The sequence below is a fragment of the Prionailurus bengalensis genome, chromosome A2 (assembly GCF_016509475.1).
Source record: "Prionailurus bengalensis isolate Pbe53 chromosome A2, Fcat_Pben_1.1_paternal_pri, whole genome shotgun sequence".
Taxonomy (NCBI): domain Eukaryota; kingdom Metazoa; phylum Chordata; class Mammalia; order Carnivora; family Felidae; genus Prionailurus; species Prionailurus bengalensis.
The window spans coordinates 146071236-147224668 of record NC_057348.1 but is presented as its reverse complement, the minus strand read 5'-3'; the positions used below and the strand labels follow the sequence as shown (position 1 = coordinate 147224668).

Genomic DNA, 1153433 nt, shown 5'->3' with positions numbered 1-1153433 from the left:
AGCATATTAGCAGATACTCGATACCATTAGTCATCAGAGAAACGTAAATTGGAACCAAAATTAGATGAGCACTACACATTCACTAAAATGGCTAAAATTGAGAAGCCTGTTGGCAAGAATGCAGACTAACTGGGACTCTCGGACACCTGCAAGTAAGAATGTAAAATGGATTAACCACTTTGGAAAATAATTAGGCAGTTTCTTGTAAACATACACTTTAATATATGACCTATTCATTCTACTCCAAAGTTTTTACTCAAGAGGACTGAAAATCTGGGTTCCCACAAGATGTACACAAACACGTACAGGAGTATATTCATAAGAGGTGAAAACTAAAAAAACAAATGTCCAACAACAGGCAATTAAAAAGCGCCATTTTGTGATATCCCATCAAAGAACACTACTCAGCAATAAAAAGGAATCAACACAGATGAATCTCAAAAACAGTTTTCTGTGCAAAAGAAGGCAAAGGAAGATTTCATTTTATGGAATTCTAGCAAAGGCAAAAGCAATCTAAGTGGCAGAAAGCAGAGTTAGTGGCTTCCTGGGAGAGAGAGAAGGGGACTGGCTGCAAAGGGGCATAAGGGAATTTTCTGAAAAGGTTCTATCTTGATTATAATGATGACAATTACACAGGCATATATATTTGTCAAAACTCATCAAATCATGTACGTAAAAAGGTACATTATGTTGTGTATACATTATACCCAATAAATTAGATTTTAAAATACTTATTTTTTTAAACATTGATATCCCAGGGGCGCCTGGGTGGCGCAGTCGGTTGAGCGTCCGACTTCAGCCAGGTCACGATCTCGCGGTCCGTGAGTTCGAGCCCTGCGTCGGGCTCTGGGCTGATGGCTCAGAGCCTGGGGCCTGTTTCCGATTCTGTGTCTCCCTCTCTCTCTGCCCCTCCCCCGTTCATGCTCTGTCTCTCTCTGTCCCCAAAAAAATAAATAAACTTTGAAAAAAATAAAAAAATAAAAAAATAAACATTGATATCCCATATATATTATTTAATTGGTCTGAGATGTGTCCTGAGCATCAAGACTTTTTAAATTTTTCCCTAAGATTCTGACTTACAGCCAAAGTTGAGAACCACTACTCTAAAGGCCAAGGAGAAAACAAAATGACCTAGTGTTCAGGGACGCAAACAGATGATGATTGGCTCTCTTGGTGTGAGCATGGCAGTCACAGAACACCCATCCCAATGTCACAGGCCACTGCCAGAGTACCTGTGCCTTTGCTTTATTTGCTAATTGGCACAAGAGTCTCCACAAAAGCCAGGTCATGCTACTTTACGGATCCAGAGCAGATATTGCCCTTAAAGACCCCTTGTCCGGTCTAGCAAGGCAGCCAGACAAGAGTCACTCCAGTTCCTGGCCAAGGATGTGCATGCAAGCCTGAGCCCTCGGGCCCAGGTATGGACCAAACGCGCAGACCAGCCAGGGGGCATCCGAAGGGCCTTCCAAGTAATGCTCCCAAGGCCTCCCTCCTCCCTGACCCGGCAGCAAAGGAAAACTGCCTGGAGAGACCAGTGTGCCGAGGGTCGTGTCCAGGTCAACAGAGACCACGGTGGAATGTCCAGGCTGGAGCTCACACGGATCGCTTTTCCACGCCTCACTTTGCCATCTGAAATTTATCGAAATGACAGTGTCACATTCTGGAGGTTTCGTTTGTAAATGATCGGCGGCCTCTCTAAAGAGGAAAAGCCTTTCTCCGAGTGCTGGCTGAGAAGAAAGTACAGAGTACAGCCACGAAACTCTCCATGAATCTTTTTCTCCCTGCCCTCTCCAGCACGATGATGCACCCACCTGTTGCCACAGCCAGGGCTCTTCCCCCATCCGTCACTCTCTGTGGAACCACACACGCTTGTAGTAGGCCACATGACATAGTTTAGGCCAGGGTCCCACCCTGTTGCCCCCAAAACGAGACACCCACTACTCAGGATGCCTGGCTCAGAACTGGCTTTGTGACTCCTACTAGAATGGTAAAACCAGCTGCCAAGCCACCTGCAGATACTGAGTGAGCTCCATGAGGAAGATATAAAACTGAACAGAGTAGAGTGCCTGCCCTCAGGGAGCTCGTAGTCCTGTAAGGGAACCATGAGAAACACACAAATCTTATGACACCAGGTAGACTGAGGTAGCACCATGGGAAACATCTAGAATACAGACCACACAACACCTGAGGGCAGAGCATGCACATCTATCATCAGGGGACTTCACCTCCTTTGGTGGGTGCCTATATCTCGTAGGATAAAGCCCAGATTCTTTAGATGAAACCCAAGGCACTCCGTGGCCTCGAGTTTGCTGGCCCTCCCTGTACAGGTCACCCTTCGGCCACACTGACCCACTCCCAAGCACCTGAAAATGGCGTTCTCTGTCCTCCAAGACTTTGTATATGCTCTTCTCTCTCTGTAGAGTATTATTAACTTTCTTCTCATCTCTTCTGCGTCACTGTGAGATGCAACACAGGGGCACCTCTTTTGTGAAGTCTTTCCCAATCCTCCCCCTCCCTGCCCCACAGAGAAGCAGGCATTCTCTTCTCTCATTCCCATGAGACATACTTTCCTGCCAGGGTGGACCACACGTGCTCTTGTGGCTCCCACACCACACTGCCACCCTCCCGACGGCAGCGACCGGGTCTTTCAGCCACGCATTCATTCATTCAACTGCTTTTCAACAAGTATTTAGCAAGGACCTGCTATGGGCCAGGCACTGTTCCAGGCTCTCCAAAGAGAGACAGGCAAGGCCACTGTTTCTGTGGAACTTATGTTCTTGGAGGAGATGGGAGATGGACAGACATCCTAAAATAAATTAATTTTCTAAAAGCATCAGAGTGATAAATACTATGTGTAATATTATTTACAAACACAGCGACCTGACAGCGACAATATGGCTCCTTTAGGTGGTGGCTACGGCAGGCTCTCTGAGCAGATGACATTTTAACAGAGGTGGAAATGACAAGGACTTACCCATTGAGAAAACTGGGAAAAGCATTCTAGGTAGAGAGAACCACCAGTGAGGGCGAAGGCCCTGCTATGAACCACATTATATCCTCCCTAAAACAATATGCTGAATCCCTGATTCGCAGTATGGCTGTATCTGGAGTAAGGAAGTACTTAAGGTTAACTGAGGTCATGAGGGTGGAACCCTGATCCAATGAGATTACTGTCCTCATAAGAGGAGGCACCAGAGAGCAAACTCTCTCTCTCTCTCTCTCTCTCTCTCCCGTCCTCTCTCTTTCTGCCATATAAGAACACAGGGAGAAGGTGGCCGTCTGTAAGCTGGAAGAGAGTTCTCACTGGGAAGGAAATACCCAACACCTTGATCTTGAACTTCTCAGCGTCCAGAAGCGTGAGACCCAGCGTTTAGTATTTTGTTATGGCAGCCCTACTTAACTAACACAGGCTTACCATGGAAGAAGGCAGGTCCAGTGCAGCTCACCCAGTGGGCGAGTAGCAGAAGATTATGCAAGAAGTCTTGCAAAACTGAGGGAGGCCTTGCTTATCTGGGACTCCCGTGAGATCTCCAGATATCACTCCTGGTTAGCCAGGGATCCCTACTGCTTGGGCAACGTCCTTCCACAGTACAGATATCCTGAGGAAGCCTCGACCTGGACCAGGGAGGCCCAGGAAGCAGCAGGTGGACACTGGACGAAAACAGCAGGACCCGGCAGTGAGGGTACTCAGAAACAGAGCCACTCTGAGATCCACACAGGCTACCAGATGGGCACCATCAGGGAATTCTGTCAGTGGGGGGCCAGTCCCCAGCCTCAGAGGTGGGGAATGACCAAGAGCCAGGCAGGGCCCCAGTTTGGCCCTGGGGTCCTGGGTTGCTTAAGAACACGTAGGCCCAAAGAGCAAGCCAGAATCCAGAGACAACGCTACTGCAACCTGCGTCTTCCCACAGAACGACCTGCAACCCTGGGGCCAGTGAGACCCCAGAATCTCAGACCCCACCCCAAGCCTACTGAGCTACATCTGCATTTGAGCCAGAGCCGTTAGTGAGTCCGTCGAAGTCTGAGCAGCACTGCCCTCTTGGTGACTCATCATGACCCTCCCACGGAGTATTAGGGCCTGGAACACAGTAGGTGCTCAATTAAAAATCGTTGACTAAATACTGAAGGGAGTAAAGGTAAAACTGTTTTCCTTTCAGAGAAGTCATTACCCAGTGTCGCCCACGAACCAAAAACTCAAGCGACACGTTGGCCTCTGAGGTTTAGATGTTGGTTACGCTCTGGGCGACGGTGGGCACCCCCGTTCCTTTCTTTTATTACCAAATAGACATATGCGTGTAAGGGATGGCAGACTGACTCAGAAATTGTTTTTCAAACCTTCCATTCCCAAAGAACTGAGTGAGTCCAGAAGACTCAGAAAAAGGATGAACTGATAGGAAGAGACTGAACACAGCCAGCACACAGGAAGACCTGCAGCCCCCTCGTTCCCTCGGCAAAGACACGTCGTGGATGCCTGCAGCCCACTCCCCAACTCCCCCTAAATGACCGCTCTTCTGTTGTCCCACCACCAAGACCAGCCTTGCTTGTGACCCTTGGCAAACTCCCTCCCCTCCCATCTTCCCAAGGATTAGCTGATGCAAAGGCTTTGATAAGCATCTGTTATTTCCATCACTTGAATTAGGTACTTGGTAAATAAAAGGACAAGGATAAGCCTGAGACCCAGCTCGAGAAGAAAAGTGCTCTTTGACTCAGGGAGAGATGAAAGAATCAAGAAGAGGGGTCAGCTGACCACAGGCCCCAGACGAAGGCAGCAGGGAAAGGGCAGAGTGTGCAGGGTTCCAGCTCCGATGGCACACAAGGGCAGCCCAGGGGAGGGCTGTAGCAGGCAGCTCAGAGAGGGCGCAGAGCACAAGCCCGGGGGCAGCATAGGTCATGTTCTCACGTTGGTGACGGCAAAACGGAACAAGCCACTGGCTCTTTCCCAGTCTCTGTTCAAAGTCAGAATGGAGTTGGGGTTGAGGCATAACATCAGCAATCACACGGCCTGGGCACGAACTCCACCTTTGCCATCTGCAAGCTGTGTGATCCCAGGAAAGTCTATTAACCTCTCTGGGGCCCGGTTGCCTCAGGTGTGAAACAGAGATAAAATAAGGTTACCTCAGAGGACCATCAGGAGAGATAAACATATCAATACATGCAAAGCACTGAGGTCAGTGCCTGGCATAAAGGAGATGCTCTGGAAACCATTAGCACCTCTTATCTGTGACATGCTAATAAAATATCTCCCCACATACCTAGCAGAGTTGTTTCAAAAGTATTTTATAAATAATAATGATGATACCATTATGTATTTTAACTGAAAATATTGTCTTATTAATATCTCATTTGAACTTCCCAGTAAACATATGAAGCCAGACGTAGCAGGTAATCCCAGGGAACACAGTGAAACATTAGATGTAAAAGTGCTTTGGAATTATAGCAGACTTGTCAAGCTACTTTTTTTTTAATGTTTATTTACTCTTGAGAAAGAGACAGACCATGAGCAGGGAAGGGGAAGAAAGAGAGGGAGACACAGAATCCAAAGCAGGCTCCGGGCTCTGTGCTGACAGAGCCTGACACGGGGCTCAAACCCACAAACCGTGAGATCACGACCTGAGCCAAAGTTGAACGCTAAACCGACTGAGCCCCCTGGGTGCCCCTGTCAAGCTCCTTCTAAGGGAAACCTGGCTCAGATCTGCCTGTGGCAGCCCCTAAGTGAGTTTCATACCACCTGACCCCCCACTCCACGCCTCACCCATGACTGAAACAGGGACGGGCACCTGGCCCAGTAACAGCCAATCCATAAGCTACACGGTGGTCTTTACAGCAGACTGAAGAAAGAGAATTTGCTCCATGGAGTCATACTAGGTTTATCAAAATCTCAATACTTAGTGGAATCAAAAAATGATGACTCTAAGAACATAAATTGGCACAACCACTTCAAAGAGCAACGTGGCAATGTCTATTCGAATTTTTAAATGTACATGATCTATGACCTAACGACGTTCTCCTTGATATTTACTCTAAAGAAACATATATGACAAAAAGACATACCCATGGGTGTTTATTACAACATTACTTAAGATTAAAAAAAGTTTGGAATTTGGAAACAACCTAATTACCCATTGGTAAATGACCAGATATGACATAGCATTCGACAGAGTGCTAACAGCAGTTAAAGGAATAAATTACAACCATAGGCATCAAAGTGGTTATATTTTGCTAATGTTTATTTTTTTACATTTATTTACTTTTGAGAGAGAGACAGAGAGAGTGAGAAGGGGAGGGGGAGAGAGAGAGAGGGAGAGAGAGAATCTCAAGCAGGCTCTGCACCGTCAGCACAGAGCCCAATGTAGGGCTCGAACTCACAAACTATGAGATCATGACCTGAGCCGAAACAAAGAGTTGAATGCTTAACTGACTGAGCCCCCCAGGCGCCCCTTAATGTTTATTTTTGAGAGAGAGAGAGAGAGAGAGAGAGAGAGAGAGAGAGAATGAAAGAGACAAAGAGAGTGGGGGAGGGGCAGAGAGAGAGGGAGACACAGAATCCAAAGTGGGCTCCAGGCTCCAAGCTGTCAGAGCCCGACGTGAGGCTCGAATTCATGAACTGCGAGATCATGACCTGAGCCAAAGTCAGACGCTTAACTGACTGAGCCATCCAGGCGTCCCAAGGTGGCTACATTTTAAAGCTTACTATGAGTGAAAAGACAAGCCTCAGAATTGTACATACAGTTTTAATATTTATCTTTAAAGAATACAATATGTAACTTCCACTCCTGACAGTATGGCACTTTAGGTATCCTGGCCAACTGTCCCACTTGAAAACAACTAAAAATGCTTGAAAAAATATTTTAAAATATCTTTTTAAGTGTACCACTTAGCTTACAGGGCTAGAAAGGAACCTTCAAATTGTAGGTCAAAGTAGAAGTCAAAGAGGTAGGTGGAGTCCTGAAACTGGCTTCTGCTTGCCTACATGTGCCTAACCAAGTGAACCTGAGCTTCAATTTTCATGGTTTCACCAGGCAGGAGAGAACACAAAGTCAGGGACCATACCTGATGGAAAAAAATTGGTCACGAATGTGATAGATTCTCTCTGGGCTCTATTCTATTGTATGTTTGTCTACACTGTCACCAATAAAGCTGTTTACTAAATCCCACACTCAGTGTGATTCCTTTGACTTTTTTTTTTTTTTCAAAGTTGTTTTGGCTCTTATGAGTTCTTTGCATTCCCACATAAATTCTAGAATCAGAAACTAGAGAAAGTCAGATTATCGATGACCTAGGAAGATGTGATGTGGGAATAAAAGGCAGAGTGGCAAACAGGAGGGAAGTGAATGCTAGAGCTGTCCTCTTAATCAACCCTCGTGTCTGGGGCACGATGTCCTGACTCTGTGGCTCAGCTTACAGGGCAGAGTATGGAGTGGAGTTGGCCTAGACAAGGAAATACAAAAGCTCTCTTTTGTATGTGACGATAATCCATCCACATGTAGCATGTGCGCAGGGCCATTTTCCCAGCAAGTTCCCACAGCCCTCCACCTGGCTCTCCCTGAGGCCAGTGATCCACATTCCAAATCCCAGAATGTTAGGGGGCACATGGGCCTGGGAGATCACCTAGCCCAATTCCTTCATCTCGCAGATGAGAATCCTAGGTGCAGAGCTGGCTGAAAACAAAGCCTCTTTAAAAACAAGACTATAGATGCTGGCGAGGATGTGGAGAAACGGGAACCCTCTTGCACGGTTGGTGGGAATGCAAATTGGTGCAGCCGCTCTGGAAAGCAGTGTGGAGGTTCCTCAGAAAATTGAAAATAGACCTACCCTATGACCCAGCAATAGCACTGCTAGGAATTTACCCAAGGGATACAGGAGTACTGATGCATAGGGGTACTTGCACCCCAATGTTCATAGCAGCACTCTCAACAATAGCCAAATTATGGAAAGAACCTAAATGCCCATCAACTGATGAATGGATAAAGAAATTGTGGTTTATATACACAATGGAGTACTACGTGGCAATGAGAAAGAATGAAATATGGCCCTTTGTAGCAACATGGATGGAACTGGAGAGTGTGATGCTAAGTGAAATAAGCCATACAGAGAAAGACAGATACCATATGTGTTCACTCTTATGTGGATCCTGAGAAACTTAACAGAAACCCATGGGGGAGGGGAAGGAAAAAAAAAAAAAGAGGTTAGAGTGGGAGAGAGCCAAAGCATAAGAGACTCTTAAAAACTGAGAACAAACTGAGGGTTGATGGGGGGTGGGAGGGAGGGGAGGGTGGGTGACGGGTATTGAGGAGGGCACCTTTTGGGATGAGCACTGGGTGTTGTATGGAAACCAATTTGACAATAAATTTCATATATTGAAAAAAATAAAAATAAAAATAAAAATAAAAAATAAAAACAAGGCTCCTAAATTCTGGCCCATTACTGTTTCACCAGAACACATTTTTTTTAATTGTGGTAAAATACACACAACATAAAATTTACCCTCTTACTCATTTTTAAGCATACAGTTCAACACTATTAGATGCATTCACATCATTGTGCAACCAGCACTGCTCTCCGGCCCCAGTATCTCTTCATCTTATAAAACTGAAACTCTGCACCCACTAAACAATAATTTCCCATTCTCCCTCCTTGGTCGCTGGCAACCATCATTCTACTTTTTGTTCATATTCTTTGTCTATTTTCTGTTGACTATTCTGTCTACTTCCTGCAAATGGGATCATATAGTATTTATCTTTCATGACTGGCTTATTTCACTTACCATAATACCTTCAAAGTTGATCCATGTAATAGCATGTGCCAGGATTTCCTTCCTTCTTATGGCTGAATAATATTCCATTGTCTGTCTATACCCTATTTTGTTTATCCATCCGCCCACTGATGGACACTTAAGTTGCTCCAGCCTTTTGGCTACTGTGAATAATGCTGCTATGAATAGGGGTGCAAAAATTAAAAATAGGATTGTTATATGATCCAGTAATCCCACCTCTGGACATTTTTGAACAACTTCCATAATGTTTTATACAGTGACTGCAGTGTTTTACATTCCCGCCAACGAAGCCCAAGGTTCCAATTTCTCAACATCCTCACCAAAACGTATCGTTGGCTGTTGTGTTTCTTTATTTATATAGTAGCTATCCAAATGTGTGGGAGGTCATATCTAACTGTGGTTTTGAGTTGCATTTCCTAATGATTAGTGATGTTGAGCATCTTTTTGTGTGCTTATTAGCTATTTGTATAAATTCTTTGGAGAAATGTCTATTCCAGTCTTTTTGCCCATTCTTTAACCAAGTTGTTTTCATTGCTGTTATTGTTTTTGTTCCTGTTGCTATTGTTGAGTTGTAGGAGTTCTTTATATATTCTGGACATTAACCCCCTATCAGATATATGATTCACAAACATTTTTTTCCCCATTTCACAGGTTGCCTTTTCACTCTGTTGACTCTGTCCTTTGATGCACAAAACACAGGCTTCTTTTTCAAGAAGCCCTCAGGGGATTTAGGGAGGTGGGGGAGGGGAGTCGCGAGTTAGATAATACAGGTATTTTACTATACAAAGCTAAATGGTACACATGTGGATCAAATTCTGCTTCTGACATAAAGGCCAAGGTGAGGACCATGGACAGCACCCAGAGGGGTGTGTGTGGTGTGGGTGTGTGTGTGTGTGTGTGTGTGTGTGTGTGTGGTTTTTTGTTTTGGTTTTTGTCATGGTAATTTGTGCTGAACCCTTTGATTACTGAGCATTTGTTTAGTGCTCACTCTACTAAAATTGAAATCTGAGTTCTACAAACAGCATAACAAAGAACTTCCGTCCTCAGGGATTTCATGGTCAAGTTGGAGAGCTAGGAAACAAAGGACACAGAACACTGAAGGAACCCTATCTTTAAAAATACTGTGGAACTGAAGTCCATGATCAGATGATTGGTTTGCTCTTGAAAAGATCTTGAAGAGACAGGGTGCTCAGTTGGTTGAGCATCCAACTTCAGCTGTGGCTCAGGTCATGATCTCACAGTTCGTGAATTCAAACCGTGCATCAGGCTCTCTGCTGTCAGCATAGAGCCCACTTCAGATCCTCTGTCCCCCCTCTCTCTCTCTGTCCCTCCTCCTCCTCTCTCTCTCTGTCTATAAATAAACTTTTAAAAAGTTTAAATAAACTTTAAAAAACTTAAAGAGTGCATTGAGGAGACATGGTGGCACTGAGACCTGAAAAGGTGTGGTGGATATAACGCGATCATAGAATCCAAGTAAGAAGTTGCAAGAGCTTCAAGTCTTCCAAGAGCAATGGAGTGGATGGAAAAGAGGACTTGAAAGAAATCAACATACCTTCAAAACTGGATGGAGCAGAGGAATATAAGATGACCCCGATGTTTCTCGCTTAGTTTGTTTACTAATTGCCACAAACCAAGGCAATGAATGTAGGAGGTGGAGCTGATATAAACGGAAAGATAGTGCGTCTTATTTTAGACATTCAGAGTCTAGAGTGCCTTTAGGACAGAGGGAGATATACAATAGGCAGTTAGAAGTATGGATCTGGAGCTAAAAAAAGAAAAATAAATTAGAAAAATAAACATGGTAGCAAAAGACATGGGAGCAGATAAGCTCACTCAAAGAGACTGGTTTGAAGAAGGAAGAAAATCTGGGAGAAGACCTACATCTAAAAAGGGAAGGGAGTGGGGTGCTTGGCTGTCTCAGTCGGTGGAGTGTGCGACTCTTGATCTTGTGGTCATGAGTTCAAGCCCCATGTTGGGCATAGAGTTTACTTCATTAAAAAAAAAACATATATATATATATATATGTGTGTGTGTGTGTGTGTGTGTATTAAATATATAAACATATATGTATTAAAAATATATATGATATAAATATAAAATATATAAATATAAATATATACATTAAATATATATAAACATATATAAACATTTATTATATATAAAATATATAAATATATTTATATTTATATTAAAAAGCGAAGGGAGAGGAGGAAAAGACTTCAATAAAGGAGACTTGGAATTTTGAATGGTCAGAGGTTTACCCAAAGTATGCCAACATTTAGTTGAACTGATCAGACAGTGGGTTGGGCAACAGGACCCTTGGGGTCCAAGCCTTTCAAGGGAACACTGAACTAGAATTTCTTTTGTGCTTTCTGTAAAAGTAGAAGATTCAGAAGGTCCATCCAATTCTTCAGCTCCTGGGGATTCTGTAAACATGAATCAAGTCTCACAAAGCTTTTTAGAGAAGGGTCGATACGCAGTAGATATGGGTGACCCCAGGAGACACAAGCCCAGAAGATCCCAACTGTCTACATCTGCGTACAAGACCCAGGAGACTTCTCGAACAAAGAAATGTTTCCCGTTCAATTCAGGATCAATACTTACTTTTCTCCCATGGGCCAAATTTCTGTGTATTTTTATTAAAGCAGAAAAAAATTCAGTCCTGATGAGTTGTGATTCACCTCAATGTGAGCTGTGACGGACGCTTCAGAAACATGTCTAGGAAATTACTACCTCACACATCTTTAGGCTTGATTACCAGGACCTCACAGAGTCACTTTTGCTGAGTTCAGTGATGACATCTGATGGCCTCTAAAGTGTTATATGAATCAAAGTAAGTTCCACAATCTATTATCTTAACTCCTGAATCAGGGAGCAACCTGGTAAAACTTCTAAGGATCGGACAAGCAAGCCATTTTTCAAATGAATGACAGGGCTCGACTAAGAAGGCCGGGTAAGGGAAGGGGAAGGACAATGAGCATGAAACCCTCACTGGTCTTGATTCAGGTCCTTGAAGATCTTGAGAAACACACACCATGTACACATCATCAATGGCTGATCTGTCAGAAACACCAGAAGCTGAAATGAGGCAGAACAGTGGGCTTCCAAAAAGGAAAAATAATAACAATCTCACACTGGATGGATTTAGAGTTATGCTTTCAAGAAATAATGTATGGGGATGATTATTTCACTGAAAAAATGCACATGGCAAAATAGCTAGCTAGCCAGACCCGCATTGACATGGATGTGATATAGGCTTACATATTTATTTGCAAAACACAATGTAATAGAAACGGACATCATACTTTGCATTTATATAGCAACTATTTCTCCAAGGACCTCAAAGGATTCTGCAGCCATTACTGGATTCATCCTTGTTACATGCTTGTAAAATGAAGGAGAGGCAAGGATTACACATCCTATTTTACGAAAGAGGAAGCAGATACCCCAAGAGGATACACGGATTGGCCAAGGGGATATGGTGAGTCATTTATTTGCTCAAAACCACGCAGGGACTGAAATTAGTCCCAAACTCTCCTTATACTTGCTGATTTTTACCTACAGACTTCTGAAAAGGAAATGATTCTGTTCCTCAGCCTTGCGTTTGTGATTCAGGCCATCAGACAGCCGGTGTCTAGGGCAGGGTGTGAGCTACAGAAAGGACAAGGTTAGCAAGTGTCTGGCATTTCACTTTTCCTTCAGTGGGCTGCTCTACCCATGTTCTTATGAAAAGATACAGGGTTCTTGACAACACGGAGGAGAAAACCTTCCTGCCATTACTGCACCAGAACCAAACGACAGGACTCCATGTTAATCACTGACATTTAGTGACTCCAAAATGTGCATTTTCAATGTGCACTTCAATACACTTTGTCATTTACCTTACAACTACTACGTGAGGTATTATTTCCTTGTAACAAGAGATTGTATGACTTATCCATGGTCATGTAAGTAATAAATTTTAGGCTCAGGATTTGAATGCATTTTTGCTGATTTGAAAAGTTGTACATTCCTACCCTGTTTTCCTGACGTGACTTCACTCTCCCACACAATGGGGGTGCTAGAGTCATAGCCTAGAGACCTTTAAAAATACTAGAACCAACCTGGGGCTACACACACATGCACGTGCGCACGCACACACACACACACACACACACACATTCCAAATGACAGCCCAGGGTGAGTGCTATTTCCCCCCGTCTCCCTGGACAAATCCACTGGACCTGGCCCTGTCTCGGGCCACTCTGAGCCCCAGGATAGTTTGAGCCTTCTCTTGCCCTAGATTCACAGACTTGTCTGACCCAGGCCTGAGCTGGTGGCAGAACCAGCTGAGTTCCATGAACAGGAAGCAAAGGGAAGACAGAAGATGATAACCCGGAAGCTGCCCCAGTGCAGTCTTGTCCCACCTACACTGAACACCACTAGCTGGCAGGGGAGCTCCAACCATCACCAGCAGCATGGGTTGGGTCTGTCTTCTGGGGGCCTCACATTCTTCATAGAGAGAAAAACTGAGGTACAGACCTTGCCCCAAGCTACCAAGGAAATCAGCAAGTGGAAACGCAGCAGGGACTATTTTCCCTCATGTTTTCTCTAATCTAGATTTAGAATGTGATATATTCACTGGTAGAGAAAGCCATTCTCTGAAAATCAGCATTGGAAGGGAAAGGACCAGCGTCTTCAGTGGAACCTTACTGTTTTAAGTGCTTTGTATGCAACATCTCATTTATGCCCACACCCAGAGGTATAGCTATTATTATTCCCACTCTCCACACAAAGCAAGTGATGCTCAGAGTCCAAACAGCAGAGCTAATAGGTAATAAAGCCAGGATTCAGACATGGATCTGTGGGGCTCATACCCTTCACAGTAAGCTTCACTAACCTCCTCTAAAGAGTCTGATGGTGTGCCCTTCTCCTGATGATGTCATCCCAGTGGTGGCAGGGGAAGCTTCTGGCTTATGATCAGAGCAGAGATGTGAGTCACAGACGCAGGCAGGCCCACGTGTGGGCGAGAGGCCCTCTTCACGAGGCACTGCAGGCACTGGGCCTGGACCTGGGATGCAGTCTCAACAGCACTGGCACTCTCAGGCTTTGCTTTCCAGCTGGCACCTGACAGTACAGAGCAGTGCTGTCCACAAACACAAGTCACATAAAAAAAATTGCCGGTGTTGGATGTGGAGAAAAGAGAACCCTTGTGCACTGATGGTGGGAACGCAAACTGGTGTAGCCACTATGAAAAACAGTATGGAGGGGCGCCTGGGTGGCTCAGTCGGTTGGGTGTCCGACTTCGGCTCAGGTCATGATCTCGCAGTCTGTGGGTTCGAGCCCCGCGTCGGGCTCTGTGCTAACAACTCAGAGCCTGGAGCCTGTTTCAGATTCTGTGTCTCCTTCTCTCTCTGCCCCTCCCCCGTTCATGCTCTGTCTCTCTCTGTCTCAAAAATAAATAAACGTTAAAAAAAATTTTTTTTAATTAAAAAAAAAAAAGAAAAACAGTATGGAGGGGCCTGAAAAAATTAAAAATAGAACTACCATATGATCTAGCAAATCCACTTCTGGAAGTATGTCCAAAGGAAATGGAAACACTAACTCGAAAAGATATCTGCACCCCCACGTTCATTGCAGCATGACTCACGATAGCCAAGACATGAAAACAATCTAAGTGTCCACCAATGGATACACGGATTAAGAAGTTGTGATAGACATCCAAGGGAATATTATTCAGCCATTTAAAGAAATCCTACCATTTGCAACAACACGGATGAACCTGGAAAGCATCACGCTAAGAGAGGTAAGTCAGACAGAAAATGACAAACACTGGATGATCTCACTTATATGTGGAATCTAAAGAAGTTTTTTTAAAACACCAAACTGTTAGAAAAAGTGATCATATCTGTGGTTAACTAAAGTGAGGGGTGGGGAAACTGAAGGAAGTTGGTCAAAAGGTCCAAACTTCCAGTTATCAGATAAATAAGTACTAGGGATGTGATGTACAACAGGATTACAGCTAACACTGCTTTATGATATACGAGAAAGTTGTTAAGAGAGTAGATCCTAGAAGTTCTCATCACAGGGAGAATTTTTTTTTCTTTTTATTGTATCTCTGTGAGATAATGCATGTTAACTAAACTTGTCGTGGTAATCATGTCATAATATACGCAAATCAAACCATCATGCCACCATATACCTTAAATTTATACAGTGATGTGTGTCGATTATTTCTCAATAAAACTGGAAAAAATATATGTAATGTGAACCACAGATGCAAGCCATATGGGTAATCTTAAAATGTCCAGTAGTTCATAAAATAAGTAAAAAGAAACATGTGAAATTAATTATAACAATGTACTTTATTTAAACCAATACATGCAGCAGATTATCATTTCAACATAGAGTCAATATAAAAAATATTAATGAGTATCTTACATTCTCTTTTCTGTACTAGGTCTTTGAAACCCAGAGAGTATTTTACACTTACAGCACATATCCATTTAGACAAGCCACATTTCAAGTGCTCGATAGCCACACGTGGCTAGAAGCTACCACACTGGCTAGCACAGATGTGGAAAAACAGTGTGTGGAAGGAGGCTTGGAAAGCTCGCATGGTGGGTCCTCAACTGACCAACTACCATGGTGGTTTAGCATAATGGTGAGAGGCTGGACCCCGGAGTCAGAACTGCCTGCCTTTGAATTCCAGTTCTACCAGATGCCAGCTGTATGTCCTTGGGCAAGTTACTCAGCCTTTGTCACCTCCTCTGTAACATGAAGGTGACAATATCTACCTCAAAGGGTTCTTTAAGGATAAAAAAAAAAAAAAAAAGAAGCGTTTAGAACAGTAATGGACACAGGGGCGCCTGGGTGGCTCAGTCAGTTGAGCGTCCAGCTCTTGGTTTCATCTTAGGTCATGATCTCACGGTTTGTGAGATCAAACCCCCCAATGGGCTCTGTGCCGATGTCAGCCTGCTTGACATCCCTCTTTCTCTGCCCCTCCCAAAATAAATAAATATTAAAAAAAAAAAAGAATAGTAATGGACACGTAGTAAGTAATGTAAAGTCATTTGCTGCCATTATTATTACTATTATTATTATTATTATTATTTATTTTCACTGGGACCCAGTTACCTTCTCTGTAAAATAAGGATGTTAAAAAGAGATGATTATTGAGATTCCTCCTTCCTCTGTTATTTAATGGAAAATTGGGGTAGGAATTTAATGCCATGTTTAATCTCTGAGTTTCAGTTCTGGAGTACCCACTGGGCAGGACCTCAGATCCAGTCTGTTTCTATAGGGAAGAGTTGCAAGACACTCCTCTGGCTGGGCGAGGTAGATGGGAAGAAGAACGTGCCGCCTCATTTGTCATCAGTGTTAGAAACGTGCTCCCTCCACCCTGGGCTCATGCTGACTTCCTCCATGGGCAGCCTCTACATTCCTCCGGGCATCCTCCACAGACACTTACAAAGTCCCCAGTTATAATCCCTCCACTATTTGAACCTGTGAGCTAGAAGAAACCTAAGCTGGGCCTGCAGTTTGGAGCAAAACTCATCCTTTTCCGAGTGCCTCCAGCACCAACTAATAGAAAAGAATCCCCACAGGGGATGATGGCCCGGCAGCTTTGCCCATCAGCTGTCCTCAGGGCCGAGAGAAGAAAAAGAAGCCGGGTGATCAGAAGGCCGAACGCTTGCAAAGCTGTGAATGAAGATGCCAAAATTGTAGCAATAGCTATCCCAAGGGGCGCAGCTCAGAGCCTTCCACCTGTCGGGCTTCCTTCCCCTCGAGACCAAACTGATCGGTTGTGGAAATTCAAGGTGGAAACAGCCCAGTGGGTCAGGAACCTCATCCCTGGGGAGACTGGTAGGGAGAGCACGTCTCCACACTCATCTCCAAGGACTGCTCCAATCCCTCCTGGAATGAGTCAAAAGCTGGCGCGTCTGCTACTTCTCTTGAAAGGCAGGAATCTGCAGTCTAACATGCCTCAGCACCAGGAATTCTTCCTCCCCAGGATACCAAACAGAAGGATGACAGGGCTGCTCATCTCAGAAAAAGAAGCTCAACAAGAAAACCACAGCCACCCCCCCAATCCCCCACCCTGCCAAACAGTGGTTTCTTCCCAACTGTTCGCATAGATTTGCTGAGAGCTACATTCTCCCACATCAGCAAGCCCTTACCGAGAGCCCACCCTGGAAAGAGAGATGCCAGAGAACTGGGAATCACAGGTCCACCTCTGAGAAGGGACTCAAGCCCAATCACCAGTCAATGTAAGGAGAACAAAGCACCATTCTCGGCCCTGGAGGAGGCGGGGACAAAGTTGAGACCCTCACGCTCAGGCCCACTGGGAGCACCAGGGCCTGGTCTCAGGCCGAACTGGGGAGATGTTTTCACACATCCCAGACACACTGACTGAATCTGAAATATTTCCGTATATGGCCTGGCTGAGTGCCCTCAACACTCATTGCGAAGGGGCCGCCTTCTCCCTTTGTGACTTGCTGAGAGCTTCTTGGCCCCTGGGCTGCACACAGAAAGAATTCCGGAATCCCACCGTCTAAATGCAAGGGGCTGGTCCGAGCTAATAGAGTTGCCACCACACCTTTATCATTAGCGCCACCACCGCTCGCCCACCCACCTCACCCACTCACACCCCCTGTAGTCCTCCCAGGTAAGCCGGGGGGGGGGGGGGGGTCTTCTTAACTGCAGCAGCGAAACACCACCCATGCAGCCATGACCTGAAGGGACCTTCCTGTCTGCCCCATGAAGGAAAGTGAAGGTCCTACAGGACCTGGACCAATGAGAAGTGGAAAATGAAGAAAGAGGGCAGAATTCTTCACACTGCAAGATGAGCGCAAGTTTTTTGCTCCGAGGCCACCTGTTGTCCTCAGTTTCGGTGCCTCTCCAGGCCTGTTCTTTTTGCTCATTAGGTAAATGTGCCAACACAAAGAAAGAAATCAAGATCTGCTTAGCTTTCCCCACTGGCCCTGTCAATTGTTCCGAGGAAGACAGTTCCTTCCACACAATTCGGGCAATGGGTCCCAGGGGGGCAAGGAACGGCTCCGTCCTGTAAATGTATTTACACAGCACAGGGCTTGTTCTTCACGTGTAGCCAGCAGCCCCCCTCTCCTGAGGGCTCCCAGGAAATTTTATCACCTGGGAGGGACCTCAGCCGCTGCTCTCACCAAGTCCCTCCTCGATCATCAGAACAGACAGATTGTCTAGCTCTGCGGAGATGCGGCCTCCCCCAGTGAGCCGGCTCAGTGGCTGACAGAAGGTTCACCAGCCATCTGAGGCAGGCGGCCTCCTCTGCACACCGTCTGCACTCCCACGCCAGGGCTGCCTCCTCAGACTGTCTAATGAGGTTCTCTTCCCAGGATGGAGGGAGCGGACAAAAGCCCAGATCACAGCATCTTTAACAAAGGCACCACTTAGAAATACGGGCACTGGGGAGAGGTAGCGGTGGCATCGAGGTCAAGCCAGACAGGCAAGACTGAACAAAAAAGGACTAGATCTATTCCGGAGAGTTTCAGAGATGAAAAGGGAGTTCAAAAGCCATCCGGTCCTGCAACCCACTGTACAGATGAGAAAACTGAGGTCCAAAGAAAATAAGTAAGAGTATTACACAGTAGTTAAGAACAAGGGTTTGGGGACTTGGTTGTAGCCCAGCTCTACAACTTGCTTGCACTCTATGGTCTTTGACCTAATTTCTATGAATCTCTCTCATCTTTAAAATGCCTATAATAAAACCCACCTCATATGATGGTTTGTGACGCTCACGTGGGATAATGAAGTAAATAAAGCACAGTAACTCATAATTAATGGTAACAATTATCACTATTACTAAGTAATTTGGCCAAAATCACTCAGAGAATGCATCTCAGAGGTAAGACTCGAATTCAGTTCTTTGTATTTCTACATCAGTGTTCATCATCAGATGGTCAGGGACTTCAAGTCCCTGACACTTTCTGTGTCAATTAGGACCTCCATTCCTCTGCTGGACACAGTGGCTTCAGAAACTGGAGGTACAGTCTTTCACAGAAGTAAAACCAAATGGGGCGCCTAGGTGGCTCAGTCAGTTGAGCGTCTAACTTCGGCTCAGGTCATTATCTCACACTCTGTGAGTTCAAGCCCAGCGTCAGGCTCTGTGCTGACAGCTCAGAGCCTGGAGCCTCCTTCAGATTCTGTGTCTCCTTCTCTCTCTGCCCTCACCCCCTTCCACTCTCTGTCTCTGTCTCTCTCTCTCAAAAATAAACAAACATTAAAAAAAATTAAAAAAAAAAAAGAAGTAAGACCAAATGTTAGAAGCACAGCACTGGCAAGGGGGCCCCATGAACACAGCCTCCTATTTTTCTGCCATCCTGAGCTCTTGGCTTACATCCTCAAGGTCACAAGATGGCTGCTGGGGCTCCTGTCACTGGCAGGAAATGGAATGAAAAGAGGCAATGAGGCACTCCTCCCAGTAGAGTCAGCCCCCTTCCCAAAGACTTCCTGGAACCCCATTCTGTAACTTTTGCTTATGATTGCCCACCCTGGCTGCAAAGGAAGTCGAACAGCACCCGAGAAAGCCAGGGTTGGGTTACAAAGGAGACAGATACTGAAACGGAAATGAACAATCTTGACTTTGTAGCCACACTCTCTATGATAACAAATTAAGTCAAGTCACCCCTTGCATCTACTTCCCATCCAGGAGCTCTTAAGGGAGAATCCAGATGCTCCCCTTCTATGCCTATGGCTGCCCCAGTGACACACCCTGGTCCAGAATGGGAGTCTCAACACCCCTAGACATGCCTTCTACAGGACTCTGTAGAAAGAAAGAGTGAGCAAAGGATGGTGCTCTGGGTGGACCCCACATTGTCCACGGCCTGCCTAGGTGTCCTCAGGATTTAGAGGTTGAATTCCTGTTCCTTGCTCCGATTAGGGCAGATCTGAGCAATACTGAGATGACACCTTTGACAGTCAGTTTCTAAGTCAGATTGTCTCTTCTGCTCTACACCCTCCACAAGTGCCCCATTTCTTTCACAGTAAAAGCCAGAGTCGTCACACTGATCTGCCAGGCCCCGCATAATCCCTCCAGGCACCTCTTTTGTGTCATTCGCTCCATTCTACTCCCCCCAACTCACTCCACTCCTACCACAGCAGCCTCTTTGCTGCTTCTCAAACATGCACATACATTTCGACCTCAGGGTCTTTGCACTTGCTGTCCTCTTACCTGGAATGCTCCTTTCCCAGATATCCAAACATTTCATCCTCACTCCCTGCCAGGCTTTATTTAAATATCACCTTCTCGGGGCTCCAGGGTGGCTCAGTCGGTTGGAGGTCTGACTTCGGCTCAGGTCAGGATCTCACAGTTCATGAGTTTGAGCCCTACGTGGGGCTCTGGGCTGACAGCTCAGAGCCTGGAACCTGCTTCGGATTCTGTGTCTCCCCCTCTCTCTCTGCTCCTCCCCCGCTCATGCCCTATCTCTCTCTCCTTCAAAAATAAATAAAAACATTTAAAAAAATGTTTTTAAATAAATTTAAATAAATAAATAAATATCACCTTCTCAGTGAGGCCTACATGGACTACTCTCTTTAAAATTGTAACCATGGCACCCCCAACACTGTCACCCTCTTCCGCCTTCCCGGAGTACTCCTCATCGTCTAACCTACCATACCCTTTAGTTCTTGATTACATTTATTCATTATGCTTGGCATACTGCCATGCAGTTTATTCACTTCTCATCTTTATTTATTTATGTGTTTTGAGGGCAGGGATTTGGGTCTGTTGTGTTCACAGCTACACCCTCAGCACCTAGCACAGAGCCTGACACACACAGCAAATGCTTCATAAATATTTGTTGAAGAAATGTATATATTAATGTAGCTCTGTCTTGGGGCAAATTAGAATTGCCAATTAGGAAAGGCAGTTGACAGGAAAGGAATAGATAAGAATCTGGAGTAACCAGCAAGACAGAAGCATCCACATTAAGTCAGATCAAGGAAACGGGCCTTCTGAGAGAAGACACGGAAAATTAACGACCTAGATTCATGTTATACCCTTCCTAGCTAGATGAGTAAATACATTCTCTAGCGATTCTGCAGACGAGGGTCAGCATACCCATTCAGTGGACAGGGAAACTAATTACCAGCAATGGGGAGTCTAGTATCTCACATGGTCTTACTAAAAATGATTCAAAACTCAGCCCAGACTTAGGGTCTACAGCCTAAAAGAAAGCAGGCTTATTCTTCAAACGAGCTGCCACTGGGGTAATTGCTCATTTTGTTCCACCTAAAACTTTCTGTCCCTCCTCTGGAGCTGCTGTGTTATTGTGTGGCTCTCACAAGTACCTTTCACCTCTGGGAGGTCACTTTTCAAAATAAGTCCACCATGCCGTTGAAAGCCAGAGAAAGGCTGGTCAGGTCCAGGTAATGTTCCCTCCCATTTATATGCCCCGACACCACATTCGAGGGATGCCTAGGTGACAACGGAATCGATTCTCTGTCCCTAAATCAGCTAGAAATGGTTTTTTCCTCTCCTGCTGAATAATTTGGAAGTGATTTTGAAAATGCAATGCAAAGAGAGCGGTCTTTTTTTTTTCTCCTAGCCATGAAAATACACACTGCTTTCCAGAGCCTGATTAATGTTAAATATGACCTTTTGCAAAGTTTCTTGGCAGGTTAATTTATGATACTCCCAGATTCTAATGTACCAGGCAGTGGCTGTTTATGTGTTTGATGAAGTATTCTTTGTCCGGAGTTGATATGTTTTAGCAGATCTTCTGGAGCTCACTCCCCCTTTCTCACTCTTGCTCTTTCAATCTCTCTTTTACTCTAACTTTGTGCTTGGGCATTTAATCAATCTTACTAGGGAGAAAACATGAATATATTTATGAATCCTCGGTCCCTAAGTTGTCATGCATGCTGTATTGGCTTATTACTGTATCTCCAAGATAATTCTTCCCTCTCATCTCCCTACACCTGTGCTTTTGAGTTCAGGGAGATCTCGGCTCAACCAAAATTACTTTTAATGTATGGTTTGCTACAAGAGCTGCTTTGAGGGTCTCCGTCTTGAACAGGTGTATCTTCTCCTTATTGCCTTTGCCTTTGTTCTTCCCTGTCTCAGAAAGAGAAATCTAGTGAGCTGGACTTGAGCCCCAAGAGGTTGCTTCAGCCCATGAATATAACTAAGTTTAATAAGCATGTAGACACATTCAGGGAGGAAAGACCAACAGAAGTGCATAGGGATGGAGGTTGCCCGGGAGGCAATTTACCCTTGGAAGATATGTCATGGAAGCCAACTACTGCTTACATGGCAGTTCCAGGATATCAAAGTTTTCAGCCTTCCTTCTACAGAGCCTGGACCAGCGCTTGGCACACAGTAGGTGCTTGGTTCTTGTTGAAAGACAGAAAGGAGGTGAGATAGCAAGGAAGAAAAAAGGAAACATGAAGACCATAGTGTGTAATACGGTGACCTTCAAATCCTTGATCAGAGGTGCAGGGGCAAGCATCTGAGCACAAAGACAATTTTTTCATTTCTGTAAAAGCCCAGGTGGCCATCAGTACCTCCATGACTGTCACTACCTGAGAAGCCATTATAGGTGCTGAGACTACCTTACCCCAGAGCTACAGCCCCCTCTATGTGGTCAAACCAGGCATGTGCATTCGGACTGGCAGTTTTAAATGCATCATGGATGGCTTTACTACATCAGTGAGGATGGGAAAGGGCTGAGCAGAGCAAAGCAACCAGAGCAGACCAAAAGGATCATGGAGCTGCATCACAGGCCTGGCTGGGGCAAGAGGACACAGACTGTACAGAGGCCAGACAGGAGAGCTATGTGATTTCTCCAGAAATACTCTGCCACCTGGAGGAAGAGCAAGAGAAATGGGATAACTGAGTTTGTCCAAGGTCAAGAGTCAACCAGACAAGTGCAGCACAGGCTCAAGAGGACAAGAAGTGGGTGGAGCCAGAATAAACACAGAGTCCAGGCTGCAAGCAGAGTGGGGAGAAACCAGGGGCTTGTGATCTCTGTTAGCATTTGGTCCAAGAGTTTTACATTTGGAAATACAGAAATCAGTGATGGGACAGTTTATTATTTCTAGCCATTTGGGCCCCATTTATATACATCCCATCTTTGTCCACCCAAGGAGAAAGTGGAATTGAGCCGGGCAGTTTCCATTTGCACTACATATCTTTGGGAGCTGCTTCTGCAGTGTGACAGCTCCGTCCCAGGACTCTAGAGCTGATGGGCCTCACGTGTGAGAAAAACAGACAGATATCGCATCTCCACAGTGAGATGTGAAGGGCGAGGGCAAAGCTGCATAGCCTCCTCACCCATGCCTGTTGCCACCCTGCCACAGTGCCCGAAATTTCCCTGTTATTTTTCACTGCTCAGGTTTACTAAACAGAAATACTAATAAAGCACAAATTTTATCTGAAGGGAGTCATGCAACTGAGGTGGTTCAAAAACGTGAGAATCAGACCAAGCTGGGTTCAGATCCCAGCTCTCTGTATCGCCGTGTGATACCTGGCAAATTACTTAGAATCCCAAAGACTCTGTACCCTTATTTATAAAAATATGAATTCTATCAAATTTGCAGTGTTGTTATTAAGGATGGACTGACTGACTGATATGTAGAGAACAACTAACAGAGACTGACACATGGCGGGGGGGGGGGGGGGGGCCCTCAGGAAATGTTCATTCTTTTTACCTTTATCACCATGAAGGTACAGTAGGAAAAGTACCGGACAAGAGTAAGGGCCATGGATTCTAGATCCTGCCCATCCATTAATGAGCTATGTGACCTTTTTTTTTTTTTTTAGAGAGAGAGCACACAGGTAGGAGAGAGAAAATCTCAAGCAGGCTCCACACTCAGCCCAACGTGGGGCTCAATCCCACAAACTGTGAGATTACGACCTGAGCTGAAATCAAGAGTTGAATGCTTGACTGATTGAGCCACCTAGGCACCCCAAGCTTTGTGACCTTTTTAAGGTCACTTTACTTCTCAGTTTCCAGAGGGATTTGAACTAAATTCATCTATCCAACAAATGTTATCAAGCTTTTGTTTTGTACCAGGTACTGTTCATCTGCTTGCATGATCAAAAAATTAATAAATACATATGTGAAGTAGGGGTAATAAGCAGATAATTAAAATACAGTCTCATGATGGAGAAGTACTGGGAGACCACTTTAGATTGAGTGCTCAGGGAAGACCCATGTGAGGAGGTGATTTTTATAATGAGGCCTCCAACGACAAGAAGCCAGTCATAGAAAGATCAAGGGGAGATGCTGTACAGGCAGAAGAAACAAAAAAATGCCAAGGCTGCCCCAAAGGAGCAAGCTCAGATGGTTTCTTAAATTCTTTTTAGCTCCAACAGTCATTACCTTGTATTCTTTATGACTTTTATGTATGTCACTGAGATAAGTCAAGTGACAGTTCTTTGATGGGCTGATTACTGTCATTAAGAGGTAGCAAATGATCTAGTTAGACTAGTTTTGCTGGGGCCCAAATGAGCAATGGGAAAATAAGAACAGAGACCAGAAAGGAAAAAAAAGTATGGTTGAAAAAGAAAAGAAATAATTGGGTGGTGGGCTAAAAATGGGATTGTGGAGACTGGCCCCAGCTTCCTTCCAAGCAGCCATCAGATCCTTATCACAAGACTTGGAGAAACGATGACAGGAGCTGGTGGTTTATACAGCTGGATGCTTTTGTGACGTCCCTTTGCTAAAGCTGAAGAAAGGTGGAGCCACGTGAGGAAGAAGCTTTTCAGATAAACACAGAAGTGTAAGTCTCAGTTGGGAAAATTCTGGTCTCAGATGACAGAACAGAGATGGTCATTCATTCACTTCCTCATTTACTCATTCAACCAACACTCAGCGAGGACTCACTCTTCTAGGTCTGCTCTAGTTGCTGGGGTTATGTCCTTGAACAAAGCAGACATTCCAGTGGAGGAGACAGATGTATACTGAGAGGCCAAGGTCTTTAACCTATACAAATCTAGACCCTTTATTTGCCCTGCATATTGAGTAACCAGTCTGTGCCTAGTGCTGGATTAGTTGCTGGGCTCTATGCTTACCATTATCTGGCCACACAAACACACAAAACATACTCTATAGAGAGTTTTATGACTCCCAAAGCACGAAGCTCCTTTCATCCTCACACCACCCAACAAGTTCACAAAGCTAAAGGGGCCTGCTCAGGCTCACCTCGCTGGAAGTCTATGCTCTGACCCAAGTCATCTGCTTGTCTAGTGGTCTTCCAGTTATATCTCTTTCTTACTTAATACAGCAGGTGCTGTCACTCTGTGGAACTACCCTATAGGAGCTCTCCCTGACTTTATACTGGAAGCAAGGACGGAGAAGAGGCAGGAGCTGAGAGAATCCATTCTGCCCATGTGTGGCGGCTGTTTCTAGTTAACCAAGACAGCATCCAGCGTTGGTGGTGACTTCAGGGCAATCTACAGTGTCAGTGCCCATGGCAGCAACATGGTGTCTTTGCTGCCTTAGTTTCGGTGTGTGTTTTGGAACACTGTTCCCAGGTGTGTAACCTACAATCCAGGTGACCCCCTCCTGAAGTTATTTTGAACTCCCCAATGCTCCTTTTAATAAATTCTCTTTCTGTTTAAATTAACTGTATTTGACCTCTGTTGCCTAAAACTAAGAACTATAACTGCTGATCCTTTGTCTCCATTTACCTACAGGACAGGCTAGTCTTTCTACAGTTGAAAAAAAAAAAAAAACTCCTTAGTGGCTCAAAACAACAATGGTTTCTATCTTGATCACACTTCTTGTGCATCAGGTTGGGGGGATTTTTCCTAGAGAAACTTAAAAATATTTTGAACTGAATGAAAATACACTAACTTACCAAAATTTGTGGGATGCAGCAAAAGCATGATTTAAAAGGAGATTTGTAACACTGAGTGTATATATTAGAAAACAAGAACAACCTAAAGTCAGTTACCAAGCTTCCACCTTAGGAAATAAAAGAAAAGAGACAACATAAACCTAAAGAAGCAGAATAAGAGAAATAATCAAACTAGAGCAGAAATCAATGAAATTGAAAATAGGAAATCAATAGGGAAAAGTCAACAAAACCAAAAGCTTGTTCTTTCAAAGATCGGTAATATTGATAAGCCTCTAGTCAGGCTAACCAAGAAAAAGAGAAAGAAGACACAAATTATTAACATCAAAAATGAAATAGGGGTTACCTCTACTGATCCCTATGGATATAAAACCATAATAAAGGATTACTATGAACAACTCTATTTCATACAAATTTGACAACTTACATAAAATGGGTTAACTCCTTCAAAGACATAAGCTACAAAAGCTCATACAAGGAGAAATAGATAATATGGATAGTCCTATATAACCAAAGAAATTGAATGAATAATTAATAACCTTCAAAAGAAAAAGCAAGCACTAAATCCAGATGGTTTCACTGGTGAATTTTACCAAATATTTCATAGAGAAATACTAATTCTCTATCGTTTCTTCCAGAAAATAAAAGCAAAGGGAATATTTCCTAACTCTTTCTGCAAGGTCAGCCTTGCCCTAACACCAAAACCAAACAAAAACATTCCAAGAGGAGTGCCTGGCTGGCTTAGTCAGTAGAGCATACAACTCTTGATCTTGGGGTTATGAGTTCACACCCATATTGCGTGTAGAGATTACTTAAAAATTAAAAAAAAATTAATTCCAAGAAAGGAAAACTGCAGATAAATATTCCTCATTAATACAGATGCAAAAATATTGAACAAAATATTAGAAAATCAAATCCAACAATGTATTTAAAAAATTATACACCATGGGGCACCTGGGTGGCTCAATGGTTAAGCACCCGACTTCGGCTCAGGTCATGATCTCAGTGCCTGAGTTCAAGCCCTATATAGGGCTCCGTGCTGATAGCTCAGAGCCTGGAGTCTGCTTCGGATTCTCTTTCTCTCTCTGCCCCTCCCCCCACAAAATAAATAAACATTTAAAAATAAGTAAATAAAAAGATAAATATAATTATACACCATAGTTAAATGAGATTTATTCCAGATATGCAAAGCTTCATCATTCAAAAACCAATTAATATAATCAACTATTATAACATCAACAAGCTAAAGAAGAAAAATTAGAGGCGCCTGGATGGCTCAGTCGGTTAACCATCCAACTCTTGGTTTCGGCTCAGATCATGATCTCGCAGTTCATGGGATCAGGCCCCGTGTCAGGCTCTGCGCTGACAGTGCAGAGCCTACTTGGGATTCTCTCTCTCCCCCTCTTTCTGCCCCTCCTCCACTTGTGTTCTCTCTCTCTCTCTCTCAAAATAAATAAATGTAAAAAATAAAAATAAAAAAAGAAGAAAAACTATATGATCATATCAATAGATGGGAAAAAAAGCATTTGCAAAAACCTCCCCCCAGTACCCACTCAGAATAGAAACCCCAAGCAAGCTAAGAATAGAGGACAACTTTCTTAACTTAAAAAAAATCTACAAACCCTTCCAGCTAATATTATAATGAGAAACTAGATGCTTTCCCACTATAACCAGTAACAAGGAAACAATGTCTCCTCTTACCAATTTCATACTGAATGTCCTAGCTGACGAAGGACATCAAATTTATATAGATAAAAGAGGAAGAAATAAAACTATTTTAGTTTGCAGATGACCTGATTGTCCATGATGTCTAAAATCCCAAAGAATTGACTACCCCAAAAATCTCCACTCAGGAACTAATAAACAACTATAGCAAGGTTTCAGGATACCAGGTTAGTATATAGAAGTTGATTGTTTTTCTATATAGCAGCAATGCACAATTGGACTTTGATGTTAAAAACACAGTATTACCCACATAAGCACCAAAAAAACTGAAATAGTTAGATATAAATCTAACAAAGTAAGTACAGAACCTATATGAGGAAAACTACAAAATTCTGCTGAAGTAAATCAAAGATCCAAATAAATGGTAAAATATTCTATGTTCCTGGATAGAAAGACTCAATATTGTTAAGGTGTCAATTTTATCTATGATCAATTTGATCATAGATTTGACACAATCCTAATCAAAATCCCAGCCAAGTTATTTTGTGAATATCAACAAGGTGATTATCAACAAAGTGATTCTAAAGTATATACCAAAAGGCCAAAGACACAGAATAGTCAACACAATACTAAAGAAAAACAAAGTCTAAAGACTGATGTGACCTGACTTCAAGGTTACTCTAAAGGTACAGTAATGAAGACAGCTTGGTACAACAGAAAAAAAACAGACAAATAGATCAATGGAATATAACAGAGTCCAGAAACAGACCCACACAAATATAAGCCACTGGTGTTTGACAAAAGAATAAAGGAAATCCAGTGAAGAAACAATAGTCTTTTCAACAAATGGTACTGGAACAACTGGACGTCCTTATGCAAAAATTTAATCTAAATATAGACTTTCCACCTTTCACAAAAATTAATTTAAAATGGATCATAAAACATAAACATAAAAGGCAAACCTATAAAACTTCTAGAAAATACCACAGAAGAAAAATCTACCTTGGATTTGGAAATGAGTTTTCTCATACAACACCAAAAGGGCAATGCATGAAAGGAAAAAATTGATAAACTGTACTGTATCAAAATTAAGAACTTCTGCAAAAGACACTGTTAGGAAATAAAAAGACAAACCACAACCAGGGAGAATACATTTGCAAAACACCATCTGATAGAGCTCTTGTATCCCAAATAGAAAAAGAGCTCTTAAAACTCAACAATAATAAACAACCTGATTTAAAAATGGGTGAAAGAGGGGCACTTGGGTGGCTCAGTCGGTTGAGCATCTGACTTCAGCCCAGGTCATGATCCCAGGCTTCATGGGTTCGAGCCCCACGTCGGGCTCTGTGCTGACAGGCTCAGAGCCTGAAACCTGCTTCAGATTCTGTGTCTCCCTCTCTCTCTCTGCCCCTCCCCTACTCTGTCTTTCTATCTCCCAAAAATAAATAAACATTAAAAAAATTATTAAAAATAGGTGAAAGATACTAACAGCAATTTTCACAGAACTAGAACAAATAATCCTAAAATGGATATGCAACCACAAAAGACCCCTGAAGAGCCAAAACAATCTTGAAAAAGAAAAAGCTGGAAGTATCACAAACCCAGATTTCAAGTTATATTACAAAGCTGTAGTAATCAAAACAGTATGGTATTGGCACAAAAACAGACACATAGATCAACAGAACAGGATAGAAAGTCCAGAAACAAACCCATGATTATATGGCCAATTAATCTTTGACAAAAGAGGCAAGAATATACAATGGGAAAAAGACAGTCTCTTCAACAAAAACTGTTGGGAAAACTGGACAGCTACGTGCAAAAGAATGAAACAGGACCACTTTCTTACACCAGGCACCAACATAAACTCAAAATGGATTAAGGGCCTAAGTGCAAGACTTGAAACCATAAAAATGCTAGAAGAGAGCACAGGCAGTAATTTCTCTGACACTGGCTGTAACAATATTTTTCTAGATATGTCTCCTAAGGCAAGGGAAATAAAAATAAAAATAAGCTATTGGGACTACATAAAAATAAAAAGCTTATTGACAGCAAAGGAAACAACCAACAAAACTAAAAGACAGCCTACTGAATGGGAGAAGGTATCTACAGATGACATATGTGATAAAGGGTTAGTATCCAAAATATATAAAGAACTTATACAACTCAACACCAAAAAAAAAATGTCTAATTTAAAAACTGGGCAGGGGGTGGGGGAGAGGGGGACGGTGCGCCTGAGTGGCTCAGTCAGTTAGGCATCCGACTTCAGCTCAGGTCATGATCTCGAGGTCTGTGAGTTCAAGCCCCACATCAGGCTCTACTGACAGCTCAGAGCCTGGAGCCTGCTTCAGATTCTGTGCCTCCCTCTCTCTCTTTGACTCTCCCCGACTCACGCTCTGTCTCTCTCTCTCTCAAAAAAAAAAAATAAATAAACATTTAAAAAAAATTTTTTTAATGATTTTTTAAAAATGGGCAGAGGGGCACCTGGGTGGCTCAGTCGGTTAAGTGTCCAACTTCAGCTCATATCATGATCTCACAGTTTATGAGTTCAAGCCCCACATCACGCTCTGTGCTGACAGCTCAAAGCTTGGAGCCTGCTTCAGATTCTGTGTCTCCCTCTCTCTCTGCCCCTCCCCCACTCATACTTGCGCTCTCTCTCCCTCTCTCTCTCTCTCAAAAATAAACAAACATTAAAAAATTTTTTTTAAATGGGCAGAAAACACGAGCAGACATTTCTCCAAAGAAGACATCCAGATGGTCAACAGACATATGAAAATATGCTCAACATTACTCATCATCATGAAAACGCAAATCTAAACTACAAGGGGTGCCTGCTGGCTCAGTCAGCAGAGTATGCAACTCTTGATTTTGGGGTTGTGAGTTCAAGCCCCACATATGGCATAAACCTTACTTTAAAAACAACTGCAATGAGATATCACCTCACACCAGTCAGAATGGCTAAAATCAAAAACATCAGAAATAACACGTGTTGGGGAGGATCAGTCAGAGAAAGGCAAATATCATATGATGTCACTCATATGTGGAATTTAAGAAACCAAACACAGGAAAGAGAGAGAGAGAAACCAAGAAAAAGACTCCTAACTACAGAGAACAAACTGATGGTTACCAGAGGGGAGGTGGTGAGAGAATGGGTGAAATAGGTGATGAGGATTAAGGAGTGCACTTGTCACGAAGAGCATTGAGTCATGTATGTACGGAATTGCTGAATCACTATCTTGTATACCTAAACTAATATAACACTGTATGTTAACTATACCGGAATTAAAGTAACATGCTTAATTTAAAAAAATACTTAAGAAAGCTCTAAACAGACATCTCACCAAAGAAGATACACAGATGACAAACAAGCATATAAACAGACGTTGAACATTATATGTCACTAGGAAATGCAAGTAAAAACAATGAGATACCACTACATACCTGTAAGAATGGCTGTCTAAAAGAAACTTGACAACACCAAATGTTGGAGAGGATGTGGAGCAACCAGAACTCTCATTCATTGCTGGTGGGAATACAAAATGGTACAGCCACTTTGGGAGACAGTTTGGCAGCTTCACACAAAGCTAAATATAGTTTTACCATACTCTCCAGCAAATGCACTCCTGTGTATTTACCCAATTGAAATGAAAACTGACATCAACATAAAACCTGCACAAGAATGATTACAGCAGCCTTATTTACAATTTCCAAAAACTGAAAGCAATCAAGATGTCCTTTAATAGGTGAATGGAGGGGAGCCTGGCTGGCTCAGTTGGAAGAGCATTCATTCGGCTCTTGATCTCAGGGTCATGAGTTCGAGCCTCACGTTGGGTGTAGCGATTACTTAAATAAATATTTTTTTTAAAAAACAGGTGAATGGATAAGCAACTTGCATTCCATATAATGGAATATTATTCAGTGAAAAAATAAGTCAGCTATAACGCCGTGAGAAGACACAGAGGAAACTAAAATGCATACTGCTAAGTGAAAAGAACCTACTATAAAAAGGCTAAACGCTGCAAGGATTCCAATGACATGACATTCTAGACAAGGAAAAACCACAGAGACATTAAAAATACCAAGGATCACCAAGAGTTCAGGACAAAGGGGAGAAATTAATAGTTGAAGCACAGGATTTTTAGGTCAGTGAAACTATTCTGTATGACCGTGTAGTGATGGACATATGACATCCATTTGTCAAGCCCATAAAATGATACGATGCAAAGGGTAAATCTAATGTAAACTGTGGACTTTGGTTGACAATAATATATCTGGGGTGCCTGGGTAGCTCACTCAGTTAAGCGTCTGACTTCAGCTCAGGTCATGATTCCACAGTTTTTGAGTTTGAGCCCCGCATCGAGCCCTGTGCTGACAGCTCGGAGCCTTAGAGACTGCTTCGGATTCTGTGTCTCCCTCTCTCTCTGCCCTTACCCAGCTCGTGCTCTGTCTCTCTTGCTCTCAAAGGTAAATAAACATTAAAAAAATAACATATCAATATTGGTTCATTAATTATAATAAATACACCACACTACTGCATGATGTTAATAATAGACGAACCTGGGAGAAGGGAGGTGTATGGAATTCTCTGAACTATCTTCTCAATTCTGTAAATCTGAAACTGTGCTAAAAAATAAAACCAATTGATTTTCTTTAAAATACCTGGGTGGCTCAGTCAGTTACACAACTGATTCTTGATTTTGGTTCAGATCACAATCTCATGGTTTGTGAGTTCGAGCCCCACATTGGGCTCCCTGCATTGACAGTGCAGAGCCTGCCTGGGATTCTCTCTCTCCCTCTCTCTCTGCCTCTCCCTCGCTCACTCGCTTGCTCTCTCTCTCTCTCTCTCTCTCTCTCTCTCTCAAAATAAATTTTAAAAACTTTAAAACAAAATAAAATAAAATACTTGGTGGCTTAAAACAATAGTGGTTTCTTTCTCACTCCCACTTCACGTCCATGGCAGGTCGGCTGCATTTTCCTCATCAGGGACAGCCTATTTGATGGGGCCTCCCCATCTTTAATATCACCAGGCACCATGGCAGAAATAAAATAGAAAATCATGCAATAGCTCTTAAAGCTTTCTTCCCAGGAGTGCATCACTTCTGCTCATACTTCACTGTGAGCAAGTCATATAGCCACAATTCCCTTCACGGGGTGGGTAATGAACTCTTAACACATGCCCACAAGAAGAAAAATCAGAATACTAGTCATTATTAGTCCCAAAGGCTCCTACTGCTTTCTTTGGACTACTTGGAACTATTGCTAGTTCCATCCCCCTGGCTCAGCATCTTCACAAGGACACAGGGCAAGACACTTGTGCTCAAGGAATTTCAGGGCCAGTGTAAGGAAACAGTGGCTGCTCTGAGACAGAGGCTCTGCAAGCCCACTAATCCCTACTAGTGGCATTTCTGTACCTCAAGCAAGTTCCACCTGCTTAATTGCTTCTTCACTCTGAAATCCCCCCTGAAAAACCTAGCTCTTTTATGAAGATCTCCCCTGGCTTCACACTCTCAGGATCAATTTACACAAGGGAGTCTAAAGAGAGACAGAAGCAAGGCTGAGAAAACTGTGTGTTTCCAAAAGCCTTTGTAGGTAAGAAGATCAAGGACCTCAGGACCAGATTTCACTCCACCCAGTATTGCTCTGCAAGCTACTTGACCCGTCTCTTCACCTGCTGTCACAAAAGTGGATGGCAGGCTACAAAAGGACACATTAATGGTAAAGAACTGTAAACTTTTGTTCTGCTCATGGTAGCCAAGAATGCCTTAAGTATTCTAAAGCTGAGCTCAGTGAAGAAAAGGTGGTATAGACTACGTGATGAACATGTGACAAAAATTTGACTCTAACCAGGGGCACCTGGCTGGCTCAGTCGGTAGAGCATGTGACTCTTGATCTGGGGGTTGTGAGTTCAAGCCCCATGTTGGACAGACAGACTACTTAAAAACATTTTTTTTCCACTCTAACCAGCTTAAACAAAAAAAGAATGAGCTTGTCTGTATAAACAGGAAGTCCAAAGGGCAGGATTCATCTCAGAAATGTCTAGATTCTGGGATTGATTTAAACAATGTCATCAGATTCTCTCTTTCTCCCTTCCTCTCTCTCTCTTCCCCCCACCCCCTGCCCACCCTCAAACTCCACCCTGGTTGATTGACTTTGCTTTTCTGTGTTGATTTCATTCTCGGGTAATTTTCCCCCTTATGCTACAAAACTGGCCACTTGCACCTCTAAACTTAGTGAGTTTAAACTATCCCAGACTGTTAGTTCTTGCAGGAAAGGAGTCAGAGACAGAATACTTCTGTCACTGGTTCCAATAAAAGTACCTGATGGATGTTGATTGATCCAGCCTATGTCACATGACCATCCTCAGACCAATCGCCATGGTCACTGTATTCTGATCTCACTGGATCCACATGGAACAGGCTTCTTGTTAGAAAAGGGATTTGTTTCCATAGGAAAGAAGAAGGGAAGAGACTAACACTATCACTATTAGAGTCTATAGAAATGAGGGAAGAGGCTCATGCAAACACACACACATGAACACACACACATTCAAACAGTCCTTCCATCCCCAAATTGCCCATCTTGAATATATGTTATGGCTCCAGGATCTTTTAAGGCTGAAGATGATAGAATCATTCCTCCAAAGCTGCAGCCCTGCTCCCATCCCCCATGAAGATGGGACAAACTGTAGACACTCAGCTTCCCCTTGGTTGAACCCATTTATAGTATGCATATGAACCCCATGCCCACCAAAAGCCCCATGCGCACCTTGAAGAAAACATTAGTCTGTGTTTTTCTTTGCCTTCCATCACATGGCCCAGAAATAGTCATTCAACCAGCACTGAATGGATGCCTGCGTCTATGGATCCGTGGATAGACAGAATAAGGAGTTTTTAAGAAAATAGAAGACATGGAGGCACCTGGGTGGCTCATCGGTCAAACTTCCGACTTCAGCTCAGGTCATGATCTCATGGTTCCTGGGTTCGAGCCCTGCGTCGGGCTCTGTGCTGACAGCTCAGAGCCTGGAGCCTGCTTCAGATTCTGTGTCTCCCTCTCTCTCTCTGCCCCTCCCCTACTCGTGCTCTGTCTCTCTCTCTCCCAACAATAAATAAACACTAAAAAAAAAACTTTTAAAATTAAAAAAAAAAAGGCACGTCTCTGACTCTAGGATCTTTTTACTTAGAATGCCTTTTAACATAACAGAACATAACAGATTTACAAATAAAAGCAGCAACAAGTATAAATTAACTCCGTATGATTTGAACCCAATAGTGATCAGAGGACGCCAAGTAACTACATAAAGAAAGTCAGGTTTTCACAGTTACGGAGTTCACTTAGAGACAGCGTTTGCTTCTTGTCATTTGTGCTCAAATCTTAATCACAATCAGTAATGTGATCCTCAAATGAGAGGGACACATGGTGGAGGCAAAGAGCATCTTGGATTAGAAGGGCTCATGGTGCTTTGATTAGTAGAGAGAAACAAGCCTTAGGGCTCTAATTCCTGCCCAGGTCTAGAAAAGTATATAGCTGCTTCCCTTCCCTGGCCACCAGTGCCCCAGTCATCCATCTTCCATCTGGGAATAAGGAATTTTTCCATTTACAGAGAGTAAAAGTCCCTCCAATTCTTCCTCCTCTGACATATGCAGACTGCACATTAGCATGGTAATGTCTCGTGCCATTAGTGAGTAACGTGCTGAATAATTAGGCTATGAAATCTAACGGCAGGGATTTTTGTTTTATTAGCAATTTTCCATCCTATTGTGTTAATTTCATCTCATGTCAGTCGGCTTTCTAAGTAAACAATGATCACAGGCAGACATCATTTCCCAGCACATTGTGCTGCCGTGGGTGACTTAACAGACCAGAAAATGGCTTAAGTTGTCTTTTGTCTTGCAGTCTTTGCCTTCTGTTGACGTCACAATATCTGTAGTCCCTGGTTTCTTATGGCCCTGGAATACTCATTTCCTTTTTGTCTGTGTGTGTCTGCCTCTGCCTGTCTGTTCTCAGTCTATCTCCACGTCCACGCTTTCCTTCTACCTCTCTCTGCCATCTCCTCTCCCATACCTCTGCCTGTAATGATGCTGCACTTGTCCAGACCCTTACCCTATTCAAAGAATTTTCACATCCATCTTGCTTTTCCTCCCCTTCCCTTTTGTTTTCGCCATACACCTTTCATTTCTTTCACTTTCCTCTCAAATTCATCTCCTTTTCTTCCCACTCGGCTATCTTCTCAGCATTCCTCTTTCCTCCCCCACCTTCCACTCCTCATCTTACCTAGCACTTGAAGTGCTATCTCTCAGCCTCTCCCCCACCCCCGCCAACTCATTCTCTCCTTCCTGCTCACTGTGATTCCTGGCTGACAGATGATTAATATTTGGCCCAGCCGTGTTGGAAAGTTTAATGCTTTTTCTGAGATATCCCCACAGTCATCAAACATCTCCAAGTTTCTCCCAGAGCTAAGAAAAAGTTCTATTACTTAGGATGCCGTTGCTGTCCAAGTTACAAAAGCAGCTGCCAAGCCCCTGAAAAAGATGGTGGAGAAAGATATTGGCAGCATTTACCTGGGTGACCATGTGGGGCAGATCTGGTGGGGAAGGGGTCATGCTGATCAGTGGTGCTTCTTCCATTCTGCTCCTTTCTCTCTGACTCCAGGAGAATATAAATCTAGATTCCTCCAAGGCAGGATAGTGCTTACTGGCACTACTCAAATATGCAGGCCAAAGACTAGAACAATGAGGTAATATCTACTTAAAAATATATATGGCCAAATGCCAGTAACTCAAGTGCTTAATCTATGCATCCATATAAGACCAATAACCTGGCAGGCTGCCATCTGGGGCAGCAGTTTGAAAGAAGCCAAAGTAATCCGTAGTTTTCATAATTAACCCACAAAATGCAACACAGTTACTCTCCTTGCTAAGAAGCATCAATAGTATCTCTTTTATTTTACCCACCCTTGACCCTTCATCATTCAGTCACATTTCCCTAGCCCTCCTCTATAATGCCCAGTACATGCCTGGCTCTTTTACTTTTTTAAAAATCAACTGGCTTAACAAATAAAATGTTAGGGGCACCTGGGTGGCACAGTCAGTTAGGCATCCAACTTCGGCTCAGGTCATGATCTCACAGTTTGTGAGTTCAAGCCCCACTTCGGGCTCGCTGTTAGCAGTGCAGAGCCTGCTTCAGATCCTCTGTCCTCCTCTCTCTCTACCACCCCCCCACTCTCACATTCTCTCTCTCTCTCTCTCTCTCTCTCTCTCTCTCTCTCTCTCTCTCAAAAATAAATAAACATTTAAAAAAATTTTAATGATATTTTAGCCACAAAGCCTGGCATGACTGTTGTGCAAAAGAATCCAGGAAAGGTACAAGGAGCTTTTGAAAAGCACCAAGACCCAAAAAGATCTGATATTTTTTGTGAATCTATCATGTGCCCAGAAACATGCAGTGAAAAGTACAAAAGAAATGAAGAATAACTTCTGTGAAGAATAACTTCAAGAAATGTTGATTAGACAACAGAATAAGAATCAATGACTGTTGGATCATGTGAAATAAGCCACACATAAAGAAATAGGGAATGTGGTTTCAGAAAGTCAATAATGATTTAAGTCGGGTTTTAAACATTACTGAATGGAGAAACAATCAAAGCACAAAAGTAGAATACACCCATGTATACTGAATTCCACAAATGGGGCTAGGAAAATTGATAGAAAAAAGAAAAGCACAAAGGTAGAAATGTGGAAATGTACATGGTCTGGGATCCCAGAAAAGGCAGCCTTGCTGATGTAAACAGCAATCACTACTGGGCAGTAGGAGGCTGGTAGCTGCTCCCAACTGCTATCCCGGCACAGCCACCTAGCATCATCCCAGTAAGGGACCACTAAGACCATTATATTTAGTTCACCATGGACCAATCTTACAATCAGAAATGGGCTCTCCAACCGTCACTCCTGCCACACCTTCTTCCTTTCAGCTCTCACCACCTGTCCATATCAATATCCTGTATCAAGCACACAAACACCGCCTACACTGACTGCTGCACCAGCTAAAATCACCAGCCACAGATGACTTCTCCCAGCATTCAGCACATCAGCATTCAGCACCATGGCCAGCGCCTGAGGCAGCAGAAAGGGCAGCCAGGAAAATGGAATCATTCTCTACCTGGTTAACCATGGGGCCTCCTGATTCTTTCTCTTGTCTCTGATGCTTCTTCCCCAGAGTCCACTCAGGACCACTGTGTCCAGGTGACCATAAAGATTGGCTGTGTTCTGCTAACATATTTACGGATTAACCGGTAGGGAAGGAGAAGGGAAAGCACTCCAATCCCTGCACTGCATATATTCATAGCTCCTTTCCCCTCTCTAAGAAGCTGACTGTGTTTGACAACAACTGCAAACTCCTTCCCACCCTCTGCCATTTGGTGACTAAGAGAGCAGGCTCTGGAGTTGAGCTGTCTGGACTAAGTTCCCCCACATAGTGGCTCCGTAACCTTGGGCGAGTTACATAACCTCCCTAAACTTCAGATCCCTCATCTGCAAAATGGAGATGATAATACTATCACCTTACTGGATCAATAAGAACTAAATATAGGATGTCTACACGCCACTGTATACAAGCACAGTGTTAGGAACATAGAAATTACTCCATAAAGTGTTTTGCTGTTATTATTGTTACTCTCATTACTGTTATCTGGCCACTCTGTTGGTTGGGTATACTGCTGCCTCAGAGCCTTTTCATTGGCTATTTCCTACGCTTAGAAGCTTTCTCCCCAAATATCCACATGGCTTACTTTGTCACTTCCTTCAGGTTATCAATGAGGCCTTCCCTGGCCACACTCCATAAAATAATACTTACCTCTATACTATGCCCTACCTCCACTCCTGCCTTCTCTTTCTAAAATATACCACATTCTGAAGTACCAAAGAGGATCTTTATGTTTTTACTTTCTCTTTCCCTTTTTAGAATATAGGCTCCATGAGATTACAGATTGTGTTCACTTTTACATCCCCAGAGCCATTCAACAGTACCTGGCATATCATTAACGCTCAAAACTACTTATCAAATGCATTATTATTATCAAGATGATTATTCAGAATTTTTTTTCTATTTCATACAGGACCAAACTGAGACATTAAAAGAATGTGGCCTACATGTAAAATGTAAGTCACTAGATGTCCAGAGAATAATGAATTGAAAAACAACCTTTCAATCCATTTCACTAGAATAGCTCATAAACTGATGTGCTATTCAGACACAGCCTGAGAAGGAGGTCCCCACAGCTCAGGGAGAATCATTGCGTAAGTTTTCATCTTTTGCATTCCCACCCAGAGGCTAGCCTGGGGCTCTGGGGAGACTGCTGAAGGCTGGCAAAGCTTTAAGACGTCCTTTCCTGGGGGGGGGGGGGGGGGGGGCGGGGGACGACACACTTAAGAATCCCACTTCTCATGGTCCTGTCTGGCTCCAGACCTTGACATGGCATCTGGCTAAAACTAGCTAGACAGGGCTCAGCATGGAGAAGTCTGTCCTCCAGAGTTCCAATAAGTCAAGGCTTACCTCTTTTACAGCAAACAGTGTTTCCATGAACCATTCTGTTCATGAACCTTGTTGTTGCCCTTCTGTCCTCTAGGGAGAGTCAGTGAATGTGAGACTAATGTTCCTTCTTTAGCCAGCAGATTATCAACATGAAGGGCACAGAGTATGCATCATTCTGAATCTCCTGCAAAGGAGCTTGCTTCTGAAATGGCCAGAATCCTCAATCTATCCTTTTTATGTAAGTTCTTGTCTCAGAGCCAAGCTGAGGGACAGATGAGCACAAAAGAAGACAAGCTTGATCTCAGGATGAGGTCACATGAAAACTCCTGCACCATGATTGTCCTAGTGAAGAAGGAACTTGCTAGGGACAGAAAATTCCAAATGTGAGCTGCTAAAGCCAATCTGAGCAGTTAGTTTTTCTGAACACTGAGTCTGGGAATGATATAAGAACATCAGAACAAGACAAGTTTGGGGGTGCCTGGGTGGCTCAGTTGGTTAAGCGTCCAATTCCTAATTTTAGCTCATGTCATGGTCTCAAGGCTCATGAGATCAAGCCCTGTGTCAGGCTCACATTCTAAATTAATTAATCAACTAATTAATTAAATAAAGGTTTTTAAAAAGAAACAGGACAAGTTAAGAAATAGGTAAGTGACAGGAAGCACTGGCTATGCTATGGGAGAGCCTTTAAAACCAGACTCAATCCAGTAAAACTCAGTCTTGTAAGGAGCAGGAAGACAGAGTCACAACCCAGGTCCCTATTCCCATGCCAGGCACAAAGGACCACCTTCCACTAATGAAGAAGTCAAAGGAGAACCTCCACGGTCCGAAAGCCATTGGCTCCACATCACACAAAAGAATGGCAGGCTATTATTTGTATAGCACCAACTGGAGAGTTTGGTGAATGAGAATCTCTGGGGATGGGCCTAGGAATGTGAATTTTAACATCCTGTCCAGATGATTCTCATCCACACTGAGTTCTGTAAGCATTGCCATAAATTGTTCTGTTGATGCAGAACAATTCAAACCACTCCAGCAAACCTTTCATGAAGCCTTCCATGCTCTGGACTCTGCACTAGCAGCTGACCTTATTGGCATATGCAGTTTTGCGGGGTGCGGATGACTTGTGTGGCCTCCTATCCATATAATGGTAGGGAGTAGATCCCAAGGAAGGCTGGATGCATCAGCTGAGAAGCTTCATGAATTAGGGCAAAAGAAGAAACCGTTGCTTAGTTCAGGAGAGCTGCCTCTAGAATTAGAAATTGGTAAGTTATCAGACCTTGGATTTTGCATCAGACAGGAGCTCATCTTCAGGGCACTGTGGGGGCAGCAGGTGGGTAAGAGGGAGGGGCCAGGTCACCCTGAGAAACTGGTTCTGACCAGCTCCTACCTCTCACCACATTTATCACATTCATATTTACCTCTTTCTATTCAACTATTTACAGAATCACAGACACTCACATGCAGAAGGAATTTTAGAGGTTATCCAACTCAGGCCCCACCCAATACGGTCCTGTCCTTCATTTCTCTGTTGTCTTCTCCTCCCCTACTAACCATGAGGTCTGCTCAGATTCATACAAAAAAGGCATGCACCCATCTGCACTACTTAGCACCAAAAAGGCTGTTGATCCATATCAACAGTGAGGACCTGGTACACCCAAAGTCTGGCACCTAAATGGCTAGCAGAGCTGCCTCCACTTACCCAGGAAGGACCTAAAAGACTGGAAGACCAGCTTCCCCCAGGGAATAGTGGAAGCATGTTATATTCCCTCAACTATTTTGATGTCCTTCAATCATGCTTTCAAACTTTGCTACCCAAAAAGCACTAATAGTAGAAGTGGAGTCAGTTCTGAATTCAGCTCATCACCTCTAACTACCATCAGGGACCATGGGTGTCACAGAAAGTCACTGCTCCTACGCTTGTAGAAGCATGGAAAGGGAATGGTCAAAGATCAAAGCGTAGTCTTCTCTTCAACCTTGACCTTCATCACTGCAGATATGTCTGACACCCAAGTCATGTGCTCTTTTGTTCATTCAGAGCACCCACTCGTCAAGGGCAGTGCCATGTCTGTTCAGGTGCATCAACCGTGTCTATTTAGGCCATGGTTGGATCCTTTACAAATGATCAATGAAGACAACATGCAAGAACTAAGCTGCATAACTTGCCAATCAGGCTTGACAAAAAAATGTAGAAGCCACAGCTTAGACCAATTTCTCACCTGTGCCATATGGAAGAAAGACTGGGCCACCACAGTTGCTTCAACCACCCTCACAGACACCAACCAGCACAGTCACCAGTGCAGCAAACACCATGAATAAGAACCATTTGTTGAGCATGCTAAGAAGTCTTGGTGACACAGGGTGTCTTGAAAGAGGATTATATTCAGTATCCTGTTGAATTAAGGAATTTCAATGAAGGAGCAATGGCTTGGAACTAGACACCTAATTTAGCCATTAACATGCTGTGTTCTCCCTGGCCTCTATCTGAATCTGAAAAATGGGGAGCTTGGCAGTGAGGATAAATGAAATCATGTCTTCACTATCATCAGAGCTCTCTGAAGAGAGTGTGATATGTATGCAAGGCTGTGTTGCCAATGACATACTCAGGTGCCTTCTAAAGTTTGGAATTAGTATTAATGGGTACTGGCTAACCATTTCCTCTCTTCAAAACTATGTCACGCAGAATGTTCTGGAATTAAAGGAACAGCCTGCTTTCATCTTCATCTGGATTTGCAGTATTTGCATTGGCTGCCTGATGGCAGGAGATATTGCTAAGTCAGTTGGTCCCAAGGATATAGACTGACTTCCCTCTTTGGTAATGCTCACTTGCTCACCTCTCTCGATCTCTCTCAATCTTTCCCCCCTCCCCTCTCCCCTGCCCTTCTCGGTCAAGATGATACCAGCACCACCTCAGCAGTTGTAGCCCCAACAGCTACAGCAGCAGCAGCAAGCAACAGCAGCCTCAATAGCAGAAGAGGCAGCGGTGAGCAGAGCATCAGAAGCTTTCCCTTCTCTTCATTTCAAAGAGTGAGAGAAGCAATGCCAACTGATGGGGAGGGGGCTGGCTGCTGTAGAATCTCAGCTCTCCTCCAGGAGCCTGGCACTGGGAATAGGAGTTGCCATGAATACACACACCAACAGGGCAACTTCCAGCTGGCACTGAGAGTAGTACCCTCAGCACTGTTGGGAGGAGCTGGGAAGGAAGGGGCCAGAGCCAGCTTCTGGCTAGAGCTGAGACGTAGCCATGACAAGAGTGGGGGATCTCAAAGCCATAAGGTAGCACCATGGAGTTGGACCCAGTCTCTAACAAGGAAATCCATCTGTCCTTGAGACTCAGGGAGGGAGAATCCTTTCCTGAAGGTCACATGGTGATAGAAAGGAAAAGCCAAACTTTTCCAAAGGACTTGGTCTCTGCTTCAGAGAACTGAAAACCGAGACAGCCAGCAAATAAACACAAAACACCAAAAGTAAACAGATTCGCTCAGCCCTCTGGGTTGAGCCAACCTGAGCCATGCTTCTGGACAAAGCACCCAATCAATATTACAGATCTTCAGGGGCACCTGGGTGGCTCAGTCAGCTAAGCATCCGGCTTCGGCTCAGGTTATGATCTCACAGCTTGTGAGTTCGAGCCCTGTGTTAGGCTCTGTGCTGACAGCTCAGAGCCTAGAGCCTGCTCCAGATTCTGTGTCTCCCTCTCTCTCTCCTACACACACGCGTGTGCACTCGCTCTCGCTCTCGCTCTCTCTCTCTCAAAAGTAAACAAACACTAAAAAATATTTGTAAGTAGTACATATCTTCATAGTACATAACATTTGGATAATGCATTAGATTTGGGAAAGCCTTCTAGAAAAGGTTGTTAAGTATTGGTAGCTTTGCCCACGATTGCAGACCCCACTTCCCACTGAAACATCGCCTATTGGTACGAGCCCCAACATCTCTTTGGACGTGGCTGTTCTTGCATACCTTTCCCCAACATCACATCCCTGAAACCCTGGGGCTCCAGGAAAGGAATCTCAGCCGCTCCCCTACCTCAGACCTGACCAAGACGCCCTCTTCCCCTCTCCCAGCAGGCACTCTGCTAAAACATCTGTAAGACAGAGAAGTGTGAAAGTGTCTCTGGTAAATAGCAGGGGAACTGAGGCAGGGAGGGGTTAATAGTGACCTCTGGAACCAGACATCCTGGGTTCAAGAACTAGCTCCAAGGGTGCCTGGGTGACTCAGTCAGTTAAGCATCTGACTCTTGGTTTCAGCTCAGGTCATGATCTCACATTTTTCATGAGTTCAAGCCCCACATTGGGCTCTGTGCTGGCAGTGCAGAGCCTGTTTGAGATTCTCTCCTCCCTCACTCTCTGCCCTTCCCTCCCTCACTGTCTCTATCTCTCTCAAAATAAATAAATAAGCTTTAAAAAAAAAAAAAAGAACTAGCTCCATTCCTACCAGCTATGTACTTGTGTTGCATTATCTAACGTCTGTGCCTTAACCTCCCCTTCCAGAAAACAGATACTAACAGCCAGCACTGTTGCCCCGGCAAGGGTGAGCCACTCAAGTGAGAGCACAGGGCAGTGCCCAACAGATATCTGGCCCCTTGCAGCAGTACAGTAATAGTACACTATTGGGGGAAAGGGTCATTTCCACGGGACAGGAGGAGGACCACAGTCAAGGAGGAGGAGGTTTTGAACTGCAGAAGGCATAGGGGACAACCATTCTTCCTATACATTTAGCAAATTTCCTAAAAAGAAATAATGCTTGTGGGCACACAACCCCCACTGATTTGGGCTTCCCATTCTCTTCCTGAATGCGCCTTCTCTCTCAGGTCACCTCTTTTAAAGTCCTTGAATCCTAGGCCAGAGGGCCTCCAGTGTTCCCATAACCCCTGGGCTCCTTGGTGAAATCAGGCTCTAAGCAAAGCAGGCAGGAGAGGCAGGGGGACTCTCCTTTCCTTCACTCCTCCTTCCCCGCCCTGAGACTCTGGGCAGAGCCAGGCATCCTCCTCCCTCAGGTCCCCGACACCTGTTGGGGTGAGTGCCAAGTCTTCTCCCGCACCTGCCCCTCCCTCCATCCTGGGATCCCCCTCCCGAGGCATCCCTGCACCTGTATTTGTTAATCAAGCCGCAGAGGACGCAGTAATTGCCCAGCAGAAAACACGGGTGCAGATGTTAGGGAGCGCTGGGGCAAAAGCACTAAATGAGATTCTTGTTTTCCAAACAGAGCCCGAGATTTAATTACAGCCTTTCCAAGTGCTTATTAAAAACCCTTATTTTTTTTCCTTATTGTTTTCCTGCATGGTGCATATTGAATCAGCCGCCGCTGTTGTCTTGTTTTTGGAGCGTTCATAAAAAGAACCGATGTGGAAAATTGCAAACACAGATTGTACCCAAACAATATCTTCTCCCTTTGCTTTTCTTTCTGGTCTTTCTTCCTGCTGAATAACAACATCGGGGGTTGTATTCAGCGCACATCCGGCTCTTTCCCAAAAGCCAAAGGGGGTCTTTTGGACATGCAAGACCGCCCCTCCACCTGCCCGAGAAAAGAGTGTGGGGGCGACTCCGCTTCACTCTGAGGCAAGTAGGAGCAGGAACACACAGCCTGCAGGAAAGGTGAGGGAACAGGTGAGCAGGAGACCTGGAATCACAGACCACCAGAGCCAAGAGAGCCCTCAGCAGACATGGCTATTATGTCCCCTGACAGCGCTGGCCCCCAGAGCTGAAGTGAAGTGATGGGGCCGAGACAAGGCCAGACCTCCTGCCCAACTGGACTGGAGAACTTCCCACTGACATACGCAGTGCTCTTGCCACTAGAGGGGCCCATACCCAAAAGGACCCATGGACTCTCCTTTTTAGCCCATAAATTTCCCCATCAGGAAAGGGGATTGGTCTCTGGAAGCCTTCCCAAGTAGAACACTGATGACCAGCTGTGCCCGCCCATAAGTCACACGCCTGCTCCAAGGGGACCAGGGTAGTTATGGTGCCACCCAAGTGCTCAAAACTATTTGTCCACCTACCTCTGGATGCCACTGCCTCAAAAAACTGTTTACTGTTTCCCAGGCCTTTCCCAGGCAGTTTCCATGGGACAAAGTCCTAAGGATGCACCAGGGGAAAGAGATTGGAGCCCTGTGGGCATCCGCAGGTCTCCACCAGATCGACCCTGCCACCCTCTCCTGCTTTCCCCATGCACTGTCACCACTACTGTCTCTTGGATCTGGAGCCCAGCTTTTGAAAGAGGGGCATCTTCCCACTCCGTGGCATCTCCCCTCCCTGCTGCTCTACTGAGATGAATGGATGAAGGATGCAATTGACCCCAATATAGAGGAGGAATGCGGGCATGGGGGAAGTCTCTCATTGAACAAGGTATAAAATTCTGTCCTTCCTTTCTGTCTCCTGTTCCTGGTACCCCAGCAGCAGCAGCCAGCCTCCAGCCTCCATTCTGGTCATGATCCCAAGTTGCCATGTCAGGAAAGCAGGGAAGAGGAAGGAAATTGAGCCTGTTCCCTCCATCCCTGCTCCATGTCACAGTCCCACTGAACTCAGACTCTGCCCAGGCCCCTCCCTGCAGAGAAGGGCACCATCTGTGCTTAGGTGATAGGGCTCAGGCCTCGGCCATGTGACTCCAGAGGAGAACTCTTGGTTTAGGAGAACTCCTAAAGTTCCTCCCGAACTTTGTCCTCCAGATTCTCACCTGAGGACAGGAGCTGGGGCAAAACGGACCCAGGGAAGAGAAGGCAATTGGCAGATTTCTTTGCCACAGAGAGTGGAGGCCGAAAGTAGAACTCAAGGGTCTTCTGTGCCCACTGCACCGCCAGGCAAGGCCCCTCACCCTTTGGGCGTGTGGGGCACACAGGAGCCTGGGGAAAGTGCAGCAAGACCAACAACTTTCAAAATCTGGTGTTTCTGCTGAAACTCCCCAGGGCTAATATCCCCAGCAGAATCATGGAACTCTGGAACAAGAAGACTGTGCCAGATGCTCCTCTTGAGTCTCAATTTCCATTTTTCCCATCTCCAGGGCTTGCAAAGCTAAAAATTACACCTCCCAGACGGTCTCATAGCTCAGCTTAGGTTCTGCCGATTTGATGCATTTCTGTTGCATTTGGAGAGTGGGGCCCACGGGAAACCATGTCTCTGCAGAGCTCAGACAAGCAGGGCCAGGCAGACGCAACTGTTGGTGGAGGCTGGACTCCAGGGTCCACAGTCACATCACCAGCGTCAAGGGTGTGGGGAAGCTGTGACAGTGACAGTGACAGCAAAGGCAAGCACGATGGCAGGAGCTTTCTGACCCTGGCCTTGACTTCATTCTCCTAGCTCTTCCAGTGATTTTGTAAAGTCCTAATTCTCTGCATAAAATTCCTTTCTGCTTGAAATATCTACAATGGTTTCTGTTTCCTGCCTCAAATGCTGACTGACACAGAGTCTCTAGAGGTCTTCATATCCATTTTGCAAAGAAAGCTCCGAGAAGTGAAGTGACTTCTCCAAGGTCCTACAGCACCTAGAGACAGAGCAGGGACTGGATTCAAGCTTCTACTCTAATCCAAAGTTCATTTCAGTGGCAGGTGAAGAGAAAAGTGGCTGTCTCCTTCAAACTCCCTTTCCTTGCTCCCCCAAGCCCTGCCCTCCAGCCCCCATCAGTGGTGTGTGTGTGCACGTGAGGGCGTGTGTAAACACACAGGCAGAGCTGTATGTGTGCTGGCACACATTAACGCAGAACATGCCTGTATGGAGGTGCTTGGTGCCTGCAGCCACCAAAGGTCCAAGTGGCTCAGCTGCAACCTTTGTGCTGTGACTCTATTAAAGTTCTTTCAGGGAACAAGCTTTCATTTCATGGACAATTCAGAATCTCTGTTCAGAGGAAATTGATGTTTTGCTAGGCATTTTCCCACTTGAGAGATGGTCAAAACTCACGGTAAGAGCAGATAAAGACAATGTAAGTCAGCAGCTGAGAACAACAAATAAAAAAGCTGAACCAATGAAAAAAGTCTCTGAAGGTGACGCAGGTAAAAAACATGTCTCTCTGGGGAAACTCTTAACAGCCTGTCACCTGGGGCCCAGGGGAGAGATCTACCAGCCAAAGTCAAACTTAGACAGGGTTCCCATAGACTGGTCCCCAGGCACTGGATGTAGGTTTCCAGCAGGGATCCCCCTTGGACTTTAGGAAGCTGTGGCCAAGCCTTTGCCTTGAACTGAGCTTCCTTCCAAGAATGGAAACTCAATCCACCCTAGAGAGAGAACAGTGACCACTGGAACAGCAAACAGGGGAAGGGCATGTGGAAGAGGGGAAATGGAAGGAGATCCCACCAGGGAGTAGTCCATTATTATTCTCTTCCTCCTCCAGTTCTCCTTTTCTAAGAAGTGTTGCACTGGAAGAATCAACCTGGCCTGCTTCAAGAAAATTCCCCAGTCTACCAGCCCCTGGAGCTAGGGCAGGCCATCTCTCAGCCCAAAGGGTAACTTCCTACTCCAGCCCTCCCCTATCCTTCTCCAGACCCCACAGTTCGGTGAGACCCAGAGTCCTTTGTCTTCAAGGCCAATCTATCGACCAGGCCTACTCAGGGGAACACTTTCATCAGACTTTATCAAAATGAGAAAACTAAAATAAGGATAACGCAGGATGTGCGTGCGTGTGTGTGTGTGTGTGTGTGTGTGTGTGTGGTTGTTGCCTACTGTCCTTTCAGAATGACCTTTTTACTCTGAGATTATTCCCCTCCTGAGAACAGTCCCTTTTTCATGTTAAAATATCCTTTGTGAATTGGTAATAATAGTAATGGTGTTTTTATTACTGTTATTGCTTTAAGGCAATGTTTCTTTTCCTTTTGTTTTCTTTTTTTTTTTAAGTTTACTTATTTATTCTGAGAGAGTGCAAGTGAGGGAGGGGCAGAGAGAGAGACACACACAGAGAGAGAGAGAGAGAGAGAGAGAGAAGCCCGAGCAGGCTCCACACTGTCAGTGTGGAGCCCAATGCGGAGCTCAAACCCATAAACCTGGAATCAAGACCGGAGTGAAAGTCAGACACTTAACCATCTAAGCCACCCAGGCGCCCCTCCTTTTCTTGTTTTAAATTCTCATTTGACAGGGGTACCTGGCTGGCTCTGTCAGTAGAGCATGTGAGTTCAAGCCCCACATTGGTTATAGAGTTTACTTTTTAAAAAAATGCTCAGGGCGCTTGGGAGGCTCAGTCAGTTAAGCGTCCGACTTCAGCTCAGGTCAAGCCCCTCCCCTGCTTGCTCTCTGTCTCTCTCTCTCTCAAAATAATAAACATTAAAAAAAAACTGTTTTAATGCCCACTAACAAAAGAAATCAGCTCCTTCATGTTAGTCACAATTGGTAGGTTGGTTGATTTTTACTTTTTACTGGAGCACAGTATAGAGGCCACAGCTCAGCCCCCACCTCTGTAAGACTAATGGAGAAACCCAAAGTAGCTTCTTTCATGCTCTCCTCTCAGGAGCCTGCCTCCAGCACCTTTTTCATAACGTGGCAGGGAGCCAGAATCAGAAGGCCACTGACCCTAGCCACCTTTCTAAGAAAATGATAGGCACCTAAGATCCCATCACACTCAGGGGGTCCCACCTTCCTGCCCGCCTATACCAGCTCCTTCCACACATAAACCAACAGCTTTGGCACACTTCACGTCAGTCATTGTCCCCAAGGAAGCTCTCAGGGAGTGTGTGAGACATGAGTGCCATCTCAGAACCAAGCCTGTCCTCTCTCGAGAAATCTCTCGGCTCTGAGTCAGGCACCAGCCAGGCAGATAGAATATGTGAATGGTGAGCCTCCTCTTTGCCTCTGCCCAAGCTCCCCACTGCCCGCAGGGTTCCTCTGCCTCCAGTTTTACCCCTGTCTGTAACTCAAATGCACGATCAGCCAAAGAAAGGGCCACTCTGAGAGCTGCTTCCTTCCTGGAACCACCAATGCCCCCAGACAGTCCCAGAGTCCTCACCGCTGCCCCAGTCATGTGTAACCTGCAGCCAGATACCTAAAGGACTCCTCCTACACTGGGTTCTTCCAACCCCCAAAGCCCCCTATCTAGGCAGCTCAAGGCTACAGGAATGGGCTCCCTGTATAGAGGGGTCCCTGCTAACTGCAGTTTCCCGCCCTCTTCCTGCAGCAAACTGCACATTCTTTTGTGTTTCCCCAAGGAGTAAATTAGGCTACCAGGTTTTCCAGCCCCCATTTTTTTAATGTGAAATACATAATAACTCATTTAATGTGTACAATTCTTATTCCCATTTGATAGCTAAGGAAAGAGGCACAAGAAGGTAGGTAACTAGTCCAAGGTCACACACAGCTGATAGATGGAGACACCAGGATTTGAACCCAGCAGTCTGGCTCAAAAGTCCACGCTCTTAGCTTCAGTCCTACCTCTGTCCTTGGCACACAATGAGCCTTCTGGGACCCAGAAACTTGCACAAAGGTAGGACTCTGGAAAGAGAGAGATCAAAAATGCATTTCGTGCCAAGCCCCATGCAGGTCCTGCCAAGGGACCTCTTAGAGTCTCAGGTATGTGAAAGTGACTAGGTAGCTCTGTGAACTCTGTTAACCTGCTCCAGGAAGCATGTGAGAGACCTCTATTCACTCAACATCCTCCTGTTGTCAATAAGACTTCCAGGATACCAGGCAAGCCTCCAAAGGCAATCAACAACTTTAGAGCAGATCTTGGCAGGATCCCCACTCTCTCTCCCTGTCAGGGGTACCTTCCCGTACCACTGTAGCCTGCATTCACTCTCTAGTGCACCCCCACGGGTCTCTGAGGCCCACAGAGTTTAGGGGACCACACAACAGCTGGACCACAGCAAGCCTGTCTGCAAATTAGAAAACAGTGCCCCCCAAGAATGGATAAAGTCCCATGGTGCACCACTTGGTGAGCAGAACACAGGCTGTGTTTCAATCCTTCCTTAACCCCATGCAGGTTCCCTTGTGCAGTGCATAACCATACACTTATCTGCGGGAAGAACATTCCAGGCAAAGAGAACAGCAAGAGCAAAGGCCCTGAGGCAGGAAGGTGTTTGGCATATCCAAACCGCAGCAAAGAGGCCTGGGTGGCTGCAGTCACAGGTCTGGGGAGATCAATAAAAGGTTAGGGTCTGAGAAGTGGCAGGACCACCTCACGCTGCACCTCAGAGACCACTGTGAAGCTGTTGGCTCTCTCCTAAGTGAGGAGAAAGGTTTTGAACTGCAAGGTTTTGAACTAAGAAGTAATGTGACCTGGGTCATATATAAAGGAATTGGTCAGGCATTTGTGTAAGAAACAGATGTGGAGGGAGATGGGGAGGCCAGAGGACTATGCAACTGTCAAGAGATGAACGAGACCTGGACCAGGGTGGGTGAAAGAAAGGGTGAAAGGGGTATCTAGATATTCTTTAAAGGTAGAGCTGGTGACTGGATGTGGACAAAGAGAAAAGGAGTCAAGGAAGACTCAATGGGGGTGCCTGGGTGGTTCAGTCGGTTGAGCGGGCCGACTTCGGCTCAGGTCATGATCTCACAGTCCGTGAGTTCAACCCCGCGTCGGGCTCTGTGCTGACAGCTCAGAGCCTGGAGCCTGTTTCCGATTCTGTGTCTCCCTCTCTCTGACCCTCCCCCATTCATGCTCTGTCTCTCTCTGTCTCAAAAATAAATAAACGTTAAAAAAAAAATTTAAAAAGGAAGACTCAATGATTTTTGGCCTAAGCAATCGGAAAGATGGAGTTGTCATTTATTATGATGGGAAAATTGCAGGAGGAACAGTTTTGGAACAGAAGATGTGGAGTTCAGGTTTGTCACGGTAACTCTGGGATGCCTGGTAGATATCTAAGCGGAGTTATCAAAGAGTCCAGCGGATTACAATATACACCTGACGCAATATGGAACGGTCAGCATAAAGCTGGCACTTTCAGGAGACTAAACGAGGTCACCAAGGGAATGAGCACAGAGAGAGAAGAGACCCAGAACAGAGCCTTCAATGGCTGGAAGTCCAGAAGATAAGGAGAAACCAACAAGAGTCTGGAAGGAGCAGTCATTAAGGGAGGAGGTGTCCAGAAGCCAAGTTAAACGTTTTAGACAGGAGACAGTGGTCAGTGGTGCCCACTGCTGCTGATCAGCCATGATGAGGGAGAAGTCCTGGGCATCGGACTTAGCTAATGCTTTGCCACTAACTCACTGGGTGGTCTGGATGAGACCACAACTCTCCAGGCACTATTTTCTCCATTTGTCCAGCAGGGATAACACAGAACCTATCTCGCTCGGTGGCTGTGATGAGCTATTGTGTCGAAAACAGTAACTCCAGGTGCCTGTCACTGTGCCTGGCAATGGCAAATACTCAACAAATGACAGCTACGAGTAAGTAGCATTAGATATTCAGCTAGTCCCTCTCCTACTCTTCAAATGTCAAAAGAAAACCAAGGAAAGAAGGGCAGGGAGTGGGGAAGAGATTTGGAAGCCTTTTGGGGTTCTAGCCACTGCCGGCTTCTTTTTTCCCAGGCTTCGAAACATCGGAAGCCTTCCCCCCCAGGATGTCACCAAAGCCCTACAAGGAGCCTGAGGACCAACAGGGGACAAGGGAAGTAGAACCACGGGGAGAACTGCGGCAATGTGCTGGAACTCACTAGCACTGTTGGAGCAGAGCAGAGTTGTGGATCAGAGTACAGGGTGGTGTGGGGGGTGTGGAGGGAGAGGGCAGGAAGGGGAGGTTTTCCTGGATGATATGAGAAGACCGCATAGAGCTGAGGGCCCAGTGTGCTGCAGTGACACTACCAGTGGGCAGTACCAAGGTGCTCCCACAACCTCCCCTGCCCCTCCACGAAAACTCTCTCGGGGTCTCCAGTGACAATGTCTCATCTGCTTCTGTCCTGCCTGCTGCAACTCCCTCAGCACCTTCAGTGCCCTCCTTGCCCTGCAGATCTCAGATCACAAGCCACTTTGTATATCGCACAGGTGTGGCAGGGCCCAGGCCCATTTTTCCAGACCTCATGCATTTCTAGTTCCCATAGTTACGACAACCTCTCCTAGAAGCTCCACTAGGTCAGAACTCAGACTTGCCTTCTCCCAGGGCCGCTGGGCCACACTCCCCAGCCCGACAGGTGCATGTTGTTAAGCATGCACAGTTCCCTTTTCCTCTGCTCTGGGTTAGGGTGGCTCAGAGTCACAAAGGCCTATTATCTGAGCCAAATGCCTTTGCTCATCACTGCATTTTTGCCCCAATTACCTCCCATCTGCCAGGCAAAACCCAAACTTGCTCTGGGTTGCCATAGTAACTCATTTCCCCATCACATGCACCTTGACCCTAGAGCCAAAGGACTAGGGTTTGTGCTTTCAAATCTTCGGGCTGGCCACCACTGAGGCCCCCAGATAGGCAGGACATGGAGGTGAGAGCACCTATGGAGCTGGTGCTGGCCCTGCAGGAGGTTTCTCCAATAAAATATTCCTGTAATAAAAAATCCACACAGGCAGATAAGAAACAAGACATTTTCCAAATCTGCCTACTTTTCTCGGGTCCGTTTGGCACCGGCTCAGTCCAGGCCACCAACTACTGTCCCCTGGACTAGGCTGACGGCAGGCAGAACCAGAAAACTGTGGCAGCAGCCTGCTGACCAGTCCCCCTGGCACCAGGAGCGGCACTGAGATCCCTTCTCCACCCGCAGCCAAGGAGCATTTTGTAATAGAAATGGGGTCTATCAGCCCCCGCTGTGTACTTTTTACCTGCTGCTGAGTGTGCCCTTGCTGCCTGTGCCCTGAAGGTGGGGGAGAGGGGTAAGCGATGTCCAAACACACCGGGGCACACCCAGCCCATCTCCTCCTCCTGGGGGTGGATGAGCCCCAGCACCCCCTTCACGTGGGCACTTCCAGTCTCCACCGCTGATTCCTCTGGGGCCACCTTCACTTCACTCAGATTCAGGGGCACATTTTCCACAGAGAAGGGGGGTGAGGGAAATCCACGGTACTCTCCCTCCAGGCCTATAACTCCGTATCTCTGAAAATTATCTTGACTTCTCTCTTGTATTTTGCTTAAATAAATCAGGGAGGCGGACGGGGCTGTGACAGTAGTTGCGGATGGGGTGTTCTGGAAGCCTCTGTAAGCATAGTGAGAGTACCTCTTTATTTTCGGGGTTGAGGACCTACCTGTGATTCTACAAGCTGAGGCAACTGGAAAAATATCACTCAGCAAACTCTTACATTAACTTTCTGTAACTGAAATGACGTGCCAATAGTCTCACGTGCAGAGGCTTCCCCCCATTTCCATGTCCTGTCGTTCAGTCAGTCAGTCTGTCAAGCAGTCACACATTGAATTCCTCAGCTCTGTGTCCTTCGGGAGGCTCAGTGTTAGAGACACAGATGTGAATAAAGACAATCATCCCTGCCTTCAGGGAGCTTACAGTCAGGTGGGGAGGTAAACCAGCTAATATATGTGATATATCCTCAAAGACGGGAAGGATCAGCACAGGAGAGCATGGAGGGGCGCCCAGATTAGTTAGTGGGGGTATTAGGGAAGGCTCTCCAGAGTAAGTGGTACCTCAGGTGAGCTCTGAAGGTTGAATAGGGATTAGCTAGAAAAGGAGGATAAGAAATCTAGGCAAAGAGAATAGGACATGCAAATGCCCAGAGCACAGAGGCAAGTATGTTTGGGGAATTACAGGAAGTTCAGAGTGACTGGATCACACAGAGTTGGGTGGGGGTGAGGGACAAAGGGATGGCTAAGACTGGAGAGTTGGCTAGAACCTGGTCCCAGGAGGGGACTTTATCCTCAGGACAAAGGCTGTTTCGAGAGGGTGTCTAGCAGGAACAGATAAAACCCTCTCACCAGCTACAAAACAGAGAGTGGCTGTGGGTGGAGAAGGGATCGTAATGCCGCCCCTGGTGCCAGGGGGACTGGTCAGCAGGCTGCTGCCACAGTTTTCTGGTTCTGCCTGCCGTCAGCCTAGTCCAGGGGACAGAAGTTGGTGGCCTGGACTGAGCTGGTGGCAAACGGACCAGAGAAAAGTGGGCAGACTTGAAAGACATCTTGTTTCTTATTTGCTTAATGCCATTCCTGGAAAAGCAGCCCGTGCCCAGCGCCCCTGCAGCAGCTCTGAGAGGAGAACGGGAGGGAGGCCGACCCGGATGGACAGTGGGATGAGGTACACATTGGACGAAACCAAGCTGCCTTTTAATTCCCTAAGGGGCTGGAAAGCCAGGCATCAGGGGATGGGAGAAGAGACTCGTCCTGGTTTCTTTGTATCCCTCTCAATTCAGATGGTTCAGTATACCAGATCCATCAGGAAAGAACGTAATTTGTGCCTCACGCGGGTCTGGAGAAATAAGGACGGCGGGGAGTGTAACCACAGAAGAGTTCCTCCCAAGGTCAGGTGACGAGTTTCCAGGCTCCTCCTCTTCCTCTCTGCCCCATCGCTCCCCTCCCTGTGTTATTTTGATTATAAATTATTAAGTAGCTGGATCACAGTGCAGCACTAAGGTCAGTCATGCTAATGCTGAATCTACACCAACACCACTTCCAAATAACCACAGAGAAGACAGAATGGGTGCAACATCTGGCTAGGGTGTTTTCTTCCATTATTCTTTAAAATGTGTGCTTTGGCCTCCTGAAGGCACAGCACACACTCAGATGCAAAACAAGGCTGACTTAGCCAGCACACATGGCACTCCCCAGCGCTCCTCGGCTTTGGACAAGAACACAGCTCACAGCTCTGAATCTTGAAATTGTATTTCTGCCCAAGCTGCCTCCACAACAAGCCCCGATCCAAGAGGAAAATCTCATTCCCTTTTGGTTCCCAAAATGATCTGTTTTCCTCTCTCTCCTCTTCCCTCGTTCCTGCTTCCAGCTCCTTCATTCCAAATATTTATGACATCATGACTCATTAACATTCCCCCCGGACACCTTTAATAAATATGCTGAGGGGGGAAAGCCTCTGCTTGAATATTAAATATTAAATTTATAAGACATATAATCTTCCTAATTAAGTTGAATTTAGTCTTGTGCATTAGATTAAGAGAAAGGGAGTGGGAAAGGGAGCAGGAGCCACCAAAAAGCCTAAGGACCCAGCTGCAGCGCTCGGCCATTTTAAATTCTAGTAGTTCCATCCTCTGCTCCTTGGGACACACAGCCCGACAGCATCTCTGGGGCCAAAGCCAGTCAGCCAGTAGGCTCAGAAAGGATTCCTCTTCCACTCTATCCCCATTCCCTGCAAACAGCAGGACTCCAACACCTGGTGTCCAGCCAGAGAGATGGGACCTCCAGCATCTCGAGCGATCTGGGGTTCCTGGCCTTGCAACCCCCACCCCAGAGGTGAGGTCTCCAGCCCCTAGGACAAGCCACCCTATCCCAGAGCCACCCTGCAGGGCACTCATTCTCCACGCTTCCTTCCCACAGGGATGCCCAAGTGCCCTTGAGTTTATATAGTTCTGGATTACAGCATTTCACGAGGCAATCTGCCCAAAGCATTTTCACTGTTGTTGAGGCCTGCTCCTCCCTGGCCTGTTTTATATTCCTTTAGGAAGGAATATAAAGGGCCTTCCCATGGCACCCCTTCCCATCCCTCACCTACTTCCTGGGCCAGTCTGTGCCCCCTGTTCTTCTGCCTGGAAAGAATCATGCCCTGTGGCATCACTCTCTTATTCACTCATCCAGTATTTTTTGAAGCCCCACTACGTACGTACCCAGTCATCTTTCAAAATCTACAAGGAACACGGGAATAAAATAGGCCCTGCCCTCTGAGAGCCAGCTGTCCACAGGCTGCCTCCAAAGGTGAGAAAAAGGGTGACTCATTAGACCAGGACTATGGACTTCCACGCCCTCAAGGAGGGGTATGGTGGGAGGAGGGCCAGAGAGAAGGCTTCCAAAGCACAGGCCCAGAGCAGGGCCGTAACCAGGAGCCAAGTTCTGGTGCCAAGGGTGGTGCTAAGGGTCCAAGTGTGCTGAAGGGACTGGAGCAAAGAGTCAGGAGGAGGCTACTCGGAGGAGGGGGAAGTTGAGTGGATGTGCATGGGTGAGCAGGACCTGGAGGGCCAAAGTGGACAGAGATAATTCAGAGACATTTCAGAGGGGGTCAGCGGGTACAAAGAGAGAAGACATAAACAGATCTGACACAATCGGTTCACTCGGGTGAGGTTCTGCCCTGTGCTGGGAAGCACTGTGGGACCGAGGGGTGGGCCACAAAGGGCAGGAGCAGCCTTCCTTCTTGTCCTCCAAGGGCTTCAGTCGCTGCTGGAGAAGAGACTCTGACTTTGTAAAGAAAAGCCTCTGCCCACCTGTGCCCTCATGTGACATTGCAAGTCTGGCGGCTGCTTTCCTGGGAATCCATGGGAAGTGGCTGCTTGCTTCTGCTAGCTCTCACTGGTAATGGGAGAGTAAACAGCCTCTGGCCCTTTCTGCCAAGGAGAAAAGCAGGAAGTGCTCTGAATTCCAAATGGAAAAACAGATCAAAGAAAGGGTGGGGCATCCACTAGACCAGGAAGGGGTGGTCAGCTGCCTCCCTCTCCTCCCCGCAAAAGGGGATCCAGGAGGTCCTTGCTGCCTAAAGCCAAGTGGGGGTGGGATGCAATGTTGTTATACTCAGAAAAAAACAGGGAACAGAGTAACTACTCCCCTCTCAAGAAGCAAGTGAGTGCAGGGAGAGCTCAGCTTGGGTAAGATCTTAAAGCTGATGAAACCCAAAATACAGATTTCTCAGTGCTGCAGAGGTGAGTCTGGGATGGGGCTGGAACAATGCTCCAGGAGCTACGGCTCTCTGCACAGGACCTAAAGAATAGTGCCTCTTTCTCCTGTACCTGTAATGCTCACCCAGAAGCAGACTGGGGGAAAAGTGAAATCAACGGTCTGATCACAGCAATGTTTTATAAAAACGCATGGAAAAAACTGGAAGGAAACACACCTAAGTGCTTGCAGTGGTTATCCCTAGGTCATAGAATTGTGGGTGATTTTTATGTATCTTCCCCATCAGCCCTCCCCCCCCTTAATTACTTTATTATTCTTAAGAGTCTGCATGCTATAAATCCTCAAGCCTAAAGGCTCTTGTTGCATTTTCAATGACCAGTCTGAAAGCATGTTGTTGATAACTTCTTAGGAAAGAGTGAAGAGCAGACAGACACAGACTGCGACCGCAGGAAGCAGCTCCAGACACACAGGAGACAGGCGGCTGCTGGCTGAACACAGGGTCATCTGGTCAGTACTCTCGGAGCTGGGCCCAGTGCTATACCTGGAAGACTGCAGGTGGACATCACACCAAAAAAGAAAGCCTTGCTGAGAACAGGGAGGAGCCAAGAAGGCTAAGAAAGTAAAGCAGTGATCTCAAGAAATCCCACTGGAGGAGCGGATGCTGGGTCTAGGAAGGGAGCAGTGGGGTACAGGATTAAAGGGGCACGTACAAAAGAGCGGGGTATGCCTGAGCCTGGCGGAGGACACAGCAATTCCAGAAAGGAAAGCAAAATATGGGGTTGTGAAGGTCTGGGACAGAGCTGAGCCTTTCTCAAGTTCATCCATCAGGACTGCCCTCATCTGAGCTGGGCTCCACCGGGACCTGGCAGAGACATCCAAGGCCTTCTGGCATTTCCTCCCATGTCTGCATCTATCATGTTTGCTGATATTCTCGGGGAATTGGATTTTGGACTCCTGGGAGGGAAGGGACAGGGATAACAGGATTACAGCACCTCCTGTGCCTTCAACATACACACACACAGAATCATAGCAGGAAAGTGAGATCACAGGCGCTGGCTCTAAGGAGCCTCAGGGTCCCCTTCCCCAGAGACACCCCACAGGGCACATGTGAGCAGCCACCTTCCAAAGCTGTGGTCTCTGTGGTCATCCTACAGGGCTCCTGGATCCTCTGAAGCAGCCCCTCCCTCATCTTCCGGCCTCCAAGAAGCGGCTTCAAAGTACAGTGGAGAGGCTGGGTGGGGGTGTGCGAGAGTCGCCCCTCACCGTGCACACCTACTTGTGACCTCAGGGCTGACTTGGCTTGGATCAGTGGCACCCAAGCAGACAAGCTTGCCAACAGCCCCCTTCACCGTCAGAGATGGCACCAGTGGTTTAAAGCTCTACATTCATCCATCCTGCAGGTTATTATTGAGTGTGGGCCAGTGATGGAAAACGTCACTGCCCTCACTGAGCTCACATTCTAGTGGGAGACAGAAAACACAAAATAAGCACAGACGTGAACAAAATTTTATCTCCCCAGCCTCTTAGGCTTCGAGTGTCCTAGGGCTCATTCCCCGGGACTCGGTCTTCTCTCCTCTCACCTTCTCCATCTCTACCCACTGATGACTCCCCTACGTACATCTCCAGCCTAGGTCTCCCCTGAATCCAAATGTCTACTCAATATTGCCACTTGGACATAAAGAACTTTATTTCAATTTAACATATTTAAAGCTAAGTTCCTAATCTTTCCCTCAACCCCAAGTTTGCTCCCCACATAAATCCCCCACCTCAATACATGACAACACAACCCTTCCAGTGGCTGAGGCCTAAGACCTTGAAGTCATCCTTGACTACTCGTTCTTCTCACACCCCAAACCCAGCTTGTCAAGAAATCCCAGTGGCTCTACCCACAGAATATAATCAGAATTCACCCCTCCACCACTCCTCCACACTCCATCACAAGGATTTTGAGAGAACCACCTTCTCTCACGTGGGTCATTGCAAGAGATTCCAAAATGTTCTCTCTGCTTCCAGTCCTGCCCCTACAGTAGCCAGAAGGACCCTAGATGAAGGCTGTCACGCCTCAGGAATTGCCCAGGAGGGAAGAATCACTTGCAGATGGCCAGGCAAGCAGGGAGGGTCCAGGATCTAACACTAACCCCCATCTAATGGGGGGGCAGAATAGGCCCCCATTTGGAGAAAGCGCTATTGCTTTAGGGACCAGGAGAGAGAGTTCTGTCCAGAGAGCAAGCTCCAGATCTCAGGGACACAACAACCTCTGGCAGAAGTCCAAATAACAGTAAGTGGAAGAAAATCCAAGGCGGAGATCTGGGATGTTTTAGGGAAAAGGGCACAGCATGGGACGCCTGCTCAGGTAATTCCCAACAAGCAGGAAAGCAGCATGAAGAGGAAAAGGTCTTAGACAAACTTACTAGCCCACCTGAGACCAGAGCACCTAAGGAAACCCTCCAGGTGACTTTAATACTGACTTACTCCAACCCAGAAGGGAACGAACTCTCCCCTTCTGCCTCTGTCTCAAAAAGCCACAATCAAAACTGAGACCAAAGAGGCTAAGGGGATGGGGAAGGAGGTGAGGCCAGAAAAAGCAAGACTTACACCTGAAATCCTGACCCTCCTTGCTGGAGAACGCAAGTGTTGGGGTGCCTGGCTTTTCCTTTAAGATGGTCATCTGCACCTTCTCATCTTCCAGCCCTCCAGGAGGGCTGGTGCAGTGAAATGGGCCCAGGGCTTCCCCCAACCCCCATGCCCTACTAAGAAAACTAAACAGGAACCAGTGTGGGGCCAAGAGAAAAAAGGTATGTGCAGGAAAGCTCGGGCTTGGACACAAGGGAACTGACATGATTTCCTGGGACCTGGAGATCTACAGAGGGTTTAGGACCAAATCCCAATCATAGTAACCAATAATGCATATTTACGGGCTAAACAGTCAACATATATTTCCATAAAGAACATGGCAGGGACGTCACAGTTTGATGTCTGTCTAGCTCCTCCATGGAGTTATAGCCAATGCTTGCAGTATAAGGCCTGGTGTATGTCTGGCCTGTCTGCCCTTCCGATTAGAAAACTAGACAATGGGGAATGGGTGTGTGGTTTCTTATTGTCCAACAGTCAATGCTACATCCATTTGCCTTGGTTAAAACTCTCTTCTGAAGCACAAAAAACAAATATACAGACACTATAAACCACAGCTCCCAGGAGTCTGTCTCTGAGCTAGAAGTAGCCTCCCCATGCTGGCTGCCACCACCGCCCATAGAGCAAACCCCGTGTCACTCTGCTCCTACTCTCAGCTCTAAGGCTCACCCCCACCTCCCCTACCATCTCCCCTCCCATCTCTCTGCCCTCCACTTGCTGCTTCTTGAGTTGCCCTAGGCAACAGGGTGTGTGGTCAACACCATCTCATTCAGAGGCCGCCTTCAAATCTTCATCTCCTGACATCCTGGGGAGAACAGGTGGATAGAGGATCGTGTCTGGTGGCTGCTCACTCTGTTTTCTCTCAAACCTCCACTCTAGTGCCCTGGAAATCTCTGACGAACTCCCACGTTGGTTAGGAAATCATCAGTGAGGCCTAGCAGAGCCAGCTTGAGGACAAAGCCGCACCTGTTTGGTGGGGGATACGAACCCCACAGGAAGGGGCTTCAGAAGGGCAGGAAGTTACTGGAGTGCCCATTTCCCAAGGCTAACAGTACCCAGCCATGCGTTCCTTCTGGGCATGCAGACTCCTAACAGCAGCCATAAGTATTCACCCAGAGGGTGATGCCCTTCTGATATACCCTCTGGGTGTGTATGTGTTCCTCCATGTGGGCACACGAGTAGGGAGGGGGCACTGAACAGTTACCAATATTGTGTGACGTAATCATGCTGCATTGGGAGGCATCCAGTCCATAAACAACTGCAGAATAAAAATGCCACATGTAAGGGCACCTGGGTGGCTCAGTCGGTCAGCAACTGACTCTTGATTTCAGCTCAGGTCACAATCTCGCGGTTTGTGGGATGGAGCCCCATGTCAGGCTCTGCACTGACAGCACAGGGCCTGCTCTCTCCCACTCTCTCTCTCTCTCTCTCTCTCTCTCTCTCTCTCGTTCTCAAAATAAATAAATAAACTTTAAAAACTGCCACAGGGACACCTGGGTGGCTCAATCTGTTAACCGTCTGACTTTGGCTCAGGTCATGATCTCATGGCTCATGAGTTCGAGCCTCACGTTGGGGTCTCTGCTATCAGTGCAGAGCCTCTGATTCTGATCCTCTGTCTCCCTCTCTCTGCCCCTCCCCAGCTTGCACATGCTCTCTCTCTCTCTCAAAAATAAACTTTAAAAAAATAAAAATTTAAAAATTACAATTAAAAAAAATGCCACATATAAACTTGGCCCAGGACATAAGTCACAGCCTTGCTAGCTACCAGATTTTTATCCTATATGCCAACCTTAGTTTGAATGTAGGGAAAGCCTTAATACTCACAAAGTCAGGAGAAACTTTTCCTGGCAAACAAAGATACTCTAATCATCTGTCTGCTTGAGGACAATTTTTAGATTAGCTGGGACATTTTATTTATCATTGTTTAGAAGTCAGTGCAGTCTTGAGAGAATAGCAAATGATATGCTCTAGATAAACTTCCTAGTTCTTCATTTTTTTAACAATTATTGGTACTTTATATCTAGGGATGACAAATATAAAAATAAATAGGGTAAGGTCCTTGCCTTCACTACTTTCATCTTCAAAAACATCAGTCAGAACTTTTTAAAAAAGTATTCAAACCAGATATTGGATACCATGTACTCCCTAAAAATGAATTAATATCAATTTCCAGCAATGCAGCAGATGAGATAGCAGAAGAATCTCCTGTTAACCAAATACTTAGAAATGCTGAATAGAGCAAACATCTTTTAAATGCCTGAATGATCTCATAAGAAAGCAAAAAATCCCTAGACACCCCCCAAAAAATGGGAAGAAGACGCTGAAAACTAGAGTGGTAAAGTGGTGCTCAGACTGTGGCTGCCCCTGGAGCATTTGCTGGTCTTGATGAAAAGAAAAAGAAAAAAGCGTGGGTTTGAGGGGTCCCTGGGTGGCTCAGCTGGTTAAGCATTTGACTCGATCTCAGCTCAGGTCTTGATTTCAGAGCCCTGCATTGGGCTCCACACTGGGCGTAAAGCCAAATAATCAATTAATTAATTAATTAATTAAAATTTAAAATTTAAAATTTAAAATCAAATAACCATATAAGGACAACAGATAAAGCTAGGAGCCTGGATGAAATGGGGAGTACTTCTGAAAATTCATGATACGTGGAGGGCTATGGACTCTGTCCGCTATCAGAGGGAGGTGGCACGGAAGCCTATCTAGCAGGGCCTAGGATCTAGGTAGCCAAAAAAATGTCTTCCTAAGAACTCATAACCAGAGATATGCCCTCTACTGTCTGCAGTCTGAGAACCTCCCGACTGAGAAAGCCACATGGAAGTGGCCCGTTTGTAATGCTCCAAGCACAGGATAGAAACAAATGCAAACCATCTTCAGAAGGACACTCTTCTACACATTGCACACAATATCACTGTTAAGCTCCATTAAATAAACACTGATTAGTCCAAATCACAAAACATGTGAGAAAACAAAGATAAAGTGAGCAGGAGTCATCGGAAACAACAAACAGCAGAACATGACCCACAGGAGTTTTAGTTCATAAAATAATTTGACAGAGACTATAAAATCAAAAACTCAAATCATTTATAATATAAAATAAAGAATCAAAAACAAGAAAGGAACAAGATAATAAAAACGAATGGTGTGGAATTTCTATAAATAGTTTATATAGTCATTAAATTTTAAAACTCAGGAGTCTACTATCTAATCCCCAAAAAAATACCACAAATAAGAACCCGTAAAAAACTTGCATCTCATCGTCAAAAATAACCAGGCACACGAGGGAGGAAAGCTCCATGAATAAAAATGAGCAGAAACAACAAGTTCCAGAAACAGACCTGTAAAGACATCAGATATTTAAATTATAGGGTTAAATTATAAAAGAAATACACATGCTTTAAACAAATAAAAAGCAACCTTGGAAAAAGTCTACAGGCTAACAGAAAACTATTTTCCAAATGACCAAGCAGATTTGAAAAAGAACCAAATTAGAATTCTACAATTAAAGATAAATTAGAATCAAAATTTCAGTGGATGGACTTAGCAGCAGTTTAGACAATCTGAAGAAAGAATTAGTAAAGTAGAAGATGTTTTGGAAGGAAGAAATTCCATGGAAAAACGGGACAGAGATACGAACAGTTTATGGAAAAAGAAATGGAAGGACCTCAGGGTGCCGCTTACAATATAGAAAGTTGGAAAGAGGCTCATTCCCACACTTACAAGAAAAAAAAATCACCAAGCAATGTGAAAACTGACTATTTTTGTTGAGCCCAGAGAGTTGAGGTCACAGGGTACTGGAGGCCGGGGAAATGAGAGGCCATTAAAGGGTACAAACTTTCAGGTATAAGATGAATAAGCCTGAGGATCTCATGCAGAACATGAGACTATAACTAAGAACACTGTCTTGTGTAACTGAAATTTGCTAAGAGAACAGAACTAAAGTGTTCTCACCAAAAAAAGAAAGAAAGTACACATGTGAGGTCACAGAGGTCTTAATGAAATCAAATGTGTACATTCTCTCATGATGTATACACATATCAAATCATCACACTGTGCACTTTAAATATATTACAATTTTATTTGTCAATTATACCTCAATAAATCTGAAAAAAGAAATTCTTTTCCTTTTATTTGAGACAGAGAAAGAGAGAGTGAGAGAAAGAGCAAGTGGAGAAGAGAGGCATAGGTAGAAAAAGAGAATCTCAAGCAGGCTCCACGCTCAGTGCAGCGCCCGACGCAGAGCTCAATCCCATGACCCCAGAATCATGACCTAAGCTGAAATCAAGAGTTGGGTGCTCAACGGACTGAGCCACCCAGGCGCCCCAAACGAAAATATTTTTAAACAAAGTAATGTGAAATGAGTGAATTTTGACAATGAGAACACCACAAATCAAAATTTCTGGAAACTAAGCCAGAGGAATAGTTCTAGTTTTAAATGCATATATGAGGTAAGAAGACAGGGTGGAAACTTTATAACCACAAAATTAAAAGTCAAATAAAATGGACAGTTTTCTTACAAAACTTACAAAACCTGACTCAAGAAAAACAGAATATACACCAATCATTAGAGCAACTAAATCAGTGGTTAAAACTCATTTGGGGGCACCTGGGTGGCTCAGTCGGTTAAGCATCTCACTTCAGCTCAGGACATGATCTCACAGTTCGTGAGTTCAAGCCCTACATCAGGCTCTGCACTGACAGAGAGGATCCTGCTTCAGATTCTCTGTCTCCCCCTCCCTCTGCCCCTCCTCTGCTCACTCACTCTCTCTCTCTCAAAAATAAACAAACATTAAAAAAGAAAGAAAGAAAGAATTTCAATCTTACTCCAATTGTTTTGAAGAGGAGAAAAAAGAATAAAACTCATCAACTTCTGAGGCTTCTAAAATGCTGATTCCAAAATTAAATGAGGATTCTATAAGAAGGAAACATTTCAGGCCAAACTCATGAAAATAGATGTAAAAATGTTAAATAAAATTTTAACAAACTGAATCAAATAATGTTTAAAATCCTAATACATTACAACCATGTAAGATTATCTCTCAAAAGCAAGGAAAGTTCAATACTGGAATATCTACCAACATAATAAATCACATTAAAAGAAGAAGTGAGATAAACTACATAATCAACTCAATAGAGACAGAAAATCTTTTGATTAAAAAAGCATTAGGGACTTTAAAAATTTTATCAAACTGGAAATAGAAGGGATCTTCTTAATAGCCACCAAAAACTTTATCAAATATTGGACTTTATGATGAAATAGAAGTATTTCTTTTTAAAATCAGGGACAAGTAAGAAGACCACTTTTATTGCCTCTACTGAGCATTTTATTAAAAGTATAAAACTGTAATTACTCACAAATAATATGATTTCCATATAGAAGGCCCAAAACTATTTTAAAATAATTAAAATTAATGAGGGAATTCAGCAAAGTCGTGAGATACAAAATTTTTATACAAAAATAAATTATCCAAGGGGCACCTGGATGACTCGGTCGGTAGAGCTTGTGACTCTCAATCTTGGAGTTGTGAGGCCCACGCTGGGTGTACAGATTACTTAAAAATAAAATATTTCTTTAAAGATACGAACTGTCCTATACATCAACAACAAATATTTAGAATATTTAATTTCAAAACTACAACTTACAATGGCAAATAGAACTACAAAGAATCTAAGAATAAATTTAATAATAGGTGCACAAGATCTTTATAGATAAATTATAAAACAGTACTTAACGCCATTAAAGATGATGTAAAATTTTTGAAAAATATTCAATGTTAAATCTGTAGTCATTTTTAGTTGATTTTTATATAGGTGTAAGGTTTAAGTCAAGGCTCTTTTTGATTTTGTTTTGGGGGAGCTTTTTTGCCTATGGATATCCAATTGCACAGCACTATTTGTTGAAAATACTATACTTCCTCCATTGAATTATCTGTGCACCTTTGTCAAAAACCGGCTGGCCATATTTGCATGGGACTATTTCTTGGTTCTCTATTCTATTCCATTGATCTATGTGCCTATCCCTCTACCAACCGCACACTGCCTTGGTTACTACCACTATTAGCTGTAAATCGCAATATATACAAAATGGTTCAATGTTTAAAAATCATTCAATGTAATAAATACATCAAAAAGCTAAAGAAGAGGGGCACCTGGGCAGATCAGTCAGTTGAGCATCCGACTCTTGATTTTGGCTCAGGTCAGGTCATGATTCCAGGGTCATGGGATAAAGCCCTGAGTCAGACTCTATGCTGAGCGTGGAGCCTGCTTAACATTCTCTCTCTCTCTCCCTTTGCCCCTCTCCCCGACTTGCTCTCTTTCTCTCTCTAAAATAAAAATATGTATTTTAAAAAGCTAAAGAAGAAAAATTATATGATCATATAAATTGATTCAGAAAAGGCATGTGACCAATTCAATACCCATTTATGATTAAAAACTCTCACATTCTTATACACTAATAATGAAGCAACAGAAAGACAAATAAAGAAACTGATCCCATTCGCAATTGCACCAAGAAGCATAAAATATCTAGGGATAAATCTAACCAAAGATGTAAAAGATCTGTATGCTGAAAACTATAGAAAGCTTATGAAGGAAATTGAAGAAGATATAAAGAAACGGAAAAACATTCCGTGCTCATGGATTGGAAAAATAAATATTGTCAAAATGTCAATACCACCCAAAGCTATCTACACATTCAATGCAATCGCAATCAAAATTGCACCAGCATTCTTCTCGAAGCTAGAACAAGCAATCCTAAAATTCATATGGAACCACAAAAGGCCCTGAATAGCCAAAGTAATTTTGAAGAAGACCAAAGCAGGAGGCATCACAATCCCAGACTTTAGCCTCTACTACAAAGCTGTAATCATCAAGACAGCATGGTATTGGCACAAAAACAGACACATAGACCAATGGAATAGAATAGATACCCCAGAACTAGACCCACAAACGTATGGCCAACTCATCTTTGACAAAGCAGGAAAGAACATCCAATGGAAAAAAGACAATCTCTTTAACAAATGGTGCTGGGAGAACTGGACAGCAACATGCAGAATGTTGAAACTAGACCGCTTTCTCACACCATTCACAAAAATAAACTCAAAATGGATAAAGGACCTGAATGTGAGACAGGAAACCATCAAAACCCTAGAGGAGAAAGGAGGAAAAGACCTCTCTGACCTCAGTCGTAGCAATTTCTTACTTGACACATCCCCAAAGGCAAGGGAATTAAAAGCAAAAATGAACTACTCGGACCTCATGAAGATAAAATGCTTCTGCACAGCAAAGGAAACAACCAACAAAACTAAAAAGCAACCAATGGAATGGGAAAAGATATTTGCAAATGACATATCAGACAAAGGGCTAGTATCCAAAATCTATAAAGAGCTCACCAAACTCCACACCCAAAAAGGAAATAATCCAGTGAGGAAATGAGCAGAAAACATGAACAGACACTTCTCTAAAGAAGACATCCAGATGGCCAACGGGCACATGAAAAGATGCTCAACATCACTCCTCACCAGGGAAATACAAATCAAAACCACACTCAGATATCACCTCACACCAGTCAGAGTGGCCAAAATGAACAAATCAGGAGACTATAGATGCTGGAGAGGATGTGGAGAAATGGGAACCCTCTTGCACGGTTGGTGGGAATGCAAATTGGTGCAGCCACTCTGGAAAACAGTGTGGAGGTTCCTCAAAAAATTAAAAATAGACCTACCCTATGACCCAGCAGTAGCATTGCTAGGAATTTTCCCAAGGGATACAGGAGTGCTGATGCATAGGGGCACTTGTACCCCAATGTTTATAGCAGTACTCTCAACAATAGCCAAATTATGGAAAGAGCCTAAATGTCCATCAACTGATGAATGGATAAACAAATTGTGATTTACATACACAATGGAGTACTACGTGGCAATGAGAAAGAATGAAATATGGCCCTTTGTAGCAACATGGATGGAACTGGAGAGTGTTATGCTAAGTGAAATAAGCCATACAGAGAAAGACAGATACCATATGTTTTCACTCTTATGTGGATCCTGAGAAACTTAACAGAAACCCATGGGGGAGGGGAAGGGAAAAAAAAAAAACAAAAAAAAGAGGTTGGAGTGGGAGAGAGCCAAAGCATAAGAGACTCTTAAAAACTGAGAACAAACTGAGGGCTGATGGGGGGTGGGAGGGAGGGGAGGGTGGGTGACGGGTGTTGAGGAGGGCACCTTTTGGGATGAGCACTGGGTGTTGTATGGAAACCAATTTGACAATAAATTTCAAACAATAAAATAACATAACACAACATAACACAAAAATAAATAAATAAATAAATAAATAAATAAATAAATAAATAAATAAATAAAAATAAAATAAAATAAAATAAAATAAAATAAAATAAAAACTCTTGCAAAACTGGAAAGAGAAGGAAATCTCCTCAACCTGATAAAGGACATCTACAAATAAGATACAACTAACATCAGCCTTACTTAAAGTCTGAAAGTTTCGGACTTACTAAAGGATTAAATGCTTTCCCTCTCAGAACAAGAACAAAACAAGGCTGTCCATTCACACCACTGCTCTCCAACATAATACTAGAAGTTTTAGCAAGCACACTCCAGCAAGGAAAGGGGAAGGGGAAGGGAAGAGAAGGGGAGGGGAAGGCGAAGGGGCAGGGGAGGGGAAGGGCAGGGACAGGAAGGGAAGGAAAGATATACAGATCAGAAAGAAAGAAATTAAACTGTCCCTATCTGCTCATGACATGTTCATCTGGGCAGAAAATTCCAGAATCTACAAAAACAAAACAAAACTCCTAGAACTAATAAGTAAGTCCAACAAGGTCAAAGGATACAAGATCTACATATGAAAATCAATCATATTTCTATACACCAGCAATGAACACACGCAAACCAAAATTTAAAATACAATGCCACTCAAGGGGTACCTGGTTCAATCAGTTAAGCGTCCAACTTCAGCTCAGGTCATGATCTCGTGGTTTGTGGGTTCAAGCCCCACGTCAGGCTCTGTGTTGACAGCTTAGAGCCTGGAGCTGCTTCGGATTCTGTGTCTCCCTCTCTCTCTGCCCCTCCCCCACTCATGCTGTGTGTGTCTCTCTCTCTCTCTCTCTCTCTCTCTCTCAAAAATAAATAAATGTTAAAAAAAAATTTTTTTAGGGGCGCCTGGGTGGCGCAGTCGGTTAAGCGTCCGACTTCAGCCAGGTCACGATCTCGCGGTCTGTGAGTTCGAGCCCCGCGTCAGGCTCTGGGCTGATGGCTCAGAGCCTGGAGCCTGTTTCCGATTCTGTGTCTCCTTCTCTCTCTGCCCCTCCCCCGTTCATGCTCTGTCTCTCTCTGTCCCAAAAATAAATAAACGTTGAAAAAAAAAAAATTTTTTAAAAAAAAAAATTTTTTTAAAACAATGTCACTCAAAAATAAATGAAATACTTAGATATAAATCTAAGAAAAATGTACAGGACTTGTATGCTGAAAACCACAAAACACCAGTGAAAGAAATCAAAGAAGATCTAATTAAGTGGAAAGACACACTGTGTTCATAGATTAGAACACTCAGCATAATAAAGATGTCAATTCTTGCCAAACTGATATACACGTATAATAAATTCCTAGCAAAATCCCAACAAGAATTTTTGTCAATGTTATATAATTTTTAAAAATTTCTGCAGCACTTGGCTGGCACAGTGGGCAAAGCGTGCAACTCTTGATCTCAGGGTTGCAAGTTTGAGCCCGACATTGGATGTAGAGATTACTTTTAAAAAATTTCTTAGGTCAACCAGTTTTTATAGACTTCAACTGAAAGAATGAATACGTGTGTGCATGTATGTATATGTGTGTAAGATAAGGCCTTAATTCAATTCAGTGAAGTACAATCCAATGTTATACTTGGCTATTCATGATGGTCGGGGGCGAGGGGGGGCGGTGATTGAAAATTACTTCCTCCTCAATTAAGCTCACTTTATATGAAATATAAAAGAATTACACATGAAACAAAGAGGTATATGGACCACCATATGTTACATCTTGTGTCTAGGAACACTTTTACTTTGTCTTTTCTTCCTTCACCCTCACCTGAGGCCAACACAGGAGATACTTCTCTCCCTCACAGCTGCCTCTCAGCACAATGCTGAGCACAGACAAGGTTCTCAAAAAATTCCAGAACTGACTCTTAATCTAGTCACTATCCTGCATCACTTTCCTCTTGGCCTCTGCCAAGCTAAGAGAAATCCAATACCCACTCAAGTTGTTTTAGATCCACACAGCACTCTTCCCATGCAGGAATCCTGCCCGCCCAAGAATGCCATTTATTCTTCTATCTTCCTCAACATTGTTTTCTGCCTCTATGCTCCCACTGGCACACAGGTGTCCCGGTCTCATTATGGAACACTCATTAATATTCACCATGGGTACCCTGTGGGTGTCCTCTCTACCCACAGATGTGTCTAGACTTCCATGAACATCAACAGTGAGAAAAATACATTAAAAATTAGTGGTGAATCAACAGGAAGGGCACAGAGCTCTGCAGTGGGACCCAGAGTGTTGGGGCTGGGGGACAGCTGGAGGGGTTTGGCGGTGGTGCCACTCAAAAGTCAGTCTGACACAAGACCTTATGAGAAAGCCAAATTCCATTAAACAACCGCTCTTAGTGGTGCTTGGGAATTTGGTTGGTTGATAACCCAAATATAACCCAGCAGACTTCATTGTTCATACTTCAATCCAGAGTTAGTGATCTTGGACCCGACTGAGTTCTGTAACTCTGCTAAATTCAGAGTTCAATTTAAAACACTCTACAAATGGGGCACCTGGGTGACTCAGTTGGTTGAGTGGCCAACTTCAGCTCAGGTCATGATCTCTCAGTTTGTGGGTTCGAGCCCCGCATCGGGCTCTGTGCTGACAGCTCAGAGCCTGGAGCCTGCTTCAGATTCTGTGGCTCCCTCCCTCTCTAGCGCTCCCCCGCTTGTGTTCTGTCTCTCTCTCTTTCTCTCAAAAAATGAATAAACATTAAAAAAAAAATTTTTTTTGAAACACTTTACAATTGTCTGTGTTCACATGGTACTCATAGCCAAAACACTGGTTCCTGGCTTCACTGCCAGTGGTGGATAGGATGAACTGTAATGAATCAATGTGTAATTAACACCTGAGTACCCATACTAAGCACACTGGTAGGTAAAATGTCAAACCAGTTATGGCCTCTCCTTTCCATGATCTTATAATCTAACGGCAGGAGAGAAAGTCATCACATAAGAAACAACTGAGAACTCTTCAATAACGTACTGATGTCTACATTTTCAGGAAAGTTAAAAGGGGAGTGACCACCACATAGGAATACGTCAAGAAAGACTTCGTGGACCAGGGCAAGATTGTTTTCTGGGTCTTGCAGAATGGCTGGTGACTCAGCGGGTAGAGAGACGTACAGGAGTTTGAAGTAGAAGGAACTCGCCAGCCCCACAGAGAGAAGGAGCAGTCCAACTAGCTGTTACACCCACATCCAGAACTATATTGGGTACTCTTCCACCATGAGTGGGAAGCACATGGAAATGGCAGCCACCGCAGCTGGACCAGATGTATGCCCCCTTCACTAGCCCTCCTTAGAACTTGAGGGAACCAGCCACTGACACTTCAGGAGAAGCACAACTTAGTGAAAGAAACACAGACTTGGCAGTAAGACCAACTCAAGTTCGCTGCTTAAATGACCTCAAGCAAGCCACTTTTACTCTCTAAGCCTCTCTCCTTGTGCTCCAAATGGGACTGATAAAGGTACCAAACTCATAGGGTCGTTGTGAAGAACAAATTAAAAAATGCACACACATTGCCTGGAATATAATGCACACTTCATAAAAAATAACTCTTGTTATTGTTTTATACAATCAATATTTATGACAATTCAGCCACATAGTCACTCTCACTCCTTGCTCCTTCCTGCACCCTTGTACTCCCATCGAGAATCCTTTTCCTTCAGTCCAAAGAATTATTTTAGTGTTTCTTTTAGGATAGGTCTGCTAGTGAAGAATTCTCTCTGTTTTTGTATGCCCAAAGATGCTTTCTTTCACCTTAACTTTTGAAGGATATCGTCAATGGCGTAGAATTCTAGATTAGTAAAGATTTTCTTGCAGCACTTTGAAGATATCGTCACATTGTCTTCTGGCTGCCATCATTTCTGGTGAGAAGCCAGCTGTTGATCTTACTGCTATTTGTTTGAAATGTACATTTTCTCCTCTTTGGCTGCCTTCACAAGTTTTTTCTGCCTTTTGTTTCTGGCCTTTTTACTATGATGAGCTTAGATTTATGGTTTTCTTTGGATTTATCTTGCTTAAGGTTCAAAGTGTGTCTTGAACCCATAGTGTGATGTGCTTTATTTATCACTTTCATAAAATTCTTGGTTATTTCTGTGGGGCACCTGGGTGGCTCAGTAGGTTAAGCTTTTGGCTTTTGGGCTTTTGGCTCAGGTCATGATCTCATGGTTTGTGAGTTTGAACCCCGCGTCGGGCTCTCTGCTGTCAGCGCAGAGCCCGCTTCAAATACTCTGTCTCCCGCTCTCTGCCCCTCCCTCACTCACATGCATGTGCTCTCTTTCTCTCTCAAAAATAAATAAAACAAGAGAGCATGCAAGTGGGGGGCAGGCAGAGAAAGGGAGACACAGAATCCGAAGCAGGCTCCAGGCTCTGAGCTGTCAGCACACGGCCCAAACAGGCCTCAAACTCACTAACTGTGAGATCATGACCTGAGCTGAAGTCGGATGTTTAACTGACTGAGCCACTCAGGTGCCCCCCAAATTTTTTTAATTTAAAAAAAAATCATTGGTTGTCTCTTCAAATACTGTTTTTGTCCCCTTGTCTCTCTTCTCGCCTTCTGGGATTCTCCATGCATGTATGTTAGACTTCCTCATCATGCTTTTTGTTATACTCTTTTTTGAAGTTTACATTTTCATCTTTAGCCTGGATATTTTCTTCTGTCTTCCAGATCACTATTCTCTTCAGGTGTGTCAAATCTACTGTTGTAGATTTGTGGGTTCTAGAATTTCCCTCTTTTTTGTTTATAGATTCCAGTTCTCTGTTGAAATCCTCCATGTTCTCATGAAACTTCCTGAATACATTATTTGTTTTAAAGCCCAGTTATGCTCTTTCTAACATCTGTATCTTCTACAAGTTTATCTCTATTATCTGGTTTTTTTCTCCATGTTTCGGTCATGTGGTCTTGTTTCCTGAGATAACTCACATACCTGAACCCTAATAATAGCGTGATCATTTCCCAGCTAGGCCCTTAATTCCACCCACTTCTCTGAATTTATTTTTCTTTTTTTAAGATTTTATTTTTAAGTAATCTCTACACCCAATGGGGGCTCAAATTTACAACCCTGAGATCAAGAGTCACATGCTCCACCAACTGAGCCAGCCAGGCACCGCTGAATTTAGTTTTCTTAACCTCCCCCTCCTTACCAAGTGACACTTTTCTAGAATTCTAACAAGTTTATATCCTGTTCCTTTTATTTCAGTCATCTGTACATTCAACGTGGGGCTTGAACTCACAGCCTGAGGATCAAGAGTTGTATGCTCTTCCAGCTGAGCCAGCCAGGCAGCCTGTATCTTGATCCTTGTAACAGAGAATAACACTGCTATATTTGTTTCCTCATAGCATCCAAAACGGTATCTGAGGACCTCATGAACCAGTCTCAACTTTCCTACCCTTCCGCTCACAATCCAGCGAAGTAGAACTAGTTACCATTGCTTGTTACCCTGCTTTTCACTGCCTGTTGCTCTACTTTTCCACCCCAGACCGTATTTCAGCATGCACGGGACCCCTACTCCCATATTCACCTGCCCAAACCCTATTATCTACGTCTCGGATTAAATGGCATCTTCCATAATTAAACCTCGAATCCTCAGAATTCATATTAGTCTCATCCTTCTTTTAACTCCCAGAGTCTTTTATTGGAATGTTATTTATGCCCAAGTCCTACTTCCACCACCAGCTAATTGAGGATTCGCTCTCCGTTCTCTGGCTAGGTGGTTCCAGTAAAACTAACTCCCACCCTGGCTCACAGAGCCTGCATGCCTCAGCCAAGGAACTTGTGTGGAATTTGGGGAATGGCTAAACTGGAAGAAAGTCACACCATGTCATTTCTCTACCTAAAACCCTAAAACGGCTCCCATTTCATGTAAAGGAGAAGCCTAGAAAGCTCTGGACAGATCTTGCCTTCCCTTCCTTTTTGACCTTTTCTTTTCCTGTATACGTCAGCCACACTGGCTGCTTTGATTCTTCGGACTTGCCAGGGATAATCTCATCTTAATGCCCTTACTCTATCTGGTCCCTCTGCCAGACCACCCTTCCCTCAGACATCCATTTGACTGACTCCAGATGGAGACCTAAAGGAGTTTGTGCAAATCTCACTTTTTCAGCAAGGCTTATCTTGAGCCCCCCTTTACTGCTGGCACACACCATCAGCTCAGCATTCCTGACGCCCCTCACTCTTTGCTTGTAACAGATCACTTTTCTCTAACAGACTCTATAATCTGCTCATTCTTATATACACGTATATATATGTATGTATATGCATATGTATATATATTCCCCTGGAATCCGAGCTCCCAAGGGCAAGAATCTTTGCCTGCTGGGCTCACTGATCTCTCCAAAGCCCTAGATCAGGGTCTGGCTCAGGGCAGGCACCACATAAATATCTACTGACGGTTGCATCAACTTGGAATGAGCCCTCATTTGTTTTTTTATTCTCAAGTTAGTTAACACACTGCATAGTCTTGACTTCAAGACTTCAGTATAGCCGTCTTCAGGAGTAGAACCCAGTGATTCATCCCAACAAGCGCCCTCCTTCCTTAATGCCTGTCACCTGCTTAACCCACTCCCATCAACCCTCAGTTTGTTCCCTATATTTAAGAGTCTCTTATGGTTTGCCTCCCTCTCTCTTTTCATCTTAATTTTACCTTCCCTTCTCCTATGTTCATCTGTTAAGTTTCTCAAATTCCACATATGAGTGAAATCATATGATATCTTTTTCTGACTTATTTTGCTTACTTAGCATAATACTCTCCAGTTCCATCCACATTATTGCAAAAGGCAAGATTTCATTCTTTTTCATCACCGAGTAATATTCCATTTAGCCCTCATTTCTAGAAGCAGCATCCCTACATCACACCTTCATTCGGGTACTTGAAAGGTGCTGGTGCTTGGGGGGGTGGGAGTGGTCTGTGAAAGCTCCAACTTCAAGGGCTGCCACAGCCTTGTCTCTTCTCATGGGCGGGGACATCCCTTGCCCTGCAACCACCACGACCACTTCCTCACTTGAAGAGAAATTCCATTAATCAGACAGAGAAATCGAGTCAGGGAGACCCAGACTTCAATTAAACCCTGAGAAGCTAGACACTCTAAGTAAAATGAATCTGTCAAAATGCAGTAAAATAAATCTGGGGCCAGAGTAAATCAGAAGCTCAGTGAGGTTCAAATGGCCTCCTGATGTCAAAAGGTAACTGTTAACCAAGGACGTCATGCTTTTGCACTCTGCAGCCCCTTTTGGGTCTATTATTTCACATTATCTTCATAACAACTCTAAGAAAGAAGTCATTCCATCTTAGAAGGTGAGGAACTGGTGCTCCAGGAGAAGAAATGATGGCCCCAAAGCCACACAGCTATGTGGTAATGCCAGAAGACAGATCTCATGACTCAGCACAGAAATTTTCCCACTGGGGTATTTGACGCCTAGGAGTATGTAGGATGTGCCTGGGAGACCCGAGGCCACAGCCAGCATACATATGGCATGGCTCCCCAGAGCACTGATTCTGTCCTGAGGTTCATAGAAATAAAAGGTGTTATTCTTATACTAAAACAAATGTGGGTTTTTCCATATTTATAGGAATTTCCAAATTTTAGAAGTCAGTTTAAAGGGGCACCTGGATGGCTCACTCTGCTGAGTGTCCAACTCTTGATTTAAGAGGGTCATGGGATCAAGCCACACATCAGGTTCCATGACCATTCTCACTCTCTTGCCCCCTGCCCCTCTCCACTACTTGCTCTCTCTCTCGCTCACTCTCGCTCTCTAAAATTTTTTTTTAATTCTTTTTTTAAAAAGTCAACTTAGAGCTCTATAGCACCCTCCCCCCACCCCTACCTGGCTCTTTCATAACCCACTGTGTGGCTTTGGACAAGTTACTTACCTTCTCTAAGCCTAATTTAGGGATATGAAATGGAATAATAATGCCTTCCTCATAGACTTGCTGTTAAGAAGATTAAATTAAGATGAATAAAAGAAGTCCTAAAAACAGAACCTAACATAGGGAAAAAGAATGAAAAGCATTTTATTTATCATTATTATGCTGTAATATTAAAAAACATATGGGAAGCAAAGAACAGTTATCCACTAAAGTCCCCAAATTCCTAACATGTCCGATTTAAGATTTCACTTGAGGGGTGCCTGGGTGGCGCAGTCGGTTAAGCGTCCGACTTCAGCCAGGTCACGATCTTGCGGTCCGTGAGTTCGAGCCCCGCATCGGGCTCTGGGCTGATGGCTCAGAGCCTGGAGCCTGCTTCCGATTCTGTGTCTCCCTCTCTCTCTGCCCCTCCCCCGTTCATGCTCTGTCTCTCTCTGTCCCAAAAATAAATGAACGTTGAAAAAAAAAATTTTTTTTTTAAAATAAAAAAAAAAAGATTTCACTTGAGAAGAACAGGAAAAGATTTAGAGGATACAAATTGTAAAAATCATTAAGAGTTAAAAAGCCAGATGCTTGAGAAAGGTTAAAGGAACCGATTTTCTATGAACTCGAGGAGGAAAAAGCTGAGAGGCTTGGAACCTTCGGGAAGTAAGGAGAAAACTCAGCCATTGTCCATGGCTGGAAGGGGCGCCACCCTGACCCCAGCTGGGGACAGGAGGACCGATTAGGCATGGGGGCGTCTGCATGGCTATTGGGAATCTTGGAGCCAGTGAGAGAGGAGTAGAACCCTTTCCCTAGAGATTTCCTTGGGGATCACAGAACACAGGATACCAACACATGGACAAGGAGGAGCTGGTCTTCTAAGCAAAAGCTTGGCCACCAGTATGGTGGACTTTGATGCCCGTGAGTTCAAATTTCCACATAATCTTCTTCACTGGCCCTGTCTGGCTGTCCCCAGGGTCCAGTCTTACGCATTATGTTGTGTCAAGCCATTTATGGCTCCAGAGGATAAATGCTACCCCCAAGACATTATCTGTTGAGTCATTAGGTCTTTAACACTATGACTCATTAAACGAGCTCCTGCCAACCAGTGAAATACCCAGGAAAGGGACACAGAACAGGTATGTTGTGAAACTTAAACAAAAGAAAGGCAGGGAACCACCTGGCTGCAGACCAACAGGGAAGGGGCCTGGCAGCCCTGGAGGGAGCTCTGCTTGGAGCAGAGAGGGGCCAGAAGACAAACCTCATCCCCGCAATCTTCCACTCACCCTGCTTTCAGCAAGCTCTGTCCACTCAGGGCAGCTCCGGGAAGGCGGGGGCTTGGTCTGTATGACTTTATTCCTTGGTCTGTAAGAGCGCACGCCCACCCTCATGTGGGCACACTCTCACATGTGCTGCTAGGCACACAAGGCCAGCTCTGCAGCTGCAGTTGTGACCTCCAGGTCCCAGGGGCCTCTGTCTAGGTTGTTCTTCATCACTTCCTGCCCCACGGCTTTCAGTCCCAAATCTGAACTGCAGAATCTCTCCAAGACCAGCCTGTCCTCTCACCACCCTCTACCCCTCCAGCCCACATCTGTCCAGCATCTCTCCCTGCCTCTGCCCCATGAAGACCCCTGCTGTCCTCCTCCCTGCTCCTGTCTCTTTCCCTCTCCAGGCCTGCCCATCTGTCTTGTCCCCTTCCCCAGTCTGCCCTCCCTCCTACCTGATCTGTCCTTCTTCTCCCCCAGATCTGTCACAACACTTCTCCCACTCAGTTCTGCCTTGCTATGTGCCCCTACTCGGTCTTTGGGGCTGTTACTCTGTCCTCTGGCTCCATCCTGCTCACTCCTCTATCCCACATCTGGAGCCACATCGGGTTCTCATTAGGAGGGAGAGGGGTGAGACTATTCATGGGGACTGAAATGGGATGTCAACCCCCCTTCCTAACATTAAAAAATGTACCTGGTACATCACAGGTGCTCGGTAAATACCAATAAACCAGTGAGTGCATGAATGAGTAGTACTGAATAAGTAATGTGGTAACAATAACACTGGAAAGCACAAGAGTGGAGAGGACACCTGACATCCTCAATCCAGCAGAGTCTTTTTCTTTTTTTAAGTTTTTAAATGTTTTTATGTATTTATTTTGAGAGAGAGAGAAAGTGCAAGCAGGGGAGGGGCAGAGAGAGAGGAGAGAGAGAGAATCCCAAGCAGGCCCCTCACTGTCAGCACAGAGCCCAACACGGGCCTCGATCCCACAAACCGTGAGATCATGACCTGAGCCAAGATCAAGAGTCGGACACTCAACCAACTGAGCCACCCACGTGCCACTCATCCTAGAATATTCTGCAGCACAGAGTATTTCTCAGGTATGAGCACACAGTGTGGAAGATTCCTACTTTCTGGGGAGAGGGATCCTGCAAGAGAGGTCATGCCATCACCCAGGGGAAGCCTGAGTTGTTTCAGATGGGGGAGAGAACGATGACCCTGCGGGAGCAATGACTCCACCTGCCTTAAAGTCCCCTGGGCCCTCAAAACTCCCTCTGGGTAAACCACAACAGAAACACAAGATTCTTGTCATTCTGTCTTTCCTCAGGGGGCTCTAACTCCCTAGAAACCCTGGGCCAGTCCTTTGTGATCAGTAAGCTCATCCTGCAACATCATCCTGCAATGCACCCAAACACTGGGCAAGGGGGAATAACTGCTGTGAATGAAAGCTGGTACCCGCCTTCAGGCTCAGGTCAGCGGTCCCCAGGAATCCAGAGAAATGGAGAATGGCTGAGTGTAGGAAGCAGCTGGCACTTCCAAGAGCTGGGCCAGGAGGGGGCCAGGGTTCATACCAGGAGTGGAGGCTGAGGGCAAGGGCCCATGCCAGGGGACCTACTGGGATGGTGCCCCCTTGCTGTTTGCACTACCTGGGCTCAACAGGGTACCCTAGAGGGCCTGGCCAGGTAAGATCCACCTGCCTGCTCCCCACCCCACCCTCAGTGCCCATCTGAGCCACATCTGTGGCCCCTCCCTCTACTCAGGAAGCTTGGTGGATGCAAGCAGCCCCTGACGGGATCCTCAGCATTAGTCAGCATCGATCCTGAACATCACCCTCCTCCACCTGGGCTCCTGGAAGCACATCAGCACTGGCTGAGCCAGGTTTGGCTCTCAAGGTGGCCCTGCCACATCAGGCCCTCAGTTAACCCACCGCACACAGCACAGGTCATTAAGACATCCCCGACCTGCCTGCCGCACCTACACCACCAGCTCACTGAGGGTGGCCTTCCGGCCAAGGCCAGGAAGCACAAGGGACAAATTGAGGCATGAGGTGCTACTGCCCTCTGCTGGCAGCTTCCAAATATTCCAGGCCGATGCCAAAGAGAAGGCCGAACAGGCCAGAAGGGCATCCTCCCTCCTTGCACTGGGGGACACACAGGATTGGCCGTTCCCACGGGGCCACAGGACTGGCCACACCCAGGAGAGTCAGCCAGCTTGCAGAGAGAACAGCACAGAAGATGAGAGAGGAAGAGGAGAGCAGAAAGAAGGAAGCTCACCAACCTCCCAAGGGATGACCTTAACACCATCCTTCTCTCTATCCTGCAAAGATAGAGAGTTGTCCCACTCCAACACACTGGACACCGTGTCCAACAGGACAACCCCAAAAGGCATGGCAGGGAAGGTATGGGTTCCTTCCATTTTGCAGAAGAGAAAGGTAGAGGCCCGAAGGGTTGGTGTCCCTCACCCACAGTCACACAGCCTGGCGTGGAATAAGACCCACAACACAGGGTCTGCCTTCCTTGTCCAGGACTCTGACATACAATATTAAACAAGTGTTTCTGGTCCCCTGTGACATCCCACAAAGTCTGCAATCACAAGACCTTGTACTGAAAAAAGCACATGCCCCCCAACCCTAGACCTGACCCGTCGTTTGGCAACAGCCAGACATGGTCTGGGAGAGGAGGCTGGGTCTGGCCACCATCTGTGTTCTCTGTCATAGGCTGAAAAGCACACTAAACAGAAATGAGCAGAGGTCCGAGAAAACAGAGCATCTGGGAACATGGAGACCCCCCCCCTCCCAGCACACCAGGTAGCCGGCCCCCAGGATGCTTACATGCTGGGCTAGCCACCACACAGCTGCAGCTCATATGATTGGTTTGCTTAACACCATGACCCTGCTGCTTCCAACAAGTGACCAGCAAGGCCATCACCAAGGAGAAGCCAAGGTCTTAGATAAAGGCAGTTGGAGGCTCTGAGCTCACCACATGCCCACATCCTCTGTGGTTTGGAAACCTTGTTCCTCTTCTCCGCCGGAGACAGATTATGCCCGGCTCAGTGTCCCCAAACTATCCACCTTCTGCTCCATCCTCCCTGTTTCTTTTTGGTCTCCCACAGCCACCGCCCTAGCCACTGCCCTGTGCTGCCCCCCTCCTTCCCTCCTCCAGACTACAGCCAGGGTCAAGGGCACCACTGGCCCTTCCAAGCAGGATTAAACTTCCAAGCATATCCCTGCTTCTCTGAGTCAGCCACAGGCAACAGCAAAATGCGTCCCCTGCTCTGGACCGAGGAGCAGGTGACAAATGGGCAACTTGTACTTCCTCTGGATTTTTTTTAACGCTTAGAGAAGAGAGGAGGAATATTTATTAGTAAGGAAATGGGACTTGTCGGAGCCTATGAACGCCCCCACACATGTCTGCTCTCAAGGAAGAAGAAAGACAAGTTAAGGAATCCAAGACCCCTGGTGAGCTATGGAGCAATCTCTCCGGAAATAAAATGTGCACCCAAGCAGGGGCTCCAATCAGACGCTTTCCCCAGCTAGAAAGGGGAGCTACCAGAGGAGAAAATGAAGCCCGCCGCCCACTGCTGCCCTCAGTCCTGGCTGCTCTGGGGCTCACTTCCAGCCGCAGTCCTTGCTGACCATCCCTGACCCTCCGTGCCGCCTCAGGGTGAGTAGGGCTATGGCAGCTTGCATATGGGGCCAAACCTCCAAGAAAACCTCCCAGGAGGTGCTGCCTCTGTAGGGATGCTGGGTCATTACCACCCAGCCTCAGAGCAGGCAGTCTCGGAGCAGGTCAGGCCGGGTAGCCCTGTCCCTCATGGCCTCCTCTGTCACCCCTCCTCATCCTGTCCTGCGAGAGCCGGTGCTGACCCAGTGGTGCCGACTCACCTGCCTGCTCTCAGGGACCACCCTCCATGCTGAAACTGTGCTCAGCCCCATGGGGGCAGGGAGGTAAGACCCCACCCTTGTCCTTCACAAAACCTCCCTGCTTGAAAGAGCTGACCGATGACCAAAAAGCCGCATTCCTCATATAACTGTGCAGAAGAGTATTTATGCAATTATCTCATTTCAGATACCTAACGGCCCTGGGTAAGAGCTGGCTTTCAAATCTCTGCTTCACAGAGGAGGAAACAGTCTCACAGAGATGAGACTGAGCAGCCAGAGCCTGAGCCCAAGACTTCTGCCCAACGCTCTTGCACTCTACCACCCACCCCTGCATGGCAAGGCAGGGTTCTTCCACCGGTCCCAGGCATGAGTAGGGTCTGATGATTCCCCAGACAGGGACAGGACCACTGGTTGCGGTCCTCAGGCCTGAGGATGCAGCTGTAGGGTGTGGGGCTTTCTGTCCACATGAGTGCTTCTCACAAACCATGGGTCCTCTCCAAAGAGCACCCCAGACTGGGAAGGGGGGGGCACAGATAATGCCTGTTTCTGAGCAACGGGCTAGAAGCAGACTGGACAGGTGAGGCTACCTGAACCAGACATCCAGAACCAGGTTCTCACTGGTGCTGCCTGGGGTCACCCTTTAAATGTCACCCCATACCACGACTTCTGCATCGTTCTGTATAGCCCAGGGACTGGGAAGCATCCACCTAAAGAATCCATCTTAGGGAGAACAAGAAGACTAGAGCCTAGACTTTCCTCCCCCATCCTCTCGGCATCTTCCTGACCACCCAGCCCCCAGCCAAGGCCAACGACCTTCCCGGAAGCTCTGCCACCGGTGCCACTAGGAGCCTCATGCACGGGCCTCTCCTTCCCTCTGGTGGACAGACCGCAGCAGTGCAACCACATCCCTGCTCGGTCCAAATACAGAAATCACTTGTCTTCCCACCCCGCTCTGACCTTTGCTTTCTCCCACAGGATGCTGTGTCTGTATGAGGGCCGGTGAATCTGCTCTCTGCTCCCAACTCCCGCTCCTTTTACCTCTTCCTACAGATGAGGACCGGCTCCTTTCTGACCCCAGCACTCAGTACTGCCTGGCTTCGTGTCCAGATCCTTCCATGTGGCTGGCACCCCGCCCCTGATGCTACTGGGCCTCCACTGCACTGTGACCCCTCCTCCCCGGTCTCCTTATCCAGACACCATCCCTGCCATCTGCCTGTCAGTATGATCTCCTCGCCCAAAGGAGGCTCTGACCTTGGGTAAGGGCTGGCCTGGCCCCAGAGGCCCAGCTGTGACCACCAGCTTCAAGGCCCTGGGATGCCTGTTTCTGAGCTTCTGCTCCTCTGGGTCAGCTTGACTTGTTTCTTGGCCCCAGTTCAACCCACTTTAACCAATACTGACTTTAGCTTTAGCAGGTACCGTGCCAGGAGCAATGGGAACCACAGAGAAGTCTACTCACCACAGCAGAGTACTCTGGGTTCTGAACCAAGACCTTATGGGGACAGCAATCTGGAAGCCACTAGAGGGAGGCTCTGTGGGGACAGTAGTCAGTCTATGCTGATGCGTGAGACGTTTCACCCAAGGGAAAACAGTGTGGAGGCTGGCGGCAATGGCTGTCATCTACTGAGCATGGTCTTGACCTACGTTACCTTCTACCTTCATCCTAGCCCTGAAATTTAATTATTATCCTGAAGTTAAACTATTATCAGATGATAGAGCTTCAGAGCAGTAGAGTAGTTTGCCCCAGTTCCCACAGCTGGAGGGCTATTTGAACCTGGTCTCACGTCCCTTGCACTGTATTCTGTTGCTTCTCTAGCAGAAGGCAGAGCGTTGAGCCAACACGTAAGGGCATGGAAGTGTTGGCACACTCAGGAATGAGAGTGTTTCCCGACAGGCCAAAACAAAGCTTTGGGAGCATGATTTTGTAGTAGCGGGAGGTGGCATGACCTACACTTGCAGAGATTTGCAGACGGAGGGTGAAGAGGGTAAGACTAGGGGTGGCTGACCATTCCCTCTATGATAATAGGACCCTTGGTTTTTGTCTTAGTTCTTGGCCACTCTCAATAAAAGCTACATTTCCCAGCCTTCCTTGCTGACAGATGTGACCCACGGCCAAGGAAGGGATGTGAGCAGAGCCTATGTAAACAACTTCCGGGTGATGGTTTTAAAGGAAGGAGCAGGCCTTCCCTTCCTCCTCTGCCTCTTCCCACTGGCTGGACTGCAGATGAGCTGGTGAGATGTATGGGTGGTGCCACCATAAGAACAACAGAGCAGCAAGAGAAGACACCTGCATCCCTGACACCACAGAGTTGCAGTGCTGTCCCAGGACCGCTCGTGCTCAGACTGCTACTTGTGAAAGAGAAATAAATTCTCACGTTTACACTGTTGTTATTTGCCATCTCTCCACTGGAAGGGTGTGGGCCAGAAGGAAGAGTCCGAGGCCACGGCAGGGAGGAGGGGGAGGAGGGGGAGGGGTGGGCTGCAGAGACATTGTGGAGGAAACACCAACAGGACTAGGTGTCTGACTGGATGTGGGCACGAGGGTGGAAGACCAGCACGGCATTAAGTTGCCAGCAGAATGGAGTATTTGAGACAGGCTGTCCTTTTCTATTTATCTGGTTGTTTTTTACTTTTTTAAATGTTTATTTATTTGGGGGGGGGAGGGGCAGAGAGAGGGGGTTACAGAGGATCTGAAGCAGGCTCTGCACTGACAGCAGAGAGCCCAGTGCGGGGCTCGAACCCACGAACTGCAAGATCATGACCTGATCCAAAGTCGGACGCTTAACCCATTGAGTCCCCCAGGCGCCCCAACCTATTCTATTTACTATTTCACTTCCAGATCTGACTTCTTCCTCGTCCAACTTCTCCTCTTCAGGACCTCTCCTTTCCCAGATGCCAAATCCCTTTGCCAAGACCTCTCCTGCCTCTATCCCCCACACATGCTTCTCTCTCTGCTGAGACCCCCCTTCCAGCCCCACACCACCTTTGCCCGGCTAACTCCTAGCATCTCTTATGGACCCAATGCAAACAGCGCCTCCCCCGGGAAGCTGCCCTGACTCCCCAGAGCTGGATGAGGTCCCCATACCCTGTCCTTCCGCTGTGTCCAGCGCGCTCCCTCTGTCTCAGCCTGGACCTCTCTGTGCTACAAACTCCTGCTTTCTCGTCATTTCCCTCACTTAGCCAGGAGCTCCTTGGGGACAGAGACCACATTCGCCTTTGGATCCCCACTGCCTGGTATAGTGCCTGGTACCTGATGGATATCCAAGAGGATTTTCCTTTATCCTCACTCCTCAAAACCACCCCCTGGCTCCCCATTTACCATTCACCCTCAGCAGTTTCCACCAACTTGGCTACATACAGCACTTAACATGAAACAGAAGCATAACAAGCCAGCAACGCCAGGCAGCTGTCTGCAGAGGCGCTCCCCATGCTCCGACTCAGAACTGCCATTATCAAAAGGTAACGGGTTTCCATAGTCTTACTCCCCATTTGGGCAGAAAAACATGAAGCAAGCTTTCTCAAGGATGCTTAACTTGAAATGTTCCATACCTTAAAATTTAGGTCTCCATTTCAGAAATGATTCTGCCTTAGATGAAAGAAGACAAATGTCGCTATTTTATCAAAAGTTATGAAACACCACGCACGTCAAATCTCCATATACCTTTCCCTCCTAATGCAGCAAAATGATACCTTTATCACCATTCAATCAAAGGCTCACCAAGTCCGTGCAGGGAGATGGGGCTGTAGCAGTAATCACCGGATGTTTCTGCAACCCCTCACACCAATCTATTGCACAGCATCGCCATTATAAACACATGAAAGGCTTCCTCGATTTCACTCCCCATCATCATCAGCCACAACAGATATTTATTGACTGTCCGTTATATGCAGGACACTTTGCTAGGTGCAGGAAAGGAAAACTTGAGGAGAAATTTCCCAAGGATTTTGAAAAGGGGAGCATCCGTCCCTTAGAAGTAAGTTATCTGCCTCTGAAATGAGTCACAGAGTCATTTGTAAGAGGGGACAAAGGCAGTAGCTTTTAGAAAGAAAAATGGTCTAGACCAATGTGCATTGTCAGATTGCCCTGCGTGCAATTTTTGCCGAATGCAGGAAAATGATGCCATCATAATTATTCAACCACACGGTGGCCGAGTCGATATGGGAAGGCCAAACCTTCAGCAGTGTGCATCGACACCCCTCCCACGGCCCCCTCTCCTGATTCTCCCCCTGGCATTGCCCATACCAGTGGGCAAAAACCATTTCCACGGTTCTGCCCCTCTACTTGGTCATGAAGTGAAGACTGGATCTACAAGTGTTCTCAAGTCAAGAAGGCCCGCACTTTTGAAAGGGGCTTTGTATCTCCAAATTTTAGTCACACAGAGAGTTAAAACAAATGCAATGGTTTCAGGGAGAAAAAAGACAGAACTCTGTGAACACAAAATTTCCATACGCCTTTGCTAATGAGTTCAGGAAAACAACAGAAACGTCACTGTCCTACAAAGGCTCACTGAGTCACTCAGCGATGCAAAGCCTTCATCAGTTGTTTGTGAGCATTTCTTAAAATCTCTTTACACATTCAAGTCACTGAGCATCATTATTAGCAAAATATCGAAATCTACATGATTTTACTCATTTGTGCAAGAAAACTTGAAGGGAAATTTCTCAATATTTTGAATCTTGGAGTTTTACATATTTGACACGTACCATTTCTGCATCAAGTATCTACGTAGCTGTTTTTGTTTAGTGTGGAGAAAAAAGGCTTCTATCCCTATTTAGAATGCAAAGCCTGAGAGACACCAAAAACCAATTTCTTCGGTCTGAAAGATGAGAAGATGGAAGCCTAGGAGGGGCACAGTCTTCACAGTCACAAAACGTGATGCAAGGGGCAGGACTGTCTAAAAGTGAGCCTGAGACCTCACTTTGGGTTTCCTGGGCACTGAGCCAGCTGGGCAGAGCCCTCCCCACCCCCTTCTCCCAGTGCAAAGTGCTGCAGCCAAACCCAGCTTCCCATGGGACCAGTGGGCTGCCTCCCCCACCCCACCCCACCCCACCCCACCCCACCCCCGCCCTGCACCCATACCTCTGTAAAGGAGATGCAACTTCCCAGGGGCCCCAGATCTCCAGGTGCTGGGCAGCTGGTGTTTCCAAAAAAAACTCTCAGTAAGGGTTGATGCTAAAACCCAGACTGCCCTGTGCCAGGCAATGAGGCTTCCCCTGACCACTGTTAAGTTGCTCTCACACTCGCCCGCACAAAGAGGCTGACCCCAAGTGGTAAGGTCCCTCTGTTGGAATGCAAAGCCATGCTGCACGTCCAGCATAGCCCCTGGTGCTGCTAGGCCCCTTTGGAGGGATAGAGGGAGGAAGGAGGTCTGTACCTTTTCTTTCTGCTGACTCAGCCTTGTAGGTTCTTTTTATCCGCCCCCACCCCCAAGAGAAGTCTATTTCTTAACCCATACCACATGACATTGTGGAACAGGTACTGAGTCCTGCTGCATTAACAGGGGAACACCCAGATGGAAACTCCCCATGTGACTCTGGTGACCCTAATAGGACCACCTTGTGCCATGCAGAACCAGTTGAAAGAGTTGGGAAGAAAACCAAGGTGCCTAACTTCCAATCTGCTACATCATCATAGCTTACTCCATAACATTTCTGTATAGATGGTAATACACACATAACTGTATTAGGGTTCTCCAGGGAAACAGAACCAATAGGAAATAAATACACACACTGATATAGATGGAGATCAAGAGATTCATTGCAAGGAACTGGCCCACATGATTATGGAATCTGACAAGTCCCAAGATCTGCAGTTGGAAAACTGGAGACCCAGGAGAGCCAATAGTAAGTACAAGTTCTAATCCAAAAGCTAGTAGGTTCAAGTTCCAAAAAGAGCCAATTTTTCAGTTCCATTCTGAAGGCAGGAAAAGACCAACAGCCCAGCCCAGCAGTCAGGCAGAGGGTCCCTCTTCCTCAGCCTTTTTCATTCTATTCAGATCTTCAACAGATTGGATGAGGTCTACCTTAGGGAGGGCAATCTGCTTTACTCACTCTACCAATTCAAATGTTAATATTGGGGACCCTGGCTGGCTCAGTCAGTAAAGCATGTGACTCTTGATCTCAGGGGCTTAAGTTCAAGCCCCATGTTGGGCATACAACCTACTTAAATTTAAAAAAAAAATTTTTTTTTTAATGTTAATATTATTCAGAAACACCCTCACAGACACACCCAGAAAAAATGTTTAACCAGATACCTGGACACCCATGACCCAGTCAAGCTGACACATAAAATTAACCACACCATAACATATGCCATGGTTATTCATGGATAGCCTGGGGGAGGTTATTTAACATTTGAAGTTCTTTAATGGGGAAAACACACTCCAGGGGCAAGGAGTTAACATCTGGAATAGTCTCATGAAAACCCACACTCAAAAGGTAGTCTCTTATGAGCATCCCAACCAACTTAATGTCTTCTTTTTTTTTAATGTTTATTTATTTTGAGGGGGGGGGGGGAGGAAGGGGAAGAGAGAGACAGGGAGAGAGAAAATCCCAAGCAGGCTCCACACTCAGCACAGAGCCCAACTCAGGGCTTGATCCTACAACCATGAGATCATGACCTGAACCAAAATCAAGAGTTGTACACTTAACCAACTGAGCCACCCACGCACCCCCCCGCCCCACAACCAACTTAATTTCTGATCAACACCACCACTTTGGGCACCTGGGTGGCTCAGTCATTAAGTGCCTGGCTTTGGCTCAGGTCATGATCTCACGGTTCGTGACTTCAAGTCCTACTTCGGGTGAGCCCGAGCCCCATTGGTGAGCTCAGGTCCCACTTCGGATAAAACATGAGCTTCAGGTGAGACCCACTTCTCTCTCTCGGCCCCTTGTAGGATTCTCTCTCTGTCCCTCCACCCCTTGCTCACTTGTGCCCTCTCACTCTCCCCCTCTCAAAAAACAAAACAAAACACTACCACTTTTTTAAACTGTATAATGGATGTCAGAAAATATTTTCATTACTGAAATAAATGTTATTCGAGATGCACAGACTGGCTAAACATATTTCACAGGTATTCTCTGCCATGTGTTGAGTGAGGGACATGAATCCAACCAGCCCAGCAGCCCATGCCTTGCAGGGGAGCACCCCAGACCTTAGGCTTCATCCAGTGCCTATGGAGGACTGTCACCTGACCCTAACAGAAAGCTCACTAAAGATGCTTAAGCATCTACCCCAGTATATGAAGTGCTCAGAAGACTACCCAAGGGACAAGGAGCTGGGGTGTCATGGAGCTTACAGGAGTGGGCTTTATGACCCTTTTGTGCCTGCTGGCTGATAAAAATTCGCACATGTAACAGAATTCAGTCTGAGATTCACTTTCACTGGTACATACCACCTCGTACAAGGTTTACTAGGAGTAAACTTAAAGCAGTTTATCGAGTCAACAGTGAGGATGCTTAGGAAATACTATTAGGTGTTCAGAAGACATCTAAAGATGAAGGGAAAGAGCAATTTCACAGCATTCTGCCCTGGTCAAGACACGATGATAAAATCTGGGCACCGCATTTTAAAAGTTATTTTGACAAATGAGAATATATCCAGGAGAGTGATCAGCAGGATAAGGAGTCTTAAAATTATAAATCCCATTTAAACTAAGAGCTCAGGAGATGTATCCTGGAGAAGGGACAACAAAGGGCAGAGGTATTCAAACATCAAACAGCTGAAGGCTTGTTATGAAGAGAGTGTTCTGTAGACTAGAAGACAGAGGGCGAATTTTGCCTAAACAGAAGAGAGAGCTAAGAGTGTCCAGTAATGGAAGGTAGTGGCTATGAGATCACTGCTCCCTTACACAGCAGATATCACCCCTACGGCCATCGTCGTCACCACCACCACCACCACCACCACCACGTCCGTTCCCGTTTACAAATGACGCTACTAGCACTGAGACAAGCTAACTCACCCCATGGCATTTGCTCATTTTAAAAAGCTATTTCCGGGGCGCCTGGGTGGCTCAGTCGGTTAAGCGTCCGACTTCGGCTCAGGTCATGATCTCACGGTCCGTGAGTTCGAGCCCCGCGTCGGGCTCTGTGCTGACAGCTCGGAGCCCGGAGCCTGCTTCCGATTCTGTGTCTCCCTCTCTCTCTGCCCCTCCCCCGCTCATGCTCTGTCTCTCTCTGTCTCAAAAATAAAAATAAACATTAAAAAAAATTTAAAAAGCTATTCCCAACAGTACCATTCTATTATTTTTAATGATCCAAGAAGCAATCTCTTTTCTCCTCTCTCCCTGACTTAAGTGGAGGGAAGTGGATTCACGGGTCTATCCCAAGACTTCTCTTTGCTGCTCATCCCTTGTAGCAACTGTTGAGACTGTGGGCTGTGATACTAGAAAGACCCTGCGGAGCCTGAGCGCCAGTTCTACTACCTACCACTCATGCAATCTACAACAAATTGCTTAGCCCCTCACTTCATACTGTGTCACGGCAGACAGAGTTAAAGTGAATAAGCTCCTCACGCAGTGTATTTGTGGGCTGACCGGGCTAAGGTTCATACAACACCGCTGAGGTGCAGGCACCTGGCAAGCACACAGCAAATGTCAGCTGACCACTGCCCGCCTTGAATTTGCTGAGCGCTGCCCTCACCACCATGAGGACAAAGTAGGAAACGTGGCCCCCACCCACAGAGCTGCAAAGCCTTCCTCCTCCAGAAAGCCCACCTCCATCAAATGACGGAGAGTCCAGAAAACTTTCCAGAAGGTGATCATCAAGACTGTCAGTCGCTAGGCGGATCCGTTTCCATTCCAAATACTCAATTTCCAAATGTACTCCCCGCTAAAACTGATCTACCTGAAAACACCTACAGCAGATAATTTTCCAACATGGTCTCTCTTCTCAAACTTTACAGCAGTAAGGTGTGCCTCTCACCTGCCCAGAGTCTCACCGTGCCGCTGTGCTCTCAGATGTGCAAACCCCAGGGGCGCCTAACAAAACAACAATCCTGGGAGGGCCTGCGTGGCTCACTCGGTGAAGTGTCCAACTCCAGCTCAGGTCATGATCTCACTGTTTGTGGGTTCAAGCCTGGTGACAGACTTTGTGCTGACAGCTCAGAGCCGGGAGCCTGTTTCAGATTCTGTGTCTCCCTCTCTCTCTGCCCCTCCCCCGTTCACTCTGTCTCTCTCCTTCAAAAATAAACAAACATTAAAAAAAAAAATTCTGAACCACTGGTTTACATGCTGAGAAAATAAGTGACTCCGTTTGCTTTTGGGAAGCCACGTGGTTTGTCAATTCTTTGCTGTCTGCAAAACCAGTGGAAGACCTAACCAAGTCAATTGATGGATTGCTAAAAATAATTGCTGATGATAGTCCCAATGTGATTTTTGGCTTAAAAATTAGATGGGGCGCCTGGGTGGCACAGTCGGTTAAGCGTCCGACTTCAGCCAGGTCACGATCTCGCGGTCCGGGAGTTCGAGCCCCGCGTCGGGCTCTGGGCTGATGGCTCAGAGCCTGGAGCCTGTTTCCGATTCTGTGTCTCCCTCTCTCTCTGCCCCTCCCCCGTTCATGCTCTGTCTCTCTCTGTCCCAAAAATAAATAAACGTTGAAAAAAAAAAATTTTTTTTTTTTTAAATTAGAAGAAAATTAGAGGATTGAATCATGTGCAGACCCAAACTCCTTCCTTTTCTCATCCTCTTATTTATGTGAACAAAGCTCCTTAGTGTTTACATGTATAAGAATTAAAAAATAAAAGCAAAACGTATACCGAATCCTGCCTCATTCAAGCAGTGGTGATGTCCGCCGTTGGATACTGACTTAATTTGTCGGTTTCATCTCATGGAATATTTCCATTTTTAAGTAATTACTTATCAAATTTTGCAATGCATTCATGTTATTTTGATCAACAGCATGTTAATAATAATTGCAAAAATAACTCAACCCAGAAGAAACGTGTTCAACACTTAGTGACTTAAGATTGCAGGAAATAAAGTTTAATTTCAGGGGCCCCTGGGTGGCTCAATCTGTTAAGTGTCTGACTTCAGCTCAGGTCATGATCTCGTGGTTCATGAGTTCAAGCCCCAGAGCCTGCTTCAGATTTTGTGTCTCCCTCTCTCTCTGCCCCTCCCCTGCTCATGCTCTGTCTCTCCCTCTCTCTCAAAAATAAATAAACATTAAAAAATTATACTTTAATTTCAGGAACATCTTTGCGTTGCTGAGAAGTATAAGAGGATATCAACAAAACACTTTTAAAGGCAAAACATTACATCAGGATAAAATTATTTAGGAGGAAATGGTGCAGAAAAGAAATGAGTTCAAAGCGGAAACTGATGTAAAGTTTCCAACATTTAAAAAAGAGGTTTTATGTGCATGTTTTAATGAATAATGGTAGGTATGAAATCACTAGCATTTCTAAAAGCCATATAACAGTGTTATTTTTAAATGAAAACATTTCAAATATGCTGGAAGTTATATCTTTTGCATTTATTTCACCATATTGTGAAAATATTCATTATTGAACTTAAAAATGAGCTACAAAACACAGCAGTTTTCAAAATTCTTGTAGGTAAAAGAGGTAAAGACCACTTCAATGGATGACATCCCCCTGTTCCAAAGAGGCTGTCTGCAAGTTAACACAACCAATTCTGGTCCTGCCTTCTCTTCTCACGTATGCAGGAAGCACAATTCCTATCCAGCAGAAGGGAGGGCCTGGAAGATTCAGATTCCAGCAAGGTGGGGACTGAAATAACCTAGAAACTCTTCAAACTTCTGGAGAAAATGTAACAAAATATTTTTGGTTTAGCTGAACACATAAGAAAAAGTAAAGGGGAATCCCCCGGTGACAGAAACCAAGAGGGAGCTGAAATGTGTTGGCGGTACAAGTCTGAGCTGACACGGCTGCTGCCCCAGGTAATGCGAGGCTGTTAATCTGCCCCAGTTAAATCTGAGCTGTTTGTCACAGCTCAGGAGCTTCCCACACCCAAGACTTTGTATGGTACAGGCTGGGGAGTGGGAGCTAAGATCCCTGCGGAAAGCCCGAACTCCCAAAGAGTTGGAGCCTCAGCAAAGGGAGAGGTCAGATGGGACATGAGGGAGACCGCAAGGACACGTGTCTGCTCCTTCCTAGCCTGCTAGGGAAGTTCCCCTGAGCATCCTAGGCACCAGGGCTGTGACTCACAAGGGTCTGGGATCTGAAATTACATGGGGAATCCCCATGGAGAGACATTAACATGAAATTGGTTCCATGGCCAGATCTAACCCAGGAACCCCGAAGAAGCACCTACAAAACTACTCTGAAGGAACATGCACTGAACCCACAAATCGGGCTCTCTGAAAGTGAGAGCTCCTGATCCAAAATTACAATTCCAAATTGATCAGGAAATGCTCGTGATGAGCAAAAGCCAGCAAGAAAAACACACAAGAGTACTAGAAACCAAAATTTTCAGATAAAGGGAAAACTGATAGAGACAATAAAACTGGAATATTGGGGCACCTGGGTGGCGCAGGCGGTTAAGCGTCCGACTTCAGCCAGGTCACGATCTTGCGGTCCGAGAGTTCGAGCCCCGCGTCAGGCTCTGGGCTGATGGCTCAGAGCCTGGAGCCTGTTTCCGATTCTGTGTCTCCCTCTCTCTCTGCCCCTCCCCCGTTCATGCTCTGTCTCTCTCTGTCGCAAAAATAAATAAACGTTGAAAAAAAAATTTTTTAACTGGAATATTTAAAATAGTGAGACATAGGAGTAACTAAAAGTATAAAAGCAGCACACACCATGACAGAAATGAGCTACTCTGGAAAAGACTAATGAGAACTCAGGCCCGAGTGATGGGCTAACTGGTAAGACCCCAGTCAGATAGGACCCCCAAAGGGTCTCCTAGACAACGTCAAAAATGCAGAAAGCCAACTGCCGCAGGTAGACACTAGGTGCAGCCGAGGCCACCCCCGGGAGGGCGTCCGCCACCCTGCACCTTGGAGGAGAGCCCAGTTCCATCACACAACCTGGCAGCAGCCCCTTCCCAGACTGCCTCTGCTGTTTGCAGAGTTAATAAGAAAAGCAGCTGGTTGTTGTTCTGCCTTGTTTTTAAGATCAATTGTGGGGCACAGATTAGTTTTCACCAGAGAGAGCTACAGTGCTGAGCCAGCAAACGCCAAGACTCCGAGAACCGCTCTGCAGTGCAGACCTTGCGGAGAAAAATTGTAGGCTCACCCCACGGTCGGCCAGGCAGGAGGGGTGAGGATTATCTCCTTCAACCTTTGTTTTCCATGAAAGAAAACAGAGGCCCAGGAAGAAGCAGTTCTCGGCTTCTTCCTGCACCAAGTTTGTGAAAGAGGTGAGGCTCAGATGAGTTTTCCAGCTCCAATGCCAGGCAGAGCTGGCTGGGAGCCGACTTGTCAGGATGGCCCAGACGGCCCTTTCTGCTCCCTCCCTCTGTCGGAGTCCCTCCTCGACCTCTCAACTCAGAGCCCTGATGCTCCTTCCCTCCATCAGCTGCAAAGGCGTAATATGAAGATTAAATGGGATGGGACAGGGGCACCTGGGTGGCTCAGTCGATTGAGTGTCCGACTTCAGTTCAGGTCATGATCTCACAGTTCATGGGTTCGAGCCCCACATCAGGCTCTGAGCTGATAGCTCAGAGCCTGGAGCCTGCTTCACATTCTGTGTTTCCCTCTCTCTCTCTGCCCCTCCCCTGCTGGCACCCTCTCCCTCTCTCTCTCTCTCCCTCTCTCTCTCTCAAAAATAAATAAACATTAAAAATATTTAATAAATGGGACAGTACATATCAGGCACCTGGTTCAATGCCTACACATAACACTTGGTACTTGATAAATGTGACATCCCTTCATCTTCCTTCTCCCTAATGAGCCAATGAAGATTTAAAGAAGAAAAAATGATGACTATAGGGCACAGGGGCTGCGGGAGTAACAGTGGCAGGAGGCAACCTTATTACCTGACATCATTACATTACATAGTAGTAGAATTATATGATAATTGTCTTTGTGTGTGTTGCAAATATACTGTATTCAGAGGAAAATCTGATACATTTTGCTGATAAGACTACTTCAAGTTGCATTCTAGTAAAAGAATTAATCTCTAATGGTAAAACTTCCTAAGAACAGGAAGAGAAAGGTAAGAGCTTTAAGTACCCCCCCTCCATCCCTCAGCCCACGTTTAAGTGACCCTATCTAACCTCTCAGCAAGCGAATTCTAGTAAAAGAATGTAAAAGGGAGGACTGGAAAGGGGGAAAGGAATAAAACAATGTCTACAAGGAGATAAGCCAGTCAGGCAGCCTGCAGCAAGCCCACCAAGGATCTGGAAAAGAACGGGCTAGTTTAGGAGCAGCTGTTATCCTGCTCTGTACCTCTCCTCTCCTGTCTTTTTTTTTTTTTTAACTTTATTTATTTATTTTGAGAGAGTGTGTGTGTGAGAGCAGGGGAGGGGCAGAGAGAGAGGGAGAGAGAGGATCCCAAGCAGGCCCTGCACTGCCAGCACACAGTCCGATTCAGGGTTCAAGCTCACGAACCGTGAGATCATGACCTGAGCCCTGAGCTGAAATCAAGAGTCAGACACTTAACTGAGTAAGCCACCTAGGCACCACACCCCCTCCTCTCCTGTCTTGACTATCACTCACTCCCCCACGGCTCCCAAAAATCCTTTGCCAGGGCGACAGAACCCACTGGGGGCCAAGTGAGGGAGCAGCTCCTCCTTCCTGGTGACACTTATGTGGGCTTGCTAATCATACACTGAAACATGCCATGCGAGTATTGGGGGAAATGTGGGCAAGGCTTGTTCCCCCGGGACTCTGGTGCCAGTGAGGGTGAGCCTTCCCACCTGAGAGAGCAGGTGAACTGTGAACTAGACCAGAGGCAGGTCGGGCCCTATGCAAATGATCTAGGGACTCCAGAGGGGACTTCAAGGGTAATGACGCGGGACTGAAGGACAGTCATCCCACTAATAAGAACAGATGCAGCGCCGAGGTTAGGAGCATGGGCTCTGCTATCACACAGACTTTCTGCTCTTAGGACCTCAGGTTAAATCACTCATCTCTCCAAGCCCCAGGCTCCTCAACTATCAAAGAGGAAAAATTATAACAGCAGCTGCAAAGGCGTAATGTGAAGATTAAATGGGACAGTACATCTCAGGCACCTGGTTCAACACCTACACCTAGTACTTGGTACTTGATAAATGTGACTTCCCTTCGCCTTCCTTCTCCCTAATGGGCCAGGTACCAACAAAGATCTAAAGAATAAAAAATGATGACTGCAGAGAAAAGTTCTATGCGGAGGAGAAATGCCCAAGCCCCAGTGAGGGCTGGACCAGAGAGGTCAAAGAAAGAACAGCATCTAGACTGAGCCAACTCTTAGCCGGTTTCATTAAAGCAGTACAGGGCACCTGGGTGGCTCAGTTGGTTAAGCATCTGACTGTTGGTTTTGGCTCAGGTCCTGATCTCACAGGTTCATGAGTTCAAGCCTCACATTGGGCTCCTGTGCTGACAGTGCGGAGCCTGCTTGGGATTCTCTCGCTCCCTCTCTCTCTCTCTCTCTCTCTCTGCCCCTCCCACACTCAGGCTGTTTCTGTCTCTCTCAAAATATAAAAACTCTTAAAAATATATATTAAAGCCAGCACAGACTCTTCTCCTCAAACCTCTGTTCCACTCAGATGTCTATCTTTCCACGAACTGATCTACTTGGGTGCCATGTAAGAAGCTACCAACCCAGAAGGTGGCTGGTTTAGCATGTGCTCCATGCCAGCTGGGAATCCACTGCCAGAATTCTGACACCTAGCTGCCCAGGCCCATGGTCTTGGCATCTGATCCTTCTTTTGTTCTCCAGGCTCCAAGCATGGGTTCCAGGCAGCGGCCTCAGCTGAAGTGGGCTGGCCCTCTATTACTAGACCTGGGACACTCACTCACTTCTCCCAGTCTTGGCTGACCTCCCCATTTTCCTTCAGACACGCCCGCCTTTCAGTCTTCCTCCTATCTGCCTAGATTCTCCTGCTTCTTCCTCAATAAATCTAATTCCTGGCTGAGTCCCAGATAACAAGTAGCAGCTCAATGACCAGCCAGAAGTCAACAATGGCCACTTCAGGGAGTTGAAGGGAACACCCAAGACAAAGCCCTGCATTCTCTCTCCCATAAGGAACAGTATCGACTGAAACAATTACTCCGGAAGGCAATTTGGCAATGTCTAGTGAAACCAAGGATGTGTGCCCCCAATCACCCAGAAGATCCATTTGTGGCAGTCAGGATAGATTAAGACAGTTTGCAGCAGCTAAAAACAACTCACAAGTGTCAATGGCTTAAAACAACAAAGGTTTATTTCTATCTCATGCTACCTGTCATCACAGCTCAGCTGGGATGTCTGACCCACACAGTCCTCACTCCGGAACACTGACAGAGCCTCCTTACCCAGAACTTCAGCAGTCAGTGTAGCATGGAGAAGGAAAGGTCAAGTGACACACACAGGCTTGAGGAGGCTTCAAATGCTCAGCCATTGGCCAAAGCATGTCAGTCACATGAACTCGTCAATCTGCAAGGGGACAGGGAAGAGCAATCCTAGGTTCTCCCATGGGTTGGTAGTGGGGAGATGACCCCTTCTCTCAAATGGAAAGATAGCACCTGAGTTCTGTTTCCTGGACTGGAACCTTCCTCCCTCAGCAGAGAACATGGAACTTCTCACAGGCTCAAGGTCGTTAGGGAAACCCAGTAATGCCAGCATCCCAAATCCAGACTGCCCAACATCAGACATCCTGCGTCTTCTTCTGCCAAGAAGGCACATTCTCAAACTCCCTACGAAAAGGGAGACTTCAGTGTGAAGGGAAACCGTGTTGGAATGAAACCCACACCATGACCGGCAGGTGGCCTGGCCTGGCATGCCTCTCCCAGAGGTGATGGGGAAAGAGAAGGCACATGCAGCTCTGCCTTGCTGAGCCCGGTCTTGTGAGGTTTTCCTTTTGTCAGTAAAACCTATTTCTTTTTTTTTTTTTAATGTTTATTACTTATTTTGAGCGGGGGCTCATGGGAGGGGCAGAGAAAGGGGGAGAGAGGGGATCCCAAGCAGACTCCACACCATCAGGACAGAGCCCAATGCAGGGCTTGAGCTCAAGAACCATGAGATCGTGACCTGAGCCGAAATCAAGAGTCAGACACTTAACTGACTGAGCCACCTGGGCTGCCCCAAGCCTATTTCCTTATGCATGTCTTGTGAACTGTGGGATTCATTTCTGACGAATGTCAGACTAGAGGGACCCACCTAGTATAAGAGCTCAGACGGGGAGAATCAGAAATCTTGGTAAACAGCAGTAACAACTGCCCAGCCAAACACCCAATATTTGATTACTCTCATTCTGGATGCAAAATATATTCACCCATTCCCCAAGGGAGACAACCCAAAAGCCCCATTCCAGCACAACACCAAGCTTGAAGTCTAAGATATCCAATTTTTCACAATAATTTCGACATCAGTGGGCAGTTGTCTCTATATCTAGATGTGATGCCTCTTCATCAGGAGACTAAGAAGGCCAGTTATCTTCTCAACATACCAATACTTAATGATAGAACATGGGACAGGAAAATAGAAATAAACACTCCCATTCAGAAAAGAAGAACAATGGGACATAGCAGACACTGGTCCATAGCAATTCCAAAATCTCAGAACATTCTTCCCCATGAATGAAGAATATTCTTTGATTAGATCCTGATCCCACCTCCTGAAATGTTTTCTGTAGGCTCTGGCCCTAACCTCCAAGAGATTTCCCTTTCTCCTTATGCTCCTTGGCCAAAGCTAAAGCAGACACCAGAGAATCTGCTCTCCCCGTGGACTGAACATCCTTCCAGCATACTTCCTGGGGGACCCAGATGCTGTTTTAAGATTCAAAGTCAAGATCAGGCCAGTGGTTTGGAGCAGTGTAATTCTCTTAAAACCTACAGTCTCTTATTTTATGATTCCAGGAAGCACTAAGTACCAACAGACACACTCCAATTTCCTTTCTAAATAAATCTCCTAAAACAAATATACATATATACATATGTACATACATAAATCTATTTGCTGTATTTCTTTGCTTCCTGACTACCATGCCACTCTGGATTTAATTGAAGGTATTTTGGTCTAGACCCTTAGTCTTCCCCCCCACCCCATACATTTTGTTCAATTGAAAGAACCTGGGTAGGGGCAGCTGGGTGGCTCAGTCGGTTAAGCGTCCAACTTCAGCTCAGGTCATGATCTCATGGTTCCTGAGTTCGAGCCCTGCATCAGGCTCTGTGCTGACGGGTTGGAGCCTGGAGCCTGCTTCAGATTCTGTGTCTCCCTCTCTCTCTGCCCCTCCCCCACTCCCACTCACACTCTTGTCTCTCTCTCAAAAATAAAAATAAAACATTAAAAATTTCTTCAATAAATAAATATAGATGTGATATCTATAGCGTTGATGCAACCCTTGCTTACAAAACTGAATTTCAATCATTCTTTGTCTCTCTAAGCCTTTCTCTTACTGTTTCAAAATCAGAAGCACTTGCTTTTTCTAGCCCTAAAAGTGCACATGGAGTGCCTGGCTGGCTCAGTCGGACTCTTGATCTTGGGTTTGTGAGTTCGAGCCCCATACTGGGGGTAAAGATTAGTTAAATAAATGAATTTTCAAAAAATAAAATAAAATAGGGGTGCCTGGGTGGTTCAGTTGCTTAAGCATCCGTCTTCGGCTCAGTTCATGATCTCATGGTTTGTGAGTTCAAGCTCCACATCAGGCTCTACCCTGACAGTGCAGAGCTTGCTTAGTATTCTCTCTCTCTCCCTCTCTCCAACTCATGCTGTTGTCTCTCTCAAAATAAATAAACTTAAAAAATATATAAATAAATAAGTAAAATAAATAAATTGTTGCAAACCGGCCAACTCTTCCCTGACCTCATCTTTTTCTTGTAATAGCTCACCAAACACTGTCAAGAGTGACTAACCCAACGAATACTCTGCTTTCCAAACTCTTTTCCTAAATCTCCAAGTTCATCATCTGCCTCCCAAATTCCTACAAGTGCAGTTTAAAAAAGCCTCTCTCGGGGCGCCTGGGTGGCACAGTCGGTTAAGTGTCCGACTTCAGCCAGGTCACGATCTCGCGGTCCGTGAGTTCGAGCCCCGCGTCGGACTCTGGGCTGATGGCTCAGAGCCTGGAGCCTGTTTCCGATTCTGTGTCTCCCTCTCTCTCTGCCCCTCCCCCGTTCATGCTCTGTCTCTCTCTGTCCCCAAAAAAATAAACGTTGAAAAAAAAATTTTTTTTAATAAAAAATAAATTAAAAAGTCTCTCTCCACTGCATAATGTAAATGGCTATTTTTCCAGCTGGTAGTAAGTTTCTTCACTACACATCACCCAGCTACTAAGCCAGTAACCATAGTCAGGTGTCTTGTTATGGGATGCCCGTGTCAAGAATACCCTCCTAGTACTGATTCATATTTCAGACAGGATAGAAAAATTGTGTTGGCTTTTAAAACTAACCTAAATTTCAGGGATTCAGATTAAGGTTAATCCCTTCCTCATGCTACACAACCATCATGGGATCCTAGGGGTTGGGCCCCACATCATTCTCACTCCAAGAAGCTGGCTGACGGACCTCAGCACCCAGAACAATGCTGGCCGCCGCGGCAGCAGGAGACAAAGGGTGAGCCACGACTAGCTGTCCAAAGCTGTCACCTGTAAGTGGCATGCACCACCACCACTTCTATCTGTTGGTGGAAGAAGTCACACAGCGAGGACTAACTTCAGGGGGAGAGGGAGTGCAGTTCTGCCCTGCGCCCCACAGGGGGACAATGCAAATACTGGTGAGTGATAAATAGCACAAGTGATTACCGTTTCATTCTAGCATATGTCCTTGAAAGAGTCACATCTATGAACAGGAAGACTCAACTACAAGCCCATTTCTTGACACAGAGTTTGTAGTAACAAAAATAGTAAATGGGGGACAATCTCTCCATTATTAGGAGAATGGATTTTTAAAAATTGTGGTATATTCAGATGGTGAATATTATACTCATTCGTGGTATATTCATATAATTTTCATATAATGAAATATTTGTCAACAGTTGATTTTTTTGGTTTTTTAGATTTTTTTTAAGTTTATTTATTTATTTTGAGAGAGAGAGAAAGAGAGAGTAAGCACAAGCAGGGGAGGGGCAGAGAGAGGAAGAGACAGATTCCCAAGCAGGCTCTGTGCTGTCAGCACAGAGCCCAACATGGGGCTCAAACTCAGGAACCATGAGATCATGACCTGAGCCAAGCTCAAGAGTCAGACACCTAACCGGCTGAGCTACCCAGGCGCCCCTAGATTTTATTTTTAAGCAATCACTACAGCCAATGGGGGATCGAACTTACAACCCCAATATCAAGAGTCACATGCTCCAACTACTGAGCCAGCCACTCCTTCAAAAATTTAAATGAGGGGCGCCTGGGTGGCTCAGTCGGTTAAGCATCCAACTTCAGCTCAGGTCATAATCTTGCAGCTTGTGGGTTGGAGCCCTGCGTTGGGCTCTGTGCTGACAGCTCAGAGCCTGAAGCCTGCTTAGGATTCTGTGTCTCCCTCTCTCTCTGCCCCTCCCCTGCTCATGCTCTGTCTCTCTCTGTCTCTCAATAATAAGTAAATGTTAAAAAAAATTTTTTTTAACTTAAATAAAAAATTTGAACTACAAGCATCAGCCTGGATGAATCTCAAAAACATAACACTGAGTGAAAAGTGCAATTTGCAGAATGTAACGTGATGCTATTTGTGTAAATTTTTAAATATATATAGTATTATCATACACTGTTAATGGAAATACATGTAACTGTTAAGTTGACCAAGCAGGACTCATGGGGACAATCAGAAAACAACTTTATTCTTGTCTATTAATGCTCCTTTAAATTTATTTGGAGCTGTTTCGGATTCTGCGTCTCCCTCTCTCTCTGCCCCTCCCCCACTCATGCTCGCTCTCTCTCTCTCTCTCTCTCTCTCAAAAATAAACATTTTTAAAAATTTTTAATACAAATTTTTTTTAATTTATTTGGTTAGGCATATTCTTCCCCAACCCAGAATGAAATTTAGGTGGTTCTAGTCAGTAAATAACGTCTACCTTAGTGTAATCATTACAATTTTCAACTTTACTTGATTACTCCTTTTGTCAATTACTGCCATTGTTCTCAGGATTAATGCCGCATAATAAACCATTCCAAGACCAGTGGCACACGGAAATAGGCACTATTTCTCGTTCGCAAGTCTGTGGTGGTTCTGCTGATCTCAGTTGCGCTTGGCTCCAGGCTGCGAGCTCTGTCCGGGGCTGCCCATGTCTTTCATCCTTTCGAAACCACACTACCTGGGGCATGTTTTCCTGAGGATGGCAGAAGTACGAGAGGAAAGTCCTCGATGCAAAGGACGGAGGAGAAGGGGCAGGAGAGCTCTTACTTGCCTAAGACTGGCATCAGTGTCTCCGAGCCAGGAGATACTTCATGGTGACTCACCAACACTCCCTTCCTTGGGTTCTCCGGGGTCTTTGGGGATCTTCAGAGTTCTAGTTGATGCCTTTTGGATTTACGGTGAGAGAATGGTGCCCACAGCTCAGAGCTCACTAACAACAGCTGATGCCCTAAGTCCTCGTTGAATCCGGAACCCCTGACTCATTTATACTGTCATGGTAGATGAGGGTTAAGGGTTCTGCAGCTGGTTTTCCTTTGTAAATTCTTTAACATGGCCTCACACTTCATCTGCTGTCTGCGTGCCTCAACTGAACCTTCCACCTTACCCTGATACACAAACCTATGCAGTAACAGTATGAAAACATGGGGGAGGGGTGCCTGGACGGCTCAGTGGGTTAAGCATCTCACTTCAGCTCAGGTCATGATCTCAAAGTTTGTGAGTTCAAGCCCCACGTCGGGCTCTGTGCTGACAGCTCAGAGCCTGGAGCCTGCTTCGGATTCTGTGTCTCCCTCTCTCTCTCTGCCCGTCCCTTGCTCACACTCTGTCTCTCTCTCTCTCAAAAATAAAAAATTAACATTAAAATTTTTAAAAATTAAAACCTGGGGAAGGAACACACCAACTTCAGGATGGTTGCTACAGCCCTGGGAAGGAGGTAAAGAAAGGGAAGAGCATCCAAGAGGGACAGAGGGGGTTGTGTGATGGTTAATTTCATGTGTCAACTTGGCTAGGCCACATGATATTTTGTCACACATTATCCTAGCCATTTCTGTGAAGGTGTTTTTAGATGAAATTAACATTTAAATCAATAATAGACTTTGGAGAAGCAGATTACCCTCCATCATATGGGTGGGTCTCATGCCATCACTTAAAGATCTTAACAGAAAAACACTGAGCTCCCCCAAAGAAGACGGAATTCTTCCAGAAGACTGCCTTTGGACTTGACCTGCAACATTGGCTCTTCCAGGGGTCTCTAGCCCACTGGCCTACCCGGCAGATGCTGAACTTGCCAAACCTCCACAGTTGCATGAGCCAATTCCTATAAAGAAATAAACACAGACACACACACGCGCGCACACACACACACACACACACACGCATGCATCCTGTTTTTTCTGTTTCTCTGGAGAAACCTAACACAAGGACTTCTCTGCAGGTGGGCAAGGTGGAGTGAGATGAGCATCATAGCTGGGGAAAGTTTTCATTTTTTCTTTTTATTTCAAAACCTGCTTGGGCAGTTCCTGTCTTTTGCCACAGTGCATTTTATCCTTGGGTCAGGTTATGTTGCTTTTGGCCAAAGACTGCTTCGAGATAAATGCATTCCTGGAAACGACATTGTAAATCCAATTGTCATAAAGCAAGTTGCGCTTTCCCATGGAAACAATGTTATATTGAATAATAACAGCGGGAATAATATCAGGCACTTGCATAGATGTTTGCAGTTCAAAAAGGACTTTCACATACACTGTTGCCTTTAGTCCTGGAAGGTAGGCAATATGTTCTCTTCATTGGACAGATGGACAGATGGAAGAAACTGAGGCTTAAAAAAGTGTTTTGCTCGAGGTCACATGGCTAATAGGGACCTGCCTACTTCAGCAGCCTTTCCAACATCCCCTTAACTAAGTCAGGTCTCAGCTTCAACTGAATCATACACCTAACGAAGAGTTCATCAAATGCAAAGCTTCTAGAACTTAAGCCTCCACAACTGTTTAAAATTGTAAAATTTTACTCTGAAGTCACATAAAACTGGCAAATGAGCATACTCATTACTCAAGAGACCCCTGAACTATAAAGCAGGCATAGAACACATAAATAATCATTATTACCTACCACAAAGCTCCGTATCCAAAACTGCTACACCATCAACATAAAGGCTTCATGGACAATCATTCACTCCACTAGAGGAAATGCGAAACTGCACTGAGACCACCTAAATCTATCTATTTTTCCAAACCCTCTCCAATGCCTTTTTGTTACTCTGGTCTTCCTGACCACAAAATTTAAATTCATAAACAGTGCGGTTGTGTCTGTCCAGGTTAGGGGTGGAAGTAAACAGGGGCCAATAAGGCTGGGCTACAGGAACCATGAAGTAGAGGCAAAGAAAATGTGGGTGGGATGGGTGGAGCTGGGGACCCGGAGAAGGTCAGGCAGGCCCCTGCCAGCCGGGGCTGCCAGCGTTCCCAGAAGGAGCAAGACTCCCTCTGGCTCCTGACATCTTCCAGCCTGGCACTGCTTCAGCACTGTCAGGAAACATCACTGAGGCCTCAGTCTTCTCTGCCCCTGTCTCAGGGCCTTCTGACCACAGGGCCTGCCTGGTTTCCTTCCCTGTAACCTCTCCCTTTGCGCCTTGCCATCTCTGCGGATTCAGCCAGGGCCCAAGCTCTGGGCTGACCCTGTTCCTGGTGGGCTGGAAACAAAGGAGACCCTCTGGGGACTCAGCATCCATCAGCCCTGCCAGCTGTCTTGCTCTGCCTCCTTCCACTATTCACTCTGCAGGCTTCACTTCCAATTCTGGTTCTCGCTCTAGCTCCGTGTGGAAGAAATGGCTGTGGAAACCAGCTGGATCCTCTGGTTCCCCTAGACCTGGGATCTGGGGCTCTTACTGCTACTTGAACCTACAGTAGCCTATGGCATGCTGCTTCCTGCACAGACCATCAGCCAACTGCACCAGGACTCCAACTTATTCTTGTTCCTGCTCCCAAGGGCTGCCCAGGCTCTTTGTACCCCCACTTCTGGATGGCCCTCCTGAAGCTAGATGCCCATGCCAATAACCCATCAGCACCCACTCAGGCCACTGGGCTCACCTCAATAGACTTCCCTTCATCCTCACTTCCCTGTGACAGCATGGGACTGCCTGCATAGCTCCAGGGGTCGGGCATGTAGGCCTCTGTCCCACACATAATATGCTGAGGGCATCTTGGGCCCAAAATGCCTGGGCAGTGATTCAGGAAAGCAGAAAGAAGGAAGAATGGGGCCTGGGTGGCTCAGTCGGTTAGGCCTCCCACTTCAGCTCAGGTCTTGATCTCACAGTTGTGGGTTCAAGCCTTGCGTTGGGCTCTGTGCTGACAGCTCAGAGCCTGGAGACTGCTTCAGATTCTGTGTCTCCCTCTCTCTGCCTCTCTCCCTCTCCCGCTCTCTCTCTCTCTCAAAAATAAATACTAAAAAAAATTTTTTTAACATGCACATACAAATTAGATTTAAACCACCAGCCCCTAAACGAAGACCAGTGACAAAGAATGGCATGGTCTCTCAAATAGCCTCAGATTTTTATCCTTGAGGTCCACGTGAATTTCATACATAATGAAACACAGAAGGAGAAACTCAGTACCCAGTATGGAGGATCACCTGTGTGATTTCCTTCCGCCCCTGGGCTGAAGGGTTAATTCCAGCAGGTCTGGGATTCACCTCGTCCAGCAGGTGTGGGATTCACCTGGGACTGACCGGGGTTGAGACATGAGCACACTGATTAATAGTGTTGCTTTGTAACGATGCCCCCGAGGAGTTTGGAGTGGTTTGTACAAGCTTGTCAGAATGTGCTTTGGTAGCATTGAGATTGATGATTTACACCTGGTTTAGATGAGCACCCCCCCCCCCAACCCCGCCCCACAACGCACCCGAGGCTCTACCATTTGGAGGTGGTTACATAGTGAGACGATGCCTGCGTGTCAACATTATAAGAAACCTGGGCCAGGATTCTGGGGCCCTGAAATATTCCACGTACCCATTGGTGGTTCCTAATTTGAAAGAGCATGTCCTGCCATGGCCCCTAACAGAGGGAGGCAACGGGATCCAGGCCTTGGCTTCTCCAGGCCCCTTGCCGTGAACGGCCTTTGGCTGTGATGGTATCTCTACTTTGATGATGTTGCTATGCTATGATAAATTGTAGGTTTGCAAGGGCTATCACTTTGGACCTCTGAGCCCTCCTTAGTCCTCGAATCTGTTCAGCTGCTACTCTGAGCACATCCCCTGTTGCCCTGTTCAAGTGTGTTCCCCATTCAACTGTTGTGGGCTGAATTGTGTCACCACAAGTCATATGCTGAAGTCCTAATTCCTAGTACCTCAAAATGTGACCTTACTTGGGAGTACGGTCACTGCAGATATAATCAGTTAATGTGAGTCATTCCTGGAGTAGGTGGGCCCCCAATCCAATATGATTGATAACCTTATAAAAGGGAGAAATTTGAATAGAGGGAGAACTTCGTGTAAAGATTGGTATTATGGTTCTACAAACCAAGCAATTACCAGAAGCTAGGAGAAAAGACTGGGACAGAGTCTTCCTGAGTGCCTTCCAAGGGAGCAGGGTCCCACACCATGATCTCCAAATAAATTTCTGTTGTTTAAACCACCCAGTTTGTGGTAAGTTGTTATGGCAGCCTTAGCAAGCCAGCACATCCACTGGACGGCTTTGTTCTCTCCTTCTCCCTCTGCAATAAATCCTACAGTCAACAGGCACCCCTAGGCCTCCCCCCTACACATGGGACCCTAGGACTTTAATGCTCTTCTTCCCATGCAAATGTGTATCTTTCTTCAGTAAGCTGTACACCCAACATGGGGCTTGAACTCACAACCCTGAGATCAAGAGTTGCATGCTGTATATAGCCAGGCACCCCCGTTTTCTTTTTAGCAAAAAGTATCGTTACCTACTCCCGGGATACAAGGAGTTTGCGCAGAACACGGGGGAGTGCTTGCACAGAGCCCTACATACTCTGCTTTCCAAACAAGATGTGCTGGCCAGGTTCACAGTCCATTTCTGACAAGGCAGGGCCTTAGAAGTCAGGTCGTCCAAACTTGGCCACTTACAGATGAGGAAGACAGGGACAAGGAAAGGGAAACCATTTTCCCAGGGTTGCACACAGCTCATTATTGTGTAAGGGTCGTGATAACAACCCAGGAATTCTGGTGCTCGGTCCAATACTGTTCACTGGTTCAAGCCTAGATTTCTTCCGCAGGGATCACTTGCCACCAGCTGCCCTAAAGTGTGTCTGTCTTGCTCATTAGAAGTTAATTGCCTTTAGAAAAGGGGCCTCGATTGAGTCATCTTTGTAACCCCTACAGTCTTTCAGCCTGTAGATGCTGAGTAAATGTTTTGATTGATCAGAACACTCCTTTCTGTTCAGAGCTAACAGATCCACAAAAGTGTAAGACCCTAGGCCAGAGTTTCTCAAAATGTGCCCCGGGGAACCTTTGCATGGGTATCACTGCTGACAGTTTTGAGAAAGTGTCCCCAGCCTCCACTGCAGACCATGCACTTAGAATCTCTATGGGTGAAGCCGAGAAAACGGGCCCCAAGTGATGCTTAATCCACGCTAAAGCCTCCGCTTTGGCTGCACATAGGAATCACCCACCTGGAGAGTTTTTTTTAATGCAGATGCCTCGGTCCCACCTAAATTAATTAGTCTGATTGCAGCCCAGGCCCCAGGATTCTTAAGAACTCTCCCAGGTAATGCTGTGTGTAGGCAGCAAGATTGTACCCACCGCACTAAAGCTCCGGAGATTTAAGCATCCTGTGTTAAATGTCAGGTAACCAACTTAGCAGTTTGCCCAGGATGTCCCTGGTTTTGAAACTCAAAGTTCCACCTCCTGAGAACCCCTTTAGTCCAGAACAAAGGGCCGGTTGGCCACCCTGGTAAAAACCTGCCTCTCCATGGAATTAAAGATCAAGGGCGCACAGATACACTGTGTAAGTAATGAAGCAAAGCACTGAGCCTAATGCTTTCCCAGTGAGTCCCTGCTCCCCACCCTAGCCCAACTCTGGCTGCCTCCATTTCCTTCCATGGAGAGGACTCACAGGGAATTGTGGTTTTGCCACAGGGTGGTGACTGCCCCCACAGCTCTAATCCTGATTTCCTGATAATTCAGAAAGCATTTCCACGTCGGCCCAAAGTTTCTGTTTCCTGTTCCCTCCCACGCTATTTTTAGGTGCAGTGGACATTTCCTGCCTTGGCCTGCCCCACCCACCTCAGTGTCTATCCCAGCCTCTGATATCCAGCAGTGTGGGCCTATAAGACGAAGTATCTCTTCCCTGGGGTCTGGGACTCTGATGCCCAGGGGAGCAGTGTCGCACCCAGCAGGTAGCGCTACAGCTATCTCTGATGGCCAGCTCTGACATACTGGGGTCCCCCCCCCACCACCCCAGGTGGAATTGATTTTTTGTTTGTCTTACAAGCTTTAAAATAAGTATTTTCCCATTTCCGTTTCCCGTAGACCCGGCTGTAGCAAGTTGCAGGTATCTTTATGCTTCTGTCTACAGCCTAAAGGCAGAAAAGCCCAACACGATGGCCTATTAGCCAACTCTGCCACAAATCCACCGTGGCTAGCAAAGTTTCAGGCCTAAAGGTACATAGCCTCTGTTTTCCAAACACCTTCTGTAAAGCTCGCAGAGATCTCACGAGGTGGTGAGAATCTCTAGTCCCCAGGAGAAGAATCTGAAGCTCCGTGGTAAATTACCTACCTCAAGGTCACCCAGAGGCAGAGCTGGCACCCAATCCCAGTCTGACCTACTGGAAGTCTGTGTCCGCATTCCTCAGCACTGCTCTTCTAAGGGGCACAGTTTCCCCCCCTAACTGCTCCCTGCCCCATGAAATTTAATGCCACAGGTATATACCATATATCGCTTTATGTATTATAAGGATATCTGTGCATTAAACATGAAAAGAATAAGGCTTTGGGGTGCCTGGGTGGTTCGGTCTGTTAGGCATCTGGCTCTCGGTTTCGGCTCAGGTCATGATCTCGCAGTGCATGAGTTCGAGCCCTGTGCTGGGCTCTGCACTGCCAGTGTGGAGTCTGCTTGGGATATTCTCTCTCTCAAATCAAAATAAACAACCTTTTTTAAAAAAATACAAAAAAAAAAAAAAAAAAGAATAAGGCTTTTTCCTTCTTCAACAACCAATTTCATCCCCTCAAGGGTGACAGCATTCCAGTTAAGAGTGCCCGCCTGGTCCGCGGCCTCACTGACTTGTTCCCTTTGCACTGGATGGAAGTGGAGAGGAAGGATGGGAAAATCACAAAGAAGCTTCTTCCAAACCAATGCTCCCCAGAACCCTTGCATGAAGAGAGGAGAGGGTTCGCAAAAAGAGCCCCTTGGCCAAATACGTCTGGGAAACGCTGAATGCAACCCCACCCTACCCTCCTGGAAAGTCATCTGATCAAAATCTCTGAGTAGCTACTTTAAAAAAAAAAAAAAAAAAAAAAACACTATTTTTACAGCAGTGCATCTTAACTTGAACATGAATCAGTATCTCTTCTCTCTGTCTCTACATTTGAAATTACTCTATATGCGTTAATATTTATAAATGACTTTCAGTTCGTGCTTCCAGAACACACTTTTGGAAATGTTGCCATAGATACAGAGCTGCTTTCTTCCCTGAAGCGCATCTTTCTGGTGATGTTTGGCCACGAAGGTGAATAAACAGCTTTTTCCCTGATACCGTCAGGCCAGGCCAGCCAGTCCGCAGAGCTCTGTCGGCCCAGAGAAAACACAGCCCAGACCCAGTTCTCCGTGCCCCAGCAAGATGTAGGCAGTTTAGAGAGTCACCCTCCCCCGTGAGGCCACTGGGCAGTCACCTGGAAATCCACTGCCTTGTCTCCACTATCCTATCCCAGTCATGGCCTAGAGAAGGGGTTATAAACCTGGTTTTCCATTAACTTTACAGAAGTCTGACTCCTGACTCCTGAATCCAATCCCAGACCTGATATACTAAGAACTCTGAGCATCACGATATGAGTTTTTACACAAATGAGTCTGCTGAGACCCGTGCTCGTGTACCACTAAGCCGCCAAATCTTGAATCCACCCCCCATAACAGAGCCCTTCAGGGACCACGGCTTTAGTGCAGGTGGAGGCCCCTGCTAACAGCCTCATGGGAGCATTTACCCTAAAGAAACTTCCTAGCCTGCAGTCAAGACCCTCGGGGGAAGGCGTGTTTCATTCATCTTTTTGACCCTCGCTCATCTAGCGAAGTGCCAGATGTGTGCTGAGCAGTTAGTAAATATTTGTTGCATCAGAAACAAATGAGTGAATGAATCAATGCGCGAGCGGGGCAAAAATACCAACCCATTCACTGGCTGTGTCTTAAAGGTCCAGGGCCAGCTCTTAAGGGAGCAGGAAGCAGGAGTTAAACCCAGAACAACACCTGTACAGGCACACCTGCCGTTAGTCCCAGTGTGTCCAATTATTTCGGAAACCTGCACAATGTAATTTTGTTGGTCTGGAATCACGCTTTGTTTGCTTTAAAACTCCTTCTTAGGAAAAACAAAGCGGCTGGGTACGGTGTGGAGTAGAAATACTTGAACCCAGTGGCATCCTCCACCCTTCCCCATCACCCAGTCACTGCTTGAAGTCCTGGCAGGGATGGATAGTCCTCTGGGGTCCCAAAGGAATCGTTCCACAATGGCCACCTGATTAAGAATGATTCCACCCTGGTGCCACACTGGTACGGTCATTCGCAGGGGGCCTAAGATCTACAAAATCCTTTTCATCTCCCCGCCCCCCATTTATTTCATCCTCACAACTAAACTGGGAGGCAGAAAGCTTTGGAGTTATCACCCCCGTTTATGTTTGAGCAGTTCAGGGGAACCCAGAGAGAAACCCACCCTCCTTGGAACAGAATTGGAGGAATCAGAGGGTACAAAACAGAGCCCGCGAAGAGCAGAAGCAAAAAGAAAACAGCAGAGGAGGACAGCAACAGACTCTGCAAGAGGATGTGCCCAAACCACAGCCTTGGTGAGACTCCCGTCACCCTGCCACTCTCGGCCACCAGGTGGCGGGCCCGGGCCGACTGAACCACTGACCGAACTGAGGCCCGAAGTGTAGCCTGAGGCCGAGGCAGCTCTAACAGAGGGGGAAGCGGACTAAGAGGGATGGACACACACACACACACACACACACACACACACCCCATCCCCCAACACACACACCCACACATATACCACATACACACCCCGTATCACACATACCACACACACCCCCACACATATACCTCCCACATACCACACACACATCACCTCCACCACCCCCAACACACACACCTCACACACCATGCACATACCACACACACCACATATACCATCCTTCACACCATTTTGGTAGATGCTGGCATGACCCTTTTCCAGCTTATCTACCTCTTCCCCTCCCCTTTTCTCCTCGGTATCTATAAATCCCAAATTTCTCATCATCTTTTCCCTAATACTCCTACCCCATGCCTTTCTCTCCTACCATCCTCCCCCCAAATATCAACATTTTTCTTCCCTCCACCATCCATTCCTCAGGGGTAAAAATAAAGCCTCCCACCAGCACATTTTCTGCTCTGTCAAGTGCTTTCTCACCTGCCTCTCATTTGATTGCCTCAACAATCTGAAGAGGCAAATATTATTACTGCCACTTTATAAATGAGGAAACAGAGTCTTGAGAGGTTGAGTTCCTTGCCCACTCTCGGTGGTCAGGACTACAGGCCAACTCCTCAGGCTCCCGGGATGTCCCTTTGCCTCTGCAGCCCCCCAATACCTCAGCACTTGTCCCTCCACACAGCTGACACCCACATTCTCACTCACTATCCCCCTCTCCTGACACAGGATGTCTGCACCCTGTCCCCATGTGATGGGTGGGAGGGGTGAGGAGATTGAGGGTCTGGCTCCCAAGCCCCACTCATTTGTGGGAGAGGAGGCGTGACCGAGAGAGGCAAAGAGAGGTCAGGCCTGCTTCTCCAGAAGTCTCTGCCCTCAGAAAGAGGTGCTTGTGACCAGAGCTAAATTCTCTGGGGCTGTCTTGGATATAAGCAGAAAAGACTGAGAAATGCATCCCGTGTGTTTATGACTCAGCAGAGGCCCCACGGCACAGAGGTTCCCTCGGGCCCAGCGCAGGGAGAAGCTGGGGAGAGGGCTCCATGGGCCTGAGACCTCCACCTGCAATTCCTAACTTCAAGATGGTCTTAAATGCAACAGAGTGGGCCACACCTCCTTCTGGAGGCATGAGGCACGAGCACAAGCTCTACGTGGCACAAGTGTCTTCATCTGCATCCGCAGCCCCTTCAGGTGGCCCCTCTCAGGGACACTGAGAAGCAGTACTCAGGGACACACAAGGGACAGGCAGAGAATGTGCCTGGAACTCAGGCACCGCGCAAGTCCTGGGGTTCTGCTGCTCTCAGGCCAAACCCTGCTTACCAGGAGCCCAGATCACAGAGGAATCCCCGACTTCCAACCCATCTCAGGGTGGCTCTCGGACCCTAGGGCTGTGGCCAGCTGCTCCCGACCACGGGGAGGCCTCTCTCAGGCTCAGCCTCCAGCCGGGGCCTGGACTAGGGTGGGAAACAAGAGGCCTACGGCCCAACACACAGGGGCACCCCCACCTCAGGCGGGCGCTCACCCTACTCTCGGCTGAGCCCCACAGCCTCCCTTCACCTTCCCAGCCTCCTCTTGTCTTCATCCTCCCACTCCTCAGAATCTCAATCCTTCTGTTTTCTCCTCTGAAAAATGGGGACCGTGCAAATCTCACGTGGTGGTGCGACGACCAAAGGAGATAAAGCTGAAGTTTCCAAACTTTTTTCAGCTGCAGATTCCATTGTTCGTTCTTCTTTATGATTCTTTTTAGTGCTTATCAAAGCAGTACAGGTTCACGGCTAAATCCTTTGAAGGTTCCTCTGGCAGGGCAACGGGGATCTTAGGGGTCAGGAAGGTGGGCGAGTACAAAGACCCCACTTGTGTCCGTCTGCAGTGGATGTTCCTGACAGTGTGAGTACATCCCAGTAATGGGTTCCCAAGACACCACAACAGTCAGCCGCATTATGGAGTCGGTGCTCAACAACGGCCAGCTGGATCGGAATCAAAATCCCAGCTGAACATTCCACCGACAGATGAATGGGTAAGTAAATGTGGTATATCCCTACAACGGAGTAGTATTCAGCCTTTAAAAAAAGGCCATCAGGTCATGTACCACTATGTGGGTGAACCTTGAAGACATTCTGCCAAGTGAAATAAGCCAGTCACAAAAAGACAAATGCTGTCTGATTCCACTTATAAGAGGTCCCTAGTCAAAGTCACAGAGACAGAAAGCAGAATGGTGGTTGCCAGGGCCTGGGAGAGGTGGAAATGGAGAAGTTCTGCAAGATGAAAAAATTCTGGAGATTTGCTGCACAGCAATGTGGATCCATTTAACACCACTGAATGCTTACAATGGTTAAATCGGGCCCTGGCTCACTCAGTGGAGCATGCAACTCTTGATCTCGTGGTTGTTAAGTTCGAGCCCCATGCTGGGTATGGAGATTGCTTAAAAATAAAATCTTTCAGGGGTGCCTGGATGGCTCAGTCGGTTAAGTGTCCAACTTCGGCTCAAGTCATGATCTCACAGCTCGGGAGTGTCTACGCTGACAGCTCAGAGCTTGGAGCCTGCTTCGGATTCAGTGTCTCCCTCTCTCTCTGCCCCTCCCTCACTCATGCTCTGTCTCTCCTCCAGAAATAAACAAACATTAAAAAATTTTTTAATAAAATATTTTTTTTAAATGGTTACAATAGTAAAGTTTAGGGGCACCTGGCTGGCTCAGTCAGAAGAGCATACGACTCTTGATCTCGGGGTCATGAGTTCGAACCCCACAATGGGTGTAGAGATTACTTAAAATGAAGAAATAAATTTTAAAAGTAGTAAGCTTTAGGTTATTTTTTACCACAATTAAAAATAAAGAAAAATAAAAGAATCTCTTGGGGGCCCAAGAGAGCACTGGGTTTGAAATCTGAGTGGGGCAGCCAAGAGCATCCCTCCCTCCACCCCATAACCCACTTCAAAGGGGAAAGGAAGTCACAAAGAGCACCGTGGAGGAGACAGGAGTTTGCTTCTGAGCTGCTTGGGAGAATTTATGAGGTAACGGTCTGTTATATGGGTCAAAGGCCATTTTAAGCACCAGCTGAACATGTCCCTCCTTCCCTGGCACACTGGCCAGCCCGCCACCCACAGTCCAGCCCCCAAACTGCAGGTGCCGGCTCGGTGCTGAATGACTGCCTGGATGCCCAGTTCCCCACCCGGCACAGGCCTGGGACACACAGCCAGGGCTCCTCAACACACTGGTGGTTCCAGACATCCCTCGGCGGCAGCTCCTACCGAGAGAGCACCATCGGTGGCCAGCCCGCGCCCCCTAGTGACTGCACAGCTTCCACCTATGTCCACCTGAAGCCACTATCCTGGAACGTGAACATCACCACCTGGTCTTTGGGATAGCAAGTGCGCCGGCAAGGTGGGACCAGGGTGGACCTATCGGTAAGACAAGTGGTGAGGGCATCTCTGACCCCTTGGGCAAAGAGCCTGTGCGGGAGCTTGAAGAGGCAAGCCCGTTGTGATAGCCAGGGGCTAGAGACGGACGCCAAGCACCATCACCACCGGCCCTGGTCCTACCACTTAAGGAGGAAACATTTCCAGAACTCATGATATACGGTAGACATTTTACACAGCTTACCTTATTTAGTCCTCTTAACACCCCAAGAGGTGGGTGTGCATGCTCTATCTCACAGAAGTGGAGACGAAGGCTCCGATACCTTGACAAACAGCCAAGACAGCCAAGGTGGGTAGAGGAGGAACTGAAAGTCAGGTCTGCCCCCCAGGTCCCACCACTGTCCCTCACGGCCTGCCTTGTACTTGGACAGTCAGCTGTGGCGGTCCAGGGCCTTGGACCTCACCAGTGGTGACCTCACCAATGTGGCATCCCCAGACAGGGCAGAGCATGAAGAGCACCCTCCCCCCCATCAGGCAGTAGATGTGCGAAACGGACAGCTTCACAACCAAGCTCCTTCACGCCTGCTCCGTACCCCCCACCTTCCCAAAGGCCCTCAGGTTTCCAGACCTCACCTTCCTCCCTGTGTAGCCTCAGATGCCCCCAGCCTTAGGGAAAAACTGACCCCACATGTCACGTCCTGCCAGTTTCTTCTGCTTCAGCTCTGAGTCTGCCAATCCTCCCTCTTTCCTTTTCTTCCCTGGCCTCTCCTTGTCAACTCTTAGGACCACTCTGTAATCCTGCTCAGAGTTCTCCTACGAGGAACACATCTCTCATTTTCACAGAGGAGAAACACAAAACGCAACAGCACAGTCACCACACACAGAAACAGATGATTCCAGAGCACCGGGAGCAACCCCTCCCAAGGATGGGCATTGGGCGGGGGCAGGAGACATTCCTGGATTGGGGGCAGAGAGTCTAGGGTTATCTTGAGCTGATTGCACTTAAAAGTGGTCGCTTCACTTCAAAGGGGCTTTTAGGGGCCCTTTTTGTGGGTTCTGGCAGTCAGAGCCTACCCCCTGGGCAGGCAGTAAACCTATGAGAAGGAGCAGAGCCAGAAGCCTGCCCATGTCACCCTGAGCCCCATGCACAGAACCGAGGCTTTCAGGACCGGTTTCAGAACTACTATTTAGTCATTACTGTGAATCTTGCCTCTTCCCAGGGTAGCCTCTTTTGTGACAAAGAGAGAAAGTGAGGCAGGGGACAGGTGGTACCCAGTGCTCATGGAGCAATGAGAACTCTGGGACACACTGGGCCTATCTCTCTGCACCCGCTCCCCCGACCCAAACAAGTTTCTTGTCTCACTGAGAGCCTTTCAACTTCCCAGGCTACGGGGGATAGTGCTGACAGAATGAGTCTCCAGCATCTAACAGAGAGACCCAGTGCTACACACAGTCCCTTCATACGGGCCTCCTCGGAACCTGGGCTTCAGGCTGAATCTCTAAGATAAGTTAGAAAAAAATAGTAATCGATGGCCTTTACTGAGCACTTACAGGGATGTTGCATATGTTTTTCTCCTCTAAGCCTCCTAACCACCCTGTGAGATTGGTGTCACACTCACTTTAAAAATGAGGAAAAATGCTCAACATCACTAATCATCAGGGGCTGCCCATCAAAACCACAAGGAGATAACACCTCGCCCATTAGGATGGCTACTATCAGGAAAAGAGAAGAAAGATAAAGAAGGAAGGAAGGAAGGAAGGAAGGAAGGAAGGAGGAAGAAGGAAGGGAAAAAGGGAGGGAAGAAGGAAGAAAGGAAGTGAGGGAGGGAGAAAGGAAGGATGAAGGGAGGGAGAGAGGGAGGGAGGAAGAAAGGGAATGAGGGAGGGAGGGAGGGAGGGAGGGAGGGAGGGAGGAAGGAAAGGAGAGAACAGGTGTGGCAGCAAGGATTTGGAGAAAAGGAACCCTCAGGCACTGTTGGTAGGAATGTGACATGGTACAGCCACTACAGAAAACAGTATGGTGGCTCCTCAAAAAACTCAAAATAGGATTACCATATGATCCAGCAATCCCACTTCCGGGTATACACCCAAAAGAACTCAAAGTGGGGTCTCAAAAAGATCCGTGTACACTCGTGCTCACAGCAGCATGACTCGCAGTAGCCAAAAGGTAGAAACCCAAGCATCCATCAACAGATGAACAGGTGAACAAAATGTACATACATACAATGGAATATTATTCTGCCACAGAAAGGAAGGAAATTCTGATACATGCTACAACATAGATCAACCTTGAGGACATTCTGCTAAGCGAGCTATGCCGGTCACAAAACGATACGTATTGTATGATCCCATTTATATGAAGTACCCAGAGTTGTCAGATTCACAGAAACAGAAAGTAGGATGGCGGCAGCAGGGGCTGGGGGGAGGAAGGAACGGGGAGTTGCTGTTTAACAGGCACAGAGTTTCCCTTTCGCAAGATGCAGAGTTCAGAAGACTGGTTGCACAGCAATGTGAATATATACTTAACGCGACCAAGATGTACACTTAAAATGGTTAAAACGGTAAATTTCATGTTACATTTAATTCCCATAATTAAAAACAAAAAGAAGGGGCGCCTGGGTGGCGCAGTCGGTTAAGCATCCGACTTCAGCCAGGTCACGATTTCGCGGTCCGTGGGTTCGAGCCCCGCGTCGGGCTCTGGGCTGATGGCTCGGAGCCTGGAGCCTGCTTCCGATTCTGTGTCTCCCTCTCTCTCTGCCCCTCCCCCGTTCATGCTCTGTCTCTCTCTGTCCCAAAAATAAATAAACGTTGAAAAAAATAAATAAATAAAAACAAAAAGAAAATGAGGGAAGTGAAGTATTCCAATAAAGGAACTCTCCTGAGGGGCAGAACTGAGATCTGAACTCACATCTCCCGGGGCGAAAATGTGCTTTCAAGCACCCAACCTCCCTGGAGCCAAAGGTTTTTGTAGAGTCAGCCACACTCCCTTCCCAGCTTGTGCCCTTGGCTAGCGCGAGCAGTCTCATCCCAGATGACAAGCTCTCAGCACAGTTCCGGGCATGTGCACCTGCTAACCAACGTGTCTCTGCTAAGCACTTTTCCAGGCTCTGTGCTAGGCTGCAGGGCGTAATGATGAATAAATAAAGCAGAACCCTTCCTCATGGCATTTACATTCTAGCAAGGTGAGCCAGACAACAGGTACATAAATACATACCCAAGGAAAGTATGGGCAGTGATAAGAACCGTTAAGGGAATAACCGTGAATGTAAAGGAAAATAAGTGAGGGTAGGGGGAAAGAACAGGTGGCTTTGGCTGGACATGTCAGGGATGAGCTCTCTGAGGAGGGGACATCTTAGCTAGGTCCCACAGACTGACCCGGAAAGGGTATTCCAACCAGAGGATACAGTTCACACAAAGACTTTAAGCCAGGAACGAGCTCCAAAGCTGGTAAGGGGATGGCCAGAGTGGCTAGCACAGAGGGAAAGAGAACAAAAGAGCTAAGACCTTGGGGCGGAGGGCAGGGCAGGGTCACCAAGGACCTCACAGGACTTGCTGCACAGCTTGGATTTTATAAGGATAATAGGAAGCAATTGGAGGATAGCAAGCAGGGGGAGACATGGTTTGATTTTTGCTTTAGAAATAACTCATGGTTATTGAGTCGAGGTGGGCGGTGTCCCTATGTGAAGTTAACTTTCCCATGGGGTGTCATCAAAACTCGGCTCTAATCCATGGAGCTCAGGGCTCAGACCAGGACCTCTCAGAGTGACCTGTGAGGCACACACACTGCCCAGGATTTTCTGTACACCTGCCTAATGGGGGAAAACTGGCATTTCCACAGGGCCACCCTGGAAAGCACAGGGGCTTAGAGATAACATCACCACCCCAGAGTCACGAGGAAATGCTCCAACCCACCACTGCAGGACTGAGGTCCTATTTCTGTCTGCTCCAAGCCTTGGCTTCCTCCATCTATAATACGGGGTCAGTATGGATGAGTTCTCCCTATTGCTCATCCCTAATAAATTGTGAGTTAAGGAGGAACACGGGCATTGATTTCCCTAAGTTATAAGCTGCTCTTTCACTGAAATGTGGAGTGTTCTTAGCACCATCAACCTCAGCCTCCTAAAAAGCTCGACAGCGTCAGGAGCTGTTGACACACTAGACAGCTGATGTGCAGAAGCAAAGGTTCTGAAGCCCCTTATCACTGATAGAACCCAGGTGTTCCGCTCCTCCAGCATGTCAGCCCAGGGTCCCCTGTGCCCACCTCATCAGCAAGCAGGAGCCTGCACTCCCAGATTGATCAGTCTTGTGATTATGACACGTGCTGTCATCCAAGGCCCATTTAGGACCTTCTGACCTCTTTATCAGCTCCCAGCCCTGATATTACACCTCTCTCCATCTACCCACAATGTCAGAACTGCATGGGGGAGAAGCAATGCTTTCCTTGACCACCATGATGGATTACATGGAAATGACCCAGTGTCAGTGGGGGTGCTGAGCAAGCTCCCTGTGGGATCAGACTCTGGGCTCATCATTCGCTCTTTCCTGATATTCAGTGACCCCATCTCTGAGCTCTCCTCACTCTAACCCCTGACTCTCCTGCCATCTGCGTTCTCTGGTTTCTATCATGGCTGCCCCTTAAAAGTTGAGGGGGAGTCAAGGCTCCCCCTTTGGCCCTCTGGTCCTCACTCTACACTCTCCTGGGTTATAACCCTCACCCCTCTGCTGGTGAGCCCAAAACCAAAGCACCATCCTTAATTTTGTTCTTGGTCAGAGAATGTCCTTCACGTACCTTAAACCTAGCCTGACAGGCATGAAAGTAGTCACTTCCTTCCCCAAATGGGCTCCTCTCCTGGGTTCCCCATCTCCCTTAAAAGTCACATCAGTTGACATGCATCATCTCTGACTTCGCCAGTGCTCACTTCCCAAGAGAGGTCACGAGATGAGGTCAGTTCTATTTCCAACATACTTCATACCTCTCTCCTGTCCTCACTGTCCCCACCACCAGGACCCTCACTCGGGTTTTGCCATCTGTTGCCTGGATCACTACAGTGTATCTCAAATGGTCCCTAAACCTCCAAGCCCTCTGCTACACCTACTACCAGAGGTATTTTTCCAAGACGTGGATCTGGTGATATTATTCCCTTACTCCAGATCCCTTCCTGGTTCCCCAAGCCTTCTAGCCCTTCCTAATGCGACTCCACCACCTTCCGGTGTTGGCTCGAACCACTCCCCAAAAGCACCCTACTCTTCAGCAAGCCAGCGCTAGTCATTGTCTAAAGCCATGCACTCTTTAGGCATCTCTCTCATGCTGCACCTCTGCCCGGCATGCTCTTCCACCCTCCTCCCACTAGGCAAAGTCGAAGCTCTGAGGTGCTTTCTCAGACTTGCCCAGCCCTATTCCCAGATGGCCACTCTTTCTTCTGGATATCACTGCCTTGGTCCCGCCTCTGTGTCCCCAGCCCCTTTCGGTAGGTATGGAGTATGTCTGATGTTCAAACACTGGCAGAATTAGATTCATCTGTTCATATGCTAACTTATTCAGTCAATAAATATTTATTTAGACCCTGCTCTATGCAAAGCATAGTCTTAGGCATTGGAGGGAGGGAGGTATGCAAGGATTCTTGACCCAGAATCTACCAGGGAGCTAAGACGTGTGTCCTCATACCTGTGCCACCTGACGCCACGAGACGGGCACAGGGGCTCCCTGGAGGGAAACCTCCCAGCACAGGTGCTGCCTCCACCTTAACAATCCAAGTGGCCCACTGGGACCCTGGACTGGGAAGGGGTTGGCAAGCACTGCTGAATTCCAAGCATCATCAAGCATCCCAGTTCAGCCCTGTTCAATTCTTGGGGCACCATGCTAGGAGCCACACAGAGCCATCTCGGTCCCCACCATCCTTCAGCTCCCCTATCCTTTCTGAAGTCCTCCCTGTCTGCCCCAGACCACTTGAACTTTCATGGCCCCGAACTCCTATAGCGTTCACGCTCCTCTGCGTTGCGTACAGTTCCGCTCCGCTGCTTATTTTCTGTTGGTCCTGCTGTTCACATCAGTCAGTAACCCCGCAGGGAACAAACAGCACACTCGCATGAGGATGATTGTAGGAGAGTTTTTCAATGAGGGACGGGTTAGAGAGGAACCAGAAGAGATGGGACTACGCCCAGGGCTCTGTCACAACCCTGGAACTGAAGAGCTGAGGGAAAGGACTCTCACTGGACCCTGGAAGGTGGGGGTCAAACAGGATCCACGCAGGCAGAGCTGGCATTCCTAGCCAGCACCCAGGCTCTCTTCCCACCCTCTTCCCCCGCTCTCCCACCCCCATGCCACCCACTGTCCTGCACCTTTAGGACCAGAGAGGTGACCTGGAGCTGGAGGTGCTTCCTCCAAATGCCAGTGCTGATACAGACCCTGATGATGACCGAGAGGAACCCATCTGCCGGATGCCAAGACCCAGTGCTGGCCACGAATTTAGCATCTGCTTGCCCTAACTTACTCAGACACTCTGGGCTCTGCCCCCCAACACTACCCCAGCACCCGGGCTGTGCAACACTGGGGCCATGTTGCCCCTTTCTAGGGGTGCCAATGTTTCTCCTTCCGAGAGAAAGCACATCACCTGGCTTGTAAACGTCTAAGAGGGAGGCTGCGGGAAAGGGGCCGCTGAAATCCAGGGCTCTTTACCAACACTATTTGACATCACTCCCCAAGTTGTACCAGGAACGACGGGAGCCCGTAAGTCTGCCTGAAGTTTCTCTAAACAGCAGAGTCCTGGATACAAGGCAGCTCCAGCCACAGCCCCCACATGAGAGCTCGCAGGGGGTGTGGGGCTTTGCCCTTCGTGTCAGGCCGGCCAAGAGCCCAGCCTCACGAGCACCATAAACAGGGCCCTAAGAAGGGGGTGGGGAACGGAGGCAGAGGAGGTGATGGACTGCTTTTTTTTTTGCAACACAGTCAACTAATAAGAAAGTTAAAAAGGCCATTGTGTTATTCCACTTATGAGAAGAATGTGACCTGGGGCCGCGGTTCCAGGTACCTGCTCCCGGCAGCTCTGGTGGTGCTCTGGGTGATAAGGGAGGCTCTGGGGGAGTGAGGCTCTGTCTGGTCTCCTGTAAGTGCTTACACTGAGCAGCCCGCAGGGCCCGTGGCAAGGAAACCCCAGTCAGCAGGTTCATCTGAGGCTCTCCCCAAACCCTCCGCTCTTCTCCGCGAGCCCCAGGCGGCCCCGCAGGGGTCAAGCCCCCCAGCAGGATGCCCAGGCCTCTGTAGCATGTCCCCTCCTGTCTGTTCTGTGTGCTGCCTCTGTCTTCTAAGGCCACACATCAATGCACAGTGTGGCCTTGTCAAGTGTGAGGTCTGAATGGACAGGCTGCACTGCGGCAGCACCAGGGCCTGTGTCACTGTCAGCGCAGAAGCCCAGGACTGGGCAGACGCTTGAAGGCACCCAGGAAGCGCACTCTCACACACTGGCCAACGGCTGAAATTCCACCCTCAGACTTTCATTCTTTTCACTTAAAACACTTAATCATCAGTAGTTCTCTAAGAGAGAGGCGTGACCTGCCCCCCCTCTTCCCTCCAAGTGGCCACATGTTCATTGTTCATCCTGAAGGCAGCTCTCCAGAGACAATGATCTTGCCCTTGCCTGAGTACGTGAGTCCTAGCACAGATGGGGTTGTGGCCCGCTACTGAAGAGATGCTGCTGTGGGCTGGCCCCATCGAGATCAAATCGGTCACGGAAAGAGCAGGAGCCAAGGATGAGCAGCTGTGGATCCTAGGCTGGGTGAGCTTAAGAAGGTCGCTCCTCTCTCTGGGTCTCCATTCCCCCAGCTCTAAACTGAGGAGGTGGATGAGTGGTCTCCGGGCTTCCTCCCGGAGCCACAAGGCTCCACCATGAAAGGTCCTGATCCTCGGGGACCAGAGAGGCATAGTCCCAGCAGGCCCTGTGGCAGGCTGCGGGCCGTTCCCCCTTGCAGCTCAAGTTCAACATATCCTACAGTCGCTTCCATTCTCCCCCACCTCTTCCCTCTGGCCCTCAGGCCCCTCCCACCAGGCCCCAGCCACAGGTCCCATTCCTCCTTCTGACCCACACCTGATTCGGCCCTCACCCCGCGTCAAATGGTCTTCCAGCCCCTGAGTTCCTATAGGAGCAAGGTCTTTTGCCACCAGGGTCTGTCCTTCGTTGGACATGAACTTTCCAGGAGCCACCTCTAATGCCGCATCGCGCCTGTGTGTCACCGAGGGAGCTGGGCTTGGGGAGCCACAGCTGCTCTTCCCCCCAGGGCTGCTCTCCCGGCTGCTGCCCAGCAGCCTGCCCCAGAGCCCTCTCCTCAGGCCTCCCCACAGCCCCAAGTCCTGAGCTCCTTCACCTTCACCTCCAGCACTTCCAAACCCCAAGTCCTGGGCTTGTGAGACCCTTGCCAACTCTGGGCGAGGGAGCCCCACTTCCCACAGGCTCCTTGGTGATCCCTATCCCCCTTCCAGTAGTCCAAGGTCACATGAGGACAGAGGCCAAGACCAAACTGTATAGTTTCTTTCCTGATTTTGGTCAACAGCCATGACAGCTCTAGATCTCTCTCCCACACCCATAACAGCTCCCGACTGACAGGAGAGAAAGATGCCAGCCCAAAGCCACCCTAAGCTTTCTGTGTGAAAAGGCTCAACCAGAGTCCTCCAGCAGGAGAACACCGAGGTCGTCAAACACCCCCTTCCACAGGGCAGCTGCCATCAATCTTAAGCCCCAGGACATCACAAGAAAACAGTTTTTAAAAGCTGACCTCTACCATTTCTCAAGAACATCCGGGCACGTTTTCATCTGCAATCACTTTGGCAAAGGGGAGGTCAAGGGTTGCTTTTTTCTTAAAGATTTCCTCAATCTTGCCAAGTGCTGGGTTGGTGTCCTGTCTCTTTAGCAAATGTTGGGGTGGTGGGAGGAAGTGATGGTCATTCAGGGAAGGGAGGCGGGGGCGAGGCTGACGTCTATGAGTCCTGTCTGCAGGTATGCCCCGCAGAAACCACCGTGCGTGCAGGCGTACCACTGACAGAAAACGGTTGTGACTTTGTGTTTCTGCCAGTGATTCGGACCTCAGCACAATTTAGCTCTTCTGAAAGACTTAATGCCTAAAAAATCACTGCCCCAACTCCACCACAGAACCCTCTCAGGAGGTTGAAGGGACGTGGCTTGACATCAAATGTAAAATATCCAAACTTAAAATACAGATGCAGCGCATTTAATCAAACATATACACACCCATGGTTTTTTTAATTTTTTTTAATGTTTATTTATTTGAGAGACAGAGGGACAGAGCACAAGCAGGGGAGGGGCAGACAGAGAGGGAGACACAGAATCTGAAGCAGGCTCCAGGCTCTGAGCTGTCAGCAGATTCCGACGCAAGGCTTGAACCCATGAACTGTGAGATCATGACCTGAGCCGAAGTCAGACTCTTAACCGACTGAGTCACCCAGGCACCCCCATATTTTTTTTTATTTAATCTGTCCGAACTAGGACAGCTATGATCAATGCTATGGCTAGCTGGTTCTCCAAATTCCAGGACAACAATAGAAAGCTTAGTGAGAGGAAAGAACAGGAAAGAAAACACCACTTGAGGGGCGGCTGGGTGGCTCAGTAGGTTAAGCATACGACTTCAGCTTAGGTCATGATCTCGAGGTTCGTGAGTTCGAGCCCCACATCAAGCTCTGTGCTGACAGCTCGGAGCCTGGAGCCTGCTTCGGATTCTGCGTCTCCCTCTTTCTCTGCCCACCCCCACCTCTCCCCGACTTGCACACTCTCTCTCAGTAGTAAACATTAAAAATTTTAAAAAAAGAAAAGAAAAAAGAAAACACCACTTGAGTAATCAGTATTCTGAAGAGACGGGTCCAGGTAGGTATATAAACTGATAGCAAAAGTTTAGGATAAAGTTATAGATAGCCTATCCATAGTGGAATATTAAGAGCAAAATGGAATCTGGAGGCTGTCTCTGATCCTAAGGGTGACATCAGGGGAATGATCACCCACAAACCCAGGGTGCTCCCTTATCAGACACAGCTCAGAAGACCACAGACCTTAGCCCACATGGCATTTCCTATACCCTCGTGGACACCCTCCAGCCTGATGAGGCCAGAAATTCCCTCTTCCAAACAGCTGAATATCAGCCAAATGCCTCTGCCCGGGCCTGAAGGTCAAAGCACAGAAGGTGGTGTTTTTTCATTTTGCTGCCTTTCTGTCTCTTTGTTCTTCCCCATGCCTCATTATCTTGAGAGGTCTTTAATAACTGAGCAGGCCTGCAACATTCCTCCTCCTCTTCTCCCACATGGGCTTTTGCCATCTCCCTCTGTGGAGGAGGACGGTGAGAGTGCCAAGCTAGCTGGCCTGAGTGTCTCCTCCTGGGGCAGCTGGCTCACAGCCCCAGGGCAAGAACTGGGAACAGAGGGTCCTGGAGCCTCCCCGGAATCCATCAGCCACAGGAAATGAGATTTTAGCAGAAAAGAAGGAGGTCTGTCCACCAAACACTTCCACCCTGCCCTGTGTGTACAACCGCACGCGCGCGCGCCCCCATACGCCCCTGAGTTCTCCAGCCAGCAGGGCCTGAGTCATGGTGTCCATGAGTTCATAAGTGAGAGGGGTTTCGAGGGAGGTGCCCTGGTTGGAACATGCCAAATCAGGTGTTTTCCAACAACTCAGGATGACGCTAGGAACACACCCCCACGGACAGGATATTACTTATGTGAACAGTAAGTCCCCAGCTGGTCAACATTCAAGTGGCAACTATAAACATCCCAGATCTCCCAAGTGCTCCTCAAACCATCACACTTCCTGTCAGTCCCAGAGCGAGGAAAGGTGGCTGGTGTAGTCAAGTCCTCAGACGGAGCACTGTGCTGAGATGGGGGCCCTGAGGAAGAAGCTGGTCCCTGACCCCCGGGGGCCCCCAGGCTTTGAGAGGAGCCAGCACCACACACAGGAGGCTGCCAGCGGGGCTCTAACGAACTAAATCCCATGAGAGCACCTACAAGGGGTCAAAGGGAGGTACCCCAGAGGAGGTGGCACTGGGGCCAAGCCTTCACCTCGGAGGAGGATCTGAACTATCCCCCAAGGCAGGCACGAGGCTGTGAGCCCAGGGCACCACAGCCTGTCTGGAAGCAGGCAGAGCAGCTAGAGCGCGAGCTACTTGAGAGCCGACGAGTCTACAGAAAAAGCACCGGGTCACAGAGGACTTGAGTGTTGTGATGAGGGTCTGAATTTCATTTGCTCCAGGACGAGGGTTTCTAGCAAAGGCTGCCTAGTAAAGCAGAGATCCAAGAGGCTGACAGCCTGGGTTCAGGTCCCAGCTCTGCCACTTACTATGTGGGCCCTGGGAAATGTATTTCATCATTTGGGATGAATGTGGGATAATGTATTTCATCAATTACAAGATACATCCTTTTCATTCTACCTTTTAAAATCTGTAAAAGGGTGCCTGGGTGGCTCAGGCGGTTAAACATCTGACTCTTGATCTCAGTTCAGGTCTTTGTCTCAGGGTCGTGAGTTCAAGCCCCACTTTGAGCTCCACGCATGGAGCCTAAATACACACATACGTACGTACAAACACACATATATAAAATGTGTAAAATCATCTTAGTATCGTTGGCTAGGTGGGAAGAATGACACAGTAACATTGGCTGTGCACGCATAGCAAATATTACAAAATCAATGTCAGCTGTCTAGAAAAAAATTCATGCTTTTTTTCTTAAATGTTTATTTTTGAGAGAGAGAGAGAGAGAGAGAGCACATGAGCAGGGTAGGGGCAGAGAGACACATGAGCACATGAGCAGGGTAGGGGGCAGAGGAGGACAAAGGATCCAAAATGGGCTCTGCACTGACAGCAGTGAGCCCACTGTGGGGCTCCAACTCAGGAACTGCAAGATCATGACCTGAAATGAAGTCAGATGCTAACCGACTGAGCCAACGGGTGCCCCAGAAAATTCATGCTTTTAAGAAATACTGCATCATTGTTAATGGCACAGAGAATGTTATGGGGGCGGGGCGGAACATAGATTCTGAGGGCTCTGAGTGTTAAAATAATTCAGAAGGGTGGAAGCCTGAAAATGAGAAAATGTGGAGAACACCTAGACTAATTTACCTCACTGTGAACTTAAGTATGTGCTAGATAAATATATGACTTTGAAAATTTATGTCTAAACAAGTCTAAAAGAGCTCTTTCGGGTGCATGGGTGGCTCAATCAGTTAAGCATCCGACTTTGGCTCAGGTCATGATCTCACAGTTTGTGAGTTCAAGTCCCATGTCAGGCTCTGTGCTGACAGCTCAGAGCCTGGAGCCTGCTTTGGATTCTGTGTCTCCCCCTCTCTCTCTGCCACTCCCCCTTGCACGTGCTCGTTCTCTCTCTCTCTCTCTCTCTCTCTCTCTCTCAAAAATAAACATAAAATTTTTTTTAATAAATAAAAGAGCTCTTTCATTAAATAGATAATAAAAATTTGAAGTGATAAAGAATTGTGTCAGAATTTTTCCTTCTTGTGGTGCCCTGGTGACTCAGTCTGTTGAGCATCTGACTTCAGCTCAGGTCATGATCTCATGGTTCCTGAGTTCGAGCCCTGCATCAGGCTCTGTGCTGACAGCTCAGAGCCTGGAGCCTGTTTCAGATTCTGTGTCTCCCTCTCTCTCTGCCCCTCCCCTGCTCATGCTCTGTCTCTCTCTCTCTCTCAAAAATAAATATTTTTAAGAAATTTTTTAAAAAGAATTTTTCTTTCTCAGTGTTACAAACATAAGGTGCATCTTACAACAGACAGCATCTTCAAGCCCATCACATACGCCTCACACAACTGTTCGGAGGATCAAAGGAACTAGTATTTATATTAACCACTGAGAATGGTGCCTGGCAAATGGTGATTCCAATATACACGCTATCAAATAAACAACCTGATTTGTGTCTTAGAAACGTTCCTAGCAGGGCTGTGCATTAAAGGAGGGAAGTGAAGTCACGGGCCAGGAGAGCCCTGAAGAGGACTGGGACAGAGATGGTGAGAGCCGGTGTCAACAGTGGCCATGTGGACAGACAAGTGCCAGGTGGGCTGGAAAACGTTTCGGAGGTGGGCCCTCAAATATCTGATACCCCATGTGTGTGTATGAGGAAAAGGGAGGAGGTGGAAACACCACCAGAAGTTTCTAGCTGGGGCCACAGAGCAGCGCTTTCACGTGAGATGGGAAATGCAGAGGAGCGGGTATGGGGGGAGAAAAGAGTGACATGGGTAGGTCATGTTGAATGGGGACAGCTGTGGGACATCCAAGTGAAGTACCTGGCAAGAAGCTGGCAATTAGGGTTTAGTGCTCAACAGACACACCCAGGACTGTAAAAAGAAAGTAGGGGAGGGGCGCCTGGGTGGCGCAGTCGGTTAAGCGTCCGACTTCAGCCAGGTCACGCTCTCGCGGTCCGTGAGTTCGAGCCCCGCGTCGGGCTCTGGGCTGATGGCTCGGAGCCTGGAGCCTGTTTCCGATTCTGTGTCTCCCTCTCTCTCTGCCCCTCCCCCGTTCATGCTCTGTCTCTCTCTGTCCCAAAAATTAATAAACGTTGAAAAAAAAAATTAAAAAAAAAAAAAAAGAAAGTAGGGGAGGGAAGAAGGCAGGGAAGGAAGGAGGGGAGCTGAATGGATTCCTGCCACCACACAGCTTATGTCACCTGCACAGCAACCCCCCCCCCTTCTCCTTAACACTCGAGGTATTCGTTTATTTGTCAGGCTCCCCACTCAAGAGCGAGCTGAGGGCAGGGATCAGGTCTCCCCTGTATGTGTAACTCAGTGCTTAGCCCAGAACGCAGCACATGCTAGCCATTCCATGAAGGTCTGTGGGTACCACCCCCAACAAGGGTAGAAGCCCTGACGCCCCGTCCTCTGGTTCATTTGTTCTTCACTCTGCTCCCTCAATCTGTGCTTGCCAACTGCAAACCGAAACTGATCTGACCAGGGAAGAGGCACTGATGCTCACCAGGCGAGTAGGGAAGAAGAGAGGGACAAGAGAGGAGCCAGGAGAGATGACAAACAAGACAAGACAGGTGAACACAGAGGATGACAGAGAGAAATAAGGACATTCCAAGGTTGGCCATGAAGGTCTGCTTGCTGTCTCCTGCTGTGGCCTCAGTGTCCCCCATGAGGAAACCCCACCCTCTCAGCCTTCCAGTTCAAGTAGTGTCTGAAGCGGGGGTTGAAAGAGGCCTGACCCCAGGAGCTTAGTTGCAGGGCCATCGGCCTCTCTATGGCAGGGTGACCACGAGCCAAACCCCTCACCTCCCTGGGTGGGTCTCAGTTTCCTCTTCTGTGCCCCAAGGAGGTGATGGATGTGGATGCCTGTTCCATTTCTACTCACAGCCCCTCCCCTGCCACCCACCAGCATGCAGGGAGAGCGGCTGCACCATGCAAATTTACCTTCGTGGTGCTTTGCTAGCACTTTTCACGGTCAGTGTGGTTCAGGTCTTATCTTCTCCCACTCCCCTCTGTCTTTGCTACTTTTGTATCCAGCACCCTCCTCTAGACTCTGGTCTGCATCACCTGGTGGGCTTATCACTGGGGGCAACCCTCCGAGAGTCTTTCAGATGGCCCCAGGGCACCCCACATCCTACAACCCGAGGACCTGGCTTCAGCCCCACAGACGCTCCTGCGATCGCAGGACTGTTCTGGGTGAGTCACTGTCCAGTTCGCGGAGAGTCTGAAAGGGAAGTTTGGGACCACCTCCCAGTACACACCCTCAGCCACAACGGGCTTTCTGACGAGCCCCCACTCGTAGGGGACAGTCCAGTCCTACCCCGCCTGCCCCCAGGGCCCAGGTTGAGAAAATGGACAGGAAAAGGGGCAGCCCACAGCTGTCCTGGTGTGAGCAGGCCCTGATAAAAGGCAGCAGGGGCAGCCCCGCACTGGGAGACAAAGGAAAACAGACACGGGATGAGATGAGGGAAGTGCCGGCCCACCCTGCTCCACATCACCGCACTTTCCAGATGCCCCAGAATGAATCCAGGCTCTATTTTTGGCCACTGCCCACCAGCTTCCCTGCCCCAGGCTCATCACAGAAATGCTGGGCCTGCCCAGCCTGAGGGTTATCACAGGGACACTCCACCCACCCCTGGAACTGGGGGACTTTCTAAAACTCCATGGCACATGCCACTGCCCCTTTTGCTCTCTCCTTGCCCCAGGTGGCTGGCAGTGCATAAAGTCACTTTACTTCATCATGGCTCAAATTGGGGAGCTGGGACACTGAGCAGGAAAGGGGATGCCCGGAGGTACCCAGGAGCCCACAGAGCCTGCGGGCTGTAAAACAGCAGCCGTGATGGTCCCCTGAGACCAGAGGGCTTTACAAGGAGACCCTGGAACAGAACAAGAGTTGGGATGGGCAGGGACAGGCATACTCACAGGAGGAAGGAATAAGTTCCCCAGAGAGGTCCAGAAGCCAAGCATTGTAACACGAAGTTTTGCAGGGAGGAGGAGGGAGCGGTATGAGTGGGGGATCTGAGGAATGAAAACCCCAAAAGGCCCCGAGGTGTATGCAAGAAGAGGTCCTTGGAGGGCAAAGGTTGGCAATCCAGCCCAAGCACCACTTTTTCAGAGGGGAAAAGACCCAGAAGAAATAAAAGAAAAACAGTACAGGTCTTGGAAGTGGGTTTTCCTAGGTGAGTAGGGGCAGAGGGGGTGGGCAACGTGAGGGTTTCGCTCAGGAAGGTAAATACTGGGGAAAGTCAGTTTCTTGATGCACTTTATGTCCTGATGCTTGGTTTATCCAGTTGTCAAAACAGCTGCTTCACCAGGCACGATGGACAGTCAGTTGAGTGGTCTGACAAGGTGCATGCTCTTCGAGGGCAGGGAACATCTTTGGTTCACCCTGCACGGATGGGTTTTTCGATATTTTAAGTTATAGATGTAAAAACCCATCAGAACAGCTGTCAGCCAGCACGCCACACCCACAGCTACCAGCTGGGTTTTGTATCCCAAGCCATGCCTAGCCCCAGGAAATATTTGTTGCTTTGAACTGACTTGAGGTCGAAAGAAAGTATCGGTCAGTTTAGTTAGGTAGTAGGTTCGACTTGGGGACTGAAGGGACTTTCTTCTCCCTGAATTAGGGTCCTAATCAGGGCTCTAGGCTGCCACACAGAGCTTGGAGCTATTAGCACGTGGAGGGCACGGCCCTGGCTGCCAGCTGTTTCACGTGAGCTGGTCCCCGACCAGGACCAGCCCAAAGGGAGCAGCTGGGCCCTGCTGTGTTTTCAGAACTCAGGATTGCCTCTGGCATCAGCAAATAGCACCAGAAAGTTCCATCACAGACCAGGGACAAAATAAATAAATAAAAAGAAACCAGTGACAGCTGCCTGCCATCACCATAATTAAAATAAACATGCAGCCCACCATGGCCAGTCAGCCTTCTGCCTCCCTGGCACCCCCCCCCACACACACACACACACACAGGCAACAGCCACCTGTGGACGGACGGAGGTCACAGCCCTGGGGGGAAAGGGGCTCCCCAGCTCCAAGTGTGCCCACTTAGGGTCCTGTGCACCCTCTCCCTTCAGCCCATCTTCTCCAGTCTTCACGTTCTAGAACCTGCCAAGCTGGGTCTCTACCTCAGGGCTTCCAAATTTGCTGCTCTCGATGGCTGGAAAACATTCCTGCCTCATTTCCTCACTGCTCCACTCAAAAATCACCTCCTTAGAAAGGCCTTCCTTATATGCCCTGTTTAAAATAGCACACGTGCGGCCCTCCAGCATTGAACCCTTGATTCTATTTTCATTTTCTTCTAAGCACCCACCTCTATGTGAACTTATATTATATGTTTATGCTTTGCTAATCTGTTACTGTTCCCACCTCCCCAGCCACCCCTGCCCCAAGCCCCAGTCCTGCACATGTGTGCACCCCAAAGGACAGGGACTGTCTTGCTCACTGTTGTTTCCCAAGATGCCTGATACATACAAGATCCCAAGTACCTGCTGCATAGTAACTTTGAATAAATAGGCATTTACTTACTGAATGAATGAAGTGTCATTCCTTCCACGCCAAGATGACCCATCTGACTTATATCAGAATAGCTGCCATTTCCAGTAAAGGGTGAGGTGAGAGAATTCCTATTCACTGATGTCACAAGGCCACCTACCAGATGGCAGCACAGGAATGACCATCATACTAGTCTCCTTGTGCCAGGCCCTCTACCAGGTTCCCTACACGTAACAGATCTTTTCCTCCTTGTAGTCACCCTTACACATCCAGCATTTTCATCCCCATTTAACAAATGACAAAACCAGGGTGCAGAGAAGAAACTTTCAGTTTCCCATCTCACTGAGTTAATCCATGATGAACCCTGGATTCTTTTTCTTTCTTTTTTTTTTTTTGTTTTTGTTTTTGTTTTTGTGTGTGAGAGACAGAAACAGAGTGTGAGTGGGAGAGGGGCAGAGAGCAAGGGAGACACAGAACCCGAAGCAGGCTCCAGGCTCTGAGCCATCGGCACAGAGCCCGAAATGGGGCTCAAACTCATGAACCATGAGATCATGACCTGAGCTGAATTCAGACACTTAACCGACTGAGCCACCCAGGCACCCCAATATGCTTTTTTTTTTAAGTTTATTTACTAATTTTGAGAAAGAAAAAGCGCGAGTAGGAGAAGGGCAGACACAGAACCTGAAGCAGAATCCAGGCTCTGAGCTGTCAGCGCAGAGCCCGGCACGGAACTCACATTCACTAACCGTGAGATCGTGACCTGAGGCGAAGTCGGATGCTTAACCAACCGAGCCACCCAGGTGCCCCTAGAGAGAGGCTGGACTCTTGAAGCTTTTTCAAGGGACAAAACTAGAGGAACTAGACCATCCCTACAACCCCCGTCCCTCCCCCGGGTACTTTTCCTACCCACTATACCGACAGCACTGAAGGAGTTAATGAGGCCTGTCCAGCCTCAACCAAAGCTTCCCAGAAATTCATCAAAGCCTTGAGGGGTAAGGGTGAGGATGAGGGGAGAAGGAAGAAGGGAGAAAGTGGCAGAGGACAGGCTGGGAGGTTAAATGATCTCTCTAAGTATGGCCCACCAGATATCTCAGGGCAGCAAAGGGCTCACTCAGACCCTCCACCCTTTCCCTGAACCTGATAGATAGACATCTCTCAAAGTTATCTCGGCCTCAAAAGGAAACTGTCAGCCCAGCAGCTGGGCTCCCCAGGCCCAGGCTGCCTGGGACAATGGGGCGGGGTTTCCGGCAAGGGACGACAGCAAGACGGGAGGCAGGGCCCCAGGCTGACCTGTGGAAAGCAGAAACTCAGTACACTAGCAAGCAGACCAGCCCACAGGGAGAGGTAGGCTCCAGGACCCCCAAGCTGTTGACTCACCATGTCTCAGGGACCTGTCACTTCCCCTAGGGACAGCTTTGTCTCCAAAGGACAGCCACCCACACCCATCCTCACAGGCTGTGAGGAGATAGACAAGGGCAAGGAAGAAGGAAGGCTGGCTCCGAAGGAGCACCCTTTAGGAAAAATGGTTTCTCAGCCTTAGTAAATTTCCTGTGCTCTGTGCTCCCTGGGCACTTTGTAAATATCATCTCCGTTGAACCTCCGCCACACCCTGTGAAGCCAGTTCCTTTCTTGTTCCCACTTTACAGATGAGGAAATAAAGCTCAGAAGGGTCAAATAATTCGCCCCAGTCACTTCAGTGCGGCATTTCTAATTTTAAAGGAAAATGAGCTCAGCCTTGCCACCTCACACCCGTTCTCGTCACCATCGACACAAGCAGGAGCCTGGAGCCGTGTGAAATCTTCGCAGGGGATGAGGGTATCTGTTTTGCCTGCAGGGACCACCTCTGGCCCGGCTAGGCCACATACAGCATGGACACAACGACAAATGTACGGAGACATGGGAATTGTGTTGTCCTCTTCCGACCCTGATTACACACCTTCCTCTTTACGCAACGGCCACAGTTTCTGGAGTCTCTGGGCCGACAGTTCACCACCTGGAGGAGGGCAGGGTGGCGATCCAGAGATCTGAATTGCAGCTCAGTTCTGCCGCTCACCAGCAGCGTAACTCCATGTGTTGGGTGCCGGGAAACCTGCTCACAGAGGAGCGTTCGAAAGGCCCGTGATGAGCGGGAGACCCCCTCCCGGCCACTGGGTATAAAGCACCTGGAGCTGAGCTGAGCTGGTGAAAGCACAGGAAAAAGAAGGACACTTTCCACAGAGTGAGGAAGGACACCGGTGACGTCAACACTGGTTCGGCACAGTCCTGCTGGGGATGTCAAGGCAGAACCAGTTCTCCCGGGAGGCCCCAGTCTGCAGCATGAGCTTAGAGAGGACACCCACACACTCCTGAGGCAAGATCCAAGGCTGAAGGTGGGCATAACAAATCCTGCCAGGTCCCATCTATCCAAACATGAGTTATACCACCTAGTTCCTTTCCCCTTCAGTTACAATCTCCTCGGCCACACATGTAGCTAATCTGAACCTCATTAACCCCAGAATCCAGGTTATTGACCAAAAAGGCCCAAAAAGCACACAGATCTCTAAGACTCTTAACAGCAGCAGGAACAAAATCACTTTCTTGTGAGACATCACCTGTAGAGCACCAGACATTAGTTGCTGATGCTCAAAGTCCAGTTTTGATCAGGGCATCTGACAGCATCCAGACCAAAGATCCAGTTGATTTTTCTAGGTGTAACCCTCGTACCTCAGCAGACCCTTTGAGGTTCCTGTCAACTCTATTTTTGTCCCTGTGTCTGGGAAAACTGACTAAATTTCCTTTTATTTGGAACCAAGCCCAACTCTGAAGTTGGGTGGATGTAGCCACACTTCCGCACCCAAATTTCCGTAGGCTTGAAAACAACACTGGGTGTTGCAGAGAACAGCTGTGCTAACAAGCACATTCTTATCTGTCAGAGCCTAGTCTGCCGGGGTGTCCTGGAGAGCTGGGGTAGTGACTGAAGAGTGGCCAGCCACACCCAATTGGGACCAGAGTTACAAAGACGCTGGTTCATCAGATAAGGAACCTGAGAGAAAACCCTTGGAAAGGACCAGAAGAGTCAGTGCAACATTGTGAAGGCCTCTCCCCCCCCCACAAAACTGCCTCCAGATCTTCTTCCAGAAAGACCAGCCTGATTACCCTCAGGACACCCGAACTGCCTCCTTCCTCAGCATCCTCAACAGCCATGTCTGAATTGGCACAGGTTGGATATGGTGGGCATCACACCAAGTGTTCCTGTCTCTTTGTGCACAGGTTCTAGCTTGCTCACCAACATTGTGGTCAACTACAAGCCCCCAGAGGCCGGGCAGGCATCTCTGTACTGGCCCCTTTGTCCACTCCAGGGACTTTCTGCATCTGCCTCAGTGGTCCTCAACCCTGGCCACACGTTGGAGGCATCCTGGGAACCTAAAAATCACCCGTTTGAGGGCTCACCCCAGAGGTTCTGATTTAAGTGGTGTGGCATGGGACTCAGACGTTGGCCTTTTAATTTATTTATTTTTTAAGACCTTCACATTTTAAAAACATGCAGCCAGCTTGGAGTCAAAGACTGCTCACTCTAAAGGCTGGGAGGCTGAAACAGGTAATCCAGGGAAGAGGAGGTAGAAACCCTTCCTGCAGCCACTGTTAGAGGAAGCAAAGAGAACATCACTAGATGGGAGATGCTGGCTTGGGGAAGGGAACTGACCCCAGATTACAATCTTCCTCCTATTCAAAGAAGAGATATCATTTCTGGACTGCGGAGGGTTTTTTAAATATATTTTTTTAAGTTTATTTATTTATTTTGAGAGAGAGTGATCAGGGAAAGGGCAGAGAGAGGGGGAGAGAGAATCCCAAGCAGGGTCCACACTGCCAGCACAGAGCCCGACGCAGGGCTCAAACCCACAAACCATGAGATCATGCCCTGAGCCGAAATCAAGAGTCAGATGCTTAACCATATGAGCTGCCCAGGCGCCCGTGGGCAGGGTAGACATTAAAATATTTATTAATGGGTGTGGGACAGGCACTGGTCAGTCAAAACAGGTCACTGGATGCCTGCTGAATGCCAGCCCAGCTTCTGGGGCTTCTGTGCTCATCCTTTAAAGCTCATCTCAACAGTCACTACTCAACAAAATCCTCAATAAACATTTCTCTTTTTCCATCTCTAGTTCCTCTTTTGAGAGTGTAAAAGTAATGTTTGCTCATGGTAGAAAATGCCAGAAAGCATAAAAAGAAAACCAAAATCATCCACAATCCACCATCCAGAGACAACCACCATGAACACACACACACACACGCACACAAACACACACACGGCGCCTCTCTCCCCTCCTGCTCAGAAAGCTCACCTGTCTTCCTCTGCTCCTCTCTGGCATGTGCGTTCCTTGATTAGGGAAGGTGTGCCATCTGCAGTCAAAGGAAGAAAGTCCCAATGACCCCAAAGCCTCCCCAGGTCACTTTCTATTATCCAAGGGAGTAGGAAAGGAAATCCTAGTCCCATTTGAAGAGAAAGGGAAAGTGAGTAACCAGGATGGGATGTCACCTCCCAAGGACAGACCGAGTCAATCAGCAAACATTCCTGGAGTGCAAGGAATTTGGGGGATATAAAGATGTGTTACCCTAGTCTCTGCCCCTGAGGACTTCACTATATAATTAAAGAAATTAGACAGACTCCCTCAACCCCAACTACTGAGATTAAATGAACTAGTAACTATAAAGTGCTTAGAATAGTACCTGGAACATAGTAAGTGCTCTCCGTGTGTTTGCTGATAATCTTATTTTTATTACCCAAGACACTTGGCATGTATGTTCCAAGAGAGTGATAAAGATCAAAAGCGCTCTTTGTTTGGAGGAAGGAAAGATTGTTAGGGTTTAGGGGAGACAGGGATGGGTTCCTGGAACCTGAGAGCAGACAAAGACCCTAGCCCTGAGCTTTGGAAATATCCCCAGAGCATGCAGGAACTTGGGACGGCCATCCACCCAGCTGGGCCCTGCACCCTGCAAAGGAGACTGCACACCCCACAATTAAACTCTTCTCTGCTTTAGGAGTGGTGGGATGAAGGGAGTGCCTGACTGGCTTAGTCGGTAAAACATGTGACTCTTGATCTCGGGGTCGTTGAGTTCAAACCCCACACTGGGTATAGAGATTACTAAAACAAAATAAAAATATTTTTTTAAGAGAAAAAAAAATTTTAATTAAAAACAACAACAACAACAACAACAACAACAACAACAACAAAGGAGTGGTGGGATGAGGCAGGCCAGACGCACCCTGGGCAGGTTTAAGAAGGTACTCAAAGCACAGCTATTTATAGGGCAGCTGCTGGCTGAGGCGACTCTGAATCTGTTCGCTGGGTGAAAGCTGCAGTCTACAGACTGCAGGGAAATCCCGAGGAGGCCTGAGGGAAGGACCTGGGAAAGGCCCCGTTGCACTGGAGAAGAGAGGGGGTTTTAGAGTCTGAGTAAAGAACAGAAAGGGAAGAAGGGGCTGGCAGCCAGTGCTGAGGAACAAGGATGCAGAGAGGGCCAGGATGTCTACTGGGCAGGGAAGTGTTGCTGGGGGACTGGTGTGTGAAATGCCCTCTTCCTGACCTCCACAAAACGTCCAGGAAAATCCACTCTTCCTCCAGGACTTAGAGGCTAGATTACAGGCTGTAACAAAGTGTCCACTGACCCCAAGACTGGCATGGGTGGGCACAGGGCCCGCCAGGGGTCTTACTGAGGCTCACAAAAGCTGCTCATGATGTTAACTTCAAGCCAACTTGGGCCCCCAGGGATAAACCTGAAAGGACACAGGACCAGCCTTACAGGAAGACCTGGGGGAGGGCAGGGGGGTAAGACCCAACACCAGAGGGGTGGGGGGCTGTGCAGCAGAAGGTGCACAGGCTGCTTCACACACAAGATGTTTGTGCAAAGGGCTTCAAAAGGAAACACAAAATCCCCCCCATGTATATACATATGATCTGTCTTGTCACTCCACCCACCCGGCGGTGGATCCCGACTTAGTGGTGTAGGAGGCCTTGGCCCCTTTGATCCATCCTTATCTACCCTAGAGCGCTGTGAGGCCCAGAACTCCCCAGCTCAGCCCCCTCACCCAGCTGGGCTTGGCCTATAATTCATACACTCTGGCCTGGCTTCAGAGGGGCTGTGGTGGTGAAATTGCAGTCCCGGCTGGTACCAGCCGCACTCTGCCTCTCCCCCAGGCCCTGGGGATTAGGGCATGGGGGGCAACTGCATTCCTGCAGACCACCTCACCTCCAATCCCCTGCGTTAGGACCTCTCAGACTTCCGCGGGCCGGGCCCAGGGGCTCTAACAGCATTTCAACTGGAGAAATGAGGAAGTAAGACTGTTTCTCCTCAGGAACCTCAGGCCTTCCTCTGAGACAAGCTCTTTCCAATGGCATCCGTGTGAGTCAACCCCCAGTGCCTGGAGCCAGGAAGCACCCTCCTTAGTGCGTGACAGACTTGCCTCAGCAGCTCCAGTTGAGAAAGAACCAGCCAGCAGCAGTGGGATGGGGTCGCCCACCCACCGCTTTCTGCCCCTGAGAAGCCTCTGCCTTCAAAGCTCCCTAACAAGGCAGGGTCTCTGCCCTGGATAAGGGCATCCATCTACTTAGTCAACCACAAGCTCTTTGAGGGCAGAGCTGGACCTTCAGTCCCTATCTCCCAGAGTTTGACATAGGCCTGTGCAGAGAAAGGACATGGGCATTTCCAGGAAGCTTTTTTCTGCTCATGACTTCTTTCTTTCTTTCTTTCTTTCTTTCTTTCTTTCTTTCTTTTTTTTTATTATTGAGAGAGGCTGGGTGTGAGTGAGCAAGAGGCAGAGACAGAGCCCAAAGTGGGGCTTGAGCTCACCCAAAGCAGGGCTCAAACTCCCAAACCATGACATCATGACCTGAGCTGAAGTCGGATGCTTAACCGACTGAACCACGCAGGTGCTCCCATGACATATCTCTTTCATTTGTCCTTGGTGGCACAAGAACCCAGAGCTGATCTGGGAATCAGAACTCCTAGATCTAACCTGTTCTGCTCTCTGCGTCAGCTGCCCCATGTGTGAACCCCACAGTGGCTGTGGTGGAGGAAGATGGGCTGGGCCCCTCCGCTGGCCAGCACACCCCATACCCGCTGGAGGCTCCCTCCACCACTGCTTTCAGAAGCCTGTGGAGACGTGGCCAACTCCACAAAGAGCTGTGTCCCTTGAAGTGCTTCCAGTTAACATTTCCTCTCCGGAGGAGATAAACAGCAGGCCTGGTGACATCAGTGTAGCCACCTAGGGCTTAAAGCGGGAGGACTGTTCAGGGGCTCCTCTAAATTCGGGTTTGTGCTTGGTGCTCCTCTATCAGCAACACTATCTCTCACCTTCACAACAGCCTCTAGGGGTGGGGGAGCAGATATTACTGTCTAGATTTTATCCACGAGGAGATGGAGACTGAGAAAACTTATTTGGCTTGCCCAAGATTTCATAGCTACCATGTGGGAGCCAGAATTAAACTTCAAGCTTCTGGCTCTGTTCTGTGAGCTGCACACACTAGGGAAGAAAGGTCCCCCAACACGGGTCTCTTCTCTGGCTCCCCGGGACTCTGAAGGCAGGAGCGAGGGGACAGTTGCTCAATGTGAACCTCAAGGACGGGGATGCTCCCCCATATTCTACACCTCCCTACTATCCGCCATTTGTTCACTCATCAAATATTAAGTACTGCCTCGAACCAAGCACAATAGCGCCCCCCCCCATCCGCAGGGGATATGTTCCAAGACCCCCAGCGGATGCCTGAAACTGCGGGTAATACCGAACCCTATATAAACTATGGTTTTTCCTATACATACCTACCCATAACAAAGTTAAACTTACGAATTAGGTGCAGTCAGAAATCAGCAATAATAATACAAAGAACATGCGTAACAATATACCGTAATAAAAATTAGGCGGATGTTATCTCTCAAAATATCTTACTGTATTCTACTCACCTTTCCCGTTCCCGTGATCACGCGAGATAGTAAGGTGCTGGAGGGATGAGAGGAAGTGAGGTGATGACGTCACACTGTGACGTAGAATGAGGCTACCATTGACCCTTCGGCAGATCGTCGGGACGATCTTCTGCTGCCTGAGCGAAGCTGACAACAGGTAGCAGAAACCCAGGAAAGCGAAACCGAAGATGGGGGACGGGTACCACTGCACTGTGCTAGGAGCCGGCCACAAAGATGCAATAACCTCTGGGCCGGAAGTGTGAAAAGTTTCAGCCTAAAATGGAATCGGAGAATAGGAAATGGAGAATCTCACGCATGCGCCCTCAGAAAGATACGCCCGCTCTGAGCCTGATTATGCAAGACCGACGCTCCTCTCCTGACCAATGAACTTCCGCCAAGAATCCCTCCCCGTCCTCAAGCCAATGAATTTACAGCCTGGACTCTGGCGGAACTCCCCACTTTGCGTTCCTTGCGGGTAAATACTCACTCCAAAACGCTCGAGGGACTGGCTTGTGGCTTGCTGCAGTCCGCGTTTCCCGCGTTACTCAAACTCTGGTAATTCGAGAGTACCTCAATTTACCTTTTCATTTAGATTGATGGAAAAGACAGATGTTAATCAGCTAATGACAAGAAAGCCTGAGCCACGGGGGCCAGGGTGGCATTCTCGGAAGAAGTACATTTCAGGGGAGACCTGAGCGTGAATAAGAGTTACCCAAGTCACAGCAGAAGGCACCTCATCATCCAGGGGGAAATCTTTAGCACGCTGTTGTATATAAGAGAGGTATAGACTGCATAGAAGACATTTGAAAATTATTAGCCTAGGAAAAGATGACATTAGCCTTCCCATGCCCAGTATCCACCAGTCTCCCAAAGAGGCAGACTCAAAGAGTAGCATGCAAACAATTTCTAAATAAGTTCCTTATTTGCAGTTCTAATCAGTTGGTCCCAGTAAGCGCTTTTCATATGGAAATTGGCTAACATTCTGCCTGGACTTGGCCATCTCTCCCTTCTGCCCTTATCCCCACCTGGACTAGGTTTGCCTCTGTCTTACTCTACTCTGTCCCGCTCCCTCAGGCCAGTAGGAGATCCTCCCATCAAGAGCAGCCTTTCTCATCCCTGTGGCTCCCTCTAGCCAACATCCTGGTTCTCTCCTTCCTTTTCTGGGCCAAGCATGTTCCTACCGCTCTCACATCCCTGTTCTCCTCTGGTCTGTATTGCAGGAAGGCGGACTCCTGCAAGCTGTGTTCCCCACCCGTCGGCTGAGAACCAGTTTCCAGACAGGGCTGTCCAGTGAAATTGGGGAGCAGGAGAAAGAAAGAAACCAAGGTATTTGTCCCCCTTCTCTCTGCTCTGATTGGGACTTCCAGCAGGAGCTTCACTTCCTTGGTATTTTCAGATCCTCTCAAGCAGCCCCTAACATGATTCTGGTTCCCACTAGGTAGTCCTTTATAATGCCAAGTCCCAAAAGGAAGCTATTGCTCCTGGCCAGTGGTACACCCGACCCCACCTTTGTCCTTCAGCCTCAAGGGCATTAGCAGCTCCCAGTTAAGCCCCTCTGGCTTCCTGGCCACCCTCTGGCTTTTCTGCAATTCCAACAATCCTGTAACTACCTACCTGCATTGTGTTCCCTATATTGCTTCTCAAACTTTCTGGTTTTAGGATTCCTTTATATTCTTAAATATCGTTGGTGATATTTATAATAAGATATATTTAGTCTACATCCCCATCCTTGCCACAGAGTTCCTAAAACCCTTGGAATTTCCTAAGTGATGGGAGTTATCAAGGTGTCTTTTGTTATGTTAATGAGATGGCTCCGTGAAAGCTCCTAGGAAGGGGGACTGGTTGCCAGGACAACCAAGGTTGTATTTAGAGGGCTGGAACTTTCAGTCCCACCCCTCTAACCTCCAGAGAGGGGATAGGGGCTGTATATTGAAATCAGTCACCAACAGCCAATGACTTGCATGCTTATGTAAAGAACCCTTTATAAAAACCCCAAAAACAGGGACGGTAGGGCTTCCACATTGGTGAACAGGTGGAGCCTGAGGACAGTGCCATGCTGAGACAGCCCTATACAGCTCTAACGTCTAACTGCCAGAGTTATACCCTTTTATAATATACCAATAATCTAGTGAGTGAAATGTTTCTCTGACTTCTGTGAGCCACTCCAGCAAATTAATTGAATCCAAGGAGGGGATTGGAACAGGTGACAACCTAGGCTTGTGATTGGGATCTGAAGGGGTGAGGGGAGGTAGGGGCAGTCTTGTAAGGCTGAGCCTTTAACCTGTGGGATCTGATTTCCATCTCCAGGTAGACAGTGTCAGAATTGAGTTCAATTGTAGGAGACCCAGCTGGTATCAGAGAATCGTTTGGTGGTTGGGGAAAACACACACACACACTGGAATTGGGTGCAGGGTCTTATGTTAAAGACACTAAATAGCTGGATTCTATGTACTGCTATTGGTCATATTAGAAGTTAAAACAGGGGCACCTGGGTGACTCAGTCGCTTGAGTGTTGACTTCTGCTCCAGTCATGATTTCGCAGTTCTTGAGCTTAAGCCCCACATCGGGCTCGGTGCTGTCAGCACAGAGCCTGCTTCAGATCCTGTCCCCCTCTGTCCTCCTGTCTCTGTCCCTCCCCCCCTTGTGCTCTCTCAAAAATAAATAAAATATTAAAAAAAAAAAAAAAAAGATGGAAATGCAAGCTGGTGCAGCCACTCTGGAAAACGGTATGGAGGTTCCTCAAAAAACTAAAAATAGAACTACCCTATGACCCAGCAATTGCACTACTAGGCATTTATCCAAGGGATACAGGTGTGCTGTTTCGAAGGGACACATGCACCCCAATGTTTATAGCAGCATTATCAACAATAGCCAAAGTATGGAAAGACCCCAAATGTCCATCGATGGATGAATGGATAAAGAAGATGTGGTATATATATACAATGGAGTATTACTCGGCAATCCAAAAGAAGGAAATCTTGCCATTTGCAACTACGTGAATGGAACTGGAGGGTATTATGCTAAGTGAAATTAGTCAGTCAGAGAAAGACAAAAATCATATGACTTCACTCATATGAGGACTTTAAGAGACAAAACAGATGAACATAAGGGAAGGGAAGCAAAAATAATATAAAAACAGGGAGGGGGACAAAACATAAGACTCTTAAATATGGAGAACAGAGGGTTACTGGAGGGGTTGGGGGAGGGGGATGGGGTAAATGGGTAAGGGGCACTAAGGAATCTACTCCTGAAATCGTTGTTGCACTATATGCTAACTAATTTGGATGTAAATTTAAAAAAAAAATTAAAAGTATTTCCTTTAAGATCAGGAACAGGTCAAAATGCTCACTTCTATTCAGCCTACTACTGGAAATGCTAGCCAGAACCATTAAGCAAGAGAAAGAAATAAAACAAAATCGGAAAGGAAGACATAAAATTACCTCTGCACATGAAATGATGGTATATGTAGAAAACCCTAAAGAGTCCTTTCAAAAAAGTGTCAGAACTACTAAATGAATTAATTCATCAAGGTAGCAGGATACAAAGTCAACAAAAATGAGTTGTATTTCTATGTATAAACAATTAACAACCTGAAGAAAATCACAAAAGAAAAATTCTATTTATAATACCATCAAAAAATAATAAAATACTTAGGAATGAACTTAGCCAAGGAGACGAGAGACTTGTAAAATAAAAACTACAAAACATTGTTAAAAGAAATCAAAGAAGATATAAATATATAGGAGCACATCTCATGTTTATATTCATGGATGGTTAAAATATTAAATGTCAACTATTAATATACCAAAGTGATCTGCAGATTTCAATGTAATCCCTATCATACTCACAATAGCCTTATGAGCAGGTACAGTATGAGCAGGTACAGTACCTTATGAGCAGGTACTATTTTAATGAGGAGGAAACTAGGCAATGGAAGGCCAAATTAATAATTGGATGCCATATGGACAAATGCAAGATTGTGAATCAGCAGTGTGACTAGAATCTCTGTTTTTATATTACATTCCCTCCTATTGAATAAACCATTGCATGTAGAGAATTCTCCAGAGTCACAGGGTAAGAGAATTTGCAAAGCTGTATATATATTTTGCTTTTGTATTATTTTCTTATTCAGCTAGACTGTATATTTCACCCAATCTTTGCATCACATGAAGTTCCATGATGTTCAGTTCCGGGAAATACTGCTCACAGTTTTCTGTTTCCTTGGTTATTTTATAATTTTGGATTTTTAATTATTTGTAGTAGGATTTTTAATCTAGTGAGATTTTCTCTAACTTTATCTATGGGAATCTTTTGCATTTACTTTTTGTCAGTTGCTCCTGGCTGCTGACAAACTTAGAATTCAAGAATTCAAGAACCATTTAACATCATTTTACTAATGTGATCTTCCTTGCATGTTGTGAATGCCAAAATAAACAATTTTCCTTTTTCAGCTACTTTTGCTAGTCTAGGGTATTTTTCTCAACATTTTCATTGAAGCTATCTTCTAGGGTCCAGTATTAAACCCTAGTATTCTTAATTACTACAACTAGAAACACCCCAAGTGTGACTATAGCTTGAGAGTTATCTTGCAATTTTTGGTTCAGATTTTATTTTTATTTTTTTGGCCTCTGGGGATTTTTCTTATTCTTCTACGGGCACAGTGTTGCATTAACAAATGCTTTCTACATTTTCATAGCATTTAGAGGTGTTTTGTTTCAAGAATTTTCTCAGAGCATCTGTCTTGGCTTACCAATGGAAAAGCCTGTCCAGGTACTCTCTACTTTCTGCCAGTATAATAAACCAAGATCTTTGAGCTTTTAAGTTCCTAAAAGAAACCGTAACACTCTGAAAGGAGAAAGATGTAAAAGTCTATAAGATATAAAGATATAAAAAGATACAAAATTTTGAGAACAAGGAAAATTCTGCAGTGTGGCCACAATTTCATAAATCAATAAGGAGGTAATCAAAATACCTCAATGAAGTGAGAAAATGTTTGTGTCGCTTATATCAAAGATGGATTTTTATGACCAATAAAAGCGATTTCTTTTTTAAGTGTGAAACCATTTGTAACCTCTGAAATCAATTGTTTTACTTTTGCTATGTAAAGAATTTCATTATAAAGTACTATAAAGTAAAAATCTCTCATAAAAAAAATTAAAAAAAGAAAGTAAAACAAAAAAATTAGTATAGACTCATTTAAATTAAAAATAAACCCATTCCACGTTAACGTAAATAACATTTTTATTTATTTTTTTTTTTTTTTAATTTTTTTTTTTTCCAACGTTTATTTATTTTTTTGGGGACAGAGAGAGACAGAGAATGAACGGGGGAGGGGCAGAGAGAGAGGGAGACACAGAATCGGAAACAGGCTCCAGGCTCTGAGCCATCAGCCCAGAGCCCGACGCGGGGCTCGAACTCACGGACCGCGAGATCGTGACCTGGCTGAAGTCGGACGCTTAACCGACTGCGCCACCCAGGCGCCCCAACATTTTTATTTTTAAAAATTATAAAATCCGGCACCTGCTTGGCTCAATTGGTTAATCCCCCGACTTCAGCTCAGGTCACGATCTCAGGGTTCATGGGTTCGAGCCCTGCTTCAGCCACTCTGCTGTCAGAGCCCCCTTCGGATCCTCTCTCTCTCTCTCTCTCTCAGTGTGTGTGTCTCTCTCTCTATTTGCCCTTTCCCTGCTCACACCTGCGCACGCACGTGCTGTCTCTCTCAAAAATAAACAGTAAACTATAAAAACAAAAATATACTTGTGAACAGAGTGGCATTGTTTTACATGTCTGCAAATCTCTTCCTTGTCTGGATGAATAAAGGAATAGCTGGATTCTCATATCTGCTTCTGCATTCGATCTACCGTGATATGTTGTTTAGACTGAAATGTGAGGAAATTCTGGCCTCACTCAGATTTGCCATTGAGAATGGGTATAGTATTTTCATAGTCTTTGCTGATACTTGTGGGTATTGTTCTTTGATACCATACCAAAACTCAACAAGTGGTATAGTTTCTTCAAAGTAACTTGCAGTGTGGAACTTGAAAATACATTGTTGAACTTTTGTACTCTGTTACAATGATACATTAGTCTCTTGAATTTTGAATGGATCTTTGTCTCCGCGGTGTTGCAATCTCATGTATTGATCATTTAAAAAATACTGGTGTGGGAGGGAGGGGTGCCTGGATGGCTCAGTCAGTTAAGCCTCCAGCTTCAGCTCAGCTTATGATCTCGCAGTTCATGAGTTCAAGCCCTATGTTGGACTTTCTCCTGGCAGCACAGAGCCTGCTCGGGATCCTCTGTCCCCCTCTCTGCCCCTCTGCCACTTACATTCTCTCTTTCTCTCTCTCTCTCTCTCAAAAAAGAAATAAGCTTTTAAAAATATATATTGGTGGGGTATCTGGCTGACTTAGTCAATAGAACATGTGACTCTTGATCTCAGGGTCATGAGTTCAAGCCCCACATTGGATGTGTAGCCTGCTTAAATATATATATACACATATATGTAGATAGATAGATAGATAGATAGATAGATAGATAGATAGATAGATATAGATTCATTAAATCATAAAAATCTTCCAGGTGAGGGAGAGCCCATTTCATATAATAGCAAAGGCCACATTCATTAATATGAACACCAATCCCATCAAAAAAGTCTTTAAGTATTGGGTAGCTGTCAAGCTCACAAAGGTGCTTTCCAAACCAGAGGTGGTTTGGAAACAAGGTTTCCAAAATTCTAATTTCTAAAATTTTTTTTTAACATTTATTTATTTTTGAGACAGAGAGAGAGCATAAATGGGGGAGGGTCAGAGAGAGAGAGGGAGACACAGAATCTGAAACAGGCTCCAGGCTCCGAGCTGTCAGCACAGAGCCCGATGCGGGGCCCGAACTCATGAACCGCGAGATCATGACCTGAGCCGAAGTCGGCCGCTTAACCGACTGCGCCACCCAGGTGCCCCCCCCCCCAAATTCTAATTTCTACTTTAAAGCTGAAGTTTTATAACTGGCAACAAACAATTACTATCAGTTGTTTTCATTGTAGTGACAGTCTCACTTTGATCACTCAAAAATAACTGCAAAATATCCAAGTGTAATAAAAAAATTGTCATTCTCTAAAGTAAAAAAATATATATACAGGATTCTATGAAGAAAGCAGTTAGTTCAGTTGACAAATCAAAAAATCGCACATGCTTTTTCCTTAAAACACCCTTCATACTTCAATAGGCACTAGCAGTGTTTTATGCACACTTCCTATATCAACACTCAGAAGGATAAAAAAAAAAAAAATCATGAGTTAAGTGGGGCACCTGCGTGGCTCAGCCAGTTAAGCATCTGCCTGTCGGTTTTGCCTCAGGTCATGATCTCACAGTTCATGAGATGGAATCCTGCATTGGGCTCTGGGCTGACAGGGCAGAGCCTGTTTGGGATTCTCTCTGTCTGTCTGTCTGTCTCTCTCTCTCTCTGTCCCTCCCCTGCACACACACTCTCTCTCAAAAATAAAAATAAACATTTTAAAAAATCATAGGTTAAGGTTTAATAAAATTAATACCTTTTACAGCTTCATCAAAAACATTCTTAAGTGAAACTGACCTCCCCCCCACCCCAACCATGTGCCCAATGATGAAGAATACTGTAACTCCTACCATTTGGTGCTACTGCCTTGACTGATGGATGCTAAGTCCCCAGACTGACAGCATTCTGACATTTTTTAAATGCTTATTTATTTATTTTGAGGGTGGGGAGGAGCAGAGAGAGAGAGAGAGGGAATCCCAAGCAGGCTCCGTGCCGTCTAAACAGAACCTGATGACTCAGGGCTCGATCCTACAAACCACGAGATCATGACCTGAACTGAAATCAAGAGTGGGACGCTTAACCAACTGATCTGCCCAGGTGCCCTGCATTCTTACATTTTGGAAACTTCTTTACAAAACTTTCTTCTTCACCGATGGGCTAGTATTTTCCATGTGCCCCTCCAGATTCACTCCGCACCCTGAGCCCCAAGAGGCTGACACATAGGGACCATGTGAATGGACTTTCCCTCTGGCTTCTGGGCAGATGCAGCCAGTGGGGAGCCCCAGCCAGAGATGGAAAGATGGGAAGGAGGAGACTGGGATATTCTTCCTCAGGCTCCCCCTCTCTCGGGTCAGTGTGGGCTGCCCGCGTTCCTATGAGGGAGCCCTTCCGTACAGCTGTCTCCCCACATTCTCTCCCTTTTCCCTTCGATCCACAGAGTGGTAATGGCTCCCAGCTCCTGCTATTCCAGGGGTACTGTGCCCTCTCTTGTTGCTTTCTCCTACCCCTGCCCACCTGTTATAAAGTCATTTATTCAAGTCTCTTCAGTAATCTTTGTACGTGGCCTCATTTTCCTGCAGAGACCCTGACAGGCCATTAACACTCCCCAACGTGTGACACCTGACACTCCCCAACGTCATGGTCCAGGCTGTCACCATTGCTTCTCTAGCCAATCCTTGCCTTTCTGCTAGTGGCTCTTTCCTTTCTCACCTACCTGCAGGGCCACCAGCTTTATAAATGCTCCACTCCTCCTTTGCTTACTCACCCCTTTCTTCAGACATTCCTCCTTCACCTTTCGTCCGGGCCATATATATGAGAAGAGGGATCGATGGATAGATAGAGAGATAGACAGAGACACTGACACAAATAATAGCACATGAAGCACCATCTGCTTTTAAATGGTCATTATGTACGATTCCTTTACAACTAACATCATGAATACCCACAAAGGAGTGACCCAGCTTCCATCTGAAGTTCCTTTTGTACCATCTTGCTCACAGCCCTCTCCATCCTCTACCTCAAGGCAACAAGGTGAAGATTTTTTTAATTTTTAACTTTTTAATTTTTATTTTTTTTAAGTTTAAAATTTTTTTTAACGTTTATTTATTTTTGAGACAGAGTGACAGAGCATAAACAGGAGAGAGTCAGAGAGAGAGGGAGACACAGAATCTGAAACAGGCTCCAGGCTCTGAGCTGTCAGCACAGAGCCCGACGCGGGGCTCGAACCCATGGATGGCGAGATCATGACCTGAGCTGAAGTTGGATGCCCAACCGACTGAGCCACCCAGGCGCCCCTGATTCTTTCTGCAATTTTTTAAAAAAATTTTTTAACGTTTATTTATTTTTGAGACAGAGTGACAGAGCATGAACGGGGGAGGGTCAGAGAGAGGGAGACACAGAATCTGAAACAGGCTCCAGGCTCTGAGCCATCAGCGCAGAGCCTGACGCAGGGCTTGAACTCACGAACCACGAGATCATGACCTGAGCCGAAGTCGGACGCTTAACCGACTGAGCCACCCAGGCACTCCTGATTCCTTCTGCATTTTTTTAAAAAAATTTTTTTAACGTTTATTTATTTTTGAGACAGAGAGAGACAGAGCATGAACGGGGGAGGGTCAGAGAGAGGGAGACACAGAATCTGAAACAGGCTCCAGGCTCTGAGCTGTCAGCACAGAGCCCGACGCGGGGCTTGAACCCCCGGACCGCGAGATCATGACCTGAGCCGAAGTCGGATGCCCAACCGACTGAGCCGCCCCTATTTTTTTAAAGTTTAAAAAAATTTCTTTATTTTGAGAGAGACAGAGAGAGCATGCAAGCAAGGGAGGGGCACAGAGAGAATGGGACAGAGGATCCCAAGCAGGCTCCCTGGTGATAGCAGAGAGGCCAGTGTGGGCCTTGAACTCACAATCCGTGAGATCATGACCTGAGCCCAAGTCTGACACTTATCTGACTGAGCCACCCAGGTGCCCATTTTTTATTTTTCAAATGTTTACTTATTTATTTGGATGGGGGCAGGGGGCAAGAGGGAGAGAGAATCCCAAACAGGCTCCACACTGTCAGCACAGAGCCCGACGCAGGGCTCGATACCACAGACCGTGAGGTCATGACCCGAGCCGAACTCAAAAGTCAGATGCTTAACCAACTGAGCCACCCAGACACCCCTAGGTTTTTTTGTTTTGTTTTTGTTTTATCTTACTTTTCAGAGTATCTTCAGTGCCTTTGTATGCATCCCTAAACAACTATTTTTTTTTTAATGTTTATTCTTGAGCAATCAAGAGCACAAGCTGGAGAGGGGCAGAGAGAGACGGGGACACAAAATCAGACGTAGGCTCCAGGCTCCCAGCTGTCAGCACAGAGCCTGACTTGCGTCTTGAACTCACAGACTGTGAGATCATGACCTGAGCTGATACTGGATGCTTAACGGACTGAGCCACCTAGGCAACTTTTTTTTTTTTCAAATGTTTATTTATTTTTGGGACAGAGAGAGACAGAGCATGAACAGGGGAGGGGCAGAGAGAGAGGGAGACACAGAATCGGAAACAGGCTCCAGGCTCTGAGCCATCAGCCCAGAGCCCGACGCGGGGCTCAAACTCCTGGACCGCGAGATCGTGACCTGGCTGAAGTCGGACGCTTAACCGACTGAGCCACCCAGGCGCCCCCCTAGGCAACTTTTTTTACTAAACAACTATTTTTTAAGTTTAGTATGGTTTTGAAGTCAGTTACGTTTTTTCTTTTTGCTAGTTTCCTGTCAGGACAAGCAGGCTATGCCAAACCATAATTTCCAGTCACAGCTCAGGACTGTCAGGGGCTCCTCCTTGGCACTTCTGAGCTACTTCTAACTTGTGAGGCTGTGACCTTAAACGTAGGACTGAAGTGGAAGGAGCATAGACAATACCACATCACTTCTGCCACATCCCATTGGTCAGGACTCCTATGGCCAAACCTAGCGGCAAGAGTGTCTGGGAAATGTAGTCTTGCCACGCGCCTAGGCAAAATGAAGCAGGACTTAGAGAACACACTGTGTTGTCTCTGCCTCTCCGATGTAACTCATGCCCCCAATGAGGGTATTTACTCCTTAAAGATATGTGTCCTGTTCAGTATAACTTTATTCCTCTCCTAGAAAGCACTAAATGCATTTTAACTGACTATTCAATTTTGGACCCATGGAAAAGACCATTCTCTGTTACTTCACACTCCAGTGTCACTAAAACTTGGGCATCCTCTTTCGTCTCTGTCACCTCTGTAATTTTGTAATGTATTTCCTAGGCCCTAGGAAACAATTGCCTGTCTACTGACTTTAGACTTTATGTGAGGATACAAAGTTTGACCTGTAAACAACAGACACTCTTCAGATAGAGCACAGAGATAAGGGGAAGTCTGAGAGGCAGAATAATAGGGCAGAAATAGTCCTGGACTAGCAGTCAAGTCTGAAGTGTTTAGGAAGCTGAGATGTATCACATTAGCCATAAACACAGGGCTTGAATTCAGGGTTTTATGAGCTGAGAGGATGAAAATCTGAAAGATGAGGACTCACGTTGTACGTTTGTTGTAAGGATTAAATGAAATAGCACAAATAAAGTACTTAGCACAATACTTGTCAAACTGTAAAAATTAACAAGTGGTAGTTGATGTGGGAAACCAAGGCAGAAGGAAAAGGGAGATCAAATTAAATTTCCTTATAACCTGCAGCCCACTGACAACTACTTGAGGCAGACAGAGTATAATATTCCTTCAGGAACTCCTTACTGTCTTAAAGCTTTGCTAGAGGGAAAAACAACCTTAGGTTGACCATAGCTAGGCCTCCAGTACCCTCGGAGTCCTCTTTAGCGTATGAAAATCCCTTTGGAAAATTTCCCTTGCCTTTACCCCCGCCCCAATTCCCAAGTATATAATGAGTCACTCCTCACAATCCTGGGGCAGCTCTTTCTGCCCAAGGGTCCTGTTCCCATGCTTTAATAAAACCACCGTTTTTGGTCTCAGGTGAGCGTCCCACTCTTGATCTTAGCTCAGGTCATGATCTCATGGCTCGTGGGTTCAAGCCCTGTGTCAGGCTTTGCACTAACAGCACAGAGCTTGCTTGGGATTCTCTCCCTCTCTCTCTGCCCCTCCCCTGCTCACATGTTCTCTCTCTCTCTCTCTCTCTCTCTCTCTCTCTCTCTCTCAAAATAAACAAATAAACATTAGAAAAAAATAAAACCGCCTGGGTGTCTCAGTCAGTTGAACATCTGACTCTTGGGTTTCCACTCAGGTCATGATCTCGTGGTTCATGGGTTCAAGCCCCAGGTCGGGTTCTATGCTGGCAGCACGGAGCCCACCTCAATTCTTTCTCTTTCTCCCTCTCTCTGCACCTCCCCTGCTCACCCTCTCCCTCTCTCTCAAATAAATAAACATTAGAAATAAGCAAAAAACCTCAGTTCTCTGGACCTAAGGAGTGTGGGCATTGGAGGAGCAGGGCTCATGTTCAAAGAGCACAGAAAGGGGTCTGCAGGTCTCCCCTTTCAGAAAGTAAGGCAGGCAATTAGGGCTGTCACCGTCTCTCTACCCAAAACTCCCTCCTGCCTCCTGTGGCTCCCCTGGGTTTAAAAAAAAAAAAAAACTGCTTTATTTTTTTTTTTAACGTTTTTTTTTTTTTTTTTTTTTTGAGACAGAGAGAGACAGAGCATGAACGGGGGAGGGTCAGAGAGAGGGAGACACAGAATCCGAAACAGGCTCCAGGCTCTGAGCTGTCAGCACAGAGCCTGACGCGGGGCCCAAACTCACGGACCACGAGATCATGACCTGAGCCGAAGTCGGCCGCTTAACCGACTGAGCCACCCAGGCGCACCCCCCCCCAAAAAAAAAAAAAAAAACTGCTTTAAAAAAAATTTTTTTTGATGTTTACTTATTTTTGAGAGAGCACACAAGTGGGGGAGGGGCAGAGAGAGGGGGACAGAGGATCTGAGCTGGGCTCTGCACTAACAGCAGCAGCAAGCCTGATGTGGAGCTCAAACTCACAAAAGGCGGGATCATGACCTGAGCCCAAGTCGGACACTCAACCGACTGAGCCACCCAGGCTCCAACCCCCAAAAAAGTTTTAGAACTGCAGGGGGCTTTCCCTAACCTTGGGCCCCCCAGCTTTCTGTTCCAGGAAACTTCTTTTTTTTTTTTTTAAGTAATCTCTACACCCAATATGGGACTTAAACTCATAACCCCGAGATCAAGAGTCACATGCTCTACAAACTAGCCAGCCAGGTGCCCCATTTCCCAGGAAACTTCCAAACACAGTACCTGAGCACTGCCCAGCACTAAATCACTGTAGACTGGAGCATGAGACCAAACACTTGGCCTCATTCGTTCGGTCATTAATTATGATGCACCAGGCACTAAGTGCTAGGGCCCAGTTAGGTGAAGAAACTAGTCTCTGCCCTCCTTCCATTCAAGTTGAGAAGGCAACACAAAATAGGCAATTAACTTCAGGTTGTAATCAGTATGACAAAGAAAAACCAGGTCGTAATGGGGTCACTAGGGTGGTTGAGAGGGACTTGTTCATCCACATCACCCTCTCCTGGGCTAAGATGCAGGGGCTGCCAGCTGGGATGGAGAGAGGTATAGATAGGGAAAGTGAGAACAAAAGAGAAGGAAGGGTACAAGGAAAAAAAGAGACTGGCTCATGAGGGGCAGGGCCCATCCTGGTTAGCTGAGCCCTTTTAGGAGCCAAAAGCTGCTGGTGGCCCAGGGCCCTGGCTTTCCTGGTGCTCACCTTGAGTTCATACCCTCTGCCTCCAGGCTTTTTCCAGGGGCCCTCCTGTCCCAAGTGTGAGAAGGGAGATGATTCATTTTCAGAAGTACTAAATAAAAGCTGTGCTGTTCAGTTAACAGTAAGTCTACAACCTGCTGGAAATATGTACAAACCACCCCCAACAGTGGAGTCCTAAACCTTTTTATACACTTTATACACTTAACTTTATACCTTAACACTATACCTTTATACACTTAACTTCCTGGTTCTTCTCCTGATTCAATGGCTATTTTCGTGGGCTTTGCAATGAACATGCGCCATAGAAGAAAGGAAGGAGGGACTGGAAGTCTCAGGGTCACCTCAGGGAACATACATTTGTTCCAGTCAGCCTACTTGTTGCCTTACATGGGCATAGGAGACTTCCAGGAAAGGCCGAAACCTCTGGAGCACTCAGCCAATGAGGAACCAGGGGAGGGACCTGCGTGCTAGGAGATAAATTACCTGCTGTGACTGCCCTGGATGTGCCTGTCCATCAGACACCTGCTCTTGCAGGAATATTGATTAAAGCCTGGCTTCACTGTGCTCCGAGTCTCAGCGTTCCTCCTGTGATTGGGCTTGTTTCACACACCAAGGTTGTGAGTTTGTAACGGCCTGGGAGAGGCCCCAGGGGAGATCTCTGAAGCAGACAGCTGGACACCCCAAGTGTGACCACCAAACATCCTGGTGCCCCAAGATGACCTGGTTGGAATCATTGGTTTCTGATGGAAGGGTGGAAGCAGAACAGCTTTTCCCTGAAAATCAAGTGGCCCCTGGAGGCAGCTGTCATTTTGATGGGGCTGTGTATGCAAGACTCTCCTGGGGCTGCCTGTCTAGGAGCTCAGGAAACATGAGCCCCAGGAAGCGGGGAGTCACCACTTCATGACAGCCACAGCAGCCCAGCCTGGAACTAAGAGCAGACACCAGGAGGACTGACTCAGGGCTGCTCTGGAGACAGGGGCAGCAGCCAGGAGAAACTCAGGCCTCAGCCTTCCCAGGTGCCCCACAGCTCGCTCCCAGAAGGCCACTGACCCATCTCTACCCTGCAATACCCCAGTCCACCGTGTAGGCGCCCTTGTCCATGAAGGACAACCCTCCTGGGTTTCCATCCAGGAGATCAAGAATTCTCTCTCCTGGATGGGAATCATGTGCTCACTCGTAAATACTGAGCCTTCTATGTGGCAACAGATACCAAAAAAGGAAAGAAAACAATCCTTCCTTTAAGGAGATCACAGTCTCCTAGAGCAGATTAGGAACTAAGCATGAGGAGTGCCGGGCATATGTGCGCGTGTAAATGTAAGAGTGTGTGTGTGTGTGTGTGTGTGTGTGCGCGCGCGTGTGTGTACGTGTGTTTGTCACATATGACACTGCAAGCCCATGAGAGGCCACCTCACCCAGCCTGGGCCTTTTGGAGGGATGAATGGAGCCTGCTGGGCTGAGTGCAAGAGTCCTTCAAGGGAGCAAAGAAGTAGGGGATCAACGTGTCCACCGAGTGAAAATGGGGAATGCATGGATGCCTCCTCAATATACTTAATGCTAAATAAACATCAGCCATAACTTGCTTCCCGATTTTATTTGAACCAGGGCTTCTGCAGACCCACCACGTCTGCAGACAATACACCATTAGCCATGCTTGCAAGTGGCAAAACAGTCCTGTCCCCTTTTGTTATCAAATTTTTGGTGGGGGAGTCATGAGAGAGAAGTATGAGAAGTTTCAAATGCAACAAAAGCTCTCCAGGATGAAAGTAGGGTGACAATTGTCCCAATTTTAGCCCCAAATGTTCTGCATCCTGGGAAATCCTTGGTCCCAGGGAACCCAGGACAATGGGTCACCCTAAAAGAGACAGTGCAAAAGGGACAGGAAATCAGGGACCTGGCTAGCTGGTCAGTTAACCACCTTGGGGAAGTGAGGGTTGGCTGCAGGTGATGGAGAGGGTGTGTCTATATGTGATAGAGGGAAACTCTTCTCCTTTGGTAGCATTAACCCCACCTCTCTCCCCCACCCTCATTGTCACCCCATTCTGAATGCTCCTGGGCAGACTCCAAACAGCAGCCCCCCAACAGTGCTTCCTGACCTCTCAATAACCCCTTGGGGGCGCACAATGGGCTCGCATCCCTCTTAGACAGAAACAACATGCCTGGCATTGTCCCTGGTCTTATAGCAAGCCCCAGTGGAGTTGGGCTTTGGCAATGTCTCCAAGCAGCTATCTTTAACCCGTTCCTGCCCAGTACACATGGACCCCCTTGCTCACATTCTGTGCCCCTGCTATAGCCTTGAACCCTGACTGATGGCCCATGGGGGGAGGGGGATGATGTCCAGGCAGCTTGAGCTACGACACTATGACTCTTCGAGTCTTCTCCTCTGAAAGGAGACATCTGACCTCCCCCCCCACCCCAGCCAAGGCAGGGTCAGGAGGAGCAGCAATGTTGTTCCACTGATGCCACGCGTCTACCAGACCCCACGTCTACCCGAAAGCCACCAGTCACGCTCAATGCCGCCTCTGTTGCGAGGTTGCTCGTGAAAAGCCCCTGTGTTGTGGCTCCTGGCTCCAGTGAGGTCTTCGATACAAGGTCTCCATTCATGCCACGCTGGCCCTCCTCGGCTGCACAGGCAGCCCCTGCTCCCTGAGGAAAGCTGCCTGGGGTACAGGGTGGATCTTCCCCTCAGCTTCCACAAAGGCCAAGCACATACTGCCTGTATTCCCTCCCTCCACCCAGCACCGCCTTCCATCTGCCTTCTGGGAAACCCTGACACAGGTGCAGAGAAGCAGGGCAGGAATGGACACCACAGTGGGTCCTGGAGAGCCTGTACCTCTCCATTAACAGCCATCCAAGCTCCTGGCTGCCACAAAACGTCAATGAGAGGACACACACAACGAAACATACAAAGGAAGCATACAAACTGTCTGAAAGGGATCTACCTCTAGAGACTGAATGGACAGTCAGCTCTGGGGAATGGGGCAACTTTATTGGTTGGAGAGCTGGTTGACTGGCTTTTTGAAGCTTATGGAGCGTGGTGAGTCCTGTAGTATTCTGTAGTGCATTCACACTCCAAGCAATGGAAGAGAGCAGTGGTTCTCAAACATGAGCATGCACCAGAATCATCTGGAAGGCTTGGTACAGCGCAGATAGCTGGACTACCCACCAGAGACAGTGGTTCATCAGGCCTGGGGTGGAGCCTGGGAATTTGCATTCTTACCAAGTTCCCAGGAGATGCGGATGCTGTGGTCAGAGGACCTCTCTGTAAGAACCATCATAATAGGGGTACCTGGTGGTTCAGTCGGTTGAGAGTCCAACACTTGGTCTCAGCTCAGGTCTTATCTCATTGTTCTGAGTTCAAGTCCTGCATTGAGCTCCATGCTGGGCATAGAGCCTACTTAAAAAAAAATAAAAAGTAAGAACCATCACAATAGGGTCTCCCCTGTTAAAAAAAAAAAGAGAGAGAGAGAGAGAGAGAGACAGTAGGCCCAAAATGGAGTCACTTGTGCTAAGGCCGATGTCACCTAACCAAACTGCTGTTTCAGCCTTTCCCAGGAATGTAATTTTAACCAGTCAGTCTGGAATTTCCTGGTCAACACCAGTGACGAAATCTCCCTGACAGATTCCCAGCGTGCTCCAAAGGAAGGTGACCTTGCCTGAAACAATCTACTCCTTGCTGGAATCACTACCTTGCCCTGACTCTTTCTGCCTATAAGTTTTCCCTTTTGTACAGTTTCTTGGAGCTCCTTTCCACTTGCTGGATGGGATACTGCCCATTCATGAATCATTGAATAAAGCCAGGAAGATCTTTACACGTATTCACTTGAATTTTGTTTTTTAACACCCCTGACCTCAAGATTACAAATCATTTGAGTTCCCAAAGGCAGTTCCAAAGCAAAAAGTCCCCACAAATGCAGTGCAGACTAAATACATCCAAACTGAGGGGATTTGGGGGGAAAAGAGGTAGACATGTATTGAGCACTTATTACAATGTTCTCATCATCTCACATGATCCTCATAAAGTCCTATAAGGTGGGTAATCATTTCCCAACTTCACAGATGAGGGAAGAGAAAGGCTCAAGGTCCATCCTTTCCCCAAGGATAAGTAAGGGTGTCAGGCTACTCAGTGCTCTGAGGCCAGGCCTGCCTGAATGAGGGGAGGTGGGGTTTGTCAGAGGAGCTTCCTAGAGGAAAAGGAACTCAAGCTGGATGGTGAATGTGATGGGCAGTGAAGAGGGGAGGAGAGTTGGTGAAATGCCATGTTGAAATGGGGGACAGGAGGAGGGGAAGGGAGGTGCCCTCCATATTGGATGGGATAAGAGTCAAGGAGGTAAGAACAGACTGTTTGGGGAGAGGAGTGGGATAAATGGCAGGAGAGGTGGCCCTGTTGAGGAGCAGTGAGAGGTGAGTTGTAGAGACTGGGAAGAGGGGACCCTGGGCTGCTGTCAGACCTTGAGTGCCACACCAAGACCACTGAGCCTGATACAGTGGTCAGCAGGTGCTCCTGAGTGTTCTAACATTGGCAATGGCATTGATGTGGGAAACAAAAGCAGAATTTAAAAAATAAAATTCCCTTATAACTTACAGCCCATTGACAAGTCTTTGAGACAGGCAGAGTGACATTCCTCTAGGAGCTCAGCTGCCCCCATGACGACACTTTGCTAAGGGGCAAAAGGCAATCTTAACAGTATCCTGACCCCCAGAATCCTGTAAGTCTGCTTTAACATATAAAAACTCCTTTGGAAACTTCCTTTATCTCTACCCCCCAAGATATATGTTGGTAATCATCCTCAAAGCTTAAGCCTCACTGATATCCATCTGAAGGGTCTCATGACTGAGCTTTTACTAAACAGCAATAAATGACCTTTTCCTAACAGCAGCTAGCCCCTCAGGGTCCTGGAAACCTTGTTGCCAAAATTCCTTAGAGACTTAATGGGATCCCTAACCTCCTCTCAACCTGAAGGTATATAATCAGTCACTCTTCACAACCCCAGTGCAGCTCTTTCTGCCTGTGGGTCCTGGTGCTGTGCTTTAATAAAACCACCCTTTTGCACCAAAGAGGTCAAGAATTCTTCCTTGCCCATCGGCTCCGAACCCCAACACTCCAAACCACATCAGCATGACTAGGCTAGGGCATGAGGAAAGCTGGGGAGCTAGGCGCATGCCAGCAGGGAGCAAGGAGAGAGCCTGCAGTCAGCCTACCAAGTTGTAGTTCAGGGCAGTCAGTGAACAAGGTTATTCCCTAATATTGCCATCTGATAAGTGGAACAGTCCATGTAGGACTGTGCAATCCAATGTGGGTTTTTGTTTTTTGGTTTTTTTGGTTTTTTTAGATTTTAAAGTCATCTCTACCCCCAACATGGGGGTCGAACTTACAACCTCGAGATCAAAAGTCACATGCTCCACCAACTAAGCCAGCCAGACGCCCCCTGTGCAATCCAATGTTACCATTCCCACGCCACCCCCTCAAGATTTTCTATAGGTTGTTATCTTCTGTTTTTTCTCACCTTCTGATGGGTCACAGTGACCCCCAAAGAACGCAGCATTCTGCAAGGAAAGAAAAGGAAATTAGTGGTAAATAAATGGGCACAGTGCAGCCAGCAGACATTTCCCCAGACTGCCAAGGGCCTCAGGACCGTGAGTCGTCCCTGTCTGTGTTTCAAAGGTGTCTTAAAATGAGAATTCTGTGGGCTCTTTCCCAGTCTCTTTCTTCACTCCTCATGACGTCCTGGAAGCTTATTCCCTTTCGGTCAGCCTCAAAAGGCGAAGGAGAAACAAAAGAACCCTGAGCCGAATGAGGCTCCTTTCAAAGGCCCTCCCTCAGAAAGTGAGGACATTCTCATTGCCCTGGAGTGGGTGAGGTGCCAGGGTCTCCCCAAACCGCCATCACAGCAGTTACCCTCCCGCTGGCGGGGGGGGGGGGGGGGGCAGGCAAGCAGGGGAGCCTGTGGGCTGCCCCCCCGCCATGTCCCTTCACCAGGCCCACCCACTACCTGGGTTCACAGAGGTATCTTCTTACAGGAGCACAAGAGCAGGAGGCTTAGCAGGGAGATTCCTAATTTCATTTGTCCTCAGATCCAATCTTTTAGCGAGTGGGCAGCAGGCCAGGCCAGGCCCATAGAAGAAAGCCACCATTCCCATCGTGGTGCTGGTGGAGCCGAGCCAGAGGGTGGGGGAGACGCTGTTTGCAAGAGGCACTTTGGAAATTCCTCACATTTTTTGGCTTTTGTCTCTGGGCATTGAGATGGAGATCCACGTTTGACTCTACCCAGAGCTCTGGGACTCTCCTTTGCATTCAAAAGGAAGCTCCTAGCCGAGAGCAGAAAGAATTTGGTGGCTGTTTTCTCATCTCAATGACCAATTGAGTCATTTGGGGGTAGGGGGTACAGCAGAGAGATCGGTTTTCTTTTGCTGCTTCTTTACTACATTTCCTTCTCTCTCACCTCTGGCCCCAGCGCCAGCCCCAAGTCCTAAGTGATGTAAATGTGACACCTTTTCAGAGAAGAGCTGCCCTCTTGTGCTCTCAGGGCTCCAAGGGAACATCAAAGGCACCTGCACGCCACCGGAAGATCTGACTGGGAGCCAGGACGCCTGGGTACCGAGGACACTGCAAGACCCCAAGCAAACCATTGCAGACTTGAACACTTGGTTCCTGCCCCCTCCTGACGTGGACAGGAGTTTGGTCCTATCCTCCCATTTCCCATCCCAGTAGTGGTCAGGGAGGGTTGGATGTAAGACCAGCATTAATGAGGGACGGGGATGCCAGAGCAAGGCTCCATGAAAACAATGGCCAGAATCCCCTGTAGGTCTGTAATTTCAGAGTTCCGCATTTCTCTCTGTCCAGCAAGGCTCCTGCAGTTGTTGTGAAGGAAGATCCCTGAATTACCAGTTTGGGAGCCTGTTCTTTCGTTCTCGCGCTGAACTGGCGCCCCTCTCCCATCAGATGTCACTTTGCAAATCAAGTGATTTGCAAGCAGCAGGGTGGGAGGAAGAGAGGAAGCAGGGAGCCTCCATGCTGTGACTAAGGTCACTCTGTGCTCCTGAATGCCATCAATTAGCTTCTCCTTCTCCGTTCATTCTCTTCCTGAGTCTGTCAAAATCACCTACTCTTGGAAGGACTCAAATCACTGTATCTCCTTTATGATCGAAATGAAGTCTTCATCAAGAATAACTGGCCCAAAGGAGGGGAGACCCTACAGATAAAATGAAGCAGAAGCTTCTGTGACAGTTTCCCAGTGGTTTCTCAGAGACACTCGTCCCTACTGTCAAGTTTTGTCCCCACCAGCCCAACCGCACTGACTTGATCTCCCTCCAGAAAGTTAAAAGAAAACTGATGTAGGGGCAGCAGCCATTGATGAAGAGTGCGCCAGGCCACCATAACTCACTGCAGGACTTCAGGGAGTCACTTAACCTCTGAGCTTCAGGTCTCTCTGAAAAATGAATGGGTTGGCAAGATCTCCCAATGTCCCTGGCAGACGTGACAACCTAAAGCTTGAGTGTGAGCTCCACATCCTACCCAGGGAGCAACTCATCCATTTCCCCTTGCTGCTGTTGAGGTGTTGGCCCTGCCCCAAGGGACTGGCTGTGGCTGGAACCCACACCCTTTGTGGTCTCAACACCCCCTCTGGGTGCCTGTGCAGTGAGAACCACAGGCAGGGCTTTCTGGGGGGGGGGGGGGGGACTTCTGAGCGGTGGGTCACAGACTAAGCAGACTCTCGGAACTCATCTGGATTCTTGCAACTTCTCCAAAACCGTGTCTACTCCTACTTTTTTTCTTTTCCTTTCCAACTTCAAGAAACACATTTTCTTGTGAAAAGGGATTACACTGCATTGGTAGCCACAGCACTGCACCCTCTCCTCTCCCGAAGATGAGCCGAGCAACTGCTCTGCCATGACATCCTGGGCATCCACAAAGATGGCCCTTTTTTTCCTTTTGCGCTGGATGCCTCCACTTCTGTGTGAAGGGATGAGGCAGCCTTCACTTGCACCAGACTAGGTCCGCTTCAGCCACCAGCTCTCTTCTGATCTCTGCTTGTGTCAGTGCATGTGGGTGTGCCCCAGTGAGTGTTGTGTCTCTCACTCTCTGTGTATCTCTCAGGGTTTGGATCTCTCTAGGTCTCTTAGTGTTGCAGGATTTCCTACCTCAATACCTGGCATTCGTTTTCTCGCCACTTGGAAGAACAAAGAGGTGGACATAAAATGAGCAGCAGGCAAAAGTTTAGTAGAGCATAAGATGACAAAGTAAGAATAGGATGAAAGTTCTCTTTAAAGAGAGGGGGCAGGGGTGCCTGGGTGGCTCAGTCATTTGAGCGTCTGACTTCAGCTCAGGTCATAATCTCCCAGTCTGTGGGTTCGAGCCTCACATTGGACTCTGTGCTGACAGCTCAGAGTCTGGAGCCTGCTTGGGATTCTGTGTCTCCCTCTCTCTCTGCCCCTGCCCCACTCATGCTCTGTCTCTCTCCCTCTCTCAAAAATAAATAAAAACATTAAATAAATAAATATATATATATACATACATACATACATACATACATACATAAAGGGGGCATTCGAGGTGAATACCCATGGACTGTAGGCAAGGGTCTTTGTTTTATAGGGTTCTGGTCAGCACCCCCCTTTTTCTCCCTCATTCCTTCTGAGGCTTTACCCTTATTGGTTGGATAACTCTACGTGCTGGGTTGTCCATGCCTGATCGGCTCGACTCAGTTGTGTGAGGAATCAGACTATGGTCATGCTGTCCCTTGTATAACATAAGTTTTATGGTTTACTTATTTTTAGTTAGGTATTTTGATTGTCAAGTTCCTGAGGGGAACCTGAAGGGAGGAGGTGGTGTCTGTTACATTCTTAAGAGGAACCTTACCCCCAAGGGGTTCGCGTGGTCCCTGCTCCCAGTATTGTTCCGAAATACGTGTTTTTCCCACCCATGGACCTCAGGTCCCAACTTTTCCCTGCCTATTTTATCGTATCTTTGTCTATCATATTAGCGTTCTGTCTTTCACTCCGTGTGTGTGTGTGTGTGTGTGTGTGTGTGTGTGTGTGTCTCCCCCCCTGGCATCTGTGCACACGTCTCCTCTGGGTCAATGTGCAGGTGATCCCGTGGAGGCATCCTATTTTCTCCTTCCACTCAGTGCCCAACTTCTCAAGTGTTTTCTACAGGTAACCAGTTGTGGGCCCCCAAAACCAGCCTCTGTTCTACACCTGTGTCCCCGCAGAGACCAGAGTCAGCACAACCACCTCCCTCCGAAAACACAAGTCTAAGGCCCAAAGTATTGATGCGCGACGCACATTTTACACGGATGACGGGGGAGAGATGGTATCCGCCATTCAGTCAAGCTTCCTTGAGACGTTTTTTTCTCTCTCCAGAATTCCTCTGAAAGCATCACTTGATCACGTGGTTTACGTCGGCCGGAGGAGCAGGCCCCGAAGACCTGCCGCATGGGCAGCCCCCTTGCTGCGCGGCACCCTGTGAGCCGGGGCGTGTGGGCCACAGCTGATTGGACCAAGGGTGAGCACCTGACCCGAGCGCTGCCCCTCTATTGGTCAGCCAGCCTCCTAGAGGTAACCAGGCCGAGGGGCTCGCGAAACCTGAGCCTATACTTTGGGAGTTCGGGTCCGTGTAGAGGGAGCGGGAGTGAGGGCGTTGTCAGTGAGAGAAGCAGAATGAGGAGGCAAGAAAATCGAGAACAAAGAGAGATTGAGATAGGTCCGTGGCAGAGTAAGATTGAGTAGGGCCAAGCGCTCCTGCTGGCAAGAAGCTGCAGATCCAGGGCCGTGTGAAGTCCTGGAGGCCCTATCACCATGCACCTTGCAACCCTGGTGCCTATCTTGGCCACCAGCCAGCCTCAGTGAGGTCCCGATACAGCTTGTTACAGGGGCCTGTATGCATTCCCGAAACACCTGCTCCCCAGAACCACACCCCGTGTGTCTTCATACAGGTTAGGAGCACTGCTCGCTGGGGGCTCTGGTGCCCTTCCTGGCGTTATAATCTGTGAAACTGAGGCCCTGGGGGGGTGGGAGGGAAGTGTGCCTTGATTCACTATTTCCAGATTTCAAGGTTGGGAGGGACCACCACCCAGAGGCTTTCCTCCCCCATCGTGTCCTTCCAAGACCCTCAGTGAGGACACTTCTTCCACATTGTCCGGTCAAGAGAAATTCCAGATCTCTGTGTTTGGGTGGTGAGGACCATTCACAAGCACCCACTATTTGGTTGGGTCCCCATGAGTCCCCTCCACCCAATGTGTTCACTCTGCCTGGGCCATACAGTACAAGGGGAGTGAGTGAAACTGGAGAAGAATGTGTGGAAGTTTGTGGCTTTCATCTCTTAAACAAATACCAAATTCCTCCAGGCCAACGCTGCAGGCATTAAACAATGATGTGTTCGGGAAGGCTCTAAGGCGTTACCTTAGCAACGCCCAGGCTGTTTTCAGGCAAGATCTCATTAAAGAGGAAAAAGAACAAAAATAATAAAGGGACGAGTCTGGATGGGGTCCAGGAATGGGGGTCTTTTGGCTGAATGTGTGTGTTTTGTGTTCTGATGTGTTTGCAGCCTGCCTTTCAGCTAAGTTTCCTCTCAGCTCCCGGGTGGGGTCCACGGTGAAGGTCACCCACTGGCATACTAATGGCAGCTAAGAAAAGATAGCATGCTACATGGAGGACGGGTAGGAACGGGAAGGACATCATAGCAGGGACCACCTCAGCGGAAGAGATGTGTACAAAGCCTGCCAGGCTGGCTCTTGAAATCAAAAGGTCATGGGAGAAAGAGGGCAAGTCTCTTCGCGTGTGACCAATGCTTACGCCTTAGGGCAGAGGCCTGCAAGGTGGCAATCCATCAGACCCTTGCTACTCACACTGTGATCTGCCGACCAACAGCAGAGGCAGCACTGGGGAGCTTGACAGAAATCCAGAATGTCAGGCTGCCCCAGGCCTACAGACCAAGTCTGCATTTTCACAAGACCCCCAGGTGATTCATGTGTGAGCTGCAGCTTGGGAAGTGCTGGGCAGGACCTACCTTTGTTGTGTGGAGGCATCTGCTAAAATAAGGTGGCTCCCTCACACAAACACAGGCATATCCAGTTTGCTGATAATGCACTTGGGTATGTTTGCTTGCTTGCTTGCTCGCTCTAAATACTTTATTTTTAAGTAATCTCTATACCCAACGTAGGGCTTGAACTTACAACCTATAGGATCAAGAGTAGCATGCTGTGTCTACTGAGGCAGCCAGGTGTCCTGGTGTGTTTGTTTTTTAATGTTTATTTGTTTATTTTGAGAGAGAAGAGAGAGAGCACTTGCATGCACAAGCCCATGCAGGGGAGGGACAGAAAAAGAGGGAGCAAGAGGGAATCCCAAGCAGTCTCCAGGCTGTCATTGCAGAGCCCAACACAGAGCTCCATCCCATGTGCCAAATAAGCTCCTGACCTACGGTGAAATCAAGAGTCTAATGCTCAACTGACTGAGCCAGTGTGTGTGTGTGTGTGTGTGTGTGTGTGTGTGTGTGTGTGTGTTTATAAAGTTTATTTATTTATTTTGAGAGAGAGAGAGAGAGAGAGAGAGAGAGACAGCATGAGTGGGGGGGAGGCAGAGAGAACAGAGACAGAGAATCCCAAGCAGCGTGGGGCTGAAACCCATGAAACCATGAGATCATGACCACAGCCGAAACCAAGAATTGGATGCTTAACTGACTAAGCCACCCAGGAGCCCTGTTTTTTAACATTGATTCTTTGTGGTGATGATGACAATGATGGTGCTGATGATGAAGGGGACATTAAGTACTATAATGGTTTGGATTGTATGCCCACAAAGAGATATGTTCAAGTCTTAACTCTGGTACCTGTGAGTGTGACCTTATTTGGAAAGCAGCTCAGGTCATGACCTCACAGTTTGTGGATTTGAGCCCTGCATTGGGTTTTCTGCTGTCAGTGCAGAGCCCTATTTGGATCCTCTGTCCTCCTCTCTCTCTGCCCTTCCCCTGCTAGTGCTTTGTCTGTCTCTCTCTCAAAAATAAATAAACATAGAAAGAAAGAAAGAAAGAAAGAAAGAAAGAAAGAAAGAGGGAGAGAGAGGGAGAGAGAGAGGGAGGGAGGAAGGAATAAAGAAAGAAATAGGGTCTTTGCAGATGTAATCACGTTAAGACTTGGTCACTAGGGCGGGCCCTCATCCAATAACTGGTGTCCTCATAAAAAGAGAGAAATTTGGATTCAGACACCCAGGGAGGATGTTGTGTGATGACAGAGGCAGAGATTAGAGATGCTGTCACAGAATGCCAAGGATCGCTGATGGCTACCAGAAGCTAGGACAGAGGCCTGGAACAGATTCCCCTCAGAGGCCCTAAGGAGGAGCCGACCTGATTTCAAACTTGCAGCCTCTGGAACTGTGAGACAATAATTTCTGTTGTGTTAAACCCATCCAGTGTGTGGTGCTTTGTTACAGCAGGCCCAGGACACTGATGTAGAAGCCTTTATTTTTTATTTTTTAATGTTTACTTATTTTTTAGAGAGAGACAGAGCCCAAGCAGGGGAGGGGCAGAGAGAGAGGGAGACACAGAATCCTAAGCAGGCTCCAGGCTCCGCACTGTCAGCACAGAGCCCGATGCAGGGCTTGAACCCACGGACCACAAGATCATGACCTGAGCCGAAGTCGGACGCTCAACTGACTGAGCCTCCCAGGTGCCCCGAGAGAGAGAATCTTAAGCAGTCTCGACACTCAGCACAGAGCCTGACATGGGGCTTGAACCCATGACCTGAACTCAAGACCTGAACTGAGATCAAGAGTTGGCCGCTTAACAAACCGAGCCACCCCGGGCGCCCCCTAAAGCAACTCTATTTAAGTTATCTTGTGAAAGCGGAGGCAGATTAGGTGTTTTATTCAGTTTTACAAATAAGAGAGTCCCCTTATTACTCTGAGAGGTCACAAAAGTGAGGGAGTGCTGCAGCTGGGCCTGGCCCAGTGCTCTGTCATGCCTGCCTCGTCTGTTAGGGACTCACTCCACGGGGCCGTGGGCCTGCTGAGCAGCCTGTGTACCTGTATGTACCCATCCCTTGGCAGCTGTCCTGTACCTGCTGCCACTGGCCCTGAGGACACCAAGTAAGGAAGAGGCAAGACTCATGCCACAGGGTTCCTCTCGTCTCCATGTCTACCGTCCACATCATATGGATTCACTGGTGTCACCAGTAGTGTGCATCCTAGTCCACACTGGACGGGGCCCAAGTATGCATCCTTCTTGTTCTCCAGAAGTTTCTATTTAGTTGTCAAGTGTCACCTGAGAGTGACGTTTTCCCAAACCCTCTGGTTTTATTTTCTTTATCACACTTAACACCATCCATAGTGCTCCGGCTTATTTATATAATTACTGTTATATTTCCTGTTTTCGTTACTTGAATGTAAATTCTGGTCCCCACAATAGAGCTTTATCCATGACAGTTTCTCAGTAAAGAATGGGAAGTGAGCCTGTTAAAAATATGGCATGTGCCTGTACTGAAATGTCAAGCAGTCCCTGAAAAGAAAAAGTTGGGTCCATGTGCCTTCTGTGGAAAGGTGGCTGTGACCTTACTGAAGGAGGGGAGTGATTTGAACAGTGATACACATTGTTTGATCCTGTTTTTAAACATATGTCACTAATATAAACAGCTAACTGTTGGCAGGGGCTGCCTCTTGGAAGTGGCATTAGAGGGGAGTGTGGTGTGAACTCGGAGCCCAGGACCAGGACCAGGGCCAGGCTAAAGGAGTGGGGGACAAGTCAGTTACTCACAGAGACAGAGATTATACTGAAGTCAGGGGAGGAACATGCGAGAGGGACACCAAGGACAAATCCTACCTCGGTCAAGGGCTGACCAGGCCACAGGTCTGGGGAACCTCTTGTCCCTTTTTCCATTCCTGCTGCCATTGAACTGTGCAAGCCTGGGAAGGGTGGCAGCTGGTGGGAGTCTACAGGAAGAGCATCCCAGCTGCTCCCCTGTGACATAATGGAGGAGCCCCCAAGAACTGTTAGGCTTATTGCTGAAAACCAGTAACAGAAGTGTGGAGCGGCCACTCAGCTGTGAGGTTGGGGGTTGGTCTGGTGGGTGGGTTAAGACTGGTGACAGAATGTAACCAGGGGGATATGCTGGGAAGTGAGCACCACCCTAATTTATCTTCCACCCTCCGTGACCGTGACAAAGGTGCACACGCACCCAGATGCTCTCGTGGGCAGAGAAAGGCGGCTTCTCTCTGCGTCTCTCCTGCCCTCATGGAGACTGCAGTGTGACTGGGGCATTTTAAAGTTCAGCCCAAGCTCCCCCACCCATTGCCGCCTGAGGTATAAGGAGTAACCTCCCCTGCCCTGCCCTTCTCCCACCCCCACCCCCAAAGCAGCAACTCTTTTAGGAGAGCCTCCCACAAATTTCCTGCACTTGGCCAAAGTGCTCTTCCTTATACAAGCCCCAGCTCTCCTGCCTCTCTCGCCTATAAGCCTCTGGCTGTTTCCTCTGAGTAAAGGCTCCTTCCTCCCCATTCCCCCTGGTGTCCTGGGTCCAGGTGACCGAAGCTGGGTCACAAGCTTCCTTAAACCAGCACTCAGGGAGCTCCGAGTCCCTGTTTGGCACCAGCCTAGATTCTGGTTTAGCTCTGTTGCAGTGAGTCCCTAAACTTCTCAGCCTGTACGTCCTCACCCAAAAGCAGAGCAGAGCTGTCACTAGGATTAAAGTGATGCAGAGGTAGAGAACCAGCCCCCACCACCCCCCCACCCCCAAACCTGCCAGGAACATAAAAACTGTTCAGTAAAGGATGAGGTTGTTGTATCAGAGTGTGCTCTGTTCTCAGCACCTCACTGGACACCATGAGGAAATAAAGATCAATGAGCTGATGTGCCCATACCCACATCCCAGAAGCCAGTGATCTGCTTGGAGAAACAAGACGGGTCTGCAGGGAGAGAAATTTCTGGAGACTAGGAGGGACATGTCAAGTAGTAATAACTCCAGGCAGCACCTGGCCTCACGTATTCCGCACCCACCCTTCCCCTAGCCGTGGCTGTAGCAGCCAGCCTTGCCAGCACCTGTCAGATGCACCTGTCACCATTCTGCCCCCTAGGCTCCTCCATGACCGGGTACTCTGGACACTCATACACGTGACAGGATAATTCTTGGCCAGTGGGGGAATGGGAGCTTCTGGGTATATGCTGTCCCATTCTTCACAGGACAATTCTGAGACCCTTTCTATGTTTCCCTCAGAGGTTTCCAGCAGGATGGAGCCCCAGCTGCCACGGCAGTAGCCAGCCTGGAAGGGCTTCTTTGGACTGGCTTGCCCTCCTTCCTGCTTTGCTCTCTTCAAGCCCCCACTCCTATTCTTTGGGATCATTTTCTTTATTTTTTTAACTTGCTTTATTTGGGGGGGGGTGGTATTTTATGCCTGGGTGGCTCAGTCAGTTCAGCATCTGACTCTTGATTTTGGCTCAGGTCATGATTTCATGGTTTGTGAGTTCAGGCCCCGCATTGGGCTCTGTGATGACAGTGCAGAGACTGCTTGGGATTCTCTCCTTCTGCCCCTCCCCAGCTCACACATGCATTTTCTCCCTCTCTCTCTCTGTCTCTCTGTCTCTCTCTCTCTCTCTCTCTCTCTCTCTCAAAATAAATAAATAAACCTTAAAAAAGTTTTTTTTTTTTTAAAATGAGCCACCTAGGTCCAGGTGCTCACCTCAGGCCTTCTTTCCCAGTGGGAACGAAGTGCAGTGGCTCAAGGCACAGGCTGTAAGCTCAGACTGACTTTGCGGCTGTCTGGGGCTGTGAGCTAGGGCAAGGAGGAGTGGCATCTGTTCATTTACTCTGAGTGTACTAATCAGGGCTCTCTGGAGAAACAGAACCAACAGGATACCTAGAGATACATACGAAAGGAGATTTACTGTAGGAATTGGCTCATGCCATTATGGAGACCAAGAAGTCCCAAGATCTGCCATTTGCAGGCTGGAGAACCAGGAAAGCTGGTGAGATAATTCAGTCTGAGGGAGAAGGCAGACACCCTCAAGAATGCACCCAGAAACAGTTTACCCACTCTCTGGGCATCCATCCCTCAGCCAGTCAAGTTGACCTATAAAGTTAATCATTATGCTAAGGGTTGCTGTGAAGTTCACCTGAGAGAGAAGGTTTAGCATTGACATGGAAGATACAGTCTCTGGAGCCAGACTCCTAGATTCTTCAGCTTGTTACCTGTGTGACCCTGGAGAAGTCACTTAACCTCTCTGTGCCTCAGTTTTCTAAAATGTAGCATGGGGATGATAGTAACAGTGCCCACCTCCCAGGGTTGTGAGCATTGAACAAGTTAATACATGGATCTGAAGCAGTCTCCACCTGTTAAGTGTCTGCAAAGTGAATACCTGTCACTATGGAAAACACTAGATAAAGTATAAGCCTGGTACAAGAAAAGGTATTAACCTTGTAAGGCTAGTATAAGAAAGTATGGGAGAATTTTTTTTTTATTTGTTTTGAGATGGGGAGGAAGGGCGGGGTGGGGGGGAGAGAGAATTCCAAGCAGGCTCTGTGCCGTCAGCACAGAGCCCAATGTGGAACTTGAACCTACAAACAGCAAGACCATGATCTCAACCAAAATCCAGAGTCGGACACTTAGACTGACTGAGCCACCCAGGCACCCCCATAGGAGAATATTTTTGTGACTTAGAAACTGGAAAGGACATCTTAAAATTTCAAAAGCATGCACAAAAATTTAAAAGTTTGATTTTGGGGGGGATGCTTGGGTGGCTCAGTCGATTAAGCGTCCAACTTTGGCTCAGGTCATGATCTCTTGGTTTATGACTTCTGTGCTAAAAAGCTTTGAATCCTCTGTTTCCCTCTCTCTCTGCCCCTCCCCTGCTCATGCGCACAATCTCTCTCTCTCAAAAATAAACACTGAAAAAAGATAAAATTTCCTTTTTCTACATCAAAATGAAGGCCTCATTGACAAAGAAGGATACTATGAACAAAATTAATAGATGGATGATAGAATGGGAGAAGCCATTGCCAGGTCTAAAACCTACACTGAGTTTATTCTAATTCTAGGTAAAATCTAGAATATATAAAGGACAGGGGTAGGGCATCAAGCCCAACAGAAGACAGACAGGCCTAAGGTACGAACAGACCACATGGGGGGAGAAAGCTCAGAGGCACATGAAATGCTCTGTGGTTGGTAACAAGATAGGCAAGTTGGGAGTGGAGCAGTGTGGCCGTTCTGGAAAGCACTGTGGCAGGACCCATTCCTTAGCTACCCAAGGAAACGCTCACCCAGGTCTGTGGGGTGGGGTTGGGGGGCTGTGCTTTGGATTTTCCCTGCTGCGTTGTCTTTAGGGGGCGAAGGAGTTGTCACCTTGACCCTAACCAATACCTCATCAATGTTTGCTGTTATTGCGTAGTCTAATCAGAGGAAACCAAAACCTGAAGTGGGGAAGGACAGTGACAAGAGACATCATGACATCTTCTTCCTTGTCATGAGTCCAGCCACTGACCAGAAGAACAGATGTGGTCAGTGACTCGTCTCCCTCTCTCTCTCCCTCTCTCTTTCTGTCATGCACACACACTCGAGTGTGCATACACATGCAGGACAGTGGAAGAGGCCTAGTTCGCTTTTTTAAAATTATTTCTGTAATGTTTATTTATTTTTGAGAGACAGAGTATGAGTCGGGAAGAGCAGGGAGAGAGGGAGACACAGAATCGGAAGCAGGCTCCAGGCTCTGAGCTGTCAGCACAGAGCCCGACACGGGGCTCGAACCCATGGACCGCGAGATCATGACCTGAGCCAAAGTCAGATGCCTAACTCACTGAGCCACCTAGGTGCGCCCAGGAAGCCCAGTGTTTAAGCCTGGGCGCCGGTAGGATGGCAGTGCCAGCAGGAGAGTCAGGAACTGAGGTGCAGAACCAGGCGTGAGGTCCTGTAGAGACGGCCATGAGAAAACGTGCTGCAGTGAGGCCCGTGTGTGGATGGAGTAAAGCCTTGCCGGGAGGCCCGGAGAGGAGCCCGGGGGCCGGGGCCAGTGCCTGGGCCCGGCTCCCCACCCTCGCCCCCGTGGTGTCTCAGTGCAGCGGGCGCAGCACATGGCCACAGCCCCACCCACTGCCATAAGCCTGTCTTATGGGAAGCTCTGAGCCGGGAGCCGGCGGAGGGCAGCGGGCCTGAGCCAGGAAAGCGCCCATGAAGGTGTCACTGTCCGCGGGGTCTGGGAGCCGAGCCTTCAAGGACAAAGATGCTTTTTGAGGTGGAGAGGATGGGCAGGGCCTTCCACAGAGAGGAAATGGCGCAAACAGGGGCCCAGAGACAGGAAAACACATAGACAAGGAGGTCCCCGGGAGGGCAAGGTGGGCACGGTGGCTGCCTGCGGCCTGGAACTGAATCCTGAACGCGTCTCTTGGTGGTTTCGGGCTTCAGAGCGTGTTCTGAAATCGCCGAGGGCCACCGCTGCCACAGCGCTGTTTTCAAGGGGGTGAGGGTGGGAGCTGGGCCCGGAGCCTACCAGGACTGCCCGCCCCTCACACCACAGGCACGTGCCCCCCGCTGGCCGGCGCTACACACACGTGCCCGCACCGCCGCACACGTGTCGCACGCTCGTACTGTATACACGTACTACGCACACTCCCCACGGTATACTGGACCCACAGAGCTCACATGCACACACACACCCTCACACACACACCGCACAACATACTGTACTTACAGTCCCCACACCCACTGCGCGCACACATCCACACACACACACACACACACACACACAGTACACACGCGTACCGCACCCACGCACACCCCGCGCCCACCGCACACCCGTACCCCACGCGTGCATGCTACACACACACATACCTACGGCACACATACTTCACCCCCATACCACCCCCCACACACCACACACGTTACACCCACACATCACACACACTCAACTTCTACAACCACCAGCCCACACACGCACGCACTGCACCACCCCAGGGCCGTGCCGCCAGTAAATGCGGGCAGGCAACTGATTCCCGGACAACCTGAAAGAGTAAAACATAAAAAACCTGCGATCCCGGGGCTGTTTGGGGGCACTCGGACCCCGAGTAAGTTCCAAAGCTTCTGGACTTGAGGGAACTTCCTGTCTCCATTTCCCATCAGAATCACAGGGGCTTCTGCCTGGCAGGGCCAGGGGGGATGAGACGCCCCCTCCCCAGGTGCAGCCCCACACCTCCCCCCTCTGACACACCCTGGCACCTTCCTGTCTCGAAGGACCCTGTCCCCAGAGGGCCCTCTTGCCTTTCCTCCGGTAAGCACAGGTTATCTGTCCATCTGCTGGCCACTGGCCTGTTTATCTTCTTAGGACTCTCTTCCTGAAATAGCTCCCGGTTATCTAAGCTGCTAGAGCGGGCAGGCCGGCCTGCCTGACAGCCCCCCTCCCGGAGAGAGTCCCTCACTGGCGGCTTTCAACTCCTTCAATCCAGGCCCGAATTCCACACATTATTGAGCCAAGCTGGAGATCTTCCTGGGAAGGGCCAGCACCCCTGCTCCCATGGGGTCCCCCCCATCCCCCGACCGCAGCCACAGGAGCACCAGGTGGCCTCTCCTCTCCCGTCCCTCGGCGAGGAGGCCGGGGTCCCTTCCCCAGCTCTCTCACTACAGCCCTGGGCAGCTGCACACTTACACTCGCCAGTCCGGCCATCTCAAAGCTGGCAAACCCGTAGCCAAGCTCATCGGTCTTATCCCGAACCTCTTACCTCTCCCACATCTCCCTCTGTTCAGGCATCAAAACTTTCCTAGACTCCCGAATGAAAGTCTCAGTCCTCCTGCCATCCTGGCAGTGCCCCCTCACCAGCCCTACTGCCCACACCCTCACCCCCTGCCCTTCCAGGTTGGAGTCCTCCGGCTGCTCCCCAGGCTCTCGATTCCGAGCCCTACACACCAGCTGTCAGGGTCATCGCCTTCATCTAGCATTTCACCCTGGCACTGCCCTGCTCAAGAACCTACCATGGCTCCCCCATTAATGGCTGCATCCAGTCCAAACACATCTCAAGGCGCATCTGCACTTATTTAACATCAGAGCCAACCACTCCGATTAGTACTGTCTCTGCTTCAGTCACACTAGTCCCCGCAGCCCCCATACAAGCGTGTTCTTTTGGGCCTCTGTGCCTGTGCTTGGGCTGACACATTGACCAGCAATACCTTTCATTATCTCCGCCCCCTCACCAAGACTTCCTCCCCCTCCAAGTCCCAATTTTCCTTTTTTAAAATTTATTTTGAGAGAGAGAGAGTGTGTGTGCATGTGCGAACTGAGGAGTAGCAGGGGGGTTATGGAGGGAGAGAGAGAGAATCCCAAGCACGCTCTGCACTGTCAGGGCAGAGCCCAATGTGGGAGCTCTATCCCACGAACGATGAAATCATGACCTGAGCTGAAATCAAGAGTCTGATGCTCACCTGACTGAGCCACCCAGTTGCCCCCCAAGTCCCAATTTTCTTAAGTCCTCTTCAGTGGTTTCCCGTCATTCGTTTACTCAGCCACTGTTAATTGAGTGCTTGCTATGGAAAAGACTCTCTCGGGCCAGACTCCCCTCTGAGCTCCAATGGCACCAGTAACTTTGGTCCCACAGTTTGGCACAGAGTCCCTTGAGATTTTGTAATGTGTCACCATTGCAGGTCTGTGGCCCTCCACCAAGCCATAGCCCCTTGAGGGAGACAGCCCGGTCTTCCTCTTCCGTGCACCTCATGTGGTTCCTTTACAAGCTGCAGGTGCTGGTGGTTGTTTGGTTTTTGTTTTTGGTTTTTGCTCAGAGGGCTAGCATAGAACTGTCACCTCTTTGTTCAATCAAACAAAAACACTTATTTTTTAAAATTTATTAAAGTTTGTTTGTTTGTTTGTTTGTTAAGTAATCTCCATGCCCAACATGGGGCTCCAACTTGGAGATCAAAGGTCCTCTGCTCTTCTGATTGAGTCAGCCAGGGGCACCAAATAAACACATTTTTAAATTACTGGGATGTCATAAACAAAAGCACATTTTAACACTAAGAAAGTCATGTTAGGGAGGAAGGAAGAAGATAATGCCAGCATAAAGGACAACCCTTAAAACTGAATACGCTTAGCAGCATGGGGAAATTCACATTTTTCTTTTTCTTCACTTCAGAACGTAATCTCAGAATGAAGGGATGGTCCTTTCAATGGAATAAATTTAGCAAGCTGTAAAATATATCACGTTTCTCTTTCTTCAGTTTACAGGGGACAGGGGACCACTTGACCAGTGTTTATCCCAGTATCTGGGAGCCACTGTGTGCAGCTGAGCACAGCCCAAATGAGCAGAGCGGGTGGTTAAAGTCTTCCGTCGTTGCCCAGAGAAGTGACCTGAGTCGCTGAGTCCCAGGATGCAGCTGGGAGCCAGGGACATGACTTCCAATCCTTGAGCCTCTGTTTCAGACACATGGCCTGATTTTTTGCTCCAGGAGGCTCACCTCTGTGGGCATGTAGGTATTCTGGATGCTGATTGCAGCCTACTCTGGAGCAGAGAAATCCTGGGGTCCCAGGGGAGACAGGTGGGACAGAGACTCTGGAGTCTCGTTCGGGAGCAGAAAGCAAATGGGTCACAGAAGCAGACACCCCCACCCCATGGCCTCACAGCTCCAAGCCAGTCTGGAGCAGAGCCGGGGTGGGACTCTGGGGCTTCTTTCTGTCCCCTGGCCCTGGGATCCTGCCCTCTCCCTGCTGTGTCTGAGCCAGGCTTCTTCAGAAGAGAAATACAACTGAAACTTTCCATGGCTCAGCCCTGGATCCCCCCGGCCTCTTCCATAAAAAGCCATCACTGCCTGGACAGGAGAAAGAGAGAGAATTTTTCCAAAGGATGTATGTGTGTATTGTTGGGAGCAGCAAGCATTTCGGTGAACTCTGGGTCACAGCACAGCCTGACAAATGGCAGGAAGTTCAGGACTTGGGCCTGACATTTGTTGCACAAAGACCCTACAGCCCAGCCAGGTGAGCTGGGTCTGGGGACCGACACAGGGCCACCGCCCGGCACTTCCTGCCCTTTGTTGGGCCATGTGACAGCCTTCCCAGCGCTCTAAATGGCCTTTCTTTCGTGCCTGACTCCTGTTCTTTATTTATGGAGAGGAGCTCCTCAATATAGAAACGGGTGGGCCCGGAGTCGGCAGCAGGATGTGGGAATGCAGACTGGCGGGATGCCCACCACCGGGGACAGGATCGCTGAATTAAAATAATGCGGCCGTATACACCCAATAATAAGCCTGCCCGGTATTTATATACCTGATGAGATGTTCCACACACTCCCCTGGCGCATGTCAGGGGATCACAAGCCTGCCCTGCCATCAGCACCCCCGTTGACACCGTCTTCTGGTTCTCGTTGCCTAGTCTGACCCTCAAAGTCAGCATGGGCCCCATAGAAGGAAGGGACGGACCTTTTCTTTTTCCCAGAGCAAAATCTTTGCTGTCTGTCTGCTTCCTCAGGGTTAGTCTTTGCCTCCAGATAGCTGGTGTATGTGTTTGGGGGCCACAGGGTACACAGGACCTCTGTCGGATCCCAATCTTTTCTTCATTATCATCATTTACGAAGGAATTCTTTCTAAAAGTAGGCACACATGTTCCCGGTGTCTCAGATAGAAGACCTAGAACAGAATTTGAGGTTTTCTTGGGAACTTGGGGTCTCAGTTAGGATCCCTGTATGAGCAGTGGAAAGAACCCTGGGCCAGGTAGGACAAGGAGACCTGGGTACCACTTAAGCTGCCCGGCTGGCTATGCAGACCTGAGCAAGTTCCTTCACCTCTCTGGCTCTCAGAGGTTGCCCTGTGTACCATGTGGTCATACAATGAGGTCAACACAAAAGTTATTGAGGTATACAGAAGGCCATTTTCCGCACACGCTAAATCACAGCTGACTCTGGCTTTCAAAACCAGTGTTGCTAGATTTCCTTCTCTCCGAACTTGTTTTTAGGCTAATTTTAGACCACTGTTTATAGACCCATCCATAGTAGCAACTCTCTTTCAAGTTTGTAACATCTAAATCTGTTACAACTGGGGCACCTGGCTGGCTCAGTCCTGGAGCATGGGACTCTTGATCTGGGGGGTTGTGGGCTCCAGCCCCATATTGGGTGGAGACATGACTTAAAAAAAGAAAACCTGAAAAAAAAAAAAAAAGGCGGGGCAGATGGGTGGCTCAGTCAGTTAAGCGTCTGACTTTGGCTCAGGTCATGATCTCACAGTTCATGGGTTCAAGCCTCGCATCAGGCTCTGTGCTTACATCTTGGAGCCTGGAGTCTGCTTCCGATTCTGTGTCTCCCTCTCTGCCTGTCCCCTGCTCACACTCTCTTTCTCAAAAATAAATATTAAAAAAAAATTTTAATAAAAAATAAATAAAAAGGCATAGCCACAACTATTATTTAAAACAAAAATAATAATCAAACAAATAAATAAACAGATAAATAAGTTTGCTAGAGCTATGTGCAAATTAAAAGTTAATAGGCCCAGAGTAAATATACAAATGTGTGTATTTATGTGTGTACTTTGTGGTGTATTTCTGACTAATCAATGACCTTTTTTCCTTCCTAGTTCTTGACTCTCTTCCAGAAGAATGGATTGTCAGAAATGTGAGATCTGGAACAGTGCAGTTCTACTGTACTTTTTTCATATATTCCTATGGTGCTTTCAGAGAACATAATAGAAATTTAATAAATCATTGTTGAACTGATAACTTCCCCTTCTACTCAAAATTCACCTAGAATAAAAGTCTGCCTCATGCAAGTTTATTTCTGAGCTCAGGTGCAGGATGCAAACTGGTCAGGCCTCCGTGCTTGTCTGACAAACTCCTGTTCCTCTTCCTGCTCCCTACAAAACATATGTCCCCCGGGGGCGCCTGGGTGGCTCAGTTGGTCAAGCATCCAGCTTCAGCTCAGGTCATGAGCTCACATTTCGTGAGTTCGAGCCCCACCTCAGGCTGTCTGCTGTCAGCACAGAGCCGGCTTCCGATCCCTTGCCCCCCTGACTCTGCCCCCTCTCAAAGATCAATAACCATTTAAAAAACAGGTGTCCCCTCCCTTTCCCATCCCCTCTTCCCTCCTTGCACGGACCCCCATCCTAATGCTCTCCCCCACAGCACTTCCCCCCAACACACACAGGAAAGACACGAGCGTAAATAGATGTCCCTCCCTTTCTCAGAGTGAGGTTTGGAAGCCACACAGAGACATTCCAGAGAGGTTGAGCTCAAAAGATGATAATAATGAACATTTGCATAGACTTCAAAATTCACAGAGTACTTCTGCATGCTGTACGTCACTTACTGTGCAATCCTGAGATGGTAGTGCCAGCATGTGCTGGATTAACTGAGATCGGGTACAGCTGCGTTGTTTTCCAGACCAATTTGGGAGCCCAGGACTTTCGCACTGTATCCAGCTATGTCAGCTGGTGGGGGGGGTGCTGCAGGGAAGCAGGGAGGGCGAGGGGTGTCTTGGGAGCTCCCCTTCTTCCAAGAAGGTAAAGACAGTTGTCTTTGAGGAGACAGGGAAAGGGGGAGGGGGCAGGAGGGAGTGAGCAGGGGTTTGAAGTGAGACCAGGGCTCCCTTACTTGGCTCACTTGCTTGCCATCAGGTGGAATGGGAAGTACCTGGGCCAGGGGTCAGAGGATCAGAAGACTTGGTCTGCACCTGGAGCTCTCCTGGTCCTGGGAAAATTAAACTCAGAACAATACAATGATCACAATAGTAACAATAATAAACCCACAGCAGCAAGGGAGCAGACCCCCTGGAGATGTTCTAGCCACACAAACCACAATATCCCAGGGAGTTGTTTTCACTCATTTCACAGAGATTCCTTGAACACCTACTATGCTCTGGGCACTGAGGCAGGCCCTGGGGATTCAATGATAAAAAAGACAAGACCCATGATACATATCCTCATGGGTCAGTCTGCTGCGTCCCTCCACACACCCCCCAACCCTGCCACTTTGGTCCCACCGGGCTGTGGACAGTGTGGGCCACTATTCAGGCACCAATGTCCTTATCCCTATTACTGTTAGCTCTTCTCCAAAAGCACCCTTTAATGTCACACCTCTCTGTGGACAAGAAGGTTAAGATTTGTGTGCCCTGAGCTTAGTCACTGACTAAAATATTTCCCCTCCCTCTCCCTCGCCCCCCCCCCCCCCACCGCCGTCAATGCAGATGAATGCAGACCTCCAGTGCAGGCTTGGGCTTGTGTGTGTGTGTGTGTGTGTGTGTGTGTGTGTGTGCACGTTTGCGTGTGTGTGTGTGTGTGTGTGTGTGTGTGTCTTACCTCTCCAAATAGACCACAGGCCCCTGGAAGGTAGAGATTCACTCTCTTTCCATGGTGGGTGCCAGAAGGAACAGACAAGTTGGTGAGAAATCCCTTGCAACTCTGGTGTTATCGATTTTCTTCCTGGCTCACCACTGAAGTGCGAAGCACCTGACAGCATAGCAGGAAGTGTCAGGAAGTGCCTAGGACACTCGAGACGAGGGGGACCATTCACTGATTTGAGGGCCAGAAGCTACTCTGTTTTGCACACACAACTTGTTCAGGGGCAAGAAAGGGCCACCAAAGCTGTGACCTGGACAGTTTTTTCCTGGATCCCTGCCGCACACGCCTTGCCCTCCTGAATCCCCAGCCTGTGGGTATTCCATGTAATCTCACAGCCGTCCAGTCTGGCCACCAACATCTTGCCCTCCTGTTGTGATTCCAGGTCCAGAAGGCACCTTTGTGCTAGTACAGGCAAGGGGACCCCATATTCTAGGCAGGCCACATCCACACCAGGGCATGACCTTCCCAACCGCTCAGCAGCTCTCCAGGGACACTCTGCCCTTGATGAAGCTTCTGTCAACCAGAGCCCCCATGCCCTCTTGGTGCCCAGGAGAGATGTTACCTAAGAATCTCTTTTTGCTTTTCTTTTCTTTGTGATTCAGCCCCCTCTGTATGGCAGCTGGCCCACAGCACAGCCTTGGGAACAGACGCTTGCTGGCCCGGAATTGAATCTCCTCCCTGACCTTGGCCTGTTGTTCTAGAACCTAAGCGATGTGCATGACTCTCTTGTTCCTTAGGCTGAATTCCCTGTCGGGAGGCTCCTCGACTCTGACGCAGGCAAAGGCCTCCCTCTGATAGACCCAAGTCCCAGTGGAAACAGAGTCTACCCTTGTGTCAGGCCCTGGTCTTCATGGAGCCATGCTCAGGGTCCACGAGTTTTAGTCTAATGACTTTCCATGCCCCAAGGCCCACCTGTAGTGCTTCTGTTGAACCACTTTAGTGATAGGCCCTCCTGGGGCCATTTTACTTTTATTTTTATTTTAAAGTTTATTCGTCTATTTGGGGGATGGGGAGGGGCAGAAAGAGAGAGGGAGAGAGAATCCCAGGCAGGCTCTGCTCTGTCAGCACAAAGCCCGACGCAGGGCTCCATCCCATGAACCGGGAGATCATGACCCGAGCCGAAACCGAGAGTCAGACGCTTAACTGACTGGGCCACCCAGGTGCCCCTCCCCCACTTTATTTTTTAAATTGCTTTCACTGCTAGAAAGTTCTTCCTAGGTTCATTTGACAAATCTTTATAGAAGATATCCCTAGCTCCCAGACCTGGTTCTCAATTCTGGAGACAAGCTAGATCAGGTCCCTGCTTAGGTGGAGCTTAAGTTTAAGGGCAGACAACACAGAGTATGCAAATGGTAATCAGATGGTTTCAGTTATTGAAAAGCGCCATGATTAATGATCACGGAACATGGTGATTGATCATGAGGAAGCCTTCCTGGAGGCAGAGGGTGGGTACCTCTGAGGCCAGACCCAAGGGCCAGAAGGGACAGCCACAGGGATGGTGAGGGCAGGGGCTGTGAGGGCAGAAGAACGAGCCCAGGAAGGCCAGTGGAGCTGGAACAGGCCCTTGGACTACAGCAAGGAGGTAACAGACGGGGAAGGAAAGAAACGGGGATTCGATCCTCACTTTTAAGGAGTTCTTTTAAGGGCAAAACCCGCCTCCGCCTGCACCAGTCACACTGACCTGCTGTCATCTCCCCAGCTCCCTCCTGTGCAGTCATTTCTGCCTCTGCATGAGGAGGCTTCTGCCCAGCCTAACCTTCCACCGCCACCCTCCCAGCCCTGGCAAACTCCTGCTTAGCCACTGAGATCCGGCTCTTAGGTCCCCTCCTCTGAGAAGCCTTCCTAGATGCCCAACCTTGGGCAGAGGTGGCTACTCCTCTCTGTCCTCCACAGAGCCTCCGGCCCCTCTGCCACACTTCTCCCACTCCTCAAGATGGTATCTGAGAGAGGGGGCTCAGAGGCAGATCCAGCCTGGGTCCACCTCACCCGCTGTGTCCCCTGGGGTGTCCATTTCCTGGCGCTGCTCTGACAAAGCGACCCAAGCCGGGCTTACAAACTCAGAACTGTATTGTCTCACAGTTCTGGAGGCCAGAGGTCTCAGGGTGTTGGTAATGATTTTTTTCTCGGGGCCAGCGGGGAGCTGTTTCATGCCTCTCCACTAGTGACAGCTGGCGATCCTTGACACGTTGCCTTGCCTCTCTCTTCACTCGGCCGTCTTCCTGCATTGTGTCTGGAGAGCCTTCTGCTCTCTCTCTCTTCTTAGAAAGACACCAGTTTTATGGGATTAAAGGCCAATCCCACTCCAGTTTGAACTCCTTTTAATTTACCAGATTACATCTGCAATGACCCTATTTCCAAATAAGTTTGCATTCTCAGATGCTGGGGGTTAGGACTTCAGTGTATTATTTGTCAAGACACAATCTAATCCATAACACCCGGGTAATTGTAATGTGTCCTCCTCTGAAATACATGCAAAGGAATACCTTCCTCTTAGTGGGAAGATAGAATGAGCTAACTGTACCGGAGCATAGTACCTAATAAATATTCAAAAAGGCAACTGCTGTGGATTCTATGTTCATAACTGTCCAGCCAACTATGAGTCGACTGCAGGTTTTTTTTTCCTTTTTTTTCTTTTAAGTGTATTTATTTATTTTGAGAGAGACAGAGAGAGTGTGAGCAGGGAAGTGGGAGAGAGAGGGAGGGGGGGAGAGAGAGAGAGAGAGAGAGAGAGAGAGAGAGAGAGAGAATCCCAAGCACGTTCCATGCTGTCATGGAACTGATGTGGGGTTCGAACCCATGTACCACTGAGATCATGACCTGAGCCAGAATTAGGAGTTGGACGCTCAACCCACTGAGCCACTCAGGTGCCCCTCCTTTTTTAATCCTCAGTGTTTAACACAAAGTTTGTGCTCAAAATTTTTGCCTTCTGAATGAGCCACTGCTACTTTGAGGGCAACGTTAAGATCAAAGGGATGATTTTGAACATCTCCGTTTCCATCAAAGAAAATTTACTGGGGGAACAATTAGGCAGTGGTTCAGACTTTCTTGGATAAGTTTTTAATGAGCTCAGGATGCCTAAAAGGTATCTCAAAATTTATTGAATTATTAAATCAAAAATGCCTCTTAATCATTATCTCAAAATATCTTCAAATTATTCTCAAAAGCCTTTCTAACTTCTATGAAGGGCAGGGAGAATTATTGTTAATTAATCTTTAAATTAATGCTTATCACAAGTAATGTATCAGTCCTGGGAAGATTTATGAGGCAGAAATGCTGTACTTTTTATGTGCTGCATGTACATTTTATGGCTGATTGGGGCCCTTTGTGTAATCAATATGATTGGTACATTTATGTACATTTGTAAAACGCTTTGGAGCATAATTTTATTATTTTAAGTGATTAGAAAGGTTTATCGTTCTTTGCTCTCATGACATCTCTAGTCGTATCCGTGCTTTTGGATGCCAAGGCCTTACTTAGGATGTGACCTCCAGCTGCCTCATTATTTTTATGAAGAAAATGTGATCTGCTTTACAATGACTCACTTTATGGTGAGTTTCCAGAGACAAAGTAGAGAAAAGTGGTTAATTTTCCTTTACAACTTAATGCCACCCCATCTTCTCTCCTTACCCCCCTGGTCCCCACTCCCTGCCCAGCCTACTCCTGAGTGTAGGCTGAATTAACTGAAATAGGACAGGTTTTAACCAATCCTAAGTGGGAGCTGTTTGCAGACAGGGTTTAAGTTTTCTGTTATATTCCCCTTGGGATCCACTTTCTAACAAAGCCTGTGCAGATAGTGAGCTTATTAAATGTTGGATTTTAATTGATGGCCTATTATATTACTGGATATCCCAGCCAAAAGCAATTCATAAAATGCATATATATTACATGTTACATATTTTAGCTATAACATATATAGCTAATTTATTTGTATAGCTAATATATATGTTTTATATACACATATATGCACAATATATTATAGCTAAAACTATTTTTTCTGGCACATGTATAAAATCTCTCTGGAAGAACACACAAGAGAGGAATAGAGTTGGTTTCTGCATGGAGGGGAATAAGGAGCTGGGGGGAAGAGGAAAAGGAGAGTGGTCATAATCCATTTACTTCTGAATCATGTGACTTGCTACCTAGTTCAAAAAATGTTTTCAGTTCATCTGTGTCCAAAACGAAGATGTAGATAAACATCTTTGTGCCCTTGCTGCTGTGTCCTCATAAAGCCTTGGGCTATATAGTTCAAAGGTGCATGCGTAACCTCCCAGTTAGACTGTAAATTTTTTAAAACCTCTGAGATCATCGCTTTCACTCCTTCTCTCTTCTCCAGGACCCCAACGAAGCACGACGCTCTCCTTGGTCCTCAGAATTGCTTGTGACAGAATCCACCACCTTCGTGTTTACCATTTTTTCTATCAGAAAACATTGGTGGGGCTTCTCAAGGAGCTGGGGGCGCCAGTGAAGGATGTAAGGCACCACCCTCCCTGTAAAGCAAGGGCAGGGGTGGGGAGAACAGGCTTGGGTGCCACCATTTTTTTTAAGTTTGTTTATTTATTTTTTCAGTAACGTCTGCACCCAAACCAGGACCCGAACTCATGACCCTGAGATCACAAGCTGCACGCTCTTCTGACTGAACCAGCCAGGTACCCCTCAGGCGCCCCCATGGATCCTGGAAGGGCCAGAGCTCCAACGTTGTATGAATAAAGTGCCACGGGGGGAACGGCTCAGGACAGTCTTGCGGAAAGCGTGTTTGCGAGCTGACCCTAGAAGAAGAGCCCAAAAAGTTTTCAGTTGAAGGGCGGATTTCTTTTCTCTTTTTTTTTTTTTTTGTAATTTTTCTTTAATGCTTATTTATTTTTGAGACAGAGCGCGAGTGGGGGAGGAGCAGAGAGAGAGGGAGACACAGAATCCAAAACAGGCTCCAGACTCGGAGCTGTCAGCACAGAGCCCGACGCCGGGCTCAAATCCACGAACCGCGAGATCACGACCTGAGCCCAAGCGGGACGCTCAACTGACTGAGCCACCCAGGCGCCCCAGCATTTCTTCTAAATAACTAGAGCACAAAGGTTCTGAGCATGCGCAGGCGGCTGCCAGGGTTCTGAAACTCCGCCAGTAACTAGTTGTCTGCCTCTGGGCAAGTTACTGAGTTTGTTTGCTTATCTATAAGCTAGGAAAACCCTAATTCCTTCCTCACAGGTTTGTGGAGAAAATGAAATAAGACAACGCTTACAAAGCACTTCGCACAAGGCCTGGCACAAAGTAAGTGCTCAGCAAACCTTAGGGGGGGATTATTAGTTGTACTTGATGCATGAAGAAGAAAACCTCTTTAAGGACTGAGTCCTGGGTGAGAAATCTGGGCAGGTCCAGGCTCGCTGACTTTCTGTGGCCCAAGGAGTCCTTTCGTGATGAGTGCACCTTAGTTCTCAAGTAACACCTTGCCGCCTTGGTGATTTTGATTTCAAAAATGGAGGGGAAAAAACAAAAACAAAACTCTGGCAGGCCACTGGAGGCAAATGAGGGGGCTGAGCTTCGGGTTTGGGGGTGTGGGGCTATGGGGCCGAAAGGTGGGGCACCGAGGAGCTTATGCGGGCTTGCACAGCAACAGTTGAGCACGCAACAAAGAGGCAATCCCGTCTTCTTTTTTTAAGACTAGATTTTTTTTTTTAAGTTTATTTATTTTGAGAGAGAGAGAGTGAGCATTGTGTGTGCATGCGTGAGGGGTAAAGAGAGGAAGACACAGAATCCCAAACAGGCTGCGCACCACCAGCACAGAGCGCCTCGAGGGTCTTGATCCCAGGAACCTCAAGGTCATGACCTGAGCCGAGATCGAGATTCAGAGGCTTAACCAAGGGAGCCACCCAGGTACCCCAACAGCCCAGGCTTCTGACCCTGTAGGTGGGGGTTGCTCTTAAAAAGGCCTTTGAGTCATCAGAAGGGGAAGGGGGATGTTCTTTGTGACGGGTGGTCCCCAGCGACACTTTCTCACTGAATTTAGGCTCCGAGTCTGAACAGTTTTAACCAAGGAAGCTCGCATCCCTGATGGAGTCGGAGGCAAGAACTCTGTGGACACAGAACTGCCGGATCCTCCCTGAGGGGCGAAGGAACTGTGAGTGAGATTCCCTCTCCAGTGTCTCTGTAGGAGGGAAGGGGAGGAAGCTGCCTCCTCCAGAATGGACTAGGTGCCGCCCGCCCGCCTTAGGTCTTGACCTCAGGTGCTCCTACGTCCGTCACTATCTCTGGGGGCACTTACAGAGATTCTCAAAAAGCAGCGCAGAGAAGTGTCCATAAATGGGCTTCCAAGATCTGGGGGTTTAAAAAAGCAACAATCGTGAGGCACTTCCTGAGATAACATAGCATTCGTTCCTGGGGTTAAAATGATTTGCCGTGGCCAGAATCAGACACCAACCTGTGGGAACGCTAGGGGAGACTGAGAAAAGAACCCAGAAGAAGGGAGAGGGGAAACAACTACAAAGAGGGTTATATCTTTCTTTTTTTAAAGATTTTCAGGGGCGCCTGGGTGGCGCAGTCGGTTAAGCGTCCGACTTCAGCCAGGTCACGATCTCGCGGTCCGTGAGTTCGGGCTCTGGGCTGATGGCTCGGAGCCTGGAGCCTGTTTCCGATTCTGTGTCTCCCTCTCTCTCTGCCCCTCCCCCGTTCATGCTCTGTCTCTCTCTGTCCCCAAAATAAATAAACGTTGAAAAAAAAAATTTTTTAAAAAAAAAAAAGATTTTTAAAAGACGTTTATTTATTTATTTCCAGGGTGAGAGCAGGGGAGGGGCAGAGGGAGAGAGAGGGAGCCCAAGCAGGCGCCAAGCTGTCAGCACAGAGCCCGATTCGGGGTTTGAACTCACAAACTGCCCGATCATGACCTGAGCCGAAAACGAGAATCGGACGTTTAAACCAACTGAGCCACCCAGGCACCCCTTAAGATTTTATTAAGTAATCTCTACACCCAATGTGTAGATTTATTAAGTAATCTCTACACCCACAGTCCTGAGACCAAGTCCCGTGCTCTACTAACTGAGCCAGCCAGGTGCCCCAGAGTGTTATATTTTTCAAAGTTCATCAACAATTTTTGCTTCCAGAGTTTTACGTCTCTGGAGGCAAAAATTATATATAAATATATATGTATATATTTATATATAATAACATATATAATACAAAATTACATATAATATTAAATTATATATAATATAAAATTATATATACTATAAAATATAAAGATTACATATATATTTGAGAGAGAGAGAGAGAGAGTGAGCATGCACGTTCGAGCAGGGAGGAGGGGCAAAAGGAGAAAGAATTGTTAGCGAGCTCCACTCTCAGTGTGGAGCCTGATGCAGGGCTTGATCCCACAACCCTGGGATCATGACTTGAGTCAAAATCAAGAGTTGGCTGCTCAACCACTGAGGTGCCCCCCTCCCCGAGTTTTTTTTTTTTTTTTAAGTAAGCTTTGCACCCAATGTGGGGCTTGAACTTACAACCCTGAGATCAAGAGTTGCATGTTCTATTGACTGAGCCAGCCGGGTGTCCCTTGTGTCCAAGGTTTTGAACCATCTCTGAAAAGGAGTTAGGGCAGATATTTTTTTATCCCATTTGGCAGATTAGGAAGGAGACACTTGGAGAGTTTCCTGATATCATAGGCTAGTGGATGGTAGAAGAATAGAAATACAACTTTTTATTTTATTTTATTTTTTAAATTTTTTTTTCAACATTTATTTATTTTTGGGACAGAGAGAGACAGAGCATGAACGGGGGAGGGGCAGAGAGAGAGGGAGACACAGAATTGGAAACAGGCTCCAGGCTCTGAGCCATCAGCCCAGAGCCCGACGCGGGGCTCGAACTCACGGACCACGAGATCGTGACCTGGCTGAAGTCGGACGCTCAACCGACTGCGCCACCCAGGCGCCCCGAAATACAAATTTTTAAGTGATCTTTGGAGACGGATTCATTTATCCACCTGTATTTACCAAGCACCTACTATGGCCAGGCACAGTGCTAGATCCTGGGGATGTAAAAGTGAACCGAGAGAAAGGGACTGTGGTCTCATGGAGCTCTGAGTGCAGTGGAAAGGCCAGAAATGCACACAGAGAGAAAAAAAAAATCTAGAAATATACCAACCATCCCTGCTATGAAGGGGTCAGGGGAGAACCCCTTACCCTCTAACACTCTCTGAACGTGGGGTTTTATTCAAGCTTCGCTGCTACATGATTGTCAGGATTCCTTCCAATCTGAGAATTCAGCAGTTCCCACGCAGCCTCCCCGACAAGAGTTTGTGATTCTACGAAGTGGAAAGTGGGGAGGTTCGGTTTTGTCTTCTGTCCCCATAGCCGCCCCTGTGTGGACTTGCCGTCCCTGAGCTGTGGGCTCTGCACGGTGTCCCTGCTGCAGAGAGGCAGATCTCCCAACCCCGGCTGTACACTGAGTGTGTAAATGTTATCAACAAGCCCTGGTGACAGGGGAAGAACAATGCTTCAGAGGTTAATGAAGTCATGGGAACCTCCAGTGCTGATCCCAGCCCTGTCCTGTGTCTGTCGTCCATCCATATCTGGGCCAGCTTGTTTATCTCTGCAGGTCTGTAGCCCTGTCCCTGTGGGTCCCGGCAGGCCTTGCAGTAGGTTTACTCATTCTGTAGCAAGGAAGAAGGACACATGGGCTAGATACCTCTCTTGGAGACCGAAGGCCAAGAAGCAGAAGTCATTCTGGGGTTTGGATAAACCCGGGTTTTGTGAATCAATCTACCAGTTAGAGTGAATAAAAACCCTTAAACATACCAGCCGATTAATGCAGTTTGGAAGAAGATCCTTGGGAGCGTGGAAAAGGAAGAGTTGGAGTGCAGTGGTTTCAAACATTGGGGAACGGTGTGGCAATTCTGATTTTTGCAGATGGGGCAAGTGGCCCTGAGATGTGATTCAGTGAAAAGTTCTTGCTGTATTTAACTTAAATACAGGGCAGAGACGACTGCTCTGGGAATAATGAAGTTTCAGTGAATGAAAACTGGAGGGTAAGTCCATGTCAATTTTTTGAGTTGGGTGGACGTCTTTGGGGAACCAGAGCAGGACGGGTTTTGACAAGCGTAGGCGGGGTTGTGTGGGTGAGCAATCACTTCTTGAATGGAGAAAAACACCAGTAGTCTGCTTCATCTGTGTGGTGTGTTTTAGATTGCCCCTGGGGTAGGCATCTCCTCTTAACCATGTTTATGAAACACAGCAGGCAAAATTACAGTATAATGAATATCACTATTCATTCATGCATTTATTCACTCTCCGAATAGTATAGTTTTAGTGTGGTTTTAGGAGGCAGGCTGCCAGGTTGGAATCCTGACTCCGCTACCTAATAGCTGGGTGATCGTAGGCCAGGTATTTAAGTTCCATAAACACCTCAGTTTTCTTATCAGTAAAAAAATGAAAGGCTACGCATGTAAAATGCCGAGCCTCGTGCTAGCACGTGTGGTTAGGATCAACAAACTCCGGGTATTCTTTGCATTGTTTGTTATCAAATGCCCACTGCTCAACCAGGCTAGATATGGAACACACAAATAAATAGAGAAGCTTGCCCTCAGAGAAAGAACCTATGGGCTGTATGTGTATGTAACTATGAAAAAACATTCCAAGTCAGTGAATCAGGGCACGAACCCAAGGCAATGGGAACGCAGAGGAGGGGATTATGATCTCAGAGGCGGGGGGGCAGATCAGAATAGGCTGCATAACATCTGATCCTTCCAACCTGGTCCGACTTCGGCTCAGGTCATGATCTCGCAGTTTGTGAGTTCGAGCCCCACGTGGGGCTCTGTGCAGACAGCACAGAGCCCTCTTGGGATTCTCTCTCCCTTCCCCACTTGTGCTTACACACACTCCCTCTCTCTCAAAATAAATACAAAAAAAGGGGGGGGGGCAATTCCTAAATCTTTTAAAAAAAGAAGAGTGAAAATGAGTGTTGTAGTTGAATCTAAACAGCCATCTCCCTTTCAATGGGAGAAGAAGGTGGAAAGGTTCGTTGGGGCCAGATCTTGGAGACCTCGAATGCTATGTTTGGGAATGCGTTCAAGAGGCAAGCAGACAGGAGTTTGAGCAGGTGAGGGACAGGATTACACCTGATTCTGAGGACAACATTCTAGTGCAGGGGGAGGGAAGACAGGGGAGGAAGGAGGTGAGGGTGCCAGATGCAGAGCTGGGGACTGCCAAGGGTGCAGGGACAGGGCACGGCTGGCTCTTTCCTCAAGGAGCTCAGAGCTCACCGGGAAAACTGGACACATGCACATCAACGCCCAGAGAAGAGGGCCATGTGACAAATCTATCTCTGCCTTCAGGTGGATGCCAGGGAAACAAGGTTCTTGATACCTTGTCTGCAAAATGGGGTGATGGCAATATATTTACCTCTCCAAATTGTATGAGGATATAGTCATTTTAGGCAAGTGAAGTGTTTAGCACATGCCCGGAATACAGGCATAGCTCCATGCAGTTCTATTCAAGCACACGTTCTGGCCCTGGTCAGCCTCCAGGGTGGAAGAAGCTGACTGCATTCTGTTTTTTTGTTTTTTGGGGGTTTTTTTGCACAGGGGCAGAGGAAGGAGGGGGCGCTCAGGGGCTAAGCGGGAGATGAGACTGGAAAGCAGGTTGGGGCATGCATGTCACGAAGATAGCGAGAGCCAATGGATCAGGCTTCTTTTATTTCAACTTAATTAGGACTTGACTCCTATCTCCCTCCCCTGGTTCCATCCCCACGGCACATCTTTTGTTCCTGCCATGGGACCTGTGGCTTTTTGAGTTGAGAGACCAACAGCCCAGGACACAGATGCATGAATGCAGATAATCTTGATAGGAAGGCACCAGGCTGTGTTACAACAGTGGCCGGAGTGCTATCCTGGTTCTGGAGCCAGCACTGTTTACCCGCTGTGTGAGCAGGGACAGGTCAGCCCAACTTGCCTGGCCTTTTCTTCTCATGTGATAAGGGTGTTGGCCACTGGCATCTAACATGCCCTTGGCCCTAGCCTATCTCTGAAGCTGAGGTGTTTGGGAATTCCAAGGATCACAGGTGCATGGCTGCAATCCTGCTTGCACGTCGATGGCTCTTCAATGTCTCTTTCCCGTCCTTTCCTCAAGTCCGTGCTTCAGTGTCACAGACACAACTTCTTAAGTGCCCCCTGGGTATTCAAAGTCAACATGTTCAAAATCGGACTCATCATTTTCTTCTCCCAAACTTGTTTGTCGTCTTATGTTCTGCATCCCAGTTAGTGACGTTCAACCACAGCACTCAGATAATCCACCTAGTAACCCAGCAGGGGAACCAGGACTCCGGAGCACCTGCCATGCCTTCATGCCCTGAACATACCACACACATCACATCCAATGAGCTGTTAACGCCTATTGATTCTGTCTCCCCCCCCCCAATACCTCTAGTGGCTGGTCCCTCCCCTTCCCTCCCACTGCTACTGAACTCATGCCCTTGGGACAGTGACAGATGCATTGGCCTCTCAAAGTGCGTGACCTCCTGGGTCTCCCATCTACATTCTGCTTAAGGCAAATACCTGCAGTTGTCAGCTCCTTACTCCACCTGCCTGAAATGCCTTTCCTTTTGCTCTTGCCTTCATGAGTCTTACTCCTCCTGTGAGACCCTGTGCCCTCCTCAGGAGCCTTCCCTGACTTCCCTCTCCAGGCCAAGCTGAGCCTGTCCTGCTCTGTCCTTTGTGCCTGCTCACAACACTTGCCGCACCCTCTACTGCGCTTCAGCTAGGTGCGTTTGAGAGGGCAGGGGCTGTGCTGTCCAGTGTGCATGTTCAGCACTGTGCACAGAATGCGGCACGTTTTGCATGGTAGAGTGGGTGTTGCTGTATAATCATACCTAAGTGCATGACTTTGGGGAGAGGTGCCCAACTTGAACCCCAGCTGATAGTCACAGAATCATACAATTTGGCAAAGATAAGGCCCAACCTCGTGGATAAAGTCCAACCACTCATTTATCTATTCAGTCTTTGTGTTTTGACTCCTTCTTGGAGTCAGGCACCAATTGTACTGGGCGCCGAGATCCCAAGATGAACGAAATACCACTCTGGGCCCCCAAGGAACTTGGAGGTCAAGGGTTAGAAAACCCAGGTAAGGGTGTCCTGTGCAGCTTATGAACAGCTGCTGTGGCCTCAGGATGGATAAATGTATGCATTTGTCTCTTATTGGGAGGTGTGGTGGCTGAGGTTCTGTCCCACCTCTCAACTGAGATGTTGTGACGGGGGATTGAAGTTATTTAGCATGAAGATGAAAAGGACTTTACCAAACCTGCACTTAAGAGCAGGGTCAGCAACATGACCAAATTGCATGTAGAGCCCATAATCATGTCCCCTGACTTGGACGGGAACCAAGGGAAAAACCATTTTAAACCTTGTGCCTGTGTAGTATCTCCTACCTGGTGTTCATGTTTGCATTCAGTATCTGTATCTGTAGCTGTGATGTGATATGTTGATCTGGGTGGTCTGAAAAAGTACAAGTTGAGTAAGAAAGACCCCCATATTAAGAAGTTTAACATCTAGGGGAGCTAACTCATGCATGAATATAACCAAAATGTAATAAATCCCAGAAGGATTGTGGGATAGCATTTATAAAGTGCTTTGAGGTTGATGGGGGGTGGGAGGGAGGGGAAGGTAGGTGATGGGCATTGAAGAGGGCATCTTTTGGGATGAGCACTGGGTTTTGTATGGAAACTAATTTGACAATAAATTTCATATAATAAAAAATAAACAAAAAGTAAAGTGCTTTGAGTTTCCGCTATAAACTCAGGTGATCTGGGCCAGCGAGAGCTTACAAGTGGCAACAAGCTGCTAAGTAGGACCAAGGACACAGGCCAGTTACCTGGGGACAGATCTGCTCACTGACCATAGGTGACCCATAAGTCCAGCCAGCCTCAGGCCTCATTCCTGAAACTTCTATTGCGCGTAAGGTGTGTGTGGGGGTGCTTGGATACTTGGGGTCCAGAGCATTCTAATTTTGCAGAGTCTTCAGTAACAAAGAGAGGGTACCGCTTCTTAAACCCAGATGTCTGCTCTCATTTAAAATTTTTGGCAATCTGGTGATGGGACCGATCCCAAATCGTGGGGATTTAAAATGCCCCAAGTTTTGAAATATACATCCTCCCGGTACAAAACTAACACGTTCCTTTCCTGGTTTTTAGAGAAAATGACTCACTGAGTGCAAAGCACTGTTCAAATCAGAGAACATACAATGCAGATTTTTTAATTCCCAGTTTTTTAATTGTACTGCTTGGTCTCAGAGAAACAAGCTTTTGTTGACATGGATATTAGAGGAACAGTACTAAAATACACCGAAGATGGTCACACAGCCCACGGTATTTACAGGGAACACCCTCTGTCTTTCCCATATGCTGCGTGGAAAACAGGGTCAGAACGATCCTGCAGAAACTTCCCGATGAAAACAGCATGATCAGCCGTTCCCAAGGCTGAGCCTGGCTCCGGCGGAACCCCAGCTAGGGCTCCAGCGCTCCCTTCGCTGCTCCAAAGACTTGGTGCCAATCCGCCGGCGCCTGTGTGCAGCCGACAAGAGGGGCACGTGGAGTCCAAGGTCCCTAGAACGGGGCTAGGTACAGGGCACCCCCCCCACCCCCCTCCCCTCCTAGACCCCTCAGAAAGATACTCCGGATTATCAACCCAGGAGTCTCGTGAGCTAAATCCAGGCTGCCCCTGCGCCCTCCCCGCCCAACCTCCAGGGTTAATCGCCCCTCCCCCTCGGGGTCCGCTTCACCCCACTTCCCCCGCCTGGCGCCGCGGAAGCGCGTCCCCCCCCCCGCAGGGGGTTCCAGGACCTGCATCACCAACCGCCCCGACAGCTTCCGCAAAACACAAAACAACAACAAACAACCAGGGGGTTCTTCTTTGTTCTTTCACTGGGTTAACTCGGTTTTTGGAACGCAACTCCCACCTCCATCCCAAGTAAGCAGATTTCTCTCACCTTCTCTTCAAATGCGGGCCGCTTCATTCTGTGTTCCCGGCCCAGGGCTAACGTCTCGTTCCGGATTAAATCTCATAGCAAGCCTCTGAGGGGGGCGGTGGTGTCCGTATATTACAGATGCAAAAAACCTGAGGTACCAAGAGTACCTTGCTTAGGGTTTTAGCTACTAATTAGATGGGCACAGCTGGATTAGGAGCCCAAATCGGGTTTGACCCCAGAGCCCTAAATCTTTATTGCTGTTCTTTACACACCGAGAATAAGAATGATAGCTAATACTTATTGAGCACTTACTATTTGCCAGGCACTGTGCAAAGGATTTCTCCAACCTACTCTCAGAGGCGGGTATGCCACTTAACCACTTACTGGATCTTGAGCAAGTTTCTTAAACTCTTCTTGACTCAATTCCCTCTGCAAAATGAGGCTAAAAATATGGCTGCTGTAAAGAGTAAATGAAATAATAGGGGCAAAGCTCTGAGAACACAGACGGACACATATTAATCCCCCCAAAAGTCCTATTTATTTATTTTTTTACCATCACCTCAATTTCACAGGTGAGGAACCAGGCTTGGAGAGATTAAGCAACTAGTTAGCCCAGATTGCTCAGTGCACACTGCAGCGTGGACTTGCTCGGAAGTGGTGCGGCACGCGGGCCCGCCCGCAGGTGAGTTGCACCTGGCACCTGGGAGACTCGCTTCTCGGGAGTTGGAGCACCGTGCTCTGCAGCCCTGAGGCCTCGAAAGATCCTTAGCGCACGCACGAGGCTGGGGGTCGCCACGCTCCGGATTTGGGCGTGCGAGGGCCCTGGCGGTGTCGGGGGTCCCTCCGGACCCCCTCAGAAGCACTGCGGGCGACGCCTGTGTGCCAGGGCGAGCTCACCAGCGGGCGAGGAGCCGTCCGGCGTCAGGAGCCGCCCAGCCGCCCCGCGCACACACATTCACCACCCCGCCCGCCCGGGGGCCGCTAGCCCGGAGCCCGCCGCCAGCCCGCGCTCCCCCGCCCGCCGCGCTCCCGGGCGGAGTTTCCTCCTCTGCTCATTGTTCCCGGCCCAGCGCCCGCCCCGCCCCGCCTGCCCCACTGCAGCCGCCCGCGCGCTCCTGGGCGGCGGGGCGGGGGAGGGTAGGGAGAGGAGGGGAGGAGGAGGGGGCGGGGCCGGGGGCCGGCGCGGACGGGACGGGAGTCGCCGCAGCCGCCGGCCTGGCCCAGCCGCTCAGACACCGCCCGCGACGCAGCCACCCGCCGCGCCTCCGCCGCCTGGCTCCGCGCCTCAGTCCAGCTCTGCCGCAGCGGTCGCGAGGAGGGGCCGCTGGAGCGCGACTCGGGAGCCCCGGGTCATCACCCGGCCGCCGGAGCCACAGCCGGGCCTCCCTGAGCGGCGCCCACGCTCTCGCTGTTCGGACGCTCGCACCCGCAGCCACCTGCTCCCGGCCCGAGGCCAGGACACGATGCGCTCCGCGCTGGCGCTCTCCGCGCTGCTGCTGCTGCTGCTGCCGCCGCGGTCGCTCTCTAATGGTGAGTGGTGGCCCGGACTCCGCTGGGACCCCACCGTGCGGGTGCGCCCCCGGCCGGGCCGCACCTCGTGGCGCGACCTGGAGCAGCCCCTGTGCTCGCCTTTCGCTGGGGGCACACGCGGAGCCCTGACCTTGAACCATTCACGTCCCTTCCGAACCCGCGAACACTGCAGGTGCCGGGCGGGAGCGCGGATCGTCCCTGGTCTCCATTCGGGTGGAGTGGGCGGTGGATTGTGGATTGTGCTGGGGCAAACCGAGGGGCGACAACCCTAAATGGGTTTGCGGGCAAATAGAGCGGGGAGTTGGGGCATGGCGAGGCTCAGCGTTTTCGCGGGATCTCCCCCCCCACCCCCCCCACCCCCCCAGGTCTGGTCACTCTTTCTCTCCGTTTTTGGAGGGGATGAGCAACGGTATTGTGTAGTCGATGATTCCAGCAAAACAGCAGGCTGGAAGCTCACGCGGAAGTCCCTGAAGCAGGTGACAAGCCTCCAGTAACAGCTCAGGCGGCTGATGTCTTCTGCGTTTGCAGAGAGGTTTTTTTTTCGAGCAGTGTGTGCAGTTCAGCCCACCTGAGCCTGTGTTGGGACAGGTACAAGGGGAGTAAGTGGACCTTCCACAGTCTCAGAGTCACCTAGCTGAGTAGGACCCCTGTCTCCTTTGCCACCAAAGGAACTGCTCCCTTCTTGGCCATGGCCAGGAAGGTGAGACACCCCCCTCCCTTTTATAAACAGGAACTTGTCTCCTGGAACAAGCTTGGATGCACGTTAGAAACAGCCCTCCTATTTTTTTCTCAAGGTGAAATGTTATCCTTTGGGGGAGACGGGTGGCTGCAGACTCCTCCAAGAAAGTGTCCCAAGGCCCCTGAGAACAGCTGGAGGCTCGGCCCCAGGAAAGAGATGAATTTCTTTGTGGCCCGCCTGAGCACATGTCTGCCGCGAGAAAGAGTGGGGGTGGCGCTCCTACCCTAGGTAGGGCCAGGAAGACTTTGGTGACAGCCCAGAGAGGGAAGGGACCTTGCTGCTGGCAGGCGCTGGCATTTGGGGCTGAACTCTTAGGGCAGAGTGGGAGGGAATGGCTGTACAGCCTGTTCTCTGCACTGCATGGAACCGTTCGTGGTCGGGGGCTGGTTCTCAGAGGGCAAACAGGTGTGAGCACACTGCTCTCAGAGGGCAAACAGGTGTGACCACTCTGTGGTCCGTGGCCCTGAGGCTCCACCAGCTTGGCCTGTAAAAAGGAAAGGGCACGGTCAGTGGGCAAAGGTGTTGTGCCCCCAAAGGGTATTTTGTGGTGTGAAGACTGGTCTGAACAGCTCTGAGGGTGACCGTCACCTTGGATTTGTACAACCTGCAGGGCCGAGAAGATGCTGGAGTGTGGCCACTCCTGAGCCCTGCTCTAAGAGCAGCCAGACTTCAGCATGGGTCTTGACGTGCACCTTTTTGGAGCGAGCTTCTTAGCACCACCTAGAAAGGAGATGGGTTGTGTCAGGAGGGATAGGCTAGTTTCTGGTGCTCCAGAGCCTAGAGACTGAGCTGTGAGGAGAGGCTGGGGGCTGTTGTGCACTAAGAAATGCTCCAGAGCCACCCAGGGGAAAGCTCGAAGCCTAGCTTGCTGCTGGCTTCAAGGCTGGGATTGCCTTCCCCAGCATCTGGGCACTGCCCAGAAACTGCCTCTTTCAGGAAGCCCTCCTCAAGTCTAGCACAGGGCAAGGCACGTGGTAGGAGCTTGATACATGTTAAACAAGTGTGGTGAACAGGACCATACTCCCATCCCCCCCTCCCCAGCAAGTCTCTGGGCCTCTCCAAGCCCCCAGTGCCCAATCCCTAAAATGCTAGTGCCATATATAATAAAGGGATAAAAGGAAATACTTTGAAACATGTAAAGCACAAGGGATTATTATAGTAGTAGCAGTAAAGTTTATTTATTTATTTTGAGAGAGTGCATGAGAAGGGGGGAGGGGCAAAGAGAGAAGAAGAGAGGGAGAGAATCCCAAGCAGGCTCCGCACTGTCCATTCAGAGCCTGGAACTCAGGAACCATGAGATCACGACCCAAGCTGTAATCAAGAGTTGGACACTCGACTGAGCCATCCAGGCGCCCTTATTATTATTTTTCATACCTTGAGGCAGAAAAGGCTGAGGGGTGCAGGTGTGGTGTTCAATGGCTGCGCTGAATTTCATACCCTCCTATAGGGACTCCGTAAGGACTGTTCCATCTCTGCCCTTCCAAAGGTGGGGCCGCCTGGGCTGCAGTCACCAAGGATGGTGTAACCCCCGACGCCGTTGGAATACCGTGATGCCATTGTAAACAATACAGGATTATAGTGAGTCTCCTCCACAAAGGAATTACCCCACCCAGGTCCCCTGAGAGCTTACCTTTTAATTAACAGGGGAGTCACACAGCCTACAGCATAAGCAGCATTAAATCCAGGGGGCCTGACAGTCCATGAGACTCCTTTTCGTACTTTTGGTTTGATATTCATTTAGTGGAACCACATGGCAAGCTGTAGGAATGGGCCTCAGTTCCCTTATCTATAAGATAGAATAAAAGAGCAGAGAGCACCTCTAGTTTCATGTTATATAACATTTCTGGGGTTTTCTGGCCCGTTATCTGCCAGCTGAGTCGTACTATCAATCTGATTGAGTCATTCCATGGGTGAATCCTGGAGAGGGAGAGGCAGCTTGGTGTGGTGGAAAACACTCAGGGGCACCTGGGTGGCTCGGTTGGTTAAGCATCCGACTTCAGCTCAGGACATGATCTTGCAGTTCATGAATTGGAGCCCCGCATTAGGCTCTCTGCTGTCAGCTCAGAGCCTGCTTCGGGTCCTCTGTCTCTGTGCCCCTCCCTGCCCCCACTGCCCCGTCTCTCAAAGTTACATAAACGTTAAGAAAGAAAGAGAGAAAAGAGAGAAAGAAAGATAGATAGATAGATTATGGGTCAAATAGACCCCCGGAGACCATAGACAAAATAGTGAACCTCTTTGAGCCTTGGTTTCCTCAGCTGTAAAATAATAAAGCTATCTTGCAGGTTGCCCTGAAGGTGGGCGATAACATAGAATGAGCTTGACAGTGTGCCCAACTACTCGAGGTCGGAGCTTAATAAATCCTGGCTGTGATGATTACTCAAGCATATTAACTGAGAACTTGATTGGTCTGGGGCAGCTGAGTGTCAGGATTCTGCTAATGTCTGTGGGAATCAATGGATAGGTAGTTGCAAAGACTGAAGCCTTAGTGCCATAAGGTGTGGGAAAAGGAGGCACGTGGAAAAGAAGTGGTAAGGTGTGGGTAGGGGTGACCTAGGCAAAGCTTCCTGAAGGAGGTGGGAGTTTACACAGGGGTTTTAAGATAAAAAGGGTCACGGTGGGGTGGGCTAGCTGGGGCTGAATGAATTGCCGCTGGAGAGGAGACACGGGCTAGGGGTCATGATATGGGTTCTTGAGGTGGGGAGAGCTGCAGGAAGGCCATGGGGAGGAGGTGAGTTTTCAGAGCCCGGGGGGAAAGTTCTGTGGGATGAGGTCAGGGCATGGTAGATATTCCAAGCATGGTCCTGCTTTGGGCATGGCTCTGAGGCCAGAGGGAGCAAGCCATGGGGGTTGGGAGCAGACTGGGCTCAACAGGTGAGGGGCGAAGGGGAGCGGTAGGGGTCACAAAGGCACCAGGTGGTAGCTTTGCCCAAGCTGTGGGGTGTGCTCCCCCCCCCGCCCCCGAGGAGGGGCAGAGGGGAGGCACGTGTTGGAGGGGTGTCCTCTGGCAGGGAGCAGGGCACAGAGGTGGGGCAGAGGCACGGATTCTGAGCCACATCTGCCTTTTCCTCAGGTATCCATGTTTGAAGGGAGAGGAGGGGCTCCTGCTGGGTGGGGTTTGATACCTCTGCCCTTGGGAAGCTGAGAGAGGAAAAGCCTCCCACCTGATTCGAATTCCTCTGAGCAGGGAAGACTAGAGATTTAACCCTGGTTTACACCTGTCCTCAGGTATCATCTCTGCCAAGAAGCCTTCCCTGGTTTCTAGATGGACACAAATTATGTTCCGTGGTCTGTTAGGGTCTCTTGCAGCCTGTGGGGAGCCCCTCCAGGGTAGGGGCCACAGCGCATTTATCTCTCCGTCCAGGGCCCCAAGCAGCAATGGGCACTGAGCAGTTAGTTGCTCAAAATTTTATCTGCACCTTTCAACTGAGGGGAGCCCGGGCCTAGGCCCTGGTTTCAGGCTTTTGGAAAGGGAAGCCGTAGCCCAGCTCACATCCTGGGCAATGATGCTGGCCAGTGAGCTCTTTCTGCAGCAGCCAGAACTGGCAGGAGTGACTGCTGAGGGTTGGGGCTTCGGGGCTGGGGATCCAGGACCTGACCAGCGGCTGCTGTGGGGACAGCTTGGCCAAGCTTAGCTCAACACCCTCCACTCCTGAGGGAAGTGGGAGGAGCTCTATGGACAGCTCACTGCACTTCTTGGGAGGGGGGTCGGGATTTAGATGGTCCTACCCTAGTGAGAGCTTGTTCTTCACATCCTTGGTGCAGAGGCTCCGGGAGCCCTCTGCAAGTTTGCTCAGTGGAAGCTCCGTGCCAGAGAGAGAGTGACCCTCTTCTGCCCATACCCCGCTCAGCAGCCCCAGCCTGAGCCCCAGCCTGCCTAGAGACTTCCTCAGACCTAGAGGCCAGGGAGCTCGTCCCTCAGCTCTGGGCTCACTTCCTATTTGTGCTTTAAGGTATGACGCAGGGCCGGGAGCTCAGTTGGTGGGTTTTCCCTCACATTCTGTTCCCAGGAACAGGGGTGAATTTGCATAGAGTTTCTCTTGTCATGGATCTTGTCAAACAAGGTTGCAGATCTAGGTTTATGACTCTGGGCCATACAAGCCTCGTGACTGTAGGTATTCTCTCTCTCTCTCTCTCTCTCTCTCTCTTTTTCTTCCTTCCTTCCTTCCTTCCTTCCTTCCTTCCTTCCTTCCTTCCTTCCTTCCTTCCGAGAGAATCTTAAGCAGGCTCCATGCCGAGTGTGGAGCCCGACACGGGCTCCGTGCTAGTGAGATCATGACCTGAGCCAAAACCAAGGGTCGGACGCTGAACCAGCTGAGCCACCCAGGCGCCCCTGTAGGTATTCTCTTAAGGAAAGCCTTCAAGAGAATCTCCACAGAAGATCCATTGCAAGGAGTCTCTTCATATTTGCAGTAGCATTTACCATTAGATTGCTACAAGTAGGCTGTTCAAAATAGAATTCAACTGGCAAAGGGTAATTTCCACGCTGCTTCTAAATAACCTAGAAAATCACAGAACACAGAATCCTAGAGCTGGGAAGCCTTCCGGAAATCATCTTCTGCACCCACATGTTTTTCAGATGAGGGAACGCAGACCAGGGAGTGGGTTCACTTGGCCAAGTCCTAGTGACTCCCAGTGAGATGCATGTGCAGCCATAGAATGTAAGAACGGGACTGAGCCTTTCTGTGCTAATTCCCTCCCGGGCACTGGAGAAACTCATTAGAACCCTTTCTAGAAAGGGTTTTGTGAAGGTGAAAACATTATACTGTGCCCAGACTCTCCCCATCCCTCCGCCTTCAGGGTATGTTGAGAGTTGGAGCTACTTTATTCCCCAGGAGTTAGGCTCTCCTGTCATGTCATGTCACAGTGCGGGCCACCATGCTGGCCACTCTGTACGTCTGTCTCCCATTGCCTGTGAGCCCCAGTAGTGACTGTAGCATCCAGCCAGAGTCTGGAACGAATGAGTGGGGTGCTTACCTGGTGCACAAATTCAGCCCTCCTCACATGCCCCCCACCCCAAGCCCTCGTTTGGCTCTGGACTGTGGTCTCACCCTGTACCACGATAGTAATGGCTGGCGCAGACCCTCAGCTTTGCTTGGCCTCTTGGCCACCCATCCTCCCTCTGTCCCCACCCCTTTCCCTGACAAACCACCGCCACCCTCTCTTCCTTTGTAGCCTTATCCCCCTCGGGTCAGCCACCTCGCACTTCCCTGCGGCCAGGGCGCAGGGTGGCACCCTGTCCGCCAATTGTCATGGCCGGAAGGCCGTGTGCCTCAGCCCAGGGGGAAGAGAATTCTGACGAATGGCTGACTGAGGCTTGCCATGCAGCCCCAGGTTGGGGTGCTGGGAGACACGTGGGCTGACCAGGAGCCCAAACTGTCTGGTCTCGAACCTTTTAGCGCTCTGACCCAGGTCAACGTAGAAGGGACACTGGGGAGACCAGCCCTGGTGAGAGGGGCACTTTGCAGGCCTCACACCCCTTCTTACCTGAAATTCATGGAGTGCTGTCCAAGGGCACCCTCTGTCCCCATCCAGTCTGATTCCCATGCCGACTTGGCTTTGCACATCCTCTCTGGAGCCACAGTCTTCAGCCAGGATAGCATGAGGTTGTCTTGGGACGGCTTTTGTCTCACAAACCATTCCAGAGAGGGGAAACTGAGGCATAGCACTGAGGACTTGGAGTAGGTGACATAAACAGCTTTTCCCCCAAATATCCACGTGCCTCACTCCCTCATTTCTGTTAGCCACCATCTCAGAGAGAGCTTCCAGGCTGCTCGCATAACACACCCTCCTCTCCTTACTCAGTGTATTTTCTCCATAGCGCTTATCACCTGATGCATGCTCATTTCTGCCTTTGTGTGTCTCTCTCTCTTGAGTAGACTGTAAGTTCCATGAGGGCAAGGTCTTCTGTTGTTCATTGCTGTAGCCCCAGTACCTGGAACAGTACCTGGGAAATAGTAGATACTCAATAACTGTTTGCTGAATGAGTGAGTGAGTGAGTGGCCGAGCTGGCTTAGAACCCAAAGTCTTGTCTGCTAGTTCTGAGCCGTCCACTTGCAAGGCTCTAACCTGGTTCCAGAAGAAGAGAGGCAGGTGGCTGGTGAGACCAGCCCGGGACGTGGGAGAGACGGTTGCCTGGGCACGAAGGTGGAGCAGGACTTCTGAGGGCAGGGGTGCTGTGGGAGGTGCAGCCGCCTCATAGCTGCTTCTGGCCACCTCCCCGCCCCCAGAGGACCCTTCTGTTGAAGATTAGGGCTGCTGGTTGTTAAAACTTAATTTGGCTGCTCTTAGCAACTAAAAAATAGTGGACTGACCAAGACAGAAGTTGTCTGTCACTCACGTGAGAGAGAGAAGTTCAGAGCGCTGGGATGGCGGTCTGTTCTGCCATCATCAGCATGCTGCCTCATGGTCCAAGCTCAGCTATCAGGAGAAAAGAACAAGAAGCCTGTGGCCCCTCTTTCGAGGGCACCTGCCAGAAACCACACACAACACTTTAGTTACATTTGTTGAACAGAACTTGGTGCTTGGCCACACCTAGCTGCAAGGGAAGCAGGGAAGAATACTTTGATTAGGGAAGAGTATTTTTTATTTCAGGTACCCATATATATGCCTAAGCAAAAACCAGTGGTTCAGTGATAAAGAAGTCAGAAAGAATGGATATTGGAGTAGGTCACTGGCAAACACTACCACAGGCTAAGTCCCTGAAAACCTTGGGTTTCTCTGCAGCTGCCCTCAAACCTCGTCTTGCCAATCAGATCAGCTCTGCTTGCGTGAAACCCAAGTAGTTGTCCGCCATGGCCAAAGGCCTTGCCCCCGCTCTGGCTGAGCCATTTTCAGCTTATCTGTTGTCTTTTTTGTGGCTCCAGCGTGTTGGTGTACTGATGGAGGGTTTCCTTGTAATGCGCAAAGAAACCCAGCTCCCTCCCACACAAGCCCCCTCGCCTTGAGCTGCACTAGTGTCCCAGGGACCTCCGATGAGCAGGGCTTCCTTCAGGGCTGCCCCTGGGGCACCTACTTTCTCCCACTGCCCTTTGAATGGCAAAGAAGTATTTCTACACTCTATCCTCCCCTTCCTAGGTCAGCAGGGGCAAGTATGGGGCTGAGGGAAGTACTGTCTTAAATGTTTGGTCCATGGGGCACCTGGGTGGCTCCATCGGTTAAGTGTCCGACTTTGGCTTAGGTCACGATCTCAGTTTGTGGGTTGGAGCCCCGTGTCAGGCCCTGTGTTGTGCTGACAGCTCAGAGCCTGGAGTCTGTTTTGGATTCTGTTTTCCTCTCTCTCTACCCCTCCACTGCTCGGGCCGTTTCTCAAAAATAAATAAACATTAGAAGAGATTAAAAAATAAAATAAATATTTGGTCCATGGACACTCCTGAGAGCACCAGCTGGAGGCCAGTGGCTTTCCAAACTGGTGGAGGTACTCTATGGAGCTGTCGTGGGGGCCACTGAGAGGTTGGGGTACACACCTAGAGAGGAAAGCTAAGAGAAGGCCAATTTGGGGGGGGGACTTTTCATCCCACCCCTCTTTGCGCATCTCCGTTTTTATCTGTTCTGTAGGGTAGGTCTCCACATAAGAGTTCCTCTGAGAAAAATTGTGCTGTCAAGGAGAAGAAAAACTGAAATCTCTCGGCATGATGCGCCAGGATGTGAAGTTAGAAGCGTGGAGTTTAGCCTGGGCTTTGGCACTTGCTGGCCTTGTGGTTTCAGACTTGTTCCTTGGCCTCCGTTTCCCTGGCTGTGAAATAGGTATAATGCCTTCCTCTGCAACTGTGGGTGACACACTGGTGGTGCGCCTGACGCAGTTTGGTTTTACTTCTTTTACTGGCTTTAGGTCTAGCCCAGCGTGCGATATGATGAAGCAGACCTGTTCCCCCCTCCCCACCCCCCAGCATGTGCCATGACCTCTCTGCGCTAAGCTTTTGCCCATTTGTTCACTGTCCCACAGCCAGGCCCTTCAGGACGAGGGCCCCGGTTCTGAGGCTGTGGTAAGCCGCACTCCCAGGAAGGGGCTGCAATGTCCACCCCCCTCCCTGCCTCCCAGTTCCTGGTTCCCACCTGGTGCTTCCCACTCCATTTCTCAGGGACGCTGCCCTTTCACCTTAGGCTACAAGTCAGACGGGTTTTCCTGAAGCCACCAAGGCCCTGATCCTGGAGCCCCTGAGGTTCTGGCCATCACGCTGTGAAATGGAGGGTCACATCCTACTGCTTTTTTTCTGGATCGGTGTCCCTCTGGCTGCTCTTTCTCCACTGCCCCTGTGCAGGCCACAGATCTGAGTATCACCCTCTAAATAGCTTCCTTCCTCCTCCTCCAGCCCTCCCTGACTCTAGCACCAAATTCACTGTGGCACCATCCGAGCCGGGCAGCGAAACCTGGTGAAGGTCTTTATATTATATATAGCCTCTCTGCACTCCCCTTCAGGGAGGAGGGGAAGCAATCCAGCAGCAAATATAAACCAGGGAACTGAGTATCTCCTCCCGGAGGTGAGAAGTGGGAGGAAGATAGAAACTACTCACCGAGCTGCATTTGACTTTCTGCACCGTAATCCCCAGGGGCTGGTGCTCTTGTGTCTCACTTTACCCCTACGGTAAATCAGGGCTAGCACCCCACTTTTTTTCCTTTGGTCTTGTTTTTTACTTTTAAGTCGGTAGAATAAGCTGGGTCTCAAACTGTGCCCAAAGAGAACACCAGTAGTCCTCAAGATAGTAAGAGTTCTGCTCCCCGTAAATGTTTGATAAATGAATAGAAAGTTTGTCGTGAGTAAAAGAGACGCATGATCCAAAAGGTTTGGAAAAGGCTGCCGACTCGATTCCCCTTCTTGGAAAGTCAGTGCCTGTTAGGATCTTAAATGCTCCCAGATGCCCCTTACCGAATAGCCTTTGCTTAATTCAGCGTCCTCCAAATGTACTTTAACCGTGGAAGCAACCTTTCCTCCTCCTTTTTAGTAGAACATCCACGAACATCTGGTGGGGGGAAATACGGATATGAAGATAGAGGGACTGCCTGCCCCAGTTTGCCCAGGACTGAGAGGTATCCGGGGATATGTGACTCAGGGCTAGAACCCACGCAGTCCTATGTAAAGACCGGACCACTGGGTGTGTGCGTCCAGTCTGGAGCTTTGCTAAGCAGGACCTTCTGGAAAGGGAAATGCAGCCTGACAGCGCCCTCCTTCCTGAGGGGATTTGTAGGAAACCACATGGAGGTTTGTGGCCAGAATAAAGGCTGCTTGTACCAGAGTCAGTGTAGGGAACTGGTTCCATTCCAGGCCAGTGGCCCTGCATGGGTGCTTAATAACGGTGTTGTTTCTCAGGTAGGAGTTGAAGGCATTATTACGAAAATTGTGGGTGGGTGTGTTTTTGACGTTTGATCTTTCCACTCAGATGGGGGCAGACGTGGCCTGCTGGTTGATTCTGGCTGCTTTTTTTCCTGTTGTGCCTCTGCTCCTACTGCTTTGAGTCCCTGTTCCTGACAACATCACAGTTTCTGTTTTAAATCCAGTCTGAGGCTGTCCCCCTGTCCCAGGGGCTTGGAGAAGGGGATTCCCAAGGCTGTTCTGCCAGCCAGCACTGCCCTGGTGGCTCACCCGAGGCAGTGGTGCTGGGGCTTTGTCCTCAACCCTGGGTAATGCCGAGCTCCTCCACCTTCGGGCTGTCATTTTTCTGGGAGCCAGGGAGCCAAATGGTGGAAAGGGGGTGACTCGTTGGATGGAATCACCGGCTTGCTCGTGCTTTTCGAGCTGCTGCCAGCACATCATACACCCTCCCAGTGGCGGGTCAGTGGGCGTGGGGTCCCCTCGCTCAGGCACATGTAGCTCCACACCCCAGGCGTAGGGGGCGCTGCTGAGTAGAGCGCGGCTGGGTCTCAGCCCGTCCCTGCGCGCGGTAGCCCCGCGCTATGAGCCCAGTCCCCAGCATGCCCCCTTCTCCTGGCCAGGCCACCGCATCTGGAGACCCCGGAGCCCCACACGGAACTACTTCTCACCCTGAGCTCATACTCGTTTTCAGCTTCTCGGTGGCCACAGTGGACATTGGAGGGCACGTGCTGTCGACAGCTGGCTCCTGGGGAGAGGCAGGGTGGGAGCTTGTCCACAGGCTCTCATTCTCCCCTTGGCATCCCGGGAGGTTGTACTTGGCTGGAAAAACAGTTTGGCTTTCCTCCCAGGCACCAGGGAGAATCTGGAAGCCTGGTCCTGACCGCACAATATCACATCTCTGAATTCCATGAGCTCTCTCGGGCAGTCACGACAGCACACCAGCTATAGCTGCCCCCAGCGCCTCCTGTTAATTAAGCTTCAGTGTACATAAGTGTGTCTGTGTGTATGGGGGGTGACAGCAGGCATAGGGCAGATACCCAGGAGGGTCCTGTGTTGGGTGTTGAATAAAGGGCAGGGAAAAAAAAGAAAACGGGTTTGTAAGAGGAAGATGCTCCCTCCCTCCGGGGCCGGGAGTCCTCCCTGTGGGCCTCAGTTTTCTCATCTGTGGATAAGGGGCTGTGCCCAGCCGCCAGTTATGCAGGGCGGTGGACTCAGCCGCATGTTGGCCCTGACTGCTCGGTAGCTCGCTGCCTCTCTGGCCCCTGCTTCCCCAGCTGCTTCCTCAGCGGAGGGGTGGACATCAGCTCCTTTTCCGGTTGCATCTTTAGGCATGATGTCATTACTGTAAAAGCAAAGACCAGTCTGTAAGGGAAGACGAGAAAGGCAACAGTCTCTGGGGGCTAGTATCTCCAAAGTCCTGTGGCCTTGGGTTGTGCCACACTCCAGAGGATTGCACCCGTTTTCCAGATGGGACATCCAAGGTGGGGGGATGGTGGTGAATTACCCAGCCACGAGCTAAGTCTCGGAGTCTTGAGGTTCCAGCTAGCTCCTTCCAACCTAGGTATGACTTAGTGCTCTGGGCCTGGGAGCGGCCAGATGAACTTGGCCTGGCCATCTGTACCCCTTGCATGGTGGCAAGACTCCTAACACGATAAAGAGCGTGGAGAAAGAAAGGGGAGATGGGAGCATGGGAGGCCAAGGCGTAGGGGATGGTTCTTCCCCTGCCTCCACCCATTCAGGAGCCCCAAGTCTGACTTTGGTGTCAATGTTGTGTGACCTAAGCAAAGCCTTGGCCCTCTTTCCTGACCTGGGAAGTTTCAGAGGGAAACATTCCATTTTGCTCGAAGTTTCTTCTGAAAAGAAGAGCCGTGAAATCACCGTGTGTGCGTGCGTGCGCACCTTCCGTCCCCCCTCTGATGTAAGCCCCCTTGACTACTTTTAGGGGATGAATTTTCAGCTGCTTGGACACCTGGCTCCAAGCAGGCTGGCCCTGGGATTCTTGATTCACTTCCCAAGGCGGCGCCCCGTAGGAAACCCCGCTTCCTTGACGAGCTCTAACATCTCAAACGCTGGGGGACAACTTGGCTTTGTTTAAAAGGAACGAGGCTTTTAACTTTCCCCCCACCACCGGCCTTGGCAGGAGGGGGGGGGGGCAAGAGAGCCAGCCCTCAATTGTTTAGCTGTATTCATTTATGAGGTTTGTTTGTTTCTCTTTAAGCAATACTCCTACCAGATCCCTACTTCCCCACAGGCAAGCGGACCTCCTTTGTCTTTAAACTCCAAAGAAATCTAGATTTTTGAGCTTAACAGGGGAGTAGTCCTGTTTTTCCCCGTTTCTTAGGGCCAAGCATAGTCTTGGGCGATGGAGTTTAGACTTTTTTTAAATTGTTTTTTAAAATTTTACTTGGGCGGGGGGGAGGATGCAAGTGGGGTAGGGGCAAAGGGAGTGGGAGAGAGAATCTTAAGCTCCAACGCAGGGCTCGATCTCAGGACCCTGAGAACACGACCTGAGCTGAAATCAAGAGCCACCCAGGCGTGCCTTGGCTTTATTTTTAACTTGTTTTGCAGAGTAAGTGGGGTTTCAGGTGGGGAGCCAGCTAACCTGAGCCTTAGCTCCCCTCACCCCAGCACACACACATTTCGCCTAGGGAACGTGTACTAACGTGGATTATTCTGCAGCAAGAAGGATGCAGGTGTTATTCCTGGAAGGGGAGAATTCTCTCCAGGACAGAAAAAAAAAAGTTTGGAAATTTGGAAGGCTGTGCTTGCTGCCTTAACCTTCAGCTTCCAGCAGGCGGAAACTGGTCATTCCCGGGGAAGTTCACAGGCCCCATTTCACAGAACTTTCTCATTCGGCTCATAGAGCCCACTATCTCACCTTCTATTTGGGACTTCCCTCTGGCTTCTGGCCCTTGTTTGTTTTCAGCCTGGAGCGGAGACTGGTCCCTGGTGGAGGTTTCCAAGGGCGGTGGAGAAACCGGTACGCATCTGGTTATTTTCATGGCTTCGGGACCGGGAAGGTGGCGTGGGAATGACAGCGTGCTCCCTCAGAAAAATATTTACCAAGGTTGTTTTTGAACTGACCACCGAGGGAAGAGTTGGATTCTGAGTGTGCGCAGGCTTTGGCCGGAAGCCTGCGTGTGCCCGAGGGTTTAGAGAACAGTAGGTGCCCCGGGGGAAGCGGTGTGGTCAGTTGCAAAGTTGATGAGGCATGCGTGAGCCGTGGTGGTTCATTGTCATGGGTGCGCCTCCTGTGGACAGCCGGGGCTGGATCTGCTCCTGCCCCCACTGCCCCATAGCCAGTCCCCAGTCTGCTCTGTAAAGAGCACAACGGTGGGACCTTCCCAGAGAGTGTGGGAGACGCATGCAAAGCTCTCAGTTCAGTGTCTGGCCTGAATGATAAGGCCTCAGTAAGTGCAAGATAAAAGCTTAAGAGTGATACGATAAACTGGTTTGGATGGGGGGGTTTGTAGAAAATGCCACTGCGTGAGGAGGGAGGAAGTACATACTTGTGTCCTGTGGTCTCAGACCTGACGCAAGCCCAGGGGGACGCGCGGTGCCCCACCGGTTCCCAGCCCTAGCGTGCACACATTTGTGTCTCCAGCACGCAGGAGGGTGTTGGCAAGGTTGTCAGCCTGGCTTCCCATCCAGCCAGACCTGCCCCTCTGCAGATTTGAGGTATTTTGACATTTCCCCCCAAAGCTTATACATGTTTTTAAGTGCTCATTTTGTTCCAAGGTAGCTATTTCTCTCTCCCTTGGCTGACAAGGCTCCAGACGCCTCAGGCTCACACAGGACCTGGGGTTCACACCCCAGGGCTCGCTCTTTTTGTGCATCATACACGGGGACCTTGAATCTGATCCTAAAGATGGGCCACAGGGCCCTGCGTTTCCTCCCCGGAGCACCGCCCTGTTGTCCTGACCCTTGTACAGGAGCCCTTCCTGGAGCTGGCGAGCTCAGCTGGCTGGGCATCACCCCTGCCGGCGCCCAGGCCAGGGGGTTGGCGGCTGCTGGGCACGCTGCCTGGTCAGACAGATCAGGATTCACATGGTCTGCAGCAGCTGAAGGGATTAGGAGGCCCTGGGAAGGGTATTGTTTTAAGGAGGTTAGCCTGTCTTTCCAGCTCAGGAAGAGCCCCAGCCCCTTTCCTGGACAGGCTGGCTGCCCTCACACCAAGCCTGAAACACCTGCCCCAAACCTCCAGGGGTCAGCACGTGCACACTCCTCATTAGGAATAGCAACGACAGGTGGCTCAGAGGCCGGTAGCAGGCCCGGAACAGGGACATCCGGGTGGGTGGAAGGAGGAACCCGGCAGGGGCAGCGGGGGCTCGGGGTAGAGGCAGGACTACAATCTTGGGTGGCACAGTTGACCGAATTCCAAGCTCTCCTCATACCTCTCTGCCTCCAGCAACAGAATTAGAATAATGAGTAATCCAAAGAATGTATTTAGAAGCTTCCTGCTGAGGAGCTCAGTCCTGTACAGGATGGGGGTGGGGTTCCACCCTCTGACCCCCACTTGGAGAGCTTCTGATGAGGGTGGGGTGGTGGTGTGCAGTCAAGTCTGGCCCCTCATTGTCATTAGGGGGGACTGCCGAGGTCATCGGAGCCACCCCTCCGTGAATCCTTTGGAAATCAAGGCCTCCTGAGGCTGGTCCTCCAGGGAAGCAGGAGAGAGCACAGTGCCCCAGAGCCCCTGAAAGCCAGATCTGAGTGACAGCTAGTCGGCCAGGGTGTGGGTCTGGGACGACCAAGCTGAGTGGAGTGGCTGGAGATTCCGTCTGGGTGCGGGATGTGGAAGCTCAGGAAATGGGGCCTGGGGCTAGCAAGCATTCCGGTTCCTAAGGACCCGCCGTGTCCACGCAGCTCAGCCTCCCAGCCTCTGCACGGAGCTGTGTGCAGGGCAGGCAGATGTTCCCCCAAAGGCAGGAGCTGCAGTGTTCATGCAGAGTGACTCCGTGCTGGGAGCCACCCGAACACCCATCAGCAGTGCAATGAGTGAGACATGGGGGGATGTCCACACAACAGAGAACAAACAGTCCACAGCGACGCGCCGTGGGAAGGATGAATCGTGCAAATAAGATGCCAAGGGAAAGAAGCCAGACCTAAACGTCAGTAGTGTGGGATACCATTGATAGACACACAGTTAGCCCGGGTTTTTAAGTCAGATGAGAGCTTACCCTTGGGGGATGGGGAGTGACTGGAAGGGAATACGGTGGGCTTCCAGGATCCTGCGTCCTGTTCTGTGATCTGGGTATGGGGTGTGTTCCATCAACACTTGTGATGGCTGCAGTTCTCTGAATGTATGTAATTCTTTTTAAGTTTCTGTATTCATTTTGAGAGAGAGAGAGAGCGCGAGCAGAGAGGTGCAGAGAGAGAAGGAGAGCGAGAATCCAGGCAGGCTCCATGCTGTCAGCTCAGATCCTCATGCGGGGCTTGAACCTCCCAAACCGTGAGCTGAAATCAAGAGTCGGTCACTGCTCAACCGACTGAGCTACCCAGGCACCCCTGAATACACGTAATTCTTGACTAAAACACTGTTAAGATACAGGAGGAGGGGCTGTTCTCTGAGGATCTCCTGATCCAAGCCAGCAGCCCAAACCCCAGGCTTCCAGAGAGTTCGGAGGGGGGGCCCAGGGAGAGAGGCTCTGTGGACCAGGAGCAACCAGCCTCGAGGGGAAGAGGAAGGAAACCACGTTAGGTGCACTGACCTGCGTGTCTGCTGGCCGACTTCTACCTTGGCCGTTCCCGTGAGGGTCAAAGGGAGTACGGTACTAGGCGGTCCCGAGCTTGGGAACACGGCAGGCGCCTGCTGGGGATGGGTGCCCGACAAGTTCCGGTGCGAGGAGCCCGGCCAAGGCCCCTCCCACGATACCACCAGTAAATGGTAACAAACAGGGCCGAAGAAGCGGGGGCAGGGGTCCCTCTGTAGGGACCACCATGCGCGCTCACCTCTCCGATGTCTGTTATTGGACTGTGGTGCTCTCGCATTTTTTAAGCCCTCCTTTTCTATTACTTGAGTAGGTAGCAGTTTAGGTGTTTCTGCTTGTGGTATGAATTGCAAAACCTTTTTGCCACCGTGGTTTCTAATAGTCTGCTGGTACAAGTGGCCCTCACTGGGTCCTTCGGGGAAATCACAGAGGCTCGTGCACACGAGGCGGCGGCGGGGGGGGGGGGGGGGGGGGGCGGTGGTGGTGTCTGCAAACTACAGCTCAGGTGCCTGCATTTGTCCCTGCAGTTTTAGTGGGACGCGGCCACAGCCATGTGCACCACACATACCGCCTGTGGTGGATTTTCTGGCTACAGTGCAGTTGAGGCCTAAAGCAAGGTCTAAAATATTTACTCTCGAGCCCTTTGCAGAGAAAGCTTGCTAATAACCCCTGTTATACATTACTGTGTCACGATGTCATCGTTCCACAAATGGAAAGCAAGGCCTGAGGAGTGTAAGTGGCCCCAGGCTGAGAAGCCGCCCGAATCAGCACCACGGGGTGCTCTGGGAAGAAAGCTGGTCCTCGGCTGACTGCGGGCCTAAGCCGCCTGACCCTTCAGTCGCTGTGGTGCTGAACAGGTCAGTTACCTTTTTTCACCTCCGTTCCTTATCAGAAACTTCCGGAGTTTTTCAGCATTAAGCGAGCTACCACATCAAAGCCCCCCCCCCCCCCCCCCCCGCCCTCGGTTGGCATGAGGACATTTTAATATGTGAGTTCCCCACCTTTAAAAAAACATTTTTTTTTTAATGTTTATTTACTTTTGAGAGAGAAAGAGAGCACGAGCAGGGGAGGGGCAGAGAGAGAGGGAGACAGGCTCTAGGCTCTGAGCTGTCAGCACAGAGCCGGAGACCCATGAACCACGAGACCATGACCTGAGCTGAAGTCGGACGCTTAGCCGACTAGGCCACCCAGGCACCCCAAGTCCCCCACCTTCTTAAGGGCCAGACACTTATCAGGTTCTGTCATCTTCACACACACCCCTCAGGGTGGGATGGGGAAGGAGGCCGAAGGCATATAGTTTCGGTTCACGGAGGAGGAAACCCAGGCCTGAGAGAGAGGCACACCCAGCGTCTCTCCCCCCTGGTGCCCTGTGCACCCCCATCACGTGGTCTCTCATGCCAGACGCTGGTCCCAGAGCCCATGTAGCCTTAAACAGCTCTCCCTGAAGGGAGCCTGAGGCTGCCCGGACTTGCCCTGTGAGGCTGTGGTCTGGGGTTGCTGTCAGGGCAGAACTGGAGGCTGCCACCAGAAAAGCCCCTCCCTCCCTCACCCCTGCTCTCATTTCCCGCCCCCCCCCCCCCCCCCCAGGCTTCTCTGAGGAGGTGAGGAAACACTTCCTGGAGCAGGAAGATTCCCACTTATCCCTTCCTCTTATCTGGGAATTTGCTTGACCATAGCCACCCTGATGCTGTCACCTTCCCCTGCCCCTTCTCCTAAGAGGCTGTGCTGCCCTGGGAAACCTCGGAAGAGACCCAGTGGGTCCGAGGATGCCTTGCGTCCACCCTCCTCTGTGTCCAGGCCTGTAGAGATGTGAACACCCCCAGAGGGGGAGGCATGCGGACGGTGTGGCTCTGTAACCAGGGGAGTTGTGGCCGAGGGCGTAACTCCGGGCTCCCAGAGGGTATAATCATTTCTTTTTTTTTAAAATTTTTTTAATGTTTGTTTATTTTTCGAGAGAGAGAGACAGAACGTGAGCAAGGGAGGGGCAGAGAGAGGGAGACACAGAATCCAAAGCAGGCTCCAGACTCTGATCTGTCAGCACAGAGTCCAACACGGGGATCGAACTCACAAACTGCGAGATCATGACCTGAGCCAAAGGCAGACGCTTAACTGACCACCCAGGCGCCCTGAAATTGATTTTTTTTTAAGTTTATTTATTTTTGAGAGAAAGAGAGCATGAGCAGGGGGGAGGGAGGGAGGGAGGGAGGGAGGGAGAGAGAGAGAGAGAGAGAATCCCAAGCAGGCTCCGTGTTCTCAGTGTAGAGCCTGAACTGGGGCTTCAGCTCCCAAACTGTGACCTGAGCTGAAATCAAGAGTCAGACGCCTCACCAACTGAGCCACCCAGGGGCCCTCTGAGTACATGCTCTTAACCATCACCCCATACTGCTTTCGTGGAGGGGAAGGGAGAGGGTCACAGTGGGACAGGGCAGGGATGTGTGTAGGCTGGAGCTGGCCACCCGCAGGCTCTGGGCCACACTGTTGGTGCAGGGAACAGGAGAGAAAGGAGAGTTGTTGGCTTGGGGAAGAAGAGGTGGGATGAGGTCCTCTGGCCGCGTGCCCTCCCCTTCAGGGAGGAGAGTGCCCAAGGGAAGCCTGCCTTTCTCCACTGCTGAGGGACATCCACGCTGGACAGTGGCGGCCCTCTCCTGCCCAGGGAAACAGCCAGACGGGGCCCCACCCTGGGAGCGAGTGTCGGGCAGGCCAGCTGAAGCAAGCTGATAAGGGCAGAACAATTCTAGATTTGAAGAATGCCCGGAATTATCTCCCTTGAGGGGGCAGCTCTGCGCCCCTGTGGGAGAGGCAATGCCGAGGAGCCAGGCCCGATAACCCCCTGGGGTGCTGTCCCGCTGTCCAGAGACCCCAAGAAGGCAGGCTCATAGTGGGGCCAGCAGAACTGCCGGGGTGGGGGGCCCCGGGGAGGGACAGGGAGGCTGGACCAGAACCTGTGGCCACACGTCTGCCTGGCCACTCAGCCTGAGTGGGGTGATGAGGGCCGGCCGGCCCTGGCCTTCCCTAGGCAGTTGAGGCAGCTCTTCCTGCTGTTTCTGGTCTATTAACCTCCATCCGAGCCTCTGGTCTTAACTCGGTTTGCAACAGTAAGACACCACAGACTGGGTGGCCTAAGCATCAGACATTTGTTTCTCACAGTTCTGAGGTTGGGAAATCCAAGACCGGGGTGGCAGCGTGCTCGGGGGGCCCTTTTCCTGGCTTGTAGATGGCCACCTTTTGTGTCCTCACTTGCCAAAGAGGGGCGAAGCTGTGTCCTTCCTCGTGTAAGGACATTACTCCCCCCTGGGGGCCCCACCCTCATGACCCCATCGAACCTTAATCGCCTCCCAAAGGCCCCCGCCATACCATCACATTGAGGGGTAGGCCTTCAACCAGTGACTTTGGTGGTGGTGGGGACACAGCCGGTCAGTTCATAGCACCCCTTATGCCAGGCAAGTTGACCAGGTGCATTTTGGGGGCCCTCAGCCGAAGAAGGGGGCTGTTTGGAGGGGGTACAGAGAACAGCCCCAGAGGGACCTGTGGCAAAAAATACCATGCTACCTGCTCCCTCACCCCACCCCCCAAAAAACCAACTTTAAATCCTCAAACCTGTCATCATCACCCTATTTGGACAAAGCATCTTTGCAGATGTAACTAATAAGCTAAGGATCTTGACGTGAGGTTATCCAGATGGGCCCTAAATCCAATGAGGGGCTTCCTTATAAAAGAGACCAGGAAAAGAGGTGACAGCAGTGTGACCAGGTGGCAGAGATTGGCCCGTGCCCCCCAGAGGCTAGAGAGGCAGGGAAGGGTCCCCCTTGGAAACTCCAGAGGGCCTCCAGAACCGTGACAGAATACATTTGTTTTTTTTTTTTTTTATTTAATGTTTGTTTATTTTTGAGAGAGAGACTTGAGCAGGGGAGGGGCAAGAGAGGGCCTGAGAGGGCTTGAGCAGGGGAGGGGCAAGAGAGAGGGAGACACAGAATCCAAAGCAGGCTCCAGGCTCTGAGCTGTCCGCACAGAGCCCGACGCGGGGCAGGGCTGGACCTCATGAACCATGAGATCATGACCTGAGTCGAAAGTTGGACACTTAACTGAGCGACCCAGGCACCCCTACATTTCTCTTGTTTTAAACCACTCAGTTTGTGGGGATTGGTGTGCAGCCAGAGAAAACTGATACAGGTCCCAAGGCACAAAGAGGGTCTGGGCTTTACCCAGTACCCAAAGAGCCAAGGCTCTTTACCCAAAGAGCCCAGTGCACACCTGAGGAGAAAGTCGAAGCTGGTTGGGAGAGGTGAGGGGAGTCAGCCTTCCTCTTCCCCTCCCTGGGCTCCCAGCCCAGGGCTCTGACTGACCTTTCCCAGTCGCTGTCCTCTGCCCACTGCCCACAAGCCCCTTGCTGATGCCGTTCCCCCAGGTCAGGCTCCCCCATCCTCCCCAGCCCCAACCAATGCCTGCTTGGGACCTTTGGGGGGTGGGAACAGGGGCTGGCTTTCTTAGAGCCATAGGGACGAGCATTTATAAGGGATGTGGCTAGGGCAAGTGAGGAGAACGTCGTAGCAACCAGCCTCCAAGGACAGGACCCATATTGGGTCAGAGGGCAGAATCCAGAAGAGCCTCTTGGTGGAGGCAGTGAGTGCTGAACTGAGTAGGAGGTGGGAGATAGCAGGGAAGGATGACCAGATAGGGCTGAGGCAGGGGACTGGTGAAGACCTGTATGGAATGAGGAGTGTGTGGGAGCACAGAGGTGGGGACATAACACGGATGAGCCCAGAGGAGCGCAAGGGAGTGAGTGTGGTGTAGAGAGCGGGCGTCTGAGTTTGGGGCTCCCCAAAGCTCCCCATCTGCCCCACATCGCTCTAATTCCCAGCTACCACCCAGAAGCAATAAACCCAGAGCAACATGGGCAGCAGGGTTTGGGGTCTGAGAAGGGTGCGCTCTAGCAGGCTAGGAGGGGCTCAGACTTCAGCCAGGCTGCACCTGCGGCAGCATCTGGCTCCTGGGGGTGGGGGGATGGGGGTGGGGTGAGGGAGGCTCAGGAAACCGGTGGCACAGGCTGGAAAATGAGTTTTGAGGTCGGTCAGTTCTTGGAAAGGGGTGCCCAGAGGGCAAGGCCACTGGAGCAGCTGGTTAGCGTGGCTCTTGTCACAGCAAAAGCAGACCTACCTGTGCCATGCTTAGGGAAGTGCCTCCACGTCTGCAGGCACCTGAGAAACCTTGTCGCTTTCACAGATGTGCTTCGTGGGGGATCAGAGGCAAAACTGGGATGTGAAAGCTCAGATCTCCGGATTCCCAGTCTGTGTGCTTTCCTTTATTGCTCCAGTCCCGGAGGACGCCAGCTTACCCCACCTGGTTACTGCCATTTTACCGTGCCCCCCCCACCGTCCCCCCTGCCCCTGGCTTTTTGGTGTTATTTCCCTGGAGATAAAAGTGTAGTTGGGGGTGATGAGCTGGGGGTAACAAAGGAAGGAGGGGGTGGACGCTGGTGTCCAGGCCTGGCCCTCCCTCCCATCTAACTGCCTTCCTGCCCTCCTTCCATACGCCCTCTTCCTGGGGCATTCTTTCCAGTTTCCTTTCTCGCTATTAATAGCCCAGAGTCACCCCAGGTCTGTCAGTGGCCAGGAACAGGAGGAAGCAGGCCCTCACCGAAGGCTGGGAGCAGCCTTCTCCTCTCCCCAGGGGAGCAGACAGGCCGAGCCTCGCCTCCCACTCTCCCAGTGCAGACAGGCGTGCGGCCCCCTTCCCCTGCTCATTTCTTTCAAGACCCGCTTCACTGTCCTCTCCTGCTTGCTCTTATCTCTGACCTCTTCGGCACCCCTCCCTCGCCGCACCTCCATTTCTTCCTCTCCTTCTTAATTCTGGGTGACCTCAGTGCCCACCCGTATCAACAGCGAGATACCGTGGCCTCCCACTTTCTTGACGGTCTCCCATCTCTGCTGTCTCACACCCTGTACCTTATCGCCGCCACAAACTACCTCCTCTGAGATCTAAGCATTGCGTTCTTTGATTGCTCTTCCTCTGCCGTCCAGTTCATTTGCTCAAGTACACCCGTACTTGAACCCGTACCTATACGTAATGCTCGAACCTAGACAGCCCGTCCTAGTGACCCACCCCCTCCTCGTGGGCCCCCATCTGTCCATAAGGATAACCCTCCTGTCCTTCGCCATTCACCATCATAGCCCGACCTCACAAATATCAAGTCCCTTGCACCCTTTCCCGTCCCTGTGCTCACCTAGCAAACCCCATTCCCGGATGGACCCCGCCTCCATTTTTTGCGTGCCCACACCTAAGGACTGGAACACTCCTGGGGCAAAGTCACGCACTGGCTGATGGGATTAATTTAAAATGTGTGATTCCAGGCCTCGGTTTGGCACCAACTACTACTTGGCATTCGTTCTTTATTTCTCAAGGTGCAGACGCTCTGACCAGCAGCGGCAGAATCCCCAGAACTGGTTAGAAATGTAAATTCTCGTGCTCTATCCCAGACCTGCTGAATCAAAGTCTGGGGCTGGGTTCTGCACTTAGGGTTTTAACAAGTCCTCCAAGTGATTCTGATGCTCATTGAAGTTGGAGAACCCTTTTCTAGTAGGCTGTCTTTTCCCCTTTCCAAAACGAGCGTTGCGTACTTTTTCCTTCCACGAACTTCATCTGTAACAGCATGACTTGATTGAGAACACTTACCTTTCTGCCACCAAAATTACAGACGCACTTAGGTCTGTGCCCATCTTTTTTCCATTTCCAAGGCAGAAGTGTCCGACCTTCTAACGAAGGTCAGGTCTGCGGGGGGGCGGGGGGGGGCACTTGGGATTCACACGCTTATATCCCCTTCCGTATCTTAAGGATTCAAAGGGACAGTAGAGAGGAAGCAAAACAAAAGGAGCTTTCTTTTTTTTGGTGTTTGTTTATTCATTTGAGAGAGCGCACGCGCGCGCACACATGAGCTGGGGAGAGGCAGAGAGGGAGGCAGAATCGAATGCAGGCTCAGCGCTGTCAACACAGAACTTGATGTGGGGCTTGAACTCACAAACCATGAGATCAGATGCTCAACCGACTGATCCACCCAGGCACCCCTAAATTTTTTTTTTTTTTTAACATTTACTCATTTTTGAGAGAGAGACAGAGCATGAGCGGGGGAGGGGCAGAGAGAGAGGGAGACACAGAATCCGAAGCAGGCTCCAGGCTCCGAGCTGTCAGCACAGAGCCTGACGTGGGGCTCTAACTCACAAACTGAGATCATGACCTGAGCCGAAGTCGGACACTCAACCAACTGAGCCACCCAGGCGCCCCATTGTTAGGGGCATTTTTTCAGTTTATTTTTTAATTTTTATTTTGAGAGAGAGAGAGCAAGCAGGGGAGGGGCAGAGAGAGAGGGAGAGAGAGAGAATCCCAGGCAGGTTCTGTGCTGTTAGCAAAGAGCTCTACCATGACCTGAGCCGAAGTTGAGTTGGACACCCAACCGACTGGGCCACCCGGGCGCCCCCATTAGGGTCATTCTTATGAATGCATCCTGATTCATACATGGCTCCCTAGGATAAATGCCTAGTGGTACAACTAAAAGATGTCTTTTTTTTTTTTTTAATTAAAAAAATAAATTTTTTTAATGTTTATTTTTGAGACAGCATGAACAGGGGAGGGTCACAGAGAGAGGGAGACAATGTTACAAGTGTTTTCTGATTCGTTTTCATTTTCCTTTTGGTTTCTTTTTTTTTAAACTTTTTTCTTTTTAAACAATTTTAGATTTGCCGAAAAGTTGCAAAGAGGATACGGAGAGTTTTATATCCCTTTCCTTCAGCGTTGGCCTAATATTATCGTCCTACATAATTGTGGTACATTTATCACAACTGAGAAATTACCACTGGCACAACACAACTAAACTACAGACTTTATTCCTGTTTTACCATTATTTCCACTCATGGTCTTTTTTGTTCCAGAATATATTGCATTCAGTCACCACGTCTGAGTAGTCTCTCCCAATCTGTGACAGTTTTTCAGTCTTCCCTTATTGTTTATAATCTTGCTGGTTTTTAAGAGTACTAGCCAGATATCTGTAGAATGGCCTTCAATTTGGATGTGTCTGATGTTCTTAAATTTTTCCCGTGATTAGACTGGGGATATATATTATTTATTAATTTTTTTTTAAATTCAAGTATTGAAGTATACTAATACAATCGTGTATTAGTTCTAGGTGAACAACGTAGTGATTCAACAACTAATACACATTAGGAAATGCTTACAGTGATAAGCGTAGTTACCATCTGAGGGGTTATGCATGTTTAGAAAGAGGAGGGCAGAGCTGAAGTACCCTTCTCATGACATCTTACCAGGGGACAAGATGACCGGTCACTACTTACCATCGGTGATGTTAACGTTGATCATTTGGTTAAGACGATGTGTCTACCAGAGTTCTCCACTTTTTTTTTTTTTAATAATTTTTGAATGTTTAATTATTTTTGAGAGGTGGGGGGAGCAGAGGGAGAGGGAGACACAAATCTGAAGCAGGCTCCAGGTTCTGACCTGTCAGCACTGAGCCCCACGTGGGGCTCAAATCCAGGAACCCTCAGATCATGACTTAAGTCGAAGTCAGATGCTTAACTGACTGGGCCGCCCAGGCGCCCCCCAGAGTTCTCCACCTTAAAGTTGCTACTAGTTTTCCCTTTCCGTTCTCTGCTGGAAGAGAGCCCTTAAGGGGCGCCTGGGTGGCTCAGTCCGTTGAACTTTGGACTCTTGATTTCGTGTCAGGTCCTGATCCCAGGGTTGTGGGATCCAGCCCCACCTCTGGCTCCACGCAGTACACGGAGCCTGCTTGGGATTCCTCTGTCTCCCTCTGCCCTTCCCCCATTTGCACAAGTACGCAGTCTCTCTCAATTAAAAAAAAAAAAAAGAAAGAAAAAGAGCCCCTGGGACCAGCACACCCTCTGATGGGGATGAGGGTGGGGGAATATACTTCCTTCTGGAGGCAGGAAGGGCATCTACAAATTGTTGGAATCCTGTAAACGATTTTGTTCCTTCTGCCCATTTTCCTTTACGTGCAAGGACTCTCTGGGGCTCAAATCGCTGCAGGTATGGCCACTGGGGGCTCCTTCAGATTGCTCCCTAGGTCTTTTGGACTTGGCCCACTTTTTTTTTTTTTTTTTAAGCACTTCCTTACTTTCTGACACGTCCCAGCCTCATCCTGCATTTTCCCTACATCAGCACTGGAATCCAGCCATTTCTCCAAGGAGCCCTGGTTCCTGATTTTGGAGAATGGTTGGGTATACTTAAGGCCACTACTTTTTTTATTGTTTTATTTATTTTAGAGAGGGAGACAGAGCGTGAGTGGGGGAGGAACAGAGAGAGAGGGAGACATGGAATCTGAAGCAGGCTCCAGGCTCCGAGCTGTCAGCACAGAGCCTGACACGGGGCTCGAACTCACGAGCCGCGAGGTCATGATCTGAGCCGAGGTCGGACATATAACCACCTGAGCCACCCAGGGGCCCCTGTGTATACTTGATAGTGCTGGCGTGTGGCTGCTTCTAGACCCTCTCAGTGGACAGAGCTAAGAAATACACATTTGTTTACCCACTTGTGTGTGCACACATCTGGATTGTTTCTTTGTATGTGCGTGTTAAATCATGCATTCATACTGACATCTGTCACTAATCAAACATCATAGGGTTCATACAGCTTCTCCCCTACCTGCCTTACTTATAACTTCCTTCTCTGACGTGGAGAAACTTGGCTCCTGTTATTTATTCATCATTTATTTACTTATATACCAACTCTAGTATACATACAAACTAGATTTTTAATTGACGACCCACACTCTTTTGCTTTCTTTCTTTTTTTTTTTTTTTTTAAAGTAGGCTCCATGCTCAGTGCAGAGCCCAGCGTGGGGCTTGAACTCATGACCCTGAGAGCAAGACCTGAGCTGAGATCAAGAGTCGGATGCTTAACCGACTGAGCCACCCAGGTACCCCAACAACCCGTACTCTTGTGAGGAACAAATTTACCCCTTAGAGTACACGGTTTGTGTATATTCTTTTTGTCTTTAGCTTTACAGTACCCAGTCAGTGAACTATTTTCACTTTGGTTAGCTGTTTTCTCCCATCTCTCCAGGGAGGTTATGTTATACATTTGTAACATCGTTAAGTTTATTTTCATAGTCTCCATGCATCCTAGGATTTTTTGATTTTTTTTTCTTCTTCTAAATTTGCACCAAGTTAATTCTTTGGGTATTCAATTCTGTGAGTTTCAGCAAATGCAGTCTTATATCCATCACCCCAGTACTATAGAGAGCAAGCAGTTCCGGGGTGCCTGGTTGGCTCAGTCGGTAAAGCATGTGAGTTCGAGCTTCCCCGTTGGGTGCAGAGATTACTTAAAAAATAAAATCTTGGGGCGCCTGGGTGGCTCAGTCGGTTAGGCGTCCGACTTCAGCTCAGGTCATGATCTCGCAGTTTGTGAGTTCGAGCCCCGCATCGGGCTCTGTGCTGATAGCTCAGAGCCTGGAGCCTGCTTCTGATTCTGTGTCTCCCTCTCTCTCTGACCCTCCCCCGTTCATGCTCTGTCTCTCTCTGTCTCAAAAATAAATAAACTTAAAAAAAAAATTAAAAAAAAAAATAAAATCTTAAAAAAAAAAAAAAAAAAAGGTTCCATTGTACTAAGTCAGTTCTTCTCCCTTCCCTCAAACACTGACCCGTTTTCTATTCCTACCGTTTTGCCTTTTCCATAATATCATATAAATGACCTCAGACACTTGTAGCCTTTTGGCTTCTTTTGCTTAAAATATCTTTCAGATTCACCCATGTAATGTGAATCAATAGTTCCTTTTTTATTCTTTTTTTTAAAATTTTTTTTATTAAAAAAAATTTTTTTTTTAACGTTTATTTATTTTTGAGACAGAGAGAGAGACAGAGCATGAACAGGGGAGGGACAGAGAGAGAGGGAGACACAGAATCGGAAGCAGGCTCCAGGCTCCGAGCCATCAGCCCAGAGCCCGATGCGGGGCTCGCACTCACGGACAGTGAGATCGTGACCTGAGCTGAAGTCGGACACTTAACCGACTGAGCCACCCAGGCGCCCCCCCTTTTTTATTCTTAAGTAGTCGTTGTATGGATGTGTGACAGTTTGTTTTTCCATTCATTTGTTGAAAGATATCTTGGTTGTTTCCAGTTTTCAATGATTATGAATCGGTGGTAAACATTAGCATTTAGATTTCTGTGTCACCACGAGTTTTCAGTCCTTTTGGGTAAATACTAAGAATGTAACTGCTGGGTCATATGGTAATTGTATGTCAACCTAAAAGAAACTGCAAAACTGTTTTCCAAAGTTTGCATTCCCGCTAGCAATGTGTGAGAGTTCCTGTTTAACTTGATATTGTCAGATTGTTTTTAGCCATGTAATAGATGTGTAATGGCATTGCAGTGTAGCTCTAATTTGCATTTGCCTAATGACACTGAAGATCGTTTCATATGCTTATTGGCCATCTGTATCTCTTCTTCGGTGATTTTTTCCTTGTAGATCTTTTGCCCATTAAAAAAAGATTGAGTTATCTTTTTATTGTTGAGTTTAAGTTATTTAGATGTTTTTCCCTTCTTACTGAACTGCTAGGACTTCCTGTACAATGTTAAATAGGAGTGGGGAGAGAGGACATCCTTGCCCTATTCCCAGATTTAAAAGCAAAACATTCAGTCTCTCCACATTAGGTATGTTAGCTGTTGGCTTAATTCAGAGATATCATTTATTAGGTTAGGAGAATTCCCTCCTATTCCTAGTTTGCTCAGCGCTGTTTTTTTTTTTCTTCAAGGCATTATTTTTAAGTAATCTCTACACCCCATGTGGGGCTGACACAACCCCGTGATCAAGAGTCCCATGCTCCACTGACTGAGCCAGCCAAGTGCCCAAGTTTTTTTTTTAATCATAAATGATGAATTTTGTCAAATGATTTTTTCTGCATATATTGAGATGATCATATGGTTTTTCATTTTGTTGTTAATATGGTGAATTGCATTGATTTTTCAAGTACTGAATTAGCCATGAGATGAACCTCGCTTAATCATGATATATTATCTTTTTTATATATTGCCGGGTTTGATTAGTCATTAGGGAAATACAAATTAAAACCACTTCATGCCGAGTAAAATGGCTGTAATAAAAAGGTGGTAACAGTTGCTGGTGAGGAGGTGGAGAAATTGAATCCTTACACACACACTGCTTGTGGGCGTGTAATACGGTGCAGTCATTTTTGAAAGCCATTTGGCAGTTCCTCAAACCGCTAAATCTAGAGTTACCATATGATCCAGAAATTCCACTCCTCAGTATATATGCAAGAGAAATGAAAACATACGTCTACACGGAAACTTGTACATGAAGGCTCATAGCTGCATTATTCAAATAGCCAAAAGTTGAAACAACCCACGTGTTCATTATCTGACAAAAGGATAGACAAAATGTGGTATATCCATACACTGGAGTATTATTCAGCAATGAAAAGAAATAAAGAGCAGACACATGCTATGACTGGGGTGAAGCTGAAAAACGTTACACGGAGTGGAAATAGCCAGTCACGAGAGACCATTCGTTGTAGGATTCCATTTATGTGGGATGTTCAGAGCGGGCAAGTCCCCAGAGACAGTAGCTTGCTGGTTGCCCAGCACCTGGCTTTCTCCTCTGCTGTGTCTTCAGTGTGAGGGTTTTGTGTTCATGCAGTCAAGAGTTGGGCTTCGTTTAAAACCTGTTGCGGGGCGCCTGGGTGGCTCAGTCAGTTAAGCCTCTGTCCGACTTCAGCTCAGGTCATGATCTTGCGGTTCGTGGGTTCAAGCCCCGCATCTGGCTCTAGCTGACCGCTCAGAGCCTGGAGCCTGCTTCGGATTCTGTGTCTCCCTCTCTCTCTGCCCCTCCCTCACTTATGCTCTGTCTTTCTGTCTCTCAAAAATAAATAAACGTAAAACAAAAACAAAACTGTCGCACCACGGGCTGCACATCCCTGTGTCTCCCTGTTTGGCTGTGGATCTTCCCTTTCTGCTGCTCTGCAGAGCATCTTTCCCAGTTTCCGCCAGCTGTATTCCACTCACTTGTACTTCACACTTGCTATTGGTAGTGATGAGGGTTTTTGGGGGTGATAGTGGAGTGTGTGGGGTCCGGAGTTGACGATCAACAAAGAATTCTTGAAAATGTCTTTGGTGCAAGGAGGTAGATTTTATCAAAGCTGGAAGACAGGACCCGCGGGCAGGAAGAACTGCCCAGGGGCCATGAGACCCTGGTGGTATACTCTGGGGGTTGGGGGAGGTAAAATCCTGGAAGTCTCCTCGAATGCTAAAGAAGACTCAGAGGAAGCTGGAGGCCTAGCAGTTGTCTGGCTAAGGTTGTTTTTCCCTCTAGCAAAGCATTAGCGTTAAGACTGTAGGGTTAAGTAGTTCCTGAGAAGCAACGTTTTCCTCCGCCTGCCCCAAGCATCTGCCAGTGGGCTGCAGGTTATAAGGAAATTTAATTTTATCTGCCATTTCCTTCTGCCTTTGTTTCCCACATCAGCTAGCACTTTGGGTTACTGGCAGGGAGAAGGCCATTCTCTGATGTTTTGATTAAACGGGATTCTTCCATAGGTGCTGGAACCTGGGGCTGGAGGGTGTGGCCTTCCTTGGCGTTCTCCTTCTTTTCTAGAAGTTACTCTGGACTTCTCACGTATCCTTGCCCTCCCTAGGGCTAAAGAGCTTTTTTTAGTTTTCCTGTTCCCTTTCCCAGCTGCAATGGCTTTCCACCAGTGCCTCCAGGCTATAATGTTTTGCCTTTCTCCAGTAGTTTAGGCTTTTGATTCCTAGAAGAAATGGGAGAGCTGAATCTGGGCAGGGTTTCATTGCTATCATTTTCTATCCCCAGCTTTGGTGAGTTTCCACCCATGTCGTGTCCTCAGGCTATAGGTTTTGTTGACTCTCACGGAAAGTAGGGATTTTTTTTTTCCCATAGGGGGTGTGGGTTTCATGGAGTTTCAGCAGTGACTACTGTTTTCTTCCCCTAGCCAGTCCCACCGGGGAACTTTCTTCTCAAGGTTCTCCCCAGCCCTCCTCATGAAGCCCTGGTGGGATTACCAGGGCGAGAAAGCCTCCACAGGGTGGGAACCGTGTCTGCAGCTCCCGGGGCTTCACATGTTCACACTAGCCCATACTCAGCCCTTCATGATTCATTAATCTTACCAAACTGTGTCCCAGGCAAACAAACGCGTGGGTCTCATTTCTCCTGCAGTTGTGTCTCCACTTTTCAAGAGACTTGTTGACCCATGACCTCAGTTCTCCAGTGATTCAAGAAAAGTCATTAATTTTGTTTCTTAAGCTTTTTTCTTGTTCTAAGGATGGGAGCAATGTTCTTTCGGGCTCTGTTCTCGTTGGTTTAAAACTGGAAGTCCTGTGGTTCTTTGGAGGCACGCAGATTCTTAATTTTGATAAAGCCAAATTTATCCGCCGTTTTCTTTGGTTTGTACTTTTCGTGTTTTGTTGATTGACAACTGTGTATGAGCTAGTTCTTTTAATTTTTTTTTAACGTTTATTTATTTTTGACACAGAGAGAGCATGAACAGGGGAGGGTCAGAGAAAGAGGGAGACACAGAATCTGAAACAGGCTCTAGGCTCTGAGCTGTCAGCACAGAGCCCCACGCGGGGCTCAAACCCACGGACTGTGAGATCATGACCTGAGCCGAAGTCGGACGCTTAACCGACTGAGCCACCCAGGTGCCCCTGAGCTAGTTCTTTTAACAGACACGCATATTAAGGCAGGCAGACTATGCTGTAGAGAAGTTCGTGTACAAGGCTGGAATTATTTGATCCTTGAATCCAGGCTTAGATTTTCTGTATGAGAAAGTGTTACCTACTAATTCACTTTCTTTAAGCATATAGGATAACTTATTTCTATTTCTTCTTGAGTCATTCTGGTAAGTTGTATTTTCTTAAAAATTTGTCCATCTAATCTGCTTCAGATTTATCAGCACTCATACTAGCCTATACTATAAGTATGTTATTTTTATGCCTCATATTTTGTATTTATGCATTCTGGGTTATGTTTTCCTTTGGTCAACCTCACCTAAGAGGTTTTAAAAAAATATTTTAAGTTTTGAGAGAGAGAGAGAGAGCAAGCGAACAGGGAAAGGGGCAGAGAGAGAATCCCCAGCAGGCTCCATCCATGCTCAGCGTGGAGCCCGATGCGGGGCTTGATTCCACAACCGTGAGAACATGACCTGAGCCAAAATCAAGAGTCACATGCTTAACCAACTGAGCCAACCAAGCATCCCTCAGTTTTTAAAGAAAATTTGTTTTGGGGCATCTGGCTGGTTTGGTTGGTAGAGCATTCAACTCTAGGTCGCGGGATCATGAGTTCAAGCCCCATGTTGGGTGTAGAGATTACTTTTTAAAAAGTGAGTAATAATGGGGTTCATGGGTGGCTCAGTCAGTTAAGAGTCCAACTCTTGATTTTGACTCAGGTCATGATCTCATGGTTTTTGAGATTGAGGCCCATGTTGGGTTTTGCATTAACAGCAAGGAGCCTGCTTAGGATTCTCTCTCTCTCTCTCTCTCTCTCTCTCTCTCTGCTTCTCCACTCGCGCTTTCTCTCACCCAAAATAAATAAATAAGCTTAAAAAATGAGTAATAAAATTTTCTTAAATTCCTATATTAAAAAATCTGTTTCTCTGATATTTGCTATTCTTTTGTTTTCCATTTCATTGATTTCTGCTTTTATCTTTATTTCATTCCTCCTATTTTTTTTTTTTTTTTTTTGCACCTTTCCATGATCAAATTGCAGAATGTATACAGTACCAGATCTGAGCGGGTCCTAAATGCATTGTAAATTGCAATGTGGCTCACACTCTAGCATGTCTGTTCCTGCCATATTGCCAGCCTTTCCCTCAATTCATCCCCAAAAGGCCCAAAGAGTATAGTTCCCTGTGATCAGTTGTCTGACAAGTGTGAATAAAGCCAAATTATGTTTATGTATGTAATATGATGGAGCCAGGCAAGAGTGGACTGCTGTGGGATAATAGCCCTGTTTAGGGGAGACAGTGAAGCATAGTAAGGAAGGAAAGAAAGTTCTTCCAATGGGTAGCACTTTGAATAGTACATTTCATAGTCAGGTTTTTTTTGTTGTTTTTTGTTTTTAATATGAAATTTATTGTCAAATTGGTTTCCATACAACACCCAGTGTTCCTCCCAACAGGTGCCCTCCTCAATACCCATCACCCACCCTCCCCTCCCTCCCACCCCCCATCAGCCCTCAATTTATTCTCAGTTTTTAAGAGTCTCTTACAGTTTGGCTCCCTCCCTCTCTAACTTTTTTTCCCCTTCACCTCCCCCACGGTCTTCTGTTAAGTTTCTCAGGATCCACATAAGAGTGAAAACATATGGTATCTGTCTTTCTCTGCCTGACCTATTTCACTTAGCATAACACTCTCCAGTTCCGTCCACGTTGCTACAAAAGGCCATATTTCATTCTTTCTCGTTGCCACGTAGTATTCCATTGTGTATATAAACCACAATTTCTTTATCCATTCATCAGTTGATGGACATTTAGGCTCTTTCCATAATTTGGCTATTGTTGAAAGTGCTGCTATGAACACTGGGGTTCAAGGGCTTCTGTGCATCAGCACTCCTGTATCCCTTGGGTAAATTCCTAGCAGTGCTATTGCTGGGTCATAGGGTAGATCTATTTTTAATTTTTTGAGGAACCTCCACACTGTTTTCCAGAATGGCTGCACCAGTTTGCATTCCCATGTTATTTGTTTTTTTGAAGGCAAGCTATACTGAGGTGAGGATCTGACCAGATTCACAGGCAATAGCTAATGATAGATAAGGACTTAGAAGGAACAAGAATAGAGAATCAGTGCAAGGAAGTGTATGGAAGAGGCGTGTGGATAGACCTCTTGGGATAGATCTGGAGTGCAAGGATTTAAATCTCACTTGGGATCATCAGATGAGTGAGATACTCGTTATGCCTCAGCTTCTTTCTCCATCCACCTACTTGATTGCTCTGTGGGCTCATGAACAAGTGGCCATGATGCAGGGAGGCTGAAAAGGACACATTCTTTTTTTTTTTTTTTTCAACGTTTATTTATTTTTGGGACAGAGAGAGACAGCGCATGAACGGGGGAGGGGCAGAGAGAGAGGGAGACACAGAATCTGAAACAGGCTCCAGGCTCTGAGCCATCAGCCCAGAGCCTGACGCGGGGCTCGAACTCCCGGACCGCGAGATCGTGACCTGGCTGAAGTCAGACGCTTAACCGACTGCGCCACCCAGGCACCCCGAAAAGGACACATTCTGGATCTGAATGTATTTTCCCACCTGCCATGTTCTGTTGGCAACCCCATTCGCCATCATGATATTCCACAGAGCAAAGGGCTTCACCAAGGAACTCACTCTAAGGCAAAGTAAGTGGAGCATTATTAACAAGATTTTCTCCTCTTACTATGAATCCTACATGCTGCTGGAGGAATATGGTTGGGACTCAGAATACCTGTGGTGCCTCCCGACATTCATCCTGACAGCATCCCTAAGACCTAGATCTTTCAGAAATGAAATCAAGAAAGGAAGGAAGGGAGGGAGGGAGAGAGAGGGAGAAAGAAAAAAGAAAGTAAAATAGGGAGAGAGAGAAAAAAGGGAGGGAGGGAGAGGGAGAGAGAAAGAAATCCAGTATCTAGTAGTAATGTCATTGATGCGTGTACTGAATTAACCCATGTTTGGTGGTAGAAATGATGTCTTCTCAGACAAGTTCAGGAGAAAGGTTCTAGGTATGGTTTCTGACCTAAGCCTGGTTCGTTAGCCATCTTAAGTGATTTTGTTAGCTAAGGGATTATCTTGGAGTTTATTTTCCACTTGGTGGGAGGCACACCTTCCTGGGGGTGTCAGGAAGGCTTGCATGTGGCTTGGATAGTAGAGGGTGGGGTTCTCTCAGCTTCCTTTTTGGTGTTTGCAGTTTTGATGTTAAAGACCCCACTGCTTCTGCCTGCTGCAGCCTGCCTAGTCTACGGGGAGGGGAGGAAAGGGACCCCGGGGAGCCTAGTGCCTCTTGAAGCCTGGTGGCTGGTGGTGGCCACTCAGGACTGGGGCGGGGTGTCGGCTTTGCCAGGCTGGCCGCCAGGCTGCTTTCTCGTGACTTCCAGAGCCAAGTCGCAGGTGATTGTGGTGTTGGAGGCCTGGGGAGGTTCCAAGCCTGCGGAGTCTAACGCCGTAGCCATGAACGGGAGAGCGGACTTCCCGACAAAGAAGCTTGCCCACCAGTGACCTGGGTAGGCCTCGGGGGACCAGGGTGGTGAAGGATGGCTTCCCCAGGATATTCTGCACTTCCGCAGGAGCTGTTACTGGAAGTGGAACCCAGGCGGTGGCGGTAATAGTCGTGGGTGGCTACGAGTAAGCCGCGATGGGGGGTGGCTTCCTTGCTGTCGTTTGTGGGCTGGTGGAAACCTTGGCAGCGACCCCTCCCAGGCCTCGGCATGTGATCGTGGGTGGTGAGGATGGTGATGGGGGCGCTAGGCCACAGAACCAATTTGCAAAGGAGACCAGGGAAAACCGCTGCACAACTGAGATGCCCACAGGGCTCCGCTTTCTGTTTAATGCAGACAGAGTTGACTTAAAAAAATTTTTTTTTAATGTTTATTTGTTTTTGAGACAGAGACAGAGCACGAGTGGGGGAGGGGGGCTGAGAGAGGGAGGGTGGAGGGAGGGGGGAAGCAGATAGACACAGAATCCAACGGAGCCTCCAGGCTCTGAGCTGTCAGCACAGAGCCTGACGCAGGGCTCGAACTCACAAAGCATGAGATCATGACCTGAGCTGAAGTCGGATGCTTAACCGACTGAGCCACCCAGGCGCCCCAGACAGAGTTGATTTTCAGTGTTTGAAACTAAGAACCCTGGTTTCTATAGCGAAATAAGTTGGGTGGAGGAGCAGATTAGGAGGTTGAACAGCATGCTCCCCAAAAGATGTGTTCAAACCCTAATCCCCAGTACTTGGTGTCAGCCAATGTGACTTGATTTGGAAACAGGGTCTCTGCAGATATAATCAAGTTAAGATCATACTGGATAGGTCATACTAGATTCGGGTGAGCCCTAAATCCACGACTAGTGTCCTTATAAAAGGCCAGACACACAGGGAGGAAGGCCATGTGATGCTGGGGCCATAAATTGGAGGGATATAACTATAAGCCAAGGAATACCAAAGACTGCCACAAAGAAGCAAAGGGAGATGCTTCCTGAGTCCTTCAGAGGGAGTGTGGCCCTGCCGATTTTTGGATTTCTAGCCTCCAAAGCCATGAGAGAATACATTTATGTTTAAGCCACCCAGTTTGTGGTCATTTGATACAGCAGCCTTGGGAAATGAATACACACTTCATTCAAGGTACCCTGAGTCCATGGAAAGATCCAGTTCTGTGAACTGGGTGAGTGGCGGACTGTGTTCTCTACCGTGGAGATTTGACACAGGTCTCTGTTTGCTGAGCCTTGAGGGGGGGATGTTAGTGGGCGGCCCCTAAAAGACCACATGATAGTTAGCCCCGGTCCCAAGTCCCTTTAGTTAGATCATTCCGATTAGCATGCTGATCCGGCTGTCCGTTACGGTATTGTACCCACCTTTGTTCCGAGAAATGAAATCCTACTCTTCCCCCTACTACCCGAAGAACCTGGCTTCTATGCCCACTGAAATCAGTATTATGTCCTATGAGCATTCCCGGCCAATGAAAAGCAGCCACACCAGTCTCTTAGAATATGCTATTAGTCTCCTCAACAATCTCCCCAATTTAATCAAATCTAAGGCACCATCAATGATAAGACACACTATTACTTTACGAACTATTTAGAAAAAAAAACACTGTCAAAGTTTGACCTGTAATAACTTATAATGCATCCGCATTTCACAGGCATGAAAAGATGTGTGTCTTAGAACTCATGGAACACAGTATTTCTCAAAGCCTTGGTGAAACAAGTGTCATTTGAACTCAGAATTCTCAGGAAAACGAAAGTGTGAGGGAGCAGATTATCCATGATAAACCATTCTACCCCTTGTGTCTCTCTGAGCTTTTGGATTTCTTCCTATTCGTTATTCCAGGGAATTTCTGGCAACTTAACTTTATTTAGTGTGGACTAACGTTGAGTGCAGCTTTCAGTTCACCAGCTAAGAAAACGATGAGAACCCAGCTGCTTTAGGTCAGCATATTGAACCCGAAATCTCTGATATGCGTACCCCTAATGACCGATTCAGCCTGATATGATTATCCCTCCTTGATCTAGCACCCTCCTGTCATATAACCAGACATACTTGGTAGGGTTATTATAGGTATTTCTTAGTGTGTAAGCCTTCTCCTGGGCCAGACTCTGTATTTGTCTTTCTGGAGCATACTGGAGTCTGACTGTTGTTACAGGTTTGGAAAAAGTGAAGAGTCCTAGAGACGATGAGGAAATGTGGCTTTCTGTGTCCGTGAGCTCACGTGAGCCTCTTTACGAGTTTTCAGGCAAGGTGGGAACTGCATCATCAAACAGAATAGCAGTTGAGTATAGGCAGGTGAGCACCATTCCAGATTGAGACTTAGAAAAAAAATTTTTTTTTTAACATTTTATTTATTTTTGAGAGACAGCGCTCAAGCGGGTTAGGGGCAGAGAGCGAGGGAGACATAGAGTCTGAAGCAGGCTTCAGGCTCTGAGCTGTCAGAGAGCCAGATGAGGGGCTCGAACCCACAAACTGTGAGATCATGACCTGAGCTGATGTCGGACGCTTAACTGAGCCACCCAGGTGCCCTGCAGATTGAGACTTAATGGAAACTGTGACTCATCTGCATCCTCTCCTGTGTCGCCATTTCAATTGTCAAGGTCCTATTTTCACCTAAGAGACTTGGTGAAGAATTAAACTAACATTGGGGCACTGGGTTCCTCAATCGGCTAAATGTCCGGTTTCAGCTCAGGTCATGATGTCGCTGTTCATGAGTTCGAGCTCCGCTCAGGTCTCTGTGCTGACAGCTCAGAGCCTGGAGCCTGCCTCAGATTCTGTGTCTCCCTCGCTCTCTGCCCGTCCCCTGCTCGTACTTTGTGTGTGTCTGTCTGTGTCTCTCTCTCTCAAATACATAAAACATTAAAAAAAAAGAAACTAACATTGTAATTTGGCAACTCGTGGGATCAAACTTTCACATTTGTCTTTTGGTCTTCTCTGTTCTTCAGCTGCAAACAATAAGAGATTCCTTTACTGTAGCCTCAGAAATTTCAGTCTGTGCTTTCATAGGAGGATTTAGGAATTAGAGCTTCTCTTTCTTTTCCTTTCTTTTCTTTTTTTTTTTAAGTAAGCAAGCTCTATGCCTGCTGTAAGGCTTGAACTCAGAACCCCCAAGATCAAGAGTCACGGGGTCTACCGACTGAGCCAGCCAGGCACCCCTGTTAATTCTCCTTCTTTAAACCAGTTTTCACTGGTAGTGATGTTTGTCTCTCCCAGGGTACATGTGGCAATATCTAAAGATATTTTTAGCTGTCACAGCTGGGGAGGGATGTGTGTATATGTTACTTGCATCTGGTGGATAGATACCAGAGATGTTGTTAAATATCCTGTCATGCATAGGATACCCTCCTATAACAAATAAATATCCTGCCCAAAATGTCAGTAGTTCTCGGGTGAAGAAACCCCATCTTAAGCTACTCACCACAGTAAGAAGTAACCACCCTATCCCACGTCCCTTGGTTCCTCAAATATGCTTATATTCCCTTCAACAATCTCAGCTCTTTTGCCAAAAAAGTACCATGACATGATCAACGATAAGAAGCACCGTTATTTTATGACTGTGAAGGAAGAGGCACTGGCAAACCATAATGGCACTTTGGTTTTCAACACGCCCTTTTATGTGTGCCCTTCATGGGCACTTCATTCTAGATGACGGGATAATGGAGCTGCTTCTCCACAGGATACCACAGGATACTAGAGTCACGTCCCCTCACGCTTGCAGGATTCTCCCTTAAGCCCCAAGTAGACCCAATAACCAATCCTTGAAGTCCTCTGGCCTGCAACCACTTCTGATACAAACTTCTGCTTTTCAGCAGCACAGTTGGGTCCGTGTGCGTGTGCACGCGCATGCGTAAGATACGGTGGGTTCCTGTGTAGCTTGGGGAGGAACTGGGATTGCTGGAGACCACATTTACAACTACTTTTTTTTCACTTATTTTTTTTTTTCCTCAATGTTTACTTACTGATTTTTATTATAAATTTTTTTTAATGTTTATTTTTGAGACAGAGGGAGAGACAGAATGTGAGTGGGGGAGGGGCAGAGAGAGAGAGAGAGAGAGGGAGACACAGAATCCGAAGCAGGCTCCAGGCTCCTCCAGGCTCCGAGCTGTCAGCACAGAGCTCGACTCGGGGCTCAAACCCACGAACTGTGAGATCACGGCCCGAGCCGAAGTCGGACGCTCAACCGACTGAGCCACCCAGGCACCCGTAGGGCTACTTTTAATAGCACCCAAGTTAGGCTACAGAAGTGGTCCTGCTGACCAGTGCCAAGCACTAGGGACTGCAGTTTGGCTGTGGACACTCACTCTAGGATCACGTCTGCTGCTTGCACTTGAGCATGATGTCACTGTTAACTGCTCTCAGCCCTCCTTGCAGGCTGCTGCCTCCTCACTCGCTCACTGGCTGGGATGGAAGTGCCTAGTTCACTAAGGATGGCTTAGCACATACATGCTCGTGCTCCAGTCATAAGGAGGGATGGAAAAGGAAGTATTTGGCATTTTCAGCATCTATAATAGGAGACAAATCCTGCCGCCAGCAAACTTTTATTATGTGGGGAGTTCCCCGAACACAGAGAAATGGCATAGATTTGGCTACAAAGAATGGTAAAGACCCACTACTACCCTTCCCGCCACTCTCTCCCTTCTCCAAACAGAAAACCAGAAACAATCCTGGGTTCCCTTCTTCTGGATTTCGTCTCCAAAATATGATCCTTTTTCTTAAAATTTTAAAAATGTTTTATTGCTTTTTAAGAGAAAGAGAGAGAGAGAGAATGAGAGAATGAGTCAGGGAGGGAGGCAGAGAGAGAGAGGGAGACATAGAATCGGAAGCAGGCTCCAGGCTCTGAGCTGTCAGCACAGATCCCAGTGCAAGGCTCAAACTCATGAACTGTGAGATCATGACCTGAGCCGAAGTCGGACACTTAACTGACTGAGCCACCCAGGAGTCCCTAGTCTTTTTTCTTTCTTTTTTTTTTTTCCAACGTTTATTTATTTTTTTGGGACAGAGAGAGACAGCATGAACGGGGGAGGGGCAGAGAGAGAGGGAGACACAGAATCCGAAACAGGCTCCAGGCTCTGAGCCATCAGCCCAGAACCCGACGCGGGGCTCGAACTCACGGACCGCGAGATCGTGACCTGGCTGAAGTCGGATGCTTAACCGACAGCGCCACCCAGGCGCCCCCCTAGTCTTTTTTCTTAATGTAAACTCTAGCCCCAATGCAGCACTTGAACTCCTGGCCCTGAGATCAAGAGTCACATGCTCTACCGACTGAGCCAGCCAGGTGCCTCCATAATACAGTGTTGAACCATCCTCTTTTCATCGCCACTGCGAGTAACTTTGTACAGCAGACTGTTATCCATTCTGTCTGGATTACCGTCCTGGCCTTTTTCTCCCCGCTTCCGCTCACTCTCCCTTCCAGTCCACAGCCCTCGAAGTAGCAAGTGTGTTTCCTTTTCCAGCCACCCTATAAACCTTCTTTGCTTACAACCTTCCGTGGCTTCATTTTGCACTTAGAATAAAATCCAAAATCTTTATTTTGGTTTCTAAGGAGGGTGATCAAGAGTCTTCCCTTTTTTTTTTAAAGTGTTTATTTATTTTGAGAGAGAGCGAGTGAGAGAGAGAGCACATGCTTGAGCAGGGAAGGGGCAGAGGAGAGAGGGAGGGAGAATCTCAAGCAGGCCCCACACGCAGCACTCGTGAGCCATGATCTCACGAACTGGGAGATCATGACTTGAGCTGATATGAAGAGTCGGATGCTCAGCTGACCAAGCCACCCACACGCTCCAAGAGAGCCTCCCTTTATTCTCAAAAATTAATGCTTTGGACAATAAGTTACTGGCCCTTTACCTGTACGGCCCTGATTTTCTTTACATTTTTTTTTTCTTTAACATTTATTTATTGAGAGAGAGAAGAGAGAGACAGAGCGTGAGCAGGGGAGGGGTAGAGAGAGAGGGGGAGACACAGACTCTGAAGCAGGCTCCAGGCTCTTTGCTGTCAGCACAGAGCCCACATGGGGCTCTATCTCAACGAACCACGAGATCATGACCTGAATGGAAGTCGGAGGCTCAACCGACTGAGCCTCCCAGGCGTCCCTGTAAGGCCCTGATTTTCTGGACCCTGCTCCCTGACCCCCTGAGTCACTAACCCCCGCTCACATCTCCTCTTACCTTTCGTCCCTGCTTTGGGGCCTTTGAAGGTTCTGTTCTTCTGCCTTCTGTTTTCCACACAGTTTTCTCCTTGTCATCCTTGGGCATCTGAGATGGCTTCCGTCACTTTTTTTTTTTTTTTTTAAGGAATCTTTATACTTCATGTGGGGCTTGAATCCACAACCCCCAGATCAAGAGTCGCATGCTCCACCCCACCCCCCCCGCCTGCCGAGCTGTTGAGGCACCCCCTCCTCAGCTCTCTACCTAAACAGACTCTATCTCTGTTCTCTGCACCATTTCCTTGCTCACTTCTTCCATAGATTCTCCAGAATTTGATGGCTTTTTTTTTTTAAATTTATTTTGAGAGAGTGAGAGACCAGGGGAGGGGCAGAGAGAGGGGGAAATAGAATCCCAGGCAGGCTCTGTGCTGTCAGCACAGAGCCCAATGCAGGGTTTGAACTCAGAAACCACGAGACCGTGACCTGAGCCGAAAGCAAGGGACGGATGCTTAACCAACTGAGCCACCCAGGCGCCCCCAGAATTTGGTGTTTGTTCTGTCCACTTGTTTATCGTTAATTTCTGGCTTGTCCGCCAGAATGTAAGCTCCCTGAGGGTATGGATTATGTGTGTTTTCTTCACTGTGTGTCCTGGGGCCCACACGCCACAGTTCCCTTAATGAATAATATGTTCAACAGAAGAGTAAAATTCACCAGGCCTTCCCTCCCTGACCTCCTGGTAGGGGTAAGCTGCCTTGCAGAACAGAGTCAGACGGTCCGTCATTCTCTTTCTTGCACGTCTCACAACTGTACTTAGACGGCCATTTGTGTAATGTCACTATTGTCGGTTTCTCCTAGATTATACTTCCATGAGAACGGAGGCACATCTCTCTTGCCATGCCCACAACAAGGCAGTTCAGGAGGCATGAGTCTGCGGACTCTTCCGGAGGCTCATGTGCCTGCGAGCTGGGGAGAGGGAGGAGGAGGGGACCTTGGCTCTGTGGCGGCACAGTGAAAACAGGAAGGGCACGTGCGCGGCTCCGCAGGCCTCCCCGTGCAGGGTGATTAAGTGGCCCGGTCTTTCTCTTCTGCAGAATTTCCCTGGACTTCCTCTGCTTCACTCTTGTTGTCCTTAGAGGTTTCTTAAACTTCAGCAAATCTGGGTACGTGGAGGACCCAGGCCTTCAGCCAAGGCACATGGCAGGGATGGCAGCAAGGCCTCTGGATCCCCGGGAAGACTTGGAGGAGTGTGGAGAGGAACACTTGCAGCTGATGCCCTAACAACTTCTTTCTGTGTTGTCTTTGTAAACAGAAGTCCTGACCACTACTGGCTCAAAGACCGCAGTAGAACATACAAAGACCACAGTAGAACATATAAACTCAGGCAACTCCAACTCAACATTAACACACGGTGGTGAAAGTCCAGTTGAAAACACAAAGACGATGATGGCCACGATGACCACGACGACCACGGTTCCACCAACTCCTGAGGAAAGGAAGCCGTCATCCACCACATCAGCCGTGGTCACCAAAAGCCCATCTACGGCACCCAGCAACTCACCCGCTGCCCCGTCTCTAGCCCCGACGCAGAAAGACACAGTTGTCACTCCCGGTAACAAAGAGGGGGTGTTAACCAGCCCCCCGACAGCTCCTGATCCACCAACCAGTAAGTCCGTGAAGCCCGACACCACACAGAGCCAGCCAGCCGGATCTGGAGCCCAGAGCAGCACCAGTGTTCCCACTGACCACACGACCACGCAGGGCACGGGGCCTCTGCCGCCACTGGTTAGCCCCACCCGCGCCACACCTGTTCCTTCCACGGCCACCCCAGCAAGCCCTCACCAACCAGCTGCGACTGCTACTTTGAAGCCCCCGGGGGACTCTTCCAAGGCACCAGACAAAGTCTCTACGGCTTCAAGTACTTTAGGCACCAAGACCAGTCCCGACTCCACATTACACGGGGCGCCTACCACGCCAAGTAAGTGATGTGCTCCCCACCCCCCCCCCCCCCCACCCCAGCAGGAAGAAACTTCTGAATGCTTATATTCTATACAGTTGCTCAGCTGGAAGATAGAATTCATGCTGAGGGTTACACACTGTGACTACACCACCTTCATTCAGGCCTGGGGTCCCCTTCAATGACAAGCAGAGGCCAACAATGCTGTGTTGTTCTGATGAGAGCTCGGGGTTTTGGCCTGCTCGGTTGAGCGCATAAACAAGCCAACAGTCTATTCATGGGTGAGACTTGGGCGGTTGGTTGCAGGGTGGAGGGAGCATTGAAAGTAGTTCAGAGCAGCGGCGCCCGGGAGACTCAGTCTGTTAAAAGTCCGACTTCAGCTCAGGTCATGATCTCACGGTTCGTGGGTTTGAGCCCCGTACTGGGCTCTGTGCTGACAGCTCGGAGCCTGGAGCCTGCTTTCGATTCTGTGTCTCACTCGCTCTCTGCCCCTCCCCTGCTCACACTCTGTCTCTCTCTCTCAAAAATAAAACAAACATGAAAAAAAAAAAGAAAGAAAGAAAAAAGAAAAAGCAGGATTCCAGAACAGTGTTCCTCACATGTGTTTGATAGCATTTACAGTAGGAAATACATTTTAATTTTACACCACGATCTGGGACACGAAAATATAACACACGTATAACAACACATGTAACTGATAACAAAAGTTTCACGTATCAGGGCTTATTCTTGCTGTATGGGATACGTCCTAATAATTTTCTACTCCATCCCATTCCTTTGTTCCTTTTAAAAAGTGCTGATCTTAACCCAGTAAGTAAATTTTATTAAAAAAAAAATTTTTTTTTAAACGTTTATTTATTTTTGGGACAGAGAGAGACAGAACATGAACGGGGGAGGGGCAGAGAGAGAGGGAGACACAGAATCAGAAGCAGGCTCCAGGCTCTGAGCCATCAGCCTAGAGCCTGACACAGGGCTTGAACTCACGGACCGCGAGATCGTGACCTGAGCTGAAGTCGGACGCTTAACCGACAGCGCCACCCAGGCACCCCCCAGTAAGTAAATTTTAAAACTCACTGATGGATCATGAGCCTCAAGATCATGACCCATAGCAGATCTATTGAATCAGAACTTCTAGGTGTGAACCTGAGGGTCTGCATTGTCCAGAACTTCCTCGGTAATCGGGATGTACGCTGCTGTTGCCACTGTGGTGGTGCTGTCCTGCTGGAAGAGCAAGGGCTCTGAGTTAGGGACGCCGGGATTCACGCCCCTGTTGTGTCTCCCTGTTGTGTTGTGTCGTCTTCTTTTTTTAAGTTTACTTCTTTATTTCGGGAGAGAGAGAGAGAGCAAACGGGAGGGGCAGAGAGAGAGAGACAGAGAATTCCAAGTAGACTTTGCACTGGCAGCGTGGAGCCTGGCATAGGCTCGAACACATAAACTGCAATCATGACCTGAGCAGAAACCGCGAGTCAGTCACTTAACCAACTGAACCACCCACATGCCCCCTATTGTGCCACTTCTTAACACTGTGACCTTGGGCAAATCATTAAGCCCCTCTGACCCTCAGTTTTCTTTCTTCTTTCTTTTCTTTCTTTTCTTTTCTTTTCTTTCTTTCTTTCTTTCTTTCTTTCTTTCTTTCTTTCTTTCTTCTCTTTCTTTCTTCTCCTTTCTTTTCTTTTTTTTTTCCTTTCTTCCTGTCTTTCTTAAATTAAAACATTTTTTTTCATTTTTACTTAGAGAGCAGGGGAGGGGTAGAGACAGGAGAGAAGAATCCCAAGGAATCCCAAGCAGGCTCCACAGTGTCGGCACAGAGCCCCATGTGGGGGTCAAACCCACAAAATCGCGAGATCATGACCTGACCCGAAATCAAGTGTTGGGCGCCCAACTGAGCCATCCAGGCACCCCTGAATTTTTTTAAATGTTTATTTATTTTTGAGAGAAAGAGAGAGTGTGAGCAGGGGCGGGGCAGAGAGAGAAAGAGGGAGACAGAATCCGAAGCAGGCTCCAGGCTCTGAGCTGCCAGCACAGAGCCCGGCACGGGGCTCAAACCCACCAGCGGTGAGATCATGACCTGAGCTGAAGTCGGACACTTAACCACCTGAGCCACCCAGGTGCCACTCAGTTTCTTTATTTATAAAATAGGTTAATTATGGTACCTTCTTCGTAGGGCGTGGTGAGGATTAACTAAGAAAGTAACTCGGAAACACTCAGTACGGTCCCTCAGATGGAGTAAGTCCTCATTTAGTATTAGCTGTTGCTGCTGACACCATTGCCATTGTGACTGCTTTTATGAGGCCTCACCCTGGCTCATTCAGTCTCACCCATCCTGGACTATGTTATGAGAATGGACTTCAGGTGTTTTCTTCTTCCTCCTAGCCTTGCTCATTACTCCAGCTTGTAGTCTAGGTGGGAGATAAGATGAAAGAACCTTAGGGAGCTAAGAACAAGAAAGACTGTCCTCTTCAAGGTTCCACTTATATTTTTTACTTTTAAAAAAAGTTTTATTAATTTTAGTAATCTCTACACTCAACGTGGGACTCGAACTCACGACCCTGCAATCAAGAGTTGCACACTCTTCGGACTGAGCCAGCCAGGCGCCTCCCACTCATCTTTTCTCATAGCATTTGCTTTCCAATTACAGCATCATTTGTTGCCTCACAAGGAAATCATGAGCACTCCAGCAAGGTGCCAGCTGTCCCTGGGACCTCTTCCTCCATCACTGGGACCTCTTCCTCCGCCGCTGGGACCTCTTCCTCCGACACTGGGACCTCTTCCTCCGACACTGGGACCTCTTCCTCCGTCACTGGGACCTCTTCTTCCATCCCTGGGATCTCTTCCTCCGTCCCTGGGACCTCTTCCTCTTCGTCGGGACCTGTGGCCACATCTACTGTTATGGGACCTGGAAGCTTTAGCACTCACTTGGCTCCAACTACCCCCCACGTCTCCAGCACATCTTCTCCTGCCTTGACTCATAGGGATGATGGGGTGCTGCCAGCAGCGGTGGGACAGGTAAGAGAGACCAGACTCAGATGGGAGGGGGCTCTAAGAGGTATTTCTAGTCTTCCTTATAGCCCAGGGCCCCTGGCGAGGACTGTTAGAAGTAGGCAGCCATCCACCCCCTCTGCCTCGCTTTGCCGGACAGCCAGGCACACACCTGGCTCTGTAACTGGCCAGCCCAGCTTGCCAGAAACTCCTTCCTTGGTGTCACCCACTCAGGGGGAGGGAGAGAGGGAGGGAGGAATTAGTGATGAGACCCTGCCAGGCTGAGCCAGAATCGGAATCTCAATGGCTTCTTCTAGATACAGTGTGGACATCCCGAAAATCAAACCGAGAGGATGCTCATCCTGAACTTCACGAAAACCAGCCCCTGTGTGAGTACCCTGCTAATCCAGGCTGCACCCTGAACTACACTCCCAAACTGTGGTTTAGCGGCAGGGTCAGAGAAGGTAGAAGGGAATGGTGTGTTCCTTTTCCTGCCCTTGTTTTTTTCCTAGTGGGAAGTGGCCCCTTCCAGCTTACAGAGGGACAAAGTGAAGTTCAGATTCCTCTAAGTCAAGTCCCATGGGGCTGCTGTCAGGCCAGAAGAAGTACCCAGGTCTCCTGGACTTGCACTGTGTAATTGTTCACATGTTCTCAGAGTCTGGAGACCTCAGTCCTAGTTCCTGTTTGCCTTTCGTTCAGGCTGTGATTTAATTAAATTGATCTCTTTGGTCTTCAGAGGCTCAGTCCGCCTGCCTAACTTTTCCTGCTCTCATAGTCTGTGGTTTTATATTTGCTGGCCCATGTATTAATCTGATGGCCTCAGTGGTTGAACAGCAAGGAGATAATCTCCCTCTGGTCTGAGCAGTCAGTTCCGAAGCATCAGGGAGCCATTGCCAGCACTCAGGGTGGTGTGTGTGTGCTGGGGTGGGGGTGTCAGCTTGCGCATGACTCCATTTTCATGAAGGGGCGTGTCCTACCAGCCCAGATGGCTGCTCCCTTCTGCTGGCACCTGGGAGTGCAGCTGATGGGTGGCTCACTGCTGCCCTCTCCTGGTCAGTGACTGTTTTTGCAAACACCCCCTAGAATTAAGACAGGCTGTCTATAAGACGAGAAGGTGGGTTTACAACATTTTAATACCACCTGTATTTTTTCAGTCATTTTCTTTTGGGTGTTCGTTTTGCTGGGATTTTCCAAGTGAATTTTACAGAGCGTGCATTTAGACTGGAGTTTGAAAGGGAGCGGTGCTGCCCTGGCCTTGGGTTATTGGACAAGGCAGGAATCCCACCGATGCGTGCCCAGCCATTCTCAGGCCCTCTTTTTTGCTAAAACTTGCCAGGTTGTATGATTGGCTGGGAGAAGCATTTTTTCCCCCCGTGTGCTGTAAAAGGAGGGTTGGAAGCCCTGGATCCCTACCTGGTGTGAGGCTGAGGGATTGGGAAGCCTAGGAAATCCCAGGTAGAAACCTAGGGATGGTTTGTGGGGGTCCTGAGGTGAGCCATACCAAGAGTCCTTTTCTTTACCCATCTCCATACCTTATTCCGAAATCAGGTCAGAGAAACGCCAGCTTGGTGTGCCTCTAGATGACATGGCAGGACCTGGTAAAAGCTGTCCACACTTTGCTTCCTCACCTTCAGCCCTAAAGCCATGTCAGCCATGCTCTGTTTAGAGATACAGGACTTCCTTCCAAGATGTCTCCATGAGCCTCTTCAAGATCTCCCACCGTGCCCTGTTCAGTGACAGCCTTGCCTTTTTCCCTGTCAGCCTGTTTATGGCTTCATGGACAGAATCTTAGTTTAGGGAAGGGCGTGCATCTTTCTACTTTGGGATAGATATCCTTGGGTTGAGAGCTGGGGCTTCCCCTCCTGAGGTCTTTGAACTGGGCATCAACGCCTGGAAGGTTGAGAGAGGGCTGGAATCTTCCCCACTGGCTGGGGGTAGGGAGGGGTGGCAGTGGTTGCTGGGAAGGATCTCCACAGTTCCTTCTAGAGCAATGATAAGGGCATCAGGTCATGACCCCTGAAGAACTCTGAGAGAGAAAGGGGGTAGTCAGGTGAAAGGTATTGGTCAGCCATAGACAAGATAAACAGGGTGAGGGGACCCGGGGAGGAGATTCGCATGAGTCAGGGAAGGCAGGGACTGGCCCAGCTCGGCACCTAACCTCTGACTCCTTCCGGGCCTGCAAGTGGTCCCAGTTGAGGGAATAGAGAAATAGGTCCACACCAGGCAAATGCATTCTCCAGACCTTGGGTCCGACGGGCAGCCCCCAAAACCTAGGCTGTTGTTCTGATCTTTGAGGAATCACTTGTGGTCTCCCTGCAATAGGAGATGAACTTTTCGGATGACAAACTGGTCACACTACTGTGCAGAGCAGCAAAAGCCACCTTCAACCCACCTCAAGATCAGTGCCACATACGGCTGGCACCTATTCCCGAGACCCAGGCAGTGGCAATCAAAGAAATCGCTATCCAGAGTGAGTTGAGGGGAGGGGGTGCTGAGGCCTAAGGGGGGTGGGAATGGGGCAGGGGGTGACAGCTTAGGAGCCACGAGGATGGGTCAGGGCTGGTCCTTCCTCAGTACCCTAAGAAGGGTCGCGCCAAGAGAGACAGCACCCAGGAGACTGAGGTACAGCATGTCCTCTTGGGGCCCTGTGTCCATCCCTCGCACATCACTCTGAGCTGGACCACTAGAAACGTCTCTCCTCCCCACAGCAAACCTCCTGCCCAGGGACGTGTATGAGTTGCTGAAAGACAAATGGGACGAGCTGCAAGAGGTAAGCGGGCTCCTCCCGTGTGCTGGGGCGGAAGCCTGTCCCTCGGAAGTCTACAGTTACTCTGCTCCGCAGCGCTTCTCGCTGTAGAGGGACCTCCCGCTTGCAAGCAGCTGGAAGACGGGAGGATTAGAGAGGGGACAGCCGGTGACGGAATAGGTCCCCCAGCAAACGCCAAGCAGAAGAGATCGTAACTGACCGGGAGTGACCCACGTTCTGTTTTCTGCCACATAACCTCCTCCTTCCTGGCAGGTGGGAGTCAGTAACATGAAGCTTGGGGACCAAGGGCCACCCGAAGAGACGGAGGACCGGTTCAGCATGCCCCTCATCATCACCATCGTCTGTATGGCCTCCTTCCTGCTCCTCGTCGCTGCCCTCTATGGCTGCTGCCACCAGCGCCTCTCCCAGAGGAAAGACCAGGTGAGGACTTCACTCCCCTCGCCAGGGAAGCAGGCCAGTTCACCAGATGACTTCACCCCGTCACCCCCATATTAGAGGAGAGCGAGGGGGCCGTGAACCCTTTCGGACAGGCAGAGACCCTCCCTTACAGGAACCGCAAAGTTACAGGGAAATGAAAGAATCACGCGGGGGAAGGGAGGATCGCGGCTGCGGAGTCCAGACTTGGGGTAAAGCCCCGGCTCTGCCTGTTACCCACGTGGCCCTGGGCACTTCCTGGAACCTCTAAGCTCCAGGTTTCTCATCTGCACGTGGGGAGAACGGTCACCTTGCGGAGCTGCTGAGGGTTCCCTGAAAGAAGTGGACCTAGGCCCACGTGTCTGACGTCTGACAGGAGGCTCTTTCCCGCCTTCGTCAGATTCCCCTCATGACGGCCCCACCCAGACACGTAGTCCTCAACCCTGGCTGCACACTATGGGGCCAGTTAGAGAAATTCGCATGCCGGCCTCCTCACACGCCAGTTGAGACAATCTGGATCTGAATGTTTGTTCAAAGCTTCCCAGGTGACTCGACCGTGTGACCCAGGTTGTACCTCGGGTAAAGACGAGAGAAGAGCACGGGCTCCAGGTGGCTCCTGTCTGTGGCCGAGACGGCTGTAGGTCGCGCCGCACCCATCTTGCCGGGGCTTGGAGAGGTCCTGGGTCACCCGGCCTGATGAAAGTCATTTCCAGCCCTTCCTGATTCAGTACAATGGGTGGGGGTGAGGCAGGTGCCTGGAGAGTAAGGTCTGGAGGGAAGGAATGGAGGAGAGCGATCAGAGGACTCTGCAGAACAGAGTCCGTTTCCGCTTGACTTCCTGGATTTGCCAGTAGGGGAAAGGTCAAGTGAGCTGGGAATTCTAGGATGCTGGGCAAGGCCAGTAGCCACGACGATCTCCAGGAACACTTACTGCGCACATTAGCCAAACTGAGGTTCCTGGATTGTGGGGCTAAATGTGTAATATTAAGGCTATAGCCCCTAAACGTTACCCTTTCTTCTTGGGTCATCTTCTCTGCCCTAGCAACGACTAACGGAGGAGCTGCAGACAGTGGAGAATGGTTACCATGACAATCCCACACTGGAAGTGATGGAGACCTCCTCAGAGATGCAGGAGAAAAAGGTGGTCAACCTTAATGGGGAGCTGGGGGACAGCTGGATCGTCCCCCTAGACAACCTGACCAAGGATGACCTGGACGAGGAGGAAGACACACACCTCTAATCAGGTCTGCGGGTGGCCTCCGACAGTGCCACAGCGCTCCAGACTGAGCCACCTCAAGTGCCATTGGGACAGGGGAGGAACATCCTTCCCAGCTGAGGGAGAGACTGGCAGGGGAAGGAGACTTGGTGGCTCCCTCCTCCCAATCCCCACGGGGCCTTAATTTCCCCTTTTCAGACTGAACAAGTCACATTCTGTCTAGATCTGTCTTGTAAGATAACCCACTAGTGCCTGAGCTCAGTACTGCTGGAAGGCGAGAGGGAGCTCACTCACGTGACCATCTAGTAGGATCCCTTCATCCCACATACGTGGAGACCAAGGCCTGACAGGGGTATAAGGTCCAGCTCACACAGCCCCTGGTGGCAGAGTCAGGATGACCACAAAAATTCCCTTTTCCGGGCCGGTATGCACTGCCACCCCACCCCACTACTGTCACCCCCCCCCCCCCCCCCCCCCCCCCCCCGTGCCCTCCCCTCCGATCTGCTCCCGGCTGGATGGAAGGGGCAGCGGGGCCAGATCCTGTCTCAGGGGAATCTGATTCCTTGAAAGTACGGGTCCAAGCTGTCCATCTCCTGTCCCCAGCCTCGCCTGCCAGTGTTCCATCATCCCCTTTTTGCCTCCCCCTTCCTTCACTCTGTATCCCCACTCTGTCCCAAGGACCCCTGGGACTCACACAGGTCATTGATGACTTTGAGTCCCTGGTCCTGGATTCTGGCTTCTTTGCATTTGCCTAGTGGGACTCGACCCACACCAGACTCCATTGTGAGCGAGGTCAGGGATCCACCGGCAGGTGAGGATGGGTCCTGGCCCAGCACCCAGGGCCTCCTTGAAGGGGCTCCCCAGGAAATTGCTTGGCTTCCTACTCCCACTGGGAAGTAAAATCTGCAGCAGCGATGAAGGCCAAGTGCATCTATTTTGTTGTTCACTGCTCAGCCAGTGGGGTGAAGACCCAAGCTAGGTCCAGCAAGAGTGACAGCTGTGGGGCAGACTTTCCCGGGGCCCAGTCCACGGAGAGGTGTCTTAGGAGACAATCGATTGACAGGAAGGATGGGCTTTACTCTCTGTTCCATAGGAAACTCAGGGACTTTTCAAGTTGCTGAGAATTTTGTTGTATTTGTATTTTAGTCCAGCCCTCCACTGCCCAAAGCCAAAGCTCCAGCCATTGGGGGACTTTTCAGTTAACCGACCTCACCGATTTCTGGTTCTCCTGTGTCATAGGGCAAGAAAGGTCTAGAAAGCGTGATACATCTTAAGGTGCACAGGGGCAGCTTCGGGGGGCCTGTGGGGTTCCCAGTGACCTCTCACTGTTCCAGCATGGACTTGGCCCTTGCCGTGTCCCCTTCTCTATATCCTTAGCAGGGCTACCCAGTTCTGTGGTTCTGGTGGCATCTCAGGGAAACAGCACCATGGAGGGTTTAGAGAAAGCTCAGCGGTCAGTTCCCAAGCAGAAGGCACCTGAGGACTGGGCAGAGTGTAGTTTAATCTGGTTTTCTGGGAAGAAGAAATCCAGTGTGGAACTTTGCCCACTGTCTCTTGTTCCTGGGTGTAACTTTCCTGACACCTAGGAAGATGGGCAGAACTGCTTCAGAGAGTGAAAATGGTAATATCAGAGCAAGAAGCCAGAACCTCAGAAACTGGAGGCCCAGGCTCTGATAGTCTTGATGAAATAGGTGGCCTGCTTTAGGATAGCTTATTTTGAAGGAGTTTAGCAAGGGAAGATCTCTGTTCTTCCCTGGCTGCCTTGATTCTTTCTTCATAACCTTTGGCCTTTGATATCTTAGGGGAAAAGAAAGGCCAGGGGTTCAGGTAGGGCCTCCAGTGAGTTTCCAAGAGCTAGAGAGATGCTAAGCTAACAAGGAACCAAAAGCATTTGCCCAGATCCTCCAGCATTTGGAGGTCAGCAGGATGGATAACAATGCTCGTTTGGGGGAAAAACAGAAGAAATCTTGTTACACTGGGAAAAGATCTGTTTGCTTCCTTCCTGCCCAACATTCAGTTCTTTCCACCCATTGGGTTTCTGTGGAAGAGGCCAGACTGGGTTACTACTCTTTTGCTGATTCTGGGTCACATTTTACCAGCCAGGCATTCAGACAGAGACAGCAAATACGCCTCCACAAATAGATCAAAGGCTATAACCCCCAAAGGCTCTTAGGGAGAGATGATGTCCGGCAAGGACTAGAGTAAAAATTATATACTTGGTCAAGAGAGATGACTGTAGTTCTGTCCAAGGGGAATCTTGGGAAGCTTCGGGCTGGTTCACATGCTCCTTTTGGTGCATCCAGGTTGGGTTACACTGGCCTTTTAGGGCAACTTCAGAATCCAGTACCTTGCCTGGGCTTGCTCTTGTCACTGGACCTCTAGGTCAAGGGCCATACAGCCACGCATGTGCAAAGGTCATCTTCATCCCACGTCTGCATTGAGTTCTAAATGCTGTCTGATAAGTCAGATGCTGGGGCTGAGAAGAAAGAAGAGGAACACCAGGAACTCAGCATGACTTTCAACAGGCTGTGCCACAGAAAGATGATAAACTTTACATCAGTGGCAAACTGGTTTCCGTAAGCTGCGTAAAAGGCCAGAAACCACGGCTGATGACTGGACAGAACCCAGCAGGAAGCACGCTCTCCTGTGAACAAGGAGTGACTGCTTCTGAAGGAGGTACAGAACATGCTTTGCATCGTAGGACAGAACACGGGTTGAAGCTGGTCTAGACACCAGATTCTTCTTTTGCCCCCTCTTGAGAAGGAAAGCTGGCAGAAAGTTTATTTAAACCACTTCTTGAGCTTTAACCTTTTTGGCAATATACTGGAGAAACTTGGAAAAACTAGTCCAAGCTGATACATACTTTTTGATAATGTAAATACAACAGCCACATGTTAATCCACCCTGCACTGCTTTAAGTGAGTATCCTTTGTAAAAACATTTGTTAGTTAAGTGAGGTGGCTTTCCCCCCCCTCTAAAACAGGAATGTAAATGTCTATTTCACTAGAAATGACAAGTTTTGTTTTGTTTTTTTCCTTAATGAAAAAAACGAAATGTAAGACAAGCTGATGACAAAGTATTTGTCTTACAGATCAGGCATCTTTGTTTTTAAATATGGTCCTCACCCCAGCCAAGTCCTAGTCTGTCACAGGCTTGGAGTCAATATGCACTGGTTAGAAAGTGATACTCTAGTCTTAGGGAGAGGCTTTTAGACACCTAGTCCAATCTTTGTTTTGTTCTTCCAGAAAAAGACACTGAAGGCCAGAAAGATAAAGTGACTTGGCCAAAACACATGGTTCGTGACAGAAACAGGATTAAAACACCGGTGCCGTGGGCCTTAGAAGGAATCCGGAAATTAAGGACAGGCACCAAAATGACACAGAATGCCCTTCTCAAATCTTACCCTGCAGGAAGCCTAGGGAGGGCGTGAGGACAGCAGTGGGAAACATACTGGTGTCTTCCTCTGAGTTACTTAGGTCTCAGACTTGAACGGTATGCTTTTCTGTCAAGAAACAGTTTTGGGTGAGCTTTGACATGGATCTTCTAGTAGGGCTGAGGCTTAAAGGGAGAAAGGTAGGGGAAGGCAGAGGGGGCAAGAGGAAGGCGATGGCCTATTTTCCATCATTCGCTAGCTGATTGCCTCAGGTTGGGGAGAACCCAATACTGAGTGGAAGGGAGGGAATTACTATTTGATGTGTTTTTTTTTTTTTTAATTAGTGAATGTCAAACAGTTTGCCCAGGAGACTGGGGGAGCATGTGTCTTCATGGACAGGGGTCTGAAGTACACTGGAATTTACTGAGAAACTTGTTTGTAAAGACTATACTTAATTATTGCCATTTTCTTACAAAACTATATTTTGGAAAATTGTATACTGTCAATTAAAGTGCTTTTGTATAAGCTGGTTCAAGCCCTGTTGGTTGGACTTGACTGATTGGCTTGTGTTCTTACCCTGTGCGTGAGGCTCCTGTCTCAAGCGCCGCGGACATGAGGCGTTCCGGGGAGTGCAGCGCCCTCAGCTCGTCTGCTATATGGCCGAACTGTGGGGGTGCAGAGAGCAAAAGAGAAAGCGGGAAGCTCAAAGAAAGGAAGGGGATCCTGGAGGTGATGACGGTTCCCCAGATTATCTTGGGTTGTTGGAGCGATCATAACGGAATGTTCCCTCACGCTTTTATCAGTGGTCTACCTTCTTCCTTTCTTCCACTTCCGCCTCAGATACAGTTATGAATCACCCACCACTAAACATCCTTGAGCCCTGGTCAGGTGTGAAACACTGGTGTGGAGACAAATTAAAAATATAAAGAAATAAAGTTCCCTCCTGGTCCTGTTACTGCTCACAAAAGGGTTTACTTATCCCAAGAAGCCTCCCCCTTGTTCCTTGTCTACGGAGATGTTAGTGAAGATGAAGAATGTTCAGGAAAGGGAGCACTCAAAACCCATCCTGATTCTCTTCCTCTCCTGGGGTGGTACCATCTCCCTATACACTCCTCACTGGAAGGGGAAAACTGTCTCTCCCAACTTCAGAAGAGAAATGGTCAGATGACTGGGTCCACGTTCACACTGCTACACAACAATCTCTTCTCTTTGCCTGGCATCTTACAGTTTACAAAACATTTTTACGTTTCTTGTTTAGGAATGGGCGCTTCTCTACCAATAGGTAGAATTTAGGGACAGAGATGAAGGATTCTGAGATGACACAGCTATTTAAGGGGTTAGTGTGAGGCCTTGAAGCTGTATTGTTTCTCTTCAGTCTTACATTCTTTTCCCATTCACATCAATGCCGGGGTTCCAGCAACAAGTACATTTCTAGAATGCATTAACAATATGATTTTGCTTCTATAGGGGAGTTCTGAAAGCCGGTTAACACTCTTAACTGTGGGCCCGAGTTGGGCCAGGGGTATTTTGAGGTTAACTTCAAGAGTGGGCCAAGAATACAGAAAAGAATACAAATACCAGGAACTCGGGCAGGCCCCTTGGCCATGCTTGAGGCACACTGTTCTAAGAACAGAATGACTCACAGTTTATCGTTGGCCACAAATTAGACCTGAGGCCTGAGGCTCTGTGGCTCCATTCTCTTCCTGAAGAGGTCATTCACCCTGCTCCCTGCCCTGCCAACCAAGAAGCAGTCACTCAGTAGTCCTAATGCACTAGGCCTCTGTCACTGGCACGTCCCCTGTCCCCCATCCCCCAAGCTTATTTCTTCTGTACCCTAAGGGAAAAAAGTAAAAATAGGACTAGTACTATAATTAGCACGTGATAAATACTGAGATAGTATTTTTCAAAGACCTTGGCATTTTACAGATTAAAAAAAAAATCGGGATTCTAGCTAACAGGATCTGCCACCAACATTTACTTAGAAGATGGCTTGAGACTTCTAGAAGAAGGCTTGAGACTGCCCAGTGCTACACAGAAGTTCCTGCTGGATCTGGACATAAACCTAGGATTCCGGACTCTGCCCTGGGCCACCCATCCTGGGGCCCGAGCTCCAAGGGCAGCTGTATGAGGTGTGCTATACGTCTTGCCGAGTGCCCTCATCTCCCTGCTTGGGATTTGCCAACTATCAAAACCTACTGGCACAGCAGTGCACGGGCTGCCTCAACCTATAGCCTCCCTCTCTTCCCTGTAATAACCTTTCTGGAAAGGACGTAACTGCCTTTGCTTTGCCGTGGGGAGGAAAGTCCTCTGCGAACATCAGAAGTTTCAGAGTAAGAAGGATAGGAGTTTCAGGCATCGTGTGCTACTGTCCCGCATTCCCTATGCAACAGAAAGCCAGACTTCAACTCTTATTTTTCTTCCGAGACATTAAAAGGCAAAAGACGTTGCATATGTGGTGCTAAAGAGAAAACCTAACCAGCTGGTACTTAAGCCCAAGCCGGGACTGACGTGGGCTTCAGGAGGGCCCGCGGTTTGTGTTCCCACTCATACCTTCAGAATCTGGAGGACTGGTGGCGCCTCATGTTGCCCTCATTAATGAGGAAAATATTTTCTCAATTTCCACAGTTGACTCACACTCGGGAACGTGAGCACACGTGGCCGTTTCCCTGCTGGCGCTGGATAGTCCCTGGCTGAGCAGAGGCTCTCGAGGGGCACATCCAGCTCCTGTGGGTCCCCACACTTGGTGTGTGAGCAGCCGCCATCTCAACTGTTCACCATAAAGTCCTCTTGCCTTATTTGCTGTCTTCCCACCAGAGGACAAAATCTGTCAAGGGAGAGGGGGTAGTGTCCCACATTTTGATCCTTTTGAGTTAATTCTCTGGAGGATTAACCAAGGAAAGGCCAATTTTTTTAAGTATTTTTAAGAGGTTTTTTTTTTTTTTTTAAGTTTATTTTGAGAGAGAGTGAGCAGGGGAGGAGCAGAGAGAGAGAATCCCAAGCAGGCTCTGCACTGTGAGCATGGAACCCAGTGTGGGGCTGAAACCAACTCACAAAACCTGAGACCATGACCTGAGCCCAAACCAAGACTCAGACGCTTAACTGAATGAACCACCCAGGTGCCCCTGGAAAGGTCAATGTCTTACCTTAACACCACACATCATGTTTTTCTGTTTTAAAAACAAAAATGTTTACTTATGAGTCATGTTCAAAGCACACTCTAGAAATGAAAGCTACGTAGCAAGACACATTATTTGGTTTATGGATTGAGAAAACATAATCCCCATTTTGAACAAAGCTGACGAGTAACACGCACTGCAGAATACAGGATCGGACACCTGAGAATGTAAATGAGACCAGGAGAAGAAAAGGGTCAAAAGGAGGTCCTGTTGAATCCTTCTGGAGAACTCATTATTTTTTAAAATTTTAAAAAAATGTTTATTTTTGACAGAGACAGAGCATGAGTGGGGGAGGGGCAGAGAGAGAGAGAGGGAGACACAGAACTGGAAGCAGGCTCTAGGCTCTGCGCTGTCAGCACAGAGTCCGACATGGGGCTTGAACTCACGCATCGTGAGATCATGACCCGAGCTGCAGTCGGATGCTCAACCGACTGAGCCACCCAGGCGCCCCCAGAACTCATTATCTTTGGCCTATCTGGGTTTATTTTTTCAAAGGTTCAGTCCTTAAAGTTCTTTCCCCTTTATCAGGGACAGGGATCTAGAATTTTTCAAAACTTTGCAACAGCTCCAACTCTCTCTTCCCTGTCTTTTCTACAATCAATTTTCTTCTAGTTCTTAAACTATACAGGTATGTCTCCCTTAAAGGAAACCTGGGAAACACAAGTCCAATTTACAAAACATCAAACAGGGCTGGTCAGCAATGGGACATAAAAGACACCATCTTATGAAATAACTTACCAGTATTCTTTCAAAATGGAAACTTCTCCAGGAAACTTTGTGAGATCCATCAGAACTTCTTTACTTCAGCACTGTCTCAAAGGAAAACACCAAAAGGCCCTTCTATGGTGTGTATCATTTTTATCTTTGGAAGCCTGAACAAAACTCAGCTTTTTGAGGGAAAAATACAACATATGAAAAGTATGTAAACATTTTAAAAAGTTGACTTCAAAGGTAGTTTCAACAAACACAAGAACCATTTTGTAGTGTCCATATATAACTTTTTATTAAGAAAATGAACAAAATACATTCTTTCTCCATATGTACATTACATACAACAGAATTCTACAATTGCAACTGTTCAGCAGATCACTCGTTTATTCACAAAGCAGTGTTAACACATTCACCAAACCTGGGATCAGAAAACTACTTGTACTAAAAAAAGAAGAGAAAAAACCCCTAAGAGTCCATACAGACTGGGCAAAAATAAGATAAACCAAAGAGGATCATGAGGGGACTGGGGAAGATTGCAGAACACAGGTTCTAACACAACCTGGAACGCCAAGGATGAGAGAAGAGAGCTCCAACCAGCTCACACTGTTGCTCCACAGCCCCCTCATGATTTGTTTCAGATTTAGGTCCTTTCGGATACAGCCCTAAGCCACGTTGCCACAGAAGAGGAAGAGTAAAGGAAAGAGTAGAACCTTGAAAGGGCTGCAGCTTTCTGCTTTACACACTAAGAAGAAAAGTCTCCTATGAAATACAAAACTCCTGAATCCTAGCTGGGGAGCAGAGAACTACACTTTTAGGGGGAGACATTTGTCCAAGTGTGGTAAGGGAACTCCGGTTTCCAGGACTCCTAATTCACATTTAGGTTCATTTCACCTGTTTTGCTTTTGCTTTGTTTTTTCTCCGCTTTTCCTTTGGCCTTTGAAAGTACTTCATTCTTTTTGAGTGTGGGTTTACTTATGGTCATATTAAAAAGTCCACCTAAACAAAGTTCTTTGTGGGTATGAATATGCTTCAAACGTCCATGATGGTGCATAAGGGGCTTAAAAGATCAAAACTAATTTTAGAGATGAAGTTTCCAATAAACTGAACAAGGCAGCTCCCTATAGGCTTCTGGGTACTACTCGACATCCTCAGTTCAGGGTTAAAAGATACACATCAAGAGAATTATTTTCAGACTGTCCGCCTGGAAAAGGGCATGGCTTGAGGGAATCTCAGTAAGGTAGGGACATAGGCTCACACCTCAGTCCTCCACACATATAGTAAAACATAATGAGAATGGCTGTATCCTTTTTTTTTTTTTTTTAACTTTTTCTGGGCTTTCCCGTGTGGGGTAACAGAAGAAAGTCAGGAAAAACAAAATGAATTAAGTCTCATCAGTTAGTTAATAGTGGTTTTCCTTCTTTACATTTAGTAATTTCCTAAATTTCAATGATAAACATATTTTTTATATCACAAAATCAATAAATGTTTTTAAAAGTTCCATAAAAGAAATTTAATACTCTCCAACTTTCCGGTGAGCTGGTTGCTGTAACATCATGTTTCCAGTCTAGGAGACGTTCTAACAAAGAGAAGGGGCTGCCCACAGCATTAATAAGCAACCTGGGAAGACAAAATCTATTGTGCATATCCGGATGGAGCTGTATCTTCCTTCCCAATCTAATTGCCAGTCCAACTTTAGTTTTGAGGATCTTTCTCTAATCTGAAGGGATCTTAATTTTTGGCCACTGAATACTAATTTTTTTTTAATGTTTATTTTTGAGAGAGAGAGAAAGCATGCGAGCAGGGGAGGGATAGAGAAAGGGACACACAGAATCTGAAGCAGGCTCCAGGCTGAGCTGTCGGCACAGAGCCTGACATGGGGCTCGAACTCATGAGCCGTGAGATTATGACCCGAGCCAAAGTCGGACGCTCAATCGACTGAGCCACCCAGGTACCCCCAATGAATACTAATTTATAAAGGAAGTAAAAGAGTGGACTTAAAAAAATTGTAGCTTCTTTCTCACTGCTTATAACATAAATAAGCCATTTTGGAAAGATGGGATAATGTTTGTTACCAAGACAAGAAAAGGAGGTCCTCGTCTTAGCTATCCTATACTCCTTCTGAGGCTGCAGGTTCAACTTTACATGGAGTCTGAAGTGGTGACAGTGAAGGAATCTCTTTTAAAAAGAAAGAAAAAATATCTCTCTATATATGTCCATAAAGGAAATTTGCTCATAGGAAAATGCCACATTATTTTGCGATTTTGCAATTGAGCTGAAGACTATACACAAAGGAAAATGAATACTATACTAATTTATTCATTCAAAAGATATTTTGCACAAGTCAAAAAACCAAGGTGGCTTAAAGAATAACACAATCATAGCATCTCTTGGCCAGGCTGTATATAATACTTAAGAAAGGAAATCCACTTTTATTTCTCTAACCGGGCGGTTTACAACTGAGGGAGAAAATAGTTTACAACTGGTCAGTCACCACAACCATTTTTTCTGGGAAAGGAAAAAAAAAATCTCAAAAAGGAGACCAAGTGTATAACTTTTTGAAACACACATCTTCCCCACAGAAGACTACTCATATTTAAATTTTGGACGTCGGTACCCTACCGTCAGATTTGGGGTTGCATAGACAACTACTTTCGTACGTCTTACAGTCTATATTCAGTGTTCTTGCAAGTACAGCTCATGTGTCTAGGTAAAATTAAGCGAGGCCTTTACAGAGGTGGAGTATGTGAGGACTTCTAAAGTAGGCAACTGAAAAAAGGTAAAGCCATGCATCCCTGTCCTCCACTCCCCCCCCTTCATCTGAAGAAGGTAAATACGGCAACTACAAGGCAACATGCTAAAAAGGTCACTAGCAGAAATCTGAAGGCACAGCCCTGTTGGTATAAGATCCTCCTCTTTGTTGCAAAAGGAATTTATAAAGCTCTGCCAGCTGCAATGGCATCACACTGATTCCAGGTACCTTCTCTAATTACTCACTTTCCAGATGTGAAGGAGACCTAAAGAACAAACCAAAATTATGAAATACTTCCAATGCCAAGCCCAGAACTCGTGTATTTCCTGGCAAAGTGGATACACAGAAACCCATGGGACTGTGCATAATTAATTTTAAAGTATGGAAAGCAACTGATGTCAGCTCAATTCTGTACAGGTTGTAAGTTAAACATGAAATGGCTATTTTCTTCCCATTTTAAAAGGCCAGAAAATAAGCACCAACAAAATGACACTGGCTAAACTATAACAAAGGCTTTTCCTTGAGATTTTTTTTTAGTTTTTTTAAATCTTTATTTTTGAGAGAGAGGGAGAGACAGAGCATGAATACGGGAGGGGCAGAGAGAGGGGGAGACACAGAATCTGAAGCAGGCTCCAGGCTCTGAGCTGTCAGCACAGAGCCTGATGCAGGGCTCAAACTCATGGTCAGCGAGATCATGACCTGAGCCGAAGTCAGATGCTCAACTGATTGAGCCACCCAGGCGCCCCTTGAGATTTGTTAACAAAGGAGAGAAATAAAGCTCAAAAAACCAGCTACTTGAGCAACTCCTTAATCATGCACACAGGCCTGTTCAGTATATCACACAGTGTTTTTCCTTCCTGCCAATTAATTTGGCATTAAGCATTCAATGAAACTGAAGAATGATGATCTCTTCAGGCTGGTATTTGTGTGGCAGACAGCTCGAATATCCAAACTAACTGCTGTGAATGTGAGCATCCCAGATGGCACAGAGCTGTGCTGCAGCAAGAGCTAAATGCGATGAAAAAGCAGGTCCTGTGGGAGCCCACCAAAAACTGCATGTTAAAATGTTTCATTGCCGGTTTTTCCGCTGGATCCTTATCAAGGAACTGGCTGAACCTAAGAAGCTGCTCACCTAGTTTAAACTCTAGAGCCCATTACACTGGCTTTTCTGTTTCAAGATCTCTAACAGTTATTTGGGAGAAATGGAGAAGAGAATCTAACCAGGAAATGCCGCTTTCCAAAAACTGTACAGAGTAAGTGAGCTTTGATGCCTTTTGACAGTCATCTTCCCAGCACTTCATTGGTAAAGTGAATTTAGGGTCAGAAATGAAGAGCTTTCTTTTTCATTTAGCTTTGTGGACCTTGGAATCCAGGAGCAAAAAACTCCTATTTTTCTTTCTCTAACATATCCTCATTCTCCCCTCTCCAGGGGTTCAAATGCCTCCAAGTGAAAAATGCCATATAGACAGGCAAAACAGAACCACACGCCAATGTTTCATAGTTCATTGGACTGTTTGAACAGCAGATAAAAAGGTAAATTATTTCATAATTATAAGTGATAATTTTAAAAAATGAGCAAATACCAATCACTGCCTAGCAATCAAAGCTATTCCTAATACACGATTATATCAGAAACGGAAAGTCAATTCTTAATACAAATCCCAACTTCAGCAGAAACATCAATGCTACTCAGAGGTGGTAGGAAGGCTAAAAAATATAAAGACAAAGGCAAATGGAAATCTGGTGATGTGCTGCATTACACAAGCCCTGCTATGAAACTTGTACCTGATCAACCGTTTTAGGATGACATGCTTCCTAGTGCCAGGAAAAGAAGCTACCACTGGCTCCTCCATTGAAGCCGCCATAGCCATGTTACTATCCTCCAAGTGAAAACCGACTCGAGGATTTTTATAGCAATGTCTGAACATTATTAATTCTTTAATAACGCATAATTTTTAATTTCACTATTCTGTTGTCATAAACAAGGATAAAAGAGCATGTTTGCCTCAGATTTTGACTTTTTTTCTTAAGCAGTACAACACTTCTAAGCAATGCCACAGAAAACCTAGGGCTAAAAAAGCTGAGAATAAAGTCAGTTTAGCTAAGGAAATAATGGATACACAATTCACACTATTTGGTAGGTAGGAGGGGATCAAGGTTAAAAAATTATGTAAAATAAAATCTCTAAGACAGCATTTTTTTTTTTTTGAGGAAAAAGAGCATCTGGTGAAGAAATTAACAAACTGTAACTGAGTCCTCCTGCCAAAACTAACAACGGCAACATCATTGAGCTGATCTGGTTGGCTCCCAACGAACTGTTTCAACAAACTTGGAAACTTACACCTTCAACTGAAATACCTCTAGATCAGAAATTTTAGACAGTCAAGTCTAAAATTTCAGCATTGGTACAAATCACAGGGAGATATAGGCTACAATCAAAAATCACAAAAGAATAATGTTATTTGACTAATAATACAAAAACCTTTGAGTGAAAGAGCCCAAAGATCTAATCTACAAGTATTGTCATATGCAGAGAAGATACTCTTCAATAACTATAAACTCTTACTGAGGAAGCATGCAATCCCAGATGAAGGACAATTTTAAGAATTTAAACCTTAGTAAAAATTCAGGCCAGAGTTTTATGAAAAAGGATGGAACTGCAGACGATCATGGATTTTTAAGAAAAGGAAGGTTCTGAAGGCTATATATTTTTTTCTTACAGCTAGATGACGTCGTTTAGAGTACACATTTGTAATGATCCCCTCCCACAGAAATCACTTCAAATCATAATTCTCAACTGCTGTTCAACATTCAACCATCTAAAGAGTTAATATAACATTCACTCAGGAGATAAGTAAATGACCCACAATTTTACCCAATGAATTCCCTTTATTGTCAAGAATAATTATGACTTCTTCATGTTGTAATCATGAAATGGAGTACAATTCAGAGACTAAAATCAGGAATATGATCCTAGATGCTTTTTGATCCCTTAAACATCATTCTCAATCTAGTTTTTGTTTGTAAGTTAGATTTTAAAACTTTTTTATTACGTGAAATTTTGTTAATGTATCTCCAAATAGTGGGCCAATGTGAAGAGATCCATTAGAAGGATAAACTAGGAACCATTTACATTCAACATATATATTTCACCCAAGAACAGTTTTATCGTCTTAAATCATTGTGCTCTAAACCCAACAAGCCTTTCTGTGATAAACCAGTGACTTAACTTTCTAATGTTTTCTATCAGTTTTTACTTATTTAGACACGGACAGGTCTGTTTTAGAGTAAATGAAACCCATGTCTAAAAGGAGGATTTTGTGAAGAGTTAAGACCATCTGTCAGCTTGAGTAGTGAGTGAGTCAGGCACCCAAGTCTGCAATCCTTTGCTTGAGTAAGTGATGGATACATTTGAATTAATCAAACTGGCCACACGAGGTCTCTGTTATTCCACAGAATACAAATGCATTTTAGAATTATCTTTCAAATCAGGTAATTTCTCATGAAGTACAAGCACTGAAAATAATGTTAGAGATCTAGTTTACTATTCTGGAATAATATATTCCATTGGGAAAGAGAGAAATGGGAATGAAGTTGGAGCTAGGGATGACGACACTGAGCAAACTGTACCCTACTAACGAATGCATCTAGAGCATTAGCCTGATGTTTCAATCTGGGACTCACTAAGCTAGAAGGAAAGCCTTTCAAGTAGTAGAGCACAGATAATTTGGCCTATTTAAACAGTGTGTCTAAATACCAAATTAGATTATTTAAATTATAATTTAAATTATACTGCTGGAATTCTTGGAAATATATGTAGCTTCTCACTATATATATATGTAATATATACTATAGTTTCCAATCAGGTTGTGGTGTGAGATGTGAGTAGTGTGTCAGTCCTGGTCATGGATCTCATAAAGCCCTACAGTCTCCTGCAATGATTACCAGCAGTGTTCCTTTAAAGCCCCATGGAACAAATTCTACCTAGTCAATAACCTCCTCGATACAGTCCACTCAAGTAACACTGAATGGTTCACTATGATTCAACCCTATCTAAACAGGTTGGTGTAAAAAAAAAAAAAAAAAAAAATCCAGAAACGAAGAAAAGGGTAAAGGTTCCACCTAACTAAAGTGGAGAAAGATAAAATTCAAGCAAGCACATGTTAAAAAGCAACTAGTAGAGTAGTGAGTTAGGGAGAAACAAAATCACTGAGGTCAAGAACTGAGTTTCTTCCAAATATGGAGTCTAAGGAACTGGTGAAAAAAAACAACAAAGAAAGCACTGTAGAAATAAATGGTGGAGGGCAGCAGAATTTCATTTGGTTGGTGTGTTTAAAGTGCCAGAATTCACAGTAAGCAAAACTAGAGCTTTTAAATTTAGAAACTCTTATCGAGTTCTTCCCTATCAACTCTCTGATTTGTACCTGTTTCCACAAAACAAGATTCAACAGCTACAACATTAGTGATAATATTTTATGTTCTTGACTGTCACTCAGGGGAGTCATTTTATGGAAACTGTACAGGAATGTAAGTAGATTCTATTTGCTTACCTCTAAAGTCAATTAGTTATTCTGCAGCTGCACAATTTGGTACTTAGTAAATTATATACTATAGCTTTCACAAGGCAAGGTACATATCTAATTATTTAATCACTACAGATAGCTTTGGGATGCTTGGAAAGCTAAGGAATCCAAGATTCAAGTCTAGAACTAGGAAAAACATATTGCTGTCCATTCCCAAATAAGTTAAAACCAAGCAACAAAGACAGAGTGAAGAGGGATCTCAGTCTCATTCCTATACATGAGACTTTTCAAAAGTGCAAGTCAATTTTTTCTCTTTCTTTGGTGAGGCCTAATCTCGCTATTCAGGGACATACTTAATTCCATTAGGTCATTCACTTTTCACAGCTACTGGACTGATGAACATTTATTGTACCTAGTCGGCTTGAGGCACGGTGGGCATCGGTTGCATACAGCACACTTTTTGAGCAAGTGTAAGCACTGGCCAGGTGTGGGTTTCCTACACTGCACTCCACAGCACCTCATGGAATGACACATAATACCTCCAACCCCCACATCTGCCCTTCTTTCAATGAAAAAATATCTGTACCATTATTTTCTTTTTCTCCATTTAAAAGCCTGCGTGTGCTTAATGAAATCCCTGTCAGCTGTATTCCATCGGACAACTACAAACCATTATTCTTTAAAATATCAGTGTACAGAAACAGATGTAGGAAGCTAATGTATATGGAAATAACAAAAGCATAGCTCTGGAAACCCACCCTCCCAAGTGAAAATGCTACAAAAAGCACAAAGGAGAAATGGAAGCATAGCTCTACAAGAGAAAAGAGTCGTTTTCTTCCAAAATTTGCTACAAAGACATCAATGAACATATTAATCACTACTGGAATCTTCTTGCTGGTAATTTTTATAATGGCTCTTAAAGGTTTTGAACTATATTCTCCTCAGTTTAAGGTTTCTGTGACTCAAAGCTATTGTAATATCCACTATAAAATATATCATTATAGAAATACTATAGATCAATCTCAGATAAGTGCCTGGATCAATCTTGGGTTTCATTTTTTAGTTCTATGACAAGGGGCATACATTTGAGCCCTCTGTTCTTCCTATTGTTTAATGTAATACAAGACTCTAGTCAACAGAGACACATACATCACTTTTACATCATTTGCCCTACAGAACTCCACACTTTTAAGAATGAATTAAAGAGGTAAACAAGTGACATGACTTATAAGCAGTTTGCATGATGCGAGGTAAACTGAAATGGGAAAGGAGGAGAAAGAAGGCCAAAACAAGCCAACAACAAAACCCCAATTCTTACATCACAGCACTGAGTCTGTTAATAGTGCTTACTTGCCCCAATTTTATAAAAATGAAATAAAAATCAGAAAAGGGTAAACTGCCTGATTACTTTTTCTTTTATACTCATTAGTTCTTAAAAGTTAAAGTAAGAAAAAAATATATATATATTTAAATGGAAAGTATACCAATTTCACTTTATTAGCCTAATTCAGGAATGGGATGAGGAGAAAGGGGCTGAGGTCAGGTATGAAGGAAGAGGGTTAAAACTTGTGACAGTAAAGATCCCTTCAAAATTCTGGTGCAGTCCTCAATCACTGCAGCCTAATTGTCGGTCAACGGAGTTGGACTCCAAAATACTGAAATCAGACGTTCTCCATTTCTGTCCAGTGACTCTTCAGTTACAGCGTGATGAGGTCTACCAGGTTGCCTTTGGGAGGAGTCATGCTGTCAGGAAAGAAATTTACTAAGGTGTCAAAGAGCTGAGTTCTTTGAGCATAGGTGTGATCCACATCGGAAAAGCCTGGTAAAGGGAGAGATACAAAGAAACTCATCCATTGTGTCTAAAACATGTAACGGAGAAGCTAGTTGAGAAAAGCAGCAATGTAGAATGCAAAAATCAAAACCAAATCTGATTTTAAAACCAGACAAACGTAGGTCCCGAACCCAGGTCTAGTACCTGGCAGTGGTGTGATCTTAGGTGAGTTAATCAGCCTTTCTGCAACTGTCTGGTCAGCTATAAATTTGTATTAATCTTGTATACTCATGGGGATATTGTGCATATTAGATATAATTATGTGAGAAGCACCTGTTCTGATGACTGGCACTTTAGTAACTAATATTGACTCTCTTCTTTTCTTTACATTTACCTCTTCTAGTCCACTGAGGAAATTTCTGCCTCTTTTCCAACTTTATAATACTTCCGACCACTAACATTTTTTTATAATAAAAAAATACAATAAAATCAAAATGAAAAATAAAATCACTTTCTTTAGAAAGTGGTCTAAAATCATTAAGGTCCCAAGAACTGAATGTAGTCTCAGAACTGAGTGAAAACATAACTGAGGGAAAGAAATACATGTATGATAGCAGAGAACAGTACCTGGCCATACATGTTTGATACTATGCACCATGCTCTACGCCAGGCACACGTTGTGTGAAAAACAGAGCAATGAACGACTTTTCTGCAGGTAAACATTAGAAAGTGGATGACAGAGGTGCCTGGGTGGCTCAGTCAGTTGAGCGTCTGACTTTAGCTCAGGTCATGATCTCATGGTTCGTAGGTTTGAGCCCCACGTCGGGGTCTGTGCTACCAGCTCAGAGCCTGGAGCCTGGAGCCTGCTCAGGATTCTGTGTCTCCCTTTCTCTCTGCCCCTCCCCTGCTCATGATCTCTCTCTCTCTCTCAAAAATAAACATAAAAAAAAAAAGTGGATGACATTCTTAAAAGGTGGGGGCCAATGGAACTACAGGATTTTTTCCCCTTTAACCTTTAGTAAACATTTAATTTTCAAGTTCATTCCAGTCAAAGGAATATTCAGTGAGATGCTTCCTTCCTTTAGTTAGCTGCTGTATTGCTTTAAGCTGCCTCAAATGTCTGATGTACATATAATGAATGATAAACAAAGTAGTCTTTTGATTTCCCCATTCCTGAAATGGCTGAGACATGAGAGCCATATAGACTACCACAAGAAACAGAAATAGTGCCAGAAAGAGTTATATATGCCATAATACTCAGTGAAAATTATTTCAAATTGGACCAATTTTCACTCAACTTAGAATACTGTTTTAGGTGCACTGTTTTCATTCTTGTAAAGAACATGAACAGAACAGAACATTGCCAAGGATATCAGTTTCCTGGAAGGAAAATAAACAATGCCTCAAGAAAAGTACATTCTTTTTTGTTAAAAAAAATTTTTTTACCATTATTTTAAGTTTGAGAGCAAATGTTTACTTCTTTGGAGCTTAAGATTTAACAAAGAAATATCATGGAAAAGAACAGAAGGAAATACTCCAAAATGTAAGCAAAGGTTAGCTTTGAATGATGGTATTACTTTTTCCCCCTATTTAAATTGCTTTTCTGAATTTCTAAATTGCTTTATTTTCAACTTATTTTGAAAATTTTCAAATTCTTAGACAAGTTTCAATAATGCCACAAATATTCATATACCCTCACCTAGATTACTTAATTGTTAACATTGTCACATGTTCTCATTCTTTCTGTTGTGTGTACCCCACACGTACTTTTTTTGTGGAACTATTTGGGAGTAAGTTGTAGACATTTTCACTCATACTTGAGTTCATTTCACCTAAGAACATCGCTTGAATAGCCACTATATATTAAATTTGGGAAACTTAACAATAGTCTTTTTTATAGTCATTTTCTCCACGAAACTAAAACTCAATCCACTATCAAGCACTGTATTTAGTTTTTGGGTCTTTTAAAGTTTTATTTATTTTGAGACAGAGACAGTGCAAGTTGGGGTGGGGTGCAGACAGACAGGGAGACACAGAATCCCAACGAGTCTCCGCACTGCCAGTGTGAAGCCCGATGCAGGGCTCAAACTCACAAAACCGCGAGATCATGGCCTGAGAGTCAGACGCTTACCCAAATGAGCCATCCAGGTGCCCCTTCAAGTCTCTTTGGCCTGGAATAGTTCCTCAGCCTTTTTTTTTTTTTTAATATTTAAAAAAACCCGTTTATTTATCTTGAGAGAGAAAGAACACAAGTTGGGCAGAAGCAGAGAGAAGGGGAGAGAGAATCCCAAGCAGGCTTCATGCTCAGCATGGAGCCAGCCCAATGTAGGGCTCGATCCCACCTCAAGATCATAACCTGACCTGAGATAAAGAGATGCTTAATAGACTAAACCACCCAGGTGCCCCTCGGCCTCTGTTTTTTTAAATGGCACTGATATTCCTTTTTTTTTTTAATGTTTATTTTTGAGAGAGAGGGAGAGAGACAGAGCACGAGTGGGGTAGGGGAGACACAGAATCTGAAGCAGGCTCCAGGCTCTGAGCTGTCAGCACAGAGCCTGACACGGGGCTCGAACACACTAGCCGTGAGATCATGACTTGAGCCGAGTTGGACGCTTAACTGAGTCACCCAGGCACCCTGACACTGATATTCTTGAAAAGTACAGAGCAGTTATGTAGCAGAATGTGCTGGATTTGGGTTGTCTGACTGCTTCCTCATGATCAGAATGAAATTTATGCAGTTCTGGCAAGAATACTACATAAGTGATACTGTGTCCTTCTCAGTGCATCATGTCAGGAGGCACATGCTATCAGTGTGTCCCAATGTTCACTTTGACCACTTAAGCTACAGTAGCCAATTTTTTTCCAATGTGAAGGTGTTCTTTTCTACCACTATAATTAGTAAAATATTGACGAGGATACAATTTGAGACTGTGTGAATATCCTGTTCCCCAAGAGACTTGCACCCAATGATATTAGCATTCACTGATGATTCTTGCTTAAATAATTATATCTTGCTAAACAACTACAATGTTGTTTTTCTAATTACAATTCCTTCTACATTTGTTGACTGACATTAATTATAAAGTTTTTTTTCCCTTCCATTTTATTTGTTTGCATGAGTATGTTCTCATGGATCCTTTTCTTCTTCAATATATTGTATTTACTACTGTCATTATTCATTTTAATACTCATACTGAACCAGTTTGGGCCAGTGAGAGCTCTTTTGAGCTGGTTTCTATGTCTTTTTTAAATGTTCCCATTAACGGGGCACCTGGGTGGCTCAGTTGGTTGAGTGTCTGACTCCAGTGTAGGTCATGATCTCGTAGTTTGTGGGTTCGAGCCCCACGTCCAATTCCGTGCTGACAGCTTGGAGCCTGGAGCCTGTTTGGGATTCTGTGTCTCTCTCTCTCTCTCTGCTCCTCCCCCACTCACGTTCTGTCTCTGTTTCTCAAAAACAAATAAACATTAAAAAAGAATTTTTTTAAAAATACTCTGTTCCTTTCTAGCACAACAAGATATCCAAGCTCATCTTTACACAGTTCTGGAATGAGCCATTTTCCCAAGGACGCCTTATTCCTTTTTAGTGGTAACGTTTAGAAACCAAGATCAGTTGTGCTAATTGCCAAGGGTGGTGCTGTTTCTAGGCCTATCCACATATGTACACACATATTATATAGCTTTTTTTAAGCCAAAATCATGAGTTCATGATTTCATTGATGATTCTCAGTTTTTAAGAATGTTAAAGGATTCTTCCTCTCCTTATCCCATTCCCTATTTATAGTACCTCCTTTCTTCCACTAAGAAAACTGACATTCTGCAATATCATATTTACTCATTTGCTCAACCTGAAATACACACAAAACACATTCCAGAATTACTATACCCAAACCACTACAGGCAAAACAAGATTTCTTTGCTTTCACTGTCTTTAAAATATATTTCAGTAGGAGTATGGTCTGAGCATTGTACTAAACATTTTCTCTCTTCCCCCCTGCTATTGGGTGGTAATGTTACCAACTGGATAAACAGGCTTCTGTTTGTAGTCAACTTTCAGGTTTTTCCTTTCTTTATTTTCTATATTTGTAAAAATGTGATGTTTTATTTTTAGGAGAAAATATTGATTCTGTGGTAATCCTCTAATGAAGTAATACCAATGTATTACTAATGAAACACCTGTCTTCTTATGAAATAATATCAAATGAAGTAAATACATTTCCATGAGATTAAATGATTTAAGAGGGAGGGAAACACTGAGTTCCTGCTGTGTGCTAGGTAGTTTATGCATGACCACATTTCATTCTTATAAAAAAAATAATGAAGCGTTTATCATAAACTCCCCTTTCATGTGAGACAGGTTAGAGAGATTCAGTAATTTAGTAAGATCTCACAGCTGGTGAGAGAAGAGAATAGAACGTGGACCCATGTCTGTCTGACTCCAAAGCTCATTTATGTATTTTTATTAACAAATATTCACTGAGTGCTTAAACTGTAAGCAGTGTGCTAAGTTTCTTTAACCCTTAAAAGAACATGTTTAATTTTTTGACTTAAATATTTTTATCAGTGGAGTATACTGACATACAATGTTATGTTAGTTTCAAATGTACAACTTAGTGATTTTTTTTTTTTTAATTTTAGAGAGAGAGAGAGAGAGAGTATATGTGAGCAGGGGAGAAGAGCAGTGTGGGGGGGAGAGAGAGAGAGAGAAAGAGAGAATGATTCAATGAATGAATGAATGAATGAATCTTAAGTAGGCTTCACAGTCAGCACAGAGACTGACATGGGTTTGATCCCACGACCCTGGGATCATGACCTAAGCTGAAATTAACAGCCAGACACTCAACCAACTGAGCCACCTAGGTGCCCCACAATGTGGTGATTTTTACTTAACAATTCCATACATTACTCAATACTCCTCACAGTAAGTATAGTTACCATCTGAACAGGTTTTATTTTTATTCACCATTTACCAGTGAGAAGACTGAAATTTACACTATCATTAGATGAATGTTTAAATTATGGTAGATCCTATTATGGAATATCATGTATCACTCAATAAGAATACAATAGATTATAGTTTCTTGCAAACATCTCCACGCCACATCATTAAATTTTAAAATGTTATGTTGTAGAATACATATTTTACATTGTGTAATAAAACCAGAACATACAAAACTATACATCTGTGTCTGTGTGTACAGTCCATCCTTATTATTCAGATATTTGTGCATTTGTCTGCCCATTAAAATTTAGCTGAAACTCAAAATAAATACTTGTGGCACTATGTGGTCTTGCACAGACAAGTGGACAGCTGCGAAAATACACACGTTCTCAGCTGAGGATGAACTGGGTGATGCTCTGCCTTCTTTTTTCACCTCTCACATTATAAACAAGCGTCCTTTTTGGTCTATTGGTGTCATGTTTTTTGCATTGTGTGCTTTTTGTTGGTGACCTCACTGCTTAAAATGATCCCCCAAATGTAGTGCTGAAGTGTTGTCTAGTGTTCTTAAATGCAAAAAGGCCATAATGTGCCTAATGGAGAAAATGTGTGTTAAGACAAGCTTCTTTGAGGAAAGAGTTACAGTGTTGTTGCCTGAGTTCAATGTTAATGAATGAACAATATAAGGAACTTAACTCCCTACGTCCCATAGGGTAATGATTCAGTATTCACTAATTCAGCCGTAACAGAACAGACTGATGACTTAGCAGAACTACTGTAAATAAAGAGAATCAGCTGTATTTGTATATCTGTGTATATGGTTGTGTGTATATGTGTGTTTGTGTAAAGATCTGCCAGATATGAAAGGTTACACTTGAGGGGAGACAGAGCTGAGGAAAGTTGTTCAGGAAGAATCTTAAGCTTTATCTGTAGTCAATGTTTTTTTTAAAAAATACATTAAAAAGGGTAGGCACTAGGAACGTAACATGACTAATTAAAAGGCAGAGCTGGGACAAAAACGGTTACATTGATTATCATAAATCTCACACTCCTAATCAATGTTTCTTTCACTTGATTTTCATCATAAAATGGAATAAGAAATTAATCAGAGTAGTAGAAACTGGTAGAGCTCAGTGAGAAGCAGTATAGTTGGTAGTTTATAGAGAGTGAGCTCTGAAGCCATACTATTCAAGTTTCTATCCTTGTTTTGCCATTCACCAGCACTATTCCTGGGCAAGCGTCCCAGTTTCTTCATATATAAAAGGGCCTCACAACAGTAGCTACTTCATAGGATTATTATCTAGATTAAATGAGTTAAGACATGTATAGTACTTAGAATAGTACCTGGCCCCATAGAAGTGCTCAATAAATACTAGCTATCACTTTATTGCTACTATCATGACTAAAGATAATGACTGCTCTAAAAAGAAAAGTGAACTATTAGGAATATACAATACTTTTAACTTAATATCCTATACGGACTAGGTAAGTTTTTCTATTTACATTTTTCTCCTGGATATAAGTTTATTTATACTTTCTATTGCTAATAATAAATTCACTATTATATAAAAAGTATCTGTAAACATGTGCGTTACAGACAAGAGGTTGAAGAAAGTATCTTTTATTAAAAATTTTTTTTCATGTTTATTCATTCCTGAGAGAGAGAGAGACAGAGTGCAAGTGGGGGAGGGGCAGAGAGAGAGGGAGACACAGAATCTGAAACAGGCTCCAGGCTCTGAGCCGTCAGCACAGAGCCTGAAGTGGGGCTCAAACTCATGAGCCGCGAGATCATAACCTGAGCTGAAGTCGGACACCCAACTGACTGACTCTCTCTCAATCTCTCTCTCTCCTTCCAAAAAAAAAAAAAAAAAAAAAGGCAAAATGCTCTACAAGACAGATTTTTTCCTAGTTCTCACATACCTTGCTGAAAGTATGCTTAAACTGTACCAATGCATACTTTCTGGAACCAAGACACAGCTCTAAAAATTAGCAAAATGTCTGAGTTCAAGCTTAAAAGTGCCCATAGCCACCAGAAGCTCTAAAGATCCCCAGAGGTTATTTTGCTCTGAAGTCTGTCATTTTTCAAAATTAAGATGTCAGCTGTCTGTAAATCACTTTCCATTTTTCTAATTCTTTAAGGTACATAGGACATTAGTCGATAATTAATTCTCACTAGGAGGTTAAGAGAAGCAATTTGGAAGGAAGCCTGTCAGAAACTTTAGCAGAGGCAAATTTTTTGGAGAATTTAGAAAATGAAGTATTTAGTTTATCTATACATGAAAAAAATGTATACAACTAGAGACACTGGGCTCAGTTGGTGAAGCGTGTGACTCAATCTCAGGGTTGTGAGTTTCAGGCCCACATTGGGTGTAGAGATTACTCAAAAATAAAAATCTTAAAAAAATGTATATATCTACAGGTAAAATACCCCACTTGATTTCAACTCTAAGTGGAGTGAAGATAAGACAATCTGATGGGAAATAAACAAGAGTCAGGAACTTGAAGTAGGCATGAAACATTATAAGAAAAATAACATTTTGTTTATAAATAATATACCAAATTTCTCCTTATTAAAATTGGCATAAAGTCCGAATTTGCCTTTCATCCAAACTTACCAGTGTTACAAAGAAGATTACATTTTTTTAAAAATCCTTTTCTGTTTTTTAATTTATTTATTTTGAGAGACAGAGCGTGCACCCAGAAGGGCAGAGAGAGAGGGAGAGAAAGAATCGCTAAGCAGGCTCCGAGCTGTCAGCACAGAGCCCGATGTGCGGCTTGAACTCATGGTTCGTGAGATGATGACCTGAGCCCGAAACCAAGTTTCCGATGCTTAACCGACTGAGCCACCCAGGTATCCCAAGAAGATTATGTTTTTGAGGGAGGTAATATTAATAGTACTCTGAATGGGGCACTTACTGTTTTATTGTGTTAAGTGTTCGCCATAATTATTTCACCTAATTCTCTCAACTTAAGGTAAGTACTCTTATTACCTCCATTTTATAAATGGAGAAATTAAATATTACAGAGGTGACTTGCTCGGGGCACCTGGGAGGCTCAGGTCACGATCTCATGGCTTGTGGGTTCAAACTCCCCATCAGGCTCTGTGCTGACAGCTTGGAGCCTGAAACCTGCTTCGGATTCTGTGTCTCCTTCTCTCTCTCTGCCCCTCCCCTGCTCACACTCTTGTCTCTGAAAAATAATAAATAAATGTTAAAAATTAAAAAAAAAATAAAAAGAAAGGTACTTGCAAGACGTCACTTTTTTTTAAGTAGGCTTCACACTCAGCGTGGAGCCCAATGTGGGGCTAGAACTCACGACCCTGAGATCAAGATCTGAGCTGAGATCAAGAGTTGGACACTGAACTGACTTAGGCACCCAGGCACCCCTCGAGGTCACTTTTTGAAATTAATTTGGTTGAAATTAGCAAGTGGCAGAATTGATCTGAACCTAGATTCTGACTCTTAATCACTCTCCTACACTCTCATCTCTAACTACTAAACATACTGCCTCCTTCAAACGGTAGGAAGTAAAACCCCACAGGAATTTTCTTTTTGTATTTTTTTCTATTGTTTGTATTGTTCTCAGTGTATCTGAGGTTTGCTTGGAATCCAAGTCAAACAAACTGTTCCTGAAAAATATATTAGCTGGCAGTGAATGGGGAAGAGAGCAAAGAAAGGAGTTAAGTTAAAGGTAAAATATTTGCTGACACCAACCTAACATATTTAAATGACTGCCAAGACATTTTTGTTCTAAAGGCTAAATATAAGTCAGCCAGAGACATTTTAGTGCTGCCCACCAATAAAATAGAAATAATGGCCCTGGGCTGTGGTATCCATGCATAACAAGGCACATGTTCATTCAAACAATATCTATGTGCCAGGTTTCTTTTTTTTTTTTAATTTTTTTTTTCAACGTTTATTTATTTTGGGGACAGAGAGAGACAGAGCTTGAACGGGGGAGGGGCAGAGAGAGAGGGAGACACAGAATCGGAAGCAGGCTCCAGGCTCCGAGCCATCAGCCCAGAGCCTGACGCGGGGCTCGAACTCCCGGACCGCGAGATCGTGACCTGGCTGAAATCGGACGCTTAACCGACTGCGCCACCCAGGCGCCCCCTATGTGCCAGGTTTCTAATTCATGTATCACTAAATCTGTCTCAAATGATGAAATTCACAAGGGTATGGACTTTCTAAAATAATGCTTACACTTAAGTTCTTCATCACAGGGTTAAGCTCTCTGTTAGCCTCAAAATATTTGTATGGAATAGTGCTAAACAATTATCTAAATTTTCAGAGAACCTATGTTTTATAGCAAAGTGTGCTCAGTCCTACCCTGTGGAATCCTATGTGTTCCGGAATTAGAACTCAGGACTAGAGGTGCCTCTATCAGTGGAGAAGCCTCGATTACTGGTTATGGAATAAGAAAGGGCAAGACCCCAAGGAAAATTGCTATTCTTTCCCATCCCACTGAAAAACACCAGAATTATATATGTTCTGTTCCTTTGAGGTATAGCTCACCTTTAGGAGACAGAAGGATGATGAAGAAATTAAATTGCTATCCTATGCTAGAGATAAAGACTAGTATCTGTATTTCATATACTGGAAAATCTCAATACTACTGTTCAGCTCTAAGGCAAATTATAACAGCAGTGGCATGAATGGAATTAATAAGCATTTACCATGTGACTGTATTTTGTAATGCCAAGAGGGGGGCTGGAAATTCCCATACTTCAAAAGCCTACAGTCTTGTTGAAAACATAAAGTTATCATAATGATGTATCCTAACAAAAAGATTCTTGAAAATTCACCTGATTTCTGCTGGATTCTGTAAGATTCCCCACTTCACTACGGTCTAGTTACGTTAATAATCCATTGATACTAAATGAGAGTACTCCTAAATGGAGACTGATGCCCATATCTGGAGTGTCTGAGAAAACACTGGAGTTTCAAGTAGAGTTTATCTTAAACAATTAAAATAACAGCATATAAAATTTGGCACTTTCAGGGAAGAGATAATGCATTTTCTCTGATCTCAAAATGATTTTTTCACTGCCTACCCGTCACCAATCTGTTGATTCCACAAAGAAGAAACTGAGAGGAAAAATCATCCCACCAAGAAGTGTCATCTAGTAGTTAAGTGTATGAGTAGTACACCTACATTTCAAAACCATGCTATACGAGTTAATTTATTTTGGCTTCTACTGCCATGTGTTTGCATAAGAACCCAGCAATTGGTGTAACAGGAACTGCAGACTGACCCATGAACTGGTGACTGATGCTTGGAAAATAACTCTGTAGCAGGTTACTAGAAATTTTGCAGGCTACCTTGAAACTTGTTTTGTTTAGGTGAACATCTTGCCTGATGTTTCACTTAAAAGAAACCAAAATCCAATCCCCGAAATGGTAGGGCATGTAAGCTAGATAAACTAGGCTGGAATACTTACCTAGAGCTGTAAAATCTGAACCAGATTTGAATAGAGCAGAAGCTAGGAGCTGAAACTGTAAAAGAAAAAAATAGAAGCAAATTAGCTGGCTAAGCATATTAGAGAAAAACTACGTGCCAGTTTGACCATTTGTTAGCCACTGTAGGTCTCTGCACATGTGCTGCAGAAGTCTGTTCACTAAATAGTAGCAAGAACACTACATTTAAAAAAATATGCTGATTTTTCTTTTTATTATTATTTTTTAACGTTCATTTGTTTTTGAGAGGCAGAGAGAGACAGCGCAAGCAGGGGAGGGGCAGAGAGAGAAAGACACACACACAGAATCTGAAGCAGGCTCCAGGCTCTGAGCTGATAGCACAGAACCCTAAATGGGGCTTGAACTCACGAACCACGAGATCATGACCTGAACCAAAGTCGGATGCTCAACTGACTGAGCTACCCAGATTTTTCTTCTTAAAAAAAAAAAAATATATATTTAAATGTTTATTTATTTTTAAGACAGAGACAGACAGAGCATGAACGGGGGAGGGTCAGAGAGAGAGGGAGACACAGAATCTGAAGCAGGCTCCAGGCTCTGAGCTGTCAGCACAGAGCCCGATGCGGGGCTTGAACTCATGGACCGTGAGATCATGACCTGAGCCGAAGTTGGATGCTCAACTGACTGAGCCACCCAGGCACCCCCCAGATTTTTCTTTTCTTTAGACATTTTTTTTTTTTGAGAGAGAGCGAGCGCAGCGCGTGAGCATGCATGAGCGGGGGAGGGGCAAAGAGGGAGACACAGAATCCCAAGGAGGCTCCAAGCTGTCAGTGCAGAGTTTGATGATGTGGGGCTCAAACTCACAAACTGATTTCATGACCTGAGCTGTAATCAGGAGCTGGACACTTAACTAAATGAGCCACTGAGGTGCCCCAAGAATATACTGATTTTTCTACCAGACTGCTTTCCAAAATACTGGACCAAGTCTTGGAATTACTGTATTTTTAAAATTTATTAAAGTATATATGTACTTATTAACAAATAACGGGTCAACTGAAATTGAGAAAGTTTATAAGAACTACTATATTTACTTTAACTTGGGAGAACTCTTCATCTTTATCTTGAATGAGGATGGCTGGAAAATAGGTAAGTTAAAGGAAGGAGTAGACCAATGAATAGAATCTCAATGGAATTACTTAGCACTTTGTAAGATCTGAGTGGTTGATATCACTGATTCCTCAAGATGTGCTTCCAGTCTTTAAAATTTCAGGTATCAATCACGTCAATATTTGTAAGCTCTGACTTATGACCTTTTGAAGGGCAGAGACTGGACAAGTATTCCAGAAGTAATTATTTAAGCAAGAATTAGGAAAAAAGGGAACAAAAGGAAGAATTTAAGATACATGGGAAGTGTTCTTGTTTTGTTTTTTTAAATATTCTTGGGGTGGGGTGTGCCTGGGTGGTTCAGTTGGTTAAGCGCCGGACTTTGGCTCAGATCACGATCTCATGGTTCGTGAGTTTGAGCCCCGCATTAGGCTCTTTGCTGACAGGTCATAGCCTAGAGCCTGCTTCGGATTCTGTCTCCTTCTCTCTCTGCCCCTCCCCCAGTTCACGCTCTGCCTCTCTCAATAAATAAACGTTAAAAAAATTAAAAAAAAAAATTCCCCACTCTTAGAAAATATTCTGCCAATGGAATAAAGACAGTCTCTTTAGCAAGTGGTGCCGGGAAAACTGGACAGAGATATGCAGAAAAACGAACCTGGACCATTTTCTTACACCATACCCAAAAATAAACTCAAAATGGATGAAAGACCTAAATGTAAGACAGGAAGCCATCAAAATCCTTGAGAAGAAAGCAGGCAAAAACCTCTTTGATCTTGGCTGCAGCAACTTCTTACTCAACATGTCTCCAGAGGCAAGGAAAACAAAAGCAAAAATGAACTATTGGGACCTCATCAAAATAAAAAGCTTCTGCACGGTGAAGGAAACAATCAGCAAAACTAAAAGGCAACTGATGGAATGAGAGAAGATATTTGCAAATGACATATCAGATAAAGGGTTAGTATCCAAAATCTATAAAGAACTTATCAAACTCAACAACCAAAAAAAACCAAATAATCCAGTGAAGAAATGGGCAAAAGACACGAATAGACACTTTTCCAAGGAAGGCATCCAGATGGCTAACACACACATGAAAAAAATATCACTCATCATCAGGGAAATACAAATCAAACCCACAATGAGATACCACCTCACACCTGTCAGAATGGCTAACATTAACAACTCAGGCAACAACAGATATTGGCGAGGATGCGGAGAAAGGATCTCTTTTGCACTGCTGGTGAGAATGCAAGCTGGTGCAGCCACTCTGGAAACCAGTATGGAGGTTCCTCAAAAAGTTGAAAATAGAACTACCCTACGACCCAGCAATTGCACTACTAGGCATTTATCCATGGGATACAGGTGTGCTGTTTCGAAGGGACACATGCACCCCCATGTTTATAGCAGCACTATCAACAATAGCCAAAGTATGGAAAGAGCCCAAATGTCCATCGATGGACGAATGGATAAAGAAGATGTGGTATATATATATATATATATATATATATACAATGGAGTGTATATATACTCCATATAGATGAAAACAAAGGAAGGGAAGCAAAAATAATAAAAAATAGGGAGGGGGACAAAACATAAGAGACTCCTAAATATGGAGAACAGAGGGTTACTGGAGGGGTTGGGGGGGGATAGGCTAAATGGGTAAAGGGCATTAAGGAATCTACTCCTGAAATCATTGTTGCACTATATGCTAACTAATTTGAATGTAAATTAAAAAAAATTCTGGGTATTAGTCCTCTGTCAGATATATCTACTGCAAATATTATTTAGTCTGTGGCTTGTCCATTTTTCTAAAGCCTTCTAATGAAATTTTACTTCTGATGAAATCCAACTTAGCAGGCTTTTTACTTTTAGGGTTAGTGCCTTTGTGTCATGTCCATGAAATTTCTGCCTACACCAAGGTTGTGAAGATGTTTTCTTCTTGAAGCTTTATTGTTTTAGGTTTTATATTTAGGTCCATCTTTTTTTTTTAAATTTAATGTTTATTTATTTTTGAGAGATAAGAGCACAAGCAGGGAGGATCAGACAGAGAGGAGAGACACAGAATCCGAGCAGGTTCCAGGCTCTGATCTGTCAGCACAGAGTCCAACACGGGGCTCGAACCCACAAACCGTGAGATCATGACCTGAACCAAATTCAGACGCTTAACTGACTGAGCCACTCAGGCATCCCTAAAATTCTTATTTTCTCCTTCTTCTTCTTTTTTTTTTATTAAAAAAAACATTTTAAAAAATGTTTTTATTAAAAAAAATTTTTTTTTTAACCTTTATTTATTTTTGAGACAGAGATTTTTGAGACAGAGAGAGACAGAGCATGAACGGGGGAGGGTCAGAGAGAGAGGGAGACACAGAATCGGAAGCAGGCTCCAGGCTCTGAGCCATAAGCCCAGAGCCCGACGTGGGGCTCAAACTCATGGACTGTGAGATCGTGACCTGAGCTGAAGTCAGACGCTTAACCGACTGAGCCACCCAGGCGCCCCTGTTTTTGTTTATTTTTGAATGAGAGAGAGAGACAGAGAATGAACGGGGGAGGCGCAGAGAGAGAGGGAGACACAGTATCCAAAGCAGGCTCCAGGTTCTAAGCTGTCAGCACAGAGCCTGATGCGGGGCTTGAACCCACAAACTGTGAGATCATGACCTGAGCCGAAGCTGGACGCTCAACTGACTGAGCCACCCAGGCACCCTGAAAAATTCTTATTTTGTAATTGTTCATTGCTAATATAAAAATCACTTTTTGGGGTGCCTGGTGGCTCAGTCGGTTAAGCAGCCGACATCGGCTCAGGTCATGATCTCACGGTCCGTGAGTTCGAGCCCCGCATCGGGCTCTGTGCTGACAGCTCAGAGCCTGGAGCCTGTTTCAGATTCTGTGTCTCCCTCTCTCTGACCCTCCCCTGTTCATGCTCTGTCCCTCCCTGTCTCAAAAATAAATAAAACGTTAAAAAAAAAAATAATCACTTTTCCCCCCATTGACCTTATATTCTGTAACCTTGCTAAATTCACTTATTTTAGCATATTGTTTTGCGAACTGCACAGGGTTTTCCATATACACAATAATGTGATCTATACACACAATTCTGCTTTTCCCTTTCCAATCCATACACTGCTTATTCCTTTTTCTTACCTGATTGCACTAGCTATAACTTCTGGTACAATGCTGAGTAGAGGATGTCTGTTGATAACAGGCATCCTTTCCTTGTCTTAATCTTCAGGGAAAGAGTTTTATAATTAGGAGTGAGAGCTTCATAGATGCCCTTTATGAGATTTAGGAAGGTTCTTTTCATTCCTTGTCTGCTAGTTTTTTTTTTTTTTTTCATAAATGGGTTTTAAATTTTGTCAAATGCTTATTCTCCACTTATTGAGATGATCTAAGGTTCTTCTCCTTCATTCTATCAGTGTGGTGAACGACTGATTTTCAAATGTTAAACAGACTTTATATTCCTAGAATATACTCTCACTTAGTCATTATGCATTAACCTTTTTATATATTGCTCAATTAGATAAAATTTTGTTAAGAATTTTGCATCTCCATTCACAAGAGGTATTATAGCTTTATAATAACACAAGAGGTTTATAGTTTTCTTTGCCTGTAGTATTTTGGTTGGGTTTTTAATATCAGTCAAGGTGCTTCATAACAGGATGTAGAAAGTGTTCTGTCTTCCTCTCCTTTCTTAGAGTCTATGAAGAGTTGCTATTTTTACTTCCTTCATTCCTGAATTTAGTGAGATAGCCATCAAGAGTCCAGTTTTCTTTTCTTTCAAAAAACACTTTGAAAGTGTTTTATTTTTTTATTTTAGAGAGAGTGTGGGTGAGACAGCAAGCGGAAGAGGGACTGAGTGGGGGAGAGGGAAGGAGTGAGGGAGGGGGAGGGGAGAATCTTAAGCAGGCTCCCTGTTCAGCACAGAGCCCAATGTGGGGCTCTATCCCAGGGTCCCAGGATCATGACTAGGTGCCCTGAAAGTTGTATTTTGTTTGTTTGTTTTTTAAGCTTATTTATTTTAAGAGAGAGAAAGAGAAAGAGAGAGAGGAAGGGGCAGAAGGTTCAGGGAAAAAGAATTGCAAGCAGGCTCCATGCTGTGAGCAGAGCCCAGTGTGGGGCTGGAACTCAACTCACTGGAATTTATCCTTTACATTAAACCATAAGATCATGACCTGAGCTTAAATCAAGAGTCGGATGCTTAACTGACTGAGCCACTCAAGTGCCCCCCCAAAGTTTTTAATTACAAATTCAATCTATGTCTGTAACTGATATGGAGCTCCTTAATATTTTCTAATTCTTCTTGTGTCTGTTTTGTTGTGCCTTCCAAGGAATTTGTCCATTCCAGCAAGTTGAATTTGTTCTAGTTCATAATATCTCCTTATTCTCTTTTAATATATATAGGGTCTGTAATAACGTTGACAACTTATATTTTCACTATTTTTTTTTCTTCCTAAGTTTGGCTATTTTATTCACCTTTTCCAAGAACCAACTTTTCACTTAAAACATTTTTTTCTATTATTTGTTTTCTAGTTCATTATTTTCCGATCTTCTACTTATTTTAGGGTTAATTTGCTCCTCTTTTCTGACATCTAAGGTGAAAGATAAACATTACTGGTTCTCCATGTGGAAGGATAGGGAGAAAACTATTATTTAAACAACCTGATTTTGTGGAACTGGTATGTACTGACCTAGGATTTTAATAGGTATCAAGTGATACTATATAATCTGAATAAAGCCAAACCTGAATATCTAAGTATCACCTCAATGTATAAGGCTGGCTGTTCCACAAGCATCTCAAACTGAAGATATATCCAACATTATACTCCTGGTCCCAGTCAGGAGTCCCCACCGAGCACCCCGAACTGGGATGACCCACAGCCTTCTCATTTCAGTTGATAGTAACTCCATCCACTAAGGCCAGTAACTTTGGCGTCATTTTTTTCAAACACTACATCCAGTCGGATGATAAAATTCTGTTGGTTCTACTTTTTAAAAAAGTTTTTAATTTTCAGTTAACATACAGTGTAATATTGGTTTCAAGTGTACCGCATTGTGATTCAACACTGCCATACATCACCGTGTTCATCTCAAGAGCATTCCTTCATCTCCATCATTGACTTAACCCACTCTCACCCACCTCCTTTCTGGTAACCGTTAGTTTGTTTTCTATAGTTAAGAGTCTTTTGGGGCACCTGGCTGATTCAGGTGGTAGAGGATGTGACTCCTGATCTCTGGGTTATGGGTTTGAACCCCATGTTGGGTGCAGAGATTACTTAAAAAAAAAGAGAGAGTCTGTTTCTTGGTTTGCCTCTCCTTTTTCTCCCCCTTTGCTCACTTGTTTTGTTTCTTAAATTCCACACATTGAATAAAATCATATGGTATTTGTCTTTCTCTGACTTATCCATTTAGCATAATATTCTCTAGATCTGTCCATGTCATTGCAAATGGCAAGATTTCGTTCTTTTTTATGGCTGATAATATTCCACTGTGTATACGTGTACACACACACACACACACACACACACACACACAATCAATCGATGCACACATGGGCTGTTTCCATAATTTGCCTATTATAGATAATGCTGCTATAAATATCAAAGTGCATGCATGTATCCCTTTAAATTAGCATTTTTGTATTCTTTGGGTAAATATCTAGTAGTGCAAATGCTGGATCATAGGGTAGTTCTACTTTTAACTTTCTGAGGAAACTCTACACTGTTTTTCACAGTGGCTGCACCAGAGTTTGCATTCCCACTGGTGATTCCACCGTTAACATCTACTGAGAATCTGATCTACTCTACTTCTCACTATTTCTACTGCTGCTACTGGGTCTGAGCTACAATAATGCCTTCCTTAGAATTTCTGTGGTCTCCCTTATAGGTCTCTCTGCCTCCATTCTTATTCTCCTTTAGTCTATTCTCAATACAGCAGTCAGAATAATCTTAGATCTTAGTGATCTTAGGTAAGACATAAAGCAGATCTTATCACTCCTTAACTGGCTCCTTATTCATTCAGAGTGAAAACCAAAGTCCTAACAGTGACTTAAGAAGTCATTCACCATATGATTTCCCAATCCCTGCTCTTACCTCTCCGACCTCGTCTCTGACTCCTCTGAACATTTTTACCTCTGCTCTAGCCACAGTGGCCTCCTTGCTGTTCTACACAAAGCCAGAATGTTCCCACCCTCAGGTCCTTGTTCTAGCCCTCCCTTTGCTAGGAATTATCTTCCCCAAATTAGCTGCTTAGACTCCCTCACACCCTTCAAGTGTTTGTGTGCAGCTCATTTCTAAATGAGGCCTGTTATGATCATCCTACTTAATACTGCAACTGCCCAATTCTCACCCCTTCTAACTCTGATCTCCCTTTATTTACCCTTTTTATCTCTTTTTAATTTTCTCATTATACCTATTTCCAATGTACTATATAACTTATATACTTTATAAACTGTACTTTACAATTTGCTATATAATAGTTTATTGTCTTTCCTCAGTGGTAGTAATTACCACCCAGGAAGGTATTTTGCTTGGTTCACTAATGTACCTCTTGTGCCTAGAAGAATGCCTGGCATGTTGTAAGGACTTAATACACATCGGTTAAATGAATGACACCAGTACTTTGGAAGCTCAGTAGAAATATAATTAATACAAAATGTGTAATACTGGCTGAAAACTTGTTTTTCTCATTCCTTCTCTATTATAGAATCTTCTGAAAATGGCAGAAATCATTTAGGCAACCTTCTCTTGGGCCTTTTCTAGAAAATTATATCATTTTCATAAGGTTTATCAGGACCTCATTGCCAATTTAGAATCCATGTTCTGGAGACTGAAGGAAAGCAAAGAATCATTATTTGGTATATAGCTGGTAATCCACCATCATTCCAATATAGGCACAATGATGATCATCATCATAATAGGTGCCCCCCAAAAGAGAACCACTTTTAGTTGCTGATACAATCATTTAATACACAGAGAACAAAAACAGGTTACTACAGAAAACAGCAGTAAGGTCTGTTTTTGATAAGTGGAACAGTATGTTATAAGGAGAGTGAAGATCTCTATGCCTTACTAACAAATACTGTGAGTATATATCCTAGAACTGTCACCAAGAGATTTCTTTTACCAAAACAAAATCCATTCACACATTTTAAAACAAAATAATCTCACAGACCAGTAATTCTCAATGTCAGGAGTGTTTTCAGTTTTCTGTTACATAAGAGCAGACAGAGCATCTTAGGGTGAGGGTATTGTTTTGAAAAAGTTTAGAAGTGATTCAGATGCTGACACACATGTGCACAGCACCATTTTAACTAACTTCAACTAGGGCTAAACAACGCTTAACAGATACAGCTATTAAGAAATGGAATGGGGGGGCGCCTGGGTGGCTCAGTCGGTTGAGCGGCCGACTTCGGCTCAGGTCATGATCTCGCGGTCCGTGAGTTCAAGCCCCGCATCGGGCTCTGTGCTGACAGCTCAGAGCCTGGAGCCTGTTTCAGATTCTGTGTCTCCCTCTCTCTGACCCTCCCCTGTTCATGCTCTGTCTCTCCCTGTCTCAAAAATAAATAAAACGTTAAAAAAAAATTTTTCTTTTAAAAAAAGAAATGGAATGGAAGTCTGTGGCATACAAAATCATAATTTGAAACTACTGAGGAAGCGATAAAAAGAGAAACCTGCCACCAAAATTTAAAAAATGGCTCAATTTGAACTCAAGATACCTCCCTGTCCTGGCTTTTCCCATTAGCTTAGCTTTAAGAACGAACTGTTCTCTTTGGCCTACTTGCAGCTGGCACAATTGAATTTATTTACTTTGCAATATTTTGTTTTAAGTTTTTAAGTCGTTGGGTTTTTTTTGAGAGAGAAAGAGAAACGGGGGCGGGGAGGGGCAGAGAGAAAATCCCAAGCAGGTTCTGCAATGTCAGTGCAGAACCGGACTCACGGCTAAAACTCACAAACCGTGAGATCCTGACCTGAGCTGAAGTCGGATGCTTAACTCATTGAGCCACCCAGGAGCCTCTGTTCTGGCTTGGTTTTAAAAAATAAGAGAAAACAAAACAAACCAAAACAAAAAATAAGAGAAAAATGAATGTTCCCGGTAACAGCCATGTCAGAATAACTACGGAGAAAACACAAGGAAATTTATTTATAACGTTCAAATGCCTGGTCTAATACAATGCACATTAATGGGCTCTTTACAACTATGTTCAGTTATAAGCCATAACAGATTAAACCAAACATATTCTGCTACTTGGGGATAATTCCCCATTTCAAATAGTATCATGAATTGATTGAAGACACAAGGAAGACAATTAACTGTCCCCCTTCAGATGGTCCTAAATTGTGTTCTGCTGATTCTCCACCTAGGGAAGGGTTACAACCAATACTAAGTAAGAGCAACTATGAAAGAGAAGCTCTTTGTTTTGGTGCCAAGGACACACAGGTCCTACTGCTTGAAAGTACAATGAACCTGGTACCTGAAAGTGATTTGACATTAAATCAGAAGCCTGTGTTACTGGGGAACAAAGAAAAGCACTGCCTGATGTTGCTATTACAAAGCCAAAGTGAAACAACAGATAACAGGGAAGTAGATGGAAAGGACAGAACTAGATATTGTCGGCACCAATTCTGTGAGTAGAAGGTAAAATGGATTGCAGTTCAGATGTTGCAAGATGAACTATGAACAAGGATGCTTGGCAAAAGTTAAAGTGACAAAAGAATCTCAGAAGTTAGTAGGAAGACCAGCTATGACTATGAAATTCACTGCAGGTATATTCACACACCACAGATAAGCAAATATTCCCCACACTGGGGGTACAGATTACCCCTAAAAATATTAAATCTTCTCCTTCCCTCCCATATTAGGTAACCACCACCACCACCACAAATCCCTGAAAAGTAATGACCTGCTATTAATTCTCAAAGTTAGGGACTCCTAATGAAGTCAGTAGAATGTAGTCCAACTATCCTGCTATGACATCAAGGTAGAAGGGATTCTAACTCCTACCAACCTCTCTTCACTTTGTCCCTACAAAAGAGGAGAGTTTTCTTTCTTCTCTTAAGGGATTTTGGAGTACCAACAGAAAAGTTCAGGGACATGCGGGAGGCTCAGTCGGTTGAGCATCTGACTTCTGATTTTGGTTCAAGTCATGATCCCAGGGTCATGGGATCAAGTCCCGTGTGTGATTCTCTCCCCCTCTGCCCCTTTCCCCTGCTCACACACTCTCTCTCTCTCTTAAAAAAAAAAAAAAAAAAAAGACTCAAACTGAGGCATGTAATCCTTAAGTGAAAGAAGCATGGGACTATGAAAGCAAAAATTTCTATTTGCTTCCCAACACACAAAACTAAAGTCTAAATTAAAATTTTAAACCTGAGAGTCCTTTTCTGAATGGATCAAGGGCTTTTTGTGTGACCTGAACCTTTTGTTATCACATGAAAGTAAGCCTTTTCAATTTTTATTTCATCTGCTCTGTGCCACTTTATTATTTTTTTTCAGAGACGGAGAGAGAGAGAGAGAGAGAGAGAGAGAGCGCGCGCGAGCGAGCGAGTGTGCATGTGCACGTGTGCATAAGCAGGGGAGGGGCAGAGAGAGAGAGAGAGAAAGAGAGAGAGAGAGAGCGTGCACGCCAAGCAGGCCCCATGCTGTCAGTGTGGAGCCTGACGCAGGCTCGAACCCACAAACTGAAAGGCCATGACCTGAGCTGAAATCAAGAGTCAGAGACCCAACCAACTGAGCCATCCAGGTACCCCTGCTCTATGCCATTTTAAAAATTATTAGTGTCATCCCATTTTCCCCATTTTCCTTTAAACATCTAAGAGCAAAATCAGCAAGTAAGAGTTAGAAAGACTTTTTTTCTTTTAATGCTCACTTTCTGAAGTTTATTATCACTTTTACCTCTTTTGTCTCTTCTGGGTCTGAATGATCCACAGTTATATAAAGATCGTTTTGTAAATATTTCAGAGCACTAAGGGGATCCATTTGGGCCTTTTCTTCAAACCTAGAAAATGTAAACAAGAACAATAATTGTCTGGAGTTATGGGAAAACATCAGAAATGTCATTCAGACCTGGAGTAGAATATTGTGTCTAAGGAGTCACTGTAGATATCAAAAAAAAAAAAAAAAAAAAACACCCTGTGTTTGGGAATCCAGAAGTAAGAATACTGCCATGGAGACAGCACAGCTGTGGAGTTCCTGGAGATGTCATGGTGATGCCAGGAGGTCACAGGCAGCTGTGGAGCGAGAGACTGGGTAGGAGTACCTCCTACCCTCTTCTTAAAACTACAAGCTAAGATTAAATCAACTACAAAACATAGTGAACGTGTCAAATATTTTACATAACAAAACTGCAAAAGAGCCAAATATGTTTCATGAGAAACAAGTAGAGATAAAATAAAAATACTCGATTAGATTTGTGCAATATACATTCCATTAGAGGTCCTTAACAGGTCAGAAACAGACATGAGTATACTTTCTTTTCACGAGTATCATGGACACTGATTGAATATATATATATTTTTTAAATTGCTCAAATATTTTTAACAAGATTATTTCCTGTCTCAGTCAATAACAATAACAATTGTAGCAACCACTTATCAAGTATTTGTTATATGCTAGATAATGTATCAAGTATTTTACATATATTAGTTCATTTATCCCCGTTACGATGACGATGTTTTATTATCATTTTTTAAAAAACAGATAAGAAACTGAGGTTCAGACAACGAACTTGGCCAATACAAGAGCTAAAAAAGAAACAATGCGTTAGTTCTTTTTTTTTTTTAATTTTTTTTTCAACGTTTATTTATTTTTGGGACAGAGAGAGACAGAGCATGAACGGGGGAGGGGCAGAGAGAGAGGGAGACACAGAATCGGAAACAGGCTCCAGGCTCTGAGCCATCAGCCCAGAGCCTGACGCGGGGCTCGAACTCACGGACCGCGAGATCGTGACCTGGCTGAAGTCAGATGCTTAACCGACTGCGCCACCCAGGCGCCCCAACAATGCGTTAGTTCTACAAAAGAATAAAAGTCTGCTTGGGACTATTTATCTATTTAAATAAGATACTATCCCATTGTTATAATTATATATGGATTTATTAATAACTAATAAGTTAGGATGTTTTTCAAAATATTGTATAGAGAATAAGTAGAGAAGACAATTTCATTTGGGTGAGGAAAATAATGAGACTTTCACAATGGTGTTCAGGCTGATGGCATCAATAATTTCCTGTCTTTAAGAGTTAATCTCAGTGATAGAATACCTGTATTTCAAGCAGGGCAAAGACTAGCAAAATATTACAGCTGTATTGTATCGGATAAGTGTCATGATTGTCAGTTAGCCTTTAAGCCCTCGGATGAGAGAGCTCCTTGGGCAGAGGTCATGTTACTCTACCATCTTGTCCAAAATGGTTTAGGCCAGTTTTGCACCTGAGACGAAAGCAATCCTCTCAAGCTTGATCAGTTTATAAAGTGTCCTGGCAGGATTATTCCCAGTAGGGATATTATCTCCAGGGAGCCCTCTCTAAGAAGGTACTCTCTTAAAGAATCTGAACGTGAGATACACAAGGACACAAAAGGCACACAAAACACACAAGTCAGTAAACAGAAGGCACGACATGGTAGGTAGATTCCTTCCCTTCCTACCCCTCTTTGCCTTCCTTTTTTCCTATCTACCTATTTATTTACTGAAGCTACATCTATCGATTCCTTTCTTCCTTCCTTCCTTCCTTCCTTCCTTCCTTCCTTCCTTCCTTCCTTCCTTCCTTCCTTCCTTCCTTCCTTCTTCCATCCACCCATCCATCCATCCATCCATGGATGGATGGATGCTAGGAGGTTAGGGAAAGCAGAGACTGTAATAATCAGCAGAACAGGAGAAGTAGGTGGAAAGAAGCAGAAAGACAAGAGGCTGAGTTACAAGGAAAGCTATTATAGTGGCTCGTGGAAAGAAGCAGAAAGACAAGAGGCTGAGTTACAAGGAAAGCTATTATAGTGGCTCCTCACTAGAATTGTTCTAAGACGCTAAACGATTCTCCATTAGGCCTCACTGTCCAAATGCTGAGGGAATGCCTTAATTCTCTGGATATTCTCATAATAACTTTTCTTCTAGTGAGGGATCCTAAGAATGTCTTTATCCTTTGCTACCTGAAATAACCTAACCAACGTGCCTACCATCCTATTAAATCCAGTCAAGAAACCCATTTTCCCGGAAGGTATGTTTTCACTCATCTTTTTTCTAAGCTTTCTTTAGCCTGCAAAAACTTATCATTGGACTTATGTCTGCGATCTAGAATTCTATTTAGGCCAACAACTGGGCCCTGTACTGAAAGGAACAGGAATTAATCCTATAAAAAAGTTTTTCTTTTGCTCCTTTCTACCCCCAAATCATCGACAAATTTGGAAACTTGAACGTTACAAGAAAAAATAATAGTGGCATTTTATTTACTGTATTGTGCAGTACCAGTAAGAATAAAGACAGATTTCTTGGCATACAATATACTTCTCTCCCTCTAAATTTATGTTTTAACTTAACAGAATACATAAATGTTTTCCATAAAAACACCAGAAATAAACAAGCTAGCCCAGTAGTATAGGGTAACGTTTCATATAATGAAATACTAGGTATCTAATATGGAATTTAAATTAAAAAGGTAATTTTCATGCTCTACTCAATTCATATAAAACAACTTTTGTTTATTCTGCCTGCAATGTATCAGTGTTCCTCAAGCTCCTGAATTCATCTAAGAGTTGGTATAAAAAGTGGTCTATGTTTTTTTCAAGTATCTAAAACAGGAGTGCCTGGCTGACTCAGTCGATAGAGCATGTGATTCTTGATCTCAGGGTTGTGAATTGAAGCCCCACACTGGGGGTAGAGATTACGTAAAGATAAAATCTTAAAACAATAACAAATATAAAATAAATATAAAATAAAATAAAATAAAATAAAATAAAATAAAATAAAATAAAATAAAATGGGACTTTTATTGTATGTTGAAATTAGTAGCAGACAAGATTCTCAAGATGCCCTAGCTGCTCCCTGACTGCTCTCCTCTCCTACCCATGTCCAATCCATCAAGATATTCTGTTGGTGCAATCTTCAAAGCTTATCCAGAATCTTACTGGGCCTTCTTGATCTCTTTTATGGAGTGTCTCTTCCTCCACCTTCCCTCAAATGGTGATGGTCTTCAGAGAAGGCCTGACATCTCTCTACTCTTCTCACGCTCTTGAAGCAAACTCCTTTTCCTTGTTGATGACTCATAAAGGTAATAATCGGCCCATGCCTTTCCTCCAAATGCTAACAGATGATCTCTAAAACCTAAAGTGCACTAAACTGAACTCATCTTTCCCAACACACGAACCTGTTGTTTCTGAAGAATTCCTCATCTGAGTGAAAACAGCCACAACCTTTTACTCAGTTCTTTTGGAAGAAAACCCAGAATGGTTTTATTAAAAGAAGACTGAGTGTGTTATTATTCCTCTACATAAAATCTTTCAATGCTTTTCCTTTCATTCAGGGTAAAAGCCAAAGACTCTTCACCACCTGTCCCCTTCTTATCACTCTGACCTCATCTCCTCCCACAATCGCCCTACTCATTCTACTTCCACCACACTGTCTTCCTCAATTTATTCCTCAAATAATCCAGGCATATTTTTAACCCTAGAGGCTTGTCTATTACCTATCTGGAATACTCTTCTTCTCAAATATCTACATGATTCATTCCCTCCTGTTCTTCAGGTCACTAGTCAAATGTCACCTTTGCAGTGAGGTCTATCCTAATATTCTTATTTAAAAATCATCTGTACAAAATAGTTCTTAACCTGTTTTAGTTCATTATACTTATTAACATAAATTTATTATGTTTATTACCGGTCTTCCTTCCTAAAATAGAAACTTGGGGCAGGAATTTTTGTTTGTTTTCTTCACTGACATATCCACAGAGCCTAGGACGATGTCTAGCACACTGTAAGCGCTCAGTTAACTTTCTTAAATAAATAAAGTTTCGCTGATGTGTATAAAGACCCTTAGGTGAATGCTTTGGTCATTTTATACATGAGCAAAGTGATCTCCAGAAAGATTAAGTTACAAGGCTTGAAGATCAATCCAAGGTTCAGGTCTAGTACTTTTTCCAATATAAGACATTAGCTCGCAGCACTAATGTCAAAAAGTCTCACAATCAGAAAAAAAGAATACTGTGCTCCACATTTTTATGCTACTATTACTATTCTAATTGAAAATAATCTATATAAATGGATGGGGGGGGGGGTCTTTAAATATTCTTAAATGCTCCTTTTCTGGCTTTTCTGGTTTCCTTCTGAGATGGGCTAGCAAACTCCTTTTCCCATGTAGAAAATTTCAAAGGCTGCCTCTTTGTTCAGTCACACAAACTTGCTGCTTCTCAGCTTCAGTTACTATTTATGAACCATTTTAATATTCAGAAAATTTGAGTCTTTTATCCTATATTTAAAGTTTTAAATGATTTGTTACCAGTTATTCTTTTATTCATTATCCACTTGCATTCCTTACTTTTATGCCTTTTTAGCAGCATAAGCCACTAACAATGATGTTTGTGCTTTATTAAAATTTAAAACATGCCATAATATGTAATATTTCAGATTCCCACAAATTGTCATTTAGTCTGTCCACGAATACATTCTTTTTTTTTTAATGTTTATTTATTTTGATAGAGAGCATGAGTTGGGGAGGGGCAGAGAGAGAGGGAGAAAGAGAATCCCAAGCAGGCTCCACATTGTTAGTACAGAGACTGACATGGGGCTAGAACCTACAAACTGTGAGATCATGACCTGAGCCAAAATCAAGAGTCGGACGCTCAACAGACTGAGCCACCCAGGCGCCCCCAACTGATGTATTTTCAAAAGATAAAAACAACTGTCAAAGATTAAAAAAATAAGAATACTTCTTAAAATGGCTTGGCTGTGAGAAAATGAATAACCCTACTTATTTCTGGAAGGAATGAAAATTAACTTTCTGGAGGGCAACTGATAATTCATCAATTCTACCAATATCCTACAGAATTTTTAGATAGGGGTACAGATGGAAGAATATAAAAATATTAAATACAGTATTACTTCCAATAGTAAATAAGCTGGAAATAATCTAAATATTTCATCCAAGTAGACTAGTTAAGTAAATTACACATAAAATAGAACACTATTGCAGTCATTATAATCATAATTTGTATTAAGATGGTGATATTTGTAATATATCATTCATTAAGAGAAATCAGATTCAAAGCAATATGATTCCTGTTTTTCAGCTAAACAAAACAAGAATCTACGTGTGCAAATATAAAACTTACAAAACAGTAAGTTGTTTTTTCCTCAATAATGGGATGATGATTCAATTATTTTGAAGGGTAAGAGGACTTTTTTTTTTTTAAATTAACCATGCATTAATTTTTTTCAATTAAAAGCCAGAGGAAAGTGGTTATAAAGTGAGTTCCAATTCTTTACATATAGTACTAAAAAATCTCCTTTAATCTAGGGGCACCTGGGTGGCTTAGTTGGTTAAGTGTCTGACTTTGGCTCAGGTCATGAGCTTGCAGCTCATGAGTTCGAGTCCCACATCAGGCTCTCTGCTGTCAGTGTATTGGTAGAACTGATGACCTGCTTCATGTCCTCTATCTCCCTCTCTCTCTGCCTCTCCCCCACTAGCTCACACCTCTCTCTCTCTCTCTCTCTCTCTCTCTCTCTCTCTCAAAAATAAACATTAAAAAAAATCTCCTTTAATTTCTAATGGGCTTTTGGTCAGGAAATCTTTTAAAAAGAGCTTAACTTAATATTCCAATTACCAGTTGTTATATATGTAGTAGAAAAAGAACACTAAAATTTCCCCAAATTCGTCTCATCCTTATAAAAACTTAACTTTAACATTAAGTAAAATATTAAGGAATAACATTTTAGCAATGTAAACATTAGTTGACAGTGCCTCATTAAATCTTATTAATAAAACAGAATTTATCTCTTGTCATCCAGCCAATGTGAAGATTCAGACCCTTTCTCCTGTAGATTCTATAGGAAATACACTATTTATTCACAGCAATGCCAAAGTAACAGAATACCTAGCTTCTGTTACTAATTTTCCTCTCAAGCACAACTTGGGAAAGCAGAGAAAGGAACAGTAAGTAAACATGATATGATAAAGGAAAACAGTCTAATAACTTATGCCTACTTATATTCTATACAAAACATAAATACATTATATATAACAGACATCTGAACGTGTCTGTGTATATAAGTATACACAAAGACATCTGTGTATGCATGTGTGGTAGTCACAGTGGCAGTAAGGTGATGAACTCTGGAGTTACAATAGTCAGGATCACAACCTGGCTGTGTCACTTATGGCTGAGTGATCCTAGATGAATTATATAACCCATTTAAAAACACCTCATTTTTTCTTTTGCAAAATAGTGATAATAACAGAACTTATTCAATTACCTTATTATAGGAATAATATACAAGATCTAGCACACAAAAATTGCTCAATAAACAGTAGCTATTATCATCAAAGTCTAAACTCTTTCCAAACTATAAATTTTTATTACCACAGAACACTATCAATAACCAAAAGGACACACATGCTTTTCTACATTTTTCAGTAGCTTATCACTCACTACTAAAAAGCAAACATGACCAGGAGATATATATGAAAATGTTTGCTGACATGATTTTACAATTAAATGGCAAAGATAATTGATGTAAAATCACAATCATATTTGAAGTTGTACTGTGAAACACCAGATTAGATACCATTTAGTCAACCATACCATCACATCCACTGTTAAGAAAGCTATCAACAGGCCAGGCATACAGCAAGAATCTAGAACTGATGTGATCTGTAGTGATTAGGCCGTGAGTAGTTACTGGAAGGTTAGGCTCATCACCTTCATGGAAATTTCTTCCATTTAACACTTTCAAAATTTCCTTGTTCTATATTTAGAAAATTTTAGCATCAGTACGTATTTTCACTTTGTATCTTCCTTTGAAAGAGGAAAGCAAAAATAAGGAAAACAACAGGGTAGTTATAAAACTCATGATCTTCACAGTACGTACACTGTCATATTACTAAATTTCCAGAGACAAAGTCGTATCTTCAAAATTTAGGTAATACCAACAGTAGCTGATAATGTTAAATAAAAATTTTCAGTGAATTATTTTTATACCTGTGTTTTCTTATCAGGTACTTGCAGTGCCTCAGTAAGTAATCTTTTGAAGGCCTACATAACTTCAGTGACCAGAAGTCATCTAATCTCATCTTTGGGGAGCAAGATTTTCCTGGATTCCCACCAAATAAATAGTGAACCTATAATAAACAAAACAAGCCACATTTTAAGATGCAAGCATACTCAAGAAGCTACGGAAGTCCTAATAAAATTTCTTCACTTTGGTAGCCGTGTGTAACAGTAGTAAAACATTACTGCATTTCTACCAAATGTTTCTTTTGATTTTTCTTGTTCCCATTTTACTTTAAAATCCTATGGCTACTTCCTTAAATACTCTGCATTTTATGTTAAAATGAGTTGTATTACCACAATTATACTGACAATGGAAGACCTGAAGCAAAAGCAATGAAGCAAAAGCAAAGCTAATCCAAGATACAGAGTTTATTTAGGGCAATAAATATGGGGATTATTAATTTAAACAAGTGCTGGTCATAATAACAAACAAGAGGTTTAATAAAACTCTGACACACATGTTGAATCACTGAAGGTCAAGAGTAACTAGAAACTTTTTAAATTTTAGCATCTTAATTTAAAAAAAAATTTTTTTTCAACGTTTTTTATTTATTTTTGGGACAGAGAGAGACAGAGCATGAACGGGGGAGGGGCAGAGAGAGAGGGAGACACAGAATCAGAAACAGGCTCCAGGCATCTTAATTTTTTTAGGCTTACTGCCAAATATTAAATGATGTATATAATTGGTGATACTTTTTAAAATATTATATTATTCAATACCAAAAAAAGGAAATGAAAAAGGAATACAATAATGATTTCACTATTATAATTTTAGTGATATTCTGTACTTATACAAAGTGTTAAAGCAGTTCCTGAAATTTTGAAAACATTCACTGAACTACATGTAAAGTTTAAGGGAGACATAGTTTAAAGAAACCACTCTGAACATTTAGTGACTCTAAAACTTCAGAATGCAAGACTGTTTTCATGAGGCCAATTGAAAAGACACATAACTCATAGGGGAAAAAAGAAAGACTTCGTACACAATGGGAAAATCTAAAGTCAGAAGTTACATATACTTTTTCATATCATGGGACAAGGTATCCTAATGCTAAAAACTGTACATCTTTTACTTGGGTATTCGTAGTGCAGAAATAATAGGTTATACTATGAATCTGATCTATGCAGCTACAAAGCAAACAGAGTAAGTGCCAGGAATTTTGGACTATGGAAAGTGTTTATTCTATTAAGGGGTTTAGAGAGAAATGATATTGAATGTCTGCTATATATTCTATGGATATCTGCTATGTATTATAACTTTTTATTCAAATACACTTAAAAATAGTAAGAAACCTATTTTGGGATTCTTTCAGATTATAAGTCTTGGAAAGTTTACAGGCCGATGCAGTTAGGGTACCTTATGTAACTCATCATATACAAGCTGATGGGCAAATCTTGGACATGGCTCTTCCTCCTGAAGACTTTTACTTGGATTATCTTTTGCAGCTTGATCGTTCTTATAGACGCAAGACCTGTAAGACAGTACTTTTAAGGCATTCTATCCTTAACATACATAATGTTTATATATATTCTACCTATAACATACATAATGTTTATATACTTAGCAAGCAAATTAACTGGACGTCTAATTACCAACAAAAAATTTATAAATTTGTTCACATCAAATCTTAAAAGTTCTGGTCATTCTCATACAATAATGTGAATTTGTTAGAATTAAGTTCTTATGTTCTTTTAGTGTCGATCCAAAACCTCACTTAAGAACAACGTACTTCATGTTATGAAACACAAACAGCATATATGAAAGCTCAAACCAAAGTCTGAAAGAGAAGATAATCCCATCTATTTATTCACAATGAAAAACTCACAGATTTCTTTCCGTTTTACTGCTTAATATAAATGTTCTACTTAGAAAATAATAAATTCTAGGGTGCATCAGTGGTTTACTAGGCTAAGCGTCTAACTCTGGGTCTTGGCTCAGGTCATGGGATCAGGTCGTGGGATTAAGCCCCATATCGAGCTCTGCATTGACAGCATGGAGTCTGTTTGGGATTCTTTCCCTTTCTCTCTCTGCCCCTCCTCCACTTGTGCTCTCCCTCTCTCTCAAAAATAATTAAAAACAAATTCTTAAAAAAAGAAAAGAGTAATTTTCTTAGTTGCTCTGGGCAGGTAGTTCTCTGAAGCGCCTGTGTTTGTAAAATATCCACTTATGCAGTAATCACAGAATATTAGAGCAGGATTCTCTAGGCCAGTGTTCTCTGAAGCAAAACGTGCAGATACTCTATAACAAAAAGGTCCCGGTTTGAAAACACTAAATAATACCCCCTACCCTGCTCTACTGAAATCACTTCCTTTACCAAAACTAAGACCACCTGGAAACATGAAAAAAACACATTTTTCTCATGTTCACACATCTACTTGGTAGCAAATTCTAGACTAAAGTATAATTCTCTTGATTTCTGGACCAGGAATCATCTACTAACTGAAAAATTCAGAGGTAAAATCCATTCACTGAACATCACTGTGAACACAGGCACCAATATTGACTTCTTTACCCAATACAGGCATGCTTCAGAGATATTGTAGGTTTGGTTCCAGACCACCACAATATTTTTTTATATAAATGTTTGTTTATTTATTTTGAGAGCGAGCAAGCACAGATGTGTGAGTGCGAATGAGGGAGGGGCAGAGATAGAGAGAGAATCCCAAGCAGGCTCCACACTGTCAGCACAGAGCCTGACATGGGCTCAATCTCACGAACTGTGAGCTCAAGAGTCAGACACTCAACCAAATCAAGAGTCAGACACTCAACCAACTGAGCCACCAGGCGCCCTCAGACCACCACAATAAAGCAAATATTGTAGTTAAGTGATTCAAAGGAATTCTTTTGCTTCTCAATGCATATAAAAGTTATTTTTATACCATAAGGTAGTCTGTTAAGCGTGCAACAGCAATATGTCAAAAAAAACTATGCATATACCTTAATCAAAAACTACGTGATTGCTAAAAAAGGCTAACCATCTTCTGAGCTTTTAACAAGTCATAATTTTTTTTTTTGCTGGTGGAGGGGCTTGCCTCCGTATTGATGGCTGTTAACTGATAAGAGTGGTGGTTACTTAAGGATGGGGGAGCTGTGGCAATTTCTTAAAATAAGATAATACAGTTGACCCTTGAACAGTATTGGTTTGAACTATGTGGATCCACTACAATGCAGAGTTTTTACAATACAGTATGGTAAATATATTTTCTCTTTTCTCATGGTTTTCGTACTATTTTCTTTCCTCTATCTTACCTTATTGTAAGAATATGGTAAATAATATATAAAACATACAAAATATGTGTGAATCAACTTTTTTTGTTATCAATTTATGTTATTGATAAGGTTTCTGGTCAATAGTAGGCTATTAGTAGTTGGGTTTTTCCTGGGATTGTTTTTTTTTTTTTTTTAAATTTTTTTTTCAACGTTTTTTATTTATTTTTGGGACAGAGAGAGACAGAGCATGAACGGGGGAGGGGCAGAAAGAGAGGGAGACACAGAATCGGAAACAGGCTCCAGGCTCCGAGCCATCAGCCCAGAGCCTGACGCGGGGCTCGAACTCACGGACTGCGAGATCGTGACCTGGCTGAAGTCGGGCGCTTAACCGACTGTGCCACCCAGGCGCCCCGGGATTGTTTTGTTTTAAGTAGGTTTCATACTCAGCATGGAGCCCAATGCAGGGTCTGAACTCATGACCCTAAGATCAAGACCTGAGCTGAGATCAAGAGTCGGAACCTTAAGCAACTGAGCCACCTAAGTGCCACAGATGTTGGGTTTTTAGGAAGCCAAGTTATACACAGATTTCCAACTTTGTGTGGGTTGAATCCTCGTGCTGGTAAAGGTTCAAGTGTAATGAAATTGGCTGCATCAACTGATTCCTCTTCATGAATGATTTATTTGTAGCACATGATGCTGTTTAACATTTTACCTATTAGAACTTCTTTCAAAATTGGAGTAAATCCTCTCAAACCCTGCCACTGCTATATTAACTAAGTTTATGCAATAACTGTAAATCCTTTGTTGTCATTTCAACAATCTTCACGACATCTGTTTCAGGAGTAGATTCCTTCTCAAGAAACCACTTTATCATGAGAGATTGCAGCAATGCAGTCATATCTTCAGGTCCCACTTCTAATTCTAGTTCTCTTGCTATTTCTACCACATCTGCAGTTACTTCCTCCACTGAAGTCTTGAACCCCTCAAAGTCATCCAGGAAGGTTGGAATCAACTTCTTCCAAATTCCCATTCATGTTGGTATTTTGACCTCTTTCCGCGAATCTGAATGCTCTTCATGGCATCTAGAATGAAAGGAATCTTTTTTTTGAGCAGTAGGTCTCAACAGCTGGCTTAAAATATTCAGTGAATTATGTTATAAACAGATGTGCTGTGTTCTGGGCTTTGTTGTTCCATTTGCAGAGCACAGGCACAGCAGATTCAGTATAATTCTTAAGGGCCCTAGAATTTTGAGAATGGTAAAGGAGCATGGTCTTCAAGTTAAAGTCATCAACTGCATTAGCCCCTAACAAGACAGTCAGCCTGTCCCTTTGAACTTTGAAGCCAGGCACTGACTTCTCTCTAGCTATGAAAGTCCTCAATGGCATCTTCCTCCAATAGAAGGCTGTTTCATCTACAATGAAAATCTGTTCAGTGTAGCCAACTTTGTTAATGATCATAGCTAGATAACTTGCTAGAGCTTCTACATCAGCACCTGCTGCCTCACCTTGTGCTTTTAGGTTATGGAGATGGCTTCTTATGTTAAACCTCAGGAGCCAACCTCTGCTAGTTTCATACTTTCCTTCTGTAGCTTCCTCAGCTCTTAGCCTTCACAGAATTGAAGAGAATCAGGGCCTTGCTCTGGAGCAGGCACTGGCTTAAGGGAATATTGTGGCTGGTCTGATCTTCTATTCAAACCACTAAAACTTTCTCCATCAGGTGTTTTGCTTTCTCATCATTCATGTGTTCACCAGAGGCACACTTTTAATTTCTCCCAAGAACATTTCCTCCGCATTCACAACCTGGCTGTTCGGCAAAAGAGGCCTATCTTTCTTCCCTTGACTCAAACAATTAGAAGACTTTGTAGGGGTATCAACTGGCCTAATTTCAATATTGTTATATCTCCGGGAATCAGGAGATCCAAGGAAAGTGAGAGAGGTGAGGGAACAGCTGGTCGGTGGAATGGTCAGAACACATACATTTATCAATTATGTTTGCCATCTCATTATGTGTGCAGCTCATGGTGCCCCAAAACAATTACAAAGGTAACATCAAAGATCACTGATCACAGATGACCATGACAAATACAACAGTCATGAAAGGGTTCGAAATATTCTGAGAATCACCAAAATGTGACAAAGAAACACAAAGTGTGCCAACACTGCTAGAAAAATGTCAACATGTTCGACACAAAGCTGTCACAAACCTTCAACTTGTAAAAACTGCAATTATCTGCCAAGTGCAATAAAATGAGGTGTGCCTGCACTGACATTTAAATGCATGACATCACAAATTGACATAAGCCTTCCATATTCCTCTTCTTTTGAATAAACCAACAACCTCAAACAAATATTACATTGGGATTGCAACACAGACAAGAGCTCCTTACCAACTATTCCTCACAATGTCATAAATCCAGAATGAATTTCTGACATTCTCCTCCCTCTTCTCCTTGTCTTTGCTGAGTCCAGATAAGACATGTATTTCATTCAGTTCAGGATCAATGGTTGCTCTCTGTGTGAATCCTGTCATTGGAACTATAAATTGAAAAGAGGAAATAAGAGGACAACATTTGTGTTAAGTAAGAGCAGAACTACTATATACAAGATTAATCCCTCGTGACTCTGCTCTGCTTCTGTCCACAGCACTGATCTTCTCACATACTATAGAACTTTTATATCAAACAATAAACAATTGCTTATTGTTTTCTTCTAACTCTAGAATACAAGCTGTATGAGGGCAGAGGTAGTTTGGCTCACTATTCTGTTCCCAATGCTTAAAACAGTGCCTGGCACATAACAATTACCCAACTATTTGTTGAAAGAATAAACGAATGCTAACTATCCGGAAGGAGTTACAAGGAGGGAAGAGGTAGAAAGTGGTATACTATGTAATCATTTTTATTGAGGGAAGAAAGGTCAATGTGTTAGTTAACTGATTTATTATCTGGATCAGTTCTAACTTAATAGTAAAGGTAAAATATTCAAATGTTGACCTGGAAAAACACAAATCTGACAGGAAGTAACATGCAGGTTTGTTTAATAAGGTCAGAGTTGTTTAAAATATCTGTTCATGACATACAATGAAACGACATAATTTCCAAGTAAAAATAAAACACTTTGGGCGATAATACGCCATTTTATTTTCCTGAGTGGCTCAAACTGACCAAAGTTAATAATGTTTTCTTTTTCTTTTCTTTTTTAATGTTTATTTTTGAGAGACAGAGAGGCACGGAGCGTGAGCAAGGGAGGAGTAGAGAGAGAGGGAGAGGCAGAATCAGAAGCAGGCTCCAGGCTCTGCGCTATCAGCACAGAGCCCAACACGCAACTTGAACTCATGGACCGCGAGATCATGACCGGAGCTGAAGGCGGACACCAAACTGACTGAGCCACCCAGGAGCCCCAATGTTTTATTTTTCTAAGAAATCTATTAAATGAGTGATTGTTATTCTGCATTATCCAGTAATTTGCAAAACACTGACACAGCAAATGCAAATTTTTCTCACCATTGTTATATGGAAATATTAGTTGAAATGTAATTTTATGGATCATGACATAATTGCCTTGAATCTAAAACAATGTCATTGTTTCAACACTACATTCCCTTTATACATGAACAATCATCATATGCTCAAAACACAAAGTAAATATTAGACTGAAGTAAAATATTTTTTTTAAAAAAATGTTTACTTATTTTTGTGAGAGAGAGAGAAAGGGGGTAGAGAGAGTCTCCAACGCTGTTAGCAGAGCCCAACATGGGGCTCAAACCCAACAAACTGTAAGACCATGACCTGAGCTGAAATCAAGTCAGACGATCTACCGACTGAGCCACAAGGGTGCCTCTGAAGTAAAATATTTCAATCAATCAAGAATATTATGGCAAGAGATGTTAGCCACATTGATCTTCATTTGTCTTTATCTACTTTAGCAGGGCCAAATAATCCAGCATTTATTTTTGCCTCATGTACTGAAATTCAAGTCTCCTTTCATAGTCCTCTTTAATAAATTTGTTTGGAATATTTTAGAGACTATCCAAATGCAGTCCATAGTATATATACTAAAATAATACAGACTCACACTACACAACACATAATTTGCATCTGTCCATACACAATTAACGTTTATATTTATACATACATGCACATCAACCTAATCTGAATAACAATCTCAATCCTCATGCCAATAGTCTCTAGTGGGTATGTAAAGTCTGGTATTTTTTAAATGAGGTTTGGTAAACTTTCAAAAGTGCCAACGTTCTACCCTATTTCTCAGATAACCTTGGAAGAATAAATAGTAAAGAAATGACAACACTTTTATTAGCGGTAAAAGGAGAGGATGTAACTGCCTAAATTTACTGTATTTAAATTTCTCCATCCCATTACATCTTAATACTCAGCCTTTAAATTCAGAATTCTCTAAGATGGGCTGGCAAACTATGGCTTGATCTAGCCTGCCTAGGGTCAAATCAGGTCTCATCCATTCATTTACATTTTATCTGTGGCTATATCACCCTGTAATAGCAAGGTTGAAGCTAGCCACCCTGTGGCTATATCACCCTGTAATAGCAAGGTTGAATACCTGCAGCAACAGTGTTAGGCCTACAAAACTGAAAATATTCACATCTGGCTCTTCATATTAGAAGTGTGCTGACCCCTGTTCTATAATCTTCTAAAATACAAATTTCAGAAATGTATGACTTATAAATTAATCCAATAACCCACTTAAGTAAGAGCCTACCGAGAAAATTGGTATTTTGGGGTGGAATGGAAATCAGTGGAGAGGGAAAGAAATTTTGAATTTTACAAAATGGGAGTGGAATCACCAAAGAGAGGGAAAGAAAGGAGTATTGGGTTGGAGGAAGAAGCATGTGAGAAGATGAAGAATGCTAAGACCAAATTTTATATGCTTCTCTTTCTAGATCGTCACAATTTGCCTAGAAGCAGCTTAGGAGCAGAAGAGAACAAGGACAAGGATTGTTTCTTAAAAATAGAAGCAGTGGGGGGGTGCCTGGGTGGCTTAGTGGGTTGAGTGCCCAACTTAAGTCGGGTGAGTTCAAACCCCGCGTTGGGCTCTGTGCTGACAGCTCAGAGCCTGGAGCCTGCGTCGGATTCTGTGCCTCCCTCTCTCTTGCCCCAACCCACCTGCATTCTGTCTCTGTCTCTCTCAAAAATAAACAAACCTTAAAAAAAAAAAAAAAAAAGAAGCAGTGGGCAGGTTTTCAATACTCAAGGATATCACGCTTATAAAATCTATGCTGTAAGGTATTACAAAATATTACTTTGATTACAAAGCATACTAGAAACTATGTATTTCCCCATTTCTTTTATTTTCCACATCCACTATGCTTTTCACTCTTCATAATGTTGTTTTACCTCCCAGTTATACATTCAAATCTGTTACTGACTTTTAAACAGCTTTACAGAGATAATTCATATACCATACAATTCACTCATTTAAAATATTCACTGTAAAATCATCATCACAATCTAAGTTTTGACTATTTATAATACAGAAATCAGATCTTTGTGTTCCATAGGTTTTTGAAGGCCAATCTAGGAACTTAAATATGAATAAGCATTGGAAATAAAACAGAAGTAGAAAATCTTGTTTTAGTTTACCTTCCTCAATTAACTAAGTGATTTCATGTAAGAAACTTTTAAATTATTTTATCAATGTTTTTTTTTGTTCGTTTTTTTTTTTTTTTGGTTTTTTTTTTTTTGTTCGTTTTGTTTTTTTAGCAATCTTTATACCTAACATGGGGCTTGAACTCACGACCCTCGAGATCAAGAGTCGCATGCTCTTCCGATGGAGCCAGTCAGGTACTCCCTTGCAAGAAGCTTTTTTAGACCTCAGTTTCCTTATCCAAAATTTCAAAGTAGAGCTAGATAATGTACTGGGTCTCTTCAAAGTTGAGATTTCTGTTAAGATCAGACTCTGGAGGGTGAGAGCAGTAATAGTATGGGCACTTTCAGTAATATTAAATTAGTACCTACATGTAGCACAGACAGACTCCTGAGATACACGGATCAATTAGGAAGTTGTTATGATTATAATAGGAGTGGACTGGAAGAAGGAAATAAGGAAATACTGATAGAGAAGCATTACTTCCACGAAATGGGTGTCATCAGCACAAGGAGGGTAAATACTATGTCCTAAGCACAAAAGTCCTCTGGACTGACACAAGAGACCAAGCTTGAAGCAGAAATGTGTGAAAAGTATGAGTAAAAATGTTTCACTGAATTTTCTTGGAGGTTTCCAAATACTGCATTCTAGGAATATTCAAAGGCAAAATTTCTATTAATCTTTATAGACTTTTACAAATATAATTTTTATTACATACTAAAGATAAGGAAAAATGTTTATATATAAAATGTTTATAATTAGAAAAAATGGAAGAACATACATCAAACTATAAATAATAGTTATGGAGGCACAGTTAGAACACTTTTACTGTCATTATATACTATGTATTTTTCCAATATACACTGCTTTTATAGTTATAAGGAAAAAGAAAAACCCAAACCAAAATATAAAAAACATATATCTGGGTATAAATATTGGGGAATTTTAGCAATGTGAAAAATTCTCACATATCCTCCCATATCTGTCATGAAGAAAATTTTACATGAATATCTGGAATGTTACTATTTAGATGGAAAGGGAATTCAGGTTCCAAGAGATGGTTTATTGGCACTAAAAAATTTTTTTTCAAAACATTTTGCTGGCATGAAGTTACAAAACTGAAACTAGGCATTACTTTAGCTGAATTAAAGTATTTTTGACTTTTCCCCTAAAAAATAAAAATGGAAACTTGTACCTGAGGAGTTAGTTCCTAACAATCAGGGGATTAACTGAAACTTACACTAAATATATCTATGTTAATGGCCTTTTGCCTCAATTTTACAAATTGCACTTAAGCTTAATTCTTACTTCTACTCCATTCCACATGCAATAACAATTCAAAAACATTTCAACAACAAAAAATAATAAAGTTTTCCATATCCATCTTCAAAAGCACTCTAGATTTCTTGAAGAAACTATTAAAAATGTCACTTTCTGGGGGCGCCTGTGTGGCTCAGTCGGTTAAGCGGCCGACTTCGGCTCAGGTCATGATCTCACGGTCCGTGAGTTTGAGCCCCGCGTCGGGCTCTGTGCTGACAGCTCAGAGCCTGAAGCCTGTTTCAGATTCTGCGTCTCCCTCTCTCTGACCCTCCCCCGTTGTTTATGCTCTGTCTCTGTCTCAAAAATAAATAAACGTTAAAAAAAAAAATTAAAAAGAAAATGTCACTTTCTGTAATACTCCACATCTGTTACTTTTGTAAACAGAAAAAAAAAAAACTTATTTTTTTAAATGGAAAATTCACATATTCTTATTAAAGAAATATATAAGAATTATAGCGTGGCACTAGTAAGCATTTTAGACTCAGATTTTCACTAACAGAAGCTGCTTACGATATCTAAAGTTTGGGCCTTTTGGTTTCAAATAGTAAACTAAACACTACATTATCCTTCTTCCCCATCACCCCACAAAATTGGCAGGAAGGATATTCTGGCAAAAAGAAAGAAAAATAGCACTAGAAAAGAAGAAAGTATGTCATCAAGAGATAAGAAATTTTGAGGCTCTCACAGCCAAGAAAAAGAGAGCCTACTCACCAGAGGTAAAAGATGGAAAACTTCCAAATAAGTAAGTCATCAAATACAAAAGCACAAATAGGCTGTGAAGAGGACATCCCTGTGGGGAGCGTACTAAGGACACAAGGGCCTAAATGAGAATGAGAGCAGAGCCTAAAGTAACTCCCAACACAGATACTAGGGAAGAAAGCCTGGTGGACAGTATGTGCCATGCACTTATACAAAATCCCTGGTCAGTGTCTTACGTAAGGGAGAAGCCTGTGGGGAAATACGCCTATATACTGCACAGGAAGTCACTATCAATTATCTTTTTTTAACAGATGTAGTCCTTTATTCATAAATTTTAATGTTTACACATGAATTAGAAGACATATGAGAAAAATTTCAACAAAGATAGGAGCCTAGAGAAACATACAGAATGGGAAAAATAAATCACAGAAAGAAACTTAAAAACAAACAAACCCCAAGCTCATTATCTTTGTAAAGAATAAAAGAATATTACATGTGTAAAACAATAAGTTCCATAAAGAGGAATAGAAAATATAATATTAAAAAGTAATACTGATGAAAAAAAGTAAAACTAACAAAAAAAATCAGATGACAAAATGAAAAACAATGTGCATAGTTAAAAAGAAAGTCAGTGGTCACAGGAGAAAAATGATACAAGTATAGCAAAAGATACAGAAATTATGATAGAAAAGTTAAGGGACACAGAGGATAAAACCAATGAAGTAAGAAATCTGTCTGAGAAGAACTCTTGGAGTGGAGAAATCAGATAGAAGAAAAAAATAATTATAGAAAATTTCCCTGAATGGAAGAAACAAGTGGGAGTCCCGTCTGAAAGAGCCCTGGGTGCTAAGCATATTTTGCAAAAAAAGACTTTATATATAGGTACTCCCTGCTTTTTCAAAGTTTACATTAGGCCACTTTGCTTCTATGAAAGATCTATATTAGGACTTGATTTTGCTAACTGAAAGAGATCTGAGGAGGATTTTCAGTTTTATGAAAAAAAGGTAAAGGGCAAAAATAGCATTCAGGGCCTGTTGTGCAGTAAGCCCTTGTAGAGGCAGCGAGCACCCTGCAGTGAGAGTGGCCCGGCCCAGCACCTCCCCAGGAATCAGACTCAGCATCTCAGCATCAAGTAGCCAGAGCTGTGAACTGTGTGTGTGAGCTCTGTGCTTTATCTCAATTTATCTTGTGCATCAGTTAGCAAGATGTGTCCTAACGCACCAGAAAAGCCTGAGAGAGGGTTTTTTAGGGAATCTGGGAAGACGGAAAACGTTTTCTTTATAAATAAATGGTAATTGCTTCTTTGCTTTATGCCATTTTGGCTTACCAAAGTTTTCATAAGAATGCTATTTTTGGACACTGGGAGAAATTGAAAGAGAGAGATCTCCTAAAGAAACTTTAGAACTATAGGAATAAAAGTTCTAAAAGCTTCCAGAGAGGGGGAAAAAGCAGGCTATTACCTATGAAAGAATATCAAACTAACATTAGACTTTAAAAAAAAAAAAATTTCTTTTTAACGTTTATTTGAGACAGAGAGAGACAGAGCATGAACAGGGGAGGGGCAGAGAGAGAGGGAGACACAGAATCTGAAACAGGCTCCAGGCTCTGAGCGGTCAGCACAGAGCCTGACGCGGGGCTCGAACTCACGGACTGTGAGATCATGACCTGAGCCGAAGTCGGACGCTTAACCGACCAAGCCACCCAGGCGCCCCTAGACTTTTTATCTGTAACAATGAATGCTAAAAAAAAAAAAAAAAAATCCCAAAACAATGAACGCTAGAATACAATGAAATAATAACTTAAAATTCCTAGGCATAAAAAGATGGAATTAAATTCTATTTCCAATAATGAGGGTGAAATAAAAGAATTTTTGGATCAGCAGAAATATGAAAATTTATATCAATGACTGCACATGAAAAATTATTTGAGGAGCTATTCCAACAAAACAAAAAAGGAATCCAGGAAAAAGAATGACATAGGATATAAGAAACAGTGGCAGTGACAGATGACACAGGAAAGCAAAAGGAAGCTTGAAAGAAAATAAAGATCCATTAGATCCTGAGCCTTGAATAAGACATTTGGAATGATAAAGTTTTAATAGAGAATATTTTCTTACCTGTAAGTCCAACTACAATACTTTAATTATATATGGTGGCCCATTTCCCCTTCCCTCATTTTAGTTTCATTGTTTAGAATTTTGGTCATAGTGTTTTTCTTCTGGCAACACTCAATTTTCTCAAGAAAATTTGATCATCACTTATCACATACTTTCAACATCTCAATTTATTTCTGAGTCTTGCTTCCAAATTGGTTTCCAATATGGGTCTTCCTATAGCAAACTTTCTGAGGCAAATATACCTAAGAATATTTTACTTCTCACTAACACATGAAAGTTGGGAGAATATAAATTTCTTGGTTTACAGTCATTTCAGGGCGCCTGAGTGGCTCAGTCAGTAGAGTATCTAACTCTTGATTTTGACTCAGGTCATGATCTCACTCACAGTCCAGGGATTGAGCCCGCATTGGGCTAAATGTGCTAAATGTGGAGCATGCTTAAGATTCTCTCTCCCTCTCTCTTCCCCCTACTAAAGTCATTTTTCTCAAGTATTTTTAAGCTTTACTGTTTTCTTCCATTTACTATTGCTGTTGAGCTGTCTGATATTCATCCTTCTATCCATCTATCTTATTCCCTTGTAAGTCATTTTCCTCTCTGAAATGTTTCAGAATTTTCCCTGTCTTTGATTTTTTTAAAGTAAGCTTAACGTCTAGCACAGAGCCCAATGAGGGTCTTGAACTCATGACCCCCAGATCAAGACCCAAGCTGAGATCAAGAGTTGGATGCTTAACTAACTGAGCCACCCAGGCGCCCCTTTGATACCCATGAACCATGAGGTCATGACCTGAGCCGAAACGAAGACTTGGACGCTTAACCGACTGAGCCACCCAACTGCCCCTCCTTTGATATTCTTAATCTTACTTTAATGTGTAAGTAATATGTAATCTTACTTTAGTGTAAGTGTTCCCCTTATTCTTCCTTGCTGGTAGACTATATAAGCCCTTTCACCAATCTGAGGCCTTTGGTCTTTTCTTAATTCTAGGAAGTTCGGGGTGCCTGGGTGGCGCAGTCGGTTAAGCATCCGACTTCAGCCAGGTCACGATCTCGCAGTCCGTGAGTTCGAGCCCTGCGTCAGGCTCTGGGCTGATGGCTCAGAGCCTGGAGCCTGTTTCCGATTCTGTGTCTCCCTCTCTCTCTGCCCCTCCCCCATTCATGCTCTGTCTCTCTCTGTCCCCAAAATAAATAAAAACGTTGAAAAAAAATTTTTTTTTTAAATTCTAGGAAGTTTACTTCTATTATTTCTTCAAGAATTTTGCCTTCTTAAAATTTTATGTTTCTCTCCTGTTACTGCTATTAAGATGCTGGTACTTACACAATTCTTTTCCATGTCCTTTGGTTTTTCTTTTATATATTTTTTTATCTCTTTGTCCTTTTTTTTTCCTATTTCTTCCTGAAAGAGTATTTATTCTAATCTTTCAACTAATTTATTCATTCACATCCATTCTATTTATAATATTTGTTGCAGTCTTCATTTCAAATACATTTTTCATATCTAATATTTCCATTTGGTTCTGTTTTTATGATTTTTAGATCTTATTTCATATTATTAATATATAATATATTAATAATTCTGGCATATAATATAATATTCTGGCATATAATATATATTATATATTATTATATATATTATATATATTATATATAATATCCTGGCATATAATATATATATTATATATATATAATATTCTGGCATATAATATAATATTCTGGCATATAATAATTCTGGCATATAATATAATATATAATAATTAATATATAATACCTTATTAATATATTATACCTTTAATTATATTAATCATGCTTATTCTATTGTTATTTTTTTCAGTTTATTCATTTATTTTGAGAGAGACAGAGAGAGAGAGAGAGAGAGAGAGAGAGAGCGAGGGCGCATGCAGGCAAGCAGGGGAGGGGCAGAGAGAGAGAGAATCCTACTGCAGAGCCTGACACGTGGCTCAAAGTCCGGAACCATGAGATCATGACCTGAGGTGAAATCAAGAGTTGGACGCTCAGCTGACTGAGCCACCCAGGTGCCCCAATCATGCTTGTTTTAAATTCCTGGTTTACCTATTATATTTCTGCTTTAGATCACATATGTTGTCAGTTTACCGATTTCTTTTGAGATAGCTGTAGTCCTCAACTATCTAGTTATATTGCTCTATGAGGTAATATTTTTCAGGGTGTCAGCTATTCTTTCATTAAGATATATTACATTGGGGGGGGGGGACCAAAGGTCAGGCCTTAACTAGCATCAGCACCAGTGAATTTAAGGAAAATGGAAGAGAAGAGCCATAAGCTAGTGAAGCCTAGGCACAAAGAATCAGATTAATCAATTCTACCATCAGCCTCCTATGTAAGGGTTTCACACCTTTAGACCCTTTGGAGGAAGTAGAAGGCAGTCTTCTTGGACTTGAAGGGTGATGGGAGGGAGAAATGAATTTTATATATGTATATATGTATATATGTATATATATGTATATATTATGTATGCACACTAAGAAGGAAGAAATGAATTATAGAGAGTAGGTGGTCAGTCTGTATCTAGTGATATCAATTCTTAATGCCAGTAGGGTTTATGCACTAATGTTATTCTTTGAATCCTGGCACTAGTTATACAGGCTACTGCTCCTGGTTTCTGTAGTGAAGGAGTAAAAATTAACTCAAGGTAATTTAGGGGACAGACAGCATTTGATCTCATTTAAAGAGTTTCTGGAGGCCAGTTGCCTCTCATTTTATTTTTCCAGGACTTATTTCTTGGAAAGGGAATCAGCCACCTATGTTAGTTTGCTACTTTGGCAGAAACTTTTCATATTATAGCATTTTATATTGTTTGAATTGTTTTATTAATTAGCACAACTGCATTACTTCTATAATAATTTTATAAAAATAAAAACTGGTTGAACAAAAATGGCATTATCAAAAACTAAAAAGACCTAAAGGTCAAAACCAAAAAGAAGTTTTCATTTTAACATGTTGTAACTATTAACACAGTCTTCTGTATTAATTTTCTTCCCAAGAAGAAAACAAGGCTATCTTTTCAATTTAATGGTTTCTAATGGGTAGTTGCGAGGGGAGGGAAAAAGGAGATTTACAACGTATAGTATTTTAAAGCTTTTAGACTCAACTGCCAAAAAGCTCAACTCAACAGCAGGAATCTTAATCAGTCTTTATAAATAAACTGACTCACAAAGAAAAATTAAACAGATCAGTAAACAAGACCATATGTTAATCGTGAACTCATTTTGAAAGGACACTTGTCTGAGAAAATAGAAAATAAGAATAATACAGCAAGCAACTATTACAGCCAACCTGTTTTTAGTTCTTCCTGGAAATTAACAATGATAATCCTTCGACTCTCCCATTTTTTCTTTAGTATCTTTAAAACTTGAAATAGGACAGCTAAAAAATATTTTATCTGACAATCTGAAGGACAGTTTTTCTTTTCATTTTCTTCGGTTGACCCAACAGGGGGAAATTAACAGAATTTGTAACATACAGAAACTCTACAGGGAAGATAAAAAGATCACAGAGGTATTTTTTATTTACTTATTTTTTTAATGTTTACTTATTTTTGAGAGACAGAGACACAGCACGAGCAGGGGAAGGGCAGAGAGAGAGGGAGACATAGAATCCAAAGCAGGCTCCAGGCTCCAAACTGTCAGCATGCAGCCCAATGTGGGGCTTGAACCCATGAACCACAAGATCATGACCTGAGCCTAAGTGGGACACTTAACTGACTGAGCCACCCAGGTGCTCTGATAATAGAGGTATTTTTGAAGTCATTTCATTTCTTGAGGAAGATACATTATTCCATTAATTCATAAACTAATCTCAACTCTACTTTTGCTTCCTGATCCAAAGAACATATTATTAATCGCTTTAGTTAAGACACAGGAAAAATACAATTTTAGAACTGTCATGGACACATAAGTTTAATAAAAACAGCTTTCTAAAAATTGTTTTTTAGGATAGTTTCAGCTTTAAGTAAAAGAAAACCTGAATAACAGTTAGTTGGCTCATATAACAAAATTTTGCAGGTAGGCAGTTCCAGGGTTGTTTCAGCAATTCAACCAAATCATGGTGCTAGGTTAGTTAACATCCCTACAATTCTCTTGGCCTTCCTTTCATTTCTGAAAGTTGCCAGTACCAGCTCTAAGCATTACATCCTTTCATACTACCTGTTCTGTTCCATTCCATTAACCTGTACAAAACTGTACCTTTATAAATATCTGGTAGTGTTAATACCACTTCATTACCTTCCATTTTCAAAACTGTCTCTAGTGTTCTTGAATGTTTGTTTCTACTGGCAAACTGTAATTCCCATTTACTATCAAATGACCTAAATTTTATATTAAAAATATGAGGGGCACCTGGGTGGCTCAGCCATTTAAGCATCCGAATCTTGGTTTTGGCTCAGGTCATGATCACATGGTTCATGAGTTCAAGCCCCACACTGGGCTCCGTGATGACAGGGCGGAGCCTTCTTGGGATTCTCTTTCTCTACCCCTCCCCTGCTTGAGCTGTCTCTCAAAATAAATAAACTTAAAAAAAAAACATATTTATAAGCTTGTAACTAAGCAAAAACACCTCTGGGAGAGTGGAAGGGGGCATTATGGAAAGTTATTATTAACTATAACATTGAGAGAAAAAAAGTACATAATCCAATTTTATCAGAATGGCACAAGTGGAAAAGATGCTAAATGGAAAGCAATGAAACCCATTATACTGAAAATAAGCAATACCGTTACCTAGCTCAGTAACTAATCTATGTTAATGACAACTCATTAGCTTCAGAATCTTCTCTATATGGCTGAATTAGCCTGATTTAGTTAATTGATAAAGTCTAAAAGGATAAAAACCGTAACGATTTATTCTATATAATTACATTCATACAAACACATACACTGTTATTAAAAAACAATGCCAATAATGTCAATGTTTGACCAATTCTGAAAGTTGAACTAAAAATCAGTAAGATTTTAAGGTTTTCATGAAAATATGTTTATAGCTAAATCAGATCTTGCAGACGTTACAAGCTTAGCCCTCATGTTAGTTTCACAGCCTGATAGCAGAAGGGAATGAAATTTAACTGTCAAAATTTTGGAGCTAGATGAGGCCTTAAGATCAACTGGTTCAATCTCCTCATTTTCAGATGAATAATCAGGCCCAGAGGAATTATGCATATAATTCTGCCAAAGTTGCAGAGGGATGAGTGGCAGACCCAGAAGAAGAGAGACCAAGTTTTCTGATTCTCAATTCACTATTCTTTCAATTATACCAATCTGTCACTATGGTTAGAACAGAATGGAATAAACAGTGACAGATGTGGGAAAATACAGTCAACAGATGTTAAGGAACAAAACAAGTAAACACATAACTACTAGAAGAACAGGGATTAGGTTGTAAGAGCTCTGTATCACCAAAGCTCGACTCAGCATCTGGCAAATGGTAAAGACTCGATCTGTGTGTGTTACCTTGAATAATACAGATATGAGAAAGTAATCCTATTACAATAAACTGAGTTTCTATAGCAAACTATAAAGCTCTGGTGGTGTAACAGACTATCTTCTAAACATAATTTTCAATTAGTGTTAAATACAGAGCTTACATATGGGGAGTCTGCTAAACCCCCTGTGCTTGCCAAAAGTTATTCAGAAATAAACCCAAATTTTAGATGTGCTGAATTTTGATGTAATTATGTATGTGTTAGACACAATACTAATAAATCTCTTCTTTCTAAGCAGCTGCCAATCCGCTGATTTAAGTTGTAATCTCCTTCTGAGGGGAGCATAAAATTGTTATACTTTAGTAACAGTTGAGGTTTCTTTAGATCTTGAGATGTTAAATCTAAGACAATTCATTTAAATAATTGTAAAGAGCAACATTTAAGATTTTATAGTATCTGATACAAAAAATTATAATAAGCGGCAGTAATTTTACAATTACATATGCCGTCTCTAATTGGTGATCTTAATAGTTCAAATTTCTTTTATGATTTCAAACAATCCAATTTGAAACTCACATCATAAATGCAGTTTTAATCAAATAACCCACATTACTGAATCATAGACAAACATAGTAATTATATGTTAAGTCCATCTCAAATTACAGTAATTAACTGTAGTAGACAAGCTTTAGAAGAACAGTTAATAAACAGACTGTTTAAATAAGCTACAGAGCATCCATGTAATGGAACAAAACTGGTGTTTTCCAAGAATATTTAATAATGTGGAAACTTAAATAGTATCCTGCCTTGTCCTTAGAAGGACTTTTCATGGCTTAAAAATAATAATCTAGTAAGGTAAAATAAAATTAAATGGACTTTTAAAAATCAGGTGAAAGTAATCCTATGGGAGGACAATACAATATAACATAGTTCTGACATGAGGTTTTCTGATTGGTCTAACTTAATCCAGTGAAAGATTTTTTAGGAGATCTGGAGTACTGAAAAGATTGAACGCTCTTTAGGCAATCTTGATTAAAGTCTATGTATTTCAGATAAGCTTTTCACAGGTTTGGAAAAGCAGTCAAGATTATACTGTCAGATGAATATCTAGAATTGTGTTTACAATGAATATTAAAACCACATGCTTTAACCCTTCACCTGGGCTTGAGGAGTTAGAGAATTTCAGGAGACAATGATTTGTAAGCTAAGCCCTGAAACACGAGCACAACATAGCTACACTTTGGAAGTCAGAGGGAAGAGTGATTCAGGTAAGGAGAAGAGCACGGGCAGAAACCCAAAGGCAAGAAAAAGTACTGTACCTATAAAGAATTAATATGCAGTAGTCATAAAACAAAGAATTGGTGGAAAGGTGAAGGTGGATCCTAAAAATACGGCTGCAGAACTAACTAAGGTGGGGCATATCATGAAGGAATCTGAGAGCAGGCTGAGTTTAGACCTAATCCTGAGGGCAAGGGAAACCATGAAAAAAATTTTAATCAAGGAAGAAGACCTATCAAGTTGACGTTTTAAAAAGAGATTTTTTTTTATCTCGCTAACACTAATCAAAGGTAAGGTTGTTACTCTACTTCTCTGTTCTCCCCATACACAACTGTAAGCTCTAGGAAGATAGAGCCCTTATTCCCAATTGTGATCTCTAGCACTTAGCTTGTATCTAGCACCTAGTAGGTGCTAGATACAAAAAGTATCTGTTGAATAAATGTTAAAGCACATGATTCTGCACTGCACTGGTAACACAAAACTGCTATATTCTGCCTGCAGTATGGAGAAAGACTTGGGGGGAGAGGTGGGGTACACAAGAAGAGGAAGACCACTTATTACAGTCAAGTGTAATCAAGTAAATATTTATCAACTATATTCTCAACACAAAATGACTATAGTAAATACAAGAACTTGATAAGCCTTTGAGAGGTTTTAATGAAATAATCAATGTAACAGTCTCTGTTCAGAGTATATATGTTTTCAGGGCCCCTGGCTGGCTCAGTCGATGGAGCAAGCAGCTCTTGATCTCAGGGTTGTGACTTTGAGATTACTTAAAAATAAAATCTTTTAAAAACAAATAGGCAAACCAAAAAAGAAGAAGAAGAAGAAGAAGAGGAGGAAGATCAGGAAGACAGGCCAAACAGGTGATGACAGCCCACACTAGTGAGGTTGCAATGGGACAGAGAAAAGATGGAGGTAAAACTAGCATGAGTTAATTACTGAATAGATCAGTGAACCTACAGGTAGCACTGGCAGACTCTCGTGAAAATTGAGGTACCCAACAGTAACACCAGCTGAAACTAGAGGGTCAATCTGGCCACGAGCAGGGATACTACATAATTTTGGTTACTTATAGACACACAAGCTAAGGCTGAGAAATTAGGTAACTTGTCCAAGGTGACATGACTACAAACTGAGATGGGCTCTGGAGAGCTAACACAGTGGTTCTCAATTCCGGCTACAGGAGTATCAGAAACCCAGGAGGGGAGCGGAGTGAAGGGAGACAGACAGAGATATATGGGTGGGGGGTAGAGAGGAAGGGACAAATGGGAAGGAAGAGAAAAAAAAGAAGGAAAGGAGGAGAGGGAGAGAGACGAGGAAGGGGAGAGAAGGAAGGAGGGAGGAAGATGGAGGAAAAAGAAAGAAAAACAAAAATGAGAAGAACGGGATTTCAGTTTCATTTGAACACACCCGACAGAGCTGCTGAGGTTCCACAATTCTAAGTAAAACCACAACACTGTTAGGCGGGAAAACTTCCCAAGTATGTAGTCTAGCCAGATGCTCAACTCTGCCAGAAAAATCCTCTCTTAAAGCACCATACGACCTTTGGACGCTGCAACTTGTAGACGCTGTCAAAATTAAGCACTTGGAAAATGTGTATCTGGACAAAAGAGTGATATTTGGACACAGAGTGATATCTTCAAAACTTCAATCAATCAGATCATGACCCTGGCATTAAACTTTTCAATAAATTCCTATTCTATTTAGAAAAAAAGAATTCCACATTTCTTGCATTTGTACAAGGCACTGAATAATCAGTCTTAACCAGTCTGCTAACCTCATTTCATACCAACTCTCCCCACCCTCAACTGGCACCAGCCCCATCTCTTTCTGGAATACGTTAAGTTCTTTCCTGCTTTGGGACCTTTGTACTTGCTCTTCTCTCACTTCTTAATGTGGTTCTTCCTAACTCTACTTCTCATCTTAAATCTTAAAGATGACCTCTGCAGAGATGGTTTCCAACCTGCTTTATCTACATGGGACATGCCTTATTCTCATGGAAGGTTTCTTCACAGCACTGAATGGCAACTGCAAGTCTCTCCAGTAGCATGTGAGTCCTCTAAGAGGAGGGATCTTAACCCCCAGGCCCACAGCTATTTCTCAAGGTTCTTAAACATACACAGCATACGGAAGGCACCAAAATATGTTAGGAGGGAAGACAAGAGAGGGTCAAACTTAGATGTTAGCAGATGACCAACAAATATCATTAAATTAATGAATAAACTTGCTTGCATGAAATAATTCACCATAAATTAAAAATTAAAGAACATATAGCAAAACTGGTGATTCAGATTTCACAGAAGTTGACTATAGCAATAATTAGGGAATGAATCCACACTTGTCTTTTTTCCTAATACTTCTAGTCCACGGTAGTAAAACCATATGATGAAAAAATATTAGCACAATTTAATGTTAATTTAAAAATTGAATATAAAATTCTGCAAAGTTTCATACAATAAATACCTTTTTTTGAGAAACTGTTTAAAATGATTTTAATATTTATGTATTGTTGAGAGAGACAGAGCATGCATGCACGTGAGCGAGCGAGCAGAGGAGGGGCAGAGAGAGAGGGAGACACAGAATCTGAAGCAGCTCCAGGCTCTGAGCTGTCAGCACAGAGCCCGATGTGGTGCTCAAAGTCACCAGCCATGAGATCATGACCTGAGCTGAAGTCAGACGTTCAATTGCCTGAGCCACCCAGGCACCCCTGGGAAACTGTATTATTATTATTTTATTGTTAAGGAATCCACTTCTATGACTATCTTGAGGCCCAGGCTGGGTTAAGAGTAATGAGTCCTGGAGGTAACTACACCAGACTCTGAACTTTCTGGTTATAAGCACTGTATTCTCTCTCTACCTCAGCTGAAAACCCAGACTCAGGAGGCCTGCTTCTCTATTCCAAGATGCCAAAGCCAACTCTAAGAGGCTTTTTCAGAGAAGAAGACGACTTTGCCTTCCCAGAAGACAAACCCTTTACTTTGCTTTATGAGTCACAATAAATATTCAAAAACCAGACAGAAATATACCAAAATGGTAACAGATTATGTCTGGATAGTTTGATACATTTTCTTTTTTTTGCATCTTTCTAATATTTTCCAAATTCTCTACATATTAGTACTTTTATAATGAAAACAAAATTGAACAAAAAAAATAATTATCACATGTTGCTGGCTCTAAAGCTAGCCATAACCGTAAGCAAAGCATTATCCTGATCAATTCTGCAAGTTACTATATAATAACAACTAATCTTGAAAAATCTCCAAATGATTGTCATTAGAGCTTACTTAGAGTGAATTTTTGTACTAGGTCTTTGCTACTATCACTGTTTGCTACTATCACACTTTGCTACTATCTTGGAAGTAGCTTAAGTATGGTGGAAAAAAAATACCTCTGTACTCATTTCCCCCAGAAAATAAAGCTCTAGCCTCTGTCTAGTAAGAAATATGGGAAAAGAGTCCTAAGGGTCCCTTCATGTCCACTTTTTAAGTATGGTGCTCTTTTGTCAAAAAAAAATTTTTAAGTTTTTCCTCATTAATATCAACTATTTTAATAAAAAGATCTATTTTCCTAAATAATAGCTATGGGGTGCCTGGGTGGTTCAGCTGGTTAAGTGTCTGACTTTGGCTGAGGTCATGATCTTGCAGTTTGTGAGTCTGAGCTCCACATTGGGCTCTGTGCAGACAGCTCAGAGCCTGGAGTCTGCTTCGAGCCTGTGTGTGTGTCTCTCTCTCTCAAAAATACACATTAAAAAAATTTTTTTAAAAAGCTAAAAAAAAAAAAAAGCAAGCTGATCTAATTTCTCAAATTAGACATTTCAAACCATTGGGTCTTAAACAAATATTATTCTTCTGTGTGTAATAGTCACAGGGTAACTATGTAAATTATTATCCAAAATAAGACACTTGAGAGTGAATGGGGCACTATTAATAACCATGCAGGGCAATATGCATAACACTGGGACTATCTCAAGCAAATCAATCACCCTTGTACTTAGGAGAATAACTTGGATGCTGAGCTTGCAAACTTAAAAGGCATTACCAGTTACATTAGGTCCTCCCTCAGAACAAAGACATACTCTATCATGCTAGTGCCTGTTATATTAGTCACTATAGTAAAAGCAGAAGGTGGAAAGGATTAGCAAAAATAGAATAAGAGTTTTTAAGATACTAATTTTTGCAAAGCCCCTCCACCAAACAAGCACACACATAAATAATATCTTTAGAAATTTATAAAAGGAAATAATATAATAACTTACATATTTTAAACAGATAAAACTGAATAATTTAGCTGGTAGATTTTTCTTCCTCTTACTCAGAATTACTTCAATTAAAGACACAGGGAAAGGGTGAAGAACGGTTAGAAAGAAAAGATAATGGTCTACAGTCTTCTTTCTAAAGTAGCTAAGACGCGAGAGAAGAATCACTAAATGCCTTTACCCATTCCAGAGTCTTTCTTGGTGCCATCTGATATTATGTCTACATGATCAGAGTCCACATCATAACTAAAGAAATCATTCAAATAGGTCTTCGATCGCTGGCCACCAAATACATATAAGCAACGATTTTTCTGAAAAATAAGGAAAAAAGGGCAAAGAAGGGAGAAAGTAGTCACTTCCATGAAGAATTCAGAGTGATCCTTTTAAAATTTAAACCTCTATAAAAAGCCATTTTATGACAGATCCCATGCAATGGAGTACTGTGCTGGTATAAAGAGGGATGATGAAGTTCTCTCATACTAAGAGGTGGTGATCTCTAGGATACCCTATGAAAGTAAAAAAGCAAGGTACAGAATAATGTATACAGTGCTTCCTTTGCATAAGAAAGGGAAAAAAGGAATATGTATATGTTTGTTTCTTTCTTCAAAAAGAAACAAAGGAAAGAAAGTAATAAAAGACCTTTATGAGAAGGGACAAAGCAAGAAGACAGGGATAGAGAAATCTTACCACTCCAAAAGTATAGGTTTGCCTTTAGAACCATGTATACTGTTTTTATTTAATTAGAAAACAAAATTAACTCAAAAGAAAAAAACAATCTCTGAAATTTGAAAAACAAGGAAATAAATCTATCTGTACATAAAGATATGACCACACAGGGACATGATCACACAGAGAAATAGTATTTCTAGTGATTTTAATTCATGTTTTTTGACTCTCCATCCCTAGCTATATCCTAAACAGAAAAATAATGAGAAAGCAACCTGAAACAACATTCAGTAATTTTTGTTAGTTCTGTGATTCTGTAACTATTACAGAAAAACAGAATAATGTAATATTGCCATTAAGAAGGATTTTAACCTTAAAAGATACACAAATACAAAATCAAAAGGATATTAAATTTTAAAACTCTATGATTTTTAATTTGAATTGGCCATGTTAGTAGGAACTAATGACTTAGTTTTTCTCTTACTAAAAAAATATATAGACATGTGCATATATACATATAGCTATACGTGTACATAGCTCTATGTGCGTGTATAGTGGGAAGGGGGCACTCTTGGACAAAGAGAAAAATTGGGGCATCAAGAATAATGACAGCACTGGATTAAACACATCAAATATATAAGTCCACAAGTTCATAATAATGCTTAAAAAAATACACTGGTTAACTGTGGAGCCTCAACTTATTAATATGAAAAGGTGACAAAGAGAAAAAATCAAGTATTTTTCTGTGTGGTGTACACATCAGGGTAGCCAAATCGTTAATGAGGGTAAGTTTTTAATATCAGAATCAATTAATAAATACAGAATAAATAACATAATTAGAAAAATCTGTTTCACAAACCCTACACAATGATTATCAATGACTGCAAAAACCATTCAGTAAAAAGTTGACAAGAAACTTTATTACTGATCAATCAGGCTGTAACACCTAAACCCACAGAATATTCTTAACATCACCAAAAGTATGACAACTACACATTAAATGCCTCTTGACATTTTGCAATCAGACCATCTTTTAAGTATTCTTGCACCCCTCTTTTTGCCTTCCCTGCCTCCAAAAAAAGAGAATCTAAAATGAATGAAGCCTCTAGATCTAACTACCAGCTTACAGGAAATATAGAGACTAGACAATCACAACACTACAAGGATAAAATTAGCCAAATCAAGAATACAGGAAATTTGAGAGCACACATGATTCAGTTTAACAAGTAAATAAATGGCATGCAAGGGGGAAAAAATAGGAGCAGGGAGTACTGTTATGGCTTAAAAGAAATCTCAGAGACATAACCACCAAAAACAATACACAGATCTTTTTTAGAGCCTGACTTGCCGAAACCTACTATAAAAAGGTATTTTTCAGTATTTCAGAAAACAAAATAAATGCAAACTATATATTAATGATAATATGAACTTGCTGGTGGTTTGGTTCAGTATTATAATGGTATCATAATTATATTTATAAAAAGTCCTTATCTGTTAGAGACACACTACCGTATTTACAGGTGTAATGATACATTGTCTGGGATTTGCCTTAAAATACCCCAGCACAAAATTTAAGACTAAACTTAAAAAATCTACTCCTGAAATCGCTGTTGCACTATATGCTAACCAACTTGGATGTAAATTAAAACATAAATTAATTAAAAAAATAAACTTAAAAATCAGAGAAACATCAAAGAAAGAAGTGAAATATTAAGGGGCAGATATATGAAAAATGAATAGTGGAATATTGCTAATTGTTGAGACAGATAAATAAGTACACAGGAATTTATTACACTCTTCTCTATACTTTGATATATGCTCAAAATAGCCCACAGTATGTTTTTAAAGTTATGTTCACAGAAAGAAGCCCAGGTTTTCATTATAACATCTGAAAAGGTAAAACAAATGTTTCTATATTGGTTTTGCTGATAAATTTAAATTCTAATTGTATATAGTCAATTCTTAATTCCTCACACTTAATGGAGAGTGGCAGAGAGGAAAAGAGAACAATTGATCTTCTAGTTACTAAGAGAAATCAGTAAGCAGAAAGGTATTAAGAAAGAGAAATAGCTACAGTATCTGTATCAGCAGTAAAGTTAGTCATAAAAGTGCCTTGATTAATAGTTGAGTAATAACTATTAAGGAATTACTAGGTTAGTGGGAAGAGTCTCATAATTACCAAACAGTACATTGGCTAAGGAAGTTTTATTTTTGCCTCTCATTGCTAACACTAATCATTTATTTTTAATAAAAAGTTTTGATCTCTTTCTGAAGATTTAGATTTTACTATTCCTTTTCCTATTGAGATATACATGACAAAATAAGAATACGATATATAGAATATTCTTACTGAGTGGAATAGCATGCAGTGTCCTATCCGAGACTGGATGTCCTCAGGCCCAGCATTACAGGAGTCCTCTCGAAGAAGTTTCCAAGTTTGACATTGACAGTTGAAAGCAAACAACCCACTGAACTGTGGTTCACTGGCTCTGCTGTCGTCTACGCTGCCATTACATGTCAAAATTCTACCACCAAAGGTGTAGATCATATGTTTTTCTGAATCCATACACATCTATCAGAACAAGACAAGATTGAAGAGTTATAGATTGTTCCTGTCATATGTGCTAAAATGAAACCAACGTGTGCAGTTTTAGATTCTCAAAAAACTAAACTTTGCCTTAATAACACTAAATAGCACCCTTGATTACCGTGTGCACTTACTGTAATAATGCTCACCATCTGCAGAGATTCAGGATGGATTCCTTAATACTTGGTCAGGTTTCCACTTTTCCCAGTGAGAGTAAAATATGTAGGGTTAAAGAGCTTTATGCTTTCTTTAAACTGTGTAATTTTTACCAAATCAATCAATAATACATGAAGTGCTAAGTTATACCTAAGATTGAATACTGATCATACTCTATGGGTAAAGTGATCACACCCTCCTGTTCATCCTCCTTATAAAAAAACTCCCTTCTTTCTATTCTAGGCAAGCATCCATCCTATTAATTTTGCTACCATTTAATCAGACAGCAGATATGTCAATAAGAGTGACGCAGCTGAATTCATCTTTCTGTATTTATTTTGCAAAACTCTTCAGATTATGTTGTTACAAAATAGCAAAAACAAACAAAGACATTTGCAGTCAATCCAGACTGACTTCTGCGGTGATGACTTTACCTCCTTTAACACACTACATATTTAATTTTCTTTGATGTATGTTTTGCAATTTATGTTCAAAAGCCAACCTTGATTCTTTCATTCTTTCCACTCAAGGAGATCATGGCTTTTCATAAAAGTATCTCTGAGAAAAAAGCCATATGCCGCAAGACAATAAGAACCAAATTCTATTTCAAAGTGGATAGACAAACTGGACAAATTCTACATAAGTCCAAGTTGGGAATCAGATGTTGAACACAAGTGGCACTGATATTTAAAGAATAAATTGCATATACAAAACATCTATTTTTTTGGCCAAAGCACAAATACCAGCCATTGTATGCTCAATTTTCTCCTCCCATCAAATTGTGACATTCATCTCTTTTTGTACTGTTTTTAGGAAAAACCTATTTTAAATATAAATTTTATTTTTTAAATTCATATTAAAAAGAAAAGATTCTAGCATCTCCTAATTTTCCCCTAACCACTAAAAAAGATCCAGTCACTTGCCAGGTTTCTGACAACCTTCCATAAATTAAGGTGAAAATCTATTCCTCAAGGGTGAAATCTTGGTGAATATAGTTGAAAGTATTCCCACTCTTGACACATTACCCTGTCTCAAGTACTTAATGCTCAGATCTCTCCAAGCACCTCAGAATCAGGTTGAAAATCTTGAGTGACTCATTATATGACCCTATTTAAATTTTCATAAATTTACAAATTCACACTATTTTTGGCCAATCTCTGTTATCCAGTCCTTATGTTTCTGCTTCATATAGCTACAAAAGGGGTTTCTATTTCCTTCTGGGGATATTGAAGTTTAATTTTAATGTGGTAATTCTCATTTGTTATTAGTGGTGAAGCATAAACATAACTTTATCTCGGTAGCTCTCTCCAGAATACCAGACCAAACCAACTCAAAAAAAAAGAGTAAGATACTGTAGTAGCGTCACCAATTCTTTCCCATATCTTAGAACGAACAGGACACAAAACAGAAATAATTTTATTCCTTCAGTTCGGTTCTTCCCTGGATAAGATAAGCAGTTTCAATGAGAGTCAATTATCGAACAAAAAGTGTTAATCAATCACCCTAGGAAACTTTATGCTGTTCAGCAGTTTATAATTTCATTTTCATTCTTAATCTCTGAAAAAATTTTCTCAACAGCTAATGATTACTAAAGTTTGTATGGTAATATTAACATCTTTTCTCTGAAGATTTCCAGAGATCACCTAAGTCAAATATTGGAACACCACTCACTCATCTACTCTATCAAGTTAGAAATTTAATTTCTAAAATCAAATAGTGGATAGTCACTTATTCCACACCCCAATGTTTTAAAATCCAAAAGAGTCTTTATTTTACTCTATCAAATGAATACAACATTGGCTAGGATTACCCTGGGTTCAAAATAATTCTCTCCTCACAAAATTTCAAGCTTTCAAAGCAGTGTTGCCCAAACCACCAACCTCTAAAAACACCTCATACTAATCTGATCCTTGCTTACTTACAAAGGTGACCAGTTTCCTCTCTGCAGCCTTTAGGATTTTCTCTTAATTCCTGGTTCTAAAATTTCATTAAGGAAGTATCCAGGTAGGGATAGTTTTACTTCATTCATCCTAATCTGTCCCTGGTGTTTTAATTCTAAAACCTGTCTTTCTTCAGCTCTGAGTTTTTTTCCTTTTTAACCTTGAGGTTTGCTGTTTTTGGTTTGCCTCCATTCTTTTTCTAGAACTCCTATTAGGTGGATATTAGAACTTCAGGATCTTTTCTCTTTTCCTTAACATTTCTCTCATAATTTCAGCTAATTTAGTAACCACTTAAAGGTAAGAGCTTTTTAATCAATTCACTGAGATTGCTGTTTTGCTGTCAAATCTTTAACTTATATTTTTTCTAGATACTTCTTTATCATGGATGAAACAGCCTCCTGAGTTACTCTATAAACATCACTTAAATTTATCTTAAAGGCTTCTTCAGTTTACAGTTCTAGCTGTTCTTGTTAATTCTCACTTTGCTGAATTCAGTACCCCTGTCTCATGGTATTAATTATTTGGAATTTTTTAGCTGCTGTTACAGGCCTTTTTGTATCTGTGAATCCCTATTCATCCGCCTCTTCATATCCAGCAGCTTCCCCAAGGGAGCTGGTGGCGAGAAATGAGACGTGATGCCGTCAAGGGCACCAGAGCAGCTCTCCATTGCCTCCTGGGAGTACTGTTCCATCATTCCAGCTCCAGTGTCTATGCTCAACACCTGATCTGTAGACAGTTATCAAAGGTAAGTGCTGCTCAAACTGGAAAATGCCCTGCTGTTCAGTCACCAATTGTTCATCTAATACTTGCCCTAGCTATATACACTTTGAGACTCAAGGAATTCTCCCCATTTTTTTTAAGTTCCCCAAGAACACTCTTTCTAGTTTATTAACATTACTACCAGTGTATTCTTTTGCATTTCATAGATTGTGGGGCAGAAGGGCAGTAAAAGTATACATTCAGCCTGACAATGATCTAGTGGCCCGGGGAGAATGTTAATGAGCTGAGATCTCCAATGCTTTGATTAAAGTTTCTCCAGCCACTTCTTGGCTAGATTGTATTCTATTTTCTAGTAATTTCCCCCCAAAATGTTTATACTTGAAGGACAATTTGGCTTGATATAAAACCCTTGATTCACACTGTCTTTTCTTGAATACCTTCTAGATGTTGCTCTATTGCCTCTCTTGGCATTGAACATAGCTGTAGAAAAATCTGACACCAGTCTCATTTGATTTCTCTTCTAGGTGACTTGATAAGTTTGCCTAGCTGTATCAAAATGGTCTATCTTTGAAATTCAATATACCTTAGAGTTGAATGTCTAGGTCAATTTCCCCTGAAGATAGCATGCCCTTTCGATATGTAAGTAGTCTTGAATTAATTATTAATAAATATTTACTCTAGTCCACGGTCTTGGTTTTCTTCTTTAATGTCTCCAATTATGTGTATGTTGGCTCTCTTTTGACTGCATTCTCCATCTATAATTTTCTGGCTAATCCTTTTTAAGTCTTTTTTCTGTTTTCTTTATCAGCTCTTCTTATTTCTGTGCTATATGACACTTACCTATTCTTTACACACCTTGTAGATTATTGTTACTTTCTGGAAGTGCCAATATAATTTTCTTTCTTTCTTTTTTTTTTAACGTTTATTTATTTTTGAGACAGAGAGAGACAGACCATGAACGGGGGAGGGTCAGAGAGAGGGAGACACAGAATGTGAAACAGGCTCCAGGCTCTGAGCTGTCAGCACAGAGCCCGACGTGGGGCTTGAACTCACAGACTGCGAGATCATGACCCAAGCCAAAGTCGGCCGTTTAACCGACTGAGCCACCCAGGCGCCCCCAATATAATTTTCTTTAATCTCTTTCCTGAATTTTATCAGGTCCACTTTCACTTGCACCTATTATTTGGCCATCTCATCTGCATTCTTGAACTTATGCTTTGTAGTCTTCTTGACAGTTGCAAGCTTCCTTAAGCCATTTAATTCATTTTAGAATACTGGGATATAATTTTTCACCTGCTGTTACATGAAGGAAAGTTTTGCTGGTTCTTGTTCTTCAGAGTACCTCTCTAAAGATTTGGTGTTTATTGCTTTTTCATTTTTCATATTTAAATGAGTTGAACTGCCCTGGATGGGATAACAGAAGGTTCCTAACAGAAGGGTGATGCTCTTGCTCCAGGATTCTCTCCTCTGCTGCTACTGAATTAAATGACTTCTTCAAAACCTGGTGCTACTGTGAAGTCACGTTATTTCTAACTACAAACCTTATCTGGTTTAGGGGGGGGTTTCTGTTTCATGCCTTGAGCTCTCCCCTATTACACTGTTGTGGGCTTCAATACTGGTTCTGGGCATTTCAGTTGTTTCTGGCTAAACTTACAAGGAATTGGGAGTCGTGGGTTTTCTCTGGCTCCTGGTTTTACTGAAATGTGACCTGTGGGGGTGTTTTTCCTTAATCTTTTTGTTTGGTTCTCATTGTTACTGAAAATCATACAAAGAAACAACTTGGAAAATTTCAGAACTAAGCTACCACTGTGATCTTAAGAAATCCAAAAGCTTTAAATTTTAGGGTTTTTTTTTTTATGTTAAAATTCAAAATGGCAAAGTAACTTCTAAACATGTCTTCATGCCTCTAGCTTTCTCACGTTCTTCTCAAATTTGAATGTGAAGTGTCAAGTCTTAATGTGTCATAAATGACCCTAGGTAATTTTTGGAGTAAGTTCCAACGTATAGTTTTATTTGCATGAAATCGAATACAAAATGAAGACTTATAAAGATTATGTTAATTGATGAAATCCTGGTTTCTTCACCCCTAGTGTTCTTCTATTACATCTAATCAGATGAAAATCAAGCATCATGTAACAGAACCTAGCTTCCAAAGAACATTCAATTGTATTAAAGTCAAGACAAACCAAGGTCACACACAAGGACAATAAATGTGCTCCACTCAGACTACCCCTGAGCTATTCTTTTTTCAATCTATAAAAAGAAAGACATAAGCATCTTTTGTAAAAGAAATTTGTAACCAGTTGGAAGAAAATAAATGGTTTCCCTAACAGTGTTATCTGCTGATGCTCTGTTTTTAAAAGATTGGAACCAGCCTAACATTTTTTGGAGTATTTATTTTCCACATGAGCAACACTGAAGGTGTCAGCAGGGAAGTGCAGAGCTTTGCAGAGTTCAGTTATGTAGAGCCAGCAGAAGTTCTAAATTCAATCTGGGGAATACTCTGAAGACTAACATTTTGATTTTCTACCCACTACTCACTTGGTAGGCATAAAACCCACTCCTCTTTTCCTTACCATTCTCCTATAAAAACTACTTGTTATTATAAGTATGTCAGTAGAATAGTTTAAAGGCAAAGAATTAACAAAAACCTCCAAAGAAAATAAAGACTGGGGTTTTAATTCCTAGATAAGATATTAGGCCTAAGCTAAATTCTGTGATAATCTTAGCACCACCTATGATTTCTCAAGTACTAGATAATACTATGTTCATCAATGCAGTGCTACAGAGTTTTAAAAAGTCTTTTCTCCCTCATACTACAAAAAACCCGTTGGATATGGGGTGAGCCAAGTAAAACTGCCTACAGAATTGTTACTGGTTATTGTTTTGGGTACTGACCTAAACTGATATACACTAAATATGTAAAAACAGATAACAGTGACAATGACATTGATGGGGATAATGATGAGCATATTAAATTTTTAATATTAAAAAGGTTTACAGATCACTGTGTGTAGTCTTCTAGTTTATAACACCATTATGTGATTTCTACTGTTGTTCAGTTTAAATTTTGTTGTTGTTTTGTTGTTGTTGTTGTTTAACATTTATTTATTTTTGAGAGGCAGAGGAGGCAGAGCATGAGCGGGAGCGGGAGAGGGAGAGAGAGAGAGGGAGACATAGAATCCAGGGCAGGCTCCAGGCTCTGAGCTGACAGCACAGAGCCCGATACAGGGGTCGAACTCACCAACTGTGAGATCATGACCTGAGCCGAAGTCGGATACTTAACTGACTGAGCCACCCAGGCACCTTTTTAAATGTTTATTTTTTGTGAGACAGAGAGAGTGTGAGCAAGGGAGGGGCAGAGAGAGAAGGAAACACAGAATCCGAAGCAGGCTCCAGGCTCTGAGCTGTCAGCACAGAGCCCGATGTGGGGCTCGAACTCACAGACCATGAGATCATGACCTGAGCCGAAGTCGATGCTTAACTGACTGAGCCACTCAGGCACCCCTTATTGGTGCTCAGTTTAAACTTCATCTAGTATATGTCAAATTCCTATCTGCTTTATGATTATATACAAAAGTAAATATATTTCACTCCAATTGGAAGAAAAGCTCTGGATTTCAAATTCTCAAACTCATTATAAAATAATTTTAAATTTCTTCCAGGAATGCAGAAGTTTTAAAAGTGTAAGCTGTTACTGTTATGAGTTATGACTGTTTATTATAAAATCAAAATTTGTTTTCCTAATATGTACTGCTCCATCTACTCTATAAAGTTTTTATAAATTAACACTTGTTCTGATATTAGTATTTTATCTTGCATCAAACAAGAGAAAAAAATTTTATTTATTTTTTAAATTTATTTTTTTTTTAACGTTTATTTATTTTTGAGACAGAGAGAGACAGAGCATGAACGGGGGAGGGGCAGAGAGAGAGGGAGACATAGAATCGGAAGCAGGTTCCAGGCTCTGAGCCATCAGCACAGAGCCCGACACGGGGCTCGAACTCACGGACCGCGAGATCGTGACCTGAGCCGAAGTCGGATGCTCAACCGACTGAGCCACCCAGGCGCCCCGAGCAAAAAAATTTTAACTAACTTTATACCTACTGAAACAATAGTTACTTTTATTATCTATTATAGGTATTTATATAGGAAATCACTAATAGACAACACAGCATAACATGCGAAATAAACTCTAAGAGCAAGAGTTATTGAGCACTAATTAGTTCCACCATATATTTATCAGTGCACCAAACCTGATGATCAAACACCAATTTTGGCCCTCCGTCAGCAGCAGTGTCCTCACTGAGTAACATCCATGTGTTTGTGTCAATGTCATAACGATAGAAGTCACTTTTCAGAGATTTGCTGTTCCTCACAGAGGAATCCAAATAACGCCCCAATGTGTAGATTTGCCTTCGCTGAATGTCAATGCACATCTTATGACATGATCTGGCGCTAGGACCATTCTGTGAGAGCAAAACAAGAAAAAAGAAAAATACTCAAAGACCAAATAACAAAAAGTAAAATTAAATGTTATTTTTTGTTGACTTTTATTGAAAGGTTTGCAATATAAGTCCAATACACAGTTAGATCTTACCACAGAAATGCTTAAAATCTACCAGGAAAGATGAGATGAACTATTCTGCACATGGCACTCTGCTTATAACACTCATACGGCTTCTGTGATATACTCACTGCACTGTAGTCATTTGTGCACAGAACTCTATTCTCTAGGACATGTTAATCTAAAGACACAATTGGTCTTTTAAAATATTTCTCATTACAATTTCTCATCCGAATCTAGCACAAAACAGACACCCCAAGAATACCTAGAATTGCTGAATTTCGTAACTGGAAGGAACCTTAAAAAGATCTCTAGTTTAATAATCTCCTTTAAAAATTTTTTTTTCCAACGTTTATTTATTTTTGGGACAGAGAGAGACAGAGCATGAACGGGGGAGGGGCAGAGAGAGAGGGAGACACAGAATCGGAAACAGGCTCCAGGCTCTGAGCCATCAGCCCAGAGCCTGACGCGGCTCGAACTCACGGACCGCGAGATCGTGACCTGGCTGAAGTCAGATGCTTAACCGACTGCGCCACCCAGGCGCCCCAATAATCTCCTTTTAAAGATGAGGAAACATAACCCAAAGAGAAAAGGTATCCTGAAGACTAGTAAACTAGTGACAGCACCAGAATAAAAATCCAAATCTCTGACTTCTTCATCCATACTTTACATTATATAAAACGGACACTTCCGCTCGGACAAATAACACAATGAGGGAAACAGTATGAATAACACTATATTATCAACAAAAATTATTTAGTTGAGATCATTTGTATCACAGGACTGAATAAAAGGCAAAAAAAATATATTGCAGCATAAACAAAACAGAGTTCATGGAAAAAAAAGAACTTAAATTGGGCAGGATTTGATTAGTTGAAAGGGGAAAAGGAGAGATTTAATATTTGTTAAATATGTCCTAAATTCTATGTATACTAATTACGACATGTCTATGTATATTTCATTCAATCCACATAACTCTATAAGGAAATATTACCATTTCATAGATTCTAAGTAATCTGTTCAGTGTAACAGAACTAGGAAGACAGAGAATCTAAGCTTCAGTGTAACTAGAACCAAAAACTGTGTTCTTTCCACTCTTCTAGATTAGTTTTCCACAAGATAAGAGAAACAAAAGCAAAAATAGACTGAATACAATGTGTGTGGGTATGGCTGAGATGGAGAATTCCTACTGCAGAAATAAGAGTTGAAGAGTAATGCAGAAATAGAAGCCTGGTGAATGACTGACAGAGGAGACTGGATATAACCTCACAGGCAGTAAAGGACTATCATGGGTTTCTAGAGCAGGATAGAACATTAAAAAAGCAGTATTATAAAAAGAGCATTCTAGCACTGTTATTTAGATTAAATGAATAAAGATATTAGGCAGGAAGAATAATTTGACATTAGTTTAATGAATCTAAATGTTAAGTTGATTTGAATCTGCACTTTAGTATTCATACTAAATACTATTTTAAAACTTATTTTTAAAGATTTTTGCCAAAGAAAATCTCCAGCAGATAAGGTGGAAATATTATTTTTTGAAAGAATTTTCTCCCTAGTTAATCTCAAAAACAAAGATAGGGTAATGCATAATAAATCTATGCCATATATTCTAGAATGTGAAATTTGAAATTTTATTAGGGGAGGTAACAGAACTTCCTGCTTCAGCTTAATTAGCCTAACTGCTATTCAAATGAGTAAATTATACTCTTAATATGAAGAAAAATGGAAATAAAAAATAGGAACCAAGAGAATAGAAAACAGACAAAAAAATTGAGATAATTAACAAAGTTGGTTTCCTTAAAGATTAGAATTATAAACCACTAGCAAGACTAATTTTTTAAAAACGAAGAGAAAACACAAATTGCCAAATATGAGAAATGAAAGCAGGAACATAACTTACAGGCTCACTAGAAGTTAAAAAGAAAATAAGGGACCATTATGAAAAAACCTAGGTAAAATCTGACAATGTTGATAAAAATCGGACATATTCCTTGAAAAACTGTAAACTTACCAAAATTGACATGAGATAAAAGAGAAAATCTGAAGTCACTATATCTACTGAAAACTTGATTTCATAATTTAAAAACTTCCCATAGCGACACCTGGGTGGCTCAGTCTTTTAAGCCACTCTTGGTTTCAGCGCGGGTCATGACCTCACAGTTTGTGGGTTTGAGCCCCACATCAGGCTCTGTGTTGGCAGTGTGGAGCATGCTTGGGATTCCCTGTTCTCCCTCTCCCTCTGCCCCTACCCTGCTCTCTCTCTCAAAATAAATAAATAAACATTGAGGGTTTTTTTAAAATAGAATCTTCCCACAAATAAAATGCCAGTCCTAGATATGTATACAGGTAGATTTTATCAAACACAAGAAATAATATTCCTAACTTATTTTATGAGGATAAGAGAACACTAAAACCAATTAACAATAATACTACAAAGGAGAAAGAGGAAAAATAATTTACAGGCAACACCAACCAGTATAACTCATGAACAGACACAAAACTAATCTTTAACAAAATATTATCAAATAAAATGCAGCAATATATAAAAAGGATATTCCTTAACTAACGGGGGTTTATTTCAGGAATGCAAAGTTAATTTTACATTTGAAAACTGATCAAGGTAATTCACCACATTAACAGAATTAAAGGGAAAAAATACGATCTTATCTATATAGAAAAAGCATCTGATGAAATTCAACAGACATTTATGAAGAAACTCATAGAAAACTAGGAATAGAAAGGAATGTCTTCAATCTGGTAAGAATGCATGAAATCCTAAATCTAATTCTTCACTTTTTAAATTTTTTTAGAAAGAGTGAGCGCTCAGGTGCATGCATGAGAGAGACAGAGAGAGAGAGGGAGAGAATCTCAAGCAAGCTCCACACCCAGCACGGAGCCCAAGGCAGGGCTCAATCCCATGACTGTGAGATTACCACCTGAGCTGAAATCAAGAGTTGTACACTCAACCGACTGAGCCACCCAGAAGCCCCTAATCTTTCACTTAACAGTGAAATTATGAACGTTGTCCTGCGAGAATCTGAAACAAGATAAGGATGTCTAGTCTCACTTGCTCTATTTAACACCATATGAGAAGTCCAAATCAGTGCAATAAGGCATTAAAAAAAAAGGTTAGAAACAGAAAAAAAAGAGCAAAAAGGAAGAAAGAAAATTGTCTCTATTCATAGATGACAAAACTGTTGAAACATCTTAAGAAATCAACAAAGAGAAATAATAAATGAATTTAGAAGTGTCATGATATAAAGGCAATAGTAAAAAAATATATTAGCAGGAAGCAAAAAGATAAAAACAATTTTAAGCTCCATTTACAATAGCATGAAAAAACAAAATACACTGGGATCAATCTAATAAAAATATTCAAGACCTCTAACCTAAAAACTCCAAGAGTGCTGACAAATAATGAAGACTGGAATAAATGGAGATTTAATTTAACTATGCTCATGGATTAGAAGATCTAATATTATTAAGACATCAATTCTCAGCAAACTGATTTATAGACATTGCATTCTCAATCATAATCCCAACAGTTTTAGAAATTGACATTATTCTAAAATTTATATGGAATGTAAAAGACCTAGAAGAATCAAAATAATTTTTTTTTAAAGTTTATTTATTTCTTTTGGAGGGGGGAGGGGCAGAGTGAGAGGGGAAGAGAGAATCCCAAGCAGGTTCCACACTGTCAGTGTAGAACCCAACACCAGGCGTGATCTCATGAACCAGTGAGATCATGACCTGAGCAGAAATCAAGAGTCAGATGCTTAACTGACTGAGCCACCCAGGAACTCCTCAAAACAATTTTTGTTTATTTATTTATTATTATTTTTAATTATTATTGTTTTTTAATGTTAATTTATTTTTGAAAGAGAGAGAGACAGTACGAGCGGGAAACGGAAAGAGAGAGAGGGAGACGCAGAATCTGAAGCAGGCTCCAGGCTCTGAACTGTCAGCACAGAGCCTGATGTGGGACTCAAACTAATGAACCATGAGATCATGACCTGAGCCGAAGTCGGATGCTTAACCAACTGAGCCACCCAGGTGCCCCACAAAATAATTTTTAAAAAGAAGAATAAAGAGGTCTTGTATTACCTGATCTCAAGAAGTGTCATAATGGTATATGAGCAGACCAAAAGAAAATGGAGCAGGCTAGAGGATTCAAAAAGAGACATATACTTATATGATCAATTGATTTTTGACAAACACGCCAAAGCAATTCAATGGGGAAAGAAGATAGGGGAGCAACCAGAACTTTCATACATTTCTGGCAGGAATATAAAATGGTATAATCACTTTGGATAAAGCTTTAGTAGTTTCATCAATAGATGCTAAAGGTGAAAGTTTGATGAGTAATAGGGTATTTTCATAATCTCAAGATGTCTCCTCACAAATTACATATTAATTATAGAGGGGGAAAAATCTGGAGGGCACTCTCCTTTTTTTTTTTTTTTTTAATATATTTTTTTCAACGTTTATTTATTTTTTGGGGGACAGAGAGAGACAGAGCATGAACGGGGGAGGGTCAGAGAGAGAAGGAGACACAGAATCGGAAACAGGCTCCAGGCTCTGAGCCATCAGCCCAGAGCCCGACGCGGGGCTCGAACTCACGGACCGCGAGATCGTGACCTGGCTGAAGTCGGACGCTTAACCGACTGCGCCACCCAGGCGCCCCTGGAGGGCACTCTCCTTAAACAAGTGATCGAAGGTACCAGACAAGCTGACACAATGCGCCTCCTGACAGGATATACTAAGGGCTACCCAATGTCATCCACATGGTATTCCTGCTAAAAATGCTCAACCTAAATCCAATCCCAAGGAAAGAAGAGACAAAGCAACTGAGTGACAGTCTACAAAATAATTACTATGTGTTCTTCAAAAATGTCAAGGTCTAGAAAGATAAGGAAAGGTTGAGGAACTATTCCAGACTAAAGGAGACTCAAGAAACATGACACTGAAATGAATGCATGATCATGAACTGAGTCTTGGTCAGGGATGGGGGTTGGGAGTGACAGTGGGACACATATAAAGGACATTACTGAGGTATTACATGACTAGTGTCTATATCTAAAAAGGGTCTGTGGATTAAATTAAAGCAGCAGTTCTCAGTGCATTCTGGGGTTTCCAAGATACTTCAGGGAGTCCACACAGTTTTCTTTGTTTGTTTGTTTGTTTGTTTAATACCACCACTAAGGGTAAGAATTTTGTCCTTTCACTCTTATTATCTTTTGAGTGTCCATGAAACTTTCCAGAGGCTACACAACTTCTGATATAATCACAGATTGGATACAGAAGCAGATATGAATCCAGCTGCCTTCTGTTAAGCTGAACATTAAAGAGATTTAGAAAACTATAAAACAGGGGCACCTGGGTGGCTTAGTCAGTTAAGCATCTGACTCTTGATTTCGGCTCTCATGGTTTGTGGCTTTGAGCCCTGCGCTGGGCTCCACACTGCAGTGCAGAGCCTGCTTGGGATTTTCTCTCTTTCCTTATCTTTCTGCCCCTCCTTTGCTCTCTCTCAAAATAAATAAACTTAAAAACAAACAAACAAACAAACAAACAAACCCATACTTAAAAAACAAAAGAAAACCGTAAAACAGTGCTACCTGACACGCGGTGGTTATTTCCAGGAAATGTACCTTATGTGACTGAGTTACAAGCTGACCTAGTTGCTTTCTCCATGGAACACTATATTCACTTGAAAGAAAATTAACAATCCAAATATGGTTATCCAGACATTATGGCTATGACAGGCATTTTCTGAAAAATGAAGTATGTCATTTTGAAGGAAAACAGACAAAATTTGTACCCAATGATAAAAGCAAATTTTATTAAAAATTTTAAAAATACATATTATTAATTTTAAAAATTATTAAAAATTAATTTTAATGACTTTTATTATTAAAAACATTTTAAATAGGCTTCATGCCCAGCACAGAGCCAACATGGGGCTTGAACTCATGATCCTGAGATCAAGATTTGAGCTGAAATCAAGAGTTGGATACACTTAATCGACTGAGCCACCCAAGGGCCCCATTAAAAGCAAATTTAAGGAAAGAGTGTCCAATGGAAAAAAGACGGTCTCTTTAGCAAATGGTGCTGGGAGAACTGGACAGCAACATGCAGAAGAATGAAACTAGACCACTTTCTTACACGATACACAAAAATAAACTCAAAATGGATGAAAGACCTCAATGTGAGACAGGAAACCATCAAAACCCTAGAGGAGAAAGCAGGCAACAACCTCGATCTCAGCTGCAGCAATTTCTTGCTCAACACATCTCCAAAGGCAAGGGAATTAAAAACAAAAATGAACTATTGGTACCTCCTGAAGATAAAAAGCTTGTGCACTGCAAAGGAAACAATCAACAAAACTAAAAGGCAACCGACGGAATGGGAAAAGATATTCACAAATGACATATTGGATAAAGGGTTGGTATCCAAAATCTATAAAGAATTTAACAAACTCAACACCCGAAAAACAAATAATCCAGTGAAGAAATGGCCAGAAGACACAAATAGACACTTTTCCAAAGAAGACATCCAGATGGCCAACAGACACATGAAAAGACGCTCAACGTCACTCATCATCAGGGAAATACAAATCAAAACCACACTGAGATACCACCTCACATCAGTCAGAGTGGCTAAAATTAACAACTTAGGAAACAACAGAAGCTGGCAAGGATGTGGAGAAAAGGGAACCCTCCTGCACTGTCAGTGGGAATGCAAACTGTTGCAGCCACTCTGGAAAACAGTATGGAGGTTCCTCAAAAAATTAAAAATAGAACTACCCTACAACCCAACAATAGCACTACTAGGAATTTATCCAAAGGATACAGGAATGCTGATGCATAGGGGCACGTGTACCCCAATGTTCATAACAGCACTTTCAACAATAGCCAAAGTATGGAAAGAGGCCAAATGCCCATCTACTAATGAATGGATAAAGAAGATGTGGTTTATATATACAATGGAATACTACTTGGCAATGAGAAAGGATGAAATCCTGCCATTTGCAGCAACGAGGATGGAGCTGGAAGGTATTATGTTGAGTGAAGTCAGTCAGAGAAAAACAGGTATCATATGTTTTCACTTATATGTGGATCCTGAGAAACTTAAGACCATGGAGGAAGGGAAGGGAAGGGGAAAAAAATAGTTACAAACAGAGAGGGAGGGAGGCAAACCATAAGAGACTCTTAAATACAGAGAATAAGCTGAAGGTTGATGAGGGCGTGGGGGAGAGGGGAAAGTGGGTGATGGGCATTGAGGAGGGCACTTGCCGGGATGAGCACTAGGTGCTGTATGTAAGCGACGAACCATGGGAATCTACCGCCCTCTGTAAAGAGCACACTTTACACACTGTATGTTAGACATTTGACAATAAATTTTATTTAAAAAAATAAAGCAAATAAAATTTTAAAATTTGTTTTTAAGCAAAATTAGAATTTTTTAAAACTTTTATCTGCCACTGTGATCTTGACTTCTATCTGCCACTTGTGATACTTAAAAGAGTTTTCTAATGAAACTGATAGGGATGTTAACAAAGATGGGGGATTTTGGGTATTGTATAATAAAATGTCAACATTTGGAAGATGTGCAGAACTCAGGAAACTAGTAATTTTCAAGTGGTTGATACATGGGTAAAAAAAACCATGCATGGGTAAAAGATCCACTCAAAGAGCAGATAGAACAATGGATTTTAATGTAACAGAAAATATTAGCTGATATGGTTTGAGTCTATAATGCAATCAATCACTTTTAACAAAACAACCACTTGTCAATTTGGGATATGAGACCAGATCAAAAAAGACCATGTGCAAGTATCTGAAAAGGCTATTAAAATACTATTCTCCTTTCCAGAAACGTATCTATGTGAGGTCCAATATTCTTCATGTATTTCACAGAAAACAACATGTCACAAGGGACCAAACAGAGAAGCAGATAGGAGAATCTAGCTGTCTTCCACAAAGCCTGACATTAAAGAAACTTTAGAAATGCAAAACTAAAGAAAAATATATTTTTTTAAACCTTTATAAAAACTTACTTGCATATCTAAATGAACATTTAAAATAATTATTCTAGGAGGTGAACCATTCTATTATCTTTCAATCTCCTAAATGTGTTATTAGATACATATTTAAGTAAATTAAAATGAATTAAATTAATACTGCTTCTTTACTGTACATCATACTTTTAAACCACATGTCTCGAGGTATCATCAAACAATAACTTGTACTCACTGGTACAGAAAATAAAATTAGATATACGAAATACTAACTAACTGTTTAATTTTGGAAGAAATGAATATGAATATTTATGCTACAGCCATATACCATTACTATTTACTTCATAGATCAACAAAAGGTTTTTCAGCATCTATATGAAGAAAACAATAATAAACTATAATAAATCTGAACTCCAGTAATGGGTCATCACTTATCTCTACTGACTTCAAAATAACAGAAACAAAGTATTCTCATCAAAATAAATTCTATATTTTTCCAGTATTAGTTTTAAATATTTATTAATTGCATTCCAAATATTGTTTATAACATATATAAATAATATAAAAGTAATACTCATGCCCAGCTTCAAAAGTAGAACATTAATATGACCTTTAAGGCTCCCTGTGAACTAACCCATCTTTTGCCAAAAGAGCCACTCTCCTGATTTTGCATTTATCTTCCCGTGCTTTTCTCCAGCATTAACTTTTCATCTATTGGAAGCAAAAGTTTAAGAAAGAAACCATAATGTTGGAATTAGTGTCAAAAGGAGTAGAGAGGAAGACATATGAAATGCAATACTGGGTGCTAGAACTCTTGGAACTTACGCACCAATTAGGCACATTCAATGATGAAGAAGGAGGATTTCAGGATGAACCCTAGACTTAGTACTGCAAGAATAATTACAGATGCAATCAACTTGGATTTAAAATAGTTTAAGAAAAATAAATTAGGAATTTTTTTAGATCACTCTTTATTTTTGTTGAAGATAGAAATAATGACTTCAGAAAACAGTACTTTAATACTGAAAGACAAAGACCATTTTTATATATTTTTATGGGAAAACAAACAGAAATCAGAATTTTTAGATAGCTTTGAAAAGATAAAAACTACTCAAATTAATCAATGAACACCCCAAGTAAGCAGGAATCCAATTTCCTAGAATTAAAGGCATAGCACCAAATCATTCTAAAATGGCCATCCTGGATTAATAGGAGTGGATTTTGAATTAGGTCTTTTCCCCTCACTTTTCATTTTCAGCTCCTACCATTTTGTTAAGTTTATTTGTCACCTCATAATCTGAAACAGCTTAGATGGGAAGGTACGATAAAAAATTCTAGGGGCACCTGGGTGGCTCAGTTGGTTGAGCATTGGACTTTGGCTCGGGTCATGATCTCACAGCTCGTGGGTTTGAGCCCTGTGTCAGGCTCTGTGCTCACAGCATGGAGCCTGGAGCCTGCTTCCGATTCGGTGTCTTCCTCTCTCCCTTCCCCTCCCCCTCTTGTACTCGGTCTCTCAAAATATAAATACTCTCTCTCAAAAATAAATACTTTTAAGATTTCTATAAAGATTTGGAAAAAATAAATGAATTAACATTTGCTTTATACTAGTGTATAATTATGCACTTCTTTAATCCAAAGCTGTAAATCCAAGCCATCGTATTCACTAAGAAAATGCTTTATGTATGTATGTATCAACACACACATGAATACAATTTTAGTTAAGAATAAAATATACATCATTTGTGAAAACTGATATATATAGTCAAATAATAAGGGGCCAAAATAGTGAAAAAGCAAGGACATTAAAAGCATATTTTTCCAGAGGAAATTAAAATAAGACGAATGCTCAAAGTAAGAGTAGAGGTGACAGAGACATGAGAAAAAAGATCAATACACAGTTACATTTCCAGGCTAACATAGTTAAAAACTATATTATATTCAATACTCATTTCTATTTATCCCTATGAAATAGATTTGTTCATATACCAGTAGTTGAAGAACCAGGTATAGAAGTTCACCTGTTCACCACGAATTCTTCTGCTACTACTGTGGACAGACATGAGAAAGGACTACAAATCATCTGGAAAAGGAAGTGTACACCCACACCCCTATCATAATACAGATGGATGAAAAGTCTGAGAACTTGCCTCTTTCTCAGTGTCTCTAGAGATACATGTCCACTGGTTCTCCTTCACACTGTACGCCCAGAAGTCAGCAAGATCTTGAGTTCCATCCCAGCCACCAAACAAATAAACGGTCTCTATGAAAATTAGAAAAATATGTATAAAAAAAACTTAACGATAAAATTTAAGTAAAGGCACCCAGATCTAGCCTTTGTTTCTAAGATCATTTAAGGCATATCTAAATAAACTTAAAAATGAAATTTGTAAATGGATGGCATTCCAAAATATACCCTAGACTAGTATCTCCTAAACATGGGTATATGGAAAGGCTGCTGTAGGACCACCATTTCGAGAGACTTATAAAAGTACAAATAACTAAGAGACATCCTCAAGATTCTGATTTCATAGGTCTTCAGTGGGTAAGAAGAGTCTGCATTTTTTAAAGTTTCCAGGGTGAATCTGATGTGCAGCCAGTTTAGGACTCTCTGTGTTAGGCTGTGGAAAGTTCACATTTGGCAGTTTCTTAGCAATGCAGCTTCACATCGTTAAAAAAAAAAAAAGGAACCCTAAGGGAAAAGATGGCCTAAAATGCAACATAAAGACATCTCGCGACTTCTGGAAACAAACAAACAAACAACCCTTCACATTAAAACTATTTCCCTCTATCGCAATATCAAAAACAATGGTTAAAACTAGCTGTGAGTTAGTTAGACACCTTAAGAATAAGGTGATGTACAGCCTTGGCATTCCAATGGAAAATGGGGAAATTTCTTCCAAATATACAATGGTAGGGGTAACTCCTCAGAAATCAACCTTTAAGTCATTCTAGGTATCTTGAGAACTTGGTTTCTTTTAACTCTGAAATGTCTATTATACCCATGGACTGCTGCACTGCAACAAAACAGATTTCTTGCCCAGTGGGTAGTGAAAATCTTTACGCATAACACCATGTCCCATCCACATCCTTCTTTATAATAGTGCCTTTCTTTTCTTCAAATATAACCCCCTTTTAAATGACTCTGTCTACTTGTTACACAAGTCCCACCAATTTATTTATTTATATTTTTAAGTTATGGCATTTCTTTCCTTTTTTTTTAAGTAAACTCTATGCCAACATGGGGCTCAAAGTCACCACCCCAAGGTCAAGAGTCACATGCTCTACCAACTGAGCCAGCCAGGTACCCCCCTTTTTTAAAAAGTTAAATAAGACATACAGGACCACTATAAAACCACCTACTACCTAACTGACACGCCCTAGGCCTACATATGTGGAGGCTGGCATCTAAGTTATGTCCTACCATGAAGGGTTACAATTCAAAGTGCACTTCGAAATACTGTGACACCATTAAGAAAATTCTTGCCACTCACAGAGCTAGGCTTTTGTCTAAGAAATTTTTATCATATTTTCATATAATTTCAAACCCTAAGTGAATTTTCTAAGTGAAATGCCCCATTCTATGCCCCAAGAAGCTAGGGAAATCAAAACAATGCTTCTGGGTAGGAACATACCATTGGGACAGGACCGAGTTCTAGTGCTAACTGGGTAGTCAAATCAAGTACAGGCCACAGAATCTCCCTGGGTCTTAGTTTTTTCACTTACAAACCTCTCAGTGTTGTGGTATAGTTCTTCAGATGTAAGTTACACAAAAACATTCTGAAGGCTATCAAGCATGAACAGCATTTTTACGTCTAAGACATGCACAAAAATAACAAATCCTCTGTGGTTACTAAGTGCCACAGATGCAATAAAAACAGCATTATTGTATCTGATTTCATGTCTAACTCAGTACCTAGAACACTCTGGCTCTGTACAAACGTGAAATAGTGGCAATTATTTTAAACTGTTAAAAAATAATATCTCAGAACTATACAACAATCCATTTTCATTAGTTAAGTAACATTCTGTTTCCCAAATGACATGCGGTGATGCCCAGATACTTCAAGTTTTACAAGAATAAAAAAATTAAAGAATTTTCATCTGCCTTAAAAATTATTTGCCAAAGCTTCACTGTAAATGCAATTAACCCTGATAAATTCTGAGGCCAGGAGAGGGAGGCGATATATAACTAAAATAGCAATAGCAATTGACCTTTTGTTTTATAGTGTTTCTGGGTACCCTTTGGATAAGGTTACCCTGGTTCATTAACTTTAATAACCCTTCCTCTTGGGCTCTGGGTTCTCAATGTTCTTTCTGAAAAGCAGGTCTCTTTGTACGCATAAATTCTCACAGCAAAGAAAACCCACATTTCCACAACAGCCTCATTGATAGCTGAGCAAAATAAAATCTGGCAGAGAGCAAGCATCCCAATGGAATTAATCCAAGATGTCATTCTTGTCTGTGAATGCTTTGTAGTCCCAGTTGAAGTTTAATAGTAAAATTGAATGAGTCGGATGGAAGCAGGACCTTTTGACATACCTGAATGAAATGCATGACAAATTTTTAATTAAATCATCTCATCATTTAAATCATTCAGAGATGAAATATTATCTAGAAATAAACACGAGCAAAAGTATTAATTAATGAGTAAAGGGTATCAAAAACTTTTAAAGATTACAGAAATCACTGGAGAGAACTGTAGGGAGAAGGAAACAGAAAAAACATTATTCGCAACGGGGTCCAGTCTCATGCTTATAGGTTATGTAACAATTCACGTACATCCCTGGGCAGTACAGTCCTCCTCAAGCAGCAGCTCTTTCTCTATATTTTTTTCTTAAAGGAGCACAGGCTATTGTGGCTATCCATTTCTCCCAGCACGCAGAGGATCTTGCTTGGGATCCTGTCTCCCTCTCTCTCTGCCCCTCCCCCCTGCTCACACTAGCACGTGCTCTCTCTCAAATAAACATTAAAAAAAAAAAAAAATATATATATATATATATATAAAACAGGCACATAAGTCACCATAACGCAGGGCAGCCTAAGTGCCATAAGAAAGGTAAAAAGCACCATGGGGAGTTCAAAAGAGGGAAGAGAGTGTACCTGGTGGAAGGGACTCAGGAAAGGTTTCATGGTGGCAGTGGCATGTGACCTATCCATCAGAAGATGGCTTTGGTGGCAGAATGGGAAACAGAGAGGAGAACTTTTCAAGCAGAGTAAAAAGTATAACAAAGGTACAGAGACAGAAAAACACATGAGAAGTATTTTAAAGCACATGGATTCTAAAGTCAGGCAGATCTCAGAATTAAAGCTCTACCACTGTCGGTCTCCTTACATCCAAAACAGCACACAGCACCCAGTTTATAAAGCTACTGTGAGAGTTAAATTAAATAATGCATGCAAAGTGGTTAACACTGTGTGATGAATAAACGCACTATTCGATTTAAAAGAACACAAAAGGTTAAAAAGACAGGTAGTGGCCAGATCGTGGAAGGGGTTAAATAACAACATAAAGGCTCCGAACTCAACTCCACAGACCATACAGTAGCTTCAGAAGATCCTAAGCAGACGTGCAACTAGGCCAATTCTGAACGTGAAGCATGATAGGACTTGATCAAGAAGGAGAAGCCAGCAAAAGAGAGGGATTGGAAGTAAAGTGACCAATAACGGCCTAAGTTCAAGATGTCAAACCAATTTCATTCTAAGAGACTGAATCAATGATCAATCAATCTGTTGTTACTGAGGCCACAAAAACTAAAATTCAACCACATTCTTAAGCACAAATCTTTTTGGCACCAGTACTAAATAAACCCTATAGTTACTTACTACTAGCAGTACTCGTATACACATCTTATTTACACTAAAAATAAGGTAGAAATGTTAACACATCAGTGTCTTAACACCATTCTGCACAAAGAGGCAGGCTTTTTATCTTATGAGCCCGACTGCAGTACCTATCCTCCTACTAATTCTTCTGGGTAAATCTGACTTTACTGTCTGAAAAATCCTCCACAAGATGGCACACTATTTTCGTAATTAGATCCATGCTTCCACTTTGAAACTGTATGGAATACACATACACTCACATAGCATGGGCCCAACCTTAAATAAAATTTATGTGCCAAAAAGGAGAAGTTAGGAGAAGAGTTAACACGATAGTAAAGGAAGTTACTTTAATTCTTAGTTCAATTAATAATATAGACAATGAGAAAAACAAATGAAATTAAAAAAAAGTTTTAAGAAACACAAATTTATAGTCAAGATAAAAATGAAACCCTGTCAGGGCATTTAATTCAAGAGTTTAATCCTTCTGAAAACGCAGTTAGTAAGACCTTAAATTAACTTGAAAATTTTGAAGAGAGGAATACATGAGAAGGGGAAAGCTGTTTTACATAGTCTTCAACCTTGTCTTCTTTAGCCGTTCCCTTGAACTCTCATGACCCAACAAATTATCAACTGGATTTATCTGCCTCCCTTTTTAAATAGAACCATATTCTTACTATAGCTATAATTACAAAACTATCTTGAGACTGATCCTTTGGTTAAATTCAACATACACTTTCCCTGCTAAAAGGCTGTATTTTCAGTATATATATTTGAATATATTTTGTATCCTTAATTAAGGCTGGATTTCCAGGGTGTCTGGGTGGCTCAGTCAGTTGAGCATCCAACTTCAGCTTAGGTCATGATCTCATGGTCCAGTCCATGGGTTCGAGCCCCGTATCAGGCTCTGTGCTAACAGCTCAAAGCCTGGAGCCTGCTTCAGATTCTGTGTCTCCCTCTCTCTCTCTCTGCCCCTCCCCTGCTCATACTCTGGCTCTGTCTCTGTCTCTGTCTCTCTCTCTCTCTCTCTCTCTGTCTCTCTCAAAAATAAATAAACATTAAAAAAAATTTTTTTAAAGGCTGGATTTCCAGAATTCTTTTCTGGTAACTGTATAAAAGAAAAAACACTCATGACATAGCTAAAGAAATATGGCCAAATGAATGTATTTGTAATTCACAACTAAAACTCATATTCACCTATTTCCTTCAAAAGTTTCTTTAAGGAATTTAAGGAAAATCTATATATGGCACTGTGGAAAGAAAGAAAAGAAAAAAGAAAAAAGGAAGGGTGGAGGGAGGAAGAGAGAAAGAAAAAGAGGGAGGGAGGGAGAGAGGGAAGGAAGAACAAACGAACTTTCATATAATTAGTATAGAATAGTCAAAGGTTCAGATTTCCACAAAAGGGCTCCACCAAGTGACAAGCAACACCCCTTTAATTTCTTTTGTAGATATCAAATACCAGGACTTTGCCTGAGTCTTACAACCTATTCCTGAGAGAGGAAAAAAGGCTGCACGGCACTGCAGGTTCTCAAAATTCAATGAGAGTTCCACAGTAAAGAACTGCCTGGTACAATGGATATTTAAATTTTCATCTGACTTCTTCAGAAGTCTTTCAGACTTCTACACTGAAACAGAACAGACATGCCATTTCTCTCTATAAATGTGCGTTATTTTACCCAGAGCTGAAACATAATTCAGAGTTGAAGAACTGAAGTAGAGAGGTACCAGGTATAGGGATTATAGTCAATAAAACTGACATCCACATTCAAAATAGGACAAATAGGGCAGTAGGACAAAATACCATATTTCTTCTCTACCACAGTAGAAATGATAGAATTTGCTTAGGATGGTAGAAAGCTCTGAAATTAAATAGTAAAATGTATGCCATCAAGTACTTTTTCTAAATAATTACTCCATCCTTAGAGCTGTAGCAAAATGAAAAAAAAAAAAACTATAAAGTGGAAAAAAAAAGAAAATTTAGGCACCATTATATTTTTAATATTTAAGAAAATGAGACACATGAAACACTGGGAAGCACTAATTGCTTTGAAATACAAGCCACTTTAAGGAAGTTGAAATGAACTTTATGAAGTTTTACTGTAGTGAAAGTGTTCTTAACTTTTTGAGTTAAGGTTCTTTTGATAATCTCGGGGCACCTGGGTGGCTCAGTTGGTCAAGCATCTGGTTCTTGATTTTGGCTCAGGTCATGATGCTATGGTTCGTGAGATCAAGCCCCACGTCAGTCTCTCTACTGACAGAGAGGAGCCTGCTTGGAATGTCCTCTCCCTCTCTTTCTCTGAAAATAAATATATAAACTTTAAAAAAAAAAAAAAAAGAGGCTTTTGATGATCTGAATTCATGGATTCTCTCAGAAAAATGTACATACAGACAAAATTTTGTATATATCTTCACCAGGTAAAGAGCTCTTGCCCTGGAGATCTTTAAAATGCATACTTAAAACAGTGACTGGGTGTCTCTAAACTACATTTTACTACTTTGGCATCAACTTTATAAACGTAAAACTTCTAGGTTCTTTAAACTATTTGGGGAAAGTCATTCTTTCCTACTAAACTTTCTACTTAATCCTTATGAGCAAAATTCTTAAATTTTCTAAAAATCTTAGAAGTGTATTTATGATTTCCCTTTCTTTCTAAAACATCCATGACAATGTATATAAAAGATGAAACAAGGGGCGCCTGGGTGGCTCAGTCAGTTGAGCGGCCGGCTTCAGCTCAGGTCATGATCTCACGGTCCGTGAGTTCGAGCCACGTGTCGGGCTCTGTGCTGACAGCTCAGAGCCTGGAGCCTGTTTCAGATTCTGTGTCTCCCTCTCTCTGACCCTCCTCCGTTCATGCTCTGTCTCTCTCTCTCTGTCTCAAAAATAAATAAACGTTAAAAAAAAAAAATTAAAAAAAATAAAAGATGAAACAAATTATACTGAAATAACATTGGTTAGTTAGAACGTGGGATTATGGGTAAGTTATTTTTTTTTTCCTTAAGACTGCCTTTCAAGTTGTTTTAAATTATTTTTCAAAAGGTTTTAGTTGTTTTAAAATATTTCTACTGTAAGATTCTGTCAAAAACACAAACAAAAAGAAAGGTCTCTAGACTTGCATAGAATTCTCTCGTCAGAACCAATCAGTATATATTGTATATTACTATGTTGCACATAAAAATACATACTGTATAAATAATATATACATTATATATATTATTTAATTCTCCCAACAATTTATTATTCCTATTTTTATCATCATTACAACTCATTCACGTTCAAAGAAAAAGTCAGGATTCAAACCCAGGTATGTCTAACACATACACCCCTTTCTCACAAACTCAAACCTCAGCCTATACTTGGTTGCTATGTCAATAAGACTGGACTAGAAAAAGTTCTTTCAAAGATCTGCAATAAATATAATCTCTTGAGGATGATTAAGGTCAACCTCATGGTAGCAGTTATAAGAGGGCTCTGGTACATATATTATGAAATAAAAAAGTATATGAAAACACTTTGGTAAATCATGCTATTAATAGTTTTATAACAGAAATAGAAAGATTTATAAAGAACAAACCCAAAAACATCACAGATTCTGGTTTGTACCAAATTAAATTCAGAAAGCACCAAATGTTGCCCTAAAGAATGCGAAGCTCTACATAACATTTAATTTTTCTACGTTGATCCTAAACTAATGATAACTACAGCTTTAAGGAAGCACAGTCTATGTTCAAGAATAAGCAGAATCACCAGAAAAGTTAAATATATTAGAATATAACAACATAAATTCACCTCACAAAAATATTAGTCTGTTATAATAAATGACACTATAACACAATCTACTCATCAAGGATTACAGCAATGTCAGAGTATAGTTTCCAAGTAAATATTTTTCTTTCTACTTGAAGGAAAATGGATTTTAAAATTTTGATTCAATTCAATGAATATTTAGTGTACATGTCCTCCAGACCAGGCTTTGTGGCCATAAAATTAACCAAGGCAAGAGGTCTGCCATTCCCCTCTCAGTAAGACCATTAAGACTGGGGGACAGAGATGGGGAAACTGCATAGAGAGGCAGGGGATACATACCACACATTCAAGCAGCTCTAAAACGATACGGAAATCGTAGTAAAAATAATAGTATGAAAAATGTGCTGTGTAAATACACAGAGGGAAATGATTATTCTGCCCAGACGTGTCTACTGAACCTCACACTAATATATCTAACTACGTATTTGACAGACCTACTTGGATGTCTAACTGGCATCTCAAACTTAACCTGCCTAAACCTGAGTTGCTGAGCAATCTACCATATTTGATCCACTTGTTTTACTCAACTAGGGAATGGCTACACTATTTTTCCAATTGCTCAAGTCACAACCTTCAGTCATCCTTCACTGCTTTGTCTCACACCTCACATCCAATCCATCAGCAAATAATGTCAACTGACACCTTCAAATACATCCAAAATTCCACCAGTTCTCAACATTACTGTTACCACTTTGACGTAAGCCAATGCTATTATCATTCTCCGGTAAGCCAACTGCTTCCTAAAAGGTCTCTCTGCTTCTGCCCTTAATCCAATTTGTCTTGTTAAAATGTAAAGTCAGTTCATCACACTTTTTTTTTTTAACGTTTATTTTTATTTTTGATAAGAGAGAGGGAAAACAAGCATGCGTGAAGTGGGGAGGGGCAGAGAAAAAGGTAAACAGAGGATCTGAAGCAGGATCTGCCCTGACAGCAGAGAGCCTAATGAGGGGCTCGAACTCACGAACCGTGACATCGCGACCTGAGCCAAAGTTGGACGTTCAGCAGACTGAGCCACCCAGGTGCCCCATTTCATCCCACTTCTTAAAGTCCAACAATGCCTTCCCATCTCACTGTGAATAAAGGTAAAGTGCTAACAAAGGCCTAAAAGACTGAACACAATCTGGCCCCTCATTACCTCTCTGACTTTATCACCTACTACTCTCTTCTTCATACACCCCAGATTTAGCAACAAATAATCTGGGAAAAACACAAGGAGAGGGGAGGGGTGGGCAACGGTTTACTTTGTAACAGTATTATTTCAAATATGAATACCACTTAAGAATAAGTAATGAATTTTATTTGAAATTGTGACTACTTAGTTCAACACTATTTACCATAGAATGTCAAAAATTAATATAAGTATTAACCCTTAAAAAATATGGTAATGCGGGGTGCCTGAGTGGCTCAGTCAGTTAAATGTCCGGCTTTGGCTCAGGTCATGATCTCATGGTTCGTGGGTTCCAGCCCCACATTGGGCTCTGTGCTGACAGCTCACAGCCTGGAGCCTCTTCAGATTCTGTGTCTTCCTCTCTCTCTGCCCTTCCCCCACTCACGCTCTGTCTCTGTCTTTCAAAAATAAATAAACATTAAAAAAAAATACATATATGTGTGTGTGTGTGTATGTGTATATATATATACACGTATATGTGTGTGTGTGTGTGTATATATATATATATATATATACACACACACACACACACATATATATACGTATATATATATGGTAACGGATCTTCGCAGTAAACTCCACAAAGACAGACAAAAATACTAAAAGTCGTTTCAAGAGTATCCCGGGCCCCCATAAAGCCCATTTATAAATAGGACAGAGAATGGTGGCAGAAAAGAATATACATGTAAAAGTTACATGTGGTTAAGAAATAAGCATATGTATATTTATTGGATGCTCAGGTAGAAAAAAGATACTTAAGATTCCACAGCTGAGTCAAACTTGTACCTGTAGGAGGGAGGAGATTTGGGGAGAGAGACTAGGATTAGGAAAGCAAGTTCCTAAGCCTTGAAATGAACCTTTTCCAGAGACCCCAATAATACTCCTAAACCAGCTCACAGGTTACTATACAAATCTAGCAGTTAATTTTAAGAGAAATGTTATCATTTCTCTTTTGTTACTTACAAAACATTTGTGAAAATACACTAATGCCTAGAAGATTATTACCTATGCTGTGATAACTTTTGTACTTAATTGTTTTATGACGTGAATCAACAAATTATTCCTGAAGCACTATGAATCAGCTTAACACAATAACAGAACTGCAAAAGTAAAACTAATTTATTACGTGGATCGATATTGGCACTCCCTGAAGTAAAGTTTTCTAAAACCAAACAATAAAGTAAAATTACACTGACTTCTTGGTATTATTTGCTTTTCCAGATGGTAATTTGAAATCTACTATAATTTTAGCATTAACCTCTAAATACAATGGTACCTAAGCTGTCCTAGGCTGTAGAAACCTAGGGAAAATTTTCAGTACCAAGGTACAGAATAAAATTTAAAAGGCAGCGAAGAAGAATAACTAAAACAAATTATTTATAGGCTTGTGAACAATGTTAAGCAATTAGTGGGTCTACCAACACTTAAGCTACTTAACTTGATATTCTTTCTCTCAAAAAAGATCTTAATTCTCTTTTATTGCAATAATGCCCATATTATGGCATGAAAATATGAATGCACTGAAAAGCCAGAAGAAATACTCCAACAGTTTGCTATGAAAATCAAAAACATATACAATCACACACACACACACACACACACACACACACACACACACACACACACAGAGCTACAAAGGGCTACACGTTTCTTTTAGTTTATCTAATGTTCTCTGTGCAGCAGCCTCTCCTCTCTCATATGTCACTACCTTGTCTATATTAAAGCTACGGCTAATGTCTATTTTCTTTGCAACTTGGTTATGGTCGATAACATTTAACCTCTGCAACGGATGGGAAAAAGTACATTCGTGCTTACCTGATACTTTTAAATGTGTAATTTTTATTTTTTATTTTTTATTTTTTAAAAAATTTTTTTTTTCAACATTTATTTATTTTTGGGACAGAGAGAGACAGAGCATGAACGGGGGAGGGGCAGAGAGAGGGAGACACAGAATCGGAAGCAGGCTCCAGGCTCTGAGCCATCAGCCCAGAGCCTGACGCGGGGCTCAAACTCACGGACCGTGAGATCGTAACCTGGCTGAAGTCGGACGCTTAACCGACTGCGCCACCCAGGCGCCCCTAAATGTGTAATTTTTAAACGAATTTGCTTTCCATTGCAAGTATTCCTCACCTGTTTGAACATCAATAACCATCTGATGGCCCCCTCTCATTCCTGGTCGGTTATCTTCTCCATCACCTGAAGAAGAAACAATATTTTATTTTAAAAGAATAACACAGAATAACTGTAAATCTAGACTAACTTCGTAAGTCTGTAACGAGTAGTGTAAAGAATACATTTACTCATTCAATATTAAGAACCAGTAAAAAGACTCAAAAGAAGAGTGTAACTGTGTTTACAGTAATTACCTTGCTCCTTTTCCTGCTTTCTTTCAGGCTATTAATGCAACAGGAAACTATTTTCAATGTATTTATGACCAGTGCCATAAATCAGCAAGAACAGAGGATATTCCACAAAAGCATAAGACAATAAACTCTAAAGTACTGGAGTGACACAGTAAAGGTGGAAAGCAGTTACAGGTCTCTGTACCAGGCATACCTAACTTAGTATAATGAACTTCAAAGTTCATACAGCTAGCTACTGAAAACCAAGATGTTATCAAGTTTCATATTAATTTATATTACCGCATAGTTTACCAAATATTTTGAGTACTGACTGAGAAGTGTTAAGATTTACTTCCTTTTGATTCCTATTTCCATCATAGAGCTTAATGGGAAGTCTGAAATATAATCAAGGAAACTTTAAAACTTCTGTAGAACTACTGTTCAACTTGTGTCAAATCTTACTTTATACCAAATCTTGTATTAATGAAGATATAACTTCATTTCAGTGGTTCAGTAGGGTTGTAGGATTCTAATGTCTTACTTAATGTAAACCAAAAAACCTAAGATTTTCTTTATACCTCTCCTAATAATTGAAATACATTACTTTGGTTAATAATTTTCCCTGTATCAGCTTTCTCCTATGTAAAACAGGGACCATCCAAGATTTTACTAATTTCACAGGGGTACCATGAAAAAGACTGAAATGTCAGTTCTCATATGCAGAAAGAAAATGAGATGTGAAACAGAAACATTCCATTACTACTATGTTCAAGGACCATTCCTTTAGAAGTTCTCTGTAAACCTTCTCCTTTCCAATAGTTAAGATTTTGCAGCTCATTATATTGAAGTTTGATCTTTTCTTCCTTCTTCCCCCCCAATCAGGATTGCCATTTTCAAGAATAGACTAAAACACTAACATTTGCATTTTATATATTTAATCCATTAGTTTTCCAATACACAACTAAAATCTGTCTGCTACATGTTTCTCTGATGAAAATTACCTCAAAAATGACTGATAAAGGAGAAACGACGTCTGAATAATAGAAATTATGGAGGTTCATAAGCAATTTCTCCCAGTATATTAATGTTTAACACCATCAGGGGAGAGCTTTCTCACAATTAAAGAAAAGGGTTTAGCAATTTATGAAGTCTGTAGGAAAAAGTTAAATATCCATAGAACTGTCTTTCCTTAATGCAAGTAACTGCACTAACCAATTGCTACACTTTCCACTATGTTAACCATCTGGCAAAGCAGGGAGTCAAGAACAAGAAGTGACAAATATTTCCCCCTGTAGGACAAAATGGATTAATGAAAAGTACGTCCTGGATCAGATTTTGATAAAGTTTTGATAAATACCCTCTAGGGTCAACAGCTCAAAGACGGAAGCAAGTCCAAGGGTTTAAGGCTCCAAAGTCACTGTGATGCTCAACATAAGTGCCTATGAAGAGTTAACTGTACTAGTGTTTATTTTCATTAGGGTTACTACACTAGTTTTCATTAATATACGCTTAAAATGTTCCATGGATTTAGACTGGTAGGCCCCATTCCTACTTTTCTCATAAGCCCTGTTAGCTTCAGCGAGCAATTCTGCAGAATCGAAGGTTTATCAGGAACATGTCTAGCATTACAATACATATGCCCATAATTTTACAGTACCTCTATAAAGGCAGTTTATGAGGGTATTCTGTGTGAAAACCGCTCAGCCTTCTGTTGTAGTAGTGAAACAAAAAGATTCAAGAGAAAAATATAATAAACTAACTCATCTAGTTAAGGTACCTAGGTCTTGTTTTAAACACCTGCTTTTCCTTAGCAAAGCACTGGATAACTTGAGAAGAGTGAAGCTGAGACATGACAGCAAGACTCACAATCTAGAAAACAGGGCTTACCCTTGGTGCTTTTGGGAATGATTTGACTCCATCGTGGCTTATATTCTTGTTGACTGATATACTGATTGAATAAACCATCTGCAAATATCAAAGAACGAGAGAGAATTTTACATTAACCGGCTTACGCTTTTTATTGTAGTGAAAAAAAAAAAGCCTTCATTAAGGGAAATTACGAATACACTAAGAATAGCACACTTCCATAAAATGTGTCACTTCACTTCTCACGTTATCTCAAACATAAATAGTACAGTACTAGTTGACACAACCATGTAAACAAACTCCTTTAGTGGCAGCTCATACTCAATTTACTGCTTTCCCTGTTTTGGTCGCTACTAAGAAAAGACTACAGAAGAAACTTTGCACCGCAACAACTCTGGTCCAGGCCCTTATAGCTTCAGGAAAAACAAAGTGAAAATTCATATTTAAAGTGAAAATTCCATTTTTACATCATTTTCTTTGAGTACAAAACTACAGAGATAAAAGTACCAGTAATGGTAGGGTTACATATTTACCAAATACTTATGAAGTGTTAAAATTCATTCTGTCTTAGGTAAGACAGACTAAATATGATTTAATTCTAAAATCAACTTTATAGGGGCACCTGGGTGGCTCAGTCAGTTAAGTGTCCGACTTCGGCTCAGGTCATGATCTTGCAATTCGTGGGTTCGAGCCCCGTGTCGGGCTCTGTGCTGACAGCTCAGAGCCTGGGGCCTGCTTTGGATCTGTGTCTCCCCCTCTCTCTGCCCTCCCCCCCATCACTCTGTCTCTCTCTCTCTAAAAAATAAACAAACATTAAAAAAAATTAAAACACCTTATGAACGAGGCATTATCATCTCCATTTTTACACATAGGGAGATGTGTGTTTACAGAAATGAATGAACCTCACTAAAATCATGCAGCATTTAGTGGTGGACAGAGATTTATGTTTCACTGTTTTATTTCTGAATTTATTATTTCATCGATAAATTCTTAATCTACTTCTTAAGGGTTGTTACACTAGTTGCCATAGTAATTATGAAGACTGAACTACACACATATATATCCATTTCATCCCAAATAATTATCAAAACCTAATCCCATGCCCATCAACAAAGATTAGTTTAGGAATGGTGTGGAACTCAATTCTGGCTAATGTGTCCAATGTTCCCTTTGCTTCTAAACAGACATACCAAAAAGAAAAATCTACTTCTATTCCTCTGGAAACTTTCCTATCTGTACGCAATATACATAACTGCTACAGCCAATCTGTAGAGGCAGGAGAACGAAGTCAATTCTCTAATGATGACAATGCAGAGAGAGAAAAAGAAACTGCATCACTGAATTGACTAACAATGGAATCTACCTCTGGACTTCTTATTATGTCATATAATAACATTTTCTTACCTTTTTAAAAATATGTTTGTTTACTTATTTTTGAGAGAGAGAGAGAGAGCACGAGCAAGAGCTAGAGTGTGCACAAGCTGGGGAGGGGCAGAGAGAGAGAAAAAAAAAACAGAGAATCCCAAGCAGGCTCTGCACTGTCAGCCCAGAGCCCAATATGGGGCTTGAACCCAGAGACCGTAAGATTATGACCTGAGCTGAAATCAAGAGTTGCTTAACTGACTGAGCCATCCAGGCATCCCTACATTTTCTTCAACAAGAGTTTTCTTTTACATGAATCCAAATAGATTCTAAAGACAACTTTATTGTAAATTCTATCATTTGACTCTGAAAAAAGGTTTTCCCTTTTACTTTATTTGGTCCCTGAACGTAAATTTGTAAGTAAAACTGTCTGTTCTCCATGACTGTGTAATACACAGAAATCTCCCTAATTTCTTTCTTTTCTGGGTAATTATGAAGATCAATTATAACCATACCCTTTAGCTTTCAAGTCTTTTCAGATGACTTTAACTGAAAGCTTCCATCTTGGGATATATACTCCTCTAGCTGTTCTTTTTCTTTGCCTTTAGGTCTTCAACAAAATTCTCGCAAAAAGAAAGTTCTAATATTCATCTTCCCTTTTTTAAAATAGCACTCACACATTAGCATTTATATTTTAATTGTCAAAGGGGAACAAGGGGTGCCTGGGTAGCTCAGTCGGTTAAGTTTCTGACTCTTGATCTCAGCTTAGGTCTTGATCTCAAAGTCGTGAGTTCAAGCCCCACAATAGGCTTAGAAAAAAAAAAAAAGTATGAGGAACAAGTTGATTCATGACTTATTTTAGTGAGTGTTTCTATCATAATCCACCCCCTGCATGCTTTTCTTTTCTTTTTTAAGTTTTTTTTTAATGTTCATATATTTCTGAGAGACAGAGACAGAGTGTGAGCGGGGGAGGAGCAGAGAGACAGGGAGACACAGAATCGCAAGCAGGCTCCAGGCTCTGAGCTGTCAGCACAGAGCCCAATGTGGCGCTGGAACCCACCAACTGTGAGATCATGACCTGAGCTGAAGTCGATGTTAAATGGACTGAGCCATCCAGGTGTCCCTCCCCTGTGGGCTTTCCTGATAATTCTTGCCCATCCAACCTACTCTGACCAATACTCTTCTCCCATTACAAGACTGGAAATCTTTTTGCAGATAAAATGTTGTGGGGCTCTGTTAGTAATGGTAAGTTGTGAGACACATAAAAGTTACATAATCCTTTTTCCAAAACCTGAAACAGAAGATAAAATTATTTGATAAAGATTTAAAAATATACATTAATTTTAAAATATATATTAATTCTACATAATGGCTAACTGAAGAGAAATGAAAAAAGTAAAAGATGGGAATATACAGAGATGAGTAGAAAACTAAGAAAGACAAACTGCAGACATGAAAAACACAAAGCAAAAATAGAGAAAATTAGAGAAATCATAAATTTCACATTTTTAACAGTAATCAACTGCCATATTACCTACATCTCTCATACTAATTATAATTAGTTATACAACTTTGATAAGTAAGTTCCTTATCTCTAAAGCTGGTGTTTAAGAGTTAAGATAGGGCCAGTGGGGCACATGGGTGGCTCAGTCGATTAAGTGTCTTACTTCGGCTCAGGTCATGATCTCGTGGTTCACGGGTTCGAACCTCCCATCAGGCTCTGTGCTGACAGCTCAGAGTCTGGAGCTGACTTTGGATTCTGTGTCTCCCTTTCTATCTGTTCCTCCCCTGCTCATGCTGTCTGTCTCTCTGTCTCTCTGTCTCTCTCTCTCTCTCAAAAAGCTGGATAGAGCCAGTGGTTCCTTCCAAATTCTGGCACACTAAGATTACACCACTGTTACAACCAATATATTTACTGAACTACATGTGTCAGGTGATTCCACCTTATGTTCGTCTTAGAAAAGTCTCCATCTCCTCTTTCTCCTTAAGCCTTGCAGCACTATTCTGAAAGAGAACTCAAATCCACTGGGGAAAATTCTTCTGAGAGCTGCTAAGGCAGTGATCACATCAACAGTTCCAATCCAATGGATGACCCCATCCCTGATCTTTAAAGTCCTTCTGCACATTGCAAGTAAAATTAAGCTCTCTAATTGTTTCTTCAGCCAATCCTTTCACCCCAACTCTTACTAACCTAAAAAGCACACAAATACTCATCAAGATCTTCATGTTGGTTTTTTTTTTTTTCTATCAAATACAACTGACCTAAGAAAATACTGTCAGTCATTTTCAAAGTAAAAAGAACAAACCCCCCAACATTATATAATTTCTGTAAAATAATTTGTAAATATACACAGACACACAGATGGAAAAAAAAACAACAGTGCCATACACTGAAAAGGTGTGATTTTCTTTGGTTTCCAGGTTTAGGATGATTTTTTATTTGGGTATTTTTATTTGTACTTTACTGTTTCCCCAATTGTTTTGCATCGAGTACTACAATTACCAGAAGAAAAGCCACAAAGCAACTAAATATATGGAATTATTTCTAAACCTCAGAAGAACTTTGTAACATATTGTTATAATATGTTACATATTGTAACAAAAACCATTTTCATAGCCTTTGTTACTCCTGAAATGTCTATTCTTCACAACTCACTAGACACATCCACATTTCATCAGTGCTTTTATACACTGATGTTAGCTTGTTTTTAACAAGGACAAAGAGCCAAATACACCCAAAGTATTTACAATCAGGCTTGCAGAGGATATTACTTGCAAAATTTAAAATATTAAGTACTCCATGGGTTGTCTGGGTGGCTCCATCAATTAAGAGTCTGACTCTTGGTTCAGGTCATGATCTCATGGTTCTTGAGTTTGAGTCCTGCTTCGGGCTGCATGCTGAGACTGCGGAGCCTGTTTGGGATTCTCTCTTTCCCTCTCTGCCTTTTCCCCACTCATGCACACTCTCTCTCTCTGAAAATAAATAATAAACTTAAACAAAATTAATCTTCTCATGAATAATGATAGTTAACAGCATAGCATCAGATATACTCAGTATATAATAAACGCTTAGGGGGCACCTGGGTGTCTCAGTTGGTTAACTGTCCGACTTTGGCTCGGGTCACAATCTCACAGTTTGTGAGTTCGAGCCCCAAGTTGGGGTCTGTGCTGACAGCTGAGCCTGGAGCCTGCTTTGGATTCTGTGCCTCCTTCTCTCTCTCTGAGCCTCCCCTCCCCCCCACCCCATCTTAAAAATAAATAAACATTAAAAAAAAATTTAAAGAAAAAAATAAAAGCTTAGAATAGAAAAAAAGGCAGGGGACAGGCAGAGTTCCCTAGCCACACGGTTGACATTTTTTCTCTGAGTCATCTTAATGTTACTAAGTATCTTACATTAAAACAAAATGCTCATAAAACTCCTACTTTGAATAAAGCATTTTCTTAGCATATAATGGCACCCTAACAAGTCACAGCATTTTACCCAGAGTAGTCAAGCAAACATTTGAAAAAAAAAAATTATTTGGGGAACTTTTAAATTTGTCTCCATCTCTCCCTAATGAATTCGTTTTGTGTTCACTATTCTAAAAGACAACAATTCTCTTTGATGTCTCCTACTCTTCTGTGGAGACTATTATGAAACCTAAAGAAAATTATTCAGATATAACATTATCAAATCTAGAAATAGCTTTTCAAAAAAGATCTTACCAAAGAAAAAGGAACTGACTTTTGCTGAGTACCAACTGTGAGCAAGACACCACAAAGGTTAAACTAATTTACTCCTTAAAATAAACCTATGGAATGATGATTATTAATTATTGCAAAGATTAAAAAGTCAAAGTTCAGAAAAGTTAAATAACATGCCCAAGGACTCTAAAAAATATATACATACCTTTATATATATATATATACACACACACACACACCTATATATATACCTTTATATATATACCTATATATACCTTTATATATGTGTGTGTGTGTGTGTGTGTGTGTGTGTATATATATATATATATATATATATATATATATATATATATAACAGACTAACAGACATAGGACAGATCAGTTTGTTTTTAATTACATCTAAGATGAAACACTGTAACAGACATGGCAAAATTTACCTATTCAGTAACACATGGAAAAAAAAGCAAGACTTTGGAAAATAAAACTTGTCATACCAAATCATTCTACTACATATTAAACAAATCCAATATTAAAAGAATAAAACTAAAAGAGTTGAAAAAATTATTTTTGATTTAAAGGAAACAATGTAATCTCCCTATAAAAACCTATGGGCTGCTGTGGCTAAAGTTTACTTGTTATGTTTCATTTCTTCCCTGGAATGCTGGTTTGTCCCTACTCTGGATTACTTACTTACCCAAAGCATTCCTGTCAGGTGGAAATGGTTCCTTATAAGCAATGGCTTGTTTGAGAATCTAGCTATTCTACCAAAAAACAAAACACTTCTTCTTTTGGAGAAATCATGGCTTAACATAAGACAAAGGTAGAAATCTATGAATTCCAGCCCTCTCATATTCCTTTCTACACTCCACCTACCCAACTCTATTATTAGTTTATTGACCTTCTTACATGTTACAGTATTAAATCATCTAACCACTCCATATCAAAAATTCTATAACAATTTTTAAAAAGCTTGCATTGTACAGAGGAACATGATAAACGAAGGATGACTCTCGTTTAATCTATTCTAATATGCATTACTGCCGCTTGCCAGGTAATCTGGGTTACTAATAAATAGTCCAGATTGGATCTGGAGTATGTTACATGGAGTGGCTACTTTCAGCGGAATAACATGCTTTAAGAATCTTCTTTTATGTCTTCAAAAAGAAAAGTAATAATGGAAATGTTTATTAAGGCTTTGGTAAATACTAAAATTGCTTTAAATCCATGAGAGATATACTAAAGAAACTTTACTTTTTTAATAGAAAAAGTGAAATGTCTAGAAATCGAACAAGCTTGAAATCCCTTGAAACGATCAATAAAAATGCTGCAAAGACTAAAGCAGGGTAAAGATTTTTTCAAAATACGTTGATTTCGGTACCTTAAATTAAAATTACCTATACCTCTTTTAATTTAAAAGAATTCCCTTTTAAGATCTGAAAATAAATAAAAAATTGACACCTCTCCACCCTAAACAGTTTCAGCATGTTCCCTATATTTCTAATTCTTGAAAGATCTTGCCTTTTGTTTCAGTATTCCTACTTGTAGGTATTTTATATGACTCAGCAAAAACTTAGACTATTAAAACAAATTAAAAGCTGAGGCATTTAAACATTCTTGTGAACTATCTAAGTTTAAAAATTACTTCTATGTTTTAAGAGGAAGCCAGGCAGTTGCTAATATTTCTATTTCTGACAAACATCAAAAGCAGGAAATCAGAAGGGTCTGATAAAAAGTAAAACTATCCAAAAGAAATGAAAATATCGCTTAGGAGAAAGCATGCTATTACCTAGTTGCTAACAATTTTCTAACTATTTAAAGTCTCCAGGTCCAATACCACCTCATTTTTTTCACCTATGATTAAGACTATAATAAACACATTTCATACAGTCCTAACTAGGCACAAGATGTTCTTGTCTCTAGTAGTGAATATCCTCTCAAAAAGTACATGATAAAAAAATGCAACTTAGGAAGTTTTTACCAAAAGAAAAAAAAAAATTCAAACCTCATCAAACATTAAAAAAAGAGAGAGAGAGCATGGATTATAGTACTGTAGCCTAAACCCAAACTTTTATCAGACTGATTTCTCATCAAAACAGAGATGACAGGGGCGCCTGGGTGGCTCAGTTGGTTGAGCCTCTGACTTCGGCTCAGGTCATGATCTCACAGTCTGTGGGTTCGAGTCCCGCATCGGGCTCTGTGCTGACACCTCAGAGCCTGGAGCCTGCTCCCGATCCTGTGTCTCCCTCTCTCTCTGCTCCTCCCCGACTCTCACTTTGTGTCACTCTGTCTCTCAAAAATAAATAAATGTAAAAAAATAAAAAAAAAAAAAGAGATGCCATTCAAAAGAAATACAAAATCACTTATAGGCAGTAACTTGTAGAACATAAAGTCCTTTTTGATAATTCAAGAATAATAATGGCTGCATAAAGCAGATTTTTTAAAAAATATATGCTTTTCAGCAGTTTGTTAGAATTCTGCAAAGAGACATAATTATGGTAGTTTATACTACAATAATAATAACTACTGGGGAAACTGAAGCAGTAAACATTTACTAGGACAGGAAAGCATAGTAAAGTACGGATCCAAATCTTAGCTCTGCCACTTACCACCTGCACTATCTTAGGCAAACTGCTTTTTTTAGATGGGGATAACAACAACGCTTACCCTAGAAGGTAGGTGTGATAACTACATAAATTAATTCATAAATAGGGTTTAAAAAGGTAAATGGCACATTGCAAAGCCTTCAAATACATGTTAGTTATGACAGTGACAATGATGTGATATTTGGAACTATACTTAGCAGAAAACTAACCAGCTTTGATGCACAAAATGAGAAATATGGCACAAAAGCAAATAGGAGTGGAGAAGGGGGAGCAATTGATGTGTGGGAATAATAAAAAAGTGATCTTGGAAGAGCTGGCCTTGAAGAATTAGTTGGAAGTGAATAGTGATGGAAAGGAGTAATCAGGGCAGGGAACAAACAGGCATGAATGAACAGGAATTACAGAAAGAAGCAACATTTTGGATAGCAATCAGGGGGGAAAAAAAGAGATTTTATATGATGAGTACTGCTGAGAAGAAACAGTATCTGAAAGGAAAAGAAGTATCATAAGGAAAAATCTTGCTATCCTGGAACACAGCCATATCTCCTGACCCACAGGAACTTCCCTAAAATAGTTAGGAAAAACTCACCTCATTTAAAGATTAGTACTACTCAAGAATAATCAACTCAAGTTTCATACAAAGATATAAAAAGGAAAAGGAAGAAAGAAACTTTTTAAAGTGGCAAATGAATCTGATTCAACAGGAAGATGTAGATAAAAACAACCAAATACCTCTCTATGGATGTAAAAAAGTTAAGCAACAACCCTCTCTATAAAACATTAAGAGATGTAAACAGTTGAAAAAGACACAGTAAAACAATAAAAGGAAATAAAACATGAATTGTCAGAGTTGAAGGTAAAGAGGAAGAAAAAAAAAATCACATAAATGAAGGCCAAAGTGCAAGGAGAGAAAACCCCACTTATAGAAAGGAGATCAAGAATTTAGAGAAATTTGAAAACTTCAAAGTAAATGTGCATTTAAAAAGGATAAATGAGAAAATGAAAGAAATGAATGACAAAGGCAACATATATTTGACTAAAAGAAAACCAAAATACCCAATAGTTAACAGGGCTGCCACACTGGCGTTGCCCTTTTAACGTAACTACAAAAAATAGTCTAGGCACCTGGGTGGCTCAGTCGGTTGAGGGTCCGACTTCAGCTCAGGTCTGATTTCATGGTGTCTGAGTTCAAGCCCTGCACTGGGCTCTGTGCTGACAGCTCAGAGCCTGAAGCCTGCTTCAGATTCTGTGTCTCCCTCTGTCTCTCTGCCCCTCCCCCGCCCACGCTCACTCTCTCTCTCTCTCTCTCAAAAATAAACATTAAAAAAATTAAAAAGAATAAAATAAAATCATCTAAAACAAAAATAAAATATTTAAACAGCCATAAGGAAAAAGAGTACATTCCAAGGAGCAACAGTTGAGAATTACAGTACACTCTCGACAGGAAAAATGGAAGCTAGTTAACTGTGGACTGATATCCAAAATGTATTTGAAGAAAATAACCCTCAGGGTGCGTGGGTGTCTCAGTAGGTTTAGTGTCCAACTCTCTCTCAAAATAAATAAATAAATAAAAATTTAAAAATATTAAAATTATAAAAGAAAAAATACTGTCAACCTAGAATTCCATATTCAGCAAAAATATCCTTTAAGAAAAGAAACAAAATTTTCAAGCAAAGAAAAACCGAGAGAGTTCACCTACATTAGAAGAAATTCCAAAGGATATGCTTAAGGCAGAAGAAACTGATCCTAGATAGAAGATCAGAGATGCAAACATCAACAAAGAACAAAAAAATTAGTAAATATTTAGGAAAACTTAATGAACACTGGCTGAAAATTGAGTTTTATAGAGTCTTTTAATATGGTATCAAAATAATGGACAACAATAGCATATGAACTGGAAGGTGAATAGATGAGAGTTGAAAGTCCACTAAGTTCTAGTGCAGGAAAAGGGAAAAGGTACTGATGAATTCTGTTAAATATGTGTACTTGGTATAATTTCTAGACTAATCATATAGTCTAGATAAACAGAGTATGTTGCCTCCAAACAAACATAAGAAAAAAATGGGGCACTTGGGTGACTCGGTTGGGCATCCGACTCTTGATTTTGGCTCAGGTCATGGTCGCACAGTTCCTGGGTTGCAGTCCCATGTCAGGCTCTGCACTGTCAGCATGGAGCCTACTCGGAGTTCTCTTTCCCTCTCTCTGTGTCCCTACCCCACTTGTGTGTGTGCTCTCTCTCTCTCTCTCTAAGTAAATAAATAAACTTAAAAAAAATAAAAAGAAAAACAAAAGATTAAAAGCAAAAGAAGAGACAACAACCAAAAAATGAAAGATACGGCAAAACATATACTGTAAAATGGTAAGATTAAACCTATATACTTACCAATAATTCAATCATACGAAGTAAATAAATGCTCAAATCAAAAGAAGGCAGATTTTTTTTTTAAATCAAACTAAATCCTTCTTTTAAAAAAAGAATACAGAGGGGTACCTGGGTGGCTCGTAGCATCTGACTTCAGCTCACATCGTGATCTCATGGTATGTGAGTTTGAGCTCTGCATCGGGCTCTGTGCTGACAGCTCAGAGCCTGGAGCCTGCTTCAGATTCTGTCTCCCTCTCTCTCTGCCCCTCCCCTGCTCATGCGTGCGCACGCTCCCTCTCTCTCTCAAATACAAATAAACATTAAAAATTAAAAATAAAAAATAACAAAAGGATATATAACGGTTGAAAACAAAGGGTAAAAATAGATGTTATGCAAACACCAAATGAAAAGCTTAATGTAAGACAATTTATACCTTTTCAAGCAAAAACACCACTAGAGATAAAAACACATTTCATAATGATAAAAGATTTAATTCAAAACTAAAGAATTTAATATGTATATATACCTAGAAACATGGCTTTCAAAATCTATAAAGCAAAATTTGACAGAACTATAAGAGACAGGCAATTCTAAAATCACACTGGAAAGTTTAATATTTTTCTTAGTAATTGAGAGAATCAGATAAAATCACTCTCAGTAAAGAAAATTTATGAAACATGGTTAGCAAACTGGACCAATTGGGCATATATAGAAAATTGCCTTAACAAAGAATTCATTTTCTGTCCAAGTATGTATGATATGTTTATTATAGAAATTAAACAGACTGGACCATAGAAAGTCTTATCAAATTTCAAAGAACTAGAATCCTATATATACAGTATTTATAAATAAATTTAGAAATAAATTTATAAATAAGTTTATAAATAAAATACATGCATTCATGCCAGAAATCAGTTATAACAATAAAAAAAATCATAACATATTTGGAAATTAAAAACAAAACTACATTTCTATCTAACTATGGCTCACAAAAGAGCCATATTATTTCATAATGAAATTACTGAACTGGACAAAAATGAAAATACTTCATAGCACAACTAAAAAAGAAGTAGAGGGGGATTTATATCCTTAAATGCACACATGGGAAAATAACAAAGTCTGGAAATTAATATGCCAAGCATGCATCTCAGTGAGTTATAAAAAGATAGCAAATTAATGCCAAAGAGAGAAAGAAGACACATTAAACATAGAGCATAAGTCGAAGATATTAGAAATAATGGAAAGAATCAACAAACCAGAAATTGGTTTCCTCAAAAGACCAGTATATACTTGATAAGCTTCTGGTGACAGTAAGAGTGATGGGGGGAAAAAGAATTCATAAATGAGAAACAGAAAGAATGAAAAGAGACATTTCAAGAAGTCCTGAAAACATTAAACAAGGGGATATCATGTATATTTTCATGCCCACAAGTTTGAAATTTTAAGTGAAACTGACAAATTCCTAGAAAAAGATATCTTGTTAAACGCTCAACCAACCAAACAACCCTCAACAGTCCTACATTTAAAGAAGTTGAATTGATAGACAAAAGTATTTCCTCCAAGCAATTTTGAAGCACAGAGAGCATAATGACAAGTTCTACCAAGCACATGAGAAAGAATTCAAATCTTACACATACTCAGATTACAGGAAGAAAAGTTTAGCTCAACCTTTTCTGTGAGATCAGTGTAACAATGATGCTAAACCTGAAGAGAAAGGTAAAAATTACAAGGCCAATCTTACTAATGAAAATAGTTGGAAGAATTCTAACAAAACATTAGTCCATCTATGTCCAAAATAGGCCAAAAATTATATAAGGAAGATAGGCTTATCTGAGAAATGAGAAGTTAAATATATCTGAGGTTTAACATTAGAAAATCAATCACTGATTTCACATATTAATAGAATTTAGGAGGAAAAAATCGTATCACAAAAGATAGAGAAAAAGTGGTAAAATTAAATACCCATTAATAACATAAACTCTTAGCAATCTAGGAATCTAATACAGAAGCTCCAAAACCCCAGATCAAGTAAGATACTTTGCAATGAAATGCTGAAAACATTTCTTTTGAGATAGGGATATCCACTATCATTATGTCATCTCACCCTTGTACTAGATATCCTGACCAAAAGATTAAGTACAAGAGAACAAAATAAGGCATAAGGAGGGTTGGAAAGAAAAGTGTGCCATTATGCATACGTATTTTAAACTGAACAGGAGTGAAAACACAACAAAGCAGAATTTGTGATATACAGCTAGCAGTGTTTATGTCACTGTCTGGATCCCAAGAACCACCAGCTCGTACTTACGAGCATTTGTCTTGTTTTTCCTTAAGCTCTTCTTTCTGGTTTAGCTCTTAACTCAGGCAAATGAAACTTGAAACCACTCATGAGGTGATGGCAAGGGCCCTGACAAGACCCCACAGGCTCAGACCACCCAGACCTTTTCAGCTAAACTCCCAACTCCCATGCAGAAGGACCATGGGGTGACCTCTGGAATGACTCACAACCACCTTTACCTCATTATAATACTAAAACTTCTGCCCAAAGAGGAGACATACAATCTGTGTGTAGGCATGTTTCCTTAAGGCACATGGTGACCTTATGCCCTTCTCTACAAGAGATCACAAGGCTTCCCAATCTAAATATTCATCCTAACCCTAAACAAAAGGAACCCATTTATCCCCTCTTTGGGAGTCACAGTTTTGGAAGCCATCCCCTGTGATCTCCTTGTATGCTACAGTTTTCTTTGTGCAACAACTCAACCTGGGGCAGTATCTGACTCACCAGGGAGCAAACTACATTTAAAAGAAAATTCTTTAACACTAAATGCTTATATTAGTAAAGAAGGATCTCAAATTAATGGCCTCGGGTTTCATTTGTAAGAAATTAGAAAAAGAAGAGCAAATTAAAACTACACTATGCAGAAAAAAAAGGAAATAATAAAGGTAGAAATCAATGAAACAGAACAGAAACACACACACACACACACACACACACACACACAGGGGTGAGAGAAGAGAGAGGTAACAAAGAAACCAAAAGCTGTTTTCTTAAAATGAAACTAATAGATGTCTAGCCAGACTGCTGAGACAAAAAAGACAAATACAAAAGACAAAAACCACCACTATAAAAAATAAGACATAAAGGTGCCATAAAGGCATAAACAACTTTATGCCAATAAATGCACTAATTTAGATGAAATGGGCATGCCCTTTAAAAGGCACAAACCACTGGGGCACCTGGGTGGCTCAGTCAGTTAAGCGTCCAACTCTTGGTTTTAGCTCAGGTCATGATCTCGCGATTTGTGGGATGGAGTCCCACGTCGTGCTCTGCACTGACAGCTCAGACCCTGCTTGGGATTCTCTCTCTCCCTCTCTCTCTACCCCTCCCCTCCTCATGAGCTCTCTCTCTCTCTCAAAATAAATAACTTTAAAAAAAAAGACACAAACTACCCATGCTCACTCAGGATACATAGAATATGAACAGCCCTATGGCCATTAACAATACTAGATCTGTAGTTAAAAACCCTGCCACAGGGGCGCCTGGGTGGCTCAGTTGGTTGAGCGGCCGACTTCAGCTCGGGTCATGATCTCACAGTCTGTGAGTTCGAGCCCCGCATCGGGCTCTGTGCTGACAGCTCAGAGCCCAGGGCCTGTTTCAGATTCTGTGTCTCCCTCTCTCTCTGACCCTCTCCTGTTCATGCTCTGTCTCTCTCTGTCTCAAAAATAAATAAACGTTAAAAAAAAAAAAAAAAAAAAAAACCCTGCCACAAAGGCTAGAAACTCCAACAAGCCTAGAGATCTCACTTAAAAAAAATGCTGACAGGGAAACAGGCCAGCCACATAATTAACCACCACTGCGTAAACCACGGGGTGAGAAGAAACAGATAAAAGAGGAGAAAGAAAAGGGAGAAGAGGAGGGAAAGTGGGAAGACGATAAAGACCTCCAGCTGAAACTTTTGGACCCTTTTATTAAACTTGATTTTACTAAACTTTACTAAACTTTATCACTCCCTTACCTCACAAAAGCAAACTTTAATTTCAAGAGGAAGTAAGATAAACACTGCAAAGTGATGAGTTCCTGTTCCTAGGTGATTAGTTTTGCCCATAATCACTGGACTCTACCTTTTCCCCAGACACTGTCAACAAAAAAGTAGCATTAATTGGTTCAGGAATCACCTGTCGTGAAATTAAATGTAAATGCAGGGATGTTTCTTTCTCTTTTTTTTTAATATGAAATTTATTGTCAAATTGGTTTCCATACAACACCCAGTGCTCATCCCAACAGGTGCCCTCAATACCCATCACCCTCCCTCCCCTCCCTCCCACCCCCCATCAACCCTCAGTTTGTTCTCAGTTTGTTCTCAGTTTTTAAGAGTGTCTTATGTTTTGCCTCCCTCCCTCTCTAACCTCTTTTTTTTTCCCCCTTCTCCTCCTCCATGGTCTTCTGTTAAATGCAGGGATGTTTCTAACAACTAGGAAGCCTATTAGACACTTTCTTAAAATACCATACTTGAAGAACATGCTAATATATACGAAAAATCATTTTTTGTTTCACCCATTATAAGATGCTTCATAGAAAATGCTTTTCATTCTCTCAACTTTCCTATTTAGCAAACAGGAACTTCTTGCCCTTCTCTATGTTTTTAGTGGAACACAAGCCAAAAAACTCTTCAGTGTTTACTTCCTTATTTGTCCAACAAATCATCATCAGTGAAGTCAGCAGCAACTGAACACCCCTGAAAGGAATGTTTATTAACTAAATACTGTTCCAAGCCAGTTTAGGAATACAAAAAACATGACTTAGCTCTAAGTCTCAAGAACAGAGTTATGACCAATGTTCCCTAAACTCGGGTCCTTCCTAGAGCCAATAAGTCTCTGTAGTATCAGAGTTTCACATAGTCTTAACAGTTTCACTTATAGGAGTATATTTATAAAGACACAGTTTTTATTTAGTTTTTTAAATTTATTGTTTATTTTGAGAGTGAGTGAGCACATGAGCAGGGGAGGGGCAGAGAGAGGGTAGGGAGGAGAGAGAATCTCAAGCAGGTTCTGAGCTGTCAGTGAAGAGCCTGACTCAGGGCTCCATCTCAGGAACCATGATTATGACCTAAACCAAAACCAAGAGTTGGATGCTTAGGTGACTGGCCACTCAGGTGTCTCCTAAAGACACAGTTTTTAAATATAACTGTTTCTAGCCTAGTCATAGCATAAAGTTGCCAGTTGCTTTTGCTGTCATTGTTATTTACCTTAATAAAAATACTACATGCCTTAAAGATCTGAAACAAAAGTAACAAACCATGAAAGCACGTATGACTTCCTCATTCTCAGAAATGGCACACATAGGAGGGCCTGGGTGGCTCAGTTAGTTAACCTTCTGACTCTTGATTTAGACTCAGGTCATAATCTCACGTGTTTGTGAGATCAAGCCCAGATTGAGCTCAGCATCGGGCTCATGGAGCCTGCTTGGGATTCTTTCCCTCCCTCTGTCTCTGCCCCTCCCCTGCTCATGTGTGCACGTGCTTTAACGCATGCTCTTTCTCTCCCTCTCTGAAAATAAATAAAGATTAAAAAAAAATGGCATACGTACATTTATACTTTCACTGGTGGCATTTGAATGGTTTGGGAAGAGATTAATAATCATACATATTCTATTTGTTTATATTCCAATGTTTATTCTATTATCAATATGGGAAAATTTTTTTTCTTCCCAATCTGCTCCCTAGTTCCTTCCCCCCTTCTACCTCACCCCAAACAGTAATCATTTATTTGCAAGAATCATTACCAAATAAATATAAATAAGCCCTAACAATGTATAAAGCTAAGAGACAAGTTGGTTATTACAAAGCAATGAAGCCAGAAGCAATTCATTTTAAGTTAATTTAAAATTTATAAACTCAAAGTAGGCTGTACTGGTTCCATTTTCTTCAGTTGTAAAATAGTCAACCTATCTGATAAATGAGCATCTAATAACAAATGGTAACAGCAATAAGATTAAACTATATGAAAGCACAGAACTGAGAAAGTCTATTTTTCTTTCTCCCTATTAAAAAAACCTCCAAATTTCATTCCACAAGTTTTATACTGAACACTGAGCTGTTTTTACTCACAGTGCTTCTGATACCAAATGTGTGGGTTTTTTTTTTTTCACACCAACCATTTCTCCAATTTCTGACACCAAATGGGATGTATCCAACATTTCAATTCTGACACTATCTGCCTGAAGTTACCAACAGGTCCCCATAAGTGAAAGGGCTCAGTCCCACAAGCCTACCCCACTTCAGATGCCAACTGCAAGTCCTAGGCCACTTGTACTTCTGATTTACTGCATACAAATCTGGGGTTCCCACAACCCCCTTCAGGATTGATAATAAAACCAGAGAGAGAGAGAGAGAGAGAGAGTGAGTGTGTGTGTTTTCCATGTGCTCTTCAGGCACTTCAATGTTTAGGGCTTTTCTTTTTTTGGGGGGGGGGGAGGGGATAGGCTCCACCACCTAGGCATGACTGATTAAAACATCAGCCACTGGTGACTGAACTCAGTCTTTGACCCCTCTCCTCTCCCCAGAGTTCAGGGTGGCACTGAAAGTTCTAGCCCTCTGCACACATGGTTTGTGTTTCTAGAAATCTGAATCTATCTAGGGACCCCAGCCACCTGTCATTTCAATATCTAAGACACTCTTATCCCTCCACCAAATTCCAATAGTTTTAGGAGACAAAGACCAAATGTTTGTTTTTTATTATACCATAAGCACGTATTCTGCTCTTTGTCACTGTGAAAGTTAGTGGGAGATTTTTTAAAAGAATGCCATTCTATAACAGAGATCCTTTTTTTTAAAATTTTTTTTTTAACGTTTTATTTATTTTTGAGACAGAGAGAGACAGAGCATGAACGGGGGAGGGGCAGAGAGAGAGGGAGACACAGAATCGGAAGCAGGCTCCAGGCTCCGAGCCATCAGCCCAGAACCCAACACGGGGCTCGAACTCACGGACCGCGAGATCGTGACCTGAGCCGAAGTCGGATGCCCAACTGACTGAGCCACCCAGGCGCCCCCAGAGATCCTTTTTTAAAATAACAAAACAGCGTTGCCAGGGTGGCTCAGTGGGTTGAGTGTCTGACTCTTGATTTTGTCTCAAGTCATGATCTCTTAAGGGTCATGGGATCAAACCCTGTGACAGGTTTGGTGCTGAGCATGGAGCCTGCTTAAAAAATATTTTCTCTCACTCACTCTCTCTCTCTCTCTCCCCCCCTCCCTCCCTCCCTCCTTCCCTCCCTCTCTCACACACTCTTGCTAAAAATAAAAAAATAAAAGAAAAATAAAAGAAAATAACAAAACATAAGACTTTAAATATTCAAATAGGTGCCATCATCCAAAACAATTACCTCTGGAGAGTATATCGTGTTCTGATATTCACATTTCTTTCAAAACCAGATTACAAACCACCCAAGAAAATCAGCAATTATGCAGCATCCATACCACACAGATATTTCCAATACAAATCTCCTAATTCATTATAGCTTTCAACTAATAATGTTTTTTTGGCATATCCAACTATCCATTATGCCAAATTATGCCATTAAAATTGGTAATTGTATATCAACAAAAATACATAAAGGAATAAATAGGCCTCTAACATAGAAGGTAGCATTTAAAGCATTTTTTTTTTTAATTTTTTTTTTCAACGTTTATTTATTTTTGGGACAGAGAGAGACAGAGCATGAACGGGGGAGGGGCAGAGAGAGAGGGAGACACAGAATTGGAAACAGGCTCCAGGCTCGGAGCCATCAGCCCAGAGCCTGACGCGGGGCTCGAACTCACGGACCGCGAGATCGTGCCCTGGCTGAAGTCGGACGCTTAACCGACTGCGCCACCCAGGCGCCCCCTCTTAAAGCATTTTTTAAAACATTGTTTAGTGCTAGTCAATGTTAGCATTCAGAAATGCATCCTTCCATGGTTTCCTAAGATGGCAACTTAGATTTAGATATGTGAGTTCAAATATGTTTCTTTTCTGTTTTTCAAGTCTCATTATGAACCTATTTTTATATAAAAGAAGCACATAATTCAACAAGCTAACAATCTTTACAGAATGAAAAGACAGGGAAAAAAGTAAACTAATAATTGGCATAAGCTTATATTCTTTTCAAAAAACTGTTTCTTGTATATACTTGAAGTCACTCTAACAACCAAACTAAGTTTACACGTCTATAACATACCATTTACAGCTTTTTCAATCAATTCTTCACAAGCATCAAAATCACCCTTCAACACCAGTTTATCATGTAGATCTGTTAACATGGGATGTTCCAGGGCAATCCTGGTTTTTTTTTGCAGCGATTCAAAGGCCTCTGTATAGTTGTGTTGTCTAAAGTGTTTTAGGCAAAGGCGAATGGCTTCCTGTTCACGGTACTACTGGAACACAAGAGAAAGTATGAAAAGAAGAGATTTGCTTAGTTATTACTGTAGGCAATAATAAGTGACAACAAACCTAAAGTGAGCGTTTACTATGTGCTAAGCACTGTACTAACACTCTTCATTAGCATCATTATCATTCCCACTTTGAAATGGCAAAACTAAAGCTTAGTCAATTGTAATCGCTTGCCAAAAGTCACAAAGTATATAGCAGAAAGATATGAAAAAGATAAATATATACAAATACACCCACAGGTATGTATTTCATGAAGTTGAAAGATATAAAAAGATGAAACCAAACCTTGAGCCTGAACTTTTAAGAAAAGAAGCAGAAAAACTGTTTATCAAAGACCACTGAAGACTACCAAGATTATAACGTCTATAGCTTTTACTAATCAGATTGCAATGGTGGTACTGAAAGCACAGAAACCATTACACAATACACAGAAGTCATCACACTTTTTGTTCTTGGTTCTCAGTAATAAGTTATTACTTGAAAAGCAAATATTATCCAATGTTTATATATTTCAAAATTCACAAACAGGTTTTATGCCTCAAAATGTTCAGAAAGAGATTACTTAAATTTTATAATTTTTTCCATGCCTGGCTACCTTATCTATTAAATAGCTATAAAGTAAACATCTCAATTAACTAGAATCCAAAAAGAATGTTGAGTTTATTAACTCTCTAATAGGATGAATGCCAAAAATACAAGCTCAGATTTTTTTGAAAAAGTAACTTCAAGAATACTTTATGAAATTTCCTAAGTTAACAAAATTAATGACAAAAAAGCAATGCATGATGACCAAACAAAAATATGATTTTCTTATAAGCATTATTCTTTAATAAGGCAAAAAATAATACTACCTTTTAGAAGATTTATAAGACTTGAAACACAAATAAGCTTACAGTTGGCTGATTTTATTAATAAAATGTCAAAATATCTTTCCTTAAGTATTACAGTTAACCATGATTTTCCTTTCAAATAACAAAAGATTATTTATCCAAACTAACTTTACATTATTAATTTATTACCCTTGGCCTCTAAATAAAGATTTATCATGACTATCAAGAAACATACTAAACAGTGATACCTTTCAATCATGTTGCCTTTAGGAATGTGAGTCGTATCCACATTTTAAGTTTTCTATCAAGTTGTATACAGATACATAGAAGGAGAAAATTTATGAAATAATAGAATTCTAATGCTTTAAGAAAAACAGTAAAACTCAAAGAGGATGAAGAGTTATCTAATTTCTAGAGGTTCATAATAAATGCAGAGAACTTGAAAAGTGAACGAGGCTGAACAATTTTATGCTCTCAAATATAATCTCTCCACAAGGCTGGGGGGTGAACAGGTGAAATGTGCAACTTCCTACAATATCAAGAGATTTGTGTATGTTAAAGAAAACACACACCCACACACACCCACACACACACACCATAGGCTAAAGGGAAAATTTTATTCAGTAACAGAGAAATTTAACCATTATTTTTTAAAAGAACCAACAGAATTTAGAAGATGTTACGTATGTACTATTATGTGTGTAACACTGTAAAGGTGATTTTTAATATTTAAAAATATTGTCTCTGCCTTGAACGAACTTACAGTATTACTGGGAGTCCAAGAATATATGAAAAATACAGAAAATACGAAAAGTCGGCATCAATTTTAAGTTGAGTATAATCAAATGCCAAAAATAAATTAGTCAAAGACTTCCTCAATTAAACTAACCAGAAAAAAGCTGAAATTCTACACTAAAAACCTAAGAATCTACATTGCTTCCCAACCTTCTAGGAGTAGATCAGTTCACCCCTACTTGAAAATAAAAATAACAGGAAGTGGTGATTGGACTAAAATTTTATTATCTTCTTGACAAGAGAGCCCCGCCCCCCAAAAAGTCATGAGTCGAATAAATATACATCAAAAACAAAAAACAAAGTATAAAGGGTATGCAAAAAACCCAGATCTATTCCTCAATAATTTAAACTCACATTTTTCAGACTGCATCTATTGTATAAAATAGTCTATGAATACACCTGTTAAATATAATTCTTATACTTCCTATAAGCACAAGATCATAATATTTATAAAAACTATTTCAAATTCTTTAGAAGAAAATATGCCTATTTTATTCAACAAATACAATGGAGTAATGTATTATAAAACCAATATAGAATCAAAGCTAGTCCACTAAAAACTGTGTTTAACTATTTCTATCAATATAGGCTGAAAACAAAATTCAGGGTCAGACAGGTAGTAACATAATGCCAGACCATCTGAGTTTATATGCTGGCTTGGGCACTATACAATTGTGTGGACTTGGGTAAGATACTAAACTCTCGGTGCTCTATTTCATCATCTATAAAATAGGGATGATAATTGTACCTATCTCACAGAGTGGTAATGATTAAATACGTCTTAAAGATTTCTTAGCAGCTGGCAGAATGTAAATAATAAATGTTAATTAAGCATTACAGTTATTATTATTCTCAATAGCAATGAAGACAAAAGACTGACACATGTCTCCCTTTATAGGAATCAGAAACATAAAATCAGGATTTTAAAGCACAGTCCTACCTTGCTATACCAGTTGAGACAGGGCTGTACTACATCAGGATCATCAATGCCACTAAGTTCAACATACCAGATGCTAAAGTTAAAGCTGGGTCCCCAGGATAAGAGTGGAACTTTGTGAAGATAAAAAAGAAAGAAAAAGAAAAAAAAAATTAACATAGTTCAAATAAAACTTTAGCAAAGTAAAATCACTATTCGAGCCTATTAAAATTCATTCAGCAAATTTTCGGAACATTTTCTAGAAGCCTAACGCTGTATTATTAGGTGCTGGGGCTACAGTAAAAAAAACTGAAACAAAAATAAAAATAAAGAAAATATGAATTATGCCATCTAGAGGATTCTTTGACTATAAAAACACTATAAAATAAGTTTAAAGTGCTCATTTATTTACCCCTCTAAAAACAGGACAAGGCTAGATGACTAAGTAGGCAAATTTTATCAAACCCACAATAAACAAATAATTACTATATAAATTAAACTATATCAACACACAAAAAGAGATCAAAAGTTCAATTACTTAACAAGTGGCATAACCCTGAAAACAAAACCAGAAGAAAAAGAACTTAAGGCTAATCTCAGCTAACTATATATTCAAAAATTTTTAAAAGTTGCAGAAACATTCTACCAGGTTTTCACTGTAACCAAATGGGAGTTCACTGCAGGAATGGAAGGATGGTTTAACAACAGAAGCTATATTAATAATTCACAATGTTAACAAAGTAAAAGAGAAATGTGTTTGATAACTTCAAATAGTGCTAAGAGTAAATTAATAATATTCATTTCCTATTCATTAAAAAAACCCTTTTAATATGTAAGAAATAGAAGGCAAAATAAAACTACCTAAGCTAGATTTTTTTTTTAATATCAAAGGCCTCAAAAACTGAACTTAACGGAGAAACATTACATGTTGCCACTCAAGTCAGGAATCAGACAAAGCCCAATGATCTCTATTATGCAATACTATATGGGAGATCTTATCAAATGTGGTGAGAAAAAAATGCAAATTAAAAAATATTTACACTTGAGAATGATAAACCTATCTTCTTAAATAATTCAAGAGATTCAACAGGAAAACTTAAGTTTGTATGCAAGGAAACATGAAAATCAGTTTTCCCTCTACTTATAATAACCAACTAGAAAATATAATGAAAAAGTCCTATTTAAAACGGCCAAAAGAACTTACAATATCTCAGAAGAAAGTTTAAAATATGCAAGATCTATTTAAGAAAATATAGAGTTTTACTTAAGAAATGAAAAAACGAAATGACACACTACGTTCCTAAATAGAAAAACTCAATGTTGTAAACATCTTAGTTCCCCTCAATTATAAATTTAATGTATCTCAATCAAAGTCTCAATGGTACATATCCATTTTATTCTTTAAAGATTATAAATAATTTCTGCGTGGGGCTCGAACTCACAACCCCAAGAGTCGCATGCTCTACTGACTGAACCAGCCAGACACCCAATATTCATTTATCTCTTGTCATGTAACTGAACAAATTGGTTTTTAAAAAATGAGTAACACAAGAATATCCAAAAGAAAGTAAACATTCTAAAAATACATAGTAATTATAAGTTTGATATTAGTGGGGGAAAAGGAAGATAAATTACTGAAGCAGAAAAGTATATCCAAAAATCTCAAGATTCAGAGGAATTTACCTACCACAGAATGAAGGTAACATTTCACTTCAGTAATGACAGAACAAAGTAAAGGTTTTAAACATATGATCCACTGTGTCTTGGGGACCCCTGCAACCTTTTCAGGATGTACCAAGTGGTCAAAACCATTGTTTATAATAAGACTAAGATTTTATCATTATTTATCATTACATTTTTAACTGTACTGACATTTGCACTCTTGGTGAAAAGACAATGGTGAGTATAACTTCCGACACATCAGCAGTGCCATGAAGAGCAGTAGCATGAAATGTGTTAGTATTCTTGATACAGTAGAGACTGCACTGTATTCCTCACCATCATATACTTGCAGTTAAAAAAAGTAAAATACAGGGGCACCAAGGTGGCTCAGGAGCTAATATACTAACTACATCAGTCGGATAAGCGCTCGACTTCAGCTCAGGTCATGATCTCACAGTCCATGGGTTTGAGCCCCACATTTGGCTTTGTGCTGATAGCTGAGAGCCTGGAGCCTGCTTTGGATTCTGTGTCTCCCTCTCTCTCTTCCCCTTCTCCGCTTGTGCTCCCTCTCTCTCAAAAATAAACATTAAAAAAAAATGTTTAAAAAGAAAAGCATGGGGGAGGGGGGGCCTGGGTGGCTCAGTCAGTTAAGTGTCTGACTTTGGCTCAGGTCATGATCTCACGTTCGTGGGTTTGAGCCCTGTGTCGGGCTCTGTGCTGAACGTTTGCTCAGAGCCTGGAGCCTGCTTTGGATTCTGTGTCTCCTTCGCTCTCTGCCCCTCCACCACTTGCACTCTGTCTCACTGTCTCTCAAAAACAAGTAAATGTAATAAAAAAATTTTTTTAAGGAAAGAAAAGTACAGGGTCACCTGGGTGGCTCAGGCTCAGTCGGCTGAGCATCCGACTCTTGATTTCGTCTCAGGTCATGATCCCAGGGTTGTGAGATCAAGCCCCGCATTGGACTCCATGCTGAGTGTGGAGCCTGCTTAAGATTCTCTCCCTTTGCCCCTCTTCCCTGCTCACTCTCTCTCCCTCCCTCTTTATTTTCTAAAATAAAAAAATTTTTAAAGGACAATTCATTTAAGAATGTCTTTGATGACACAATAAAAATTTTTAATAAATTTCTAACATTAAGGACAAATCTTTTTAATATTCTGTGTGACAAAATGGCAAGTACACATAAAGCACTTCCACTGTATACCAAAGCATGGCGGTTCCTCAAACAAAAGAACCCGTACAGCTGTTTGAGTTATGAGCTATAACTGTCATTTGTCCCCACCACCACCAATAGGATACAATTTCCTCTTAAAAGAAAAAGTTATAGGCAATCTATGATTATTGAGTTTGGGGTATATGCCAGATATTTATCAATCATTTCAAAGAAAACAACTGACAATATTTGTTGCCAAGGATAAAGTTCAAGCTTTCAAGGAAAAATGAGAATTTCAGAAAATTGGTATCTAAGGTTGTGAATTTAACTACTTTTAGGCAATTTCTGATGAGACTGATGGTGATATATTAATGACCATGATTTTTTTAATATTACAGAATGAAATGTTTCCACATTTGGGAGATCTGCATAACTCAGTAAACTGTATTTCTAAATGAACAATGAATGATGTTACAAAACCATGCACGGATAAAAGACTAACTCAAAGTGTAAGATAAGCCAATGGGTTTTAATGTAACACTAATATGGTTCAGAATGAATAATGTAACTATTCAGAAGCTAACACTTGACAAGTTTTAAGTATCAAAACAGAATAGCCATCATATTTGACATCAAACCTATTGATTTCCAAGTCCACTGCTCTCTTTTAGCACATCATGCTCAATGAGGAGCTACGTCAGATGACTTCCTATCTGTGTGAATGAAGAAACACAAAGGCAGTAGCCACCAGTTACTAGGATATATGACTGACTATTAGGATGTTTAATATGGCTTTCAGTTTACATGTGCAAACGACAAAAATGTCAAAAAGTTTTATACCACTGAATACTAAATTATCATCATTGTTTTGGTGTTCATTCCTTTATGTAGCAGTACCATTTAAAAAGTAAAAAGTTGATCTATTACATCACAGCAATAACCATTAAGTAGTAGGAGTCAAAATAAAATAGGATTCTAAACCCAAGGCCAAAAGAACATATAGTCTCTAAGTATAACCAGACATTAGTTAGTAATTTGAAGTTCCAGGTCCAAGTTCAATAAGATTTGGAGAAAAAAAAATATCTTAACATATCTTACTCAAGTCCCAGTAAAATGCTCACTTTATTAAAGACCTTTTAGCAATTGTGTTTTAGTGAGATTTTGTCTATATACTGGATGACCCAACAGAAATATTTCTAGACTAATATTAGTTATAATGCTTAAAACCTTTCAGAGAACAAGAAAATCATATATTAAAGATGAAGAGTATAATTTTTTAACAAATTGAAGGGCTCTATAAAGAATAAGCAGAGTAATGTACACTCACTTCAAATTTTACAAATGATTTTTATAGCATTAATAATTCTAATAATACATAATAGACATACTACACATTATATTTCTGAAATCTAGGGGCGCTTGGGTGGCTCGGTTGAACGTCCAACTTCAGGTCATGATCTCGCAATCTATGGGTTCGAGCCCCATGTTGGGCTCTGTGTTGACAGCTCAGAGCCTGAAGCCTGCTTCAGATTCTGTGTCTCCCTCTCTGCCCTTCCCCTGCTCGTGCGCTGTCTCCCTCTCCTCAAAAATAAATATTTTTTAAAAAGTTAAAAAAAAAAAGAAAAAGAAATCTAAATGTGATCTGCAGCTTGAAGCACATGTTCTTTGCTCCCCAAAGAAAGATGTCTTTGCTCCTACCTCAAATAAAGATTAGAAACTGCTAATACACATCCTAAGGCTAAGAGTTTGCATCCTAGGGCTCAACCATCAGTTTTCCTCATGGCACAATCAGACACGGATATGATCAGGATCAGTGCTTCCCAACCTTCTTCATAATGACATGCACAAACAGTGATAATGTTTATGGAAAACAAGGATAAGAGCCTGCAGGCTCTTGTTACTCTAGGATCAAGGGGGGGGTCAACACCTCAGCACAATGAAATGCATCTGTGACACATTCAGTGTGCTTTAGCAGTATCCCTTAGGAAGCTCTTAGCTAGATGGCTAAAACAGCTGTTAGAAGATGACAGTAATTTTAAAGTTCTGAAAGATCATCTTAAAAGTTCAAGACTAACCACTCTGAAAGGATGCATCTATTCTCTTAGAGAATTAATAAGTATACAAAACATCTAGCACAGTAACTGGCATGCAGTAAGTGCTCAATAAATGTCAGCTATTATTATTATAAGCTATTACTACTATATTAATTTTCCTCTTTTTTTTTTAATTTTTTTTTCAATGTTTTTATTTATTTTTGGGACAGAGAGAGACAGAGCATGAATGGGGGAGGGGCAGAGAGAGAGGGAGACACAGAATCGGAAACAGGCTCCAGGCTCCGAGCCATCAGCCCAGAGCCTGACGCGGGGCTCGAACTCCCGGACCGCGAGATCGTGACCTGGCTGAAGTCGGACGCTTAACCGACTGCGCCACCCAGGCGCCCCTTAATTTTCCTCTTAATAGTACACTTTTTAAAATGTCACCTTTCCACATGCTTTCATAAAGGGCCACCATCAGGGCACTCACACCCGTCCCAGACATAGTATTCATTCTAGACTTCTAAATACTTTTGAGGATCCAGAATGCAGGCCCAATCCAGCCAGAGCTGAAGCTTCTCCCTGAAGCCCCCACAACTATCCAGGCTGCAAAAATCCAAAAAATCCACAGAAATCCAAGTCATTCTAACAATTTATGCCAAGCAGGCAAACAAATATCTGCTAAATCACCACCAAGAGACAGCTACACATCACAAGTGCTTTTTCAGAATGACCTTTTAAGAAAACAGTTATAAACTAAAAATACTAACCTAATAGTTTCACATTTACCTTATTTTCAAACAAAACATATCAAGAGAATGTTGAAAAGACTAGAAAGCAAACACACAGCTGACCATTACTAACATCTTTTAATAGAAAAGAAATATGAAGTTATCTAAATATTAATATCCTAAATATCATGAGTTAGTAAGTGCCTATAATCAGTTGAAAAGCTCAAGTTAACATTTGCCTGAAAACCATGAAACTAACCCAGGGTTAAGTAAAAGGCATCATTATACTCTGTAATTAAAGGCTGACAAAAAGGGCTGGAAAGAGGTCCAATTTCTTGTCTTTGGGCAGTTGAATGTCTAACTCATCCAGAAAAGACCTCTGTTTTACAAATTTTTAAGAAACTATGCAACTTCCCTACATAGATATTTATTCACACTTCTTCTAATGACAAATACTAGAAGACTGAGAGCTATAGCAGTACATATTTTCCTTAAATGTAAACCAAAGACTGTAGGTATCATGCAAAAAAGCACAAATAAAGCACATAAAAAAAAGAAATTTCATTTTGTATGACGAAGCAAAATAGAAGCTGAAGAAGTACTTTATAGGAAAATATACGATATTTCACGACTTGTATATCTGAAACACGTAACTATGCAAGGGCTGTAGGAGCCAGCGGTCCACAAACTGAGGAAAGCAGTACTTGGTTAAAAAAAAAAAAGAAAAAAGGACCAAGAGTTAAACATAGTAAAAAAATCTGCTTCTTAATAAATTCTCACAGGAAAACAGGAAATAGGTTTTTATTTACAATTATTCATTATAATAACAGAAACTATAGTTATAAAAGAAAGTAGCACAGTGGATAGCCCAAATTTCCTTTTTTTTTTAATTAAAAAAATTTTTTTTAATGTTTATTATTTTTGAGAGAGAGAGAGAGAGAGCGAGAGAGAGCATGCACATGAGCAGGGAGGGGCAGAGAGAGAGAGACAGACAGAATGTGAGGCAGGCTCCAGGCTCTAAGCTGCCAGCACAGAGCCCGATGAGGGGTTCAAACTCGTGAACTGCAAGATCATGACCTGAGCCAAAGTCAGACGCTTCACTGACTGAGCCACTCAGGGGCCCATGGATAGCCCAAATATTCTAAGAATAGCTTTCCCTGTAGTCTTTATTAAGACCTTAATATATTCTTTTTGCCCAATAGAACTATTTGACTCAATGAAATGAACAGGCCACCTCTTGATAGGTTGGCAATGACAATGAGGTACACTACTTGTTCCAAAAGAGGAATTTTTCCCTCAAATCAAAACATGGGATTCTAGCTTTTATTACTATTATTCTCTGAAGGATCTAATTCACTCTAATTTTAAGATAATATTGTCATAGTTATGCAACATAGATACAAATTAAAATTGTCAAGTCCTCAACTTTTCTACCTTCTAAATAATAAATCCTAAAGAAAAGCAAAATAACCCTAAAATTAATAATTTTAAGGAAGCATTACAAATACTGTCTTAAGCTAAATAAATACATGCCTTAGGTAGTATTTTTTAAACATTACAATGCACCATATTAGTGGGCCATAAAATTAGTTTAATGAGGAAAAAAAAGACAAAAAACAGAATAGGAGGGGCACCTGGGTGTCTCAGTCAGTTAAGCGTTAACTCTTGGTTAACTTTTGGTTAACTCTTGGTTTTGGCTTAGGTCATAATCTCACGGCTCCTGACTTTGAGCCCCACATCAGGCTCTGTGCTGACAGTGCAGAGCCTGCTTGAGATTCTCTGTCTCCCTCTCCCTCTGCCCCTCCCCAACTCACACTGTCTCTTTCTTCAAATAAATAAATAAAGTTAAAAAAAAAAAAAGCAGAATAGGAAATAGCCATAATATATTGCCTTAAGGGATTCATCAGTATTTAGTTTAGAATATTATAGCTTTACAATTTGATGAATCCTCTATGAAACAATCAAAGCTGAAACAAGTCACTTATCTCATTAAACCTTTTTTCTTTTAAGTTTATTTATTTATTTTGGGGGGGGGGGGGAAGGACAGAGAGAGAATCCCAAGCAGGCTCCACAACGTCAGCACAGAGCCTGAAGGGGGGCTCAAGTCCACAAACCTTGAGATCATGAACTGAGCCGAAATCAAGAGTTAGACGCTTAACTGACTGAGCCACCCAGGTGCCCCTCTCATTAAACCTTCTAAGAAAACTTTCAAATGAAAAAATATTTGGAAAAGGTCCCACTTGAAATAATTGTCATTTGGTTATTGATGTATAAAGTAAGGATCAGAAAACTTTTTCTGCAAAAGGCCAAGCAGTAAACATTTTGTCTCTTGCAACTATTCAACTATGTCTTTGTTGCGCAAAAGCAAGATACAGACTTATATAACCAGTGAATAACAAGTGTGGCAGTGTTCTCAAAATGTTTTAAAAAACAGGAGTCCTGAAGGATTCAGCTCAGCCCACAGGCTGTAGTTTGCTGACTGATGGTATGAAGAATTTATTTCTATTTCAGAATGCTGAAAACCTTACCTATTTTAATGAATCGACAAGGGAACATCTGTTCATCAATTTTATGCTTCAAGGTGAATGTTTCTTTGTTATAATCATTCTTTAAGCCACTGTGAATAAAAATAAGGTTATTAAACACACTAAAACAAATTCAGATCTTAAGGTTAAACAAAATACATGACCAAGACAATGTAAAGTAGTAGTTGAACATGAGAATATAGGTCAAAACTTGCACATTCACATCAACTGCATTGTAACTGTGTTTTCTTAGTTATATAAAGGTTGATGAAAAATGTTCAGTGTTAATTAAAGGATGTGGCTACAGTGCAGGGAAATGTGTGAGAGGACCTAGTATTCTTAGTGTGTAACTGAAAATGACATAAAATATGTAAGTAGTAAGAAAAAAATTAAAAATAATCACACTCACATCTGTCAACTTAGAGCCAAATATTAGAAAATTCTGATTAAGATGCCAATAATGTTCCTTTTATAGCTCAACAAATTTTCAAAGACAACCTTACTCCATTAGTTTAATAGCATCCACTTCACCCTAAATAAAAATAAATCCATATCACCTAATATAAACAACTAGGATTGAAACACAAGTATTTATGGGAAAGTCACTTACCTTCAGGTTGCCTTATGTCCTAAAACACTTCCATGACTTAAATCAAATGCAGTACAGATGTAATATTTACTCATATAAAATGCTGTGCTGATGGGACATATTATATCATAAATACATTCTAAAACAATATGGTTTTAGTTGCCCACTCTACTGGCTATCTGATTTTTCATGATCTATGGGGCAAATTAATACTTTCATTCCTCGTGGTCTATGTTGTGAAAACTCATATTTACTGAGCTCCTTCCAAGTGGCAGGTACTGTGCTAGTCTTATACCTTTTCTCTTTCTAGTCTCTAATTTTTACTAAATGACCAAAATATTATTTCTGGATTAGGGCAATTGATCTTAATGTTTTGGATAGAGTCTATAATTTTTATAGCAAAGATTTTTACTAACGCTGAAAATACTACTGAGGTCATTTACAGTTCAAAAATAAGACTGGGGGCGCCTGGGTGGCACAGTCGGTTAAGCGTCCGACTTCAGCCAGGTCACGATCTCGCGGTCCGGGAGTTTGAGCCCCGCGTCAGGCTCTGGGCTGATGGCTCAGAGCCTGGAGCCTGTTTCTGATTCTGTGTCTCCCTCTCTCTCTGCCCCTCCCCCGTTCATGCTCTGTCTCTCTCTGTCCCAAAAATAAATAAACTTTGAAAAAAACAACAACAACAACAACAAAAAAAAAAAAAAACAAAAATAAGACTGAAAAATAAGTAGGAAAAAAGAAACCCAAATTTTATTCTTTATTTTTTAGTAACAATATTTAGTAGTGGCTGTTGGTTTAAAAAAAAAAAAAAAGCTAACTCAAGCCACAATATTAAAATAAGGCACTAGAAATACAATAGTAGAAATATTCTTTTCTCCCTTAAAAGAAAAAATCAAACCATGCAGATTTAGCCGCAAAGAGACAAAACTAAGACTACAACTTGTTTAAAAGAGAACTCTTTCTTCCCCATAATCATAACTCACCTGGACAACAACTCTGTCATATTTTCTTCATTCATTCCACCGAAGACTTTAAATTTCTTCAAATTGCAGACATGAGTTTTCTCATATTTTCCAAATGTGATGTTCTGGACTATAGCAGGCCTTTCAAGTTTCAGAATCAAGTACTAAAAAAAACAAAAACAAAAAAACTAAGCAAGTTATATCCTCCTTTGTTTAGAACAGTTAGACAACTTTAGAAGTGAAACCTTTGGACAGTTAGCAGAAGAATGTGTAAGACCCGTCCCATCCATCTTGCACTGATAGACTGTGTTTTTAAAGCTGACGAAGAGGGGCGCCTGGGTGGCTCAGTTGGTTAAGCCTCCGACTTCAGCTCAGGTCACGATCTCACGGTCTGTGAGTTCGAGCCTCCCCGCGTCGGGCTCTGGGCTGATGGCTCAGAGCCTGGAGCCTGCTTCAGATTCTGTGTCTCCCTCTCTCTCTGCCCCTCCCCCGTTCATGCTCTGTCTCTCTCTGTCTCAAAAATAAATAAACGTTAAAAAAAATTAAAAAATAAATAAATAAATAAATAAAGCTGATGAAGAGAATTCAACAGCCCTGTATAGGCTACCATACCACCACCACTTTCTCCCAGCTAACTACATCATCCTGAACACTGTAGATGAAGGGGGCAGAAAAGGACTAGTAAGCTAACTTCTAATCAAGGCATGCCATTCAGTAAAAGATATACAGACGAAGAATTACCAAATAAAACAAGATTAGATTGCAAAAGCAGCAATCACATTTTCTCATCAACTATATTCTGAGTGGTAAAATGTTAAACCTAAAAACAAACTTAGGGGTACCTGGGTGGCTCAGTCAGTTAAGCGTCAGACTTCGGCTCAGGTCATGATCTTTGGGTTTGTGAGTCTGAGCCCTGTGTCGGGCTCTGTGCTGACGGTTCAGAGCCTGGAGCCTGCTTCAGATTCGGTGTCTCCCTCTCTCTCTGCCCCTCCCACACTCTGTCTCTGTCTCTCAATAATAAATAAATGTTAAAAAAAATAAAATAAATTTAAAAATAAACTTAAGAGATTTACTAACCACCCCTGCCAATTTTTAAAAATTAAAAAACCTGAACCTACTGTAGATATGTCTAATGTAGCTCAAGATTTCCTGTTATACACTAAATAAAATGGAGTCAATTAGGGAATACATTTTACATTATGTAGATTGTTTCATTTATAAAAATCAAGAAGGAAACTACTACTGGTTGAGTATATGGAGAAAAAAGTATTCAGGAAAATGATTCAGATGGCTTTTGCAGTGGCTTCATGCTAATAGTGGGTAATACAGGTGACAAATGTAGAAGAGTAAAATTGGTGCTTGGTCCTACTTCCTACCATGCACAGAAAATGAACTCAGAATGGATCAAAACCGATCCAAAATCAGTCCTTTAGAAGCAAAGATCTAAATGGAAGAACTAAAACTATAAAGTTTTTAGATGCAAATAGAGGTAAATATGAGATTCTGGATTTGGCAGTGATTTCTTAGATATGATATCAAAAGCACAAGCAACAAAATCTAAAATAAACTGCCCTTCGTTAAAATTAAAACTTTTGTGCATCAAAGGATACTACCAATAAAGTGAAAATATAACCTACTGAATGGGAGATAGATACTCCTCTATTGCTTATCTGTTCTCTAGCATACAGTTAGTTGTATCCTTAAGAAACTTTGAATTAACAAAAAATCATATTACCATACCTATTACTTTGATATGGATAAAAAGAATAGCAATCTTAAGTTTTCTGTGGCAATTTTGATAATAAATTTGAATTGCTACCTAAAATGTGAACAATATATAAACAGTTGTTACGGTGTAGTGGTTAAAGCCTTGACTTTGCAGTCAGTGAATCAGTAGAGAGGCTTCTAACTTGAAATAACAGAAGGTCCTATTTTAGTGGGTTTAAACAAATCAAATCCCTCTTTCCCCTCTCCCCCAAAATTAGAGTTAGACAGCTTCTGGTGAAAGTTGAGTGGCTCACAATTGGCTGACTCTGAGATGCTCTTGATTTGTTTTTAAATTTTATTTAAATCAAAGTTAATTAACATAGTGCAAAGGTTTCAGGTGTAGAATTTGGTGATTCATCATTTACATATAACACCCAGTGCTCATCCCATCAAGTTCCCTCTGTGGTACCCATCACCCATTTATCCCATCCCCCACCCACCTCCCCTGCAGCAACCCTTAGTTGATTTTTTTGTTCATGATTGCACAGTGGTTGTTTCAGTTTCAGATAGCAAAGAGGTAGCTTTTTTTTTTTTTTTTAAAGCAAAACTGTAACCCCACAGTAAACTTCTGCTTACATCTCAGAATTTTGTCATGTATCTACCTTTGGCAGGAAGGTGGCTAGGAAAAACTGGGTTGAAAATGGTGGTTGGGCCAGCCAACCAACAATATCAACCAGACTGATTTTTAAAGTCACATCTGTCTGTGATTAGTGTTGTAATGATGGTTAAGTTAATTAGCCTTTCTAAGCCAAAATTTCCTCATCTTTAAGATAAGGATAAAGAGGATGCTTATTATTATTATTATTATTATTATTATTATTATAAGATACTACTTCTATTTCTCTTATTCCTACTAAAATGAGAATGCATGTAAAAATCTGAGCAATGTGCCAGACAAGGGAGTTTAGTGCTCACAAGATTTTAACTCTGATTTTATCATCATCATTATCATCATAATCTTTCATGTCAACATCAGCTTCATTCTTTTGTGGAGATAAAATTGACATTACATAAAATTGATCATTTAAAAATGTGCGTGTTAGTGGCATTAGTACATTCACAGTATTGTGCAACTGTTCTATCTATCTAGTGCCAAGGTATTTTTATCACTCCATAAGGACGCCTGATAGTGGCTCCTGTTTCCCTTAACCCAGCTCCCGGCAATTACTAATCTGCTTTCTGCCTTTGTGAATTTACCTGTCCTGGATATTTTGTATAAATGGAATCCTATAATACATAACCTCCTATATCTGACTTCTTTCCCTTCGCATGTTTTTGAGGTTCATCCACGTTGTAGCATGTAACAGTACTCCATTCCTTTTTATGACTGAAGAGTATTCCATTTTATAGAAATGCTTCACTTTGTTAATCCATTTATCAGTTGATGGGCATTTAGGGTTGTTTCTATTTTAGCCATTGTGAGTAGTACTGCTCTGAACATATGTGTACAAGTGTTTGGATACGTTTTCTCATTTCTTTGGAGTATACACGTAGGAGTAGACCTTCTGGGTCGTATAGTAATTCTGTGTTTAACTTTTTGAGGAACTGCCAAACTATGTTCTGTATCATCTGCACCATTTTCATTTCCACCAGCAATGTCTGAGAGAGTTCCATTTTCTCTATGTCCTCACCAACCATCATTATCTTCTGGGTTTTTTTTGTTTTTGGTTTTGTTTTTTAATTATAGCCATCTTAGTGTGGTGTGAAGTTGTATTTCTTTGTGGTTTGAATTTGCATTTCCCTGATGATTAGTGATACATCTTTCTATGTGCCTGTTCGTCTTTTATCTTCCTTGGGAAAAAGGATGTTGAGGTCCTTTGCCATTTTCAAATTGGGTTGTCTTTTTTGTTGTTGAGTTGTAAGAATTCTTTATATTTCTGGATACTAACCCTTATTAGGTTTACTATTTGCAAATATTTTCTCCCATTCAGTAGGTTATATTTTCACTTTATTGGTAGTATCCTTTGATGCACAAAAGTTTTAATTTTAATGAAGGGCAATTTATTTTAGATTTTGTTGCTTGTGCTTTTGATATCATATCTAAGAAATCACTGCCAAATCCAGAATCTCATATTTACCTCTATTTGCATCTAAGAACTTTATAGTTTTAGTTCTTCCATTTAGATCTTTGCTTCTAAAGGACTGATTTTGGATCGGTTTTGATCCATTCTGAGTTCATTTTCTGTGCATGGTAGGAAGTAGGACCAAGCACCAATTTTACTCTTCTACATTTGTCACCTGTATTACCCACTATTAGCATGAAGCCACTGCAAAAGCCATCTGAATCATTTCCTGAATACTTTTTTCTCCATATACTCAACCAGTAGTAGTTTCCTTCTTGATTTTTATAAATGAAACAATCTACATAATGTAAAATGTGTTCCCTAATTAACTGACCCCATCTCCATCTTTCTCATTAACCCACACTCCCTCTCATTCCTGTCTCCTCCTTTCTCTAGTCATCCTTTAAAGTCTCAGTTTAGATGTCAGTCTCCCCTGACAGCTGGTTAGGTACAATGTTGTAACTAATATTAAAAGTGAGTTTTTATACATCTGTTGTGCACCATCCATCACTCCATATATGATACCCCGAAATCCAGCAGGAAGTTGTTACATATATATAATTTTATTAATAACCAAATCGAATTTTTGTTATTAAAAAGTTACATAAATAGGGGTCCCTGGGTGGCTCAGTTGGTTAAGCTCCCAACTCTTGATTTCTGCTCAGGTCATGATCTCACAGTCATGGGATCAGGCCCTGCACTGGGCTCTGCATCGAGCATGGAGCCTGCTTAGGATTCTCTAACACCTTCCATGCTTGCTTGCTCCTCCACCCCACCCCCAAAAGTTGCTTAAGGAAAATTTAAACTCTCTAACCGGAAGCAAACCATAATAATTTGATAGAAACCCTTCTTAGGCAAAAATTTTAATGTTTGGGGCACCTGGCTGCCTCAGTCAGTACAGCATGCAACTCTTACTCTCAGAGTTGTGATTTCAAGCCCCACGTTGGGTATGGGGACAATTAAAAAAAACAAAAAAACAAAAAAACTGAAGCAACCTAAATGCTCTGGGAAATTAGTTAAGCTTAATATTTTTAAAAATTTTAATTTTCAATCACATTTGCCTTTATTCATAATGAAATTATAATTCCCATTTTCCAACTCTTGAATATAAATGCTGAGTAGTGTTACTGTTAAACAATGTTGTCCTATAGTTAAATAGGTTTTCATTAGTTTTAATTTGGAGAAATAACTGCTGTAGATATAGCAATACAAACTAAAAAAAATTAAAAAAATTGAAGTTCATTAAGAACAAACATTTTAGAAAAACTACTTTAGAACCTATTAGAGGGGGCAAGAGGGGGCTGCCCCAAGATGGGCCACTATGGCATAAAGATTATTTCAAGTTAAAAGTAATCAAAACCTGGGGTGCCTGGATGGCTCAGTCAGTTAAGCCATCTGACTCTTGATCTGGATTCTGGTCATGATCTCAGAGTTTGTAAGACAGAGCCCTGTGTCAGGCTCTGCGCTGATAGCTCAGGGCCTGCTTGGGATTCTGTCTCTCCCTCTCTCTCCCCCTCCAGGCTTGCTCTCTTTCTCTCTCAAAATAAATAAACTTAAAAAAAAAAAGTAATCAAAACCCAGCAGATACAGGAAAAGCTCTCTACCTCCCCCTCAACTGCCAAAATTTACATTGGAAAGGAGCACCTGTACCAGGAAGAGAGAGCTATTAACAGAAACTCTCCTTTACCTAAGGAATTTATCTGCGTAACAGGACAGTCTTGTTCTTCCAAACATCTCTTTTTCTAAGGTCTCCCCATTATATCCTCAGGCCCTACCCCTCACCTCAGCTCAAATAAGCTTCCTGTTGCCTGTCTCTGGAATTTCATGTCTGTGTGGATGCCCCACAGGTATACCTATTAAATTTTATTTTCTCCTGTTAATCTGTCTCATGGCAATTTGATTCTAAGTCCAGTTAGAAGAACCACAGGGCAGAGGAAGGTCTTCCTCCCTGATACTATATATCAACCTTTGAATTGTGAGTATATAAATATTAATACATTAATTTTATAATAAAACATAATGTACCACAATCTCTTTTCCAAAAGGGGGGGCACACTAAAAATTCAGCCACAGAATTAAGCAAGCAATGAAAAAAAAATTTTAATGTTTAAAACTTGTTCACAATTTCAAACTTAAGAGATTTTTTCAATGTGAGAAAGGTGATTTTAAAAATCATTTTTAATCAGGGGCACCTGGGTGGCTCAGTCAGCTAGGTGTCCGACTTTGGCTCTGGTCATGACCTCATAGTTTGTGAGTTCAAGCCCCACACTGGGCTCTGTGCTGTCAGTTCAGAGCCTGATTCAGATCCTCTGTCTCCCTCTCTCTCTGCCCCTCTCCTGCCTATTCTCTCCTCTCTCTCTCAAAAAGAAACATCTAAAAAAAATGATTAAAAAAATAAAGAAGAGGGGCGCCTGGGTGGCTCAGTCGGTTCAGCGTCTGACTTCAGCTAAGGCTATGATCTTGAAGTTTGTGAGTTTGAGCCCCACATCGGGCTCTGTGCTGACAGCTCGGAGCCCGGAGCCTGCTTCGGATTCTGTGTCTCCCTCTCTCTCGGCCCCTCCCATGCTCGCACTCTGTCTCTTTCTCTCTCTCAAAAATAAATAAACATTAAAAAAAATAAAAATAAAAAATAAAGAAGAATTGCTGAATCAAATATTTGTGTACATCTAACATACTTATATTTTTATTTCTAAGAGGCAGAGCCCTACGAAGAACTGAGTAAGACAAATGTACTCTCCACATCGAGAGCCTTTGCCAGATTATATTTCAAAGACTAATAATTCAGATTTTCAATTTCAGATTTTCAAATGTATAGGTACCCTTCTTCCCAAATTCTTGCAACAATGAGTGTTATCATTCTTTGAATTATCTCTATAGACATTTTAAATAATCTATCAGCTAAAAAAAAAAAAAACACTATAAAACTTGATATGACATGAAAAGGAAATATCTGAAGGCACAGAACACCAGAGTGAACAGAAGCAAACTCTGGGGGAAGTGCATGCTCGCTGACGAAGGGCAGCCAATAAGCTGTAAAGCAGGTTCTAGCTCCAAAGCTTTTAGCGTGCAGCTAAGTGCACTCTTAGAGCAGACACAGCAGCAGTCAGAAAGTAAAGAAACCAGGAAAGTAAAGTTGGGGACCCATGAAAGTTGAAGAAAGTGGTATTTCAAGGTTCTCCAGAAAAACAAAACAGAAACAGGAGGCTGAGAAATCCCATAATATGTGATCTGCAAGCTGGAGAACCAGGTAAGGGAATCCTCCAACCCCAGGCAAACCTTGGGATAACTGCAGTCCTGGCCTACACCTTGAGTGCAGCCTTGAGCCAGAACCACTCAGCAACGTCACTCTCAGATTCCTGACCCTCAGTAACAGTGTGAAGTAATAAATGCTTGTTTCTAACTGCTAAGTTTGGGGTAACTTATTACACAGCAATAGATAATACAGCATCCAAGGCCAAAATAAATATTAACAGTTCCATTTATTAAGTAGTTAAGTCCAAACAGCTTAATAAGCGTTTATGTACTGACAACTTAGTAGCCATTTGAAAAACAACAGACATAAATTAAAACAAAAATATTTGTATTTCATTCCTAGATAAATACAAGTACCTACTAATGTGCTTTGTGTGCCTGCTGGACAGCGCACAACGACGCAAACATTTGAATTAGACTAGAATCTATCTACCACTCATATTTCCTAAACCACATTAATTTTCTATGTAATAATTGTTTGTTTGTTTGTTTGTTTGTTTTATCACAGCAAATGAAATTCTCAGCCAACACAGAATTTTGCCATGGCACCACTGAAAGGGAAATACAGAAATTAGTAAGACCGAATGCTACTTTTCAAAGATCTTACTTACAATCTAATGAAGAAAATACACACTAACAACTAACCACAACACAAAGTAGAATGAAAGGATTTGAAAAGTTTGAAAAAAGAAAAAAAGGATTTGACATTAACTAGTAATAGAGTAATGCTTCCATTTACCCATCACCTTCAGAAAATGAGGCTTCCAAATAATACAAAATATAAAATTTGGAAATCTAGAAATAAAACACTTTTTGGATAACCCTAAAACCTTATTTTTATTGATGAAGAAATACAATCCTAGAGACATGAACTCTCTGACTTCAAATTACATAGAGTCAATGGTAGATTATTTACAACAATATGAGATAGAGACAGAAGGGATATAAAACATAGTTAAGGGGTGCCTGGGTGGCTCAGCTAGTTAAGCGTCTCTTTAAAAATTTTTTTTTTTACCATTTATTCAGTTTTGAGAGACAGAGCGTGAGTGGGACAGGGGCAGTGAGAAAGGGAGACACAGAATCTGAAGCAGGCTCTGAGCTGTCAGCACAGAGCCTGACGCAGGGCTCGAACTCACAAACTGAGATCATGACCTGAGCCAAGTAGGAAGCTTAATCGACTGAGCCACCCAGGCACCCCCACGTCTGACTCTTATTCTCAGCTCAGGTTATGATCTCATCATGATTCATGGGTTAAAGATCTGAGTAGGGCTCACAGCGCAGACCCTCCATGGGATTCATTTTCATTCTCATTCTCATTCTCTCTCTCTCTCTCTCTCTCTCTCTCTCTCTCTCTCTCTCCCTTCCTCCCTCCCTCCTCCTCCTCCTTCACTCACGCGTATGTGTCCATTCTCTCAAAATAAACAAACATATAAAAAATATTTAAAACATATTTGAGAGACTATAAAAGCAGTAATTTCCCCTACCTTTTCTGCCTTGTCAAAAATAACACCCACTCAGAAAAGAAAAGAGAGGCAATATTCATTTCTTGCATTTGGTTACTTGTTAGCAGAAGGCTTAAAAATGTATACATATGACCTTACATTTTTCAAAGTGTTTTCACAAGCAATTTTCATCATCTGGACAACTACCACCAAGTCAAAACCTACCAAAATCTCTGGCCTGGATTATTGCAATAGCACTTTTTACCTCTGAATATATTGTTTAGTGTATTGTCTTTCTCCTCAAGAAATAAGCTCCATGAGAGCAGAAATTTTTGTTTGTCCTGCTTACACCTCACTGATTTTCCTTAGTGATAAACCCCAAACACCTACAACACAGTCTGACCTATTTATAGCAGCCAATAAATCTGTACCTACTGAATTCAATGAATGAAAGCTACAGACAAAAGGTGAGAAGGTACTGCACGCATAATTCCTGGTCCCTGTTGTACACAAACCTACCTCTCTCAGATAGTCAATCAAACACTAACCTAGTGAAAGTAGTATGGATAGATGTAATTATGTTTCCAGATCAGTTCGTTTTAATTAAAACAGAGATTATCTGGGTGGGCCCACCTAATCGTGTGTCCTTTAACTCTGAGTTTAGAGATCAGAGACAAGAAGTCAGAAATTAAAAGCACAAGAAGGAATCGATGCACCATTGCTCATTTGAAAATGAAGGGGGGCATGTGGTAAGGCATGTGGGCATGGTCTAAGAACTAAGAATAGCTCTTAATTTATAGCCAGCAAGAAAACAAGGACTTCAGTCCTATAACCAAAAGGAACTGAATTTTGACAACAAAGCTCACGGTCTTCAGGGCCAGCAGATGAGAACCTAACCAATATCTGGATTTCAGCCTTATGATACTCTGAAGAAAGAATCCCACCTGGGGGATTGTAACCTAGGAAGTGGCTTTAAACTAAATCTGTGATTTGTTATAGAGCAATACCAAAATAATAAAAGAGGGACCCACCATAATGAGGACAATGTTAAAATCACAAAACCACATAAAGCTTTAAGATTTAGAGTCTAATTCATTAGAATTAGAATCAAAGTTCCATTCAGGGGCGCCTGGGTGGCTCAGTTGGTTAAGCTTGGACTCTTGATCTCAGCTCAGGTCATGATCTCACAGTTGGTGAGATTGAGCCCCGCGTCGGGCTCTGTGCCTGCTTGGGATTCTCTCTCTCTTCCCCTCTCTCTGGCCCTCCTCAGCTCACACACCCATGCTCGCTCATTTATTTTAATAAATAAATATTTAAAAAACGTTTAAAAAAAAGAATAAAGGGTAAAAAGTTTAATTGGGGTCCTTTCTGGCAAAGCTTCAATGGATAAAGAAATGAGGACAAGAATGCAAACCACTATTATTTATTCCAGTAAGTAAAACTGAGGAAGGTATGCAATATCTACTGAAATATACACTCTAAATATAGATTATTATCTATTTTTCCAATAAAGACCCCTAAATGTTACACTTTTGTTTTTCTTTTTTTTCTTTTTTTACACTTTTGTTTTTCTATTTGTTACTTAGATTTTTCTATCTTTTCCATCACGACACTTTGTCAGTTGTTCTGTTTGTCAGCTTGCTGTTAATGTGCCTATCTTTTATAGCTGTGCCCCCATACACAAAGTTACATCCAGTTGCTGAAAAGTGAAGAAGTAACTAACTAAACAGAGTAACTTAAAACCAATGTAGATTCTAGGAAAGGCCCTCAGGACCTAAAATTTCATCACAATGTTTTGGTTTTTCAGAGTCCTCTTTTTTTCCTTTCTGATTCTCAGCTCTGTTCAAAACATGATAAATGAATTATTAGATCCCATACAGTCACTCCTCATTATTTGTGGATTCCATATTTGTGAATTCCCCTACTCACTAAAATTTATTTTCAACAACAAAATCACTACAGATTTCAATACCTACAGCACTTTCAGAATCATTTCCAGACATGTGCAAAGCGACAAAAAAGTATGAGTTGCCCAATGCACTCTCTCCCAGCTGAGGTCAAGCAAGGGACACTCTGCCTTCTTGGTTTAATTCTATCATACAGTAAACAAGCATCCTTTACACCGTCTACTTAGTGCCACATTTTTTATATTTTTGTGCTTTCTGCTGATCTTGCTGTCTACAATGATCCCCAAGCAGAGTGCTGAAGCCATGTCTAATGTTTCTAAATGCAAGAAGGATGTGATGTGCCTTTCAAAGGAAATAGGTGTCAGGCTGGGGCAGTGATGTCCCCCTCCCTAAGGAATTTCAAAGTTCCCTGAGCCCCTGGGGAATTTCAATCCCTCCTTCAGTGCCCACCTGGTTTTTGAAGCTCTAAGGAAGAGACCACTGCACTCCCAGAGCAGCAAAGGGAGCAGCTAGAGCTAGTGAAACTAGAGTCCTGGGGCGCCACCTCTACGTGAAGCATTTCTGAGTTCTCAGGACCTATAGGAAGGCATATATGGGGAAGTTTCTTAGAATGTGTTCAGTTTTCTCTGGATAAATCTAATTAAGACAAAACCTTAGCTTCCTCAGAGGTCTGCCACATGCCATCAGGCAGATCGTGAGAATGACTGTGGAAACTCTGGCTTCACCGTGGCAAGACTCACTCATATTGTGATTCATGGTCTCTGGACTCTTATTTCAAGCTTCATTTCATTCAGGCGTTAAGTTATAGTGCTATGGCTGTAGTAAGTTCAATGCTAACGAACAAATAATATACATAAAATAAGGTATGTGTAAACAGAAACACACATAAAGTAAGGTCATATACCATTTGGTAAACAGGAATGTTACGACCAAAGGCACACAGGAATCTAACCCTGTATTTCCCCTAGAAGCAATGGCTCAGTATTCACTAATGCAGTGTTCATGGCGATTTTATAAAATATAACTATTGTAAATTACACAATCAACTATCTATAAAACCAAAACACATTAGAAATGGAAATACTTTTCAGAGTTTTAGGGCACTAAAGTAGCTAAAGTACATGCACCAAACCTTTACAATCACCATACACGGTCATGGGGGGATTTAGAATAATTAAAAACAAATATGGAAAATAGAGGCTATTCTCATACTAATTATATGGTACCACTTCATGAAATAAGGTTTCTCCTTATCCAAAATTAAAATAATAGAACTAAGTTATATATCCTAAGTAGTGCTTTGAAATAGGCAGGTCAAGTAATAGTTTATTATCAAAATAAGCTACAAAGGTAAGTAATTGTATGTATCTGTCATATAAATTATTACTAGCAATTATTTTTCAGTGATCTATGACAATAATATTTCCACTTTACATAAAGTATATTTGACTTAATTTTAAATTTTTATTTTTTTTTAAATTTTTTTTTTTTTTTTTTTTCAAAATCATGGTTATTTTATTGAAGTGTTCCACCATTTGGAGATGTTAAGGCTAAAATAGGACCGGAGTGCCTGGGTGGCTGAGTCGGTTAAGCATGTGGACTCGGTTCCAGCTCAGGTCCTAATCCTCACGTTGCCTCGCATCGGGCTGAGCTGCCAAAGCAGACCACACTTGGGATTCTCTGCCCCTCCTCTGCTCCTTCAAAGAACCTGAACTAGGACTCAATGTAGAATAAAGGGATTAAGGCATTCAGAGGGTAAAGGCATTCACAGGCATTCAGAGGGAAAACTGGTCCTTGGCTTCTTACTACCCGTGGGCCAAAGGTTGTACACAACACTCCACTAGAACGAATGGCTGTGGGGGGAGCCAGCCTGCTGGAGGGATGGGTGGGCTGGAAGCCGCAGCTCCGGTCCAGGACAGCAGGCTGGGAAGTTAAGCTTTCCAAGCTCTAGGGCGTTGAGGATTTCCTCAGACAAGGTTTAAATTTTTTTTTAATGTTTATTTTTGGGACAGAGAGAGACAGAGCATGAACGGGGGAGGGGCAGAGACAGAGGGGGACACAGAATCGGAAGCAGGCTACAGGCTCTGAGCCATCAGCCCAGAGCCTGACGCGGGGCTCGAACTCACGTACCGCGAGATCGTGACCTGAGCTGAAGTCGGACGCTTAACTGACTGAGCCACCCAGGCGCCCCTAAATTTTTAATTTTTTTAACTTTTGACATTTTATTTCCCTATTTTTAGAGAGAGAGAGAGAGAGAGAGAGAACACAGGAAGGGGAGGGACAGAGAGAGGGACAGACAGAGAATCCCAAGCAGGCTCTATGACGTCAGCACAGGGCCTGGCACGGGGCTCAAACTCATGAACTGTGAAATCACGACCTGAGCCAAGACCAAGAGTACCATCCAGGTACCCCAATCAGTTAAGCATTACACTCCTGATTTCTCTTCAGGTCATGATCTGAACTGTTCATGAGTCCAAGCCCTGCATCGGAGGGAGCCTGATTGGGATTCTGTCTCCCTCTTTCTCTGTGCCTCCCCTGCTTATTCTCTCAAAATAAATAAAAATAAACAACAACAACAAAAAAAGGGAAAGTGTTTCTGGAAAGTTCTTTTTTATTCTCAACTATAATCTGCAATTTTGGTTACTGTATTTTTCATTTCTATTTTGGTTCTTTTTTTTTAATTCCCTGCCAAAATTTTCATTTTTTTTTCAATAAATGAAGTTTATTGTCAAATTGGTTTCCATACAACACCCAGTGCTCATCCCAAAAGGTGCCCTCCTCAATACCCATCACCCACCGTCCCCTCCCTCTCACCTCCCATTAACCCTCAGTTTGTTCTCAGTTTTTAAGAGTCTCTTATGCTTTGGCTCTCTCCCACTCTAACCTCCTTTTTTTTTCCCCCTTCCCCTCCCCCATGGGTTTCTGTTAAGTTTCTCAGGATCCACATAAGAGTGAAACATATGGTATCTGTCTTTCTCTGTATGGCTTATTTCACTTGGCATCACACTCCAGTTCCATCCATGTTGTTACAAAGGGCCATATTTCATTCTTTCTCATTGCCACGTAGTACTCCATTGTGTATATAAACCACAATTTCTTTATCCATTCATCAGTTGATGGACATCTAGGCTCTTTCCATAATTTGGCTATTGTTGAGAGTGCTGCTATAAACATTGGGGTATAAGTGCCCCTATGCAACAGTACTCCTGTATCCCTTGGTAAATTCCTAGCAGTGCTATTGCTGGGTCATAGGGTAGGTCTAGTTTTAATTTTCTGAGGAACCTCCACACTGTTTTCCAGAGAAGCTGCACCAATTTGCATTCCCACCAACAGTGCAAGAGGGTTCCCGTTTCTCCATATCCTCTCCAGCATCTATAGTCTCCTGATTTGTTCGTTTTGGCCACTCTGACTGGAGTGAGGTGATATCTGAGTATGGTTTTGATTTGTATTTCCCTGATGAGGAGCAACGTTGAGCATCTTTTCATGTGCCCGTTGGCCATGCGGATGTCTTCTTTAGAGAAGTGTCTGTTCATGTTTTCTGCCCATTTCTTCACTGGGTTATTTGTTTTTCGGGTGTGGAGTTTGGTGAGCTCTTTATGGATTTTGGATACTAGCCCTTTGTCCGATATGTCATTTGCAAATATCTTTTCCCATTCCATTGGTTGCCTTTTAGTTTTGTTGGTTGTTTCCTTTGTTGTGCAGAAGCTTTTTATCTTCATAAGGTCCCAGTAGTTCATTTTTGCTTTTAATTCCCTTGCCTTTGGGGATGTGTCAAGTAAGAAATTGCTACGACTGAGGTCAGAGAGGTCTTTTCCTGCTTTCTCCTCTAGGGTTTTGATGGTTTCCTGTCTCACATTCAGGTCCTTTATCCACTTTGAGTTTATTTTTGTGAATGGTGTGAGAAAGCGGTCTAGTGTCAACCTTCTGCATGTTGCTGTCCAGTTCTCCCAGCACCATTTGTTAAAGAGACTGTCTTTTTCCATTGGATGTTCTTTCCTGCTTTGTCAAAGATGAGTTGGCCATATGTTTGTGGGTCTAGTTCTGGGGTTTCTATTCTATTCCATTGGTCTATGTGTCTGTTTTTGTGCCAATACCATGCTGTTTTGATGATTACAGCTTTGTAGTAGAGGCTAAAGTTTGGGATTGTGATGCCTCCTGCTTTGGTCTTCTTCAAAATTACTTTGGCTATTCGGGACCTTTTGTGGTTCCATATGAATTTTAGGATTGCTTGTTCTAGTTTCAAGAAGAATGCTGGTGCAATTTTGATTGTGATTGCATTGAATGTGTAGATAGCTTTGGGTAGTATTGACATTTTGACAATATTTATTCTTCCAATCCATGAGTGCAGAATGTTTTTCCATTTCTTTATATCTTCTTCAATTTCCTTCATAAGCTTTCTATAATTTTCGGCATACAGATCTTTTACATCTTTGGTTAGATTCATTCCTAGGTATTTTATGCTTCTTGGTGCAATTGTGAATGGGAATTCATTACTAGTGTATAAGAATGCAACTGATTTCTGTACATTGATTTTGTATCCTGCGACTTTGCTGAATTCATGTATCAGTTCTAGCAGACTTTTGGTGGAGTCTATCGGATTTTCCATGTATACTATCATGTCATCTGCAAAAAGTGAAAGCTTAACTTCATCCTTGCCAATTTTGATGCCTTTGATTTCCTTCTGTTGTCTGATTGCTGATGCTAGAACTTCCAACACTATGTTAAACAACAGCGGTGAGAGTGGACATCCCTGTCGTGTTCCTGATCTCAGGGAAAAAGCTCTCAGTTTTTCCCCATTGAGGATGATGTTAGCTGTGGGCTTTTCATGAATGGCTTTTATGATGTTTAAGTATGTTCCTTCTATCCCGACTTTCTCGAGGGTTTTTATTAAGAAAGGTTGCTGAATTTTGTCAAATGCCTTTTCTGCATTGATTGACAGGATCATATGGTTCTTATCTTTTCTTCTATTAATGTGATGTATCATGTTGATTGATTTGCGAATGTTGAACCTGCCCTGTATCCCAGGAATGAATCCCACTTGATCATGGTGAATAATTCTTTTTATATGCTGTTGAATTCGATTTGCTAGTATCTTATTGAGAATTTTTGCATCCATATTCATCAGGGATATTGGCCTGTAGTTCTCTTTTTTTACTGGGTCTCTGTCTGGTTTAGGAATCAAAGTAATACTGGCTTCATAGAATGAGTCTGGAAGTTTTCCTTCCCTTTCTAATTTTTTGGAACAGCTTGAGAAAGATAGGTATTATCTCTGCTTTAAACGTCTGGTAGAGGGGCGCCTGGGTGGTGCAGTCGGTTAAGCGTCCGACTTCAGCCAGGTCACGATCTCGTGGTCTGTGAGTTCGAGCCCCGCGTCGGGCTCTGGGCTGATGGCTCAGAGCCTGGAGCCTGTTTCCGATTCTGTGTCTCCCTCTCTCTCTGCCCCTCCCCCGTTCATGCTCTGTCTCTCTGTGTCCCAAAAATAAATAAACGTTGGAAAAAAAAAAAAAGTCTGGTAGAACTCCCCTGGGAAGCCATCTGGTCCTGGACTCATATTTGTTGGGAGATTTTTGATGACTGATTCAATTTCTTAGCTGGTTATAGGTCTCTTCAAGCTTTCTATTTCCTCCTGATTGAGTTTTGGAAGCCTGTGGGTGTTTAGGAATTTGTCCATTTCTTCCAGGTTGTCCAGTTTGGTGGCATATAATTTTTCATAGTATTCCCTGATAATTGCTTGTATCTCTGAGGGATTGGTTGTAATAATTCCATTTTCATTCATGATTTTATCTATTTGGGTCATCTCTCTTTTCTTTTTGAGAAGCCTGGCTAGAGGTTTATCAATTTTATTTTTTCAAAAAACCAACTCTTGGTTTCGTTGATCTGCTCTATAGTTTTTTTAGATTCTATATTGTTTATTTCTGCTCTGATCTTTATTATTTCTCTTCTTCTGCTGGATTTAGGCTGTCTTTGCTGTTCTGCTTCTAGTTCCTTTAGGTGTGCTGTTAGATTTTGTATTTGGCATTTTTCTTGTTTCTTGAGATAGGCCTGGATTGCAATGTATTTTCCTCTCAGGACTGCCTTCGCTGCATCCCAAAGCGTTTGGATTGTTGTATTTTCATTTTTGTTTGTTTCTATATATTTTTTAATTTCTTCCCTAACTGCCTGGTTGACCCATTCATTTTTTAGTAGGGTGTTCTTTAACCTCCATGCTTTTGGAAGTTTTCCAGACTTTTTCCTGTGGTTGATTTCAAGCTTCATAGCATTGTGGTCTGAAAGTATGCATGGTATGATTTCAATTCTTGTATACTTAGAAGGGCTGTTTTGTGACCCAGTATGTAATCTATCTTGGAGAATGTTCCATGTGCACTCGAGAAGAAAGTATATTCTGTTGCTTTGGGATGCAGAGTTCTAAATATATCTGTCAAGTCCATCTGATCCAATGTATCATTCAGGGCTCTTGTTTCTTTATTGACCATGTGTCTAGATGATCTATCCATTTCTGTAAGTGGATTGTTAAAGTCCCCTGCAATTACCACATTCTTATCAATAAGGTTGCTTATGTTTGTGAGCAATTGTTTTATATACTTGGGGGCTCCTGTATTCGGCGCATAGACATTTATAATTGTTAGCTCTTCCTGATGGATAGACCCTGTGATTATTATATAATGCCCTTCTTCATCTCTTGTTACAGCCTTTAATTTAAAGTCTAGTTTGTCTGATATAAGTATGGCTACTCCAGCTTTCTTTTGACTTCCAGTGGCATGATAAATAGCTCTCCATCCCCTCACTCTGAATCTGAAGGTGTCCTCAGGTCTAAAATGAGTCTCTTGTAGACAGCAAATAGATGGGTCTTGTTTTTTTATCCATTCTGATACTTGTCTTTTGGTTGGCGCATTTAGTCCATTTACATTCAGTGTTATTATAGAAAGATATGGGTTTAGACTCATTGTGATGTCTGTAGGTTTCATGCTTGTAGCGATGTCTTTGGTACTTTGTCTCACAGGATCCCCCTTAGGATCTCTTTTAGTGGTTTAGTGGTGATGAATTCCTTCAGTTTTTGTTTGGGAAGACCTTTATCTCTCCTTCTATTTTAAATGACAGACTTGCTTGATAAAGGATTCTCAGCTGCATATTTTTTCTATTCATCACATTGAAGATCTCCTGCCATTCCTTTCTGGCCTGCCAAGTTTCAGTAGAGAGATTGGTCACGAGTCTCCCTTTATATGTTAGAGCACGTTTATCTCTAGCTGCTTTCAGAATTTTCTCTTTATCCTTGTATTTTGCCAGTTTCACTATGATATGTCGTGCAGAAGATCGATTCAAGTTACGTCTGAAGGGAGTTCTCTGTGCCTCTTGGATTTCAATGCCTTTTTCCTTCCCCAGATCAGGGAAGTTCTCAGCTATTATTTCTTCAAGTACACCTGCAGCACCTTTCCCTCTCTCTTCCTCCTCTGGAATACCAATTATGCGTAGATTATTTCTCTTTAGTGCATCACTTAGTTCTCTAATTTTCCCCTCATACTCCTGGATTTTTTTTATCTCTCTTTTTCTCAGCTTCTTCTTTTTCCATAATTTTATCTTCTAGTTCACCTATTCTCTCCTCTGCCTCTTCAATCTGAGCTGTGGTCGTCTCCATTTTATTTTGCAGCTCATTAATAGCATTTTTTAGCTCCTCCTGGCTGTTCCTTAGTCCCTTGATCTCTGTAGCAAGAGATTCTCTGCTGTCCTCTATACTGTTTTCAAGCCCAGCAATTAATTTTATGACTATTATTCTAAATTCACTTTCTGTTATATTGTTTAAATCCTTTTTGATCAGTTCATTAGCTGTCGCTATTTCCTGGAGATTCTTTTGAGGGGAATTCTTCCATTTGATCATTTTGGATAGTCCCTGGAGTAGTGTGGAACTGCGGGGCACTTCCCCTGTGCTGTCTTGAATAACTTGCATTGGTGGGCGGGTCCGCAGTCAGACCTGATATCTGCCCCCAGCCCACCGCTGGGGCCACAGTCAGACTGGTGTTTGCCTTCTCTTCCCCTCTCCTAGGGGCGGGATTTACTGTGGGGTGGCGTGGCCCGTCTGGGCTACTTGCACACTGCGAGGCTTATGGTGCTGGGGATCTGGTGTATTAGCTGGGGTGGATCGGCAAGGTGCACGGGGGCGGGAGGGGCAGGCTCAGCTCGTTTTTCCTTCAGAGATCCGCTTCAGGAGGGGCCCTGCAGTACCGGGAGGGAGTCAGACCCACCAGAGGGATGGATCCACAGAAGCACAGCGTTGGGTGTTTGCGCGGTGCAAGCAAGTTCCCTGGCAGGAACTGGTTCCCTTTGGGATTTTGGCTGGGGGATGGGCGAGAGAGATGGCGCTGGCGAGTGCCTTTGTTCCCCGCCAAGCTGAGCTCTGTCGTTCGGGGCTCAACAACTCTCCCTCCTGTTGTCCTCCAGCTCTCCGGTTCTCTGAGCAGAGCTGTTAGCTTATAACCTTCTAGATGTCAAGTCCTGCTTGCTGTCAGAACACACTCCATCCGGCCCCTCCGCTTTGCAAGCCAGACAAGGGGGCTCTGCTTGGCCGGCGGGCCGCCCCTCCGCACCGGCTGCCTCCCGCCAGTCCGTGTAGCGCGCGCTGCCTCGCCGCCCTTCCTACCCTCTTCCGTGGGCCTCTCATCTGCACTTGGCTCCGGAGACTCCGTTCTGCTAGTCTTCTGGCAGTTTTCTGGGTTATTTAGGCAGGTGTAGGTGGAATCTAAGTGATCAGCAGGATGCGCGGTGAGCCCAGCATCCTCCTATGCCACCATCTTCCTAAACTCAAAATTTTCATTATTGATTTTCATCTCTTTTTTTTCCTTTAAGACACTAAGGGCACTTATTTAAAATTTTTTTTTTAACGTTTATTTATTTTTGAGAGACAAAGTGTGACCAGGGAAGGAACAGAGGGAGAGGGAGACACAGAATCCGAAACAGGCTCCAGGGTCTGAGCTGTCAGCACAGAGCCTGATGGGGGGGGCCTGAACCTGCGAACCGTGAGATCGTGAACTGAGCCAAAGTTGGATGCTTAACCGAGTGAGCCACCCAGGTGCCCCTAAAGGCACTTATTTTAAAACCTGTATCTAAAATTCTATTATCTGTAAACTCGTATTTTTGGTAGATATCAAATATGGAAAACTAAAAATAACTAGATGCCAAGGATATTAACTTCCTCTAGAAGAGGTATATGTGCTGCAGGTCTATGACTAGTGACACTACCACTTCTTGATTATTTTCATCAAATTTCAAGGACTAAGATAATATGAAACTGGGCTTCCCTGTGAGGGTGAGAGTATATTTGGTTCACCCTTCCTCCTCTAACATAGCTTCAGGATCCTAAATCAGAGAAGGGAATCTACTACATTCCAGACTCTGATTTCTGATCTTTATCTTCCTGGCCTCAAGAGTTTGTCAGAAGTGCTGTTCAGCTTTTCAGGATCTTAACCACTTCTTTAGGGGTCAATAGATACCCAGTGGAAAAGTGGCCCCAAAGTAGGTCTCCTATCTGGGTTCCTGTATCTTCCTCATCTTGGCCCCATCACTCTTTACTTGCTTGTTACCAAAACACTGCACCTTCAAAAAAAAATCTTTTTTCTTATTTCATCCTCCTTAGTAGGACAGTTGGTCAAAATTAATTTTTCTCATTAAATTTTTCATTTGAAGAAGTTTTATTTGGTTGTTTTTCAAATATGTTATATCACTTTTTAAAGTTTCCTGTCCCTTACAAATACCTTTTATTTCTTTAAATACGGTATGTTATTTTAATTGCAATATCTTTTAGTACATTTACTTCTTATACCTAATGTTTTTGAAGGTTTCTCTATCATTTCTTCCTAGTTCTTACTAAAGGCACCTTGTTTTCTGGTACATTTGGTTATCTTTGCGTGTGTACTGCTTACTTTCCTTGAATAATGATCTACGGAGACTACCTGAAGATTTGGGAAAGATAACTATCTCCAGAGAGGATTTGCACTTGCTTTAATTGAGAACCTTAAGAGCACTATACATCCAGGATCACCAGGTTCATCCAGGATCATCCAGGTTTTCTTCATTTTCTCCTCCTCTACTCAGTGCCAATGTAACTCTTCCCACAGTCCCCCAGAGGTGGAGATTTCTTCTGTTTAATTATTCTGAGAATTCATCAATTTAGGGTCCCAGCTTTCATAAACTTTATGTATGTGTGCATCTTTTAAAAATTCAGCCCTTTTAGGGGCGCCTAGGTGACTCAGTCAGTTAAGCATCCGACTTCAGCTCAAGTCATGATCTTGTGGTTCTGCTGACAGCTCAGAGCCTGGAGCCTGCTTCAGATTCTGTTTCCCCCTCTCTCCCTGTCCCTTCCCCTCCCTCCCCCCCCCCCAATAAATAAACATTTAAAAAAATTTAAAAACTCAGCCCTTTTAGTAATTTTCAGAATATGGTTTGAGTAAAAAAAAAAAAAAAAAAAAAGAAAAAGAAAAAGAAGAAAAAGAAAAAAGAATAAGCGTTGGAATTAGTATTATTGACCTAGCTCACATCCACTAGGAGTACAAGACTACTTTCTACATATCTATACCTTAAAACTATATCCATTCTATCCCATATGGCAGTTTCACACAAAACTAAGTAAAATCAGAAATTACTTTCAATTATATTTTTTCTGACAAGACTGCTGTTCTTTGAGATTGGCTACATGGAACCCCAGTTATATCTGATGTGTAATTACAATGACGGAAAACAGATTCATGTTACCCATTTCCATGATAAGTTAGTCTCTTTTATTTTTATTTACTTATTTTTTAAAGTAGTCTCTGCATCCAGCGTGGAGCCCAACACGGGGCTTGAACTCACAACCCTGAGATCAAGACCGGAGCTGAGATCAAGAGTCAGACGCTTAACTGACTGAGCCACCCAGGCATCCCAAGTTAGTCTCTTTTAAATCACAAAAACTTTAAGTAACTTCTACTCTCAGACTTAGCACATTGAATATTAATTGATTCAGGGTATTTCTTGTCTCATTAAGAGGAAAGACAATAGTTAATTCACTGCTATAAAGTTTGGCACCCCATGGGTGCTGACTAAATAATTTTTGAATAAATAAGCAAATGAATAAGTAAAAAGACATTAAGTAATACTGCCTTCAAAATACTGTTCCATAAGAAATAAAAGAAATTTCACAGTAAAGAGGTTACCACCATTTCAGTAATAATGAAAAAGATTATATTCATTAGTAAGACATAAAAACAACTAAATAAAAACAGAAACACACCGAATTTGAGGGCTCAAGTAAAATGAAAAGATGAATAAGAAAAACATGATTGAAAACACAATGTACTCAACCTCAGTGTGAACAGGAGGGGGTGTGTACCAATAACATACAATATAACCCCACAAACAAATGCAAGAAGGTCTGAATGTAAACAGGAAAAAGCAAATTAAAGCCACAGTGAGTTATAATGAAAGATCTAACAGACTGGCAAAATCTAAAAATCAGCCATATAGAAGTGATATGGAGACTGCAATATACAGCATTTTTCTTTTTTTTTTTTAATTTTTTAAATGTTTTTTTATTTATTTTTGAGACAGAGAGAGACAGAGCATGAGTGGGGAAGGGGCAGAGAGAGAGGGAGACAAAGAATCTGAAGCAGGCTCCAGACTCTGAGCTGTCAGCACAGAGCCCGACACAGGGCTCGAACTCACAGACTGTGAGATCGTGACCTGAGCTGAAGTCGGACGCTTAACCAACTGAGCCACCCAGGCGCCCCTACAGCATCTTTCATATACTGTCAGCGAGAATATAAATTATACAGCCTGTTTGAACATATGATCCATCAATTGTGCTCCAAGGTATACACCATAAAGAAAATCTTATACATGTGTACCAGGAGACAACATACAAAAATGTTCATAAGCAGCCTATTCATAATAGCAAACAACTATAAAAAACTGAAAAGCCTATCAATTGCAAAATGGATAAATACATTTTGGCATATTTATACTACACTGGAATACTACACAGTAGTTAAAATTAAGAAACTACAATTATACTCAGCAACATTAATAAATATATAAATAAATAACAAAGCAAAAGAAAAGCAGATCAATATTTATAACGATTCAATTTATATTATATTTATAAAAAATCAAAGTCAGATAAAAGGACATTTATATGTTGTTTTTTGTTTGTTTTTTGAGAGAGCATGTGTGTGCACATACAAGCTGGGGAGGGGCCGAGGGAGAGGGAGAAAGATAATCTTCAGCAGGCTCCATGCCTAGTGCAGAGCGCAAAACAGGGCTCCATCTTATGATTGTGAGATCATGACCTGACCCGAAATCAAGAGTCAGACACTTAGCTGATTGAGCCACCCAAGCGCCCCAATATAGGATATGTATAAACATACACATGTATGATCCTGTGAGAAAATGCTTAACATGAAATAACAGTTACTAGGAGTTGGAGAAAAATATAAGACAGGACTCACAAGAAGCTTCAACAGGTTGTGGTTGTTTTGTAAAGACAGTTGATGAATAGATACTTGTTTTATTATTCTTTATACTATATATAAAAACTATGAATATATATTCTTTGGATGTGTATTTTGCAATTAAACATTTAAGTACCAGGTGATCCAAAAGATATGCAGTTAAAAATATATATAAAAGGAAAAATAAGTATAAACATTAGGTTTCCAAAAATTACACTAGAAATTACACTGGAATTTACTTACCCATCTGCTTTCCTATCAGAGCATTAATTTCCTCCAGCATATGGACATATTATATGTTAATGCTTAAAGAATATAACCGAAAGAATGACTTTTTAAATTCATATGACCTCAGACAGCACTTTTCAAGGAAAGAATTTAGTTCATGGTCTTGATATCATCTAAATATACCACTTTAGCAAAATAACAAACTATATTAAGTTTATTTTCCCTAAAAGGCAGTCATTGAGTCCAAGTCCAACTTACTAACATTTCCTTAAACATTTACAGACCGACTTGAGTTTGAATACAATAGAAGTCACAACATCTTCTTAGATCAGCACTGATATCAGTTACTGCTCAAAATAGTAACAGCACCTAAGCCAGTTCTTTTCATTAACATTTTCCTCAAAAGGTATCAAGAAACTTAATTTTGCATCATTAGTTATCTGGAAAAAACACATATTAGATTTTAAATGCTCCAGGAGACACAAGTAAGCCTATGTTTCATCAAATTCCACACTGCATTTGTCTATGAAATAAACATTCTTTCAAAACTAAAAAAAACAAAAAACAAAATTAAAATCTACCTCACATTTTCAAAGACTGAATAAATTATTAATGGATTCCAGATAATTGCTGTCAATTAAATGCCTATTTAAATTTTGACTTCTAAATGGTATCAGGAGCTTCATCTTACCTGGGGAGGATAGTTGCTCTCTGAGGACCACCTTGAAGATTGGTCATTTGGTTTATCCACTAAAATGTTCCTGAAATAAAGAAAATTATAGCAAATAATTAAAATTATAAGTGAATATGGGGGATGCGTGGGTGGCTCAGTCAGTTAAGTGTCCGAATCTTGATTATGGCTCAGGTCATGATCTCATAGTTTATGAGTTTGAGCCCTGTGTCAGGCTCTCTGAACTGATAGGACAGAGCCTGCTTGGGATTCTCTCTCTCCCCCTCTCTGCTCACTCTCTCTCAAAATAACTAAAAGTTAAAAAAAAAAAAATTACAAGTGAATATGAATATGCAAAAAGAGGAATAATCTACCAGATGCTGAAATTACCATAGGTATATAATGTTTGGAGCTTGAACAGAAAGAGAAAATAAAACAGAATAAGGAACAGAAAAGCTCTAGTATATATAAGATTTTGAAAATATGATAAAGGTAGCATTTCAAACAATGGAGAAAAAAGCAAGAAAAAATATACTTCTGCTTCATACCAAGTGACAAAGTGAACAGTACATACATTTAAGGTGAAAACACAAAATACCTAAGAATAAATAAATTACCATATATACACATCATATATATCACTATATTACACAATTATATTGTTATATGTTATACATATAATACATATATTAACATCATATATGCATATGTATATACATACAATCAATCTTTAGATTAAGAAGTCTTTAAAGTACAGCATCTGAATCAGAACTCTGGGTGAAAAAAAGGAACTGATGTAAGTAACTTTATGGGGCGCCTGGGTGGCGCAGTCGGTTAAGCGTCCGACTTCAGCCAGGTCATGATCTCGCGGTCCGTGAGTTCGAGCCCCGCGTCGGGCTCTGGGCTGATGGCTCAGAGCCTGGAGCCTGTTTCCGATTCTGTGTCTCCCTCTCTCTCTGCCCCTCCCCCGTTCATGCTCTGTCTCTCTCTGTCCCAAAAATAAATAAACGTTGAAAAAAAAAAAACAAAAGAAGATGGTGCCTTCACCTGAAACTATAAGGCTAAAGACAAATGGAACCATATATAAAAACTGTACTTTATAAAGTTGTTTTCTAAGATATATGGGTTAATTCTGAATAGTTTACATGTAATGTATACTGGGGTTGAATAAATAAGTAAATGGATGGCAGATGGTGGGAGCCAAGCTTCTCACTTTGGAGTGGAAAGTTACAGAAAAGCAAAGCGAGGATGGTTAGAATGAACCCTGAGGTACTGGATCAGAGCCAGAGACATCAATCACTGTGAACTCATGTTTAGTTTAATATGGACACAGATAAATATAAAAGTAATTATAGATATATATGTGCATGTATGCACACACACCAAAGTTTTTCCTAACTCTGTTTATTAAAAGGGACTAGAATTAGTGACACCCCAGTAGCAATGAGCACTCACAGCACCCAGAGCTGGTTTCTACATAATATACCCCAATAAAAGAAAATAGGGATTCTAGGGGAAATGGCTGGTTCTAGGATTGGAACAGGGTTCAAAAGATAAACCTGGAGCATCCTGTAGCACTCAAAAAAATTAAAAAATAAAGGATGGAGACATATCAAAAAGACACAGAGAAACCAAAATAAAAGAATGAAAGAATGAATGGCCAAAGCTGAAATAATTTAAATAACAAAATAAATAGTGTAGTACTGGATTATAACCAAAGAATATAATAAATATCCATGAGTCCATACTAATATAATCCCACTCTAATCATCCAACAAACTCAAATTGAAGAACATTCAACAAAATATATGACTAATACTCCTCAAAACCCTAAATATAATGAAAAACAAGGAAAGAATGAAAACTTGTCACAGACCAGAGGCAAGTAAAGAGACATGATAACTAACAGTAATGATAGTTTATTTATTTTTTCTTAGTAATCTCTACAGCCAATGCAGGGTTCAAACTCATGACCCCAAGATCAAGAGTCACATGCTCTTCCAACTGAGCCAGCCAGGTGCTTCAAAAGTAGTAAGTATAAACATAAACATAAATACTTATTTATCTTCAATGTACAGATTAGGAAACTCAGAGAGATAAACTAATTTGCCTAAATATACAAACACCTAAGTAAGGATTTGAACCCAAGGCCATCTGACTCCAAAGTCAATGCTCTTAATTATTATACTCCACAGCTTGAGAATTATTCTACTTCTTGGAACATAACCAAAAAAAATAATCCAGGGGATATAAATCATCCACATTTATCACAGCACAGTTTATAATAGCAAACTGTAAGCAACCTAATCATGTAACAATAAGGAATTAATTAGACAAATTATGACATAACTGTGTTACAGAATACCATGTACTCATGATCTACAGCCTAACTTTAATGTCACTGGAAAATGTTCACTACACAGTAAGTGAAGAGAAAAAGTAGTTTATAGTGTGTGTGTGTGTGTGTGTGTATATATATATATATATATATATACATACATACATACATACATATGACAAATCAAGTATTTTAAGTAATAATATTCATACATGGAGAGAGAAGTTAAAGAACATATACTAAATTGTCAGTATCACTTTCAGTGATGAGATTACATGGACTTTTCCTGTTTTCTGTACTATTCAAGCTTTCTAAAATTAACACACAGTACTTTCATAATAAAAAAAGTTTTTTTAAAAAAGAATGAATGATAAAACACAAAATGAAGATAACCCTACACAAAAAAATTGTATTGCAGTTAAAAGCTAAAGCTAAAAAACCAGGATTAAAAAAAAAATCACTGACATGAATGTTATAAAGCATGCAAGAAAACTGAACATAGAACTATAATAAAATGGGACCACAAAAAAATCATTCATGTTAATGAACGACATGAGGGAGTTTAACCAGTCATAACTGAAAGATGAGCAGATGGACCACTAAATGCAAAGTCAAAGAGGCCAAACAGTTGCAATATGTTGTGGTCTTGGGAATTTTGAAATGCCTATTAAATAGTGTTTTGGAGATTCAGCAGTTGGGTATCTGAGGCTAAAACTCAGGGGAAAATACATGTATCTTTAGGGACATCAGTACATCATAGCTAAAATATTTAAAGCCATGATACTGAGTGGGATGACCTAAGGCCTGAAATGGAGCTAGAGAAGCCAAAGGACTCATTAAGCTATGGAGATCCATCATTTTGGGGGTCTAGATGAGAAAGGTCAAGCAAAGGAAACTAAAAAGGGACAAAGGTGAAGAAAACAGAAACTCAGAAAAGTGTGGGTGCCAAATGCAAATATTTTAAGTAAAGAAGTGAAAAACTACATAAAATGCTGCTGAGAAGATAGGGACTAGGTGTATTCACCCTCATATGCCTCACTCCAAGGCTAAATGCTGCTACATACAAAGTGCTTAATAAATATTTGATAATGATATGAACAGATAAATAAGTAGCACTACAAAGAAAAATTAAAATAGAACCATCAAAGCATAAAATATATTAATCATACTTATTACCTGCAACTTAAGCTTATACTAAGTCAAAATGAATGATAAATGGGGCAACTGGCTGGCTCCACTGGTGGAGCATGCAGCTCTTGATCTCAGGATTGTGAGTTTGAACCCCACTTTGGGTGTAGAGAATACTTTAAATTTTTTTTAAATAAATAAATGACAAATAAAATACAAGTCAGAAATAAAGTGAGGTTAGCCTGAGGTGGTTTGGAAAGATGGAGGCTTGAATATATTCCTGATAATCTCCAGTCACAACATTGGGTCAACTACTAAGCACCTCTCCTGCCTATGCACAGCAGGTGACAGAGGCCAGAATCAGAACTTTAAGAACCATAACAAAGGCTTGGCCATAGGAATATCAAAAGACCCATGGACATCTCTCTCCCCAATAGAAAGGCATCAACTGCATGAGCATTTCTGGGACAATCTGCTCATCTCCCTGGCTCACAAAGAGCTTCAGGAGAGCTAACCGATTGGGTTCCCTTTACCACTAAACTTGAGAATCCTCTTAGCTGAGGATATCCAGATACTGAGAGATGTCTCCTGGTAACTCACAGAGAACTAACAACATACAAAAAACTGCTGGTCTACCCGCTATCTGAGGTATGAGAAGCTTTACCCAAAGAGCACACAACACAAGAAAGCTTGCATAGAAGAATAAATGCAAAAAGAGAGCCAAGAAATCTTTTAAGAAAGAATAGTGAGAGGAAGTCATGTTATCAGCTTTTAAAAACACTTCAAATCCCTAGAATTAAAAACAGTAGGGAATGGTATAGAAACAGACTTATTTCAGAGAAACAAAAACCCAGAAATTGAGCCCAGTGTATAATAGAATTTAATATTTGATAAAGGCGGTATTTTATTTCATTGGGAAATGGTAGTTCATAGTTAAATGATGCTTATGCAACTGATGGGAGAAAATAAGTTAACTCCTAACTAATACAAAATTAATGTCAGTTAACAATTTTAACATACATACATACATATACAAAAATCTTAGGAAAAGTACTTAGGGGCCAATATATGCAACCAAAAGTGTTAGATCTTTTTGCCAAGAAACCAGAAGGTGTGAAAAAAAATAACTATTTGATTATGAAAAAAACTTTTAAAACACCATAAAGAAAACCCAGAAACAAACAATAGAAAAAAATGTTTGCAACTCATAGGAGTAATAAGGTATTTATATCTAAAATATGAAAAATATTATTTCACATTGACAATAAGACAAACACAATGGAAAAGCAGAATAAATGATACTAAAATCATTAAAATAACCAATAAACAGCAACAAAAATTAACATAAGATATTCTTTTTCATCCATCAAATTGATTAAATTAGATCCCTACTATCAGGAAATCGGGTAGAAAAAGGTAGACATGTCCACTACCCTAGGCTTTATGGAAAGTTAATATGCAGCATCTATTAAAACTTTCAATGTTCATATTCTTTTCCTTAGCACTCTCATTTCAGAATCTATCCCATAAAAATAAAATCATCAGTACATAAGGACATATGTATACAGACTTGTATATATGAGTCTGTTTAATGCAGCATTTTTACAGTATCAGAGAAAATATAGAACATATAAACCATGGAACATTATACATTATACCAGAGAAAATAAATTACAGAACATACAAACCATAGAATATTAAAGAATATTTCAGGAGTGCCTGGGGGGCTCAGTCGGTTAAGCATCCGACATCAGCTCAGGGCATGATCTCACAGTTAACGGGTTCAAGCCCCCTGGGGCTCTGTGCTGACCTGGAGCCTGCTTCAGATTCTGTGTCTCCCTCTCTCTGCCCCTCCCTCACTCACACTCTCTCTCTCCCTCTCTCAAAAATAAATAAATATTAAAAAAATTTTTTTAAGAATATTTCAGTTCTATGTCAGCTAAGTGGGGAGAAATTTCTGCAATGTAAGATACAAAGAAGCATCTATGATTCTATCATTGTTAACAAAAACCTATTAGTTATATATTTGTATACAATTCAATTAACAAGCATGGTATGACCTAAATTTATATCAAGTTATATAAAGCAAGCACAGATACAATAAGCCTAAAATGGAACATAAGTACTATTAAGGGATTTTAACATTATTTATATAAACAGTAAAAATCATTATTGTAAAAATATGACAGTTGAGATGTTGACAAACTTTCCGTATTTCTGGCAAACTGACTACACTAAGTAAGATCAGATAATCAAGTCAGGGTCAATCTTTCTTTCTTATTAAAGACATAGGAGATGCAGAAGCAAATAATAAGGGCCTGTTGGCTCTTAAAATTTTTAAGTGACAGGTTATCTCCCAAAGCTTAAAGTCAATTGTAGATTGTTTTTAATTCTCCCTCCTGAATGTTCCTTTCCTCAATCCATTTCCACTCTCCTGCAAAGCAAATTAGAAAGGAGATCAAGGCAGTGGCTATTAACATCAGTCCTTCACCAACAGTAACAGAGGCACTTATGAAAGCATTCTATAAAACATGTTCATTTAATTATCCTTCCTGGTGTACTTCCTAAAGACCTTTTGAAATCCACCGCTACTACTGGCATAATATAATAGTTTTTCCTTCTTTTAATTCTGAGGAATGAGCAAGAGACATTAACCTCTAATGCTAAACATGTCAATCACAATAGCAGTTTACAACCTCTGGTTTCTAAAAGGAGAAATACCCCATCTACAGCCTCTACTGAAGGAGCAATCCTAGACAGTGATGTTTTATACCTGTGACTTTCCCTAACAACTATCTAAAGGACAGTTAATCTAGACTGGCAAATGACCAATGATGAAAAAGCATAAGACAAAAAAAAAAAAAAAGTATAAGTAAACAGAACCATTGAAACAGCAAAAAGATATACAGAATAAGAATAAAGGAACAGAAAAAGAACAGAAAGGAGAAGCCAGTCAGTAGTGAGATAAGAATGCAGCAGACAGGGACGCATGGGTAGCTCAGTCAGTTAAGTGTCTGACTTCAGCTCAGCTCATGATCTCATGGTTCCTTGAGTTCGAGCCCCTCATCGGGCTCTGTGCTGACAGCTCAGAGCCTGGAGCCTGCTTTGGATTCTTGTTTCCCTGTCTCTCTGCCCCTCCCCCGCTAGCGCTCTGTCTCTCTCCCAAAACTGAATAAACGTTAAAAAAAAAAAAAGATTGCAGCAGACCAAAAAAAAAATTTTTTTACTATTGTCTGAAAAAATAAATGACAAGCAAAGAAAAAAGTTATAGAAAACACAATTCAGTATAGAAACTATAGGATTCAAATAATAATGATTAATATAGTAAGGTTAAGTATTTGCCATTCTAAAATATACTTGGGGTTCCTGGGTGGCTCGGTCGATTAAGCCTCTGACTTCGGTTCAGGTCATGATCTCTTGGTTCTAATGAGTTCCAGCCCCGCATTGGCCTGTGTGCTGAAAGCTCAGAGCCTGGACCCTGCTTCGGATTCTGTGTCTCCCTCTCTCTCTGCGCCACCCCCCCCTGCCCCCCCGCCACCTCCAGCCCCCGCTGCTTGTGCTCACGCTCGCTAGCTCTCTCAAAAAATAAAATAAAACACACTTAAAATACAAAATGCAAATAATAACTGAAAACTGGTCAAGAGGAACTGATAAGGAAGATGGGCTGAGGACTAAAACGACTTTCCATGTTCACCAGGGTTTCTAAAACATACATTTTAATTTAATTTTACTTATTTGTTTAAATGTTTATTCATTTATTTTGAGAAAGAAAGAGAGCAGGAGAGAGGGAGGGGCAGAGAGAGAGGGAGAGAGAATCCTCAGCAGGCTCTGTGCTGTCAGCGCAGAGCCAACACGGGGCTCAAACTCACGAACTGTGAGATCACAACCTGAGCTGAAATCAAAAGGCAGATGCTTAACCAACGGAGCCACCCAGGCGCTCCAAAGTACATTTTAAAATTAAAATGTAATTTTTCATTCCTACCAATGCAGAATGAAAACTGAGGGCAATAAAAATGAGCCACATTAAGCCTTCAGACACAGAATATAAAGACAAAGCTGTGAGTAATTAAATTCTTCAATAAGGACTATAAAATTTATAGTGAAACACATGGGCAAGTGAAATATGTAATACAGTGTTAACTTTTTCCAAGTTATGTCTCTATTTTGCATATTTTAAAATGTACTAAATATACACTATCAATTAAACATCAGAAACAAACTATTAAAATTCATCATGAGAAGACAATTTATTGGACATTTTGAGTTCAAATCAGCAAATTAAAAACCTTTTTTTGATTAAACATGCTCAAACCCCATAAGCCTACCCAGCAATACCTTTTAAATTACTGCTCTTAAGAATACTTTAAATATAAAAAGCAGCACTTGGGCAAAAAAAATGGAGCATTTAACATTTTTTTTCTGCTAATGGATGCTCAGAATACTTATTGGTAAATCCAGTCGATTTTAAATTCAGAGTTTCAGATACTCAAATACTTTGATGTGAAGAAGTCAGTCCAGAAGAGTATTTAAGGATTCAAGTCTGGAATATTTTCCTTTTAGTAGCTTGAAAACACCACACTAAAACCTGTGCCCTTTTTTGTTGAATGATGATTTAAACTTTGACTGGGAATCAAAAGATTACAGAGGTGGCCACTAATTGGTTGGGTGACCTTGAGCACATCACATCATCTCTCAGGGTTTTAATTCCTTTATCTCAAGTACAAAGAGAAAGGCTGAATTCCTTGGTCTTAAGTTTCTTCCAGCTTTAATCAGAGTGGCAGCATTGCACAATTCTGCAAAACACCACTCACGAAGCCATGCTAACATTCTACAATTCTGTGAAAAGCCTTTACATCCTTGCTCTAAGTATCATGTATAATCCTCTTCCTACATAGCAGTCAATAACAACAGACAACCCAGTGATTAAATAGTTTCCATTATGTGTGAACACTGCTGGGGTACCAGCGTAACAGTACAAGAATGGGTACCTGTGGCCAAAAAGGTACCCGTGTATTTTTTTTTAATTATGTTATTATGTATTTTAAAAAAAAATTTTTTTTTAATTTTTTTTTCTCAACGTTTATTTATTTTTTGGGGGACAGAGAGAGACAGAGCATGAACGGCGGAGGGGCAGAGAGAGGGGGAGACACAGAATCGGAAACAGGCTCCAGGCTCTGAGCCATCAGCCCAGAGCCTGACGTGGGGATCGAACTCCCGGACCGCGAGATTGTGACCTGGCTGAAGTTGGACGCTTAACCGACTGCGCCACCCAGGCGCCCCTAAAAAAATTTTTTTTAATGTTTATTTATTTTTGAGAGAGAGACAGAGGGAAAGCAAGTAAGGTAGGAGCAGAGAGAGAGGGAGACAGAATCTGTCTGGAGCAGGCTCCAGGCTTAGCACAGAGCCCTACGCAGGGCTCAAACTCACAAACAGCAAGATCGTGACCTGAGCAGAAGTTGGGCACTTAACTGACTAAGCCACCCAGGAGCCCTATTATATCTATCTTTTAATAAACAGTAAATGGAAATAACATAAAACTTAGAAAAAAAATTATACAATAAAAAGTAATTCAAATTTTAAAAACAGAAATCAACTCAAATCAATTTTGAATATCCACATTAAAGTTAAAGAGTATACTATAAAAATAATAGCTTCTCCAAAAATTACTTATACTTGTACATATCACAGAGGTTTAGACTCCTTTCCAAATACTTCCCAATTTTCACACAGAAGCATGGTAGGGAGGGGGCCTATTATAAGCTGAAGTTACTTTATTCAACAAATATTTACTGAGTCCTATATGCGAGACGTTGCGTTGGGCTCCAGGAATATAGTGGTATATAAGACAGGATCCCCACTTGTTTCTAAAAATTATTTTCAACTTTATTTATTTATTTTGAGAGAGAGCACAGGAACAAGCAAGGGAGGAGCAGACAGAGAGGGAGAGAGAGAATCCCAAGCAGGCTCTGCACTGTCATCACAGAGCCCAATGTGGGGCTCAAACTCACAAGTCATGAGATCATAACCCAAGCCAAAACCAACAGTCAGATGCTTAATCAACTGAGCCACCCAGGTGCAGACAGGATTCCCACTTGTGATACTAATGTTCAAATGAGAAGCAATAGAAAACAAGTAGAGTTGTGAACAAGATAATTATAGACTATAAAAAGTGTTATAAAAGAAACAATGGGGTGCCTGGGTGGTTCAGTCTGTTAAGTGCTTTTGTTTTCAGCTCAGGTAATGATCTCACCATTTGTGAGTTGGAGCCTGGTTTGTGAGTTTGAGGCCCAAGTCAGGCTCTGGGCTCTAAGCTGTCAATGCAGAGCCTGCTTGGGATTCTCTCCCCTCTATCTCTGCCCCTCCCCCACTCTCACCCAGAGGAAGTCTCCCTCCCTCTCTCTCTCTTGCTCTCAAAACAAATAAACATTAAAAAAAAAATTTTTTTTTTTTTTAAGAAACAAACAAGGAATTGAGATACAGCAGGGGAATTCATTTAAACCCTTGAAAAAATGCTAACGATTCTAATTTAAAGGAGCCACCCAAAAATGAAAGTAAAATCAATTCTTTACAAAGCAATTAACAAGTTTAAAATTCTAGCAATAGGAAATAATCTGGCGAGGGAAATTTGAGAACTGAATAAACTCAGATAATGTTCTCACAGGCTCTAAGATGAGGTAAATGCAAAGAAGGTAGGAAATCTCTAAGGGGCTGAGAACATTAAAAAAAAAATGGTGATTCTAGACCCTAAGAGGATTTCAGAACTATCCCACAAACATGCTCTTACTTTTAGAAGAACAGAGACTCACTCTGTGAAAAGAAACTGTGAGGAACAGAAAATAAATTAAACAAAGAATAAAGAATGTCGACTCCAGGAGAGATCAGAGTCATATTCTATGTGGGCAGAGATCTAAGTCACACAGACTTAAAAAAGCACAACAGCAAAATACATTTAAAGGTGACTCTTCAGAAAGCAAAATACCCAGAAAACATAGTTATAAAGGTAAAAAAAAAAAAACAAAACACCTCAGTACATCTCAAAAGTCCAAAAATTTAATGTTTTTTATTTTTGAGAGAGAGAGAAAGAGAGAGAACACCGAGCAGGGAAGGGGCAGAGAGAGAGGGAGACACATAATCTGAAGCAGGCTCCAGGATCTGAGCTGTCAGCACAGAGCCCGATGTGGGGGTCGAACTCCAATTTTTAAAATACTTCACAAAGCTCAAAAACCACATCTCTTCTGCCTACAGAAGTTCTTCTAAAACTAATGGAAAACCAAACTTACTTATACGCTAAAAACTAAAAAGCCTACAGTAAGATATTTTAGGGAAAATATTAAACGTGAAACAAATATTACTCTAACAGATAATAAAAACACATGAGAAATACGCAGCCACCAAAAAGATAAATGTCACTAATTATTACTTCAACACGACCTTGTACAGAAACTGGTCTGGATCACCCGGCAGAAGAACCAAGCGGCACTCAGAGATCTTGGAAGGCAGGAGGTTTATTTTACACTGGTGGGCTCAGAGGAGATCAATCTCCAGAGGTCTGAGCCCAGAGCATCAACAGAGGGGACAATTTATAGTCTGTTACTTCTCCATTCCTCATTAGTAGTAATTTGGCGCCAGGGGCGAGCAGGGTGGGAAGAAGAACCCGGAAGGGGAGTCTTCAGGCAGGGACTGAAATTCCCCTACCAGTCCTGTCGGCCATCTTATACCAGAATTTTCCCTATCAACCTAACACAAATTTTTAAAATTTATATTTAAAAAGTTATAGTTTAATATGAAGCAGTAAGTCAAAATTACAACAGGTCAGAAATATTATGACTAGACAGCAGGGAAGTATTAAGACTCACCAATAAAAATGCAAAACCAGTAGAAAGAAGGAAATGATAAAGATTAGAGAAGAAATAAAATAGAAACAAACACAATAAAAAAGATCAATGAAACCAGGAGCTCATTCTTTGAAAAGGTCAACAAAATTCATAAACCTCTAGCCAGACTCACCCAAAACAAACAAACAAACGAGAGAGAAAGAGAAAGGACTCAAACAAAATCAGAAATGAAAGAGGAAAAATAACAACTGACACTACAGAAATACAAAGGACTATAAGAGAATGTTATGAAACAGTATATGCCAACAAACTGGACAATTTATAGGAAATGGATAAATTCCTACATATAACCTCCCAAAACTGAATCAGAAAGAAATAGAAAATTTGAACATTACCAGCAATGAAATTGTATCAGTAATCAACAAACTACCAACAAACAAAAGTCCAGGACCAGATGACTTCACAAATGAATTCTACCAAACATTTTAAGAAGAGTTAATACCTGTTCTTCTCAAACTACTCTAAAAGATAGAAGAGGAAAGAAAACTTCCAAATTCATTCTATGAGGCCTGCATTACCCTGTTATCAAAACCAGACAGACACCACAGGGGCGCCTGGGTGGCTCAGTCGGTTGAGCATCTGACTTTGGCTCAGGTCTCAACCTCGCGTTTGTGGGCTTGAGCCCTGAGTCAGGCTCTGTGCTGACAGCTCAGAGCCTGGAGCCTGCTTCGGATTCTGTGCCTCCCTCTCTCTCTGTTCCTCCCCCGTTTGCTCGCTCGCTCTCTCTTTCTCTCTCTCTCTCTCAAAAAAGAAAATAAAATGTTAAAAAAATTAAAAAAAAAAAGACACCACAAAAAAAGAGAACTACAGGCCAATACCTCTGATAAACATAGATGCAAAAATCCTCAACAATATATTAGCAAACTGAACCTAACAATACATTAAAAAAAATCATTCACCATGTTTGAGTGGGATTTATTCCCAGGATACAGGGGTGGTTCATTGTTCATAAATCAATCAATGTGATATATCACATCAATAAAAAAAAGGATAAAAACCATATGATCATTTCAAGACACAGAAAAAGCATGTAACAAGGTACAACAACCATTTATGATAAAAACCCTCAACAAAGTAGGTGTAAAGGCAACATACCTCCACATAATAAAGACCATATATGAAAAATCCACAGCCAACGTCATACTCAGTGGGGAAAAACTGAGAGTTTTCCCAAGATGAGGAACAAGACAAGGATCCCCACTCTCACTACTTATATTCAACATAGTAATGGAAGTCCTAGCCACAGCAATCAGACAAGAGAAAGGAATAAAAGGAAGGAAACTGATGAGGAAAAAGTAAAACTTTCCCTATTTACAGATGACATGATACTCTGTATAGAAAAGATCCCACCAAAACACTACTAGAACTGATAATGAGGTCGCAGGACACAAAATCAATTTACAGAAATCCATTGCATTTCTATACGCTAATAGTAAAGCAGCAGAAAGAGAAAATAAGAAAACAATTCATTTACAACTGCACCGAAAATACAGGTGGAAATACCTAAGAATAAACTTAACCAAGGAAATGAAACACCTGTATTCTGAAAACTATAAAACACTGATCAAAGAAATTGAAGACAACCCAAATGCAAAAATATTCCATGCTCATGAATTGCAAGAATATTGTTAAATGTCCATACTGTCCGGAGCAATCTACAGATTTAATGCAATCCCTATCAAAATACCAACAATATTTTCACAGAACTAGTACACATAATCTGAAAATTTGTCTGGAACCACAAAAGACTCCAAATAGCAAAAACAATCTTAAAGTAGTAAAATAAAGCTGGAGGTATCACAATTCCAGATTCCAAGCTATACTACAAAGCTATAGTAATCAAAACAGTATGGTAGTGGCACAAAAATAGACACACAGATCAAGAGAATAGAAATCCCAGGAACAAACTCATGATTATATGGTCAGTTAATCTTCAACATAGAGGCAAGAATATGCAATACGAAAAAAGTCTCTTCAACAAATGGTGCTGGAAAAACTGGACAGCTACATGCAAAAGAATGAAACTGAACCACTTTCTTACAATCATGCACAAAAATAAACTCAAAATGGATGAAAGACCTAACTGTGAAACCTGAAACCATAAAAATCCTTGAAGAAAGCACAGGCAGTAATTTCTCTGACATCGGCCATAGCAATATCTATCTAGGTATATCTATCCTGGGCCAAGGGAAAGAGAAGCAAAAATAAAGTATTAGGACTACAGCAAAATAAAAATCTTCTGTACAGCAAAGGAAACATCCAACAAAACTAAAAGACAACCTACTGAATATGAGAAGATATTTGCAAATGACATAACCAATGAAAGGTTAGTATCCAAAATATAGAAAGAACGGATACAACTCAACATCCAAAAAACAAATAATCCAATTTAAATGGGCAGAAGACATGAATAGACATTTCTTCAAAGACATCCAGATGGCCAAAAGACATATGAAAAGATGCTCAAAAATCACTCATCATCAGGGAAATGCAAATCAAAACTACAATGAGATATCACCTCACACCTGTCAGAATGGCTAAAGTCAAAAACACAAGAAACAACAAGTGTTGGGGCACCTGGGTGGCTCAGTCCATTAAGCATCCAACTCTTGGTTTCAGCTCGGGTCATGGTCTCATGGTTCATGAGTTCAAGCCCCACACTGGGCTCTGTGCTGACTGTGCAGAGCTTGCTTGGGATTCTCTCTCTCCATCTCTCTGCCCCTCCCCCACTCACTCTCTGTATCTCTCTCTCTCTCTCAATAAATAAATAAACTTAAAATTTTTTCAAAAGAAAAGAAACAATAATTGCTGGCAAAGAAATGGAGAAATAGAGACCCTTGTGCACTGTTGGTAGAAATGCAAACTGATGCAGCCACTGTGGAAAACAGTACGGAGGTTCCTCAAAAAATTCAAAACAGACCTACCCTACAATCCAGTAATCACACTGCTGGGTATTCACCAAAAGATTATGAAAACACTAATTCAAAGGGATACCTGCAACTCCTATGTTTACTGAAGCATTATTTACAATAGCCAAATTATGGAAGCAGCTCAAATGTCCATCAACAGGCGAATGGGTACAAAACATGTGGTAACACACAATCACAAAATTTAGTAACTATGTCAATATAAATTAGTAATTAAATATATAAAAAAATTAAAGTGAAAAAGGAACAGATAGCAAAATACAAATATTAAAAATAAAGTTGCTGGGGCACCTGGCTGGCTCAGTCCATGGAGCATGTGACTCTTGATCTCTGGGTTGTGGGTTTGAGCTCTGCATTAGGTGCAGAGATTACTTAGAAACAAAATCTTTTTAAAAAAAAAAAAAAAGAAAGAAAAGAAAAGGGCGGGTAAGCAGAGACTCTTTTAAGAGTTACATGGCTACTTTGCCCAAGTCTATGGAGACAAATTTGAAAACTCAGATGAAATGTATAACTCTCAATGGGGGGAAAATGTACCTCCTGACTCCAGTAGACATAGAAAGTTAAAAGAGACTTTCCATATAAGAAAGAGTTGCCAGAATTCAACCATCAAACAACATCAAGTAGAGATGGTTCCAGTAAGGAAATCTATCAAAACATTTAAAAAGGATAGACCTGGGGCGCCTGGGTGGCGCAGTCGGCTAAGCGTCTGACTTCAGCCAGGTCACGATCTCGCGGTCCGTGAGTTCGAGCCCCGCGTTGGGCTCTGGGCTGATGGCTCAGAGCCTGGAGCCTGCTTGCGATTCTGTGTCTCCCTCTCTCTCTGCCCCACCCCCGTTCATGCTCTGTCTCTCTCTGTCCCAAAAATAAAATAAACGTTGAAAAAAAAATTTTTTAAAAGATAGACCTAATATAACCGAAACTATTGAAGAAAACAGTAAAAAGATAAAAGCATGTTTTAAAGAAGTTAGTATAAACACTGATATCAAATCTGATAAAGACTATTAACTCAAAAAAAAAAAAGAATACTAACAGAAACACACAGAAAATTACAATCAACTTCAGTTATATTCATTCAAAAAATCTCTTATGAAAATCCTATAAAAAGTGATAGAAAATAAAAAACTACAGCATTAAAAATCTAAACCTAGTACGTTATTCCAAAACTGCAAGTGTGTTTCATTCTTAGGTCCTCCATTGATACAATGTCATAATAAGAGATCTATAGAGAAAGATTATTCTGTCATTTCAATAGATGCCTCAAAAAAGCACTCAATTATAACAAAAGCACTCAAAATTAAAAAATGATGGCTCCATCTTTAACTTGATTTTATATACATATAAAACACATAACCAAAGCCAGCACCTTAAACAACAGTTAAACACTAGAAGTATTTCTGCCAAAATCAAGGACAAAGATGCCCATTATCACCACTACTATTAACCTTATAATGAAGGTATTAGCCAATGTAATTTTAATAGGGAAAGCAAAGGGATTTCCAGATTCGGCTACAAAATGTAAGAGCTAGTAAAAGTTGTCTATCATTCACATCTAGACAACACAAAAGCTGAACTAAAAATCAAAGATGTTTCTTAGGTCCTTCAAAGCGCTGAGGTTACTGAGGAAACCATGACCCTGTAATCTGGACAGATAGGTAAAGACAGAATCACAGCTGAGATCACTTTACCCAGAGCAAAGCCACTGGAGACAGTAATTAACAAGAATAATTAAAATGTTATTTTGACAAATCTTGGGAGACTGAATATGGACTACCTTGAGCGTCAGAAACTCGTGGAGGCAGTCTTAGGGATCCCCACACTTTTGCAGTTTTTACTTCCAGTAAAAGAAGACCAAAAAACCCCGCCTGGAACAAGGTAGAAAAAAGCAACTATTTTTTAAATACTCCAATTCTTTAAATACTCTCCATTCTTCATAATGAAAGGCGGCCTTCTAAAGGCAACTACATTACCATAGCCTTACCTGACATGGGGAAGAGCAGTTAGACAACCCTAGCCCTGTAAAGCCTTCCTTACTCACATAAGGGATGGGGGTGGGGGTAGGGGTGGGGGGCGGCACGAGGCTAAATAAATAACATTTTGGAAATAAGAGTCCAGGGATTTAGTCCCAGTTAAATAAGTTAAAAATCTATTATTAAAGTGAGATATAATAAGATTAGAAAATTCTTCCCTAACCTCACAGCTAACCACCACAACAGAAGTAATGTATAACAGCAGTATATTACAAGTGAAAGAGCTACAGGGCACAATCCTATTTTTCTTAGAGCACTCAAAAAAGGAAACAAAACAACAAAAAAGGGGGGAGGGGAGGACAAGGACAGTAAAAGAAAATGATGCTTCTGGCATCTAAGGTTACATTAAACATAAAATAGCCCAACTTCTAACCTCGAAGAACACAAAACCTCAAACTAAAAAGCCTAATTACCTCAGTTCCCATTACCCAATACATCCTAGCTGGCTGCCAACAAAAAACTCAAAAGTATGCAATGCAGAAAGGCAAGAAAAAAAAAACAGTCTTAAGAGACAAAGCAAGCACCAGAATCAGATTCAAACATGACATAGAGTTTGGAATTACTGAAAAGGGAACTTAAAAGAACTATGGTTAAAAATAAATAAATGAGCTACAATGAATACCTTAAGGGCATTAATGGAAAAAGTAGGGGCACCTGGGTGGCTCAATAGGTTGAGTGTCCAACTTCCGTTCAGGTCATGATCGCACAGTTCCTGAGTTGGAGGCCCATGTTGGGCTTTGCATTAATAGTGCAGAGCCTGCTTTGGATTCTCTGTCTCTCTCTCTCTCTGCCCCTCCCCCACTCACACTCTCATTCTCTCCCAAAAACAAACATTAAAAAACAAACTTCTGGGGTGCCTGGGTGGCTCAGTCGGTTAAGCGTCCGACTTCGGCTCAGGTCATGATCTCGCGGTCTGTGGGTTCGAGCCCTGTGTCGGGCTCTGTGCTGACAGCTCAGAGCCTGGAGCCGGTTTCGGATTCTGTGTCTCCCTCTTCCTCTGACCCTCCCCTGTTCATGCTCTCTCTCTGTCTCAAAAATAAATAAATGTTAAAAAAAAAAAATTTTAAAAACAAACTTCTTTTAAAAAAGCAGACAACATAAGCAAGATAGATGGTTAATGTGCCAAGAAAAGAATCAGTGCGCTTGAAGATATGGTCAGCAAAAAGTTCCCAACTGAAAGAGCAAGAAATTTTTTAAAGGAAAAGAGTATCAAACAACTGTGAGAAAATTACAAAAGCTATAACATATATGTTTAAATGCAATAGTGGAAGGAGAAGAAAGACAGTAAAGAAAAAATATCTCAAGTAATTATGACTGGAAATTTTCCAAAATTAATGGCAAACACCAAACCACGTATCCATGAAGCTCAGAGAAAACCAAGCAGGATACATACAAGAAAAAAAAAAAAAACAAAAACAAACCAAAAAAAGCAGAAACAAAAAAGAAAGAAAAAAAGGGAAAAAAGAAAAAAAGAGAAAAACAAACAAAACCCAAAAAACTACATGCATTCAAACTGCCATAAACCAAAGAAAAAGAAAAAATCCTCTTGAATGAAGGCAGTGGGAAAAACTCCTTACCTATCCAAGAACAAGGATAATTACTTTGAACTTCTCATCAACAACCATACAATCAAGAAAAGAGTAGAATGAAATGCTTCTAAGCACTGAAAGATTAAAACCACCAACCCAAAATTCTATATCCAGAAAAACTGTCCTTTACAAGTGAGGGAAAAATAAACACTTTCTAAAACAAAATCTGAGGAAATCTGTCACCAGTAGATCTGCCTTGCATAAAAGTGAAAAGAAGTTCTCTGAAGTAAAATGATACAGATCAGAATCATAGATATAAATAAAGAGGGCCCGAGAATGATTACATGAAGATAAAGTAAAAACTTCTACTTTTTATTCTTAACTGAGCTAATAAACTGTTTGAAGTAATAATGACAACAATGCATTTGGGTGATTTAGCATATGGAAAAAAAATTAATGAGAACAATGTTATAAGGGATGAGAGGGAGGAACTGAAAATACTGTTATAAAATACCTAAACTACCTGTGAAACAGTATACTGCCATTTAAAGCTAGACTTAATTAGTTGCAAATGTGTATTGCAAATTCTGGGACAACCACTAAAAACATATTTAAAAGTATAACTGACATGCTCAGAGAAGATGAAATCACACTGAATATTCATTTCAAATCAGAGAAAGCAGAAAAACAGGAGAAATTAAGAAAACCAAACACGCGCAATAAGTATAAAACAGACACAAATATGGTAGCTATCAATCTAACTGTATCAATAATTGATTAAATATAAATGGTCTAGGGGCACCTGGGTGGCTCAGTGGGTTGAGTGTCTGACTCTTGATTTCCGCTCAAGTAATGATCTCACGGTCATGGGATTGAGCCCTGCATTGGGCTCTGAGCTGACAGCACAAAGCCTGCTTAAGATTCTCTCTTTTTTTCTCTCTCTGCTCCTCCCCTGCTCTCTCAAAAATAAATAAATAAGCACTAAATAAATAAATAAATAAATAAGGCCTAAATAAACCAATTGTAAGACATAGACTGTCAATAGTGTTAAAAAGAAAAACAAGATTCAAATATATTGTTTACAAGAAATCCACCATAAATCTAAGGATACACAGATGAAAAGTAAAGAAATAGAGAAAGATATACCATGCTTAGGAAAGAAACCTGGAGTTACTATATTAATATCAGGCAAAAGACTGAAGAACAAGGAAAAGTATCACAGATAAGGGAGGGCATTACATAATGAAAAAAGTGTCAATTCTCCAAGAAGACATAACAATCTTTAATGTGTCTGCACCCAAAAATGAGTGTCAAAATAGTTGAGGGAAAAACTGACAGAATCACAAAAAGAAATAGACAAATCCACTATTTTGACTGAAGACATTAATATCCCTCTATCAATAATTGACAGATCCAGCAGGCAGAAACTCAGTAAGGATACAGCTGAATTAAACAGCACCATCTAACTGGATCTAATTAACATTTATAGAATTTTTTTTTTCAACACAGCAGGATACACATTCTCCATAAAACCATAAAACACATGTTAATAAATGTAAAAGAACAGAAAATCATACAAAGAATGCTCTCTCAGACCACAATGGAATTAAACTAGAAATCAGTAACAGAAAGACAGGTGGAAAATCCCAAAATATCTGGAGTAAACAACATACTTCTAAATAATACATGGGTCAAATCTCAATATTAATTTTTTAATATATCAAAGTAAATAAAAATAAAAATAAAATATCAACGTTTCTGTGATGCAACCAAAGCAAAGCTTAGAAGGAAACTTACAGCACTGAAAGCACATATTAGGAAAGACCTAAAATCAAGCTCCTAAGCTTCCACTCTTGGCAACTGCAGAAAAGAAGAGCAATTTAAGCATAAAGCAAGCAGAGAAGATAAATAATTAAAAGCAAAAATCAGTGAAACACAAAACTATAAAACTCTTAGAAGATAACAGAGGAGAAAATTTAGGTGACTTGAGTATGACAGTGGCTTTTTAAATATAACGCTAAAAGCAAAATCCATGAAAGAAAAAACTGGTTAAGTCAGATTTTTTTAAATCAAAATCTTCTTAGTTTTTACTGGAGACTGTTTCTTCTAAGAGTATAAAATTCTGCTAAATGCAATTTACACTGATGGCAATAAGGGAAATCTTTGAAGAGGAATTTTTTATATGTGGTTAGGACTAAAGTTAAAATCAAAAACTTCTGCTCTGCAAAAGACACCATTTAAGAGAAATAAACAACAAACCACATATGGGGAGAAAATCCCATGCAGAATAATTCTGAATAGATTATGCAGCTATCCTACTATAAAGAAAAAGAGTATAATTCCTTACTCTATGTGTGGGCTCTATCTGTGGAATGTGCATAGTAACTTTCTCCTAAGAGTACAGTATGGAAAGAGGGAAAATGAGTAACTTGACAGGGAGACACCTGACAAACACTGCCTCAGCCAAGTGATCAAGGACAAAATCAACAGTGAAAAATCGTACTAATAATATGCGCCCTTGACCTAATGCGATGAAAATGACACTTTATCTCTCTGATCTTGCTCCCAAACCCCCAAAATCCCTGTCTTATAATCATAAGAGGGGGGGAAAAATCATACAAATTCCAACAGAGAGGCACCCTACAATAAACCTGGCCCCGTACTCCTCAAACTGTCAAAGTCATCAAAAACAAAGTCTGATAAATTATAACCACTAAGAGGAGCCTAGGAAACATGACAATTAAATGTAATGTGGTATCCTGGATGAGATCCTGGAACAGAAAAAGGACATTAGGTAAAAACTAAGAAAATCTGAATAAACTATAGACTATAGCCAGTAATAAGATATCAATGTTCATTAAGTGAAATACATATATCATACTAATATGTAAATAATAGGAGAAACTGTTGAGGAATACATGCGAACGCTCTGTACTATCTGCTCAACATTTCTGTAAATCTAACAGTGCTCTAAAAATAAAGTCTATAATTTAAAAAAGAGAAAGCAATTATAGCACACATATTAGAAAGGAAAATGAAAAACTGTTTGCAGGTAAGATTATATATGTAAAAAACACCAAAGAACTGATGGGAAAAAATACTACAAAGAGAATTTGAAAGAGTTTTGAAAAAAATATCAAGTTAAAATAAAGAAAAAGCCTTCACACATTAAAGCAAATAGTAGTTAGAAGACATAATGGAAGAAAATATCCCAATTACAACAGCAACAGAACAAAGTAAAATAGGTGGCACAAGCTTTAAAAAGAAATGTACAAACCCTAAGAGAAAAAATTTAAAACAACTCTGAAAGACACATAAGCCTGAAAAAATGCAGTCATGCCATGTCCCTACATAGAGTCATCATCAAGATGTCAATTCTCTCTACATTTATAAAGTTAATTACACCAAAAAATAAGAACAAGTTATTTCCTTAAAACTAGACACTAAGGTGATATCATTCACATGGATAATTTTCTATAAAAAAATTAAACCAGCTCAAAAACTCTGGGGGAAAAAAAAGCATAAGAGCAATAAGGGAGAAATTGACCCTACCAGAGTTAAAGCATACTATGAAGTGTCTATGATTAAAACAGTGGGGGATTTACAAATGAACAGATACTTGGAAACAAAATAGAAAGTACTGAAATAAAAATTTATAAAATTTAATAAATGATCAAGGTAGCATCACAAATCAGTAGGGGAAAACATGAAATTTATAATAAATTATGTTGCAACAATAAATAGCATAACTATTTAGAAACAACGTAATTAGATTTGTACCTCACACTGTTTACCACATTAAATTCCAAGAGGATCAGAAAATATTAAAACATAGAAGTAGAGGGGCGCCTGGGTGGCGCAGTCGGTTGAGCGTCCGACTTCAGCCAGGTCACGATCTCGCGGTCCGTGAGTTCGAGCCCCGCGTCGGGCTCTGGGCTGATGGCTCAGAGCCTGGAGCCTGTTTCTGATTCTGTGTCTCCCTCTCTCTCTGCCCCTCCCCCGTTCATGCTCTGTCTCTCTCTGTCCCAAAATAAATAAATGTTGAAAAAAAAAAAATTTAAAAAAAAAAACATAGAAGTAGTAAAAGAAAACATATGTAAAATGATTTACAACCAAACAATGAGAATACACTCCCTAAATATAATTCAAAATCCAGAGAAAAAAAGGAAACCTAACACCTCCAACCTAATAAAAATATGACTTCCAAAAAAGAAAATGACATTTTCCCTGTTTGCAGACACATAATTTATCTACATGGAAACCACCCCCTCCCCACCCCCCCAAAACCTCCTAGAACTAAAGAGTTCAGCAGTGTTGCAAGATACAGTGCCAACACACAACAGTCAACCACGTTTCTATATACTAACAATGAGTAAGTGGATGCCAAAATTAAAGACACAAAACCATTTATAATTGCTTCAAAAGAAATGAAATAAATATAAATATTTCAAAACACATACAGGAAGATTTGTATCCTGAAAACTACAAAATGTTGGGGGCGTCTGGGTGGCTCAGTCTGTTAAGCATTCAACTCTTGATTTCAGCTCAGATCATGATCTCACGGTTCAGTAGTTCAAGCCCTGCTTGGGATTCTCTCTCTCTCCCTCGCTCTGTCCCTCCCATGCTTTCTCTCTCTCTCAAAATAAATAAACTTCAAAAGAAATTACAAACTGCTGGTGAAAAAAAAAATAAAAAAATGCTGGTGAAAAAAAAAATCAAAGACAACTTAAATAAATGGAAAGACAGATCATGTTCATAGATTGAAAGACTCAAAATAGAAGAGATGGCCTAAGGAAAAAAAAATAGAATTTTAAAATCGTAGAAGTTACAATCCCATAAATCAAATTTGAACTGGAAATAGCAGTAGGAATTCAAGATATTTTTTTCTTTTATATATAAATATATTAATAAATATATATATAAAAATAAATATATATAAATATTTCCTAGCTGTGTCCCCTAAAAGGATCTAAAAGAAATGACAATCCAGGAGCAACAGGCATTCCTAGTTTCCAACTGTAAACAGCAAACATCATTCCTTCATCAAGGCATGATAGATAAAGGGCATTTCGCCGTGCCAAAAAAAGCAACAAAGTAAGTAAAGACTGTTGAGGTCAAGTCAAAGGAACATAGGAGCAAGCCTGAAGGGGTTCCCACTTGCCAAATATGGAACAATCTGGCATCAAAAGGACTACGGACACTTTAAAAAACACAATGAATATATAAAAAACCTAAAGTTAAAAAAATGCTTTTCTTTTTAAAAACAAAAATATTAGATACCAACTCATAATACCAACTCACCACTCTGGAAGTTAGTCACTAAAAGAAATATTTATCTTGTGTTTCCAAGAAAACTGTATTTCAGAGTAACCCAAAAGCTATAATGGATGAGAGAGAATTCTATTAAAAATATTCCAGCTAATGAATATTTAAAAAGTGACAGGATTTTTTAAAAATCCAATTCTGATAACTTTAATAAAATAGCTTATTCTAACAATGGTTATCTTGGGATATTGAAACCATTAATGAAAGGTGGATCGGAAATTTTACACTTAAGGAATCAAGTTGTCTGTCACTCCCAGATTTTGTTTATCTCCTGAAGTGAAACAATGCAAAGTACCTGGCACCTCCTAGGGAATAGTTTTTTTTAAAAAAATTGATCCAGGGGCATCTGGGTGGCTCAGATGGTTAAGTGTCCCACTTCAGCTCCAGTCATGATCTCACAGTTCCCGAGTTCAAGCCCCTGGTCGGGCTCTGTGCTGACAGGTCAGAGCCTGGAGCCTGCTTTGGATTCTGTCTCCCTGGCTCTCTGCCCCTCCCCCACTCACGCTCTGTCGTGCTCTCTCTCTCACAAATAAATAAACATTAAAAAAAATTTTACAAAAATTGATCCAGGGGCACCTGGGTGTCTCAGTTGGTTAAGCGTCCAACTTTGGCTCCAGTCATGATCTCACAGTTCATGAGCTCGAGCCCCTCTAACAGCTCAGTGCCTGGAGCCTGCTTTGGATTCTGTGTCTCCCTCTCTCCTGCCCCTCCCCGCTCATGCTCTGGCTCTCAAAAATAAACATTAAAAAAAAAAAAAATCAATCCAAAATCTAAGTCTTTCCATCTAACTTCCTATGTATACAAAGTATGACAGAGGAATCAGTCAAACGCCACTACAAAAAAGTAAATGGACACAGCCAGAATGTGGTAGCCTCTCTAGGGCAAATAACCTAGTTTATTCAGCAAATCAGTGGATGAAAGAAAAGTAGCAGAAGGATGGAAGACTATTCTTTATTTTTGAGAGAGAGAGAGAGAACACGTGCACACAAGCAGGGAAGAGGGGCAAAAGGAGACAGAGAGAGAATCTTAGGCTCCACACTCAGCACAGAGCCCGTCGCAGGGCTCGATCCGCAAAACTGAGATCAAAGCCTGAGCCAAAATTAAGAGTCGGATGCTCAACCGACGGAGCTACTCAGGTGCCCACAAGATGGAAGACTATTCCTGAAGAAAAGAATTTTAAAGAAACACAACAACACATACAATGAGTTTTTAGATCTTGTTCAAACTGTAGAAAGAGGGGTGCGTGGGTGGCTCAGTCAGTTAAGTGTCTAACTTCCACCTAGGTCATGATCTTGGCCATTCCTGAGTTCAAGCCCACACTGGGCTCTGTGATGACAGATCAGAGCCTGATGCCTGTTTCAGATCCTGTGTCTCCCTTGCTCTCTGCCCCTCCCCCATTCTCACACACACACACACACACACACACACACACTCTCTCTCTCTCTCTCTCTCTCTCTCTCTCTCTCAAAAATAAACATTAAAAAATTTTAAATCAAACTATAGAAAGCATTTTTTAAGAAACAGAAAATGGAATATGGATTAGATATTATTAAGGAATTACTGATAAATTTGCTAGATAAAATAATGGCATTGTGGTTATTTATAGTCTCTGGCAGAGAAATTCAAGGATGCTCCCAAATAATCCCTACTTCCTAGTTAGTAATCTCTAGTAACTTACTTCTACCCACAGAGTACAGTAAAGGTAATCGGATATCATTTCTGAAACTAGACTACATAAAACTGTGACTTCTGCCTGCTAGCATATTCTCTCCCTACTCTCTCCTTCTACTGGCTGCAATATTGTGATTTATAAGAAATATACATTTGGACATTCAGATGATGAAAATATATTCCCAAAAGTTATCTGATCTTCATACAGAGCTCCTGAAACTCAGAATTTCCAGAGATGAGAGCAAAATGTGTCTTTTGTTATGTTAATGAAGGCGACTCTGGGACCCCATCCAAGGGCTGTGGCTGGTTGCCAGGAGGACCAACTATGTGATTACAGGGTTGGAACTTTCAGTCCTACTGTACCATCACTTCTATGGGAGAGGGGCTGGAGATTAAATCAGCCAATGGCCAATGGCTTAATCCATTAACACTATGCAATGAAGCCTCCATAAAAAACCTAAAAGGACTGATTTCAGAGAGCTTCCAGGCTGGCAAACACCTGAAGATTAGGGAAAATGGCTCATCTGAACAGGGTATGGAAGCTCCCTGCCCTTTCTCCAAACCCTGTCTGATGTACCTCCATCCGGCTGTTGATTTACATCTTTTATCATATCCTTTAATAAACTGGTAAATGCAAGTGTATTCCTAAATTACATGAGCCACTCTAAAGAAAATTAATTGAACCTAAAGAGGAGGTCACTGAAACCTCTGATTTCTGCAGCTGGGTAACAAAGTACAGCCTGCAGTTTTTGACTGGTTTCTGAAATGGGAGCTGGAGGGCAGTCTTGTAGGACTGAACCATGAGCCTATGGAATCTGATACTATATACAGATAGACAGTGTGACAATTGAGTTGAATTCTGTGACACCCTGTGGGTGTCTGAGAATTGCTTAGTGTTAGGGGTCGGGAGACACACATCTCCTCCTCCAACAATGAAACTGGGAACACCAACTCTAAAAGACTGGCTCTGATGAAGCAAAACACCATGTTAGAGAGGCCCTCAGAGCAATGAACTAAGGGCAGCCTTGGCCAACAGCTTTCAAGAAACTAAATCCTACCAACGAATATATGAGCTTGGAAGCAGATTCTTTTCCACTAAATACTATACATGAAACCCCAGCTCTGGCGAACACCTTGACTTGTAAGAGACCTGAAGCATAAACTATATATAAGCTATGTCTAAAATCCTGACCCTTATAAGCTGTGAAATAATAAATATGTCTAGTTTGAAGCTGCTAATTTGTAATAATTTCATATGGAGCAATCAATAACTTACACAATGTGATTGATGCAAATTCAAAGAAATACTTAAGAATGAAATGGCATAATTATATTTATTTAAAATATACAAGAAAAAGAAGGGGGTGCAACAGATTTAAGAAAAAAAAGTCTGGCAAAATGCTGATGTTGTTGAAGGTGGCAACATTTATATTCATCTTACTGTACTGCTGGGTATGTTTGGAAAATGTTCACTGAAAGGTTTTTTGAAAGAATAAGCGAGTGTGACAGCAAATACACAAAACTCTCAGGAATTTACCTATGCTGAGAAGCAGATAAATGTAAGATGTAAGGTAAAGGCAAAGATTTTTAAAGACTAGTGCAAGTTGGTCTGATGGGCTCTGAATGGGAGGCAGGAGAAGGAATCAAGTGGTTCATAACCAAGTAAAGAAAAGTGAATGAACAAAATCAGAATAGGACCCAAAGTATACATGAAAGAACAAATCTAAAATGATCTCTCCCACTGAGAGACAAAAAAAGGAAATTAAATGCAGATAAATTTCATAATGCTTAAGTGTAAAATGTACATAAAACGATATCACTTCCATTAACAAAAAACTTATATTAAGACTAAATGAAATTTAAAATTGTTTCACATTGTTAATGTATTCTAATCATGCAGAAACTATGACTGGATTTATAAAAATGTAGATTCTAAACTCAGCTCTAATGCCTATTTCTTCATAAATAACCTGAAGCTGTTATACTCTTATTGGCCTCAGTTTTTGCATTTGTAAACTGATACCTCACTTTGAAGAGTTACTGTTGAGAATTACAGGATGTCAATGGCCCAGCAAAAAGTAGGCCATCTGCTTATCATCATACAGAACAAAACACAAGTCAGCTTATTATTATCAAACACTTCGAAATGTTTGAACCTGTAGTAATTATTTCTAAGGACTCAAAGCACTTTGGGAACACACACTGACTCACACACTCCACACAAATGAAGCGTAGCAACGACTGGGAAAACAGAATGACAACAAAATAAACAAACATTCTCACATAGAAGAATGGCAAAACAGGAAACTCATTAGCCAAAAATCAAACTGGAAAGTTAGTGGTTTGGTGTCTCAAAAAAACCAAAAAACAAAACAACAACAACAACAACAAAAAAACACCACAACCAGAAAAATCTACTCAAATATTCACATAAAAATAGTCCTCATTTGCTAAATATCTCAAAATGCTTGAATCATCAATCTTTTCCAAAATTTAACAATTGGCCCTTCAGAACATATTTCACAATTAAGAATTGCCCCTTTCTACCTAAAGCAAAGACCATTTAAGTTAGACATGATCTAGGAAAAGTATACTGCTGTTTAATATGCACATTCTTCAAACCTCACACAAAATAACAATACATCCACAGAGGAAAAAGATTTAAGATACCAAACGGTTTCCAAGCATCCTCAAAGGCTTCATTATATGAAAATAATTTTACAGAAACAATCACTATCATCTTCTGACTAAATCAAGTTCTCAAAATATCTTGCTGGGCAATAATTTAGCTTGCTTGTTTGAAGTTACTCTATGTGTGAGGAGGGCACTTATTTAAAAAACCGTTCTGTAATATCAAGTCTTTCCTGGGCCAAAAAAACCTTAAGTATCTAATCCTCTTATTTTCTCTGAAAATAAATAAAAGGCTGGAGAAACTAAGTAACTGATACCAAATTCCTAATTGCTGGCGGAACTGAAATAAGAGCCCAAGTCGGCTGTCCTTGTTCAGTGTTCCCTTTATACTATACTGTTTTGATTTTTTCATGTTTTTCCTTTATATTAGATCTAACTTTTTCCTAGATTAATGAAGTAATTTAAATTGTACTAATGGTTGGGGCACCTGGGTGGCTCAGTCAGTTGAGCATCCAACTTCGGCTCAGGTCACGATCACACAGTTAATGGGTTCGAGCCCCCTGTCGGGCTCTGCATTGACAGCTCAGAGCCTGAAGCCTGCTTCAGATTGTGTCTCCCTCTCTCTTTGCCCCTCCCTTGTTTCCGTGCTGTCTCTTCCTCTCTCAAAAATAAATAAACATTAAAAAAAAATTGTACTAATGGTGAATAGTCAAAACACTATTAATTAATCTAAATCTGTTCATTTTATGAGAATTCTCCCCTTATCCCTGTAACAGGTATCTTTGACCAAGGCACAGTATTTTTCAAATTCTATTCCTCAGATACACTCCAGAGGCTCTACAAATATTAAAAATATGTATTTACTCTTAAAACTAAAAAATTCAAAAGCATTATAGACCAAATATTACCACAATGGATACCACCCTCCATAAAATTTGTGTATCTTGTTTTCGTATCACTTTCAGAGTAAAAATTCTACCAACATCTCTATACCCATATGAACTTTTCAAAGTGTGTTACTGATTAATAAGACTGTAATTGTATACTAGTCTTTTAAAAGTTCAGTTCTACTTGTCTATTCATGTAAAATTCACAAATAAATTCAGAACTAATAATGTAATTAATAGCTGGACAAGGCTCAGGGCTGTTTGGTTTTAATGCTCTCCTCAAAGATTAAGATACGTCATGTGGCAAGTCACATTATAGATCACTATAGTACAGAAAATAAATCTGAAGTGCTTTTCTAACTTTTTAATTATATGGAATGTGAGCAGTTTAATGACATAACTTTAAAAACAAGTTTATTACAGATAATCAACTTTTCTCATTCAACTTTTCAGACGACTCACATTTACATACCCTATACTGAGAGCTCTCAGCCTTTCCTTTATCAAATTCACAATGTTCACCAGCTGATAAACTTACAGTTACTGTGCCAGCCAACATGCCACATTCTAACATGACCCACTTGCCAGCCAACATTTGTTTCCCAAGCTCTGCTATCTTTATAGTTCAGGGCCCATTTTTGCAATTTTTAAGACATTTCACTGTTTCTCTCCTATTGTTTTATAATGGATGGAAAATGAAAATACAAAAGCCTACTAGCAATATTAATTCAACTGAATGATAATGAGAATCATCAGGTAATCCAAAAGAATAAAACTTCAAATACTAAGTAGGCTTAACCAGCTTAAACATAAATGAGATGCTGATAAAACAGTCTAATGATCACATCAAATGCTAAAGCACAGGTGTGTCAATTATGGATTTATTGACCCCCCCCCCACCTCTAAATTCACCTTTTTGCCTACTCTCTAAAATGAATTTGGGCTCTTATTTTTCCTTTGCCAGCTGGCACAATGTTAAGCTCTGTCAGTAGAGGAGGCAGGAGAGTCATCTCAGGAAGTGGGGTTTTTGCTTCCTCTTCAGGAAGTAAGGGGGGTTTCTGTTTCCTCATTCAAGTGTGATTGCCCAGAATTTGCCGAGCTCTTACATCCTGCAGTACAGATGCTTCTCCAGGATCCTGCTCCCGCAGCGTATGTGGCTTCCCCAAAGCTCACGAGTGATGTGAGTAACTAACTTCTCTAGCACCAACCTTCTACATCAGAATGTATACTACGTGTGGGTACTTTTTTCTGTCTTGATATTTAGCAGGCCTTTTCAAACTAATAACATAAATCTTACTTTGGCTCAAAATTTTCCTCTTTTTTAAAAATTTCTTCCTTCTCTATTTTTCCTGACATCTTTCTCCATTTACTACTAGGTAGAAGTCATGGGGCTGCTAGATATTGTTGTACTGGTTGTACTTTGCACAAGAAAATCCCACTGAGGAGCAAAAGTTGAAATCCAACCTATGTCCCACTTACCAAATTCTGCATCCTGGTCAAAAAGCATCATCTGTACATTAAGCCATGTGACATGAAAATGAGAACATGGACCTTCTGGATCAAGAGTAGCTTTCACATCTCAAATTTTCACTAATATTTTCCTTATTTTTATTTTTGTTCTATATTTCAAATCTTTTTATATTTATGTAACTATAGAAAAGATAGATGTGTCTGTACATAAATGTAAAAAAATTATCATTTAAAAAAATTATCATTTTTGTGGGAGCTTCATGGTAACTCTAGTATTTTGGACCCGGGCCCAAAAGAATAGATTTTCCGAACCAGAGGCATCAGGACTTTTAAAAGCTCACCAAGTGATGTGAATGTGCAAACAAGACCAGGCTCTACTGCTATACTTTAACAGTGCTCAAGCTTTTTTGCTCAAATACTCCCTAAAATAATTGTGAAAATCTATGCATATCCTCACCATTTTTAAATTGGCAAACAAAATTTTTCATAGCTTACAATGACTACAGAAGTTGCAATTCTAATGTACTCTAAATATTGTCATTTTTAATAAAGCTGTGATATTTGTTTTCAAAAATATCAATAGAACAAAAATACCATCATCTATTTTTTAAAACATATAGACTCTTCCCACATAGTCTAAAATTTATATTATTCTTGTTTTTCCATAAATTTCCCCCACAGAATTTTTTTGTGTGCGTCGAGCACAACGCAGAGCTTGAACTCACGACGCTGAGATGAGATCAAGAGTTGGATGCTTAACCCACTGAGCCACCCAGGTGGTCCCAACCTCACAGAATTTTAACTAATGTAATGTTCTTTTATGTTGGAAGGTCTTTATGACTTCTGTGGAAAAAGAGGATGTACATTAAAATTAAGTTTTTGTTTTTTAACATGAGTTCCTAAATAATTTTAAAAATTTATCTTGGATGGGGCATCTGGGTGGCTCAGTCGGTTAAGCAGCCGACTCCAGCTCAGGTCATGATCTTGCAGCCCGTGAGTTCGAGCCCTGCATTGGGCTCTGTGCTGACAGCTTGGAGCCTAGAGCCTGCTTCGAATTCTGTGTCTCCCTCTCTGCCCCTTCCCCATTCACACTCTGTCTCTCTGTCTTTCAAAAATGAATAAATGTTAAAAAAAATTTTTTTTAATAAAAAACAAAAAATAAAAATTTATCTTGGATACTATTATCAATATTATAAGTACATTATTGACCAAAACAATGTAAATATATTACAAAATTTGACAGATAATGATTAAATATCGAGTAAAATGCTATTAGAAATGATTCTCAAAGACACAGGCCAAATTTGTTAACAATTATTTCACGTGTATATAGATGAATATCACTGCTAGAATAAGATGGAACTGACCATGCTTTTGAGTAGCAACGCCCTAAACCACAGGCAAGTTCTCTGGCAGTTCAATTTTTAAGAATGGATACACAAGAAGAGTCAGGAAACTGAATCCCTTAGAACTATTTGTGCCTATGTACCCCCTGGAAAGTCTGTACTCCCAGGGATGAGCACACCACACTCTGAAGACTGCTGTTCAAATTAGCTACTAAACATTAAAACTGCCGGGTTTTAAGAATGTTTAAATTGTTAAATTATAAAACACAGACTTCACTCACATCAGTTCTCTACTTAAAATCCTTTGATGGCTCCTAACTTTCCAAAACATAAAATTTCAAAGCATAACGTGGGATACAGGACCCTTTGTAACTTGTGTTTATAATCAAACAAATCATACATACACACAACCTCTATTTCTTTTTGTTTAAAAGTAATACTTATTTGCTAAAATGAAATAAAATTTAAAACTTTGCACAACACCCAAAGAAAAGGCATTAAAAAAATAAAACAAACCCAATTACTACAATCCAGGCATAATCACTATTAAGACTCTGGTAAATGTCCTTGCAGTTTTTCCATATGCATAAGCATAAAATGTGAGTGTGCGTGTGTGACAAAAAAAAAAAATGGGGAGTTTTTTTGCCCTGTGTTTTTTTAATATGTCATTATATCTGAAGCATTTTATCTCCAGAGTTAAAAAATATTCTAGAGTTTATATTATAATGGCATCCTAAGAGCGCATCAAAATTCAAGAACACCTCAAAGAACTGTTTTTTAGTTTTTTTTAAATCTTATTTTTGAGAGAGAGAGAGACAGTATGTGAGCAGGGAAGGAGCAGAGAGAGGGGGAGATACAGAATCCGAGGCAGGCTACAGGCTCTGAGCTGTCAGCACAGAGACTGACGTGGGGCTCGAACTCACGAACTGTGAGATCATGACCTGAGCCAAAGTTGGACGCTCAACTGACTGAGCCACCAGGTGCCGAAAAAAACTGTTCTATTAAACTCAGTAAATCTCAGAGCAACACATCACTATCAATATCATTGTGTATTTGTTAGAGGATTAATTTGCAATCCATGCATTATATTTTAGATAAATATAAAAATAAGCACTGCCCTAAATGCCCTGGAAAAGCAGGTTAGAGTACCATAAAAAATTCAAATTATCTTAACATCCTTAAAAGAATGAGATAACATTCAAAGAGTTTTGTTTTCACTACACTAATTTTTTTCATAGTCTCCTAAATGCATCTGCAATAAATGCATGCTTGTATCTCCTAACACAGGGAATCATAAAGTAAGTATAAATAAAGAAGAGTTCACTGACAAATACAGAAAAAAGGGGGAAGATGTGAAAGGGGAAGATGACAAATAGGGGAACACTATTAGCCGAGCTACCTTCAGTAAGTAGACTCTTTCGTAATACTGTAACTACGAAATAAATCTGAACAAAAAATAAAAAGACTTACTTAGCGCATTAAAAAGTGGTGGCTTTGGACAGAAATATGGGCAAGGATATCAGTACACACATGTAATATCTAAGGAAGAAGTATCTGACCAATGACCCAGCCTGTATCAAGCATCCTGTAAAGCACAACTATTTGACAAAAGTCTATCTCCAAGCACCTCCCTGGTTCTGATACACTACAGTAACCAGACAAATTCCAAATGCTAACACAATTTCCCAAATAGAAGTTCTTGAATATGCATGAGAGTAAGGATAAATTGCTGCATTCAAGAAATTTGAAGGATAATAAGTTATATCTGTACACAAAGGCAGGCACAGCTCATTTACCTCTTCCAAGAAGTCTCTCCTCAAGCCCTGGCCAACAGTAACAGCTCCATCCCCTGAATTTCACTTCTGATTTCTGTAACATTTACTGCTTTTATCATACATCTAAACTTAGCTTTTGTTACCTTCAATATGTATCGTTTGTGCTACTGTATGTATATAGATAGCTCACCAACAAAGATTCTTCTCTGATACCTTCAAATAGGTCTGGCTACTACCCAGGAGTTAACAGGCACCAATAACTTATGGTAAGACAGCCAAAAATGTGAAAAGCCATAATAGCAATTTGAATACCACAATGCAGCAAAAAACATATAAATAATAACCAGTTTTTCTTTAACCTGTCACCTACTGTGGCATTTTAGATTATACAAAATGGACATTATATAGATGTCAAAGCTTAAACCTTCAGACCTAGATGTATGAATTTTCCAATTATCTGAAATTGCCTCTATGTTCTGTAAGAAACCATTTTGTCAATAAAAGTTATTTTCAGCTCTTTTAAAATCTATGCCTCCATTTGTTTAAAGAAAGACTTCATAAACAAGTTTCATAAATATCTTCCACTCAGTATTTCAAATGTAAGCAAACCATATAAATTTTAGAAAAAAAACATACCAAGGGCGCCTGGGTGGCTGGGTCGGTTAAGTGTCCGACCTCAGCTCAGGTCATGATCTCACGGTCCGTGAGCTCGAGCCTTGCGTCGGGCTCTGTGCTGACAGCTCAGAACCTGGAGCCTGTTTCAGATTCTGTGTCTCCCTCTCTCTCTGCCCCTCCCCTGTTCATGCTCTGTCTCTCTCTGTCTCAAAAATAAAATAAAACGTTAAAAAAAAAAAAGAAAAAGAAAAAAAACATACCAACTTTCAACTCACATCCCCACCACTAACTGCTCAGAAAAGTATATGTATGTATTTCTCGATGTATACATACTGTGACAGCTGGGTAGGTATCTTAAGAAATGAAGATATGGAGCCAATCCATAACATATATTGTAAACAATAATAAATGAAGATAATCAAAGGAACAGAATAGAAAGCCCAGAAATTGACCTACAATTACATGGTCATTAATCTTCAAACATAGAGGCAAGAATATGCAATAGGAAAAAGACAGTCTCTTCAACAAATGGTGCGAGGAAAACTGGACAGCTACATGCAAAAGAATGAAACCAAACCACTTTTTTACAACATACACAAAAATAAACTCAAAACGGGGTGACTGGGTGGCTCAGTCAGTTAAGCATCCAACTTTGGCTCAGGTCATGATCTCGTGAGATCAAGCCCAGCATCAGACTCTGCACTGATAGCATGGAACCTGCTTCGTATCCTCTGTCTCCCTCTCTCTCTGCCCCTTCCTGACTCATGCTCTCTCTCTCTTTCTCTCAAAAAACAAACAAAACTTCAAAATGGATTAAATGTAAGACCTGAAACCATAAAAATCCTAGGAGAGAGCATAGGCAGTAATTTCTCTGGCATAGTATGTCTATCCTGGGGCAAGGGAAACAAAAGCAAAAATAAAGTATTAAGACTGCATGAAAATAAAAAGCTTCTTTCTGCACAGCAAAGGAAATATCCAACGAAACTAAGACAACCTGCTGAATGTGAGAATATATTTGCAAATGACATATCCCACAAAGGGTTAGTACCCAAAATGTATAAAGAACTGATATAACTCAACACCCCAAAAACAAATAATCCAATTTAAAAATGGAAAGACAAGAATAGACATTTCTCTAAAGACATCCAGATGGCCAACAGCCACATGAAAAAAGGCTCACCATCACTCATCATCAGGGAAATGCAAATCAAAACTACAATGAGATATCACCTCACACCTGTCAGAATGGCTAAAATCAAAAACACAAGAAACAACAAGTGTTGACAAGGATACGGTGAAACAGGAACACTCCTGCTCTGTTGGTAGAAATGTAAACTGGTGTAGCCACTGTGGAAAACAATATGAACATTCCTCAAAAAATTCAAAACAGATCTACCCTACAATCCAGTAATCACATTATTGGGTATTCATTCAAAGATTATGAAAACATAAATTCAAAGGGATACATGCACCCCTATGTTTACTGCAGCATTATTTACAATAGCCAAATTATGGAAGCAGCCCAAATGTCCACCTGTAGATAAACGGATAAAGAAGATGTGTGATATGTATACAATGGAATATTATTTGGCCATAAGAAAGAATGAAATCTTGCCATCTGCAACAACGTGGATGGATCTACAGAGGATAATGCTAAGTGAAGTCAAACACAAATACCACAGGATTTCACTCATATGTGGAATTTAAGAAACAAATGAACAAAGGGGGGAAAAAAGAGAGACAAATCAAGAAACAGACTTAATTATAGAGAACAAACTAATGGTTGCCATACGGGAGGTGAATGGGGGCATAGGTGAAAAAAATGAAGGGGATTAAGAGTACACTTATCTTCATGGGCACTGAGTAATAGATGGAATTGTTTAAACACTATATTGTACACCTGAAATGAATATAAAACACTGTATGTTTATTATATTGGAATTAAAATATTTTTAATAAAATAAAAAAATAAAGGAAGATAAATGAGTAGCTAAACTGTCACAGAAAGTTCTCAGAGCAATAAACTTGAAGTCAGGCAATTTGCTATCTAATTTCAGATGGTCCTTTTCCTTACAGGGATTCAATTCATATGCATTAATCAGTTTCTTGCTACTCATTCAATAAAAGAAAAAACACCCAACTAACAGCTGGTAATTGCTCAGTTAAACCTGGTTACCATAATCCAGAAATTCTAATCTTAGGCATTTACCCAAAAGAAATAAAAAGATACTATACAAAAACTTGTAAACAAAGGTTTATGGCAGCATTATTCATAATAGCTAAAAACTGATATGCAACCCAAATGTCCATCTACTAATGGATGGATAAATAAAATGTGGTGTATAAACAGAATAGATTATCAGCCATAAAAAGGATAAGGTACTGATACTTGCTACAAAACGGATGAGCTTTAAAAACAATATATGCTAAGTGAAAAAAACCAATCGCAAGACTACATTATTTTATGATTTCATTTACACGAAATGCCTGTGTTTTCTTTTTGAGACTATAGAAATGTTCTAAAATTGACTACAGTAATAGTCATACATATCTGTGAACATAGTAAAAGATATTAAATCATACACTTTAAATGGTCAAAGTGTATGGAATGTGAGCTTCCAAACCAAAAACACTGTTATATAAAAAAAAGTCAACAAATACTTATATTCAAGGAATTAAATGACACCATCCTAAAATTAATCAAAATATAGATAAGATACTCTAAAACTATTAAAAACTATTAGGCAAATCAAATTCTGTAATAAACCCCAATTTTTTGCTTTTAATAACCTTTTAATTCACAATATCTTTAGATTCACAGAGAAATTGTGAAGATAGCACCAACTTCCCTTATATCCCACATACCGTTTCCTCTTATTAATTTTTAAAAATTTTATTTATTTTTTTTTTAAATTTACATCCAAGTTAGCATATAGTGCAACAATGATTTCAGGAGATTTCAGTGATTCCTCCCCTATGTATAACACCCAGTTCTCATCCCAACAAGGGTCCTCCTTAATGCCCCTTACCCATTGAGCCCATTACCTCACCCACAATCCCTCCAGCAACCCTCCGTTTGTTCTCTATATTTAAGAGTCTCTTATATTTTGTCCCTCTATTTTTGTATTATTTTTGCTTCCCTTCCATCATGTTCACCTGTTTTGTATCTTAAATTCCACATGAGTGAAGTCATATGATATTTGTCTTCCTCTAATTTCGCTTAGCACAATACCCTCTAGTTCCATCCACGTTGTTGCAAATGGCAAGATTTTGTTCTTTCTGACTGCCGAGTAATCAAAAACTAAATACATTCCATTGTATATATATACACCACATCTTCTTTATCCATTCATCTGTCGATGGACATTTGGGCTCTTTCCATACTTTGGCTATTGTTGATAGTGCTGCTGTAAACATTGGGGTGCATGTGCCCCTTCGGAAAGAGCACACCTGTATCCCTTGGATACATACCAAGTAGTGCAACTGCTGGGTTGTAGGGTAGTTCTATTTTTAACTTTTTGAGGAACCTCCATACTGTTTTCCAGAGTGGCTGCACCAGCTTGCATTCCCACCAGCAGTGCAAAAGAGATCCTCTTTCTCTGCATCCTTGCCAACATCTGTTGTTGCCTGAGTTGTTAATGTTAGTCATTCTGACAGGTGTCAGGTGGTATCTCACTGTGGTTTTAATTTGTATTTCCCTGATGATGAGTGAGTGATACTGAGTATTTTTTCGTGTGTGTGTTAGCCATCTGGATGCCTTCCTTGGAAAATTGTCTATTCATGTCTTTTGCCCATTTCTTCACTGGATTATTTGTTTTTTGGGTGTGACAAGTTCTTTATAGATTTTGGATACTAATCCTTTATCTGATATGTTGTTTGACAAGTTCTTTATAGATTTCTTTATAGATTTTGGATACTAATCCTTTATCTGATATGTTGTTTGCAAATATCTTCTCCCATTATGCTGGTTGCCTTTTACTTTTGCTGACTGTTTCTTTCACCGTGCAGAAGGTTTTTACTTTGATGAGGTCCCAATAGTTCACTTTTGCTTTTGTTTCCCTTGCCTCTGGAGCCATGTTGAGTAAGAAGATGCTGCGGCCAAGGTCAAAGAGGTTTATGCCTGTTTTCTCCTCTAGGACTTTGATGGCTTCCTGTCTTACGTCTAGGTATTTCATCCATTTTGAGTTTATTTTTGTGAATGGTGTAAGAAAGTAGTCCAGGTTCATTTTTCTGCATGTCACTCCAGTTTTCCCAACACAATTTGCTAAAGAGACTGTCTTTATTCCATTGGATATTCTTTCCTGTTTTGTCAAAGATTAGTTGGCCATATGTTTGTGGGTCCATTTCTGGGTTCTCTATTCTGTTCCATTGATCTAAGTGTATATTTTTGTGCCATACTCTCTTGATGATTACAATTATGTAATACAGCTTGAAGTCCGGGATTGTGATGCCTCCAGTTTTAGTTTTCTTTTTCAGAATTGCTTTGGCTATTCAGGGTCTTTCCTGGTTCCACACAAATTTTAGGATTGTTGTTCTAGCTCAGTGAGGAATGCTGATGTTATTTTGGTAGGGATTGCATTGAATATGTGGATTGCTTTGGATAGTATTGACATTTTAACAATATTTGTTCTTCCAATCTAGAAGCATGAAATATTTTTCCATTTTTTTGTGTCTTCAATTTCTTTCATAAGCTTTTTATGGTTTTCAGGGTATAGATTTTTCACCTCTTTGTCTAGGTTTATTCCTAGGTATTTTATGGGTTTTAATGCAACTGTAAATGGGATTGATTCCTTGATTTCCCTTTCTGTTGCTTCATTATTGGTTGTAATAAACTCAGCTTTAAAGTTCTCAAGGTCTCATTAGAAATATTGACTATAAGAATTATAAATAACTTAATACAAACTTTTTAAAACTCCAGGATAAGAAGTTTTCTATTATTCAAGTCCTTCCAAATTTAACATCTCTCACTCAACCAGTTTCACTTAAAATATTCTCAGAAATTGTCAAAAGCTATGGGAACCATGAAAATTCATAGCATGGATTTAAATATTACTAATTATTTGGGATTTCGCACATAGCCAGTATATGACTCCCTCTAGCCCCAGATTAAAATTGCATTAAAGTGGGGCACCTGGGTGGCTCAGTCAGTTAGGTGTCTGACTCTTGATCTCTAGTCAGGTCACTATTTCACGGTTCATGAGTTCAAGCCCTGCATGGGGCTGTGAGCTGATTCTGTCGCTCCTTGTATCTGCTCCACTCCCACTTGTGCTCACTCTCAAAGTAAATAAACTTAAAAAAAAAATTTTTTTTATTGCATTAAAGAGAGAAAAGTAGGGGTGCCTGGGTGGCTCAGTCAGTTAAGCGTCCGACTTTGGCTCAGGTTGTGATCTCACAGTTAATGGGTTCGAGCTCCATGTTGAGCTCTGTGCTGACAGCTTGGAGCCTGGAGCCTGCTTCAGATTCTGTGTCTCCTTCTCTCTCTGTCCTTCCCCTGCTCCCTTTTTCCCTCTCTCTCTCTCAAAACTAAATACACATTTTAAAAAAGTAAAAAAAAAAAAAAGACAGAAAAATAGCCAAAATGCCTAGTTAATTCAGTCATTTATTCATTTAATAAACATTATGCTGGCCTACAATGATGAGGGGGAAAAAATTCCATAGTCCCTATGATACTGTGGTCAAGTTGGGGGGATAGCTATTAATCAAGAAATCACAAAAATAAATGCATAGTTATAAACTGTATAAAGTGATATATGAGAAAGGTATACATTTGTATAAAAACATTTAACTGCTGGGGCAAAGGAAAGGGTGCCACGCTTACTGGGGGGGAATGGAGGTGAGACAGGGTTTCCTGAGAAAGTGACATTTTAGCTGACAGATGAAGAATAAGTAGGAGTTAGATTAAGGCTCTTCTGATCCAATTACTTAAATCAAAAGGGAAAAGGGAAGAAAGGGGATAATGAGAGGAAGGGGAAAGGGGACATTATCCAAGGATGCCTGAAATAAGTTAGCATTTCTGTTTATACAAAACAGCATGCCTTAAGAACAAATATATAGGTGATGACAATAAATAACAGTCATACTAAAGTAATAAGGATATTTAAAAAGTATTAAATACTAACAATATTTACAAACCAAAAAATTTACATTAGACCATAGTATCTTCCTTCTAAATAATGTCTTCACATAAATGTAAGATTCCCAAGAAAGTTGTTTTTTGTCATTAAAGTTCTAATAAAAAGGTAGATAATACAAAAAGTACATTATAGGAAAGGAAATAACTATTTGCTTATGACAAAGATTAAACTCTCAATTTCTGGGAGCACCTGCGTGGCTCAGTCGATTGAATGTCCAACTCCAGTTCAGGTCATGATCTCATGATTCATGAGTTCAAGCCCCACATCGGGCTCACTGCTGTCAGCACAGAGCCTACTTCGGATCCTCTGTCTTCCTCTCTCTGCCCCTCCCTTGCTTGTGCTCTCTCAAAACATTAAAAAAAACTCAGTTTCTGGACTTCATGAACAATTAAGTCTCAAAAAAAAGACTTATACATCACCAACAAAACCAAGAATAAATCTCATTTTAACTTAGTCAAAAACAACTTAAAACAACTGCTAACAAATAACATTATTTATATTTCATAATTTTTCCCATCAGGTATTAGGAACAAGCAGTTAAGATGTCAAAAGGCAAAGTGAAGGAGAACACTTGGCAAAAAAATTCTGGAGCTCAAAGGTTAAGTTAATACATTAAAAGAATCATGAGGAATTCATAAGCCTACAAGATACAACAATCTATTCCGTATGAACTAAACACAGAAAGATTTCTCCTTCTGGATATAACAGAATAGCCTGTAGCAGATCAACATTCCCTCTTAAAACTAGAAGAGCTGTACAAAATAGAAAAAACATTCTTAAGGTATCGGACACTTTCTGAGGCACCTAGGACTTGAGATCCCACAGAATTCATTAAAGGGAACGTCACATTCTACACAGGACATTCCTCCTATCTCTTTAACGGCACAGGGAAAGGAGCTGGGAAAGGACAGCAACTAAAAGGCAGAAAATCAGCAGAATTTCTGGCAATTTTCATGCGGCCAGGAGGACAAAACTTGGAAACTGGGTCTTACCATTATATCCAGGACTTAACAGGTCAAGATCCTATAGTGAAAAGAGGCACACAAGAATAAGCCAGACACTGGGTACTGATTTCCCCCTTGAGGCACCTGTCAAGTCTTGAACTGTATACACAGAGCAGAGGCTAAAAAGTCCACAGAAAGCAACTGAAAAGCAAAGAGGAGCTTTTAGGATTCTCACGCTGCTGCGGAGACAAGCAGAAGAGGCCTCAGAAACAACCAGTCTCTCAGTTGGGAGGACTACCAAAGTTAGGCAAACTAGAGGTTTACAAAACCAAAAACCCAGCTTCAAGTGCGTTCTTTTTATTTTTATTTTTTTTAATTTTAATGTTTATTTTTGAGAGAGAGACAGAGACAGAGCATGAGTGGGGGAGGGGTGGAGAGAGAGGGAAACACAGAACTCAAAGTGGGCTTCAGGCCCCGCACTGTCAGCACGGAGCCTGATGTGGGGCCCAAACCCACGAGCGGTGAGATCATGACCCAAGCCAAAGTCGATGCTTAACCGACTGAGCCACTGAGGCGCTCAAGTCTGTTCAGTTCTTGACTGAAGGTCCAATTGAGGCGATGTGCCTCTATTCCACCTGCCTGCCATGAGACAGGTGAATCTCCTCTAGAGAAATGTATCATTAGGTACACAACTGTAATTTGTACCTGTATCTAAAATTCTGTAATGTCTGGTATTTAACCAAAAATTACCCCCCAAAATGGTGGTGATGATAGTAGTAACAATAATTATATAACATATAACATAGGACTATATATAGTTACATATAATAATAATTAGTATATTATCAAACAAGATACTTAACCAAAAAGGGAAAAAAACCAGAAATCAATGTACAGGTGATCCAGATATTAGAGTCTTCAGACATAGACTTTAAATAACTTGATTGATATGTTCAAGAAAATAGGTGACAATATGGATATTTTCACCAAAAAAAAGAGACTCTATTAAGAAGAGAGAAAGAGAGAATCAAATAAAAATTCTAGCGCTGTGGCACCTGGGTGGCTCAGTCAGTTGAGGGTCCAACTTTAGCTAGGGTCACGATCTCATAGTTTGTGGGATCAAGTTCCATGTCAGGCTTTGCACTGACAGCCCAGAGCCTGCTTCAGATTCTCTGTCTCACTCTCTCTCTGCCCCTCCTCAACTCATGTGAGCAAGAGCAGCTTTCTCTCTTTTTCTCGCTCTCTCTCAAAAATAAACATTTAAAAAAAAATTCTAGCACTAAAAATATTATAGCTGAAATCAAGAAATATAGATGGGGTTAAAAGCAAACTGGACAAAGCTGAATAGAGAATTGGTAAACAGGAACACAGGCAAGGAAAACCTATCCAGAATGGAATAAGGAGACCCCCCCCCCCAAAAAAAAAGATAGAAAAGACAAGGAAAAGCATTAGGGACATAGAGAACATGACAAAAAGTAGAATATAGATTACACTGCAGTCACAGAGGGAAGGAGAAAAAGAATGGGGCAGAAACAATATTTGAAGAATATCAAAATTTTTTTCAGAACTGATGAAACACTCATGCTACAGATTCATGAGGTGCCAAAAACCAAAGTAAATACAAAGAGCCACTCTTAGGTATTAATATCAACATCTCTAAAATTAAAATCTAGAAATCTCTCATATTTCCAAAGATAATTTAAGATTTTATTGTTAAGTAATCTCTACACCCAAAGCTGGAACTCACAACCCGAGATCAACAGTCACACGCTCCACCAAGTGAACCAGCCAGCCACTCCCCAAGAATGATTTTTGAATGACTGAAATACAGCAGTCAGATCACCACAAACAGCTGAAACGTATCTTATCTACATGTAAAATATCACAAAGTCCCTGTATCAGGCTCCAAAATAATTTATTCAAAACCTACTATATTTACCTAGAAGTTAATGCAAATGATAGAGACATCTACCTACCTGGAAAAAAATAACAATATAAAACCTCCTTAGAATTTTTTTTTTAATTTTTTTTTTTTTCCCAACGTTTATTTATTTTTGGGACAGAGAGAGACAGAGCATGAACGGGAGAGGGGCAGAGAGAGAGGGAGACACAGAATCGGAAACAGGCTCCAGGCTCCGAGCCATCAGCCCAGAGCCTGACGCGGGGCTCGAACTCACGGACCGCGAGATCGTGACCTGGCTGAAGTCGGACGCTTAACCGACTGCGCCACCCAGGCGCCCCTCAACCTCCTTAGAATTTGATCAAAATAAAAACTATTTCTACATAAAAGGAAACTGATGATGCTCAGAGAAGAATCATTAACTTTCTAAAAGTCATAAAGATCCAGTTCCAGGATCCTTTCAGTCTCTAGTCCTTCATCCACCTCAGGTTCCTTTCTTCTATCCTGGCTTATCTTTATTTTTCCAAAATTCTAAGATTATCAGACTGAAAATATCAGAACTTTCAGTGGCCAATAAAGTTCCTAAGCCAGGCCAGTGTCTAATTTCAGTTTAGGGAAAGGGAAAGGAGAGAAAGGAAGAACATGACAGTTTCCAGTCTCCAGGAAGTGGAATACCTCCAAACTAGTGATTTACATTTGTGGGTTTGCAGGAGACTATGGGATTGTAGCAGATTCTCAAGTTCATTATGCACAATGATCTTTAATTATTTGATATTAATAAAGAAGACTAATAGGAAAAAAAGGTGACCACACTTAAAATGTATCAAATTTTACTACTTAAGCTATTCAAGTCTTTCAATAACATGTAAACCAGAATAATTCCATATCAATGAAATTACCTAATGTATAAAAAAACTTTTAAAGATCCTCCCAGTTTTTATATTAATACAGTAAAGCCTTAAAGGTCAAGAGAAAATATAGCTAACTATTGTTCTCTTTCTCTAACCTTATAGCACAGCACTTCTTAATTGTATTCACAATTGTGAATGTACTATAGTCCTGCAAAATATTGAAGCAGCTTTGGTAACAGAAGTCAGAAGGCCCAAGATCAGAATACTATCTCCTATCCTTTCAACTCTTGGACTTGGGCAAGTTAGTTTACCTGTCTGAACTTCAGTTTCCCTATTCTGTAACACAGAATAATATTTACTGTAAAGTGTTTGTGAAGACTAAATCAAAAAAGACACACTAAGTGCTAAGCATAGTGCCCAAAGAATAGAAGGTACTTAATAAGTAGTTGTTACTAGAAGCACGTGCAATAACTTTTAAGTCAGAGAACTTGCTAAACCTTTTGAAAACTATTTTGTTCAACATGGCAAGTTACCTAACCTGTATGGACCTCAGTTTCCTCACCTGCAAAAATAACAAAATTCTTCTTGCTGGTTTGTTCTAAGGATTAAGTAAAACTATGTAGAAAAATCATCTTGTATATAATAAGTGCTCAATAAAGTGCAATTGGTATCACTATTGGTTAGCTACGTCAAGAAACAGTTGAGTATATGGGTCGCCTGGGCGGTTCAGTCGGTTAAGCGTCCAACTCTTGCTTTCAGCTCAGGTCATGATCTCATAGTTCATGAAATTGAGCCCTGCGTTAGACTCTGTGCTGACAGCACGAAGCCTGCTCAGGATTCTCTCTCTCCCTCTCTCTCTCTCTGCCTCTCCCCTCCTTGCTCTCTCTCTCTCAAAATAAGTTAAAAAAAAAAAAAATTCAATTATTTTTAAAAAGAAACATTTGAGTATAGAGATTAGCAATTTATAAAATATTCTTAAATATAAACTCTCATGTAAATCTAAAAATTATTAAAATGTATTTCTCTTAATATCTAAATATAAATTTCAGAAAAATGTAAACTATGGCAAATTTAAGAGCTTTGCAAAACAAAAGGCCACTTCGTTAGTTTCAAAATAAAAATGTACATGTATAACTAGATCTGCTTTAATGTTTTTAAGGTCTTAATAAATCTAAAAGGGTTATAAGGAAAAAATGTGGTTTTTTTCTGCCTTTAGGAGAAGGAAAAAAAATTCTAATTCCTTAGGAAGAAAAGATATCTGAACTTTTCCTTTTTTTTTTTTTTTATGACTTCACATGTTTTTACACAACAAAACTTTAAGTGCCTTTAATATAAGAACTCTTTCCAATCTTTGAATTCCTGTTTCTACCTTTGGGCACAAGCAGAACAGCACTATTAAGGCTATGGAACCTGAATGGAGACTGACTAGGTTCAAATCATGACCTCAGCTAGCTGTGTGACCTGAGGCAAAGTTTAACCTCTCCATGTCTGGTTCCTCATCTGGAAAATGTAAATTCTTCATAGAGCTGTGTGAGAATTAAATGAGTTAATACATTTAAAGTGTTCATAAGGGAGCCTAGCTTATGGAAGGCACACAGTTTCAGTGTTTCCCATTGTTATTATTGTTTTATTATTCTCCCCTCCAAATGTCTAGGTCTACGACTTGTAATCAGTAAATGTTTGCCACCCAAATATTGTTTGTCTACTGTCTACAACAAATGGCTTTACTTAAAATTAGAGGTTTTTAGGAGATACCTAACATGACGGTCACTGCCAATAAAGATACAGCAACTGCTGTTAAAGAGAATTTTAGGGCAAAGGTAAAGAAGGTCAATTCTCTTTCTTACACTTCATATTATACAAAGCTATACCATGCTTACTTGCTAATTGCTCAGTACCAAAAAAGTTTTACAATTTAGGCATGGCCCACACCAGTTCAGCAGACACAAAATTCTCAAACTCAAGCTCCATAATAGTCATATTCTTTCAAAGAAAAAAGCTCCAATTACTCTATTTTAATAGTTTAGTGCTTTAAACTAAAAACTGTTCTGCACAAAACAGCAGAATATCGTTAAGGATTAAATAAGACATTGTAAATGAAAGCGTCTGAAAATTAAATACGCATTAAGTACTAATATATGAACATATTTGAGAGAATTATAACAATAGATTTCTCCACAATTTCAAACAGCTGCCTTCTAACCACAACTAGTATTCTATCCGGTTCAAATCTTGGGCCAGGATAATGAGGCGTAGGTCAGAGTAAAGTTGCCATCCCCCTAAACCATTTCCTGCGTGAACTGTACTCTTCCTTTTTTATTCAGAACTCTGAAGGGACTTGTGATATGCAAGCCCTGCCCCTGTATCACAAACTTAAGGAGTAAAATCCTGGAAGTAGCCTAATTTTCAAGACCAGGAAAATGTCTGTTTTTAAAAAACTTCTCTGAAGTTATTAAATCAAACGATGCCGCCCCAATTCCTTACTGCCTGCGTTCCTAAGCTGGGGCAGAGAAAAATGCTAATTTTCTTCAGATTCAAGACTTTGTTAGCCTCAAAAAATCAGAAAGAAGTCAAGCACCAAGGGCCACATTTCAACTCCAGCTGAGGGCTGTTTACCTGGCTCATTCTCAAATGAAAAGCTGGGAGTCCAACATCAATCAGGGACACAGCCACGCAGTAGCCATCAATAGGCCACACAGGCCAGATCTGACCACAAGTCACTTGGCACCCTTCACTGAAGCAAACCCTACTGAAGGCCTGACTGCCAACCCTTGACCTGGGGAATGGGAGTTAAGAGCGTTACATTCTTCTAAGTCACAGACCCATTTGCAGATTCTTGACTGAAATCAACGTTGAGAAAATGTTAAGAGTTTTTAAAATACAGATGAAAAAAAACTCTGAGTATGCTTCACAGATCTACTTCTGTCCAGTAACATAAACGATAAATTACTTGTGACTTGTTTCGTCCATAAAAGCATTCTTGGACTCGTGAAATGATGTTCCAGGGGACAGCTAGTACTTTTCTTCCCCGTCTGCACACAAAGATCTTCAAACTTTACTAAGCCAGTTTCTCCATCAGCATGTAAAATTGGACTTACATGTCCTTCTCTCGAAGATAAGCTAAAGATAAGTAAATACTGTACGAAAGTACTTTCAGCATTTCAGAAGGAATTTGCTACCAAAAAATACACAAGTACTAATGCAATGGAACTCTTTTTAACCCCGAATCGGCGACCCAGACCAAGCCAGTGCTGGAAGTCAAACTGATTAAAAGTCCAGACTTTTATGTCTATATTTGAGTTTCTGGGCTGGGAAGTCGGTCTGTGTTTGTACAAATCCATGTTCCGAGCCATAACATAATGGAACTCTTCTGTAATGTCCCAGCCCACTCCCTACCTTTTTCAGAAACACCAGCCAGAAAGGACAACCCTCGGCAAATCCTACAAACCCTCCCCACTTGCAAGGATTCACACGGATCCCACAACTTTTCAGCCTTCCGAGACTTTTACCACTCTTCTGGAGCTAACCACTTTTAATGACCCCCCCCCCCCCCCCGGAACAATCACTCCTCTTCTCAGCTTTACACTTTGTCCCGGCAGCAATCGGCTGAGCCGTCCCCCGTCTCCGGCCAGCTCCGACGACCATAGACACTCCTTCACCCGTTTGCTACCCGTCGGGACCCCGAAAGCTCCGGTTCCTGCCCCAATTCCCTGAGCCAGCCGCCCCCCAAGCCTCCCTCAACCCCCAAATCCCGGGCAAAACATCACCGGGTTCCCCGTTGTCCTACGCGCTCCGGATCCGCGCGGGGTACACGTCGCCCCTTCCCCCCCAGAACCCGCTCTCCCGACCCTAACCCCTCCCTGAGGCAGGGGGGTGGGGAGGGCAAAGCTCTCCGCGGCTGGACTGAGACTCGGGAGGCCAAGCGTCCCCCTCAGCAGGCCCCGCCTGGGCCTCTCGGCTCGGCTGCCCTCCACTGCCCCCCTGGCCCCGCCGTGCTTATGCCGAAGAGCAGGGCAACACGAGCCCAGGGCTCGGCACTTACTCGGGAAGGTAAGTAGAGGAGAAGGAGCTCCACTTGTGTAGCGCGTAGGGCAGAAGCCGGCACTCGGGCGCCGCAGCGACAGCCCCGCCAGCCGCCATCTTGTCAGCACCGTAGCGGCCGCCACCGACCGCCGGCCGCGCCGGGAGGAGGGGAGGGGCGTGGCCTGCTCTTAAAGGGGCCGCGGCGCGCCAGGCCGTCCACGCTCCGGGACGGGGATGTTGCCCACCGCGGAGAGGGCTGAGGCGCGCGCGTGTCCTCGGTTCTCTCCTAGAGTTTCCACCTGCTAAGACTCCTTAATGACTGACCAAAACTGAGACTGGACTGTGAGCACCTGAGGGCTTTCCTGTGGAGCTCGGAGGGGAGTGGCGCAAAGGACTTTTCTTACAAGCCGAGGTAAGGAAAAAGCCCAGAATGTTACGAAAAGAAAGAAATTGTGGTTTAGGAGCCGGGAAGGGAAACTGAGAGGACGAACTTGGAGAAGGGACGCCGTAGCGACTTTGGAAGCCGCTGCCCTCTCCCGTTTACAAATCCTACAAGGCAGCGGCACTGAAGGGAGCTGGCGCGGAAGAGCTAACACCCTCTGCCTCTGCCCTGGTCCTGGTTTTAAATGTCTTGCCCCGCGTTCCCGAGTCACATGGAGACAGGAAAAGGAAATGCTCGCGCGTCCTCTCAGCCTGTGCCGTGTGCCGGTGGCGATGCCCGTGCTTGTAAACATTCGTGGCGAGCCCCCTCACCCCAGCCCGGGCGCTCGGCTTGCTCGGTAATGACATTCACCCCCCGACCGGAAAACAAACAAACAAACAAACAACAACAACAACAACAAAAACCTTAAGGAGTAGGGAAGCCGTGTGTCATCTTTTTGGTTTGGTTTGGTTCGTTCCCAGTCGTTAAGTCCGCCCGCGGGTAGCCCTGACCGTAACTTATGCCCAAAGTTCAGAAACAGCGAGAGACGGGCGGCGTTGTAAGAAAAAGAGCCGAGAGGGAATATGCAGTCCTTGTGCTCTCGATGCCACACGGGCGGCGTGCCAGCTTCTTATCAAAAAAAAAAAAAAAAAAAAGGACCATTCGCTGCAAATATCTGGCAGCTGTAGATAATGCTCCCAGCAGGTACCGGTTTGTCGAGGGTTATGCAGGCTTAGTCCCTGGCTTAGCCCCTGCGGTTACCCAAGTGCTCGGCACTCCCTAGAAAAGCCCTAAAAGCTCTACCCCTGAGAGCCTTGACCGTAGCTTCCTCTCCGCCTGACCCATGGAAAAACTCAGGCAAAGAGTTTCTCAGCGAATGACCAAGGGAGTTGAAAACCTCAATACTTGTATTCTCTTCCCCCTCACTAATCACTAAGCTGCCCCAAACCTCCTCACATCTTTCCCTGGCTCCCTCTTTCCATCGGGCAAAACTCTATTGATAGTGGCCTTCGCTAGCACATCAGGTCAAGAATGCCCAAGAGAAGGCCACAATTGGTTAACGTCTAAAAATCACACGCGCCTTGGGTGTGGCGGCAGGTTGGAAAATTATTTGTCCCCTGAGGGAATCATGCCGTGACCCCAGTGACTCGAGCTGGGAGTCCAGAGTCAGGGGCAGAGGCCCGCGAAGGTTAGTCCCGAGGAGGCTTAGTGTGAACTTTCGGAGAAGAGAGGCTTGTGAGGGCAGAAGATTCAGATGGTGTCTCAGTTCTGTTAGTTCGGGGTGCTGGGTTTGCCAATTACACCTCTTACCCTAATGTAAGTAGGGTCTTTGTTCTTTCCCAGATACAGAGCTGCGGTTTCTGGATGATGGTTTTAAAAAATCGAGGGGCACCTGGGGGGCTCAGTCGGCTCAGCGTCTTGACTTCAGCTCAGGTCATGATCTCACAGTTCATGGGTTTAAGCCCCACGTCAGGCTCTGCGCTGACGGTTCGGAGCCTGGAGCCTGCTTCGGATTCTGTGTCTCCTTCTCTCTCTGCCCCTTCCCCACTCTCTCTCAAGAATAAACAAACAGTAAAAAAAAAAAATAATAATAATAATAATAATAATAAATAGATATAAGCCAGTTCTTCCTGAGATGACTTTCAGTGACTTTCTATTCCATTTAAGTTATATGGAAATCCTTTAGCAGCGCCCTCTCATGTCCTGCCTTGATTACCTCTCCAGCCCTCTCTCTTCATTATCTTTTGCAAGCTTTTCTCCTGCCACACTAAACTAACACTGAATTGGCTCGTTTGAGTTCTGTGCTCTCTCAGGCCTCCAGAGCTCAGCCTAAGCCAAGCCAGAAGCACTCCACCATTCTTTACCTGGCTAACTCTTGTTCATTTTTCAGATTATTTCATTCTGGAAAATCATTCCTCGTCACCAGTTGTGGTTTTTTTTTAAGTTTATTTATTTATTTTGAGAGAGATAGAGTGAGCGGGGGAGGGGCAAAGAGAGGGGGAGAGAGAAGGAATCCCAAGCAAGCTCTGAGCTATCAGCACAGAGCCCAACATGGGGCTCGAACTCACTAACTGTGAGATCACGACCTGAGCTGAAACCGAGAGTCAGAATGCTTAACCAACTGAGCCACGTAGGCACCACTCCTCATCACCAATTTTGAGGTTAGGTGCCAGTTTCTATATTTCTGTTGGCACCCTGATTTTCCTTCCTTATCTTAGCAGCTACCACAATACATTTTAATTTACTCTTTTTTTTTTTTCCCTGTTCTTTCTCCCCTAAACAATAACTCTCATGCAGGTAGGAATTGTGCATATCTTGTTCAGAGTTACATCCCCAGGCCTGTTGGGTCTAGTACATAGTAGATGCTCAGTAAATATTTATTGATAAACAAGTAAATTATGCTAAAGGAGAACTTGGGCTGCAAAGGAAAGAGAATGTGGGAACTTCTCAGACGGCAAACATGTATCCCTGAGGTGCTATTGCCATGGAGAATGTAAAGATCCAGGATAGCTTGGCTTCCTTGCAGCAAAGACTTTACAAGCGGTGGAATAATTTAAAGTATTCATATGTTAACATAAATATGGATATATTATGATACTGAACCCAAGATGTATGTAAATGTTAAGATAAAATAGAAGACTAAAGAAATTTCAAAATCTGCAGGAGTCTGCTAGTAACTCAGATCTCTTGGAGATCTATCTTTATACCCTCCTCTGCGTTTGGGGCGTTGCCTTAGGTGATGGAGTTCATCAAAAGGATACATGGGGAAGGCCTGGAAACTTCAACTGCTGCTTCGTCCCTCTAGTGCCCCCACACTTCAAAGATTGGGACATATTCTCACTTTATGGGGAACTGGATAATGGATCATTATTATTCAGAGATCAGCAGCTCCAGTGACCTGTCATCTCGTCATCCCTTAAAAGCAATCATCTTTTACTCTTCTGATGCCTTCTCAGTATGCTTCTCGTAGTAAATACTTACCAGAGAAAGTAACTGATTGTATTTGGTTTGTCACTATTCACTATCTTTTCCTGAAAAAAAGAAAATTTATCAAGAGGCTGTGATGTGCCAGGTTTTGTCTAGGTGCAAGAGAGACAGGGATAAACAAGCCAGACAAGGGCCCCGCTTTCGTGGAGCTTACATTCTGGTATGGTAACATATAATCAATAAGTCAACTAGATAATTTTAGTCTGTGTGTTTTGAGTGCTAAGAAAAGACTACACTGGAGTAATATTTAGATTGGATAGTAAAGGAAACTTCTCTGAGAAGGTAATAGTTAAGCTAATAGTTAAGCTATAGTAAGAAAGTGCCAGGCACACAAAGGCCTGTCTTGTATCAAAAAGATAAGAAAAAACAGGTGTTGGCAAGGATGTGGAAAAAAGGGAACCCTCTTGCACTGTTGGTAGGAATGTAAATTGGTGCAACCACTGTGGGAAACGGTATGGAGGTTCCTCAGAAAATTAAAAATAGAAATAACATATGATCCAGTAATTCCACTACTGGGTATATACCCAAGAAAAATGAAAACACTAATTTGAGAAGATTGGGTTCCTGGTTGGCTCAGTCAGGAGAGCATGTGACTCTTGATCTTGGGGTTGTGAGTTAAAGCCCCATATTGGGTATAGAGCTTACTTTAAAAAAAAAAAATGAAAACAGGGGCACCTGGATGGCCTTGGTTAAGCATTCAACTTGATTTCGACTCAGGTCATGATCTCATGGTTCATGGTATAGATCCCCATGTCAGAGTCTATGCTTGACACTGTGGAGCCTGCTTGGGATTCTCTCTCTCCCTCTCTCTCTGCCCCTCCCCTGCTCTCTCTCTCTCTCTCTCTCTTTCTCTCTCTCTCTCTTTCTCAAAATAAATGAATAAGCTTTTAAAAAAAAAAAAAGATGTATCCCTATGTTTATTGCAGCATTATTTGCAACATCCAAGAAATGGAAGCAATTCAAGTGTCCATTGATAAGTGAGGAGTAAAGAAGATGTGGTATATACATATATAAAAGAATTAAATCTTGTCATTTGCAACAACATGGGTGGACCTAGAGGGTATTATGCTAAGTGAAATAAAGTCAGAGAAAGACAAACACCATATGATTTCACTTACATGAGGAATCTAAAAAACAAATGAACAAATCAACAACAACAACAACAACAAAAACTCTTAAATACAGAGGACAAACTGGTGATTGCCAGAGGGGTGGTTGGTGAAGGGATGGATGAAATGGATGAAGAGGATTAAGAGGTACAAACAAACAAACAAACAAAAGAATTCTGACATTAATGAACTATACAGGGTATATCTGATAGATATCCAAGGGGGATTGCCAAGTATGCAATATGAAGAATCTATTTTGGTCAAAGTCTTATACCTAGTCACTTTAGAGGCATTTGGCTTTCTCTTATTATTTTTTTTTTTTATAATAATGAGTGAGGGAGGGACAGAGAGAGGGAGAGAGAGAATCCCAAGCAGGCTCCACGTTGTCAGCACAGAGCCCATCTCACAAACTGTGAGATCATGACCTGAGCCGAAATCAAGAGCTGGACACTTAGGACACCTGGGTGCACAGTCAGCTGAGTGTCCGACTTCAGCTCAGGTCACGATCTTGTGGTTCCTGAGTTCGAGCACTGCATCAGGCTCTGTACTGATAGCTCAGAGCCTGGAGCCTGCTTCGGATTCTGTGACTCTCTCTCACTCTGCCCCTCCCTCACTTGTATCCTGTCTCTCTCTCTCTCTCTCTCTCTCTCTCTCTCTCTCTCTGTCAAATAAGTAAACATTAAAAAAAAAAAAAAGAGCTGGACACTTAATCAACTGAGCCACCCAGGTGACCCTGGCCACCTTTTTATCTAACCGATCTAGCGGTTGCTTCTTTTAGCTCAGGCACTAATTCCTGAGTCAAATTTTTCTCTGAGCAGCAGAGTTACTGGAGCTCCAGGTATAGAAGCTCCAGAGAGAAGAAACCATCTGTGGCAACCTTCTGCAGTAGGGGAGTAGGGGCACAAGAATAATCCGTGGAAGGAAACCTAGAGAATGTGTTAAAAATCTTAGTTTTGTTCCTAGGTCTGCTACTTTTCTAGCTATGAGACCTTGGGAAATTCACATAACTTCTGAGTCTCATTTTCCACCTCTAAAAGTAAATTTAATCAAACCTATCCTGTCTACTTCAGGATTTGAAGATCAAATGAAGGAAGAGAATGATTATAGAGTTCATAGTTTGTCTACTATGAAATAATGTAAGTTCTCATTTAATTCATAGAAACTCTGAGATACAAATATTATTCCCCTTTCACAAATGAGAATAATGAGACTTAGAAAGGTTAAATAATTGTTGTCTTTGATTTGCTTCTTCACACGTGCGGGACAGAAGAGAGTGAGTTAAGGGTATTCCTTCCTCTGTCTGTAAGGTCACTCTGGGCCGAGTGGCCCTTTGGACCAAAGGTCACACGTCCTCCTCCTCCCAAGTAGTCTCTCCACACCACTCTCTCTGGTTCTGGGTTCCAGTAACCACCCCTGCTCCTTGCTTCCTGTGGTTTCCTGGTATGTTCTCACACTTTTATAAATAGTCTCTTTATTAAGCCTCTTAAATTGCCCAATTTCAGAATGCCATCTGTTTCCAGCTGGGACCTTCAGTGATATAATAACTTATTCAAGGAGGTGTAGCTAGCCAGTGACAACCAGAATCTCTTTGGTTCAAAAGCCAGTCCTGTTTGATCACATCCCATTCTTCTCAAGTGGGAAGAGACTTAATAAATGGTAAAGTACTATTCAGATATAAGATGTTGTCAAAAAAGACTACCAGAGTTAAAAAGCAAAACCAATTTGGCTGATTTATTTATTTCCAGGCAAAGGAACACACTAGACTAAAGGGGGAAAGAGGTGTTTTTAATCGTAAGGAAGGGGTTTCATGATTGGTATGCTCACTGAAGATTAAAATAACCCCTCTCAACAGGCTGGAATAAGTCACAGTTCTGTACATGAATGATTAAAACAAGCCCCATACTTCAGCGGTCAGAAAAAAATAAACCTTCAGATAGGTCTTGTAAGGATCTTGCTTTAGCTGACGTGGGTCATGCAAAGTTCATGGTTTCTTTCACAGCTTTAGCTATTTAGGAGAGTAGGAGCACAATACAGTATTCAGTGTGCTATCTCCTAGGCAAGCTCTGCTGTAAATGGGAGAATTTCCTTTTACAATATTATGCAACAGATGAAGAAACTAATACCCAATTATGTTCAATGTCATGTCTAAGGTCATCCACACAGTTGGCCTTTTGCAGATCTGAATCCAGAACCCAAGTACCTGATTCTCAGTTCACTTTTTTCCTCATGTATTTAGTGGGAACTTTTGAGGACTACACCTGCATTATTCTTCTTCAAACCCTCCATAACTGGCACATAGCAGATACTCAAGAAATATTTCCTGAACTGCATCTCTTAGTTCCTCCCAAATTTCTTCTCACCAGTTGTCTTAGGCAATTAAGTCTGCTATAACAAAAATGCCATAAACTTCATGACTTAGATGACAAACACTTATTTTTCACAGTTCTGGAGTCGAGGAAGTCCAAGATCAAGGTGCTAGTAGATTCAGTATCTAATGAGAGCCCTCCTCCTGATCTGCACACATCCACCTTCTTGCATCCACCCCTGGTCCCCCAAAATGTGTGTCCCTCTCACTTGCTAAATACATTCATTTCATCCCAACAGCCCCAAAGTTCTTATAGCTCATTCCAGCATAAAGTCTAAAGTCCAAAGTCTTACCCGAATATTGAAAGAGCGGACCTAGACCAGCTGACTCCATTTTGTTCTGTGTCCTCCATCTTGAGTGACTATGTCCCTGACATGGCCCCCTTTCCGGGAAAAACCACAGGAAGAAATTCCCGCTCAAACTTCACACCATGCCTCCTCCCCTTGAGTAATTTCCCGATCACCTGTTCAAACTTTCCGTTCAAACCATGCCCAGCAACCTGTGCAATGGGACTCTGACCCTTCCCCATCCAATCGGCTAAGACCACGACCATCACCCCACCAACTGCCCCTAGATTTCTATAAAACCTTTGTGCTTTTGAAACTCACTCTCCAGCATCTCACCGCTGAGTCAGTGCAGGTAGGGGATTGAGCTCGAGCTAGCTCGAATAAACTCTCTTTGCTTTCGCATCGGACTCAGCTCCCTGGTGGTCTTTGGGGATCACGAATTCTGGGCATAACATTTGGGGGCTCATCCGGGATCCCCAAGACCCCCGAGGGACCCCCGACCCGGAGAGCCTGACTGGCCACAGTTAGTGTCTGTTCATTCCCTGTCTCTTCCGTGTGAGCTCATTTCTGAAATTCTGGTAGTGCCCGGCGTGGCCTAAGTGGACACACTGGAGGACCATGGGCCGGGAGTTTCAGAAGACATTCTGATCCTCCCTTCTGGAGGGACGTGGATTCCCCTCAAAGGTCTGAGACGAGGCAGGTCGCTCCCACCGGTCAGCGTGAGGCCGTCGTCTAGCTTTCAGTTTTGCTTCCACAGAGTTGGAAGACTGTTTCTATGGGCCCTCTGTTTGTCTGTTTCTGTGTTTCTCTGTTTTGTTCTGTGGACTTACTGGACAGACATTATGGGACAGACTCAGACTACTCCTCTGAGTATTACGATTGATCACTTTAAGGATGTCAGGGGAAGAGCTAACAACCTCAGTGTGGAAGTCCGAAAGGGTTGGTGGCAGGTTTTTTGTTCTAGCGAGTGGCCAACTTTCAATGTTGGATGGCTGCCAGAAGGAACCTTCGACCTCCCTACCATCCACCAAGTCAGGGGTATCATCTCTCGGCCTAAGACGGGCCATCCGGATCAGCTCCCTTACATTATCACTTGGCAGGACCTTGTAGAAGACCCACCCTCTTGGTTTAAGCCCTTCCTAGCCCCACGCCCTCCGGAGCGGAAACCCATTCTTGCTTTGCAGGGGACAGAGAAGGAGAACAAGAAAAGTCTTACCCAGCCTTCAGCACCCCTCTACCCTGTCCTACAAGGGGGGACTGAAGAATTAATTTTTCCTCCCTCATATAACCCCCCTAGGATGCCGGAAGAACACCATCCTCCCCCTCCGGGGGAGGCAGATGCTGTTCCAAGAGCGGGAGGTGGAAACACTCCAGTGGGAAGCCCGCCCTTTACCAGACAAAGGGCTCAGAGGGAGCAATCCGCCTCTGCCGCCGACTCCACTATTCTGCCCCTGCGAGCCACTGGACTCCCAGACGCAGAGGAAATCAGCCCCATCACTATTGGCCTTTCGCCACTAGTGACCTCTACAATTGGAAAGCTCAGAATCCTAAGTTATCCGAGAAACCGGCAGGGCTTGTTGATTTATTAGACTCTGTTCTTTTTACCCATCAGCCCACGTGGGACGATTGCCAGCAGCTTTTGCAGGTCCTGTTCAAGACTGAGGAAAGAGAAAAAATCCTCAATGAAGCCCAAAAACTAGTTCCGGGCACAGACGGGAATCCCACCACCAACCAGGCTCAGATAGATGCCTCCTTCCCCTTAACTCGGCCCAAGTGGGATTTCAACACAGCAGAAGGTAAGGAGAGGCTCCAGGTCTACCACCAGACTCTAATGGGGGGGGTCTCCGAATGGCTGCTAGGAAGCCAACTAGTTTGGCCAAGGTAGGAAATGTGCAACAGGAATTGATGAATCTCCAGCTGCCTTTTTAGAACGGATCATGGAGGCTTTCCGTACCTATACCCCCATGGATCCAGAGGCTCCAGAAAGCAAGGCAGCTGTTATCATGGCCTTTGTAAACCAATCAGCCATAGACATTAGGAGAAAATTACAGAAAATAGATAAACTAGGAGAAAAAAAGTCTGCAGGACTTACTGGTAGTAGCCGAAAAGGTATATAATAACCGGGAGCCTCCTGAGGATAAGCAGGCTCGCACCATGGCGGCTGCCAGCAGTAAGCAGACTCAAGACCTGGCCAGAATACTACTAGCTACCACTGCTGACTCCCCCGAGGAACAAGACCGCCGTCTCTGGCAGCTGGCAGACGACTCAAGAGGAGGTAAAGGAACCACCAAGGTGGGGGGAAAGCAGAGGCTGCAGAAAGATCAGTGCACATACTGCAAGGAGATAGGGCATTGGGCCCGAGATTTTCCGAAAAAGGCCGGCGGGAAGGGAAGCAAGACTGATCGAGTAAAAGTCTTAGAGCTAGATAAACTGAGTGATTAGGGAAGTCGGGGTTCGGATCCTCTCCCCGACCCCAGGGTAACTCTTAAAGTGGAGGCGACCCGTGTTGACTTCCTTGTCGACACCAGAGTGCAACATTCGGTCCTCCGCACCCCACTAGGAAAGCTAGCCAGCAAGAAGTCCTGGGTACAAGGAGCAACTGGTACGAGCCAGTATTCATGGACTACCCGAAGAACAGTAGATTTGGGGACAGGACGGTTATCCCACTCCTTTATGGTAATACCGGAATGCCCCTACCTGCTGTTAGGACGGGACTTACTGACCAAGATTGGAGCTCAGATAACCTTCAGACAAGGGGGGCCTCAGGTCACCAATGGCAAGGGCCACCCCATCCAGGTCCTGACCATGAAACTAGAGGATGAATACCGCCTCCACCAGGAGGCGCTCCCGAGAGAGGATAATATAGACAGATAGCTACAAGAATTCCCATCGGTTTGGGCAGAGACAGGGGGAATGGGACTAGCTGCTCAAAGAACCCCGGTCCTGGTAGAGCTCAAGCCAGGAGAAGGTCCGGTAAGGACCAAACAATACCCCATGTCTCAGGAGGCGCAGAAGGGGATCCAGCCACACATCTGGAGACTATGAAGCCTAGGGGTACTAGTTCCTTGCCAGTCTGCCTGGAACACCCTCCTACTGCCGGTCAAAAAACCTCACACAAATGACTGTCGACTGGTACAAGACCTCTGGGAAGTAAATAAGAGGGTCACGGACATACACCCAACTGTTCCCAACCCATATACTCTCTTGAGCTCCTTGGCACCCTCCAGGGTCTGGCATACTGTACTAGATTTAAAGGACACTTTCTTCAGTCTGCCGCTGGCACCCCAAAGCCAACCCTTGTTCACCTTCAAGTGGCATGATCTGGAGGAGGGCTACAGCAGGCATCTCACCTAGACATGGCTGCCTCAGGGGTTCAAAAATTCGCCCACCATGTTCGACGAGGCACTACACAAGGACCTGGGTGAGTACAGAAAGTACTCCTACAGTACGTAGATGACATCCTGATTGCTGCAGACACGGCCAAGGACTGTGAGCAAGGGACCCGGGGCCTGCTGGCTACCCTGGGGGCCTTGGGGTACCGGGCATCCACGAAAAAGGCTCAGATATGCAGGGAGAGGGTAAGTTACGTGAGATACATCCTGGAGGGCGGACAGCATTGGTTATCAGATGCCAGAAAAGAAACTGTCCTAAAGATCCCTCCTCCCACCTCCCGAAGGGAAGTAAGGGAATTTCTAGGATCGGCTGGCTACTGCCACCTCTGGGTTCCGGGTTTTGCTGAGATCACCAGGCCTCTATATGAAGCTACCAAAGAGGGGAAAACATTTGAATGGACTGAAAAAGAAGAAACTGCCTTTAATCAGTTAAAAAAGGCCCTCCTAAGTGCCCCAGCCCTGGGCCTGCCAGACATTATGAAGCCCTTCCACCTCTTTGTAGACGAACACAAGGGAATAGCAAAAGGGTTCTAACTCAAGCCTTAGGCCCCTGGAACCGCCCGGTGGCTTACCTATCCAAGAAGCTAGACCCAGTGGCTGCCGGCTGGCCGCCATGCCTAAGAATTATTGCGGCGACAGCACTCCTAGTCAAGGATGCAGACAAACTGACCCTAGGACAGGAGATCTGGATCACGACCCTACACGCCATTGAAGGGGTCCTGAAACAGCCTCCTGAAAGATGGATGAGTAACACACATATGACTCATTACCAGAGCCTCCTACTCAACCCTCCATGGGTGTGGTTCCACCCCAGTGCGGCCCTCAATCCTGCAACCCTGCCGCCCGACCCTGACCTAGATGCTCCACTACATGACTGTGCGGGGATCCTGGAGCAAGTACATGGATTCCGGACAGACCTGATCGACTGGCCCCTCCCCGATGCCAAGGCTACTTGGTTCACTGATAGCAGCAGCTTTGTGTGGGACAGACACAGGTATGTGGGTGCAGCGGTGGTCACCTAAACGGACACCGTATGGGCGGAGGCTCTACCCTCTGGAACGTCAGCCCAGCGAGCAGAGCTCATCGCCCTCACCAAGGCGCTGACACTGGGAGCTGGAAAACAGCTTAACATCTACACAGCCGTTATGCGTTTGCCACAGCTCATATTCATGGGGCAATTTATCAGAAGAGGGCGTTACTGACGGCAGAAGGACGGACTATAAAAAATAAGCAGGAGATACTTGACCTGCTTATGGCCTTATGGCTTCCTGCCAAGCTGACCATTATCCATTGCCAAGGGCACCAGAAAACTGATAACCCGGTAGCTAAAGGTAATCGAAAGGTTGACCAGGCAGCCAAGGCAGTAGCCCTTATTTCAGTCCCCACCATGACCATACAACTACCGGACCCAGGAGACCCAGTTTTACCAGACCAGCCCAAATACTCCCAGGAGGAGTCACAGCGGATCAAGAAACTCCCCATGGCCCAGGAGATAAAGGGATGGTGGTATACACCTAACAAGGAGCTCGTGCTGCCAGACCAGCTCGGAGTCTCAGTATTAGAGCACATGCATTGGTCTACTCACATGGGGGCCCGAAAATTAAAAGACTTAATCCGACATGCCAGAATCAAGATTCACCAACAGGACACCAAAATAGAGCAAGTTGTATCTGCCTGCAAAACCTGCCAACTCACCAACGCGAGAGCCACATCAAATGAAAAAGGAACCAGGCTCAGAGGCACAAGACCGGGAGCCCAATGGGAGGTCGACTAAACTGAAGTTAAACCAGGAAAGTATAGTGATAAATATCTTTTAGTATTTACAGACATCTTCTCTGGCTGGGTAGAGGCATACCCAACTAAGCATGAAACGGCTCAGACGGTGGCTAAGAAGCTACTAGAAGATATCTTACCCAGGTTTGTTTTTCCTGCCATGATAGGATCAGACAGTGGACCAGCTTTTATCTCAAAGGTAACCTAGGCAGTAGCCAAGGCTATGGGGGCAAACTGGAAATTACATTGTGCTTATAGGCCCCAGAGCTCAGGACAGGTAGAAAGAATGAATAGAACCCTAAAAGAGACCCTTACCAAATTAACCATGGAGACTGGTGGGGACTGGGTGACTCTCCTACTGTATGCCCTTTACCGGGTTAGGAACACTCCTTACACCTTGGGTTTTACTCCCTACGAGATCATGTTTGGCAGGCCACCCCCTATTATTCCCAACCTTCGAGCTGAACTTCTTGTTGAATTTAAAGATCAAGAACTTTTTCTTTCCTTGAGAAGGCTCCAGAAGGGCCGCGCCTCTGTGCCATCTACGAGGCTGGCCTGACTCCAACACCTCATCAGTACAGGCCGGGAGACCGGGTCTACATCAAGAGGCACTGCCGAGAGACCCTCGAGCCGTGCTGGAAGGGACCCTACATTGTGGTGCTGACAACCCCCACTGCTCTCAAAGTAGACGGCATCATGACCTGGGTCCATCACACCCACGTTCGGCCAACAGACCCCTCCTCGATCTGGAAGGACTTCGTCACACGATGGGCCGTCAATCGGGACCAACACAACCCACTCAAGCTCAAGCTACAACACATTCGACCCACCTAATATTGGTAACTGTTAGCTCTGCTTGTCACTGCTCATGCTGCCGAGAGTCCCCACGCCCCCCAAAACATCACCTGGCAGATCATAGACACCAGCTCAGGGATGATACTTAATCAGACTTCCCAGAGCCACCCCAAGGACACTTGGTTCCCAGAACTTTACGTAGACCTCCAAACTCTGCTCCCCTTGTCACCATATGCCCCTGGATTCCATGCGCAGAACGTTTATTTCTACGTCTGCCCCGGCCACTCTCGCTCAAGCACATGCGGGGATGCGGCTGACTACTTTTGCGCCTCCTGGTCATGTGTCTCGACGGGGCACATCTGGTGGACCCCACCACACACCAGAGATCTCATCGTGGTAAAGCGGCCCAGTGGCCCCCGACCGCCATATGCCTGGGGGTGTGGTAATCCCATAGTTATATCCTTTACAAGCCAAGGTAAAAAAACGACAGGATGGGAGAGTGGAAAAACCTGAGGACTCAGGATATACGACCAGGTTAGGCTGGGAGCCAAGAACAAGGAAACATTATTTACCCTCTGAATGCAAGTGACTCCCCTTGCCCAGCAGTCCCCCATGGGGTAGGACCCAACCAAGTACTAGTTCCCTGACCTGCCCCTGCCCGGGCGGCCATGCCCAGAAACACCCAGGCCCCGGCCACACAGCCCTCCATATCCCCTGTCCCGACCAGAGCGTCACCCGCATCTCCTGCCCCGGGTCACAACTTACTATCTGATACAGACCTCCTGTGGAGCACGGTTGTCGGAGCATACCAGGTACTAAACACTTCTAGGCCCGACCTGACCAAGTCCTGTTGGCTCTGTCTAGATGTCCGGCCCCCATATTACGAAGATATTGTCATTAAAGGCAATTATACAACAGCCTCCAACTCTAGCTCCTGCAGATGGCAGCAGGCTACTGCAAGACTAACCCTCCAGGCGGTAACAGGGCAGGGCACTTGCATAGGCCACGTGCCCCCTGGGCAGTCACATCTTTGTAATGAAACCCTAACAACCCCCAGGAAGACAGTGTATCTACTTCCCGCCCAAAAATGCATGGTGGGCCTGTTCCAGTGGCCTCGCTCCCTGCGTCCACTCCCAAGTCTTTAACTCCTCGAAAGAAGGCTTCTGCATACTCATGCAGTTGATCCCCAAGCTAGTGTACCATTCGGGGAAAAAAATACTTAACAGGTTAGGCTCTACTAACCCCCGAAGTAAGAGAGAGCCTATTACAACCCTAACTCTGGCTGCGCTCTTGGGACTGGGATTAGCGGGGGCAGGGACTGGAATATCCTCACTCGTCATCCAGGACAAAAACTATGGAACCCTAAGGGCAGCCATTGACTTAGACATAGAAAGAATTGAGAAATCAATTTCTCATTTACAAGAATCCCTTACTTCCTTATCAGAAGTAGTACTCCAAAACTGAAGGGGATTAGACTTATTATTCATGCAGCAAGGAGGACTATGTGCAGCCCTAGGAGAAGAATGTTGCTTCTATGTTGACCACTCAGGGATCGTAAAAGAATCTATGACCCTCATAAGGGAAGGGCTACAAAAACGAAAGTTAGAGAGAGAACAATCTCAGTCCTGGTACGAGTCTTTGTTCAACTGGTCTCCCTGGTTAACTACCCTCATCTTGGCCCTTGCCGGACCCCTCGCCATCCTGCTCCTACTAGTAACCCTCGGACCCTGTATCATCAACAGGCTGGTCTAGTTTGTCAGGGACCGCATGGGAGCCATCCAACTAATGGTCCTCCGTGCTCAGTACAAGGCCTAATAACAGAAGAGGACAAAATAGAAATGCAGCCGGTCCCATGATTGGGTCCGCAAGCTACATGACAAGGGGGGATTGAAAGAGTGGACCTAGACCGGCCGACTCCATTTTGTTCTGTGTTCTCCATCTTGAGTGACTATGTCCCCGACATGGCTCCCTTTCCGGGAAAACCGCAGGAAGAAATTCCCGCTCAAACCTCACACCACGCCTCCTCCCCTTGAGTAACTTCCCGCTCACCCGTTTAAACTTCCCGTTCAAACCACGCCCGGCAACCTGCGCAATGGGACTCTGACCCTTCCCCAGCCAATCTCCTAAGGCCACAACCATCACCCCTCCAACTGCCCCTAGATCCCTATAAAACCTTTGTGCTTTTAAAACTCGCTCTCTGGCATCTCACCGCTGCATCGATGCAGGTAGGGGATTGAGCTCCTGCGAGCTTGAATAAAGGCTCTTTGCTTTTGCATCGGACTCGGCTCCCTGGTCTTTGGGGATCACAAATTCTGGGCATAACAATATCATCTAAATCCAATATGGATGAGACTCATCCTGAGGCAGAATTCCTCTCCAGCTAGGAACCTGTGAAACCAAGTTAAGTGCTTCCACAATAGGGTGGTAGGACAGACTAGAGACATACATTTGCATTACAAAAGAAAGAAATTGGAAAGAAGGAAGGGGTGGTAAGTCCCATGAAAGCAAGGGAAACTGAATGAGAGCTTAAAGCCTGAGAATAATCCCCTTTGGCCCCATGCTGCCTTTAGCACCACCTTTTGGACCCCCAAAAGAGGGTCCAGTTGGGGATGGCCACTGCTTTACTGTCTTGCCTGAGAAACGCTCTCCAGCTCTACCCGGTGGTGGTCACACCCCCGGGGCTCTGGGTAGCCCCGCCCCAGAGCTGTGGGGGGAAGCCATCTGGCCTGTTGTAACAGATGATAGCCTCTCTTTTGAAACCCTGATGGTACCCCTAATGATCTCAAATTGTTTTCAGGATCATTCTTTCCCTGTCTTGAAGAATAGCTTTTGTTCCAACCTAACAGCTCTTTGGTCCTAGTCCTATAAAATGCTAGACGTCCAACAGCCTTTCTTCATTCCATCCATCTCCATCCCCTTCAGTTCAATGGAGTATCCCTGCTGGGGTGGCTGATTAGTTCTACGATTCATATCCACGCTAATCTCTTTATCAAATGGTCAGTAAACCGTACCTTTAGTTTCTTTAAATATGCTTTCTCATTTTTTGTAATGTAGGCACTCTTAAGGATTTTCCAAAGCTTTAAATTCTGGTTCCTTTTTGCATAAATTCTATCATCAGTTCATATCTCTCTTCTCTTATTTTACCAATAAGCCGTCAGGAGGAACCAAGCCACTTCTTCAACACTTTGCTTAGAAATCTCATCTTGAGATTTCACAGGGTACAAGAACAAGATTACAAATCAGCCAAATTCTTTGCTACTTTATAACAAAGATCACCTTTCCTCCAGTTTCCAATAACCTGTTCCTCATTTCTGCCTGAAACTGGAATGGCCTTTACTGTCCATATTTCTAGCAACATTCTATTCATGTACTATCTAAAAAAAAAAAAAAAAAAAAAAGAAGGCATTCTCTCCAGCTCTCTTCTTTCTGAGCCCTTGGCAAAATCACCTTTAGTAGTCTCTTCACAACAATATTGAGTTTTTCCATCATGCACCCCACCCCACCCCCCGACTCCAGCCCCCACCCATTATCCACTTCCAAAGCTGCTTCCACACTTTTAGGTGTTTGTTACAACAGTACACCCACAGTTAGCCTGTGCTACTGTAACAAAAATATAATAGACTGGGTGGCTTAAACTAACCTTAACAATAAAAGTTATTTTGCCAGCAAAAAATGGGTTTACTCAGAAATAGCAGATGGGTGCCTGGGTGGCTCAGTCAGTTAAGTGTCTGACTTCGGCTCAGGTCATGCATTGTCTCACAGTTTATGAGTTAGAGTCCCGCGTCGGGCTCTAGGCTAACAGCTGGGAGCCTGGAGCCTGCTTCAGATACTGTGCGTGTGTGTCTCTTTCCGCCCCTGCCCCATTCTCACCCTGTCTCTCTCTCTCCCTCTCAAAAAATAAACTTAAAAAAAAAAGTTTAGAAATAGCAAACAGCAGAGATTGCAATTCAGGACGTGCAAGCTACTGCAAAACCATACATAAGTTCAACAAACAAAGGAGAGGGATGTTATTTTAGGAAGAAGAAAGAAAGAGGAAGTCCGGAAGGATTGTTTTGAATGAAAGGCCATTGGAGAAAAGCAAGAGTTCAGGGTGATGACTTCTCATTAGCTGGTTGCAGAGGGAGTCAATGTCTTGTAGAAGATACAATATACATCTTTTCTCTGTTAGGGCCTGTAATTGATGATTCTTTCCTGGTGATGATTCTTCTGTTGGGGCCTGTAATAGACACTTATGTTGGGAGTCTATAATGGACAATTCTTCCTATAACTGACATTGAGTGGTATGTCTGCCCTCTGTCTTCTTTAGTGAGGTTTTCCTTTATTAATTTTCATACAACAAACATTTATTTCTCACACACGCAGGCTGGGAAGTCCAAAATCAAGGCACCAGTAGATGTGGTGTCTACCACCCTATTCCTAGTTTGCAGATGGCGGCCTTATTGCTGTATTGCTGAGAGAGAAGAGTAAAGGTCTCATCCCCCACCCTTTTTTTGTTTGTTTGCTTAATGTTTATTTATTTATTTTGGGAGGAAGGGGCAGAGAGTGGGAGAGCCCACTTAGTGGGGCTTGATCTCATCAATCACTTAACCAGTTGAGCCACCCAGGCACCCCTGGTCTCGTCCCCTTATAAAGGCCCTAATCCCATCAAGAGGCTCCACCTTCATGACTTCATTGAAATCTAATCACACCTTTCAAAGGCCCCCACTTTCTAAAACCAACACATTAGAGATTAGGGCTTCAACATACAAATCTGAGGAGAATACATTCATTCAGCCCATAATGTAGTTTATGATTACATTTTTTTTTTTTAAATCAAAGGAGTTTGCTTAGGGATCATCTATAGATCATAAGACTGGAAAGAATTAGAAGCATGGGGGCTGCCCATCCATTTTTGGCTAGTAAATGAAGAAAATGATCATAGGGATTAGAATTTACCCCAAAATAATTCCCATTGAGCATTTCTTGCATACCAGGAATATGCATGCATTATCTCAATTAATCCTCACAGCAATCCTGCAAATAAACTCAGATTTTTGGAGGTCAAGATTTGGCAAACTCATATGTGCCCTATTATCCAATTCTCAATGTATGCATTCAGGATTCAGAAGGCCAAGAGGAATATGTGATGTATTCCCACGACTAATGGTTCTGTCTCAGTCTTATTTCTGTTCTCTCATGGTTCCCATATTAACTCATTTCAATTTTGCTCTTGTTGTTTGGAATCCTTTCTTTGAGGACAACATTGCAAAAAGGGGAAGATGAAAGCAAATTTGTAAGTAAGCTCTTTGCAAGTAAGGAGATACCACCTTTATTTTTTAGGACAAGGAACTTCTGCCAGCCCCGGTGGGACCTCTGTCCTCCCAGGTCACAGGTGAACACGGAGACTAGTTTCAGGTGTGAAGCTCAGGTCTGTCTGCTCCCAGGAGATGGCAGCAGCAGCCGCCACAGCCTCAGCCTGCTGGAGATAGCAGACAGGATTCGTCCTTTTGCCTCTTGGCATCCAAGCCTAGAAATTCCTGGTATTAGAGACCACTTTATCCCTCCCTTGGTTTGCTCGGCTTGGTTGGAGCTGAGGCACAGGGAATGCAGGAACTGGCAATGACTCGTCATCTCATAAACGCCTAGTTTTTTTGTAAACACTTTGGTCTGAACTGTGACCTTGAAGCATGTGTGAAGGAGGACCAGGAAGTCTCTGGCCAAAGAAAAGAGCTTCAAAAAGAAACAAATACAGTTGACCCTTGAACAGGGTTAGGGGCACAAACCTCCTTCCCCACTCTCTTGCAGTCCAAAATCCATGTATAACTTTTGACTCCCTAAAAACTTAACTACAAATATCCTCCTGTAGACTGGAAGCCTTACCCATAACATGAACAGTTAATTAACACGTATTTTATCTGGTATGCATATTATATGCTGTATTCTTACAATAAAGTAAGCTAGAAAAAGAAGAAAACATTATTAAAATCATAAGGAAGAGAAGATACCTTTACAGTACTGTACTATACTTATCAAAAAAAGAAATCCACTTATCAGTGGACCCATGCAGGTCAAAGCCACGCTATTCAAGGGTCAGCTGTAGGAACTTAAACACTTACATCCACACAGGTGTAAATGCAGAACCCCAGCTCACAGTTTGGTGCCACACAGAGAATATAGAGTCTCAACCCAGCCTCCCAGCTACCAGACAGCGGACCTTGTCACTGAACCTGTCAGAGCTGCAGTTCCTAGCAATCAGCTTAGCATGGATGCAGTGATGTAAAGTGCCTGCTAATTCTTAAATTATGAGTTACTGTACTTTTATTTTCTGGATTCAGTAAGCTTGGGCCTTCACCCTTTCAGAATGTTAAAAATCCCAGACACAACAAGTGCTACAGGAGCCAAGTAATCCCAGGTGAGCACATATCCTGGTTCGGCGAACACTGCCAGGAGGTGGGCAGGAATCCCAGGAAATGTCTGAACACCACGCAGCTATGGATGAACTGTCAACTGCTGGGGGTTGCTTTGCAAATTACCACATCTAAATGAGGCTGACAAAATAATATTCCAGAAAGCAATTAAAACTGATTCCTAGTGTATTTGGAACCAGAAGTCCTTTTGGGAAAAGTGAAACAGGCTCAGAAAAAATTATCCTACTCCTCTGGGTAGAAATGTTTGAGGTTAAGGGGCACCTAGGTGGCTCAGTCAGTTGAATGTTGGGCTCTTGATTTCGCCTCAGGTCATGATCCTAGGGTCGTGGAATTGAGTCCCACCTCGGACTCCACACTGAGTGTGGAACCTGCTTAAGATTCTCTCTCTCTCTCTCTCTCTCTCTCTCTCTCTCTCTCTTTCTCCCCCTGTGCCCCTGTCTTCCACTCACGCTCTCTCTAAAATAAAAAACATTAAAATTAAAATAAATTTAAAAAAATTTTAAGCAAAAGAAGTGTTTGAGGTTAAGGGAATTCTTAAGTCATGATCTGTCAGTGCTTCTGTCCCATTGTTACTGTCAGGAGCTCAACATGGTTTTTGCGAAAGAGAAAATGTAACTCACTCCTCTCATTTCCTCCCTGCTTCATGACCTCCTTGTCCTGGTCTTCATCACCTGGACTGCTTCAACTTGCATCCATTTATTCAGTAAATACTTCCTGGTCCCCTACTATGTGCCAGGTGCTGGGAATATACCTAGCTTATTAAGGAGGTCACAGTCAACTAGTCCAAATATGAAATGGGTTAAATATACAAAGTAGCCAGAAAGGATTAGCATATAAATATAAAATACAAAGTGACAATAGTGGCCATAGTGGTGGTTAGCAGTAGCATTATCTTCGTAAGGACACAGGCCAAATATCTTTCCTAATTAAAGCTCTATCTAGAATATAGTAGACTCATCTAGACTAGACCTACAGGTGTTAGCCCCTGCGAGTCTGTAAGGCAACCTCTTCTTCCCCTTTCACATGAAAGTCATCATATGAGAATCCCTTTCTGAGTTAAGAAAGTTTGGATCCAGAAACACACTTTATTTATTTTTTTTTGTTTATTTATTTTTGAAAGAGAGAGAGAGAGAGAGAGAGTGATTGAGAGAGAGAGAGAGAGAGAGAGTGAGTGGGGGGTTGGGAGGGAAACAGAGGATCCCAAGCAGACTCTGCGCTGATAGCACAGAACCTGATGCGAAGCTTGAACTCATGAACTGTGAGATCACGACCTGAGCCGAAGTCAGACATTTAACCAACTGAGTCACCCAGGCACCCCTAGAAAGCCACTTTAAATGGAAATATGTACTATGTCACCTGACATGAAAGGATCAGGCTGACTGGGGACGACTTCTTTATGTTTTCTGCGTTAGGACATCAGCACAGTTGATGATCGGGTTAAATAAGTTTCAGTGTTAACTGAAACAGAGAACTACAAAATGACCAAAATAGAAGAGCATAGTGACAGCGAGTTCTAGGTGGTTCTGCACTAGAAAAGAGAACCAGATCCAGCATGCAGAGCAGGTCAGAGAGTAAGGGAACAGGGATGTCGTGGGACAAGGGACTCGGCTGAGCTGCACAGTACACTGAACAAACACAAAAGAAGCAAACCAGTTCTCCTGGTTCCCCAACATCTCAGATCAGTCGGAGGAGGTCAACTGAAGTTTGTCTTCAGAGAGACACCAGATGCTTTCATACTGCTGGAACAGGACCAAATCATTTCTCAAATGCAAATTTTTATAGAGACCTTATATTGATAATTTTCATTTATTTTCTTCCTGTATATTTCCAAATAAGCTCAAAATCATTTCCTGTCCCTTCACCTCTACAACCAACTTCCAGCAATGCCACTTACTAAATATAGAGCACAAAGGTCAAGAACCTCTGGCCTTTGGCCTAATTTTATGCAATTTCATGTTCAGGTCACTGCTCTAAGAGCCCAAAAAATAACCAGCATTATAATGGGATTCTCTGGTGAGCATGTTCAGAGAGATGCCACTGAGCAGTGGCTCTCATTCTTGGCTGCATGTTGGAATCACATGGGGAGCTTTTAAAACTTCCCACACCACATCCCCAAACAGTTACATATCAGGGGTGGGACCTAGGCATTGATACATTAAGTTTCTCAAAAGGTTTCTCTTTTTTTCTTTCCCTTAAAATTATGGATGTGGCTTTATTTACCAAAGATGCTGGCTGGGGCTGGTTCTGCCAGCCACATGCTTAGTTTCTCAAAAGATTTCTATGTGCAGCCAAGGTTGAGAACTTTTCCCCCTTATGCTTACAGGAAGCTGTTGGTACCTGACAGCTAAGCTCTCCTTCTCCCTTTGGAATTTGTCTTGAGAAGTAAGCATCAGGAAACCAGATGCAGCAATGGCAGCTAGTTTGGACCTCCACTTAGTCGTAAGATTCCCATTTTAACTTTCCCACCTTGTCCACCAGGTCTACAATGAAAAGTATTTGGTACTTAAAGTTGTGTTTCAGGGAGAATTGATAACAGGTGATGCCAGTGTAAATGCCATGCTCTAGAGACCCCACATTCATCCTAAAAGCAAACAGAAATGCTTTTTTAAATCCCCCATACTAGGTCTTTTTCCTCTCCTTTAAAAAAAATTTTTTTTACATTTATTTATTTTTAAGAAACAGAGTGAGACAAAGCGTGAGCAGGGGAGGGGCAGAGAGCGGACACACAGAATGTGAAGCAGGCTCTGAGCAAGCGGTCAGCACAGAGCCTGATGCGGGGCTCGAACCCACAGACTGTGAGATCATGACCTGAGCCGAAGTCGGACGCTCAACCGACTGAGCCACCCAGGTGCCCCACCTCTCCTCCTTCTTTACCCATTTTTCTCTTCCCCTCTCTTCCTACCTATCTCCTTCACTGCTCTCCCATGCTATCACTGACTCTCTGTCCTATTCCTCTTACCCCTTGTTTATCTTTCATTACCTTCTGCATCTCCCTGTTCCTTTTGCATCTGACTTGACTCCTTTCACTCTTTATTGTCTTTTCTCCCCCTTACCCACAACACACACCTCTCTCCTCTGTTTCATCATCTTTTCCGCTTGCTGCTCCTTAATGGACTATGCTATAGAATAAAACCGTTGTCAGATATTTATAATTACTGAATCAGGTATTTGTTGTTAACTTTAAAAGCAGATAAGTTGTGGGGTTCCTGACTGGCTCAGCCACTGAAGCATGTGACCCTTGACCTCCAGGTTGTGAGTTTGAGCCCCCCCCCCCCTTGGGCATAGAATTACTTAAATAAGTGAAAGCAATTAAGTTCTGAAAATGCTATATATGTCTCTCCAAGGAGAAAGAAAGAAAAAAAACTTGCTCATAGCATTCTTGAAATACTAACTATAATAATTATTTTTCTTATAACTTCCTTTATTGACCTAAGATTACTTTTGTCATGTAGTTCAGTGACCCTCAATACAAAAATGGTTCTTTGTTCTTCAACAATCCGGACAGCAGTAGCTGACACCACCTTAAAAAGAGAAACAGGCTAAAAACAGTAGTTGAGTGTATGCGCCCTGAATTGCATATTCAGTTGCAAAATCATCATTATCATTATTATTGTAATTGCAGAGAGGAGGCATTTAAATAATTGTTCAAAGTATCTTCTTGAGGAAATAAGTAAATCAGGGCCAGCTGTCACAAATCAACCTACAATAATAATCCCGTATGTGCATCCCCAGTATTCATAGCAACTCTACAATAACAAATTTGTGCATTCATCTAATGTCCTTAAACAACCTAAAAAATAACAGACAAACCTTGATCAACTCCAGTGTCTCACTTGGTAGTTGACCTATGCTTTTAAGCCGTGTCCCTGAACAACCTTAGAATCATAAGCCACCAAACAAAAATTGTACCACCAATTCAATGACAAACTGGGTGGGTAACCCAGCATCTACCTGCTCTGTTATGGCAACAATTCTGGGTACACAAGTAGAGTGGAAACAGGATAGATAGACCAGCAGACAACTAAAACATTTAGGAGAAATATCCACAAAGATAGACAAAGATTGACTTGAAACTAGTAAACAAGCAGGAACTATGAGAAAAGAGGAAAGGTCTTGTTTTTAGTTTAGTGAAATCAGCCAAAAGTATCTGAGATTTTTCTCTTCCCAAGATACAGCTGTGAAATGACTAATAGGAATTAAGTGAGCCTGCACCAAGAACTGAATGTGCCACTTCACTGGGAACAGAAAATGTTCCCCTGATAGAGGCTGTCCTCTCAGATTAGTACCTTGGGTATTTTAAAGAGGATCAGCCAGACACAGATACGGTGCATTTACAAAGAACAAGAATTATCCAAGCATCTTTGAAACTTTTCGCTGTATCATTGGTGCTTTGGGATCATGTTTATGTCTTTAATTCCATGTCCCTGAAGAAACTCAGGAGAGAGGGAAAAAGGAAGAGGGAGAAAGAAAATTTCCCGCCACGTTGGTTTTTCCTTGCTGGGCTACTGTCGTGTTCTAGTTAGTAGAAGTCTTCTTGCAGAAGAGTTGGCCTGGCCAATTTAAGAAGGGTGAATGACCAGTACTTAAGAAAGTTAGTAACTGCCCTGATCCAACCTTCCCAGGGTCTAAAAATCACACAACTGGTTGCAATGGATCAATATTATTTGCATATTTGCATATCCCCAGCTAAAATCATGCTTCCTACACACAGCCTCATCCTGTTTCAGTAATTAAAATATTTTTTCTACAAAAGTATCAGAAGGGGTACTGATTGACATTTTGAAAGATGTTTCAAGGCACAATCTGTGTATTTTTTTTCTCATTGTAAAAGTGAGACACCAACGAAATTCAAACTTCAAAAAAGTTTAAAGGAGAAGGGCACCTGGGCAGCTCAGTTGATTAAGCAGCTGACTTCGGCCCAGGTCATGGATCTTATGGTTCGTGAGTTCCAGCCCGGCATTGGGCTCTCTGCTGTTAGCACAGAGCCCGCTTCAGATCCTCTGCCCCACTCTCTCTCTGGGATCCCCTGTCTCCCTCGCTCTCTGCCCCTCCCCTACTTGTATACACTCTCTCTTTAAAAATTATTTTTTAAAGTTTAAAATGGAAAGAAAAATCTCACTCTTATCCCAAGATAAGCACTGTTAACTATTTGTGTATTCTTTCCACATAAGCATATATAATATATACACCATTTTTATACAAAGCAGGTCATATAATATACAGTGTCCTATTGTGAGATAATAGAAAATATACATGTTGGTTTCTAACCCCTCAGTTCCTGGCACAGAGCTCCTAAGGCCCTTGTACATTTCTAAGTGATAAGAGCACCAGGAGCATCTTTTGTTCTAATATTTGGTCTTTGATCCCACTTCCTGACACAAGTTCCTAAATCCCTTTGATTTCCTGGCAGTGTCTTTTGTTCTAGTGAGGTAGGCTCCTGGATGGCTCCTGAATGGGGGCTGATCCCCAGAAAGACCAAACCATGATTACAAGCTTGGAATTTTCAGCCCCACCCCTCACTCTCCACAGAGGGGAGAAGGGCTAGAAATGGAGTTAATAATTGATGATGCCTTCATGTTGAAGCCTCCATGAAAATCCCAATAGTATGGGGTTCAGAGAGCTTCCAGATTGGTGAACACATCCAGTTAACGGGCGGTTGACAGAGCTCACCCAACTCATTAGGGACAGAAGATCCTGCACTTGGGACCCTCCCAGACCTCATTCTGTATATCTCTTCATCTGGCTGTTGTTCATCTGTATCCTTTACATTATCCTTTATAATATAATAAACTGGCAAACATAGTGTTTCCCTGAGTTCTGTGAGCTCTTCTAGCAAGTAATCGAATCCAAAGGGTTAAGAGGTCATGGGAAACTCTGATTTGTAGCCAAGACAGAAGTTGTGAATAACGTAGGGACCTACTACTTGAGAATGGCACCTGAAGTCAGGAGCAATCACATGAGACTGAGCCCCTAACCTGTGGGATCTTACTCTATCTATAGGTAGGTAGTGCCAGAATTGAATTAAATTGCAGGATACCCAGCTGGTGTCACAGAGAATTAGTTGGCATGGGAAAAACTCCCACATATCTAGTATCAGAGTATTGTGAGTGTGGTGGTAGTGTGAGAGCAAAGGAGACACACGGGAAGAAGACTGGGTTTTTCCTACACACCCATACCTTGCTTCATTCATTTAATAATATGTCAGAAATATTTCCATGTCAATACATGTAGAGCTTCCAAGATCTTTTAATCACTGGATATGCCATAATTTATTTAACCATTGCTCCATTGAGGAACTTTTAAATCATTTCCACTTTTTGGCATTATAACCAATGTTTCCATGAATCATTGGGAACTTGTATGACTCTATCTGTAGAGTAAATTCCTTTAAGTGAAATTGCTAGGTCAAAATATATGTACATTTAAGATTGAATTAGGTGTTTCCATATTGTAACCCAAAATAGTTGTTCAGAACACATTTCTACCAACAGTACAAGTTCACTTATATCCTTGCTGAAACTGAGTTTTATCAAACTTGCAACTTTTTGTCAATCTCATAGGTAAAATCGTATCACATTGTTGTGATTTGCACTTTGTAAGCACTAGTGGAGTTGTGTTTTCTCCCCCAAGTAGTTTTTGCCATACTTACTTTATGAAATAGTTGGCCATATTCTTTGCCCGTTTTTCACTTTTCCTCATAAAACTGTTAAGCTTTCTTTATATAATAAATAAGCACTTTTTCTCTTGGGTTTCAAATAATTTTTCTTCTATGCCATTTGTCCTTTGGCTCTATTTACAGTGTTTTCTTGTTTTCACTGTCGTCATATTAGTTTTCACCATATGAAAGTTTATTTTTTTATTTTTATTTTTATTTTATTTTTTTTATATATGAAATTTATTGTCAAATTGGTTTCCATACAACACCCAGTGCTCATCCCAAAAGGTGCCCTCCTCAATACCCATCATCCACCCTCTCCTCCCTCCCACCCCCCATCAACCCTCAGTTTGTTCTCAGTTTTTAACAGTCTCTTATGCTTTGGCTGTCTCCCACTCTAACCTCTTTTTTTTTTTCCTTCCCCTTGAAAGTTTATTTTTTTAATTTAATTTTATTTTTAAGTAGACTTCATGCCCAGCACAGAGCCCAATGCGGGACTTAAACTCACAACCCTGAGATCAAGACCCAAGCTGAGATCAAAACTCGGATGCTTAACTGATTGAGCCACCCAGGCACCCCTACCATATGAAAGTTTTAAATGTTTTATACCAAAGCATTTATCAACATTTTCCTTTTTTGGTTTCTGAGTTTTGTCTCTGTTTTAAATACTAGCCCTCTTGCATGATGGGTCTCTTTGTAGTTACTAACACTTTAATGTATCAGGGCTTGATTTGAATTCCACTGTGTCATATAGTATAGGTTAAACGATTGGATTTTACTATGGAAAGAAGAAACTTACAAAGTCAAGGTCGTTAAGAGAAGGGAAGATCCTCTTATTGTCCCTGGCTGACCTGCTGACCTCACGGAATGGGTTGTGTTCCAGGGAAGGGAACTCTGCCTCTCTTTTGATCTCTTCTTTGTATAAAACAGGTAAGTGTGAGAGGAAGCCTTATCAGTGAAAGGAAGAATCAGACTGTCTTGGCATTAGGCAGCCTGGATGTTAGTGCCAGCTATTTACCAGGGTCGCCTGGGAAACACAAACTGCCCAGCATCTAGACTTTTGGGCCCATGGGATGTTAACATAAGCAAAGCCAGTGGTCCCACGGGAAGCTGAGCGTGTGGACAGCTCCTCAGCCTAGGAGAAACCCCTTTCCTCAGGCTCCATTCCTCCCCATACCTGGTTTGAGCTAGCTCATTGTCCACGCAATGCAGAATGAGCACCTAGATTCATTTACTATAAGCCTACTCTTTGTATCACATTAGTTAAGGAGTTAGGGAATGGAGGTGAGATGAACTCTTTCTTTTTTTATTCCCAACTTTTTATTTTTAATATTTTCAAAGGTCACAAGAATGACACAATGACTGCCTTTATATTCTTCACCTAGATTCACCAATTGTTAACATTTTGTCATCTCTGCTGTCTCTTTCTATAAATACACATTTTTATGCATTGAAGCATTTGAAAGTGAGTTGAATACTTTATGATGGTTCACTAAAATAATTCAGTATACATCTCCCCAAAGTAAAGGCATTATCCCACATAACTGCAATGCCATTTTCAGACCTAGGAAAATTAATGATTCAATAGCTTTAATTCCACATCGAAATTTCTCTAATTGTCCTAGATGTCTTTCATGGCCATCTTTTTTTGTTTGATCTAAGATCTTAACAAGGTCCATACACTACATTTGATTCTGTCTCTAGTCCAGGGTGCCAAGGTGAACATCCAGCTTTTCATTGTCATGACTGGGGGTGCTATTGGCATCTAGTGGATAGGGACCATGGATTCCTGCCAAGTATCCTATAATACACAGACAATCCCCCCACACACACACACACAATGAAGAATTAGCTGATTCAAAATGTTTAATCTCAACTAGTATTAAGATTAAAAAACCTCTCTAGTCTATCTAGAACAGTCTACTCACTTTTTCATTGTTGTTTTTCATGACACTGACTTGTAATACCCAGGCCAGTTGTAATGTAGAATGTCCCATGCTCCAGGATTTTCTAATTGTTTCCTCATGGTTAGTTTCCATTTGAACATATTTGGCAAGAATATTACTTAGATCATTGTAATAGTTAGCTACTACTGCATACCAATCCACCCTCAAACTCAGTGGCATTCTATTAACAGCCATTGACTAGGTAGTTCTGCTGATCTGGGCTGGGCTAAACTGATTTTGGCTGGACTCATTCATGGATTTGCAGTTATCTGGCAGATTGGGGGCTTGCTGGTCTAGGATGACATCAGCTAGGATGACTGGGCTCAGCTCCATTAATTGATCACACTTAGCAGGCTAGCCCTGGCCTATTCTCATGGAAGAGGAAGGATCCGAAAGAAAGTGGAAGTATGTAATGTCTGTCAAGGCCTCGGCTTAGAACCAGCACTCTGTCGCTTAAATTGCATTATGTTGGCCAACAAAGATAACAAAGCCAGCCTATATTCAAGTGGTAGAGAAATAAACTCTACCTCTTGATGGGAGTTGCTGCAAAGTCACATTGCAAGGGGTGTGGATAGGGACGGAAAGAATCTGGGTCTATTGCATTCAGTTGATCAAAGTGATATTGTGTACCTTATCATACACATATGATACACATATACACATATCATATACATATGATTGTGTGCATCATATCAGGAGGCACATAATGTCAGCTTGTCCCACTATTAGTGATGTTAAGTTTGATACCTGATTAAGTGGTAACTGACAGCTCTCCTTTGGAAAACCATATCTTTCACATACGTGGGTGATGCTTTGGTGCACTGCTATCCTGTGTCTATTCTGTTAGCCACTGTTTTTAGTTTCCTAGAGCTACTGTAAGGACGTACCCACAAATTGGGTGGCTAAAACAACAGAAATTTATTGTCTCATAGTTCTGAAGGCAAGAAGTATAAGAACAGTGTGTCGGTAGGGCTCCCTGTACAACTTTAGGGGAGAATTCTTCCTTGCCCCTTCCAGCTTCTGGTAGCCCAGACATTCCTTGGCTTGCAATGGCAGCACTTCACATCAGCCACCATATTCCCATGGCCTTCTCCCTGTGTCTCTGTGTCTTCACATGACCGTCTTCTGTAAGGGCACCGGTCATACTGGATTAGAGACTTCATCTTAACTAATCACATATGCGATGACCCTATTTCCAAATAACATCACATTCTAGGGTCCTAGGGGTAGGACTTCAACGTACCTTTCTTGGGAAACATAATACAACCCATAACACCCATCAACCCTTCACCCAAGGTTTTATCATCCACTCATAGTCCTTGATTGAATGAGTTCTTACATTGGGGATTGCATAACTGTTTTTCTTAAGCCTCATCATTTCTTTAACGTTTATTAGCTGGCATTCTTCTGTAAAAGAGAAGGTTTTATTTTCCTATTTCTTTCCCATCTCTTCTCTCCTCCCCCTTTTTAATTACTTTGAATGTGTGGCTTTTTCTGTTTATACACCATCATTTTTATACAGCCATACAACAAAATTTTGGTGCTATGATTGTCTCAAATTTGGCTAGTGAGAATCCATAAAGTCAACTCTTAAGGAAAAAAGCACAATAAGGATTTAAACTTTAATTAAATTTAAAATTATTTTTTTTAATTTTTAATGTTTATTTTTGAGAGAGAGAGAGAGAGAGAGAGAGAGAGAGAGAATGCAAGCAGGGGAGGGGCAGACAGACAGGGAGATACAGAATCTGAAGTAGGCTCCAGGCTCTGAGATGTCCACACAGAGCCCAATGCAGGGCTTGAACTCACAAACTGTGATGAGATCATGACCTGAGCTAAAGCTGGCTGCTCAACTGACTGAGCCACCTAGGCACCCCTAAAATTCTTCATTAAATTGTTATGTGACTACCCCCACTAATCTATCCCAGAGGACCTACCTCTGCTGTCCCAATTAATCAGGGCTTATATTTTTCTCCCTGGGGAGGCTATGTGGTTGTTTCCCATGGGAAAAGTCATTCTCCATTCCTAAAGTACAGCCATTAAAAAAATAAATAAACCAACCTGTCATTTATTGAGTATACTGTTTTACGTACATTATTTTATTCTGTTTTTTGAGAGAGAGAGAAAGAGAGTGGATGAGGGGCATCAGGAGAGAGAATTTCAAGCAGGCTCCATGCCCAGCTCGAAGCCCAACTTGGGTCTCGATCTCCCAACTATCTAGGTACCAAAAATAATGGGTTGTGATACTACTTTATTGGGGCTGAATGTGTCAGCACCCTGTAGGAGACCACCAACCTGCACAGGGGTGCCATGACCTCAGGTGTTGGACGACCCAGAGGCAGCTGCCCTTGAGAGTATTTAAAGGACTTAGGTGTGAGCCACCCATGCTGCTCCAGACACTTAGGACCAGCACTGGCAGAGTCAGTCTGGAGAAGAGAGAGCACTGGGGAGATTATAGTCATCCAGGAAAGATATTAATGATCATAATTGTCACAGTTTATTCAGCATTTACTGTATGCCTAGCACTGTGCCAAACGCTTTAGAAGCATGAGCTCTATAGTATCATCATCCCCAGTTATGGATGAAGAAACTAAGGCTTAATAAGGTTAAGTAAATTGCTCAAGGTCACACACAGCTGCCACTTATGCATAGCTCTGCCTGTCTCCAACGCCCATGTTCCTACTCCTTTATTCTATGCTGTCTGGGAATATAATTCTCTCTGGTGTTTCCTTCTATAACCCTCAAAATACTGTCTTTCTGGAGGAAGTCCCAGTTCTGAATTTCCAACTGCCTTTTGTTGTTTTGTTTTGTTTTGTTTTTATTTTTTTAATGTTTATTCATTTTTGAGAGAGAGAGAGAGAGCACGTGAGAGCATGAGAGTGCAAGCAGGGGAGGGGCAGAAAGAGAGGGAGACACAGAATCCGAAGCAGGCTCCAGGCTCTGAGCTGTCAGCACAGAGCCCGACGTGGGGCTCAAACTCAGGAGCAGTGAGATCATGACCTGAGCCTAAGTCGGACTCTTAACCAACTGAGCCACCCAGGTGCCTCCCCGCCCACCCCCAGCCACCAACTGCCTTTTGGACATAGCTGCAACTTTCAGCCTTAACCTTCCTTCTAATGTTGAGTATACCAGACACATCTTATGTGCCTCATCAGATTCTCTTATCATCATTTTGTCACTTATTTTGTCTCTGCCACTGCTGCAGTTGCCTTGCTTTGTTTGGGCCCAGGTAGGCCCCCAACCTAAGGCCGGACTTATCTGCCACTTTCCCAGCCTGGTCCCTACCTTGACTGCCACTGCGTGACCAGGCTTGCCAGCTTCACACCATGAATTTCTGGCTTCTCTCTGTACTCCCCAACCAGGATTAAAGGCCATACTGTAGAGTATGTGGCTTGCTGAGAGGCTAACAAGGGGAACATATCATATAAACTAGAAGTATGAGGAAGGTTACTCCTGGTGTGGTAAATCTTGATCAGTGGGAATTAGGACATGGGAGGGAATCACAAAGATAGATTCCTTTTCCTTTCTCCCTCCCAAGCACTTACCTGAGCATGTTTCCAGCACATAGCATCTGGAGGTATTCTGCATGGACATGCAGACATGCCTACTGTCTCTGCAGTTTGTTCAAACATCATCTTGCATTGTTTCCCATCTTTCTCTGTCTTTCTTCCCTTTTTCTCTCACTCTTGCTGCCCTGGGATTGCATCTCCTAAATAAAACAAGCATTAATTCTTGGTTTGAGTTCTATTTTCTTTTTTTTAAGTGTATTTTTAATGTTTATTCATTTTTTGAGAGAGAGAAACATAGAGCAGTAGGGGACAGGCAGAGAGAGAGGGAAACCTAGAATCCAAAGCAGGCTCTAGGCTCCAAGTTTTCAGCACAGAGCCCGAAACGGGGCTCGAACTCACAGACCGTGAGACTATGACCTGAACTGAAGCCAGCCACTTAATCAACTGAACCACCCAGGTGCCTCTTGAGTTCTATTTTCTATAAAACATAGGCTAAGATTTTCAGGGTCAATTTCTCTAAATGGGACCACCACTTCCTAAATTCTCTTGGCTCAAAGCCAAGAGACCAAAAGTCCAAGAGTGCATTCTAGAAGATAATCCTAACTGATAATAATTTTGTCAATATCATCACTATAACTGATAGAATTCATGTATTACCTCCACAAAGGTGCAGTTTATCTGGAAGAAAATAAAAATAATTAAAAGGATCCTTGGTGGTAAAAAGGCTCTGAACCAACAGTTCAAAACTAGGCTTAATCCTAAACTGGACAACAGAAGCTCATCTGGGTTTTGATAATCCCCTGAAAGCATCAGAATGCCTGCCACATCCTTAACACCCTTGGGGTTTCTAATAGACAGGGAACCAAATTATTTACCAACTTATTCTGCCATTCCAAACAAAACAATTTATTCTAGGAGCAGGCCCCTGACCTAGGACAATAAACCTATGATGATGTGACGGGTTGCCAAGAAAGCTCTGCCCAATTGTCTGTCCTTGATGGTGAGCAGCCAAAACAGTCAGGTCCTTTGGGACAGTTGGCTATGAAATACAGAGAGGGAGTCAGCAGTTAGCAATGGGCAGAAGCTAAAAGACACAGAAGGAGGGAAGAAAACTGAAGTCACATGGCAGCAGAAACCATGAGGCAGTAAAAGCTGTGAGATAGAGAAAAGAATAGAAAGTTCTTAGTAGCAAGGGCAGCAGAAGCAGAGAGTCCCAATAATTGACAGAGTACAGAGCAACAGATATTTACTATGGAAGAGGCCACAAGATAACCCAGCTGCTATGACTGTACTGTGTGCTGAATCACCTTCCAGTTCCCACTTGTCATTACTTAAACTTAGATTAAGGCAACCTGAGTCTGTCTGTTCTGTAAATTAAATTTTTGCCTCATATCTATATCCGGCAAGATCGTGGCAGGAAACTGAAGGTACACTCAGCTAGGGTTTTGAAAATAATTTGATGAAGACATACTTACAAGGATGTAGGCAGGGTTTAGGAACTTAAGAGGAATACTGAAGCACTTGAGGACTAGCAACAGTGGAAAACCAGCGCTAAAGAGACAAGGGAAACGTTGTCTAAAGCTAAAGAGACCTGGGAAGTTCCCCAGGTGGCTCAGTCAGTTAAGCATCCGACTTTTAATCTCAGCTCAGGTTTTGATCTCAGGGTCATGAGTTCATGCCCCACATTGGGCTCCATGCTGGATGTGGAGGCTACTTAAAAAAGAGAGAGAGAGAGACAAGGGTACCAAATTAGTGTTGTGGGAGTCCCGAAGGAGGTTGTATCTATGATGGGAAATGGCTGCTGCCAGACCATGGTGCTAAAGCAGGAAGAAAAGAAGAAATACCTCAACCCCTTTTTCCCCCCTACCCTCTGATACTTGCTGATGCCTCCCATTGGCCAAACCCAACAGTGAGCCAGTGCACTGAGGAGTCCAAATCATGTCATCACAGTAATAGCTTCATGGGGCACAGAGCAAGGCAGAGAAGGTTAGGGGGCTGTTGTGGGCTGACTAGTGGCCCCTTCAAAAAATAGGTTCACATGCTGATCCCCAGAACCTGAGAATATTATATGGTATAAGATGTGATTAAATTTAGGATCCTGAGAGGAAGAACTTATCCTAGATTGCTTGGGTGGACCCTAAATGCAGTCACAGATAACCTAATAAAAGAGAAGTAGTGGGAGTTTTGAGAAAGAAGAGGAGGTAACAATGTGACCACAAGATCAGAAATTAGAGTGACATGACCACCAGCCAAGGAATGCCTGGAGCCATCAGAAGCTGGAAGAGGTGAGGGACAGACTCTACCCCAGAGCCTAAGGGAGGGAGACTGGCCAAAACCTTGATTTTTGTCTTCCTAGCCACCAGAACCATGAGAAAGTAAAATTCTGTTGTTTTAAGGCACCCAGTTTGTGGTAATTTGTTATGGCAGTTGCAATGTGGTAGAGCCCCTCCCTAAGGAACGTGACCAAAACCTCAAGACAAGGGAAGGCAACCTAGCTATGTACATGTACATGACCTTCTTCATGACTCTGTAACATAGAACGCCCAATCAGACTGTATGTCTGTATGTTACCATGTATGGGAGACAAAGAAGTAGAAATTGTATAAAAGGCTGCACCCCACTCCACTCAGGGCTCAGTCTTTCAGGCACGAATCCACTGAGCCTGGTTGGCACAAATAAAGTTGCTTCCTGGGAAGAAAAGCCTTCATGTCACGACTTTCTGTGCAAACCTTGCTCCCATTACATTTCATGGGGTTTGCATCCAGGAGGTGGAGATAGTGTTTTACCTCTCTTGTTGCCAGGGTTCAAACCTCAGGGCACCGGGAGAGGTGACCTCACCTGGCACCAGTGGACTGCTTGATCTGTAGGGGACTAGCCCCTCCCAGCGTGCCCAGGCAAGGACCCCAGATGCACAAAGGAACCAGGTGAGGCCCAGGAACCAGCTCAGGGAGCGCTGCCCTTCAGACTGGTTAGAACCAGGGTTCATTTTGGTAGACCTACCCCTAAGAGGCAGAAGAGAAGCCTGATCACCTCCTGGAGTTGCCCGACTAGTTCTGTAAGGAATAAAACTGCAACTCCAAGGCACTGGGCCCTGGGGGGGGGGGGGGAGGGGGGTGTGGGTTGGAGTTGCTGTGTGACTGTGTGTGAATGAGATGGACAGGGGAAAGGTTCCAGTCTGACCAAGGGGCCAAAGCAAGTGTTGAGTTTGGATCCGTGGTTCTATGCCAACCTCATAGGGCTTAAGGTGGCTTGAGATTTCTTCAGGAGTCTGATCTGGGTCAGGGAATGGTACTGAAGCTGCCGATGCTAAGAGGCACTTGAAATATCTCCAAGAGGAAAGCAGCCGGAAATAGACAAAGTGAGTGTAGGTCCTTGACAAGTTAGCCCCCCGACCTTTTCCCTCTCTTGTGCATGAAAGTTGTCCATTAGGAGAAGAAATGGGTGGAAAGCAGAGTAAACCGACTCCCCTAGAGTGTATGTTGAGGAATTTCAAAAAGGGATATTCAAGAGATGATTGTGTGAAATTAACTCCTGAAAACCTCTGCACATTCTGTGAAATTGATTGGCCATTGTTTGGGGTGGCCTGGTCCCCCGAGGACTCACTTGATAAGGAACTAGTTGGCCGAGTGTTCAGGATCGTTGTGGGGGATCCAGGCCACCCTGACCAATTTCTTTACACTGACCATTGGCAAGACCTGGTCCTATCCCAGGCACCGTGGCTAAAAGTCTATATTGAAGAGAACTGTAAAGTTATGATGGCTTATGTCACGGCTTCCTCCAAATGCCAGCCCAAAACTGAAAAACTCATACCATTTGGAGAACCTGTGGAAACCCCACCGCCATATGCCCTACAGTATCCTTCACTGCCACCTGTGCTTCCGGCTGCCTCAGCTGTTGGAACCCCATCTGAGCCTGCCCCTAGTCCCAAGGCCTTGCCACCTCTAGCACCACCGACCTCTCCAGATGTGACCAGCTCACCTGGACCACCGGTCCTAATCACATATGCCCCTCCCAGAAGGCAACTAGAAGATCAGACCAGTGGAGATAGTCCCTCCCTGCAGCAACACTGGGGAGCCCTACAGACGCCATGAGGGAAACTAGGGGAGCCATCTATTATGATCAGGAAAGCCAGATCTGAGAATGCTAGCGTGTTTTTGTGTACCAACCCTTTACCACTACGGACCTCTCAACTTGGAAGCACCATACTCCCTCCTATCCAGAGAAGCCCCAGGCTATGATTGAACTAATGCAGTCCCTAATCCAAACCCATAAACCTGCTTTGACGGACTGCAGCCAATTCCTCCTGACCCCCTTTGACATGGAGGAGCGTCGCTGAATTACCCAGGTGGCCCTAAAATGGTTAGAGGAGAATGCCCCAGCTGGGACACTAGACACCCAGGCTTATGCTCAAACTCACTTACCTGGGGAAGACCCCAAATGGGACCCAGATGTCTCAAGTGTAGATGGAGGGCTCACAAGGACTGAACGGTATCAAGAAGCCCTTCTAAATGGCATGAAGGAAGAGGGGAAAAAGGCCATAAATATGAGCAAAACATCAGAAGTACTCCAGGGACCCAAGGAGAGCCCAAGCCAGTTCTATGAGACTCTATGTGAGGCATTTTGTCTCTATACCCCTTTTGGTCCAGAAGCACCCGTTAACCAGCAGATGGTCAATGCGGCTTTTGTAGGTCAGGCCCAAGGGGACATTGGGCGCAAGCTGCAAAAGCTAAAGGGTTTCACCAGCCCGAATGCCGGTCAGTTGCTGGAAGTAGCAACTAAGGTGTTTGTCAAACATGACCAGGCAGCTCGGAGGGAAGAATGCTGGAAGATGCAGAAAAAGGCAGACTTGTTAGCTGCTGCCTTGGTGGAGCAGTCAGAACACTTCCAGAAAGATAATTCTCAGCAGAAAGAAAGAGGCCATGTGGTCCAGGGTTGGTCAGCCAACATCATGGCCACATGGGGCCCCCTAAGATGATTTTGTGGGGCTAACCACCATGGAGGACTATGAGGAGGACTAGGACAGACCAGGCTCTATTTTGTTAGTCCCCCAAGAACCTATGGTCCAAATGAATGTGGGGGGCCAAGCCATCGACTTCATGGTGGATACTGGTGTGGAACACTCGATGGTGACCCAACCCGTGGGCTCCCTCTCACAAAGACAAGCCACCATTGTGGGGGCCACAGGTAGTCGGACACACCGTCCCTTCCTGTGATGCAATTCCTCAATGATGCAATTTAGGCAACCATGAAGTCATCCATGAATTCCTATACCTCCCTGACTGCCCTGTGGCTTTAATGAGCATGACATATTGGGAAAGCTGCAGGCCCAGATAACTTTCAACTCTCAGGGACAGGCTGACCCTACAGAAACCAGAAGCAAAGATTATGACTCTCATGATTCCCCAAAGAGAAGAGTGGTGCTCATGGAAGAGCCACAACAGGAACCTGGAGCTGCCCTTCAGCATACTGGGGGTGTGGGCTGAGGATAACCCATCAGGACTGGACCAGAACATACCTCCAGTAATTGTAGAACTAAAGCCAGGGAGAGAGCCCACCCACCAAAAACAATATTTCATCCCTTGTAAGGCACAGATGGGAATACGGAAGCACTTGACAAGACTTCTAAAACACGGGTGCTTCAACCCTGTCAGTCATCTTGGAACACACCCCTCCTACCTGTCCAGAAGCCGGACACCAATGACTATCAGCTTGTTTAAGACCTGCGGGGAGTAAACCGGGCCGCTGCACCCTGTTGTCCCAAACCCATACACTCTCTTAGGTCTTACCCCACCAAAGCTGCCTTCTTCACATGCCTAGACCTCAAAGATTCCTTCTTCTGCAACTGCCTGACCCCCAAGAGCCAATCAATCTTTGCCTTCCAGTGGGAGAATCCTGAAAATGGTCACAAGGGCCACTCAACTGGACCAGATTGCCTCAGGGGTTTAAAAACTCCGCAACTATTTTCGGCACTGCATTAGCCTCAGACCTAAGAGCCTTCCCAGTGGATCAACATGGCTATGTCTTGCTTCAGCACGTAGACAACTTACTGCTGGCTGAGGTCTCAGGAGGACTGCATGGAAGGAACTCGGCAGCTCCCTACCCTCCTATGGGAAACTGGTTATAAGGTCTCAAGGAAAAAGGCCCAAATCTGTCAAAAGAAAGTCAAGAACACTGGCTTTCACCTCTCCCAGGGGCAGTGCCAACTCAGCCCACAGAGGAAGCAGGCCATTTGTTCAGTCACTGTCCCCTTGATCTGATGTCAGGTTCGGGAATTTCTCAGGGTCACAGGTTTCTGTAGAATCTGGATACATAACTTTTCAGTCCTGGCGAAACCCCTCTATGAAGCTACAAAGCGGGGAGAGCGGGAGCCCCTGATGTGGGAATCGGTACAGCAGAAGGCCTTTGAGGAAATAAAGTGAGCCCTCACTAATGTGCCTGGTTTGGGGCTCCCAGACATGACCAGGCCTTTCTTCCTATATGTCCATGAGTGCACTGGCATTGCGGTGGGAGTCCTAATCCAGATGTTGGGGGTCATGGCATCACCCGGTGTCATATCTCTCCAAGCAGCTTGTCTCTTTTGCCCAGAGCTGGCCACCCTACGTATGAGTACTTGCAACCATAGCACTCTTAGTGTCTGAGGCTGACAAGTTAACTCTGGGACAAGAATTGACAGTCCACGTGCCACATTCAGTATTGACGTTAATGGAATGCAAGGGACAATACTGGCTAACCAATGCCAGGATGGTCAGATATCAGGGAATTCTGCATGAGAACCCACACATTCGTCTGGAAGTAGTGAGGACGCTAAACCCTGCAACTCTACTGCCTGTCGGGCTGGGCCAGACAGATCACGACTGCATTGAAGTCATGGATGAGGTGTTCTCCAGCTGACCAGACTTAAGGGACTGGCCCCTCAAGGACCCTGAGGCTGAATATTTCACTGACAATAGCAGTTTTGTGAAAGAGAGAGTGCCTTGCAGGTTACTCCATGGTGACCCCAAATTCTATCATTAAGGCCAAACCCCTGCCAAAGGGGACTTTGGCACAAAAGGCAGAGCTCATTGTGCTAGCCCAAGCCCTCCAACTGGTGGCAGGGATATGTATTAATATATACATAGACTCTAAGTATGCCTTCACCACCCTCCACGTACATGGGGATTTATATAAAGAAAAAAGTCTAATAAACTTAGGAGGGAAAGACATAAAGTATGGTAAGGAAATCCTTGAACTCTTAGATGGTGTGTGGGCCCCTAAAAGAGTGGCAATCATGCATTGTGTGGGACATCAAAGGGGAGACACCACGGTTGCATGGGAAAACTATCAGGCAGACCGAGAAGCAAAACTTGCAGCCCCCAAAGGAACAGCGGAACCAGCAGCTTTAATCGCCGCACTATTCCCCAGTCCATTGGCAGAATGGGACCCTAATTACTCACAACATGAAAGTACATGGTTTAAGACTGAAAAATGGAAGCTACCTCCCAGGTGGATGGTAGAAACTTGAAGACAGCTGAGTGGCAATTCCTGAGGCCCTAGCTCCAGCTTTTGTCAAGCACTTCCATCAGGAAACCAATTGGCTGGACAGCTCTTGAGACTGTGTTGAGCTGACATTTCTACATCCCTTGACTCTCCAGCATAGCCCGAGCAGTATGTGAGCAATGTGAAACATGTGCCCGGAATAACCCATGCCAGGAACCCAAGGCCGCCCCTGGGGTGTAGAGTGTCAGGAGAGCCCCATTTGAAAATATGATGGTGGGCTTCACCGAGCTTCCCTGGGTCCGAAGCTGTAAATATCTGTTGGTCTTTGTGTGCATTTTCTCAGGCGGGGTGGAAGGCTTCCCTTCTCACACAGAAAAGGCACAGAAAAGGCACAGAAAAGTGACCCGACTTCTTCTAAAAGAAATCATTCCTCGATTTGGGATCCCTATCACTGTGGGATCAGATAATGGGCCAGCGTTTGTGGCTGAGGTGGTGCAGCTGGTGGCAAAGGGGTTAAAGATCACCTGGAAGCTACACACAGCATACCGACCCCAGAGCTCCAGGAAGGTGGGACAAATGAACCAAACCCTGAAGCTGCAATTAAGTAAACTATGCCAGGTGTTGGCAATAGCCTTGGTAAGAATCAGGTATAGACCCACTAAGCAGATGGGGTTCCCTCCTTATTAAATCCTTTATGGGCACCCTCCCCCCATCATCAAGGGCATAAGGGGGGATCTAAATGAGATAGGCAATCTAACCCTAAGGCAACAGATTCTGACCCTTGGCTTTACCCTAACCACCTTACACCACTGGGTTAGGGAGTGATTACCTGTGAGTCTGACCACAGACGCTTACCCCTTTAAACCAGGAGATGCTGGATGGGTGAAGGAATGGAATGTCCAATCCCTAAAACCCCTCTGGAGAGGCCTGTTCACTGTCATTTTGTTACCCCTACTGCAATAAAAGTGGCTGAGGTGGGTCCCTGGATTCACTACCGCAGAGTGAAGGCAGCATTCCTGATCCATCAACACCGTGCAAGCTGACCACACAGAAGAAGCAATCTGCAACTCCAGAGGCTCTGGGAGACTGTAGCCCTGCTTTAATCACTCCGGAAGTTTACTAATCTACACATGGCCGAAGCTTGAGAAATCGATGGTCCGGTGGAACAGATCGACTGTCCTTATCTTCTACCTCTGTTTCCTTACTGTGATGTACTGTCACCCCTTGTTTCTTGCCGTTATGATTCTTGCTATACCTTTTCCCATAGGATTGGCAGAGGCCGCCCCGGCCAGTTGGGAGTGTGGTGAGTGGTTTCTGTTAGTGCTCACCTTCCTTTTGTGGATGGGATGCTCTGCTGGTATTGGTTGCTTCTAACTCTAGACCCCTTCAGTAGACCTAGATTTCTCATCACATGACCCGTGTATTCACATAACCAGGTCAGGTCAGGGAGTCACTTGGACCTTACTATACCATACTCACTTCTCATACCAGGGAGAAGTCCTGAGGACCTGCAGACACAATAAGACCACCTATTTTATCTGCCAACGGGAGAGTCAATACACTTGTTTTGACCTACGGTATTCCCAAATGAGGAATGGTTGGAGGTCCAACACTCCCAGGAGGCTGGGGAGGGGTGGATTAATCAGCCAAACCCGGGTTACTAATCCCCACATGCCTGTATCAGTACTTTTTTTTTAATTTTTTTTTAATGTTTATTTTTGAGCGAGAGAGAGAGAGAAAGAGAGACAGTGTGAGCTAGGGAGGGGCGGAGAGAGGGAGACACAGAATCCGAAGCAGGCTCCAGGCTCTGAGCTGTCAGCACAGAGCCCGACGCGGGGCTCAAACCCACAACCTGAGCCAAAGTCAGACACTTAACCGACTGAGGCACTCAGGTGCCCATGGTATCGGTACTTTTTGATATGTTTGCAGCTATTCACAAAAACCCTTTTTGGGTTCAAAATTGTGGAGGTCTCCCATGGGAAAAGGATACAGGCTCAGTGACAAGTGTATGTGTGAACAGACCTCATCCCAAGCCAAGTGTTATGGTGACCGCTGGGCTTACTGCCTCTATTGGAGCTGCGTCTCGGCCACTTGGAAAGGTAAAGACAAGGCGGCACTCCTCCAAAAGGGGGCTGCAACCTCCAGCTGTAAACTGGGAGCCTATAACCCCGTTAATTTTATTATCTTTTTTTTAATGTTTAATTTTGACAGAGAGAGAGAGAGCAGGAGAGGAGCAGAGAGAGAGGGAGACACAGAATCCCAAGCAGGCTCCAGGCTCTGAGCTGTCAGCACAGAGCCCGATGTGGGGCTCAAACCCACAAGCTGTGAGATCATGACCTGGACCGAAGTCAGATGCTTAACCAACTGAGCCACGCAGGCACCCCTAATTTTACTGTCTTTAATCCAGGAGCCCCAAAATGGGAAAATGACCTCAGGATTGGTATATATATATATAGTATGTATATATACATATACATATACATATACATATACATATACATATACATATACATAGGCGAGGCACTGCCCCAGAAGCTGTGTTGTACTTCAAGAGGGTTGCTGTCTCACTCCAAGCCTCAACTCATGAAGTCTTTCATTCCTTTTATGGAAATTGAAAGTAGCCCTCCCCCCATCTCCCCCACAACAAGAGACCTGTCTCTTGCTTTAGCAGAAACTATAAAGATCTCTTCTTTCTATGTATGTGGGGGAACCAACATGGGGGATCAATGGCATGGGAGGCTAAAGAATTAGATATCTGCAAACCTTGTAATGGAACAGAATGCCCAGTCCTACTACCGGGGTTTGGCTCCTCAAAAACTCAATTACTGGGAAGAACTGCCTTGCCCGGTGGGGAAGAAAGTTCACCATCCCTTTTGGAAGCTTAACATGCCTAGGCCAAAGATTTTAAAATTCAGCTGCCTGGGAAACCCAAAGGCAGGGGTCCCCAGATGACCTTGAGCCAGATCCCCACCCCTTGTCTAACTTCTTTCATCTCCAAGAGGCCCGGGACAATGTCGATGCAGCCATTGAATGGCAGGCCCCAGGTGGACTATACTGGATATAGGGAAGGACAGTCTATACAATACTTCCCCCAGGCTGGTCAGGGTCATGTGTGCTGGCAACTATTCATCCATCTTTCTTCCTGCTCCATTTCACCAGGGAGGAACATTTGGGAGTCAAAGTGTATGGGGATGGGGAGACTCAAAGGAAACGACATGCCCTATAAACTGGCAATTGGAAAGATGATGAATGGGCTCCTGAGCGTATAATCCAATATTATGGCCCTGCCACCTGGGCAAAGGATGGGTCCTGGGACTTCTGCACTCCCATTTACATGCTAAACCGCATAATCAGACTACAAGCCATTGTAGAAATTATAACTGATGAAACTGCCAGAGGTCTTAACTTACTAGCCACGCAGCAAACCATCTATCAAAATCGCTTGGCCTTAGATTACTTGCTTCCTTCTGAGGGAGAAGTTTGTGCAAAGTTTAACCTGAGCAACCACTGCCTACAGATAGACAATGAAGGAAAAGTCATAGAAGAGATCACAGATCAATTGAGAAAGGTTGCTCATGTCCCAGTCCAGACCTGGAAAGGTTGGGACTCCAGTGAGTTATTTAGAGAATGGTTTTCAACTCTTGGGAGATTTAAAACCCTCATGGCAATTATCCGCTTGATTTGGGGAGTTTGCTTAACCCTACCTTGCCTCGCTCCCCTGGTTATATGGCCTCCAGCCTCAGGGAGGCGATGGTCGAAAGGAAAATGGCCACACAGGTGATGGTGTTATGGAAATATAAACCTCCAAACCAAGATGATGCTCTTTGACCCCAAACAGGGGGGGTCCGAGCATCAAAGGGTGGAATGTGGTAGAACCCCTCCCTAAGGAATGTGATGAAAACCTCAAAACAAGGGAAGGCAACCTAGCTATGTGCACGTATGTGACATTCCTCACGACTCTGTAACATAGACCACCCAATCAGACTGTATGTTTGTATCTTACTGTGTATGGGAGACAAAGAACTAGAAATTGTATAAAAGGCTACACGCTGCTTCATTCAGGGCTCAGTCTTTAGGGTATGAACCCACAGAACCCATGCTAGCACGAGTAAAGTTGCTCCCTAAAAGAAAAGCCTCAGTGTCATGGCTCTCTGTGCAACCTTGGTCCCATTACAGCAAGTAACTAACATGGGCTAAATGGAGAATAACCAGCACAAAATCTATTAATCTCAAGTACTATGTTGACTGCAATGATATCCCTGATTACCTTGGCTGGAAATTATTTTGCCTACCTTTCTGTATTCTCTTTGGTACTTCTTTATGGACCACTCATATAATTCAAATGGAATGCTCTGAAGTTATTGTTACATTTGCATACAAAGTATATTTTCATCCTAACCAGATTATAACATTCTTTAGAACAAAAACCTTGTCATGTACATCTTTGTATCCTGTGAAAATCCTAGCACAGTGCTTTGAACAGAGTGGACATTCTGTAATTGGTAAATGAGGAAGAAAGCTTCCATTTGTCCATCTGTAAATGGAAAATAAAAATTTCCACTGACTCGCCTTTCAGAGATAATAATGGCAGTGTTTCCCAGAAACAATTTCTGCACCTGCAACAGAATGATATATCTGAAACACCCAATCCTGCTGAAGCAATTCCTCAGAAAAAATTGCATCTAGTTTTGGCATGCCCTCCATTCTTTGTGGAGCTGAAACTTGGGCAGTTTCACCCTGAGGAGGAAAAGACAGGGGATAATTAAGAAAATATAAGAGCTCAGTATTGGTGTTTTCTCAGGAACTTTGGTTCATCCAGTAGATATTTATCAAAGGACTATTATGTTCAAGTACAGTCTGTAAATGCTGGGAAAACACACACACACAAAGAATAAGGCATGATCCCAAGTGAGTAATTGTCACACAATTTGATGAATGTTTTTTATAAGAAGAAAATTCAATGGAACCAGAAAGAAGGGAATGATTAACTCTACTGATGGGCATTTCACCAAAAAAAAGTCACATTCAAGCTGGTCTTTTAGGACTTCATCAGGCAGAGGCAATGTCAAGAGCATTCGGGGACCAAGAGAAATAATTTTGCCTGAACTGTTGCCAAGCAAACTGCACCCTCAGCTCAGCCCTATTGTATTCACAAAGACCTATTTTTATTCATTATCCCCACAGCTACTTTTTAAGAAAGGAGGAGAATGCTGAGTACTTCCTATTTTGCATCTTGGTACTTTGTGTGTCAAAGAAAGATTATCCGTAAGAAAAGCAGAGGTTAACTTGTAACAGGTCTAATAATGACTAGTCCTAATAGCCATCCAGTGAACTAATGAACTCTCTTACTTTCCCTCACCTTCTACTTCATCCCTGAAAAGCGAGGCAGGCTATCCTCTGCAAGTGCATGGTACCAGCTCAGAAGAAAGCAGGCAAGGCATGAGAGCACCCTCTGGTCTCACTGCCCAGCACGAGGAGGCATAGGGCTGAAGCCCTTTTCCCTCCCCTAGGGTGACCTTCACATTACTTTTTGAAGAATAGATGAGTCTGGTCAATAGATGAGTCTGACCGCCCAGTTTCTCTCCCAGGACAGTCCTACTAGGCCTCTGAGACCAGAGCTGGCTGCTTCCAAGTAGGGCAAAACTCAGGAAAGCAGCCAGGAGGGAAAGACCAGTCTAAACCCACCCAGGGGCAGAGGGTTTCCCATCTTCAGCCTGTAGCGCCTCCTGGAAAGTAGGGAAGCTGGGAAACCAGATTCCAGCCTCAAAGTACACATCACTTGTCTTTGTTTTCTCAAGAAGCCTCTACCTTCCAGACCTTGCCAAGAAGCTAGTGGCATTTTCATGAAGCAGTAATAACAAGGACAGAGCGTTCTAGCCTGCTGGAGCCTACTGCCCGGTCACTCTTTCCACTGCCTTTTGTTTTCATGCATCATTCCCTCACTTGCTTCTCAGATTCCTCAGGGCTTTGAAAAAGCCGCAAATGCTCCCCGCGGTGACACCACCCAGCGTGCTGGCAGACGTTACTGACTCGCACCCTGCCCTAAGCCATGACATGTATGCAAGCCTGACAACTGGCACCCAGCCATACACCTAGTAAGAAGTAAGACAACTTCTAAAAAGCACCCCCCCACACACACACATCGTAAGCCTAGCTAGCAAAGGTAGGACTTTAGATTAAGTACTACCCTATGGACTGGTAAATCACATACCCCCATTTGATTCAAAATGAATCAGTAAAGCATGTTGCGGAGTGGTACTTCTCTATCCTTTCTTCAAGAATCTAAATGGAGCAACATGGGTGTTACCAACAAAGCACTGAAGTACTCTCACTGTGCTAATTCACTTATCTGTATATTAGACTGCATACAGACAGACATACATGGGAGCAGAGGTTCTCAGTGATATTTGTGTTTGAGTATCACCTGTGGCCTGTTTCAAAATACACTGCAGACCTACCCTACCCGAATCTGAAAATAAGGCCTACGTGACGTGTATTTTTATTTTTTAATTATTATTATTATATTTTTGAAGTTTATTTTTACTTTATTTTGGAGAAAGATACAGAGAGCAGTGGTGGGGACCATCCAGGTGCCCCCTTTTTCTTTTTTTAAAGCAGATATGTGTATTTTTAAAAGGCTTGACAGTGTTGGTTAGAATATGGGAAAGAGAGGAGCGCCTGGGTGGCTCAGTCGGTTGAGCGTCTGACTTTGGCTCAGGTCATGATCTTGCATTCATCGGATCAAGCCCCACATTCAGGCTCTGTGCCGACAGTTCAGAACCTGGAGACTGCTTTGGATTCTGTGTCTCCCTCTTTCTCTTCTCCTCCTCCTCCCCTGCTCATGCTCTCTCTCTCTCTGTCTCTCAAAAAATAAAATAAAACATAAAAAAAATTAAGAATACAGGAAAGAGAAATTCTCACATATCCCTAACAAGAGTAAAAATTAGTTTAGCCACTGTGGAGAGTAATCTAGAGAGCAATCTAATAACTTTGAAAATGTACATATTCCTTTCTCTAGTAATTTCCATTCTAGGTAGATTCTCTAGAATTCTCATGCATGAACCCAAGGAGGCATATGCAAGGACATTAGTTACATCACGATTTGAAGTAGCAAAAACCTAGACAACACAAATATTCATCCTCAGAATAGATCCTAGAATATTTATACAATGGGATTATGTTGCAGTACTGTATAGTATAATCTTGCTACATTACAAAGAATGGAATGGTTCTACTAGTATCACATAGATAAATCTCAAAAACTTGATGTTGGAAAAAAAGTTTCAGAAAAATGTGAACACTATTTATCTACATATTTAAACACCCAAAACATATATGGTGTGTAGTAAAAATATAAAAACATGTGGGAAAGGGTCCCAGTGTCTTCAAGACATTGGTTACATCTGAAGAGAGATAGGATGGCAGGGCTTCTTTTGTAACTATTTTTTTTTTATTCTTTAAAAAAAATCTGAAGCAACTATGGCAACTTGTTATAATTTATTAAATCTGGTTAGTGAATGTAAATCCTGCTGGTTACTCTCAGGGTCATCCATAATAGAGGGACCTTTTGAGATTTTTAGGATTCTCAAATACTGAAAATAAAAGTTTGTTTATGGAAATGAGCCGTTCCCATAAATACAGACGACACTGCTGAGTCCTCTTAATAATCTATGCACCTTGAGATGTTTTTCTTTTTTTCTTTTCTTCTTCTTTTTTTTTTTTTAAGGTGTTTTTCATTAATGGAGGAGTTGTCGCATAGATTCACACACACTCTCTTACTCCGGTAAGTGACCTCCTGGATTTATGAGCATCCTTGACAGTCAGAAGTGCAACAGTATGAAATATCATATGGATATCATTATTATAATATTACCTACAGATTCCCATACTTGGATAAAAATCAGAATCAACTGATAAAAATTTTAATGCAGTTTTCCATACCCCATCCTCTGATAATATGATGCATTAGTTCTGAGGTGAGACCCTGGAATCTATGTTTTCAGTAGTGTTGGCAAGAGATTCTAATGATCGCCCAGGTTTGAGAAATGATGATAACTAACAATAGTTACCTTCTACTAATGTTCTCAAAGAAGTCAGGTAGGGAGAGAGATGGGATTTTTAAAAAGCAAGAAAATTAAAGGAGGAAGGGGAGAATGAAGGGAGGAAGGAAGCGACAGAGTAAGCCTGAATTCAAATCTTTCCTATTCTATTTTGTCCAGACCTCTCCAGCCTTGAATTGCTTCTCCATCCCTTGAACTCTGCTAGATTCTAGTTTATCTTTAATGTTCATTGGCAATTCTGAACTTCCCTTTACATTGCTGTAATAGGCTATTATTTATTCAATGGGATTATGTCTTACTTCTTGAATTAGGCTATACATTCTTCAGGACAGAGGCCATATCTTGTTTATCTTTGTATTTTCTATCATGTCTAACACAATACCTTGAACAGAATAAGCAATAAAGCATCATGATTAAGAATACAAGATAAAACGAGTTTTGAAATGTGGCAAGATACAAGATCAATATACAAAAATCAATTATGTTTCTATGCACTAGCAATAAACAACCTGACAATTAAATTCAACACAATCTCTATCCAAATCGTAGCTTTTTTTTTTTTTTTTGGCAGAACTTGAGAAGCTGACCCTACAGTTCATATGGAAATGCAACCCAGAATGGCCAAACACTCTTGAAGAGACAGAACAAAGTTGGAAAATGTTCATTTCCCAATTTCAGACCTACAGCAAAACTAAAAAAACTACAATAATCAAGACATAAGACATAAGGATACACATAGAGATCAATGAAATAGAATTGAGTCCAAAAATAAACCCTCACATTTATGGTCAAATTGATTTTTTGACAAGGGTGCCAAAACAATTCAATATAGTAAGAAAAGTTTTTGCAATAAATGGTGCTGGGATGACTGGATATGCACATGCAAAAGAATAAAGTCAGATTATACCTCACACCATACAAATAAATTAACTCCAAATGGACCATAGACCTAAATGTAAGACTTAAAATTATAAAACTCATAGAGGAAAAACATAGAAGTAAATCTTTATGACCTTGGATTTGGTGATGGTTTTGAGCTATGTCACCAAAAGCAGAAGTAACAAAAGAAAATAATAGATAAATTAGACTTTAAAATTAAAAACTTTCGTGCTTCACACGACACCATCAAGAAAGTAAAAAGACAACCCACAGGATGGGAGAAAACCTTTGAAAATCATATATTTTACAAGGAACTTATATCCAGAATGTATAAAAACCTCCAACCCAGTAATAAAATGACAAATACCTGGTTAAAACATGGGCAAGGAATTTGAATAAATATTCCTCCAAAAAATGTCTGCAAATCGCCAATATGTACAAGAAGTGATATTCAACTTCACTAATCATTAAGGGAATACAGATCAAAACCACAATGAGATACCTCTTCACACCTACAACGATGGCTTTCATAAAAACAGACAATAACAAGTGTTGATGAGGATGTAGAGAAATTGGAACCTTTATATATTGCTAACAGACATGGAAAATGATGCAGCTACTTTGGAAAATAGTTTGGCAGTTTCTCAAAATGCTAAACATGGAGTCACCAGATTACTCAACAGTTCTAGTCCTAGGCACGTACTCAGGAGAAATGAAAACATATCTTCACCGAAAACTTATACGTGAATGTTCACAGCAGCTTTATTTATAAACAGCTAAAACGTGTAGACAACCTATGTCCATAAATCAATGAATGGATGAACAAAATGTGGCATATCCACTCAGTGGAATATTTTCAGCCATAAAAAAGAACATGGGTGAAACTTGAAAACATGCTAAGTGAAAAAAGCCATTCACAAAAGACCACATATTGTAGATAAGGTCTTTAAAGAGATAAGTAAATTAAAATGAGATCTTTAGGGTGGGCCCTAGTCCAATATGACTGGTGGCCTTATAAGAAGAGGAAATTTGGATGCATACAGAGATGACAGGGCTGTGTCTGCTCAGAGAAAAGACCAGCTGAGGATATAACAAGAAGGGAGCCATGTGCAAGCCAAGGAGAGAGGACTCAGGAGAAACCAGACCTGCTGACACCTTGAACTTGGACTTCTAGCCTCCAACACTGTGAAAAAATAAATCTCTGTTGTTTAAGCCACTTAGTTTGTGGTATTCTATTATGGCAGCCATGGCAAACTAGTGGTTGTTTGAATATGTAATAATGATGTGGTATATACAAAAGGCCTATGCTTTGAATTACTGTATTTTGCAGGGTGTCATCTTCTGATCACTCGTGTCACCAATTATTAGAAATATGAGAACTTACGTAAGAGACTCTTAAAAACAGAACAAACTGAGGATTGATGGAGGGTGGGAGGAAGGGGAGGGTGGGTGATGGGTATTGAGGAGGGCACCTGTTGGGATGAGCACTGGATGTTGTATGGAAACCAATTTGGCAATAAATTTCATATTAAAAAAAAAGAAATATGAGAACTTCCCCATTTTGCAAGGACATGCTAAGTGAAATAAGTGAGTCAGAGAAAGAAATACCATATGAGCTCACTCATCTGTGGAATTTAAAAAACAAAACTTTTAAACAAGCAAAGGGAAAAAAAAGAGGGAAGCAAACCAAGAAACAGACTCTTGACTATAGAGAACAAATGGATGGTTACCAGAGACGAGGTAGTGGGGGGGATGGGTTAAGTAGGTGATGGGGATTAAGGAGGGCACTTGTAATGAACACCAGGTGTTGTATGGAAGGGTTGAATCACTATATTGTACATCTGAAACTAATATCACATTGTATGTTGGCTAACTGGAATTTAAATAAAAACTTAAAAAAATATATGAGAACTTTCCAGAAGATCAAATATTGTATAGTAGTTACCATGCACAGACTCTGTACAGCCCTGGCCTTTGAGGATGCCCTGTTTACCAACCCAAAAAAAGGCAAATATTTAGAAGAAGATCTCTCCAGACCCTCGGGATTTTCATAAATTGGTAGAGATTGATCTAGATGTGCTTAAAGCCAGGGAAAATGTCATTTAAAATGATGTTTAATTACTAAGAACTTTTAATAACATGGGGAAATGATTATATTATAATACCCAGTAAAACAATTCAGCATGCAAATTTAACATGTAGAGATAGAACCATCTTATTTGTGTAATGGTATGCATAGAAGAACGACTAAATAGAAATATAATTAAAATTAACATTAGTTTTTCATTATGGAGAGATTGAGTTATTTTTGTTTTTTTCTTTATACCTCTATATTTCTAAATTTTCCATAGCGAGCAAGTATTAGTTTTATAATCACAAACTATGTTTATGTTTTAAAGATTGAAAAAGAGGGCAGACTAGGATTGAGAATCATAATCAGGAGACACAGTTTCTTGACTCATAGGTCAGATCTGACTGCTTTTGTAACCCTGATACCCTCCTGTCCTCTTGGGATTTGGCCATTGGATGTTACCCCATCCCTGGAAATTCTGAATATGATCCTGCAGGTGCCCTTCTCTCTAAAACAGGTCTCTGAACACTGATCCTCCCTTCATACCTCTAACCCCTGACTCGGAACTTAGGCTTCTTTTTCTGGATTCAGGTGCTCACCCTCCTTCTCTACCAATGACTCAAACCAACTTCTCCTACCCTCTCTCACACCTTTCCCCCCAGCCTTTTGTACTCTGAGTGTACCCTGTATGCTGACAGCTATGTCCTTCATGAGCAGAGTGACTGAAAAGTAATAGGTACAAAATGAGAGGAGGGGGACCAGAAGGAGGAAACTTTTGAGAGGGGAATGTTTCTAAGGTTTCCTTCTCTGTGGAGGTCTGATGCTTCTGGCCTCTGTCTACTCCTTGTCCCTCCTCTAGGGCTTAATCTGGTGAGGTACACAGGGCATGCTCAGTTTAGCTGCTCTTTTCTTCCTCTTAGGTATCTGCCTGCCCACAGTGAGGATGTCACCTTGCTCTGCTCCTCTGAGCAGGGTCCTTTCCCGTTCCTACACTCATCTCCACCCTCAGCATGAGAAGGCCTGTCCTGGTCAATTGTTACTTGCAACTAGGTGAAAAGTCTACCTAATTCTACAACTCATTTAGTGCTTATTTATTCATTTAATATTTTTTAATGTTTATTTTTGAGAGAGAGACAGAGTGTGAGCAGGGGAGGGGCAGAGAGAGAAGGAGTCACAGAATCCAAAACAGTCCCCAGGCTCTGAGCTGTCAGCACAGAGCCCGACAACCCACAAACCACGAGATCATGACCTGAGCCAAAGTTGGACGCCCAACCGGCTGAGCCACCCAGGTGCCCCCTGCAACTCACTTAGTATTTAATATCCCACTATTTCTCACAACAAACAGCATTTATCAGCAATCAAGGTGGTATTTTGGTCTCCATCTGCTCACTCTTGTCTCATTTCTCATCTTGACCAGAACCCAGGATGGGGATTGGGGAAAAGAATGCTATTAATGGGAACTTCTCAGAGACCTGAAAAGGAAATAATACTTGTTAAAAGCCAACTAGGTGCTCAGCATAAAGAGAGGAGTCTTACCTATGTTAATTTGGTTCCCACAACCACCCCCATAGTTGACATTATTTGCCCTTTTCACATAAGAGGAAACTGAGGCTCAGAAAGGTTTAGAAACTTGCCCAAGGTCTTACAGCTAGTGGGACTCTGACTTCAAAGCCCAAGCACTTTCCACTGAGTAAGACATTGTCTTTGGGTGCTACCAAGAAGCTCCTCAGGGACTGAGGCAGCAATCTCATCTTCATTAATACTTCATCCTAACCAACTGAGCTAGCAATTAAGCAACATTCAGGGAGGCAAAGGTGATACAGTCAAAGAACAAGGAAGAAGGCGGTCATAAAATTCTAGACAGAAAAATATCAAGAAATTTTATTTTTCCCAAAATTTCTTGGAGACTTTTGGACTTGTGCTGCAAATAATGCTCTGGCTTCCCAGGTGTAAAATAATTCAATTATACCTGGTGGTGGTGGTGGTGCTGCTGTTGCTGTTTCTTCTTTTTAAAGAATTTCTTTAAGTTTATGTATTTATGGGGCGCCTGGGTGGCGCAGTCGGTTAAGCGTCCGACTTCAGCCAGGTCACGATCTCGCGGTCCGGGAGTTCGAGCCCCGCGTCAGGCTCTTGGGCTGATGGCTCAGAGCCTGGAGCCTGTTTCCGATTCTGTGTCTCCCTCTCTCTCTGCCCCTCCCCTGTTCATGCTCTGTCTCTCTCTGTCCCAAAAATAAATAAACGTTGAAAAAAAAATTAAAAAAAAAAAAGTTTATGTATTTATTTTGAGGTGGGGAGGGGCAGAAAGAGAGGGAGACCAAGAATCCCAAACAGGCTCTGTGCTGTTTGCTTGAACTCACAAACCATGAGATAATGACCTGAGCTGAAGTCAGACACTTAGCCAACTGAGCCACCCACGTGCCCTGATCCCTGGTCCTTAAGTCAGACCACACATTATGCTCCTCTGAGACTGGCCTCAGCACTGTTGTCCCTATGCCTGTACTTGCTATTAAAAGACAAATGTATGTCACATTGCCTTACCTTCATTATAATGAATGATGAATCTCTTCATAGTATATGAAAACAGAGGTAGTGAACTGATAAACAGAAAGTGATATTTAAATGCCAGCCATAGGGGCTGACCCTTTAAAGAGACCCTTTAAAGAGCTAAAGATGTTTTGATCTGACACTGAAGGATAGTCAGCTGGTGGGCTGAACCACTGTCACTGAGAGGGCCAACAATTCCCCACATGCCAAGGAACTAAGCAGCATTTCCAGGAGCGAAAACCCCAGTACTAGTTTCTTCTCATCTTTCCAACAAAAGCTCAGAACGTACAAGGGCACCCAACAGGCCACTAAGCACATTCTCACTCACCCTCCAGGGAAATCTGATGCTGAAAAATGGACCTTTTCCAAAATAGTGGTTCAAGCCAGATGAGGAATTACAGAGAAGACAGCCTTCCATGGAAAATACCCTGCCTCCAAATCCCCAATGTCTTCATTAGGGAACTGAAAACACAGGCACACCAGCTGGTCTCAACTGCTTTGAAGCACTGTGGTACAGTGGAAAGAGCCCTGCTATTGAGATGGCAACAAGAGACGAGCCTTCTAGTCCCCAACTCTGCCGAGTTTTAGCTAGGTGACCTTGGTAAAGGTACTTAACTTCTCTGGGCCTCACTTTCCTCACTTATTAAATGAGGTTTGACTAGACTATGATGTCTTCTGGTTCTGAAAGCCTATCTTTCATCTTTGGATTAGCATCTTACATTTAAAGAAAATTAAAGCAGATTCTTGGGTGTTGTGTTTCTCAAAGATTCTGTTATTCCATCAATCATACCTCTCACCTTTTCAGTATTCTTCTTTGGCTTCCCTTCTTCCACAAGAATAAATCTAAATTTTTCAGCATGGCATTCAAGGCCTTTTCTGATCAGCCCATGCCTATCTATCCAGCCACCCTCCCCTTACTCCCACCAATCACTTATTTTACACTGTGGCAGCACTGGGCTAATTATACTCCCCCGTAATACTCTTACTGCAATATCGGATATTTATTGAGCATGTACTCTGCCGGACACTCACCTTGGTAAGCCTTTGTACATACTGTTCCTGTTTGCTTGGACTGCATTGTATTAATTAAGGTAGAGCTTGCTGCTATAACAAACAAGCTATATAATACCAGTAGATTAACACAATAGAAGATTATTTCTTTGTCATGTAACAGTTCGGTGTGGCAAGCAGCCTTCCACCCAGGGCCTTTCGACTTTGCAACTCTGCCATCCTGTAAGCTTGAGAGTCCTTTACTCCCAGAGCTAACAACTGAGGAAGAAGAGGAAGAAAAGGAACACTTTATTTCTTAACCTAATCCAGAAATGATACACATCACTTCTGCTCACATCCCATTAATGAGAACTGGCCATCTGGCCCCACGTAGATGTCTAGGGGATTGGCAATTGGTTGGGCCACTTCCCGGAAGAACATCATACTGTGAAGAAAAGCACAAGTCTTTGATGATCAACCAGCCATGTCATGCCCTTCCTTGACTTGTCTACTTAGCAAAGGCTTATTCACCCTTCAAACTTCAGTCCAACTGCTACTTCTTTTGTGAAGTCTTCCTTAACTTATGTAGGCAGATGTAGGTCCTCCCTATGCCCCACTGCACTTTTCACATTTCTCCACTATGACAGTTATCATACTGTACTGTGTGGTTTGCATATCAGTCTACTCAACTGGATTGTGACCCTTGAGGGCAGGAATCTTGTCTTTTCATTTTTATATTTAGAAATCTTAGCATAGTGCCTGATAAATAGTAGTTTTACAATGATATTTAATGAATTAATGAATATGATCAGTGAATGAATGAATGATTACCCTAAAGAAAAACAATTGGTCTTTTTTTTTTTTTAAAGTAGCCTCTATGCCCTATGTGGGGCTTGAACTCACGACCCTGAGATTAAGAATCGCATGCTCTACCTACTGAGCCAGCTAGGCACCCTAAGCAGCTGGTTTTTATAGAGGAACAAAGACCTCAGTTAAAACCAAAACAAAATAAAACAACTATTTGGTGATTCAGGGTTATCCAAACACTAAAAAGAAAATAAACCTCCCATACAAATACTTTAATTACATTAATAATTTACACTATTATTTATTTATCTATAATGTTTTTCTTGAGAGAGAAAAAGCGAGCATGAGTGGGGGAGGGGCAGAGAGAGAGGGAGACAGAATCTGAAGCAGGCTCCAGGCCCTAAGCTGTAAACACAGAGCCTGACACGGGGCTCAAACTCATGAACTGTGAGATCATGACCTGAGCCGAAGTCGGACGCTTAACTGACTGAGCCACCCAGGTGCCCCTGCACTATTGTTTATTTAGAATCTGTCGCAGAGCTTAATTGAAATAAGTAAATAAGTAAGTAAGTAAATAAATAAATAATAAATAAATAATAAAAATTTTAAGGACTCCTGGCTGGCTCAGTCAGTGCAGTGTTCAACTTCTGATCTCTGGGCAGTGAGTTCGAGCCCCACATTGGGTGCAGAGCTTACTTAAAATACATACGTACATACATACATACATACATACATAGAGTCTGTTTCTCACATAAGTTCCATGAGGGTAGGGATCTTATATGTTTGTTCTTTGCTCTGACTCCAGTACGTAGCACGTTCTCTGGAACATAGTAGATACTCAATAAATATTTTAGAATAAATGAATGGCTAAAGAAATGAATAAATACATGATTGAAGACTCAACCCTTAATCCCATGAGCCATATAATAAGTGCATGGCTTGGATTATAAAAGCAAAGTGTGGAAACTTACCACCACAATTAGAAAACCAGCAGAGGGGCACCTGGGTGGTTCAGTCAGTTAAGCGTCTGGCTTCAGCCCAGGTCATGGTATCATGGTTCATGAGTCCCACATCATGCTGACAGCTCAGAGTCTGGAGCCCGCTTGGGATTCTGTGTCTCCCTCTCTCTCTGCCCCCCGCCCCCCCGGTCACACTCTGTCTCTCTCTCAAAAATAAACATTAAAAAAAAAAAAAAAAGGAAAAGAAAAACAGAACAGAATGTACATGAGGACCTTACCTTCATTACCTTGTCCAGTCCATGTTATCATTCTCTTTACATAAGATGAACAAACATCATTGGAAGAAGCTAAAATCTCAATGGGAATAGTAGCCTATGAGTAAATGAGGACAAACAGATGTCTCTAAAATGGTTGCACTATGAAATAGCCTTTGTTAATTGGTAAATGAGAGAAGGAGGAAGCAAGAGTGCAGTTACAAAGTTCTGACAGCTGAAGAGTATATTGACTGAGAAAAGACAACATGTTTTTTATAACTTTTGACGCGGTATAGAGATAGTTCTTTAAATGTTTATAAAACATTTATTTTCTTCTCATAGGTGCCTTGTGACAAAGCTTGGTTAGATATTATATATGGCTTCTGGTGATTACCTGCCAGACTTTGTCATGGTAACCATCTAACCAGAAGAGCAAGGTACAAGTACATGGGCAACTTCCAAATCAGAGCCTCTGCACAGGCTTAATCCAGGTATCTTGAAACTTTGGAAAATCCTAAATATAAACAGGTAAGTTCACAGTGTGGACTGATTTGTGGTGGTGATGAGGTTGACGCTGATATTGACAGATGGGCTTTTTCCAAAAACTGACCAAGATGTTAAAGGTAGGTGTAGGCATGAAGTGACCTGAAAATAAGGCAGCACATTTATTTTGCATACCTTTGATGATATACAAGAACAGAACAATCAACCTGCATAAGGGAGCTGTCTGTCTCTCCTTGTGGGAGAAACTGCTATGGGCTGGACACACAGCTAGACTACCTAGCCTCTCTTGGAGTTGGGCAGAGCACTGTGAGTGGGTTTTGGCCAAAAGAAAATGCATGGAAGTAATGGGTGCCATTTCCAGGGCTTCCCCATAAAAAGCCTCCTGGGCAGTGATGGCAGATTCTTTCCCATTGGCTGAATGGAAAGAATTCTGAGAACTTAAGGAAGGATAGAGCCACAAGCTGGAAGAAGTCTATATCCTTGATTTACTTCATAGAAGACTGACCAGCACATTCCACATACCTCGACCCCTACCAATTCACATTGAACTGTATGTGATAAGAACAGTACATTTTAATTAGGTCAAACATTGAGATATTGAAGTAACTTGTTGTAATAGTCTATGAAATAGTCAACCCTATTTCCCGACTTTTCTCTTGGTTGCAAGTAGTAAGAGAGACCAGGGTAAATTTCTGGAGTGTCAGAGGATTGAGATAAAAGAAGGCATCAGAGACCAAGCTCACCATAAGGGAATATTGCATTTAAGGGGATTCTGGGGTTAATTTTAAAGCCTTAGAAATTCACAGAGCTGAAGCCATGCATGGTAGCCTCTGCTTATCTAACCAGTCCCCTCTGGACACTATTCACTTTTGGAAGAACAGTGAACAACCATCTCCAAACCAGTTCATATGAATCCCAAACACAGCCTATTCAATTTAAAATGCTTAGGATCTAGTCAGACAATACCACCTTTAAACCTATCTTGCTTCTGCTTTTGTGTTTTGCTACACACAGTGATTAAGAAAAATAAGTTGGTAAGTAACTTTGTGTTAGGAGGTATATTTTTTAAATGATTACACAAGGTTTGATTGAGCACAGTACTAATGGGCAATTATCAGGGAGCCAAACACTGTGGCAAAAATGAGGTCTCTGGGTGGCTGCCTGAAGATGTTTTTGGGAAACTTTTGTTTACTTATCAGACTTTGAAAGCTAAATCCTTTTTCAAATAGCCTCTGGGTGTTAAGGACAATAAATAAAGATGTGCTGATTGAAAACATTTAGAAAACAAGTTGTTACAGTCTTTAAAATAACAAGGTATTAATTCAGCTTAAGACAGAATATTCCACATTCATTTGGCCTGCTCCACAGAAACACCGAGCTTAAAAGCTGGGTCCTACAGGGCGTCTCTGTAAAGATGCTCTACCAAATGAAATTTAGCAGAGGCCTGGGACAAGGGCTCTGGAAATTGCTGATAGCTTCTGGCTGTTAGTTGGGAACTCGAGCTTATTTATGGAAAGCAGGGGAGGGACAACTGATCTCCCTATCTTGGGGGTGCCTACAGAAAGGGATGAACTGGGAAATAGCCAAGGCCCATTGGGAGGAAGAGCTAAGAGATTTAGGAGGAAAGTTTCATTGTTTAGAGGAGTCCCTATGGGGCTGAGATGGAAGAAGCTGACTTGGGACAGTACTTTTCAGGAAATAAAGTCTATTGCCCCATTTTCAAGGAGTGCAAATTAAGCTTTGATGATCCTCAGACTTGCCTCATCTCTTCCACAAACTTCATCTTTTGTTCCCTTTCCCAAGACACTGCATTCCTGTTTCCTTCCCCCCAAAACCCCATGTCTCCATAAACAGTCAGACAGCCGGGAGCAGACCTGGTGCTTCTTGAAGCTCATCACCAGAGTTATGTCAAAATAGCATAGGAGGGGTGCCTGGGTGGCTCAGTCAGTTAAGCATGCAGCTCTTGATTTCGGGGTGGGTCATGATCTCACGGTTCATAGGATCAAGCCTGGCTTTGAGCTCTGCAGTGACAGCCTCTGAACCTGCTTGGGATTCTCTCTCTCCCTCTCTCTCTGCCTCTCTCTCTTCTCTCTCTCTTAAAATAAATAAATAAACTTTAAAAAAAACTTAAAAAATCACACAGGAATCCAGCAAGGAGCAGGTGAGCTTAAGGAAGTGTTGCTAAGGTATAGTTAGGCAGCTGAGTATCTCCCTCCGAGGATGCATTCATCAGCTCAGAGGATGTGCCGTATCTTCTTGTACATCCCTTAGTCAGAGCCCTCAGGATTTGACATGAGTTCTTAAGGGGATATGGGTGTGAGCATGTAGAGCTATGTTATATGAGTGCTTCCCAATCTCTTTTCTCAGTGATCAGAATCATTTTTCCCCCTAAGAGCTATATGCTTTGTGAGATTTTTATCTACCAAATAAATCACATTTATAAAGAAAACCTATTAAATATTTACTGAGTACCATGTATTATATTAATGAGCGCTTTATACCCATTATTGAAAGTCCTCAGGGGCACCTGGGTGGCGCAGTCGGTTAAGCGTCCGACTTCAGCCAGGTCACGATCTCACGGTCCGTGAGTTCGAGCCCCGCGTCAGGCTCTGGGCTGATGGCTCAGAGCCTGGAGCCTGTTTCCGATTCTGTGTCTCCCTCTCTCTCTGCCCCTCCCCCGTTCATGCTCTGTCTCTCTCTGTCCCAAAAATAAATAAACGTTGAAAAAAAAAAATTGAAAGTCCTCAAGTAGTCTGAAAACTGTAAATTACTACTTCCATTTTACAGGCAAGTAAACTGAGGTTCAGAGATGTTAAGTACATAGCCCAAATCTTATTGCTAGAAAATAAATCCTGACCTCATCTCCACACCCACATTCTTTCCAGTATACTCTGTCTGCTCTCTATAGACAGCTCATGCAGCCAACCAGAACTTCTCAATATGATGATACATTCTTTACAATGATTTAGTATGGCATAATCTCCTCATCTTCCAGCACCCCTCCCCCCCAAAGAAAGGAAAGAAGCTTTCCATTATTTAGTCAACCTGTTCAAGCTTTATTGTGAGTAAATATGCAATGTCTTTGGGGCTTCTTTTGAAGTACTGGACATGATTCAAGTAATTCCATTACTATCCTTATAGAACTGTGAGATCCTAGAGAAGCCAGACTGGAAACTGGAATTTGCAGTTCGAAACAAATGGAAGTTGGACAGAGGGAGTTCAGAACACAGATCAAGGCATGGACCTCCTTCTCTGGGATTCTCCCTCCCTAGGATTCTCCTGTTCCTTCGATTCTATCAAGTATTCAGTGACACAGTGCTGTACCACAGGTTGATGTAAGGTAGGAAATCCTTCGGGAACACAGAAATTGGTGGGAATAGGGGGAGTCATCAAAGCATACCAGCCTAGGATAATGAGTGGCAAAATAAGTGAAGAAAAAAAAAATGAGTGAGAAGGGACAGGGACAAGGAGAGAGGCAGAAGAAGAAGAAGGAAGGACTAGAAAAGAAGGAAAGAAGGGGTTATATATAAAGAGGAAAAAAAGAAGAGAAAAGAAAAGGATGGGTGACTCTTTACACTATTTGGTCTTGTAAACTGCTTGTGTGATCTTCATTAGCAAGTGTAGTAATCCCCAATGGAAACTATAGGCATGTGTTGCTAGGTTCACTGGGAGTGCTGCTATTAAACTATCTCCTCAAAGGGACCTTTGCCACCTCCCTCACCCAACTAGTAACTTTGAAGCCAGAATCTTAAAAAAAAATACAGAATAAATGGAGAAAGAGGATATTGTCAATTTCCATTGTAAGAGGAAAACTGGTAGTCCCATACCCTAAGGTTAAGTTCTGTCCTGTGACGCAGAAAGTTCACAACAACTTAATCTTTGTGCTGGCCGAAAAACAAAATAACAACAAACACACACACACACACACACACACACAAAACCAAGCAATAACAACCAAATAACTCCCTCTGGGTATCCAGAAATGCACAACAACCCTGATCAGAGTTTAACTGATTTGAATATTTACTTGCCGTAAAATAAAAGTGTTGATTTTAGGATTAAAAAGAACTAATTTCCCTTAGAAACCAAATTCTAGTTAAAAAAAAAAATTTTTTTTTTAATGTTTATTTATTTGTGAGAGAGAAAGAGCACAAGCAGGGGAGGGTAGAGAGAGACAGAGACACAGAATCCAACGCAGGCTCCAAGTTCTGAGCGGTCAGCAAAGAACCCTACACCAGGCTCGAACTCACTAGCCATAAGATCATGACTGAGCCAAAGCAGGACACTTAACAGACTGAGCCACCCAGGCACCGCTCAAATTCTTAGTTTTAATAATGAAATCCCTTAACCTCGTTGCTTATATTTTCTTCCCTTCTCAGTGCATTTCTAGTCAGGGTACACTAAATTCTATTCACAAAGAAGAATAAGGATGGCAATGAACTTCATGATGTATATAAATATATATTTATAAACCAGTTATTTAGTTTATAGTAGCTAAAGACAAGAGACAAACATCTAAGAGAACAGATGCATACTTTTTCCTTACTCTAAACAGTACTCAAGAAACATCAAGCGGCACCTGGGTAGCTCAGTCTGTTAAGCATCTGACTTTGGCTCAGGTCATGATCTCATGGTTTGTGGATTCAAGCACGAGCCCCGTGTTGGGCTCTATGCAGACAGCTCAGAGCCTGGAGCCTGCTCGGATTCTGTGTTTCCCCCTCTCTCTGCCCCTCCCTGCTCGTACTCTGTTTCTCTCTCCCTCTCAAAAATAAAATAAACATTAAAAATTTGAAAAAAAAAAAAGGAAATATCTAAAGATCTGTCTGTTCTGCACCCAAAGAAAATGCTCACCCTTAATTTAAAAAAATTTTTTTTTCATGTTTATTTATTATTGAGAGACAGAGACAGAGCATGAACATGGGAGGGGCAGAGAGAGGAGGAGACACAGAATCTGAAGGAGGCTCCAGGCTCTGAGCTGTTAGCAGAGAGCCCGACACGGGGCTCAAACTCACAAACCCAGCGAAATCATGACCTCAGCTGAAGTCAGACACTTAACCGACTGAACCACCCAGGTGCCCCTCATCCTTACCTTTTTATTCTAGAGTCTAAAGTGGTTTTGGAGGGGTGGAGAGGAGTAGCAGGTGGAGGATGAGTTATTTTAAAGTGCTATAAAAGGGCGCCTAGGTTGCTCAGTCAGTTAAATGTCCAACTTCAGCTCAGGTCATGATCTCACAGTTCATGGCTTCGAGCCCCGGGTCAGGCTCTGTGCTGACAGCTCAGAGCCTAGAGCCTGCTTCAGATTCTGTGTCTCCTCTCTCTCTCTGCCCTTCCCCTGCTCACTCTGTCTCTCTTTCTCTCTCTCTCAAGAATAAATAAACATTAACAAAATTTAATAAAAAATAAATAAAGTGCCATAAAAGATTCTCTTAGGGGAAAAAAAGATTCCTCTGTATCTGAATTCCCAGTGTTTAGACTCTTTTTAGTAAGTGTTAGTCAAAAGATCTATTTGCCGATGGTTAAATTCTGGCTAATGAGCAATTTCAGAGTAACTTCTTCTAGACCCAGAAAAAACATAGTCTCTGTTAGACTTCATATTCCAGAAATTTCTGCTCTGATTGGCCACCCTCAGAGATAAACTTGAACTTCTGTGTCTACTCCATAAAGAGGATAAAGCCTCAGTCTTAATCCTCTTATCCTTTATACAGGATAAAGGTTGTCTCCTAGGTGCTAGGCAACAACTCAGAGCCCCTTTATCTGAAACTTCAAAGTAGGGATAATCATTTTAAAACAGCGTAAGTGGTCAAGTCCCCATTTTTAAAAACACATTTTTTAATAAGGTATCATCACTTTAACCTAGTGATCAATATCAGGTTTAGCAATAGTGGGACAACCAGATATTATGTACAGGTTAATACGAGGTAGTAGGAAGTACACAGCATTACTTATGAAGAATTCTTACCAAAATATTGAACCTGATTCTTATCAAGTCTTTAGACCAACTTTGAGCTTAACAAAAAATACAGAGGACAGAAGAACAAGTTTAACAACACCATGAGAAAACAATCAGACAAATCCAGAAGGTAGGACATTGTGTAGAATAATTTGTCCAGAATCATCAAGAAGTCAGTGTCTTAAAAATAAAATGTAGGGGCGCCTGGGTGGTGCAGTCGGTTAAGCGTCCGACTTCAGCCAGGTCACAATCTTGCCGTCCGTGAGTTCGAGCCCCGAGTCAGGCTCTGGGCTGATGGCTCGGAGCCTGGAGCCTGTTTCTGATTCTGTGTCTCCCTCTCTCTCTGCCCCTCCCCCGTTCATGCTCTGTCTCTCTCTGTCCCAAAAATAAATAAACGTTGAAAAAAAAATTAAAAAAAAATAATAAAATAAAATGTATTAGGGCGCCTGGGTGGCTCAGTTGGTTAAGTGTCCAACGCTTGGTTTCGGCTCGGGTCATGGGCCCCCGCGTCAGACTCCGTGCTGCCAATGTGGAGCCTGCTTGGATTCTCCCTCTCTCACTCTCACGCTCTCTCTCTCTCTCTTTCTCCCCCCCTCCCTGTAGGCCCCTCCCCCACCACTCTCTCTGTCTCTCTCTCAAAAACACATAAATAAACTAAATAACTAAATAAATAAATATAAAATGCATGTGGGTGTGACACAAGGAGACAGTTCTAGAATTCTCCCCACTTTGTTTCTATGAAAACATGGACTAGATAATCTAGATAATTATCATTTTAAGGTGATACATATCTGAGGGAGAGAAATGGGCTGGGTAATCTTCCCAAACACTGTAACTATGGGCAAGAGAAGCACATCATTGGGCACATTTGGATCATTTGATATATTTGCCATTTGGTATAATATTAAAATAAAAATGAGAATGAAATTAATATGCTAATTAAAATCCAAGTAGATTTGGTTAGATGCTGAGGTTTCAGAAAGACCATGAACCTGAAGAATGTACTCGTGGATGTAAAAGGATAATGGTGTTAGAAACACAAAGTGGCATCAGTAATAAATGTATTGAGGCTATAGAAAAAATTCTCCCCGCTTTGTTTCTATGAAAATATTTTCTATGTTAACGTGGGAAATAAAAAATAAAACAATCTTTGTATATGTCAAAAAATTCTTTGTCCATTTTTATTACTTTTTTAAATGTTTTTTAATGTTTGTTTGTTTGTTTGTTTATTTATTTATTTTTGGTGATGATATTATTTATTTCCTTGGCAAGATCTCAAATGGAACAAGAATTGGAACCCTATTGAAAATTAATTTTTTTTTTTTTAACGTTTATTTATTTTTGGGACAGAGAGAGACAGAGCATGAACGGGGGAGGGGCAGAGAGAGAGGGAGACACAGAATCGGAAACAGGCTCCAGGCTCTGAGCCATCAGCCCAGAGCCTGACGCGGGGCTCAAACGCACGGCCGCGAGATCGTGACTTGGCTGAAGTCGGACGCTTAACCGACTGCGCCACCCAGGCGCCCCTTGAAAATTAATTTAACTGAATGGCGAGAATACCAGAAACACTTTGGACATTCTTTTTCATTTAATATCTAACATGTTCAAGAGATATAAATTACCTCTATACAGTTCAACTATATTCAACGTATTTGTCCAGCATTCCCATGAAGGACAAATGTAATTAATTGGACCCCTATTTATTTATTTATTTATTTATTTGCTTTTCTTTTTTTTTTCCAGCTATTACAAATTTTATTTTTTTTCAATATATGAAGTTTATTGTCAAATTGGTTTCCCTACAACACCCAGTGCAATGTTTATTTATTTTTGAGAGAGAGAGAGACAGACCATGAACAGGTGAGGGGCAGAGAGAGAGAGAGACACAGAATCTGAAGCAGGCTCCAGGCTGTGAGCTGTCAGCACAGAGCCTGATGCAGGGCTCCAACCCAGGAACAGTAAGATCATTACCTGAGCCAAAGTTGGACGCTTAATCGACTGAGCCACCCAGAAGCCCCTCTTTGTCCATTTGTAAATTGGGTTAAAGTTTTAAATCAATGTGTAAGTATTATTTATTTATATATTTAAATACAAGTTTCTTATCTGATACAGGATTTGCAAATATTTTCTCCCATTATCTAAATTGTCTTTTCGTTTTCTTAGTGATATCCTTTAAAACATGCAAGTTTAGGGGCGCCTGGGTGGCGCGGTCGGTTAAGCGTCCGACTTCAGCCAGGTCACGATCTCGCGGTCCGTGAGTTCGAGCCCCGCGTCAGGCTCTGGGCTGATGGCTCAGAGCCTGGAGCCTGTTTCCGATTCTGTGTCTCCCTCTCTCTCTGCCCCTCTCCCATTCGTGCTCTGTCTCTCTCTGTCCCAAAAATAAATAAAAAACTTTGAAAAAAAAATAATAAAACATGCAAGTTTAGGGGCACCTGGGTGGCTCAGTCAGTTGAGTGTCTGACTTCAGATGCTCAGGTTATGATCTCGTGGTTTGTGGGTTCAGGCCCTGCATCAGGCTCTTTGCTGATAGAGCCTGGTGCCTGCTTCAGATTCTGTGTCTCCCTCTCTCTCTCTGCCCCTCCCCTGCTCCCACTCTCTGTCTCTCTCTTCAACAATGAATAAACATTAAAAAATAAAATAAAACATGCAAGTGTAAATTTTTTTCTTAATGGTTATTTATTTTTTAGAGAGAGAGAGAGAGAAAGAGACAGAGTGTGAGTGGGGGAGGGGCTGAGAGGGAAACAGAATCCGAAACAGGCTCCAAAGCTCTCATCACTGAGCCTTAGGCAGGTCTCGAACTCACAAACCGGGAGATCATGACCTGAGTGGAAGTCGGACACTTAACCAACTGAGTCACCCAGACACCCCATAAAACATGCAAATTTAAATTTTGATGAATTTTAATAGTTTTACCTTACAGTAGGTCAGAGGTCCATCTTGAGTTAAATTTTGTTAAGTCATTGTTTTGCTTGTGAATATCTGGTTGACCCAGCATCATTTGTTGAGAAGACAATTCTTTGCCCCATTGAATTTCCTTGGCACTGTTATCAAAAATCAGTTGACTGTGAGGCACCTGGGTGGCTTAGCCGGTTATGCATCCAACTTTGGCTCAGGCCATGATCTCATGGTCTGTGAATTTGAGCCCTGCGTCAGGCTCTGTGCTGACAGCTCAGAGCCTGGAGCCTGCTTCAGATTCTGTATCTCCCTCTCTCTCTGCCTCTCCCCTGCTCTCTCTCTCTCTCTCTCAAAAATAAATAAACCCTAAAAAAAAATCAATTGACTGTAAATGTGAGGGTTTACTTCTGAACTCTTTATTCCCTTCCACTGATCTTTATGTATATCATTATGCAGTACCACACTGTTAATTATTGTCCTCCAACTTTGTTGTTTTTTCAAAGTTTTTAGGCTATTTTGGATTGTCTTTCCACATGAATTTTAGCATGATCTGATGATCAATTTCTGGGGGAAAATACAGCTAGGATTTTGATAGGAGTTGGGTTGAATCTGTAAATCAATTTGGTGGTATTGCCTTGTTAACAATATTGAGTCTTCTGATCTATGAATGAAAGGTATCTTACCATTTCTATAGTTCTTTAATTCTTTCAACAACATTTTGTAGTTTTCATTGTAAAAGTTTTACACTCCTTTTATTAAATTTATACCTAAATGTTTTATTCTCTTTGATGCTTTGATGCTTTGTAAATGAAATTCTTTGCTTTTTTTTTTTTAAGTTTATTTATTTTTGAGAGAGAGAGAGAGAGAGCAGGGGAGGGGCAGAGAGAGGAAGAGAGAGGATCCCAAGCAGGATCCACACTCTCAGTGCAGAGCCCAATGCGGGGCTCAAACTCATGAACATATTTTTTTTGCTCCGCTCTGCTCTGCTCATGAATCATGAGATCATGACCTAAACTGAAATCAAGAGACAGATGCCCAACCAAGTGAGCCACCCAGGCACCCCATGAAATTGTTTTCTTGATTTTGGGGGGGAGATTGTTCTTAGCTAGTGAATAGAAATAAAAGTGATTTTTATATATTGATCTTCTACCCTGCAATCTTGCTGAGCTTTTTTATTAGTCATAATAGTTTTTCAGTGGATTCCTTGGGATTTTTTTATATACAAGATCATGTCATCTACAAATAGATACTTTTCCTTCTTCCTTTCCAATCTGGATGCTTTTTATATCAATTTCTTGCCTAAATAACCTGGGTAGAACCTTTAGGACAATGTTTTTATTTGTTTGTTTTAAAGTTTATTTATTTATTTTGAGAGCGACAAAGAAGAGAGAGTGCTCAGGGGAGGGGCAGAAAGAGAGGTAGAGACAGAATCCCAAGCAGTCTCTGAGCTGTAGCATGGAGCCTGACGCAGGGCTGGATCTCACAAACTGTGAGATCATGACCTGAGTTGAAATCAAGAGTAGGACACTTGACTGACTGAGCCACTCGGGTGCCCCCTCTTTAGTACAATGTCAAATAAAAATGGCAAGAGCACTTTTCTCTTGTTCTTGATCTTAAGAGGAAAGCATTTAGTCTTTCACTGTTAAGTATGATGTTAGCTGTGGATTTCTTGTAGATGCCTTTATCAGGCTAAGAAAGTTCTCTTCTGTTCCAGTTTTGTTGATTTTTTATCATTGATGGATACTGATTTTGTCAGTGCTTTTTTTTCCCCATCTATTAAAACAGTCATATGGTTTTTGTGTTTTATTCTGTTGATACGGTATATTACATTAATTGATTTTAGGATATAAAACCAACTTTGCATTCCTGGGATAATTCCCATCTGATGATTGTGTATAGTCTGTTTTCTTCAATTTTTATTTATTTCTTTTTGTGTTTTCTTCAATTTTTAAAAAAAAATTTAATATTTATTCATTTTTGAGAGACAGAGAGAGACAGAGAGTGAGCAGGGAGGGGCAGAGAGAGAGGGAGACACAATCTGAAGCAGACTCCAGGCTCTGAGCTGTCAGCACAGAGCCCGATGCAGGGCTCGAACCCATGGACCGTGAGATCATGACCTGAGCTGAAGTTGGATGCTTAACTGACTGAGCCACCCAGGCACCCCTGTTTTCTTCAATTTTAAAAAATTTTAGTAAAATACACATAACATAAAATTTACTATCTTAAACATTTTAAAGTATACAGTTCAGTGGTATTAAATATACTCATAATGTTGTGCAACCACCACCAGCATACATTTCCATAACTCCACTCATCTTGCAAAACTGAAAGTCTCTATCCATTAAACAATAGCTCCCCATTTCTTCTTTCCCCCATTCCCTGGCAACTGGCTTTCTACCTTTTGTCTCTATGATTTTCACTATTTTAGGAACCTCATATAAGTGAAATTAATATTTATCTTTTTGTGACTGGTTTATTTCACTTAGCATCATATCCTCAAGGTTTATCTATGTTGTAGCATGTTACAGAATTTCCTTCCTTTTTAAAGCCAAGTATTCCATTGTATGTATATACCATATTTTACTTCTCCATTCTTCCATTGATGAACACTAGAGTTTCTTCCATGTTTTAGCTATTGTGAATAATGCCATTGTAAACATGGGTGTGCGAATATCTCTTTGAGACTCTACTTTCAATTCTTTGGGGTATATATCCGGAAGAGGAATTGCTGGATCATATGATAATTCTATTTTTAACTTTTTGAGGAACTACCATACTGTTTTCCATAGCATCTGGACCATTTTACATTCCCACCAATAGTGCAGAAAGGTTTCAGTTTCTCTACATCCTCACCAACACTTGTTTTCTGTTTATTTGTTTGTTTTTGAGAATAGCCATCCTACTGGGTATAGCATGGTATACCATAATAGTTTTGATTTGCATTTCCCTAATTACTAGCAATGTTGAACATCTTTTCATGTGCTTGTTGGCCATTTGTGTATCTTCTTTGGAGAAATGTCTAGTCATTTGTCCATTTTTGAATTGGTTTTGTTTTTTGTTTTTGTTTTATTGAGTTTCAGGAATTCTCTCTATATTCTGGATATTAATCCATTATCAGATACATCATTTGCAAATATATTCCGTGTGTTGTCTTGTTACTCTGTTGAATGTGCCATCTCACTGTCTGCCCTCTATTGTTTCCGGTGAGAAGTCAGCTGTTATTCTTATCTGGGTTTTGTATATGAGGAGTTGTTTTTTCTTTGCTAATTTCAAGATTTTCTTTCTTTCTCTTTCGACATTTTACTATGCTGTGTCTAAATGTGGATCTCTTTGTGTTTATTCTACTTAGAGTTAGTTGAGTTTCTTGGATATGTAGATTAATGTTTTTCATCAAATTTCAGAATTTTCAGCCGTTATTTCTTCAAATAATTTTTTCTGCTCTGCTTTCTCTCTCCTCTCCTTCTGGTAGTCCCATTATGCATATGTTGATATGCTTAATGGTATCCCATATTTCTCTGAAGTTCTGTTCATATTTTTTCATTCTCCTTTCTCTGTGTTCTTATATGTATTTATGTATCTATCTTCAGATTTGCTGATTCTTTCTTCTACCAGTTCAGTTGTACTATTGAGTGCGTCTAGTGAATTTTTCTTTCCTGTTCTTGCACTTTTCAAGTTTAGAAAATCCATTCTGTTCTTTTAAAAAAAAATAATTTATATCTCTTTATTATCTTATGAGATATTGTCATCATGCCTTCTTTTGCTTTCTTAAGCATGGTTTCCTGGGGCACCTGGGTGGCTCAGCCAGTTAAACGCCCAACTAAAGCTCAGGTCATGATCTCACTGTTTGTGGGTTTGAGCCCTGTGTCAGGCTCTGACAGCTCAGAGTCTGGAGCCTGCTTCAGATTCTGTGTCTCTCTCTCTCTGCCCTTCCTCTGCTCATGGTCTGTTTCTCTCTCTCAAAAATTAATAAACATTTATATATATATATATATATATATATATATATATATATTTTTTTTTTTTTTTTTTTTTTTTAAAGCATGGTTTCCTTTAGTTCTTTGAATATACTTACAATAGCTGCTGTGAAGTCTTTGTCTGCTAAGTTGGATATCTGGGCCCTCTCACAGGGAATTTCTATTGACTGTTTTTTTCCTCTTGTGTATGGGTCACAGCACACTTTCCTGTTTCATTGCATGTCTCATAATTTTTTTTGTTGTTGTTGAAAACTGGATATCTTATTTTAAGTGAGCTCTAGCCCCAAGGTGGGGCTTGAACTCATGACCCTGAAATCAAGAGTCACATGCTCTACCAACTGATCCAGCCAAGTGTCCTGAAAAATGGACATTTTAGATAATATATTGTAGCAACTCTGGATACTGATCCCTTCAACTTTATTGTTTATTTTCGAGCTAATGAGCTTACCATTGTAGTTTGCTTTTTTTATTTCTTTAGTGACTTAGCTAGATTGTTTTAGTGAAGTCTATTTCCCTGCAATGCGGAAACTCTGCTGTTTCTCTTCAGAAAGTACACCCTTGGTCATATATGTGCATAGTGGTCCTGGGATGACAGTGATTTTAACACAGCTCTCTTTGACTCATCTCTCGGTTAAGTTGTCTGTCTCTGTTGGTATGATCCCTAGCTGTTAGGCTCCATTAGTTGTTAGCTAATCACTGCATTGTTTTCAATATGCCCCAAGGCATAAATTGCTCCACAGTCTGATCCAATTAAATTTAAGGCCCTCTGCAGAGGTAGTTTTTGAGGCCAGTCTTTGAGACTTCTTCAGACCCCAAGAGAGCTCTTTTTAGCTGTCTTTCTCCTTGTTTCTCTCTGGTAAGCTAGCTGGCTTATGGTCTAACTTTTGCTGCTCTCAGAGCTATTGGCTCCCTCTTCATTGCTTCGCACCAAATTCTCCATTGTTTTCCAGAACTCCCTTTGGCTTGAACTTCCTGATACTCTATTCCAAACAAAGCCAGTTCACTTATGGAGAGCTTCAAGCTCTCTGTTCTTATCACCTACATCTTCCCCTGGGCAAAACCTGGGAGACTAGGTTCTTGAACTAGGGGCAGGGACAGTAACCCACTTCTCCTGGAGCTATACCCTTGCTTTACAAGCAGAGTAGGGGTGGTGGCCTCTGATCTTCTTGACTCTTATCTCCCTTTGTAGAACAACAACTTTAAATGGTTGGTTTAATAAATATTGGTTTTTGAAAATTATGGTTGTTTTGTTCAGGAGTGGGTCTATGGAGCTCCTCACACCATCATTCTGGAAATTGTCCCCTAATAGGATCTTAAGAGCAGTAAACATTTTCTTGACTGCCAACATCTTTCTGAACTTCTGTTTAAGATTTAAGTTCTGATGGAAAATAAGTAGAATATTAGAAGACTAAATTGGAGGTGAATTTGGAGATAAAGATACTGATAGATCACCCCTGGGGGGAGGGGTAAGAAAACTTTATAGAGAGGCTCTGAGAACCATCACCCCTGTGCATTCTAAGCACAGAATACCAGCAGATACTGATCCAAATAAACCACTAAACCCAGTATCAGGAAACAAAGATTCTAATTCTTAGCTCTCTTCTGGCTTTTCTGGGTGATCCTGAACAAGCCAGTCAACTTCTTCTGAGCTCCAGTTTCCAGGAATAGTATATTTTGTTAAAGGATTTGTTTCACTGCTCATCCCCCAAATAGGTTATGTGGTTGATATTGTGCTTATGGTGAAGTGACTTTCACTAAATCTTTCCCATTCCTTTTCCCTTCTGCTATCTCCTGTGATTGACATCATACATCTGGGAAGTATCTGTCTGGGCTTTGAGAATTATCACTGCTTTGGATCTGTGAACTCTCCACTGAGCTTTGGCCTATAAGCACCATGTTCTAAACACCTTGAACTTGTTGTATGAGGAAACAAAGTCACAAAGGCTTGTCCCTTCCCTCATTGAATGTTTTGATTTATGAAAGAAAAGGGAATGGGACACTTGGAATTTCCAGCTCTTACTGCCTGGTTATAATCTACCATTCCAAGCCAGAATTATATCTCATCCTCCACAGGCACTATTGTTTCTGGTTATTTATTTATTTATTATTATTTAAAAATTTTTAAATGTTTAATTAATTAATTAATTTTTAATGTTTATTTATTTTTGAGAGCGAGAGAGAGAGAGAGAGAGAGAGGCACAGAGTGTGAGCAGGGGAGGGCAGAGAGAGAGAGGGAGACACAGAATTCCAAGCAGGCACCAGGCTCTGAGCTGTCAGCACAGAGCTCTAACTGGGGCTTGAACCCACAGACTATGAGATCATGACCTAAGCCGAAGTCAGATGCTTAACTGACTGAGCCACACAGGCACCCCTATTTTACATTTTTTAATATTTATTTATTTTTGAGAGAGAGCACTGGTGGGGAGGGCAGAGAGAGAGGGGGACAGAGGATCCCAAGTGGATCCTCTGTGCTGACAACAGAGAGCCTGATGCAGGGCTCAAACCTGCAAACCATGAGATCACGACCGGAGCTAAAGTCGGATGCTTAACCGACTGAGCCACCCAGGCGCCCCTTGTTTCTGGTTATTAAAATGAAGTTGATTCCTAGACAATTTGTCTCACAATTATGCCCAACTATCTTTGGAACTAAGTTTGCCTCCAGTGGAATCTTTCCAAAAGCCTGTGGCCCTGACTTAATTTTTACTGACTTCTTAATAAGCACTGCCACAAACGATTTGAATACTTTGGAAATCAAGATTAATAAGTCCCATCAGTCATTAAGATGGTTAAAATCTGTTTCCCTCCAGAGATTAGGTTTAACAAGTTTACCCACAGGACAAGGACTCTGGCCAAAAAACCCAATTGCTCTGAATTGAGAGCCACTGACCGAACCAAGATCAGCCTAGTTGTCTTTATCCTCCCCGGTAGGCAGAGGCTTTGCAGTACAATGAAGTTGTTTAAAACTTTGAGGGCCAATAGACAATTACTGCTTAATGGTTTTGAAAAGAGATATCATGACAGTTACACAAGATTATGAATGTAATTAATGCCACCAAACTGTACATTTAAAAATGATCAAAATGCTAAACTTCATGCTATGTATATTTTACCACCAAAAAAAAAAAAAGCCACCTGGGGCCCCAGTGTTGCTGGTTCTCTGTCCCGAATGTTCTTCCAATTGCTTAATAATAGCATTGAATCTGAGGCTTTGCCAGCACCTGAGTTTCCCAAAGAGCTCCAAAGGTTGCTTAAGTATTACTGCCATCAGCATGGCAAAGAGAAAAAAAATTAACTTCCCATATTTTGTGCCTTTTTCTCCAGAGATTTGGAAATAATATGAAGCTACTTAGAATCCAGGGATGGAGAAGGGCTTAAGATGGGTGTATGTACATTTGGCATTAGCCTGAGTTGGCATCCACTTCCTTGTGCCCTCATTAAGTGGTACCTGAAATAACTAGCAGGATCATTAAGTGGCTTACCCTAATCCTTCTAAATTGTTAGACTTAATCTAGAATTATGACGATACAACTCCAATTAACTGTCAATAGTTTTTGAACATCCTTTTCTATTGACTATGTCTTTTTCCTGTTTATCTGTTAGCCTGCCACAGCCTTGTGACCCAAGGCTTGGAATGGATCAGGCCTCCTACTCACTCCCTCCTGCGCACACCACATCTCCATGGTAACAGCTTGTCGGGCCCTGCTTGGTGCAGGTTCTGAAGACCTCTCATTTACAGTCTCAGTCCTGCACAGATTCAGTCTTAATAAGCCAGGCTTCTAAGTAGGAGCTTGTGTTAGGAGCACCATCTCTCTAACTGGTAGGGTCTGAAATTGTCCTTAAGCCTCCTTTGGGGTACACCTGAGGAGTCCCCAGTGCCACTGAGTTGCCCTGACCTTCCACCACTGCTACTCAGGCCAGTGGCAGGGTTTCTGCTTCAACCTGAACTCATCCCCTCCTTCCAGCAAGTTCTCCTCCTGTCATCTTCCTCCATTCATGAAGCTGAGAGACATTCAGAGCATTTCAGGCCCTACCTGTGACTGATCCCCAATGTCAGTAGGTACTATTGCTTTGTATCTTTCCAACTCATCTTTCTCTGCATTTCTCTTACCTTTACAATGGTTCAGGCCCACGTTGTTTCCTTCTTCAATTACTGCAAGACCCTCCAACCCGGTCCCCCTACTTCCATATTTGCTTTCCTTGCATCCAATTCCCACATTCCAACCAATGAGAAAACTTCCTAAAAAAGCAGACCTGACACATCCTTCCCCCACAGAGAGTCAGCATTTCCCATTGCCCTCAGGGTGGATTTCAGACTTACTTGTATGACACACAGGATTACACCTTTATAATGTGGCTCCTGCTCACCTCTCCAGGATCATCTCTTGCCCCCTCCCCTGCATTATTCTTACCTCAGCCACACCAAAACACTTTACTCCTCCAATGACCCACTGTTCTCTCTTGCCTTTGTGATTTCACTGCTGTCTCCCCCACCTGGGGTGTCCTTCCTCCTTCCTTCTGTATAAGCCTTTCGTACATTGTTGGGAAAGTTTTCCCAGCTCTCAAATCTTAAGTGCCTGTTCTAAGTTCTCCTGGAGCTCCTGTGTTTATTCCCCTTCTGCCATTCTGCTGAACTGTCAACTCCACAAGGGTAGAGTGTGCCAACCTCTAGCTCAGTGCCTACAATATTCATTCAAATGTCTGTTGTGTAAGTGAAAGAACGAAGAATAAGCCTTTGGAATAAAAATATCACCACGTGCTGATTATAAGTACATCCTTTTCCAGAGTCTTCTGTTGTTGGGCACCATTTATCCACCAGATTGGACCAGAGATAGGAATTTGCTACACCACCAGGACGTTGCAATTTGGACTGCTGGCCACTGTCCTTAGGGACACTTCTACAAATGGGTCAGTTGCCCCAGCTCAGCTCTGGCTAGTCCTGGTTGCCTCCTTTTTGTTGGTCACTAGGGAGCTCCCTGCTGGCCTTGTGGCTGAACCTGTGTGGCTTCTGTCAGCAGCTGGAGAGCCGTTCCTAAGAGCTGAGGTAGTGAGTCAACCCTCCTTTCATTGCCTAGGGAAGATTCCTTTTTCCCTGGTTATGCAATGTCACCCAGGCTGTGTTTTCCTTACTGGAATCCAAGATTTGGAATCATGGTAAGAAGAGAAAAAGGCAGATAATCTCAGGAATAGATATGCTCTGTCATGTTTCTCAGGAGAATTTGGTGGGAAGGGAGGGTAGGGGCCAGGGCAGGATGAGGAAATTGGTAAGGGACCTGTGTTCATAGATAAAGGAGGAGTTGAATGGATATGGATATGGATACTCTTCCCCAGAGAGTTCAATGGGTTATCTGGGAAAGAAGCCAGAAAAAGAGATACCTCTCACCAGATCTGGGTGCCCACCCATGTGGGTACATAGTATTAAAGAGCATTCAGCCCTCAGCAGTGTTCCATTCACTTATTCCTAAATCAACACATTCTCTCATATTCCAGAAATTAGAAACCAGCCAACTTTTTGCCATGGACCTGGATAAGATGCAAAAATAATGGATTTTGTCTCAAACTGAGTTCCCTTGCTACCAGACTTACAGAGATAGGGAGGAATAAGGACTTTGGGAAGAGGAGGTAGCAAAGCAAAGGCACAATTTCATTTTCTTCTCTGCAGTAAGAAAGCAAAAGATCCATTAGATGAGAAAATGTATGTGAAAGCACTTAGCACAGTGCTTGGCAAATAGACGGGATTCAATAATATTGACTTTTTTTGTTTTATCTGTGCTCAGTGTAAGGACCCATAAGGCAGTCTAGTGTGTAGGAAGAATAACCGGGGAGCCATTTGGAGTAAGGGAGTGTTCTCTACCTGGATGATAGTTAAAATTTTGCTGTTAGATGGGAATGCAAGCTGGTGCAGCCACTCTGGAAAACAGTACGGAGGTTCCTCAAAAAACTAAAAATGGAACTACCCTACAACCCAGCAATTGCACTACTAGGCATTTATCCACAGGATACAGGTGTGCTGTTTCGAAGGGACACATGCACCCCCATGTTTATAGCAGCACTATCAACAATAGCCAAAGTATGGAAAGAGCCCAAATGTCCATTGATGGATGAATGGATAAAGAAGAAGTGGTATATATATACAATGGAGTATTACTTGGCAATCAAAAAGAAGGAAATCTTGCCATTTGCAACTACGTGGATAGAACTGGAGGGGATTATGCTAAGTGAAATTGGTCAGAGAAAAACAAAAATCATTGACTTCATTCATATGAGGACTTTAAGACACAGAACAGATGAACACAAGGGAAGGGAAGCAAAAATAACATAAAACCAGGGAGGGGGACAAAACAGAAGAGACTCATAAGTATGGAGAACAAACTGAGGGTTACTGGAGGGGTTGTGGGAGGGGGGATGGGCTAAATGGCTAAAGGGCACTAAGGAATCTACTCCTGAAATCATTGTTGCACTATATGCTAACTAATTTGGATGTAAATTTAAAAAAATAAAAAATAAAAAAGTTAAAAAATTTTGCCATTAGAGTTTCTTTCCTTTGACTCTATTAAAAAGCAAATACCAATTGGAGATAAAACACATTGTTTTTAGACATTTCATTTTTACTATTGATGGTTGATTTTATGTATAATAAGTATATATGTATATAAAGTATAATGTATAATGTATTTATGTATAATAAGTATATATGTATACATATATAAATATATGTACATATTTCTTTTTTACAGCCAGTAGTGGAGAGAACATAAATGTCATAGATGAGGAATAAGTACAAATTTTCTATTTCTCAAAGCTAGACAAAAACCTACCAGTCTGAACTGGAAAACTATTACTCTTATCGCTTCTGCTGTTTAAATTTTTTTAAAAAAGTTTATTTACTTTTGAGAGAGAGAGAGTGAGTGGGGGGGGGGGGGCAGAGAGAGAGGGAGACATAATCTGGAGCAAGCTCCAGGCTCTGCGCTGTCAGCACAGAGCCCGATGTGGGGCTTGAACTCACGAACTGTGAGATCATGTCCTGAGCCGAAGTCAGACACTTAACCAACTGAGCCACCCAGGCGCCCCTATAACTTCTACTATTTAAATAAATAACTTTAGGGGCATGTAGCTGGCTCAGTCAGTAGAGCATGTGATTCTTGATCTTGGGTCATGAGTTTGAGCCCCACGTTGGGCATGGAGCCTACTTCAAAAAGTAAAATAAAATCTTTAAACAAATTTAACATTTATAAGTTTCTTATAGAGAGGAGACAGTAATGTAGAAACCAAGGAACAACCAGGTTATTTGCCTTAATACTGAGGCACTTTCTTAATCGGACATGTGAGGTATGGCAGAAGGTCTTCTCTATTGACAACTTAGAAAGTGATAGCTGAGGCCAAAGGAAAACAGAGATCACTGCCACTTTTATGCATTTAAAGTACTTAATAGGCAGCTTCTAATTCTACTTCATGTATTTTAATACCACCCAAACCTAGAACAGCACACATAGTACTTGTAAGTGCTCAATAAATGTTTAAAACCAAACTAAAAACTAAAATAAAGCAAAACCAAACTGGTATTTGTTGACACATGTCAGCTATGTCCCACACTAGGTTCAATAAAACTATCAAGTTCATGCAAGCCCTGAAAACAAAGTGCCCACATTCTGTATTTGTGGGGACTATCCCACATGTACTTTCTTTTTACTCTCAACAGTTTCCTGAGGTATGTATTAATACTAGCCTAGAGTTCAAGATTCCTAATTCCAAAATTAATAGACAAAAGTAAAAGACTAAGAAAACAAAATAAAAACAGAAAAACAAGCAACTTTTTTTTGGGGGGGGAGAGATTCCCCTTTATTTTAATAAAGAACAATTACAAGTCAATAATTAAAAGACAGAAAAATTGACAAAGGATCCAAACAAACAAATCCTGAAAGGAGATCTCTGTAACAATCAAAGAAAGGCTCTGCCTAAAATCTGAGTTCAAAGCTGTCTGCTAAATGGTCTGGACCAGACCTCATAGCCAAGGCTGAAGATAAATGGGCCTTTTTCCATGCCCTAATCCCAAATCTAATCTTGCAACTTTAACACCCTCCACCGGGAGTGAAGACATCAGAAAGCCAAGAGCCCTGGAAAGAATAGGTCAGCACTGTCCGGGCTTCATGGATAAACACAGCTGTGGAGGAGGAATGCACAGGGCAGCCTTCCAGAGCCTGTGGACCCCCCTGATATTCCTTGCAGAGGGAATCAAGCTTTGTCTGGCCTGTGCAGAGCCTCTAGAGTCTAGCTACTCAAAGTATGGTTCGTGAGCATCTTCAAGAAGCTTACAGAAATGCAGAGCCTTTAGCTCCCACTCCAGGCTTCTTGAACCAGAATCTGCATTTTAGTAAGCTTCCCAGGTGATGTTGATGTGCATGCACAGTGGAGCTTGAGAAACACTGCCCTTGGGGACCTGGCTCAGTGTTTCCTCATTGTAGGTGCTTAGTAAATGTCTGCTGATTGAACGAAAGACTGGACAGGGTATCTCTGGGGTCCCCTTCTAAAGTAAATCATCTGACTTACTGAAAACTCGTGACTCTTCATGCTGAGTAAAGCATTAACCATTTTACAAAGGGCTTTAAGTAAGATTAATGAATTAATAACAGTATTTTGGTATTGATATTTTCTACAGTGAATTTAGAGTTTCTTATTAATAATACCATTTCACTAGGCTTCTTTATATGCCCAGGAGGCACCAACGAGGCACAAATCTTTCTCTATTGCCCTTTCTGGAATTACTGAGAATAAAATCAAATGAGTAAAAATGAGAATAACAAATCTGAAAATGCTGGAGAAAAGGGTGCCCACCAATGCAGGACATTGCTGTTTTACTTGACTTTCAGAGAATGTAGTCCATAAGCTTTCACCTTGTACCACATGGGTCTCTGTATGTGGAGGGGGTGATGGCGAAGAGGGAAAGAAGAGAAAGAAGAGACCAAGGATTAAGGACCCCTGTGCTGTCCTATGAGCAGAATCACCAAATCTGGCCACTAAGGTGCTTCTGAAGCACCTGTTGACCATTATCATTATCATTACTATCACCATCACTTTTAATTCTACTTGCTGTCTGCCAATGTCTTTACTGAGAAGACCGCCTTAGTAGTGACCCAAACCTTAATGTCAAGGTTGGTCATCGACCTTAGGCTGCCAGGAAACCAGTTAAAAGAAGGAGACAAGAGGGATCCATGGGATGGGGAAGCATTCTGAGTTCGGCTAATGAGTGAGGTGACTCACGTCTGACTCAGACAAGCGAAGCCGAGCCTGGGAGATGGGAGGCGGTGCAGGGCAGACCTCAAAGGAGCTCTGCTGAAATGTTCAAATGGGAGCTGGGCTGCCAGGGACGTGGTGTTATTTAGAGAACTGCCTGTAGCTCTGGCATTGGAAGGAAGAGTGGATCCTGAAAACAGAAGGAGAAAATTGCACCTGAAGCCAGAAACCAAGTTGTGAATCTTCTGTGCTTTGACAAACATGTAAATTCTCTAGTGACACTGACCTGCTCTTTGGGAGATCTCAGAATATGAACTCAATAGGAATTCATTGTCATCAGGTCCCTGGGGAGTAGAGGTAAATCATGTGTCACCCTCTGTTTTTCTAATGCTCTCAATTAGAAAAATAAGCCTCCTTTGACTTTATTATTATTATTATTATTATTATTATTATTTGTAATGTTTTCATTCATTTTTGAGAGACAGAGCAACAGACTCTGAAGCAGGCTGCAGCCTCTGGCTGTCAGCACAGAGTGCGACGCGGGGCTTGAACCTGCGAACCATCAGATCATGACCTGAGACAAAGTTGGACGCTTAACCAACCGAGCCACCCAGGCACCCCCACTTTCTTTAGTATTTTACTTTTGGAGAACATTGTGATGCAACCTGTGCTCATGGGTAGATTTTTTAAAAATCTGAACATGTGACTAAGGCACCTTCTCTCTTATTAATGTCTAATTGAGGTTCTGAGTTTGAAGATCCTAAGGTCATATATTATTATGAAGGTTGGTAACTGCACTGTCCTATGTGGATTGTACTGAAATGATATGCACACAAGTGACACAGGATCTGTATGTAGATCCCCTGAAGAGCATGCATTTGTGAGATGGCTGGCTGTAGATAGGACTATCTGGGTGACACAGTTTGTCTCCATGTGCTAAGTAACCCACACAGATATTAACCCTACAACCTCAGCCTCATTAAGATGATGCATACCAACAAAGCTCTCTAAAAATAATTTTGGTTAATTACATATTTATATGTGATTTGATGACTATGGTCACAAATGCAGTTCACCAGAATGGCACCAAGGCAGTGGAAGAGACAGGGGTTCTTTGGCATTTTGCCCACCTGTGAACTTTCAAGAGATGAAAATTAAATTGCTCCAAAAGCAAAAGTATTTCAACTTTGCCTGCCCCCAGCAGATGGCAACAACAATTGGGACACCATTGTTTTAGCATTGGTCAACTAGTTTTCTGTCATCAGCAGGTTTGCTCTATTTAATTTGGGGTGCTTGGCAACATTATTAACCTCAGTATGTCTAATAATCGCAAAAGCAATGAGAACGTTGAATGTGCTATTGAGGAGAGGTTTAGGATTTTGAAGAAAATAAAAGATAGTCACAAATTGAATGTGGTAAGAAAAATCACCAGTGTTGCATGTGGGTAAGAGATGGATCATTAGTTAATAGAGGTGATTCAGAAAGACAAAGAGAGATTAAAAACGTGAAAAAGACCTGGCAGGGTCTATGCAATGAACAGTAATCAGTAAGAAATGAGGAAAGGTAATTCAAGAAATGGAAGTAATCTGGAGTGTGAGATTAGAGAACTGACATCAACTTTAGTGCCTATACAGTTGACTATTGAACAATGCAGGGTTAAGGGTGCAAGCCCCCCCACACACACACTAAAAAAATCTGTGTATAACTTTGACTTCCCCAAAACGTAACTACTAATAGCCTACTGTTGACTGGAAGCCTTACTGATAACATATGCAGTCAATTAACACATATTTTGTATGTTTTACATATTATATACTATATTCTTACAAATAAGCTAAAGAAAGGAAAATGTTATTAAGAAAATCAGAAGGGGAGGGGCGCCTGAGTGGCTCAGTCAGTTAAGCATCCGACTCTTTTTTTTTTAAATTTTTCTAATGTTTATTTTTGAGACAGAGGGAGACAGAGCATGAATGGGGGAGGGTCACAGAGAGGGAGACACAGAATCAGAAGCAGGCTCCAGGCTCCAAGCTCCAAGCTGTCAGCACAGAGCCCGACGTGGGTCTTGAACTCACGGACTGTGAGATCATGACCTGAGCTGAAGTCAGATGCTTAACCGACTGAGCCACCCAGGCACCCCAAGCATCCGACTCTTGAGTTTGGTTCAGGTCATGATCTCACAGTTCATGAGTTCAAGCCTTACATTGGACTCTGCACTGAAGCCTGCTTGGGATTCTCTCTCTCTCTCTCTCTCTCCCTCTGCTCCCCCTCCCCGCCCCCGCTTGTGTGCATGCTCTCTCTCTCTCTCTCTCTCTCAAAAAAAAAAAAAAGAAAGGAAAAGAAAATCCTAAGAGAAAATACATTTACAGTACTATATTATATTTATCAAAAAATCTGTTTTATGTAAGTGGTTCAAAGCCATTATTTAAGGGTCAACTATAATCCAAATATTAATTCAGGTAAGGCCTGAAAATATGTACAACACTTTTTAAAAAATTAATTAATTAATTTTGAGGCTCTGTGCTGTCAGCCTGATGCAGGGCCTGATCCTATGAACCAAGAGATCATAACATGAGCCAAAATCGAGCCAGATGCATACCAAACTGAGCCACCTTGGTGCACCTGTCATAAGCATTTAAAAGCCAGGTGTTGTAAAAGTCCTCATTCTGAAACCTTTGCTGAACACCAGTAATAGTTCCATAGATTCAATATCTGTTAGATCAACACAACATTAAATTCCCAGTGGAAGCTGCTGAAGAGTTCTTTATCATACTTGGTGCAGCCTACCAAGGGCTGCCTTGACCATTTCTCAATGTATATGAACTGGTCTGTTTTGGATAAAGAAGCCCAGTAGAATGGATATCAGCAAGGAGAGGAGAATGCTACCCAGGTTTGAAGCTTTGAAGGACCATGGAACTCCCTTTTGGTGGAAATGTGTCTTTCTAAGTTTAAGTCACTCTTAGCCATTGTTGTCTTACTAATGGTCTTTCACAATTCACCTGTTTGTAAGGTGCAAAAAATGTGTATATATGTGTCTCTGTATTTTTTTTCTCAATCATGCTTTTTTATTTCACATGGGGTTGTAGGATTTTCCTTTAGCCTTTAGTTAATTCTTTAATATGATTTCCTATGGCAGCTTGGTATTCCATTTCCTTATTATGTCATTTGATCCACCCTTTGCTGAACTAATAAGAATGCTGATATTTATATAACTTGGCATAAATTATTATGCTTTTCTGAACACTTCACTGGGATACATTAGCAGAATAAAGTTACTGGCTCATAATGTTATGAACATCTTTAGAGTTTTAATATATTTCCAAATTTGCCTTCAGAAAGGTTTGGCCATCTGATAACTCTTCCAGAAATTTATCAGTGTTCCTCTTTCCATGTACTTTTGTCAGTACTAGATACTATTTTATCTCCACTCATTTTTGAGGGTATTTTAAAATGTTTTATTTATTTGGTTGTTATCAAGACCTCTTTCTATGATTTTAATGCATGTTTTTTGTGAATTTTTCCATTGAAATATTTGCCTTTTAATTATTGACTTGTAATAGGTCTTTGTATATGAAGGAAGCATACCTCTCCCTTCAATTTTTTATTAGTCTTTTAACTTTATTTATAGTGGCCACCTTTGTTTTTCATCTCTAAAGATAATACCAGTCACAATTAATTCACATGGCCAATGAGGAGACCAAATATGAAATTATTTGTGAAAATGCTATAAAACATAAAGGATTTTTATCATATACTTCTAGGGTTGATGCTACCCAGAAATTGAGATTATTTATTGGCCTACAAGTCTAAAATGAATTTGTAGGTAATTAAACTTCTATTCTCGGCTCTGACAGTACCTTACAGAACAAGAAATTAATTTAAATCTTTTGTACCATAGTTATTAAGAATGTTATAAAAAATAAACAATGATGTCATATAAAAGTGCTCTGAGACTTTTCGATGGTTCTACATAAAACCAAGTTGTTGCATTATTATTCTTTTACTTTCTTTTCAAAAATCTAATTAATCCAGTATAGGTGCATTATAACAGGAAAGGCACTATATTGATCACTACTGTTGCTTTAGGCTCATCAGTTATGCCCTGCTCACCTTCCCAGATAGTCCTTTCCTCAAGCCTTTCTTTACTTGAAAACAAAAAGAGATCCATCAGTGAAAAACTCTTCTCCAATAAAAAGAAATGGTTTCTTTCTTTCTTTCTTTCTTTCTTTCTTTCTTTCTTTCTTTCTTTTTAAGCAGGCTCCATGCCCACTGTGGGGCTGGAACTCACAACTCTGAGATCAAGTCACATGCTCCACTGACTGAGCCAGACAGGTGCCCAGAAGTGTTTTTCTTAATTGCATAGTTTTATAATTAACTAAGTAATATTAGTAACAATATTTATTATTATTATTATTATTATTATTATTATTATTTTTAGTAACAATATTTAAAGGCATGCGTGGACAAGTCTTGTTCCCAGTGATAAATCCATCCTCCCTCTGGCCCCACCCTACTCCCTATGGCTTCTTTGTATTCTTCCAGTGTTTCTTCATATGTATGCAAGCAGGTACAAATAAATATTATCACTATAATTCCTCTTTTCATTCACAAAAGTAGCATACTATATACATTGTTCTCTGCTTTTTTAAACTAAACAATATATCTTCAACAGAAGACCTTCAATAGGAAGATATTTAATGTAAACAAGAGACGTGATGACATTGGCATTAAACAAGAACGTTTTAAAATTCCTGTGTCAGTTCTGTCACCGTGTAATTATAGAAGCTTAGAGCTGGATACTGTGGTAAAAGCTTTGCTGGGTCAGTCATCAAACCTGTTCCTCTTTTTCTTCAGCACAGGACTGCATTTGAAGCTTCCCTTGCTGTTGGGTGTGACCATATGACTGGATAGAAAAAACGTGAGCAGAGCTTATGTGCACCACTTCTAGGTCCAGCCTATAAGGATCTCTCCGCGCAATCCTCTATGTTCTTTCCCTGTCAGCAGGATATCAACCCCTACAGTAACCTCATAAGCCACATGCTGAAGATGGCAGAATTACAAGATGGAAGGGCCTGGTTCCTCGAACAACACTTGGAAGAGAGCCACCCACCATGAGCACCCATTTTGGATGTTTTATGAGTGAGAAATAAATTTCCTATCATGTTAATAGTGCAGTAAATATGGGGCACCTGGGTGGCTCAGTTGGTTAAGGGTCCAACTTCAGTTCAGGTCATGATCTCGTGGTTTGTGAGTTCAAGCCCTGCACTGGGCTCTGTGCTGATTGCTCAGAGCCTGGATCCTGCTTCACATTCTTTTTTTTTTTTTTTTTTTTTTTTTTACATTTTATTTTTTTTTATTTTTTTTTTCTTTCTGAAATTTATTGACAAATTGGTTTCCATACAACACCCAGTGCTCATCCCAAAAGGTGCCCTCCTCAATACCCATCACCCACCCTCGCCTCCCTCCCACCCCCCATCAACCCTCAGTTTGTTCTCAGTTTTTAACAGTCTCTTATGCTTTGGCTCTCTCCCATTCTAACCTCTTTTTTTTTTTTCCTTCCCCTCCCCCATGGGTTCCTGTTAAGTTTCTCAGGATCCACATAAGAGTGAAACCATATGGTATCTGTCTTTCTCTGTATGGCTTATTTCACTTAGCATCACACTCTCCAGTTCCATCCACGTTGCTACAAAAGGCCATATTTCATTTTTTCTCATTGCCACGTAATATTCCATTGTGTATATAAACCACAATCCTGCTTCACATTCTGTGTCTCCCTCTCTCTCTGCTCCTCTCCCACTCACACGCTGTCTCTCTGTCTCTCAAACATAAATAAAACATTTTTTAAAAACTTAAAATACTGCAGCAAATATTATCTTAATTAGCTTAGATAACAACCGCAAATCTCCTCTAGTCCAATGACTGGCATATGGCAGTTGCTCAATAAATGTGTCTGGATAAATGAGTGAATATTTAAACACCTCTGAAGATAAAGAATTAATCCACTGCCCTATCGGTCCATTTAATACATTTCAATCAGCTGGAATTATTGGAAAATTACTTATATGGCGCTAAAACCCATTACTTTTAACTTGTACTCAAGACTGCCCTTCCCAGTCATTCAAAATTAAGTCTGAACTCTTTTCAAGGCAGCCCTTCAATTATTTTATACTTCCTCTCATTCCCTCCGTGACAAACCTCTGGTCTCCAAGCTACATAGCCTAATGTTTTTAATTGTTCTTATTATGTTATAGTTACTAAAACTCATCACCATCTTTACCCCCTTCTGGGCACTTTTGGGTTTGTCATTGTTTCCCACTCAATGGGTACTCAGAACAGAATGTCATACTCTTGGCAGACACTGACCAGCCCTGGAGGGTACCAGTTGCCTTTCCTAGTCAGGACTCCATACTTCAATTAAAACAGCTTAATATTTTAACAGTCTTAGAGGTGGTCATATCACCTGTTGACTCATTTTGAGCTTGGTCAACCTTCCTACTTCTCTCTCCTCTGCACCCCGCATACACCATAATTTATTTATTTATTTATATTATTATTATTTTTTTTAGTGTTTATTTATTATTGACAGAGAGAGAGACAGAGCATGAGCGGGAGAGGAGCAGAGAGAGAGGGAGACACAGAATCCGAAGCAGGCTCCAGGCTCTGAACTGTCAGCACAGAGCCTGATGTGGGGCTCGAACTCACGGACAGAAAGATCATGACCTGAGCCGAAGTCGGACGCTCAACCAACTGAGCCACCCAGGTGCCCCTACACCATAATTTATTATATGACCTTAGACAAATCATTTCACTTCTTCTCTAGGACTAATTTCTCATGAGAAAAGTGAGGTGGTTGGAGCAGATGATTTCTGAGTTATTTATCCCCCTGCCCATCTTAATATTCTTTGGGTCTAAAATAGGAAGTTCTGAGAGCTCACATAGTATGTACCTTTTTTAAAAATTATTTTTAATGTTTATTTATTTTTGGGAGAGACAGAGATAGAGTGATAGTGGAGGAGGGGCAGAGAGAGAGGGAGACACAGACTCCAAAGCAGGCTCCAGTCTCTGAGCTGTCAGCACAGAGCCCAACGCAGGGCTCGAACTCACGCACTGTGAGATCATGACCTGAGCTGAAGTTGGATGCTTAACCAACTGAGCCACCTGGGCGCCCCTGTATGTACCTTTTTATGTAGAATCCTTCACCTATAGCAGTATGAAAGTATAAATTTGCCTGGAAACATGAAGCTCATTGAACAACATGAAACCGTACAGGTAATTTTTCTCAGCTTCCATTCACAGATATGTGGACAACATGTGGGAAGTTGTATCTATACAACTAAGGCCAAGGACCTATGCCAAACTATAGTAGTCAAGGAGGGAAAAAAAAAAAAAAAAACCACAGGCAAAAAAAAAAAAAAAGAAGAAGAAAATAAAACAAGCAGTGAGAGCATGAGGGGAATCAGGGTGTGGTTTTCTCTGAAGGAATACTCCATCCATCACTTTGTTAACCCAAGGGACAATGACCATGAAAAAGAGGATACACATTTCACTCAGCAGAAAGCCTGGTTTGATATTTTGTCAATTTCCTCATCTCATTTCACATATCATCCAAACGTGCCAAAACCCAAAACAAAACAAAACAAAAAACCACTCAACCACTCAATGGGCAAATAAATGTATGTGCTGTGGGCGGAAATCAAGCCATGTCTCCATAACCCTTGCCCTTGGTTAGTTTCTTATAAAGCAGACATCTTCCGTGATTTTAGCTGATTAATTCCTCCTGGTATTTCTGCATGACTGTCCTCCATCCATGCCACAGAGGCTGGATCCACTTTCCAGGCTCGACTGAGATTCTCCGCATTATTATTTGACCTCTTTTGAAAAACTCATTGCCAGCTTTATAACCCGATCTGGGCACACCCCCCATTGGGGCCTGCATTTCCTGTGGATGATGCGTTGGTTTCCTAGGTGACAGTGGGAAGGAATAGACCTGTTAGCTTGTGGCTTCTGACTCACTCTCTGCAATGGACGTCACAGAATCGTGGTTGAACAAGTGGATGCTGAGAAAAACATGTGCTCCAGGGAGCAGCGGGGCACTAATGGTTAAAACCGTCCCATTGTACCAGCTCTCTCTCCCACTAAGCAAGCCAACAGACTGACATAATATCAGATCTGAAAAAAAAGCAACAGATTTGGAACCTCTCTGAACTCCCAGTCGTATAGAAGTGCACAGTGGAGTCCTAGTTACAACACCAATATTTTGTTCCTTTCCTTGTTTAGAATTTCCTTTTTTTTCTGGAGTGTGAAAGTACCAGGATTCTCTAATGAAATGTCAGATGGAGGCTGAAGAGCAGGAAGTAGAGACAAACCAAAAACTCACCAAAAGCCTGTTTACTAAGATGACAGCTCTTTTTTTAAAATTTATTTTTGAGAGAGAGAAAGAGAGAGAGAGAGAGAGAGAGAAGGGGGGGGGGAGAGAGAGACGGAGCGTGAGCGGGGGAGGGGCAGAAAGAGAGGGAGACACAGAATCCAAAGCAGGTTCCAGGCTCTGAGCTGTCAGCACAGAGCTCGATGCAGGGCTCATACTCATGAGTCACAAGATCATGACCGAAGCCAAAGTCGGACACCTGACTGAGCCACCCAGGCGCTCCAAAGGTGACAGCTTCCTTTGATCTTTCACATTTGCTCCCTGAGCGGAGAAGGTTAACTCACAGTGGGCTAACCAATTATCAGAGTCCAGGATGAAAAATACATTCTGTTGTGAAATTAATCTTCAGAAAAGCTGGATTTCATGAAGCCTAGACACACACACACACACACACACACACACACACACAGTGAGGGGGGTGGAGAGAGAGAGATTAACTTTCTAGCTACCTCTTTTTCTATCAGCTGAACCCAGCAACGTACAAGTCAGGGAAGACTGCCTGGAATAAAAACACATGGAAGAGTTCCTTTGTCCTTTAAATCTGAACCACTAAAGACTGAATGGATTCTTTAGATTCTTGAATTCCTTAAATGACCAACAAACCTAAAGGTTCTCTACTGGAGATAATGCATCTTGTTTTCCACGGAGCCTTAAGGGATGCTTTAAATAGCATCAGCAAGCATCCGAATGAATTAGACAGCAAATGTAGGTTAGCTTTATTTAGACAGATAAAGACAAGCAGAGAAAGTTGTCTGGTTCAAGGGCAGTGCAGCCTGACACGACAGCATTTCTCAGAGGAGGGGAAATTGCTTTGGGAGAGAGAGGTATTTTGGGCAAAGAGCAAAGTTCCTTGGATCACCAGGGGAAGCAATGCTAAGTTCTTCAGTACAGAGGAGCAGGAATTAAGAGTGGCCTGCCACTCATTGAAGGAAAGATCTATAGATTTAAAATGTAAAACAGAACTCAGCACCCCTAAGTTCACATATGCATCCTCTTTTCTCTCTCGCATTCCTTGGGAGCACCATCAGAAAGGACACACTTCCCAGAACATGAGCTAAGGCAGGGAGTTTATCAGACTCCTCTGGAATGGGACTCGGCATCCCCAGCAAGTTCTGCTTCAGGAATATGTCCAGATGGAGGGCCCCTGGAGATGGGGGAGCCCAGAAAGCAGGGAAACTGGCAAATACGAGGGCATCCACTCATTAGACAAAAATGTAGGTGCCTGGAAAAAAGGTGCAGTGCATGAATTTGGTTTACTTTTTTCTCCTTTTTCCCCCCATCCCTTGAATTATTTTCTGAAAACAAACTTCTTATAAAAAGCAGTGGGTCTAGAAAAATGTGTACAACTTTCTGGTTTCATTTGTTTTTACTGTGTTTACGGTTTCTTGTCTAACTTTTTGCTAACTTTTCTCCTCAGCGGGCCAAAGTCAAGTGATATTTGATGTCAGCTTGTAGCCCTATCAGTAATTTGTTTTAAAAATAAAAAACAATTTCAATCCATTATGATGTTCCAAATGTAGCACTGAATTTAGACTTGTAAAAATATCTTCAGAAAAATCTAAAAATTTAGATTTGCATAGATTTCCATTTCCTCCAAATCTAATTTTTATATGTTTCCTTTTTTAAGGGTCTCGTAACTTCTGAAAATTATACATCTTTAAATGTCGCCAAGGCAGGTATAGCAGAGGGAAATACTATGTTATAACCCTGTCATGAAGCAGAATTTAAGCTTCATTGTGAATTAGGCATGTATTCCACTTTCTTTGTACTTACCATTTAATAATTCACTTCCTTCTTCCCTCCCTCCCTTCCTCCCCTCCTTCGTTCCTCCCACAGTTATTTACTGAGAGCCTACCCTACACAAACAGTGAGCATCAGACTTACTGCTCCCCTTCTCCATTACTGGGGGATTCTCTCCCTAATCATTGCCTCTTCCCTCTGTCTACCCCAAGCCCATTCACTACTTACCTGGTAAGCTAGCATATGGACTAATAATGTATTCAATTGGGAACTACTGTTTTGCACGTTTACCAAAGCACACAAAACTTCTCTAATTCACTGCCCCAAACTCATTATACTTTTAGCCATTTGTAAAACTGGCAAATCAGTTAATCAATTTAATTCTAAGAAGGAGGTGGAAAGCCAATTCCTGTGACTATATTTGTAAAGTAGTAGAGTCAAAAGACTCATATGAGACCTGGTACCATGCTTATCCCAGTGTTAACTAACTTTTTTTTTTTAATGTTCATTTATTTTTGAGAGAGAGACAGAGTGAGCAGGGGAGGAGCAGAGAAAGAGGGAGACACAGAATTGGAAGCAGACGCCAGGCTCTGAGCTGTCAGCAAGGAGCCTGACATGGGGCTTGAACTCATGAACTGTGAGATCATGACCCGAGCCAAAGTCGGACGCTTAACCCACTGAGCCACCCAGGTGTCCCAAATGTTATACTAACTTTTAGTAAAACCCCCTCACCTAAAGTCTTCATTTTTGTAGTTACAAGAATGTGATCAAAAGGGAGACTAGTCTTTTATTCCTTTTTGGTAAAGACACTAACATTTCTATATGAAGTGAAATGAAAAAACTTAACATCCCTGAGGGGCGCCTGGCTAGGTCATTTGAGAGGAAGTGACTCTTTTGTTTTTTAACCTGTTTTTTCTTTTCTTTTCTTTTCTTTTTGTTTCTTTTCCTTTTCCTTTTCTTTTCTTTTATGAATATAATTTATTGTCAAATTGGCTTACATACAACACCCAATAAGAGAAAGTGACTCTTGATCTCAGGGTCCTGAGTTTGAGCCCCATGTTGGGGGTAGAGATTACTTAAAAAGAAAAGAAGGAAAGAAAGAAAGAAAAGGAAAGAAAGAAAGAAGAAAAAGAAAGAAGAAAGAAAGAAAGAAAGAAAGAAAGAAAGAAAAGAAAGAAAGACAACAAAACTTAACATCCTTGAGATCTATATTTCTTGCTCTGACATCTGCAATCACTTCACTATTATTAGAGTATCTTTATTAAAATTTCCCAATTTGTGCTAATAATGAGACTTTTTAAGTGTTCTTCAATAAGTCAATCTCAGAACTCACTTTTAATATTTTTTAAGTGCTGGAGGGAAAAAAAATCTTGAATATGGAGGTAGAAGACAAAGTTATAATTGCTAATCCAAATAAATAAAATACGATGTACGTAACTTTAAAAAAATCATAACAATCTTTTGTTTGTGTTTTCCGGCGTTCTCCACGTTTGCTACACTACTATTTCAGTAATCTTAATAATTCTCTGAAGAAGACAATGCTTTCATAGTGTTCGACTAGATAGACTGAGAGTCACACATTTTATTTTTGTTTTGTGACATTTGTGGCTCTTCAGCGTGACACTGGCATTCTTCCTCCTCTGATGCAACTTCCTTCTCTGTTTCACTCTGTTTTGGTCGAGGTTGTTTCAACCTCCCCCCTTCTCTGTGTAGTCTTTCAGCTGGACCAGGAGAGCCGGAGCTGTCGCTTTGTTTTCTGAACATCCACTTCTGTTTCCTGTGGCAACACCTGCTGATAAATACGTAGCTGGCTACCCAAACCGACACTGCCCGCACCCCCCAGGCGCTCTCCTCCGCAGGCCCGCGCAGACCCAGGTATGCGCGCACATGCGTGCTCAGCTCCTCCACCCTCCCCCAGGGAGCTCAGAGGACTCCAGCTGTTTTCCGGCCCTGGCAGCAGAAGCGGCTGCAGAGCCTCTAATGTTCCTTCTCTGGAACCAGCGCTGATCGTGCTGCTGCTGCTGCTGCCAGAGAAGGATTTAAGTCACCTGGACTGAGGAGAAGACCGCTGAACTGTGTAAAGACGGTGGGGCCAGATACTTCAGGCTATTTGAAGCCATCAGAGGGGAAGGAACCAGACTTGGGGTTCCTCCACCCGAAGCGTGTTGCCCGCATTGTTGACAACCACGTACTGATATTTCAAGACTCAGCTCAAGCATAATAATCTCTTCTGAAGCTTTTCCTGATAGGCTGCCTGGCCCTTCTATACCTATAACATCGTTATTTCATTTAGGTGCTTATCTCCCCCCTCCCCCCCAACCCCACGTTAGATCCAAACTTTTAAAGGCGTACACCTTGGCTGATTCATCTTAGTATCTTAGTGTCTTAGCATCTTGGCACATAACAGGTGCTCAATAAATGTTGGATGGATGAATGGAATTCACTGCTCCCCTCCCATGGGTGAAAGTAGCAATTGACTTTTGGTGGAGGGGGAAAGAGAATAGTGTCCTAACAGGTGTCTTTTCTCCTCTTTGAAGTTAACATTGGAAATGAAGAGCCCGCTGTGATGGTGTGAGGATCCCCCCCCCCCCGCCCCCAAACATGTGAAAATAACTCAGTAAAAACAGAGCAGCTGCCTGGTCATCTTCCCCATCGCTGGGATTTCTTCAGGTAACCAATAAATAGGTAAGTCCGATCCTGCTTACCAGATAAGCCTTTGAAAAACTCACAAGCGGGAGTGAGAGGAAACTGTTGTATCAAAGAAGATTGTATTAGCAACAGGAAAATGTGGCCCGTATCTATTAAATTGACTGATGCAATTCATGTCCCAGAGTAAGATGTTTCAACATTTAAAATGTTTTAGCATCAAGGGATGGTAAGGATAAGACAGACTGTGTTACGTTCATAACTTGCATTATCTCATTTTGATTCTCCCAAAAACCCATAAAGAGACCTTACTGTCTTCATCTTACAAATGAAGACAATGAGGCTTGGAAAGGAAGCCATCTTGGTACTAATACTCAACCGAGCTTAGATTCGAACTCAAATCTGTCTGGCCCCAGAGTCCTTTCTTCATTCCTCTTGGGTCCTCTCAAGAGCTGTTTTAACAATATCGACATCAAGTTTTCAGAGAGGTTGAAAAATAAAGATTGAATATATATATATATATATATATATATATTTATCTATTTATTTTGAGAGAGCATGAGTTGGGGAGGGGAAGAGCGAGAAGGAGAGAGAGAATCCTAAGCAGGCTCTGCATTGCCAGTGACAAGCCCAATGTGGGGCTCAAACCCACGAATCATGAGATTATGACCTGAGCTGAAACCAAGAGTCGGATGCTTAACCCACTGAGCTACCCAGGCTCCCCAAAGATTGACTATTTTGGAACACTGACAATGAGCCACCTACAAGGCAGGGCAGTAAGGGAGGTTGCAATGGACTGTTCTCTACTCAAGGAGCTAAGTAGCTGGTGTAGGAAGCTGGTACCCAATATAGGCTGAACAATAGATGATGAAATAAGGGCTGCTGTGAAGGGGACAGTCAGAACTGAGGGAAGGAGTGATTGGCTTGGTTGTGCAAGGATAGCAGGGAAAGTTCACAGAACACCAGAAGGTGTCATTTTGAGAAGACTCTGAGGAGGTGGGGGGAAGGCACAGCAGGTTTGGGGACACTGCAGAGTGAGGGAACATGTTACAGGAGCTGGGTGGAAAGTTCAGGAAAGTTCAGGGAAAGTTCAGGGAAAGTCAGTGCATGGTTGGACTAGTGGAAGGTGAAGGTGGGTTGGAGCCAGGCTGTGGAAGGCTCTGAATAGGAGCCGGAAACTGAAATGGGGAATTATTGAAGGTTTTTGAGTAGGGGGAAGGCAAGGTTCCAATCAAATCCTTGACAAAAACATCCAAAAGTATTGCTGAATTCATCCTGACACCAGATCACAAGTACACAAAGTACACAAAATTGAAAAATATAGAAAATCAATATTCTTAACCAAGACTCAAAACAATGGCCTGCTTACTTCTGAAGAAACACACCAAACGAAGTGGATAATATGCCTGAATCATCAGCTCAAACCCGAGACACCCTCTTTCTTCCACACGGGCCAAGAACAATCCCATTCTCATGATTCCTAAGACAGCCTCATCAACTCAAAAACCTGGGGCAACACATACAATCCCCTCCTCCCTCCCCCCCCCCCCCCCCCCCCCCGAAAAAAATTCCAGCAAGGAAATGACAATTCCTTTCACTTCCTTCCTTTCTTCAGCGGCCAGCCAATGAAGATTGCTTCACCGTTCTCTCTCTGATACACCAGACACACATCCTAGAGTAGGAATTGGATCCTGATGGCTTAATTGAGTTAAAAAGAAAAGTGCAGATTATCTAAAAGCCTCTCAAAGGTTTCAGAGTGGCTCTCACATCTCAGAAAGCCCAGTGGTGGCTCTCAGTTCTTTGGTTAGGGCGGAGCTGAATGAATTTCGTAGCACAGAATTCGAAAGCACTGGAAGTCAGCAGTTCTGAAGGACTGCAGAAAGGGCTTGTTTACACTTTTCTCTCGGGCTGAAACCCATCTATTTAAACTTTAACCAGAGACATTTATAAAACCATGGTTAGCCAGGGATCGCAGGCTGCGCAAGACGGGAGACAGATGCCAACAGTCTGGCATTGGAGGAGGGAAGGTTGAGAATATTTTGAGGAAAGGGATCAAAGAAGAAGTACAAAGGTTTTGGAAACAGGTGTCACCTAGGTTGGTCTTCATGGGAACAGGGAGGGAAGGAGGAAGGAGTGGGTGGGAGAAGACAGGCAGGGTGGGCACGGAAGACCCACAGCTTCTGATGGTATAGGTGGGACTGGGGCTGTCACTGTTCCACCAGTTCAAAAGTGCCACCCGGGCAGAGCCAGCTGCTTTAGCTCCACTGTTTACACTTTTTTTTTCCCTCTTGGATTCCCTCCCCTCAGGGAGTCAGTGCCTCTGATAGAGGCACCCAGCCCACCAGGACACAGGCTCGCTTCCCCAAGGCCAAGCCTCCTCTTCAATTCAGGTTTTCCTGGCAAAGACCTCCTCTGGAGCTGACAAGCAGTCCAGTGATGTCAGAGGAAATACCCCACTTGACAAAGGACTGTGCTCCAATTGCCAATAAACTGAACTCCCTCACATGCCCTGTTCTGGGTCCTAGGATCCGGAGAATCCTAAGAACACACTCAAAGAGAGATAGTTGTTGCTGCAAAGTAAATGTTTTTATTCTGGATTTGAGGATGTCCGTGGACCTGATATTGACATGAGGGCCAGTTTTAGGTGCATATACAAATGTGGGGAGACCTACGGGACACCAGCCCCCCAGATCTCTGTGTAAAGGAGTCTGACATTCCACCCCTAGATACTCAATCTTTTTTTTTTTTTAACTTTTGGTTTTGAATATTCCTATTAAGATACAAATGCAATATGTAGAGGAGAGCCCCTGCCTCAGATGTTACCAGCTAATTTGTTAATAGGGATTCATTTTCTAGCCAGGTCCAGTCAGATTAGAACTAGGGCTCAATAGGAGGAAGATTCAGGACACACATTTTGGAGATGGAGAATGGGCAGAGGCCCTGGATCTATGGGTGGGAAGCTCGTAGGAGTCATGGAAGAGGCCAGAGACAAGTCTCTGTGCAACAACGAGACCCAGTCCTTCAACGTAGGTCAGAGTTCATGAGGACAGCAGAGAGCCAAACTCATGCTAACTTCCTGTGAAGCTTCCTTCTCTGCGAATCCAGCTTTTACCAGGGAAAGCCATTTGGGGCACAGCCAGAGGGAGATAGGGAAGGTCAGAGGATCTGCAAATATTCAGGGCCACGGCATGGTCTTCCAAGGCAAAGAGGCCAAAGTCATGGGCTTCTCTCCAGACCAGTTACACTCACCGGAAGATCTGTGCTATAGCTCTGAACGTCACTCCCAAGTCCAGCCAACCATCTAAAAAATTCATGATGCTGTTCACGAGGGTCTGGGTAGAGAAGGTGGGGACAGCTCCCGAGAACTCACCCCAACTGGGAACAGATCCCAGGGTAATGTCATCGCTTATGGGGGTTGGGAGGTAAGCACTTTATACAAGGTGTGACATAGTATGACATATATTTTTTAAATTTATTTATTTATTTTGGGAGAGAGTGTGTGCATGAGCGCGTGCACCCATGTAAGCAGGGGAGGGACAGAGAGAGAATCCCAAGCAAGCTCCACGCTGCCGGCACAGAGCCCGACATGGGGCTCGATCCCACCAACTGTGAGATCATGACCTGAGCCGAAATCAAGAGTTGGACACTTAACCGACTGAGCCACCTAGGTGCCCCATGACATTTTATCTTTAGTAAACATATGCTAAAATTTTTCTTTCTTAGAGTTTGTATGAGTGCAGATTGCTTTCTTATGCCCTGATCTCCAGAGGAAAGGGAGGAGGTCTGGTTCTCATGTCTCCTGCAGGATGGAGCCTGTGAACACGTGATTGCTGGCAGGTATCCCAAGATCTGCGCAGAAATTTCAGAGGGATACACACGTTGCCCAGCTCCTACCAGAGGGTGTTATACCTGGGAGAAGATATTCTATAAAATCGGTCATGACATCTCCAAAGGAAATCCTGGGAGACTGGGCATAAACCAGAGAGGCAGTATAGTGCAGGTGCCGCCCACAATACAAAAGTGGAGCATTCCTACAAATCCTTTCATAAGCTGAAATGGCATAAAGCAAAGCAGCTATTACCATCAATTTATAAGAAATAACCCCTCTTAGGCTTTTCCTGATACCTCAGGACACATCTTGCTAACAGGTGCACAAAATAAATTGAGATAAAACGCAGATGCTCCCAGACCCAGTTCACAGCTCTGGTGGCTCGATGCGGAGATGCTGGGTGTAGTTCGTGGGGAAGGGGCTTGGCGGGGCCACTCACGCTGCTCAGGGCGTGCACTGCCTCTGGTCGAGCTCTGCGCAAAACAAACGCTGAACCTGCTGGGCTTTTCTGCGTAAAAGCAAAAATCCTCTTCGGATTTCTTTTGGTTAGCAAAAACAAGTAATAATGTAGGTCTTCTGTAAAAGGGAAGTGGTGTAATGTATACTTTCAAAAAGCGAGGGTATGTTACCTATATGGTGGCTAAAAGCATGGATTCAGGAACCAGGCTGTCTGGATTCAGATCCTGATGCTACCACTTATTAGCTTTGGGACCTTGAGCAAATCGCTTAACCTCTCTAAGCCTCAGTTTCCTCATCCATAAAATTCAGGCAATAGCAGTTCCCAGTTCACAGGGTTGTTGTGGGGCTTAAATGAGTTAATATTGAAAGGGTTAAATGAGTTAATATTGAAAAGCACTTCAAATAGTGTCTATCACAGCAACAGCTATTTAAACATTGCATTTTCAGGGTTTTTTTTAAATGTTTATTTTATTTTTGAGAGAGAGAGAGAAACAGTGTGAGTTGGGGAGAGGCAGAGAGAGAGGGAGACACAGAATCTGAAGCAGGCTGCAGGTTCTGAGCTGTCAGCACAGAGCCCAACATGGGGCTTGAACTCAGAGCACGAGATCATGACCTGAGCTGAAGTCGGACACTTAACCGACTGAGCCACTCAAGCGCCTGTAACAATTGCATTTTAAAAGTAACATGATCGACCCTCCAGGCCTGGAAACCTCGCTTGGTTCTATGATTGACCCTGTCTCCAAGAAGGTCTGGGGTGACTCTAGTCTGCACTTTTTTCTACCCTACTAGCTTGAGGAGACAGAAGAAAGATACCCTGAAGACTTTCTCCTCCGGGCTTCTTTTCCAGCGTTAGCCATGGCACTTCTGTTCTACGCTTGAAGCCTCGCAACATGCATTCCCCGGAGCCGAGGTAAAGTCAGCACCAACGACAGGGAGCGCTGTCCGGTGCCCGGGCCAGAAACGGGAAATTTCTTGATGCAAATCCCTCAGGCCCTCGGGCAGGCTCCATGTTTGTGCTGTAACTAAATACCACACTCACCTGTCCTTCATGGGTACCAGGCACAAAGCCAGGGTTACAGAACGCAGGGAAAAGCCCTCATTGGGAAAGTTAGGAAAAGCCGAGAAAGAAGCAGGTGGCAGGAAGAAGGATCATGGCAAATGGGAAACCAAATACATGAGGAAAAAAGAAAAGCTGCAATAAGTTCAAGGAAACTTTTTTTTTTTTTTTTTGGGACTCTCTATTTTTGACCAAGTGAAAAAAAAAAAAAAAAAACAAACACAAAAGAATAAACTAAGCAACTGGAATCAGATGGAGCCAGTGAAGGGGGGGGGAACAAGCAGCAGAACTCTACAAATATATGCTAATTACCTCATCCTTCCTCCCGTGCCCTGCAAGCGAGGCTCCAGAGCCGGTTTGTACATTGGCCTAATAATGATTTCATTTCACAGACATCTTTCCACGTTTTTTTTTTTTTTCTTAACAAAGTCCATCACAATTCTGTTTTGGGAAGTAGAAACAGTATCTATCTTTAGGAAATTTAAATGCCAAAGAGCTCAGATAAGCATAATTGAGAAGTAAAGAATGGTTGGTGTGACCAGGACAAATATCAAATCACAAATATTTGAAATTCTTCCCCTTCGGGGCCCTAAGGAGAGAAGTGCCTTTGTTTGCTGAATTGGCTCACAGAGGACCTGGCCTTTGCCGTGTTGCGTAGGATGTTGGATGGGGAGGAGAAGCCAGAGGAAGGTCAAATATTTAAGAGCCTACTATGCATCAGGCGTTCTGTTAGATGCTAGAAATTTAAGAGCATACAAAACAGGCCCCTACCCTCATGAAGCTAATACTTTTTTAGACTTTAAACAAAAATGTAGTAAATTGCACGTAACATAAAATTTACCACCTTAACAATTTTTTAAGTGTGTATTTATTTTTGAGAGAGAGAGCACGGGCAGAGCAGAGGAGGTACGGGAGGTAGGGGGTGGGGGAGACAGAGGATCTAAAGCAGGGTCCTCGCTAACAGCGGAGAGTCTGATGCAGGACTGAAACTCACAGACCATGAGATCATGACCTGAGCGGAAGTTGGACACTCAACCGACTGAGCTACCCAGGTGCCCCAACTACCTTAACCATTGTTAAGTGCAAAGTTCAATAGTGTTAATCATATTTACACTGTTGTGCATCCAATCTTAGAATGTTTCATCTTGAAAAACTGAACTCAATGCTCATTAAAGAACTCCCTCCCTGCAACCCCCCCCCCCCCGCCAACTACCCCTCACCCCAAGGTCTGAGTCACCACCATTTTACTTTCTGTTTTTATTAACTTGACTATTCTAGGTACATCATGTAAGTGGAATCATATAGTATTTGTGTTTTTGTAACTGGTTTATTTCACTCAGTATATCCTCAAAGTTCCATGTTATAGCATGTATCAGAATTTTGTTGCTTTTTAAACCTGAATAATCCACTGTATGCACATGACACATTTTGTTTATTCACTCATCTGTTGATGGATGTTTGGGTTGCTTCTACTTCCGGGCTACTGTGGATAATGCCACTGTGAACACAGGTGTACAAATATCTCTTTGAACTAATGCTCTTTTAAAAAAATTTTTTTTAATCTTTATTCATTTTTGGGAGAGAGACAGACAGAGCATGAGCAGGGGAGGGGCAGAGAGAGAGGGAGACACAAACCGAAGCAGGCTCCAGGCTCTGAGGTGTCAGCACTGAGCCCAATGTGGGGCTCGAACCACGAACCGTGAGATCATGACCTGAGCCGAAGTGGGACGCTTGGCTGACTGAGCCACCCAGGTGCCCCTGAACTAACACTCTTTTAGGGAGCTTATCCCATTATATTTGGATTATTTATTTGCCCATCGCTTGGCCTAACTATATGGTTAGCTGTACGAGGACTGTGTCATTTATCTTTGTATTCCAACTCCCTATACGATGCTGGCACTTAGTAGGAACACAATAAATACTTGTTGGCAAAATAATTTATTTTTATACTTCTTAATCACTACTGCTGCAGCTGGCTGTTTTACATATTTTAATAAATAAGTTTTGCAATTTTAATGAATGCTATTTTGATTATATTTACATACTAAGCTAGTTTATACAAGGAGGTTAGTATAAAAATCTAAATCTCAATCAAAATTCACTTTCTAGATGAAATGCCACTGACAATTCCTTTTCATTCACTTTGCTTAAAATCAGCTATTGTTGCTCTTATTCTTGTCCTTCCTTTCCTCCCTTTTTAAGTCAGCATTGCCTAGATATTAAGGAGTCTCCTCAATCATGAGACATCCTGTGGAATAAAGCTAGGCATGGGCCTAGGGTTGAGTTTGCTCAGCTCAAACACTTTCATTGAGCGTCATTTTGTCTGAGGTACAAGATGAACAAGGCACAGCCCTCCCTTTGGAGAAACTCACAGTCTTGCAATTCTGTCTGGTTCTTCTTGGCCACAATTAAGCAAGAAACCTCAGTTTTCTCAGGTGTAGAAAATAGTATTTAATCCCCATTTCCCATACTCAGTTGAGGAACACAGACACTATAGCATTCACAAAGCATGAGGGGGCGAAGGACACTGAAAATTCTGGGTAGTATTATATTTGATAATAATTGCTACGTGTGGTATCAGCAGGGGTAGAAGTTAGTTCTGTAATTCTTTACAAAATAGACATTTGGAATCATGATTTCTGGTCAAGGAAGCATTATTGTACATTAACCTTGGAGGGACTTTCTCAGGTCTAAACACAAAGAATGGTCTTTAAAATATAAAAGAGAAGGGCGCCTGGGTGGCTCAGTCGGTTGAGCGTCTGACTTCAGCTCAGGTCATGATCTCAGGGTCCATGAGTTCAAGCCCTGCTTTGGGCTCTGTGCTGCCAGCTCAGAGCCTGGAGCCCGCTTTGGATTCTGTGCCTCCCTCTCTCTCTGTCCCTCCCCTGTTCATGCTCTGTCTCTCTCTCTCTCAAAAATAAATAAACATTAAAAAAAATATTGAAAAATAAATAAGCAAACCCATAAAATAAAATACAAAAGAGAAAGATTAAAAGTAACAGTTGGCCCAAAAGGTAAAATCTTCTAGGAACTAGGAATGCAGAGCAATAAATGAGACTGAAGACATGGGCCTGTTGGGCTCCAGGTCTGAGGCAGAGGAGGCTGGAATGGGATCTCTACAGGGTTAGGGAGACTAAAAGTGAGGAAAGTGTGTGGGAGCCAGAACCGCAACCAGCCAGAACCAGGTTTTCTGTTGGAAACTACCAATGGTAGTTTCTTTCTTTCTTTCTTTTTAAAAATTTTTAATGTTTATTTAGTTTTGAGAGAGAGAGAGAAAGAGAGACACAGAGTGTTGGCTGGGAAGGGACAGAGAGAGAGAGACACAGAACCCGAAGCAGGCTCCAGGCTCCGAGCGATCAGCACAGAACCCAGCACAGGGCCCAGCACAGGGCCCGAACTCACAAGATGCGAGATCATGACCTGAGCCAAAGTCGGATGCCCAATGGACTGAACCATCCAGGCGCCCCATCTAATGGTAGTTTCAAAACAGGGGCTAGGGGCATCCGGGTGGCTCAGTCAGTTGAGTAACCTGCTGTTGACTTCCGTTCAGGTCATGATCTCAGGATTCATGGGATCAAGCCCTGTGTCAGACTCTGTGCTGACAGTGCAAAGCCTGCTCAGGATTCTCTCTCTCTTCCTCTCTCTCTGCCCCTCCCCTGCTCATGTGAACTCATGCACTTGCATTCTTTCTCTCTCTCAAAAATAAATAAATAAATAAACTTTAAAACAATAACAACAACCAAAAAAAAAAAAAAACCCACCCCAAAACAGGGGCTAGACTGAGAACTGCCCCCCCCAACACAAAGTCACTTATTAAAGAGGCTACAAAAAAACCCTCGCCACTGTCTGAAGATGGGCCTTATGTGAGGGAATGGTCTGGCAGGAAGACAAGGAAGGGTACAGAGCCCTCATGACTGCCTCTGTGGCATCTCTATTACCACAGTATGGGAAAAGAAAAGACAAGCTCTCTTTAACTGGGTAATATGATTGTCTATAAGGAGAACCAAACAGACCATACTGAAAAAATATTAGAACTACAAAGACAACTCAGCAAAGCTGCAGGGTACAAGATGAAGAAATAAAATTCAACTGCCATCCTATATCTCAGTATTTATCACCTACGATATTTAAGAAGCCAGTTTTAATCGTTTTAATAGCAATAAGCGAGGAAGTACCTAGGAATAAATGTAATACAGACGTGGATTTTTATCTATAAATACAATGTTGACATTATGTATAAAAATTTAAAAATATATTTTTAATGTTTATTTATTTTTGAGAGAGAGGGACAGAGCACAAGCAGGGGAGGGGCAGAGAGAGAGGGAGACACAGAATCGGAAGCAGGCTCCAGGCTCTGAGCTGTCAGCATAGAGCTCGATGTGGGCTTAAACTCAAAAACTGTGAGGTCATGACCTGAGTCAAAGTACGACATTTAACTGACTGAGGTACAACATTTAACTGACATTTAACTGGACTGCCACCCAGGCACCCCATGTATAGTAATTTTTTATGGAACAAATTAACTGAGATTTGATACATGGAGACATAGAGCATACTCATGAATTGGAATATTCGTTAAAATGAAGAAGACATTTCTTCTAAAGTTAATGTTTGATTTCAGTGCAAACCCAATTTTTAAAATCCCAACCTGATTAGGTAACACGCAACAATGGTCACTGAGTTCATGTAAAACAGTAAAGGTCAAAACTAATTATAGTAGGTGGAAATGTCTTTGGCAACAAGTGAGGGAATATACAACTTAAAGTGGCTTAAACAATAACAGGTTTATTATTTCACGTCACAGGATGTCCAGTGGTAGGCGGTTTCAGTATTGGCTAATTCAGCAGCACAATGACACCTCCGAGACCTAAGGACTTTTCATCTCCCTGCCTAGCCATTCTCAGTGTGCTAGGCTCTAGCTTGTCCTCTCAGGGTGGCAAGATGGCTGCCACTGTTTCAGCCATCACTTTCTCCTCCAACTCTGTACAAAGATAGGAAGGGCAAGTCATCTTCTTTTGTATGTTTTTAAGTGAGAAGAAAACTTACCTATCCTATCTCTACTCTAACACAATTCCACATAGGTTTCTTTCTTTTTTTTTTTTTTAAGTTTATTTATTTATTTTGAGAGAGAATGTTTGAGTGGGGGAAGGGCAGAGAGAGAGAGAGACAGAGAGTGGGGGAAGGGCAGAGAGAGAGAGAGAGAGTGAGAGAGAGAGAATCCCAAGCAGGCTCTGCACTGTCAGTGTGGAGCCCAAGCAGGGACTCGAACCCACAAACTGTGAGATCATGACATGAGCCAAAAATCAAGAGTTGGACATTTAACTGACTGAGCCACCCAGTTGCCGCCCCCAAGTAACTAAAATTTAAAACCAGAGGCAGCATAAGAAACCTGGATTAAAAAATGAGTTAGTTAATAAATATGTGTTGGAATATTTATACATATTTTTTCTATTTCACATTACAAGATTTTAAGTTGGTTTAAAGACCTAAATTTCAATAGTCAAATTTAATACCTCTAGGAAAAATATAAGAGATTATATTTATACCCTTGTGATAGGAAGAACTTATTAAATAAAGCACAAAAGAATAAAATCATCAAGGAAAAGGTGAATAATTTTACTACCTCAAAATAAAAATATATCATCAACAAAGAGAGAAGATATTTTTTCAGACATACAACAACTGAGATATTCATGTTCAAAAATTATAAAGAACTGCAAAGCAATAAGAAAAAGAAACAACTAGAAAGAAAAATTGACAAAGAATATAAATAAGCAATTCGCAGAAAAGAAATCCTAATGGCCAATAGATATACAAGATGTTCAGTCTCACTAGAAATGAAGGAAAAAACAATATTAAATAATAAAAAGTTACCATTTCGTAACTATAAATAGGCAAACATTTTAACATTTGAAAATACCAAAAATTAGTAAGATGTGGAGAAACAGGACACTTAGAAAGCAAAGTGGTGATATGTATTTATATAAATCCTAAGACCCAGCAGTTTCTCTGTTCTCTAGATTAGTGGTTCTCAACCAGGGTGATTTTGCCTCCTGGGAAATATTTGGCAATATTTGCAGACATTTTCTGTTGTCACACCTGCGTGGGGGTGGGGTGCTACTGGTACCTTTGGGGTAGAGGTGAGCAGTGCTGCTAAATATCCTACCCCACAGCAAAGAGTTATTCAGTCCAAATTGTCAATAACACCAAGGTTGAGAACCTGTGGCCTAGAAAAACTGTCACATGGTGTGCACCAGGAGATAGGTATTTAAATGTTAATTGCAGTATTGTTTATTATAGCAAACAACAACACACTGAAAACAATTCACACATCCATAATGCAGGAAGTGGATAAGTAATTTGTGTATTTCAAACAAGGGAATAATATACAACAGGTATATTTAATGAATTAGTTCTTCAGGTTACAATGTGAATCAATCTAAAAAGAAATAATGACTAGGGACACCTGGGTAGCTCGGTCAGTTGGGTATCCAACTCCAGCTCAGGTCATGATCTCACGGTTTAGGAGTTTGAGCCCCGCGTCGGGCTCTATGCTAACAGCTCAGAACCTGGAGCTTGCTTCAGATTCTGTATCTCCTTCTGCCCCTCCCCAGCTCTTGCTCTGTCTCTCTCTCTTAAAAATAAATAAACATTAAAAAAAATTTTTTTTAAGTAACAATGACTAAAAATGCATTGCAGAATATTATGTACAGGGTGATATAGTATTCCTTTACAATTTACAAATACAAAGCGTACTATATATTGTTTATGAATATATACATATAATATAAAAGTATAAAAAACATGCATGGGAATGATTTATAGGAACTTCCAGGTAGTGATTACTTTTCAGAAAAGAGGAAAGGAGGGAAAATAGAGAAATGAATGAGATCGGGAGTAGATAATGGGTTTAAACCACTTGTAAGACTTTTTATAGCAAACAAACAAAAAAAACCCTAAAGCAAATAAGCAGACATTAAGATCTGTTGAGTGTTTTATGCACAGATGTTTGGTAAACTATTTTCTATATTTTTCTGTCTGTTTGAAATATTTTATGATGAAAGTATTTTAAAGTATTTTAAAGTATTTTAAGAGCTGCATCTGCAAGAAATGACTATTCTGTTTGTGTTTCAGGAGCATAGAGTTGGTAGAGGGAGCCAATGTTTCCAGAAGAAACTGTGCCACTCCAAAGGGAAATTAGAAAAGGAGAAAGTGACCCTTGAATAAAGAAGAGTTTATTCATTTAAAGACCCCTCTCCGGGATTCTTGGCAGGAAGAGTTCACTTTCCTGCTGCATCAGGGATTGGAAGGCTATTCCTCTGTCCATGGTCCTATTCCTCTGCTTCAAACAACTTTAGAAGAATCCAGAGGGAGGTTCAAATCTGCAATGTAGAAAAGCATTGAAGTGTTCTAGATACAGCTGAGAAGCTGAGAGAAGACGGAATTTGTGGGTATAGCAGATCTTTGGAATCTTTGAAAAGAAGTTCTGTCTGCAGTAGATCCCACCAGCAGAAGGGGATCCTGCTGGACAGCCATGCTTTTCAATATTGATGAATAGCATCTATCCGTGGAGTGAGCTCCACTTGAGCTGAAGCCTGCTTGGTAAGAATGACACTATCATCTCCCTAACATTTCATATTTTGAAAGAAAGCCCTTCCCATTCCTGATGCTTCTCATCATTTTTTCCCCAACACTCCAGTAAGACCAGTCACCATTCACCTGTGCTTTTATAGCGATGAAGAGAGACTAACAAACTCAGTAACTCAACTGAGAAAGATATTTTATGGGCAGCCCATAGTAATCGCCTGTCTTTTAAAAAGAAACAACATTTCTTGAGATCCCACGAGGTGTCTGGCACTACCCGAAGTGGTATGAGCATGAGAGTGCAGAACATAATGTTTGGGAACATAATGTTCCTCCGGGGACTTAAAAATTAATGCAGATCCAAAACTGTTTAAAAAAATGCGGGTTGTAATAAATTATGGGAAAACAAAGTGAAAGGTGTAGGGGCAAAAATCCCAAGCATAGTGATGAACTAGAGAACGTGGAAATGGAATATGATGAGCCAATTAACCTCAGGAGGACAGAGACTCACGGTATGGGCAGAATACAAGACACTTATCTTGAGAAGTCAATTTTGCAGACTCAGTTACTTGTCCATGCACACAAAATCAATAGCTATTTCTGATAGGCTGCTGGCAAAAAAAAAATACTGTTCTTTTCTATAGATGGAGTCTAAACCATCCAGCATACAATAAAGTGTTTAAGAGAAAAAATATATGTGGGCTGGCAAGCTTTCAATCTACAAAGCTGGTGGTCTAGTTTTGGGTGATAGCTCTAATGGAAATAGGTGCAATTGGGTTTGTAGATACTGATTTTTATCAGCAACCAGAAACTGTGCTAAAAGCTCAATTTGGCCTACTTTAGGTTCCCCGGGTAAGTTAGCGAGGGAATTTTCATTAGGTTATTTGTGATATGTCAAAAGAAGAAATAAAGCAATGCATGAACACTGTGATATGTAGGTGAGAAGGTATCTTAATAGAAATACTACTCTAGTCTAGAACAGTGTTTCTCCACCAAGGTGATGGAAAGTACTGGGAAATGCAGAGATCTAACTTGTCCTCAGACTGAGCTTTCTTCATTGCCCCAGCTTTCCAGTTTTAATAACTTCAACCTTGCTAACCTGCCAGTACTAGGGAAGTCAGTTTCATGTACTGATGTCAGCCTTTGATTTGGACTCCCTCATGGTCATTGCAACTTTGTTCACTTTTGTAATTATTTTTTCACATTTTCTTGTTTTATAGCAATATGAAAAGATAAAAATACCTAGAAATTTTTTTTTTTCCCAATGTTGAAGGGAATAATTTAGACAGTCACTTCCACATGGGTATCTAATAGGCATCTCAAACTGAGTACGGCCAAAAGAGAAGTCTTGATTCTTTCTCTTAATCTTCTTGAATCAAAACAACCCCAAGAGGCTTAAATAGAGTTTTACTTTTTTCATAAAGAGATGTCTGGAAATAGATTATTTCTGGTGTTAATTCAGCTGCTCAACTACACCATCAAGGACCTAGGTAGTTTCTCTTTTTTCCTGTCACTATCCTTAACATGTTGGCCTTTAATTATCCTGTCTTTTATTTTGTAGTCACAAGATGGCTGCTGTGACTCCAGGCATCGTGATGGTGCTCAAGATAGCCAAATCTGTCCCCAGAAGGCTTTCTCTTAGGTCTCGTTAGCCAGAAATGAATCATTCCTGGCTGCAAAGGAGATGGGGAAATTGAGTATCTAGCAAAAGAGAATGGGATTATTATAATTGAATTGTACTGATCATGATTCATCACTTGGAGCTGGACATATTGTCACCCTCAACAAAGTCAGGGCTCTGTTAGCAAGGAGGAAGAGAACAGCTGTTGGAGAGGGAAGTGACACAGACTGCCACACTTCTTATTCCCAGCCTACCTGTCTCACTGAATAGCATCACCATCTGCCCAGTGCCTGAGCCAGTAACAGAGGAGAGAGCTTGGATTCCTTTGTTTCTCTTATGTCCCCCATAAAAAAATACCACATAGTTCTGTTGACTCTACTTCCCCTGTGTACCCCTAATCCACTCTATTCGCCCTTAGTCACTGGTATCCTAGTTCAAGCTACCATTGTTCACCTGAATTACTGCAACTGCCCCCTAAAGAAACAGAAACAATCACTTCCTTGTCTAGAACCTCCCATCGGCTTCCCATCTCCTCTAAAATCCCAATTTATTACGCTGACCTTCCATGCCTAGAAGATCTAGGTTCTGCTCACTGGCCCAACTTTATCTTGTTCCACTTTTCTGTTTGCCCCTGACTTCCAACCATGCAGGGTTTCTTTCTCTTCCTCTGACGCTAACTTGTTACCGTCTTGGGAACCTTGGAACCACCTGTTTTCTCCATCTAGAGTGCTATGCATTTCTGATCTTTTCACGACCAGCCCCTCCTTGTCATTTAGATCACTGTTCAAATGTCATCTCTTCAGAGAGGTCTTCTCTGGCCACCAGTCTAAAACAGCAAACTGGTTGGCCATCCATCACTTCACCCTATTTTATTTCTTTATGTTTGCACCTACCACTGTCTAACATTATCTTATTTACCTCTTTATGTGTCATGTATGAAATGTAACTATTTATTTCCCACCTCCTTCACACTAGAATATCAGCTCCATGACAGGAGAGACCTTGTGTGTTCTGTTCACAGCTGTATTCCTAGCACCTAGATCAAGGCACATGGCAGGTTCTCATCAAATATTTCCGAGTGAATGAATACATGAGGGGAAAGATTTTTTTTAAGCGGAAACTTTAGCAATAAAAGAACATCTGTAAACTATTATCAGCATCCTTAGAGTTGTCCTTCACAGAGAAAAATAACTTTGTTAGTTGAAGGATGTAAAATGTGTTATGCTTTAAAGACATCACAATTAATAAGCAATACTAATTTCTTCCACACAGCCTCTTTCCTCCTGTGTCCTACTTTCCAAAGCTTAACAAGCCGCATGTCTTCATGCTCTATCAGTGCAGTTACTAAATGCCTTCTCCATTGACTTCTCTCTTTTTGCTCCAATAATGTGATTACCTTTTCTGACCATTTTCTGAAGTTCTGGGACAATTTAAAAGAAATATTTGGGCGATGTCCTCCTTTCCTCCATTTTTTGGCCAGAATCTCAAGACGGGGAAAACCAAAATGTTCTTGGACGAAGAGAGAAATATTTAGCATCTAAAATTTTCTGCCTTTTTGTGAGGTTTTCATATTTCTGTATATGTTCTTCCTAAAGGCTAAAACCATTTGTACTCTCTTCACCAGAAAACCAGACTTTTCGTAAGACCGTCCTTTGGGTAAAATGTTAAAATTGGAGAGATTGATCGGCAGCCTTCATTCATTTCCCTCCATGATCCTTTTAGTCTTTTCCATACCTTCTCAGTCCTGAGGCGACCTTTTGTAAGCCCAGGCTTCTGGATCAGCAGCCGGCTGGGCCCACGGGCTCAGCCTGCATACCAGACATCCCGTGCATCTGGCGGGCCATAGCACATTGAAATTGTGCACCAGAAGCTTTGAGAAGTTCAACCTCTTCACACTGGGAATACAGCATTCTGGTGATGGAGATCCAGCATACTCTAAAATGCCCCTATGTTTAGAAACATTCCCCAATACTGCTCATAAATTACACACAAAGAATCCCGGGGTGTTTGAACTTCTGGACTTGTCAACAGAAAATAGCAAGCAAAATGATTCTCATCCCCAAAGGTCTTCTGTGAATACATCATAAACAAGAATATACTGTTCCTCTGTACTTAACACAATCTCAGCCTCTTGCCTGTCTTCACCTGCCATCACCAAACCGCCCCCCCCCAACACACCCATGTCTAACTTCACACCTACATCTTAACACTTGGACATTCACAGGCCCCTGAAACAAAACATATCCCAAAATAGCCTTGGCAACATTTTTGATCATACATCCATAAGAAATGTGGCGATGTGCACCCCCAAAATACATACATTAAAAATAAACCATACACATATATTTCTTTAAAAACACATTAAAGGGGTGCCTGGGTGGCTCAGTTGGTTGGGCATCCGACTTCAGCTCAGGTCATGATCTCGCAGTCCGTGAGTTCGAGCCCCACGTCAGGCTCTGTGCTGACAGCTCAGAGACTGGAGCCTGCTTCAGATTCTGTGTCTCCCTCTCTCTCTGACCCTCCCTCGTTCATGCTCTGTCTCTCTCTGTCTCAAAAATAAATGAACATTAAAAAAAAAACACATTTAAAAAAACAGGAATAAAGTAATAATTAAATTATTTGATTCAATACTGTCGGGAGTGTATTTCCAGACCCCATCTCAGGTTAACTGGGTAATTCTATTTCCTTATGGTTATCAAGATTCTAAAGATAATTCCCCAAGAATCCCATCTCCTAATCTAGATACTGCTCTGAAGGGATTTTGCAGATGCAGTTACAGTCCTAAATCAGTTTACTTTAAGATATGGGGACTATCCAGATGGGCCTGGGTCAATCAGGTGAACCCTTTAAAAAAATAGTTTCCTCAGTTGGTACCAGAAGAGGGAAGTCAAAAAGATTCTGAATGTGAGAAAGATTTGAGGGTTATGGGAATGCAAGCTGGTGCAGCCACTCTGGAAAACAGTATGGAGGTTCCTCAAAAAACTAAAAATAGAACTACCCTATGACCCAGCAATTGCACTACTAGGTATTTATCCAAGGGATACAGGTGTGCTGTGTCAAAAGGACACATGCACCCCAATGTTTATAGCAGCACTATCCACAATAGCCAAAGTATGGAAAGAGCCCAAATGTCCATTGATGGATGAATGGATAAAGAAGACGTGGTGTATACACACACACACACACACACACACACACACACACACACAATGGAGTATTACTCAGCAATCAAAAAGAATGAAATCTTGCCATTTGCAACTACGTGGATGGAATTGGAGGGTATTATGCTAAGTGAAATTAGTCAGAGAAAGACAAATATCATATGACTTCATTCATATGAGGACTTTAGGAGACAAAACAGATGAACATAAGGGAAGGAAAACAAAAATAATATAAAAACAGGGAGGGGGACAAAGCATAAGAGACTCATAAATATAGAGAACAAACAGAGGGTTACTGGAGGGGTTGTGGGAGGGGGGATGGGCTGAATGGGTAAGGGGTAATAAGGAATCCACTCCCGAAATCATTGTTGCACTATATGCTAACTAACTTGGATGTAAATTTAAAAAATAATAAAATAAAAAAAAAAGATTTGAGGGTGAGTGCCGGCTTTGAAGATAGAGAAGAGCACGGGAGCAAGAATGTGTGTGGCCTCTAGGAACAGAGAATGGTTCTCGGCTGACAGCCAGAAGGAAAACAGGCACCTCAGTGCTCCAGTCACAAGGAACTGGGTTCTGCCAGCAATCTGAATGAGCTTGGAAGCAGATTCTTCCCCAGAGCCTTCAGATAAGAGTCTAGCCTGATACCTTGATTTCTGCCTTGTGGGATCCTAAGCAGAGAACCCACCAAACCCACCCAGACTCCTGAACTACAGAACTGTGAGCTAACAAACGAGATGTAGTCCTAACCCCCTAAGTTTGTGGTAATTTGCTGCACAGCAGTAGAAAACTAATACATCCCTTTGGTTTTCACATCTCTAAATAAAGGTAATAATTTCTGGCTAAGTCCTAGGATCACTCAGAAGGCAAATATTAATAAGATTTAATTAATATGGTTTAAGTTCAATCAGAAAAGAAATATATTAAATTATTTTCAAGATGGTATGATTTTTAAATTAATTATAACACCCACTGAGGTTCAATCCGGGACAGTTAGACTTAATCCTAGTTAGGTTTGCTTTCTCATATTCATTGCAATTGCAGGACAGGACTAACTTTATGTCGTGGGAGCTTAAAACATGGAATTGTTGCAGGATATGATTTAACCTGCAGTTTTTCATTTCACATGTCCTGAATTTATAGGTATTTTACTGGATATCCCACCTGTCAAATGGAAAGATTTTTTTTTCCTTAGCTATATTTCCTTCTCTGAAAAACTTGGCCTTTATTTTGGCAAATATGTTGAAATTCATTAAACTGTATTCTGAAATTGAAACATTATGAGAGGAGAAGAATAAGATGATCATCCCTGTCTTAATAAAATTGATCATGGAGATAAGAGAAAACAAAAAAGTGGGGCAAGAACATTCTGACCACAGAATCATTCCCTGGGTAAACAGAGATATGAATGGTGCTGAGCCTGCTAACCCGGATTTCTCCTCTTCCGAATGGTGGATAACCGTGGAGTTCTCTCATGAGCACAACCCCAAGACCAGATGTAGTTTAAACAAAGTGATCTGGGGAAGATAGGAGGAAGGAAATGAAAAGTAAGTGAGAGGTTGTATACAAGGTGAGAACGTTCCATTTTAGTGAGTAGACTTTATATACAGGATGGGAAGTATAGCTTGGTAGTTAAAAGCAATTTGACCATAGGCAAATTACTTAAATTCCCCGAGCCTCAGTTTCCCCATGTCTAAGTAAGGATAGTTTCTCAATGTTCTCAGCACAGGACCTACCTAGGACACGGAGTCCTCAGTAAATGATGGCCGCATTAGGGTCGTGCAGTCTCATCCTTCCACTCTTGTTCAAGAATCCTGGATAATCATCGCTATTCTAATGGATGCTAATAGCCCCACTGGCTAGTCCAGAGCATCATGTTCAAAGCAAAAGGCCTGATGTCTGGGCCAGAAGTCTAACACAAACACTCCCTTAGGAGAGGGAGGGACAGAGAGAGTGGGTCTGGCTATGAAGAGCTGATTCCTCAGGCGAGGGCAGGTTACTTAATAGATCCACAGAAGGAAGGACCTGTAGGCAAATATTCACAAATAAAAATCTCTTTCTAAAACAATCCAATTTTCTGGCCCAATCAGTTGACAATAATTTGGCCATTGAAAATCATATTTTTCCAACATGGTCCATTTTCTTGGCTTTCCTAAGTCATTAATTATGACCATGTTTTCCCAAATGTGGAAATTCCCCTTGCGCAGATGCCTCTGCTGGCCAACCCTCCTTTCCTGAGAAGTCTCCACAGCACAAAAATATTTTTGTTTTCCCCAATTGCCCACAGGGAAAATTTCCTCACTCTTTATTTCCCTCCTCCCTTAAAGCCCTCTGGCAATTTCCAGGAATCCGAGTAAACCAGAATCAGTTAGATCACTGGAGTGCCTTTTGGATATTCTACTTCTAAAATGGCAAAAGAGAATCCTGAACTTTAAATTTAGCATTATTAAACCAATCTTAAGAGTTTCTCTTAATAACCAAAGGCAATGCCACTGAAATCAAAATACCTCCCACCCCTGCCCAAGAATATGGCTCTGGGATTTGGGAGCTTAAATTATAAACAGAGGTGGCCAAAGTGATTATCCTTGTATCTGGATCAAATACTATTATGTGAAATATGCTTCATACACATTAAAGCCCTATACAAATGTAGGCCTTTGGCCAAGCGGGTATATACTCTGAATAGGAAGTGATTATTCAAATCGTAAAAATTTGTTAGAATTGACTCTGATTACCTTATTCATCTTCTGGATTTACAAAGTGCTCTGTGCAGGGCTGACAATAGTATAGGTACTTACTCCAGAGATATTTTGTTCTTTCCAGAACATTCATCAAGAAGCATTCCCATGCCAGAAACTAGATTTACTTGGTGGGGAGGGAGTCGTAGAGTGGTGAATCAGATTGGATCTCTGCCTTCAAGGTCTTTAAAATCTAGTAAAGAAGGTATGACTTCTTTACTTACTCTCTTCTTTACTTACATACTCTCAATTGTTCTCAGCCAGGGGCAATTTTGTTTCCCGCACCCCACCTCAGGGAGATTTGGCAGTATCTGGAGACATTTTCTTAAAAATATATTTTACTTATTTTTTAAAATAGGCTCCGCACCCAATGTGGGGCTCGAACTCAAGACCCCAAGATCAAAGAGTTACATGCCTTACCGACTGAGCCAGCTAGGCACCCCATGGAGACATTTTTGATTATCCAAACTAGAAGTGGGGGTATTGCTGTCCTCTCATGAAAGGAAGCAAAAGATACCTTTTGCCAATGCACAAGGCAGCCCTCACAACAAAGGACTACCTCGTCTGAAATGTCATCAGTGCCAAAATTGAGAAACCCTTAACTAGCTATAGTACCTAGAACAAAGGGCTTGTTGGTTGACTGATTGGTGTTGATCTACATGGCAAATGACCTTCACCCCAAGACCTCAGTCATTTTGAATTTGTGCCTGTGCCTAACCCATTACAGCTGTTAGAAATCTTTTGAATAAATGAGTAAATTTAGACAGGGACTGAATAAAGCATGAGATAAAGTGTCATAGGCAAAATGAGTGATAATTCAGAGTGAATTGCTAACTCAAGAGGACAAAAATTTTCTAGCATGATGCCAAGCATATAGTAACTGCTCAGTGAATGTGAACTGAACATATTTAGATAGCCTCGCCCCACTCATTTGCTTAAAGCTTACAGTGCACAATATTGAAGAATCTTATCGTTAAAGCAGTCCTGGCAGTAGCCTTCTTGGAAATACTTCACTATAGACTGCTTGAGTGGCATATTGAACCACAAAGGGATACAACTATGAATTTTTGATAACATTATAGCATTCAAAATTTTCACTAATTCAAATTGGTCCTTTGTCTAATGTGCCTAATTAGTGAATGTTAATGAAGTGTGATATTTCAAACATCCAAAAACTGAGGTGGCCACTTAATGAATTTAGGGAAGGAGGAAGAAGTATTTTGAAGTGTGGCCTCAACTTCTTTACATAGAATGTGGGTTCTGCTGTTTCTGTACAATAAAAGTAAAAATAAGTAGCAGAGGCATGGGCGTCCCAACTATTGCTTGATAAGCATGAAACGCCAACAATAACAGAATGGTTAAGTGCCACTCTCAGTTAAGAATCAAGTAAAATGAAACTACATCTTTAAATTAGAATATGTCCAGGGCACCTGGATGGCTCAGTTGGTTAAGCATCTGACTTCAGCTCGGGTCACATAGTTCGTGGGTTCGAGCCCCACGCTGGACTCTGTGCTGACAGCTCTCGGAGCCTGGAGCTTGCTTCGAATTCTGTGTCTGCCTCTCTCTCTGCCCCTCCCCTGCACTCTTTGTCTCTCTCTCTCTCTCTCTCAAAAATAAACATTAAAAATTTTTTAAGTAAATTAGAATATGTCTGTAGAAAAATGTGATTTAATTTACTAAATTTATTTACACTTTTTTTTCCCAGAAAAAATGATCAGGTGGTCTAATGTTCTAGTGTTTACAAGATAAACAGAGCTATTATTGCATGGAAAATCTGTACTTTGATTAAGCAATTACCTTCAATTGTGATTATGTAGGTTACCAAGGAAATATTGGCTTTCTTCTTTCACCTATTCGACCTGCATTTTCTCAATGTAAGTTGGTGAGTAAGTCAGGAAATGGCATCTAATCTTGTATTAACATTAGTCAAATGTCAGTAGGAGGAGAGAGCTACCATTAAAATTTTAAATAGAAATAACGGGGATAATCTGCCATTTGGGTAATCAATGTTCCCTGAATTTAACACAGATAATGGAGACCACAATGTCTCCGATTTTTGCAACATAAAGGAGCAAAATTTTCTTCAAGTCTGAAAATTCCCAGTTAAGTCTTTGTCAAAAAGTGACTTTAATGAGATATGTTTAGGAGTGGGGGAGGGGGAATTTTACTCTACTTTGTATGAAAAAACAAATAAATAAAAATTATTTTACCTATGCAAGAGAAGGAATCTTATGGGGTAAGTTTACTAATGAACGAATGAAATTAAAAAATGACACATTTTTAAAAACATCAAAGGCTAGAAAATTAAAAGAATAAATCTTGGATCAGGGAAATATTTAGTATGCTCAGAAGAAGAGGCATAACCAGTAAAAATAGATCTTGATCTGACATATAATAACTGGCATAGCACTGGGATTGGTCAATCAAAATAGATGCCCAATTAAGCAGCATGTACAGTTGGCCATAAACAACATTTGGAATGGCCAAATTAATATGTGCCAGCTAAACATAAACCCTGGTTATTTTATATGACATGAGACTCAGTATGACATTGATTTCTAAACTGGAAAACATTATGGAAACATATATATATATATATATATATATATTTTTTTTTTTTTCTTTTGAGAGACAAAGGGAGTGCAAACAGGGGAGGGGCAGAGGGAGAGGGAGAGAGAGAATCTTAAGTAGGCTCCATGCCCAGTGCTGAGCATGCCACAGGGTCCATCTCATAACTGTGAGATTATGACCTGAGCTGAAATCAAGATTTGTACACCTAACCAGTTGAGCCATCCAGACTCCCTGAAACATATCTTATTGTAATGTAATTTATTTTATTTTATTTTTTATTCAAAATTTTTGATTATTTATTTTGAGAGAGACAGAGATAGTGTGAGTGGGGGAGGGGCAGAGAGAGAGGGAGACAGAATCCCAAGCAGGCTCTACAATGTCAGTGCCGAGTCCGATGCTGGCCTCGAACCCACGAAACTGAGATCATGACCTGAGCCAAAACCAAGAGTCAGACGGTAACCGACTGAGCCACCCAGGCGCCCCTGCACATTTTTTTTTTTAGCGTTTATTTATTTTTGAGACAGAGAGATGGGGGTGGGGGCAGAGAGAGGGAGACACAGAATCCAAAGCAGGCTCCAGGCTCTGAGATGTAAGCACAGAGCCTGACTCAGGGCTTGAACCCATGAACCTTGAGGTCATGACCTGAGCCAAAGTTGGACACTCAACTGACTGAGCCCCCCAGACACCCCTATACTATGTTTTAGATGCAGGTGAATCAAGAGTCAGATCATGGATATGTAGACAAAAATAAAAATATCTGCTAATTTCTGTTGAACTCATATTTTTATAGTTGTTTATGGACTAAGGATTCATCCACCTTTACATCATTTCATTACTTTTCAGATGAAGTAGACATTGTTATAAAAACTTAGGTTTGGGGTCTCTTTAGACCATCATCAGTAAGACCACCCTTCATTGCCTGAGTGCAAATCTCTTTGAAAATTCTAAAATATCTCTTTTTCCATGTCTGGAATGATATTCCCATAAAATCTGTGATGGTGATTTTTAGTTGGTAGGATATGAAGTGAGTATTTTTTGTTTTCTTCCTTACATACTTCTGTGTTGTTTGAATTTTTCAAATAGCTTTTTTACAATTCATTCAAATAATAATCATTTTTAAAACCTCTCTGTTCTATTTATTTAGCCAAAATTGTAGTTCACAGTCTTTCTTCTATTAGCTAATTGATTTTTTGAATTTGCTCCCCAAACTCAACACTACTTTCATTTTTTAGGACCAAATTTTTAGTTAATAATTTTTAAAGTGTTATTTATTTATTTATTTATTTATTTGTTTATTAGACTTCAAACCTAATAAAGCCCAGCATGAAGCCCAACATGTGGCTTGAACGACCCTGAGATCAAAACCTGAGCTGAGATCAAGAGTCAGACGCTTAACCAACTGAGCCACCTAGGTGCCCCCAAAGTTTTTATTTTAATTCCAGTTGGTTAATATACAGTATTATTATATTAATTTCAGGTGTACAATATAGTGATTCAACCATTCCATATATCACCCAGTGCTCATCAAGACAAGTGCCCTCCTTAGTCCCCATCACCTATTTAACCCATCTCTCCACACCTCCCTTGTGGTCACAATCAGTTTGTTCTCTATAGTTACGAGTCTGTTTCTTGGTTTGTCTCTCTTCTTTTTTTTTTTTTTTTCTGTTTGCTTGTTTGTTTTATTTCTTAAATTCCACATGAGCAAAATCATATGGTATTTATCTTTGACTGACTTATTTCGCCTAGCATTACATTCTCTAGCTCCATCCATGTCATTGAAAAAAAGATTTCATTCTTTTTTTATGGCTGAATAATACTGTTGTTGATATATATATCTCCCATCTTCTTTATCCATTCATCAATCGATGGACACATGGGCTGTTTCCATACTTTGGCTATTGTAAATAATACTGCTATAAACATGGGGAGGGTCATGTATCTCTTTGAATTAGTATTTTTGTATTCTTTGGGTAAATACTGCTTTCATTTTAAACTCATCTTGAAAGAATCTCCTGCAGAGCCAGTGTGAAACGGCAGGAACTGTTTCCACATGGCACACTATCTTTGAAAGATTTTCTTTTGTTATTTTTATTCTTTGTGTTGTCACATCTAGTTATTTGATAATACTGCTAAACACTTCAATTTCCTTTGAAAGGAATACTACTGTATGTATGATTTAGGTAACTTGGGAACACATTGCTCAACTTAGATGGTATTTGTAAGTGTTGGAAAGATCCCTGGATAAAACAATCTCAGAAATTTTCCTTTGTTGTACAGGTGTCAGAGTGACAAAGGGGTGTGGATTCAGGAGAGACTGTGGTATTGAGGCTTACTAATTCTTTACACAATCTTCCTTCCTTCCTTGACGCTCATGGGGTGATGGACACCATGAACTAATAAAATCTCCAAAGTGTCTTTAAGCCAAATAGTTCAGTCTCTTCACATTTCTCATGGATCTTAAAGGGTTATATTTACTTGAGGCTGGGGGATCCTGGATCAGTAACAGAAATTCAAAAATAGTTGATTTTTTTCTAACGGTAGCAGGATAGGAATAACTTCTTTTCCCTCCTTTTTTGCATTGTGGTGTAATGCTGTTTGTGCTCTATCTACCCATCTATCGGTATATAAGTGAAAAAAGTAGGACATTTTTCATCATTGGAAAATTTTGAGGTCAGGATGACTATCAGGTATGCTTTAGAAAAGACATGCATTTAAAGAGAACTTGACTAACATGACCTCGCAAATTCCTTTCATCTTTAAATTCTGTGCTTTGAAGTTTACCTTCCAATCTTATGGTGGTGATGCTCCACATTGGAAGTATAGGTGTCTTCTGGCCACCTTCCTCACTTTGCCTTGAACCTGCAGCTTCTGTGAGGGTGGCAGCTCTGGTAAACAGGAAATGGAGCGTGGGAGAGTATTCCTAGGAGAGCTGGAGCTGTCCAGCAGTGGAAGGAACTGCCCACACACTAAGTTCCAACCAGAGACTGATGGATGGCAGGTTGGGACAGGGCTTCAGGTAGGCTACTCTTTTTTTTTTTTTTTAATTTTTTTTTTAACGTTTATTTACTTTTGAGACAGAGAGAGACAGAGCATGAATGGGGGAGGGTCAGAGAGAGGGAGACACAGAATCTGAAACAGGCTCCAGGCTCTGAGCTGTCAGCACAGAGCCCGACGCAGGGCTCGAACTCACGGACCGTGAGATCATGACCTGAGCCGAAGTCGGCCGCTTAACCGACTGAGTCACCCAGGTGCCCCTCTTTTTTTTTTTTAAATACTTTTATTTATTTTTTTTTTAAAGTTTATTTATTTATTTTAAGAGAGAGAGAAAGAGAGAGAGAGAGAGAGACCATGAGCAGGGAAGGGCAGAGAGAGATGGAGGAAGAGAGAATCCTAAGCAGACTCCACACTGTTAGTGCAGAGTGGGGCTTGAACCAGCAGATTACAAGATTATGACCTGAGCCGAAACGAAGAGTCCGACGCTCAATGGACTGAGCTACCCAGGTGCCCCAGGTAGGCTACTCTTGACCACCAAAGGGGTGTGCATGTAGCACATATGTATGTAGAAGTTCTGTACATGCTTACTCATCCCAAGGAGATCTTTCTTGCTTTCTATATTCTTTTTCATTTAAAATGGGATCAAAAATCTTTTAAATTCCGTTGGAAGAAAAGAAAGTACAAGAGACAGAAGGGTTGAAGAGGACAGAACGCAAAAATAGGACTACTACATTGTACCAGTCTTTCAGTTTGTTAATTTTAAGATATTTAGACACACACACATTATATAAACATACTCTATCAAAAGAGGGTTCAAGTCTATAGCAGCTTCATTACTTATAATTTGCAATTATAAATACTGTTGTTGTACACACCATTTGAACAAAAATCAGTATGTTGAGTATTAGCTTACAAAGGCTTCCCAGAATATATAGCTAAAAAAAATTAAAAATAAAGTTAATTTGGCCTTAAAAGGTTTCTCAGTCTTTCCCTTTTCAAGTGGCAGATGCTTTCACTTTGATGAATGCCCACTTGATTGAGGTGCTGAGGCACGATGCAAAAAATCTTTAAGCATGTTTATAGTTGTTTTTGTGGGTTTTTTAAATAAATGGCTGGATACCTAGCCCTTTTCTTTTTTCTTACATTTTCTTCTGAAAGGAAGAATCAATGTTCCCGCAGACATCCTAGATTTGAGAAGAAAGAACTTTGGGGAAACATCTCATCCAGCTCCCATATGCTAGGCGGTTAAATAGTAACCCAATTTTATAGGTAAACAACTGAATGTGGAGAGGCTAATTGCTCCATAAGTTTTTAACAGTTTTTAACTTTATAGAATAACATGTATTCATGCATCGCAGAAAATTTGAGAATGCAAAAATACACATGCACAAAGAAAATGAAAATCCTCCTAGAGGAACTATTATTTACATTATGATGTATAGCCTCCTAAATACAGATGTATCATCGCATATGTACTTCAGACTCAATATTCTTTGAGGAAAAAATAAAAAGGTTGCGTGGAAGAGCTGTTGGTCCATCTGATCCATACCTGGAATCAATGTCCACATATTTTTAACCATCTTCTTTAATGTGTCTCCTCTCCCCTGAGCCTAATCTGACAATAGATTATAAATAAGGTGTCAAATTTCCTATTTAGAAAATAGTGCTAGGACTGTAGTCAATTCTTTACCTTTCTTTTCCTGAATAGAGACCCAAGAGATTGCAAAGGAAATATAATACTGCAAATATGGCTTTATTTGGGGGAGGTAACACTGGAGGTCCCTATGTTGACAGCTGCAAAGGCAGTCACATGCTTAAACAGAGCAAAGAGCCCTACAAAGGAAGAAGTTAACTTTAGCTTTGAAAATCCTTTTATCCTCCATGATTTTGATGGCTTTAAATTTGTCACCTGAATGCAATATTAACATAATCGTCTGCATTTCAGCTAATGAATGCACCTGCTTCTACGACTTTATTTTAGCAGTTTTAATGAGCTCTTCAAAAGAGTTTGCCTGGACTTACTGCACGGCTAGAGAAATAGCAGCTGTAAGCAACTAACAACACATTCAGTATTTGAATCAAGTTCTGCAAAGTTGTTAAACTTGAGAAGGCGTGTCTATCCATCTGTCTGTGATAAGGGGAATGAAGCTGAGACGTAGCTGTGATCTTTGGAAAAAGCAATAGAGTAAGTGGGGCTGGCCGGAGGCGGTTATTCCCTGCTTGGCCATAATGTATGGATCCCAGGCAGTTCATTTAAGCTCTCTATATCCCAGTTTCTCAGCTATATGATAATAGTACCTAGCTTATAAGCTTGTTGCAAAGATGAAATGCCTCACCTGTTGAAAGCACTCACTTATGTTTAATTTCATTATAATTATTATGGTTATTATTAAGTAGATGTGGTTTTAAGTCAATGAATCAAATTCTCTTTGATCGGCTAGATGTTGTTAAGATGGTTCTTAGGTGAATAGCTGCTCCTGGAGACCTACAGAAGACAGACCCAAACTGATCTCTTGTACTTATCAGGAAGTCTGTTTCAGTGCTGAATCATACCTTAACCCCACAGTGAAGATTTTTGAAAGAGAAGATGTCAGCCAATTTCTAGAAGTCCAAATACCTAAATAATCCAAATGTAAGCCATTTAGGATTTCTGAATACTATGTAGATGCTAGGATACTAAGATAGTTACCTGCTTTTAAAATATACATATTTTAACACTTATATTATCAAATTCATTCCACGCTTATTATGCTCTGATTTCAACAACACATTTTTTCATGCTGGGACTCTCCCTCTTTTTTCTTTTTTCTTTTCTTTTTTTTTTTTGCCATATGTTCCTCTATGTACATTAATTTGACAAGTAGTAATAACCCATCCAAAGTTCAATTGAATGGAAAACAAAAAGCGAGGACAAATGTTGCTTTAAAGATACACATGGCATACTTTAAAGATACAATGGCAGATACATTACAGATCAATTGGAGGTAACACTTGGAATAAAGATGCCACAGATTTTTATCTCTCTCAAATAGGTAGCACAGGGGTGAGATAGCTGTTCAGAAAATGGAATTTTTTCCTATTTCTTTTTTATTTTATGTCACTAAAAGTGAAACAATTATTCTGGTTGAAATGGAAGTAATTTATTTTCCAGATTCCTTTTCCCCTTTACACCACTCTGGCCAACAGCTTTCCTCCCTGAATAATCAGAGCTAGTTCATTGGTGTTTCACCCCACATGCCACAATGCTAGAGAGTCATTCAGAAGACAGGACCAGCTTAGGAATTCTCACCAACTTGTTACAGGGGTTTCTCTGGAAAGGCATTGCATTCCAGAAACCATCAGCTCCAACCTGCTGAGCAGGCAGGCTTCTGGTAACTGCTTGCATCTCTGCATTTCAAAAGATCCATTTTATTCAGACTTGCGTGAAGCATCTTTTCAGAAGGCATTCACTTCTACTCTTAGACCCTAGCTTTGTAACCTAAGAGAACAACCCAAGGGAGCTCACCTCTGGCTGCCCTTTGACTGTGCTTTGCTGTTGAGGGAAGGCAAGCTGACCTCATAGTGGTAAGGTTTATGTTGTTGATGGTCTGGTCACTCACAGTGTGGTCCTCAGAAGGGCAGCATGAGCATCACCTGGGAACCAGTTAGAAATACAGGGTCTCGGGCCCCACCCCAGAGCTACCAAATCAGAATCTGCCTCTTACCAAGATTCCCAGGTGATTTATATGCATGTTTCGTTTTAAGAAGCAGTGGGCTAAGGAATCTGCCTGAGATTCTTTTTGCAGCAATGGAACTCACCATCTCCTATTCCAAAGCTGTATCCATCTACTTTCTACTCCCAGTCTCTACGCAGATTTCTCTGCAGTGTTCCAGGGCAAACTATCTCTATTTTGGACAAGTTCCCAGCCAGTGGGTCTTGTAGTGATTTGCATTTCTCTGTTTCAGGTGGTCAAATGTGTATACAGCCCAGCCTACGCTAGCCAACGATACCCATTCTCCTGCAAGTTATCTTGCCCTCCTCATTCCCACAGCTGTAGTGTTACCACGTTCATAAATTATTGTTAAAGAAGGAAATTACCAAAAGAAAAAAAAATAGTCTCCATAAACCTGCAGAGTTTAGAGCTAAAGAATATGTTAAAATTTTCCATCGTGGAAATTTCCCAGCTACTGGGCTCTTCAGATTTTTTTTTTTTTTTTTTCAGAGCTGCAAGCAAAGAATGGAAATTTCCAATTGCAGCATCGAGGGCTGCTGTTCTGCTGACTGTCTTGCTCAGCCAGGGTCATCTGCTTCTCTAAGACATCAAGGAATGCCAAGGTAGGTCTGAGAGAACACACACTTCCTCTGCAGGAAGGAAGGAATGTCGTTGTGCTGCCTCCAAGCTGTGATAAGGAGAGGGGCAGGGGAGGTGACACATGCCCTGCTCCTTCCACCTGAGTGTGAATTCTGTTGGTCTTTACCACCTATCAAATGCTTATCATATCTGACATCTTTCCAATGGCCACTGGCTGGCAGGTCTTCTGTTTTTTAAGAAATCCCTGGGGTGGGTTGGGAGATGCAGAGAGAGGAAAGGAACTGACATTTTTTGAGGTCTACCCTTCCAAGTACTCTGCCAGCTGTTTTATGTATGTTATATCATTTAGCCTTTATGTGACATCGCCCAAGGTTAACTTCTGATTTCCTGCACCCAGATTTTGGAAGCTTCGTTTGTTCTTCCTAGGACAGCCCTACCTCCCCGCAATCCTCCCAGAAAGGAGTCATCTGCAAGCATTCTGAAAGCTTCCTCTCCACCTCTTCAATCATAACAGTTCAGTTTGTTTTCCCTCTATCTAAATTGACATACATTTCCATTCACAGCTGGTCCTGGTGTCTGAATCAACAGGCGTCTAATAGTCCCTTAAATCCTGTTATGTTCCTCCCCATGCACTGTTGCTGCTATTACAGAAGTCTGATGGTGGCAGTTCCATGAACAAACACGTGTAAAGCCATTGGCACCTTGAGGACAAGGCCAAACACCTTGACTGGTTCTAGGCCAGAAAGAATGTTCTCAAACCTAAGCAAGAACCACCTATGCCTACTCTCTTCTTACTGACATCCCCTGATACCAGGAAAAGAAGAGTTAAGGAGGATTTCTGACATCCACTGTTGCTATTTATACTTATTACTTATTGAGGCAAGTTTGGTAATAATGAAGATATTTCAGCATAAAAAGATTATATCCTCAGATGGCTCCTAAGTTTTAAAAAAGAATATTTATTCCCTATCTGTGTTTTTGATCACACCCATATCCATAGATAGCAATGTCATCTTTGAGTACGGTGACCAATTTTAATGCCAACTGAAAACAGAAGTGGATGGGAGTGTGAATGGTCAACAGGAATAGTGTAGGTCTGTTTAGGCTTTAGTCTCAAAAGCTAATGTTTAGTCATTGGTTACTTCTGTAACGATGGTTTTGCTTATCCCCTTAATCCATTAAGACTGGGTCTAATTCCTTGGTGAAATTTGTCAACTGGCATTATAATGCGGGTCTGGGTCTCATATAATACGTACCATACTTCTGACAGGCTCTTTCCACTCCTCTGAGTTTGTCATTACCTAGAAGATGTTGGTCCTCTTAGTTGACAATACTGGTGATTCATACCTGTGGGTGGGGCTGAATAGACGCCTGATGACTATTTTTTTCCACGTTAGACCACAGAGATGATTAAAAAAATATATGGTTGGATTATATGCTGGTCTAATTGCTGATTGATTGACATCAATCACAGCCCCAATTCTCACCTTCCTGTTTCTCTACTCCTTGCAATGTGACTTTTCAGTAACTCGTACCAAGAGTTAGAGTCTATTTCCCGACTGGTCTTTGACTTGCTTTGACCACAAGAATGCAGCAGAAGTAACAGGGTGCCTAGTCCAAGCCTGAGCCTCAAGTATGTGTTTCCACTTCCTTTCTTGGAACCCACCATGGCTCCTTGCTTAAGTCCATTCTAACCTGCTAGGGATGAGAGATCATGTGGAGTAGAGATGAACCGTTCTAGCTGAGGCCATCCCAGCCCAGCCAGCCCAGAGCTAATGTACCACCCGACCACAGATGCATGGACAAGCCCACCAAGATCAGCCAGGCCCAGCCTGGATTAGCAAAAACACTCAGCCAACTCACGGTCTCATGAGAAATAGTAAATGGTAGCTGTTTTAAGCCACTACATTTTAAAGTGGTTCTTTATGAAGTGACAAGTAACCGAAAACAGTGACCAATTCCCTTCATTTTTTTTCTTCACACCTCCTCTCCCCACCCCCCGACTGCCAGAAGCTCGGGTCAACTCTGAAGGCCAATCACAGAATCTATGTTTATTCATTTATACAGATTTATTGAACTCTTTACGGCTAACATATTTGCAATCCTCTCTTTCCTTGGTAGAGAATTTTAAAAATTTAATAATCTATTGTTTGCCATATTCGTTCTAAACCAACTCAGTCTTCTGTCTTAAATATTAGGTGATTTCTACTTAACGTCAGATTAGAAGAGATGACCCTAGAGCAAGACTGGCAAATGTTTTCTGTAACGAGCCAGCTAGTAAATATTTTAGGCTGTGCAAGCCATACAGTCTCTGTCACAAGGCTGCTGTTATAGTGCTCAAGTGGCCCTAGACTACATGTAAACAAATGGGCATGGCTGTGTTCCAAAAAAAACATAATTACAAAAACAAGCAGTGGATAGGATTTGGCTCTCAGGCCATAGTTTGCTAACCCTTGATCTAGAGAATCTGCGTTACTGTGAAAAAACATTTTCATCTATACCACGATGCCATCAACTTTGTTGTAATTCAGCTCAATCACTTTGAAAAACAGAGAAATTAAGTCAATTTACTTCCTCGATTAGAGGACTAAGAAGGGGCTTGCTCTTCCAGAGCAGAGCTGTATGGAGACTAACAACATTAGTACCAGGGCAAGTACTACACTAAACAATGGAAAATTCCCCAGCCACCTAGTCTGTGACTGGCTATTGAGTCAATGCTAAAGGCCAGGGTGACACAAGCGATGCCTCATTTGTTTTGTTTCATTTCCCAGCCTCTAATCTCAAATACTCATTTAACAAATGTGCGCTGTATGTCACAACGAGGATGGGACTCTGGTCGTACTTGCCTACTCGGAGTTCCCTGAATGTATTGTGCTATTTCACGGCTCTCTAGCTCTGCACACAATGTTCCTTCTGCCTAGAACACACTTAGTCCTCTTTTCTTACTGGCTAACACCCACTCGCTGATCAAAACGAAGCTCAGTGATCCTGCCTCTTGGAAGACTTCCCTAAGTGCTCCTCCACCTTCTCACCCCCAACCTCCAGTCCACACACAAAGTCTCAGCATTCTTCCTACCAAATTAATAATTAAAATAGTTAATAATACTTATATGGTGCCAGGCTCTTACTAGGTGGCAGGCACTGTTCAACAGAGTCATTTAACTGAAATGATCGGTATTCTTGCCCGTTTCCCCAATCCATTCAAATCCCCAATCCATACATTCAAAAACATGTGTCGAATACCTCTGTTTTGTGAGGCAAAAAAGATAAATAAAACACTAAGCTATACAATACAGAGTGTAAGCCCACTGAGGGCACATGCTGTATCTTATTTGTTTTTTACATCTCAACACGTAGCAGTGTCCGGATCTAAGGTGTTAATATTAGAAGAACGAACAAATGAAAATAGCTGACACTTATACAGTGTATAGTGTGTGCTGGGTGATATTCTAAGCTCTTTAGATGTCTAAACTCATTGAACCCTCATGACAATTTTATGGGGTAACTGGCATAATTATCACTTTTCACACGTGGGGAATCAAAGGCATGGAGAGTTTTTAAGTCACTTGCCCAAGGTCACACAACTGGTATGTGACAGAGCTGATTCTAGAGCCCATTTTCATAACCACTGGGTGAAATCAAAGTCTGAGTGACTCAGCATAAATCCATTGCCACTCCTGAAAAAATAATTCAATGGCTGCATCTTTGAGAGCTTGAATAGTCCAGTGGTAGCAGCTATGTGCGTGGGCTTAGGAGTCAAACAAAATGTGTTCACATTTGTACTCAAGCGCTCAGTGTAAGTGAGCAATGTTGTTGGAAGTGTTGATGGTGCCTCCGAAGCATACCCTCACATTTACTCATAGCTCGTTAAGGTTGCCTTCCGACTCCAAGTTGATTTCTCCCACGCCCTCGCCTCCTCGCATTGGTGGGCACGTATCAATGCTTGAGGAATGACTCCGGCACTGGTCTGCCATGTGGCCAGTGTTTGGACTCTTCACCTGTGGCAAGCAGGATTATATAGGAGATCCATCCATGTTGGCCTACTCCAATGGACACTTAGCTAATCAGCACGTTGAAGAAGACCACACAGGTGTGTCCATAATGCCGATAACCTGGATAACCATGTGCATTATTTTAAAAGATTGCTGTCAGTCACTCACTGAAGGCTTTGGAAGTCCTCCTGGAGCCTCTCAGGTAATATGCCACTCAGTGGGGGAGATATAGACAGGGAGAGACAGTGGCTGGCCTGCAGGTATCTCTGAGGACAGATTTGCTCTGTTGATAAAGAACAGATATTTCCAACAGAATTTTGCTTCTGAAACAAAAATGGGTTTGGAAAGTTTTAGGTTTGAGCATTAGAACATTAGGAAATGAAAATGATCACAAAGTCCCTGTAGACCTTTGAAGTCCACGGTTCCGCTGGGTGTAGAACAAATGTGCCCATTCTTCTGCCTCTAGGCAGTTGCCTTAAAAAAAATTTCAACTCATTCTTACTTCTCTTTTACTCCCTCTGCGATTAGGTAAATAGGAAGAAGCAAAGAAGCAATTTGCTTCGTAGCCTCCATTGACGGCCTAGAGCACCTACCGAAGATGTGCCAGGGCTACTCGCTTCCACAAGCTTCCAGTTCTCAGATGGAGGTTCAACAGAGGCTAAAAGTGATTCAACACTTTAAGAATCGGCTCTTGCAATCAACCATGTGTCACCAGAGCACGGTGCAAGATTGTACCTGTAAGTACATGATAGTGTATGAAAAGATACTGTCTTCTCCTTTCTCCTCTACAGGCTTTCCTCCCAGCCAAGAATTAACCATGAGGGGTGCCTGGGTGGCTCAGCTGGTTAAACATCCGACTTCGGCTCAGGTCACGATCTCACGGTTCATGAGTTCGAGCCCTGTGTCGGGCTCTGTGCCCACAGCTCAGAGCCTGGACCCTGTTTCGGATTCTGTGTCTCCCTCTCTCTCTGTCCCTTTTCCAGCTCACGCTCTGTCTCTCTGTCTCAAAAAGAAATAAACATTAAAAAAAAAAAAAAAAGAATTAACCATGGGACTCGTCCAGGAAAGCATGGATTGCTTGGCTGGAAGACTGGAGAAACATTCAGTTGACCAGCATTCTTGGGCACCTGCAAGTGCATGTTCCAGTGCTTGGGTAGAATTTATCACACCTTATTTACCAATTAAAATAGCCCAAATGTTATTGTAGATATAGCCCATTTCATACAGTTTAATGCTTAATAATTCTCTGCTTGCTTCATTATGTAAAACTTGCATTTTCCCATCTAGGTCATAAACTCTCTGAGGGCAGGGATCATGGCTTTGCTTCCTTTGAATCCACCACAGGACCAAACACAGAATAGAGGGGCACAATACTGGGTGGTTAAAAGGGCATGACCATGAGACGGTGTCTGAGACCTGGGTGGCTTCCATGCCCCCTGCCCCATGTAGCTGGATTAAGACCTTCAGGAAGCATTGAAATCTCTGAGATGTAATTTCTTCAAGTTAAGATTGCCCCACTCACCTCATTGGTTCATTGGGAGGATCGGATAAGATAATGTATGTGAGAGTATTTTGTAAACCAAGATTTGCAAACTACTGAAATGTGAGAAATCATCAGAAGAGGCACTTAGTAAATATCTGATTGATTTTTAATGATAAAGTAGTGTCTTCCTCTCTTCCCTACATTCAGTTCTTCAGGGGTTTCGCTTCTCAGGATTTGAATTTATCTGAGTGGAAAGCTGCTCTACATCTTTCTGATTCTGTGTAGAATGTCTCCTAGTGCATTTCACCCTATAGTTATCTTAAAGTTTGATTGACGTTTAATCAAATCAACCAAAAAAGTCACAAAGCATGCCATAGTCACATAGGCCTCCTGGAGACCAATAGCATTTGTAACTCACTAGAGTTCCAGAGCCTTTTTTTGTGTCACATCTGCCTACTCTGCTGTACCCCAGGCAAGGATTATGTATATTTCTATATTCTAGCACATACTTGATACATGGGAGTGTCAGATCATTGCCCTAAGCCCAGGCCAGCTGAGAAGAAAATGAAAAAGTGGCACCTTATATGAGAAATTTTACAAAGAGATGACACTATGAAACAGACTTTTAGAATGGTTCGTTTATTTAGAGTCTTCATTTTCTACTTGTTCTTAGCAAAGAAGACAATCTCTCCATAGTAACAGAATTCTATATGATAAATTAGAAAACTCCCCTTTCAAACATGGTTATTCCTCAAATGCTTCTGTAAGATATCAAATTTAGGCACAAGGCTTCTTCTCACTTAACTGGAAAAAAAAATGGAGACACCAAGACATAAACTAAGTTGTATAGTCTAGAGATTATTATATGGATTTTTGGTTCTCTAATACTCTTAGTCTTAGTAACATGAAAGAAGAAGCAACTAGAGAACTAATGACTTTTTTTGGTCATCTTTACTGAAAATGTTCCATTTCAGTATTTTCAGTTAATTCATGAAAGCTGCTTGATTGAGCCTTTTTTTCTTCCCCAAGTTCAATCACAGAGTATCAACTGCAGGACTTATATACAGAGTTGAGGCATTTTGGTGATATGTGGAATCCAAACCAATTGTGAACTCCATTAATGAACATATTTAAGATGCCCTTTTTTATGGGGCATAAAAAGAGAAAACTATTTTTCAGAATTAACTGATCCAGAACAGTTTTCGGAAACCTCATTTCTATTCTTTTAAAATTGATTACAGAAAGTTTCAAACATACCCAAAGGTAGAAGAATAGTAAAAATGAACCCATTCTTATGAACCTGTCATCCAGCTTCAACATAAGGGCAATCTTGGCAAGCCTCATTTTTATTTTTTAATTTTAAAAAATGTTTATTTAGAGAGAGAGAGAGAGGCAGAGAGAGAAGCCCAAGCAGACTCCACACTGTCTTCATTGAGCCCGACATGGGGCTCAAACCCACGAACCGTGATCTCACGACCTGAGCTGAAATCAAGAGTCAGACACTTAACCGACCGAACCACCCAGGAGTCTCAAAAATGTTTATTTATTTTTGAGAGAGAGAGAGCAAGCAGAGGAGGAGCAGAGAGAGAGAGGGAGAGAGAGAATCCCAAGCAAGTTCTGCACTATTAGCAGTGAGCCTGATTCAGGGCTTGAATTCACGAACTATGAGATCAAGATGAGCCGGAGTCTGATGCTTAACCGACCGAGACACCCAGATGTCCCTATCAGACACTTTTCTTTTTCATTCTTGTATCTCTGTCACCTCTCCTGAGGCTGACATGGGACCAGCTCCTTGAATAGTCCATACTAGAAGAAAAATACTAAACAGGAGGAGGAGATGGTAAATTTTAAATTTATTAATTTATTAATTATTCTCTACCTGTGACACAGTGCCTTGTTTCTTCTGACTAACATGCTGCAGGGAAATAGTGATAATGGGAAAGAAAGCATTTCCAACAAAAGAACTGACTCTTTGTCCCTTTGCCCCAATGATATATAGCGAGTGGCAGAACAAGGGGTCACTCCATTCTTGATCCTAAAGAGAAAGGCCCAGGACAAATCTTGTAACGCAAATGTTTCAAGGCAGAGAGTTTCTTATATGTAACATATTACTCATTTATTAAATATATATATATATATCAAATTACATATATATATAAAATTTTTTTGCAGAGTACAAATAGCATGCTGTATTATTGTTCTAAGATTTATCAAAATGCATACCAATTTGTAGCCAAATCATACCCATAGGGAATCTAAAATAATAATAATTTTTTAAAGTAAATTAGAGGGGCACTGAGGTGTCACAGTTGGCTGAACATCCAACTCTTGATTTGGGCTCAGGTCATGATCCCATGGTCATGAGATTGAGCCCTACATTGGGCTCCAGGCTTAGCTTGGAGCCTGTTTAAGACTCTCTCTCATTCCCTCTGCCCCCTCTCCCACTTGTGTGCTCTCTCAAAAAAAAAATAAATAAAATAAAAATAAAAATAAATGAAAGAAATAATGGGGCACCTGAGTGGCTCAGTTGGTTAAGTGTCCAACTTTGGCCCAGGTCATGATCTCACAGTTGGTTGGGTTTAAGCCTCACATCAGGCTCTCTGCTGACAGTTCAGAGCCTGGAGCCTGCTTCAGATTCTGTGTCTCCTTTTCTCTCTCCCCTTACCCTGCTCACACTCTGTCTCTCTCTCTCTCTCTCTCTCTCTCTCTCTCTCTCTCAAAAATAAAATAAACATTAAAAATTAAAAAAATAAATACATAAAAGAAGTAAATTAGAATGATGAATTTGGGTAGAAGTCATATGGCTTTAACAAAACTTCGATTTCTTCCTTTACGTTGTTCCCCCTGGTAAAACAGCAAAATTCTTACCTAGATGGTAAGACTTGTACCATTTGCTTAATTTTAAGATCTTTGGTTGCTCTTGGGAACAAGTATACTGCTGTGGCATGAAGTGGAAGGTATAATTTGAAGCCAGACTAGAGAAAAAAAGGCTCCTTTTAGAAATAATATATTCATGAAAATGTAAAAGTATCAAAAAAGGCTTAATAATTTCACCAAGTAATGTAAAGCTAAATGTCATTTGCAAGTTCCTTACAGAACTGTAACAAACTTTGTAGAACTCAAGCCTTCCACGGAAGAAGGTTTTAAAACTTCTTTTAAAGCCAACACAATGGGAAGAGCCAACCACAGAATGTGTTGCACTGTTACTCCCTGTGGTTATTTGCTTTATCAGCCACGATAACTGATTTTGCATTCAGTAAAGACTTAAGAAAGGTTGGGGCGCCTGGGTGGCTCAGTTGGTTGAGCATCAGACTTCGGCTCAGGTCATGATCTCACGGTCTGTGAGTTCGAGCCCCGCGTCGGCTCTGTGCTGACAGCTCAGAACCTGGAGCCCGTTTCGGATTCTGTGTCTCCCTCTCTCTCTGACCCTCCCCTGTTCATGCTCTGTCTCTCAAATAAATAAACGTTAAAAAAAATTAAAAAAAAAAAAGACTTAAGAAAGGTAAAGATGAACACTTATCATATTTCTTTCCCATGTGGACTTTTAAAATCCAGGACAATAGCTTTCCTTTTTCCTCTAGTAATTAGACTCTGAAAGGAATCTGGAAAGTGTTACACACAGGAGTGGTATTCAGTCAAAACAGGGCTCATTTCCAGCTCTGCTTGAGTTTGTTGCTGTCTACGTGTGATGTTGAAGGGAGTGAGGAAAATAAACTTCCCCAATTATTACATGGTGCCAATGACTTGACTTGGCTTTGAAGAAATAAATTGCATTGCTTCCTCAGTATATTCACAATCAGTCTCTGAGATGCAGGGATATGGTTATTCCATCAGAAAAAAAAAACCACATTTAATTATTTAAGACAACTAAGTACTTCATGTGAAAACTACCAACTTAACAGAGGGAGGGAAATAACTCTTAAAATAGGCTCAAGGGGTAGGGGTGCCTGGGTGGCTCCATTGGTTAAGCATCTGATCAAACCCTGTGTCGGGCTCTATGCCGGGTATGGAGCCTGCTTAAGATCTTCTCCCTCTGCCCCTTCCCTCCCTCCCTCCTTCACTCTCTCTCTCTCTCCCTAAGAAAAGAAGGAAGGAAGGAAGGAAGGTAGGAAGGAAGGAAGGAATAGGATCAAGCCAGTAAACCTAAGAAAGGGGAAAAAAACAAAGAAGGATAAGTAATAAGAAAAAGAATGAAAATAAATATATCCATTACCACAAAAATTTGAATGAATCAAATTTCCCTTTTAAAGACAAACTTTCAGGTTAGGTTGAAAAACAAAATTAAACTATGAAACTGACTTCAAATAAAATGGCAAAGAAAATTGGAAAATAAATGATTGGGTAGATGTATGTCAGGCAAATCCAAAACCAGGAGTGACAATATTAATATCAAACTCAAGGCCAGAAACATTAAATAGGAACAAGAGGATGGAATGTGCCACACAGTGGCAGAGATTGCTAGATGCCTATGCCATCCACACCCATCCCTCTTTACCCTTGCTAACAAAACCTCAATTTAATTCGGTACAGCAATGTGTACAGATAAAAAATTAATTTTCCTATCCTATTTTACAATTAGGAGTGAACAATAAGTTGTAAGCAGACATAAGTTGATAGGTGGGCCTGCTGACGTCTGAGTTGGAAGCTATTCTTTTCTGACTTCTTTTTCCTCCTTCATGACTGGAATATACATGTGATGGCTGGAGCTGCAGAAGCCATCTTGCAACCATGACTTGGAAAATGGATACCACATACTAAAAGGTAACAGAGCAGGAAGACAAAAGGAGCTTGCATTCCCGATGACCATGGAGCCACTATACCAGCCCTGAACTTTTTACCACCAGGTATATTTTATGTTTGAGAAAAACACATTTCTATTCAGCCACTATTATTTTGGTATCATTTTATATGTAGTCAGCTCAATTTCCTGTGGCACAGATATAAACTTGAAAAAACATAACAGTTGTCAGTTGTTATGCACTAAAAAGCATAGCATAAAAATTGTTTTAAATCAAAACCACCAGAGAGTGTTAAAAGAGAAAAGAATCCACTAGAAAGACATGCAGAATTTGAGGAAATGGCAAGCTTAGTAGTAGGTTTTCATTCAATTCTTTCAGAGTTTGATAGAATATGAAATCAAACACAAGCAAGAATATAGAAGAATGTAATATATAATATAATAATATAACTATTTAATATAATAATAATAATAACTATAGGCTTATAATAATATAACTATAAGCTTATTATATATGCATGAATATATGAATTTATGTATGATTCATATATAGTATAAAAAAATAAATTTATACCTTACAAAAAAGAGAATATGCAATCTTTTTATAGGTGTGTGGAATGTTTACAAAATCAATCATGTACTTGGCCGTAGAGGATGAAAGCTATTGTGGTATCAGGTACAGAGGAAAGATGCTGGAACTAGATGGTCTGTTCTACAACTTGCTGGCAGTGACCTTGGGCAACTTACTTAACCTTCTAGGGTTTTGTTTCTTTATCTACAGACTTGGGATCATAACAGCTAGAAATTTTATCTTTTACAATTATTTTTTTTTAATTTTTTTTAACGTTTATTTATTTTTGAGGCAGAGAGAGACAGAGCGTGAACAGGGGAGGGGCAGAGAGAGAGGGAGACACAGAATCAGAATCAGGCTCCAAGCTCTGAGCTGTCAGCACAGAGTCCGACGCGGGGCTCGAACTCACCGACCGCGAGATCATGACCTGAGCCGAAGTCCGATGCTTAACCGACTGAGCCACCGAGGCGCCCCCTTTTTTTTTTTTTTAATTTTTTTTAACGTTTATTTATTTTTGAGACAGAGAGAGACAGAGCATGAGCGGGGGAGGGTCAGAGAGAGAGGGAGACACAGAATCTGAAACAGGCTCCAGGCTCTGAGCAGTCAGCACAGAGCCCTATCTTTTACAATTATTATGATTTCTCCCAGCCTAGCATTTTCCAGCTTGATGTCCATCCATCTCCCTACACAAAGCTGCTGGCACTGCATGTAACTGACTCTAGGTGGAGGTGCCAGGCCATCAGATGGTCATCACTATGTCACAGTGGGAGGGTCAACAGCAGGAATAGAAGGTTAACCTCCCTCAGATTGGTGAACACGATGCTGTCTACAACGGAATTCAAGAGCACCAAAAGAATGTTAAATGGATGAATTGTTACTTGCAGGAAAAGAAACAGGAACCATGTTTCCAATTATTCCTCATTTCAGACAACAACTAGCTGTTTCCGTTGGCTGGCACGGTAGCTGAATGGGGAATGCTATTGAGTAAACTCTGCCGAAGAAGGATGAATGTGGGCCAGTGAATTTTCTGACACAGTCCCAGCTTTATTTTTGCTTATTGCTGGCAAGCTAATACGAGGGACATTAAAAAACAAGTGACAAAAACTTTATAAATAAGGTTTAAAGGACAAGAAGTCTCCATAGTCCCCCCAAATGTAAACATTTTGTACCGATAAGGATTATTTGTGACATAAGACAGAATCTCTAAATTTAGCTGTTGGTTAGAAAAAAGAAAAAAAACCCCACTTAATATAAATCTTTTAAAAACCCATAAAATAAAACATTTCTTAATATCACAAAAGCAGAACTCTGAAGTACTTAAAAATATATTTTTTGATGGTTATTTTTGAAAGACAGAGAGAGCGTGGTCAGGGGAGAGTCAGAGAGAGAGGGAGACAGGATCAGAAGCAGGCTCCATACTGTCGGGGCAGAGCCAGATGTGGGGCTCTAACCCACAAACCATGAGATCATGACCTGAGCTGAAGTCAACGCTTAACTGACTGAGCCACCCAAGCACCCCTGTACTTAAAATATTTAACCTAAGGAAAAGATGGTATTTTAATTTTGTGAGCAAGTACTTTAATACATGAAAATATACGACCCTAAGGACACTATTAATTGTACGTTTTAATAATTATTTCATATAAGTAAATTATAAATATACAGGCCATTTTATAAATTATAAACATTCAATATGTTTATGCATTTAAGTAAAATTAGACGTAATAAAATATTAGACCTATAAAAACATAAAAGTTTTATCCCTGAACTTAGGGGGAAAGCAGAAATGAACTAAAGATAGTAAGTCTTCCCCCCTCATTTTAGGTCGCAAACACTTGATAAACTGATGTCAACAGGGAATGAATGGGGTGTATGTTCCTTTGCTTTGGGGGGCCTGCAGTATCATCAGCAGAGTGATCTTTATGTTTTTGCCCATTTTTCATGTTTCATCACAAACATTAATGTACGAATAGATAAATTCAGGATGGTTATTATTTTTGGTCCAAACTATATCCTAACTCACGAGCTATTCCTATGTTCTCTCAGCATTACCTTAGTGTATCAGTTCTTTACCAATCTTTACTCATTCCTCTCTTCAAAAAGTTTTGTGTGACAACATCAGCTCCCATCTTTCTGCTTAGAATGAACTTCTCGCTAACCTCTGCACACATAAATGTCCTTTCTCAGCCTCTCCGTAAGCTGTTGTCATTCACAGAAGCTCCATCACAGAAGCTCCATGTATAAGAAAGCATTGGGGCGCCTGGGTGGCGCAGTCGGTTAAGCGTCCGACTTCAGCCAGGTCACGATCTCGCGGTCCGTGAGTTCGAGCCCCGCGTCGGGCTCTGGGCTGATGGCTCGGAGCCTGGAGCCTGTTTCCCATTCTGTGTCTCCCTCTCTCTCTGCCCCTCCCCCGTTCATGCTGTGTCTCTCTCTGTCCCAAAAATAAATAAACGTTGAAAAAAAAAATTAAAAAAAAAAAAAAGAAAGCATTAAACTCAGGAAGAAGCCCCCCCCCCCCCTACGGGGTTTCAGACTTACTCAGATACAAGGCAAACAATGCATGCTTCCCCAGCGAAGATACATAGAGTGCCCATTTAGCTGAAGACAGAGAGAGACAGAAACAGAGAGGAGAGAGGCGGAGACCAGACTTCCCCTGTCCAAACTGTACTAGAAGTAGAGATTCTGTATTTCTGTAATGCAGATTATTAGCACAATGCTATCAGGATTACATGGATTGTTTTTTTATTCAACTTGGCAGATAGTAGTACATACTTACCAGATTGACTTGATGAAATCAGTGTTAAGAACTACTTTAAAATGATTAGAAGAATTCTTTTTCTGGGGGCGCCTGGGTGGCTCAGTCGGTTAAGAGTCCGACTTCGGCTCAGGTCATGATCTCACGGTCCGTGAGTTCCAGCCCCGTGTCGGGCTCTGTGCTGACAGCTCAGAGCCTGGAGCCTGCTTTGGATTCTGTGTCTCCCTCTCTCTCTGCCCCTCCCCCACTCACGCTCTCTCTCTCTTTCTCTCTTTCTCTGAAAAATGAATAAGCCTTAAAAAAATAATAAAAAATAAATACATTTTTTAAAAAAGGAATTCTTTTTCTGGTCTAGATATTTTTAAAGGATTTTTTTTTATCATCCCCCAAATTGTCTTCCTAAAATTTGTTATGAGTCTATCTAATCACCTAAGGCACAGGATCGTCTTGCATTCCTGCCTTCTCCCAACACACGAAGGTCAGATGCCTCATGCTGCCTCATCCTCGTGATGGGAAGACATGCCACAAAGCAATTTTAAAGGATAAAGAAGGGTTAAGAAGAACAGAGAAGGGGATCTGAGGAAAATACAGTATATGAAACCAGCAATCTTTCTGTCCACTTGTAAAGTGGACTTGTAAAGCCTTTTTGAATCTATCTTGTCCCCTGTTGTTTTCCCTGCGTCAGGCAGGGAACTCAGCTATGCCTATTAAGAACTCCATCTGCCTCTGAACAGGAACAGATCGAGTCGGGTGGGGTTGTGGGGCGAAAGATGGGGATTAAAAGTCTTTAGAGTTTGAACAAGAAGAAAGGTGAAAAGTGAAAATTACATGTAATTGTCAGTTTCTTCCTCAAGCATCACTCGGGTTACAAGATAATTTGCAGTAGGCGGCCACGTTTTTTACAAACCTAACTAGCATCATCATTCTGGGACCGGGATGTGCTTCCCTTCCACTTGCTGGTCAATATCTCACTCAGAATCCAATCATTTACAATGAGTCACAATGCATGACTCAAGATTCAACTAGCTACAGTATTTTTCCTCATATTAGATTTAATGTTCCTTTAAGATTGGCTTGTGGGAGGGTTCCTTCCCCACTCCCAGGTAGCTATAGATTTTTGTCACATTGTGTCTGTTGTATGAACATCTCTATGTGGGAGTGTGAGTAAAATGCAATGTGTACATATATAGTGTTGGAGCAGTGCTATCATCAGAAACACAAGTTTAAAGAAAATATTGATTTCACCAATTCATGCAAGGAAAAGACAAATTAACTAAAACAAACACCATATTACAGAATGCATCTGATTTCATTTTTAAAATCAAGTAATTTTTACTCAAATTTTACAAATTTGATTCAGTCATTTCTCATATGCTAGGGATCAAAATCTCCCTCATATATTTGAATTATTCATCATAGATGTCAAACATTACACAAAGATTTATGGTGAAATTAATCCTGTGGATCAAGCACACGTGGCTGCTCCCCAATTGCATTTGACAGCATTTCCATCTTTCAGTGGTTCCTGAAAAGTCTAACAACAGGTTTGCCTAAGTCAGAGCCTTTCTTGCTACCAGAGGCACTTCCATGGTTTTTCATGGTGTGCAAGACAGGTACATTTGAATCCATATCATATAACTTTGCTGGGTATTCAAGTGTGATCACTAATTAATGAATCTTTGTGCAGCTGGATTAATCAACCCTGAACCAAATCCTTCCAAGACGTTTTTTTATTGCTTCTGGCCGAAGGTGAAGGGCTCACACTCCCAGGTCGTGCATTCATAGCCTTTGACCACTGGCCCCAATCTGACCTTCTGCTACATCCATCCCTTCTGTGCTGGTCCCACTCACATCCTCACTCTTCTCCAGGCACATCCTGTACCTTCCCGCCTTCGTGAGTTGACTCAGACTGCTCTTCTCACCTGGAATATTCTTTGCTTTTTGCTCTGTAAACTCAGCTCTTATTCATTCTTTTTGTCAATTTTGTATTTTTTAGGTACCCAAAATAATGCGTGACCACATTCTCCTTGGAAAGCTCTTCAACCAACATAGAGGTATATATACAGTACAAACTGAAAGTCCCCATGAATTCTAGCCCTTCCCTCCACTCCCCACTATCTGCCAGTGGCACTCCTCTCCTCCCAATTTGCTAGCTATCCTTCCAACTCTTTCTCTCTGCATTTAATGTACAAATACAATTTTTGTTTATTTTGTTTTTAAGTAAGCGGAATTGAACTCTACAGTCTGTTCTGTGGCTAGGTTCCTCCTCCTCGAGGCCACTATTAAATTCCTGCTCTCCCCTGAGGACCCCCTCACTGCTATAGCCTCTCTCCGCCTCCCCCATTACCCTGCCTTGAACCTCTTACTCCTGACACCCATGGCACTCTATTGGCTTCTGATTCACCTCTATGATATTGGATTCTTTAACTTCCTTATGTGTAAAAGTCTTCTCACTGGAATGCAAAGTCTTTGAGGGCAGGAGGTTATCTATATCTTTTGTGGTGTTTAGAACTGTATTATGCACAAAGTAGGCATTCAAACTGGTTTACTGAGTAAGTGAACTCGATTCTCCATGTCCTGTCTACGGTGGGAAAGCTGTGCTTAAATGGAGAGAAACATACAAACGTACTGTAATGGCATCCTTTAGAGTTTCCATGGCCTCTCCTAAGAATTTCCCCCAATGTTTCCTATGTGGCGGGCTGGTAGATTTCTACACGTCAGCTGAGAAGTGCAGCACTTCTGTGACAGGTCAGAGAGCCCAGGCAAAACTTTTCTTCTGGGACCTCTCAGACCAAGGACAGCTCCACCAGCTTAAAAACCCACAGAGAAAAAAACTTTCTTACAGTGAAGGGAAGTTTGTAGTGCAGACTGATGGAGCAAAGGGTCACGAGAAAAGCATAGATGACCCAAGGAAAACTCACTCGCAGACGTTTAGATCTAAAATTTCAACTCTCATGGAACCACTTCTCCGGTGGAATTAATCACTGGCACAACAGCCATGGCAATTCAAAAAGCCATTCGCTTTTCCTTTTAACATAAAATCTGTAAAGTCAAACTTGGTATTCCTTTTTAAAAATGTGATTTTCTCAGGTCATAGAGGTAGCAAAACAACCAATATGACATCTCGTGTTTCATTTTAAATGCTGTCTCTTGAATAAGTCACTAAATACTTTTATGCCTCAGTTTCTTTATCTCTCTATAAAGTGAATATAACAATAGTGCCTACACTTCTGGCTTCTGAGCATTAAAACGAAATAATCAAGTGCAATATGTAGCAAAGTCTGACTCACAGTAAGCACTCAAAAATGTTAGCTATGATGAGGATGATTACATTATGGCTTCTCACGTCTATGTCAGGAGCTGAAAGGTTTTTCTACCAGGGACTTCAGCCAAAGAAGGCAGACAAGAAAGAACACTGTTGAACTGTTATAATGGTGAACATTATGAGCAATATTTCTTGGAAAATGCTATTCAATTCCTTCAGTCTCATTACGACGAATTTGCTTAGAATCTTTATTAAAGTATTACTTGAAACAAATGGATTATTAAATGCAAAAAATATCTTTTTTTGTTAGAACCTTCCTCTGAAATAGTATTAGTCATAACTGGATTTTACATTCCTTTTGACATCTTACATGTCTTCTATTAATAGTGTCAATTCTTGGGGTGCCTGGCTGGCTTAGTCAGTTGAGTGTCTGACCCTTGATTTCAGCTCAGGTCATGATCCCAGAGTCATGAATTTGAGACTCATCGGGCTTCATGCTGAGCGTGGAGTATGCTTGGGATTCTCTCTCTGCCCTTCCCCACATGCTCTCTCTCTCAAAACAAATAAACCTAAAACAATTTTTTAAAATAGTTTCAATTCTTAAGTCCAAATAACCAATCAAAAGGATCTAACTTAATATTTAATAACTAATTTGTTTTAGCAATAAAGTTGCTGTTGGTTTCAAAGGAGAGCTTCTAAATCCTTCAAGTGAAGTCATTAATCAAAACAGATAAAATCAGGGGTGCCTGGGTGGCTCAGTCAGTTAAGTGTCCAACTTCAGCTCAGGTCATGATCTCATGGTCCATGAGTTCGAGCCCTGTGTCTGTGCTGACAGCTCAGAGCCTGGAGCCTGCTTCAAATTCTGTGTTTCCCTCCCTCTCTCTCTCTCTCTCTCTCTGCCCCACCCCTGTCTGTCTCTCTTTCTCTCTCTCAAAAATAAACATTGGGGAAAAAACAAAACAAAACAAAAAAACCCAGATTTTAGTTAATAACTAAATACTTAGAATACTGCGGATAACCAACATAGTTAAAATACTTCAAATTTTTGGTTTTAGGGTCTCAAATCATTATGGAGACCCACCCTGTTACTGAGTCCACACTGTGGACATTCACAGAAAAAATCTGAAGCAACGAGCCAGTTACTTCTGACACAAAGGCACCAGTCACCGGAGAGTTTCAGGTTGAAATACTCAGTTATACAATTGTTTATTTCACCCAGGCTATTTCTATATAATAAATCAATGTAGACTATCTGAATATTTAAGATGTGTTCATCAATGTACAGGCTAAGGCCATAGGATTTGAGGTCAGAAAGATAAGAGTTTCAATTTCAACTTGGTAACCTCCTAGTAAGTGGACTTGGGCAAATTGTCTAACCTTTTTGAAGACTCAGTTTCCTCATCCCTAAAATGGGACTAACACTTGTTTTGCTGGATGGAAAGGATAAAATGAGGTGATATATAGAGTTTAATTGGCAGTGGGTAGACACTGAGTCATTTTTTTTTCTTTTTAGCCATTTCAGTTTCTAAGCTGTGACGATAAACAAGTAAATACATAATGTATCAGATGATGATAAGCACTGTGGAGAAGAACACATGGGGACCCTAAATGCCAGCCAATTGGGAAAGGAGTAGGCTACAATAAGGAAAATGAAAAAGTAGATGGAGATGTGGATGAGGTGGCTTAGTCTCAGTCCATGCATATAAATGTCGTCAAGAAGCACGAGCGAGTTGTGCTCTTTCTGATTTCATTGTTTCATACTTGAGACCATCACAAACAGGAGGACACAGCCTATAATTGTGCAGGCAAGTGGAGAAGAGGAAAAAGTTAGGAATGAGGAGGTGGGGGAGCTGAGATTGGGGGGCTAATGATCTGTAGGGCCAGCCATTTGTGACAGTGGCCCTCAGTCCTAAACACTGGCCCTCAGTCCTAAACAGCATCCATGGGCCTGGAAACTCACATTTCCCATTGGTACCCAACAATGCAGTCTAGAGAGTATGTTGGGTTGTAGCAGCAGTTTCTTTTGATGATTAAAAAAAAACTGCTTTAGGGGCGCCTGTGTGGCTCAGTCGGTTGAGTGTCCGACTTCGGCTCAGGTCATGATCTCGCAGTCTGTGGGTTCGAGCCCCGTGTCGGGCTCTGTGCTGACCACTCGGAGCCTGGAGCCTGCTTTGGATTCTGTGTCTCCCTGTCTCTCTGCTCCTCCCCTGCTCATGCTCTGTCTCTCTCTCTCTGTCAAAAATAAATAAACATTTAAAAAAAATTTTTTTAAATTGCTTTAAAAATAAAATCACCTCATTTACAGGAAGGATAGGACAAATACAGCAAATCTGAAAGATTTAGAGAAAATAAGCCACCTAGAATCCCATTCGCCTAATGCATTTAATATCAGCGATTGAGTTTATTTCCTCCTAGATTTTCTGTATGTATATTTGAAGATGACGGAAATCATACTGTATACAATTATGGATTCTGTGCTTTTATATTTATTTATTTATTTATTTATTTAATGTTTATTTTTATTTTTTAAAATATTTTTTTAATATTTTCTTTTTTTTTAATGTTTGTTTATCTTTGAGAGAGACAGAGACAGAGTGCGAATGAGGGAGGGACAGAGAGAGAGGGAGACACCAAATCCGAAGCAGGGTCCAGGCTCTGCGCTGTCTGCACAAAGCCCTACGTGGGGCTCAAAATCACCAACCGTGAGAACGTGCCCTGAGCCGAAGTTGGACGCTCAACCGACTGAGCCACTCAGGCGCCCCAAAATATTTTTTAATGTTTGTTTATTCTTGACAGCGCAAGAGACAGAGTATGAGTGGGGGAGGGGCAGAGAGAGAGGGAGACACAGAATCTGAAGCAGGCTCCAGGCTCCGAGCTGTCAGCACACAGCCCAGTGATGTGGAGCTCAAACTCAGGAGTCGTGAGATCATGACCTGAGCTGAAGCTGGAAGCTCAACCGATTGAGCGACCCCGGTGACCCCGTGCTTTAAAAAAATTTTTTTAATGTTTATTTATATTTGAGAGAGAGAGAGAGAGAGACAGTGTGTGACTGGGAGAGGAGAGAGAGAGGGAGACAGAATCCAAAGCAGAATCCAAAGCTGAGCTGTCAGCACAGAGCCTGATATGGGGCTTGAACTCACAAGTCGTAAGATCATGACCTGAGCCAGAGTTGGACGCCCAACGGACTGAGCCACCCAGGTGTCCCTAAATATAAGATTGTCTCATACGCATTTTCCTTGTTGCTAACCAGGTTTTCCTAACTATCCTTTTAACATATGAATAATACATTGTTAAATAAACAAATCGTAATTTACTTGTATTGTTAGATGTTTAGACTCTTTCCAATTTCTTGATATTATAAATATCACATCAATACACATTTTCCTGTATATTTTCTCTTCCATGCTTTAGATTACCTTCTTAGAATTGATTTTCAGAATTTTCAAAACATAAAATGTTCCAGGACATCAACATTTTATGACTCTTTATATATGCTGCCAAATTGCTTTTCAAAGGGATTATATCAAGGTGTAGTCCCAAGAATGACGTGCGAGAATAACAAATCTCAGTGTACCCTTGAAAACAGTGGCCTATTACATCATTAATTTTTTTTTTTTTTTTTTTTGCAGTTTCAGTTTCCAGGATGTGATAATAAACAAGTGAATACATGGTATATCAGATGGTGATAAGCACTGTGGAGATCGGCAAACTGAGGGAAGGGAGAGTGGTAAGGGGTTGGGGGTTGCTATTTAAATAGAATGATCAGGAAAGACCTCTCTAAAAGGATGGCATTTGAGTAAGAGCTGAAGGAAGAGAGGAAGCAAGATATAAGAATCATCTGAGTGAAGATGCTTTCCGGCAGAGAAAACACCGAGAAAGGCCCTAAGGTAGATTTCTGTTTATTGAACAGTCCTGGAGGAACAGCAAGAGGGCCAGAGTGTTCCTGTTGCTGAGAAGAGGGGTGTGTGGAAAGAGAGGAGACCAAAAGGAAAGCGGGCAATCAGGACATGTAAGGCTTTATCAGCCACTGTAAGGACTTTCTTTTTTCTTTGAGAGAGAGAGCATGCTCATAGTGGGGGAGAGGAGCAGAAGGAGAGAGGGACAATCTTAAGCAGGGTCCATGCTCAGTGTGGAGCCCAATATGGGGCTTGATCCCGTGACCCTGGGATCATGGCCTGAGCCTAAATCAAGAGTCAGACGCTCAAGTGACTGAGCCACCCAGGCGCCCCATAAGGACTTCTTTTATTTTGAGCTAGATGGGAAGGCACTGAAGGGTTTCCAAAAGAGGGGAGTCGGGAATTGTCTTTTGTTTTATACGATTAGCCGATGTGTTCAGAATAGATGAAATATGCTCGAAACCAAACTCGGCCTCTTCCCCAGCAAACCTCCTACATTCCTAGCATCTCCATCCTTTGATTCATCAATGCTCAAAACCTCAGTCATCTTTTGCATCTCAAAACCAACTGTCACCAAACCCTGTCAATCCTCCCTCCAAAACGTCACTTGCGTTTGCCTTCTTTATCCATTCCTATTGTCTAAACCCTACCACGATCTAACTGGTCCTCCCATCTTCTATCCTTCTGTTCACCACTCATACCACTCAGTGCTTGTCAGGGCAATCATCCTAGCAAAGCTGACCATTTATGGGTTTACCCTTTATCTTTGCTACCCCTTCCCCCAATAAAGTCCGAATTCTTTAGAATGGAATTCAAACTCTACCACAATCTGATTCTAATCCAGCAGTCAAAACTTATCTCCCATTCTTATTCAGAATTAAGTGTGCCTTCCTGTCTAACAAGTTTTCGGACCCAGCTGTGGACTTTCTCACCATACACCTTTGCTTACATTGTCTCCCCTTCCCTTCCAGCCCCACCCAGAAACCCTACCCATACTTCTAGGACCACCCCAAGTGTCACTTTCTTCACGAATACATACTGAATCTCCCTGGCTGGAATTTATGCTTCTTTCTTTTTTTGCTCCCATAAACTCTACTTCATTACCCACACATTCTGTATCATATTAAACCAGAGTTTTGTGGGTATGCTTTCCTTCCTACGTGGTGATAAGTTTCTTGAGAACCCATGTCTTAGCCATCTTTATCTCCTATAGTACTTATTACAATGCCTTGAAGAGAGGTGCCTGCATGGCTCAGTCAGTTGAACATCCCACTCATGATTTTGGCTCAGGTCATGATCTCTTGGTTCATGGGATGGAGCCCCATGTCAGGCTCTGTGCTGACCATGCAGAGCCTGCTTGGGATTCTCTCTCGCCCTCTCTCTCTGCCCCTTGCTCACTCATGCTCTCTCTCTCTCTCTCTCTCTCTCACAATAAATAAATAAACATTAAAAAAGAAACCAATGCCTTGAAGATATTAGGTGTCCAATAAATGTTTCTGGAATTTAAACTCTCCAAGGCCCTGTTGCTAATTTGTTGTTGAAACAGAACTAGGTTTCAGATCATCTGATTCTCAGCTCTGTGCACCTTTCCCCATACCATTCTTCTGATTTCTTCTCTCTGTGATTTATTGTCATCTCATCTGAAGTACATTTGAAACCTCTGAGGAATTTTAACAAAGAATGATTAAACAAAGAACAAATGGTGGAATTTATTTCCCATGCAGCCATTTAAGTTAAAGTGAACCTAATTTAGGGGCGCTAAAAATCTGACTTTGGAGGCACCTGGCTGGCTTAGTTGGTAGAACATGGACCCGTGATCTTGGGGTTGTAAGTTCGAGCCCACATTGGGTGAAGAAATTACTTAAAAATAAAATCTTCAAAGCAAATTTGACTTTGAATGTAAAAATAAAAATTATAAAACATGTTTTATAAATAATTATATACATGATTAGAAATTTTTTAGCTTCTTAGAGTTTGATTTTTGAGTTACACTTAATCTTTTAGGAGCCAAGTCACCATGTTTCTTAGTAGCTCTAAATTTGTAGTCTGGGGGAAAAAAAGTGTGTTTGATTTGGTTTAACAGCTGGAAGCAACATTTCTAGCCCCGAAGAATAGGAGAGGGCTTAAACATTTGGGATGAGACCCTGAGGCAAAGTACAATTCCCAGTTCTCCCAATCCTCCCCATCTTGGAAAAATAGCGCATGGCGCTACCGTTCTCAACTAGGATTCCCCTTTGGTAGTTGAAGTTAAATAAGTAAATTATATTCTCACGTGTGTTATACATAAGTATATGTAAAATGAGCATAAAATTAAGTTATAGTATTGAAAATATAGTAATAGCTAGCATTAGTAGGTACATATGAGAATTCTTTTTGAGTGATGAATGTGGATACCTTGGGGAAATGCAGACTTGGCTGAATTAAGACACATATTTTAGGGAGACCATTAGAGAATTGTTTAAGGTAGCAGGGGGGAAGAAAGGCGATGGAATGACTCCTTCTCTCCTAAATAGTTTTGCCTTCTCTCCGTTGCAACTGGGAAGAGGTCAGCACTGCTATGAAAAATGTCCCGTTGAGGTCCTCACAAATTCAAAAGAAATGGGATGAAATTAAAGCCCTATGTTTTATAGGGAAAAAAAGGACAAAACTGAAGCACAAATTCGCCTCCCTCTGCTCTGTCTCACCCTGAGGGTTATGGCAACAACTGACCTGTGAACCTGATGACAGTTGTAATGCAGGATCATAGAAGTGACAGTAGCCTCGGAAGTAGTTTCCTCTACCTCCTTTCCTTGGTGAGTAAGCCCCAAACTGCCCCAAACAAAGAGTTAGCATTTAAGAAACTTTCCCATAGGCAATTTCCCCCAACTATAACCTAAATTCTACCTTACAGAGTGATGTGGACAATTTTTTCTTGAGCCCTACATGGAGATGTGAAAACAGCTTTTTGCCATAGCTAATGATGATAACCATTTCTGTATCATAGGGGTTATATTTCTGGGCCATGGAGAGAGAGCACAAAGTAATGGGTACAAATTCAGGCTTGGAGACAGACAGAGTGGTGCTTAAGCCACAGCTGTATGATCACTGGCAATTTACTTAAGCTCTCTAAACCTCAATTTCCTCACCCATAATGTGAGGATGATAATACCATCCAGCCGATCAAATTACTGTGAAGAATAGTCTAGAACAAGTGCTGTCCAATGGAAATATAATTTGACTCTGCAAATATGAGTTCCATACATAATTGAAAATTTTCTAGTAGGCCCAGTAAGACAAGTAAAAAGACACAGGTGAAATTAATTTTAGTAATATATTTTCCTTAACACATCCAAAATATTTCAACATGCAAAAACAATTAGTGAGATAATTGTGTGAGATAATTAGTGAGATATTCCCTTTTGTGTACCAAGTGTTTGAAATCTAATGTATATTTTACACGTACAGTTTATCTCAACTCAAACCAGCCACATTTCCATGGCTATTAGCAAACTATAGGTCTAGAAAAAGGCTACAACGCATCTAGCATGATGCTAGGCGTGTAGTGAATGTCAAGAAGTTGGTGCTTCCAATATTATCATTACTATTATTCTTAGAGAACAATGTCATCTTCTCAAAGCCTTTGCTTTTCCAGACTGATGCTAATAGCACTAGGATGCCATTAGGGGTACCTGGAGAGACTGGCGGGGGTGTTGCTCAAGCCTGAACCTTCCATCTACTTCAAGGGCAACATCCTCATGGTTGCTCTCTATCCTGTTATACGGAGGGGTCCACAACAAGTGGGATCTGCCTGGAGAATATATCCACTGAATGCCAATGACTTTCAGGTACTGACACATTAAACCCCAAGAAGTAGGCACCTCCCCTCATCTGCTACCTTCTCATAGAAATAGGACAGGCTAGGGCATTTGCTAATGCAACCATTTGCTCTGATATTTTTTCCCTTATAAATAGTGAGGTGCCATGCGATACGCTGTGTTCAAAAGTTGATTTGATAAGTTAAACATTGTTACCATATAACCCAGTAAGCCCACCGGGTATCCCCAAGAGAGTTCTAAAACATACCCGCACAAAAACTTGCACACAAATGTACATAGCGTTATTCAAAAAGGCCAAGAAGTAGAAGCAACCCAAATGTCCACTAACTGATGAATAAGTAAACAAAATGTGGCATATGCTTACAATGAAACTTTATTCAGCCATAAAAAGGAAACGGAGGGCTGACACATACTACAAGCATGAATGGATCCTGCAAACATTATGCTGAGTAAAAGAAGGCCCCATACTGTACAATTCCCTTGATCTGAAATGCCCACAGTGGGAAAATGCGTAGAGACAGAAACTAGATTAGTGATTTTCAAGGGCTGCAGGCAGGGGAGAATTGAGAGTGCCTGCTCATAGGTATGGGGTTTCTTTCTGGAGTGATGGGAAAGTTCTGGAATTAGATACTGGCAATGGTTATACAACATTGTAAATGTATAAGAAACCACTGAATTATATTAAAAAAAAAAAAAGTTGATTTGTTGTCCCAAGGAAGCACTAATCAAACAAGCAAGTATGCCAGAATTTCAGAATAGAGAAGTATTTGTAAGACTTTAAAATGAGAAGAGATTAGGAGCATCTGGGTGGCTCAGTGGGTTAAGGGTCCGAGTTTGGCTCAGGTCACGATCTTACAGCTCGTGAGTTCAAGCCCCACATCAGGCTCTGTTCAAGCCCCACATCAGGCTCTGTGCTGACAGCTCAGGGCCTGGAGCCTGCTTCACATTCTGTGTCTGCCTCTTTCTCTCTGCCCCTCCCCCACTCGCTCTGTTTCTCTCTCTCAAAAATAAACAAAAACGTTAAAAATTTTTTTAAAAAGCAAGTAAAATTAGAAGAGATCAAGGGCACCTGGGTGGCTCAGTCGGTTAAGCCTCTCACCCTTGGTTTCGGCTCAGGTCATGATCTCGCAGGTTTGTGGGTTCAAGCCCCTGCATCAGGCTCTGCACTGGCAGCATGGAGCCTGCTTGCATTTCCCCCTCCCCCTCTCTGTGCCCCTCCCCCACTCACGCTGCCCCTGTCTCTCTCAGAATAAATAAATAAACTTTAAAAAAAATTAGAAGACTGGGGTGCCTGGGTGGTTCAGTGAGTTGAGCATCCGACTCTCGATTTCGGCTTGGGACATGATCCCATAGTTCATGGGTTCAAGCCCCACATTGGGCTCTGCGCTGACAGTGGGGAGCCTGCTTGGGATTCTCTCTCCCTCTCTCTGCCCCTCTCCTGCTCTCTCACACACACACTCTCTCCAAATAAATAAAGTTAAAAAAAAATTAGAAGAGATCACTCATGCCAAAAAAGATTATTTGATAGGCTATCATCTTTAACCAGAGCATACATAATATCAAACCTTACTCTCCTTTCCATCAATTAAAATTGTTCTGCACTTTACCATTAAGCTATTAAGTAAGAGAGTACAAACCCGAAGGGCACACACACACACACACACACATACACATATACATAAACATAAACGTGTAAATGTGTCAGAGTGTTCTGGAAGACCGAACTGGTTCCTCTCTCAAGGCTCCCATTTTGCCCTCAGGATGGCCCCACCGCGCTCCAGTACCACCTGCCCTACTGTGTGCACAGCAGTTGAGGCGCGGGCTCCAGAACCACACAGCCTCTGTGAAAGTCTGGGTCTGACCACTCACTGATTTGTGATTTGGGGCAACTTTCCTAACGTCTCTATCCCACAGGTTGTCTTTGCAAGGATTAAGAGAGTTAGTATATATAAAGGACGCCGATGAATGCCTGGCCTGTGGTAGATACTTTGTAAGTGTTTTAAAAACAAAAATTTTAAAAGCGTTTTTAACCCCCTGACCCCACATCATGCCAGAGGTGCTGGAGTGTACTTTCCCTCTGTCTGGAACGTTCTTTCTGTACAATAGCACTGGCTCTCTCTTCTTTCAGTGCTGCGCTCAGATATCACCTCAGTGGCCCCGATCGTTCTCCCCCCTTCCTGGCATGTTTCTGTTTGTAGCATTTACTGCATTCTGATATACAAAATGATAATTCGCTTATGTATCTTCTTGGTGGCCCATCAACTCCTACCAGAAGGCAGAGATCTTATCCGTCCCTTTGCCACTCAGCCCTGCATGTCCAGAGCAGCAGCTGCTACAGAGGAAAGTACCCTACCGTGTTTTCTGGTAAACAGACGGGGGTTACTCCTGGGCAGCGTCCTGGGGACCAGGTTAGGAGTAGGTGTCCCTTTCACGGAATACCCCTTTGCATTTCGTATTTTACCACGTGCTTCTGTTCCTTTTGTAACAACAAACAGTGAGAAATAAAATACTGGAAATTAGAGAGTACAGGGTCCAGAGAGAAGCCAAAAGCACGAGGCATTAAGACTTCAGGCATCAGTGACCAGAGGAGGATTCTAGAGGAAGGCATGAGCGTACTCCTACAGGCCCCCGTTAGACTTCGTCCCTGAGTAAAAAGTGGAGTGACACCTCAGAAATGGCACTCAGCCCTAGTCTTGAAGCACAGCATGTACACAGGTTAGCGAGAAGTCTTAATAAGATCATTCGTATTATGCAATGTGTGTCCTGTACCTATGGGTACAATGAGAAATTTTTCCATGGCAAAAGGCCTGTTTCCAGGCACCGTAAACAGAGCGTTTGCTGAGGGTGGTTTGCCCCCTTCCACCACGGCAGCGTGGGCAGGCAGGTGGCCGTGGCATGTGCGACTCCTTGGGCAGAGACAGACGGTCTGTGTCCATGGCCTGAGAATGCTGCCCTTCCTCATTTCCTAATAGGTCCTCTGGAAACGCGATAAACATTAAAGGAGCCCTTGTAAGAGACTTGGACTTCAAATGAACTGTTCTGTAAACGTATCCCAGTTGATTTGGGGTAAAACTCTGCTCTAAGCTGCTCTTGGGGTCCCCTCATCTCTCTTTTCAGTCTCTCCCTTTCCTTTCCAATGCTATGCTACCTTTATGCTCTCTTCTGTCAGCAGAAAAACAACTGACGAGGCCCTAGCCCCTTGGATAATGTATTATTCCTTCCACATTTCTTTTGCATTTAAAGAGGGGTTAGTTGGAAAGAAATAATCATGGTGATGCTGTTGATAATGATATAAATATCTATAAATCTCCAGTAGAGTAATTTACTTCTAGGTTTGAATAACAGAAGTGCTCTTTTTACCTGATTTTATTTTATTTTGAACTGTTTATTTATTTTGAGAGAGAGAATGAGTGGGGGAGGGACAGAGAGAGAGGGAGACAGAGAATCCAAAGAGGGCTCCACGCTGACTGCAGAGAGCCCAGTGCGTGGTTCAAACCCACAGACCGTGAGATCATGACCTAAGCTGAAGTCAGGCACTTAACCTACTGAGCCACCCAGGAGCCCTTCACCTGATTTTTTAATGTGCTTGTTGATTTATTTCCTATAGGTTTTTTGTTGAAAAGGTAGCATGACAATAGAATTTCAAAGGACAACACCCCAAACCTCATTTTCCTAACGCAACAATTATTTTTACTTTTTACATATTGCCTTCAAGTTTTGCTAATACTAGGAAGCTACATGGCGAGGGCACTATATTGAGTCAGATTGGGATTTTTATCTCTCACTGTTGCAAATTAGCTGTACAACCTCAGAGGGTTGTGTAACCGCCCTTTGCTTTAGTTTCCCAAAGTATAAAATAAAGAGGCTAGACCAAATGGATGATCTTTAAGATCCCTCCACCTTTAACAGTCTATGTTATCCATAATCTTTGGTTTGTTTTTTTTTTTTTTTTTTTTTTTTTTGGGACAGAGAGAGACAGAGCATGAACGGGGGAGGGGCAGAGAGAGAGAGAGGGAGACAGAGAATCGGAAACAGGCTCCAGGCTCCAAGCCATCAGCCCAGAGCCTGACGCGGGGCTCGAACTCACGGACCGCGAGATCGTGACCTGGCTGAAGTCGGACGCTTAACCGACTGCGCCACCCAGGCGCCCCATGTTATCCATAATCTACTTTTTTGTTTCATGATATTCACATGGAATGGTATATGGAATAAACACGCTAAGAAATGTTTGCAAAGTTAGTTGACTTTGTAAACTATGTCTGGGAAATATTTCCATATATAATGAGTTCTGCAAAGGTAGGGTTATAATGACAAACCCCAGGGATTTCAAAAGTAGCTACCAGATTACCAAAAAGCTACAAAAATTAATACCAATACATTCGTGATATGTTTGCAACTAAAGTGTTAGCAAGCTCACCCATAAATTCTAAGTAATACACTTAGTTTGATAAGACCATTCTCATCTTTGTTGATATACAGTTGTTAATTCCTAATGTAAATACAAGAATGTTATATCAGAGTAATTTTTCCATGTGGTATTCTTAACTTTTAAAGGCTCTTTATAAGGAAATCAAAGAGGAAGAACAAAAAGAAAGGAGTGACTCTATCTAACTTAGATCATATTGGCAGAAACATGTGAATATAAATGTCTAAAATGTCAATAACTATTAATGGGATGAAGGAGTCACTCTCCCACACTGCCGCTTGGTGTGTGACCCGGTATAACCTTTCTGGAGGCGACTGGACAATACTAATCAAGAGCTTAAAAATGTTCCTACCCTCTGTCCGGGTAATTCCACTTACAGGAATTTGTACTAGAAAAATAAGACATGCACAAATGCTTGGTTGCAGTATCGTATATAACTGGAAAGAACTGGAAAGAATCTAAATGTCCAAAAATAGAATAGCTAAATAACTGATTACATACATTACATAAAATATACATTAAATATGTGAATATGTATATTTTTGATGTATATTCATATATTGTGATGTATATATGATAAATATATATTTGTTGATATATATGTATATGTCTATAGACTTTTTTCCTGCCTCAGTCAGGTCTAATATAGATACCAAGGGTGCTCATTGCTACTGGCTTAATCACTATTACGTCTTTTCGGTGAACAGAGGAGGTAAGAAATATATGTAAACACATACATATGTGTCATAAATTTATATCACTAACTTCTCTTTTTTTTAAATAATTTTTTAAAACTAATTGCTATGCCCAACACGGGGCTTGAACTCACAACCTCAAGATCAAGAGCCCCATGTTCTACCGACTAAGCCAGCCAGGTGCCCCTTATATCACTAACTTCTAATTCAAATTCAGAACTATGGGGTTTTTACCTAACCTCTTCTCTTTTACATCTCGATTTCCTTCCTCCCGTGCTGTGAATCTTGGTTCTCAAGGACACCGAACCTGATAGAATTAGAAGATCCCATAATTAATATTTGCTTATCCCATATTACCCGGAACAGCAGTATCGACAGCACCACCAACCATACGATTACCAAATATGGTTTAAAAAAAGTGTTTTTGCAGTCCTTTTTGTCCTTAGGAAATATCCCGTTTAGGGATATGCAGTCAGATTGCTGTGTCTTCAAGTTATTCAAAAGAATTTCTCTGTATCCCACCAATTGTATGCAAAATTAGGCTTTTAAAAAAATTTTTTTTTTCAACGTTTATTTATTTTTGGGACAGAGAGAGACAGAGCATGAATGGGGGAAGGGCAGAGAGAGAGGGAGACACAGAATCGGAAACAGGCTCCAGGCTCCGAGCCATCAGCCCAGAGCCTGACGCGGGCCTCGAACTCACGGACCGCGAGATCGTGACCTGGCTGAAGTCGGACGCTTAACTGACTCCGCCACCCAGGCGCCCCTAAAATTAGTGTTTTTATAATTATGTAGATATTTACATAATTCCAAAGTCAGGTCTCAAGGTAGACAAGTCTAATTTCTATCGCCATCCCTTCTACTTCATTCCTTTCCCCCTTTTACAAGTAACTATTACTCTGTGATGTCTATCCCTCCACATGTGTATGTATGTATATATGTGTATCTACGTATGTAAATATATATTTATATCCATTCTGACATAAACAGTAGGCTCACTTTTCTCTCCCTTGCTATCTACTTACAATGTATCCTAGAGATCAATCTATGTAAGTATATGTAAAGTTCCCTAATTCAATTTTATAACCGCACAGGGCTCCATTGTGTGGATGCACCATATTTTGTTCAACGAGTCCTCTATTAATGGACATTTGGGTTGTTTCCAGTCTTTGCTATATAAATAGCTTCTGTCCTATGATTTGGTATTATATTTATACATACTCAAGTCTTAAATATAAATAGATTTTTAAAAAATAGACTTTTACTGCATGGAACTATACAAGATGACCACCTTACACCAAATAACAAGGACACTGTCAAAGACTACTAGAGTCATGTCAGAAGAAGCCAGGAGCTGATTTGAAGATGCTACTACAGGCCACATAGGGATAATTTAGGCATTAATAAGAATAATAAATAAGATGTATTGAAACACATTGAATATGTTTTAATTAATGAGCTCAAATGATACTTAAAAATGACAACAGGGGCACCGGGGTGGCTCAGTCAGTTAAGCGTCCCACTTTGGCTCAGGGCATGATCTCAGTTTCTGAGTTCAAGCCCCAAGTTGGGCTCTCTGCTGTCAGCACAGAGCCTGGTTCAGATCCCCTGTCCCCATCTCTCTCTGCTCCTCCCCCCACCAAAAAATAAATAGACATAAAAAAAAATAAATACAAACAACAACACCAAAAGCAAAATTAAAAAAAAAAAAACATGATTAACCACCATGGGCACATGCCAGAAAATCAACTCAAGGAATCATGGGATTAAAATATTACTATTTTGCAATTCTTAATAAACTAATGAATCTACATAACATAAAAGAAGAGGTTATTACATAGTGTGCACCTCCTAATGGCAAGACATACAACTACCCATGAAAGTGTCTTGCAAAAAACCCCCAAAAACAAAACCCACCCCCACAAAAACCAAAACACTGAATCTGATAAAGCCTGTAGATAATTGTAGGAAATACACAAGACAGAAGAGATGTTAAGCTATATATGAGGAGGCAATGCGAAAAATCCAAGCTGTGGGAAGGTCTACAGACAAACAGCTTGGTTTCTTCAACAAATAAATTGCAAGGAAAAAAATATTAGAGTGGAAACCCATATATATTTAAAAAGATTTAACAGACCTATCAGCCAGTCTTAGTATGTGAACCTTATTTGGATCCTGCTTCAAACAAATTATGAAAGTAAATTACAATATTTATGAGACAATTAGAAATTTGAACACTGACTGGTTCATATTATTAAAATATTATTAATTAGTTCAGGTGTCATAATGGTTATGTTTAAAAAAAACCTTATTTTTAAGATCCAAGTTGAAATATTTTTGGTTTAGATGATGTAATTTCTGGAATTTGCTTTAAATAAAATGAGTAGAGGGATACCTGGGCGGCTCAGTCAGTTAAGTGTCCAACTTCGACTCAGGTCATGATTACGGTTCACGAGTTTGAGCCCTGCGTTGGGCTCTGTGCTGACAGCTCAGAGCCTGGAGCCTGCTTCTGTGTCTCCCTCTCTCTCTGCCCCTCCCCTGCTCGTTCTCTCTCTCTGTCTTTCTCAAAAATAAATAAAACATTAAAAAGATTTTTTAATAAAATGAGTAGGGAAGAAGAAGAAGGTATTGATGGGTTGGCCATCATGGGTTGATGAGTACATGGGGTTCATTATGCTCTCTGTCTACCTTTGTTTATGTTTTAAATTTTCTGTAATAAAGCACTAATATGCACTTATATATAATGGGTATTTTGAGATATGTGTGTATGTATAAACATCCATTATAAAAAAATACAAGAAAATGTTAATAGTGTTTATTTCTGGATGATAGAGTTATGATTTATATTTCCTCATTTTTACTCTATTGTATATTCTATAATTTTTATGCTGCACATATATTCTTTATCAGGAAAAAGCTATTTAAAAAGAAAAATCTTTTGTAGAGCAATACCATTTTCACAGTTCAACTAGAATTCACTTCTGACATAGTGAATAAAATAACTTTGTATATTTTAAATATTACTGGGCAAAGCAAATTATTTCATATTTAATTATATTTGGTTTTGAATGGGTGCAGATAATAGTTCATAAAAATATAACTCTAAGGTTTCAGGTGTGGAAATTGTGTCATTTGGTATCATAGGATAATCTTAAATTTATGGCTTAGGAGTAAACAGTTCTTTTTTTTTTTTTTTTTTTTTTTCTCCTTCTTACATAACACAAAAACAACGGATCCAGTTTGGCACCAATTTTCTCCTCCAAAGTCACCTTTGTGTGAAATGTAGCACCTCAGGTTTCAGTGAAATAACTTGCAGATGAGAAAAGGTTTCTTAACAACATTTTCTTGTAATTTTACTACAGTGTTAGTTCCTGGCAGCCTCGGGGAGTCCTTTTTTTCATAGGTAAGTGGGTGGGAGGAATGCTCTTCTCTCCTTTCTAGAATGTAGAGAGAGCGAGCAGTTGAGATCACTCCTTTTATATCGCTGAAATAAACGCAGGGCTATGATAGTAGATGCAGTTAAACACAAAGATAGATAATGGGTAATTTCAGCGTATTAATAGTTAATACAGTGTACCTCAAGGTTTGCTATTCGATTATGGGAAATGAGTTCTTTAAGATCAGTAAAATTGTTTAAAACCAACTTAGAAAAACTAGCGTGATTTATAATTACTTACGGACATCTAATAATCATTATATCATCTGAATGATCTGTAATCAGATAAGTAACCCTTCATTTATTCTGAAATAAAGAGGTTTCATTTATCTAGTGTTCCTTCTTTCTTTTGTTCACATGTAATTTTCTCCTAAAGAAACCATACTTAGCTGGGTTATGAAACACAGTAACTGAGTAGCGTTCAAGTAACATTTTGTTCGAAGAGCAAAATCATGGGTAGCTGTGATTATTCATTTGGAAGTGGAATTTTCTGATTTAACAAACGGCTAGGGGGCAGATAATGTTGACTTGGGTCCCCTTGTCCCTTTGAGGTTCCATGGATGATTATAGATTTCACATAAATTCAGTCTACAGTTGCAACTATGTGCCAGGCTTTGTGCTAAGTGTTTTCACATATAATCTCAATTATTGACTACAATAACCCTGTGAAATAGTTATTTGGGAGAGAGGTTAAGTTTCTTGCTCAAGGGCTCACGGTCATCCAGTACCTTGCAAATCTCGTGTTACCACTTTTAAGTTATGAACACTGGTGAGTGAGAGCATTCAAAGCTGTCCTTGGTGCCTAGTATGGAACCTTGTACTGGAAAGTACGTCACGTCAGCTCAGAGGATGATATTCATCTGTCTCATTGTAAAGACAGGGTTCTCTGCCTCCCCCACACTATGGGGGATATGCAGGGGTGCAGCGTGCTTCCTGTTACAGTATAGATGGAGCATTTCTCACGGAGACACAGACTGAGAAGCATCAAGGAGAAGACACGGGGAGATCTGTTCTTCATAGCAGCAAGGCAGTGCTCACTTTCTGCCCTGATCTTTTAACAAACGTCAGAAAGTCAGACGTCTTTAACTCTGGGAACCAACAGTTTTGGATCTGATGACCAACAAACTAAAGCTCAACCTGAGAAATTTGATTCTTGACGTATTTCCAACAAGGGTCACTTGTTTCATCCCAGGGGACTCAAAGTTAAGAATTAAAAACCTCAACGTTAGTAAATTATATGTCTGAAGTACGGAGAGTTCTAATTAGATGTGCATCCCAAATGCCAGTAGAGCCCACTCTGTTCATTTACTCATAACTTTATGAAAAACTGTTTGTTTGAGATGTGGTTTTTAAAAGCAATTTACCTTCAGGCTTCAAGAACGGAATGTGTGTGAAAAGAGTTTTCCAACTTTTATCGACTCGGTGATGAAAAGGAAAATATGTTTATGAGAATTTGTCTGCGTGGTAACTCAAAATTAATTGATCTATGAAACCTGAAATTTCACATTAAATGCCAAACCCAATTATAAATTTCAAACATTATTTTTCAAAGCATACCTGTGTTCTAGCTACTAATACTACAGAATCATTCTGATGGGCATTAACTGGGCATCGAATTATTAAGTATCCCTCTAAGGTTGTATTAGAAGCTACTACTAAGAATATTTTATTTGTGGAGGCGTAAATACAGGTTACACAATACCTGGTAAGTTGACTTGAACGAAAGGATCTTAAAAATAAATAGGAACAACAAAAATAAAACATGACTAACTCTCCTGGTATCATCAAAACAAATGTTTCCAAGGACCTGAAGCCAAGAAAAAAGAAATCCAGAAACACAAAGGCCGAGATAATCGGTGAATCTACCAGGCCTCTATAAATGACAAAACACTAAAAGCCAAACCAAACAAAAAAAAAATCCCACCTGCTTTGAAGGAACGAATGCTGAACAATGTTCACCCTTTCTGCCCCTCTGCCTGCCACAGAAATCCCAGCCTCCAGCTAATCTTAAAATTACCAAATCTCCAAAAATTATGGGAGATGTATGTCTTCAAATGCAGTCCTATCCAATTGCACGGATCGTATCCACATTAGCTGAAGTAGTAATTATTGAGGGAAGGGTAATCTACTTCATTCATGTTAATAACCAATTCTTTCTCCGATTTGCCACAGAGCCAACTCAACTTAATTATTAAAGCACAATAATATTGGATTGAACTATTTCTCAATCCAAGAATTTTTATTATAGAGAAAAGGCTTGGACAATTTAAGCAATTATGTGCTTCATTTCTCCTTTTCTGTAACTCCAGTCTTGCTTATTTATAAGGTATTGAATTTAACTTGCTTCATTCTTAAAGGTTTACATCCTGTTGTCTTCTTTTAAAATTTTTAAACTAGATTTTGAAAGGCTGCGGAGTGTCAGGGTGGCTAGTTCCTATGAGTAACAAATCATAGTCCCCAGAGCTCAGAGTGCTGCCCTGGAGAACAAGCCAAATTTTGGCTGCCCTGAAAACCCTGCGTACACAGCTGATGCACATTCTAGAGTTTACCACACCTCTCCCCAAACACTTGCAAGGGTGCCCGCCCCACGCAACCTCTCCTTAGATCCAGGCACACACCATTTCTTTTCACTTGGATGCAATATTGCTAAAGGGCAAGGTCTCTTGGAAGAGAATTGAACTTGGAGTCAGAATCCAAGTGAGTTCCAGCTCTCGAGGGGACCAGTGGAAGGTAATTTAGCTCCGTGGGGAAGCATGTGCCTGCTAAAGCCAGAATGCAGAGATGTGAATCCTAGTTTTTTTACTTTCTCGCCGTGTGACTCTGGGCAAGTCATTTCAATCTTGTGCCTCAGTATCCCCGTCTATAAAATGCCAGTGATAGCAGTAACAGCCTCAGAGAGTAGTTGTGAGTCTTACTAGGGCCTAAAACAGAGCCTCAGGTATCCTGAGCACTCAGTAAATGTCAGCAATTGTTATTACCAGCTGCATGACCTTGGAGAACTCACCTAACCTCTGTGAAACTTTACGTCATCTCCCGTACAAAAAGGGATCACAACCTCACACGGTCTTTATGAAGACCAAATAAACTCATAGAAAGTACGTGGCCATCATTTTTAAAACAGAAGTACCAGGCAACTCTTTCAACCGAGTAGAATTAGTTCACACACACACACACACACACACACATACGTTCCTGAGATAGCACTTGTAACATTGCATCAGAAGAATTTGCCGACCTGTCCATCTCCCCCACTAACATTACATCCTCTGATTCGCCTCTGCACCCCCAGCATGTTGCACATACTTAGCACAGGACAGGTACTCAGTAAATATTTGTCGAAATGAGTATCGTCCAAACGACTGGACGGGAATTCTCAAGGCCTTTGCTAGAAATGATGGATTTTTACCACTTTTTGCCAAGCGTCCTCAGCAGACCACCCAGAAATTGGCTTGTTTTCCCTCGGGCCCAATATATTGAGATTTTGTCATTTCGAATGCAGCCAATCTTGTGTGGTTGCATTCGCTCATTCTTTTTGCTTAATAAATAATTATTGAGCACCTATTGTGTGCCAGGTCCTATGCTGGGCTCCATATGGTGCACCACGAGTGGCAAATGCCCACATGAATTTAGTGCCTGTGTACTATATTGAAAGAAACTATTTACTATAGAATCATTTACTACTGGAGATAATAAGCTCCTTGGTTTGATTACTTCATTAGAGTGATAGAATCTCAGGGTGGGAAAGAAGGGTTTTCTTGAAGTGGGAGTCCTTTATAGAGTAATAATTGAGATCAGGGATGTGACTGTTTAAGTTCAAATCCTTGCTCTGCCTTGTACAAGGTGTAAGACCTTGGGCAAATTACTGAATCCCTCGGAGCCTTATCGTTTCTCGTCTGTAAGATGGAACTGGTATGATTGATGTGACTATTAGACATGATAATGCATGCTAATCACTTATGGTACCCGTCATATAGTGGACACTCAATACGTGTTTCCTATCGTGATGAACCTGATCCCTCACCCCAGTGTTTGAACTTCCATCACAAATACATCCAGCAAATGGGGCAAAAATGTCTGCATTCTGCTTGAATAGCCTCAGGGTCAGGGAACTTAACTACCTCCAACAGTTACCACTTGATTGGTGGGCAAGTCTAATTGTTGATAACTTCTGGTGGGTTGAAATGTACATGCTTACATCTTCCACTCGTGGCTCCTCCCTCTGTCATTTGGGATTACTCAGAAGAAATCTGATCTCTCCTCAGCAGGATAGCCCCCCCTAACTTTGGAAGGTAGCTACATAGGCTAGCTGATACCCCCATCCTCACACACCCACACACGATGTTACATTTCTTTAACCATTTTTTACATGACACTGTTTACCAGATCCCTTATCCTTTTTACTCGTGTTGAATAATCTTGTGTTTATCAATGTCTTTCTTCCAGGCTGAAGATCAGGATTCACCACATGGAACAAATGTAGCCTGGTCACAGGTGAGTACTAGAGAACGACTTCCCAACTTGAGCACTATATTTCTATTAATATAACAAAAGATTGATTTTTTTGAAGTCACATCACACTGTGTTGACTCATCATCTACTAACAATCTACAGGAGACTCTAAATCTTCCTACGTGCACAATTGTAAGCCTTCTCGCCCCCAATCTGTACTTGTACGATTGAATTTTGGGATCTTTGAGTACTTTATATCTGTCCCTATTAAACTTCATATTATTAGATGTGATTCATGATTACATTTTGTCAGGATTTAGCTGGGAGGGCGGTGGGGGGAGATCCTGATTGTATCATCCAGCTTATTTGTTACCCTTTCTAGTTGGTATGTCATGTCTAAATGTGTTTATCACGCTATCAGTGTCATGATTTTAGTCATCGATGAAAGTGTTAAGGGCGACAGGGCTACAAACCAGACCTGCATTAGATGCCTAGAGACCTAGGTGTGCATCAGCCTCTTGAGAATTTTTTTAAAAAGCATCATTCGTTCAATCAACAAATATTTATTGAGTGCCTACCATGTATCAGCTACTGTTCCATGTGTTGAGTATAGAGTGGTGACTAAAACAAAATCCCTGCCCTCATGGAGTTTACATTCTAGTAGAGGAGACAGATAATAAATAAGAAGACAGATTATTAATCCTAAGGGTTTTAAATGAAAAACTAAAGTGGGTGCAGAGCTAAGGAAGGTTGACAGTGTGGTGGAATGCGGGGGAGTCCATAAACAGTATGGCTAAAGCCGAGTTGTTTTTGACGTTTGATGGCGTTGCTCGTGTCCTCCATTCCTAGTGTGCCTCTGGACCGAAAGGTGTCCCAGAGTGGGCGGCAAGTTGATTTTTCAAAACCCATTTTTCTCTATCTGGGGTCACATTAAGAAAGCAACTGATAGCACGGTGGTGAAGGATGTAGACGGTCATGAAACCAAATAGGAAATTTGAAAGGACATGATTCCTCAAGAGACTTGACGGCATCTCTTCATACGAGGACCTGCAGACCCTGTGAGGCCAGCGACACTAGAACGGAATCCAGGTCATACCTCTCGATGAAGACTCCAGAAAGGAGAACTGAAAAGTCGAAAAGGAGAAAAGGTGGCACTTACCTTATTCCAATCCCCATCTTCTCAAATATGGAGTGGGTTGTGAATCCAATAACTTATGAAAATTCAGGAGGATGGACTGCTTGGGCGATCCCAAAACTCGGCTCAGAGAATCTGGATATTGAACTCTGGAAAAGAATCCCACAAGGAACAGATGTGAAATCTGCCTCTATTAACTGCTCTCTGCTCATGATTCTAATGTTGATAAGTTCTTCTAAATCGTTTTAGATCATCTCCAATCCCCTTTGATATTAGAGGGACTTGATAAATCTTTCTCTGGTAAAATCCGAATTGTATTTTCTGATTTGAAATTTATATTTTTGCAATGATACTTTTAACATTTACATTCCTTCATTCGTTGAACATCTATTTTGTCCTAACTACTGGGTGGAGCTAGGAATACAAAGGTGAATAGAATGAATGTGGTCCCTGCTTATAAGGGCTTTATAGTAGAGCTTCTCATAGAAGGCAAGCTAAAAATAGGAGAGGAGGCTCTGATAAAGAAGTGTACCAAGAGCTCGAGGAGGGTCACCTAACCCAGACTTTGGGAGAATTGAAAGTTACTGATTCCTAGGGCTGCCTGGGTGGATCAGTTGGTTGAGCAAACAACTCTTGATTTTGGCTCACCTCGTAATCTTATGGTTTGTGAGACCAAGCCCCACGTCAGGCTCTGTGCTGATAGCTTGGAGCCTGCTTGGGATCCTCTCTCTCCCTCTTTCTCTGCCCCTCCCCAGCTCTCACGTGTGCCTGGTCTCTCTCTCTCACTCTCAAATAAATAAACTTAGTAAAAAAGAGAGTTAGTGGCTTCTACATGGGGACTTACAAGTTATGGAGGAGTTAGTTAAAAAAAAGAAGGGGCACCTGGGTGGCACAATCGGTTACGTGTCTGACTTCAGCTCAGTTCATGATCTCTCATGTTTGTGAGTTCGAGCCCCACGTCGGGCTCTGTGCTGACAGCTCAGAGCCTGGAGCCTGCTTCAGATTCTCTCTCTGCCCCTTCCCAACTCATGCTCTGACTCAATCTCTCTCTCTCTTTCTTAAAAATAAATAAACGTTTTGGGGCGCCTGGGTGGCTCAGTCGGTTAAGCGTCCGACTTCGGCTCAGGTCATGATCTCGCGGTCCGTGAGTTCGAGCCCCGCGTCGGGCTCTGTGCTGACAGCTCAGAGCCTGGAGCCTGTTTCAGATTCTGTGTCTCCCTCTGTCTCTCTGACCCTCCCCCGTTCATGCTCTGTCTCTCTCGGTCTCAAAAGTAAATAAACGTTAAAAAAAATTAAAAAAAAATAAATAAACGTTTTAAAAAATTAAAACAAAAAGAGGAGCAAGCCTGTTTGAGGTGGAGGGTGTTGCAGATGTGCATTTTTGAGGTGACAGAAATGACCGTGTGCGCTGAGCAGCTGAGCACTGAAAATTAGTTCAGCATAGCTGAGACAGAGTGGTCAGAGACGACACTGGAAAGCTAAGCGGGTCCCAGTCGCTCAGAATTGTACAAGCTATGTCATAGAGGAGGTGGAATCTACTAAAATGTGTGATTGCTTGATCGTTGGAATTTTGAAGGGGGAAAGTCAAGACTGCTGCTCAGATGTTTGGCTTGAACAACGGGATGGACAGTGATGTTAGTCACTGGGACAGCAAAACGGAAACACAAAATAGAGGAGCTGTGGAGGAGAAGGGGAGAGTCCAGACGGGGTCACGTTTGGTTTGTGATGCCCGGAGAACACTGGCAGGGTAGCAGCAGGTAGTTTGATCTAGAAGTCTGAAGATACAGGTGTGGGAATCACCAGTACCTGACAGGCCACAACAGAATCCACACGGATGAAAGAGTTACCCTGAGTGAGCGCCGGGGAAGAGAAAAGACCCAAGAGAGCGCCCAGAGGAATAACAACCTCAAAGAATGGGCAGAGAAAGGATCCCCGGGGTGGAGGCCTTTGGTGGCGGGGGTTGGGGGGGGGAGTGAGTAAGAAGGTGAAATCAGAGGGAGGAGAAGGAAACAAGAATGTGAGGTATCACGGAGGACAAAGGAGAAACACATGTCGAGTAGGTTGTGGTCAACAAAGCAAATGCTGTCAAGAGATCAAGAAAATGTTGAGAAGCAGTCATGGGGTGGGCACCAAGAAGGTACTTGAGCAGGTGCCGGGCAAGAGCAGCGTCAGTGGAGGCAGAAGCCAGGTCACGGTGAGTTGAGGAACAAGTGGAGCCAACGAATGTAGACAACTATTTCGAGATGTTTGCCTTCGAGGGGCACCTGGGTGGCTCATTAGGTTGATCGTCTGACTTCGGCGCAGGTCATGATCTTGCGGGTTCGTGGGTTCGAGCCCCGCGTCGGGCTCTGTGCTGACCGCTCGGAGCCTGGAGCCTGCTTCGGGTTCTGTGTCTCCCTCTCTCTCTGCCCCTTTCCTGCTCGTACTCTGTCTCTCTGTCTCCCTCTCAACAATAAATAAGCATTAAAAAAAAATTTTTTTTTTTAAAGTTTGCCTTAGAAATGGAACACATAATCCCTAGATCTTCTTCCCAAAGGCGAGGAAAGAGGACCACCACAAAGTCTTCCTCACCGCCTGTAGCCACCTGTAGCTCAGCTGACTGTATGGCAACGGTCTTGGTAGGCATGGCCGGTGTGCGAGACTGTGGTCCTACAACCAGCACTGGCTGTGGCTAAAACTGTAGAGTTAACCAAGCCTGCCTTCTGTGCTCTGCACCCAGCTCTTCCTCTGCACCCCAACCTTTCACTAGGCCTGGAAGGCCCACATGGTCTTGCCGGCCCCCCGCCCACTGTGCTGTGCTATGTAAACTGACCTCTCTGAGCAGCACCCCCCCCCCCCCCAGGTAAAAGTCTGGTCAGATACCGTTACTATATCATCATCGTTGTTCACCTGCTGCTATAGCTCCTGGATTGGGACCAGTCAGAGGGAGAAGAGAGAGATTTGGTCACCTTGGAATCTGGAGCAGGCAGCTGGCCCCACAGCTGGCCAGACAGCTCTCCAAGCAGGGGGCCTCTCTGAGAACAAAATCCAGAAGCCAAGATAAATGGGTCAGGTGGAAAACAGATGACCACCACTAGAAACAACGCTGAAGGTCGGTCCTAGGGAATGAAGGTGAGCCAATACATAATGGATGAACACTGTAAGGGGTTTGGACATGAGGGGAGGGGCAGGGGGCAGTCCAAGATCAAAGACGAAGAATCAGAAATGGGCTGAAGCTGTTCTGCACACACAGAGGCCAGGCACCGTTATGCTGGACAGTCTATCCCACCAGCTCTGTTATCCTTCATCTTCCCGGTGTGTTCTTTCAGTGACTCGAACGGAAGTTCCCGACGTTCACAGTTCCCCAAATCTTATTTCCACAACCCCTCTCCTTCCGTCATAAGCCTGTATTGCAAGAGGAAGACAGAAAAAGCTCTGGCCTGGGTGGTGCTAATGGGGAGCACAGAGGCACTGGCAGTAATAACCTGAGAAGGTTGTAGTTAATAGCACTCCCCGAACCTCAGAACCATGAGTTGACGCAAAGGCCTGACAAGGTTCATTTAGGCCCTTAAATCAGTAACAAAACTAGTTGCATGGCTTAATTAGTTGAAGCATTGTTTCCAAATTGCAACTGTTCCAGGATGTCCATCTTCTGTAAAATGCACGAGGTGACTGAACGGCAAGCCCTAACTGTCTTCAGTTTGTGATTACAGCCCAGAGAGGTGATAGAGAGCGGTGATGAGCATCACAGATAAAGACGATATTTTTGCCTTGCGCACCGACTGGCTATGCTGAGTTTTCAGCTAAAGATTTTTTTTTTTTTTCATTTCACTTGAGTCAATAATCATTTACCCACTGGATATTGCTTAAAGCCTAGTTTTCATCTAATTCTCGTTTAACGATATTGAAAAGGAAAAACTAAATAATAATACCTCATTTGTGTCGAGTGCATGTCTTTCAGAGAAGACATCTTAACCCATTTTATCCTATCTAATTTACAATAACAACACTTTTATAATGTAAATATGAGCAAGGGCTATTATCATTCTACAAAGTATGCATGAAAGAAACTAAAGCGTGTTTGGATTAAATGATGGGTTCAATGTACCTTCCATTTTAGAGGTGTAACAGCTGGTTTGTTTTCTTTCTCTTTCTCTTTCTTTCTTTCTTTCTTCTTTCTTTCTTTTCTTTCTTTCCGTTTTCTTTCTTTCTTTTCTTTTCTTTCTTTCTACAATGAAGCCATGCTTCAGATAAACATGTTTATTAAGGTGTACCTTGCCCTCACATTTTAAGATGAAAAACACCTTGATTAAAAAAAATAACAAACACCAGGGGCGCCAGGGTGGCTCAGTCGGTTGGGCGTCCGACTTCGGCTCAGGTCATGATCTCGCAGCCCGTGAGTTCGAGCCCCGTGTCGGGCTCTGTGCTGACAGCTCAGAGCCTGGAGCCCGCTTCGGATTCTGTGCCTCGCTCCCTCTCTGACCCTCCCCCGTTCATGCTCTGTCTCTCTCTGTCTCAAAAGTAAATAAACGGTAAAAAAAAAAAAAATAACAAACACCAAAATGTTCAGGTGTCCTACAGATCAAATCTCTCTCTCAAATCTAGATCGAAACCAATCAATTCTTTACTACCCAACTCTGACTTCAATCAGCACGGTTCTCACCAACTTGTGCTACACATATTACTAGTCGATTGTACTAGCTCTTCCTTATATGCACTATGCTGTAATGATCTTCTCGTCTTAGCTGGATTTGGCACGTACCTTCACATGCACAAATTCTGCATATATGTGAAGTCACTGACATTTTTATGCTTGTATTAGCAACCTTTTGGGGGATCACATTTTTCTGATCTTTTTATGCATCCATTCACTCGTTCTCTCATTAATGCTCTCAAGCCTTCATACATCCATTCAAAACAGTGATCATGTGCCCAAAGCGTACAAGCGCTATTCTAGATGCACAGAATGAAAATAGGAAGAAGACAAAATTGCTGACTTCAGGAGACTCAGAGCCCAGTGAGGGAGCCAGAGGAGTAAACAACTGTAGTTCAGTGTGGTAGGTGTGGTGATGGAATGACAGATGAGAATGGTCTGGGGAGCACAGAGAAGGAATCGGTCTGTGTGTGAGAGGATGAGGAAGGCTTCTGAGAGAAGGTGCTCCTAGATCTCAGCATGTCAGGAAGAAGGGATTGGGGTATTCCAGGTAGAAGGCACAGAATGCACAAAAGTAAAGACAAACAGGAGCACTCTATGCATCTGGCAAACTACGGGGAACATGGTAGGACAGGAAGTTCTCAGATATTCTGTGGTGAGTTCTATGTCACAATCCAAGCCCTGGACTTCACCATAGACAATTCTGTAAAGGAAAATATTTGGCCCCTAGGGTTGTTTGTCCTTAGTCATGTAAGTAAAACCACATTCTACATGGGATCTATACCAAAGTGCCTTTTAAGACACTGAGTAACGTCACAACACCAAAGCTCGGGTCTGGTCTACCCAAAGTCTGTAGTCTCCATACTTCCTTACGATTATACTCCAGGGGGGTGGCAGGTAAGAGCAGCCTACTTCTTCCTCAAATATCGGTGGTCACATAGCCCATTCCATTAGTATTTCAGTATAAGAAATTTCTATAGAAATATTCCCAAATACAGCATTTTCTAATGTACTGTGTTGGAGGGGTCAGGTTTTTCCTGTTCATCTCTTCCCAATCATTCAGATGTGGTACTGCCCAGCCTCCAAAGGAGTGAGAACCAACTTTACAGGCTTCTTACAGCAACCCCACACACTAGCAAGAGGCATTTGGAAAGAGTCTCTGAATATACACCTAGGGTCTGCAAGGACAGCTCTTCCCTCAAGCCTCTGAGGAGTCCTGCATGAAGGTCCTTATGAACTGGGTCAGCAGTAGATAAAATGTGATCACTACAGAACTCACACAGAACCTTCCCTAAAATAACCCTACTGCTCGGTTAGTCCTACTCTGAATTCCCTTGTCACTTAAGAAAAGCTTTGCATCATGAAATCGCATCCTTGTTTCTATTTGGAAACTTTTCAGAGACTCTAAGTTCAAAATAACTCCTCTATTTTGGTTCCCGACCAATTATGGAATCCTCTCTAAGACATCATTTCTTCATTCATCCAACACGTCACCCATTCAACAAACATCTACTTCCTCGTTTCTGGCTATCTCTTGAAGCCAGTTCAATCAGCCTTCTGTTCCCCATTACTCCACTGAAAACACACACGTGAAGGTCACAATGACCTCTATGTTGTCCAATTAAAGGGTCAATTGTCCGTCCTCACCTTACTTTCCTCTCAGCAGCTTCTTGGCACTGATGATCACTCCCTTGTTGAAACATTTTCTTTACTTGGCTTCATACCCACACTGGCTTTCCTCCTACCTCATTGTGTATTCCTTCTCATTCTCTTTCGCTGGGTCCTTCCTCATTTCTGAATGCTGGAAACCCCCTTGGGCTTGGTTCTCTACAATTACCCAGCCAGTCCATTGCTTTATTTTATTTTGTTTTAGATTTTATTTTTAAGTGATCTCCACACCCAACGTGGGGCTCTAACTCACAACCCCGAGATCAGGAGTCTCATGCTTCACTGAGTGAGTCAGCCAGGCACCCCCAGTCCCTTGTTTTAAATACCATATCGTGGGGTGCCTGGGTGGCTCAGTCAGTTGAGTGCCTGACTCTTGATTTCGGCTCAGGTTATAATCTCACGGTTTGTGGGATCGAGCCCGAAGTCAGGCTCTGCGCTGCGTGGGATTCTCTCTCTCTCTCTGTCCCTCTGCCCTTCTCCTGCTCACTCTCTCTGTTGCGCTCTCAAAATAAATAAATTTTAAAAACTTAAAAAAAATAAATATCATGTCTTGTGCCCTGATGTCTGACTTGCAAGTTAAAAAGTGTTTTGTTTGTTTGTTTCTTTGTTTTTTCTAGAGATGCTAAAGTTTGGGTTAGGCACTGAAGGAGGAGATGAGTTGGTCCTGCCCAGGGGAGAGGAGAGGTATTTTCCCTATGGGAATAGGATGAAAAGGGGTACAAAGTTGTGAAAAGGCAAACTGTGTTCAGAGAAAAGAGGGAAGTCTGGTGTGAGTTGAAAGTGTCTATCATAAGGTAGGTTGTAGCCATATCAAGAACAACCTTGATTTACAGGTAAGGAATTTGGACTTTATACTGAAGACAATAAATAATTATCAGAGGTTCTTAAATAAGGTAGAGATGTGATCATTCATATTAAAAAATAAATAAGACTTTAGCTGGCAAGATGAAGGCCACACTAGAAGAAGGGGAGACTGGAGCCTGGAAAGCCAATTAGAAGGCCCCTGTAATAGTCTAAGAAAGGGATTAAGGTCTGAATCACCATAGCAGCAGTGGAATGAAAAGTAGTGACAAATCCAAGGGAGATTTAGAAGTAGCGTTGAGGACATGGTTATTGATTACATAGGAGCTTGGGAGCAGGGGAGAGAGACCAAGGTTGAAGTGTAATGACAGTAACTAAGCTAAAAGGGGGAAGGTGAGCAAGCGTGGTGGGGGTCATGAGTAGCATATTAAATTTGCAGTAACGGTGGGTTACCAGTGGCGAAATGCAAAGGTCTGCAGATCAGGAAAGAGGTTTAGACTGAGTGTGTAGGTTCAGAAAGCAGTGCCCAATGGTAGCTAAGTCCTCAGAATGGATGGGATATCCTGGGGAGGGTGCATGGGGAAAAGAATGCCAAAGGAAAGTATGCAGACAGTTGTCAGGGGAGGAGGGGGCTGAGGAGGAACAGAAAGGGAGCTTGCGTATGGGATGGAGGAGGTCCACAAGCAACGGGGGGAGAGCCCTTGCGAGAGGAAATAACCAAGAGTTCTCCCTGGGGTAGGATGACTGATACCATTATGTTTGGTGATTAGATCTCACGAGCACATATTCTAGAGAATTAGAAGTCAGGCTGGAATGGATAGAGTGAAGACTCCTCTTTGAAGTTGGCTGGGAGGCAAGCAGGTAATGGCTGGGGAAAAGGGTGGAGTTGGGCGAGGTATAGGGATTTCTTTTTACGGGATGGTCGTCTTTATTACAAAAGGTTGCCGGCCGGCTTCCACCCACATATTACTACCCCACAAGGCAAACTTGTTGAGTTTTTGAGCAACTGAACATTCCATAGAGTTCAGTACATATATGGAGTGCCTGCTGTGTCTAAAGCACTGCACTTGGCATTTTAGTGCCTAAAAACATATGCAAGATATGGTCATGTTTTAATTTTTATTAACTGGCCCAAATCTGCCTCCTTCCAGCCACAGCTCCCTGTCTTCTGGAGCCACACACAATATAAGAAGTATCTCTTCCTCTCATTGAGGGTGGTTTTCAGCTACCTTCTGGGTATTCTCATTGAACTTTTGTGAAATAATCCAGTCTTTACGTATGCATACTTGCATAGGTGTATGTATGTATTTTGTTACCAGCTAGCAGCTCTCCTCTAGACATCCATTGCTGTCTGTCCTTTTTAAAATGTGGCTTCCAGCGGGGCACCTGAGTGGCTCAGTCGGTTAAGCGTCCGACTTCGGCTCAGGTCATGATCTCACGGTTTGTGAGTTCGAGCCCCGCGTTGGGCTCTGTGCTGACAGCTCGGAGCCTGGAGCCTGCTTCAGATTCTGTGTCTCCTCTCTCTGCCCCTCCCCCACCTCTGCTCTGTCTCTCTCTGTCTATCAAAAATAAATAAATGTAATAAAAAAAAACTTAAAATGTGGCTCCCAGAATGAATCTCAATTTCTCTTATCTGGTATAAGCAGTGTACAAACCAGCTGGAACATTCTTGCACCTTCCCAGGACATGGGTTTTCTGTTAATGCCATCTGAGACTGTATCAGTATTCTGATAGTACCAATACTTACTCATAGTACTTCACAATCAACCCACATCCTGAGATCTTTTGCACCTGAAATGTTAATAAAATAGGTCTCATAATTCTTGTATTTATACAGTTGACTTTTTAAAGCCAATTGCAGAAGTTTGTTTCCCACTAAATACTATATTTTTCCATTTCGTGTGTTTATATATATATGTATATATATACGTATCTATCTATATATATATGTTAACATTTCTTTATTTTTGAGAGAGAGACAGACAGACAGTGCGAGTGGGAGAGGGGCAGAGAGAGAGATGGAAACACAGAATCCAAAGCAGGCTCCAGGTTCTGAGCTGTCAGCACAGAGCCCGATGTGGGACTCGAGCTCATAAACAGCGAGATCATGACCTGAGCCAAAGTTGGACGCTTAACTGACTGAGCCACTCAGGCGCCCCTTACGCTTTGTTTTTATTAGCCAGTAATAAAAAGAGCAAGGGCTTAGGAGTCAGGCAGGTGTAAATTTGAATTCTGGTTTTGTTAGGTAGCTCAGAGACCTTGGTCATGTCATGCTCGCTCTGGCTCAACTTATCAGTGAAAATAGGGATAATCATAACTACATTGCAAAGTGGTTCTTTGCAAGAAGAGGCTTACAAGAGGCAGTACAGTACCTAATATATCACGAGGGCTCCATAAACGTTGGTTTTCTCGCCTTCTTTCTCTTCCATTTTCTCAGCTTTGCGTTCTTAGCAGAACTATGCCTTTTAAGTTGTCACTCAAGACTAAGAAATCTTCCTTTTATTTTGTTTAATTCTTTATTTTTTTGTTTGTTTTTATTATTTGTTTGTTTGTTTTTAACTAGGCTTCATGCCCAGCACAAAGTCCAATGTGGGGCTTGAACTCATGACCCTGAGATCAAGACATGAGCTGAGATCAAAAGTCAAATGTTCAACTAACTGGATGGGGGAGCCATCCAGCTACCCCATAGTTATCTTATTTTTTTTAAATTAAATCTTCCTCTTAAAAGAAAAAAGTAAGTTGAGCAGAACAGGGAGGAGCCCAGGACCAAAAGAATACTTTAGTCTAACAGTGGGGCATGAGGGCGCTGAGACCAGACTTTCTGTGACCGAATCCCAGCTCCACTACTGACTTGTTGTCTAATCAGAAGCATATTCATTAACCATCCTGAGGTTTGTTTTCCTCATCTGTAAAATGGGGGTGATGGCAGTGCTTGTGTTTCTGGGTGTTGGGGAAGATCAACTGAGATGGTAGATGGAAAGTACTTTTGCACAGAACTTGCACATGCTAAGTGGTAGAGTTCTCATTACCCACTTAGAAACCTCCAGGTAAATAATGTATTTAAACTCTTAAGTGAAATGACTGTGTTAAATGGTTTGCATATGTTAGTTTCTTATACACAATGCCGAATTGCTGAACCGATTTGAACCAACAGAATGCTTGAACCAATTTTCATGCCCAATATTGTATGATGGTGCTTATTTGCCTGTATCTTTAGCCACTCAATGTACCATTTTAAAGTTCTCGACAATTTGCTAGTCGTAAAGACATCTGGTTTTACCTTGATCAGTGTCTCTCTAATTATTAGTGAGGTTGGACTGCTTTGCTTTTATTTTTTTTTTAAGTTTATTTATTTTGAGAGAGAGAGTACACGCGTGCACGTGCGTGAGTGGGGTGAGGGGCAGAGAGAGGGAGACAGAGAATCCCAAGCAGGCTCCTAGCTGTCAGCACAGAGCCTGATGTGGGGCTTGATCTCACAAACTTTGAGACCATGACCTGAGCTGAAATCAAGAGTCAGATGCTTAACCCACTGAGCCACCCAGGTGCCCCTGGACTGTTTTCATTTTAATTGACCAACTGAATTTTTTTTTTTTTGCCTTTTCATGTTCTTTACCCATTTTTTTCCGAGAGGTAGTCTTCTTATAAGTTTGCAAGAGCACTTTATATATTAAGGATACTACTCTTTGTCATGTCTATGTTTATATATATATTTATATATTATATATATATTTTATATATATGTTTATATATATATTTTATATATATGTTTATATATATTTTATATATATGTTTATATATATATTTTATATATATGTTTATATATATTTTATATATATGTTTATATATATTTATATTTATATATATATTTGTCATATATAATTGTAAAGTTCTAGAATCTCTCATTTATCTGTTAATTTTGTTTGTGGTACTGTTGTATCTACATAAATGTAAGTGTTGTAAGTAGTCAAATCTATAAATATCTTTCTTTTATAAACTATAAGCCTTTACTTCTTTGCCCATGAAGGCCTTTAACATGTTAAGACCGAGATGTGCTAATGCCACATCTTTTCAACACTATTAACTTCTTGTATATGGCCATTTTTCACATTTAACGTTTTAACCCATCTGAAATGCATTCCATTCCTTCTTAGTCATGTTTATTCATTCTTTTGAATAAAAAAAAAATGCTTTGGTTTCAAGAAACAGCAAATTTAACTCAAATTGGCTTAAACAAAAAAAATATTTATTGGCTCCCGTAAGTGAAAAATTCAAAGGCTTCAGGGTCATGATTCCCACGTGGTTTACACAATGTGGAGAGTACCTGAACACTCCCTTTCATTTATGTGCTTTAATCCCTGGTGATAGCTCCATTCTCAACAGACCCTCCCCTTGAGGCTCCAAGATGGTGGACAAGAACTCCCAGAGTTAAAATCTCGTGCATCCAACTCCTGAAGAAAATTGTCTTCGTTCTGGCATTTCCAGCACGAATCCTGACCTTCTCTTTCAGTGGACCGACTGAGGTCACATACCCATACCTGAAGTAGTCACTGTGACCAAGAAAATGAAATTCATTGATTGGCTTAGTCTGGAACACATGCTCTACCTCCCAGAGATAAAGGGAGAGTCAGCTTTCCCAGGGCTACATGGATGTCCCAAAGGAAGCAGCTGCTGGGAAAGGGGAATGCATTTGAGAAGGAAAGTAAGGTAAGGACTATATTTTTGAATATCAAGATTATTGTTTTTAATAGGCAATGAGAAATTCTTGGGGCACCTGGGTGGCTTACTCGGTTAATGCCGCCGACTCTTGGTTTTGGCTCAGGTCATGGTCTCACGGTTTGTGGGTTCGAGCCCTGCATCGGGCTCCGCGAGGACAGTGCAGAGCCTGCTTGGGATTCTTTCTCTTTCTCTGTCTTCCCCTGCTTGTGCTCTCTCTCAAAATAAATTAATTAAAAATTAAAAAAAAAGAAAATGAGAAATTCTCTGCCATTTAAAAACTCATTTGTCGGGGCGCCTGGGTGGCTCAGTCGGTTAAGCGTCTGACTTCAGCTCAGGTCACGATCTCGCAGTCCGCGAGTTCGAGCCCCACGTCGGGCTCTGGGCTGATGGCTCAGAGCCTGGAGCCTGCTTGCGATTCTGTGTCTCCCTCTCTCTCTGCCCCTCACCCGTTCATGCTCTGTCTCTCTCTGTCTCAAAAATAAATAAACATTAAAAAAAAAAACCTCACTTGTTTCATCACTATTAATATGGTAGACACTAAGAATTAAAAATCATGAAAAAACATGGTCCCTTCCTCAAGTGCTAAACTCTTTACATTCAAGCTACGTAGGGACCATCTGGGTACATCACACTTTGCAAAGGTCTGATCATGATGGTTGGAACAATTTCCGTCATGGCCAAATGATCTATAGGTTCTATGAAATTCTTCTTTAATATGGATTCTGTAGACCGGGTGGAAATAGACCACATCCTCCACTCTCCCTTGTATTTATTCTGGTAAAACCATTGTCTTATGGTCATTTTGTTCTCTGGTTATTCATTTGCACTATTCTCTGCCTTTTTTTTTTAATTCAGGGTTTTATTTATATCACTTTGCAATGTCTTTTCCTAGTTTGAGACCCCAGATCTATATCTTGATCTAAACATTTTCTATGTTGGACCCTGGAACACCGAGGCTCTATGCTGATCACAGCAGTGATTCAGAACGTAAGACACAGCAGTGCCCACAACTATGAGCCAGGCACAGTTCAAAATGTCCTGCCCAAGATAAGCCATCCTCCATCCCACCCCATGGATGGGATTCGTGCTCTTATAAGAAAAGGCACAAAAGAGATGATCTCTCTCTTTCTATGTGTGTACAGATACACAAGAAGATGGTTATCTGCAAACTAGGGAATGCCTCTTACCAGACACCAGAGCTGCTGGTGCCTTGATCTTGGACTTCTTACCTCCAGAACTGTGAGAAATAAATGTTTTTTTGTTTAAGTCACCCAGGCTATGGTATTTATTATGGCAGCTCGAGCTAAGACGTCATCCCTTCCCCCTCTGTGACATGCCTATAAATTGACTAAGCCTCTGTGGGCCAGCAATAGCTCTTTTTACTCCCTCTTAGATGTTTTGACCATGGTTTTCCTCTCTTGTCTCAGTCCCGTCTCTAATATTTTCGACACTTCTATTCTACATTAGTGCTTATCAGCCCTCCTCTGCTCCCCTCCGTAGGGCGAAACATTTTTGAATGGGGCCTCTAAACTGCTTTCTGATCTCTCCTACCTTTGGCGGCCACCGGCAGCATTGCCCCTGCCAGGACACAAAGTGGACCCTTCATCTGCTGAGCGTGATTGATCCCAGCAGAGCTACGTGAACAAACCGCCATTTAAGAAATTCTATTCTCAGGCACCTGGGTGGCTCGGTGGGTTAAGTGTTGGACTCCTGGTATCAGTTCAGGTCATGATCTTGCGGTTCTGAGATCGAGCCCCACGTCAGGCTCCATGCTGAATGCCGAGTGCAGAGACTGCTTGGGATTCTCTCTCTCCCTCTTTCTGCGCCTACCCTGTGTGCATGCATGCCCTCTCTCTCTCTCTCTCTCTCTCTCTTTCTCTCAAATAAATAAATAAATAACCATTAAAAAAAAAAAGAAATTTGAAGACCAATTTATTGGCTGATGTACCACCATTTAATTACTGTTTTTAGAACCCTCCTCCAAAACACTACCACATTAAACATATATACTGAAGATACATTCTGCTGCTTCAAATATAAAAGAGGTGAGAGGAGAAAGTTTGTACCTTATTTTTTTTTTTAATTTTTTTTTTCAACGTTTATTTATTTTTGGGACAGAGAGAGACAGAGCATGAACGGGGGAGGGGCAGAGAGAGAGGGAGACACAGAATCGGAAACAGTCTCCAGGCTCTGAGCCATCAGCCCAGAGCCCGACTCGGGGCTCGAACTCCCGGACCGCGAGATCGTGACCTGGCTGAAGTCGGACGCTTAACCAACTGCGCCACCCAGGCGCCCCAAGTTTGTACCTTATAATCTAGGAAATGCTGTAGTTGAATGACTGTGTTTTTCAAATATCAGTATTAGATCATCTTCCACATTCAACAGCACTTCATTCTTCTTCTTCATTATTATTATTATTATTATTCATTATTATTCTTATTACAAACATAAGCAAAAACCAAACAAAAACCCATTAACTGTCTTCAGTACTATTTCCAGATCCTAGTTGTCTCTGGACATTAGCTCTCTTGCATTCTCTTCACAGACCTGAGCCCTTCCTTGGAACAAGGCCCTACTCCTGCTTTCTGTACGTGTCCTTTAAACATATGAGCTTATCGGAACACTTCTGGAGCAGCCACATTGATCATATTTATTTGTCACTTATTTTTTAAATAAATTGTATTTACTTTGAGAGCAAGAGAGGGAGAGTGCAAATGGGGGAGGGGCAGAGACAGAGGGAGAGAGAGGATACCGAACAGGCTCAGTGCTGCCAGCGTTGAGCCCGATGTGGGGCTCTGTCCCACCAACTGTGAGGTCACGCATGACCTGAGCCGAAATCAAGAGTCGGGCACTTAACAGACTCAGCCCACGTTGATCTTTCTCACATGCTCCCTTTTCTTCATTGAAATCACCTGTTGTATAAAAATTTAAATTTCTTTTAAAAAATTTTTAATGTTTGTTTTTGAGAGAGAGAGAGAGAGAGAGAGCGCGCGCGAGAGCAAGCATGAGTGGGGGAGGGGCAGAGAGAGAGGGAGACACAGAATCCGAAGCAGGCTCCAGGCTCTGAGCTGTCAGTACAGAGCCTGACGCGGGGCTTGAACTCATGAATCGTGAGATCATGACCTGAAGTCAGACACTTAACCGACTGAACCACCCAGACGCCCCGAAATTTAAATTGCAAGTCATTTTACTTCTCTGTCACCTTCTTTCCTAGTTCCTGGCCAGACAGAGCCTTGTGCCTATCTTTTCTCTTAACTTGCTCAAGTCTTCTTTGTGTCAGGTTAGCAAGTGCAGAATTGCCTTCGCTGGCTATTACAAGTTCAAGGATGCTGTGGTCACTTATTTTAAGTTGCATGTCACTTCTACTTCACCAACGCATTCTTCTTAGGTGGTGAGAATTAAGCATAGAATAGTACCTCTTCTAAGTAATTTAGATTTAAGTCATGCCAACTTTATTTGATACTCTTTTCACCAGAATGAGCTTGTCAGTGGATGTTGAAGTCCTTCATTACCCCTGTATCATGCCCCTCTGCCAATAAGTGTGTCATTTGTATTGGGAAAGCATTATTAATGTTGCCATAACAGGATCGCAAGGCTTGACAACGCACGGCCAGTGGAGAGAGAGTATAAGCCAAGACTGGGGTGGGGAGTACTCCCCGGGGCATGGGCTGCGAATACAGAAGCTGGCTTGGATTAGGGCAGCTAGGCTCCTGAAGCCTGGTGTCTCTTACCAAGGTAAAGTTCAAGAAGCTATTAATACTAGGCAGTCCAGCATGAAGGGCAAGGCCAATGTGTACCATAGTTTAAGGAGATCACAAGCAGGGGTGTGGGCATCTCTAGGGAAGAGACACACTAATAATGTCAGTATCGTGGTAAAGAAGGGCAGGATTCAGGAAGGGGTCCCAAATCTACAGGAAGACCGGGATGCAAGGCAAAATGACCAGAGACTGAAGGTGTGGAGGTCAAGGTGGAAGCCCCAAATTGGATAAACACAGGAATGGAAGGCAGGATAGGAGCAATCTACAGCTGTGTCTGAGGCTCACAGCTGACCAGACTGGAAGAAAGCACGATGCTGGGGCTGATACGGGTGACACGCTTTGTCCCCAGTCAGAATGGTGTTTAAGTATCGGGAGATCAGGGAGCTAGACCCCCCTCTAAGGTGGAGCTCCTTAGACAATCCAGCACTGGTCACCAGGAAAGGCAAAGACAACCTGCCAGGTGCTTTACTGTATGCTCCAGTGACAATGTCAGTTCTGCTTTTCTTTTCACCCAAATCTTCTCTACCAGGCATTAACCCTCAGGCTTGTGGGTTTCTATTTGCGTTCAGAAGTAACTCACAAGGTTACTCTGCTTTGCCTCCGATTGTGTGCTTCTTTCGAGCAAATTATATAGCTTCATATTGGTGGAATACGACTACAGCTACTATTTACTGATTATTTACCACCTACCAGGTACCACACTAGCTGATTTACATACACGAGTTTATTTAATCCCCACGACATCCTTGAAAGGCAGGTATTACTATCTCTCTCTAAAAAAAGAGGAAACTGAGGCTTATATGGTTTATGTAATCAGCCCAAGGTCACACATCTGGGACACAAAGGGGCTTGGATTTAAACTTAGTTTTGTCTAATGACGTGTCTATGTGTTGCTAAAGTGGCTACATTTGTCCCATGATACATCCAAACAATTCTCATTGACACCTATTAGCTACTAGATTTTTCATCTTCCTAAGTATCTACCCATCTACCTGATCCATCTATCTTCTTTTATGTCAAATTCCGTAACACTCCGTACTGCACTATGTAAGAAGCAGATCATTAATAAGTACTTACTGAATGAATTAATGCAGTTTAAAAACATGATTAGAACTACCATGTCCTCTCTTGTTTGGGTGTTCAGAGTCAAGTAGCAAGACTTCATCAGTTTGCTTTACAAAAATACCACATCCGTACACATTTGTTCATTACAAGGAAGAGGAGGGGCAAAGTCTTAAATCAGTACTGAATTAGGGAGACATATGTTATTCCCAAAGAAATCAGACGTGGGCAAATGTGTTTGTATGTTCAAATAAATTTGAGACGTTAAAATAAAGGGGTATACAAAAAACGGATTATCGTCTTCAGAAGTCTGAATCTGAAAATCTTGCTTGTGACATGATTTTCACATTTCTCCAAATCCAAGGTTGCCAGACTACTGTCCCTAAGCCAAATCCAGCACACCCCTTGTTTTTGTGTAGCCTGTGAGCTACGAATGGTTTTCCCGGTTTTAAGTAGCTGAGAAAGACTTTTTAAAAAGATGATATTTTGTAACACGTGACAATTATATGAAATGCAAACCTCAGGGTCCACAAATAAAGTTTAATTGGAATACAGCCATCCTCGTTCACTTACGTATGGTCTGTGACTGGTTTCACACTACAGTGGCAGACTTGAGTAGTTGGGACAGAGACTGTATGGCCCACAAAGCCTAAAAGATTTCCCATCTGGCCCTTTACAGAACAAGTTTGCTAACCCTTGGTCTAACTGAATAACACAGGATGTCATAACATTTTAAATATTGTTTAAACTACACCTATTATTTTAGTTTCTAACTCAAGGGCACTAGACTGAAAGGTGATGACATCTCTTTTGCTATGTAGAAGGTTTCCATGTTCTCAGGATAAGGTCAATCTCCTTTGGTAGCCCTACAGCCTCTCTTGACAACGGTAGCACCTTTCTGTAGGAATGGTAACAGACCGAGAAGCTGGTGGTTTCTCTAAGAGGTGATATATCTCTTCCTGCTAAAAGAGTTCTTTCTCTTTGATGGAAAACTGGGGCTGGGTATCCTTGTGAGTGGTTACAGTGTGTTACAGAACTGTAGTGGCACCGAAATGGATTCTCCAGACTCCATCAACTGATTCAAGGTGGTATGATGGGGTCAGATAGACGAGGAAAAGCAAATTGCTCTTTTTGTCATCACCCAGGACCTAAATAAAGACAAAAATGACTCAGAATGACCAGACACAGGTGAATATTACTTATCAGAATGTTTTTAGGAGGCACTTAACATCACAACAACATGGCACTCTGAGAGCTCAATCGATGTGATGGCTCAAGAGCAAAACCAAGGGAAGAGAACTTCCTTATTTTTTGTGAGATCAAGTTTGGTTTGCAGTAATGTTTAAGGGAATATGTCTTATTTATTTAATTTTTGAGACCCAAGGATACATTCTATTATCTTTCCGTATCTCTGCCTTTTTTCTCTCTCTTCCTGCAACCTTGTCTCTCTCTTTTTTCAATGTAACAAAAGTTTATTGGTCATTTATTATGTGTGAGGCACAGGACAAGGATTTATGAGAGAAACAAGGGAGAGTGAACTTTCTGGACCTTTTGGCAGCATTTAATATGAGTTGATCCCCCTTAACATATTATTCTCTTAGTTTCTTTGGTCCCATAGTCTCCTGGTTTTATTTTTCTGGTTTCTGATTTTCAATCTCTATTGCCATCTCTTTCTTTGTGTCCAATCTTTAAATGACCAGAATTTAGTCCTGGGTCTATTTTTTTTAATTCTATCTACCACCCTTAGTCAGTCTTCTCCCCAATTTATAAATCCAACCCTAGCAGCTCTCCTGAGCTTTGGACCCATATCACAAGTCTGCAGTAGACATCTGTACTCACACAGAACTTTGGTCTTCCCCTATAATTTTGTTACCACACCAAGATTCTTGTGTTTCCTTTCTATCTTGGAAAATGACACCTCTGCTCATGCACCAGATCTTGGAAAGACACTACCTCCCTCCCCACAACCCCTCCATTTCCCTTCAATCATCAAATTCTTTAAAATAACTCTCGACTCTGGTCATTTTTCTTCCTGTGAATGTTACCACTGTAGTCTGAGACACCATCATGTCTCACATGAATCTGAAATAATATATCCCCAGCTGGTCTCTCCACATCTGCTCTTGTCCTGCTGTATTTTATCTTCTCACAGATAATGTCTTTCAGGCAAAAAAAAAAATACATACATCATATATATACACATATATATGATTGTTTGACATCAGTCTACCTAGAACTACCTCACAATTTTTAACAGCTACCTACCACTCACTTATATAATGTACCATGATTTACTTAACCACTTTTCTCTCTTATTTATTTATCTATTTATTTATTTGAGGAAGAGAGAGAGAGAGAGAGAGAGAGCAAGGGAAGGGGGTAAGGGGCAGAGGAAGAGGAAGAGGAAGAGCATGGAACCCGACATGGGGCTCAATCCCATGACCCTGAGATCATGATATGAGCTGAAATCAAGAGTTGGATGTTCGACCAACTGAGCCACCCAGGAGCCCCTCCTTAACCACTTCTCTGTCGATGGACATGTAAGCAATTTCCAGTCTTTAACTATGGTAATTAATGCTCCAGTGAAGATCCTACAAGAGATATCCTTCAAGGTCTGTGTGAGTAAATCTACTGGACAAATACAGAAAAGTGGAATATCTAGGTCAAAGGCTTTGTACATTTAAGAATTTGATAAATACTGCCAGGTGGCTCTGACCTGACCGTGGACTGACCGTGTAAACGAGTGCCTGCTTCCAATCCTGGCCAAGTATACTATTAAACATTTTGATTTGTGTCAGCTTGATATGTAAAAAATACACCTCACTGCAGTTATAATTTGCATACCTCTTGTTAAGGGAGAACATTCCTTGATTTGTCATCCTCTTACCCAGTTTTCCAACATCCAAAGATTTTTTCTTATTGATTGATAGGAGTGCTTTGAGTTCTTCTTAAATAATCTGATTTCTACGTTCTTTCAGGTATCCTAGTGTTTTTTAAAAGCCACACTTCAGCCAATTTTTTTTTTTAATAATAAGTAATTGGTGGAGTATAAGGTCCATTATGGGGAGCGCATATGAAGAGCTCGCATGTAGAGGTCATGAATTGGTTTGCAGAAGCCCTGACTTCCTGAAAATAGCTGGACAAGACAGTCTTACATGCATACCTGTTTTACTTCATTTAATTTTACTAACAGGCCTGTGAGGCACGTGTTATTATAAACCACAAAGTGAAGTTCAGAGACTGTGAATGTCCAGGATCACACAGCTAGAAAGTTGTCGACTTTGGGAATCTTAAAAGCATAGTAATCCATCATCACTGGTGGATCATTCCTCAACCACACGAGGCTCGGATCCTTGATGCCTTTAATTTCTAATAATTATTGATCCTCTCTTTCTCTTTCTATAAACATCCTATGAACATTTCTGAGTGCCTATGAAATGCCAGGAATCTCCACGGGCATTACATTTCAAAGGGGTTATCAGCTATAAGCAAAAACAAAGAAACAAACAAATAAACAAAAACCCCAACAGTGATAAAGTTTTGCCCCTACGAAATAAATACAAAGGATGATTGGGAAGGTGGACAGAGAAGGATACTTTCATCAAGGTGGTCAGGCAGGGCCTCTTTGAGGAGGTGATATTTAAACAGATTGGAACGACCAAAAGAGTGTTCTAGGAAAAGGAGTAGGAAAAAGGTCATCGCGATTGAAGTCAGGGGGCAGTGGTGGGAGAGGAGATTGAAGAGGGAGTCTGGGATGCTGCCTAAGGCTTTGCAGGCCAGCAAGGGAGTCTGGACTAGATTCCAAGTGCAATCAGAAGACATGGAAGGATTCTAGGACGAGAAGTGATATGACATGATTTATGTCACTTTAGCTGTGAGGAACAGGGATAAGAGTAGAAGCAGGAAAACCAATTAGAATGCTATTGCACGAGACCGGAAGATGACATTTGACAGGTGGTGACAGTGGAGGTAGAATGAGACTGATTTTGGAAATGTTTTGGAGGTAGAGTTGACCCACATTCTTCATGGACTGGATATGAGAACTGAGGAAAAGAGAAGAACCACAAGGAGCTACATGTTTTTTTGGCTTGAGGAACCAGTGCACGGTGATGACATTCAGTTTGGAGGAGAAGGCTGCAAGAATGAAGAATTGAGTATCCCTGTATTATTTCCTTATTTCTTTATGCAGCCTCTACCTCACAGACCACGATTTCACTCTTTTGTTAAATTTTAAATTAATTTCTAAAATTTACATCCAAGTTAGTTAGCATATGATGCAACAATGATTTCGGGAGTGGATTCCTTAGTGCCCCTTCCCCATTTAGCCCGTCCCCCCTCTCACAGCCCCTCCCGTAACCCTCTGTTTGTTCTCCATATTTAAGAGTCTCTTCTGTTTTGTCCCCCTCCCTGTTTTTATATTATTTTTGCTTCCCTTCCTTTATCTTCATCTGTTTTGTACCATGATTTCACTCTTTTCCCAATACCTTTATTTTCCTTCTCTACTTGCCCTGGCCTCTTTCTTATCCCAAACAGCCACTTCTACCTATTTCCTCTACCCCCATCCTCTCCTCAATCCCATGCAATCTGTTGCTATCCCCCCTCTATCCCAATAAATTCCTTCTTGCCAAACACAATGACCTCCTTGTTCTGAAATCCAAGTCCTCATTTTTCTTGACCTTTCTCTAGCGTTTAATACTGTTGACATTTCCTCCCTTGGCTCCTCTGAAATGATTTGTTTCTGGTCCTTCTAACCTTTATGGATGTTCTTCCCCTGTATCTTTGTTTCCTTACTTTTTCTTTGCCTCACCTTTGAAATGCTGGCATTTTCTTAGGGTTCCAGAGTAGGTCCTCTTTTCCTCTTTCTCTGTACCTTTTCTTTTGGGGGTTTTATCTACTTCCATGAGCTATCACTTATTCTGATGTCCCCAGTGTAGCTCTCTCTCCTGGGTTCTAGACTCTCCTGTTCAATTACATAATAGAATTACGTTCTAGACTCTCCTGTTCAATTACATAATAGCTTCACTTTGATATCTTGTGGACATTTCAAACGCAACATGTTTAAAATCAAACTACTTACCTTCCCTCCTCCACTTAGTGTTTGTTCTTCCTGAAGGCTCCATCTTAGCAAATGGTATCATGATCCTCTCATTTACCTAAGCCACAAATCTCCTATTCCTTGATCTTGCAAATATAATCAATAATAAAATTCAGTTGGTTCTATGTCTTTGATAGTCCTTGAATCCTTCTCTTCTCTCCATTTCCATTCTTGCCCCCTATATTTTGATGTTTCTCATTTCTTTCCTGTAATACTAAAACAACCGCCTAAGTAGTCTCTCTGCTCACGGTGTTAATCACACTAATAAATTCTCCAAACTGGAGAATTTCCAAAGTGGACAATCTTGATCCCCTCAGCGTGCTCCTTGATCTCCTCAATGTCTCTCCATGGGCCTTGGGATAAGTTGAAACCTCTTAGGAAGAAATAGAAGACTTTTCCCAGTATAAGACCTTGCTGATCTTTCTGGGGATGTCCTTTAGAACCTCTGCCAAGCATTCATACAATGCATTTACTGAGAATCTACTATTTGCTGGGCACTGCCTTTCACCTTCAACTCTCTGGGCATAACTTTAAAAAAAATTTTTTTTAATGTTTATTTTTGAGAGAGAGAGAGAGTGAGAGAGACAGAGTGTGAGTAAGGGAGGGGCAGAGAGAGAGGGAGACACAGAATTGGAAGCAGGCTCCAGGCTCTGAGCTGTCAGCACAGAGCCCCACGCAGGGCTCGAACTCACAAACCAGGAGATCATGACCTGAGCTGAAGTCATTGCCTAACCGACTGAGTCACCCAGGCACCCCCACAACTTTTACCAGGACTCTACACAGAGTACGTTCTCTGCCTGGAAAACATTTCTCTTTAACTTGCCCACTTGTCTGGATACTTCTGTTTATCCTTCCAAACTCGCTTCCGAACTCATCTTCTCTGGTAAGTTCTGTCAGGGTTAGGCACCCCTCTAATAAGCTCCCTGTTGATGTCATCTCACTGTTGTGTGATCAACCGTGTCCTCATCTGTCTCCTTGTTACACTATAAGTCCTTTATTTATTAAAAAAATTTTTTTTTCAACGTTTTTTTTAATTTATTTTTGGGACAGAGAGAGACAGAGCGTGAACGGGGGGAGGGGCAGAGAGAGAGGGAGACACAGAATGGGAAACAGGCTCCAGGCTCTGAGCCATCAGCACAGAGCCCGATGCGGGGCTGGAACTCATGGACCGCGAGACCGTGACCTGAGCTCAACCGACTGCGCCACCCAGGCGCCCCTATAAGTCCTTTAGAACAGGCTGTGCTCTTCATCTTTGTATTCCCAGTGCTTAACACAGTACCTGGCACACGGCAGGCACGCAATCATGAATGAATTAAAGCGGCAGAGCTAGGTTTCAGAGTCAGGTCTTTTCTCTGTGGCACAAATCTCACCCTTCTTCTTGCCACATCTTCAATCGGAAAAATGTGAAAACCTGGGACAGGTGTATTTTTTCCTATCATTAATTAAAATATAGCCAAATAGATTATTAGCGCCATGAGGATTCAGTTGACTATTTATTTCTTGTTTAGCTCTTCCTCAACACTCCACGGTTTTGTTCATCAAAGTACTTGGGTTAACTAAATCTAAAATGACCAAAAGGTCTTTCCATACACTTTTATATCCTTTCTACCTCTTATCCTGTTGCTTCTACAACACCACCAAGGAAGCAGAGAGTAAGTACATCGGGAGTAAGGTTGGTTTTATTTTGGTTGTCTGGTAACTGACACTAAAAAATAATGTATCAACGGCAAATCACATCCCATCGTCCCTTCCCCCAAGGTGTCTATGGATGGGCGTTCAAGTTCCAGTGTTAAAATTTAACCTTGCAAAATCCAGCTAAAATTGAAATTTTTATGTAGTGACTTCAATATAATCACAGAACTTTGCAAACGGAAGGAAGCTTAGAGATCTTTAGTCTAGCACTTTCAATAAGCTTCTGTGAGGAAACCAATGCTAGGAGACCCAGAATGGCTTGCCCAAGGTCAGCCAGTCTAAAGGAGGGTAGGGGCAAATTTCCTGACTTCCAGTTGCCTCGTATTTCCTCTAAGCACCCTTTTATTTTCCATCTAAACAAATCATCCACTCCAGAACCCACCTATTCACACAGTGTGCATTTTTATGATACCGCCTTTGTAGTATTCTTGTCATAAAAAGGAAGGACCTTAAAAAAGAATTCCCCCGTCTTGTCCAGGGGGAATTGGTAAAAGAGACAATTAGTACAGAAAGTAACGGGTTCCTATTTTGCAGGGTAGCCCTGTAATCACACTCTGTTCTCTGAGCGCCCCAATGCTAACCCAACCTTATTTGTGCTCCCAGGGCCCGGATTCCATTCAATTTCATGCGTTATTTAGTCTAAATGATCTCCCCAGCTTCCATGTGTATTTTTTGAGCTTCATTTTAGAAATATCATACTTAAATCTACTCTCTACTTGAGTTTGTTTTAGTTCTAATGCTGAGGAATGAGGATTCTGGGTAAAAGAAATAAAGGTGATAGATTTTTGTAAGCCTTTCATCTCAAGAATGGTTTTCTCAAATGGCAACTGGCAGTCTAATTTATTCCTCAAATGATGACGTTTTCCATGGGAATTAGAATTTAATTGGGATAATTTGTTTTCACAGACAGCAGAGATTTCTTTCCAAGAGTTTTCAGTTTGATAATGTTTTACCAGCGAGTGCACGGAGACCAAATATAAACCAGTTCTGAGAAACAGGAAGTGAACCTGACTGGTCTAGTCTGCATGTCCCTGGCAGTGACGCAAATACAGAAATCAAATTAGGAAAACAAGATATGTGGGTGTGAGGCAATCGATAATAATCCAGGATGCTACAACGCAGGGAAGAACGCCTTTAACCGAATGCCACTCATTTTAATAACACCCTGAGAAGTTTGATTTCCACTGAACATGCTAGGGGTTCGGAGCAGAATGAGCTTGGGTTCCCTAGCAACAGCATGTGCTTTTGAGACCGTCATTAGCCTTTCAGTTAATCCCGCCAACCCCTTACTTCTAAATGTATGACTGACATTAAAAAAAAAAAAAAAAGAAAGAAAGAAAGAAAGAAAGAAAGAAAGAAAGAAAGAAATGGTATTTCAGAAAGTGCTTTGAAATTTCCAGGAGCAAAATGGAAAGGAATTGGAAAAAAAAAAAAAGTTGTCCTGAGAATTGTATCAGGTAAAAGATGTTCGTCGGTGCCCAGCCTTTCCCCACATTCACTGCTCTCAGTTCTGTTTCTGAATCTCCTGTTGGAGGGGAAATGGTTGAGAGTTTAGGGCAGTCCCCTCATGCAACATCAGTCCCAGTCTGAAAGTGGGGTGAGTAGTGGGGTGGCAGTTTGTGTGGGGCGGAGGCTGGGGGGTGGGTAAGTGGGATGGGAGGGAATAAAACAGAGGTTTTTTTCCCCATTTTATGCAGATTACATTATCCTGGTCGAAGGAGCTTGGGGAAGGAGGGTGGTGAGGGGGAATGAAGCTATTTTTCCTATTGATTGTTTAATTGCACCAGAGGCTGTTTGTCCGAGGCCCCTGGCCAAGAGCATTATTTTGGTGGCTAAAGTGAGGCCGGGCAGGTTTCCATCCCCTTCCTTAGTTTTAAGCAAGACAACCCTTAAAGCGCAGCCGAGCTATAGGAATATGGTGTATGCTGACTTCTGCTACTCAGATGTACCCTAAAGCGCCAAGCCTGATGGGACGGTGGTTTTCAAACCCTGAATCATTGCTCTAGCTCTGTCCTGGGTTCGGGACGCACAACTCCTCTTTGTAGCCTGCGGGGCGTTATTAGAATGGTAATTATTGCTGCGTTTGGCTGGTCATCCTTATTATGGCCTGGGTCCTTTTCGACTGGACACTGGGCTCCTTCAGTTTGGCCGGGTGACTCCTAGTTCTCCCCGCCTCCCCACCTAACCACCCCCCCCCCTCCCTGCGCGCTCCCTTCCCAAGGCGACCACCTGCGCCGCCCCACTTACCATCTGCCCCGCGGGGAGGGCCCCTCGGGGTAGCGGTGCCCTCCCTGCTCCCGGGCGGCTCTGGGGGAGCTCGATGTTTGCCTCCAGCCCTCCGCTACCGGAGAGATCAGGTTCCTCCCTCCTCCCCCTCCAGCTCCGGCCGCCGCCGCCGCCGCCTCCTTCTTGCATGACACAGCAGAACCGCAGCTGCTGCAGCAAGTCCCAACCATCCGCCCAGGAAGCGCCGCAACCGGGACTCGGGAGGGGCAGAGGGGGGCGAGGCTGGGGCCACCGCCGAGGGGGATTCTTGCCCCCACTTTGCACCACACACTTGTTTCCCAACCCAGGGGCATGGGAACAAAATCAGGCTAAAGCCGACCAGGCCGAGCCGTTGAGGAGTGCTGGGGTTTGGCGTCAGAAGGGATGGGACCAGAGAGAAGGGTGCGAAGGAGACCCCAGTAGGGGCAGGACATTGCAGGGAAGGAAGAGGCCGAGAAGTCAAGGGCCAGGCTGTGAAGGAGAATAAAGGAGGTCAAAGAGAGGTAAGGAGGGAGAGTTGTTGAGAAGGGAGACGGAGCTGGGGGGGGGGTGGGGGTGGAGAGCTGCAGGGGAGGGAGGACCGGGAGGGAGTACTGGGGGAGGCCTGAGCTAAGTACCCAGGCAGCATGAGGGCTGAACTGGGAGGCAAGGGCACAAAAGGGGAAAGGGATGTTGGATTCAGGCATTACATAGGAAGGTAAAAATTGGGGGACATATTATGGCATTAGAAGGGATGTAGTGGAGATCATTCATCATGGCTGATGAGGTAAACTGATGAGGTGGAGAAGAGAGAGAGAGTCGAGGCAAAGCCAAAAGAACGGGTGATCTTACATCCCACCCTTTAGTTTCCTGAGAAGTTTTTCGTAATTCCGCCAGTACAAACAGGGAGTTTTCCTTATAAATGGAACAGCATGAACTAAAGCATAGAAGTAGCTGTTTAGCTCAGATTTACAGCACAGGATTTCCATGGTCCACAAAAACTTTAAGGCAGAGATTTGGGATTTAAGGCATAAGCGCATAAAGGGGTGGTGATTCAGTAATCCCGAGGGCACTCAAAACTGATGTTACAGTTTCCACACAGCACTGGATTTGAATAAGTATTTCAGAGTGTTTGTTAAATGTTTCAGTTAAATGCACTGGAAATGATGACAAAATTATTGGCTGCAACTATCCTAAAAATGCACCTGCTCTTTTTCTTTCTCTCTATAGTCACGTACACACACATACGTACACACACACACACACACACACGTACGTGTAATTTCGAGGGTCTAGCATGTACAGTATGATTAAGGGAAACATATGTTTTTCGGTTGATTTTATTTCCTACCAAAACACACGCTACTAGCATTTTACAGCAAACCAGCTGCTTCTCACCATTTGAAACAATGTGGTCAGAAAACTAATGCAAACACTGCCACTTTGGTTTTGTTTGTACCTTCCAGGTCACATCTACGTACCTCACTTCCTGACACAAACAAGTTTTTACTGTTGTCAGCAACAAAGCCCTAATATAGCTGCGGAAGAGAAAAACTGCATTGCATTTAGCCTCCTGCAAGCATCATCAACAGTTACCGGAGGAATGTAATTCCAGAAAGCTTTAAAGCTGGTGGTGATGGTAATTATGTATCAGATGCCTGATTCTATTTCTGTTATTATTGTTTTGTCATTTCTGTTCTACCCAAGAGCTGGCTGAACTCGCAGAGAGACGAATCCAGTTTTTCTTCTTGACTTGGTACAAAATTAATCAGACCTGATAGAAAACTCATTGCTCTTGGGGAAAATCAAGTAGGAGCCACGAAATGTCATTTTAGCAGAGCGTGGGTTTTGCGACTGTAGGAAAGGATTTGAAGACGCTCCTTCTGTTCGGTTTCCTATGTAACGAGCAAAGGCTACACGCACGCACAGACGCCACAGCTCCCGGATGCTGTGGCTCCCTTATCTGGGCTCCCGCAGCGCCAGAAGCCCCTTCGGGATGCTGCGAGGGGCTCCCGGTGGGTGGTGGTAGGAACGCTGCGGCCGCGGCCACTCCAGCCGCTGCTGCTGTTGTTGCTGCTGCAGTCACGTGGGAGCCCCTTTAAGTTTCCATAGAGAGGCCTCTCCGGTGTCACATGATGGACATGATATAATGAAACAACATTGTGGAGAGGAAAGCATTAGGGGAGCCCACGGCTACGAAAACAAGTGAGTGAGAAGAGGTGGGAGGAAGAGAAACTACGCCACCTCCCCTGCAGCCGAGCCGCACGCAGCAGCCAGCGAGAAGTGGGCGACGCCAGGGGGGAGGGGGGGCAGGGAGACGGGGTCCTCAGCCCCGGCCCGGGGACCCCGCCGCCCACCGCGGAAAGAACAACTTTTAGCCGGCAGCCTCGGCCACCGCCGCACCTGTCTCCGGAGCCTCCATCGCTCCTCGTGACGATCAAAGGGAAATTCTAGAAGAATATGCTCTACAAATATACATGCGCATCATTTTCCTCCTCGCGTCTGGAAGGAGGAAAGAGAAAGGGATTCTAGCGGCAGCGTGCGTTCCGCCCCAAGGTAAGTTGTGGAGGGTGGGGAGAGCCGGCCCAGCGGGACTTTGGGGTGGGAATTTTGTTCCCGGTTTAGCCCTCCCGAGGTGAACGGGGCGTCCCCTCGCTCCTGACGAGGCGGACGGGTCGGATGGTCCAGCAGAAACATTTCCACTGTGGACTGTTATTTCCTCTTTCGCACGCCCGGCGGTCCCACCCTCGGACTCCCCGGGGCCCCTGGCCTCCCCCCGGAAGGGGCGGCAGGTCACGGCCGGGATGTTCGGGAGCGGGGCGAGGGAAGGTAGGGGTTGTGGCGTTGGCCGGGAATGCCGAGGCGGTTTCGCCATGTTTGTGTTGCTAAGAGCACTTTTTTCCCCTTTGAGGTGGCTTGATGCCACATGGCTCCTCCGGAGCCGCTGCCGGGTTGAGAGAGAGAGAGAGAGAGAGAGAGAGAGAGAGAGCAAGAGTGTGTGTGTGTTTTCAATGTCCGCATTCCAGCTAATGTTGCGCAGATAAAATTCAAACTTGAGGTAAACAGAAGAGGAGGAGGAGGAGGAGGGGGGGGAGGGAGGGGGAGACTGTTTCCATTTCGAGATCCCACCTCTTCACTCGGCGGAAACCAACATCCCGAATCTGGAGAGCGCTCGCTGGTTTCTCCCACCTACCCCACCTTTGCTGTCGACTAGAAGTCAGGCGGCGAGGGGGAGGGTACTTATGGAGGACGCGGCGTCTGGGTTCAGAAAGGGAAAAACACCCCTGGCACTCGGGCCTGGGGCTACCTCCTCCTTTTCGCCGGGAGGGATGGAGGGTGTCTTGGGATCGCTCTGGGCCTGGGGGACGGGAGGTCGGCGCTCCCGGGCGGGGCGAGGGGGTGCTTGCCCCACTCCCTCCCTCTTACTTTCGGGGACCGGACGGTCTCGCTCCCACCCCACCCCACCCCAGGCGCAGGTTCCTGCAGGCGGGCTGGGTGGGTCTCCGGGCTTCCAGAGGGCTGGTTGCGTAGCAGGTGTGTGGTGGGCATTTCTATTTTGCAAGTCTTGCATTTGGTGGGACGACGTGGATGGACAGAACTGCGTCTTAATTTTTTTTTTTTTTTTTTGCAAATTAGGGAGAAAAATCAAGACGTTCCACCCCGCCCCTCCTGTTTTAAATACGGATTCAGCTCGAAGCTAGGCTGAAGGGTGAGTGGGGATGTTTAAGGGTGAGGGTGAGCTTCGTCATGTGGAAACTAGGCTTTTGACAGCTTGTGGCCACCCCCCCCCCCCGCCCGGGCAGAGTGCGGGCTCGGTGGTCTGACAGGGGTGACGTCCCGCGGGGTGGGAGCAGGCGCAGGGTCCCGAAGTGCGCGAGGGTCCGCAGCCCTTGTCGCGGGGGAGTGCCTGGCCACGTGAGGGTGGTCTGCGGAAGCGCCGGAGCCGAGAGATGGGCGTGAAGTGCGTAGCACAGTGGTGCCGGGGGCGGACACGAAACAGCCGTGGGCGGTGGAGCGCGGAGGAGCGGAGACTCGCGCGGGCCCGGCCCCGGAGCCGAGGCGACCGTTTTATTCCGAGCGGCGGCCGGAGCCGGGCGCCTTCCCCGCCGGGCCGGCGTCCCGGGCGCGGGTGGGTGCGCACTTCACGGCCCTCTCCCGGGAGACCGTTTCCGGGCGGGGTCCCCGGCCACGAGCGAGGGCTGTAAACAGGGTGGCGCCCTCTGCCCTCCCGCCCCCGGCCTGCCGGTGCGCGCGGCCGGCGGCGCCCGGAGCGGCGGAGGCGCGGCCGCGGCGCCGGCCAGTGTCGGCGGGGGCGCGCCCGCTCCCCGCCGCCCCCGCGCGCCCCCGCGCGCCCCCGCCGCCCCGCCGGCCGGCCTCCTCTGTTTTTGTTTTGATGGAGCCCGCGTGCAGCTGGCGCGTGTCGAGTCACGTGCCAGGGGCGGGAGGGGCTGGGGCGCGGGAGGCGAGGGCGCGGTGACGCACGCGTCCGGAGGGCCTGCCGCAGGGCTAGGGGCGAGGGGGCGTGTGCCCCCGGCAGATCCCGGTGGTGCAGGATGTCCAGGCCGCATCTGGTGGGGTTCGTGGGAGTTGATGCTCGGTAAGCCGTATTCGGACGTGGGTGTGAATCCCACCGCACTTCTAGTTCGTCGTCACGGCATCTAGGCGAGCCTCATCCATCCGGGCGGGGGCCCGGCGTGCGCTGGTTCGGTCCAAGATGGAGCAGACCTCACCGGCGTGTGTATTTTCTGCGGGCACGTAGAGACCTGTATGTCGTGCTTAATCCTGGCTGCAAGTTATAAACAACTTGAGAAAGACTCCTATGCGTGGCCCAATCCCAGACTGATTGACCCCAAATCCAAATAGGGCTTGGACGATAGAGTATTTAGAAACAAACCTTTCTCGGTGTGTTTGATGCGCCGTGAGGGGCGAGAACTTACCAGAGGTCGCCCCCGTGATGGCATAGATGTTTGTGAAACGATCTGTAGGGAGGAAATAGTAAAAAATAGCTTAAATAGTTAACACGTATTAACACCAGATGGGTCACTGCCTGCACTGTGGCGACGCGGGTATGGGTATTTGATGAAACATTGTCGTCCCCATTTTACAGCTGGGACATTGAAATTCACGAGGAGAGGTAAGAGTTGGTCAGTGTTGATACCTGATTAGTACCCGGGGAGGCTGACTCCAGACCTCATGCTTTAGACCATTGCATATGCTGCATCTGAAATAACACCTTGACCTAAGGGCCATGGATTTGAGTGAATAGGAATATTTACATGTCTGCCCACGATCCCGCGAGTGTATGTGCGTATGTTTATGTATATTTTTTATCTACGAAGTTTTACTGGTATTGTCGGGGGGGGGGGGATAGGGGAGAATCCCTTGGTGAATTCGTTAAGGCCTATAGGCTACTAATATTTACATGAAGTTTATTGTGTCGAGAGAGGGATCCGAGTAATGTGAAGAGAACAGATTCTGTGGAAGCGTTTTGTTTTTGTTTTGAGGCTTGAACATAGCGTTTGTGAAGTGAAGAGTCTGGAAGGTGCAGATATTTTCTAAGGATTTACATGAGCAGCCACAATAAGCCCCTTCGGTTCTTACTAATGACTGCCGTCTAGTATTTGTTAGCTGTAAAGCAGACATAGGCATATTATCAAGTTTTAGGGATTGGTTTTCATGTGGCGTGCAGTTTGGGTTAGAAAAGTTTATAGACCCACTGAGGCAAGCCGGACACAAATATGAGTGTCATGGGTCTGGCATGGAAATGATCTCTCTCCTTCTCCTGTCATCCCTGTCCTCCTTAAGCCACCAAGAACACTTTTCTCCAGCATTGCCTAACCAGTTGTGGTTCATTTGCACAGCTCTGCACAGGTTGTTCCTCTGCTTCTTGAGGACCTGGTTCCAAATTTCCCCTGGTTTCTGTTCAGAAAACATTTAAATACCCTCCCTGTGTCACCGCTGTGTTCTGTATGTATCTGTGTTGCTGCATGTTTTACAACACAGGGTATTTTTGTTTACACGTTAGACACTCTGACTAAATCCAGCTTGTCAAAGGTGCTAATGGTGATTCTTTGTATATCACTGGGACACAGTAGGCACGTAAGTTTATCGTGTGGGTCTGAATTGAATTTGTGTTGCGTTATACGTGGTGTTCGCCTCTGTCACCCATCCTCATTCTTAAATGTCTTCATCTCCTCTGCTGCTAGCTTATTAGGCTCAAAGCACACATCCTTGAACAGAGAATACGGAACAGAACCGTATTGTTCTTGTGAAAGGAACAGAACCGAAGGAGCAAAATGTAATCAATTTTCACTTGTTTCCGAATTTCATTCCCAGTTGGCTAACTGGACCGTGTGAATTTTCTTGGTTACTCCTGTAAACTGGGATGGATGCTCAACATCCTCACTTTTCAGCTTGTTTAGGAAAGAAGAAAGGGCACTCTGTTATAGACGGACGTATTTTATGTGCCATAGCAGAGTATAGATGCTTAATCACTTTTCATTACACTGTAATTTTTAGATTTGGTATTACAGGGGTATTTATAGAGCAGCATTATCCCGTAGAGCTTTCTGAGACCATAGACATGAATTTTACTGATATATTTATAATGACTTCAAGTAATAGCCACTAGCCACTTGAAGAGTTTAAATGTGGCTAGTGTGACATAGGAACTGATTTCTAGTTGATTTCAGCGTAAAGAGCCACCACTAGCTAGGGGCAAAGGTATTGGACAGCACAGCTACGGAGGATTCGCTTATGGTTAAGTCTAGTACTTGACAGGTAAACATTTAGGCTGAAGTTATTCTGCCTTTACAAGAAAAATCTTGATTCATTTCCTAGGGCCTAACACTGTGCTTCTCGTTCATAGATTATAAGGTGTTTACTAGGTGATATTTTCGACCTATATGAGGTCTTCATATTATAGAGCATTTGTCTGTGTGTTCTGGGAACTTTCCACGTAATTCACGTCATCTCCCTTTTTTTGGGAGCAGAGTGGAGTGACTATGAATAGTTGTAATTATGAGTAGCTACAAGTCAAAGGGATTTGAGCCCTTGACCTGTAAACTGAATGAAAGTCCCATAAGCATAATCATTACTTCTCTAAGATGTGTTGTGAAAAGCAGGCACTGTGTTTGTCCTGCTGACCCTTGTATCCCTGGTGCCTCATGCAGTATCTGACACCTTACCAAGTGTTTATAATTAGTTGTCGAATGGATGAATGTTCAAGTAGGTTAACCCCTCTAATGTGGCTTCAGAAGGTACATGTGTAGAGCTGAACAAGAGGCTGAGTACCAGTATCTACACCGTATTTATGGTTCTTCCAAGGAACGCAGTCTTTCCCAGGACGTTATTGTTCACTCAGTGACTTTGATTTCTTCCCTGTAAGGTATGTAGCAGGACTTGTGATCCTTTATTGATAACACAGAAGTAAAGTCACGAGAAGATTGGTGGTCAGGTCATACAGAGAGAGTTGGAAGCGTAAGTCAGATTGAAGTAGTTACTTCTTTTGCCTTATGCACTCGTCCCCGATTCTTTTTCAGTGAAATAAACTCATGGCACTGAGCTGTGTTAGAAAATTTGGTTTGTAAAGTTGAAGGTAATTATGTATGTTAATAGAGTCTGAAAACAGCTCTGAAAATACATCTAGTATGGCATGACATGGAGAAAAGAGCTTCAACATGAGAAACAGGAACGGAAGCATTTATTTCTTAAATCTCTAAATCTCAGTCTGTGGTAATCCTAACACCCAAGTTATAAATTTCTCAAAGGGAATATTTAAAAACGTAAATAGAAACAGATGTTTAGGTTGTGCAGATAACCACTACCAGGCTTTGAAATATTTATGTCGGAAGGTACTATATACGTCAAACATCTGTTCAGAACGAGAGCCCCAAGGCCCACAATTGTAGATTTCATTTCATGTGGTGGGTGCTGTATTGGGGAGTTGATGACGGAGCCCGATATGTGGTCTGGTGCTTGTCGAAGGTGGTGCACAGGCTGCTGTCACCGCTGTGCCTCAGACTTCCCTTCCTCGTGGTGTGAGGTGTGGCTGGGTTACAGGCTCGTCCTCATGCCTAGGACGCAGGCTAGCTTCCTATTTTTCTGCCACTATGTGTTCCACAAATGAAAACTAATTTTGTACTAGAGTAAGTAAAATATATTTGAAAATGCAACTCTATCATTTAGAAAAGATCACGTGATACATTCCAAGGTAAAACATGAAGTGTATTTTTCGGGGGGGGGGGAGCGGGGAGGGGAGGGCAACTTTCCCTTTAGCGATTTCTGGCCTCTTAATCCATGGCTCTTTACACACATTTGGTGTGCGCTTCTTTGATGTCAGTGGTAGTGGGGGGAAGCCCCAAAACTGTTAACCACGTGTCCCATAAATTTGGGGGCCCTTAAAACCAAAACCAAAACACAACTATAACAAGACAAAGCTAACCTCTCCTGTCAGCAACAAAAGTTAACCCAAGCAATTAATTAAATATAAAGGACTGTGAGATTTGAGTTGTGTAGAGGTCAGTAACATGAAGGGTTTTTTTTTTTAAAGGCACTAAATGTAAATTATTCTAGATAAAAGAATTTATATGTGTTTAACCATGTAGCAATAATAAAAGAATTCGTATTGCAGTAGGTCAAGATGGATGTATTTGTCTAGAAGATCCTGTGGGACCACTTCGGATTCAGGTGTGTAGTTAAAGAATCATTTCAGGTTTATTGAGAACTGTCCCTAGTGACGTCAGTCACTAACTTGGTATAATAATTGAGGGAAGTTAACTGGTTTCATTTCTTTCTCCTCACTGGGGTGGGTGGATTGGATCACTGGTTCCCAGACAGCGTGCGTTAGGCTCACCCAGGGCTTGTTAAACCCAGATTGTCGGACCCCCGGGCCAGAGTTTCTGACTCAGCAGGTCTAGGGTGGGCCTCACGATCTGTAGTTTTTGCAAGTTTCTAGGAGATGCTGCTGCTGGTCGGGACTACATTTTGAGAACCACTGGATCAGATCATCTTTTGTAAAGTTGTATAATCTTGGGCCTGTTTCTTCGTTTTCAAGTGGCAGGCACCTGTCCTTTGAATTCTGCAGTATCGTGTCCTTTAAAGATTGCTGGATGGCAGACTGAGTTGTAAAAGTTTAAAATGGATTAATTTAATTTTATGAGAATTCAGGTATTTTGCAAAATCTTTGGATCTGTTCAAATTTAGATTGGGTATTCTCACCCAGTAGTCAAGGTCCCCAGTTAAATTATACTGAAATATTTCCGATGTTATTAAAAGACAACACTGTTCTCTGTTTCTTAAACCTGAATGTTCTGTCAAATATAACCAAGCAACTTATAATAGCTCCAGGATATGATGGAGCACATTACATAATTGGGAGCTCACTAAATAAAATGGTGTTTATGAGACAAAGCTCCTTTCCTAGTTAAAACTCTGTGAGTTTGGGTTCTTGGTAGATGGATAGCATTAACCTGGACATCCTTCCAAGTTAACTGCTTTAGCAGAAGAGTCACGGCTACAGGAAGGAGATGCTCGTTAGGGGATTAAGAGTAAGTTGTCACGGCATGGCCATTCCCTGTCTTGAGGACTTTGGGGAACAGTGGAGGCTCTGCAGTTTGTAAATGAGGAGCGTTTCGGGCTAAAATCTGGTAGGACGTCTGTGGAGCCGGGAGATGTCATAAAGCGGCCCTCGCAGGTCGCGTGTACTGTTCTGACCCAGAGTGTTTATTTTTGTGGTGGTGGTGGTGGCAGGGGGAAGTAGTGAAGGGGCTTTGGGGAGGGGTTGGTGGCGATTCTAAGGCATTCTGACAAGTTGTGCTCTGGAAATATTCCATGTTAAACTAGACTCCCAGGTGCCAAGAGCCAGATGGACTCACAGTCTGAGGTGAGTTGAAGTGAGGATTGACAGTACATTCTAATGTGAGTGAATTTATGGGAGAAGAAAGGATAGCAAGAATTTTTTTTTTTTAATTTTTTTAATGTTTATTTTTTCTTGAGACAGAGACAGAGTGTGAACAGGGGAGGGGTGGGGAGAGAGGGAGACACAGAATCCGAAACAGGCCCCAGGCTCCAAGCTGTCAGCACAGAGCCCGACGCGGGGCTCGAACCCACGAACTGGGAGATCATGACTTGAGCTGAAGTCGGATGCCCAGCCACTGAGCCACTCAGGTGCCCCAGGATAGCGAGAATTTTTAAGGGAAAAATCTTACCTGAGAGCAAGGAAATAAAAAAGAAATGGGTGAGGTGTAGGGGATGGCAGGGTAAAAATGAAAGGTTTTAAGTTTTTTAAATGTTCTAAAACTGTGAGTATGTCAAGACTAGTTAATAGCACAGGGTTCTTTGTAGAAAATAACTTAATGAGTTTTGCTTTTAATTTCCAGTGAATGCTTCAAGATACCACCAGATGCTATTATTTGACTTCTCTCGCATGCCTTTCCAACGTTCTGCCCAAGATCCATACAGTGCTTACTTTTTTAGATTGCTTTATGATCGTTAACTTGTTTAAATCAAATTCCTGGAAGGCACACACAGTGTTTATTATTGGATGTGTTTTACGGATTAGGAAGCAAATCATTTGTGTAGCACAGGCCACAAATCTGGGCGGGGGCCATGAGATCTCACTGCTTTTCACGTCTGCTGGTGTTAATTTTATCTTGAAATTCTCGGTTTTCTAACTGCTTTTATAAAATGATTGAACCTTAAATCTTAAAGTTGAGTCAGCATCCATATAATTGATTTTAGACTGCATTTCAAGGAAAGGGCCTTAGATTTTGATGTACTGTTTATTTCTTTGAAAAGGACCACATGTGACTTGCTGCTCGTCATTTCTTGACTCCAACCTCTGTGACATAATCTTCGGAACTAAATCTGTGACACTGGTTTGAATTCTTTAGACTTGCGAGTTTGAGGCTGGGGTTGACAGTCTCTGTATGACCGGAGTGCTGGGGATGGCCCTTGGACCAGTTTTCACTCAGCAGTGGGAGGCGGGGTGTGCTGCTGTGTTACCTCCCGCCTTCCCCTTCCTCAGCATCTTTTAAAAGCCTCCTGTGCTTCGGGGAGTTAAGACACTTAGTGTTTTTCTTGTATTTAATCACATTAGCACCGGGCAACATCGTCTTTGCCCTTGTCACATGTCTTCAGTTTCCTCTCTTCCAACTTGTGTCACTTCTTTTCTTAGTTAGGCATCTAGCTTCTCAGGCTGACTTCTGGTCGGCCAAAGCCCCCCATCTGTGGATTTCCTTCATGAGCCTGCCTCCACGTGTTTCTCTTCTTCCTTTCCCTGCCAGTTCTCTCTCCGTGTGCTGTGGCCGATTTTATTTAGTTCGGTGGAAAGGGTATTAAGGTAGAGTAGTGTCAGTAACTATAAGAACGATTAGTGGGTACGTGCCCCTTGGGATGCTCTAAGTGCTTCGTGTTCTTCCCACGGGATCCTAGTTCCCACTTGCTACGGAACCGTGGGGGAGAATGTCCAACTCTGTGGCATAGGCTGTCATCTGGAAAACGGGGGCTTGGTGGAGTGAGGTGTGTCTGGCCCTACAATGTTGTGATTGAGTTTATTCACCCTCGCAGGAATACTTCAGCTTTCTGAAAGATACGTGTTACTCAAGACTGGGGTCTCGGTGTAGGGGTGTTGCTGCTCAGTCCCAGGAGCAGGATCCAGGACTCCTTATTTCAGACTGCCCGCAGTGTGGCCGGCCTTCTTTTTCCTTCAGAAGCCAGGGAGGAGCCTCAGGGCACCCTTCTCCATTCTTGTGCCATCTACAGTAGAAGACCTGAAAACTGAACCTGAACACTCCACTTTGGAAAGGTTGTTGACCCCGATCTGGAAGATTTTGCCACTTCTCATCTCCATGGTGGTGGCATTCTGCTTCTAAAGACATCTTTTTTCATTGATGGTTCATTAGGGGAGTTTCTGGGAACCTGCTTAATTCTTCTGTTAATTCTTGAACAGCTTATTAAAAAAATGCTACCTCACAGGTTTTCTCTTGCAAAATTATACGCGGTCTGTGACCTTGAGTGCCTGTTTCCTAGTTCTAGGGGAATTTTTGTTAGTACTGAATCTTTCTGTAATGTTCACAGCTACGCCAAGCTACTTATCTGTTCATTGTCAAGGCCACTGACAATTGTTTTGCTTTCTGCTTTCGTGTTGATGTATCGTGCATTCATTGCACGTATTGTCCATTTTCTAAAAATCTATGATTATCTTTTTTGTTTCTTTATGTTTCCAGAGAGATTAATCATTGCTGCGCCAGGAACACTCACTTACTCAGCTTTGTCTTCAGTGTTGTTCATATTCCTTCAGCTTTTCCTACCTATTTAGTTTTTCAAAATTGTATGGTACCTAATTCTTAGAGGCTGTATCCCAAAGGAATTTGTGAGGACTCTTTGAATTTTAGGGATTACTGCCCGAGGATGCAAGTATTTGGTAGCAACAAGTGAAAAGTATTTTCTTTTAAGTTCATTTATTTTTTTGAGAGAGCGAGAGTGCATGCACATACACGGGGGAGGGGCACAGAGAGAGGGAGAGAGAGAATCCCAAGTAGGCTTCACACTGTGAGTGCAGAGCCCCACGCGGGGCGCCGTCTCATGACCTTGAGATCAGACCTGAGCTGAAATCAAGAGTCGGATGCTCAACTGACTGAGCCCCCCAGGCACCCCAAGTGAAAAGTATTTTTAAATAGAATGCTATTCATAGGCTTTCTTTGGACTTTATCTTTAAAATCTGTGGTCTAGTTGATTATGCCTTTTAGTTGGTTTGTGAACAGTTAACTGTGGTTGCTGTGTTTATAAGCTTCTCCTATTTTCATGACAAAAGGTATAAAAATCCTGTTTTTCTCCCACTCTTAAAGGGTTCAAAATTAAAATTCTTTCTGCTACAAATTTAATTCTTCTGAAAGGGAACAGAGGAGTTTGCCCTTTGCCATTTATATTTGTTACTACCTAGCTAGTAGTTTGGAACAAAGACTTTGTAGGCTTAGTGAATCAACATGCTGTTCAGTCCTTTCATATCAGCTACAGAATATTTTTCAGTAGTAGCAGATCATTTGCGATTGTAAACAGAAATATCCCAACAACAGATTTGCTTTAAAAAGATTTTTAAAATGTTTATCCAGATAAGAAATGCCTCCCCATAGCTGAAGAACATTTGCTCCTATGTGTGTGGGGTGGGGATGGGAAAGTGGTGGTGATGGTGGTGTCCTGGCTTATCCTGAGCTCATTCTGTGTCTCATGGTCCCAGCCCCTTAACCCCAGGAAGGGCCCAGCAGTTTTAGAGGACATTGGCAGTGGGACCCCGAGAGGGACTGGAAACGCCCTCCTCCTTACTGCGTTTCGTTCTTGTTTTTGCAGGGTACTCGTTGTTTGAAAGCACTGAAATGCAATTGTATAAATATACATATTGCTTGCTTACATCTTTTTGGATCATTGTGCTCTTTTGGAGTTAAGGGATCTAAACTCTGGGAAGATTACTAATTAGGAACAGGTCAGGTCCTGGATATTCCTGGTAAAATCCAGTGTATTTTGGATTGCAGCACTTTTCTGTGTTACTTTTCATGCATTGGAATCCTCCTAATCCTGGACCTGGAGTCTAGGAGCAGGCCCTAGTTAAGTATGTCCTCTCTGGGCAACTTTTGTGTTCCAAACTAAACCAAAGGAAACAAACAAACAACGCTTAAAGATGTCTGGGATCCGTCTGAAAGTGTTGTGTCATGTTGGCACACCATGGCCTTGGGATCCTGACAAGCCATTTTCGGCCGTTCCTCTCTTTCTTGTTTGTTCTTTTTTTCTTCCTGTGTTCTTTACCGTCTTCACTTCTTTCCCTTTTTTCCCCCCCTCTTTGGGTTCTTTTCTGTTTCTTCTGTTCTTCCTTTCTCCTTTCCCTTTGCCATTCCTGGTATGGATAGCCTAGTGACACCCTGAAGTTACTGTAGGCATTTTTTTTTAAACCTAATGGCAGCCCAGAGCTAAATACAAGTTTTCCTCTACGATTCTGTGCTGATGCAAACGATCTCTGAAGAGTTTCATATGTTTATATAGCATATTCTATGTTGAATGGAAAATATTATGTGAGATACATTTCATATGGATGTTCAGATTTTGTGCTCAAGGACATTCTGCCAAAATTTAGGTAATAGTAATCATACAGATAATGAACTTCAGGATTCTTTCTATTTATGAAATTGTTGGTAAACGGCGATGTTGTCTGAGTTAACATAATGATTTTAAATTGCTTAAGCTTGGGGTAGTTGGGTGGCTCAGTTGGTTAAGTGTCCGACTTTGGCTCAGGTCATGATCTCGTGGTTCGTGAGTTCGAGCCCCACGTCAGGCTCTGTACTGACAGCTTGGAGCCTGTAGCCTGCTTCAGATTCTGTATCTCCCTCTCACTCTGCTCCTCCCCACTCGTGCTCTGTCTCTCAGAAAATAAATAGACATTAAAAAGAATTTTTTTTTTAAATTGCTTAAGCTGTAACAAAGTTTGGTGAAAAAATGTGACAGTCGAATGGGTTGTAAATACGCGATGATTACTTACGCCATTCTCAAGGGATCAGAGTATATTCTAGTTCCAGTGGCTTCACAGCTGATTGAATGCCTCTTCTTATTTTATAAATAAGGCAGCTTACTTAATTTTACACGGCTGGTTAGTGGCATAGATGACCACAGTTAGGTGTTCCACTTCACTATCCACCCTGCTTTTTTGGACAGAAAGTTTAATTTATGAAATTTCGAGGTAAAATGGGCAGAGAAGCCTGAGAAGAATGTACACATTCTAAACCTAGCTTGGCTTGAATTTATTAGTTATGAGGTGTTGGATGAGGTGATTAACTTCTCTGGATCCCAGGTTTTGGACGGATGTACTTGAAGCTCCCCTCCAGGACCGTGACTTGTACTCAGGTGAGAAAAATGAAAGAGACACAGGTTTCCTTGTTGTGCATTTCCGCGATTTCAGCGTGTGTCTGATTTCAAGTAGATACTGTCCCCCCACCCCCACCCCGCCCTGCTTTTTTGGGTAGGTATCGCTCGTGTATTTTGTCAGTGAATCAGCTTTTCTAAGGATATTGTGGTTGCCTCTGTATTCAGGTGTCTCCAGCTTCATCTTGGTTAACTGAAGTAAAAACATTTAGAGGCAGGTCTCTCCTAGTTTCAAACTGGTGGAAGGGTACCATATGGGATATTCCATAGGTGGATACCTAAGAGGTGCTTTATTCAAATTGTTTGTAGTTTCTTACGGTGTTAGAAAGTAACGTCATGTAAATAAGATATAAGAGAATTTGGCTCTTCTGGTTTCTAGAGTTGCTTTATTTGGGATCGTGGAACAGGTTTTTCCATTCTTAGTAGGATAACCTGGCATTGTTTGTGTCAGAGAGAAGACAGTTGTGACAATCTGGAAGGATAGGAAAGATGAGAGGAGTTGAAAGCCTTGGAGAGAAAGGTGAGGAGGCCGGAGTGTGACAGTGAACTCTGATCCCCTTCCCTCATTGCTTAGGAGCAGTTACCATGCTCTGCTTTGCCTAAAGAAACCCCTTGTTTCAGTTAAACACTTTGGAACGCCTCTCCTGTGCGTCACATCGAGCCGGGTGCGAGGGGAATTACAAAAGAATTATCCGTGAAGACTTCTTCCTCTAGATGTTTACCCTCCAGCTGGGTCTCTGACGCACAGGCCGTGAAAGGAGTGGGTGAACGTCTAAGTGCCCCAAGAGTGGTGGAGGCAGGAGAGAGAAGAGAGTGCAGCGGTAGGGGAGACCCTGGGGAGCCATGCAGTTGCAGCAGCCTGAAGCCCTGGTAGTTAAGGACCCCTAGAGAACTCGTTTGCATGTTCTTTTGCCCAGAGTGCAGGGATGCTGTCGGGCTAGGTTAGGACCCAGGGTTGGGTGTTGGGAAATGACTGTTGCGTGTTTTCAAGTGGCAAATGAGGAGACCCTGTGAAAGTACCAGAGCCTTTTTACCCCATCTTTTTATTTTGAAAGCTTGAAACCTTTAGCAAAACAGTCCCGTAAGCACACACATATCCTTGTAGATGAAACGGTCGTTAACATTTTGCCGTGCTCTCCCTCCTGCTCACTGTATGTGTGCGTTTTGAATCAAATGTGGTGAGTAAATTTATAATGTTTTGCCTCACCGCTTGAATATAAGTTTCAGATACCATGACATTTCACCTCTAAATACCTGCTAAAGGGGACCTTCTTCTAATAATAACTAATAACCGCACTACAATGATCACACCTAAGAAGTTTAGCATTGATATAATAACATGGTCAAATATATACAAAATATTTTAATTTGGGAGTGGAATGTGTATTTATTTTTGTTTTTAAAATCAGGAAGACTTATCTGGCACAGTGTGTGTTGAATAAACTGGTGGGACAAGACGCAAACTGGTTTGTACGTATTTAAAAAGTCACATATAGTCATAAAAATAGAAAGAGGTTCACTATTTTCTTGAATATATTCATGATCTATTCATGATACAATCTTAAGTAAGAACAAGACATGGGAGAGTGTCAAAAAGAGAATTTATAGGGGCTCCCGAGTGGCTCAGTCGGTTAAGTGTCTGACTCTTGATTTTAGGACAATATATGTAATTTACATTGCATCTATATATGCTGCCTTTGATGATAAAAGAGAAGTGTGTTTAAAAAGCTGCTAAGAGGGGCGCCTGGGTGGCGCAGTCGGTTGTTTCCGACTTCAGCCAGGTCACGATCTCGCGGTCCGTGAGTTCGAGCCCCGCGTCGGGCTCTGGGCTGATGGCTCGGAGCCTGGAGCCTGTTTCCGATTCTGTGTCTCCCTCTCTCTCTGCCCCTCCCCCGTTCATGCTCTGTCTCTCTCTGTCCCAAAAATAAATAAAAAAGGTTGAAAAAAAAATAAAAAAAAAAAATAAAAAGCTGCTAAGAGAAAATGAGTGTTTAGGAATAATGTCTTTTTTCTTTAAAGGCAGATTCTTGGGTTTTATTGCTGATTGTACGAAGGTTAACAACCTTTTGAGAGTATAGCAGAAATCTGTTTTATTGGTAAATTTTTTCCATTTGATAGCAATTTGATTATTTCATGTGATGATTTTTATAGAATCGTATAGTGAATTTGTGTGATACTTATCTTTAAAAAATAACTTTTTTGCAATGTTTTGAAATACATTGCATGAAAGGTTAAAATTAATTTTGGAGTTAACTCAGCCACAGTTTATTTTCTGTTGTTGTATGATTAACAAAGTTATTGATTGGTACTTAGTGCCTTTTTCTTTTGAAGGGCAGTGTTTATTAATTAGTGAGTGTTGAATTGCTCCCAGTGTCCATTAGGCATCCTGTGGTTAATAAAGACAGATAGCCTGCTCTTGATAGATGCTTCTGGAAAGTTAACTTGTCAACAGTGGTAGTTAAATTCCTGTCAGGGAGGGAAGCCCCTGATTGCTGGGGCAAGCCTTCAAGAGGAAAAGAACTCCAGGCTGCTTAATCAGGCACCTAGGGTGTGACTTTGCAGATGAAGAAATCTGATTTTGCTAGTTCATTCAGAGTTGATGGGGAATGTGAGACTGAATGAAGCCTGCCAAACAAGCTTACAGGAGACTGAACTTCCATGTGTTAATTTGCAGTGGGAGATGTACTATGGCCAGCTGTAAATTTGTTGAAAGGATGACATTTGGATCATAACCTTACTTGGTGAACATAGAAATAAGATGGGGGGGGGCAAATTAGATATTTTCAATTGCTATTTCCATCAAGTCATTAGAATTTGATAGAGGACTTTTCATTTATTTGTTGCCCCAGGGGCTATTCTGCTTAGAAACTGGGGCCTGGGGTACCTGGGTGGCTCAGTTGGTTCAGTGTCTGGCTTTTGATTTTGGCTCAGATCATGATTCCAGGGTTGTGGAATCGAGCCCTGTGTTGGGCTCCATACTTGCTTAAGATATGCGCTGCCCGCCCCCCCCCCCCCCTTCCCCAAGCTTCAGAGTCTGGGTGGCTCAGACTCTGGATATTGGCTCACAATGTCTCAGTCCTGGGATGGAGCTCCGCTGTTGCTTGGGATTCTCTCTCCCTCTCTCTTCCTCTCCCCCGGCTTGGGTGCACACTTGTGCACTCTTGTTCTTTCTCTCTCTCTCTCTCTTAAAAATAAATAACCTTTAAAAAAAAAAAGATTCTCTCTCTCTCTCCCTCTGCCAATCGCACATGCGCATGTGCACGTGCTTGCTTGCTCGCTCTCTCTAAAATCAACAACAACAACAACAAACCCAAAACAAAACTGGGGCCTAAAAGTAGAGCCTCTTTAGTATAGTGTGGTGCTAGATAAGAACAGGATGAATTCTTTTCCAGTTCCCTTTGTAATCAGTTACCAAAGGCCCCATAGCCTTATTTATGCCGGGTACATTATAATACAGAAGGGAGACATAATAATAATAGTGCTTAGCATGTGTTGGGCATTTTACTAAAATATTTTTCTTCTGTAATTCCATTAATCCCATAATAGCCCTAGGAAATAGGCACTATTATCATTCCCATTTCATAGACGAGAAAATCAAAGTTTAGGAAAGCTTGGGGCTTAGAGCCCAAGTTCCAAGCCAGGTGGCCTGACTCTGGAGACGCTTATGATCTTAGCTTATGATAGAATTTCTTTTGCACATTGCAACTTCTTTCCAGTTGTGTTTCCTTAGGATATAGCGTGGTCATTTTGAGACCCCTTATCTCCCAAGTGAACATGTAGGAAATGTAGTTAATGTTAAAATATTTAAGCACTAACTCTTTTTTTTTTTTTAATTTTCTTTTCAACATTTTTATTTGTTTTTGGGACAGAGAGAGACAGAGCATGAACGGGGGAGGGGCAGAGAGAGAGGGAGACACAGAATCGGAAACAGGCTCCAGGCTCCGAGCCATCAGCCCAGAGCCTGACGCGGGGATCGAACTCACGGACCGCGAGATCGTGACCTGGCTGGAGTCGGACGCTTAACCGACTGCACCACCCAGGCGCCCCAAGCACTAACTCTTAGGGTAGCTTTTTTTTTTTAAGATGCTGATTTTAATCTATGATAATTCTGAATAGTTTCATTTGGAGGATGGACCATTAAAAGTTTAAAAGGTTGCAAAAACCCCCAAACATAATGCAAAGAACAGCTATTTTTAGTTCACCTATTAACATTTGGTGCCTATTTTCTTGCTGTCTGTATTTATGTATATATGTGTGTGTTACATGTATATATTTTTTTCTGAGTCATTTGGGATGTTACATATTGCATGACCCTTTATCTCTATTTCAGTGGGCATTTCCTAAGAACAGAGATTTTTGGTTATATACAGTTACTACCTCATACATTCATGTTGTTAAAATAGTTTTATCTAATCTGCTATACATATTGTGATTTTATCAGTTATCCTAATGAGGTCCTTTTTAAAATATATTTTCTTAAAGTTTATTTATTTTGAGAGAGAGAAAATGGAGGAGGGGCAGAGAGAGAGGCAGAGAGAGATAATCCCAAACAGGCTTCACGCTGACAGCTCCAGGCGTCAAATCATGAATCGTGAGATCATGACCTGAGCCCAAGTCAGACGTGCAACCGACTGAGCCACCCAGGTGCCCCCTAGTAAGGTCCTTTGTAACATCTTTTCCCCCTGTGGTAGGAGATCCTGTCTAGGGTTATATGTCGTATTTAGTTGTCGTATCTGTTTATATCTAATTTGGAATATTTCTACAATTTTTTTGTCTTTTTTTAGATTGACATTTTTGAAGAAGATAATCATGCCTGTCCTTTTTTTTTTTTTTTTTAATAGAAATTTTTTCATTGTGTGTTTGTCTGATGTTTCCTCATCTTTAGAATCAGGTTATGGGCCAGAACTTACCTGTTCCCCTTCTTAATAAGTTTATTCTTTTTAAAAATCAGGAAATTAACACTCGTGTAATATTATCTAAGTACAGACCTTACCAGATCATACGTTACATCTAGTCTTATTTTATCTGGAACGGTTTCCCTGTCTGACTTTCATGGCATTGACATTTTTGGAGAGTATTAGCCAATTATTTCTAGAATGTTCTTCAATTTTGGTTTGTTTGAAGTTTCCTCTTGGTTAGAGTCAGGTTTTGCACTTTTGGCAGAAATGCTGCACAAGGGACATTGTGTTTTTCTCAGTGCGTCATACTTGGAGTCACATGATGTCTGTCCCACTGCTGGTGATACTCATTTTGCTTATTTGGTTAAGGTTCTGTTAGGTTTGCCCAGCGTAAAGCTACTCTTTCCCTCTTTACAGACAATAACTATCTTGTGGAGTGATGTTTTTAGTTAATGTCCTAATTACTCCTCAAACTTTTACTCATAGGCTTTAGAATCCTTGGGTGACTCTTGCCTGAACTGGTTATTCTTATGATGCCCAGTGGTGATTTAAAATGCCATCATTCCTGGGGCGCCTGGGTGGCTCAGTCAGTTGAGCGTCTGACTTCAGCTCAGGTCATGATCTTCACGGTTCGTGAGTTCGAGCCCCGTGTCGGGCTCTGTGCTGGTAGCTCAGAGCCTGGAGCCTGCTTCAGATTCTGCGTCTCCCCCTCTCTCTGCTCCTCCCCCGCTCATGCTCTGTCTCTCTCTCTTCTTCAAAAAGAAATAAAAACATTTAAAAAAAATGCCATCATTCCCTCTTCATTTATTTTTTCTTCCACAAAGAAGAGTGTTCCCTTAACTCTTGTTTATTTATATTGGTGTTGACTCATGGATTTTTACTGTATTCTTATTTTATATTTTCCTTACTTACTGCGTTGCTCAAATTGTTCTGGATTTGGCCAGTGGGAGCTCCTTCACGCAGGCTCCTAGGCCCTTTTGACACTGTCATTTTTGGGCACATCCTTACTTTCTGGCACAGAATAGTCCTTGTGTACTTTCCCCGTGTCAGCCCTGGAAGTGGCCACTTCTCCATTCTTCCTGTGTGAGAATCCCTGTTTCTCCAAAGCATAACTGTTTACTTTTTGCCAATGTGGTGGGTGAGCAATAGCAATTCAGTGACAACTTCTGTGTCTTTTACGAATTGAATTGGATGTCTTTTCCTGTGTTTAAGGGGTATGTATGTGTATGTATATGTGTGTGTGTAATCATGTTTTTGGCCCATGTTTCTGCCAAGTTACTAGTATTTAGGTCTTCAATTTCAAGAGTTCTTTATATATTATGATATTAGCCCTTTATCTCATTTTATTTATTGTCTTTGGTTAATGATGTTTTTTTCTTGTCATGCAGATTTTATTAAACATTTTGGTGTAAGCGTATTATCAGTCTTTTCTTGTAGTCTACCTGATTTTGAGGCATAGTTAACATTCTTTTCCTTAGATCATCGTTAAAGAAGATTCACCATTTTTCCCCCTGTAGTACTTGGATAGCTTCATTGTTTTACATTTAGATCCCTGATTCATTTGGAGTCTGTTCTTGTGCGTGGTATGAAGTATGGGTCTAATTTTATCTTTTTCCAGATGGCTAACCAATTGTTTTAACCATTTATTAAAAAGTTAGTTATTGCCCCAGTGATTTTTAGATGGTCCCTTTATCACACACAGTATTAAAGTTCCATCTGAACTTGGGTCTGTTTTTGACTTTTTGTATTACCACACTGATTTGTCTGTCTACTCATGGGTCAGCAACGCACTTTTAATTATAGAGTCTTCAGAGTATAATTTAATGTCTGTAAGGACCAGTCCTCTCCTCTAGCATTTTAGTGTTTTCCTGACTGTTCTTGCACATGTGTTTTTAATATGAGGTTCGGTATCAATCGTTAGCTTCATTTAGAAAATTCTTGGTATATTTGTGGGGATTGCATTAAATTTATAAATTAATTTATAGCAACTTGACATTTTTGATACTGACTTGTGCTGTATGCCCAAATAAGAAATGTCTTTCTATGTGTGAAAGTATGTGCCCTTTTGGGAATGTTTTAAAGTTTTTCTTGGATGGGTTTTATACCTTTGTTGTTAAATTATTCTTAAATATCTTACTTCTCTGTGAAAATTGTTTTTTTTTTCACTTACTGTATCATGGAGATCTGAACAGTATGTCAGTACGTGTAGACTTATTTTGTTTTTTAACATGGGTTCATGGTAGTGTACTGCACCCTAATTTCATTTAATTTTTTCTCTGTTGAGGTATTTTATGTTGCTTCTGATTTTTTCCTATTACAGTTCTGTGGAGAACATATTTCTACCTATGTTTTTGCTCACTTGTGTTACTGTATCTGTAAAATAGATTCCTAGAAATGGAATTGCTTATTCTTAGGCCATGTAGAATTTTTTGGTAATATATTCTACCACATTATCCTCTCACATTATTTGACACTTTTTAAAAAATTTATTTATGAGAGAGAACACGCAAGGCGCGGGGGGTAGGGAGGGGAGACGGACGAGGATCTGAAGCAGGGGCCACGTACTGACAGCGGCGAGCCCGCTCTGGGGCTGGAACTCCGAGCCAGGAGATGATGACCTGAGCTGAAGTCAGATGCTCACCTGAGTTACCCAGAGGCGCCCCGATGTGACACTTTCTAAGTCAAGTAAACTTTTATAGTATATGTCAGTTGTTAAAGGACATTCTGGGGCGCCTGGGTGGCTCAGGCAGTTAAGCATCTGACTTTTGGTTTCGGCTCAGGTCATGATCTCAGGGTTCACGAGTTCAAGCCCCATGTTGGGCTCTGTGCTGACAGTGCAGCTCCTTCTTGGATTCTCTCTCCCTCTCTCTCCGCCCCTCTCCTGCTCACTTGCTCTTTCTCTCTCTCTTAAAATAAATAAAAGAAAAAAAAGGACATTCAGAACTTTTTTTTTGAAAGAAGCTCCATGAGAGTTAATTCTAAACAAAAAGTTCTATGTGTGTATTAGTGTGGGGAATATAAACATTGCAGAATTATGATTTCTACCTTAAATAACTTACAGTTTGGGGAATCACATGTATATTTATTTGTATGCGTTAAAAATAGAGACATATCTTTGGTAGGTGGACTTTGAATGGAGCCTAAGAGGAAGTGTTGAATTTAGTTTAGTGGAGAGGATCAAGGACATTTCACGTGAGTATAGCTCAGGCTCACGTAGAAGCAAGATCTTGCCGTCACCTGTGAGGTCAGTGAAGTCCCTGGTGCCAGGCTGAAGCCGTGTGTTTGTATTCAAAAGTAGAGTGGGGTGGTCCGCGGAAGGCCTTGAGTGTGGCCAGGGTTTAGATTTGATCCACTCGGCAGTAGAGGCCTCCTGACTTGGTCATCTATTGCCGTGTAACAAAGTACCCCTCATGGTAGTGGCGTTGGACACCGGTAAACATTTATTGTCTCTTAACAGTTTCTGTGCATCTGGGATTTGGGAGCGGGGAGCACTCTTGCCGCATTCCCCTCCTTAGAAATGAGCGGTAAGTTCAGCCCACATTCCGGGGGAGGAGTGCTAAGTTGCACGTTTTAAGGAGAGGGGTGTCAAAGACTCTGGGAACACACTTCGAAACCACCACGCTGTGTTGTGAAGAAGAGGGGTGGTGGTATGATTTTGACACTGAAAAAAACCATCCTACCTAGTGGAAGATTAATCTGGTGACAGTGCGAAAGATAAAGGGAGGAATGGTAGATGGGAGTGAGGTGATCCAGCAGGAAGGTGCTGATGAGGAAGGAGAGGTGGGATCACGTCTGAGGGATGAGCAAAATGAGGACAGAGAGGAAGATGGGAGTCGAGGTGGCCCTAGGGGCTTTCAGATCTGCATAAGGATCCCATGGAGTTACTGGAAAGAGAAGCCAGATTTAAGGGGGTACTTGTTTGGTTTCAGACACTCTAGGCAACATTGCTAAGCAGTTGAGGGAGCCAGGCTCATGTTGAGATGTCCAACCAAAGAGGGAGAGTTCATACCTGTCACCCAGAAGTGATGGTTAAACTTCTCAAGGGAGGAGGAGTACGCAGGGAGGCCAGAGTGCCGCGACCAAGCCCCGGGGCGGCCGTGGCTCAGAGTACCGCCAGCCAGCCAGCTGGATCTGCCCCGTGAGAGACAGAGGCCCCTGTTCGTGGGCACAACAAAACAAGTGGAGAAGCGAGAACTTCAGATGTCGCAGGATCTGAAGAGAATGGTGTTTGAAACGAATGCATGTGCCTGTGAGATGATTAGAGGTGACAGCAGTGTAAGTGGAGTAGAACAATTTTGGAAATTGGATTATAACATTTAATTCGATGATTAACTTTTTAAAAAGTGCTCGAGGTAGGAGGATGAATGGCTGGCATGCCTGCAGATTTTGAGATGTTACATGCTTCTTGCCTCCCTTTAGCCCCACCATCCCTCCCTGGAATGGTTCTCAGTGCTTGGATTGAGGGATGAAGTAGGATTTTTACCTCACTTGTGTCCAGAGAATCTTAAACTGTAAGTGAAGTCAGCTTAGTCTAGAATTCTTTTACTTCACCTGCTGCTTTTAACTATTCTCACCTGTGCTCTTGCCCTCCTCCCTTCCTTGTCCTTCCTTTTCCTTCCCCGGGTTTGTATGACTTCTGAGATCAGATCCCAGACTCGAGATCATCCCCCTTTTCCTCTCCCTGACTCCCCAACTTGGAGAGTGATTCTACTTCTCATGTTTTGTTAACTGAACTTGCAGGCAGGCAGTTAATGCGTACTAGATATGGTTAAAATTAGTAACTGACAAATGTCAGTACTAAATTGAAAATGATTTTTTACAATTCAGTGTAGTATCTGTACATGTACAGTTTTCAAATTAGTGAAATACTTGTCAACAAAAACATGAAAATTTTCTTACAGTCACTCGGTGTGACAGTATATTTCAAGATTTCCGTAAGGATTTGAGATTAAGGGGCCAAGAAATTGTGTAGTGAAATACTGACAAAGCTATAAAAAAGTAAATTTGAGTTTTCTCCACTACATGATATGATTATTATTTTAATTTTTTCTGGTAGTGTTACTTTTCTTTTAAGAAAAACTTTGGAGTTGCCTGGGTTAAGTGTCTAACTCTTGATTTTGGCTCAGATCATGATCTCACGACCGTGTTGGACTCCCGTCTGCACTGAGGGTGCACCTGCTTAAGATTCTCTCTCTCCCTCTCTCCCTCTCCCTGCTTGTGCTCTCGCTCACTCTCTCAAAAACAAAATAGAAAAGAAAAACTTTGGTTTCACTGAAGACTTCAAGAAACTAAACAGAAAAGCTATCAACCATCATTCCAAATTAAAGAGTAGACTTTTTGCTGTGAAAAAAAAAAAACACAACTATTATTGATCAATTCTTTGTAGCAAAAAAGATAGCATTGTTCTCAGTCACATCATCTTTGAATAAATAGGGCAGCACTGAGTGATGTAACTTGGCTCCGCAGAATGCGTAGAAGGTGAGCCGGGGAGAGACCAAAGGGGCTGGGGGACAGTGAGCCCAAGTCGTAGGAGGGAGGGGAGTCTGAGAGACATTGGTGTGGACAGCACAGGTAACAAGGGGCAATTGAAGGAGGCACGGACAGAGAAGCACTGCCATGAAGGTTCTTTCATGAAAATTTTTTTAAGATTTTATTTTTAGGGAATCTCTACACCCAGTGTGGAGCTCAAAACTACAACCCCGAGGGGCGCCTGGGTGGCGCAGTCGGTTAAGCGTCCAACTTCAGCCAGGTCACCATCTCGCGGTCCGTGAGTTCGAGCCCCGCGTCAGGCTCTGGGCTGATGGCTCGGAGCCTGGAGCCTGTTTCCGATTCTGTGTCTCCCTCTCTCTCTGCCCCTCCCCCGTTCATGCTCTGTCTCGCTCTGTCCCAAAAATAAATAAAAAACGTTGAAAAAAAAAAAAAACCTACAACCCCGAGATCAAGAGTCGTATGCTCCACCAACTGAGCCAGCCAGGCGCCCCTCATGAAGTTTTTTATTACACATATTAAGCTTTTCCTGTGTGTCGGGCGTGTGAGAGAGGGACAGGGAAAGAAGAGGGAGTGAGAAGGGGGTGTCAGGAGAGCGAAGATTTGTTTGTCTTCACAATTAAGGGTCTGGATATATTTGCAAAGATTATGTCATGACTTTTACTATTTGCACTTGGACAGCTGTCAGAAGGTTAATGTGGTTAATTGATGCAGTTTCCTTTTCCTGTCTCCCACTTGTCCTGTCCTCGCCTCTTTGCCTTATCTTTGCTGAGGCTCGTTTTAGGCACCATCAGTCCTAGAAGCTTTCTTCAGTGGCTGCTTCCATTCCCAGTGCCCAATACTTGCTGGGCTAAATGTCTCCTCCATGCCCCTTCTCCAGAATGTCTTGGGAATCACTCCATCACTGGGCTTCTACAGCATGTTATATGAGTATCTGTTTTACGTTTCTTTTCTTCACTAGACTGGGAGTTCCTTAGCGGAAGGGGTCAGTTGTTACTCACCTGTATGTCTTCCCATCTAACAAATGTTAATTGAATGGACAAATGAATGATTTTCCCATGCTTTGTAGTAGACACACTCCCCACCATCTGTCAGTGTGCAGTGATGTCACTGAGCTTTGATGGTTGGGAGATCCATGGCTACGGAGATAGACCACTTGAGCCTTAAAGAAATCAGGATGGCCTGAAAAATAAGTAAGGTGGAGTTTCTGATCTAGAGATGCTCCACTAAGAAGGATTGAGGGATGGCTGGGAGCAGGAAACAAATTATGCAGTGCTGTGTGGGTGTCCCTTGGAGAGACCTCATATGCAGGCTGCTCTGGAAGCCTGTGATTAATTCATCCTGGGGAGGTCCTGGGAAGACTGGCATTTGACTTGAGTCTTTGAGTATGTGGTTGCTCACCAAGTGGAAAAGGAGGAGCATGTGCCAAGCTGTCAAGGTATGAGGATCATTTTCTGAGGAGTTGAGAGGAAGTTGGAGGTTCCCGGGAGTTGGGGAATGGGAATGTGGCGGGAAGTGAGATCAGGAGGCGCCGCATGTGTAATGATGATGTAGCTGGTCTTTACTCTCTTGGCTGCAGGGAGCCATTGAAGGCTTTAAAATCAGAGGAGTGGCACGCATTCGCGTTTTAGAAAAATGCCTGGCAGCAGGGTGAAAATTGGATGGGAAGGGAAGAACTAAAGTGGATACGCTGGTTAAGAAACAGGTGCAAGAGTCCAGGTGTGTGGGATGAAGGGCCTGGATTAAGGCATTGTAGTGGAGGTGTGGAGAGAAGGCAATGAACGTGTGGCGTATGATGTGGGGAGGCAGGATTTATGACCTGTTTGTTGAGCTACCTGCGTGGAAGAATAGACAGCGGTTGTAGGTTTTTAATCCTCCAGCCACTGGCTGGGAAAGTAGAAAGGAAGCATTGGGGTTGGTTTTGGACATTTGAGAATGGGACATCCAAGTGGTGATAACTAGCAGACCGTTAGGAATGGTCTCCCAAGTTGAGGAGCAAAAGATACAGAGTGTGGAGTCACGTGTGTGGAAGGGTGTGATTACAAAGGGAGAGCTAGCCGAGCAGTGAGGGAAGGCCAAGCAAAAGACCCGGGACACTGTAACATTTAAGGGCATACTCAGGGGAAGGCCATATAAGAACAGTTTCCAAACGGGAAGTTGTCAACATCAAATGCCACCAAGAGGTTAAGTTGGGATGAGAAGTAAAATGAGGCCATTGGGTTTGACCAACTCAGAAGCTCTCGATGAGAAAAATTGTAATAACCGGCATTAGAAACTTCATTCCAGGGACTAAGTGCAGTGGGTGTTAAAGGGCAGAGAAGATGAATATAGACCGCTTTTTTTTTAATGCAATTAAAAAATAAGAGTCTTATTACAGATAGAGGGTAGAGGGAAGATCATAATTCTAGTGTAAGGTAGTGTAAGTATAATGCAGCGGTCTGAACGTGTTTACACATGCTTGGAACAGCCACTGTAGGCATGGAGAAAGAGCTGACCGGGGACAGGTCCTGGCACATTGCCCAGCAACGAGGGCCTGGCTGAAGTGGAAAGCAAGTTATTCTACCAAAGGTAGCATTACCTGACTTTTCTCCCGTTAGCACACTCTTTATCTTGGGAGCTGGAGCAAGTAAACTACATGTTTGTTTATTTTACTAAATCATTGTTTTTTCAAAATAATGTACTGTAAGGTCTTTTTTTTTTAAGATTTCTTAAAAAGTTTATTTATTTATTTTGAGAGAGAGGGAGAGAGTGCTTGTGCGCACACAAGCAGGGGAGAGGCAGAGAGAGAGAGAGAGAGAGAGCATCCCAAGCAGGCTGCACGCTGACAGCTACTCCACTCCTGCACTGTGAGATCATGACCTGAGCCAAAAATCAAGAGTCGTATGCATAACTGACTTAATGCGCCCCTATTGTTAGGTTTTTTAAAATAGCAAGTACTTTCCAGTATTCTTTTTGTGTGTGTGTGTCTGATAAAATCCATGTAAGACTTGCCATTTTAAACAAAAAAAATTTAACTATTTTTAAGTGTACAGTTCTGTTAACCTTAAGTACGTTTACAGTATCGCACATCCATCACCACCATCCATCTCCAGAACCTTTTCCTCGTTCCCAGCTGGAACTCTGTGCCCATGAAACACTAACTCTCCATTTGGTCCTCCTCCCCAGCCCTGGGCAGGTGCCAGTCTCTATGAATTTAACTCTTCTAGGAACCTGGTGTAAGAGGAATCATACAACATTTGCCCTTCCGTGACTGGCTTACTCACTTAGCATGTCTTCATGCCTTATCCATGTTGTAGCATATGTCAAAATTTCCTCCCCTGTTCTTAAAATATGATTTGAACGCACCGTGTTTCCAAGAACACAACTGCTCCACAACCATTATGAAGTCTCAAGACGTGAGTTTTCCACAGGGAAGGGAGGTAGAAGACAGTTCACATTCATTACGTTATCCCATTTACCAGGTGTCGGGTGCTGCATTGGTTGCAAAAGTTTCATGTGACTCATCCGCCATCACAACAACTCTGGGAGGTGAATATTACCGTTACTGTCCTTTCGCAGCTGAATGAGTGGAATTTCAGAAAGCTTAAGCAGCTTGTACAGGGTCCTACAGCTGGCAAGTAACTGACCCAGGATTCAAATCCTGGTCATCCTGATACCAGACTCCATGCTCTTTTTACGACCCTTCAGTACTCTGTGTAGTACCGTATCTAATTCTATTATTCTAAAAGAGTCTAATCTCTTTGCTTTGACTTAACAAAGATGTGCTTTTTAAGGTTTTCCTGGTGTTCAGTGAATGTACTAGGCTCCTCATGAGCATTAAAGCATTCCTATTTTATATTTAAGCTTTTAAGAACAGAATCAAGCATTTGCCAAAAGTGGAGAATTACTCGTGTAATTAATTGACTTCATGTAGTGAGTTAATGTTGTCTGGTGTATTTATCCAACTCGGAATTTATCTGAGATAATTTATAGCACTAAGTTGATTGATTGATAGCATAGGTCTCTGGAGGAAAATACTTTTATTGACTGTATATATTTCAGTCCTAACCACAAACAGAAGAGGAGAAGAATTTTTAAATGAAAATACATAACTATTCATTTTTGAGGATCTCACAAAACAAAATATTATTCAAGTAATCCGACTGCAGTATTTGAAGCAGTATTTGAAGCCAAAAGCCACAATCTGATATTTGCCTTGCTGAAGGGCTTTTTTTTTTAACCTATTAATGTTTTTCTGAATTCTTGAATCCTCTATCCTGTGCCAGTGAAAGATATTTTTCTTTAAAGATCTAAGCGATGACAGTGACATCTCAAGGTTGTTGGAGTGGATGATCCTGATTTAAAAAAAAAAAAAAAAGTCACAGAACAATTATTTCCAGAACTTGGGACCTTTGTGGAAGTAAGCCAGTGAGCTTTGGTGGTGTTTGAAGGCTGTGCTTATCTGTGCATCTTTGTTCAGTGTTTTGCTCTGAAGGCTTTGGGAGCCCCACTGAATTTTTGAGTTTCATCTGCATTCCGTGACCAATTGATGGTTAGACCCAAAGTCTGAAGTTTGTGTTGACTTTAGAAAGTCATTCTCTGAAGCTCCTTTTTGGAATGAGTTTAAAGAAGGAAGAGTACCCAAAGCCAGGTTCAGTCTTACCGTGGAGGCCTGCAAAAGGAAAAGCGGTTCTCTGGGACCATTACTTTCTAAGTAACGATGCAAACAGGGAAGTTGGAAGTAACGTAAGACACCCTAAATTCTTCCTTCAGCTAGATAATACCAAGTCAGCCAGGATATATCGTTGTTTCTGTCCATTTTGTTTTTTATTTTTTCTTGAAGATTGACAGAATTAGAAATTTCACAGCCCTGGTCCGTGGTACATTGAATACAGTGTTTCAGTATCAGGTGATTGGGAGGTGCGGAATCTCTTCTGTTACATCAAGGCTCTGCATAAAACTTAAAAACAACTAATTAACATCGTAGTGAAAAATTTCTCGTCGTAAAAGTCACGGACAAAGAGCACATTTGCCTGCCTCAAGTCAGGGACTTAAACTATCATCAGACATTCACGCCGTGTCATTTTATTCAAATGTGAAGGAAAAAACAATGCTCAAGTTATATAGCAAAGATATTTTTAAAGCAAAACTTGTGTGACTCTTGCTGAGTCAGGTGAGTGGGTGATGCTGGGCAGAGTTGTAGTGAAAACTGACTTCGAGCAAGGATTGAGAACCCGTGCCACGTACAGCAGGTGTGGGGCTGAGAATATGCTCAAGGAGAAGGAAGTCTCTGGAAGGGGGACAGCTGAGTGGTTAGGTGGTGGGTCCAGTGCCTGAGGAGAAAGCTTTTTACCTGAAAGGACTAGATTTGGGGCCCAGAGGCTCAAGGACCTGCTCTCTTTACCTCAGAACCTGTGCCTGCATCTGGATAGAAGCAGAGTGGCCTGACAGAGAGGACGGACTCCTAGGAATTGTCTGCACTGTTGTTCAATTTTGTAAAACTTAGTAGAGTGTTCTCTAGTTTACATTGAAGCCAGAATTATTCTTTGATATCAGGCAACATGTCAGCTGGCTTTCTTAGTATATATTTAGTCACCTGTGGGCACATGCTAAAAACAGGCGTACTGCATGCTTTGGGTGGATACTAAAACGCATCAGAGGTGGACATTTTTCTCACATTACCTGATCTAACGGGACAGATGATGGGTTCTGCAGTCAGACCCAACCTAGGTTCAGATCCTGGAATTGACATGTGGTAGATAGATAACCTCGGAAAAGCTACTCAGTCTCCTTGAGGCTTCCAAGGTTAAACGTCTAGTATATAGCAACCCCAGGACCTAATAGTCCCTGTCTCATAGGAGTGCCGGAGCCCTAAAGAGATAGTGGCCACACAGAATTTAGAACGTAGGAAGGCCCCTGTCAACTTTGGAGCAGACACACAGATTTGAGTATAATGCTTTCCGATGGGTCCAGGGCATTATGACTCTGCTGGAGGTTCAATGTTAGAGATACAACTTGGGGAGTTACATGTGTGGAAGCAATGACTGAGACCGAAAGACACTGAAAAACATTGCCAGAGGCACATACAGGAAGTGATGAGACCGAGCACAGAATCTTATATTTTTTTATTCACAAAAGTGGACTGGCAACATATTACATTTCTTATTTTCTTTGATGTTCTGTTTCTATTAACTTTGTGGTAATTTGTGTATTAACTTTGTGGTAACATCCTAGATGTTAAAGGAGTTGACTCAGCCTGCCATCAATATGAAGATAACTTAACTCATCAGTTTTTTTTAGGATACAGTTACTGAACCTGTTGTGTACTCTTGTCATGGATTCTAGCACTAGATGTAGTTTATCAGCGCTGCGTATCAAACAACTGAAGAGCCATTTTGGTGGTTAGCTCTCAAATTCAGGAGCTTGGCCCACTAGTTGACCGACCAACTTCGGCTCAGGTCACAATCTCACGGTTCATGAGTTCGAGCCCTGCATCGGGCTCTGTGCCAACAGCTCGGAGCCTGGAGCCTGCTTCTGACTCTGCGCCTCCCTCTCTCTCTGCCCCTTCCCCACTCATGCTCTGTCTCTCTCTGTCTCAGAAATAAATAAACAGATACGTGGTTGTAAATGTTTGAGGGTTTTCAGGCAAAATGCATGAAACTATGAAGTAGTAAAGAAGAGGTCGAGTTGGATTGCTTAGCTCACTATTTTGCTCAGACATTGTGGTCTCAACTTATTTTAATGTCTAAATATTTAATATCACTGATTGCTCTGTGATGTGCCTTATTCTTAAAAAAAACTGTAATATTTGGTGTATGCAAAAGGTTGTATAATTCTATAAGTTAATGGAATATTACCTACCAATACATTGAAGCTGCCATGTGAAGGGGAGTTTAATCCGTTTACTGCACGGTTCGAATTAAATATACATTCGTCAGTCATGACATATTTCTTGAATGCCACCTCTGTTTCTCCTTCCAAGTGTCTGATATTGGTCTTGGACCCTTGTTGGTCAGTAGGCCCAGTATTTGGGAAAAAGAGCTGAACGTGGACCAGCGGGGTGGGGTGTGAGGGCACGCCGGAACCTGCCAGTGTCCACGTCTGTCACCACATCTACCCAAGAAGAGAGTCATGATTTCAGAGGGTGACTGCTGCTGTAGTTCCCCCTTCCACATCTCAAGTAACTTCCCCTTTTGGCCCCTCTGACCTAGCAGCATTTATGGAAGGGGAGCCTGGGAAACGGAGTTCCACCTTAACCAAGTTGCCATAGTACAACCCACCGCACGTTCCCACGCTTACTGTTGTATCGTAAACAGGAGAGACACTCACAATTATTGCTGCCTAGAAAATGTCGGGGACGCCTGTGTGGCTCAGTTGGTTACGCGTCTGGCTTCGGCTCAGATAGTGATCTCACAGTTCATGGGTTCGAGCCCCGCATCCTGCTCTCTGGTGACAGCTCAGAGCCTGGAGCCTGCTTCGGATTCTTTGTCTCCCTCCCTCTCTGCCTCTCCCCTCCTGCTCGCACTCTGTCTCTCAATGAATAAACATTAAAAACTCTTTAGAAAATAATCAGAATAGTTAAGATATCATGATAGCTTAAAAATAAAATTAACTTGATTATATCGTGGCTTTCTTTTCCATTAAATCACATCTTTATTTTTAAAGCCATGAAATAAGACAGGAGTAATGTAACTCATCTTCTTTTGTTAAAAGAAATTATTCTTCTAACTTGACAAGTAAAGTGGATCTCATGCTAACAAATTTTAAAAAAATTATCCAATACAGTGCCATCTAGTGATAAATAATTTACTTTCCAGTTATTGAAAATAGTCCACTGCCACATTTTGCTTCTTAATAAAGCAAGAACTTCACTTTCAGTTATGCCTAACTCAGAAGACATTACAGGGGACTATTTCTAAATGAAATTTGTAAATAATTAGAAAGAACTAGAAAAGGAAAAAAAAGAGTTAGAAAAGATTTTTTTATCCTTAGAATTTATTCTGCATCTACATATGTAATGAATCACAGTTTGTTCATTTACTGCCTACTCGTTAGATCCAGGAGGAAAATAATTTTTTAGTTTATGAAAAGAATAGCGTTATTTCAGAAATGTGATGTGACAGAATGAATGTGGATTTCAAAATCAGGCAGGTAAGTGTCTTCTTAGTCTTATTTTTCTTACGATCTGGCAGGCAGTGCACTAATAACTTTAGATGCGTTGAATTACTGAATATTCACAAAAACCTGAGGAGGCATTTCACAAATGAAGAAACCAGGGCTCACAGAGCAGTTAAATTGTGGGTACTTATCCCATTGCTTTTTGCTTTTTGGTTATTTGTGTGTTTCTCTAATACAGAGTGACCCTTTGCAGGGAAGGGAAGCATTTCGTGCTGTGTTTTCTCAGCTTCAGGAACATGTTCATAAGTCTCCAGTTCAGTGGTGAACGTTTGATTTTTTTCTTCCATGAATGAAAACACAATAGCTACAATGAAAACAATAGAAAAATTGAGTTGTTTAGATAAAACATCAGTGTTCTATCTCTCTTTTATTCAAGTGGAAAGAATATATATAATTTTAAAACAAGTATTATATAGTCGGAAACCCTAGGTTCTAGTGTCTCCTTGGCCACTTAAAAAAAATTTTTTTTAATGTTTATTTATTGTTGAGAGACAGAGACAGAGCACGAGTGGGGAAGGAGCAGCGAGAGAGGGAGACACAGGATCCGAAGCAGGCTCCAGGCTCTGAGCTGTCAGCACAGAGCCCGACGCGGGGCTTGAACTCACGAACTGCGAGATCATGGCCTGAGCCGAAGTCGACGCTTAATCGATGGAGCCACCCAGGCGCCCCACCTTGGCCACTTTTTAATTTAATTTTAATCTTAGTTCTACATGCTTAGAATTTAGAATCCAAGAGTTATACAAGGCTGGTTTATAAAATCCCCGCCCAGCTCCCTGCTCTTGGGAGTTCAACTCTAAGACTTGATTCTCTTGTTATTCACCTCCAAATCTCTAAATGTATGTTGTTCTTCCCAGCTTTTAAATTTTCAGTCTTAGGCATTACCTTTGACTTCTCATGGTAGAAGAAGAGGACTTAATATTTCTTTTGCATCTCACCCTATGTGAAGAGCCCTCCTCCCTTCTCACATAGTTAAATTTCGAGTAAGATTCAGTGTTTACATTATCACTATGGTAACATTATTCACAGCTGAGGCATACAATCCATGAAAGTTGCGTCCGGTGTTAATAATTGTCTTTTTTTAGAGAGGAGGCTGTTGTTGGTTTTCTTAGATTTTATGTATTTATCACCGACTCATTTGTAAATTGTTTCCCAGGTGTCTAAATGTAGTTACGATATGTGACCTTGAGCCAGTTGCTTAGCCCTTCCGATAAAATACTTTGTCATTCGTAGAATGAAGTGTCCAGATGACGTGAAGACTTACACTGCTTGTACCTCTACAACTTTATGGTTCCATGAAACAGACACCTGGGGATTCTGTGCGGATCACATCACTAGCGGGCAGTGTAGCCCGCCAGCACACAGCCTTCCTGGCTGACCGGCGGTCTTTTCTCAGATTGACTGGAGCATCTCGGCTGCCTCCCGGAGGGCCTGTGGGACTCAGGGGCTGGGTCGAGGTAAGGCCCCGTTTGAGTGGGACCAAGACTGCTTATCAGCAGGAGCCCCCTCAAATACGCATTATAAGCTTAGAAATACCCTCATTCCAGTCAGAAGATCAGGATTCTTTGATTAAGGAGACTTACTAAGTTTTTTGATGGGTAGAAACACTGGTTAATTTTTATAGTGAATAGTCCAGGAGAAGCAGAGTGGGTGGATCCATTAAAGTTACCAACAGTGAAATTAGACTAAATGGCATATACGAGATGAGCAGACAGCAGTTCAGATCTTGTTTGAAACAAACAAAAGTAAAACAGAAGCCCTGGGAGTACAGCTTCTCACAGATTGTTAAAGAAAATAATGCTGGCCACATGAGCATGAACGATCTAATGACTCTTAGCTCGGTAGATACTTTGCTTACCTCAGTCACGGACTTGGTAAGGCTGTGGGTAGCGCTGAGATGTTGTTTTGGGGGGTGGTGTTATTACCATATGTAAACGTGGAGGAAAAACTAGACGAGAGAATGGGTTCACATTATTTTAGCAAGTACAGTTTGCCACAGAAGCTGTCATGCTAGACAGCCAGCACTAGGAGGCCACAGAGATTGGGATTCTGATGGAGGGGTTTTAGTCCTGCATCATTCCTGTCAGACTTGAGGAAGAAACGGAGGCTAAAGAGCCCTCTTGAAATGCTGTAAAAACTTAAAATTCAGGATCAGGCAAACTCGATTAAAAATTCATTATCTTATTTTTCATAATGCAGTAGTTCATGAGTCTGACACATGCAACACTGCTTCTTGATGTGCTTGTGACGTGGTTTATAAATCAAGTAGGTATACTCAGCGTATAACCACCACTTTTAAAAACTGCTCTTCTCATTTTTAGTTCTTGAACCTCTGATCCCAGCCCCTGGTTTACCGTATGCCTGGATGAGTTCAGTAGCTTCCTGATTGATCAGACTTTTTGTCTCATTTTCCTCCAGTCCATTCGGTTTATTGACAACAAGAGTTTTTATCAAAAATGGTTTTGGTCCCTTGAGTCCTCCAACGATTAAAAACCTTTGGTAGTTTCTGGTCACACAGGATTTCAAATCCAAGCCTGTTCGTTCATTCGTTCATTCACTCATTCATTCAGCGAATATGTATGAGTGCCTTTAATACAAGACAGACTGTCAGGGGTTGTGCCCTCGTGGGCTTTAGGGTTGCCTGTTCATTTTCTGTGTTCCCCACAGAGTTTCTCTTCCGGCTAAACAAAGATACCTTTTGCCACCTAAATTTTTACCTTTGTGCCTTTAAAAAACACGAATCAACTTCTGTCATTTCAGAATTCTCTTCTTTCGGGACTGCTTCTTGCAAATTCAAAACCTCATCTCTCTTCATGGCTCTGATCTCCTAGCCCTTGTGGTACTTAGTTCAATCTACGTTAGTTGCATTTATTTTTAGGCTTTTTTGTGTGTATTAGAATTAAAAGATTTATGTCTATGAGGTTGCTGAAGAACAAGGTGGTCTTTTATTTCTTTATATCTCCTGTTAATGTGAGCATAATATTCTGAAAAAGGGAACTACTAACTTAATGGCTATAGCACATCCTCCTCCTGGTTGCTTTCCCCGCAACCTTTCACCACTCTGTTCTTTTTCTTTTTTTAAATGTTTACTTATTGTTGAGAGATGGAGAGAGACAGAGCATGAGCACGGGAGGGGCAGAGAGGGAGACACAGAATCGGAAGCAGGCTCCAGGCTCTGAGCTGTCAGCACAGAGCCTGATGCAGGGCTCGAAGTCACAAACCACAAGATCATGACCTGAGCTGAAGTCGGACGCTTAACCGACCGAGCCACCCAGGCGCCCCGGCTCTGTTCTTTTCTAATGGAACTTCAGTTTTGTTCAAAAGTCTTTGCATGTCCATGTGCTTTGGGGAAGGTGGGCTTGGGCCCCAGCCTCTGGCCATCAAGAAGCTTCCATTCTTGCCAGCTGATTAGTTGGTGTAAGCCCAGAACCCGGTTCTGGCCCACAGGAGCTTTGGGAAAGTTTTTCCTCTCTGGGAAGATCTTGCCCACCGTAGGCTGTGCTCCAGCCATGTTGCAGGCACAGAGTGAGCACCAGTTGTCACACAAGGACGGAGGAGTAGGAAGACAGCTGGAGCTTGTGCCCTGGCAGGCACGATGGAGACTTCCTTCCTTGGGATTTCTTGTTGTGTGCAGATAATACAGCTTGGTTGGTTTGGGATTTTCTCTCCCTTTCAGACGAAGGCGTCTGGCTGACTCCTCATCTTGCAGGTCTCCGTTCACATCTCTCTAACCTCCCACAACGCCCTGTAACCTGTCACAGGCTTACCGTACCGCGTGGTAAGATGACTTGTGTGTCCGAATGCTTGACTGCAAACTCCGTGAGGGCTGGAGCTCTCTCCAGGGGTTATAAACTCAGTCTCCAGTCCAACGTTACTGCTGTTAACTAACGATCTGCCCCTGTCTCCTTGTCTACTTGAGGATAGCATGAATAAATACAGACATTAGAAACTTATCGGTCACCAGGCAGTAGGCTAGTTCCTGAGGACACCACAGTGCACCAGAGAAAGCTCCAGCTCAGTCATCCTTTAAATTTTAAGGCTTGTCCCTTAATCCAGGTCTCAGTAAAATTTGCCCAGAAAGCTGTAAGTGTGCAAGTGTATAAAAACATTCCCTTCCTGACAGTGACCCACACTAGGTGCTCAATAAACTGTTACATGTTTAACAGATTGAAGGAGTACATCTAACCAAGAGATCTCAGCTGGGGCAGGGATTGGAGGCTTTGGTGGGAGGATGGGGAGAAAGTGTGTAAGAATGACCTGGGGGAATTTCCTAAATAATATGGTTCCCACCCCCAGATTCTGACCTGCTCCTGTTGCTGTCATATTCCATAGGGGTTTGGTTTTTGTGTCCCAAAGGGTGAGACCCTCTTCTGTAGCCTTTCCTGTTAAAGTTCGCAGTGGAAACATTTTGTCTTGACCTCTCATCCCAGAGCTGCTGTGTCATTGTTTACGTCCGTCCCTGCTGACTGTTCTCTTGCGTGCTTGCTTACCTACATCCATTCGATAGGATTCTTTCAAGGAGGTTTCTTTCTTTTTTTAATTAATACCTTGCCTTTTTTTAGAGAGGGTTTGAGGCAACCCTATGGCAAAAATATGTAAAATGAAATGGCATATAAACAGAAAATCAGAACTACGAAGAAGATTATAAGTATGTTGACCTACTTTCATTTAGATTTGGTTCTGGGTTTTTTTTTGTTGTTGTTGTTGCCTGGTGCAAAATGGCAAATATCGTCAGTTATGTTTATGATTCTCAACATTTTTGTTTACATCACAGACCCTTCCGATGAAATCCGTGGACCCCTTTCTGAGGAGACTGAATGTGCACACACAAATGCAATTTTGCTGTAATAATGGGCTTATCCTTTTGTTATCGGAGGAGATGAAACATACTCATAGAAAGGAAGAAAACGTTGTTAGGGTTAGGTTCTTAAAAAACTATTTCTATAATAAAATATTTCAAGCATATAGGAAAATTGACTAGCTATCACCTTCCAGTTTGTAGTATTTGCTTTAGTTTTTTTTTCCTAAGTAATAAAACATCCTAGACAAGATAGAAGTCTTCTGTTCAGCATTTTTGATCTCATTCTCTTCTGTTTGTCTTTAGTAGAAACCACTACCCTGAATTTAGTGTTCAACATTTCAACACGTTTTACACTTTTACTAGTGTTGTATGTATCTGTGGCATATACATAACACTATTTTATATGATTTCAAACTATTAAATATTATATTGTCACCGTCTGCAACTTTTTTCATCTAACATTTCTTTTACCAGGACAAAAATGCTATGACGTGAGATCTTCCGTCTTAGCAGATTTCTGAGCGCACAGTGCCTTACCGTTAGCGGTAAGCACCACGTTGTGCAGTGGGGCCCTGGAGCTTCTTTATCTCGTATGACTGAAACTGTGTACTCAGTGAACAGCAGTTTCCCTTTTCTCCCTCCCCCCACCCCCGGCAGCCACCCGTCTACTTTCTGCTTCTGTGAGTTTGACTACTTTTATGCAAGTGGTATCATGCAGCATTTGTCCTTCAGCGACTGGCTTGTTTCACTTAGCAGAACGGCCTCAAGGTTTGTCCGTGTCACATACGACGGGTCTCCTTTCTTTTTATGGCTGAATAATACTCCGTCGTACGTATATGCCGTCTTTTCTTTATCCATTCATCCGCTGGTGGATGTTCAGTTGGTTTCCACCTCTTGGATATTGTGGATATTCCACCTCTTGGGTAGAGCTGCAGCGGACATGGGAGTGCGGATATCTCTACTAGATTCTCCTTTTATATTTTTTTTTGAATAACGATCCACAGGTGGAGATTGCCGGATGGTAGTTCTGTTTATAATGTTTTCCACAGAAGCTGTGCCATTTTACGTTTCCACCAGCAGTGCACAAGGATTCCCATTTCTCCACGTAACTTGCCCGCACTTGTTCTGTTCTGTTTTTGTTATTGTTGTTAACAGCGATTCTGACAGGTGTGAGGTAGTACCTCATTGTGGTTTTGATTTACATTTCCCTCATGATTAATGACGTTGAGCGTCTGGTTATATACCTGTCTTCTTTGGGGAAGAATCTCTTCAAGTCCTTTGCCGGTTTTTCAATCGAGTATTACTTGATATTTTGCTGTTGGGGTGTGGAAGTTCTTTATGTATTTTGGATAATAACCCCTTATCAGATACATATATGCAGTATTTTCTCCCATTCTGTGGGTTGCTTTTCATGCTCTTGATTTTTTTTTTTTTTTTTTTGCTTGGTGGAAGCTAATATGGTTTTTTTTTTTTTTTTTTTGAACATTTACCCTCGTTTGATTATGTGACTGTCTTGGATTCTTTTACATACATGTAGTATTTCATAATAAGATGATATCACCATATGCTTATCCATTCTCCCATTAATTCATGTTTGAATTGTTTCCAATATTTTGCTGTTACAAGCAGTGCTAACACACATTCCTTATATGCCTCCTGATGCACACGTGCCAGTGTCTCTACTGTGCATATTCAGGAGGGGAATTTCTTGGTTATGGGCATGGGCAGCTTCACCTTTTATTCTTGCCAGATTGCTTTCCAAAGTGGTTGAATCAGTTCAATTTTTCTTTCATTATTGTGTCCTATTTTGCTAGTCTGGTGTGAAATGGTATCTTACTGTAGTGTTACATTGCACTGTGCTGAGTTTGGAGGTCTTCTATTTATTTTCCTTAAAAAAATTTTTTTTAATGTTTTGTTTATATTTGTGAGAGAGACCGAGCACGAGTAGGGGAGGGGCAGAGACACAGAGACAGAATCTGAAGCAGGCTCCAGGCTCTGAGCTGTCAGCACAGAGCCCGACGCGGGGCTTGAAGTCACAGGCTCCCGAGATCAAGACCTGAGCCGAAGTCAGATGCTTCACCGGCTGAGCCACCCAGGCACCCTACCTTATATTTATTTTCCATTTAGATTTTTTCTGTTAATTGGCTGTTCACACTTTTTGTTCCATATCTCAAAAAATTATTTATGTATTTTGAGAGAGAGGTTTGCAAGGGACAGAGCGAGGGAGAGAGAGAATCCTAAGCAGGGCTCAATCTCACGACCGTGAGACCACGACCTGAGATGAAGTCAAGAGCCGGACACCCAACTGAGCCACCTAGGTGCCTTGTTCCATTTTTAAAAAATTGAGTTGTTTGTGTTTGCTTTGTGTTTTTAGGAGTCCTTTATGTTTTCTGCAGATGAACACTTCGTTGGTTATCATTACGTTCTCCCAGTCCATGGCTTGGATTTGCATTTTGTTCAAACAATCTTTTGTTGTTTAGAATTAAAAAAAAATTTTAACGTAGTAATAGTTATCAACATTTTGTATCTTATTTTTAAAATCTTGCATTACCCCACGGGTGTTTTTTTTCTAAAAGTTTTCAAAGTTTTATTTTCATGTTTATCGGTGGTATGCAACATGGATCTAGTTTTATTTCCTTACAGATGACCTATGTCCAGGCATCACTGTTCAATAACCCATTCTTGCCCCACTGATTTGCAGTATCACTGCTATTATGTGTCAGATTTCCAAACGTATGGGAGGTTTTTTTCTGGGTTCTCTGTTGCCTTTTCATTTGTCTGTACCATTTTACTTACCGTAGTTTTATGTAAGTCTTAACATTTTGAAGGGCGAGTTCCCTGCCTGTTTTCTTATTATTATTTGTCAAAGCTGTTCTTCTTGGCTCTTTTTTCTTATGGATTTTAGGATCAACTTAACATGGTCCATGAAAGCCCTGTGGGAAGTTTTATTAGAGTTTTATTGAATTCAATTTAGGAATATTTATTAGATCTTCACCCATAAATATTTCTCTGTTTACTCAACTCTGTAATTTTCTCCATAAAGCTCTTAAAGTTTTTTTGTTAGATCATTAGAAAGCTTATAGCAGTAGTTACCATTTTATTTTATTAAAAATTTTTTTAATGTTGATTTTTGAGAGGGAGAGGCAGAGATGGAGTGCAAATGAAAAAGTGCCGAGAAAGAGAGGGAGACACAGAAGCCGAAGCAGGCTCCAAGCTCTGAACTGTCAGCACAGAGCCTGATGTGGGGCTCGAACTCACGAACTGTGAGATCATGACCTGAGCCAAAGTTGGATGCTCAGCTGACTGAGCTACCCAGGTGCCCTGGTAGTTACCATTTTAAATGATAGTTTTTCCTATTTAAATTTCAAAGTGGTCTTTTTTGGCTTGTAGGAATTATACTAACTTTTGTATATTGATTCTTCTCTCCAGAAACGTTGATAAACTTTTTAAAAATTAGTTTTAATAGCTTTCCTTCATAATTCTCTATGTAAATAATTAACACTTGGGAGATAAGGACAGTTTGGTCAACTCACATAAATTTTTATCTTACTTATATTTTTCCCTTTTTTAAAAATGTTTATTTATTTGTTTTGAGAGAAGGAGAGAGAGAATCTCAAGTAGGTCCGTGCTCAGTGTAGAGCCCCATGCGGGGCTCAATCTCATGACCATGAGAACATGAGCTGAGCCAAAATCAGGAATCATTCACTTAACCAGCTGAGCCACTGAGGCGCCCTTCCCCCCCCATTTTAGTAGTCTCTATGCCTAACATGGGGCTTGAACTCACGATCCTGAGATCAAGAGTCACATGCTGTACTGGCTGAGCCAGCCACATGCCTCTCTATTTTTTATTACATTGACTAGGACCTCTACATTATTGAATAGAAATAATGATTGTCATCATCTGTCTCATTTCCTGGCTTTTAAAGAAAAGACTTGTATTATTTAATCATTAGGTATGATTTTCCTGTAGCATTTTGATGAAGTTAATCAGGTTCTTTCCTATTTTTGATATGCTAGGATACATATATAGTCTTTTTTTAAGTTTATTTACTTATTATTTTGAGAGAATGAGAGAGTGTGAACAGGGGAGGGGCAGAGATGGGGGGAGAAAGAGAATCCCAAGCAGGCTGCACACTGCTAGCATAGAGCCTGACGTGGGCCTGAACCCATGAACCATGAGATCATGACCTGAGCTGAAATCAAGAGTCAGGTGCCCAACCAACCAAGCCATCCAGGTGCCTACACACACACACACACACACACAGAGTTTAAGATTTTTTTAATGTTTCTTTTTGATAGAGAGCAGGGGAGGGGCAAGGGAGACAGAGACTCTGAAGCAGGCTCTGCGCTGTCAGCTCAAAGCCCGACATTGGGCTTGAACCCACCCACCATGAGATCATGACCTGAGGTGAAGTCAGACGCTCAACCGACTGAGCCACCCAGGCGCCCATATATAGTTTTAAATCATAAAGGTAAAGAATTAACAAAACCATTTCTCGTTTTGTAAGTACATATCTGACCTCGGATGAACTTTCTACTTAGTTCCTCTGAATCCTGATAAAAATGGAAAGTCAACTATGTTACTAGGCAACGTTGCTTATGATAAAAGTGACCTTTACTTGGTAAATGTATTTGGACTGGGAGGAACTATACATGAACTCTTAAGTTCTTGGTTAGAAGCAGGAGTTTCGAGCTTCCCTGGGAGCACCGTTCAGACATGGGTATGTGCTTTGTGGGGGCCCTAGAAGCTGCGATTGGGACCATCATGTGAGATACTGGTTTCTCTTTGTGACGTAAGACTTCTAAGCCTGCGTGACTCTACACCCACCCTGGGATTCTCATTTCCTTGCACTGAGCTGTCATCTGAATCCAAAGTTCTGGGCTGGCCATGTGGGAAGACTCCTCCCATGAAGAGAAATAACGTGAAACTGCCCTGCTGGCATGCCGTGTTTTCTTCTTAGGCTTTCTGAGTAGATGGCTGCTCTGTGTGTGGCCTGTGCTGATTGGGTGGCTCAGAATGTGCAGTTGGGAGTGCCACGTGGGCACTGCAAAGTGCATCCAAACGAAATGCAGAAAGTGTTTACTGGGGCCGATCTACGTTTATCAGCTCTCGTTTACAGCCTTCCATTTTTAATTTTCACTGATTAGAAAGCTCATATTCGCATTGCCTATAAATTAATATTGTAAATTTGAACTTATAAAAATAAATACATATAAGATACCATCTTTATTTTCTTACGTGTTCGATTCCGTCTGTGTTTGCCAACCCCAGAATGGTTCGGCTACTGAAAAATGTCTGATAACTAATGTTTCAGAAATGTGCAGTCCAGTGGGTAGATACTTGCTTTTCTAATATGGCTCTTAAAATTAAAATTAAATGTAACTAAAATCTTAGTTTCTTGGTTGCACTAGCCTCATTTCAAGGGTGCAGTAACCACATGTGACAAGTGGGCTACCATACTGGACAGTATAGATGTAGAACGTTTTCAAACATCACAGAAAGTTCTGTTGGACATACTTTTTAGGTTTTATTTTTTATCATCTGAATATATATCCAGATTATCAGAGAGCTTTATATTTTTGCTGTGTATGTTACATACTGTAAGAAACTGCTGGATGAACCAATCAGGATGTCTATCAGGGCCAGTATTGAAGACCCCAGTGTATTATTTATGTGATAATATGCTAGAGAAATATTTCTCAGATTTTGCGTACTAAGACAAATTCTGTTCCTCCGGACCACATCCCATCATGACCAGTGTGAATTTTGCAATTCATTGGTTTTTCTGTTTTGCTTTATCAACCGGACAGTATGGGGCCAAATTTATGGCTTAATTTAAATAACTTTCAGGCCTATATAATTGCATGGTATTTTTTTCTTGTCTGAATTTTTATATTTATAAATTATAATTTTATTATAATGTCTGCATTTTTATAGACTGTTTCAAATGTGTTGTGAAAGGAGGTAGAATATAAATACAGTAATAAATTAGGAGCCACCTATCACTGAACATCAGTTTTGAGAAGGAGTGAAGGAGCTAAAAACCATTCTGGGCTGATGACGATTATCATATCCAGACATGTAATCTGGACTGCTTTCCAAATGAAGTGACTTAGAATGTATCCTTGTCATAAAACCAGTTTAATTCGTTCTTCTAAGACATTTTTAATTTTCAGAGTAATGTTTGAAGATCTCTCTTACTACAGTAATTTGTAAAAATGTCAGACTTTTTAGTATTGCTAGGGAAATTTTAACCAAGAGCATATTTGGGTGTTCACAAACTGGTGTGAACCGGGTTTAAACCAAGAAGGTGGAGTGCTGTTTTGTCTCCTTATGGAATTTTTTGTGTCGTTTGGATAACAGAGAATTTATTTTGGGGCATTTATTCTGGGCATTTACACCTTCTCACTGTAAAAACATCCCTGTGTTTTTCTTGTTTTTCCATTTTAGTCTGGAACTTACAAGCAGGTCAACATTATGTACGTCTTTTACATTTTACATTTTGCAGCTTTTCTTGTTTCTGAAAACACTTACTGCACCATACACATTTTAGGCCAAAAGGTAGGGTAACTTTTAAAAAAATAAAACCAACCTGAACTAAAAGAAGTTGAGGGTTAAGTACTCCCAAGTGTCAGTCAGTGTTGAGCAAATTTGGGCAGTCTGTTTGATTTTAACGTTTTCTACTTGCTCAAGTGAAAAAAAGAAACACAGAATTATATAATTTTCATGTACTGACAACCGGAAGCATTACAAACATCTGCAGAAACCAAACATTTCCTGGAACTAAACTCGAGCAGAAATTTATCACGTGAATCTTGTTTAAAGAACCTGGTGAAAAATATCTTCAACCACAGTTACGTAAAAGGTCCAGGAGTGCAGTTCCCGTGGATCAGGTTCCAGAAAGCAGAGCTGAGGAGGCCACGCAGCCGTGGCTCAGGAGGTGCGTGCGCTGGCTCTGGGCTGGGGGTGCAGAGGGGCTCTGAGAGCACAGAATCTAGCACCTCTGTTCTTTTGAAACTCTGTTGAAGGAAGGAGCTTAGAAAATCATGATTGCCAGTAGGACCGTTAGAGATTTCTCTATAATATTAAGTGTTGTCAGTGTGGCTTTGTAGAGGTACTGATTTCATTTTTTTTTAACTTTTTAAATCTTTATTATTTATTTTTGATAGAGAGCAAACAGGGTGGGGGCAGAATGAGAGGGAGACACAGAATCTGAAGCAGGCTTTTCAGGCTCTGAGCTGTCAGTACAGAGCCTGACGTGGGGCTCGAACTCACAAACTGTGAGATCATGACCTGAGCTGAAGTCTGACACTCAACCAGCTGAGCCACCCAGGAGCCCTGGTGCTGATTTTATTTTGTCTGTCTTAAGCCCTCTAACAAATTCCTACATTGGAGATATTTTATTTTGTAGATTAATGTGAAGCTTTTAAGCGTTGAAGGAAGCACACAGCATTTTTCATGGCATTTTAAGATCTGGGTCTGTATTTCTGCCCACTCAGAAGTCTGGTTCACGTCAGAATGAAGGACACAAGTGGAGTCGTCTTTTCCCCAAGGAGCTTGCACTCATTAACATGTTTCCAGGACAGAAAGTAATTTAAGACTTCACAACTTATGTGACATGGAAGAAACAAATTTTGCCTGAAATACTTTGAGGGTCAAGTACAAGTATCTATCTGTCTTTATCATGAAAACCTTCAGTATGGTCATTATAGAATGTGCAGTTTCTTTTAAGAATGCTTGTATCCTTTGGGCCTTCCAGAGTGAGTTAACTGAAAAAATTTTAAGACATTATAGCCTGTCCTGTAGGTTTGAGATTGATCTTTATGTGTTTGCCAGATAAAACAGTCTTAAATGGGTGTTAATTATTACCTGCTCAAATTTAACTAGTAATTTCTACTTCTTAAGACTGAGTCACACCTGGGTAGGTAAGAGGATGTGGTACTGGGATTTAGGAAGGCATCTTGAGGGGTTTTGAAGTCTGCGGCTGTATACCTCCCATACAAGGCTATCATAGAGATTACTTGTGATAACGTGGATAAGATGCCTGGCATACAGTAGGTACTTAATAAATATTCTTCATTCTCTCATATTATTGATAATGGCCACATATATGCAGTTTTTCTAAACTGTATACTAGGTTGTTACCATGGTATACTATATAGTGTCTATATAATATACTGTTCATATAGATATATACATCTATGTCTATATAATATCCATATAATATACTGTTCATATAGATATATACACTTTTCTACACTTATCTGTACTATACGCATTTACTATACACATTTAGATGTATCTATACATAGGCGTGTTAGGATCTATTCTGATTTTAGCAGTGTTGTTTTACATTGACACTTAAGAAAAGCAGTAATAACATACATTGAAAGTGTATAGATTCTCATTAAATTTTCGGTTTTGATAATTCAGGAAATAATGCAGATGGTTTTGAATTTCTTGGTAATAGGAGACAAGGTTGAACAGGGTATAAAAGTAGACTAATAGTATCAGAATCCACCTTGCCCCAGTTTTGTCTGTGAAATTTAGTTCAGCACGTAAAAGTACTGCATCGATAAAATATTCTTTATGTAGCGTCCACTAAGAACTACACTAGGCTTAGACTTGGAGTCTGGGGATTAGAGATGGAAATGTGTGCAGGCAGTGGGAGGAAGGCAGGCAGACTCATGAAAAGAACCTCGAAACCATTTGGCTGTAGGCTGAGAAATGTCTCTGAAAGTGTTCCAGCAATTCGTCGGTACACCAGAGAAGTTTAAGGAAGAACCTTGTGAAAGAAAGCAGCCACAGCTAGACTCTTAGTCACCGTTCTTCCTATCATCCAGTTTAGGCCTCTGCATAGCTACAAGGTCTTCCAGATAATGCAGCAAATAACGTAACCGTGGGAGCTCCAGAGTAACTCTTTCAAGACAACGCTCGCAGGCAAAGCGTTACCAGATAAACTTAAGCCTCCCAAAAGGAGGATGCAGTTGGATAGCTGCAGTACAAGTTGAAGGAATTTGGTATTGGTAATTGAGATCCAAATGTCTTCTTTTAAAATGTTCCACTTAACTGTTTAAGTTAGTAACATTCATAATATGGGAAAACTAAAATTTCAATGAAAAATATGATAAGTGATGAAATTATACTAATACGGTGCAAGTTACTCTGCAAACTTTGATTGTGACTGCATGGTCTGTGTTCTCCAAGAGCTTTCTGTTAATAACAGTAAGGTCTGGAGATTTAGGTAGATTGCCTACCCATAATCTTATTTTCAACCATTTATTTATTCATTCAGTAAATATATATTGGTGACAAAGCATTTTCTTGCCACTGGAGGGATACAGTATCGGACCCAACAAAAGTTTCTTCCTTCAAGAAGCTTAAAGTCTACAAGGGAAAGTGAAAAAAAGAGGAGAGGGAGGTACCCAGTGGGAGTGATACGAATGAATAAATGAATGAATGGGTATAAACAAATAAAAGTAAATCAAGGTAAGTGGCTAGAAAGTTGTAGTGGTGGTGATGAGGTGTGTTACATGAAATAGAGTGGCCAGAGAAGGCCTCCCTGACAGGTTGATACTTGGATTAAGGGTTTGTAGTAGGTGATGGAGAGTATCATGCAAATATCTGTGAAGAAGCACATTCCGGTGAGAGGGAACAGCAGTCTACTGCAACAACCCTGGCTCGAGTGTGTTCACATCCTGGAGGAGTAGCAGAGAAGGCTGTAGGATAAGACGGGTGAATGAGGGAGAGACTGGTAGTGATGAAGCAAGAGGTTTTCTGGGGCCAGTTAAGGACCTTGTAGGCCACTATGGTGACTTTTACTGTGAATGGGAAGGGAAGCATTTGGTGGGTTTTGAGCAGAAAGTATTATGATCTGAATTTTTAAAATCAGTAGGACTCTGGCCTTTTGTTTTGGAAACTGCAATGAGGCAAGGGAAGAATCCGCTGGGAGGCTATTTGCTGTAATCCAGATGGAGGTGAAGGAGGCTCAGAGAGCATTTGTGGTGGTGGATATAGGGAGAAATAGTTACAATTCAGATACATTTTTAGGATTGAGCCCACAGGATTTGCTGATGGATTGGGTATGTGGTGTGAGGGAAAGGGAAAAGTCTGGGATGACTTGGAAGATGGAATTATCATTTCCTGAGATGGGGAATCCTGTAGGAGCATTATTCTCAGTGGGATGGATCATCTGGAATTTGGCATGGGGTGATGGTCCATTAAGCTGAGAATTGACTAGTAGATGTGATAAAACTGGTCTCTACTGCCTTTTTTTTTTTTTTCTGACCTGAGTAGCCTTAAATGAATTCAGTTAACCTCTCTCTGGAGATAACAATACTTCCTGCCTCATAGAGCGGCTGTGATGAACAGTTTAAATGGATAATTCATTTTTATTTTATTTAAAAAATTTTTTTAATATTTGTTTATTTTTGAAGGAGAGAGACAGAGCATGAGCGGGGGGGAAGAGCAGAGAGAGAGGGAGACACAGAATCCGAAACAGGCTCCAGGCTCCGAGCTGTCAGCACAGAGTCTGGTGTGGGGCTCGAACTCACAAACCGTGAGATCATGACCTGAGCTGAAGTTGGACGCTTAACCGACTGAGCCACCCAGGCATCCCTGGATAATTCATTTTTAAATGCCTGTCTCAGTGCCTGGCTAGTTCAAGATGGTTGGATAGTTGGAGGGTTGGATAGATACCCAGACCTCACATAGTTCAAGATGGAAGTCATTGGTGGCTTTAACAAGAGCAGTTTTAGGTCAGCAGTGGGGACAAAGGCCTGATTAGAATGGGTTCAAGTGAGGATGGGAGGAAAGAATTGGAGACCGCAGATACACTCTTTTGAGTATTCCTATAAAATTGGATTGGAGAAATGGGAGTTTATTCATTGGAATGTGGGGTCAAGAGAGAGGTCTTTTTCTGTCTCCCTTTCAGACTGTTTATATGTTGAAGGGAGTCATCCCTTGTAGAGGGGACCATTGATGATGCAGTTGGATTTAGGATTGTGAGGTGTTTTGGCCATAGATAACAAGTTGACTCAGCTAACCAGAATGTCCTCTGTCTCCTTCCTTTCTCCTTCTCAGTCTTTTATTCGTTCGTTCACCAGATATTTAGTGAAGGCTCACAAGGTGGCAAGGACCGTGCCAGGTGCTGGGTAAAGACTGAAGATGAAGGGGTGAATCAAACAGGAGTGATCTCTACACACTCCTGAAGATTTTACTGTCTGGTGGAGATAGGCTTTCCAAAAGCACACAAATATGTCAATACAGATTTTGATGAACACTCTGTAGGAAAAGTACGAGTCCTTTTTGGGAGAGAATACCATGGGGTAACTTAGGCTGGGGGCTTTAGGAGACTCTGCGACGTGAAGCGTGGCCACGACCGAGAAAAGCATTCTGAGCCAAAGGAACAGAGCAGGCAGAGGCCCTGGGGCAGGGAAGGCCTGCTGCTTTTGAGGATTTGAGAGGTTGGAAGGCACCGGGTCTCCCTGTTAAGGTTTTGGATTATATCCAAGGAGCAGTGGGAGCCATTGAAAAGTTTTAAGTCGGGAAGTGACACGATGAGGTTTGCATTGGGCAAGAAAACCCCCTGTGGGGCCGTGTGTCAAGGTGAATGGACTGGAGGGGGTAAGAGTGCAAGAAGGGATACCAGTTTAGGCCAAAAGGTAGTATCTGTGAACATCTTTAGACCTAAATACTAAACAGTTTTGGTGTGAAACGAACAGAATTGAGAATATCCTCTGGCAGAATTTTCTTTGAGCAGAATTAGCAGCTGTGAAGAGAGCATTTCTTGTTAAAAATAATAACACAGAAGAGTCAGACAATGTCAGTGATTTCAGGTTATTTAACATAAAATGAAACTTTGGAAAAGACTTTGGCAACGGTGAACGATTGAAAAATAATACCATGCCAGCCTTTTTTCTTAGCAACGGCACCAGTGACACGGTATGAGAGATAGACTCTATTAAGTAAACAGATTGAAGGACATGCGTATGTACCAAGAATGATTAATCTGCCTGTGGTATTTTAAGCGTTCATGTAGTGTAAATAAGCCTTTAATTTTTTGCTTTAATGTAGTGGATGTAAATTATTTTTATTTTTTTTGGAATATAAACCAATATAATAAAGACCATTTATTAGTTAATAAATAAATATTTCCAAAGTTCCTCTTTTCACTCTCAGAAGTGTCTTAGTTTTGCACCATGATTATAGAGTGAGGATCTACTGGTTGAAGGGTCGGGCCGGTAAAAGGGTGACCAGGTGATAGTCCAGGATGCATGCATTATTAAACTGAGTTAGGCTTCTCCCCAGAGAGAGTTCTTAAAACAGAGGGTGGTTAGAACGCAAAGTATTGCTCTCTCTGCTCACCCACAATTCCAGGGCCATGAATTAACGTGTTCTGAGCCCTCGCTTAAAGAGAAGAGAAAGAAAAGAAGCAAGTTATTTCCTATCTAGACAAGACACTCGCGAGAATTCTCTCTTGGTTGTAACTCCATTTTTTTATTTTCCTCACACAGGCATTTTATTAATGCCTTTGAAGGTTAGAAGATATTTTACCTTCTGGAGTTTCTCTGACTCACCGATGATCTCAGCTCAAACCTGCCAGTTCAGGGGAGATGATCGATAACACCCTCAGATGATCGACATCTGAGTAAGTAGATAACTGCTGTGTGTTGTGTTTAACTGCTTTAAAAAAAATAAAATTTTGTAACTTTAAAGGCTTAAAGTATTATGCACTTTAATGGGGTTCTTTAAATTTTGTTGTTGAATAATGATGGCAATTATTGTAATTCCTATAAGTGAATATTTATAAATAATGGGTTTCCAGAAGTTAATCCCCTAATGATAAAAAAAAGCTAGTGAAAACATTTTCCGTGCATAATACTTTACCTTTTAAGAAACATATTGAAGACCTAAATGCATATATTAAAAATTTAAAAGCATTCTCCTTAGTGCTTTATTTTACTTTCATATTAAGAAATGGAAAATTATTAGTAAGACTGTTAACTGTTAATGAATTTTAAAAATGCAATTATATCCTTACAGAAATTGTCTTTTAACATAGAATGTATTTTGGTTAACTTGAAATAAATACTGGTTTGTTTTGTGGAAGTAGAATTTTAATAGCTCTTTCTATTTGAAAATAATGATGTTTTTTCCTGCTAATGTAGACAAGAACATAGAATCTCTCTGTATTTAACTTTCGTTTTTAATTGAGGAGACTAAGAAAGAAGAGCATGCATGCTTTCTAATCAAAACATCTGAATGAAATTTAAAGAGTTGGGCCAGTAATCTTGACATAAATTATTTCTCAGAATGAAAGCTGTTATTCGTCTTGTTATATCATTTGAAACTGTTTTAACAAAACTAGGAAACCATGAGGTTGTACCATGGTCTTGTTTTGGAATGTGAAGTTCAAAACAATTAATAAATATACAAGATGTTCCCCTCTTCGATGGGGTTATTTAAATTAGGTCTATATCTGTGCTGTCCCATATGGTAGCCACTGGCCACATGTAGCTACTGACATTTAAAATGTGGCTAGCCCCAACGGAGATGTGTTATGCATAAAATACACACAACATTGCAAAGACTTAGTCTGAAAAAAAGGCTGTGAAATATTTTATTAATAATTTTGTATGAATCACATGTTGGAATAATAGTTGTTTAGATCTGTTGGGTTAAGTAAGCCACTTAATGTTTTCTTTTACTTTCCTATGTGACTGATTGCTAGAAAATTCTAAATTACTTGTGGATTACGTTATATTTCCAAAGGGCAGAGGTAGCCCGTGTCATCGTATATGATTAACAATTCTTAGTTACCCATTATGCGGTATTCTTTAGGCTTGAACCTTCTGGTGTGTGCATGGATAAATGAATATAAATCTGTATTCTTTTTAGAATAGGATTCTTTGATTTATCAGATATTTATTAGTGCTTACATGTGCCAGACAGTAGTCTAGGCACTGGTGATACAGTCGGGAACAAAATAAAACTTGCTGCCTTCATGGAGTTAACTTTCTCATAGAGACTAAAAACAGGCTAAGATAAGTAAGAAAAAAATACATAATCTGTTAGAGAGCCATAAGTGCTTTCAGGGAAAGCCTCACTGCACGGGTGATGTTCGAGCAAAGAGTTGAGGAAGGTGAGAGAAAGACCCTCCGGATGTTTGGGGCAGAGCGTTCCAGGCAGAAGGAATAGCAACACAGAGACGTCGTGGCAGGAGCTCTCCTGTTTGTTGGCATGGGGGAAGGAGGCGTGGTGATGGTTTGGAGAGATTGAGGAGGAGATGAAAGGGAGTGCGTGGGCACATCAGGCGAACACTTGCAAGGATTTTGGCTTCGAGTAAGGTGGAAAGCAGTCGGTGGGTTTCGAGATGAGAAGTGACAGGATCTTTCTGTGGAAGCTGTTTTGACAAAATGCTCGGGGGTGAGGGTGGGAGCGTTCGCAAGAGTGGAAGCAGAGAGCCCCGGTTCAGGGCTACCGCAGTGACCCAGGCGAGAGATGGTGGTGCCTGAGCCCATAAACGAGGAGAGTGACGAGAAGTGGTGGAATTAATTAATTACCCATTACTGTGGACTTGGATGTGGAAAGAGAGAGAAAGAGATATGTCAAGCTCTTCCACCTTAACAGCTGAGGAATGGAGTGGAGTTGCCTTTGGTTGAGATCGGGAGGAACAGATTGACGGGGAGGGGGTGCTTAGTTTGCGACACATTAACTCTGGGAAGCCTCTGTAGACATCTAAGTGGAAAGGTCAGGTAGGCAGAGCCTGGAGTTCAACGAGAGGTCAGGGCTGAAGAGGCAAATCGGAAATCATAAGCAATTATCATTACTTAAAGCCCAAAGAAGAATTGAAGCCACCGAGGCGGTGAGCACAGATGGAAAAGAGGAGAGGAAACAGACCCTAATTCCGTAGCATCATCCACACTCAAAGATGCCCATCGGACGATGTTACTGAATTAGTTTTCTCAGGTGTGGCAATGATGCTGGAGTTACATAGGAGGTGTTCTTATTTCTGGAAGATGCATACTTAGGTATTTAGGAGTGAAATGTCCTACATCTGTTTTCCCCTTTCGGATGGTCTGGCAGAAAGGAATTACAGAAAAAGGTGGAGGAAGCATGGTGAAATGTCAGCAGTAGGCCTTTAGTAGGTATTCAGGCATGACTACCCGAGTACTTTCAACTTTTCTGTAAGTTCAAAAGTTTCTTTACAAGTGCCTCCGAAGAGGGATAGATGTGAGGATGGTGGGCTGCCGTTTTTCATAAGCCCTTGATGAGTATTTGACTCTATAAACTACATACATGTTTAAGTTTGATAAGAATAAAAAGCAATAAAATAAGTCAAATCTAATAAGGGGAAACATTATAATCTTGAGAAATGTTATGTAATAAGTCAGTTCTTTGGAAATTAGGACTTTTTAAATATGGCCGTTGAGTCTTAGGACTGGAATTTACCTTGGAGACCTCTCAGCCTGCCTCCTCTACCCTAGAGATTAATAAAGTGAGTTTCAGGGGAATTAAGGGACTTGCACAAGGTCACATGCCTGTGTAGCAGCAGAGCCAGGACTAGAAGCCAGATCTTTGTACTGCTGTTCCATTAGTTAAAAAAAAGGGAAGCAGAGAGGTCTAGGACCCAAACAAAGGACCACGGCAACAATCAGAGCTCGGGAGTCTCAACAAGAAGCGTGAGGAAAAGACGGGAAGGTAGACATTGGGATATTCAAGTCACCAAGGGGAGAAAGTGTCTTTGGAAGCAAGAATAACCAGCACTGTCAAATGCTCCTGATGGGTTAGGTAAGACGCGAGCTGAAAATCGATCCTTGACTCTAGCAACGAGGAGGTTGTTAGTGACCTTGACAAGAGGAGGAGGTTTTAGTGAAGTCAGAGGGAAACAGATTCGAGGGAGAGCTTGGAGGAAATGCCTGGAAGAGGGTGAGTGTAGACCCTCTTCTGAGGAACTGTGGAGGCAAAAGGGAGTCAGGGTTTTGGTTTTGTAGACGAAAGAAATTACCTCATTTCTCCCAATGTGTGCATTAGGAGAGATTTCAAGGTACTCTTCTAAAATGATCCACCAGATTTGTGGCATTTAAGACCACCACCTTGTGTATGTGTGTATGGGTAGGGTTACTGTTTCCCTCCCAGAAGGATTTCATAGAACAGTGTTTGGTAGAGAGAGAGAGAGGGGGGGAGGGAGGGAGGGAGAGAGAGAGAGAGAGAGAGAGAGAGAGAGAGAGTGTGTGTGTGTGTGTGTGTGTGTGTGTGTAGAGGTTGGCATTGTGTTAAAGGTTGCTTTTATAATTGTTACAGATTTGACTTCATTTCTTCTTGCTCAGGGTCTGTATTCTCATAGCTATAATTAAAATTTTTAAGGAAATAAATGCTGAGCCTATTCTCAACTGAAAGTGTTGAGAAGGCTATTGCTTGGGGGCGGTAATCTGTTTTCCTTGCCTTTAAAGAAGTTACCAAAATGTTGGAAGAGATGGCTGCAAAGACACGCCCAAGGTCACAAGACAAAATGTCGCCAGAATAACTGGATCTTAGATCTGACTCACCTGCCACGTGGAGTACTTAATCCCTGTGTGTTTCACTTCCAACAGGTATAAAATGAGGATACGATTTGCTCCACCTCCTGCATGAGGTTTTCGTGTGTCAGCTACAAAGCATTCTATACACACGAGTCACAGTGCTAAAGGCAAGTTAGGCTTGAGGGTTTTCTGAATAACTGGGGAGAAAATGTGTTACAAAATGTGGATTGAGACGACTTAAAACAATACTAGTGGAATCTGCAAGAGTTTGCTTTTTGCCCCTGTCAGGCATTGTTAATAACACCACAAAATCCGTCGTCTTTGGGCCCATCATAGAGTTTTGTGGTTAAGAGCCACGGCTGAGATCCAAGCAGTCAATCAATTAATCCCCTACGAACTCAAAATTACTGAACAACTGACTGTTCTAGTACTTTTTAATATAATGTTAGTTTGCTGGCACTGTGTGGCAGGGCTCTTAAATGGAAAATGACGCAGGCTATGATGATAAATTTTATGTCAGACTCGGAAAGCAGTTCTGCATTTGGTACTCAGAGTGGAATTATAGTCATACTGTATTTTTAAGAGGTTTACGTTATGGGAGGTTGAGAGATTAAAAATGGATAGATAGCCAAGGTCACTCCCATTAATGATGATGTAAAGAGATCGGGTGGTCCTTTCTTAATAAAACAAGGATAAAATTGGACAAGATTGACAAAAGCAATAATTTCTGGCACTGGAGATAGACTGGAAAGGCAGACAATAGTCACACTGGAACGTTGGGTGACGAGTGGGAGTTCTGTGGCCTTTCTTGCCGGGGCCCCTCCCCCGCCTCTTATCTCACTTGGTGAGAACTGCAGTTTTACCAGCGGGTACTTCTTACCAGAAGTGATAGATGCAGTTTGGTGGGGTTGGCGGTAAAAACCCACAGCTTTGCTGGTTAAAAGTGGCACACTCGGTTCATAATGGACAGGGAGAACCTACAGCTTTGCTACCTCGGTTTTGCAGTCTTGGGTTGGGGCCACCAGCCAGGAATTTAACGGGGAGATCCCTGAAATGAGAGAGCCATTGAAGGGCTGACATCAGCTCTCCGCACAGTCATGGCTGAGGGCTGAACTTTGCATGCCTTAGGGGATAGAGACTCAAGACAGCCCAGCAAAAAGCAAAAGTCAGGGAGTTCCTTGAGAGCTGGAGACAGCTTCGAATGCTTTTTCAACCCACATAAAGCTTCCTCAGTGGGGGGGGTAGCCTTACAGGTACAATGTATTTGGGCACAGCCTCTCCCCAAATCACCGTGGCCTGTGGCTAACCAGGACACTATGAAGACACAGAGGTAGCCTGGAGGGAACCAGGCCACAGAACAGAAATACGAATTTAAAAAGTAAGTAGGGGTGCCTGGCTGGCTCAGTCGGTGGAGCGTGCGACTCTTGATCTCAGGGTTGTGCGTTCGAGCCCCACGTTGGGTGTAGAGATTACCTCAGAACAAAGCAAAACAAAAAACTAAGACAACAGGGGCCACATTCATGGAACAGGCAGATTCTACTGTAGAAGTGCAAGCAAATTTCTAAGAGGACCGCCACCCCTTGGAAAACTGAGGTCTGTCAGCTGATAAGTGGATGACTAAAACGTGGTGTATTCATATAGTGGAATACCATTAGGCAGTAAAAAGGAATGGTGTACTGACACAGGCTATAATGTGGGTGAACCTTAAAAACATACTAAGTGAAAGAAGATAGCTCCATTTATATGAAGTGTCAAGAATAGAGAAATCCATTCATAATAGCATCAAAAAGACCAAAATACATATAAATGAATTCAATGAGAGAAGTTTAATCGAAGGTAGTAAGTATACCCAAATAGGGAGGAACATATTGCCATGTTTATAGGTTGGAAGACTTAATATAGTTAATGTGGCAGTTTCCCCCAAATTAATCTATAGGTTCAACAACATTGTCAAAATCTCAGAAAGGATTTTTAGAGAAGTACTTATAGAGAAAACAGTCTAAAATTCATATGGAAATGCAGAATCTAGAATAATCAAAGTGACTTTAAAAAAGAAGTAAGTTGGGGGATGTGTAGTACCTGGTTTCACAACCTACCATAAAGCTACAGGAGCAAAGACCTTGGTATTTGCATAGGGATAGACAGATCAGTGGAACAGAATGTCTAGAAATAGTTGTATTTCCTGTGTGGTCCACTGCTTTTCAACAGAGGTACTGATGCCATTCAGTAGGGACACCATAGTCTTCTCAGGAAACAGTACTGCCACAATTGGATACCCATGTGAACTAAAATGTGCTTGACTTTTACTTTACAACACACACAAAAATAAACTTGAAATGGATCATAGGAAATATAAAGAAGGAAACATAGCAGGAGGTTTTCTTGTCTTGAGTTAGAGACTTAGTAAATAAGATCTAAAAAGCATGAGGTATATAAAAGAAAAAATGATAAACTGGACTTCATCAAAATGGCAGTTTTCTTTTCAGAAGACACCACTGTTAAGAAAATGAAAAGTCAGGCCACATATTGGGAGAAAATACTTACAAAACAGATAATCTGATAAAGGATTTGTGTCTTGAAAATATATGAAGAGCTCTCTTAAAACTCAATCATAAGAGAGTAACCTAATTTAAAAATGTGCAAAAGATTTGGGTAGACATTTTACCAGAGAAGGTACATGAATGGTAGGTAAATGCACACATGAAGAGATTTTCAACATCATGAATCCTTAGGGAAACGCAAATTCAAGTCGTAAGATACTGCTGTGCACCCACTCTACTGGCTAAAATTAAAAAAGACTGACAGTCCATGTGTTGGCAAGGATGGAAAAACAAACAAACACAAAAAAAACCCAGAATACTCACACATTGGTAGTGGGAATATAAAACGGTACAGCCATTGTTGGAAAACGTTTGTTAAAAAGTTCAGCATACACTTAACATATGACCCAGCAATTCCGTCCCTAGGTAGGCCATCAGGAGAAGTAACAGCATATATCTAGACAAAAACTTATATACGGTGTTCATAACAGCTTTTATCTATGGTTGTCAAAAATTAGAAATTGTGTAAATGCCCATCAGCAGATGGGTGGAGAAGCAAATTGTTACACAGTAAAGGAAAGCAATGGACTGCTGATATATACAACAGCATGTATGAATCTCAAAGTGATTATACTGCATGAAAAAAGCTGGCACCCCCCCCCCCACCCCCCACCCCAGAGTAACAATACAGTCTGATTCCATTTAGGTGAAATTATACAAAATGCAAACTAACTGATTGTGACAGAGCAGATCATTGGTTGCCTGAGGATGGCTTAGGGGAGGAGGGAGAAACGGATTCTCAAGGGAGGGGTACAGTGAAGCATTGGGGTGATTATAGATTCATTATCTTCATTATGCATGATAGTTTCATGGGTGTGCACATATGTAAAAGTTCACCAAATTGCATATTTTAAACATGTGCAATTTATTATATAGGAGTCCTACCCCAATTAGGTTATAAAAATTGTGCCCATTCAAAAAGCAAGCAGATGTTCATAGCAGCATTATTTGCGATAGATAAAAACATAAAAACAATCCAGTTTGTCAACTGGTGAATAGATGAGGAAAATGGTCATACAGTGGAGTATTATTTAGCCACGAAAAAGAAGGAAACACTAGTTCACGCTACTGATAGATGCTACAACACGGATAAACCTCAAAAACATTGTGGCAGCTGAATGAAATCAGAAACCGAGAACTGTGTATTGTATGATACCATTCATATGAAAATTTCAGAGAAGGCAAAGCCATGGGTAGATCCGTGGTTGTCTGGGGCCAGAGGTGGGAGCCGAGACTAGCCATAAACAGGTACAAGGGAACTGTTGTGTCAGTGGAACTATTCTTGGTGATAGTTGTGCTGCAGTTGAATAAATTTACAAAGCATGTCTAACTGTACCCTTAAAATGGATGACTTCCGGTGGCCTGTAGATTATACCTTAATAAAGCCATTAAAAGGTGATTAACCACTCAACATTTTAAATTCTCTTTAAGATGACCATTCAAGAAATTGGACTAGATTGCTGATTTCATTGTTATCTATTGCTTTGGCATACTTTGGTGAGACCAATTAAACTGATGTTCTATGCCAAGTACTTTTTGAGATTCTAATTGTAAAACAGAAATCATTATTAGTTGTCTTTCATGGAATTTAGTGGCTACTAACCACTGTTTTTCCCTTGCACATGAACACTGATTTTATGTTTAATAATTGTTACCCCCCCTCCCCCGCCGCTGGGAGAAATGGTGGCTTCTTAGATTAATATTCTGTTCGTGTAAAGCAGTTCCAACATGTGGAGGGTAGGTTATCAGGAAGGAATTCGATGATGGAGTAATACTTTTGCATTTAAAATTTTTTAATGTTTATCGATTTTGAGAAAGAGCGAGCGCATGCACGTGGGAAGGGCAGCGGGAGAGGGAGCAGCCTCCACGCCCAGTATGGAGCCCAGTGAGGGCCTGGATGTCAAGACTGTGACATCCTGACCTGAGTTGATATCAAGAGTTGGATGCTCAACCGACTGAGCCCCCAGGAGCCCCACCTTTGCAGGTTTTAGATAGAGAAAGGCACACCTTTCTAGGTGTTGGGTGTCCACCCACGTGTCTCCAGCCCCATGTTTGTGGAGATATCAGGTGATCTGGGCATCAGATCCTTTGGGTGTGGGGATGGGGAAACTACAAACAAGAGAATTCCTTCCAGAGCCCTTTTTTGGCTGGGTCTGGCCATGTTCTGTACCAGACTAGGAGTCAGGATCTCCGGGGTTAGTGACTTCATGCCTGCCTTCACCTCCATGTCTTCATATATAAAATTGGAAATTGAAATTTGCTTTTTTAGGTAAAAGTGAGTCTCTTTCTATTAGAAAGTTGCCTAATTTTGATGAAAAATCAAGAATCCTGGAACGTTTTGCCCACGATTCTGCCTCATTCTATGCAAATTAGAGTAATTTATTTTGAAAACAACCAGGTTCATTTGGTTTGACTGAACCAAATGACTGAAAGTCGTTAATTCATTTTCCCAAATAAAGTAATTCTACTTTTCCCCGTTTTTCCTTCCCCCCAAACAAATCCTTTATTCAACAAAGATTTATAGGCACTCTGAAGTTGAGATAAACCTGCAAAAATAACGGAAGCATGGGAGTGGGGTAGGGGCTGATATCTAACCTGCCTTCAGTAGGGGTGCGGGGGCTGTACAGAGAGGGGCTGGGAAAGCTCTGGGGAAAGGCATGTGGAGAGCTGAGTTTTGAAGGGTATATAGGACTTGGCTGTTATCCAGGTGGTGGGGATGGGGGGAGTTTGCTGGAGACTTGAAAACTGTGGCATTGGCTTTAAAGAAGAGAGAAGAGGGTGAAGAGATTCGGTGAGTGGGGGTGACTTTTGACTTTGTGACTGGCAGAATTTGAAGGATTAAGGGAGAAAAGAAAGGAGTCAAGGGTAAGTTCAACCTCAGCTGTCTTTTTTTTTTAATTTTTTTTTCAACGTTTATTTATTTTTGGGACAGAGAGAGACAGAGCATGAACGGGGGAGGGGCAGAGAGAGAGGGAGACACAGAATCGGAAACAGGCTCCAGACTCTGAGCCATCAGCCCAGAGCCCGATGCGGGGCTCGAACTCCCGGACCGCGAGATCGTGACCTGGCTGAAGTCGGACGCTTAACCGACTGCGCCACTCAGGCGCCCCTAGCCTCAGCTGTCTTAAGCAAGTGGAGTCAAGATAAGTTCAGCCTCAGCCGTCTTAAGCAAGTGGTGGTATCATTCATTGACCTGGGAACAGAAGGCCCCCCAAATTAGTTTTGCTTGTTGTTTTGGGAAGACAAGAATTCACTTTGGAGGTTTTATCAGAGGAGTGCAGCTATTCGCACACGCTCGATTGAACCTAAAAGATGATGCTCTGACCCCTTGTCCAGCTTTGTCAGGACACCCATGGAGCATTAGGGACAAGAGTGAAAACTTGACATGGTCTTGGTGGTCTGTGTTTGTGCAGCATCACAGGCTGTCGAGTCTGTCACATGTGCACAGGTAAAATCACCCTTGAAAATGGCAGTCACAGAGTGCAGAAATTCTGGCACATGAAAACCTATCACATTTAAGAATTTAGTAGTTCCTTTGGTTACTCTTTTCTCCCTGATCTCTCCTCTCTGGATTTTTATCATTTGTAAAGTATACTCTTTGTACTTCTTTCCTATAAAAAAGATGAAAATGGGTGAAGTTTAGAAAAGACCGCTCAACCTTTCACGTGCATCAGGTCATTTAGCTTTTAAAACAACCTTGTAAAGGAGGTACTTTTAATCATACTGGTTCACGATAAAGATTTATAGTAAAGATGTTTGGAAATCAACAGGTTTAAAGTTTTTGACATGCCGTTAGCACAAAATATAAATTCTTATTCAGGTCCGTAGACTTTAGCATGTAAACAAGGGTGGCAATTTATTTTGGAAATTCTATTTATTTCTGCCCTGTCCTTCTTTTGAAAGCACTTTGGTAACAAGTAGATTCATGATCCGTAAAATAATACCCTACTTTATACTTTCTGAGAATATTTTCTAAGAATCATTTGGAAAATAACTTTCTCATGAAAACGTTTGCCAATTATTTACTTTTCTTTTTTTTTAATAATCACGAATATATATTAAACCAAAGATGCTATGTAAGCAGTTGCTTTAAAACTACATCAAAACAGAAGTTAAAATTAGGTTCTACCTATGGCTTCAGATTTATCTTTTAGTAATATGTGGTCAGATCTTGCTTTAAATGTATTCTTGATTGAAATACCTTGAGGAAGTAAGTTGGTGGACCTCAGGCTGTTCCCTTGTCTATAAAATGAAGACCAGGAAATACCTGCTCCAGTGATGTAAAAATAACTTCTTGGGTTTAGTTTAAGTGCGTGTACACAGGCAGTTCCCTTTTGTACCACAAGAGGGAGTGCCTGCGTTGTTGCTAACCTGAGCTGAGCTCTGAAGTCCTTTCTAAAATGTGGTTGCAAAGTTCCAAATGAGTGGATTGCTGGGAAAATGAGAAGGGAAAAGATTGTTTTGACAGTGTCACGGGAAGGAGGTACTCAAAACACAGTTATGAAAAGGAAGGGATTGAATTTTAAGATACGAAGGCTTTTGCTGACATACATCATTACAGATTTCCATTCCCAGTCAACAACCCTTCTTCTTTGCTTGTATCCTCTGAGAATTTTGATTTATTTTGTTTTCTTCCTTCTTTGCAACTGTATCTATAAATCTTTTGTATCAAACAAATACAGAATCCAAAGTTTAGTTTCTCAGTAGTGGTCCTGAACAATGAATATTGGTTAAAGATAAATTGGATTGTTTATGCTCTATGCCTTCGACATGTACAACATCTGTTTGTTTGCCTTAAATTGGCAAATCAGAAAGATTTGAATGTTTTCATCCTGCCTTTCTCCCTCCATACTTTTTTTCTTTGTTCATGCTTCTGAATTCTTTTATGTGATGTTTTCCTGTCATACATAGCTCAGAAGGTTGGGTGTGGACAAGGAAAAACATTGTTCTGTGGGTGAACCCCTAGGGACATGGAAGTAATTATATTATACAGTGAAATTTTAAAATTTGAGACCAAGATCAAAGCCAAACAAAAAAGTGAATTTGGCAATTGTGGAATTATTCCAGTAAATTTGGGTTAATAATTCAGTTTTATCTCAGCTGTGTGAATATTTCATGTCAATGTTGGTTTTTTAATTTAAATCATCCCTTTATGATATAAAGATAATCCCTTTATTTTGCTAATGTTTGTATTATAAATACAAAAGTCATGAGCCCATCGTGTTTTATGTAACGGTAATTATACTGTTAACGCTTTTTGTATTAGAAAATTTTCTGAATTTAGAAAAACAACAATCCCAGGCATCTGGGATTATTACTCTGAACCCTGCTTTTAGAAGACTTCTCTGGAGCTTGTTTCTAGTAATAAATTTGTCCAAGTTTGGGGTCAGACTGTTCTGGTTCAAGTATGGAACCACTGTGTTTGAAACTTGACAAAAGCACATTTATCCCTATAATTTCATTTTCACTTGTTTGAAATCTGGTAATTTCTTGAGCAGGAAAAACAGCAGTGGAATTACTATAGAAATTATGCCCATTTTATCTGTATAGCAGCCAGTTTAAAAAACGATCATTGCTGGGACCCTGTAAAGAGTTATAAAACTTATAAATACCTTTGAGATTGCAACATTCAAAAGAGAAAACATGAAAGAAAAAACTCTGTAGCTCTATTTTCTTTGCTTCTACTGCAAAATTTGTTCTTGTTTCCAAATGTGGGCACACCCATGGTAATCTGTTGTTCACATGGATGTCATCCATCTTGTTTTGGTAAAAAGAAGGTAGAGAACAGTTGAGACAGGGGCAAGCTGTTCCTTTTATTAAAAAAATGTTTTTAAGTTTATTTATTTTGGGAGAGAGAGAGAGAGAAAAAGAGTGCACGTGAACAGGGAAGGAAGGGAAGAGAGAGAATCCCAAGCAGGCTCCGTGTTGTGAGCGCAGAGCCCAGTGCAGGGCTCGATCCCACGACCGTGAGATCATGACCTGAGCCGAAATCGAGTCGGATGCTTAACTGACTGAGCCATCTGTTCCTTTTCTTTTAAAGTTACTTTAAAAATTAAAGAATATTTGAGGCATAGGAAGGAAGTATAAGGAATATTAAAGAATTGAAGTGTTATGTGTTATGTAGTTGTTAAAACATGGTATGTATCGTTCCATAAGCCTGACCCTCTTCCTGCCTGACAGAGGTGTAATGTCCTGAATTTGGTGTTTATCATTCTCATGCATATTTTTACACTTTTCTAGGTACAGATTTATTCCTAAACCTAAATAGAAGGTACGTGATTTTTACCCTTTTAACCAGTTTCTGAATGTACATTATTGTTAACCGTAGGCACAGTGTTGGACAGCGTATCTCTAGGAATTTTCCATCTGGCCCTACTGAAACTTTCTATACACTGAACAGCAATCCCTCATTTCCCCTAAAAACCATCTTTCTCCTTTGAGCTTTTATGAGTTTGACTGTTTCGGATACCTCATATAAATGGAAATCATGCAGAATTTATCCTTCTGGGACAGGCTTGTGTCACTTGGTGTGATGGCCTCAGGGTCCTTCTGTGTTGTCACATACAGCAGGATTTCCACCTTTTTAAAGGCTGGTTAATACTCCCTTGTTTGTGTGTGTCACATTTTCTTTCTTCATTCATCTGTTGATGGACATTGAGGTTGTTTCCACCCCTTTGCTGTTGTGAATAATGCTGCAGTAAACGTGCAAGTGCAAATATCTCTTTGAGATCCTGGTGTCCTATGTTTTAGATAAATATCCAGAGGTGGAATTGTTGGATCATATTATAGTTCTATTTTTAATATTTTAAGGAACCTCCATACTGTTTTCTGTAGTAGCTGAACCATTTTAAATTCCCATCAGCCGTGCACAAGGGCCTCTATTTCTTCACATCCTTGCCAGCTTTTGTTACTTTTTTGTGTGTTTCTTTTTTTAAAGATTTTTGTTTTAATTTTCTAATTTTTTAAAAGTAATCTCTCCACTCAACATGGAGCTTGAACTCGCAACCCTGAGATCAGCAATTGCACATTCTGCTGACTGAGCCAGCCGGGTGCCTGTTGTTTTTGTTTTTGTTTTTGTTTTGTTTTGTTTATAATAGCCATTCTAACAGGTGCGGGGTGATAACCTCATGGTTTTATTTGCATTTTCCTGATGATTGGTGATGCTCAGCATCTTTTTATAATACCTGTTGCCCATTTGTATGTCCTTTTTGGAAAAATGTCTATTCAAGTCCTTTGTGCATTTTTTAATTGTGTTCATCTGTCTATCTTTATCTATTTTTGCTGTTGAGTTGTAGAGGTCCCTATATATTATGGATATTAATTCCTTACCGGATATGTGGGTTGCAAATATTTCCTTCCATTCTCTAGGTTTCCTTTCACTTTGTGGATTGTTTCCTTTGCTGTGCAAAATCTTTTTAGTTTGGTGTAGTCCCACGTGTCTGTTTTTGCTTTTGTTGCAAGACCAGTGTCATGAAGCTTTTCCCCTATTTTTTTTTTTTTTTGGCACTAGAACCGTTTTAATATAGGATACGTATCTGCCAATCAGAGAAGAGGTTTATGCGTGTACAACTTTATCAGTTAACATCTGCAAGCATACATGACAGTGATCTCAATTTATAAATTCATCAGGGTCAGAGCAATGGACCAGTGTCTCTTTACTGCTCTGCCTACCAGCTGTAAATTACAGATGCATTAGTGTCCTTTTGTTGCTCTTCTTTGACTCTCCTTGTCCAGAGACATTTTGTTGTCAGGTTTCAGTGCAGCTCACCTCCAGCCAAAGGTAATCTTTTTAGATAAGTGCTCAGTTGCTACGAATTTTGCTTATAATTATAACCTATTTAATCACAGAAGAAGCTCTGCAGACGTGAAGTTCAAGGTTGCATACAATAACAGATCACAGTTTTGAAGTCGAGCACAGATTAAAAACCACAGATGTACCACTTATGTAAGACACACACCAGTCATCTTTTAAGCTGCACAGTGACTCCGTATGAACATTATTTTTTTTTAAGTTTATTTATTTATTTTGAGAGAGACGGAGAGGGAGAGAATCCCAAGCAGGCTCCACACTGTTAGTGAGGAGTCCTGTGTGGGGTTCTGACTCCCGAACTGTGAAGAGTATGACCTGAGCTGAAGTTGGATGCTTAACTGACTGAGCCTCTCAGGCGCCCCTTTGTGAACATTATGTTTTATTTTTTGTGTATTTTTTTATTATTTTTTTAATGTTTATTTACTTTTGAGAGAGAGACACAGAGCGTGAGAGGGAGACACAGAATCTAAAGCAGGCTCCAGGTTCTGAGTTGTCAGCACAGAGCCCGTGCAGGGCTCGAACTCACAAACTGCGAGATCATGACCTGAGCTGAAGTCGGATGCTTAACGGACTGAGCCACACAGGCTCCCCTTTATGAACATTATTATTATTATTATTATTACTTTTAAATTTTTTTTTTCAACGTTTATTTATTTTTGGGACAGAGAGAGACAGAGCATGAATGGGCGAGGGGCAGAGAGAGAGGGAGACACAGAATCGGAAACAGGCTCCAGGCTCCGAGCCATCAGCCCAGAGCACGACGCGGGGCTCGAACTCACGGACCGCGAGATCGTGACCTGGCTGAAGTCGGACGCTTAACCGACTGCGCCACCCAGGCGCCCCTATTATTATTACTTTTAAAGTGCATCTATGCAATCAGTCACACAAAGTTTTTCAGTGCCAAGTACCAGATGGTCATGAAACGTGAGTGAGCTTGAGGCACTGTCCATTCCTAAGGTTCAGCCAGAGATTGGCCAGAGCATTGGAACACCTCTGCTTAGGAAGGCTGTTTCCCTCCCTCCTTTCCCTCACCTTTTCGTTTGGTGTTTGGCTGCACATGGCTGGAATGCTTTTGATCATTTTGCAAGTCAGGAGAACCAGTGATCTAAAACTATGCCAGGATCCTAAGTAGTCCTGTCTGTCCATTTCAGGCTGCTGGTTGGTAGGTCCCTCTCAGGGCCTTCATTCCTCCTCCAGAACGTTGATCAGAAGGTCAGAGTATCATCACCTCTAACTCTTTGAACTAATGCCTGGCTGACACTGGAACGTCCAGCCCGGTCTCTTTGAAAATCACTCACAAAAAGAGCTTCTGCAGGGCTTCATAAAACCTGGAATCGCTATGAAGATGTCCGATCTTTATAATCCAGGCAGTGAGCATTGAAGGGAAGCTTCCAGGAGGCAGTTGGGTCCTTACAATCCAAGCAATCAGTGGTTGAATTAAAACGCAAGCTTGAAGCTCCATAACCCTGGGTGGAAAGAGAAGCTAAGGACTGGTTGAGATAGCTGGTGGCTGCACCGGTACCCATAGGGCTGAGTGTGTCCCCCGGTCCAGGAAGCTGGTGACACGTGGGGGTCAGGTAACATCGTTGGCCCGTGCCCCCAAATAGGAAGCTGAGCAGCATATCCTTGACCGTCATCTGAAGCCTGTGTATGGATCACAGGATAGGACCTGTGTATGCAGGAAGAGGAGGGGGACAAGGAATATGACAGTGGGGAGACAGAATCTGGAGTCCAGATAGACTCGAGAGCACTGCTTCTGGAAATGGTGGGCACTGAGGTGCTAGAGAAGGGAGCGAATTGGCCGCTTGTTCCACTCTGTGAACTCGGTTCCTGATCTGGAGATTTCTTCATTTTGGCTTTGTTTGACTTGGTTTTGACCTCCCTTCTGTTGTCGCTGCTGCTACCGGCAGCACTTAGCCTGTTGATTCTTAAGCCTGGTTCTTTTTCCCGGACCTGGACAAGCTGATTTTCAGCACCACCTCCACGGCGTGAAGATGTCAGGGTACCAGGTCTTAGCAGACAGCACTTCGAGCGTGTCTGGCTGCACCTGGGTGAATGTTGTCCTCTCCTGACTCTGTTTGGGTGGTGGGGGGTGGCCAGGTGGCCCACTGAGGGGCGCAGCAGGTACGTGCCCGAAGTGGTCAGACTCAGCCCGTTGACTGTGTAAGGTGGTTGCTTAAGATACCCTGCTGACATTTGGACGTGCAACGTGCAATGTTTGGAAGTACCCTCTCGATTGGGGGTACCCAGCTAGAAGGTCTCTCTTCTCCTGGGGTGGGCAGGTTCTGGGTCCTTGGTAGGTGGGTTTGGAGTGATGGAACTAAGGGCAAGGCAGACAGACAGAGGTGCTGTTCGGTAGGCATCCTCTTCCTATGTTTTCTTCTAGAAGTCGTCCAGCTTCAGGCCTTAGGATTCAGTCTCTAACCCACTTTGAGTTGACTTCTGTATGTGGTGTGAGATCAGGGTCCAGTTTCATTCCTTTGCATGAGGATATCCAGTTTTTCTGATTATTTATTGAAGACATCATCCTTTCCCCTTTGTGTCCTCTTCCTCCTGGCACTCTTATTGAAGATCAGTTGCGGGGTGTACGTGTGGGTGTATTTTTGGGCTCCCTCTTTGGTTCCATTCGTCTCTCCATGTCGGTCTTTACGCCAGGACCAGTTTGAGAAGAATTCACTTTAGTGCCTTTTTAAATATCTGGTAGAATTCACCAGGGAAGCTGTTGGTCCCGTGCTTTTCGCCTTGGATTACTGATTGAACTTCCTTACTAGTTAGAGATCTCTTCAAATTTTCTGTTTCTTCTTAATTTGGTCTCTGCAGGTTGTGTATTTCTAGGATGTTTTTCCATTTCTTCTAGGTTATCCGGTTTGTTAACCTTGTGTGATCAAACCTTGTTTGATCCTTTTAGTTTCTGTGACATCAGTTATATTGTCTCTTCTTTCATTGCTGATTTTTTATTTGAGCATTCTTTTTTTTTCTTAGTCTAGCTAAAGGCTTGCCAATTCTGTTGCTCTTTTTTAAAAAAACAAGTTTTAGCCTTTTTTTTCCTGTTTGCTCTCTTTTTTATTTATGCTCTAATCTTTATTCTTTCCTTCTTGCTGCTAACTTTAGACTTCAGTTTGCTCTTTTTCAAGTTCCTTGAGGTATAAGGTTAGCTTATTTGGGAATCTTTCCTCTTTCTCAACATGGGTGTTTATCACCAAGAACTTCCCTCTTAGTATTGCTTCTGTCATATCCCAGAAGTTTTAATATGTTGTGTTTTCATTTTCGTTTTTTTTCCAAGATATTTTCTAACTTTCCTTTTGATTTCGTCCGTGACCCATTGGTTGTTCAAGAGCGTGTCAGTTAATTTTCACATGCTTGTGAGTTTCCCCAGTTTTCCTTCTGCTTTTGATTTCTGGTTTCATTCCACTGTGGTCAGAAAATATACTTGGTATGATTTCAGCCTTCCTAAATTTGCTGTGGCGCATGTTTTCAAACAAGATGTAAATTGTATCTGTTGAAAGAAAGTAGAGTTCCAAGGAACGCAGACTCTGAGAAGCAGATAAACACGCAGGAAGTTTACTAAGGAAGTTTTAGGATTAACGCCCGCGAAAGAGACGGAAGCAGGACTGGGCAGAGAGAGAGACTGGGCTGCGGTGCAGTCACAAGGAAGCCCTCAGCCCATCCCAAGGGGAGTGGAGAGGCGGGCTAGCCCTTCAGAATTGCCCCAGCTCTGGGTGAGGGGTCAGGCACTGAGCGGCCCCTGGAGAGGGCACATGACTTGGGCGAGGTGACCCTGCTCAGCTGAGAACTGTCAGCCTGTAGCACTCCCAGTGGCTGGGGGAGGAAGCCCTTCAGCGCTAAAGGAAACCTAGCGGCACAAAGATCTCAGGGTTCGCCGCGGTGCGTGTTGTGTGTTCTGTTCTTGCCTTCTTGGCCCAATACTATTTTATTTAAGGTTTGTTTATTTTATTTTGAGAAAGAGAGAGCGTGAGCAGGGGTGGAGCAGAGAGAGAGAGAGAGAGAGAGACAGAGAGAAAGAAATTCGAGCAGGTTTCACACTAAGCCAGATGCAGGGCTCCATCTCACAACCGGGAGATTGTGACTTGAGTCGAAGTCAAGACTTGGACGCTTAACCGACTGAGTTACCCAGGTGCCTCTCAATTTTACGTTTTTTGAGATTTGTTCATATTAATGTCCATAGCTGTAGTCACCCATATTAATGGTCTTACAATATTCAGTTTTTTTCCTAAATGTTTACTTAGTTTTGAGAGAGAGAGGGAGAGAGATAGAGTCTGAGTGGGGGAGGAGTAGAGAGAGAGGGAGAGACAGAAGCAAGAAGCAGGTTCCAGGCTCCGAGCTGTCAGCACAGAGCCTGACGCGGGGCTCGAAGCCATGAACTTTGAGATCATGATGTGAGCTGAAGTTGGATGCTTAACTGACTGAGCCACCCAGGCGCCCCTACGGTATTCAGTTTTATAAATATGTCATAATTTTTAAATAGATTTCCCTATTGACTGACATTGAAGTTTTGCAGTGTTTCACTGTTAAAAAAAATGTGGTTATGAACATTTTTTTTTTCAACGTTTATTTATTTTTGGGACAGAGAGAGACAGAGCATGAACAGGGGAGGGGCAGAGAGAGAGGGAGACACAGAATCGGAAACAGGCTCCAGGCTCCGAGCCATCAGCCCAGAGCCTGACGCGGGGCTCGAACTCATGGACCGTGAGATCGTGACCTGGCTGAAGTCGGACGCTTAACCGACTGCGCCACCCAGGCGCCCCTGAACATTTTTTATATATCTCCTTAATGTATGTACTTAGTTCATCAGGGTTATGTAACCAGAAAATTCCTGGGTCTTAGGATATGGACAACTTCAACTTTCATAACTACACTGTAATGAAATTTCTCACTGAAGTGGTTTTACCTTGCTTTATACCCTTAAGACACTTGTCATTGTCAGACTAATTTTTCCAGTTTCATGGATATGAAATGGTATCTCAGTGTGGTTTTAATTAGAATTTTGTTGAATTCTGGTGAGATTGAGAATTTATGTGTTTGTTAGCTCCTGGGGTTTCTACTGTGAAGTGTGAATTCCAATTATGTGCCCATTTTCCTATTATTTTATTTATTTTATTTTATTTTATTTTATTTTATTTTATTTTATTTTATTTTATTATTTTTTAATTTTATGCTTTTTAAACAGTGTTTTAAATTTATTTTTAGAGACAGCAAGAGAGCAGGGGGTAGAGAGAGAGAGAGAGAGAGAGAGAGAGAGAATCCCAAGCAGTCTCTGCACTATCAATGCAGAGCCTGACATGGGGCTTGAACCCACAAGCCATGAGATCATGACCTGGACTGAGATTGAGAGCTGGACGCTTAACTGACTGAGTCATCCAGGTGCCTCTCTCTTTTTTTTTTTTTAAGTTAATTTGTTGACAGTCTTTATATATTTTTCTTATCCATTCTTTGTTATCTCTGTGTACACTTTCCTCCTGGATTGGGGCTTAATTGTTCACTTTTGAAATAATACATTTCGCCGAATAAGAGTTTCCTTTAGATGCAGTCAGATTTAACTAGTCCTTTTCTTTGGCATTGTTTCTTTGTGTCTTATTTTTAAAATTCTTCCTTAGGCTAGGTCGTATAGAAATATTCTCCTCCGTTTTCTACTACAAGTTTTGAAAGTTTTGCTTTCCACGGTTTCACCTGCAACCCATTTAAAATGGAGTTATGTGTCTGTTGGGAGGTCTAGAAACCTCATGTTATTTTTCTCTGGACAGCAGGTTTTCCTGGCAATGCTCGTGAACCGGTTCATCTTGGCTGCACCACAGTGCGGTGCGGTTCGGTCCTGTGGTCCATTTGTGGAGACCTTTTGGGGGTTATCTTATGCTCTGGTCTACTTGTTTTTTTCCCCCCGCTCCAATTTCACACTTTCTTTATTGTCTTTATTTCTCTGTGTTGTGTTGTTGTCTGGTAGAACCAATCCTTCCCTCTCTTTGTTCTTCTTTAAAACTGTTGTTACTTTTTGTCTTTTGATCTCTGATACACATTTTAGAGTTGCATCCAGTGAAAAACCTTCCTTTGATTGAGTTCATGCGCTGAATTTATAGATTAATTTGAGGAGAATTGGCATCTTTGTAGAACAGTGGGTGTTTCCCAGTGTTTTCTTTTTTTTACTGTTTATTTATTTATTTTGAGAGAGCAAGCATGAGCGGGGGAGGGGCAGAGAGAGGGAGAGAGAGAGTCCCCAAGCAGGCTCCACAGTGTCAGCCGGTGGACACTTAAGTCGGGCGCCCGGGTGGCTCGAGTCGGACGCCCGGGTGGCGTCTGGCTCTTGCTCTTGGCTCAGGTCAGGATCTCACGGTTCATGAAATCGAGCCCCATGTGGGCTCTGTGCTGTCAGTGTGGAGGGAGCCTACTTGGGATTCTCTATCTCCTCTCTCTCTGCCCCTCCCCCATTCTCTCTCTCTCTCAAAAGTAATAAATAAACATTAAAAAAAGAGCGAGACGCATAACCGACTGAGCCCACCCAGGCGCCCCTCACTGTTTTCTTTAATACCCACATGTAGGTCCTCTTACTGTACACAACATTTTTGTAACTTACCTTTCTACTTGAATACACTTTCATGTTAATAAATAAATGTCTCCACCAACAATTTAACAACTACACGGTAATCCACGTGGCTAGAGAGTCATTTATTTTATCGTGACCGTATTGACACTTAGATGAACATGTTTCACAGTGATTATTCTGGAACTCCATCTTTCTCATGACAAAATTATACATGCAGCTACGTTTTATTCTAGTACTGCTGGGATATTGTGTATAATTAAGTATTTATCTGAGATGTGTTCAGGTGTAAGGTGCGAGAAAAGTATCTAACTGATTTCCTCCCCATATGGTTAACCAGTTTTCGTGTACTTTGTCCTTTTGGTTTGACTGTCTTTGCCTGTTTTGTGTCACCACCCAGGAGCCATCAACAGTGCACACCGTAAATGTTTGAGTAAGTGAACCAGTTTTTAATGTTTGCTTTATTTTCAGAGGTGTTTTCTTCTGCGTTGACCTGTCGGTTCAAGCCAGTACCACACTGTTGGAATGATCAGAGCCACTGGAACAAGACTCCCCTCTCCTCCTCCTCCTCCTCCTCCTCCTCCTCCTTCTTCATCATCAACATCATCACACTTTTTCAGATTTTCCTAGGCTATTTCTGCACCACTATTTCCCCCCTGAACTTTAACTAATTGGCCACTGTCCCTTTAAAACGGTTATAATTTCGATTGACAGTATATTCATTTTCTGAAGAAATTTGAAGATGTTTATATGTAAAGTTTCTGGCCTAATAAGTACTGCATGTTCCTCTAGTTTGTAGATTCTGGAATTGTTGGGTTAGAGAAGATAAATCCCCAGATTTCCTTTTCGATTGAAATTCAGGGCAATTAAAGAAATTTGTTGCAGCCAACAGAATCCTAGCACATGTTTATTCTGTAAAGACAAAACATTTTTCTATATTGAGCAGCACTTCAGCGGCTTTGCCTCCTTCTTAAAAACACGGCTCACATGGTACCACACGCTCCCTGTCCAGACAGATACTTGCAAATAGGTAACAACTGACGTGCTGTTTGGTCAAAGACCTGGTTTTTCTTTAATATGGCCCACCCTCTCCCCTTTCTCCCACCAACCCTTAAAGGAATTCTGTGCCCTCACTTCTCTGGTTTACCTTTTTTAGGGTAAAGAAATAGGCTACAAAGCTCGTGGGCACGAGGGAAGTCTGCATAACTCTTTTTCACACCTGCTTGGATTCTGGCAGTGGTATTTGCTAAGTGGGGATGAAGGCTGGTTTGTCATGTGTTCTCACAGAGCACTGATGGCTGCAGGCCAACCCATTTAGCCTTTGTTTTTTTTTCTTGCATAAAACTGCCTATTTTTCACTTCAGATGGGGGTGTTAGGCACTTGAGAGATGTTTGTTCTTGTCACATGCACGCCATCTGTGATCTCCTGGCATCCTACACAGGTTCCCAAGTTGGCCAGAGTGTCCGCGGGTCAGTGCACCGGATGGTCAGGGTCCTAGCCTATGTGTGTTGGTGGAAGCAGTGCTACTGAACACACTCAAGTATCCGACTGGGGCTGTGGACTCAGTTTTGGAAAGTTCGAAGAAGCCCTTTATGTAGAATAATTTCGGCCTTGAAGAAAAGTCACAAAGATAGTACAGAGAGCTCCCATATGCCCCTCACCCCATTACCCCAACTGCTGCTTCTTACATTATCCTGCGACATCTGTCACAATTAAAGAGCACGCGTTGCTACGTTACTATTAACTAAAACCCGCACTTTGTCCACATTTCACTGGTTTTTCCCTAACGTCGTTTTCCTGTTCTGGGATCCACATTCCATTTTATTGTCCTGTCTACTTCACTTCTTCTGGTCTGTGACAGTTTCTCAGACTCTCCTTCTGTCTGATGACATTGTCAGTTTGGGGAGTACTGGTCAGATACCTTGTAGAATTTCCCTCAGTTTGGGTTTTTTCTCGTGTTTTTCCTGATTGGACTGGAGTGATGGGCTTTTGAGAGGAAGACCACAGAAGCGAAGTGATATTCCTGCCACATTGTATGAAGGGGACATGCCTTGTCCCTTATGATGTTGACCTTGATCACCTGGCCAGGGTAGTGTTGCCAGGTGTAAATTTCTTTCCCGCCTTCTTCCATTCTCTGCTCTTTGGAAGCGAGTCACTAAGCACAGCGTAGACTCAATTTAAGAGTTTCGTTAACTGTCTCATCTATCTGTGCCCTATTATGCCTAAGCCACATCTATTATTTTGTTGTACTCCAAATGCATAGATTTTGTGTTTAAAGCCTTAAGAATAAATAAAAGTTTCCTAGGCTTAAGTGGGATTTGAAGTATCTAGTAGCTGTATTGAGTCTTCATTCCATTCCTTTTATGTTTGGTTTATTGGTTTTATTAAAAAAATCTTCATACCCTGGGGGCACCTGACTGGCTCAGTCTGTGAGCGAGCGACTCTTGATCTCAGGTTGTGAGTTCGAGCCCCACATGGGGCATAGAGCTTACTTTAAAAAAAAAAAATTGTAAAAATCTTCATACCCTGTATGCTATCTCCTGTACCACACAGCCTACTTTGTTCTGCTCAGATGGTTGCACAGCCTGTACTTTATTCTTCTAGCACAAGGAAGCCTCGTGTCTCTCTTACTGTTGGGAAAAAAAGTTTAGCATAAGAACATTTTTATCCATACTGAAGCTTATCTAGTAAACACTGCAAGATACTTAATTCTACTTAATGTGATGGAAATCTTTCTATTATAAAATTGTGTTAAACATTTATGAGTTTTAATGCTCTCCGACACCTGTCCTAATATCATAATAGGCTAGCCTACCACACGCCTTGGCCCCCTGGAAAGCAGCTGAACCTTAGGAGTTGAGATTACAGATCACTTGTTGTGTTGTTTGTGGGGTAAATTTCTTGATGACTTTGATTTTTTTTGTCTCTGATTACTCCTTTCGGACACAACTCAAATGACTTTATTTACGTTTCAAGTCAGTTTCTAAGAATTTAACAAGGAAAAAAAGAATTTAAAAAGAATGATGTATTATTGTTTTAGCATCTGACAGGAATGTTCTTGAAATGATCTATAAATTGGGTTTTTGTTCATTGAATCAACATTTTATGTGCTCTAAGGGAACTTACTGTTTCAGAAAATCTTGTGAGAAATTTGTGATGCTCCAGAACGATCAGTTTTGCAAATCCACATCTGCAGACCCTTAATTTCATCAACAGGTGTGGATGTTACATTTAGCTGGACTGGTTAGAGTGTGTTTCCAGAACATTAGACCTTCATGTTCCTACTTATTGTGAGCTTATTTTTAAGAAACCCATTTTGAGTATGTTCTAGTATTTTGTCTTTCAGTCAGTCTTAGAGTTCAGTACTGGGGGAGGGGGGAGAGTTCAAAAAATACATTTTAAGAGAGTTTTTGCTCACTTCATGGTTATTTGGCATGACGACTCAGAAACAGAGTAACGTTTTGAATCGACCACAGGGGAAATCCTTTCCCTGGCCCCTCAAGTCTACTTTCAGTCCAGTCAGAAGATTCTTAAATTCATGTGGGGGATTCCCACGTGCTCTATTATAAGTCTCCCTGCAAGTTTTCATAGATGTGTAGAATGTTGGCTAGTATCACATACGTTTTATGTCTCGGTGTGCGAGGGCCGTTCAGTGTACCGTTCCTTTGTTTTAATATTACTCATTCTTTTTTCTAAGTGTGGATGTGCAAGAGTGAGAAAGGCTGAGTGGTATAAAATGAAATATAAAAAAAATGAATTCACTTGTTCTCAGGTAGGCTAAAGATCTATTAAATATAAGATCTTTGGGTGAATACTAGCTCTTCTGTAGCGAGTAAAGAGAACTCTAGAACTTTGGAGACGGGAGCCCCCTTCCCTGCCTTCCATGGCACTAACCGTGTCCTCCCTGGCTAGCCGTGGTTGTCCTGTCCTTTGTGCTCAGAGTAAGGCATATTTTTACTGCTTAGATCTGGCAGATGGGCTTCCCGCAGTTACTATTCAGGTCAGTGTCTAAGGTCTTGAAGCGATCTTCAAAAAAATGGTAAACACTGAGCCCTTTTTGGGAGAATATACTGGATGAAGAGCCATGACATATTGTGAGAAAGTCAGCCAGAAAAAGTGTGTGTGGACCACCTGTGCCGTGCCCTGTACTTGCCTGAGCTAGTGCGAGGGGACCCCATGGCTTGTGTAGGGACAGCGTTATGTTTACCCTTCTGTCCGTTCGGTCACCCTGTCCCCCCAGGATCATGTGTGACAACCCCCAGCAGTAGACAGGAGCCTGCCATCAACCCTACCATCTACTAACAAACTATAGAAACGATCCCTGAAAGTGTAGTCTTCAACCCTACCATCTACAAGCACACTTGGGAGGTTTTCCTCCATGAGAGGAAGACTCGAATCTGTGTGCAGGAAGCAGCCCCTGGGCCTGGTCTGCCCTGTCCTGCAGCACCTGCACAGGCCTCAGCGGGTTTGTTCTCGGAGAGGGTGCTCCAGAGGGAGGAAAGGTTGGGGGAAGTGGGTGGGCGGCAGAGACTGCCTTTCCCCTACGGCATTGAAAAGTCCTCCCAGCCCTGTTCCAAAGCCAGCAAACGGTAAAATAGAATTCCTCCTGAATTGTCATGGTTCATTCTCCACCTTTACATCCCCAAAACTTACCTAACATGTTTTCCTGGAAAACTAAATTTTTATGTTCTTGTGCCAAGAAGACTCAGATCTGGGAGGATGCTTTAACATTGTTAGCCATCTTTTAATTTCCCCCTTTTACATTTTACTTCTCCTCTAAAACCCCCTGTGTTTTCCCTCTAGTTGTAAAATGTCAGGAAATCTCCCATTTAAGTCAGCTGCTGTTGGCCTGCCTGTGCTCTTTTTAGTGGCTTTGGTGGCGTTCAGGTTTAAGTGGGCCTGTGTGACAGGTGTGCGAGATTGTGCTGCCCGGGCTGCCTCGTGGATTCCCGTTCCACCCCGGTGCAGAGGGAGGCTGTCTTCAGAACCAGCGTGCCTCTCAGGCACGGTTTCTTAAGCTGCACAGTCATTACCTCTTGCAGTGAATTTTTTTCAGCTTCATCTCTCTCCTTAACACTAAGATGCAGAAACGTCAGTCTTAACGTCAAGTTATCCGTCTGATTTTAACTTGATCCAGACTCAGAGCATCTAAAAGTGGGTTGCACCGGAGGATGTAACACCTTTGCCCGGAAGGTTGACTCCTGCCCTGGGCTGTTAGCATTCATTCATTCAACAGACGTTTAGGACGTGCTCATTTGGAGCCAGGCTCTGCGGTGAGGGGGGTGTACAGAAACAAAAAGCTCCGGTGCTGTCTTCAGTAAGCTTCCAGTCTAGTGAGAGGAACGGAGTGCAGTGTGATAACAGCACTGGGGAGGGCGTGCAGTCCAGACACGCCGGACGTCCTTCTGCAGAACCTGACATGAGACACCCAGGTTTGGGAGGATGGATACGAGTAAACTGGGAGAAGATGAGGGTTGTGATACACTGGGAGAAGACAGAGAGCCAGGGGAAATGTCAGACTCTGGTGGTGCTCCTGGGGGGAGGTTGCTGTGTATTGAAAGGCCTACAAAGGCTAGAGACTAAGGAACATGCTGGAAACTGCAGGACATTAAGACCTGCCTGAGGTCAGGGTTTGTTAAAACTCTTCAGATAGTTAAGAACATGTGCCAACATTGTATTAACAGTTTTGCAGTGCAAGGGAAGAGGCCCCTGGTAGGTGGACTCAAAGATTCACTCTTAGTAAGGGTGGGGGTCTGTTATAGGAGGAATGATTGAATCATCATTGGGAAGAATGTCTGGTGAAAAATCTTTAGACTCTAACTAGTCTAGTTGATAATTGATAGCCATCTAGGTGAATGGTAATGAGTTCGCCAGAACAAGCCTTAATCTTAAAGTTCATTTAAAAATTGCCTTAGAAGAAAGGATTTATCTGGAAAGCTGTTGATTTCTTCCCACTAGGATGTTATGCGTTATATAGTAAGCAACTTGGTTCTGTTCCAGATCGGGTTTGGGGCAGTTTTTCTTTAATAGGTTCAAGGTCACAGTGGAGTGCAGTCCAGTTTTCAGGGTGCTGCTGGTGAAGAGCTTTTTTAACCTACCTTGAGGAGAGTTTGGATTTTTATCCTGAGGGCAATAGGGAGCCATTGCCTGTGAGAGGAGTTTAAACCCCAGCCATCGGCGTGGGCGTGGATTAGCTGCAGCGTGAGGCAGGAGCGGCAGGAGAGAAGCTAGCAGAAGGCTTTAACGTTCCCTCGAAAAACTGACGAGAGCTTTCAGTTCAGGCGTGTCTCCCCCTTGGCCTCCCCCACCTCTCCGCCTGGAGCAGCTCTGAGACCGCCTCGTGTGGTAGTTGGGGAGTAGAAGTTAGTAGTTGGTTTTCCTCCAGAAGAGTTGGTTTTAACTTATTCAGTTTAAAAAAAAATTTTTTTTTTTTTAACGTTTGTTCATTTTTGAGAGACAGAGTGGAACGGAGGAGGGGCAGAGAGAGAGGGAGACACAGAATCTGAAGCGGGCTCCAGGCTCCGAACTGTCAGCACGGAGTCTGACACGGGGCTCGAACCGCGAGATCATGACTGGAGCTGAAGTCGGATGCTTAACCGACTGAACCACCCAGGTGCCCCTAACTTACTCAATTTTAAATGGTGACTGCTCTCATCACAGTGAAAGAAAATGTGATACTGTGAAGAAGATGCTGAGAAGGTTCTGGAAGCAGCAGCCAGGTTGAGATAAGAGTTCAGAGAAAGGGGTCCAAGACCCTTGTGGACCTTGTGGCTCTGCCTCCAGGCCTGGGCCCCGTCGCCTGCCCTTCCCCCTCCAAGGATTTGGTCCCATCTCTGTCCTGGGACCATTTCAGAACTTCGCTATCATCTGGCCTTGGCCTTGAGGCCGTTAGCGTATTCCTACTACAGTTTGCTGTGATTACAAAGGATTCTGCCCTTCCTCAGAAGTCTGCAGGCAGAACCTCCTTCAGTGTGTCTGCTGTGGTTAAAATAGAACCTTCAGAGATGCCCTTGCCCCAGGCCGCAGATCCGTTGGCACGGGGTGACCTGTGCTGTGTTTTCTTGTCACTATTCCCTGAAGTTGTGGTGTCATTCTGGGCAGAGGTGTAGACACTTTGCAAGCAACATCAGGGAACCTGACCTGGGGGTAGTTCTTCAGTGTTTTTGGTGGTGGTGGTGGTGGTGGCAGGTCACATCCCTGTGCCTGTCCTCTCCTTTGTTGTGTCCGTGGCCTTACTGTTCCAGCGTCTTTTCTGGTCTCTTTCATGACCACGTTTAATCGTTTTCGTGTCAACATATTGCCGTGAAAATAATACTGCATAATTACTTGATGTAGATTGAATGGGCATATTTGAGAATCTACAATTCTCTCCTGAAGTTGATGTGAACAGGAACCTATTCTTAGCTTTTATTCCCATTAGAAATCTGTATTCACAATACATAATTATTCTCCTTTTGTTTTTTAAATGTTATCCAGATTGCAAAAATACCTGCCTCTAAGAACTCGAGAGGACTTACTCTGTGGGAACAAGAGGTAGTGAGTCATACCTGCAAGCCCGGAAATGAGTTTATTTGAGCCTCTTTGAGGAGGTTTCCTAGGCAAGCATGGATGCAGTAATTAAAGGATGAGGAACTAGGGGGTGCGTACTTGGAGGTTTAATCCTCAGGTGATGTGCTCCTCGTCAGATTGAGACCTCAGTTTTTGTTTTGTTCATTAAAAATAATAAAAAAGCTTACTGCTTAATTATAGAAAAACACACTATTATTAGGGTGTGGGTGTGGGGGGGGGTGTGGGTGTGGTGCTTTAACCTTACCTTTTAAACACTTTCTCTGATGAGAATGTTCATATGTGTTAATGCTGGCTTATTTGGGAAAGTAGGAGAGAAGTTACTGCTTCAAGTGATTTCAGTTAGCCGTGAAGTTATTTGGAAAAGCAGATGATGTTTTCGTGTGCCTGTATTTGAGTTGGTTACCATCAGAACTTGCAGCATGTGGAGAAGAGAAGCTTGCTAATCATTTGTTTCTTCTTTGTTCATGCTTGTATTTGTATGTGTCTGATGCTGGAGTTGCCACCTTGGGTTGTGCTGGCACATTCCGCCCTGGGACGTGAGGGCGAGAGTGGAAGGGCCATCCGTGAATTGGATTGGGACTCTTCCAGCAAGTAGACATAGCCCTGGCTTGCTAGAGATTTCCCTCTAACTCTTCACTCTCATCCTTTTTGTGTGGCTTTCTTCTTAGATGGCCATGAGGATAAGATAAACATTTCTCTTCCACTGTGAAACCCTAATGCTCCCAGACTTTACTTAACATGGACTTTCATTGAATTCCATTTTAACAAATACGGTGGCTTTTTGCATGGACCAGTGAAAGAGGAAAAGTCCTGCTGTGTGACAGACTCATTTTCAGTAGTGTTAGAAATAATCTGAAAAGCACCAGAATATTTAAATATTAGCAGTGCTCAGTTTAAGTAGGGTTATGTTATGATCCTAGATCAGGTATTTTCTAGAAATGTTGACAAGATGAAATGTAGAAGATGGCCCTTTTCTGCTGGGCACTGAGAAGAGCCACTTCTCTGAGTACCTGTGGGCTTTATGAACATCTTGAGCTTTTTGTCACAATAATGTGTATTTTCTTTTGGATGCAGTGGATACCCTTCTATCAGCAAAAGCTCTGAGACACCGCTCTTGCACACATGTGACAGATGAAGTAGGTGAACTTTGTCGCTACGGCTTTTTCCTCTCCCGTAGTTCCTGGATCTGTGGAAGAAGTTAGGAGTAGCAAATCCCGGGGCGCCTGGGTGGCTCAGTCGGTTGAGCGTCTGACTTCGGCTCAGGTCCTGATCTCACAGTTTGTGGGTTCGAGCCCCACATCAGGCTCTGTGCTGACAGCTCGGAGCCTGGAGCCTGCTTCAGATTCTATCTTCCTCTCTCTCTGCCCCTCCTCCACTTGAGCTCTGTCGCTCTCTCAAAAATAAACAAAAACAAAAACAAAACAAAAACCAGGGTGCCTGGCTGGCCTGGAGCCTGCTTCGGATTCTCTCTCTGCCCTTCGGATTCTCTCTCTGCCCTTCCCCTGCTCGCACTCTGTGTCTCTCTCAAAAATAAATAAAACATTTAAAAACATTAAAAAACCAACAAACATGGAATAGCAAATCCTGGTCTGGAGCCAAGGCTTTGGCCCCCCACCCCCACAACATAAGGGAAAAATTTCTAATTCTTAGAGTCAAAATGTATGTAAGTGTACTTAATTCTTAAGAAATCCACCAACTTCTGGGGCACCAGGGTGGCTCAGTCAGTAGAGTGTCTGACTTCAGCTCAGGTCATAATCTCACATTTGTGAGTTTGAGCCCCGCATGGGGCTCTCTGCTGTCAGTGCGGAGCCTGCTTCGGACCCTCTGTCCCCCTCTCTCTCTGCCCCTCCCTGGCTCATGCTCTCTCTCTCTCTCTCAAAAATAAACACTGAATAAAAGAAGTCCACTGACTTTTTAGTGGTATTGATAATAGAGTTCTACCCTTAATTTTAACTTGTTTCCTTTACCTATTTGAAATGTCAGGCTGTAGTTTATGACCTGCCTTAACTTACTCTTAAACAAGGCAGGTTATAAAGAAGGTAATCCTTCAATTTGTTATTTTTAATATCTACATTTTCACATTTTTTGTGAGGTAGAAATTGACCTATTGATCGATTCATGCATTCATCTGCTGAATGTCTCTGATTTGCCAGTCACCGTACTAGGCATTGGGGATAGAGATTAAGACTTGGTCTCTATTTTAAAGGTGCTGGGGGCACCTGGGTTGCTCAGTGGATTGAGCATCAGACTCTTGGTTTTGGCTCAGGTGATGATCTTACGTTCATGGGTTCCAGCCCCACATCAAGCCCGTGTTGAGCCCGGCTTGACAGCATGGGACCTGCTTGGGATTCTCTCTCCCTCTCTGCCTCTGCCCATCCCACATTCTCTCTCTCCATCTCTCTGTCTGTCTCTGTCTCTCTCTCAAAATAAATAAACTTAACGGTGCTAGTAAGTCCACAAATAGAGACATACAAATAAATATTCTTATGAGAATAGAAAACACTTCTGTAGTATTTACTGTTATGTAGGTACTGTTGTAAGTGCTTTCTAGGCATTAGCTTTAACTCATGAATTGATACAAAATCCTTTTGAAGTTCTTACTATTATTTTCTCTGTTTTACACATGAAAAAGTTCAGAGGTTAGGTACTTGTCCCAAGGTCATAAAGCTTGTTTTGTTTGACAGTCAGATGTATTGAGTGCGATAACAGACCTGCTCTTGGAGTGCCCTGGAAGGACAGGGTAGCGTCTAGTTGGGAAAATGGGGACTAGAAGTGTGAGTATCCATGAAATTTTCCCAAAGGAAGCAGTACCTGAACAAATGTATTCAGAGGAGTGGAAGAGCCACGAAATACTTCTTTAGGAACATAAAATACTACATCATAAATGAGTTCGTAGGTTGAATCCGTGACAGAATATTGGAAGACTGGGAGGGGCGCCTGGGTGGCTCAGTCTGTTAAGTGTCCGACTTCGGCTCGGGTCATGATCTCACGGCTCATGGGTTTGAGCCCCCTATCGGGCTCTGTGGTGACAGCTCAGAGCCTGGAGCCTGCTTCATATTCTGTGTCTCCTCCTCTTCTCCGCCTCTCTCCCCTATTCACCCTTTGTCTCTCTCTGTCTCTCAAAAATAAACATTAAAAAAAAGAAAGACTATCGGAAGACAGGGAGATAGTAAAAATATACCAGATCCCTGCAGTCTTCAATGTAAATGACAAGGAAATAGATTTCAATGTTGAGGCAAACCTTTGTTTCCAGTTAGTGTAAGGTATGGTAAAAACTTGGCATTTAAAAAAAAAAAGCCTAATGTAAGTATTAATTTCCTTATACTCTGTCAGCATGTGGGTAAATGTGTGACCCCTTCGAACGTTCTAAGATGAATTTCCCAACACTGGATATTTTATCTTAGGAAACCTCTGGTAAGCTGTAGAAATAGTCTACTGGTATATATTTTGAATAAATGCAGGGAAAGATTGATTTCTTCCAGAATAAAAGTTGGCAGGAACTGCCAAGTTAGGTAGGTTAATTTTATCATTGCACAGTTACAAAGCTGTTCAGAAGGTGGGGTTGGCGGGCCCCGTGCTTGGCTCGGCAGCACTGGGTTGTCGCTTTTTTACCTTTCTGTAACCACTCCTGGCTTTTCTGAGCATCAAGCCATGTGAATAATCGCCCTTTGTCCCCTTGTATCCATTACAGTATGCTGACTTTGTCATGACTCCCGCTCCTCGCTCGAGACTGCCTCACTGTTTTCCACCTTGCCTCGGCTTCATTGGATGACCCACCTATTTTCCTTGGCTGCATGGGTCTTGCTTTGGAGCTTCTCATCACCAGCGATCTCCCCAACTTCTCCCCAGCTTCCGCCATCTCCCCACTCTCTAGGCCTTGTCTACTCGGGGCTCAGACCGTTAGTCAGAGATGTCCTTTTGGACCACACCCTCCTGTCCGTCCACCTTGGACCCTACCTCTCTCGTTTGATCCTACTGAGACCTCTAGGTTGCAGACACTTTTGCTCTGTACCTTTCCATCTTTATTTCCCTCCTGATTCAACTTAGAAACCATAGTCCATGTATTAAATCACGGTCTTGCCCAAACCCTATACTCCTGACCATTTTGTCCTTTGGCTTGCACATGGGCTCCTGAGTAGTGCCAGAGAAAGCCATATAGCTGGGCAGATTGGCACCTGGTCGCATAAATTCAGGTGGTGGCTCAGCACTGTGTGGCCGTTGCTTCTTGTTCTCCGGGGCAGCTGTCTGCCACTCTGATTCTTCATGGTGACTATTCCTAAGCTCTCTTCCAACTTCTGACTGCTCCTCCTCCCCCCTTACTCTGCTCAGACGATGCACTCCTGCAGTAGGACTGTCAGTCCTACCTGCCCCTGAGCCTCCTCCTTTCCCCTTGGTGTCCGTGAGCTGACAGCCTCTTGCTTTTTCTTCTGCTTTTCATACTGTCTGAGTCATCTTTGTGGTTTCATCTCTTGTCAAACTGGCTTCTGTCAAAAGGCAACTACAAGATGTCTGTTTCCTTTTTCAAGTACAGTAAAACATTTTCACACTGCTGCCCTTTGCCTTCTGCTGGAGAAAGCTGGGATTTACTGTAGGGGGGCAGGCCCCTAGTGCACTCATGCTGTGTGCCTGCGTGTGTGCGTGCTTGTGTGGCCACGGGGCTCGGCTCTGTGATCTGGCTACCGTGTGCTGAGCCGTGTTCAGTAGCCATCTCCCTTGGCTGCTGAATGGTTCTGCCCTCTGCAGAAATAGTCCCCCAGGCTTTATTCTGCATGCACGTGGGGGAGAGTGTGATTGACATCTTTCAGGTTAGAAATAGGCAGGAGTTTCCCAGATAGATGGGTTTTGCTACTATTACAGTGTGCTACATGTGTCATCTTCGGTGGCTCCCCGGTGCCTTTGCAGATTATCGAGGTGCAGTGAGGCGAGCGTTTTGGCTCCTGCTTCTGCCGAGTGGACCCCAGGCCTTTTTTTTTTTTTTAATGTTTATGTATTTTTTGAGAGAGACAGAGGTAGAGTGCAAGCAGGGTAGGGGCAGAGAGAGAGGGAGACACAGAATCCGAAGCAGGCTCCAGTCTCTGAGCTATCAGCACAGAGCCCGACACAGGGCTTGAACCCACAAACCGTGAGATCATGTCCTGAGCTGAAGTCTAGTGCTTAACCAACTGAGCCACCCAGGCACCCCCCAGACCTTCTTCTTTACACTTCTTTGTACTCATTCTCTGACCTGCTCTGGAGGGCTGCTGCCCACTCCCCTGTTGCTCCTTCTAATTGCTGCCTCTGCATGGCGCCTTACTCCCTCATTCCACGCCCCCTTCCCTTGTTTTGTATCATTTCTTCGTAAAGATAGGAACATTTAGTAGACACTGATCATCGGTTAATTCACTATTTAGTTCCAGAGCTGGTCCCTTGGGGAGGCTGTAAGCACTAGGACAATGACAGAGCTGCCTTTCTGGTGATCATAGGAGAGAAACATTGAGATGTGTCATTCCAGTGTATTGTGATGAAGACTGTTAAGGTGTAGGCTGAGCATTTCATTTACATCGCTTCATAAAATCTTTAAAAAATCCTGTGAAGTTGCTTTTTTTTTTTTTTTTTGGCCTTTATTTTATGGAGCTGAAAACTGAGGTTCTGAGAGGTGACATCATTTGGTCAAGGTCACTTAAACAGCAAGTTACCCAGTGGGAAAGACAGCCCAACATTTGAGCTGCAAAAGCTCATGCTCTTCACTGTGAATACAGTTTTCCTCCTCTGCCACATTGCCTCTGTTGGAGGGCTGACCCTGAACAGTAGAATTCAAGGTCTAATAATAGACTCTCAACACATTGAATATTAGGCATGGGGAGAACTCTAACTAGCTAGAAACCATTAGTCGTAGTGTTTTTTATTCTTCCGTTGTTTCAGTGGCATTGCCTGAAATTATATTACCTTATTTAGTTTACAGTGCATTTGTTATCACTAGGATTCTGATGCATAACATATTCTTACAAGAATATCTTACATGCCTCCCTGTTGACTTCTTTTTTTTTTAAATATTTTTTAACGTTTATTTTTGAGAGAGAGAGAGAGAGAGAGAGACAAAGCACGAGTGGGGGAGGGGCAGAGAGAGAGAGGGAGACACAGAATCTGAAGCAGGCTCCAGGCTCTTAGCTGTCAGCACAGAGCCTGATGCGGGACTCGAACTCACGAACAGCAAGATCATGATCTGAGCCGAAGTTGGATGCTTAACCGACTGAGCCACCCAGGCGCCCCTCTGTTACCTTCTTAAGAGCCAGATTCAAACTTCTACTTCACTATAGGTTTGAAATTTTAAGTACTTTACAGCCGAAGGAGAAAAAAAATAGGGTTATTTGTCACAGAGGGTATAAAGGAACTACTTTCTGGATCACTGAAGATAACAGTGTTACTGCTAATGGTACAATTTTATCTCTTGCAGTTAGCCCGAGACCAGCACCTGTGTTCATCCTTCCTGGGAGCCTAAACTGCTCACATCCTGGGCTGGGCCTGGGGTGCTGACATGAACCGGGCCTCGGTTCTTTCTAAGGGGCTAGCTTCAGTTTCCTATGTTCTGATCAATGTAGTTCCCACCCTCTCTCCCACTTTGACTCCTTTTGTTTTTATTGCTTCACTCCAGACAGCCGGTTCACAGATTATTCTAAGAAATGGTTCTGTGAGAACTACTTAGTGAATTTATTCAGTGGTTTATTCAGCATCGCTGCCCACGAGGCACTGCTCTGAGTGCTGGACATGGGATAGAACAGGGCACCAAACAGCACCTCTGCCCACTTTTTTTTTTTTCACTTTTAAACTGGAGTTGGTGAGTGAATTATGCACCACTGTTAGCATCTTGCCAGCAGAATCTGTGACTATATATTTGCCATTACCAGTGAGGATTACACTACCTTTTTGTGTTGTTTTTTTGTTGGTATTAATTAGCATTCTTTTCCTTTCACTCAAAGCATTGCCTTTAGCATTCCTTGGAAGGCAGGTCTGGTGGCAATGAACTCCTTCAGCTTTTGTTCGTTCTGGAAAGTGTTCCTCCATTTCTGAAGGACAGCTTTGCCAGGTACAGAATTCTTGGTTGATAGTTATTTTCTTTCAGTATTTTTAATATACTATACTCTTCTGGCCTGAAAAGTTTCTGTTCAGAGATTCACTGATAGTCTTATGGGAGTTCCTTTTTTATTTTTTAAAGTAGACTTCATGTCCCATGCAGAACCCAACTCAGGGCTTGAACTCACAACCCTGAGATGAAGACCTGAGCTGAGACCAAGAGTTGGACACTTAACCAACTGAGCCACCCAGGAGCCCCTTTGGGGGTTCCCTTGTATGTACCTTCTCTCTTTTCTCTTGCTGCTCTTAAAATCCTTTCCCAAAGTCTTCCCATAGGCTTTCTTCAGTCTTCTATATTTTTTTTCTTTTTGTTCCTCTGACTGCATAATTTCCAGTGCCCTATCCTCCAGGTTATGGATTCTTCTTTCTGTGTGGTTGAGTCTACTTTCAAAACTGAATTCTTTTGTTCAGTTATGTGTTTTTCTTTTTTTTTAATGTTCATTTATTATTTATTTTGAGAGAAAGAAAGAGTGAGCAAGGGAGGGGCAGAGAGAGAGGGAGACAGAGAATCCCAAGCAGGCTCCACACTGTCAGTGAGGAGCCTGACGTGGGGCTCGAACTCCTGAACTGTGAGATCATGACCTGAGCGGAAACCAAGAGTTGGAAGCCCAACTGACTGAGCCACCCAGGCACCCCCAGTTAGGTATTTTTTAACTCTAGGTTTTGGGTTTGTTTTTATTTTATTTTTTTGGTGGTTGCTATTTTTTTCTTTATTATTATTATTATTATTATTTTTAATGTTCATGTATTTTTTGAGGGAGAGATAGAGTGGCAAGCGGGGTAGGGGCAGAGAGAGAGGGAGCCACAGAATCTGAAGCAGGCTCCAGGCTCCGAGCTGTCAGCACAGAGCCCGACACGGGGCTTGAACCCACAAACCACGAGATCGTGACCTGTGCCGAAGCCAGATGCTCAACTGACTGAGCCACCCAGGCGCTCCCCCTGATAGTTGCTATTTTATCAAAATTCTCATTTTGTTCATGTGGTGTTTTCCTAATTTTGTGTAGCTGTCTATTTTCTTGAAGTTCACTAAACTTCAAGACAGTTACTCTGAAATCTTTGGCTAACAGTTCATAGATCTCTGTTTCTTTAGGGTAAGTAATGGGAGCTGATTACTTACCTTTCATGGTGTCATATTTACCTGATTTTTCATGATCATCGATTCCTTATGTTGATATCAGCATATTTAAATAATGGGGCTCCTTTTCCAGACTTTTCAGATTTGCTTTGGCAGAGAGAATTCTTCACCAGTCACCTCAATTTGAGTTACTGGGTGTGTCTGCTGGTAATATCTTGGGGCAGGTGGGACCTGCTCTTATGGTCTATTTTGGGGGGAGGCAGCTGTTTGAGCTCTGAGAATGTGGGTTGGGGGTGTCTGTCACTGGCTGAGAACAGTTGGGTAGGACTGCTGGCTTAGTTCCCGTACAAGAGAGGCCGTAGGATGGTTTCTTTTACTGCCTGGATTCTCTGGTCACAAATGGTCAGAATTGGGTACTGTATTGAGTCTTAGATGGGTCTGTGAACTAGCTTCCCTGCCCTGGCAGGGCAGCAGGAAGGGCCCCAGGGCCCGTATACCTCATTGCCTGGAGACCTAAATCAGCCCAGAGTGTGCCTGAATTCCCTGCCTAGGTGAGGCCACCTGTTTTGCTCTGCCAACAGGAGAAGCCATGGGCTTTGCTCTCTGTTCAGGGGGTGTTGTATGTAGAGCTGTTGAATGGGCTTTGAAGCTTCCCAGGTGCTCCCGTTAGGTTCCCTGGTGGCACAGCCTGAGGGCTGTATTCAGCGATGAGCAGGGCTGTGAATTCCCTGCCTGGGCACAGTGGGAGAAGTAAATGTAAAACCAGTCAGGCTCTGTTTGTTGTCTTCACTGGAGCTGATCTGTACCCCAAGTTCCCTGGCCGAATAGGGTCTCTGACTTTGCTCTGCAAACTGTTGACTCTGAGTGCTCTTCTCTTGGCCTGAGCTGTGCTGGGCTGTACAGCTTCCAGGAGTTGTCACCAACCCTTCCGGTCAGATGGGGCCAGAAGACCGTCTTCACAGTGTTCGAAGCTATGCCCCAGCCCCCTTGCCTGGGCAGGAGCTGGAAGGTCCACTCTAGACTAATTCAGTTTCCCCAGACAGGTGCTCTGGTTAGGAGGGGCCAGAAGCTACATTCAGCCTTGGCTCTGAATTAATCCCCCTGCCTCCATACCTGGTACTGGCTTTGCTCTGGGAGTGAGCCTCTCAGAACCTCTGCCTCTCAGCCAGAGTGTTGCTGGGCTACACAGCTTCCAGGAGTTGTCCCCAGCACTCTGGTCACAACTCTGGTCCAGGGTCTGGAAGACCCTTTCCACAGGTCCCTGGGTGTGGCCAGACTGGGCTCTTGGGGTGGAAAGATTCCTCATCTGGGGATCCGAGTCAGGCAGATCTGCACCCTGCCAAGTTCCCCAGTCAGGGTGCGCCCCCAACTTGGTTCTGCAGATGAGCAAAGCCACTGGTTGGGATTACTCTTAGGACCCTGCAGGTATGAACTTCCATCTGTCAAGATCCTTGTGCTGGTTGTTGGAAGCCCCTCCCCTAGCCTCCATCACAGTCGGAGTCCCGGTGTTTGAGCCCCTCCGATTCCCCTGCGATCCCCGTGGTGGGAGATCACAGTAGGGGGCTCCTAAAAGTGACCCACTGGGCCGGGCGTGCTGTTTGTCCCTCCTGGGTTCTCTTTTCCCACTGGAGGAACTGGTGGCCCATAGGAGACCTCTCTGTGGGCTGCACTGGCCCCAGGGGCGGGGCAGCGTGGTCAACATGTGGCTGCTTCTCTTCTCCTTTTGATGCAGTCTGGCTTGGTCTCTGAGGTGCAGGGGGCACTTCAGCCTCACCCCTGTGTTCCGGGATTCTCTCAGTGGTGTCTTGTTCTTGAACAGATGTTAGTTGTTGTCATGGGGTGTGAAGTCAGGAACAACCTATGTCCCCATCTTGCTGGCATCACTCAGCTCTCTGCCCGCTTTGAACTTTGGTTCTGGTGTGGGAGGCACCCGGTAAGCCAGTAAACATGGGATGTGTTGTCAGATGATGATAAATGCCGTGAGGAAGGTAAAGCTGAATAAAGGGGTGGGGAGCGATGGGGTGGGGGGTATGTTGCTGTTTAGCTAAGTCATCAGGTCTTACCGGGGAGGTCATATTTAACCAAAGACCTGAGTGTCTTGCTGAGTTTGAGCTGCTGTGACAATAGCATCAACTGGGTGGCCTAACAATAGACTTTTATGTCTCACAGTTTTGGATACTGGAAATCTGAGACCAGGGAGCCAGCAGGGTAGGCTTCTTGGTGAGAACGCCCTTCCCGGTTTCAGACAACTGCCTTCTTGCTACGTCCTTACATGGCGGGGGGTGGGGTGGGGGGGAGCGGGGAGAGATCATTTCTCGTGTGTCTTCTCTTGCAAGGGCACTAATTCTCTACCCTCGTGACCAAATCACTCCCAAAAGGGCCTATTTACAAATACTGTCACATTGGGAATTAGGGTTTCAACACAGAAGTCCTGGGGGAACACGAACGTTCAGTCTGTAGCACTGAATGAAGTAAGGAAGGGCCTTGCCTTCCAGGCCCCGGGAACTGCACTTTCGGAGACCTAACGTGAGCCATGTCAGAGGAACAGCTCTGTTGGCTGCAGGGTTGATGCTGGAGCAGAGCAGGCAGCGAAGGAAAGAGCGTTCAGAAATGAAGTGGGAGAGGTACCACAGAAGGCCTACGTGGTGGGCCACTTTGGATTTGATTCCCAGGGGCATGGGGGAGCCTGTCTCCAGAGGGAAAGATGTGCTAGGACTTTTCATTCCTAAAAGGTCACTTTGGATGCCGTGGGGCTGGGGTTGGGGGCCAGGAGTGGATGTGTGCCGTGGTCTAGGTGAGAGGTGATGGCTGAGAAGACTGGGTTGGTAGCGATGGGGGTTGTAAGAGGTGGTTGGATTGGGGACACTGAAGGTAGAGCCGGTACCTTTTGCTGAGAGATCAGTTGTGGGGTGTGACCTAACCCCAACGTTACAGGGTTACGAGGTGGGCCTTTGGGTGATTCGGCTTCTATCTGAGGGTCGTAAGAGTGGGGTCCTCGTGATGGGATTGGTGTCCATGTAAGAAGAGGAGTGACCAGAGCTCTCTCCCCTCGTGCCCCGTGAGGACACAGTGAGAAGGCGGCCACCCGCACAAGAAGAGAGCGCTCACCAGAGCCCAACGCTGCTGGCACCCTGATCTTGGACTCCATGCCTCCAGAACTGTGAGAAATAAGTTCATGTTGTTTAAGCTAGCCAGACTGCGGTGTTCCGTTATAGCAGCCCAAGATGAAACACCTTCCCTTCCGATTTATTTCTTTCGTGAGCTATGCATGCCAGGTGTACAAAACTAAATAATTAAATTCAAACACTACAGCGGTGTGTAAGGTTTAAGTAAAAGTTTACTTTTCTCCCTCCAGAAGTAACCCCTTTGAGGTATCCATTTGAAAGCTTGGGTTTTATTCTACTAGACCTGTGCTTTCTTTTTTTAAAAAAATTTTTTTTTACGTTTATTTTTTCATTTTGAGAGAGAGAGAACAGCAGAGGGGCAGAGAGGGAGAGGAAGAGAGAGAAGCCCAAGCAGGCTCCACGCTGTCGGCACAGAGCCTGACATGGGGCTCAGACTCACAAACTGTGAGGTCATGACGTGAGCCGAAACCAAGAGTTGGACGCTTAACCAGCTGAGCCACCCAGGTGCCCCTAGACCTGTGCCGTCTAATGAGGCAGCCATTTGCCACTTGTGGCTATTCAAATTTACTTAATTACAATTAACTACAACTAAACATTCAATTCCTCAGTCACACATACCGGCTATGTTTCGGGTGTTCAGGAGCCATGACTAGCTGCAACCGTGTTGGACAGAATAGACAGCATTTCCATCATCACAGAATGTGCTATCGAATGGCACTGTTTTCGATGAATTCTATTCATATACAAATGTGTGTGTGTGTTATATATACGTGCACGCACACACACATACACATATCTGTGCAGTTGGCATAATATTGTACATACTCCTCTGCAATTTGTTTTTTCCACCTAACAGAGAAACTGTTAATTTGGTGTGATCCACACACAGCATCATGCCAGGAAAATTTTAAAACAGGGTGCATAATCAAACATAGAGTTTTAGTGCATTAAAAATCTTTTAATTTCAGATTTTAGAGGTAATCGCAACACATCCTAATGCTTGTTCCAATTTTAACTAAACAAGTTAATTTTGGAAATCGTCTACTCAGCCTTGGGTATGTAAAGAAAGAAGGTTCAGGAGCTGTAGTTTGAGCTTAATCTACCGTGTAGATTGACATACACACCTGCGTGCACATGCGCGCGCACACACACACACACACACACACACACACTTCCTGTTAGTTCTGTTTTGTAACAGGGATTATAACCTTCTCCTGTTTAGTATGCTCACTATTCAGTAGACCAGCACTGTCCAAAATGGTAGCCACTAGGCACATGTGGTTATTTAAATTGAAATTAAACATTTAGTTCCTCAGTTGTATTAGCCACATTTCAAATGTCCATTAACCACGTGTGGCTGGTGGATAGCGTGGATCTGGAACGTTGTCATTTCACGCAAGGTTCTGTTGGGCAGCTCTGTACTAGAAACTTTCTTCAAGGGGTGCCTGGGTGGCTCAGTCAGTTAAGCGTCTGACTTCACCTCAGGTCATGATCTCGCGGTCCGTGAGTTCGAGCCCCGCGTCGGGCTCTGTGCTGACAGCTCAGAGCCCGGAGCCTGTTTCGGATTCTGTGTCTCCCTCTCTCTGACCCTCCCCTGTTCATGCTCTGTCTCTCCCTGTCTCAAAAATAAATAAAAAGGTTAAAAAAAAAAAAAGAAACTTTCTTCAAGTCCATTTCTCATTTAAATGCAGTGATTTTTCCACAGGTAGAGGGTGGGGGGCTCTGTCCAGGAGGATGTCTGAGAATTTGTGGAAGTGACCGGAGAGCTCACACTTCCATGCCCTTCCCGGTCAAGATTCTCATCCTCCCCTTTGAAGATGCATGTCCTCCTACTATCTTTGAGAATTAGTGTTCCGTAGTAAGTTAATTGTGGGAAAGAATATTGGTACTGATAGCATTGCAAGGTTAGAATATTGTTTTGATAATTGGCAACGCTTATACGCTCTTAAACTGCATCTATACATACAGTAGGTGTCACTGCTCAACTTGCAATAGAAAGTGTTTAGTAACAAACTGTTTAGTTACTGTGGGTGCTGACAACGTATTATGTTTAAACTTTTTAAATTGAGAAAAGAATAGACTATTGGAAATGCACCCTTTTGTGGAAAAGGAAATATGTAATCTGGACAGAGTCATAGGAAACAGGAAGAATAGTTCCCTGTGGGCATGGAGATGGTGTAAGAGGGAGACAGGTATGATAGAATGACTTTTTTGCTCTCTGCCCTTTCTTTATGTACCTTGTGACTATGTGCTTACGGTAATACAAAAATTAATAAATAAAATGAAGAAAAAAACCAAAATACATCCTTAAAATGTGCGGGATACAGAATAGATGGTTTAGGAGGTAAGGGTCACTTAGGACAGAAGGAATTACATAGATTTATAGGAGCATAGGGCTGGTCTGAAGTTTCACGTGACCATCAGATGAAACCTCGTGAGGCCTCCTGGCATGCCAGGACCCGGGCTAGGCAGACCATTTCTCACAGGCTGGTTATTTTGCAGTAATTAAAGCTGTTTGCAACTGTTTTATTACGTATAACTTAATACATTTTAGGAGAAAAAATACTCATAGTACTGAACTATTTTTTTTCCACGCAGCCTTTCTTAACTCTCATGGAACACGGCTTAGGAAATGCTGATTTAAACTCTTGGAAATAATTATCCCAGAAAGATGAGGTTGAAAAGAAGTTGTTCCAGGTCTGGGGCACCCTGCTTCATTTACAGTCTTTCAGGAAGATGAATACTGGTGTCAATTGAGTTTAATTTGAATAGGGACATACCACAGATTATTCAGCACACGGCGCCCACATAAAAGTCACACACACACTGAACACGGACTTGGTCATTGACGCTGCCCGGTGTCCTCCCCCATCCTTTGCTTACAGCCACTGTCAGGGACCAAGAGGTGGGACAGTCCAACAATGTGGGGCATGGGCACAAGGGACAAACCTCCTTTCCTCCACCATCACGTCTCCATATTTCAGCTTCCAGGCCACTGTGACATCAAAAATGGAGTGCCCAGATAGTCAAAACCAAGTGTTAGGTTTTGAAAACAGAATCCTGTAGTTCAGCAGAATTGATCTTCTTCTATGAAAGCGAGTGGCTGGGATTTGTGCTTTTTCAGGAAAGCAAACTAAGGGAAAACTAGTTAAGGAAAAATTATGCCCTAAACTACAAGCGTTACAAAGGAAATCTTGTTTGGGGCACCTGGGTGGCTCCGTCGGTTGAGCGTCTGATTTCCGCTCGGGTCATGATCTCACGGTCTGTGAGTTCGAGCCCCGCGTCTGGCTCTGTACTGACAGCTCGGATCCTGGAGCCTGCTTCAGATTCTGTGTCTCCCTCTCTCTCTCCCCTCCCCCGCTCATGCTCTGTCTCTCTGTCAAAAATAAATAAACGTTAAAAAAAATTAAAAAAAAAAACCCAAAAAACCAAAGGAAATCTTGTTTGTAGTGGGAGTTTGAGGCAATCACTTCCCAAAGGCAAGGATAATTTTCAAAATACTGAATGACCGGCACAGCACAGGAGTTCACACATTCAGAATAGATGCCAGCCTTGCACAACTGGTGTGGCCGTACCAGTGTGTACAGGCTGAGTGTCATTCCTGCCGGACAACAAAGCCATTCAAGACGAGAAGTGAGCCATTACTGGGTTTTGCGGCCAAGCCTGCGGGTTGTCCCCTCAGTGTCCATAACACCCATCTTTATAGAGTCACTAGTTGATATTGGGGTGCTTGGCTGCTTTATGGTCATATGACTAAATTCTGGTTAGTGGGAGGCATATTATCATGTGGTCTTTTCTAGAACCTTCCTTAAGGGACAGTATGTGTTCCCCCCTCTGCCCTCTCTTTACTTATGCCTTTCCCATTCCGCTTCCTAGAATGTGGATGCCGCCATCTTGAGCCACGGAGTTGACGTCACTGTGGTGGAGCAGTAAAATAAGTAGAGGGCCACACTCGCCTGAGAAAGAAAGAAACTTCTCCTGTTTAGGTCACAACGACTTTGGGCTTGAAGACACCCTCAGCCAAACCTAATTCTAACTATTGTGGGTCCCTAATCTCCTAGGCAAATTCAATTTTATTTAAACTCTTAACACTCCTGTGAACTTGGTATTCTTGTTCCTTGGTAAGGGATTAGGAGACGGAGGTTGAATAAAAATGAAGCAACTTGCCCACGTATCAGAGCCAGCATTTGAATCCACGTCTGATCTTTCTGACTTCAGATCGCCAGGAGCTTAATCCTTGCTTTAGTAATTAACGTGGAACATAAAGGGCATGTGGCACATGGTTTTGTAACATTCATGCTTTGGCAGAGCCCCAATTTTGTGGATTTTTTTCAAAAAGACGTTGGGTTTTTCAGAGAAATTCATTTGTGGCTTTTTGAAAGTGACAAACATGTTAACTGTTTCTCAGTCAATAATACTTATCAGAAAAGCGTTTTTTCTTAATTTCAAAGAAAGCCGTGTTGTTCCTCTCATTTCCAGTGTTTGCTTCATTGTCATTTGCTAATTAGGACATTTCTATGAAAAGAGGATATTTCGAAGAGAAACTGTGTGATTCAGTTTCTTCAGTTCTATCTACACCGAAGGAAATTTCAAGAAAATTTGGGATTTTTTTTTTTAGAATTCTCCTCACTGTGCAGCAACTGCAGAACATTCCCCACCCCCATTTCTATTACGTGATAATGTAGAAATTAGGATGTTAGTGGGATGAAGGTTATGAATTATTCGGATTGTCACACGGGGGCAGCCTCCACAGCCAGCCTTTCTGCACAATTTAGACAGGAGAACAGAGACGCGAGGTGGCTGTGTGCCATGCTCGGGGCGAGGGTGGAGTGGGCAGGCTGGCAGCCGATGCCCGGAGCGCAGGGGCGAACCAGCAGGTCTGGGGAGGCTGGTAAAGCAGGTGCGGTGCAAACAATGAGTTGGCAGCAGAACCTGCAGTAGGTGGGGGACCTTGACCTGCTGCCGGGGCTCCCGGTGGTGCCCTGGGCGAGGCTTCAAGTCCATTCATTTTTACGGTCTCACAGTGGACACTTAATTGGTCAGAACAGCAGTGTCTTGAGTGTATTCCTGGGAACCCTGTACCTGCAGGATTTGCCGTGTAAAAAAGAATTCTGGGAAAACGCCGTGTTCTAATACCTCTCTTGGAAATTCACAGCATGCTTTTAGCATTTTAAAAGTCTAAGGTGAGAAATCTATTCTACTTGATTTAACCCAGTTTCTGAAACTTCCTTGAAAATAGAAATTGTACTTTTTTTTTTTTTTTTTTTTTAAATACAGTATCCTGTGGAGACTGCTTCATGATTCTTTCAGTAAGCGGTTAACAGTGGCCTTGGAAGTGGCTGCTTGGGCGGGTTGAATTCCTGAGAAAATGTAGGATTTGCATCTAACCACATGGGACTTTTCTTGGCATCCTCTTTGCTCTTACTTGCTGGTCCATATTCTCGAAAGCGTCGTGCATCTCTGCTGGTATCGAGTTCATGGCAGCAAAACTCTAATGCTTGAAAGGCCCGTTTAGGTCATGTAATCGTGCCTCTTCATTTGCTGCCTCAGAAGAGGTTAAGTCATTTGCCAGAGTCCGGAACAGCTAGTAAGTGAGCATGGGGCCAGGGTCTCTTCATGTGCCATTACTTGGTTCCTAGTGGAAATGACTGGACTTAGTTCCTTACTTTCAAGCCTTTTTTTTAGTGCTTCCTCCTGATGGGGATGGATAAGAGCAAAAGAACTGACGTTTGATGCCTGTCAAGGTTTGGCATTGGAATAAAAATGAGCAGAAGAGGGAGTGCCTGGGGAGGCACGGATGCTGCTCAGTAAAAGAAGTGTCACAGAGGAAACCCAAAAACCCGGATCAGGACTGCTGTGAATGATCATTTTATTTGTGTGGCTAAGAACGACTTACACCAAGCTCTGTCTGCAAGAGAATGCGGGAAGTGGATTACTTCTGGGTGGCCCCTAAGCGAGAACAAATGAACAGCTGAACAGACAGTGCTGCAGCTGTCGCCATACTTTACAGATCGGCAGCGCCTTGAGCCCATCGGGCGCTGCTCATTAACCGCCATGTTTCTCATGGCGTGAAGGTTTGGAAAGAATGATTTTTGAAATTTCTCTTGCTAAGGCCAAGAGGATTGACATCATTAGGGCCCACATTATGATTTTGCTTTAATTTAGATTTTCTTTCTTTCATGGTGAACTTATTAGACCCTTATTCATTAATTGCTATATGAAATTGGATTCTTTTATTATACAAGAGGTTCTTTTTTGTTTTATTGTCATAATTTCACCTGTCACAAATTTTTGTGGCATTAATTTTGAGTGTTCTCTTTTTTTTAAATGTTTATTTTGAGAGAGAGAGAGCGAGCGAGTATACACTTGTGCACATGTAAGGGAAGGGCAGAGAGGGAGGAAGAGAGAGAACCTCAAGCAGGCTCCATGCTGTCAGCACAGAGCCCAATGCAGGGCTCGATCTCAAACCTTTCGTGAGATCGTGACCAGAGCCGAAATCAAGAGTTAGACGCTTAACCAATGGAACCACCCAGGTGCCCCAATTTTGAGTATTATGTTTTTATGAACCACTGTCTACAGTCTTAAGTTTTAGAGAAAAATAATAAAGCCACAGTATTTTCTCCTGTTTGAACTGGAGTAATTCTTCTGTCAGAAGGGAGAAGGTTAATGAAAGATCATTTTGATTGAGTAGGCCTGACAACTCTTGCTTGAACTTTGTTACTTAACTGCTCCTCTGTCTTTGAATTGCTCTGATTATTATTAGGTTCTTTTTTATTCTTGTGGACATCTGCCTTATGACGAGTTTGGCCTGTGTTCTTGGTTTTGTCCTACAGCCCTATTCAGGGAGAGAGGTCGGAAACCCTACTGCATATGTATATTCTATACATTGTGGTTTTTAAAAAAATTTTTTTAGTGTTTATTTTTTGAGAGAGAGACAGAATTCGAGTAGGGGAGGGGTAGAGAGAGAGGGAGACACAGAATCTGAAGCAGGCTCCAGGCTCCAAGCTGTCGGCACAGAGCCCCACGTAGGGCTCAAACCTACGAACTGTGAGATCATGAACTCAGCCAAAGTTGGATGTTTGACTGAGACACCCAGGACCCCCTGTATATTCTATACATTCTGACTTAATTTTATAACAAGGCTGGCAGGTGGGTATCTTTCACCTCCCTTTTACAGATAAAGTAACAGATTCAGAGACTGAAGATTCTGAATGATTTTAGAGACCAAATGAGTTGCCAGGGCCATGACAAAACAAGTAATAGCCGACTCTCTGTCAGTAGTGGCCCCTCAAGTGGGAGAAGGGGGCAGGATGATACCTGATGGAACAAGGTTCATGTTCCTCACTGCTATGCAGAAAATCTCTTCATCTCCCAAATCTAGCCTACACCTGAAATAGGGTGGATGGGGGCGCCTGGGTGGCGCAGTCGGTTAAGCGTCCGACTTCAGCCAGGTCACGATCTCGCGGTCCGTGAGTTAGAGCCCCGCGTCGGGCTCTGGGCTGATGGCTCGGAGCCTGGAGCCTGTTTCCGATTCTGTGTCTCCCTCTCTCTCTGCCCCTCCCCCGTTCATGCTCTGTCTCTCTCTGTCCCAAAAATAAATAAACATTGAAATAGGGTGGATGGTAGGGACAGGAAGGTTGCCTGCTTGTCTTGTGCACACCTGTTTCCTTTATCCTCTTGCCTGGAAATGTTACCAAACTTCACAGGGGTTTCCCATGACAGCTGGTTAATTGTAATGTTAATGGAAGCCTTTTAATGTAATAGCACTCATTGAGTCTATATAGGGAAATCAAATGATATTCAGACTCTGCAAGTACTTGCCAGGTCTCAATAAATACTTGTTGAAGTATCAAGTGGTGGCCTTTGACATCGGAAGATACGGGTATCTGTGGGAATGCCGGTCTCCTATACCAGGCACAGCCGGCATGCATCTACCTGAAGAGCTCCTGAGGCTGGGGTTGGATTGAGGCAGCATGGCTGGAGTAGTACCTAATGATCCCTAATGAAAAAGTGGGGGAAGCAAAGTCACACAGTAAAAGCTGGGTTGAGTGTAAAGTTGGAAGGAAAAAATTCCACATGGATCAGAATCAGTAGGAATCGGAATTAAGAGTAAATTCCAATGCGAGAAGCTGTGGTGGGTGAGTAACGCGGGTCTGAAGGTGTGTAGGTGGGTTTAATGTGAGCAGACCGTCCATCTAGGTGTATCCCCTAGAGAAACTTTGGAACACGTACCTGAAGAGACCAGTTCAGGAAGACCCCATCCTTTAGCTTTTATTGATGCAGACGTAAGTATAAAAATGTGAAGCTATCCGTGGGATGGGTAAATACTAAAAAGTTAGGATAGTGGTTTGAGCTGAGCCCTCCATTTGTTGTTGTTGTTGTTGTTAATGCATAATTTAATTGTCCTAAGCATCTAGAATCCTGTACTCGGCAGATATGTGTTTTGTGTGTGTGTTTGTTCTCTTAGCTGATGAGGCTGATAGAAACACAGAGTAGGAAGGAGTCAGAGAGAACATCAGGTCTCTCCTTTTGTAGATGATGAAGCAGAGATGCAGGGATGAACATTCCAGGTTGCTAGTGGTAGGACTGGGAATAAGAGCCAGGCTTTTCTGACTGCTATCCAGGCCCCTCTGCACCACACCATACATGATCTCTTAAATGAAGGCTCTTTTCTGTAAACCCATGTCCTGGTATCATGCCCCTAACCCTTTATAGTCCTCCATTAGAGCACGTTTGTGGACTCTGGTGTTTTAAGGTATAAGTTTCTAAATTATAGCAACTTGCATAGCTCACCAAGCCCTGAGTGCGTTTTTCTTCTGTGAAAATGTCTTAGGGTCTATCCGCATTTCATTTTTTCCTCCAAGATGTTTTATATTTTTTTAATTAGAAACAAACAACTTTTTAATAAAAAAATCTTATAAGCCCCAACTTTACATGGATTATTTGTCCTAAAAAAGCTTTGTAGGACAAATTCTTAAAAGTTGTCAATAATTAAATAATTTCAACAGGAAAAATCTTAGGGATTCTCAGCCCTCAAGCTGACATTCATTTGTAGTAACACAACATTAAGTTCAGTTAGAAATTGACATAATTGCTTCAAGGAGTAGCATAGTTACCACAACATGACCTAAAAAGGCATTGTATGTTTCTCTATAATATGGTTCTTTGTCAGCTTTTCTTGAACTCCTTTGTAGCTATTGCACACCAAGAGTCTAAGGCCACAGTAAAACACAAAACTGCCTAATTCGGCAACAAAATACCAACCTTTCTTAAATTCTGTTTAATGCAAAAACAATGGAGTATATAGACAAAATAAATCAGTGAAAACAGGGGCGCCTGGGTGGCGCAGTCAGTTAAGTGTCTTGACTTGGGCTCGGGTCATGATCTCACAGCTTGTGAGTTCGAGCCCCATGTTGGGCTCTGTGCTGACAGTTCAGAGCCTGGAGCCTGCTTTGGATTCTGTGTCTCCCTCTCTCTGCTCCTGTCCCGCTCACGCTGTCTTTTCTCTCCTTCAAAAATGAATGAACAGGAAAAAAAATTAAAAATAAATCAATGAAAACAATGTATTGCAGGTTAAGTGTAGGTTAAATGCCAGGGACTAGTGTTGTGAACTAATGAGCCCCAAGTGCTGTGGAATGAGAACTTCTGTACCACACGCTCCACTTCTAAAGTCACAGTGATGTTCACTAATGACTTAGGTCCTGTGGCGCCCAGCTGGTCCTCAGGTGCTGCACACACAAGTCATTCTTCTTAAATGCTAAGAGAAGTGCCATATACCGAAAATTGCATTATTAAAGAAAGCTGCCTGTAAAGCAGCTCTCAACCCAAGGGAATATATGGGTGTGTTAGAAATGGAAACAGGTGCACGTGCATGTGTGTGCGTGTGTGGTGTGGCTGGGTCGATGGAAAAAAAGAAAAGAAAACCAGTGTGTTAACAACTTCTTAAAGATGGGCACGCAAGTAAACCCCTCTTTCCCTTTCCTTTGCCTTTGTCCTCAGCCCTGAGATTTATCAGTTTGCTTTCATTCACAGTCACTGAAGGTTTTTCCTTCTGATAAGCATTGATGCCTTTTTGTAGCGTAGAATGAGTGACTGATGCATTGTTTGGCCAGCTCGTAATCAGTGGTGGGTAGTGTCCAACATCGTATTTCTTTCTTTTTTTTTTTTAATTTTTTTTTCAACGTTTATTTATTTTTGGGACAGAGAGAGACAGAGCATGAATGGGGGAGGGGCAGAGAGAGAGGGAGACACAGAATCGGAAACAGGCTCCAGGCTCCGAGCCGTCAGCCCAGAGCCTGACGCGGGGCTCGAACTCACGGACCGCGAGATCGTGACCTGAGCTGAAGTCAGACGCTTAACCGACTGAGCCACCCAGGCGCCCCTGTTTTTGTTTATTTTTGAATGAGAGAGAGACAGAGAATGAACGGGGGAGGCGCAGAGAGAGAGGGAGACACAGTATCCGAAGCAGGCTCCAGGTTCTAAGCTGTCAGCACAGAGCCTGATGCGGGGCTTGAACCCACAAACTGTGAGATCCTGACCTGAGCCGAAGCTGGACGCTTAACCGACTGCGCCACCCAGGCGCCCCCAACATCGTATTTCTAAATAACGATCCTCCTTCAGTATTCTGTAGTCTTTTTCTGTCCCAGAAATTTCGATGACTGACTGCTTCTAGCCAAAGAAATCATCCCTCAGCTGGTTCTGCCTGGGTAAACTGAAGTATCATTGGGATATTTCTGTTTTATTCAGTGTGATACTACTCTGATGCTTAAAATAGTTTGGGTGTCATTCTTTCTGCACTTGGGGAATGGTGGTGGTCTTTATTTTGATTCAAGTAGCAATAGTAATTTTCAGGACAGGAGATACACAAAAGTGAAACAGTGTATTTCACATATTTTCATAGCAAAATGTTGTTTTGTGAAGGTGAATGACAAGCTGATTTGTTGCATTTCCTCAAGCACATTAGTCTGAAGGCTGTGCTCTCAGATGTCTCCTCTTTTTTCTCTCCCTTTTGTCAGCAGATGGCGTATTACCGTTCCCTCTCACTTCTGTTTTCTTCGCCTTTTTATTCCTCTCTTTCCTCCTCCTCTTCCTCCCTTGCCAACCCCCCACCTTGGCAAACATTTGTCACAAGAATGGATGCTGTTATGAAAAAAAAAAAAAAAAGTCTGGCTGTGACATGTTGTCTTTTCAAAAGTACAAGAAAGAAAGGAGGAAACAGGTTTTCATTGCTTCGGGCATAATACAGCTGGCTAATTTTCTCTGCTAACACTTTATTAGGGGAACACTTGTTCCCCTTTAGAGCGGATCTGACATTTTTTTGTAACAGTTATGTTTGCTTTTATATTTCTATCATGTTGTTTTGCATGCAGATAGCTCCTCTTTTCCCTTTTAGGTGGATGGGCCCTTTCATTAATTTTACGTGTTTTTACTTATTTATTTAGTAATTTTTTAGTGTTTTATTATTGTGAGAGAAAGAGAGTGTGCACGCTCGCACAAGTGGGGGAGGGGCAGAGAGAGGGAGACACAGAATCCGAAGCCAGCTCCAGGCTCCGAGCTGTCAGCGCAGCTTGAACGGACGCGGAGGCAGGGCTTGAACCCACGGACTGCGAGATTATGACCCGAACTGAAGTTGGGTGCTTAAAAGACTGAGCCACCCAGGCACCCCAATTTTATGTCTTTTTAAATACAGAACTTTTTCCAAAGGAAAATCCTTTGATGTACAGATAAATAGATTAAAATACATTTGCACTTAATTTTGGGAGTAAAACTCCTGTGACAGTGATTGGGGCTGTCGTGAACATGAGGTACACATGAAGATGTGATTGGGTGGAGAATACGTACAACTTAATGAGAGGCTGTTAATGACTGGAAGAGGGTTCATTAATATGCGTTGTAAAACTAGGCTGTACGTGGAATGTGTGAGGGAGCTAATTAAATATTCTAAGGAATCCTACGAACCCCAGATTCCTTCTATTCTTTTCTTATTCTTTCTGCCAGCAGTAAATATCAAATGTTTCCAGAATGGATACTGCATAAAGAGCAGGTACACAGAATTGTCTGTGCTCTCAAAGGATGCAGTCTTCCTGAATGTAATTTGGGAGTCCACTTTCCTGCTTTAGGAAGAATGGTAGAGTGAGCCCAGTTTAATCTTTAACGTATTATTACCACCGTCTCTGCTTGCGTAAATCCCGGTTGCAACACAGCGCCTTCTTTCTGATTATCTTAATTCTATTCCTACCCCTCTTCACTCACCCACCTACCTCCAAAGCAAAATGATCTCCGGCTCCTCTGAACACCCGGAGCATTTGTGCATACCTGCTTTTTGACCTTGTCACTTCCTACTTTGTAGCATAGTTACTAACAGCTGTTGGACGGAAAGCATCTTGATCCCCAGTAGTTCTGAGCACAATGCCCTGAACAGAAATGCTGCCCACTATTTGACTTATTGAATGTGTATTGGATATTAACTTTATGAGTGCATTGGCTCCTAGAATCAGTCAGACCTGGGTTTGAAACTCAGCTCTGCGATTCTGGCCAAGCCTTAACTGCTCTGAATTTCAGTTTCCTAATCTGCAAAGTATATGTGATAATGACTGCTTGGTAGAGATGTTGTAGGGATAGAAAGCAGTGGTGTAGGTAAAACACAGTGCTTGGGGCATAGTAGATGCGCAGTTTTCTAGATGCGTACCCACATGTCCTCCCCGGACACAACACGCACACACACACAGTGTATGTGTGCATGTGCAAGATGCTAGGCCCTCAGAGACCAAACCACACAAGTCCTGTGCTCATGTTGCTTAAAGAAGAAATGAAACCATACAGGGTGCAGAATTGTGGTTCTGTTGGGGCAGTGGAGAGGGTGTACCATGGGAGTTCATGTGTTTCTCCCAGAGAAAGGATGGATATGGTTTAGGGAAAGCGTTAATGCAAAAGATGGCAATTGTGCAGAAGGTAGGAGAATGGGTAGGGCTTGAATGAATGTTACTGAAGGCTAGAGAGGAAGATACCTACTTTAAAAGATTTGTCTCTTCAAAAACTATTGTTGTGCGGTAGAACTTCCTGGTCAAGGACTGAGATTGGAGATGAATGTCTCTACTCATCTGCCGGTATTTTTCTCAGTAACTTACAAGCCTATATGGGCTTTCGGATGACGTACCTACTCCTTTTGGTCCAAGTGTGGTAGTTGCCACCAGGCATGTTGGAAATGATAAAATAGTTCGGTAGCAACTTCGCCAGCGTTCTAAATTTGGTAGTTGATAGCACTGTATTGGGTGCCTTTCCCATGGGCATGGAGAAGGGGAAAATTAACTTGGTAACTGCCTGTAAAAATACATCAGCAGGAAGGTTTTCAGCTTAATGGTGATAAAATAAAATATAATACAGAATAGCTCCCTAGTCCTTTCCATACACAGATTTTTCTAAATGCTTTGAAGTAGATGGGGGAATAAAAGAAGCCTGTAATACTAAACCATCCAAAAATGAAATCAAATGCTTTATGCCCGTTGGGTATTGTTATCACCCAAATTCAAGTGTGGACCTTAATGTAGAGTCTACAGTCGATAAAGTTAACACTAGTGATCCCAGTTGGCACAGAGAACTCCCGCTCAGACTGCTGAATCCATTAAGTAATGGAATCGGGTTTAACTGTTGCCCTCAGAGGTTGAAAATCTTCACAATGAGGAAAAACCACCCATACGCACAATAGGAATGTATTCGAGTCCTTACCTAAGGGCACTGTGACTGCAGCCTCCTTGGAAAAATTTTAGGAGTGGTCTGAGCTCAGTTGAGTTGTGTTGTTCGCCCTCTGCTTTTCCTCAGCCACAGCTGGGCTGTGCTGCTGCAGGGAGGGCTGGAGGAGCTGGAGAGGGACGCAAGAGAGCGTCTCATAGACCCGTCAACTTTAGAGCTAGCAAACCGGTGACACGTTGCTATATAGAAGTCTGTTTAGCAGCAACTGCATTTGAGTTCAGGTACTTCTTTGATGTTGGGAGATGTCCGGTATATGTTACAGCAGTGAGGTTCCAGCGACCCCATTACTGATCCTGTAGCCAGGAAGGGGCTGATCTCTCCTGGCTATTCGCCCTCTTTGCCCCACCTTCAAATGCCTCTCCATTTCTTAGACTGTTTAAATCGGACATTGGGAAGAATTTATTTTTCCTCAGCCTTCGCAATCCTGTTTTGGTTGTAAAACAAAGTCAGAAACAAGAGCCCGGAGGTGTATGCTCTAGGGTTATGGTGCTGTTCCTGTCAATTACTTGCTGTATGATTGTAGGTAACTCAGTTTCTAAATACTTGTGTTTGCTCATTAGTGAAATGAACCTATCTCACTAGAGAACATAGATTTGTAACCTGGAATCCATAGATGGCCTTCTATGAAACTACATATGTAGTTACATATTTTTGAAGCCCTTACCCTTTTTTTGGATTCTCAGAGGAGTCTGTGAACTCCTCTTCCCCACATTAATCTCTCTGCCTTGGAAGTTATTGTGAATTTGGTAAAAGATAATAGGTAAAAAGAGCTTTAGTAATATGAAAAACATCATTTCAAGTAGATTAGAATCACTCTCTGCTGAGACCATCTAATTCATATTTCCTCTCTTTTGGAACTCCTCAATAAACACATCTGTTTTCTTGTAGTACCTCCCTTCTTCCCTCCTCATCTCTTCCATCTTTCCAGTTGTCGAAGATCTAGAATGGAAATCTGAGTACAGTTTTCCAGGCTTCAACACTTGTCAGACCTTTAGTTCAGTCTCAGACTCACTTTCCCTGACTGTGCTGTTTCAGCTTCTGCCAGTGCTTTGGTGTGCTGAAAACTGACTTTAGCGTCTTCGGTTTCCATAATATTCTTCTGGTTGCTTCTGCATTGGTGGTACTTCAGCCCCACATTGATATAGAGAAAAGACTAATTTTCTTTTATTTAATCCTTTGAAAAAGACACCTTCAGCTGCTTACCCCATTTGAACTTATTACATATTCTCTTAAGTATATGAGCTTATCTTTTGTCAGCCAGAAACAGAAAGTAGAAAAAAATCACCCTAGATTTCTTTCATAAGACTCTTGCATTCTAACCCAGATATAGGGGGAGATATAGGGGTGTCTGGGTTGAACATCGACTCTTGATTTTGGCTCAGGTCACGCTCTCACGGTCATGAGATTGAACCATGTGTCAGAGTCTGTGCTGATAGCACAGCTCTCTCTCTGTCTCTGCCCCTCCCCCACTTGCACGAGCGGGCTCTTGCTCTCTCTCAAAATAAATAAACTTAAAAAAATAATAAAATGATAGATCACATAAATTTCCTAGTTCTTTGAGTCATCTATAATTACATAACAAACCATTCCAAAACTTACTGGATTAACACAATTATTTTATTTGCTCATGACTCTGTGAGTTGGCTGGGGCTCAGTTGGGTGGTTCTTCTGCTGGTCTCTCTGATGACCTAGAGTGGTTGCAACAAGATGATGGCTGGGGCTGGAATATCCAAGACACCTTGGCTCATGTCCAACCACCTTAATAGGATCATCTGGTAGGTTTTGATCTCTTTCTCCCTGGCTTGCTTGGTCTTCTATATATGAGAGCCGCCTATTGGTAGATATTTGAGAGGACAAGCCCCACTGTGCAAATATTTACCAAGCTTCTGCTTGCGTCATGCTTGCATGTACACCCCATCAGCCCAGCCCAGAGTTGTGTGGGAGGGCACGACACAGGATGTGAGTACCAGAAGTCCCATGGTTCATTGGGAGCTGCTAAGATAACATGCCACATTAGCATATAGGAGTAGCTCATTTCCTATTTTTATGAAATGAGTGATTCAGGTTTTCAACGCAGGATAGTTCACAACTCCAGTGAAAGGGAAGTATGTCCTTTGCTCTAAGGAAGCTCAGATTTAGAAATCTAAACTAAACAACAAGATGAATTTACAGAGCTTGAGGCAATTGAGTAAGGGATAAGATTTTGTTAGAAATGTTTGTTTTGCAAGTTGTATTCATCTAGAACTCCTCAATATATTTTAAGAATTCATTATAATACACCATTAATGGCTTGATAAAAAGAAATAGAAAGGGTGGCAAGGGAGGAAAGGGAATTAAAAAAAATTTTTTTTTAAGTTTAGGAGGTTTTTTGTTAAATTTCTGGGAGTTGTTGTCATTTCAGGACAATCAGAAATCAAAACTTAAAGCGTCTATGGTATTAAAATCTATGAAGGAAAACCACTGTGACATAGTTTGTGTGGAATCAGTCGTACAGATTGATGAATGTCAGGTCATTTTCTCAAGGAGAGTCATAGCCTTTCTCTTCCTTTGAAATATCTGAGGAGCATTTTAATTTATGAGAAAGACCTGACAGATTAGGAGAAAGATCTGGTTACAGTTAGAGAACAGAAAGCTCACTGTACTGAAGTATAGTATTTCTGATTGTACTTAAGTAGGTTACTTAGGTGTAGTACTTTATTTCGTTTTTTTTTTTTTAATGTTTATTTATTTTTAAGAGAGAGAGAGAGGGTGAGCACAAGCATGCGTGAGGGGAGAGGAGCAGAGAGAAAGGAAGACAGAGGATCCAGACCAGGCTCTGTGCTGACAGCAGAGAGCCCAACGTCGGGCTCAAACTCATGAACTACAAGATCATGACCCGAGCTAAAGTCGGACGGTTAACTGACTGAGCCACCCAGGCGCTCCCTACCCACCCACCCCCCGCCACCATATAGTACTTCTTAAACTTACATGTGCAAGCAAATCTTGGGGAACTTACTACAGTGCACGTTCTGATTCGGTAGTTCTGGGGTGTTGTACATTTCTGCTGAGCTTTGGGGTGATTCGGTAGTGCTCGTCCACCAACGAGGCTTTAGTAGACCTAACCCTTCTGAGGTTCCTATCCTGGCCAGGCCTCTCAGGTAAACCCCCTTAATTCTCATACACACTGGTATGTGACTTTTTACTTCCGTCATTGACTCCCAGCAGGACAAACAGAAGTCCTTTTAGTGTCTTATCACACATGCTCAAGCCATATATTTCACAACTAAGGAATAGGTATTAATTTAAAACTACAGTTGGCCCTGGAACAACCTGGCTTTGAACTTTGCAGATCCACTTATATGTGGATTTTTTTTTCTGACAAATACAGTACAGAACTGTAAATGTATTTTCTTATGATTTTCTTTTTTTTTTATGATTTTATTTTTAAGTAATCTCTGTACCCAACGTGGGGCTCAAACCCAAGACCCCAAGATCAAGAGTCACATGCTCTTCTGACTGAACCAGCCAGGAACCCCCTCTTCCTACTGATTTTTTTAAATAACATTTTCTTTTCTGTAGCTTGATTTAGGAATACAGTATGTAATGCATATAACCTACAAAGTACGTATGAATGGATAGGTGCTTGTTATCCATAAGGCTTCCGGTCAGTAGTAGGCTATTAGTAGTTAAGTTTTGGGAGAGTCAGAAGTTATGTACAGACTTTTGACTATTTGGTGTGGGGGGTGGTTAACCCTCAAGTTGTTCAAGGGTTGATTTTTAGTTCCTTTGGCATATGGCATTAAGTCATTTGTATAAATCTGGCCTTTGTTAATGGCTGTAACCCGAAAAAAGAAAATTCTTGGTTTAAATTGAATTGATTAGTCCCTCAGGGATTTCTTAACCACAACCCTCATATCTGGCTATCAACAAGACTTTTGCTTGTCTCAGATTCTTCTTGAAAGCCAAGGTATATAGAGGGCCAGACACTCTGGTCTGCCGACTTTTGTCAAGTGCTAGCTGGTAAAATGGGATCAAAGTGTATTCACCAGCACTCCCAAGACTCCACGTGAGCCACCGGACCTAGAGGTGTGGCCATCCTTCCTCACTGTGGTGCGTTCAGTTCTCCAGAACTCTGTTTCTTATTCTGGGCTTATACATGTCTCTGGAGGTACTCAAGTCCAACCTGCCTTTTCCTATGCAGTTTTCAAAGTATATCCTTTCTTCCGACCTTCCTCTTCGCAGAGGGAAGCAGTGCAGCCTCAGAGATCTAGCCCATCCAAATAGTCCTACCCAGAAATTTGTCTTCCAGTTAAAAAATATTTTTAATTGGAAAATTACGTACTAATCTTCACCTCAGAAGACACTAATAGTGGAACTCACTCTTTGAACAAAGGCAATGTGGGTAATAGGAGAGGGCTTTGGAACCGGACAAACTTGGATTTGCACCCTAGCTCAGCTGTTACTAGCCTGATCTAAATCATTTTTCTAAATCAAATGAAATCTGGTGAGGGTTCCCACTTCTCAGGGTGTGTGGGAAATCCACTCTCAAGTTGTTGTTGGGACCCCTCACTTTCCAGAACAAGAGCAGGACTTCCAGTCCTCATCTGTTCATGGTTGCCACCGTTCATGCACCTGGCCTGGACCCTTGTCGTCACTCGGAAGGGAGGCTCGTCAGTGTCTATACTTCCCTCACGGCCTTGTACAACACCCCAAACCGTGTGTTTACTACAGTGTCCACAAATACTGTGTCAGCATCTTTATCTGAAATCTTGCCCCCGGCAGTGCGTAAATGGGTCAGGGCTTTGCTCTTAATGGGACCCTAAACTTCTCCTCTCCCAGTTTGGGGAAAATCAGGCCTACGGGTTGAATAACTCACTTTTTCAATCCCACAAGCCCACAGCCTTCATACCCGTAGCTTTGGGGGATTCTAGCACTTTAATTCCTTTGGTCTCCACCTTTAAAACTCAGAGATCCCCAGGTTAGTCCACCCATCCAGAGAATTTCCCTTTTTGTTATAAACACCACCAAAGGTAAAAAAAAAAAAAAAAAAGTGTGTGTGTGTGCATGTAGTTACAACCATTGCTGATATTACTGTGTGTTTACTTGGAGTCTGCTGCTCTTCTAGAAGACCATAATTAATCTTCATTATTAAAAAATATTTAATAATAAATTTATGTATTATTTAAAATTTTAATTATAAATTTATTATATAAATATATATATTTATAATATATATTATATATACATTTGTAATTAAAATTTTAATATTTCTATATAAATATATATATTTATAAAATATATGTTATATATAAATTTATATAAATTTATAATTAACATTTTAAATAATACATAAATTTATTAAATTCATTTTTATTTATTGTTAGATAAGAATATTATTTTAATTTATCTAACAACTCTAATGGTATTCCTATTTTTACGTGGAAGGAAATTGTGGCTTACGGGATTTGACCCGGCACCTGTGGCTAGTGAGTGGAAGAATCTCAGTGTGAGCGGAGATCTTTGGTTACGAAACCCTGGAAACACGGTGGTTGGGCTCTCACATTGCCAGTGACTCTTTGAGCTTGCGTGTATTTGTTAAACGTATTTCCCTTACCTGAAGACGTTGGCGTCGGGTGGTTGCACTCCATAGCATCCTTCCATCTAAACGGTCTGTGACTCTGCGTAACTGCCCTTTTACTTCCCCTCTTTTTCAGCCAGAAAAGTGACTTTTACACTGTAAGGTATACACGGCCGCCGTAGTTCCCCGGGGAAGGGCAGCTCAGTGGGGGAGGTGCCCAGTGACTACAGTTACAAATTAGTGGCTCTGAGCAACTAGTTTGTTGAAGGGGCGTTTGCAGGTAACCTCCGAAGGCCCCAATGTTGACCGCCTTTGAACAATCACAGCGAATTTGAAAGGGGTCAGATACAGAAGAAAAACCACTTTTGTCCAAATTTTAAATGAAGCAAGAGACTCCGGAAGCTCAGTGGATCCTTTGACTGTGGCTCACCAGTGGAACATAGAGTCAGAGAGGTGATTTATAAACCTTTATAAAAAAAGAGGTATTTATAAAATACTTTAGAAAAGTACGCAGTGTTAGGAGGTCCAGCATGAGATCACTAGAGGACAGATATTAAACTGACTTTGTTTCCTGTTTTGAAAGAGTCCACATATTAAGGGTATGTGGTTGATGTATTTTGTCTTGATTTTACTAAAGCATTTGACAGAGAATTCTATGAAGATGGTGACATGTTGATTAGATCAGTAGTTTCCTTTTTTTTTTTTTCTCCCTCCTAAGAACTAGATTCTCATCTGTACTCCACACCTATTGGAAGAAAATTATTGAGCAAAGGGCCCAAGAATCCATATGTTAAAAAAGCTTATCCAGGTCCACTGCTGCCATTCCATAGACTGGCATTGGAGAAACACCACAGAAGTTTTCAAATTTGGGGAGAGGGGCAGGGAATCCCCTGCTCAAATAAAATTTTTTATGAAACTCTACCATATAAAACAGATAAAGCGACATATGATCCTAGTATAAATTTTTTGAAGTTTACACTTACAATTTTTTTTAAGTTTATTTATTTTAGAGAGAGAGAGAGAGAGAGAGAGAGAGAGCGTGCACACCCAAGTTGGGGAATGGAAAACAAAGAGAGAATCCCAAGCAGGCTCTGTGCTGTCAGTGTGGAGCCCGATTCAGGGCTCAGACTCACAAACCATGAGATCATGACCGGAGCCAAAACCAAGAGTCGGACATTTAACCGACTGAGCCTCCCAGGTGCCCCTGTGTTCATAATGTTTACTGAAGAGTCAGAACAATGAGGCTGTTAATGAAAAAGTTTAAATCAGGTGCTGATAATCACTATGTTATAACTGTGTATTCACATCAGCTTCTGTGTTTCATGAGATTGTATACTTTCCTTTAAATGCATAATATTTAAGAAATCTGCTCTTATAATTACTCACAAATTACGACAGGGTTTTTTTGGTGTGTGTTTGCTTCGTTTTTAAATGACTTGCCATGGAATCCCAGGATACTTTTCAATTCCCCTAACCTAAGGTAGGGAATATTTGTTTCAGAACTGTAACCCTGTAATGAAACCTATGGAAACAATTGCTCACATTCCTTATCATAAATCTAAAGTCATACAGGAAACATCTAACTCCTAGAATAAATATTTATTCTCTCTCAAATAGGATATTATCACAAAGGACTTTTTACTGTGATGAAAGCAAGGCCGTATACGTGCCCCTGAGCCTCGCCTGGCATTTAATGGAAGCCCACACTTGGGCGTGGTTTTGTGTGTGTGTGTGCTTACTTGAACAACTTCACGAGAGCGGACTGTGCGTACTGGTGTTTTTCCTAAGACGGAGGCAGGCCTAAAACTTCCCTTACCAGTGTCACACTTACAAGAAGCCCATATGTACACATAGAGGTCCCCCAGCCAGGGTCATGAGGCGTGACCTGTGTATCTGCGGTGGGTGACAAGTTTGTATATAAGCCATTTCGGTGTCATTTAAAACAACTACAGCTTTGAAAAAATATAAAATACATTTGAACATTAGGAACAGAGGGTGGTGTCCTCGGAGCACCTCCATGGGAGTGCTCTTTTTGAAAACATGGATCTAATATTGACTGATTCATGTTGAGGAAGATCCTTGATTTTCTGCAGAATACACAGATAAAGTTGGGGACAGCTAGGTAGTTGCAGATGAGAAAAATACCACAGTTGAGAAAGTGGATTTGTGTACACAAAGAATAGTGTACTGTTGAGTGCAAATGGGGAAGTGATCTCTTCTGGCCAGAAAATCAGGGAAGGCTTCCTGGAAGAGAAGACATCTGACGAGGCCTTTGAGGATGTTTAGGTCTTGGGAATGAGAATTATGAGGGAGAAGAAATGATGTTGTAGGGCAGTTCACCTTTTTGGAGAGTATGATTTTAGGCAAAAATAATGTACATGTCACTATTCTCTTACACAGATAACCTTCTTCACTAGTAAATTAGCTGTAGGCGCATTCAAAAGTAGAATCCATTCATAATCTGAAAAAAGGATCATTTTCATACATTTACACATGCCTCAAGTTTCCTTCAAAGTTATCACTGTCAGACAGTGATTCACATGTTCAGATTTAGACCTTTCCAGTGATACTTTGCCCAACTTGGCTGCCCCTTTAATACCTCCATGCATCATAAATGTACCCTAAACCTGGCCTCTGCAAGAGTTCTAGCCATTCACTCATCCAGCTCTTCGCCCACGCTGGCATACTGAGCACCTATATATGTGTAGGTCTTGGTGAGTTCTAGGCACCCAGCAGTGAACAAGTCAGCACTGGAGGGTGAAGTGGGTGCCTGGAAACCACCTAAAGTTCTTATCGCTGAACTGCATTTAAGAAGATAACAATGCAACTTTTCCCACAAACTGATAACAGCATAAAGTGTACACATGCCAGAGCGTTTACATTTTAACAAGGATCAAAGCTTCGCCTCAAACTACTTCTAATCAGGAGGCGTGTGAGGGGAATTGTGGTTTGAGCCTTGGGTCTTTTCCAGCTTATACGGCTTCTTAGGCAGCAGGATTGGTACTGTCCTATCTGTACTTTAAGGTGGAGACTGGCTCTGGTAATATTCCTCTCAGCAAAGTAGCCTAAAGACAACTCTACAGCAGGAGGGAAATCAGTTCGATAGTCCATAATGGCAAAGACTCTTTCTGAGGGGCAGGATTGCAGAGCATGGAGAGGGGGGGTGTAGCACGGTGGCAGGTGCACAGAGCCCGTGGGTGCATAGCCCGGCTCTTGGTGGCTGGGTGAGCCATCCAACCCCTCTGTGCATCTGGAAATACAGATGATAATGGTAATTACCCACCTCAAAGGATTGCTGAGGGTCAAATAAGTTAGTATAGAAAGAGCATTTAGAATTGTGCCTGCCGTAGAGTAACTGCATTAGGTTAAATTAGCTATTATTTCTTTCAGCCATGTTTTTCCAGTTTGCCCATTTTCTGAGAATATAGAGTAGCTATAGAGGAAGAGTGCATAATTGAGTGATGAGTAATTCCTTCTTTCCCCTCTTCGCACCCCCCCACACTCCTGCTCCACAGACCCCAGAGTTCACTTGTTTTGTAAGGCTATAACATCATATTTGAATGTATGACCTTGAAATTTTCTGATTAAGTAGTTCTGGGCAAAGCTCTAATGGTTGGAAAATAAATCAGGCCTCCCACACATACCTGCTCAGCCAAGAATTTGTTTGCCCCAGGAACCGTGGGTGGGCGGGAGTGGAAGCAAGTCCACACCCAGGCTTATGTGAACTCTCTGTTCCTGCTGGAGACTGGGGTCATCCTTCTCCCTTTGCTTACCAATGCTTCCTGGTCATTTCTTTTCAACCTCAGTTGAAGAAATAGAGAAACAAATATTTTCCTTTCTCATTTTCTCTCTCCCCAGCTCCAGGGGAACACTCCCCCCATCCCTGCTTGTGCGTTTTCTCTAGTTTGGCTTTGTATTTGCCCCTCGGTATTGCACTTGTGCAAATTTCTCCCAAGCCCAGGGAGACAGCATACGGTGTCTGATGATGGACTGTAGGGGTCCCTGCGTGGTTCCCCAGTTTCAGGGTCTGCGGCAGGGCCCTCCCGGAAGTGCCCTGGAATTTTCTGTTGGTTCTTGTAGCCAGGGATAGAGAACCCCGCCCCTGCCTTTGCACTGGGACGAGTCACAGGTGCTCCTGCTTTCCGGGAGTGTCTGGGGGACACCTGCTGTCTGCGTCCTGGGGAGACGGGTGAGGGCTCCTCGGAAATGTGCCGTGTTGAGACCTGTGGTCTGTGTGACCCTCGGGTACTGGTTCCTGGCTTGTTTTGTTTTTCTTTTTGGTCCATCGTCCTAGTGAAGTCCTCTCTTTAGAGCAGGTACGCTCTTTTCTGAGCCTGAGAACGGGTGTGTACCAGTCCCTGTCCTGAGGGAGGGAGTCTGGGATGAGGTGGAAGGAGGGCTTCTCAGACCCGGGGAAATCTCTTTGGGCAGAGCGAAGCTTAGAAAGTCATGTGACCTTTCTGAGCCTATGTGATCACTCCTTGCCCATCCGGTGAATGGGAAGCCATGCGGGACGTGGAGAGCTCCCAGGAATGCGTCCTTCCTTTTCCTCTGTTTCCTTCTCAAATGGTGGAATGCAGGCTTATGGTAGGGATAGGTAGGTACTGGGTCAATTTTTTTCTAATAACCTAACGGGCTTCAGCATGGGGGACTGGTATTTGGGGGCCTTTGCCCTGTAGTCAGACTCCAGAAGAGCCCACGTCAGGAGAAGCATCCTTCGCCCTCCTGGCTGGCTGAGGACTTGGAGAAGCAGCAGAAACTCCTTTGGAATTTTGCCACTTTATATCCCCTCTAGTTTGCTCGACTATAAGGAAGAACTGGCAAAATTAAAAATGAAAAATTGTTTTGAAAATTACACCCTGTCTACAAACAGCCGCAGATCAAGAGTAACCACCAGACATCCTGTTGCTCAGCATGCTGGCTGGTCGGGGGTTGCTGGGTTCGGGGCTCTGCCTCGGCGTTGGGCCCTGAAACAGGCCCGTGTTCTGGATCAGTCGGCACAGGCCACCTCTTAACCGCCGCTGTAAAACCTGTTGGATAAAAAGAAGTCAGCACGATAAAATCTGCATCTGGACAGTGTGCTGTGCCTTCCTGCTCATTTCCATTTTCCAAATCTAGGATATTTTTTTGTCTTAAAGAGGTGCTGAAAGAAGTTTATCTGATTGTGTGATTTGATGTGAGGCCAGAAAACTTCTGCTAACGTCTCTGAAATATCTCTTTTAAAGCTATTTTTTAAACCTCCTGAAGTGAACTAAAGACCTTCACTAACTCCTAGACTCTAAAGTTCTCATTATGGAGAAGGTCCACCCTGCTTCCTGCTAGAATAAGGAAAGGGGGTGACAGTTCATATGCAAACGGCCCCACCCCCCCCGCTAGGAGGCGGCTGAAGTGGCTTCCTCAGGCCTTGTCCCAGAGCCACCGGATTGGATTGTCTGTGTGGCACCCACAGAGCCCAGGGCAGCTCCACAGGAAACAGTGGGACTACTGGGTGAAGGCTGTCGAGGAGGTAAGGGTGGGGATGTGTTTACAGTCCCCTGTGAGCAGGAAGTGGGGAGAGGAGAGAAGGCACTCAGTCCGGGCCACCAGTGCTGATGTGGGACCAGGCTTTGTGGGACAGTTTTCTGGTTTCAGGTGTGGGTTCACCTGTCAACTCTTCTTTCAGAAAGGTGTGGTGAGGTCTGTGGAAATCCTTCCAAATAATAATTACCATTATTAGCGATGGTTCTGCAGTTGCCCGGTTTATTCACCTGTGTGTCCCTCCCCTGAGAAATCCCAATCAGAATGGCCCTCCATCTAAGTGACCACAGAGCACGTATTTGTCATGATTTGAGTGTTGCCAGTGGTCCGATAAGAAGCAGATTAACTTGGGTGAAGATTCTTAAGAAAACAAGAACAAGAGGTGAAATGTAATTCCCTTTATTGGTATTAATTAGTAATTAGGGTAAAGGCTTGCATGAATTTCGGGAAAGTTTGGTGACACCATTGGCATTTCTGGTATGCAGAGTTTTAGCACAAAGGCTCATAAATATTTTTTTTAATTAGTTTTGAGAGAGAGAGACAGAGGGAGAGGTAGAGAACACAAATGGGGAAAGGGCAGAGAGAGAAGGAGACAGAATCCAAAGCTGGCTCCAGGCTTTGAGCGGTCAGCACAGAGCCCAAGGCGGGGCTCGAACCCACTTCGTAAATATAAAGTATTGCCAAGGTGTTATGCCAGTAGTGGCCTCCGTAGCTGCTTTAATGATGCACTTACTCCAAACTTTAGGGAAATGCCATGGGCATATTTTCTGCAAGTTTCCCAGTAACTATGAAAGATCGCTTCTTGTGTACAAATTAATGGGGAAAACCATTTGTATTTTTAAATAGTAAGTATATATGGGTATTTATATGCATAAGCAAAAGCAAAATTTGGGGGTTGTTTCTAAGCAATTACTAGATTAAACAATAATTAGATTAAAACATGCATGAAATGATATACCTTAATGAATGTTGCAGTACTGTCTGTCTCTCTGCATAGGGTAGGTTCATTCAGACTACCTTCCCTCTCAGTACCAGAAGTCCCTCTATGATAAACATAACAGATAATAATTTAGGCATCAGATCCCCTCTCTTCACTTCCCTCCCATTCTCTTCCTCCTTCTCTCCCTCCCTCCACTTTTCATCTCATACTGGGTCCAGGTCACTGTGGTTGGCACTGCAGAGACACAGGTAAGTAGCCAGGATGCTGCCCTCGGAGGCCTCACTGTAGAGAGTGTGTAGAGCAGAGTGAGTTTGCACGGGCTGGTGTGTGATGCTCTCTGCACAAGGGGCGGGCTCTGGACCTGCTCTCAGAAGAGAGACCCCACGGGACTCAGAGGTTATGCGGAGGCTAACGTCTCCAGACGGAAGAGGTGGCCTGGGAACGAAGAGCCATTCTAGGCACAGCGCTTGTGATGCCCAGCGTCGTGAAACCGTGTTTGGGGACCGGCGTGCAGCCTGGCTCCGTTGTGACGTGTGATACCTGGGAGGGCTAAGGGCGGCAGAAAGAGGCCGGCTCAGTGATGATGGGAGCTCACTACTTGGCAAACAACAACAACAGAACAAAACACAAAAAAGGTGCTGTGACTGAGGAAGCGTATTGTGTTAGAAAGTTTTACCTTATATTTTGCCGAGTTTGTCCCCTTTTCTATTTTACCGTTGGGTTAGAACCTCAGGAGCCAGCACAGAATGAACCTGTCCATTCTTTGCCACACGCCTTTATGTGTAGGTGATGTTTCGCTTCTTTAAGTCTTGCCCCAAGCTGTGTCTCCTACCTTCATTTATCCTTTTAAATAGGTTTTGGTCGGGGAGCCTTGGTGGCTCAGTTGGTTGAGTGTCTGACTCTTGGTTTCGGCTCAGGTCACGATCTCACAGTTCATGAGTTTGAGCCCCACATCATGCTCTGCGCTGGCATTGCGGAACGTGCTTGGGATTCTCTGTCTCCCTCTCTCTCTCTCCACTCCTCCCCTGCTTGTGCTCTCTCTCTCTCAAAGTAAATGAATAAAAAACTTAAAAAATATATAAATAGGTTTTGGTTAATAGTTTGTTTCTTTAACATAAGCCAGCAGTAATTCTAGTTGGTTCTTTCAGAGTCTGCGAACAAGTGATTATGATCTCCTGCATTGATCTACGTCTCCAAAACAGTTTCTGCCGCTACACCCTTTTGTCAGTTGGCACCTTTCTGCCGGGTTCCTCCCCCTGTGGTTTTACAGGATCCCTGAGCAAGGAAGCAGTCAGGGATTGTGGGTCCGGCCTCTCGTCTGCGTCCTTACAGTCTCCTCTTTCCACCACCTGATTTCCTTTTGGTCATCTTAGGGCTCCACAGAAACAACAAGCAGGCCTTTCTCACACCTGGGCTGGGATCTCCCTGCGTCCTCCCCCCCCCCCCCCCCCCCCCAATCTCACCACTTTTACCTTCTGCTTTAGAAGCAAACTAACAAATACATACCTGTGAAATAGTGATAAAAATTATTGAGGATGAACTAAAATATTAGCACAGGGCTGAGGGCTGAGAGAGGTATGCCATAGCTCAGGTTACATTTTCACACGTATAATCTGCGATTAGAAAATACCAGCTATATTCTGAAGGAGAGATTTGGCCATGTGTGTAATATGGGACCCATCTGCTTGACAGGGTAGGGGTTGGCTCCAATGAAGGGCTCTCTAGGGCCGATTGTTGATAGAAGCCAGTAGTGCTGGTGCCTGAAGCAATCAGTTGGCCATCCACTTTCCCTCTTGATAAACAGGGCATGCTTTCCCAGCCTTCCCAGCCATACCACAGTTACCTATGGCTTAGCTTCTTTGCAAAAAAAGGAGGAGATGGAAAATGTTGAGTGACTTCGGTTCTTTCACACCCTCACCTCATGCTGAAGCTGGGAGCTTACCTATAGCAATGGTCCTTTTGGGGGACCATTCTTCCCCATGGGGAGGGGATGAGTGAAGAAAAGGGAGAAGAGAAAGACAGCCTTATGTGTTTGGTCAAGTGGGAATTTCAGATTGAATCTGTTAGCCAAGGAGGCCCCAGAAAAGACTGGGATGTTGCTGGGATTTAATTATCCTATACCACGGAGGGCAGATTCTTATTTTCGACACAGAGTGAAACAGTCTTAAATGCCCATGTCTCAGTCTCTGCCCCTGGTACTTCAAAGGGAATAGAAGGGAGAGGGGAAGGAGACAGGACAATAACACTCTGCTGTGTACTCGGATTGTGGTCCGCTGACCAGCAGCATCAGCTTCACCAGAGAGGCTTTTAGAAATGCCGACTTTCAAGCCCCAACCCAGAGGTACCAAGTCAGAATCTGCATTTTGCAGGGTACCTGCGATTCCTGGGGACCTTGAAGTTTTGGAAAAAACACGGCTTTAGGAGGCAGTGACCGTAGTCGATTGACAGACCATGAGCAATGTACCTGTCTTAACACACTTGGAGAAATGCTGAACAAACGCGGCATATCAACTATGGGTATTAAATGCTGACAGTCAAAGTTTAATTTTGTTTGCAGCTAGAGACCAGGCCCACTGATCCTGTTTGACTAAACAGCAGCATTCTGTTTAGGGAAAGACAGGGGTTTGTTTAGGACACAGATGACTGCCCCTGGCTTGCTGATAGCAAGTGAAGAGTTGCTTCCTTGCCCTGGGGCAGAATGGTTTCCGCGACAACAGTGAAGCCACGCTCTCCTCCCCCCACCCCCTCCCCCCACATTAAGCCTAGAGCAGAGAATAAAAAGAGCACTTAATTTTTTTTTTTTCCACATCACGTTATTATCATGGGTTTCTCAGGGAGAAAATTTGCAAGAAAGAAAATCTGCACATTCTTTAGTGATGTGCCAAGCATTTTTTTTTTTCTGGTTTGAACTCAAACTGATACACCTGACAAACGTCAGGGTTAGATTATATTGATCTAAGTCTGATTTTAAAACTATATCTGTTTGTAATTCTTCCACACTGTGATGCAAAGATTTTTTTGTGTGTTGGTTTTTTCCACTCTCTGTGATGATCATATGTTACTTCTCTATAGATAACAATCCACTAAGTGTTCTTTTATAAAAGTAAGAATTAAGACCAAAAAAACCCCAAAACCCTGTTATCGATAAAAGGATTAAGACTACTAGAATCAGTCAAGTTAAGGGAGTTAGGGTTAATCCCAGGGCATTTCCTTCAAGTGCCATGAAGAACCCATCAGTTTGTTAGAAGCCCGTCCACGGCTGTACTCTAGTTGTAGCAGCTGTACTGTCTGGCCTGGGTTATTTCTGTAGCCCGCTAACTGGTCTTGCTCTCTCTTCAGTCTGTTCTCAGCCCAGCCAGAGCATATTTGCCTCTGCCCAAAACAGTTGGCTTCCAGGGCTCTCAGAGGAAAACCCAAAGGCCTCATAGTGCCCTAAGAGGCCCATGGCTTACCTCTCTGACCCCATATCCTATTACCATCTCCCTTGCATATCCCAGTTAGACAGGCCACACTTCTGCCTCAGGGCCTTTGCACTTACTGATCCCTCTGTCGGGAACTGTCTTTCTCCATATATTTACATAACTGTATCCCAAACTTTCTTTAGGTCTTTGTTCATATGTCAGTTTCTCAGCGAGGCTTTTTTTGACTAATATATGTGTTCATTGTTTGTCTCCTTCTAGAATATTGCTTCATTGAGAAGAAGGGATTTTGTCTTGTTCGTCTTGTGTTCACAGCACTTAAAATGATGCCTGGCTTATTCAAGGTGCATTGTGTTTGTGGTTTGAATGAGTGAAGTTGCCCCTTTCCAGCTCCCTGACTAGACATGAATTTAGATCCGAGGGCATTGTGGGACTTCTTGCTCCCAGTTCTGTTCTCATTCACGTCACGTAAGAGGGCTAAAACGTTAGGAGAACATCTTTAAAATATTAACCACAGCTGTGAGCCATTGAAAGCATTCTACACAGTGAGTTAGGAAATGGCAGCTAATTGTTGATTTGTAAGGCAAATGGGAGAATAACCCAGCACCATCCAGGTCCCCTGTGTGCCGGCACCTGGGGAATAGGAGGGAGGAGCAGTGTCTGGGGCCTCGGTCAGGAGTCGTCACACTTACTTGCCATGGGCCCTTTGCTTGTGCCTTATCCCACTCAGTCTCTCGCGTCCCCTCCTCCGAGGATTAGGCTTTGGGTGTTTGTGTGCACGCGGGTGTCTATGTACATTTGTTTGCCAGTGCTGTCTCATCAGGGGCTTCCTTTGGCCACAGTTTATGTTTTCCTTTTTGTTTACAGCGTTTCTTAGTAACTCGCTGCCACAAGTCCTCTGCACAGAGTTGCTACCCAAACGTATCTTGAACTTCCTGCTATTTCTCTCCTAGTATCTTAAGATTTATTGTGGCCATGGAAGTCTAGGAAACCGTAATGTTACAGAAGTGAATGTAGACAGTGCCCATATGACTGTCATCATCGCAGGGGTAGGAGGACATCTGGGGAGGACGGAACCCAAACGGGGAAGCCGTATGGTCTACCTGACAGAATGGTTCCTGTTTCGGTGATGGATGCAACAGCTTCTAACGGCCCAAAGCCATCCTTCCTTCGACAAAATATCTCTTGAATGTCCATGCTTGTGGAATGTGCTAATAAAATGAGCACAGCATCCACCCGCATGGAGCTTCTCATACTCTAATGAGAGGAATAAACAAAATCACGTCACTGTGTAATTGTAAACTGTGATAAATGCTACAAAGGAGAAAATCACGGTGCAATGGGAGTTTAAAATAGGGGCATTTGTCCTAGTCTTGGGGTCAGGTCACATTCGAGCCCAGACTCGCAGGTTACTAGGCATGTGTGTGCTTTGGCAAGGTGGGGGGGGGGGGGGCAGAATATTGTGCCTTAATTCCCAGGCAGAGGAAATGAGGTGTGCAAAATCTCCGAGGTGTTGAGGGTTTTTGTGTATTGGAGAGATTGAAAGGAGACCAGCATGGCTGAAGTGGCTGAGGATGACCGGGACGGTGGTGCTGGAGGAGGCCGGGCAGGTCAGCCAGGGACAGGCGAGGCTTTGGAGTGCACTTTCGGGTCTTTATCATGAGCTCAGTGTACAGCCCTAAAGGGGTTTAAGTAAGGCTGAGCCATGACCTATTTTCTGTCTTTGAAGGTATACTCTGTACACAGGGTGGATCGTGGACTGGAAAAGGGAGAGAGTGGAAGCTGGGCAAATACCTGCAAGTATCCTGTGTTTCTCCAGGAGAAGGATGATAGGGCGAGGGTGGTGGTGGCACAGGAGCTAGGAACACTTGTCTGGAGGGAGAATAGAATGTTGGAGGCCAGCGGCATCGAGATTGTGATTGCTCTCATTTGCTCACTGAACAATCTTCTGTTCGTTTGGCTTGATCTTAACCTGCCTGTAAGGTGCCTATACCTGGGATTTCAGGAAATACTTGTTGACTAAAGAAATGTGAATAGATTGATCAAGCTGGACAGAGCAGGTGTCCAGGTTGTCTGGCAATTATGCTTTTCATTGTAAATGAATATAAAGGCAGTATAGCTTTATGTATCAGTCTCTTCTGAGCTTTCTTAGCATGAATCAGTACTGATAAACGTAATCATTTCTGGAACCTCACTGAGAGAGACTTTTGGAGCCAAGAAATTTGAAAGACAGTCCTGAATCACCTGTCAGTCCTGAATTCTCCGAGGTGAACGTCACCCTGTGGAGACTCTCTGAACAGCTACCTTTCCCTGGCAGTATCGTCTATTTTGATGAGTGCTTTTCCATTGTCCTTTTTAAAAAATTTAAGTAAGCCCAAGATAGTTATATCCACGAATTGTTTCTGTCTTTAGAATAGCAATTATTCCACCCAGTGTGGGAAGGTGCTGCCCACCTATAAAAAAAGAGCTATAGAATTTGATTGTTTAAAAGGCATATTAAATGTAGAAAGGTTCAGAGTCAAGGAGAACCTTGTTCTAAATTGTTTCTCTGTGCACCTAACTTTTTATTATGGCACGTTGATTTCCTATGAAACTTAAAGTTTTTGTTTTTCAAATCATCTGTTATCAAGGCATCCGGTGATACCTGTCTGAATGGCTCTACCTAGGAACTCTGGGAAGTTGGGCAGCTGAAATAAATGTCTAAGGTTTATTGAAGCCCTTTTGGAGCTCCTGAGTTCAGAAGATGTCAAAGAATGGTATAAAACACATGTGCACATTTATGGCTGACTATATTTTCCTCATCTTTTGCAGGACAAAAATGGAAGAAACAGAGGTACTTTTAGATGGAGCAAAGTGAGCCACTGAACAGGTAGATAATTGAAAATAGCAGGGTGTGTGTATACATTAGCTCAATGAATTAGTATTTGTGAAGTCCTTGGTAGAGTACCCAGTGCATAGTAAATACTGTATGTAAGTATTTGCTCTTATGAAATTCTTTCAAATGTAACTGAGCCCAAAACAAACCAGTTGTGCAAACAAGAAAGTACCCCACAAAAGCAAGCCTTTGCTCCTAAAGCAACTGAGAACATCGTTGGTAAATTCTTTTTTTTAATCATTGGTAAATTCTGACATGGTCTCTGTGTGACCTGTCATGCTGGCCTGAGAAACTTACGGTCTTCTTAATCTTTGAACACCCAAAGTGTTTGCACACTCATCCATTTTTGAATTTGAGCATTCATTCATGATGGATGACCTATTAAGTGTCAGGTCCATTTCACTTTTGAAACAAAACAAACTCTTAAAAAATTCTTGAAGTAATTCCTTACCGTTTGGGGAATGAGATCACGAAACTTGAACTGTCCCCTTCCTTGGCCCCTGTGCCTACTTCTCTGGATCTGCACAGTTCCTGCCTTCTTGCCTCGCTGTGGGGAGACCTGGGTGTCCTGGTGCTCTAGAATCCCACCTTCCCTCTCATTTCAGCTCCTCTGTTCCCCCGGCTCCTCAATAGGTCAGCTCTGTTCAGGACAGGGAGGAAACGCTGGGAGTGGGGCCCACAGTCTGATTAGGTAGAGCTAGACATTTCTCTAGATGGCATTCATATTGCACCTCCTCTCCCCCTGCCCCAGCTTCTGTTTTACAATTTCTGTAGTTTATTCTTTTTTTTTTTAATTTTTAATGCTTATTTATTTTTGAGAGAGAGAGAGACAGAATGTGAGTGGGGGAGGGGGAGAGAGAGAGGGAGACACAGAATCCGAAACAGGCTCCAGTCCCCGAGCTGTCAGCACAGAGCCCGATGCGGGGCTCCAAACTCACGAACTGTGAGATCATGACCTGAGCCCAAGTCGGATGCTTAACCGACTGGGCCACCCCGACGCCTTGTAGTTTACTCTAAATATTCTGTTGTTTTATGTTTTGTCATGTCTCTCTTCTGCGATTTTTGGATATTACCTTTGGAAATTAACTCTTCTGTTTGGAGATGTTCCCGATGACATTGTTTACTTGTGAGAGCTGGGCGCTGGTGGGGCACTCGGTATGTCCGTGGCTTTCAGACCTTTATGTTGGAAGCCCACAGGAAGGGACCACTTGCTGCACCAGGAGCCAATGCACACCTTCGTGCACGTGGCTGTACAGTTTCCCGAAGTCATACCTTCGCTGTTTGTGAATTGTGATAGAATGTCCTACTCTGTTGTATTGGATCCCTTTTTTTTTTCTCTTTTTTCTCACGTCTTTTCTCTTTAATGCTTTGCATAACCTACAACTGCTGGTCAGTTGTACTCTGACAGGCTTGCAGTATTTTTAGGTGGCGGCAGGGGCACATGCTTTCTTCCTGGCCATATTCTGTAGTAATGTGCACAGGTCTCTTTTACCCCTACCCACTCCTTCAGACTTGCCTTATTTTCATTCCTTATGTGCAAACCTTCTCTTTCCTTTTGTAACTAAGCTTCTGTTTCTATTCCACATACTCCTCACTTCTCAGCTTTCTTTCTGTTTGAACTTTGACTTTTCCTCTCCTGACCGATAGCCAAGAATCATTTTACCGCTTTTTAAAAAATCTTATTTTTTATTTTTTAATTTTTTTTTTCAACGTTTATTTATTTTTGGGACAGAGAGAGACAGAGCATGAACGGGGGAGGGGCAGAGAGAGAGGGAGACACAGCATCGGAAACAGGCTCCAGGCCCTGAGCCATCAGCCCAGAGCCCGACGCGGGGCTCGAACTCATGGACCGTGGCATCATGACCTGAGCCGAAGTCGGACGCTTAACCGACTGAGCCATCCAGGCTCCCCTTGAAGAACCTTTTTTTAAAAAAATTTTTTTTTTTCAACGTTTATTTATTTTTGGGACAGAGAGAGACAGAGCATGAACAGGGGAGGGGCAGAGAGAGAGGGAGACACAGCATCGGAAACAGGCTCCAGGCTCCGAGCCATCAGCCCAGAGTCCGACGCGGGGCTCGAACTCCCGGACCGCGAGATTGTGACCTGGCTGAAGTCGGACGCTCCACTGACAGAGCCACCCAGGCACCCCTCATTTTACCATTTTGAATGAAACAGATTCCTGTGTACTATTAGGTCTCGCATATTAAATGTAATTTTCAAAAAGTAACACTTATTTTTCATTAATTCCTGTATTTGCTTATATCCCCATATGCAGTTTTTCAGAAACCTTACTTTTCTGACGGTCTGATCTCACAATTCATGCCCTTGCACGGTCCAGGGATCACAGAAGTCTAGTAATGCGGGAGTCTTCTCTACCCTGTTACCTTTTGGGTTGGTGTCATGGGTTACAGAGAGACATCTGCTGGCTCAAGTGTAGTGTTGCATTGTTATTCTATCCTGAAGTTTAGTGTGTTGTCACTTTTAGGACCTTAAAGTTTCATAGTGCGCAGGTAAGCTTGTCTGTTGGAATGCATTGAAGTCATTCACCTAATCCCTTCAAGCGTTTTTTTTTTTTTTTAGGATTTCCAACTCAACATGTAATGAACTGAAAAGTACTGGTATCATACCACCCAGTCAAGAAGCTGATACCTAATGGGGAAAAGGATTTCATGGCCAAACTAGATTCCTTCCCTTCATGTGCTCTTAGTGGGACCACAAAATGATAGTTTAGTAAAACACCCAGTAAGCCAAGATCCATTTAAAACTTCTGGAAATGATAATTCACTTTTCCAAGATAGTTAAGAACTTAAGTTTTACATGGTTTAGGTTTGCAGCTTGGTTGTATACGAGTGGTACATTTGGTCCTGGTTATAAGACTAGTGCTGGAAAGCAGGAATCTAAAATCTATTTCTTACTTATTTTGAAGCTGTAATTGGAATATTGTAATGGCTTCTGTGCAGCGCTTGTTGTAGCAAAATTTTTGTTCATTTCAGAGGCGAGTTTATTTCTCTAGGAATCATAATTATATACACCTAAGATTACTCCGTGCACACAACGGCTTTTAAAGATTATAATGTGCAAAGTGGTTCTTTTAAACAAAAGTAGTATTCACCTGTCTTTGAGGAATATTTCTAAGGTTTTGTAGGCAATAAATGAGGCAGCATGCTCCAGTTTTCTGTCCTTGTTTACTCCTGGTACACAATCCATGCCTGGAAGCCAGTGAAAAAACACCAAAATTTGTGTGTCAGTCCTTTTAATCAAGGGCTTTGAGAGCGTACAGGAGAGAGAGCTAAAACCGTGGCCTGCCATGGCTCCAGCTCACAGCAGTTGTCTCTTCTCCCGTCCATTTCAAAAGATAAACTGTCATCGAACAAGATCATACCGGCTTCGGGGAATGGCAGAAAAGGATGTTATTAATCGTCCAAGAGGACAAATTACGGCAGAAATCTAAACAGTATTTGGGAACATCAAATACTGTGTTTGAGTTTAACAACCCCACACAAGAAGAACGACACGCATTTTTTAAAGTATTTCATACTTGCCTAATTTTTCTGGCCATCTTCCTTTATGCCTGTTCGGAGAGGGGAACCTGAGAAGAAAATAGAAACTATTTTTCCCTTAATCAAGGCACCTAGATTGTCATGAGAAGTGGGAGAAGTCACCTCGGGTAGCCAAGCACTTCTTCTAAAAGCATGAAGGAAAGAAACAAGGCAGCAAACAACAAGATACGAAACAAAGTGTGTTATGGGTTGTGAGTTTTGAACTTCATTGCTTAAGTTGGCTTATGGTATTGTCATGAAATAAGAGGAGTGAAATGCTTGGTTCACGGCCAGCGCTCAGTGGGTAGCAGCCGCTGTTGCAGTGCACGAAGGTACTCCGTGGCACCCTCCGTAAATTCTTCTAGTTGTGTTTCTTCTAGGCAGGGATGGATTTGTTTTGATCCAGCCTATATTTTTCGTGATGGTGTGTATGGCAAAGGAAACAGTAACGTTAATGGCATTGATCATTTTCCCATGTTCTAAGCCTTGCGTGAAGAGTGTGAGGGAAGATACGGTGCCATCCTGCTTTTACAGAATGTGCGTGTTATAAGAAGGCTTAGTTAGACTAGCGTGTGGAAGAACTCTGTTACCTGGCCCCTGTTGGCAATCAGCACTAGCCAGTCTCATCACAACCATATGCTGGTTGGCTCTGAATAATGTTGCAGCTGTATATAAGCTTTAAAAAAAACTTTGTTTTACATTGTTCATTAGCTGTGATAGCCAGAAGGGAAAGTACCAGTTACTGAAAGAAAGTGGGGTTTAATAACAGAATTAAAAAGTAACTCAGAGGGGCGCCTGGGTGGCTCGGTCGGTTAAGCGTCTGACTTCGGCTCAGGTCATGATCTCGTGGTCCGTGAGTTCGAGCCCCGCGTCGGGCTCTGTGCTGACTGCTCAGAGCCTGGAGCCTGTTTCCGATTCTGTGTCTCCCTCCCTCTCTGCCCCTCCCCTGTTCATGCTCTGTCTCTCTCTGTCTCAAAAATAAATAAATGTTTAAAAAAAAAAAAGTAACTCAGAGGGGCGCCTGCGTGGCTCAGTTGGTTAAGCATCCGACTTCAGCTCAGGTCGTGATCTCACGGTCCGTGAGTTCGAGCCCCGCATCAGGCTCTTTGCTGACAGCTCAGAGCCTGGAGCCTGTTTGAGATTCTGTGTCTCTCTCTCTCTGCCCCTTCCCCGCTCATGCCCTGTCTCTCTCTGTCTCTCAAAAATGAATAAACATTAAAAAAAAAAAAAAAGTAACTCAGTTTTCTAAGTTTGGAGCATTGCTTTTTACAGTCTACTGGTTAGTCCTCAGGGATAGAGTAGTGGTAATATTTTCTAAAAAGTTAAAAGTAGCCTCTTTTAAAATGTGTGTAATCAGGGGGCGCCTGGGTGGCGCAGTCGGTTAAGCGTCTGACTTCAGCCAGGTCACGATCTCGCGGTCCGTGAGTTCGAGCCCCGCGTCGGGCTCTGGGCTGATGGCTCAGAGCCTGGAGCCTGTTTCCGATTCTGTGTCTCCCTCTCTCTCTGCCCCTCCCCCGTTCATGCTCTGTCTCTCTCTGTCCCAAAAAATAAATAAACGTTGAAAAAAAAAATTTAAAAAAATGTGTGTAATCAGAACATCCTCGTGTTTTCAGATGTACTTAGTATATCTTGCTATTTCAGTAGGAAATGGTCTTTTTAAGGTAGACAGATTCCTAAGGATTTCAGTATTTTGGGTATGTCTACATCAATAATGGGAAGAAAATAAATCCAGGACCTCTGATTGAAGAGGCAAATAAATATGTATCTATAACCAATTTTCAGTTTACCACCTTCATAGCATGAGTAATCAAAAATTTCCTTTTCGCGATAACTTACTTTCTTGTTTAGTTTTTGCTTTGGGGTTCTTTGTTTTCTGGAGTGCAGAGGAACTGCCAGTGGGTTCAGAAGTGGCTTGTATAGGGGCGCCTGGGTGGCTCAGTCGGTTGAGCGTCCGACTTCGGCTCAGGTCATCATCTCATGGTTTGTGAGTTCGAGCCCCGCGTGGGGCTCTGTGCTGACAGCTCAGAGCCTGGAGCCTGCTTCCGATTCTGTGTCTCCCTCGCTCTCTGCCCCTCGCCCACTTGCACTCTGTCTCTGTCTCTGTCTCTCTCTCAAAAATAAAATAAATAAATGGATAAAAAAAATTAAAAAAAAGAAGTGGCTCATATGTATCTGTGGAAGAGAGGAATATCCCTGTAACTTAAAATACATCGCAGGTATTGCCAGGTGTCAGAATTAATGCATTGGGAGTTTATTACATTTCATATTCATTTGCCTAATCCTAAAACTATGAAAGTCTAGGGCAAAGCAGGAGTTTAACGAGACAATCTGCTTGAGGAGCTCTCTTGGCCCCCCTCCCCTCCTCTTCCCATCTTTTTTTTTTTTCTTTTAAGATGAAATTAATGTAGGATTAAGATCAAAGATACTTGAAGGGGAAAATAAGGTGCAAAATAAATTAAGCTTGTGAATTTGGAATTGAAAGGTAGGTTAGAGGACGTTTACCTTAACGTTTTCAATTTGCAGGTAAGGAAAGTGAGTTTCCCAGAGCTCCTGGGGCTTGCACAAGGCCAGGGAGGTAGTAAGAGGTGAAACTGATCCTGACACATAGATAGGACTTATTCAACCAGAAACTTAAAGGGAATTTTTTTTTTCACCTTTACTGAGGTATAGTTGACAAATAATATGGTAAAACAAAGCATACAACAGTGATTTGACAGATGTATACCTGGTCAAAGGATTTCTTTCACTTCAATAATTTTCAAAAATGGCTATTTAACTCAGCCTCTTTTTGTCTTTTTTTTTTTTTTTTTTTTTCAAAATTTTTTTTTCAACGTTTATTTATTTTTGGGACAGAGAGAGACAGAGCATGAACGGGGGAGGGGCAGAGAGAGAGGGAGACACAGAATCGGAAACAGGCTCCAGGCTCTGAGCCATCAGCCCAGAGCCCGACGCGGGGCTCGAACTCCCGGACTGCGAGATCGTGACCTGGCTGAAGTCGGACGCTCAACCGACTGCGCCACCCAGGCGCCCCTCTTTTTGTCTTTTGTTTTTTGTTCTTTAACATACTATGTGGAAAGTATGGGTCTTAGCAGAATGTCCTGGAAAGCAGAGCCTACTCATACACCCAGTGCTGTTTTTTCCACTCTGCTACATTGAGGGTGGCCTGACATGTGCACAGACAGGAAAGGAAGAGAGAAGCCCAATCTTTGCCTCAGTGACCATGGCGCTGGTGTGGGATAACTTGTAAACCTGGAACCACTTCCTTTTCTAACAGTGGTTGCCCCCTGGGAAGTTCTGTGTCTCTCTCAGCTGGTGTACCCCTATTCAGCCTAGAAAACAACACCCCTAATTCCTGTAATCTAGGGGGAGGCATCCAGCAGATCCCCTCAATAAACAAAATGCTCCTGTTTGGAAGGTTCTTATCCATATTATTTTTTACTGGTATAGAAGCATCTGGATGGCTGTCTTAAAATGAATGCGCTTGGTCCCAAGTAATGAAACAGAGTAATTGGGCAGCAAAATGAGCATCACCACCAAGAAAAGTCCCACTATGTAATACCACTAGTAAAAAGCGTCATATTCTACCCAAAGGCTGTATCTTTTTTAGAAACTGCTCAACTAGATTGGTACATACTTGAATCATCCTTTTTTTTTTTTTAACTATAGAAAATGTACCCTAACCCATGTGAAAAGTATTGGTTTTAGATGCAGTGAATACCTGTTAGAAATCTAATCTGACCTAGAAAAGAAGTACCTTTGAATATACCTAAAAATAACCTAAAATTATTATAGTGATAAATAGTAAAATCCTATTTCTGGCTTCTGCTATGACTTTGACACAGGCATCCACACAGTTACTATTCAATTAGAAATTTTATTTTGACAGAACTCTACCTTATATGTATTTTTAAAAAGTGTTAGATTGCCTTACTTTTTTTCTTTGGTTGATTGATTGGTAAGTAATCTTCTAAACCCAGTGTGGGCCTGAATTCACAACCCCCAGATCAAGAGTCATATGCTCTTGCCACTGAGCCAGTCAGGTACCCCCACCGTTGTGTTACTTTTTTCTTTTTAAGTTTATTTATTTTGGGAGGCGGAGGGGCCGAGAGAGGGAGAGAGAGAATCCCAAGCAGCCTCTGCACTGACAACTCAGGGTTCGATCTCATGACCTGTGAGATCTTGACCTGAGCCAAAATCAAGAGTCTGTCACTTAACCCACTGAGTCACCCAGTTGATCCCGCTGTCTTACTTTTAATAGACTTTTTGGAGTATGTATATATAAACAGAGTATGAGAAAGCGTTGTCACAATACACTTAGGCCTCAGATTTTAACTTCGTAATCGGAGTATTTCATTGCATTTTGAAAGAATCCTGAATTACTTGAATAATTGAATTCTCCACATACAGTACATTATTATGCATTAATTTTTTAATAGCTTTTTTAAGTTTGAAAGATAATCCTGTTTGGCCACGAGGCATTTTTATGAGGAAAGTTTCAGATTATGTGGTCGAGGTGTGGGGGTCAGATGAAGATCCAAACATGGTTTCCCTTTGGTTCTGGGATTCGTTTGCATGGCCGTTTTAATTCAGATGGTATAGGAAGAGGAACAGTACTTTTCTTCTGCTTTCAGTGTGGAGAAGCACATTGTGTTTGCTCAGCACTTAAACAGCGCTGTGTCAGGTTCTTACTCGTGAACCGGTAGCTGGGAATGCCAACCTTGCTACCGAGGATAGTGTCGATTTTTATTTATTTTACTGTCTGTCTAGGCTCCGCGTGTACAGCTTACTCTATTAACCTGATGGCAAAGGTGGGTAGATTGGAGGAAAAAGAAAGCTTTGGTATGTAATGCTTTCATACTTTTCTGAAAGACGATGGTGCACCTGTCACGGTGTGTATTATAGCTGCGATATCTTTGGATCTTGTTTGAAACCCGTGTGTAGAGTAACATAAGTGGATGCAAAGAAGGAAGCACTCCTCAGAGCTCTGTGTAACCCAGACTGGCAGTAAACACAAGGGCTGCCGGCTGCCCGCTGGTTTGTGGAGATAAGACACGGAAGGGATGTGTTAGAAATGATTGGCTAGGGGGCGCCTGGGTGGCTCCGTTGGGTAAGTGTCCGACCTCAGGTCAAGTCGTGATCTCATGGTTCGTGGGTTCGGGCCCTGCGTTGGGCTCTGTGCTGACAGCTTAGAGCCTGGAGCCTGCTTCAAATTCTGTGTGTGTCTCTCTCTGCCCCCACCCCCCCGTCTCTGTCAAACATAAATAAATATTTAAAAGAAATGATTGGCTAATAGGAAAGTTTAAGCATCCAATAATGAATTCTTTTTAACTTTAAATAAATAAAGGAAGCTCGAGGCGCCTGGGTGGCTCAGTCGGTTGAGCGTCCGACTTCATCTCAGGTCATGATCTCACAGTCCGGGAGTTTGAGCCCCTCGTCGGGCTCTGTGTTGACAGCTCGGAGCCTGGAACCTTCTTCGGATTCTGTGTCTCCCTCTCTCTCTGCCCCTCCCCGGCTCATGCTCTGTCTCTCTCTCTCTGTCAAAAGTAGATAAACATTAAAAAAAAATTTTTTTTTAAATACATAAGAGCTCAACTCATTACCGAAAAGCAGGGACACACTCAGTTGCATTTTTACATGTTTTCTCGGGAGGGAAAGAAGAGATGGAGTTTGAACTAATTTGTTGGGAAGCGTGTTCAGATGCATCAGGGTATCAGAGTGTAAAAGAGGCTAACTCTCTGTGGCATAGATGATGGACTTGAACCGCAGGAGAAAGAAGCAGGACAGCGAAGCCCAGGCAGTAGTGTTAGGAGCATAAGTTTGCCTTTGGGTGTATTTATTCCCTGCTTCCTCCCTGTCACAGACTTACCTCAATTAGGGATGACTGTGGAATGAACTGTTAAGGATGCCATACAACAAAGAGGGAAGGCTCGGGATCCAGACTTCTGGGTTGAGATATGGCTCTGCCTCAAAGGCAAATAACTTAATTCTCAGTCTCCTCATCCGTAAAACATGGAGAGCATTAGTATTTACCTTTGTGGGGTTCTTGGGAGGATCAAATGAGTTAATGACATGTAAAGTGCTTAGAACCCTATCAGGCGTGTAATAAGCATTGGGCGTGTGTTAACTATTCCTATACTATGTGACCTTACTTAATTTTTAAAAATAATTTCATCCTCTCTCCATAGCCTCTGCCTAGAGAGAATAGACACTAAACTGATGAATGAGTGGATAATGACTTGAATGGTATCTTTACGGTGGTTGATTAGTAATGTAAATGCGTCTTCCGTTGTGGGTCACTTTCCAAGATGAGGCCATGTAAGCACAGCACGGATTAAATTAAATCCACATATGTATCCCTCCCACCTGTTTTCAAACATCTTTAATCTTCTTTCCTAATAAACCATTTTCTTTCCTAGGACTCAGAGAAAGGATTATGTTTGTGAAAAAGTAACACATAACACACACACACACACACAAAAAAGTAACAACTATTTTATGAAACAGTAATTACACTAAGTGTGAAAAACTCTTTTCTGTTTTATTCTATTCTCTGCTTATAGTGCATCTAATTTATTTTACAAGCCACTAATGGATTACCCTGCAGTTTGAAGAACCCTACATTAGACAAGTTTGACTCTTGTCCAGAACCAAATAGGGATTGTAACCCATATTCCCTTCCTTTTCATTCTCTTTCCATAATTGTCCTATAATGGAACTGGAATTCACCAGCTTTAGAGACACACGGTCACACTCACTCAAAAATGCCGTCCCATCTATTCAGTAAGTCCAGATTTTGTGTTGTCATAAGAAAGAGCTTTAAATATTACTGTATTTCAGATTTCCTTTTAGCACGTTTATAACATTAAAAAGGCATGTAGCTTGGGACACCTGGCTGACTCAGTCGGTGGGGTATGCAACTCTTGATCTCAGGGTTGTGAGTTCGAGCCCCACACTGGGCATAGAGCTTACTTGAAAAAAATTTCATGGGGCTCATATCACTATAAGACAGGGTCCAGTAAGCATTGTCAGGAGACCGTTTAAGGTTAGGTATGATAATAGTAACCGATGTCTCAGATAATGATAATATAACTTCTGTTCCATCCCACCCTCCCCGATTAAATAAGGAATTAACTGTGTCGTACAGAAAAATGATTTTATTGTTAGAACAGAGCTCCAGAGAGCTGTTATCCTGTATGGTCGGTCTATAGGCTTGGTTTGTTCCTTCTTTTTGGCCAGCATTGGTTGCTTGGGAGCCTGCTGCTTAGAGCTCTTCATGCCCCGTGGCCATGAAGCGGAACACACACCGCTCACTACCCCATGCTGAGCCTTGACTCTATTCTCATCGACTGAGTCCCCAGCCAGGCCAAATAACTGCTTCTTTTGAAAGATTGACAACCAAATTCTTACCAGATTGAAAATGCGAAGCCTTCCTAGATTGTAAACACTTGGCTTTGTACACATGCTGGTCACATTCATGACCATTTGCACGTTGCCTTTGGTCAGTCTTCCGTACGCTCTGCTCCACACAATAGCCATACTGTCCTGGCTCAGCTGGAGAGGTCTAATCCAACATTTTCCCATCTTATTTGGCAGAACTCTATTAAATTCTCTTCTTTTCCCACCCCCTTTTTAGGTTATAGTCTTCATTAATTCCCTCCATTCATGCTACCATGTTTCCTTATATTTCAAGTAAATCTCTCTTTTTCTAAGCTTTTTTTTCTTTCTTCCCTCTGTTAAGTTTTGGAGAGCCCCCAGTGATGCTAGTCATAGCTATAAGCTCAAGGGTAGGGATATAATAGTGGTCAAGAGAGAAGAATGGAGTATATTTGGAGGTACAATAAGGCATAGTAACCAATGTCATCAACTTTTGAATGATTTTAATTGTCTTAGTGTAGCCATCCTCTTCTGATTAAACTTTCTCACACTTGCATATAGAAAAATCAAAATCATTCTTAGTTGTATTAGTTTATTCCTTATGTAATTACTAGTGTTGTTACATAGTTACAATATACATTTCATTTCAGGTACATAGTATTACAGATACCTTATAAGTGAAATAAGTTTCTGTGGTGGGATCTGTGCACTATCACTAATAGCATCATTCCTAAGGGAAAAGTAACACCAGTTCTGAACCCCAACCCTGGTTTTGGGTAACATAACCAGGTATTTGAGGACTGTTTACTGTCCTTATTTCTCTTGACCATGCTTTTTGTCCTGGAAAGAGGTTGACTATTTTAAAATCATCTAAGTACTACTAGAGTGCTTCCATAATTACTTTTAATAATCAATTAAAATGAAAATCATGGGAGAATTCACAGTATTTTGAAATGAGAAATATGGTTAATCATGGATTTTGAAATGACAAGTCGCTTTTATTCTTTATATGTATGTGAATGTTTAGGATACAGTCTTAGACCTAGAGTTTGCTACTTTTAAACACTGTGTTTATTCTGAGGGACAGAACTTTCCCCCCGATTCAAGTTACTGGTTCCAGGTGACCCCGGCCATTTTCTCGCGTGAACACCAGAAATATGTTGTCTTTGCCTGATGAGACACAATAACCTTTTTAAATAAGACTGGGGAACAGCAGCCAGAAAATGCTTAAAAATAGAAAAGGCTATTACACTTTCTTGTTAGCAGAATATTAGAAGCATTGACTCTTCATAAGGGCATTTCAGTCTTTGTTCTCTGTGCTGATCTGGTATTACACTTTTTAAAATAATGATTACCTAGCAACACTTTAAATCCATTTTCATACTAAATCTGGAGGTAGTATTTTTTGTTTTTGGCTCGAGTTTTACAGTGTATAGTCTGAAACTTCCCGTATAAGTGGCAAGCTAATGGTCCCTGGTGAAAGTAGGATCAGAGCAGGGGATCTTACATGTCCTGGTGATGTTCTTGCTCGTTTAAAATGAATTATCTTGGGGCGCCTGGGTGGCTCAGTCGGTTAAGCCTCTGACTTCAGCTCAGGTCATGATCTCACGGTTTGTGGGTTCAAGCCCTGCATCAGGCTCTGGGCTGAGAGCTCAGAGCCTGGAGCCTGCTTCAGATTCTGTCTCTTTCTCTCTGCCCCTCCCGTGCTCACTCTCTGTCTCTCAAAAATAAACATTAAAAAAAAAAAAAACCTTTAAAAGATAAAATTAAATTAAATTAAAATAAATAAAATGCATTATCTTGACAAGATTTTGTGTTTATAAAATGACTTTGAACTTGCAAATATCCTAAGGATATTGTTGCCAAAGAGATACAAATAAAGACCATAATTTTTGTGAGGGTCCACATAAGCCAAATATGACATAGAATTACTGAGTTTAGTGTAGTAAGCAGCATTTGAAATGTGATTTGATGCTTAAGAAATTGTGCCCGACTTGGAGACACAAAGGCATACATAGAATAAAATACAGTATGAGTTTTAAGATGGCACCAAGGTATGGGATGGGAAGAGAGAAAATAGAGCCTTTCGGGTTTGGCAGCGTTGCCTCAGTAGCCACCTTGGTGGGGGATAATGAGTAAAGTGGGCCCAAAAAACCCCCAGGGAGGGACTTTGCACCCTCAAGTCTTCCACATCTACTAAGGACATTCTGCTTTCATCTGGTGCACCGATGGAGCTTTCTCCTAAGATTTTATTTGGGGGAATAAGAGTAGTTCCAGTGCTCACATCTAGTTTGAGAACCATTGTCCTGCCAGATTTAGATTTTCCTGTTAGGCAAAATACTTAGAGCACCAGATAGATAACCAGACCAGCTCATCATAAAGAGGAAAGGTATAAAGTCAGTGTCCTTATTGTCAGATGTCACATGTGCTGGTCATCCTGATGCACAGAGGGGGAGCGAGCACTGGAGAGCTTATTTTGAAATGTTTTGTTTTCTAAGTTGGGGTCCCCGTATCCAGAAAAATTCCTTAGAAACTTTGTATGTATTGGAGGAAAAGGTAAAACCCTTTTTTATTAAAGTAAGACATAATTTTCATACTTGTGGGTGATGTTCAAAAAAACATTTATTTTTTTTTTTGTTCATGGTATAATGATAGGGTTTCCCCCCAGCACTTTGCACTGAAGTTAATTGACTGGACAAAATGGAGAACAGGTGATTTGAAAACCATTGTAAATATTCTGAAAGTCCCCACAATGTTAGGTTGGATAAAGAATGTACCGAGAACAAGAAATATGGAAGTGTGGCACCATTTCAGATACATTTCTCAGTTTCTTTTTTAAAAAATCTTTTTTAAACAATGTTTATTTATTTATTTTGAGACGAGGAGGGGCAGAGAGAGAGGAGAGAGAGAGAATCCCAAGCAGGCCCTTTGCTGTCAATGCAGAGCCCGATGCGGGGCTATGACGCAGGGCTCGATCTCACAAACCATGAGATCGTGCCCCGAGCCGAAATCAAGAGTTGGATGCCTAACCGAGACCCCCCAGGCGCCCTGAAAATATCTTTTATGTGCAGGGGGTAATGGGGTGAAAGTAGGTACAGGGGGCCAGTGCAAAGTCAGTCGTAGGGAACGCGCTGCTGGTGTTCCTGCTGTTAGATGTAGACTCCTGAGCATATGTATTAGTACACTTTGCAGAAGTTATTTTTTGTTGAGACTTCTATGGCAGACAGAACTGGCAGAAAGTTCTTCGTCTGGTGTCTGGAGCATAGTAAGCAATCAGTAAACATTAGTGTCCTCTCTTCTTCGGTTTCTTCCTCTTGTTTTTAGCAGTGTATTTTATCTTGTTTTCCAGTGGCAGCATCTTTTAATGTAATGTTCATTTCAACCTTGAGCACTGCATTTTTCAGGTTCTGAAGCTCAAGCTTTTCTCCCTTAATAGAGGGATAGAGAGGTGGCGGGGGGGTGGGGCGGGGGGCGGCGGGTGGAGGTCAGGTGAACCCAGTCTGGCTCTCCTTTTCCCAGTTAAAGCCACAGATTGTTCTGGGGAGGCTTTAGTGTTCTTATTGCTTCTGATTTCAACAGTAATCGAAGACAAAACAATTGAATAAGAAAGGAAAGTGGCAGCAACTGTTATCAGTTGTTCAGTCCCATTGTCAGGAAGACCTACAATCTACTTGCCATGCAGATTCCTGGGTTCTACCCCCAGAGACTCTGAGTCCACTCTCAGGTCATTCTAACGCGCATGGTCCAAGGACTACGTGCTGAAAACCTCTTAATTCTAGAAAGATCCGTTTACACCATTGCTCCATTATTCTTGTTTTCATTCCTTGGTTGATCATTACTGTAGCACAAAGATCAGATTTCTTTTGAGAGTTTTCACCGCTCCTTGGTAATTCTGAGCCTCCAAACCATGGCTCAGAATTCTTGGCTTAAAAATAATGTGTACCATGCCTATACCAATGCATAACTCTTACGCCGTCATATAACAGGAGAAACTTTGGCGGTGGTTTGAGATTAATTTGTAAATTGCCGGTGTTGACACAATAATTCTTTCTTTCACTGGCATTGCCTAGTGAAGCAGTCTCACTGTGGTTTGTTCTCCTCGTGGTTTCCGTAGTGTTAGAGATTCTGCTACAGAAAAAACGAACCCTTTCTGGTTTTGAATCACTCAGGAGTTACTCTTGACTCTTTATATAAGAGGCATGTCCTGGGAGGGGGCAAATCAGACCTCCACACGCGTTGCCTTCTCCTAGCCAATAGCTTGCTCAGAACGTGGATATTACAACGTGCAGTTTCATTCATCAAGGGGATTTTCAGGCTCTGGCATCAAACTGCTTTGAGTTTTTGGGTGAATGCTGGGCTTTTGGGTCTTTGCATTAACTCTGCCATAGAATCAAGCAGGTGCATCTGGCTGTTAGAAGAATTAATGGTGATTCAGGTAAGGATAAATTGGAGAAGTTATTTTCTTTTTTTCCCTTTGGGTGGGTTTGAGATTTTAGAAGAATTAGTCCTCTCTTTGAGAAGAGCTCAGAACTATTTAAGTTAGTCCCTCTGAATTGCTTTATAGTGTTACTCAGTGTATCATCGTTTTAATGTGAAATCCACCCTCTTCAAAATGTAGTTTCATTTTCAAACATTAAAGTGAGGATTCCGTTTTACTTTCTGTGCATGAAGTTTTTTTTAATGAAAGAACTATAGTTGCTAAGATACTAATTACACATAGTTTCCTGGTTTGGAGCTGAAGTCTTATAATTTTAGAAAGTATGCTTAAAAGGTTGGGCAGCGGAAATCGATGGGTTTGCATTTGATTTATAAAACAATGATGTTACATGTGTGTCAGACTTTTCCCTATTAAAGGCCAAATTTTGAGATAGACCGCTTAATCTGTTCTGACATGAGATTCCCCCACCCCCCATCTCTCCTCTCTCCGTGTTTCCTGGTGGTGGGATCCACTCAGCTCCTCTGCTCAGGCATGTGGTTTAGTCTGTGTACATTCAGTGCAGTGGCATTTTTCTTGAAAAAGTGACTAAGGCTTCTTGGATGAATTCTGTCTTTGAAAGAGGTGGTAGAGTTGCATCAGAAAAGCATTTACAGTAAATGGCTCCCCCCCCTTTCCTGTAATGACCACATGTGAAAGAATGCATTAATTCTTGTTTTGAGGAAATGAGAGTTGTAGAATTCTATGAAAAACTCCCTTTTTATCATTAATTAACCAGATTTGAAGTTAAAAATTCTAAAATCTGAACCACTTTCTGCTGTGTAAATAAATGTTGCAAAAATATCCAGTTTTTCACTCCATATTCTATATGGAGTAACCAATTATATTGAGTTCAAGAAGAGAGGAAATAATGTTGACGATGGCACTAGTTAAAGCATACGCCTAACCTAAATTAATTTCTTCATAGTCATTTTCCATATTAAATTAATAATTTCTTACGTGTGTTGCTGATTTGTTTCAGGATTTGTTTCTCTGTGTGGTAGAAGCTGAATCTAGAAGGAAACTCCCATAGCTCATCTAGCCAGGGGTTCTCTTGGGAAAAGTACCGCCCCCTAGGGGACCTGATAGGAATGAGATATAGTGTTTGGTTCTGCAGTGAAGGGCTTTTAATGGATGGGAGCCCGAGATTTTAGATGTTCCACCGCGGAAAAGACAGAAAGAGCTGTCCTTTATCCCCTGTGACTTTCAGCTGTCATTTTGGATATAAAAATATGTTTGTAATTACTTTAGCCTTGAGTTAAGTCCATTTTATATAAGGATGCAGGATAACATTTACATACTTTTAATTTTTTTTTTAACGTTTATTTTTGAGAGAGAAAGAGACAGAATGGGAATGAGGAGGGTGGGGGGAGAGGGAGAGGGAGACACAGAATCTGAAGCAGGCTCCAGGCTCTGAGCTGTCAGCACAGAGCCCAGCGCGGGTTGCGAACTCACAAACTGCAAAATCATGATCTGAGCCAGGAGTTGAAAGCTAAACCGACTGAGCCACCCAGGTACCCCTTGCATACTTTTAATATACACAGAATATACTTATTTTCATCCTTTGGCCCATCCATACCTCTCCTATTTCGTTTTCCAGTACTTTTAAGATGGAAGGCTTCTGACTTGGCTCCTCTGAATCCAAGCTGTTCTTATATAAGTAAGCTGTAAGCTTTTCATTATATAGTTAATTGGACCTAAAAATTATTTATATATTATTTATATATTGGGTATATAGTGTTTTATTATAAATTGTTTTTCTTTTACTTTCTCCTTTATATTACATTTAGAGCATTATATTGATGTTTTAAAGGTTATATGTATGCTAGTTACTATTTATTAATGAATTTTATTTCAGAATAGCAAATAGGGCGTTGCAGAATTTTTGGTTCTAAAAACAGGGCTTTGAGACTAGTAGGGTTTTGAACCAATAATCCATTCTGTCTCTCTACTTTCAGGAGGGACAGTATGCATGCAAGCCACCCAGGTGGGAGGGATGTTTATCTTCTCTGTGAAGTTCTCCAAGGAAGACTGCACATGTACCTCATTAATATGTTTTAGTATCTTGAAGACTTCATATTAAGCTAGTTCTTCCTTAGTAATAATTTCCAGGAGTCTTCATTATGTCACTGGAAAAACACGACCTTTGGTTTTCCCTCTTTTTGTAGGAAAGGACAGACAGGTATTGAGAGACGCTTATAAGTCATCCTGCAAGCCAGCAGAGGAGTTAAAAACAGACTCAGGTTGGGCCGCCTGGGTGACTCAGTCATTTAAGCGTCTGACTTCAGCTCAGGTCATGATCTCACGGTTTGTGAGTTTGAGCCCCGCGTTGGGGTCTGTGCTGACAGCTCAGAGGCAGGAGCCTGGTTCAGATTCTGTGTCTCCCTCTCTTTCAGCCCCTTGCCTGCTCACGCTCTATCTCTGTCTCTCAAAAATAAACAAACATTAAAAAAAATTTAAAAAGAAAAAAACAGACTCAGGTTTTCTTGAACAATGGCCTTGGCCTCATTGTCTCCTTACCGTGAACATGCTCTACATGTGCGATTCTGATTTCTGACTGTGCTGTAAGAATAGCACATCGTGGGTAACTGTTGTCAGTGTAGTGGAATTAAATCACCAGAATCACAGCTGTGAGCTTATGGTTCCTGGGCACATGCCCGTGCTGTTCACTCAGACCTGTTGTTTGGGGCCACTCTTTTTAATTTGGTAGCTCTTTTTCTTGGATTGTTAGTCCTTGTGGTATTTTGTTGTCATTGTTTTTCTTGTTATGTCGACGTGATGTAATTATTGCTTCTCCATATTTCTAGGGAAGCTAATAATTAATAAAGTTGTCTTTTGAGTTCTTTATAAAATGTCTTCACTCCCTTGAGTTTTCTGTTTCTTCCGGGGTCTTTCTGTTGTTTATTTCCGCTTTGCGTCGCAGGCTTTCTTTAAATGTATTCCTGCCCTTGACACTTCGTTCACATAAAGATGAGGTGGCACGAAGGCTGACCGGGGCTCTGTGCACGTGGGCACGTCTTGCCACTGGCAGCCTCCCCTCTGGTGGCACAGAAGCAGCTCTCATGTTGGGGAGCCACCAAGCGTCAGAGGAAAGAGGGCTTGACTTTGGGGTTCTCAGAACCACACTAGCGGTTAGTCCTCACCAGACTTTTTGTTTAGTTTCTTTGGAGAGTTAACTTTTCATTTTGAGTTTTTGCCTGGCGGCCTATAAGATTTGTTGTTTTGAGATAGACCGCTTTTGAGATAGACCTGATAAACACAGGAATTAGGCATGGAAGGAACGATTGTTGACACCGGACTTTTCAGTTAATCTTCTCCTTTCTGCCGTTCTCGTTGTTTCTTTCCCATATTGCGTTTGCTTTTTCTTTTCTTTTTTTTTTTTTTTTTAATTTATTTATTTTGAGAGTGAGTGAGAGAATGAGCAGGAGAGGGGCACAGAGAGGGAGAGCAAGAATCCCCAGCGTGCTCCAAGCTGTCAGCACCCAGAGCCCAGCGTGGGGCTCAAACTCCCAATCCATGAGATCATGACCTGAGTCGAAGTCAAGAGTCGGACGCTCAACCGACTGAGCTACCCAGGCACCCCTGTTCTTGCCTTTTCTGAGTCTAGAGCCTCTTTGGGGTTTCACTGGGGAAGTCAGTCCCCACCCCCACCCCCGCCCCACCGTCTCAGCAGCAACCCTCCGAGAACTCTTTGGGCGGTAAGCTGCCTCTGCTCAACTTCATCACTCAGTACTTCTCCGTCATTTTCTGGCTTCCAGACATTTCTTGAAATCTCTCAGGCCCCTGATAGTCTTTTTATTGTTGTGGGTGTATATAATTTTTGTTTTTATAACTGCAGTGGGATCTTTCGTGTACCCTGACTACTATTTTGAAATGGTGTCTTAGTATAGGTTACTACAAACAAAGTACTGTAGACTGGGTGGCTTACAAACAATGGAAATTTACTCCTCACAGTCCTGGAGGCTGGCTCATAGACAGCCATCTTCTTGCTGTGACCTCCTTTGGTGGAAGGAGGAAGAGAGCTCTCTGGGATCTCCTTTATAAGCACACTAATCCCATTCCTCAGAGCTCCACCCTCATGGCCTAATCACTTCCCAGAGGCCCCACCTCCCAATGCCATCAGATTAGTATTCTGACTTGGGAATTTTGGGGCAGACGGGAAGGTCTTTCATTTGTTGATTTGTCGGAAGTATATCTGAAGATGGGGCCCTGGGTGGCTCAGTCAGTTAAGAGTCCACCTCTTGATCTCAGCTCAGATCTTGATCTCAGGGTCGTTAGTTCAAGCCCCAAGTTGGTCTCCACCCTGGGCGTGAAGCCTACTTAACAAAGAAAAGAAAAGAAGTATATTTGAAGAATTAAATGAGCCTGGGGAAAGATTTGATGGGGGCACAAGAACTGCAGTGAGTATTGGGTTTGGGGAAACTACTTAGAATAAGTTGGCTGGGAAGGAACAATGAGCTGATGTTGTTATACAGATATGCTTTCCAGCCACGGAGGCTATCACCATTAATCACAGAGCTCTCTCAAGAGGCTCTTCTGGCTCTATTGCTAGAAGACAAGATGTGTCTTGTCAAACATCCAGCTTCGTCATTAAAAAAAAATCTATAAATGTAGTGGTAGTTGTTTCTGATCATAATACAAATATAAATGTGGATATGCTTACTTTTAAATTTCTTCTCTGCCCTTTGGCATAGGAGTTCCTGAGAGAATCTACTATTCCTTCATTTCTAGAACTTCTATTCCTTAGGGGATAGACCCTCCTACTACTTCTCCCCTTTCTTGTAAGAAGCATCTCCTATTCTTCCTTCCCATTTCCTTTGTGAAAAAAATAAAAAATCCAAATTCGTATCGATCGTCCCTTTCTTGTGTTTGTTGTGTGGTACCTGCAAATGGATAGTAGAAACAATGAAGATGGGAAAAATTAGGTGTTCGCTAATTAGTGCTTTAACTTCCCTGACACAAGTGGTATCCATTTGTGTCTCAGAAGAAACTCTGAATTGATGTTTGCAATCTTACCATTAACTCATTTTACTTGGAAAAAAAATAGCCATTTTCTTGTGAAAAATCCTGGAGATCTTCTCTAGAGGTCCTCCATAGTTAGGGATGGTGGCCCTAACATAATCGAACCTGAAGCAGAATCTTCTCAGGCCTATCTGATCTCTGGAAGAGTACCAGGAGCCCCAAGTCTACCTCTGGCGTTTGCAAAGTAGTACAGTTAGATGCTAATTATTCTTTGCGTAGTGGCATAGAGGCAATTGAAGATAGTAAAGGTCCTTACTTACAGGAAACAGTAAGTTGTTCAGCTTAGAGCCTTTGGGGCAGTCCTAGATCCTAGGGCAGGCCCCCTGAGACCATGCCCCTGGAAGCAGATACGGAGAATACTGAAATGTCCTGAGCTCCCAGGGAAGCAGGACATACTTGTAATTTTACTTCTGGTATTGGCCAGAATGAGTATCATCAGCCTGTTCTAAGTAACTTTCTTCCCAAATTTACTTTCTTTTATCTATCCCCCTTAACCTGCTGGCGGTGAGGAATGTGTTGAATACAGGTTATCACTTGTATACTGAAAAATGGTGAACCTAAAAAGGACCTTCTGTGAGCATTTAGAACACGCTTACTTTGGCTTTTGGAACCTGGGATATCGATTGGCTTTTACTGTTGGATGAGAGGAAACCCAGCAAATTCCTTCTTTTTCCTTTGGAGAAAATACCGTCTGTAGGTGGTCCCAAAGAAATGAGACAGCCACAATAGTTGTCAAACTGGTTGTCTGTTACTCAGAGTAGTTCAGATATAGTCTCCCTTTGTTGGGGCCAAGGGATACAAATCAAATCCCATTCTTCAGGGGGACTTGGGGATATAAAGACATTTAGGGAGCCCTCCCAGCCCTCCTTTTTAATAGGTGTAAAATTTACACGTGGAAAAATGCACTGATGTCAAATGTAGTCTTGTAACCGAACCACAGTTAACACGTAGAGCATTTCTACCCTCCAGGTTCTCTCATGCCCCCATCCAGTCCCTCTCCATCCCCATTGACAAATGCTTTCTGATTTGTCATAATAGAATTTTTTTCTCCTGTTACTGACCTTTATATAGATGGACTCCACATGTATTTTTTCAGGCTTGGCCTCTCACCCCAGTTTTATGTTTTTGTGTGGATCAGGTGTTCTTTCTTCCTTTATTGCCAGGTGGTATTCTGTCATACGAATACACCCAATTTGTCACTCCACTTTCCTATTGACAGACGTTTGGGTTGTCTTCATCTTTTCGGCTGTTGGGAATCTGAAGCTGTTGTGAGAGCTCACTCACCCCTCTTGTAGATCCAGGCTTAATTGCTGGGCCGTACCGTGCACGTATGTCTTTATGAGAAACTTCCAAGCAGTTTTGCAAAGTAATTGTGCCTTTTATGCCCCAGCCAGCAGTCGACGAGAGTTCCAGGTGTTCTGGTTCCTTTTTAGCATTTGTATATTGTTGGTTCTTCTGATTTTAGCCATTTTTCTGGATATGAAGTGGTTTCTCATTTGGTTTTTAATTTGTATTTCCTTGATGACCAACATATTCTTACTGGACGTTTGTAGACTTTCCTTTTTGGAGTATCTGTGTAATATTTTACCCATTTTTTTTTTAATTTTTGAAGGGGCCATTTTGTATTGTATTGTGTGTCTTACTATTGTAGGTTGGTAAGAGATTTTATATATATATAAAATCTGGAGAGATATATATGGATTATATATATATATATGTATGTATGTATGTATATGTATATATATCAGAAAACTGTGATGCAAATATATTCCAGTCTGTGGCTTACCTTTCATTGTCTTAAAAATGTCTTAAGGTAGAGGTGAAGGTTCCTTTTTTTGCACGTTTCTCGAGTTGTTCCAGTACAATCTATTGAAAAGACTTTCCTTTCCCCATTGAACTGCTTTGGCGCCTTTGTTGCAGATCCGTTGTCCATATATGTGTTGGTCTTTTCAAAGGAACCTGAAGAATGTTTGCATAGACCACGTGTGGCATGCACTTAAGTCTAGGAAATGAGTTCACATTGGCCAACTGTAATAAGCCTCAAGTGGCTGACTGCCTTAAACTTCTATATCATGGAACATTTGCGTTAAAGGTCACTGACAGACACATATGGGGGGTGCTTTTTGCTTGCTAACCCAGCTGAGACTTCCAGAAGTCCCAGTGTTCCCACACTAAATATAAGGCTCTTATCTGCAAAGAGAGAACACCGTCAAGTCTGTGAGACCCAGCCTCAGCCTGCAGGCAACTTCGCAGAGAACTAAATAGTAATTTTTCTTATTTGAAAACTGGATATGCATGAATTTAACATAACTGATTTGGAACTCATTATAGTTAAGTGTGGGTCCGACTAAAAAAATATTACTCTTAAGAAGGAGATTTTTCATAATGTAAAGAAGCTTGTGAAGAAAAATTTGTTCTGATAACTTGTGCACATTGTGTGCCGAAATAGATTTGCTGACTTTAAACGAGTGTTGCCTATGAGTAGAATCTCTACCTGGAAAGGTTTTTGTAAACAGTTTTACATAGTATTTTTACTTGAATATAGTAAAAAAAAAACATTTTATCTTAAAAGATGCCTTAATTTGAAAACCAAAGGATGAATAGAGGAAGCATACCAAAGTTACCCAGGTAGAATAAATGGTGATAGTCTCTTTTTCGATACCTTGATTTTTAGAATCTTAGCATTCGTGTTTTCATGGTATGGCACTGGAGCTCAGCGCTTGAGCCCATGACTGACGCTGGCCTGTCTGGGTTGGGCCACCAGCTCTCCTAGTCGTCACAGGCAACGGACTTAAGCCTCTGTGTCTCCCCCTAAAACTCGGAGAATAAGAGTGTCTGAAGGAAGTTCAGACTTAGAGCTGAGCAGGCTCATAGTGAACCCTATGTAACTTTTGGCCAGTCGTAACATTATATTACTTTCATGATAAAAACATATGCAGAAAGGAAATTTTTTTAGAAAGAAAAAGCCAGGAAGCAAAAGTAAATTACAGTATCGTATGGTTCAGACACCTCGCTGTTCATAGTAGACTTCCCAGTTGGTTGAGTTGGTCAGATTTTACTGTTAATTCTCCCCCAGAAGGGAGTAGAACTAAGGGATTTTCTTTTGAGCTCCTTGGGAGATGTTTGCCCTGAAAATACAAGAGGCACTCCATGCTAATTGCTGGACTTACTCTTGTCTCCATAAAAAGATTTTACAAGGGAAGGGAAGCTATTCTTTCAAGCTCATGTCTTCCTCTCCTCCTGCTTTGCTCGGTTAACTCAAGTATAACACATCCACTCACTTGAAATACCACTTTCCCTAGTCCTGTGTTTGGACTTGCACAGCCGTGCTCAGCTCCTGGCCCGTTTTTGCTTTCTCCAGCAATTTCCCTGTCAGTGCGGGAACTAGAACCGAGTCTCGGAAAAGTGGCCGCGATGGGCCTTTTAGCCCGCTCGTCTTCCCCACGGGACGTTGGAAGGGGGGAGGTGTCTGACCCTCACTGTAATCCTGTGGGCACACGCAGCAGGGTTGATGATACCCGGCAGCAAAATCCAGCTGGGGCTAAACGTGAAGGTTGCTAACGCACTGTTGATGATGTAATTCCAGGTGAGATATGATGTTTTTGCCACACGTACAAACCAGGTTTGCCCATAGAAGGAAGTGTGAGCCTTCTCCACATGGTCACAGGATGGCCATCATAGTTCCTGTGAAGCATTTGTCTTTGTTGTGCACATGTGGTTAAGGCTTGAGGAAAACTGATACTATTACGGCTGACTTACCTGATCTTACGATATTGGAGATGAGACTTCTCATGAGGTCTGCTCAGTGCAGTCCAGTTCTTGTTTATGTTCTCGGTGATTTTTGGTAAAGGCTACAGGTGCATAGAATCCTTGCCTGTGGCTCTCCTGAGCTGACATTCTGCAAGGTGACTTTTCCTCCCTGCTGTCCCCGCCCATCTCGTCCCTCAGCAGCTCCTGCAAGCACTTGTTAGCTCGCTCCTCCACCTCACTTCCTTCTGCAGCGGCTCCTGCGTCACAGGCGAGCTCACTTGGTTGGGTTCTCACCCTGTCAACAAGCTTCGTCCGCGCCTGCCTCGCCTCTGGTTGCAGCCAAAGAGGAGTCTTTCCTTATGCCCACAGCTCCAGATCCCAGCCCCAGCTTCCCGCACCTTCTCAGAGACGTTCTCTCTGACCTGATACCTGCCATTCACTTTTTCCTATGCACATTTAAGCCTACACATGTCTCGGGGCGCCTGGGTGGCTCAGTCGGTTGAGCGTCCAACTTCGGCTCAGGTCATGATCTCGAGGTTTGTGAGTTCGAGCCCCGCGCCGGGCTCTGTGCTGACAGCTCAGAGCCTGGAGCCTGCTGCGGATTCTGTGTCTCCGTCTCTCTCTGCCCCTTTCCTGCTCACACTCTGTCTCTCTCTCAAAAATAAACATGAAAAAAAATTTAAACCTACGCATCTCACTAAACGCACTCGGGCGCGCGCACACACACACATACACAGGACTTCAGTATTGCCTTGCTTTTTGGCTCCCTCTCTGTTTACTTGTCCTGCTAGGGCCAAACTTCTTGGAAGAATTGCCTCTATAGCTGCCTCCTCTTTCTCTCACTCCCGCCCCCTCCTCCGGGTGCTCCAGGTTGGCTCTCGTATCTGTGACCAAACTGGTACTGCTCCAGCCAGAGCTGGAGGTGGCCTCCCTGTCCTGCTGTTGCCACGTGGACCAGATACGTTTGGATTCTTACCTTCTAGGACCTCACGACAGTGACGGTGTTTGGTGTCCTGTCCTCTTTGGCCTCCAGGACCCCGCCTTGCCCCTTCAGCTTGTTCTCCCTGTTGCCTTCGTTCTTTCCAGTTGTCTCTAAGCTCCATGCTTTGTGTTCAGATGCTAATGGGACATTTCCACTTTGATATCTTGCTGGCATCTCCTATCCAACAGGTTCCAAACGGATCCAGGTTACCCAGGCTTGAAAGCTGCGGCTTCCTGACCCTTCTCTCTCCTCCCCTTCCAAATCCACAAAGAAACCAAGTCTGGTCAAGTTCTTGAATCCATCCGCTTTGTCTGCAGTGTGTCCTTCCTGTTTTTCATCACCTTTGACCACAGTTCTTGCCTTCGCACCTGTCTCCCTGCGATTGGTATTCTCTCCCAATCCGCTCTGCATTTAGGTGTCTTCCTGACTGCATCCAGAGTGAGGCCTCTAAAAAGCATCTGTGTTGTGTCAGTCACTTCATTCCCTGAATTCTTACCCGTTTCTATGATCTCTTCTCCCCAAATTGACTGGGGCCTCTGCGAGGCTTGCATCCTCACCCCGTGCATAAAGAAGTCATCAAATCACTTAGGATTTACTCAGAGATGGAGAACAGAGTTACTTTCCCCTCCACACAGCAGAATTTCATGAAAACCCTCACTGGACGTCAGTCCCTCCACCCTCCAGAATTCCTGATTGCTCCCAGCCCTCCACCCTTCCCCCCACTCACCTGTCTGTGCTTCCCAGCCCCGGCCTCCCCCTACCCGTAGTTCTCCTGCCGTTTGCCCACTTCTCTTTTTGTACTCCAAGCAGCTCTGCCCTTTGCTGAACGTTCTGATCTGAGTTGCATCCCTGTCTTAGATTGGGTTCTAATTAATTGGTTCATGGACAGTGCCTAAAACTGTGTGACTCATAGTAGTGATCAGTCAGACTTGCCCCGATGATAATAATAACATTTGCTATTGACAGCATTACTTCCAACAGGTTTCCAGACCTGTAGACCAGATGGGAGCCCCCTTTGGGTGTGCCAGTAGCGCCTTGTGCCTCCATTAAATCATAATAGCCAGTTCTCTGAGGGAAGGGTGACGACACCCCGCTCGCCATCCAGCGCCTAGCCCAGTGCCTGGTGTGGAGTGCACAGTGTGGACTATGGACTCCATAAATACTTCTTGAACAGATTTAATAAAATGACTCACAGAAAGAACATTCCAGTTCTGCTGTTCTTATCTTTAATAAGGCACTCTTTAAAAAATAAGACTTAACGAACGAAACATAAGTGTGTTCTAGGAGTTTGTCACTAAATCCCGTGTTACTGAGTGAGCCTGGGCAAACTCTCTGGGTGTCTGTGTCCCCCGAACAGCTTTACCTAAGGGCCTTTGTCCAGCTCCAAAACTCTTCGGGTCTGCAGCTGGAGTCCTCAGTAAGGATGGAGTACATTTCTAGGACCCAGAGTTTCCTGCGTTCCTTCCCGTTAGCTGATGAGAAGACGTCATTGTGTTGCTTGGGCTTGCAGGTTCTTTCCTAGTTGTGGGGAATTTTTCAAGCTGGCTGTAATGAGAGGGTCTCAAAAAACCACAGAGAGGTCTGGTATGTTCTCTTCAAGTGAAACACAACGTCCCTTCTTATTTTCAGTTTTGATCTCCTGTGTTACGGAGCTGACTTCTGTAATTATCCCTGAAGAATCTACTATTGGAAATAAGGATTAGTTTATTTCAATACCTGTGCCTTTGACATCCTTTAAACTCTTCTTTCATTGCCAAATCAGAAGCCTTCTTCAGGACTTCTGATTCTAACGATTTTGGTTCTTTCAAGTACGTATATGTATAATTAATTGTAAAATATGTACAGCATAAAATGCAGTCTTCACATTTGTAAGTGTGCAGGTCCGGGGCATCAAGTACATTCACATTGTTGAACAGCTGTCACCATCATCTATCTCCAGAACCCTTTGGTCTTGCAAGACTGAAACTCCACACCCATTACGCGCTAACTCCTCTTTTCCCTTCCCCCAGCCCCTGGCAACCACTATTCTGCTTTCTGTCTATGGATTGACTACTGTAGGTACCTCATTTCAGTGGAGTCACACAGTCCTTGTCCTCTTGCCACTGGCTTATTTCACTTCGCAGAGTATCCTCAAGGTTCAACCTTATTGTGGCAGGTGTCAGAGTTGCCTTACTGTCTAGGGCTGAATAATATTCCATCGCGTTTATAGACCACATTTTGTTTATCCATTCATTCGCTGGTGGGCACCTGGGTTGCTTCCATCTTTTGGCTGTTAGGAGTAATGCTGCTGTGAACATAGATACACATGTATCTCTTCGAGACCCTTCGAATTATTTTGGATAATGATTTTTTGAACCTTCTGTCTTGATGCTTCTGTCGTTTTCATCAACTCCTGCCCTTCCTCTTTTGGCCACTAAACTACCCCTCTCCCGTCAGCTTTCTTCACTATTTTCCTAATCATGTCCTGCCGTTGGGATGGATCCTCATGCTTCAGGATGACCCTCACAGAACCACTGCATGGAGAAACACTGACGTCTGAGAAGTAGGATTTGTTCGCACCTCCGACACTCCCATCGATTCCTGCTGTTTTCTGAAAGGTGTGCCACTGGTTCTTAAAGTGAAAAAAATAAAAATCCCTTAGTCATGGGGCAGATTTTTGTGACTATAAGGCCTTCTCTTATTTTGAAATTTAACTGTTAATAGTAGTATCTTCTTGATATATCAATCTTTTTTTTTTTTAATATGAAATGTATTGTCAGATTGGTTTCCATACAACACCCAGTGCTCATCCCCAAAGGTGCCCTCCTCAATACCCATCACCCGCTCTCCCCTCCCTCCCACCCCCATCAACCCTCAGTTTGTTCTGTTTTTAAGAGTCTCTTATGCTTTGGCTCTCTCCCACTCTAACCTCTTTTTTTTCTTCCCCTCCCCCATAGACTTCTGTTAAGTTTCTCAGGATCCACATAAGATGAAAACATATGGTATCTGTCTTTCTCTGTATGACTTATTTCACTTAGCATAACACTCTCCAGTTCCCATCCACGTTGCTACAAAAGGCCATATTGCATTCTTTCTCGTTGCCAAGTAGTATTCCATTATGTATATAAACCACAATTTCTTTATCCATTCGTCAGTTGATGGACATTTAGGCTCTTTCCATAATTTGGCTATTGTTGAGAATGCTGCTATAAATATAAACATTGGGGTACAAGTGCCCCTGTGCATCAGCACTCCTGTATCCCTTGGGTAAATTCCTAGCAGTGCTATTTCTGGGTCATAGGGTAGACCTATTTTTAATTTTTTGAGGAACCTCCACACTGTTTTCCAGAGTGGCTGCACCAGTTTGCATTCCCACCAACAGTGCAAGAGGGTTCCCGTTTCTCCACATCCTCTCCAGCATCTATAGTCTCCTGATTTGTTCGTTTTGGCCCCTCTGACTGGTGTGAGGTGATATCTGAGTGTGGTTTTGATTTGTATTTTCCTGATGAGGAGCAACGTTGAGCATCTTTGCATGTGATATATCAGTCTTACAATTGTGATATTGACATTTATTTATTGTCATGGAAACAATATATGACAAGGGTAGAAAACATGTAAGATACAGAAAAAAAAAATCACACACAGAAGCACTACTGAAAGGTGACCATTATTAACATCATGTTGCATATTCTTCTTGTCTTTTTAATGTGAATTTTTGCATATTTAAGATCATACTGTTTTGTATTTCTTTTTTGCACATAAGAATAAGGTATAAGCATTCTTTTGTTAAGAAGGTCTTTGTAAATAATTACGTTATGTGACTGAAAATATTTATAGGGTGCTGACTAGCTTACATAACATTTTTCCAGTTATAAAAATAAGATTTCCTTTAGAAAATGTCATATATAAATATCTTAATATTATAAAGAAGTAACAAAAAATCTAAATTGCCTGCCCCTTCTTAATCTTTTAAAATTATTCTTTTCTAGTATCTTTTTGAGATTAGCTTTTGTATACCCCATTTGTCCGTGCTTCCTTCTCTCTCCGCTTTCCTTTCTTACTAAGCAATATTGATACCATCTTCATACACAATTTTAATTTCTTTTTAAATTTTTTTTCAACGTTTATTTCTGAGAGACAGAGAGAAACAAAGCATGAGGAGGGGAGGGGCAGAGAGAGAGGGAGACACAGAATTCGAAGCAGGCTCCAGGCTCTAAGCTGTCAGCACCGAGCCCGATGCGGGGCTTGAACCCACAAACCATGAGATCATGACCCAGGCTGAAGTCAGACACTTAACTGACTGAGCCAGCCAGGCGCCCTCACAATTTTAATTTTTTTTAATGTTTATTTATTTTTGAGAGACAGAGAGAGATAGAGTGAAAGCAGAGGAGGAGCAGAGAGAGAGGGAGAGACAGAATCTGAAGCAGGCTCCAGGCTTTGAGCTGTCAGCATAGAACCCGATGTTGGGCTCGAACCCACGAACCATGAGATCATGACTTGAGCTGAAGTTGGAAGGTTAACTGACTGAGCCACCCAGGTGCCCCCATACACAGTTTTTATATCCAGCAGTTTCATCCAACATTGTATCCTGCTATTTCCAATGTCATTAAGTACTCTCCATTAAACACATGAATTTACCTACTGAGTCAGATGCTCCCCTCCATGTTTAATAGCAATTTTAGGTGATTGTAAGTATGTCCTTGTACAGTTACCTTCCTGTGTATCTGTGATTGTTTCTTGAGGTGGTATTTATAGAGCTGTTCTGAGTCAGAACAGTTTTAAGGCTTTATAAAAAGATACTGCTTGGTTTCCTGAAAGGATGCTCTCCCCTCACTCTGCCGGCTTAACTCTTTGTTGTCCATCTTTGTGAATTTGGTGGTTGTTTGCTAGCGAAATCCAACTCTGTTTCGTGTTAATTGGCCATTTATGTTTTGGAGTGAATTGTCTGTTAATAACTTTTACCTTCTACATTTATAAATGATATGAGGTTTATTTCCCTGTTGCAAGTATTTTGTTTTTTTCTTTACCTTTCACTTCAGTTGCTTTTGGACTTACAGGTCATACATGTTCACATGAATGTGTTTACATAAACATTTTAATGTAGTCAGATTGATTTCCCATTATATTGCCTTTTGTTACTTTTTTCGTTACTTCTTTTCCTATCTCTGATTCAGAAATGTCTCCTAATTGCATTCTTTTCCCCCTTCCTACATTTAACTCTTTAATCTCCACAGAATTAATTTTGGTGAAGGTTGTAAAGTAGGAGCTCACATTAGTTGTTCTGGAATATCCTCTTACTCCCATGTGTGTCCCAAAATCCCAGCGAAGCTGCAACGTGCACCAAAACATGTGCTTTTTCTTACTTTAGTGTCTTGATCTTCCCACTGGACAAGAGGAGGAGGCTCTGATGTATACCTGTGAAGGGAGGAGCCAGGAAGAGGGCCTGGGACCAGTTCTCAGAGCTCTACCCCCAGTCCAGAACTTGCTCTGTGTCTGTCCAGCTCAGGAAGGTACTCCACACACACTGCCGGAGGACCGAGATAACAGTGACAAGGGTCAGGGGGCCCGTGAGTTAGGGACTGAGTGGCCCAGGGTGAGCCCCTCTCAGTCTTGACCCTGCTTCAGTTATTCACAACTACGATAAGCAACCAGGACTGTGCTCGTTGGAGACTTTACCTGAACCTCCGACTGTAGATGGAAGGCAGCACGTGGTGAAGAAGAGCCCTAACCTAGGAAAGCCAGAAAGCTTGGGTCCTGTTGCAGCTGTCAGTCAACGGTGCAACCTAGGAAAGTCTCTGAACTTCTCTAATTTCCTGACTTACAGAATTACGGAGCTGAGATGTACTCTGAGGTGTCTTCTCAGTAAATTATGGTCTAGGCAAGTGGCAGAGCTAGATCGTGCTGTGAATCTGTTGGGGGATCTTTCTTGAGAACTAATTCATCCTTCCTTAATTCAGCCAACCGGTGTGATACCGGAGATTAGGATCATTTAACAATGTCATTTAGTACTCTACCTTGGAGAATTTGTGCTTTTTACCTTTCCTAACTTTTCCTTAATCTACCTCAAGCTTCCCTGCCGAAAGACATCTGTTTTTCCTAACAATTTCTTCTTTTGCCCAGCCACATCTTGTGTTTGGGAATTAAAGAAAGATGACCTAGTTATCAAGTACCCAGAACTGATTCCTGTCACTGACCTTGCCCTACCTCTTGCCCGAAGCCGTGACACACTTTTTTCTAAAAAGCTGAAATAAAAATGGGAAAACCATTTTGAAAACTGTGAAGCATTCATAAGGTGATAAAAGTAGTATCTATGAGACACAAATACCTGCTCTCAACCATGTTAATTGCTTACTATTGGTATTCATAAATCATTTATTAACGTATCAGTAACTGAAATTGCATTGAGAAACAACCCACCACAGGCCAAACCTTTGGAATTTCACGTATCTTTATATTAACATACTTTATTTTAGAGAAGTAGCACAGAGAATATGTCTTAAGTAGCTCTTGTATAATAGAGTCGTCTGTCAGTCGGTCCGCTGTAGTCAGGTGTGTTTTAACACACATCTCCCACTTTTTGATTTCCAGAGCAAGTGAACGTGGTCTGGTATGTGTGGCATAACTTGTTTAACACATACGGGTAATTCAGATTCTATCTAATGGTGATCTTTTTACTAGTTTCGATGCTGCAGATGAAAATTTCAGTGCACTGGCATTCTCCTCTGGAGGATGTTATTTGCTGAACTAAAACACAGTGACCACTTCAAATCTGTACAACTTGGGCGGAGACTGGATGAATCTAAACAGCTTTCTCCTTTGTGCTCCAGGAACACAGAACACTATATATTAATAAGTATATTATTTCTTTAATGTATCCTTTATGTGTTTATACACAGCTGCAGCTGATGTTTTGTTCGATTACAATCCTGTATTGCCTGATCTTCAGATAACATGGAAAAATAGCCTTCAAAGTAAACCTTGAATGGATATGATCTTCACAGAAAACCTTTCCTTTATTAATTAAACTTTCACCTCTCACTGTGCATGGCTTTGATCTCATAGTTTTAAAAATGTCCCGAGGCCTTATTTTCAAGGCTTCCAAACAGATTATTACTTCTCAAAAGCCATACTATATTCATGGCTCAATGAATCCTAAAGACAGTATTTTTAAAACCCTCTTAAGCTTATTTTTCTTACGTGCTCGTCTACTGCATAATTTTCGTTGCTATGGGTCACATGATCCTTCCCGTCTGTAACACAGCCACTTAAAATTTTTACTTCCTGATTGAGCCATCAAGATTACGTAAAATGTAAATCGGTCTAAATACCCCAAAGCAGGAATTTTAAGGAAAAGATGTTTTCTTCTTCTGTTTCTTTATTGACGCCTAAAAAATCAGAGTGAGCGTGTGCCTGCCTATCTGTACTTGGAAATAAGAGACGGTTAGGGATTTTTTGTGTGTCCCGTCCCCTTTCACATTGAATCAGACTTTGCTTTCATTATAAAAATAATGTAGCAACTAGATAGACCGTGGGAGTGGTGTAGTTGCAGGGCTGAAATCAAAATGGTTCCCATTACTGAGAGAGCTGTTCATTTACTTATTACTCCTTTCATGATCTGAGTGAAGGTACAGCATCTCTCAGAAGGTAACGATCTGATGCTTCAGAATTGTAAATGGCCATTTAGTCTTGCTGCTGCCTGATAGAAATGAAAGTAATTTCCAGAAGGCTGGACGACACTTGTTTTATCATGGATCTTAAAATCCTTCACATTTTCTCAGAGCAGCTTTGAAGTTGTCATAGTAACAGCATGACATTTGAAGAGTCTTTTAAGTAGTTCTTTAGCTAGAGTTAATTAATTTTATTAACTCTGGATGTTTTTCTTCTTACTTCTCTCTGACAAACAGGGGCCGTAATTGCTCAAATATGTATTTCAGGTTCTTTATTTCTTGGTGACTACAATTTGAGAACTTGGTGTTTTGTTAAGCTGTTTCAGGAAAAGAACGAGAATGTCACCGATTGACTTCAGAAAGGTTAAACTTGGGGTTTTAGTTACTCGTCTGTAAAATTGCACTACCACGATAGGACCAGAACTTGGTTTTATTTAAAGAGGTGGATTATGGGAGATGTCCCCCCAAATTGAATGGTGATTTGCTCCAGGGATTATAGCTATCCTTTGGTTTGATTTGGATACATTTAAAATAAGAATTGAAGAACACGGAAGGGGGAATGTGTCAGACTTACAGGAGAAAATTATTTCTTTAAAAATGCAACACTCAGATACATCACCAAAAGCATATTCCACAAAAGAAAAAAAAAAGGAATAATCTGACTTTGTCAAAATTAAAAATGTAATAATACTCTTTGGAACTCTAAAATCTGCTAAAATAAATGATCCTCTAGGAAAGTTTGTGGGAACCTTCTACCGGGAGAAAGTAGGTCGGGATCTTCTGTTTGTAAAGCTCCATGGCAGAAATTCTTGCCATTATGGTGATTGGTGAGAAAGGGTCAGGTGGAGGGTCAGAAGAAATAACGATCCGTACCAGGTCTGGAAGCTGGAACTTTAAAAAGTATCAGGTGGTCGGTGCTTTTGTTTTCTTGTAAGAGTGACCAGAGAGGTGAACACAGAAGGTATCATGTGAGCTCTGGGGGTTTAATGCTGAGGCCGGTATCCTTCCTGTCCTGGGGAGTATTTGTTCAGGCAGGGGCAACTGAAGACCATGGGGACAGCAGCGTGTGCCCCCGACAGCAGTAAAGGTGCTAATGCACATCCAGTGATGTCAGGAGTTACGAGCCAGTGGTTTCAAAACACTGCAGTAAACAGGGTCAAAGTGTCCCGGTTTTGCTGGAAGAAGGTTTGTTTTTATGAGCTGGACAGTACGTGGATGAAGTAATTTTTCAAAACAAACCAAATTTATACGCTTTTTGTTTGTTTGTTTTACTCTGTGGGTTTAAAAAAATTAACCAGATGAGGTTTAGTAAGGGTTACATTTTTAAACAAAATTATACTTTTCCCCTTTTAAAAAAAAAAAAAAAACGGTTTTCTATGGTTTTCACAGAGGAAATGAAAATACCTCCGATCTAGGATTTTTAAATGGAGTTTTAGAGAGCAAGCTAGGAGCCAGTGTGCAGCAACTGCCAATCACAATCACTAGTAAAATATTCCTTGTAATTTTGTACCTTCTGCTCTTCTTTAGACAGGCATTTAAGTACCAGAAAGTTAATGGCACAGAATACTGCTGACTGCGTGGTTCTCGTCTTAATGCATTTTCCAACCTTGAACCTGAGAATACCAGAGGCTGGGGACTCTGGACACTCCTCTGCGCAGTTTTCTGCCCGTGGCCTGGTTCCTGAGGTAACAAGTGGGTGTCCCGGGCGTGTGTGTGTGTTAACAACAGCAGTGATGCCACGTGGTGCCCAGAGGTCGCCGCGATCTGTCCCGGGGGTTCCTGGTCCTCGGGGCTTCTGAGATGAACTGTGAACTTGGGGCATCCTGAGAAGTACAGGCGTTTTGGAGTGTGCCACAGCAAATCTGGATGTCGGCATAAACACAGCTCCCAAAGTGAAAGCAGGGGCCTCGAGGAAGGAATTACCCTCATCTCACTCCCGACCTGCTTACTGTGCTGGAAAACAAAGTAAGTTTTGTTTGTTTCTTTGTTAGTCAGTCGCTGCTACATGTTTTCTCTTGCTAACATTGTATTAGACACTCCATATCTGGCAAACGCCAAGTTTTTCCCCCCTCATTGGGAAGTAGGATATGAAGTTTGTTAAATAGCTCCTTGCTTCTTTAATCTTTTCTGTCTCTCTTCCTATATCTAGCGTGCTGGCTTCCTTGTTGGAGATCGTATGAGACTGAAATTTATTATCAATGAGAAAACACAAAGTTCTTTTTTCCTTCTTCTTCTTTGTGAAACAATCCAAGAACCTTGCTGTTAATTAAAGGACAGTGACACAGGCAAAACTTTTTTTACGTGGTGCAGCCAGCAGCATATCTAGCAAAAGAGCCCCAGTTCACCGTCCTTATTTCCATTGGGAAGCAGAAAGGGTGCCTGTACGAGACTTATGTGAAAATAGAGTGTCCCCCCTGTGGGAACGGCAGACACTGGCTGGGAGTGGTGCCTGAACAAGAGGCCGTAACTTAAAAACCTGTTGGGCAATGGGAAGGAGCTGAAGAATACGAATTATTTAGTGATGTTGGGGGAAAAAAAATAAAAACCCACAAACAAACAGACTTTCTGTAAGAATGGGATAAAATGTATAAAGACCTAAACTTGTCGAGGAAACTGATGTTTTCCTTCAAGTTAGAAAGATTCATGTTTTGTAGGTTTATAGAAGATGTGTGGCTTTCAGAAAATAAGAGGCATCACCACCTGTGCAGATTTTGGGACACCAGCCTAATTCTGACACTTGACCCCTGTCTTCCATTTGTGTTTGTTTGTGTTTTATCTGATCCTAGCTCCAGAGCTGTGGCATGGCTCAGTAAATTAATACAAAGCTCTATGGTTTTGAAAATGCAAAACAAATGGAAAGGCAGAGTAGCTTACGATTTGTAATTAGATTATCCTTCCTCATAAAGTGGACTGTTTTTGCCATAGAGTCTTCTGGACTTTTCTCAACTCCCAACGGCAACACTTTAAAGGTAGAAGGAGGCATTGTAACTACGGAGTGGCATTGGAAGAGCAGAAATCAGGAATCTTCCTTCTCAATCTCGTATGGAGTACTGAGTGAATTTAAGTTAGGGCTTCTGTGCCGTGGGAATTCACATTTTATCTCGCCGTGGTGGTGGTAGGACGTGGGGTGTCCGTTTTTCATTTAAAACCCTCCAGGCTCCTTTTATGAATGTCTGTGGATTATTCAGCAAACTTCCTTTAAACACCTTTCTGCAGACTACTGTACTCAGAGCTGCAGTGTGTCACAATTAAACCTACCGAGATTGGGTTTGTCAATTAAAGATCCAGAACAGTTTGAAGCCAGGGTGAATGAGCAGAGCATTCCCCTCGGAACGGTTTGTTAGAGACGGTGCCACATGAGCTGGGCTGTCCGCTTCTGAGCTGCCCTCCTAATTAAAGGGGAAGGTGCCTGCCATCTGTCTGCTTTCATTCAGGGCAGTAGGGGGCCTGGGGTGGAAGGAAGCCACCCCCCTTTATTTTTTCTCCCACTCTTTTTTACAGTCCCCTTTCTCCCTAGTCAGTGACCCAGAAGGTCATTGATGATCTGTCTATCTCAGACTGAATAGTAACATAAGCATGCAAGGCGCTTGCAAAAAAAAAAAAGTTTATAACGTGTGCTTATCCATTTAGAATTCTGCTTGAATTAAGTCTGGGAGTGTTGTAATTTCTACGTTTGTGTCTTTGCTCCTGTTAACTGAGGGCACTCCTGGCAGAAAAGTAGGGATTTTTAGTTGTACTGATTTTGCTTTTTGTGTGAAAAAATTGTTTACACTTCACTGGGCATAATCAGAAGATGGCAGCATCGTAACTGTGCGGTGGGGATGTACAGAAATACCGTTCTGAACAAAACCAGGGCTACCTGTTGACTGTGATACGCACGCGTCATCACAAGGGAGGTTGTGCACAGGGGTGTTAACACGTGTCCGTGTGCTGAGGCTTCCTGGGCCAATCATTGAAATAATTCATGGTATTTATCCTTTAGTTAGGCAATAAGCCTTTTAGCCCCTTTCTCATGAGAATAGATTATTGGAGAATTTGGTTTGGGGTCATGGCTTTTAATTGTTTTTGAAATGTAGGGTGCTCTAACTAAATGATTGAGCTTCCTTGCCTCAGTTTCCACCTGGAAGAAATCTGTGCTGCTTTCAGAAACATTTAAGAGAATATGAAATAAAATTTTGTCCTCGATAAAAACTTTATTATCACTGAAAATTCCTAAAATCTGCGGTGGTTTCTCTTTTCTGTTCTTATGTACTTGAGCAAAGTGTCAACCGTCATTTAAAAAGATTCAGTCCTGACACAACACTGTTGAGCTACCCAGGCAGTAGATTTGGACTTTCCAGAATATACTGGGTTTTGGAACTTTCTGTGACCAGGAACTGTGGTGTCTCTTAAGCCCTCCATGTTTGGAAAGCCCAAATGTGAGAGTCATGTCTGTAATTTTATTTAAAGGTTTTTTTTTTCCAATTTGTCATCAACTTATAATGAGCTTCCTCGTCGATGTGCTTATGTTGTTCAATCTGGGAAGAGCAGCATGTAGGTTCTGGAGACAATGACGTCAGTCTGCATGATTGGATGATCATGAAAAGTAGATCGTTTCCCAGGCGCTGACGGGTGCACAGTGCCGAATAGGCAGGTCTTTTCATCTTTTTTATGTAACAATTTTAGATACCCAGCAAGGTACTTCGCTAACTGTCGTCTCTAAGGTGTGATTTAAAGCTAATTTGGTTTTACTCATCTTGTATTTACTTCAGGGGATCTAAGTAAACAATTTAAATGAATCCCATCTAGAAAGCGTTCCTTCAAAGTAACGCAATTAATATTTTAACGCACGTAGCAAAAGACACACAGACATGCAAATGAATGTTGCCTCCTTAAGTACCGAGTCAGCTAGGAAGAAGTTAAGCCGCTACTTAACTGCAGCCACGTCATGTCGTCTTTGCCAGAGACACACGTAGAACTTGCCGTTTGCTGGTGCCTTGAGAGCCTTCCATCCTTTTTTATTGCCCACTGTGGTAGAAATTCTCTGTCCTTTGAGGACAGGAAGGAGACAGTAATCAGGTCTGATGAACAGACTTATGATCACATAACTGACTGGTGTCATTGGTTCATGTAAACGTTTACGGAGGCACCTACTACATTCCAGCCATGAGGACTGCAGATTCAGAAATGGACGTGCCATGGACCTGGCCCTCCAGGAAGACACAGCTCAGTGGGGTGAATGATGTCTAAGGAGGTAACGCTACATACCGACAAGGACTGTGACAGAGGCACACGTGGTGTTGCGAGGGCCCAGAGATGGGGTTAAAACCAAACTTGTTGGAAAAATGAGAGTTGTACACGTGATTTATAAAGGGCATTACATAATAGCATTTGGGAAATGAAAGCCCTGGGAGCTGGGGGGAGGGAGGACCTTTTCTATTTTAAGGATGAGGAGCTTGGAATTCATTTCTGCAGTAAATTCTCAGCCGTTTGAAAGCCTTTTGAGAAAAGGTGTTTCGTTCTGTAATAAACATACTTCTTTTTCACCAGAAGAAATTGTGGCTATATAAAAGGGGGGAGGTCTAAAAATTTTTTTGGACATTGTGAGAATACTTCTGTCATTCTCCAAAGGAGACTGTTTTGAAGAATGGTTTTTATTTACATATTAAAATCAGGTACTTCTGAAATACTCAGGATACCAAAGCATGACGTGCCATGGTTATTGCTGAGATTAGCTGTATAGCTTGTGGGAGACATGAAACTTACGGCATCTGTAAGTATAACTTGGAAAAGAAAAGGCTTCTTCATGTCCTCTCTCATGTTTCCTGCCCTAGAGACAGAATTTCTGTCCTGTAGCCAATAGTAGATCTTCCTGTGGATAAGTTCATTTAACAGTTACTTGTGGAGTGTCCCTCAATGCCAGGTACAGTTGTAGGAGCTGATCAGAAGCTGAGCTGATTAGCTATAGACCCTGGATGCTGGTGCTACTCAGAAGGACTCTGTAGGGTTGTCCGTACAGCCACCATTTCCTGGGTGTTTTTTCTGAGCATGGCATTGTGGGCGTGGCCACGATGCTATCCTTGTAGAACTTGGAGTAAGATTCTGTGCACAGGTGACAGAACGAATGCAGAGCAAGAGATGAATGTATTAATATAGAGAGCTAACTAAACATACCACGTGTTTGCAGAAAAGAAAGCTTGTCTGTGAGCAGGATGATCACGAAATCATTTATGGATTAAGGAGCATTTGAGCTGGACATTGAAAGAAGACTCAGGGAGCATGTTCCAGTCCAAGGAAAGCCAAGCAAAGGCCTAGAGCGGGATGGGAAATTCCAGTGTACCGAGCAGGCAGTAACTGATTCGTTGTTGCTGGGCAACCATGTGTGCAAAAGTGACTAATGAGAGGATAAGGCGGCCAAGGTCCCTTGAGGCCAGATCCGGGTGGACCATGTATGTCCAACAACTAAATGCTTTAAACTTGATCCTGAGCCATCGGGGAGCAGTGGAAGTGTCCCGGTCAGGAGAGTGACAGTGGGATCTCTCCTGGAGGAAGCCTTGTCTGATGTCAGTGTGGGGGGTGGTTGGCCAGTGAGAGAATCCAAGCGGAAGGCATGTGAGCTGCTGAGACACAGTCCAGGACAGAGGGGAAGAGGGCCCAGATGAGGGGGGACGACTGGAATGGAGAAAACTAGACAGGTTAAAGAGGTGGGCTTTAGGAACTGCCTGGATAACAGAGATTAGCTGGTGGGGAGGTGGGAGCAAAAGTAACTCCAGATTTTAGAACCAGGCTCTGTTTATTACTTCTCGGCCATTCGCCAGGCATTTCACATAGATCAGTTCATTCAGGTGTATCCTAATTCTATAAGGTTGGTATTTTTGTCCGTATTTCAGAGATGTAGAAAACCAAGGCTCAGAGAAAGGTTTGTCTAAAGTTGTCCAGAAGCTAACAGGATATCGAACAGGGCATTGCAGGTGTTCCTGATTTCCATGCCTGTGTTCTCTCTACTGGGTTTGGAAGAGAGCAGGCGTGAGAGAAAAGGTGATCTCTCGTTGTTTTGCACATATTCGGCGTAGATGCTGGTGAGATGTCCGTCAGATGACTGGAGACACAGAACCGAATCTCTAGGACAAAGTCAGGAGGACCAGAGCTTAAGAGCCAACTGCATGTTTATTTAGCCAATACTTGTTGAGTGTCCTTTGGACCAGTGCTGCATGGCAGGAGTACACTGGAAAGCAAACAGGCCATAGTCTTGATTCACAGACCCGCAGGCCGGGGAGTGAGACGCCACCCTGTGGGTTGAGTATAATGCAGGGGGAAGTGCAGATCTGCCACGGGAAGAGCCACTGAGGGGAAGCTAACCACGTCTGGAGACACAGAAGGCCTCGGAAGAGGTTGTAGCGCTTCACATGACTCTCGATGATGAGTGCCAAGATAAAGTGGAAAAAGGCCTATTCGAGGCAGGGGACCTAGAATGTACTAGACCCAGAGGCAAGAGGGAAACACAGTACGTCTGAGGAACTGGACATGGTATGCCTGGAACGAGGGAGGAGTAAACCAGATAAGTTAGAGAGGTGGGCGGCAGCTAGGTTAGGAAATGCCCCAGAAGAACAAAGGTCAGCATGCAAGTTTCTGAAGGCAGCCATGTTGTTGCTGGTACCTGCTGGCGGGGGGGGGGGGGGGGGGGGGGGGGTCAGATTTGGGGCTTAGAATTGTTAGGTTTGGTTATCCTGAGTAACCAGTGGCCTGAGTAATTGGTGAATACAGTAATGGAGAGCTCAAGGACACGAGGTTGTGGCCGAGAGTGGGATGTCCGGATTTATTATTGCTCAAGTGCAGCCGTTCGAGGGATGATGAGAGAAGAAGGTCATGAGAGAGGGTGGGTGAAGTGGAGGGCAGAGGCCGGCTGTGGGAGGTGCGGGGGTTGAGGAACTAAGAGACTCTGTCCTGTGCTGGATGTGGGGTTCACGTGGAGGTGGGGTTCACGGAGGTTGTCGGCCCGACTTGGAGCAGAGAAGGTCAGCGTGAAGGTCGGCTGAGGAGGCGTGGAGGCCGGGCACTGAGGTGGGCCCTGAAAACGTGATTTCCGCAGATCGTGTGATGGCGTTAGTGAACGAAGACAAGCAAGGGCACAAAGACAGAGTGAGTAGGACCTGGGGCCAGGGGTGGGAGGAGATCAGGAAGGCGTTTTCAAAGAGGAAAACAGGGAAGTTCAGAGTCCCGAAGGCCAGAGGAGGTCCGTGCAAAGAAGGAGGCGTTGAGCAGCAGCCACTAACTCAGGGCTCAGGAGGAAAGGACTGGCGAGGGACCCTCCGGCCGGCGAGCGCAGAGCATTCGTTGACCTAAGGAGTGTAAGGGAATCCCCAAGTACAGGCAGCGAGTATAACCCCCACTTGCAACACATTTTTGGTTGGAAGAAAAGAGGAGGCATATGGTAGCTTGAGGAGTAAATCTACTGTAGCAACAATGAGTCTTGTTACTTTGTTATTTGTTTGACAGTCTTCTAGGATTCTCCACTGTGTGTCCTGTTGCTGGTCAAACTGTTTACCCTTTCCATGCTTCGTTTGTCAAACGAGTACCTGCCTCATGGGGCTGTCTGTTGTAAGGAGTAAATAAATGGGTTGTAAAGTGCTGCCTTGGACACAGTAAGTGATACACAAATGAAGGTGAAAGCAAGCAAAGAAGGAAGCAGATACATACGTTACAATAATCGATCATATGTATTCTATGCAACATGTAACATGCACACGTGCACCCTTGCATTTTAGGCACTTACCCCTGAGTATTCACGATAATTCTGTAATGTGAGTGAAACAGAGGCCCTGAGAGTTGCAGGGAACTTATTCCAGGGCGTGCTGCTGACGAGCAGTCATCCCGGGAGACAGGGCCCCGTCTCCCGACTTGGAGTCGGTGGCCCTCGCACTGAGCCAGGCTGCGTCCTTGGGCTGTTGCAGGAAGAGTGCTGGACCTGCAGCTTCACAGAAGCAACTGAGGGCAGCTCTTCTGGGTGTGGTGTGCACTGTGCTCTGCACACAGCCCCCGCCCCGTTGGTGTCACCCCTCTGTGCTGCGTACTCGGCTGGTACCGGCGCTGAGTTTGCAACCCTTGTTCCAAAGGCTTGGTCCCTGGTGACTGGAGTGCCTTCCTTCTCCTGACTGATCCTGCCGTGCAGATGCCATCGTCTTCTGCATCTCCTTTGTAGGGTTTCTTCAGACTTAGAATTCACCTCTAAAGAAGGGGGTGCCTCGTCAGAATTTCTTGCCTCTAATCTCATCTCAGAGTGAAATTGCTGTGTGTTCTAGAGAATTTTCCCACCGGAAGGAACCGTCTGAACATCATCTCTTTTGCAAGGATGGTGTGATGGTCAATCTTATGTGTCAGCTTTAGCCAGGTCACGGTACCCAGCTATCTGGTGAAACCCCAGTGTGCGTGTCACAGTGCAGATAGACGTCATTTAGTTTTAGATGAGGTTGAACATTGAAGGCAGTAGACTCTGAGTAAAGCAAATGATCCTGTATAATTACCCTCATCCAGTTGTGACAGCCTTAGAGAAAAAGATTGGTCCCCCTGCCCCCACCGCCACCAAGGAAGAGGGAATTCTGTCTCCAGACAGCCCTCCAGCTTGGACTGCAACACAGCTCTTCTCTGGGTCACCATCCTGAGTGTGGGTTTGCCAACCCCCATAATCGCCTGAGCCAGTTCCTTAAAATAAATCTCTCCGTCATTCTCCATCTCTCTCTCCACCATACGTGCACACTGAGACAGACAGACACACACACACACACACACACACACACACACACATGCGCGCACATCCTATTTGTTTCTCTGGAGAACCTTTATTATAGATAGGAAAATACAGAAATTGAAATTGCTCAGCTGCTGTTGATAGCAAAAAGCTGCATCAGCTCTCTCGGCATTCTTGGTGTACATGTGTATATACATACATATGTATACATACCTGTACATATATATATATACATACACACACTTTTATTTATTTATGATTTGTTGTATAGATGGGAAAGTGAATTGTAGAAAGGATGTGGGGTACTCAGTGTGATGCATAAACTTGATGGGAGAGTTAAAGAAAGAACTTGATTTCCTCTGGTTGTGGTTCAGTTGTTGTCTTGCTATTTGGCTCTCATGTTTTTATTAGCAAGATAATAAAGTTACTGGGTTTGCCATACATAATTATTGCTAACATTTATGGAATATTTTCTATAGGGTACTAATCTAATTGCTTTATAGCTGTTTATGATTTTTATCCATACTTCTACCCAGTGAGATAGGATCTAATATTCTCCTCATATTACAGATTTTTTTTAATGTTTATTTATCTTTGAGAGAGAGAGAGAAGCAGAGTGCAAGTGGGGGAGGGACAGTGAGAGAGGGAGACACAGAATCCGAAGCAGGCTCCAGGCTCCGAGCTGTCAGCACAGAGCCTGATATAGGGCTCGAACTCAAGGACTGCTAGATCATGACCTGAGTCAAAGTCACACACTTAACCGACTGAGCCACCCAGGCACCCCCCTCATATTACAGATTTGAAACACCGAGTCCCAGTGAGCAACATGGTCACTGCTGTGGAGAACTGAGTGATGGAGAGTGCTTAGGGCCCCGGCAGCCTGGCTCCAGAGGTTATGTTCCTAACCATTCCTTCTGCCCTACTGCTTCTCAGCATAAGACGTCTTGAGCAGAGCTCTTCATCTGTCCTTGTGGAGTCATCATCCAGAACAGTCCTTATGGTAGCGGTACTTTCCGTAGGGTTTGTTTTAAAAGAGAAAATGCTTGGGGCGCCTGGGTGGCTCAGTCTGTTAAGCGTCTGACTTCGGCTCAGGTCGTGATCTCGCGGTTCGTGAATTCAAGCCCCACGTTGGGCTCTGTGCTGACAGCTCGGCACCTGGAGCCTGCTTCGGATTCTATGTCTCCCTCTCTCTCTCTGCCCCTCCCCTGCTCATGCTCATGCTCTGTCTCTGTCTTCGTCTCTGTCTCTGTCAAAAATAAATAACATTAAAAAGATAAAAAATAATAAAAGAGAAAATACTTATAAGTTATATCAGTTATAAGAGGCCATCTAATACCTGCATGCTACCTCCTTGAGAAACAGAGAACATACCCATTGCAACAATGGTATGGGCCTCTTGCTGGGGTAAACTTTTAGCAAGTAGACTTTCCTGTCTAGCTTGGTAACCATCTAATTTGTAAAAATCATGCAGAAATGTGATAAAGTGGTGATGTGGTTTAGTTTCTTGTCCAGCAATTTGGTGAGTGTCCCGGGGAAGGAGATAGCATGCTTCTGTGTATACGTCCCTTGGTTCTCTGCAGGAATAACCATCAAAACTGCCATTTACTGGGCCTTGTGTGCACCAGGAACTGCTACAAGTGCTTTACAGACATGCCTCATGGAGTCTTCTCAACATTATCCTTCCGTTTTACGTTTAAATAAGGCAGTGATGAGGGAATTCAAGAATGTTTCCGCAGTAAGTGGCACAGCAGGACTTAAACTTCATCTTAATGACACCAGCCAGTGCTCTCAGTCTCTCTGCTGTATATCCCTGAGACCCACTACTCTTCCCTGCTAGACTGTAAGCTCCGTGAGGACAGGAACTTTTTGTTTCACTGGGTTCACCACCATATTTGAGCATCTACCAAGTGCACTGCCTGACACATAGTAGGTACTTAGCGCCCGATGTTGAGCGACGAACTCACTGTGTTCTCTGTGATCGCCACCAGCCAGCTATGGGCCAGGTAGAGAGCACCGACCTGGGAAGGGTACTGTGGACTCCTGCAGATTCAGCCCTCACGTACCTGTTGGAGGATATTTTCTCTGTGTCTCAAGATGAGCATATCAGCCTGACCTTCAGGTAGATACTGCATAGCTCTGTCAATAGTCTCCTTCGCCCGAGAAATCTAAATGATGTTACGTACATCCCTGTCATTAGAATTCAGGACTGATATTTTATAGCTTGTACTCTATACTGATCTGGACAACATCTGAATAATATTGGTGCTTTTTAAGGAAACATCAAATTATAAATTACATATAAATGGTTTTAATTTCTAATGAAATTTTTTTTTTTTTTTTTGAGAGAGAGAGAGAGTGAGCAGGGGAGGGGCAGAGAGAGGGGGACAGAGGATCCAGAGCAGGTTCTGTATTGACAGCAGCAAGCCCAGTGTGGGCTCAAACTCATGAACTGTGAGATCATGACCTGAGCCAAAGTTGGATGCTCAAACCGACTGAGCTACCCAGGTGCCCCATCAAATTATATGTTTTTAAGACATTCCCAAAGGTCTCTGTTTCTTCCGTTTTTCCAGATCTCTCCCTCTCTCTTGTGTCTTTCTTTCTTCACACATGCACTCGCACACACACACCCGCATTCAAACATGCACTCACACACACACTCACACACCACTCATACATGTACACGCATGTACATGTGCTCACACACACATGCATTCACACTCATACCCCTTAGTTTCTCACTAATTAATGAATCTTCTTTGTAAATACTTTGTAACCACTTTATAAACCAAAACTGCATTACTTACATTTATATTTTGTCCCATTTTTTTCCTTAAAGTTTAGTTTCTTTGCTTCGCATAACTGGACACTAAGTATTGCAATCTGCACCATTATATAAGCTTGTTTTTCCTCTTGGAAATAGTAAATTATGATGAGTTTGATAAAAAATATAAATCAGAATAAGCAGCATTCAGTACTTAGCCTTCTAGTCTAGCCTGTGTTTGTGCAGGTGTATGATTATTTATGCAGACCTATAGTAAATAGTGTGAATTTTCTTTGCAAAACAAATGGTATGGTCCAGAAGAATCACCTCTGGGCTTGTATGTTTTGTAAACTACGTGGGTTGTATACACACTTGACTTGTGAGCCACGGTTTATACCTTTTATAATTTTCTTCACCTTAAAAAAACCCTACATGGCAAGAAACTCCATTATTATTAGTATAAAAAGCCTTATAATTTATAGCCAAATCAAGGCCAGGAAAGAATGCAGATTCACTCAGTAAAAACTCATTAACAGCCTGCTCTGTACCAGAATGCACTTCCTTGTAGCTTTGGAAAGCCTCACAGTAGGGCGGTTTCTGTTTGAGAATGAACAGTCACAAGAGCAAGGCAGATATAGACAAGAATATAATTTTCCAAAATTTAAATGAGGGGTGGTAGAGTATACATCCAAACAAAATACAGGGGCACCTGGGTGGCTCATCTGACTTCAGTTTAGGTCATGATCTCATGGTTCGTGAATTCAAGTCCCACATCAAGTGAACATGAATCCTGCTTCGGGTGAGCCCTCCTCTCTCTCTCTCTCTCTCTCTCTCTCTCTCTCTCTCTTTCTCTCTCTCTCTCTCTCTCCCCCCCCCCCTCCTCTCACTCTCTCTCCCCCCCCCCCACCCTCCTCTCACTCTCTCTCTCTCTGCCCCTCATGGGATTCTCTCTCTCTCCCTTTCTCTCTCCCTCTCTCTACCCCTTGCTCACTTGCGCCCTCTCTCTCTCAAAACAAAACAAAATACAGTCCTATTAGAGTTACAAAAGTAATAGATAAATTTGAAAAAAATGTACCTTTGCAATCTTCTCAAACTTAAATTTTTTCTGGCATTCCTCTTTTTGAATCTGTATGCTGAATTGTTTATTCTTTTTTTTAATAGGAAGGAAGAAAACGTTCTCCTTAGGAATTCATTAGAAATTAGAATTAATTTCAGCGTTTAGTATTCTTTAGACTCTGGTGGAGGCTGATTTGAAAGGGTGTGTTTAGTTGGATCGGCCATGGAGAAAGAGAACAAGCAGTTGTCCTGGCCAGTACATCTTTGCTATGATGGGGAAATGGCGTCGCTTTAACGTTCATTTATTTTTGAGAGAGACAGAGACAGAGTGCCAGCTGGGGAGGGGCAGAGAGAGAGGGAGACACAGAATCTGAAGCAGGCTGTGGGCTCTGAGCTGCCAGTACAGGGCCCGATGTGGGATTTGAACTCATGAACCTTGAGATCGTGACCTGAGTTGAAGTCGGACGCTTCACTGACTGAGCCACCCAGGCGCTCCAAGAAATGGCGTTGCTTTAATTGCAACTCTTTCACTGCCTTCCTTGCCAAGCCCAGTGGCTCCTGTTATAACATGTGGTGACTTTTCCCTTGGAGACTAACTCGCTCCAAGTTACCGTAATATTTAGGACCAGCTACAAAGACATTTCTTCCCCTAAACCCATGCCAAATCTAAATCAAACTATCGTCTCCTCCCTGGCCACTCAAATAGACCCGGCTCATATTTGAAAAGGACAAGAAATGCACAGGCCTCTCATGCCTGTTTGAACAGATAGATAAACAAGGCACATCATGCCTAGTGTTGCTTTCAGCTTGGTCATTTCCTTCTAAAATAGACTCTGATACTATGTTCACTTAAGACTTGGAACTTAGATGTTCTAGAAAGAAGCATATTTTAAGTCTAGCTACAGCAAATTTAGTCTGCTGTCAGTGCTGATGCAGGAAAGAGGAGTAAATCTAAAATCATGGGCCTTCAATAGGTGTGGCTCTGAGCTCCTACACAAACCTCAGTCTCGAGTGCGGGCGGGTCAGCTAGACGTCCCCATCCTCAGTGGCCGCAGGTTGTCTGCTCACCACAGGTAACGCTAAACAAATAATGCTAATCCATTTTGTTTTGAAGAAGGCAAGACTGGGTGGCTCAGTCGGTTGAGCGTCTGGCTTCAGCTCAGGTCATGATCTCACTGTTGGTGGGTGCGAGCCCCACATCGGGCTCTGTCCTGACAGCTCAGAGCCTGGAGCCTGCTTCGAACTTTGTGTCTCCCTTTCTCTCTCCCTCCCCTGCTCATGCTCTGTTTCTCTCTCTCCTTCAAAAATAAATAAAAACATTGAAAAGAAGAAAAAGAAAAAAAAATTTTTTTAAAAAGAAGGCAAGTCTAGCAAAATAGGAAAAATATTCCTGATAAATAAATTTGTTCTGACCTGTAAACCTGTTGTATTTCAGTCATCCTTGATCAAGTAGTTCTGTTCCATAACCAGCATTATTAGCATACGTTAATTTCTTCCTAGTTTTAGCAAGATTGACTTCCTGTGCTGCTTAGCTTATCGTTTTGAAATGTAACTTTCAACACAATTCAGGTTTATAGATTGTATTTCTTTTTAATTGATTATTTTACATACACAGAAGATTATGTGTAACATCTATAAGCGAGCGCTAAAAATAATTTCAAAAAAAATGTGCTCCAGTGAACCACCACCCAATTTAAGAATTTAGAACATGACAGATACTTTTGGATCTCTACTTCATTCTGTCCATTCTCTGCCTTCCTCACAATTCTGAAATTTGTATTTAGAATTCTCTTGAGTGTTTTTAACAAATATATATTTCATCACATAAATGTACATTGCTGCAGGTGTTTTGAGATGGGTAGATAGGTACGCAGTTTTTTGCAGCTTATGAAAATTTTCCTCCATATTATAATGTTTATAAAATTCATTCGTGTTGTCGGGGGCGTGGAGTAGCTGTTCCCTCATATACATTGCTGCAGCATTCCAGTGTGTGTGCATATAGCCTGATTCACCCGTTGTCTTGTTTACGGGGGGAGGAGAACAAAACAAAGGAGTCTCGTTTTGGACATGTTGACTTTGAGACGTCTGTTAAATCCTCAGGGAGACGCCGGGTCGACGGTGGATATTGAGGTCTATAATTCAGGAGAGAGATCTGAGCCAGAGATACCAGCACGTGGACGGCATGGAAATCGTTACTCCCCCAGCTGTTCCTAGAGTCTCCATTGAGATACTTACTTAAGAGACTTTTTTTTTTTCCTTAAAACTTCTTTTCGGTTTTGTTTTTTCCAATCTGCCTGGTGTCCTTGCCGAAGTGTGACTTGTGAGAGAATAAATGAGAATATGAGCTTCAGAGAAAATAGGGAAAGTGTTCTGCAAACTCTGAAGGGTCGTGTAAAGGTTAGGTGGTGTTATTATTACCTGTCTCACAGAGTCGCGTGAGGTACAAGTGAAACTGTATATATAAAATGGCTTTGTAATATGGAAAAATACATACTTAATTATACTTGATTTTTATGCCTTGTTAACTTTTGGCTGTGAGCTAATACTCGCCTCCCCGAGTGCAGACAATAACTCAGCGAATCTTCACAACCATGTGTGACCGACCAATAGATACTATTTCTTCCTATTTTACAGATGTGCAAACTAAAGCTCATAAATGGTGGACCCAGGATTCAAATCCGTAGAGGTGGCTCCTAAAAGCTGTGCTCTTGGCTGCTATGTGGGACTGCCCCCCTTTTAAATAAGTTTCATCCAGTTCCTTCAGCTTCAAGATGTAAAAAATTTTAGGGACGTATTTCAGGGTGGCCACTTAGAACCTGGCTAAAACATGGCGCTCCAGGCAGGGGCTCCTGGCAAAGGGCTTTGTCTGTGCTGAGTTTCACCATTGAACCTGGCCTCAGACCTCACAGAGCACTGCCCACCTACCAAGTGTCCATTCTGTGCCTGTTGAATATGATGTCTACTTGATTTAAGCGAATTTGCCTGCAGCCACCCAGTGAGTCAGTAGTGGGCCAGGGACTAGAATCTGGGTCTCCTGCCTTTCAAGCATCACATTTGTTTGGTATTAATAAACCATATTTCTCCAGGGGATCTGGCAGAAATTTGAAAGTGCTTAATTTTACTGCAGTAAATACTAAGAATCCTTTTTAAAGCAAGGAAGCCAAGCCCCAACCAGGGAAAACCCGATTTGCTCTGAGGGCCTTTGACAAACCCACACTGGCACTAGGGTTAGATCATAGATTATTGGCTTCGATTCCATCTCCCTCCAGGGCTTTCTGCAGGGGTTAAGACCTCTGTTATGGCCACAGGCCGCAGCTGGACCAGGAAATACTCTTGCACATGAAGCTGGAATGCACAGTGTTCTATCCACAGAGTCAGCAGGTCACGGCCGATTGCCAACAGGAGGGCGTGATGGCAAAGGTTACATTCCTGGCACGCTGCTGATGCAGGTCGGGACCCAGGTGTATTAGCCCTGCTGTCGGAAGGGAGACCTCTCTGCCTTTCTCACTGTGATGGGTGCTGTGCTGTTAGCTTCCTGTGTTTGTGAGTGCATGGTATTTTCTAAAGCCACATCCGGCAAGGAAAAGGTGTGGGCATCCAGGAGGAGGGAGAGGAGCATCTGAGTTACAAACGACTTGAGTGCAGAGAGTGAAGGGGGTGATTTATTTTGTCATCAGAAGACTGCTAGACATGCGGTGGACCCTCAGCTAACAGTTGGTTTTGATAAATTGATTGAGAAGCAACTGAGAGAAAGGTTTCGGCAAGATGAAAGCTGAATTTCCAAGGTCGGTCTGACTGCGTTCAGACGGGAGCTGGGTTTGAATGTATTTTTCACAAGGGAGATTACCACGGAAGACCCACAGTATTGGGGTACAAAAGGCACGCGTTCTTTCTTTTAATTCTCACGATTCCCAGGGCAGGTGACAGAAGGTTACGTCTGTCTCTGTCTCAACAGAAGGGCTTCAGGCAGTTGTGGCAAAAGCGGACCAGATGAGGGCTGTTCTCAGCTCAGCGGGTTGTGTTTTCTGCCACTAACCGTTCCTGGACAAGATACTTCAAACCATACTGGTCTGTTTGGACTTTTCCTTTCCCTTAAGAAAAAGTCAGCGTTCACACTTTGTCTGTGGTGCACGTGATTTTGCCGCCACTTCCTGCCACCCATGTCACCTGCAGAGACTGAGCAGTGAGGCCCGCAAGGAGGCGTGCGCAGCCTCAGATCTGGGGCTTTGTGAGCCTGGCGAGTCCTTACCTGTCCTGCGTGGATCACACTGCCCACTTGGGGTATGTTGTGTGAAGGGGAACACTGCGGGGCTCCCTCTCGGAGCCAGGTGCCTGATCAGGGTTCACAAGGATCCCCTTGGAGACATACTCGCCTTCCTAGCCGTTGAGTCTGAGATTGTCCTGACCCCAGTGACCCTGCTTATTGTTGGCAAATGGTTTGCTCATTGACCGGGGTCTTATGTGAGTAGTAAAAATGGAAAGGATTTTTTTTTTAATCTCTATATTTTTTAAGTAGCAGTATTGAATTTTTTTTAACGTTTATTTGGAGAGAGAGAAAGAGATATGGGGAGAGTAGGAAAGAGAGAGAGAGGGAGGGGGAGAGAGAGAATCTCAAGTCGGCTCCACGCTGTCAGCGCAGAGCCCAACGCTCGATCCCACGAACCGTGAGGTCATGACCTGAGTCGAAACCAAGAGTTGGACGCTCAACCGACTGAACCACCCGTGTGCCCCGGGAAGGGTTTCTGGAGAACTAGTTCTTCCTGCACATAAATTGATCCAAAGTTAAAAGTGGGGCTTTGTGTTTCCAATATATGTTGAATGAATAAAAAGGGAAGAAACTCTCGACCTTTATCACAATTTTAAACCATCCACTTAGAGAAACGGCTCTGTATTTACAAACAGGTAACTTGAAAGGTCAGTAAGCAGAGCAACCTGCTTTAAGTGGCTGTTGTATAGACACAACATAAAAGTAGGAGCAAATTATTCCTCACTTCCGTGCTTCTGTGTCATAAATAATCATTTTAATTTAATGCTAAAAGATCCCTTGGGGTTATGAGATTTTATGAGGTAGTAGTTACAGAGACTTTTAAAATCAATGAGTGTAAAATCTGATGAAACTGTGAAAGTCTTCCTTCTGTTTACTGAAGCTGGAACTAGTATGGCTCCTGTTGAGACATGTCTTCCCTTCCTTTCCACTTCTCTCTTCTTCCCTCCTCCCCTCCCCCTTCCTTTCCCTTCCCTTCCCCTTCCCCTTCCCCTTCCCCCTCCCCCTCCCCCTCCCCCTCCCCCTCCCCCTCCCCCTCCCCCTCCCCTTCCCCTTCCCCTTCCCCTTCCCCTTCCCCCTCCCCTCCCCCTCCCCTTCCCCTTCCCCTTCCCCTTCCCACATTGCATCCAGCCACAGTGTTGATCCAAAGATAACACAGACATTACTCCTGCCTTCGTGGGATTCACAAGCTGGTGGAAGAAGCAGGTGGCATACAAGCATGCAAAGGCAGCTGCAGGTTATGATGTGCCATGAAGGACAAGACCATTACGGTGACAAATCTAGAGAACACCGGCATGTTACTCTCTGTGAACACACTCAGAACCTCAGGGTAATGACAGAACTGATGTCTTGTTACCTATTAGAGGGTAGATTTGTAAGCATAAAGACCTTGGTTTTATAAAGTATCTAGTAAAGAAACACTCTTGGAGATTAGTATTATGAGTTTGTTTTCCTATAGGTAAAGAACATATAGGTAGGTACACTGATACACAGATGTAAACGTACATAGACACTTAACATCCAAAGTTTTTTCTAATAAGCACAAGTGACAGTGTATGGAAACTTAATTTTTCACATGTGCATTGTAGGATCAGATGATGGTATTGGTTGAGTTGTGAGAGACTGGAGGAGAAAGATCTTTTTAAATTTTTTTTTTTTTTTTTTTTTTACAAATACAGTTAGAGCTAGGATATACATATTCTCTACCATTTTCAAAGAGGAATTGGAAAAAAGAGCGGTCATTTCTGGGGTGTTTACAATGGCTGTCTGTTCTAAAGAAGATTCATACAACAATCCCATCAGTGCCCTTAGACGGAAAACAGGGATCAGGTCTGCTGTTCATACAAGACTCAGTGGGCGAGAGAGCGTGGATGGATGTAAGGAAGGCACCATCCCTGAGGGTGGCCACCCTGGGTGGCAGGTCGGCCGGCACAGGAATACCTTCTAAACACGGGTGCCTTTGCACGTGTGCTGGGGGCTGCTCGGCCCTGCGCGTTTCCGATTTCCTGTTGGAAAGAGGGGTTTGGCCTCAGGTTCTTCCCAGTCGTCACTCATCATGCTTAAAGTAAGCAGAAAACAGTGCCTTCAGCTCAGGGAATGGGTCTGCTGTCCATTAATTCTCAGGTCTGTCTTTGAGTCCCCTGGGGGACAAATGTTGTGTCTTTTTCTTTGGCCTCCCGACTAAACGCAGCCAGGGTTTTTAAACCGACTAATTTTCAAAGATTTGCTAACAGAGTAGCAATAGGAGTGGAATACTCGACCTTTGAAAGCTGGTTCATGTTTGTGGTTGATGCTGTATTTTTAAGCGATTTAAAAACGAACACCTCATTTTAATAATAGTTCACTTCACTGTCCTTCTCACCACCGTCATTTCCATAAGGTTCTAGGTCTTTTGTGAGCAAATTAAACACGGTACTTTCTTTATGGCATGGATTAAATCTAGACCCCAATGATATTTGGCACTTTCTAAATACCCAGATGGGCACAGCGTTTGCCTTGAAGTGAAGACGTGCGCAGGGTTTTAATCAACATCATGTTTTATTTTTTCCTCTTTTAAATATCGCCTTTTCAATAGTTGCTCCTTAATGAATGACTGATTGTTTACTGTGGTTTATAACCAGAAATTTGAACATCAGAAAATTCTAACCAAGATCAGGATGAAAAAAAATTTCCCCTCTCATTCTGTCATCCCTTACATTAGACAAAAATAAATTGTCTTCCTTAAGTTTGAGAAATCCCTTCGTTGTCTTCTTGAAAGCTTAAGTGTAATAAATCAGAGGAAGTTTAATTATAGTCCTTAAACCATAAAAAGTTCTTATAAAATAAAAACACAGGTAGGGCTAGAATAAGTTTCATGAACTGTTGAGTGTAACCAGCACTTGAAAGAAAATGTAGTTAAAGATCTATTTTTGCTGCATGTTCTCCATTATTTTTCCATTATTTGATCACTGTGAACATAACTTGGGAGTTTTTTAACAGTAGGAACAAGACACAGAGTTTGTTACCTACTCAGGTAAGATCATCTGAGTCCAAAGACCAGATTCCAGAACAGGGCTCAGACACCTGTCGAGGGTGAGGGTTGTTCAGGACAGCCTGAAGGCAGAAGGGCGGTATTGTTGTAGGGGATCTTAAATGAGAGTTTGGGATCAGAATTGTACCCTCTTTTATCTTTGAAAGTAATAAGTGAATCTTCGTAGCAGATTATTCTCTTGAAGCAGATTGACTTGATGACCACATTGGAAGTGAAGTGCTCATCTAATTAAGAAAAGAAATAGCTGATTAAAAAAAAAAAAAAAAAGGCCAGGTAGCTGAGAAATGGTGTTTCTTCTGCTGAACTTCTTTTCCAAACGTGAACAAAGAAGTCATGGAAGCAGGTGATCCCATTGCTATCTGTGTGTTGTGCTTTGCCACACATCTCACACACGCACACAAACACACACACACACACACACACACACACACACACCCTCACAGACAACTTCTCAGCCCTTGGTTTTCCAGCTTCATCTGTCCCAGAGGGCTAGGGCTTGGGTTTGGTGACAGTCAGTGCTCCCAAGGCAGAGGACTGAACTTAGGGCAGACGTGACAACAGAAAACTTGTCTGCACTTTGCCTGGTATGTCTGTAGTTAGCATTGCATTTATAATGGAAATAAATGATCCGACACTCACCTAGATAAATATAATTTATAATTTTGATGTAAGGTCGAAACAGGAAAGATTATGCTTTTCAGACTGCTCTGAGGACTAACCCACACCACTCATTTTAAATAGTGGTGAGCTGAGCATCTGAAACAGTGTTCACCATTTGGTCAAACACCTGCAGTTGGGTACTAATGTGCATGTTTAATTGCTTGAACTTAAGTGATAAAATCCCTAAAAGGGTGTTCTTACCCCAGAAAACAAGACAAGTCTATTGCAAAGACTGTCTGCCCGCTCTTACAAGCTCCATGCGTTTCATAGGACTTAACACTCCAGTCCCTCTTAGAAGAGCCCTGTTTTGAAATACAGGAAGTTTAGCTCTTGAGGGAAAAGCCCAGATGGCTGAACCATCAGCAGAATCCCTGCATACGCTCCCTTGAGAAGTGTCCTCTGTCCGAAACATGTTCAGTTCAGGAGCTGTAGTTCTGTGGGTTTCTTGAAGGTGGTGATTAGCGTGGCCAGAAGTCTGTTTCATCAGCCCAGAGACTGCCGTTATTTTCACCTCCAGTCCTTCGCCTCTGCTCGTGTTGACTCTCTGGGGCCAGAGGAGATACCAGAAGGCGATTAAAGCAGCCCTGCGACAGAGCAGGGCGCTCTTGGCTTGTGCCTTGTTATCTGTCCCTCCAGTGGTTCCTCGCTGTTGTGACGTCAAGGCCGCCATTCAAGGCAGAGAAAAAGGAAACCGTGGCCTCTCTTCGCATCAGTAGCCCGGACAAGCTGTTGTTTCTCAGGCATCCAAAACGCTCTCTGTCTGGCAGAGCTGTGCATTCCATGCCTGGGTGACCTGGTTAAATGGAGGAAACCAAATGCTCTCCGCTGGATGCTCTCCAAAACAAGCATTCCACCCTGAGCTCCTGAAGCAAGGGCTTCGCGGCTCCTGAGGACTGCAGATGGAACGGCAGCACGGCTGTGCGTTGTCTACTTGATCTTGGGCTTCTGGTTTGTCTTAAAAGACAGAATATCCTTATCAGTGGCCTTCGCTAATCTACTCTGCAGCAGCATCCTGATGCTACCCTTTGGATCAGTGCTAGAAAATCCTGTTTGGAAAACCAGTCCTGTGTTACATGTCTTTTGGAATCATAGTCAGAGGTCCAAAACCGTTGACTTGCCACCTCTTCCCTCCCATCCCACTTCTGCTCACCCCCGTTCCCTGGTTCCAGACTGCTGGATTCCAGAAAGGCTCTCGGATATACTTACATACTAATTTTGACTGTGCATTACTCAGCTTCTGTACCCTTTACACGTAGGAGAAAGGATCCCTACTATGATGTGTCAGTCACCGGCTCTCCATTTTTCTCAATGAAGAGTAAGACTTTCGCTTCTCAGAGGGAAGGAGCTATTTGAAAGTGTCACAGACCTGCTGTCTCTTTAGGAACAGGCCAAGATCGCTACAGAGGATAACAATTTTGCAAGGCGAGAAACTCACTGGTAGTGCTCTGATTGTGACACAATTTACCAACTTAAGAATCCGTCTTCTGAGGGCACACCTTCTTGGGTTTCTTTCTGGCATGGGAGACCACATTATTTTATTAGATTTCTTGGAAGTGGACATTATAGTCACTAGAAAAAGCACAACAACCACAATTTGTTTCCAGAGTCGTCCTGGTTAAGTCAATATGCACTTGAGGTTTTATATTATAAATCCCATTAAATCATTCTCAAAATAGCCCTTTGCCGAACCTGTGATTGAAGGTATTTGCAGGAGCCCCAACCATTTAGTTGTATTTTTTCTCATCATGGTAAGTGTACTCTTTAATCCCCACCCCGTTTCCCCCCACTCTACCACCCCCTTCTGGTAACCATCAATTTTTTCTCTATAGTTAAGAGTCTGTTTTTTACCACCGCCCCCCTTTGCTTATTTGTTTTGTTTCTTAAATTCCACATATGAGTGAGATCATATGGTACTTGTCTTTCTCTGAAAGAGTCTTAACGTTATACTCTCTAGCTCCATCCATGTGGTTCCAGGTGTTAAGATTTCCTTCTTTTTTATGGCTGAATGATATTCCATTGTATATATATACCACCTCTTCTTTTTTTTAGTGTTTGTTTATTTTGAGAAAGAGAAAGAGCACATAAGCGAGGGAGGGGCAGAGAGAGAGGGAGAGAGAGAATCCCAAGCAGGCTCTGCACTCTGTCAGAACGGAGCTCGACACGAGGCTCAAACCCGTGAACCATGATATCATGACTTGAGCTGAAATCAAGTTGGATGCTTAACCAGCTGAGCCACCCAGGGGCCCCCAAAACCATTTAGTTTTATATATGAGCATATATACAAGTTTTTTGTTGGGAAGGATTTGGATACAGTGGGGCCTTTTTAAAGTGAATTCTTACGAGACAGAATTCTTCCAGATTATAAACTCTTGTCTTCCGGGGGGAAAAAAAAGTAAAGATCATCAGGAAACGGGGTAAAGATGGAATGGATGGGGGTGAGTCTTATAAAGTTGGGACTTACACTAAGTTTACTGGACTGCAGTCTAGCTTCACATAGACAGTCGGACTTGACATATGACGCCACACCTGTGCCCCCATAGATGCAGTGAGGGGAGCGGGGCAGGGAGCTGATGAGCGTGGCTTCTTCATGGCTGCCTTGGACTAGGGGAGCCTGAGAATCTTGAAGTGAGAGGAAAACTAGGACGTTACTTTTCCTTTGTGGACCAGAGAAGTTCTCCCTTTCTTTGTTGACTGCCATTTGCCCATCAATAATCCCTTCATTCTTCTTTTTCTATCCCTGCCATTTCAGAAGGTCCTTATTATCTGAAGAGAACTGGCACCAGAAAACTGCTTTAAGAGAGTCAACTTAAAACTGAATCAGATATTTGAAACAAACAGTAAGAGAAAAAACTATTTTCAGAGATTGGTATTAGGACTGAGTCTTGAAAAGTTAAAAATAAGCGGAATCTAAATTTGTCTTACGTTATAGAAAAGAAACTTGGGGTACGATGCGCCAATATGTTACTTCTTAGAGCAAAACTGCACGGTGACTTCTGCCACAGAATCGTAAAGACAGTGATTTTGGTGTAAGCGTTCAAAGTTTCCCAAGGGCCTCTCTTAGCCTTTGGATATACGAACCATGGTCTTGAAGAGGCTCCCTCTCACGAAATTACCTCTGTTGACTTTGACTTCCTTTGTCGTCAACTATTCAGCACGTGTGAACCACATTGCATTTGCGTTCTGTGATACGTAGCAACCAAAGAGTGAGCCAGAATAGATGCTGATGTTGAGGACTAAGCATTAAGTGATCGCTTTATTTGTCAGTGTTTTCATGTTATGATGACATTTGCTTCCTTGTGCAGCCTGGTCACCACAGAGACCCAGAATGATTACTGAAGTAATCATGGACCCTTCCATATTATGTTACATCTAAAGCGCTCAGTACGGCTTATTGGGCTTGATAATCAAACACACGTACGTGTGTATGCACTTCCCTGGCACTTAACGAGGTTCTAGAACCCTGGGTAAGTTATTCACAGAACCTCAATCAAGTTCTTGATATGTAATGTAGAGTAATAAAACCAGCCTTTCAGACTGGTCATGGAAATTCGAGCCCATGGATATAAAACTCCTGGGTACTACATAGCACATGCAAGTCAAAATGAGAAATGTTCCCTGTTAGGGTTCGTGTTGCATTTGTGTGGTGCCTTCTCACGTTTAATTCAGACTGAAGAACTGAAATTTTAGGAAAATCACTAAAGATTTTTAAGGTCTACAGTGACCTGAGGAATCTAAATTTTGGAAGACTGTATTCGGCGACCCTGTACGTCATGGATTAGGCCACATGATTTGATCACCATTTCCTTCATGCTGTAGGTGGGAACAGTGAGGCCCAAGGAAATTACACAACTTTCTCAGGATCACATGGTTTGTATCTGGCAGAGCTCTACCTAGAGCCCCATCTTCTTACTCCTTACTGTGTTTTCCCATCACATAGTTGCTCATTGTCAAGAGAACCAATTAAAAAGGCCACTGTACTTGTCCAGGAACAGAGGTCCACCATGTTTATTGGCAGTGGGAAAGGGAGGGGGAGGGAGAAGGCAGTGGTCATTGAAAATGGGTGCTTTTTTACCAGGCTCCGTGAAGAGGGGAGTCAGAGGCTGAGCTTGCAAACTTGGCTGGATGGCCATACAGTTAATTAAATTAAAATAAGTAGAATTTGTTGGTTTTGGTTTTGTTGCTTCCTAACAAGTTTAAAGGACCGCCCCATCCAGATGGAAATAGGTAGGATTAAAAGTAGGAGAAAACGCCGGTGCTGAAGACGTAAATTCGAGACCAAAATGCCAAAGCAGGAGCATTGAAACAGTTTTTGTCTCTATATGTGAATATATGCACCTGGACTTTGTGACATATTCTCAGTTTGAGACCAGCCCACATTGTTGTAATTTCCTGCCCAGTTATAATCACTAACTGTTGTACCTTCATCAGAAAGAATTGTCCCCATAGATTCTTCTGCATTTGTGTGTTTGTTTTGTTGGATGGCTCCTGCTGTGGCACCGAGAGACAGACTTTGCCGGGCCCTGTTTTATAAACAAATCTGTTCGTGCACACTTTTCTTCTATCATTGTGTGTGTACAACTGTCTCTGCTTTTCCCTCTAGACACACGGAAGCCCAGGAAGCTAGAAGCTTGTTTTCTTTTAGAACTATGCAGGCATCAAAGAAAAATGTGTCCATGCATTAAACATGTACACATCTATCCTGTGTAAGGTTTTGAATCTTCACTATTTTAACTCCAGGCAGTGACCTCTCCAAGCATACATTGCAGCCCACTACATACACAGTAGCCCTGAAAGACATCCTTAAAGCTGCCACAAAACTTTTGATTAAGCTCAGTGAATAAAGCTCTTTTTACTTTGAAAGTTCATTCTGTGGACCATAAGTGGGACTAGTCACCCAAGATGATGAAAGCATAATGCTGAAGGATAATTCGTCCCTTGCTTAGATTGGAAAGTGAACTTATAATAATATATATTCTTTTGGTCACTTCCTACCTGTAGGGTGTGTGTGTGTGTGTGTGTGTGTGTGTGTGTGTGTGTGTGTGTTTTATTTAATATTCCAGCCAAGTTCAAGTTTTTATGACAGGAAGTATGTGAATGGTTATGATAGGAGCAAATAACACTTGATTTTATGATTATATAGTGCAGGAAGTAACTTTTCATGCCAAGTAAATCTTTGGGGGAAAAAAAGCGCCGGCTTATAAATCTAACGTACGTAAGTTTCCCAGAATCTTTGCTCTATTAAGTAGAAATGACACCAGCATGTGGTCTTATTTCTTCCTTTTCCTAACTTTTCTTGTCGATAAATGTCTCTGTTTTAGGAGTGGGCATTTTCAGGTATTTTGGTGTGACCCAACATGACCCAGAACCACTCAAAAAGTTCTAAGTGAATATATAATAGGGCCAGACTTGATGGAATATATGGCATGAAATGCTTGAAGGCACTGAAGAGGAAAGTTCTTTTTCCATGAAGAGTAAATGGCCAAGTCCTCACTCGCCATCAAAGCGGAGGAGTCCCCTAAGTTCTCTTACTCGTGGGGCCATCCATGTTCAGTAAGCAAGTGGGAAAGACAGTTTGTTTAACATCCAAGAGTCTGTATATGAGCAGGTTTAAGAGAAAAGAAAGAATTGGGTAGAACTTCGGGTATGTTCCTCACCGGCAGACCTTTAATGGAAGCTTTTGTTGTTAATAGTGATGATGATGATGATGATGATGATGATGATGATGATGATGGAAAGAAAAGATGGTTTTTCCTCATCTTTCTCTTTTCTTCTTAAAGCCTGAGGGACTCATAGCGAGAAGAAAGTTTATAACTGATGCTTGTTCTTAGGACCGACCGGTATTACACACACATGCATCACATGAGTGAATGGATGCCAGTTAGTCAGATAAGAATACCCGAGAAGTGTCTCATAATTCCGCGTGCCTCCACAGCCCCTGTGGGCTGTGACACAGTGACATAGCACCACTGAGGGAGTGACTGGGTGGAGATTCAAACTTTAACCCTGTAACCGTGAGCCTCCCTTAACTACACTGATTGAAAACACAGTGTCTAAATACCTTTTACCTCTAAAACTTAGTATCACAGATTTTGCAAAGAAGTAGTTTGCAAATTTATGAAAACAAATTTATTAGAGTTACCAGTACTTGGTTGTCCTTAATTTCCTTTAAATCCAGTAGAGAAAGTATTTGCATGTGGCCTGATGAAAAATCTGCCTCAAGGAATAGTGCACAAGGCAGTTTCCCGAGTGCTATTTTACTTCACGCGCACCCAACCTGGTGTGACTGGTGGGCATCCCCGTGGAAGGCTCCGGAGCAGAGTGGTCAAGGTCAGGCTCCCTGGTTTTGAATCTTGAATCCTGGCCCCACCACCCACTGATGGTGTGACCCTGACCAGGTCTGTAAAGTCCCAGAGGCTCAGTTTCCTTGTGTGTAGGCCGGGGATAGTGATGGAATTCAGGGTTGCGGTGGGAATTCAGCGAGTAGATATGTGTACAGCTCGTGGTAGTGGAAGCCAGCCCTGTATGTCGTTTTGCCTTTACCACTGATGATTAAACTGGGTGAAAGGGGTCGGGTGACCCGAACCAGAGCAAAGCATAGCCGGAGGAAGAGCCGCCGCTCAAACACAGGCCTTCTGTGTGCCCTCCCCATGCGAGGCCGCCCCCCCCCCCCTTTTCTGTAAAAGTGCTACTAAAGAGTGCACTCCTTTTCACTGCTTAAAAGAAAACTTGGAGTCAGGTTAAACGTAAAAACATTTGTCACGGGGTTTTATTTTGTTTGCGAGGAGCGGGGCAGGGGATGGTGGGCCCAGAGATCTGGAGGGTGAACACTGATCTATAAACTTGGACCTGAATGATGTCTGCAGCACACCAGATGGCAGCAAGACCTGGGTAGTCTGTGTGGTTCAGTCACGTTCAAAATACCCACCCTGAGAAGTAACCCCCTTAGCACCCCCAGTGCACAGGAGTCCTGACAGGCGGCAGCTTCTTGGGGGCAGCACAGCTGGAGGGTCCGTGTTCTGTGTGCTGTTCCCCCCCACCCAAGCACGTATTTCGTATTTCATGGTCTTTATTCTGTGTTGCTCTACTTTCCCTTTCTCTTCTTAAATCATCCGCATTGGCCACCCAGGCCTTAAGAGAGAGATTCCTGTGAAGCACAGTCTGAAAAGGGAACCAAGGCACAGAAGCTTTGAGAGCTCTGGGCATGTGTGTGACTAAGGCCCAGTGTGAGAGAGAAGCTGGTGTTTTAGTGAGCGAGGACACTAACCTGTTCTGACACTTGAGTAGTTGTCAGGTCTCTAATCACTGCTTTTTTTAACGTTTATTATTTTTGAGAGAGAGCGCAAGTGTGGGAGGGGCAGAGAGAGAGGGAGACACAGAATCCAAGGCAGGCTCCAAGCTCTGAGCTGTCAGCACAGAACCTGATGCGGGGCTTCAACCCACAAACCGTGAGATCATGACCTGAGCTGAAGTTAGGTGCTTAACCGACTGAGCCACCCAGTTGTCCCCCTCCCCCCCTTTTTTTTTTAATCTTTTTTAATGTTTATTTATTTTGGAGAGAGAGACAGAGCACAAGCAGAGGAGGGGCAGAGAGAGAGGGAGACACAGAATCCGAAGCAGGCTCCAGGCTCCAACCTGTCAGCACAGAGCCTGACGTGGGGCTCGAACTCCTGAACCGTGAGATCATGACGTGAGCTGAAGTTGGATGCTTACCCGATTCAGCCATCCATTTTTTTCAATAATTTTTTTTATTATTTTTATTTTTGAGAGAGAGAGAGAGCATGAGCAGGGGAAGAGCAGAGGGAGAGGGAGACAGAGGATCTGAAGCAGGCTCTGCAGTGACTACAGAGAGCCCGATGCAGGGCTCGAACTCACAAACCACACGAGATCATGACCTGAGCCGAAGTTGGACGCTCAACTGACTGAGCCACCTAAGTGTCCCATCATTGCTCCCCCTTTCACCAAGCTTAGTATTGATAGGATTTTTTGAAGTTGTAGATACTTAAAACTGTTCTCCCTGTAATGGGTTCCTCTTCTTTTGACATTATACAGAATGTTCCTCTTGCTGTCGAGGAGGCTCATAAGGTCTTAGGAGTGAGGGCAGAGGATAGACTCTTATGTTGTGTTGTCGTTTTGGATAGAATTCTTAACATCAATTATTGATGCTGTTTTTACTCGTTCTCAATTTGAAGATTATATTCATATCATGCAAATGGTTCCCTACTTTTCTTTTTAAAATACCAGTTTGAAGGGCACTTGGGTGGCTTAGTCAGTTGAGCATCTGACTTCGGCCCAGGTCATGATCTCCTGGCTTGAGTGTCTGAGCCCTACGTCAGGCTCAGCACTGACAGCTCAGAGCCTGGAGCCTGCTTGGGATCCTGTGCCTCCCTCTCTCTCTGCCCCTTTCCCGCTCACAACTCTGTCTCTCTCTCTCAAAAATAAAAAACGTTTAAAAAAACTAAAATAAAATAAAGTATCAGTTTGGCAAAGATTATAAAAATATATCGCATTAGTGAACATTGGCTTCCAAAGCATAAAACACAATGGCTTTATTAAAAAATCTTCCCATGTGTTTTCCATGTTTACCTTGAGTATTCAAAACCAAGAAGAGTCGGGATAAAAGTGGCAGAGTGCCACCACATTAGAAATCACGGGCTGAAGGTGCTGGGTCACAACTGTCCATTCATTGGTCTTTAGTCTTGAGTTTGCACTAAGTGGAAGCTGGTATTTTTGTCCTCATACCTTCAGGAGCCCCGCCCCCTCCCCACCACTTCCACCCAAGACAGAAGCACATTAGCAACCTGAAAATAAAGGACAGGCTTTTTTTTTTTTTTTTTTTTTAATTTTATTTATTTATTTATTTATTTATTTATTTATTTATTTATTTATTTATTTTAGAGAGAGAGAGTGTGTGAAGTGGGGAGGCACAGAGAGAGAGGGTGACACAGAACTCGAAGCAGGCCCCAGGCTCCGAGCTGTCAGCACAGAGCCTGACTCGGGGCTTGAACTCACAAACTGCGAGATCGTGACCTGAACCGAAGTTGGATGCTCAACTGACTGAGCCACCCAGGCGCCCCAGAGGACAAACTTTTTTAAAGCCCCTCTTTCAGCACAGTATCTACTAGTCCCATCAGAAAATGGTCTCTGTCACCATCGGAACTCTCTAGGATAAAAGCAGTTTTTTTTTAAATTTGCCCAGTTGTTAAGAAATTCTGCTCCTCTCTGACATAAATGATCATGTTTGGCTGAAGCCAAGAGAAATACAAAATGTCGTATTTTAGCCCTACATGACCAGTTTTCAAAGGGTGCTTTGGTGTGAATGCCACATGGCCATCCTGTTAATGTGATGGATGGGATCTTACAAATAACTATTTTTCTGCCCCCATCATCAACAAATCTGAAAAACTTCTCTCTTTCCACAAACCCTAGGGATGGTCCTCAGAGCCTGGGGTCTTCCATGTCTCAGTGCCCAGTAGGAGAGAAGATTTCCATATTCGAAATTTGGGGACAAGTGAAAATAACTCTGTCTTTCCTTGAAGGGTTAATGCTCCAACCAGCTCTGGATTGGTTCGCTCGAATCTTAAAATTACTTTTCTGGTCACGCGCACTGAAGGTCTAAGCGTTTGTGAAATGTCTTTTTTTTCCCCCCCTTCTTTCTCCTGATGCTGTTCTCTTGGCTGTCTTAATTACACAGGGGTTGAGAAACCAAATTAAAATTAGGCGTGGCTGGTAAACAGTGATCACGTTGCATGCTTTTAGTTTTGCGTGTTGGAGTTACTTCTCGTCCCTGTGTTGCTTGCCTCCCACTTTTTTTTTTTTTTCCGAAGGAAATATCATAAGCTCTTTTAGAAATACTCACAGGAAGTGAGTATCCATATGCTGGTTTCTCGCCAGCGACTGAGCGTTGACAGGTGGAGAATAGGGCTGCAGCCCTCCCAGATTTATTTGCACATTTCCACCAGAGCAGAGGATTAATTCAGGGTGTGATAGACCAAAGGGGTTTTGTAGAGCCAGGGAGTCATAAGAGGAAATTGGTCAGTACGCGTCATCTCGAGAGGGAGGGTGATTCAGGTTGCTGCGGTGGGGTCAGCGAGGCACGTGGCTGCTGTGTCTGAGGGTTCTGCTCGCTGCTCCGAGGGCAGGCTGCCTTCTAAAAATGAATGCTCCCTCCACCGCCAACAGCGATTCTTTCGCAGTGAATCACTTCCAGAAATGAATAGCCACAGTTTTTCTGGAATGAACGTTGTGAAATCCCTCACTCATAATGGCAGGTTTTCAGTTGGTGGTTTTATCAGAAATTTCTCAAGATCAAAACGAAACCTCCTCTTTAAAAAGAAAGAAAGTACTCTCGATACAGAAAGCAAAAGTATTTCCAGTCTCTTCACGAAGAACTGTCACAGAAGATCTCCGTACCTGTGTTTAGAGACACACGTCTGTGTATTTTGCCTGAAACGCGTGGGTTCTCAGAACTAATGGATTCGTTGCCGGTGGCTGGTGGTTTCCGATGCAGAAGGTCGCTAACTAGAAGAAATGTTCTGTCCGGTGAGTAGGTGGTAGATTTCGATGATTATTGCTAAACCAGTGTTCATGGTCTTGAGTTGTGGATTCAAAAGACTGCCAGCAAGCCCTTAAATGCTACTGCTTTATATGATTTAGTGGATGGAACCACGGGATTCACAGAAGCCTGTGAAGGGTTTTTCAGAATGTGGAGTCGCTGAATAACCATTGGAGTTTTTTTTAATTTTTACTTTTCTGAGTTACACTAGTCCTTTTGAGGAGGAAAGGACGTTTTACAGAAGGAAGCGGTTTGTGGGGGGCTTTTAGAGCTACAGCCACTGCTCTTCTATATGTAAAGTACTGTTCTGCCCTCTTAGAAGATAGAAACAAATGTACGGTCTCAACAGAGAAAAAGTTATGGCAGCTCTTTTTAAACGAAGAAACTTCATCCACGTCTTACTCCTAACTGGATTTTTTTTTTTTTCCTCCTCAATACTCACAAGGAAGAACTGGAAGAAGACTAACCTTCTGGCAGTGCCTGCGAGGTGTCTCATTCAGAACCCGGTGAGCTGTCCGTAGATTACCGGCCACCCTTTTATCCAGGGGGCGAAGAGAGGGAAAGACAGTTACTGGAAACAGTGAGTGCAGTTTAAGGAACTGTTCTCTCTCCCAAGCGGATAAGTTGTTTGACCTACTGACTCATTTCATAGGAATTGGGAAAACAACCTAGTGTGGTTTTCATTGTTAGTCCTGGAAGATTCCAAAATGTGTGTGTCTGCAAATAAGAGGAGTTGGAGAAAGGTAGTGTTGCCATTTGCTGTCTCTGCTTGCCTGTTTTCCTGACGGAATTCAATCGCTTGTTTCCAGGACAAGACCAGCCTGAGCTCCGGAATCCTCTGTGCACTGCTCAGTGGTGAGTATGGATGACAGCAGTTTCCGATTTCCACTGGTTCTTGCTTCTAAATTTCTAAATGGCTTTTCGTCCTAGGAAAAGCTTTAAAGAGCATCTTTTCCTGGCCCATTTATACTACATTTCACATTTACCTGTAGAAAATACTGTGGATGTGGTGATAATTCTAAAAGATGGTATAACCTACAGACGACAATAGAAGTTAGGAGTTAAGATAGATTGATTTTTGCAGCATATCGTCCCAAAGGCAGTGTTGATTTTGACATATTTACATTAAGGGTTTTCGTGATGTTCTTTAAAACACACGTATGGAAGATAACAATACGTTCTGGCAAAAATAATGAAGTTACTAATAGTTGGTGAAAGGCATATGTGTTTGGTTAGTAACATTTGTGTGCAGAGAAGCCTTTTGATTCCTGATGTTTGGGTTTTAAAGCAATGTTACCAGATAAACTATAAAGGTATCAAAAGAGGACAAAGAAAGTATTACTGAACTTTGTTAAAAGTAGAAAGCTATTTGAAGTGATTAACACTCGAAGTGTTAGATTATCGCCTCTTATCTTTTCGTGTACGTTGGGTTTCCCAAATCACACCTTGAAGTTACGGTCTCCATTAACGCAAAAGATGCTTAATGTAGAATTGTGGCAGAATTTCTCTTTCTCTTTGGAAATGGCAGAGTAGAAAGTTGAATCGGTCATTCTGGTGCTGCTTATGCGGTTTACTGCTTTATTGTGTCTGAGTGCCTTAGAACTGAGGTACTTAACCTTTTCAGGGTGTTGGGCCCCTTTGAGATGATGATGGAAGCTATGAGCCCACTTAGCACACTCACAGTAAGTTGCCTACATTTCAGGGCATTTGCAGCTCAGTAGGGCTCCTCTGGGGCCCCCAGGTTAAGGACACAGCCCAGAGCCAGACCTTACCATGATTCTGCCATACCTGAGTTCCCTAGTAAACACTGTGATTTAAAAGAGGAGGCATCCGAGTCAGAAAGAAGTCATTCTCTGTTTGCTAGGTAGGGGTGCAAAGCCTGAAAAAGGGAAGGAAGAAAGGTGGAGTGGAGAAAATATGTGACTGATACTAAATAAGTAAGGAGAATGGATAATATTCTCAGAACCTCCGAACAGATACCGCAGGATCCCTAAACATTTAACCATGTGTCGTTGTAGAGACTTTAAGACTCATGGTTAACAGTTGGGGAGGATTTTTCACATACATAACGAAATCTCTTTTCTTTTTTTTTTTCCTTTTCCATTGTGTACGTTACCAAATTAGGACTACAAATCATCCAGACTCCAGAAATGTAATTGAAAACAAGTGTAACAAACTGGAAAATGGTTCTCCATTAGCAGAAGAAATCTGGTGGGGATAGATGGAAGGTAGTTTAGTTGAGTACAGAAAAACACCATTTAAAAAGAACTGTAGTCCTCACTGCCCATCAAGTCAATTCAAGTCAGTACTGTAAGGCTGTTGTGGAAAAAAATAGACATATGAGTCTTGGCTGTATTAACAGAAGTATGACATAAAAGGGTAAGAAAACAAGGCTTGCATTAGTCACACTCATTATTGTGTCCAATTTGAGTCACATTTGAAAAAAAGATTTGGGGTGATTATAAAGAGCAGATACACAAGCAACAAAAGTTGTATACTCTTCCAGCAAAAGATAAAGTGGCTGAGAGTTTTAGCCTGAAAAAGTCTAAGGGATTTCTTGCTAATGGTCTATGAGTAGTGGGAGTCTGATTCATCTTTAGATCCCTGGGGCCCAGCACACTGCCTTGCTTTTCAGTAAATTGCAGTGTTTTAGATGACTGTCTTGTGTGAGGACTTTGGTAACACTTCCACGATAGGCTGGGCAGGAGCAAATGGATTCACGTAAAACCAAAGAGATATTGTCAGGACGTAAGGTATATAGGGGCGCCTGGGTGGCTCAGTTGGTTAAGCGTCTGACTTTGGCTCAGGTCATGATCTCACAATTCACAGGCTCAGGCCCCATGTCGGGCTCTGTGCTGGCAGACAGCTCAGAGCCTGTAGGTGCCTTCGGATTCTGTGTCTCCCTCTCTCGCTGCCCCTCTCCCACTTGCACTCCCTCTCTCTTTCTCAAAATAAATAAATAAAATTTTTTTAAAAAAGCATATTGGGGTGCCTAGGTGACTCAGTCGGTTAAGTGTCCGACTTCGGCTCAGGTCATGACCTCATGGTTCGTGGGTTCAGGCCCCGCGTCAGGCTCTGTGCTAACAGCTCAGAGCCTGGAGCCTGCTTCAGATTCTGTCTCCCTCTGTCTCTTCCCATTCCCTGCTCGCACTCTGTCTCTGTCTGTGTCTCTCTCTCTCAAGAATAAATAAACATTAAAAAAATTTTTTTAAAGAACATAAGGTGTATAATAAATTTGTTGGCTGATGAATAGATAAGAAAGACTACTTCCGTTGCCAAGATTATCAAGTAGATGAGTGGCTGGCCGAGGGAGTTGATGAGATCTTGGGTTGAGATCTTTCCCAAGATGAGCATAGGTAACTGTGTCTGAGATGGTGGAAACGTTTATTAATTCATTCAACAAACACTGAGGGCCTCCTTTGCGAGGCCTCACATTCTGGGAGAGGAGGCAAAGGCACAAAAATTGAGATCACAGTGTGCGATGGGGCGCGGTTGCGTAAAATCAGCCTGCCGTGGGACCTGGTAACACCTAGCTGCCATCCGTGAGGCCTCCTGGTGAAAGGGATGTCTGAATTGACTCTTGTTAGCTAGGAGTTAGCCAGACAAGGGAGGCAAGCATTGTGGCGAGACGCTGGGTCAGAGGCTCAGCGCCTGAGCTACAGTGGAGGGTGTGAGAGAGGAACAGTTAAGAGAAGGTGAAGCCGGAAGGGAGTCCCTGACAGCGGTTCTAAGACGCCACACCACCTTAGCCTGAACGTCTGTGTCTGGGAGGGTAACGTGGGCGGACGCACCTTGGAAAGCTCACAGGGGCTGCAGTGAAGAGAATGAACTGGGGGGAAGGGGAGCCGGGCAGGTCAGACAAGGCCAGGAGACCAGATGGAAAGAGAGCTGCCCTCGTGGGAGCCCTCCAGTGGAGAAACGACGAGGACCCCTGCGGCAGGGGATGCGGGAGAGGTTGGTGAGGTGGGAAAGGGCGAAGGGGGAGTAAGGACAGTGGCTTAGGTTATTAAGTGGTATCGCTCACCACAAGAGGAACTTCCAGACGAAAAGCAGGGCTGAGGGAAGATGAGGCAGCATTTGGACGTAGCAGAGTGCACACAGACAGGCAGGTGTGCAGGAGACCGGGGGAGGGGCAGGGTGGTGGGCACGGTTGTGGAGCTGGAGGTGTAGACCTTCAACACCAGCTCACAGTCATTATTTTACCGGTGGGTGGTCTTGACTGGTGCGAGACCTGTTTCTGAAGCAGTGGATCTCTTCCAAATTGTTACATGGTATTTTCTATTTTTTCTAACTTGTTTGTAATAAAACGCCTTTAAAATATGAAATAGTATAAAGAAGAAATATAAATCATCCCTGATCTCATCACCCAAAGCTCCGAACATTTGTATTCTCCTCCAGCATCTTCCTGCACACACACAGTGTTTACAGAATTGGCATCATTCTGTGTAGGACCTTCTATATCCCATTTCTTCAATGAGCATTTTCTCCAAGTGCTTCTTAAAAATGCCTTAAAAACATTTTTAACAGTGTGTTATATTCTCCAATCTGAGAGTGTTTAGTCAGCTTCCATTTTTTTTTTTAAAGCCAGTTTTACATTATAATAATTGTCCTTTGAAGTTTATGAATCTTGGACATTTTTCATTAAAATATAGTAAAGTAATGCAATAATATTAATATATATTAATAATAATGACATATTAACATAACATATTAATATTAAATAATATACTAAAATACTTCCTTAGGATAGATTCCTTGTAGTGAGTTCATTAAGTTAAAGAAATTAAACTTTTTATTTATTTATTTTTATTTTTCTTACTCTAAGTAGGCGCCACACCCAACAGGGGACTCGAACCCACAACCCTGAGATTAAGAGTTGCATGCAGTACCAGCTGAGCCAGCCAGGAAGCCCAGAATTAAACTTCTTAAAGATTCTTGATGCCTCTTTGCCAGATTGTTTCCTAGAAAACTTGTACCAGGTCACCCACATTCTAGCGATGAATGAAACGCCCATCTCACTGTATCTTCATCAGTGTTGAGTATTACCTTTTAAAAAAATCTTTAGAGAAAAATGTTACGTTATTTTTGGCTCACTTATTCGACAGCTAGGCAGTGGCTGCCCTCTCTGTGCTAGGTTCATGGCATTCCGTAATTGCTTTCAGTAAAGGTTAAATTTTTTGTGTGTTTCTTAACCCAGTTTCTTTTTGTAAATTTCTGTTCACATCCTTTATCAACTTTTCTATGGAAGTGTGACTGTTTCTCTAATTTTTTTGAGGTGTGTGTGTGTGTGTGTGTGTGTGTGTCTGTGTGTGTGTGTGTCTGTGTGTGTGTGTTAGCAATATGTGGGCAAATATTTTTCTCGCCTTTTTTGATTTTTAATTTTTGCTTATGATTCTTTTGAGACACAGAATGTTTACCTTCTGTTTAGTTAAATAAGTGATTTTTGTCTTTTTCTTTTCTTTGTGACTCTCCTGTTAACTTGGGCTTTGGAATTCCTTCCTGACCAGAAGTTAGAAGATATTCTTCTGAAAAATAATTTCATTTTGTATATTAAACTCACCAAATTAGAAGTTAGGTATAAGGGATTTTTTTTTCATGTAGTCAATCACCCAACGTCCTGTATGAAATCATTTATCTTTCCCCTGTTAATTTTTAGTGCTTCCTTTATTTTATACTTCAAGACCTTTTGCTATTATGTTTAGCTATAAGAGTCCATGAATTTGGGGGGATATTGGTATCTGTGTGGAGGATGTGATACACTTTTTTTCCAACATTTCATTATGAAAAATCTCAAGTATATAGTAAGGTTGAAATAATTTTACAGTGAACCCCCTCATATACCCCAGCTAGATTCTACAATTAGCATTTTATCATTTTTCCCTTTATTATTTACCTATTCATGTGATAATTTTTAAACCTCCTGAGTCATCATTTAAATTCAAAAGCGGGATATCAGAGACAGTTCCTTTCATTCTGTTCTCTTGTTTTTCCTTGAATTTGTAGGTTTGATTTCCAAGAAAGTTTCAGCAATGTATCTTAGTACAGTAAAAGAATGAACAGTAATATGCACCAAGAGAAACTGCATGCCAAGATATGTGTCGGTCATCTAATTTTATGAATATGGTTTGATTTTTAAGGCTTATGATGATTACTCACATACGATGCATTTGTGTTTCAAACAGAATTCCCTGTTAAGGACTCCGTCCTCCCAGAGCTGACAAAGGGGCCGCCTGGGCACAGTGGGCTTTGAAAGAAAACTTTTGTCAGAATCCGGTCACTTTCCCAAGTGGCCGCCATCAGGCCCTGCCATGGGAGCCCTTAGCATACAGGTGCTTTTGCCCAGGGCAGTGCGTACTGCTGTTTGGCATTGAGTGTCCCTGGTTCACGGTGGCGATTAGGTCAAACCTCAGGTAAAGGAGCTTGATCACCTCTTCCAGCCTAATTAATGAGCTCCCTAAATTCCCATGAGTTTTTAAGGCCTGATGGGATCCCAGCTTAGAGACAGGTTTGCAACCGTGTGTTAACAGTAAACCGAATTACCACGTCTGCCTCTTAGTGCAGCATACAGCTAGTTGAATGGAAAATGTACAACCTGATTGAAAGACTCGCCTTTGGTCACCACTAGACATTAACGATGGTTTAATTCTCATACCTTTTTTTTTTTCCATCTGAGCCTTAACTTCCTGTTTGTAAAATAAGTTGATTTTATTAGATTATGTAGAAAATGTTTGTCTTTACCCAGAATCTGTGATTTTCATCTAGAACTTTGAATGTCGTTGAGTATCCACCACTCTCTCAGAAATCTGGGAAGACAGTTTTTTGCAGCTTCTCTGAATAATCCTTTCCAGGGTATGACCGCTGACGAAGTTCACCAGACGCTGGATCTAGGGCTAGAGCTTCAAAGCCGTTAGCTCCTGTCAGGGATGAGGGGCATTCCAGAGATCATTCAGAGGAAGCCTGACTCACAGGAAGCAGATGAGCTGACTCGCTGCTTACGGAGCAAATTCCCCCTTGACCTTCAGGAGACTCCCTCTGTGGTGGTCCCCAGCGTCACCTTTGTTCTAAATTCCCTGCTCCTAGGGAATAATGCTGTAGCACTTTAGAAGCCTAGCCAGCAAATGCTTAGGCACTTAAGGATCACTTTACCGAAAAAATTCAGCAGAAACTAAATTGATACTCTTGTACTGTCAATATTCAAAAGAGGCATTCTGTTTGAGTGAATGATTTTCAGAAAAACGGTGAAACAACCAGAGTTTTTCTCTTGCTGCTGTCCCCTCTCATGTGTGTGTGCTTCAGCAAGAGTCAGCCTGTTATTCCCCATACCTGCCGTGTTGTTTCCTGTTACCCTGCCTTTGAGAAGCAGCTCCCCCCGTCCTTACCTGTGCCCACCTCTCGGCCCAGAGGAGCCCCACCAGTACTAACCTCTCCCAGCCCAGGGCTGCCTTTCCCTCTACGGATAGGCCAGTCCTAGCGGGTTGGTTTATTTGGCATCCATTAATTTGCCAGGAGCAAGGGAGGAGAGTCCGAAAGCACTGCTATAACTTGTTATTTTCCTTACCGTCGCGGTGGGAGGAAGACAGACGCTTCCCACTGGCCACCACCGTGCTGTGCATCAAGTGCCTCAGCCCATAGCTCTTTTTAAAAGTTAGCTCCCGGGCTAGATCTGTAGGAAATAAGATGGTGAGATCATAAACGCTATGGAATGAGGATGAAGTTAGCTTACCAGATCCCAGCACGTGAGCCCTGGGAGTCCTGAGGAGGCTGCTTTACAAGTGAGTCGCACCTGTACGGAACCTCGTGTCTGCAGAGGTGGTAACGTGCCAACGATACAGATAGCTTTAAAATGAGTTTAAATGCAAACGGCAAATAAAGTTGGGACATACTCACAGGCACTGGGATTATTTAACGGGTTAGGAAGGAAAATACGAGATACCTGAGGTAGTACATCCTTTAACTTTTAAGGCAGCTATCTTGAAGAGAAGGCTCTAATGAAGTATACCCTCGTGTCACCGTGAAGGACTGTCTAAAAAGCCAGCACAGGGCCCGCAAACAGTGTTTTAGAGAGATTAGGAATCTTTTCCAGGGTAGCCTTCGTCCTGGGCTGATTTAACTGAGAGCTCTCTCTTGCGAAACAGAAGTATCCCCACCATAATGATAAAGTGTCAGTGAGCTATGACCTAATGCGTACCAACCATGACTAACCCAGAACGCCAGGTCGCTGTGGTTGCATTTCCCGTGGCGTCAGTGTTCTGGGGTCAGGGTTAACAGGGGTAATTCATTTCTGGGTTCGGGTCTCCACTCTTCACTGATGTCAGCCATGGGTGAGAGGAGACCTGCTCTAGTCCAGGTGCCAGAGAGTCCTGATGATGGCAGTCACAACAGGGGCTGGCGCTGTCCGCTGAGCAGTGGGTGCCAGGCGCTGTGCAGAGTCCTCGACTTGGTTATCTCTTCTAATAAACAATCCTGTGAGGCAGGTGCTATCATCATACCCATTTTTCTGGTAGAAAACTAAGGCTTGGAGAAGTCAACTCATTTCTCCCAAGATGATGCAGCCTGGTAAGTGGGGGGAGGAGCCAGGATTCAAATCACAGCAGTCTGGCTCCTAAGCCCAAGCTTTTGATTTGTATCATTTTCAGTTTCCATAAATGACTCTTCTTTGGAGGCATGTTCGTCCTGCGGGGCCACCCAGTTTCATTTGGTCTGCTGTCTTCTGTGGTACATCCCCTAGCGCTGGGCCTTCTCCTGGTACCTTGATGTGGGTCACCAGATTACAGCCTGATACTGATGGCGCGTATTACCACAGCCTGCCCGCGCGACTCCAGCAACTGTGCTGATACTTATAAGAGAGTATGTCCCAAAAAGGTAATTAACAAAGCAGCTATCCCAACCACTGAAAAAACCAACTTGGCATGGCCCATGATGGAATCTCCTTTCTTTTATTTTTGGAAATGAATAGGAGCTCATTAACGTTGTACCTTCCGGTAAGTTCAGGCCCACTGTCAGGACCCCAAAATCTGTTGTCTTACGATATTGTTGCTGAGTTGGCTACATAGAGTCTCATGAGGGAAAGCTGCTGTGCCACCCACGTGGCACAAAGGCCCTCCACGCGCTGCTCTCGTCTTAAAATTCCTCCCATCTTTACCTTCATTCAGGGCTCTCCGGTCCAGATTTGTGGTTCTACAAATGAAGCAGGTCATGCTTGCCCTTTGCATGGAAACTTTCTTTTGTCCTCTTCCTGGCCAACCACTACTGTTCCTTTCAGATGAATCCTCTTCCAGGTAGGCTTCCCTGACTGCCCAGGATCAGGTCAGGTGCTCCTGGGTGCTTCCACAGCACCCTCTCCTACCTACCCCTGTGGGTACATACCATACTAGGCTCTAGCTTCCTGTTTCTTGTCCGTCTGCCCTGACTCGCGGTGGCACTGGGAGAACCAGGCTCGGTACTGTTGACTTTGGGGTACACACCCTGACACACAAGACCGTGCCTGACTCATGGCAGACACCCAACGAGCGTGTGAATGAGAGAGGTGGAAATGACATACTTGGTAACGGTGGGAACTAATACATGCGGTGTCTAATATTTGCAGATCATAAGGCGTTTTTGTACGTGTTCTGTTACCGAATCCTCACAGCAGTTCTAGGAAGATTACTTTTTAAAAAAAATTTTTTTTTAACGTTTATTTATTTTTGAGACAGAGAGAGACAGAGCATGAACAGGGGAGGGGCAGAGAGAGAGGGGAGACACAGAATCTGAAACAGGCTCCAGGCTCTGAGCCGTCAGCACAGAGCCCGACACGGGGCTCGAACTCACGGACCGCGAGATCGTGACCTGAGCTGAAGTCAGACGCTTCACCGACTGAGCCACCCAGGCGCCCCTCTAGGAAGATTTCTTGATCCTCATTGTACTGACCTGGAAACATCTGCTAACACAGTTAGTCCTGTGGTCCCCTTATGTGCTGGGGGAATGTGTCCAAGACCCCCAGCGGATGCCTGAAACTATGGATAGGACCAGACCCTATAAATACTGGCTTTTTTCCCATGCATACATACCTAGGATAAAGTTTAATTTATAAATGAGGCTTAATTTGTAATGTATATAATTAGGTTTAACTTATAATTTATAAATTAGTGTAAGAGGTTAACAACTATAACTAATAATAAGATAGAACAGTTATAACATTATACTCTTGTAATAAAAATTAATATAAATGGGGTCTTTTCTCTCACAGTATCTTCTTGTACTGCACTCACCCTTCTTGGGATTATGTGAGATGATAAAAACGGATTTGTGGTGAGATGCAGTGAGGTGAATGACACAGGCACTGTGACGTAACCTCAGGCAGTCATTAACCTTGTGACGATAAGTCAGAAGGAACATCATCAGCTTCTAGACCATGGGTGACCGTGGAAGACAGACCACAGGTAGCTGAAAGTGAAACCGTGGATAAGGGGCAAAGGGGGACCACTGTAGTGGCAAAGCCAGGATTTGAGCTTAGGTCTTCTGATCCCAGCTCTTGTGCTCTACTGTACTGTGTGAATATTCCGAGGCCGGTCTGTAACACAGGTGTTACAGTCTGTAACAGAAGCAGCGGCATTTCTGTCCTCACCAGCGAGACCCAGAGGGAGAATCGACACACTTTTCATTTCTCTGCCTTTCCTCCTTGACATCTTCCTCCCATGTTTCCAGTGGAAGCCTTACGCTGACATGTGATGGATTCTTTCCAAGTTTCAAGGTGCTGACAGTGAATCTTTTGTTTGTATTCAGACCAGACTGGCTGTAGCCCTTCTTTCCTTGGGGTTTGAGCTTTTTGGAAAAGTGGAGAGCTCAGGAGTTCAGGCGGAGTCCCTGAGCACGTTGCATACGTTAAGATCGCGGTGTGTTGGGGAGAAATCGGTGTGGTGCTGAGACCGTGAGTGAGAGGATGCAGGTGGGGGGGGCCGGTTGGGTTGTCGAGGAAGAGGCCGTAGAGAGGTTGCTGGCTGGCTGGCTGGGCTGTGCAATTAAGCAGTTGAACAGGTCTCAGTAGCACGCTGGGGTGTCCTCCACAGGCCTGCAGGGGAGCAGAGTGGAAGCAAGCTGGCTGGCAGCATCTTTGGACACACGGTGCTAGGTGTTAGGGGCTTAACCTGGAACGTCTCCACAAACAGGTACCCCAAGGAGCAGAGCATAATCGGAGGAGGGACACAAGTGAGATTGGGGGTAGCAGTTCCTGAGCTTTAAAATTCACGATTTAATCTTCAACCCTGCTCCGTTCTGGGTGCTCCCGACACCGTTGCCGAGGGGGAGGAGTTTTTAATTTCATAGAGAAGTTAATTTTTTGCCACCACAGTAGAACATTAGACCCAAGTTCACAAATCCTTCCAGCAGTCCCGTGTCCGTTACGAACTTCTCACTTTATACTTGGTTATTTGCAGTCGGAGGATATACCAGCATTTATTGTGGTTTTATTGGAGGGCAGGGGAGTCAGGAACACATGGAGATGGGGTTAGAGGTACCTCCTATGGGACATTCAGAGATCAGAGCAACTCGGGGAGAGGAAGCTGGTGTCATTGTTCATTCACTCAGCAGAGATTCCCTGAGCATCCGCCGTGTGCCAGGCACTGGTCGGCACCGGGATGATGATGATGGTGGTGATTAAAAAAACAGGCGTGATCTCTGTCATCATGGAAGCTAAGTACGTGCTTGGGAAAGCAGTCCAGTTGCGGGGGATGAACTCAGGCTTCGTGCTGTGAAGAAAAAGGTGCTCCAGGATGAAAGGGGGACTTCCTTTGAGTGGTTCTCTGAGGAGGTAATTTCTAAGGTGGGAGCCAGAGGTTGAGAAAAGAGTGGGTGGAGGAGTTGGGGGTGAAGCTTCCAAGCACAGAGAACAGCACAGTTAAAAGGCACTGGAGTGGAGACGAGATTGGCCTTTGAGGATCGAGAAGAAGGCAGATGTGACCCACGATGAGGGTGGGAGAGGCGAGCAGGTGCAGCCCCTCCGAGGCCTTCGGTTTGGTGTGGCCCTGCTCTGAAAGGCGGCCATCATAGAAGTCTCCTGGGGTCTCTCGATCACCCCTGTAAGTGTCCCCAGCCCAGGACATCCCCAGGCTCCTAGAAAAGCCCTCATCCCCAGGAGACTGCCTGCCACTTCCCTCTTCCTGCTCATGCCCCTTGTGGAGGGGAATAAACAAGGAGATTTTACAGTGAACGCAGATTTTCATGAACTTGAAAGCAGGAGTCCTTTCAGGTGCTAAAAACCACGAGAGACAGGCCCAAGGGACTTTAAAATGGCTCTGAATAGATGGGGTTGCTCTGTCGTGGCTCCCACACGCAGGTCTTGTGAGCTCAAACCGGTGGTGAGTACAGCAGGGCAGTAGGAGTAGAAAAGTACAGTCTTGGGGGGACGGGGTGGGGGGGTGCCTGGGTGGCTCGGTTGGTTAAGCGTCCGACTTCGGCTCAGGTCATGATCTCGTGGTTCGTGAGTTCGAGCCCCGCGTCGGGCTCTGTGCTGACAGCTCAGAGCCTGGAGCCCGCCTCAGATTCCGTGTCTCCCTCGCTCTCTGCCCCTCCCCGTTCATGCTCTGTCTCTCTCTCAAGAAGAAACCTTTAAAAAAATTTAAAAAAATAAAAATAAAAACACAGTCTTGGTTCTGAAAAAGCGAAACCTGCAGCGTTGGCTCCCCAAAGTCCTGGGGAAGATCGTTCCCTGAAGTAAGTGCAGCCGCTTTCTCGGGGGCTGTCACCTGGCCCTCTTTCTAATTTTAAACTTCCACGAGTTAGGGGATCCCAAGTGAGCATCAGGCCGGCTTTAGGCGGGCGCCCGTCTCACGAGCCCCTCTCCCTGCTCCCCTCTCCCTCTGCAGGCCTGCCTCCTTCCCCCCCGTGACACCAGTGGGCAGGCCTGCCCATAAGCAGGTCTCCTTCGCTCTTGTCCTGTGTGCTCTTCAGCTCACCTCTGCCCCTGTTTTAGAAGAATGAACTTTGAACCTGGGGGGGTGGGTGGGGGCTAGAAGGAAGAGAGCCCTGGATAGTGTTGTGTAAACACTGCAGTCTGATCCTTCTAATCTTTTACTACCTGTAGGGACAGGTGGCTGCAGCAAGGCTGCTGGCAGGAAAGCCTGATTTTTTCTAGGCTGTGGGTTACGCAACAGAGCAGATCTTTGAAGCTGCAAAGGGAGGTCAGAGCAGCCTGTCCACAGGCATATTACGCACAAGTTTCCCTTTATAAGACCTAATTTGCCTGAGTATCACTAGGAACTTCTGTGCCAACATTTAGCTGGCTCTCTGGAGTGAGTTGTTACCGCCAGGCTCTAGTTAAAGCAGTCAGTCTTTTTTTTCTTTAAAAAAGGTCTCTACTTTCCAAGGTCTCAAGCAGCTCTCTTCGGCAGCTGTGTTTGAATAACGGGGTGCGTTCCATCCTAGCCTGTAACCTCGCGCTCACATCTGCGAATGTTCGCTCTGTCCAGAAGTGGAGGTAGATGGCGATGTAGCAGGTCCGGTGGACGAGGCGGTGCTGAGCTTGCGTCTGGGACGGTGACCAGACCGATGAAAGGAGAAGGAAGAGATATTTTTAGCGCGTCAGGGCCGCTTGGAAACACTGGTTCCCGCCATCCCCCCCTCCCCGAGTAATTCCAGCAGGGGGTTCGGTGGGGAGTGCATCTGCTCTAATTTAGTGTATAACGCATTTCACTTCCGTATTATACTTCAGAATATTCATGAGGGCTGGTGAGTTGCTGACTTGACAAAGGAGTAGCTAGCTTTGAAACCCACATTATGGGCTCGGTTTTTAGGGTCCCTAGATGCAGCCTGAATGTGTGATGTTATTGCAGAGGGCCTCTAGGGGGGCTCCCGGGCCCCAGTGTGGACTGGGAGAACCAGCCGCTCCTTTTGCCTCGGAAGTGTGGTTTTCCCTGGAGGTTGGGGCCTGAGGACATAGTCCACTCTATTTCTCTTTGCCCGGGAGCGGATTCAAGCAGGCGTCACTGTTCTGATGTTGAGAACAACATGACCTCTGCCATTAGGTTCTTACAAGTTGTGGTGCGCCGATTTAAACCACCGGTGATGTTAAATCAACTGAAAAACTCCAGTGAGGGTATCAATTAAGTACAACTTAAGGGAAGGGATGGAAGGGATCCTGTCTGGGGCGTAGGTGATCCTCTCCAGAATCACTTTCGAGACCGGAGGACTTTTGTATGTGCTGAGAAAAGCGTGAGTTGATTTCCGTACAAGGGGAGGGTTTCTCTTCGTAAGCTTCTGCTTAGCTGCTCGGTTTTGATTGAGGTTCCATCTGTCTCTCCTGGCCGTCAAGTGTAGAAGAAACAACAGAGTGTGTGGAGGGAACACAGGGGTTGGGATTAGGAGGCCAGAGCCTGGGCTCTTCCCTCCAGCCCCCACATGCACCTCGCCCCGCGGGTGCCCGGTGTGGTTCTGCAGGTTACTGGCCTCTCTGTCCCTGCTGATGTGATGAGGCAGGAGACCACATCTGAATCCCACACTTGTTAGGTGTGTGACTTTGGCCACTTAAAGTTACCTAATGTCTCTTTGCCTCAGTCTCCTCATCCATAAAATGGGAATTGAAATAGTACCTGCCTCGAGGGGCTGCTGCAAGGATTTGAACGTGCAGTAAGTGAAGCGTGCAGGTGATGGGATCTGTTCCTCTTTCTTCAGGCTCTTTAGGCTCTTTGGCCTCTGAGTGAGAAACAGTAAATGGGCCACAGGTTCACGGGAGAGCCAGTCAGAGCAAGTGACGGACCAAGGAAGCTGAAGGGGCCGCGGGCGCTCGATGCCCTTCCGCTGTGGAGCAGTGCTCAGCTTGGCACCTCCTCACGTGCCCCGTCTCCCTCCCCTGGTGCTTAGACAGCAGTCCTTCCCTCAGCGGAAGAAGTGGGCCTTCTCAGTCCCACGTGGAACACATGCCCCAGCGTTGCCCTCAGATGACCTACGTGGTGGAGGCAAGGGGCCTCGGGTAGGCGTCGCCGCTGACCTGGAGGTGGTGCCCCCCTCACCCCCCACTTACTGAGGTCCCCCGCAGCGTCCGCCAGTTTTCCTGCACTTTCAAGGGTCGTTGTCGGACTTAGTCATGGCGGCCAAGCTCTTTATTAGCTGGTTCTCCTTGGTGAAAGCCCTTTCACTGAAACTTCCTTCTCAGCCTACACGTTTTAGACTCTCAGCACATTTCTCTGAGGGCTCAGCTGGCTGCCCTTAAAAGAGCCCCCCTGAGGGGTAAGGAGAGCAGTTTTCACGCTCCTCCCCCCAAATCAGCTGACACGTCATGGCTTCCACCATGAAAGGTTTCCAGAGGGAGGAAACCGCTTACGAGGCAAGCTTAGAGAGCTTGTGGCTCCTTTCCAGAATGTACTTAGTGGTTCTGCCCTGCGTGGTGGAGAGCCCCGTTCTCTTATGTTTGGGTGGCTCCATCCACTCTCCACCAAGAATGACATCCTTAAAGGCTGCCCCCAGGTAGAAGGTCCTTCTGCTGCCCTGCCAGGGGCTTGGGGACTTGGTAAGCGGCACTGCAAATCTCGGGGGTTGGGGGGGCTAATCAGGTGATCAGTCTGGGGATGGAAAGACAAGAAGGTGGTAAAGTTGTGCTGATTGTCTTGCAAGTCACAGATCTGAAATTTTGTCACATCTCATGGGAGCGAGGAGAAGCCAGCCTGAGTAGAGAACGTCTTAAATTGACTTCACAGTGAACTAAACTATGAGAATGGCAACTGTTCTTTGTCACTTAAAATTACTAGTCCCAAAAGCCTTTAAAAAGGCCAGCCACTTCTGGTGATCAAAATCAACTGTCCTGTTTTTTGCAAACAAACCTGGACGGGGCTGGCCGCCGGCGTGGCTGTGTGCAACTGCCACCTTGTGGCCAGAACCAGGCAGTGCGTGTGTTACCTGTTGCCGGATCCCCTGTGTGAAATGTGTCAGTCTTAAAGCTCTTTTACAAAGATTTTTCTCAGTCACCCTCTCACTACACATTCCATCTCCAGGGCTCAACCATTCTGCTTCTGTCGAATCTGTACAGGACAGTGTCACTACCAGGCTCCGGGGTCACTACCTTCAGCCTCCAGACTGATCTTGCTCCAACATGTTAATCTGATTGTGTTTTTTCTCTTACTTAAAGCCCTTTAATGGCTCTTCCTTACCCAGGTTCCAGCACATCTCTCAGAATTTCCCCGAGCCCAAGCTCCTTTGCCCCAGGGCTGCATCTTTGCACACGCTCTTCTCTCTTCCTCTTCTGTTTAACACCTACTCATTCTTAAGACTCGTTTCAGGGTTCACCTCCTTCAGGAAGCCCTCTGCACTGTATTAGATATTAGACTTCCATCTCTGTGTCACAGTGTCTGACATATAACTGTTGCTTGCTAATTATTAGCGAGTAAAGGGAGGGGGAAGACAAGTAAGCAGAGACCCGAAGCACCAAATGTTCCTCTTGGGTGTGATGGAGCTCAGGGAAGAACGAAGGTGAGCCCAGGGGGCCCTGGAGCAAAGAGCCTCGTGTCCCTGCAGATGGTAGAGAAACGGTCCCCTCGGTGAGTGACGCTTATTACCTCTCCTGTGCTGTTCCCTCTCTCTGTTAGCCCCTCCCGATTCATCCTTTTACGCATGCATCAGTCACATCACTGTCCTGCTCAAAACCCTCCTGTGCAGGAGTTCGGGTTCCAGGACCTCACAGCACGAGCTCACCTCACCTGTATTTCATACCATTTCTTACCTGTGCCATATGTATCATCTGAATCCTAGGACTCGAGGGTCATTTGCTGTGAGTTCACTTACTTACTTGGCCGGCCGTGTGGCAAAAGCACCGTCTAAAATTTCAATTAAGACATCTGTTATCAAGCGTCTGTGGGTGTAAGCCGCTGTGCTGGTCACTGGAACCACCAGAAAAGAAGGTGTCGTTCTGTGCCTGCAAAGAGCTGATAGTCCAGGAGAAGGGAGAAGACGAAAAACATGCAGGCAGCGTTAAGGAACGAGATAGCAGAAATGAACATGTCACAAGGCGGTGTGTGATTAATTGCCAAATAAATGGCCCAAGAGTGTGGTGGTGACTACAGAAGATAATGCATGTGGAAGTGCCTCTCGGCTGAAAAATTCCCAGTTCCGGGCAGCACTGCCATCCGCCCCTGTCCCACTCGGACGTGACTCTGGTTCCACTTCACACACCTAGGCACCTGGACGGCCGTGCAAAGTCCTTGTGGGACGAGGCCCTGCTGGCCCCCCACCCTTGAACCCCGTGCTGCAGCCACCCTGAAGAGAAGGTGCCACATATGGGTCCCTCCTCCTCATCTCCCTTCCTCGTCTAACTTCCTCCTTTCACACCCTGCGCTTCCTTCACCACTCAGCCTAGCGGTCGGTCGAAGGAGAGTGTCCTCAGGCACTGCGGGCCGACCTGGCGCATCCTCCTCCGCCGAGCCTCCCTGCTCCCTTGCCGGACAGGCCTCCCCTCGTGTGCCCGGGCGCCCATTCCTCTCCTCCCTCCGAGGGAGGGAGCCTCCTGCGGCAGGCGCCCCGTCTCTCTCCTTCGTGCGCCTTGCACTTGACACAGCATCAGACATGGCATACGTGTCCCCTGAGCGTTCGTCCCTTAACGCATTAGGGGACTCCGTGAACATGAGTTGATCGACACGGTACAGACGTGACCGTCGTGAGTGGGGAGGCGGGAGCCGAGCCCTGGGGGGTCCAGGTAGGCTCGCTCCGGCAAGGAGGAAACACTGAGCAGAACGAACGTTAAAAGGGCCGAAGAAGGAGAAGGGATCCCAGGCGGAGGAGCTCAGTGCCCGTGAGCGCTGACAGCTCGGCCGTTTCTCACAGTACTCGGGAGCCGGAGGGCCTGCCGAGCAGCTGACGGCAGACAGCTTATTTTAGTTGGAGCAGGGGGTTGTCTAAAGGAAGGAGAGAGAATGCCCTGAAGGTGGTTTGGACGCCACTGGTGGAAAGGCCTCAAAGGTACGTGGGTATCTTGGAGACCGCGGATGCCATTTATTGTTTTCAACATCCGTGGTGACTTAAAGTGGTGTTGAAAGTGGGAGCTGCCCCGTGGCCCTGTCTTCATCGTAAGTCGCGGCATTGACACTCACGTGGAGACCCCCGAGACCGTAGGATGCAGGTGCGAAGCCCCTCTGCCTCCATCGCCTCACCTCTCGGGTGAATCTTCCATAAGACAAAGGCTTTCTTTCCGGCACTGCCCTTGACCTGGCCCTGAGCCGTTGATCCTTTGGGTCCATTCAGCTCTGCCCTGTGCCTCTACCCTCGTGACTGGTAATGACCCGGAAGGTGGCGGCACCCACGCAGCAGGTGGCCTCCAAAGCTGAGTCACCACCCTGGGAACAGTGCCCTGGGGAGGCCAGCTTGGGCGAACTAGGAACTCTCCACCTCGCCCGGGCCCTGTAAGGGCTCCCAGTGCAACAGCGGGAGCAAAGGAAAAATGGGTTCTTGGACGCATCTAGTGTTGTCACCGAGCTGATAAGAAGGTGAAATCAAGCCCACTGAAGAACTGAAAAGGAACTTACCCTAATGGTAGGCTCGCTGGTGTCTTTGGCAAAGCACCAAGAGTTCTTCTCCCAAGATTACAGTTCCGGTCTATGGTGGTTTCACTTAAACACACCAAAATCACCCATTGATGGGTACCTTTAAAAATGCAACGAAGAGGATTTTGAAATGATGTTTTAAAATTCTGTTTGAGCTTCTGAATTAAGAGAGTTTAAGAGAGCTGTATAAACTATATCAAATGAGGTACAGGGTGGGGGTTTTTTTGTTGTTTTTCATTATTCATAGATGCCCTGATAGATGTTGGTGTTTAAAATTATGATGCCTTTATTTCATTCCCAGGGAGGATAAAAATGTACTGTTGCTTTTAAAAGGAGGTTTAGGGGCACCTGGGTGGCTCAGTTGGTTAAGCTTCCGACTTCGGCTCGGGTCATGATCTCACGGTTTGTGAGTTTGAGCCGCACGTCGGGCTCTGTGCTGACAGCCCAGAGCCTGGAGCCTGCTTTGGATTCTGTCTCTCCCCCGCTCTCTGGCCCTCCCCCACTGCCACTCTGTTTCTCTCTCCAAAAATAAATAAACATTAAAAAAAATAAAAGGAGGTTAAAAAAAAAAGTATGGTTTGTTTACTACACCAATGAATAGAGATGACCTCAGTCCAAAAAAAAAAAAAAAAGAGAAGAAAAACAAGCGAACTCCAGTATCTCTCCTTGCCTGGCAGAATAAGCCTTTATCAAGTAGCAAAAGAAGTACAAGCCTGACTGCCTACTCATCATCTCAGCTGATCGTGATTTTCCCAAAAACAAAGCAAAAAGCTCTCTACATTTTCACAACTGAACAATAACTCTTAGGAGATACTACCAGCTTGCTCAGTTCCTATAAGGCCATTTAAAAAAAAAAGTCTGGTGACAATCAGTCGGTTGCTTGACTGCAAATTTTGTGCGTGGTTAACTCTGCTGTCCCCACTGTGAGCTTTCAAAATTGGAGAAAGTAGCATTGCATCTATCGCCTTTTGAGTATGGGACTTTTTTTAATTAAAAGTTGGTTTTGGTTTTTTGTTTTTGTTTTTGTTTTTTTTTTTTACTTCACCCATCCTATGCCCAGTTATTCCTATACAGCTGAATGTCTCTGAAGGCAAAAATGAGGTCATTTTCTCGAGCAAATTGTCCTGAGTTCTAGTATGCACATGGTCTGTGACCTCCCTGGGGCCCAGACAGCTAACACTCATGTTTCCTCCTTTATTCTTCTGTTGACTTTCCATGAATACTGTATGTATAAAAAATGAGCCATACAAACATTACAGAACATTAAAAGGTTTCGTGGTTTTTCTAAGGCAGAAGAATTGAGGTAGATACTACTAGAAACCAGAACTATGTGCTGATCCCTATATCCTTTGCGATTTCAGATCCATAAAGGCTGAATCTAAATGCATTTGGAGGTTAGAGGTCAGATGATTCTGCCGGAATCCATTCCACTCAAAAGAATGTCTCGACTCTCTGGGTTTGGCATGCAGTTTGGAGAAAGAATTTTTTAAGGAGAGAAGTTTTATTTACTTCTTGACCCATGGGGCATGGGAGGACTCACCTTTTGGATAAAGGTTGCAAAAAAAGCCTCTATCAGGTGAACATACTGAGAGGTTAATGAGCATTCAACACCCAGTGACGTGTGGCCAGCCTTTCAGGAAGCTGTGTTATTGCACCAGTGTGACAGCATGAAGCATCGAAGCCGTTAGAAGTTACTTGGGAAATACTCGGGCCCTGATGAGTTAAAAAAGCAGAGACATCCAGTAAGTGAGTTCCCGCCTGGGCACGGGTGTGTTTATCCTGCCCTTCAGAAGTTAGAGCCAACATTCTTAATGGTTTTGAATGATTCAGAATGTTTCTCTCTCTCTCTCTCTCTCTCTCTCTCTCTCTCTCTCCGCACACGGGTTATGACTGAAACTCCTTAGGTGAGGTCCACAGCAGAAACCAGCCTTATACTTAATGTCCTGTTTTATAATCATCTTACTTAGAGCAAGAGGAAAACGATCAAATATGGCTTCCTTGTTTCAGGGAGAAGACCAAGGCAAGGGGGGGGCTGGTCGTCTGGAGGCCACAGAGCTGGAAGGAGAGTCGCCAGTCTGAGCCCGGCCTCATTGCTCTGACCACACAGCCCCTTGTCCAAACCTTGGGGGGAGGCTCCAGCAGGCCTTTGGCCTCCCGGCCAGGAGAGGCCGCTTGCCCTTTGAGGAATGTTTAGAAAACTACTTAGGTCAGAGCAGAGAACTTCATTTTTTACAAAATGAAACAAATCATTTATTTGACCTAAGCAGCTTTTTCAAAATCTCTTTTGTCAGTGTTGTGAATTTATTAGCTTCTGGGCAGAAATAAGAATAACATTTCTATTTCTATCTCCGTGCCAGAGTAAGAGACCTGATCTGTCTCTGTCTCTGTCTCTGTCTCTGTCTCTCTCTCTCTCTCTCTCTTCTCCTTTTTTTGGATGAGAATTAACTTACGTCGCACTAGATCTTAATAAAACAAACTTTGAGTCCTTCCCACAGGAGAAAGAATTGAGCAATGTTCTGAGAACATGTTGTACTCTTTTGGGTACCGAGTAAATGTAATATTTAGAAGATGCTCCAGAAGGCTTAAAAGTGCCCCTTGGTAATGGAGTCAAGGGAGGGCAGTGGGGGCACAATGGGATAGAGAAGCTGGACAGACCGGAGGAGGAGGGCTTTGGGAGAGCAGCTGGAGCGCCGTCCCCCTGCCTGGGGGAGGACCTGAGGGTCCTGCCAGCCCCCAGGAAGGAGTCGTTTCCCCATAAGCCAAGGTGGGAGCCGGCGGTCGTTGAGCCCCTCCCCCGTCCTGTCCCCAGCACGGTCAAAACCACTTCTTCCTCGGACTCCATGCCACCTGCGCCACCCATAGGGGCCAGGAAAGCACGTGGCACGGGTCCCCGCGCTGACCACGCCGACTGTCTCCCAGGGCTTCCCCGGGTGCCTAGAAAGAAGAAGGGGCCTTTATTTGTGTAAGGGTCACAGCCTGAACCGAGAGACGAAATAATTTAAGGAAGAAAACGCCAGTCAAAGAGCGGGAATTTGCACCAGATCCCTGTCTGGGAGCCCTCCTGGGGGGCTGCACTGGCCCCGGGTGGCAGTCAGGCAACTTGTCATTTATCACTTTGTTACATTAATGGCATGGTTATCACAAAAAGCGTTTTGCCCTAAGGACGTAAAGCAAAATATATCATAAGTGAAGCATCCCCAGCGAGATCTTTGCATGGAAGGAACTGTTTCTTAGTCCTAGGAACATCTAGTGCCATGCTGGCCAGGCCCCCCGGAAACCATGTGGAGGAAAAATCTTCTCATGTTTAGCTTCTAGCATGATCCCGGAGATAAGTAACAATGCATTTTTCCCTCTCATCACCCTCATTCCCTTCACTGTTAAGGTAGACCATTTATTTTGTAAAGAGCTAGTGGGGAGAGGCGTTTGGCTGTATCGGGGGCCCTGTGGCCCTGTGGCCTTTCCCAGGGGTCACTGTTGCAGGGAGGTGGGGCTGTGTCATGTGCCGCACAGACGTGAGCGCACCTTGGCTCGCTCACACACACACACACACACACACACACACACACACACACACACACACTAAATCTCTGGGGGTTTTCTTCTTCTTGTTTTGTTGTAGTTGTGTATACTTAACAAGTTACAATCTAGCAAGTGTTTCAAATTGAAGCCGTGGGTAAAATTTTCCTAACAGAAGATTACACAGTAAGCTGGAAAAATGAAATAGGAAGCAGCTTGTGTTGTTTTCTTAGGATTTTCGTGTTCGCTTTGGATTAGCATGCCCCTCACCCGCCCTCGCTGTTTCTTGCTCAGGGTGGTGCCGTATTCACAGGCTTCTTACGCGGGGTTCAGAGGGCTGGGGAGAGGATGTGAGGGCGCGCTCCTCCCCTGCTGCTGTTCTCTGGTGGTCCTGGAGAATTCCCCTGCACTTGCAGGCATATGGGAAGGTCTCAGCGGTGCCCGTGAAAGTCCCACCTCCGCTTCACCTCTGCGAGTGTAACTCAGCATCCCGGGACACGCTCGGCCCCCTCTGGACTCTAAAGGATTGGAGTCGGTCCTTCTAAACACTAAACAGGACTCCTGTCCCGCTGAAGGGCGTTGTACTGGGGATCGTTCAGTCTGTTCTGTCCCCAGCCAAAACCGCATTCCAGACAAATGGACCTCTTCATTAAGGCACCCTGAGAAAGGGACTCCCGGCCTCTCCAGGAAACCCACAGGAAATGACCACACCCATGCCCATTCCTTTGTGGAGATGGAGAATGGAAGGACCTTGGGAGGGCTTCTCCAGACCCCAGATCTGGTGCCTCCCCTGTGGCTCCCACAGAGCCTGCAGTTTCCTTTCTGCTGGTACATGTCCCATCATCCTGATGCTGTCTACTTACTTGTCTGTACCCCTGCCAGCCTGCAAGCTCCCGGAGGGCTGGTGCCCTGTCCTCGCTCTGTGTCTCCAGTGCAGTGCTTCCCCCACACTAGGTCTTAACAGACACGTTTCTCCTGCTCTTCATACGTGTTTTTTTTTTTTCTTCTCTTGTGCCAACCCTGATCTCAAAACTCACACCCTGTGTGAGTGCGGGGGGAGGGGGGATACATCTATGAGTGCACCGTCTCTCTCTCTCTGTCCTGCATCCAGTGTCACTTCAAGTCCCTTGCAGTCTAACTACCCAAAGGTCCCCCTAAATGCGGGGGCTCCCCCATTCTCCCCGACCTTCGCCTCCTGCTGCGTTTAACACGATGTACCCTCCTCTACCTGAAACCCCCTTTTGCCACCTGCCCAGGACACCTGCAGAGCCCAGCTCAGGCCCCTTTCCTCTGCAAAGTCCTGGACCTAGTCAGCCTGTCCCAACCTCATCTCATCCTAAATGACTCCGGTCCTCTCTGTTAGCGTGACCTACTTCAGCACGGGGTTTGTCCCTATGTATTAATTAGACTTCATTCCGCAGTTAGAGTTTAAGGTCTCATGCACATCACCTACGTACCTAATCTTCTGGAGGTGTCCAGCAAGGTGCTTGGGCTCTTGGGAGGCAGTCCATGAGTGCCACTCGATGGGTTCTAACCCATCTGTCTTTATCAGTGGCGCTGAGCAGTGACTTGGTGGCTCTGCACCACTCTGGTGGCTACTCCCTCTGTGAGATGTGTGACCGTCCCTGTGTGCAACCCACTCACATACTGGGGCTTCCCGCGTTTGCCCCATTGCGTGCCACTTTCCTTCAGAGCCCGGTTATGCCCCGTCGTCATCTATTTATGTGTTTGCTTGCACTGGACCCACCTGCCTCGTTTGTACACATACCTTCAGGGCCTCATACAGCTCCTGGTACATCGTAAGTTCCATGAGTCAATGGTGTGTGAACAGGTAGACGGAAATGTTGGAATATCCTTGTCCCAGTTTCCGACTGTGTGTCTTTTCCCAGACTCTTGAATCCCTGTTTGTGACGTCCTTGGCTTATACGCCACCCTTTAAGTTGAGAGAAGCTCTCGACCCACAGCTTCTATGGATTGATGCCCAATGTTATTTTAGTCTCTCGCACCAAATCTATCACACTGATTGTATATACTTTTGGATTTTTTTTTTTAACGTTTATGATTGAGAGACAGAGACAGAGCGTGAGCAGGGGAGGGGCAGAGAGAGGGGGAGACACAGAATACGAAGCAGGCTCTAGGCTCTGAGCTGTCAGCACAGAGCCGGACCTGGGGCTCAAACCCACAAACTGCGACATCATGACCTGAGCCCAAGTCGGACGCTTAACCGACTGAGCCACCTGAGCCACCCAGGCACTCCAGATTTTTTTTTAAGTAGACTTCACGCCCAGTGCAGAGCCTAGCGCAGGGCTTGAACTCACTACCCTGAGATCAAGCCTTGAGCTGAGATCAAGAGTCAGACGCTTCACCGACTGAGCCACCCAGGCACCCTTGTACTTTTGGACGTTTTATCCAAAATGTTAGATGGGCTGTTCCCTCCCAGGGGAGTATGGGGAGTCGGGGTGGGAGAGGGGTTAACATTTATTGAAGGTCTGTGTACCATGTGTTTTATTTGGGTTAGTTACCTTTTCCCAACTCTAAGAAGTAACATTATTGTTTTCTACTTCATATATGAAGAAACTAAAGCTCAGAAAAGGATAAATCCCTTGTCCCAGCTGTGCAACAGGCGACTGAGGGAAAATTTGAATCCACGTCTTTCTGGCCCCTAACCTCATGCTGCTTGCCTCTGCTTCCAGTCTAAATGTGCCATTAAATGGGCAGTCACTTCACTGCCTATGACATTAAAAAGGCAGCGTGTAAGCATATTAATTCGGACAAGCAGGTGCTCATGAGTAAAGGCAAAGACCACAAAAAGATGTTTATTGGTAGGTTTGATTCTGAGCAGGGATTGACAGAGGTCTGCTTCTAAGACCTTAAAGGTTCAGGGCGATGACTCCTCTGGGGGCCCTCTGTGACCAAGGCTGTCATATTGAGAAGGCATGTCGACCCTTGACTTCCTTTCAGGAAAGCCACAGGAGTCCCAGTGGTGAAGTAGGCGTGCTCCTTGCCTGTCACTCTCCCCTGTGGGGTAAGTTTGGTCCAGGCCTCAGCCCCGCATTTAGATTAGAATCACCAAGAGCCACTGTGGAAGTCACGGAGTCCATTGCTCGCAAGGGGGTGTTAGTGGGAAGCTGAAAATGGGCTTGTCAAGCTCCTATCCTCATAGTTGAGAAACCTTATCGCTAACTCATTCAGTGTTCCTAGCCAGACCTTCCTGTGCTCTGGTCTTCCCATCTGTATGTGATGTACAGACATCTAAACCTTAGGAGGCTGTAGGTCCCAGTGCTCACAGGGGGCCACAGCACGGATGGGAGAGACCTGCCCAGAACCAGGCTTTGTCACGTACATTTATAGGACAAGGTTAATTAAAGGAGGACTTCCCAGCACCTTGAATGAACTACTCCACATGCTTTTCCAAATGCTGAAAAGCTCCAGAAAAACAGACTGGCACTTCTCACAGCCTGACACATCTCCATTTCTGCTGAAAAGGGAAAGAGCGCCTCCGTGACTTTGGTTCCTGTCCTCGTTTTTATGATCAGACCGTTGTGGAAACATGCTGTTATTTTGTAATAGTATTTAAATATTTTCAGAATCGTGTGTGATCTAATAGTCCACGGTGGTTTGAATTTTATGTTTACCCTGATCTTCCTTCTCATTTGTACCCCTCAGGTTGAATTTTTTTAGCTTCATTTTTCTGTTGTTTGACAGTATGGAATAGAACTATGGCCTCTCTTGACCATTTCGCTTACTTGTCAAGGTGCTCTTGAAGTTCAGGCCCAGCTCACAAGAATGTGCCCCACATAACATGTCCCTGTTTTGATAGCATCTTGAAGTGCACGGGCATAGTTGCGGGAGAACGTGTCCAACGGCACTTGGCTTACAGACCACACCTGCGAAGGGCAGTCTGTTTTCTTCCCCAGCCGGCTCTGATGCGTGTACCTAGACCTAGACCGCACCACCCCATCTGCTGATAAGCACGGCCTGCTCTGCGGCCTCGGCTGTGTTTAAGTTCCTCTGCGGAGTTTGTAATCATTAACTTAGAAGTTGCAATTGGTGCTAACTTGACAAGGTGGACTTCTCTTCATCACGCTGCTGAGTCACTCAGCCTTGCGCTGGGTGAAATGTGAGCTGGTGAGATTTAAGCTCCTCGAGAGGAACCCTCCTTGGAGCACCCCCCCCCCGCCCCCTCCCACCCCCTTGCTGTGACAGGTCACATGTCAGGAGACTGAGGTGCCCTTGAATGATCGGTTTTCAGCAACAAAGACCTCTCTAATGGGCGTCCTCTCCTGTGATGTGGTGCAAGGTGCATTCCAGCTTTAAAGTTAGACCACGGAAGGGAGAAAGTCTTGCGGTTTCAGTTCTTAATTGCCCTCTGCCCAGCTCTGAAGCAGTGAAGGTTTACTTCCAGGCCAGTGCTGCCCTCTGCTGGCCTTCTGGAGTCCCATGCTGCTGCAACACGAGGTTGCAAAGTCAACTTTTAAAATAGAAACTTCCTCACATCTTCTAGACAGGCTGCTTTTATGCCTTCTTTCATTCGTGATTAGAGCTAGAGATTTATACCGTATTTTATTTTGTATGCCCTCTCGTTGAGCAAACCCTGGCGATCTGCAAAATGCGTGGCTTCGTGTCAGCAGACTGTCTCCACGGCGGCTGCCACACCTGGACAGAGAGAGCACCAGCCTGAGGCCCCTCAGTGCACAGGAACTTCCCCAAGCTCTGTGTCTTAAGCAGGAAAGAGAAGGTGCTGTTTGTTTCTCGTTTTTAAAAATTCGTCTCTTTCTGACATTGGTGGGGCAACAAGAGAAAACAACTGACTTTTACTTCCTCTGTTGCTCTGGGATGTTTCCGAAGGGTTCACACTGTCATTTAAATTCCAGGCGCTGATCTTCTGAACAAATGCCTCCTGAAGTTTTCTGCGCCTGGAAAATATCCATCAGATTGCTTTTACATCCCCATGTAAGTAGAGGCTTGTGCTCGTAAATCAACCTTAAGGGAGTTTTGTTTTATTTTGTTCCTAGATGATTTCTCCAGTAAAAAGAATTTAATGGTCATCGGTGTTTGATCTTTATTCCTTTTTTTTTTTTGAACACCCAATTCCCGATTTACTATTGCAAAAAAAAAAAGCCTATAATACGAACTCCTGCTTAAAAATAAGAGTATTGATCCCATGTTCGGGTCTTAGAATAGGAAGAGGAGAGAAAGTTGGAAAATATTAAAGATACTCATTTCAGTTAATTCAGTGGGCGATGCCGTTTGTACATCCAAGGGCATCTCTTCAGATTTTAGTAGTTTTCAAACACCTTTGCAGCTAGCGACTCTGGAATGCCTTCGTGTACAACAGAACGTATGCAGGCAGGATCGTGAGCCCTTTCGTTACAAACTGTGGCAGATCTCTCAGACACGTCTCTGCTCACGGTGTGCTGAAGGAAGACTGATTTATTATTCCCAACGGCACAGCCATCATTTACTGAACGTTTGCCTTGTGCTCTTTCTAGTTCAAGTTGCTTTTCCTTCTGTGTCTTCATTCTCACAACAACCCTATGTGGCAGGTACTGCTGTTCCCCTGATTTGACAGGTGAGGAGACTGAAGCCCAGAGTCAAAGCAACTCACCCAAGGCGGTGCAGGGAGCCAGCTGCAGATTTGACATGCTGGATCCAGAAGCTTGCACGGCCCCTCCTGCCCCACTGCCCCGCAGAAATGGGAAACTTGGGAGAATTGCCTGGGCTGTATTTTGGAGATGGTATTTTAGCACTGTCCTGATAGCATGCCATGATCTGTTGGACGAGCTCACCATGCTCTTTTGACTTGAGCCTCCTGAAGATAAATGGGAAAACGAAGCTTCCAAGAAGGTATGACTTGCTGTAGGTCACGCTGCAAATCAGAAGCGTGGCTGAGGGTCCAGGTCCCTGACCCTTCAGTGCTATGCTAGCCAGACCCAGCTCATTTCCAAGTTTTTTAGTTCCTCTAGGGGTGTTGTGTGGTGCTGCTTCTGCTAATCAGGGCCAAAGCTGGTTTTAATGAGTGACTGATGTGCTCCCTGATGAAACCCTGAAACCTGGAGCCAGTATATGCTCAGACATCCCGGAGGCCGTTGAAGATCAGCCATTACAGCATCTATAAAGCAGTGAGCAGGAAAGAATAATGGCTAAGAGCCTGGGCTTGGAATCAGCCATGTCAGTGTTTGAATCCTGGTCTTGCCATTCATGAGCTTTGTGGCCAAGAACAAGTCCTGTGCCCTCTCTAAGTCTCTGTTCCCCCACCTGGAAAACGGGGATACCAACCAGCCTTGTTAGGTGGTCGTGAACGTTGAGAAAATACGTTGAAAGTACGTAGCACAGTGCCTGGCACAGAGGAGGTGTTCCCAAAACAGAAGCTTTTCAAAATGCCTTCCCGTCTACTTCTGAGTTTATTTTGGCCTTTACCCTGAAAAGACACTCCAGAGTTCTGACCCATCCAATAAAATGACAAATATGTGTAGCGCTTTAAGAATTATAGACCAGGGTGCCTGGGTGGCTTAGTCTGTTGGGCATCCAACTCTTGATTTCAGCACAAGTCATGATCTCATGGCCGTGGGATCAAGCTCTGTGTCAGGCTCCACGCTAGGCATGGAACGTGCTTGGGATCCTCTCTCTCTCTCTCTCTCTCTCTCTCTGTCTCTCTCTCCCTCCCTCTCTCTCTCTCTCCTTCTCCCTCCCTCCCTCCCTCTCTCCCCCTCTACCCTCCCCCCCTCACATGCACACACTCTCACTCAATTAAAATAAAATAAAAATTTTAGACTGTTTCCATATGACCCTAACGACCACTCCAGCACAGGAGTGCAGATCTCCATTCTCTAGCTCAGGATACTAAGGCTTGGAAAAATTAAATGATCACCCGAGATCCCATGGTTAGTAAACAGCACAGCTGAAGCTTCACCTGTGAACCACAGCTCCAGATTCTGCCAGCTTGCTCATTTGCTTCCTGCAGGAAAGCATTCTTTAAAGGCATAGGAGTCAACAGAGAATGAGAATTAAATGCTCTAGCACCATATACCAGTAACAGTTGCAATTTTAGTCTGGCCTGGGTTACTCAAGTCGGGCCTCTTGTATACTGATGCCTGTAACATTTTGAAGCTGCATTCTTAAGTGTCCTAGGCAGATACAGTCTTCTTGTGAAATTCTTAAGCCTCCAGGGAAGTTATCCTAATCCAGCTTGCTCCTGCAAGAACAGACTGGCATTTCACTTCGATGAAAACAATGTACTTGTGCTGTTCCACTTTTGCCACACAGGAGTTACTGGTGTGGTTTATTGATTCACATTTCAGGCTCCAACTTTCCTATCAGATTTGGAAGAAAAAATACAAAGGGGCAGCTTGCTCAAAAACAGCATGAAGTGTGCTGGCACAGACTGGATTTTGAAACAGAAACCCATTCTCATGGCTTGCGGGCCAAGAGACACTGAGGAACGATTTGCTTCTTGAAAGGTGATTAATGCTGGAGAGGGAGAGCTTAACGATTTTAAGCGTGTGTTCTGTGTGTGAGAAAGAATTGGCAAAAAAAAATAACACTCCTTTCAAATGGTGCAGCACCTTAAAATTGTTGATGGTTAAAATAGAAACCCCCTGAATTACAGAAATTCAGCCCTCCCGTATCCTGGCCTAAAAATACAGAACAGTCAGGCTGATTGTTGGAGATGGAAAACATGGGAGAATGGAAAGCACGCCAGTCTTTCCTTGTCGTTGAATGTCACCAAAAGACTCCACAAAGTAAGCGGATACTTCGCTACCCCAGTTAAGGAACCAGTCACCGTCATCCTGTGTCCCTGTGCACGTCCCAGAGAGAGAATGGATGAGCCCCTGTTGTTTTATCAACTTACTTTTGTTCATTTCCCTCCTAGTGAACGATGAGACTTTGTCTCCGTTGCTTTGGTAGCCAGCCTCCTCCTCACGTAGACTTCCTTTCAAGAAACTGGCCTCCTGCTCTAGAGGATGGTGTGAACACAGAGGCCCAAACTCAAGACCTCTGTTTCCGTGTGTTCTAAGTCATTTTAGAGTCACCAACAAAGTATCTCAGTTTCTTCCCAAGGGCTTCAAAACTGCAGAGAAATATACTAAATGACTTTGCTTATTAAGTTTTTGTCTGCTGAAAATGCCTTGTCAAACAGGGCTCACAGGAGGAGACAGAGATAGGTGCGAAAGAACATATCCACCTTTGTTCTGCCGAGTTTCTTGAGAAGCATGCTTAAAGCATAATGCAGAAAACCTACCGTGTCTGATCGGCTCTGCAAAACCATATGGTTGTACGTGTAGTGTGTATGTGCATGTGCGTGTATGTGTGTATATGTGGGTGTGACATACATTCGAGGTACGAGGACATGTATGATCTCATCAGACGTAAATAAAAGGAAGAAATTCATTCTTTAGGAAAAGTTTTCCCCGTAACTGAACTCCCCATCATTTGAAAAACACTTCTGGGGGCGCCTGGGTGGCTCAGTCGGTTAAGCATCTGACTTTGGCTCAGGTCATGATCTCACAGTCCGTGGGTTTGAGCCCTGTGTCGGGCTCTGTGCTGACCGCTCAGAGCCTGGAGCCTGTTTCAGATTCTGTGTCTCCCTCTTTCTCTGACCTTCCCCTGTTCATGCTCTCTCTCTGTCTCAAAAATAAATAAATGTTAAAACAATTTAAAAAAAAAGAAAAAAGAAAAACACTTCTAACTGGTAGCAGGCAAGAGCTGGGACTAGTCCTTTGTAAAAAAAAAAAAAAGCAAGCAGACCTTTCTGTTCAGATTTTGGATGTTTGCACTGATGAGAGTAACCTGGCTGTCCCTTGCCACTTCAGTGCTGACCTTACAAATGACAACAGCACACACGGAAAGATGCGGTGGCCCCCCCAGCTACTCCCAAAATTAGTGAAATAGTTACTGAAGAGTTGCAGGGATTCGTCTTTTTTAGGTTTGAATGCTTGAATGAATGGACTCTCCAGTTGAAACCTGTAACTGACTGCCTGTCGCCTCACAAAGTGCGTGCGTCCCTTCATGGTCTGTGAGCTGTTGCATCTTTGATGCGGTGTTTGCTGCGCGTCTCTGTAAGCCCACGGTGTTCCAGCCCCGGACTCACACGGATGGAAAACCCAGCGTGGTAGCAGGAGGCATGGGCAGCGGATGCTTTTCCCTGAGGAAGGAGTTTGTGTTGGGATCTGCTTAGGAGGAGAAAACCGGTCCAGCCTGTAAGGGGTAAGAATGTTAATCAGACCTAAGCGAAGCACCCCCCCAACCCCCATGGCACCCTGCTGAGCCCACCTGAAATCGTCAACCACAGGCTCATTGTAATTGGGTGTTCTTCCCAAGCTCATAGGGAGATGATAAAGGAGGATGATGAATGAGGAGAGTCAAAAAGAGAGGCTGAAGTTCAGTTCATTTATTTATTAAGCCAACAGGAACAGACAAAGCGAATGGTGCTGCCAGGATTAGAACCCGTCTTCACACGGTGACGTGTCATGACAAAGCCAAGAAAAGGTGGGGAGCAGTGTAGGGTAAAAGGGGTCTGAGCGGGTGAACCTGATGGGATCTGGGCTGATGGGAAAAGTTGAATGTGGACTGGGTTCTAGAGGATACTAAGGGTTGTCCGTTTTCTTAGGTGTGATGAAAGTGTTGTGATTGTGCAGAAGAATGGCCTCATTGTTTTAAAATGGCCGTGTTGTTGTACACATGCTCAAGACGTTAGGAGCAGAGTGTCGGGACGCTTGTCAATTTGCTTTCAAACAACCCAGCAGAGAAATAACACGGGGTCTTAACGCATACATGGCGGGGCTAAAGCAAGATGGCAGAAATGAACGATGGTTGGGTTGAGGTGGTATGAATCCAGGAATTCATTTTATTGTCATTCAAACGTCACGGAGGTCTGAAATTTTTCATAACAGTTAAGTAAAGCTACCAAAACCCTTTAACTCATAGACGCAGTTGAAGGAATTCTATTTTGGGAAGAAAGCATTAGGCTCTCACTAGCATCAGCCCGTTCCTCTGCCTCTGAACTATCCTGTCGCCTCCTTGGACCCTAGAATCACAGTAATCCTTTGAACCATACAAAATTACCTCGAAGAGAAAGTAAGGTTTAGGGAAGTTTTTTCTTCAACTTGTACGAGACCACCTGCCTATCTGGTGCCACGTACACGTATGTGGTAAGCTTCGTCAGCGCCCCTTTCTCGTTGTCTTCTGCACCTGGATGTTTCGACTCCAGGAAGAGCTCTGCGTCTTTACCCAAGTAAAGGATTTCCCTTGACTTCCCATCAGAAAGAAAGGGGTTGACACGTGCCCTTGCCTCTGAATGATAAAACTGAACCTTTGTCTGGGCAGATCAAGAATAAAGACTCAACAGGCGCGCCCCCACCACCACCACCAACCGCAGATTCGGTGATAACAGTACACCCTTACAGGATTCACCAAAGCTCTGTTTAGACCACAAAGTAAATAGCCGCAGCCGGGTTTCAGCTTTTTCCTTTCTAGGTTGTCTTGAGTCTATTGTAAGAGAGCATTCTGAAGAAAAAATAGATCATAAAGCTTCTTCAGGAAGCTGGTTTCATATGGTGGTTTAGATTTAAATAGTGATTGTCTAGCACCATTTGAAATCAGTGTTCTTGGGGGAGGCCAGCTGCACAAGGGATGCACGGGACAGCCCCGGGAGACCAGACGGCCACGAGAGTCTGCCTGACACAGCCAATGCCTTCCTCGCCCTGCCAACCGCGACGTCACATCTAACGAGCTAATTGTGTGGATGTCTTATTGTTAGAACTTCATCCTCGTTTGTGTAATAATCCTTCTGCGGTACAGACTCCATCGTGTGAGGGTTAAAAGGCCAAACGTACGGCGGATTTATTACTCTCTGGTCCCTGCCGACCCTCACGTCCTCCCGTGGCCCCTTAGAGGATGACTGATTTCTTTTGGTGTTCAGAGTCAATATAATTTTCTAGCACCATCTGAAATCGGTTATAATGATGGGGGAAGAGCACCGTGAAGCCAATTAAAGGAGAGAAAATACACTGGTGACCTTTGGGACTGTGAATAAGAACCGAGAAGACAGAAAGAAATACAGAGCAGAAAGACCAAAGTACTTCGTCCGGTTTTTAAGTTGAATTTCATTGCCCTGAATTGCATGTGTTATAATGCTGATAAATGGTTAACTGTTAGCGTGTTGCCAATAGTTCTATTTTAGAGAAGTTCTGCAGTATTTCTGAGGATTTTTGTTTTGATGCTAGATACCTAAAAAAAAAAAAACCAAACAAACGGATAAAATCAAAGACCGCCTCAGGTCATTCGAAAGGAGCAGCAAGGGAGTAAATTCTGTTCACAGTGAGAAGTGCGGTGACCTCATCTGTGAACCTCTCCTGCCTGGCAGTGAGCTCATTCCATAGTTAACCAGGTCACTTTCTTAAAAGGCAGGGCCGGGCTCAAGCTGGCAAGAAGTTCAATCTAACAAGGCACATGAAGAAAAATGGTACAGATGACTAGGTTTCTATGGCTCGGACAGAACTAAGTTTAATACAGTTCAGTTTAGAAAACAGGGCGAAGGGGGCGCCTTGGTGGCTCTGTCGGTTAAGCATCTGGCTTTGGCTCAGGTCATGATCTCACGGTTCCTGAGTTTGAGTCCTGCTTTGGGTGAGCGTGAGCCCCACCTGTCTCTCTCTCTCTCTCTCTCTCTCTCTCTCTCTCTCTCTCTCTCTCTCTCTCTCTCTCTGTCTCTCTCTGCCCCTCACTCACTCGTGCCCTCTCTCTCCCTCTCAAAACAAAAACAAAAGCAGAACACAAGGTGAAGAAAGCCAGAGGTTATATTTGAGCTGTTGTAAATTACACTTTCTTACTACGGAAGGGAAGTGGTTAGGTTAAAAACGGCACTGGTTCTCTAGCACCAAGCAAGGTGGGGAGAAAAGGCTTAAGAACGAGCTCGCAGGGGTCATCAGCGCTGCCTCTGCCCACAGGTGCTGACCCAGGCAAAGGCCAGCCTGCCGCTGCCACTGCGTGTCTCCATGTGGCATCCCCGAGGAGGGGGTGGGGTGCACCTGCTGCACTCTGCGCACTCTGTCGCCTGGAAAAGCCACGCCACCTGACAGACAGGTGACCGCCAGCCCTGCCTAACGCAGCTCAGGCCTCTCGACCTCCCTTGCTCTCCTCACCACCGCTTCCTCCTTCTGACCTCCTTCTTACTTGTCTGGGAAAACACTTGGAATTTGCAGCCCAAACTTTCTGTCTGCCGCCCACATCAAGTGAGGTCATGTCACTACTGCTTTTGCAGTCCTGTGGTTACAATTTCCCCAAAACCCTCTCTGTTGCTTTCCTATCCGCTCTTTTTCCCTGACTAATCGTGCTCAGCTCCCCTGCTTCCAGACACGCCCACCATGTACTGATTTCCCCCAAACTGGAGCTCTAGCTGCAGATGGTTTTCCAGAACTCACCATTTCCATATTTTCAGCGGCTCCTAGGTGCTTCCACCTGTTAAACCCCTCAATTTAACCCATTAGCTTTTCCCCAAAACCAGCCCAGCCCCCGCTCCACCCGTGGGTTAAGGCTGAACACCTTACACTTGCAGGACGCTTCTCACTCCCTTACCCCTGCTTTGCCACACCCACCTACCTCACCAAGGCCTGTGGCCGTTCGTGCTCAACTCTTTAAAACCCACGCTTCTTCTGTGTCTTCGTTAGCCTCCCGTGTGACCTTGTTCCTTCACCCTTCGTGATTTTCATCCCTCTTCTCTCGCCTGTTTTCTGAGCTCACCCAGCCCCTTGCTGTTGCTGTCCCCCCCCCAGGTACCTTCACATTTCCTCTGCCCAGCCCTCCCCCTCCCCCTCCTCCTCCCCTTGCCCCTCCTCCTCCTCTCCCTCCCCCTTCTCTTCCCCCTTCTCCCCCTCCCCCTTCCCCCTCCTCCACCTCTTCCTCCTCTTCCCTCTCCTCCTCACCCTCCTCCTCCTCCTCACCCTCCTCCTCCTCCACCTTCTCCTCCTCCTCACCCTCCTCCTCACCCTCCCCCTCCTCCTCCCCTTGCCTCTCCTCCTCTCCCTCCCCCTTCTCTTCCCCCTTCTCCCCCTCCCCCTTCCCCCTCCTCCACCTCTTCCTCCTCTTCCCTCTCCTCCTCACCCTCCTCCTCCTCCTCACCCTCCTCCTCCTCCACCTGCCCCTCCTCCTCACTCTCCCCCTCCTCCTCCCCTTGCCTCTCCTCCTCTCCCTCCCCCTTCTCTTCCCCCTTCTCCCCCTCCCCCTTCCCCTCCTCCTCCACCTCTTCCTCCTCTTCCCTCTCCTCCTCACCCTCCTCTTCCTCCTCCTCCTCACCCTCCTCCTCCTCCACTTTCTCCTCCTCCTCCTCACCCTCCTCCTCCTCCTCCTTCTCCTGGGAGCTCCAGCTAATTCTCTAACCCCTGGCTCACATGTGTACATGTCTGTGAACTTCACTCTGTCTTCAGCTTTGAGACTTGAACACTGGCAGTGGCTTTCTTCTCTGTCCTCCTTTAGAACCATATGGTGCTCTCCATGTTGTCCTTGCTGTGATCACTCAGTTATTTACTTGTCTTCTCTGCCAGACTGTAAGATCCTTGGATTTGAGAGGGGTGGTAGGTGACACACATTGTGTACGTTCAGTTCTTACACACACACACACACACACACACACACACACACAGGACCTTCTGTGACAAATGTTCCTTCTAGGTTATGCTTCCACTTTTCGGCCAATTCATTGTTTCTCTCCATTTTCATTTGCCAAATGCATGGGGAATAAAAACTACTTTTAGTGATGACCCAAATTAAACAGAAGAAAATAAATGTGCCTCAAAGAGCATGTATCCTTTTCTAAAACTTTTAAATATGATTTTGATGTATGTTCCATTATGGGTTTTCCAGGTGTTTTTTTTTTTTTTCCTTTTATGTGCATAAGTATTAGGAATTGATACGTTTAAGGAGTTAGCCTTGGGGAGAATAATTATTCCTGAAAGATCGTTGTCCCTATTTGAGAGAACAGCAAAGACACAAAAACAGACGTGCCCTAACTCTAAAAAGCAGTGAATGTTTGCCGAGCAGACCTGCGCCCGTTAAAAATAATAATTTACAGCTACTGCATGCCAACCACATGATCACCGCCCATCACGCCAAACTGCCCTGCCAGGTGGGTAGTATTTTCCCCGAGTCCTAGATGAGGAAATGGAAGCACAGAAAAGTTAGGTAACTTGCCTGGGTTTCACAGCTTGTCAACATTAGCTTTGTATTCTAAATCGGATAATAAACAATTATGGTGATGATACCAAACACCGAGCTCTTCCTTTGTGCTGGTCACTTGCTGAGCATTTTACGCGAATTATCTCATTTACTCTAACTTTCAAAATAGTCTTGGGAAGTGGGTATTATTATTATTATCATCATTTCTCGTTTTGCAGATGAGAAAACAAACTGCAAAGAATAAAGTAATTTGTCCACGATCGTGGACACACGATCGTGACTTGTCCACGATCAAGTTTACAGGCAGGCGTACGAACCCAGGTCTGTCTGATTCCCATGCTACGCTCTTACTTAGGACTGTTCTTTTCATTGTGGTGGATGCAATGACAGGCCTGCTCATCTGGGTAGGCAGCCTCTAAAATGGCCCCCATTGAGCCCCACCTGCTGGTGTTCGTGCCCTGTGCAGTCCCCAACCCTGGAGTATGGGCCGGACCTTATAATTTGCTTCTCATGGACAGAAGACGGCTACAGAGATGAGTCACTTGTGAGATGAGGCTGGTCCTGTCTTTGTGTTGGCTCACACTCTCTAAGGACGGTCACCTGCCATGTCGGGAACCGCCCACTGGCGAAGCCCAGGTAGAAAGGACCTGGTGTCTTCAGGCCACAGCTGCTAATGACCTGAGACCCACAGGAGCTTGGAAATGAATCCTCTCTCGGCGAGCCTGCCTATGACCGCAGCTCCAGCCGACACCTTGACTGCAGTCTCTGAGAGACCTTGAACTAGAGGACCCAGCTAGGACCAGACTCGGACCCACAAAAATTGTGACATGATGTTGATTATTTTAAGCCACTACATTTTTGGGGGTTATTTGTAATGCAACAATACAGCTCATAGTACTCATATCTACACTCAGACTCTCTGTTTATGGTACCTAATTTGTCTTTAGGTACACATTTTGTTGGAGAATAACTTTAGATGGACAGAAAATTTGCAAAGATACTAGAGTTCTTTTCTGTCCTTCATCCAGTTTCCTCTGTTGTTAGTATCTTCTATAACCATGGTACGTTTGTCAGGACTAAGAAACCAACATTAGGTAAAGGTAACTACATTTCAGACTTTATTCACATCTCACTAGTTTTTCCACTGATGTTCTTTTCCTGTTCTGGGACTGGTAGCATGTTTTAATAGCCTAACATATCTCATGCCTCATAACTGTGTGTGTAAAAAGAAATATATATATGTTGGCTACAATTAGGGAAATCTATTCAACAGATAATAAGAGAATTTAGCAAAGTCTTTAATTAGGGGGTCTTTTTTTTACAATTATTTGGAAAAATAACCATTATATTAACTTAATGAAAAATGTCTATTATGTGAAATGACTAAGGGGAGGTAGGAGTGGCTACAAGTAAAAAATGATGAGACCCTAAGAAGTCAGAAATACTTTCAGAAAGTCAAGTCTACCCGGGTGCCTGGATGGCTCAGTTGGTTAAGTGCCCAACTTCAGCTCAGGTCATGATCTCATGGTTCATGGGTTCAAGCCCTGCATTGGGCTGTGTGCTGACAGCTCAGAGCCTGGAGCCTGCTTCGGATTCTGTCTCCTCCTTGTTCTGTCCCTCCCCTGCTTGCTCTCTCTCTCTCTCTCAAAAAATAAACATTAAAAAAAATTTTTAAATAACAATTAAAAAATCAAGTCTACCTTAAAAAAAGAATGTTTTAATAAACTAAAACTTTTTAAATTTTCATTTAATAAGAATATTGAATGTTACCAGATTTGGAAATGGTTATTTTGCATTATCATGTTGGTACATTGTCATGTTGGAATTAATTTTTATTTATATAATATGTAGATACTTAATTTTCTTACAAGTATTTTAATGGAAAGTATTCATCTAAAAGAACTGATTTCCTTTTTTTTTTATTTTTTTATTTTTTTTTTTAAAAAAATTTTTTTTTCCAACGTTTATTTATTTTTGGGACAGAGAGAGACAGAGCATGAACGGGGGAGGGGCAGAGAGAGAGGGAGACACAGAATCGGAAACAGGCTCCAGGCTCCGAGCCATCAGCCCAGAGCCTGACGCGGGGCTCGAACTCCCGGACCGCGAGATCGTGACCTGGCTGAAGTCGGATGCTTAACCGACTGCGCCACCCAGGCGCCCCCCCTTTTTTTTTTTTAATCCCTATGCAGTGTGATCCTGGCCTTCTTGGGTTTTTCCTTTAGTGTCAATTTATATTACTGGGATTTTACGACAAATTAATCATGTACTACAGATGCTTAATATTTGTAAACATTTCGTATATAAAACTGTAAAAGAGTAATAAAAATTCCTCTTCCCCAATTGATTAAACATTCATTCATTTTCAGGTGATCCTCAGAGGACAATCCTGGGGCACCTGGCTGGGCTGGTCAGTGGGTAGAGCAGTGCAATTCTTGATCTCAGGGTTGTGAGTTCAAGCCCCACGTTGGGCATGGAGCTTACTTAAAAAAATTATTTAAACATTTTTTAAATTTTTTTTTTCAACGTTTATTTATTGTTGGGACAGAGAGAGACAGAGCATGAACGGGGGAGGGGCAGAGAGAGGAAGACACAGAATCGGAAACAGGCTCCAGGCTCTGAGCCATCAGCCCAGAGCCTGACGCGGGGCTCGAACTCACGGACCGCGAGATCGTGACCTGGCTGAAGCCGGACGCTTCACCGACTGCGCCACCCAGGCGCCCCTAAACATTTTTTAAATAAAAAAAGGAAAACGGAACAATCCACACACAAGTGAGTGTTGCTGCTTGAAGGAGAAAGGACATCCTACTTCCGCATATAATCCCTTGGTTGAATTTTTAAACAAGGTGAAGGAGAAAATCAGGTGGCTTTAGCTAAGTGTGTAATCATCAAAAGCCATTAAAAACAAGACAGGACTTTAAAACTCTTCTTGGTGACCTTACCCAAATAAGCCATTAAAAAATGAACAGAAACAAAGTTGGACTCTGGAGAAGAAATTAAGGCACGCGGGAGACCCCGAGTCTTAGTGGCTGAGATTTGCTTCTTGGCTTGACTCTGAGGGGTCTCGCTCTTCTCCGTAGCCAGGACTTGCTGATTTTCAATAGTTGACTCCTGGAGAAAACAGACAGTAGAAGATGTTGCAGAAAGAGGGGGGTGTCAAAGGAGAGAGAAATCAAACGTAATTGGGAAAAGAGGAGGAAAACACAATGTAACCTCATTGACAACATATTAGTTCCCAGAACTCTGAATTCATTAAATTTTCTGCCCTTCTTAGCTTCAAATGAAAGTGTCAGATTACAAGAAAGCAACCTGTGAGGCTTACTAAAGAATTTCACGCATAAATATTTCTAATATTACATTTGAGGTTAGTACATAATTCATCTCTGCTTGTTGTGCCTGAAATACAATCTTGGCTTATTCAAAACAATGACTGATCTGCAGATACTGTAGAAGCCATAAATCATCAAAGACTTCAATTCAATTCATTGTCCTGTGCTTAATGAAAACCAGAAGAATGTATAAACATGTTGTAGAGACTCAGACAAAAATAAAATAGAATTTGTATACTCCATAGACAAAATCCATTATATTTTGTTCCTTACATTTTTTTATTACTGAGGTAAAACTCACATAACGTAAAGTCCACCATTTTAACCATTTTAAAGCCTACAATTCCCTGGCTTTTAGTACATTGGTGACCTTGTGCCGCCATCACCACCGATTCCAGAACATTTGCATCACCCCCAAAAGAAACCCCATAGCCATTATGTAAACACCCCTCATCCGCCCCTCCTCCGTGCTCCTGGCAACCACTAATTTGCTATCTGTGGATTTGCCTCTTCTAGACATTCCTATAAATGGAATCCCACAATATGTGGCCTTCTGGGACCAGCGTCTTTCACTTGGCATGGTGTTGTCGAAGTGTGTCCATCTCGTGGCACTGTCAGAACTTCATTCCTTCTCATGGCCGAATCCCATCCTATTCCGTAGGCGGACCACAATTTGTTTATCCGTCCAGCAGTTGGATGGGCATGCGGGTTGTCATTCTTTATGTTGTTTTTATTTCCGTCCGTGTCCTGTGTCCATAGACCAACAGATCGGCAGCACCAAATCCTGCAGTAACGAAGGGCTGTCCTCTGCCCACCCTCAAAGCTGCCACTCAGCCCATCTATCTATTTCCTTCCATGTGAAATGCTCATATTACTATTTCTTGGTTTTGGCTTTATTTTACTTTCCTACCGTAGAAATGAGGATTTAGCTCTTAACATCACCACCATGTACCCCGCTCCATCCACCTTCACAACTTAGTTCCGGCACGATTTTGATTAAATTAGTGTTGAGGGGCACCTGGGTGGCGCAGCTGGTGAGGCATCCAACTTTTGATTCCAGCCCGGGTCATGATCTCACGCTTAGTGAGATCGAGCCCTGCATCGGGCTCTGCACTGGCAGCACGGAGGCTGCTCGGGATTCTCTCCGTCTCCACCCCCTCTCCAAGGAAATAAACTAAACAAAAAAGAAAAAAAAGAATTGATGGTTGTAGCAATACTGTTGACCTTACAGTTACATAGTTTGCCATTTCCTGTTAAAACTTTTTAAATTCTGAAATTAATAATTTCTTTTTTTAAATTTGCTTAATTTTCCATATACTCACTTAATTCCACGTCTTTACTGCAGAACCATAACATCCTTCTCTGGCTCCTGGTGTTGTTGAAAAGTCTGAGATAGTGCTGATTACTGACCTTTTTCTCTGGAAATTTTAGGAGAGCCTGTTTATCCCTTGAGTTTAAATTTCATAATCACGTGGCAGAATAGAGGGCAACTTCATTTATTTGGCCAAGAGTTTAATGTCCCTTTCATTCTGGAGGTTTGTGTCTTTTAACTTTAGAAAATACCCCGCTGTTATTTCCTGGGTAAGTCCTTTTCCTCATTCTCCCTATTGTTTTCCCAAGTTTCATCCATTTGTCCTCCTGGAATAATGCTGTGATTTTTCCCATTTGTTTCCTTTACAGTTTTTCATGTTTTTGATCTTGTCCTCCTTTCTGGGAAAATTTCCACCCCCATTTCTAAAACTTCACACTGAATTCTGATTTCTGCGACTGTATTTTTAATATCTGAAAGGTTTTTCTTAGCATTTTGTTTTGTCGGGAGGATTCACAAATGTCTCTCAGGATGTTAAATAGTTTTCTTTTTTTCTTTTTCCTTTCCTTTTTAAAAAAAATCTTTTTTAATGTTTATTTTTGAGAGAGAGAGAGTGCAAGCTGGGGAGGGGCAGAGAGAGAGAGAGAGGGAGACACAGAATCCGAAGCAGGCTCCAGGCTCTGAGCTGTCAGTACAGAGCCGGACGCAGGGCTCGAACCCACGAACCGTGAGATCATGACCTGAGCCGAAGTCAGACGCTTAACTGACTGAGCCACCCATTAGCCGTTTCTTTTTTTCTTTTTAAAGATTTCTGGTCATGACATTGTCTCTGTTTCTCCTAGGTTCTTTGTCTGCTTTTACTCTTGTCCTTCGTGTTAGAAGTTCGCTCAAGTTGGGGCATCTGGGGGGCACTTGAGTGACTCAGTCGGTAAAGCATCCGACTCTCGATTTCAACTCAGATCGTGGTCTCACGGTTCGTGAGATTGAGCCCCAGAAGCACAGAACCTGGTTGGGATTCTCTGTCTCCATGCTCTCAGCCCCTCCCCCATGCCTGCTCTCTTTCTCTCTCAGACTTAAAACTAAAAAAAAAACAAAACAAAAACAAGTTTGCTCAAATCGGAGCACCTGGGGGTGCCTGGGCGGCTCAGTCGGTTAAGCGTCCAACTTGACTTCAGCTCAAATCATGATCTTGTGGTTCATGAGTTCAAACTGACAGCACAGAGCCTGCCTGAGATTCTCTCTTTCTCTCTCTCTCTCTCTCTCTCTCTCTCTCTCTCTCTCTCTCTCTCTCCCTCCCTCCGCCTCCCCCCTTCTCAAAATAAATAAAAATAAACTTTAAAAGTCCCTCTCTTTAAAAACAAATTGGGGCAGCTGGGTGGCTCAGTCGGTTAAGCGTCTCTTGATCTCAGCTAAGGTCTTGATCTCAGGGTCGTGAGTTCAAGCCCCACACTGGGCTCTGCACTGGGCACGAAGCCTACTTGAAAAAAAAATTTGCTCAAATGTCTCTAGATTCTTGACTATCCATTCACAGTTACGGATGGGGCCTTAAAACTGTTGGGAGCTCTCTGTACTTTGTCAGGACTAATCAACTCTTGGGCCTCATTTTAGGATGCGTGGTAGGCAGAAAAATGACCTGTGAGAGATGCCCACGTCTCCACCCCCGGAATCCGTGAAAACGGTGCTTTAGACGGCATAAGGGACTTTGCACAGGTGATTCGGTTAAGGCCTTTGAGATGGGGAAAGAAGCATGCATTGCCCAGGTAGGATCAATCCAATCACATGAGTTCTTAAAAGCAAATCTTTCCCGGCTGTGGTCAGAGAGACATAATGTTGCTGACCAAGGAACGCAGTCACTTCTAGAAGCTGGAAAAAGCAGGGGTGTGGGGGGGGGGACGATCTCCTCTAGAATTTCCAGAAAGGAACACAGCCTTGCTGACTCAAGATTTTGCCCCAGTGAGACCTGTATCTGACTTCGCGCCTTCAGAATGGTAAGCCAGTAAAATTGTGCTACGTTGATCTACTGGGTCTGCAGTAATCGTCTCAGCAGCAGTAGAAAGCCAATACTGGGGGATTGAGTGGAGATTCGGCTGTTCCACTGAGGACTCCCGATATCATTATTTACGAGTTTGGGGTTTTTTTTTCCCTCTCTTGGTCTGGTCAGCGATGAATCCTTTAGTCTCCTGCTGGAGAGGGTGTATCAGGCTCAGACAGACCCTTTCCAACGTTTACAAGAGTAAAGCGTCTCATATACATTTGTGGCTTCCACAGTGCAGGGGTGTCGAGGGAGTGAGGGAGGGACTCGAAAGGACCAAAGATGTGAGCTTGCTGCACTGGAGCGGGGAAAGCTGGTGCTTCCACGAAGCCACAGCACAGAGCCACCAAAGCGGGGTGGCCGCAGAGTGGGGGCTGGTGGGGGGAGGTCCGTGAACCATCACATCTGACACTGGGATGATGGTTCGTGTCGCTTCCGCCTCCCAGATCGAACGCACCTTCCTCTCACTGGCAAACCCAACGTGGAGCCACCTATGGAAAGGGGTTCTGGGAAGCGTGGTTCCCAGCCTTACGTGGGCTGGTGATGGGGGCAAGTTGATGGACGATAGTCCAGCACAGAGGGACACGCTTGGCTGCTGGATTCTGGAAGCTGGACTGAGTGAGGAAAGGCTCCGGGAATCCCATTGTTCAGAATATGGACTGAAATTCAGCCCCTCTTTTTAGCGAGGCACCCATTCCTTCCTTGGCCTTGCCAATACTCCTAAGTCCAGCGCTGCTCCAGCCCCAGCTCTCCGGAGCAGGACTGGGGTTGGAGAAGGGGTGGGGGTGGGGGTGGGGGAGAAGAGCGGGACGAGCCTCACACGGTCCTGTTCTCAGCCCCGCCCAGGCCCCCTGAGCCTTTCCGTTCCATTCCGTACCGATTGCTTCTTTCGGGCTTGCTTCTCCGAGGGTTGGGTTGCGGCTTTTTCTGCTCTGCGTTTCCCACGTGGCGGTCATTCTCTCATATCGACAGCTGACACCTGCTGCTGTGACTGTCAGTCTCTCTGTCCTTGTCGGTTCATACTTGAGTCGTTCCTTTATCAAATTAGTGGGGTTTCAGGACATGGACGAGCCCATGTGTTACTGTGTTTAAGTGAAAGTCTGTGCAATGTTTAATATAAATGTTGTATAGTGCAAAGAGCTTGAAGTCGGGCGACCCACATCTGGTTCCAGGCATCTTGCCATTTTACTTGTGAGAACACCAGTTTTCTCCTCTCTGAAGCAAGTTGGTGCCATTGGGGGTCCTTTTTAAAGACTCTAATGAGGGGCGCCTGGGTGGCGCAGTCGGTTAAGCGTCCGACTTCAGCCAGGTCACGATCTCGCGGTCCGGGAGTTCGAGCCCCGCGTCAGGCTCTGGGCTGATGGCTCGGAGCCTGGAGCCTGTTTCCGATTCTGTGTCTCCCTCTCTCTCTGCCCCTCCCCCGTTCATGCTCTGTCTCTCTCTGTCCCCCAAAAAATAAATAAACGTTGAAAAAATAAAATAAAGACTCTAATGAAAGGTCTGACCCCTCTCTGTTTAAGAAAAAAAAATGGTGGAGGAGCACTCGGGTGGCTCAGTCTGTTGAGTGTCTGACTCTTGATTTTGGCTCAGGTCATGGTCCCAGGGTCATGGGATTGAGCCCTACATCAGGCTTAATGTGGAGCCTGCTTGGGATTCTCCCTCTCCCTCTCCCTCTCCCTCTCCCTCTCCCTCTCCCTCTCCCCCCGCCCCCGTAAAAAATAAAAATAAAGTAGTGCATATGCACACAAAATTGAGTATGTTCTAGAAGGTTCATGGGCCCGAAAGGCCTTCCACAAACCCTCCAAGGGTATCAACCCCCACGTTCAGAACCCCTGGCTTAGATGGTCTCTGCTGTCACTTTAAGACCTGACATTCTGATTCTCAAAGTGCCTTCTATATAATAGATTTCAAAGGTGACATTTGAAGCTGACCTTTTTAAAGTTAACAAAATAGTTTCAATGTACTGTTAGGAAACAAAAAAAAGGTGAAGTCCAAGAGTTAGTCTGAATTCAGTTCATAGAGTCCAGGGGCTTTGAGATATAAGTGGCTGTGGCTGCCGGCTAATTGGCATGACCAGTGGAAGGACTGAACAGATGAAAGAAACCCTCTCTCGTTTGCTCACCGTGACAAATGCCATGGAATCCTGGTGAGAAATCTAAGCAGCAGCTTGGCCAGAAGGGAGCTAATGTGGTACCGGTGACGTTAGCAGTGGCCTCCCTAACCGTATTCTCTCGTGGCATGTAATTTTGAATAACAACGTCAAGGAAACAGGCTGCACTGAACTCGAAACTAGGTAATAGCATCACTGTGTACCCAGTGGCCCTACGTTATTTTTGGTCTTTATTTCCAGCTCTTCAGGACCCGAGGGGCAGCGCAGCTAATGGGGTTCCACGCATGTTATACCACATCTGGCTGAGGAGCGAGATCTGCTTGTTCTGGGCTGCGGGTTAAGTGGCTGACATACAGAGCTGTTGTCTGTACTGCTGAGAAAGATGAGGGGAATGAGGACGCAACTGTAGTCTGGGTCACGGAGAGTTAAGAGAAGGGTCTTAGGACGCCTGGGTGGCTCAGTCGGTTGAGCATCTGACTTCAGCTCAGGTCATGATCTCATGACTCACAGGTTCGAACCCCAGGTTGGGCTCTGTGCTGACAGCTCAGAGCCTGGGGCCTGTTTCCCATTCTGTGTCTCCCTCTCTCTCTGCCTCCCTCTCTTCAAAACTAAATAAACATTAAAATAGAGAGAGAAGGGTCTCTACCACCCTGCCCCCAGAAGTTGATGTGACACTGTAGTGACAGCTCTTCATCTCTGGACCTTAAGCGAGCTCAGGGTAGCCCTGCGATGCTAATTGTCTCCATTTGCCATCTGGTTGAGGCTACTTGGAACCCAGGTGTTCTGCCACAGTGGGATTATTATGGAATGAACGGATGCCACACACCTGTGACCTTTGTGCCGCCTTCCAATGCCTTAGTAATTTTTTTCACCCTCTTCTTTTTTTTTTTTTTAATTTTGCATGCTATAATTTTCTTTAGGGAGTTGAGTCTGCTGAGTAAAAGTTACGTTGGATTGTTTCTTATGGCGTATAATTAAAGCAGCAGCTCCATCAGCCAAACAATCCTTAAAAAAAAGATTTTGAAATAGGTGTTAACAGTATTTACCCCATTCTACAGCTGGTAAAACAGATACCCAAAGGGAGAGCTGTTGTCCTAACACCGACATAGTGGGTCAGCGAGGGTCGGGAAGAGGCTCTGGCATCTTCGCTGTTCTACCTCATCTAGGCATAATGGCCACCCGTTGTGTGGGTTTTGATTTTTCTGAGAATGGAGCCTAGAACCTCATTGAAGTATTGTTTTAAATTTGTTTACATTCATTTATTTTTTGGGAGATGAAGGGGACAGAATGTGAGCAGGGGAGGGACAGAGAGAGAGGGAGACGCAGAATCTGAAGCAGGCTTCAGGCTCTGAGCTGTCCACACAGAGCCCGACGTGGGGCTCGAACTCACGAGCCGTGAGATCATGACCTGAGCCACCCAGGCACCCCATGAAATTGTTTTGTTAATACGTTGACTAAAGAGAGGCGCCTGGGTGGCTCAGTCTCTTAAGTGTCTGACTCTTAGTTTTGGCTCAGGTCATGATCTCATAGTTTGTGAGTTTGAGCCTTACATCAGGCTCTGCACTGACAGCGCAGAGCCTGCTTGAGATTCTCTCTCTACTCTCTCTCTCTGCCCCTCTCCTGCTCATGATCTCTCTCTCTCTCAAAATAAATAAATAAACTTAAAAAAAATTTTAATGTTGGCTGAAGAATTTGGGGGCATTGATTTTGGGGGGTCCTTTTTTGTTTTTAACTCCCATGATCTGCTTCTAGAGAAGTTCTGGGCTCCACCCCCCTCATTTATAACTCTTTGTCTTCTAAGGGCCAAGGGATAAACTCTAGCCAACAGCTCTGGAGCCACCCCCCTTTGACACGGCTCATTCCACCTAGTTGGCCTTTAGCGCCCAATGGCCAGCCCTGCCCACTGTGTGGAAACAATAGATAACTGCCTGGGCTGGCAGTGCCCTGGTATGTGGGTGCGGTCGAGAAGCTTTGGGCCAAACTGTATAGACTTGCTTGTCTCAAGATTAGCACTTTCTAAAAGCAGAGAAGAGATGAGGGGCAGGGGACACGTAAATCTTCCTCCCGGGAAGTGAGAGGGATCCATAGGTGGGCAGGGAGCTTGTTCATCAAAAAATCATAGGAGGAAGTCAAAGAGGAGGCAAGAGGAAGGATAGGGGTGTTTTTAAAAATCCTGCCTCCATGGAAAAAAAAAAAAAAAGAGTCCGGAAAATGATGGCCCCATACCAAACTGTATCAACCCCGAACATGTTGGACACCACCCGCTATGGGTTGGGCAGAGTTGGTGCAGGCCTGGCAGAGGCTGAGTAGCCAATACTATGCCAAAGGCTTGATGTGGCAGGAGGTGACAGGACAAAGGTATTGGAGTGTGCCAGTTGGGCGCCAGCCTTCTTAGCTGTCAGAACTGGTCTTGGAAAAAAGCACAGCCCTTGGGTGTACTTTTGTGGGAGGCATTTTTAGTCTATGAAAACAGCTGCCTCTCCCTTCAGGCTTCCTTCCTGTGACTGAACAGGCCAGAGTGGAAGGTCAAGGGCAGGCAGTAGAACAAGGACAAAGGAAGGAGGTGTGGATTGTACATACAGCCATGTTCTAATCCTAGCTCACGGACTTCCTGCATATGCAGGATGAAACAAAACAAAAAATTAGAGAGTTGGGTGGGAAAGAGGCTGGGAGACGTGTAAGTGAACGGAGCTTTAACAACAAAACAGCGAACAGATAAGGGATTCTTGGGAGGACCCTGCCTGTGAATGACTTTGAAATGACCTTGAAAAGGTCCCGTTTCCACACTGATGGGCAAGAAAGAAACCAGTGGCCTCATGTTTCCTACTAAAGGTAAGGTCAATAGCTGTACCTCATTAAGGTGTCTTGAAGGTGAAAGATGGAAAGTCCATAAAGAGGAACAGATGAGTTGTGGACAGGTATACTAACCCTATTAAACTGAAGATGACGTGGCCATCAGATATGGGTTTGATTCTGGGTCCCTCGGTGAGCTTCTCCTGAGCTCATACCTCACACCCCTCCCTGCCCCAGGACTTCCTTGGTGTTACAGATCGTGAAAATTATCACCTATGGATTGTGAGAGTGTCCCCAAGGACCAGAACACGTGAATAGTTCCTCTTTGCCTTCTGGAGTACAATATTGGCCCCAAGAAGCAACCATCCCCCATTCTTTTTGTATCTCAGCAGTAATCTGGTTGAATAAAGATGTGTTGAACGCCTACAACGTTCTAAGCCTTACCTACAGAGGTCCCACTGTAACATGCCCAGAACTGTTCTCCTCAGTCCATTTCTACCTCGAGATATTGGTAAGCTGATCAGAAGTGCCATCTTTTCATGCAATTATTAAAAGCCTAGACAAAGTTGTGTCCAGCTTGGCATGCCACAACTTTCTCTCTGAGGTACCTGAAATTCTGAGGAAGAGCTCCTGAGAACGGTGGGAGGAAAACCTGATGTTTAATTAGATGAAAGACACTCTGGTCCTGTTGCTGACCAGTGTCCTCCCAAGCCAGCTGAGTAAAGGCTGATAATAGGGCTTGTCCTTCCTAAACAAATACCTGTGTGTCAGTTTGTTTACACCCTCCCCTCACACACTGATTTCTCTGCCTTGCTTGTTGGCAGAGAGCTGGTCGAGATGTTGCTGCATTTTGTGTCCGCGGGACAGATGAACATTATCTGCGCCAACCTGGCTGTGACTGTCCCCTCACTGGTTGGCACTACTCAGAGGAACAAATGCCATCCACCCCAGCTCCCAGCAAGCAGGAGTCCTGAGAGTCACTAGCAGGATCTCCTAGCAAAGTAGAATTTACCTCTAAAAAGAGGTTTATGGCTGATCGGACTTCATCAACTCAGATGTGTCTGGCCTGAAATGGAAGGGGAGTGGAAGTCAAGACCAGAGCTCAGGACTCTGGAGAACTCTCTCCAGTTAGGTTCCAGATCAGAATGGATCACCGTAGTGTCACAATTTTTCTGATAATGATCTCTCTTTTAAGGCACATAGTGCTTTCCACCTTGTATTAGTCCCTCGCGTTCATGCTTTTCTCACCTAACAAACTGTAAGCTGCTTGATGTCAGGGACCACATGCCTAGCACAGTTGTAGGCATTCTGTGATGAATTGGCATGAAAAGTGCTCTTCTGTTCCCACAAAACCTTTAGAAGATTAACCTTCGATAAAGCTTTATGTAAGCACAAATTTGCTGGATGTCAATAACATAACAAACTCCACTGAAGTCAGGGACCTCCACGCTGAGAAGCAGAAGCCTCTTTGTAGTCATTGTTTTAGGAACTACGGCATAGCTGTTATTCCCTAGAGATTTCTGGGGAAAATGTCATTCTTGACCTGCATTCAGTGTCCTTTGGTGCCAGATGGTTTTCTGACTATTCAGAAGTCTACTCCTTTTCAGATACAGTTCAGGAACTAGGAGCATCTGAATCTGTAGATTTTAGGCAAAGATTCTCTCCCAATCCGATTTCTCAAAAGGAGTTTAAGAGAGTAGATAAATTCTTTAGCTTAAATATGTGATTAGTGGAATTATCAAAGAAAGAAGGGGCATACACTCGAACCACATCTCACTTGAACACATCCCACAACTGTGAGACTTTGAATCTGCTGCAGTTGTAGGAGCTGAATTTTCAAGATCCAAAGATTCAGCACCATGGTCAGAGCCATAATAACTTGGGGCCTGAAACAAATTCTCTGTGTAGGAGGAAAATAATGGGAAACTTTACCTGAAGAATTCTCCTTTTAAACAACACTGAGCTACCAGTACACATCTTTTAGAATGGCCCAAACCCAGAGCACTGACAACACCAAATGATGGCAAGGATATGGAGCGATAGGAATTTGTATTCATTGCTGAGGGGAATGCAAGATGATACATACAGCTGCTTTGGAAGATAGTTTGGTGATTTCTTGCAAAATACACAGGCTCTTACCATATATCTAGCAGCTGTTCCCCTTTGCATTTATTTACCCAAAGGAGTTGAAAACTGTGCACAAAAACCTGCACATAGCTGTTTATAGCAGCTTTATTCATAATTGCCAAAACTTTTTAAATTTATTTTTGAGAGAGGGAGCATGAGTGGGGAAGGGGCAGAGAGAGAGAGAGAGAGAGAGAGAGAGAGAGAGATGGGGACAGAATATCCGAAGCAGGCTCTGTGCTGACAGCAACAAGCCCGATGCGGGGCTGGAACTCACAAACTATGAGATCGTGACCCGAGCTGAAGTCAGATGCTCAACTGACTGAGCCATCCAGGTGCCCCCATAATTGCCAAAACTTAGAGGCAACCAAGATGGCCTTCAGCAGGTGAATGAATAAACAGTGGTACATCCAGACAGTGGAATGTTATTCAGCACTCAAAAGTGAGCTTATGGAGCCATGAAAATACTTGGAGAAAACTTGAATGCATATTGATAAGTGAAAGAGGCCAATCTGAAAACACTACATCCTGTATGACTCCAACTATAGGCCATTCTGGAAAAGGCAAAAGTACAGTGACAGTAAAAAGATTAGTGGTTGCCAGAGGTGAGGAGAGAGAGAAGGAGGAATCGGCAGAGCACTGAGGATTTTTAGGGCAGTGTTATGATAATGGTGGATACGTGTCATTATAGAATGTACAACAAGAGTTAACCCTAATGCAAGCTATGACTTTGTGTGATAATGATGTGTCAATACAGGCTCATCAGTTGTAACAAATAGACCATTCTGGTGGTAGATACTGGTAACAGGAGAGGCTATGTACCTATGGGGGGGGGGGGGAGGGTTATGGGAGATCTCTGAACTTTCTTTTCAATTTTTCTGTAAATCTAAAACTTTTCGGGGCGCCTGGGTGGCGCAGTCGGTTAAGCGTCCAACTTCAGCTCAGGTCACGATCTCGCGGTCCGTGAGTTCGAGCCCCGCGTCGGGCTCTGGGCTGATGGCTCAGAGCCTGGAGCCTGCTTCCGATTCTGTGTCTCCCTCTCTCTCTGCCCCTCCCCCGTTCATGCTCTGTCTCTCTCTGTCTCAAAAATAAGTAAACATTAAAAAAATTAAAAAAGAAAAACGTTTCTTAAAAAAAAATCAGGCCAATGTTCAGGTCAGCCAGAGAAGACTCTGGAAACCCCAGCTCCATGCGGTAATAGGTACCACTTTATTGCCAGGTGTCACCTGCACCGGACCCAGATCCACAACCATAGGTGTCACTCTGAACTTGCCCCACTCAGGGTCTTTTTGACTTTGGAGATCGGTTCTTTCTCTGTGTAGGTTTTTGAGGTCTGCTAATCTGTGAAGTGAAGAGTCCTCTGTCTCTTAGCCATGTTAGTTCATGTGTCTGAGAGCTCTTTCAAGGCAAGGTAGGAGGCTGACCTCAACGGCTCTGGAGGAGGAGCTTCTTCATCCCAGAATCTTCTCTTTGCTCCCTCTAATGGCCCTGCTCAGGAAAAGGCTAACCCTATGCACATACAGACAAACTTAGCATGCAGATGGCACTGGAAGCGCAGAGGGGAAAGGAACTAGCATCTACTGAACAGACCTGTGAAATCGCCTTGTTCCACCCTCAAAGCACACGGGAGCCGGCCTCTGGCTCCCTTTCACAAGAACACGTGCACAGACATGGATACAATGCACAGCCGCCGTTGAAAGAAACCATTCTTGCTAGTCATCTGCGTGCCTCGTGTTACATAACGTGTGCATTCCTAAGGTGAAGCTGAATTAAGCTTCACCTACACAAGGTGTTGTCTGAAATCAGAAAGCACATAATCCAAATTTGTTTATTTTTTTCTTATCTCAAAAAGTCCAGAATCTGGCAAAGTTGGAATGAAATCCTCCCACTGGGAATAGAAAATAGAAAATGAAACACTTGCTTGTAGATGACTAGTTTCCCTGATTGATACTAGAATATACAAAATTGAAGAATGCAGAATGTATAAAACAGAATCTGTAATAAATGAATATTAAAAGTGACGCAAAACCACACACGCACAACGTGTGCCCTGCTGGTGCTACAGTGCAGGTGTGGTCCCGGATCGAAGGTGTTCCTGGGAAGCAGGTCAGGAATGAGAGTCCGTAGCCCAGGCTTTCTTCGCAGGACTTGCTAGTTAATTGCTGACTTAGCTGAGCGCCTCGGTGCTTTCCACCAGGGCTCCTGTGAATTCTTCTTATTCTTCTTGCAAGTTCCAAAACCAGATGCCACTTTTATGGAAAAGTCTAATCACTGTGGAATCTAATGTATGTTCCACTTTCACGTCCAGATATCCTCCTTCCTGTTTAATTTACAGCATCCCCATGAGTCACCTCTCGGTTATGGTCTGTAAGGCACCACACCCTTTCTGGTCCCGCCTGTTCATATTGCTAAGTGTTTTCAACTTTAGATAAAAGCACTTATGAGTTATATTAATAATATGGAGGCACGAAAAGAGACTTGTATTACAAACACCAAACAATAAATGTGAAGCTAGATTTTCTTAAGCCTGTGTGCTTGCCTCCCACACCCCACACCCCATAGGCTATACTTACGAAGTTTCCTGCACTTTTATGGCATGAGACATGCCTGGAAAATTCATCATCAGATAGCATGTGCCTAGTCAAATATTTGTCTGTTCTAACACTTTACATTCTTTTCGAATTAATAAAAAGGGGCAATGAGGAGCAAAACCTAGATATTTAATAAGCAGTGGAATGAGCAACCTAGTGACCAAGAAAGCAATGAAAACCGTTCTTTTCGAAATTTCTGAATAAGTTCCCAACATTCGCCCACTTTGATGCTACTATAAATCAATGCACATAAAATCCACATTTCAAATAACTTGTGGTAGGCATCTGTCTCCCTTCTCCTTTCCCAACCTAATAGAATACCAATTCTGTTCAGAGGATGAGAGAAAATACTTCCCATTAAAGATACTTGCCCAACACACAGGGTGGCCTTGTGACAAACACCTGATCCAAGCACTGCTTCTACTTCCTACCTTGAGTGTAATATGAAGCCCGGCACTGCAGCAGCCATCTTGTAACCATGAGGTGATAAGCATATGAGAAAATTGGCCTGTTACAGGCAAAGGATGGCAGAGAAATATGGTGGGTCCTGGGTCCAAGATGGCACCATTGCCTCCTTTACCAGCCCTGGACTTTTATTGTTTGAAATAAATATCTACCACAATTATTTAAGCCACTGTTAATGTGGTTCTTTGTTGCTTGAAGTCAAGTGCAATAGTAACCACTATAATCTTACATTTTAGCTTCTGTTTCTAAATATTACAATTAAACGTTTATCTCAAATTCAGAGAGAAGCTAAGTAGCTGTGTATCTAATTTTGGGTCTAGACTTTGAGTTCTATAATAATCTGTTGTATTCCTTACAGTCAGCTCCAGCTAAATAAATTCCAGAATAAAATGTAAAACAAAACAAAACCCAAGACGATAAAAACAAAACCCAAGACGACAAATACATTAAAAAATGACTGGGTCTCAGGATGAAAGACAACTACATATAAAATCATCAATTGTACCCTCTAGATTGGCAAAATCTCTGAGTCTGACAACACTGGTCCTGGCAAGATTGGAGGGAAATGGGATCTCTCACAAATCACTGGTGAGTGGGTGAGCAGGTGTAAGTACTTTGGAGAGCAGTTTCCTACATCGAGTAACATTGATGATGACCGTACCTGATGACCCAGAAAGTCTTGTACATGTGCGCAAGAGATCTATAGGAGAATGTTTGCTGTAGCACTCTTTTATAGCAATGAAAGCCTAGAGATCTTGAGGTGTCCATCAATAATTGCATGGATGAAAACATCGTGATACAGTCTTAAGACATTAAAACCAACCAAAACAACACCCAGCCCTATACTTCAAGATGGGTAGATTCATTGGTATGCTGCAACCATCTCACGAGAGCCAATTATTAAGCTCTTTGGAACTTGACGAGCTGGTTAATATTATATCAGTAGCTTCAGATCGGCCATGTTAGGAGTATCTACATACAACACAGAAGTTAGCAAAAACTATAAATAACCCTCCCTTTCCCCTACCAGAGCTGGTAGTTAAATATTTATCAGCACATCACTGGCTAGTTTCAAAAGACAGTATTTATTTCAAAGATAAGCTGCAGAATGATAACTGCATGGTAGCATATATTTAAAGCTTAAAAAATGTAAGGAAATGTTACATATTCATAATATTGATCAATAGTAATAAACTATATTCTAGAAGGATAAATACCAAATTTGTGATAGTGATTCTCTCTGGAGAAGGGGGCCACGTAACAGCTGTGGTGAAGGGGAAGAGGAAGCTTGAACTTTTTATCCATTGCTTTGTATTTTCTTTTAAAATATCTAACTAAAGCCAAAAAAGAAAAAAAATGTTAATTTGTCCATAATGGGTGAGAAGTATGAAAATGTTTATTTTCTGTGCATATCTATTTAAATTTCAAAATGAAAAAGGCAAAAAAAAGTGGGGGTCAAGAGAAAATTTGCATATCATATTTCATTGGCTTCAAGACCTCACTGACTTGAGATGCACTATTTATATATCACTAAGAAAAAATTTTTAAATTTGCCATTTAAATTACGTTGATGGGAAAATATTTTTTAATTTTTTTTTAAGTTTATTTATTTTGAGAGAGAGAGAGTGAGGGGGGGTCACAGAGAGAGTGAGAGAGAGAATCCCAAGCAGGCTCTGCACTGTCAGTATGGAGCCTGATAGAGGGCTCGAACCTGCAAACTATGAGATCATGACTTGAGCCAAAACCAAGAGTCGGACACTAACCGACTCAGTCACCCAGGTGCCCAAATGAAAAAAAAATTTGTTTTAATTATGTTGATGAGAGTATGCAGAATTGTACATTGCCGGTAGGAATGTAAAATGGTATAGCCACTGTAAAAAAAAAAAAAACCTTGACAGTTCTTCAAATATTTACACATAGAATTACATATCGCCTGTCAATTTCACACCTAGGTGTATACCGAGGGAATTGAGAGCATACGTTCAAAAATTTGTACACAAATGTTTGTAGTACCATTATTCATGAGAGTAAGAAGATGGAAAAAACCCACTGCCCATCAACTGGGGAATAGATAAACAAAAAGTGGTTCCTACCCACTAGAGTGGCCAGAATCAAAAGACAGATAATAAGTGTTGGCCAGGATGTGGAGAAATTCAAACTCTGGTACGTTGCTGGTGGGAATGTAAAATGGTGCAGCCACTTTGGAAAATGGTTCGGTGGTTCCTCGAAAAGCTAAACACAAAGTAACCGTATGACCCAGAAATTCCACTCCCCCCCGCCCAGTATATACTCGAGAAGTGAGAACACATAGCCTCAAAAAGATTGCACACGAGTACTCATGGCAACATTATTCTTATAGCCAAAAAGTGGAAACAACCCAAACATGTATCACCCGATGAATGAATGAAGGAACAAACGTTTTCTAGGGGCACCCAGGTGGCTTAGTTGGTTGAGTGTCCAACTCTTGGTTTTGGCTCAGGTCATGATTCCAGTGCTGTGGAATTGAGCCCTGTGTCAAGTTTTGGGCTGAGCATGGAGCCTGCTTAAGATTCTCTCTCTCTCCCTCTGCCCCTCTCCCCCACTCATGCACATCTCTCTAAAATAAAATTAAAAAAAAAAAAAACTGTTTTGACTGTGTTCTATCCATACAATGGAATATTATTCAGCCATAGAAAGAAGTGACGAATTGATACACGCGACAACATGGATGAACCTTAGAAACATTATGCCAAGCAAAATAAGCCAGACACAAAAGGCCACATGTTGTATGATTCCATTGATAGAAAATGTCCAGAGCAGGCAAATTCCAGAGGTTGAAAGTAGATTAGTGATCGCCCCCTAGTGATCCTCCACTAGGAGGACGGGGAGTGGGGAGTGACTGCTTATCAGGGTTTCCTGTTCTGAGATTAGTGCTGGTGGCACTAATGCACTGTGGATGCACTAAAAGCCACCGGATTGTACAGTTTAAAATAGTCGGTTTTATGTTCTATGAATTTTACCCCCAAAATCATTTAAACTATGTCATCACGGACTTTAAGATGATATCGATCTTAGAGACACTACAGGAAATGTAGTGATAGAGTGATGTAGCGATGAAACGTGATATATTTGATTGCATGGAAACGTGAGGCTTCTATACAAATAGCATTAGATCAATTAGGCAGTGAGTTCGCTGCATTTGATAGAAAAAACCCATAATAACAGTGACTTAAACAGGTTAGAAGCTTATTTTTGTTTCACACAGATGAAGTCCTAATGTGGACAGGCCAGGGCCCATGAGCTATCTCCATGGTTTGTCTAGGGACAGATTTCTATATGTTCTATATTCAATATTTGGCTTACAACCTCAGAGCTACTTTATTGTCCAAGATGGCTGCTGGAGTGCCAGCCATCATTTCACATTCCAGGTGTGCAGCAGAAAGAGGGGAAAGGACAAAATATCCTCCAACTAAGTCAACTCTCTTTGAGTAGAATAAAGGTATTAAATAAATGCTCAGATATCCATAAAATGGGAAAAGCTCTATGAAGGCAATACCTATGTTTTGTTTATCAATTCATTCTCAGTACCTAGCACAAGACACAGCACATTAAAGGCAGTAAATTTAAAAAAAAAAAAGTGTGACGTGAATAGATACATGCATGGAAATGGATAAATGCATCATCATACAACCATTTAAGTATTTTTGACCGACAATGCCCTCACAAACATGTTGAACGTTCCTCAGACCCAGCGGACTGTCCATAAGAAATGTGACAAGCACACGTATGTCCTCTTTAGTGAACTGTCTGTTCACGTCTTCTGCCTATTTTTAAGTTGGATTACTTGTTTTCAGCGTGTTGTATCAGTTCTTAATATATTTTGGATACTAACCATTTATCAGATATGTCATTTGCCTCATTCTGTAGGTTGCCTTTTAGTCTTTTTCATTATTTCCTTCACTGTGCAAAAGCTTTTTATTTTGATGTAGTCCCAATAGTTTATTTTTGCTTTTGTTTCCCTGGCCTCGGGAGACATATCTAGAAAGATGTTGTTATAGCCAATGTCAGAGAAATTACTGCCTGTGCTGTCTTCTAGGATTTTTATGCTTTCAGGTCTTACATTTAGGTCTTTAATCCAAATTGAGTTTATTTTGTGTATAAAGTAAAAAAGTGGTCCAGTTTCATTCTGTTACATGTCGATGTCCAGTTTTCCCAGCACCATTCGTTGAAAATAGTCTTTTTCCCATTGCGTATCCTTTCCTGCTTTGTCAAAGATTAATTGATCATATAATCGTGGGTTTGTTTCAGTGCTTTCTATCCTATTCCATTGATCTATGTGTCTATTTTTGTGCCACTGCCATACTGTTTTGATTACTACCGCTTTGTAATATACCTTGCAGTATCTCTTGTCTGATTGCTGTGGCTCAGACTTCCAGTAATATGTGGAATAAAAGTCGTGAGAGTGGACCTCCTTGTCTTATTCCTGACCTTAGGGGAAAAGCTCTCAGTTTTTCACCGTTGAGTATAATGTTAGCTGTAAAAACTCACTCTTTAAATGTGAAGACAGTTGTAAAGCTTACCACGGGAAAGTTGTCCATCTGTCAGAGCAGAGTAATTATCTGCTTCCAGATCCACCCCGGATCACTTGCAAATGATTAGAATGAACTTAGCACTTCTCAGCATAATTCACAGCCACCACCATTCCAGAACTGTTTCATATTTTCCCACTGTTATAATCTTTAAAAAATTTTTTTAATGTTTATTTTTTGAGAGCGAGAGAGACAGTGCGTGAGTTGGGGAGGGGCAGAGAGAGAGGGAGACACAGAATCTGAAGCAGGCTCCCGGCTCTGAGCTGTCAGCACAGAGCCTGATGTGGTGCTCGAACTTGTGAGATCATGTGAGATCATGACCTGAGCTGAAGTCAGTCGCTGAACCAACTGAGCCACCCAGGTGCCCCACCCACTGTTATAATCTAAATTGTGTCCCCACCACCAAAAACAAAACCAAAACATATGTTGAAGTCCTAAACCCCAGTACCCCAAAATGTGATTATTTGTAGATAGTCTTTAGAGAGACAATTAACTTGGGGCACCTGGATGGCTCAGTTGGTTGAGCATCTGACTCTTGATTTCGGATCAGGTCGTGATCCCAGGGGCATGGGATTGAGCTCCATGTTAGGCTCTGCACTGAGCGTGGGGCCTGCTTAAGATACTGTCTCTCTCTCCCTCTGCTCCTCTCACTTGCTTGCGCCCTGGGCTTTCTTTCTCTCTAAAATAAAAATAAGAGGAAAAAGTAAAAATGCAGTGAACTTAAGTGAGGTCATTAGGGAGGCCCTGATCCAATCTGACAGGTGTCCTTGTAAGAAGAGGAGATAAGGACACAAATGTGCCTTGAGAGAAGACCACGGTAAGACACAGAGAGAAAACAGCCATCCACAGGCCAAGGAGAAAGGCCTCAGAAGAAAGCAACTCTGTTAAGACCTTGATCTTGGACTTCTAGCCCCCAGAATTGTGAGACAATGAATTTTGTTGTTGAAGCCAACGCGGTCTGTAGTACTTTGTTATGGCAGTTCTAGCAAACATACCCATTCATCACGTTAATTAGATGTTTGGTGGCTGCGATGGTTAACTTTATGTGGCCACTTGGCCAAGCTGTGGCGCCTGCTTGTTTGTTCGAACATCAGCCTAGATGTTGCTGTGAAGGTATTTTCAGATATAATTAACATTTGAATCGGGTAGACTTTGCATAAAGCAGATTACCCTCCACCAGGTGGGTGGGCTTCATCCTATCAGTAGAAGGCCCTAAATAAAAAGACTGAGGTCCTCTGAAGAGGAAGGAATTCTGACCCTAGACTGCCTTCAGACTCAAGACTTACAACATCCACTCTTGCCAGAATTTCCAGCCTACCCGCCCTGCAGAGACTGGCTTTGCAACCAAACCCTTAAAATGAATCTCACCTCCCACTCCCACTCGACACATACTATTGGCTCTGGTTGTTAGAAGAACCCTAATAAGTGGACTGTTAACTAATAACTGAAGACTGATATTCCATCACTTAATTCATGTCACACTCTTTGTTTTATGTAAAATATATGTTATTTCCAAATTTGTGAATTGAAGAGTTGGTCAAATACTGGCTTCCAAGCAAATTAATTCATCAGCGTGCTGTTTGTTTTTAGGTTTTAATAATGACATTGAGCTTCGTAGGGGAAGTCATCAGAGAGCCAGGAGGAATGAGGAGAGAGATCACTCACCCAGATGCCTTACAATTTACGCCCACGGTGTGCTGACAGCCAATAAATTCCAACAGAATGAACAATTATAGTTATAATTTTAAAACTGCTTTGTTATGAGCATCCATCCCACTCTTGCCTTTTGATCCTGCCTAATCTTGTCCTGCCCTGTACCTTTACTGCCTCACTTCTTCAGAAATGGCAGGTTTTCTTTCTTCTCTGTTATACACATAAACTAAGCTCCTAATCCAGAAAGAAGTCAGCTACAGATGTAGAGGGTTTAGCCAGGGCAAGAAACAAAGATGTGAGACATGAGAGTCAGTGAGAGTCAGGCAAGTCTGGGGACAGTAAGGAGTGTGGAGCACATGCAGGGCAGGGTGTGTTGGGAAGTTAGGGGTGGGTGCGGAGGATGGCTCCAGGGTGACCTGATGGATCGCGAGTTAAAGAAAGCCAACAGAACTACATAGGTTGCACTCATGAGATTGGCTTTCCTGTCACCTTGCCCTAAAAGTCACTGTCAAAAAGCTTCCTTCCCTAACATACCTATGAATTTCTACATTTGAGGCTCCCTGTGGAGGTGGGGGAGTATGTAGACCAACCAACAGGCACCTTGGCCCTGATGAAGAGTGATATGCATGGGGTGGAGCCAGTGACGCACTGGTCTTTGAAACAAGATACGAGGCAACCCACAAGGTGGACACCAGAACTTTTTGGGAAGTCTTGCTCACCACAGCACTAAGAAGCATTGCTGTCCAATAGGACTTTCTGCAGTGATGGACATATTTTACATCTGCACTATCCAATATGGTGGCCTCTAGCCCCACGTGGCCACTGAGCACTTGAAATGTTGCTAATGAGACTGCGCAACTGAATTTTAAACTTTATGTAATTAAAATAGCTACCTGTGGTTAGTGGCTACCATATTGGACAATGTAGCCACGTGGTCTCCATAACACGCTGGTTGATGATTCTCCCAACATACAGTTTGGGACATATGGAATATAGAAATACCTCATATATGAAATGATAGTGGAAGAATATCAAGCAAGAAAACTGTTTAGCATTTGATTCTCAACATGAGTGGGTACCACAACCCCATTAGTTCATATTAGGAAGGAAATGTGCTAGGCTAAACCATAGATTCAGCAGTTCTGGGGCAACACTCTGCTTCCTTTTCTTAATGACTAGGAGCCACTCAGTTAGCCCTGATGGGCCTTCCATGTTTTTCTAAACAGCTCAGGGACGGGGAGGGGGAGGAATGCTTTCTCCGGGTGTTTTTGTGGTTTTTTTTAGGGAAAAGACTAGAACCATTATAAACATCATAAGCCATTTTAACAAATGCAAAGTACCCCCCATTATAAATTATAATGAAGATGTTACTTATTTGATTTCCCCTTTGGGGGGTGGGGAGGGTATGAAGCACTATTTGAATATAACATGGAAGTCGTTCAACAGTATCATTACAGCTGAGTCTTTAAGACAGTAGGGGACTTCACAACCTGATCTCAAGGTAAGAAAGGTACCGTTTGGCTTTACCTGCCAGTTTTTAAGAGAACTATTTCAGACCGAAAGGGAAATGAGTGGTTGCAGCAGCCCCTATGACCAGCTTTCAAGTAATGATTATGACTTGAATCATTTCTGAGAAGTAAGTGAACAAATTCTTCCACTTTGCTTGATTATGATCAACTCCGTCTGCTCGTGCCCATGAGAAGTCTCCATCTCGCATTGTTTTGGAAATGGTCCCCCTGAGTCAGGCTGAATAATCATAGTTCATAAGTTTGGTTTCCTTCTCATTTATTTTTCACTCCATCCTCTGTACCTACCCTTAATTTTTTTTTCTTCCTTTAGAGCTGCTTGCGCACATGAGTATGATCCTTAATCCTAAAGAGCAAGAAAGAAATTTCCTTGTGAGGGAAGGCACTCCACGAGGAATAGGGTGTCACACATAATTTATTGTCCAAATTGACATGTTAGAGAATAAAAGTGGTCCCTTTTAATAATCATGTTGGGGCAACAGGTATAACCTGGCCACCTTAACTAGAGAAATAAAAAACATGGAAATGTGATCAACCTAGTTAATTATCAAAACAAAATGAAAATGAGTCCAGATTGGCCAAAACAAAAAAGTACAGTACCAAATATTGGTAAACCACCATTGACCTGTTACCTTGGAAAACCAAGGTAAACGTTGACTGGAACTCATACTGTTGGGAGTTTGATTTACAACCACTTGTGAAAAGAGTCTGATGTTATCAAGTAAAGATGACCACACACATATCCTATCATTTGGCAGTTCCGTGAGACATGTACTAGAATATTCATAGAAATATTGTTTATAAAAGCCTAAAACTGGAGACAGCACAAATATACCTACACATTAAAATGAACATTTTTTTTTTAATTTTTTTTTCCAACGTTTATTTATTTTTGGGACAGAAAGAGACAGAGCATGAACGGGGGAGGGGCAGAGAGAGAGGGAGACACAGAATCGGAAACAGGCTCCAGGCTCTGAGTCATCAGCCCAGAGCCTGATGCGGGGCTCGAACTCCCGGACCGCGAGATCGTGACCTGGCTGAAGTCGGACGCTTAACCGACTGCGCCACCCAGGCGCCCCAAAATGAACATCTTTAAATAATAGCTACATGCTACCACTGTGAAGTTAGTTAACATCTTTATCATGTTTCATAACTGTCATTTTTGTACGTGTGTGACGGGAACAATTCAGATCTAGTCTCTTAGAACTCCTTAAAGTCTGTAATACAGTATCATTGATTATAATCACTATGCTGTGCATTAGCTCTTTGGGACTTGTTTACTAGTTCCCAGTTTGTACCATTAAACAGCCTATTACCAATTTCTTCACCCCCTGGCATCTGGTAACCACTATTCTATTCTCTTATACATGTACCACAACTTTTTTATGCATTCATCTGTTGACCAACACTTAGCTTGTTTCCATGTTTTGACTTTTGCAAATAATGCTACGATGAACATGGGGGTGCGTATGTCTCTTTGAGCTCCTGTTTTGATTTCCTTTGGATCTATACCCAGAAGTGGAATTACTACATCGTACGGTAGTTCTAGTTTTAATGTTTTAAAGGAACCTCCATACTGTTTTCCACAGTGGCTGCACCAATTACATTCCCACCAACAGTGGGAATTACAATTACATTCCCACCAACATAAGGGTTCCCTTTTCTCCACGTCATTGCCCACATTTGCTATGTCTTGTCTTCTTGATGGCAGCCATTCTAGTAGATGTGAACTGATATCTCATTGTGGGTTTGATCCACATTTCCCTGATGATTAGTGATGTTGAGCATTTTTTCCTGTACCTGTTGGCCATTTGGATTTCATTTTTATTTAGTCCCTCTACCTGTTTTTTGAAATAGGATTGTTTGTTGTTGTTGTTGAGTTGTATGAGTTCTTTATATATTTTGGATATTCATTCCTTATACGTGATATATAGCTTGCAAATATTTTATCCCATATTGTAGGTTGCCTTTTTATTGATTGGTTTTTTTTTGTGTGTGTTTACTTCTTTAATCTCTGTGCCCAATGTGGGGCTCAAACTCATGACCCCAAGATCAAGAGCCCCACACTCTCCCAACTGGGCCAGCCAAGTGCCCCTTGTTGATTATTTTTTACTGTGCGGAAGTGTTCTACTTAATGTAGTCCCACTTGTTGATGTTTGCTTCTGTTTTTTTGGTGTCATATCTAAAACACCATTGCCCAGTCATGTCAAGGAGTTTTTCCCTCTGTTTCCTTCTGAGTTTTATGGTATCAGGTCTTATGTTTAACTCTTGAATCCATTTCAAGTTAATTTTTTTTTCAACGTTTTTTATTTATTTTTTGGGACAGAGAGAGACAGAGCATGAACGGGGGAGGGGCAGAGAGAGAGGGAGACACAGAATCGGAAACAGGCTCCAGGCTCCGAGCCATCAGCCCAGAGCCTGACGCGGGGCTCGAACTCACGGACCGCGAGATCGTGACCCGGCTGAAGTCAGACGCTTAACCGACTGCGCCACCCAGGCGCCCCAATTTCAAGTTAATTTTTGTGAGTGGTGTTACACTGAGATCCAATTTCATTTTTTTTTTCTGCGAGTGGTTATCCAGTTTTCCCAACATCATTTGTTAAAAAGACTATCCTTTCTCCATTGAGTGTTCTCGGCTCCCTTGTCAAACGTGTGGAGATTTATTTTTGGACTCTCTATTCTGCTTCATTGGTCTATATGTATATTGCCAGTACCATACGGTTTTAATTACTGTAACTTTGTAGTAGTTTGAAGTCAGGAAATATGATGCCTCTGGCTTTGTTCCTCTTTTTCCTGATTGCTTATGCTATTCAGGATCTTTTGTGTTCTGTACACATTTTAGGAATTTTTTTCTATTTCTTAAAAAAAAAAAAGCCTTTGCAATTTTGATAAAATTGTATTGAATCTATAAATGGCTTTGGGTAGTATAGGTATCTTACATATATTAATTCTTCCAATCTGTGAACATGAGATATCTTTTTATTTGTGTCTTCTTCAGTTTCCTTCATCGAGGTCTTGTATCTTTCATCGCACAGATCTTGCACTTCTTTGGCTAAATGTATTCGTAAGTATTTCATTGTTTTTTGATGCTATTTTTTTAAGTATTTTACTTTGTTTTATTTTATTTGTATTAATGTTTTCAGGAATAGAGTTTAGTGATTCATCACTTACATATAACACCCAGTGCTCATTCTAGCAACTGTCTTCCTTAATGGCCCTTCCCATTTAGCCCCCCCTTCCACCCAATACCCTTCCAGCAACTGTCAGTTTGTTCTGTGTTTTTAAGAGTCTCTTATGGTTTGTCTCCCTCTCTTTTTATAGTATTTTTGCTTCCTTCCTTTATGTCCGTCTGTTTTGTATCTTAAATTCCACACATGAGTGAAGTTATATGATAGTTGTCTTTTCTCTGGCTTATTTCACTTAGCATAATACACTCTAGTTCTATCGACATCATTGTAAATGGCAAGATTTCATTCTTTTTTTTTTTAATTTTTTTTCAACGTTTTTTATTTATTTGTGGGACAGAGAGAGACAGAGCATGAACGGGGGAGGGGCAGAGAGGGAGGGAGACACAGAATCGGAAACAGGCTCCAGGCTCCGAGCCATCAGCCCAGAGCCTGACGCGGGGCTCGAACTCGCGGACCGCGAGATCGTGACCTGGCTGAAGTCGGACGCTTCACCGACTGCGCCACCCAGGCGCCCCAAGATTTCATTCTTTTTGATCACTGAGTAATATTCCATTGTTTATATATATCACTTTTTCTTTATCCATTTATCAGCAGATGGCCATTTGGGCTCTTACAATACTTTGGCTATTGTCGATAGTGTTGCTATAAACACTGGAGTGTTTGTGCCCCTTCGAATCAGCACTCCTGTATCCTTTGAGTAAATACCTAGTAGTGTAATTGCTGGGTCGTAGGGTAATATTATTTTTAACTTTTTGAAAAACCTCCATACTGTTTTCCAGAGTGGCTGCAACAGTTTGCATTCTCACCAGCAGTGCAAAAATGTTTCCCTTTCTCTGCATCCTCGCCAACATCTGTTTGTTTCCTGAGTTGTTGATTTCAGCCATTCTGACAGGTGTAAGGTGGTATCTCATTGTGGTTTTGATTTGTATTTCCCTGATGATGGGTGATGTTGAGCATTTTCATGTGTCTGTTAGCCATCTGGATGTCTTCTTTTGAAAAGTGTCTATTCATGTCATTTGCCCATTTCTTCACTGGATTATTGGTTTTTTGGGTGTTGAGTTTGATAAGTTTTTTATGGGTTTTGGATGCCAACCCTTTATCCAATATGTCATTTGAAAATATCTTCTCCCATTCTATTGGTTGCCTTTTAGTTTTCTTGATTGTTTCCTTTGCTGTGCAGAAGCATTTTATTTTGATGAGGCCCCAATAGTTCATTTTTGCTTTTGTTTCTCTTGCCTCAGGAGACACGTCTAGTAAATAAGTTGCTGTGGTCGAGGTCAAAGAGGTTGCTGCCTGCTTTCTCCTCTAGGATTTCGAGAGCTTCCTGTCTTACATTTAGGTCTTTCATCCATTTTGAGTTCATTTTTGTGTATGATGTAATAAAGTGGTCCAGGTTCATTCTTCTGCATGTCGCTGTCCAGTTTTCCCAACACCATGTGCTAAAGAGACCGTCTTTATTCCATTGGATATTCTTTCCCGCTTTGTCAAAGATTAGTTGGCCGTCTATTTGTGGGTCCATTTGTGGGGTCTCTACTCTGTTCCATTGATGTACGTACCTGTTTTTGTGCCAGTACCGTACTGTTTTGATGATTACATCAAATGATGTAATTTGATGATTACTGTTCTGAAGATGTAATACATCTTCAAGTCGGAATTGTGATGCCTCCTCCTTTGATTTTCTTTTTCAGGATTGTTTTGGCTATTTGGGGTCTTTTCTGTTTCCATACAAATGTTAAGATTGTTCTAGCTCTGTGAAGACTGCTGGTGTTGTTTTGACAGGGATTGCACTGAATATATAGATTGCTTTGGGTGGTATGGACATTTTAAAAATATTTGTTCTTCTAAGCCATGAGCATGGAATGTGTTTCCATTTCTTTGTGTCTTCTTCAATTTCTTTCATAAGCTTTCCATAGTTTTCAGCATACGAATCTTTTACCTCTTTGGTTAGGTTTATTCCTAGGGATTTTATGGGTTTTGGTGCAATTGTAAATGGGTTTTGATTCCTTGATTTCTCTTTCTACTGCTTCATTGTTGGTGTGTAGAAATGCAACCAATTTCTGTACATTAATTATATCCTGCAACTTTGCTGAATTCATGGATCAGTTCTAGCATTTTTGGTGGGGAGTCTTTCGGGTTTTCCACATACCGTATCATGTCATCTGCTAAGAATGAAAGTTTGACTTCTTCCTTGCTGATTTGCGTGCCTTTTATTTCTTTGTGTTGTCTGATTGCTGAGGCCAGGACTGCCAACACTATGTTGAACAACAATGTTGACAGTGGACATTCCCGTCCTGTTCCTGACCTTAGTGGGGAAAGCTCTCAGTTTTTCCCCACTGACAATGATATTAGCTGTAGGTCTTTTGTATATGACCTTTATGATCTTGAAATATGTTCCCTCTATCCCTACTTCCTTGAGGATTTTTATCAAGAAAGGATGCTGTGTTTTGTCAAGTGCTTTCTCTGCAGCTATTGAGAGGATCTTGTGGTTCTTGTCCTTTCTTTTATTGGTGTATCACGTTGATCGATTTGCGGCTATTGAACCAGCCCTGTAGCCCAGGAATGAATCCCACTTGGTCGTGGTAAATAATTCTTTTAATGTGTTGTTGGATTCAGTTTGCTAGTAGGCATGTGATTGTTTATAGTAGTTTCTTATGGTCCTATGTGTTTCTCCAGTGTCAGTCATAATGTCTCCTGTTTCATTTATGATTTTATTTGGGTCTTGTTTTTTTCTTAGTCTTGCTAAAGGTTTGTCAATTTTCTTGATCTTTTTGAAAAACCAGGTCTTAGGGGCGCCTGGGTGGCGCAGTCGGTTAAGCGTCCGACTTCAGCCAGGTCACGATCTCGTGGTCCGTGAGTTCGAGCCCCGCGTCGGGCTCTGGGCTGATGGCTCAGAGCCTGGAGCCTGTTTCCGATTCTGTGTCTCCCTCTCTCTCTGCCCCTCCCCCGTTCATGCTCTGTCTCTCTCTGTCCCAAAAATAAATAAACGTTGAAAAAAAAAATTAAAAAAAAAAAAAAAAAGAAAAACCAGCTCTTAGTTTTGTTAATTTTCTCTGTTTTGTTTTATTGTTTTTTGGGTTTTTTTTTTGGGGGGGGGGGGTCTCTATTTCATTTATTTCCAGTCCGATCTTTGTGATTTCCTTCCTTCCACTAATGGCAGGGCTAGTTTGTTCTTCCTTTTCCAGTTCTTTGAGGTGCAAAGTTAGGGTTCACTTTTTTTTTTAGATCTTTCTATTTTCCTAACATATACATTTATTACTCTAAACTTCTCTCTCAAGACTGCTTTTGCAGCTCTCACAGGTTTTGCTATGTTGTGTTTCCATTTTCAATTGTCCTGAATATCTTGATTTCTTCTTTGACTCACTGGTTGTTCTGGTGTGTGTTGTTTAATTTTTACCTATTTGTAGATTTTCCTGCTTTCCTCCTGTGATTTCTAATTTCATACCATTGTGATCAAAAAAGATAGCATGATTTCAATCTTCTTAAATTTGGTCAGACTTGTTTTGTGCCCTGTCATATGGTCTATCCTGGAAAATGTTTCTTATGCACTTGAGAAGAATGCGTATTTGCATTTAATCAATGGAATATTTCGTACATGTCTGTTAGGTCAATTTGATCTAATGTATCATTCAAGTGTATCGTTTCTTTGTTGATTTTCTTTCTGGATGATATATCAATGCTGAAAATAGGATAGTGAAGTCCCCTATGATTTTTATATTGTTGTCTATTTCTCCCTTCAGATCTGTTGGTGTTTGCTTAATATATTTCAATTAAAAGATGTTTTTATTTATTCATTTTTGGGCAGAGAAAGAGAGAGAGCGGGCGAGCAGAGCAGGGGCAGAGAGAGAATCCCAAGCAGGCTCCTTGCTGTCAGTGCAGAGCCCAACACAGGGCTCAAACTCACGAACCATGAGATCATGACCAGAGCCAAAATCAAGAGCCAAACACTCAAGCAACTGAGCAACTCAGGTGCCCCTGCTTAATATACTTAGATGTTCCAGTGTCGGGTGCATATATATTTGCCATTGTCATATCTTTTTGATGAGTTGACCACTTTGTCATTATCTAATGACCTTCTTTGTCTCTTGTAACTATTTTTGGTTTAAAGTCTTTTTGTCTAATAAAATATAGCCATCCTCACTTTCTTTTATACTTGCATGGATTATCTTTTCCATTCCTTCACTTTTTTAAAATTTTATTTTAGAGAGAGAGTGTACTAGCAGGGGTGAGGGGCAGAGGGAGAGAAAATCTTAAGCAGGCTCCACGCTCAGCACAGAGCCCAACATGGGGCTCAATCCCATGACTCTGGGATCATGATCTGAGCCAAAATCAAGAGTCGGAAGCTCAACCAGCTGAGCCACCCCGGTGCCCCCTCTAATCCTTCAGTTTTTATAGCTGAAGGGAGTCTCTTGCAGGCAGCATACAGTTGAGCCCTGTCTTTCCACCCATCCAGCCACTGTGACTTTTGGTCAGTGATTTCAATTCACTTACATTTGGAATGATTATTGACATGTGAAGACTTACTAATGCCATCTTGTTAATTGTTTTCTGGTTGTTTTGCATTTCCATTTCTTTTCCCTCTATCTCTGCCTACCTTTGTAAATTGGTAATTGTCCATAGTGGTATACTCTTTTTTTCCTATCTTTATCTCTAATGTATCTGCCTTAGGTTTTTGTTTTATGGTAACCATGAGGCTTGCATAAGACGTCTCCTAGATAAAGTAGCCAGGGGCACTTGGATGGCTCATTTGTTAAGCATCTGACTATTGATTTCAGCTCAGGTCATGATCTCACAGTTTGTGAGTTTGAGCCCCACATTGGGCTCCGTGCTGACAGTGTGGAGCCTCCTTGGGATTCTCTCTCTCTCTCAATCTCTTTCTCTCTCTGCCCCTCCCCTGCTCTCTCACTCTCTCAAAATAAATAAATAAACTGAAAAAAAAAAACCAGCCCATTTTAAGCTGATAGCAACTTAACTTCATTCATCTATAAAAGCTGCTCTTTTTTACTTTTTATATTTTTGATGTCACAGTTGACCTCTTTTTGTAATGTGTATTTGTTAACACATTATAATAACTATAATTATTTTTAATACTCTTTTCCTTTGGCCCTTATACTATAGTTAAGTGATTAACACAGCATTCTATTACAGAGTTAGAGTTTTCTGGATCTGACTGGATATATACCTTTATCAGTGTTTTGTTTTATGTTTTCATGGCACTAATTAGCCTCTTTATGTTTCAGTTTGAAGAATTCTTTCCAGCATTTCTTGCAAGGCAGGTCGAGAGGTGATGAACTCTCTCTGCTTTTGTTTGACTGGAGAAGTCTTTATTTTTCCTTTGTATCTGAAAGATAACTTTGCCAGATAGACCATTCTTGACTGGCAACTTTTTTCTTTCAACAGTTTGAATATATCATTCCACCCTCTCCTGACCTGTAGGGTTTCTACTGAGAAATCCACTGATAGCCTTAAGGCAGTACCTTGTAGGTTATAATCTTTTTTCCCTTATCTGCTTTTAAAATGTGTTCTTTATCCTTGAGTTTTGACAATTTCATTGTAATGTGTCCTGGAGAAAGTCTTTTTGTATGAGGATAATAGGCTGATCTATTAGCTTCATATATTTAGACATCCAATTCTCTCCCCAGGTTTGGGAAACCCTCAGCTATTATTTCTTTATGCAAATTTTCTGCTCCTTTCTCCCTCTCTTTTCTTTCTGGAATCCCAATTATTCTAATGTTTGGCCTTTTGATAGATTCCCATAGATCACATAGGCTGTCTTTGCTTTTTTTCATTGTTTCCTTTGTTTGCCTCTAGCTGGGTTATTTCAAAACTCCTATCCTCTAACTCATTTCTTCTATTTTTAACTTGTCTTTTCTACCGCAGATTCTCTCTATTGCATGTTTTACTTTATATGTTGAGTTCTTCAGCTCCAGAATCTCTGGCTCTTTTTATAATGTCTATCTCTTTGAGGGAAAAAAAAAATCATTTTAATCATATATTTTTTTTCAAGATGTCATTGAATTATCTTTCCTGAGTTTTCTTGTAGCTTGCTAAATTTCTTCAAAAGAGCTATTTGGAATTCTCCATCAGCTAGATCACAAAGTTCCCTACCTTTGAGCTCAGTGTTTGGAGAATTGTTTTCTTTCTGTGATGGTCTGTTTCTTTGATTTTTTTAATGCTCCTTATAGTTTTGCATTTCTGCTTTTGCATTCGAAAGAGCAGGCACTTCCTGAAATCTTTGCTAGTTGCTTTCAGAAGGGGCATTCTGTTTGATGGTGATGTTATTATCTGGTGTTATTATCTGTCTTCGTGTTGGTATACCTGCTCCTCTCTTCCTGCTCCCTCTAGTGGCAGAATTCTTAACATTCTGTCTTCTCTGGTTTTTCCAAGTCACTGGGCTAGCTACGGAAACCTCTCTTCTTTTCCAGAAGGTGGCACTGTAGCTCAAGTTTGTGGTTTCTCCCTTGCCCACATACTGTGGCCTATTTTCTGAGCCCCTTCTTTGTTCACAGCAGCTTGCTCTTTGCGGCCACACTTGGAAGCGTGCACAAGGAATTGTTGCAGAGTGAGGGGAGGTGTGGGTTTAGCATTTGAGGCATTGGCAGTGTCTGAGGATCTGGTACTCCCAGAGGCTCATGGGTGGACTTCCTGCCGAGTGCGATCAGCAGGAAAGATGTCCTGTGTCTGCCTCTTTCCCCGTCTCCTCCCCCCCCCCCCCCACCCCCAGTCACGCAGGTCCTGCTTCAGTACTCTGGGTGCTGTTGGAAAAAAATGGGTTTCTCCAGCCACTTCCTCCACAACTGGGGTAGCAAGGCATTCACTCACTGCTCTCCTTTTCCCCCCACAAGACAGGCCACCACCCCTGGATAGATTAGCCCAGCAGTGTTTCCTTGGGGGCTGGAGAGGGGATGGGAGCTGGGTAAGTTTCTCTTACTGCCCCCTCTGCTACGATCAAAAAATTTTTTTCTAGAATGGCATGCTGGAATCTCCTCTCTGGAAGGCTGGACTTTTGCAAATTCTCTCCTGTGCATGAGTATCTGCCCAGGTCTTCACTCTCTAGTCCCCTTTCTCCCCCTTCCCCCTTGGCCAGAGGAATCTGGACAGGTAACTGGCTCTCCTGGCTCCACAGCCCAAACTGAGGTCTGTCTGCCTCTTACTGGATGCACAGGTAGGTGAGACTTCTTCTGGGTCCCTTGGTGTTTATAGAGTGCCGGATCCAACAACTCCCACAAAGGTGCTTTTGTTCTTGGATGGATGTCTTTTCTTGTTTAGAAAGGGGGAGGGATAAAAAGGAAGAATACTTTACATACCACCCTGTGCCGACATCACTTCCCCAATATAATGTTCATTCTTTGTGATATATTTCAGAGCTAGAAAAAGCATGTGAGCAAACTAATATGATAAGCAGTGTGGTAGCGCTTAGAGCTTCTCACTTTCTGGGGAGGTAATAAGATTATTCTTCCTGGGTCTTTGTGGTTGGGCAGGGGCCGGAGCATGTACAAATTGTAGACTGTGGTGCAGAACTTGGAGTTGATTCCGAGGCAGCCCCTGGTATGGATCGCATTTTAAAAGGATAATTCCTGCTGCTGCATGGGGGATGTAACATTGAGAGAAAACATGGAACCACAGTGCCCAATTAGAGAGCTGGTGATGGTGAGCGATGGTGGTGAATTGGAGGTCAGTGGAAGCAGGCAAAACAGACAAGAGTGGGATTTTTTTTGGAATGTGTTTTGCAGGTGCATCTGACAAGACATGTGGAAGGGTGGAACACGGGGCGGTTGAAGGAAGGAGAGGGATTGCAGATGATTCTTATGTTTTTGGTTGAGCAACTGAATATATGGTGAACCCATTTCCCGAACTGGGGGCAAATGAAGGATTCACAGGTTTGAAGGAAGGGAATGGAGCTAACTTCTTTCCTTATTAGCTTTAGATATCTATCAGACAGCCATGTGCACATGTTAAGTAAACAGGAGGATCTGGTACTCCCAGAGGCTCATGGGTAGGCTTCCTGCTGAGTGCAGTCAGCAGGAAAGATGTCCTGTGTCTGCCTCTTTCCCCATCTCCTCCCTCCCCCGCCAATCACGGAGAGGCAGCCCCATCTCTCAGGGGAATGTCCAGAGCTGGCCATGTGTATATTTAGGAATCACTAGCATATAAACGGTATATAAGTCAAAGGACTAGATTGGATCATCTAGAGAGAATATAGATAGGAAAAAAAAGCTATAAAGGTAGGAGACAACCCGGGCTAGTATGTAGTCATAGAAGCCAAAGAGGAAAGTGTGTTTAAATGCTGTTGAGAGACTGAGTGGGATGATATAAAGCAGTGATAGTATTTGGCAGGTGCCCTGTCCAGGGGAGTTTCAGTGGCGTTCTGGGGGAAGAAGGCAGGCTGCAGGGGTGGCGGGGGGGGGGGGGGGGGGGGGGGGGGGTGGGGGGGGGGGGGGGGGGGGGAGGTTGAGGGAGGAATGGGAGAAAACGAAGAAAGAGATTAAAGGGAATTTTCGGGCGAAGTTGCACTCTGAAGAGGAACAAAAAATGGCATGGAGTTCGAAAGAGACATGTGGTAAAGGCAGATGTTGTTTCTGTTAAGGTGGGAGATAGTCGAGCACGTTTGTTTGCTAACACTGATCAGCCAAGGAAGAAACTAATGACGCAGGAGATTAAGAGGTTAACTCCGGGGAGAGGGGGGTCAGATCCAGGGCACAGAGGAGGGGTGGTTCTTTCACCAGAAGAGAGATCCTCCAGCCACAGCTGGCAAGAGCAGGTAGGAGTTGGTTTTAATGAGGCAGCTAGGAGGGGGTCCGCCTTGATTGTCTATTTCCATTGACTTACGAGAAAGGGAAATGGAATACTGGTCGCTGGAACCCAGTAAAGACCCCCAACTGCACAGCAAAAAGATTCCCATGAAACCATAAGATAACGGAAAGCAATCAAGCCCTACACCTTCCTTTGTTAACGTTAAGATTTAAGGGTAAAGAATGAATCCTATAAGCACGTAAGTGGAAAACAAAGGTTACAAACAAAGGTTTAGCCAGGGTGGAAGAGTTAATATCAGATGACTTCTCCTACTGAAAACAACAGTAAGAGATGTATCACTAAAAACCTCCTCAAAATATTTAAGGAACAGGTAATTCAGGCAGGATCTGAGGGGCTACGATACGTGAGACAAGGGAAATACAGTGAAGTGGACCTCCCCCAGCTTTTCTCTTGGGAGCCGTAAAGGAGGGGAAGAGACTCCTAGTCGACAGCAGCAAATAGAATTTATAGAATTTTCATAATTCAAGGATGATGACACAGTTACCTGTGTAGAAGATTCAAAAGCATCAACAGCTCAACTATTACAATTAAGAGGTTCACTGGCAAGGTTGGCAGATACGAGATCAATATTAAAAAGTCCGTTGTATTTTTATACACTAGCAACAGAAGAATTAGACAATGGAATTTTTAGAAACCAGGCTGGCTTCATATTCTGCCGTAGTATGTGATGTCAGAAAATAAGAGAGCATTGTCTAGCAAGTTTTGAGGGGATATGTTTGTGATCTGGCAAATTTCCTTCCTCTTTGAAGTGACGGAAAGACACTCTTAGATAGGCAACGTTGTGCTTATTTTATTTATTTATTAAAAAAAATTTTTTAATGTTTATTTATTTTCGAGACAGAGACAGAGCATGAGCAGGGGAGGGGCAGAGAGAGAGGGGGGACACAGAATCCGAAGCAGGCTCCAGGCTCCGAGCTGTCAGCACAGAGCCCGACCTCACAAACCGTGAGATCAAGACCTGAGCCGCAGCCGAAGCTGGAAGCTTAACTGACCGAGCCACCCAGGCTCCCCAATGTTGTGCTGATTTTAATGGTGCGGGTGTGAAGGAGTACTCCTTGATTGTGGCTATTTGCCAGTAAAAATTACTTCATGTTGCACTGCAGCCCACCCGCAGCATAAACCAAGACAAAGAATTCATGAGTGATAGAGGCATAGTTTGAAAAGACTGGAAGTAGGCAGTTTCTGTAAGATACTAGTAAATGTATTTATAAACTATTTTTAGGTATATGTACAAAGTATAATTTTTAGATCAACAAATGGACAAAAATAGGCGAGTCATGACCAAAGTGGAATGTATAAAGTAATTTCTTCAAGCATCATACCATTTCATTCTCGACCTTAGTCACTAGTGTGCAGCTCGTTAAATTTCCTGTAAGTGAAATACGCTCTTGCAGCCATCACACATATCAAGAAGTGAAACATTATCGGCACCCCAGCAATTTAAAAATATTTTTAAAATTAAATGTGGTAGCTAGTAGGACAAAATCAAAATCCAGCCAACCTACCCCCCTAAGGTAGAATTGAAGAAACTGCAATTTTGTAAATCAGCAGAAGAGGGCGCGCTTGAGCTGCAAGATGCAGTACACGGCGGAAAATCTTCATCTTTCCTCTTCTAGGCGGTCTAGCTGGTCCAAGAAAAAGACGGGACATTTTCAATGAATGGAAAATGGATGGTAGATAAACATCTAAAGAGAGCCAATCTATAAAAGGAACATAAATAAAAATCAAAACATTTCAGCTGATAAAAATTCCCTCCCCCAAATGAGCCGAAGGAAATGGATGCACAATAACTGATCTGAGGTAAACATTCTTAAACGTTTGCAGATCTGGAAAAGCACCTAGAGTCACAAACTCAGAAACGCAGAACAGGAATAGACCCCTACTACCATCAAGCGAACGAACAAAAACAGGACAATATGAAATGAGCGTATCGCGGTAATGGTGGAAGAGCTTCTCTGATCAGCAAATAACAGTCATAAATTGCTGTCACATATAAAAACAACCACTTGAAGGCACACTGGAGAACAGCCAGAAAGAACCAGAAAACTGGCGGACACTGGGCAGAAGAGCAGAGTCCTGGGTAAGTTGCCCATTTGGGTGGCTTTTAGCCTGAGAGCAGCCTACAATCCTCCTCCATAGGGGTGCCCGAAAGTGGGATGGAAACCCCCAATCTGGGGCGCATGGGGGGCTGAGTTGGTTGAGCATCCAGCTCTTGACTTTTGCTCAGGTCATGATCCCAGCTTGGGATCGAGCTGGTCTCTGGCTCCATGGAGCCTGCTTGGGACTCTCTCTCTCTCTCTCTCTCTCTCTCTCTCTCTCTCTCTCTGTCTCTCTCTGTCTCTCTCTGTCTCTCTCTCTCTGCCCCTTTCCCCTGCCCGTGCATTCATGTTTTCTCTCTCTCTCTCTCTCTCTCTCTCTCTCTCTCTCTCTCTCTGTCAAAAATAAATAACTAAAAAGAAAAACAAAGAAATCCACAATCTTACTAGCTTGAAGAAAAATGACAGAGTTTGAGGCGACCACAGTAGATATAAAGATGGGAGTTATGATGTGTTGTGTCTCCCCAAGATGCATATGTTGAAGACTTAACCCCCAGTATGTCAGAATGTGACCTTACTTGGAAATAGAGTCACTGCAGATATACTTAGTTAAGATGAAGTCAATTGGAGTAGGGTGGGCCCCAATCCAGTATAATGGGTGTCCTTACACCAGGGGCAAACTGGGACACAGATATGCACCCAGGGGGAGCGATATATGGAAATTTGGGATGATAACTAAGGAACAAATTTTCCAAATTTTCTGAACATCAAAGACTATTTTAAAAGAGTTGAGAGAAGAGGGGGACCTGGGTGGCTCAGTTGGGTAAGTGTCTGACTCTTGATTCTAGCTCAGGTCATGATCTCATAGTTCGTGGGTTTGAGCCCCACATTGGGCTCTGGCTGAGAATCCCCTACTTGGGATTCTCTCTCTCCCTTTCTCTCTGTCCCCCACTCACACATGCATTTGCTTGCTCTCTCTCTCTGTCTCTGTCTCTCTCTCAAAAATAAATAAACTTTTGGGGCACCTGGGTAGCTCCGTCGGTTAAGCATCCAACTCTTGGTTTCAGATCAGATCATGATCTGGTTTCATGAGTTTGAGCCCCACATCATTCTCTGCGCTGGCAACATGAAGTCTGCTTGGGATGCTCTCTCTGCCGCTCTCCCGCTCACGTTGTCTCTGTCTCTCTCAAAATAAATAAACATAAATAAATAAACTTTAAAAAACAAAGAGCTAAGAGAATATTCAACACACAGAAAACCACGTATTAAATAAAACAAAATACACAATAAAGACAGTATTAAATAGATTTAAAACCCGACTTGTCACTTGTTTCCATATGTGTTAAGTGGAAATTCACCTATTAAGAGAAAACGATTTTCAGCTTCATAAAGCACAACCCCACTCTGTGCCGTGTTTAGGAGATACGCCTAAATCGAAGTGATTCAGAATGGCTGGTACTGGAGAGATGGGTAAAGGTACAGCAGGCAGAGAAGACAAGAAGAAAGCAGAGATTATGATCGCGATACAGAAAATGTTGCATTTGGACGAGAAGCATTCAATGAGCTGGCAGAGTGGGTGGCCGCGGTGCAGGGATACAAGACCACCTGGCTTGGGTTGGGTGGGGTGAGTCCCAAACAGACCAGGTTTCATCACTGGCCGCTGACAGCCTCCAAAGGCAGAGAGATGGGGTGGCGACACAAGAAAGCAATCTATTTCAGTGAGGCCAGCACCCAGAAGACGGCGGACCCGTGTCTCAAAGACTATCTGCAAAGGGCCCCCAACACTTCCAGGCTTATGTAAGGAAGACGTAGGAAGAGATTGGTGAGCACGGCCACTGGGCAGTAAAGGCCAGGTTGATCATTGTCCTGGGGTCAGTCCTGGGGGGTCTCGCTGGCTCAGGGCGGTCCTTGTTCCTTGAGTAGTTTCGGTGCTCATCAGGGGATGCTTTTCCTGCAGGGTCTTTTGCCTGAGTCAAGAGAGGAGCTGGAAAGGACTTAATCAATTAGAAAGTTCGAGGTCAAAATGGAAGTAGTTGGAGTCCCCTTTCAGATACTCGATAACGCCACCAGCCACAATTCGCGATAAGACATCAGTTACGAATCTATATGGCCCAGATCGCACAGAAACCACTTTTATAAATCAGAAACTTAAGGGTATACGCGAGAAATACAAAAACAACACCCAAACTAGCAGATGTCACTTTCGGTCCAACACAGGACCCAGATCACATGGGAAAAAAAATAAGATTACAGAAAATCTAACAGCATCATCGATGCATGGAATATATCTCCATATGTATACATATACATACACACATACATACATAACACATGCTAATAGGATCTCACCTCGAGCGCATGCCACGTTTTTTCTGCTTTTCTGCCCCAGGGCCTTCTCAAAGTGCACTGAACCCTGTTGCTGTGGACTGAATGTTTGTGTCCCTCCGCAATTCATAGGCTGAAGCTGTAACCCTCTGTGTAATGGTATTCAGAGGTGGGGCCTTTGGAGGTAATTAGGTTTACATGAGGTCCTGAAGGTGGGGCCCTCGTGATGGGATTAGTGCCCTGGTGAGAAGAGAGGCTGGCCAGCTCTCACGTGTGCACCTCAAACGCTTGCGTGTGCACTCTCTCCCCGCCGCCTCCCCACCCCACCCCCCCGCCCACCATGTGAGGACACAGTGAGAAGATGGTCAATCGCAAGCCAGGAAGAAAGTCCTCCCCAACATGACCTGTGCTGGCGCTCTGTTCTCAGACATCTAGCCTCTAGAACCTTAGGAAATAACATTTCTGTTGTTTAAGCCATCCATTCTATGGGCTTTCTGTTATTGAGCAGATGAAGACACCTGCTCAGCACAGGACCTAGCCTGAGAGAATTGCAGGGTAGTAGTAATGTCCCAGAGCCTTCTCTCGGCAAAGCTAGATGGCCGCTAGTGGATAAAAGTGAGAATTCCAGAGCTGCAGAGCCTAACTTCCTGGTGAGCACGGCAGAGAACTCAGGACACCCTTCCCCCACCCAGCCCAAACTCCTAGCATAGAGGCTCTACCCCAAGCACAACCAGTAAAGAATACTGAGGCCCTGGGGGCGCCTGGGTGGCTCAGTTGGTCGAGCATCTGACTTTGGCTCAGGTCATGATCTCACCTCCGTGGGTTAGAGCCCCCTGTCAGTCTCTGTGCTGACAGCTCAGAGGCTGGAGCCTGCTACGGATTCTGTCTCTGTTTCTCTCTGCCCCTCCCTTGCTTGTGCTCTTTCTCAAAAATAAACATTAAAAAAAAGGAGAAGAAGAAAAATATTGAGGCCCTGAAATGCCTGGGTGGTTCAGTCGGTTGGGCATCCGACTCTTGATTTCGGCTCAGGTCATGATCTCATAGTTCATGGGATGGAGCCCCACATCGGGCTCTGTGCTGGCAGTGTGGAGCCTGCTTCGGATTCTCTCTCTTCCTCTCTCTCTGCCCCTCCCTCACTCTCTCTCAAAAATAGGTAAATAAGCTTTAAAAAAAGAATATTAAGGCCCTAATTCGTTGCCTTTGCTCCATCTTATAGGGCAGAAATTTTACACCAAGAGAGGCAAGCCAGCCCCTAGTAGCCTACTCCTAGAGTGACCCAAAGTCACTCCATAAGTCACTCCTGAGAAGCCAGATGCAGAGATTTTGCTAAGGGGGAGAGGCAGTCCAAAGGATTAGGGAGCATCCAAGTTTAGCATCCCTAAAAGAACTATTTGAAACAGAGTGTAGAGAGGGGTGGTACCTGGGTGGCTCAGTTGGTTAAGCATGGAGGGGCGCCTGGGTGGCGCAGTCGGTTAAGCGTCCGACTTCAGCCAGGTCACGATCTCGCGGTCCGGGAGTTCGAGCCCCGCGTCAGGCTCTGGGCTGATGGCTCGGAGCCTGGAGCCTGTTTCCGATTCTGTGTCTCCCTCTCTCTCTGCCCCTCCCCCGTTCATGCTCTGTCTCTCTTTGTCCCAAAAATAAATAAACGTTGAAAAAAAAATTAAAAAAAAAAAAAAAAAAAAAAAAAAAAAAGCATGGAACTTTGGCTCAGGTCATTATCTCCCAGCCTGGGAGTTTGAGCCCCACATCAGGCTCTGTGCTGACAGCTCAGAGCCCGGAGCCTGCTTTGGATTCTGTGTCTCCCTCTCTCTCTGCCCTTCCCCTGCTTGTGCTCTGTCTCTGTGTCTCTCTCTCAAAAATAAACACTAAAAAAAAAAACTGAAACAGAGTGTGGGGAAATTCAATACTAAGGGCACTCTCAAAAACAATGGATATTTGGTGGTAAGCCACAAGGAAGAGGCTGGTTGAGCCATGAGCTCAACCGGAGGCCAGCTAACCTAACCAGAAAATCCAGGGAGAGACAGCTACAAAGAATCCTGAGGTCAGAACAAACCTCAAAGACCTGCCTCAAAAACAACCCCTGCAAAGGGGTCAATTCAATCAGATCAGACTATGGAGCAATGTATATACCCCAGGGCACTGGAAACTGTGGAGCAATCAGCTAGCACTTAGCCTAACAGCTGCCATGATCAGAGAGAGAGACAGTCCAAGGGAGTCCTGCAAAAGCCTCAGTTGTACCAGGATGACTGTGCACCTGCACAAGGGTGTACCTTCTGAGAAGCAACATCAGAGGTTTCACACCGTAGGGGAAGCAGACATCACTCAAATATTGCAGCTGGTGGCTAAACATCCCAGCAGACAACAACATGCCCTGGGGTGGAAGGAAATTAGTATTGCTAACTGCTCAGAGTTGCTACAATATATTATGTAAAATGTACAGTTTTCAACAAATAATTATGAAACACGCAGAGAAGACCCACAAAGCAGTCATACATGTTTAAAAAGCTAATGGAAGTGATTCTCTTTTTTTAATTAATTTTTTTAAATATTTATTTTTGAGAGAGACAGCGCATACATGTGAGCGGAGGAGGGGCACAGAGAGAGGGAAACACAGAATCGGAAGAAGGCTCCAGGCTCTGAGCTGTCAGCACAGAGCCCAACGTGGGGCTCAAACTCACAAACCATGAGATCATGACCTGAGCTGAAGTCAGACGTTTAACTGACTGAGCCACCCAGGCGCCCGGAAACCATTCTTAAAGAAGTAAAGAAGTATGACAATGTCTTATAAAATAGAAAACGTCCGTACAATAAAGACATAGAAGTTATTAAAAAGAAAAAAAAAAGAATCCAAAGGAATTTCTGGAGTTGAAAAGTATTAAACAGAAATAGGGGCACCTGGGTGGCTCAGTGGATTAAGTGTCTGACTCTTGATTTCAGCTCAGGTCATGATCTCACAGTTCCTGAGTTCAAGCCCTGCATCGAGCCCTGTGTGAGGCTCCGTGCTGACAGTGCAGAACCCTGCTTGGGATTCTCTCCCTCTCCCTCTCTGTCTCTGGCCCTCCCCTGTGCATTCATTCATTCATTCATTCATTCATTCTCTCTCTCTCTCTCAGATACTTAACTGACTGAGCCACCCAGGTGACCCAGTTTGGGCAGTTCTTGAGAGTTAAATAGCCACCTGCCAGGGACCCAGCAATCCCACACCTGAGTACCTTCCCAAGAGAAATGAAAATCTATCTGCCCACAATGACGACAGACAAATTCTCATGGCACCTTTATTCATAATGTCCCAAGCCTGAGAATAACCCAAATGTTTGACAGGAGAGTGGATAAATTGTGTTGCAGACAGCATGGAAAAGCGATCGGCGATGAAAGGGAAGAGAATACTGACGTTTGCCACAGCAGGGGTAAATCTCAGAAACAGACCCTGAGTGAAGATGCTGATTGACACGGAGGCGCCTGGACATTTCGTCAAGTTAAACGTCAGACTCTTGGGTTTCTGCTCAGGTCACGATCTCGCAGGTGGGGAGTTCGTTTGTGAGTCTGAATGTCACATCCGGCTCTTCGCTGGCAGCGTGGAGACTGCTTGGGATTCACTTTCTCCTCTTCTCTCTGCCCATCCCCTGCTCAAGGTCGTTCGCGCGCTCTCTCTGAAAATAAATTAATTAATTAAAAAAAAGAAAAAGAAAAAGAGGGGCCCCTGGGTGGCTCAGTTGGTGAAGCTTCCGACTTCCGCTCAGGTCATGATCTCGCCGTTTGTGAGTCGAGCCCCGCGACGGGCTCTGTGCTGATGGCTCAGAGCCTGGAGCCTGCTTCACATTCCCTGTCTCCCTCTCTCTCTGCCCCTCCCCAGCATTCTCTCTCTCTCTCTCTCTCTCTCTCTCTCTCAAAAATAAATAAAACATTAAAAAATTTTAAGAAAAAGAAAAAGCAAGCTATGCTCTGGTGATATAAATCAGAATGTCAGTTTCCTCTGGTAGTGAAGGATTTGCTGCACAGTGACGCAAGGGAATTTTGGGGGTGAAAAAATGTTTCGTAGCTTCATTTGGGTGTTAGTCTCATGGGTTCACCCTGTGTGAGAAGAATCCATAGTTCTCCTGTGTAGGGTAACACCCGGTCTTTCCCTCCTGAGTTTGTCCTATCTTCCTCTCACACCACTGCCACATTTGCATAGATCACTGCACTTCTGACCCTTCTGGTCCCCAAACATGTGGGCATTTTCCCCACACCAAGCAATTCTCTGCAACGCCAACTGGTGTTTAGCTCGATCCCACGGGCTAAGGGCTCAGCCCCGCAAGCCTGCACCCACCCCGCTTCAGATGCCGGTCACAAGAAGCAGGTCCTCAGTAGGTGTGCTGTCAGAATTTTGTGGAGGTTTGCGAAGGTAGGCGCCATCAAGTATTAACTCCATTTCCAGCCCCTCTCCCCTCTCTGGAGGATGAAGGGCGGGGATGAAAATCCCAAGCTTCCAGTCACGGCTTGGTCTTTTCGGCGACTGGCCCCCATCCAGGCGCCCGCCAGCGTCATCTCATCAGAACAAAAGATGCTCCGGGTTCTCTGATCGCTTAGGAATTTACAAGGATTTTAGGAGCCCTGTGCCAGGAACGGGAGGCAGAGACCAACATATATATTTTCTGTTGTCTCCTACATGCATTTGTCAACCGTTGCTGAAATGTGTAATTAAGATCTCCGCATGTTACTGGATGCAAACTATGCTTCGACAAAACAGTCATAAAGGAAATTCATAGAACTAAAACTCAAATTCAGAAATATCTGTAATTATTAAAGAAGCCGAAGGTTTACATATATTTTATTTCTGCCATCCTTCTGCCTTAGTTATCAGAGATAGCATCCCTAATCAAGGGCCTTTCTAGGTCTTGGGGGGCCTGAAGTGTATATAATTTTGGAGGTCTTTGTGAGCAGGAGAATCCAGATTTTACAAAGTTAGGCAGGGATGAGGACATTTATTTAAAACTATAAAATACTCGTAGCAAATTAACAGATTGTAAAAAGCTGATGAGGGGACTCCTGGGTGGCTCAGTCAGTTAAGGGTCTAGCTCTTGGTTTCGGCTCAGGTCATGATCTTATGGTTCATGGGTTTGAGCCCCACATCAGGTTCTGCACTGGGATTCTCTCTCTCTCTCTCTCTCTCTCTCTCTCTCTCTCTGCCCCTCTCTCATTTGCACGTGTTCTTTTTCTCTCTCAGAAGAAATAATAGGGGCGCCTGGGTGGCTCAGTCGGTTCAGCGTCCGACTTCAGCTCAGGTCATGATCTCGTGGTTCGTGAGTTTGAGCCCCGCTTGGGTCTCTGTGCTGACAGCTCAGAGCCTGGAGCCTGCTTCAGATTCTGTCTCTCTCTCTCTCTCTCTCTCTCTCTCTTTCTCTCTCTCTCTCTCAAAAATAATTAAACATTAAAAAAAATTTTAAAAAAACACTTTTTTTGAAAAAGCTGATGAATACCACAAACATCACACATCTAATCCAATATTTTTTATTAATTTTTTTGTCTCACAAACCTCTATATTTTCCCACACAGATTTTGCCTGCATGCTCATGGATCACCTGTTGCTATGGCAGTGATTTTGCAATATCATTTTCTATCGAGAGGAGGCAAAAATGTCTTCACTCTTTTCTATGGTTTTATATATATTTTCAAATTATATATATTCTTATTTATATGTATTTGTGTCTTTTGATTGCTTATAGAGATGCATCAAAGGCACAACTTCATCCACAGAAGTTATCGCCTGTGGTTGTAAGTTCATGCCCTGGAAATATTCCCATAAGGACGTATGGTGTTTAGGATTGGATATGCTGCATTGTTGAATATATTCCTGCTGAAAGAGTACTTCTGTTTTGACTAGGCATCTATGAGAAGTAAATCCTCGGCTTGTGAGTGCACATTATAACAACGGCAAGGACTGTCTGGGGACTGGCTTCTGCTTCTGTGCATTCCAAGCCCAGTTCTGCTACCACAACTCACGTCATTTTTGGTGCCAGGCAGGCAGTCTTGTTGCGATAGGACCGTGATGCTGGGAGAGTAGGCTCCATGAGATCACCAGTGTTCTCCGAAGCCGTTCCAGCACCAGAACGCATAGGAATCACTTAATTCTACAGAAATGACTGCAAATCACATGAAGATCATCTGTTAACCCCAAATTGCTTCTTCAGCTCTACTCTGCCTCAGCCAGATTCAAGTCGTCCTAAGGCGACCCAGTAGGACTGATCCGAGGAGGCATGTGACCTAGGGAAAGTTGGAGAAGGAATAGCAACTTTAACAGGCTATGGTTACAATAGATCTCACACAGGGCACCTGGGGGGGCTCAGTCAATTAAGTGTCTGACTTCAGCTCAGGTCACCATCTCACAGTTCGTGGGTTTGAGCCCCAAGTCGGGCTCTTTGCTGACAGCTCGGGGACTAGAGCCTGCCTCGGATTCTGCGTCTCCCTCTCTCTCTGCCCTTCCCCTGCTCATGTTCTGTCTCTGTCTGTCTCTCTCAGATAAATAAACATTAAAAAACGAATAGATATTGCGCTTTGCAAATTTTACGGAAACATGACCACCGAGTGCTGGTCCTCTTCCTGGGAACTTGGAAAGGGCTGTGCAAGTGGGTGGTCTGGAAGCATCGTTGTCATGAACCTTGTTCGTGTACATCTGTTTCGATCTAGTTCTTAGCTGGTGGGACACTTCTTAAGGGGGCTCTCTTCCCATTCTCACTGTGCAGAAAGCTCAGCTGTTTCCCTTTGCTCCGAGAAATTCAGATTTTTGTGTGTGAGTTGCGTTTGCTGATAGAGTTGAGTCCTTCCAAAAGATGACCCTAAATGCGTACTGCGGTCCAGCATTCCCAGGGTGCAAAAGGAAGAAGTCTCAAGTGGGAACTTTGCAGCAAATGCACTAACTTGTACCACAGCACCCCCCCCCCCCCACTCCACTTTGGGAACTGGAAATCTTTTTTGAGACAAGGTGGTTTGTGAGGACACCCTTTTGGTGGAGTTCGGTCTAAAAGAATGTGTTCGCTATCTCCCATTAGGGTAAGAGTTGAAAGGGGGAAATGATCAGAAATTTCAAAAGGTATATAGAGTAGGATGTAGGGACAGAATCTAGAAAAATTCACTCTTTCTGTGAAAGACATGTGTGAAAACCTGGAGTCATTTATTTGTGCCATGAGAAAGATAAGTTAGTTATATCCTCATGGAAAGGGAATTTAGACTCTCGGGTCACCTCAAATCATTTCCGGGGCAAAGATACACTAGACAGGCACATAAACTAACGAATAATACGTAAATAACAATCTAGCCCCCCCCCCCCCGCCCCACCTTGCTCTACTCAGCTCCACTCTCCTCTGAGAAGCGGTGTAGTATAAAGAAAAGTCCACCAAGAGTTGAACAAAACTAGGAGGCTTGAATCTCTGCTCTGTCACTCATTACTTTTGTAACCGTGGGTGAGTTAACCTCTCCGCGCCTCAGGGTCTCACTTGTACAATATTAATACTAATACCTACGTCATCATGTTGTTGAGATGATTAAATGAGATAATTCATGGAAAGCATATGGAAGAATGCCTCCCACTGTAAATATTCAATATATGTGAACTGTGGTGGTGGTGGTATTATATGGTCTAGAATCCTTGCTGTGGCCCTCCCTAGCCACAAAACCCTGGGCAAATTATGTCACCTTTTTAAGCCTCAGCCTTTTCATCAATAAGATGCATCTCTGCAGGATTTCTATGAGGATTGGAGATAATCAATCTATATTTAATATAGTCGAGATTCTCAAAAGTGGAAAGGCTTTTTTTTTTTTTAGAGAGAGAGAGAGAATCTTATATTTTTAAGTTTATTATTTTGGGAGAGAGCATGCGTGCAAGCAGGGGAGGGGCAGAGAGAGAGAGAGAGAGAGAGAGAGAGAGAATCCCAGGCAGCCTTCACACTGTCAGCCAGCACAGAGCCCGATGTGGGGTCAAACCCATGAACTGTCAGATCATGATCTGAGCCGAAATCAAGAGTCACTTACCCGACTGAGCAACCTAGGGGCCCCTCAAAACGGAAATTTTAGACATGAGAGCAGACAGCTCAGTGAGAAATAATGGTGTGTTAGAAACTGATTTCCAAACCACATCACTGTTGTTCAAAGGGAGCGTCATTTAGGGTAGAAAAGGAGCCATGAGATGCTGTCTGGACTGGCCAATGAAAGGGGACGAGTGTACAGATGTTAGTGTTGGTGAATTAGTGGGGCATCCAGTTGACATGCAGGCAGGTGTAGAGTGTAACAGGGCGCACCTTTCTGGAGATCTGCGTGGTCGCTAGCCTCCAAGCCAGTCCCCACATGTTCCCTTCCTCCTGGTATTCATGTCCTGTGTCCCTTCCCACATTGTATGAGAGTTGGTCTCTGTGACCAGTGAAATGTGGCAGAAGTCGGTCACTTTTTACGTTGAAATATAATTCACATACCTAAAAGTCAGTCTTTTGAAGTGTGTGATTCGGTGGTTTTTAGTGTATTTACAAAGTTGTGCAACCGTCGCCACTGGTTCTAGAACATCCCTCAAAGAAGCCCCCTATCCATTAGCAGTGTATTCCCATTTATTGGTCTCCCCGAGCCACTGGTACCACTAATCTACTTTTTATCCGTTGTGTGGCTATGACCACATTTTCTCACCTACTCATTGGTCGATAGACATATGGGTTATTTCTGCCTTTTGGCACTGTGAGCAGTACTTCTATGAACTTTATTTTTGTTCTTTGTCATTCACCTATGTTAGCATTCAGGACTGTGGATTTTCTGGAGCTGATATCATTTCTAGCTTTCTTGTACTACGATTGGAAGCCAGGATATTGCTCTTTTTACTTTTTTTTTTTTTTTTTTAATTTACATCCAAGTTAGTTAGCATATAGGGCAACAATGATTTCAGGAGTAGATTCCTTAGTGCCCCTTTACCCATTTAGCCCATCCCCCCTCCCACAACCCCTCCAGCAACCCTCAGTTTGTTCTCCATATTTAAGAGTCTTTTATGTTTTGTCCCCTTCCCTGTTTTTACATTATCATTGCTTCCCTTCCCTTATGTTCATCTGTGTTGTCTCTTAAATTCCTCAAATGAGTGAAGTCATGTGATATTTGTCTTTCTCTGACTGATTAATTTCACTTAGCATAATCCCCTCCAGTTCCATCCACATATTTGCAAATGGCAAGATTTCCTTCTTTTTGATTGCCGAGTAATACTCCATTGTGTATGTATACCACATCTTCTGTATCCACTCATCTGTCGATGGACATTTGGGCTCTTTCTATACTTTGGCTATTGTTGATAGTGCTGCTATAAACATTGGGGTGCATGTGCCCTTTCAAAACAGCATACCTGTATCCCTTGGATAAATACCTAGTAGTGCAATTGCTGGGTTGTAGGGCAGTACTATTTTTAATTTTTTGAGGAAACTCCATCCTGTTTTCCAGAGTGGCTGCACCTGTTTGCATGTCCACCAGCAGCGCAAAAGAGATCCTCTTTCTCTGCATCCTCGCCAACATCTGTTGTTGCCTGGGTTGTTGATGTTAGTCATTCTGACAGGCGTGAGGTGGTATCTCATTGTGGTTTTGATTTGTATTTCCCTGATGATGAGTGATGTTGAGCATCTTTTCATGTGCTGGTTGGCCATCTGGATGTCTTCTTTGGAGAAGTGTCTGTTCATGTCTTTTGCCCATTTCTTCATTGGGTTATTTGTTTTTGGGGTGTTGAGTTTGATAAATTCTTTACAGATTTTGGAGACTAAACCTTTATCTGATGTCATTTGCAAATATCTTTTCCCATTCTGTTGGTTGCCTTTTAGTTTTGTTGATTGTTTCCTTCACTGTGCAACAGCTTTTTATTTTGATGAGGTCCCAACATTCATTTTTGCTTTTGTTTCCCTTACCTTTGGAGACATGTTGAGTAAGAAGTTGCTGTGGCTGAGGTCAAAGAGGTTTTTGCCTGCTCTCTCCTCTAGGATTTTGATGACCTCCTGTCTTATGTTAGGTCTTTTATCCATTTTGAGTTTATTTTTGTGTATAGTGTAAGAAAGTGGTCCAGGTTCATTTTTCTGCTTGTCGCTGTCCAGTTTTCCCAACACAATTTGCTAAAGAGACTGTCTTTATTCCATTGGATATTCTTTCCTGTTTTGTCAAAGATTAGTTGGCCATACGTTTGTGGGTCCATTTCTGGGTTCTCTATTCTGTTCCACTGATCTGAGTGTCTGTTTTTGTGCCAGTACCATATTGTCTTGATGAGTACAGCTTCGTAACAACTTAAAGTCTGGGATTGTGAAGCCTCCAGCTTTGGTTTTCTTTTTCAAGATTTCAATAGCTTTGGCTATTTGGGGGTCTTTTGTGGTTCCATTCAAATTTTAGGATTGTTTGTTCTAGCTCTGTGAAGAATGCTGGTGTTATTTTGATAGGGATTGCTCCTTTTACTTTGGATTGATGTTTTCTTTGTGGCCTAGTATGTGGAAAATTTTCATGGGCACTTGAAAACAAGATGTATGCTTGACGTTCAGGTGTCAGGTTTTATATCTTAATTAGCCATCTCTTGTTAATCATCTTATTTATATTATTAATTATCTTAGCCATCTGTGACTTAAAGTAACAGAAAACCCACCTCAGAGTGGCTTGAGCAATAATGAAATTCATTGGCTCAGATGACCATAAGTTCAGAAGTAGAGGTGAACCTCAAGTTTACCTATCAGAGGCCACAGCACCAGATAATTTCCCCGTGATTCTCTCTGGCGAAACCCTTGCTTGTCAGCCTCAGGCCAGTGCTTTGCAGGACGGTTAGATAGTTCCGGAACTCACATTCCCACACAATAGCATTCTAAAGACAGATGACATCATCTCTTCTTCTTCTTCTTCTTCTTCTTTTCTTTTTTTTAAGAATGAGGGAACTTTGCCCAGAGGCCCCAGCAAATTTTCCAACTTTTTTGCCTAAACCGAATTATGTGCCCACGTCCAATCCTAAGTAATCACCAGCAGGGACGTGTTGTGCAGTGATTGCATAGGCCTGGTTTGCTGAAACCTGGTTTGCCTGACAAGATGGTTCTGATTAGGTTATAACAATGAGCACCTACTCTCAAACTCCAGACAGGACTCATTTCCTCCATCACCTCTACCCTTTGTCCAACTGTTCCTGCTCATTGGGGTTTGGGGTAATAGGGGTAAAAGGACTACTTGGGAGATATCCACAATACACACTCTACTTTTTTTTTTTTTTTTAATTTTTTTTTTTCAACGTTTATTTATTTTTGGGACAGAGAGAGACAGAGCATGAACGGGGGAGGGGCAGAGAGAGAGGGAGACACAGAATCGGAAACAGGCTCCAGGCTCTGAGCCATCAGCCCAGAGCCCGACGCGGGGCTCGAACTCACGGACCGCGAGATCGTGACCTGGCTGAAGTCGGACGCCCAACCGACTGCGCCACCCAGGCGCCCCTACACACTCTACTTAACTTTAAAATCTCTTTATCTTTCACGAGTCGTGAAAAGGTGAATTAAGATCTTCTATTACTCTCTCTTTGTGGTTGGTTCCTCCATATTTTTTTTTTTGTTTTTATGTTTTATTTAGGGTGAAATATGCATGACTGTTAAGTCATGAATGTGGCATGGCATGGTTATCTCATTTAATGTTCTTTAATTTGCCTTTAATTTGCCATTGATATTAAAGTCTCTGCTTTTCCTTTACTTACTTGGCCTTCCTATCCTTTCATTTTTGAACTTCTCTAGTTACTTAATTTATAAAAACTGTTTGGCTTTCTGGGGCGCCTGGGTAGCTCAGTCGGTTCAGATCGTGAACTCACGATTGTGAGTTAGAGCCTCTCATGGGGCTCTATGCTGACAGTGCAGAGCCTGCTTGGGATTCTCTCCCCTCCTCCCTCCCACCTCCTCTCCCCCTCACGCTCTGTCTGTCTTAAAATAAATAAATAAGCTTAAAAAATGTTTGACTTTCTGATCCAACGTGATTATTGTTACACTTGCAAAATTAATCCCAAGATTTTGGGTATTGATCCAATACACTAAACCTTCTTTCACTTTACAGTGAGATTTATATTGGATTCCTACTCTGAAAAATAAGAAATAAGTACAATTCTATTCTGCATCTCTCTGCACACCTTCCCCGTCACACCCAAGTTTGGCTACCCAAATATTATTGTTATACCTCTAAATAATATACAGATATTTTCTCATATTAACTTAACTTTGAACAATGTCTATTAACTTTTCGTTGTGCAGGTTGCAGCATTTATTAATAGCTCATTCCCTTTTACTGCTGAATAATATATGAATATACTACATGTTTATCCATCAGCAGTTGGGTGATATTTAGATTATTTCCGGGGCGCCTGAGTGGCTCAGTCGTTTGGGCGTCCAACTTCAGCTCAGGTCATGATCTCACAGTCTGTGAGTTTGAGCCCCGCGCCGGGCTCTGTGCTGACAGCTCAGAGCCTGGAGCCTGCTTCAGATTCTGTGTCTCCCTCTCTCTCTGTCCCTCCCCTGCTCATGCTCTGTCTCTCTCTGTCTCAAAAATAAATAAAAACATTAAAATTTTTTTTTAGATTATTTCTAGTTTTGTCTGTTTTGAATTATGTAGCTATGAAGATTCACTTAGAAATATTTGCGTGGACACAAATTTACATTTATCATGGATAGATATATAAGAGAAGAATTGCTCCATTATATGTAAATTTACACCTAACTTTTTAAGAAATTGCCAAAATATTTTCCAAAGTTTACCATTTTATATTCCCATTAGCAAGGTATGAGGTTATAGCTTATTCATATCCTCACCAACACTTGATATATTGTTTTCTTTTTATTTATTTAATTTTTTTGAAAATATATTCTTATATATATAAATTTTTATTATATGTATTTACATATTTTAAATTAAATATTTTTTTTCTTTTTTTTTAGAGAGATAGAGTTTGGGCCGGGAGAGAAGCAGAGGGGGGGAGAGAGAAAGAATCCCAAGCAGTTTCCATGCTCAGCTCAGAGCCCAATATGGGGCTCAAGTCCACAACCCTGGGATCATGACCTGAGCCAAAATCAAGAGTCAGATGCTCAACCAACTGAGCCATCCAGGTGTCCTATTTTTGTTTGTTTGTTTTTGTTTTTTTAGGTAAAACATTCTAATAGGCGTGTAGTGGTTTCTTATCATAGTTTTCATTTGCATTTCCTTAAGGTGTTGAACATCTCTTCTTGTGCTTGGTAACCATTCACATATCTTCTTTGGTAATCGTATTATTTATCTTATTGAGTTACATGCTCTGGATCAAGTCCTTTATCAGCTAAGTGACTGGCAAATATTTTTCTCAGTTTGTGGTTTGACTTTTAATTTTTTTAAGCTTTCTTTTGGGAGTTTTCAGTTTTGACGTCTATTTGATCAAGTTGTTCTGTTCTGGATCATGGTTTGAGTGTCACATGTAAGAAGTGCTTGCTTAATCCAAGGTCACAAAGGTTTTCTTCAATGTATTTTGGACCTTATATTTAGGTCTCTGATCTATTTGAAGTTGATTTTTGTGTCCCGTAGATTAAGGGTATTTTTTTTTTCTTTTGCCTCAGGACCATTTGTTGTTGAAAAGACTATTCTTTCCCCCACTCAGATGTCTGGGCACTTTTGTTGAAAATGAATTAGCCATAAATATAAGAATTTATTTCTTAATTCTGACTCTCAATTCTGCTTCATTGATATCTATGTGTATCCTTACACTAAAACCACCCAAGCTGTACCTTTATAGTAAGTTTAAAAAGCAAGTATACGAAATCTTATATTGTTCTTACTTTTCAAAAGTGTTTGGGCTAATTCAGGTTCTTTGCATTCCATATACATCTTGGGAACCGCTTCTCAATTTCTATTAGAATGCTTGCTGGACTTTAGATAAGCATTGCATTGAAACCACAGATGATTTGAGGGGCACTTGGGTGGCTCAGTTGGTTGAGCGGCTGACTTCGGCTCAGGTCATGATCTCGCGGTCCGTGAGTTCGAGCCCCGCGTCGGGCTCTGTGCTGACAGCTCAGAGCCTGGAGCCTGTTTCAGATTCTGTGTCTCCCTCTCTCTGACCCTCCCCCATTCATGCTCTGTCTGTCTCTGTCTCAAAAATAAATAAACGTTAGGGGCGCCTGGGTGGCGCAGTCGGTTAAGCGTCCGACTTCAGCCAGGTCACGATCTCGCGGTCCGTGAGTTCGAGCCCCGCGTCAGGCTCTGGGCTGATGGCTCGGAGCCTGGAGCCTGTTTCCGATTCTGTGTCTCCCTCTCTCTCTGCCCCTCCCCCATTCATGCTCTGTCTCTCTCTGTCCCAAAAATAAATAAAAAACGTTGAAAAAAATTAAAAAAAATAAATAAACGTTAAAAAAAAATTAAAAAAGAAACCACAGATGATTTGGGGGATAATTGCCACCTGTTAAGATCAAGTCTTCCAATCCAAGAACATGGACTGTTTCCCACTTATTTAGCTTTTCTTTATCTCAGCAGTGTTTTCTATTTTTTAGTATACTTGTCTTTTATGAAGTTTATTCTTGTGCATTTTATTCACTTTGATACTAGTGTGAAAAGAATTGTTTTCTTAACAGTATGAAGGTTCCTCAAAAAATTAAAAATAGAACTACCATATGATCCAGCAATTCCACTACTGGGTATTTACCCAATGCATGTGAAAACACTGATTCAAAAAGATATATACGCTCCTTGTTTATTGCAGCATTGTTTACGGTAGCCAAGTTATGGAAGAAACCCAAGTGTCCATCAATAGATGAGTGGATAAAGAAGAGGTGGTGTATATACACAACGGAATATTACTCAGCCATAAAAAAGAATGAAATCTTGCCATTTGTAACAGCATGGATGGATCTAGAGGATATAATGCTAAGTGAAAGAAGTCAGAGAAATACAAATACCATATGCTTTCACTCCTGTGTGGAAGTTAAGAAACAAAACAAACAAACAAAAAAAGACACAAACTGAAAAACAGACTCTTAACTTTAGAGAACAAATTGATGCTTACCAGAGGGGAGGTGGGTGAGGGGGATGGGTGAAATAGGTGATGGGGATTAAGAGCACACTTATCATGATGAGCGCTTAACAATGTATCATGATGAGTGCTTAACAATATTGTTGATTCACTATATTTACACCTGAATCTAATATAACACTGTAACTATACTGGAATTAAAAAAAAAACAAGATGGGGGCGCCTGGGTGGCTCAGTCGGTTAAGCATCCGACTGGCTCAGGTCAGGATCTGGCGGTCCGTGAGTTCGAGCCCCACGTCGGGCTCTCTGCTGACAGCTTGGAGCCTGGAGCCTGCTTCGGATTCTGTGTCTCCCTCTCTCTGACCCTCCCCCGTTCATGCTCTGTCTCTCTCTGTCTCAAAAATAAATAAACGTTAAAAACAAAACAAAACAAGAGAGGTGCCTGGGTGGCTCAGTCCGTTAAGCGTCTAACTTGTGCTCAGGTTATGATCTCATGGTTTGTGGGTTCGAGCCCCACGTCAGGTTCTGTGCTGACAGCTCAGAGCCTGCTTCAGATTCTATGCCCTCGTCTCTCTCTGCCTCTCCCCTGCTCACACTCTGTCTCTCTCGAAAATAAACATTAAAAAAAAAAAAAAAAAGAAGTGCCTGGATGGCTCAGTCAGTTGAGTGTCTGATTCTTGATCTCAGCTCAGGTATTTGATCTCAGGGTTTGAGTTTAAGCCCCTTGCTGGGCTCCATGCTGCCCAGCATGGAGCCTACTTTAAAAAAAAAAAAAAAAGAATGTTAACTGCAGCTGTTTTTGTAGATGCTTGTTTTATAAGATTGAGGAAGTTCCTTATTACTCCTATTTTGTTGAGAGTTTTTTTTTTTTTATCATGAATGGCTTTTGACTATTGTCAAATGCCTTTCCTGTTTCTATTAAGACGATTGTGTAGGTTTTGTCCTTTATTCTGTTAGCACGGTGTATTACATAAATTGATTTTTGAATGTTTAATCAACCTTGCATCCCGGAGATAAATCACACCTGGTCATGGTATATAATCTTTTTTACAGACTGTTGGGTTTGATTTGCTAACATTTTGTTAAGGATTTCTGTGACTGTGTTAATTAGGGATGGTGATCTGTAGTTTCTTTTCATGTCTTTGTCTGGCTTGTTATTAGGGTTATACTAGACTCCCAATAGACTTGGAAAATGTTCCCTCCTCCTCTATTTGCTGAAAGAGTTTATGTGGGACTGGCATTTTTTTCTTCAGATACTTGATAGAATCCAAAGCCACCTGGGCTTGAGCTTTTCTTTGTAGGAAGATTTTTAATTATAAGTTTAATATCTTTGCTTGTTTAGGTCTATTCAGCCTTTCTATTTATTTTTTAGTCAATTTTGGTAATTTGTGTCTTTCTAAGAATTTATCCATTTCATGTTGGCACAAAGTTGTCCATACCAGTCCCTTATAATCATTATTTTTGTAGGATTGGCATTGATGATTCTTTTTTTTATTCCTGATTTTGGCAATTTTTGTCTTTTCTTTTTTCTCGATCAGTCTAACTGAAGTTTATCAGTTCTTTTTTTTTTTTTTTAATTTTTTTAACGTTTATTTTTGAGACAAAGAGAGACAGAGCATGAACGGGGGAGGGTCAGAGTGAGGGAGACACAGAATCTGAAACAGGCTCCAGGCTCTGAGCTGTCAGCACAGAGCCCGACGTGGGGCTCGAACTCACGGACCGCGAGATCATGACCTGAGCCCAAGTCAGCCGCTTAACCGACTGAGCCACCCAAGCGCCCCCAAAGTTTATCAGTTCTGTTGAACTTTTCAAAGAACCAACTTTTGTTATAGAGGTACTTACAGTTGCAAATTTCCTCTAAGCACCACTCTACATATATCCCATACGTTTTGATGTTTTGATACGCCCGGATTCGAGAGACCCCCCCGAAAACAAACCGCCAGAGTCCAGAGTCAAAGCCAAGCGGCAAGGGTCGTTTATTGCAGGTTCGAACCTGGTCCTCCGCACACTCGTTGCCGGTGACGCTAAGAGGCCCCGAGCAAGGATCTTATAGCTTCTTTTATGGACAGGCACAAACAAGTTAGGGATTTTTTTTAGAGGTTACAGAGCTGTTGTTGGTTGACATTTAAATTTGAACGCTCAGCAGAACTTGATTGGTTCCCGCCTTTATTTCAAACCACTCAGCAGAACTTGATTGGTTCCCGCCTTTATGTCAGACTACAACCGGGCACGCCCTGGCTGGTTTCGGGAATTGGGGGGGGGGGGGGGTCTTTTCTTTGCAGTTGTGAGTACACCTGGTAATTTTTCTCTTAGTCTCTCAGTTTTTATTTCCATTAAGTTCAAAATATTTTTAAATTCCCATTATGAGTTATTTGACACATGGGTTATCTAGAAGTATGTTGCTTAATTTCCATAGTTTTGGGGATTTTCCAAATTCCTTTCTATTGATTTCTAATTTTTCCATCATAGTCAGGTACACGTTGAATGATTGAAATATTTTTTAATTTATTGAGACTTGTTTTAGGACCAGCATGTGAACTATGCTGGAGAATTTTCCACGTATGCTTGAAATAATGTGTTTCCTGCTATTGTAAGGGTAGAGTGTTCTATAAAATGTTAGGTTGAGCTGGTTAATAGGTTGGTTAATAGTGTTGTTCAAGTCTTCTATATTCCTGCTAATACAGACTATAAATTGTGTAGTCAGATCATAGTTGGAACTTGCACTTTTATTCTGACAATATCTGCATTTTATTGGAGTGTTTAGTTCATTCACATTTAATGTAATTATCAATAGGGTTAGATTTACACCTGCTGGTTTTCTGTTTTCTGTATATCTAAAACTTTCTTATTACTCTTTCTCCTTATTGCCTTCTTGTATGTTAAGCAAAACTTTTAGTACACCATTTCAATTCCTCTGTTGATTTTGTAATTATACATTTTGAATGGTCTTCGTAGTTGTTTCTGTAGGGATTACAATATACATCTTAACTGATCAGTCTCCTTCAGATTAACACTCATGTAATTCTGATAAGACACCCAGGAACTTTCTATTTCCTTCTCCCTCCTTACATTTGTACATGTTTTGATGTTATTTATAATGCTTATATTTAAAATACTTATCTTTTATATATTTACATAGTTCATTACATGTATAGATATAGCATATAAATATGCTATTACATCTAAATATTCTCTAAACCCAACAACACAGTGTTAATTATTGCTTTAAATAATCTTATGTCTTTTAAATCAACTGAGAAGAAAAAAAAAGATTTTATACAATTACTTATATTTATTTGCAAATTTATCACTTTTTATGATCTTCATTCCCTCTTTCGGATTTGGTCTGGTGTCATTTCTTTCCGGCTTGAAGGACTCTTTTTAGTATCAGTGTAACACAGGTCTAATATCAATTCCCTCAAGCTCTGTTTATCTGGAAATCACTTTATTTCACTTTATTTTGAAGGACGGTAGGATGGTTAATGTCATGTGTCAACTGGTCTGTGCCACGGGGTGCCCAGGTGAAACATTTTTTTCTGGGTCTCTCTGTGAGGATGTTGCCAGATGAAATTTGCATTTGAATTGGGCTCAGCAAAGCCGATTGCCCTCCTCAGTGTGGAAGGACACCATCCAATCCACTGACAGCCTGAATAGAACAAAAGGAGAAGGAAGAACTCAGCTTTTTCCTCCTGCGTGCTTGCTGAGCCAGGACGCTGGTCTCCTCCTGCCCTCGGACTGGGACTTATGCTATTGGCTCACCTGGTTCTCAGGCCTTCAGACACAGGCTGGAATCCTATTATTGGCTTTCCTGGGTCTCTAGCTTGCAGTTGGTAGACTTCTCAACCTCCATAACTCTGAGCTAATTCCTCGTAGTAACTCTCTCTTGACCTACGTACAGATGTAGATATAGGTGTAGAACTCTCTCTCTGTACACGCATACACACCACACTGATGTGGCACTCATGGTGTACCACTTCAACAAGTTTCTTTCACATTCAGTACTCAAATGATGCAAGCATGCTCGCCAGAATCTACAAAAAGTACTTAAAACAAGTATGTGACTTTAAAAAAAAAAAAAAAGGATCTTGTAGTTTGAATGGATATCATGGCAGCTAAGTTGTTTAATCAGACAGGCCCGGGTAGACCCTTTCAAAAAACATCTCTTTGTCTTGATATCGACTACGAATTGAAGAATTTTAGAAGAGTTGGCCGGGTATGGATCCTAATGGAAACCAGTCCTCAGATTTATAGATATTATTATTTCGAATTTCCTTAAAAGAGCAGCAGAGTACCTTCCTCTAGTGACAAGATTCCAGAAACTTGTTCCATGCGTAATCCTATTTTTTCTGAATACTGACATCAGTAATGTGATACTAGTGTGCTGTAAGTGTCAAGAACTTCAGGGGCACCTGGGTGGCTTGGTCGGTTGGGCGTGCGACTTGAGCCTAACTGTGCTCAAGTTCAAGCTCCGCATCGGGCTCTGTGCTGACAGCTCAGAGCCTGGAGCCTGCTTCAGATTCTGTCTCTCTCTCTCTCTCTCTCTCTCTCTCTGCCCCTTCCCCACTCACGCTCTGTCTCTCTCAAAAATAAACATTAAAAAAAAAAATTTAAGCACCAAAAACTTCACGTAAACGTTTCCAGATATCCGAGTTGGTGATACAGATTCGACTTTTAGACACCAGCAAAGTGCCTCCATCCAGATCATGCCAATTCAAACCCAACCTTGAATCTGGCTCTATGTATGTCATAAACTTGCCTTGCCTGGATAAGAATAGAATATACAGGCAGCAGCAGTAAAATTTCCACATCATTTTTCCTCTTTTTGTTCCATTTACGGTGAGAAATATTTGTTTCCCCCTGCAGCCACATATTTATAAGCGTTCTGCTCAGCAGGGGAAGCTCACACTACCAGAGTGAGTTTGTTTTAAACATGCAAACAGATGCTTTTATATGTATATAAAGGGAACTAGCTAATAATCACATTTGGGCAGATACATCCAGACTAAAGTGACCATAGTGGCTATATTTGAAAGCTCTTACTAGAAAAGGAGAAAATCTCATCATCCCAGGTCCAGTTGTGGGGGAAGGACTTGGGCAAAGTATCATTTCCAGTACAAAAGTGCCTTAGTTACCTGTCCTAGAGTAACTGAAGGTGCATTAGTGCCAAGGTCACTCCCATACCTGGCTCACCGGCATGCCACTACTTTGACCAAGTTCAGGACTGCCTTTCTAAGTGCCAACGACCACATGAGTTGTTTAGGAGGGGATGACAATTTAAGGCAATATTTTAGAAGTAACTGAATCTGATTCCAGGCAGTCCAACTGGAATACTGCTAAGAGCATGTCCTAATCCAGGTAGCCTAGGTCATGGGCCAAGATGTAGCAATGGAATCCATTTTCCAAGATGGCGGTGATCCGGGTCAGGTGGAGAACTCATTACCTTCTTAGTCTCCTCTGGCTGGGAGCTGACTTTGAAAGGGAAAGCTCCCGAAGGGTTTATGATTCAGTTAAATTTATGAGTTTTTTTTCTTCAGTTTTCTTAAGTTTCCTAGGATGTTCAACCTTAACTATAAATGTGGGGTTAAACCCAGTCATATTAGAACGGTAGATTCTTTTCCCAAGAAAAAGAAGCCTTCGGATTTCTGGATATCTTGCTTTGACATAAGTCCATCTGGTGTTGTAACAGCACAGACTACTTAAGCACTAAAATTTATTTGGTGTCTTGCCTGACTCATTGTCTCTGACAGACTATGGAAACAAGACCGTCTCCAATTAGGAAGTAAATCATTCCAATATGTCTTTGTAACTGCAAATGCATTAATTCGTTTTATAAGACTTTGCAGGTTGCATCCAGAAAATATATACAATTGTTGCTTTTGGAAATGGAATAAAGTGCTTTAGAAAGTTTAGGAAAGAACCCAGGACTTTCCCACAACTGTCTTCCCAGGATTCCTCACAAGGTGGACACAAGATAAGGCCTGAACGTTAAAAGTTTTGAGAAGGGTGCTTAATATTTAGGGCAAACAAACGTTTTTTAGTTGATTTGTAATCTCTCCTTGTCTCACAAGCAGCAAACAGCACCAGTAGAAGCTGTATAGTGGAGAAGAATAATCTGAAGAGCCATCAGAAAACTATGTGTCACATGATCCAGATTATTTATTACAGTGGTTCTCAAAGTGTGTGCCTGGATCAGCATCAGCATCAGTTTGGAATATGTTAGCAATGCAAATTCTTGGGGGCAAGGGGCGCCTGCCTGGCTCAGTCAGTAGGACATGTGGCTCTTAATTCTGGGGTCTTGAGTTCAAGCCCCATGTTGGGTGCAGAGATTACTTAAAAAAAAAAAAAAGGAAAGAAATGCAAATTCTCAGGCCCCACCTCTGGTGTATTTTCCATCACCACCAAACAATTCAGCTCTGAGCAACCACAGGCTGTGTGTCCTATAAGCTTAACTCACTTCTGACACCATCTGATGTGAAACGTTGGGGTCAAAGAGCAGATGGTCGAGAGAGAATTCTCGGGACGTCTTCGGTGCAAAAGAGGTGGTTTTATTAAAGCCTGGGGACAGAACTGTGGGCAGAAAGAGCTGCACTGGGGTTGTGAGGGGTTATATACTTTCAAGTTGCAAAGAGGTTAGGGATAGCCTGAGTCTCTAAGGAATTTGGAAGCAAGGTTTCCAGAACTTGAGGGGCTAACTGTTTGCATAAGGTCATTTACTACTGTCTAATAAAACCTTAGTCATGAGACCCTTCAGATGGATATCAGTGGGCCATGTGCTTGGGGGATGATTGCCAACATGTATCCTGGGGGGGGGGGGGGGAGAGATAATGGAAGTTTCCAAAGAGATTTTCATATGTTAAAGAAGACTTCTAGGATCCTGGAGGTCAGGCTAATGTCAAGCTAAGGTTGCCTTTGCCTCTAGCAAAGTATTCACATTGAGGCAGTTGAGTTCCTGGAGGAAGGTCATTCTGCCCATCAGTACTTGTCAATGGGCTGTTAGTTTAAGGAAGTTTAATTTTTTCTGTATTTCTTTTGCAAAGTTCCTCCACATCACATCTACCTAGAGGTAGTGTCAGATTCCACAAGGTGAGGGCTCCATCCCACAAGACACAGACTGCCCCCACTTTGGACATCAATCAGCAGTCCAGGTTGTCACCTATGCTTCTGACACACAAGCTATAAATCATGGTTCCCACACCCCTCCCTCCTTGGGTTTGGTCATTTGCTAGGTGGCTCACAAAGTTCAGGGAAACTTTACCAGTTTATTTTATGTGATAATTTAATTTACTTTACCAGTTTATTATATAGGATATTATAACAGATACAGGATGATAAACCAGACGAAGAGGTGTACAGGGTGAGGTCTTAGAGCATCCCATGCACAGAGCTTCTGTCCCCCGTGGAGCTGGGGTGTGCCACCCTTACAGCTTGGGGATGAGTTCACCAATTCAGAAGCTCACCAAATCTTGTTCTAGAGTTTTTATAGACAATTATGCCCAGCTTGCCACCCCCCTCCCCGCCCAAACTTCTCAGAGGTTTGTTGGGGGGGGGGGCAGTGCTGAAATTTCCAACCTTCTGCCCACCAAGTCATCATGACGACCAGTCCCATTCCGCCCCTCATTAAGCTCTGATGTGTTTATTCATAAGAATAACAAAAGATACTCTATCCCTGGGGGAATTCTGAGTTCTAGGAATTTTAGGAACTCTGTGCCAGGAACCAGAGAAAAAGACCAAGGGGATTGGTCCAGCAGTCCCTGTCCCTAACAAGTGCTCTAGATGACCCCCATGCACACTGAAGTTTGGTACCGCAGCTGCTCTGTGATACCTCTTTTTCCACTTCTGGGGCCTGGTCTTGTAAACTTGCCACATCTCGGAAAGAGAGCAGGACGAAAGTCCGTTTCAATGAGAAAACCATTTCAAACAGGAAATAACAGAATAAAGAATTGAAGGCCAATTCCTTGGCTGGAGAATCAGCTAATGCATTTTATTTTTAGATTTCATCAGGTATTTGTTTATTTCTTTCCTTTCAATTCCAATAAATTGGAATTAGGGTTCACTGTACCAAAAAGGGCTCATCTTCACCCGGAATACACTAAAACAACATACAAGTCAATATCTGGTTTGACTGGCTCGTGCCCATGCTGTACAAGGCTCTAAATAAATCTCTCCAAAGGGGCATGATAGAGAATACAAACACACAGAGTAACTGCTCTTAGAATTTCATTCACAGTTAATAGAAAGTACAAGAAAATACAATATGAATGTATTAGGGCAGGATCTGTGAGAAGTAAGGCAGAGGGCTCATTTTCAGAAATGCCAAATAAAAGCCGTGCTGTCTAACAATAGGTTTACAACCTATCGGAAATATGTATGAACCCCACCCCCAACAATGGAGTTCCAAACCCTTAGACACATCACTGCCTGGTTCTTCTTCCCCTCTCCGTTTCGCAGGCTTATTTTCAGGGGCTTTGCAAGGAGCAGGGGCCAAAGAACAAAGGGAGAAGGGACTGAAAGTCTCACCTCAGGGAATGTCAGACTACTTTTTGCCTTACGTGGGCAGAGGTGACGCCCAGGTAAGGCCGTAACCTCTGTAGTACTCAGCCAATGAGGAACCAGGGGAGGGACCTGCGTGCTAGGAGATAAATTGTCTGCTGTAACTGCCCCCAGCGTGCCTGTCCATCAGATGCCCACTCTTGCAAGCATGTTGATTAAAGAAGACCTCACTTCACTATGCTCTGAGTCTCCACACCCCTCCTTTGATTGGGTCTGTGGGCTTATTGTTAACAGATCTAACAGATCCCAACAGAAAGAATAATTCGCTCCAGATGGTTCAAACGAAGCAACCTGAGTGAGGGCAAGATTTTTGAGGTGCGGGCAGAGTTTAGGGAAGAAAGGAGACAAGGCCAAGGACCTCAAGACCAGCAGCAGTGCAGAGACACTAAAATCCCTTGGACGGAAGACACAAAGGGAGAACGTAGCATCCCTGGAGAAGAAGTTCTGCTCAGTGCGGATTGTTTTTGTGGAAGGATCCAGTTATTGCCCAAGATATGACTCCAAAGCAAGGAAAGAAGGAGGAGAATATCCCGACTTATCTCTCCCATCTTCTCATTCCTACCCTCCCATTTGCTAAACCCAACCAGAAGCCAATGGCAAGGAGCTCAGTGACATACTCCACAGGGGTCTAACTCCAATGTCCTGGGGAAGAACAGAGAAGGGTGAGCAGAAATGGGTAGAATGAAGTAGTAGAGCATAATGAGAAAAACAGACAAATTAGGACTTTGTGGCTTTCACTCTCCTATAACTATTTTTATGGATATTGGTCTGTTATTTCAATAAGTAGCCATAATGTTGACCTCCATTTTTTATAAGGTCTTTACATAAATATTCATAGTCTCAATGTTGCATTAACACTAAAGATATCAGCAAGTACTAAGTTAATAACCAGAGTTATCAGAGATTTTTTAGAACCTTTGATCCAGAAATGTCATTTGGAACAATTTATGTACGTAAATGGCTTTCAAACGTTGTTTATATTCCACAAGAACAACTCAAAAGACATTAGCATATTTTAATTAACACATTTTAGTAGCAAAATTGTATTTAAATTACATTTTGTTATCCTAATAGCTTTACAAGTAATTTTCAGACACATTTGAAACTCTGCCCAGAGGATTTTATTTGATATAAAACAACCAAAGAATTTAGCAACATTTATAGAAAGTTTTGTGTAAACATCCACATTTCTAAAGCACATCAAGCTCCAGTTTGGGATTCCGTGGTGAATGCATAACCAGTGGAGGAGGGACACAAAGTCACCTTATTATAGTTGTCTCTGCTTTAAGGATAAGGGCCAGTCAGATTCCTAAGTGTAGGGAACACCCAGGGGCATGCTGCAGGTGGCTAATACTGGCCCCTGGGAGCCAATTTTGTGCATTCCTTCTCAACTCCATGTGCAGTGACCTTCACCTTGGTGGTTTGAAATCTGCCGTGATAAGAGTGGTTACATATAGAAATGGACAAAAGGTACAAATAAGGGCTCTTCCTTTTTCTTTCTTTCTTTCTTTCTTTCTTTCTTTCTTTCTTTCTTTCTTTCTTTCTTTCTTTTCTTCCTTCCTTCCTTCCTTCCTTCCTTCCTTCCTTCCTTCCTTCCTTCCTCTCTTTCCTTCTTTCCTTTTTTAATTTGTCTCTATTTATTTATTTGAGAAAACAGACACCCACTGGGTATTCAGCTTTTCACCTGGGCCTGGTTGTACCTATGATTTCTTTTTGGTTGTCTAGGTTTTGCTGGGGATGGCCCCTGCCCGTATGGTTCCCAGGGCTTGCCTATTTCAAATTAATCCCTTTTGGGGCTGATAATACTGCAAGTTTTCATCTTGTAAATCTAGTTGGTACCTGTGCCCGGGTGGGGAGACAGCTCCCCCTGGGCCGTCAGTGTTGTCGCTCTTCTCTGGACCTTTAAACTGTCAATCTCAGGAGAAGCTTCTGAGGACACTGCCTCACCTGTGTGCCCAGGAGCCAGCTGAGCCAACTCTGAGCCAACTCCCAGCCATCACTGTACAATCACCTGGCTGGTTTCTGCTCCACCAGCTCCTGACCCACTTGCCCCCCCGCCCCCCTCCCCCCCCGGCCACCTCTCCTCCCTCTTTCAGGGTCCCTAGCAGCTTGCCCAGGCCCCTCCAGGGTCGTGCTGCCCAAGGTCCTGATTTTGACTCAATTCGGTAACATGTACTTTTTTTTTTTGGACTAATATTATCATCCCTTTACCTTCTTACACATTCGTTTTACTAAATTAAGAGGGAGCAAAGCCCAGCTCACCCCTCCCCCGCCTTTCTCAGTTCAGAAGCTATGTAAGTGGAGGCAACCAGCCAAGAGCCCAAATTAACCCAAACCATAATTTTTCTTCTAATACTCGAGACCTTGGCAAGTTCTGGGAATAATGCCAGATGCTTTCTAGCCTAGGCTATAAAGGCCATCATTACCTAAATAAAATTGTGCCTGAAATAGAAAAGTCAGCTCTTTAATTCATTAGCGACATTTGCTTTATGCTATTATAATTTACCACCCTTGGGAGCTACAGAGCACCCTGATAATGACGAACTTCCTATTGAACAATTTCTTATTCACATCTCATCTGAATATTATGCTGTTTTACCAGACTCAGATAACAGGCAAATAGAAGTTTAAAGAATAAATTACTTTCTGTACCCTTGACCAATAGAAAGTCTAAGTCTTTGTAAACATGAGCAACCACCACCTTCTCTGTAGGTGAGTTTCCCCATTTGCAAAATGGGAACCACAGAAAAGAAAGGCCAAGAAAGAATTCTCGGAGACGCCTTTGGTGCAAAAAGGTGATTTTATTTTATTTTTTTTATTTTTATTTATTTTTTTATTTTTTTATTTTTATTTTTGGGACAGAGAGAGACAGAGCATGAACGGGGGAGGGGCAGAGAGAGAGGGAGACACAGAATCGGAAACAGGCTCCAGGCTCTGAGTCATCAGCCCAGAGCCCGACGCGGGGCTTGAACTCACGGACCGCGAGATCGTGACCTGGCTGAAGTCGGACGCTTAACCGACTGCGCCACCCAGGCGCCCCAAGGTGATTTTATTAAAGCACAAGGACAGGACCTGTGGGCAGAGAGAGCTGCACTGGGGCTGTGAAGCAGAGTGGTTCCTAATATACTATGAACTTGGGGGAGGTAAAGTCAAAAGGGAAGTTTCCAAAGAGATTTTCATATGCTAATGATCCACAGATTACTGAAGCCTAGCTATTGTCAAGCTAAGGTTGTTTTTCCCTCTAGCAAAGCATTAACATTAAGATAGTAGGGAGTTCCTGGAGGAATGTTATACTCTGTATTTGCCTCAAGTACGTGTCAATGGGCTGCAGGTTATAAGGAAATTTAATTTTACCTGCCATTTCCTTCTTGTCTTTTCCTCACATCACTATGGAGGGGCGATGTTGAGGCTCCAGGAAACTGAGTCTGTAGGTTTCTGGAGATTAGGCTATTGACAAGATTGTCCTTTTCTTGTAATTTACCAAGACATTTGTAAACTGATAGACTCTATCAGTTTAACCATTTGTTCTCTCTCCCTTCCTCTGTCCTTGGGCAGTCAGGAATGGCTGAGGGATGTCACACACATCCCACTTGGAGTGTGGGGGGTGGAGGGGAGGTGTGTGTGTGTGCACACGTGTGCAAGCTTGTACTTTGCCCTCAGCCTACCTTATGCTCCCTCATCAGTATGGGTTTAGGCAAGACCCCAAATAGAGCTTGCACAGAGCAAGCATCCAAATACATTAGTCATCATCATCATTATTATTGTTAGTGTGGAAGTCCATATGTTCCCTTTCATCTAAATTTACTTTGAATACATACCACCTTTCGGAGTTCAAAATAGACCTCAATTATTAATCGGTTTTTACAGTTTCCTACCTTAGAAGAGTTTGGGTTTTAATGACTGTTTGTTTTACTTTTGTGAAGACAGATAATATGGGGGGAAAACATAGTTTATTAAAAGTAATTTTCTTATTACTGTTGGGTGAAGGGCTCGCATGGATGTTAAAAGTTGTTTTTGGACACTATCCATTCTGTGTTTCTAGAAAGAATTCCAAAATACTGAAGAAATTGCCATGTAAGAAGAATTTAAGGTGGAGCAGAGAGCAACAGAGCCATGAAAAGGATTTTATAATGAGATAAAATTTATCACTCTGACTCTGGTCTTGCCCTCCCTGTGTGGGATCCTCTCCTTTTCTTATAGCAGAATAATGTAAAAGGCCCAGTGCTCAGAACAGCTTTCACAGCAGAATATGCAGAGACTAGGGGAGGGAGGGATGTTTTTTTTAACCGAGGAATGTACTTTATTAGTAGTGATTTATCTAATATCCATTTTACTATCCTGAAAAATGTGGTGTAAACATTTAAAATTCCTCTAAGTATTGGGGCCATCTGGCTGGCTCAGTCGGTAGGAACGTGTGACTCTTGATCTCAGAGTAGGGTCAGAAATTCAAGCCCTACATTGGGTGTGGAGCCTACTTAAAAAAAAAATTCCTCTACGTATTCATTCACTTAACAGTAAATTAAAAAAAAACAAATGAATATCAAAAAATTAGGGTTCCCCAGACATTTAAATGCTGATTACAACCTAAATTTTTCACATACAATGTATCAGATTCTTGTAAATACTTTAAAGCCTTTTAAGAATAGATATTGAACAGAGTGCCCGGGTGGCTCAGTGGGTTAAGCATCCAACTCTTGATTTCGGCTGAGGTCATGATCTCAGAGTTGCGGGATTGAGTCCCAAGTGGGGATTGAGCCCCTCGTTGGTGTCTGTGCTGACAGCTTAGAGCCTACTTGGGGTTCTCTCTCCCTGGCTCTCTGCCCCTCCCCCGTTTATGTGTGCTCTCTCTCTCTCCCTCTCTCTCTCTAAATAAATAAATATTAAAATAGAGAATAGATATGAACAACACAATGATTGCAAAACAGACACATACATGTATGCTATCCCTGGTTATAAAAGGGTTAATACCACAATTTAGAATTTTCTTTATCTTTTTTACTCCAACAGGGAGATTCGTATCATAAAAGCCTGGAGTGGGGGGGGGGGGGCCTGGGTGGCGCAGTTGGCTAAGTGTCAGACTCTTGATCTCTGCTAAGGTCATGATCTCACAGTGAGTTTGAGCCCCGCACAGGGCTCTTCACCGATGGTGCAGAGCGTGCTTGGGATTCTGTCTCTCCTCTCTGCCCCTTTCTTGCTTGTGCGCGCGTACTCTCTCTCTCTCTCAAAATAAATAAGTGAACTTAAAAAAATGTTTTTTAATAAAAATTAAAAAATAAAAGTCTGGAGCATTTCTCACCTAACCGCTCATCTTCTCAGATCTAAACCCTTGGCATCCATCCAACTTCGCTTGCCGGATTAGGACGCATAATCATTTTAGACCTTTTTGTATTTTAAAACCGAAGTGAGGATTACTAGTTCATCCGTATTTCTATTGTAATTCAGTTATAGAGCAATTGAAGGTTTGTGCTTAAGCCTTTCAGATATAAACAGATTTGCCCGAATCTAATAAGCCAGGTAAGGGGAATGATGATTTAGAATTATCCTGGATAAAGAAATACCAACGAGCCAGGTGTAAATTTCTGGTGTGACTCTACTGGTGTCTCATGTTTACAACTCTTATTTCCCCCCTTTTTTCTTAATCTTTCTCCCTGCCAAATCAGGCTCTAAGAATGTAATCCTTCACCTCGAGTGGGATTGGAACATACAGGGGTGGGATGTGCTCTCATGTTGTTACTGAACCATCCTCAGGAAACGAACCGGAGAATCTGGGGCACCGTTGCTAAACAAATTCGGATAAACTCATTGCAAGAGAAGCCAATCATTCAAGACAGGGGGGGCGTTGAAAAAAGAGAAAGGGAGAAATTTATTTCTCCCAGCAGCTGGGGCAGGACCCAGCTTAACAACGGACCTCTCTGTCCACAAGCTGGACACCCAGAGTTTTACTGAGAGAGGTTGGTGGGGGTGGTGGTTGGGGGGGGGGGGGGGGTTGGGGGGTATGCAAGAGAGTAGGAAGCAGGAAGGGTGTGATCAAGGATCAGAGTCTATATGTGTTCAGCCCATGATTGTGGGCAGGGAAGGGGACGTGTGGGGTGTCTTCTAGGCATTCCACTGCTATCAGGGTTTTTTCCGTTCTGGCGGCTGGGATGGTCTGGCCATTGCAAAACACCTTCATCAGTGCCTCAAGAAAGTATGATAAGAAATTAACAAAATGGGCTTCAGTTAGAGCAGGCTTAAACGGGCTTGCTTATTTCTGCTTTTGACTGCTGGGGTCTATAGTTGAACAAAAGGACTTGCTAACAACATCACCATGGAGACAGGACTGCAGTTTCACTGTGTCACAGTTCTTTTTTTTTTTTTTTTTTTTTAATTTTTTTTTCAACGTTTATTTATTTTTTGGGGGGACAGAGAGAGACAGAGTCACTGTGTCACAGTTCTTGTTCCTGGGAGGGACTGTCCCTCTTTGCTTTATTTTATTTTATTTTATTTTATTTTATTTTATTTTATTTTATTTTATTTTATTTTATTTTATTTTTTAAGTAGGCTCCACGCTGGGTGCAGGGCTCAAACTCACGACCCTGAGATCAAGACCTGACCTGAGATCAGGAGTCGGATGCCTAACTGACTGAGCCACCCAGGTGCCCCAGACTGTCCCTCTTTGGAGCTTGGGGCTTACAGGTACCTGTCTTCAGTCTGGACTTCTAGTGAACTGGCCTATTTGAAGCAGAGGGAAGTATTATCAGTCGGCAGGCAAATGAAGCAGGTGTGCTTTTCAAGAACCACCAGAACCACCAGAAACTAAAAATGACTGGGTCAGAGTTTGGATGGATGTGGGTGCCGGGCTACTCCCACCTTTGGGCAGCCGCATACAGAGATGTTAGCTGCCGACCAGGAGTTTGTGAACCGCTGCCAGCTGTCCCAGAATCCAGACGGCCCTCGGACACACCGATGTAGCAAGTGAGGTTTTTATAAGAGCTAAAGAACACTCTCTTTGGGCGAGAGGACTCCGAAGACCTATCTAGTATGTGGCTTTCATTAACAAAAGAACAGCAAACTTGAAGGGTGAAAAACTCAATACAAAGGTATTTGGAGATCGGTACAGATGTTAAGTCTTTTACTTTTGGATAGGGAGAGACTACTGGCATGGAAGTTTTTAAGACAAAATGGAAAGCCAAACAAGGATCACGAACTTTGAGGAATACACAATGTGCAAGAGAAAGACCAGAATTAATGGGAAAAAGTAGTCGCCAGAGGAAATAAGAAACAAAATAGGCAATCTAGAACTGGAGAAGACCATCTAGCATCTTGAGGAAGGTTTAGGGGCTACTTATTTTATTTTTATATAATTTTTTTCCATTTATTTATTTTGAGAGAGAGAGAGGGAGAGAGCACGTGCACATGAGTGTGCACAAGTGGGGAAGGGGCAGAGAGAGAGAGAGAATCCCAAGCAGGCTCTGCACTGAGCCCGATGTGGGGCTTGGTCCCACAACCGTGAGATCATGACTTGAGCTGAAATCAAGAGTCGGATGCTTAATCGACTGAGCCACCCAGTCACCTAAAATAAATTTAGGGGATATTTAATCCATAAAATTAGAACAAGTTCCCGTAAAAAGGGACGCTGGGGACAACACAGAGTAAGCATTCGGTAGATAAACACGTAATTGTCAAAATGAAGACAGAAATCAGTATAAAACCTGAAAAATGCAGGGTTCATAGAATTCTAAACTAAAGTTAAAAAGTCAATGAGTTGGAACATGAGAGAGGAAGATCAGTAGAAGGTGTCGAAGCCAGTTAGGCAGGTCCAAATTCGACAAACGGTATTCTAAAGAGAGAGAGCAGAGAAGATGGAAGGAAAGACATCCTTTAAAAACCACCGAATGGACAAAACAGGAAACGATTTCCTGGATCAGAAGGCTTTGGGGCTTCATATTGGAGGGGCTCACCATGTGTCCGTGTGCCTGAAGAAAAAGGAGGCAGGCTGAGATTCCGTCTCCCCCAGTCCCTGCTGGTCCCGGGTCATTAATCCAATTTGGCATCCCCTACCGTGGCCTCCCTTCCCAGACCCCAGGGCCTCTCTGGGTTTACAAAAGAGTAGCCCGCCACACACAGAAGATCTAACAATAAGAAAATATTTTTAAAACTATGCCAAAACTCTCGTGCTGCCCTTGAGACACTGACAGACGATTTCAATTTCTTTTGGAAAACAGCACTTTAAGCAAATTCGGAATGAAAAGAAATCTCTCCCTCTACCTCTGTGATCTATAAAGGTGCCTTAAAAAGATGTGCAGAGGACAGCGGAAAGAGAAGTGTGAGGGTGTGTGTGGCTGAAATTCAGACGCACCTTTCCTGAATTAAATGTGAAACGAAACGCCCCACGGAAACCCATTCGCTGACCAACATACCAACTCCTGGAACAGAGGCCCAAGAGCTAGACATTTCTGAAATAAAGCCTGTGGCTACTTTCAAGCGTTTATCCCAGCAAGCCTATTTTTATAACAGTTCTAAGATGTTCCTGGAAGTTGTCTGAACTGAAACCGATCGCCCTCTTTTAACACTGCAGAGCAGGTATTACCCTCTGACATGTCTGCGTTTATCGCTTGCTTGTTTGCGGGTTGTGGGTTCCACAAACGCTGGGACTTCGTGTGCCTCATCCACCTCTCTACCCGCGCTAAGACTGCCTGGCACGTTGTAGGTACACTGTTGCTGTTGGATGAATGAATGAATGAATGAACGAACGAATGAACAAATGAACAGAACTTCCTGCTGTGCAGTTTTCTTTGTGCCTCGGGAGGCGCCCCCAGGCTGTCATAGTTGGCGTTGACCGAGGAGCTTCTCTCCGGTTGAGGATCCTAGGCTCAGATTCAAGGACTTCCATGGAAGGAAAGCTTCTTTCCCGTCCCTGTTGTCAGCCCTGTGAACATAAGTGTAAAAAGTAAATGTGGGCAAAGGCAATATTAGCTATGACGAAACATAAATGTCCATCAGTGGAGAATGGGGAAATGTTGGGATTTGGGGGGGGCAAAACATGATACTACTTTCTTTCCTTCTTGAGAGGGAATCTTTTCTTCCTCTCTTCCTTCCTCCCTTCCCTTCCCTTCCCTTCCCTTCCCTTCCCTTCCTTCTCTGTCTCTCTTCCTTGTTTCTTTCCTCCCTCCCTTAACTCCCTCCCTCCCTCCTTTCCTCCCTGAACTCCCTCCCTCCCTCCCTTCTTTCCTCCTTTCCTCCCTTTCTTCCCTCCCCGCTCTGTCCCTCCCTCCCTCCCCTCCTTCCTCCTTTCTGTCTGTCAGTCTGCCTGTCTTTTAAAGGAAAAGTCCTAATTCAGAGTCCACATAGAGCTTCACTGGAGAATGTGAGTAAAATGTGTAGGCTTCCTGCTGGAGACAAGGCCAAGGAGCATCCCCAGGGCCGCCACGCTGATCAAAGCCCAGCAAGTATGGGCCCTTGTGCCCCCTATTTCCTCCTGGCCTCATAAGTCAGATAAATCACTCCTACCGAGGGGCTGGAATCACTCATACTGTTACACCCTGGGAGTGGAAATTCACTCAGGAAACATGAGGGAGAGGAATAAGATTTCCCACCAGAAAAATCATCTGCAGAACACCCAATGTTATAGTATGCATCCATTTACAAGAATAAAGTTGGGTATACATTCGCTGATGCAGGAAATGCTCCAAAGGATGTTACAAGTGAAGGGAAAATTGCAAAGCTACGTATGGTCTGATTTTTGCAAAAATAAATGAATAATTCTAAGACATGCTAGCACATGAATATACCAGGGAAAGAAAGAGGGCTATGCGTAAACTTAGTGATAGTTATCTTTAGGGTAGAATTATAGGGGATGTTTATTATTATATTATAGCTGTGATGATATCTGAATTTTATATAATAGGCATTGCTTTTAAAATCAGAAAAAAAATGAGTTAAAAAAGGGGGGGGTTAAATTAGAAGCAAAAGATTTTTCTTTTTTTCTTCCTAAAATTGCCTTGAAGCATAAGAGAAGGAGACTAGCTAAATGGGTGTCTCTAGAATGACTGACCATGCAGATGGCCTTTCCCATGGGTTCCAGCACGCATGCTGAGGGTGGGTGGGGTCCTGGCCCCACCGCCCTGTGCCCTCGCCGCCTCTCCGTGCTGTTCTCTCGGTTGACCTCCCGTTGTCCAGTCCCTACTACTCTGGGACGGGAAACCACAGTTGGGGCCTGGATGTTATGGCCTCTGAAGCCACAGAAGAACAAGCCCAAGCTTTGGTGTCGATGAGCCAAGGCTCAAACGCTAGTGCTGCCATGGCCTTGGTGTTTGAATTTGGGCAAATTACTTAACCGCAGATCAAAGACGGTCAAAACTCATCAACCTACACAGTTACAATGGGTGCCTTCTATGGTGTGTAAATTCTGTCTCGATAAGGTTGATTTTATTAATATATATATATATATATATATATATATGTATGTATATATAAAGGAAGTCAAATCACATCAGTCCTCTGCTCAAAACCTGTCATGATCTCCTTGTCTCTCTGGGTCAAGGCCTTACTCCGGCCTCCAGGGCCCCTCCCAGTCTGCACCTTCCCTGCTGCCTGCTGTCTGATCTCATCTCCTGTGGTCATGCCCACCACTCTGAGTGCTGTGGTCTCCTCAGTGTTCCCCAAACAAACCAGCACGCTCAGGGCCTTTCCGCTGGTGGTTCCTTCTGCCTGGAATGCTCTCCCCCAGATAGCCACATCTACCCTCTTCTCCTTAGGTCTGTGCTCAAATTCCATCTTTTCAGTAAGATCCAGCCACACAGTGCCATTTAAAACTGATTTCTGGACAGCTTTTACTCATTCTCATCCATGTACGGATCCTTCCCTATCTTCTGGTGGGATTGCAAATTGGTATGGCCACGTGGAGAGCGATCTGACATTACATATTGAAATATAAGATGGGCTTGTCCTACAACTCGGTAATTACACTCCTCTCTTTCTATCCTGGAGAAACATCTGCACATGTGCATGAGGAGGCATGTATTAGGATGTTTACTGCAGTAAAATAATTTAAAAAATTGAGTTAAAAAATCGTAGGAGAATGGACTTTTAAATACATCAAGGTACATTTATACTATGAATTACTGTTCAGCATTTAAAGAGGATTAAGTGTATGTCATAAGGGGGGGGGTGGATCTCTAAGACACACTGTTGAGTGGTGGAAATTAAATTTTTTATCAAAAAGTCACAGAAGAATGGATATGACTACCAGTAGTAGCCCCAGAGGTCTTGCTGGTGATGGAACAGGTCTGTGTCTTGATTGTGGTGGTGATTGGAAAATTGACGCCTATGGTGGGGCGCCCGGGGGGTTCAGTCGGTTGGGCATCCGACTTGGGCTCAGGTCATGATCTCATACTCCGGGAGTTCGAGCCCCGCGTCGGGCTCTGGGCCGACAGCTCGGAGCCTGGAGCCCTCTTTGGATTCTGTGTCTCCCCCTCTCTCTGCCCCTCCCCTGCTCCTGCTCTGTCTCTGTCTCAAAAAGAAATAAAAACATTAACAAAATTAAAAAAAAAAGAATATCTGCACCTATGGTAAAGTTGCATAGAACTTTACACACACAACATACACACAAAACTAAGTGCGTGCAACAGTGGTGAAATCTGAGTGAATTCTGTGGATTGTACCAAAGTCAGTGTCCTGGTTATGATCATGTACTTCTATAGCTTTGTAAGATATAACCATTGGGCGAGGCTGGGTGAAAGGTGTACAGGGTCTCCTATATAATTTGTGCAACTTCCTGTGAATCTATAATTATTTCAAAATAGTTAAAAACAAATAAAACAAAATCAATGTTGATGTGGTGAAAGACTTAGTTTAATTATGCATTTACCCCTACATCGTCTAGAATCAATACAATCTCAAACTTTTTAAAAGTAACTTGACAAACTGTTTCCAAAATTTATACGGAAATGTAAAGAATCAAGAATCACACACACACACACACACACACACACACACACACGCACGCACAAATTCTTGAGAAAGAATGAAGGAAGATAACTTGTTCTACCACATGAAGATTTATTATAAAATATGGAATAATTAGTAGAAGGAAGTATGGCTTTGGCATAAGAATGAACAAGTTGATCAATGGAAAGGATAGAGCATGTGGGAGTGGGGGTGAGGACCCATGAATGTGAAAGCGCCTGATAGGGGCACTTGGGTGGTCCAGTTGGTTAAGATTCTGACTTCAGCTCAGGTCATGATCTCTTGGTTTGTGAGTTCAAGGCCCACATCGGGCCCTGCACTGACAGCTCAGAGCCTGGAGCCTGCTTCGGATTCTGTGTCTCCCTCTCTCTCTCTGCCCCTCCCCTGCTCACGCTCTTTCTCTCTCTGTCTTTCAAAAATAAATCAACGTTAAAGAAAAACAAAACACTTGACTAATGGTTAAGCTGGCCCTATAAAATAGGGGGAAAGGATGGGCTCTTGCTCTTTTTGGTACAAGGTGTTGGAAAATGTGGGTATTTGTATATAAAAATAAAGTATCTCAAAAATAAAGAAAAACATTTAAAAAAACAAAAAATAAAGTATATGAAGAAGAATTAAATGGCAATTTTATTATGGAAACTTATAATAACCTAAGTTTTATTTTATTTTATTTAAAAAAATTTTTTAATGTTTATTTATTTTTGAGACAGAGAGAGACAGAGCATGAATGGGGGAGGGTCAGAGAGAGGGAGACACAGAATCTGAAACAGGCTCCAGGGTCTGAGCTGTCAGCACAGAGCCCGATGCGGGGCTCGAACTCACGGACCGCGAGATCATGACCTAAGCCGAAGTCGGCTGCTTAACCGACTGAGCCACCCAGGCGCCCCAATCACCTAAGGTTTACAACTCAATGGAGGGGACTAATAGGAGAATGGAGAGGACAGAGGAAAGAATCAATGAACTTGAAACGGAATATTATCAAATATTTAAAGAAGAATTAATGCTCATTCTATACAATCTCTTCCAGAAAATAGAAGAGGAGGAAATAATTCTCAAATTATGAGGCCGGTATTACCCTGATGGCAAAACCTGGCAAAGACACGCACACGAAAAGAAAACTACAAATGGATATACGTCATGAAGACAGATGCGTATTTTTAAACAAAATATTAGCAAATAGAATTCAGTAATACCAAGAATTATACACCATGAACAAGTGCAGCTTATGCCAAGGATTCAAGGCTGGTTCAATAATTGAAAATCAACCCGTGTAATCCACCATGTTAACAGACTAAAGGAGAAAATCATAGCATCATGCAGACGCAAAAAAATATTTGACAAAATTTAACACTACCCATGGTAAAACTCAGAGAGCTAGAAATGGAAACTTCCTTGGCTTGAGAAAAGTCATATGCAAAAAGCCTACAGAGAACATCATACCTAATGGCCAAAGTCTGAATGCATTCCCATCAAGCTTTGGAACAAAGAGTGGAAGCCCACTCTTACCAACGACACTCAACATAATACTGTAAATCCTAGACAGAGCAGTGAAGCCAAACAAGAAAACAAAAGGGATATGGATAAGAAAGAAAGCAAGGAAGGGAGGGAGGGAGGGAGGGAGGAAGGAAAGGAAGGAAGGAAGGAAGGAAGGAAGGAAGGAAGGAAGGATGGAAGGATGGAAGGAAGGGAGTGAAGAAGAAAGAAAATGATTCCTAATTGCAGATAACATAATGGTCTACTTAGAAAATTCCAAGAAACCGGGGCGCCTGGGTGGCGCAGTCGGTTGGGCGTCCGACTTCAGCCAGGTCACGATCTCGCGGTCCGTGAGTTCGAGCCCCGCGTCAGGCTCTGGGCTGATGGCTCGGAGCCTGGAGCCTGTTTCCGATTCTGTGTCTCCCTCTCTCTCTCTGCCCCTCCCCCGTTCATGCTCTGTCTCTCTCTGTCCCAAAAATAAATAAAAATGTAAAAAAAAAAAAAAAAAAAAAAAAGAAAATTCCAAGAAATCTACAAAAACAAAAACAACAAAAAACCCAAAAAACAAAAAAAACCAAGAAGCCCTCCTTCAACTAACAAGTGCATTCAGCAAGGTTGCAGGATACAAAATCAACCTACAAAATCAATTGTATTTCCACATTCTAACAATGACCACATAGAACCAAAGTTTAAGATACAATACCATTTACAGTCCCTCAAAAAATGCACCTAAACCTAACAAAATACAACATTAAAAAAAATTTTTTTTTTCAACGTTTATTTATTTTTGGGACAGAGAGAGACAGAGCATGAACAGGGGAGGGTGAGAGAGAGGGAGACACAGAATCGGAAACAGGCTCCAGGCTCCGAGCCATCAGCCCAGAGCCTGACGCGGGGCTCGAACTCACGGACCGCGAGATCGTGACCTGGCTGAAGTCGGACGCTTAACCGACTGCGCCACCCAGGCGCCCCAATGCAACATTTTTATAACACAACATTAACTTGCATGCTGAAAGCTATCAAACACTAATGAAAGAAATCAAAGTAGATCTAACTAAATGGAGAGATACCACGTTTATGGAGTGAAAATCTGAACATAGAGAACATTTCGATTCTCCTCAAGTTAATGCATTTCCTATCAGTATCCCAAGTATATTTTTTTGTAAGATAAACAAAATTATTCAAAAATGGGAAATCAAAAAAAACCAGAATAGCTAAAATGATTTTTCGAAAGAAGAATAAAGTAAGAGAAATTACTCTCCTAAGATTTATTGTTGGGAAAGGCAGTCTTGTACCTTCGGGCTCGTAGCCCCCACTTGACTACGTAAGAATGAGCCACAGGCCTGGAACACTTCCTTGCCCAGAGAGGAGTAGCCCACACAACCTGTGTTGGGCTTATCACCTTGTATGGGAATAGCTTTCTCTATTTCAAGCTCAGGAATGCTCTTTCTGCGTTCACTTGAAGCTTGTGCCTCACGGGGCACCTGGCGAACTTGGCTGTATATCTGTCCTCCACGGGGAGGGGGCAGAGTCCTTCCACTGGCACAAGAAAGGCAAATTGCTCTGTGACAGTCACCTGCAGAGACCTGCTGGCCACAGGCAAACAAATAAACAAACCGACTTCGACCTACATCTCACAACTGATATAAAAAAAAAAAGAACTCAAAATGGATTTCACTATAAAATGTGAAGCTATAAACCTCTTAGGAAAAAAAAAAAAACATGGGAAGTAACAAAAGAAAAAAATAGACAAAATGGGCCACACGAAAACGCTGAAAGTCTGTGCATCGACAGACAGTATCAGCAGAGTAAAAACGCAACCCCCAGGATGGGAGAAAATATTTGCAAATCATATGTCTGATAAGGGAGTAATGCTCACAATATATAGAGAACTTCCGAAACGAAACAACACAAACGGTGCAATTGAAAAGTGGGCAAAGGAACGGATATTTCTCCAAAGGAGACATACAAATGGTCCATCAGCGCGTGAAAAGATGCTGGACATCACTGATCATCAAGGAAAGGCAAATCAAAACTACAGTGAGATATCATCTCACACCCATTAGGATGCTGCTATCAAAACCCCGGAGACAACAGGGGCTGGCGACCATGTGGAGACATTGAAATCCTTGTGCACTGCTGGGGGGACTGTAAAATGGTACACCACTGTGGGAAGGAGTTTGGTGTTTCCTCAACCCAGCACTAAAATTAGAATTACCAGATTGTCCAGCAATTCCATTTCTAGGTGGATACCCAAGATAACTGAAAGCCGCGTCTCAGAGATTCGTACACCCACGTTCATGGCAGAATGATTCACAGTAGCTAAAACGCGGAAGCAGCCGGAGCGTCCATCGATGGATGAATGTATTCGTGTATTGTATGTGGGATCCACATACAATAGAATATTATTTAGCCTTAAAAAGGAAGGAAATTCTGCGATATCCTACATCCCGGATGAACCTGGAGGACATTATGCCAGGTGAAATAAAGGCAGTCACGAAAAGCACGATTCCACTTAGAAGCGGTACTGAGGTTAGAGTAACCTAACTAATGTGGTCCCAAGAAACACAGCGCACCGTGAGGTACTCTGCAAAAAACAAAGAGCAAATACAGACAATACCACACTTAAGAATGAAACAAGACTAAAGTAAAAAAGCAAGACAAAGGGCCCTATATTATTGAATACAGTGATAAACTTCCTCCCGATGCAATAAGAAACACAAAAGACGATTCGTTATTGGAAAGGTGGTGGTAAATGGTCATGACTTCAGATGTCGTGATTGCCCATAGGGACACCCAAAGGCGTCAACTGAAGAAGGTTAAAAACCAGACATCAGTAAGGTCATGAAGTATTTAAAGACCAGTTGCCTCCCTACACCAACACCCATAATAATCCGTTCAACAGATAATAAGTGGAGAAAAATCCACCTGCCGATGCCACAAAATGTAAAATACCTAGAAACAAACCTTGAAATAAAAGTACTGGGCCCCAATGAAAATTATAACATTCAATTGAGGGACTATCAAAGAAGATCCAAACAATGGAGAGACCTACAATATTTCTAGATGGGAAGACTTGATTTTCTATTGTAAAGATATAAACTCTCCCCAAATAAATCTCTGTATTTCCCACGATCTAAATGCCAGTGGGATTTTAAAAAACGGAACAAAATTAAAGTTCATCTGAAAAAAATTAAAGTGGGAAAACAGCCAATGCTATTTTGAAAAAGAGTAATAATGTTGCATGACGGTGGTTAGTAAGAAACATTTCAAAATACATTAACTTATTTAATGGCAGAATGCAAATCCAAATTAATTGCATTTGCAGCGTGGAAGATTACAAAATGGTACAGATATAATCTCTGTTAAAAAGTAAATTATGCATGGGGCGCCTGGGTGGCTCAGTCGGTCGAGCGGCCGACTTCGGCTCAGGTTATGATCTCGCGGTTTGTGAGTTCGAGCCCCGCGTCGGGCTCTGTGCTGACAGCTGGGAGTCGAGAGCCTGCTTGGGATTCTGTGTCTCTTCCTCTCTCTGCCCCTCCCCTGCTCATGCTCTGTCTCTCAATAATAAATAGATATTAAAGAAATTAAAAAATATTATGCATAAAAGGGGGCTTGGGATAAATAAATATTAGCAAAATATTGGCATGTGGCTATCTCTGGGTGATAGGATCATGGGTAATTCTTTTTAGTTCATCAGCATTTCCTAAGTTTTCTACACTAAACATATATTGATATCATAAAGAGGAAAAAATGGTGTTTACCTTATAAGAACTCAGATCACACCTTTACTTCAGAAAGTCTTCCCTTACTTAACCCCATCCTTTCCGATCTGTGCCGGTGGCTACATTTGTTGTTTTTATTATTGTAGATACAATGTATCATAAGTCTTTGGCTTTCTCTTTTCTAGGCTTGTGACTTTTTAATAAATGAAACTGTATGGTTTATCTCTGCATCTCTAACACAGAGCCTAATATACAGTAGTTCCTCAGTAAGTCTTGGTTGACTGAATAAGGAAAAATGTACAAATGAGAATGTGCAACTCCTCACATCACCACTAGAGGGAACCACACTTCCACCAAGACAGTTCTTGGAGAGTATGGATTTTTTTTTTTTTTTTTTTTTTTTTTTAAAAACAAGGCCGTGCAAATCTGAGAAACCTTCCAGAAGGTATTATTGAACCCACCTGAGGGGGACTGAATTTAAACCATTCCTAACAGTGAGCTGTCTATTCTATGATTAGATAGTCCCATGATCTCCTATCTTATCCAAACTCACAGCACTTAATATCTGTTCCATTCAGTCTGGCACAGATCAAAATATATTTTATTGATTATCAAATTTTATGCTGTGCCTGTGTCTTCCACAACAAGAGAGTAAGTTCATGTTTAAGCTCATTTCTCTCTCATTAGCCAGCTCTAATCAGTAAAGAAAGGTGTGCAACAATATTTAATTGAATTAAAAGGTTAACATTCTCCCTTGAGTCATGTGCCGCTGTAAGAATATCTAATATGCAAAATTCCAAATGTACAAAACACAAAAATTACGTGATGATTATAAGGACATTCTCAGCGGTACAGAAGGTTTCAATACAAAGCTACAATAGAAAGCTTCTCCTGATACATTTAAAATACCGTATTTTCAGAATTAAAGTGACAGCTACTTTTGCAGGGGACAATTATGATTTAAATAGTGACAGGCCGTTGCTGATAAGACCTGAAGAGCAGGCAAGTCCATTCAAGGTGGGCAGAGATGCCTCCAGAGGAAGGCGTGACTGGAATGTGTTTGATGTTAAAGGACACAATATATAAAAAGTGCTTGAAGCAGTACCTGATACACAGGAAGTGTGCAAAATATGTACTATTACTCATTCCCTAGTACCCATACCCATTACTGTTACTGGTATACTATTACTCTTCGTTGAAGCTCATTCACCAAATTACACGGCAAGTCTTCAACAAATTGTGCCTGACACAGAGCAGGCGCTATAGAAGTGTAGGCTGTTATTAGAGAAGGGCCCCGGACAGGCTATACATTTTTTGATTCCCATGGAAGATGTGTTCCCATCACATATGTGTGGTCATGAGATCGCCCTATAGCTTGATAATGCCAGCTATGATTATGCTGGCTCCGCTATTCTGATTCATTTCAATAAGTCACTTTCTGATAGCAAGTTAGCATTCTATGGAGAAAACGTCCTGGCAAGTTAACATGACGAATATGTCACGCTTTATTTTTCATTCTTCTATTTTTTAAAGTAGACTTCACACCCGGCGTGGAGCCCAACACGGGGCTCAAACTCACATCCCTGCGATCAACACCTGAGCTGAGATCAAGAGTCGGATGCTTAACCCGCTGAGCCACCCAGGCGCCCCACACTTTATTAGGCGCAAAACATTTCCTTTAATGTTCAATTTGGAGGGACTTCCAACCCTTTCCTGACCAAATTAGTCAGATTTAAGCCTTTCTCCTCATACATATTCTTAAGGAAACAGGGTTCGTTCAGTTCACTCAACAAGGATTTATTAATCACCCGCTATGTGCCAGGAACTATTGAAAACATTGCAGTTAAAGCAGTAAACCAAACAGCTCCCCCTCCAAATTCCCACTTTCAGGGGGCTCACATTCTAGGGGAAGAGACAAACGATAATTAAGGAGTGAGTTAACCGACATCATAGCTGAATAGTGATAAGTACTAAGGAGAAAGAGCCAGCGAGAGGTGTGGGTGGAGGTGATGTAACTACACAGAGAAGCCAGGGAAGGCAGGACTGCAAGGAGGTGGAGGTGGCATCCATTGGCCCAAGAGTAACCGTTGGTCTGTGGCTTTTCGGTGAGCGGGGCTTCAAATGTTCCCCAATCCAGGTTCATCTCCACAACTGCTCACCCTAGCCCATCTGTCCCGTGGGTACTCCCGGCCATCAGGGATGGCCCACCACTGCCGGGTCAGCGTCTCCCACGTGCAGAAGCATTCTCTTAATCCCAGAGGTCCACGAGCCCACATCCCCTGCTGTTGGCAAAGACAATGGAGGCCCTGTGTGACCAGCTCACAACTCCCTGGCCTTGTCATACTTCTGAGTTGGGCCCAACCATCACAGAACGTCCCTCCTTCTCTTGTTTACAACCACAGAATTAGCCACCTCCTCAAACGACGGGCAGAAAGGTCTTCCTGGTCCAGACAATCCCCCAGTACACTCATCCAACGTAGATCTAATGCCTAAGGTCTGGCGTATTCGGTCTCAGCCACCGGTATCTTCTTACAAGAGGATTTGTAAGAAGGGGGGTCAGGCAACTTTTTCTGTAAAGAGCCAGGTAGGAAATATTCTAGATTTGTCAGCCACCTACGTTTCTGCTGTATATTCTTCTTTTTTACAACCCATTAAAAATCTTTTTAAAAAGTTCCTTGCTCGTGGGCTGTACAAAAACAAGCCACAGGGCATAGTTTAGCAACCCCTGTTCCAATCCACTTGTTGGTTACCTACATTAAAATTAATAAATTGTCCTCATGGCTTATAAATAAGTCTTTTGCTGATATATTTTTGTTGGTTCGTTTAGCATTAATAGGATACAGTGATCTACTGCACCAGATTATGCATCATTTGTGTAAGAGACATTCATTTGGTTGCTGGGTAAAAACCATATATATTGTTTGAGCAGGAGGCACTGAAGTTCCTCTTCTGGAACTTCTTTGAGAAGACCTTGATAGATCACTTTGGATGTGGAGGTGACTCTCCATGGGCATGGCCAGGAGGGAGGCAGTGATGCAGAGAGAGAGTCACATAGCTCTGCAGGAGACATTGATGAGCAGGTGAACTTTGGGGCAAGAGTAGATGAGAGGCAGGGCAGAGGAGAAGTGAGGTTGTACCCCACGGGAGGCCACTAAAGCCCGTAAGGAAATGTGAACAAGAGATACAGTCCTGTGGCAGAGTGCCCAAAAGCCTTTTTTAATTTTAATTTTTAAATCAACAGGACTCTGTAATATTCCATTTTAAGTTATTTGTATTGCTGTCATGTAAACCCCTCGCAGATCCCAATCCTCCAGTTTGTGGGTTTTTTTTTTCTTCGCAAGCAAGAACGTGGCTAACTTTAAACCAGCTCAATGTATTGCAAGATATGAAGCACATCAAAGAATTTAAAGAACAGCTGGCTGTTCCCTGGTGACCCAGCTGGCTTGCCACTCCCCGCATCCGAAGCCCGGGAAGCCGGCTTCTGCTCAGCCTGTTGGGGAGGACACCCAAACATTCCTAAAGGAGGCTGTTGGACAGACAAAACTGGAGATGTCCACTGCATCAGCCTCACTCCAGCATCTCCTGTGAGTGGCATGTGGGGAAGGAGGAAGGGGATCAGAGACCCACATTCTGGTCCTGAGCAGTAGACAGTAGGGGACGGCCACAGACAGTGAGAGCTCTGTGGACACAGGAGCTCAGAACCAAAGGTGACCCTGAGAAATGAGTCCCTACAAATGCACTTGAAGCCTCTAGGAAGGTCACCGGAGCTTCCCCAGCACATTGGAAGGGACTTGAATCAAGATTCATGAAAAATCTAGATTATATATTATTTTCCTTTCCCCATCCCTTAAGCTGTGGCTCCACTGGGCCTGTGAGATTAATGATCCGACCTGAAATAAGGGACAAAGACAGGGACAGAGAAGCTCTGAGGTCCTTGCCTAATCAGCCAGCCAGTGCCTCCATTTAAATATAAGAGGGGGTCCATTCTCTAACAATCCTTGCATCAGAAAGTCCTTCAGTAACCTGGATCTAGGACTTTGGAATTATGAAAGGGCTTTTTGAGATCCTCATTCACTCATTTTTATTTATCCCCCTGCCCCCCCCCACCCCCCCGCCATTGGGATGCTAAATCAGGTGGTCCCCAGACCAGCAGCATCAGCATCAACCTGGGAAACCTGTTAACAATGCTAATTCTAAGGTCCCACCCCTGAACTACAAAGTCAGAAATTTAGGGCAGGGGGAATCTGCATTTTCACAGTCCCACCAAGTGCTTCTGGTACACGCTCAACTTTAGAACAACCCTTCTATGGGATTTGCCCAAAGTCACAGATGGTTAATGAAAGAGCCAGAAGATTCCCAGTCCCTGTGCCTTTTATGTCTCATTCAGATCTCTTATCCTGAAATGTGGTCATTTCCGTTCTTTATGCACTAAGTAGTAATGTTTCAGTCCAATTAACTCCGCATCTGTGCCCCGAGTGGTAGATTCTTGCGCCCTGCCCCTAGAATTAGGTCACTGTTGCAAAGATTTGTTTTTCCTCATTTCCACAAAGTCAACCCTGAGTGTTGTTTTGGTGCTAGTCTTCATCCAATCATGTCCTCTGAAGTCATAAAGGAGGGAATCAGTCAGTCAACAGGAGTCCCATTTCTTTCTCAACCACTGTCTTGCCGTAACTTCAATTCCTCTGTCCCTACTGGTACCGACATGGTCCCTACGTGCAGAAACAATCCTAAAACAGGATTCTAGGATGTGTCTTTTTTTTTTTTTTTTTTAAGTAGGCTTCACACCTAGTGTGGAGCCCAACTCGGGGCTTGAACTCATGACCCTGACCTGAGCTGAGATCAAGAGTCAGGTCCTTAACTGACTGAGCCACCCAACGGCCCTAGGATGCCTCTTAACCCCAGTGCTTCAAGGTCATTCAGAGAAGGGCTTAGGGACACTTTCTTGCTTCACGCTGTGGCCCAGCATCATGGAAGAGGCAGTGTACAATCTCAAGCTTCATCCAAAGGAGTACATGTTGACATCAGCTTATATAAATGGAGTCACTTCTTCCATTGTAACATTTTCTCCATTCTCTCCTAGTTATTCCCTTCCCAGCACCATAACAAATCCGTCCCCATAAGAAGCTGTGGAGGTGTTTTAGGAGAGACCAAAAGAATGAGACTTCTAGTAGGACCTTCAAGACCAATGTGGGTATTTGTCCTCAAAGGAGTCCACGGCCATCTCGTTCTTCTTGCGGAGTTAGGGCACCTTGTGACATACAGCACGTTCTCATGATCACCTACATGCTTCCAGATCAGTCTGGGCCCTTCTCTCTTGACACCCCTCACGGGATATCCTGGAACGTCAATAATAGAGCCACATTCCAAGACCACTAAATCATAGGAAAATCACAGGGGAAGAGTGGTGGCCCACTATGGAAGACACTAGTCTTGGGAAAAGTGAGTACAGGCTATCGCCAGGCAATGATTAAGGGAATCACAAAATCTAGGCTGCTGGAAGTCTGAGACACAAAAGGAAGGGAAACACCAGCCAAAGCTGGGTTGGGTTAAAGGTAGGGCTGTCCGACACCCCCCTGAATGCTCAGTATTACGTCCTTGCATGTGGGTGAATGTCCTGTTTTAGGACTGTTTCTGCATGTTTGTTCTTTCTGCACATCACACCCTCTAGGGAGAGCCCTGCCACTGTGGTCCTTCCAGGTTTTTTTTTTCTTTTTTATACAATTTTAAAACAAAATTGAGCTCATACAGTATTTACAGTATATATGTATTTTCTCCATAGTTTATAACGTATTTTCCTGCCATTGTACATTTTTATACGTTAGCAATTTATTGTCCATGTAGAGTTTCACTGTAAAAAAAAAAATAGGTAACATAATATAACCAACCAGTTGTCTATTTGGAGGCATTTATATTCTTCACTGTATTGCCTTTGTAGTGCATTTTATCACTTTTCAATATAAAAATAATTGCATTTGTCCCACTTATTTTTAAGATTTTATTGTTTTAATGTTTATTTATTTGAGAGAGAGAGTGTGTGCGTGTGCGTGCATGCATGTGCATAAGCATTGGGGAAGCGCAGAGAGAGAGGGAGAGAGAGGATCCCAAGCAGGCTTTGGGCTGTCAGCACAGAGCCTGGCATGGGGCTCAGTCTCATGACTCTGAGATCATGACCTGAACCGAAATCAAGAATCAGATGTTTAATGACTGAGCCACCCAGGTGCCCCTAAGAATTTATTTTTGAGTAATCTCTACAGTCAGTGTGGGGGCTCGAACTTACAACCCCGAGATCAAGAATCACACACTCCACCTACTGAGCCAGCCAGGCGCCCCTCTTTGTTCCATTTAATGTTCTGGTCCCAAATCCTATTTTATATGACTTTAATATTAGCCCATATAGATGGGTTCCCTTTCATCACATTTGTCTATGATATTTTTGCCCATTCCATTAATCTGCATGGTCATTTTCACTTTGGGTGTGTGTGTGTGTGTGTGTGCGTGCATGTGTATTATGTATGTGTGTGTGTGTGTGTGTGTGTGCATGTGTGTGTGTGAGATATATCACATATACATTCATTTTGTAAACAGCTCATGGGTAAGTTTCTTTTTTTTCCCCACTTAATCTGAAAGTTTTTTGGTAGAGACTTTAAAGCCATTCACATCTATCATGACATAAGTTATACTTGGTCTTTGCTCTGTAGATCTATTTATGGTTTCTGTTTTCACTGCTTCCTGATTATTTCTCTCTCTCTCTCTCTCCCTCTGTTTACTATAGTAATCAAATTTACTTTCTCCTCCCATTTATAATTTGGAAATTACATACCTTTGTGTTTTTTACTTGGGTTTACTTAATTTAGGATGTACAGATATATTTGAATTCTATTTCTTCACTAAAAAAAACATACATTTGCATTTTTAAAGTTCAAACAAGACTTTGTGTAAAGCAAAAAGTGAGTTTCCCCAACTTCATCGCCCTCCGCACAGAGAACCACTGCCCTAACTCTGATGAGTATGTATCTGGACCTTTTTCTGTATGTGTGGGTGTGTGTGTAGATTTGTAGATTTTTGAAAAACACAAATAGGGTCAATATACACTGATGACTATTTGCTTTGTTATTTCATAGTGTGTTTCTTTGTAAATAAATGGATACAATACTGTATCAGTCCTAACATATTGTCACGTGTCATAGATTTTTGACAATTCATAGATTGTCACATGAAATAGATTTACCTCCTTTGTTTAACCATTCCTCTGCTCATAGATGTTTAAATAGATTCCTGTTTTTCACTACTACACTTTAAACATTTTATTAAAATAAAAAAATATATTCTCTTATCTCCATCTTTGTGAACCTGCTCCAGTATTGCTCAGTATTGACACCTAGAAGTGAAATTACTGAGTAAAAAAATACGTACACTTAAGTTTTTGATAGCTACGATCGAATTACCCTTCAAAATATTGTACCATTATACACTTTCAAAACTTGATGGGAGTACCTGTAGCCTCACATCCTCACTAATGCTGGCTTTTAACCATCTCAAGGTTTTGCCATGTGATAACTGAAAATGGTATTATGGTGTTGCTGTAATTCATAGCGCACTGAGTGACAGTGAGACTATGAATCTTGTCATGTTTATTGACCATTTGGTTCTTTCTGTGAACTCCGTGTACTTTTATTTGCCCTGTACCACACGCACTTTGCCCATTTGCTCGTTCTATTATTTATCTTTATTTTTTAGCCGCTGAAAACAACATGGATTTATTATTTCACCATTTCTGTGTCCTAATTCTTGGTCTGTTATATATGCTGAAATTACATATTCACTGAGTCTGTGTTATTTATTTTTTTATATACTTATTTTTATAGTGATTTTTATCCGTTTATAGTGATGTCGGCCCTACAGAAGTTGAACATTCTGTAGTCATCATACATCTGTGCATCCTTCCTTCCAAAGCTTCTACGTTTCATGTCTTCCTTCCCTACCACACAATAGTCAAGACAGTCTACATTTTTTCAAAGTTACTTTTTAGTTCATATTTTAAAGTTCACGTACAGTAAAATTCACTCTTTAGTGCACTACTCTATGAATTTTTTCGACCTTTTTTTAGATTTTAGAGACAGGGAGAGAGAGAGCACGTGCGAGTGGGGAAGAGGGGAGGAGAGAGAGGGAGAATCTTAGGCAGGCTCCACACGCAGTGCAGAGCCCAGCGCAGGGCTCCATCCCACAGCCCCGGGATCATGACCTGGGCGGAAACCAAGAGTCGGATGTTCAACCCACTGAGCCACTCGTGTGGAATGAATTTTAAAAACTCACACAGCCAAGTAACCACCACCACACACAAGATATGGAAGAGTTCTACAGATTCCCAAATTCACCCATGCCTTTCTTCCCACCCCCAACCACTGATCCGTTTTTTTTTTTTTTTTGATTTTTTTTTAACGTTTATTTGTTTTGAGACAGAGAGAGACAGAGCATGAATGGGGGAGGGGCAGAGAGAGAGGGAGACACAGAATCGGAAGCAGGCTCCAGGCTCCGAGCCATCAGCCCAGAGCCCGACGCGGGGCTCGAACTCCCGGACCGCGAGATCGTGACCCGAGCCGAAGTCGGCCGCTTCACCGACTGCGCCACCCGGGCGCCCCATGATCCATTTTCAAGGATTTCTCACGTCAATGCAATCATGAAGTAGGTTTTATCTAACTTCCTTCACTTAGCATAATACATATGACATTCATACATGTTGCAGCATGTATTCGCAGCTTGTTATTTTCGTTGCTGAATAGTATTCCACAGCTTGTTGATCCATTCACCAACCAAAGGGCATTTGGGTTGTTTCTGGTTTGGGGCTATTATGAATAAAGACATTATGAACATTCACATAAAGGTTTTGGGTGAGTATACGTTTTCATCTCTCTTGGTTAAATCACTCAGAGAAGGACAGCTGGATCATGTAGTATGTGTATACTTAATAAACATCAAACTGTCTTCCAAAGTGACTGTACTATTTTGCCTTCCCACCTGCAGAGCATGAGACTTCCAGATGCTTGGCAGTTGGTATTGTCAGATTTCCAAAAAAATATTCTAATAAGAGTATAGTGGCAACTCGTTGTGGTTTGAATTTGCATTTCCCTCAACTAATGACGCTGAGCATCTTTTGTTGTATTTCTTTGCCATCCCTACGTGTTATTTGCTTAAGTGTCTGTTCAAATCTTTTGTCTGTTTTTAAGAGTGGGTTATTTATCTTTTAGTATTGAATTTTAAAAGTCCTTTAGCTTTTTTCAGCACAAGTCCTTGGTCACATATATAACACGCCAACATGTTCCCAGTGTGTGGCTTGTTTTCTCTATCTTTTTAACAGTGTCATTTGCAGAGAAACGTTTAACTTTGAGGGACTCAAGTTTACAATTTGCCATTGTATACAGACCGCGCTTTTGGTATTGTATCGAAGAAATCTTTGCCTGACCCAAGTTCACAAAGATTTTTTTTTTTCTAGAAATTTTATAGTTTGGGATTTCACATTTAGGTCTATGATCCACTTTTAGTTACTTTTGTATAAGATGGAGGTGCTGAACTGAGGTCCAGTTTTTGCATATGGACGTCCAATTGTTCGAGCACCAACAATTGAAAGTCCTCTCCTTTCTCCACTGAATTGTGTTTGCACCTTTGTCAAAAACCAGCTGGCCAATTTGATCTATTTCTGGACTCTTTCTTCTGTTCCATGAGTCCCGTGTCTTTTTACCACATCACAGTGCCACACTGTCCTGATCTCTGTAGTTCGACAACAGCTCTTGAAATCAGATAGTGTGAGTCCTACAACCTTGTTTTCTTTTCCAAAACTGATTATTTTCGTTCTTTTGTCTTCCCATATAAATTTTAGATACGCCATCTAACAACAACAAAATAATAATCCTACTGGATTTTGATTAGTCTTGCATTGATTCATACATTAGTTTTGGGAGAATTGGCATCTTTACAACATTGGGTCTTTCAATCCACGGACACAGTATTTATTTAGGTATTTGCTGTCTTTCATCAGAGTTTTATAGTCTTAATTACACAGAAAATGCATATTTTGTTAACTGTATCCTAAGGTATTTGCTGTCTTTCATCAGAGTTTTATAGTCTTAATTACACAGAAAATGCATATTTTGTTAACTGTATCCTAAATATTTCATTTGTGGGGGGGGGGGTGTTCCTAGAATGATGCTATTTTTGGTGATAAATAATACTGATTTTAATTTTGTGTTCTATTCGTTCACTGTGCGTATAGACAACTACTATTGATTTTTTGCCTGTTGACCTTGTATCCTGCGATCTCACTGAAATACTCATTAGTTCTAGTAATTTTTTGATAGATTCTTTGGGATTTTCTAAGTAGACAATCATGTCCGAAAGTAGGCAGTTTTATTTCTTCCTTGCCAAGCTGTATACCTTTCCTTGTGTTATTGTCCTAGCTAAAACCTCCAGGGTAAAGCTGAATAGAGGTGGGAGAGTGAACATCCTTGGCTTGTTTCCAATCTCAGAAAATCACTCGGTCTTTCATCATTAAGTTCAATGTACTTTTTTTTGATAGATGCCTTTTTATCAAATTAAGGAATTTTTTTTCTATTGCTAGTTTCCTGGGTTTAAATTTAAAGAATGTTTTTAACGTTTATTTATTACTGAGAGACAGAGAGACACAGAGTGTGATCAGGGGAGGAGTAGAAAGAGGGTGAGACACAGAATCTGAAGCAGGCTCCAGGTTCTGAGCTGTCAGCACAGAGCCTGACACAGGGCTCGAACTCACAGACTGCGAGATCATGACCTGAGCCGAAGTTGGTCGCCCAACCAACTGAGCCACCCAGGCGCCCGTAATTTTTTTAATGTTTATTTATTTTTGAGACACAGAGAGAGACAGAGTATGAGCAAAGGAAGGGCAGAGAGAGAGGGAGACACAGAATCTGAAGCAGGCTCCAGGCTCTGAGCTGTCAGCACAGAGCCCTATGCGGGGCTCAAACCCATGAACCGGGAGATCGTGACCTGAGCTGAAGTCAGATGCTTAACTGACTGAGCCATCCAGGTGCCCCCCAGTTTTTTTTTGTAACTGGGATACAGTTGACACTAGTGTTCTGAGTTTTAATCAGGGGGATTTTGAATTTTGTCAAATACTTATTCTACGTCTATTGAGATTACTACCCAGTACTTTAAAATTTGTATACTTAGATCTCTAATCCACCTAGAATGTATGTTTATATTGTATGTGGAAGTGAACTTTATATTCCCCCAAATGATTAACTAATTGTTGAAACCCTTTAACACATTGTCTATCATTTCCCCACTCATTTGAAATGTCACTTTTATCGTACATTGAACTCATAAATACATGTTTCTGGACCATCTCTTTTGTCCCATCAACTTATTGATCTGTTCCTCTGCCAGTCTACACCGAATCAATTACCAAAGCTTGGTGATATGTATTAATATCTGCTGGAGAATGTCCTTCCTGCCATTTTTCTCTCTCAGGTGAATTAGAATCGCCTTGCCAAATTTCCTACAGAAACCTGTCGGTATATTGCTCAGGACAGTGTTAAAATTATAAATTTGGGGGAATTATTATTCTACAGCACTGAGCTTTTCTGTTAAGAAACAATATGTATTTCTCCAGGTCTCTTTGTATGAACTTCAATTCCATTGAATACTTTCCTTCATGGAGATCTTTACATAGTCATCTTAAAAATATCTTCCTAGTTCAGAAGTTTCTCATTTTTCTTGGATTTTTCCATGTAGATGGAAAGAATCATTTGCCCAAAGTGACAATTTTATATCTTTCTTCCAATATTTCTATCCTATTTTTTTGCCTGGTTTTTTTTTTTTTTTTCATTATTGCATTTAATGGGCATCTAGTTCAATGCTAAATGTGCTAGGAGCTATTGTTCCCCATTTTAATGGGAATGCTTCAAGTATTTCATGATTAAGCATTGTTTGTTGTAGATTTTTGGTAGAGAACCCTTTTCAAATGTAGGATGCTTTATTCTATGACCCATTTACTAAGACTTCCTTTTTAAAGTAGGAATGTGTATTGCATTTTGTTAACTCTTTTTTGGGGGCAACTATTGAGATAATCATCTCTTTTCTCTTCAGAGAATACAATGAATTCTATTATTGTATTTTCTATTTTTCGACTACTCTTGGTCTCCTGGGATAAGCTCAAGTTGGGCATGATGCAGTATTCTTTTAATATCTACTAGATTTGATACGCTAACAATTTATTTAGAAATTTTGTATTTATGTTCATCAGTGAAATTAACTTTCTTTTTTTAAATCTTGTGTTCATCTGATTTCAGAACTGGGATAATATCTACCTCTTAGATGAATTGGAAAGCTTTCAATCTGTTTTATGGGCTAGAACCATTTATATAACTTGGGAAATATCTTTTCCTTTGTTTTGGTAGCTTTAGATTGCAAAACTACTTGGGTCTGGTGCATGTTAATATTTTTTTTTTTTTTAGATTTTGAATTATTTTTCATTTATTTTTGGGTGATGGCCCATAGGTTTTCTCCTGCTTATTGAACCAGCGTTGGCGATTTGTTTGTACTTTTATGGATCAAACGTTTCAATTTTTAATTGCACTTATTTAAAATTGCACATAGCAATCAGCTTTCCCCACCTTCCTTGTCCCTTTGTTATTTATATCTTCTCCTTTTTTCCCCCTTACCCTCATTCACCAAGAATTCATCTATCTTATTGGTCTTGACAAGGTAGTAGTAATTGGTTTTAGTGATGACGCCCAATCTTTCTTATTTCGTTAATTTCTACTTTTGTTCTTATTCTCTTTCCTTTTATTTCTTTGGGCTTATTTTTCCCTATTTCTAGCTCTCGAATCAAACGCTTAGTTTGTTTATTTCCACAATTTCTGTTTTCTACAAGCACTTAAGGCTGTAAATCTTTCCATTTGCACTATGTTGGCAGTGTGCACTGATCTTGAAATGTAGTGTGCTCATTTGTTCATTCCTAAGTAGTTTGTAATTTCAATTTTAATTCCTCCTTAATCCAAGTTAATTAGAAGTGTGCTTTCTCGTTTTCAAGAGGACAGTTTGTGTGTGTGTGTGTGTGTGTGTGTGTGTGTCTATCACCTTTTACTATTTTTTTTGTTGTTGTCGTTAAAGAATTTTCTGCATTTGGTCAGTGAATGTAGGTGTATAATTTCTACTCTATAGAACGCTATCGAAATTTTCTTTGAAAATATCCCATGTCTGTCAAAAATACACGTATCTCCATTATTTCTTGAGCGTAAAGTTTCTTAACAATGTGAATTGACTCTTCTGTAGCCTTTTTAAAAATGCCTACTTAAAATATTAATTTGGTTTCCTTTGTTCCATCTGTTTCTGTTAGTTCTTAATCTCTGGGTCATTTTTGTTTCAGGAGTTTTAGGCGCATAGCTCTTTAGGGTTTGGGACTTCTCATTCTTTGACTATTGACACTCTGGGCTAATTCATGCATCTTATTTTTGTTTTCTGTTTACCATGTTTTGTTATTTATCTCCTTTTTCTCCTTACCCTTTTGATGAATTGATGACATTTTCCTTTTTTTTTTTTTTGTCTTATATGGTTAGGGAGTCATATATCCTATTCCAATTTTCCTCGGGGTTACTCTACTTTTTAAGCACATACTTAAACTTGTTTTATAAAATCAGTACCTTCAATTAGTGAATACAGCTAAGCTTCCCTCTGAATGAGTCGAGAACCTTTTCATGCTTTTACTTTTCTCCTTTGCCCCTGCTCCCTCTCAAGTAAGATCCCATTAGAGATTGTAATTCCAGATTGTACCCCCGCCCACACACTCTCCTCAACCAATAATGATTTTAAATTTCACTACAAGTTTTGCCGTGTTTTGTGTCCCTCATGCCTTCCTCTTTGATTCATTTTTCATTTTCCTGAAATACGCTGTTTAGTCATTCGTCCAGAGAGGATGCTCGAGTGGTATACTTTCTGAACCCTTACATTTCTGAAAGTGTTTTTATTTTGCGCTCACACTTGAATGATGGGTTCACCTGGGTATAGAATTCTAAGTTCAAAATAATTTTCCTTCAGAACCTTGAAAGCTTTGCTCCATTGTCTCCCTGAATCCATTGTTGCTGAAGAGAAGTTTTCTATCCTAATGGCCATGTCCACCACTGTGCTCCTATTTGGGGACTAGAGAGCAGATTAAAAGGGACATCCAACTGGATGTTCCTGGGGCTGGGTCCCCAGTTCATGTCTCTTCTCAATCACTCATTCATGTAGCAAGTATTTTTGTGCCTGTCATGTTCCAGGCTCTGTAGTGGGATTTGTTTTGAAAGAAAATATTGCATGCACACAGAAAAGCACGGAGAGTAATGTAGCACACAGGAGTGTACCCATCATCCGTATTGAGAAATCTTACCATTTTGCCTTGTTTGCTTCAGGTTTTTAAAAAACAAATAAAACGCTAAAGAATTCATTGAAATCCCATTCCTTTTCCTTCCGAACCGGAGATAACTGCCCAAGATTTTGGGTTTATCATACTCATTTATGGATTATACTTATCATATATGGATATACTATGGCCATATACGGATAAACAATATATGGTAACTAATATAGTGCTTACGACATGCCTACAGATAGTCTAATTACATTACATACATTAACTACTTAAGTTCTCACCACGACTCCGTGAGGGAGGCACTATTACTATCTCCTTTTGTTAATGAGAAGTTACTTAATTAAGGTCACACAGCAGCTGACCAGCTAAGCGACAGCAGCAGAACCTGGCAGCTTGGCCACGGAGTTTGTGCCATTAACAACTATAACATGCTAATTTGGCAATAACTCCCATGTACTTAACCTTTGTGTAAATGCTAATCATATTAGACACACTCTTCTCAAATCTCAGGTTGGTTGGTTGGTTTTTTTTTTCCTGCCCTGACTACTGAGCAGAAAACATTATCCATGATCTGGCTAGCGTGGGTTCATAATTTACTTTTACCAACACATAGTACTGCCTTGCATTTTTATGAATCTTTGGATTGCTTCAAAAATCTGTAGCAAATGTGACACCAAACATACTTGCAGCTCTGTCCTGGGGCCAAGGACAAGAGTTTCTCTAAGGTATACACCGAGGCATGAAATTTCTAAGTCACAGGGGATACACACTGTCATCCTTACCAGTTATTGTCAAATTGCTGCCCCGACTTCTGTTTTTCCGTGTGAAAGGAGAGAGTCTTATGTCTTGTGCCACGATTTAAAAAAAAAATTTTTTTTTAACGTTTATTTATTTTTGAGACAGAGAGAGACAGAGCATGAACGGGGGAGGGGCAGAGAGAGAGGGAGACACAGAATCGGAAACAGGCTCCAGGCTCTGAGCCGTCAGCACAGAGCCCGACGCGGGGCTCGAACTCACGGACCGCGAGATCATGACCCGAGCCGAAGTCGGACGCTTAACCGACTGAGCCACCCAGGCGCCCCTTGTGCCACGATTTGAATCTGGCTTATTAGACTCCACTTATATTGCTGAACTATTGGGCTATTATACTGTAGAACCTTCTATCAGCTGCTGTTTTTTTTTTTTGGTCTGTCTTAATACAGACACCTCAGTTGGGCCTTTGCTCTCAGTCTCATTACGTAAAAATATTTACCAATTATTTGCTATGTGCTAATTCTTCCTGTCGATGGTTATTTTTTGAAGCCCACAACAGTGCAGGCACTGAAAAGTATTTGAAACTAGTCCCATAAAGGCTCACCTGTTTTTCCTAAGGTCATGTGTACTTCACTTAGACTTGTAAGTTAACACGAGCCTGAACATACCAGGCAAGACGGCCAGCTGTGTCTAAAAGAAACCTGACAGCTAAAAACGCAGGCGCTTTTTACTAAGAGTTGAAACTGAATGTAAAACAATAGACTTAAATGATTAGATTATGTGAAATAGAAAATACTTGAGGGGTGTCTGGGTGGCTCAGTCAGTTAAGCGTCCAACTTCAGCTCTGGTCACCAACTCCAGGTTCGTGGGTTCGAGCCCCGTGTCAGGCTCTGTGCTGACAGCTCAGGGCCTGGAGCCTGCTTTGGATTCTGTGTCTCCCTCTCTCTCTGCCCCTCCCCTGCTCATGATCTGTCTCCCATGATCATGATCCGTCCATGCTCATGATCTGATTTGTCTTAAAAAAAAATAACATTAAAAAAATACTTGATTTTTATAGTTTAATACTAAATTTTAAAAATACTTTAAAATACTTAATGCCTTATTATCATGATACTAAAAATTTATTATACATATAATTATATGCAGCATTTTGAGAAACTCTACCAAGAGTTGGAATTCCTGTCCTCCAGGAATTACATATACACATATGTCCCTTTTTAAAAAAACTCTTTTATTCTGCTGCTCGGCCAGGGATGCCTCTTCTGACTGCAAACACTTCAGACTCATAGATCTGACAGCTGGTTCAGCATCTCCAATGAGATGTCCACAGAGCACCTCAAAGTCTCCAAAACCAAATTCCCACTTTCCCTCTCCCATACCCTGCTTCTTTGAAAGTCTTCTTTCTCTCAAAAGAAAAAAAATATTCTCCGAGATACTGGGCTGAAATTCTTGGGAGTCCTTCGTGAGTCCTTCCCTTCTCTTGTAGCCTGCGCCTAACATACGGGCAAGCAGGTATCCCACACGCTCACTGCAAAAGACATCCAGACTCTGACCACGTCTCCCCATCTTCCCCGCTACCACTCTGGTCTAAGGCATCATCATCTTTTGCTTGGCTTTCTGCAGTGGCTAACTCACTGCTCTCCTGCCTCCACTCCTGCCCACACTCTAGTCTGTTTGCTACACAGCCACCAGGGTGAACCTTTGAAAAGTAATTCAGATCATGGCACTGCTCAGAATTCTTAAGACTTGCCATCCCTCTTTACGTGGGTTTATAAGGTCAAAGATGATCTGCCTCCCACCCATCCAGATCCCTGAACTCATCCCTGCTCTTACCATCTCTTTGCCTTCACTTACCCTGCTTCAGCCTTGAACTGGCAACATAATGACTCCCCAAAGATATCCACATCCTAAAACCCAGAACCCATGAATGTGTTACATTGTTATAGTAGTCTGACTAAATATGCTGGCGGTTTGTATTAGGGCATTGGCAGGGAAGATAAGAAGAGTGAATGATCAAGATATATTCTGAAGGTAGAATTAACCAAACATGAAGGTGAACTGAATGCAGGGGCTGAGACGGAGGTGTCAAGGATGATCCCTCCCCCCCCCCCCCCCCCCCCCCCCCCCCCCCCCCCCCCCCCCCCCCCCCCCCCCCCCCCCCGTTTCCTGGTTTGAAGAACAAGCTGGACGAAAGTGCTATTTCCTAAGACAAGAAAGAATGCAGGAGGAGTAGATTTGGGGTAACCACCACAAATACAGCTTTTGAATATATTCAGCTTGTGCTAACTATGAGACACCACAACTATCAAGTACTCAGAGGAATTTAGGACTACCTGACCTCTCTGGAAAACAGACCTGGTGTAGAGATTATGATTTCCTAAGTTGTTGGTATACAGGCGTACCTAAAGTCAAGGAACATGTTCAAAATTACCTAGGGAGAGTAGATAAAATTGAGAGAAGAGGGCACTGTATAGAATTCTGCAGAACGTTACGCTTTAAACATTAGGCAAAGGAGGAGAAATGAGCAATTAAGACTGAGAAGGAACAGTTAGAAAGATGGAAATAAGCCCAAAAGAATGCAGTTTCACAGAAGCCAAAAGAGAATGTTTCAAGGATTACTCAACTGCTCTCGAGACTTCTAGTAATTTGAGGATTGGATTTAGCAACAAGGATCAATGTTGATTTTTTTTTTTTTTTTAGAAAAGAGGGTTTGTTTTTTTTAATTGTGGTAAAATATACACAAAATGTACTGCTTTAACCATTTTTAGGTATACAGCTCAGTGACATTAAGTACATTCACGTTGTTGTATGCCAATGTTGCTCTTAGCAAGAATTTCTGCAGCAGAATGAGGGCTAAATTTTGGAGCGATTTTAATAAGATGTGGGGTAAGGAATTGTTGAGAATACAGAACGTATTTGGCTCTTGAGATGCCTGGCTTTGAAAGGGAATGTGGCTATGTGGCAATAGCTACAGAAGAATGGAGAGTTGAGAGACAAACTTTTTTTTTTTTTTAATGTTTATTTCTGAGAGAGAGAGACAGAGCTCGAGTGGGGAGGGGGCAGAGAGAGAGGAAGACCCAGAATCCGAAGCAGGCTCTACGCTCTGAGCTGTCAGCACAGAGCCCGATGTGGGGCTTGAACCCACAACCCCCAAGATCATGACTTAGAGCGAAGTCGGATGCTTAATGGACTGAGTCACCCAGGTGCCCAACTTTTTTTTTTTTTTGAGATATTAGTCCATGACTGAATGTTGATTCAAATTATTCTACAGAGAAGGAGAGACAGAAAATACTGGAGAGAGAGAGGGCATATGTTATGGATTGCGGACTCTGAGGGGCCAGAACTCATGAGAATGAGCTGGCTTTTGCCAAAGGGTAGGAAGGAAGGTGCACAGATGCAAACAGGTTTGCAATATTTCTGGGAATGCACAGTATCTGTTTGAGATTGGTAATCATGAATGAATAGTGATACTAACCTGTTTATATATTCCCGTTCATGTATGCCCTATTTATCGACTGTCTACTATGTGCCTCCTGTGAGCCATTTGTGACCAAAGGGAGGGACAGGTCAGCCTCTCCAGGCCTTCAGGAATATCTCTTTGATGTTGCTCCTGGAAACTTCGGAGTGGGCTTAGGAAGATATTGTTTTCTGTAACATTTATTTCAAGACCACAGTATACAATCTGCTGAGAAATGGCCCTTTTTCTATTTTCCATTTCAAATAACCCCCCATTCTGCTTCCAGAGCCAATTCCTGAGAGGTTACTAATGTGCACTGGTTACAGAATAGCTCACATGATAGAATACCATCTGTATAGAGACCCAAAGTCTCTCATCACCTTGAACAACTGACACCCTGTTCATTATCCAGTGAATCCCTTAATCCCAAGAAAGCACAATCAACAAGAAGAAAACTCCCCTCCCTTCACAGAGGAACTATCTACGTATACGGCATCTCCTCTCTGCAATTTCCTCCAATTCTGCTGCTTCTCAGCCAGAGAAATCCCCCAGGAGGTCCTCAGCAGTTAGAAACTGGGTGTCTTGCCCTGGGACCCGATGAGCTCCTTCAGCAACTCCCAAACTAGTATTCATGTTTCAACCCCAAGCCCCTCATTTGCATTGCTTTTTCCAAAATTCAAGAGGATCGATCATCTAGACAATTTGCAACAGCAGCACCACAGCCATAAGGGAAGGAAAACACAAGCAAATATCTGCACTACAATATAAACTCCATGAGGGCGGGAAGTTTTCATTTTTTTTGTTGTTTTTCACTAATGAAACTCCCAACCTAGAAGAATGCTTGGTATATGGGAGGCCATCAGTGTGAACTGACCGAATGAATGAAATATCTAGATCACAGGCCAATGCTACAGCAGAACTTCACCAGCAAAATAATTTTTTCCAGATCCTAATAACATTCATTAAAAAATAGCTTCCTGGGGCGCCTGGGTGGCGCAGTCGGTTAAGCGTCCGACTTCAGCCAGGTCACGATCTCGCGGTCCGTGAGTTCGAGCCCCGCGTCGGGCTCTGGGCTGATGGCTCGGAGCCTGGAGCCTGTTTCCAATTCTGTGTCTCCCTCTCTCTCTGCCCCTCCCCCATTCATGCTCTGTCTCTCTCTGTCCCAAAAATAAATAAACGTTAAAAAAAAAAATTAAAAAAAAAATAGCTTCTTTTCCCGGTACCAATTACCTTAAACACAGAGGCACCTCCATTTTTTCAGAAAAATCTTCCTTTAGGTGATTACCTATGCAAAGGTAAATACTACCTTTTCTACACTGTTGATAGGAAGCATCCTGTCATCCAGGGAAAGCCCCTTTTGGAAAATTTAGCTTCCAAGAAATCACGTTGGAATTATAAAGTATTTAGAACTGAATGACAAGGAAAGCCCTCTTTTGAAAACTTGTGGGATACAAATAAGGGAAGGGCAATTTCTCTTCAAGGAGATTTCATGGCCCAAATTACATTTTAGAAAATAAGAGAGGCACCTGCTCTAATTATTTCTAAATTATATTTTAGAAAATAAGAGCGGTTAAGCAACCGACTTCTGCTCAGGTCATGAGCTCAAGGGTTGTGGGTTCAAGCCCCACATCGGGCTCTGTGCTGACAGCTCAGAGCCTGGAGCTGCTTCCAATTCTGTGTCTCCCTCCCTCTCGGCCCCTCCCCCTCCCCCACTCCCTCTGTCTCTCAAAAATAGTAATTGTTTAAAAAAAGTTATTTAGAGGGGCACCTGGGTGGCGCAGTCGGTTAAGCGTCCGACTTCAGCCAGGTCACGATCTCGCGGTCCGGGAGTTCGAGCCCCGCGTCAGGCTCTGGGCTGATGGCTCGGAGCCTGGAGCCTGTTTCCGATTCTGTGTCTCCCTCTCTCTCTGCCCCTCCCCCATTCATGCTCTGTCTCTCTCTGTCCCAAAAATAAATAAATGTTGAAAAAAAAAGTTATTTAGAAAATAAGAAAGATTCGAAATTAATGTAATACATATTTGAAAAAATTTTTTTTAACGTTTATTCATTTTTGAGAGACAGAGAAAGAGCATGAGCAGGGGAAGGGCAGAGAGAGAGGGAGACACAGAATCCGAAACAGGCTCCAGGCTCCGAGCTGTCAGCGCAGAGCCCGATGTGGGGCTCGAACCCACAAACCATGAGAACACGACCTGAGCCAAAGTCAGTTGCTTAACCGACTGAGCCACCCAGGCACCCCTAACGTAGTATTTAAATTAAAAACTCTTTTTTAAAAAAGGAATAAAACATCAAACTCAACACAAGTATGAGAGGTTAATAAAACAAATGCTGAAATTAAGCAAATATATCCATATATATATATTTAAATTTTTTAATGTTTATTTTTGAGAGAGAGAGACAGACAGACAGAGTGCGAGTAGAGGGGAGGGGCACAGAGAGGAGGGAGACACAGAATCTGAAGCAGGCTCCAGGCTCCGAGATGTCAGCACAGAACCTGACGCAGGGTTCAAACTCACAAACCGTGAGATCATGACCTGAGCTGAAGTCGGACGCTTAACCGACTGGGCCACCCAGGCACCCCATAACAAATATATATATTTAAAAAGAAACATATGATCAACAAAAGCTGAGCTATGTGAAAGGACTATAGACAAACCTCTACAGGTTTATTTAAAAATAAAGAGAAACCTCTGTTCAGACAAAAAAGGAAAAATAATTCACAAATATATCAGGAATGAAAAATAGGATACAACTACAGAAGTTTTAAATAATAAAAGAAGGCTATGAACTATATACCAAAATTTTGAAGGCTTAAATGTAGTATCTAACTTTTAAAGAAAAGTGTGAATTATCAAAATTGACTCAGGAAGAAATTGACAACCCAAATAAATTAACAATCATTCGATAAATTGAGTTGAATTTTCAAAATACCGTAGTTTCACAGATGAGATTTACCAAACACTCAAGGAACAAATAATACCTATCTCATATGAACTGTTATAGAAAATACAAAAAGGGATATTTCCAAATGCATTTTATGAGGACAGTATAACACTGATACCAAATATGGACAAAGGCAGTGCAAGAAAAGAAAATTATAAGCCCAAATCACTTATGAGCAGAGGTGCTAAAATAAAAAAGCATTCATAAGTTATGTGGAGTGTATCAAAAACCAATAGTACATTATAGCAAAACAAGGTATATCTCAAAGAATGCAAGGATAGGTCCATATTCTAAAAATCCATCCGTGACCCATTACGTTAACATCACAAAGACCTATGATCATCTCAATAGTTTTAGAAAAAGCATTTAATAAAATTCAGTATTCACTGCATGGTTTTAAAATATTCCTACTTTGAACTCAACGGGGACAGAAGGGAACTCCTTCACCTGATAAAGGGCTTCTACCAAAAACTTCAAACAAATACCATGAACAATAATGACACATTAGAGATATTATCAATGAGATAGGTACAGGAAACCAATCTTGCTGTCATTCTTACTATTTGATGTTATGTTGGAGGTTCTAGCCCATCCAATGAGATAAGGGGACAGGTATCGAGTGTTATTTACAGATAAAACGATTATCTATATAAAAATACAAGAGAAACTGCAAATAAACTATTTAACTAACAAGAAAATTCAGTATGTTTGCTAAAACAAGATTGTTCCAAAATTCAGTAATATTTCCAGACAATATCAATAACCAATTAAAAAATTTAAAAATGATCCCACTTATAATAGCAACAAAAGCCGTAAGGTACCTAGGGATAGATCTAACAAAGAAGGACATGAGTTTTTATAAATAAACTATGTTATTTATAAATAACTGTTATTGAAGGATATGAAGAAATCAGAGTGATATTAAGGTATTAGATGACTCAATTTTATAAAGATATCACATCTCCCCAAATTTAACCTATAAATTTAACTCGGGAAAATACCAAAAAGGTTTTTCAGTGGAAGTTGACACACTGATGCTAAAGTTAATATGGAAAAATAGAAGTCCAAAAATAGCCAGTACAGTTTTAAAAATGAACAAAGGTGGGGGGAGGGGGAAAGCCCTTCTAGACATGAAGACTTGTTATAAAGCCATAAGAATTAAAACAGTGTGGTATTGGCTCAGAATTGGTTTGATCAGTGGAAGAGGACAAGGTAGGAGCATATCCACGAATACATGAAAGTTTAATTTTCATCATGGTGGCATGAAACATTAATGGGGAATGGAAGACTGTCCAGTAAATCAAGTCAGGAGAACAGGTTTTCCGTACTGGGAAGGAGGGAAAGGGAGAGTAAAATTAAGTTCCTATTTTACACCATTCAAAAAATAAGTCCCAAAGGGATCAGCTTTATAAGTGTGGAGAGCAAAACTTTAAAATATTAAGGAAAAAATGCTATTTTTATGGTATCAGGTATGCAGAGAATTCTTTCATAAGATACAAATAACACAAATTATAAAGAGATCAAGGAATATGACCGCATTTTGCATTTTCTATAGTACCAAAGACATCAAAAGCAGTCAAAAGAGGAGCCACAGACTGAGAAAATATAATGTTTATACGTATGAACGCCTATAAAACAAGAGGAAAAAAAATGAAAACATATACAGCCCGTTGGAAAAATGGGTGAGGTCTGTAAAAAAAAAAACAAATCACAGACTTGAAACCTTAATAGCAAATCAATATATGAAGAAGTGCTCAACGCCACTAGCAGCGAGGGGAATGCAAATAAAACAACAAGAGACTGGGTTTTCAAAAACTCAAATTGTCAGAAATTAGAAAATTCTGAATGTAGAAAGTGATGTGAGGGAAACAACTCTTACACACTGCTGGTGGATGTGTAAATTGAAGAACCATTTGGCAGTCTCTAATAAAACTGAAATTGTGCGTGTAGCCTAGCAATTCCCCATCTAGAGAAATTCTCACGTATGTGCAAGGGACACATGTACACGCATGTTCGTATTAGCATTGCCCCCAATATTGGCAGCAGCTTAAATATTCATCAATAGGGGAATGAATAAACAGGGCACATTTATATGCATGGATCTACAATATAGCAATTAAAATGAATGAACTGATTTATATTTATCCACATGGAGATAAAGAATGAAAACATTCCATGAAGAAAAAAAAAAAAGCAAGTCAGAATACGTACAGTCTAACACCACACATGTATATTTGAAAAAGCAAATGAAACAGTATTCTGTATTCTTATAGGTTCATGGGTAGTAAAAGTATAAAACCTAGATTGGAAAGTTACATACTAAATTCATGATAGTGTTTGCTTTTGGAGAAAAAGGTGAAGAATGGTTTTGGGGAGGAGTACAAAGGGACTTCAATTTAGTCAGAAATCTTGACTAGTTCAATTAAAAAAAAAAAAAAAAAGACCAGCAGATACGGCAAAATGTTAACATTCACTAATTACATGACAGGTACACGGATGCTTGTGATATACTCTCTGCATTGTTAAAGATCTGTACGTTTTTTCCAAATAATAAAATGAAAAGCAGCTAGTAAAGAATGCCCTGACACGAATTTAACCTGTGTAGATGCACTGAGTTCATTGTCTAAAATTTTGAGGCCAGGAACTTTATAACAGTTATCTGGTTTAGAATGGCATCTCCATAAAACTAACATAGCTGATAATATTAATGAAACCACTGAGATGAATAAAGCAGATTCTATAGGTAACAACATGGATAGTTGTCAAAATCATATTGAGGAGAAAAAGCGAGTGGCAAAATGACATGTATATTACTGTACCATTTATAAAGAAAATTTAAAACACATAAGCATCAATATATATTTACATATAAATACATATAAGTAATTAGGCAATAAAGGTATTATAAGAACTGCTGTAAGAATATACTCTTTATGATGCTGATAACCTAGGGATGCAAGGAGGGAGAAAGTTGAATTGGAGAGGGAGATAAAGTGACATTCAACTCTATCTGCAATCTTTAATATAAATTAAAAAACCCTGAAGCAAATAAGTTACATTCGATTATTCTAGGAAGCAATTACACGAATATATGTTATTCTTGATATATATGTATTTTTAATTTCCAAAAGAAAAAGTACTGAAGAATTACAAATAAAATGCATATAATTCAACACTATATAGTAAAGCTTGTGTGCATCAAAAACCGTGCTGGGACTATTTTTGGAAATCATCCTGCTTGCCTTTCTATGCGTTTTTAATTTTTTAAAAATCAAAGGAGGAAAAAAAAATGAAAGCAATGAAGAAATGCAAAAAAAAAAAATTAAACATATACCTTATTATATAAAAAGAACCCCCCCCCACAGTCACAATGAGCAATTCTATATCATTTGTTGCATTTTCTTATTTTTAATTTTTGTCAAAAGAAAAATAAAAGATGTTGCCTAATTGGAAACGTGACTTTCTATTATTAAAATTGTGGGAGTCCATTTTAATGTGTTTATCTCGCTGCTAGTCTATAATTTATATTTCAGCGTGGAAATTTGTTTGTATGCCTGTGACAGGTTAATGCAGTTTAAACATGCATTTTTCTTTCGTTGGTTGAATAGTTAAATCGTTACTCAAAGGATTTTAAGTTTCAATTTCAACCATGAGAGGATTCTTTGCTGTTTCAAGGTTAGAAATGTTTCTGGTTCGAAATGCTATTAATTAATGGCTACGTAGTGGATCTATTTAGGGAATTGGTACCGACTCCGGATTACAGTGGAACTGTTAAATGAGAAAACTTTTTTTTTTTGATGCAGACTTGGGGATATTTTAAATTCGGTCTGAGAGCGGCGGACAGAAATGAAATGTAATTCCAGCCCGCTTAACTAACAATCGTAATTATGAATCGAAAGACAGATCAGGTATTAGCATTTTTTTTTCCTTAAAAAAAAAGTTTCGCGGACTCCGCCGGACACCCAGCTGGCGGAGGACCAGCGGGCGGGGAGGGGGGGTGGGGGGGCGCGAAGCCGGCAGGCTGCCCAGAAGTTACGATCGGGGAGTTTTCTCTTTATTAAAATTACCTGGCTCACCAGCAGAGGCAAGAAAGCGAAGACAAGATAATTTCTTAGGCTGTTAAAAATGACTTAGCCCGGTGGGCCCCGCGTTCCGAGGGGGTGTCCTGCGGGCCGGGGCGGGTCCCGCCGCCCCCGCGGGCTCCGGTGCGTCAGGGGCGCGTCAGGCGGGGCGGGCTCCGCGCGGGCGGCGGCGGCGGCGCCGGGCGGCGGGCGGCGCGCACCGGGCCTCCTGCTTCTCGCTCCGAGGCTGCGGGACGGACGCTCCCGAGAACTCTCTCGCCCGCGGCCGGCCGCTCTCGGACGGCGCTTGCCGGCGGCCCGGCGGTGCCAGCATGTCGGCCGCCGTGGCGTGCCTGGACTACTTCGCCGCTGAGTGCTTGGTGTCCATGTCCGCGGGCGCCGTGGTTCACCGCCGCCCGCCGGACCCCGAGGGCGCGGGCGGAGCCGCAGGCTCGGAGGTGGGTGCGGCGCCGCCGGAGTCCGCTCTGCCGGGTCCGGGGCCACCGGGACCCGCGTCGGTCCCCCCGCTCCCCCAGGTCCCCGCCCCCAGCCCCGGCGCGGGCGGCGCCGCGCCCCACCTGCTGGCTGCAAGCGTCTTGGCTGACTTGCGCGGCGGCTCTGGGGAGGGCTTCGGGGAGAACTCGGGGGAAGCTCTGCGCGCCTCGTCCGGCTCCTGCGACCCGACCCGGTGCTCCGGCCCGACCCTGGGCTCAGAGCCGACCCCGGCCAACAGCGCGGCCGAGGTCTCCGGACCCGCGCACTCCTCCGGCGCGCTCGCGGTCCCAGGCGCTCCTGCCGTCTCCGGAGCGCCTGCCGCCCCCGGGGCGGTCCCCGGCGTGGCCCCTGGGGCGGGCCCCGCCCCCGCCACAGGTCCAGTCCCTCGTCGGAGGCCGGTTACACCTGCAGCGAAGCGCCATCGCTGCCCCTTTCCGGGCTGCAACAAAGCCTATTACAAGTCGTCGCATCTGAAGTCCCACCAGCGCACCCACACGGGTGAGCGCCCTTTCTCCTGCGACTGGCTCGACTGCGACAAGAAGTTCACGCGCTCCGACGAGCTGGCCCGCCACTACAGGACGCACACGGGCGAGAAGCGCTTCTCCTGCCCCCTCTGTCCCAAGCAGTTCTCCCGGAGTGACCATCTGACCAAGCATGCTCGCCGCCACCCAGCCTATCATCCTGACATGATCGAGTACCGCGGGCGTCGTCGCACTCCCCGAGTCGACCCCCAACCCACCAGCCTGGTGGACAGCTCCGCCTGCATCCCCGGCCAGGAGCCCAGCCTCACCACCTGCCTGTCTGACAGTCATTGCTGTTAGTCATCCCCACAAGGACGATCGCCCAGACCGTTGTCCCTGCCTTTTCCTTGCCCAACCCTCTCTCCCAGAGTCATTAGACCAAGGCACAGACTGGTTCCTCTGCTCGGAGGATGGGTCCAGGGAGGCACGTTGGACCCTGGGGAGGGACTGGGGGCCCGAAAATAGCAGGAATTCTTACAACACGTATATCAACCTAAAGGGGAGAGGGTTGCCTCAAGACAGCCCCCAGGAACTGGTGAAAAAGGGATGAACCCCCGTACTCTCCAGAGTCCTGAAGATTCTCCCCTGGAACCAGAGATGTGAAACTGGAATTCTCAGGTGCCTGAGGAGCTCCCAGTCTCAAAGGACTCTAGTGTCTTATCCACCTGCCAGGGCGGACCTTGGAGAGGGTTTCAGGGGTGGCAGTCTTGGAAATGTCCAGGACTGGAATGGTGAGAGGCCTTTGGAAACAGAAATGATTTCTATTTCTGTAAATAGCAATGTTTACTAATTTATTTTTAGTATCTTTTAAACAGGGATCCCAGGTTGATGGGAGGTTGATGTCCTCCACTCCCCAATTGCCCCAGCTACCTCTGGTAGGAGAGGCCATGTAAGAGTCCATGTGAATGTATGGCTGGGAGATGCTTCTTGGTGTCTGGGGAGTGTTGCGAGTCTGTTTGCAGGTCCTGTTGCATGGTGTGGAACCCTGCACTTGCGCCGTAGCCTTTCTTCTCATTTGGATTCCTACTTGGGGAGGGCAACTTCCTGGCTCACTCTCACAGTGAGATTGGTTGAAAATTTTGGAAACAACCATGAAAGTACCAGAAATAAGAGAGTGGTCCAGGCTAGTTCCCCTTTTAGCCAGAGGGCACACCCAAGCGACTTTGGGTGAGATAGGTCCAAAACAAGACCTTTCAGGACCATTGTTAATATTCAGGGAAATAGGGGCGTGTGGTTCCAGCTGCCCAGTCCAAGTAATCTCAGGTGTGGTAGATTCTGTTCATTTCTCAGTGGCTAACAAGGGGGTTATTTCCCTTGGGATCTGTGCATTTTTGTTTTTGCCGTAAATGAGTTGACGGTTTGGGGAGGGGAAGATGAGAGTGGCTTTCTCCAAAGATCTGGCTGCCCTGGACTTGGACTTGGGGAAGGAACAGTAAGGTGAAAATTGTTATCAAATAGGAGGACCCTTCTCCCTTGACCTTGAAGTCCCTCCAAGTTGTACCCTCAGGACCCTTCTGCCCCAATGCAGGAATCAAGCATCAGCAGTATTTATTTTTTCTATATGTGTCTCTGCTGCTATGAACAAAGTTGTCGGTCACTCTGCTTATGTACGTGTGAATGTGTGTACATGTGACCTTTTTACTAGAGATGGGGCTGAAAGGAATTTCCTGCTCTGGTAAGGCCCCGGCGCCCCCCTCCTGAATATCTTGTGGAGGGTGCCATAATCTCAAAGGACCATAACAGGCATCTAGTTAAACAAACCGCTTTCCCCTGTTTTGCAGATGAAGACACTGAAGCCTAGATAAGTTCAAAGTCTCATGCTGAGTTGCTGGCAAAAGCCATGAATAGAATTTAGGTATCTGGCCTTCTAAGTGGCTCTTTCCCTCAGGCTTGGTTACCCCACCTCATCTCTCTCTGGGCCCTTAATCAAAGGACACCACTCTCCCTTCCTGCTACCAGTATTCCCTCCCTTCCCATTCCCTGTCACTTCTAGGTTGCTTCAAATGTCCAGTCCCTGCTGAACACTATGCCTGTTGTGCTTAGCTTAAAAGCCCCTTTCTTAGCCGGTTGAGTCCATTCCCTCCTTCACACCATGTGGATTTAGAGTGGGAATGTCTCTTTGGCATTTGGGGAGAGATTTTATCTTTTGACCTGGTGGATTAATTTTCACTGCCAATTCTATTCTCCCTCTGGTCCTGGGCATTCTGTTTTCCTTGAGAGAGTGAGTGATGCAAAGTTGACATTGGGTCTCTGCTAAGTGAGGGAAATGTCCATAAGAAGGACCCAAACTGTATGCCCTGTGACTTTGAAGAAGTCAGTGTTTCCTGGTGCAGACTAAACAGGGAGGGTGGGGCCCTCTTTGAGCTACATATGGGAAGAGGAGGCCCCCAATTGTGGAGGTGGGTTTTGGTTGGGGGAAGAGTCCTCCCTTTGCTCTGTTTGTCTCCTCAGCTGAGACTGGATAGGAAGGGCACTCCAGGCCCCCTTGAAGACTGTCATTTCCCCTTTGTCTCCTTCAGTAGAAGATCTGCCATTGGGTAGGTGAACAATGAAGCTAATAGGAGAAAAACTCCCACTGACTGTTCTGGAATTGGGCTCAAGAAAGCTTGGCTTTTCCAACCACCCTTTGATAAATAACTTTTGATTCTCGAGCTCCCAAGCAGTGTCCTTATTTGGGTTCTTCGACCTTGGGGACTTTGGGGATGGCTTCTGACAATCTAAGTGTGGCATGTCTTCCAATGACCTCTCCTAGGACTTGGGATGGTGGGGTGGGAGACACTCAAAACACTTAGAGTAGCTCGATAATGGAGGCAAGATTTATAGGGTAGTCCTTCTTAGTCTTGGTTATTACTACCCTTTTCACTCCAGCAACCAAACAGCTCTTGAAGAGCAGTCATTGATGAAATGTCTTGGAAGGGGCTTCCTAGTTTTATTGGTATTTCTTTTGCTTCTTTTTGTTAAACAGATGGAGCTCAATTGCTGAATGAGTCTGGGGATTGGTTGGGGTCAGCCTGAACCTCTGGGCCCTTCCCCACCTCTGCCATCCTGAGTTCTGATGTAGGAATGACCTAGTAACAGAATCTACTGATGGGACTTTTTCTGAATTTTGGGTTGGAAGCTGGAATGTGACACGCATTCACACACACACATCTGGGTGTGAGGGAAATGGATCCCCAAGCTCCACTGGGAAGGTGTGAAGAGTACAGGCCTTGCCCCCAACCGTGGGGACAAGAATCTGTCACTTGTTCCTATTTTCCTGTTCTTCTCCAAGTAGGGAACCATACTGGGATACCACTCTTGGCCCCTGTTTCTACCTCTTACTCACTTCTCCCCAGAGGAAGTTTGTGTTCTCTGATGGAGACACAGGGAAGAGGGCCATTTTACACACACGCGCCCACACACACATACACACACACGCTCTAAGTTCTTTCTTTTGTACCTCTTTGCCTGCAATGTGTATGCAGTCCATTCAGATCCAGCTTTCACCTAATAAGTACACCTGCTGAGGCCCAGGCCCGCCTTCCAGAGGCAGGTCTGAAGAGCACCTCTCTCTGTCTCCACTTTTGGAGCAGCCATGGCCCTTGCAGCTCTCTAGGTAAGTGTTTCCTTTGTATATTCTCCTTTGGGAGGGTAATCCCAACATCAGGAATTGGGAGGGGTGGGGGAGAGGTACTGTGTTAGAAAGCCCAATTCTGGCCATAGGTACAGCTTCATCAACAAAATACTGATATGTTCATCCTCATTAGTCTGATTCCTATAGCTATTACTCAGTTGTTTGAGAACTTCGCTAGGAAAGGGATATGATTGATTTTCTCCCTTAAGCCCCAACACATGCAAATATACATTGAGAAGTATCTTGAGAAATAGCACTCTAACTGGAATTAGGCAACCAAAATAAGATGTGCAGAGATGGGACATCTTGTGTGCCAGGGCATAGGGCTTTAGCACTTCAGTGATCTTGGACTCTTCAGTTACTTGGCCTTTTTGAGTCCTAGCAGCATATAGTAGCTAGCTTCCATACACAAGCTACCTTTTTAGAGGGACTGGACATACGACTCTGTAAAAGTGGGCTGCGCAGGCCACTATGGCTGATCTTGATTCACATAGATATAGTTGAGACAGGCTTTCTGCAGAAGGAAAAAGCACTATTGAGTGGAGCAATTTGTGCCTTTATTGTCAGCCATGATTGTAGATAAGGACTTTAAGGCAGAATGGCATAAGTTCCATGTGAACTTCAAAACATAAGTTTAGGAGATTCTAGTCCTTAAACTGTGCTGGGGACTAGCAGGTGGCATTAGATCAATTGCACCCAATTTGGTTCCCTTTTGTCTTGATTTGAATTGCATCCAGAGAAAGGTCTATGGGAGGGGTCAAGGTCTTTCTTTCATGAGGGGTATCCATAGGCACCTTCTATTTATGTCCCAAGCTGGTGCCAGATATGTTGACTATATAAGCCCTGACAGTGAAATTTCAGGGACTCAGTCTGTGTTCAATCACAGAGTAGTGGTGATTTTTTAATCATGAAAATAAAAAGAGGATGCAAATGTTTGTGATATATGGGTTTGGGGTAGAGAGAAGCAATGCCATTATAACGCCAAAGAATAGGAAGCGTATTTTGAAAGGGTATGCCTGGATTCTTCTTTCCCTAGGAGTCAAGTTTTCTGAGGAAATAAAGTAGGAATCCTATTTGTTTCAAATATGTATTTAGATCTTGAAGTCAAAATGGAAGCAGTGGGAGGGTGAAAAATGAATAAAGACAGGTCAGTTGAACTGGAGGAAGGGAAGGATTTCTTTAGGAGAAAGGTTGTGTTCTGAGAGGATAGAATTGACAATACAAATGGAAAATAAAAAATATCAGAAGCCCACCAATATTAAAGACGAGACTATGAAAGAGAGTGGTAGTTTAGTCATTACTAGGTTAGAGGATGTGATTGGAACCCAATGAGATATAATAGAAGAATGCAAGCTCTCAGAGAGAAAACAAAAATGCCTACTTCTGCAAGGGATCTCAGATCCAAGAGAATATTGAGAGGTACCTACCTGAATCTGTAGGTAAACCGTTAGAAAATCACCCTTTTAACACTGAGATAGGTTGGATACAGAATATGTAGACACTATTTTCAACATTTTTTTTAAATTTTTTTTTTCAACATTTATTTATTTTTGGGACAGAGAGAGACAGAGCATGAACGGGGGAGGGGCAGAGAGAGAGGGAGACACAGAATCGGAAACAGGCTCCAGGCTCTGAGCCATCGGCCCAGAGCCCGACGCGGGGCTCGAACTCACGGACCGCGAGATCGTGACCTGGCTGAAGTCGGACGCTTAACCGACTGCGCCACCCAGGCGCCCCTCAACATTTTTGTTTAGTCTCGGGTGTCTCACCACTGAATGGAATAGGAATACAAATATGGCTTGGAGAATGTACAGAGTTAGGTCTCAAGGGAAAGCATTGGATGGATGAAACACATGTAATATATCAAAGTAGTTAAGTTAATAGAAATCAGGAAGACATAAGCATGATCATCTCATTTGGTTCCAAAGTAAGTATTTGTTAAAACTTACCAATTTGAGTTTTAATTTGTGATTTAATTCGAAAAAACCTTGGCAAACTAGTAACAAAGAAGACAGTTTCTTAAATTGATAAAGAGTATACATCAAAAGCCTCCAGTAAACATCAAACTTAACGTTGAAAGATTGCAGGAATTCTTATGGACTCTATAGTAAAATAGACAGTCTTAAAAAACTCCAGGCAGCTAATCACATGAAAATACAACAAAAATATAACCAAAACCTCATGCATTGGAAAATGTGAACGCAGACTTCTACATGACTAAGATAACAGGAGCAATTACAAAATTTATATCTGAATGAAAACCAAAAGCACTACCTAGCAAAGCTTTTGTGATGCAAGAAAACAACTGGGGGAAGAAATGCAATTTATAGCCTTAAGTTGTTTATTTAAAAAAAATTTAATATTTATTTTTGAGAGAGAGAGCGCTAGCAGGGGAGGGGCAAAGAGAGAGGAAGACACAAAGTCCAAAGCAGACTCCAGGCTCTGAAATGTTATAATTTTAAAATTCTGCTCATGTGTTACTATGATTTTACATCTTTTTTTTATTCCTGATAACTTTTTTTGCGGCTTCTCTCTTTTTTCTCAGTCATATTTTTAAAATCTATTTTTATTAGTTTTTTTTTTTTTTAAGTACTCTACTCAATTTTTTGAGACCCAACGTGGGACTCAAACTCATGAGCCATGAGATCATGACCTGAGCCGAAGTCAGATGCTCAACTGACTGAGCCACCCAGGCACCCCTTAAATTGTTTATTAAAAACAAAAACAAAAACAAAAAAAAGGATCGAAAGTGAATGAACTGAGCTTTCATCTCCAAAAAAAAAGGAAAACAAACCCAAAGAAAGTAGAAAAAGACATTACGACAGACCCTGCATTCTCAATGGGAAAGATCACTGCCCCCAAGGTAGCAAAAATTGGTTCTTGAGAGGTCAAAATATGCTTACTATTACAATTCAGTGTGGCCTTTGAAAAGGTCATACAACATAAACAGATATACGTTATATGGGTGGTTTAGGATTTGGGGAGGAGGTGATGAATACAGAAAAAAATGTTTTGAAAGCCTCCTAGAAGGGTCATAATGAAAAAAGGTTGAAAGACACTGCCATAAAAGCAGAACTTAGTGAAACAGAAGAAAAAATTGAGTAGAGTACTTAAAAAAAAACTAATAAAACCGGATTTAAGAAATATGATGGAGAAAAAAAGAGAGAAGCCACAAAAAAAGTTATCAGGAATAAAAAAAAAGATGTAAAATCATAGTAACACACGAGCAGAATTTTAAAATTATAACAGAATAATACAAACAACTTTGTATCAATAGAGTTGAAAATTATGGGTAATGTTATAGGAAAACAGAAAATTTTAAGATAGTCTAAGAAAATGTAGAAAATCTGAAATTAAAATGGCAATCAGAGTTGTGTTCCCTAAAATGGCATTAGGTCTAGGTGGTTATATAGGAAAATTCTTTTTTTTTTTTTTTTTTTTTTTTTAAATTTTTTTTTCAATGTTTATTTATTTTTGGGACAGAGAGAGACAGAGCATGAACGGGGGAGGGGCAGAGAGAGAGGGAGACACAGAATCGGAAACAGGCTCCAGGCTCTGAGCCATCAGCCCAGAGCCTGACGCGGGGCTCGAACTCACGGACCGCGAGATCGTGACCTGGCTGAAGTCGGACGCTTAACCGACTGCGCCACCCAGGCGCCCCTATAGGAAAATTCTTTAAATGTTTAAGAAACAAATAATTTCCATTTTTTAAAATTGTTACATATCATAGAAAGAGATAGAAAATTATCTAATTTACTTTATGTTATATAATTAAGCTAACTGTAGTACCAAAACAAGACAAATAAAAGACAAAAAACAACAAAAACAACAAAAAACTTTTATCTATAAAGATGGGTGCAAAAATCCTGAGTAAAATATTAGAAATTCTAACTCAGTAGTGAATGAAAAAATAATGCATTACGATCATTGAAATTTATTGAAAACTGCGATATTAATTCAGTAGTAGAGATTTGTCAATGTAATTCGCTTCACTAATTGAAAAAAGGAGAAAAATCAATGCCTTTCTTATATGCCAGCAATCATCGATCAGAAAATGTAATAGACGAAGTGATATCGTATACAGTAGCAATTAATAACAGAGAGCCTTTATAGGCAAGACTATAAAACTTTTACTGAATTACATAAAAGAAAATATAGCTAAGTGGAGATAAATAATGTATCTGTGGTGGTCAAACTCAATACTATGAAGATGTCAGTCTTTTCCTCAAATGTATATACTTAATGCAACTCCAATCAACCCCCCCCCCCAAAAAAAAAGGATTTTAAATGAAACTTTTTCAAGGAGATATTACAGTAGATTGTGGGGGGAAAGGAAGAATAATTGCTTTACAGATATCAAAATATTACAAAGCTGTGGTCGTTAAACAGTGTGGTATAGTGCAGGAATAAGACAAATGGAATTGCATGAAGAACTCAGAAATCGATCTGTGAGTATAGAAGAATTTGGTATAGAAGAGAGATGCCATTTCACATTAGTGGAGAAAAGACAGATGAGTCTCAAGACATTAGTCTCAAATGCTATTGAGATAGTTGGCTCTTCGTGACAAAACAAAATAACAAAACACAACATTATTTTCTGTCTCAGATCTTTCAGAAAAATAAATTTCAGATGGTAAAGACCTAAACATTTTTAAGCAATAAAAAGTTATTAGCAAGAAAAAAAAAAACCTGGAAAGTATCATATTGGTTGAGGAAGCCTTTCTTATTAGGACGCAAAATTTTTTTAAATAAAAAAAAAAAAGACTTAACTGCTTCAGAATTCTAAGACATTTTATATCTGAAAGTCTACGCAAAGTTAAATATCAAGCTACACTCTGAAAAAAAAATTAACAGGCACAGGATTAATATCCAGAATATATAAAGGACCAAAAACGTGAGCGATAAGGACCCAAAAAAGTAGTCAAAGGATAGTAAGCAATTTAATGAAAGAACCAGGACTGAGAGATAGTCAGTGGGTCTTTAGCCTTATGTATATAATGCCTTTGCTCTTTAAAAATTTTTTGTTTATATATGTTTATTTTCAGAGAGAGAACACAAGCAGGGAGGGGCAGAGACAGAGGGAGAGAAAAAGAATCCCAAGCAGGCTCCACACTGTCAGCACAGAACTCGACACAGGGCTCCATCTCACGAAGCCACGAGATCATGACCTGAGCTGAGATGGAAGAGTCAGATGCTTAACTGACTGAGCCACCCAGGTGCCCCACTTTTGCTTTTTTAAAAGGAGAACATCTTCACATATTACTTGCATAAGTTAAAACATTAAAAAATATATTTTCAACGTTTATTTATTTTTGGGACAGAGAGAGACAGAGCATGAACAGGGGAGGGGCAGAGAGAGAGGGAGACAGAATCGGAAACAGGCTCCAGGCTCTGAGCCATCAGCCCAGAGCCCGAGGCGGGGCTCGAACTCCCGGACCGCGAGATCGTGACCTGGCTGAAGTCGGACGCTTAACCGACCGCGCCACCCAGGCGCCCCTAAAAAATATATTTTCTAGGAGGGGAAAATACTATTGGTTAGAAAAGAAAAGCAGAAGGTAGGGTAGGAAATGATATAGCAGACAAACGTTAATAAAAGTAAGCAGGTGTGACAAAATATCAGAGTCAAAACAAAAATCAAAGTACAAAACATTAGTGGGGCAAAGATAGATTATTTTCTATGGAGAGAAAGTATAGTACACTAAGAATCTGATGCAATCAAGGACCATTTGGCCCATATATTAGGGGGGTCAGCTCAGGAGCTCTAGTGCCCATCCCAGGACTTGGACAGGGTTTCCCTGGCCGCCTCCCCCACCCCTCAGTAGGAATTCGGACACTCATTCCCGTTTTCTAAGCTCATTGCCAGGAGAGGGGGGCAATGCGAACAAAGGTTAAATCACACAGGAACCAAGCCCCCAAATTCCCTCAAGAAAATCCCCCTCCAACGCCAAAGCGCTCCTTTCCTCTCTCCTCCTTCAGAATACTCTTTGTCCCTCTGTTTTCCACAATAGCTCGTGACGATCCAGAGCTTGATCTAGAATTCTAGGTCCCCTTTCAAAATACTCTAGTTTCGTAAAGGGGAAGAAAACAAAAACAATATAAAAATGTGCCAACACTTACAGATGGTAGCTAACTGTATCTACAGCTAACTGCACCTTATTAACCAGCTCCCACTTCTGTTAATGATAGAGGAGAAATGGAAATGTGTCACACTCTCTCAGGGCTGCCTCCTTCCAAGGGCTTTATCCCTCCTTCCTACCCTGGTTTCTGAATGCTGGGAGCGTATGTGTTTCTCTGAGGGCAGAAAGGGAGGCAGTCTCAGAGCTGTATGCTGTGCTGTTCTCCGGTCCTCACTCATTTTCCATGATGTGTGGCTGTTCTGGGGATCCCTAGGCATAGAGTGCTTGTGCCCAATGGGTTGCAACAGGTCCGGTCTGGTTCTTTTGGTTGCCTTTCTTATACTCACTGCTGGAGCCTGTGTTCCTGCTGTAGCCTCTCATTGTGAGGTCTCTGTAGAATGAGACTTTCTCACCCCAAATACAGACCTCATCTGGACCTTGGGTTCTCTCAGCATTTCTGGACGCTCTTACCAAGGCATGAAAAACATTCTGGTTCCTCTCTATACCATACCAAGGCCACAGGGAACTGGAGTGCCGACACAAGTCCATCTGCCTAGACACCTCTCAGCCATTTTGGAATTACCTCTTGAATGGCACTTTGTTGCCCCAACGCCATGCTGAACATGGAATGGAAGTGAAGGACCAGCCCAGAAATTTCAGATTCTACTCAGCTTATCTGGGTTTCCTGATGTTGTGTCCATCTTCCCCATTCTGGGCGAAGGCCTAAGGAATAAAGGGGCTGATGGATTCTTTCTAAGGGATCTAAGCACCAAGTAAGCCTAGTCTCAACTCCTCTGATCTTCCCTCTACCTTGGCTCTTCCAATCGAAAGAACGCTTCACTTCCACCCTCAGTAGATGGCAACTTCCCACTATCATACTCCAACTTTACCTATTGATTATAGCAAAGTTTTTTGTCCAGGCCGCATGCTTTCCTCTTAATAGTTGAGAACGTTTAAAATTCAGAACTCCCTTTACTTTCCCAACAAAGTTTTTAAGACTATTATTTAGCTATAGGCTTCAAGAGCTGAACTAGAATCATTATTTACCTTTGCATTCCTGCTATACCAATCATGATGTTCTCCGAGGCAAATGGATGCCTCTGGGTAAAAAGAGAAAGGTTACGTGGAAGAAAATAAGTGGGGAAAATTACATTAATATTTTTCAAAACGTCTCCCTCACACCAATTTTCAGTCTGGCTAATGATTAAGTTATTACTTCTGAAGGTGGAGCTAAGAACGGGGTTCCCCACCACCACCACCACCTAATTGGGTCCTAACAGGAGAACATATTTACCGAGTATAAATAAAACAAAGGTAAATTTAGTCAGTCTTCTGCAGATCCATAGAATCAGTAAAAACTCAAGGGAAAGGAAGGATTACAGTTATTATTGCTCTGAGCAGAGTATGTATGGCACAAGCAAATGGCAGAGAGGGTATCAGCAGTATCCTGTCACCCTGCTGGTCCCCAAGGAGTTCTAGGTCTACTCATCAGTCAAGAGAGGGAAGGCAACTTGGTCAGTGGGTTCCAGCAGGGGTCAGCAATGGATTGGACTGGAGTGCATCTAGCAGCCCCAAAGGCGGTGCTAGAAGCTTTCCTTCTGGGGCTATGTGTACTCATGGCTTTTACCTAAAAGAATCAGGCTTTCATGGGCCAAGACTACATTTCAACAAATATTTATTGAGCATTTACAATGTGTCAGGCACTGTTATAGGCACTTAGGATATATATGTGGAAAAAAAAAGATCTGTGCCATATGGTTTTATATTCTAGCAGAAGGGATATAGAAAATAAACAAGTAAGTTGTATAGTATGTTAGGTAAAAATGCCATAAAGATATGGAATTAATAAAAAGTAGAACAGCCTAAGTATGATCAGGAGTGTTGGGTAGGAGTAGGGATTAGACTGAGGTAATAAATAGGGTGATCTGGGTAGGCTTCATTGTGCAAATAAGATATGAGCAAAGACTTGAAGAAGGTGAGAAAATTAGCCAAGAGATATCTCAGGGGGGAAAGTATCCAGGCAGAGGTTACAGTGCAAGAAATAACTGTAGGGGATGAGATAATAAAAAACAAAAACAAAAAAAACCCAACAACAACAGAAGGGAGACCAACATTGTAGGAGCAGATTATGATCAGAAGAAAGAGAGGATGCCAATCAAATGGACCTTATACGCGCTTGTAATGACTCTGGCTTTTTCTCTGGGAGAAATGGAGAGCCACTGAGGATTTTGAGCAGAAGTATATGATCTACCTTGGGTTTAAAGGGATCATTCTGACTGCTATGTTAGAGGGATTTTAAACAAGGAAATATGTTGGGAGACAATGAATTAATCTAGGTAAGAGATGATAGTGGCTTAGAGACAGTGGTCAGATTCTGACATTAAAAAAATATTTTTAATTTATTTTAAGTAATCTCTACACTCAACTTTGGGCTCAAACTCACAACCCTGAGATCAGGAGTCACATGCTCTTTCAACTGAGCCAACCAGGTGCCCCAGATTCTGACATTTTTAAAAGGAAAAGCCAATAGGCTTTCCTAAAGGATTTGCTATGGGGAGTGAGAGAATGAGAAAGATCAGAGTGACACAGAGTTCTTTGACCTGAGCAGTTGGGTGGATGGAGTTGCCATCAATTGAGATGAGGAAGGCTAGAAATGCAGGCAGGTTTGTAGGGAAAGAACAAGTCCTCAGTTTTGGACATGTTGACTTTGAGTATGTTAAACATCCCAGTGGAAATTTTGAATAAGCAAAGAAATAAGTCTGGAGTTTGAGAGGAAGGTCTCGGCTAGAGATAAAAACTTGGGATTAACAGCATATTTAAAGCTCTCAATCTGCATCAGATCAACAAGAGAGTGAGCATAGAGGGAGAAGAGAAGAAGGGCTAAAACTAATCCCGGGAGCACTCCAACATGAACAACTGAGGGAGCTGAGGAGGAAGCAAAAAAGGAGCCTGAGAAGGTGTGCCCAGAGAAGTAGGAAGAAAGCCAAGAGCATGATGTCCCAGAAGCCTAGTAAAGAAAGTGTCCAGAAAGGGAGTGGTCCACTTTTTCAGATGTTCAGGCGATTTTCAAGCAGGATGAGAGCTGGGGAGCTGGCCATGTTGATAAGAGCCATTGAGGTAGAGTGGTAGGAGTAAATGCCAGACCGCAATAGGTTTAGGAAAAGCAGGAGGAAAGAACCTGGAGACCATGATTATAAGGCACTATTTCGAGACATTTTCCTGCAAATGAGAGCAAAGAAATGGAGTGAAAATGATTAGGAAAAATGGGGTCAAGGGAAGTGATTGTTTTTTTTAAATGAGGAAAAACAGCCTGTTTATATGCTAAATGAAAATGATCCAAGAGGGAGGTAAAAGTTGCTACTGTAAGACAGAGATGAAGAGCATTGCAAGAGTGATATTCTTGAGGAGGCAAGGGCAGTGGGATCTAGTGCACAAGTGGAGGGATTAATTTTAGCTAGGAGCATGGATATTTCATCTTTGAAGCAGTTGGAGATTCAGATCTCCTCCCTATTAAATCCTGCTCCCCATTATAATGGTTCCTTAGTTACTCAATTATCACTACAAAGTCTATAACGGGGCATTTGCTTCCCTGATGAATTTCCAGGTTGGACAGTAAAAGGAAAAGTTCCATCATGAGCTTTGAGGTATTAATTCTGAGTTTGAAATCATATATACCTTTTTCCTTAGATTGTTAATATTTCATCATTTCTCTTCCCAGTGCCATTTTTAAGGATGAGTGGGACATTTTGATCTTCTTTGTAACTAGAATGACTGAGACAGAGTCTTTTAATCCATTTTGGTGACATGTTGGCCATTAGCTATAGTAATGTCCTTGTAACAGGCAATCTTGCCTTGTTGCCCAGGAGGCCCCGAACAGGTATTCAATCCTAGTTAGAAGACCACTGTGATTGTGTTGAGAGTCTGATTCATCCTGATATAGTTCCTGTGGTATAGAGGTAGTTTTTGTTCTGGAGTCCTAGAAAATAGACATACCTTCCCATCTTCCCAAGTATTTGCAAAACACTCTCCTCAGGCAGCCATCAGCTTAATGGGTTTGGGGTCATAGACAACGTCCACAGTGATATTCCCCTGGATTATTTATGAAATTTCCCCTTGCTCCTCACTGTGTGTGTTTTCAGGCTAGTATTAAAGGGTCTCAGCATTCATTCTTTATACTTTGATGGAGACATAAGGCACTTTATTGACTAGGGAGTGGTGGGTCAACCATTCCGTTATTGTCCAGAATACCAAGCTCGGTTTAACAAAAACTGAAAGTTGCTTTTTTCCAGGGTTGTAATTAGGTACTGTCAGTGGCAACATGCACATCTAGAGGTTCAGAGACCACTTTCCTTTTTAAGACTCCGTGTTCTTCCAGAGTTATAGGAAGCAACACCTAACAAGGAGGCCTCAAGGGACAAAAGCCAGTCAGGGAGCCCCAAGATAGAAGACTGATGGGTGACTAAGTAGATAAGCTGTAGTAAGACACTGGTAACTTGGCAAGTTTACAAGGCAGTGAGTCGTCGTCTTGGAAAAAGCTACCTTCAGGGGAAAATCCATGTGACAACAGGCATTTAATGCTCACAAGCGAGAAAAGGCACTGAGATTCTGGAGCTTGGATTATCTGCAAATACCTCTGAATGGGCGCTAGAGAAGGGCATCACTGATACAATCGTGAAAGAAAATTCTGAGGGAGAAGGGAACACCAGGGTAAAGTCTTGCCATTCCACAAAGTGGTACAAGTCAGGCGGATTCAAGCAACTATATAGTTAAGTGTGGGCTTAGAGCGTGCTGCTGAGCATCACAAGTAAATGGAATGCTGCTTGTTGGAGTAGACAGAGATCCAAAGGAAAGCATTGACCATATTAATGGCAGCAAATAATTGTGGTAGGTGTTATATCTGAGCCAAGCTAAATACCCACGCAACAATTTCTATGAGTCACCTGTGGCCAATCTTTTTAAGAAGCCATACAGAAAAATTAAGAGATAAGAGGTAGGAAAATGACCTTTAATAAAGGCTATCAGGCATAGCTGATGAATTTTTCTTTAAAGCTACAAGGCACCAGACATCGCCGTGTCCTTTAAGGTCCCGGAAAAAAACATGGCACATTCAAATTGGGTCAATAGAAGAGAATTTAATAAAGGTACTATCTTTAAAGGTGTGAGTGGAGGTTGAGAAAGGGATAATTCAGTATTCTGGAGCTAGGAACTTGGGGTGCCATTACCATTTCTAGAGTTGAAGGAGTGAGGAGAGGGACTTACCAGAACCTGAAAAGAGAGAGAGCTGTATGGAGAGGTCACCGGACAGATGCAGTGTTCTTCAGTTAAGGGATAAAGCCAGCTTGTAGAAAGCCGCTAGGTAGGAATCAAGAAAAAATTACCCAGATGGCACTCTCCTCCCTCCCACAGATTTTTTTCTTACTTGCTCCCTATTGGTTAAACTCAACTGGAAGCCAGAGGACAAGATAATATTTTGACTGGGTCAGACTTCTGAGGAAGAAAAGCAGAGAAAGGTAGAGTATATATATGGAGGGATATCTATCAGAAGCTATCTAACAAAATCTCAATAACTTTGGAGGGCTAGAGGAATACCAGTGGTCTTTTTTTCCCTTTAGATGACAGAACAAAATATCATCTCTCCACTCAAAATATGTCTCAGTGACATTCCCCGAGAAGACCAGGAACTCTCATGTGGTTAGCATGGCTAATAAGATCAATTAAAAAAAAATCACCTATTACCAATTTACAATTTTAATCTTCTTTTATCCTTACTACAGAGCAAAAGCAATACGTTTCCATTGTAGAACATTTAGAAACAAACCAAAACAAGAAAAGAAAGCTGTCTTGTAATCCCACAATTATTAATTGTGATAATCACTGCTCATATTATGGAATACATATTGTAAGTTTCTTGATCATACCTGACATATGTTTTTTAACTTTTTATTTTGACATGATTTTAGACAAGTTGCAATACTTCACAAAATTGCCATCTAGCCTTCACAAGGACCGTCCAAATGTTAACCTTTTCACCACATTTGCTTTATTCATATCTTTTTCTCTTTTTTGTCTCTCTGCACACACACACACACACACACACACATGCACGCACAATTTATATACACACATACATATCTCCTTTTTGTTGAATCATTTGATAGTCATCAATTTTAAAATTTTAGCAGAGGCAAGTTATGCCAATAACCTCTGAACCATCAATATCCCCAAGTGTAATTTTCAATCCTCAAAATTAAGAATAAGAGAATTATAATGATAATTGAGCCCGTATCAAAGAACTTTCATCAGATCCAAACAGACTTATCTAGAAATTAAGCACCCTTAGACCTTTGTAAGTACCTTGGGGTTTCTTTGCAGTCTTGAGACAGGCTGTAAAGGATCCTGGGTGACAAATGCCCACCATGCTTCTATTCAGGGGATGAGACTCTTTAAATTGGGCTAGCCTGAGCGATATCAGGTGGTCATCAGAGGGCTCAGAGAAAGACCTCGGAAAGTCACCTGTGAGGGGATGTCTGGAGGCATTGAGCCAGTTCATGGACAGCCAGACAAGAGATGTTCCATTCCAAAGATATTGTTGCTTGGCATTCCATCTCGTGGAGAAGTCAATTGTAGGTGTCCGATTGTAAATGCTTGGTATAGGAGTTAGAGAAATTAGTCATTCCTGCTAGGATATAAACAACCTCCCTCACACCGGAATCACTAGGGAAAGAAGAGAAATTAAGGCCTTCTGTTACCTGTCAGGTGCTGATTTAAGTAGAATAATGTGTTGGGACTGGGTTAAATCTTTTTTCCGTCATAGCACATCCCCTTGAGAATCGGCATAAAATAGAGCCAGATGCTAAAATGCCTTCCTAAATTGTTTTTCAGGGTTGAGCCTATTCCCTTGAGGTGTACAGTTGAGAATATCAGATTGTCTGTGATTTTAAAAGCCAAACAGCAAGAGGCTTAGCAGCAGGGTCAAACCCCTGCAGAATGGCATTGAACTGGATATCAGTAGACAGGAGTCAAGATGGTCCAACTTGGGCTTATCAAGGAGCAGCACATGTCTATCTGATCCCACCCTTGGCCCTGTTTTAAGAGAGAAATTGCTTTATTTTCCTTATAAACCAACACTTACAGGTTTCAATTAATTTAGGAGACCGTCTCTTGGCCAAAAAGAGAAAGAGCCATTGTACCATAGTAATTCCTCACAGGGAGTACCTAGCAATATCCTGTAAGGGAGCTGGGAGTTCGTACTCCAGGTTGAGTGTCTTCTCAGCCAAAGGAGCGCTAAGGGACCTGCCCTGTGCTCTGAGATCAGAAAGAAAAAATAGAGGAGAGAAGGTATGAGAGGGCTAACAAGGAAGAGAAGAAGCCAGGACCACTCTCCTTCACCAGGTTCTCAGTTCCCGGAAGGAACTGCATGCACGCGGATCCTCCAAATGCCTGTGAGCCCAAAAGTTAGCTGCAGAGGGTAGATGAAATTGGGGGTAACAGTTTGCTGGGACTGTCACGGCAGGACAAAGATGTACCACATAAGAAGGTGTACCACATTAAAATCACATGTAAGATTTAAGTTGTAGGATGAACAGCAAGGAGTCAAAAGAGCCGAAAATGACTGTTCTAATGGATGAGTTGCTAAGAATCTACAGGAAAAGAAGTTTTAACAGAACAATTACTAGCAGTCACTAGGGGAAATTTTCCATCTTATACGCAATCGTTGAGGTTCTTCTCTAAGGTAGTTACATTAGACATCCAGATACTTATGTCCTCCCCCTCCTAAGACCCCTAGATTCTATCCATAGTCCTCTGTTTCTTTTTGCCCTCTTAGTACAGCAGCAGCTTTATCAAGGATCAAATGCACACCAACCAGCCTCATAACCTCCTTTTGAATCATTTTTCAAGTGGCACGCGGAGCCCTAAGTGTTCAGGACGTAGTCTCAGCTTCTAACTCAAGGAGGCCATTGTGGATCTCCTAACGGAAGCATTTCTTCCTTCGATATCAGGAGTTTTAAACAAGCAAAGCCCAAAGCACTGGAGGAAGGGGGAAAAAAAACCTTGCAAGTGATATAAGAATCCCATTCCAGTATTTACCCTGACCCGTGTATTCTGACTTTGGAAGAATCAGCCCCATATATACTACTGGTTCAGAACACATGCCCCATCAAGCATCCTGATCCTGCCAGTGTTGTCTCCCAGCTCACACCCAAACAGTCTTCAAAAGCCTTTCTATCCAGTACTTCTAGATGATATAGCACATGGTAAAAACAGTGGATCTCATGGGCATCATCTACCTTTTGCTCTACTTTTATGAAAGAGTGAATTTTTTGGTCCAAAACAAAATTGTTTGAAATATCGGGTTAGTTAATGAACGCTAAGTTCAAAAATGAAGCTTATGGGAGAGAAAGAGCAGGCAAGGAAAACCAGTTCCCATCTGGAGTAAGTGTTTATTCCCAGGGTGGGAAAAAGCAGTTCCATTCATGATTGAAGGGATTCAGTGTAACTCATCTGCCACCATTCACCTGACTGTGAGGGCTCGGGGGTCATTGCTACTCACAGTTAATAACTTGAGACAGAAAAAACTCTATGCTATTGAGCCAATATACAAACTCCAAATCTGCCACTATTTCACCTCGCTCATGAGCCCATGAAACAAGCTTTCAGTTTTGGGAGAGCCTGATTGACATCTACAGGACAGGTCATTTTATTTACCTGACAATTCAGCCTTCTCTGCAGTAGGAGCCTTTCAGTGAGCAGTCACAGGGAACACAGATATCCTTACACTCTGGGTTCATTTATTTATTCTCTAACATTCGGCTTCCCAGCAGAAACAAATGGCACACGAAAATTAAGATATTTCAAGGAGGTAAAGAGAGTTATTTACAAAGGTGTAGGCAGCATGCAGCAAAAAGGATAGAATAGTACCCTAGTGCTGTTACCATACCTAGACCTGAAAAGCAGACCTAAAAAGAAGACCCAGAAGGATAAAACCATATATAGAGGGCCACCTAGAGGAAAGATGTGACATTCATTTGAGATGACCCAATAGGGAGAGAGTCAAAGGAATATACAATCGGACTTCAATCTCCTTCCCTCTCATCCCTGCTGGCGTTCCTATTTACCAAACCCAATCAGAAGCCAGAGGACAAAGGATACAGAATAAACATGTCAGCCTCCCAGAGCAGAGGGCAAGAAATGGGCAGAGAGGTGGGGAAAAGTGAAGAATGAGTCTAGAAGGGTACACAAGAGATAGTCAGCACACACTTCTTCAAGAATGATCTGTCAAGTGTACCTACCACGTGCCAAACACTGTTCTAGATGTTGGGAGCAGAGAAGTGAAAAAAGAGACAAAATCTTTTAACCTCGTGGAGCTTACATACATAAAATATATTGTGTAGGATATATTCACAAGTAATAATGAGAAAATAAAGCAGTGAAGGGATATAGAAAATATTGACTGAGGAAGGTGGTCACAATCTTAAATAAGATGCCAGAGAGGACTTCAGGGGAAACCTGAAGGAGGTCAGGAAGGGCGCCTGCAGATAGCTGGGAAAAGGAAGCTATACATAGGGAATAGCATGTGGGAAGGCTCTGAGATGTGAGTATACCTGAAGTATTTGAGGAACAGAGGAGCTAGTGGGTGAGGTGGATTGAGCAAGAGGAACACTATTAGGAGATAATATCACAGAGATCAAGTTGTGGAAGAGATAAGGTGGAGGCCATACCACGTAAGGCTTCATAGGACATTGACAGAAATTTGGCTTTTACCCTGAATGAGACAGGAAATCATTGGAGGGTTTGAAGCACATTGGCATGTGCTTACATTATCATTCTGGCCGCAGTGTTGATATAGACTGACGTGGAAAGGAGGACCAAGGTTAAGAGAAGGACACCAGCTAGGAGGATATTGCCATAATCCATTCAAGGGACAATGATGGCTTAAACTATGAAGGTAGCAGGGATAGTGAATGGTAAAGGTGACAGGATTTGCTGAAAGACTGGATGTAGATGTGAGAGAAAGAGAGAAGGTTGATGCCAAAGTTTTGGGGCTACCAGAAAAAAAGGAATTGCTATTTACCGAGATAGGAAGGACTTCAAGAAGTCTGAGTATGGTATATGTTGCACTGGGGGGATATTGGAGCCCAGTTTTGGACATGTCCTTTGATATCTGAGTGTGAAGGTGATAGGTGGATATATGAGTCTGAATTTTAGGAGAGGGGGGAGATTTTAATATGCATTTGACAGTAGGGTGCCAAGAAACCAAGGAGAGTTTGATTGGCTATGACTAGTGCTGCTGATAGTTTAAATAAGATTTGACCTAGGGGTACCTGGGTGGCTCAGTTGGTTAAGTGTCTGACTTCGGCTCAGGTCATGATCTGGCAGTGCGTGAGTTCAAGCCCCGCATCAGGCTCTGTGCTGACAGCTCAGGGCCTAGAGCCTACTTTGGATTCTGTGTCTCCTTCTCTCTCTGCCCCTCTCCTATTTGTGCTCTTCTCTCTCTCTCTCTCTCTCTCTGTCTCAAAATGAATAAATATGTTTAAAAAATTAGAGGCACCTGGGTGGCTCAGGCAGGGACATCCCAGAGCCTGCTTGGGATTCTGTCTCTCCCTCTGTCTCTCTTTCAAAATAAATAAATGAACTTAAAAAAATTTTTTTTAATTAAAAAAATTTTTGACCTAAATTTACTCTTGTAAGAAGCAATGCAGATGACATTTGTTAAGAGCAGTTTTAGTAAAGTGTTGGGAGCTATGGCAGTTTGAAATGGGATCAAGAAAAAATGGGAGGAGAAATATTGGAGATAATATATACAAGACTTTCAAGGAGTTTTGCTAAAAAGGGGAGAAGAAATATGGATCTTTTCCCTAAACTGCATTGTCACCAACACTCCAATCTTGATCCACTAAAATTTACCTTAGAAACTGAGATATGAGTCTTAATAAGAATATCTATCAACAAAAATCACATCAATATACTAAAGGGAAAAAATGCAGAAAAATATATTACACTACTAGGCAGCAAAAACATGTGGTTTTTTGATAAACACCTATTGATGATGGGAAAATGTTTCAGAAAACTAGAAATAGAAGAAAATTATTCACCCTGATAAAGTTTGTATGTTAAAACTCAATAGCAAACATAATTAATGGAGAAACTTTAGTTCAGGAGCAAGAAGATGCCCCATTTCTACTATTGTTTATACTCAAAGTCCCACCCCACATTATAAGGAAATAAAAACATATAAGAGGCTGAAAGGAAAGAGAGAAAACTGCCATTATCTGCAGGTGATATGATCGTTGATCTAGAAAAAAACAGCAAAATCAACAAACCGTTAGAACCAATTTCTCTAAACTTGACAGAAGCCCATGGGGGGAGGGGAGGGGAAAAAAAATAGTTATAAACAGAGAGGGAGGGAGGCAAACCATAAGAGATTCTTAAATAGAACAAATTGAGGGTTGATGGGGGAAGTGCTGGAGAGAGGGGAAAGTGGGTGAGGGGCATTGAGGAGGGCACTCGATGGGATGAGCACTGGGTGTTGTATGTAAGCGATGAATCACAGGAATCTACTCCCCAAACCAAGACCACACTGTATACACTGCATGTTAGCCAATTTGACAATAAATTATATTTAAAAAACCCCAAAACAAAACAAAACAAAAACCTAATTTCTCTAAACCAATAATAGCCAACTTCTAATAAAAGGTAATAAAAATAAAATACTATTCACAGTAGCAACAAAACTATGAAGTAACTATGACTAAATTTAATCCAAGGTGCAGAAGACTTCTATGAAGAAAACCGTAAAAGAAAAGGATATAAAGAAAACCTAAATAAACTGAATTTTATCTTCTTAAATGGTACAACTTGGTAGTATAGTAACTTATTTTTTTGGGGAAAAAAAGCAGATAAAGGATGTAAAGAGGATCTAAAAAGATAAAATTTCATGCTTTTGTACGGTACAACTTTATGTTATAATGTTTCCCTAAATTAATCTTATAATTTTAAGCAATCCCACGCGAAATTACAGTTGGACATTTTGAGGAAGATGATAACCTGATCCTTAAATATGAATAAAAGTCAACTTTAAAAACATTAAACCTTAAAACAGCAAGAGTAGGGAGGTGGAATTTGCCCCACTTGATATTAACAGAATGTTGGCTCTTAATACCTGATATGAACAAGTTTTGGTTCTAGAACAAAGAAATAGACCGTAGAATAGAGCAGAGAATTTAGAGACAACCATTTATGCACCAGAATTTAACGTATACTAGACAAGGCACCAAAACTCCATTGAGAGATGAAGATGTATATGTGTATGTATGTTTCCATGTATGTATGTGTGTGTATGTTTCCATGTATTCATATATGTATGTATGTTTCCATGTGTGTATGTTTCCATGTATGCATGTTTCCATGTATGTATGTGTATTTCCGTGTGTATGTATGTATGTTTCCATGTATACATGTATATATGTATGTATGTGTTAGCGGATGATGTTGAAGAAAGTGGCTCATTCCGTGGAGCAATATATACTGAATTATTACCTAACATCATCACTCTGTTGAGAAATAAACTGGATTGTTACCTAACATCAAATACAAAAGGGAATTCTAGATGAGTTAAAGACTTAAATGTGGGGGGAGAGGTCAGAAGAAAAATTCAGAGAATATCTTTATATCCTAGGAGTAGGGACATTTTTTTTTTACATTTTATTTACTTAAGTAATCTCTACACCCAAACTCACAATGGGGCTCACACTTAGAACCCTGAGATCAAGAGTCACACACTTTTCTGACTAGGTCAGCCAGGTGTCCTGCAGGGGCACATTTTTAAACAAAACTTATAAAACACAAACCATATGACAAAATACTGATGAATTTAATTACATTTTTCTAAAACCACAAGGGAACACTTACACCTACCAGGATGTCTACAATTAAAAAAAATTTTTTTTTAATGTTTATTTTTGAGAAAGAGAAAGAGAGACAGCATGAGTGGCAGAGGGGCAGAGAGAGAGGGTGACAGAATCTCCAGCAGGCTCCAGGCTTTGACCTGTCAGCACAGAGCCCCACACGTGTCTCGAACTCACAAACCGTGAGTCATGACCTGAGCTGAAGTCAGACGCTTAGCCGACTGAGGCACCCAGGTGCCCCTGTGTACAATTTTTAAAAATGAAAAAATGACAAGCATTGGCAAGGATGTGGAGAAATTGGAGCCCTCATACATTGCTGGTGGGAATGTAAAATTGTTCAACTATTGTGGAAAACAGTTGGGTGGTCCTTCAAAAAGTTAAGCATAGTATTGCCACAAGACCCCTCTTAAGTATATACCCTCTTAAGTATATACCCCAAAGAAGTAAAAACAGGTCCTCAAACAAGTGCATGTACGTGCATGTTCATAGCAGCTCTATTTATAATAGCCAAAAGGTAGAAACAGTGCAAATGCCCATCATTGGAAGAATGGGTAAAGAAATGGTGGTATACCCATAAAATGGACTATTACTGAGCCATAAAAAGAATGAAGTAGTGATATATGCCATAATGTGAATGAACTTCATGTCAAGATAGCGTCATTATGCTAAGTGAAAGAAGCCAGACACAAAAAAATCACATATTGTATGATTCCATTTATATGAAATATCCAGAATAGAAAAATCCACGGATAGAATAGATTGGTGATTACCAGGGGCTTGAGGGTTGGATTAAGCAGAGAAACTGCTTAATGCATAAGGGGTTTTACTTTAGAGTGATGGAAATGTTTTGGAACTAGACAGAAATGGTGGTTGCACAGCATTATGAATGAACCACATGTCACTGAATTGTTCATTTTAAAATGGTTAATTATTTTTTTTAAGTTTTTAATGTTTTTTTTTTGAGAGAGAGAATGAGATGGAGGGCAAGTTGGAGAGGGGCAGAGAGAGAGGGGGGGAGACACAGAATCTGAAGCAGGCCCCAGGCTCTGAGCTGTCAGCACAGAGACGGATGTGGGGCTTGAACTCTTGAACTGTGAGATCATGACCTGAGCTAAAGTCGGGCACTTAACCTACTGAGCCAGCCAGCTGTCCCTAAAATGGTTAATTTAAAAAGTCTTGGTGGAGGTACTAAAAAACAAAAACAAAAACAAACAACAACAAAAACCCCACTTTTTATCCAGGGGAAAAAATTAATAGGTAATAGAATTAAAGATTACTTGTACTTTAAAAAATTTTTTTAAAAACAATTTTTAAAGTTTATTTATTTATTTTGAGAGAGGGAGCAAGCAGGGAAGGGAGAGAGAGAGAGGGGGAGAGAAAGAGAGGCTCCACGCTGTCAGAGCAGAGCCTGATGTGGTGCTCCAACTCACAAACTGTGAGATCATAACCTGAGCCAAAACCAAGAGTCAGATGCCTAACTGACTGAGCCACCCAGGTGCCCCTTGACTACTTCTACTGTAAAACTGACAATGGATTGATATCTAGAATATACACGGAATATACAAAGGACTTTGCAAGTTTACAAGAAAAAGACAGCGACCTCAATAAAACAATGGGCAGAGATATAAACCAACATTTGCAGAAGAAACCAAAAGTTGATAAAGACAAGGTTAAAGAAATGCTCGCACTTGCTAATAATCAGGAAAATGCAGATCAAAACAACAGTGAGATATGAATTTACATCTATTAGGAAAAAAAATGAGTACGTTGAATGATACTAAGTGTGCGTGGGAGGATGCGTCTTAGATCATGTTCTGCAGAGGTAGATCTTGACATGTGGATTCATTTGCAAGTGACTTATTAAGGAAGTCATCCTAGGATAAACTAGTAAAGAAGTCATCCTAGGATAAACTAGTAAAGACAGCAGAAAAATGGGAGAAACCAAACAGGGGTGGACAGATCTTCCTTGAGTTATGATGGAGTTAAACCCATTGGAAGCTGAAAATATTGGTAAGTCAAAAATTCATTTGTACACCTAACCTACCAAACATCGTAAACTAGCCTAGCCTACTTTAAACGTGTTCAGAACACTTACGGTAGCCTACAGTTGGGCAAAATAATCTAACCTAAAGCCTATTTTATAATAGTATTGAATAGCTCATATAATTTATTGAGTACTGTAAGGAAAGTGAAAAACAGAATGGTTGTATAGGTACAGAATTGTAAGTGAATCAGTTTTGCCCTCATGATCGGGTGGCTTACTGGAGAGAGTATCTTAACATATATCGCTAGCCTAGGAAAAGATCAAAACTCAGAATGTGAAGTGCGGTTTCTAATGAATGTGTATTGTTTTGACACTATTATAAAATCAAAACATCAATCAAAACCATCACACGTCAGATACTATCTGCATTTCAGAGAGAGAGTCCTAGCCTCAGTCTGATCCCAGAGAGGAGAGTTCTGGAAAGAAAATTACCCCTCAATCTGAGCCTTTTTAAGGCAAAGGAGCTGGGCTTTAATACTTCATGCTGCAGTCACCCATTGCCTACAGGATGCCCAGGGGGTGACCTAAAGCCCTAGGCATTTCCTATTCTCTGGTGTGTTGCTCCAACAGACCAACCTCTCTCTAAAGAAGGTTTTAGGACTGGCTAATCACACGGAAACTGGGAGATGAGCCCACAGAGGCAGAAAAAGGGATCCAGAAGTTTCTGGGCATAGCAAGAATAGTGTCTGGAACAAGATACCAGACTACAGGAACCTCCAGGACTACTGGTGGGAAAATAGACTGAATAAGCAATTGTGGAGAGCAATCTAGCATTTCTTTGACAAATTATATTAGACAAACATATGCATGTCATATGATCCCACATTTTTATTTTTGGCTACGTATCCCAAAGAAATTATAACGTGGATTCCCAAGAAGAATAGTTACTTGAATGTGTTCACAAGGACATGGCTTTTTTCCCTGGAAGTCACTAATGTGATCCTATTACCAAGGCCTCACACAGGCTCCTTTCATCATCCTGACCTTTTAGCATCATTGAATCACTGAATCATAAGAGCCAAGCGACAGAACTGCCTATTTGCAGGCTGAACCAGCCGAAGAAACTTTTCTTGCTTTGGGCTCCACTCAAATCTGACAGTTTTCCAAAAGTCACCTATTGAATTTGTCAATACAACACACCCAAATGTGTCATGTGTTGCCTCTAAGTTCTATGCCTTCTTCTTTCTTTCTTTTTTTAGATTTCATTTAAAACCAAGTTAGTTAACATACAGTGTAGCAATGGTTTCAGGAGTAGAATTTAGTGATTTATCACTTATATATAACACCCAACACCCCTCCAGCAACCCTCAGTTTGTTCTTTGTATTTAAGAGCCTCTTATGTTTGCCTCCCTCTCTCTTTTTATTTTATTTTTCCTTCCCTTCCCGTATGTTCATCTGTTTTGTTCCTTAAATTCCACATATGAACGAAATCATATGATACTTATCTTTCCCTTACTGACTTATTTCACTTAGCATAATACCATCCAGTTCCATCCATGTTGTTGCCAATGGCAAGATTTCATTCTTTTTCATCACCAGGTAATATTCCATTGTGTGTGTGTGTATAATATATATATATACATATATATATATAAATTCCATAATATATATCTATAATATTCCATTGTGTATATATATGTATATATATACATATATATAATATTCCATTGTATACACACACACACACACCCCACATCTTCTTTACCCATTCATTGGACACTCATTGGACATTTGGGCTCTTTCCATAATTTGGCTACTGTTGATAGTGCCGCTATAAACATCGGGGTGCATGCGCCCCTTCGAATCAGCATTTTTGTATCCTTTGGATAAATACTAGTGTAATTGCTGGGTCGTAGGGTAGTTCTACTTTTAATTTTTTGAGGAACCTCCATACTGTTTTCCAGAGTGACTGTACCAGTTTGTATTCCTATCAGCGGTGCAAAAGTGTTCCCCTTTCTCTGCACCCTCACTAACGTCTGTTGTTGCCTAAGTGGTACTGTGGCTTTCTCTTACTGTCAGTCAGGTCAGTCCTTTACTTGGAAGGAGATAACCTCACATACCCCCAAACTGGACCCCTTGCAAGATACATTGTTGTAAAAGCCCTCGTATTTCTCACTTCCAGGCATACGTGAATTTTAACAGGGCTTTTCGGATACTTCCTGGACAAACGCAATTTTCCTTTGGATGGTGAAGGGAGCAAAATTCGTGTATCAGTCTGGGTCCAGTCAGACTAGTGGAAACCATGCTTGGTATTTCAAATGAAGGGTATTTCATAAAGGAACTGGTTACACCGTTGTTGGAACATTGAACAAGCAAAAAAAGAGAGTTTGAGGCATTTCAGAGATTAATATCTTTTGGAAGAAGTTATCATCCCTAGAGCTGGAAGAACAAAATGGAAGATGTGATGTTACCAGAACCTAGGGAAGATACTTCGCTGCTAGTGCGTAGACTGCTCAGACCACTGAAAGGGAATACGGCCAAAAGGATAAGAACAGGGCAGGCTCGGGGCGCCTGGGTGGCGCAGTCGGTTAAGCGTCCGACTTCAGCCAGGTCACAATCTCGCAGTCCGTGAGTTCGAGCCCCGCGTCGGGCTCTGGGCTGATGGCTCAGAGCCTGGAGCCTGTTTCCGATTCTGTGTCTCCCTCTCTCTCTGCCCCTCGCCCGTTCATGCTCTGTCTCTCTCTGTCCCAAAAATAAATAAACGTTGAAAAAAAAATTTATAAAAAAAAAAAAAGAACAGGGCAGGCTTGGCTGCTACTTCTCTCTTGATGGAGCATGGGGAGGAATTGCTGGGAATTCTTGAAAAAACTGGACGCTGGAGCTGAAGGGTATGCTGACTCAAGCTGGAAACTGGAAGAGACCCTTTCTTGTCTCCCTTTCCAATTCCTGAAAGTGCCACCAGTTGGCAGAACCTAATCAAAAGCTAGGTAGCAAGGGGATCTAGAAAATGAAGATGATAGAATCCATGGAGAGACATAGAATCCCAAGCAGGCTCCAGGCTCTGAGCTGTCGGCATAGAGCGAGATGCGGGGCTCCAACGCATAAACCGTGAGATCATGACCTGAGCCGAAGTCAGGTGCTTAACCGACTGAGCCACTCAGGTACCCCTGCATTTTTATATTTTAGGTTTGTGTAGGTAAATAGTACATGGCTGGATTTTTATTTTTTTTTAACAGTACATGGCTGGATATTTATTTTGACAAAGGGGGAGAGGGTGCTAGTGAGGCAGGGTCAGAGAGAGAGGGAGAATCTCAAGCAGGCTCCATACTGTCAGTGAAGAGACCTTTGGGGCTCAAACTCAGGAAACTGTGAGGTCATGACCTGAGCTGAAACCAAGAGTCGGACGTTCAACCGACTGAGCCACCCAGGTGCTCCCATGGCTGATTTTTAAAATCCAGCCTGAAAACATCTCTTTCATAGGTGAGCTTACTCCATTTATGTTTATTGTGAATACTAATTTTTTTTGGAATTACTTCTAATATTTTATTTTATTCAATATTTAATAATTTAATTTAATTTAAAATTAAATATTTTAATTTACCATATTTTTAGCCTCTGCTTTTATTTGTTCCTTTCTTGACTTATATTGTATCAATTTTTCTTTATTCCCTTCCATTTATTTAAACGTCATAAGTTTCGGGGCCCCTGGGTGGCTCAGTGGGCTAAGCATCTGACTTTGGCTCGGGTCATGATCTCATGGTTTGCGAGTTCTAGCTCCACGTCGGGCTCTGTGCTGACAGCTCAGAGCCTGGGGCCTGCTTCAGATTCTGTGTCTCCCTCTCTCTCTGCCTTCTCCCACCCGTGCTCTGTCTCTCTCAAAAATAAATAAACACCAAAAAAAATTTTTTTAAACACTAGAAGTTTCTTTTCTGGCATCTCCTACTTAAGTCAATAATCCTTTCCTGCAAACCAGATGTTATATATTAAAAATGCTAAGCAGGAGTGTATTTTCTATAATTTTAAATGAAAATATTATAATGGGGTTTATGTCAACAAAAATGTCCTGATCGAGTTCTTAAAACACGACTAAACCACCTATCTATCATTTAGGAAGAAAAATCACCATGTTAGGAAGAAGAATGCTTTACAATTGCTTTCTGATCAGAAACAATGTAATTGCTAGACAGTTTATTTGGTGCAATAATTTGCTGTCTCTGCACCAGCATCTGAGATGCATATTTCTTTGTCAGTGCTTGTGCTTTATAAAATGACTACATATGATTTCAACATTTTGCTAATTGTATTTGGAACGCAAATCAAATTGTTGCTTGCACATCTTTATTTTTTTATTTAAAAATTTAAGAAGTCTTTATGTATTTATGTATGTATGTATTTATTTGTTTAGAGAGGGAGAGAGCACGCGCACGCACACAAGCGGGGGAGGGGCACAGAGAAGGAGACAGAATCCCAAGCAGGCGCCACGCCATCAGTGCAAAGCCTGTGTGAGGCTTGAACTCACAAACTTGAGGTCATTACCTGAGCTGAGATCAGGAGTCAGATGCTTAACCAAGTGTGCCACCCAGGCATCCCACTTGCACATCTTTAAAATACATATTTTCAAAGTAGTATTGAGTTTTGTGGACATGAGTGTAATTTTTTCTTGGATAAGCAATGGACGACATTTGTGTTGAGAGATACCTTGTTTTTTTTTTAATAATTTATGGTCAAGTTAGCTAACATACAGTGTATACACTATAGTCTTGTCTTCGGGAGTAGATTCCCATGATTCATCACTTACGTACCACACCCAGTACTCATCCCAACAAGTGCCCTCTTCAATGTCCATGTCCCATTTTCCCCACCCCGCAACCCCCGACCCCCATCAACCCTCAGTTTGTTCTCTGTATTTCAGTGTCTCTTAAGGTTTGCCTCCCTCTCTGTAACTAAATTTTCCTTCCCTTCCTCTATGGTCTTCTGTTAAGTTTCTCAAATTCCACATGTAGGTGAAAACATATGGTACCTGCTTTTTTCTGACTGACTTCATTTAGCATAATACCATCCAGTTCCATCCACGTTGTTGCAAGTGGCAAGATTTCATTCTTTTTCATTGCTGCATAGTATTCCAGTGTGTGTGTGTGTGTGTGTGTGTGTGTGTACCACATCTTCTTTGTCCATTCACCAGTTGATGGACATTTGGGCTCTTTCCATAATTTAACTACTGTTGATAGCACTGCTATAAACATTGGGGTACAAGTGCCCCTATGCATCAGCACTCCTGTATCCCTTGGGTAAATTCCTAGCAGTGCTATTGCTGGGTCATAGGGTAGGTCTATTTTTAATTTTCTGAGGAACCTCCACACTGTTTTCCAGAGTGGCTACACCAGTTTGCATTCCCACCAACAGTGCAAGAGGGTTTCCCTTGAGAGATATGCTTTTGTAAAATTGCTATTTAACAGCAAGGAAGCAGGGGCGCCTGGGTGGCTCGGTTGGTTATGTGTCTGACTCCTGATTTCAGCCAAAGTCATGATCTCATGGTTCATAGGAGCGAGCCCTGTGTAGGGCTCTGCACTGACAGCAGGGACCCTGGTTGGGATTCTCTCTCTCCCTCTCTCTCTGCCCTTCATCCCCCCTCAAAATAAACAAAATAAACATTTTTTTTAAAAGAGCAAGTAAGCATTCACAGTATTAACGAGCAAGATATATTGTGGGCTATAGCTTTGTATTCTTTTAGTAATCTTAAAATTTCAACATGTAATTTTTACACTTTGTATTTGTACATTTACATTGCACGGTGAAGAAATATGTCATCCTCCTGACCAGATGGAGTTAAAAAGGAAGACTGTTTACCTCTGAACTTCCCCTCCCAATCTCCCTACTATTGACCAGTATTTTGGTTCCATCTTGTTTTCTTGGTAAATATTCATTTTGATAGAATTTAAAACTTAGAGAAAAGTTGCAAGAATAGTATCTGCCCTTAACTCAAACTAAACAATTGTGTACATTTTGCCCCATTTCCTTTATCACTGGTTTTCAGAAAATTTTTTAATCTTTTTTTTTTTTGTAGATTTCATTTTTTCAGTAATTTCCACACCCAATGGTGGGGCTCGAGCTCACAAACCCAAGATCAAGAGTTGCATGCTCTCCTAACTCAGCCAGCCAGGGACCCCTGGTTTTCAGAAATTTGAGCATCATATGCCTCAGGGCTGTTTTGTTTTTGTTTATCCTGCTTTGCATTTGTAGCCTCTTGAATCTGCTGATTGTTATTTTTCTCTAAATTTGGAAACGTTTTGGCCATTACCTTAATCTCCTCATATATCCTCGTCTCCTCACCAGGGCCTCTAATTACATATTGGTTATACTATTTGATATTGTCCTAAAGATCACTGTGGCTTTATTCACCTTTCTCAGCTATTTTTCTTTATATGCTTCAGTTTGGATAGTTTCTTTTATTATGTCATCTACTAATATTTTCTTTGTGGATATCAGTCGGCTAGTAAGCCCTTCAGTGAAATTAAACACTGTATTTTTTCCTGTGAAACATGTTAGACTCACTAAATTAGGTCATAAAAAGGCATACAAGGTTTCCCAAATATCAAGCAGTGTCATTACATTTTTGTGCTTTGTTTTAAAGTTTATTTATTAGCAATCTTTACACCCAACGTGGGGTTGGAACTCAGAACCCTGAGATCGAGAGTCACATGCTTCACTGACTGAGCCAGCCAGGCGCCCCTGGATATTGTAATTGTGTAAATTAAAGTATCTGACCAAACGGGTTTGGACAGAATAATGCATTTCTCTTCTGTGTGCAGATAGTCCCCCCCATATTAATTGAGATTTTGATTGAGTTAAGGTTTTAATCTGGTATAGTGCACGTGTATAGTTTTGTTTTTTGCCTTTTCATGAATTGAGTCATGAACCTTCCCAGGAGGTTTCCCAAAGTGCTCGTGGACCAACGTACAATCTCCTGGAATTCCAGAGGGTGTCTGTGGGCTAACTTTAACAACTTGTCAAATGGACCGTCCCAGGGCAAAGTCTCAGGCAAAGCTTAAAGTCTTTATGTGTTGAGGATCTGCCTAAGCCTATGGAGTAAGAGAGAAGGAAGACTATTCCTTACCCCAACCTGCAGTGTATTAGGAACCACTCAAAGATGTTGGACACGTAAGGGCTAAAGAGGGCAGGCACTGGGGAAATAGACTGGGCTCCTTGCAGATCTAATTATATAAAGCTCAAACATTGCTTTAGTCACTATTTAGAAGCTATTTTTTCAAATCCCAAATTAGGAATTTGAACACCCAAACTACATGTAACAACTACGAATTGATCGGCTTTCCAATACCTATTCAGCTGTACTGGTTCCCTCCAAGTCAATGATCTTGGCTCATATTTAAACTGGCCCTAAAACTAAAAAATTCCTCTGTATCTGCCGATGGATTCCTGAACTATTCTTTCCCAAAGGTTTATTCCCAGGAATCATCAAAGAGAAGTCCCTCCCTTCACCACCCCCACCCCCACCCCCACCCCCCGCAATTGTTCTTATTACAGACTTTCTAGCTGTTACCATCAGAGGGCGACTTTCAATAATTTCCTGCATCTAGGCTCCCTCTTGGGGTGTAGTTCCAAATTGTTTCCTAATATCGTTTCTTCCCTCTCGTGTTCAATCTCTCTAGGATCCAGCCATTTCCCCAGACCTACTATCATCAAAAACATCTCCTAACCCTTTCCTAGCCGAGTCCCCAAATGTAAAAGCAGTTAGGTCCAACCATTACATCAAAGGAACGTTTGTCTTCCCTTTTATAGAAGGCTAGTTTTGACATTTCAGATCTGTCCTCCTCTGAGTATCAGTCTTTCTTCATTCACCTGCTGATATGTCCCTAGGTTGCCTTCTGTCATTTCTAAAGCTAACATTCTGAACTCTTCATCTGAAACACCCAGTAGGTTGACCCTACCTGTTGATCAGGACCCTCCCATTGTTTCTGGGCCAGCCTGACTCCAAAGTGGAAGCATAGCAGAGGCAGGCTCCTGTAAGTGAATGTTCAGCCTTTGAGATGCTACTGTGTCATTCTTCTTGTAAGCAGAGGCCTCTTTCTCTTATCTAGTTGTTGCTATATTGCTATGGTATTCATAGTGCGATTGGGTCCTAGCTCATGGATATGTCAAGGGCCAAACTGAGCACACAGAGCAGAGTCTCGGTAGGTAAGGAAGTCCCACAAAAAGGCTGTGGATAAGCCTTATAAAACCCTTGGTTCAGGTTCCACCCTGACATTTCCTTGCACCTAGTATTTCTTCTTTCAAACAAGATAAGAAGGAGGAAATTTTGGGATGGCTGTACCACCAGCAATGCCTACAAATGCCTATAAATGAAACCCCAAAACTTCACATAGTCTCTGTGGAATTTTTCCATTGAGTCCATTACTTTTGCAGTCAACAAATATTTGCTGGTGTCTACTGTGTACCCAGTACTGCTGTTCCAGGGACTAGAGATAAAGTAGTGAACCAAGCATGCAAAATCCTTGCCACATTGGAGCATACATTCTCATAAAGGAGATGGGTAAGGAATGAACAAATATATACATTCAGGTAAATATAAGAGCTTTGAAGAATAATAGAGAGACAGAATATGACTGGGAGTGAGTGCCCGTTTGGTGTGGCTAAGGAAGTTCTTTCTTACAAAGTAACACTTGCTTAGACAAATGAGCGAAGTGAGGAAGGAAGACATAGGAAGTTCTTGGTGAAGAGTGTTCCAGAGAATAGAATTAACAAAAGCCCTGAAAGGGAATGACTTAACTTGTTCAAAGAATAGCAGTAAGTCCAAGATGGCAAGAATTGCTGACGTGATGGGGAGACTAGCAGGAGATGAAGTTTGGGAGGGGCGGGGAAAATCAGAGTCTTGTAGAAAACGGCAAGAAGTTTGGATTATGGCAAGAAGTGTAATAGGAAGTTATTGAGCAGGAAAATCCTGTGATCTTTTTTTACACTAAAAAAGATCTAGCTACAGAAGTACATTTCCTTCTTTCTCTCCTCTTCTGTGTATCTGTTTCACTCTCTCTGGGATTAAATAAGGGTTCGTGATGATGTAGTGAAGCAGGCCCAGCTTGCAAACCCAGGGAAATGGCATAGTGAAGCCATAGGTCATGGATACTTCCTAAGAGCCTGACAAAGATCATTTAGAATTCTTTATGAGCCGGGGGGCGAGGGGGGAGCGACTGGATGCTTCAGTGAGTTAAGCGTCTGACTCGGCTCAGGTCATGATCTCGTGGTTCATGAGCTCGAACCTGCATAGAGCTCTGTGTTGACAGCTCAGAGCCTGGAGCTTGCTTCAGATTCTGTGTCTCCCTTTCTCTCTGCCCCTCCCCTACCTTCTCCCCCCCCCTCAAAAAGTAAATATCTTAAAAATTAGGATTTTTTTAAAGTTTATTTATTGGGGGGGGGGACAGAGAGAAAGGGAGAGAGAGAATCCCAAGCAGGCTCCCCACTGTTGGCACAGAGCCCAAGGCGGGGCTTGAACTCACCAACCGTGAGATCATGACCTGAGCCGAAATCAAGAGTTGGGTGCTTAACCCACTGAGCCACCTAGGCACCCCTAGAATTGTTTTTTATAAAATGCCTAGGATTTCCTAAGGGAAATGGAGCTGATAAGAACTGCCAACATGCAGTCTAATCTCTGCCTGATGTGTTCTTCACTCCCTAACATTACCTCCCTTTTCTTTTTCCCCCTCTTCCATAAAGAAGACTCATCTCAAAGAAAGCACCAATAATGTTTAGGCAGCCCAAAGTGAATGGGAGCTTTGGTTTGGGTCAGGGTGGTTGAAAAGCATTCAGATTTGGAATATATTTGGCAAATGGAATCATAAAGGACTTGAGGATGGGTAGATTGTGTGTAGTCGATAGAATGAGAGGAATCAGGGATAACTCCAAAGTTTCTTGCCCAAACAACAGAATGAATGGCAACGCCATTCACTGAGATAGGAAAGACTGAGCGAGAATGGGTTTGAAGAGGAGGGAGAATCAAGACTTAGTTTGGACCTATCAAGTCTGAGATGCCTGTTAGATGTCCAAGAGCAGCTATAAACCACAACTGCATAGAGCTCCCAAGCAGAATGTAAGCTCCAGGAGGACAGGGATTCTTTTCTGTTTTGTTTACTATGATATCCTTGGGAAATAGGAAAGCCCTGGCCCATAGTAGGTGTTCAATAAATGTTTGCTCAATGAATGGACAAATAAACGAATAAATATGAGTTCAAGGCAACAGATACTGACACCAAAATTACTGAGAGAAATCACAGTCTCAGGGGCCTCTTCCCTATCAGAACTCAAACCCAAAGTTCTGGATTGGGCTGCCATATGGAGGAAAAGAGAACAAAGAGAGCAGAGGACCAGAGCCTAGACAGAGGAGGGAGCCAAACCCAGTCATGTGATTTTTTAATATATAAGATCTCCTCAAAGAACAAAGGAAGCCCAGATCGTGATACGAATTTCCTTCTTGAGGGAAGGCCAAGTGTGAAGGTGAGAGAGAAGAGGCTTCCTCGAGGGCCCCCTCCCTGCCACCACCTCCTCAGCCGAGTCTACCAAAATTGATGTTTTTAAAGCTTTGGCCAATATTGGGATTTAATATATGGTTTGGTATGAAAATATAACATATAGGAAGATAGACACATAGTTTGGTATGATTACATATTATCCCACGTGTTGCTGGCTGTCACACCATGCAAAGTCTGGTGTTATTTGGAAGAACTGGAAGAACCCAGAAAAATTTATTTATTTATTTATTTATTTATTTATTTAAATGTTTATTTGCTTTTGAGAGAGACAGAACATGAGCAGGGGAGGGGCAGAGAGAGAGGGGGACAGAGGATCTGAAGTGGGCTCTGTGCTGACAGCAAAGAGCCCGACGTGGGGCTCGAACACACAAACTGTGAGGTCATGATCTAAGCTGAAGTCAAATGCTTAACTGACTGAGCCCCCCGGAACCAAGAAAAAATTTAAAGGAAGAGGGTAAGAGTTGGCTTCTTCTTGGTGTCGGCCTCACAGAGATGCCTGTAACTTAGGGCTAGTTGTCTAGAGTCTACCTTTGTGGGTGGACTCACTTACAACACTCCTTTGTGTCTCAGTTGTGACACTAGGTCTCCTAGTGTCTTTCTTGGAGAGAGGCACCCAATTGGTCACAGCTGTCTCCTAGACCATTTTGTCTTCCAATTGAGTCTTTGAAGTTTAGACTTAAAAGCTAAGAATCTGCAACCTTGTTCTCAGGCTCCATTAAGCTAGATCAGGAGAAAGGTCTATGGAGACAAGAGAATGAAATGTGTCAGCGAGGTTGAGAAGGTGCCCTCAGTGGGACAGCACATCCTCTGCTCCTTCATATATCATTCCACCCCATCCTTGAAACACTTAGAGATTTGCCATGGTGGGCATCTCCAGTCATGAGATTTTTCCTGAGACGACCTTCGATGCCTTACAATCCATTGCGTCTATTTCAAACTCTCAATCCCCCCCACCTTTTTGTTTCTTCTTTGTCCTCATATCCCTGACACTCTAGTGCTAAACTGAATCAAAATTGTGCACAGAGAGACAGCTTCCACTGTCTCTTGTGAGTAGATATCCCTATATTTCTTTTAAAGTTTTAAATTCCAGTATAGCTAACATACGGTGTTATATGAGTTTCACGTATACAATATCACTATATTCTATATCAACGATTCTATACATTATTCAGTGCTCATCATGATATGTGTACTCTTAATCCCTTTCATCTATTTCACCCATCCCCCCTCACCCACCTCCCCTCTGGTAACCATCAGTTCTCTATAGTTAAGAGTCTGTTTCTTGGTTTGTCTGTCTTTTCCCCCCCTTTGTTCATTTCCTTTTGTTTCTTTAATTCCACACACGAGTGAAATCATATAGTATTTGTCTTTCTCTGACTGACTTATTTCACTTGGCATTACTTCGGTAGCTCCATCCATGTTGTTGCAAATGGCAAGATTTCATTTTCTTAATGGCTGAATGATATTCCATTGTATGTATATACTACCTCTTTATCCATTCATCAGTTGATGGACATTTGGGCTGCTCCCATAATTTGGCTATTGGAAATAATGCTGCAATAAACATAGAGGTGCATATAGCCTTTGAAGAAGTGTTTTGGTACTCTTTGGGTAAATACCCAGTAGTGCAATTACTGAGTCATAGGGTAGTTCTATTTTTAATTTCTTTTTTTTAATTTCAAGTACATATATGTTGTTTAACTTTTACCATCTCATCTAATAGATAAAGACTAAAGCACAATTTATTAAAAATAGGAAAGTGATAGCAAAAATGACAGATTTATGCCATGGCAATTAAGCAGATTGAGCAGGGGCGCCTGGATGGCTCAGTTGGTTAAGCGTCCTGCTCTTGGTTTCGGCTCAGGTCATGATCTCACGGCTTCGTGGATGTGAGCCCCGCGTTGGGCTCTGTGCTGACAGTGCGGAACCTGCTTGGGATCCTCTCTCTCTCCCTCTCTCTCTGCCCCTCCCCTACTCAGGCTGTCTCTGTCACTCTCAACATAAATAGACCTAAAAAATAAATAAACAGGTTGAGGAATATTTTCTTTTATAGTTACTTAATATATAGTGCAACATTAATTTCTATTTTTAATTTTTTGAGGAAACTCCATACTGTTTTCCATAGTACCTACAGCAGTTTGCATTCCCACGACAGTGCATGAAGGTTCCTTTTCTCCATATCTTCACCAACACTGTTTCTTATGTTTTTGATTTTAGCCATTCCAACAGGTGTGAGGTGATACCTTAGAGTAGTTTTGGCTTGCATTTCCCTGGTGATGAGTGATTTTGAGCATCTTTTCATGTGTCTGTTCTTGGCCATCTGGATGTCTCCTTTGGAGAAATATCTTCTGCCCATTTCTTAATTAGATTGTTTTCTGGGTGTTGAGTGTTTGAAGTTCTTTATATATTTTGGATAGTAACCCTTACTGGGTATGTCATTTGCAAATATTTTCTCCCATGTAGTAGGTTTTCTTTTTGTTTTGTTGATTGTTTCCTTTGCTGTGCAGAAGCCTTTTATTTTGATGTCGTCCCAATAGTTTATTTTTGCTTTTATTTCCCTTGCCTCAGGAGACATATCTAGAAAAATGTCGTTATGACTGATGTCAGAGAAGTTCCTGCCTGTGCTCTCTCCTAGGATTTTTAAGCGTTCGGGTCTCAGATTTAGGTCTTTAATCCATTTTGAGTTTATTTTTGTGTGTGTTTGTAAGGAAGTGGTCCAGTTTCATTCTTTTGCATATAGCCGTCCGGTTTTCCCAACACCATTTGTTAAAGAGACAATTCTTGCCTCGTTTGTAAAGAGCAATTGACCATATGATCGTGGGTTTGTTTCTAGCTTTCCATCCTGTTCTGTTCGTCCATGTGTCTATTTTTGTGCCAGCACCATACTGTTTAGATTACTACAGCTTTGCAGTGTAACTTGAAATCTGGAATTGTGATATCTCCAGCTTTGTTTATCTTTTTCTTTTAGAGAGAGAGGGAGGATGCACATGAGCGAGGGAGAGGGGCAGAGGGAGAGAGAAAGAGAGAGAGAATCTTAAGCCGGCTCCACACTGAGTGTGGAGCCCAACGCAGGTCTCGATCCCACCCCGCTGGGGAGTTTTTCTTTTTCACTCCCCTCTTTGTTTTTCTTTTTCAAGATCACTTTGGCTATTTGGGGTCTTTTGTGGTTCCATAAAATTTTTAGTATTATTTTTTCTAGTTCTGTAAAAAAAAAAATGCTGTTGGTATTTTGATAGGGATTGCATTAAATCTGTAGGTTGCTTTGGGTAGTATAGACATCCCCATGTTTTTAATAGATCTACAAACAAATTTCATGGCCTTGTATTTCCCAGATTCCCAATTTCCTGCTCTTCTCTATGTCTCTCCATTTTTGGCAGTCTTCCTTAGCTCCCTATTTAAGCCAGGGTGGCTGTTACTGCTGCTACATTCTCCTCCTCATAAAATTCGTTAGCTCTGAAAATCATTTTCCATTCATTCATCTCTGAATAATGCTAGTTCTGTTCAGATTTGGTGTTGGCCAAAGCTGGGATGAATGAATTTATAACTCCCAGCCCCGCTCTGCCCACGGATGGAAGACAGGTTGCCAGGCAAAACTCCCTGCCCAGGCTCCGGCTTCTCGCAGGCTTTCATTTTTCGCTTTGCTAAGGAGATACCTTTCTGAACCCCCTCTTTCCCGGTTCTCTGGTCTCCGCGCCAACGGAGAACACTAAGACTACAGCCACAGCGTTTACGGTAGCCAGGGTGCCGAAACAGTCGAGGTACCAAACATCTCTTCCTACGGGTTCTGAAGCAATTAATAGAAACGTGCAGGAGTCAGAGGCATGCAGAATTTCATGGTTTTTTGGTTGTGGGTCTGTTTGCTAGAAGCTAGTTTGGAGAGCATGGCTGGGGCCTAGGTAGACCTTTGGCTTCCTAGCACATCCCTCTTCACCAGAAAGACGTATCTAGTCACTGATCGACAGTAAGTGTCCCCTGACAAGGAAGAGCCTCCCCAGATGGGTGACCACACGCTGCCGGCAGGCTGTTTATGAAAGGGAGAGTCAAGAATGAGAGACGTTCCCCTTGCTCAGCACTATGTGCCGCTACTCTTACTTTCAAGAGGGTAGACGTTTCTATTTTATAAGCCGTTCAAAATAGGAGGAGAGGAAGCAAATGGCTCCCCAAGGAGTTCTTCCAGGCTTGTGCCCTCACTCACTGCTCTCTGCTCCTCAGGTCACGTCTCCCAGGATGCCCTGTGCCACCCCAGCACCCCATCCTCACTACCCGGATGTTCCCTGGTCTGTGAGGCCTCCATTTGGATGTGAAAAGCCGTGGAGATGAAGGGATGCGGGACCCACTCTCAGGTCCTGTCATAGGTCGATACCCCAGATGCAGTGAAAAGGGACAATGGACCCAAGTTTGGGTCGCTATGCAACCCCGTGTCTGCAAAAGAAGGCCGTGAGTGGAGAATGTGTGACACATTCACACTGTCTTCTCTCCATTTGCTCCAGCAAATCCTGGCTCTGCCATGAACTCCAGCTTAGGAGGTTCGTTCGATCTAGACTTATCTCCCTTACAGTCAGTGGCGCTGGATTGTTTGTTAAGCTTTGACAACTTTTTTGAGTTTTAAAAACAGCTTTCTGAACCTTTAAAAGCTGCAGTTTCGACGCTGGGGTGAGGTAGAGAGGTTCTCCACTTTTCACGGTGCCGTCTCTTTCCAAGATTTCCGTTCCTGGTTCTCTTCCAGCCTCTGGCCCCTCCTTTTCAGTGTTCTCTATACATCTGCTCAGGCTGCTCTTCCTTTGGCGTTTGTATCGCCCGGGGCTCTGTCTTGTGCCTTTGTGTCTTGAGTTCACCGATTCTCCTGCGTGATCACATCTACTCCAATGGCTTTCGCGGGCACCTATGCTCGAGGCTGGCTCCCGAATGAATAATTCTATCCCAAACCTCTCTCTGGCTCCAGACCCATCTTTTAAACCACTTATGAGACGAAGTCCCTACCTGCACCTCCTATTTAACCAACCCAAACCACAAATCATCATTTATCCCCCAAATTCACTCTATCTTCCTTATTTTCTAGTGTAGTAAATTGCACCTCTAGCCACTCAAGCAACCAAGCTAAAAATGTGACTATATCCACCAGCCTGCGGATCCAATTGGTTAACAAGTCCTGTTAATTCTATCTTCCTAACATCTTTCAGAGGTCCTTCATTTATCCCTCCTCACCGCTGCTGATCGGCTTTAGAGCCTCTGTCAGTTTAGGTGTTGTTTTTGTTTTCTTTTGATTGCAAACAACAGAAATGAACGCTGGCTAGTTTCAGGGGAAAAAAAGAAGGCGGGGGGGGGGGGCGGGAGGAGGAGGAGAGCAGCGGTCTTCAAAAAGCTATTGGGAAAGCTCCCAGATTGAAGGGAAAACTGAATAACCATGTGTCAGGGAGGGCTAGATCTGCAGCGGCTCTGGGGACCTCAGCAGGCGGGGCTTAGCCCTTCTGCCTGGGATGCTGTAGAGGACAATTCAGCTGCGATCATCTCCCATCTTTCTGTGTCTTTATCAAGCTCTCAAATCCCTAGCGGAGAGAATATGGTTGGCCATCTTTGCATAGGTCATCCAGGGCTGGGAGACAGAGGTGAATGGCACAAATCTGTGACCCATTTAATTTCTCACTCCTTCCTCCATACCACAGCCTTCTTAAAGGCCTCTGTGCCTTTCCAATATATAGTTTACTCTGCCACCATTTTTGTATTTCTAAAATACATATTGTTCAACGTATCTCCCAACTTAATCCCTCGATAGCTCTTTATTAACTCACAGGGTGACTTACAAGCTTCTATCAGGGTCTACACTCTAGGATTTGGACCTTGGCTTCCTTTCTAGTCTCATCTCTTGGAATCTTATGTTCCAGGCATAAGCTACTTGTACTCACCTTTCCAAGCTCGGTTTAGGTGTTAGTTCCAAATGTCTCCCAGGGTTTAGTGCTCTTCCTCTTTGATTCAGCAGCCCCTTGAACAGATCCCTGATACATGCATTGCAATCTGTTGAATTGAGCTCTTTCTTCATCTCCTCCTGGCTAAACTATGAGCTCCTTGAGGTCAAGGACTGGGATTTATGTTTGTTCCCATTGCCTAGGATGGTGTTTAACATGTCACAAATGGTCAGGAAACATACGGAAGTAAATATTAAGTTTGAATGCCTAATATACAAAACAGGGGTATGTGGTAGTGGGGGGGGGACCAATATATATATAACTCACGTGTCACTTTCAAGGAGCTTACTGTGTAGGAGGCAAACAGTACGTGCACAGAAGAAAAGTACAGGTCAAACTACAAGATACTATAGAATTGCGTGCACAAAAAACAGTGCCTGCAGGCTAGAGTTTGGGATTGGATTGATCTGGAAAGTCTTGTCTAAAGAGGAAAGACCTCAGGGTAATATAAAGAAAGAAGAAGGTTCAAATGGTTTGAAGATGTGGGGAGAGGGTTTTAAGTATGGGGAATAAGAGAGAAAGTTCACTGTATTTGAGGAATAGGTTAAAGTAGAGGTTGATTGGGGCGCCTGGGTGGCTCAGTTGGTTAAGCGTCCGACTCTAGATTTCATCTCAGGTCATGATCCCACGGTTCGTGGGATTGAGCCCTGCATTGGGTTCTGTGTTGAAAGTGCAGAGCCTGCTTGGTATTCTCCCTCTCCCTCTCTCTCTCTCAAAATAAGTAAATAAACATTAAGAAAAAATAAAGTAGAAGTTAAGATATGGTGACAAGGTCAGTGTATGTACAGGGAAGTCACAGGTTGAAAAAAACAAATTGGAGCAGATCGGTGCAGATTTTGTTGAAGCCTTTGTGCTCACTCCAACATAGAACACCTGAGCATTCTAGATTGCCTGTTCATCACAAATTCCTGTGTCTCCTCCAGAATCAAGAAAAGAATAAAACACTTTCAAAACGGAAGTTTTCAGTGCCAAGGAATCTCTCCTTCCTCAATGAACTAAGGTCTCCTGATGTCCTTCAAGGTATTGTACACCAGATCTTTCCATTTTTAGTCTGGGTGTCATTTTTGTGTTTGTGTGATTTTGGTTTTTTCCACCCTGCGTTGCAGAAAAGCAACCCAAGATTTGTACCTTCCGGTTGGGTGGCTTCTTTTTATTTTAGTTTCAGTATCCGCATGAATTGGATTCACGATTCCAGTAAATTAAAGGTGAGAAAAGGGTGAAAACCTCATTAGTCTATTACCCTTGAGGGAACTTTCAGAGTTTAGCTCAGTCTAGTCATACACTCTAGACAATTGTCTTTAGGGTTTATGTCTAGACAACCAAACTAGATATAAACCTTAAATAATCACTTATCGACATTCTCAACACTAAGGCAGATCTTTCCTCCAAACCCATGGGCTTGAGAGGAGCTTGGGCTGAAAGACCTTATCAAAGTTCCTCCTTCATTACCAAGACCCCCATGATTTGATCCCACCCTACCTATCCACTTTTAGGCCTTGCTACTTAAAACAACAACGACAAATACCTTCCCGTCAGGCGACTTCACACACCATCTTATAAGGCCCAGCTCAAGCTCCACATCCTTTGGGAAACATCCCCGTGAGCCTCACTGACCTCTCTTCTCGAAATAGTGGCTTGTACACCGTCAACTTTTATCTTCCATTTTAAGTTGCTCATATCAAAGAAATATAGCAACTTCCTGCCACCCCCTCCCACACCAATATATACACATACTTTCCCTGGTTTTATAGACCTAACCTATGAGAGGGTGGTTGTATTGAAAGGGGATGTACATTAAAGCATGGCTGCTCTCCAACTCTCTCCCACGACTAACCCGTGAATGGATTTTACTTCAGGTCTTTATGTAGGAAAATTCTTCGCGCTGTCAAAAGGAATTAGAATATTATCTTTAAATCATTTGGTTAACTCTCTCCATTTTTACAAATGAGGAAATTAAGGCCCCGAGAGGTGAAATGACTCACCTAATGTACTAGCATGTGTTTCTATGCCAATGTCCTTTCTATTTCACACTTCACAATCACTTCCTCCCCCCACCCACCCCTTCCACCGTTTACCACCTAAGTTCTTGAGGACAAAGGTCATCATGTCTTGTGCATTCTCTGCATTCGCAACAGCACCCACCAGCCTTGTTTCCAAAACAGGATCAAGAACGGGGCTGGACACACGGTGTGTGCTAAGGAAGAAATGGATTGAATTGAGCCCCTACAGAACCTGGACTCTTTGGAGACACTGACTTCAGCCTCTGGGTGAATACTTGCCTTGGACTGACCCACTTAGCAGTGAACAGCGATGGGCCAAAAGAGACAAACCAAGTGTGTGCTTTTCTTTGCCCAACTAATTTATAAGGACGATTTTATGCAAACATTTGTTGTAGTCCATATCACTCTGAACAGTACTAGTCACAGAGTAGACTCATTAAAAATGTTTTAGGGGCACCTGGGCCGGTTAAGCGTCCAGCTCTTGATTTCGGCTTAGGGCATGACCTCACAGTTTGTGAGATTAAGCCCTGCATCGGGCTCTGCACTGACAGCACGGAGTCTGCTTGGGATTTTCTGTCTCCATCTCTCTCTGCCCTTCCCCCGCTCTCTCTCTCTCTCTCTCTCTCTCTCTCTCTCTCTCTCTCTCTCAAAATAAAAAAATGAACATTAAAAAATATTTTAATTGACTGACTGTCCTCAGATCAAAAACCGGATCTTGGTCTGTGTTTCGTGCAGCAAGTAGAATAGAGTTGTCAAAAGTAAGGCGCCAGACTGTCCTTGGTGGACACTGCTGGGCTGTAGGAGAATTTCCCCCCACAGCTCTATGCCTTAAATTGGCCTTAAAGAAGAGTATCTGGGATCCTGTGCTGCCTTTGAGATAACAGAGAATCATTTTTTAAAAGTGCTACAATAGAGATTACAGTATATTATTATTAGATGACTTAAGATAGTAGGACACATAAAAAAGGTACCACCTTTAAGATGTTAAGTGGGGATGAATTTATTTTGGTCTACCCACAATGTGTCACCTGCTCCCCTTGAGACTATTTTTAAGACGTCTGGCCTGAGTTAAGGATGGAGTTGGTAGCCAGCGACAGGTGGAAGTGAGCCATGCTTGGATGGGACTTGATACTGGATTGGGGATGATTCGTACCTCCTACAGCAGTTGACCCGCCAACTACATAGCTTGGCTAGTTCTGTTTTTCTTAGTTTGGTCCTTACACTGCCACCCTCATTTTTATTTATTTTTATTTTTTTATTAAAAAAATTTCTTTTTAATGTTTTTACTTATTTTTGAGACAGAGAGAGACAGAGCATGAGCAGGGGAGGGGCAGCGAGAGAGGGAGACACAGAATCGGAAGCAGGCTCCAGGCTCTGACCTGTGAGCACAGAGCCTGACGTGGGGTTTGAACTCACAGACTGCGAGATCATGACCTGAGCCGAAGTCAGACGCCTAACCGACTGAGCCACCCAGGCGCCCCTGCCACCCTCATTTTTAGAGGAGAGAGGTCTACTTCAGGTAGTCCCAGCCTTCTATTTAAGCTAGTTAATACCCAAACAGGAATTATCTCCAAGGAGGAAGCAGGCCATTTATTTTAATCATTAACCCAGTCTTACTGATGAGCATCTTTCCCTATGTTCAGGGAGTAAATGGGTTTAGTGGAATTAGTCATGGAATCTAAAATATGGAATCTAAAACACTTTATTACTAAATATTGCAACTTCTGCCTCCCTCCCTCTTCTCGCCAAAAGGAACTGGTATCTGGGCAGGGGATCTGAAACTAAGAGAAAAAAAACAGAGTATGAGAATAGTTGCCATTCATGATTTTTACCATCTTAGTTCTAGATAGAGAAACGTAGATGTGGTTAGGTACAAGAGGGAGCCAGTAATCCAAGCATAGTCTTTAAGAATTGGAAATTTAGTTGTGAAGTTCCACTAATAATGTCCCTTTTCATAGAATCACTAGTTAATTATTGGCAAAGGTAGAGCCATTTCCCTGTGGAGAAGAGCAGGCAGGTGGGCATTCAAAACAGTAGGTCGTCTTTAGGGATATGATAAAGGTCCAGGTGCCTGAAAGAATGTCCTTAAGCTGTCTAACACCCTTATTTTTGAAGAATTCAACTTATCAGATATCATCATATCTCCAAGAGGTCCCACTTGCTGAACTCACTGAACTGAAGTTTTGTTCCCTACCACCCCCCCCCACCAGAATGCAGGCTGGATAATAACAAATCCTATTCTTTACTATACGTGCATATTCAATTAGTGACCACCCAAACTGGGCTCCTCTACGTCGTCGGGCTCCCAAACTTTGTTGAGGGAGATTGAGAATATGCCAACGACCAGGCCTCTGAGTAAGCAAATACCATTGGATTTTCTGCTTTTTCAGGTTTCAAGATGCCGTATCAACGACTCCAGGAACCAGATCAGTTAAACTTGAGAAAGGAATAGGGGTTGATAACGATGAGGTAAGAAAGAGCCTTAGTAAATGTGTATGTATAGTCTTTCTTTGGAGTTACTCTGAGTACTTTGGAAGTGGGGTTCACAGACCTCCTGTTGAAGAGCAAGAAACGGTCAATGTTTGTACAGACAACAAGGGTAAATTATCCTAATTTTATGAAAGGGAAACAGAGACATAGAAAAGAGACAGGGATGTATCCACGACAAATCAGGGCTAGAAGCCAGGGACCATAAGCCTATCTTAGAAACCCTACTTAGCTAGGCTTTATGGACACCTCTTGCAGCAAAACTCCATTGGATGGTTTGGTTGCTTCCCCAGGTTTTTCATATTCAAGTGAATTTTCCAGGCCAACTTTTATTTTACCAGCCACGATAGTGCAATTCGACGTAAAACTAAAAACATATTCCACTTGGGACACTGCCGTGGGCTTAGTCAACTGCCGTAGACTCATTTGGAGCTGAGATGCAACACTTCAGAAAAATTCAAGAGTAAAAACATTTTCCTTTGAGATTTCCCCCCCTAAAATTAATTTTTAAAACAACCGACAAGAGAAAAGTCTTCACATCTTTCTCTCACGTTTTCCTGAGATTTCTGTGGTTCTGAATATATGTAGCGTATCTGTGAAGTGGACTATTCCTAATATATCTTTGTTTTGAACAAAGGGATTTCGGTTTTCCAAAAATTAACTCATTGCATCTTTGGATTTATTGCCTCCCATTGTTCCTAATGGAATGTATGGCATGGCTCTGATAGGCCTCCTCCTAGTCCACATGCCCCCCCCCCCCCCCAGGCATTGCCAGCTTCTGGCATTTTCCTCTAGGAACATAACACCTTCTCCCATTGTACGGTTCTGTCCCATCCTTACACCTTCCCTCTTTTCCATTCACATCCACACTTTCCTCACCTCTCAGTGCATGTTCCGTTTCCTCCGCGCCCCACCTTAACCATATCACCTCCTCGGGGGCATGGCAATCCTTGGAAATGTTGGTCCACACACAGGATTGTGACTCCTCCTCTTTTTCGGATTTCCGATTATGCCAAGCCCAAAGGAGGTAACTCAGCTTTCATTTCCTTCGGTCCTCATCCTTTTGACTCATCTGTGGATAAGTTAGGGCTGAGCTAGAGGCCAGGCAGCAACACCGGGGTCAGCGAAGGCGATGCAGAAGGCCCGGCAACTGTACGTACGACCAGACGCGACACCCCAACAGTCTGCCATTCACCAGCACGTCCACCAGACACGACCCTCCGACAGTCTGCCAATCACCAGCACGTCCACCGGCAGAGAAATGCAAAGCGGTGGACAAAAGTATGACCAACATCCAACTAGTTTTTTGCCATCACTTCGGGAAGAATCGTGTGCTGTCGAAATAGTCAAAAAAAGCAAAATGCACCGTTGTTTCTCTCTTCCTCTGCGTGTCTGCTTCCAGCTCGGCAGGCAGTGATCCCTAGGGCTCCCTTGCACCACCAGCCTTCAGTTGTTGCCCTTTTATGACTTGCTTTTCTCCCGGAGAGGGTGTCCTCCATGTTGATTTTCACTAGATTTCACCCCTATAGAAATGGAAAAGGCAGAAGGAAGAGGTGCGATCCCTTGGAGTGATTTGTCCCCATCTGAACTTTAACGCTGCCCTTTACCCACTTCCCTCCCCCACAGCTTTATCTGACATTCATAATAAAGCAGGCCCACCTTTTCCACGGACAAGCTTCCCTGTCAGGATGCCTCGGAACGTAGCTCTCTTTGCTGTGGCCGCATCCCGGGATCCCAGGGTACAAAACTGGGAGTGCTTTGTTCTTCTGACCGGTTTTTAGGGTCAGCCTAGGGTGAGGTGAGGTAAGGAATGGAATGCTGTTTAGGACAGGGGCAACGTGAAACTCCTGATCTCAATTATTGTCTCTAGATTTTTGACGCAGTCGGGCCTTCAAAATTTGTCTTGAAGAACCTTCAGGAATACACCGTCCATCCAAATATGGTAGGTGGAAAAAGCATTCATCCCCGCCAAGATCCTTAAGGGTTCAGCAGCAGGGCCACTGCTCGGGTATCCCAAATGCCTCCTGGTGCCGCCAGCTTCTGTGACCACGCTGACTCCTGGGACAGGAAAGCAGGGCTGTCCTAGGACACCAGGCCCGTGGCAGTGCTGGGTACGGTGATAGGGAGGGACGAGGGAGGAGGTGGGAAGGGGGTGTTGGCTGCAGCTGATTTTTTTTTTAAGTGGAGAAAACCTATTTCTAATAGGAGGTATGCTATTCTCTCCCTCTGCCTCCCTCCTAGGGATGGAAAAGCAAATTTAGCGGGACCGCCCCTTCCCCCACCACGTCTTAACTGACACGCAGTCTTTTGTGACTGCTTTTCCTCTATAAGGTCGTGCTTATTATGCATGTTAATGTGGTTGTGCCCGTGGAGAACTCTTGGTGGGTGGGGAGATGGAGAGAGGGGCTGTGTTGGTATCCCGGAACAAGGAAGGAGCTTTGGTGCCTGGCGATCTCTCCCTTTGCCTCAAACGGACTTGTAGAGAAGGCCACCTAGGTTTGACATGGAAGCTTCTGTTTGCCCCATTGTGTTGGGCACGATGTTACACTTTTTCAGAAGGACTAAGTCATCTTGCTCCTTTTATGTGGGAACCTTCCCTCCCATCTCACTTCCTCACCCCTTCGTCTATTTGTGGGGAATGTGCTGAGGGCAGAGAGGGACAGAGGGCTTCAGACGTTTTCTGTAAAACCAAGCAGATTTCTGTAAAATCTGCTTCCGAGCAGATTTGTCCGGCCCCTGTGCAGCGTCTGTCCCTCCCCCACAGAGGCTGAAGCCTAGCCAATTGATTAATCTTCTCTTGATCTAATCCCTTTGTCTCTCTGGAAACCTCTGTGTTGCTCAGGCCCAGTACTATGAGCCTTTGAAGCCCACTGCCCTGCAGAAATTCCTGGCTCGAAACGGGAAAATCAAAAGCTTCACATTAAAAGTAACAGAGTACGATCAGGATAAGACCTTACTGATTATGACCAACAACCCACTTCCCTGCCCATTCGACCAGCAAGGAAAGAACATCGCACCCAAATACTTTCCCAAGGAATTGCTGCTCAAGGTAACGGCGCCTGGGGAAGCTTCCTGGCACCCTGAGGAGGGACCCTGAGGAATCGGGAGGTGGCGTGAAGAGAGAATTAAGTTAACGTGGAAGATGGTGTCAGGAGCCATCTTCTTCATTCTTCTGCCTTGCTGTGTATTGCACACACAAGGAATCTGGAGGGGCTCAGAACCAGAATTGCACAAGCTCGTGTCATGAAACTCCACTGCGTGGAGAAAAGAGGGTCCTCATTAGAAATTGTTCCTCCCTGGCCAAAGACATTTAGTTTGCAATTCCCCAAAGGTGAACTAGCCACCGGCTTTCGGGTTGAGGGTAAAGTGGCAAAGGAGAAATCGGGAAATGAGGAACGAGGAACAGAAATAACCAAACGGGAGACGGGGAAAGGATTATGCTTTATACCCACGGCTTTGGGTGTCAGGAGAAGGGGAGGGGAACACAGCAGAGGATGTTCTATCACAACAGCCAGACATCTGGGACTCGGTTCTACACTGCCGAAGTTCACGTTCAATCCGGTAAACGGTTGCTGACCATATGCTAAACAGAGAACTAAGATATAAGGATGCTTTCAGGACAGTTTCTATCTTGAAGGAACTTGGAGACTAGCAGGAGAGACTGATCAATAAATGAGAAATAGAAAAGTTATTATAATATACCAGGATATATGGATAATAAAAGAATATGCAAGATATAGAACTCACGTAGAGATTAGTATCTTTGTCAGAGGAAAGGGAGTGATCCGGGAAGTTTTACAGAGGATGTGATCCTTGGCAAAAGAACAGGAGAATATCCCCATCAGAGGGAAAGGCAGACACATGAAGACACAAGAAAGTGAGGAGCACTTATGGAGATGTAAGAGGGTAAATGGCAGGACATAAAAGGCGCAATCAAATTGGCATTTTAGAAAGACCGTTTTTTGGAGGAGAAAGTTGTGTTCGTGGGGGAAGAGAGACAAATCAGAAAGATTCATTGTGATGTTACTACAACAGCTAAGGGGAGAGATGCTGAAGAATTGAACTAAATTAATAGCCGAGGAAGTGGAGAAAATCAATTTAAAAGATATTTAGGAATCGGGATCTAAAAAAGCTCTTGACAGCCTTGAGAGCAGGCCTAATATAACAAGAAGAAATTAAATAAAGTGAAAGTGCAAACAAAAGAATCTAATTATAACAGAAATTACCTGAGACAGACCCTTGTAACACAAAGTGGTGAATTTGAGGTTAGTATTTCCTTAGTTGCTAGAGGAACGGCGGTAAAAGATTCCTCTCCAAATGGGGGATAAGATGCTAATATGCAATGATATATGCTGAATATGGGCTAATTAATTCATTGCCCATGGTCTCTGGAGTCTCAGTATTTGTGCCCTTTGGATGTAAACTCAGTGGTTACTTCTCATGGTGATGGGTAATGTACGAGAAAGGAACAAATGCCAGGCTAAGATTGTCCTGCTCAAGGTAGAGAAGGAAATACGAGACTATCATGTAACTTGGTGCAAGACGAGCTTTCTTCCGACAGCTGGAACTTTGTGCAAATCACACGCAGGACCTGATCATATTCATGAGCAAACTGTGCTACCAGTCAAATTGTATTAATAGAGTTAAGGCACCGATTGTCAAAGACTGACACCATGGTAGTTCTATGGACTGTCAGCAACAAGTTCAAGAAGAAGGATATGCCCATCTAGAATGCTTCTTTCATATTCATACTGCAACCCACCCCCCTTTCTCTCGCCAAGCAAAAGTGACGGTCTTTGGTGAGCCAAAGATCATACACAGAAGCAGCATTCTTTTGCTATGCCCAGGCATGTGTGTTAGAGGAGGGTGGGTTCCAGTAGGCAAGTTGAAGAACGGAGATGGCATGTCTATCACAGTGATTGCTATCCCCACAGTCCCTTCTAAGTGAAATGGCCCCACCATAGTCCATGAAGAAAAGGATGCCCTGAGAGATCCTCTTTTGTGCAACTGGCTGGGGACCTGAGGTGGGGGCAGGAGGGCACCGGAGCCAGGGAATCAAAACTCATAGGGCGATCGGTGACCTGTGGTATAAATTGGTACCCCCCAAATGAAAACAAACAAAAAACCCCCAAAGCCAGAAGCCAAACCAACACCAAAACCAGCCAACCTACCAACGACCCAAATCCCCAGGCCAAACAGAGTCCTCCTTCCATGCCTCTGGGTCTGGAAAAGGGGAAGATCAAGGTGGTAAGAGTGAAAGCCGACGGGGCAGGTAGAGAGAGGCCAGAAAAAAATCAAACCAGGAGGAGGAGGGTAGTGCAGGGACCATGAAAGCAGAGGAGGGGCAGGTTGAAGTTACAGGGAAGTAGAAACAAACAAGCAGAAGCTACAGGGAGGAGAAAGATACAGGGTAAAGGTAGGGAGTGAACACAGAGAGGCGGAAGCAGACAGGAAGAAAGTAGGAGACAGGCTAATGATATGGGGCTAGAGACGAGCTACACAAACTCATGCTGTTGTAGTCCTTAGCTAGTGCTGTTTTGGATTCCAAATACTTTTCCGTTCCTGTTTTTCTGCTGTGCGATCTAGCTCTGCAGAGTTTCTGCTCTTTTTGTGGCCAGATTGTTAGCTATGACTTCGTTCCTAGGCACATGTGCTTTTTTAGAGTAAAATCTCTTTTTTGTTGAGGTAACGTGAACGGAAGTTCCTCCAAACTGGAAGAGCTTAAAGAGAACAAGTACAGCATTTAAAAGACATGGTTCAACAGGAAGTATTTTTTTTTAATTTTTTTTTTAACGTTTATTTTTGGGACAGAGAGAGACAGAGCATGAACGGGGGAGGGGCAGAGAGAGAGGGAGACACAGAACGGAAGCAGGCTCCAGGCTCTGAGCCATCAGCCCAGAGCCCGACACGGGGCTCGAACTCACGGACCGCGAGATCGTGACCTGAGCCGAAGTCGGACGCTCAACCGACTGAGCCACCCAGGCGCCCCAGAAGTATTTTTTTTTTTAAAAGAGGCTTTAAAATTCTATGAGAAGAAGCTCACTGTGTTGTTATTTAATCAGCCTAGTCATTCATTCGTTCTTTCGTTCATTCAACGAGTATTTATGGAGCACCTACTTTGTGCCAGGCACTGTTACGCGTACTGGGGATACATCAGTGACTACCCCAAGGACTGCCTGAATGATGTTTAATTCTAGTGAGGTAGACAGACCATCAACACGCAAACAATCACACAGATACTATATAATGTGCTAAGTGCCATGACAAAGCAGGATAAGGGAATGAAGCACAATGAGCGTGAGAGGCAATTTTAGATGGTGTAGTTAGGCAAGGCTCCTGGAAGAGGTGATGACATTTGAATAGAGTCTTTAGCAAGGTGATGGTCCCACGGTTGCTAGCACGTTGTTTTCATTTCAGATTGTCGCATATGAGAAAGAATATAAACGGTCGCTTTCTCAAATGAGTTACGATGAGAAAAAGCAGGACAGGGAGCCCAAAGCCACATCGCATGAAAGAAAGTTCAAAATACTGGCAACGTTGAGCCTAAGAGAGGAGAATGAGCTTAGGAGGGACGTGATGGATCTCTTCAAATTCTTTAAGGACCCTGCAGAAGAGACATTGGATTTGTTCTGTTTGAGCTGCAGGGTCAAAGTTACAGGGAGACAGCTAACAGCTGAGCAAAGGTGAAACAGGTTGGGCTTTTAGGTGTAGCAAGATTGACCACTTACTTAGTAGTAATATTGTGGAGGGGATTAGGGGGTCAGATGAATGGTTAGACTGGATGACCTTTAAGAGCTTTTCCGAAAGTCTTTGATTCTATGACCTTTAGTAATGATGAAATTATTACCTCACAAAACATCCCATTCTGTGACCTTTTCACTGCAGACAGAGAAGGGAATGTGAATGAGGCAGTCATCTTTGAGAAAGGAAGGTAGGTCCCATGGATCTATTTCCCAATTTAGTACCAAATGCTTGGCTTCCTAAGCGATTCACTAATTGAATCCTTCTCAAAACTGGGTAAATTCCTCTGCTGTTCACTTCAAAGGGCCACTGGGCAAGTCAATTACTTAGGAAACTGACCAAGCTTTGGACAAGTTTTTTGACAACAAAGCAAATAGGTACACCCGTTCCCACCCCCCGCACCCCCAGCCCTCATCTGTGGTTTACCTTTGCAGGGTTTCAGTTACCCACAATCAAATTGGGTATAATCTAATCAAGAGGGACTAATGCTAAGTCACAGTGCATACGCCATTCCCTCATTTCATCATGTAGGCATTTTACCTTCTCACATCATCCCGGGAAGAAGGGTCAGTACAGTACGCTCTTTTTAGAGAGAGAGACCACGTTCACATAACCTTTGTTACATTATAATTATTCTATTTTATTGGTTATTGCTATTAATCCCTCACTGTGCCTCATTTATACATTAAACATTATCATATGTATGTATAGGAAAAAAAGATAGTATGTGTCTAGGGCTTGGTACCCTTCATGGTTTTCGGCATCCACTGGGGGGTCTTGGAATGTATCTTCCGTGGATAAGGGGGTCTAGTGTTTTAGCCCACTCAGGGAACGGCTTCCTCTTCTTTTGGTTTCAGTCCCCACTTCCCCTCTCTGGCAGGGTTTGTCGCATCCTTTCAGAGGAATTGAAGCTTAGTCCGGGAACTTAGTTCAGTCCCAAGGGTTCAGCTTCCTCCTTCACTGACCCTTCTTCCCTCTGCCGCAGGAAGGTTACCAGCACAACCCCCCTGAGAACTTCTGCCTACCCCTGATGTCTCAGAAAAAAAAGTTAAGATCTGAGCTGAAACCAACCTTTCCTGTGACCCTGTTGGCTGATCCTACATCCAAGCGAGAACAGTGGTTTAGGTGAATATTTTCCTTCCTCTCTTTTCCTTATTCATGCTGCTGTTTTCATCATAACTTAACAAAAACTTTTGATTGTAGGAAATATATATAACTGCATAGTGATGAGACAGCTTCCCTACATGACCCCCAACCTCATTTAGACCCTAATGAGAGTTAATCAAAACTAAGGTTTTTCACTAAGAATGATTTTCGAGAGTGACGAGAAGTACTCAAAGATCTCTGTGAGAAGAAGAACCACATTTTCTCTTAGGGCATATAAAGGGCTGCAGTTTAGGAACAAGGTGCTGTGAGATTTCATTTGAAATGAGTTATAGGAGCAGCCCACATCTAATTTGGGGAAGAGGTAAGAGATTCTGGAGTTCCTGCACAGGTTTACAATGCTAGGTTCTAGAAACTTCCCTCCCACGGAGCAATACTCCCACCAATGGACACCATCTGGTCACTGTCCTTTCTTCTCCCCCAGAATCTGATAAAGTAGTGACTGGTTCCATTAACCCCCTGCCCTAGGATCTACTAAATGAGCTTTCTTTGTGAAGGTTTTCCACCTACAATGATTTCAAAAGTGACGGGCAGTATATGAAGGTCTGTGCTTTGCAGAAACAGAAAAAAATGTACCCTCAGCTCAACTTTGCTTCAGTCTGTGAAAGAGATATGAAGAAAGCTGGTAAGCTTCTTTCTTGCAAAGCAATGGCTTACAGATCTGAGGTGTGGGCAGGAGGCACAAATTTGGGGGGACAAGAGAAAAGGGCAAATCAACAAGTCTCGTGGAGGTTCTGGAGACTATTTTTTCTCATAGCATGGAAGCTAACAACTGTTAAGAGGCCCAGGTGGCACTAGGCTTTGGATCCCATTTAAACCCTCAGATTTCAAGAAAGCTCTAGTGTGGTGTTTCCCAGACGACATCACCTACCACTCTAATAGTTTTGGCCATATTGATGTGTTATTTGCCCTTACTCATATAATGTTTTGCTTTAAAAGGTTTTTTGTTTTTTCTTTTTTAAAAATGTTTATTTATTTGGAGAGAGAGGGAACGAGGTTGGGAGGATGGGGGGGGGGGGAGGGCAGAAAGAGGGAGAGAGCGAGAATCCCAAGCAGGCTCAGTGCTATTAGCACGGGGACTGAGACGGGGCTCGAACCCAGGAACCATGAGATCACGACCCGAGCCGAAATTAAGAGTCGGATGCTCAAGTAACTGAACCACCCAGGCGCCCCTGTTTGTTTTTGTGTGTGTGTGTGTTCCTGTCCTAATACTACATCACTGACATCATGGGCTTGATATACTAGTCACATTTTTTTTTCTGACATACACTTAGTCAAATTTATAATAATTAAAAATTAAAATGTAAATTGGGTAGATCATTAACAGGCAAGAACCTGTTAACGATCTACCTAATTTACATTTCTGAACAGAACACTTAATATCTCAGTCTGCAACAATTATTAGATTTCTGGCGACTTTACAGTTTCCCTCAAGAAAAGTGAGTACATACTTGCTTTAGGTAACAGTATCTGAAGAGCCCATTATGGTGCTTTCCCTAAAGAATGGGTCTGTGGAGTTGAAACAATGTCTCCACTTCAAGCAAAAGACACCGCCAGCCAGCCCTCCTTCTGCCAGTAGCCAATCACTTTCCTTGTTTACCAGGCATCCAAATAAAGATTACACAGAGAAGGTTTGGATGGGGCCTGATTAGGAGGCTGTCCAGGAGTTAGAGGACAGGGCCCGAAAACAGGCGATCGCAGTAGGAATAAGGAAGCCGAGTCAAGGGACATTTACAAGGCATAACGCATCCAAAAAGTGGGGAGGGATGGAAGCAAGAGGAGCCCGCCATGGAAGCTTCCAAGAACAGGCAGACGTTAAAAGAGAATCTGGATAAAGTGATGACACTGAAACCAAAGACAGTAACATTTTCTTGGTTACACTCTCAGGAGAACTGAAAACCACCTCCACTTTAGGAAAAGACTAAGAAGAGTATGAATACAAGTGAATGCACCTTAGTAAGAGTGACCTGGGTGTCCACACGGTTGCAGAAGGAATCATTTGAAAGGGGTGGGATGAAACAGGGAAGACTAAACTGGCAGTGTTTTAAACTGGGTTTTGATGAAGGGAAGGAATCCAGAACTATAAAGAAGGTTGGGCATGGTAGTCCGTGATGCCTCTTGCTAAGAGTAAAGACCAGCTTTCTGGTCCCTCCAAGTGGGTCTCTTTCTTGCCTCACATTGGGTGTCCTTCCAGAGCCTCTGGATGTGCACATTCACTAAGGTGCCCTGTGCTTTGTTAACAGCAGTCGCCAAGTCAGGGAGTGACATGCCGACTTCCAAAATGATTTGGGAACCACTAACCCTTTCATCGCTCCTGGAAGAGAAACCCACCACAGCTGTGCCAGGAGAGAACGGCTTCCGCAATGGAAGGGCCCAGCAGTGGATTATAAAAAACGCCACTGTCATCAAGTGAAAACAAATCCTCCAGGCCTCTCGCTTCGGTCTCCAGAGACTAAGGGGCCTGCGGAAGTCGCCATCCACGACGTGCCAACCAAATAAAATCGCATTGTGCCCGCTCCGGGCTTGGGTTGCCCTGTGGCCGGCTGGGTGGGCCGGGGCTAGCCCCAGCTCGGACCCGTGGCGGTACGGGCCAGGACGCAGCCCCGGGGGCCCAGCGCCTGGCCCCGCCTCCGCCCGGCTGGGGGAGGAGGAGAGGGCGTGGCCGCGTCCCCAGGGGACAAGAGCGGCCGCGACAGCCGGGGAAGGGCGGGCCTTCTCCCCGAGTGACGGGACGGCGACCCAACCGGCTCCAGAGCACGGGGCCGGCCTTCCTGCAGCCTCTTCCGCTCGCCGGCTGCGGCGCCTGGGACGGTTGCGGTGGGTCTGGGCGCTGGGAAGTCGTCCAAGATGATTAAAAAATTCGACAAGAAGGACGAGGAGTCTGGTACGCGCTGGGCTTCTGACGCCCACCCTCCGCCGCGGGGGCCCCTTCCTCGCCCGCCGCCACCTGCTCTTGGGGGCCGCGGACCCGAAGGCGTGGGCGCCGGTGTGCCAGGGGGCCGGAGTTGGAGCCCGCTCCTCCCTCCGCCCGGCTCCGCTCTGCTGCAGCCGGGGGCCTGCCCCTAGCCCCTCCCCCGGGCGCCGGAGCCTCCCCTCGGGTCGCGCGCTCCCGCCCCGCGCCCGCGCGCCGCTTGGGCAGCTCGGCGGCCCCGCCCCCCGCTCCCGCCCCCTCCCCTGGGCGCAGCCCCTCGGAGCCGCCTCCGCCGCGCTCGCCTGGGGTGGGCTGCCCGCAGAGGAGGCGGGCCCACGGCGCGTGGCGGAGGGAGTGGGTGCGCGCGTGGGCGAGGCGGGGGGGCGCTGGTAGTGGGAGGCCCAGAGTGGGTCTGGGCTCGATGGGACTTGTGTGTGTATGAACTTGGAGGCGCCTTGTGCCTTCCAGTCTTCCCAGGGGGGTTAAGAGTGCCCCCTGGTACGTCGGTCGTTTAATGCGCCGGCATCCAAAAGTCAGTTGCGTCCTTGATAACCCGTCTTTGGTCCAGAGCAAATGGGGAAGATGTCAAGCCACCTAAAAACAACAACAAAAAAACCCCAATCCCCAAACCCAAAGCCCTCAATGTTTGGTGCTCTCCCGTGGTGTGGTCGAGGTTTGGGTTAGTAAATCTCCACGGCCCCTTTCAGCTTTGTAGGATTCTTTGCTAAACTCTTTTCTGCCTGGCAGAAATTGTTGGAAACACCAAAGATAGTGCTTGCCTTTAGGGAAATCCAAAGGGCCCTACCACAATCTCATTAATCTTAGCTGTGTGCACATGACATATACTTGTAACATTCACGTAAAAAGAGGACAGGGAAAGAAGACCCTCGTTTTGGGCAGAGTTCCTGCAAAACAGAAGTACGAGATCTTATAAGGATAGCAATGACAGCTAGTACCAGGATCAAAATGATTTTATTCCGTTTATACGCATAATAGTCATGGTTGTCACTGTGATATCCAAATGGTCACTTCACTTAGGTGAGATACCCCAAGCAATCGATACCCTTCTGTAGATAAGTTTGTCTAGGACAGCTGTTAAAGACATTTTTTGTTTATGATATAGGTAGTGGCTCCAATCCGTTTCGGCATCTGGAGAAGAGTGCTGTCTTACAGGAGGTATGACTTGGAACTGTATTGTGTGTGTGTGTGTGTTTAAGTTATTTATTTTTGAGGGAGAGATAATAGAGAGAGAGAGAGAGAGAGCGCACAAGCGGGGGAAGGGCAGAGAGAGAGAGGAGGACAGAGAATCCGAAGTGGGCTCTGTGCTGACAGCAGAGAACCCCATGGGGGACTCAGATTCACAGACCCTGAGATCATGACCTGAGCTGGCGCCCTGTGTTCTTTCTTTTCTATTCCATTTTAGATGGTGGGCAGAGAGCTGCTTGAATACTATGATCAAAAATAAGAATTGAAGAATATAATAACTGTGTTCAGAGAATATAGACTTGAGGGAAAAGGAAGAGGGGTTACTTAATCAGAAGCAGGTCTAGAATTTATAGAAATGCAAAAACATGTAGACTCTGCAACATGGTGATAATTTTAAATACAATGCTAAAGAGGTGTTTAGTGTAAGGTTACTGAAGGAAGTTGTGGACATTAATTGTTTTCAAATGGCGTAGGTAAATACTGTGATTCTTAACACATAAAGCGCATAAAATTGACGTACTAGATCGAAGGGAAGGAGTTAGTGTAGGTAGAAAGTCAAGGCCGTATCTAATAATGTATCATATAGTATGATGAATTGAAAACTGTAAACAACATTATTTGGATATTGTGATTAAAATATGTTTATTTTATGTTTATTAGAATATGTCTGTTTGATTACAGTTGATTTTTTGCAATCTGTGATGGAAATCTGTGATAGAAAATATACTAGTGTAACAATGCTTTTTTGTCCCCATAGGCTCGTATATTCAATGAAACACCCATCAATCCAAGAAGATGTTTACATATTCTTACAAAGATTCTTTACTTACTGAACCAGGTAGACTATTTTGATTTTCTTCAGATTTGTTTCCTGGAATAACATGCAGTGAAGCACTTTCTGGAAAGTGTCGTTATTTATTTTTTTAAATTCACTTAATTTAAAAGTCTGCAGTGTTTGATTAAGGCAATGATATGTAAAACTTCTTGAGGACAAGGATTATGACATACCTCTGTTTTATTCATGAGGTTCCAGACCAGCCAAGCACGTGGTAGATTCTCAACATCAATTTGAAATTAACAAGCATTAGTTCATGTTAAAGCGTGTTGTTCAGATTTGTTCAGAGGTCTTTATGTCCCCCCCCCAAAATGTAGTACAAACTCTTCGACAAATTCCAAATAGATATTTTACCTTTTTTTGAGGGGGAGGAATATATAGTGATGTTTTTCAAGCTTTGATTTTAATAGATTTTATTTATTATCCCTACTGTACCACGGCAAGCAGAATGATTCTGAGTTTAACCATGTCGTGCCTTAATGTCCTTTTCTATAAATGGTGATTATGATAATACCTGTTTTATAAAGTTGTAATGATTCAGTGAGGTAATGAGTGTAGAGCGTTGCAAATAGTCCTGGACACATACATTCAGGAATAGTTTTCATTCGGTCGTACAGCAAATATTTGTAATACACCCGCTGACTCCTATGCTGCTTTAGGCACTGGGGATGTAAGAGAGAAAACCAACAAAAGTATTTGCTGTGATGGAACATCGATTCTGTTTGCTGTTATTGTTATTTTGTTTTTTCTTGTGCTTTGGTTTGTTTTGCTTCAGACTAAAAAAGTGTCATGAAATGTCTAGGAGCTTAGAAAATGTGATTTTGTTTCTTAGATTCACACACACACACACACACACACACACAGACTTCCAGTGGTTTACATATGGTGGTAAGAAGACTATGGTTTCCAATTTGAATTCCCTGAGAATATCTTTTACTTTTACTGTATTTCATGACTGAAGGCCTCATTCCGAGAGTTAATGATTTGTAATTTGCAAATGGAGACTGAGCATCGAGTGCATACTTTTCCATAAAATACATTCCTACACAAACATCCTATCCCTCCGTGGTACCATATTAGAAACATTTAAAGCAAAGTCTGTTTGATTTAATTAAAAAAAAATTTTTTTTTTTTTTAACATTTATTTATTTTTGAGACAGAGAGAGACAGAGCGTGAACGGGGGAGGGGCAGAGAGAGAGGGAGACACAGAATCGGAAGCAGGCTCCAGGCTCTGGGCCATCAGCCCAGAACCTGACACGGGGCTCGAACTCACGGACTGCAAGATCGTGACCTGAGCCGAAGTCGGACGCTCAACCGACTGAGCCACCCAGGCGCCCCTGATTTAATTTTTTGTAGCACACATTGTGTCCTTGACTAAATCCATTATATAAGCAGAGTTTCTTTCTTTCTTTCTTTTTTTTAAAAGTTTATTTATTTTTGACAGAGTGTGAGCTGGGGAGGGACAGAGAGAGTGAGACACAGAATCTGAAGCAGGCTCCAGGCTCCCAGCTGTCAGCACAGAGCCCATGCGGGCTTGAACCCATGAACTTGAATTCATGACCTGAGTTGAAGTCGGATGCTTAACTGACTGAGCCACCCACGCGCCCCTATAAGCAGAGTTTCCGGTAGATGAAGTTGGTGCAGAGTAGCATATACTTTTTTAAATTTTTTATTTATCTTTTAATGTTTATTTATTTTTGAGAGAGAGAGAGAGAGAGGAGAGAGAGAGAGAGAGAGAGAGGGAGGGAGAGAGAGAGAGGGAGAGGGAGAGACAGAGCACGAGTGGGGGAGGAGCAGAGAGAGAGGGAGACGGAATCCGAAGCAGGTTCCAGGCTCTCAGCTGTCAGCACAGAGCCCACATAGGGCTTGAACTCACAAACGGCAAGATCATGACCTGAGCCGAAGCAGGATGCTTAACCGACTGAGCCACCCAGGTGCCCCAAGTAGCATATACTTTTATATTGGCCAATGCCTCTTTGCTGAGCAACTCATGTTGAAACATTTAATTATGTTGAAAGGAAATTACCAGTATAATATGATAAACACAGTCAACTACGGAAACAGGTTTGGGAACCTTAGTTTAATCTTTTGTCTAGTTGTTGGTAATGCTTTATGGAAAAATACTTCTAAATTTCTACCGCAGTTGGCCTATTCATATATTCTAAATTTCAAGTCAAAAAGTAGGGACTTAGGGCCTGTTGATAGGACTGAAAAGTGCATGGACTTGTGTGTATTCCCTACATATTTATGAAAGAAAGAGGGGGAAATCTGTTGTTGGTGAGCAAGTTGGGTACTCTGATTTAAATGACTGTAGGGGCACCTGGGTGGCTGAGTGTCCCAGTTTGGCTCAGGTCATGATCTTGTGGTTCATAGGTTTGAGCCCCACATCAGGTTCTGTGCTGACAGCTCAGAGGCTGGAACCTGCTTCGGATTTTAGAAGCAGGTTCCAGCCTCCCTCTCTCTCTGCCCCTCCTCCCCTTGTGCTCTGTTTCTCTCTCTCTCTCAAAAATAAACATTTAAAAAATAAATAAAAATAAATGATTGTAAATTCTTATACTTTGTCCTTCATCCTAAACTTTTAAAGTTTTTCATCAGAATCTGTTTATTCTTATAAACTCTTATTCTTGTAAGTGACAAATAGATTGAAGTGATTGAGCCTAATGCCTTATATAGGATTGCTTTTAATGAAATTAAATATTGAAATGGTCATGTTTTAGGCGGTCTATAACCTCTGGAATTTTTGACTGTGAGTGAAACAGGTTATCTAGCATCTTGTGCCTTAAAAAAAAATGTTGTTCCCAGGCCAGCAGCATTTGCATCACCGGGAGCTAGTTAGAAATGCAAAATTTCAGGCTTCACCCGGAGCCACTGAATCAGATTCTGCGTTTTGGCAAGCTCCTCAGATGACTTATGAAGCGCAGTAAAGTTCTGATGCAAAGCATCATCCAAAGGCTTACTTTCATATAACTAATCTGGTTCCTGCCCTTTCAGTTGGTCCCTTTTTGCCATGTTTTCTAGGATTCCTAATATGTAGTTCTTTACAATTTAATATTTATTATGCTCTTATAATATGTCAGGCTTTGTGCTGGGCATTAGATTATGGAAATGGAAAAGGTGTGATCTCTGCTTGTAGGTGGTGTAGTAATAACATGCCATTCTGATTAGAAACTCAATTTGCTATTATTTTCTACTTCCTTGTAAATTGCAGTTCTCCAGGGAAATTAAAATAGTGCCTGCTAAAAGGTCAGAGACTACTATTCCAGAACTTTTATAGCATGGCTTGTGATACTAAATTATTTTAAATAAGGAGTGGACAAAATGGCCATGCACGTTTATAAAACGAAAGCCAGAAAAACAGCGTAGAGACAGAATGTTTACAAAGAGATTTTCTTCCCAAGTTCTAAGAGACTTTTGCAGAAATAAAGAGAAATAAAGAGAAAATCCTTAGTATACTTTATTTAAGTTTAAGAAATTGTTTTACATTTTCCTTAGGGTGAGCACTTTGGAACTATGGAAGCCACAGAAGCCTTCTTTGCAATGACTCGGTTGTTTCAATCCAACGACGTAAGTCTTTTTATTTTATTCTTTTCGGCTGGAAAAACTCCTTTTATTCTTTTTCCTGGGGGAGCTTCGAATGTTCTAAATGGGCAAAGGTTGCTTGCAATATTTAGCATTACTTAAACATTATTTATCTTCGTCAGATTTTTCAATGTTCATTAACGGCCACGTGAGCATGAGAGATGCATAGGAATATAGCATAAAGCCGTCCCCTCCCCCACCCCGCATCTGTCATACCGTCATAAAAGCCATTCCCATCCAGCTTGTGGCACGCCACGGCGAAAGTGGACTGGTGTGGAAGTCAGTGGACATAGCTGCCACCACTCTAAGTTCTTAGTCAAGTTTCCGGTGAGCCTGGGGTTGCCGTTGGTCGGCGGGTCGGGCAGGTAAGAAGATGAGCCGGATGCACAGTGGGGAAGAGGACATGGGGAGGGAAAAAGAAGAGAAAGGACAAAGTAAAGCTCCCGGCACCTCAGCGTTTGTGTTTCTGCCGCAAGCCACCCCGACTCCCGGAGCATGATGGCCACAGCTCTGCTTCCGTCTTCTAAATGTGGTTGCGTATTTCTCCTTTGCCCGGCTCTAGCTCAGAACCTGCAGAGACGGGAGTCTGGGGAGATCCATTTCCCACCCTTCTGGTGACATAAACTGTGCCAATCTTGCAGTGTTTTGGTATGTTTCGCATATCTTTCCAGGCCACGTTTTGTGCCCAACCCCCCGAAACTTGCAGGATGTGAGTGTGGTTAAGTGTCTGGGTAATGATAAGTTTCAGGAGGAGGTGACTCCTTACGAACGTCAGCAGTCCCCTGTCAGGCAACTGTCTCAGTTGAGGCTGTTACACGCTCTTCAGGCAAAGGGAGACTCCTTTCCTCGGACAGAATAAAGAGCTGCTACTTGCCCAGGAGGCCTGGGGAGTTTAGGCTCAGCTCTCTCAGAATCTGCCCATATGTCCCCATCCCAGTTCCCAGGGTCCCACTCCTTCCTGATCAAAGTCTTCCCTTTAACCTAAGATTCCCTGCAGGGTGGGTATTGATTTTGCGTTATAACTCGGCCACACAGAGGATTTGCTTTTCAGAATGCTTGGCCCCTGTGTCCACATGACACGGGCTTTCTATCAAGGCTTTCTATCAAGAAAATTTCTAGTCCCTCACCTAGACTTTGAGCAATGAATTTCAAACTCTGGACTCATTTCTTTGACCAAGTTCTCCGGCGTCCTTAGAAGCAACTAACCCATTATAAGAACCCATGTTTACAATACATTCCATGGCAGCCACTGCTGGCTTACCCAAGCCTTGTCTTCTATAGGTCCTTGAATCTGCTTCTCCAGGTGATGATTTAAGTACTTTGGCCCCTGCATGCCCTGGACGACGAGTATCCCCTTTACAACTGGAAACGGGGCCATTCATGCCTTTTATCGAATCAGAGAAGCAATTTCAGATTTCTGTTGTTAAGGTCCTGTTTCCCGGTAATCACTTCCTATACCAGAAATTTGGGGCGAATTCAATCAGGGAAGCAGAACCGTCATGATTACCGTAGAATTATGTAGTAGTAGAGTTAGACTAGAAAGCTCGGCATTTCAGGCTGCCGGAGGAGGGTCGTGGAGAGGGACTGGTGTAACGATTGTGGAAGGCTGCTGCCTCTTCGTGGCTCTGTGAATTTGTCGTGCAGGTGTCTGGTGGTGAATTTGCTCAGAGGGCTGGCAGTTGGGAGGGAGAGCTGGACACAGAGCAGAGAAGAGGGTGCAGGGCAGGGAAGAAACAGAAGGAGGACAAACTCGAAGCCTCTGGCACGGAGGTTGTATTAAGCAAAGAAGGCATCCGGGCCCCTGGGTGGCTCAGTCGGTTAAGTGTCCGACTCTTGATTTCGCCGCAGGTCATGATCTTGCTGTCAGGACATCGAGCCCCACTTGGGGCTCTGTGCTGATGGTGCAGAGCCTGCTTGGGATTCTTTCTCTCTCTCTCTCTCTCTCTCTCTCTCTCTCTCTCTCTCAAAAAAAAAAAAAGAAGGCATGAAATAATTTTCTAGGAAATGGAATGGGGAAATGCAGGTTGTTGGAGAGTATGAATGGCCCCTTCGCGTTAGTGGTCATGAATTGAATGTATTACTTGGTGGCACAGTGAGTGTTTTTCTCCGGCTGCACGCTTCAGGATGTGGCACAGAGCAGTTGGAGATTGGATTCAATCAGGGTTAGGGTTTTTGCCAGGTTAGTAAACGGGGGGAAGAACAAGGAAGTTGAGTAATTGAACTATTAACTGTGGGATCTGGTTACGAAGCAAGGACACGGGCTGACTGGAACAGTGAGAAGTTGATGGGATCGATGGATCGTAGGTCATGAGGAAGTGAAAGGGTTGTTGGAGTCCAGAGCGGTGGCTGGGGAGTAAGCTGCTTAGAAATGAAATTATGAGGGGGGATACTGTCATACTGGTGGGGGCAACAGTGGAAGTGGGCAATTGCAAAAGGAAGGAAGGATCGGTGGAGACGAGGCCAATTCTACCGAGTAGTTAGTTAGCTTTAGAAGTACTGTCTGTATGGATATTAAAGTCACCTGCGATTATTACTGGGCTAATATTGGAGATTGTGGTGGCGAACATGGTACTAATATTTTTTTTTAAATAAGGCAAGTACCCGGAGGTCTATTTATGCAACCAGGAGTGGTGACAGGTGAGATTTCAACAGGCGGTGAGCTTCCCCACCTGTAGGTCTGGTGGATGAGGGTTAAAGGAGAGACACCAGCCGCTATTTGGGAGGGCTGCAGGGGATTCTTAGGGAGGAGCCAGCTTTCAGTTAGAGGCAAGATGGGGGTGTTCAGAGAAGAGTTAAGGATGTAAGTGATGATGAAAGTGCCAGAGAGCCTGATGGAGGGTTTGGGATTTGAGAAGGATGGAAGACAGAGTCCCATTAGGCGCTGTTCCCAGCTGCATGGGGATAAGTTTCCAGGTGACAGATAGTGGCCAGGATATTTTAGGTTTTTTGTAGTGACTGAGGTAACTAACAACGTATAGCATGCTGTGATTCATTTTGATGGTCCCTTAGGCAGAACGTGGGATTGAGGTTTTTGGGGGGAGGAAGGAGAGGTGGAGAATTTGCTGGCAGCATGTGGGGCTTCTTCGTTTTCCAGCCTTCCTTTACCAGAGGGTCATTACTCTCTTGAGACTGGTAACTTCCTATCAATGTTTGTATATATGTAGTACATACGTTTGTTTGTATGCATAATCTATACTTAATATTTTTGTGTGTTTAAAAATATAAGTGATCATATTATTATTGCTGTTTTCAAAATTAATAGTTTTGAGATCTACCTTCGTGCTACACATACATCTACTTTATTTATTTTCACTGCTGCATGTGATCCCAGTGTGTTAATATACAGTATTTCTACTTATTTATTCATTCTCCCCTTGGTAGATAATAGTTGCTTCCCCCTTTTTGCTATTCCAAATGATATTATACATAATGTTTATGTACATGTCTTGTGCACATAGAATTTTTCTGGGGGAGATACCTGCAACTGGCATTTCTAGATAATGCGAGTTATTTGATCTTATCAAATTGATCTTTAAACTGATCTTGTGTGAATAATTTACATAGACGTTGCTTCAAATCCTTAAACCTGTTCCTGACACTTTATTATCAGATCTAAATATTTGACATTCAGAAGAATGTGAAATGGCATCTCTTTGTGGTTTTAATTTGCATTTTCATGGTCATTGCTGAAATTGAGACTCTTCCTATGTTTAGTGGCCATTGTACTTTCCTCCTCTGTGAATTGCCTATTCATATTCTTTGCGTATTTATATTCTCTGTATTGACTTATAGGATATGTTTCTTATTTTAGTATTTAAAATACAGCTTTATTGAGTATAACTTACATATTATAAAATTTACCAGGGCACCTGGGTGGCTCAGTTGGTTAAGCGTTTGATTCTTGATTTCAGCTCAGGTCATGATCTCGCGGTTCACGAGTTCGAGCTCCGCATCGGGCTCTGTGCTGACAGTGCAGAGCCTGCTTGGAATTCTCTCTCCCTCTTTCTCTTTCCCCACCCCACCCCACTCATTCTCTCTCTCTCTCTCTCTCTCTCTCAAAATAAATAAACTTAAAAAAGTAAAAAAAAAAAAATCACCAATTTTTAGCGTACAGGTCAGTGAGTTCTGACCAGTGTGTGGAGTCATGGAACCATCTCCACAGTTACGATACAGAAACCTCCAGCACCCCGGAATGTGCCCCCACATCGCTCAGCTGTCTGTGTCCTTCCTCGACCCCTAGCATCTAAGAAGTCAGCGATCTACTTTCTGACAACATGGTTGCATTTTCTAGAATTTTCTAGAATTTCACTTCAATTTAATCGTATAACATATAGCCTTTTTATGACTTTTATGTCTTGTTTCTTTCTCTTAGTTTATGGCCTTTGAGATCGACTCAAGTTTTTGTGTGTGTTGGTGGTTTTTCACTTTTACTACTGAGTTGTATTCCACCGTATGGTGGTGGTCTTGTTTCCTTATCCATTCACAGGTAAATGGATATTTGGGTTGTTTCCAGTTTATGGATATTATGAACAAAGCCACTAAAAGTAAATATTCAAGTACAAGTCTTTGTGTGGACCTACTGTCCTTTTCTTTGCTTGACACCCAGAAGTGACATTGTTGGATTTGCATTTCCTTAATGACAACTGTATTAAGCAGATGTATGCTTATTTGCTTTCTGTGTATCTTCTTTGGTGAAGAAGTGTCTGTTCAAATCTTTTACTCTTTAAAAAGAAATCATGTCGTTGGTCTTCTTATTGAGTTGTAAGCTTTCTTTATATTTTCTGGATACAAGACCTTTATCAGAGAGGTGTTTTGTAAATATTTCCTCCCAGTGTGTGGCTGGTGTTTTCATTCATTTATACCGTTGTCTTCTCCATTAAAAAAAAAAAAGTATCATTTTCGTAGATTCACCCTTTACAGAGTATAGTTTTATGAATTTTGACAAATGCATACAGTAGTATCATCACCATTGCAGTCAAGATTTAGAGTGTTTCCATCACTCCAAAAAGTTCCCTCATGCCTCTACATGTGATCTATTCCTCCCATCCTTCTGTGCCTCCCATCCTCTCTCCCAGGCAACCACTCATCCTTTTTCTTTCTGCATAGTTTTTCCTGTCCGGGAAGTCATAACAATGATATGAATTCATATGAATGAAGCCTGTTGAGTCACTTAGCATATCGCATTTGAGGTTTATCTGTTGTTTGTATCAGTAGGTCACTTCTGTTTATTTCATTGTAGTATTCTATTATATGGATGTACCTCAGCTTGTCTACTGTTTGCCATTTGAAGGATATTTGGTTTATTACCAGGTTTCAGTGGTTGCGAATAACGTTGCTGTAAACATTCGTGTATACATTTTTTAAACGTAAGTTTTTATTTTTCTTGGGTCAGTTCCTAGGACTGGGGTTGCTCGGTCACAGATGACAGGTGTAGGCATGTTTAACTTTGTAAGAAGTTGCCAATCCCTCTTCCGTTTCCGCCGTCACTGTTAGAAAGTTCTAGTGACTCTGAATTCTGGCTAACCCTTAGTGTTGTCTTTTTTTGCTTTTTAAAATTGATTTCTTTTTAATTTTAGCCATCCTAATAGGTATGCTGTGGTATCTCTTTGTAGTTTTAATTTGCATATTCCTAATGACTAGTAATGTCAAACATCTTTTCGTGTGCTTTTTTTTGCTTTGTGTATATCTTCCGTACTGAAGGATCTGTTTATATCTTTTGTCCATTTTTAATAATTTGATTGTATATTATCTTATTTTTGAGTTTTGAGAGGTCTTTGTATATTCTGGATACAAGTCCTTTATCGGATATGTTTCCTAAATATTTTCTCCCAGTCTGTGGCTTGTTTTTTTCATTCCATAGTCTTTCAAAGAGAAGTTTTAAATTTTGATGAATTCCGGTTTATCAGTTTTTTTTTCTGTTGTGAATTATGCTTCTGATGTGTATGATAGAAATCTTTGCCTACCCCAATGTCCCAAAGATTTTCTCCTATGCCTTTTTTCTAGGCATTTTGATCCATTTTGAATTAATTTCTATATATGATATAAAGTAAGGGTTGGATTTCTTTTCACCTCCCTCCCCTACCTCCTTTCACCACCTCCTCCTGTTCCTCCTAACTTTCTTGTCTGGACAAATGGTCCTGAAATGGTTGCATGTCAAAATGGAAGAAGGAGGAGATAATGATTGAGTTACACTGGCACACTGGAACATTCTATCTTGTTGCATTGTGTTTATTCATGTGTTTATTCGTATTCTAGTACCATACCGTCTTGATTACTATACCTTTATAGTACGTTTTAAAACAAGTAGTCCACATTTTCCTTTTTTTCTTTTCCTTTTTCACAAGTTTTGGGTCTTCTGGGTTCTTTGCCTTTCCATATGAATTTTAGAATCAGCTTCCGTTTCTATTATTTAAAATCTGCTGGAACTGTGATAGGGATTACATTGAACCTGAACATCAATTTGAGGAGAACTGACATTGTAACATTATTGTGGTTTTTGGCTACACAAACACAGTATTTGTCTCTCCTTGCTCAGGTCTCTTTAATTCCTGTCAGCAGTATTGTAGATTTTAGAGTACAAGTCCTATATGTGCTTGGTGAAATTTAACCCTAGTTAAGACTTTTAAAATACTATTGCGTCCATATTGCTTGCAGTTTATAAATGAATTAATTGTTTGCATATTGACCTGTTTCCTGTGATCTTGTTAAATTCATTTATTAGTTCTAGGAGTATTTTGGAAGACTCCTGAGAATTTGTTTTTTCCTTTTCAATCTGCATGCTCTTTATTTGCTTGTCTTACCCTACTGTCCTCTTGTACTGTCGTACAGGGTAAATACAAGTGACGGTTGGGGACATCCTTGCTTTGTTCCCGATCTTAGGGACAAAGCATTTAGTCTTTCACCACCAAGTGTGACACCAAGTATGGTGTTGGCTCTTAAGTTTGTCAGAGATGCCCTTTATCAGGTTGAGGAAGTTCCATTCGATTCCTAGTTTGCTGAGAGATTTCTTTTTTGTGAATGGGTATTGAATTTTGTCAACTGCTGTTTCTACACCCACGAGATTATCATGCCTTTTCTTTTTCCATATGTTAATATGGTGAGAGGCACTTATTTATTTTTCTGGAAAACGTAAAATCTTTGGTTTCTGTTTGTTAAACCATGTGAAGCATTTTTGAGTCTGTAGTCATGAAATATATTGATCTGCAGGTTTTTCTTACAATATTTTTGTCTGGATTTCGCATTGGAATAGTGCTGGCCCCAGAGAACGAATTGGGAAGTGTTTCTTCCTCTTCTGCTTTTTGGAAGAGTTTTTGTAGGATCATTATTAATTTTTCCTGAAGTGTTTGATGGAGTTCACTAGTAAAGCTGTCTTCTTTAGGAGAAGGCGTTTGATAATTAACCCCATTAAAAAGAATAGATTTGGTGCGATCTGTTCAAATTATTTATCATCTTCAGTGAGCTCTCGTAGTTGGTGTCTTTCAAGGAATTTGTTCATTTCATTGACATTGTTGAACTTTGTCTCCCTAAAATTATTCATGATATTCCTTCATTTTTGTAGTGTTTGCAGGATCAGAAGTAATGTCTTCTCTTTCATTCTGATCCTGGTAAATTGTATCTTCTCTTTTATTCCTGGGAAGTTTGTCTAGAGCTTTATAAACTTCATTGATCTCTTCATACAACCAGCTTTTTGTTTCATTGATTTTTCTCTATTAATTGTTTTTCTTTTCCGAATTAATTGTGTGGAAAAAAAAAAAAAAAGAATGCTGAAAAATCCAGCCATAAGAAGGAGGGGAAGAAAGAAAGAAAGAAAGAAAGAAAGAAAGAAAGAAAGAAAGATGGATCAAGAAGGACAAACATAAATCATATCATAAGATGGTACATGTAGACCCAAATCCACGTTAAATGTAAATGCGAAACACAAAGAACATTTGTAAAAATTGATCGTAGGGGCGCCTGACTGGCTCAGTTGGTGGAGCACGTGATTCTTGATCTCGGGGTTGTGGGTTCAGGCCCTACGTTGTGTGCAAAGATTACTTAATAAAATCTTTAAAAAAAACAACTATATACTGAGCCATAAAGCAAGACGCAACACATTTTAAAGGAATGAAATTGTACAGACCGTGTTCTCTAGTTACAAAGGATTGGTGTTGGAAATTAATCATAAAAGAGTACCTAGGAATTCACCATATATTTTGGTATTAAAAACATATTTCTGGGGGTGCCTGGGTGGCTCAGTCGTTCAAGTGTCTGACTCTTGGTTTCCAGCTCAGGTCATGATCTTGCAGTTTGTGGGACTGAGCCCTGCATCAGGCTCCGCACTGACAGTGTGGAGCCTGCATGGGATTCTCTCTCTCTCCCTCTCTCTCTGCTCCTCCCCTGCTCATGCCCTCTCTCAAAATAAATAAATAAACTAAAAAAAAGAAGACATATTTCTGTTCTGTTACTAGCCATGGTGCCGTAAAGGGCTGAGGCTTATCCTGCTACCACAAATACCTAGAAGCTCAAACAAAATATATTACGCGGTAATTTTCAGACATTAGATTAACAGGCATCCTGGGTCTGTGATCTGGAAAAAAGAAAAACAGAGTGAGCCCTAGCGTGATCTCATGTCCAGAGGCCGATTACAAGTATCAGGTCAAGGAGGGCCCACTGAAAAGGAGCCTAGTTATCTCTCTGAGTTGAAACCGACAGAGTTTGAGGAAGCCACGAAAGCTCAAATTTGTAGAGCAGAGTACTAAAGAGGAAGGAAGTAGGGGGAGAGGGAGAGAAGCAAGAAAGGAAGGAGATAGTTCTAGCAATTTGCTGAGGGGCTCCACTTAAACCTTTGGATAAGAATTGATCTGTGCATATGTAAAAGGAAACTGCCCAAGGCCAAAGAAAGGAACGCCAGAACGCAGGGCTGGCACTCGTTGGTATTTCTACCAGTGAGCGTGGAAAGACCTTTTCATTTGGTGTAGTTCTCAGAAAGGTATCACCTCGGGGTGCCTGGATGGCTCCGTGAGTTAAGTGGGTGGACTTCGGCTCAGGTCATGATCTCGCAGTTCACAAGGTCAAGCCCCCCGTGGGGCTCTGTGCTGACAGCTCAGAGCCTGGAGCCCGCTTCAGATTCTGTGTCTCCTTCTCTCTGCGCCTCCCCTGCTCATGCTCTGTCTCTCTTTCTCTCAAAAAAAATAAACAATAAAAAAAATTTTTTTTAATGAAAGATACACTGCATGGGGTTCATAGCAGATTCCAGACTGTAGGGGAAAAAAAATCAGTAACCTGGAAGACAGATAGAAACTATCCAAAATGAAGCCAAAAGAGAAAAAAGACAATTAAAATGAACAGGGCATCAGAGGGATAATAGTTTGGAAGTTCTTTTAGTGGTTACCCTAGAAATTGCAACATGGATATTTGACTTTCAGAATCTAACATTTATCTTTGTCTTGTACCTGTTCCTGGAAGATTTGAGAACCTCTTTATGTATGCGAATGTATAAACATGTGTATATTATACATACACACATGCACATTTATATACATACACATATGATAACGCATCATTTTTGGTGGGTGTTTTGTTTGCTGTTCACTGAGATTTACTCATGTCCTTACCACTTTTTAAAGAAAGCCTTTATTTTTTTAGAGCAGCTTTAGGTTCACAGCAAAATTAAAAGGAAGGTACAGAGATTTCCTGTATACTCCCTGACCCGACACGTGCATAGACTCTCCCGTTATCAACATCCCCTACCAGAGTGGTAAATTTGTTATAATTCACGAACCTGCACTGGCACATCATAATCACGTGGATAATCATTAAATGCTACAAAGGGTATTTCTTTTTGTTTTTATATATTTTTTAATGTTTATTGTTTTTGAGAGAGAGACAGAGCACGAGTAGGGAAGGGTCAGAGAGAGAGGGAGACACAGAATCTGAAGCAGGCTCTAGGCTCCGAGCTGTCAGCACAGAGCCCGACACGGGGCTCGAACCCACGAACCTCAACATCATAACCTGAGCTGAAGTCAGACCCTTAACTGACTGAGCCACCCAGGCGCCCCTACAGAGTATTTTCACCGACTTGAAAATTCTCTGTGCTTCGTCTATTCATCCCTGCCTCCTAACCTCCAAACCCTGGCAACCACAGATGCTTTAACTGTCTCCTTTTCTGGGATGTCGTATAGTTGGAATTATATAGCGTGTATCTTTTTCAGATTGGTTTCTTTTACTTAGTAAGAGGCACTTAATTTCCTCCATGTCTTTCCGTGGCTTGATAGCTCATTTTCTTTCTAGTGCTGAATAATATTCTTTTGTCTGGATGTACCACAGTTTATGCATTCACCTACTCAAGGGCACGTTGGTTGCTTCCAAGTTTTGGCAATTATGAATAAAGCCGCTGTAGACATCGTATGCATGTTTTTATGTGGACAGCAGTTTTCAACTCCTTTAGGCAAATGCCTAGGAACACGATTGTTGGATTGCATGGTATAAATATGTTTAGTTTTGCAGGAAGTCACCAAACCATCTTTTAAATTGGCTGTACCATTTTTATTCCCACCAGCGAGAGTTCCTGATGCCTCACATCCTCATCAGCATTTGGTGTTGTCAGTGTTCTGGATTTTGGCCATTCTATTAGGAACGTAGTGGTATCTCATTATTTTAATTTGCCTTTCCCAAATGACCTGTAGTGTGTACATCTATAATATATAAAGAACTCTTATACTTTAATTCTTATATTTTCATATACTTATTTGTCATCTGTTTATCTGTTTAAGTGAAGTGTCTTAAGGTCTATGGCTCATTTTTAATCAAGTTGTTTTTCTTATTTTTGACTTTTAAGAGGTTTTTATATATTTTGGGTGACAGTCCTATATCAGGTGTGTGTTCTAACAGGCATTTTTCTCCCAGTTTGTGGCTTGCGTTTTTTTTCATCCTCGTGACATTGTCTTTTGCAGAACAGAAGTTTTTGCTTTTTGTTTTTCTTTAACATTTATTCATTTTTGAGAGAGAGAGACAGAGACAGATCATGAACCAGGGAAGGGCAGAGAGAGAGGGGGACACAGAATCCGAAGCAGGCTCCAGGCTCTGACCTATCAGCAGAGAGTCTGACATGGGGCTCGAACTCATGACCTGGGAGATCGTGACCTGAGCCGAAGTCAGACACTTGACCGACTGAGCCACCCAGGCACCCCAGAAGTTTTTACTTTTAATAAGGCTGGCTTTTTCATTATTTCTTTTATGATCATACCTTTGGGGTTATATCTAAAAAGTCATCATCATACTCAAGGTCATCTAGGTTTTTTCCTATGTTTTCTTCTAGGGATTTTACAGTTTTGCATTTTGGATTTAGGTCTGTGATCCATTTTGGGTTAATTTTTGTTAAGAGTGTAAGGTCTGTGTCTAGATTTTTTTTTTTTTTTTTTTTTTTTTTTGCATGTGGCTGTCCACTTGTCCAGCACCATCTGGGGAAGAGACTACCTTTGTTCCATTGTATTGACTTCGCTCCTTTGTCAAAGATCAGTTGACCGTATTTATGTGGGCATATTTCTCAGGGTCTCTTCTATTCTATCCGTCTATTTGTTTATTCTTTAGCCAATACCACACTGTCTTCACTGTTTACCGCTTCTGCTCTTCATTTCTTGCCAGATTTCTGAGTCATTATCTAGAATGATTTTCTGTGAGCATGAAGAATGTGCCTTTTAGAATCTCACTCTTTCTAGACTTTAGATCCTGTATCCTATGCCTGTAAGGCCCTGGGCTTGTACTTCTCCGGCTATGAGGTGTTGGCTTTTCCGTTTTGGCCCCCATGAATGGCTCTTGATTTTACCCTTGGCTACATCGTTAAATTTTGTGTTCCTATTTCATTCGACATTTCTGTGTGTTCGTTTAGACAGTATGTTTTACTGGTAACAAGCACATCTTTGCCAACACTTTGTATTGTCACTCTTTGTCATTTTAGCCATTTTGATGGGTGTGAAGTAGTATCTGAAATATGGTTTTTTTTGTATTTCCCTGATGACTAATAGTGTAGAGCCCTTCCCCCCCCCCTCCACCCCCGTTTTTTGTGCTCTAGCTGAATTTTTTTTTTTTTTTAATTTCCAGTTTTATTCCGCTTCACGGTAGATTTTTATCGGGGGGGAGGGGCACATTTTCTTCAGCTCTGAAGTTTTGATTTTTATTTTTTGTTTTCTTCTCAGAGTAGGTTTGTATGGCTGTCATCTGCCCCATTCATCTGACCCCTCCTGGCTTTCTCTTTCTCTTTTCACTTAAACTTTCTCTGGATGATTTTTTTCCTGGTTAGTCACCACGAGACCCCTCAGTTCCTTCGCTTCCCTTAATGGGCTCACCGGTCTCCACCAGGTTCTTTTTACAGCTTGGGGTCTGGAGCCGGGTCTGATGTATTTGAGTTTCACTGCTTATAAGAAATGTGACGTTGGCTGGTAGGGAACGAGGCCAGACAAGCTAGAGGAACCGGTGCCCGTAGTGTATGAATAAACCAGAGGGAAGGGGAGGAGGAAGGTCGATGAAACTTTACTATTGGTAAGTGAACAGTTGCTTTGGATCCAGGTATCCTTCTAGAAATCTTGATACTTGAAAGTGGAAGTTGGTTATACAAGCACAAATACTTCAAGGAAAAACATCTAAGTTGCTGGACTGAGGAAGATAGAGTCTGCATGTCTTTCCATCCATATATTTAAAGAATTAAAAAAAATTTTTTTTAACATTTATCTATTTTTGAGAGACAGAGAGAGACAGAGCACGAGCGGGGGAGGGGCGGAGAGAGAGAAGGAGACACAGAATCCGAAGCAGGCTCCAGGCTCTGAGCTGTCAGCACAGAGCCCGACGCGGGGCTCGAACCCACAAACTGTGAGATCGTGGCCTGAGCCGAAGTCGGATGCTCAACCGACTGAGCCCCCAGGCGCCCCGTATATATTTAAAGAATTTTAAAAATACATTTTCTAGGATAAGCCTTTAACACTTTGAGAAATCTATGTCTTTGGATTCACACTGTCAAAGTTTGGATCTCTGGATAATTAACTGGATTTTAAAATTTTCACCTAGATGTGTGCCGGTGCATCAGTTACTTGTTTGGGAAACAGTAGTATTCTGTATGTTGTCTCATCCAGGTATTTTTGAAAGGATTTGCTTGGGGTAGGTGAGAACCTTTTTCAGAATAATGTTCTAAATATATCTACTTGGGGCTCTCACTTCAAATAGTGTAAAGAACCATTTCCTTATGAATAACTGCTGCCTTTTATAAATAATTTTGCAGCAAACACTGAGAAGAATGTGCTATCTTACTATCAAAGAAATGGCTACAATCTCTGAGGATGTGATCATTGTCACAAGCAGGTATGCGAATGGTCAGAACCTAGGAGGGGGCGCTTCTATATTTAGTGGAGTATTTGTTGTTCTTTTTCTGTTAATTTTACTTTTTTGACTGTAAGGAAGCCAATGGGAATTAATATATATACGTTATTTTATATATATGTTATTTATATGTGTTATTTATATATTATATATGTTATTATATATGTTATATATGTTATTATATATGTTATATATGTTAATTCACATATATATGAATTAACATATATATGTTATTATATGTATATATCTTAAAGCATTCTTTCCTAAAATGTGATTGTCATCATGTGAAAACCATGCCTATGTGATAAAGCAAAGTCACAAAGGATAATGCTAATAGATTTGCTAATACATTTTAAAGGTTCGTTATAATATGGAAACAGAACCAAAAAGTAAATGACACAGTGACACAAAATATTTACAATAAGTATATTAAAAAGCTAGTATATGTAATATGTAAAGAACTCTTCAACTTAAAAAAAATTCCAAGTGATCGTTCATAAAATAACTAATGGAAAGGACCTGATTGTTTTTAGTCGTTCTCACTGTAACCCCAAAAAAGCAAATTAAAAACTCCAGTGAGTTATAAAATTTTACCCATCAAATTGGCAAAGAAGAAAAAAGGCGGTAGGTATTTGTAAGGGAGATTGATATTCTTGTACATACAGGAGGCAGAATAATAAATTGATTCAGTTTGTTTAGAAAGCAGTTAGGCAACATTTGTCGAACATTTAAAAAGGTTTATCCCTTTGTGGTTTTTTAAATGTTTATTTATTTTGAAAGAGAACACGTGTGAGTGGGGGAGGGGCAGAGAGAAAGTAGAGAGAGAATCCCAAGCAGGCTCCACTCTGTCAGTGCAGAGTCGGACAAGGGCCTCAATCCCACGAACCGTGAGATCATGACCTGAGCCGAAACCAAGAGTCGGACGCCTAACCGACTGAGCCATGCAGTTGCCCAGGGTTTATCCCTTTGACCCAGTAATGCCACATCGATGGGAGTATGGTCAGAAAATAATCAGAGATAGCACAGGAAGACTTATATGTGATAATGTTCATTGCAACACTGTTTATACTAGCAAAAAGGATAAAATAAATATATGCCATTCTTAAATGTTATTTAATCAACCATGCTGTCAGATTAGGAGATACTTTAATTTTTTGAAAATATTTTTGAAACATTAATGATATGGAAAAGTCTTCAAAAAGTGCCGAGTAAGAGTTGGATTCAAGTTTATGTATTTTATATAGTCTCCTTTTTAAAAATATTTTATGTACATATATAAAAATATGTGGATGGAAATATACTAATGTATTACCAGTAGGTTCTCTCTGGGTGTTTGGGATCGTGGCTATTTATTTTCTGTAAAATTTTGATTTCCAGTTGTCATAGAATGAGTATGTATCTCACACACACACACACACACACACACACACACCCCAAATGTTATTTAAAAAAGAATTGCCTTCCTAATTATTAACTATAACTCATTTAAGTAAATTTGGCCGTTGTGTAACAAAATAAATTTCGGAGGAGGGTGCTTGTCTTTAACCGGCAGTTGTATTGAATATAGTTGCAGTCAGTAAGGCTTTCAGCTGGAAAGAACCGAAAGCCCGATGTAGTCACTAGGCATCGAGTGTTGGTTCAGTAGTTCAGCGCGAGGGCTGGTGTTTCTTGAATCCCACGTTGTTGCAAAATAGGTGCCTGAATGACTGGCAATGCACCATTCAAGGTGGGAGGGGTGCCGGGAAAGGGGCCAGGGAGGGCCAGCACCATCTGCCTCTTTTATCAGGTATGCAATAGCTTTTCCCAAGGCGATTTTTAGATTTCATTTGACACAGCTGGGTTCTACGACGATCGTCGGGACCAGGAAAGTGACTATTTAGCTTTTAAAGCCCGAGTATTAGGGGCAGGCAGGGGAGAAGGGGTTGGAAACGGGTATGGGATTAGTTAGCTAACAATATCTGCCACCAGTGAGAAACAGAAAATCTTCACTTAGATTGCTGTAGTCACTAAATATTGGAAAAATTAAAAATAGATTAGGGTTTTTTTGTTTGTTTAGCTGTTAGTACTTTCCTCTGACTCCCGTTAGGTTGCCATGAATTATGGTTTGCTTCTGGCTCATTTCAAGTGATTAGTAGATGTGGTAGGCAGAATAATGGCCCTCCAAAGATATCCCTGGCCTCATTCCCAGGACCTGCGAATATGTCACATTACGCAGCAAAGGGGAAATGAAGTTGCCCGTCCGCAGGTAGGGAGAATGGTGTGGATCATCCAGGTGGGCCCTATAAGGATAAGGGTCCTTAAAAGTGGAGGAGGGAAGCAGAAGCGTCAGGAAAGAGATGGGATGAGGGGAGCAGGTCGCAGATGCAATGTTGCTGGATTTGGAGATGGAAGAAGGGGGCCGGGAGCCAAGCAACGTGAGTGGCCTCTAGCAGTTGGAAAGGGCAGGGACGTGGGATTCACCCTACAGTTCAGAAAGGGGTGTAACCCTGCCGACACCAGTGAGACCGGTGTTGGGTTTCTCACTTACAGAACCGTAAGAGAAAGAAATGAATGCTGTCTTATGTCTCTAAGTTTGTGGTCATTTGTCACAGCGGCAGTAGAAAAGGAATAGGTTTTGTGGCAACGTACGGGTATCGGATCAGCACACTGTGCGCTTAAAAATTTTACAATGTCGTATGCCGATTATCTCTCAAAGTAGGGGGAAAAAACCACTAGAGGTTTTGGTACCTTGGAGTGGGGTCCTACTGTAACAAGTACCTAAGACTCTGGAAATGGCTTTGGAGTTGGGCAGTGAGTAGATGCGGGGGAATTTGGGGGCGCATGACAGAAAAAGCTGACACCGCCTCGAACAGAACGTTAGTAGAAACCTGGATGTTAATGAATGGTAGACCCAGAAAGAAGTGAGGAGTAGAGAAAACACTGATCACGGTAGAGAATGCTGAGATCGTTGGCGGGAATGTGGACGTTAATGGCGCCGCTGCGGAGGGCTCAGAAGGAGATGAGGAGGGCGTTTAGGTCCTGGAGGGAAGGGAACCCTTGTCCTGTGGTGGCAGAGAGCTTAGGATTGTGCCCTGAAGTTATACAGAAATCAGGACTCGTGAGCTTGGCTGTTTAACTGAGATTTCCAGAGTGCTGAGGTGCGGCCTGGTTTCTTTTTGCCACTCACGGTAACACGTGCGGGAGTAGAGAAATAAATCGAGGAGACACCCGTGAAAGAACCAGGCGTTCCTTACAAATACCAAACCGTTATGTTGTGCACTTGAAACTGAGAGGTTATAGGTCCGTTATACCAAAAAAAAAAAAAAAAAAAAAAAAATCAAGAGTTTTTTGGAAATTCTCAGCCCGCCCCAATTGCAAAGGACGCTAACATCAAGAGATTCAGTAGGAAAGTGTGCTCTAAAGGAAAAGTCAAAGGAGTTACTCTACAGCCTTTTGCTAACACCCCAGGAGGATGAAAAGGTCAGAGTCTTCACTCACACAAAACACTCTGAAGAGATCAAGGGTGTGACTCATAGATTCCCTCTGCATCTAAGCAGAAGCCGGAAATAGAGATGGGGTTGTTTAGGCAAGATCTGTGGTGAGGCTCTGGTCTAATGGAGTGAGTCTCTGTACGTATATGGTAGTCCCACAGGGCTCTTGAGAATCTTAGCCAGCATCACCGCCAGCGTGGACTGAAAGGGACAGAGGGAGGACAACGTGAGAGAAAGTTGCCCGAGTCCCAAATTCTACGGCAGGATATAGGCTGAGAAGGCCGAACGAAGACTGCTCAGCTTTAAACACATGCTGCCCTTTATGAAAACGAAAGGATGGCCCTGAGGGCAGGGGAGCAGGACCAGAGCATGGAGTGGAGAATGACTGAGCATTCTGCCCCGCACCCGAAACCTTTTCCAGCTGGCTTGGCTGGGTTTCAGAATTGCCTGGGACCAGTGACTTTCTTTTATTTATTTTCCCCATGCCATTTTCTCTTTGTGAACAGGAGTGTCTGACTATTATCCTGGGGTGGGCCCGCCATCGTATTTCGGGAGCAGAGAACTTGTTTTCTAATTTCACAGGCCCACAGGTGGAGAGGAATTTTGCCTCAGGAGAGAGGCTACCCAGTCTCCCCCATACCTAATTGAGAGGATTTTGATGATCAGGTCAGGGGTTTTGAATCCGTGGGATGTAGATGAGCTTCTGGAGTCTAGGTTGGTGCTGTAAAGCAATGAGATTTGGGGGGAACTTGGGATGGGGTGCATCAGTCTTGTCTGTGAGGTAGATGTAAGCCCCACTGACACGGTCATTTTAGCCCAATGAGACCCACATTGGACTTCTAACCCACGGAACCGTAAGTTGATAAAATTTTGTTTTAGGCCACCAACTGTGGCCGTCTGTTACAGCAGGAATAGAAAACTAGAGACGGCCATTCAGCCCATGTAGACAACGATGTGACCTTGCTGGGAAACCATGGTGATTAAGAACACCTGAGGGCAGACACCTCACTATGAGTGGCCAATAAATACGTGGAATGTTCTTGATGTTATTATCAGGGAAATGCAGATTGAAGCCCCAGTGAGATACCATTGCATACCCATTAGAATCTAGGTTCAAACCACAAAGCCCGACAGCACCAAAGTCAAAGAGCCTGCTCCAAGGCCAGGTGCGTTGTAGGGGGTGTAGGATGGCATAGCCACCTTAGAGAAACTTACGCAGAAGACTTCCAAGAGGAAAGAATAATTTAAAGCCCCGAAAGGCTCCAGGTACACTCGACCAATTATCAATGTTTTGGAATGGGTCAATTCAACATTATGAAGATTTCAGTCCTCTCTAAATTAGTTTGTAAGTTCAATGCAATCTCAGTGAAGCAGCCCACAGGCCATATATTATGAACGTAGAAAAACTGATACTAAAGTTTCAGTCAAAAAGCCAATATTTAGGAATAGCCAGGAAAGAACTGTGGAAGAACTGGGAGCTCTCCCAGTCAGTGAAGCATTAAGGCCCGGACCCTTAAAGCAGTGTGGGCCTGGCACATGGATGGACAGACCAGGGGAATAAAATTGCGTGATGACTTTGTAACGTGTCACCATGGCCATGCTGATCTACATCGTCAGAGGTTGTTTCGGTACAAATGTATAGAATTAGACCCCAATACACATAGAAATGTAGTATATGACAACGGGTGGCATCTCGGGTCACTGGGATAAACACTGGGGTACTTTCTAATATGTGATGCTGAGACAGCGGAGTAGTCCCTTGGGAAAAGAAAAAATCAGATCCATATGTCACATCCTATCCGTGAATAAACTCTAAAAGGAGAAAGACTGTAAACTTTCAAAATGGAAGCATACAAGTGCTGGAACAGGGGTGTGTTCCTCTTTAACCTTGTTGTAGGGAAAGGCTTTGTTAGGACTACAGTTCCAGAGGCAGTGAAAGAAAAGGTTGATGAATCCGATTGCATAAGTTTCTCATCATAGAAGATGATCCATGGGTTTTCAGTAGATCTGAGTGGTACAGTTTCTTAGGTTCATGGTATCCTACGTGACCTTGCCGCTCATTTTATGGCAAAAGCCGTGTGACGGTGGGCTCGTGACCAAGAGATCCGGTAGTTTCACCATATTCTGTCAGGAGCAGATAGCCTAAATGCAGTGATGGCTCAGTTGAGGCAGTAGTTTGGCGATGGGACCCTGTGAAGTTGGAGGATTCTCCTCTGGGATGAAGTATGTGCATTAAATTGATGGTCAGCGTATGATACTGTCACCAATAAATACAACAGGTGGGTCCAGGAATCGAGAGGTGAAAGCAGGACTGGCACCTGTCACCCTTGCTCCCAGTGACCTGCCTGTAGAAGTTATGCTTCCCATCCCCACCCTGAATGTGAGTCAAAGGCGCTGGTTCTCAAGAGACAGTGTTCTCAGTGATGAACAGGGGGAGGCATTTAACCCATTGACTCCTGGTTCCTGCTGTTTGAGGATTGCCTTCAGCACAGAGATACCCCACACTTCTGGATCCACACGTCTGAATGACAAGTTGGCAACCACAGGCACCACCCACTCCAGTGTCTGAGAAGTCCTGGGGCAGAGAAGTGAGCCAGTTGGCACATTTAACATGATGACTACTGTTGGGTCACTTTGGATTCTTGATGCTGATGGACTAGCAGGTAAAGAAAGGAGCTGTGTCCTCCTAGAGGTAGTTGACCTTGATTCCTATCAGGAGCTAGGCTTGTTGCTCTACAAACGTGGAAGAGAGGACGGTATCTAGAACTCACGTGTATTTTGATGTGTTCATGCCTGAGGCAATGGTCAGTGGAGGATGGGGAACAGCCAATGGTCCAGCCATGGTAAATCTCCAACAAAGAGCTCAGATCCTTGGAGATAAAGGTTTGAGTCACCTATCAGACACCTGACCAAGATGAGATCAAGTGCTGGCTAAGCGTGAGGGGAATATAGAATTGGGTGATTGTGGGAAGGATGTGGTGGATATCAGTCACGGCTGCGGAATAAGTGGTAGCGGTAAGGATTGTACCATGTGCCATTCATTTTCCAATCTCTCGTAGAAATAGTGGATGGTTACCATCTTGAAGGCTCAGTGACAGGTTAGATTTAATGGAGGACATGTTCAAATTTGACGGACGTGAAGGATAGACTGTTCCGCATGCTGTTGCCTCAGGCCTTCTCTCTGATCCTAGCTGTGCTTGTGGTCAGCTGTTCTGTACAGGGGCCAGCTCGCTTGCGTGAACAGTGCCTTGCCGAAGCACGCGCTGTGTGTTCTGTTGCTTGCCCCCCAGTTTCCCTGGTGCTCCGGTTTGGGCCCTGACTTGGAACTCACATGTGGGAGGTAACATGTGCATGTTAACCAAATGGGGAAAGAACGCTCTGGGGTTAACTGTCAGCCAGTGGCTGAGAGCTAGTGGATGAATTCTTTCCTTTTCATCCCTTGGAAATGTGGTTCCAACATGTATTTCATAAGCCTCCTCAGAAGATGGCTCATCAAATAACCAGTTGCCTGTGGCAGTGACCCGCTAGAGAAAATTCCTTTGTATTAAGTACCCTCCTTCTTTGTTCGCCTCTCTGCCTTCCCTTCCCTCGAACACATTCCCAAACAAACTACCTGTCTGTAAGCCTTTGTCGGGGCAGCCCAAACTAAGACACAGAGCCGCCGCTGGCAGACTCTGGCCCGTGGCAAAAACTGTTGCCTCATTTTGTAAATAAAGTTTTATTGGAACACAGCCATGCCCATTGTTGTAAATGTATTGCGCATGGCTGCTTTCATGTCACGTAGAAGCCGAGGAGCGAGACCTCAGAAGATACTAAACCTGCCCAGCCTCGCTTTTTATCTAATTGGAAAAATGCAAATATCTGTGAAAAAGACCAATGGAGAAATTATTTATATCCCAACAGTGGAAATCTGTGTTACCATTAAAATGATATTTTAGATATATTTTGGGTTTTTAAAAATATACAGACACCTAACATTTTTTAAAGTCTGCCAACATGGAGAGATTCTTAAAATATATTAAGGGAAAAAGGGAGGTGTCAGAAGAGTGGAGATTCATTTGCGTGCATTTTAATGTCTCTATGGTCGTATACATATTTTTTAGAAGTTCCTTAAGAAACCATAAGCAACTGTTCACAGAGACTGTCTAGGGTCGGTGAGGCCCAGCTTAGACTTTGTATTTTATATTTCTCTGAATGTTTTGAAAGTTTATGAAAATACTCTTACAAATAAAAAATAAAGAAATGGAAGGACTACCAGTTCTCCACTAATTTCTCGTCATGGCATCCTGGTGGAGTGAGTTGGAGTTGGAGGCCATTTTGGATTACGTAAGGGGGAGGTGAGCGGGGAGGGGATGGATGGTCATTTTGGGGACAGACTAAACACAGAGGACAGGGACAGGAAGATAGGGTGAATGATGTATAAAGGCTGAAAACCTCTTTGAAGTACGGATGTGGAATTTAGTAGCTCTGTCCACACTCCTCTGCTTATCTTGGAGACTCCATAGAGAGGTCTGAAGCCATAGACAGCTGTCCTTTTGGGAAAACTGTGCCTGTGAGAGAGAGCACGACTTCATGAGTTAATCATTTTAGTCAGGTTCTTTTAAGGAGTTGTCTAGTCTGATGGGTTTTTAGGATTTGGGGGATTTCAGCCGGTGGCTCGCTATTCCATTGTCTTCATTTTTTATGCCAGTTACCAATATCTAAAATCATACTTCATTTATGTAATATATTATCTCTTCGCATTAGTATATTAGCTCCATGAAGGCAAAGACTTTGTTTTGCGCACTGCTATATTCTTAAGATTTAGAACAGCGTTCTATCCAGTCGTTTTAATATTTATCCAAAGAAGACACTCAATAAATATTTGCTGAATTCATAGCTGCATTAAGATAATTATGGGGACAATGGGAATTAGCTAGGGGTGGACTCCACAGAAGAGATATCAATTGATTTCATGGTAACTCATTTGATTTTTCTTAGTCTGACTAAGGACATGACCGGAAAAGAAGATGTGTACCGAGGCCCAGCCATCAGGGCTCTCTGCAGAATCACTGATGTAAGTTCTCTTTGTTTACCGAGGCATCAAAGGGGACACTGTGTTTAGCTACAGGTGGCCGTAAATTTAATAGGATTCCCTAGTCTTGACTGTGTGAATCTTCAGTATTAGAGAAACAGGACCACCAGAAAGGCTTTTGTGCCTCCAGGCTTTTTTTTTTTTTTTTAAACAACTTTATTATAGGATCTGGATCTCTCAGAATTTGAGGTAAAGCTTACAATAGATGACAGAGCAAGAAATAGGGCAGCTTTAAGGAACTCAACAGCAAGATTTCTCCGATATTTACTATTGTGATCCGTCACTTACGAGGCTCAGGCCTCCTCATTCATATATTCAGTAGAGAGAACCTAGTTAACCATCAGCCAGCCAGTGGCTTATAACCACAATAGGTCTGAGTCCGGTGTTTCACCTTGACTCAGTCCCTCACATCCGGAGGGATGAAATTAGGCTGTCCCTTTCTGGGAACTCGTGAGTAGGAAAGGTTATAAAATGAAGGGCAGGCTGGCCATTGCCAACATATTGAATAATATTTCAGCTCTATTCATGGTTGGGTATATTTTATGTGTATGTTTACAGTCTTTTCAAGTTTTAAAGGTTGCGTAGGAGCAAATGGTAAATCTGGATCCTAGAAGGAGTAATGGAAATGGTGTGATGTGTTTTGCTGTGGCTGCCTTTGTTTTAGTATTAAATCGGTCAGCCTGAGACTGGACACTGCCCACGCTAGCCATAGGCTGTCTTTGAATATTGATCTCCGTCTGTTTACGTATCTTCATCTGCTGCTACCTTCACAGTGCTAAGCTTTCTTCCACTTAAAAAGGACTTTATTTGCAGAGGACTTCGTATTGAGGACACTCTGTAGTAGCATATTAAACATGTAATTTCTTGGGTATCTAAAATTATCAGGGATCACATTTGACGTGTAGGGCTTCATGGGATCCGTATAAAATACATCCCCTTCGTGCAGAGATACCTTCAGGATTTTTTTATTTATTTATTTATTTATTTTTATTTTTGAGACAGAGACAGAGCATGAATGGGGGAGGGTCAGAGAAAGAGGGAGACACAGAATCCGAAACAGGCTCCAGGCTCTGAGCGGTCAGCACAGAGCCCGACGTGGGGCTCGAACTCACGGACCGTGAGATCATGACCTGAGCTGAAGTCGGCCGCTCAGCCGACTGAGCCACCCAGGCGCCCCATCCTTCAGGATTTCAAAAGCAGCTCCATCCCCTTCTAGGAATTTCCTTTGTAACATCCCTGAGAAGTGGAGCCTGGGCTTACACTTTTCCTCAGACTGGGACTCTCCACGCTGAGACCGTTGATTTCATTGTTGAACAGTTAATTTGCTTCCTTCCGGTCTTTCTCTTTGAAGATTCAACTTGGTTGTCTAGCTCCTGCCCTCTGCGATAGAGTTACTCTAGTAGATGGCAGTCCCTTTAACACAGTCTGAATATTGGCACGGAAACAAATATATGACTGGTTTTTGTAAACTATTCTGGAGCGTAGTTTGGGGTGAAGATATGTGCTTCAACAACTGTTTCTTTATGAATGTTCTCAGGGAACAATGTTGCAGGCCATTGAAAGATACATGAAGCAGGCCATTGTGGACAAAGTCTCCAGCGTCTCCAGTTCGGCACTGGTGTCTTCCTTAGTAAGTGAACAAGTGGCCAGCTGCCTGGCTCGAGCGGGTGCTAAACAAAATACCACTGTGATTCTCCCACACGTGAGACATTCAAAGAACACATTTGCGTCTCTGTTACTTTATCCAAGAGTGTTTTATCAGAGCAGCATTACAATATAGGCAGTTAAAAAGGTGACATTTCCATGTTTGAAAGGTTTTGGTAATCAGAAAGGATGGGGCGTGCGGTGGCAGACCGGGAAGACACTGAAGGTCGTTTTTGTTTTGTTTTGTTTTGAATCTTCCTTTGTGACCTGAACTTGACCTCTTGCCTCTTGTATCGTCTGCTTTCCTTAGTGCCCTGTGTGTGTGGTATCCTTCCATCCAAAGCCCCCTGTCCCACTTGGAAATTTCTTACTGGAAAGTGGTCTTTGTTTCAGGAATACTTTTTCTTTCTCTTTTTATCAAAACAAAATGTATGACAGCCTGAGGTCACCTTGCATTTGGTTAAAATTGGTTATTAGTGTGTGAATGGATTAGATCATATGAATCACAAGTTTCTGGGTCTGGAGTGTAGGTGGTCAAGTTTTATAGCAAGGGATCTATCAGTACTGTGTGTTTTTGTTTCTGTTTTTGTTTTTCCTTCCAGGTGACTTTCCTGGAAGTAAAACCTAGAATGTACACATTATTCAAGCACCATCCTATTAACTAGCCCTTCCTTTCCTGTCCCTCCCCTCTCAGCCCACAAACCCCTCCTCATCTCGGAGAGAGTTTCTGGTCTATTAGTTGCGTCTGGAGTAGAGACTTGAAGTAGACTTCTAAAAGCTACAGAGTTGTCTCTTTGATTTGGAAATGTCTGTTAGTGATTTTTCTAAGAAAACCAGTTCATGTCTGTAAACCTCTAGTGACCATGCACTGTCTATTCTCACTTTGTTCTGTGTCTAGCACATGATGAAGATAAGCTATGACGTGGTTAAACGCTGGGTCAATGAAGCCCAAGAAGCTGCTTCCAGTGATAACATTATGGTCCAGGTACTGTGATCGAGTCCCGTTAGGTCTTGAGATCAGCTCTCTTTAACCCTTCATTTTAGGGACAATTTATTGACTCCCTAGATGAGTGTTAGCGGAAGTGTAATACTAAGCAGCCTATTAGTAGGTATCCCATTAATTAGAATTACTGTCATAGACCCTGCTAGCGTTTAATAGAAGCTGCAGGAACGTTCGGGAAAGATTCTTAAGTTCAGTAGCAGTTTGAGATGCTCATTCCAGAGGTCCTTCACTCTGCGTTTCAGCCCCTTACGTGAAAAATAATTTGTGAAGAAGGACGTTCAAGTCTAAGCTTTTCAGAACTTGGTTATAGTAGACGTTACGCCAGCAGTCAAGAGTAATTTTATTTTGTGAAACGTAACCATTTTGTTGGGAAGATCTCCTTTGGATATTCGTTAGTTCCTAATTAAAAGAGAGCAAGAGCGAAATGGTCACTGGCAATGTTATGGGAAGTACCCCATTTGTATTGGAGAGGATACTTATTCGCCCCCTTTTAATGTTTACAACTTCCGTAGGCGTATTTAGTTACGAGGAAATAGAGGAGTAATTTTTCCCTCCAGAAACCGTCTCGCTCTCTTAACTCTGATCGTTGTGTTTTTACACGAAGTGCCACAATAATTATGCTCCGTGAGCCTGCTTTAGGAGATTAATCCTTTAACTACTAACATGGCCACAGATGACTTAAAGCCACTAACAGAGACCTGTGCCACTGGTAAAGCCTCGGACCCGAGCGCCTTTGTGCTAAGGATGTATGTGCTAAGGGGAGTGATGAACCTGCTAGAACCGTCTTCGGGTTGTATGTTGCCTCTTTAATACCACCTGTCCAATCTGAATCTACAGTTTCTGGGGGTGAAACTCTTCTCCTTTCAGTCTTGCCTGCGTTTGAGTCCGTACGAACAAAGTTGTTTCTATTTGTACACCTTTGACTTGGGTATCTTTTTACTAAAAATCTAGTTCCATGTGATTTTGTTTGCCTGGAAGTTTGTCCTGTTCCTCCTCCGCTTTCTGGATGTTACATCCTTTTTCTTGTTCTTTAGTACCATGCGCTGGGAGTCCTGTATCACCTTAAAAGGAATGATCGCCTTGCTGTTTCTAAGATGGTGAATAAGTTTACTAAATCCGGCCTCAAATCACAGTTTGCTTACTGCATGCTTATCCGAATTGCCAGTCGCTTACTAAAAGAAAATGAAGAGGGGTAAGTGTCTCCACCTAAACCTAAGTGATTTTTTTGTTTGCTGGCTAACATACGTCCAGGTGTATTTCCTTGGGGGATTTTTTTGGGCTGCGCCAATTTTACAGAGATTTAGTGTTTTCCAAATTAAGAAAATCTGGGGGGATTCCAAGTCCTGCAACATTTTTGGTTTTTTACCTTAATGGGTGCTTTGGTATATGTATGTAATAGATTATGATTGCCAGTAATACTATAAGATGCCGATAGGGAACAAAAAATACAGATCATAGGCTATGCAGTGGTTAAATGTGAAAGCCGGGGTGACATTAAGAGTCTTATTTGTTCCTTTATTTTTGTAAAAGAATCTTGAAGTACTGCGTTTAATGACTTATTCATTGAGAGGGCATGGTGGAGAAAAAGAAGCACACCATTTGTAAGGCTCTCATCTTGTTCGTGAACTGGCGTTATATTATTTGATGGTAGTCTGTGATCACAGTAGGATGAATATTGTAATCTCTTGAGTAACCACCAAAAAAAAAAAAAAAAAAGGGAGCTATAACGTAAATATCAACAAAGAAGATAAAGGGAATGTTTAAAGTATTCGGTTGAGCTTCCTGCTTCTAGTAATGGTGGAAGAGCTTGGTCATATTAGCCCTACTGCAAACACTTAGATCTTCAGTACAAAAGTATGCCGCCCCCAAACAATGGGGAAGTCTACCACTATTTGAAAGCCCTGGTGAGTGGTGAAAAGCAGGCAAAAAATGGAGGGAAGTTGATGCCTCAGAGACAGAGCTGTACGAAATGAGGTCTGTATATTTCTGATCAGTCTCCCGAGGTCCACAGTTCCTGGAGGTGGGATCACAGAAAGCCTTGGTATTTGCTGGACAAGAGGGGTGAGAATATAGTTTGAGATTGGAAGAGTGATGAAAACCTAGGGTGAACACCCTGGAAAGGAGGAAGCCATGACTGGGGGAAGCCCCCAAATCAATTTCAAACTCTGCAAAAATCCTGAACTTCCCCTACGGTACAGGGGAAGACTCTAGAAAGCCTGGCAAAAAGTAGCTGCAAACTGAAAGAACCGAATGGAGAATTCAGGCGCACCTCGTGGTGGAAGAGATAAAGTCTGGAGTGTGATTCTAGCCAAGTTAACTGCCTGCTAGAGAAACATCATAAATTCTCGAGTCTTTGCGTCCTGTCATTCACAATGTTTATATACAGTAAAAAAAAAAGACAGAAGTGCAAAGAATTTGGAAATGTGACCAACGGTTAAGAGAAAAAGCAGTCAGTAGACACTGATTCCGGTAGGAACCAGACATTGGAGTTAGCAGACAAAAACTTTAACAGACTTCTAAAAGATGCTCTAAAGACTTCAATGGGAGATAGTTATGAATGAGCAGAGGGAATGAAAACTAAAGCTCTAGAATTTCTTTTTAGTTCCTTTTTTTTATAGAGTCCTGTATCAGTCAGAATTGAACCAGAGAAGGAGAGCCCAAGGCAGGTAAATATATAAAGAGATTTGCTACAAGGAATTGGCATTTGCGGTTTGGGGGCCTGCTACGCAAGTCCAAGATGCATTGGGCAGGCTGGAACTCACAGGCACGGGCGGAGGCTGTTGTCCGCTCGTGGAACTTCTCGTCTCACATTTTACTGTGAGCAACAAGATGAAACCAGGTCACACCTTCAATGCTCTCCTTGGAAATTGCCTCACACGAAGAGCCGAGTTCATCGTCTGCAAGTTCTGCTTTCCACATAACTTGTAGGACACAGTTCCGCTCGTCTCTCCACTAACCTGTGACAAGGATCCACCTTACTCCAGCTTACGACAACTTGTGCCCCCTTCTGTGCTCTCTCAGGATTCTCCAAGACTAGATTTCTTTTTAACTCCAGTCTAGTTAGCATACAGTGTTCTATTAGTTTCAGGCGTAGGTATAGTCATTCAGGAATTCTATACGTGACTCGGTGCTCATCCTAAGTGTACCCTTAATCTCCTTTGCATGTTTTCCCCATCCCCCCACCCACTTCCTCTCTGCTAACCACCAGTTTGTTCCCTGGAGTTGAGTCTCTTTCCTGGTTTGCCTCTCTCCCTCTCTCTTTTTCTTTTATTTACTTTGTTTCTTAATTACACACTTGAGTGACATCATCTCATATTTTTGTCTTTGACCTATTTCTTAGCATTACACTCTCGAGCCCCATCCATGTTGTTGCAAATGGCGAGATTTCATTCTTCCTTACGGCTGAATGATATGTCATTGTACATATGTGCCACATCTTTATCCATTTGTTTGTCAGACACTTGGGCTGCGTCCATTGTTTGGCCATTGTAAATAATGCTGCAATAAACATAGGGGTGCAAATATCCTTTTGAATCCGTGTTTTTTTATATTCTTTGGGTAAATACCCAGTAGTGTGATTACTGGATCATAGGGTAGTTCTATTTTCAACTTTTTGAGAAACCTCCATATTGTCTTCCACAGTGGCTGCACCAGTTTGCATTCCCACCAACAATGCATGAAGGTTCCTTTTTCTCCGTATCCTCGCCAACACCTGTGTTTCTTGTTACTTATTTTAGCCATTCTGACAGGTGTGAGGCGATATCTCGTGTTCTGATTTGCATTTCCCTAGTCATGAGTGATGTTGAGCATCTTTTCACGTATCTCTTGGCCATCTGTATGTTGTCTTTGGAGAAATGTCTCTGTTCATGTTTTCTGCCCATTTTTAATTGGATTTTTTGGTTTTTGTTGGGTGTTGAGTTTTAGAAGTTCTTTATCATGTTTTTAAATTTTATTTTTTTAATTTACATCCAAATTAGCATATAGTGCTACAGTGATTTCAGGAGTAGATTCCTTAATGCCCCTTCCCCATTTAGCCCATCCCCCTTCCCACAACCCCTCCAGTAACCCTCTGTTTGTTCTCCATTTTTAAGAGTCTCTTATGTTTTGTCCCCCTCCCTGTTTTTACATTATTATTGCTTCCCTTCCCTTATGTGCATCTGTTTTGTCTCTTAAAGTCCTCATGAATGAAGTCATATGATATTTGTCTTTCTCTGACTGACTTCAATTAGCATAATCCCCTCCAGTTCCATCCACATATTTGCAAATGGCAAGATTTCTTTCTTTTTGATTGCCGAGTAATACTCCATTGTATGTATATGTATGTGTGTGTATATATATATATATACACACCACATCTTCTGTATCCGTTCATCCATCGATGGACATTTGAGCTCTTTCCATACTTTGGCTATTGTGGCTAGTGCTGCTATAAACATTGGGGTGCATGTGTCCCTTCGAAACAGCACACCTGTATCCCTTGGGTTAATACCTAGTAGTGCAATTGCTGGGTCGTACTATTTTTAATTTGGGGGGGAGCCTCCATACTGTTTTCCAGAGTGGCTGCACCAGCTTGCATTCCCATATAAGTTCTTTATATACTTTGGATCCTAACCCTTATATCAGATAAGTCATTTGTAAATATTTTCTCCCGTTTAGTAGGTTGTCTTTTAGCTTTGTTGATTGTTTCCTTTGCTGTGCAGAAGCCTTTTATTTTGATACAGTCCCAATAGTTTATTTTTGCTTTTGTTTCCCTTGCCTCGGGAGGGAAGGGAAAAGTGTTGCTGTGGCTGGTGGCAGATAATTACTCCCTGTGCTCTCTTCTGGGTTTTTTATGCTTTCAAGTCTCCCCTTTAGGTCTTTAATCCATTTTGAGTTTATTTTTGTGTATGGTGAAAGAAAGTGGTCCAGTTTCATTTTTCTGCATGTCGCTGTCCAGTTTTCCCAATACCATTTGTTGAAGAGACTGTCTTTTTCGCATTGCATATTCTTGCCTCTTTTGTCAAAGATTAGTTGACCTTATATTCATGGGTTTCTTTCTGGGCTTTTAATCCTGTTCCGCTGATCTGTGTGTCTAATTTTGTGCCACTGCCATACTGTTTAGATTGCTACAGCTTTGTAGTATAACTTGAAATCTGGAATTGTGATACCTCCAGATTTGTTGTTCTTTTTCAAGATTGCTTTGTCTATTCAGGGTCTTTTGTGGTCCCGTGCAAATTTTAGGATTATTCTAGTTCGGTGAAAAACGCTGTTGGTATTTTGATAGGGATTGCATTAAATCTGTAGATTGCTTTGGGTAGAACAATATTTGTTCTTCCAATATGTGAGCATGGAATATCTTTCCATTTCTGTCATCTTCAATTTCTTTCATCAGTATTTCATAGTTGTCAGAGTACAGGTCTTTTACCTCCTTGGTTACGTTTATGCCTAGGCATTTTATTTATTCTTGGTTCAATTGTAAAAGGGATTGCTTTCTTAATTCCTTTCTGTTTCTTCATTATTAGTGTATAGAAATGAAACAGATTTCTGTACATTGATTTTTTTTTTTTGTATCCTGTGGCCTTACTGAAATATCAGTTCTAGTAGTTTTTTGGTGGAGTCTTTAGGGTTTTCTTTCTTTTTCAAAAAAAATTTTATAATATTTTTATTTATTTATTTATTTATTTATTTATTTATTTATTTATTTATTTATTTTTGAGAGACAGAGTGTGAGCAGGGGAGGGGCAGAGAGAAAGGGAGACACAGAATCCGAAGCAGGCTCCAGGCTCTGAGCTGTCAGTACAGAGCCCAACGTGGGGCTCAAACCCACAAACCATGAGACCGTGACCTGAGCCGAAGCTGCACACTCAGCTGACTGAGCCACCCAGGTGCCCCTAATTGCTAGTAATCAGTTTAAATTTTCTATTTCTTCCTGATTCAGTTTTATTTTTATTTTTATTAAAATTTTTTTTTAAATGTTTATTTCTTAGGGGCGCCTGGGTGGCGCAGTTGGTTAAGCGTCCGACTTCAGCCAGGTCACGATCTCGCGGTCCGTGAGTTCGAGCCCCGCGTCAGGCTCTGGGCTGATGGCTCAGAGCCTGGAGCCTGTTTCCGATTCTGTGTCTCCCTCTCTCTCTGCCCCTCCCCCGTTCATGCTCTGTCTCTCTCTGTCCCAAAAATAAATAAACGTTGAAAAAAAAAATTTAAATGTTTATTTCTTAGAGAGAGAGAGAGAGAACGAGCATGAGTGTGGAAGGGTTAGAGAGAGAGGGAGACACACAGTCTGAAGCAGGCTTCAGGCTCTGAGCTGTCAACACAGAGCCGGACATGGGACTCGAACTCACGATCCGTGAGACGATGACCTGAGCCTAAGTTGGGCACTTAAAACCAACTAAGCCACCCAGGAGCCCCCTGATTCAGTTTTAGAAGGTTATGTTTGTAGAAATTAATTCATTTCTTTTAGAGTGTCCAATTTGTTGGCATATATTTTTCATAACATTCTGTTAAAATCTTTTATTTTTCTGTGGTTTTGGTTATGACACCTCTTTCATTTCTGATTTTTAAATTTGAGTCTTTTTTTTTTTTTTTTTTTTAAGAGTCTGGGTAAGGGTTTATCCATTTTATTGATCTTTTCAAACAGCCAGCTCCTGGTTTCATTGATCTGTTCTATTTTTTAGTTTCTATGTGATCTATTTCTGCTCTAATCTTATTTCCCTCCTTCTACTGGTTTTGGAGTTTTTTTCTTTTTCTAGCTCCTTTAGGTGTAAGATTAGGTTGTTTATTTGAGATTTCTCTTGCTTCTTCAGTTAGGCCTGTATTGCTACAAACTTCCCTCTTAGAACTTCTTTTGTTGCATCGCAAAGATTTTGGACTCTTCTGTTTTCATTTCATTTGTCTCCATGTACTTTATTTCCTCTTTGTTTTTTTTTTTTTTTGTTGTTGTTGTTGTTTGTTTTTTGTTGGCCCTTTCATTGCTTAGTATAGCATGTTATTTAACCCCCATGTATCTGTGCTCCTTCCAGATTCTTTCTTGTGCCTGACTTCTAGTTACATAGCATTGTGGTCAGAAAAGACGCACGGAAAGATTTCAATCTTTTTGAATTTGTTGACACTTGTTTTATGGTCTAATATGTGATCTCTTATGGAGAATGTTCCATGTACACTTGAAAAGAATGTGTGTTCTTCTGTTTTGGGATGGACTTCCAGACCAGATTTCTGTAAGTGGTCTGTGAACCCTCGCTGGCGGTGTTCTTAAAGACCCCATTTCTATTAGCAGTCTGCTTAAGGCAATTTAGGCTTTCTTCATCATGCTCCCTGAAATTCTAGCAGCCTTTACCGACTGCTTGCTTCCAAAGACAGTTTCCCAGTTTAAGGTTTTTGTTACAGTAGCACCTCACCGTCAGGTCCCAAAGTCTGAATTGGTTTTTTATTGCTGCCATGGCAAATGACCACGAATGTAATGGCTATTACAACGTGCGTGTATGATCTCGTGGTTCTGTAGGTTAGACAATAAGTCTCATGGGTTAAAAGTCAGAATGTTAGCAGGATGCTGTTGCTTACTGGAGGCTTTGGGGAAGAATTCACTTCGAATCTCATTTCGGTCGGTGGCTCAATTCATTTCTTTGCGGTCAGAGATTGGTAGGTCCCTATTTGCTTACCCACCTTCAGTCAGCGATTGGTCTGTGTCACGTACGGTAACATATTCACCTGTTCCGGGCAGGAAGGCACGGACGTCTCCGGGGCCATTCTGCCTGCCACACGGATGGTAACGGAAATGGGTAATTGCTGGATAGACTTAGCACCAGACTAGAGGTGGCTAACAAAACAGTGAAAGAGTTGGTGACTTTGAAGGGAGAGGAATAGAAAGCAACTCATTTGAGGGAACACAGAAAACAGGTTAAAGAAGAATAAACGGCTACAGAGAACTGTGGGATACTGTCAACTGGTGTGCCACCTGGGATGTAATTGGAATTCCCGAGGAAGATGTGAGAGACTGGGGTGAAAGAGAGAGATAGAGATATACGAAGAAATAATGAACAAATTTCCCAGCATGCGTTTATTCTAGCAGCGCAAAGGTGCCGTTGACAGTCAAAAATCAACATAACATTCCCCATTCAAAGAATAAAGGAGAATAGTCTCAGTATCATAATGGATGCAACAAAAGCACTTGATAAAAATCAGTGGCAATTGGTGATTAAAAAATCTCTTTTCAAAGCAAAGAATAGAAGGGAACATCATTATTCTGATAAGGTACCAAAAAATCTCCAGTAAACTTTGTACTTATTGGCGGACTATTAAAGGTTTTCCTCCTTGAGATTGTAAATGAAACAAAGAATGCCTGATAATTCTATTTTTTAGCAACATCTTACTGGAAGTCATACTTGGTGCAGTAAGAAAAAAAAAATAAGGATTTGAAAGAGGACATAAAATTGCCTTTGCGGACAGCATGATTTTGTATATAGAAAATGTAAAATCTAGGGGCGCCTGAGTGGCTCTGTCGGTTAAGCGTCCAACTTCAGCTCAGGTCATGATCTCACAGCTCGTGGGTTCAAGGCCCACACTGGGCTCTGTGCTGAAAGCTCAGAGCCTCCTGCATCATATTCTGTGTCTCCCTCTCTCTCTCTGCCCCTCTCCTGCTCGCACTCTGTCTCTCCCTGTCTCTCTCTCTCTCAAAAATAAACAAACATTTAAAAAAAAAAAAAAGAAAATGTAAAGTATCTATTAGCTATCAGGATTGATATGTAAATTTATCAAGGTTACTGGATAGGTTAGTATCCAAAATCAGTTTAATTTCTATATTCCAGTAACCAATCAATGAAGTAAAACCATTTATATTGAAATCAGATCCTTATGAATAAATCTACAAATTGTATACATCTCTACACAGAAAATCATCAAATGTTATTGAAATATGACTTGAATAAATGGAGGGATATATCCTGTTCTTAGAGTGGAATATTCAGTACTATAAAAACGTCACATCTTATTTTGTCCTGCAGATTCAACGAACCCCCAATCAGAATCTCAGTTGTCTTCGTTTAAATATCAAACAGAAATGCATACATTCGTGGGTCAAATGACATACCAAGGATACCTTTAGTACTGTTACTCAGTCCAAGTAGAAGCAGTCTAGATGTCGGACAAAGTTAGAATCAAAAACTAAATTGTGTTATAGTCATACAGTTAATAGTATACAACAGTGGAAATGAACAAGTTACTGCTAAATGCAACCACAGTGTGGATAAATTGAAGTCCCACGCAAACAGATACAATCTGTATGGTTCTCTTTGTGTTAATTTCAGACTTGATAGACACAACTAACCTATAGCATTAAAAGTTCATATTTATCTGTAGGGCAGAAGCACGCTAGTGCCTGGAAGGTGGCATGCAGGGGGCTTCTGACGTGCTTGACATACTCATTTTCTTTATCATTCTAGGTTTGTAATAATTCCCCTTGGATTTAGTGATCTGCCATTGTATAACACATTACTGAAAAACTTAACCGGATTGAAAGGACAAATCCTTATTTTTCCCACACGATTTTTGTGGGCCGGAGATTGGGGAGTGTTCTCAGCTGGTGCCTCCTTGAGGTCTTTCGTGAGGCCGCAGTCCAGATGTTGGCCAAAGTTGTGGTCATCAGAAGGCACGAGGGAAGCTGGAGAATCTGCCTCCAGGGTCACTCAGTCTCGTGACTGGTGCCTTGGTGCAGGCTGTTGGCAGGACGCCCGAGTCCCTTGCCACGTAGACCTCTCCATGGGGCTGGTCAGTGTCCTTATAACGTTGTGGCTGGCTTCCCCCACAGTGAGGGGTACAAGAGAGCACAAAGTGCAAGGCACAATTATTTTTATGAACAAAATATTCATAGACACCTAGTCTTTGAAGCCACACCCCAGCATTTCTGCAGTATTCTGTTGGATAAAAAAGGTCCGCTCTGTTCAGTGTGGCTCGGGACTAGAAAAGGGAATGAATACCAGAAACCAGGAATCACCCGGGGCCTCTTCAAGGTCAGCTGCTATATTAGTATGCTACAACCGCTGTGACAAAATACCACAGACGAGGGGGCTTAAACAACAGAAACTTCTTTGCTCACAGTTCTGGAGTCTAGGAAATCCAAGATTAGAGTGCCAAGAGGGTTGGTGAATGGTGAGAGCTTTCCCTGGGGTTGGAGAAGGCTACCACCATCTCACAGTGCGCTCATGTGATCTTTTGGTGCATTTGTGTACACACACACACACACACACACACACACTCGTGCGCATGCACAGATCGGGGGGCCAGAGCAAGTGCTGTGTTATCTCTCCTTTAAAGACACTAATCCTTTCAGATCAGGACTCCACCTTTATGACCTCATTTAACCTTAATTACTTCCCTAGAGGGCCCATCTCCAAATAGAGTCACACACCGTGGGTTAGGGCTTGAATATGAATTTGAGAGGCGGGGGGGGGGGGAGACAAATATTTTGTGGACTTTTCTATGATTTTGTTATAATCGAATACAAAGTTAACCCTTTTAAATGGCTGATCATTTGTCAGACCTGTAGAAAGATACGATCTTTAGAGTAAATGCACGTGGGTGCACACACACAGCACAAAATGCTAAGTAGGATGAAGTGTAAAGGTAAGTAAGCAAGCACGTTCTAATGCTGCATTTTTTTTTAAACAAGGATAAAGAGAAAAATTCTAAAAGTTCTATGAAAACAAAGGTATTTAACCTATAGTTTTACTTTAGGTGTCTTTGTAGCATTGCACGCAAGGCAGCAACGGTGTCTTCGTAGTGCTGTGGGAAGAGAACTGTCAAACTAGAATTCTATACTCAGCCAAACTATCATCCAACAGCAAAGGCGAAAGAAAGGTATTTTTAAACAGAAGGATTTACCATAAATAGTTTGTCAATCACTTTGTAAGAATTATTCAAAGATTTACTCCAGCATGAACAAATACATACTCAGAAGGCAATAGTGGGATTGAAGGAGTAAGATGAACATGGAGTTAGGATAAGCAGCAGTAATCATAAATAGATGATATTTTAACTTTGTAAAGTTTAATAACAATCTCAAAGATTCCAGAAGACAGCAATACGATAAATACTGGTGTTGAAGGCAGTTCTACATGGTAGTCAAAGCGTGCTAAGTTTGTTTGTTTTGGTCTGGTTTGGGAGGAATATGTTGTCGATTATTACTTATAAGTATTTATTTATTTAAATCATCTCTACCCCACAACGTGGGGCTTGAACTCACGACCCCAAGACCAAGAGTTGAATACTCTCCTGACTGAGCCAGTCAGACACCCCAAGATGTTAATTATTAATGTTAAACTTTGTCAGAAAAACGTACAGATTCGTAACTAAGAATGTAAATGGAATGCAAAGCTTTAAAAATGTTGACATAGGGGCACCTCGGTGGCCCCGTCGGTTAAGCGTCTGACTCTTGATTTTAGCTCAGGTCATGTTCTTACAGTTCATGGGATTGAGATCCACATCGGGCTCCGCCTTGACAGCATGGAGCCAGCTTGGGATTCTCTCTCTCCCTCTCTGCCCCTCTCCCGCTTGCACGCGTGTGCGCGTGCGCGCTCTCAAAATAAAAACGTTAAAAAAATAAAAATATTGAAATAAAAATGGAATGAAGAAAATTTGAAGTTTAGTGGAAAACAATGGAGTATATAAATAGAAGAAAACCAAATAAGTTGGGCAGAATTCAGTGTAAATGTATTAGTTGTCTCTTGCTATGTGACAAATTAGTGCCAAACGTAGCAGCTTATAACAGACATCATCTCGTAGTATCTGTGGTCAGGGATCGCAAGTGGCTTAGCTTCTGGTTCGGTCCAGGGTCCTCATGAAGCCCCAGTCAAGCCATCAGCCAAAGCTGCACCCACCTAGGTCTGGAAGATCTGCTTCCAGTTTCACTCATGTAGTTGTTGACAAGCCTCAGTTTCTCCTTGGCTGTTGGCCAGATGCTTCAGTTTCTCACTTTGGCAGCCTGTGTGTAGGCTGCTCGAACGTCCCCACAGCATGGCAGTGGCTCTTCCCAAAGTAAGTGAACTGGAGGAGAGGTTCGGATGGGAGCTGCAGGGTGTTATAACCTCATCTCGAAAGGGACATGGCCTCCCCTCTGGTGTGTTCCCTTGGTTACAGAGACCAAGTCTGGTATAATGTGGGAGGGGACTACCCAGGGATGTGGATATTTTCAAAAGTAGAGATTTGGGGGGACCATTATAGAGACTGCCTAGCAAACAAAAGTATTTTCAGTGTAATAAATGTAAGTAGGCTTGCTGACATTATTAAAGGATTACTTATTTAAAGAGTGGCCGGTCAGGTAAACAAAATAAGAAATCTATTATATAGCCTTTCACAAAAGACACGCCTAAACAGAAGGACAAGGAAACACTTAAAATCTATCAAAAAATACATGCTTGATATATACGAACACTAATTGCTGCTTAGCAATAGTAATACAAGCCAGAATAGGAATCAGGATTTAGAGCATTAAAAAGGACAAAGTGGGATTTTGTATTGTGACAAAAGAAATGATCTAAAAAACGATGTAACAGGAATGAACTTGTATGTACAGTGGACCCTTGAACACGGGTTTGAACTGCGTCGTCCAGTTATACATGGATTTTTTTCCCCGATAAATACAGTACAGTACATAACTGTATTTTTCTTCTGATTTTTTTTTAAGTGTATTTATTTTGAGAGAGAGCAAGCAGGGGAAGGTCAGAGAGAGAGGGAGAGGGAGAGGGAGGGAGGGAGCGAGAAAGAGAGAGAGAGAGAGAGAGAGAGAGAGAGAATCCCAAGTAGGCTCCGCAGTGTTAGTGCAGAGCCCAACAGGAGGCTTGAACTCAAGAACCGAATCCAGAGATCATGACCTGAACTGAAATCAATGTCCGACACTTAGCTGACTGAGCCACTCAGGTGCTCCTTCCTTCTGCTTTTCTTAACGTTTTCTTTTCTCTAGCTTTATTGTAAGCATACAATATACAATGCATCTAATCTGTGAAATATGTGCTAATTGACTATGGCTTGTTGCTATGGCTTCCAGTTAATAGTAGGCTATTAGTAGTTAAGTTTTGGGGGGAGTCCAAAGTTCCGCATGAATTTTCGACTGCTTAGTGGTTCAGTGCCCCTCATCCCTGCACTGCTCCAGTACAGTTAAGTACTAAGTATTAACTGTACTTAATAACATTGCTTCAAAATATGTGCAGCACCATCTTAAAGAAATACAAGAAATTAAGTTCGGGAGACTGTAAACACTTCTCTCTCAGAAACTGACAAATCATACTCTAAAAAGGTAAGACTGTAGTTGATCTGTAGATCACTGATAACAAAACTGACCTCATATTTAGAACCCTATATTCAAGAGAGAATTTAAAATTTTTTAAATTGAGAAACATACATCTAGAGAATTGCATAAGACTCACAGTCGTATTCTGTACATTGTATCCAATTATGTAGAACACCCAGGTAACTGGCCCTATGTGTTAGGTAGTTGCATGTTTCTGGTATCCCAGAAATGTGATTTACATCCTTCTTGATCATACCCACCCCCGGTAGAAATCACTATTCTGATATTTACGGTAGTAATTGCTTGGCTCTTTCTTTAGATTTTTACCCCGCGTATGCATTCATAAACAGTAAGGTTTCGTTTTGAACATTATGTCAATAGAATCATGCTATAGTTTCTATCTTTTTTTTTTTCCACTCAGTATTTCTGTCTAAGATTTACCCTTGTTTCTACTGGAGGGCTGGTTCATTTTAATTGTATATTTCCTTGACTGAATCCTTCCAGCCTTATTTATATTCATTCTTCTGTTAGTGGGCATTTGGGTTGTTTTCGGTTTGGAGCACTTACTAATGAAATGGCCGCAAACAGCATTCCTGTACCTACACCACACCGCCTCATTACCATAGCTTTCTCTCTTTATATGTAAGCATTTATTTCTGTAGGGTATGTCTCTAGGGATGGAATTGGTAGATCATTGTTGGACTGTTTTTCAAAGGGATTGTACCAATTTACATTCCAGCCAGGCAGGTGAGATTTTCTGAGGCCAAGACTTGATGTCAAATTTTAAATTAATCAGAGGGGTGTATTAGATCTTCTTTATTGAGATATAACTCAGATACCATAAAATTCACTTTTTTTAAAGTGTATAATTCAGTGGTCTTTTTTTTTCTTTTTCAGTTTATTTATTTATTTTGAGAGAGAGAGCAAGCATGTGTAGGGGAGGGGCAGACAAAGGGAATCCCAAGCAGTCTCCACACTGCCAGCACGGAGGCCGACATGGGGCTCGAACTCACAAATCAGGAGGTCGTGACTTGAGCCGAAATCAAGAGTCGGATGCTTAACGGACTGAGCCACCCAGGTGCTCCTGATTCAGTGGTCTTTAGTATATTCACAAAGTTATCTACCCGCCACCACTGAAACCAGAACGTTTTCATCACTTGAAAAAGAAACCCCCAACCCACTATCAGTCACTGCCTATTCTCCCCTCCTCTCAGCCCCTGGAAAGCAATCTGCTTCCTGTCCCTCTGGATTTGCCTGTTCTAGACACTTAATATAAATGGGATCATGCAATATGTGGTCTTTTGTCTCTGGTTTCTTTCACTTACAGTAACATTTTCAAGGTTCATCTATATATACAAGTATCAGTGCTTGATTTTTATGGCTGAGTGATATTCCATTGAGAGGCTATCCCATATTTTTATTTACCCATTTATTTGTTGGTGGACATTTGGGTTGTTTCCACTGTCCAGCTTTTATGTATAATGCTACTACGAACAGTCATGCGTAATTTTTTATGTGAATACGTTCTTCCATTCTCTTGGGCATATACCTAGGAATAGAGTTGCTGTGTCATAACGTAACTCTGCGTTTAACTTTCTGAGGGGAACTGCCAAACTCTTTTCCAAAATGGGTGCATCATTTTACATTCTTGCCCACCATGCACGAAGGTTCCAATGTCTCCACATCCCCACCGATACTCATTATTGTCTTTGTTGTTATATATCTCATAGTAGGTGTGATGAAGTGTATTTCATTGTGGTTATTTTTTTCCATTGAAAAAATTTTGTTGAAAAAAAATTGTACAAATAAGTTCTTGGCTTGACAGTAACAAAAGCTGCATTTCATTAATGACTAATAGTGTTGAGTATCTTTTCATGTGCTTCTTGGGCATTTGTGTGTCTTCTTTGAAGAAAGGTTCAGTCATATCCTTTGCTCATTTTAAAAATTGGGTTATTTGTCTTTTATTGAGTTGTAATCATTAACCAAATACATTTTGGATACTAGGTCTTTATTAGATACATAATTTGCAAAGATTTCCTCCCATTCTGTGGGCTTTTTATTTTCCTGGTTGTGTCCTTTGAAGTACCGAAGTTTTAAATTTTGATGAAGCCCAATTTGTCTAGTTTTTTTTTTTTTTTTTGGTTGTTTGTGCTTCCGGTATTGTACTAAAGGAAATCATTGTCCAGTCCAGGGTCATGAAGATTTATACCTGTGCAGTCTTCTAAGAGTTTTATAATTTTATCTTTTACATTTAGGTCTTTGGTACATTTTGAGGTATCTTCGTATATAGTGTGAGGTAGGGGTCCAGTTTCATTCTTTTGCATGTGGGTATCTGGTTGAAATAGGAGTTTGCAGTTGTCTAAGCACTGCTTGGGGAAAGATTCTTTTTCCATTGCATTGCCTTGGCATCCTTGTCAAGTCATAGTGGTTTTAATTTGTAATTCCCTAATTACTGATGAGTTTGGGAAACGTTTTCTATGTTTATTAACCATTTGAATATCCTTTCTATTGAAATACCCAGTTTTTTATTGGGTTATCTGCCTTATTCGTACTGGTTTCTAGGAGTTCTTTTTTGGTTGTGTATGTTGCAAATAGCTTTTCCCACTCAGGTTTGTCTGTTCTCTCTCTCCTGGTGTCTTAATGAACAGAACTTCTTTAATGTAGTCACATTGATCAATCTTTGACTTTTGGAATACTGTTTTTGGTGTCTTGCTGAAGACATCTTCTACCCCAAGGTCTCAAATATATTTTCCATGATATTTTTTATAAGCATTATCTCTTAAGATAAACTTAAGATAAACTTTTTTAAAGGTCTATTTATTTATTGGAGACAGAGCGAGAGAGCAAGAGAGAGAGCGAGCCTGAGCGTAAGTATGAGCTCTCGAGGGAGGAGCAGAGGGAGAGGGAGAAAGAATCCCAAGCCAGCTCCGAATTGTCAGTGCAGATCTCAATGCGGGCTCAAACTCAGGAACCACGGGATCATGACCTGAGCCAAAACGAAGCTGGACGCTTAACCGACTGAGCCACCCAGGCACCCTGCATTATAGTTTTAGCTTTCATGTTTTAGGTCTATAAACTACTTGGAGTTGTTTTTTGGATATGGTATGAGGTAGCAATTTAACTCCCCAGCCATGGCTACTGAGTAGTCCTGGTACCATTTGTTGAAATACCTGTTCGTATCCACTGCTATACCATGTCAGCTTTGTCATAAATCAGGTATCCTTGTACACACTGTTCTGTTTCTGGGGTCCTGGGCTCCACTGCTCTATACTTCTGTTTCCACCCCAGCAACACATTCTTTATTATCACAGCTTTATCATAACGTCGATAGACGGTAGACCAGATCCTCCCTTATTCCGCAGGTGTGTCTCCCGGCTCTTGTTTTGCATCCTTATTTTTCTGTGTAGTTTTATCAGGGATTGTTTAGCCTGGCCCTCGGTCAAGTTTGCCTCTTCCTGGGATGCTTCCACCAAGGGCATTAATAACAACCGCCGAGTTGTCACCTGGGCAGTGCTGTTCCCCAGATTTTTCACTCATTAGGACTTCAGGGCTATTTCTCACAGGTAGTTAGTGAGACCAGCCATCCCGGTACTGCCAAAATGCCAAAATGTGTCTTTGACCTCTGACCCTTTGATTGACTTCCAGAAAACCACAGTAGAAACCTGACTTGATGTCCACCTTGCTGTAACAGTTTTTACACAAGTAAGCACAAATGTCCAAGAAAAACTCACATATAGCCTACTGGGATACCATTCATGAGGGGAAACCCATCGAGACTGACGCAATATCTGATGCACCGGGTCCCCCATTGTTCGTTCATTCTGGTTCCGTGTGCAGAGGTCTCTCAGGGCAGTTTTCACACCCTGAGAGAGGGATCATGACCCTTGGGCTTTGTGGGTTTTAAACTGCATTAAGCACAGAAACACCACCTACTCACTATTGTGAGCAGGAGAGGGATGGGGAAGTAATATAATACGATAGACATTACATCTGATGCCACAGCGGGGGAAAAATTGTAAGAGACCACCATGAACAATGGTACGAGAAATTGTAAGAGATCACCAGATAGAACCTGTTGTGACAGTGCCATTTTTTCGGGGAAGCAGCCCTTCCGGGGCATCATGGTCTGGGCTGCAAATCTTGCAGCTGTATGATGTGGCACGTTAGTAGCAGAATCTTCTTCTTTCAGGGTTGGGGAAGTACCAGTCCTTCTTCCCTTGGCATGATGGGAAGGAGCTCCAGGCTACGCTTTGTGCTTGACCAGGACTGATTGCCTTACACACTTGACTGAGTCCAGTTGTCATAGAGGAACTCAACTTCTTTTGGGGGTTGGCCAGCAGATCAGTTTGGGATGAAATGACCCTTACCCCTCACTTGTTAATTCTCAGAATTACCATGACAGTTCTTTTTGATTTTGTATGTATCCTGGCATAGATGGCATTTTAAAAACTTACAATTTTTCACTATACACTTCCCACGCAGTTCTGCTTTCTTGCACATATTTGTTGTCCCTTATTTTCTAATTTTCATTTTGATTTCCTCTTTGAGCCATTGGTTGTTCAAGAGTGTGTGGTTTACTTTCCATGTATTTGTGAATGTGCCAGTTTTCCTTTTGTTATTGATTTCTAGTCTCTTTTTTTAAGTTTATTTATTTTGAGAGAGCGTGTGCATGTGCACCCTCGCACGAAGGGTGGGAAAGGGTGGGCAAAGAGGAGAGAGAGAGAGAGAGAGAGAGAGAGAGAGCGAGCATGTACGAGAGATTATCCCAGGCAGGCTCCGTGCTGTCAGCGCAAAGCCCAGCTCAAGGCTCAATCTCATAAACAGTGAGATCCTGACCTGAGCTGAGATCAAGAGACGGGCGCTTAACCGACTGAGCCACCCAGGTGTTCCGATTTCTCGTTTTATTTCATTGTGATGAGAAAAGATACTTGGTATGATGTTAATCTTCTTAACCTTGTGAAGACTTGTTTTGTGACCTAACAGGTGATCAATCCTGGAGAATGTTCTTTGTGCTCTTGGGAAGAATGTGTATCCTGCTGCCATTGGGTAGAATGTTCTGTGTATGTCAGGTCCATTTGGTCTGTAACGTTATTCCAATCCACCTGATTTTCTCTCTGGATGTTGTATCCATTATTGAAAATAGAGTCTTGAAGTGTTTTACTATTATTGTATTGCTGTGTTTCCCATCAGATATGTCAATGTTTGCTTTATATATTTAGGTTGTTGAAAACTGTTTTGACTGTTTGGTCCTTGCGTTTCTGTATAAATTTTAGGAACAGCTTTGAATGTCTGCAACAAAAGACTGCCAGCATTTTGGTAGGGATTACATTGAATAGAACCATAGACCTACTTGAATAAATCATTTTGGGAGAATTGCCATCTTGATATTGAGTCTTCCAGTCCATGATCAGAGACTGCTTCTGAAATTACTTTGATTTCTCAGCAGGCTTTTGTAGTTTTCGGTGGGAAGGTCTTGCACTGTTTTTATTAAATGCATTTCTAAGTATTTTATTCTTTTTTTTTTTTTTACTCTTTTTTTTTTTTACGTTTATTTATTTTTGAGACATAGAGAGACAGAGCATGAACGGGGGAGGGTCAGAGAGAGAGGGAGACACAGAATCTGAAACAGGCTCCAGGCTCTAAGCTGTCAGCACAGAGCCCGACGTGGGGCTTGAACTCACGGAGTGTGAGATCATGACCTGAGCCGAAGTCGGTCGCCCAACCGACTGAGCCACCCAGGCACCCCTCTAAGTATTTTATTCTTTTCGACGTTATTACGAATGGAATTATTAATTTCATTTTGGATTATTGTTGTCAATATATAGAAATACAGTTGATTTTTGCAGGTTCATCTTGTATCCTGTAGCCTTGCTATGGTCATTTATTAGTTGTATTTGTGTGTGTGTGTGTGTGTGTGTGTGTGTGTGTTATTCCTTGGGATTCTCTGTGTTCAGGATCATGTCATCTGTGAATAGATAGTTTTGCTTCTTCCTTTCCAAACCGGATGTCTTTAATTTCTTTTTTTGCCTGATTTTACTGTCTTAAACTTTCACTAAAATGTTGAGTAGAAGTGGTGACAGTAGATGTCCTTGTCTTGTCCCTGAATATGAGGGGAAAGCTCTAGGCCTGATGTGCATTTTTTGAAGGTGCCCTTTATCAGATGGAAGACATTTCCTTTAGTCTCTAGGTTTTTGAGAATATTTATCATCGAATGGGTGTTAGATTTCGTCAGTTGCTTTTCTGCATTTATTAAGATAATGTGGTTTCTGTCCTTTATATTATTAATCTGGTATATAACATAAATCGGTGTTCTGTTGTTAAACTGATTTTGCATTCATGGAATAAATGCTACTTGATTATTGTGCATTGTTGTGTGTATTGATTATTCTTTTGTATATTGCTTGATTCAGTTTGGTCATTTTTGGTAAGGAGTTTTGTGTCTATGCCAGAAATGCTGGGCTGTAGTTTTCTTGTGAACATTTGTTAAGCTTGTTCATAGGTAATCCTGGCATCGCAGCGTTAGCTGGGAAGTCGTGCACCCTCATTTATTGCCTGGGAGAGTTTCTGGAAGATTGGTATTATTTCTTGAAATATTTGATAGAAGTAACCAGTGACGTCACTGGGACCTGTGCTTGTCTTTGAGGGAAGGTTTTAAATAACTCCTAGACCTATTTAGATTGTGCATTTCTTCATGAGCCAATTTTAGTAGTTTGGCATTTTGGGGGACAAAGTCCTGGAAATGGCATATAGTTGTTCGTGATATCCCCTTATCATCATTTAAGTTTCCTTAGGGTCAGTAGTGTTGTTCCTTTCTTCGTTCCTTATTTTCATAATTTGTGTTTTTTTGTTTTCTTTTTTTCTTGATGAGTCTAGCTAAAGATTTGTCAATTTTGTTGATCTTTTCAAAGAACTAACTTCGGGTTTTATTGATTTTCTTTATTATCATTATTTTTTTTTTCTGCATTCTAGTCTGTTGATCTCTGTTCTGATTTTATTTCCTTTCTTTTGCTTGCCGTCGGGTTGATTCACTCTTGTTTTTCTAATTTCTTAATTGTGGAAGCTTTGGTTATGGATTCGGGACTTTTCTTCTTTGGTATTGGTGTCTAAAACTCTACATTTCCCTCCCAGCATTGCTTTAGCTACATCTCATAAATTTTCATGTGTCTTTGTTTTCATTCGGTTTAAAATATTTTTCCATTTTCCATATGATTTATTGAATCTGAATGTGTGACTCTTGTGGACAGCATATAATTGGATCTTGCTTTTTTTATCCTGTCTGGCCATTTCTGTTTTTTTGGTTGGGATGATTAGACTATTTACATTTAATGTAATTATTAATAGAGTTGGATTTACTTTTGCCATTGTGCTGATTGTTCTATGTCTCCTGTCTTTTTCTGTTTCTCTCCTCTTTGACTACCTTGTTTTGTGTTAAATAAATATTTTCAGTGTATCATTTTAATGTCTCTGTCAGTATTTTAACTTTTTTTCCAGTTTTTTCTTAGCTGTTACTCTAGGGATTAGAACATGCATCTTACTTTACCACAGACTGCTTCAGATTAATACTAATTTAATTTTAGTAAAATACAGAATCTTTTCTCCAATATAGTTTCATTCTCTCTGGGCTCCTATTTGCTATAATTGCCATATATATGGCATGTATGTGTTATAAATCCAGCAATATACAGTTGATCCTTGAACAATGTGGGGAGTAGGGGAGCCAGCCCTCCATCGAGTTAAAAATCTGCATATAATTTTTGACTTCTCCAAAATTTAACTTCTAATAGTCTACTGTTGACCAGAAGCCTTACTGATACCATAAACCACGTATTTTGTGTTATATGTATTAAATGCTATATTCTTATAATAAAGTAGGCTAGAGAAAAGAAAATGTCATTAAGAAAATTATAAGGAAGAGAAAATTTATTTGCAGTACTCTATCATAAAAAGTCTGCATTAAGTTGATCCATGTAGTTCAAACCTGTGTTGTTCAAGGGTCAACTGTAGGGTTATAATTATTGCTTTATACCATTTCATGTCCTTTAAAGTAGTGAAGAAGAGAAATGAAAAAAAAGTTGTCTATAGACTCTTTGATATCAACTCACATAATTATCATGTCTAGTGCTCTTTGTTTCTCCTTGATTATTCACATCACTGTTCGGTGTAAATCTTTAAGCATAAAGGGCTTCCTTTAGGATGTTTTTTTGTAAATCTGTCAGCAGTGCTTTCTTTCAGTCATTGCTTCTCTGGGAATATCCTTATTTAGCCTTTGTTTTTTGGAGGATAGTTTTGCTGGATATAGAATTCTTGTTTTTATATTTCAGCACTTTGAATATGGCATTCTATGCCCTCTCTCTTCCCTTGTTTCAGGTGAAAAGTTAGCCATTGATTGTATTGATGATCCCTTTTGAAGCATGATGCGGTAGTTTTTACCTTGCTGCTGCCAAGATTTTCTCTTTGTCTTCTGCTTTCAGCGGATTGACTACGGTGTGTCACTGTGTGGATCTTTTTCTTTTTATTCTGCTTGGGATTTGTTGAGCTACTCAAGTGCATAGATTAATGCTTTTCATCAAATTTGGGCAGTTTTGTTAGTCATTTCTTCATATATTCCTTTTGCCCTTTTGTCTCTCTATTTTCCTTCTGGGCCTCCTATTATGCAAATGTTCGTTCATACACTGGGTCATATTCCATAGATTTCCAAAGCTCTGCTCTTTTTTTTTTTTTTTCACTCTTTTTTCTTTCTTAGCTGGATTATCTGATTTCTTTCTACTTCCTTCAGGTTTACTGATTTCTTTCTACTGCCAGTGCAAATCTGCCATTGAATTGCAGATTTGAATTTTTCATTCATTATTGCACTTTCCAAATCCAGAATTTCTATTTGGCTTTTTAAAAGAAAACAAAACAAATAAACCGAAACTCATTTCTCTTTATCGATATTGTCTCTTTGGTGAGGTATGATTGTCATGTCTTTAATTCTCTTTCATTCTTTAGACATGATTTCCTTTATTTCTTGAACGTGTTTATATTTACTGACAAAATCTTTGCCCAATAATTCCAATACCTGGGCTTCCTCAAGAATTATCGGTACGGACTGGTTTTCTCCCCTACATATGGGGCATACTTTACTATTTCTTTAACATGTGTCATCACTTTTTGTCAAAAATTAGATATTCTATGTATTGTGGTAACTCTGTAAATCACATTTCTCTCTTCTCCATCCTCAGAGGTTGTTATTATTGCTGTTTGTTGTTGTTTGTTCAGTGACTTTCCTGGACTAATTCTGCAGTCTTACTCTTTGTCATGTACAGGTACTGAAGTCTGCTTGATTAGCTAAGTCATCAGATAATGATTTAACAGATTTTCTTTTTTCTTTTTTCTTTTTAATGTTTATTTTTGAGAGAGAGAGCATGTGTGTGTATGCACAAGCATGGGAGGGTCAGAGAGAGAGGGGGACAGAGGATACAAAGTGGGTTCTGTGCCGACAGCAGAGAGCCTGACGTGGGGCTCGAACTCACGAACCATGAGATCATGTCCTGAGCTGAAGTCAGATGCTTAATCGACTGAGCCACCCAGGAGCTCCTTGACAGATTTTCTTAAATGATTTAAGCCAATATATCTCCAAATCTTTTTCCAGTGGGCACTTTGTGTGTTGGGGCATGCCTTCCATGCTCTGGCAGTTTACAACTCTGCCTTAGCCTTCACTTCCTACTTGCGTAGAACCTCAAAGTCAAGGGATTAGGTCTTGTCTGGCCTTTCCTGGGCATTTGCACAGTCTTCTACATGTGCATGGCCTTCTGGATCCCCAGGAATATGTCAGATATTGCCAAGGCCTCTTGTGGAGACCTCATTTCTCAGATTTTCCTTTTAAGGTTTTCAGCCACCCTCTTATTTGTCCCGAGTGGCATCATTGTCTCTGGCAACTGCAGTGATAAACCGTGGCCACTGATTTTTTGGGACAAACTTGCTGAGGATGGGGCTTTCCTCACTGAATGAACTCTGAGTCAGATGAAATGAAGATCAGCTCCATGAATGAAGCTTTTCTAGGGAGCACGAGTCAGGTCAAATAGTGATATTTCCCTGGGGACTGGGCTTTTGCTGGAGCTCCAAGCCCATCTGTCTCCTCTGGTGGCTGCTAGGCTGCTGGCTTTCATAGCTACTGCAGTTCTGAGGCTGCTGATTTCCAAGGCTTCCATGAAATTGGACAGAGGGAATAGAAATAGAGCAAAGGAGAACACCAGAAAGCTTGTTGTTCTTATGAAGATGTAACTTTTCTTGAGTAAATGTTGCTAGGATTGTCGCAAGCCTTTGGCTAATTTCTAGAGTGCTGAGCAAGTTAATTTTGGAACCTTATGCCAGTGTTCTCTTTGCTTTTATGGAGGAATGTATTTTCAGGGGTCCTCCACCCATAATTCCGAAAGTGTTCCTCAATCTCCCTGTGTTTTTAACTTCGATGCTTACTGCACCTGTTCTTTTTGATATCTGATCATGCCCTGTGTGTATTTATTGTCAGCCATGAAAGCCCACTGTTCGATTTCATCGAGAGCTGCTTGCGAAATAAACATGAAATGGTTATTTATGAAGCTGCGTCAGCCATCATCCATCTTCCTAACTGTACTGCAAGGGAGTTGGCACCTGCTGTTTCAGGTCAGTTGTATGTTCCCTACCCGGCTGTTGTTTACATTAGTGTGTTTTTGTTTTAAGTCCCACGGGTCTGCAGGAGAGGTGGTAAGAATGATTTTTGAACCTTAGCTCGCTCTCTATGCCTTTGCATTCTGCTAGGTGGGTCATTTATTTTTGTTGTTCTTTACTTAATTGGCGCTTTTTTTCTGAAGTTACTATTTCCCTGTGTGAAACATTAAAAAATGTTACTTAGAAGACAAGTAACACTCATGCCTTCAGTTCTTCTTGCCTTGAGTTCTCCTTCATGGTTAAAAAAGTCCATTTGCTCTTATAGCTATAAGTATTCCACAGATTCCAATATTCATGGATATATTAATTCTTACAGATAAATAAACTTTGTTTCCTATATTTAAACTTTTATAGCTCAAGAAGTGCTTTTTCTATTTTTGATGACGTGTTTCTCATATGAGGTGCTGATGCTGCGATCTAATGTCCTTATGCATATTTTGAATATGATTCTTCATGTACTATATGATGAAATGAGATATATTCATGGTGATCTGTATTTCCCCTAGTTCTTCAGCTTTTCTGTAGCTCTCCTAAGCCAGCGTTGAGATATGCAGCTGTGAGGACCTTGAACAAGGTAGGTCCTCTTGCCGACTAGTGACCTGTATCCACGTTTGACTGAGAAACATTCATGTGAGGCATTTGGCTTTCTCTCAAGGTTAGTAGGCTGATTTATGGACTTCACTTCTAGAGCACCTTCCTTGTATTTGTGGCTTTAGGTATGGCCATTTTTGCTATTCAACTAAAGACTAATAATTCATTTCTGACTGCTGAGCACTCTGTAGCTGAAAACCACATTGTCCAATATGATGGCCATTGGCCATGAGTGGCCATTTCCATTGAAATTAATCAAAATGAAATAAAATTAAAAATTCAGCCCCTCAGTCACTCTAGTCACACTTCATGTGCTCAATAGTGACAGGGTTAGTGACCCTCATATTGGACAGTGCAAAAATAAAGAACGTTTCTATTGCTGTAGAAACTTCTCTGGGACAATGCTGGTGTAACACAATGTGACTCACATACGTAATTTTAAATTTTATACTGACCACATTAAAACATTTTTCAAGATGAGATTAATTTTATTTTTTTTATTTAAAAAATTTTTAATGTTTATTTTTGAGAGAGACAGAGCATGAGCGAGAGAGGGACAGAGAGAGAGAGACACACACACACACAGAATCCAAAGCAGGCTCCAGGCTCTGAGCTGTCAGCACAGAGCCCCACGTGGGGCTCGAACTCACAAACTGTGAGATCATGACCTGGGCTGAAGTCAGACGCTTAAGCTTAACCGATGGAGCCACCCAGGTGCCCTGTCAAGATGAAATGAATGGTAATAATACATTTAATTTACCCTAATATATGTAAAATGTCATATCAACATGTAATCATTATAAAATTATTAAAGATCTATTTTGCCTTATATTTTTTCATATTAAATGTTTAATATCCGGTGTATATTTTATATTTAGAGCATATCTTAATTTGGACTAGCCACATTTCAAATGCTTATTAGTCACATTTGGCTATTGGCTACCATATTGGACAGCATAGTTCTACAGGATATAACTTAGAAACACAGAATAAGTAACCATAAATGAAAGTTTAAGGTAGTAGAAGACTTGTCATCAGGTAGTGTGTGATCAGTTATAAATTAATTGTATGAACAACTGGAGGAGAGAGAAGCCACGGAAGAAACTTGGTAGGACGGCCATGGAAGAACCCTGTATAGAATAACAATTAAAGATTTTTTTTTTTAAGTTTTTATTTGAGAGAGAGCGAGAGAGCATAAGCAGAGGAGGGGCAGAGAGAGAGAGGGAGAGAGAGAATTCCAAGCAGGCTCCACACTGTCAGCACAGAGCCCGACGCGGGGCTCGAACCCATGAAACCACGAGATCATGACCTGAACTGAAACTGAGAGTCGGACGCTTAACGGACAGAGCCACCCAGGTGTCCCAATAGAGAATAACAATTAGAGTTATATTTTAAAGAGTTGACATAGGTCCACATTCTTTTATCTGTAATATTAGGGCCAGATGTGTCTCAGAATTCAGTATTGTGTGAGTTTTAGGAAGGTGATATGGTTCTATCTCTTACATACTCACCCCACTGAACCTCGAGCAATACCCTGCCATTAGACACATTAATATTTCTGTGGTATATATATGACTGTCCTCTTAAATTATTATTTAACTAGTTTTACGTTAGTTTGGGTCGGATTTTCCTGTTAAAATGAATTTCGATGCCAATGCTTTGCTGAGTTTTCAAAATTTTTAAATTGTGGGTAATGGATTCTATACCAGTATTGAGATAGTCAGAGGGGTGAACAATTTTGACAGAAGCAAAGAAGCCAGATGATAGACATGTTGTGATGAGCATGAACAAACCAATTTGGCTGGAGTTTGCTTAAAGACAGAAATGTTTTCTAAGTGATAAGCCATTAACACTCTTTGAGCAGTATTTACCACACAAGGTGCTATTCTCCGAGATCCTTACATCTAGTAGAATAGACATCCACGTACACATGTACTATAAAGAAAAACAGGCCAAGTGTAATAAAACACGGACTACGATATTGTTATAAAGGTTATAGAAACCTAGGAAGAGAAAATGCTGTTATACACTATGACTCTGGCAGTTAATCATTTACCAAATGCTATTTCATACCATATTGATTGGAAGTGTTCTTCTTGAAACAATTACTTTGGACCTATATTGTCCCATTTAGATTTAAAAAAAAAAAAATTTTTAATGTTTGTTTATTTTTGAGAGAGACAGAGACATAATGTGAGTGGGTTAGGGGCAGAGAGAGCGGGAGACACAGAATCCGAAGCAGGCTCCAGGCTCTGAGCTGTCAGCACAAGAGCCCGACACGGGGCTCGAACTCATGAGCTGTGAGATCATGACCTGAGCCAAAGTCGGACGCTCAACCAACTGAGCCACCCAGGCGCCCCCCCCATCCCCATTTAGATTTTTAAAAGTCACTTACCTTAATTAAAATTTCTATTTTTTTCTTTCATTGTTTTTTAAAGTTCCGGTCTTCAGCAATAGCAGTTTGCTTAATTTATTTTTCTTGCCCTTCCACAAGGTGGCAATGAAGCACCCCTCTGCTGTTACTGCCTGCAATCTGGACTTAGAAAACTTGATCACAGACTCAAACAGAAGCATTGCTACCCTGGCCATTACTACACTCCTCAAAACAGGGAGTGAGAGCAGTGTGGACAGGCTCATGAAACAGATATCTTCTTTTGTGTCTGAAATCTCAGACGAGTTCAAGGTAAAAGTTTAAATATGATTGTTTTCTCCCAGTCTCTGGCTTGCCTATTTCTTTTCTTAACAGTGTCTTATTATTATTATTTTTTTAATGCTTATTTAATTTTGAGACAGAGAGAGACAGCGCATGAGCGGGGGAGGGGCAGAGAGAGACACACACACAGAACCCGAAGCAGGCTCTAGGCTCTGAGCTGTCAGCACAGAGCCCGATGCGAGGCTCAAACTCACAAACCGTGAGATCATGACCTGAGCCGAAGTTGGACGCTTAGCCGACTCGTCCATCCAGGCGCCCCTTCACAGTGTCTTTGGATGAGCAAAAGTGTTAAATTTTTCTGAAGTCTAATTTATTAATCTTTTTCTTTTACTGTTATTGTTTTGTCTACTTCCAAGCCTTAAAGATGCTTTCTTGTTTTTTAAATGTTTTACGGTTTCAGCTTTTACATTTTGGCCTATGATCCAATTTGAATTAATATTTATGTATTGCATGTGATAAGTTCAGGCTTTTTCCATACTAATATTTAGTCATTCCAACATAATTTGTTGAAAAGAATTCTCTTTCCCCATTGGAATGCTTTGAGATCTTTGTCTGAAAAGCAGACAATTATATAATTGTAGGTATATATCTGGGCTCCTTAGAATATTCTGTTGATCTCTTTGTGAATCCTGTGTCATTACCAGACTGTATTGATTAATGTAGCTTTATGGTACCTCTTTAAGTGTCAAGTAGTATGTTCTTTCAATTTGCCCTTTTTAAATATTATATTAATTATAATATTATATATTAATATTTAATAATTATTTAATTAAAATCCTTGAAATTTCCATATAAAATTTAGAGCTGGCTTATAATTTGTATAAAACAAAGTCAGTTAGGATTATGATTGGGGTTATGTTGAATCTATAAATAAATATGGGGAGAACTGACATCATAACCATATTCTTCCAGTTCATGAATATGGTATACCTCTGCCTTTATATAGGTCTTCTTTAATGTCTCTGAGTAATGTTTATTACCAATTACTCTATCGGTCTTGCTCATCTTTTGCTAAATTATAAATATTTTATGCTTTTTTTTCTATTAAAATTTCTGTTTTATTGTTTCCTAGTAGTATATAAAAATACTTCTTTTTTTCTCATAACTTGGTATCCTTTCTGATACTGAAACCTTATTGGTTCTAGTAGTTATGCATTCCTTAGGGTTGTCTATATAAATAATCATGTTGTCTGTGAATAGAGACCGTTTTACTTCTTCATTTCCAATCTAAAAGCCTTCCCTTTCTTTTTCTTCTTGCCTAATTAAAATGACTAGGACTTCCACTACAGTGTTGAATAGAACTGGTGAGAATGTGTCAGAGATGATCAAAAGAACAATAAAATAAATTTCAGTTAAAAGAATTAAAGTAGAAAGATGTTATTATTTCTTTCTTATTTAATTCTCAGCCAAGAAGTCTAACTGGCTCTATTTACTCCCTTCTAGTATATATCTAGACTTTTAAAAAAACAAACGTAGCCTGTATATTCAGGTGGACATTTTGAATCCTGGGGAACCTTGGGAGATTATGAAGGTCATTTTGTAGTATAGCTTACTGAATGAGCCTCCTGTGCTTAGACATTTAGGTTTCAGTCTTTTGCAATTACAAATAACTGCAGCGGATAACCTCGTGCGTATGTTTTCTCAAAATGTTGGAGGTGCATCTCAGGGTCAGCTCCTAGAAGGTCACATGCTAGGTTGAAGGGTAAATCGACAGGCAGTTTTGTACAGAATGCTAAATTGTACCAGCAATGTTATAGAGTGCCAGTTTCCCCATAGTCTCACCAGTAGAGTGGCTTGTATTTTGAAGTTTTGCCAACCTGATGGGTGAGAGAATGTATCTCAATGTAGTTTTAATGAGTTTCTCTTCTTAAGAAGGAAGGTAAACATCTTTTTACATTTTTGAAGATCATTTAATAATTCTTTTTGAATATTGTTCGCTCATCTCTTTTCTCCATCTTCTTCTATAGGAAGTTTGGTCTTTTATTTCCTCAGTTATTTCAGGTTTTTTATATAGTAGGGATATTAGCCCTTTATCTGTGAAATGGGATATTTTCTCCCCGTTTGTCATTTGTCTTTCGACTTTTCTTCTGATGTCTTTCATATTTTATTTATGCGAACGTTCGTTCTTTTTATGTAGTCAGATTTGTCCATCTTGTTGCATTTGACTTTTGGGGAATAGTTAGAAAGCCTTTCCCTTCAGATTATAGATTCTGATTGGGTGAGTAAGGATTCACCTATGATTTCTTCTAGTGTATATACAGTTTCATGTTTTACATTTAAATCTCTGATCCATTGGGTTTTATTATTACATACGGTATGAGAAATGGATCTAATCTTATCCTTTTTCAATGATCATTTCATTGCTCTCCCTGCCTCCAAATTTTATTTAAAAGACGGGTCTTTGCCCCAGTGGTTTGAGACACCCCCTTTATCATATACGAAGTTTCCATATGTACGTGGGTCTATTTTTGGGCTTTCTGTTCTGTTTTGTTGTTCATTTAGTCATACATCAGTACCACACACTATTTTAAATATACGAGCTTTATAGGAAGGAGTAATACCCCCTCTTTGGTTTTTTTCTCTAGCTATTCTTACGTGTTTATTTTTCCTTGTGAATTTTAGTACTAACTTGTCTAGCTTCATGAAAAATCTCATTGACATTTTTATTGGGATCACATTGACTTTGTAAGTTAACGTAGGGGAGAACAGATATCATCTTGATGTTGTTGAGACATCCTATCCGAGAACAAGGGATATCTTTTAATTTGTTCGAGCGTACTGTTGTGCCTTAATATTTTATAGTATGTTTATGTTAGTTTTGAATGTTCTTAAGATGCTTTTCTGATATTGTCTGTTGTTGCTATTATACACGTTTGTATCCATTAGATCTCATTAGTTACGCATGTACATGTTCCCTTTGTATAGTTCAAGATCTCTTCCAGCCTTAGAGATAATACCTTCTCCCTCTAAAAGTAAAGGACAGGGGAACCTAGTTGGCTCAGTTGGTTAAGGGTCCGACTTCAGCTTAGGTCATGATCTCATGGTTCATGGGTTCAAGCCCTACGTCAGGCTCTGTGCTGACAGCTCAGAGCCTGTACCCTGCATCAGATTCTGTGTCTCCCTCTCTCTCTGCTCCTCTCCCGCTCATGCTCTCTCTCGCTCGCTCTCTCTGTCTCAAAAATAAATAAACATTAAAAAAAAAAAAAACTGGGTTGCTTGGGTGGCCCAGTCAGTTAAGCGTCTGACTTCGGCTCAGGTCATGATCTCACGGTTCGTGGGTTTGAGCCCTCCCCCCACAGAAGAAGGGTTCTTCTGTAATGAGAGCTACCGTAGCCCTTTTCGCATTGCCCTCTGGGAACCGGGGCCGAGGATACTGCCCCCAGATGCTGATGCTCTAACTACTGCCATTGCTGTGAGTATTTAGCCGCCCATCTCTGATCCAGGAGTCCCGTGTTTTCTCTCCCAGCAATCCGTGAAATTGCAGACTAACGTGTTAGCTTGCAAGTAGGGTAAAATTTCACACCCTACTTACTTCTCGACACTGGTCTTTAAAGTTAAGTTGTGGTAACATTTTCCTAGAAACCATTTTGTGAACTAGTTCCTCAGTAACTCTTTCTTCTACGGAAATCAGTCTGTTTACGCTTTTTCTCGTCACTGTTGACTTTAAAATTTTTCTGGGCTTATGGGCTTGGAGCAAGGGGATGGGGTCTCTTGAAAACCGTTATTTTCCTTTGAGCCCTCCTCCCCGATCCTTCGCGGAGAAGCCTTATTGCCATTTGAGGTAACTACAGCGCCTTCTTAGCTTGCGGCCAGTAAGAGGCAAAGTGTGCCTCGTAGCTAAAGCTGTAGAGACGAGCATCCTTTCTGTGTTTTTCTACAGGTGGTGGTTGTACAGGCAATCAGTGCTCTCTGCCAGAAATACCCTCGAAAGCACAGCGTCATGATGACTTTCCTCTCCAACATGCTCCGAGATGATGTAGGTAGACAAGACACATTCTCCTCATAGAAAGTTGCTCTCTCAAATTCTTACCGATTCCCATGAGATCCCATCCGTCGTTATTTAAAACAGCTTTATCCTCTCCGCATGCCTCCGAAATAGTGTGCTTAATTCTGGTTGCTGTCTTCTCGTCACTAAACATGCTGTTGTTATAGCACTGGGAGCCCAGACACTTTTGCTTCTTTCAGAAGGGAAAGGAAAGGAAATTTGAATATGATAAGCCTGAGCCTCGGAGTTAGAAGCATTTCTTCAAAAAGCGTCCTCCTCCGAATGAATGGCAAGTTTTCTCTTTTGCCAGGGAGGCTTTGAATATAAGCGCGCCATCGTGGACTGCATAATCAGCATTGTGGAAGAGAACCCCGAGGGCAAAGAAGCCGGTCTAGCCCACCTTTGTGAATTCATCGAGGACTGTGAGCACACTGTTCTGGCCACTAAGATTCTACACTTGTTGGGCAAAGAGGGCCCCAGAACGCCCGTCCCCTCCAAGTATATCCGCTTTATCTTTAATAGGGTCGTACTGGAGAACGAGGCTGTCAGAGCTGGTGAGTCACTGGAACGCTGGTACCGACGGGACTCCTAATCCCCTGAAATGCTTATTAACTCAGGGGCGGGGGGGGTGGTGGTGGTGATGAAATTGGAAAATGAAGTTGCGAGGTCTGAGTGAGGGTGGGGGCTTGGGACCTACTTGGGCCAGATAACGCAGCTCTTGGTTGGCGCTCGGTTTCCATCCGGATTTCTGCTGCTGGTTAGAGACAGATAACTCTTGACTTTCAGTATGATAGGAATGCTGTGATGGCATCAGGTGGTTTTTTTCAGACTTAGAGCCATTAGTATGAAGTGTGTGTGTGTGTGTGTGTGTGTGTGTTTAAGTGACTTTTTCAAGAGATCTTAGGACATTTTTTTTTACTTCCTCCTCTCTAATCATTCCTTCCCCTGAGCATATGAACAGGTGAAAAGCTCTCCTATTAAAAATATAAACTGGGGCACCTGGGTGGCTCAGTCGGTTAAGCGTCCGACTTCAGCTCAGGTCATGATCTCGCGGTTCGTGAGTTTGAGCCCCTCGTCGGGCTCTGCGCTGACAGCTCAGAGCCTGGAGTCTGCTTCGGATTCTGTGTCTCCTTCTCTGTCTCTGTCCCTCTCCTGCTTGTTCTTGTTCTCTCTCCCTCAAAAAATGAATAAATATTCAAGAAAATTTATAAAAAATATATATATAAACCTTCCTCTGATGCACTGTTTCTTACTAGGTATTGACTATACCTCCCCTGTCAGGTAAACTTGAAGCAGCCATTACTAACTGCCTCCGTGAATTTATTCCCCATTTTTTCTTCAACGCACGATAAACTGGCTCTCTCCCTTAAAAGCCCTCCGAAGCTAATTTTTAAAATTACCGATAAGCTAGTTGGAAAATCAAGTTCTTACCTTTGTTCACCTCCTTCGGCCTGAATGAGTGGCTGAACACATCTTGAAACTCTCCGCTCGGTGTCCACGAGAGCCCGTGACTTCCGTCCCTCCCCGGTCTGATTTGTAAGGCTTCTCTTTCGTTCCTTAAAATGCTCGCTTCCCTTGGGGGTCTGTCTTACCGACTTAAAAATACACCCTCAAAAAATACACACTTGAGAATACACACACTTCGTACTAGTGGCTATAACGCTGTCTTTTGTGGGGGTCGTTTTCCGAGCTCCACCGCTATGCCGTGGCATTGCGGTCCCGGGGTCTCTTTCCTGAACTTGTATGCCCCTGTCTAAGGCACTTCAGATGCAACCCAAATGGAAGTCCTCACCTTTACCACCCACTCAGCCGTGAAGACGGAAGCGTATTCTGCCGTTTTAGCAGCCCCATCGGCTCCCTGACAGAGTCACGTCAACTCCGCCGCCTTAGCGTTTCTGCATTCTCTCTTTTCTGTTTCCCCAAGTGCTGGTGTAGGCCCTCCTCCATTTCAGATGCCCGCCTAGTCCGACCGCATGGTAGTCTCACAGGGGTCCATTCTGTTCTCCACACCTGGCTTCCAAAATGGCCTTGGCGCACAGAGTCCGCTTACGAACAGCCAGTTCGTAATGCGCCCTGTTACAAATACGCAGGTGTGCCCCGTATTCGACGTCCGGTCATGAGAAGCGTGAGGCTCAAGCGTACCTGTTTCGTCGTGTCACTGCCTCCCCCTGCCTTGGATTTGTTCTCTCTACCTGTGGCGCTCCTTCCCCGCCCTTTCCCTCCGGCTAACTTGACTTGTCCCCTCAAGTTTTAGCGCAGGTAGCAAGCGTCCATCCTTGGGTCACTTCTCCAGCAATTCTGATTTAGGTTCCTCTCTCTCTTCTCACGTAGCATCCTGGATGTAGTTCTGCCGTGGACTTTACCACGTTGTCATTGTCTCTTTACTTACCTGTCTTCTCCACTAGAGTCCAACTCCCTGAGATCAGGGACTGTGTCTTTTCTCTTTCTACCCCCGGCACCACTCCCGACAAAAGTTAGGTAAGCAATAAATCTTTTCCTGAATGGAGTGAATTTAATAGTAGAGTTGCTTTTTATGCTTGGGGCTGGTTGTTTGTGTTAGAGCTTAATTACGTCACTGTGGTATACAGGGGGCTGTGGTCAGAGTGGAGGAAGGCCTATTTATATATATATATATACACATATATATATACACATACATATATATATGTATATGTATATGTATATATATGTATATATGTATGTGTATATATATGTATATATGTATGTGTATATATATGTATATGTATATATACATATATATGTATATGTATGTATATATGTATACATACATACATATATACATATACATATATGTGCATATATGCATATATACATATACATATGTATATATGTACGTGTGTATATATGTATACATGTATATATACACATATATGTATATGTATGTATATATGTATATATACATACATATATACATACACATATATGCATATATGCATATATATACATATACATATACATATATATATATATATGTACACACACACACACACACACACACACACGATTCTTTTTTCTCAGGGCATAGAGAATTTTCCTATCCATAGCTGTCTTGGGCCTGCAGATTTCTAGTTAGGCTTAAATGGGTCAAAGAGATAAAATCAAGAAATACACAAATTAAGAGAGTTTATTCCCACTGAACGCGGGGAAGCTTCTTTTTTTGGTTTTTGTTTTGTTTTTCGTTTTTTGAATAATTACTGCGCAACCCTGAGAAACCAATACAGTATTTATGTTGTTCTGTTTTATGCTTCATTGTAGCTGCTGTGAGTGCTTTGGCTAAATTTGGGGCTCAAAATGAGAATCTTCTCCCAAGCATCCTTGTCCTCTTACAAAGGTAAGTATGTCTTTTTTTTTTTTTTTTTTTTTTTTTAAGGACGCCATATGACTGAACAGACAATGCTTCATTGTACCATATCAAATGTTTCGTGGAGCCTAAGAGTAGAACTGATGGAATAAGTCAGGGGCGAATGGCATTTTTGTTATCTTTCTAGTAATTGTGTGTGCACACGTAGATTTGATTTTGACTTTCTCCCGTGGAGTTTGAGGAAGTGACTTAAATATATGTGCCTCCATTTGCAGAATAGGGGCCAACTTCAAAGTGATTCACTATGGAGAGTTGAAAAATCAGCTTTTCGTGGTTTCCATGGTTCCCTACTTGATGAGGAAAAGATCTGCTTTGGCAAATACTCTGTGATTACATCTTATAATTGAAGCAGAAAAATTATAAGCTAAAGGCTGGCTGGTTGAAATAAAACAAATTGCCATTTGAGTAGCAACAGTGGCTGGATTCTGAATCCTTTTTAGTATCCTTAGAAAGCATAATGGTCCCATCTCTTAATGATGAAGAAGTCTGAGTCTTTACCAGGGTCATGTGGCTGCATATTCAAGACTAGGCTCCAACCTGCTATCTCATGTTTTTGTATTCTTCCTAATCATTTTAATGCCTGCTTACGTAATGCTTCTGGTTCATAAAGACCCTATTTCTTTACCAGTTCAGGACAGTCTCCCAAATTTATGGAGATTGTAGGATCCACTGTTGGCTGTTGAGCTCTTTTCCAAAGGTAGTGTCAGATAGCCTGCTCTGTGTCGTCCGGGTATGGTGGGAAAGAAAGCTCTCGGAAAATTTGAGGGTGCTGTGACAGGCCTCTTCTGTGTCCCCTGGACAGGTGTATGATGGATACTGATGATGAGGTTCGGGACAGAGCTACTTTCTATCTGAATGTGCTGCAGCAGAGGCAGATGTCGCTGAATGCTACCTACATCTTCAACGGTCAGTGAGAGCCAGGAATGGAGACAAATACGTTTTTGGTCCCCAAATGGCATCTTGGAAGCATTATCTTGTGATCTGCATTAAGAGCCGACTTCACTAGGCACATGCTTGTCGTTTGTCTTTGCATGCGCTTCCATTTCTAGGGGAACCGAAAGTATGTAAGGGCCCGGAGAGCACTGCTTGTTGCTGGTTCTCCTTGAACTTCCTCTGGATTGGCTCTACCTTTTCCCTCTATGTTACGGTTGTTCCCACGTGGCTAAGTTGCTTTCTTTCCTGGAAGGTACTTCTGATTTGTTGGATATCTTCATGCTCTGCTCCCATGCTTCCTTGGGCAAAATTAGAAGGCAGTCTTATAAGACAGCTTCGTTTTTAACCATTTAAGTTATAAAGTCTGTGGCTTAATCCTTCTCTTTCTTCAGAAAGCTTAGATAAATACTACACATCTGGGCCTGTCTGGATCCTAGGATTGGCAAGGAGTTAGAATGCTGAGATTTCTGTTTTGTAGGCCTCGCTGTCTCTGTGCCGGGGATGGAGAAAGCCTTACACCAGTACACGTTGGAGCCTTCAGAAAAGCCCTTTGACATGAAATCCATTCCTCTTGCTATGGCTCCTGTCTTTGAACAGAAAGCAGGTAACGGGAACACTTTACTGTTAGTTTTCCTATGTGTGAGTGATTTTGCACCAGTGAAATATGCTGTTAGTATATTTTCGCAAAGACTTCTTTGATTTGTTTCATCGTCGCTCCTGAATCTTATGGAACTAACGTGGATTTTTTTTTAATGTTTATTTATTAAGAGAGCAGGGAGGGGCAGAGAGAGAGGGAAACAGAGAATCCCAAGGAGGCTCTGCACTGTCAGCACAGAGTCCCGACGTGGGGTTTGAACCCACGAACTAACTGTGAGATCATGACCCGAGCCAAAATCAAGAATTGGAGGCCTAACCGACTGAGCCACCCAGGCGCCCCTGGGTGTGTTTTTTATTTTTTATTATTTTTTTAATCTTTATTTTTGAGAGAGAGACAGAGGCGTGAGTGGGGGAGGGGCAGAGAGGGAGGGAGACAGAATCGGAAGCAGGCTCCAGGCTCTGAGCTGTCAGCACAGAGCCCGACGCGGGGCCCGAACCCACGAACCGCGAGATCATGACCTGAGCCGAAGTCGGACGCCCAACCGACTGAGCCACCCAGGCGCCCCGGATGTATTTTTTTAATTAGGGTTTTTAAAAGTTTTTTCCTGGCTTTCTCATAGAGTATGAAACATGACCCAGATTGAGTTTTTTCTTCTCTCGCTGCCAAGTGTTCCCGCGTGTGAAGTTCGTGGTCACTGCGTGTCTCAGGGCAGTGACTATGCTGCCAGCTGCTGTTTTTATTTTCTGAGATTGGGAAATTCTTAATTTTGCTACCGGAGGCTTGTCGTGAAAGAACGTATGGCACAAGCTCATAAAAAATATTCCCAGACTATCTCACTTTAAAACTCAAAAAAGAAAAGAGTTTAGTGGCTCGAGGTGAGGAGGAGAGAGATCTTCTAACCTTCCACATTCTCAGTTTTTCTATTATGACACAACTCCTCTTTCTGTCTCGGTCATGAGGTCTGTTGTATAAATTGCGCCTTTTAGTAGTTTGGTTTTTTTGGGACATGCTGGTCCCTTTAAAGCAAATTCTGGATTTTTAGGGCCACTGATTATTTCACAAACTACATTCACTAAATACATTTCAATATGAGCATCTCTCTGAAAAGGGGGACAGAGAACTGACTGGTATAATTTAGGGAATAGCTCCTTGTACCTCCGCTAGAAGTTTCTGTCTGCGTTTTTTAGCTTGACAGTGGGCGGGAGGCTCATTTGACTGTTCACATCTGTCTTTGCAGAAATCACACTCGTGGCTACCAAGCCAGAGAAGCTGGCTCCTTCCAGGCAAGACATTTTCCAAGGTATGATGATTTAATGGGTAGAAGTAATAGTCTCGCACCCCAGGCACAGTAAATATAATGAAGTCGACTACTTTTATTCAAGTTGATTAATTCTCAGCCCTGGAAACCTTTGTGCGAATCATTTATCGTCACGAGTGGCGGCTACCTGGAATCCCTGGGACTTTTCAATTTCCAACTGCTAAGTCACTAACTGGGAGGGTTGTTCTTACGAGGTGTCTTGGTTAATGGGGAACTCAAATTTTACAATACTAGGAATTTATTTGTTTTTCTTCGTAGTAATTCAATAGATCAACTCTCATAAAAGATGACTTCACTAACGCTCGGGGACATTCTAGTAGAGCCTTCCAACTGTTAGTGAAGCAGCGGCAACTTAAAACATTTGAGGCACCTCTGTGACTTTCTTCTTTTTTTTTTTTTTTCCTTGAAAGAACAATTGGCCGCCGTTCCCGAGTTTATGAACCTAGGACCCTTGTTCAAGTCTTCTGAGCCTGTTCAACTTACAGAAGCAGAGACAGAATATTTTGTTCGTTGTATCAAGCACATGTTTACCGATCACATCGTGTTCCAGGTGAGAGAAGGGCTATCCCGGCTCCCGCCCTGGCTCCGTGTGCTTTAGAGATGAGTATTGACTCCCCTTTGGTGTATGATTCTAGTTTATGATTATGATTTTACTGAGCAGTAACTTGGCCTCATTTCTGGGTTTTTTCCCTGACTCAGTAGCTGTAGAAATGCCTTCGTATGATGGTTAAACTTTATTTATTTATTTTTTATTTTTTTATTTTTTTTTATTTTTTATTTTTTTCAATCTCAAAATCAATGACGGTTAAACTTTAAAAGGACGTAAAACCGAGATGTCTGAAGTAGCTGGCACAACATCAAGTATAACCTATTAAAAAATAACCCTCAGGGCCGCCTGGGTGGCTCAGTCGGTTGAGCGTCCGACTTCGCTCAGGTCACGATCTCACGGTCCGTGAGTTCGAGCCTCGCGTCGGGCTCTGTGCTGACAGCTCAGAGCCTGGAGCCTGCTTCAGATTCTGTGTCTCTCTCTCTCTCTGGCCCTCCCCCCGTTCATGCTCTGTCTCTCTCTGTCTCAAAAATAAATAAATGTTAAAAAAAATAATAATAACCCTCATTTAACATCAGGGTAAATTAAGTGGCTTGTTCCAAGAACTTGGATTTCAGTTTGCTTCTTAGCTGTCAGCCTTCTCCCGTCTTGTTCCGTAGACCGCAGTCTCAGGAAGAAGCAAAAAAAACTGATGAATAATACAAACAAAAAGAACTCAAGGCTGTCGTGTTGCCTCGAGAGAAGTCTTAGGAGGGGACCTGCAGGACAGTGTAGACAGGAAAGGGACAGTGGGGCCCAGAACAGAGTTGTGGATTATGGGTGGGAAGGAACAACTTGCTGGAAATCAGTTCTTCTCCACCATAGCTTTTCTGTCTGCTCACTTTCCAGTTTGAATGCACCAATACTCTCAATGACCAGCTGCTGGAGAAAGTGACAGTGCAGGTGGAACCATCAGATTCCTACGAAGTGCTGTGCTGCATCCCAGCCCCCAGCCTCCCTTATAACCAACCAGGAATATGTTACACTCTTGTTCGTTTGCCTGATGATGATTCGACAGCAGGTACTAACCCACAGAAGGGAGGAGATAAGGTGCAGAACGCAGGGCAACTTGAGCTCTTAAACGCCTGGGCAGACGTTTGGGGGTCAGGAATATGGTCCTCTTCCAGAATTACATGCAATGCCAATGATGGTATATTTGTGTTGATAAAATTAACTCCTGCAGAAATACCAATTTTATGACCAGGTCTCTAAGTAACACTTGCGGGACGTTTAAACTGAACGTATACGGCGGTGGCTCCGAAAGGAGCCCGTGCTTTCTGTTGTAACAGTGTGACCACGAACGAGGGTTCGTGTACCTGGTGTCGCCTGTGAAGGATCGTAGCCTACTTCTCAAGATTTTTTGGGGGGGCCTCCTAAGGACTTTATATTCGGTAGCTCCGTGGTATTTTAAGATCATCGTTTCTGGGGGTCCTACAGCACAAGTCTGAGAGTAGGACTCATCCTGACGAGTGGCTTAGCCAGCCTCTGTATCTCCACATTTGGGAAGGGCACTGGAAGTCTCTCCTTGGCCCATATGCGCTCTTGACGGAGGGGTGGGGAGACCTCTGAAGGACAGCCAACGGCTAGGGCCGACAGGATGTACAAACTTGGGGTTTGAGGTCTTGTGACCGACCTCTCCGAATGAATGTCAAGTATTTGTTGCACTTGATTTTCTTTTCCCGTTTTCCCACCTGAGCTCTAATCGGATTCACTCCGACACTGTTACCCAGTTTCTACAGAAATAAGCACACGTATCGCATTGATGTGTTCAACAATTTTTATTACTAGTACACGAAAAAACAATTTTTACTACCAGTACACGAAAAAACAATTTTTACTACCGATACAGGAAAAAACAGAAGTTAACAAAATTAACAAATACTGGGGAAGTTACAGAGTTACAAGAAATCGTAAAAGTACTAGTAAATAGTTATCCCTGGTCATCATTCAGTTCCGTCTGGGGCTTAACCTGCCTTCTCTTAGCCCCTCTCCCAACTCCCTTTTCAGATGTTGGTTCTGGGAGCCCCTGCCCAATCTCCTCTGCGTCGGACGATAGACCAGGCTACTCACTCTAGCACGAGGTAGATTCAAGTTGGCACCGTTGCTGGGTCTGAATCCCAGGTGGTTCCCTCTGGCCCTAGTCGGACCTACACTTCTATCCTGCAACCACCCCGGATCCATAACCCCCTGGGTAGGAAGGCACTTTCTTATCTGGCCTTCAATATTTCTCCTTCAAGCATTAGGCCATCTGGCTTTGACTTCTAATTACCTCCTTGATCCCTTTATGAAGTTCCTCTAGCTCCATCCCCTTCCGGCTTCACTTTCTCTCCTGGTCTGTTTCCCTCTGGTTACATTTGTCGAAAGTATGTCCACCAGCCACCAATGAAATTGGCTGGACTGTGCTCTTCAGTAAAGCTAGCTTTATTTTCCCTTGGTCCAAACCAGTATCTGGGCCCAGGCTTAACACAGCCCTGGGCTTCAGCCATCATCCTGGGAAACTGCACTGCATCATTGTTCCCCCCCCGCCGATAGCCACCTCTCCTTTTCTCAAAAGTCCTCCCCTTATTGTACTTCTAAGGTTTCTGGTTTTTAAGGGATGCCATTACTTTGCAACTTAATTTTAAAGGGAAGCAAAATGCTGAACTCACTGAAGAATCAAGCCCTTCCCAGCTGAGAATGCGAGCTCCTCCCAATTCCCCAGGCTCACTTGGATAACTAAGTCAGGTGCCTCACACCCCAGGGAGTGGTCTTAACAGAATACAACAGATACAACTTTACAATATCAAAATACAGAAAACAACAATATTGAAAGTACAGAAATTACATTGTACAGGAGCAAACCACGATAAGAAAAAACATTTCTACCAAGAGAGGAAGTATCGGGAAGGTTTCCTCACCCCTCCTTTCTAAGGAGTTACTTTATTTTGAAAACACAGATCTTACAAATTAGCCCAGAGGTTTCAACCTTTGGTCTGCTGGCTATGGACTCTTTTGCTTGATGGTGTGTTAGTATTTTGTTCATAAAAATTTGGCACTTGGAGAGTTTTCTTTGTTCTCTGTTAAGCTTGGCAAAGGGTGTTCTGATTGGTGTTGAACTGTTTATAGCTATAAACTCTTGTCCTTGCGTCTTGGAGAAAAGAAATGGAGTTTTGTCTCGACGGTCGGACTTTTAAAATTTAATTGTTAGTAGTCGATTTTTAGTCGACCCATCGTATACCTGCTTAAAATCAAACTCCTTTCTATTCTTCAGCCTTGGTCAGAAACTCTAACATTTTTAACCTATGGCCAATTCAAAGTCTTTGCTGTGCAAAGAACAGAAGTGAAATACCAGGACATAGATGGTAATAAGAGTCTTTCACCACCACCACCACCACCACCCCGTTTTTGGTTTTTTTTGGGTTTTTTTGCTTTTTTCTTTTTTTTTTTTTTTTTTTTTTGCGTTTTCCCCATTGCAAATACTGTGAATTTTTCTAATCACCTGAAGATCTATATATCACTTCTACTTATTTCAAAAAGTATATTTGCCATACAATCTCACACACACACACACACACACACACACACACAGAAATTCTACAGACTGATTTTTTTCAACTTGAACACTGTATATCATAATAGAAAGGAATATAGGTTTTGGGGAGAGACAGATTGGGATCTGGATCTGCTACATACGGACTGGGTAACTTGGACAAATTCTTAGATTTCCATAAGCTTGTTAGGATTGTCGTAAAGATGAAATGAAACTAAATAAGGTGATTAGCATGGTGCCAGACACATAGTAAACACTCAATAAACAGAAGCTGTTGTTGTTTCGGTCGTGGAACTATGCACTTTCTGCCTTTATCCTCTTTAAAATCAAGTCTTCCACGGTTCATAGGACATACCCTCTGACCTCCAGGAAGTGGTTCCCACGGTTATCTTGGTCTGTGCTATATCTTTAAACTTCCTCACTCCCCCTTACTTTATATGTGGGCAAAAAATCTAAACGCCATCTGATAAAATGTACTCGAGCCCCACATCAAGATGGTCCCGTAAATCCTCCCCTCAAACCACGGGCCGTTTGTGGGAAGCTGACCATTATCCCAGGTCTCTATTCAGTTAGTCCTACCGGTCTTCGGTCCTCCGGCCACTCCTCCTTTATGCAGACATGCTTAGAAAAGCCTTCAGGGCAGCGTTCTATCTTCGCACCCTTTCCCATTCAGCAACTTGCTTTCCTCTGAAGGTTTACTGCACCCCGAGAGCACAGACTACCGGTATGTGCAACGTTCTAGCACTGTTTCCCCCACCCGACCTCTAGGATGCCCCCTGCCTGTTGAGCTTTTTGTTCCATTGTGATTCACAACCACTCTGACCCCCTATATTGCTTTTATTATTGGACTGTCAGGCCCTGCGTGCCTCATAGTTCTCGTCTCCAAGCATTTTCACTCATTTAAATAACTCCCTTAAAAAGTCTTCAACAGAAGATACCCATCCGAAGATCCAGTTTAATAGTCCAGGTGTAAGGAGCCTCTTTTCTCTGTCATTAGGGACGCCGCCTCCCACGTAACAATTCGTAACTGTGCTCGACTCGGTACCTGCACCTCCTTGACCTCCGTCTGCTCTTGAGCTATCGCAGGATTCCGATGGGCTCCTACCTCTTACGACTCTGTGGTCTCCATCCTGTTACTTGGCGTTCGCTATCAGTAATATAACTCCCGACACTATGAACGGTTGCAACTAAGTAAAATCCGCATCAGAGTTGTTCACTTTTACCCACCTCCGGCCACTCACAGGGATCCTTAGTCCCGGCCCCTCGGGAAACTTGGCCCTTTTCCAAGCTAAGCACGTCATCCGTGTTTTTGCTCAGACCTTTAAAAAGTAGGATAGGTCGAAATTGCCGTTCAACCACCGTTTCCCCCTGCCTTGATCACTGGAATCTGTATCCATCCAGCCTTAGGATCCATACTCCTCCAGTCTGACCCACGAGCTGGACCAACATTCCCACTTTCAGATCTCCTCTCACCTGCCCCTCCTCCCTGCACCCGCCCTGGCTTTCCTCAAACGCCGAAATTTCTAACATTCCCGCTGTGCGGCTTTCAGCCCGTCTCCCCATCCTGTCCCTCGCCACACCGTGGTCAGGGTACAAACCTTTGTTGCTGCCGGTCTCAAACGATAACCCCTCTCCACGATGCACCACAGAGGTGGCATATCCGCTCATTTCCTCTTTTCCCTCTTTTGACTGTAGGGAAGAGACCTCTGCTTGGTCGTAGCACTCAGGCCGGGTTCCACTCGGGAACTTCCTCCTTAACCTACTCTCATCACTCCAAATTCCTCTAATGACTTACTCGCACCTTCAGCTCTGGACACCAGAAGCACTGGAGGATTGCAGCCGGTGCCCTCCGTCCGGGCTTCGCTTCCCGAACGTAGCTCTGGACGGCCGCGCGTTCTCCCGAGTCGGCCAGCTTCCACGCGATTACGTGACAGTTTGCAGGCAGCCACCTGTTTCTCTACAACAATTTATGTTTACGTATTTCTCCCAGTTCCCTTTATCCCGTTAACTGTGATCAAGCTGACAGGCAGCACTGTGGATCATCACCATTATGATGTTGCTCAATAGTTGCGAGATTACTTAGTTAAGTCTACTGTCAGCTTAATTCCAATTTCATTTCAGCCACTTCTTTCCACTTTTCCTCCGCTCCCTTCCGTTGGAAAAACAGCGAACGTATAAATGGCGCGTCGCCGGCTGTGGCATTCACGGTTACCGGCGCCCAGTGCCGTTCCTTTCAAAGTCCAAGTGATGGCACCGTGCCGATGTGGCTTTATTCGGCTGTAAATACTCTGTAATATTCTACACTGTCTGCCATTCATTCCCTGCCGCCCCCCCCAGCCTCTCCTGCCCTACCTGCGAGGCCCTCATCTGCCCCTTCTCACTCTTGCCCCTCGGGCCACCTCTCCCCCACCATGTTCTCCCACCTGCTGCAGGCTGCTCGCCTGATGGGCCTCCAGGGCCCGCCCCCCTGCCTGTCCTGCTCTGCTTGTCTACCGCACACATGACATCGGAACCGTCCCGCTGCCTGAGCCACGTGACGTTCCTTCAGCTACCCTCTGAGTCGTCGAGCTGCTTCCGCCGTCCTCTCTGCTGTGTGCTCCCTGCTCGCTCCCTCACCCTCCGCTCAACTCACCTCCGTCGTCTCTGCTTCAGACATACGGTACTGAACCCGCACGCTCCCCCGCCAGCCCTGCTCACGTCCTGTGGACCCACACCCTGCTGGCCGCCTGGGCCCCACACACGTCCCTCCCGCGACCTTTCCTGTTTCCACTAGGACCCCTTCGTTGCATACTCTTCCTACAGTGCTCTCCGGGAGCCTGTTCCTCCGACTCTCCTTCCTCTTTCCTTTCACTACCCCATTTTCCCTTGCACCCTCCCTCCCGCCCTCGCCCCTGCCCACATGGCCCAACACCACTGCACTCGGCCTCCACCTGCAGAGAGCCCTGGGTCCTCCTGCCTCCCTGGCAGCATCTCTCCCCCAGATGATCAGCCCTGTGGTCTCCTGTCCCGCCTGCCCCTTCCTTCTGCCTGGACAGCCCGCCCCGTGCTCTGTGCTCGTGGTGCTCACCCAACTTCCTTGCGATCGCCATTCTCCTCTCTCTCGGCCCGAGTCCTGAAGCATCCCTAGCTCTGGGAACAACACTTTGGCACGCCACTCTCTACACGCGGACCGTGAATCCGCACCCAGCCCCCAATGGGCCAGGTGCCCTCTCGGCTACATCCATCTGCTCGCTGTCTACCTGGTCCCACGTCCCTTCCCCTGTGTCTGACAGTCCTGACTCTGATGTCCCCATGCACCCCCGGCTCAGGGGCTCATCTGCTCAAGCTTCACCTCTCCGCCCGCCCTCCACTCTGCCCCTGCCACCCAGCGATTCTCACCCGAGGACGCGTGACCCCCAAGACCGCCTATCAGCATCATCATCGGGCCGTGGTTTTGGGGTTTCTTTTTGTGTTTTGTTTGGTTTTGTGTGTGTTGGAGCAGAGCACTGCTCCCCCTCAGATGTTTTGATAGGCCTGCCTTGGGGGCCGCGCCCACAGCCCCCCTCGGGTGAAAACCACCCCCCCATCCTCGGGAAGAACCACTGCGGTGGAAGCCCAGCTCACTCCCCGGGCCGCGCTCCCCGGGCACCGCCTGTCACCTTCTCCTTCCCTCGGTTGCCACTGACACCCTGAACAGTTAACAGCGTCCCTCACATTCCCAACAGTTCCCCACACCGACACCGACCCGGCTCTAGCCTCTTGGAAGCACCGCATTCTTTGAGCATGTGGTCCCGACACCTGCTGTGCCCCCAGCCCAGTCTGCTCGAGAGCATCGTTCTGTTCACAGCCTCCCGCCCTCAGCCTTGAGGACTTACCGGCAACGTGACCGTATCTTTGGGCCAATACTGGTTTATCTCCGTGCGTGCCGCTGGCTCCTTCCCTAGGTTACCTCTCCTCATTTCAGACCCGTGACACCGTCCCCTCACCGTGGTCCTCACGTCCGTCTGGGATTCCTGCCCAGCAGACCTGCCACCGTCCCTGCAGCTCCTGTCCTGTGTCCTCTCTGGGTAGACACGCTGGTCTTCCCCAGCCTCGCTTCAGTCTGTGGTCATCACCCCCAACGTTGGACGTCTAGATGGGTTGCGAGCTCAGTTTAAAACGTGGTTTACTCTGTGCCTGGAGCTTCGCCAATGTCTCCCACACCCCTCTGCACATACACCCCATTAATCCCAACCCTGCCCTCCCGTCCAACCCAACTGCCGTCCCCACCTCCCACCCCATCCCCACCGGATCCGTAGTAAAGAGCCTGGCTGGAAAGTTCTACTCTGACCACAACATTCAAGGCTGTAGGGGCGGCCCCTGCCACCACCCCTTTGCTACTCTTCCTTCCCCACGCCACTGCTCCCGCTGGCTGGCCCGGAGCCCTGGACGCGCCTCCAGCAGGCACGTCGAGAAGTGCCAGGGTGCAGACGCTGCCACCTCCCTCTTCTCCGCCCCGCCTGTTGGCGGCCAGCCTGCCTCCCTTCCATGCTCCCCTCTCCGTTGTCCCCTGGGGGTCCCCTTCACCTTGCCCGTCCCTGAGACGTGACCCTCCTGTCACACTGCATCAAGGCCCCATTTTCACATTCCTTCCCCTTCCCTCCTCAGCCCCCGGAGAGCACCCCGCCTCTTCTCTAGGCCCCGCGCCTCTCAAAGCTCCCGAAAGCCTGTCATGTCGTCGCGTTGGGTCATCCCTTCACCATTGGGAGGTGCTCCCTCCCGGGACCTGCTCTCAGTTCATACCCTTTCCATCCCCTCATCGGGCCATGTTCTCTCTGAACCCACCTGCTGGCGCTCGTCCGGTCCTTCCACTGGCTCTGACCACCGCCCCCCCTTTAGGCTCCCTTCTTGTCCCCTAGCCTCACCCCACCTCACCTTCCTTCCTCCTCTCTTCCCTTTTCGATCAAGCCCTTGCCCACCGGACTTTACACCAGGCCTGCGCTTTGAGCTCGTCCTCCTTCCCTCACCGCCCCTGCTTCCATGCCTTCGCCACCGGGTCCCCTGATGCACCCCTGCCCGTCACGCTTGCCCTCCACACCCCACTGACACGGTCCAGATCCCCCTTTGCCCTCCTTCCCTCTTGGCCACGTGCAGATGTCAGCCCCCCCTCTCGTTCTCCATCCAGTAAGCCCTGCTGCCTCTGTTGTCCACCACATCAAGCCTCTAAAACAAGGGTCCCCAGACCTCACCAGCCCACCCCTTGCTCTCCCTCCATGCCCCTCTGCCGCCGACATCTTCTTCGATAGACCCAGGGCATCATGCTGGGTTAAAGGTCACTTCTTACCTGCTTCCCTGTAGAGGCTCTGCTGGGTGCCAGACCTCCACCCCCCCCCCCCCCGCCCCCAGCCTTCCTGATGTAGCATACACAGAATTAGTTATTGCTACAAACCGTCACTTCTGCCTTGGTTACTGTGCTCTCCTCCACTCTAAGCAGATTTTCTACCCACGCACTGGACTCCAACCACGTGCGTCCATCCCAAGCCCCTGAAGTGACCGGCCAGAGGTCTCTGTGCAGGACGTGTCTTAATGTGGAGTGCTGCCCCTCCCCCTCTGTGTTCTGTCCTTACACAGTTCCTTTCCCACCTGCGTTCGGGGCCCTCTTCAAACGCCCTGCCCGTAGCATCTTGGCTATGTTCTGCTCAGCTCTGCTCCTATCATCTGGCCTTATATACCCCACATGCCACTCTGCACCCCCCCCCCCAGCCTTGCTGACGTCCCCAGAGAGGAGCTCCTCAGGCCGCCTCCGTCCTCACAGCACCGCCCTCCTTACCCTTCCTGAGCCCCGTGCGTGCGCATTCGTGAGATTCTCTGCCCTCCTCCGAGCAGCCTGCCCTGCCCTTCCCATTGACCCCCCTGTCCCCACCAATACCCCCCACTGTTCGTGGCTGCTCAGATTCCACTCTCTCTCCCCCCACTGGATGCAGAAGCACCTCGTGCAGCCTGTCCTCTGCCTCCTCTCCCACCTCTGTCTTCCAGAAACCCTCTACTTCATCCTCAGCATCCAGTACCAGTTCTGCCGTGAATTCAATGGTCTCTTCCTTGATGTCTGCTCCCTTCTGACTCGCCCTCATGCTCCTCTGTGGCCAGGTTCTTGGTCCCCAACCTGCTGTACTGACTCCTTCTGCTGATCCGGTTCTACCCGCTTGTGTCTGCCATCTTGGAGAGAGTGGTTCCTTCTCTTGACTTCTCTCTGACCTTTCATGGCCTCAATCTTTCTTTTGCGAACAGGGTTGTTCCTGCCCTTTAAATGGGCCTCTGCCCCTACTACCTCACCTTCCACCTCTCCCATGTTCCTCTCTTGGCATACCTGCACTGTTCTTCCTGCACGGGCTTCCTCAGGACCTTGTCCACACCCGGGGGCACAGTTCCTGGATGCCTCTCGTCCGCTCCCTCCCCCGGGCCCTCTGCCATCCCTCTCGGCACAGGACATTCCCTGACCCTCCCCAGCCTCTCCTGCCCTACCTGCGAGGCCCTCACCTGCCCCTTCTCACTCTTGCCCCTCGGGCCACCTCTCCCCCACCATGTTCTCCCACCTGCTGCGGACTGATGGGCCATCGCCTGATGGGCCTCCAGGGCCCGCCCCCCTGCCTCTCCTGCTCTGCTTGTCTACCGCACACATGACATTGGAACCGGCCTGCCACCTGAGTCACGTGACGTTCCTTCAGCTACCCTCTGTGAGTCCTCCGGCTGCTTCCACTGTCCTCTCTGCTGTGTGCTCCCTGCTCGCTCCCTCACCCCCCACTCAACTCACCTCCATCTTCTCTGTTTCAGACATACGGTACTGAACCCGCACGCTCCCCCGCCAGTCCCTGCTCACGTCCTGTGGACCCACACTCTGCTGGCCGCCTGGGCCCCACACACGTCCCTCCTGCGACCTTTCCTGTTTCCACTCGGACCCCTTCGTTGCACACTCTTCCTACAGTGCTCTCCGGGAGCCTGTTCCTCTGACTCTGCTTCCTCTTTCCTTTCACTACCGCATTTTCCCTTGCACCCTCCCTCCCGCCCTCACCCCTGCCCACATGGCCCAACACCACTGCACTCACTCGGCCTCCACCTGCAGGAGCCCTGGGTCCTCCTGCCTCCCTGGCAGCATCTCTCCCCCAGATGATCAGCCCTGTGGTCTCCTGTCCCGCCTGCCCCTTCCTTCTGCGTGGACAGCCCGCCCCGTGCTCTGTGCTCATGGTGCTCACCCAACTTCCTTTTGATCGCCATTCTCCTCTCTCTCGGCCCGAGTCCTAATGTGTCAACTAGCCTGCACTCCCCACCCACTGACAGTCAATCCCAACCCTCCCACCCACCCCACATCGTACCAGAGGCCTTCTCGGCTACATCCATTTGCTCGCTGTCTTCCTGGTCCCACGTCCTTTGTCCCGTGTCTGACAGTCCTGACTCTGATGCGTCTGTCTACCCCCGGCTCAGGGGCTCATCTGCTCAAGCTTCACCTCTCCGCCCGCCCTCCACTCTGCCCCTGCCACCCAGCGATTCTCGCCCGAGGATGCGTGACCCCCAAGACCGCCTATCAGCGTCATCTCTCGTGCCTTCTTCTGTGTTTTCATTTTGGGGTTTTCTTTTGGTTTTGCTTTGAGCAGAGAACTGCTCACCCCTCAGAGATCTTAATAGGCCTGCCTTGGGGGCCATGCCTGCATCCTCCTCAGATGAAGTCGACCACCACCCTCCATTCCTGTGAACAATCCGGGCTACGGAAACCCGACCTGCTCCCTGGCTGCCCTCTCCCCTTATATGCTTCTGGGCTCCACCAGTTGCCATTGACCTTGTTCCTCAAACTCCCAGCACTCCCAACATTTGACATTGACCCGGCTCTATCCTCTTGGAACCACCTCATTCTTTCCACGTTTACTCTTTGACATCCATACCCCCAAACCCCAGTCTGCATGAGAGCCCCGTTCTGTTCACACGGCTCCCTCACACCCCTCCAGCCCCCCGCCCCCCCACCTTATGACACAAGGCACTGTGACAGTATCTTTGGCCCTAATCTTGTCCTTTCGGTGTCTGCCATCGTGCCTCTCTCTAGGTTACCCCACCCGACTTCAGACCCATGACAGTGTCCCCTGCAGAGTCTTGTCCCTGTGGTCCTCACGTCCCCCTGCGATTCCCATCCAGCAGACCTTCCCTTGCACCCTTCCTGTAGCTACTCTCCTGTGTCCTCTCTGAGTGGACTCGCTCGTCTCCTCTGCCCTCTCCTCAGCCTGTATTCATCATCCTCAACCCTGGATGTGTCGTCACCCCAGCAGCCTAGTTTGAAAAGAGGTTTTTCCCCGCGCCTGGAGCATGGCTCGTGTCTCCCAACCCCCACCCCATGCCCACTGATCCCCGAAACCCACGCCCTCCCCGACACCCAAATACCACCCCCCCGACCCTCCCTCCCACCCCATTCCCCCCTCCCCCCTGTCCGTCCCTCCCACCCCAAAGCCCCTCCCACCCCTCCCCTGCCTCCCACCCCAACCCCACCTCCCACCCCAACCCCGCCGGATCCATAGTAGAGCCTGGCCAAAAATTATCCCCTTGCCACAACATTCAAGGTTCTAGGAGCAGCCACTGCTCGGGGTCCACTGCTAGGCAGCTCTCTTCTCCCCTCCCCTCATACCTCTGCTCCCGCCGTGGGGCCCCACACTCTGCCGAGATCTGCCACCTCCCTCTTCTCCTTGCTTCCCCTGTTGGGTGTCCGATCCCTCCCCCTTCCACCACACTCCACTCTCCCTCCTCCCCGGTGCCACCTTGTGTCTCTGGAAAGTGACCCACCTGTCACACTGCTTCCAGGCCCCATTTTCACATTCCTTCCTGTGACCTTTCCTCATGAGACATTTCTTCCCTTTCCCTCCTCGGCCCCGGGAGAGCACCCCAGCTCTTCTCTAGGACCCACGCCTCTCAAAGCTCCCGAAAGCCTGTCACGTAGTTGCTTTGGGTCATCCCATCACCATTGGGAGGTGCTCCCTCCCGGGACCTGCTCTGGGGTCACACTCTTTAACCCCCTCATCGGGCCATGTTCTCTCTGACCCCACCTGCTGGCGCTCGTCCGGTCCTTCCATTGGCTCTGACCACCGCCCCCCCTTAGGCTCCCTTGTCCCCTAGCCTCACCCCACCTCACCTTCCTTCCTCCTCTCTTCCCTTTTCAATCAAGCCCTTGCCCACCGGACTTTACACCAGGCCTGCCACTCCCTCCTCTTCCCTCTTCCCTCAAATCTAGTGCTCCTTTCTCTTTCTCCTCTCCATCGGGTCTGGGGACCCAACCCCGTCCATTGTGCTTGATCTCCCACTCCTCGTTGAGATGGCCCAGACCTCCTATGCCCTCCTCCCCTCTTGGCCATGTTCCCCTCCCAGCGCCCACTTGCAGACTTAAGGCCCTCACAACTCTCCATCCCATTCCGCCTCACCCCCGTCTATTAGCCACCATCCCGCCTCATGGAAACGAGTCCCCCAAGCCCCAGGCTCCACTGTCCGCCCGTTGTTCTCTCCTTCTGGGCCCCCCTGCACAACCTTCATTATCTTCTTAGAGCAGACCTAGGGCACTCCACTGGTTTTGAAAATCTCAGTCCTTCTCTGGTTCCCTGTACGACCTCTCTGCTGCCTGCTAGACCTCCACGCGTCAGCCCCGTGTTAGAGAAGCAGCACACATTTGGTTATCAATGCAAAATATGCCTTCCACCTTGGTTCCCACCCACTCCCCCACTAGTTCGCAGCAGATCCGCCACCCACACGCTGGACCCCGTCCACCTGAGCCCGCCTCAGTGACCCTGAGGCTCCCTGCCGTGGTTTCGGTGCGGGCTCCACGGGCAGTGCTGCCCCGTTCCTGTCTCACCTCGGTTATCGTGACTCCTTTCCCCACCGGCTCGAGGTGGCCCCAGGTATTCCAATGTCCGACGACGGTGGTTCGGGGCTGTTCCTGCCCTGGCCTCCATACTGCACACGGCAGTCTTCTTGTCTTCTGAGATTTGCCGCAGCCCCCAGATCAGGAGTTCTGCGAGCTGCCTTCCCCTTTTCCGTGGTGTCCCCTTTACAGACCCAGGGTCCCTCCTACATCCACGATTTTCTCCCTTCTTCCATGCTGCTTGTTTGTTTTCCCGTTAAGTTCCCTGACCCGAGTGACCTCTGAAGGACCGCCTTCCAGGGCTGCCTGAGACTCCACGGTCTTTCTCTTTCCACGCTGGCCAGAGCCTGACGTGGCTCAGCCCATCCCTCACGTTTTCTCCTGCTCTGGTCTTCTAGAAACCTCTTCATCTCCGGCACCACATCCCACTTCTCCACGACACGCCAGTCATGCAGCAGATTTCCTAGTCTTTCCTCCAGGTCTCCTCCCCTTTGGATTAGCCCTCTTGCTCCCCCTTGCTGTCATCGCCCTTCCCAGGGTGCTGTACCGAATCCCTCTCTTGTCCCCGTCTGCCCCAAGCCACCACCCACCTTGGCCGGTCCACCATTTTGGAGCGGTGGTTTCTCTAACCTCCTCTCGGAACTCGCATCGTCTCCCCATGCCTTCGCTGGCAGGGGGTCCCCAACATTCTCAGTGGGCCGCCACCTCTATCACCGCATCCTCCTCTGGCCTCCTCCTGTGTCTCCCGGTTCTAATGCTGGTCTTACCTTGCTGTGCTCCTCCTCCTGCACGGGCTTCCTCAGGGCCTTGTCCACACCCGGGGGCACAGTTCCTGGATGCCTCTCGTCCGCTCCCTCCCCCGGGCCCTCTGCCATCCCTCCCGGCACAGGACATTCCCTGACCCTCCCCAGCCTCTCCTGCCCTACCTGCGAGGCCCTCACCTGCCCCTTCTCACTCCTGCCCCTCGGGCCACCTCTCCCCCACCATGTTCTCCCACCTGCTGCGGACTACTCGCCCGATGGGCCTCCAGGGCCCGCCCCCCTGCCTCTCCTGCTCTGCTTGTCTACCGCACACATGACATAGGAACCTGCTATCTGAGCCTGCTACCTGAGCCACGTGACGTTCCTTCAGCTACCCTCTGAGTCGTCCAGCTGCTTCCGCCGTCCTCTCTGCTGTGTGCTCCCTGCTCGCTCCCTCACCCCCCGCTCAACTCACCTCCGTCGTCTCTGCTTCAGACATACGGTACTGAACCCACACGCTCCCCCCGCCAGCCCCTGCTCACGTCCTGTGGACCCACACTCTGCTGGCCGCCTGCCCACATGGCCCAACACCACTGCACTCAGTCTCCACCCGCAGTGAGCCCTGGGTCCTGCTGTCCCCCTTCCTCCTGTCCTCCTGCCTCCCTAGCACGATCTCTCTCCCACCAGTGTGGTCTCCTGTCCTGTCTGCCCCTTCCTTAGCTGTGGACAGTCCATCTGGTGCTCTCTGCTCTTACCCACAAAACTCAACTACCTTTGGTCGCCACTCCCATCTCTCAGCCGTATTCCTCAAGTGTCCTCAGCATCTGGATGACCGCATTTGCTCTCTACTCCCTAACCTCGCTGGCGAATCCCAACACCACCTCCATCACGCCGGGAGCCTCGTGGGCTACATCCGTTTGCTCGCTGTGTGCCTGGTCTGGAGTCCTTGTCTCCCATGTGTGACAGTCCTGACTCTGAGGCCTCCATCTTTGCTGATCAGGCCCTCGTGTGCTCAAGCTTCACCTCCCTGCTCCTCTCCCCACTGCGTCCCTTCCACCCAGGGGTTCTCATCCCAGGACGCTGGCGCCCCCGGAGGCGCCAGCCCTTCATGCTTTTGTTAGGTCTGGATGTTTGTGTGTTTTGCTGCTCACCCCTCAGATCTTTTCTCCGGCCCCCGCTGTGTTCCATGCCCACGGCCCTTCTGGTGAAATCCACCCCTCCATCCCAGGGCAGGAGCACTGAGGCGGGAACCCCCCCTGCCTCCCTGGGGTGCCACTGCCCTCGCCAGCCTCCAGCCGCCTACCATTTGCCAAAAGTACTTGTCCCTCACATCCCAGCGCTGCCCCCACCCGGACACTGGCCCGGCTGTCTCCTCTTAGAACCACCGCGGTCCCTTCCGTAACCACCCTGACACCCGACATACCCCAGACCCCCGTGTGCGTTACAGCATTGTTCTTTTCTCCCCTCCACACACCCCTCCTTCCTCCAACACTTGATGACCCTCAGGCATGTCAACGACGTCTGGTCCAAATCTGCTCCTTCTTTCTCGGTGCTTGCTGTCCCTTTTCCTACGGTACCCATCATCATCAGATCTGTGAAGCAGTCCCACCATACACCCTTGTTCTTCTGGTTCTCCCGGGCCCCTGTGTTCCTGCTAACCAGACCTTTCCCTCTACCTGTCACGCAGCCAGTGTCTCTGTCCTCTCTGGGTGGATTCACTGATCTCCCCCGCTTCCCCAGCCTGGAGTCCCCACCCACAGCACCGGACCTGAAGTCAGTTCGCTTTTCAGTAAGATGAGATGGATTTTTCAGTGTCCGGACTTAGCTCGTATCCTCCTCCCTAGCCCTGTGCCCACCAGCGCCCACACTGCCCTCCTGGCCAACCTCGTCAGACCCACCTACCCCCAGACCTGAACCCTGTCCCTGCCTCCCACACTGTTTCAGTAGAATCCAGAGTATAAAAACCAGCCGAGAATTATTTTTTTTTTTTTTTGCCACATTATTCAAAGCCACGCAACAGCCACTGCTAGCTACCCTTCTTCCTCCCCCTCCACCCAATGCCTCTGCTTCCACTGGCTGACCTCGGAGCTCCAAACTTCCTTCTGGTTGGGACCTCTGAGATCTGCCTGGATTTCAACCTGCCACCTCTCTCCTCTTCTCCCCACCCCCCAACCCCACTCCCAATAGTGTCCGGTCTTCCCGTCCACCACACTCCACTCTTCAGCCTCTTCTCGGTGCCTCCCATCACCTAATGGGTCTCTGGGAGGTGACACTCCCATGTAGTTGCAACAAAGCCCTGTTTTGACATCCTATCTGCCACCTTTCCTCACGGGGCCCTTTTCCTAGCCTGTCTCGTCTCTAGGACCCATGCATCCCTCTCAACGCTCCCTAATGCCTGTCATGTATTTGCACTGGGTCATCCCTTCTTCATCGGGGATGTGCTCCCTCCCATGAACTGCTCTCACAGCTCACGCTCTTTCTGTCCTCTTGCCAGGCCACGTCCTGTCCCGAAACCATCTTCTGTCCCCTTGTCACATCCTTCCACTGGCTCTGGCTGCTCTCTTTCCCTGGCCTCACCCCACCTCACTTTCCTTCTTCCTCCCTCTTCCCTTTCAATCAAGCCGTTGCCCGTGGGACTTTGCACCAGGCCTTCACTCCCTCCTCTTCGTCCTCACCCCGCATTCTCTGCCTCCGTTTCTTCTCCGTCGGGTCTCTCGATGTCCCCCTGCCCTTCGCGCCTGCCCTCCCACTCGCCTTTCCCGTGGGCCGGATCCCGCTTTGCCTTCAGTCTTGGCCACGTGTCTCATAACACCTGCAGGCAGGGTGTGAGACCCTCCTCTCACTCTCCATCCCACTCTGCCTGGCCTCTCTGTTGTCCGTGGAATTAGGCCTCCTGAACAAAAGCTCCTTAGGCCCCTGCTTTCCCGCCCCCTGCTGTCTCCCTCTGTGTACCTTACTGCCACACTATCTTCTTAGAGTACACCACTGGGTTTCAGAGTCCCCTGCCCTTCCCTGCTTCCCTTGTGGAGCCTCTGCGCCTTATGCTAGACCTCCACCTTTCCCACCCCCAGGATTCAGTAATTGGTGCGACATGTCCTCTCTGCCTTGGTTCCCACCCGCTACCCTGCCATTTGTGAGCGCATTTGCTACTCACAAAATGCTCCATCCACGAGTCCATTCCAGTGTCCCTGAGGTTACCTGCCATGACTTCTTTGTGGCGTCCGTCTTAATGTGCCACAGTGCCCCGTTTCCTGTTTCACTCCAGTCATTTTGGCCCTTTACCCAACTTTTGCTGAGGGCTTCAAACACCCAGCCTATGGTGGCCCGGCTCGGCTCAGCTCTGCTCCTACCATCCAGCCTCAATATGGCACATGCCAACCTTCTTACCCCAAGGGCTGCGATGTCCCCAGATGGGGAACTCTTTAGGCCACCTTCCCCTCTTCCGCGGTGCCCCCTCAACCAACCCTGAGTGCCTTGTGGTTCGTGAGGTTCTCTCCTCTGCTGTGCCACCTGTTCCTTTCGCTTCCCAGCGACTCCTCTGAGCCAGCTCACATCCCCCAAACTGCTTTCTCATGGACGCCCACGACTGCTGTCTACATCAGCGCTGGGTTGATCCTGACCTTGTGTGGCCCGCTCTGCCTTTTCTCCTGCTCGTGTCTTCGAGAGACTCTCTCGATCATCTCACCATCCTGCCCTACTTCCCCTGCCACACGCCACTCGTGCAGAAGAGTGAGTGGTGTTCTCCTTGACACCTGCTCCTTTCTTGACCCGCCGCCTGGTCGTTCCGTAGTCAGCCTTTTCATCTCTGACATGCCCTACTCAATCCTTCTGAGTCACATTCACTCCTAAGCATCCAGCCTTTTCAGGAACCATGCTGAAGACCCTGGATGCTTATCTGGGCTTCTGGCCTTTCATTGCCTCCCAAGCCCTTCACCGACCTGGCCATATGCAAGGTTTTAAATGGGCCATCACCTCCACCATCGCATCCACCTCTGGCCCCTTCCTACCTCTGTGGAGTTCCTTGCTTGCCTGACCCACTCTGTGTTCTTTCTTCAGCATGGGCTTCCTCGTGCCCTCGGTCCGTCACTGGAGGCAAAATTCTAGATTCCCCATACTCCCTCCTTTGGGCATCCTGACATTCCCTCCTTGATAAAGTACATACCAATCTCCTTTGAACAAGCCTCATGGGCCCTAGCTGCAGGGTGCGTTCACCTGCCCTTTCTTACTGTTCTTGCCCCTGAGACCACCTCTCCTTGACCATATTCTCCCACCTGCAGATTGCCCACCTGACCTACCTTCAGGCCCCCATTTCATTGCCTCTCCGGCTCTGCTTGTCGCTCACATGGCAAAGGAACTGTCCTCTTACCTGAGCCACGTGACGTTCCTTCAGCTACCCTCTGTGAGTCGTCCAGCTGCTTCCGCCGTCCTCTCCTGTCCCGTCTGCCCCTTCCTTCTGCGCGGACAGTCCGTACGTTGCTCTCTGCTCACGCTATATAACCCAGCTTCCTTTCATTCAGCATTCCCATCTCCATCAGCTTTATTCCTCCAGTGTCCTCAGCTCCAGGGCCACTCACCGGCATTCCACTCCTTACCCACTGAGAGCAAATCCCAACACTTCCCCCTTCTTTCCAGGTGCCTTCTTGGTTACATCCATTTGCTTGTTGTCCGCCTGGTCCCAGGTCCTTTTCCCCCATGTCTGACGGTCCTGACTCTGATGCGTCCATCTACCCCCGGCTCAGGGGCTCATCTGGCTCAAGCTTCACCTCTCTGCCTGCCCTCTCCTCTGCCCCTGCCACCCAGTGGTTCTCACCCGAGGATGCATGACCCCTAAGACCGCCTATCAGCATCATCGTCGGGGCATGATTTTGTGGGTTTTTTGGGTTTTTTTTTTTTTGGTTTTGTTTTTGTTGGAGCAGAGCACTGCTCCCCCTCAGATGTTTTGATAGGCCTGCCTTGGGGGCCGCGCCCACAGCCCCCCTCGGGTGAAAACCACCCCCCCCCCATCCTCGGGAAGAACCACTGCGGTGGAAGCCCTGACTTCCTAGCTGCAGTTTCTTCTTGTGCACCTATAGGCTTCCATTGTTTGCCATGGAACCTTCATCAGATCTCAGCACCACCCCGCTGTGTGATTGGATTGGCACTCTCCTCTTGAGACCACCATATTTACTCTTTGGCACATGACATGCCACAAACCCAGTATGCGTCACGGCACTGTTCTTTTCACACCTCCTGCCACACTCCTCCTGTCCCTCCGTTTTTTATGACTCTCCAGCATTGTGAAAATGTCTCTGGTCCAGTCTGGTGTTCCTTAGCATTTGCCACTGTCCCCTGACCTATATTGCTCCTGCTCATTTCAGACCCGTGACAGTCTCATCCTGTAAAGCCTTGCCCCTGTGGTCCTCATGGCCCTCCGATTTACCTGCCAACCATACCCTCCCCTTCTACCTTTCCTGTGCCGCTCTTCCCTGTCCTCTCCAGGTGAAGTCAGTGGTCTCTCTCACCTTCTCAGCCTGTGGTCGTCACCCTCAACACTCAATGTGTAATCAGTCCACAAGCTCAGTTGAAGATGGTTTTCTCAGTGCCTAGAGCTTGGCTCATGTCCCCACCCCCCACAAACCCCAAACCCCCCACCCCGACCCCGAGCCCAACAATCCCAACCCTGCCCTCCAGACCCAGTAAAACCCAACCCCCCCAGGAAAACCCAACCCACCCGGTTAAATCTGACCCATACCCAACCCCTACTCCCATCTCCCCCCTCCCACCCCATTCCCCGCCTCCCACCCCATCCCCACCGGATCCGTAGTAAAGAGCCTGGCCGGAAAGTTCTACTCTTACCACGACATTCAAGGCTGTAGGGGCGGCCCCTGCCACCACCCCTTTTCCCTCTCCCCTCCCAGTGCCTCTGATCTCACTGGCTGGCAGCACGCCCGGAGCTTCTGTCTGTTAGGCACCTCTGAGACTACCAGAATGCATACTCTGTCACCTCCCCCTTCTCCTTGCTCCCCGTGTTAGCGTCCACCCTGTCTCCTTGCCCTTGTGCTCCCATCCCTCGTGTCCTAAGTGCCTTTCACCTGGTCTCTGTCTGGGAGGTGACCCTCCTGTCACATTGCAGCAAGGCAGGCCCCATTTGGACGTTACTTCCTCCGACCTTTCCTTATGGGCCACATTGCTTCTTTTTCTCTCCTTGGCCCATGGAAAGCGGCCTGCCTCTTCTTTAGGGCCCATGCAACTCACCTCAATGCCTGTCATTTAATTGCATGAAGTCATCCCTGCATCATGGGGGATGTGCTCCCTCCTACGACCCTCTCTCACGGCTCACTCCCTTCCCATCCCCTCAACAGGCCACGTTCTTTCCGAAACCATCCGCTGTCGCTCCTCTGGTCCTTCCGCTGGCTCTGACCACTCCCCTCCCTGTAGGCTCCCTTTTCCCCTAGCCTCGCCCCATCTCACCTTCCTTCCCCTTCTGTCTTCCCTTTCAGTCAAGTCCTTGTCCACAGGACTTGACCCCAGGCCTGCACTGTCACTCCTTCCTATCACCCATGCTCTCCCACTCCCCACTGTCAAGTTCCAGACCCCTGCTCTGCCTTCTTTACCCCTTGATCACATTCCTCTCACCGCACCCAAGTGCAGGTCTTAAGACTCACCCATCGCTCTCCCTCCCGTTCTGCGTGGCCCCTTCTTTTGCCCACCTGATCAAGCATCGTGAGCACCCCCCACCCAAGCCCTCGGCATCCACTCCTTTCTCTCTGGGGCCCGCTGCTGTGCACGCCGTCTTCTCAGACCAGACCCTAAGATACTCACTGGTTTTGAGCATCCTCTCGCACCCTGCTTCCTGGGCGGAGGCTCTGTATGCCAGACCGCCACCGTTGTCAGCACCACCCCCCCCCCCCCCGCCCCGGAACAGAAGCATGCATTCGGTAACAGTGAAATGTCACCTTCGCCTCGATTCACACTTAACTCCTTCCCCATCTTTACTCACACATCTGCTACCCCCACACGGCACTGCATCCACGTGAACCCATCCTGAGTCCCTGAGGTTACCTGCTGGTGGTTTCTGTGCAGAGTCCCTCTTCATGTGCGAGACCGCCGTGTTTCCTCTGTTTCGCTGCATGCACGGTGGCCCCTTTTCCTGCTGGCTGCTGAGGGGCCCCGCTTTTAAACCCTCTGGCCGTGGCGTCTCCGCTCCTTCCATCAGCCCTCCATACCGCACACGCCACACCTCTTGCCCCGTGAGACCGGGAGCTCTTCGCGTGCCGCCTCCTTTCCCAAGGTGCTCCCTTTGCCGACCCTGCGTCCCTCGCAGCTTTGGAAGTTCTTTCCCCCTCTTCCACGTCTGCCGTATCTTCCTCCTCCTGTCTGCTCCCCTGACCCACGAGCTCTCACGGACTGCCTTCTCGGAGCCACTCAGGACGCCGCGGTCTCCTCCCCACACGGGGTGTGGAACGAACCTTCCTCGGCCCATCTTCTGCCTGTGCTCCCGCTCTTGTCTTTGAGACACGCCCCGCCACGTCTGCAACTTCCCATTCCACCTCTGCCACTGCCTAGCGTCCCGGGATGGCTTCAGCGGTCTGTTCCTCGATATACCAGCTCCTTCCGGGCCTGACCTCACGTTCGCTCCATTGCTGGTTTCTTCATCCCCAGCTTGCGGTGCTGAATCCATGTGCTGTCCCAGTTCATCTGTAAGCATGCGGCCTCGTCACGGCCGCCACTGGAAGAAGGTCCTTGTTTCTCCGCGCCTCCTGCTGACGTGTTACGTCTCACCGTGCCCTGCAGGGACCACGCTCTCTCCGACCTTCCCACTAGGCCCCTCTCTCTCTCCCCCTCATCCTCCCCGGGCCGCCTCCCACCCGGCCCAGGCTCCTGGCTGGCCTGATGCAGACCATGTGCCTTCACCCGCACGGGCTTCGACACACGCTAGTTCCTCTAGGGGTCAAAGGTCCTGGATTCTCCACGCCCAGTCCCTCCTTTGGGCTCTTTCCCTCCCTCTCTTGGTGCAGTGTGGTACCAGAGGCTCTCAATAAGCCTCTCCCGCCCTAATTACAAGGCTCCATACCTGCCCTTCCTCATGCTAACTGCCAGTGACACCACCACCCTAAGACTTCTCACCTGACCTCCATCGCCTGGGCCCGGACTGCAGGTCTCTCCCGCTTTGTGCCTCTACCGTATACAAGGGAAACAAAATGTCCTAAGTCGTGAGACATCAGGTCGTCAGCTGGATTCCGTCTTCCTCTCTGCTGTGTGCTCCCTGCTCGCTCCCTCACCCCCGCTCACCCCACCTCCGTCGTCTCTGCTTCAGACATACGGTACTGAACCCGCACGCTCCCCCGCCAGCCCCTGCTCACGTCCTGTGGACCCACACCCTGCTGGCCGCCTGGGCCCCACACACGTCCCTCCTGTGACCTTTCCTGTTTCCATTCGGACCCGTTAGTTACGTCCTTCTGACACTGCTCTCAGGGAGCCTCTTTCTAATTTTCCGACCTTTGGCCTTGCATCAAGCACTTTGTCCTCTGCTCTCCCCCGCCCTGGCCGCGGAAGTGCCACACACATCATAGCACTCAGTCCTGACCTAGATGTCACGGCTCTAGGTATTACCGTCTAGCACTCCGTTTCTCCCTCCCTCCCTGGCAGCATCTCTCCCCCAGATGATCAGCCCTGTGGTCTCCTGTCCCGCCTGCCCCTTCCTTCTGCCTGGACAGCCCGCCCCGTGCTCTGTGCTCACGGTGCTCCCACAACTTCCTTGCGATCGCCATTCTCCTCTCTCTTGGCCCGAGTCCTGAAGCGTCCCTAGCTTTGGGAACAACACTTTGGCACGCCACTCCCTACACGCTGACCGTGAATCCGCACCCAGCCCCCAATGGGCCAGGTGCCTTCTTGGCTACATCCATTTGCTCGCTGTCTTCCTGGTCCCATGTCCTTTGCCCCGTGTCTGACAGTCCTGACTCTGATGTCCCCATGCACCCCCGGCTCGGGGGCTCCTCTGGCTCAAGCTTCACCTCTCCGCCCACCCTCCACTCTGCCGCTGCCACCCAGCGATTCTCACCCGAGGACGCGTGACCCCCAAGACCGCCTATCAGCATCATCATCGGGCCGTGGTTTTGGGGTTTCTTTTTGTGGTTTTTTTTTGGTTTTGTGTGTGTTGGAGCAGAGCACTGCTCCCCCTCAGATGTTTTGATAGGCCTGTCTTGGGGGCCGCGCCCACAGCCCCCCTCGGGTGAAAACCACCCCCCCATCCTCGGGGAGAATCACTGCGGTGGAAGCCCAGCTCACTCCCCGGGCCGCGCTCCCCGGGCACCGCCTGTACACTTCCATGGGCTGTAAGTGACACTGTTCCTCAGATCCCAGCACTGCCCCCACTCTGTCTAGGCCTGGCAGTCTCCTCTTGGAACCACCACATTCCTTCCGTTATTTACCCTTTGGACACTGGATGTGCTAGAAACCCTAGTCCACATCAGAGCATCGTTCCCCAATTCCTTCCCCGCCTTCAGCATTTATGACTCTCAGGCATTGAGACAATATGTTGGGTGCAAACCTGGTCCTTTTCAACAATTGCCATCATTCCTTTCTGTACGTTACCTCCCCTCGTGTCTGACCTGTGACACCACCCCCTGCAGAGTCTTGGCCCTGTGGTCCTCACGTCCCTCTGATTCCTGCCAAGCCCACATCCGTTCCATCTTTCCTGTGCTATTCTCCTGTGTCTCCTCACAGTGGATGCACTGGTCTTCCCGACCCTCTGCACAGCCTGTGGTCATCACTCCCAGCATCGTGTGTGCAATCAGTCCATAAGCGCAGTTAAAGAATGTGTTTCTCAGTGCCTGGAGCACAGTTCCTATCTCCCACCCCCGCCCCGTGCCCACTGATCCCAACCCTGCCCCCCCCACCCGACCCAGTAAAACACGACCCACACCCCACCCAGACCCCATCCCCAACCCCAACCCTGGACCCCAGCCCTACCCCTACCCCACCCGAACCAGTCCCCCATCCCATCCCCACCTCCCACCCCGTCCCCACCTCCCACCCCATCCCCACCGGATCCGTAGTAAAGAGCCTGGCTGGAAAGTTCTACTCTGACCACAACATTCAAGGCTGTAGGGGCGGCCCCTGCCACCACCCCTTTGCTACTCTTCCTTCCCCACGCCACTGCTCCCGCTGGCTGGCCCGGAGCCCTGGACGCGCCTCCAGCAGGCACGTCGAGAAGTGCCAGGGTGCAGACGCTGCCACCTCCCTCTTCTCCGCCCCGCCTGTTGGCGGCCAGCCTGCCTCCCTTCCATGCTCCCCTCTCCGTTGTCCCCTGGGGGTCCCCTTCACCTTGCCCGTCCCTGAGACGTGACCCTCCTGTCACACTGCATCAAGGCCCCATTTTCACATTCCTTCCCCTTCCCTCCTCAGCCCCCGGAGAGCACCCCGCCTCTTCTCTAGGCCCCGCGCCTCTCAAAGCTCCCGAAAGCCTGTCATGTCGTCGCGTTGGGTCATCCCTTCACCATTGGGAGGTGCTCCCTCCCGGGACCTGCTCTCAGTTCATACCCTTTCCATCCCCTCATCGGGCCATGTTCTCTCTGAACCCACCTGCTGGCGCTCGTCCGGTCCTTCCACTGGCTCTGACCACCGCCCCCCCCTTTAGGCTCCCTTCTTGTCCCCTAGCCTCACCCCACCTCACCTTCCTTCCTCCTCTCTTCCCTTTTCGATCAAGCCCTTGCCCACTGGACTTTACACCAGGCCTGCGCTTTGAGCTCGTCCTCCTTCCCTCACCTCCCCTGCTTCCATGCCTTCGCCACCGGGTCCCCTGATGCACCCCTGCCCGTCACGCTTGCCCTCCACACCCCACTGACACGGTCCAGATCCCCCTTTGCCCTCCTTCCCTCTTGGCCACGTGCGGATGTCAGCCCCCCCTCTCGTTCTCCATCCAGTAAGCCCTGCTGCCTCTGTTGTCCACCACATCAAGCCTCTAAAACAAGGGTCCCCAGACCTCACCAGCCCACCCCTTGCTCTCCCTCCGTGCCCCTCTGCCGCCGACATCTTCGACAGACCCAGGGCATTCTCAGATTTTGGGGTGTCCCCCTGTCCGGTACAACGTCCCTGTTGGGAATCTCCAGCTACGTGTTAGGATCCGCCCTTTACAACTCCTTGAAATAGCACAAAGAGGGATTTGGTGACTGTTGAAAAATGCCATTTCTGCATTCGCTCTTGTTGGCCCCTCCCCTCTGTTTCTAACCTGGCTACCTACACACTGGCCTCCATTCACAGGAATCCATCTTGAACTCCCTGAGGTTTCCCGTCAGTGGTTTCTATTCAGGGTCTGTTTTAATGGGCAGCACTGCCCCATTTCCTCAGTTTCACCTTTGTCGTTAACGTCCCCTGTCCCCGCGTGCTCTCAGGAGCCCTTGGGTCCAAATGCCCAGGCTATGGCATGTTCCCCCTGCTCTGCTCTACTCCTACTGCCTAGCCTTATACCGACCGTGACAATCTTGTCTTGAGACGTGTTGATGTCCCCAGATTGGAAGCTGTCCACACCGCCTTCCCCTTTGCCTTCCCCTTCTGCCCCTGGGCCCCTGGCATGTTTATGAGATTCTCTCCCCTTTTCCCTACTGCCTTTCCCTTTGTTTTCTCATAGATTCCCCTGACATGACTCGCATCCCACAGACCAACTTTTCATAGTTGCCTCAGTCTCTACTCTCTCTCCCTTTCCAGACTGAACGTTCTGGGCCTTTCCTCTGCCTGTTCCCCCACTCCTGTCTCTAAGAGACCTCTGGTTCACCATCAACACTGCATCTTACTTCTCCAGCACGTGCTAGTCAGGTGACTGCCCTCAAATCCTTCTCTTGCGATCTTCATCACCAGGGGGCTATAGACAATCCACCTACTATCCAAATTCACCCCTAGGCACCCTAGCTTTCCAGGTCTGCCATTTTGGAGGCTGTTACTTTTCTAGGCTTCTCTATGGACCTAGACAAGACACCACTGACAGGATTACCTCTAATATATTAAACAGGCCACTACCTCTCCTACCTCAAGCTCTAGCCTCCGTCCACCTCTCCCACGTTCCTCATACCACTGTGTGATTTCTGGCCTCACCTACACTGTGCTCTTCCTCCTGGGGCAGGGGGGTTGGTTCTTCAAGACCTTGTCCCCATTTGGGGGGCAGTTCCTGGATGCCTCTCGTCCGCTCCCTCCCCCGGGCCCTCTGCCATCCCTCTCGGCACAGGACATTCATTCCCTGCCCCCCACCCCCAGCCTCGCCTGCCCTACCCGCGAGGCCCTCACCTGCCCCTTCTCGCTCTGGCCCCTCGGGCCACCTCTCCCCCACCATGTTCTCCCACCTGCTGCGGACTGATGGGCCATCGCCTGATGGGCCTCCACGGCCCGCCCCCCTGCCTCTCCTGCTCTGCTTGTCTACCGCACACATGACATCGGAACCCTCCCGCCACCTGAGTCACGTGACGTTCCTTCAGCTACCCTCTGTGAGTCCTCCGGCTGCTTCTGCCGTCCGCTCCCTCACCCCCCGCTCAACTCACCTCTGTCATCTCTGCTTCAGACATACGGTACTGAATCCACACGCTCCCCCGCCAGCCCCTGTTCACGTCCTGTGGACCCACACCCTGCAGGCCGCCTGGGCCCCACACACGTCCCTCCCGTGACCTTTCCTGTTTCCACTCGGACCCCTTCATTGCACACTCTTCCTACAGTGCTCTCCGGGAGCCTGTTCCTCCGACTCTCCTTCCTCTTTCCTTTCACTACTGCATTTTCCCTTCCACCCTCCCTCCCACCCTCGCCCCTGCCCACATGGCCCAACACCACTGCACTCGGCCTCCACCTGCAGAGAGCCCTGGGTCCTCCTGCCTCCCTGGCAGCATCTCTCCCCCAGATGATCAGCCCTGTGGTCTCCTGTCCCGCCTGCCCCTTCCTTCTGCCTGGACAGCCCGCCCCGTGCTCTGTGCTCACGGTGCTCCCACAACTTCCTCTTGATCGCCATTCTCCTCTCTCCCGGCCCGAGTCCTGAAGCATCCCTAGCTCTGGGAACACCACTTTGGCACGCCACTCCCTACACGCGGACCGTGAATCCGCACCCAGCCCCCAATGGGCCAGGTGCCCTCTCGGCTACATCCATCTGCTCGCTGTCTACCTGGTCCACGTCCCTTCCCCCGTGTCTGACAGTCCTGACTCTGATGTCCCCATGCACCCCCGGCTCAGGGGCTCATCTGCTCAAGCTTCACCTCTCCGCCCGCCCTCCACTCTGCCCCTGCCACCCAGCGATTCTCACCCGAGGACGCGTGACCCCCAAGACCGCCTATCAGCATCATCATCGGGCCGTGGTTTTGGGGTTTCTTTTTGTGTTTTGTTTGGTTTTGTGTGTGTTGGAGCAGAGCACTGCTCCCCCTCAGATGTTTTGATAGGCCTGCCTTGGGGGCCGCGCCCACAGCCCCCCTCGGGTGAAAACCACCCCCCCATCCTCGGGAAGAACCACTGCGGTGGAAGCCCAGCTCACTCCCCGGGCCGCGCTCCCCGGGCACCGCCTGTCACCTTCTCCTTCCCTCGGTTGCCACTGACACCCTGAACAGTTAACAGCGTCCCTCACATTCCCAACAGTTCCCCACACCGACACCGACCCGGCTCTAGCCTCTTGGAAGCTCCGCATTCTTTGAGCATGTGGTCCCGACACCTGCTGTGCCCCCAGCCCAGTCTGCTCGAGAGCATCATTCTGTTCACAGCCTCCCGCCCTCAGCCTTGAGGACTTACCGGCAACGTGACCGTATCTTTGGGCCAATACTGGTTTATCTCCGTGCGTGCCGCTGGCTCCTTCCCTAGGTTACCTCTCCTCATTTCAGACCCGTGACACCGTCCCCTCACCGTGGTCCTCACGTCCGTCTGGGATTCCTGCCCAGCAGACCTGCCACCGTCCCTGCAGCTCCTGTCCTGTGTCCTCTCTGGGTAGACACGCTGGTCTTCCCCAGCCTCGCTTCAGTCTGTGGTCCTCACCCCCGCCCCCACCCCCCCCGCCCCTCGTTTTGGACTTGAAATCAGCCTACAAATTCAGATTCAGTTAAAGAAGAAGGTCTTCTCATGTCCCCACACCCACCGTGTCCCAGTCAGTCCCAACCCCGTTCTCTAGTCCAACCCAGTGAACGCCACCCCCCACCCCTACCCAACCCCATCTCCCACCCGTTCCATCTGGATCCGTAGTACAGAGCCTGGCCAAAAAGTCCTACCCTTTCCACCACATTCACGGCCACGGGGGCAGCAGCCGAGGCTCCACACCCACCACCACCCTCTCTGCCCCTCCTTCCTGTGCCTCTGCTGGAGCACTGTGGCCCCAGGCTCTGCAAGTCCCTCCTGTCAGGACTGTTCTTGCAACTCCTCTTGTGTCCAGCCCGTCTCCCTTCCGCCGCACTCCTCCCCAGGGCCTCCTCTCACCTTGTCTGTCTCGGGGGGGTGACCTGTTCAGCTGCAACAAGGCCCCATGTTGACATTCTTTACCAGGAGCTTTCCTCACGCTACCCGTCTCTTCCTCGTCCCCCCCTCCGCCCAGGTAAGCGCCCTGCCTCTTCGCCAGCGCCCGTGTGTGTCCAAGCTCCCTAATGCCTGTCATGTCTTTGCACCCGGTCATCCCTTCTCCACAGGGGATGTGCTCCCTCCCCTGACCTGCCGTCACAGCTCACACTCTTTCCGTCCCCTCAACAGGCCATGTTCTCTCTGACCGCACCTGCTGGCGCTCGTCCGGTCCTTCCACTGGCTCTGACCACCGCCCCCCCTTTAGGCTCCCTTCTTGTCCCCTAGCCTCACCCCACCTCACCTTCCTTCCTCCTCTCTTCCCTTTTCGATCAAGCCCTTGCCCACCGGACTTTACACCAGGCCTGCGCTTTGAGCTCGTCCTCCTTCCCTCACCGCCCCTGCTTCCATGCCTTCGCCACCGGGTCCCCTGATGCACCCCTGCCCATTGCCACTGCCCTCCCACTCTGTAGTGAGATCGTTCAGATCTCTCCTTTGCCCTCTTTCCCTCCTGGTCCTGATCCCTTCACAACACCACATGTGGGTTTTAGGGCCCTCCTCTGGCTCTCCCTCCCCTCGCCTGGCCCCCTCTGTTGCCCACCTGATCCAAGGTTCTCGACCAAGAGCCCGGAAGCCCCTGTTGCCCTACCCCTGCTCTCTCCCTCCATGCCCTCTCGCCGTCCACACCATCTTCTCAGATTAGATCTTTGACGCCCCACTGGTTTTGAGAGTCCTCCTTCCTTCTCTAATGGAGTCTCGCTGCTACATGCTAGACCTCCATCCTTTCCGCCCCCTTGGAGCAGCTGAGACATGGATTCGGTGATCCTTGGGAGACGTTACCAGCCTTGATTCTTGCACGCTCCCCTGCCATTTCGAAGTATATCTGCTACCCACACTCTGGGCCCGATGCACAGGAGTCCGCCCTGTATCCCTGAGGTTCCTCTGCAGGGTCTTACTGTGCAGTGATGCCCTGGTCCCCCTGTTCCACCTCATGGTGCCCCCTCCCCCCACTTGTTCCTGAGGCCCCCGCGTCGTCCAGTGCCCGGAGTCTCAGCTCTTTGCCCTGTTCCTACCATCCCGTCTCAGCCCTGCACACGCCGTCTTTCTTGCCACCTGAAATCTGCCAATGTCCCCACTGGGAGCTTTTCAGGACGCCTTCCCCTTTTCAGCGGCACCCCGTCTACCCAGCGCGAGCACCTCCCATGCCATGAGGTCCTCTCCTTCCTCCCCTGCACCTGTCCACATCGGTTCCCTTCCACTCCCCTGACCAGCGCCGCCACCTGAAGGAGTTACAGGTCTTTTCCTTGACATCTGCTCCCTACTTGACCAGCCCTCACGCTCTCCAGGTTATCAGCCCTTAGTCCCCAGTGTGCTGTACTGAAGCCACCTGCCGCTGACATCACTGCTAACCTCTCTACGTTTCAGGTCGGCCACTTGGGAGGTCATTCTGACCTTTCATCTTCTCACCATGCCCTGCACTGACAGTGTTGTCTCCAACATTTTAAACGGGCCACGAGCTCTCCTGACTCATCTCCTCTGGCCGCCTCCCCCCACCCCTGCTTCCTCGTAGGCTGTCCTCTTCCTCCTGGGGCAGGGGGGTTGGTTCTTCAATACCTCGTCCACATTTGGGGGGCAGTTTCTGGATGCCTCTCGTCTGCTCCCTCCCCCGGGCCCTCTGCCATCTCTCTCGGCACAGGACATTCCCTGACCCCCCCCCCCCCCCAGCCTCTCCTGCCCTACCTGCGAGGCCCTCACCCGCCCCTTCTCACTCCTGCCCCTCGGACCACCTCTCCCCCACCATGTTCTCCCACCTGCTGCGGACTGATGGGCCATCGCCTGATGGGCCTCCACGGCCCGCCCCCCTGCCTCTCCTGCTCTGCTTGTCTACCGCACACATGACATCGGAACCGTCCCGCCACCTGAGCCACGTGACATTCCTTCAGCTACCCTCTGTGAGTCCTCCGGCTGCTTCCGCCGTCCTCTCTGCTGTGTGCTCCCTGCTCGCCCCCTCACCCTCCACTCAACTCACCTCCGTCGTCTCTGCTTCAGACATACGGTACTGAACCCGCACGTTCCCCCACCAGCCCCTGCTCACGTCCTGTGGACCCACACCCTGCAGGCCGCCTGGGCCCCACACACGTCCCTCCCGTGACCTTTCCTGTTTCCACTCGGACCCCTTCGTTGCACACTCTTCCTACAGCGCTCTCCGGGAGCCTGTTCCTCTGACTCTCCTTCCTCTTTCCTTTCACTACAGCATTTTCCCTTGCACCCTCCCTCCTGCCCTCACCCCTGCCCACATGGCCCGCCCGACACCACTGCATAAGGTCTCCACCTGCAGGAGCCTTGGGTCCTCCTGCCTCCCTGGCAGCATCTCTCCCCCAGATGATCAGCCCTGTGGTCTCCTGTCCCGCCTGCCCCTTCCTTCTGCGTGGACAGCCCGCCCCGTGCTCTGTGCTCACGGTGCTCCCACAACTTCCTTTTGATCGCCATTCTCCTCTCTCTTGGCCCGAGTCCTGAAGCGTCCCTAGCTTTGGGAACAACACTTTGGCACGCCACTCCCTACACGCTGACCGTGAATCCGCACCCAGCCCCCAATGGGCCAGGTGCCTTCTTGGCTACATCCATTTGCTCGCTGTCTTCCTGGTCCCATGTCCTTTGCCCCGTGTCTGACAGTCCTGACTCTGATGTCCCCATGCACCCCCGGCTCGGGGGCTCCTCTGGCTCAAGCTTCACCTCTCCGCCCACCCTCCACTCTGCCGCTGCCACCCAGCGATTCTCACCCGAGGACGCATGACCCCCAAGACCGCCTATCAGCATCATCATCGGGCCGTGGTTTTGGGGTTTCTTTTTGTGTTTTTTTTTGGTTTTGTGTGTGTTGGAGCAGAGCACTGCTCCCCCTCAGATGTTTTGATAGGCCTGCCTTGGGGGCCGCGCCCACAGCCCCCCTCGGGTGAAAACCACCCCCCCATCCTCGGGAAGAACCACTGCGGTGGAAGCCCAGCTCACTCCCCGGGCCGCGCTCCCCGGGCACCGCCTGTCACCTTCTAAATCAGTTGCCACTGACCCTTCTTTCTCAAATCCCAGCACTGCCTGCAAATTGTGACACTTGCCTGGCTCTCTGCTCTGCGATCCATGGCATTCCCTTTGACACCTGACGTGCCCCGCACTCAGTCTACTGATAGTTAACATTTCTTATTTCTTAGGTCTGTCCTCCTCTTGGTCAAGGATCGTTACTGAGTGTGACTTTTATTTCTTTTTATTTAATGCCCTAATCCATGGCTCATTCATTCCAATGGTTAATTTTACTTGTTTTCAAAGTGCTTACTATTCCCTTTCTCTGGAAGAACTTTGGAAATCTACTCATTAGTACATAAATTTTGCAGCCGATGCTCTGGCCTTTCCCCCGCATCTCTCTTTCCTCTGCTCCGCTCTCTCTGCCAGACTGCGGTTCTTCCTCTGGAGCTTGTTGAAAATGGAGCCTCCCTTGAACTCAGCTACAAGAAGTTACATACGCTCTTAACCTCCTCCTTCTTAGCCTCATTTCCCTCTCCTTGCCATCAGTATCTTCTCCTCACTCGTTAATCCTTCCTATCTTTTAAATTTACATGCTATGACTGGTTTTGCCAGATTCTCTGTCCAACCACCTTCGTTTCGTCACTCGTTTGCCATTTTCCCTGTCATGCACTGGTTGTCCTGTTCTCTAGTGTTTTGCATGGCCTCTGTGTGTAGTGTAAGCCATGCCACTTCTTCTTTGTTCTTTTATTTCCATTATTACTGGGGACAGTTTTGTCCCCGAGAATAAAGCAAATGCGGAATTCTGTCAGTCCCATAACCCTATGTCTGCTTAACCCCTCTACGTGTGTGCCTTTCTCTGCCCCGCTGTCCCTCGGCCCCGGGCCTCCTCCCGCACTCCCACGCTGTTCCGTTATCTGCCCGCTCCCATTTCTCTGATGAAGTTCGACGCCCTTTCCAGGTATGGATGTGCATTTTCCAGTGCCCTTCCACAACACCCTTCCCCCGCCCCTCTCCACGGAGTCGCTCTTTATCCGTGTCTTAACCTCTTTCCCCTCCCGTGTTTGGAACTGGATTAAACGTGCAACTCAGTCTATCTTTTCCCCTTTGCCTTTTGCTAATACTCCGCTCTAATGCATGTCGCTGCCTCCTCACCTCTTTCATCCTGCCCTCGTGCTCTTCACTACCTTTAGCGAGTCTTTAATCCTACACCCACTTCCTTGACTTGTGTGCTACCTCACCGCGCTCGGGTTTCTGGGTCTCCCTACGTTTGCTCTGGCTTCACGTTCTGTTCGGTCTAGTTACTCTGAAATGTGCCCTAATCCACGCAACATTGTCTTTACTTAGCTTCTGTCATCTCTATTCTCCCTTGTTCCATCAGATACAGTTATAGTGCCAAAGCTTGTTTCAGGATGCCATTCTGCACATGACCTTCCCCAGCTGAAGGTAAATTTTGCTTTTCCACCCATCCGCTTGGACCCCCCCCCCCCCGGCCCGTCCCCAGTTTTATCTTTCATTAACCGTCCGTCTACTGAGTGTGTCTCACTCTCATACACTCGCCAATAAATCCCTGTTGGGCTCCTGTTTTTATCCTACATCCATTGTTCAGTCTGTCTCCATATTTCTTTTTTCCTACCTATTTTGTTGAACTGCCGTGGCTTCTGTTTATTCCTTGATAGGATCCCTGCACCTTGCCTCGTCTTAGGCCCATTTCACCAAACCTTTCTCTGTATCAGCCACGCTTTTTTACGCAAGCACACTTTCCTGGATACTGTCCCTCTTCTTCTCCACTCTTTCTCCTTTTCAGAACTGCCTCACCACGCAATTCTCTTCCTGCCTCAACGCCTTTATACGTTCGAGCGGTCTGCATCGCCTTTTGGTTTCAAATGTGCGGAATAACCATCTTTGTCAGTAAATGCTTATACCGCAATATCTGAAATTTGAGCAGTCCCTAACCTCACCCTTTTAAAAAATCCAACGTATTTTCTCAACCGTCACAAAAATATTACTGCAAAAAACTTTCAAGTATGTCTTACGATGTCAACCATTCTAAGAGCCAACTGCAGAATCATTTAACATGTCGTCCCTTCGTTAGTGGACGTGTTTGTCTGTAGCACACAGTGGACCCGTGCTATGATAAAATACCGTAAATGCACCCTCCTTTGACGCTGCGAGGAATAACGAAAAGGCTTTCAAGACAAATAACAAACTCCTATACCTTTTTGAGTGAGATATATAAATAAGAAACTTCGAGGAAATGTTTACTTACCAATTGGCGAACTGCTGGAGCTGTTCCACACGTATTGTAGGGAAAGTGATGGACATAACACACAATGCACTGAAAAACCTTGAGCATGGGAAGCAAGCCTATGAAGAACTTTAACCACAGCAAACGTATATCATCCCGAACGGACACGTGTGCCAGCAAGAATGCCGATTCGCCGCAGTTTCCCAAGCACAGGGGGACGTAGAGATAAAAACTTTTCATGTTAACGAGTGTAACATGCATACTTAGCTGGGGACACCCGTGTCCCTCGTTCTGGTCTTGGTCATATTGGCCATTTTGACCCTGCGTATCCCAAACCCAGCCTAATTCATACTCTTCATACTCACCGCCCCCCCCCCCCCGCCCCCAAGCAGCATCTTCTCTCCCTTCCTCTTTCCTCTTGTGTTCTACAAGTCTGTTCAACTGCTTCTCTCACTTTGACTCACAGGACTCCTTAGCTTCTCAGCAAATTTAACATCACACTGACAGGAAGTCTCCCCTAGTTTGAATATCTGCCCTACCGGATCTTAAACATGCACCATGAGCCCCAACCACTCCTCAACCAATAAGCATTCATTTGTTCTACAGAAAAAATATTCAGTCCACACCTTCTAAAACGGCACTGGTGATACTTCTAAGGTTTGCACCAATGGCTTATCAGAGTTTATCTTAATCCAATCCATCTCCTAGCCTTTCCTAGGAAGCAACGATTCAGTCGTAAATTTCCCACTAAGACTTCAAGGGCCAGCCTATCCAGCTCCTGTTTTTTTTTGCTCAGGCCCTGGATGCTCTCCCACTCTACACAAAATTCGGAGATCTGACAGCCTCCGTGTTTTCTTTCATCCAGACCTGTTTGTCTTGTAGCCATTCCCTTTACTCAGCTGCTCTCTAATTCACACAATGCCCCCTTTACTTACTTCCATCCCATTTTCCTTTTCTTCTCTCATGACCTTGGCCCAAGTGTGGAGCAACAGCCACGTCTCCCATGAGCACGACTCTTCAAGTAACAGGGTTCCATCCGCAGGCAACCCGAACGTTGCTCTATTCCTTTTCTCCATTTTCCCTTTCCCCTTTTGCTGCAAACTCCCTACATTTCCTCCATCATTCCTTCTTCCAGCTGTAAGATTCCCGCGAAACTGATCATCTCTTCTGGATACGTACATTTTGATAGTCAGCACCCACAAGCCCACCTTGTTCTGTCTTCCTTATTTCCTATAGTCTGTACTGTGGCTGCTTCGACCTTCCATTCCTTCTGGACTTTCCTAGGGTTCCTTCTCTGGCCCATTTTAAGTCCATCACATTTCATCTCTCTTTCTGCTCATTCTGGTGACGATACCAACTGTTTCAAGTCGTTCTCCAACAAAGCTTTCAGGGCAGCACGACAATCATATTCCAACTCTTATCTAGCCACATCCTGACCTCTTTCCTCAGCTGGTTGATCGATCTCTGGCTTGACCTACAGCTCTGCACTGAACTTCCAATTCTGATTATCTCTGAGGATGCGGTCCGCATCCTGGCCTTCAGTGCCCTTCTTCGTTTACCATTTTGCAAACCCGCGTGTTCTGCACGGCAGCCTAGACTGAGACTCCCTCCTCTTAGATTGCAGCCTCAATTCTCCTCTACATTTTCCTTCTTTATGACGTGTCTCACTAGTTTCTCTCACTTACAGCCAGTTCTAACATAATACTTCAATTTCTGAGCAAACCTTAACATCGTATTTCAACAGCTTCTTCCCGATTTTGATTATTTGCTGCATCATATATTATTAACGTCTGTAATATTTTCAGCTTCCATTTCTAATCATAGTGAAGAATACATTTTTTTTCTCTTGAGGTTTCCTCCCTTAAAGATACCCACCCACTTCTTACCAAGTAGAGGTCACCCGCTCCCTAGACAACCTCCCACCACGCTCTCCTATTGGTCAAACAGGTTGTCATCCAATGGTGTTGCCATCAAGATTCGTCGTCATCTTCCCCCGCCCCAACGATTCATATCAATCACGTCTTTTGATGAAAATTACCCATCCCTCCCAAATTCATACGCCCACACCCCACTTCTTTATATCTTAACTTTATACTGTATCTGATTGAGATATTTTTAAAGAAATAAAATATTGCACATATGACTGAGATTTCCTCTGTACCACTCCAGAATCATTTACCTCTCCCTCACTACATAATCTGATATTTCTCTCATTTGTATAATTTTAATAAATATTTATTTCTCCTTAAATAACATGTAATGCTATCTTTGAGGGTTCTAAATATATATAATATATATGCTAAGCTATAATATACTGTACATATTATTACGTTGTAGATAACATACATTATATATTACGTTACATATATTACCTTATATATAATATGTGAAATTATATATAGTAATATAGATGTTATATATATAGCATATATAAATTCTTTAAAAATTTTTTCCCATCAAGACGTCAAGAGCTAGTCGACTTTCTGACTCCTAACCATATGCAGGCTTTTACTTCTCTCATTATATATACCACTCATTGCGACCTTTAACACCAAACATTTTAACCAAGCAGACCTCTCCTAAGACCTGACAGATTTCTCCATTCTGGGTTTCTTTAATCCACATCTTATTTGCCTTTTTTGCTACACTGACTACTGAGAACCCCCCTCAAATTCATGCATGCTCCCATTACTTAGATTAAAACCCCCTCTTCTTTCATAGTTATGCTCTGCTCTATCTTAACTACCCACTTCAGCTATCACATCATCGATACTACACTATATACTATACCACCCCACACATCTCATCACCCCACAGTCTATCCTAACAGTGGGTACAGTACTTTCCTCCTGAGCCTTTCTTCCGTCATGATTCCCAACCACTCCTCAAGAGATACAAATACCCTTGTCTACAGACAAACCACTCACCCACACTGCGTGACTGGTCAATCCTGATGTATTTTAAGGCTGCTAGCAACATCTTTTTAGGAGAATTCATCTTAACAAAACCGCCCTGATCCCGACCTGCATTTTCGCCACTCCGTTTATTCTTTTAAGTCTTCTCTCATTCCTCCGGCGGTCCTTTCCTCAGCTCACAAACTCTCTCCCCCTTCTTATCCCATCATAACCTTGGACTAAGTTCGTGCCTCAGCCGGCAGTCAGTATCTGCCATTCTTTTTTTTAAAAAATTTTTTTTTTCAACGTTTTTTTATTTATTTTTGGGACAGAGAGAGACAGAGCATGAACGGGGGAGGGGCAGAGAGAGAGGGAGACACAGAATCGGAAGCAGGCTCCAGGCTCTGAGCCATCAGCCCAGAGCCCGACGCGGGGCTCGAACTCCCGGACCGCGAGATCGTGACCTGGCTGAAGTCGGACGCTTAACCGACTGCGCCACCCAGGCGCCCCAGTATCTGCCATTCTTAAAATCATCCTTTCACATCTGTAGGAATCTTCACTTGACTCTCCCGTTCCTTTCCTCCTTGGACGTGATTTTACCCTGGGAAACATGCTCCCTTGTCTTCTGTGTCCCTCCTTCCAGCTGCCACCTGCTGTTCTTACAGATCTCAGTTGCCTCTCTGGACAGACGGATGTTGGGCACTCACTGCTCAACCAACTGCCATCTCCCCTTGTGTCCTATTCTTCACCGCATCCTTTTGCGCTCCTAGTTCAGCATAAACTTCCATAGGATGCCTGCCGCCGGTCTGCCTTTTATGTCCATCCCAGTTAGCCTATCTCTGACCTTTCACTCTATTGACCAGACACGTTACCTTCCAACACAGCGACCTGGACGGCAAAACTTCATACCCCAGTTCTCGCTCTGCCACACTCTTGCCTCCCTCTCTCTCCTTGTTAATACACAAGTCTGACACATTTCCAACTCCCATTTCCTAATGTTCCCACTTAGCCCTCTTCAATGCCCTTCCGCGTGTATCTTCCCACCTGCCTGTTCTGCACCCTAGCCGCAGCCACACATCCCCTCTCCTTGTTTGGCTCCCAGCCCCATCTTTTGTTCTCTCCCTTGCTGTTTGTTCATACAAGTCTCAAGTCTCTTCAGTGGCTTCATCTCACTTTCTGCAAATCCTAACATGTTTCCTTAATTTCCAAGTGTGCCTTTAACGTCTCTCTTATAGTACATTCTTTCCAATCTCCCCTCTTTTAACCTTTCAGAGTGACGAGTGCGTATTCTTTTTGAGGTTCCCTCCCCTCTGATCCCCGCTCCCTCACCCAAAACCAACTGTCTCCTCTTTAGACAAGCCCTTCCCTTAGAGAGCAACCAACTGGTCTCCTTCCTTTTCTGTCATGATCTTCGGCCCAAGTACGGTGCCATATACGTCCGGTCATTGCCAGTGACAATTTCCATGTCAGTATTGTGATCTCTTCTCATCGGACAGCAATTTTAACTTTGCTATTTTACTCCTTTTTCTTGATATTTGCCTCATAAAAACTTGCTTATGTTCTGCACCCCTCCTCCATTTGGAAATTACGTATATACATAGCATTCCCATAGATTCAGACTGGCTTCTGGATAAACCAACATCTCATATTCAGCCCTCACCATTCAGACCGTGGACTGGATTCCAGGCCCATCCCCGTGGCCCCTCTCTACCCTCCTCTTCCACAAAGCTTTCCAACAGCTCCCTTCCTAATCTCTGTTTGTAGCCACACACCCCCCTTCCTTTCTCTGCCTCAGTGCTTGGGTCGGAATTAACATAAAACCACTCTACCGAGTCCCTACTCTCTACATCTCAGTGTCCCTCCCTCCAGCCCTCTTCAGTGACCTTCCCCTTGGCCAGGTTACTCTCCTGGATGTTCCCCGCCCTAGCCTGAGTCACGGTGGCCCCCTTCCTTATTTTAGCCTCCGTCCTCTCCAGACCTGCTGTCCTTCCTGACAGGTCTCCCCAGTTGCTTCTCTGTCAGCTAATCCTAGTATGACAGGTTGCTACAAAGACTTATCAGAACGGCTCTTCCTCTGCCTTCGTCTAAAGCAGTGGTTCTCAAACCGCGGCTTGTTAAAGCGCAGACTCATCAGCTCAGACGGGGCTGCAGGGCACGTCTTAGGCATCGCTGTAAACATGCCCCTCAGCCAAGTCCTTCAATTAAAAACTTGCCACCGATGCATCAAGAGTGAGTCTACCTCTGACCTTCATTGCTGTGCAGACCTTTCTTTCTCTCCCCGTATACCCACGAGTCGCAGCAGTGTGGCCTTATGCCTAACACGTTAGGCCAGTTAGGCCTGTTCCCAGAGCCGACAGGATCCCCCATTCTGGGGATCTTCATGGCACGTGTGGTTTTTCTTATTACACGCCACCTAGTGAGAGCTGTTCTCTATAAATGCCCCTCTTAGCCTTAACCCCTCTCCTCCCCCCAACCCCCGCCACCCCTGCGCCTTTGGCCCAAGCGTGGAGGCCTTCTCCCTCCAGCCGGTACCTGCCAATCCTCAAGTGACCTTTTAATCTGGGGGCCGCTACGACACTGCTCTCCCATTACTGTCTCCTTATTACCTATCCTACCCTAAAGAATTAGCCCACCTTCTCTTGAGCCCCCGCCCCATTTCCACTTCATTCAGCAGGCACGTGTCCTGCCCAACAGCTCTCCCCCACCAGGTTTTCTCCCCACTAGCGGTCTGTCGCTTGCGGAACATCTCCACGTGACAGAGTAACTTCTCGAGGACCTTCGGTGTGGCGCTCGCGTATTTACTTGTATCTCCCTTCAGTTGTTTGCCGCCCCCCCCCCCATCTTAATTCCACGCGGTGTCATTTCAAGTTCTACCAAGTTGCGTTCCCACCAGGACCCCTAGCCGCTCAGCTCCCGATACTCGTCACCCCTGCGACAAACGACTCACACGGCGATCCTGGTGTCCGTGTGCTGCCCTCGCTCTACACCAGGGGCGTCTCCCTCCGTCTCCCTCCAGTCTTCCTCACTAAAGCTTCCCGCCGCTTCTCAGGCCCTGTTCTCCTGTCGTCACACGTACTGCTTTCGGTCTGGCTTCAAGGCCCCCCCCCCCACTTGCCCAAACAGACCCGTTAGGAGACCTTACAGGATCTCCCCTTCCGGGGAACTCTGTTCCTCACCATCTCTGCCCCTGCCACTCCACTGCCCCCCACTGCCCCTCCAGCAGCCGTCCCCTGACATCGTCTCCGTCTCTCTCCTCTTTGAGTCAGCATGGCACCCTACGCTTCCTGCCCAAACCTGCGGGTCTTCGGATGCCCCCGTCTCTTCGGCAGGCTCTCCGACTCCTCCCCCCGGCCCTCCGGGAGCACCTCCGTCACCTACACAGCCGCTGGCTTTTTTAGCTCCCATCTTTGTATCGTTTCCCGTGGATTCGGGTGTCTGTCTCCTCTTCGATTCCCCCTTGTTTCGCCCGTGCTGTTCCCCTGGTACCCTCTGTTCAGCCCAGACCTTCCCAGGACCCCTGCCGCTGGCCACGGCTGACATCCATCCATCCGTCTTTAACCTTCCACTCTGTTGGTCACACTGTTGCTTCGAGGAAGAGTCCCACGTGGCACTCCCTCACGACCCCGGTTCCTACACTCCGTCTCCACGGCGCATCTCTTTGGGTCGTCACCTAGCTTGGCTCACAGCCCTGTGCTTCGTGCGCACCTCTGCTGTCTCCCGGTGCCCTCGCAGTGGCCCTCTGGTGTCGTTCCCTCTCCACGCCTTCAATCCCCTCCCTTCTTGGCGTCTAGACTACAGCTTCTCTGCCCTTCCTCCTCCGTGCTGTTTCCCCACAGGTCTGCCCAGGAGTGTCCCTTGCTTTTCGCCACTCCTCACACGGCATGTAGCTTCAAAGAGCAAGCAACTTGAAGGGCACGGCGCACGAGAAACCATGATACGTGGCCGGGCCGCCATCCTTTCACTGGCCATCTCTCCACGGAAGGAATGGGTGCAGGACACTGCTCTCCAGATGTGTCCCTCATCCTCTTCACGCGGTCCCCAGAGCGCAAACCGCTCAACCGAGTCAAGCCTGGTTATCTCGAACGTCGCCAGCAGTAGCTTCTCGTCAACTTTCCTGTCGCCCACGTCCTTCAAGTCCCGATCTCCCTCCAAATGGGTGCTCCAAGAGCTAGTCCACTCCCGCCTCCTACCCAAGTCCTTGCTTCTCACGCTTTGTTTAGACCTCTACTCACAACACCCAAAATGGCGACCAATGACCCATTTCGAGCTCTGACAAGATGCCCCAGTCTAGACCTTCTTCGTCCCTCACGCGCCCTGCCTTGTAGGCCCTCCACGACAGCGTTTCCTTTTCTTTGCTTCGAGTCTCTGCTTTCCTTCTCACTGCATCGTGACTCGTGGCCCAGGCGTGCTGCCCATCCTTCCCGCCAGCGTGTCACTCCTTACTGGCCCCTTTCCATCTGAGGGCGACTTAATGCAGCTTTTCTGCACTTTACCTCCTTTTCCCACTACTTTCGTTCCAGAGAAGAACCGTCTCTGCGGCCCCCCTCCTGCCATCTGCACAGACAGCATTCCGCGGATTCGCCACCTTCCCTGGTGCATATTTGCTCATTTTTGGCGGTCACTGCTCGCCTCACCTCCATCTTCCCGGATTTCCTACATGGCGGGCTGCACCCATTCCTTTCCAGTTCAGTCCAGACCCGCCTGCACGGGCTGCTACAGCCAGCCTGTTTTACGTCTGTCCCTTCCACCTCTACTTTCTGCCCCGTTGATCACAGCCTTTAAATTATTTCAGCGAAGCTTTCCAGAATGTCCTCGTAACCCCATGTCTTATTTAATCACGGTCTCCTCTGTGGTTGAGACCTGACAACTGCCCCCCCCCCCGATTTTTCCGCTCTGCCCTTTGCTACCCTAGAGGTCCTGCCCTCCAGCCCGACTCACATGTCTCTCCCAACATAGTTTCCAGCATCTACCTTTTCTCTTATTCTGTGTTCTTTCACACAGACCTCCTCAGAAGCTGTCTGTCCTTTCAGTCAGTCCTAGGACAAGCTTCATTTCTGAGAAGAATTGTAACATAGATCTCCAGGGCATTCTGCTCTTACTGTCTTTCGTTATTTGCCTGGCTTCCTTCATGAAGCTCTCATCTTTATGTTACGGCAACGGATTCAGTATTGTTCTCTGGCCATGAAAGGCCCCCCTCACTCCCTCTCCTCATCACCCAGTGTTACTCGTCCTTTCTGCTAACATTCATAGACTGCTGCCAGTGGCTTTACTGGATGGAGTTCACCTTGGATGCCCTGTAACCTCTCCTTGTTATCAACCAAATTATTTAATTAAAATTTTGTCACAGAAGTTTCAGAAACATTCTACTAACACCGTTCTTATTTGCTTCCTTAATCTGTTTCTCTGTGTCTCTTACTTAAGTGTCTTAGGTCTTTACTTGTACATAAAATCCAACCAGTTTGCCCCAGGCTGTGATTATACCCTTGTTCCCGATGGTTTCCTGACTTCTGTTCATTTGCCTGGAGCCTCCCTGCTTAAGCAGAACCAAACTGGGGTTCATACAATCCTGTGTTACTCAATGTCCACCGTGCCTCTCCATTCTTATTTGATCACGACCTTTGTCCCCACCACAATCCCATCTCTCCTTTCTTTTCTTCTAAATACTTCAACTGACCCATTCTAGGTCTGGGTTAGCTTCCACTTTCTTCCTCCTTCCCTTTCTCCTGCAGAAAACCCTACCTTGATTTAACCACGATCATTCTTTGATCAGTCCCCTATTGCACTGAAATAATTCTGTGGTCTTGATAGGTACACTCTTCTCTATGGGTCAGCCCGCTGCCATCATCTGTTTTCAGCACGCTCTCTGAATTCAGACCTGTTCTTCACAGGATTCCCACCACTGGCTTTAGTTATTTCTAACATTCCAATCTCTTGACTGCCTCAGCTCACCAGAGCCTGTTGGAAAATATCTGGTCTCCTTCATTTGAAATACATGGTATTTCAAACAAGTTCCTAAACAAATTCTCCTCCAGCACCTAGGCATTAGCGTATCTCTTACCATTGCCAACTGTCCCATGGCCTTTCTGGTCCTTTGTCTGTGTCTTCCTTTGCTTGCCCAACTCTTTTGCAGCCTTGGAGATCCTATTAAAACTGTCACATCCCTTCAAATTTTTGATTTCCCCAAGCTGTTAATCCTGCACTCCCACACAGCCCCGTTAAAACTCAAAGAACCTACGGGCACTGAGTTGCAGCATCACAGGCATGTAAGGAGACCTCTCTCTCTCTCTCTCTCTCTCTCTCTCTCTCACACACACACACACACACACACACACATCTAGTTAACTCCTAGCCAATCCACACTTGGAGAAAGAGGTCATGACTCCAATCTGACATGTTTGTTTACACCTTTATGTGGAATGTCAACATGTACTGGCATTTACTACATACGTGGCGGGAAAGAGGGAGTTTAAAGACTGAGCAGAGAGGTCAAAGTCCCATTACCCAGATCGTCACAGATGGTCTTTCCATCTGAGTCTGTTCTTTCCTGCCCTTCCTATCCCCCAAATAACTCTCACTCCCCAATTTCTAGTATTTTTTGTACCTGTAAGCCTTTTTCAAACCATGGATTAAATCCTCAAATGCCTTTTCATCCATACTTAATAAATCACCCCCTCTTCCAACAGTTCAGAAAGTCCCATCTTCTTCACGAAGACTTCCCTTTCCAAAAATGTGTCCCCCTACCTCCATTTCTTTCTGAATTTACGAGTCATCCCCAAACACATAATGGCCCACTTGCTTTTCCATTTTAAGACACTGACTTTGCCAGTACTGGAACCTCATGACTGACCTATACCGTAGGTTGAAAGTTGACCTAAAGCAAGTTCATTCTGGTGTCCTACGGACCCCCTGTTGGTCCACAGTCTAAAGATACAATATTGAGAGACTCTGGTGTACTTAGTGTTAATTCAATGACCTGTGTGCTTTTTGCTTTTTTTTTTTTTTTTGCTTCGTCAGCTCCTAAAAGTAACGGTTCTCACATTTTTCAACTTGTAGACCCTTTTGACAGGCCTGGCAAAAAAAAGTCCCCAGTTATCCCCCCTGCCGCTTTCTTTATACAGATACGAAAACATTTTTGCCCAGGTCGTCTTTTCTGTACTTTTCGACAGCAAAGGTGTGGTCTATGTACGGCGGGGAATGGTTTTTAAAGTCATTTTGTGAGACTGCCTTTTGCCCAGGCCGCAGGCTGCTTTGGGGGCCACCACCCGTCACGATACAGAACACGGCGCCGCGTGCGGACGGTGCGGAGTTACAGGCGGAGGCCCTGGGCTTGCACTGCCCCTGACACAGGCTCGCCTTCTCTTTCACCCCAGCTGCAGGCACCTTTAGCTGCACCATGAAGTTTACCGTCCGGGACTGCGACCCTGACACCGGGGTTCCAGCTGAGGAGGGGTATGATGATGAGTACGTGGTGAGTCTTCCCGGCACAGAGATTCACTCCGACACCCTCGCACCACCCAGTGACCTCTGCCCGCAGAGACCATTTTGCTGGCGGCACCTGACATGAACCTACGGGCTTTTATTCTCAAACGCGTCACAACCGAGGAGGACCTGGGCCAGTCCTCCTCTGTGACAGGAGTGTATCTTGCCAAGGAGAATTCCGATTTACCCCTTAGTGACTGATTAAAACAAAACTCACTTTGTTAGGTCTTTAAAAATAGGGGCGATTAAGAGATGAAAACGCTTCCGCGATTTGCCTGGAGATCAAGGAGTTTTACGGGAAGGATTGGGTTTTTCTGTTTTTGTTCGGCAGCTTTTAGCTTGCTTATAATGTAGCCACAGCATGAAATGAAAAGCCCTCAGAGAATGTAGGGAAAAATTTAAAAAGTATCGACCTGCTGGCGAACGTGAAGTTCAGAAGGTCCGTGTGGCCACCTGACTTCTTTGTACCCCGGGGCTATAGGCGTGGCTCGGAATACAGCTCCCGCCAGGTGACCTGTTTTCTTGCTTTCCTTTGCGAAGGCATACGCGGGTAGGTTTATCCAGACCACGGAACTGAAACTACTTTAGTGGTAGAGTTTATCCTAGGCTCCTGCAAAGGATATAACGCGGAATGATAAAAGCATGCTAATTAGTCCCTTCGGTCTGGGCTGTGTACCGGAGGGCCTTCGTTTACTGACCCCTGCTTGTTACCTACTAGCTGGAAGATCTCGAAGTGACTGTGTCTGACCATATTCAGAAAGTCCTGAAGCCTAACTTTGCTGCTGCCTGGGAAGAGGTGGGAGACACCTTTGAGAAAGAGGAGACCTTCGCCCTCAGTTCTACCAAAACTCTCCAAGGTGAGAACAATTTTGCTCTCGGTGCATTGCAGTATAAAACCTAATAGGCTTACTTATTATTCCACAGTAACTCTTTAAATATCTCATAACCTGTTTCACTGCCAAGGCCAGGATCCCGTCTGCATCATCTAATGGAATCAACCGGGTTCTAGTCTGGTAGCCTCCCTCCACGGGGCACCCCTTCCATCCCCAGCACGTGCAGGGGCAGACCCCCAGGCTGAGCCTTCCTGACCCTCTTGTATCTTCTCAACACAGAAGCTGTCAACAACATCATCACGTTTCTGGGCATGCAGCCATGTGAGAGGTCAGACAAAGTGCCTGAGAACAAGAACTCCCATTCCCTCTATCTGGCAGGTAAGAAACCTCCATCAGAGTCTCCCTTGGTATGGTTGCAAAATAGGAGGGGGTGTGCAGGGGCATCTCGTGCCCTGCTACGGTTCCATTATCCCATTTATGAGTTATAATTTGAAGGCCTGTTCACATGAATAATTTGTTTTAGCTGTTTAATTATTTGCGTATCCTTAACGTTGTTCTCCGAAGAAGTAAATTTAGCCTAAAACACGTAAATCTCTCCCGCACATACCAATGCTACCACTTCCCCACCTTTGAGTACTCCAAATCCGTATTATTGAGTACCTCCTATGTGCCTGGTATCACGGAAATATAAAAGATTGCTTAGAATTTGTCCACAAGATTCAATTCTCACCGTAAACACAAATCTCTAGAAAAGCTAAACTAAACTAATAGGAAATGCAAGCAGAGCACGATATAGTTCATTATTCAGAGCTTCTTGTGAGGTCTTAAGTCAGTTTTCCTTGCTTTTTTCTCTCAGGTGTATACAGAGGTGGCTATGATTTATTGGTGAGGTCCAGGCTGGCCTTAGCAGACGGAGTGACCATGCAGGTGACTGTCAGAAGCAAAGAGGGAACACCTGTAGATGTTATCTTGGCTTCTGTGGGATAAACTGTCACTGGGCAAGATGAAGTTGATGGCACAGTTCACTGTCAGTGGGCTTTTAGACTAGTGGCATGAATTTCCCGGAATTTGACTTTTAAGGATTAATGTTCTTTGGAGAAGCAAATTAAACATTTGGCCCTGAGCCAGCAGATCAAGCAAATATCTGTTCTTGTGCATGTAAATTTCTTTTTTCTTTTTTTTTTTTTTTTTTTTTAAATTAACACTTGGTCAACTTTGGTATGATAGTACAGCTTTGGGTGATGTTGCAAATCAAATACTATCCTGTACCCCAGCTGCTTAACTTCATCACATTCTTTAATCTAATGTGTGTCTGAAAGCTCCTGACAATGTTGGAAAGCTTTTATCCCAGAGGGGTGGTGGGGGAGGGGAAGCCGGAGTCCACTTTTGTCAAAATTCATTTTTATTAATAGAAAATAAACACTTATTCCAGTTTCAGTCGCTATACTTCAAGTTGCTAATAAAAAAAAAAAAAAAAGAATTTAAAATAATCACTCAATCATCCTGTTTTGACTAAGACAGTGAAGCTGTGGCTTAAAAAAAACGTATTCAGCACCATTTGCGCATAGGCCTTTCAGAATTTGTTCTTAAAGTTTCAGAACTTTCCTGTCTACAAAGTACAGGAATTACTGAGCTACGAGAGGAAGCTTCTCTAGGACAACCAACGAGAAGTTAAGTAATCGTCATAAAAGGAATCCATGTACATTCAGCACGGTAACTTGGACTATACAACGATCCCCTCCCCTCCCGCTCAGGAGGGACATGCTTCTAAGCACTGAGGTATGAAGAGTCAGACTGTTATTTGCTGTTAGAATTAGCTAATAACAGTAAATCTCTGGCAAGGATGCTACTGGTCCTTAACATCCTGTGATTTTAGGAAATTCTGTAAATAGTCTGGGTTTAATTCAATTTACTCAGAAATGAAACCTGTTGAATAAGGTTCACTACTCTGCCAGAGTATCTGCTGGTTTAGTATCCTTATAAAATACATATAATACGTGCAGGTAAATCATAGTATTAAAGTATACTTAGAATACTGCATATTCAAACCAAAACCTAGGTCAACAAAATGCCTATAATTAAAAGCAGCTGATGGAACGAAATCCAAAGTTATGACAAGGGCGACTCACTCTCACTAAGCCGTGTTGCTTAGAGAAGTTATGAAAGCGTGTGCCCTTACGGCCATGTGAGGACAGGTAAGGAGACCCCCTCTCCTCATTCTTTACCATAGGATTCCAATCGAGGATGGGCCAGAAATGAGCATTTCTAAATATTCCAGAAAAGTCCACAGAATTGTCAGAAAGACCTTCAAAACGTCTGTCTTTCTGAATCTGTGAGTAGTCATGCTCATCAGAATTTTCTGATAGCACAAAGACAAAGGCAAGTCCAGACACTCGCTCAGATGTTAGACGAATGGGAGGTGGACTGTTCGGGCCATCCTTAGCCAGAGCTTCCGTGGGCTTTTTACTATATGCTGATCACAAGTGAGTCAGGTGGACTTTTGTGAGAGAATAGCGTTTGGTGGCCAGGACCTCTTTTGGGCATTTCTTTCTAAGTGGAATACACAACAGGTAAGGGAGTAGGGGAGGTAATACAGGGAAGCTACTCTTTCCAGCTCAGAAGGAGTTGATGAAGCCCATATATGCATTCAAGAAGCCCATGGGATCCTCTAGCTGTGGATAGTGGCTAATGTGGTCATCCAGAATCGACACTGTGGACCGCGGCAGCGTTTTCCTAGTGGAAGAGAACAGCATGTAGGTGAACTTGAGGCTGGAGGGAGGGGAGGGATGCAAGGCAGTGGGCAGCCCCAGTAAATGCCCTTACGGACATACCACACTGGAAGGAACCAACAAAGAGCTTATTCACCTTCTACTTTGGAATTGTATCTTAGGCGGGTAAACCTGCCAATTCCATTTATGACATAAGCAGACTAGTTCTTAACTGTTCATAACCCAACAGACAACAACTTGAAAATGTAACACTTTGCAACACCTGCCCAGGCAAGAGGACTTCCAGCTCCTTAGAGAAGCATGAGGCATCAAACGAGTGGGCCATTCAGAAACTAACCGTCCAAGTAAAGATAACAAAAGGCCTTCCTTAACCCTGGCAGGAGATGGGGCGGGACGGGGGGGGGGGGGGTGCATTCTGTTTAGAATTAAATGTACACTAGTTACTACTGGGTTGTTTCTGCTAGGCCGTGTGAAGGTATGGGACAGTCTCATGTGACATAATCAAGATTTCGTATTCCAACACCTTCTGAGTAAGTTAAGCACCTAGAGAAAATAACAACCAAGGAGAAGGCACTTTTCCACAGTGAACTCTTCTCAAGCTCTCCTTACGGTCTGCTCAGCTGAGGTCGAGGAGTTTTACAGTCAGACTAAAGCAAACATTTAAAACAGATCTACTTCCGTTCCTTGGTTCACATGACAGCTTTTTCTTACCTGTACACCTAGGAGTATGTGGTAGCCATGACAGTGAAAACAGGCCATGTACATCAAGACAACGTAAACCTGAATTTTTTCATCTTTCCATTTACGAAAATAAGACTCCCCAATTCATCTTTTTATGTGTTTCCTAGATGAACAGCCAGTGAGGGCAGAGACAGCGGCTATCCTGTTCACCACTGTCACCAGGAACAAAACAAAGACCCCTGAGGGAGACTCACCTGTACAGCTCCAAAAACTCTGGATAGGGGTTTACGGGATCCAGTGGCCCATAGATAAAATGAACTAGGAAAGAGAAGAGGAATGAATTACTAAAGGTCTCAAATGTATTCTCCTACCCCTTCAAAAAAATTGTTTTTCCAGTCTTCACTGAGAAATAATGGGCATGCGTCACTATTTGAGTTTAAAGCATACAGCATGACGATTTGGTGTGTGCACTTTGTGAAATGATTACTGAAACAAGTTAACATCTACCTCGTATAGATACGATGAAAAAGGAAAAAAAATTGTTGTGATGAGAACTCTTAGGATCTACTCTCTCAACAACTTTCTTGTTGGCTATAGTCATCACGTTGTACGTTACATCCCTAGTTCTTACTCGTAAGTGGAAGTCTGTACATTTTGACTGCTTTCCTCCAGCTTCTCCCCCGCCCCACCTCTGGTAACCACGGATCCAATCTCTTGTCCTCTGAGTTTGGGGGAGTTTTTTTAAATTCCACAGTATGATCTCCGTAAGTGAGATCGTACAGTATCTGTCTTTCTGTCTGACTTCTCTCATTTAGCATAATGCCTTGTAGCTTCATCCACGTTGTCACAAATAGGAAGATTGCCTTATGGCTGAATAATGCCCACTGTATACATACATATATATCACAACTTTTTTATCCATTCATTGATAGATGGACATGCAGGCTGTTTCCATGTCTTGGCTATCATAAACAACACAGCTGTGAACACAGGGGTGCAGAAACCTTTTCGAGTTAAGGGTTTTCATTTCCTCTGGATGTATTCCCAGGAGTGGAGTTGCCAGATCATAGGGTGGTTCTATTTTCATTTTTTTGAGGAGCCTCCATACTATTTTCCACCGTGGCCGTCTCCATTTACAATCCCACCACCACTGCACAAGGGCTCCCTTGCTTCCAAATCCACACCAACACTTACTGTTTCTTGTCTTTTTGCTGATGGCCATTCTAACAGGTGTGAGGTGATATCTCATTCTGGTTTTAATTTGCATTTTCCTAATGACTAGTGATGCTGAACTCTCTTCATGTACCTGTTGGCCTTTCCTATGCCTTCTTTGCAGAAGTATCTATTCGCGTCTTTTGCCCAGTTTTTAATTGGCTTATTTGTTTCTTTGCGATTGAGTATACACGTTCTTCATTCATTTTGGATGTTAACCTCTTGTCAGATACATGGTTTGCAAACATTTTTCCCATTTGTTGATGGTTTCTTTACCTATACAGAGCTTTTTTAGTTTGATGAAGGTCCCACTTGTTTATTTTTTGTTTCTAAGTATCTTTTTAAAAAATTTTTTATGCTTAGGGGTGCCTGGGTGGCTCAGTCAGTTAAGCGGCCGACTCTTGACTTCGGCTTGGTTTTTGAGTTTGAGCCCCGTGTCGGGCTCTGTGCTCACTGCGTAGAGCCTGCTTCCAACCCTCTTTCTGGCCCTCTCCCGCGCAGGCTCTCCCTCCCTCTCTCTCAAAAATAAATGTTAAAACAAATTTTTTTTTAATTTTATGCTTAGAAAATCTAGCTCCTTTTAATGAGTAGGCTATAAGGAGCTCCTGGGAATAAGCCTAACACTTAGTCCATTTGGGACAGTTCTCCTGTACACAGCCACTCAGTCCCTCCTCCAGCTCTTCTGTGCCTGGACCAAGGGGACTAAGCCACACTGTGCATGTTCTCCTCCTATGAATCCAGGATGCCATCATTATTTAGGTCTCTCTTCAGTTATAACTGACCGCTGACGTTTTAAGTCTTGGGCACCAGCTACTATGGATGAGACACTGCACTGAGGTTTTTCTTTTTAAATCTATAAGAACGAACAGACACGCGAGCACAAAACACCTCCAGCCTCTCAATTAGCATCTACACCACCTTCTGTTGAGGCACCTCAGCATTTAACGTGGCAGCCGCTGACAAGGCCCAGCACGAGAGCCGGCCCAACTCCCACTCCTGACAGTGACCCCAACTACCTCTGCAGTGGCATCTCCCTGTTTTCCACACTTCACTCTACACCTCGTGTCACTGGTGTCCAGATGCTGGGAGTAGGGCCTGCCAGATTAAATAAGAGATGCCCCGTTAAATGTAATTTCAGGTAAGAAATGATGGTTTTTTTTTTGGGGGGGGGGGTATAAAGATGTCAAAATACTGCAAAGCACATACTTATTCTAAAAAAAGTACTTGCCGTTTATATGAAATTCAAATTTAGCTGGGCGTCTTGTATTTGTATTTGCTAAATCTGGCAATTATTTTAGCTCCATAGTCCCTCAGTATTCCTGTCAACACGTAATACAGAAATACTCACTGGGAATAGTTACAGAAGCAAGAGCTCCCACCCAGCGTCTTCTAAACTTCTTCCTCTGGTTGATGTACTGTAAGAGACTACAGGACAGGTAAGTCAGCAAGAGTAGGACAAGAAATCTCTACTGTTACAGGGATGCAAAGGCATCCTAAAATGAAAGCCGCCACAGTCTCACTTGAACCGCGGCCTGAGGATGCTTTGTACAAGACAGCGAGCTCTCCCGCTCAGTCCCTGCTGCAATGGGAAAGACACGAAAAAGGAAGGGACTTGTGCCTTGGGAGGTACGAGGCTCCTTTCGCAACTATGATTAGACATTCTGAAGCACTTTAATATTAACAAAAAGCCCAAAGTAGGATTTGCTAAACTCAACTGGCCGGTTGCTGAGTTGGCATTGGAATTTGCAGCCGTTTATCTAAACTCTGTACCACGTGGCTCCTGCTCAGGGCTCACTATTCTCCACTTCTTTCTTCTCAGCGCAGGACTTTCTCGTTTGCCTCACAGACCATAACGGACCCCCTCGTGAGAGGGAACAAGCTAGCAAGGAACAGAAGGAGGAATCCGACGGCTTTGCCCACTTTCCCAAACCAGAGCTTCTCTGGAAACCAAAACAAAGTGTTTTCTCTTACCTGTCGATGACTAAGTTTCCGTCATTGTTGCGGATCCCTGCCCACATGTCCCACAGCTCGCTCTCAGAGGGGCGGGTGTACGGCCCAAAGACTGGGGTGAGACTGAAAGAGCCCGAAAGAGCAGAAAGACACAGGTGAATGTTAAAGAATCCAGAATGTTAAGTATGACTGGAACCTCACGGGTCACAGAGTCTGACCCTTAACTGATTTGTGAATTTCTACTACCACTTCCCTGGCCAATGGCCAACATCTGTGTCTTAAAATACCAAACCCTGGCCCGGAATGTTAATGGCAGCTTTTCACTACATTGTTCCCGGGCTATAGCGAATCAGTAATGACTCACCCTCGGGAGAATACAAAGAAGTTCATCAACCGTGTCAGGATGGGTGACAGCACGCCTCCATCTTTGAGGAGCTGTAGGCAAAGAGGTAAACATCAGGAATTTAGAGAAAGAAGACCACTAACCAGGACAGAAGTTTCACATTAGGAATTTAAAAAGGACTTAAGCCCAATGTCCTTCGACTGGAACATTCCCTTACTGGCTTTTCGCTTCTTGTTTTGCCTACCTGCTCTCTCACGGAAGGCAGACCTATTTGTGGTTCCCTTTAAGATTACCTTTGTACGCTTCACTACATCCCTAAGACTTCTAACTGACGTATTCAACTTTAGGATCTGATCTGTTCAGACAACACGCTAATGACACAAATCTCTAGATAGCTGTGTTTCTCCAAGTATTTGTTGATCTCTTCTTCTCAGAAAGGAGGCTTTACCTAGAAACTGCTTCCATTGCTGTATCTGCGGATACAGAAGGAAAAAACTAACTTTATTAACGTAAATTCCTGAGGAGAGCATTTTAACTACAGCCCATTACAGCAGGTATGGCCCTTATAAAGGTCCTAGCATTATTTATGTTGGTATAAATCTTGAAAACTCAAGATTTTGGGGGCGCCCGGGTGGCTCAGTCGGTTAAGCGGCCGACTTCGGCTCAGGTCACGATCTCGCGGTCCGTGAGTTCGAGCCCCGCGTCGGGCTCTGTGCTGACAGCTCGGAGCCTGGAGCCCGTTTCGGATTCTGTGTCTCCCTCTCTCTGCCCCTCCCCCGTTCCTGCTCTGTCTCTCTCTGTCTCAAAAATAAATAAACATTAAAAAAAAAAAAAAAACCACTCAAAATTTTGTCACTGGAGTAGCCAACCTTTTGGAGTAGGAGAGGACGGTGAGTCTCAGGAAATATACCTATAGGAGAAGAAGAGACTCATGTTAGTTATTTACCAACAAGTTTAAGTCAAACACAGGCTCATTATCGGAGACTATCTCCCGATTTACTGTCACATTTGGGGCCTTGATTGCCAGAAACGATAAAATAAACAAAACTTAGTTCTTTCCTCTAATTATTTCTCCAGGGAATTCTCTGTTTAACAGGTCAGATTCTGTCCTGCTGGGATTACTTTCCCCACTGTAAGTTAGAAAAACAGGGGAAAGCTAATGTATGTGATCGTCCATAATGCTGACTGAGCCTGACTTCCCTTGGCCTTTCTTTCCATTCTTCACAGTACCTAGTATTGTTAGTGATTTGGGCTACAAAAGAAACCAGTGGTTTTTTTTCAGGAACTGTAGGTCCCGGGGGGGGGGGGGGGGGGGGCGGGGGCGGGGAACCAAAAAAACCTAGAGTTTCCTTTTCCATTTTTCTCCGGAGTCAATGAGAGAAAGCCATGAGCATCACTGATAAAGGGAGAGACTCCCGTCCGAATCTGCCCTTATGCTATTCAGGGGACATCCGGATATTCATGGACTTACAAGTCAGGCTCAATGGCACACAAGGAAAAAGAACCCTCTCCAAAAGATTGAAGCAAAGGCTCAGTAATTTCTAAGTGAAACTGGCATTACCATCAATTAAGAGTTTTTGGGGGGGCGCTAGGGTGGCTCAGCACCTGACTCTGGATTTCAGCTCAGGTCATGATCTCACTGTTTGACAACGCAGAGCTCCATCTCACAACCACGGAGCCTGCTTGGGGTTCTCTTTCCAGAATAAATAAAAATAAACATTTTTTTGAAAGATTTAAGAGTTTCTGGAACAAACCACAGGGTATCAGAGGCGCCTGTGGTTTCATCACAACTATCTGCATAAACCCACTGCAGTTGCTGCAGCGAGTGCTCCCCTCACGACCAACCGTGGTTGTTGCTAGACCCACCCACAGATCTTGCTGCGCGATGCATTTACAAAGAAACACGTGTTACTGTAACGCAGCTTTTTATTAGCTGTTTGTCGACACGAGCAGTTTCTTTCGTGATCCTATTTGTTTTATTTTCCATGTTTAAAAACGTTCTGAGAAAGAGTCGGCAAATCTCATTAGAGATTTCGTGGTTCGTGGCATAAGAAAGGTCAAGATCCTCTGGTGTAATTATGTCTGCCTGCAATATCATGAGATTACTGTTTAGATGTCGACCTGATATCTACATGTGGCCCTTTGAGGCTACACCTCACTTTCCGCCCACCACCACGGCAGTTACCTCCATTTGACAGACAGAGACTCTTTATGGTAAGCCGACCAGATCGATTCTGCTTGAACCTAGAAATGGGTGAGGGAAACACACATCTAACTCAGTGGACACACACCAACGCAGCAGCTGAAGACAAACTCCCAAGAGGGAAAAGGACTAGAAAGAACCCAGGAACAATTTATTTTTCCCAGCACTTTAAACCAGTGATACCTGTGAGCAGTACTGAAGTCTACGACCTCACTGACCTATAGAGCAGCTCCTGAGCAACGATATCTCCATAGTCATGAGACAAAAGGTTGATCCTGCGGTTCTGGAGCCCCAGGTGCCGCAAAAGTGCCTCCACAATGCTGGCCTGCTCAAATATGGAATAGTGATGTGGTCTCTAAGGAGAAGAAAGCCCAGATATACAGGATGACGTCATGAGTGCTGATCTGTCTGCCAGCCTGACCCTCTGTTGTCATCCAACACCACCCTTCCACCAAAAAAAAACACCGGTCCCATCTAGATGCCGCTTACCGGTTTGTCACTGAAGCCAAAGCCCAAGAAATCAAGGGCGATCACTCGATGAAACCTTAGGGTCAGACCTTCCCAAATCTACAAGAACGAAAAAGAGGATCTGGATTTTGTAATCCTGCGCTCCTCCAACCTACAGTACAAGAGCTTCATCCCCATCTTGACTTAACAAACAGACTTTGATAAAAAAAATCTCATGAAACCACCACAGGCCCACAGATGATCCTCTTGGTTTACTCGTAATCTCCATTCAGGGAAAAACGCGAGCATTTTTAACTTGTCAATGATCCTTTCCAGATCACCCAAGGGTTTTCTACTCTCGCACAGTAAATGAGAAACAGTTCTACATTTAATCCTGTTTTATTAAGCAATTCAAATAGCTAAGAACCTTGCAGTCCTGATAACACAGTCCTTGATTTTGGATTTTTAAAAGATATAGTAGGATCTAGAAATCTGATTTCATTACCTTGTACCAATCATAGCTGGATGTTGGAAAGCCATGCAAAAGCACAACTATCTCAGGACTTCCAACCACACCCACAGAGTCTGGGAAAAAGGAAAGAAATCAGTTAGGCTGGCTGCCTTAAAAAATAATCTTGAAAATATTAAAAGCTACATAATCTGGTATAAAGGACAAGAAACCCTGCCTAAATTAATGAAATAAAAATAAATTCATTTTTAAAATGCAAGCTTACTGCTTTACGTAAAAACAGGCATTTGATGATTTTCTTTTCATCTGTATATTAAAAACTTGTAAATAGCACACTTTATATGAAAATACTTGAAGGCAATCTGCTTAATTCCACTTAGATTTTTTTAAAGTATTTCCCCATTTCTTTATATTACCAATATGTAAATTGTTTTTCACAGTAAAGAGTAAACTTGCACAGTTAGAAGTATACCATCACAACATAAACACTACAGATTTTTTGTCCCTTATTAATGGCCTCACAAAAATTCTCTGAAATATGGCAACTCTTCCTCAACCTGGTGGACACCTTAGTTTATTCTATTTGTCCAGCACTTTTATTTCCCCCAGGGGAGACCCAATCCAGTATCAAAAGCATACTGCTCAAACTATTAAAAGTTCTAACAAGTATAAAAAAATATTAATACAGACATGAACATTTTCTAATGCACAGGCATCTTTTAAATTAGGCAAACATTTAAACAGTGAAAGGTCTTGTTAAAAGTATTAGATTTAAAACGGACACATTCATACATACTGCCAGTGGCGTGAGATTTGAGAAGGTTTGCAAAAATAATTTAATCAAAAGCAATTAAAAATATTCTTGAGAATTAAAGAAAAATTCTTGAGAGTCCATGCAAATAAAATCATTCCGTTTACAAGTAGTATAGTGTGAAAATACATGGAAAAAATAAATATGTTAAGCATATACGTGAAGATTTCCCTTCAACATTGACTATGTGAGACATTAAAAAACTAGAAACAATTAAATGACCGGTATAGAGGAAATTATGTACTTACTTAATTGAATACAGCAAATGAGAGGAGGTCAGGAGCAATAATGAAAAACGGTTTATGACAAACATTTTTCGTTATTGCTCTTGACCCCCGCCCAAAAGAAATCTTTCCCAATCTTGTTTCACAATTTCTTTACCTGTAAAAGGGGTTAATAGCACCTATATCCAAGTACTGTTGTAAAGATTAAACGAAATAATGGAGATTGAAAACCTAATCCAATGACTAGCATATGATAATTACTTGACAAGGAGCAGTCATAATAATTATCATCAGCAAATTAATTTATACAAGGGTATAAGGCTTAAATCGCATTTAGTTACGCATGCAACAAATCATCTTTATAGAACACAATAAAATGAAATCAGGGACGGAGGGAAACAGAACCAACGGTAGGTCTGCTGAATACCGTTTATATTACCCGACACTAGGGGCGCTCAAAAGAGAAAACCAATATCTATCAATACAAATGAGGCTATGAAGAAAAATTATACTGAAAAGTCAGTTCTACAGAAATTGAAATTAATTCCACCGCCCCGGCACCGCCACCCCCCCTCCCCAGCAGTTTTCTTGGAGCTTCCCTGCTATGGAGTTAATGAGGGGAATTAGTTCACTCCTTCAAGCACACTGCCCAGAAAATGGGGCTTTTCCCCGCCATCACTGAAGGGCAACAGAGACCAATGGACACCAAATGAGTACCTCAGTGGGACCTATGGGATCTGTACACGCGGGGGGCTCCAACGGCCCTCGCCTTACCTTGGTAGAAGATGCGCAGTCCCTTGTAGGTGAAAAATTTGCCGGACGACTTCCAGGAGTGAAGGGCAGGGGAAAGCTGGGGGGGTGGGATATGCAGGTAGGCCGCAAGCAGGGGCACAGCCAGCAGACCCACCTGCACCCACCACTCCCTCATCCTGTAGGAAAACCAGAGACCCGAGGTAAGCAGTCGGACGAACCGCACATGCTTCAACACGCCCCAAAGCGGTAAGATGGGGTGGGAAAACTCTGTACCGTGCAGCGACTGCCTGGCCCTCCATATGACGCACGGCAGAAAGTTTACCCAGAAGAACGTAAGCACACCTCTGCCTGCTACGCAGTCACCATAACTGCTCACCATGCTAGGAAAAAATCTATTATTTTAAGACGTAATCTTCCCCCTCTCCTTCCCACTTTAATCCCTCAGTGTGCTTCTCCTTCCTCCCATTGTGCTTTCCCCCGGACGAGAAGAGGTTTTTTTATGTGAAGTCAAAAGAAGTATTGTGCCCCTTTTCACTGGCTTTTATCAAAGCTTCCCCAGAAAACAGTAACGATTTCCCTCATATTGACACTATAAGCTCTACCCCCCCCCAACCAGTAAAGTGTTATATACAGATACACAGATGTAGTTTTTTACGAATGATTTTTTAAAAAGCATGTCGTAGTATCCTCTGTCCTTAAAGCAGAGAGCCGTTTTTAATTTTTTTTAATATTTATCAATTCTCTGACCCCAGTGAAGCCCCACTTGGTCCTGCTCTCTCGATCTGTGCTGAGAAACGGCTCCAGGTAAACCGTCTGTGAACGTAGGACCCTCGGTGCACTGCGTATTCCAACATAAGCAGCTTTGTCATGACCCACAGTATCTAATCTCCTGAGAGCTCAGGGCAGGAGATTATATTTCTGCTCTACTGAGCAGACTCTTGAGGAAGCCCCCATTTATTTAATTTTTTAGGACTGCTACCTCCCACCCTGCACACACCTCAAAAAAAAAAAAAAAAAAAAAAAAGGCAGAGCTCATACCCAACATCTGGAAATTGCTTTGGTCTCTGGAAAGAAAGGGCTGGCTTGCATACCCAACCTTCTCATGCCCAGGACTTCAAAGGTCCGGGTCAGTCAAAGGTCCAGGTGAGTGCTAAACGGGAATTAGAAATAGTTCTGTTTCTAGCTTATGCCTTCGAATAGTCACCAGGGAGAGAATCAGCAGTAGAATGGAAGGGCTCTCAAAATAACCAGATTGGAAATACTTTCTAAAACTAAAGTAAGAGTTGTCAAGAAAACAGAGCTTACAAATTAGGGAACCCAACTGTTAAAGCCCCGCTGGAGACAGCTTTGTGCGAGTACACAGACCCTTCCACCAATATTACCTGTAGACTGGACACAACCCCTACCCATCACAAACTGATCCAACTCACAAAATACTTTTTTTTTTTTTTAACTCTAAAACAAATAAATAAGACTGTGGTTCCACAGTGGTTAAAAAAAAAAAAAATCCCTCAAAAAAATCTGAGCAGCATCTCTCTTTTTTAGGCATCACTTAGGGCAGTCTTTTTTTTTTTTTTTTTTTTTCTTCCTCCAAAGTAGCTGTCCATAAAACAGACCCAATGATTTGGTCGCACCTTTCAAGTTAATATTACGATTCCAAAAAGTGCCCGCAAACATGATAATTATTATCACAATTTTCACCCCCTAATTGTGGCAGGCTACAACCCAGTACCTCCTTGAAAAATGAGATGACAAAAGGCATCAGGTTTAGCTATCATTAGCTATCATCTGTCCTGTACTTCAGCTCATACATTTCATCACCGCCACCCCCCCCCCCCCCAACCAGCCGCCCCAACCTGGGCTTCTTCATCTCATTCATTCAGGGGTTTCAGCAGACGCATATCTGCAATGACTCAGCACAGAGCCAGGGAGGGGCTACTAGAGGAGCAAGCAGAAGGCTGCAGGGGGCGGGGGGGGGGGGGGGGGGGGGGGGGACAACGACTGTATACTTTCCACTCCGGACACCTCCACCCTCTACACCTCCTCTTTTACTCCGAGAAAGGAAAGAGGCAACCTTTCAGGAAGCCGTTTTCTGGTTTCATACCTCCGTAAAAATGCCTCTAACACCATTTTAGGATTTTTAGCAGGGAAACAATCTGGCAGTCAGTAGCCAAAACGGGTTAAACATTTTTTGACCAAAATCCCCATTACTTAATGAACCACGAGTCAAAAGTATAAATCCTGCAAACCCCAGGAGCAAACCTTCTGGAAATTAATAACCTCTACAAGCCTTGAATTCTTCGTCTCATAAAGAGGAAAAAATACATTTAAAACCACCAAACGTGCCACCTTACGGCATCGCGCTGAGACTGTGAACTACTGTGTAAACCAATGCAAACAATTCACGTGTAACATTAGGACAGTTTGGTCAAGTAATCATTTTCGCTTGGCTTCTCATTACTGAAATCCGAAAAATACTTACGCCTCGGTGATACGGTACTGCAAGTTCTAGTCACACCTACGCAGTAACTCACGCCACAGCGATACCAGGGTCTTCAAATCCTAAGTCGCGCCACAACGATACTGGGGTCTAGAAATCCCAAATTGCGCCACAGCAATACCAGGGTCTCGAAATTCTAAATCGCGCCGAGATGATGCGGGGGTGTAGAAATCTTAAATCGCGCCAGGGTGACGCCGGGGTCTAAAAATCCTAAATCACGCCAAGGCGACACCAGGGTCTAGACGTTCTAAATCGCGCCAGAGCAATGCCCGGTTTCAAAATCCTAAATCGCATCTGAGCCATACCGAGACCTAGAGCGCCAATCGCGCCAGAGCGATGCCGGGGTCTAAAAATCCCAGAGTCTTAGGGGAAAGCCGGGGTCTAAAAACCCTGAATCGCCCTAGGGCGATGCCGCGGTCTAGAAATCTTAAATTGCGCCAGGGTGACGCTGAGGTCTAGAAGTCTTAAATCGCGCCAGGGTGACGCCGGGGTCCCCAAATCCTAAATGACGCCATGGCAACGTTGGGGTCTCGAACTCCTAAATCGCATCCGAGCGATACCAGGGTCTAGAAATACCAAATCTGGGAGATCTCCAGCCCTGCACATTCTACTGCGTGCAGGAGTGACATCCCCTCCCAAGTAGGCAGACGGGGCTCAGAGGACAGGCAGGCGCGCCCCCCGCCCCCCCGCCACCAGCCCGGGTGGGGTCTTCCCTCACGGGAGTCGAGGTCCGGCAACCCCGGCACGGACACGCACATCCCCACCAGCTGGCCCGCACCCTCTCCCGGACGGCGGCTTTGAGCCAGCCACACCCCCTCGCGCCGGCCGCGCGCACCCACCTGCGGAGGCGATCTCGGCGCACCATGGCCGCGTCTTATCCCATGCCGCCCGGCACACGGGATTGGAGCACCGGGCGCCGCAGCACCCGCGGCAGGCCAGGGCCGGCCGGCAGCAAGGCGCAGCCTACAGCCCGCGAGGGCGGCGCCGGCCGCGGCAAGCAGCGAGCGGCCACCCGGGAGTGCGCTGCGGCACTGCCCGAGGCGCGGCTGCCGCAGAGGAAGGACGGAGAGGCGCTGGTTGCCGCGGCAGTGCCGAGCGAGTGGGCACCGACTTTTAGAGCCCACCCGCGCCCCGCCCCTGGTCCGCCCACCGCGCCGCAGTGCCCCTCCCGCCGCAGCCAACGCCTCTCCCCACCAGCCCTCCCCGCAGCCCTGCCGCCGCCGCAGGGATGGAACTTTCTTCTCACGGCAGCTCCTCTAGGGGGCACCTTTAGGGTTGTCGACCCCGACAGCGCTCCGCTGCTCCTTCACAAGCCCCCCCCCCCCAACTCTGAGCTCCAGGTTCCGCAGCAGAAATTCTCCTCTGGCGAGTTAACGCCACAGGAAAAGGAAGACTCCGAAACCCGAACATACACCCCCACCCGTGGACCACCACCCACAGGTTCCCCAACCCCAGAGGTGGCCACTCGACCTCAGGTGTGGTGGGGCTCAGGGTGGCCAGCTGTGGTGCCCGCTCTCGGTCTATACCACGCCCGAGGCATGGGTTCCGTCCAAAACAGTGGTCTTCGAGTGCCCCACACCTCGCAGGTCCCGAGCTGTGGGCAACCACCAAGGACACAACCGAATGGCTAGGACACAATAAGCTCTGCTGGACCTCCTACCAATCTCATCAGCTAATTCGGGGGGGGGGGGGGGTGGTGGCTAGGAAGCAAAAAGGGCAAAACTTGGGGGAAAGTCTGGGTTCTCTCGCTCAACCGCGGCCATGGCCGCGGCGCCAGGCACGTTTCCTTTGCAGCAGCGCTACGTGGTCGGCATGCCAGAGCCCCGCCGCAGCCCTCTCTCGGCACCCGCTCCCAGCCAAGGGCCGGTACAGCACCAGAAACAATGACCTTCGCATTTATGCGACTAAAACTCCCCTTTTTTTAGAATGCCGACTGAATCACAACGCAAGGGCGCCAGTGGTACGGGAGAGAAGGAAGGAATTTTTTTCTTCATCGATAATCCTTTAAAAGGCATATATTATGCCTTTGAAAAGAAAAGTGTAGAGAATCACAGTGTCTGTGTTCATTTTCTGGCTGTAAACTTAAACTCTGACGAACGCACGCGGGCGGCGAGCGAGCCAGGCAGCCCAAGCAGTGCCGGCTCCCTCCGGCGGGGGCGCTGCAGGCCTCTCTTTCCGCTCGCACCCGCCCGCGCCGGCCGTTCCGCGGCAGACAGCGCAGGCAAGCACACGAGTCGCAAAAGGCCGGTCCCGCCGAGCCCGGCCAAGCCCACCCGGCACCCAACATTGCACAGGGAGCCAGGGGCCGCCAGCCAGCCATAGGAGGAACCACCACGTATGGGCTATCATCGAAACATGTGGCGCAACCCAGGGTACATTTCTAGTGGGGTCCGATTAACAGGGTCGTGAAAGGGACCTACGATGCGCGCTAAGCGCCGGAAATACGGAGATGAATGCGAAATGGCCCCTGCCACAAGATGCTGACCATCCGGTGGGGAAGACAGGCAAGAACTGATGCCGCTTAAATCTTCCCTTTCAGTTCCCGGCAACATTTTTTGACAGGTTGGCCCCCTCCCCCTAACATGGAAGGCCCTTAAAGGCCAAGCCCAAGTATTATTCACCTTTTGTATCCCCAGAGCCCGCCACGGTGCCAGCCACAAAGCAGGCCCCTAATAAATACTGCCTGAATAAGTACAAGAATTTGAGGGCGCACAGGGGAGGAAGTAATTAAGGGGAGGGGGGCGGGTAGTCTTGAATGATGAATAGACATTTACCAGAGAGACAAAGAGCATTCCAACCGGAGGGGACGGCATTTGCAAAGCACCGGAGGCGCGCAGGACCGCACAACCTTTGGGGGAAAGCTGCAAGTCCTTTAGGCCTGGTGCCGACAGGCCAAAAATTAGGCTACAAAGAGTATTTCATCCTGAGGAGTTCGGAATTTGTCCAAAAGAAAATGAGAAGCCACAGATGGATGTAAACCCTTTATGGCTTTAATTGGTTACTCACCAAAATATAAATTACTCTCTTGAAAAGTAGAGGATTACCTATTTTAACTACCACCTTTTAAGGACTGAATTAATTACTTAGCAAAATTTAAATCAGTCAACGGAGTACAGGTTTTCCCATTTTAATGAAGACGACAGTAACAACCTTTGCATTATTTTCTTTTCGTATTTGTCGTCCATAGAACCGTGGAGCCCCACGGATTCCACACTTTCACCACACCAGAAGCACCAGCACCCAAGATGAAGGCGGTTTTGTATTTAATGAACTGAATGCTCACAAAGGATCTTATTCTGAAAGCCACAGAACAAGTGGGCAGATAGGAGAAACTGTTGGGGGGAGGGGTGAAGAGGGGACCGAAGATGCTCTCGAAGGCAACAGGAATTCTAAATCGGGCACTCGAGGGAAACGCTCCTGGACAGAGTGGCTAGGAAAAGCTTCCACGGGGAAGGAGGAATCGAGGGTTGAGGCCTTCGAACCCGGAACTTGGCTTAGGCGAAGAAAACATTCCCATTCGGAAGACCCTCCAGCGCAGAGACAAGGAGTCTGAACACGCAGAGGGTACTATGAGAGATCGGCTTGGCTCGAGCTAGGGAACTGGCTTTCCAAAGTTGAGGGAGGAAATGCTAGCGATAATGCCCCAGGAGCCAAAGGGTTAATGAATTTCCTAAATGTGCCTGACTTACTTCCAGAAAGAAGCTTCCTCCACCAGGGAGAATCTGGCTCAAGGTAAAAAACAGTCCAAGCGTCTGAGAAAACATGTAACCGTACATAAATCCAAAGTCTGCCTCCGGCTTGCTCTCGGTACACCCTTTCCGTTCTTGGATGCAGACAACACACTCGACCGACATCCCATGCAGCGCACTCCCTTGACCAGTAGCTTATCATGCACTCCTGTCACATTCCAACCCTAAGATGGTCCCCCATAATACGTCCTCGGTTTGTGCAAAACATAGCGCGGAACACTCAGCATTCATTGTGCAACAGCGGTGTGAGATCAGCAGGGCTGGCACCGAAAGTTCAATACTCGTATTTTTCTAACCCCAGTCTGAGACCTATACTGTGACAGGCACAAGGCTATTTCTGTAGACAACGAGACAGAACTGGGACTGCCACTTTGAAGAGCCACCTATAATTATGGATTCAAATAAATGGAGGAAGTTCAACATGGGAGAAATTTGGTCGAACAGCAGCACATATTAGAGACTTAGGGCTTTAGGTGACAGTCAGTCAATGTGATATGGCTCAAAAAATGCCACTGTAGATTGCAGAATGTAATTAGAGAAGTACCCAGGATGAACTAATCCTACTCTATTTTGCTAGTTAGACTTCACGGAAAGTATTTCATTCTGTTTTACAAAGCAATTTAAGAGACCCATAAACAGGAGTGCGTTCAGAGAGGATCACCTAAAATGCATTACAAATTATGTCACTGAAGGCATAGCCGCTCTCATATTTTAAGCATGGATCTTCACCAATTTATCCCTAATCCTTACAATAACTCAGTGAGATGACTATTTTCGTCCACACCTCGCAGAGAAAGATACAGCGGCTCAGAGCACTGAGTGTTAGTATGTAAAGAACTGGGAACTGAACACAGATGTGTCTGGCTCCAAAGCTGGCGTTCTTTCCACCACCCCACACTGCCTCCCTGTTTAAAATAACTGGGCATGTTCAGTTGGAAGAAAAGAAGCCTTGTGGAGTGAGGGGAAGAAGGAAATGTGTTAGCAGTCCTCAAATATTTGTGGAAGCAGCATTAGACATTTTATTCTGTATGGCTCCAATGAGTGCAAATTGTAGAGAAACAGATGTCGATTCAACATAAAGAATTTTCCAACAGTCAGGTCTGTCTAGGGAGACTGAGTGGCTCAGCCATTTGGGGACGTGACAGGTCCCCCATCACTAGGGGCTGGGTAATTCTGTGGCAGGTATGCAAGCTCTGGAAGAATGCATGAATGCCCTTTAAGGTTTTCTCCCACCTAACAGGAAACTAAGGATCAGAGAGGTATTGGAACCTGGCCAGGGTGACCCTTCTCCGGAAGGGTCAAATCCACAACTAGGTCTTCCCTAGCTGTCCCTCAGGCCACCGCTCTTTGTACAACGTGATGTTTCAAGCAGAGGGCAAGACAAATTGAAGAAATTATCAACACAGTTACATCAACCGCCCTCTCGGCCAAACTTAATCAATACATCCCCAGAGTGACTGGGTTTTTTTTTTTTTTCCTCTTCAGGCTCATGTCTGGGTAAAAGTCTTTGGCTGCAGAAAGTTCAAAAGATGTGATAGAGAAGCATCGAGGTGAATAATCCGTTAGCCAGATAAAACGAACCTAAGTGACAGCTGTTTCTATAGATTACAATGTCACTGGGCACCCCTAAAGTATCTTCACACACCTCTGTATTACTCTCATAATCCCACACCTGGCGCTGTTCCACTCGTCCGTATCTACAGTCCATCTCCCACACTCACACGGATACGTAGGTTGCAGGATTCCAAATAAAATTGTCTCTTGCATTTTTACAGCTCTTTGCCTTCCACGTATATTATTATCTCATCTGATGCGCACCACAGCCCTCTAAGGAAAACAGCTACCTTCTTTCATACAGACAAGCAATTTCCTAGCTGCCTGGGGAAGAGGGGACTGCCACACGTCACTTTTTTCTTTTTTCTCTTTTTTTTAAACCACTTTCCGCATTCGATTATTCCCCCAGCCTGGATGAGTCAACCCAGAGGCAGGTGTTTCGCTTTTCCTCCATTGCTATCAGCACCTCACACCTTCCTCAGCTGTCCTCCCCCACCAGGCCCTCCAGTGCCCCCCGCCCACACCACTCCTGCAGCGCTTCCTCCCGAGTCCCTGAGTCCCCTTACGACCGCCACACTCGCCTGGCACCGCCCAGGCGGTGGCTCCAACCCCCCGGGGCAAACCCCCCCCCCCCCCCCCCGTCACGGCGCCCGGTGGCCGCGTCCCCGCACCCCACACTCGCCCAGGCCCGTGTGGCTGCCACCTTCCCGACCACGACCACTACGGCTGTC

The 1153433-nt window shown here is 43.4% G+C and overlaps 6 protein-coding genes, 7 long non-coding RNA genes and 2 pseudogenes across 20 annotated transcripts; 10 read left to right on the top strand and 5 right to left on the bottom strand.

Moving 5' to 3' along the window:
- The first annotated feature begins 191696 nt into the window (after positions 1-191696).
- Positions 191697-245366, top strand: PODXL (podocalyxin like). The gene is made up of 8 exons (XM_043590476.1): positions 191697-192038; positions 233438-234103; positions 236721-237088; positions 237379-237450; positions 239384-239531; positions 239770-239831; positions 240081-240248; positions 241285-245366. Exons 1-8 carry the CDS (start codon positions 191972-191974, stop codon positions 241480-241482), a joined length of 1749 nt encoding a protein of 582 aa, XP_043446411.1. The 5' UTR covers positions 191697-191971; the 3' UTR covers positions 241483-245366.
- On the bottom strand, positions 225405-226234 carry LOC122488755 (annotated as a pseudogene).
- Positions 245367-248988: 3622 nt separating the features above from the next.
- On the bottom strand, positions 248989-631675 carry MKLN1 (muskelin 1). 2 transcript variants are annotated; one of them, XM_043590475.1, is made up of 19 exons: positions 631570-631675; positions 605922-606046; positions 398501-398570; positions 374699-374841; positions 373133-373221; positions 365053-365162; positions 362276-362468; positions 344074-344151; positions 341975-342040; positions 331199-331311; positions 320721-320933; positions 313412-313633; positions 310577-310706; positions 292050-292197; positions 287810-287924; positions 286381-286520; positions 279098-279200; positions 268138-268192; positions 248989-257809 (listed from the first exon to the last, which is right to left on the bottom strand). In XM_043590475.1, the coding sequence occupies exons 2-19, from the start codon at positions 605936-605938 to the stop codon at positions 257688-257690; spliced, it is 2127 nt and encodes a 708-aa protein (XP_043446410.1). In that variant the 5' UTR covers positions 605939-606046; positions 631570-631675; the 3' UTR covers positions 248989-257687. The 2 variants fall into 2 exon arrangements, with proteins under 2 accessions (XP_043446410.1, XP_043446409.1); XM_043590474.1 differs by lacking the exons at positions 605922-606046; positions 631570-631675 and adding an exon at positions 445915-446187.
- LOC122488757 lies at positions 445125-447764 on the top strand. Its single transcript, XR_006298686.1, has 3 exons — positions 445125-445922; positions 446186-446307; positions 447661-447764. It is a non-coding gene; the product is annotated as an uncharacterized LOC122488757 (long non-coding RNA).
- Positions 631676-631700: 25 nt separating the features above from the next.
- LOC122488756 lies at positions 631701-808484 on the top strand. Of its 3 annotated transcripts, none has more exons than XR_006298684.1 (7): positions 631701-632090; positions 633033-634122; positions 635203-635275; positions 682330-682463; positions 754174-754231; positions 788552-788989; positions 802666-808484. It is a non-coding gene; the product is annotated as an uncharacterized LOC122488756 (long non-coding RNA). The 3 variants fall into 3 exon arrangements; XR_006298685.1 differs by lacking the exon at positions 802666-808484 and adding an exon at positions 789174-792560; XR_006298683.1 differs by lacking the exon at positions 802666-808484 and having other exon boundaries at positions 788552-792560.
- On the bottom strand, positions 697947-700768 carry LOC122488754 (annotated as a pseudogene).
- Positions 808485-816933: 8449 nt separating the features above from the next.
- On the top strand, positions 816934-828713 carry LOC122488750. The gene is made up of 3 exons (XR_006298681.1): positions 816934-819578; positions 819882-819927; positions 828225-828713. It is a non-coding gene; the product is annotated as an uncharacterized LOC122488750 (long non-coding RNA).
- A 243-nt stretch (positions 828714-828956) lies between these two features.
- LOC122488751 lies at positions 828957-851630 on the top strand. The gene is made up of 2 exons (XR_006298682.1): positions 828957-845826; positions 845963-851630. It is a non-coding gene; the product is annotated as an uncharacterized LOC122488751 (long non-coding RNA).
- A 111075-nt stretch (positions 851631-962705) lies between these two features.
- Positions 962706-966038, top strand: KLF14 (Kruppel like factor 14). The gene has a single exon (XM_043590472.1). It carries the CDS (start codon positions 962706-962708, stop codon positions 963687-963689), a length of 984 nt encoding a protein of 327 aa, XP_043446407.1. The 3' UTR covers positions 963690-966038.
- A 39395-nt stretch (positions 966039-1005433) lies between these two features.
- TSGA13 (testis specific 13) lies at positions 1005434-1019416 on the top strand. 2 transcript variants are annotated; one of them, XM_043590471.1, is made up of 8 exons: positions 1005434-1005528; positions 1006671-1006841; positions 1008899-1008977; positions 1010866-1010937; positions 1011838-1012044; positions 1016722-1016861; positions 1017398-1017525; positions 1019147-1019416. In XM_043590471.1, the coding sequence occupies exons 2-8, from the start codon at positions 1006819-1006821 to the stop codon at positions 1019311-1019313; spliced, it is 816 nt and encodes a 271-aa protein (XP_043446406.1). In that variant the 5' UTR covers positions 1005434-1005528; positions 1006671-1006818; the 3' UTR covers positions 1019314-1019416. The 2 variants fall into 2 exon arrangements, with proteins under 2 accessions (XP_043446406.1, XP_043446405.1); XM_043590470.1 differs by having other exon boundaries at positions 1019144-1019416.
- Positions 1019417-1019656: 240 nt separating this feature from the next.
- COPG2 (COPI coat complex subunit gamma 2) lies at positions 1019657-1134218 on the top strand. Its single transcript, XM_043590465.1, has 24 exons — positions 1019657-1019784; positions 1020935-1020987; positions 1021775-1021855; positions 1025346-1025417; positions 1038682-1038761; positions 1047230-1047305; positions 1048861-1048953; positions 1049866-1049952; positions 1051005-1051162; positions 1073733-1073866; positions 1074418-1074485; positions 1076997-1077185; positions 1081096-1081191; positions 1081511-1081754; positions 1084477-1084552; positions 1085385-1085488; positions 1085994-1086119; positions 1087351-1087413; positions 1087842-1087981; positions 1088867-1089038; positions 1132136-1132233; positions 1132963-1133101; positions 1133357-1133455; positions 1133934-1134218. Exons 1-24 carry the CDS (start codon positions 1019748-1019750, stop codon positions 1134062-1134064), a joined length of 2616 nt encoding a protein of 871 aa, XP_043446400.1. The 5' UTR covers positions 1019657-1019747; the 3' UTR covers positions 1134065-1134218.
- On the bottom strand, positions 1108300-1117046 carry LOC122488747. The gene is made up of 2 exons (XR_006298679.1): positions 1114764-1117046; positions 1108300-1110530 (listed from the first exon to the last, which is right to left on the bottom strand). It is a non-coding gene; the product is annotated as an uncharacterized LOC122488747 (long non-coding RNA).
- Positions 1134219-1134519: 301 nt separating the features above from the next.
- MEST lies at positions 1134520-1148538 on the bottom strand. Of its 4 annotated transcripts, none has more exons than XM_043590469.1 (13): positions 1148239-1148256; positions 1145173-1145279; positions 1144921-1145075; positions 1143148-1143227; positions 1142685-1142762; positions 1142414-1142550; positions 1142178-1142236; positions 1140862-1140902; positions 1140014-1140084; positions 1139671-1139772; positions 1139048-1139124; positions 1136742-1136805; positions 1134520-1135810 (listed from the first exon to the last, which is right to left on the bottom strand). In XM_043590469.1, the coding sequence occupies exons 2-13, from the start codon at positions 1145196-1145198 to the stop codon at positions 1135693-1135695; spliced, it is 1008 nt and encodes a 335-aa protein (XP_043446404.1). In that variant the 5' UTR covers positions 1145199-1145279; positions 1148239-1148256; the 3' UTR covers positions 1134520-1135692. The 4 variants fall into 4 exon arrangements, 3 of the variants coding, with proteins under 3 accessions (XP_043446404.1, XP_043446402.1, XP_043446401.1); XM_043590467.1 differs by lacking the exon at positions 1148239-1148256 and adding an exon at positions 1145647-1145876; XR_006298678.1 differs by lacking the exon at positions 1145173-1145279 and adding an exon at positions 1138716-1138794 and having other exon boundaries at positions 1135763-1135810; positions 1148239-1148471.
- Positions 1135806-1139680, top strand: LOC122488748. Its single transcript, XR_006298680.1, has 3 exons — positions 1135806-1136150; positions 1139178-1139325; positions 1139519-1139680. It is a non-coding gene; the product is annotated as an uncharacterized LOC122488748 (long non-coding RNA).
- Positions 1148539-1149619: 1081 nt separating the features above from the next.
- LOC122488743 lies at positions 1149620-1152925 on the top strand. The gene is made up of 2 exons (XR_006298677.1): positions 1149620-1149961; positions 1150587-1152925. It is a non-coding gene; the product is annotated as an uncharacterized LOC122488743 (long non-coding RNA).
- Positions 1152926-1153433: the final 508 nt, after the last annotated feature.

Coding starts and splice junctions, on each gene's coding strand:
- TSGA13 (XM_043590470.1), top strand. CDS start 1,006,819: ATGGGCCAAAAGAGACAAACCAA. Junction 1,006,842..1,008,898: donor GGCCAAAAGAGACAAACCAA/GTGTGTGCTTTT, acceptor CTGCTTTTTCAG/GTTTCAAGATGCCGTATCAA. Junction 1,008,978..1,010,865: donor TAGGGGTTGATAACGATGAG/GTAAGAAAGAGC, acceptor TATTGTCTCTAG/ATTTTTGACGCAGTCGGGCC.
- MEST (XM_043590466.1), bottom strand. CDS start 1,148,264: ATGGTGCGCCGAGATCGCCTCCGCAG. Junction 1,139,773..1,140,013: donor TTCTTTGTATTCTCCCGAGG/GTGAGTCATTAC, acceptor GGGCTCTTTCAG/TCTCACCCCAGTCTTTGGGC. Junction 1,139,125..1,139,670: donor GGAAACTTAGTCATCGACAG/GTAAGAGAAAAC, acceptor CCTGTCCTGTAG/TCTCTTACAGTACATCAACC.
- PODXL (XM_043590476.1), top strand. CDS start 191,972: ATGCGCTCCGCGCTGGCGCTCTCCGCGCTGCTGCTGCTGCTGCTGCCG. Junction 237,089..237,378: donor TGCCAGCAGCGGTGGGACAG/GTAAGAGAGACC, acceptor GGCTTCTTCTAG/ATACAGTGTGGACATCCCGA. Junction 240,249..241,284: donor TCTCCCAGAGGAAAGACCAG/GTGAGGACTTCA, acceptor TCTCTGCCCTAG/CAACGACTAACGGAGGAGCT.
- COPG2 (XM_043590465.1), top strand. CDS start 1,019,748: ATGATTAAAAAATTCGACAAGAAGGACGAGGAGTCTG. Junction 1,019,785..1,020,934: donor CAAGAAGGACGAGGAGTCTG/GTACGCGCTGGG, acceptor TTTATGATATAG/GTAGTGGCTCCAATCCGTTT. Junction 1,049,953..1,051,004: donor GTGATAACATTATGGTCCAG/GTACTGTGATCG, acceptor CTTGTTCTTTAG/TACCATGCGCTGGGAGTCCT.
- KLF14 (XM_043590472.1), top strand. CDS start 962,706: ATGTCGGCCGCCGTGGCGTGCCTGGACTACTTCGCCGCTGAGTGCTTG.
- MKLN1 (XM_043590474.1), bottom strand. CDS start 446,012: ATGGCGGCTGGCGGGGCTGTCGCTGCGGCGCCCGAGTGCCGGCTTCTG. Junction 313,634..320,720: donor AATTGGTGTTTGATCATCAG/GTTTGGTGCACT, acceptor TTGTTCTGATAG/ATGTGTATGGATTCAGAAAA. Junction 310,707..313,411: donor ACTGCATGCTATTCCACTCA/GTAAGAATATTC, acceptor CTTATTTTTCAG/AAAAATCGTTGCTTATATGT.